At 48.4% G+C, this 1132953-nt stretch overlaps 21 protein-coding genes, 7 long non-coding RNA genes and 8 other non-coding genes across 68 annotated transcripts; 22 read left to right on the top strand and 14 right to left on the bottom strand.

Moving 5' to 3' along the window:
• Nucleotides 1-4956: 4956 nt before the first annotated feature.
• Nucleotides 4957-19288, bottom strand: BRINP2 (BMP/retinoic acid inducible neural specific 2). Its single transcript, XM_071564891.1, has 8 exons — nt 19086-19288; nt 11241-11608; nt 9162-9352; nt 8814-9004; nt 8348-8453; nt 7723-7959; nt 7345-7567; nt 4957-7024 (listed from the first exon to the last, which is right to left on the bottom strand). The coding sequence occupies exons 2-8, from the start codon at nt 11540-11542 to the stop codon at nt 5908-5910; spliced, it is 2367 nt and encodes a 788-aa protein (XP_071420992.1). The 5' UTR covers nt 11543-11608; nt 19086-19288; the 3' UTR covers nt 4957-5907.
• A 2875-nt stretch (nt 19289-22163) lies between these two features.
• ASTN1 (astrotactin 1) lies at nt 22164-79153 on the top strand. The gene is made up of 23 exons (XM_071564890.1): nt 22164-22501; nt 44027-44214; nt 47556-47949; nt 49088-49234; nt 49688-49795; nt 50837-50986; nt 51866-52033; nt 52241-52325; nt 59998-60072; nt 60552-60689; nt 61010-61160; nt 61802-61968; nt 62144-62338; nt 62501-62628; nt 64806-64910; nt 65086-65274; nt 68166-68434; nt 68682-68815; nt 69194-69345; nt 69672-69807; nt 69939-70039; nt 70510-70693; nt 75434-79153. The coding sequence occupies exons 1-23, from the start codon at nt 22219-22221 to the stop codon at nt 75666-75668; spliced, it is 3882 nt and encodes a 1293-aa protein (XP_071420991.1). The 5' UTR covers nt 22164-22218; the 3' UTR covers nt 75669-79153.
• Nucleotides 79154-81495: 2342 nt separating this feature from the next.
• PAPPA2 (pappalysin 2) lies at nt 81496-175981 on the bottom strand. 2 transcript variants are annotated; one of them, XM_071565580.1, is made up of 22 exons: nt 175298-175981; nt 168920-169982; nt 146608-146753; nt 139288-139581; nt 138404-138596; nt 136750-136874; nt 134503-134995; nt 133819-133947; nt 132756-132847; nt 132292-132485; nt 131020-131157; nt 127144-127279; nt 126707-126926; nt 116446-116617; nt 114105-114282; nt 111544-111757; nt 104627-104795; nt 103771-103903; nt 102533-102642; nt 99990-100061; nt 86749-86847; nt 81496-84164 (listed from the first exon to the last, which is right to left on the bottom strand). In XM_071565580.1, the coding sequence occupies exons 1-22, from the start codon at nt 175743-175745 to the stop codon at nt 84090-84092; spliced, it is 4893 nt and encodes a 1630-aa protein (XP_071421681.1). In that variant the 5' UTR covers nt 175746-175981; the 3' UTR covers nt 81496-84089. The 2 variants fall into 2 exon arrangements, with proteins under 2 accessions (XP_071421681.1, XP_071421682.1); XM_071565581.1 differs by having other exon boundaries at nt 114105-114279.
• A 29576-nt stretch (nt 175982-205557) lies between these two features.
• Nucleotides 205558-347401, top strand: COP1 (COP1 E3 ubiquitin ligase). Of its 3 annotated transcripts, none has more exons than XM_071564761.1 (20): nt 205558-206113; nt 213581-213640; nt 215296-215393; nt 216727-216791; nt 219773-219892; nt 221829-221897; nt 232293-232352; nt 234121-234197; nt 239094-239151; nt 243263-243377; nt 247692-247827; nt 266104-266247; nt 276056-276164; nt 278829-278910; nt 286567-286683; nt 307038-307155; nt 311891-312015; nt 313071-313231; nt 343944-343988; nt 346287-347401. In XM_071564761.1, exons 1-20 carry the CDS (start codon nt 205788-205790, stop codon nt 346302-346304), a joined length of 2103 nt encoding a protein of 700 aa, XP_071420862.1. In that variant the 5' UTR covers nt 205558-205787; the 3' UTR covers nt 346305-347401. The 3 variants fall into 3 exon arrangements, with proteins under 3 accessions (XP_071420862.1, XP_071420861.1, XP_071420863.1); XM_071564760.1 differs by having other exon boundaries at nt 216727-216803; XM_071564762.1 differs by lacking the exon at nt 266104-266247 and having other exon boundaries at nt 216727-216803.
• On the top strand, nt 327967-328103 carry LOC139676704 (small Cajal body-specific RNA 3). Its single transcript, XR_011698712.1, has one exon. It is a non-coding gene; the product is annotated as a small Cajal body-specific RNA 3 (non-coding RNA).
• A 13684-nt stretch (nt 347402-361085) lies between the features above and the next one.
• On the top strand, nt 361086-438853 carry TNR (tenascin R). 2 transcript variants are annotated; one of them, XM_071565825.1, is made up of 22 exons: nt 361086-361388; nt 404931-405477; nt 408482-408958; nt 409395-409658; nt 410499-410614; nt 413025-413175; nt 415767-416036; nt 417745-417930; nt 421169-421258; nt 421371-421634; nt 422288-422554; nt 422663-422782; nt 423360-423503; nt 424118-424237; nt 424529-424672; nt 425253-425383; nt 426362-426494; nt 429834-429985; nt 430909-431005; nt 431791-431952; nt 433463-433626; nt 434063-438853. In XM_071565825.1, the coding sequence occupies exons 2-22, from the start codon at nt 404991-404993 to the stop codon at nt 434180-434182; spliced, it is 4059 nt and encodes a 1352-aa protein (XP_071421926.1). In that variant the 5' UTR covers nt 361086-361388; nt 404931-404990; the 3' UTR covers nt 434183-438853. The 2 variants fall into 2 exon arrangements, with proteins under 2 accessions (XP_071421926.1, XP_071421928.1); XM_071565827.1 differs by lacking the exon at nt 361086-361388 and adding an exon at nt 362086-362115.
• Nucleotides 377978-419296, bottom strand: LOC139676646 (uncharacterized). The gene is made up of 7 exons (XR_011698690.1): nt 419189-419296; nt 414640-414857; nt 401199-401315; nt 392633-392773; nt 391252-391352; nt 388269-388457; nt 377978-378713 (listed from the first exon to the last, which is right to left on the bottom strand). It is a non-coding gene; the product is annotated as an uncharacterized lncRNA (long non-coding RNA).
• LOC139676645 (uncharacterized) lies at nt 424899-448329 on the bottom strand. 2 transcript variants are annotated; one of them, XR_011698689.1, is made up of 9 exons: nt 448307-448329; nt 446355-446480; nt 445796-445855; nt 445021-445161; nt 438413-438477; nt 437813-437928; nt 431650-431834; nt 428319-428461; nt 424899-425324 (listed from the first exon to the last, which is right to left on the bottom strand). It is a non-coding gene; the product is annotated as an uncharacterized lncRNA (long non-coding RNA). The 2 variants fall into 2 exon arrangements; XR_011698688.1 differs by lacking the exon at nt 448307-448329 and having other exon boundaries at nt 446355-446627.
• On the top strand, nt 447103-456566 carry KIAA0040 (KIAA0040 ortholog). The gene is made up of 2 exons (XM_071565828.1): nt 447103-447629; nt 453331-456566. Exon 2 carries the CDS (start codon nt 453430-453432, stop codon nt 453763-453765), a length of 336 nt encoding a protein of 111 aa, XP_071421929.1. The 5' UTR covers nt 447103-447629; nt 453331-453429; the 3' UTR covers nt 453766-456566.
• Nucleotides 456567-459349: 2783 nt separating this feature from the next.
• On the bottom strand, nt 459350-483087 carry TNN (tenascin N). The gene is made up of 16 exons (XM_071565057.1): nt 482673-483087; nt 480552-480929; nt 477758-478021; nt 476748-476933; nt 476144-476233; nt 474515-474778; nt 471729-471992; nt 470540-470803; nt 469147-469410; nt 466064-466194; nt 465409-465541; nt 464152-464303; nt 463282-463378; nt 462438-462605; nt 461298-461461; nt 459350-460733 (listed from the first exon to the last, which is right to left on the bottom strand). The coding sequence occupies exons 1-16, from the start codon at nt 483085-483087 to the stop codon at nt 460587-460589; spliced, it is 3381 nt and encodes a 1126-aa protein (XP_071421158.1). The 3' UTR covers nt 459350-460586.
• Nucleotides 483088-491841: 8754 nt separating this feature from the next.
• MRPS14 (mitochondrial ribosomal protein S14) lies at nt 491842-494976 on the top strand. The gene is made up of 3 exons (XM_071565371.1): nt 491842-491951; nt 492626-492784; nt 494506-494976. The coding sequence occupies exons 1-3, from the start codon at nt 491907-491909 to the stop codon at nt 494686-494688; spliced, it is 387 nt and encodes a 128-aa protein (XP_071421472.1). The 5' UTR covers nt 491842-491906; the 3' UTR covers nt 494689-494976.
• Nucleotides 494975-502010, bottom strand: CACYBP (calcyclin binding protein). Its single transcript, XM_071565370.1, has 6 exons — nt 501945-502010; nt 501143-501335; nt 500387-500483; nt 499787-499886; nt 498365-498459; nt 494975-496489 (listed from the first exon to the last, which is right to left on the bottom strand). The coding sequence occupies exons 1-6, from the start codon at nt 501963-501965 to the stop codon at nt 496330-496332; spliced, it is 666 nt and encodes a 221-aa protein (XP_071421471.1). The 5' UTR covers nt 501966-502010; the 3' UTR covers nt 494975-496329.
• A 1032-nt stretch (nt 502011-503042) lies between these two features.
• Nucleotides 503043-518772, top strand: LOC139676276 (uncharacterized). Its single transcript, XR_011698632.1, has 5 exons — nt 503043-503306; nt 506880-506972; nt 508900-509016; nt 516320-516480; nt 518646-518772. It is a non-coding gene; the product is annotated as an uncharacterized lncRNA (long non-coding RNA).
• Nucleotides 510057-743176, bottom strand: RABGAP1L (RAB GTPase activating protein 1 like). Of its 9 annotated transcripts, XM_071565064.1 has the most exons (27): nt 737501-737588; nt 736885-736984; nt 717492-717659; nt 716035-716218; nt 714517-714727; nt 712386-712560; nt 711500-711660; nt 710335-710445; nt 706474-706540; nt 705144-705246; nt 704025-704191; nt 700084-700228; nt 686001-686094; nt 681589-681739; nt 610220-610333; nt 600534-600608; nt 597149-597274; nt 595493-595636; nt 582198-582239; nt 564003-564131; nt 524794-524886; nt 517530-517640; nt 514687-514791; nt 513815-513898; nt 513268-513339; nt 511998-512195; nt 510057-511655 (listed from the first exon to the last, which is right to left on the bottom strand). In XM_071565064.1, the coding sequence occupies exons 3-27, from the start codon at nt 717624-717626 to the stop codon at nt 511500-511502; spliced, it is 3153 nt and encodes a 1050-aa protein (XP_071421165.1). In that variant the 5' UTR covers nt 717627-717659; nt 736885-736984; nt 737501-737588; the 3' UTR covers nt 510057-511499. The 9 variants fall into 9 exon arrangements, with proteins under 9 accessions (XP_071421165.1, XP_071421167.1, XP_071421166.1 ...); XM_071565066.1 differs by lacking the exons at nt 736885-736984; nt 737501-737588 and adding an exon at nt 743035-743176; XM_071565065.1 differs by lacking the exon at nt 736885-736984 and having other exon boundaries at nt 737501-737591.
• On the top strand, nt 532673-543872 carry LOC139676277 (uncharacterized). The gene is made up of 3 exons (XR_011698633.1): nt 532673-532719; nt 540068-540262; nt 543840-543872. It is a non-coding gene; the product is annotated as an uncharacterized lncRNA (long non-coding RNA).
• GPR52 (G protein-coupled receptor 52) lies at nt 658133-661338 on the bottom strand. Its single transcript, XM_071564989.1, has one exon. It carries the CDS (start codon nt 660842-660844, stop codon nt 659759-659761), a length of 1086 nt encoding a protein of 361 aa, XP_071421090.1. The 5' UTR covers nt 660845-661338; the 3' UTR covers nt 658133-659758.
• A 5715-nt stretch (nt 743177-748891) lies between the features above and the next one.
• Nucleotides 748892-827701, top strand: RC3H1 (ring finger and CCCH-type domains 1). Of its 4 annotated transcripts, XM_071565832.1 has the most exons (24): nt 772631-772998; nt 783089-783209; nt 784635-784874; nt 786034-786209; nt 787314-787514; nt 788347-788479; nt 790563-790681; nt 792113-792225; nt 795322-795603; nt 796352-796569; nt 798346-798716; nt 799814-799945; nt 800529-800699; nt 803486-803696; nt 804333-804423; nt 804545-804680; nt 806559-806702; nt 807260-807375; nt 823113-823491; nt 825290-825505; nt 825999-826136; nt 826221-826614; nt 826925-826989; nt 827182-827701. In XM_071565832.1, the coding sequence occupies exons 1-24, from the start codon at nt 772768-772770 to the stop codon at nt 827353-827355; spliced, it is 4572 nt and encodes a 1523-aa protein (XP_071421933.1). In that variant the 5' UTR covers nt 772631-772767; the 3' UTR covers nt 827356-827701. The 4 variants fall into 4 exon arrangements, with proteins under 4 accessions (XP_071421931.1, XP_071421930.1, XP_071421933.1 ...); XM_071565830.1 differs by lacking the exons at nt 823113-823491; nt 825290-825505; nt 825999-826136; ... (1 more) ...; nt 826925-826989; nt 827182-827701 and adding exons at nt 748892-749077; nt 808935-810273 and having other exon boundaries at nt 800547-800699; XM_071565829.1 differs by lacking the exons at nt 823113-823491; nt 825290-825505; nt 825999-826136; ... (1 more) ...; nt 826925-826989; nt 827182-827701 and adding exons at nt 748892-749077; nt 808932-810273 and having other exon boundaries at nt 800547-800699.
• Nucleotides 827702-829269: 1568 nt separating this feature from the next.
• On the bottom strand, nt 829270-850739 carry ZBTB37 (zinc finger and BTB domain containing 37). 2 transcript variants are annotated; one of them, XM_071565834.1, is made up of 5 exons: nt 850682-850739; nt 847616-847726; nt 844861-845810; nt 843131-843230; nt 829270-840978 (listed from the first exon to the last, which is right to left on the bottom strand). In XM_071565834.1, the coding sequence occupies exons 3-5, from the start codon at nt 845778-845780 to the stop codon at nt 840490-840492; spliced, it is 1509 nt and encodes a 502-aa protein (XP_071421935.1). In that variant the 5' UTR covers nt 845781-845810; nt 847616-847726; nt 850682-850739; the 3' UTR covers nt 829270-840489. The 2 variants fall into 2 exon arrangements, with proteins under 2 accessions (XP_071421935.1, XP_071421936.1); XM_071565835.1 differs by having other exon boundaries at nt 844861-845807.
• Nucleotides 850740-850884: 145 nt separating this feature from the next.
• On the top strand, nt 850885-857893 carry LOC139676325 (uncharacterized). The gene is made up of 12 exons (XR_011698641.1): nt 850885-850932; nt 851956-851996; nt 852464-852503; nt 852769-852814; nt 853840-853871; nt 854655-854747; nt 855314-855340; nt 855775-855822; nt 856465-856519; nt 857326-857356; nt 857552-857594; nt 857767-857893. It is a non-coding gene; the product is annotated as an uncharacterized lncRNA (long non-coding RNA).
• Nucleotides 851582-851660, top strand: LOC139676701 (small nucleolar RNA SNORD74). The gene has a single exon (XR_011698709.1). It is a non-coding gene; the product is annotated as a small nucleolar RNA SNORD74 (small nucleolar RNA).
• LOC139676706 (small nucleolar RNA SNORD75) lies at nt 852327-852387 on the top strand. Its single transcript, XR_011698714.1, has one exon. It is a non-coding gene; the product is annotated as a small nucleolar RNA SNORD75 (small nucleolar RNA).
• Nucleotides 852618-852699, top strand: LOC139676693 (small nucleolar RNA SNORD24). The gene has a single exon (XR_011698701.1). It is a non-coding gene; the product is annotated as a small nucleolar RNA SNORD24 (small nucleolar RNA).
• LOC139676702 (small nucleolar RNA snR60/Z15/Z230/Z193/J17) lies at nt 853690-853770 on the top strand. Its single transcript, XR_011698710.1, has one exon. It is a non-coding gene; the product is annotated as a small nucleolar RNA snR60/Z15/Z230/Z193/J17 (small nucleolar RNA).
• Nucleotides 853919-854000, top strand: LOC139676703 (small nucleolar RNA snR60/Z15/Z230/Z193/J17). The gene has a single exon (XR_011698711.1). It is a non-coding gene; the product is annotated as a small nucleolar RNA snR60/Z15/Z230/Z193/J17 (small nucleolar RNA).
• Nucleotides 856320-856395, top strand: LOC139676694 (small nucleolar RNA SNORD79). Its single transcript, XR_011698702.1, has one exon. It is a non-coding gene; the product is annotated as a small nucleolar RNA SNORD79 (small nucleolar RNA).
• HEBP2 (heme binding protein 2) lies at nt 856827-863425 on the bottom strand. The gene is made up of 5 exons (XM_071565163.1): nt 863279-863425; nt 861172-861256; nt 860222-860357; nt 859956-860121; nt 856827-858971 (listed from the first exon to the last, which is right to left on the bottom strand). Exons 2-5 carry the CDS (start codon nt 861244-861246, stop codon nt 858797-858799), a joined length of 552 nt encoding a protein of 183 aa, XP_071421264.1. The 5' UTR covers nt 861247-861256; nt 863279-863425; the 3' UTR covers nt 856827-858796.
• Nucleotides 857407-857481, top strand: LOC139676700 (small nucleolar RNA SNORD47). The gene has a single exon (XR_011698708.1). It is a non-coding gene; the product is annotated as a small nucleolar RNA SNORD47 (small nucleolar RNA).
• Nucleotides 863426-866671: 3246 nt separating the features above from the next.
• On the top strand, nt 866672-910631 carry DHX9 (DExH-box helicase 9). Of its 7 annotated transcripts, XM_071564845.1 has the most exons (36): nt 871043-871306; nt 871825-871893; nt 873643-873716; nt 874073-874160; nt 875254-875311; nt 875399-875474; nt 876646-876738; nt 877055-877203; nt 877394-877440; nt 879312-879351; nt 883106-883246; nt 884272-884386; nt 884610-884722; nt 885075-885220; nt 888566-888612; nt 889579-889712; nt 890384-890473; nt 890569-890730; nt 892035-892112; nt 892435-892626; nt 893573-893714; nt 894687-894769; nt 895862-896018; nt 896194-896294; nt 896894-897107; nt 897301-897395; nt 897541-897614; nt 898225-898377; nt 900248-900408; nt 902878-902989; nt 903532-903693; nt 903795-903922; nt 905731-905960; nt 907755-907870; nt 909106-909306; nt 910197-910631. In XM_071564845.1, exons 1-36 carry the CDS (start codon nt 871077-871079, stop codon nt 910438-910440), a joined length of 4515 nt encoding a protein of 1504 aa, XP_071420946.1. In that variant the 5' UTR covers nt 871043-871076; the 3' UTR covers nt 910441-910631. The 7 variants fall into 7 exon arrangements, with proteins under 7 accessions (XP_071420943.1, XP_071420945.1, XP_071420942.1 ...); XM_071564838.1 differs by lacking the exons at nt 871043-871306; nt 871825-871893; nt 873643-873716; ... (5 more) ...; nt 877394-877440; nt 879312-879351 and adding an exon at nt 881929-882138; XM_071564842.1 differs by lacking the exons at nt 871043-871306; nt 883106-883246; nt 884272-884386; ... (22 more) ...; nt 909106-909306; nt 910197-910631 and adding exons at nt 866672-867333; nt 870493-870713; nt 878162-878246; nt 879782-880534.
• A 19101-nt stretch (nt 910632-929732) lies between these two features.
• LAMC1 (laminin subunit gamma 1) lies at nt 929733-999982 on the top strand. Its single transcript, XM_071565908.1, has 28 exons — nt 929733-930294; nt 972716-973020; nt 975928-976058; nt 977434-977600; nt 979346-979534; nt 981585-981702; nt 981801-981899; nt 982005-982141; nt 982996-983118; nt 983206-983395; nt 983650-983762; nt 985067-985288; nt 985382-985570; nt 986902-987147; nt 987454-987607; nt 988053-988195; nt 989032-989210; nt 989361-989517; nt 991786-991991; nt 992364-992443; nt 992789-992926; nt 993088-993232; nt 993581-993730; nt 994129-994243; nt 994566-994765; nt 995972-996130; nt 996617-996716; nt 997095-999982. Exons 1-28 carry the CDS (start codon nt 929901-929903, stop codon nt 997349-997351), a joined length of 4806 nt encoding a protein of 1601 aa, XP_071422009.1. The 5' UTR covers nt 929733-929900; the 3' UTR covers nt 997352-999982.
• Nucleotides 999983-1004702: 4720 nt separating this feature from the next.
• Nucleotides 1004703-1023800, top strand: LAMC2 (laminin subunit gamma 2). Of its 2 annotated transcripts, none has more exons than XM_071565915.1 (23): nt 1004703-1004901; nt 1008947-1009135; nt 1011189-1011318; nt 1012184-1012282; nt 1012768-1012904; nt 1013339-1013461; nt 1013590-1013779; nt 1014077-1014189; nt 1014468-1014686; nt 1015428-1015607; nt 1016070-1016303; nt 1016525-1016661; nt 1016939-1017092; nt 1017214-1017419; nt 1017695-1017774; nt 1018230-1018367; nt 1019148-1019292; nt 1019484-1019633; nt 1020096-1020207; nt 1020295-1020494; nt 1021086-1021244; nt 1021333-1021432; nt 1021616-1023800. In XM_071565915.1, exons 1-23 carry the CDS (start codon nt 1004790-1004792, stop codon nt 1021864-1021866), a joined length of 3558 nt encoding a protein of 1185 aa, XP_071422016.1. In that variant the 5' UTR covers nt 1004703-1004789; the 3' UTR covers nt 1021867-1023800. The 2 variants fall into 2 exon arrangements, with proteins under 2 accessions (XP_071422016.1, XP_071422014.1); XM_071565913.1 differs by having other exon boundaries at nt 1020093-1020207.
• On the bottom strand, nt 1023572-1060661 carry NMNAT2 (nicotinamide nucleotide adenylyltransferase 2). 4 transcript variants are annotated; one of them, XM_071565916.1, is made up of 15 exons: nt 1060455-1060661; nt 1059369-1059653; nt 1056893-1057024; nt 1049259-1049329; nt 1048484-1048613; nt 1033005-1033093; nt 1031853-1031920; nt 1031077-1031155; nt 1029919-1030048; nt 1029214-1029294; nt 1029070-1029114; nt 1028181-1028257; nt 1027035-1027136; nt 1026746-1026813; nt 1023572-1026628 (listed from the first exon to the last, which is right to left on the bottom strand). In XM_071565916.1, the coding sequence occupies exons 5-15, from the start codon at nt 1048566-1048568 to the stop codon at nt 1026526-1026528; spliced, it is 927 nt and encodes a 308-aa protein (XP_071422017.1). In that variant the 5' UTR covers nt 1048569-1048613; nt 1049259-1049329; nt 1056893-1057024; nt 1059369-1059653; nt 1060455-1060661; the 3' UTR covers nt 1023572-1026525. The 4 variants fall into 4 exon arrangements, with proteins under 4 accessions (XP_071422017.1, XP_071422018.1, XP_071422019.1 ...); XM_071565917.1 differs by having other exon boundaries at nt 1059516-1059653; XM_071565918.1 differs by having other exon boundaries at nt 1059369-1059472.
• On the top strand, nt 1058362-1107839 carry SMG7 (SMG7 nonsense mediated mRNA decay factor). 4 transcript variants are annotated; one of them, XM_071565911.1, is made up of 24 exons: nt 1058363-1058662; nt 1073667-1073698; nt 1074893-1075010; nt 1076258-1076390; nt 1079668-1079839; nt 1081918-1081989; nt 1083003-1083153; nt 1083474-1083609; nt 1085587-1085749; nt 1086755-1086911; nt 1089086-1089156; nt 1089796-1089856; nt 1090516-1090635; nt 1090869-1091304; nt 1094801-1094945; nt 1096793-1096933; nt 1097051-1097187; nt 1098157-1098522; nt 1100249-1100398; nt 1102742-1102822; nt 1103368-1103527; nt 1104760-1104930; nt 1105043-1105194; nt 1105698-1107839. In XM_071565911.1, exons 1-24 carry the CDS (start codon nt 1058634-1058636, stop codon nt 1105809-1105811), a joined length of 3468 nt encoding a protein of 1155 aa, XP_071422012.1. In that variant the 5' UTR covers nt 1058363-1058633; the 3' UTR covers nt 1105812-1107839. The 4 variants fall into 4 exon arrangements, with proteins under 4 accessions (XP_071422011.1, XP_071422010.1, XP_071422012.1 ...); XM_071565910.1 differs by having other exon boundaries at nt 1058362-1058662; nt 1086755-1086908; nt 1096793-1097187; XM_071565909.1 differs by having other exon boundaries at nt 1058362-1058662; nt 1096793-1097187.
• LOC139676681 (uncharacterized) lies at nt 1107069-1109406 on the bottom strand. The gene is made up of 2 exons (XR_011698694.1): nt 1109358-1109406; nt 1107069-1108725 (listed from the first exon to the last, which is right to left on the bottom strand). It is a non-coding gene; the product is annotated as an uncharacterized lncRNA (long non-coding RNA).
• Nucleotides 1109407-1110254: 848 nt separating this feature from the next.
• On the bottom strand, nt 1110255-1119536 carry NCF2 (neutrophil cytosolic factor 2). 3 transcript variants are annotated; one of them, XM_071565600.1, is made up of 15 exons: nt 1119248-1119536; nt 1118720-1118802; nt 1118306-1118414; nt 1117981-1118115; nt 1117545-1117652; nt 1116556-1116615; nt 1115670-1115713; nt 1115310-1115451; nt 1114954-1115016; nt 1114524-1114602; nt 1112960-1113003; nt 1112348-1112499; nt 1112158-1112269; nt 1111768-1111930; nt 1110255-1110485 (listed from the first exon to the last, which is right to left on the bottom strand). In XM_071565600.1, the coding sequence occupies exons 1-15, from the start codon at nt 1119419-1119421 to the stop codon at nt 1110388-1110390; spliced, it is 1566 nt and encodes a 521-aa protein (XP_071421701.1). In that variant the 5' UTR covers nt 1119422-1119536; the 3' UTR covers nt 1110255-1110387. The 3 variants fall into 3 exon arrangements, with proteins under 3 accessions (XP_071421701.1, XP_071421703.1, XP_071421702.1); XM_071565602.1 differs by having other exon boundaries at nt 1119472-1119521; XM_071565601.1 differs by lacking the exons at nt 1110255-1110485; nt 1111768-1111930 and adding an exon at nt 1110511-1111743.
• Nucleotides 1116571-1119548, top strand: LOC139676532 (uncharacterized). The gene is made up of 3 exons (XR_011698668.1): nt 1116571-1116791; nt 1117903-1118178; nt 1118519-1119548. It is a non-coding gene; the product is annotated as an uncharacterized lncRNA (long non-coding RNA).
• A 2760-nt stretch (nt 1119549-1122308) lies between these two features.
• Nucleotides 1122309-1127720, bottom strand: ARPC5 (actin related protein 2/3 complex subunit 5). The gene is made up of 4 exons (XM_071565475.1): nt 1127545-1127720; nt 1126333-1126405; nt 1124339-1124515; nt 1122309-1123555 (listed from the first exon to the last, which is right to left on the bottom strand). Exons 1-4 carry the CDS (start codon nt 1127685-1127687, stop codon nt 1123493-1123495), a joined length of 456 nt encoding a protein of 151 aa, XP_071421576.1. The 5' UTR covers nt 1127688-1127720; the 3' UTR covers nt 1122309-1123492.
• Between the last annotated feature and the right edge of the window lie 5233 nt (nt 1127721-1132953).

The raw sequence follows: 1132953 nt of genomic DNA, 5'->3' as shown, positions 1-1132953 counted from the left end.
AGATGGGCTGCGAGGGTTTGTGTATCCCAGGAGGGTTTGTGTACAGAGAACAGGAAGCCTGTAGGCTGGGAGAGCACTTTTAAAAATAATTTGTCTGATTTCTCTCCTTCTTTCTTTCCATCCAGTCAGTCTCTGCTCTTGGTATGTATAGTAGGAGCAAAAGGTCTGTCTTGCAGATTTGTCTGGGATATTATTCAGCAGAGCTTTGCCCTCCAGCAAGATCCCTCCAAAATTCATCCTGTCATCCCACCAAAATTCAACCGTCTCAATCCTTGATCCAGGAGCACAGCCCGGAGGTCCCCTGGGAACACTGTCCAGAGGGCAGGTGGGGGGTTCAGGGCCCTGGCAGGGGGGTCAGGGTCCAGCCTGATGAGGTAAGTCCTCCAGCCAGGCTTCTGGCTGTGAATCAGCCATGCCCTGGCTCCGCCGGGGCTGAATTATGCCAGCTGTGGTGCCACCCTGGGGCAGGGCACCCGTATTTAATGGATGGTGGTACCACTGCTGGCAGCAGCAGCTCCCAGCCCCGAGCTGGGGGAGGAAACAGCAATTTGCCATTGTCATTCCCAGTCCCCTGCAAATTTCTCTGCTTGCAGAATGGGATGCTGTGAAAAGACTTTATTTGATGGTGTCTAAAGAGTTCTCCTGGTTGTCTTTGGGAGCAGCTGAGGGCACTCAAGGAGGCCAAGGGCTGGTGCAGACGTGGGCTTGGGTGGGTGAGGTTATGCTTTTCCATTTTTGCATAGGGAGGAATCAGTGGGGAGGGAAGAAGGGAGATCAGGAACTGGGACTTGGGATTCCTGCCAGCTTGAGTCATCCCAGGTCCTCACTGGACTCCTAGTGGGGACACAGGAGGGTGGCTGGGACATCTGCATACCTAGTTTATAGAAAACTCCCTCTTGCCTGCGCTGTGCTGCCTCTCCTACCTCCTTCAGAGACTGTGGCGGGAGGAGGAAGATGAGGTTATCATCATTTAAAGAGCCTGTTAATTGTCCCCTCATGCTCCCTAAGAAGTGGCCATTTACCATAGACCCTGCAAATCCTCTTTGCAGAGAAAACACCAGGGAGTGTGGCATGGGGGGGATGAGATTCAAAACGGCTTTGAAAGAGACGGCAGAGAGGAAAAACCCAGCCCACCGTCGGTGAAGGGAGAAAATAGACCCAAAGAGAGAGAAACTAGAAATGTGCTGAAGCAGCTGATGACAGCCCAAACAGCAGGAGAAGACTCCTGCCTGCCAATTAACGCTGCTCTGGTGTTAATTTGCCACCTTCTAAGGTTGTCAGAAGGGGGAGGAATAAAAGGATGAGGCTAAAGGAGAGATGGTAAGGTTCTGGCTCATCCCTTGGCTATGCAGATGTTGCTGGGCTTTGCAGGGGCAGAGGGAAGCAAGGGGGACTGGTGGCAAACCCCACCACCCACGAGCCTGGAGTGTGAAGGGAACAATGATTAGTTTGTGGGTTTGTGTTGGCAGAGCAGCTCCAGGGCAGGGCACTGCCAGACCAGGGGATGCTGGTTTCCCAGGGATCACATCCCACCATCTGCTGGGTTGGTCGGGAGAGCAAGTGGCAAACCCACGCGTGCCCAGGAGCATCTCTGGTACCTGTGGTGAAACCATGTTGTAAGGAAGAAGCCAGCACAGCCCCACGCTGGGATGGAGAGGTCTGCAGACAGCCTCCCTCCCCCAGAAATGCTGTCAAACAGCAGAGCAGATCTGTTGGCAGCTGCCTGGTGGTTCTGTGCAGCTCAGGGAGCCAGAGGAGCCCTGGGCAAAATGCTCAGCATGACGCCTCCTGCCAAGCCAAACGTGTGATTGCCACTTCTTGCCCATCCTGCAGCCCAAACCAAGAGACCGTGGGATTTCAAGCAAGATCTGCACCACTGTGCTGTTTGCGTGCAAAGAAAGAGAGTACCTGCCAGTGAAGCCCGTTACCCTTCCCAGCCCTCCCTCCTTCCCCAGAATGTTTTATTCCCTGTGCATCACAAGTTCTCCCAGGCTGGCACATGTTTGTCCAGTCAGCAATAGGACAAGGGGGCACGATGGGCTCAAGCTCTGCCAGGGGAAATTTAAGTTGGAAATCAGAAAAATCTTCTTTGCAGAGAGAGTGCTCAGGGATTGGAATGGGCTGCCCAGAGAGGGGGTGGATTCCCCATCCCTGGAGGTTTTTAAGGTGAGATTGGCCGTGGCACTGAGTGCCATGATCTGGTAAAGGGACTGGAGTTGGACCAAGGGTTGGACTTGATGATCTCGAAGGTCTTTTCTAACCCAATTGATTCTGTGATTCCATGAGAGGGTAAACAGAGGCAGGTTGGAGCAATGATGCAGACTTAGCCCCAAAGCCTCTCTCCACCCTGGCTCATCATGGAAAAACTGTACTGGCTGTTTCAGCATAGCCTGATGTAGAGATGCCCTTGGCCAGGAGGGTAAAGCCACCACCTCATGGCACACAGGGCTGGAGGGTCAGCCAACACTGAGGAAAAAGGGTGAAAACTGCAGGGGGAAAGGGTGTAGGTTTGACAGGTGGAGCTGTTTGGTTCAGGTGTAGCCCATCACTGGCTGTGTCAGGGGCAGGAGATGGAGGTGGGGCAGCCCCCACCTGAGAGCCCTGAGCTCCCTTTCTGGGGAGAGCTCTGCAGATAAGCCCATCCTGCTGCTGGGGATGACACATCTCAGCCTCTCTCGGCCTCCTTTTCCCTGGCAGAGCTGCTAAATAAATGTGTCCAGAGGGAACCAAAGTGTCTGCAGAGGAGCAAGTGAGGAGCTCAGCTTGTTATTTAAAGGTGGTTTTCTGGTTTTCATGTTGCAGAGAATTTCATATGAAGACAGAGCCCAGGTAAGGATAAACCCAAACACACCAATTTTTAAAACCCAATGGGTCTGATGCTGAATTTCTGGTCCAGGATGGCACACTGGCTATTTATATCCCAAGGCCAGAACCTGCTGGTGCTGTGCAGCAGGGACTCCCCAGACAGCTCCTCTGCCATTGGTGTTCTTCTTTACACGGGAAAACACTGCAAGGTAATCAAATGCTGACCTCCAGTTATTAACCTCATCCTCTTAATCACCTCCATTGAGTGCCTTAATTGCTGAACAGGGAGGGGAGGACCTGTTTGCTTCCACCCGAGATTCCCATGCAGCCTGGCAGTCCCCTCCTGGGGCATCTACACTGCTCCTGCTGCTGCTGCTCTTCCTTTAACTCACATTCAGCCCCCACCAAAAAAGGTGGAAGTGGTTTTCTCCCAAAATACAGCATTTTAGCAGCAAAATTCAAGGAACCACCCCGTCTTTTCCTCCACTGAGTTAAAGAGGGGGTGCAGCCCCACAGTGTTGGGGGACCATTGTCTACTAGTTCCTATACTGCCCAGTGGGGTGCTTTGCTGGAAAGGTGCTGTGCCAGCTGCCAGGCTTGGAATGCCATGCACAGCCTCATTCTTGATGGGAATTGGCAATTTTGACCAAACTTGATGCTTTTGGGCAATAGTCGATTAATCTTGGTGGGGGTGGGTCTGTGGAGAGAGTGCAGTCTCAAGGGCAACTGCTGAGGGTGCAGAGTTGATGGCACATCCCTCCAGCTGTCTGCCTCTCCCTTTCCCTCTTTTTTAATTTTTGCATTAAATTAAACAGCCTTAATCCACTTCTGTCCTTGCACACCTGCCTGTCTCTGGATCCAGCACCAAAACAGCGAAGCCCAGGGTTTATCCTTCAATGTGTGGAAGCTGCCCCACAAATGCTTTTTTTACAGAGGCTCCTTGAGATGCTGCCAGTTGTCCCAACAGCTCTTGCATTCATGTGCAGGTGGGTTTAAAAGGTCAGACTGGTTCAGGGTACTGAAAAACATGGTAGGAAATGCTCTGTCTGGAGAAGACAGAGGGTGGAGCTGAGAAATCCTAGCCTGTCACATGGCCCATGTGATGATGGGGAGAAGAATCATAGATTGGTTTGGGTTGGAAGAGACCTCAAAGCTCATCTGGTTCCAAAACCCCTTGCCAGGGGCAGGGACACCTTCCACTATCCCAGGTTGCTCCAAGCCCTGTCCAGCCTGGCCTTGGACACTTCCAGGGATGGGGCAGCCACAGCTTCTCTGGGCAACTAAGAAGTGATGTGATGGCCCAGGAAGATGTATAGCAGAAGCCAAAATAGCCTTACTAGCTGGGAAGGCTCCTGGCAGCCCTGCCTGCTCCGGAGTATTGCCAGCCTTCCTATACCCTCCTCATCCCTGGGCTGTCATCTCCTGGCTTCCCCTGGGGAGCTGAGATGATGGCTTTGACTTCCCATTTCCTCCTGGAGTGTTTAATTGCCTGATTTTTTTTTCCTTTAGGACTGGGAGGCAAGGGAGGAAAGGTGGGCAAAGGAAGACAGATGTGTGGAGAAGAGACATCCAGGTGACAGATTGAGGGATGCAATAACCACAATACCCAGGCTGATGGATTGATAGATTAGACAGGGAATATAAATAGCATGTGTGGTTTATCTATCCGTGTTTTATTTTCCTCTCACCTATCTCTTTATCTCTCCTGGTATTATTTTACTCATGTTTATCTCTTTATCTGCCCAGCCTGAGGATGGAGGAGAGGCGAGTGACAGAAGCAGGATGGATGAGTTTGGGTTACCACCATTTTTGCAGCATCCAAGCAGGCAAGTTTTGCCAGCTGGGGAGGATTAGGAAGCAGGCTCATATCTGCACACTGCTACACTTTTCCCCACTCGTCTCCTTTTCCCTGCACCATCTCCTCTGTCCATACCCCCTGCTCTGGGGATGCTGTGGGTCAGAGCATTGGCTCCTTCCTCTCCCTAGCTCATCCTCAGCCAAGGAATGAGGGCATCCAGTGAAGCAGAGCTCTGCTTGTCTGGGTACCCAGCGTTCCCATCTGACAGCCGGGCAGCTCCACTGCTTGATATTCCACTCAGGCACTGAGCACGGCAGCGGCAGCAGCACCGGGAAGGAGGGAGGGAGGGAAGGAGGGAGGGGAGCCTCACAGCATGGGAAAAGCCAGGGCCAGGGATGACAGGAACTGTTCTGTTCTTTTCTTTCTTTTCTTTTTTTTTTTTTATCTCAGTGGGTTTTGGTTGCTCTGTTGCTCAAAAAAGGCATTTTTAAAAAAAATATATTAAACAGATACATTTTACTAAGATGTCTCTTGGCTGGAGCCACTGACAAGAAATGACACTCCCCAAATAAATAGGCTTAAAAAAACCCCTCCCAAACAAACCAAATAAATAAATAAAACTTTTTTTTTTCTTTTCTCTTTCTTTTGCTTTAGGGTTGTTTCTGTGGGTTTTTTTGTTGGGAATTGTGGCCCAGAGGTCTCCGCTGGTGTCCATGATGGCAATGTCCACGGTGCAAGTGCCAGGTCCTTCCTACACAAGGAAAGATGATGCCTTGGTATCTCAGCAGAGGCTTGTGGAGAGGCCTGAGGGGAGATCTGCTGGATCTCAAGGCCCTGTGCTGTGGACCCCCACCAGCACCTGTCTGGCTGCAGGATGGATCATGGGGGATGTGGAAGAGAAGGCGCCAGTAGAAACCTCTTAAAAAGACTACAAAAGTTGGGATGGTGAGGAGGGCACCACCGACAGATGCTCACGGTGGGTTGGGCACCTGCTCCGGCAGGACCAGTGGCTGCCCCTGGGCCATCAGCACATCTCCCCAGCCATGGTGGCTGTGCTGGCATCATCCCCACACTCAGAGCCAGACTGCACTGCAGGAGCCATCCCTCCTCCATGGTCCCCTGGCATCCTCCATCCGCTGGAGCCCTGTGTCTCTTTGGCCAGTCGCTGGGTGTACCCTGGAAGCACACGGTTGGCACTAAGGTAAGGCCTTGATTTGAATTTTTTAGGGTGGTTATTTCCCCCCCTTCCCCAGGAAGTCCTTTCTCCCAGCCTCCTGGCTCTGAGGTCTGAGTGCTCCCAGCTGTTAGCTGCACAGCTTGCCTGTCTCCTGCTCCAGCGTGTTGGGCAGCTTGGCATTGAAGGCTCTCAGGGAGGACTGGATCCTTGCCACCTCATTGTTGGCCAACTTGAGCCGGTGGCGGAGCAAGCAAGTGAAGAGGTCAAGGCGGGTTTTGCCAGGGGGTGACAGCCTGTTCACCCGGTCCCTGATCTCCAGCAGCTGGAGCATGGCCGAGTCCTGGGAGCCCTGCGTGTAGGGGTAGTCCAGCTGGAGGATCAGGTCACGGATAGCATCTGCCTCAAAGGGCAGGCTGTAGCCAAAGACTTGCAAGCTGTTGATTTTCATGTACCCCAGGTTCTTGGAGGGATCCGACATCTCCAAGGGTTCATAGTAGATTGTCTCGTTGGAGCTGTCATCCAGAGACTTGATGCGGCTCCGCAAGTAGACGTGCACCGTTTCAAAGAAGGTCTTCCACTTGTTGCCCAGGGTGAGCGTCCAGTTTTGGCACTGGGCAGAGGCATCTACGTTAGTCCTTTCCCAGTCTGGGAAGCTGCCCTCATTGACAGGCATGAACCAACTCTCTGAGTGGCTCCCCCCAAAGGGGTTGACATAGATGGCCATGACAGGCTCCAGAGTGCTGTTCTTGGTGAGGCAGATCTGCAGGGAGAGGGCCAACATGATGTGAACCAGCCCAGGCTTGTACTTGTTGCTCTTCAGGGTCAAGAGCATGCGCTTCCTCCAGGAGGGGTCAAACCAGCTCCCCAGGCGCATGTCGTTGCTGATGAAGATGGAGTGCACCTCGATGCGGCTGTCCCGTTTCTGCAAGAGGTACTTGAGCTCCAAGTCCTGTAGGTCTGTCTCCAGCCCCAGGTAGTGCTCCAGTGAGTCGGCCACCTCAGGGCGGCAGAAACCCTGGGCGAGCACATAGCCATGGTTGCAGGTCCCACAGCGGGTGCTGTTGTCCTCGGCACAGCTGGCACAGGCTGGCCCCTCGCCCAAGGCACATGGAATGGACCCCTGGCAGGAGGGCTGGTCTGAGGGACAGGTGCAGCTGTGGCTTTCTTCCAGGAAGGTCCCAGGCACGGTGGTCTCGCTGCAGTACAGGAGTGACTGTGCGCGGCTCCACCAGTAAGGGAGGGACCTGATGGAGAGCAGACACAGGAGGAGAGATGCTTCCATGGGACACACCTGACTTTCCCTAGGGATGGAAGAGCTGCCCGCCTTGTGTTCATTTCTGCTCTGCTGGTGGACCCCCATGTACTGAGCCCCATTTTGCACCTCCAGGTTTGACCCCCCTCTTGGAGCCACATCCCAAGGTGTCCCTCCAGCAGGGCAGGAACCCCTCCAGTCCCAGCCACAGGGAGGCAGGCCAAGGGTCTGAGCCCCCCTCAGGGCACTGCACAGCACTGCCAGCTTGGGATGGGGACGCTGGGACACCCCACCTCTGCTGGGACACCCTACCTCTCCTTTGGCAGCTTGAAGCGAGGTTGCCGGTGGCAGCGTTTGCTGAGGTTGAAGAGGCGCCGGATGAGGCGATAGGTTTTCCTGGAGAGCAGCTTCAGGCTGGTGCCCAGCTGTTGGTAGCGATGCTGGACGTCCAGATCCATGGCCCAAAAATGGGAGATGGCCGTCCTGTTCAGGAAACGGTCTGTGGGGAGCCTTTTCACCAGCGCCTGAAATTCCTCTATATGGAGAAGGAGAGGGCATCAGGAGAGCCAGCAGTGAAGGTGGAGCTGAAATCCACCTCCCTCCACCCGAGCTCTGAAGCCTCCACAATGGGATGACTACCCTGGAGCCCCAGAGGGAAGGAGACGCTCGGTGGGGTCTCCCCATCCTCACCTGACTCCTCGAACTGGCCGTGGTGGCTCTCCCAGGCTCGCCAGAGCTGGGCCAGGCTGCTCTCCAGCGCCTGGATGTCGGCCTCGGGGCAGTTGCAGCGGGGGAAGGAGGGCTGGCACTGGCAGCGACAGTCGCTCCGGCGGCACACCAGCTCCCCGGCAGAGCTGCAGGCGATGTAGCTGAGCGCGGCCGCCACGAACCTCTCCCGCAGGTAGGAGGGGAGCACCGTCTGCAGCCCTGCGAGTGAGGCAGCCCCGAGAGCGTCAGGGCACACGCAGAGCCCCTCAAACACCTCCCGGGCGAGGAGGGCAGGAGCCTTCCCGCTCCCCGGGCTCCCACCCTCGCACGATTATCATATCAATTTGCTGTGGAGCCACTTGTCTGGGCTCTGCATCGATCCTGGCTCCTCTTGGCAGACAAGCAACAACCTCATCCTGCCCAGCTTTCATTACTTTCATCCCCCTCTCCTCCTCAGACCTCAAATTAAAAGCAGCATCTTGTACCAGCATCCTCCCCTGCAACCCCCTGTGCACCCACAAGCATCCCGTGGTGGCCCTTGTCCGTCCCCATGTCCCCACCAGCATACCGTGGTGGCCCTTGTCCGTCCCCACCAGCCCGGTCCTACCTTGGAGCTGCACTTTGTTCTCAGGGCTCTGCACCAGGACGGAGCTCACCGAGTCCAGGTTGTCGTAGTTGCTGCAGCCGAGTGGCCCTGTCCGTGTTTCGGTCACCTAAAAGGGGGATGTGCAGGTGGTCAGGGACACAGGAGGGGGCCCAGGGCACGTGCTACCCCACTGAGAGTGCTGCAGACAGCCCCTGGCCAGGCTGGCCATGCCCAGGCAAGGCAATGTTTCGATAGGAGAACTAATTACTTGCTAATTGGCTCTTTGACAGGCGGCAACCCTGCTTGCAGCCCGCTGAAAAATGTGCCTTTATTAGCGTGCCCAATTTCCCATAAATAATGGCAATGTGTTAACTTTGCCTGCTCTCCCCTATGCGGTGATGCTGTTTGAGGGTCTCAGCCAGCTCTGAGGGGCCCAGGGCTGCCGTCTCCCCGCTCTGCCCCCTCCCTCCCCCGCTCGCCCGCCCACCTTGATGGCAGCCGTGGCGATCTGGATGTGGTGGAGCCGGCGGAGTGTGCTCTCTCTGTCGATGAAGTAGGAGGCTGCCAGCTGGTGCAGGGTCTCCAGCGAGACCCCCGAGCTGTTCCCAGCCCCCCCGGCAGGCTCTGCCCTCCGGCTCAGCTTGCGCTTGTCCACAAAAATGGTCAGGGACTCCTCTCCTGGGGGGACAAGCAATGCTTTTGGGAGGCTGCTGGGGTCTCCCCGTTCACATTCTTGGCCATATTTCTCCTGCAGTGTTTATCGTCCCACTCTCCCTCCTTGGCACGCTCCTTGTGCCAGGGAAGCGAGTTGGCTGGAGGACCCCCTAGCACTCACCTCCCAGCGTGGCAGCCAGCAGGAAATGCGTCCCATACTTCTTGATGAGGCTGTCGGTGATTTGCTGGAGGCTGGGCCGGCGTCCCAGCAGTCGGATGTTGCGGATGAATTCGGGGGCCAGGGGAAGAGGTAGGCTGAAGAAGTCTTTCCTCTCCAAGGCCAAATTATTCACCTTCCAACGAGCAAACTCCCTGCAGGAGGAGAGCAGCAGTGCGGAGAAGGTTTGAAGCGGCTCTGGCCATGCCATGTGCATGTTCTCCCTTCTTATGTCCCCAGTTTCCACCTCAGGACAGGTGATCAGTAGTGGGAAAACTCCTGTCAGGAACATTCTGACCTCCCCGTGGGAGGTGAAGGATCTGCTTCCTGCTCGCCAGCTATGGATCCAGCCAGGACAAAAGTGCTGTCCCTCCCTAAGCCATTGATGGTGATAACGAGCTACAAGCAGCGGAGATGCCCGATATTGATCAATGCAGCACCTCCGGCAGACATTAATCACCGCCCAGGGCAGGGCTGGACTCTCTTCCAGCCGGCTGGGCTGGATGGGTCTCATCCATCCTCCAGCCCCATGCCTATGGATCCAGATGAAAATCACACATCTGGGGCTATCACGGTGTGAAGTGTAGGCAGTGTTTTGTAGGAAGCTGGAGGTGTGGGGATGCGGTGGGGTGGGGATGGGTCCCCTGGTAGCCTCAGACGCTGTGCATGTGTCCCCTGCCTCGCCTGGCCCCAGGGAGGAGCCGCCAGCCTGTCACTGCCTCCGACAACTGATAGCCCTGTAAACAACTGGAGGCAAATTTCAGCCTAATCTTCGGCATTTTGCTCTAATTAAAACCAGGCGGTGGCTTTCAGACAGTTTAATTAGGGCTGGTTGGGAAAGGAAGGAGAGGGAGGGGTGGATGAGTGCAAAGCAGCCGGTGGGCTTGGTGGATGACAGGCTGCCTCCCATCATGGCTTTGGGCCCAGAAAAGTGGGATGCTGCCTCTCCCCTTCTTGCAGGCACATTCCCTGAGGACTGGGGTACCAGTTTCCCCCATCCCATCCCACCGGCAAAGCAAGCCCCGAAGGCTGATAGCAGCCACTCAGAGGAGGTGTGAGCCAGCTGCTGTCCCTCCAGGTCCTCCTTCGCAGCACCACCGTCACCAGCAGCATCCCCGGAGGATATGGGTCCCTCGGCATGGCAGTGTCAGCACACAGGAATGGGGAGAGAAGCTCTCTGGGGTGCCAGGCTGCATAACAAGGCTCCCATCCTGGCGCCCACGTCAGCATTCCTGGGAGACAACGGCCAGGCTTTGCTCCACTGCTGCAAACCCCCGGGGCTCAGCACCAGCGAGGAGAGGAAAGGAAAAGGGCTCATGAGGAGACAACAGCCCCAATAAGGTCCTGGAGGTGGTGAATGGGTTTCTCATGGTGCCTGTCATGGAGTGACCCTTTACTGCAGTCAGTGGAGCCCACTGGTGCCAAGTGTGGTTCTCTGCTTGCAAGAAACCCCCTCCAGTCTTGGCCCACACATACTGCACCCCATTGCAGCAGTCCAGGGGGTGATGGCACTGGGGACATGCCAGAGGGTCAGTCAGGGTGGCTTTTCATGATCCCCAGCTGCATCCCAGTCCCCAATGACTGCCAGTCCAGGCAGGCTCAGTAATTTGGCACAGAGATGTCTTTGTGCATGGCAAAAGGACAAAGGGGCTGGAGTGCACGCTGCCTCCTCTGCTCTCCCCAGTTTCCACCTCAGGGCAGATCAGTAGGTGGAGGATGTCCAAAGGGGCTGGTGTGTGCATGAGACCCACTCAGCTCAGTGGGCTCGGTGCCTCCTGCCATAGGGGCTGATTACATCTCAACCTGTGCACCAAATCCTTCCTGGCTTAGGGCAAATCCTGCCTGGAGCCCAGCCTGGAGGGCTGCCGTTAAATTCCCTGGGAAAGCAGCATCTCATATCCACCCACCCACTGCCAACGGGCAGCCTCCTTCCGCACACTGGGGCCTGCTCATGTGGATTAGGGAGGGTCCCCCTCTGCTCCGCCGTGCCCCCTGCAGCCCCACGCCCCACATCTCCCTCTCAAAGTGCCCATGGCCTCTCACCTGTAGATCCTGTACCTGGTGGTGAAACCCTGCCGGTAGCGCTCCATGAAGTCCACGTACTCCTGGGCTCGGTAGAAGGGTCCCCGGTCGGTGAGGAGCCAGTCGAGGGGTGGCCGGCCGGAAGGAGAGGAGGATGAGGAGGAAGAGGAAGGGGTGGAGGGGGCAGCATGCTGCTGGGGCACTGCACTGCCCGCCCCGCCGGCCACCCCCCAGCGCCAGCACGCGCTCAGGGCCAGCAGGGCCAGTGGCCACGGCAGCATCGGCGGGGGCCCGTCAGCGCGTGGCAGGTCCTGCCGCCCCATCCTGCTGCTGCCCGGCCGGATTCTTCATTCTCTCACCCCGCAGTGACCCTCCGGGACAGCTCTGCCCTGCAACATGGAACAGGGAAGCTCATGAGGACAGCGGCATGGGCATAAAGCAGGAGCAACCACAAGCATTGGAACAAGGCTGGTGAAGGGACTGGAGCACAAGTGCTGTGGGGAGAGGCTGAGGGAGCTGGGGGTGTTTAGCCTGGAGAAGAGGAGGCTCAGAGGTGACCTCAGCACTGTCTGGAACTGCCTGAAGGGAAGTTCTGGCCAGGTGGGGGTTGGTCTCTTCTCCCAGGCACTCAGCAATAGGACAAGGGGGCACGATGGGCTCAAGCTCTGCCAGGGGAAATTGAAGTTGGAGAGCAGAAAAAACTTCTTTGCAGAGAGAGTGCTCAGGCATTGGAATGGGCTGCCCAGAGAGGGGGTGGATTCCCCATCCTTGGAGGTTTTTCAACTGAGCTTGGCCGTGGCACTGAGTGCCATGATCTGGTAAAGGGACTGGAGCTGGACCAAGGGTTGGACTTGATGATCTCGGAGGTATTTTCCAACCCAATCCATTCTATGATTCTAGGAATGCCTGCTGGAGTCCTGCTGTGCTCCAGGGAGAGCCGCGTGTCACACATGGAATGGTCAAGTCGCAGGAGGTAAGAGCTTATGGGGTGTTGGCTGCTGCTGAAGTTAAATTAAGTCCTCCCTAATGCTTGTTTGAGGAATTTCTGGCTTTTTCTTTATGTTTTTTCTGGCACACATCAGCCCATCAAGCCACGTTTGCTGCTTTGGGGTGCCTGTGGGGCAGGGACAGCGGACTGGCTGTACTCTGGTTTTTGGGGTGCCTGTTATGAGCAGTGCAGCTCCTTTCAGGGGGCCTAAAAATGAATAAGTGTGGGAACTGGGAAAATCAGCTTCTCCAGGTATGGATTGAACCATGTGTGGTTGATGTTAGACTTTTTTTTGTGTCCTGAGATGGATGGACGGATGCATGGACGGACAGATGTCCACCACAAGGTTGGCAATGGTGTTTTGAGTGCAAATGATGTTTATCTCAAACCAAGGGCTTTCCTCTTTCATAGCCCAACATGGCAGTATCTGCAGGACTAAAGATGGAGTTTTTCTAGAGGCAGCAGCCACAGGGCCAGAGCCTGAATTTGCAAATGAGGGTGGGAGATGGGGATCTGAAAGGTCTTGCCAAACCAGTGTGAGGCAAGGTGTGCTGTCAGGCAGCAAGAACTGTTTGCCTAAAAACAGGGACCCCATCCCTGCAGTGCTTCTTATTCCAGGAAGGTGGCCAGTGGGGGCCTGGAGCCCAAGCACTTGCTCCTGCTGAGTGCACACCAACCCCATGTTCTCCCAAACAGGGCTTTGCTGGATGAATCATCACGCTTAAACATGTAATAATACGTTTTTAAATTTTTTTTTTCCTCCCTCTCTTCTATTTTTAAACCCTTAAGGGTGCCCTTTGATTACACTTTCTCAGCTTCTCGCTCAGCCCTCAAGGCTGGGGCCCTGTGAATTTTAAACAAAAGCTGAGATTTTCGCATCACCAGGTTGGGGTGCTGGGGCAGTGAGGCAGGCAGGAATGGGCAGAGCAGCAGGCAGGGCTTCTTCTGTCCCCCCACACTATCTTCACATGTCACCAGGCAGTCACATAACACCCTGGCTGTTGCCTCCTGCTCCTGGCATGTGGAGTCCCCCATGGCCATGACATGGCCAAATCCTGGCCCAAGAAAACAGGACCCCATGCTGGGGTGGGACACAGGCAATGCCAAGTTGGTTTTCTCACTCTGTGCCACAAGTGTTGCAGGGGGCATCTGTCACCCCCAAAACGTGGAAGGATGTGGCAGCTCACAGAGCTGCTCGTGTGCTGTCACGTGTGGGTGATGGCTGAGCAGCTGAGGCACTTTGGCTGCTCTGTAATCCTTTCTGCCTGCTTCCCTGCCTGCAACCAGAGCTGGCCCAGGGGGAAAGCAGGCAGCTGGGATGCAGTGTCTGTCTGAAGCAGACATGCACCTCGCTCCCCTCTCCTCAGAATATCTGCTGGTGGTGTTAAAATTGATGTGGCCTGGAGACCAACGGGGCACTCAAGGTTCAGGATTAAAACCCCCTGTCTTTCTGCTGCCATGGGTCCTGCTGCTCCACTGATCTGGGAGGAGCTGCTATGCCCAGGAAGGAATGGGGGGAGCCATAGTCTGGAAGCAAACCCTGTGGATGTGTTAGATGCTGACCATGGGCTAAACCCTCTGCGATTTCATCCCTTTCCCACATTGCAGGGAGGAAAGCAGCACTCTGGCTCTTAGCTGAGAAGCCAAGGCAAAAGCATCCTTGAACAGCATCTTTCTAAACCCTGCCAAAGGAAACACACTGCTTGTAGCATTAAATATGGCTGTGACAGCAAAACACCTTGTTTAAATATCTGGTGCACTGGGAGCCTGCCTGTTGCCCCACAAACAGGCTTAGCACAGCTGATCTCCTCATCCCTTGCCACCATCCATGCATTTTAGATGGCTCCTGACACCTCCAGCTGAGGTGGGGCTGGGCAGGGGCTGCTCCCTGGCTGGGTTACTCTCCCCTCTTCCTCCACCTGGGTCTGTACAGCCAAGGGAATGCTTTTCCACAGGTCCATGGGATATTGGCCTCATGCATCATCACTTCACACCACTACAGACTGGTATGGATGGTCTTGCACCAGTCACTCTGCTGCCCTCCCAGAGGCTTTCCTGGTATAAATCAGGACATGGCACTATCCTTCCTTTGAGTCAAAGCACAGAGGGGATTGGGGGGCCACACCAGGTGGAACACTGCCTTTTCCAGCAAACCAGCCTGGGTGTTAACAGCTTCCCACCAGCCCCTTGCCACCACCACCATCCTGGGTGCCTTCCCCAGATGGGGCTCCCCACTCTGTCCTTCCCCTCCAAACCCCTCTTCCACCAAGTGCTTGCAAAGGCAGGAAACATCTGGGTGAACATTGTGGGGATGGATATTATGGATAGAGACACTTTGGGCCGCCTCTTCCCTTAGGCTGTGGTCCCTAGACCACATTTCAGCCTGTTCCAATGCCTTTCCCGGGGAACTTGTTCTGCAATTCAAGGCTGAGTAGGTTGTGTTTCCTTGTGGAAGCTTCACGTTGTACTACAGAACAATAAAAATAGTCAGGACTGGGTATTTTCAGCACTTGACTAGGACAAACTGGTGCAAAACCAGTGAAGGTGCCCTCTTGGTATGGAAGCAAAGTTTCCAGCTGTGATAAGGAAGCTTTTATTTACACCTCCCTCTTATTTACACTGTGTTTGCCTGCCCCTCCAAGGAGGGTTCCTGCTTGGGGTCAGGCTCTGACGCACGCCAGCATCCTTGCCAATAGGAACTTGAAGCCCCAAGTCAGGCAGAAATGGTCAAGGAGAGCCTGCACAGGGGCTGTGCTGAGCTACCCAGCAGCAGCTTTACCCCAAGGAGCAGCTTTTCTGCAACCCTGTTAGCTGGGCTACTTTATTTCCTATCAATCAGGGGTTATAGAAAATGAGTGTGTGCAGATATTGCCATAGCTCTGCATAGTCCTTAGTCCATACAGCTGGGGCAGGGCTGGCTCTGGTTTTGCTGAGGGGCTCCACCCCTGTGGGGTTGGGGCAGTGCTTTTCGGGGTGCACCTCCACATGCTCACACAGAGTCCTCCTGGGATGCTGGGGAGAGTAAAGCTCTTTAAAAACAAGTAACCCTCTTGACCTTACTACAAGAGCTGGAAATAACTTTCTAATCACTTTTCCTTGATCCAAAAGAATGAAGATTTGATGAGAAGCATCTGACTACTCTTTTTTTTCCCCTTTGATTTAGGGTTTTGCATCACAAAAGTTGGAAAACTTCCAGCTTGTTAATTTTTTTTTCTCTTCTTCCCCCTTCTATAAAAACTCCAAAGCGACGGAAGGAGAGTGCAAATGCAAATATTCTTGGCAAATTTTCCCAGGACCACAACCTCCTTTCTGGCCAAGTCCTCCTGAGCTTTTTGCAGCCCTTGGTGTCCCTGTTGCCTGCAGCAGAACACCCTGGTGTCCCTCCAGTGGGGGCTGATGCATGGCCCAGACTGTCACTCACAAGCTGCATCTTAAAAATAACTCGTGGCAAAAATAACTGGAGCCCCCCAAACGCTGGAGATGGCAATGGGGTCACTTCTGTGGTGGGTGTTTTCATCCAAAATGGCTCAAGAGACCAAAGCAATGGTGTGAGGTGTGGATGGGGATGGCCAGGTGAGCTGCAAAAGCCTCTCTGATGCCCTTGGAGCTGACGTGACAGCAGCAACATTCTCAGCATAACAGTGGAGTTATGCTGAGGTCCTGCTTGCTTCCATGCCCACGGCATCTCCAGAGCCACGTGCTCCACCACTAATCAGGCTGAGCTCGATAATTAAGACGTTAGCTAATTGTTAGGGACATTAGCATTGATTTCTGCCCTTTCATGCTGCAGGAGCAGATCTAGAGATAGAGAAACTGGGAATCATGCAGTGGGGATAGGCAGCAGTGGTATTTGCCAGGTGCCATGGGGAAGGAAGCACAGGAAGATTCCAGATGGACTGTGGAACTACCCCCTTACATGCTGAGCTGAATCCCCGGGCAAAAGCAAACCCCAGCATCTGTGCCAGGCACATGACACCTTTTGGTGGCAGAGCTGTGGGATGTGCCCAGTTACAGGGGCACAGTGGGAGCAAAGGTGCATCTGTGTGGGAGTGACAGGGAGCGGTCTCGAGCTCCCTGGGGATGCCTTTTAGTGGGAATGAACGTCAAACCTGGTGACTGAGTCACCTTCTCATTAAACGTAGGAAAGCTTAATCAAATTAGGGCCACTTAAGAGAGTCTGGGCAAAGGTTAAGTGCAGTTTAGTTTCTGAAGTGGATTGACTCGGCTGAGCCTTGTCTATGAATTTGCACAGGCACCCAGGGCACCTTTTGCTCTGCTGCTTTCACTCTCTGGGACACACAGTCCCAAAGGGCTCAGTTTGCCCGGATTCTCCCATTGCTCCAGAGTCACCAGCCTAGCTTGGGGCTTCTTGGGACCCAGCCCCTGCCTCTCCGTGCCTGTGCCGCTGTCTCCTCTGTGTGGTTTGCAAGGAGCTGCATCGCCGGGCTCGCATCCGCACGCTCGCAAGGAAGCGCCAGGGCCTCACTGATCTGCCGGGCTAATTAAGAGAGAGAGCCAGGCACCGCCGGAGCGACAGCAGCACGGTAATCACTGGCAAAGTGGGCACGGCGGGGTGCTGTCAGCAGCCTGGCACCCGGCCCCGGGGACACGGCTCCAGGCGGCGAGCGGGGACAGCCACCTCGGAGCCTCCATCCTGCCGGAGCAGCAGTTAGAACAGGACAAGGGGGCACGGGCTCAAGCTCTGCCAGGGGAAATTGAAGTTGGAGAGCAGAAAAAAATTCTTTCCAGTGAGAGTAATCAGGCACTGGAATGGGCTGCCCAGAGAGGGGGTGGATTCCCCATCCCTGGAGGTTTTTCAGCTGAAATTGGCTGTGGCACTGAGTGCCATGATCTGGTAAAGGGACTGGAGTTGGACCAAGGGTTGGACTTGATGATCTCTGAGGTCTTTTCCAACCCAATCGATTCTATGATGTTGAGGATCAGAGGATCACGGTGGTGGCTGTGAACTCATTCTCCCTGGTCTCTCGCAAACCCCCCTTCACAGTCCGTTTAGTCACTATAGCCAAGGGACTTTAAGTCACTGCGTCCCTCCCAGCTCAGTGAGACTGGTTAGAAAACCTTCAAGACTCGATGACTTGGGTTCCTTTTATTAGCTTTTCTTCACATCCTCAAGAGCAAGACACTTGAAGATGAGAGTAAAGGAAAATAGCAGAAAATCGGGGAGCCAAGGATTTGCATAAGACATCAAATGAGATGAAGCCTGGGCTGCCACCAGGGGAGGCGGCAGCTGCGTGCAGTGTGTCGCACCAGTGCCATGTGTTCTGCCCTCTGGCTTTGCACACCCGAGACTTTCACACCCACGGGCAAAAAGCCTCTTATATAAAGCAATGTCCAAAATACAACTCTCCCCAGCACGGTGACGGCAGCAGCACCAGCTCCGGCTTCCCCCACCTTGTGCTGAGCTCTCAGCCCAAAGCATCCCTGCAGATGGATCGCTGGGGCTGGGGAAGAGCACCCCCACACATGAGGGGCTTTGGGAAAAAGAGCATCCCTGCAGCTTCCTCCCCAGCTCCTTCCCCTCAAGGGACCCTGCAAGAGCAGTACCAGCCTCCGGCAGGAGCTGGAGGCAGGGAAAGGTAAGGACCGTCCCTCCCATCCCTCCCTTGCCTTTGCACCGGTGACAAGTGTCACGGGTGGGCAGTGATGCACAGCAGTAGCTCAGCGTTAACAGCACAGGATAAATAAGGTGCTGGGTGGCTGGTGCTGGGCAGAGAAAGGGAGGGGATCATGGGTGTCAGAGTGGGGCCCCTCCCCTTCCCAGCACCCTGCTGCTCCTCAGGTCTCCAAACTGTCATTGAGCGGCCACCAAAGACGGCTCCGCTTCGGGAAAAGTGCAGGGGCCTCCTTGCAACATCTCGGGAGCTGGCAGGGACCCTCCTGGCTGCTGACAGAGAGGGGACACTGACATCTGCCGGCAAGTCCCACCCGGCCCCGCAGCTCCCAGGCTCGCCCTGCCTGGCCCCGGGACCACAGCGGGGGCACTCTGGGACCCTCCAGAGCAGCGACACGCGGGTCCCCTGGGAAGGGATCGGGTAGGGTGGGCACTACTGCGCCGAGAGATGATGCTCTCCAGTGCTTTAAGGATCCAGAGTTTTGCTGACTACTGAAAAAATGTATGTTTAGGCAAGGGAAGGGAGCCTCGTAGCGGGAACCTCCTGATCCCTGATGCCTGTGCTGTGCTGGTAGGCGAGCGAACACCTCCCGACGGGTCACACGGTGCTCCGGAGAAGGGGGGCCCAGCGGGGATGATAATGGTGGGGAGAACCCCCCCACCGGCTATTGATTTACCGGTGCCCACCGGAGAAATGCGTGTTTAAAAAATTTCAGGGGGCATCTCCTCCGGTCCCTGCGGCAGCGGAGTATCTCACACGGGCATCTCCCACCGAGCAGCGCACGCTGCACTCAGCAGCAGGTCCCAGCACCCCGGGCATCCCGTTATCCCGGCAGTCCACCAGCACCCGCTCCCATCATCCCGGGCATCCCGTTATCCCGGCAGTCCGCCAGCACCCGCTCCCATCATCCCGGGCATCCCGTTATTCCGGCAGTCCGCCAGCACTCAGTCCCACAGGACTGGTCGCAGCTCCCTGCACCTGCCGGGCCCCGCACCGGGGTGCCTCCGCCTGGGAAAGCCTCGGTGCCTTCCCCGACACCCGACAACATCGAGGAGACCGCGTAGCGATGCTGGAGCGGGGACACAACTTGACCAAGGTCACCGAACGATCCGGCGGCGGGACTCGGGACTCGGCTGTGCGTGGCCGCGGCTCTCCCGCACCGCTCCGTCCCCACCCCACCACCGGTGGGGTCCCCACGCCGGCTCACTGCGTCCCCCAACTCCTCCCCGCGACCCGCAGACTCACCCCAGGCTCCGGCTCAGCGCCGGCGGGGCACCGGCCGCCTCTCCGTCCCGTCCCGCTCCGCCTCAGCGGCCCCGGGCGCTGCCCCGCCGCCGCCGCCTCCCGGCCGCCCCATCGCCGGGCGGATAGGCGGCCCCGGGCAGCGCCGCCGCCACCATCCCGCGATCGCGACAGTCGCGACAGTGGCGCTGCCGGTGCCGCGGTCCCGCCGCGCTCCGCGGGCGCCGCCGCCGCACCGCCCGTAATATATGCAGCGGCCGCAGCCAATCAGGAGCGCCGTCGGCCTCCTCGCGCCTTCCCATTGGCCGGGCGGGGCGGCACGAGGCGGGGCGGGGCGGGGCGGCGCGAGACGGGGCGGGGCGGGCGGGCCATGAGGGGCAGCCCCGACCGTGAGGGGGTTTAGTGGGTCATGGAGTGGCCTGGGTGGGAAGGCACCTTAAAGGTCACCCAGTGCCACCCCCTGCCATGGACAGGGACACCTTCCACCAGCCCAGGGTGCTCCAAGCCCTGTCCTACCTGGCCTCGAACACTTGCAGGGTAAAGTTTCTCTGGGCAACCTCATGCGTTGGTCGTTCCTGGTGGTCGGCAGGAAGGCCATTGGTGGCACCAGGTTTACTATTTTTGGCTGGGTTTTTTTTTCATATATGTTTTATTTATCTATCTGTATTCCTCAAACCTCCCACTAAACCCCTTCTCTTCATGCAGTGTTAGACATTCCAGTGGCACCGCTCCTGGAGATGCACCCCATTTCCAAAAGTGGGGACTGAAGAGACCTCCTTGAAGACACCTTCTGAATAATGCAATTACACCTTTTTTAAAAATAAAATAACTCCTTTAATGAGTTTGTGTTCCCTGGTGAAAAGGGGAGAGCAGCAAAAGGGCCTGGCAAAGGACACCCAAAGGGTGCTCCCCAAAATAGGACTCTGTGCTTCCCCCCAAAAAGGACCATGTCCTGCAAAACACCGTTGCTCATTTTCTTGTATTTTTTCCTGATTTTTTCCCCCATTTTTCCTGGTTTTGCCTGATTTTCCCCATTTTTTCTTTTTTTTTTTTTTCCCCGATTTTTCCTTGTTTTTCCTGATTTTTCCTTGTTTTTCCTGATTTTTCCTTGTTTTTCCTGGCAGCTGCAGGCGGTTGGTGCTGAAGTGGGACAGTGCTGCTGAAACACACCTCAGTACATCTCACTGCCTTAGCTCTGATTGTCCAACACAGGTAATTTCTGGTGAGAACAGTTTTGCCTTTCCAAAATATCATTCAAGTTATAAATATGGGGGTGTCATAAATCAGTCTGGGGAAAAGCACCTGCTGTGGCTCCTGTGCTTGGGGGTGTGGGAGCTGTCCCTGTGGACTGACCCTGGGACATGTTAAGCTTCACAGCTGGTAGGGGGCACGGGCTCAAGCTCTGCCAGGGGAAATTGAAGCTGGAGAGCAGAAAAAACTTCTTTGCAGAGAGAGTGCTCAGGCATTGGAATGGGCTGCCCAGAGAGGGGGTGGATTCCCCATCCCTGGAGGTTTTTCAACTGAGCTTGGCCGTGGCCCTGAGTGCCATGATCTGGTAAAGGGACTGGAGTTGGACCAAGGGTTGGACTTGATGATCTCGGAGGTCTTTTCCAACCCAATCCATTTTATGATTCTATGGTATGGATGAGGGAGGAGCAATTTGGGGAAACTCCTGCAAGGTGAGGAGGAAAAGCTCTGCAGAATAAAAATACAACAAACTGCAAGAGTTTTTAAAGTCCCTCGTATCTGCTGTGTGGGGTTCCACACAAGGAGACAGTGAGGAGCTGTGGGGTGGGAGCTGTGGCTCCAGGTAAATGCCTCCATAGGGAGTTCTGGAGGTATCTCCCACCAGGAGACTCCTGGGGGGCAGGAACCACACCGGCATGGCCATATATTCCTACTGGGATGGAGACTGGGCCTTTCTCCCACACTGGAAGAGGAGAACATTTCCCATCAGAACATTGGTTGGATATCAGGAAGAAGTTCTTTACAGAGAGAGTAATCAGGCACTGGAATGGGCTGCCTAGAGAGGGGGTGGATTCTCCAACCCTGGATGTTTTTAAGGTGAGACTGGATGTGGCACTGAGTGCCATGATCTGGTAATCAAACTGGGGTTGGATTAAGGGTTGGACTTGATGATCTCGGAGGTGTCTTCCAACCCAACTGATTCTATGATTCTATGATTCTGTGATTTTGGCTGCAGAGGGGATGTGACAGGTGTTTGCAGGAAGGTGTGGCTGTTGGTCAAACAGCTGCTTTGTGCTCACTTAAAAACAGTGAAAATGAAAAGTATCCAGTGCAAAAAGATCCGGATCCAGTGGGTTTGTGTTTGGCTCTGACACTTTCCACATATATATGTATATATCTGGAGATGTGTGATTTCTTCTGGGCTTTGGAGTCCCTTGGATTCTCCCAGGACTCTTTAGGTCTGTGACTTCTTCTGGGGCTTTGGGTTCCTTGACTTCTAGGATTTTGGAGGTGTCTGACTTCTGGGAGTTTGGAGGTTTGGGATTTTGGAGGTCTGGGAATTCTCCTAGGATATTGGAGGTCTGAGATCTTGGAGATCTGGGATTTCTCCTAGGATTTTGAAGGTTTGTGATTTTGGAGGTCTGTGACTTCTGGGATTTTGGAGATGAGTGACTTCTTCTGGGGCTTTGGGTTCCATGACTTCTTCTAGGATTTTGGAGGTCTCTGGCTTCTGGGATCTCCGAGGTTTGGGATCTCCGAGGTCTGGGATCTCTGAGGTCTTTGATTTTGGAGGTCTGTGATTTTGGAGGTTTGGGATTTCTCCTAGGATTTTGAAGGTCTGTGATTTTGGAGATCTGTAATTTGTCCTGGGTGCAGGGGGTGGTACCTACACTCTCTTCAGCGCAGGAGGCAGAGGTAGCCGGCCCGGGCAGTCCCGCATCCCTCCTGACACCGCATCGCTCCGCAGCTCTCCCGCTTTTCCAGCGATAAGGGGGGTGGATAATGCGTGAAGCGGAGGCGGGAGGAGGCAGGGGCCGGGGGAGCCGTGCCGAGCCGAGCCGTGCCGAGCCGCGCCGCACGGGGAGGAGGTGCCGGGCCGCGGTGCCCGCCCCTCGCCGCCGCCGCCTCCGTCCCTCCCGGCGCCGGGAGCGCGGCGCGGGGCTCCAAGATGGCTTTGGCCGGGCTGTGCTCGCTGCTGGCCGGGTGCTGCCTGGCCGCTGGCAGCGGCCCCGCCGAGGCGGCGGCGGAGGCGGCGGCCAAGGAGCTGGAGTGCAAACTGAAGAGCATCACCGTGTCGGCGCTGCCCTTCCTGCGGGAGAACGATCTCAGCATCATGCACGGCCCCTCGGCCGCCGAGCCCAAGCTGCTCTTCTCGGTCCGAAACGATTTCCCCGGCGAGATGGTGGTGGTGGATGACCTGGAGAACACGGAGCTGCCCTACTTCGTGCTGGGTGAGCCTGCGGGAGCGCGGCGGGGCCCCGAGCATCCCCGGCGGCGGGGCTCCTCCCTGCCGCACCGGCGGGCGCCCTGCGGCTGCTTGGCCCCGGGGCCGGTACACCCCGCTGCAGCACCTCGGCCCCGGGGCCGGGTCACCCCGCTGCAGCATCTCTGCTCGGCCCCGGGGCCGGGTCACCCCGCTGCAGCATCTCTGCTCGGCCCCGGGGCAGGGACACCCCGCTGCAGCATCTCTGCTCGGCCCCGGGGCAGGGACACCCCGCTGCAGCATCTCTGCTCGGCCCCGGGGCAGGGACACCCCGCTGCGGCATCTCTGCTCGGCCCCGGGGCCGGGTCACCCCGCTGCAGCATCTAAGGTCCCGGTGTCCTTTCATCCCACTACAGCATCGCATGTCCCGGTGTCCTTTCACCCCACTGCAGCATCTCGGCCCCGGTGCCAGTTCACCCACTGCAGCATCGCGGCTGGAGATGCCGCAGGCCCAGGGCGCCTGATGCATTCCCAGGTTGTCATCCACTAGACTCGTTCCCAGCTCGATCCATGGCCACCGGCGGCTTGCGCTGGCAGGAGGCCCACTGTCTGCTCCCAGCCTGCCCAGCTGGAGGTGAGGGTTTCTGCTTTGACTGCCCCTGAGCAGAGTCACCTTTCCTGCAGCCTGATGGAAAAATACTCCCGTGCCCAGCATATCCCATTCTGCCTGTGTGTGTGCTGCCCCCAGCACTCCTGCCCCCAGGTGTGGGGCTTTGGCCTGCTCATATGGCCTGGGTGGTTCCCACCTGCTCTTCACCAACTGCGTGAGGCTCATCTGCCCTTATCTCATGGACTCCTTCAGTTTTCTTCCACTATAAAAAGCCAACAATTTATTCCTTTGTTTATGCTGGGATCAGAGAGAGGCCTCCACCCCTTGTGCTCAGGGACCTGCTTCCCTCCTCACACCTGGAACAAGTCACTGAGATGTGTAATTTTTGGTGACTTTGCTGCAGAATACCAGTTCCCATCCCACACATAACCTCCTGCCCTGGGCAAATGCCACCAGGGCTTTCATAGCAGCCCCACCGTGGCTGTGCCACCTCCTGCAGCCTTGTCCATCTGTTGCTTTTCCAGCAGCACCTTGGGTGTCCCATGAAGTTTCTGAAATGCCGCCCTTGTTTGGATGTTGGCCCGAAAATGAGGCACTGTGTGTTGCTTGATGTGACATTGCTCCTCGTACCACCCCTGTGTGCAGTGGTGACCCCAGATGGGGTTTTCTCCCTAGAAATTCATCACCTCCATAGCCTCTGGACCCCTCCATGAGCTAAAAAACCCCAGTCCTGGATGCTGGGTGGGCTTGGGGCAGCTCTGGCTGCTGTGTGGGCATCCCCCTTCTCCCGAGATATAGCCAGAGGCAGGCGTGTCACTAATGATGCCAAGGTGGGGGGTCTGTGGGAACACCCCGGGATGTTTTGCTGGAGCCTGGGGGCCGTGTGGGGAGGGGGCAGCGGGCCGTGGTGCCCCCCGTTCCCTGGTCCAGCCCTGTGCCGCGGGATGCTGCAGCCGAGGCCGGAGAGCGTTGCTGTGGCAACAAGGCAGCAGCGCTGCGGATGCAGCGGACGCAGGCATGGCCGCCAGCCCCGCGCCACCTCCGTGCCCCAAAGGCCACCTGGGCACTTGTCCCCTGGCCCCCTCAGATCCGGTCCCAAGGAGCTGGACCCCAGTGGGCCCTGGGGTGCTGCCAGTGGGGACCATCTGGGTGGAAATTGGGGGGGGGGGGATCCCTGGGCATGTGGTGATTTCCCGAGGGATTTTTCCAATTCACGAGCATTCACTGGGCTGTGGAGGGAAGGACCCACCTGCCCTGACAGCCCCCCACTGCGCCCATGGCTTGCACTGATGATGACTGATGGCAGGGTTTTGCTTTTCCCTCCTTCTGTTTTCTTCTGCCAGACAAATACAAGGATGGCTGGCCTCATGCCAGTGCACCCTGATACCCTGGTGGTGGGCAGGCTCTCTGGGGCTTTGCCACCTGAGACTTTGGTCCCCCAAGAACCTGGGGATGCATGGTGCTGTGCCAGTCCCCAGCATGCAGGGATTTGGGCTGTGGAGACACAGAGGGGATCCCTGCCTGGACTTGTGGGTCTGGGGGCTGAGCTGGCAGGGTACACTGCACTTTGCAGCCCCCCTCTTTGCCAGGGCTTGGTGCCTTCTGGGAAATGTCATGTTACATCTCCTTCTCCCCTGGAGAGAAGGGCTTGCTTTGAAGATGGTATGGCCCCTTTGCCATGTGTGGGTCTTGTTGTTGTGCTGCTTTACCATGTTGTTTTTATTATTATTAGAGTTATTATTATCATTATTAGTACCACTGTTAGCCTGGACACTGCTTTTGCACAGCAGAAACTCTAACATGCTCAGGGATCTTGCAAGACCCAGACTTGGTGACTCAGAGGCTGTAAGTTCTGGAGCTGGAGAGCCCCCAGCCCCAAAAACCCCAGAACAACACTCCTGTCTCTGTGCACTCAGTGGGAACATGGCCACGTCAGATCAGTGCATGGAACTGGTGTGGGTGGCTGTTTGTGTTTCCATGAGTCCTCGTGCACAGGCTGGAGGGTGTTTGAGCATCCTTCCAGGAATGTGGCTTCACACAGTGCTGCTTGCACCATTCCTGGCAAACATCAGACCTATTTGTGCCCAGCTTGTTGAGTTTGAATGTGTCAAAGGGGTGGATAATCCCCACACTCACTCTGAGCCTGGTCTGGTTCAGTGTCTGACCTGGGGGAAGCTGGGAAGCTGCTTCTTCTCCTCTGGTGGTTTTCAGATCCAGGGCTTGTGCACAGGGAAGGGATTCCCAAAGGAAACTAAGCTGCCTCCCAGTTGGCAGAGCCTTGGACCAGACCCAGTTGCTGCCCCTGGGTCAAGGAGGGTCTGGGTTTGGGCTGGGAGCACCAGGAAGTGCTGCACAGAGGCTCATGGCAGTGGCACCTTGGTTCTGCCACAGGGGCTCTTGGTCAACTCTCTTGAGGGTCTCTCCATGCCTCATTGTCCTCACAAGGAGGGTGGGAACATGTGGGGAGGTGGCTGTGGCAGGCTGGGACTGTGGCAGTGGAAGGGGCAAGGGGAGCAGCTGGAAAAGGGTCCGGACTGGGGACCCCAAAGATGGTGGGGTATCATCCCCTTCTGGTGTTGGCTGTTCCCCTCAAATGCTCCCTAAATAATTCAAGGACTCTCAAGCTTGGCCCGTGTTCATGGACACAGCTGTGTGTGGTTCCCCTGCCTTGGTGGCCAAGCCAGACATCCCACTGATGGGCACGTGGATCAAGGCTTCTCCCCCAGCTGGAGATGTACTGGAACCTTTGGAGAATGGGGTCTTTGGAGAGCCACCAATGGTGCTTGTTAAAGTGCTGGGGGAGTGTGTGTTGAACTGGGCATCCCAAAAATGCCTGTTACTCCTGCCCCTGATGAGATGCTCTGGTACCATAAATTAATGATATGCTCCAACTTTATAATTATATTAACACAAGAGGGTGAGGCCTTGCTTGCTGCCTGCTTTCTATGCACATATTTTAGATCTCATTCTCCCTGTTGTGTCCATCCTGGTGCCAGAGGCAGGTGTGTTGAGTCTGTTGGTGCTGAGCCCTCCCAAACACAGAGACCCTGCATTTGCTCTTGTGTTCTTCCAAAAGCAGAGGGACCATCTGTGGGATTATTACCTCTGGTTTAGGAGGAGAGGAGACACTTGGGCAAAGCTTTCAGCTGCTTTGTAACTCTCTTTGCTAATGAACAGAATGAGTTTTAATTGTGCTGGCTGCCTTCTTGTGCACATGCTGCCTCACTCAGGAGCAGCTCTGTGCTCCCACCCATAAACCCCACATTGCTTTATATGCCGGTCCTCAGTGGGACTCTGACATCTTTTCCCTGTTTTGCTGTGGGTCTTTTTCCCACCTCCTGAATTTTCAGGAAGCACCAATTTTCAGGTGGGAGCCGGGATGGGGCTCACTGGGCTGCCTGCATTTAGAATCACCTGGTTTCATCCTGCTCTAAATCAAGGAAACCTTCATTTGGAATGGTTGCCTTTCATCTCATTTTGTGTTTGTTGCATTAGTTGTATTTTTTCCTGAAGGGAGGAAGCATTTTGCTGATCGGTGCCCATTAAGAAATGCTAATTTGCGGCTCAATATTCCCTGTCCGCTCACCTTCACACCCCCTTCTTCCTCACTGCTTGGCTCGGCAGCATCCAGCCACATTTGATATGTCATTAACTGGATTCACACTCCTGCAGGCTGCTAATTTTTTGGGGCCCCATCCTTCTCAGCTTATAAAGCAGTGAGAGGGCTATTTACGAGCACCCTGGCTCCCCTCGGGCTCGGTGGAGATTTGCGATGCAATTAAAATCCGCGCCAAAGACGGTGCCTCTGACTCCTTCGCCTTCTCTGTAGTGCAATGACTGTTTGAAAAGTGAAGTCTTGAAATACCTTTTCGAGTGTAAAATCGACTTGAGGAATGAGAAAGCAGAGCTGATGTGTTGAACTCGTGCTTTCTGGGCACCGGATATTTCAAGATCTTGAAATATGGGGGTTTTTACATCCTGCTTTTTTTTTTTTGCTTGAGTGTGGAGTAGCTGAAGGAGCTTTTTCTGCCTCTCCAGTTTCCATCCCAGCTGCTGTGCCCTGAAATAGGGCAGTGCAGCCCCTCAACTTCCCCCTCCCCATCGCCCTCCCGGGAGCCTCAGCAGCAGAGGATGGGAGACAGTTCTTAACTTCAATGACTTTAATAGATTATCATAAACTCCAGCTTTAATACAACCTGTCATGATTTCAAATTATCTTACTTTTAAATTAAATAGATTCCTTTTTAAATACAAAATCAATTCTAATTTTTTAGAGGGGTGAGATTTTTCAAAGGCACCGATGAGCTGGGCATATTTAACTGCTCTCGAATATCTCCCCGAAATATCTAATCAATTTTTTTTTTTTGCTAAATCCCAGCTTAGCTCTTGGCTGTGCTGGTGGGTGCTCTGGCTGTGACTTCCCTGGGTTAATAACAGGATAGCACGGGGGGTTGTGGGGATGTGAGACAGATCACAGTGGGGATGTTGGCTGCTGCTAATCGGGATGATGGGCCACCGGAGCGCCTGCCGGTCCCGGCTCTCCTTCCAGGCTGCAGGATGTGACACCCGTCGGCTCTCATCCTCATCCCACACATCTTCCCCCTGCTGCAGACTGCAGGACATGGTGTCCTCCCCAGTCTGTCCTCCACCCCCAGCTCCTAAAAGGCCCTGGAAGAGGGAAACAGGAGCCAAGGGGCAGCAGGGTTGCATTAGCCCATTTTTTCCCTCCAGTTCCCTGTCAAGTGAGAAGAGCATCCCACTGAGTTTAGTTCCTCTCACCTGGATCTGGATGCTGGTTGTGATCCCAAAGCTTTTGGCACACAGGGCGGCCCTTTGGTCCCAGCTCTCTGCATTAGGAAAGCAGTTCTTGGGGTGTTGCATTGCCAGTCCCTGGCTTGACTTAATCCCTAGGGGAGGCAGTGGCACCCTGGCATCACCACCAGAATGCCCCTTCCCATCGCAGGGACCAGGATACGACAGAGGGCTCCAGCAGGGCTGATCCCATCATGGGACCCACAGCATCGCTCCGGTGCGAACCTTGCACCTGGAAATAGGTGTAATGGTGAAATAATGAAGCAAATATTAAGAAATTTTTAAGTACCTAGTGAATAACCAAGTTAAATTGTACCAGGGGAGCTCAATTGCCTTGCTTAGATTGATTGAATTACTAAATGAGCCTGACTAATGGAATGGAGTGGATATATCGGACTTTTACTCAAGATCCTGAAATAATTTCTCTAATAAGATTGTGAGCCATTAATTGAACTTGGCTTTGATCCTGGACGCTGTCGCATGCTCTGAAACCTGCTGGTATGATGGATGCTCCGGCGTGCCCAGCCGAGGGGGCGGCTGCTGCCATCTCCCTGCCCAGTGGCTTGGAGGGAAGCCAGGGAATGTGCCTTCAGCAGTCCCAACCACCCCACTGGGAGCTGCAGTGGGGAAGGGACTCCAAAATGACCTGTCTCAGCAGCCCTCCTGCCCCTTGGCAAAACCTGTGCTGGCAGTGGGAGGCACTGAATTACCTCCTGCTGCCAGCCTGGCTCCCATGAATTTCAGATGGATGCTTGGGGGTTTTATCTACTGAAAATCCAGGGGTGCCACGTTCTTCCTACATCATCCTGGAGTGGTTGCTGCGGGTGGTGGGACATTGTTGTAGCATCCAGAGTGCTGCTGGATGTCCACTCTGCTGTGGGAGATGTTGGTCACCAAGGCTTGGGGGCTTGCAGAGCTTCCAGCAAAATAGAGAGGGATCTGCCAAGGGAGTTGCATCGTGCCTTGGACCTGCCCTGGAGCACACAGTGGGACAGGACAGGCTCATCTAATAGCTTATCTAATCATAGAATCATAGAATGGATTGGGTTGGAAAAGACCTCCGAGATCATCAATTCCAACCCTTGGTCCAGCTCCAGTCCCTTTACCAGATCATGGCACTCAGTGCCACGGCCAATCTCAGTTGTAAAACCTCCAGGGATGGGGAATCCACCCCCTCTCTGGGCAGCCCATTCCAATGTCTGATTACTCTCTCTGGAAAGAATTTTTTTCTTATCTCCAACTTAATTTCCCCTGGCAGAGCTTAAGCTCATGCCCCCTTGTGCCATTGCTGACTGCCTGGGTGTAAATTGCTGGTGGGACCCCATTCCAGCCCTTCCTCTTGGTCATGCAATGTAAACCTGACCTCTCCACATCCCTTTTTCAGCTGAAGGATGGGGCCAAAGGGGTGTGACCTGCTCAGAGTACTGAAGCACTGAGGACACCCCCATGCCTGGTCCCACACCCTCCTCCAAGGGATGGATCCCAGCACCCACCTCAGGGGAGCAGAGGCAGCCCTTAAGACCACATGGTGGGGTGGAAAATGCTGCAGAGAAGCTGGCAGCATCCCAGGGAGGAGCAGGGAGTCCCCCATGGCCAGCCTGGGGTGACCAAGGCTCAGGAGGGAGGCACAGGGTGCATGTCCCCATCCTTACGGACACCTTATGCCCATGCTGTGCCCATCACTCTCTTGCTGGGCACAGAGCTTTCAGTGGCACAGTGGATGTACAGGGCCTCTTGTATATTTTTTTTCCTTAGCCAAGGGAAAAAAAAGTAAGAAATAAGGATTTCGTCTCTAGGAACCCGTTGCCACAGCAACCGCGCATCCAGCTGGCTCCAGCGTTGGGAGGGGATCTCACTGACCCAGAAAGCGGCAGGGGGAGTGGGATGTGGGGCTGCTTGGCCTTTCCTTGGGGTATCAGGGTCTGGCAGGGTGGGCAGGACACCAGTGCCCAGCCAAGGGGGCAGCAGGGGGCCTGGTTCCTTCTTTAGGCTCCCTTTAATCAGTCCGAGCCTGAGTTTCTCAGCCTGTCTCCAGCCGGGGATGCTCAGGCTTCATCTTGTTCCTGAGACCTGTCCCAGTTTTGGGGGCTGAGCTACGCCTGTGGGTGCTCCTCAAAGACCCCCAAAGCCTTGTGGCAGGTTTTACGCCCCTGGAATTGGCTGTGGTTCCAGTGCTGGAGGGGACCCTCAGGCAGACAAACACTTCCCTGATGCCACTGTCTCACCCCTGCTCTTCTCTCCATACACTGGTGGCATTTGCTCCTGGGCTGCATTCCTTTTCCTACCATTTTATTTTATTTTATTTTATTTTATTTTATTTTATTTTATTTTATTTTATTTTATTTTATTTTATTTTATTTTATTTTATTTTATTTTATTTTTTATTCTATTTTATTCTCTGTTACTCTGTTCTGGTTTATTCTCTGTTGCTCTATTCAGGTTTATTTTATATTCCATTCTATTCTGTTTTATTTTTTTCATGGTTGCTTAGCCAGCTACACAGAGGCTCTGAAATCATCTCTCTTGGATCCTTGCTGCAGAGCAGTCCTTCAAATGAAGGAATTTTTGCCTGGTGGGATTAAGGCAGCGCCTGGATGATGACGGCTCTGTCATTTAAGACTGGTTGTCCTTTTCTTTCCAAATTGCCAGGCTCTGGATTCTCTGCAGCTGTGGCCCATGGCTCACCCCAAGCAGCAGCTGAGGGATTTGTCTAGATCAGGGAAGGCTTTTGATTGCCAGGTGCTGGCTGTCCCACTATGGCTTTAATGCTGAGAAATCCCTTGGAGGGGAGCATGCCCCGCTCCCATGGGCTGTGTTGTATTTCTGATCCCCTTTTCCTGCCCTGCAGCTGGGGGGTGCTCGGGATGGATGCTCACTCAGAGCTGGGCTCTTTGGAGTCTGCTTTAGAATGTTGTTAAGCTGACCTCACACTTGCTTTGCTGTGAGGTCTTGTTTACTGGTGAGACAGTCCAAGTCTGTCCCCTCTGTGATGTCCTGCCTGCAGATCCACTGGGGAATGGGCAATTTTTCACCATTCATAGTGAAAGGATCCTTGAGGGACCCTCTAGCTGGTGGTGACACATGGGGCACAGAATTTTGGGGTCTGCAGCCCTGATGCAAGAGGTGACATGGTCCCTTTTCTGGCCAGCTCTGAGGCATTTCAGTAATTAGGATGACTAACAAGTGCAGCAGAGCAAGCAGCTATGGGGGATGAAGAGGGCTGACTTTACTCCCACAGGGATCTGATCTAGCTGAAAACCAGCCTGGTAAAAGAAAGAAACTGGAGAATCATAGAACTCTAGAATGGTTTGGGTTGGAAGGGACCCTAAAGCTCATCTCATTCCACCCCCTGCCATGGGCAGGGACACCTTCCATTATCCCAGTTTGCTCCAAGCCCTGTCCAATCTGGCCTTGGACACTCCCAGGGATGGGGCAGCCACAACTTCTCTGGACAATCTGTGCCAAGGCCTGCCCACCTCACAGGGTTGGAAGAAGAGTAGGAGAAGGTGGTAGGAGATGACAAGGAGACTGTGCCTGTGATCTTGCTTGGACATGTCATTTCTGCTTGGCCTGACAAGGGCTGTATTGCCTTGGGAGTGCTTCCCAAATCAGGTCAGTGGCCCAAGTGAAACAATATCCTGGCTGCCAGAGCCCTTTGAGATGGAGAGGAGGTTAAACCAGGTACAGGGAGGACCTTGACCTTGTTTTTTTGGGAGCTCCTTTTCCTCTCTCCTGCACTCCTGCCCTCCTCCTCTGCCACAAACCCCCAGCTGCGATGTCACCGTCACAACACAGTGGCTGCCTGGGAAGGCAGATATTAGCAACCCCGAAATATCCCCGGGACAGGCTCTTGTGTGATGGGAGACAGTTACCATGGAAACCTCCTTCAAATAAAAAAAAATAAAAAGAAAAAAACCACAAAATTTAAAGCAGCCCTTGTAGCTTAGAGGAACTGTAGACCTTATTATGGGTTTTGGCAACCCCCCTTTTTCTTTTATTTGTTCCAGCTTAAAGCTCCGGGAGACAAGGCAATTAATTTGGCATCCCAAGGGGAGTGAGAGAGGGAGGGCACAGTGCTGGGAACCAGTTCCCCAGGCTGGTGGGCTCCTGGTGCTTCCCAGTGCTGCTGCCCTGCAGCCACCAAATGCCCTCTTGTAATGGGGTTGCTCCAACACAGAGGAAGAAGCAGGGTGGTTTTTTAGAAGAGATGGCTTAAGGCTTAAAAAAGCCCTTCTAGCTCTGTAGGTGGAGGGCTTGGGGAGGGTTTGGTGTGAGTAAAGGGTTCGGGGCACTGCAGGAGGGGTGAGGATGTGGGAAAACACCACAGATTGGAGCTCCAGCATGGGGATGGTGGCTCAGCGTGGGTCAGGGGGATGTCCTTATGTGGTTGGCAGCAGAAGGCAGTGCCCTTTCTCCTGCAGGGGAGCTCCTGCCTGAATGAGTCAAACTGGCCAGCTTTGGTGGGGAAGGGAATGTGCTTGGGAAAGGAGACAGCCCACTCCCAAATTTTTTTTACCAGAGTCTACTTCGCAGCAGTGGCTGCAGAGTCTTTAAATTGCTGCAGTGCTCTCAGCCTGTTTGCTCCCCTAATGATGTCCCCAGTGTCCACTGCCTCTGGGAAATCTCCTGGAAACGTCAGGTTTGGACTGGAGAGCCTTTTATGCCTCCCACTGCCCTGGGCTGGCTCCGAGCTCCCCTGGGTGCTGCTTTCCCAGTGGTGGTTGTGCTGGTGCAGAGCTGTTTTCCCATCCCAGGGCTGCATCTCCCAACCTCTCCTGTATTGCTCAGCCAGAAATAGTTGGGCTCTGCCTTTTGCCACTTTGGGAGAGCTCTGGAGAGGAGCAATGAGGGGACTTGAGAGCTGTCACACTGCTGTGGAGCTGCTGGCTTTCCTGCAGGCCAAGGGGACAAGCCAGGGAGTTTGTCTCTGCAGACAAGACGTGTCTGACCTGGGAATGTGGGGGGAATTATAAATGTCTGTGCTGATCTGTGAGCTGGATCTCGTCCCATCTTATGCCAAGGTGCAGCTTTAGTGGACTGGGATGTGTGTCCAAGCATCCACAAGCAAGACAGTGCCTGAAACATCCTTCCAAGGAAAAATGAAACCAGTTTTATTATTTTTTTCTGCAGAATCTGCTCTTGTCCTGGGTGTGCCATTCTCCTGGTGTGCTCCGACTTGGTGGGCAGGAGAAGTAGCTCAGCCCCTGGATGGTGGGAATGCCTGCGAGCCAGGGAGGGGAGTCTGCCTTGGTCATGGGCTGGCTCCCATAGTTTTTATGATCATGTTTCCACTTTTTCTTGCTTGTAGAGTAAGGCACATCTCTGGTTAACAGCTGAAGGACTCATTAGTAGCCCTATCACCCTCCCACAGTCCGTTCATGCCTGGCACACACTGGGTGAAGGGATATCCTGTGGGCACTGGGGTGGGGCTGAGCAAGGGATGTGGAGTTTCCTGGGATGGACCTGGTGCACTTCTCGCCATGGGATGGTGGTGGTGTGGTCAGCCTGTGTTGCATACAACCTCCTTGTACTTAAAGCTCACTGGTGGGAAGAAGGGATTTCACATGCTGGGGGATGAAAGGCAGCATGGATGTAAAACACCGATGTGCCAGGAGCAGGGAAGTACTGGGGTCACGGAGGGAGGGCAGGAAGGATGGACCATGTGGAGGGAGGAGAGAGAGGCCCAATGGCAGGAGGCAGTAAATAACTGCAGAAACCACTCAAAAGCCAAGGGGCATTAGAAGCAGTGATGGCAGAGGCACTTGCCGTTGGTGTGAGCCACAGCATCCTTGTTGGCTTCTTTAGGCTGTTGTACACAGATCCCAGTAAAGTGCCTTTTGGAGCTAATCACAGCAGGAATTAATGGCTGTTTTCACACCAGGTGGCAGCATCGATGTCCTGGGAATAGCACTGCAAGGGCTGTGTGTTCAGTGGCTTTCTGGGCAAGAAAGGGAGGAGGTGGCAGGATACTGGTTGATCTCTGGACTCAGCAACAGCCAGAACTCACAGGGTTAAGGCAAAGATGTGGCCATAAATGCAGGAGTTTGCAGTTACTGTTGCTCAGAGTCCAGCAGGACTCTTTGCTCTTGAGATACTGATAACACAGCTCACTCCTCACCTTGATTTGATTTTCTTTGCTTACAGGGATGCTGCTTGTTTGCTAAAATGGGCTGCTGCTTCTCCAGTGCAAGATAAGCAAGAGGCAGCAGCTCCTTGCTCAGAAACTCCCCTGGTCATGGTCACGGGGGTGCTGTCCTGGTCAGGGTGACTCTTGATGAGGTTTGAGCATCCTGACTCCATCCACTTTTTTCTGGCCATCTCAGAGTTTAGCACTGGACTAAGAAGATCAGTAGATTTTCCTTCTTTTTTGTTTTCCATGCAAATGTGAGGGAACTTTCTGCCTGTTTATGACACTGGGATTTCCTCTTCCCTACCAAGTGTGCAAGCCCTGCCTGAAAAGACAGGCAGGTAAATACAGGCAGGGCCATGCTGCTCTGTCATGGCACTGGAGCTGATGGGTGCTGAAACCCAAGAGCAGTGTTATATAATTTGGACTGCAATGCAGAAACTCGTCCTTAATTTTTAATTATCCAATTGCCGCACGTACGTTGTGCTCAGCTTGGGATGTGAAGTTTGGCCCGTGGGCACGTGCAAGGGGACTTGGCTGGTAAAGATGACAGGAAGCCCTTCCCTTGTGTTCCTGTCCCTCGTGGCATGGTGGGAAGAAATGTATCCCCATGGCACTGAGCAGGGCTGGTCTGTGGTGGCTGCAGAGGATGCTCTGCACCCACCCAAGGGGTGTCCCATGGAGCAGTGGGAGGAGGAATGCAGGTCTGCTAAGGTTTCTCTGGTTCACAGTGTTAGAGAAATGGAAGACATTTGCATCCAGATATCCTCTAGCTGCTGGTAAAAGAGCCCCAAGTGCCTGTCAGGGTGGGTTTGTTGGGAGAAACAGTGAAGGAGCTGTTGCAGACCTCAGCTGTGAAGCACCATTTCTTCTCTTCCCTGTTTCTCTCCCTCTTTCAAATCTCCACTCTGCACTTTCTGTCCTTCCTACAAAGGCAGCTGCCTCAGAGCAGCTTAGGCTTCAAAGTTCCCAAAATAACAATGGTTAAAATAAATTAAAAAAAAGGGTTGCTACAAGATCAAGTCAGTGCCCCAGTTGCACCCGGGCTCAGAGCTTCAAGGCAGCTGCAAAGAGCCCCCCACAGTGTCCATGGTTGGGCATCTCAATGCTTGTGGTCCCATCTTCATCCTCCTGCAGTCACAGGAGATTTTGTAGGAGCCAGGAAGAGGCTGCAGGTAATTGAAAGAGCTGGGGGGTCCAGCTGCTTTTGTTGCCTGTGGGGGCAATTGGAGAAGGTCTCTATTGTAGAGGAGAAGGTTTTGGTGGTGGTTGCAGCCCCAGCCTTGTCCCCTGGCCAGGTGGCCGTGCACACAGGTCCTCTGTGCTCACCACGGTGCTTTGTGCCTCTGCTGGCTCCCCTGATTTATATAGATCATCAATATGACAATTATATACACCTGCAGGTTTAATTACCTCCATTTTCATCAGGCAGCGGCAGATTTATGCCTCTATTCAGTTCCTGTAAATCTGAAACAAGCTTGACTAGACCCAAAAGTCCTCCCATTGATCACCATGCACTGACTGGTCTCTGGCCCTCTTGACAAGCTCTTCTTTCAAGAGTGATAAATTCAAGATGCACAGTTAACTTTTCCCCCTTCTACATCTTTTTTCCTCATTCTTCTTTTTGTTTTTTGGTTTGTTTTTTTTTTTCCGTTCTCCTTTTCCATCTTTCAAAGACTCTCCACAAAGTTGAAAATGGAGCCTAAAATCAGTTAAGGCACCAAAAGGTTTATGATGTTGGGGTGCAGCTGGCAATATCCCATGCCTGCCTTGTCCATGCCAGTATGGGGCCACAGGTGAGGGTTCTGAGAGCAGCCTCAGTCCCACCAGGGATGGTGGGAGGAAGAGGAGGATCACTTCTTGGAAAAGCTCTTGGCCCTGCTGTGGATAAGTGAGCAGACAGGGTTATTTTGGTCCAGTTTCACTCTCTGGGAGGGCCACCTCGTCCGTCCTATGTCCCAGAAGACTGACAGGTCCTGGCTCTCCCCCCAGGAGATGAGGAATGAGCGGCCATGCTCATTTCCTGTGCTGAGCACGGGAATGCCAAAGTGACGTCTAATTTGCCTGACCTCTTGGCCTCAGCACAACGAGCACTTAAACAAATTAGTGTGCTGGAGTGAGCTGAAGTTCACCCTTGAACTGAAGTCCATGTCATCGCTGTCACCTCCCCTGCCAGTCCCACCACCTCCACAACCTGACCTCTCCTGCACGATGTGCTCTGGTGTCCTCCTGAGTGCCTGGCAGGTGGGCTGGAGTGGCTGCCCATTGCCTTCCCTGCCAGCCCACGGTGGATATAAATAGGCCTTTGCCTCCTTGTGAAAATTGCTGGCTGGCTTGGAAAGCTGGAGGGAATCTTGGCAAGCATCTTGGGTCTGTAGGGTCAGATGGCACAAAGGGCTAGAATTTGGAAAAGGGAGTTGCTGGCTGGGTGTTGAAAAGCCCTTTGACTGGGAGGGAACTGCCCTGGGGTCTCCTTCCCCCAGCCTGGGGGAGCATAGATAGCATCTCAGCCACTCCTGAAGGGACATTTGGATGTGGGATGCATCCTGGAAGCATAGCCTGGGTAGCACCGAGCTGGCTCTGCACTCACCCTTCAACTCTGAGAGACTTGGCAGTGTGGGCACAATGGGTTGTGGTCCCTTGGCATCTTCAGCCACAGCTGATAGTTGGTGAAAATTTGTTAAAACCACAGCATATCTATATTCAGTCCTTTCCCTGCTGCCAAGATCTGTGCTGCAGGGATTTCCCAAGCTGGGGTGAGCCTCTGAGCTCTCTGGCTCAATAGCTGCTGGTGGCTCTGTCTTCCCTGAATTTGGTTCCTTTCTCAGTGCTTCCGTACTTTATGCTGGATGAAAACAAACCTATTGTTAGTTTTTACATCCCTAATTCTTGCAAAGTGAGAAAAAATGATTAACCTTTGCCTTTCCCATTGCTTCACAGGCCTGCTGATTTTACAGGCTTTTGTCGTGTCCCTGCTCAGTTGTTTGCTTTCTTTACTGAGGAGTCCTACCACAGTTGGTTTCTCCTCATCACAAAGCTGTTTGCGACATCTCATCTTCTTTGTACCCTCCTCCGAACCTTCTGAGCTTTGCCTCCTCCGTCTCGAGATGGTTGACCTGAATACCACTTGCAGGATTCAAGATTGGCTTCCTTCACCAATGTTGAATTTCACCTGCCCACTTCCTTGCCCCCTTTCCCCCAGCAATTCACAGCTTTAACTCTGAGAACACTAAATTTAGCCTTGGTGACCAACTTTGTCATTCGCCTCCTCTTCCAGGGTGTTTCTGAGCAGCCGAGGTCCTGACAAAGATCCCCATGGGGCTTCTTGGTAACCTCCTTTCATTGTGAAAACTAATCTCTTACTCCTCCCCCACCTGGTGGGCTTCAAGAGAGCCTTCCCTCTTATTCCATCCCCACTTTGGCACTTTGGAAAACTTTGAGGGAGGATTTTTGACAAGAACTCTTTGAAATGAGTCCATCAAACTCGATCACCCTTTCCAGCATTGGGCGACCCGTATTTACCCACCTACCTGTTCCTCAAACAAAGCATCCAGGGCAGAGGCAGGATTTACTGGTCTTTAATTTCCATGATGCATGAGAGCTTTTTAAGAGATTGGGGTCTCCTCTGCCAGGTTTTGCTTCTCCAGTTGCTCACCCTGCTGGAGCAATGGTGATTGTGTTGGAGGAGTTCAGCAGCTGGGAGGTGAGCACCATGTGAGCCGAGGGGTTCGTGCCCTCCATGTCACTGATTTGCTGGGAGATGATTTAGCCAGGGCAGTAATTTTCCATGCTGAGTGGGAGCTTCTCCATCAATTGGGCTCATTCTATGGAGACCTGAGTTTCCCTCTGGAAGAGGTCGTGTGATAGCATTGCAGGGTGGAATATCAACTATAATTGTGGTCCTTTCTGGAGTTTACCATCAACCTCACATCTGTAGGTTGTTATCACGCATTTTCTTTATTTTACTTTTGCTCACTGTCGTGGTGTTGGGCTTTGGGGTTTTTGTTTTACATGAGTGTTGTTCCAGGAGGTGGATTTGTCTCTCTTCCTACATCTCCTCTGTAGTTCACAGTTGTGGCAGATGGGACCAAACTAACAAGACAGGAGTGAAAATCCAACACCAGTCTGCTTGTTGTTTTTCTCAGCCTTTGGTCAAAACTGAGAAATAGGACAGAAAAATAACCTTGGTGGGGATGTTGCACAGGTGTGGCTGGACACATCCTGGGGTCCGTGGGGAAGAGCAGGGCAATGGGGCAGGTTGTGTTGTAAGGTCAGCAGCTGCAGAGCAAACCCAGTCAGCTCAGAGCCATTAATGATGAATCAGTGCCCTTCTCTCTGGAAACAGTCGTGCAGCACAGGGTGACGGAGGGATTTGTTAAAGAAAGGGATGGATTAGGGCTGTGGCATATCTGGGACAAAAATCCCAGTTCAGGACTAAAGGATGGCTACAGCTTTGAAATGTAGCTCCTTGATGACCTTCCCAAAGGCAAAGGCACCCTATATTCCAAGGAGAAACCTGGTTAGCTGTCAGCCTTGCTGTGGCAGCTCATGGCTTCACGTGGACCAGCCTCACGTGCAGACATCGTGGTGGGGCATCTCTCTGACAGAGACAGAGTGGCTCCAGGGAGATCACCAGTGCCTTTTCATTGAGCCTTTATGTTCTCTCATATCTATGAGTCTTTTGGAAATTTTGCCCCTGGGCCCCTCTCCCATGAAGCAGGTTCCTAATATGTAAAGTGAGGTTTATGTTTGCTGGTATGGAAGAAATGGATTGTCTTGGAAAGGTGGAATGAGCTACAGAATGAGCTGATTTTCCTATCTGAGACTGAAGGCAGGAGAAAAAATGCAAATAAAATATGGATAGTCAGTGATGAGTGTGATTTTTTTAAACAGGCCCATAAAAACATGAATATTATACTATGAATGATGTGTCAGTAAAACCTTGGAAGTATAAAGGAGTTAAATATCAGGATAAGCATTTTGACATCTGAATTGATAGTAATCAAGGCCTGAGGTCTCAACACAGTGAGTGACTCATGGTGGGAAGGTCTCCTGAGTCACTGCAGACACTGGAGACCCTTAGAGGAATGCAAGACTTGCTTTAGCTGAGTGCGAGCCCTTTAAAGGATTTGTGAGGTTTAGACATGGAGCAAAAGCCTTTGCTAATGGGGAACTTTAATAAAAACACAGTCAGGTTCTGGATGGAAAATAAGCCAGGTTTAAATGTTAACGAGGAAATACAAGTCCCAGTGAAAATCTGCACTGTGCTGTATGAAATGAGTCTGTGGAGACTGGCATTATGGCAGAGTTCATTTGACTTATTGGAGGCATCTATTAGTGCAAAACGCTTCCAAATGGAGAGGAAAATTGGTTTGCTGGGTGTTTTTTCCCTCAAAATGCTGATGTGAGTTTTTAAGGAGAGTTGTCCTTTTTGTGTGCCCTGATGCCAGGTCTTGGCAGGGAGATGAGGGCATGGGAATGGGTTCATGTCAGCACTGGGCTCGTGGGCCATGGTTTTGGTGTTGTACCAGCTCAGGTGCAGAACTGGACTGTGGCAGAGATGTTGCCCCCTAAAAATGGGAGATGCAGAGGCACTGTCTCCAGAAGGACTGGGTTTACTTTGGGTGGGATGGCTGTCATAGAATCATAGAATTGATTGGGTTGGAAAAGACCTCCAAGATCATCAAGTCCAACCCTTGGTCCAACTCCAGTCTCTTTACCAGATCATGGCACTCAGGGCCACGGCCAAGCTCACCTTAAAAACCTCCAGGGATGGGGAATCCACTCCCTCTCTGGGCAGCCCATTCCAATGCCTGAGCACTCTCTCTGCAAAGAAGTTTTTTCTGCTCTCCAACTTCAATTTCCCCTGGCAGAGCTTGAGCCCATCGTGCCCCCTTGTCCTATTGCTGAGTGCCTGGGAGAAGAGACCAACCCCCACCTGGCCAGAACTTCCCTTCAGGCAGTTCCAGACAGTGCTGAGGTCACCTCTGAGCCTCCTCTTCTCCAGGCTAAACACCCCCAGCTCCCTCAGCCTCTCCCCACAGCACTTGTGCTCCAGTCCCTTCTCCAGCCTCGTTGCTCTTCTCTGGCCCCGCTCCAGCCCCTCAATCTCTTTCCTGAACTGAGGGGCCCAGAACTGAACACACCACTCAAGGTGTGACCTCACCAATGCAGAGTCCAGGGGAAGGGTCATTGCCCTGGGTCTGCTGGCCACGCTAGTTTTGTCCCTTAGGAGGTGAGGTTGTTTGGGATAATCAATAATGAAGCAGGTATAAATCCAAGCACCTACAGCACCTTCAGTTTGGTCTCTTGTCCTCTCCTCAAATCACTCCCCTAGAACCTCCCCTTTCCTGCTCCCTCCCCTTGCAGATGGTGTGGGAAGGGAGCAGCCACAGCCCTTATGTTGGAAGCATCAAGCAGGACCTTTGGGGGCTGCTGCTCCTGTAGATATGAAGGACCTGGGTCACTTTTGATACCAGGTGAACGCAGCACAGCCTAATTAGTGGTCTCCTACTGTTATTAACCTCTGACTCAGGCAGGCTATTTTTTAACACAGGTGCAAGAAGTTAATACTAGTGCTAATGGCTTCCTATCCAAGGCCTTAATGAAAGCCATGCAGGGACCAGGCTTTTCATCAATATCTTTCAAACTTTGAACTTGAAATTATCCTCTCCCCTCTGCTTTTTTATTGTTGGCTTTCTGCCTACTTTTCTGCCTTCTTTCAGACATTCTGGCCCCATGGTGCAATCTGGTCAGGAGGGCTGGCAACTGCCTGACCCATGGCAGGGCTGACACCCCATGGCATGCAGATAAATGGACCCATTTGGCTACATGGGTCACCATAGCATCTCCCACCAGGTGATGAGATGTAAGCTTGGAGAGCAGGATAAAAGTGGAATGCATTGGACTGGGAGAACAGATAACAGGGAGATACTGTGTTAGGGAGGAACCTTGGTCTTGGTCTTACTTGAACCAAACTCCATGAGAATTACACAGGTGTGGCAAAGCATTTATATGTACTGTGTTCAGTTCTGGGCCCCTCAGTTGAGGAAAGAGATTGAGGGGCTGGAGCAGGGCCAGAGAAGAGCAACGAGGCTGGAGAAGGGACTGGAGCACAAGTGCTGTGGGGAGAGGCTGAGGGAGGTGGGGGTGTTTAGCCTGGAGAAGAGGAGGCTCAGAGGTGACCTCAGCACTGTCTGGAACTGCCTGAAGGGAAGTTCTGGCCAGATGGGGGTTGGTCTCTTCTCCCAGGCACTCAGCAATAGGACAAGGGGGCACGATGGGCTCAAGCTCTGCCAGGGGAAATTGAAGTTGGAGAGCAGAAAAACTTCTTTGCAGAGAGAGTGCTCAGGCATTGGAATGGGCTGCCCAGAGAGGGGGTGGATTCCCCATCCCTGGAGGTTTTTAAGGTGAGCTTGGCCGTGGCCCTGAGTGCCATGATCTGGTAAAGGGACTGGAGTTGGACCAGGGGTTGGACTTGTTGATCTCAGAGGTCTTTTCCAACCCAATCAATTCTATGATTCTATGTGCCATTTTTGCAAGTACAGATGGAGTAGGATTTGGGCAGCTGATGTGTTGCTAAGATGCTTGAGGAGAGGAGGAGAAGGTCCAAGGATGACACTCATTCATCCAGGTGCTGCCTCAAGAGCCTTTGCCCAAGGCAGGAGCAGAGATGGTGGAGCAGCCTTGTCCTGCGGTGTGATGAAGGGATCACAGCCTGCCAGTTTGGGGTGATGGCCGTCGATTTCTGGGGTGTTTTCTTCTGTCTGTAGCACTCCTGACTTTTGTGCAATGCAGCTGCAGGATCCTGTTGTGATGTCTGGTGACAGAGGATAATGAACTCAGGCTCTGTGCCTGGATTGTGCTCTTTTAAACCAAGAATTCATTTTTTATTGGAATACATTTTTCTTTTAAAAAATAAGCCTGTTTAAATAAATTTGAAATTATGACAACCTATTTTAACGCTTAAATTTACTATAATCTATTAATCATTTAAATAACTCCCATCAAGGATTCCTCCTCAAATATTAATGAGCTGAAGGGTGCTGCTTTTACAGTGATATGTCAGATCAGGAGGAAAACATCTCTAACTCTAGCTTTCTAAATGTCACAATGTCACATTCTTAGTATCTATTATTTTCACTCTTTACAATGGAGCAAATGCTGGTATTTACATTTTTTCCAAATGTCAGTGTGTTGAGTTCCTGTTGTGCATAAAAGCTTTTGCCTTAATTACTCCTAATTTCACGTTAGCAGGCAGGTGCAGGGAGAGTGTTTTCTTCCATTTCAGCTGGTTCATTCCAAGTTGAGAAGCCATGGGGAGCTGGGAAAGCGGGCGAGCTTGTTTTCCCCTTCCAGCCCATGAATAAAGACCAGGTGGGAGAGGAGGAGATCTGCTGTTTCAAACCCTCCCAGCTCCCAGGACCGGCTTTTCAAAGGGGATCCATGTCCCTAAACACACAGCTCAGCAGTTAGAGGGAATTCCAGAAGTGCTTCTGGCATCCTGGTGGCTTCAACTCCTCTTGCTGTTGCTTCCCTTTGGCATCATGGAGCTCTCAGTGTCCCTCTGCTCAGGACACTCCAAGTGCACCAATTGCTGCCAGAAATACGGCCCGTGCTGAGCACAAACACTCTGCCAATCCACTGCTGTGGCTAATGTTGCCTTTGATTAATCAAATCAGTTTGGGAGGATGAACCTGGTTCCTGATGCAGATTTTGCCCCCCCGCCTCCCCTGCAGCCAACTCACTTAAGGCGGCCTAATGAAATTAATTAACAGCAAATTTAAAATGTTGCTTTTCGGCACTGTAATTGAATTCCAGTTTTTATTTGAAGGCAGCGTGAAACAAGCAAAATAAAGATGTTAATTTGCAGAGTGAGCCGGGCTCTTTCCCACTGCCATCAGAACACATGGCTACAAATGGGATGGAGCGGGTGGGCCTGGCTGGACTGTTCCCACAGGGCAGAGGCAGGAGAGAAAGCTGTGCCTCATTGGAAAGCTCATCATGGTTTTTATGGTCATTCCAACAAAATCTGCTATTTTCAAGAAAATTATCTAATAGCCAAATGGCAGGCTGGAGCTGATGGCTGAGATCAAGGTGGTGTGAGATGGTCATCAAGGTGATCTGGCAATGATTAAACCAGTGCCCATCTCTCCTAGGGATGGGTTGGTGTGACCCTCTCTTTGGCTGAGACTCAGCCACAAGATATTCCTGAAATTTTGGAGTGAAACAGGTGAATTTGGTTTCATTTGGCATTTAGGGTCCTGGACCATGTGTAGTGTCCCTGTCCTCAGCTGCTCCTCCTCCTGGGGTATCTTCAGCCCAGCTCTGTTGATCTGTCCCATTGCCCCTGAACACTGAAGTTAAAAGCACTTAGGGAAAGTCAGGGTGCTTGGGCAGAAGCTGCAGGTACCTCTGCAGGTCTTTGGGCTGAGTCCCACGTGGAGAGCTGTAAAAATGTATTGGAGACTGAGAAGCTGAAATCACCTCAATCAAAGTCAGAGCTGCAGGTGCAATCACAGCCATGTGCATGTTTCACTGTTCACAAAGGATGGGAGATACTTTGTCTGCAATAGTTCCTGACGTGGTCCCAGTGATCCCATCAGTGCTGCTGAGAAGTTGTCCTGTATCCTCTGCTCCCGATGTCTGCAGCTGCGTTTAACATGAAGTGTGGGTGACACCTGTACAAATTAGAGCTGGAAGGATGTTGCTGGGTTCTCCAGTTCTGGCCCTGAGATGCTGTCAGTAAGTCCTGTCTCCCTGCACCACCTCTGGATTTCTGGGGAGGCCCACATCTGGGTTATAACTAGAAATATCATTTTGCTCTCCTTTAACCCTTCAGGTTGTGGTTTGTATAGGGGCAGCCATGGTGCTGGCAGGAGGTGACTGGAGGGAGCCTATTTTATGCATCTCTTGGTCCCTCCACCCATTTTTTCGGGAAGAGGTGAATCTCCCCATCAGCCCTCTCCTCCACATTTCCCCCTTGACCAGCTTTGCTTTTGCAGAGATCTCAGGCAACACGGATGACATCCCACTGGTGCGCTGGCGGCAGCAGTGGCTGGAGAACGGCACGTTGCTCTTCCACATCCACCACCAAGACGGGGCCCCCAACCTGCCCGGCTTTGACCCCACAGAGGAACCCCAGACTGAGTCGGCAGAGGAAGAGCTGAGGATCCTCCACATCTCAGTCATGGTATGTGATGGGAAGGCATCCCCTGTTTAGCTGTCCAGAAGCCTCCAGAAAATACAGTGGTTTTAAAAAAGGCATTTATTTCCCCATCTGCTCCAGCTGCCCTAGGATGGGGAACTGAGCCTGCCTTCGGGGTGGTCAAGTTGCCCTGGGCACCTCTCTTCAAGATGCTTTAAAGCTGAGCTTCTTTAAACCTCTTCCTTAGTTTGCATCACTTGGAAAATATATTCACAGGGTGTCTTTATCCCTGGGGATTCTGTGCTTTGAAGGTCTCAACCACCCTAACCCAGGGTTAATCCCCATTGACTTTGTCAGGAGCCCTTTCCCCAGTGGATGGTGCCTGCTGTCCCCTGCTCTGACACGTGGCGGGTGTCACGGTGCCACCAGGCACTGTCACCACCACTTCTATCAGCGTGGCAGCCCCGTGGCTGTGGTTTCACAGCCAGAGCATCCCATGTGTCGAGCTTGGACAGCTCTCCTCCTCCCCCCAGATACGCTGAGACAATGTTTTGATTGCAGAGAAAGGAGAGGTCTGTGTGTTGGAGGTGGATCTGTGGTGTGTTGGTTGTTTTTTGTTATGCTGGAAAAAATTTGAAGAATTCTAAAATTTTTTTGTGCCACTGGAAGATAATTAGCCAGAGACAATGTGCTGCCGAGGCTGCAAACAGGCTGTTTAATGGTGCCTACCCTAATGAGAGCTTCAATTGCTCTTCCAGATTGCAGCCCCAGGCCAGGTTTCTCCTCCATCATTTGTGCTTGATTAGTCTCGAGGAAAAAAATCACTTGCAAAGCCACTCCCAAAAACATCTTACACCATTATCTCTATTTTATTGTACATTCCCAGCTGCTCCTGAGAGGGTGCATCACCTCCAGAGAGGCTGGCCCTGCTTTGCTGACTGGTGGTCTTGGTCTTCCTGGGTCCTGCTGGATCCCAAGATCAAGGCAGGAGTGCCTGGAACAAGGCTTGTTATTAAGATGATGAAAAGAATGTCTGCAACTCATTGCTCTCCTACCAAAATTTGCAAATACAGATTGAGTCCTCCCTCTGCCCCTTTTTCTCCATCTCAGCTCCACTCCAGCATCATCCTTTCATCCTGACAAACAGATTTTGTGCCAGGAGTCAGGATCACGTGAAGTGTTCAAGGCTGATTTTCTTTCTTTCTTTCCTGTGTGGTTGCCAAGAGAAGAAGTGTGAGCAAGGGGCTGTATCCATCGTGACCAGGGTCCACACATGAGCTGTGGGAGGAGCACTCCCACACTCATCCCGGTACAGGGCTCCTCACAGCCCAAGTGTGAGTGCTGCATTAGGGGGATGAAGGCAGAACGGGATTTCTGTGCTCCCAGGGAGGGGAACCAGAGGCCTGAGGTACTGCCCTGACCCCCTCACATGTGCAGTGGGTGCAGGAGACTTCAGCACTTCCTTTCATCTTCCTCTCAGAGCCTCTTGAAATCTCAAAAGGCCACAGGCAGCTTTTCCTCAGGGAAAGTTTGAGCTCTTGGACTATCAGGGCAGAAGTCGATTTCAGTAAAATAACAAGTCTTTTTTGAGGCTCCACAGCGGCAGTTTGAAAAAATGAGCGTCCACCAGACTCGAGCCCCAGCTTGGTCTTCCCTGTTTGTCAGCACAGGTGTGTGGCAGAACTCTCTGGTGTGTGAGGGATTTAATGTGCATACAGAAGGTGAAGGAAAGCCAGGAATGCCCCAGTATTCCTCCCACCTGCTCGTCTCCCCATCTGCAGGTGGGCCTTTTCCCAGGGTGTTGGAGAGCCATGACATGGGAGGCCATCTCCAGTAGGGCTGGGGATAGCCCCCACTTATTTGGGCATCAGAGGAGCTCCTAGGGATTGAACATGATAAGGAATTAGGATCTGACTTTACCACTAAAAAAATCTACATGAACACAGCCAGGCACTTTTTACAAGGGTGTATAGTGATGGATTTAAACTGAAAAGAGCAGGTTTAGATTGGATATTATTGGAAATCCTTCCCTGTGAGGGTGGGCAGGCCCTGGCACAGGTTGCTCAGAGCAGCTGTGGCTGCCCCATCCCTGAAAGTGTCCAAGGACAGGTTGGACAGGGCTTGGAACAACCTGGGATAGTGGAAAGTGTCCCTGCCCATGGCAGGGGGATGGAACAAGGTGACTTTTAAGGTCTCTTCCAATCCAAAGGATTCAAGGATTGTAGGATTCAGTGCCAGTTTTAAGCCTCAGCAAGAGATTTCCTGACTTCCTGGCTGCAGACTGCTGGCCAGAGAGTGTGCCAGCCAGCTCCCCCCACCTCTGTGGGACTGCTGGTGTCCTTAATCACTGGAGTTTGTTTGTTCTTTCTTTTTTTTTTTTTTTTGCTGTTCTAAGTAAAGCTTGGAAGGAGGCTCGGAGTGTGCATCACAGCTCCATTATCCTGGAAATGAAAGAGAGTTAAACTGTAATGGCCATTAAACTTCCTTTTTCAGCTGCCTCTCCTGCTTCTCATTCAATAATTTCCTTAATGTTTTATCCTAATGGAGCAGATTATTACTATTATTATATTTTACCAAGATCACCTGTTGCATAGAAAAGAGGAGGGAGACCAGAGTCGTGGATGGACACAGAGCTCCTAGTTGGCTCTGCATGGTTTTATTGTTATTATTGTTATTATTGTTATTATTATTATTGTTATTATTATTGTTATTGTTATTATTATTATTGGCAGATTGTGCGTACGGGGCCAGTTTTGGGCTTTCATCTCACTGCCTCTGTCTGTGTGCAGTGATGGTGTCTCACAGGAGGGTGGCCTGGGGGACTGTGGTGAGATGACAGGGCTAGGTGCAGTTTTGGGGTCCATCCCTGTATGGCAGCAGCTTTTCAGCCTCTTTCCCCCAAGACATTCCCCAAACAACACTTCAATCATCTGTCTCTCTTGAGCTGTGATCTCCTTTAATCTGTGCTGCAATTTCTGCAGGATGCCCTGGGAAAAGCTCCCAAGATTGAGAGTGACAGCACTGAAACCAGTTGGAAATGGGTCAGAAAAAGTTGCCCTTAGGAGCATTTGCCTGGAATAAATCTGATCTCTGTTTTCAAAGGCGTGTTGCAGGAGAGCAAAACAAAACACGCTTTGCTTTAAATGGTCCTTTTTCATGCCTCGGTGGTGTCTTCAAAGCTGGTCCAGCCCGAGGTGGGATCCAGCTGGGAGCGCTTGGCCAGCACTGGGTGCTGCTGGTGCCAGCATTCTCTTATCAGCATGACCAGCCTCCTCTTGCCAATGCCTTTGCTTTGGTCCCCCCTGGAGCGTCCCCAGGGTGTTTGTGTCCCCAGGGGTGGCTGGCGCTGGTCCCCAGCCGAGCCCTGCTCGTGTTTGTGCCCGCAGGGAGGCATGATCGCCCTGCTGCTGTCCATCCTCTGCCTGGTGATGATCCTCTACACCCGCCGGCGGTGGTGCAAGCGGCGCCGGGTGCCGCAGCCCCAGAAGAGCGCCAGCGCCGAGGCGGCCAACGAGATCCACTACATCCCATCGGTGCTGATCGGGGGCCACGGGCGGGAGAGCCTGCGCAACGCCCGCGTGCAGGGCCACAACTCCAGCGGGACGCTCAGCATCCGTGAGACCCCCATCCTGGATGGCTACGAGTACGACATCACCGACCTGCGGCACCACCTGCAGCGCGAGTGCATGAACGGCGGCGAGGACTTTGCCAGCCAGGTCACTCGCACCCTGGACTCGCTGCAGGGCTGCAATGAGAAGGCCAGCATGGACCTCACACCAGGTGGGCATGGGCTGGGCTGGGTCCTTTCCAGCTCATCTTATCTCCATTGTTCCATGCACATGTGTTCCACTGAGCATTTTCCCTGTTTCTCTGGGTCTTCGTTGGTGGACTTCTGAAGGCACTTCCATTGCTGGGAGGCCTTGCAGCCAGTTGAGAGCAGCTACTGCTGATTAGCTGGGACAATGCAGGGTGGAGCTTTTATGGTGATTCATAGAATCATAGAATCAGTTGGGTTGGAAGAGACCTCCAAGATCATCAAGTCCAACCCTTAATCCAACCCCACTTTGATTACTAAGTGCCATGTCCAGTCTCACCTTAAAAACCTCCAGGATTGGAGAATCCACTCCCTTCCTGGGCAGGCCATTCCAATGCCTGACCACTCTCTCTGTAAAGGACTTCTTCCTGATATCCAACCTAAACCTCCCCTGGCAGAGCTTAAAAGCCCATGCCCTCTTGTCCTACTGTTGGTTGCCTGAGAGAAGAGACCAATCCCCACCTGGCTACAACATCCTTTCAGGTAGTTGTGGGAAGTGATAAGGTCTCCCTTGAGCCTCCTCTTCTCCTCCTCTTCTTCTGTGGCCTGATGAAGAACCAGAATAGTGCCCCCTCTGAGCTACTCCATAGTGACCCCCAAAATTCCCTTCTGTATCCCTGGATTTCTGGTGTCTTCTTCAGATGAGGTTTTTAGTAGCAAAATTATACTTGCCATGGATATGATTCAGAGTTAATGCTGCTTTCTGATCACCCGCAGGGAACCTTTGAGGTTTGTAACAGACTTTTTCTTTGGCCATATTACTAACTGGGCCATCCACCTGGAGCCTTCTCAACTGAGACATGGTTTGGGAAGACCAGAGTGTTGTGCCTAAAGGAGTTTTCTTCACAGATGTGGGTATAAAGAAGTGCCCTGAGAGGCTGAATGTTAAATCTTAGATTTTGGCTAATTAGGTGGAGGTGCCAACTGTCTTAAGGATTTGAGTTTCTCCTGAGGGTGCATTGGAGGCAGATTAGCTCATTGGCTGTGGCACCCTGATCACCTCAGGATGATCTGGAGTTGGACCCAAGGAAATCTTTCTCTTACCTCCTTCCCTTTTTAAAATCTATTCCTGAAAGATTTTTGCCTTCAATTCTTCCTGCTCAGGGAGCGACAATGCCAAGCTGTCCCTGATGAACAAGTACAAGGACAACATCATTGCCACCAGCCCCGTGGACTCGAACCACCAGCAGGCCACGCTGCTGTCCCACACCTCCAGCAGCCAGCGCAAGCGCATCAACAACAAAGCGCGAGGTAGGGCGGTCCCTGGGGTGGGTGAGGTGCTTTGGGCTTCCACCCACCCTTATTCCAGCAACTCATTCTCTCCTGGGATGAAGAAATAGGGCCAGCATTGGGCAAGAGCATGGAAAAGAGGATTTGGGTGGGGAAATGCAGAAAATGTGGTACCTGCAGGGATGCAAATGATGTTGGGCTGCTGGTTGCAAAGATGCAGAGGGTGTTTGCCGTGGTAAATATTTCAGGGTACTGGCATAGCCATGGGGAAAAGTTTCAAGGTAGTGGGGCATGTGGCAGGGTGGGTGTGGATGTGTGAGGTGGGAAAGGGAGAAGATGCTGTCCCTGCTGCACCTGGCAGATGGGGCTTCTCATCTTCAATGCAAGGCTTTTCTTGAAGGGTGATGTAGGATGCCAAGGCTTGGGGTGGCACGGTGCCAACCCCTCCATGACTACACTCAGTGTCCCCTGCAGCTGGCTCAGCATTTCTCAACCCCGAGGGGGACTCAGGGACAGAGGCAGACACTGATCCCCAGCTGACCTTCTACACGGACCCCTCACGGAGCCGGAGGCGCAGCCGAGGTGGGTGGTGAGCCATGACCCTTCTTGCCTTACTTGCTGTTGCTTCTCTGTGTTTGGAGACTTTCCACTGGCAAAAGATGGAAAGCCAGGTGCAATCCCAGCTGCCTCAGGCAGCCGCCGGTCCCTGCTCCGCAGTGGGCTGCTGCTCCTCTCTGGTGGAGCTTCTCAGCAGAGGATGAAATGTATTCTGATGTTTTGCTGGAGGCTTCTGCCAGGCACTGGTGTATATTAATGAGTGACACGCTTCAAAGGCCGGCCCGAGCGTTCCCATGCTGCTGCTCAGCACGGAGCTGCCGCGGGTTCGCTCCAGCACCGTGCACAGACGGGCTGTATGTGCAGCAGAGCATGGGGACAGCCTCGGTCCCTAGGCAGGAGTCCTGCCCCACTGCCCTGCTCCATCCCTTCGGGAGGTTTTCTCCTCCCAAGAGGAGAGTTAGTGTCTGTTTTCTCTCATGGAGCCTCGTTTGCTGGATGATGCCTTGTCTTTCTGGGAGTGGCAGGACTAGGAGCCATCTCCTTCTGCTGGTGCTGAGAGGCTGTTTCAAGCTTTGTTTGCATTCAGGTTTTTTTTTCCACTCAACTTCTTCAACTGAGAGATTAAAAGTCAAAGACCTGCATGCCCTGAGCAGTCAGGGGTCTCCAGTGCTTTTACAACAGCATCCAGGAGCCTGTTGTCATGACAAAATTAACCTGAGTGAAGCTGAGAAGGAGAGGGGAAACCAGGATAGTGCATTTACCTTTCTTCTCCTCAATATCTCAGCTCTGCTTTAAAGCTCTGCTGCTGCAAAGTTCTCAGCATGCTGTGGTGCAGGATGTGGGAGAGCCTGGGCTCCAGGGGGTCAGGAAGTCCCTGCTGCAGTGAGTGAGAGGGAGGGTCCCATTGCAAAGACTGCTTCATGCTCTTCAACATCCAATTGAATTGATTGATTCCGGATTTCCAGGGGCTGGGCAGGGTCTCTGCTCCCCAAGGTCCCCGCTGCACCACACGGTCTTCCTGGGTCCTGCAGGTGTCAGGTTTGACTGTGCTTCCATGTTTTACAGTGGGGTCACCCCGGAGCCCTGTGAACAAGACCACGCTGACCCTCATCAGTGTGACAAGCTGTGTCATCAGCCTGGTGTGCTCTTCCCACATGAACTGCCCCCTTGTCGTCAAGATCACCCTCCATGTCCCTGAGCACCTCATTGCTGATGGTGAGCATCCCACAGTCTTACCCAGCCCTTCCTGCCTCATTGTGTGAGGTGTGATGGAGGAAAGGAGGGCATGACAGAGGACAAGTGCAGGATGGGGAGGATGAGCATGCATGGAGAGCACCAGTGTGGGACAGAGGGGATGGGCACAGGGCAGAGAGGATGGGTGGAGGACAGAGGTGACTGTTATGGGATAGAGGAGATGGGTCTTTGACAGAGGGGACAGGTGTAAGATGGAGGATACCAGTGTGAGAAAAAGGGATGGAGGAGTACAGGATGGAGGGGATAGGCATGGAACAGAAGAGACAGACACAGTACAGAGATGGTTGTTGTGGGACACAGGGCATGGTGCAGAATGGACAGGATGGGCATAGGACCAAGGAGACTGTTCTGAGATGGAGAGGATAGGCATGGGGTGGAGGGAAGGGAGTGAAATGGAATGGAATGGAAAAGAATGCAATGGAAAGGAATGGATTATCATGGAATGATGGACAGTGTGGGACAGAGGGATGAGACATGAGACCAAGGGGATGGGTGTGGATGGGTGTGGGGTAGAGTTGGCTGTTGTGAGACAGAGGGGAGAGACACAGGGTGAAGTGAACTGTCATAGGATAGAGGAGAGAGGTATGGGATGGAGGGGACTATCATAGGACAGAGAGGGTGAGCACAGGACAGAGGATTCATTGTGGAACAAAAGGTTCTGTTGTGGGACAGAGGGCACTGTCTCAGGATGGAGTGAATGAGCAGCGGATGGAGGGATCCATCACAGGATGGGGGGAAATATCATGGTGTGGAGGGGTCCTTTATGGATGCAGGAGATGATCATGGGATGGAGGGGCAGCAGCAGGTTGCCCCTGCTGACTGCCCTGGTCTCGGTGCCAGGGAGCCGGTTCATCCTGCTGGAGGGGAGCCAGCTGGACGCCAGTGACTGGCTGAACCCGGCACAGGTTGTCCTCTTCTCCCAGCAAAATTCCAGCGGGCCCTGGGCCCTCGACCTCTGTGCCCGGCGCCTCCTTGACCCCTGTGAACACCAGTGTGACCCTGAAACTGGTAGGTGGTCCAGGGACTGGGGAGGATTTTGGGGCTCGCCTCTGCTGCCTCAACCTGGCTATGATGGGAAGATGCTTCCCCACCCTGTTCCGTGGGCAGTAACAGAGCTGCCAGGTGCCCTGGTGTGGCTGCAGGCTGTGTTTGGCAGGGAAGCACATGGAAAGCCTTGTCCTCCCATGTCCCTCATGTCCCTCCCTTTCTCTGTAGGCGAGTGTCTCTGCTATGAAGGTTACATGAAGGACCCTGTACATAAGCATCTCTGCATCCGGAACGAGTGGGGAACGAACCAGGGGTGAGTGTGTCTTCCACAGCATGCCCAGGCTTGGACTGTCCTCACATGAGCTGCTGGGCTTCAACAGCAGCATAGTAGGGCTGTGGTAAACTTCTTGGATGAAAGATCTGGAGGCATCTTGCTGAGTTGTAAGGTCAGTGCATGGCTGGGCTCTGCATCAGGTCTGCCGGAGGCGAGGATTTCTATTCTTTGAAATAATCAGAAATGATGTAGAAGAGGCCGTTGTCACATTTTAGAGTAAACACCCCCTGGAGAAGATGGAGATTGTTTCTCCTCCCCATGTGAAGACTCCCTTTGGCATCCTGCGCTTTGTGGGGCTTTTGGTCTGGGTGTGTGAGGCATCAGAGGAGGGCTGAGGTCATGCTGGGTCCCCAGTAAAAACTGGGCAAATTAGATGCTTTGATGCCTTGGCTGAGGGAACAGAGCAGTTGCTCTCTGCTCCACAGCTTTACATCCCTGCAAGTGCTAAGAAAATTTTTCTGATGTTTCAGCAGCAATTTGGTGGTGGACTCCAAGCATTCCCATCTATCTGTGACCCTCAGGGGATGCTCCATCTGGTCATTAACACTCATGAGTCTCTGACATGCAGTTGAAGCCTCCCAGGCATGGCTGGAGGGAGTGTGCAGAAACCCAAAGCTCCCCAAATCCAGAGGTCCCGCATGCACCAGCACCTCCATGCCCTTGTTTTTTCCCCTTGTCTGACTGTGCTGCAGCTGGATCAGCAGTGGCCCTGCACGTTCAGGATGCCCTCTCTGAAGTTATTAGTCTTCACAGTGGGAAGGGAACAATCATCAAAGGCTGGGCTTGGTGGCACCCCTGCGGTGCGGCTGCGCTGGAGGATGGCAGCGGCGGGGGGCTGTCTGTGCTGGCTGGCCCCGGCTGTGTCCCTTTGAACTGGGGCCTGGGGAGAGCACCCCTGCTCTGTCTCCACCCTCCTCTCTGGTTTTTATCATTTTAAAGGCAATTTAGCAATTAAACCCAGTATGGAGCACCCGCTGTGTGAGACAAGGGTGGTTGTTGCTGTGAGTGTCCTGAGCCAGAGCGATGCCTCTGACACAGGTGGCTCTGTGATGGGGATGTGCTGCGTGGTGTGGTGAAGGTCACCAAACTCCTTCAAGGTACCACTGCTGGGGTGGGAAAATACAGGCAGAAACACAGCTCCCTGTCCTATTTGTCCTCAGGGGACATGTGTCTAACAGGGATGTTCCCAGATCCTCTGTGACCACCTTGTAAGAGGCACTGAGCAATGGAGTCTGGGGCGTTGAAGGGGGTACTCCCTTGCCAGGGATTTGCCTGTTTTGGGATGTGTTGTGTTTAGGAGTGTCTCACAGTGGGCTGAAAAGACCCCCCTGGCCACCCAGCCACACATGTGCAGGACCTTGCAAAGAGCAAAGTGGCAAGTGACTTTGTCCATTGAGGCAGGTAATAAAAATGGATAAGCACTGTGGAGAAACATTTGCTTCTTCCCCTCTACTTTTCCTTTGCTCCTGGGTGTGGATCTGCAGCTTCACACTTTTCCTCCTATGCACGTTTCTCTTCTCTGCCTTTTTCCTGATTTAGCTGCTTCATCATCTTAAGGGAGAGTGGAGAAAAAGCTGCTCTCAGGTGAATTGGTAGAAAATATAGGTGGTAACAAACAGGAGAGAGCCAAGGGCAAGGCCGGACAGAACCATTCCTGAAGCCCTCTGGATCCATACACAGCTCCAGAGCCAGCTTTGGTCTGAGCAATGCCAACTCAAAAAGTGCTCAGGACCCACCTTGTTCCTCTGGGTGATTCGGGGCTGCTTCTCAGACCCAGTTCCAATGCAGATACCCCCCCAGGAGCCTTCTCCATTGTGGTTGAGCCTCTCTCTGCCTTTCCTCCTGCAACAGTTTTCATACCTGGCCAGTCCAGAGCTTGTTTTGTGTCTCTTCTTGCATACCAAAGTTTGCTATGACGAATTATGCGCACTTTTCTGTTTGGGGTAGAGAAACCTGGCAAATCTCTTTTTTCCCCAAGGTGCAACATGGTCCCAGACCAGGGAGCTGCCAAAGTCCTCCTGCCCTCCTCTGGGTTCTCAAGAAGGCTCTGATGCTGCAGTACCAGGGCTTTTTCAACACCACCCTTAGAGAGCTCCTCTCTCAAGCTGCTTGAAACCAGGGTTGTTTTGTGTTTCTTTCTTGAACTTGTCAGGTTTTTGTTTCAGGAAATGGTAGCAGCTGAAACCACACTTCACCATCCCTGCCTGCAGCTTCCACAATTTTTAGGGGTTCTGGAAAGCGTGTCCACACTAAGCATCGTGATGCTTGGCTCAGCTTGGTGTTTAATGAGGATTTTTTCCTTCTCTGCAGTCTGTTCTGATGTCCAGGTGCTGTTTGGTGCAGTCCTGCCTGCAAGGGCTTGTGATGCTAGAGGTCCCTTCTACCTGTCCATGGTGTCCTCTGTGAACTCTTGGTCTCCATAGGGTCATGACTGTGATGAACTCTCTTTAGTCCGGCAGAACCACCTTGTCAGAGCCTGTTTAACTGAATAACTTGTAACTTTAAGCTGGTATTTATGTTTTCTGGGGTGGAGGTTGAGCTGCCATGCTGGTTTTTGTCACACTCACTCATCAGCTTGCTCCCAACTCTAATCCAACACGGTCACCTGCAGGCTCACCTGAAAGAGATGTCTGCGTGTCTTCTGCTCTCTCCCCCTATTCCAAGGTGAGATAACTGTGCCTGAATCATTTCTGACCACTGTCTAATATGCTCCTAAACCCTCCAGTATTGGAGAGATGTGCTGCCACCATGGGTCAGGCCCTGGAGAAGCCACGTTGACTCTTGGCCAACAAAGCAGGACCAAAGCTTTGCCAAATTGTCGGTGCACTTGGGAGCGACATGTCCTGGTTATGCCCTCTTCTGTTTTCCCAGGGTGGCTTTTTGATCTGAAAACTCATTTCAACCCTTTGGTTTAGATAGTTTTGCCGTTGGTTTGTTTTTATTTACAGTGATGACAAGTCGGTGTCTGTTCACTCAGCAGCGTCTAATTTTGCTCACAAAGGCGAGCTCGTCTTTGCGCTTTATTGGCGATGGCAGCGAGAGGCTTTGTGTGTTGTGTGTATTTTGGGTACCAGACTGAGATCCACGCCTCCGCAGTGCATCTTTTACCCAAGGCATCCAGACCCTAAATCTTCATCAGTTTTTCAGAAAATCTGATCTTTTTGATCATGGGTAGCAGATACATTTGATCAGCTGCTTTTTTTTTTCCCCCTGTGCTGCTCTTCAGCTGTTTTAAACAAATCTGTCTGGTGCTGTTTGTGTGTTCACAGTCTGTCTCCCTACTTTGAAATGCATTGTTAATTAGCTGCTTTTCGGCTCTTACTCTAATTTTCCTGGGTGAGATGCAGTTTCCAGCAATCCAACCAGCATTTCCTCATCTTTGCTCATCAAACCCAGTTTCTGTGGTTCTTTTTGTGGTATGACTTGGCCAAAAATCAAATCAGCTCATTCTGCCTTTAGTTAATAAACTGTTACCTGCCCGCATTTGTACTTACTTATCTCAGCCCTTGGATCCATCATGAATGGTTCCCCCTCCCCACATGCTGTTCTTGTCTGGGTGCCCTTTTCAGACTCCCTCGAGGAGATTTAATGTGCTCTGCATTTAAAGGGTCTTTATCAGTGTGCTCTTTCAACTTGTAATGGGCTTCACCCTGGCACAGGGAGGTTTTAAGCCAGTTAAATGTGATATGGCAAATGCATCTGGCTGGGCACTCTCATCCTCTTGTAACACTTGGCAAACTGGGCCATCCCAGCCCTGCTCCCATGCAGGCCAAGTGACCTCTTTCTCCCCCCTTGCAGATGTTTTTTCCAGTGCAGGACCTGCACTAATGCAGTAGCCCATGCCCTGCTCACCCACCTCCCCTCCCCTGCTCTGCCTTCCCCATGAGGCCTCTTCTCTTCTGCACACACCCCTTCCTGGCTATGCACCTGCTCCTCTTGTCCCAGCCCCACACATTATCCACTCTCCAGAGGAGCCAGGGACACACTGAAGTGACAAGGACAGCACTTTGCCTGCTTAAAGTCTTTCTCTTTTTCTCCTTTTTTTCACCACTCCTTTTTCTCTCTCTTTTTTAATTTTTTTTTTTTTGCCTCTCTCCATCTCCTGCTGTGTGCCTCGGCTCTGCAAGTTTGAAGGACAGCCAGATAAAAAGCTCCTCTTTCTTTCAGATCCTTTCACCAAACCACCCATCCGCCTCCTCCTCCCGCCTCTTTCTCCTCGCAGATTTACGGGCAGCCCAGGGAGAAAGTGCCGGCATTAGCATTTTTAATAAAGAGCTGCTTGCAAGGGATGGCAGGGGGCGGGGAGCTGGGAAGGGGAGAAGCAGCTGAAGCCCGAGCAAAGCTGTTGCAAAGCAAAGTGAAGTTGGGGAGGAGCCACAACAAGCATGACCAATGGGAGAAATCGGCAGCTCGGTGCTCGTGTCACATCTGCTCTCTGCTCTTCCCGTCAGGGTGTTGTTGGGCCGTCATGTGTCCCCACCTTGGTGTCCTGGGGTGCAGCTGCTGTGGGGATGCTCTGGTTTGTTCTCCCTGGGCTTAAACTCCTGAAGTGTCAGTGAAGGGATGTGGGGACCGCTTTTGTCTGTGCCATTTGCTGCCAGCACACACTTGTAACTGTGCTTTGGTGCCATCCTTGTGCTGCACCCTGGATGGAGACCCCCAGGAGCACCTTCTCCTCCAGTGGCATTGCAGCCACGCTCACATGCACCGACTGCTCGTGGCTTCTGCAAAGATTCTCTCCTGCAGTCCATCCTGACAGCTCCCCTCAAACCATCTGCTCCGGGTTAGCTCATTGTGGTTACATCCTGCCAGCATTGGGGTTTGATTCCTTATCCCACCCGTCTTCTCTGGAGGAACTTTGCAGAGTACAGCTCTTGACACTGGAAGTCAGTCTGGCCTCATCCCCTCGGGGCTGCAATTTCAGTGTGGCTGGGGGCCTCTTGAGGTGGTTTGAAGCATCACCAGCAGCACCATGTTCAGAGAGCTTAGTCAGTGTTTCTTGCACTTCCACTCAAGCCCAGATGTGGAGCAAAGCATAGCTGAGGGTCCATCTGGAAAAAGCCAAGAGGCCTGAAAATTGTCCTGGGGATGCACTGACAGCGCTTTGTCCATGGGAACTTGCTGAGTGAGTGTGGGGAGTTTGCTGGTTCTCAGCTGCCCTGTTGTTTCAGATGCCTGCCTGAATGCCAATGCTTGTAGGGAGCCAAGGGCTGTTATTTCTGGCCCATTTAATCCAACCTGATCAACTGCAGGGCTGCTGATCAGCCCCACTTTTCTCTGTGAGCTCTGAAGGCCACACAACCAAATACCCACCAAGAACAACAAGAACCAAGCAAGTGATCACAGAAAGCAGAAAGGGAGACAGGCACATGGGGAAGCATTCATTGTGCATGGGCGAGGAAGGAGGAGGTGAAACAGTGGCAGAGGCACAGGGGCCAAAAGGCAGCAGTGGAGGGGGTGAGGTGTGTCTGGGAGAGCAGATGTCGCCCCATCCTCTGCAACAGAAGGTGCAAGTCAACAAGAGTGTGTGGGTGGAAATGTCAGTGCTGAGCTCCTGGAGAGCTTCCTCAGAGATGAGGATGGATAAGTGTCTCTCCTTGAGCTGGAGTTCTTGTGTGGAGGATCTCTCAGGGCTTACCCTCAGTGGATATCATGTCCTCCCAGGCCCAATGGTGCCTGGAAACACTGGCTCTCCCCTGCCATGTAGACTGAATGTTACTGTTAGTGGGGCTTTTTTGACCCTAAATAAAGGCAAGGTGGGACAGGCTATGGAAATGCCACACAGTCCCTTCCTGGAGCACAGAAACCTCTTCCCTGTCTCAAAGCCATCGTTGCATTTTACAAGGATAGGTATGGATAGGACAAGGGGGAACAGGTTCAAACTGACAAAGGGCAGGTTTGATTAGATATGAGGAAAAAATTCTTCCCTCTGAAGGTGGTGAGGTCCTGGCACAGGCTGCTCAGAGAAGCCACAGATGCCCCATCCTTGGAAGTGTTCAAGGCCAGGTTGGCTGAGGTTTCGAGGAACCTGATGTAGTGGAAGTTGTCTCTGCCCATGGCAGCAAGTTTGAAATGAGATGATCTTTAAGGTCCATTCCAACCCAAACATTCTACGATTCCGTGGTTCTGTGATCACAAGAATTTTAGCCACAGCTGGAAATTGCAACCTGGGTGCACACAACATGGCCCAGGTGCTGATTTCAGTCTCCCAGGTGGGTCCACACACACTGGCTGCGTGTCCTGGATGCATTGACATCCATGGGCTGCCAGATGTGCTGCCTGGCAGAGGTCTGGCAGCCACCGTGTCCCTGCAGCCCCTGCCCCAGCACTGAGCTCTGCTGCAAGCCCAGAGCAGCTCTTCCCATCCCCTTTTCCACGGGAGTTGGTGCAGAACAATACCTCGCCTTGGCTTTTGTTCCCAGCCCAATGTGCTCCTCAGAAACAAGAATAAAACCCATCTGCAGGAGCGCTGGAAGGCGGAGGCGTGAGGCATTCAAGGTGTTGGTGAGACACAAGGAGCACATCTCTTTCTGGACGAGGCTGACCTCATTCAGGGCAATCGGATCTGCAGGCTGAATGTAATCCCTCGCTCCCAGCCGACCGACCGGGAAACCGGCATTGTATCCCAGCGAGGAAACGAGACGGCGCGCTGTAATCCTGCAATCAGGATTTTTTGTTATTATTAGTTTTGTCCTTGCTGAAGTAACTTCAGATTAGAAATTAAAGTGCTTGTGCAAGAGAGCTGTAATTGCCTCTGGAGAAAATCCCCAGGTTTGTCGGCGGCACCTGATACTCTCACCCTGAATTTTAACAGCAGTGATGGGATGGAAAGTCTCTCTCTCTCCCCAGCCCTGAGCTCTTGCAAAAGCTATTTGGAGTTTTAGGGTTTGGGAATAGGGTTCATGTTGCCTGATTCAAAGCCCATCACACTTGGGTCTCTTGTCAGCCTTGCTCTGCAAGTGGTGCTCTGGAAGTGGGTCTGTGATGCTGGGGGTGCATGTTCCAGAGGTGTCATGGCCATGGGTGTCCCACTGAAGGGCACCAGCCACCAAATCTTGGTAGCTCATCACTCATCACCCCCTGCTATCTGCGTCAACAGGGATGGAGGAGATGGGGCCAACAGCTCTCCAGCCTCCTGCTTGACTCCAAGTTTCCAGCTTGTCTTCCATCCCTCTTTTCTAGGCTTCCTTAGCTCCCCTCCCGGAACATTGAAACTCAGGGGGAATAAGGCAGGTGGTGAAACTATGATCCTGAATCTGACATGCTCCCTTTGCAAAAGCCTCACAGAATGAGAGTTCAACTGCAGTTGGGTTTCTTTTTACCATTCAATAGCTGTGATGCAAACCCCTAAAACAAGACCAGGCAGGCAGTACCCAAGCACACAGGGATGTGAGGATGTCTGGAATGCACTGCACTCCAAAGTAATGGATGCAATACACTGCTGGCCCATTGGCAGGTTGGGGCTGGGGTGAGGATCTGATGTGGTAGGGATCCCAAGATTATAATCTTGAATCTGGGGCTATTTTATCCCATTGTCCTGCCTTGGTTTTCGTTATCTTATCCCTCTGCATGTGTTGGGGAAGTGTTTTGAGCTGTGAGCAGCAGTGGGGACATGATGGCAGTGTGATGCTCCTGGGTTTTTCTTTCCTAGGCCTTGGCCATACACCATTTTCCAGCGTGGCTTTGACTTGGTGCTGGGTGAGCAGCCATCTGACAAGATTTTTCGGTAAGCAGCAAGTGCAACCTGGTCAGCACATTTTGGGGCTTAAAATATGCCTCAGGGTGTGCAGGCGTGCAGGTAGCCCAGCTGGCAGGGCTGAGCACAGCTGTCCTGTGCCACCTCCTGGGGACATGTGAGCATGGCTGGGGAGGTCCTCCTACAGCTGTCATGTGGGATGCTGCATGCCCAGCAGTCAGTTCCTCCTCTCTTCTCACTGTGAGAGCAAGATTTAGGCTCTGAAGGAGGATTTCTATGGAAAATGAAAGTCCCTTCTTTTTTATTTATTGCCTAAGTTACAAGTGATTTTTGGGTGCCATTTGGGTCCATTTAGAGGAGCCACATCATTTTACCCTGCTCATCCACCTTTGTTCAGGCTGGCATCCCTGCAAGGCAGGGGGGAGGTTCAAGGGCTTGGTTTTGGGCAGAGACAGCCCTCCAGGCTCAGCATTTCCCTTCTTTCCAGCCTTTGCTGCTCTCCCTGGCAGGTTCACCTACACCCTGGGGGAAGGCATGTGGCTGCCCCTGAGCAAGAGCTTTGTCATCCCACCAGCCGAGCTGGCCATCAACCCCTCAGCCAAATGTAAGACTGACATGACAGTGATGGAGGATGCAGTGGAGGTCAGGTAGGTGCAATGGCAGGGTGAGAGTTTAGGAGGCTTTTCAGCAAATGGAGCTGAGATCCTCATTTATCCCATGTTTTGCAGGTGATGTGTATACCCATTAACCTGGCCCTCTTTGGTACCTGCAAAGCTGAGCCTTTGGAGGTATCTCCCATTGACTCAGTAGCTCCTGCATCCCTCTAAAAGCTTGGCTGCCATCCAGTTCACTGTCAGCGCGAGGGAAACCTGAGCTCTGGAAAAACCCACGCAGCAGCCACGGTTGTGCATGCATTCACAGCATCTCACTGGAGCAGTGACACATCTCCTCCTTCTCCTCCTGACAGGGAAGAGCTGATGACCTCCTCCTCCTTCGACAGCCTGGAGGTCCTCCTTGACTCCTTTGGCCCTGTCCGTGACTGCTCCCGGGACAACGGGGGCTGCAGCAAGAACTTCCGCTGCATCTCGGACCGCAAGCTGGACTCGACGGGCTGTGTGGTGCGTGGGCCCCCAGGGACCTGTGAATCTCCTTTGGTGTGAGCAAGGAGGGGAAGGGCAGAAAGGGAATCCTACCTCCCTTACCGTTGCTTTGGGTGGATATTTTGGGGTTGATTTCGTAACAAGAAGATGGTTTTGGGCCGGCATCTCCTTTGTCACTGCATGCATGGACAAGGGAGTGAGAGTCTATCTCCTTGTTGGCTCTCTGGGAGGTCCCTGTCACCATCAAAGCTGCTCTGCCCCATTAACAGAGAGCTCTGTAGGGCTGAGATGCCCATCTGTGATGCCATCAGAGCTGGGCATTGGGGTGGAGAGGCTGTGAGTGTGGGGCAGCCAGTGGGTTTGGACAGGGCAGCATTGCCTTGGTGATCACTGTAGCTGGGTGCTGGTGAGTGGGGTTGATGCCAGCACATACGTGGGTGGGGGGTGGCTTAGGGGACTCCCACTCCCCAGGGCTGCAAGGTGAAGGAGGAGTATCTGCAGCTGTGGATGGTGTTGCTGCTGCCTGTCTCACAAGCTCTGGGCACTGCTCGTGCTGCAATTTCCATTGGAGAGCAACTGGAGTTCTCCCCTGCATCTCAGCCCCAGGGCCAGATTTCTTCTCTGGGGGTTTCACCTCTTGCTTCCCCCACCCCTGCCAGTGCCCAACGGGACTGAGCCCCATGAAGGATGGCACAGGCTGCTATGACCGTCACGTTGGCGTGGACTGCTCTGATGGCTTCAACGGGGGCTGTGAGCAGCTGTGCCTGCAGCAGATGGTGCCCCTGCCCGAAGACCCCCTGCTCTACAACATCCTCATGTTCTGTGGGTGAGTGACCCAGCACCCCCAAGGTGCCTTGCAGCATTGCTGCTGCCACCCTGAACTCCTAGGGTTGGGATGGAGGGGGTCTCCTCTGTTCCCAAGGTCTCTTCTGGGGTGCCCTCATGGCCACCCCCACTACTGGGGGCTGCAGCTGATGGTGGGACCTGTGCCGGCTTCCCAGGTGCATTGAGGACTACAAGCTGGGCACAGACGGGCGGTCGTGCCAGCTCATCTCGGAGTCGTGCCCTGAGGGGGGGGACTGTGGGGAGCCCCGCGAGCTGCCCATGAACCAGACGCTCTTCGGGGAGATCTTCTATGGCTACAACAACCACTCCAAGGAGGTGGCACCAGGGCAGGTGCTCAAAGGGACATTCAGGTAAGTTGGTTTTCGTCAAGAGTAGTCATCTTTGTGATCTGTTCTCAAAGGAAAGGCTTGGTGCCAGGTGATTTTCTGGGTTGGATCACCAGCTAGCAGGGATGATCCCAGGCATTTCTCCTGTCCTCCAACCCTGCCCTCCTCTCTGCAATTAACTTCCAGGCAGAACAACTTTGCCCGAGGCCTGGAGCAGCAGCTGCCAGATGGGCTGGTGGTGGCCACAGTGCCCTTGGAGAACCAGTGCCAAGAGGAGCTCTCTGACCCCACACCTGACCCTGAGTTCCTCACTGGTGAGTGAGTCCAGCCAGACCCACACCTCTCCCATCTGCCAGCATGCCCAGCTTCAGCACCTAAACCTCCCAGGAGGGGTTATATCTCATCTAGCTTTAGCATCCTCCACTTAACTGCAGCAGCAGCAGTGGTAAAAGGAAGGCATTAAAAATAAAGGAGAGGCAAAGCCTGTAAATTAGTGGCATGGTGTAAAAGCTCAACCATCCATTGAATATTTGGGGCATTTGCCAGAGGAAATTTTTCTTTTTTTCTCCAAGGCAAAAAAAGTTTTCCAGCTACCTTTAATTTGATTTCTTTGCCAACATAACAAAGCATTCAAAATCTGCCCCCACTAAACCAAAGGGTTTTGGTTTGCTCTGCCAGAGCATGGTGGGCCATGAGCAAAAGAGTTATCACACATTCCTAGACTGCTTTCAAGGATTTAACTGTCTTCCACCAAGTGACCAGAAATCCTAAATAGCCTTTTTCTTGGTGTTTGTTTTTGTTGGCTGAAGTGGCCCAGGACATCAAGTAACTACTAAACAAGAGATGTGGCTAATGACGTGTTCTGGCTCATATGAGACCTTGTTTGTTTGGCAGAGCTTCCAGGAAGATTTTGGAGAGCACCCATGGACTTCACCCAGTGTGTGATAGATGCTGGTTGTGCTGACAGAGTGCCTGGCAGTGTAGGTGTGTGTGCAGGCAGATTCAGGCAGGGAGGAAGGTGCCAGTGGGTTTTGGGGGCTGAGCTACCCCAAGAGAGCTGTGTTGGTGGATCACTCCTGCTTCCATGGAGATGCTCAGTTCTGCTTGGAGGTGCTGGAGGACACCTGCATTCCAGTGGGGTTCTCCTGCCTGTGACATGGTAACATGGATGTAAGGAAGACACTGCCACCACTGTGCCAGCATCACAGCTGTGTCGGTGGACCAGGACTTCGTGGCAATTATGCTGGGAAGGCAGAAGCCAGTAAATTATCCTATTCATTTCCCACTGCTCTGCTGGCTCTGTGGCTGATTAAGGCAAAAAAAAAAAAGAAAAAAAGGGAAAAGAAGTAAAATATTCTCTGCTTGTCAGAAGCAGATCTGGATATCGCTGTGAATACACAAGAGGCAGAGCTGCTGAGTAAGGAAGGGCTGTTTTCTCATAAACACTTTGCAGGGAAGAGCAAGGCTTTGAAGCTGTCGGGAGCAGCCAGCACCGAGGAGAGAGAGGCGCTGGAAGGCAAAGGATCTTATCCTGCTTATTCTCCGCCTTCAGTTCTTGTTAGAGGGGGGGATGCCCACCGTTATCCTCCTGAACTCCTGCTGGGTGCCTGTTTAGCAGCAGAGTTTGCTGCTTTGCTGCCAAGCGGAGGCGTGACGTGTTGGCTGTGCGGCAGCAGAGCTGCGAGAGAGGCGGTGGCTGTGTCCCAGCATCCTGGTGTGCCACAGCAAGGTCACCAGAATCACAGCCATGAGCACCCTTCACTTCCTTTTCTGGGCCTTTGTCCAAGGCTTGGTGGCCTCTCTGCCCCTCTGCTCATGGAAGCTGAGCTGCCATGTGTCTTGGGCAGGAGTAAGTGACCACCCAGCTCTGGTCTCCATGAATTTCTGACTTCTGTAACTCACAGTTAAACAGCTGAAGAATAAGATGTCTTTGCCTGGAGAAGGACAAACCCTGGGTCCTGCTTAGCCCCAGAACTGCTGTAATGTCCTGAGGGAACATCAGCATCAACTTGCTGTGTCCACTCATCTCAGTCCCAGTCAAAGGGGACTCAGGGCCTCTTGGCTGGTTGCACTTGGGCACATGTGGCGTGACGGTGACCGTTCCTAGGCCTGCAAACAGCTCATTAAAAAGCGCAGCTCTCATTAGTGAAATCATTAGCACACCTGGGCATGTCTTGGGAGCGGGCACTGGGAAGGAAGCAGAAGGGGATGCAGGAGGAGGCTCGTTATCTGCCCAGGCAGAGCCCCAGGACGGCAGCATGAAACGAGCCTACGTGTTTTCCTTCAAAGCCATCATTTTAATTGCTGGGGCACAGCTGACCCTCAGCTCTGAATACCTCCCTGGGGGGACATGGTGTGTGCACAACCCCTTTTCCCTGGCTTCTTCCCACCTTCCTGGCTGCATTGCCCCAGGCAGGAAGGGCTGCAGCCATCCCTGTGGGGAGGCATCCCTGGGCTGTGGCACTGAGCCCTCGTGTCCTTTCTCCGGCAGGGATGGTGAACTTCAGCGAGGTGTCTGGGTACCCCCTCCTGCAGCACTGGAAGGTGCAGTCTGTCATGTACCACGTCCGGCTCAACCAGATGACCATCTCCCAGTGTAAGCATTTGGGGATGGGGGAATAGGGGAAAAGGGGCAAGAGAATATATAGCCTTTTGTTGGCAGGTGATGGGCTCAGATGTTGGTTGCCCATTGCAAGTGTGTAGGGAGTTGGCAAGGACAGCTGAGCAGACTCCGGGTTCTGAGCATCTCCTCCATCTCTTCTCCTTCCCAGCCTTCAGCAATGCCCTCCACTCTCTGGATGGGGCCACTTCCCGTGGAGATTTCGTGGCACTGCTGGACCAGTTTGGCAACCACTACATCCAGGAGGCAGTGTATGGCTTTGAGGAGTCCTGCTCCATCTGGTATCCCAACAAGCAGGTCCAGCGGCAGCTCTGGCTGGAGTATGAGGACATCAGCAAAGGTAGGAGCCCTACTTGTCCGCAGGAAGGATCTCCACAACCAGCCCATGGGAGTGGGAAGCTGGGTTTGCTTTTGGCATAGCAAGGAAAACACCCATCCCATCTCATCCTGTTGTTTACACCCTGCTCTCACACCCTTGGAAGGCAGGCAAAGGACTCCTGTGGACTGCAGCAGGCATTGGTCTGGGCCAGAAAGAGAGATCAATACCTCCATCCCCAGGGAGATGAAAGACAAGTGCACTAATCCTACCAAGCCATCCTGCCTGATTCTGGACTTAACTGTTATTTGTCTTTAATCCTGTTTCTTCCTTCCTTTTGTCTCTGCCATATTTTCTCTCTTCCACTTGTATCCCACGGCCAGGCTTTTCTCCCTTTCATGTGTTTCCTTCTCTGAGGCTGTCAGTGCTGTGCTTTTAATGCCTGGAAACCAACTAGAAACTGGGATGTTCCTCGTGGTGCAGGGGGGATCTGGCACTGCTGCATCCCCCCCTGTGCCCTCACTGCAGTGAGCTGTGGTGGATCCCCAATGGAAGGGGTGATGGCTGGTTTGGATGCCAGCCTTACAAAACCTTAGGCAGCCTAATGCCTGCCTGCTGCCATCTGTCCCCAGGCCATGGCAACCTGGTCTAGTGGAAGGTCTCCCTGCGCATGGCAGGGAGGTTGGAACGAGATAATCCAACTCAAACCATTCTAGGATTCTGTGATCTCTTGCACTGGCCTTAGCAAAGCTGCCTGCAGGTGTTTTGCTGCCTGTGCTGGGGACATTGTGTTGCAACATCCAAGCCTGGGCAGCAAACAAGAGCCAGCTCCCAAACCTGGACACAGGGAATACTGAGCAGAGCTGCTGCTTTTTAGGTGACCTTGGTTTGCTGCCCCTGCACAGGAGCTCTGGGGTGTGGGCAGTGGAAGCTTGGAATTCACAGGCACCGTGACCAAAACATCATTTCCATCACGAAGCTTCCTGGTTCTCAGTACTGGCACCAGCCTACGGTGCTGCCCTTGCTGTGCCCCAGCCGTGGAGACATTTGTTTCCTGCCCAGGGCTCTTGTGTAGGAAGGGATTCTTTCAAAACCTGAGCCTTTATCCTGTGGGCTCAGACCTCCTGGAGCCTGGATGTCTTTCCAAGCCCACCTGAAAGAGTACAGACCCATTGCTGTTTTGCTGTGGGCTGTCTCCAGATGTAGCATCTTTTGATTGCAAGTACTTCTTTTTCCTTTTTTACTCCTGCAATTTCCTCCTCTTTGATTTTCGTGCTTGGAGGCTTTTCAGGTCTGGCAGTCTTTTTCCACCCACAATATCACATTTCGGTTTCACTCTGGCACCTGCCACTTTCCCCCCTTTGCTTTTTGTTTGCAAACGTCAGGAGCTGGATATCGATTGAGAAATTGCAAGAGACAAATCATTCCCTGGCTCCTCTGCTTTCCCTCAGCGCCTGCTAAGCTGCAATTCACAGCCAGCCCAAAGTGATCCATCTCCAGCTTGCTGGGGGAGCAGAGCAACACTTTTGTATCCCAGTTTTGTTTAAAAGCCTTGTTTTCTTTGCAGAAGTCTAAACGATGGGCTAGCATTGGCCCATTTCTCTGCAAATCCTTGCAGGAAGATTTTCCTGCTGAGCCATGGATGTGCTCCATGATGACTTCCCACAACAGCCAGCCTGTACCAAGCCATCACCAGCAACAGCCTGAGCCTGCTTCAAGGGAAGCTTTGTCTGAGCACCCTTCGGCTTCCTCCAACCCCGCTGACCATCCTCACTGGTCCCTCTAGGCCCCTCTTCTATGTAAAGCCAAGGAAATCCTTTAGCAGGAAATTTGGGTGAGAAGTGCTGTTTCCAAGTGCAGCAAGGCTTGCTGTGGCAGGACAATGCTACCTGGGGCACAGCAGTGATGGACAGATCCTGCCTTCTTGACTTCTGTGCCAAGAATTTTCCCCTTGTGCCAAAATATTTCCTGCCATGGGAATGCTGGAGAAAAGCCCACATGAATGCAGGGTCTGGCTTGCTGCCCTGTGTGTTGGGAACACAGTGGCATCCAGTGTCAGGCATCTTTGTGTGGAGCTGGGAAAAGCATAAACCATGGCAATGCTTTCCTGCTGCAATTTTTTTTTCTGAGCCTGTTGCATTGCAGGGTAACCTCAGGGTTGGCAGGGTGGGACCTGCTTCCCTTCTCCATTTGCCTGTGTGGGGACCAAGTGTAGGAGGTGTGGAGGGGCTGCAGAGGCGCTTGGTAGGTTTGTATCCATCTCGGGAACTTTCTGGGCATCGTGAGGCATTGGCAAGTCTTCCCTGCTCACTCTGAGCTCTTCAGTGCTGCTGCCTGCAGACCTGAATCAGGTCAGCATCGTTGCTGTGCACCCTGATCTGACACTCATCCTTGCTGGTCTCCAACATGCCCCATCACATCAGCTTTTGTGGGGATCCTTGGGGCCCGAGGGAGATGAGTGAAGAAATCGGCTATTGGGCCAGGAGGGTTTTTGTGGGGGAGTGGTTTGGCAGGGGCTTTGTCAGGGAGTCAGCGTGGGGTGAAGGTGCCCAGGCAGCTCCTTTACAAGTCTCCAGCTGCATGAAGGAGGCTCCCTCTCGTGGGGACCTGCTGCAAGGGTGGTCTGTCACAACACCTTCCCAGTGCAGGCTGAAGGGATGAGGCTGGAAGAGCTGAGGCACGGGGAGACCAAAAGACCTTCAATGGCAGAGACCAGGGTGGACTTTTCAGTCCTAATTCCTCCTCTGAAGACCAGTGAGCATTTCATCCCTACAGAGAAAACAGCTTTTAAGGATACAGGGATTTATGGGCAGTGCTGCCTCTCTCCTGGCCGGAAGGCAGAGCTCTACCCCCTCACATTCCTTTATCAGTGGCTTGGAGCCCACCCTGGTGCCCCTGTTTTCCTCCTTCCACAGGGAACTCCCCGTCAGACGAGTCAGAGGAGCACGAGCGGGACCCCAAGGTGCTCACCTTCCCCGAGTACATCGCCAGCCTGTCCGAGTCGGGCACCAAGCGCATGGCAGCCGGCGTGCGGATGGAGTGCCAGAGCCGCGGGCGCTGCCCCTCCTCCTGCCCACTCTGCCACGTCGCCTCCAGCCCCGACGTGCCAGCCGAGCCTGTCCTGCTGGAGGTCACCAAAGCAGCCCCTCTCTACGAGCTGGTCACCAACAACCAGACCCAGCGGGTGAGGAGTCACATGCTGGGCGTGGTGGGGTGGGCATGGTGGGTGTCGGGACAGAATTGTGGTGGTCTTTGAAGGCAGTTTGCCCTGAGAGCATCATGTCAAGCCATGGCAGCCCTTGCCCGTTGGCCAGTCCTGCTCTCCAGGGTGGATGTACTGTGCTGAACCCACCAGGGGATGGATGAAGACTTGTTCAAGTGGTGATAGGAGGTCACTTGCCCAGTGCTCAACCCTTTCTCCTCTCTCCCAGCTCTTGCAGGAGGCCACCATGAGCATGCTGTGGTGCTCAGGCAGTGGGGACGTCATCGAGGACTGGTGCCGCTGTGACTCGAGTGCCTTCGGGGCTGACGGGCTGCCCACCTGTGCACCTCTCCCGCACCCCATGTAGGTCTCCACACGTGCCCAGCCTGGCTTCTTGGTATGATGGGTCTGTGAGGAGGTGGTGATGGCCAACAACGTGGTGGGGCTGGGTGGCTTTATGGGACAGGTTTGCAACTGGTGGTTGATCTGGAAATGAGGCAGAGAGTACAGAGCTGCAGTGCCTTTTCAAAATTCAGCTGAGGACTGGGGAGCTGGTTGTGGGTCCATACTTGTAGAGCAACCCTAGGGAAGGAGTGCTTTGGACAGGCATTCCCAGAGCCAGGAGGTGTAGGGCAGGAGGAGTCACTTCTGTCCTGAGGTTGCTGTCTCCCACAGGTTAATAGCTTTGAATCCCTTCTGTTGTGAGAGAGTAACGCAAAGATGACAATCTTTGTCCCCCAGCCTGCATCTCTCCACCATTCATGAGCCCAGCAGCACACTGGTGGTTCTGGAGTGGGGGCACTCGGAGCCTCCCATCGGGGTGCAGATTGTTGACTACCTCCTCCGTCAAGAGAAAGTCACTGACAGAATGGACCACTCCAAGGTGGAGACAGGTGAGTGGAGACTTCACTGACTCTCCCTGGGGAGAGTGGGATGGACATGTTCAAGGAGAGCCTCTTTGCAAGGGGATGCTACAACATATCCAGCATCCTGTGAAGTCTGCCTTGTTCTGCCCACCCAGCTGCTTAAGTGGCATCTCCATGCCATGGTGATGAGCCCTGCTGGAAAAGCAATGGGTCCATCTCTGCACCCACCAAGGCATGAGCCTTGGAGCCCTTCAGCACCATGCAAGCACAGTGGGCACAGACCATGGTGGCTCTCCATAGGCCCAGGAACACCCCTGTCATTGCCTGTGGCACATCCTCCCCTCTCTCCCTAGAGACGGTGCTGAGCTTTGTGGATGACATCATCTCTGGAGCCAAGTCCCCCTGTGCCATGCCAGCCCAAGTGCCTGACAAACTCTCCTCCACCATCTCCCTCATCATTCGCTGCCTGGAACCTGACACCACCTACATGTGAGTCTTCTCCCCCACTCCATGCCCATGGCAGTGCCATCACCCTGACCATGGTGATCCTGCCTCATGCTGCTTGTATTTCCATGAGATCTTGGGAGTCCAGAGCTTAATTTTTTTCCCTTCTCATACAGGTTCACACTCTGGGGAGTTGACAACACAGGAAGGCGTTCCAGGTCCAGTGATGTGACAGTCAAGACCCCTTGCCCTGTGGTAGATGATGTGAAAGCTCAAGGTGAGATGGAGGGAGCTGCTGGACTGTGATGACTGGGACCAGCAGCAGGGACTTCCCCCTTCCAGTACATTCCTGCAGTCATTTTATGTCCTGGCTGTAACATCTCCTTCACCCATGGTGGCCCAGGAGCTGCCACGCAGTGTGGAGGGCCGGGGTGGAGAGTTGCAGGAAGGACACATCCTCTCTGAAAACAGACATGAATAAATTTCACTAACAGTACCTAATGGCACCACCCATTTCTTTCCCTAATTAGACTAAATGACAGGAAGCTAACCTGGACTGAGTCCAGGGAATGCCACCTATTCTGTTACTCCTCCTCTGGGAGGAGGAGTCTTGATATGATGTGAATCATGACTCAGGGGACAAATCTTGATTCTGTCTTGGTTTCCCTAGAGCTGAACTTTAGCCTGGTGGGCTTTATTCATTCCTTTCCTGACACCCCACTGAGTAACCCCTGTCCTTTTGCTTAGAAATAGCAGACAAGATCTACAACCTCTTCAATGGCTACACGAGCGGCAAGGAGCAGCAGACAGCCTACAACACTCTGCTGGACCTGGGCTCCCCCAGCCTCCACCGGGTCCTTTACCACTACAACCAGCACTACGAGAGCTTTGGGGAGTTCACCTGGCGCTGTGAAGATGAGCTGGGGCCCAGGTAGGCTCAGGAGCTGGGTTGACTAGGCAGGGTGGCCTGCCCTCTGACAGCCTTGTCCCTTATAGTTGTTGGTCACCAGGACTAGCTCTTTAAAAATCTCATGAATTAATGATAGATGATAGAGCTTAGAGTCTCACAGTGGGGCTTTCTGTTTTGCTGCGTGCTGTGCATGTCTTTGGAGTTCAGTACTCTCCCCTGAAGGACCATTAACATAGGACAAGGTGAAAAGTGGTTGACCATTGTCAACCCAACATCCTTGTCCATCCTATCAGCCCTCTGCTGCCTCTGAAGTTTTTCCTGGTACATTCATGCTATGCAGAGTGGGAAGGAGATGGAATTCTCTTTTCTCCTTGGTAGGTGATGCCACAAGCAAAAAGGAAGAAGGTCTTGGAAAAATAATGCACCTTTGAGGGATGGAGACTCTGCTTTCCTCCTTTTTCTGGGCTTTGGCTTGATTTGAATGCCTCTCTCTGTGCTGAACTCACTGTCACTTGTGGCCCAAAGCAGGCAGTGGACTGACCTGAGGTCTGACCTGCACATGTTCCCTGCCTTTTGGTCCGTGTCTGTGGTGGTGTGGGGTTGACACAAGTGTTTCTGGTGCCCAGGCAGTGCTGAGCTGTCATGGCAGGTTTTGGAGGAGGTTATCTCCTTTTGTGCCTGAATGAGCACCATGTCTTCTCCTATGGCTCCTCCAGGTCACTAGTGCCCCTCCAGCTGCCTGAGGATGGGACATCTCATGCCCCAGGCTTGTGGAGACAGCCAGATGTTCCCATCTCCCCACATCCTTCAACATCTGCTGTAGTCTGCATGGTTTCCCAGTAACGTAGATGTTTCCAGTCAGTTTAGCAAGCTGGACTGGGAGATTGCGTGTGCTGCAGTGCTGTCTCACACCATCTGGCCTCCAAAGAGCCAGAGCTGTGAGCTCATCTGCAAACGTCAGCAACAGCTCCGGTGTATGAAATCCATGGCCTCCACCTCACCCTCTGCCCCAGACCTTCTCTTGCTGGTCTCACCACTAGATGTCTTCTAGCTTTGCTTTTCCAGGTGATCACTTCAGAATTCCTAGCAGAGGCTTGGAGATCCTCCATGTACCTCTCTGTCCTCCAAACCTTTGCTAACCAAGTCAAAAAGACTCAGCAAATAGCAGATGGCTGTCTTGGATATGTCTCCTGGTTCAGCTTTGGTGGGAGACTCCTAAAAGATTCTCCATGCCCTGGAGCAAAGCTGAGGGCTCTCTCTTTCCCCTTTTCCCATTTTTTTCCTAAGAAATGTGAGCTCAGCCTCACAGCTCAGTAGCGAAATCCCAGCACATGGAGTTTTGTTAAGGCAGAGGCTCCCACCAGCTCCTCTGCCCAGGGTTGCCTCATTCCCATGACACCAAGTAGGATCAGCAGGCTTGGCCTGAAGTCTCACCTTTGTCTCGAGCCCAGCTGCGGTGATGCCGCTCTGTCTCCATTTCCAGATGTGAAATCCAGCCCTGGTTTGCACAGACCATCTGACATCTGTTGTGATGATTTGCACGAGGAGTACATAAAATTCCTTACGTGACAGACTGGAGTTGTCACACAGCCACTGCCATCTCTGCTCCCTGCCCCGGCGAGGCTGAGGACCAGCCAGAACATGGGGTGGAAGCTGCCTCGTCGAGCCCCACGAGGCAGGGTGCATTGGCACGGAGCAACCAGGAATGCCACTGAATTACCCAAATTTGCTGCATGAATCTACGAGCCAGAGGGTTAATTCCACCCTCTGGAAATGCTGGAGCGCTTAGGATGGGATGACGCAAGTTGCTGATGAAGTGTTTGCAGCTCGCACTACTTGGAAAGAGACATTCAGGCAGCTGCAGCGGGTTCTGGTGATGACAAATCTTGGAAAGCAGACCTCCTGTTTGATCGTCTGCGAAGGCAAAGCACCCAGACTGGTGGTGACAGGACAAATCACTTGCAGATGACATTATTTAGCCAGCAGACAGTGTTTGTTTGACTGTTACTGATGCTCCTTTGAAGTCCTGGATGTGGACCCACGCGACTGACTCTGCCGTGTCCCATGTGGAGCAGGAGCTCCACGCGCCCATGCCATCTCCTGTTTTGCTCATTTAGGGTGCACTAACCTCCCTTCCTGGCAGTGCTGGCTGCTGGGCCGAAGGGAGAGAACTTGTCTGTGCGCAGATAACTTGTCTGGGGCTATGAAAGCGAGTCGCTCCCTTGCGGTCCAAGAAGGGCTGCAGAGAGCCCTGGACTTTACACAGGGAGAGGAAATGGAGAGAAAACCAAGTAAAGAGTGGATTTGATGCAAAGCCTGGTGAAGTCTGGTGTCTATGGGCTTTGAGCCAAAATCTGTGGGACCAAATTCAGCATTCCTGTGAGGGTACCTGTAATGCTGGAGGAAGAGAGGTAGTCATGGCACCTTGCCTAGGTGTCCAGGTGCAGGGACCAAGATGAGTGAGACCTCAGCTACCTTCTCCTGGGTGGAAGACCTGACCAGCTTGAGTGGTTGTCTCCAGAGTCAGCATCATGATAAGCACCTCCACCTCTCTGCCATGCACCAGTTGTGAGCCCTGGGGTGGCAACTGTAGGGTGGCTGCAGAGCTGGAGGACCTCCTGGTGGCTCCAGACTGGCCCCTTGGAGCTGCAGCCACATCCACAATGCACCTCTTGAGGGTGTTCTCTCCAGAAAAGCCAAGGTTGGCTCTGGCTGGACTTGAGGTAAATTAATTGCTCTCCAAGCTGGTCTCCCATGTTGTGAGCAGCCTGGAGCTGTGTGGGGGAGCTGTGGCTGTTCCTCTCTGGTTGGTACATGTATCTTGAGCTGTCAAACCATCCACAACACAGCACCCCTGCTTATCCAAGTAAGAATGTCACAAGGAGGGATTTTTTCCCCCAGCATCGTGATTTGTGCCTCCACTGCCTGTTCTGTGCTGAGCAGGTGCTGAATTAAAGCTACCAAGGGACTGTATCTTCTCTTCTCTGATTATACCAACTGACCTTGAAGCTGTGTAGGAAACTTATCCCAGCTCTTCAGACATTTTAACTTTTGTCTGTGTTTCCAGGCACAAGATACTCACCTTCAAGACACTTCATTTGAATCCATTACCTCCACATTTGCCAGAATCCCTGGAGATCACCCAAAGTGTGAGACAAGTTTAAAATGAACATAATGTGTTTTATCTGTACAAACTGATTTTCTTGATAAAAGCATTAAAAGCACAATTTTAAGAGGAAAAATTTGAAAAGACAAGAACACAGTTTAGGTCATACTTGGCCAGGATCCTCTGTGCTCTTCCCATATCTCATCTAACATGAGAGGTTTGTAATTTAGCACTTTCTCACCACCAGAACAAGCATGCACTGAGGCTGTGTGGCCCTGGGGGTGCTGTATGTCTGCTGCAGAAGATGGATTCATCCTGGACCTACTCTGCCTCTGTCCCCTGACCTTCTCTCTTGGCTTCCTTGGCTGGGTTGTGGCTCTTTACAAACTGCTGCTACTGTGACTTGTCTTTCCTTGATTTGCTTTCTGCAATTGGAAGATGCAAAACACATATGCAGAGAACCAGGGAGCTCTGCCACATCCCCTGCTCTCTCAGAGCTTTTTGGATCAAACCTGTTTTTGATGTATACCTCAGTATATCCCTTCTAGTTTGCACACTGTCCTGTGGGACATGTTTCCTAAACTGTTACTAAACATTACAAGTCATGTACCAGGAGTGTCATTCACTGTGATCTTGCATCTTATGAGGATCATAGTTTTTATCTCACCTTCAGCTTCCATACAGATCCCCACAAGCCAGGCATGGCATTCTGATTTGTGTTTGTTTTTCTTTTCTTAAATCTCCTTCGTTCTCAGTAGTCCAGTACTGCTCATTTCTGACACTGGAGAATTTGTGAGTGCCCCATTCCTGGAAATGTTTAAGGCCAGGTTGGACTGGGCTTGGAGTAACCTGATCTAGTGGAAGATGTCCCTGTCCCCACGGCAGAGAAGTGGAATGAGATAATATTTAAGGTCCCTTCCAACCCAAACCTTTCTGTGATTCTGTGTGCTGCACCAAGCCATGAGTGATCAGCATAGTTCTCAAACATGGAACACCTGCCCTTTGTGGAGAGGACACATGTGGTGACACTGGTCCGGGCTGGTCACAGTGTCATGCCTGACACTTCTTAGCCTTTGTCCCCACTGTCTGCAGTGCTACTGGCTCCCTGTTTCCTATCCTGTTATGTTTAGGGTCCAGTAGCTGCAGCAGTGACAGGTGGTGCTGTTTGAGTCATTGGTGGTGTCCACCCCAAAGGGTGCTGGAGGTTTCACAACTACACCTGTGACTGTCTCCTCACTAAACCCTCATCAAACTCAGCCTTGTAGTGCAGGTGAAAGAAGAGGGGACAGGACAGGGAAGCGTAAGGGAAGCCCCAAGACAGTGCAGCAGTTCCAGCCCCACAGTGGTGACATGGACATCTCTGCCCTGGGCAGGGGCTGTTCTCAACACATGTAGTTTGCAGTGCTGCCTTGGGGATGGTGTGTGCCTCCAGCCCCGCCATGCCTCCTCACCCTGGCAGCATCAGCCACCCCTCAGCTGCTCTGGAGTTACCTCTCCTCTCTCAAGGAGCTCCTGTGGTGTCCTTACCTGTCTTTACTTTTCTCTCCTCATGCACTACCCTTCCTGCCATCCCCCCGTGGTGTCTCCATCCCTCCTGCCACCCCCTCGCTGTCCATCGTCCCCCTGGCATCTCCCCTTGCCCATCCCCACTGCAGGAAGGCCGGTCTCATCCTCTCACAGCTGGGGGACCTCAGCAGCTGGTGCAATGGCCTCCTGCAGGAGCCCAAGATCAGCCTCCAGCGCTCGTCCCTCAAGTACCTCTCCTGCCGCTACAGCGAGATCAAGCCCTATGGGCTCGACTGGTCGGAGCTCAGCAGGGACCTCAAGAAGACGTGCGAGGAGCAGACGCTGAGTGTCCTGTACAATGACTATGGTGACAAGGACTACTGAGGGTTGCGGGCACCCGCTCTCACGCCGGCCTTCCCATGGGCGCTTGTGAGGGTTTTATACATGGACCCATGGAGGGGCAGGGTGTCACTGCTGTTTCTGCAGGCAAAAATGTGGACTGGGGAGCAAAACCGGCTGCTCCGTGCAGGACTGACTCAGTATTAGTTTCTTCTTCAACTTGGGCAAAAGCCTTTCTAGTTAGAAGTCTTGTGGGACCCAGTTTTCTTGGTTTTGTTTTATTCATTTTGCCAAGAGGTTCCTCAGCATCGGTGGAGAGGGCAGGTTGGGAGGGCACAGCCTTCTCCTCCTGCCCCACCCCTGCTCTGTCGGTGGGGACTGTCCCCAAGGGTGGGGGACACAGGTCATGGGAGAAACACAGTGACACAACCAGGATGGGAGAGCAGGTGATGCAGGGTTGGGAACATGGAGGCAGGGCGTGCAGGTCAGGTTGAGATGCTTATGGTTATGGCTGAGCTAAAAAGCCACTGGGTGGCCAGCGGAGTTGGGATGGGTTCTCTGGATGAGACATGGCCAAGCAATGGTGCCATTGATGGGCAGGGCTGGCGCAGTGTCACCATCTGGGGCGAGGAGAGAGAGGCATTGCTGAGCCCATCTCCTCAGGTTCTTGTGCTATGGTCAAGGCCCATGTGTGCTCCAAGATGCAGAGTCCTCTGGAACAAAGGCAGCTTGGCCTCAGGGCCGGTGGTCAGCTGGACATTGCAAGCTTTCTTCTTGTGGGACCACATTCCTAGGAAGTCAACTTTAAAATCCCTTCCATTTTTTTTTTTTACCCACCAAAATAAAGACTTTGAAACATTGTCAAACTGCCGCTGAGGAGAGCCCCATCAGGAGAGCAGCAAGCCAGATGGTATGGACAGGGTGGGCATCTGCACCAGCCACCTGTAGCTGGGGTGTAGCCCAGGCTCTGTATGGTGAAGGGAAAGGGGTGCAGGGTGCCCCAACACAGTGATGCAGGACAGTCCAGCAGGTCCTGGCCCAGAGAGGGCATGGAGGGCAGGCTTCTGGGGTGCTGCTTGCCCATGTTCAGGCTCACATCCACAGCTCTTGGCTTTTTTTTCAAACCAGAGAACTAGGGTTGTACTGGGACACTGGGCTTGGTTCGGAGCAAACTCTTCTCCAAAACCCTGTCACTGCTGATGGTGTTGGAGGCAGAAAACAGCTTCCTTTTTAGCCTCAGCTTCCAGCCTGGTTTGCAGAGGAGGCGTCTGGCCTTGCCAGCTGCGCACCTTTGATCTGGACAAGCCCGGAGCCCTACAGTGGGATTTTTACAATGCCTCTTCAGAGAGAAATTTCCTTTCATTTTTTTTTCAGTCTTGGCAGGAGCAATCTTCAGCCTGTCTCATACAATTTTCTGCCTCATTCCTCCTCCTACCTGCCAAGGACATGGTTTGAATATTTGCATGGTGCTGAGAGGGAGGTGGCTGTGCATCACAGCATTTTCTCATCAGCAGTTCAGAATCTCCCTGCAGGATCACACTGTGCTTTTCTTTTCCCTTCTCATGAGTAGACCTCTCCAGGGGCAGCTGGCCTGGACTGAGGTGCTGCTGGGAGCCGCCACCAGCAGTCAGTATTACCTGGGCATCCCTGTGTTGTTGCTGTAATGAATGTGTCTAGCCTGCTCTGTGAAAGAAAGAAGTCTGCTGGATCCTTTTGGCTTTTTCTCATGTTTGTCCTTATATTTTGATGTGCCTGATGCTGCCAAGGGCTTGGGGCTCAGAGCAAGACCAGCACCACCTCCATGCACAGGTACATATGGGCAAGTGATCTGTACTGAGCCATCGCTCCTTTTCCTTTCAGCCACCGAGACTCTTGGCCAAGACACTTCAGTTTATCCTTTTGCTTATCCCAGCAGATGCTGAGACAACTTTTCACTTCCAGCCAGGCAGCTGTCCAGGGATGGGCAAAGGGCACCTCCACCCAACGCCTCGGTGGGATGCTTGAACAAAGCTGCTCTGGCCCAGATGTCGGTTGGTTTCTCGCCAAGTAATACTGTGTACATGGCCTTATATGAAATGCAGACTGTTTTCCTTTGGGTAGCAGACTCCTCTCTTTTATTGCTCACTAGGTGCAGCAGCAGGGACAGGAGCAATGCTGTGTGCCAGCCACTCGCTGTGACGCTGCCAGGAAAAACCTGGACATCCCACACATTCACACCTGCCTAGGTTACTTTTTCATCTGGCCCCAAGATTTGTGCCCAGGCTCTGCAGATATTTCTGTTCTGCTGCTGTGCTAACACTTGAAAGCCCTTGCATGGGCGACTCAAACACTGCAGCAGCAGCAGCAGCAGCAGCAGCTGGCTGGGCCAGACTCTGCTCCCTCATCCCCAGCTTCCCCAGGGGCTGGGGTATGGAGGGCGAGGGGAAAGCCACCCTTCCAAGGTCCTTTAGCAGCACCCCTTGCACAGCTGGAGGGGGCTCAGCATCCCCATCCCATCATGGAAGGCACAGCCTGCTGGTAGGGCTGTGCTCTGCCCGGCCGCCGTGGTGTTCCTGCAGCCGCTGTGCCACGGTGGGTCCTGCCAGTGTGGCACAGCTGGGGGGCCATTTTCACCACCACCCTGGCTTTGGGAAGGCTTCTTTCTTGGTCTCCTCATTCTGGCCGTGCCAGTCAGAGTTTTGCCCAAACTTGGATTTTCTTGCCAAAATCTCTCAACTGACACACGAATCCATCTCAGACAAATGCCAACATGTGCCAAGGGGGCCCAGACCAGAGTGGGGGGATTGCCCCATGGCTGTAGACCTGGTGAGATGAGTTGTATGGGGCTTGCTCACCCAAAACAGGTGTGCCCTGGTCTAGTGGAAGGTGTCCCTGCCCATGGCAGTGGGGTTGGAATAGATGATTCTTATATGGCCCCTTCCAAACCAAACCATTCTTTGATTCTATGACTCCTTTCAGAGCTGGCACCATCCACATCTGCCACAGGGTCCTACGGTTGGGTCTGCACAGTATTTTCTCTCTTGGACTCCTGATTCTTCCCATGCTGCCAATAACATGAAAACTGGATAAGGCACTGTTTTCCATCCATTTCTGCAACCTCCTTTGCCCCCCTGCCCTCTCTTTTTGTTTTATTTCTGATCATTCACCTGAGATGAACCTCTGGGTCGTTACCTTTTCTTTGCTGCGTCTGTACCCCTGTAATAGCATTACTACCTTTTACTTGTCGTGGAGTTATTTAACATATAAAGATGGTTTGGTCCTTTTCTTTACGAAGATGGCTACAGTTCATGTTCCTTGATGTTCTATTAAAACTCTGATGTGACGTTTTACTACTGTAGATTGAAAGTAGGGTGCTTTAGGGTGAGATAGCCATGTGGCAAGAAACACAGAACCCGTCCGGATTACTTAAAAAAAAAGAAGAAAAAAAAAGAAAAAAAGGTTTTAAACGACAGCAACAAAAAAAATTACTGTAACACTATGTAAAACCCCAGATGATAACTTAACTGACTATTAAATGGAGCTGTTAGTAATCCCTGGCTCTGGCAAACTGGAGTGTTTGTTTATAGTTTTGGTCCAGTTGATGTCATCTTTTGGTCACAGATGAAACACTCCCAGCCTTTGAACTCGTGTGAGTCTTCACACAAGTTTAGCATTAGCCTGTCTGCCCACTGGATTAGCCAAGTCCCAAACCACTCAGCACACACAGATGGAGCCGTGTCCTGCTCCTTGCCTTGCCCACCTGCTCTGACAGGCATGGGAAGGTGTGGATGTCTGCAGGCACCTTCAGGTTTTGGAGGAAAATGCATTTACACATCCTTGGCAAGGGTTTCTCAGCCCTTGCTTTGAAAACCTCGAAAGGGGCTGGGAATTTGGAAGTGGAGTCCAAAAACACGTCTTTGAGCTGTTTTTTAGTGCATAAGGTGGATGGGATGGTGCTGTCTGGTGGTCAGCCACCCCCTGAGAATGTTCTGGTCCATCTGGAAGACTTGATAAAGGACTAGGAGCATCACGGATATCGACATTGTGAAAACCAGTGCCTGAACAGAGGTGAGAGCTGCAAAGGATGCCTTAAAAGCCACTCACTGTGTGGTGGTGTGTCTAATATCAGGACATCAGGACTTAAAAGGGCTGGTCCCTTGGCCAGTGTGTATTCCCACCTGCTCTGCCAGATGAGTGGGAGACTTGGGGAGAGTCAGGGATTGATTACTGCAGGCAGGCAGACATGATGCCTGGGAGGACACAGGAGAGTGGGAATTTAGGGACTATAGCACCAAATCCATAGGAAACCAGACTTCATTAAGTCTCATGGAACAATTTGATTTTTTTTTCTCTTGCCTCTGCTAAATTTCAGGAAAATAGGCTAAAAATACACCCAATACTTTCCCTCTGCTATTTTCCATGCAGTCAAGGGCTGTGGCTGCCACTGTCTCGTCGCACCATGACCTGTGGCTGTGGAATGAGACAGGAGGAGGAGGAGGAGAAGAAAGAAGAAGAGGAGGAGGAGGAGGAAGTGACTGCAAGCCTGAGATGCTGTGTAAGAAGATCTCAGGATGGTTGGCTCGTCCCAGAATCTCCCCAGGGTCACATGGCTTGCAGTTAATGGAGGTTTGGAGGAAGGCACCCTAAAAAGGGTGAAATGACTGTAAGGGATGCCCCACCAGCACACCAGCAGCTTTTTAGGAAGGATTTGGTAATGTGTGTATTGGCCCATAGTCCCCATTCATGCCCAGAAGGCAGGTAGCAGCAGGATCACTGCTTTGCAACACACCCATGCACAGCGTGGCACTGCTGGAGCCCACACCAGGCACTGTCCCCACAGTCCTGCTGGCTGCTCCCTTTCCTGGTGACTGACTGTGTGGTCTCCTCCATGGGATGGCTGACAAAGCTTTCCAAACTCAGTTGGTGATGCTCAAAGAGCCACTGCCCTGCTCAGCCACATGTCTCCATTGTCTTGGGGTCACAGGGGTTGGCATCTGTTGTCTTGAGGCTGTGTTTGGCAGAAGGGAGGGACAGGATGGGAAAGCAGCTCTCCTTTTGGCTATTGCCATAGACAGCTGCTCTTTCTGTTTTATATGCAAGAAATACAACTGGGATCCTGGTTGCCTGGGGCTGTGGAGCCCCTTAATGCACTGTCCTCCATGGGAGTGGGAGTGGGAGCTCCTCAAAATGCATGATTTGGGGAGCTTTGCCCTAGAGAGGAGATTCACTGTCACCAGGACATGCTGTTCCTCTGGGAGTGATGAGAGTCCATGCAAAGATCAGACATGAAGGAGAGGCCAGTGTGGAGCAAAGGGATGCATGTGGCCATCACAGATGGATGGAAGGGCAAGGGTAGAACACAGGACAAGGGCTTTCTGGTGTTTCCCAGTCCATATCTACAAAGTTCCTTAAAAACAAGAACAAAAAAAGAATCCCCAAATCCTTAAGCAACGTTTTGGATTGTCTTTGGTTTTAACTCTCTTGCCAGGATGTCACATGGCATGGCACTCTGGCTTCAGTGTGAGCCACCCTCTGCTCCCCATCCCCAGGGAGGTGGTGTGTGAAAACACACACACACTTTTCCCTACATTTAAAGTGGATTAATTACAAAAATTCATCAGCCTTGAACCAGTTTGCAGCATAACCAGCAGAAGACCAGCAAAAGTGTTCTCAGCTGGTGGCACAACAAAGACTGCCTTGAACTGAGGAGGCATTGGAGGTGAGTATCCCCCTTCAACCCAAAACCTAAAGGAGATCTTCCACTGGGCTGGGACAGCTCTGGGAGAGTCCTTGGTTTGAGGCAGAGGAAAAGCTTGTGGCAATAAAGGTGATGGGAGCAGCCAAACCACCTCCCTGGCCCCCTTTTAGGTAAATCAAGGAGACAAAAGAGATGGAGGATGAGAAGATTATTTATTTTTCATAGATTTTTATAAAAAATAATTATCAAATACAAAAAAATAAAAATAGCAGCAGCCTCCGTTGTGAATAAAACCCTAAAGGGGACAAAAACCACTCAGTGTCGCTATAGAAGAACAATATTTCGGTACGTAGAAGCTGTCTGGTCATGAGAAGCACAAATGTCTATCGGCCAAGCCAGTGCCCCTGGTCCCACCTCCTCGGCTCCCCTGTCCATCAGGCACAGTCCCTTCCCTGCACACACAGGTGAGCAGGAACAAGACCAGAATTTTCACGCCAAAAGGGTAGAAATTTGGCATCTAAACACGTAAGACTCCAGGTAATGCTGCCACCAGGCAGGGAGGGGTCTGGCATGGCAAGATACTGGGACTTGAAATCCTCTCTCTGTGTGTCACCCTCATACCATGTCCCAACCTGTGGGGGACTGCTGGGACCCCCCACTCCACCTCTGTCAGGACCCCTGGGTCTCCCCTTCCCTGCACTGGTGGAGCTGTGCAGGCTGCCCAAGCTGCACCTCCTGGGGATGTTGAGCCAACTTTTATTTAAATTTTCTTGGCTTATCTTGTATGTTTTATTGAAAAGGGGTTATTTGACAAAAAATTGCCACTATCTGCCCAACTGACATATATTTTGGGTGAAAACCCTGAGGTCACTTGTGTATGATGGGAACAGAAATGTCAGTGTGTCCTGCTACAAAAGGACATGGCACCCACTGGCCCCCACCTCTCCTCAAGTTTCTGCCTAAACCAGGGCAGAGAGGGGCACTTGAGGTCAGCAAAGGGCTTGGAGGACACCTCTGCCTGGGTGCTGGTGGGATGTCCAGGCGCCTCTGCCCCCTGCTTCTGTCCTCCAGTAAAGCACAACTGTGGGAAATGCCTGACAAAAAACGATGGGGGAGATCCTGCGGAATCCAAACGATGCCTTGAAAATCCCCGGTCTCTCCACACCGTGTCACCCTCTCTCCACCACTCCTTCACCAGACAAACTCTGGCTTGGAGCCTGTCTCCAACTGCACAGGCCATGCAGGGGATGCAGCCGGGCAGCCTGGGGTCCCAGCCTGCAGCTGCTCCTACTCTGTGGTCCTTTCTCCGCTCTCTTCTCCTCTTTCTGTCCCTTTTCTCTGCCTCTACAGCACAAAACCATCCGTGGAAATGCCAGCTGGAGCCAGGCACCTTCCCTATTGCTGCCTCTCTGGGGCTGAGTCCCAGCTGCCAAGCTGAACTTCTGGGAATCAGTTCTGGGGTGGCAAAGCTTCTTGTTGGGCTTCTCTGGGGCTTCAGGTGAATATGAATATTTTCACTGGGTGCCCACAAGAGCAAGAAACTTGTGGAAGTCAGCACCTGTGATGGGCTTGGACAGAGATAATAATGATATTACTGAGGAAAGTATCAGTGGGAAAAGATGATACTCAAAGTCTCCTGACAGGCTTTTTGGGTTCTGTCTCTCCTTACATGACAGGGTCTGGTCTCCTCAGAGAACTGCTGACAACACTGTTGAAACTCAGATGGGGGAAAGAGAAGAAGGATCACCTCATCATCCTTCATGTGAGCATCACACAGCTACTCTGGGCTGCCCACTATATCCCTTGATAGTCGAGTGTGCAGTGGCCAGGGGAGCAGAGAGGGCCTGTGGTGAGTCTTTGCTCCTGCTGACCATGCAGTGATCCTCATGGACACGTAACCCTTCCCAGAGGGCTCTGAAATAATGTGTGATGGATGCCTGTGGTGCCCTTTGAGTCCTTTGTGCTCACTGGGATGATTCCATGGCACAGCAGTGTTTTTCTCCACCCCAGAATCCTGATCCAGGGCTCTAAGCAGTGCAAGGCAAAGCACTGGCAAATCCCAAGGGCAAAACTTGGCGCCTGCAAGATGACCAAATCACCTTGAGGTGGGAGCCTCCATGCTTGGGGAGCTCTCTCCTGGCATGGCCTGGGTGTTTGGCTTCTCTCTCTGTATTCCTTCCAGCTCCCTCTCAGCAAGGAAGGGGAAATTCCCTGCTCCTCCCGCCCCGACCTGCTCTTTTCCCAACGGTTTGTACTTCACAGCAGCATGGGTGTGTGACATCTCAGCTTCACCAAGAGCAAAGAAAATATAATATATATTTATATATATATTATATATATGTATATAGATATAATTAAGTTTAAATATTTGCAGAGAGATCACAACTACCTCGACCTTGCTAAAAGAAGCCTGTACAGCAGAGCGGGGTGAATAGTGACAAAATCCAGAGCAAAGACAGCCACCCAGGTGCTGCACCAGGACAGACATCCATGGCAGCACCTGGGCTCTCGGCGTGGACCCCAGCCCAGCGTGTGGCTGGGGCGGCACCAGGCCCCTGGCTGAGCCCCTCGAGGGGGTCCGGGAGGGAGCAGCGTTGAGGAGGGGACCGCCCTGCCCTGCTGGGCTCCTCGGTGGCCTCGGCCCTTCCCCTCCGTGCCAGCCGCCACCCCCTGCCCGGTTCCGCGGTGCACATCCTGCCCCTCGCATCCCGCCGTGTTCCCACGGCCCCGGTGCTGCCCCTTCGCTCCTCCGGCGCTCGCCTGACCGAGAGAGGCCCCTCCTGGTGCCGCTACTGGTTCTCCTCGGCCGCGGGGTCACGGCACGTGCACTCGTCCTGGTCGCAGTCAGCAGCAAACGGGATCACCTGGAGGGACCAAAGCGAGAGCTGAGCCTCTGCCTTGAGACACCCATCCCCTGTGCCCCTGTGCACCCTCTCCACCCCCGTATGGACAGACAGACACTGTGGGCTGTGCCTTGTTGTTGGCATTGCAGAGACTGGCAGGGTCTGTGTTCACTGAGAAATGGGCTCTGACACAACCTGTCCTCGGCTGAGTTTCATTTTCCTTTTGCTTAGCTTGTGTTTCATAGAATCATAGAATATGCTGGGTTGGAAGAGACCCATCAGAATTATCAAGCCCAAATCCTGACCCTGCACAGGACAGCCCCAACAATCATAGAATCACAGAATGGATTGGGTTGGAAAGGACCTCTGAGATCATCAAGTCCAACCCTTGGTCCAACTCCAGTCCCTTTACCAGATCATGGCACTCAGTGCCACGGCCAAGCTCAGTTGAAAAACCTCCAGGGATGGGGAATCCACCCCCTCTCTGGGCAGCCCATTCCAATGCCTGAGCACTCTCTCTGCAAAGAAGTTTTTTCTGCTCTCCAGCTTCAATTTCCCCTGGCAGAGCTTGAGCCCATCGTGCCCCCTTGTCCTATTGCTGAGTGCCTGGGAGAAGAGACCAACCCCCACCTGGCCAGAACTTCCCTTAGGGAGTTCCAGACAGTGCTGAGGTCACCTCTGAGCCTCCTCTTCTCCAGGCTGAACAACTCCAGCTCCTTCCAATCCCACCATGTGCCTGAGAGCTTTGTCCAAACACTTTTTGAACTCTGCCAGTCTTGGTGCTGTGACCACTTCCCTGAGGAGCCTGTTCCAGTGCCCAACCACCCTTTGGGCGAAAAACCTGATACTTACCCTAAACCTCCCCTGACTCAGCTTCATGCTGTTTCCTCTAGTCCTGTCACTGGTCACTGGTGTTTAAAATTTTGCAGCCAAGGGTCAGCTTGAATCTTGCACCCCAAATGTCAAACCCTGGGAAGAAATCTCCCCAGGTGGGTGTAAGAAATTTGGACAAGGGCTGGCAGTGGTAAAGCACCTCTAGATTTATGTTTTACTTTTGGCCCTGCAGAAAGCCCCCTCTGTCCACATCTAAACCCCATGGACCTGATTTTCAAGCTACTCCTGGCTCAGCAAAGCATGAAAGTAACATTCTGCAGCTCTTGGAGGAACTCAACCAGTCTCCCTTCTGCAAAGCTGAGCTCCACACTACCCGATATCAAAGCCAGGGTAGGTGCATACAGTGCTTGTGCATTGTGGCTTAAGGAAAGCCAGGCAGGATGGAGGCTCTGTGAGCAGGAACAGCCTTCAGTGGGGCAGGCAGTGTGTTTATGCAGGGCCACCCACCAGCTGTGCTGCTCTGAGACATCCCATGCAGACAGAGAGGCTCATTTCACGTTGCTTTCTCTGCAACAACTGTATGTGGCCAAGCATGACTATGTCACCTTAGCTGGTGGCAGCAGAGAGAGCAAGGAGGGCATCTACTGAGCATCTGGCAGTTGCCTGTTCATGGGTTATGGGAGCTGAGAAAACAGTTTCCTCCAGAGGTTTTATGCACACCAGGCTCAGAGCCAGGAGTTATTCTTACTGTGGAAACATATTTGATTTTTCACAGCCTGGGTCAGTGGTGGGCTGGAGTGTGGTTTTTTTGATGATTAAACTCTATTCCTGCATCTGCCTTAACAGAGATGTGCTGGAGGCTTGTTGAGTGGAAGACCTGAGACCTTTGGGGGTTGCAAGCTGGGTCTGGGTCTCCTGAGAGCCATAGGACCAAATCCTCCCACCTTCCACTGCAAACGCATCCTTTGTTTTGGCCATGCCTTGCTCTGAGTTGTCATGATATTGTTGTGGGGATTTCACTCATCACTTGGGTGTAAATGGTTTTCTTTCCTATCTCGAGTGGATCTTCCCAGGATTTTATTTTTCCTTTTCTCTGTGTATGTACGCATGATGAAAGGAAAAATGATTCAAGCTCCACAACAAAGATGAGAAGATCCAAATTCACATATTTTTGCAGTGAGAAATTATTTCATGCCCTGTGATTTGTTTTGCTGTTGGATATGATTAGAAGGATGGGCTGTGAGCGCTGGATAGCAAGTTAGGTGGGAGAGAAGGTTGTGATGGGAGACAAAAAAGGGTCTGTACAATCCCAACGCCAAAGTTGCTCCTTCTACACTATTCCTCCCTCTTTCCTCCCCAGAAGAGAGAAGGGAACAGCCCATAGTAGACACCAGTGGACCATACCTAAAATCCCCTGAGAGAGCTCAGTTACATGACAAGGTGATTTGGACTCACCATGTCTAGCACTGCATCCTATGGAAGTCATTTCTTTGGGACTCCTTTCCCAAAACCAGAGGGAATCCTGTGAATCTCAGCAGGAGCTGGGCTGAGGTTTCAATCACTCTGGCCCGAGTCCAAACCCCACTCTTAATCAGTGGGATGATGTCTATGAGCTTCAGCTGGCTTTGGTTTATAATCATGGGCTTGTTCTCCTTTCATGGGAGAATTGCACTGCAGGCTCAGTTCCACAGCCAGCAAAGCCAAGGAACAGAACTAGCAGTCACCCCTCAGTCCCAAATCCTGGCCAACACCACAGAAGGTGCTCTCTTACCTTCCTGGAGGACAGTGTGGAGGCACAGCAGTCGCCCCCATCGTACTGGCAGTACGCCCGGTTGTTGATGGTGTCGCACCAGCCGTCTGCTTGGAAGGGCTAGGCAGGGAAATGAGGATTTGTGAAAGGGTTAGTCAAAAGCACAAGGCTGCCCACAAAAGCAGAGATCCCAGGTCCTCACCAAGGCTCCTTCTGCAATACACAACCCTCTCTTCAAAGCCAAAGGCCACCAGTTATCCTGGCTGGTGTGGATGGAGCCGGGGCTGTACCAAGGGCAGCAGCTTAGAGAATCAGGGAATTGTGTCAGAAATGTTAAATGGCACAAGCAGCCATTCACAAACCCATTTTATTTTTGTTTAGTTACATGAGTCATCTGATGAGAGAACAGAAACAAGCATCTGGGGCAGAGAAGCAGCCAATGATGGCCGAGAAACTGCGCTGTGTGATGGGTGCAACCAACGGAGTGCATGGGAATGAACTGTTCGCTCAGGAACGGTCCACAGCTGGGCTTTATTTGTCACAGATATTCACCAGCACTGCCAAGCAACAGCTGAGCTAGGTAGCTGAATGGAGAAGCCATTCATTAACTGAGTGATTAGTAATGAAATGCTGCTTCTTCTGCTTCAGGCTCTGTTATGGTAGCTACTGGCCCAGCAACCATGGCCAACCTCCAGGACTGCTGTCATTAGAATGAGGGAATCACAGAATGGTTTGGGTCAGAAGGGTCCTTAAAGACTGTCTAGTTCCAACCACCCTGCCATGGCAGAGACACCTCCCTCTATCCTAGGTTGCTCCAAGCCCTGTCCAACGTGGCCTTGGACACTCACAGGGATGGGACAGCCGCAGCTTCTCTGGGCACCTGTGCCAGGGCCTGCCCACCCTCACAGGGAAGGATTTCTTCCTAATACTAGACTAAACCTGCCCTCTATCAGTTTAAAGCCATTTTTCCTTGTCCTATCACTCCATGCCCTTGTCAAAAGTCCCTCTCCCACTCTCTTGGAGCCCTTTTAGGTACTGGAAGGTCTCCCCAGAGTCTTCACTTCTCCAGAGTGAACAGGACTCAGTGGAAACCTGGGCACCCCATTGCTCATGGAAGCAACTGACACATTTGATTGGATCAAACGACAACAAGCTTCAGAAAATACCCAGACCCAGGCTTTGATGATGGACACTCACCTGTGGCACCCCTAAACTCAATGATAGCCAGCTGAAAAAAGTCACTGCACCATGATTGCCCCCCATCCACTGTGCCAAAGCCAATATGTGGAACTAGTGATTATAACAATAATTCACACAAAAAAGCCACGCCAAAAACAGGGAGCCAATGTGACCTTTTGTCCTTGTGACTCACAAGGAACAGAAATGGGCTCAATGCAGGCTAGGCTCAACTTTAGGAAGTAGCAGCAGGAATTATGGCAAACCACCAAGTCTGGTCTCTGCTGTCAGTGCCACAGACCCCAGGCCAAACCCAGGTATCCACAGAGAGATTGCGTTCACCTGGAAGATCTTGGAAGAGCAGAAGGAAGAGCACACCTTCCTGCAGCTGGGAAATGCAGGCATAGCCAGGTCAGGCAGCTCACTCAGAAACAAGAAGGTATCTGACTCCCATCATTGCTGTCACAAACCATGTCCAGAGGAGGCCAGGGTGCAATTTCACCAAGGCAGCAGGGTTAACACTCCCATGGAAAAGCATCAGGTGGGTTTTACATGATGGTGATCAGAGAAGGTCTCTGATGCTCGAGGCAGCTTTGAGCACCGTGAGGGCCAGGGCAGGGATGTCAGGGCTGGAGGGTGCTGGGATGCAGGCAGGGGACCAGCCAAGGCCGCTGGCAGGGCAAAGTCCTTCTGGGTGTGATTTGCTTTTGCAGCCTTCCACACGGTGGAGTTTTTCCTTGAGCTTTGCTCCATATGTCATGACTCACTGGCAAAACAACACCCGGCACTTCGGTAGTTTCCATACAATTATGGGGAGGTTTGCCCATCCCGGCTGCACAGGTCTGAAATGATTTCCAGATCTTGTGTGCAAGGTGGGGGGAGGACAGAGACGGGGACAGGATGGGGAAGAGTGGCTCTTGGTCTCTCTCTACACCTATTAGGACTAACTGCCCCCTCCTCTCAACCCACAGGAGCCTGTACCCCACCCTAAACAAATACAGGCTCCTATGGCAACACTTGTTGGGGAAACTTAACAACTCGTGCTCCAAATTACACTGGAAAAACATATGAGGGGAAAATAGAAAATGACTAATTGGACTTGAGGCTTAAGAGAGCCAGGCACAGGGTCTGGGGACTGCTGTCGCTGCTCCTTGCCTGGTGTTTGGAGAACACAGTGACTCCTGTGCCTTTGCCTTGTTGAGGATCTCAAGTGGTTTCATCTTTGCAAGCAGAAAGAGCAAAGTAAAAGTGCTGATGGGTCGTCCTCAAGGGCACAGGAGACATAACATCATTTTGGCCTTGCAGAAGTCCCAGCAAGGGAGGACATGGGCAATGCCATGTACTAAGAGCAGGTGATCTTAGAGAGGAAAATCCATAGAGGCTCTGTTCACCCTGTGCTTGAGATGTATGGCTCCACAGAGATCAGTGGCAGGGGTGGGAGAAAGGGAGGCCTGCCCAGGTCGGTGACTCACAGAAACACCTGATGATGTTTTAAGATGCTGGCAGGACAAAGGAAAACACCAATGCCCAACTGCACCAGCCTGGATGTGATCCAGGGAAATGGCCAAATGCATCTCAGCTGCCAGAATGTGTATCATCCAGCACAGGGAGGGGGAAGGGCTGGTTGAAATATCTCTTATAGATGGGGAAAAAATGAATAAGGTAATTGCTGCAACCGCTCTGCGTTAAGTGACGGCACTGCTGGGCCAGGCTGAGCGGCACCGAGGCAGCCGGGCTGCGTCAGCCCATCTCCCACCAGCCCTCTCCTTGTTTGCTCAGACAGCACCCTCAGCAGGGCAAGTGGCAGCACGTGGAGGTGCAGAACCTGGCACTGCCGGCACCAAAATAGTCACCACCAATCAAGGGCTTGGCAATTTAAACAGCCTAAAAAACCACGGGCTCTCAAAGGCGGCAGCAGGCACGAATGAAAGGAGAAACAATTAAAAGGAAATAAAAGAGGGAAAAGTAATGCAGGCAAAGGAGGGATGTGAGAAAGGACTGGTTACACCCTGATGCATCTCAGGCAGAACTCTCGGAGGGCTCAGTGGTGCTCTTTCTCTCAAGGCTGCTACGCAGAGAGCAGTGTCTGTGCACAGTATTTTTCCACAGTGCTTGCAGAGTCCCTGGGCTCGCTCCTTCCCCAGGGCTGCTGTTCTGAGAGGGGAGTCCTCAGTGCCATCAGGGAGGCAGGCAGGGTCCAGGCACTCTTCTTCCAACCCACCTTATGTGTACGTTGATTCAGTGTGAAGGGTAAAGGGTGCGACGGGTGAGTGAAAGATGGATCATGCAGAATAAATCACAGATGCCATCAGTGTCATACATATTTTGGTGCTCTATCACAGATGTTTGATAAACATTATTTCCCAGGAATGCAGGTTTTGCTCAGGTTGAGCAGACCTGAAGGCTCAGCACCTTGATTTTGGCCACTGCCCATTCCAGGTGCTTCAGAGGCAGGTGGAAAAAAGAAAAAAAAAATTCAGCGTTCACCTGGCCAGATGTGTAACCAAAGAGCTGAAAGACTCCTCTGCTCTGCCACTGAGATGGGAAGTGTTTGTCATTTCTTTCTGTCCACAGCCACTGAAGGCCCAGCTCCCAGTTTCAGGGAATCAAGTCCAGCCTTAAGAAGCAAAATGTTTTCTCCCAGCCTGGTCCTGGGCTTTGTGACTGTGCTGAGGGTGCATAGTTTGCTTTCATGTAGCTTCTAAGTCAGCATGGATTTTGCTGTCCTTTCATTCCTCCTTTTGGGAATTGGCATTCTGGGCATCAGGCTCAGACCCTTTGCATGCTGACAGAACCACGTGTGTCCCTGCAGCTGAGGAGGTGCAGGTGTCTTCATCCTCCTCAGCTGTCCCTTTCAAGGCAGCCCCAGAGGAAGAGGGGAACCACCATTCCACAGGGGAGACAGGCAGGGACCAGCCCTGGAAAAGCTGCCACTGCCCTCAGACCCACACCTTGTGCATCAGCTTCACTGCTGTTAATTCTGCCTTGTGATGGATGAGTCATTAGTGGTGGGAAGATCAGCTGGAACCCCCAACCCTTTGGTGGCAGGGGCAAGTCAGCCCAAACCAGGTTCACAGAAACACAGGACACAAAACTGAGGTTGTGCCAAGGCTGGAGAGGGCTCCATGGGCCTGAGATGTGCAAGAGAAGCCACCTCCCAGGTGCAGGGGGCTGCCTGTGGCAGGGAGGAGCAGGCAGGGATGTGGGGAAAGGAAAGCATGGAGAGGCTGCAGCAGCCTTTGGCTGGGAAGAGGCAGAGGGCAGCTTCTCCCCGCTGGATGCCTTCCCTTCCTCCCCTCCTCAACCACTAGCCAAGACCTTTCCAAAAGCTCTGGAAGGTCCCTGGGAGGACTTGAAGATTGCCCAAAACCTTGTCAAACGTCTGGTTCCCTTAAAGCACCAATACATCCACCACCCCAACTTGGGTCTCTGCAAATTTCCCCTCCCATCCCTGGCCCAACATCCCTCCAAAGCACTGCTCCCCTACAGAAAACTGGGGCTGGTGTCAGTCCCCAAGGCCACAGCTGTGACAGGAGCTGGTTAAAGTGATGCCATTAGCACCGTGTCCCCAGGACCCATCCCTCTCCTTGCACACACTCACGCTGGTGAGGCAGAGAGCCCGGCCATTCTTGGCTCCCCCTGCTTGCCCAAGGAAGTTGACTGGGAATGCAGACTGTGGGAGGAAATGACAATGTTCATTGTTTGGATTAAATATTTTTCTTGGCCCTCTCTCTGTTGCAGTGTGTCTTTTATTTTTTTCTCCCCCCGCCTTGACACCCCAAGCACATTCACTTTCCCTCTTTCCTTCCTGAGGCTCTCCAGCACGCAAGGAGGAAATCAGCTCTGAAAAACACAGGGAGGGACAGAGAGGGAACAGGGCCGGCTTCTGCTCAGAAGGTTTTTTGGGATGCCTCCCTGCCCTGAGCTACCCTGAGCAGTGAGCAAGCTCTACCTGGCCCATTGCAGAGATGGAGGCAGAGTGAGAATCACTCATAGGAAGAGAACTCTAGACATTTGGGAAGAGGCCCCTGAGACCAAGTGGTCTGGAAAAAAGACAAACAAAATCCTACAGACCTAGGTCTTCATTTCCCACTTCTGTGTCTTCCAGTTTCTGTCCTCTGACCTGTCCCTCCACATCTTTTGAACCATGGCAGATGTCCCTTGGAGGCACATGCCTGTAGGATGGCTGGTTGGACATCATGGACCTGCCCTACCACCTCAGACACAGCCAGAAAGCGAAATAGAGAAATTTCAGTCGCTTCTGTGCTTGCTGGGATCCCTGAACCACTCATCAGCTTAGCATGCAAATGGCTTTCATCACACCTCAGGTCTCCAGGAACATCTGCTCCAGCCCTGACATCCTTCTCCCCCAGGCTGACTGAAGAAAGAGGCTTGTTGCTTGAGGACATACTCCACATACCTGAAGGAACACTTCAAGGGAGGGCTGATGGGCTGCAAGGCAGCATCCTGCTATTTGGTTTCAGCCCCTGTGCCATCTCTGGTGCTGCCATGCCCAGCTCCCAGCAGTCCTGGTGTGGAGCTCCAGGTGCTCTTCAGGACAAGGATCCCTTGTACTCAGGTTTCCTGCAAACAGCCGGGCCCTGTTTGAATCAGTGTGGGTTGATGTTGGACAGGATTGGTGTCTGAAGGGCGACATGGAGCAGAGTTCAGGCTGCTCGTGGTCTCCAGCCTGAAGGCAGCTGTAGATGGCCATACTGGGGGAGCAGGTTTTGCCTTCATGGTGTCTGAAAGTGTTTCTGTGTCCCAGGCGAGCATTTGGCTCGGGCACGTTTCTGCTGCAGAAGTGAGCATGGGCCACTTTGGCTACTGAATGGGATGCATTTCTTTATCTGTCTTGCTCTACACTGTGCTTCTCAGGGACCTCCTGTGTCAGCTGACAGCCATGGGGAAAGGGCTGTACACAGTCCATGGAAAAGAGGGAAGGAGGAGATGGAAAGCTGGAGTAGATAAAAATCACAGCAGAGCAGGTCTTTGCTTCCATTAAAAACATCCATGTCCAGGATGCATTCACAGCGAGGTCCTCAGCCTTGTCTTTTTTATACCCTGATCTCAGTGCTAACAGGAGAAGAAAAACAGAAGCAGGGAAGAACAGGCAGAGGGGAGCAGAGGAAGATGCTGTGTGCGAATAGTGCTCCTGGCAGGCATGGTGGCTCCCAGATATAATCCCCAGAGCTCACCATTCCCAAGGACACTGCTGCACACACCAGAGGCCACCAGCACCAGCCTGCCATCCTGCCCCCAGCACCTCACTTCTACATGGATCAGATCTCCTGCCAAGCCATTTGTGCAAAATATGTTGCAGGATAGAATGGGTTATGGAAAACAAGCCCTGAAAACCACAAGGGCCTCCTGACCCACTTGTATCTGGTTTCTGCCAAGTTCTTGTTACAGATCTTAAACAGAAAGAAAAACAATGTACGAGGGCTGAAGGACTGAAGGGGAATGAATATTCGTGTTGGAAGAGCAGTTGGCTGGGCTATGCTTGGGGATGTTTGTTTATTATCAGAAACGACTCATTGATTTTTATTTCAGCGGGTGCTTTCAGTGGTTTTCCACTCTCTCTGCATCACCGTCTGCATGACTGTGACTGCCAGGAGAGGGGAAAGTGGGACAGAGAAGGGAATGGAGGGATGGCACCTGAGCTGGGGAGGGCAGAGAAGCAGCTGTAGGTCAGGGTCAGGGCATTCCAAGTGCAGGGCTGCTGGCACAACGTGGCTTAGGGAAGCTGAGGCTGCTCCCACCTCTCTGGAGCTCCATGTGACTGGATGCTGTAGTCGTACCCATACCAGACCCCCATCTTTTGGGGTCCTGTGAGCCTGTCCATGCAGGTAGGGGAGGGACACCCCAGTCCTTGCACTGTGCTGGTGTACAGTCATTTTATTTCCCTCTGCTTTGTCTCTTAAGAAAATGAGGCTTCTGCAATCACACTCTCTAAGTGTGCAGGGGATAGAGATCTTCTCACTCTTTAGGAAAAGCGTGCCTGATCTGAGATTTTTGGAAGAGAAACAGATTTCTTTGGGCTCCTCCTGGAAGGCTATATCCCACTACAGAGCTGACATCCCACACTAAGCACCCTGACTGCCTATGCCAAAAGCATAGTGATGATGTACCCAACAGGTACACAGAGAACTCCCCACCTTGCCTTCCACCTCCACAGCACGAAGGGCTTTGTATTCACCAGTCAGGGGCCACATCTGACCCACAAGTGGTCACTACCTGCAGTCCATGCTCCTGTGCTCCCCCACCATGTGCATTAAGGCTGGTGGAAGGAACAGCACTGCCTGGTCCAAGAGGTGAGATAGTGATGATGTGAGAATCATGAGAGGGTGAGTAAATTCTACCCAGTTGCTCTACAGTGTCTCCTTGAAGAAGCTGGGGTGCCTGTAGTCCTTATTGCCTTAAGCCCCAGAAGTAAAAGATAATCTTTCCCAGAGCAGAGCATTCCACCAGCATCGTGTTTTGACCAGTTTCTTGTTCTGAGCTTTGCCATGACCCTCAAGCCTGGGATGAGGGACAACCAAGAGTCCCCAGGCCCACTGAGGGTCAGAGGCAGCTGGACTGGCTGCAGTGAGTTGCACCCTGTCTCCTGTCACACCAAAGCACAGCAGTGAGATTTTAGGTGAGACTTCCCACCATCCCTGTCTCATATGCCTTCAAAGAGGTTAATTCTGACTGACAAATGCTGGACACAAGCCACGGATGTGCCCAGCAAGGGTTTTGTGCTTGCTGGTGGGAAGAGCCAAGGGTCCATCTGGGTCTTTCACTACCTGTTGGATTGAGAAACTTAGGAACAACTTGCAACCACAAGCACACTTCAATCCCTATTTCATCATTTCCATTGTAATACCTCAGGAAAACCACAAAACAGGGAACAGATTAGTGTTTTATGACCGTGATAATATGACCAGCAGCACGAACAAGGGCAGTGAGACCTTGTCCTGATGCAGGGAGGACCTCAGAAATTCCCAGCAGCTGATGCTCCCAAACAGCATTCTGCTATGGCCCATTTTCACCCAGGGTGTGAGGCAGAGACCTCAAGTCAATGTGCCTTCCAATTAACCATTTGCTACCTGCATGTAATGATGACATGAAGCTCAAGGTGGGAATGAGGTCAGCATGTTGTACAAGGCAGTGGCTGCCCAAAAAAGCTGCCTGCATTCTCTCTGATCACTGAAAGAGCAGCCTCCCTTCCTCTGAGTGCATTAGAGCAGGACAGGAGTGGTTACCCCATCCTGTGCATAACACTGGGTAAACACAATGAGATAAAATGAGTGAACTTTTGCACCTAAGCCACAACCACAACGTGAACCACAGGAGCCTCTGTGGTGGGGGACAGAAGGGTGCAGGTGTAGGATGTTGCACAGGTTAGGGGTTGCTCTATAGCAGCCATGCTGGGGCACAGACTATTTTGGACCATGGCAGGAATAGTCCAAGGGAGCAACCTGGATGACTGTACATGCTGTCTCCTCTGAAGTCAACAGCCTCAATTGCTCTAGGGTACAGGAAGAGGACATACCAGAGGTGGTCACCTTGGGATGGCTTAGGAGAATGTGTCCCAGATACTGCAGACACCTCCCTCACAGCAGCCAAACACACCATTAGGACCAAAACCACTTTCTCCCAACCCATGGCGGGGAGGAGGGTTCCTCTCCTCCTCCACTCCCCTCTCCCCACAGCCCCAAGCCCCCTCCCTTGGTGCTGCCATCTGTTTTTCTACTGATGGCAGGGGACGAGATGTTCCGCTGGCCCTCGAGAGGCGAAGCGCGCTCGGCACTAACTCGTATTCCTGATGGGCTCCTGGAAGGGTTTGCATCCCTCCCTCCCTCCCTGAAATATGTGCCTCACTGCTCTGGCACTGGGGAACTTGGCAAGGCACAGCAAGAGAGCAGGAGGCAGATGGACGACCAGATTAATGGAAAGAGAAGGGAGGTGGGGAGAGGAGTGAGAGGGATGAGCAGACAGGCTGATCCACCGCCAGTGTAGGACAAAGATGAGCGAGAGTCCCTCTAATGCCATTGCACAGTGACCTGGACTTTCCAATGTGAGGCAGAGCTCCAGCTGGGGCTGGGAAGGTTGAGTCTTGGCTACTGCTCCCATGCCCCGGCCTGAAGTGACTCCACCAGGGAGAGACAGCGTAGGCTGCCAGGTGGCCTGGATTTCTCTTATGTAGGGTTGTTCCCCTCACTAAGGCATCCAGAAGAGAAAGCTTCCTGATCCAACACACACTTGGCAGTCAATGGAGAGACAATGGAATCTGCAAGGGGTGACTCAGAACTGAGGTGACATGGACAGTCCACTGGAACAGCATTTCACTGCCCAGAGGATGGCAGAGCCTGAGCTCTTAAGGGAGGAGTCTCCATTGCGGGATTCCTTTGAAATGAGGAGGAACCTGGGACTAACATGTCCCATGGGCATGGCCAGTGAAGCTGAACCATGAGTGGTGGGGGTCACCATGTGGTAAGGATGGATTACAGACTGGTGACCTGTCACTAGTGGGGTTTCTTGGGCCCTGTGCTCTTCTACATTTTCATAAATGACTTGGATGCAGGACTGGAGGGGATACTGAGCAAGTTGGCAGATGACAGGAAACTTGAAGGCGCTGTTGACTCTACTGAAGGCAGGGAGGCCCTACAGAGAGACCTTGACAAAGGAGAGGGCTGGACAATCACCAGCCATAGGAACTTCAGCAAGGGGAAGTGCCAGATCCTGCCCCTGGGATGGGTCAGCTTGGGATATACGGACAGACTGGGGAATATGATGTTGGAAAGCAGTGCTGGGAAAGGGCCCTGGGAGTCCTGGTCAGTGGCCAGTTGGCCACAAGTCAGCAGTGCCCTGGATCCAGGAGGGTCATCTCTGTCCTGGGGGGCATCAGGCCCAGCATGGCCAGGAGAGGGAGGGGATTATCCTGCTCTGCTCTGCACTGTGGTGGCCTCACCTGCAATATTGGGGCAGTTTGGGGGGGACAAAATGTAAGGAAGATATTGAGCCATCAGAGATCATCCAAAGGAGGGCACCAAAGATGGGGAATGGCCTTGAGGGGCAGTGTGTGAGGAGCAGCTGAGGGCACTTGGTGTGTTCAGCTGGAGAAGAGGAGACTGAGGGGAGACCTTATTGCAGATACAACTTCCTTGGGAGGGGCAGGCACTGATCTCTGCTCTGTGGGGACCAGGGGCAGGATGTGAGGGAATGGCCTGGAGCTGTGTCAGGGCAGGGTTAGGTTGGATATTAGAAAAAGGTTCTTCACTCAGAGGGTGGTCGGGCACTGACCAGGCTCCCCAGGGCAGTGGGCACAGCACCAAAGCTAACAAAGCTCAAGAAGCTTTTGGACAAACACTCAGGCACAGGGTGTGACTCCTGGGGATGGCCCTGTGCAGGGCTGAGGGTTGGGCTCGATGATCCTTGTGGGTCCCTTCCAACTCAGCATATCCTGTGATTCTGTGCTATTCCATCTCTACCCCACTCCCCCTGTCTGATGCCTCCATATCCCCCAACAGATTGGGTTCCAAGTGCAGTGGCCCCTGAGAACTGCAGTGCTTTTGGTCACAATGATGGGGGCAAGAGAGGAATAGGAATGAGGATGAAAGGCAGCACAGATGAGGTGGAAACAACATTCAGGGTGTTTTCTCTGGTCGAATGGGGAGACTGGTAACTGCTCCCGTCTTCCCAGAGCCAAGCAGTAGCTCCCAGAGCAGTAATTTGAACAAGACACTTTTGGTAAAGGTTATTCTTTATGACAAGACAATGACTACTATAAAACACAAGTCAAAAAAAATGGTTATCTAGGAGGATTTGGATTATTGGTCCAACCTTAACAACTTCCAGCACTGTAGGAGGAAACACAATGAAAAAAATAATCAAAGACATGTAGAGGAGAGATGAGGAGGAGGAGAACAGGGATGAGAGAAGGCTGTGAGCTGTATCAAAAGGAGAGCATCAGGGTGAAAGAAACTATCTGAGGATGAATCTTCATTGGTGTTACAGAGAGTGACTGTGACCTTAAAAATAGGCCTGCACTGATGAAACTGCTAACAAGGAAGAAGGCACTTTGTTCCACAGAGGGGGATCAGGATATCTAACAAATAGTTAGATGACCTGAAGGACTAGAGAGAGAGAAGCAAGATGACATTGACTTGTATAAAACTGAAGGGCAACCTCTTGTACTGATAGCAAAACATCTGCTGTTAGCTTGGCACTCATCATTTGGAAACAAAGGAGGCAGAGAAAGATCTGGGTGTACTTGCTGACCTCAGGATATCTGAGCTGCCAGACTGATGCAACTACAGAAACAACAGATAAAGTCCTGTGTCCCATCAAAAGAGACATTTGCAGCACAAGGGAGCTTTGTGCAGGGCTTTGGTGAGACCTCAGATGGAAGAGTATGTACTGACTGCTTGGTCATTCCTGATGAAACACTAATTGAAAGCAGAAAAAGCATTAAAAATCCACAGGGGTGATGGAGAACATGGACTCTCCATCTTCTGGTAGGACACTACAAGATTTTGCCTTGCTTAACCTCCTGTATGCCAAGAGTGCTGCCTAGAATTGCTTCCTAGGAGCAAACAGGAACAGAAAGAGGTCATGCTGGCCATGAGCACGTTTGGGTGGCTGATGAGAAGACAGTGATTGTTACAGTGAGATGCTGGGACTTCAGGCAGTCAGTCCCCTCTCTCTCTCACACACACACACAAATAAGCTGGCATTTTTCATCATTCCCTACAGGATCACTCACTGAAGACACAGACCCAAGGTGAGGTGCAGGAACCACAGAGGAGGAAACACTGAGGTCAGTCTGGTGTACCTGAGCCTAAGCAAGCATCAGCTTTCTGTCCCCTGAGCCACATAGGAAGGAAAGAAGGAGCACCTCACACCCCATCTGCTTCTTTTTTGGAAGAAACTCCAAGAGAGCACAAGGAGAAGTTCTCCCTTGCTAGCAGAACCACCACAGGGATGATCACCACAGCCATCTGGACTGCTCTTCCACATAAGCCATGCCACTTCAAATACATTACCCCCAGATCTCAGCTAAAAGATGTGGTTTAGAAGACTTGGAGCTCCCAAAATGCCGAAGGATCCATCACTAACCTCTGGTACTCATTCACCAAACACCTCTCTAGTGCACAGCACCTCATTCCCCTACTCTTTCTGCATGTGTCCTGCCATAGACATGCACAACACAGCCATGAGTTTGGAAAATAACTGCTGCACCTTCTGCAGACCATAAGGTTTCCTTCCTGGGGACGTGCCCCCAGCAACATCACCCTTTCTCCTACACTTCAGTCGACAAAGAGCTGAGCTAGGCAGAACCAGGGAGCAAAGCAATCACTCGCATTAAAATGAGCACATAAAAAATACAATCAGCAAAACCCAAAGCTATTTTTGGTGTGCAAACTCCATTTACATTTTCCTTTTTGGTAAAAATCCCAAATTTTCAGCATACAACATTCCAAAATTCCCCCACTTTTTCCTTTTATCCTCAATCATAATAACAACTAGTGCTTGACAAAGACTGCCTATTTTTAATTTCCTTTGCGAACTGACTCCAGGCTGCCTATGATTTTCTCCTGCCTGGTCATTATTCAAAGCAAAATGAGTGGCTAACCAATTTCTGCAAGGAATTCTTTGTCTGCAGATTCTTCAGGAGCAGTTTGTTTTGCATGTACAAGGCTGGAAATCCTGGTTGTTTGGGTTGGACGCGTGAGTCACACAGGGCTTTTCTGGACCCATGTTACTCTAGAACTGCGGTTCTGGTTAAGGAAATATTCCAGCTTGGAGTCAGCTTGGGCTTTTGGGGGATACCCCTTGCCAGTGAAATCCTTTTGCTAGAATATTCTTCCAGGGCTGGCCAAGAAGCAGCAGGCAAGCAAGGAAATGGGTTATTGTGCAGCTCTTGCTTCCCAGCATCGCTCTGGCTGTGGGGGGCTGTACCCAAGGATGCTTCCTCTGTTATCTCCACTCATACAGCAAGCCCTGGCCCAGCTCAGAGCAAACATGAGGGCAAAGTCTCCATTGCCAGGAGTTCTCCTGCAAGGAGCAGGCAGCTTGTGCAGGGGGCAGGGAGGGCTTACCTCGCATGACTGGATGCAGTGAATGACGGAGGGGTCCGGGTACCACCGCAGCCTGCCCGTGCACACAATGTTCTGGGGGCAAGGAGAAGAGAGCTGTTAGGTGAGGGGGCAGAGGGAAGGGAACAGCCACCAGTGCTTTATGGAGCTAGAGGGTCTCCTGCAACACTGAGTTGCTCACTGTGGGGCAGAACAGCAGTGGCAGCCCCAGGACCCTTTGAGACCCAACAAACCCAGGGCACCAGCACCTGGATGACCCCTAAACAAGGGCATGTTGTCTGAGGCAGAGGCCAGACACAGACACATCTGTGTCTCTGTGTGTGTGTAGATCTAGATGCATATTGGATGGACTTGGTGATCTTGGAGGTCTTTTCCAACTTTAAATATTCTGTGTTTCTATATCCATACAAAAGGACAAAGGGAGATGGCAGGGACAACCAGAGAAATGGGTTTAGCTGGCAGTGCCACTATACAGTATCTGACTAGGTGAGGAGCTGCTCAGCCAGTCATCACTCAGTGCCTGCTTCAATTAACCCATTGATGCCTGCTCAGGCTCCAAAAACTGCGTCCTGGAAGGACTCATCTCCCCAGACCTGACCTGGAGCAAACACACCAGGCTCACGGTCACTCTGAGGTTATCTCTGGTATTTACAAGGCACGAACTCAGCTGTTGCAGCCAGATGGACACAGGAGTGAGATGTGAAGGGCTCGGTTTCCCGGCCCTGGAACGCGCCGTCCCTCTCATTCAGCTGGGGTTTGTGGGGAACACTCATGATTACACAGGGGGAAGAAAAGCCCCACCGCACATGCAATTTCCTCCTTGTAAAGCTCAGGCAAGCTTTGAAATCTGAGGCCCCATAAAACAGTGTCTGGCCTGTGAAAGTGTCCTAGGATGCCCTTCGCAGCATGGGAGTCACACAGAGGGGTAGGTATGTTTTCTCCCAGCCTCCTGTTTGACACATGCAGTGGCACACAGGCCAGCTCCAGCATTCCCAGGTGGCACATCAGCTCAGGATGGGGCAGCTCTGCCCACACAGATCTGCCGCAGGTCCTTCTGCTGCATCTTTGGTCTAGACTGCGATGGGGTTGGAGCAGGATGAGGACCTGGCCATGCTCAGATAGTGCAGGAAGGACAGACCCAGAGGGAGCTGGCTCAGTGGGGCAGAGAATACTGGCTGAGCTCACCAATTCCCACCCAGCTCAGAGGATCTGCACATCCCAACCTCACTGGGGAGTTTTGTTGTGGTTGTTGTGCAACTTCAATGCCATTTTCGCATACTTATATTAGTATACTCATATTCCAGGATGGGGAATAAGGGCAGAGGGACAAACCTGCTTGGATGTGGGCTGCAATGAATCAGATCTGAAAGCAAAACAGGACTGTGCCCTCCCTGAGTGGCCTCTGCACCTCCCTGTGTTGTTCTCCCCATCCCCTCCATCCCTCAGGAGCATGGCAGCTCTCAGGACAGCAAACTGCTGGATCCTTGGGGGACAAAGTGGGGAGCAGAGACAGAAGCCAGGGCAGGGAGGGAAACAAGATGGTCCAGGGAGAGAGCTCCTGGCAAGGGGCAGCGCTGATTCTTAAAATAACATCTCCTCTCCCTCCCCCTCCTCTGTGCAAAATGCCTCCCTTGCACGAAAGCCCACAGTGGTGGTGAAAGGGAAGCCGAACACCACTGCCTCGATGGGCCAAGCCATCCGATCCCTCAAAGGCAAGGACTCCTTCCAAGGCTCGTGCTTAACCAGCCCACACAGCCCAGGCATCCTCGCCCCCCTGGCAGCCATGGGGCTGATTCAAGGCGACGTACAGTAGTATCCACAGGCACGATGCTGGGCCTCCTGCGGCTTCCCAGGAGCAGGGGAAAGCATTTGGATGGGAGCACTGGCTCCTGGGAAGATTGTTTGCTTTTCTTTGTTCCACCTCCTTCCTTATGCATCTCGTTTTTATTTTAAGAAATATTACCCCGGCAGAGCTGCTTTTTGGGAAAGTCGTGCCATGAGGATCCAAACTATTTGAGCTATTTGAGCTGCTTTGCCTACAAAATGAGTAAGAGATGGGGAGGGAAAGGCTCTCCTGTTCCAGCAGCAGAGGCAACCGGCTGGCCAGCGGGTCCTGGCAGCTGGAGATACCTTTCAGCTGACAGTGCCCTGCCTCCCCCTTGGCAGGGACATGCCTGCCTGGGGTTGCATCTCTGCTGCCAGGTAATTGGGGACCCAGGCTCACGCTGTGCCAGGGGTGGCTTTTGCTATCCCAGCACACTGGCTGACAATAAACAGCAGCTTAGCAGGTTTAGGCACACAGCACGTCCTGAAAAATCAGTGGGATTCTTGCATTAAACTTCACTTATTGTGGTATCCTACAAGTCCTTGAAAGCTGTCTTGGCAGCTGGTAACTTATGCTGAACTTTGGTACGGGAGAGCAGGAGGCTGTGCAGTAGCATGCACTACTTGTCTTTCTAAGTCTTACCCTTCTTCACCCAAGGCAAAGAGACTTTGGTTTAAAACACAAGCCAGAGCCAGCTAGAGGAACCCATCTCCCCCCTTACCTGGACTCTGGTGGGCTGCAGCCGGTGATCCATTGTCTCAGCAGTGACATTTTTGGGCAGTATGACAGGGTCGCTGGGAGGGATGACACAGGAAGGTGTGCACACAGCACCTGAGGGAGGAGAGAGCCTTGAGGACCTCACCAGGAACCAGGAACTGATGGTTCACAGGAGGGCACCAAACACAGATTTGTAGGGTCCTCACTGAGGGTACTGACAGACAGAGCAGAACATTTTCCTCCCAACCTGGAAGAGCAATTTCTTCTCCAAATCTTGAACTATCCAAGAGCCTACAGGACTCGTGCCCAATTCCCTTCTCCCAGATGAGAGGAAAACTGAACACAGCCTAAGAGACAGATTCACACCTTGATGACAGGACGTGGGACCCAGCATGAAAAGAAGTCTGGCCTGGATGCTATAGGAGGTTTGTTGACATATTAGGAAGCACCTTTCATTGTTTTACTACCACACTGAATTCCCACTGCCTTCCCATGACTCAGGAAGAAAAAAAGTTGCAAAAATCACCTTGGAAAACCAGGTGTATCCCAGCACTAACCCCAGCCTCACATCAGGTTTGTTCAAAGGTTGACCTTAGCAGTCCCTACCATTAGACAGACTCAGCTCAGCCTGGTTGGATCAGATTGGGATGACTGGTGTGTTTGGTTTGGAGTGACACAGGCTTTGCTTGAGCATCCTGTCCAAGGGGATGCTGGGCAGGATGCAACAACTGTGGCTGAGTGTTGCAGCTTTTCCTGAAAGCACAAAACAACCAAGTCCTGCAGAAAGAAATGGATGATGTGGTCCCTCATCTGGTGAAAGTGCCCTGTTACACACGATTGTCACTGCAGCTTTTGTGGCTTTTATCTAGGACCTGTCACATGAACCCTGCAAACATCAGTAGTAGTAGCAAGTGGAGAGACTTCAGGGGGAATGGAGGGCTCAAGATCAGGAGAATTAATGCAAAGGACTGGGTTTGCCCTAGAGACAAGTCCCTGCTGCTTCTGAAAACAGAGAGCCTATGCTGGAGCCAGCTTTAACTTTGTGTCTTGCCCACGAGTACAATCAGGGCATGAACAAGGCTAAAGCAGTCCCTGTCTATAAAGAGGATTGAAGAAAAAACAGGCTATTTGTCACAGATTTAATGGGGATTGGTAAAAGAAGAGTCACTGTGACCTGCAGCTCTCTGGGAGCACCGAGTCAACAGGAAGTTTGGTTTCTGTTTGGCTTTCATTTGCCCTCACCTATGCCATGTCCCTGCTCGCACTTGTACTCCACGAGGTTCAGCTCTGGGGGAGGTGGGCAGGTACCCCGCAAGCTCTCACACAGTTTGAACTCCTCTGTCCACAAGCCCTCCTTGGTGCAGACGATGGGAACCTGGAAGGAGAGGGAGAGCAGGTTACTGCTGGCTGGGCTCAGCCTGCCTAGGCACTGCCCAGCTCTGGGGGGAGCACAATGCAAGGACACCCCTCCCAGAAGGGCAGTTCAGAGGGAAGTTCCCCAGGACAGCTGGATTGCAGCCATCTGGTCCAGCCTGTGTGCACTGACCAGAAAGTCAATTGTTTTCCAAGTGCTGCTCAATCCCACCAGAAGTATTTGACCACACTTCTTTTGACAAAGCCTTTTCTGTGCATCACAGGAGATACCTGGGTGGAAGAACTGGCAGGCAGCAGCCTCCATCCTCAGGGAAGCCCCTTGGGGAGCACACCTGTTGCAGCAAGGTTGCCCATCATCCCAGGTGACTGCACTCACAGCAGTTCCTGATACCTGCTAGACAGCCTCCACTTAAGCTTTCTGAGTCTTTTCATCCAAGACAAGCCAAGTTTCTTAGGACCACTGCTTTCCAGATAGGTCCCCAAGGAGCAGAGCAGCATCCCCAGGCAGTGGTGCACCCTGTGCCATGGTCTGTGCCAAGGTCAGGAAGAAAAGTTTTGGGCTTACAGGGCACATACTTTTTGGTGGTACAAAGGCATTTGACCTTGGGGTTGGTCAAGCAGCCGTGGGGCCCCTCTGCACAGCGGGGCACGGGGAGCCCTGCGTTCCCCAGGTGCTCTGTAACACAGGGGATGGCTGATCTCTGCCTCCCCCCCAGAAACCCACCTGCTGTCCCTGTGGCTCACAGTTGAGGACACACTGGCTGTCCAGCTCGAAGCCCTGGGTGCAGTTGTACATGCCCTCGAAGACGGGAGGTGGGGGCTCACACACCACGGGAACACAGCGACCCTCTTCCCACTGCCCACTCTCCAGGCACTGGACCTTCAGGAACTTCCTGGGGAAACACAGACACCAGACTGAGCTGCAGCACCACAGACACCCCATCTGGGCTGTACCAGGCATCTACACGTCAGGAGCAGCCCAAAGACTTTGCTCCTGGAGCACAATCAAACCTGCCATGAGTGGGGCTTTCCTTCACCAAACCACACCTCACCACAAACAAGTCCTTCCAAGATGACAGTCCATGCTTAACAAGGAGCTGTTCTTCTCCTCATTGAGAGGATTGCACTGATCTCACCACTCCTTTGCTCCCTGCTTCTCATGGTGCCCCTAAACCCTTCCTCTCTGCCCAGCAGTCCCTGCAGATCCTGGGCTGCTTTGTCCCACAGCCAGTAGCTACATACTTTGCTGGATGGAGCTTGCCTGCAGCAGTAAACCCTCTGGCCTGTGCCCAGCTGCTCCTGAGGCTCCTCTTTGTACTCCAGCCAGACCCAGACCCGTCAATCCTGCTCTGGCCGAGGGGCTGCCATTCCACAGCAGACCAACACCATCCCGTGCTGCTAAAACAGCTCAGGCACAAACCACTTGCCAAGAAAAGACAGAAAGAGAGTCCAGGAGTGGAGCCCACCCACTTTTCAGTACCCTGTCCTTGGCAGCAACAGAGACACCACATCTTTCACACAGAGGCATCAAAACTGGTGAGGCATCAGGCTGGCCAAGCACTGCTCTCACAGCAAAGGACATGTCAGTGCCCTGATGGGATTTACCTGAGCCAGAACCAATTGCTCCATTCTTAATGAGACTTTTCCTCCACTCCTGTCCTTCTTTACTGGGCAGCCTGCTCCAGCTGCCTGCCCCTGCCCTCTCCCACCAGAGGTGCCAGCAGGCTGGGCTCCAGGAGCCGTGTTATGGAGTTTATAGCGTGTCACAGGTATGTGCAGGGGGGTAACTGGGTTAGAGAAATCCCTGGGGGAAAGAATTAAATTGCTTCTTGTTCTGAGAGCAGCAGATGGTGTGTGTGGCCATCCCAACACACAGGGTAGGGTCATGACACTGTGGAGCCACCCAACACACAGTGCAGGGACACACAGCCTGGAGCATCAAGGGGACCCCTGTGCACCTCATTGCCACACCCAGGCCAGGAACTGGTGGCCATCCCCATCACATTTCTGCTGGAAATTCCTGGATATGAAACTTCTGAGAATTTTGAAACTTTCTAACATTTTAAAATATTTGCAGCTCTTGGAGATTCCCCTTCTCCCTTCAGAAATTAGGGATCTGTTTTTCCTAAAGAGTGTATAAAGGAATGGTGGGTTCCTGCCGAGGTGAATTCAGGTTCCAGCAGGAGCTGCAGGGTAGGGAGTGGGACACAGCAAGTCCATTAGCACAGAGCTCTGCACAAATCTCCCCACCAGCCCCTGCCAGGAGTGAGGATGGCCCTGTGTGAGCACCTGAGCAGTGAGGGGTGCTGAAATAATCACCCTGACAGCAGTAGCCTTGGATCGACTAAGGGAACTGCAACCATGTAGTATTTTATAAGGCTGACAAGAAGGAGCAACTCTGGATCCCTCTGTGGGCATTTGTGGTTTCATTACATGCCTAATTTAACTTTATTCTTTGCTTGCCCTTTCCGTGGGGATCACAGTCACTGACTTTCAAGGATGTCCCCATCAGACCTTGGCTGTCTGGCTGCTTTGCTCTGGTCCAGCTTGAAACACGAGCAAAGGCACATCCCAAAAGATACTAATCCATGTGGGATGTCCAGGCCTTCAAGGCATTTTCCCCTTCTTGAACTTCCAGGGACACAGGGTGTCATCCAGCTGTATGACCTGCCAGGGGTAAATCACTGGGGGGTTAAGGACATAGGAGTAAATGGATGGTGTGAAGTCTCACTGCAACAACTAATGCCTCAGACACTGAGCAAACTCCTTTGCAAACCAGGAGCATCCCAGCCACACCCAATTTCTCACTTCCCCCCTGACCACTGGGGTATAACTGATGCAGCCACTGCACCTCCTTGTTGCTCTCCAGGTTGTGGCAGAGGCCCTCTGCCTGGGAAGACCTGAGCAGAAGGGCTGAGCATGAGAGGACATGCCCCAGAGCTGCAGTTTGCACAGGTGCGGGCTGTGGTTTGCAGTCCCATCTTCCTCATCAGGGCTCCTCATTTTGATGTGGTGCTGGAGTGACCCAGTGTTGTGCATGGCCTCTCACACCTTCCCAGGACCTGCATCCCCCCCGGACCACCTTGCTCTGGAGGCTCATCCCACCCCCGGAATCCATGAAGAGACTTCAAACACGGTTGGCCCAGGCTGACCCTGGGGTAGATGGTGCCATGGGGGCCTCTGCTGCAGGTATGAAGTGAGCAGTTCATATTGAGGCACGGGGAAGGGAAGGGAGAGGCTTTTAAAAAAGTAGATACATAAATACACACAACTTCATAGGAGCTTGAAATTTCCAGGGCCCCCCACAACTTCTTCTGATCTGGGTTAGTGGCATTTCTTGAGGATTAACAAGGAAGCCAGGAAAATTGGAGTCAATGCTTCACCCTCCAACCAGACATCCACTGGGTGGAGGAGGCAGTGGAGATGTCTGAGGCCAGGGAGGGCTGTACCTGAGGTGAAGGCAGAGCACTCACCCAGCTCCAGGAGCCTGTCAGGGATCCAGCCAGCTTAGAGGACTGGGTTTACTGTACAGGAATGGGGATAGATGAGCCTAAAGCCTCCTCTCCCATGGCAGGAGATTGATGGCTTCCAAAAGAATAGTGGGGAAGGAGGGAGATGTGTCAGGAAACTGAAAGAAAGCTCCACCAGCTTGTAGGACCCTCCACTGCTGTGCTCCAAACAGCCTGGGCAACCTGGGCTGTAAATCTTCACCAGAGCCCTTAAAGGTAGAAGGGACAGAGGAGCCCATTTGGCAGCCTGTGTTTTCTTTACCTGCTGTGCAGGTGTTTGCTTCTTATCTGGAAGGGGCCAGAAGTGGGCAGAGACAGTGAACTCTCCATGCCTTTGTCCTCACTACAGATGTGCCTGGTGCCCTGCTGAACTGGGATGCTCCCAAGTTAGGCTGTCCTGCTTGGCCTGCTGTGAACTCTGTTTTGTTTCCAGCCCCCAGTCTGCTAAGTCCTTCCAGTCCAATTTCCTCCTCCTCTTCCTCTTTCATGGTCTCTGTAGTCTTTGAACAGGGAGGGGAGGCAGAGGAGCAGGAGGTCATGCTGTGCTCCACTGATCTCTGGTCAAAATGCCTGCTGAGACTTTAAAAGATGCCTCAAAAGACCTGGGTGCCAGATTCTTCTTTGCTCCATTCCCTCAAGCGAGAAGAACAGGCTCAACCCCTCACAAAGGCAGCTTTGAGATGCCCAAATCTCTTATCTCCAGGGAATCATCCCACAATGGGCAAGTGAAATAAGCCCTCTGCAGGGTCTGACCTTTTTTGTCCCCAAACTGAGAGAATCTTCTCAGCATTAAAGTGCTCCTCTAAAGGATCTCCTAGATGTTATCACAGAACCATGGACTTCTTGTGGGTTGGAAGGGACCTTAAAGATCCTCTTATTCCAAACCCCCTGCTACGGACATGGACACCTTCCAACCTCCAGGTTGCTCTAAACTCCATCTAACTTGGTTTTGCCTACTCCTGTCAGAGACCTGCTTCAGATGGCACTTCATGGTGGAAGTAAAAGGAAGGAGCACTGTGGGAATGATGCCCATTTCCCTCAAAGTACCCGACCCCTGATTCTCAGGCCAACTTTTCAATGCTTTTCAATGCTGCAGCTGTAGGAGATGCCAAACATAGAATCATAGAATGGATTGGGGTAGAAAAGACCTCCAAGATCATCAAGTCCAACCCTTGGTCCAACTCCAGTCCCTTTACCAGATCATGGCACTCAGTGCCACAGCCAAGCTCAGCTGAAAAACCTCCAGGGATGGGGAATCCACCCTCTCTCTGGGCAGGCCATTCCAATGCCTGGGCACTCTCTCTGCAAAGAAGTTTTTTCTCATCTCCAACTTCAATTTCCCCTGGCAGAGCTTGAGCCTGTGTCCCCTTGTCCTATTGCTGAGTGCCTGGGAGAAAAGACCAACCCCCACCTGGCCAGAACTTCCCTTCAGGCAGTTCCAGACAGTGCTGAGGTCACCTCTGAGCCTCCTCTTCTCCAGGCTAAACACCCCCAGCTCCCTCAGCCTCTCCCCACAGCACTTGTGCTCCAGTCCCTTCACCAGCCTCATTGCTCTTCTCTGGACATTTCTCCTTGACAGTTCATATCTTTGTGTGATCCAGGTGGTGGGTTGGGGCTGCCTTTGAACAGACACTGCCTAAATCCAGAGAGCTCTCATGGCAAAGCACAAATGCATATGTTAAGTTCCCCTTGTTATCCTTACTTTGGGATTAGAAGTGAAACAGCTTGGCAGCTGCAAACTAGGCTGTTATGTGGCTTCTCCAGGCTGAAAGCAGATTTCCTTTAACAAGAGTCAGAGAAGCTTTACCCTTCATGTCAGCATTGTCAGTCAGCCCATGCTGCCAGCAGAAAGGCAGCAAATCTCTGGCAGGATCTTGATTACACAATCAGTATTTCCTCGAGGATCTCTTGCTGACAAGCAGTGATTTCCCGGGGGCCTTTCCTCACCCAGGTTGACAGATAAAAGTATCTTTCTGAGTCAACGGATTTCTTCATCCCCTTTCTATTCCACTTATGCTGTGGGAAGTGAATTTCAACTATGATCTCAGCACCTTCTAAGCATCCCTACTCAATCTGCAGTAAAATTCAACTAACAAAAGTGAGGGAATTGCATGAACATCCGAGTCCAAGATCATCCTGTCTTGGACAGAGACAGCTGGATCCCAGTGATGATTCCAGCCTGCATAACATGGGCACTGTAGTGCTACCACTTGAGGAGCAAAGCTAGAGCTAGAAGAATAACTCAGAGGCACTCTGACTACATTTCCAAGGCTGAGCTAATTAGTGGGCATGAGGAGTCTTCAGTATTGGTCATGGATCACGCATGACTTTTGCCCAGTTTATAGTACACAGAGTTTGGCTTCCTTGTGCCCATCAACACCTGTATGGGCACTAAATCCTTTTGCAAGGCTCTTCCTTGCTGGGTTCATGGACTACAGGGAGAAAATAGATCAATAACTCAGTTTTCTGAAACCAGAAAGACAGCAGAAGACCCTAAAACCTTATGTCCAAATCATCAGCTCAGCCCCCTGCTTGCACACCAAGAGCCTGCACCCCACAAGAGCTTTCCATCACCTCACTTTCTGCAAAACCAGTCTCATCAAAATAAAGAAGCTTCTCACTCTGGCAGTTCCCACCCTCTCCCTACCAGGGCTGAGACACCAGAAGGATTTCCAGCAATCCAGCAGCTGACTGGCCCACTTACTGGCTGGTAGCAACTACACCATGCCAAGGGATTTGTACTCCTGCTGAGCGTACACACAGAGCTCCAGATGAGACTGTGCAGTGACATTTACACTTCCAAGAAAAGGTTTTTGCCTGGGATCAGGCCACTCACATAGGAGTTAATCTGCACGATAAGAAAGCAATGCATTTTCTGTTTATGTGGCTTTTGTATTCCACCATCACATATGTCAGATGAAATAGTAGCAATGGTGGTAATAACAGCAAATGTGAAAATGCGATGTCAACAAGCACTGCTATGAAAATGGAAACCACTTCACATGATTTTCCTTGACTTGTCTCACAGGCTGTTCAGCCCCATAGGGAACTTACTCACACATCAGAGGAGCCTCAGGATCTCCCAGAGGACATCCCTTTTACCAGCAGTCGCTGCAGCAGGACAGAGGTGGCCTAACTTTGCAAGCTCAGTCGATCTGTTTGCACGGCCAGTGCCTGAAGTGCCACAGGCACGCAAGCTGCTCTGCAGTTTGCAAAGCAGTCCATGTGATCACAGCCATAATCATCATTTGCTCAGCTCCCCTTGGCCCAAGAAATGCTCCTAACACTGTGAAAAGCTGTTTACAGAAACCACTTCCTTCATTACAAGGCAAGAAATTTGGCAACTGTTTCCCACTGCACAACAACCCTACCCCAGAGCGAAGCAGAGATGAAGTCTGCATCCAATTAAAATTGGAAGGGGGCATTAAACAATTAGCACATAATTACCTGATCTGGGCTAGAGTCAAGACTCTGGGGAGGACCCTGGCCAGTGCCAGGGAATCTTTAGTGACCAAGCCCAGTGGGGACTTCGGCTGGAGGCGTTGTAGAGAAAATGCTGCTTTACCCCCAGAGTCACGACACTGGCTGAGAGCAGGACTAGTGAACCACCAGGAATTTTTCCCCAAAGCATCGGGAAAAATCTTCTGCCATTGAAATGCCAATGTTAGAGATTAAATTTAGCCAAGAGGCGCAGGGGGTAAAATGTTAACCCTGACAAAAGGCAGCCATTCATTCCTACAGCACTTTGTTCTGTATTTTTTCATTTTTAGGAAAGACAGAAGCTCCAGGAATCTTCCAGCATCTCATTACATCTGCTTACCTGGGAGTCTGCAAACACTTAATGTGGTGCTTGATTGTCACCAATACACTGAAGTGCACGGGAAAATTTGCATGTTTTGGGTGAAGGCACAGAACACACATAGCAGATGACACCTTGTTCCCACCCAGTTCACCTTAACCAGGGAATGCCCCTTGCATTTCAAGAAATCTCTCTGATCAGAGCAAGATGCTCTGCCTTCTACCTATCAATTCATCTCTTCAAGACTGCCAGTGCACCATCACCTGTGCTCCTTGCTCACACTAGGAGAAGAGAAGGAAGGAAACACTGATAACAGACCTGCCACAGACTTACCTCTTAGGCTTGTCTGCTGCATTCTCAGCCACGTGGTACCCAGGCTTGCACCTGTAGCGACAGACTGAGCCCACATCATGGTTGCCCTGCAGGCACCGGGGCACCAGGAGCTTGGCATTGGCCACAGCAGGAGGGGCATCACACTCCAGCTTGCAGTAGGCTTCAGGGAGTGACCAGAGACCATCCTCCAGGCAGGTCAGCCACTGGTTTGTTCCTGACCCCAAACGAGAAGAAGGTGTTGAGTTACAGCTGAGCAGGGGTGGATTCCTGAGGAGGGGAGCTCAGAGTAACCAGCAAAATCCTCTTATTAGAGTGGATACTGATACCAAAGGAGGCAATAAACTGAAGGCCACACTCCACTAGGTCAGGCTGTGGCAGAAAATACTTGAAGGCAGACAGAAATAGGGAAGGGCCAACTTCTTGGGCATGGAGAAAGGATCTTGGTTCTGCAAATCTCTCCTCAAAACTTTCCCTCAAACTTCCCCTCTCTGTGATGCCTCAAGAAAACCTTCAGTGGGCCAGGGGCTTCTGTGTAGGACACCCATCTGGCATATTTAGATCAGCCCATCTTCATTCTCCCCAGGGGCTTTCTGCAGCTTGTCCTTACCTGCCCTTATCAAGCTGTCATACCCTACTACATGTGCAGTGTAAGACCATGGAACAGTTTGGGTTGGTAAAGGAGCTTTAAAGGCCATCTAGGTTCAATGCCCCCTGCCATGGGCAGAGACACCTTCTGCTAGATCAGGTAGCTCAGAGCCCCTTCCAACCTGACTTTGAACACTTCCAGGGATGCGGCAGCCACCACCTCTCTCAGCAACCCTAGAGTCAAGAAGATGGAAAGTGCCAGGAGGACAGACATGGGAGGCTTCACTGGTGTGACTGGGAATTCAAATCACTCAATATTAAAGGTTTGGGTTGAGTATTACAAACCAAGTCTTTGTTGTCACTGGTAGACCCAGCTAAATGGGTGGCCAAAACTGCACAGATGCCTGCAGGAAGTGTCCAGGACTGCAGCACCCACGTGGTGTGGATGATGGATGGTTCACTGGGAACTGCTGAGCAAGAAAAAAGCTGGACTGCAGTGAATGGGATTCTTCCTGCTGAGAGGTTTGGATCAGCAAGTTCCTGGCAGCCAGGCTGCTCCATGGTCCCTTCAAACATCACTTTCTTTTTACAGGATCATTGCTTCTGGACCAGAGGCAAGACTGTATCTTCACTCAGCACTTGTGTTCCTGACAGGTCACAGGACAGGGCTGCCAAGGGTCGTCCCCCACCTCCAAGTGCCACACAGCAGTGTCATCCTTTCCTTGCCTATTCTTAGCACTTATTAGCCTTGAGAGCCTGCCCACATGGACATGAGTCTTTGGGGAGAACAAGCACCAAGCGTGTCCCTGCCTGGGCAGCTCAGCCAGATCAGTTGGACCTCTCAGAGTTCACCCACATGGCTTAGCAGCCTTGGCCAAGCACCCCCAGCCATCCTGCTGGAAGTCACCCAGGGTGAGACCAAGGGAGCCCATGGCAACTCTCCCAGTGACTTCAGTGGGAGCAAGAGGTGGCTGGGAGGGAAAGATCAGATTAAAGTCTGCCCTCAGCTGACCCACCCAAGGCAACAGGCACCCACTCACGCAGAATTTGGGCTGTTGAGATGTTGATGCTACCCTTTGATCAGCTCACACTGGGGATCTGACACCATCCTCCCTGTCATGAAATGAGACCTTAATTCTCTGCAGTTTTTGCTCCTTAGATTTAACTTTTTTTTTAAAAAAAAGAAAAAAGTAAATGATTCTCATACGTTTCAGCTATAAATGTCTCCATAAAATAGGGCACCCATTAAAATGATTTGTTGTATGCGATTGTTCAGAGCAAAGGCGTTGGTGGAAACTCACAAAGTCCCAATGCTTGAAGCTGTCAAGGCAATTACCCCCGAAATCCCATCCAGCTCAGCCCTTGCATAGACAGGAACAGTAGCTCTCTTTCTCCAGCTTGGCTTAAAAACATTCCTGTGGCTATTGATGGAGTCGGCAGAATGAAAGCCAGGCCCTGGTGTGTCTGGGGGACTGCTGTGTGTCTGGGTGGTGAACATCTCCCAGACTGCTCTGCAGCTGTGGGCATCAGTCTCTATGGCTTTATAGAGCCCCAGGCCCCTTGAACCACAGGCTTTCCCACAGCCACCAGGCACTGAGCCACTTCTGGCTCTCTGAAGTCCTCTCTGTCTGTCCACGCTGGCTGCCTGCATGTTTCTTGTCTCCCTCATCCTCATCCCAATAATACTTGAGGCGGCTGGGCCTCACCAGCTATCAGGAGAAGACATCACTACACCCCGAGGTGGATGGACAAGGGCTGCCAGCCAGGAGATGGAGTCAGTGGGAATTATCCCCACACTATGGTGTCTCTGCTCAAGGAGGATGGATACCCACCATTTTGGGAAGTGTCTCAAGAGCCCATCTGGCTGGCAGAAGCCAGGATAAATAGGAGATTCCAATTGTTTGAACAGCTTGGGACAGGCATGGCAAGGTGACATCAAAAAGGGTAGTTAAGTGTCTCAGCACTCCAGACTGTACCTTGAAGTTTGGCTGGGTGGATGCAGGAGAAGGAGCATCTCTGCAGGTAGGTGGTCCCCATGGGGCAGGAGAACTCAGCATAGTACACGTGGGACTGGTCAGGGACACCGCAGTTGACAGGGTCACAAGTCACAGATCTGTCCCACCGTCCCAAACTGCACATCAGCGTCACCTCCTGCTGCAGAAGAAGCAGAGCTCCATCAGACTCCTGCAAGGGAGCTTTAGTCTACTGGTGTGCCATCACAGCAGGAAGGTCTGACCCAGGTTTCAGGACAAGGAGAGCTCTCCAATGTTTTTCCTCCTCCAATGTGCCCTTTCTCCCCACTCTGGATATGGAGTCATGAAGTCCTTACTTGCTCATGTGGTGACATGTGGGGTGTGAAAACAGCAAATAGCCCTTGGGGAAACACCTGAGCTAAGTTATTCCCAGCTCTGCACTGCAATTTTCCCTCCATTTCAGCTGTTGTCAGACAGCTGTTCTGTTGATTGTTTTTCCCAAAATGTACCAACTCCCTCATGGCTCAGCCCACAGAACTCCCCTGAAATCAGACGTTCATATAACCTCATTTACTAATGCTAATTACATGGCCCCTCTTACACAGCTGGGGGACTCCATGAGAACACAAACCCCTGTGGTCCCACCACTAAACATGGCCAAAATGTGCTATCAACTTCATCAAAACTGAGTGGTGGATGAGGGTGTGCCACGAACAACTTGGTCTAGTGGAAGGTGTGCCCAGCCATGAGAAGAGGGTCAGACTAGGTGATCTTTTAAAGGTCCCTTTCAACCCTATCTATTGTTTTCCACTCAAAGACTGCTCACCACTACCCAGCAGCCCTCAGCCAGGGGCTAAGGACCAAAGAGGTGTCTTTCAACAATTCCTATCTCCCTTCACTGGCTGGGCACAACCATTCTGCTTGTACAGCCAAACCTATGACTGTGACCTGTCCTTGCAGTCAGCATGTTTTTATTGAACCTGGGTGTGGTGGCACTGAAGGACATCACTAAACTTGGGTCTGGTACTCTCTGGCGTTCAGCAGGAGGAGGCAATGAGGGTGCTTAGAAGAGATGAGTGCGTTTTCCCAAAATGCCTCGAGATCAGTAGGGTCACAGCCAGAACAGTAACATCACTGGAGGGCTCAGGGCAAGGCATTTGCCAGCTGCCATCTGCTGTGACAGCCACATGGTGAAGCTCTGTTCAGAAGTTTCCCATCTCGTTGCCAAACACAGGAAAACTGTCACCCGAGGCAGATTTATTTTGCACGGTTTCATTTCAGAGAATGGGAACATTTTGTTTTCCCTGGGCATGCCTTGGCCCCCAGAGCTGTGTGGCCATGTAATTAATAACCTCCCAGTGACGAGGGGCCAGGCAGGGCACCCCCAGCTGCCCTTTCCAGGGCCCACCTCTCCTCTGGCCAACGCCGTGGCGGTAGCACAGGAAACCTGCCTGCCAGGTGTCACAAGCCCTTGCAGATCTTCAAGGAGAGGAAAGGTCCACCCTACTAACATGGCCCAACTCACCTCCATCTGTCCACATCCCCACACAAGTTCACGCTCTCGCTCAGTCTGGCGTGGGAACCACCTCAGCCCTGGAGATTCCTGTTCCCCTCCTGGAACACCCTATGGACAGGACATGCTGTGCCTACAGCCCTGCCAAGGTGACTGCCTGGATCCAAGGCAGCTCAGCTCCCAAGGACACATCAGTCCCAGGTCTCCTCTGTCAACAGCGAAGAGCTGTGCTGGCATGTGGCTTTTACAAGGCAACCCCCAGCCCTCTGGAAAGTGGGACGAACTCTTTCACTTCTGGTGACTTCTGTGCTGCCCCGCTGGCGTGGGCATCGTTATTGCAACGCAACACAAAGGAAGAAAAGCTCTCTGTGCTCTCAGCTGCAGCTAAATATAGTTGCTCTGCAATGACTTCATTTTTTCCTGAGCCACTAACTTCAGCTTTAAGAGAGAAAACATCCCAGGGATGTTTAACCCTCCCAGTAGTGCCCATGTGGAGAACAAAATGCCTACCTCTCCTTCTGAAGGAGTGCAACACCTTGGCTTGGGACATGCCCTGCCCTCAGTGCCTTTCAGCCTGGCAGAGCTGTGGCTGGGCTGAGAGAACTAGGACTGCAGCAAGGAAAGGGGATGGGTCTCCAGAGCAGGACCACCAGCCACGAGCACAGAGGTCCAGCACCACAGCAACACTGGGCTGGGATTTATTGGAAAGGAAGCAAGAAGGTTGGACCTGGAGGAACAGAGCGTTCTCGGGTCACTCCAAGGTTAAATCTTTCTTAACTAGGTTTTGGTCCTACAGGCCATGATGTCACCCTCACCCTGAGGTGCACTCACCTGCTTGGAGCCCAGGCTCTTCCCGTTGCTGGAGCGGAGGACAAAGCCCGGCTGGCAGCTGACGGCACACACCATGTGCCCGGGGCCATCCGAGGTACAGTTCAGGGTGGCAGCGTGAGCAAGCAGCGGCTCTGCGCAGCTTCCTGATCCCACACAGGCACCGTGGGCACAGCTGTGGAGGAGAAGAGAGAAGGGATAAACCCCTGGGTCCCAGGACTTCTTCAGCAAGGAAGGAGTCTCTCCAGGTTGCCCCTGAATGGAACGCTCAGCAGGTCACAGACACCTGGAGATGCACACCTATCCCTCAGTCTCACCTTCTTGCAGGCTTGAAGTCACTGGATGATGACACCAGGAGGGTACTTTTTCCTAACTCTGTCTTGGCTGGACCTTATCCCAGTCCCAGCTCACACCTTCCCACCAATCATTGTACCCTTTCAAGCTGATGAAAAGTTAGAGCCCAACAATGCTCCTCCAAAATCCATCCTGCCGGTGAGGCTACACCAGCTCCTGTGCCCCAGGGTGTGCAGGCTGCATGGCACAGAGCCTGCACACAGCCTGGCACAAAATGGGCTCACAGCAGGTAGACCAAGAGAATAAGAATAGGGAGGTGAAAAGGAGAGGAGAGGCAGGAAGGTATATTTTTGTGTAACTTTGGAATCCACACCTCCATTTCTGTCAGCCTTGCACAGGAGAAGACAAAACTTGCAGAAACAGATAGTCAGGAAGAAAAGATGAAGAGGCCTTTTTAAAGCCTTTGCTAATAAGAGGGTGTCAGTTAAGCCAAACTCTGTATTAGAAATACAAAAATACACAGAGGATTCTCCAACTGCAAGGAAAGAAACTCCTGCAGATACTGGGGAACCATCCATAAGATATTCTTAAAATAATAAAGTGCAGTTCCCCTTCATGTCCACACAGCTACACCACAGCCTGTGGTGGAAAGGAGAAACTGGACATGAAATTGGCTTCTCCACCTCACTCTTTTCTCCTTCCCACTCTGCTGTGATGGTTTTCTGCACTGCTGTTCTTTCCACAGGCCCACACAGCATTTCAAGCCTGTGCAGCTGATGCCAGACTCTTTGGGATCAGGACCATCCCAGCATGTACCTGTGCAGCTCTACAGACTCACCTGTGGCCACTAAGGTGAGATGTAGCTAAAAGGAGGAATAATCCTGCCCTGGGCACCACCATGAGGAAAGTTTGCAATGCATCACCCACCCCTTGGAAATAAACAGCTCCTCCTCCTCACTGCAGCAGCTTCCCAGTGAGCACCAGCCATCAGGCACTGATTATTTAAGCAGCACAAATAATCCCATACTGAAGAGCAGTGTTGGCCAAGGGGTTATGATCTCCATCAGTGAAATGCAGACAGCAGGTTAATCACCTGGGATGGAATGGGGACAAGACAGGGGGTAGACAGAACATGCTCTGGTTATCCATCAGTCTGGCTTTACCTGTTACCAAGTGGTGGAGGTGCAAAAACTGACCTCAGCCCCCCTCAGTCAGGGGCAGAGGTGCTGCAGCTTCAACCAACGAGTGGGGAGAGAAGGGAAGGAATTGCACCCGAACACCTCTCTCCCCGCTCTGCTCAAGGCTCCTTGGCTGTTTCCACGGGCTGCCTTCCTCCCAGCGAGGCAGAGGCAGCCGCTGCCTCTTGCCTTCACTCACCCTCTCCAGCCAAGGATGCACAGCTAGAAATACCACAAATGACACCAAAAAAAAAATAAATAAAACAAATCAGTGCCGACACAGACGTTAAGGGAACACAATGTGCTGTTGACTCTGGACAAGTCCACCAGCCAAAGACACGGTGGAAACCTGCAGGCCACAGCCCTGAAAGAGCCGGTGGGCACAGGAGGGGACCACAAAGGAGAACAAGAAGAAAGGGGCTGTTTTTTCAATGCAGACCTGTTTATGAAGTGAGAAATGGTTTCAGGGCAGCTGCTGCAAATTCTTTCACTAGCTTATATTTCCATTTGCTTCCTTTTTAAAGAATTTGTTTTATGAGCACAGCGTTTGTCAGGTCATTAGCTTCTGAGGGCATCTGGTACCAATTGCAGCCCTCTCCCCTCCCTCCCCTCCCGCACTCACCTTCTCCGGGTGGTTGCTTTGCTCCCTGCCTGTGCCCCCGACACACACATCCTCCCATCCCCACTCCACCTCCCTGTGATGGAGCTGCTGTCCTAAACTTCCTCCTGCGCATGTCTCAGCAGGAGGAGAGGAACTTCTCTTTTCAGCCTTGCTTTTGCATCTCATCCCCTTCCACACCCATCACGGGTACACTTAAAGATGCACCTTCCACTAGCCCAGGTTGCTCCAAGATCATCCAACCTGGCCTTGGACACTTCCAGGGATGGGGCAGCCACAGCTTCTCTGGGCACCTGTGCCAGGGCCTGCCCACCCTCACAGGAAATGTTGAGATGGTCGTGATGATGAGTCAGGAGCTCATCACAACATTGGATTAAGGATGGGTAGTGGCACCCCCCCAGACACATCCAGGCCAAGGGCTTGGTTGGAGCAGCTCTGCTGGTGCTGGTGGAGGGACAGCAAATCATCTGGGGCAGCCTCAGCAGCTGGAACAATGCTGTTACTGAATAAAAACTACCTGAAGGGAAGTTCTGGCCACGTGGGGGTTGGTCTCTTCTCCCAGGCACTCAGCAATAGGACAAGGGGGCACGATGGGCTCAAGCTCTGCCAGGGGAAATTGAACTTGGAGAGCAGAAAGAAATTCTTTGCAGAGAGAGTGCTCAGGCATTGGAATGGGCTGCCCAGAGAGGGGGTGGATTCCCCATCCCTGGAAGTTTTTCAGCTGAGCTTGGCCATGGCACTGAGTGCCATGATCTGGTAAAGGGACTGGAGTTGGACCAAGGGTTGGACTTGATGATCTCAGAGGTCTTTTCCAACCCAATCCATTCTATGATTCTATGAACTACCAAAGCTCTGATCCTTTACACCACTACTGGGCACATCTTGGTTTTCCACCAGTTCAGAAATGTAACTGGCAACGGGGTATAAAGTAGATTGAGAGATCAGCAAATTTATTATGTGTTATAAATCCAAAATGTTATACCGAGCAGTAATACATAAGAGATTGATAATTACAGGTCATACTATCAAAACACTACTTTTTATATACATCACACATATATACTCAGGCACACACTCTGTACATACATGTATATATATTTTAGAAATCACAGAACCATAGAGAGTTTAGGGTTGAAATAACTACCTTTATATATTTTAGAAATCACAGAACCATAGAGAGTTTTGGGTTGAAATAACTACCTTTGTCTTTGTTCCAAAAGACTACTAACTTAGCATTTTTTCTCTGTGATTAACAACGACCCTAATCCCAGCAATACCCACTTGATTTTATTTTGGAATGATCTGAGACCGATCAGCTCAAGTTCTGAGAAGCTGTTCTCATCCTACACACAGCTTTGAAGTCTGGTGTTGCTATTCCAGACCTGAACAGGGGCTCACGTCACTGAGAGCTGTCTGATTTTCTCAAATATATCCCTAAGCTTAAAAAAATACATATCAATTCTACCTACAAACTTTGTCTTGATTACTCCCTTTGTCATTATCAGCCTCACCACTGCTGCCACTGCTTTACTCCAGGCCAGGACACTCTTAAGTTTGGTGGTGTACAAGTGCAGGTCAAAGGAGCAAAAAGCCCTGTGACCTGGCCCCAGCAGGAACCACATGCTTTACCAGGGCTCGGGTAAAGTGATGGAATTGCTCCCAGCCCCTGGAACACCCTAGCAAAGGCTGGACAAGGAAATGGTGCAGTTAGCCCAGTTCTGATCTCAGCATGAAGGAGCTCTTTCTGCTTTTGATGATAAATGAAATTCCTGTATCGCAGCTGCAAACTCCTGCCTTCTGCCCATTTCTGATTCAGGCCATATAAGATGTGGGATGAGCCAATATTTTTATATTTTTTTTTCTGCCTGAAACATCCAAAAAAATTTCCACTTCTATCCCAGCATCTTTTGAAGCTCAAACTAATGATTTGTCAACAACATTTTTACAAAATACCAAGGTTTTTCTTCTAACTTATTCCATGTCAGCACAAGCCTGCACAATTTTCTGGGCTCACGAAGTCCCATAACTTATACATCAAAGGAGGTTTCAGAATGGGAAATCTGTGAAATTCTGCCTAGCAATGGTCTGAACTGCTCCAGAATGGTAAGAGCTTTGTTCTGAAATGGGAACAATTCTAAAAACTAGAGCAAAACTTTTCCTTCAGGATCCTTCATCCTGCTAGAATAAAATCCAGTGCCAGCAATAGAATGTGTTGAGCCAGTGGTGGCAAGGCTGGTAGGGAGATGTTGCTTTGTTGTGACAAACCCCAAATTCTGAAAAGCTGAAATTTCATGTTTTACAGCAGTTATTTCATGAAACACAGAAAATACTGATGGATTTACCCACACCAAGCTAAGCCAAGTCAAAAGCAGTGCAGCTGCCTGAAGTATAATAAATCATCTGTACATTGCTGTAGTATCTACCCAAGCTTTCAACCCAGAGATTGCTGCTAAAACATCCCTTATCATCAAGCTCCAACTCTTAACAGGGGAAACATGTAAGTTCTTCTCATGGTGTGAATTTCTGGGGAGAGGGGGTTATAAGAGATGTTGACAGAAAGGTAAAGGCTTCAGCCAAACCTCCTGAAGTTAAAAGTCATCACTGCACGTACACTGGATTGTAGCACTCAGCATCAGTGAGATAAAAGATGTTTACCCCAATGTGGTCTAGCAAAAGAGAATAGCTAGGAAATGAGGAAAGGTGTTTTGGAAATACTTGGGAATGTCTCCCTTCAGGCGTGTTTCCCGTGAAGGTGAAAGGTCTCCCTTTTCCAGTAAATCTGATGGCACCCACCCTTGTGGGAGCAGGATACGTGTACAGACCCAACGGTGCTGGTGCCTCTTGATTACGATCTGCATCGAGGTTGCCATCTCAAGAAAAGGTGTTTGCTTCTCTACGCGACTCCCAAAGAAACTTGGCAAAAAAACCCCCACCCCTGTGAGTCATCCACTGTCATGTAGCTCAGAGACAGAGAAAAGGCACCAGTAAGGCCTCAAATGGCCTGTTGGCCCCTCCATAGCCACAGTGGCAAAGGAGAAAAAAAAACCCCAAGACTAAATCAATTTAATGTATTTCCAGACAGTTCCTTTCCATGTTGTTTTTTGTTTGCTACACCAAAACAGATGTACAGAAGCACAGAAAGGGAGGCTGAATGGGAAGCCAGGTTTGGTCCAGTCAGCTTCCCAACCTGAGCCAGGACAGACTGTACCTAAAGAACACCTTTATCCATATCCAATCCCCACAGAACACCCTGTAACTCATTTCCTCAGCTTGTCCAGAGAATTCAGTCCTGATCCACATCTACCACCATGAAAGACATAGAAATAGCAAAAAGATTACAAAAGGGGAGCTGCAAGCAGAAGCCATGGCTGGGCTGCAAGACTTATGCTTTAAGATTTAAGGAGGAAAAAATTATTTATCATGACAGAGAGGAGATAGTGAGAGGATCTGATGGCTCTGTACAGACACATACACACACACACACAGAAAAGTCATTGTGATGGGAGGTATTGAGACCTTTCTGACAAGGATGGAGCAAAAGTAACAACTTTCATCTTGAAATCAGAGGCACCTTCTCAGCAGAGAGGGTTACTGGATATGAGAATAGCTCAGCAGGGGAAATGGAGGACTCATCACCTCCTGCAGCTTGTGACAGAAGAAAAGAAAACCTTCAGAAGGATGAGTTTAACCCAGTTCCTGTGAAAAAACATGAGCCTGTACATGCCACTAGGGAAGGCAGAGTAGAATGGGGCAGTCTGCCTGCAGTGGTACACTGAGGGCTCTGCAGGCAAACCTCTGCATCTTCCAGGGCTTGTTCCTTCTCCACTGGACACAGGAAGGACAGAAGGCTTTGCATGATTCACATAAAATCCATATTAGTAAAAGAATAAGGAATCAAGATAAAGCTCCAGGATATCACCAGAAGCTGTGCCATGGCCAGAAAGGAAAAGCTGCCCTGCACCTCACACAACTGCTCTGTGTTGTGATTCACCTTCCCTCCATTTGTCAGGGGTTGGGCCTGCTTGGAACAAGTTTATGGGACTGGGTGGTCCTTTCCATGAGGTGACACCAAGCACACTATTTTGCAGCTGTCCAGTTGCTGTGTTTGACTCAAAACCAAACTGGTGAAAAACTTCTTTTGGGACATATTATTTTCTTGGGCAAAACTGGTTGGTATCAGGGAAAGGTATCTTAAGCATCCTGAAAAAAGCCCATATGCAAAGCATTAAACTCAGGAAGCAGAGAGCAAATGGAAGGGGGTGGTCCATGAAAATGGTCCCTGTCCCTCCAAGGGTTACCCTTGGCACCTTCCAGCTCAACAGTGAAGCCACCAGTTGAAGTGAATGATCAAGTCCTACAGTAGGGCCTTGGCCACCACTGCCATCAGCCAGGAAGGGACACACGAGAAGTGCCAGAGATCAACAGGCTTTGATGCTGGAGGAGAAGCACCTTTACAGGTCTCAAAGGCTGAGGAGAGCCTGCAACTCAGGAAAGGTGATCATCAGGGTCTCAGAATCATTTAGGTTGGGGAAGCCCTCTAAGGTCATGTCCAACCCTTAATCCAGCACTGCCAAGGCCACCACAAAACGCTGTCCCCAAGAGCCACATTTACACGTCTTTTAAATCCCTCCAGGGATGGTAACTCCACCCATGGGGCACCCTAGGCCAGAAGGAAAGACCATGATCTTTAAGGTCCCTTTCAACCCAAACTACAGTTCTATGATGTAAGACACCAGCACCTCTCCCCAGGGTCCCCATAAATCTTCACAACAGCACAGACACAGTTCATAAATTGACCCTGCATAAATTTGGTGCCTGGAAGAAAGAAAACAAACCAAATAAAAGCTATGTGAGGAAACAGCCCTTTCTGCTGAATGAAGTTTACAAATTGACAGTAAGTAACCAACCCCCTCCTTTATCCAATTTTATCTCCACCACATCCACCTTCCATACAGAAGGAATCCAAACCAGACTCCCACTGGCACCTTAAATCCACTTCTGGGGGAGCAGAGGAGGGCACTTCACAGGAGACACAGAATCACAGACAATTCTGCATCGGAAGGGACCCACAAGGATCATCGAGTCCAACTCTTCAGTCAATGGCCCACACAGGGGACTGAACCCATGACCTTGGCATTATTACAGCCAAGTTCTAACCAACTGAGCTAATTCCAGAGACACAAACACAATGCAGATTGCCTTTTGTAGCACCTTTCCCGTGAACTCACCCAGGCATTTCCCAGCATACGCTAACATGAAATAAAACACACTAAAAATAAAACCAAGCTAAAAATAAACATAATGGAGGAAATGAAAAATGTTTCCCTGGTTCAGCGTATAGCCTGTACCAAGGAAAACAGGAGGGTCTGTGGCTCCCTTTGAAAAGGTTTTTAGTTTGAGTCTTCTGGGAGGAAAGTTCTTAGAAGCCAGACTTTTGCTTGACTTTATAAGGTTGTGATTGGGTACAGAAAGCAAAGAGACAGCAGAGAGGGGTTCCTGGTGATGGTAGGAGTGTGTGAGGGATGGACACCACACTGCTCTGGTCTGCCAGTGCTCTGTCAACCTTCAGCACCTCAAGTGGCCCCAAAAGCAGAAGGCAACTCTTGCTGCAGAACAGGGATGCACTTTTCTAGTACCAAAAGCCTCAGCATCCTGATCTGAAGAAGGCTGCCTTTCCTCTGCATCCTGATCTGAAGAAGGCTGCCTTTCCTCTGCATCCTGATCTGAAGAAGGCTGCCTTTCCTCTGCATCCTGATCTGAAGAAGGCTGCCTTTCCTCTGCATCCTGATCTGAAGAAGGCTGCCTTTCCTCTGCATCCTGATCTGAAGAAGGCTGCCTTTCCTCTGCATCCTGATCTGAAGAAGGCTGCCTTTCCTCAGCATAAACCTGATCTCTATGTTTGCCCCAGCCCTTCAAGATGAGAGATGCTACAGGAATACCAAGCTGTCATATATTTATTATTTTGGCAATGAGCATTTCTAGGCTGAAGTCAGGAAACCTCATTTCTTTGTTGCTTTTGTTACTGTCCCTTTCTGGGGTTATTTTAGGAAGGCACTCATGTGCACGTACTGTGTGTGTGAGGCTGGGTGCGTGCAAATGGTCAGTGCAGCTCCATACAGGGAGAACACGGATCCTCTGCGCTCCTTTACAGCTGAATGTCTCTCAACCTCTGAAGATTTTCTATTCCTGGATTATTATAGAGGATTGTTTTCTCTCTCAGAGTTCTCCTGCCTTATATGAAATGAATTGTTAGCCCTTAAAAATAAAAAATACTGCTGGACATTAATTTGGGAGATGTAACAGATTTTAAAAATATAATTGGGGCAGGATACTTGGATGTTTCCTGACTTAACAGAGGAAGTTCTTTTATTATTAGTGCAGCTACTGGAGGCTGCAAGCCTAAATCCCCTTCTAAATATTCAAGTCCAGAAAATCAATACTATAAATAGCATTTCCTACTCTGAAAACTCTAGGAATCTGATTTACTCTGAGTATTTGCTAAGGGGATGTGTGTCCTGCAATTCAGCATATTGCTGCTAAGCCAAGGCCATGGGGAGCCCGCGGGATGGCAGGGAGGGGAAGAGGAGACACGAGGATCCTGCTGTGCCCATGCAAAGGGGACAGCACACCACTCAGTGTGCCTTGCTGATATGGGAGCTGGCTTGTGCTTCAGATGTAATGAGACTTTTAACAGAAAAACATCTATTTTCCTCTTTATTTGACCCTATATGGGCATCTCCCAATCCCTAGTCAAGGCTCAGCTGGGTCCAGTCAGTCTGTTCCTCCTTGCAGTCACTTCTGAGGGGGAGGGGGAAGCTCTTAAGCAACGAGAATGCAGAATTATTTTAAGGGATGAGAAAATGTAATTGAAAAACCACATCAGTTGGCCAGGGTCTTAGAGGCATGTGGGTACATAGCTGTAACAGCTACCAGGAGGAAACGTACTGCATTTCAGGTGGACACTGATCCTTTAATGTAAGGCTGAGAATAATATTTACATGCTGACTCACTAAGATTTATGTTTCTGTATAAATCACACATGCACTTAAAACAAAGAAAAAAAAGAAAGTAAAAAAAAGGGAAAGTAAAAAGCAACTTCAGGATATTCATGGCTTCCAGAACTCTACATAAATCAATTGTACCACAGTCCCACAGGCTTTTAGACAAACACACACACACTGGTTTGTTATCAGGGATGTTCATCCATCCAGGGCCATCAACAGGAGAAACACAACATTAGCAGTGATGTGACAACCCTGGCCAAAGCCCTTCCATGCTTAACACCCCCAGAGCTCCAGTAAAGCTTGACTCAAAAATCAGTATTCCCAGTGGTGTGGGTTGAGTAACTGGCTGAACTGGAGCCCTGGATCAGCACACCCATGGAAGTTCAGGGAGCCTGGGATTCGAAAGCAAAGCCAGACTTGGCAGGTCTGGCTGCTGTCAGCCCTGCCACCCCCTCCAGGACACAGGCTGAGCACCAGCCTCTCTCTCCTCCTTGGGTCTGTGCCTCTGCTCGGCATGATCCCACAGCCTTGATTATTTAGTCTCTTTTGGACACCAGTCCTTCCCCATCCTTTGGCCAGCATGACCCACTCGGAGAGCAGTGCCCCTTCTGCAGACACCGCCTCCCACTTGCTGCTGTATGAAGGCAGACATAGAATAAATCAATAAATTACAGTGCTGAGTGTCACCATTAGTGTTATCACTGTGTTATGATGGGGACAGCGTGAGACTTGGCCAGGATCCTGGGATAGGCTGGGAGAGAGCACAGAGAGGAGGAGGAGGAGAGCTTCATCCCCACCTTCCACAGTGGGGAAGACTAGAATGGATGGAGATGGAGCTTGTAAAGCATGTGCTGAAGGAGTCAACTTCAGCTTTAGCAACAACTCTCAATGATAACTGAGGGAGCTTGCTTTTCCCACCAGGAAACAGTCCTTTAATGCAGCTTTGTGCAGATGCACAGGCCGTGCACAAAAACTGATTTCCTGCCTTGCCTCACACAGCAAAATAACCAAATCAAGACTCATTACATCCAATTTTTCAACAAAACCTCAAAAGCCACCTGAGAATAGTCACAAAATTCTCAATTAGAAGATAAAACCTCCAGCACAAACCCCCAGGGGAGAAAGGCAACGCTGGGTGCCCACTGGGACACGCCCTGAGGAGAGCATACCTGTAGCACTGATGGCCACAGCCCTCCTCGTGCTGCAGGAGGCAGGTGGTGGGGTCAGAGGAGCCAGGCTGAGCTGAGGTCCGCAGGGCCACGGCTGCAACTCCCACAAGAGGGGAGGAGAAGTTGAGAAGCACCGAAGCAACTGGGCGGGATGGGTCCTCCTGGCCATGGGTCACGTTAATGATGAGAGGGTTGTGCTGGCATGACAGCTCATACATCCCTGCAAGAGGGGCAGAGAAAGAAGCTACTAGCTCAGCTCCAGGGCTTTGCTTGTGATTTACCTCATCTTCTCCCACCCACACCCCAACAGACCAGCTTGGGAGGCAGAAGATGCCACAAGAGGGCAAAGGGGACAGCAGCACCCAATCCAGTGAAAGGTCACAGCTGGGAGGGGCCCCAGGTGGCCCTCTTGGTGTCACAGCCCACAGGTTGCTCACCCAGAGAGCGGTTCCATCCGTCTGTGTCAGTCAGCTGGACAGTGACCATTGGCTTGCGCTTCTGGCTTGGGACAGTGCCGGAGGAGGCCAGGAAGACCAGGAGGGAGATGGGCACTGCAGGTCTCTCAAAGCACACCTGGGAAGGAGAGCAGGAGAGATTCTGAGAGCAGGCATACCAAACACAGCTTTTCTGATCCCATATGTGCAGGAGATGAAGAACTCCCAGGTGGGGGTTGGTCTCTTCTCCCAGGCACTCAGCAATAGGACACAGGGGCACAATGGGCTCAAGCTCTGCTAGAGGAAACTGAAGTTGGAGAGCAGAAAAGAATTCTTTGCAGAGAGAGTGCTCAGACATTGGAATGGGCTGCCCAGAGAGGGGGTGGATTCTCCACCTCTGGAGGTTTTTCAGCTGAAATTGGACATGGCACTGAGTGCCATGATCTGGTAAAGGGACTGGAGTTGGACCAAGGGTTGGACTTGATGATCTCGGAGGTCTTTTCCAACCCAATTGATTCTATGATTCTATGAAAGAGGGAGCACAGTGAGAGGGCAGGAACAAGGGATCAGAGACTACAGAGGTGCCAGGCTGCAAATGGGTGGGAAGAGAGAGAGGGGGAGGAAGGAAGGGAGCAGGAACATGGTCCTCCTAACTTCCCCTCACTAGCCTTCTCCACATGTACAGTCCCACCTTGCCATAAATTTATGGCATCTTCACAGCATCCACTTATGCTGCTCTCAAAATTGAGCAAGCTCTGGGTAAACCCTTTTCTGCCCTTCTTCACCAGATTTCAACTCCCACACTACTCAGTGCTGGCCAGGCAAGTAAGGCACCCAGAGAACACAGCTACCAGCCTTGTCTCCAAAACATTACCAATAAGAGACCCCAAAACATGCCCAAAGAATGTCCCCAGTACCCACAGTGACTGCAAACTGTCTGTCAGGCAACACACGGGAAGATTTGTGGGAAGAAACCCTGCCTGTGGGGAGAACCAACAACTCGCCACTTGTCTACAGCCCTGAAGGCTACAGGAGGCAGCCGGGAGACTCATGGCATCAATCATGGCAGGGCAGGTGTTCTTTGGAAGTAAGAGGACAGAAATGTTTTTCTCCCCCACCCTGGTACCCCCACACCCACTGCCGAGGTGTGTTTTGATCAGGACCCACCCGCCCGACAGAGTGTTTGTGTTGAACGCTGGTGTGGAGGAAGCTCAGAAATCCAAGGCAAAGGTGTTTTTGGGAGGAGGACAAGTCCTGGCTGGCCAGGCACAGCCCAAGGAGCCGGCTGTGGGAGCGGAGGGGACAACCACGCGGTTTGTGGTGGCAGCCCAGCCTCGGGGGGTTTGTGCCACGTCAGGCATTGTTCACGCATGGGAACAGGAGCAAACCTTGGGCTCAAGCCCAGGGGTCCCACCCTGCAGGGAGGTGCTCAGCAACTCACAAGTGAGTCCCCACTGCTGTCTATTTGCTGTCTGAGCCAGGGCTTGCTCTCCTGCAGGCCTGGCCTGGCTGCCAGGAGTGGACCAGAGGGCTCAAACTTTTTTTTTTTTTGTACATCCCCACTGTCTCCCTTGGTGAGATAAGCAGGGGAAACAAGGAAAAGAAACAGGAAAGCAAGAAAGGAGGAAAAGAAAGCAGGAAGAGCCAGCAGTGCTCAAAGCCAGCTCCAAGGAGCCACCCAGGATAGAGGTACAGCTAGAAAGTCCCAAGGAACCCTCCAGTTTTAACCCAACCTCCTACTCCTTCAAGTGTGGTTCTTCAGGGGAGGAGAGATGGTTGGAGAAACCAGCTGAGGCTTTCCCTGGCTTGCACAGCTTGAGGTGGAGAGTTTAGTCCTTCCCTTCCTACAGTGCATCTACACAAGGGTGAAGGATGCCAGCCCCAGGTTAGACCAACAGCAGCTGACTTGATTAATATCCCACTCCTTTTTAATACCTATTATGTGCTTGGCCACAGCAGGCTATCTTCCTAATTTTTATCCCTCCCTCTCCCCCTTTCTGTTTAATTTCCTGCATGGTACACATCCTGCCTTGCTTACAAGTGATTTTGATGTCTCTCCTCATCAGATGCATTAAAAGCTGAGAACAAAGCATGGCTGGAGATCCACAAATCATAACGATTCCCATCTGCAGACAGACCCACGGGGCCTGGCAGATGCTTTGTTAGGTGGTACAGACACACACATCTCTTGCTCCCAGCCTACTTACACCATGGTAAAGCACTAGCAAAGGTTGCCCAAAGCAGCTGGGGATCCCTGGAAGCATAAAAGGTCAGGCTGGATGGGGTTCTGAGCAGCCTTGTCTGGTGGAAGGTGTTCCTGCCTGCAGCAGAATCTTTAAGTTCTCCTTCAACCCCAACCATTCCATGATCCTTTGACCCAGCCTTTCCCTTGCTCATTGGTGCCACCTCTTGAGAATCACCAATTCCTACCATCCAGTGAGTTCTGTGGTGTAGCTCTAACCTGTATGACACAGGTGCAACAGCTTCAAAATGGCCATGGGAGTTGGTGGCCACAAAACACCACGTGCACATGGGTACACATGTGCAGCAACAGCACCATTCCTGCCCGGGCAGGCAGCTGTGCTAGGCAAATTGTCAACAAAAAGCTGTCTTTCCTAACCCAATATGTTACCAATCAGGCCAACTCTATTAAAAAGAAAAAGGGCATATTTATTACTTGTCCATAAATAATTTTATGGGCGGAAAATAATAGCACTCCTAGAGAGAGCACGGAGAACCAGTAATGAAAGTCTTTAATATAAACATCCATAGAGGAAGAGAACTGACCACAAGCTCCAATAAAACTGGAACACGCTTTAACCCCTGGTGAGAAGTGGAAAGCAAGCTTTCATCTAGGTAGGGCAGAGGGGGAGGATTGCTGCTTTGTCACTAGCAAAGGAAAAAAGGAAAAAAGGAGGCACATTTGTCATGGCCAGAGAGTGAAGCCAGAAAGTGGGTTGTGAACACACAGACAAGGAAGTGAGGAAAAAGTAAAGAAAGGTGAAAAGAAGTTTGTTGGAGAGGCAGAGGACCTCAGAGCAATACCCATGTTTATGGACTCAGGTTTGACAATTCACTGAGTCATCTGAGCATCTTGGGAAGAGTCTTCTCTAGAGAACCTCGAACAAAGCAGGGCAAGATGCCCCTCAGACTGCAGAGGGAGCAGCATGCCAGAGCCCGGCTTTCCAGAAACACCAGGCAGCAGCCACAAAACCTCTAAACTGTGCCTGTGGTCAGAAACTCAATGCTGTAAAAGTATTGTTGGCCTAACCCCCAGCTCTCCTCTGTCCTGCTCCTTTGCTTGTTGGGGCAGAGAGGTTTGATCCTCCCAAAGGCAGCTCCCCAGGAGCTCCTGAGCCCCTGTTGGGCTGCAGGATCAGCATCTTGGGGCACAGAAGTGTCACCTCTGGTCTGGAGTCATAAGAAGGACCTGCATGGCACAGCTGACTCCTGTGCTCAGGACCCCTCAGGATGACAGGGGCCATCCAGGTACCCTCTGTTGCTCTTCACAGCCATGAGGAACAAAGGCAACTAGGACTTCAAATACAGCCTGTGCCCACCCTTTGCAGGTGTTAAAGTTCTGCTTGAATGCAGGGAAGAGTCAGGAACAAGTTGTTTCTCAGCCTCAAGGCATTTCTGTGGGATTTTGGTTTCATGCCCTGTCCTTCTCCTGGCAATCTGCCCCAGGATGTGTCTGTTATTCACAGTGGGAACGGGGCAACTACATAAGACCCAGGTACTTAGTTTTTGCAAAGAGCCCTGTCAGTAATTTCTAAGGTTGCTGCAGCTCCTGCAGGACAGAAAAGGATGGCTTTTGTCACCAAAGTGCTGGACAAAGACAAATAAATCCTCTGTGCCTGACCATACATCCACACTTACCTTGAGCCAAACTCCCTCATCGCCCAAGGGCATCTTCTCCTCATCTCGATCCTGAGCATTCTCTTGTCTGGGAGCACAGGGGAACCAAGCAGCCTTCAAAAGGTCCTTTGGCACATCATGAAGGTGGGATTTACATACCTGAAATGAGAGGTTTATTTCAGCTCAGAAAGTTACAAGGAAAGCATGAGAAAAACAACAACTACAAAAGACCAAGGAAGACTCAACAAGCATTGAGAAGGATCCCAAGGTGGTTTCCAGCATGAACACAGTTAGGATGAGGTTTCCTAAGGGATACCTCACTGCCCACACATGTGCACAGGAGGCCTTTGCCATTATGGAGTGCTGTAAATATGCTGTTTAAGCACCTCATAGTGTCTGTAGGACTGAGTAAGAAAGAATGAGCCAAGCTGTGAACTGGTAGGTAAGACCACAGCATCCTGAATTTGGCTGGACTCACAAGACACAATGGTGTGGTTCATTTGCCTGAATACCAGTCTTCTTTTCCATTTGATACCCTGTGGTATTCCAGACATCCCCATAGGCCTGGCAGACAAAACCTGGGAGATATGTGTGCCATTGCAGAGGAGCAGACACCTGATCCCAAGGCACCTCATTAGACATGTACATCTGGGCAAGTTCATCATGCTGCAGGTTCTCAAGACTGTTCCTTATATCAAGTCAGTAGAAACACATGTATAAGAGCTAAATACAATCACTTTACATATTTCTTGCCCTCCTTCAGCTTGCTAGGAAAGAACATACACACCACGTTAACACCGATCAGGCGAAATCCCCTCCAGGCTCTGCTCCAAAGCCCATATGAAAGATGGGAACTCTCCCATTGATTTTTCCTTGGCTTCAGATCAGAGGGCTTGAGAGCGGCACAGATGCTGATGTGTGCGTGATTTCATCCTTTCAGGCCCTGACCTTATAAGGTATTACACTGACAGGATTTTTTTTTAAGCCACCAGTGGGACAAGTCACATGCTCCAAGTTTTGCATTTGGCTGGTGAGACAGGGTGGGTCACAGGGGAGGTGCTCCCTGCCTTGATGAAACACCCAGCATGAGCTGCAGTTCCTGGGCTTAGGGACTGATCAAAGAGGGGGTGAGAAATGCCCAGGTCTTCCACTGCCTCCCTAGAGGGAATATTATAATTAATTAAAGATTAATTCCAGAGCTGTCCTGAAAGTTCTGTTTGTGCTCTTGCAGCAGTGACTTCCCCACCACGGCCTTTACTAGAAAACACTTTTATTGACCATGCCTTCACTCACCTTCACCACAGGCTCTCCAGTGACCAAGGAAGCAGGGCAGGACTTCCCATCCTGATGGGAGGCATAGGCTCTCACTGCCCAGAGATCCACGTATCCATCAGGAGTGTAGGGACCGCAGTCCAGGACACTGCTTGTCCTCTCGAAAGGCTCACACACACCGTCCCCATCATGCACGTAGCACAGGCTTGGTTCTCCTGCAGGGGGAGCAGGGATGGGCTCTTTACAAGTCAGGCTCCAGGCACACACACCTCCTCCTGTCCCAGGAGGTTTGCTGGCTGTTTAGCCTGGAGTTTTCCCACCACAAGGGCCTGACAAGACCTGTGAACTACAAACCCAGGCCTCGTTGCTATGAGATGCATCACCCCCTCTGCTCTAAGCAGTAGTGTGAATAATGTACAGGCTTGGCTCCTGCCTCAGAATGAGTCAATACATTTAGATCCCCATGTCAATCCACTTGGACTCACCAACACAGTTGAAGCCTTTTTCCTTTTTACACTTCCTTGAACAGCCATCTCCATCCAGCAAGTTCCCATCATCACATTCCTCCTCCAGGCTCCTGGGAGGACAACAGCCAGATGTATTAATGCCACCTCTGACTCAACACTCTAGTGCTTCTGCCCAGTCATGAGTGAGGACCTCATACCTTGGTTCCATTTTCCACAGAAGCAGGGAGAAAAGGAAGAATCACAAGTGGAATAAGATACAAAAGAGAAAAAACCTTTCCAGTGGATAAAGATAGGTTGAGTCACAGCATATGGGAGAAGATATGACTATACTGTGACTTTCCTATAAGACCTGAGGCAAGAACTATGGAAGAACGGAGGAAATAGAGAACCAAGCATCAGGAAAACTTGTTGCTGGTGCAAACAAAGTGTGAGAGAGGGCAGGAGGTTCTGAGATGTGGGAGCTGGAGAAGGAAAGGCAGGAGAAAGGAGACAGAAGGTTCCTTTCCCTTTTCCCACACTGCTAAGAAAACTATTTTCAAAGGAAAATGATTATGAGTAACCTGGAAGTTAAAGTCTGAAAAAGCTAAAATAAGGAAATTTGGCACAATTATCCTCTAGGCAGAGGATTGGAGTCTCTCAATGTAGAAATGGTGCATCCCCCATCATTTGGGGTCTCTGAGCAGAGAGAAGACAGCTCTCCAAACACACCACACCATGTGGGACTGCACTTGCTGCAGAACCTGCTTCTGCAGGGCCATCACCCTGTGCAAAAAGTTGTACTACCCAGTTTCAAAGTCAGATCCCCTGTGGCAGTTCACTGCCATGGGCCAGAACTCAAGCACTGCAGTCAAGCATGGAGGATGTTGAGGCTGGACCCCTCACCCAGACCCCGCCTCTCAAAAAGACCATCCCCTGTGCACACAGCATGTTACAAAACACAAGCGGCACAGCCCAGTCTGCTGGAGGGGTTCAGTGCAGCACCTTCAGCCAAGTACCCACGGGTGGAGGACCAACCTTCTGCTTCCCTTTGGGGCAGGATGACCTGACAGCTTCAAGAATTTCAGCTCAGAGTTTGACTTACGTGGTCACCTTCCCGTCCCCACAGTAGGGTGCTCCGTGGACATGGATGAGTGGTGGGGAGGCTTCTCCTGAGGTTGTCCCAGAGACCACCTGCACCTGGTAGTGGTACACCTGCCCAGGTGTGACTTCCCTGCAGGAACAGAGAGAGCTTGAGGGAACAGCAGCATCTGCAATAGATTTGTTCACCACAACTAAAGATATCATGTGTGTGCCTGTGCAGTGTGACAGTCTGACATGTGTCTTCGTATTCTGTCAAAGGCAGAGACTGTGGAGAGAGGGTCTCTCCTACATCATGCAGAGGGGTCTGCTGCTTATTTCCCACAGGTCTGAGCTGTGGAGAAGTGGCATTATCTCCAGAAATCATTTTATTAGTTGTATTGTTGAGGAAAAGGTAGTTTTACTGGTTGTATTGATGGGGGAAATGTAATTTTATTGATTGTACTGTTGGGGAAAATGTCTCTGGGTTTAATAAGCTCCTTCTAGTTAGCCTGGGCTCATGGGCAAGGGCTGTGGTGGGTCTGCAACACACTTCCACAATAGCACTGGAGGTAATTCCTGAAGGAGGGGGGAAAAAAAACCAAAACACAAGCAAAACCATTCAGGGTTTTAAAGAGGTGGGACCCGAGGCCACCGAATCTGTCCCAGCCACCCCCTGAGCCCAAACCAGAGCAGCCTTGTCACTCACCTGTCGATGAACTGCCGATGCACCTGCACGGGAGCGGTGGGGGACCCGTTGGCAAAGGGGGGATCCCGGAGGACTCGGTACTGGACCAGCTTGCAGGAGGAGCAGAGGGAGCTGTGGGGCATGGAGGTCAGCAGGGCCGTGTCTATCTCCATTCTCTCATCAAAGGTGTAGATTTTGACTCCAGACATCTTCTTAGGGATGTTGAGCTTCACGGTAAAGGGGACATCGCAGAAGGTGTCCAGGGGGCCCAGGTGGATGGACTCCCCCTGCTCTGTCAGGATTTCAATATCAGACAGGGCCTTGGGAGAGCCTGTGGAGAGGTATGTGGTCCAGAGGGTGAGGGAGTCAGGGTAGACAGGGTGCAGGAAGCACAGCTCCAGGATGCAGCCATCGGGCTGGGGACACGGCACGGTCATGTTCATGTCGTACAGGTGGAGCTCTGGACTCCAGGCCTGCAGGCTGGGCCCACAGGGCTGATCCACGTCTGGGGGTCCTGGGCAGAAGGAACAAGGAGGAGGCCAGTGAGAACTAGGGGCCAGCTGACCTCACAGGACACCAAGAGGGATGACCCTCCCTGCAGGTGCTTACACATCCCTGCACACCTACATGGTTTTGCATCCACTACAGGCATGTCCCAGAGCTGGTGGCATCTGCCTTAACACCCTGGAAAGCAATAAGCACCACTGATCTCCCAGCTCCTGGGTACATGCTTACAGGCACAAGGCTTGGTGGAACTGGTGTCCCACAGCCCTCTCAAACAGGGCCAACAGTATCCACACTGCAGCTGGATGCAGTGCCAAACTCTAGTGCAGTGCCTGAACACAGTTGGGGGTCATGAAGTTTGCTCTGTAGTCTCATAGGTGCAGAAAGCTTGCCAAGGGGACCTGAATGCTCCAGGCAGAGCGGAGACTGAAGCTTTCCACAGGCACATACAGGAACAAGACACAGACAGGGACAGACCAGGTACAAAGCAGGGAAGCAGCTCTGGAAGGCTGTTCTTCCACCAGAACCTCCAGAAGAAATCCCAGACTATTCTGAGTTGGAAGGGACCCACAAGGATCATCAAGTCCAACACTTAAGTCAATGGCCCACACAGGGGATTGAACTCATGACCTTGGCATTATTACAACCAAGTTTTAACCAACTGAGCCCAGGCTGACCTCAGAAGCCTGACTCCTCTGATGGTGGATTAGCACTCAGCAAAAGAAACGTAGTGTTGGGTTTGCAGACTCAGAAAGCATCACTGGAATTTATCCTCCTGTAGTAGAAATACCCTGATCTTCGTTAACCACAGGAAGCATTTCTTAGGGCCCAGCACAATTCAAAGCCTGCATCCATTTAATACAACTCTAAAAGTTCCTAAAAAACCATAAAATCTCTCTTTTTCACCAGAAAGAACACACACTTACTGCAGATGCACAGAACGACCAGAACCACATGGGTCTAGAGGATCAACAGCAGCACATGCACCTCACACAGCCCATGGGATCATTTCACCTGGTCTCCTGCCTCTCTGCCTTGCTCTTGGAGAAGGTTCAGACAGCATGAAAAGCCCAATAGCTCCTGTGGCAACCCTGAGACCCTGAAAGTCATCACCACACCTACAAGGGGGTCTCTAAACCAACATCTGGGTCTCGGCACCAGTTGCAACACCCTGCTGCTGTTCACCTTGCCAAGGAGGAATAACATCCAACCCAGGCTGCCCAGAGCTCCTCAGAGACTCAGTGGGATCAGCACTGAGCTTCTCTTGCTCCCTTTGGACAAGGCTGCATCAAAGCCTGTGAATGCCCCTGAGGTTTTCAATGAGTTCCCAAGATCAATGCTTTAAGACCCTGAGATCAGCTCAGCTGGTTAAAACCTGGTTGTAATAATGCCAAGGTCATGGGTTCAATCCCCTGTGTGGGCCATTGACTTAAGAGTTGGACTCAATGATCCTTGTGGGTCCCTTCCAACTCAAAATAGTCTGTGATTATTTCAGTGAAGTGCCCCTCCCTTTGGCCAGTATTTCTCATGAACACCTGTTTGAACAATGATTTGAGTTAATATTGGGGTGTCAGTTGGTTTGCCCAAAGCCAGCTGGCCATTACCAGGTATCCCCTGAGCACCGAGAAGTTCTTCCTGCACTACAGACCCCCCACAAAAGGAAGACAACTGATTCTCTAAACCAGAAAGAGACTTTTTCTTGTCCCAACAAGACCTCACCTCTGTCTGAGGATTCACAGAGAGGAAAAGAGAGGAGAGATTTACCTTCTGCTTCTTCTGGGGTCCAGTAGCCGGAGGAGTCGCAGACGCGAGGGGAAGAGGCCTCGTGCACGTACTGACGGAAGGTGCCATCCTCTGCACAGCTGTCACAGAGGGTGTCCTGCTCCCTGCTGACAGGAGACACACACAAGCACCTCCAGTCATGACCAGTTCGTTTTGCATCCCTGCTTGTCCAGGTGGGATGACATGGGAACTTGGAAAAGCAAAGCCAAGCTCTCAGAAAACCCCTAGGCAAATTATCCTGCTTGGAATAAGCTTCTTCAGAGATAGGGAAATAAGAGTGGCCATGGGAGGCTGGATTCAACTCCTCCTCTTCTCCATGCTCTCTGGCTATTCTTGGATGAATAACCTGCCCCATACCCACCAGTCAGAGCTAACAGACCCCACACTTCCCTAGGCAATGCCTCTGGAGTTGGGTGTGTGCACCTGGGGCTGTCTCTGCTAAACCCAGAGTCAGGTTTTGGCTTTCGGCACTACCATAATACAAACCAGTCACAATAATGTCAATCCAAAGACGTCCCCCTGTGCTCTCCAGGAAAGAAAAAGGCATTTTTCTGTTATAAGAATCAGCCTCAGTATCTTTCCTTGACCAGTTCATCTCAGGGGGAGCAGAATCCTCACCATGGATCCACTGCTGAGCCAGTTATGAATGAGAACTTGAGATGGTTCCAAATAGCCAGTGCCTCCCTTCTAGAGCCATGTTTTCTTGCTTCCAAACAACTTAATTCCCCACCAAAGCAGTCTGTTTGGATGACTCAAGGCCACCCAGCACTCAGAACCTCTCATGCCTGGGGTGACATGCATGTGCTCTTGTTATCCCTGAGCAAAAGGTCCATTGTGGAGAGCATCAACTTTTTGAAAAGGCAGCAAACACTGACCCGGGAGTGTCCCGGCTGCCATCAAACAGGACTTCCCTTTTAATTACAAGAGACAGCTTTGTGAAGCAGCTTCAAAACAAATTCAAGAACTCTTTACTATGTCCTAATGGTAGCATAAGAAAAAAAATTTTACTGTCCCACCACCTAAAGCCTGGTGGAAACCAAAATGTTTTTGTAAGAGGGGCTGCTGAACAGAGGCACTGATGGAGTCTCCATGTCTTGATGGCTCCCAGATATTGGGGAGAAGACAGACTGCCACCCAGCTCTCATAGCCACTCACTCCTCTCCAGCCAAACAACTCTGGTTCCTTGGCATGGTTTCTCTGGTTTGAAAAGTTTCCTGACTTACCCCCAGTTCACTGCTCCGAGTCCGTGACAGCACTGGGAACGAGACCCAGCTCCTGCGGTTCGAGCTCCCTGCCTTAACCACAGGCTGCATTTCCTCCTGGTAAATAGCTCCTTTATACAATAAGTGCTAAATGAAGCTCATTTTTCATTCCCTGATTGCACTCTGGGGTTTAAGAGCTGGCTTTCCCTCCTGATGCTCTTTGGCTTCCCCTCCCGGCACCCCGACAGCAGAAAGCCTGCAGAGAGCCCATCTGCCAGTGGGGCCATCACAGCAGCCTGGCTCCTGTGTCTGGGAGCTCTGCTGGAGACCACCAAGGGGAAAAGGGATGGGGGGTCCACACCACAGAGGATCCCTTGTCCCTTCCAGCAGGCTCCTGTGAAAGCCCAACACTGTGGCGGCAGCAGATCCCTCACCTCTCATGGATGACGCCGCTGATGGGAGGCAGCCAGTAGATGCTGAGGGAGTCCTGTGTCTGCCCCGTGACCATGGGAGGGATTGGGATGGGGGCTGGCTTCTTGCTGTGCCCCCAGCGCTGGTACACCAGGTCCAGGTAGCAGTGCATCCGTGCCACTTGGTTGGGGGTGAAGGAGTTGGTGCAGTCATCATCTGCGGGAAAAGAGAGGCCAGGCTGAGGGTTGTGGAGATCAGCCACATGCACCTTCTTCATGGCCAAACTGTTTGGGGGACTGCTAGGGAGAGCTGGGAGGCACCAGCGTGTGCTGTCTCTCCTGCCGGGACTCTCTGGTGTCGTGTGTCCCCAAAGCCACAAGATGGCACTGCCTCAGCAGCTCCACATCCCTGCACCTGCTCAGCACCAGCTCGGCGAGCTCTGGCACCTGGGAAGGGCCAGCGTTCCCCTGGGGCTGGCTGTGGGTCAAGCAAGGGGCAATGGAATTGCTCGTCAGACTTCGGCCCTCCTGGGATGCCAGGACGAACATCAGCCCTCTGGAGCATGTCCTTGGGAACCAAACCAAAAGGGTTCAGAAGGTTGTTAATACTACTATTAATAACAATTATAGCAGCTTCAGGACCAGAGAATAAAGGTTACAACACCATGCAGACAAGAATGGCCTTGACACATGTCCAGTGACCCACTGGCATGGAAGGAGGGATGGAAACAGCCCAAAGCAAGAAAGGGGTTAATAAGTTACTGCAAGCACTGCCTGCCACATCCCAATGCACCAGGAAGGACCACACAGGTTAGGGAATAAGGCAAGGGACTACTGATGGAAGTGGAAGGGAGGGAAACCCAAGTTTTAAGGACCACTCACAACTCGTAACAATGATTACTTGTTACCTGTGTAACTCATGTAGTTGTTGAAGGGTGTCCCTGTGAAATGTGTCTGGCCACAGGTGTCGTTGGCAGGGTCTGGATCCCGACAGAGTTTGCTCTTTGGGGTGGGGGCAGTGTCGGCACAGAGGTCTCCCGTCTCCATGGATGGAGTTGTCTCCCTGCAGGGATCATCACAAGATTCCCGCTCGCTCACTCCCTTAAAGACGTGGTACAGCCCCAGGACATGTCCCACTTCATGGATCATGGTGTTGGTGTGGCCGTGCATCCCGTAGTAGGCAGGGTTGAGGACAACTCCCCCTGGAATTGCAAGTACAGAGAACATCATCCCACGAAAGACATAGCAGGCAGCTGCCACTACTCACCAGTGAGAGGCAAAACTCTTCTCACTGTGCTTCCAGGTGCCAGATGGACACAATTCACCCTCTTGGAGGATAGGGAGATGCTCCTTTGCCCTCTTGGATTGGAACAGGGTAGGTGGTTTTAGTTCCCCTTCTGACCACATTATTCCCCCTCAGCATCTTCAGTAATTTCAGCCAACATTTCCCCTTGTGTCTTTTTGTATATTTATAATTAAATGTCTTCTTTGGATCACACTCACAACTCCAAATGAGGTTTGCAGCCAGGGCACCAAACCAAGTCATGATGACACTTTATAGGGATCATCTTTTGAACCAGAGGCCAGAAGTCCTTCCCCAGCCTAGACAGGTGGCTTTGGGATGTCAGTTCCCTTGGCAAGTGAGAACAAGGTGCTGAAGTCCCAACACACTTGGCTATGCCAACCAGAAGCCACCTTCAGTACAAGTCCATATGGAGATTTAAATGCACTGCCTCTGTCCCCTGCTGAGAAATCATCCAGGATCTATTGGTTCAACCTCCAAACCAGACCCTGAGGAGTAAACTAAATCTCTCATGAGGTTCTGTTGCAATCCACTAAGCTCCTACCACCAGCCTGACACAAATTTAGGGTATTGTAGAGTGGGATTTCCCAAAACACAACTTCTGAAGTTCCCATCATCATCTTCAAAGGGATTTGTGTGTGGCAAGGTACAGCAAATTAACCAGGGAGGATCCCCCTACCCATCACAAACCTCTTCACTGGGGCACCCCAATCCCTGACCCCAGGGGACACAAAGGGGCAGCTCATCTCCAAGCCAGCCTGATGCAGGTTTAGCTGTCAAAGATATTGGAGCATGGGCACATCTGAAGTCCCTCAGAAAATACACAGCACTCCCTCCTCATACAGCTCAGAGCTGGGCAGGACCCATGATGAACCTGCCCTGAACCTCCCCATGGCTGCAGGACAAGTTGCTTCTACTCTCCTGCAGGCCTGCCTGTGATGGGAAGAGCAAGGATCAGGGATGCTGAGGAGAGCCACCAGGAGCAGAGCCTTCCCTTAGCTTGCTGCAACCCTCTCCAGCTCCTGACCTGGCATGCAGACCCTACACTGACAGCTCTGTACCACATCTCTACGGAAACTGTCCACAGAAGATGCTCCAGAACAAAAAAATATTACTTCTCTGTACTATTTGCCTTCTTTCTTTTGTCCAGATTCAAATGTCTTTGAAATCTCTGCATTTTTCTCCTTGCTTTGAAGCTTTTTGCTGGCCATTTCCTCCCTTTTTCTCCTCTCATTTTCATGCTCCATCCACTTTTCCAAGCTGCCTTACAGTGGAGGAGCAGGGGCTGGGGAGTATCAGCAAGACAAGTGAACTGAAAGCAGACCCCAGCATGTCCCCAGGCTGACTCCAGGCAACACCTTCGTGGCTTGGGAGGCTGTTTTTACACAACCACTTTTAACCCAGACAGCTTGGATGGCAGCGTGGCAAATAGTTGGCGCTGGCACAGCTTGCTTCCTCCTTTGCAGGGCCCTGGAGGATTTATTGTGCCAGCTACCTCACAGCAGAGCCTCTGCCACTGCATCTCTGCTGATGATCACTGCCCCTGCCAGCAAAGCTAGAGCTGGCAGAGGGCCACAGTGTGATCTTGTCTCCAGCCACACAGACTGCCTGAAATCAGCTCCGTGTGCTGCAGGAACACCTCACGTCCTCGAGTACAGGGCATTCCTTCCCAGAGAGGGTTTTCTTCAGAGCACAGTGTCCCTGGCAGGACACCAGCAGAGCTGTGACTCCTCCAGGGGAGCCATGCTGGGTGAACACTGCTTTTGGGGCTGGAAAAGGACCTTCAGAGACTCCCTCAGCAATTCTCTCAAGCCCTTGCAACAGGCTTGCAAGAGGGTGAAGAAATAAGGGTGGCATCTTCTGTGGAGCGTGTGTGGCCCATGGCAGGGCTGAGAGACACCACTGACCTGTCAAGTGGCACTACTTCTTAGCTCAAAATTCATGTTTATTGCCCTTCCTTCCCACAGCATGGGTCTTCTGCCCAGGGCTTGAGGCAAAGGATGGGTCCCAAAGTAGCTGCATTCTCTTTCTCCCCAGTTGTAAAACACAGAGCAAAGAACTCTGCATCCCATCAGTCAGCTCTTCACCCTTCAGTTGCCTAGAGATGGGCCACAAGAAGGTAGAGAGGTTGAAAAATCCTTTTGGGACCTTCATGTTGTGTTCCATCAACTGCTAGGTTTTTGGAAGCCACACCCCTTCTCAATTACCAACCTGGTAAATGCTATAGATAGCAAAGGGCATCCCATTGATGGAGAACCCAGTCGGCACATAAAAAAAAAAAAGCGGCTTCTCATTTGAATCAAACCAGGGCATGAGAGAAGACAGAATAGAAAGAAAAGGCATCTCTGCAGCCAAACCCAAGTCTGAGCAAGGCAGGGGGCTGCCTGCCCAAAGGTCTGAAAAGAGGAATGTGCACACAGAAAGAAAATAGTGTTCATAAACAAGCAAATGGGATGTGAAAGCCCTGCACACATCCTGCAGCTCTAACCACAGGGAAAGGGGCTGAGCACCAGGGCACGGGGGGCCCTGTGACCAAGCAGCCTCCTCCCAGCAGAAACCCAACACTCTTCCCAGGCGGTGGAATAAATGGGATTCCGGTACAGGGAGGGAGAAAACTGTCACAGGGGAGGGATGCCAAGGCTGGGATACCCTGTCCCTCCCCTCCTCTCTGCTGGCTTCCCCTATCCCATTCCTCCCCCACACTCCACAAGGACGATCATATTTTTAGTACTTTTTTTAACAGCTAATTAAATGGCAGGATTAGAAACAGCATGAGAACACTGCCTTCCTTCCAGAACATCCCTATCCCTTCATTCCATGTCCCCACAGCTCCCTGATGAGCTGGGAGAGCTCCCAGCTTTGGACCAGGAAGTTCTACTTCCCCTCTGTAGGATCCTGGCTGTGAAGGCAAGATGTGGAAAAGTTCATAACATCCCAACAGAACCTGCCTCCCCTCTCTCTCCTCTTCAGATCTGGCATTCCTTCTCACCTCTGCCTGCTCCTGCACCAGGAAATGGGCTAAATTGGGCTCTAAGTGCCTGAGAACCAGCCCAAGGAGGTTCCCGAGGTCAGCAGTTACACAACAAAGCTAAAAGCTTCCATGTTCCCATAATATCAAGGAGGTCCAGCACTCCAAGGCAGGTGAATCAGAGCTTTCTTTGGGCTTGCACGCCCAACCAAGTCCAGGCAGAGGGAAACCTCCAGGTCTGACCTCACAATGCCTTGTCCCTCCAGACCAGACCTACCAGCTGGCCAAGCCTCCACTCTGATCAAAGAGCAAAAGATGCCCAGTCCACCAGCCCAGTGAATGATTAGCACTGGTGTAGACCCCACAACTCCTCACACATCCCTGGAAGCTCACACTCCCAGGACACACTCTGCTTCTAGCCATGATCAGTGGCAATGCTGGAACTCTGGTCCATTCCCGCCCTAAAGAATCACAGAATGGATTGGGTTGGAAAAGACCTCCAAGATCATCAAGTCCAGCCCTTGGTCCAACTCCAGTCCCTTTACCAGAACATGGCACTCAGGGTCACGGCCAAGCTCAGTTGAAAAACCTCCAGGGATGGTCAATCCACCCCCTCTCTGGGCAGCCCATTCCAATGCCTGAGCACTCTCTCTGCAAAGAAGTTTTTTCTGATCTCCAACTTGAATTTCCCCTGGCAGAGCTTAAACCTGTTCCCAACCTGTCCCTGTGTCAGGGCTGTCCCAGAGGCCATTCTAAGCAACAATGGGACCTTTAAACAGCAAACCACAAAGCTGAACCTGCGTGGCAGGGCCAGTGTTCCCCAAACACTGAGTCACAGCAGCTCCTGGAACAAGCGCATGACAATTAGTCAGACAGGAAGATGGCCATTGCCTAAGGTACCTTTGATGGAAGGGCTGGCCCTCCTTCAGCATCCACCGGCCTCTGCCAGATATATGAGCTGGCCTCAGCTTATATAACTGCAGAAAGTATTTATAACATCAAATGTTCACAGTTCCCCTGCCCTCCGGCCATGTTTATGCAGTTCACATGCAGCCACACATGTGCATTATTACATTGCTGGGGCTTTTGAACAAGGCTTTCCACCACAGAAAGCTCAGGGCTTTTTTAAAAAGGAAGTTCTTTGACTTCTCCTCTTTTATAGTTAAAAAGATTTACTTCTGAGTTCTCAGAAAACTCATTTCAGGGTCCAAGAACTCTGAATTTCAGAGGAACTCACAGTGATTATGGTGGAAAGACTGAGACAGACAGTATGGTCACAGGGAGTGGTGCAAATAGACCTGAGACTTTCTACCTCTGCTGCTGGCTGGCTGCAAGTTGTCTCTGTCTAGGAGCTCCACAGCAGCAGAAACACTGTCTATAGAAATTTCATAGACCATTTCACCCTCTCCAAGTCAGTAATTATCTTTCATGCTTCAATGAAAGTAGTTGCTGTTGGCTGTGCTATTGGTAAACCACTCCTAAGCCTTCAGAAAGTCTGCCTGAAAATCAAATTTACTCAGGGAAAAAGTCTGGAAAAGAGCAATAGAACTGCAAGTTGTCAGCATAGGAATAGTCACATAATTTCTGGTAGCCCCAAAGGAGCATCATGAAGAGAAGGGGATGAAAAACAATGTTCATTGAAGACCTTCAAGAAGATGAAACTGCCAACAGGAAGGTGAGGAGAACCCTCTTGAAAAACACACTCAAAGGTCATGAAAGAATGTTTTCTAAGAAGCGCAAAGTCCAGATAGCAGATCAAACAACTTCTTGAGAAGAACTGATGGAGAACAGTTTGGAAACAGTAAGTTTAGTGATCTTTGCCCTGAGGCAAAGTGTTAAAATAGAAGAAGGGAAGGCAGTTAGAGAGGAAAAAGTCTTGTGGTGCATCTCTTGAAAACATCTAAGAAAGTCCAGAGAAAGTTCAGGGAAACAAACAGAACAAAATCTGAGCAAAGCTCTCTGGAGCCAATAAGCAGTTGGTGTTCTGAGAGAAGTCAAGTCAAACTCAAGGAATCAATTCAATTCATGCAGGGAAACAAGGCATGAGAGGGTCTGTTTGTACATGGGGGAAAAGCAGCGTGGCATTTCTTCTGCCTGGAAGCAGACACTGGCAAGGAGGGAGCAGGGCTTGTGTGCTGCCCATAGTGTTTTAAGGTCAGGAGAGACAGGAGATTAGCAAGACTCAGTGGAAGGGAAGCAGTGTGTCCTTTTGGAGACAGACTCCCCTCTTGTGTACAGACCTGCCTCCACCCCTGGCCACTGCTAGATCCTTAAAGCCCAGGAATATTTTTTCAAACTGCCATTCACTCCCACCAATGTTATCTTTGCTCTTTCCTCTCTGCTGTACTTTCACATCTACTCAGATTATCCAGTAGCCTTTTGTGAGAGGTTTTGTCAAAAGCCACATATTCATGGCCTCCTCAGTGCTAAGGTTCTTCTGTGCTGGACAGTAATTTACATTGTGCATGGCACAAAACACAGGATGATGTGGTGGAGCTCACTGTTTATGGAGAGCAGAGGCTGCCGCCCGCCCTCCCGAGCTCATTAAACCTAAACCCAAGGACAGTCTTCAACCAAAGTCTTCAGTCCATGCCAGAGCCTTGAAGAAGTTCAGATCCAGCTTCATACTTCACAGCTCTGGCACCAGGGCCAAGACAACACCTCTTTTCCCCTGAACCTCCATGCTAAAACCCTGATCCAACATTTCCAGATGGTACCACCTCCCGTGTCCCTGACTGGACACAAGCTCAGACTGGAGAGAAGTGCAGCCTTTTGATGAGACCAGTCACCCCAATTACCCCTCTGTACAACCCCTTGTGGGCCACTGCAATGGGTCTGAAGAGAATGTGAGCAGCTGAAGCACTTGCTGTAGTCAGATGATTGTCAAGCTGAGCCTTGGAAGTGGTTTCTGGAAGCTGAAAGAATAAATTTCATGGAGATTTGCCTCCCTCAACAAGCGACTGTAGCAATACACTATTGAAAAAACAGCCCTGAAACTCATTGAGGGAGGGAAACTGGCAAAGAGGAACTTTAAAACAGGTCTTTAACAGCAGTGTAAAACTTTTAAGAGTTGAACATCACGCACTTGTAGAAGTGGAAGGTCTAGGTCTGCTGTGCAGGTGTCAGGAGTAATTATTTCCAGTTACTTTTTGAGAAACACTTGAGACATTTTGACTGCAAAGCATAAAGGGCTTTGCCAGAAAGCTCCAAAATTAAAGAGGTGAAGGGAGAGGCAGGAAAAAGAGAAACAGCAGAAATAGCAGAAAACACACAATGCAGCCACATTCTAGGGAATCAGTTGTCGTTTTGGCTGCTTTGTAGCCTACGAGGACTGATGCCCTTAAGGGTCTGCCTTGAATCCACTAAGGCCAAGGAGAACCTTGCCTCCAGCAGGTAGTAAGCCAAGTTATAAAAACGTGGTAAAATTTGATAGTTATCCTCACACTCACAGCTGGATTCGGAAGTGGCCAGTGCTGGCTGCCTGGTCAGCCCTGGAGCTGCTCAGATCTGGAGTCTCTGCTCTCAAAACATGGACACTCCTGGTTTATCTGCTTGTTATTAGGTGCTGCAAAGCCAAGTTCACTGCTTCCAGAATCCTGGAAGATAGACCTGGAAGGCCCCAGAGAAGCCAAATAGAAGTGCAAAACTCTGTCCAGAGCCTGCACTGAGGGTGAACCCACAGTTCTACCCAAGCTCTCTGTCCCACTGCCTTCATGTTAAGTTTCTCATGACCTGAAGTACCTTGTCAGTGTGTAACCATCTTATCCACATGAACACAAAACAAGCAGCTCCTTTTCTCACAGCAGCAGCTTCTGGCACACTCAAACCCTGCTACTGCAACCTTCTTATTAAACATCCTCAGTGCTGAGCCACACCCCATATGCCTCTTTGCCAAGACAATGAAGAAAGAGGGAAAGCAACAATCCTGAGCCCCCAGGAGTGGGATAACTTACTTACCCAGGTGACTAAGGGCCTCTTTATCCCACGGCCAAGTGGCAGCACCAGCCAGCTCTTCCCTCACTGAACTTGCAAAGTAAACGTTGAGGAAGTGGGTGCTGTTGAGCTGCAGTGCCTCCTTCAGCTCCTTCACACTCATGTACGCCCTGCAAGGACAAGGGAAGGGAGAGTCAGCACAGACTCCAGCAGAGCAAACAGGAAAGCTGGAGCCACCCACAGATACCCTGCAAAGGATGCAGAGGACCTGCAGACCCATCCTCATCTCTCTGAAACCACCAGTGTTTTGTAAAGTGTGGAAAAATTCAGCATTTCAACATGGAACCACTTACCCTGCTCTGTAAGGTGGAAGTTCTGCCAGCAAGGGGGCTTGGGTGGGAGGCAGTCATGCAAGTCTGAAGGAGTTTTGTTAATTACAGTAGATTTGTTGATTAATTCTACTCTTAAAGAAGGCTTTCTAACAACAGTGAGAGAAGAGACAACCAAGAACAGGACAAAAGGAGACAGAATGGGAGAATCATAGAATGGATCAGACTGGAAAAGACCTCAGAGATCATCAAGTCCAACCCTTGGTCCAACTCCAGTCCCTTTACCAGATCATGGCACTCAGTGCCACGGCCAAGCTCAGTTGAAAAACCTCCAGGAATGGGGAATCCACCCCCTCTCTGGGCAGGCCATTCCAATGAAGAAATTATAGTAGAAGAAAGGAAATTCAGAAATTGGTCCTGCTAAGCAAGAGAGAAGGGGTTCGGCAGCAGCAAAGTGGAATTTGATAATGGAGAAAAGCAAGTTTTCCTCAAAGTGCAAGGAGACAGAAACTGTTCACAACATGACATATCTCTGCACTTGGAGAAAAGCAGTCAGGAAATTTAGGTTTCACTCTTCCCTTTGTCTGGCTGTTTCTGCATAAGTCAAAATTCTGTATCACATTCACCAGTGCACCAAAAGTCCAGCAATGGTCTTGAGGGAGTTCATGTCCTCAGCCGTGAAAAACAATTAGAAATTGAATCTATTAAGAGCAATAATAATTCAAATAATAATAGCAGTGAAATTACAGGGCCTTGGGCTGTGCTGCAAACACCAGGTACTCTTTTAAATAGACTTCAATGATCCTGGTGGGTCCTTTCCATCCCAGGAGAGTCTGTGATTCTATAAATGAAGTACCACCATTTCCACTGTCAGTGCCATTTACCTCACAGGCTGGACAGGGGTAGGACAGGTAGCAGACATTGTCTATATATTTCTACAACTTCTTTCTAAAAACAAACCTGAAGACCCTGCCCCAAAGTTGTGAAGTGAACAATTCAAGAGATTCTGAACAGGGGAAAAAAAGAGAAAACAACTCATGGAAAGGCTTCAAATACATCACTGTGAAATGATGATGGAAACGCACCACTGTGGAAATATGTCATAAGAATGACTAAACCTGCAGCAAAAAGCCAAGAGCAACATTAAGGTGTTGGAAAGCATTTCACTTATTCCCATGCTTCCAGGAGCAATTGGCATCTTTGAGCTGCATGAGGAGATTGTGGAGGGAGTTACGGTCATTTCCTCACACTGGACTCGCCATGAAGGCACAGCAGCTCCATTTGAACAAGCAGCTTCTGTTAATGTGGTGTCCTTTAGTGCAAACAAGGAAGGAAGGACAAAAAGCTGAGCATGGGCTAAGGGGGAAAAGGCACATTCTCATCAGGGATGTGAACTGAGAAAGAAAACCAGTGGCATGTGCAAATACGCTGTTTGAAATGGCAAGATCCCTGGTCAAGTTATTACACCACCAGGCTCATTTAGAAAGAGAGAGGTTGCTACAGCAAATTGAAGAGAAAAAGGAAAAAGTGAAAAAATAGAGAATTCCAGAAATAAACTAGAGCAGGATGGCATGTGGAACAGAGCTGGACAAACCCAAGGGCCACTTCCCTGGACCTGAAATAGCAGAGACTTTCAGAAGCCATTGCTGACTTGGGAGGTGTCAGACAATCAGGATCTGCTCACTGCCTCTTCCCTACCAGTCAGCCCCAAAAGACCATCCCGGGCTGGAGGCATCTCACCCACCTTCCCATCAGCTCTGAAACTTCAGCTGCTTCAGAAAAATCTTGGCTGGACTACATGGTGAGATGAGATGACCAGCTTGTCTTCACCAGGCCCTGAGATCTCCCACCACAAAGCAGCATTCCCAGAACACTTTCCCCAGCCACATCAGCCTGCAGAGAGAAAACTCTCCCAACCGGAAAGGACAAATTAGGAGAACATGATCTGTTGCCTGTGATGTCTGCCTGAGCATCCCAGACATGCGCCACGCTGACGCCATCCCTCCAACCCAACCAAGACGGGAGCAGGCCGGGAGCAACAGATAGGGAGACGAATAAACAAACCTGAAGGACATATTTGTGGCATGACTCGGAAGGAAAAGAAGCAAAAATTTCATAGAAATAGAGCATAAGGAGCGGGGAGGGGGAGAGAAAGGCTCCTTCACTCATCAGAGCTGCTCAGGGGACACAGACTTAAAAATAACATCAATTCCTGACCTATGATATCTCGGAAAAATAGCCCCAAACCCTTCCAGGCTGCCTAAATTCCAAGAGCCGACGTCAGCCCTATTCAGAGGGATATTCCTGCTGCCCCTCTTCTGGAGACATGATGTTTTTCTGGCTGTCGCCTGCCAGTCCCTTGACATTAGCAACATTTTTTGTCAAGATTTAATTATAAATAACTGTAATTTCCTCCATTGAGAGATTTGGATGGTTCAGGGATGTGTCAGGGTTAGGGGGAGCAGTTCCAGCCCTGAGATGCTCAGATGATTTGGATGGACAAGGAGAGGAAAGGACCCCAACTTCACCCACTATGGCATGGAAAGCACAACAACCTGATGTCCTCAAAGATACGAGCTAGACCAAAACAACTCTAGAATGGGCAACTCCCATTCCCCTCAATCCACATTTCCCACTGGCATCCTTAGGTTAGACAAGGAGCATGCAACTGGCGTCTGAGCCTTGTGCTTACTGCCAAAGGTCATGCTCTCCCTCTTCTCCAGCGCTTCTGTGATTTTCCCTGGGGAGAAGGCAGAGCAGCCTTTGGTCTCCACAAACAGCCAAAGTGACAGCCCTCTCCTCTGCTCCCCAAATAGCTTTCCAACGCCTACAAGACCAAAGCATTCCAAACTAGATGGTATTTACAGCAGGGTGGGCACTGTAAGCCAATGTGGAAACACACGGAAGGACAGAAGGATTGCATGAAGGTTCAGGCATCAGCTGAGGAGTAAAATCCAAACAAACCCCAAAGAATAGGGCAGAGGATAGAAGAGAGAAGGAACAGGGACATCAGGTTTGCCAGATTCAAAGGAAATGCTTTTCCAAAAGCATCCAAAAATCATTGGTGATACCATCTTGACCTGGGGAGAACTTGCACCCATGGGAGAGTGAAGCTTGCAAGGAATAGAATCATAGAATCAGTTGGGTTGGAACAGACCTCTGAGATCATCAAGTCCAGCCCTTAATCCAACCCCACTCTGATTACCAGATCATGGCACTCAGTGCCACATCCAATCTCACCTTAAAAGCCTCTAGGGTTGGAGAATCCACCACCTCCCTGGGCAGGCCATTCCAGTGCCTGACCACTCTCTCTGGAAAGAATTTCTTTCTGATATCCAACCTAAACCTCCCCTGGCAGAGCTTAAGCCCGTGCCCTCTTGTCCTACTGTTGGTTGCCTGAGAGAAGAGACCAACCCCCACCTGGCCAGAACTTCCCTTCAGGCAGTTCCAGACAGTGCTGAGGTCACCTCTGAGCCTCCTCTTCTCCAGGCTAAACACCCCCAGCTCCCTCAGCCTCTCCCCACAGCACTTGTGCTCCAGTCCCTTCTCCAGCCTCCTTGCTCTTCTCTGGACCCGCTCCAGCCCCTCAAACTCTTTCCTGAGCTGAGGGGCCCAGAACTGAACATAATACTCAAGGAGAGTAATTGGAACAGCAGAGAGAGATTTGGGATGGGAGGGCTATCAGTGGAAGGAACTAGTGCAGAATGATGGATGTGACATGTGATATCACTGGCTTAAAGTTCTGCTGAATGACACCCGCTGATGTCCTGGCTCCAGGGCAGGCACACCACACTGCATCCTGCTCCACTCAGATGGGACAGCTGCCATCGTGTGACACTTCTTGCTATCAAAAAAAAAAGCCAGGAAGATGAAGTCCAGCAGCTTCGCTGATTGATTCCACAACTTGACAGTGACACCAACTCAGCTACAGATGGAAAGGATTTCCACAAATCATTCTGAACCCCTTGTTCAAAACAGGTCTAATTAGATCAGGTTGTTCAAGGTCACGGAATCACAGACTATTCTGAGTTGGGAGGGACCCACAAGGATCATCGAGTCCAACTCTTAAGCCAATGGCCCACACAGGGGATTGAACCCATGACCTTGGCATTATTACATCAAAGTTTTAACCAACTGAGCTAATCTCAGATTCATGCCCAGCCATAAGGACAGAGGTTTCCCAACCTTTCTGGGCAACCTATTCTGGTATTTAACCACCCTCAAGTTAAAAAAAACATTCCTAGTGCCTAATCCAAATTTCTCACATTCCCAACTGTGTCCATTGCTTTCTGTCTTCTTGGAGTCCTGCTCCATCTTCTCCATGTCACCCCATCATATCAAAGGAGAAAGTCATCAAATTATTCTACCTTTGCATGATAAACTCTTTTTGGACTGGACTACCTTATCAAAGTCCAAAGACCCAAAGCTTCCTTTCTGAGCAGTAAAACATCACTCTCACCCATGATGCCACAGCCCCCTGGAGAACCTTCACATCCTTTTCTCACGCTTTTCCTTGGGCAATTTTATCCTAACCCATGGGGGAGACAGCACTTTCCCAATCATGGTTTTAAGTCAGGATCTGGGCTGGCTTGGTCAAAGGAGAAGACTTGACAAACCCTGAGGAGGCAGAGCTGTTGTTGCTTTTCCAGCAGAAATTTCTGGCAGCAACAACAGGACCAGTGGTGGTGCACAGATGGGAGAGAGGAGAGGACCTGCTGATCTGTGGGGCAGCAGAACACACAATCAAGCTGTAGCAAAAGCCTGATGTGGTTTATGGTGAGAGAAGAGGAGCAAGAGTGGCACTTTTTAGTGACAGCCATATCATAAGAGGCAGCCTTGGGGCCACAAAGTGGCCATGACCACTGAAAGGCAAAAGATGGCACCTCCAAATGAAAAGCAAGGCCAGCGTGTATCCTGTGCAGTACCATAAATCAAACTGAATTCTCTGGGTACTGCAAAGGATGCAGTGTGTAATACCACAGGAATTCCACTGCAATTCAAAAATAGGAGTCTTTTTCCCTGTAGACGTTTCGGAGGGGATGTGGGAGTGGGGCTGGGTGGAAACTGTCCAAGTGCCCTCCGTGGACAACTGGAACATACTTGAGGCTCAGCCAGCTCCAGCTAACCATACAGTCTAATGAAGTCACAGGGGATTCCTGGCTCTGCTTTCATGTCCCTCAACCACCGCAAGGAAATTCCTCTTCCTACTCCCCGCAAGCAGAGAGGCTCCCCTTTCCCCCAAACCTCTGCTTGACAAATGAGGAATCCCTCAGACTTCCCAGAAATGAGCACCAGTCAGCCAATAACATTTTTAGTGTGCGGATAACACATTTCTCCGAGGCTGCAAAGGGTTAATGCAACACACACAGCAACCTCATCTCTGAGGCAGCAGCCACAAGCCCAAGACAGCCCATAGCTGAAGACAGGTGCTGATTCAAGTGGCATGAACATTTTTGGAGAGCAGACTCGAAATTCTCCATATCCTCCATGAAGGGAGACACTTTTGCAGATGGTGAGCCAAAGTGACTGTCTTCCAATTTGCCCCACCAGAGCTCTCATCTCTATGGTGGCTCTTTAGCAGGGGAGTCTGAAGAGATAACCCTCCAGTCCTGGGCTCTCTGCTTGCATAAATGAATCTTTCCTGCTAGAATTTGTGAACCCTCATCCCTGTTCCCATCACCTCTCAGCCTTGCCTCCCATCTCCCCTGGCACAGACAAAGCCCACCACCACAATGTGAACATGGTACTGCCTTGGCCCAGCACACAAGCCCAGATGAGTTACTTGGGCTGCCTCCAGACCAGGCTGATGGTGGTTCTTCGTAACTGACTCTGCCTCACACTCCAGGTTTACCTGCCCTGCAATTTCTGACATAAATCCAGCTGGGGGGATGCTGTGTTTTTAAGTCCTTCTGCACTTACTAAGGCTTCTTGCATCCCCATGACCACGGTCTAGGAGCTCTGACTCCAGTCCAGCACTATGCTGGTATGCCACAAACATCGCTGCCAGCACCATGACAACTTGACAAGGCAGCAGCATCCAAATGGCTCTCCTCTGGACAGGCTTTGGTAACACAGCCAGACACAAAACACATGCAAAATGTGAAGGGAAGGCTGAGAAACAGCCAGACATTCCCCTGGGATCACAGGAAGCACAACACTGCTGGAATAACACCCTCTGTAGTGCTCAGGAGTCTTTCATCAGCTTCACTGGGTGTTGGACTTCAGCCAAAGAGCATGCGAGTCCACAGGGGATGAGGACATCACCCAGCTCTTGGACATGCCTGGAAAAACTCACCTCTGAGACACTGACAGCACGAGTGGAACAGCAGCCTAGGAAGCAGCCATCACTGGCAGCACAGCTCAAACTTGGCATGAGTGGCTGAGTATCAAGGTGTCAAAGATGGTGATAGGGCAGAACAGGATCCCTCAGGATCAGGAGCTTTCCTTATGCATGAGCAGTTCCTGTTGGACTCAGAGTTAACCCCCAAACTCCATGTGCGAGCAGGATTTGACTTTGGGACTGAAGCAGTAGCAGATGCTGCAGGGTCAGAGAGCTGGAGTGGCGAAGCTGCAGATGGGATCAAAAAGACACATTGTGGTTCAAGGCCATGACCCTTCCATATGGATTTACTGGGGAAGGCTGTGGATCACTCAGCAGGCAAGCTCCCAGTTACAGCAGAGGGTACAACGCAACTTCTTGAGGTCAGATTTGGGAAAGAAAGACAATAACATTAGTGTTAGACCAGAAAGCCTGCAGGGCATTTCGCCCTAAGACAGGCTGAAGAATAAGTGCTGCTAACAATGGCATGGCCCAGATATTCCTGGAAGTGTTGGCTAAACGTTATTCACTAAATCATCACTGAATCAGCCAAGGGCAGTGCTATTTTAGACCTGGTTTTGGTAAGCGTTGTAGAAATTATGGAAGAGCAGATGAGAGAAAGAAAACTTGGCCTGAACTAATAATAAGTTGATTCAGATCAACTTAAACTGAGAGATGAACACAGGTCTTCAACTGAGAACCAGGACTGACCAGCAGACACTGCTGAGTCTGACATGACAGGGAGAACAGTGTGAAATGGGAATGCCCTGCAATCAAGCTCCAGTGCAAACAAAAAGACCTAATTAGAAATAAAAAGGGCAAAAGAAGGAAGAATCAAATCTGCTGAGCAGGGAAATTGAAGCTCAGCATAATTAAGATGCGTACCTGGACAAAATTACAGTATGGTCTCCACCCTTACCTGAGATTAAGCATATAGTAGGGGAGAGAGGTCAAGATAAAGAAAGGAAAATAAAAAGGTGGCAGCAGCTGGACTGGGGGCTGAAGTGCCATCTGGACTGGGTGGGGGGGAAGATGAACCTCTGGGGAGGTGGCAAGTCCAACTCTGAGGTGTGGGATGCAGGGATACAGAACAGAGGACAAAAAGCAAGAGGGAAGAGTGCAGAAATAGAAACATTTAGAGATAAACAAAACACTGTGGATGTAACACATTGGCAGGGGAAATGCCACCCCAGATCCAGAAGGACTAACCACAGGACATGATTGGAGAGCAGCTGATATGGTACATGCACGGATGTCTGAAGGGTTGAACAAAGATCACAAGACAGGCTGATCCGGTTGCCCTCTCTCTGACAGGCCTTAAATCCACACCAAAATTCCCACAGACTTTCAGGTATACAGGTCTCTGTGTTAGTACTTTCACCTTCCTGCCTCATCTTCAAAAAAAAATGGAAATGCTTAAACACAGGGACTGATGCAGATGTGATCACCTGAAGGTCAGTGAAGCACATTCAATGCCCCCTCTGGGCAAACTCTGAATAATACAGTCAAGGATGCCAAGTTTTTAACCAACTCCCTGCACTGAGAGATCCCAAATCCTTCCAGTGGGAATACAGGCAAAGGTGCGCTGCACTTCTGGCCTTTCTCCTGGAAATCATGAAATCAGAGTACCAGGTTGGAAGAGACCTCAAGGATCATCCGGTCCAGCCTTTTTTGGCAAAAGCAGCCTAGACAAGACAGCCCAGCAGCCTGTCCAGCTGAACCTTAGAAGTGTTCAATGTCAGGGAATCCACCACTTCCTTGGGGAGATTATTCCGATGGCTGATTGTTACTGTGAAAAATTTTCCCCTTTCTTCTAGTTTTTTATGTCTGTGGCCAGTTGCAATTCAAGCTGAGCTTTTGCTTTTCTAAGTGCATCACTGCACACCTTGGCAATACCCTTGTGGTTCTCAACAGGTATTTGTCCACTTTTCCATCTCTGGCATGCTTCTCTTTTGGATTTGAGCAGACTCAGAAGCTCACATTAAGTTAAGGGTATCTCTTTCTACACCTGGTTCCCCTGCCTTTAAGTGGAATGAACTGGTTTTGACCTTCCAGGAAAGCATTCTTGAAAAATTCCCAGCACCCGCTAGCTCCTTTATCCTAATGGAAGTGAATCCCTCACAACTGAGCTCTGAGCAAGCTGAAATTCACTCTCCTAAAATCCAAAACATTTGTCTTAGAACTAACCACCAGCATCTCAGCAAGATCCCAAACCAAGGCTACCACTAGCCAAGATATTATAAGCCAGGTTTGCCTGGTTTGTGAGCAGCAAGTCCTGCAGTGCCTCATTCCTGGTTGGCACATCCAACACCTGGATGAGGAAGCAGTCCCCTACACATTCCAGAACTTTAGGGATGACCTGTGAGCTGCTATATAATTCTTCCAACAAACATCTAGGTAGTTGAAGTCACCCATAAGAACCAGGTTCTGCTGACTCAGAGTTTAAATGACTCAAATATTGCTTCTCTGGCCTTATCACCTTGGTTTGGAGGTCAACAGCAGATCCCTAGTGTAAGATCTCCACTGGAGACTACTCATAACCCAGAGGCATTCAACAGGGCTTCCACAATCACCACAGGTGGCTTCTATACAGGCAAGGGGCTCCTTCACAGAGCAAAACCACAGTTGGGCATCAAGGACTTGTCTTTGCCTCAGACAGGGCACCTGACTTCAGGAAAGTCACATTAATTCCTCCCCCCAGCCTGCTCTGAGGCTGTTTGCTGTTCTGCCACATGCTGCTTTCCTCTCTGGATCCTGTTAGAGCTCTGCTGACAGCTAACGTGCAGGGCAAGGGGGCAGGGGCCAGTTTTAAGGCTGGCTGCATGTGGGACATTGGTACTCATGGTTTGGGGGTTGAACTGAGGATGGTCCCCCACTTGTGTTGAATCCATGAGAACAAGTCTCAGGAGAGGTTTGCCCCCAGCTGAGCTCTCACAGCTTGGTGGGCACCCTCAGGACACCCCTGCCAATGGGGTGCACATGTGCATCAGCTGCTTGGGTCATGGGAAAACACTGGTCTTGGGATGCTTGCACCCTGAGGACCCGGCTGGCTGACTGTCTCACTCAGCTGCTGGCTACCACGTGCGTGATGGGCACCACAGTCCATCCAAGGGCCTCCTGGGATGGCTCTGCTGGAAATCCCAGCACATCTCCATGTGTTGTGGAGGCCTCCTGGCTATAACTGAGGTACCACCAGCCCTAGGACACCTTGGGAGGAGGTAAGGGTTTTGAAAAACACTCACTTGGACCCAGGCACTGCATTTTGTCCAAGCTGCATTTCAGTTTCCAAAAAAAAATTTCTGATGGTTATGGTTATTTGATAGACCTATATTCTCTCCTGAGCTCCTGAAGGAGCCAATCCTGCACTGCAGAAAGCACCAAGACCAGCCACCAGCAATCCCAAATGGTCAATTGGTTCTGATGCCTGACACAAAGCCCAATACATTGCCATCCCAAGATAAAGTCCCACAACATTAGTTCTAAGGGTAATTATCTACTCTCTCCCCAGGAACAAGAATCCACTTGTTCCTCTCCACCTGCCTCAAATTAAACTCCCTTAAAGAGGAGGGGACCATTTCACCACAAACACAGAATCCCAGACTGTTCTGAGTTGGAAGGGACCCACAAGGATCATCGAATTCAACTCTTCAGTCAATGGCCCACACAGGGGATTGAACCCATGACCTTGGCATTATTACAACCAAGTTTTAATCAACACTATCCAACATCACCACATTGCTGAAGGAGAAGGAGCATCTTTTCACAGTGGCCTCATGAAGGAGGCCCTGAGACACAGCCCCATATCTCAGACATCACCCAACAGCAAGGAAGGGCTTGGAGAGGTGATGGCAGCAGGAGAAGTGCAAATACACACAGCAGAGAAGTGCAGGGCTGTGGGAGGGAGCAGAGGGCTGTGGTGAGGCTGATTGAAGGAGGCACAAAGAGAGACAAACAAGGGAAGCGTGGCCTCTGGCTCGGCAGGGACCACCTGACCTCCCCTCCACCGGGGCACGGCAGCTTTGGGCTGACGCCGGCAGCCTGCCCGCGCCCCGAGAGCTGCTGCTGTCTGCCAGAGATGGAACAGCCAGGCCCTAATCAGAGGGGACAGCTGGACTGCAAAGCTCCCTGTGTGCTTCCCTGCCAAGCCAAGACATGGGAGCAGGGCTGGGACACCTTCCTTCTATGCTGCTCTTGCCCCATCCTTGGTGCACATCCTGAAAACTGGAGTCTACTCTCAGGGGGCACAACAGCCACACCGGTGGGTCCCAGCCCCTCAGGTCATCTCCTGGAGCTGCAATCCTCCAATCCCAGTGCTCAGCAGGGACACGCAGGCTCTCCCTGCTCCAGTCTTAGGATGGGCACAGCTCTCCTCCCATGCATGGAAAGAAGTGTGACCAGCAGGACAAGGGAGTGGATTCTTCCCCTCTGCCCTGCTCTTGTGAGACCCCCCTCCTGCAGTGGTCCAAAGCTGAGGGTCCCAGAGCTGCAGCATTCAGCTCTTGGGCCACCAGAATGTGGAAAATACAGACCTGTTGGAGAGAGTCCAGAGGAGGGCACAGAGGTGATCAGAGTGCTGGAGCATCTCTGCTATGGAGACCTACACAACATAGGAAACCTTGTGCCACCAAGAACCAACACACAAATTCAGCATTTCTTGCAGCCTTTCAGCCCTAAAGCTTCATTTGGTTCTGCCAAACAACCAAAACCTATACACAAGGGAAATTTAATACAAAATAAGCCAAATGTTTCCCAAAAAGCTCCTGTAGGAGCCTGGCTTTGAGCTTGTGATAAGCAATGGTGATTCAGCCCATGAGCCTTCCTTGGCACCCCCTCAGGGAGGACAAATCCATGCAAGTCCCATAAACTTCCTGCCTTATGTGACAATCCTTATGCTGCTTAAGCATAATGGGCCATCAACTTCCCCCTGGGATAAATTTGTCCTGGCAAACTGTCTTTTAGTGCTCTACATCTTGGGGGAGTTGATAGCATTTGGGGTTTATTTTAATGGGAGTCAGTAGCCATGATCAATTGTAAAAGCTCTATTTCCACGGAAATGGGGATTTAATAGATTTTTGAAAACGGTGGTTATTGACCCAATGGGCCTTAATGGCTTAAAACCCATCTGATTGTAGTGTGTATGAGTAAATGCATATGATTTTCAAATGAATACTGGAATAGGTAGTAAAAACCCATTTAAATTGCCGGGACCTGGTCAATAGGGAGTTTCCATTTGCTTGTTTGGCGTTTCTATTTCTATCTGAGTGAATCATGGCCATCTCTTCCTCGGAGAGGCTCACCATTTCCTCACGGCTGAGATCATCTTGACACACACAGCCCATCTGAGCCCCATCAGGGCGCAGGGATGTCTTTCATTAGACATCAGGGCAGTGATGCAGACTGGGCTTTCAGAGCAGCCGGGCTCCCAGATGCTCCCACCGTGGGAGCACAGGACACAGGGACCATCCCTCATGGATGATGCACCCCTGGTGCTCACAGGGAGCTGAAAAGACACATGTGCCTCAGACTCCTGGCTTTAAACTCAGCCTACAGGCTCGCAGCTGATGATCCTACACGGAAAGTTCTCAGACAAAAATCTCAGTTTGTCTGGGGTTAACACATACCAAGAACATCAATAGGAGTGAACTCCAAAGGAATGTACTAATTACTAAGAAGTAATTCTGGAAGCAATGGACAGACTGAGCCCTGATATTTATTCCATGGGGTCTGTGAGCACTGACTGAAGGCCCCCTGCCCCAGTTAGGGCAGGTATTTAGGGTTATCACCCCTACCAGCTCTCCAAGGTCTACCAAGGCTCAGCACAGGGCTGAGCTATGCCCCACTTTTCCCACCACAGGGGCAGCTCTCCTCTCCTGGCTGCCTTTTTCAGGAACCTGCAGGAACACAGATGCCCAAGATTTTTATCTGTTTGAAACCAAACTGTGGGTTCAGCCACTGCAAAGAGGAGAGCCAAAGCCATGTGTGTGCAGGACAGCAAGGCTGGGGGATTGTCATGGCCACAGAATAAGGAAAAAGAAAAAAAAAAGAAAAACCAAAGGAAAAGACCTGAAAACTCCCAAATTTCAAAGGGGCATCTATCCTCCTGCTCTCTTACCTTCCCCTTCAAAACCCCAAAATAGCAGGAATTAGTTCTAAGTGACAGTCTGTTGCTTCTCATCATCAGTGCAATAAGCAAAGGAGACAAATATTGCAGGTCAGCATCTGCTTCCACCCCAATAATGTGTCTCCCACTCTCACACCCAGCTATCATGGACTGGTGTGGGTTGGAAGAGACCTTAAAGATCACCTTGTTCCAAACCCCCTGCCCTGGGCAGGGACACTTTCCACTGTCCCAGGTTGCTCCAAGCCCTGTCCAACCTGGCCTTGGACACTTCCAGGGATGGAGCAGCCACAGCTTCTCTGAGACATCAACCTGAAAACAAGGAAGGAGCAGTAGTTGTGGGGAATTAATCAAAATAATTCAAAAGAAATAGTTAAAGATCCAGTGTGGAACCATTTAGGAGATGGAAAAGAATCCTGCCAGGGAGAAAGGCAGTGAAGCAGAAGCTCAGGGAAGGAGGGGAGCCCAGGGTTGCCCTCTGAAGCCCAGCACAGGCAGCATCCCAGCTCCAGCACCCACAACAGAGTTGGGAAAGGCTCACTATCCACAGCACGGGGTAAGCACTGGCCTTTTTTTGACAGTGTTGATGCTGGCTGGTGTTACACAGAACATGTGTGAGAGAGGGCGAGTGAGAAGCGCCAGGGGAAATGGAGAAATATGTTTGCAGTCCCTTGCGGTTTTGGGAGGCAGAACTCAACAGTGGCAAGTTATTCTAGAGCAGGTTCCAAGCTAAACAAAGCCAGGTATGGTTCCCTTTCTGCCTGGATTGTTTGTTTCACAGCAAAATAAAGAAAACATCCCAGGCCAGGACCAAGTTTTACAGCAGTTTTTGCCTCTCTTAGGCTGCACAGATCAGCCCTGTCCCACCCAACCTACAAGACTAGATCTGTAAATCAGTCTTCTCTTCCTTTTTGCCTGCAACAAAAATATGAAGCAACATTCCAGGTTTAGAGAGGTATTAAGGTCTCTGAACACAAGTCAGGGCTCCCCAGGAGCCCAAATTTCACTGCCAGATTTACAGTGCAGTTCACAGCCTGCTGAGGGAAGGCAGAGGGGATAACACCAGAGGGTGCAATGCTCCTGGTCTCCTCCAGCACTGCATGGGCTTCACATGGCTGAGCAGAGTCTGGGGGCCAGGAACCTCAGCAAAGCACTCCAGACAAAGGGGAAACTGCACAGTTTTTTTGCTATGCATTTAGCCAGGACAGAGCAGCTCCATCCATCCCCCTTCATTAAATGCCTCTCACCTCCACCCAGGGACAGGAGGCCAGACAGCAGCACCTCACTGCTGCACAGCAGGGAGGGGAGGAGATGTCCAAGACTTCTGTGCCTCAGTTTCCCTCACCCACAGCACAAGCAGGAGTGTGCAAACACCTTAGAACAGGTGACCTCTGCTGTGCACGGTTTTCCAAGGAGCTCAGAAAATTTAAGCTCCCACATCTCACTGCTGTTCAATGGAAAGCAGGTGTCCAGTTATTCACCAGGTGCTTCCTCCTCTCCCACCCACCTCCCACAGCACTGGAAGAAGACCCTTTAACAGGGCTGACAACAGTGGATGAACTTGCTGAGCAGGGATGGTGTTCCCAGGAGCCAGAAGCTCTGCCCTGTGGTCAATAACCCCCTCCTGGGGCACTCTTCACCACGATAGCAACGTCCAGTCTTCCCAAAAGATCCAAAACTTTGCTACATTCACTGAAGGGCAAAAACTTGCAGCCTTTATATTGGCCAGTAAAGGGAGTGAGAGAAAAATAAGAAAATAAACCTATTAAAGCCAAGTATCTCTTCCTTGGTTTTTATATATTTATTTTTTTAAGGGTAAAACCAAGTCCCAAGCATCCAACTTATTTTTAGACCCAGGCAATTGGGTGTCCCAGCTGGAGCACACAAGCCAGCATTCTAAAAATGCCTTCCTCACAGATATAAAAAGGACACAAGATAGTTTATTGGGGAAATTCTGTAATGTAATGATCATACATTAACTACAAACAAAACAAAAAAACCCAAACATCCAAGGCTGCCTCTGATCCCCAGCACAGCCCTTGGGAGGCGACAGTCAAAAAGATTCAGCATCCTCATCCTTCACAAAGCCTCCAAAACAAGTCCTCTGCCTTGCACTGTCCTGGTGGTTTGGGTGATGCTGGACTACATTCCCTCTTGCCCCATCACCCTCTGGAAAGGGGCAATTTGATTTCCTAAATAACAGTAGTGGCTGGGCCAAGGAAAACTAAAAGCAGTATGTTCACTTAAGGACTCCAGTGGCCGCAGCTCAGCCTGCCAACCCAGAGAGGATTAAATCATCCCAGAGACCCCATCAGCGCCCAGCCAGCGCTGTCCCACCACACATCCCAGCCAGGAGGGCTGCTGAGCTCCTGCCATTTCGGTTCCTGGGGTCCTGCCAGCCTGGCCAGGGTCTCAGCCAGCGTCCTCCACCCACAGGAGGGTACAGTGGGATGAGCAGGAGTCCTGGGGAGGGCTGACAAAGAGCGACCCCTCCCAGCCATTGGACACACGCTGTTCCTTCACAATTGCCATCCCGATACAATCGGCCCCCCTCAAGTGAGCCCCCGAGTCAGTGGTGTTCGCTAGAACAATAGCTCACATCTGGGACAGCTGTTTTCCCCGAAAGCACCCAGGCTGCCTACAGCCACTGGGCAGGGGTCCTGCGCCCTCGCTCACACGCGGATCGTGTTCTCCCCCTCCCGTGGAGATGTGGTCACCCCTGGGGAGACCTGGCAGGTTCCTCACAGGAAGGATCGTGGGACTGAGCAAGACTCATCCCACAGCAGAGGCTTGTTGGAAATTAACCCCTGAGCCTTCTACCTTGGCAAGGAAAGGAGTGTGTTACTGTGACATTATTTCCTACTTTTAGCACCCAAAAAAAAGCAGGGAAGAACATTTGGGCACAAGAACAAGCTGCTTTGCCTAGAGCTGAGGCCAGGGACTGGGAATCATCCCTTGCAGCTGGACCTCTCTGCATGCTCATTCTCCTCTTGCAGCCCCACTCCCTGCTCCCAGGGCTAACAGAGCCCTATCCCCAACAGAAGCCAGTATGATATGGAGCCTTGTGCCTCTGGACATTGTTCCCAAGACTGCACAGTTCCTTGGACAGTGCTTAGTTCTTTACCCCTGGAAAGAAGTCACTCCCCCAGTCCTGCTGGCCTGATGTCACCATGGAGGGGCTGACTCAGACCCTGTTGTCCCACACGTATCTTTAGATTGAATTTCCATGCTGGAGCCCCCATCACCACCTCCTCTGCCACAGCAATCTCACCATCCCAAGTCTTCCTCCTCAGGAGCAAAAAACCACTGTTGGGCTCACATCACTAAGAACATGCCAAATACTCTCCAATGAGAGAATATCCCTCCCCATAATCTCTAATCATTTGAGAAGGTCAAAAGCAAATTTGGGGTCCTCACCCCCAAACAAGGGGTCTAAGTGGACTGAGCCACTCAGGGACACAGTCACAGGGGTGAAGCCTCCAAGTCCCATCATGAGCAAGCAGCTTGATGGACATCCTGCCCACCTGATATAATGGGCTGTACCAAGGACAGTCCCTCCTGTCTTTGAAAAGTTTTGAAATCATTAATCCGTGGGAAAGCTCAGAGAGTGGGGGCTTTCCTACAAGGAAAGAGTAAGCTTTCCAGTCAGCTCAAATTCAACCACTGTCATGAACTTTAAAGCATCCACCAACAAACCATCAGGCCCCAGCAAAACGTCCTGTTTACTACTGCACCCCTCTAGTCCCAGCACTAGAACAGAGTCTGCTAGAACGGAGAAGCAGCAATCTCAGAAGTCACTGCCACCTTTGGTGTTCCCAAAGCACCCACCTCTTCACCATTTGCAAGAGCCCTGAGTCCAGAAATGAGGCTTTGTTCTTCAGGAACACCAGGATAACATTTGGGTACAAGCCAGTAGGACTCCAAGAGGTGCCAGGGAGAGCTCAAAGGCAGTCAGAGTTCAGGTCCTGAGCAGGAGACCTCCTAACTAGACTTTCTTCATGGGCCTATCATAGCCTCTTCTACTCCTCACTTCTCAGGCATGAAAATCCCTGAGAATACTCTCTCCATCCACCCTCCAAGTGACCAACCACCACAAGCAGCAGACACCTACCACCACCAGCTGAATCCATGCTCTGAAAAGTGTTGGTGACCTCAGGCTGTACCCAATTTTAGAATAACGTTACAGATACCTGATCTCTTCCACAGCAAGAAAGGTTTCTTGTAGCAAAGGAAGAGGAAAGGGAAGTGGGTAACTCATTTGAATGTTGTTTGACCAAGTGGTCAAAATTAAGGTCTGGGCAGGTCAGCTGTGGCCCTAAAAAATGCCATCACTGCCCCACCTGCTGTTAATTTGACACCCTTTATGCCATCAGTTCCAACGACTTTCAGCTGCACATCCCCTGACAACAGGCTGCTCAAGTGCCAGAGAATAGCTCGGAGTGACTCTTTCATCTTTGGGGTTGTCCACCAAAGACATTTAGTGAGGTTAATCTGGATCAGCTTTTGAAGACAAGGCTGAAACAGCAGGAGGTTTCCAAGCAGCCTTAACCCAATTAAGCACCCTTCCCTTAGGACAGGAGGCCAGCTAAGCTTGCATTAAAACCCATCAAGTGTCTTGTTAATCAGGTACACTTTAACATCCCAGCCATGGTCACCCCAGCGGAGGCCACCAAGGCTGGAGACACCTCGTCATTTTTCACCTGCTTTTGTCACTTTGGTTATTTCTGCCATTACTTTGGGCAGCAAGATGAAAGGCCCAGCAGCTCAGTCCTTACCCACGTTGCTCTGCAGACTCCCCTCCGGTTTTTCTTTTCACATTAACTGTGTCACACACCAGACTCTCATTGACTAACTGCCCGAGGGGGACCCTCGCTGAGTGTTAATTGCAGTTAATGAGCTGTTGCTGCTTTCCTTCCAAGAGCACCAATTACAGCAGCACTCAGGCTCTGCAAGAAGATGCGAGTCTGCAGAAAATCCAGGCAAATTTTACTCCAGCCCCCCACAGTGCACTGCTAGAAGCCCCATGAAAATGCTTTAACTCAGGATAAGGATGGGTGAAGAATGACAGTTTTCCTGATGTTGCCCATCCTCTTGTTCCTCATGGGTGAATGACAAGTGCCTGACTTGCTTCCCATGGGTCCTGCTGGGGTCCCTTGCAGGGATGTCTACACAAAGTGAAGACCTGAGTTGTTGTTCAAGCCTCCCTCCAGCCAAGAGTGCAGAGTCCCACTGGCAGGTTTTGCACGTGGGTGGTGGCTCAGCTGGCCCAGAACACAGCAGGACTTGTCTTGTCCCATGTGCTACCAGAGTGGTACAGGAAGGACTTGACAAGATGCCTCCATGACCACTGCCATCATTTCAGCATTATCCCCTACCCCAGAGCTCGGGGCAGCTCCTGCCTCGGCCACAGTTGGCTCCATCCCCAGAGATTTTATAGAATCTTAGAACAGTTTGGGTTGGAAGGGACCTTAAAGTTCATCTTGTTCCACTCCCCTGCCATTGGTAGGGACACCTTCCACTACTCAAAGCCCCATCCAACCTGGCCTTGAACACCTTCAGGGATGGGGCAGTCAGAGATTCTCTTGGTAACCTGTGCCAGTGCCTCAACACCCTCACAGGGAAGAATTTCTTCCTGATACCTCATCTAAACCTGTTCTCCTTCAGTTTAAAGCCCTTTGTCCTGTCACTACACATCCTTGTAATAATAATAATCCTTTCCAAAACTCATTTCTCTCCCCTGCTAAGCATGGGTGAGGGCATATGCCAGCCCCAGGTGTGGCACCTAGGAGTGTCCTGAGATGTCCACCAGCTGAGAAGCACTGGAACCACCACTGTTCCTCAGGCTTTTCCCTCCGATTTGTCTCTCTCGAAGCTGCGGCCCAGGGGAGGGGGATTTTAAATGAGGGATGTGTTAAGATGGTAAAAGCTTTTTCATGGATGCTTAAGGTCATTCAAGTCAAGTTGAGACCCTTCACAGAAATGGACTAAATCTGTCTACAGTGCTGGTAAGAAATTGCTCAGTGTCTCACTCTGACTTTCTCATTTTGATTATTTTTGGCCATACTAAGAAACACTCAAATCCAAACCACTCTCTGTGAAAGCCTTGAATTGAAATAAAGCAGAGATGATTTAGTTCATGAAAAAAGATCCTATGCTTTTTGTCTTGCCATCTTACTCTGAAAGGAGATACAGAGAGCACCTCCTGCGGAGGGGGTTCCCTCTCCCCCAGCTCTCCCAAAGCTCCCTCCTGGACTCTGCCACAGGTATGAAAAAGCAGAGATGTCTCAGGGAGCAGCAGCCAGCTCGTTCACTTGCTCTCTCCTCCAGTTACAGACCCAAAGCTGTTGTTCCCATCAAAGCACCTGGCTCCCATTGTGCTGCCTTTCTGCAGTTTGTTAAATTTTATTTCACGTTATTTCTCCCGTTTTGGCTTCCACCCTAAAAATCCTTCTGCAGCTTCGCCAGCTGCCCCACTCCTCATAAATGTTCATTTAAGTATAATACCTTACAGCAAATGCAGCAGCACTTGCTCAGCAGGAGCTCTGCCTCAACAAAACCCCTCGGGCTGAGGTCTCCTGCTCCTGGATCTTGGGGTTCATCCACCAGGGAACACCAACAAGCCTGGCCATGCTCTTGGGCAAGCTCAAAGTCACCTTGATTTTTCCCAAACCCAGTTTCCCAGTGGATTTCCCACAAATATATACATTCTTCCCCAGAAAGAATAACAAGAGTACCCTCAGCAGAGATGAGCCCCAGGAGGGTGGATGTCCACCAGCATCACCAGTTTGGATGATGCTTTGAGCACCCTGTCTAGCAGGAGGTGTCTCTGCCCATGGTGAGAGGGGTGGAAAGAGATGGTCTTTAAGGTCCCTTCCTGGCCACACTGTTCTACAGCTCCTTTATTCTGTGATCTCTGAAGAAGCCGGCCCAAGGCAGCTCAGAAGAGTTCAGTGGCAGCAAGATTCAACTCATGCCCCCACATTTCCCAAATGCCAGGCACATCAGATTTCGTTTTTAGCCTACAAACAATCAATCTTGTCCTCTGCACAGACCAATGAGGTCTGTGGAGAGAAAATTGCAAAAGATTTGTTATTTCCCTAGTGTTCCCATTTTCCCATTCCTTTCCCACAGAAGCAAGGTTTTTGTTTTCTTTTCTTTTCTTTTCTTTCCCAACTTTCAGGGGAAAATCCTGACAAATGGAAGCCCTGATTCATACCAGCAAAAATTTGGCCTTTTTTAATTTAAGGTGGAGCCCTTCTTGTCTGAGGATGAAAACATTTCTCTAACTGTACACGGTGGGAAAGGCCTGAGCCTTGGCCCTGCCAGAGCCAAGGCCAAGTGGTGTTGGGTGCTGGTGGCCACCCTGAGTGGAGAGTTGTTGTGCAGGCAGGAGGGCTGTTCATCTCCATGCTCAGGAAAGCACTGCTGTGCTGGCTCACAGGATGGGAAACAAGGGCACAGGCAGGCACAAGGTGGCAATGCCACCAAACAGACTTACAGAGGGGGAAAAACATCTTCAGGGGGTGTTGCTAAGGCAGGGACACGGTGTGATATCTCTCTCTGTGGCTGGAATGGATTACAATAAAGGATACCCATCCTCTTACGTTTTCTCAGGCAACTGAGGGATGGGTGAAAAAGGCTCAGGAAGGGAGGAGAGGAAGCTCTGCCCCTTTCCATCATCACTACCCAAGCAAAGACACCTGCTTCCTTCCTTCTGCTATGTCGTGCCAAGAAGGAAGCAGAGAGAAGAAGTAGGTTTGGGAAAAAAAAGGCCACAGCCCACCTGCTTTCAGCAAACTGAAAGAAAAGTGAAGGAGAAAGAAGATCAAAGGAGCAACATGTCCCTAAACCCCTCCCTTGCAGCTTTTCTCCATAGATGGTGCCATCTCCCCTGCACTGCTCCCGCTCCGGTCGGCACCTCCACCCGGCACCAGGAGCCGGCAGCAGGGAATGAGCAATTTTCTCTGACACAGAGACAGAAACAACTTAAAAAAAAAAAGCAAAACAAAACCAAAAACACAAAAAAGGAAAAGCCATGACTTTTTTTTCCCTTCCCCATCTCCGGCCAGAAAGTACATTTGGCAGAGCCCCGAGTGCTGGAAGCCATCAGTGGGGCTGTCGGCACTTCAGAGGCTCCGGCGAGGAGGGCAGGTGTGCACCAGCCACCGACCGCGCTGAGGACACTGCCCACAACACCCCGGGGTCCCCCATCACGTGCGGGGGTTCCCCTCTCTGCCCCACCCCAGCTGCTGCCTCTGAAGGGCCCTGAGGAGAGCAAGGGTCCCCTAATGCCACCTGTTGATGCTCCACGGGTTTTGTTCCATGGGCATTTTGCAAAGTACTTTGCACCTGCAACACACAGTAAAGTCACAGTCCTGTTCTGACCACAGGAATCTCCCTGTGGGCATCACTTCCCAGGACAAGATTTGCAGAGGCTCATATACACTGACCCACAACTTTCCAAATCCTGCACCTCACATCATAGAACCACAGAATCATAGAATCAGTTGGGTTGGAAGAGACCTCCGAGACCATCAGGTTCAACCCTTGGTCCAACTCCAGTCCCTTTACCAGATCATGGCACTCAGGGCCACGGCCAATCTCAGTTGAAAAACCTCCAGGAATGGAGAATCCATCCCCTCTCTGGGCAGCCCATTCCAATGCCTGAGCACTCTCTCTGCAAAGAAGTTTTTTCTGCTCTCCAACTTCAATTTCCCCTGGCAGAGCTTGAGCCCATCGTGCCCCCTTGTCCTATTGCTGAGTGCCTGGGAGAAGAGACCAACCCCCACCTGGCCAGAACTTCCCTTCAGGCACTTCCAGACAGTGCTGAGGTCACCTCTGAGCCTCCTCTTCTCCAGGCTAAACACCCCCAGCTCCCTCAGCCTCTCCCCACAGCACTTGTGCTCCAGTCCCTTCTCCAGCCTCGTTGCTCTTCTCTGGCCCCGCTCCAGCCCCTCAATCTCTTTCCTGAGCTGAGGGGCCCAGAACTGAACACAACACTCAAGGTGTGGCCTCGCGGAAAGGAAAGGATCACTGCCCTGGGCCTGCTGGCCACATCTAGCACCATGACCTCCTTCTCCCCTCTCCAGCATTCAGGGAAGGCATTTTGAATACAAACTAATAAATCAGACTTTAGACCCCATCCAGGGAAGCTGGGGAAGGGGCAGAAATCACCCCACTATACCCCGTGCAGGGGATCAGGGTAAGCAGTATCCTTTGCATGGGACTGCTCTGCCCACCCTAGGGATGCCCACAGTCCCACTGGCATGTCTCCAGAGGCTGGCAGCTCTGCTCTGGGAATCCTGCTGCAGTGGGTTTCCCCATGACCCCTGACTCATTTTAGGGGAGGGAAGGAAACAATGACAAGGCTTCACAGAGAGGGCGCCATGTCACGTCGTAGGATTTACTTCCTTTGATGACAAGCACACCCATCCCACAAGAAAAAAAAACTTCTGCCTTCCCACACCGGAAAGCCACTGGTCAGAAGCAGAGCAGGTGCTGGGGACAGGATGCATCCCATCCCTTGACATATCACCCCACCCCCATAAGCCCCATAAACTCCACACCTACCGATGGGGCGAATCAGGGTCGAAGCAGGTCCTGGCCACATCGGTGGCCCACGGGTCACAGCAGTCTCCGTCATCGAAGTCGTCCAACACGTTGTTGCACTCCATGTGGCAGACGCCGTCGCGGCGCTTCCAGGAGAAGCAGCGGCCGGGCCGTCGGCAGTCCCCGCCGTCGTAGCCGGTGAGGGGGTGCTCGCACTCGGGGTCGCAGCGCTCGTTGCCCACCTTGCTGGGCTCGCAGCCCAGGAGGACGGCGCGGCGGCGCAGGGAGGAGTTGCGCACCTCCAGCAAGCTGAGCTGCCAGGAGATGTTGTAGGGTCGGAAAGCTTCGCTCAGTGCGCGGTGTTGCCGCCAAATCTGCTCCCAGCTGACCGTCGGCCGCCCGCCGTCATCCTCCGCCAGGTTCACCACCCGGTACCGCACCACCTTCCAGCTCCGCAGCGGCCAGTGCTGGTTGTAGTGGGAGACCAGCTCCACGTTATCGCAGGCAGTCTGCCCGCACGCAGGGGGGCCCAGCGGCCGCAGCACCGGGGATGGCGGGGACAGCAGCACCCACTGCTGGGGGAACGCTCCCTCCCGAAAGGGCACCCAGTGTTCCTCCGGGGTGGCAAAGCCAGCGGACAGAGCCAGTCCCGTCGCCCCCTCTGCCGCCTCCTCCAGGAAGGGGCGCTGAAGGTGGGATTGGGGCAGGGCACCACGCCACAGGGCCAGCCCGGCCAAGTGTCCCCGGAAGGTGTGCGCGGTCCCCCAGGCGTCCCCCCCCAGCAGCAGCGTGCGGCAGGAGGACATGAAGGCGCTGTGCAGGGGGCCCTCCTGCCCTGGGGCACGGCCGACCCGCACTCCGTCCACATAGAGGGCCATCCATCGCCCATCGTAGCTGGCAGCCAGGTGTGTCCATGCCTCGGGTCGGTAGCGGTGGTAGGAGGTCACCTCCGTGGCAGTGGCTGCCCGGTCCGTGCGGAGGGAGAAGAAGAAGCGGGCATCCTTCTTTCCACCAAGCTGCAGGGCACGGATGCCCAGTGCCCAGCCCTTATCGCTGGCAGTGTGCGAGCAGTTGTCAAAGACGCCTGCAGTGGGTCAGGGAAGGGAGTGGAGAGAGAGAGGAGAGCTGGTGAGGACTGGAGAGCATTGTCACTCCTCCCTGGAGCATGAGCTGGTGATGGGTCCTTGGTGATGGTCCTTGGTGATGGGTAAAAATGAAGGTGACCAGAGGCTGGGCAGTGGGTGCTGCATCAGTGGGACACCGCAGCCCTCAGTCAGAATCATTTGGATGAGTAGATGGAGTACCCAGGAGAGATGGCAGAGCCAGAGAGTTGGGATGGAGAGGGGAGGAAGAGCATGAATGGGAGGAGAGGCTGAAGAGCAAGGTGTTTCTGAGCTACTCTCCATGGGAGTGCTCTGGTGGGATGGGATTAGAGGCTAAGCTTTTTATCTGTGGGCCAAAGCTTTTAAGAATTAGAGCCCAGCAACCCAAAGCAAAACAGCCTCCTCCAGGGACTGCTTCCCCAGCAGCTTCCAGGCAGATTTACAGCTCTCCTTTACGCTCCAGTTTCCCTCCCAGTCATGCATTCAGCACAGGCAGGAGAGGGTCAGAGGGGGATGCGCTGCCTTCAACCTGGCGGGTACACTCCTCAGCCCCTAAGGTCACCTGAACATAAATTTTTCCCAAGAATAGCTTCAGGCTCAGTCTCTCCCTGTGCACCCAAGCATGTTGCAAACCTGTTTCAGGCTGGGCAAGACCTGTAGCTGTGCTGACTTTCCCCAAGACTCAGGATGCTGAGTGTCAACAGCCAAAAACCAGAGACTTGCAGGCACCAAGTGCCCTTGGGAATTGGTGGCCATAAGACACTTAAACACTGGCAAGAGCAAATGGACCACTCATTGCTTGAAATAAATGCCTCTGGTCTCCTAAACCACCACCACTATCAGTTCATGCAGGTGAATGAGCCTGAAGTCACTCTTTGAGCCCCAACAGTGGCATCTTCTGAGAGCCCCTTGCTCTCCCATTCATCACCCCAACAGTGTCCCAATGCTGTTGAAAACTGTTGCCATGCCCAGAGACCCTTTTTATATTCCTGCTGTGGTATTTCTTATTCTCCATCCTACTTTTCCTTGCTGTGTGGGTTCTCCTGCTCCTCACTGTACCATTCCCATTGCATGCACTGCCTGCCCTCTTCCCTGGCACCAGGGAACGGTGGGCCAAAACAAACCACTCCTGTCCTGCCCCGCTGTCTCATCTGTCCTTGAGGATGCTTAACATGACACCGTGGGGAAACTGTACCTGCTGCCAGGATTACAAAGAGGCCAGCAGACAGAAGAAGAGGTGCAGAGGAGTAGGAGCTCCAGGAGGGGGAGGATCTCCTGGCTTTCATCCAGGGGATGTGACTGAAGCCAGGTTACCATGACCCCACATCTCCCCCGCCAGCCCTCATAAACGTGGCTGGCAAAGGTCACGTCAAGCCCCGCTGCACCCCAGGAAGCTGCACCCCTCCCTCCATCCATCACTTTCACTGAGGGCGAGATGGGTGGTGGCCTCCAAACCATCCCACGGTCATAACCACCCCGGGCACAGATCCCTGCCACTGCTCACTACAAAGGCAGCCACGCACAAAGCCTCCGTGGGCGGATGAGCTTTGGCCAACTCTTGTTTTCCCGTGGATTGTGAAAGGGAAGCAGAAAGACCAGGGGAAATTGAGACGAGGAGAAGCCAAAAAGCAGGAAGAAAGTAAAGGAGCCTTGTAGGAGTGAGAAGGCAAAGCTGGAGAAAGTAAAGGAGCCTTGTAGGAGTGAGAAGGCAAAGCTGGAGAGTATTTTTGGACTGGATGCTGGCTGAAAGGTGCTGAGACCTGCATCTTCCAAAGCCATCTTTTGGTCTTTACTGAGGCTGAGGAAATAGGGCTTGGTACATCCTCTCTTAGGAAAACTCATGCATTTCACTTTGAAATGATTCAGAGTGCCCCAAATTTGATTAACACTAAGATAAAAATGGGACAACCAGTGTCAGGAGTGGAACAGCCTCTGGGTTAAGTGTGAGCTATCATTCTCACAAACCAGAACTGGAGCCAAGCCACACCTGGCAGTGCCTGGTGATTTCAACACTGGCCAAAAGAAACTTAAGTGAGCCTAAAACAAAGCATGAGGACTTCATCAACATCCTCAAAGAGACTTCATCAAAGTAATGTAAGGCTAAAGTCAGTTCTACATAAGGGTCTGTAAAGCCAGTAGAGCAGCCACTGGTGCTTACTAGACATGGCCAGGGGTGGTACCTCCAGTGCAGCAGAGGCAAAGGAGCATCCACAGCTGGAAGCCACTGCAGAATATCACCCTGTCCTGACATCTCCCCAGGGCCTCCATGAGAAATGACCGGGGGAGCAGTTTCAAGACCCCAAAATTTGCCAAGGAGCTTGGTATTTTGTGCTGGGGCAAACCACCAGGAAGAGAAAGAACCATTTCTCGAGGAGGTGCAAGGTATTTCCTCAGCACCTGTAAATGGAACTCTGTCTCCAAACCCTCAGGTGGGAAAGGTGAACTCTAATCTGGTTTGTGCAAAGGTGAGCTCTAACCAGTGCCTTAGGTTGATGACTTTGGGGTTTGAAACAAAAGTTGTTGGCAACAGCACAAAAAAAGTTGAAGAGAAAGGTATCTGTCAGAAAAAGTATCCCATGGAGAAAAGGCCTCCAAAGAGATCAAATGTGCCACTTTGTAAGGCCCACACTCCAAGCAGCCTCTCCCACTGGGGGCAGCAGTTTTGCAGCACAAGGAATAGCTTTCAGCTATGCTTTGAAACTCAGATATGGGAGGAAATCGACTGCTCAAGTTCTGGAGGGTGTGACACAGATCAGAAGCCCCTGATAGCGGTCACCCTTCAGGGCATGCAGTGGGAACCAGCTCAGGGACCCAAGGAGGGTTTAAACACAGCAGAAGTTTAGGACTGCCTCTGGTGATGGATTTTCTCACCCAACAAAACTATCCATGAGATGAGTGAAAACAAACCTCAGCCCAGCACAAAGGGAAATCCTTTGGTGTTCACCAGAAGCAAGCAGGTGTGCATGGAGGGGAGATAAAAAAGGTGGGAAAAGAAATGGCATCACACAAAAGGCATTTCATCTGCTGCCCAAAATTCAAAGGACAAGGAAGAGGGACCACTCTCCTTCCCTGGCAGTGTCTGTGGCAGGGTGCTGGGGTTATACCCCAGCAGAAATCCCCACCATGCAGGAGGTGCTAAGAGGGATGAATAAGAGAGCTGAGGATGTCTCTGAGGCAAAATGTGGCACCTACAGTAAAAAAACCTGCCAACCCTGAACCTTAAATCCAGGTACCAGCCACACCAGCTGACAGGACAGCTCGCTTACCATAGTCAGAGCTGCTCAGCCTGGCCTTACTTCCCAGCCACTGATGCTGAGAGATGCTCAGTTCTGCTCTGCTTTCTTCCCCCCTTCCCTCACACATGGTCACCTGGGGCATCTCCAGCTCCTCCACAGCTTTGGGCCATCTCACACTCAGTCCCCTCTCTCCCAACAGAGCAGGAACAGCAGATCAGAAACAGACTCAGCACCTGTCACAGGGCTGGCAGCTGCTTGCATCACCTGCTCACATAAAATGCCAGCAGCACTGGCCTGTCCCCCTTGGCCACCGCACCTGGTCCCAGCTGCAGGGAGACGGTGGGAAGCGGACAGTGACTCAGACAGCCGGAGGTGCCTGGGGCTGACTCAAGCCCTGGAGCAAGGAAGCTGGGGGATATTACCCAAGTGAATGCCAGGGCTCACGGGTGGTGCTGTCAGTGCTAACAAATGTCCCGCCCTCCACAAGGAACTTAATAAAAAATAATGCTAAAAAAATTGAAACATAAAACCCAACACCTGCAGGACAGATCCCCAGATGCAAACATCTGTGCTGCTGATGTGATGGCTGGGAAGTGCACTCTGCATCCCAAGCTGCTGCCTGCTGGCAGGGAGGCAGCAGGGACCCAGGTGGGAAGGCAGACAAAAATGTGGACAACTAAGTAGTTTGGTAGTTTCCTTGTACACAGCTGATTTCCCCTCTTCCTCCAGCCTTGAGCCCATCCCTCCCACTCTTCCACAGCACAGGTGCCATTATCACCCTATAACCGAGGAGATGTATCAATGAAAGGGGTCAGGCAAAGCAGAGGGAGAGTCAGTGGAGTGATCACAAGTGAAAAGAGAGTTAGGATAGAGGGATTCCCCAGCCAATCAGTCTGGCAGCCCCCACTGTGGGGACCCCAGACATACCACGGGACCATCTTGGCGGTGCCATCTGTTCTCAGCCCTTCCCAGCATCCCTGCACTGCCCTGCCGTGCCTGTGCCCAGCACAAACACCCATCCTGGCACAACGGCACGAAGCACCACTGCAGGAGGCACTTCGTGTCTGTGTGCCAATCTGTCTCCTCAGGCTCTCCATAGGATCGTTTAGGTTGGAAATGGCCTTTAAGATCAAGTCCAACAGTTAACCCGGCACTGCCGAGCCTGCAACTAAACCACATCCCTAAGCACCACATCTTTACATTTTCTGAACACTTCCAAGGATGCCAATTCCAGCACTTCCCTGGACAGCCTGTTTCAGTGCCTTACAAGCCTTTCAGTGAAGAAATTTTTCCCAATATCGAATCTAAACGTCCCCTGGCACAACTTGAGGTAATTTCCTCTTGTCCTGTCGCTTGTTACTTGGGAGAAGAGACAGACAACAGCTACAACCTCCTTTCAGGTAGTTGTAGAGAGTGAGAAGGTTCCCCCTGAGCCTCGTTCTCTCCTGGCTGAGCCCCCCCAGCTCCCTCAGCCGCTCCTCATAAGACTCGCTCGTCACTTGCCTGTTTCTTAGCTTGTGGGGACGAAGGGGCAATCCCCGGTAGATCGAGCCCCCGGGGCCGCCCCCCTCCCACACACACGGTAGCTGTACGGAGCCCTCGGGGCCACAGCCCGGGGCACCGGGCCGGGCCGTGCGTGCGGCGCGGCTGCCACCGTGCGGCCACAGCCCCGGGGACCCGCCGGGAGCCCCGGACAGCCCCGGCGTGCCCGCAGCCCCGGGAGGGGAGGCTGAGGGTCTGCAGGGGCTCCAGGGGGAGCGTGTCACCCAAAGGGACCTTCCAACTCCCGGCCAGGGGAGAGGGAGAAACTAGATGGGAGCCGGGGCGGGGATGGGGAGGGCGGGCTGGGAGGACGGGGCGGGTGGGAACAGAGGGGAGGGGATGGTTTAGGGTTTGGTCTCAAGGGAAGGAGGAATATTCCACGCCCGCGGTGCTGAGGACACGGGTGTGGGCGCGGGGTGTCACTTGCCAGAGCGGGGAAGGCAGGGAGCCCCCCGTGGGGAGACTGGAGCGGGGGTCGCGGCGTTGTCGGGTCCCCATCCCTCCCTGCCGGGGTTTACCTGCGATGATGGCCGGGTTGCTCTGTCCGCCCTCCGCCTTCACCCACAGCTCCAGGGTGAACTCGTCCCGCGGGACGGCGGGCAGCGCCTCCGCCCGCGCCGCCAGCTGCTCCCGGCCGCCCGAGAAGTACAGGGCGGGCAGCGGCCGCTCCCGCGGGGAGCCCGGCACCTGCGGCTCCCGACCCCGCCGCCTCTCCCCCCGGGCCCTGGCCCCCGGCTCCTCTCCGCCTGCCCCGGCTCCCCGCGGTCTCCGGCCCCGCGGGGGTGCAGCGCCGAGCGTCCCGTGCGCGGCGGGACCCTGCGGGTACAGCCCGTAGGGGTGATGCGGGGGCGCGGAGCGGCGGCTCGGAGCCTCCATCCCGCAGCCCGGCACCGGCGGGGAGTCCCCGCGGGCCAGGCTGAGCGCCGCCAGCAGCAGCGCGGCCAGGGGGGGCCCGCCGCGCAGCATCCTCCTTGGGGACGAAGTTTGGGGGCCGGGAGGTGGGGGGCGAGTGGCTCCGGTGAAATGGGGGCGCTCAGGGGGGCGGCGGGCGGCAGCACCGGGGCATAATCCCCCGGCCCCCGCCGCAGCCGCTGCCCCCAACTTTTCCCCGGCACCGCTCTCCTCCCCTCTGCTCCTGCGGGAGGAGGAGGAGGAAGAGGAGGAGGAGGAGGAGAAGGAGGGCGAGAGCACCGCGGTGGGGACCCCCCTTCTGCCTGCAGCCGGGGTTCCCGGGGCACGGAGGACCCTGCGCGGCTCTCGGCGCTGACCGGCTCTGCCTGCGGGAGCGAGGGATGCGTTAGTCGCCCTTATCTAGAAAGCCCCGAGGCGCTCCGCTCCCCCCCCAACCTAAGGAGGGGTGTGGAGGGGGGGGCTGCCCTTATTTAAAGATGATTATGTCCAATCTAATAAACCCCGAGCGAAGCATCGCCCTCCCTTCCCTCCGCCCTCCCGGGCGCTGCCCAGGATGCTGGCGGGGAGGGGATGCCGAGGGGACTCAATGCCCGGAGGGCGTTGGGTCCCCTCCGCATTCCCTCCTCGACCCTGGGGTTTTGGGACAGCACCTGCGCTGTCCCTGCCTGTGTCTTCTCCTGTTGTAGCTCCCACCTCGCCTCCATCCTCCATCTCCATCACCTAGAGGGGAAGAAAGGAACCTGAAAGAAGGGGATACCCTCCCCTCAGCCCTCCCCCGGGCAAAGAGAGAGGTGGTCTTGGGCTCAGGTTCCCTCCTCAGGCGGAGATTTTTCTGCTTTTTCTCTCTTTTGTTATTTTTTTCCATTCTCAAACAATGATCCCATCTGTTTGACACGTGCAGAAAGGTGGGCTGGAGGTGCCTTATCCGAGCAAACCACATACAAAAGCCAAAAACCCCCTTGTGAATGCAGCAAAGGAGTAGGCAGTGGTGTGAGAAGCATCTTACCCACCACCCCACCAGATGGTACAGTGCTGACACTGATGAGGAGAGCTTCTCAAAGCATATGGGTGGGAAAACAAGCCCCCAAAGTTTCCTCTTGGTTCCCAGGACTCCCTTGCACTGGCACACAGCACTGGAGACTAAGAAAACTTCAGCAAGGAGATTCGGCGAGAAGAGAACTTTTTTTATCCCTTCTTTAAATTATTATTGTTTTATATATTACTTTTTTTTCACTCCTAAACACTATCTGTGGCGGTCAGTCTGAAGCAGGGTTGCCAGCGAGAGCTGGGAGGCCCCTTCCAGGGTACAGGCTTTCAAACCAGCAAGGCAGGAGGGAAGGGATTTAAGAACAAACAGCAGGGGCTGGCTGTGTGGGGTTGGGGTCAGGGGTTTTTTTGTCTTCTCAAGGTGGAAGGGTGGTGGGAGGAGGTTGGGGGGCCGATGCTTTCAGTGGGGGGAGATAGAAAAATAGAGTCCTGGAAAAAGTTGAGCGTTAGAAGGGGTGAGCACTCCAGCCCCCCAGGAAGAAGTGAGGTGGGTGTGAGTGCTCAGAAAGGTGAGGACATGGCAAGGCTGGGCTGGCGGTGTGTGGAGAGGAAGGTAAGACATGCAGGGAGTGAAACAAGGCCAGGCAGAGCAGGGATGGCTCATGTGAAGTTGTTCAAGCAGCTCCCAAGGACATTTGGGGCGTGAACCACATCCAAGCACAACACCAACACCCATTGCTCATGGGGAGGTGGTGAGAAGAGGTCTGCAGCTCTCCTGCCTTCTCTGGCTGCACTGGTGCCCACCAGGGCCAGTGGGGGTATGGAGACAGCCCAGCTCACTGGCAGTTGTCCTGGGGCCAACACCAGCAAGTTCTGCTTACACTGTGAATTCATTCAGGAATGAAACAAGCTCCTGATAGCCCTGTCTACCAGAGCCTGATAAGAGAGGATCCCATGGGATGGCTAATTTTGAATGGCAGTGACCTTATTAAGTGGTTATTAATCATCTTGCCAGATAACACGCTGCCCCAGGTACTCCAAAGAAGCAAGACCACAAGACCCTCAGCAGCATGTGCTGCCATCCCAGAGGTTCAGCAGCACTGCGTCCTCAGGGACAGCACGGCTGGGCTGGATCCAACATCAGAGCAATAAACCCTCAAAAAATGCATGCAGGCAAGGGCTCTATATATAGGCTCTGGCCTGGGCTAAGCCACACTCTTGACAAAATGACATCGGCAAACAAGGAGCTCTGATGTCTGCAGGGTTGGGATGCAGCAGGAGCTGAGAAGCACACAAAGGAGCCCACTTTTGGAGTGAACATGGGCGAGAGCAGAGGAACCTCCCTGGCACACCAAGCCCTGGCTTCCCCTGCCCTGCCTGCCCAAGCCTGAGTCTGGATTTAGGAACCACCAGAGCAGGCAGTTGAGATCATGAATCATTACCCTGCGCTGGCTCCATCCACACCCGAGCAGGTTCTCCTGGCAGCCTCTGCCAAGGAGGCACTTGGAGGAAGCTGGTGAGGATGAGGTGGGCAGGACCACAGGGGCATCTCACTGGGCTAGCTCAGCATCTAGGGAGCAGAGACTCTGGGATGCTGTTCCCATCCCAGTACCACTGCGGGCTACAGAGTAAATCCCTGTCATTTGGGTAGGGTTTTTTGTGAAAAAGAAAAAGAAAAAGAAAAAAAGAAAAAGAAAAAGAGACAAAGGGCAATTATCTTGACCAATGTGTTGATTTCACTGCCTGTGAAGCAAAGACCAGTCCTGTGAATAAGGCAAGGGATTCCAGCTTAGAAGAGCAGTGGCAATGCACTCTCAGCATGTTTTCTGTCTCTCAAGAAAGAAGGGAGATCCCAGGTCAGAACCAGGCTGTCTTGTTGAGGAATGCAGCAGCCCAGCATCTTCCTGGGATCCCTACATGCAGCATCTGGGTGGAGATGCTCCTCCCAGGCAGGGTCCAGCTGCAGTTCAAATCTACTGCTGATGCTCAGGAGCAAGAGAAAGGATGCTGGGTGCAAGGAAGGAGGAGGGCAGAGTCATGTCAGAGGGTAAGTTTGGCTGGATATTCCTCATCCACTCATCACGTTGTCCTTCCTGGCACATCCCTGATCTTTGGGCCCTCTGGGCTGTCAGTCTCTGCAGACAGGGTTATTTGGGATGGGGATTGAATGAGACAGGTTGCTGGTGCTGAGCAGGAGCAGGGGAGCAGAAGCCTCTGGAAGGAGGCAGAGTGAAGGGGGAGCACCATCAAAGTGAAATGCTGAGCAGGGGCTCTCGGTGACCCCAACACAGGAGTGGCGTTCCCAGTGCCAGCTCAGCCCACACTGGGGGAAGGTGAAAAGCAGCTCTGGGGTGCACTACAGGGGGTTGGACAAGATGACCTTCAAAGGTCCCTTCCAATCCAAACTCTTCTATGATTCTAGGATTTTAGCTGGAGCAGAGTTTTCCCCACGCCTGTCAAAAGCCATCAACAAAAGCCTTCCTCTCCCTCCACTCCTCCTCGGGAAACCACCAGCAATCTTGACATGGGAATAAAGGCTCTGGGAGAATCCAGCTTTTTTGTTCATGGCCAGGCAGCCAAATCCCGCAAGCCTGAGACAGCAAGCCTCAGCAATCAAAGCCACGAGCGACAGCCGACCCCGCTCAGGGCATAGCCCCAACCCTCCCTCCTCTCCCTCCCCAGTTCTCCTGCTTTTCCCAAGCAGATTAGGAGTCTGTTCAAACGCTCAGGACCCCCGGAGGTCAGAGTCGCTGGCCTCCTGCACCAGAGGTTTGCTTGGGAACTCGCTGAGTTTCCTGCTTCTGGTAGGTCTGGAGATAAGCCCTGGTGTGCGGCCGCTGTCGGTGCCAGCGCCAGCAGGAGTCCACAGTTGCACACCGAAAATCCAGCAGCAAAAGCTCCCGAGCCCATGGAATCACAGAACCACAGAATGATTTGTGTTGGAAGGGTCCTTAAAGATCATTTAGTTCCACCCAGTGCCCTGGGCAGGGACACCTCCCACCAGCCCAGGTTGCTCCAAGCCCCATCCAACCTGGCCTTGGGCACTTCCAGGGATGGGGCAGCCACAGCTTCTCTGGGCAACTGTGCCAGGGCCTGCCCACCCTCACAGGGAAGAATTTCTTCCTAACACCTAATCTAAACCTATTCTTTTGCAGTTTAAAGCCATCCCCACCTTGCCCTCTCACTACACACCCTTGTCAAAAGCCCTGTCCTTTGTGTGTTTGTGCCTTGCAGTTGAACACATCTTGTAAGGGATGAGAGATAATCAGCCAGCCCTCCCATAGGTGCTCCCTCAGATTCTCCAGCCTGATGGGAAGGCTGGGCTGCCCCACCCTGCAACACCCAGCAGGTTTTCCCTGTGCTGTTCAGTCTCACAAGTTTGGTGACAACAATTTCTCTGCTGAATTCAGGTGTACCAGCCTCAAGAAATCAATGAGCCACATACACAACCTCAACTCCCTTGGCAATGGAGCCAAGGAATGAATTTTAAGTAACAGGAATGAACATCCTGCCAAGGATATGTCTATCCCATCATCCTCACACCTCACAGCTGCCTCCTCACCTGTGCTCTGAGACACACAGCCTGCAGACAGTGGGTAGCACCCCCAGAGCAGCAGGGATGCAGGGAGCCCATGGAGGAAGCCAAGTAGCCAGGCACTGACCAGGACATCAACTAAGATGCTTTGAAGCCAGTTTGGTGCATCACCATCAGCTGCAGCAATTTCAGAGCAACCTTGAATGTCACACTAGAGCCCAGAGCTGCAGCACAGCTGTGCTTTGAATGGTTCTTCCAAGCCTCCAATAAAAACCATTGACTTCCAGTTGGGAGGTGAGGATGATGCAGATGCTCAAAACCTCACTCCCTTCTCTGCATAGGGAAGATGTTCCCTACACAACAGCCTCCAAGGCTCTTCCTACATCCCAAAGTTTTACACTTCACCAAGAACTTGCAGGTGCTAAATTAAGACCATCTAGAGAACAGGGCATGACCTTTACCAGATGGGGTGTCTCAGATATTGAAAATTATTCCAACTGCTGACAAAAGGCAGGGACTTATCTACCTTTATGTAATGTAGCCCTTCCAGCAGCCACAGAGCAAAAGCACACATGAAAAAGCAGGAGGGGAAATGGAATCAGCTTCCCACTTGCATTCTGCCACTGTCGTTGGGGAGTTTCAGCCCCATTAAGTCAGGATTGTTCAAGTGCAGCTCTGTACCCCAGCTGGGTGGGAAGCGTTTGCCAAGGGAGAGACACGATGCCACACAGCTCCTGTGTCAGCAGCAGAGGCAGGATGTGAGCTCTGCAGGCACCCACAGGAGGAGTATATTGGTGCAAACATATAGCAGGAATCAGTGCAGGCTTCCAAAATCCCATCCCAGCAGAGCCAATCTGCTGGCAGGAGCTCCAGGAGAGCACCACACTCATGGCAGCTCTGGTGGTAAATCCAGGTGGGATAGTTATATGACCTTGCTGCATTTTCATTCTCCCTGTGCCCACACCAACATCTATTTGTTAGTTCTGGTTGGATGTGCCAGTCACACAATGGCACCTCTCCCCTAGTCAAGCACAACTTCCCTTGCAGGAGTGTCAGAGCAATTACTTGTCCAACACCCCTCACCATCTCCCGGTAGCCTTCACTCTGATCCTGCATTTTTAGGCACTTACCATGTGTTGCCCAGGCAGAAAAGTCATTTACTAAAGTCAGTCAATAAGACATGGAGCAAACATTTTATCTGGCACAGGTATCTGAAGGACAAGGGGAGGAGGAAAGGGCTTGTGCCATGCCAGTGCCCAGCTTTGCATATTGCAGCTCCTCAAAATTCCCATTTTAAGATCTATCCATCTAACCTCAGCCAGGGAACAGCTGGACCCTGAGATTAGCTTAGCTGGTTAAAACTTGGTTGTAATAATGCCAAGGTCATGGGTTCAATCCCCTGTGTGGGCCATTGACCTAAGGGTTGGACTCAATGATCTTTGTGGGTCCCTTCAACTCAGAATAGTCTGGGATTCTGTAAAGTGGAGCAGGAGCAAACAAGCATGGTGGGGTGGAGGCAAAGGGGTTGTATTTAGCTTTGCTATCCCTGTCCTCAAGGTAAAGCAGGATTTGTGGCACTGTGAATTACAGATGCCTCCTGATTGCTGGTCCAAAACTCACTGTCATTGGGACATCCTCTATCCTGGGGAGAACCTGCTTCGTCATTTGGCAGTGAGCAATAAAAAGAAGCATGAAAGGGTCAGACTCAGCTCTTAAAAACTGGCTGGCAGTGTTTTAAGTATTTGGGGTTTGGACAAGTTCATCACAACAATTAAACACCTCTGCACTCCTCATTAATTTTTAGAAGAGAAAATAAAAATAGACTTACCAGGAGAGCCACAGACAAGGGAGAAAGGGGGAAGGAGCCACATGCCAGCTGCCAAGGAAGCTCACAGCCTCCAGCTCACAAGTGTGCTGTGGACCTGCCATTCGTGTCCCACCTCGGGGCAGGTCAGAGCCCTGGTGAAAAGATGGAAGAAAGGATGAGCACACACACACACACAAACACATGTTCTTCTCAAGCAAGGAAAAGAAGTGGTTATTCCAGGCTGGGGAAAAGACACCTCCTGGTTTTCATTGGACCATGAAGAAGACCAAGAGATGAACTCTGGCACCACCTGTTATTCAGCAAGTTTCCAGTTGCTTCTTAGTTTGGTTGTTGGACATTGCCCACCTGACTCTGTAACCAGAGTGGTTTTGCACCAGCATTGTAGGAGGTGGCAGCAGACCCAGGTGTGCAGCCCCAGGCCAGGAGCATCCTGGTACCTGTGAGTCTACACAAGTAACAAGAGCTGGAGGCACCAAGAGCATTGGCTCCCTCCAGCCTTTGCAACCAGAGTGGGTACCTCCATTTCCCATGGGAGTGGCACTGGGATGTGTCCTGCCACAGCTTTCTGTTCTTGTTCACTAAAGCCCTTGAATCTTCGGTTTCATGCCCCTGACTCCTTAGCTTTCAGTGTCTCTGTCAACAGTGTCATGATAATGGTCCACCCCTGTGGCCCACCTCAAAGCACAGACACATCTGAGAATGTTTGGCACCTCAAATCCATCTCAATGCAGGGCACTCACCACAGCTGTTGGGCAGAAGAGGGCAAGCATGGGTATGAAAGCCTTGATCAGGAAAAGTCCTTGCTGGCAAGGACCACCCCTTCCAAGTCACTGCTTTCATGGGAGCTAAACCCATTGCATCTTTGTACCCTGCTCTTGCAGTGCTTATCTTTGATCAGTCAGACCTAACTAGCTGTTTTAAGCTTTAGCCCTTGGCTGGGTTTTCCCCTGAACTGTTTCTGTGGCTTCTTTTGGAGCTGCAGAGGCACAAGTGATCTCTGGTTGAGGAGGGTTACCCAGAGCCATCTCTGAGTTCCCTCCTGTGTTGCCAGCAGAGCTGGCTGGCAGCATTTCTATCTTCTCTTCTGACAGCCTCACTGTGCTGGCAGAGAGAACATGAGAAGATCAGGAGCCCTGGGCTGGGAAGAGCCAGCAAAATCAGTAATCTATCACTTTGGATTCAGACCCACCAGGCAAAGCTTTTCCAGTTAAGAATGGAGATGAGAGGGTGTTTGTGGCATATCCTCCCCATGCAAGACTCTAGCTGCTGAGTCTGCTGCTGGAGAGTCCCCTGCAGCTCAGTGTGCCCACACAGAAATCCCTTCTTATCTCCTTCTAGCAGGCCACTCTACTGCACCCAACACCACAGCTTCACCAGCATCACCCAGAGTGGTCCTCTCCCTCCTTGCCTTCACCAGGGCCCTTGAAAATCTGAAAACATGCCATGTCCAACACTGCTTCCCGCCTAGCACTGGGGACACTGGGCCAAGCTGGAGGAGCTCCAAGGAACTAAGAGTCCCTTGAGCACCACCAAGGAACTAGGAGTCCCTTGAGCATCACCCATTGCCCAGTAGGATCTGTTACTGGGTGCTCTCCATCATCACCAGAGACTGTGGAGGAATGTACTGCTCCACAGACTGAAGGCAGCTGGGATGGAGAAAGATAAAGCTAAAACTTCATTTTGCTGGGATATCAGCATGCTGGCACTCATGTAACCCCTCTTAGTTCAAGCTGGTTAGCTGTGCAGAAAACCTCAGCCAAACTCATCCAGCAAAATCCCTGAGTGGAGAAGGAGTTGTCCCCATAAGGGGCTATTTGGCAGCATCCCTGTCCCACGTCAGTTTGAGGGATTAAAACAAAAAGATCCTTTTTCTGGTACAGAAGGTCCCCCTGCATTGTGTCTTTTTCCTGGGATTAAACCATGCTGGTAAAAACGCGCTTTTCCACCTGCTGCTGCCCCTGGCGTTTAGAGGGGATCCTGCCTAGATGGGTTTTTTGGGTAACCCCTACCCTTGCAGCACCGATTTCCCCTGCCGGGCAGCCGAAACACCACCAGCAATCTGAGGCTGAGCCGTGTCCCCACTGCAGCACGAGGCCACCGTGCGCCCCGTGGGAGCTGGTGAAACGCGGCACCGAGGGAAGCCGGGGTGCCAGGCGGGCAGCGGTCCAGGCACATGGCCCGCACCCACCCCCGCCAGCGCGGCGCGGACTTGGCACCCACCGCGCCCGGCGAAGGCGCTGCGGTTCTTGGTCTCCCCCCAGTGACCAGACCACATATAACAAAGCAGCAGGTCTGGCTCATGCTCGGGAGGTTTCCAGCCCCACGAGCAGAGCTCCTGGCTCTCAGAGCGGGGTGTGTATGATGACCAGGTAATTATACTAATAATTATTTCCCCGAATTCTCCCCACGACTGAAGCCCTCTCGCTGGCGTGCCGGCTTGCGTTGCAGTTTTTGGAAGCAAGACCCTATTTCTTCCATATGCCAGCATTTGAAATGTATATATTCAGTCATTAAGGAGCACCGACACCGCTGTGGCAAATGACCTGTCAACAGATTTACAGCAGGAAGTAAGTCACTGCCTCCGAGCCTGCGCTCTTAATGTAATTAAAGTCCTCTGTTTGGAATTCGTTGTTAATTAATATTCATGCTCTGTTCCCCATCTGCCATTCCCACGTTGCTGGTTTCTTCTGAGATTGATCAGAGGGTTATTAAGGCAACAAGCAGAGAGAAGGAGGGGGGTGGTTGTTGGGAAGGGGTTGGATCAGCTTTTGGTGAGGGAGCAGGATTGCATCCAGGACCCCAACTGCTCTAGAAGGGAATGGATGAAGCATCATCCTGGCTTTCCACATTGCTGGGAGGAAATTAAGGGGATGGTGAGAATGATGGATCAAGAGATATACACCACTGGTTGGCTCCTGGAGTCTCTCAGGGTTTGCTTCAGCACTGAAAGGAAGATGAGAAGCATCTCTGGAGCTGGGTGCCAAGGATAAGCTGGTGGTATGAACGAAGCCTAATTAAAATTAGGCCTAATTGCTGGCCCTTGTGGTTTGACCTGGGGGAGCAGCCACAACAGACCAGCACCATGAACCAGACCTACTAGCACAGTTGTTTGGGAATGGAGGCTCAGAGGGAGTTTCCAATAAGTTGGGCATATGTAAGGAGGGCACAGATGTATGGAGTGTTAATTGACACCAACAACTGTCCTCAGCCTAGTACAGAGCACCAGAGGACAGCTATGGAGACACCATGGCCAACTTCTTTGAGTGGGCACAGCCCTTGCCATGACAACACACCAGGAGCTCCTATTAAAGCAGGTCATGGGCTGCCCCTGGCCCTGGGTGGGCACTAAGCAGTTGCCCCACACCTGCACAGGTTTGAGGTCTCCTTCTCTCTGATCCGCAGTCACTGTGGTATTTCCACAAGTGTTCAGCATGGATCCCAACAGGATCAGACACCCGTGGGAACTCCTGTACCAAGGCACACACAGTCCACTACTCTGGGTGCAAAAGCTGTTCCCATATCACAGGCTGAAAGCTTGGTGGGTGCCATCCTGCTGAGCACATGTAAATGCAGTGCTCTGCAGCAGGAGGAGAGCAGACTAGACATGTGTCCCCAGTGGTGGCCCTGTATCACCCCACCATCCCATCTCCAGATGCTGGAGATGTGTCCCTCATACTGACCCTCTATCACCCCACCACACCATTCCCAGGTGCTGGAGGTGCCAGAGCTGAACATCTGTTGAAATTAATGGCAGGGCATAGAATCATAGAATGGATTGGTTTGGAAAAGACCTCTGAGATCAAATCCAACCCTTGGTCCAACTCCAGTCCCTTTACCAGATCATGGCACTCAGTGCCACGGCCAAGCTCAGTTGAAAAACCTCCAGGGATGGGGAATCCACCCCCTCTCTGGGCAGCCCATTCCAATGCCTGAGCACTCTCTCTGCTCTACTCTCTTTACATGCACTTCAAAGCCTCTTGAAGACCCTTCCTGTTCCCAGGATGTAGCCCAGGATAACTGGGGTTCTATGGTAGCTGGAAGGCAGGTCTTGCAGTCAACCTCTCTCAGCAGGAGAGGGCTGTCCCTCTCTCTTTCCTGGGCAACTCTTCTTCACCAGGAAAGGTGTCACAGGAACTTGGTATCTCAGGATGGAGGTTCCCAAGGGACCACAGGGACTGGGGCTCTTGGCTAGGCCCCAAGAAAGCCCAGCTCTGTCACAGGAGCACTATGAGTGGGGTTTCCTCAATCAACAAAGCCCATTTCAAATGGCTTTTAGATCCTTAAACACAATCGTAGGGTTTAAATTGGATACACCCTCTCTGAGAGCCGAGTCCCACTGGCACCTCCTGTTTATACACGAACAATCAAAGTGATTTATTCATCTACCTAAAGCACGGTTGCTCTTTGACCGTCCATCCATTATCCTTATCTATCTGTCCTGGTTAGGAGCTGAGCAATCCATCTTGCCCAACCTAATGTATGCCAAACGGCTCCGCACACCGCCGCGCTCCGAGCGGGCTGTGCCGGCACAGACAACGCGGATCTGGCTTTCAGCAGCATTAATGCAATTCCATTGACGTCAACTGGAGCCACCCATCGTCACCCTTCTGGAAAATTAAAGCCTAGGATGGGTAGCCCCGAGGTGGGCACTGAAGGGATCTGTGGTTGTAATCAGAACTGGATCTGCCACCTAGATCACTGTGGAACATACAGACTCTGCGTCTTCGGCACGCGAAGAGCCCGGTCAACAAGAAGAACGTCTTGATTCTCCTGATTAAATTGCAAAGGGGGCCAGTGGTGTGGTCCCAGGGTATCATCTCACCTATGATGAAAAGACCATGTTACTCCTGTGCCACATGGGTAACCAGCAGTGGCAGCTGCAACCCAAGTCCCTGCTGTCCCTGCCTGGGACGTCGCAGAGGGCTCAGGGGGTGTCATGGGTGATACGGTGCTGTTATCCTGCCTCCTGGGGAAGAGAGTTCCACATCTTGCAGCAAAGGAGTAAGTGACACACTACATGGCTGCCCCATCCCTGGTAGTGCTCAAGGCCAGGTTGGATGGGACTTTTAGCAACCTGATCTAGTGGAACATGTTCCTGCCCAAGGCAGGGTGCCCAAGGCAGGGTGGTTGCAATTAGATTATCTTTAAGGTCCCTTCCAACCCAAAGCATTCTGTGATTCTATAATCTCTGACCATTAGAAATGAGCTCAGAAAATGTGTTGCCACCTTTCTTCTCATCTTTCATCAGGAAAAGCAGCTGTGACAAACTGAAGCCCCTTGTGTGCAGCAGGCAGATGCCCAGCAAGGAGAAGCAGGAGTTGTGCTCTCTGTTCCACAGTCTGTCCCCATCCTGGGCTCTGTAGGGACTGTTCAATCCCACAGCCATGGATGAGAGAGCAATGAGGCTCAGTCATGCAGGAGACAAGGAGTGTCTCCATCCTGCAGAAGTCATGGCTTAGGGAGGATGGCACTGGAGCTGCCTACCATGCAGTAGACACTCCTTGTCAGCAGGTTGAGTGACCACAGCTGAAACTGTAACAAAGGAAAACAATCCTACAAGCTTAAATAAGTTAAAAGGGGCACCATGTCCCTCTAAAGAAACAGGGACAGTTTTGCAGCTCCCCATCAAGAAGGTTCTCTCTTGCCAAATGTCATCTCCCAGGTGAAGAACATGCTGTGACAACTTTCCCAAGGAGGTTCAGGGAGGGCATGTGGCCACAGGCAAACCAAATGGCTTTCCCACAGTTTTCTCTTTGGAAAAAACTGACACAGTTTGACTGAAATTTTCTAGAGAAATTCAGGTTGAGGAAAATGCCTGGGAGACAATTTCTGCCTAAGTGTCTGTGTTTTGGCATTGTTCTAAGCAATGGGAAACACAGCCTTGTAAGGGGAAATATTGGGCAATCTCAGTACCAAGCAGTGTTATCTGCTCTGTCTACAATAAAACTATTATCATTAATTTACTTTCTTTGCCTTTGAAGAGAATTTTCTAGACCAGGGTGGGAGAAAAGTACAAAAAAAAAAAAAAAGAGGAGAAGAAAGTAGTGGAATTAGCCAACCACTCCAGGCTTGAATCGCTCCAGATCTGTGTGATGGCACCTGGCAGAGCCAGGAGATGTGTGAAGAGCTGTGGTTTGGAGACCTCTGAGCTCATCTAATAAAGAGGAAAAAGGTTCCTGCCATCTCTGTTTGGATAATCTCCGAGGAATCTCCTGGGCCACTGAGGAAAAGCAGGGAGTAGTAAGAACAGGTATCAGCACTTCCAAAAAAAGTCCTGGAGAGAGGAAAGTAGGTGTTTTCATGGTGTTTGAGTCCATTTCCATCATACAGAGTTGGCAAGCAATGCTCTTGCATGGGGATTCTCCATAGCATTGGGGAGTGTGGTTTGCAGCTTGTCTGAAAGCAGAACACACCAAATCTTTGTGACAGTGTTTATTCTGGAAAGTTTTCCAGCTTGAGAAATTCATGGTTTGGATTACCCAGAGAAGCTCCAGGCAAGCATCTAAAATTTGGGGAATCAAATCAGACCCAGACCTTCAAGGCCAGTGCCCACAGCTGGCTACCAGGATGAATTGGTTGATCCCCCAGTTCTGCAGCCAGTGTGAGGCAAGATGCCCCCCCAGGCACACACCTTCTCCCCCACAGCCTGGGGTGGATGGAGACACAGGCACTGAGCCTCGGTACTGCAGCACCCCTACAGGCTGACCCAGCAAGCCACCAAGGTGTTTTAAGCCATGACTGGTTGTCTTCTGGAAATTCTTGGGTAGACTGTGCCAAAAGATCAGCCAGGTTTGACAAATTTAGCTTGCTGTAGTGTGACTCTGTCCACAAGCCAGGTTGATTTCATAGCTGGTGTGAGAGCAGGGACAATAACCAAGTGCTTGGATAGAAACCCACAGGCCAAAGAGGTGTTTTTGTGCAGTGAAACTATTTTCACCGAGCTTAAGTCAAGCAATGAAATATTCATAGGACACTAAAGCAGTGGGCTCCCTGGCTGCCTTCTTATGGGAATCCAATAATACTGGAGACAGCCTTAATTCAATATTCAAAAAGCCGCTTTCTTTTTCCCTCTCTCCCCATCTCCCTGATGTCTCTTCAGGTTCAAAGACCTTTTGGGAAACCTCACTTTTATGTGCTGGATGCATTAGTGAAGAGAGAAGGGCAGAGATGAGTAACGAGGGCAGGAGGAATGGGAATGGCAAGGATGGGGACCCCATAAGGGACAGATGAGGATTTCTGATCCCCAAGCTGCCTGGTGATGCTTGGCTGGATGATCTGAGGCAGCTCTTCCCAAAGACCTGCCTGCATGGCTTTTTTGGGGCCAGACCCATGTTTGTGCTCAGACGTGGCTGGTCTGGTCCTAGAGCTGTGTAACCATGGCTGTGTGGTCCTGCCTTCCCCCTGACAGACTCACAGAGAAACAGGCTGCCTGGCTCACTGCAGTGGATGCCAGCAGGGCTGAAGCCACTTTTGGCTCAGCATCTATCCTGCAAAAAGAGAACAGTGGAGATGGAGCCTCTGTCCACCAGCATGGACTGAAAATTGGGACCCTTGGGCTCAGATGCTCATGAGGAGTAAATCCCTGTAACTTCAATGACATGGGTGCTGTTCTAGTGGAAAATCATCCCCACCCCAGGGTGAGGACATGGATGCTGGCAGGGCCCAAATGAGGCATTTGGTGCTCCTGCCTTGCCCTGCTGATGCTACAACTCTCACTCCCTGACCTGAAATAGCAATGCTGAGCTTCTCATTTCAGGAAGAGCAAGGCCAAGCTGTGAATCCCTTTCCAGAGGTGACGTTTAATGAGGAATTGCACTGAGCTGACCCCCAGAAGCCAATACTGACACACAGCTACCAGGAGATGAGCACTGCTTCATGCTGCCAGCTGGAGCTCTGCTGGCAGGACCTGACTGCCCACTGTGGGGAAGGACAATACTCAGGGATGTGAACACAGCCCTTCCTGCCATTGAGAATCCAGGGGATTGTTTGCTGCCCCTACAAATACAAAATTCAGGGGCACCAAAGGATATGAGCAGCAGGACATCATGAATGTTGAAGCTTCACTGAAAAACTCAGGGAAGAAAGTTCCCACTTGTCATCTGTAGCTTTGGATGATGGTGCTCTATATGTGTTGCAGCAAAGTGGAGACTCAGAAGAGCAACAGTTTTCCAAGCACTTATCAGGGTATTTTTCCCTGCCTCATAGGATTCTTTCCTGGAGAGTATTTAAAATCCAATTATTTACTCCACAATACACTGGTTATTTGGTTTCTTCTGGCATCTCCCAGTCACAAACACCCTGAAGCAGATCAATTTCAACCTTCAGAAAACCTCTCTATTAACATTTGATCTTGTCAGGCTCTCTTTATAGCCACTCTCAAAGCTAAGTGGAAGTCACTCAATGGCTATCTGCCACACTGAGGCACAGGGGCAGATGCCAGATAGCAGGGACAGGCACAGTCCCCGTGCAGGAGACTCCAGAGCACTAATAATGCACAAACAATGCACAAAAATTGGGTCCATGCTTGCATGCTGGGGTGAGGATGGAGAGCTCTGTGCTGCTCTGAGCTGCTTCCCATCTCCAAGGCAAGGTGAGAGCTCTTTGGGGAAAAACAAAATGCTCCATCCTGTCAGTGCCATCACCCTGGACTGGGGGCTGAAGTAGTACATCCTGCACAAAGAGAGGGTGAGCAGGAAGCCTGCAAGTCCTTTCACACCTTCTGCAAGAGCCTGGCCAAACTCCAGCAGGAACCTGACATGCTGCCTTCCTTTCGGGTCCTTTCATAGAATCATAGAATGGATTGGGTTGGAAAAGACCTGCAAGATCATCAAGTCCAACCCTTGTTCCAACTCCAGTCCCTTTACCAGATCATGGCACTCAGGGCCACGGCCAAGCTCAGTTGAAAAACCTCCAGGGTGTTGACTGTTCCACCATGACTCCTGGTGAACACCAGAATATAGTTCATGAATCTCACAGACTGTGCAGGGAGCTGAAAGCAGAGATCCACACTGATGTTTCAGGTGGGAAAGCAGGTTGTAAAGCACATCTAAATGAGGTTACATGGGAAACATTTGGCAGGACAAGATATTTGGTCTATAGCAATAACCTGCACACTTCACACTGTTCCCTTTTCTCAAGGAAAACTGAAAAAATCCAATTTTTTGAAGGTCCCTCTTTGCCATGGCTCTCGGGCTGCTGGTGGGTGAAGGAGCAGCTCTGCAGTACCTACACAGTCAGTGATGGTGCTGAGGTATCCCCACACTCCCAGCTGCTCCCAGCTTCTCCCCTGGGGAGCCCCCCCTCAGGTGGAGCCACCCACAGACTGATAAGCCTTCCAAGAAGGCCTCTGCGAGGAATAACACCACTGATGGATGTTGCCTGTCTGCCTGAATCGGCTGCCAGTAGGTCACGAATTACTCAGATGTGTCTGTTATCCCGAATTATTCCCTGACTCACGCGGCAGCTTACGCAGGAGCTCCTTGATTAGATTCCTCAATATCAAACGCCCTGGCTTGTCGGCCTGACCTTCTTGCCCACGTAAGCCTGCAGGCCATAAACTGTTCTTATCCAAAATCTTGACCTCATGTTTAATTTTATCACCATTGACGTTAAGGGAGGTTAGTTAGGCTTGAGCACGCACTGGAAGTTAAGTGTTCCTGTACCAGGGCCTCTCCTTGCATTTCCCAGTGCTGACTGATGACCTGAATTCAAGGATGCCTTTTCCCTGGCTTCAACAGGCTTCAGCTTGGCACACACATAATTCCTGGAATCAGTTCTCCACCACTGATGATGATGAATCAATCATTTGCTTTCTGAACGTGTTCCACAGAATTCCCTCAGCCTTCAACATGCTGGCAGGCTTTCCCACCACAAAATTAGTTGGCTCAACAGCTCTTGGGATAGTGAGCACCCCGTGTATGGTTCCTGCCTGGAAACAAATGGATTTAAACATTTGAAGTGAACTTTTGTGGGAAGACCTCAGCAGGGCCCCAGACGTGGTGAGCACCAGACCCAACAAAAAAGTGTTGGTGGGCAGAGGGTGGTTGAGGAGAAGAAAGGGTGCACGAGGGTTGGTGTATTGACATTGGTCAGCCTGGTGCAGTCCAGAGAGGGCTTTTACAGGTTCAGCAGAGCCCTGGATACCTGACATCACCTGGGTGGTTCAGTGGAAAATCCCTGTGATGCTCAGGTTGACTCCACATCACATCAGATACCTGTATGATTTTGCTTGGTTGTGTAAAGGCAGAAAATCATCCAGGCTTCCCCTCTGGTGAGTGAAAGGACAAGTTAGAGTTCAGTCCAGAGATAGATTTATCCCAGGGATTTGGGACAAGATGGTATGAATGACTTTCAGACAGTAGTTCATTCAGTCCTTCAGTCATTGAGGGACACTGGATGACAGCTTTTGCTACTCTAACTAGCTTTTGGATAGCTGAAGATAAAGGGAACCCCACCCCTTGGTTGGTGCCCACCTGCACCCCTGTAGGTCTCTGACACCGTCTGAACATCACAGTCTCCAGAGTTCACTTCCACACACTATGCCCCACAGTTGCTGCATGAGGAAGGACCTTCAGCCAGCAGAGCACCCCAGTACACAGGGCAAACTTCATTTAGCAACTCCCTCAGAGGCTGCATCCTGCTGTCAGGAACAGGGACTTCCCACAACATCTCCTAATGCTTCACTAATTTTTCCCTGAAAAACCCTGCTCCCTCAGTTCTTCATAACTCCTCTGCTGCAGTTTAAATCAATCAGTCTTTCCTTCTTCTCAAGGCAGAGTTTTTGTTGTATTTGGAGCCTGTTTCAATAGCCTATCCTCAACCTTCTCTGCTCTTGGTGAAACTGCCCCAGCTCCCTGGTCTCCCAATGCTGGTTAGCTGTTCCACACTCACACAGGAAGTTCCCAGTATTTGTGAGGCCACTGAAAACAAAGTTTTGTCAATCTCCACGAGCTGATTGTCAGCATCCAACAGAGGATCCCAGACTCAGGTTGGGGGCAGCCTTGTTAGAAGGACTTGGGGATGCCAGAGGGGGATGTGCACTCACAGCCCAGAAAGCCACTTGTGTTCTGGGTTCATTATGGGCAGTGTGGCCAACAGGGCCTGAGAGGTGATGCTTCCTTTTGCTCTTGTGAGACCCAGCCTGGAGCAACAACTCTGGGGTTCCCAATACAAGACAGACTGTAGACCTGTTAGATGGTCTCCAAAGCGACCCAAGGGCTGCAGCACCTCCCCTCTGAGGAAAGGCTGAGAGAGTCAGGGTTGTTCAGCCTGGAAAAGAAGGTCCAGAGAGACTATTGCAGCCTTTCAATATCTAAAGGGGGCTCATAAGAAAAATGGAGACTTTTTACCAGGGCATGAAGTAATAGGACAAGGGGGAATGGCTTTCCACTGACAGAAGGCAAGTTTGAGTAGATATTACAAGAAATGCTTCCCTGTGAGGGTGGGCAGGCCCTGGCACAGGTTGCCCAGAGAAGCTGTGGCTGCCCCATCCTTGGAAGTGTCCAAGGCCAGGTTGGACAGGGCTTGGAGTGACCTGGGATAGTGGAAGGTGTCCCTGCCCATGGCAGGGGGTGGAACCAGATGATCTTTAAGGTCCCTTCCAACACAAACCATTGTGATTCGCAGACCATGATTTAGACTTTAGGTAGGTGCCCCTGCTCTCCTAAAGACACGACTCCAAAGCTGGGTAGGGAAGCTCAGCAGGGCAGGGGATCCCCAGCACCTCTGGCACTCACTCCACACCCACTTGAGTGCCAAAATGGGGCTGGGGAAAGCTGGAGTCCAAACTGAGCCAGGTGTGGGTGTTTATGTTTTGGCATAATGGAAAGGACATTTGCAAAGAGGAATTAATCATTTTTGCCAATCAGTTTAATTGTTGAACACTGCCTCTCTGCAAACTATTCATGAACAGACAACAACTTTCTCTAATTTAGTCATTAGTCCTAATTATTCACTCCATCTCTCCTATTAATAACATGCAGGCAGCAGATTGACAGTCAACAGCTCCATGCAATTATTTTGCTCAGTGAAGTTTGAAACACAAGCAGTGCCAGGTATTTCTGATGGGGCACAGATTGCTTGGTGCATCCCTGCCTACCCACCACGTGGCTATGAAATCCTAGAACCACATTTCTGGTGTGAATGCCCCTGTTTGCAAAATGAACACGTGCCAAAAAGCTGCTCGTTCCCAGACTCAAAGGCATTTGTTTGAATATCATTAAACAGTGAATACAAAGAAGGACCAAAGCAAATATATAAGTGTATTTCACACAGCTCAATAAATCACTAATCTCAACTTTACAGAAAACAGCCTTCTCTTAGGTCCATAGTGTATCTGTATATTGACAGTGAGAAAATGTGCCACCTCAAACTAAGAGTGATTTATTGCAAGGGTACATGAGGCATATCCAATATTAAATTACCATGATGTCAATTAGCAACATCCCATTGCTTTCCTCCACCCACACCACGCATCTAAGCACAGTCAGACACCTGGGCAGTATCTGTAACTCTATGCCTTTCCTTCCCAGTTACCTGGGCAAGGATACTGGACAACAACAAACCATTAGTAAGTTACTTAGGGCTTAATTATTTTCAGGGCACTTGAGGCTGTAGCCTTAGATTTCACCTTTAGCAAGGAATAGAAATAGGAATCTCCTTTATGCACATAGAGACTAAATTTAAAGATTCAGAACAGGCAAAAATTGACTGCCCCCAAGTATGCCCTCATCCCCTGGAAGAGGCAGCTGCAGCATTAACTCCAGACAAAACCCCCTGCTAGAGGAAACATATCGACTTCTGATGGGGAGAGCTCCTGTCTTGGTTTTAAATTCACTCAAGATGCAGAGTTTATTCAATTATCAGCCATCTAGAGACTGAAACATGGCTTCACTCCAAACATCAACCAGGCAGGGGAGACGATGACAAACAGGTTAACTCTTCATCTACCCTTCAGCTAGACAGGGGGTGGGCAGCAGGACGGCACTGAGAAATCCAACATACATGCACCATGAACCTCCAAGGTTAAAGCTATTGGCTCAGTCCCTCACACGCAGAAAGGGCTTTGACACTGGCTGTGCCTAGGAGGGCAGGTGGAAAAAAAATTCCATGTGGTGTGGTACCCAATGGGAGGATGCTCTGTTCACAAGCCCCCTTTTGTAAGGGGACCCCATGCAGTACAAAGGGCTCTCTGTCCTCAGGGGAGACCCACGACTCTAAAAACAAAGAGAGACACCGGGAAAGCGTCTGGTTCATTATTCCCCTCTGAAAAGCTCTCCAGCACAAGGCCTTTTAAAGGAAGACTCTGGCTATGAGGGGAGGAGTGTGGATTAAGACTGAGATTCATTGGAAGAGGCAAAGGGGGGAGCTGGCAAGATGTAAATCCTCACCAAATGCCTTGGGAAGCATGGAGGGTCTGGTGCTGACAGCCAGGCCCACATGCCAGCATATGGGGCTCCTGGGAGAGGGCAGAGCTGCAGCAGCATAAAACACTGTGCTCCTCTAGGATGCATAGGAAGCTCTTGAGGGGCAGCACTACCCTTAATGTCACTAGTTTTGCTGGGGCTGTTCAGCCACTCTCACTGGTAGCTGTAGAGAGCAGCAAGATGCTGGATAGAAAGCATCAACCAGCATAACTTTTCCACATGCCATTCAAAATCTGTTTTCAGCCATAAATACAATTTCTGCTGGAGGGGGAAGACTATGTAGGATGTGGGATGTTAAAGGCAAAACCTGCTGCTTTCTGGGAATCTCTTCTGTATTCCACTGCTCTGATCTGGAGCTCAGAGTACCATCCTTGCCAGGGTGTTCCTGCAAAGAGAGACTTGCTCTCGAGGGAACCGGGGAGCAGAGCCCTTCCCGGCAGCAGGCAGAGATGGGAAGCTGGATCTGTCCCCTGCGACAGGGATGGTAAATGGCCTCTTGCCTTTGTCATTACCTGGCAGAGATGAGTCTGGGAAGCAGCAGCTGCACTAACCGGGTCTGGAGCATCTTCGACTGGGCTGAGCTTGCCCTCTGATGGCAAGTGCCGGTAGTGAGAAGCAGCTCTCGCCAAAAACCATCCTCTCCCCTGAGGGATTTCCCTGCTCCAGCTAATCGCCCAGGTGTTAAACCAGCTGCTGCCTGAGCTCCTGGGCTGCAGATTGTCCAAGTGAAAGCAGCTTCTCCTTGGCTGTGACAGCCCAAGTCGTGCCCTGCCTCACACAGGGCTGGGGACACAGGGGCTAGCAGAGGACAAGTGGGCAGTGCAGGATTGCTGCAGCAGCTCAGAGAGGGTGACAACATCACAGATTTTTTTTTAAGTACTAACTTAAAAAAAGGAACCAGGAAACATGAAAATAACCCCCAAACTGCTACGAGCACAGGCTGACAGAGTTGAGGTTTTTCAACCTGGAGAAGAGAAGGCTCATTAGAGCCCATTCCAGTGCCTAAAAGGGCTCCAAAAGAGCTGGAGAGATACTCTGAACAAGGGAATGGAGTGACACAATAAGGGGGAACAGCTTTAAACTAAAAACAGAGCAATTTAGATTAGATATAAGGAAAAAATTCTTCCCTGTGAGGGTGGTGAGACACTGGTACAGGTTGTCCAGAGAATTTGTGGCTGCCCCATCTCTGGAACTGTTCAAGGCCAGGCTGAACAGGGCTTGGAGGAATCCAGTCTGGTGGCAAATGTTCCTGCCCATGGTAGGGAGATTGGAACTAGATGACTTCAAGTCCCCTTTAACCCAAACAGTTCTAGGATTTTATGAACTTCTGCCAGCCATCTATAGCTTAACCAAAACAAGCAGATTCTTTTAGAAAAAAACCACATCAGACAAGGGAAACAGCCAAGGAGCTGTCCCATACAGGACAACAAGCCAGGAGCCAAGAGTGACCCCAGCACAGCAGGACACTCACCAAGGAGGATCCAGTCTCAGCAGAACAGGCAGGGTTGGCTGCTGGCAGCAGGGTCCATCAACACACCCAGACACAGCAGCAGAGTCAGGCCCAAGGTCCACCTGAGAGCAACAGATGAGGCAAAGTTGGAGGTCAGCTACCTGCAACAGAAGCACCAGGTCACACCCACAGAGAGGGATAAGCACCCTAACCCACATCCTAGAAAAACAGGAGAGTCCAAGGATGACCTTAAATACAGCACCTGGGCCAATTACCAGAGGGTGTGTGGGTGGAGGTCCCAGATAAAGCTGCTCAAGGTAATCAGTGCTTTTGGGTGTCCTCAAAGTCCTGACCCCTGGCATGATGCTGCCTCTTATTGCTGAAGGTCAGACCCCAGGACTTACTTTCTTTTTTTAAACCTCATTGGTCTGCACTGGGAGAACTGGCCATCATTAATGAAAGTGGACTGCAAAATACTCAGGTTAGTCAACCCTTAAATGCTTGTTCAACAGGCTTGAAAATACAATTATGTAAAAGAGATTTCTTGAGAGATGTTTCACTTCCTGATTTTTTGAAATCTTACAAGTAATTTTTTTTAGTCTGGCCCTACAACCACAGAGTACAGGCAAATACTTCCCTAAAAATGCTGTAGAGCAACGTGGCTCAGGCAAACACTGGATCTAGGCAAGCTGGGGCTGCAAGAAAACATCGGCTCTTGCAAGCCACCCAGTAAATCCTAATATGTGGCAACACCAAAGACAGATGTGAGAACCTCATGAAGTTCAAGAAGGTCAAATGCAAGGCAGTCATCTGGGTCAGGGCAATTTCAAGTACAAATAGAAGCTGTGCAGAGAAGGGATTGAGAGCAGTCCTGAGGAGAAGGGCTTGCTGGATGAGCAGTCCAACAGGACCTTGCCACATGCCCTGGCAGCCCAGAAACCAGCATAGAGAGCAGGTGAGGGAGGGCATTCTCTATCTCTAATCCACTCTTGTGAGTCACCATTTGCTACTGCATTTGCTCTGGAGCCCTCAACATCAGAAGGATGTAGAGCTGCTGGAACAAGTCCAGAGGAGGCCACAGAGATGCTCAGAGGGCTGAAGCACCCGTGCTATGGAGAGAGGCTGGAATAGTTGTGAGTGTTCAGCCTGGAGAAGAGAAGGCTCCAGGGAGAGCTTAAAGCCCCTTCCAGTGCCTAAAGGGACTTGAAAAGAGCTGGAGAGGAACTTTGGACAAGAACTTGAAGTGACAGGATGTGGGGAAATGGCTTCAAACTGAAAGAGGGCAGAGTTAGATTGGATATCAGGAAGAAGTTCTTCCCTGTGAGGGTGGTGATGCCCTGGCCTAAGGAAGCTGTGGCTGCCCCATCCCTGGGAGTGGTTGGATGGGGCTTAGAGCAACCTGTTCTAGTGGAAGGTGTCCCTGCTTATGACAGAGGGGGTAGAACAGGGTGGTCTTTAAGGTCACTTCCAGCCCAACCTATTCTGTGACTTTTGCTGTCTGTAACATAAAGGAGAGAGTTCTCAGGGTATAGTAGCACATGCTAAAGCTAAAAAAATGCAATCCACTAAATAAACCTGTTTGACATCATAATGGTACATAAACTACATCAATGTCATCATATTTTGTGGGTGAGAAATCAGCCTAGACACAGGTACCAAATTAATCTGAATTCCAATGATTAGTACATTTAGATAAGGAGTTAATTGGATCGTGGTTGTATTTAGAGATGGTGTATTAGGTGAGAGTGGGAGCAACAGCAGGGGCAGCGTTTGGCCAGATTTGGGAGTGTCAAGGGGAGCAGGTAAGGAGCAGCTGAGCCTCACCACTGCACAGTGTGAGAACCAGAGGGCTCAGCAGAGATTCAGCATCCCAGGACAGACCTGGGGTTGCACAAATTAAAGGTGGGCCAAGCCTGTGTGAGAAACCATCTCTAGCCCTGCTTACACTGAGCAGAGGGCTTAGTTAATATTTGCCCAGAAAGCCCACTCTTAATACAAGGTCAAAGACTCTCAGAGCAAAAGGACGAGCCACAAGAGAACCTTCACTCTACCCCTGGGCACATAAATTAGTGTGATGTTTAATAACATGATGGTATCTTTTTTCTTATCCCTGTATAGGGAATTTCATAATTTTGAGCAGTGAATCAGGTTTTTCCCTGGCTGTAAGTCAGAAATTTAGTCAGGCTCCTCCATAGCTTTGCTTCAATGAAATGCATTGAAACAGCAATTGCATGGACATTTCTCTTCAGGTCTCTATAGGGCTGGAAATGTTGGAGACAGTATTTCAGTGTTACAGAAGACTCACCAAATTATTTTAACCTAATTTTAGTTTAATCAAGTCAAATTTCTCTTCAGAAGACCTGAATGATGTAGCTGTTGCAGTGTAAAGATGACACTTCTCCCAGACAACTTTCTTTTTTGTTTTGGTTGCTTTGAAAGATCAGACCTTTTTAAACACAGCAGTAAATGTTAATATTTTAGTTTGCTGATTCTTCATTTCTCAAAGCTGTTAAGCCATTTTTGCTTAAAATCTCTAGGCCAGCTTGGAGTTAACCTGAGGCTGAGGAATAAAATTCTGTATGTGAGTGGCAAAGGTGTTATGAAGCATTGAAAAAATATTTTCTTTTTTAATAACTCTGTATAATCTTAACCATATTAGATGTCACTAAGCATCCTCCCTCTTACACTACTTGCTTCTACACTATAAAACTAGAAAAGAAATTAAAAAACCAATCAACTCAGTCCTCCACAGTTCCTGCTGTGCTCATATCCCAAGCAACCTGAGTTAACCTAAATATTTTAATGACCAAACATGCTTTCACAGTGAAGTTTCATGTGTTGACCAAACATGTACCTGAGTTTCTACATGAGCAATTAGTTCCTACCCCTCTGTCAAAATATCCTCCATCCCCTCCAGATTGTCAGGTCTCTGTGTTTGACTGCAGGGACTGAAATTCAGAGAGGTGTGTCCTGGTTTCTACAGTATCCTGGGAAGGGAGGGTACCTGATGGGTAGGAACTGGGGCTCCTGGATAGCTTTGCTGCAGGAGAAGTTGCTGACAACCTAATTTTTGGATTTATGGAGCATTAAGAACTCCCATTGACTCTGTAACCAGATGATAGATCTGTCTACGCTTCATTTTTCTCAGCTATAAAATGGGAGAACTGGCATTTCTGTCACTGGCTAGCTGGGAGGTTAATGCAAGGAGTATTAATAAAGTTCTCTAATGACCTCTGGAGCAGCAATTCCCAAGCCAGAGTGGCAGTTCCTAGCAGGGGTTGGCCTAACGGACCCAGTGGAAATTAGGTGGCGACAGTGGCTCAGAAACGGAAGCAGAAGTAATTTTGCTAATGAGTCATCAGCAGTCAGGAATGGAGCCTGGGAAGTGACTGTCACTTCCCCCAAACACGTGGCCCTGGCGTTGCTCTGTGTGGAAGAAGTCTCAGTCTCCCTACGTGGTGATCCATGCAGAGCATCCTTAATGATTCCCGTGGCTGTGCTGCCACTGAGCCCCACGGCTCAGCTGCCTGTTGCACAGGTAAATGGAGCTGCAGCCAGAAATGTCATCAGCTCAGAGCTTATAATAAGTAGGATTTATGTACCCAAAACAGCAGAATCTTACACTGATATTAAGGTTCATTCATCTATAGACAGTACTTGTCTGCTCCTTCCTTTAATGCCATGGGTAGTGTGTCCTCCCTCTTTGCACAGGATCAGAACTGCTGCTTTGCTGTTTGGGACATGGTGAGTCAGTGACTGGCTTTAGAGGCTGGAAAACAGAAAAATAAGAGCAGATTCCTAGTCAGTCTTACAAAATGTATGTCTGTCAGAAATACCAGTTTCTCTGAGTAAAATAATCACTAAGGAGTGTACCTGGGTGCAGCCTATCCCAGAGGAACTGGTTTGTTTGTAGCTTAAGTGTCAGCTCACTCAGGAATGGGTGATGTTTGCTGGCTGGGCAGGAGGTGCTTTCCTTGCTGTGCTCCACACACCTTTGAAGGCAGACAGACATACCTCCTTTAAGAGGACAGCAAAGGTCATACCCAGATTAAATGAGGAAACACAAGCAATCCTCTGGGAACAGAACCCTAGGTAGGGTGTGCTAAATGAGGGTGCAGGTGTCCCCACACCAGGACTCTCCCCTCTCTACTGAATCTACAAAAAGCTGTGCTTCAATGCAGAATTCCAGCCTGGAGGCAGTGCAAGGGCACAGTGCTGGCTGGAGGAAACTGAGAGAAGCCTCTTACAGCTGATCTATCCTGTTTCACACTTGCAGCCCTCTCATTGAGATTAATAACAGTGTTGTCAATACTTAGACTACATGAAATTAATTCTTAGAGCTCATTTTGTGCTAACAAGGACTAGAAGACAACTGACACACTGCTGCTCCAGCTGCAATGAACTTTAAAGCTGGGAGACTTTTCCATGTTCTTTTTCCTGCTGTAACACACAGGTATGTCTGGGAAGCAGCATCTAACCTTCCCCTAGGCTGCAAGCAGTGATCATGGAACTGGGAATACAAGGCAATCCCAGGAAAGAAACATCTCCAGGAGCCAGAGGCTGCTCAGTATGTACATGGGCAGTGAAAAGGGCTTCACTTAGAGAGTCTCCAGGAGCTCATCCTGAAATCCTGAACATCAGGAATTAAGGAGTTGTTCCTTAGGTGCTGAAGGTGCTGTGTGACACACTCACTGCCAGGGCTGTGAGTATGGGGGATTATATGTAGGCATAAGTGGGCATATATTTAATCTTTAACTGTTTTACCTGTGTCATTTTCCCCTCCCTGGAGCACAGTCAGTAATGGTATGAGCAAGAATTTACAAAAATCAAGCAGTATTTCAGTTTGTGTAAAGCATGTAGAGCATGTATTTGTGCTACTGCCAATACTACTGCTTATTACTATTTCGTTCTTCCCTTGGAAACCAGAAAGTCCATTGCAGACACTCATCCATAAAGCTTTTGATTCCTCTGGAAGACAAGGAAATGAGGCTTTGCTTTCTCTCAGCAATAGGAAACACAATGCACACAGACACCAACAGTCAGGCTCAAAGAAAGGTCTAAATAACAGTAATTTTCTATTGCAGCTGCTGAAAACAGGGGAAGTCACTACATTTCAATGACTTCATGGAGTTAGTCCTGAGACCTGCTGGTCAGAAAGGTGTTTATAGAGAGCAGGGGAACCCAATGGATAAAATAAAAATCCAAGACCCAACCAAAACACCAAAAAGAACCCCCAAAACTATGTAAAAAAAAAGGCCTTTTAATAACAGCAACAAAGAGTTAAATCATGGAAGTGGATCTAATGGCAGATGTCAGCCTGTAAAGGTAAGACTGCAGACCTGGATCTCACAGGGAAGCTGCCTCTGAATTTCCTGGCTTGAGCAGAATTCCTCAGAGAGACACTTTGAGGTTTGCTGCCTGTCTTGGGGTGTTTTCCCCAACATGAGGGGCAAAAATAAAGAGGCAAATACCCCAAGGTACTTGAACACCACTGAGAGGGGAGGTCAGGAGGAGCACTCCACAGCTCTCCCCCTTCAGCAGCATCTCCAGAGTAAATCCAGAGCTGTGTTTTGCTGTGCTCCCTTTGGGACATTTGCCATCCAGTGTCCCTGCCACCCTGCTGCATGCCTGGGAGCTCTCCTGACCAACACTGCCTACCTGGAGCCACTTTTTTTTTTCTCTCAGACCAGTTTTACCAGCTCTCATACTGGTTTTACAGCCCACTCAGGGCTCACTCTGCTGTCCCTACTGGGAGGATTGCTGCAGAGCTGATGTCTTTGGGCGTTTTCCCATACCTGGGTTTAGGATTACCCTCCTCAGGGAATGCCCTGGTGTTTCACCAGCTGCCTCTTTAACCCTAGACAGGTAAAGCTGACTGCAGACAATACAGTTATTCAATGCAAAGCAGGCAATACATTTCCACGGGTTGTTGGAAGAGAAATGAAAGGAAACAGCAGGTCATCCCTCTGCAGTACTTTAAGCCAAGTTGACAAGTGCTTTGCTTCAAGAACTTTTCAGTTTGCTTTGCAAAAGGTTTGGTCTGGGGGAAACATTTCCGTCAATACCCAAAACATCTTTGGGTATTCATCAATATTTTATCCATTAACTCATGCAGAAAGTGGTCTGTCCTTGCTTCTGTAAAACCCTGGACTGCTGTCAGGAAACAGCAACACCCTGTGGGCCTTGCTATTGGGATTCCCACCTGCCCAGGCAGCAGAGAGCTGGCTCAAGCCCTGTGAAATCTGTTCACTCATTACCAGACAACTTTCACAGAATCATTATGGTTGGAAAAGACCTCCAAGATCATTGAGCCCAACCTTTGACCAACCACCAACCACCATGGTGTCAACTAGATCAGAGCACTGAGTGCCATGTCCAGTAGTTCCTTGAACACGTCCAGGGTCGGGGACTCCGCCACCTCCCTGGGCAGCCCATTTTGATGCCTGACAACCCATTCAATGAATAAATTCCTTCTGATACCCAATCTGAACCTCCCCTGGCACAGCTTGAGGCTGTGTCCTCTTGTCCTGTCTCGTTCTCTGGAGCAGAGCCTGACCCACCCTGGCTCCCCCCTCCTGTCAGCGAGTTGCAGAGAGCAAGAAGGTCCCCCCTGAGTCTCCTTTTCCCCAGACTGAGCCCCCCAGCTCCCTCAGCTGCTCCTCATCAGACTGGTGCTCCAGCCCCTTCCTCAGCTTCGCTGTCTTTCTCTGGACTCACTCCAGTACCTCAGTGTCTTCCTTACAGTGAGGGGCCGAGAACTGGACACAGAACTCAGGGTGCAGCCGCTATTGACCAGCACTCCCAGGTCCTTTCCCACTGGACAGCTTTCCAGCCACTCTTCTCCCATCCTGTAGCACTACAGGGGTGTTGTTGTGACTCAAGTGCAGGACCAGCCTTGTTGAGCCTCACACAACTGGCCTCGAGCCATGGATTCCTTTTTTCTGTGGAGCTGAATGATGCTTGACACTCTGGGGGCAGGAGCAGAGCTGCCTTTTGGGGTACACATTGAGGGTGTAACTGCAAGTCAAAACCCCTGTATGGCACAGATCAGTCCTGGCCCTTCACGGGGCCCTTCTGCGGTGCTGGGGGCTTGGGGAGGGCAGGGAGGGTTTCTGAGGAGCCTCTGAGGGACAGCCTGGCCTGGCCACTTCCCCCTCGGCACTCTGAGGGAGATCACAGAATCCCAGGATCAGTTAAGCTGGAAAAGACCTCTGAGACCATCAAGTCCAACCTGTGGCCCATCACCCTGAGATCAGCTCAGTTGGTTAAAACTTTGTTGTAGTAATGCCAAGGTCATGGGTTCAATCCCCTGTATGGGCCATTGACTTAAGAGCTGGACTCGATGATCCCTGTGGGTCCTTCCAACTCAGAATAGTCTGGGATTCTGTGTTACCACCTTGTCACCAGCCCAGAGCACTGACTGCCAAGTCCAGCCTTCCCTCAAACAGCTCCAGGGACAGTGACTCCCCAACCTCCCTGGGCAGCCCATTCCAGTGTCTAATCTCCCTTTCTGTGAAGAAATTATTCCTAATGTCCAACCAAAACTTCCCCTGGTGCAAGTTAAGACCATGATGTCTTCTTGTCACTTGTTGCCTGCAAGAAGAGCCTGATCTGCCCCAGCTCCCCATTCCTGTCAGGGAGTTGCAGAGAGCAAGAAGGTCTCCCCTGAGCCTCCTTTTCCCCAGGCTGAGGCCCCCCAGCTCCCTCAGCTGCTCCTCACGGCACTTGCGCTCCAGGATTTGCACACCACCAGCCTAGCCGAGCCAAGCCGGGCCGGGCTGTGCCGGGCTGTGGGGACAGTGGCTGGAGAGCAGCCAGGCAGAAAGGGACCTGGGGGGACTGAGGGACAGGAAGCTCAACAGGAGCCAACAGTGTGACCAGGTGGCCAAGAAGGCCAATGGGATCCTGGCCTGGATCCAAACTAGCGTGGCCAGCAGGCCCAGGGCAGTGACCCTTCCCCTGGACTCTGCCTTGGGGAGGCCACACCTTGAGTGTTGTGTTCAGTTCTGGGCCCCTCAGCTCAGGAAAGAGATTGAGGGGCTGGAGCGGGGCCAGAGAAGAGCAACGAGGCTGGAGAAGGGACTGGAGCACAAGTGCTGTGGGGAGAGGCTGAGGGAGCTGGGGGTGTTTAGCCTGGAGAAGAGGAGGCTCAGAGGTGACCTCAGCACTGTCTAGAACTCCCTGAAGGGAAGTTCTGGCCAGGTGGGGCTTGGTCTCTTCTCCCAGGCACTCAGCAATAGGACAAGGGGGCACGATGGACTCAAGCTCTGCCAGGGGAAATTGGAGATCCGAAAAAACTTTGCAGAGAGAGTGCTCAGGCATTGGAATGGGCTGCCCAGAGAGGGGGTGGATTCCCCATCCCTGGAGGTTTCTAACCTGAGCTTGGCCGTGGCCCTGAGTGCCATGATCTGGTAAAGGGACTGGAGTTGGACCAAGGGTTGGACTTGATGACCTCGGAGGTCTTTTCCAACCCAATCGATTCTATGATTCCATGATCCGTGCCGATCCGAGCCGATCCTGTCCGATTCGTGCCGGTCCGTGTCGGGACCCCCCCGCGTACCGGGCCCCTGAGGGAGCGCGCGCCGCCCCCCCCCCGCCCCGCCCCTCGGGCGCGGCCCCGCCCCGCGCACGCGCGGCAGCCCCGTCCGCCTGTCAATAAAGCTTGAACCAGCGCCGCGCCGGGTCCGCGCTTTTTTGCCTGTTTTTTTTTTTTCCCCTTCTCTTCTTTTTATTTTTTTTAATTCGCGCTTTTTTTGTTTTCCTTTCCTTCTTTTTTTGTTCTTTTTTTTTTTTTTTGGAGGAGGAGCTCCATTGTCCCCGCGCGCGCGGGGATGCGCTGAGGCCGTTCCGCCCGGCCCGGCCCGGCCTCGGCATGTCGGGCAGCCGCCCGCCGCACCCCGCCGCGCCGCCCGCCGCCACACCGGCCTCCTCCTCCTCCTCGTCCTCCTCCTCCTCCTCGGCGGCCATGGCGCCCGGCTCGTCCTCGGCGGGCGGCGCGGCGGCGCGGCCCGTGCTGGTGGCGGCCGCCGTGTCGGGGTCGGGCGCGGGGCTGGCCCGGCTGGCGGCGGGGGCGGCGCGGCCCGGCGGCTCCTCGGCCGCGCCGGGGGGCGGCGGCGGCGGCAGGAAGAGGCCGCTGCTCACGCCGCTCTGCAACGGGCTCATCAACTCCTACGAGGACAAGAGCAACGACTTCGTGTGGTGAGCGCGATATGTCGCGATACGCCGCCGGCGCGGGGAGGCCGGGGCGCCGCCATGCCGGGGGGATAGCCGCGGTAGCAACCGGCGGGCCCCGAGGGGCAGGAGGCGCTGGGACGAGCGCTGCCCCCGGCGGTTCTGGCTCTGGGGGTTTCCCTCTTTTGTGCCTCTCTGTATCAGGAACAGCGTGGCCAACAGGACCGGGGAGGTGAATGTTCCTCTGTACCAGGCACTGGGGAGGCCGCATTTCCAGTCCTGTGTCCAGCTCTGAGCCCCTCCGTTCAGGAAGCACAGAGAGGTGTTGGAGCGAGTCCAGAGAAGGGCAGCGGAGCTGGGGAAGGGGCTGGAGCACCAGTCTGATGAGGAGCAGCTGGGGGGGCTCAGTCTGGAGAAAAGGAGGTTTAGAGAGGACCTTCTCACTCTCTACAACTGCCTGAAAGGATGTTGTAGCTGGGCGGAGATCGGGCTCTGCTCCCAGGGAACAAGCAACAGGATGAGAGGGCACAGCCCCAAGCTGTGCCAGGGGAGGTTTAGAGTGGACAGTAGGAAGAATTTCTTCACAGAACGGCTTGCCAGGGATTGGAATGGGCTGCCCAGGGAGGTGGTGGAGTCACTGTCCCTGGAGGTCTTTAAGGAAAGACTGAACAAGGCACTCAGTGCTCTGGTCTAGTTGGCAAGGTGGTGATCGGTTGTAGGTTGGGCTCCATTGTCTCAGAGGTCTTTTCCAACCTGATGGATTCTGTGGTTCTGTCTGGTTTGGGCCCTGTGTAGCAGCAGTGCTTCCACCCTCTCTGTTTTAAGCAACTTCAGGTTATTCCAGGAAGGTTCCTCCTTGAGTGTGCCCAGGTTATTGGAAAGGACCTGCACCACGAGCTACTTCCTCTCAGTGTGTTGACATCACAGAACCTGCCATGTTTTCCTGGCTTATGTGGTCTCAGAGAGGTCTGGAGCCCTCTGACCTCTGGAAGAGGAGCCAGCAGAGGATTTAGTGCCCCTTTGGATGGGGATCCAAGGAGCCTTGTGGCTTGGTTTGCCTGTGTTGCTGGAACAGGCTGGCCGGTTTGAAACAGCAATAAGGTTTGTGTCAGGCAGGCACCAAAAACCAGATGTGTAGGGAATTTCTGCTGTGATGGGATAAAGTGTTTGTAGATGAGCTTCTTGTAACATCCAGCCAAAGGTGCAGCTTTTAGCTGGAAATCACCTTTCAGCATAATTTTTAAACTAAGGCCCACTGCAATGTGTGGTTTGAGAACTGTTGGTAATTTGCAGTTTTAAAGACAGCCTCCTGCTGATGGGTTTTGAACCTTCTGACATAAGGAGTTTGATTTTTATAGCTAGTTGGATGTATTAAATTGTGAGAACAGAAAGCAGGCTTGAATGTTCACATCTGAGAGAGGCAAACAGGGAAGAGTTACTGGAAAAAAAAGTTTGAGTTGCAGGAAAGTCACGTCTTGGAAAGAAACGATAAAAAAGGAAGAGAAAGGGCCGCAGCTTCCAAGATGACTCTGACAGCTCTGACTTACGGGTAAGGGTTGGATGTGACATCTCCACAGGACAGGTATTATCTCAAATTTAAGTAACAGACAAAAATTACTGCTTATTACTGTAGTTAGTGGTTTGCTCAGTTGCAGAATTGGGATGAGAGCACAGCTGTAATCAGCTGATGTCCTGCTCTGCCTCCAGGCCACCTTAGGTGGATTTAAGGGCAATTGGTGTGAGCTTTGTTGCTCACAGGTTTTCTGGTCATGAAGGATAAACACAGTTACAAATGCCCATTCCCCTTTACTCCCTCCACACTGGCATGAGTGCTCTGCCACCTTGGCTCCCAGTCCTTTCTAGTCAGCTCTTATTTCCTGTTTTGTTGTCTGTTATAGAAATGAGGGTGTTGGAAAGTTGCACCCAAAAGCAGTTTGTAGACCGGCTGAAGTATTTTAAGATGGTTCAAAAAGCTGAGTTTCTTGGTTCTTTTCTTTTTCTGCAGGTGAGTGCTGGGCATTCTTCAAGGAGAACCTGTAATTAGCTATTTTCTCCTCATTGAGGATTGCTGTTGGCTGAACAAGTGAGAGGACAGATAACAACTCAGTATAACCAGGCCAAAATGTCTTGTGCTGTTTGCAAGACCCACATTGGGCATATTGAAATGGAGGTCAGAAGCTTTGAGAGCAGACAATGATTATGGTTAACTTGGGTTTTTCCCTGCTCTGTATTTCTGTGGGCTGAATGGCTTGTTCTTGCTTATTATTGTTCTGGCTAAAAATTATAGTTTTATTCTTTAAATTAAAAAATACAGTTATGCGAAATAAACTGAACTGGGCAGCCTGGAGTTTTGAGCAATGTCCAAGAAGGCAGGTGTGTGTGTGTGTGTAGGTTTAAATAATTGATTTAAACAAGCCTTAGATATCTCAGTGTGAGAAGCAGGTTTCCATATGCTCTCTTTCCCCCTGTAAGGATGTGTTCAAGATGCTGCCAGCTGCAAGGAACTCTTGATAGTTTTTCTGTACTTGAGCTGTGAGTTGCTAGAAGCTACAGCTCTAAACTCAGTTGTAGATTCTGCCTGTACCAGGTGGAAGATGGGAAAGAGCAAAGAAGTTTGGGTGAGTTTTGAGCATCAAGGTGCAAGTGGAAATTCCCTATAAGTAGTGTGTGAGACCTCCCTGCCTGTCTCCTGAAAGTGCTGTTTGGCAACAGGAGCCCAGGGCTTTAAGGTAAATGTTGGCATGTGTTGCCACTCTGGGTTGAGAAACGTTGACAAGTGTATTCTCAGGAGTTTGCAAGTGTATCCTCTTCGTGGTGTGTATCAGGGGCTGCCTGGAAATGTGGAACTCCGGTCAAGAGAGCAAATAGGTCTGACTTACTGCCCTACTTTAGTATAAAAGGTGAAACTTTGTTTCTCTTAGTGCAGGATGTAGAGTTTAAACCTATTTCAAGCTGTTCCTGTAAACAGATGTTTTCCCATTTGCCTGGAGAGTACCTGAAAGGGAATCCTCTAATCAGAGGGTTTTCTCCTGTCCAGCAATGCAATTACTTGCTTTTTCCAGGCCTTATATTAGCCCTTCCAGTTAGTGGTTGACTAAACCTCTTTAAAACCAGCTGCTTTCTGCTTTGCTCCCTACATGGAGTGGATCTGACCTGTCTCTTCAGTGGCTGCGTCATAACTGTGCTTGTTTCTGAGCTCTGGCACAAATAAGAACATATAAGGAGGCCCAGGGCAGTGACCCTTCCCCTGGACTCTGCCTTGGGGAGGCCACACCTTGAGTGTTGTGTTCAGTTCTGGGCCCCTCAGCTCAGGAAAGAGATTGAGGGGCTGGAGCGGGGCCAGAGAAGGGACTGGAGCACAAGTGCTGTGGGGAGAGGCTGAGGGAGCTGGGGGTGTTCAGCCTGGAGAAGAGGAGGCTCAGAGGTGACCTCAGCACTGTCTGGAACTGCCTGAAGGGAAGTTCTGGCCAGGTGGGGGTTGGTCTCTTCTCCCAGGCACTCAGCAATAGGACAAGGGGGCACGATGGGCTCAAGCTCTGCCAGGGGAAATTGGAGATGAGAAAAAACTTCTTTGCAGAGAGAGTGCTCAGGCATTGGAATGGGCTGCCCAGAGAGGGGGTGGATTCCCCATGCCTGGAGGTTTCTAACCTGAGCTTGGCCGTGGCACTGAGTGCCATGATCTGGTAAAGGAACTGGAGTTGGGCCAAGGGTTGGACTGATGATCTCGGAGGTCTTTTCCAACCCAATCCATACTGTGATTCTATGACATGGAAGAGTGGGTGTTTTGTTCTGACCTGAAGAGATGCACCCAACATGCTCAGCAGTGGGAAGGACTCTGTGCCAGCTGGGCTTTGCAGGTTCATGGGTTTTTAAAACCAGTTCATTCCTCAGGTGGTTACCTGTTAATCCAGGCATGGGCTGTGTGTGGTTGTTCCTGTGTTTGTGATCTGACAAACCCTCTTAGTAACCCTCTTAACTGACGCTGAAGGTCACAAACTAAAAACACAGCGAGCTGTTTGCATGCCATGTGCAAGGATGGTCTTGCTATCAGTTGTTATATGGGAGCTGCATAACAGCAGTGATCTTTCACTGGACACCTTCTGTGGGAAGGACAGAGCCTGCAGCAAGTCCTGGTTAGAGCAGAGAGCAGCTGAATAGGAGCATGACACTCTAATGGGTCTTATTTGCTATTGAAAGGTGTTAAAATTATGCAGTGATACTTCAGACAGGTGTTTGGGGAGCAGCAGGTGACAGGAGCACTGTTGATAGGTGCCTGGAAAACAGCTGGCAAAACTAAGAGCCGTGAACTTGGCTGAAATTATTTTTAAGATGTTTAGAGGTCTACCTTGCAGAGAAAGAATAGTCAGCCTTTGCAGTGCTGGATAAAAACCTGTTTATCAGATTCCAATGCATTATTTCCTCGAGGTCAGAGACATTTTTGAATCACAGAATCATAGAATGGATTGGGTTGGAAGAGACCTCCGAGATCAAGTCCAACCCTTGGTCCAACTCCAGTCCCTTTACCAGATCATGGCACTCAGTGCCATGGCCAATCTCAGTTGAAAAACCTCCAGGGATGGGGAATCCACCCCCTCTCTGGGCAGACCATTCCAATGCCTGAGCACTCTCTCTGCAAAGAATTGTTTTCTCATCTCCAACTTCAATTTCCCCTGGCAGAGCTTGAGTCCATCGTGCCCCCTTGTCCTATTGCTGAGTGCCTGGGAGAAGAGACCAACCCCCACCTGGCCAGAACTTCCCTTCAGGCAGTTCCAGACAGTGCTGAGGTCACCTCTGAGCCTCCTCTTCTCCAGGCTAAACACCCCCAGCTCCCTCAGCCTCTCCCCACAGCACTTGTGCTCCAGTCCCTTCTCCAGCCTCGTTGCTCTTCTCTGGCCCCACTCCAGCCCCTCAATCTCTTTCCTCAGCTGAGGGGCCCAGAACTGAAGCCACCTGCATCCTTTTAACCTGGCTCTGCTGCTTAAGACACGTAGAGAATACGAGCTGTCTCATGCAGAGAAGCCTTGATTTCACCACACCTCTGCTTCCCTGTCTGTGTGCGCCACAAACTCTGGTGTGTCTCAAGTCCCCATCACTTCGCTGCTTTCTTAACCTTCCCTCTGTGTTAGATTAACTTCAAACAACTGGTGCATAGCAGCTTTCATGTGTTGCAGCCAGCTTGGCTTCAGTAAGTATTAAAAGACATCAATCTTGTTTTTACTTGTAAATCAGTGAGCATTTCGGGGGAAACAGTTCTTAATGGAAACTTCAGGCTCCGTTAACGATGACCCTGGTACTGAATAGCTACATTTGCTGGCTCTGATTGCTTTCCCTCAGCTATTTTGGCTCTGTCACTTCTCCAGTCAAACTGGTATGATGAAGAATAAATTTGGGAACAGTAATGTTGGATGACTGTCGGGTTAGGAGGTAATCTTCCTCTTTTAGCTCTAATTTGTGATGTTGTACTGGGGACAAAGGAGCACTGCAGCCTTGTGAATTACTGCAGGGCAGTGGGAGTGTGCTGGAAGGAACACACCTGGCCCTGTGGGGAGTAGCAGTTTCTAACGTGATACACGCAGTGTATACAGAAGTTACACAGCATGGCTTGGAGAAAGTGAAGTTAAACTGTTCATCACCGGTGGGGAGAAACCACTCTCAGTCTCTCATAAACATAAGTCTCACCTTCTCTTTTAAAGGCCAGCTAATAGAATACGAAGATGCCTAATTCTCCTCCTATTAATTCACCCTGGTTGGCTGAGTTTAGTCATAATTTGTTCTGACTAAACAGTGCCTTGAAACTAAATAACTTCTCACTTGAAAACAGTGACTTGAACTCCTGAAGTTGGTGCTACTCCAGACAAGTGATGTGCAGAAAAAGTTCTGTCAAGGTGGAAAAGAGACAGGTGTGTGTTAATTACTTTTGAGGCTTCTTTTGAGATGGCTCAGTTGGCACAGAGGTTAGTATTCTGGTTTGGTTCATTCGCCTGTACGTGTTTACAGGTGATTTGGTGGAATATTTAAGACAACCTGGTTCGTGTGTTAGGCTGGATAAACCTTTCAGGGCACCCATGTTTTCCAGCTTGGTGTTTCAGATGGGAGTTACATTGGTGGGGGTCACAGCTTCATGGGCTTAATGAGTGTTTAGAGGTGTTTCCTCTCCTATTTTTGTAACATTTTTTCCTAATAGGGTAACAAGTGTTATTATCCTCTAAAATGCATTCAGAAAGGGGGAACAACTTCTGAGCAGCGCCAGAATCTGAGGTGTTTGAGAAACAAGCACTGCTTATTTCAGTTTGATCTGTGTTTTTTATTTTGGATGCAAAACGATTTGTGCTTTGCAGAAGTTGTTAACAGTTTATTAACAGCTCATTCGGTGGGAACTGCCTTGTCGGCAGAACGTGGGAGGAGAAAATGCTGCTCTCTGAACTGAGACTGGTGTGGACCTGTGGGAGTGAGGGAAGACTGGATCTCTGTATGGGCTTGAAAGCAAAGGGAAGATTGTGACACACTGGTCCATGTGTTCTGTGCAGAGCTGTGACATTGCTGTCCAGCTCTGTGGGTGCCATCCTGGAGATGAGGATGTCTGTGCCAGCATAAAGCCCTCAGGGACAGCAGCCATGGAAGTCACTGGAATAGGATGATGCAGTGCTCCTCTGATTTCATTTGTGTTTCATTTTCCTTTCAAACACATCACAGCCACTTAATGAACCAGATTTCTTTCATTACCCATCTTCTGAATTCCTGTCTCTCTCATCATGCCCAGGTTCATGTGGAGCACTGTTGGTTGCACATCCTTCTCTTCAGCTCCCTACTTGGTTCTTGGTGATCCCTCCAGAGAGCTGTGCTTTGGTCACTAACGAGTCCTTCTGCCTTCCCCATCTCCTTTGACCCCGCGTCAGCTGTTTCCCTGTTGGTTTCCTCCTGCTTTCCTGCAGTCTCAGCCCTGGCAGTGCCTGCAGGGGCAGCTCCTCACTGGCACCTTCTCCACCCATTTATTAGTCCTTGTTCTCATGACATCATTACTATTTCTGATCTGCTCTGCCTCCTTGTGTCACTTTGATAAATTATAGACAGCTATTGGCTGAAAAAAGGAAGGAGAAACTAATTTCCGTGTAATTTATAAAGACGTTGTGTGTTCACGTGAGGTCAGGGGTTTTTACAGTACAGATGGTTGGAAGGTTCTTCTGCTACTTTGCTTGCTTAAAGTACTCTGGCTTTGTTTGGGTAGTTTGCAACTGTTGGAAATGTTTGCAACTCCTCAAAACTTGAGGAGTGAACACTTACCTGGTTTCTAATTGTAGCAAACTGAAGTATCATTCGGGTTCAAAGAACTGCTGATTGCCCTTTGATCATTGTATCGCCTGTTTGCTGGTGCACTTGGTGTCGTTTCATTTTACACATAGAGAATATTACCTAAGCACAGTTAGGGCTCTGCTTTGAATTAATACTACTTTCTTTCCTTTTTTAACATAGACACCTTTGTGACTTTTGTTTCAGCCCCATCTGTTTCGATATGATTGAAGAAGCCTACATGACAAAATGTGGACACAGCTTCTGGTAAGGTTTGGCTTCTGTGTGTTGCCCACAAAGTCCGTCTCTTGCTGCATGTGCAGATGGATGTTGCTGTGAATCCCTTTCCTCCTGTCTTTTGTCCCTGCACTGAAGAAAGAGGTTGAAATGAACTTTTAAAAGATGGGTACCTGTTAGATTAAAAAAAAAGTGTTTAAACCAAAAACTGTGCCACCATGTTTGCTCTGTGAAGAAATGAAACGGTCATAATCTGCTGATAATATCCAATCCCCAGAGTCATAACAGTCTGTCAAATTACCTCTCTTGGTGTCACCTCTGTAGAGCTGTTGGGAGTGATGTTGTTGGGTCCTCCTTGCCTTTGTACAAGACCATACAGAGTTTGAGATTGGCTCAGTTGGTTAAAACTTGGTTGTAATAATGCCAAGGTCATGGGTTCAATCCCCTGTGTGGGCCATTGAGTGAAGAGTTGGACTCGATGATCCTTGTGGGTCCTTTCCAACTCAGAATAGTCTGGGATTCTGGGATTCTGTGAAGTGGCTTGTGCATTCAGTTATGTATTAGGCTTCCTGTTGTATTGAACTGGCCCAGCTCCACTTGTTTTTCAGTGTGCTGGCTCTGGCTGCCATGAGGAGCAAATGTTTCATGCAGAAGTGCAAGAACCCTCCAGGGGCGGGTGTGGAAGTACCCACTGCTCCTCCTCTCCACTAGGGATTGGTATAAATGATAACCATGATACTTTAATGGCCCAGCTATGTCATACTCTTATGGTGTCTGCCAACAAGAAATAAACCTTGTAAGAAGTAACATTATAGTATCATAAAGCACTTCCTCAAGCAGCAGACTCAGTTAACTTTCAGAAAAGTTTTAACCTGCAGCAGGTAAGATAACAGCTGACAGTGTGATCTTTATGGTAGTGCTTTACCCCTGTGTTCACCATCACCATCCCTGGAGGTTTTTCAACTGAGCTTGGCCGTGGCACTGAGTGCCATGATCTGGTAAAGGGACTGGAGTTGGACCAAGGGCTGGACTTGATGATCTCGGAGGTCTTTTCCAACCCAATCCATTCTATGATTCTGTGATCTGTAACTTTCTAGGGGTCCAAGATGAGAAACATGTCTTTATTTAGGAGTGGAGCAATGTTGTCACCGGATGGCTTTTACCAGCAGTTGACATCAAGCAGGTTCTTAAACTTGATGGTAAAGTGCAACATGTAATTTTTCTGTCCCTCAAATTGCTCAACAGAGAAAACCTCTGAAGTCACTGCTAGTGAGAAGAGCAGCCAGTTGGTGAATATGTTTCATCTGCTCAGTTAACTAAAATGCTTTCAGTGTTGGTTTCTCAGTAATTGGCTAATCCGGAAGAGTTGTTCCTTACTAATGAGTCTGTTTGTTAGTGCTGCTTGTGGAAGAGGGGCATGAATTGGAGATGAAATTGTGGCTGAAGTACCAGCCACAATCCTCAGGGAGATAAAGTACTTCACTACCTTTTGTAATCCTTGCAAGAAACTTTGCTGTCTTTCTGCTGTAGCACCCTGAGTTAATACTGGAGCATTTTGACTCTGTAGGTTCTTGGCAGCACACACAGTGCACATTATCTGAGGTTGATGTTATTTACCTTGTGCTTATGTTTTGTTCCTTCGTGTTTGCTCACTGTTGTTTCTTGGTTTTTGTGTTTTTAAACAGCTATAAATGTATTCACCAGAGCTTGGAGGACAATAACAGATGTCCCAAATGCAACTATGTGGTGGACAACATAGATCACCTTTATCCCAACTTCTTAGGTGAGCTTGCATGAGAAACATCTTAGCTATTAAGGAAGGCAGGCACTTGTAAAATTGTCCTGTAAATTACTGGCTTCTGGATGTTGAAAACAAAATCTGAACATCAGCCCTTTGTTAATTGTCTTTTTTTCTGAAAAAAAAAGGCAAAACTATTACTATTATAAATTGTTAATACTGTACTGCCTGCAGCAGTTCTGGGTGCTGAGTTTCAGTAGTGGGACTGACTGGCTGCTGTTTTCATCCGAAGAAAAGCAAAGCAAAGGTGTTTTTCTGATGGCTAAAGGTGTGAATCTCCCTTTCCTTCTGTTTTCTTGCATTCTTGTCTGCCCAATAATCAGAGACATGCCCTGTTAACTAAGCAGGGACACTGGAAGGGTGGGGGCTGAATTAGACATTGTGCTGTGAGGGCCATGTGACTGATGGATGTGTAAATTAGATACAGAGAAAATATTCATGCACATACCTATCTGCAATCCTAATTACTTCCTACAGGGGGAGGAAATGTTTCTGACTGGAAATAGAGTTTAAAACTTAGTTTTGCGGGGAAAAGATCAAAGGAAACACATTGCAGTGTGAAATACCACATTAAACAAATCTTGATTTCATGTGCTGAGACACCCATTTCAATGGGTATTTACTATTAATAGTAAAGGGATGAAAAGCCCCAGTAGCCAAGGAATGTTTCAGGAATGGGCAACCTGATTTAGGCCCACTGGAGATGATGCTGAGGCAGGTCTTGGGGTATTTGTTGGGCCAAAGAGTGTTTCCATACCCTGTGCTCAGAGGTTTGAGGTCTGTGGTGGAGGGGGAAGAGCTCGTGTGTGCAGAAGGCTGAAATTACCTTTCTCTTTGCACAATTGACTAGACTGATGTAAAATAAAACTGTAGGCAAAAAAAATCTTTAAAAATTCACACAGCAATTCAAGGAAAAAGTTGTTGTATTCAGCTGTGCTTTGTTTTGGTCTGTAATAAATGAGTTAATATTTTGTCTCTCTTCTACTCTCCTGTGATGTGTTTCTGCCTTGGAGTTGAAATACTTTCTCAAAGAGCCATGGGTGGGTGTTTAGAAAAAGGAACTGAAACAATTTGGGGAATGTGTAGGATTTGTACTTGTTGATTTTTTTATTTATTTCTTTTTTAGAATCTTCTTATACATTACAAAAAACCATCAGGGAAGAAATTAGTGAGAAAAAATTGGAGATATCTACTGTTTTAATTACTGATAACAACTGAGTGTGGAGTTACTTTAGTAAAAATATTGAGGTAGAATCTTTCATATTTGTTTTCTGAACTTTTAAATCAACCTTTTTGGCATCTTATTTGTGTTTTGTAGTCAATGAACTTATTCTTAAACAGAAGCAAAGATCTGAGGAGAAAAGACTCAAACTGGACCATTCAGTGAGTAGCACCGTATGTTCCAACTTTTTTACTTTATATTTATTTAATGGTTTTGTGCAGCAATTGTTATGTAGCTTAATTTAAAAGAGATTGCACTGTTGATGCTCTGAATTGCTTTAGAAGGGAATAATATCAGCATAAGTGGCAGTAGATCCCCTCAACCTTGTTCCCTCCTGTTCCTCCCGCCAGCAATGTGTGTGGAGGGGAGCTGTGTTAGCATAGCCAGGAGTCCTGTGATGTATTGATATAACCTGGGAAACCACCCCTGGCAGCTCCCTTGTTTAAAGGCAATAATTTCCATTCAGTGTGGGGAATTACAGCTACAATGAGAGTCATGAATAATTAGAAGTACCACGGGCTTGTCTGATCACACGTGAGAGGCTGTTCTACAGCGAGGCTGGAGGAAGGCCAGGACCAGCCACAAGAGGGAGAAAGATGCATTTGGAGTGTGGTGCTGTGGCTCAGATCCCAAATAAAACTGCCTGGATGTCTTAGAATCATAGAATGGATTGGGCTGGAAAAGACCTCCAAGATCATCAAGTCCAACCCTTGGTCCAACTCCAGTCCCTTTACCAGATCATGGCACTCAGGGCCACGGCCAATCTCAGTTGAAAACCCTCCAGGGATGAGGAATCCACCCCCTCTCTGGGCAGCCCATTCCAATGCCTGAGCACTCTCTCTGGAAAGGATTTTTTTCTGCTCTCCAACTTCAATTTCCCCTGGCAGAGCTTGAGCCCATCGTGCCCCCTTGTCCTATTGCTGAGTGCCTGGGAGAAGAGACCAACCCCCATCTGGCCACAACTTCCCTTCAGGCAGTTCCAGACAGTGCTGAGGTCACCTCTGAGCCTCCTCTTCTCCAGGCTAAACACCCCCAGCTCCCTCAGCCTCTCCCCACAGCACTTGTGCTCCAGTCCCTTCTCCAGCCTCCTTGCTCTTCTCTGGCCCCGCTCCAGCCCCTCAATCTCTTTCCTGAACTGAGGGGCCCAGAACTGAACACAACACTCAAGGTGTGGCCTCCCCAGTGCAGACTAGAGACTTGCTTCATGTCACGGGATCAGAGCATGGTCTGTGTTCAGTTCATGAGCACCCCTGGACCTGGACCCCACTGGGTGCTCTTGTATGTTAATATCAAAAAGAGTATGTGGCATTAGCCAAGCTACTTGTGTATTTGTCTTGTTGTGTCTGGTGTCCATGTCTTCTGTAATTCATAAATAAGATTGCAAAGTAATATTAGAAATCATGGAGCCCCTGCTGTTAAAAGCCTCTGTTGAAGTGGTGTTAATTGAGGGGCTGGGTTGTAGGAACCACTGCTGTCAGTGGCTGTGTGCCTGAGGAAAGAGCATGCTTTGAGGAGTCATGGGTTTACTCACAGTAAGTTTTAATATTCATTATAAAATATGCATATACCTTATTTAATATAAAATATGCATATACCTTGTTTAATATAAAATATGCATATACCTTGTTTAATATAAAATATGCATAAACCAGACATGGTTTGAAGTGCACCCAGCTGACCTGAAGGCATGTACTGTAGCTTCTTGGAAATTGCTTTTACTCTTTTTCACAGTGTTGCTTTCAAAGCTAGGCCTGTAGATGCATCTATTTTAGATAACTACCAGCAAGTGGACCTGTACCATGACTTCATAACCAAAGCAGTGTGTGGTTTAGCTTCTACCTCTTGGCCACAGATAAAAAATACAGACGTCTGTAAAAAGAGGAACTTTGCTGTTGTGCCAGCTCCTTGTGTTACTTCTGGTAGTAGGAGAAGTCATCCAAGATGTATTTTAGCAAATGCACCATTTCTTGGTCATGGTCTCATTGGGAAATCATTTTAAGGCAGTAGTTTAGCAGTAGTACAATTAACTAGTCCATTGGTACATTAAAATTTATCTCAAATCTTGTTCACTTGCTTAATAATTATGGGGGTTTTGCCAGTTGTTCCTGATTAAAATTGAAGGTTTTGCCTGAGTGGTTTCCACAGGTTCTGTAGAGAGTTATGTAATGTCATTATAAAACACACAACTTTTTACATATTTTATTTTAATTTGTTTAGCCATCACAAATAGACTACAGCCCCTAAGAAAATAGTTGATTAAGACTGGGTGACATTTCTAGTTTTTGTAAAATTAAATATCTTGATTTAGTGTCACAGCTTTTATAGGACAGGATTTTTTAATCCACCTTTGTTCTTAAGGCCTAAAGACCTTTCAGCTGCTCCTGTTGGTTCCCTGGGCTTTCTGATGTAAGGCTGTGTTATTACTAACCCATTATTCAGGTTTTTCTCTGCTGCAGGAAAACCTTTTTACTTTTTTATTGGCAAGGAGAAGAGAGAACAGCCTGTAGGGAAGAATGGACTGCATGGTGGTGTTCTGGCTCTCTGAGGAGTTGTCCTCAGCTCTAACAGTTCAAATGAGATGATCACCCTGATGAGTTCCATCTTCTTCCCAGCTTTCACCCTTCCCATGAAAGTACCCTCTTAAGAGTAGTTGTGTGGGAGGTGAGAGTAAAGAAAGTAAGCTGATACCACCCTCTTTGATTTGAGTTTAGCATGAGGATTTTACCCATTACTTAGGTAAAAAAAATTAAAAGGTTTTGCCACTTAGAGTATTTCAGATGTAATCCAGCTAAGCTTGGATAAACATGGAGTTTTTTCTTTCTCCCTGTAGAAACCTGTTCTCAGAAACTGGGGCACAAATCAGATAAAGCTGTGTCCTTGAAACAATCTTTTCCCAGCAGCAGCAGCAGTGATGCTTTCATAAAGCACCAATATATTCCAAATAAGATAAGCAGCTCCACAGCAGGACAGGGGAGCTGTATCCTGTCCACGTGGGGGAACTGGGGGTTCAGTGCCTGAAAACTGCTCTGCAGTTTTACAAAGGGATGCAATATTGCAGTGTGGCTTTTAATATCTGATGGTGGATGGAGCCCTGCATGGCTTGGACTCCTCATCTCTCCAACATCTCCTGTTCTCTTTGTAGAATGGCCACAGGTGGCAGATAATTCAAGATTTGTTGGGAACGGATCAAGACAATCTTGACTTGGCCAATGTCAACCTGATGCTGGAGCTGCTGGTGCAAAAGAAGAAGCAGTTGGAAGCAGTAAGAAGTTTTTTATTTAAATGAACAGTATTTAGAAGGCTTTTCATACCTTTCTCTTGAAGATTCTATTGCTGAATTAATTGCTCAGCATTTTCTCTTGTGCTTTGGTGTTTAAGAGCTGGCCAGTTTGCTGACCTTTGTAGTGATCCAACATTTGAGCTGTGAGGCCCAAAACCTGCTTATGATGTTGCTGGCAGGGTTATGTAAACAAGCAGGGAAAAAAATGGGAAAAAAGGATAAGAGAAAGTGGCTCATAGAAAAGAGAAATGCACATGAAGAGATTTACCAATTGAATGTTGCACGAGTAAATGTCAGATCTTTCTTAGCAATAAGCATGAAGAAGTGCAGAATATAGATTAAGGAATAAACAAAGTGAGCATTTGAAAAGATCACACCTTTCAGTTCCTGCTGGAACTGATAGAATCTGAATGAGTGCCTTTCCTGAAGGCATTCTGAGCATTTGTTGCTTGAAAGAAAAGTTTAGGTGTTTTGTTCTTTAGGCTGGTTGGAAGGTTTATACAATATGAAGCAAGTTTTTCTTAGGATTTAACTGAAATGTAGCTGGTTTGGACAGTTCTCATATATTTGGTCATTCCATGCTTTTGGTTTCAAGTGACCATTTTCCAATTATGAGAGCCAGACCTTCTAAGTTAAATGGGATTATTAGAGAGTTTGGCCCAGTGAACTTTGAGTGGAGATTTTGATGGTGCTTTAAAACAGGTAAGGAAAAGGTATATTGGGAATAACTTAATTTATTCACTCTTTCAGAATCAATAATCACACAACTTGTGGTTCTGATGGAAGGGAAGTAACCCAAAGTATATTCACTGTCTAGCAGCAGAACTGTTATGCTGCCTTATTGCATGGGGGCTTGTACATAAGTTTTTTGTTGTGGTTCACTCAGGTTATGGTGGGGGAAAAGAGAGTAAAACTTCTTTTTTGCCTTTTTTCTTCTCATCAAGCCTTTTTGTCATTTGTGACAAATCTGAAGGCACAGGACTGAGTGTATGGGTGCTTCTGAGCACAAATATCTTTTAAGAGTACTAAACCTAAAAAAAACCCCTCAAAACTGATTTAAAGAACAATTTAAAAATACTTTTCGTGACTGGTTTTATTTACTTCACTTTTGACACAGGGATGGGGAGGAAGAAAATAATCCCAGAATAGCAGGAGTCTGACAGCCTAATCTCTTTACTTGTCCTGTCCCCTCTGCCTTTAATGGATTGTGTGTGCTCATATGCCTTGATCCTTTCTGGGTGTTGTTTCCACAGTCCTTTAATTAATAAATATTTTGGCAGGTTGTGAAAATAAGTCTCAGAATGCTGGGATAGGATTAGGGCTATATTAATGCTGGAATATAGTTTGGGGTTTTTTCCTTCTGTGGTTCTCTTATCTTCCAGTGTTCAAGTTTTGGTCCATTTGGATGAAAATATTAATCTGATGTTTGAGGTAAATGGCCTGTTATGGAAGGATTGGAAAGGGATGTTTTATCTTTATCAGTGATTTCATTGTTGTCTTCCCCCCTGGAGAAACCTTCAGTAGTGATATCTACATAAACACAAATGTTAATTTTAAAGCAGGTGGTTTTTTATGTAAATACTTCATGCCTCAGTCTATTAATCATGAAGTGGATGCTGATGATCTTCCAGGGTAGGTGATGTCTGTGAGGAAACTATTCCAAAATCCAAGTTAGGAAGTCGTTAGTGATGCACAAACAAGAACTGTTACAACTTCTGCTTTCAGGGAAAAGATTGTAGTGAGCCAAGCAAAACCTTAAAACTTGTAAAGCAAAGTAAAACAACCATTTTTTAAAACTGCCTTGAGCTATTTTTCTCTTTTTAACCTCTAAGTGGGAGCTGTTTCAGTGCTAAGTGTGGATTTCTGTGTATAAAGTGAGTGTTTGTTTCTCTTAACATACACTTTTCCTGTGTTCCAGGAATCCCACGCTGCCCAATTGCAGATCCTTATGGAATTTCTCAAAGTTGCCAGGAGAAACAAGCGAGAGGTAACTTGTTTTGTGAAGTTATGTGTTAGCCTGGCATTATCTCTGCAAAGAAAAACTCCAGGCATGTTTGGGGAATTCTCAGGCAGAGGACACAGTGGTTGGAAGGAAAATTAATCTCTTTATGTGTGACAGCTTCAATTTTTAATCACTTGCCTTTTTGTCTCACACTGGTGAAGCACAAGGGAAGATAGTGATTCCTTGGTGTAAATTTAGATTTATTTTTTCTGGGAAAATGGAAAGATAGGGAAGGAGTGAAATTGTTGTCAAGTTTTTTCCTTTAGTTTATCAAATGCCATGACTGATGTGGTGACATAAAAGAATGAATATTCTGTGCTTTTTCCTCACTTGTCCTAAAACGAGCGTCTCCAGGAATTCGGGAGGGTTCTATAATCTCATAGACAGTCTTTCATGGTTTGGGACAGATCTTTTAGAATGTCATGCAATGTGTAAACTGTAATACCAGAAATATCCCAGAAACCTAGAAAAGTGCTCATGGAAACAGCAGAAGGACAACTCCCTTGGAGGCCATGGATTTTAAAAAAGATGTGAAGAGCATAAGGCCCAAAGTGTGACTGTTTTAAGGTCAAACTTGAAACCAGGTAAAGGTGATGGGTGTAAGAAACCTTGTCCAGAGTGGATACTGAGGGGCTGGAGTGGGGCCAGAGAAGAGCAACGAGGCTGGAGAAGGGACTGGAGCACAAGTGCTGTGAGGAGAGGCTGAGGGAGCTGGGGGTGTTTTGCCTGGAGAAGAGGAGGCTCAGAGGTGACCTCAGCACTGTCTGGAACTGCCTGAAGGGAAGTTGTGGCCAGGTGGGGGTTGGTCTCTTCTCCCAGGCACTCAGCAATAGGACAAGGGGGCACGATGGGCTCAAGCTCTGCCAGGGGAAATTGAAGTTGGAGAGCAGAAAAAACTTCTTTGCAGAGAGAGTGCTCAGGCATTGGAATGGGCTGCCCAGAGAGGGGGTGGATTCCCCATCCCTGGAGGTTTTTCAACTGAGCTTGGCCGTGGCCCTGAGTGCCATGATCTGGTAAAGGGACTGGAGTTGGACCAAGGGTTGGACTTGATGATCTTGGAGGTCTTTTCCATCCCAATTGATTCTGTGATTCTGTAATTCTATGATTGAATTTCTCATTGTGGAGTGATTCCAAAGCAAGTTGTGCAGGGTCTGCCCACCAACAGATTTCATGGTCAAAATCAACAATGGTGGTGGTGGAAAGTCCAAAGAAGGACAGTAGAGCTGGGGAAGGGTCTGGAGCACAAGGCTGATGAGGAGCAGATGAGTAAGCTGGAGTTCTTCATTCAGAAGAGGAGCTTCAGGGGGACCTCATTGCTTTCTACACCTGCATGACAGGAAGATATATCCAGGTGGGGATTGGTCTCTTCTGCCATGTCACAAGTGGAAGGCTGAGAGGTGATGGTCTTAAGTTGTGCCAGGGAAGGTTCAGATTAGATATTAGAAAAAATTTTCTTCCCTGAGAGAGTGGTCAGGCATTGGAATGAGTTGTCCGGAAGGGTGGTGGAATCAGAGTCTCTGGAAGTGTTCAGGAGGCATCTGGATGTGGCACTTGGTGATATGGTTTAGGGGTGATTATGATGGTGCTGGATTGGTGGTTGGACTGGATGATCTTGAATTTCCACCTTGATTCTGTGACTTTCAGCACCTGGGAAACCTTTCCCATCTTATCTGCATCTGCCCTTGGCTTTAGTAATAATGTACAAGGGTAACATCTCCTTTTGAGGCTAAAGAAACTTAAATTTGGCTGCAGATCCTCTGAATAGAGCCTTGGGAACATCCTGAAACCAATTGGGATATAGAGCTCATTTCAAATCCTTTGTCCCTGCTTGTGTTCCCTCTGTTGCCAAGACTTTCTCTGATGTTATTTCTTCCCCCCCTTTATATTCCAGCATGACATGCAGACTGTCACATCTCAAAAGACCTCTGTGCAGGCCTGTCAGTTCTGTCCTTGCCACAGTGCTCAGTGCCTGGCCTTGCCATTTATTTTGAGGGAAATGAGGACTTGTCACACTTGCTGCTGGCAGTCTGTCTTTTCATTTGATAAGGGTAAGAAAGATAAAAACCAGTGGGAAGATGCATAGAAAACACAGACCAGTCAGTAGGATGGTTTTACATGCCCAAATCTGTCTTGGGCAGTCATTTTAGCCATAGAGTAAATTAAGCCAGTTGATGTTTCCTTTTTGGTAAGTCCCAAGGTCCTCCTTGTAGCTGGTGGAGTCTGTGGGAAGTGCTCCTTTCTGGAGGGAGTTCTGTGGGGATAATATAGGAGTTACTTTTTGGGTTATTCCAGTAGTGATGTGTCCAGAGTACAGAAAGCCTGAGATGGGAGTTTGGAAGGTGAGAAATGGGGGGTAAGTGACCCTTCCCCTGTACTCAGTGCTGGTGAGGCCACACCTTGAGTGTTGTGTTCAGTTCTGGGCCCCTCAGTTGAGGAAAGACATTGAGGGGCTGGAGCAGGGCCAGAGAAGAGCAACGAGGCTGGAGAAGGGACTGGAGCACAAGTGCTTTGGGGAGAGGCTGAGGGAGCTGGGGGTGTTTAGCCTGGAGAAGAGGAGGCTCAGAGGTGACCTCAGCACTGTCTGGAAGTGCCTGAAGGGAAGTTCTGGCCAGGTGGGGGTTGGTCTCTTCTCCCAGGCACTCAGCAATAGGACAAGGGGGCACGATGGGCTCAAGCTCTGCCAGGGGAAATTGAAGTTGGAGAGCAGAAAAAACTTGTTTGCAGAGAGAGTGCTCAGGCATTGGAATGGGCTGCCCAGAGAGGGGGTGGATTCCCCATCCCTGGAGGTTTTTAAGGTGAGCTTGGCCGTGGCCCTGAGTGCCATGATCTGGTAAAGGGCCTGGAGTTGGACCAAGGGTTGGACTTGATGATCTCGGAGGTCTTTTCCAACCCAATCAATTCTGTGATTCTCTGATTATTAATGCAGTAAAGCAGAGAGAGGTTATCAAAGCCTCTTAAGGTCACTGTAGTTTATTTTGATGCTCTAAGAGATGACTTTAAGAAATAAGGATGGAACTCAAGGAGCATGTGGGGACCCTGGAACACTTCAATGTGTGAGTCATATGAGCAGGCTTTATTATGCTTTTTTTATAAGGAACATGACCTTTTTTCCCTTCCTAATTCAAGCCTGGTTTCAGTAAAGGTGGCTGCAGTGTGGTTGCAGTTTCACTCAGTAAGCCATAGCTGTAATAAATTCTTCATAAATAAAAGGAGTCTTTTAAGTATGACAGAGTGCTTGTTTCTAATTTTTGGCTGAAATGTTCAAAGGAACTTCAGTAACTTGGCTTCCTAATATGTCCCTTGGAATATTATTTCTTGCAAAATTTTATTAACAGGTTTTATTTACTACATACTGCAAGTTCTTACAAAGGGACTTTGTAAGTTAATACAGATATTGCCTTAGAGTTGGTGTACCTGTCTAATATTTCACAGAATATTCAGAGCAGATGGTAAACTGCCTGTAACCCTTCTTGCTTTCTTCACTCATAAGTTATATATTTTTTATTCCTGCATTCATGAAATGTTAAGTTCTGTGCATGTTGGAGGGAGTTTATATCTAGAAGAAGAGAATCTTTATAGACTTGTACTTCAGAAATCAGAATATTGGTGTAGTCAAGTATTTTGACAAATGCCTCTTTGTCACACCTTCATATTTTCTCTAGGAGATAAATGTGAGGTTCTGCACCTGCAGGAGTTTCTATTAGAAACCCTGTTTTGATCTGTTCATAACTTTCCAAAACATTGATCTTTCAAGCTGAAATTTACTGCATGGTTTTTTTTGTACAAAGGTCTTTGCAAATCCTTTTTCTTTTTAAGTTTATATATTTTGTTTTCATTTTCACCCAGGGCAATGTGGCAAAACCCCAAATCCTTGGCAATAGCAAAAAAAAAAGTCTTACTTTGACAAAGATTGAAAACAAATGACTAAAGCTTGAAAATACTTTTTCAAGAAAATAACAGATAGTTTGGAGGGGAGAAATGTATTGATCATCCATAACAGTTGGTTGTCTCTGAGGCAAACTTAGCATGGCTGGGTGCCTTTCCATGTGTGTACACAGTTAATTGAATGCACACCCTCTGTTTTTTTGGACCCAGAAGTCTCTTCTATTTAAATCAAGGATCCAAAAAGTCTGGAAGGTCAAGTTTAATAATGAAATATTGACTTTGGGGGGTTTTTTAATTCCTATTTTCCAGAGAAACCAAATTAAACCCCCTGTGACTTTTTAAAGTTAATATTTTCGTGGCAGAGTTTTAACTGTGTTGCATCAATGCTTTTGCAGATTTAACTTTGTAAATTTTAAATGTTAGCGTGTTCTTTCATCTTGAACATTTTGTGGGAGCTCTGATTATATTAGTTAATTATCCCCAGGTTTATATTCAGCACTTTACAGAGAGCCCTCACTAATTGTCTTGTCAGGATTTGAATGGTACCAAATGGAGTTGGACAGCACCATATATATCATATAGATAATTTCTCCTAAACCACTGTTAGCTCAGCTACCTGATGGCATTTCTGTCAAGCAGCACCATTGCTTACTGAAGGACAATACTGAGTTTGCTGATTAGGATCACAAATCAAGTTCTCCCACATACAGGTGCCACTCCCTGGGTGCATTCATGTTTCTCCTGGCAGCTGTCACTTCATTTTTATGTTCTGTGGGCTTTTTCTTTCTAATAATGTGACATTAAGTCTCTCATGGCAAACAGACAAGACCTCTTTCATGTTTGTTGATGCACAGGGACTGTTTTTTGAGCTGGTAAACATCTTGGGACAGAGAAATAATCCTGGTATGTCTCGGGTTGGTGGCACTGAGTGCCTGCTCAGCATTTCAGAATCATCGTTGTACCTCTGAGCCTCAAATGCATGTGTGTCTCCAGCTGTCTACACTTACTCCATATTGTGAGCATGTTAAATACTAAAAATAAGAGGAGTTATTAGTTATTGTGGGATAATTGCAGGGAATTATAAGCACGAATTCTCCAGGGATGTCATTACCTTGTGTTAATCACTTCACCTGTCAGGTCTTGTGTTCTGCACAGGCACACACGGATGAACTAATGAGTAAGCAAGAGCAGGTGACAGAAGCAGAAATCAGTCATGCTCTTATGTTGTCATATAGTCTTGATTACATTCCAAGACTGCTGAGGAGAATTTATAGCTGTAGTAATCTCTTTCCTATCCACTGCACTTAAATAACTGGTATTTTACATCTATTTGCATTTTCTAAGCTGCTGAATGAGACATGAGCTCTGACTGCAGTGATGATAAGCCCAGGGATACAGCGAGTGTATGAGCAGCAAGCTCAAGATTATCATATTGATATCAGCATATAATAATAGTTGATTCTCCTTGCTGCAGTGGAGGGGTCTTGCAAAGAAGGGATAGCCTGGAACTAGGAGCTAAGTAGCAGCTACAGTGATGTATTAGACTCTAAGACAATTAATCTAATTGTTTAGGCAACTTTGTCCTTGCCCCAGATGTCTTTGTCTCATAGAATCATAGAATGGATTGGGTTGGAAAAGACCTCTGAGATCATCAAGTCCAACCCTTGGTCCAACTCCAGTCCCTTTACCAGATCATGGCACTCAGTGCCACGGCCAAGCTCAGTTGAAAAACCTCCAGGGATGGGGAATCCACCCCCTCTCTGGGCAGCCCATTCCAAAGCCTGAGCACTCTCTCTGCAAAGAATTTTTGTTCTGAATGATGTTGTTCTCAAGGCTTTCTGTTAGCTCTTCCCCAGTGATGAGGAAACATTTACCATTTGAGGCAGAGAGAAACAATGTTCTCAGCAGATAAATGTGCTGTAGATGGACTGAACACGTGTCCACGAGGCTTGGATGACACATTTCACTAATGAAAGTAACTTGTGGAGCCTCAGGTGTTCTTGTCTTCATACCATGAGAAACCTTGCACCTTTTGATTTGTGCAAAGACTGTAACAGTGAGGTGTTATGTCAAAATAAATGAGATTTGCAATGAAATTTAAAAGCTAAAATTCCTCTAAAATCTGAAACTGACCTCTGTGCCATGTCTAACAGGTTCTGTGTCCAAGGCAATAATGCAGAGAAAACACAGAGACAGACAAGACTTAGAGAGAGAGAAACTGATCTTACTATGCAGTTGTCACTGAGACATTGAATTCTACGGGCAGAAATCAGTTCCATGGGGTACCTTTAGAAGTTCAGCTGTTGATGCTGAACTTTACACTCAGGTTTGTTAGAGCAGTAGTTGGTGAAAGAGGAATGATTAGCCAGTGTCCAGTGTTGGATGGATGAAGCTACAGGAGAGAGTGGAAGGATTCTCTGAAAAGACTGATTTATACTCATCTGATGGACTGATGATACTTTTTGCCCTGTTCTGGCTGGTGCAAGGGCTTGGTATGTCTGGGGAAATGATGCTCCCTCTGGTAATGGTCTCACCTGCTTGGATCTGTGGTGCATGTTGTGGTGACTGCATGGGGAGTCCAGACTGGAGCCTTCAGGGTGTGTGATGAACAAAACGTGACCTGTGAGCTCCCAAAAGTGGGAATGCAGGTGCTCTGTTCAGCATCTTGTTAGAACAGCATCGCTGGATTCACGTTATTTCTACAGAAAATACCTTTTGCTGTTCTTTGCCTTTTCTAGAGTTGGAAAGACAGTTGGTCAAGAGTTTGCGGGTCCTGCCTTGCATGTTTTTCTAGTCTGTCTCTGTGGCACTGGGAGGCTCTGATGGGCTTTTTGTTTCTGCAAACACTTAGAACTGGCAGCAGGAGACCCAGTGAAGGCTGCTGGTTGTCTGTGCTGTGCAAACACAAAGGAGGAAGTTGCTGCCTCCCAAGAGGCCTTTGCTGCAGGAAAAACAGGAAGCTCAAGGATGAAACCTCAGCTGTGTGCCCAGCTATGCTTGGTAGTAGATAGCCAGCCAAAAACTAACCCACCATGACCTGGTGTTTGACATTGTGTAAGTTCTTGGTAGCTTCTTGACTTATACATCTGAAATCCCTTCTCCAGAGATTGTAAGAAATGGAGGCTATTTTGAGGTCGTAGCTTTTCTTTTGTATGAATGTGCTTGTGTGTAATGTAGGACCAGAGTGTTACACACCTGCTTATTTTAGTTCATTAAGTGGAGTCGAAATTACGAGGTTTAGCCACTGAATTGAAGCCTTCTCCTTGTCCACACTGTCATTTTCAGTTCTGGGAAAGCATCTGTGTCTGAGAAGAGAGTTTATAGTATGTGCTTCTCTTTTAGCATTCATTTCAGTGTTCATTCTAAGTGCTTTTGCTGACTTAATCCAAAGTTTGACAGGCGTGAATCTGCCCATCACTGGGACAGGACTTGGCTTGCTTTCTGTGCCCAACATTGTGAAAATCAAATTAGGGGCCCTTAAATCTGGATATCCTGCAAGGGCTGTAATTCATTTAGCTTTCCTTAAGTGTCCCTCAAAGGCTGGCAATTATAAATCAGTAGTCTCATTTTTCAAAGCTTAATTGGAATGAATGTGGACTGATTTAAGGTCCTTGATAGATTAAAATGCTTGAGCCAGCACACCAAAAAAAGGAAGGTCCCAGTGTGGGCATTAACTCATTTGATGCTGAAGGCATAAAACACATTTGCCTGCTTTTTAGACTTGCTACTGTCAGACAAGTTTACAACAGGTTGTAACTAGAAGGAAGAATTGGTAAATAAAGTCCCAGATCTCATACCCTTGGCTGTGTGCAATAGTTAATAAAAACTGGCCAATAAATGGTCTCTGCTCTTGTTCCTATGAAAAGTCTCCTGGTTACATTTTGGCAACAAGCATAAATTACTTTTCAGATGTCCAGTTTGGCTGTGAGCCAGTACATTGTAGAATAGCTGATTTCCTTACTGTAATTTTGGAACTTGTGGGTTTGTAACTTCTTTTAAAATGGGATTTATGGAAGTGGGAACTAATGGTATTTACTGGAGCTGAGTTCAGGCAGGCCCCGTGCTGTGCAAGTGTCACTTTAACTTCACCACTGATCTCAGAGCTATGGCACCACCTGCTATTCCTGCTGTAGATTTCACAAGTGAAAATGGAATTATCTGTTATGGTGTAGTGGTTTGTAAATTATCTGTGGCAGTGTAGTTCTAAACCATTAAACTTCTGCTGTCTGTGCCTCAAATTAAATATACACTGAACCTTCAGAGTAGAGAGATTAGGGTACATTTATAGTGTAATCTCATCCCAAGGAAGTAGAAACCTTGAGAGAAAGAGTTGTGGTCCCAGCAGTCCTTCCTGTGCTGTCCTCAGGGACAGAGGCTTTGGTTGGTGTTTAAAAGGAGTATCAGCATGGGGGATTGTCTAATGCAGAGCATTAGGATTCTTTGGAATGCTGTACAATCAGAGGGGTTCAAGTTGGGGGTTTTGTTTAAGCAAAACCTTCCCACACTTAAAGGATTAAGGTTAACACTTGAGTGAATACATCTTTGGGAGCAGCTTTGCCAGATGTTCTGGGGAATGTGTCATACTAAGAATAATATATCTTGCTATAGTAGTAACTGCATTTGGGCAATTTGGTATTCCCTAGTGAAGTCAAAATGACAAAAATTTGTTTTGCCTTTGGAGAACACATTGTGCTTAAGCTTTCAATGGACTTCCCAACTCAGCAACAGCTTCTACTCACACATTGCCAGGTGCTAAATCTCTACTGGGGGCTGAGTCAGGTGGACTTTCAGTTCTCCATGTATTTGTCAGACTTGTGTATCTGAGTTTACCAGACTTGCACTGGAGCTCAGTTTTGTCTGTTTATGTCCAGACTTGGAGCTCTCCCTGAGACAACTGTGTGTGTGTTTGGGCATTGCAAGCCTGTCCATGGGCTCTGTGGGTGTTTGGGTGGGACTGTCTCCTAAATGAGGGTGGGAATTGGAGCTAGAAAGTGGATCATAGAATCGATTGGGTTAGAAAAGACCTGTGAGATCATCAAGTCCAACCCTTGGTCCAACTCCAGTCCCTTTATCAGATCATGGCACTCAGTGCCACGGCCAATCTCAGTTGAAAAACCTCCAGGGATGGGGAATCCACCCCCTCTCTGGGCAGCCCATTCCAATGCCTGAGCACTCTCTCTGCAAAGAAGTTTTTTCTGCTCTCCAACTTCAATTTCCCCTGGCAGAGCTTGAGCCCATCGTGCCCCCTTGTCCTATTGCTGAGTGCCTGGGAGAAGAGACCAACCCCCACCTGGCCAGAACTTCCCTTCAGGCAGTTCCAGACAGTGCTGAGGTCACCTCTGAGCCTCCTCTTCTCCAGGCTAAACACCCCCAGCTCCCTCAGCCTCTCCCCACAGCACTTGTGCTCCAGTCCCTTCTCCAGCCCTGTTATGGATGATGTCCTTGCTTAGGTGTTACCATTGTCAAGGCTGTGGCTTCACACTTGTTAGAGGTGAGTGAAGCCAGGTTGCTGACTGACTGAAAAGTAACTGAAAAACCTGGAAAATATTATATGGGACAGAGAGAAGGGAAAAGGGGTATTGGCTGTTGAAAGGGGGAGTCTCCTTCTGACCCTTTCAGAGCCCTCAGGCTGCCTGGGGTTTATGGTGTAGTCCAAGGTAAGTATCACACCTTTGAAAGAAATGCCACATGGCCCTTGCTTGTTGCCAGGAGCAAATCTTGCTCTGGTCATATTAGCTTTTTTTTCCAATCCAAAAATTCTTTCTTTAATTTTAAATTGGCAAATGACAGGTTAACTGCTAGCATGAAAAATACTCTTAAAACCTTTTAGCAAAACGTTTTATATTTTGTTTAAGGGTGAAGTAGTAACTGTCTTTCATTTGTTTCCTAATTGTGACAGGACAAGGGGAGAAGGATTTTAAACAGAATGAGGGTGGGTTTAGGTAAGATATTAAGAAGAAATCCTTCCCTGTGAGGGTGGGCAGGCCCTGGCACAGGTGCCCAGAGAAGCTGTGGCTGCCCCATCCCTGGGAGTGTCCAAGGCCAGGTTGGACAGGGCTTGGAGCACCCTGGGCTGGTGGGAGGTGTCCCTGCCCATAGCAGGGGGTTGGAACCTGATATAGTTTAAGATCTCTTCCAACTCAGACTATTCTAAGATTCTTTACTTGGTATTTGTGAGCCATTTTTATAACTTGCATGAAAGATGTTAGAGGAGCATAATAGTATTACTGTGAATAATGCAAGTCTTTGTGATTGATATCAAAGCACCTCATGCTCTTGTTTTGCATTGTGTTAAAAATTAACAGCTTTGTCCTGAAGGTGGTTTGTGTGCACACTTATCTTAATCTGGGCATTTGAGCCTCCTGCCTGGTGACTTCTGAACTGTGTCCCACGCCAGTTAAGATAGTTCAGGTTCCTCTCTGGAAAGATGGCAATTTATCTTGTTGGTGGTGCAGTGCAGATTGATTCAGACTTCTCCCATTCTCTTATCCACAGCAACTGGAGCAGATCCAGAAGGAGCTGAGTGTTCTGGAAGAAGATATTAAACGAGTAGAGGTGAGGTGCCCAGACATTGTTCTGACTCAGGCAATTTTTCATTTTCATCAAGCTGTCTGCCTTGCTGTGGGGCTGCTGGGTGAAATTTATGGCACTGGAGTCAGTAATGGGAAAATGAACAGATGATGCTCTTTCCTTAATTCGTTCATTTAGTTGATGTGTGCAGGCTGCAGGTTGGTGGCTCTTACAGAATCATTTCTTTCAATTTCTTTGTGTTGGTAGTAAGTATTTTGAGTAGTTGCTGGAAATCAGCAGGCAGTGCATTGATCAGAACCTGTGAGTTTTGCACATTGCAGTGTCCTGGCTGTTTGCACAGGGTGTTTCAATCTCAGCATGTTACCCTCCAAATGGAGAAGGGACTTGAGGGGTGCACAAGAGTCTGGGTAGGAGCAGAACCAGTTCCTGCTGCACACCAGAACAGATCCCTGCTACCTCCTGATTTAATTCACTTAATTCCTCAGTGATAGGGATCTCTTGAGATTTTTGCTCAGAATTATTCTCCAAGTATTTGTAAACCCATCAGCTCTGTCCTTATGAGCCCTTAGCTTCCTCTTTGGGCCTTTCCTCTAATCATTCTGGTGTTTAATCTTGGAGTAGGAGGTTGTTTCAGGAATACATCAGACTGCCACCTCTCAAAATAGCATTCCCTTAGAGCTTCTTGGCAATCAGTTTGCAGGTCTGCTTCTCTCTTCTTGCTCTTGAGCAGCCAGCATGAGCTCCCAACCACTGCCCAAAAGCCTTTCAGGTTTATTCACACAATTTATATGTGAGCTGGTGAATTAACAAGATATAAATACAACTGTAGGAACTTCCCTTTATCTAATAACTGGAATTTTTTCAAACCTGCTTACCTAAATGTTTCTTAGCTTTGGGGAATTAAATACACCTTAGTGTGTTTTCTTGAGACATCTTCATATCTAGGAGAAGCTATTCCCAGAAGCTGTGGGATCCCTCAAAGAATATCCAGCTACCTGTTCCTGTGCTCTTTAATCAGGCATTTCAGTGGCTGCAGCTGGGGTGTGTTCCTGGTGGGTGGTGGTGACCTTGGCTCTGACCCCCAAAGCCTGGGATCTCTTGTCACAAATACCCTACTTTCTGCCTAACAACTAATGGGCCCCTAGTGGGAATTTGAAAGCACAACTAATATTGTCCTGGGCACTCTTTGCTCCCCAGACTAATGAGCTGCTGCATCCTGCACAGCGTCCATTTCCCAAACAGATGAAACACAGTCCCATACTGGGTACACAGCAGTGACTTGGTCTGGCAGGGACAAGGCCAGGTTTATGGGCAAAGTTTATCCCTTGTGCACTTGTCACACAGAAGACTGATAGATCCTCTTTTAAGTCTGGGGCACCACCTTTGCCCTGTGCCTGTTCTTGCCATGACCCATATCCAGCTTTACCTCCCAGCTGGGATGTTAAATAAGTTTGCAAATAGTCTCAAAAATGTACCTAGAGCTTGCTTGCTCTGCCGTGTTTAAGGGAGATGCTGGGTTGGAAGCAGTTGGATGATAACCAAATCTATTGTATTTTTGGAGTGTAAACTCCAGAGCTGCCCCTCTTGGGGCAGTAGGATTTTTGAAACCCAGTTGGAATGATAGAAGAAAATTAATATTTTGTTGGGTACAGTAAAGATTTTTGGATAAGAGCTGGATAAATGTAGACACAGTTAGTTACCTGCTTGGAAAATCAAAAATACAATGTGAGCCCCGTGTATTAGGCACACTCTGAGTTTTGCAGCTTTGGTGTAATGTGATTTTCTGTTTCAGGAGATGAGTGGCTTGTACTCCCCAGTGAGTGAGGACAGCACAGTGCCTCAGTTTGAGGCTCCCTCCCCTTCACACAGGTATGGAGCTTGCAACTCTGCTTGCATTTCAGGCTGTACATTCTGCACTGTGCTGGCTGGTCCTCCCCATGCCAGGCCCAAAACACAACCAAAACTATTTGTGAGTGTCCTACAGTGTTGCTCTGTTCTGTTTCTGGTTGGTATAACTTTTATGTGAACAAAGAAGTGAAGAAAAGGCCATCAGAGTCTGCAGTTGGCCGAGGAAGCTGCTCCAAACCAGATGCTGTGGAAAGCTGATGGCTTTAAATGTCGTGTGGGTTCGTAAACTTGAGTCATAAGCCTTTGCTATGGTTTGGAATATCACTGTTATTCACATGCTGCCTTTCCTGAACACTCTGCAGTTCTGCCTGGCATATGAAAGATCTTAATTTTTTTATGATATTGGTGTCCTCTGCCTTCCCCACTTGGTGTGAACAGATAAAAGCATGGGCTGGGGATAAAAATTTAAAATATACAGCCTATTGATTCTGTTTATCTGCTGCCTGTTTTGATTTAATGAAATGCCTATAATAACGTAGTTTCAATGTGGATTTTTGTCTGCAATAGTGCATAGGCTGGTTTATTGATGATAAAATTGCAGATGTTTCTTTTGTCCAAGTTGCATGTGCCAGGGTTTGAAGTGCTCTACTTTATAGATGTGTCTTTTGGTAGTAAGAAAACTCTGCTTTTATGGGGCCAAGTTATGTTATGAAGTGATCATCTCTCCTATCTCTTAAAAGTAGAGTTCTCTAAACTGTCAGCTTCTGTTGTAAAACTGTGCTGGTAGAATTTTTGCTGTTAGCAATAGCCCAGAAGTAAGTAAGGAAAAATGATCAGATTTCCTCACCTAACGAGACTTAGGTAAGGTGCTGTGATGAGGAACCAGCACTATTGGCTGGGATTTCCTTTCAAGATGCTATTTCTGGACACAGAGACCAGAATCTCTCATATTTCTATGAAGCTCTGGCTGGCCCTGGGGGAAGGGACAGGAATATGGCCAAGTTGGATGGGAATAGCATTTCTAATTCAGCTCTTCACTGCTGCTTAAATTCTTTTTGGGTGCTGGTGTTTTTCTTGACACGGGTTATTGCTGTTTTGCCAAGAAGCATTTTTCTGAAGCTCATGAAATTCTTGTCAGGTTCTACTAGTTTTCTGGTTATTGGCTATTAAATAGATTGTTTTTCTCCATGGTACTGATCCTTGAGGAAAACCTGAGCTCTTACTGGGCTCAGTTCGTTACACATTGAATGCCTTTGGGCTTAGAAACCTTCCTTTTTTATTTCCAACAGGAGATTGTACTTAGGAGCAGAAATGTATCTCTATTACTTGAGCCAAGCTAAGTAACGGGCTCCCAAAGAACTCTTTCATCTGTTGAAAGCTGGAATAACATTTTGAGCCCAAGAGATTTAGTGAGCTTGGCCGTGGCACTGAGTGCCATGATCTGGTAAAGGGAGTGGAGTTGGACCAAGGGTTGGACTTGATGATCTCGGAGGTCTTTTCCAACCCAATCCATTCTATGATTCTGTGATCCAAAATATTTTGGTGATTTTGGCTCAATGTGCCTCCCCTGGGCTCTGCTGGGAGGTGGCAGTGGGTTAGACCATGGTGGGAGTAGAGACCACAGCCTCTTTCTTGGCCAACCTTTTCATACCTTTCTGGCTCCATCTTGGCTGTGTCTTGAACACACACAGGTCCAACACACCAGGAGTGATATATAATAGGATATTTAGGGTTTTTTAGTGCAAATGGGGTTGCCTTTTCCTCTCAGCTTGAGAAGACCCACAATCTCTTTCTCAGTGATGTCCTTGCAGTGGTGTGTGAGGGGAGTGTCTAAAATGCACCAGTTATTGCCAGACTCCTGTAACTTCTGTCCCTGCTCTGTCTTCAGCATTTTGTCTAATTCAAGTAATAAAACTGGTGTCAATTACCATAACCCAGATTCCAGAAAGGTCTACCACTTGAAATTAATTTTCCTTTCAACATTTAATATATGTTTTGAATAATATCTCTGACTTTGCTCCTTGGAAAGAATGCTGCAGAACAGCTGAGAGGAGCTTTAAACTATGCTAATTTTTCAGCTCTGTTAACTGAAATATTTAATCTCAAAAGTGCATTTTTAGAGATGCCTTGAACCACTAAGAATGAAATACAAATATAGTTTGAGATGGATTCACTTCCATGTTAAGAAGATATTAAACTTGCAGAGACTTTTTAACTTATCAGTGAATTAAAATGGTGTATTTAAAGTGAAGTATAGCTTGTTAACATGCTTAACCCCCTGCTAATGAAATATAATTGTATAACACCACTAATGTGTCATAAATAGTACAAGGTTATCACAGACTGGTGCTGAGATGAAGCAAATTTCTTTAGCCTTTGAATTTAAAGTTCAAGAAAATGGAGTTCTTTGGAATTCAGTTTTATCTGGTCTCTAGTGACTTGCCCTTATTCATCTACTTCCTCTAAATCACAGGCTTGCTTCATTAATTTTCTGTTTCTTTTCATTGTTTGTAGCTTTTTTCCTCCCTGTTATTAACATCTTCAAAATGTGAAGTCACTGTGCCTGCCCCCAGCTTCCTTCAGAGGTTCTTTAGCAGCAACCCAGGCCCAGCTCTGATTGTTCAGCACACCCTGGGCTGTGAGCAACACGTGTTTTCTCTTGTGCCTACACAGGGTATGATGAAATATTAAATTGGGTAATAGCACAGCGCTTGTTTACAGCGTTGCAGATTGCTGGGTTTGTGTACTAATAGAGAACAAGAGGGGAAGAATGAGGGAAGAGAACAAATAGTTCTGTGTAGGGTTTTTCTGAACAGCCACTCGTGCTATTTTTGCTCCCAGTAAATGGTGCAAACAGGAGATGGGAATAAGCAATTTCTCTGTGACTGCTATTCAGGAGTAATAGCAATAACAAACTATCACTAATAGAAGTTTCTGGGGGAGGATTCTGATCTAGAAATGAGTTGCTTGGTAACTCTGATTCACTTATTGAAATCCTGATCCTCCTTCCCTTCCATTCGTTCTAATTACCCCCCTCCCACCCCTGCAATGGGGTTTGGAGTCTGCAGGTTGCCACGTTTTTGTTGCTGTTGTTCCAGGTTTATAAATGTCGTGTTGGTGTAGCTGAATTTCTTAACTGAACCTAATGTTGCAGCTTTTAAAACAGAACTGAGAAGGCACTTCTGTGTTTTTCTCATTACTTGCTTCCTGTTTCTTGAAAGGAAAGACGTTGAAGCATCTCCCAGTTAGCTCAGCTACAGGCCCTGCACAGAAACGACTTTGGATTTGTATTCTGGTTAGGGAGATGACGTCTGCACTCCTGAAGGCTTTACATCACCAGACAACCTGCAGCAAAACGAGGCCAGACACTCTAAGTCTGTGTGTTTTGCTGTTAATTGCCACTGTACCTGTCTGGGAGTGAAGCACTTTTTCATCGCCTTCCAGACGAGTGTGTTGTTCCTGCTGTTCCTGGCAGGATCTGCTGTACATGTTTCATTATTTCTTGTGGTCACATTCTAATTTAAAGCTCATTGTCCCCAGCCATGCCTGAAACAGCTCTGCTGTTTTCTCCCTTGCAGCAAATAATGATTTCTATCCCTTAGATGTTCTTGTTTTGCAGCTTTTGTCTTGCCTGGAACAGAATTCCAATCAATCTCATCTTCCAAGTTAATTTTTAAGTCTCATTAGTGGTTATCTCTCATCTTCTCTTTGTATTTCCCTCCACTTTCAGGGGAGCTTGAAAACATTCTGAGAAATATGTAAGCATTAGTACCACTGTTTCATCCTTCTGGACTTAACATGCCCCCACTGACATTTCAACAAACCCACTTGATTAATGACCAAAAATCTCAGGTCTGTGGATCAGTTCTGGCAGCTGTTACATAATCATCCATGGGTACAGTCATCTTGGACAAAACCAGGCCTTACAGCAGTGCTGTAGCAGCTTTTAAAGGAACCTTTGGCTTTCCCAGGCAATACTAAAATATAAGGAAATACTCAGAATAATCAACCAAGATGTTTGACTTGAACAGAAAAGAAAACAGACGTGGCAGAAATGAGTTACAGAGACTTTCTAGAAACAAATTATGGTGATGTTCATAATGTATCCTTCATAATCAATAAAATGGTGTTCTGGGGTACTAACCAGTCCTGAAAGTGTTTGAAATTTGAGGGATAAAGGTGCTCTACGCTGGCTCTGGTGTCTTACTGTGGGAGCTGAGTGTTTTCCCTGTGTGTGAAAGAACTGTCTTTTCCTTGAATCAGTAGATCCTTTTGCAGTTCTGAAAGTTAAATTTCACTGTGTTTGCAGTGCTGTCTGTGTTTGAAAACAGTAATTTAAGGTATGTTGTGTCATTATAGGTACTATTAAGCTATATACAGTGTAGCATTTTCTAATAATAGTAATCCCAGCTATCTGGTTTTTTAGTTTATTTCAGTTTTTCATTACTTTTCTCTGTTTTGTGTGTCTTTAAAGTTGTCTGGAGTGCTGGTCTCTGTCTTATGCTGGTTTCTCTAGCTTTTCTTCCCTTCACAGCACTGTTCAAATGCCATGGCATTAAACTTCTCATATTTTTTTAAGGTACTGAAAACCAATGGTGACATGTTATTTTCAGAATGTCTTATCCTGCATATTTCATAGAAAAGATACATTTTTGCATTCTAATTAGAAATTACTCGATTGCACTGCATGTAATTGTGTGTGACAGCACCTGCTCTAGGAGAACTCTGTATTAAAAATATATGGATAAATCTCTCCCAAACCCCCAAACAAAACAGAACCTTGTGTTCCCTGTCTGTAAAATGGATTTCAAAGGCAAGTATGCTGCAGAGTGTCAAGGGGGGAATGGCAAACAAGTTAAAAATGATAAAGGATGGCTGTGCAGTGATTTAAGCAGAGTCTTTCTTTTATTTTTGCAGTAGTATTATTGACTCCACGGAGTATACCCAGCCCCCAGGCTTCAGTGGCAGTTCCCAGGTAAGATAATCCAGGTGTGTGTGCATGGCAGGGACAGGAGAGTGAATGTGGAGGTTGGGCAGTTGAGGGGCACCTTTATCCACCTCCAGGGTGCTGGTCAACCTGAGTCTTGGAAATGCTTCAACTGGTTGTATGGGCAGCTGCAGCTGTGGGAGAGATTGTGGGGGTAATGACATCCAAAGCTGACACTTCCATGGAAAAGGGGGTGTTGTTTGCTCTTCACCTCCCAAATGGGCAGCATTTGGGAAGGAAGGTAAATCCCTGCCCCTTTGCATTGAGATGAAACAAGCTGTGGATCAAGCTTGACTTTCACAGGATCACAGAATCAGTTGGGTTGGAAAAGATCTCCAAGATCATCAAGTCCAACCCTTGGTCCAACTCCAGTCCCTTTACCAGATCATGGCACTCAGTGCCACGGCCAAGCTCAGCTGGAAAACCTCCAGGGATGGGGAATCCACCCCCTCTCTGGGCAGCCCATTCCAATGCCTGAGCACTCTCTCTGCAAAGAAGTTTTTTCGGATCTCCAATTTCCCCTGGCAGAGCTTGAGCCCATCGTGCCCCCTTGTCCTATTGCTGAGTGCCTGGGAGAAGAGACCAACCCCCACCTGGCCAGAACTTCCCTTCAGGCAGTTCCAGACAGTGCTGAGGTCACCTCTGAGCCTCCTCTTCTCCAGGCTAAACACCCCCAGCTCCCTCAGCCTCTCCCCACAGCACTTGTGCTCCAGTCCCTTCTCCAGCCTCATTGCTCTTCTCTGGCCCCGCTCCAGCCCCTCAATCTCTTTCCTGAGCTGAGGGGCACAGAACTGAACACAACACTTTCAAAACAAGAAACACTCCAAACACGCAGCTGTTTTGTAGTTTGTCCTCATGAGGGCCTTACAAACTGCATTATACATTCATATAAAGGGTAAGAAGTTGCCTATACAGAGGAGCTGTTTGGCAGGCAGCCTCCAAGCTGTCTGGTCTGCAGGGCCTCCCGAATTCCAAGCAGCAGTGCTGTGGTCCTGCAGCTCAGAGGGATTCAGCTGGGCTGGAAAGGTGACACTGATACCCAGCTCACAGTTCAAAAAAGGTGAAACAGTTTGTATTTGGACAGATGGAGTGTTGGTCACACTCCAGCTGTTCCTTGGGTGCTCTCTGGTGCTGGTGGATCCCTGGGACACACTGGCATCAGACTGGTAAATTGGCAAGTAGAGGTGCTGTTGGGTCTTACTTGATGTAAAGAGAAAACACTTGAATTTTGGGCTGGTGAGCATATCCACGTGCATGCAGGTTTTTGTTTGCAGCTCTGTAACTAATTGGTAATTAGAAAATCCCATCCATCAGTCTGGGGGAAAATGGTTGTTGTGGTCTTGGGAGGATTTTGCTTGAACAAGTTGTTGTAGTTCTACCTCACTTGAGAGGGCAGGTGAAATGTGGATTTTATGTTCAGGACTCTGATGTGCTACAGTGTGTTTGTTCTCCACTGACACTACTTGTCTCAGTACTGCCTGTTTCAAAGACAAAATTAATAGCACAGCTCTCCTGCTGGAGAGCTCCCAAAACAAACAACCCAGACTTCCTAGTCATTCTGTATGACAGCCTTATTTGTGTGAGAATAATCATTTCTGTCCTTTAATGCAATTTCTTGTCCTCAAGAGTGCAAAATCTGTACTCCCTACTACAAATTTTCAAATTAAACTTTAATATATGTTTGGATGGGGAGTTGAAAGAGACCTCTTGAAGTTAAACACTTCCTTCAAATGTAGTCTAATTTCAGCAAGACTTTACTGTAAAAACTAGTTTTAAGAATATAAATTAAATTGTGCTTTTTTTCCCCTAATTGTCAGTCATGGTAAAAATCATAGACTGGGCACTGCTGGCAGTAAGAACTATCTAGAATGGACAGCACAGCTTGCTGTCTCAGTGTGATTACTTGGTGCATTGCTCACAAACATGTTGTTAAGGAAGAATTTACACACTACAAAGCTCCAGGACAGTTTTCTTTCAGTAGCTGAGCTCCAGGAGTGGGTAGTGGGCAAGTCACATAGGCCCTGGGGAATTCTGCAGTAGTATTTAATGGCAGTACCTTTTTTCTGCTAGAAATAAGGAGCTCATGTGTAGCTGTGAAGCTTTTTCACAGTTTGAGGACTCTTTAGAGCACCTAGTGGAGTTCAGACAGTAAAATCACTCCTGATAACAGAGCAATCCAAACCATAGTCCTCAACTAGGACAACTGTAGTAGTTTTAGCCACTGAATAAAAGTTGCCTGAGTATCTTTTCTATCTTTCCCTATTTTCCCTCCTGTTGCCCACTATTGCTTAGCAAGTAGCCAGGGAGCAGACTTGATAGAATCCGAATATTTGGTAAAATCTGAACATTTGGTAAAATGTGAGCAAATAGAACTGCTTAGCTGGGGATGGTCTGATGACAAGGGGTTAATGCAGATGGATTGGTTGGTTCCCAGCACAGCTGGGTCACCAAGTGCCAACCTGAGACCTGCTCCAAGAGGATCTTTGGAGACCCAGCAGGTAATGGCACAGCAGACACTTACCATGACTGATTACATCTCATTGTGAACTGGGCTTATCACAGAATCCCAGACTGTTCTGAGTTGGAAGGGACCCACAAGGATCATCGAGTTCAACTCTTAAGTCAATGGCCCACACAGGGGATTGAACCCATGACCTTGGCATTATTACAGCCAAGTTTTAACCAACTGAGCTGATCTCAGGGTCATCTGGCAGATCAGGCTTGGGCTTGGGTTGTGTCTCTCATCATGGCACAGGCAGCTTGTCTTCACTTGAGACTGAAGTGATTGTTCTTTGCTTCAAGTTGTCTTGAGCCCAGATCATTCCTGTTGTGCTGAGAGAGGCTGCAGCCACTCCAGGCTGGAGCACAAAAATTATAGGAAGAGGCTAAAAAACTTTTCTGTTAAGCATTTCTTTGAGCTGTGAAATTTTAGAAAATTGTTCTTAAAAGGTATTGATGTAGGAGCACTTGCTGTGTGCTGAGACTGGGGTTGCTTTTGAGGTGACACAAACTGTGCAGGCCATCGGTGCTGTCACACTGAGTCACAGTGACAGTGTGTGGTATCGGGAGGTTTCACTGCTTGGGGTTTGCTTTTCCCTCAAAGTGTTGGATTGCTGTTCATACAGGTACAAAATAAAACGTGAGTGGGCTGTGCCCTTAATCTGCTGAGTGGCTCTAATGAGGACAGCCCCTTCTCCTGCATGGACTGAGGGGGAGTTGTACATGGAGTGGGTTTTACTGCCATGGAATGGCGTTATGGGCCTTGTATGTGCTCAGGGACGTTGTTCATTAGGGAGCTTAGTGGTTCTTAAATCTCGTGAAGTTCAGCTTTGAGGATGTGATAGGCCAGACTGCTTAAACAGAAACTAAACCAAGGGGCTCTTTGTGCTTCTCATGTAGTAGAGGAATTCATTCTTTTTCCTTACTTGTGATTAAAATGGTGAGCTCTGCATTTTCAGGTTTTGCTCCAGGAGGAAAGTTTCCTTATGTAGTTTAAATCCTTTGCTTCTGCCTCTCGCTGTTTCTGCTTGGGTAGGTTGGGAAATGGCTTAATGATGAGTTTCATGGGCTTCTTTTCAATTAACCTTTGAACTTCATGCTGTCTTCTCCTTCTCTCTTTATTTGCTTAGCTTTACAGCGAGTTACTGAGTTGCTTCAAAAGAAATAATTCAGTAACTAACTCATTAAAATAAACACCTCCTTCTCTCTTAATGAGCTGACTGCCAGGGATCTGGGGAGTATTTGTGGTGCAGTCTGTTTGACTTGTGAAGCTGGAAGATGGCCTCTGCTGTCTATCTGCAGAAATGCAAGACAGGACTCCTCAGGGCCTGGGGCTGCCTGTCCTGTGTGTGAGGCTCAATTTTGCAAAGGTTCAGGAAACAAAAGCTGTCTAAAAAGCAGCTTTTTTGGTTAATTTATTTGGTGCATCACAGGACTCTTGGAATAACTGCTGACAGCGGCAAGGTTCTTAATTTATTTTTATTTTAAACTTCTAACCCGTTGCATAGAGTGTATAATTGTTTAGAATTGGGTAAAATCTGTTGAAATGGAACCCAGGCCTGGCTCCCCCTTTCTGAAGTGTTCTCCCCTCTCCACTCAGACCAAGAAGCAGCCGTGGTACAACAGCACTCTCGCCTCGCGACGCAAGCGCCTCACGGCTCACTTCGAGGACCTGGAGCAGTGCTATTTCTCCACCAGGATGACTCGTGTCTCAGGTGAGTTCCTCTGGCATGGTGTCCCCCCTCTGCCATCAGTTATCTCAGAAAAGCCTTGCTTTGGAGAGAACAGCTGTCCTGTCCTGGCATGGGAGTGTGGCTGCACATATTTGTGTGTTGCTCAGATCACCCCATTTTGCTATTGATGCCGTGAGAGACCCCAGCAAAGCAGGACTCTGAGCCAAGTTAATGTGGGATAAGATAAAAAGTGAAATTCCTTTAATATCAGGCCTAGGGCCTTTAGGAATACAGGATGGCATCCACCTCAAACACTGGTTTCTGTGGTTTTTATAATAATGTCCACCCAATCTCCAGTTCACACATCTCTCGGTCCGGCCCCGTCCTGCCCCTGGTCCCACCCTTGTTCCACCCCCTTAGGATATGAGTCTGGGGTCGGTGAGACCCTGTCCTCATAATTCCTCTTCCTCAGCACACAAGGGGCTCTTGGAGCTTTTCCAGTGTTCTTAGACTCAAGGTTGTTGGCTCATGTTTATATGTCTCTTCTGCAGGCCTTCTGATATGCTCCAGCTCTTTACCTTGAAGAGAGTCTAAACAGCTAAAAGAATTTGAGCTACTGATCTGTGCTAGGGGTTAGATACATAAACATTGAACTTAAGCTGCTAGAAATATTAGCACACTAAATCCACATTTTACTACAGTTACAAGTACTTCTAAAATATATAAAAATGAAGAAATCAAAACCCCCATAGGCATCACTATTCTTGACCAACCTTTGAAGTTGCTAAATTTGGCAAACTTAATCCTGTCACTTTGGAGGGGCACATGTATTTGCTTTGCAATCCTGTACTGTGAAGGGCAAACCCCACAATAAATAATTCTCTGGTGCTCATTCTAAAGATGCAAATGCCTGAAAGCAGCGATTGGGTTGGGTTGTCTTTGCAGAGATGTGGTATAAACCCAGTAGTTAAAAACATTGTTATTGAAATGCTGCAGTGGTGTAAACATGAAGTGATGAATTCTCCTGTATTTAGCATGCAATAGGACACTTGGAGGTTATCCTTTATGTTGTCTAGATTGAGCCTTGGCTAACAAATGGCTTGAAGTATGGAATCTGAGTGTGCAGCAGTGCTGTGGTCCCGTGGGGCACACCTTGGATTTAAGGCTTGTTTTGTAGAATTAGCAGCTGTTTTCAAAATTGCCTGGATTGCCTCATTCATAATTGAGTAGCAGTGTGACAGCAGCAGGAGTAATTGTTACCCACTGGATGGATGGTTCTTAATTACATGACAAGATTCTGAAGATTTTAAGAAACGAGAGGGTCAAATGAGTATGTCTTGAGGGCGAGGAGGGTTGTTCTGCAGCCCCTCTGGGGAAGAAACCAGCTTGGGGAAGAAAGTTTCAGGCAATGGACTGTGGCAGGCAGGAGATTTGCAGCACCAGGCTGTGAGCTGCAGCCCATATCGAGTGTGACAGACTGCAGGGAGAGCAGCCAGCCCTCAGGGGGTGGGAGAAACCTCCTGGGGACAAGAGGGACCCAGGCAGAGGTTGCTGCAGCAAGAGATCTTTGTGTGTGACCTTGGAAGCCAAGGACCAACCTCCCAGGACACAGATCAGCAGGAGAGCTGGGGCAGAAACCCCTGCCTTTTAGTTCTCCATGAAGTTAGTTGAAGCTTTACCCTGGTAAAGTAAATAAATAAAAAATAATTTTAAAAAATTAATTCACAAATGGCTTTATGTTTGTAGACTGAAGTGTGTCTTAGGGGAGCTCACTCTTAGAAATGTCTACATCTTCTACCTGCTTCAGGGCAGTGACTGACTCAGCTCTCATCATGCACAGCACAATGATTTTAACAGGGAATGAGGCACATTGAGGGGTTGCCTCAGTAGCTGGAATATTGGAAGAGCCCACTGTGTGTGTCCAGGCAGTTCCCTGGGAAGTGCCAGCAGGTGCTTTGCAGGATGCAGCTCTCCACAGATCACACTGAGATGTTTTCATGCAGTGCTATCTTGGTGATGCATAAATGTGTTTGTGTAAAAATAATGCTTATTAACCAAGGATGACAAATGGGGCTCTTCCCAGCATTCCCTTGTAGAGGACATCTTTCTTCATAATTGGAACTATAAATATGAATGCAGTGAAGCTGCTTTTTTGTATTCATCTGTGTCAGCTGCACCAAGAGCAGGGGATTTGCAAGTGCAGGTTTTCTCCTAAATAAGGGATAACCTATGATACTTGATTAAGTTTTCCTCTCTTAAATCATTCCTGCGTTTTGACACATTTTAAATAGGATTTAATGTGGATTTGAAGCTTTTTGCCAGCAGTGCCTCTGACTGTTGCAGTAGGAGTGGAGACATAATATAACTGTAATTATCAAATGGCCTTGCACTTTGACAGGGAAAATGTCTTGAGAAATAACAGTCGGTTTTGCAGGCACAGATAAAGGATAAATTATAGGAGGGCTGTGTGCTTGATCTCTGAATGAGGGAAATGGAAGGGTAGCAGCTATTTGTCCCTATCAGAGTGTCAAATGAGACAACAGTCTTTGAAAAACTCTGACTGATGTTTATGTGCTGCTTCTCAAGCTGTTTCCTGTAGTGGTCAGGTGCTGATGATTTTAATTTGGAGCATTTTGTTGATGTTGCCCTTTTTGATCCATCTGACATGGGTAATGTATATGCTAGTACCCTTAAACATGCTAATTGCTAACCTTCAATGTTCCTTTATATCATCAAACAGCATAAAAGGGACACTTTAAAATGCCTTGCAAGCCTAGAGATAATAATTTCTGATGGCAAGAAATTACCAGGGTGCAGAAACTGATTATTCTCTCTGTGTTTTCCCACAAGAAATCACAGCTGGGTTTTGCTTTTATAGATCAACCTCTTCCTTTTTTCACCCCAGTATTTCCAAACCTTTTTAATAAGTGGATGTTGTCATTTCCTTATGCTGAGATAAGGACAGCTTAGCTGGTAGGGGGAATTTGATTTGAGTTGTGTGTGTGGTTTCTGTGCTGCTGCTGGAGACAAGGAGTGCAGTACCTGCAAACCAGCAGTGCAGTTCCCCTCAAAAGCACTGGTGCAAAAAGATAAAGTGAAGGTGGGAGCATTAGAGGAGGTGGAAGAGAATTGCAGCAGATTTGGGAGGGTTACTACAAGGCCTGAAGGCTCTGCCTGATGTTTGGCTGCAAATCCATGATTGCATTGGGAACCCAGACTTGCTTGTGCAAGTCACTGTAAATTAGGAATTTTTCCTTATTCACAAAATACTAAAATTCAAAATAGTTTAAATAAAATTATGGTCCTACCAGGAAAAGTTGGGACTTCTGAGAATTCAGGGAATGACTTTCAACTATCTACACTGCAATTTACTTTTAACTTTTGTAGTAAACTGTTCCATTTCCCACAGAATATTTATCATCATTATTCAAGCTGGCTCAATTTCACCTTGTATACTGAAGGTCATAATTTTCACAAAACTTCTAGTACAGGAGCCTTCTGTTTCATGCTTGTCTTCTTTCTCCAGCCCTGAAACAATCCCCCCTTAGCTCTATTGTTTTTGGAATAACAAGACAAGTATTTTTTTACTAAAAGTATTTTGAATGTAACTGACACCAAATGCAGACATATTGTAACAGAACAGGGAGGGGAATGTGCTTTCACCTCCACAGAGAGTTAGATGTGTCCTTTCCAGTGCTTTTTGTTATGCTTAAAGGTTTTCTGTTAATAATCTATGGCCTATGGGCTCTGAATGTGAATAAAATAAATGAGCTTACCAGGAAAAAGGTGTGTTTGATTTTTAGGCAGATTCTCAGCACGGTAGGTTCACCCAGCATTGAATCTGTGCTCTGAAAAATCATCCTGCCTTTAGGGAATGCTGGAGGTGAGAGAGAGCCTGGTTTTGACCATGAATCCTCCCCAAATAACAAGCAGAGGCAGTACCATCACATAAATCATAGAATGGTTTGGGTTGGAAAAGACCTCCGAGATCATCAAGTCCAACTCTTGGTCCAACTCCAGTCCCTTTACCAGATCATGGCACTCAGTGCCACGGCCAAGCTCAGTTGAAAAACCTCCAGGGATGGGGAATCCACCCCCTCTCTGGGCAGCCCATTCCAATGCCTGAGCACTCTCTCTGCAAAGAAGTTTTTGCTGCTCTCCAACTTCAATTTCCCCTGGCAGAGCTTGAGCCCATCGTGCCCCCTTGTCCTATTGCTGAGTGCCTGGGAGAAGAGACCAACCCCCACCTGGCCAGAACTTCCCTTCAGGTATATCTTGATGGGGTTTTTTGTTTAATTACTGTTGAGTTGATCTTCCTCTGTTTCTGCCCTCCCCTGTGCTGCTGCCCCTCCCTAGATGACAGCAGGACCACCAGCCAGCTGGATGAGTTTCAGGAGTGTCTGTCCAAGTTCACACGCTACAATTCTGTGCGGCCCCTGGCAACGCTGTCCTACGCCAGTGACCTCTACAATGGCTCCAGCATAGTGTCCAGGTAAGGCTCGCTGTGCTGCTGGGGACACACCTCCTGTGGGTACAGCCTGGGAGGCTGCAAGGGAATAACCCACATTATATCACAGAATCACAGACTACTCTGAGTTGGAAGGGACCCACAAGGGTCATTGAGTCCAACTCTCAAGTCAGTGGCCCACACAGGGGATTGAACCCATGACCTTGGCATTATTACAACCAAGTTTTAACCAACTGAGCTGATCTCAGGGTTAAACCACTTGTGATGTACACTTATGCCACACTTGACCTCTGCTTCCCAAAAATAGCTTTGTGAATGTGTGATCCTGTGTGGAATAATTCTGTGGTAATCACTGATCTGGGAAGGCACTCAGGTACCTCAGTGGTACCTTTTTGTCCTGTTTGTGTTGGTCAAGACCAAATCCAGAACCTTTGAGGTAGCAGTGAGTATCAGCAGCTGTTGTGCAAAGCCTCTTGTAGGCTCAGTCCTCTTTGTGTTACAAGAGTTTTAGCATTTTAAAAACCATCAGTCTTGCTTGATAAATTTAAGAATCTGTGGTGTGTTTGCATTTTATTGGTAGATCCAGTCATAATGGGAAATAATAAAAAGCTGAGTTGTTTTTTACTGCAATTGCTTGAAATTTTGGGCATTGGCAGCTCTGTTTACAGTGTTAAACCCTGGTGAGGGGGTGGTTGTGGTAAAGCCAATGCAACAGCTCCTTTCCTGCCAACAACAGCTCCCTGTCCCCTCTGTGTGGAGTGTTTGTGTTGTGTGTGCTGCTGCTGAAGCTCCTCTGAGCCTCCTGTGGGCTGGTTTGGACACTAAACTGAGCAAATGCTATTGACTGTCTTTCAACAGAATTAGTTTCTTCTAGTTCAGCTCATGAACCAGCTCCCTTAGGGATCAGGCTTAAGAGAGCACATGGAGAGGCTGTGACTTGCCAACAGCCCTCAATTTAAACTGCTTTCCCCCCTCCCATGGGGGATTTGCTTAGTTTGGAGGAGCTTGTTTTGGAGCTCCTTGTGGTGGAAAGAACGATGGAATGTGTTAACTGGGAAGCCTCTTTTGCATTGGCATATGTGCAGGACACATCAGCTTCTTAAAGGCATCTTTCACTAATTTGTGCCTGTTCTCAGTAATGTTTTGAGGCAGAGAAGTAGTACCCTTGTTTTGTACATGGGGACGTCCAAAGAGACCACACCTGAGGTCTTGAACAAAGAATTACATTGACAAGATAAATTAAAGTTGGCTTTTCTGAGCCTTGATCTAGTGTCTTATGAAGGGGCCACTTGGGTATCATAGAATGGATTGGGTTGGAAAAGACCTCCAAAATCATCAAGTCCAACCCTTGGTCCAACTCCAGTCCCTTTACCAGATCATGGCACTCAGTGCCACGGCCAAGCTCAGTTGAAAAACCTCCAGGGATGGGGAATCCACCCCCTCTCTGGGCAGCCCATTCCAATGCCTGAGCACTCTCTCTGCAAAGAAGTTTTTTCTGCTCTCCAACTTCAATTTCCCCTGGCAGAGCTTGAGCCCATCGTGCCCCCTTGTCCTATTGCTGAGTGCCTGGGAGAAGAGACCAACCCCCACCTGGCCAGAACTTCCCTTCAGGCAGTTCCAGACAGTGCTGAGGTCACCTCTGAGCCTCCTCTTCTCCAGGCTAAACACCCCCAGCTCCCTCAGCCTCTCCCCACAGCACTTGTGCTCCAGTCCCTTCTCCAGCCTCGTTGCTCTTCTCTGGCCCCGCTCCAGCCCCTCAATCTCTTGCCTCAACTGAGGGGCCCAGAACTGAACACAACACTCAGAGTGTGACAGAAGAGCTTGAATATTTGTTGGAAGACCCCGTGAAATGTGCGCTATATGAAGAATTAGAGGCATGTGTAGCACAGAATACACGTTTTGTTTAAAGCAGCATCGATTCCTCACCTCCTGCAATATGTAGCAGGAATGTCTAATGTCCGACTGCACCAGAGAGGTCAGAGCACAATAATCAGGGATCTGACGTGTATTTAACCTGCACTGATTGGGTTCACATTTGCTGCAATGAAATGCAGATGGGAATCTCACTGCAACACAAACTTCCTCGGCTCCCAACTCCAGCACTCATTGGATTCTGCTCCGTTGCCCTTTCTTCTCCTTGACATTCTGCAAGAGAAGCATTTTTGTGGTATTTGGTTAGAAAATGCTGGAAGGGCACTAAATCATGCTCCTGTTTTGAAGGCATTCTAATTCCTGGGTGAAATATATGTTTGAAAAGTATGTGTTCCTCTCAAAATGAAGATACTGTGAGCCCTATCTCCAAGCCAGCCTTGGAATCTGTAGTTAGGTGCATTTCACTGAAAAATAACTTAGTTTTCAACTCAGTGTTCTCCCTTGATGGTGCTTTTTGTTTATCAAAGCATTTGAGAAATTTTTAGGGGTTTTAGCATGTGGGCTGAGTAACTGTTCACATCTGAGCGTGGCCTCGAGTGCTTTGCTAAAGCAGCACTGCTGGATGTGCTGCTGCTCTTACTCTGTTTGGCTTCTGGCTATTCAAACACCTCCTGTAAAGTCATCATTTGGCAGTCAAGAGTTTACACTTAGTCTGTGTTGACCAACACACTCCTGTGTTCATCATTGTTCTTCATCCAAATTAATAGCCCCAAGTTCAGAGAGTCTGTGACACTAAATGAGGTGTGTGTGTCTTGGCAAGGGCAGCTTAAGATAATAAGAGCAGCTTTTAGGTACTCACAAACGAGCCAAACTAATTAAGGCATTTAAAAAGTGAAATATGCATATAAAGTGCTCTGAGAAGTTTCATTTATTCTGCTGTACTGCCTTTTAAAGGTGTTCTGGGAGTGCAGTAGGAAACACTGATGAAAGTACAGGAGGGAAGGCTTTTGCTGCTTGCAGCTGTTGCTGTTCAGACAAATGGATTTAAATACAGAATTTTCAGACAAATGGATTAAATGCAGAATAAATGCAAGTCCACTATGTAAGTAATCTTAGCCATTTTTAGGAAGTATTTTAAAGGGATATTTTGAGTATACTCAAGAATAGAAGTAGAATTGACTGGAAGATAAACTTCCTTGCACTTTTTTTTTAAATAAGCTACTGTTACAAATGGACAGAACAGAAGAGTGTTTTGTTTGATTGCTTTAACCCTACCTGAAGTTCACACTCTGGACTCCAAAAGATCTGCTGGCTTAAAGAGCTTTTGAAGATGTACTAGCTTTAAATTCATGAAGGAGGAAGGTGGAAATGTTCCTTACCTGCAAAACCTTGAAGTTTAGAAGGCAAATAAAACTGGGGTTATGGTAACAGGGTGAAAAGTAGAATTAAAGACAGGCTGAAAAAGCCCTGAGACAGCACTTGCCTGAGCTCCCTGCACATGAGTGTCTGGACTATGCAATACTATAAAAAATCTGGGGAAAGCTCCTTGCCTTTTGGGACAAGGGGAGGATGTTCAGGGAAAGCACATTCAAGGCTTTGTGACTGCAGGTGGCTCAGTCCTCCTGTACCATCAAGGGCCCTTCCAGCATGTTTGCAATATGAACATGTACCTCAGTGTGCTAAATGACTTTTTAATACACTCACTTCTATTAAGGACAAAGTATTTACATGGTTTTCACAAGTATATTAAGTTTTGTTAGAATAGAGCCAAGAAATAAATTTTCCATTTATTATGCCCCCAGACAGAGCAGTTGTCAGAGCTCAACTTCCCTTCTCTCTGCTGGCAGTGGCAGTAAATGTAAAGGCTTTCTTCTAAAGATGAGTCTGTAAACTGCTGTGTTAGCATTACAATGATTTATGGAGAAAATTGCTTTACCACTGTCAGAGCCCTTCAGAGAATAATGTGACAGTCTTTCATATTTGAGAAAAAAAAGGACAGAAAAATGAGAGAAATGCACTACAGCAAGATGTCTCTTGGAAACCTGGGGATGAGGGAGCTGGTTGTCCCTGCCCTGGGGTTCCCAGCTCTGGTGGGAACATGAGTGTGTCTTTATTTTAAATTCTTCTGGATTAGCTTACCGTTTCTCTGAAAGATCCTAAAATGACATCCAAAGGGGTTGGATAGACAACCATAAATGTATTTATCTAAAAGCACAGTGAGTTACAGAGAGGAAAATAACTCGTGTTTTTGGCTGCTAAAATCATATTCAACTCATCTGTTGAATCCTGACCCAGTGTTCAAAAACTGGATTTTACCTGTGGTGTGCCTTATTTCATCACTTGCTGATGATTCCATTGCTTCTAAGTAATGAACAAGATGTAAAGAGGTTTCTCTGCTCATCCAAACAGTGCAATTAAGTCTGTTCCAAGATTGCATTTTTGTTTGTGTTGACCCTTTCAGTAACATGACCTGAAATCCTTTCTTCAAAGAGGGGCTTAAAAGAAAAAATCCATTAGGAGAGAGTTTTTCATGTATTCATGGAACCACTCTCTTTTTCTGTTCCCCTTTTTACTTTGGACTACCATTACTTGTCCATATAAATTCTCAGATCCAGACTTTAACAAGATACCTCTTAGTTCTGTGTCCACCATAAAACACCCCCTTTTTCCTTTTTTTGAATTTTTGTCACTGCTTGGGCTGGCTAGGATTAGATGAGCCATTTTATTAAGTTTGTGACCAGCAATGCTGCTGTCCTGGTGGTAAAGATAAATGAATGCAATAGAAGTGGGTTTATCCTTCACAGGATTATGTTTCTGAGAGCAGGAGATGCTGCTCCATGTGAAATGAGGAGGGCTGGATTTTTCTTATAGCCTGTTAAATAAATCATTTTTTAAATGGACTCTTATTTACAAGTGGCAGCTCAAAACTGTGGAGGGATCTGTAGTATTTGAACTGTTCACACAAGGAGAAGGAAGAGAGAAATGCTTGGATAGACTTAAACTGCAGAATGGCCAAGGAAATTTCAAGAATAATTCCCTGAACCTACTTAAAGTTTGTGCTTCTCCTGAGTTTCTCTTACCTTACTTCATCTGAGGGTTTGGCCTGTAGACCAGAGACTGAGGCTGAAATGGGATTTTTCTTTAATTATAGTTGAGTGAAATGCAGAGCCTTTCCCTTACTTGCCCATCTTTTCCTCTGGAGTGCAGAACTGGTGCATTTCCCAGTGCTGCATAATTGTGGTCTGTGTCCCTTGAGCAGAAGCTGAATCACAGAATGGATTGGGTTGGAAAAGTCCTCCAAGATCATCAAGTCCAACCCTTGGTCCAACTCCAGTCCCTTTACCAGATCATGGCACTCAGTGCCACGGGCAAGCTCAGCTGAAAAACCTCCAGGGATGGGGAATCCACCCCCTCTCTGGGCAGCCCATTCCAATGCCTGAGCACTCTCTCTGTAAAGAAGTTTTTTCTGCTCTCCAACTTCAATTTCCCCTGGCAGAGCTTGAGCCCATCGTGCCCCCTTGTCCTATTGCTGAGTGCCTGGGAGAAGAGACCAACCCCCACCTGGCCAGAACTTCCCTTCAGGCAGTTCCAGACAGTGCTGAGGTCACCTCTGAGCCTCCTCTTCTCCAGGCTAAACACCCCCAGCTCCCTCAGCCTCTCCCCACAGCACTTGTGCTCCAGTCCCTTCTCCAGCCTCGTTGCTCTTCTCTGGGCCCGCTCCAGCCCCTCAATCTCTTTCCTCAACTGAGGGGCCCAGAACTGAACACAACACTCAAGGTGTGGCCTCCCCAGTGCAGAGTACAGAGGAAGGGTCACTGCCCTGGGCCTGCTGGCCATGCTAGTTTTCATGTACCCAGCAGAGGGGTTATGCAGGTGTCAGTTCTGATCTCCAAACTCAGAGTTCAGGGACACTCTGTCCTGTAACCTGGCCCTCCAAGTCCCCAGGACAGGCTGCTGGTACTAGAGGGGCCTGTGACACCAGAAAAGAGCCATATTTGCTCTTGACCCAAAAAATAAACCTTCTGCTGACCATGGTGATGCTGCACAGACAAGTTTATTCTTCCATCAACCTAAGGGCTAAAACTTAAATAACTTGAAATTGGGAAGTTAATGAATGGGAGTTGCATGGCCACCAGAGGGACCTCATTTTTTTTTCCTACTAATTTCAGACTATTTGATAGCAGGAAGATCTTTTTCTCATTAAACTCTATTAGTACTTCAAGCCTGTCTCCATCTGCAGATAATTAGATGAGAGTTTTTAGCTGGATTTCAACTTTATGAATTTTTATAAATGGTCTACTGAAAGTATTGAGCAGTCTTTGGAGGAATTGGGGAATTGGCTTTTAAACAATGTTTTAAATAGTGATTGCACTTCAGGATTTTAATTTTTTATCTATCTTGAAGACAGACACTTTGTGCAGTTTACCTAAACAGTTTCCATTTCTTGGCCAGTGTCTTGTGGCAGTGCCTGGGGCAGTCCAGCTTTGGAGTGGGATTCCCAAAGAGTGGAAGCTCCATCCTCAGAGTTACTCATGAACAGGCTGGGGAAAGCCCTGAACAACCTGCTCTGACCAAAGAGCTGCCCCTGTTCTGAGCAACATGCTGGACTAGAGGCCTCAGAGTCTTGTGGGCTCTTCTTGTGATAAAGGTACATGATCAGATACTTTGAAATTTAACATTTTGTCATCATTTTGTACTGAACATCTTCCTCTGTCCTTAGTTTTTAAGGAGGAGGAATTTGAGGAGAAACTCCTTACATGGCTTTGACAGTGCAAAGGGTATTTTACTTCTTAAAAAATTTGGGATCCCTCCTTACAATTTCTACAGGATTGTGTTTATGAGGTTTGAGGCTGGTCTTTTATCACAGAATCAACTGGGTTGGAAAAGACCTCCAAGATCATCAAGTCCAACCCTTGGTCCAACTCCAGTCCCTTTACCACATCATGGCACTCAGGGCCACGGCCAAGCTCAGTTGAAAAACCTCCAGGGATGGGGAATCCACCCCCTCTCTGGGCAGCCCATTCCAATGCCTGAGCACTCTCTCTGCAAAGAAGTTTTTCTGCTCTCCAACTTCAATTTCCCCTGGCAGAGCTTGAGCCCATCGTGCCCCCTTGTCCTATTGCTGAGTGCCTGGGAGAAGAGACCAACCCCCACCTGGCCAGAACTTCCCTTCAGGCAGTTCCAGACAGTGCTGAGGTCACCTCTGAGCCTCCTCTTCTCCAGGCTGAACACCCCCAGCTCCCTCAGCCTCTCCCCACAGCACTTGTGCTCCAGTCCCTTCTCCAGCCTCGTTGCTCTTCTGCAGAGTCTTGGCCCCAGGAAATGCCAGCCCTGCAAACTGTGCTCTCCCAGCACCTTCTGCACAGAATTCCCGCCAACAGGGTCTGTACAGGCAAAGATGGATTTCTCTTAATCCCCCCCAGTTTTATAGCTTTCATTTGACATTGAGTGTTGATACAGTGAATTCTTGTTTATGCTTGAAGACACAAGCCTGTTATTAAAAGAAAATGGATTTCTGTAGGTTATTACAGTATTCTTTTAATTTTCTAGCTATATTTGTTGGAAAAGCCTGAATTTGCTGGCAGCTAATGATCTGGAAAGCATTAGCATGCCTTTGGATTTTTTTCTTTGTTCCTTCCATGCTAACTAGGGAAGTTAGTCTGTTAAATGGTAGCTAGTAAAAAAAAACATAATAAGGTAGTGTGTTAAAACATGCAAAGATGTATGGTGTGGGCTTAAATGCTTGTGAGAATAAACCTTCCAAGCAGCTCAGCCTGGAGAAGAGGCTTGAGCTCATGATTATTAATATAATATCATTTATATTAATAAATACAGTCTCTAAGTCATGTTTGGGATTTATGTGCTGCACAGTTTTTTTGTTGAATAAGGCAATAAATAACATAGAATAAGTTATGAAGTGGTGCTTGTGTTTCCACAGGATTATATACAAGTGTGTGCATACATTTGTGCAAGTGAAGATGGAAGGCAGACTTTCTCTGTAGAAGCCTGAAATTAAGGTTATACATAAACTATTCTTTAGAAAAAATAAAGGTGCTTATGGATAACATTCTAAATACTGATGAAATAAGATTCAAAATGCCAACAAAACAATCCTGAAACAGATTTGTCAGTTGGATGAAAAATGCTTCAAATGATGTTTTAACCTCATTTCTGTCATTACCAGGCAAGCAGGACCATCCCAGTAAAGTTCCATTCTTTGGCTCCTTGGAAAGGCTCATCTGTGGCATATGAGCTCAATATTTAGAAAAGCTGAGTTGTGGTGCCTGTTGGATTCAGATGAGGGACCTAAAGAGGTTACTGTCTCCAACTGTCCCTCCTGGTGCTCTGGAGGGTGTCTGGCACAAGAGCTGATGGCAGTGGCAGGTGAATTTGGAGGCTTGGCGTGCTGGTTTGTCCTGTGAAATGGGACCTCTGGCAGTGTGGGCAGCTGGAGACAAATGTCTTCAGTTGCTGTTGTGGAGTCATGGAGGAATCATGATTTGGAGCTTATGGACAGAGTGCTTTTGTTTACAGATCTAGTACTGGTGGAGGTCCCAATCTCAGATCTGTTCATTCCGCTGCTTCTTCAGCTCTATTGGTGGTTGCCATGCCCAATCTTTCAGAAACAAAAACATTGTTGGTGTAGCAATAAATGTGGTGGTTTGCAAACAAGCTTTCAAACTTTGAATGCCCTTAAATTTAGAAGGTGCTTCAGTATTTGTCACAACTCATCAAGTTCCTTCCTACTTAGTGGTGTAATCCTGATAGAATCATAGAATGGATTGGGTTGGAAAAGATCTCCGAGATCATCAAGTCCAACCCTGGGTCCAACTCCAGTCCCTTTACCAGATCATGGCACTCAGTGCCACGGCCAATCTCAGTTGAAAAACCTCCAGGGATGGGGAATCCACCCCCTCTCTGGGCAGCCCATTCCAATGCCTGAGCACTCTCTCAGCAAAAAAGTTTTTTCTGCTCTCCAACTTCAATTTCCCCTGGCAGAGCTTGAGCCCATCGTGCCCCCTTGTCCTATTGCTGAGTGCCTGGGAGAAGAGACCAACCCCCACCTGGCCAGAACTTCCCTTCAGGCAGTTCCAGACAGTGCTGAGGTCACCTCTGAGCCTCCTCTTCTCCAGGCTGAACACCCCCAGCTCCCTCAGCCTCTCCCCACAGCCCTTGTGCTCCAGTCCCTTCTCCAGCCTCGTTGCTCTTCTCTGGCCCCGCTCCAGCCCCTCAATCTCTTTCCTGAACTGAGGGGCCCAGAACTGAACACAACACTCAAGGTGTGGCCTCCCCAAGGCAGAGTCCAGGGGAAGGGTCACTGCCCTGGGCCTGCTGGCCATGCTACTTTGGATCCAGGCCAGGATCCCATTGGCCTTCTTGGCCACCTGGGCACACTGTTGGCTTCTGTTGAGCTTCCTGTCCCTCAGTCCCCCCAGGTCCCTCTGCCTGGCTGCTCTCCAGCCACTCTGATGAGGTGCTGCTGCTGTTCAGACAACCTTACAGGTTGCTGTGGAGCAGGGTTTCCTCCTTCAGACCAAGAGGCTTCTCTCTTCTGCTCCACCTGAACATGAGGAAGAAGAACTTTCCTGTGCAGTAACTGAGCACTGGAATAGGTTTCCTGGAGGGGCTGTGGATTCTCCCTCACTGGAGATATTCCAGAACAGTCTGGATGCAACCCTGTGCCATGTGCTGTGGGATGGCCCTGCTTGAGCAGGGAGGTTGGACCAGATGACCCAGTGCTGTCCCTTCCAACCTTAACCATTCAATGATTCTATTCTGGAAATGTTTTCCAAGCTTGAAGGCAGCTGAGTGTGTTTGGATACTCGTGGTCTCCTCCACCTTTTTGTTTGGCAGTGTTGGGGCTGTGGTCCAGCTGCTGTCAGAGCTGTTCAGAAGCCACTGTCATCAGCCCAGCTGGGGGAATTGGCACATCCTGGATTTCAAATATAGGCATAGGTTATCCAAAATACTGCAGTGGGCAAACTGATCCTTTGGCTTGAATTTTAAATAGTGTCATAAGAAACATTCTGCATTTAACCATTGGCATTTTTAGTTAACGTTTCCCTATTCCAGCTTATTTAAAACAGTGTTTGTGGAAAAACTGAATCTAATCCTCATTAACTTGCATGGTAGTTGTTTGTAGAGGCTTTGGCTCATTGTGCTGCTGTGGATCTGGCACAGAAAGCCTGGGGTTGTCGTCATCTTCTCCTCAGCATGCAGAAGACCATCGCCTCGCAGGAAAGGGCCTTTTTATCAATACACTTGGTTTGCTGGCTTGCAGAATTCAGCAGTTCCCTATAGGTTTTCTCATCATTAGTGCTAATTAAACCAAGTTCCCCTGAATGTATGTATGGAAAAAAACTTGTGCAGTAGAAGAACATGTCTCTAAGTATAGTCTTACAGCCAAGGCTGGGAGTCTGCTATGGCTTCCTGGGAGATTTTGGGTTGTATTTAGAGGAGATTAGGTTCATGGTAACTTCCCTGCAAAGTAGAGAGGACCATGGTGCTGAAAATGGAGCTATTGCAAGGAGCCCAATTAATCTCATAGCATAGTATGTGCTTTCATTGGGTTTATAAAAAGAATGACTCCGTTTTATCTGGTGATGACAAAGCATGAAAGTAGCTCTGTTGGTTTTGATTTCCAAGCTGTGAGACGGATCTGAGCCCACCAAACCTCCTCAATTCAGGTTTAATATTCTCCTTTAAACAAGCTCTTTGTGGAAGTGGGCTCTGTTAGAACTGATGGCATTTCATTACACTTTAAAGGGTTTTTGTAAGCATGAAGTGGGCCTGGAAGTCGGTCTAATGACATTACTTTGTTAATGCAATACCTTTTTATGCCTTCCTTCAAACAGAGCAGAACAGACCTCCAGGCTACTGTGGCTGTAAGAAAGATCCTGAAAGTGTGACTGCAGCGTGGCTGGTGCAATAATGTCTTCCCAAGAGAGCCTGGAGCTGTGGGCTGCCTTTCCCTTGCACTGCAGGCTTTGATGGGCTGCTAGAACACCCTTCCCTGTCTGTTTTCCAGATGTGGGAGAGAAAAAGATCACCAACATGCAGAGCTGACTTTTTGGTGTCTTACTTTTATGCTTCTAATAGAGGTTTGCTTAGAATAACATAATCACAGAATCAGTTGGGTTGGAAAAGACCTCCAAGATCATCAAGTCCAACCCTTGGTCCAACTCCAGTCCCTTTACCAGATCATGGCACTCAGTGCCACGGCCAAGCTCAGTTGAAAAACCTCCAGGGATGGGGAATCCACCCCCTCTCTGGGCAGCCCATTCCAATGCCTGAGCACTCTGGAAAGAATTTTTTTCTGCTCTCCAATTTCCCCTGGCAGAGCTTGAGCCCATCGTGCCCCCTTGTCCTATTGCTGAGTGCCTGGGAGAAGAGACCAACCCCCACCTGGCCAGAACTTCCCTTCGGGTAGTTATTCACTCCCTTAGGGGGAGTGAATTCTTATCAGGTTTTGGAGCCTGGAGAAGGCACAGCAGCAGAGTGGGGTGCCCAGGGTGCATTCAACAGCAGTTGGTGCTGCTGGAGCTGGAATATCCCAGGCAACTCCAAGGAATGCAATCAGGCTGAAATAGCTTGGAATCCTCTATCCTGCAGTTTTCCTTAGACATCCATTAGGCTTGAATCTGATCTACTGAGAGTAGCCAAGGCAGCTCTGCCTTGATGAGAAGACAAATCTGGAGACTTTCTGGTAACTTGGGGTCACATATGAGCCAAATTAATGTGATTTTGAAGCATGAAGGTGTTTGCTCTCTGATAGAGTGACTTTGAGGCTTAATCTCATTTATACATTTAATTTATCTATCCATATAGCAGTCTAGAGAATTGATGTTTTCTTTAAGTGGTCCTTTCTGACTAGAGATTGCAATAACCTCTCTGGGATCATGATCACAGACTGTTCTGAGTTGGAAAGGACCCACAAGGATCATCGAGTCCAACTCTTAAGTCAATGGCCCATACAGGGGATTGAACCCATGACCTTGGCATTATTACAACCAAGTTTTAACCAACTGAGCTGATCTCAGGAAAACATTTGGCAGCATGGGGGTGTGAGTCAGGGAATATATTCGACAGTAGTGGTCTGTCCTTTTCCCTGTGGCACAGGTTAAGGACTTTGAAATAGCAGCAGTGACATTTGGATGGTGCTCCAGAGTAAAGAATAACTAATGCAACTGATGCTTTATTAAAACAAAAGAAAACCCCACCACATTTTATTTCAGTCACTCACAGCTTCATATGGTTCACAAACTTCATATGGTTTGTCTCAGTAACTTTTGTTTTTATGTGTGACAAAATTAAGCCTTTGAGCTGATGGAACACAAAATTTGAGCATTTTAACAGCAGCTTCCCAGGCCTGAATATAGCTTTGTTTTTAAAAACCACAAATTAGTATGCTCATGCATGCTTAGTGACACTAATTACTTTGCTTTAAAATATCAGTCTGCTGTAAAAATGGTCTCTCAGGTGTGTGATAATAATACCAGTATCTGTATTGGTCTCAGATGCTGAGCAGTCCACACTGGGGCCCATGGTGTTGGACTGTAACCTAAACTTCTAACCTTTGGTTTCAATGCCTCAAAATAAGCACTGAAAAGAGGTAGCTGGGCTATAAAATAGGGAATTTGGGATTGTTAGAAGTGACAGGATATCTGCTGGAGGCCAGAGAGTGGAAGAGCAGCATGAAAAAGACTGTAAGGAAATGTAAGTGAAGAGCTAAAGCTGCTCTTGGGTGTCTCTCCTTCCTCTCAACAATCAAGTCTCCAAAACTGAGGGCAATATATCTGTTGCAATTGAATGTGTGACCATGGCAAGGTGTAAGTTGAGGTTAGAGACACAGAAATAGAAACAGCACCATGTTGGGTAGAAGCAGAATTGAAAGGCTTTGATATATTCAGGGAGGAAAATATATGTCCGTGTGTGTGTATATATAGATATATATATATATATAGATATATATATATATATATATAGTTCCATGAGAGGACTGAGTCATCTGATTTGAGGAAATGGCAACTCCTACAGTCATAGATCTTGTTGCCAAATCAGGACTGAGGCATTTGAGATTATAGTAGCAATTGTAGAGTGTATGTATGGAAAAGGGAGAGGAGCAGTTGGCTGCAGACCTTTAGTTGTAACTGGAAATGCAGTTAAAGGTGTGAGAAAAAATCTCGGCTCGAAGAATTTCTAGAGAGACGAGTTGAAGGAGCAAAGCAAAATAGGGTTTATTGGCCAAACTGGGCGCACAGGGTGCCTCGCCACAGCGAAGTCACCGGGGAGCACACGGAGGAGGGGGGGGGAGGTCACCCCAATTTATTTCCTTCACGCCACGCCCCCTTCCCTCCCCTCTGGGAGTCCAGCCCTCCATAGTCCATGTTTGGCACCCTGCACGCTGATCGAGGTTACTCCATCACCTCACTTCTTCACTGCCTTCTCTGGGCAATTTCTTGCTGCGCCATCAGCGCGGATTGGCTCGTCCAGCCACCCTATCAGGCCCTCACACCAGCCACAGACCCTGACAACAGCCCCCCTGCTGGGACTGCCCCTCACAGGCTGCCCTGACAACAGCCCCCCTGCTGGGACTGCCCCTCACAGGCTGCCCTGACAACAGCCCCCCAACCCTGCTGGGACTGCCCCTCACAGGCTGCCCTGACAACGGCCCCCCTGCTGGGACTGCCCCTCACAGGCTGCCCTGACAACAGCCCCCCAACCCTGCTGGGACTGCCCCTCACAGGCTGCCCTGACAACAGCCCCCTTGCTGTGACTGCCCCTCACAGGCTGCCCTGACAACAGCCCCCCTGCTGGGACTGCCCCTCACAGACTGCCCTGACAACGGCCCCCCAACCCTGCTGGGACTGCCCCTCACAGGCTGCCCTGACAACGGCCCCCCAACCCTGCTGGGACTGCCCCTCACAGGCTGCCCTGACAACGGCCCCCCTGCTGGGACTGCCCCTCACAGACTGCCCTGACAACAGCCCCCCAACCCTGCTGAGACTGCCCCTCACAGGCTGCCCTGACAACAGCCCCCCTGCTGGGACTGCCCCTCACAGCCTGCCCTGACAACAGCCCCCCTGCTGGGACTGCCCCTCACAGGCTGCCCTGACAACAGCCCCCCAACCCTGCTGGGACTGCCCCTCACAGACTGCCCTGACAACAGCCCCCCTGCTGGGACTGCCCCTCACAGGCTGCCCTGACAACAGCCCCCCAACCCTGCTGGGACTGCCCCTCACAGGCTGCCCTGACAACAGCCCCCCTGCTGGGACTGCCCCTCACAGGCTGCCCTGACAACAGCCCCCCTGCTGGGACTGCCCCTCGCAGGCTGCCCTGACAACGGCCCCCCTGCTGGGACTGCCCCTCACAGGCTGCCCTGACAACAGCCCCCCAACCCTGCTGGGACTGCCCCTCACAGGCTGCCCTGACAACAGCCCCCCTGCTGGGACTGCCCCTCACAGCCTGCCCTGACAACGGCCCCCCTGCTGGGACTGCCCCTCACAGCCTGCCCTGACAACGCCCCCCTGCTGGGACTGCCCCTCACAGACTGCCCTGACAACGGCCGCCCTGCTGGGACTGCCCCTCACAGCCTGCCCTGACAACGGCCCCCCTGCTGGGACTGCCCCTCACAGACTTCCCGCCAAATTCGCCTGTCTGACCTGCATGTGGGGCAATCCCCCCTTAAAAGGTCAGTTCCGCTTTTCCTAAAAAGCAATTAACACAGAACTTTTTAATTCAACTGTTATGATTAACCAAAACCCCTTCATTCCACACCTCCCACAACGAACCCTCTCTCTTTATTTCTCACGAAAGGTAAATGCAGTAGATGCAGTGCTCTCTTTCTCTTTATTTGAAGTAGATAGAGCCCATACCTCTAAATAATTGGCATGGACGAGTTGTGCATGGATTGCTGTTGTCAGGTTCTCTCTACCAACATCCTGTCCTGCAGAGTAACTACCTGGAATGTGTGTGTGGTTTTCGAAGTGTAACTGGGAGGGAGGAAACCCTCATCTGTTCCAGATCAATCCTCTGGTGAGTGCCTTCTGGTTCTGTGTGACTTGTTGAACACTGGTCTTGCTGTTGCCTTGTTCATAACCCTTATAGTGAGGCAGCTGCTCCATTCCTTTAATCAGTTTAGTTGCCCATCTGTGCATTCCCTAATTCCAGCCCATCCTCCTGGGGTGCAGAGAACTGCACACACCACCAGGATGTGAACGTGGCAAGGCTTTGCACAATGGCAAACTGCTAAATACTCATTCTTTGCTCTTCCCCTGCTGCTCTGCCCTCAGCACCAAGCCAAGCTGCCAAGCATGTTTCAGAACCAATTTATTTTGTAATTCCATTTGTTAGCTAGGAGTGCTCCCCAAGGTCACAGGTTTTAGCATTAAAACAAGGCAATTTATTAGTGATCTCACAGATTGGGAATAAAGATAATCAGCAGAGAAACCAGAATGCTTGAGGATGTGTTTACTTTCTAGCAACTCTTAATGGTATTTCCATGGGATATTGGTCATCAAATTCTTAGAAAAAAGCACACAGTGATTTGGGAAAGGGAGATGTCTCTCTTTGATTTTCCCTGGAACAAAACAATCAGATCCTTTCACTTTGATTTCTATAACTAATTTGGCTGCACATTTATAAAGTTCTTTTAAATATCCAGGAGTTCTTGTGTCCCCAAAAGAGTCTTTATATAAATTGAGTTAGTCTTTGTTGGTCAGAAATATGGAATTTGAAGGTAAGTTAAAAAAAATAATAAAAAGGAACGTGTCATTCTGAGCTGGCCCTGTTGTGTCTTTTGGCAAAACAAAACTAAGTTCTCTGGTGAATTTTTGTACAGATAAACTTGTGTATAAACAAGGGCTTACACTGACACAAAAGCTTCAAGCAGCAAGTGACAGAAATACCACTGAGCCAGTTAAATGCAAATAGGCCTTGCTTAATACTAAGTGTATTTAAAAGACTTGCAGGAAAAAGCATAAAAATAACTGCTGGTGTGCAATGGGCTGCTTGTCCTAATGCTGATTAGTCCAGGCAGAAGCAGAGCTTTGCAAATATTAGGAATTGCTCCATCTGGTAAATAAAGCACTAGATTAGATACTTGGATTGCTCCTATTTTTCTTTGTAAATCACTAGCAGAAGGTAAGAACACTTGTACCAGGACTGTGCACAGGTCATGGAGGCCAAAGGTGCGGGTGTGTGTTGGGTCTGCCTTCCTCTCTGCATCCTTTTTCTCCCTGCAGTGTCTTTGGTGCTGTTTGAAGGTCACAGATCTGACAATCAATTCCATTGCTTAATGCTTTTTTATTATTTCTTTAATGATGTGTTAACTTTTATGGACATATTGAAATACTCATTTGTTATGTCTACAGCATGTCTTTATTTAAAAAAAAAATATTGAATTAATGCTAGAGAAGCAAACCCACCCCAGGTGAGAAAGGTTCTATTCTGTTCTAATAACTTGGCTTTTTACCAGACATTGTAATACTTTTTTTTTCTTCAGCAGAAAACTGAGGGTATAAATTGAATCCAGGTAGATGAATCACTGCCATCAGTTTAGTTGTGCTTTACCTGAATCCACAGGGCAGGGAGCAGGGGCAGAGGCAGCAGTTCAATTAAGATTGTGCTGCAAGTAAATCCGTTGTATTGTTACAGAAGCTTTCGATTATAAAATTCTTCCACAGGACGGGGTGAGCTGACAAGACAAGACAGGCCTGAATGGTGTTTTCATCCTGTTTGTATAAAAAGTGATTTAGACTGGTGCAGATCTGGGGAGAGAGGAGAGCAGCCTGGCAGCTTAGATGACTCCTGTCCCTCTCCATTTTATTTAAATAGCTGCCTTCATGCTTGCTAAATTCCCCAGCCATAATCATGTCCCTTCGTGTGTTTTGGAGGTTCATGATTTTGCAGGCTGTACTGACAAGCCTCTCTAGCAAACAATCATGAGTGGGACCATCTCCTGCCACTGCCTGGGAGCAGTTTAGGTGCCTGAGTTAAAAGGCCAAGTTTCAAGCTGCTTTGTTGAATTATTTTATACCATCAGGCTGCATATCAACAATCTTTCCTCTCCATAGTTTAAAAATAACCTGATGATATCTCCTTTGCAAGGACTTGAAAATTCTGTTGGCATTTAAATTTATCTTGCCTTGGAAACATTGCAGTGCCTTCTATTTCTCAGCTGTGTTGAGGAGTAGGAAACTCTTGCTTTTACAGCTATGGGGGCAGCCTGAAGATCCCTCTCTCCTTGTGATTTGTTTAATGTGTTCTAATTGTAGAAAGGTACCTTAAATACCCCTGCTCTCAGGATTTTAAATGTGAAATCAGTGTAAACTCAGTTTTCCTGCTGCCATTAGGAACTTCCTGCCTGGTTCATAAACACTCTGGATTCTTGGGGAAAAAAGTGATACGAGTAGCAGAGATTGAAATGAATTACTGAGTGTAAGAACCCCAAAAGAGACCTCTCAAAGCAGCAGATTGATTGCTTAGTCAGGAGACCTGAGGAGAGCTGGTTACTGGTTTAGAAAGCTGGAGACAGGGAAATGCTCCCCCAAACCCTTCCTGGGAGGTGTCCAGCACATCCACCCGGCTCTGCCTGCAGTGCCAGGAGCTCCCAGGGAGCAGGATTGCTTCCCTGACTGCTGTGTGCCTCATAGATTGCTCTCAAGCCCTTCTGAGCCATGAAGGTATCACCTACATGAGCTGTTTATAACCTGCTGCCTGCCTTTCTCTCAGATGTATTTCATGGACAACCTCAGGCTTTTCTTGTTTGCAGCTTAACTTTGTTATGAGGTGACTGCTTTTACTTCCAACTTCATTGATACCTATTACAAACTTCCCCTGCAGGTCAAGAGAGAAGGTGCCTCTGTTTCCACGAGCAACCCTAAGTGGAAGGCAATGTGCACAGTTTTTACAGGACTGATGATCTATGTTTCAACCCCCTGTTGTTACTCAGGGAATTTAGAAAGGTTTTTTCACAAATGTTGGTTAGCTCTGCATTAACACTTAGAAGTTCACCAAGCTGCTGTACATGAGAGAAATCAATGGGCAGTCATGCTGTGGCATGTTGATGGTTTTCAGGGTGAGCTGTCGGCTTTGACATTTGAGCCCTGTGCAGTGTAGATGGTGTAGCTGAACTAGAAAACCTCCAGAGCACTTGAACAAAGATCCTGGCTGCAGGAAGGTGATTGAGCTTCCAAAATGTTGGAGATGGGTGTATTGGCAGAGGGTGGATTAAAAACCTCAGAGCGAGAACTCCAAACTGTTGGTGTTTGTACCAAACCTGACCAGGGTGTTTTAAATGGGGTATTTGCAAACTGCAAATTGTTGTTCTCAACTCTGCCATACTGAGGTGTTTAGGTGGTAAAATACCCTGCTAGTAAGTCCATGAGGTGTTTGACACAGTTCTCAACCTATGCTTTTGTTCCTCAGTATTGAGTTCGACCGAGACTGTGACTACTTTGCCATCGCTGGGGTGACAAAGAAGATTAAAGTCTATGAGTATGGTACAGTCATTCAGGATGCGGTGGATATTCACTACCCTGAGAATGAAATGACCTGTAATTCCAAAATCAGGTAGGCATTGATTTGCATTTGAACTCAGAGGGCCTTTTCTGTTTGCTTGTTGATGTGCAGTAACTGTTTTGCTTTCTTTATCCATTGTGGGAGTGGAATGAGAAAGAAGGGAGCAGGAGCCAGTGGAGATTGGGTGGCACAAGCCAAGTTACTTGTGTATGTTGGGCTCATCCAATATAATAACAGGCTCACACATCTGAAGGAGAAAGGGATACAGGGTAGTGAACTGCTAGTGTGTTCCTTGCCAATGCCATTGGATACCTGCTCAAAGTAGTGGATACAATCTGGGTAAAGCCTTAGCTTATCATAGAATCACAGAATCATAGAATGGATTGGGTTGGAAAAGACCTCGGAGATCATCAAGTCCAACCCTTGGTCCAACTCCAGTCCCTTTACCAGATCATGGCACTCAGGGCCACGGCCAATCTGAGTTGAAAAACCTCCAGGGATGGGGAATCCACCCCCTCTCTGGGCAGCCCATTCCAATGCCTGAGCACTCTCTCTGCAAAGAAGTTTTTTCTGATCTCCAACTTCAATTTCAATCCCTGGCAGAGCTTGAGCCCATCGTGCCCCTTTGTCCTATTGCTGAGTGCCTGGGAGAAGAGACCAACCCCCACCTGGCCAGAACTTCCCTTTAGGGAGTTCCAGACAGTGCTGAGGTCACCTCTGAGCCTCCTCTTCTCCAGGCTAAACACCTCCAGCTCCCTCAGCCTCTCCCCACAGCACTTGTGCTCCAGTCCCTTCACTTGTCTCAAGGTGACCTCTGTACCCAGGTCTCCTTAACAGCCACTGATGCCTTCATGCTTTCTTACTGTGAGGGTGCTGAGGTGCAGGAATGGGTTGTGGGTGCTCCAGTCCTGGCTGTTGGGTTCAAAGCCAGGTTGGATAAGGACTAGACCAGCCTGGTCTAGCAGGAGGTGCCCTTGCCTGTGACTGGGGGTTGGGACTGGATGGTCTTTAAGATCCATCCCAACCCCTTAACATTTTATGATTATGTGCTCTCTTCATCAATCAGATCCTTTCCATTCTGCTGAGAGGCTGCTAGTTCTCAGGAATTGTGCCTCATTGGCACCTTCTGCCTGGGAGCTTTTGTCTGCCTGAAGTACTGTTCTGCTGGGCCTCATATTATCCATCTCTTGGGAAAAGTCCTTCATTTTTTGATTCTGTACTGCTGTCATTACTATCAACCTGTTGATTTATCCTTTTAGATATCTTAAACCAATGAAATGCAGACCACTGTAGCAGAACTTCAAGTGAAACAATCCAGCTAAATAACCTTAAAACCCTAATTGAAAAATTCTGTTAAAGCTCAAAAGTAAATAATGCAGGCAATCAAACCCATTCAGTACCATAATACAAGTCTCCAGCATCTCTCTTGAACTCATTTGTTTTTATTTGGTACTCTACATTTTAAAAGCAGTAAAGTACCCACAATAGTGTAAGTAATAAATTCATACAACAGTCCAGCTTCTGTGAGAACAGTGTTGTGCAACAAGATTAATACTGTTTGCGAGCCGACTTTGGAGCATGAAAGTCACGCTTGGTTTTGTAGCTGACACATTTCTAAAGATAGATCAGTCATTCCTGTGTCGCTCGTGCTCATTATTCCCAGGAATTGCATAACTCTGTTTTATGAAGGGAAAGATGTAAATGCAGCTGGCCCTGGGACAGGCTTTCAAGATGGGTAAAAACAGCCTGACAGGGATTTGTATTGATAAGCTGGACTGAGTACGGAGCTTGTGTTTTGGTGGGCTGGTGAAACGTTCAGCGTTTTTGCCTGAGCCATAGAAGAGTTCACACTGTTCATAGAATGATAGAATCACAGAATGGATTGGGTTGGAAAAGACCTCCAAGACCATCAAGTCCAACCCTTGGTCCAACTCGAGTCTCTTTACCAGATCATGGCACTCAGGGCCACGGCCAAGCTCAGTTGAAAAACCTCCAGGGATGGGGAATCCACCCCCTCTCTGGGCAGCCCATTCCAATGCCTGAGCACTCTGCAAAGAATTTCTTTCTGATCTCCAACTTCAATTTCCCCTGGCAGAGCTTGAGCCCATCGTGCCCCCTTGTCCTATTGCTGAGTGCCTGGGAGAAGAGACCAACCCCCCCTGGCCAGAACTTCCCTTCAGGCAGTTCCAGACAGTGCTGAGGTCACCTCTGAGCCTCCTCTTCTCCAGGCTAAACACCCCCAGCTCCCTCAGCCTCTCCCCACAGCACGTGTGCTCCAGTCCCTTCTCCAGCCTCGTTGCTCTTCTCTGGCCCCGCTCCAGCCCCTTAATGTTCAGCTTCACTTTTTGGGAGAGGAGAGTAGGATAATAGGAGAACCTCCCAGCAGTCAATCAATACCTTTTGCCTGGATTAAAAGGGGAAAACAGTGCGTGTTTGGTGTTTCTCAGTCCATCTGAAACAGCTTCCACACTTGCTGCTTCAAATTTGACAGGGATCTGTGGTACTGTGCAGTAAGGTCATGGCGGCCAAAAGGAAGGGGGCACAGTTTGCAGGTGTCACACACGAGATATTTTATTAAGTCACTCAATGAAGAAAAAGGCAAACAAGAAAGAAAAAGAAAAGAGAGTAAAAAGATACACTCTAACTCCAAATTGCACAATATATATTGTCAAATCCCACTCATAGCCAAGTTCTATAGGTTGTATCACAGTGTCTTTAAACCTTATTACAGCTTCTAATTGGATGTCACTTTCTGCACAGATGTTCTCTCTGCCGTGAGGAATTTATCTCTTCAACATTCTTTTCTCGTGGGTAGCTTCTCCCAAAACCTTCTTATCTCACTTTGGTTTTGCTAGCTTGCTGGGTTTTCTCACAGTTTTAATTAAGTACCAACTAGTAAGCCTCAGAATCAGTTTGCAGCTCCAAAACCTTTCCTGACTCAAAAAGCTTTTCTTATCCTCACAGGGATCTACCCCAACAATCCTGTACAGGATCCAGGCCTCAGGAAGTTGTTAGTTCTCCCTTTTCCCACAGCTGCTGGAGAGAGCCACATTAGTGCTTTGTGGTGTTACTGATGTCAACTTTGTGCTCCAGACAAGATGCTGCTTGCATTCAGGACTTATTCTCATTCTTAAAATTCTTGCATATATACATTTTATGTATATATGACAGTGCTAAATGCCTTGTCCTCTGACTCTCTGCCTCAGCAGGGGACAGGCTCCTCTTCTTTCATTTCCTTGCTCTAGTTCTCTCATTCCTTTGAAGAACTACCTTTATTTTTTTTTCCCATCAGCCTCCTCCACATTATCTCAGGCTTCCTTTGGCATGTAGGTGCTTTTGGCTTTGACAAATAAAGTTGGTGTGTCAGTCAAACGCATCCTTGCTCTCTCCATTAGCTGTGCTGCCAGTCACCGGAGCCGCGCTCGCCGCCGCATAATAACTCGCTCCTCTGAAGTGGCGTCGCTTGAGGGAGAAGTTATATATGAAGGCTGTAATTTCATTATGGAATATTGCAGTGTGCTGAAAATGTGCCTGTATTATAATAGAAAAATCTAAACAAGTGCAGCCTGCTCTGTGTAAAAAGCCTCAGCTTAAAGCTGTTGATCTTAATTTTGGTGGGGGTGCAGCTTCTTCAAGAGGCTTTACCTGCCAGGGCCCTTTCTGGTATTGAAGACAAACATATTTCTGCCCTGGCACCCAGGTGGTATTTCTCTTCCCAGCAGAATCATAGAATGGATCAGGTTGGAAAAGACCTCCCAGATCATCAAGCCCAACCCTTGGTCCAACTCCAGTCCCTTTACCAGATCATGGCACTCAGTGCCACGGCCAATCTCAGCTGAAAAACCTCCAGGGATGGGGAATCCACCCCCTCTCTGGACAGCCCATTCCAATGCCTGAGCACTCTCTCTGCAAAGAAGTTTTTTCTGCTCTCCAACTTCAATTTCCCCTGGCAGAGCTTGAGCCCATCGTGCCCCCTTGTCCTATTGCTGAGTGCCTGGGAGAAGAGAGTTTCAGGGGTCTGCCTGCAGATGCCATTTGGTGACATGTCTGTCCTGGTTGAATTGATCCTGGTTAACCTTGTTCAGAGCGAGGATGCTGTGACATAAATCATTAGTGGCGATGTTGGTGACTCAGCTTTGGGAGGAGCAGCAGCTCTGGTGGGCCCTTATGAAAGCAGACAGGTGACAGCATTGGTGAGGACTCGTGTCTGGCCAAGAGGGAGCCTGGCCCGGAGCAGCTGCGGGAAGGGAAGCCCGTGGCTGTGCTGGGGCTGGCGCCAGCCCAGCCCTGCCCTGCCGTGTGCCAGCTGAAAGGGCGCCTGCTGAAAGGCTGAGCTTGTGCCAGCAGTAATTGATTGTTGGCTTTCCTGGAGCACAGCCCCAGCACCAGCTGTAGCTGAGTCTCTTCCTTTTTTCCAACCCCCTTTTTTACACCCACCTGCTTCTTAAATGCATTCTTTTTTCATCATCTGCTAAGCCTTCTCATCCCTATTTTTAAGAGCGGGGAGGAAGTCGGTGTGTCGGATTTCTGGTAAATGTGCATCGCATCCCCCGGGAGCAACAGTGGCAGAAGCTTCCAGGAAAAACACAAGATGACACATAAATCCTCATAAAAATCCCATTTACAGATTCATAGCTTCAGTACAAGAAACAAATCCTGGCATTGTGTAGTAGCTATAAACAGCACCCTGTGAGCTAATTATGACTTGCTGTGTCCCTTGCTATGGCAGGCACTAATCTGTGGCTCCCTCCGTGTGGAAGCCAGAAAGTATGAGGAGGGCTGGCCAGCAGCGAGCCACAGCTCTGCTCTGATATATTCAAGAGGCAGATTTGTTGTTTTGCCATAGGTCACAGAGGGGAGAAAAATAAGGAGATGTAGCATTCAGGTAAAAAATTGGCTTTAGGCCTCGTTAATCTACAGTAGGTGATGTGCGAGTGTGGTTGGGTAAACATGCTTTTGAAATCCATGTTTAGTATTCTGCATGCTCACCACTGTGTGTTTGCAGCATCTGTACTTCAGTGATAGATGTTAACACAAACCTCCAAATCAGCTGCATCTGTTTAGTCAACTGCAGTGAAAGCAAAGCTTCAGTAGCCTTTCTTTTTTAGGAGGCTGCTAATATTTTACTGGTTCCATTTTTCGGTGTCAGTAAATCAAATGTGTGATTGCTCTCTCCTAATGGCAGTTCATGGGCGTGTTGCTTTGAAAATGGCAGCCAGTTCTCACTATGAAGTTTAAATTAAGCAAAAACTTGTCAGATGGTGGTTTTCATCGTAAAGTCTCTGCTGTTTGGAGAGGTATGAGCTGAAAATCCTGGTTGTGTTGGATGCCTGATTTTGCAGTGCAGAGAGTGTTTGACATTAAACAGTTTATAAGGACACATACCCTCCACTTGCATTAATTCCAGTTTTTAGAATAACTGCTTCACTTTGCAGGAAGATGAAGCTTTTCTTTAAAAGCAGTTGTCTTTTAACCTGTAGGAGGGTTTTCTTTGAATTTGAATTTCTTTGAAAGAGGGTGTTGTTTGTTGGGGTTTTTTTTAAACATTCATAATAGTAATGTAATTCCACCTGAGTCTGAAGTATTTGCTTAGCACTGTTATTCACATGGCTGTTTTTGCAGTAACAGATCATGCCCTTAAAAACATTTCAGTCTTAAAAGTACCGGTCACAGGTTGACTCATGGTAATAGGCTGGATCTGAAGCACTTGGTGCTTGGAAGCAGTTTGTGCCCTATTAAAGGCTTTAACTTGGTTTAACTCTCACTGCCAGGGGGGTGGTTGACACTGGGTGGCTTGATCCTGGATTTGAGACATTGCAACCATCCAAATACTGGCTCATGAAATAAACATCAGCATGACTGACAAGTTAACCGAGCTGGCCCCACTTGTGTCCCTGAATAAAATGAGGGATGCGCATAAATCTTTATGGGGTCAGGATTTCTGTGTGGCTGGATCAGATGCTGAGGGTAGGAGAGAGTTTCAGAGGTTGGTGATTAGCTTTCAACTAGAGTTTCTGCATCTTAATCCCCCAGGAAGGAAAGCTATCACAGCTTCTGATAAGATAAACCTCCAGGGTGTAACTATCACCCTGTTTATGGATTAAAGAACAAAGCAAAAACTGGAAAAAACAAAGCTGCTGTATTTAAAATAAAAGATGGCATCACACAACTCCTTTTAATCCAGCACTGAATTATACATTCTCTCAGCCCTAGGTAGTTATTTTTATATCACATCTCAGAGCCTCCACACTTCAGTTTCTCCCTGGGTGTGTCTGCAGGCCATCTAAAGATTGTCTACAAAAGGTTATTTTTATGAACTACTGAGGGTTTGATGGTTAACCTGTTTGAGGCCTGTATAAGCTGCATTTTTGGTTCATCTCACCTTTGCCCTTTCCTTTCCCCGTGTCCAGCTTGCTCCCTCATGCCTTTCTTTGAGTCTGTTATTGTTACCCATGATAACATCTATGGGGAACCTGAAAAAAATAGATGTCTTTGAAGTTTCAACAAAATTGCCTGTACTGGGCATGGAAGAAAAATCAGTGCTTCCCTCGAGGGGAACATGGCAGCAGGTTCCAACCCTTTGCAGGTCCCTGGGAAGCCACCTGGAAGAGCAACATCTGGCACTAGGACAGCCTTCTTCCAGGTGTGTGTTGTCACAGATGCCAGAGATTTCAGCTGAAGGACTTCTTACAGAGTGACTTTTTAGAGGTGCAGACAGTGACAGGACAAGGGGGGACAGTTTTAAGTGAAAAGAGGAGAGATTTAGATTAGAAGTTAGGACGTTCTTTACTCAGAGGGTGGGCAGGCCCTGGCACAGGTTGCCCAGAGAAGCTGTGACTGCCCCAGCCCTGGGAGTGTCCAAGGACAGGTTGGACAGGGCTGGGACAGCACCCTGGGCAGGACAGCACCCTGGGCTGGTGGGAGGTGTCCCTGCATATGGCAGGGGGGTTGGAATGAGATAAGGTTTAGGGTTCCTTCCAACCCAAAGCACTCTGATTTCTATGAAACAACAGTCAGCCTTTGGTAAAAAGCATCCATTACCTGGAGGTGGAGTTTTCCTCCCCCTTATCCGACCCTAAATTGTGCTCTACAAAGGTTACTTTGGAGAATTGAAATTGGAAGTTCAGGTATTGCAATGTTAGGGAGAAATCTCTAGTTTCAGACTTTGTGAAGAGAGTCGAGTGGTGATGAGGGGGGAATTAGGGGAGAGAGCTGGAACAGAGTTGATTTTGTCTTGCTATGATCCCTTAATCATATTACTTAAAAATGAAAGATTTATGGTGTGTGTGACTTAGAAGGTGTTAATTGAACCACTTAGTGGCTGCAAATCCCTAAACGTTTTTCACCTGTCAGTTCCTGTTTCCCCCTCTCAGTCTACCTACAAATTCTTTCCAAATAAGTGTTAACCCCTTGTTAACACCATCGGGCTGCAGAGGGATCTTTGCTGTGCCAGGCCAAATGGACATGCTTTTGGACACAGAAACCCTTCATTTTTCTCCATCCATATTGACTGGGCCAGTAAAGTATTACCTGTCCCTACAAACCTGACACTTATTAAATCTATCACATCTCGAACAGAACTGTTAAACTCTGTCCTTTATATCTTTCTACCTACTCAGTAATTCCTATTTTTCATCATCTGGGGTGATTGCTTTTTTGACAGCTGTGGTTATGTGATTATCCTCATCATACTTCAGCTTGCAATACCCACCTCTCCTCTGCCAATCAGATGTGGATCTTGTGCTCCACCAGCACAGACCATCCATCCTCTGACCAGCCAAGGGGTGACCAGCACATCAGCCTTTCTCTGGGACCCTCTCCACTGGCTGATGCTTGCTGTACTGTCAAAGCCATCCAGAATGCCTCCTAAGATCTGGCTGTGGGCTGCATTCTCCCTGCCTTTGTGCAAGGGCTACACTTACAGATCATTTCCTTTTTTTCCTGAAGCTCCTTGAAGCTCTGCCTCGAGAGGAGCTAAGCTGGTAGGGAGCAGGTTTGAACTGATAAAGGTCTAGTGCAGTGTCTACCCCCTGCCATCAGCTGGAGTCTGTTCCCAGCCCAGAGCTCACTGCTGGGGCTCTGAGCTGGTTTTGCTTCCATCAGGCACTGCTGCATCTGGGAACAGAGCTCCAGCTGTCAGATGTGGTTATCTCTGGCTGCTGCACCTTCACCTCCCAGCTCCGGTGGGCAGTGCCTGGAGCCTCCTTTGGTCCTCAGGGAGCCACTTAAGCCTCTTGGAATGAGGCTTCCAGTAAATCACAGGCTGTCAAGACCTGCTTTTCTGTGTGGGTACCTAATGGTAGTAGAGCTGGAGTAATGACAGCCCCTTGATGATACATTCGTGGGCAGCCCTTGTGCTTACCAGGGCTGGGCACACTCACATTGTCTTATTAATGACATGTCCTGGAAGAGATGAAGCCACTGCCCGTGGTGTGTGACCTCATCCATCCTCTCAGCAGCGGATGGTTAAAGATGATGAATTATATTGGGTAAATAAAATTTTAAGTTTCTGAATGTAAAGTTTTAAAACCAAAGGATGCTGTTCAGTGAGATCTGGTCAGGAGCAGAATACCAATGCTGCTTGCTTGTTATTTAAATAGTTGGATAATAAATGTTTATATTTAAGTACCTTAAGAAAGAAAAAGTATTTTTCCCCTTCTGTGTGTAAATTACTAAGGAAAACATGGTGCAAGTGTATAGTGGAACCAAGAATTTGTCAAGGTATAATACTCCTAAATCAGTATCCATGTACCTACATCATGTTTCAATGTGTAGCTGCACTGATCAAAGCAGTGCTAAGTTAGAGAATCACAGACTTCTAGTTTATATTGTTGGTTAAAACTTGGCCCCAAGGCTACTTTAATCTAGTTATCTGTGTCAGAGCTGTTTGAGGACAGGCACGAATTAGATCTGTCAGTTCAGCCTCTACCACGTGCCCCACAGCTGATGGCAACTGGCTCACTTCTTTGCCAGATGGTCCAAAAATTGGTGAACAAGTATTACAAATGTTCTTAGCTCTGTCACATTTTTGGGGAGTCGGAATGGAGGCACAGTGCCAGAGTGCCATGAGTGTTACTTGGCAGTGTCACTGCTCTTGTTTTCCCTGCTGATGGTTAGAGTTTGTCAGTGGAATCATTATTTAATTTCGCACAGCCACTTAATTCAGTTTAAATCTGAGTGACATATTTTGCAGTTCTTGATCAGAAATATTTCCTAAAATACAGCAAACAAACTGCTCTTTGCTTCTGGTTAGGAAGGGGCTTTTTCAGCATTTACAGAAGGCTGGAAGTAATTTCTCAGAAGTCAAACATTCACTTGCAATAGATGTATATATAGAACATTAGATGTGTGCCAGGGGAGAGGTTGATTTACCATCCCTGCTATATGTTTTACATATATAGCTGCTGTTAGGTAAATAGTTATCTTTTTGGCAATAATAGTAGTTCATGGTAATAATAATAGTGGTAACTATTGGTAATAGGTTAGGGAGTCAAACCTTGAGCTCTGAGAATTTGTGTGGAATTCAAGTAGCAAAACAATCACAGTGTTAGAGATAAATGCACTTTTAAAAAGTCCTAAACCTTAGCACTTCATATTGAGGGGATGCTGTCTCTTCCCCCAATAAAGCTGCTGATTTAGTTTGTGGAGTAGGGTTTGTTTTATGTCTGGTGAGGTTTTTTTTCCTATCCTCTGTGGTTTTTTGTTTTATGTCTGGTGAGTTTCGTTTTTTCCTATCCTGTGTGTTTCAGTGGGATGCTTTGACCAAACACCATGTGCTTTGCAAAGATACTTATTGTCTGATGTATTGCAGGAGTGATTTTTGGGCTCTAAGTTGTTCACAGGGCTCTTTCTTTTGCAGCTGTATCAGCTGGAGTAGTTACCACAAGAACCTGCTTGCCAGCAGTGACTATGAAGGCACTGTCATCCTTTGGGATGGATTCACAGGACAAAGATCCAAGGTCTACCAGGTAACAAACAGTCACTGAGCAACATTTCCCACACTGTTCACTGCCTGTGCTGGGGGAGCAGCATTCAGAGGCTCCAGCAATAGGCTTTTCCATTCCACAGGGTGAAATGATGCTATTCCTCTTGTGTAAATGCCTCATCCACACAGCTTTGTTGAGCTGCAGTCTTCCATAGGAGGCAGCTCTGCCTTCCTGTCACAGGCAAGAGGCAGCTGACGTTTTTCTGCTGCTGCTTCCAGGCAGGGAGTCTGCCTGAAGAGAAATGAGCTCCTGGAGGCTGTCTGTCCTTTCTTTAGAAACCTCTGTCTCTTCATACCTGTTCCACTTCAGTCTTTTGTAAAGCCCTGCAGTGGTTGCTGATGCAGGTGCTCCTACAGCAGAAGTGCAGAGGGCAGGGAGAAGGGAGTGTGGGCAGGACCCTTCCCTTTCCACACAGTCATAGAATCATAGAATGGATTGGGTTGGAAAAGACCTCTGAGATCATCAAGTCCTACCCTTGGTCCAACTCCAGTCCCTTTACCAGATCATGGCACTCAGTGCCACAGCCAGTCTCAGCTGAAAAATCTCCAGGGATGGGGAATCCACCCCCTCTCTGGGCAGCCCATTCCAATGCCTGAGCACTCTCTCTGCAAAGAAGTTTTTTCTCATCTCCAATTTCCCCTGGCAGAGCTTGAGCCCATCGTGCCCCCTTGTCCTATTGCTGAGTGCCTGGGAGAAGAGACCAACCCCCACCTGGCCAGAACTTCCCTTCAGGCAGTTCCAGACAGTGCTGAGGTCACCTCTGAGCCTCCTCTTCTCCAGGCTAAACACCCCCAGCTCCCTCAGCCTCTCCCCACAGCACTTGTGCTCCAGTCCCTTCTCCAGCCTCGTTGCTCTTCTCTGGCCCCGCTCCAGCCCCTCAATCTCTTGCCTCAACTGAGGGGCCCAGAACTGAACACAACACTCAAGGTGTGGCCTCCCCAAGGCAGAGTCCAGGGGAAGGGTCACTGCCCTGGGCCTGCTGGCCACGCTAGTTTGGATCCAGGCCAGGATCCCATTGGCCTTCTTGGCCCCCTGGGCACAGTGTTGGCTCCTGTTGAGCTTCCTGTCGCTCAGTCCCCCCAGGTCCCTCTGCCTGGCTGCTCTCCAGCCACTCTGTGCCCAGCCTGGAGCGCTGCAGGGAGTTGGGGTGGCCTCAACACACAGGCGGGTTGAGCTCCACAGAGACCTGCCCTGCCCCAGGACAATGTGCTGGCACTTGTCTCTTCATGGAACTGGAACGCTGAGATTCAGTGTAATGCCTCCTGAGAGTTGTGAGCAGAACAAGGAAGGTGGGAGAGGATTGTTGCATTTGGGGAGAGGCTGGACGTGCTGTAGCCTGTTGTGCAGGTGGCATAGTCCACCAAAACTGGTCAGGGATAGTGACCAATGCTAGGACAAGAGGGCACGATGGACTCAAGCTCTGCCAGGGGAAATTGAAGTTGCACATCAGAAAAAACTTCTTTGCAGAGAGAGTGCTCAGGCATTGGAATGGGCTGCCCAGAGAGGGGGTAGATTCCCCATCCCTGGAGGTTTTTCAGCTGAGGTTGGCCATGGCCCTGAGTGCCATGATCTGGTAAAGGGCCTGGAGTTGGACCAAGGGTTGGACTTGATGATCTCAGAGGTCTCTTCCAACCCAACTGATTCTATGATTGTGAATGAACTGCAAACTGGCCTTGAGTTCCCCCTCCTTGACAGTTCAGCCTAAGTTTTAGTTCCTAATTAAAACTCTGTTTACTTTTTCATTGTGTTTTAGCGATTTTATAATGCTTGTTTTCACTGGTCCTTTGCATATCTCAACAAAATAGAAATTATACTGGACAAAATAAATCTTGTCTGTTTTCCTCTCAGATACATTTTGCATTTCTTTGTGAGGCTGAATAATGAACCTAGAGAGGACCAGCTGTTGCTTACATTAAAACAAACTCATTTTGCTTCCTATGAGATTACTTGAATTTTTTATTTGGATTTGCATAGAGGTTGCAAACTGACATGTGCTTTGCACGTATTGAGACCCTTTAGTGACTGATCCTGGCAAGCTTTTCGCCTTGCAAGCCTGTGTGAAATCTTTAATAGAGAGTTTGACTGAATTTCAGGTTTTTATTCCATGCAGTGTTCACCTTCTATGTGGGATGTGCCAGCATGGTACTTACAGCACTTCTGTGCTTTGGGGAGAGTGTACAGTCTTTTAGGAATATTTGAGTGGAAAAACAGAGCATTACACATGAGAAAATTTGTTTAACAGCTTAACAGGAAGGTGAGGATTTCCTGGACTTTCGGAGAGGAGGTGTTTGAAATGGGCATCTTATCAGTATTGGGAGATACCTGTTAATATCAAATTATGATGCAAAAACAGATTTTCAATTTATGTCTCCTGGAATATTTTTTTCTTTCAAGTACAAATTAAATCAGTTTTAGTTTTAGAAAAAGCCATTCTACTATTTTCTGCTTTCCTGGCATGTCTAGGATACTGAAAGGTTCATTCTGATTGGGAGAAAAGATATTTTTTGAGAAATTACTAAACACAATAAGCTTCTCTGTCCAGGATTCCACTGGCAATTTATACCAAACAACATGTGTGTTTTTCTTTCCTGTTTTATCATATTACAACTCACTATCTTGCAATATTTTTCTTGTTTCTCTGAACAGGAGCATGAGAAAAGGTGCTGGAGTGTTGACTTTAACTTGATGGACCCAAAGCTATTGGCTTCAGGCTCTGATGATGCCAAAGGTATTATTCTTTTTCAGTCTCTGTGCAGAAGGCTTTTGTAGTCTGTGTGTTCCCTTGGAGGAACAAAAATGGGATATTTCAAGGAGCTGATTCCTCAGCTGCCTTCAATACTGTAGTTGTCGTGGTGATGTGTCAAGTTATTACAGAACTGCTTGGATCGTAGAGAAGGAGAAGCTTTGTTTGGATTGAGATTTCTTGCTTCCCATTTTTTTGTGCAATATTGTCTCAGCTAGCATTTTCCAGGAGTCTAAACAAAGCAGAATGTATTTTAACATTAGTTAAACTTGTTGAGTTAAAGCCTTGGGGCCCTTCAAGAGAACAGCATGTCTTTTTATATCAAAAATGAGGCTGTCAGTAAAAAAGCAGCAGTTAAAAGTGCCTGCTGCTGGTTTACCTGTAGCTCTGAATGTTAAAGACTGCACAAGAAGCTTCCCAGGTTACTGATGTGCCCTGTGTTCTCGAAGCTTAAAGGAGTGAGTGGAAGTGCTGGGAGCAGCTCAGCTTCCCACACTCTGGGTCCATTTCACTTTTGGAGAACCCTTAAGACAAGCCCTTTACCACATGGTGGTAGAAAAATGTTCCTCTTCTAAAAAGAAATAGGAAGCTCTTAAAGCAGGGGATAGCACTGAGCAGGATGTAGCATTCCTCATCCCTAAGGAAAGAGAGTTTATCTGTTTACAATATCAAATCAGAGCTGTCAAACAGCAAGAGCTTAAGAGCTCCTCCCCTAGTCCGTGGGGATCAGCTCTCACAGGTGGGTTGCTGGAACTCTGGACAGAGCTTTCCATGATTTGCTTTGAAATGATAAATTGATTTTTCATAAGCATTAAACCTTGTAAGCTGTTCCCCCTTCTAAAACGCTTGTAAATGCTGTTTCAAAAGAAATTAGTGTTCCTCGATTGCATCTGGCATTCACAGAATAATAGAATGGTTTGGATTGAAGAGACCTTAAAGCCCATCTTGTTCCAACCCCCAGCCATGGGCAGGGACACCTCCCACCAGCCCAGGGTGCTCCAAGCCCTGTCCAGCCTTGGACACTCCCAGGGATGGGGCAGCCACAGCTTCTCTGGGCACCTGTGCCGGGGCCTGCCCACCCTCACAGCCAGCAATTCCTTCCCAATATCCCACCTATTCCTGCCCTCTGTCAGTGTGAAGCCATTTCCCCTTGTCCTGTCACTACTGTTCTCATAGCTGGTAATTCCATTTACAAAATGCAGCTTTAATGATTATTTTCTATTTAAGGTAGGGTTTAAATGGTTTTTGGTGGAAGTCAGGAGTGTTTACTGTTTCCTTAAATGCAGCAGGAGTGAACATTGACCTTGTAAGTTATCAGGCTCTTCATCAGTGCTCCCCACTCCTGCCAGGCATGTGAAAGAGCTGACCTGCCAGGTAGAAGTGCATTTATTAACATGCTAATGAGGTGTCCAGTTCTGCAAAGCCCAGCTGCAAGCAGAGTTCCAGTCCTCAGTTTAACATTCCCCTTCTTCAGTAATTGTCTCTGAAAGTGTACTATTTACTTAGAAATAATTGTAATAGAGCCTGCAGATCTACATAACCTGCATTTCAATTCACAAAGGTCACTTGAAGGTGCGTTGGGGTTTTGGTGGATAAAACTGGGCTGGAACATTTTATCCTTTAGTTTTACCATGACTTGCCTGTGATTTGCATATATAAAAAGCCAATTAGAGACAAATGGAGTCTCAGCACAGATTTTGGAAGCCTTTAAGGTACAGAGCAATAGTAGCAAATGTCTGAATTAATGTTGTAGTGTCCACCTTCAGTGATCACATTTGAATCACAGAATCATAGAATGGATTGGGTTGGAAAAGCCCTCTGAGATCATCAAGTCCAACCCTTGGTCCAACTCCAGTCCCTTTACCAGATCATGGCACTCAGTGCCACGGCCAAGCTCAGCTGAAAACCCTCCAGGGATGGGGAATCCACCCCCTCTCTGGGCAGCCCATTCCAATGCCTGAGCACTCTCTGGAAAGAATTTTTTTCTGATCTTCAATTTCCCCTGGCAGAGCTTGAGTCTGTGCCCCCTTGTCCTATTGCTGACTGAAAGGGTTAAATATAAGGAAAAGTTCACACAAATGACAACTTCTTAGTTCAAACCTGCCTAACTTAAAATGTTGTTCTTCTGCTTACATTCATGACTGTTTGTTTGAGTTCTGGCCAGCTGTGAGTACACAGAAATACATGTTTGGCCAGGTACAGCATCTGTCAGGAAAGATCATCTTTCTGTTCTTCCTTTCCTTTTGGATTCCTCTGTTTCTGTGAGGCCAGGCTGGGCTTTCTGAGAAGAAATCTCCATGCTGATGGATGTTGGTGTGGCCAGAGCAATCAGAGCTTGCCTGGCTGTGCTTCCCCACAAAGCACAGGCATCACGTTCTCCTGTCAAGTGAGCAGGACAAGCCAGCACAAAAACGTGACAGCTTTGCCGGTTCTTCCCCCTTGCCTGTGTCTGTGCCTGTCTCTCCTCACTCTTTTCAAGCTGGAAGCTGATTTTGAAATCACTTGGTAGGCATGTGTTGGAGAAGGAGCTTATAAACTGATAACCCCTGTGCTTCAGAGCCCTCTGCCAGGGCTCAGGCACAGCAAAGGGGATTCTAACAGAGCTATTAGGGAGAAAATGATTCTGACATAATTAGAAGCAGCATCCTTGGGCCCTGGGTCCTGCATTGTCCATGTCCTTACATAAAGATAATCCAGGATGCTTATTTGGGGAAGATCTTTTTACAGTAATAGCAGATAATGAGAGCATAAAAGCATGATTGTGTTTGAGGTAACTACTGTGTGTGCAAACCCCACTTTTATCTCTTGTTGTTATGCCCTTCCCTTTTCAAGGGGCAAAGGTAATTGTGTGTGTCTGTAGGGACCCAAAGGTGTACTCCAACCACACAGCAATGAGCAAAATTAGTGCCTACTTCTACTACAAGTAGCTTGGGGAGAAGGTACAGTCTTAATTTCAGTTCTTTTATGCACATAATAATAGCAGGAGCTGTGATTCTTATGTAAGTGAATGTCTGCTCTTGGAGGAGAAAAGATTATTTAATTTTGTGAAGGCAAAATGATACCATCAAAGTATCAGGGTAGGGCTGGGGCTAATGAACTTAGCTAATGATTTGGGGCTGTCTGTCCTGGATTAGTGGTGTAGTTGAATGGTTGTGGTACAGTTAGCAGATGAGGGAGAGGGAAATGTTTTGTGATGCTCTGTGGGTGGTATTTAAGTCTCTGCTGGGGTACAGGCGTGTTTTGGGGGGTCAAGTATTTCTGCTCTGGGGTTGTCTCTGAAGTTCTCTGAAGCTCCAGGAGACAGAAGCAGCACTGAGAAAGTCCTGGTTTTGCATCTGTAGTCCATTCCTGGCTTGAACTGGAGAGCTGGAGTAGAACAGGAGCACCTGAGAGCTCTGAGCTGTGGCATGAGGTTACTTTCCATTGACTCATGGCAAGGAGGAACACAAGGATCTGTCTCATTTAAGGAAAGCAATTTTCATGCTGCCTTGGTGAGACCCTGGTACCAGTTCTTACAGCTGTTAGTGCCTCTGAATTCAGAGAGGCAGCACAGGTGTGCAGAATTGACTTCATTAAATTAAAAAAAAAAACACAAAGCACAGCCTTTTAGAGAGAATCATAGAATGGATTGGGTTGGAAAAGACCTCTGAGATCATCAAGTCCAACCCTTGGTCCAACGCCAGTCCCTTTACCAGATCATGGCACTCAGGGCCACGGCCAAGCTCAGCTGAAAAACCTCCAGGGATGGGGAATCCACCCCCTCTCTGGGCAGCCCATTCCAATGCCTGAGCACTCTCTCTGCAAAGAAGTTTTTTCTGCTCTCCAACTTCAATTTCCCCTGGCAGAGCTTGAGCCCATCGTGCCCCCTTGTCCTATTGCTGAGTGCCTGGGAGAAGAGACCAAAATAGTCTGAGAACTGCAGATCACATTTTGCTCCTCCAGCTTCCAGAGGATTGTCTGGGGCTTCATTTTCAGTGATACTTTGCTCCTTCAGCTCCTGCTGACTTCAGCTTGAGGTGTAGGTGTTTATTGCTCTAAATATCAGGTTGAACCTTCCGTTTGGTCATTTGTCTGGCCCAAAAGTTCAATAATTTCCTGGAGATTTGTGGGGTTGTTGGATTCATTTGGGAGTACCTTGAAAAGGTCAGGATGATGTTGATAGTTACAATACTGACCAGGAAGTCAGTGTCTTATGCAAGGAGTCCCCTGCAGTCACTGCCTCCCAACAGTCATCAGTTTGTGTCATCCTCACAGAAGGCAGTGGATCCAAAGTTTTGCCTAGCAGGGCAATTCAGCAGTTTTCTCCTTTCCTAGGGATTCTGCTAATCTCTGCAAATGAGTTTTCTGGTAGCAAGATCCTATTCCTGGCTCACAGCTTTTTTGGAGCAGCAGCAGGCTCTCCATCACATGAGCAGATAAGAATTGCAGGAGTGACAGGCTGGCTGAAACATCCTTCCTCTGTGTACCAACTGTGCATCAACACCTTCAGCTATTGTAGAACAGGCTGCTGCCTCTTTTAGTCAGTGTTTAGACACAGAACTGATGCATGGATAATTAATTTACAAACTTACACATTTGGTGGAAAGCTCCAACTGAAAAAAACATCTTGAGAATACCTAAACATTTTGAACTGAAAAAGCAGTTCTGGAGGGAGCTTCTTACTGCTTTGGTGATGGGTGGGCATTTGGCCACACAGAGATGTCTCTGTCAGCAGCTGCAAAATGAGGAAAAATATGCTTTGAGAACATGTGTTTCAGAAATAGTCAATCTCAGATGGTCGTTTGTCTCATCAGCACAGTTCTAGATGTTACCAAGACATCTGTGTGTTGTGTAATTACTGCCTCGACCTCAGCAAAATTGTTGAAAGCTATAGCAAATAAACCCTACCCTTATGAATTATGCTTTATTAACCTGTCAGTGTTTTAAAAAATAATGGGCAGTTCTGGGTAAAACTTGACATGTTTCATTATGTGTTGTTATATGTCCCATCTATCCTTTTTATGGTACTGACTAAGATATAATTGGAGCCCAGAGTATCTCACAGCATTTAGATCACAGAAATTGCAGGCTCTAATCTGTGTCTGTCAGTTGTAACGAATATTGTGATGACTTGGAACACACGGGTTGTCTCTTCACCACATTAAATGGCTCAGCTTATGACCTGCAAACTTGAACAAAAAAGGAAGCCAAGGTGAAATTGAGCCCTCAATTAGCTTTTGCTGCAAAGCTGGGGCCAGATGGCCATTTGTTTGTTAGAGGTTGTGTCAAGGAAAGACTTGGCTGCCTTGGATGCAGCTTTAAATATTGATACCAGGTTGGAAGGCTTCGAGACAAGCCTGTGTTGTTTTAGTAGTAGATCTGGGCAGAACATCACTCTGAACTTGTGAGATCATGTACCCACCCCACACTCCTCAAGCTGAACTGGTGGTGTCTGCCAACACTGTAATCATGTTTTATTTGCTTTCTATACCATCTCATCTGTAAACTTGGTGTCCTTTACTGCCACTGGAACTTAGACTACACATCCTCTGGTGCCTGTTCATTTAAGCAAAATGTAATATTCTTCTCTGCCCCCAAGTGCAGAACACAGTGGAGAAGGTTTATCATCCAGTCCTGCCTGGGAGAAGAGAACTTCTTAAGCCAAGCTTGCCCAGCTGTTGTTTCATTTAGAAATGTAGCCAGGTGTTTAGTATAAATATTATGGCTCTGATCAATGAGAATGGATTCATTTATGAAAACCAACCACAGGCTGGGTGTTGTTTTCATTGAATTTTGCATAATGCTTCTGTGCAAATAGAGTGTGCATTGGTGTTTGTGTTTCTGGTGATGTGTGTGCTGCTTTCTAAAGGTTCCAGGCAGCTGCCAGATACCCACACAGTGCTGTGTTTGAGGTGATTCCTTGGTGTGCCCTGAGCAGTGCTGTATTTCCTCTGTTCCTGGAGTAGCTCTACTTGCTATGGTCAGAAATGGCCCAATCTTGTTGCTTTTCATTCCTGCCATACTACTAAAAAGTAGGTGCACTAGAACCAACCTGCCTTTGCCTTTTCTTTCTTTTCCTTCACTGACTAAACCATCCTTGGGTAATCCACATGGAAGCCTTGCTTCTCCTTCAAAGCCCCTGGGAAAGGTTGACCAAGAGGAGACACAGAGAACACCTCAGAGGGTCAGGGGGTACATAAGAATCATAGAATCATAAAATGGATTGGGTTGGAAAAGCCCTCCGAGATCAAATCCAACCCTTGGTCCAACTCCAGTCCCTTTACCAGATCATGGCACTCAGTGCCACAGCCAAGCTCAGTTGAAAAACCTCCAGGGATGGGGAATCCACCCCCTCTCTGGGCAGCCCATTCCAATGCCTGAGCACTCTCTCTGCAAAGAAGTTTTTTCTCATCTCCAACTTCAATTTCCCCTGGCAGAGCTTGAGCCCATCATGCCCCCTTGTCCTGTTGCTGAGTGCCTGGGAGAACAGACCAACCCCCACCTGGCCAGAACTTCCCTTCAGGCCTTTGAACTCATGTATTTTCTTCAGTGGCTTACAAAATTCCTGAGTTTTGGCCATTTTTGCTCATTTCCCCTCCAGTGTGAGCTTTCTGTAAAGGGACTGTGGAGAACCCATTGGCCACAGACCTGAGGAAGCCCAGGCAGCTCATGGGGAGCTTTTGAGGGGATTAACCCCTTGTGTAACTCCTGCTTGTTCAGCCATTGGTCCCAGCTTGCTCTGCTTCATGCCTCAGTGTGCTTCTCGTGATACTCAAGTGCTGCTCAACTCACTCATCAAGGAAAAGGGAGAACATTTAAGTCTTATTTTCTGCCTTGTGGGCATCAATAGGCTTGATGCCAATCTGCTGCCCCTCCATCTGGACCAAAGGCACATGTGTTGCTTCTTTACCTTTTAACAATATTGACTATCTGGGGAGCACCTGGCGCTCTTCATCTTAAGGTTAATTGGTACTTGAAGTGTTTCTGGTGAGTGGGGAGGGCTGTATTTTGAAAAGCTCTGGTGTTTTCTGTTGGTCATTCTGTGAAGCACTCGAGTGCTTGAGGGGCAGAGATCATTCTGTAGCACAGAGTTTAATCAGTGTTCATGTGATAGCCTTGTAGAACAGTAAAGTTCTTGCACCAAGGGGATATTGCATCATAGGAAGCCAGCATACTGATTTCTTTCCTGTCTGTGCTGGTTTCTTGGGACTAAAACAAGTTGTTCTCACTTGCTGTGCATACAATTAAGTCTATTTATCCTGTGCAAGGCAATTCTGCCACAGAGCATGGAGTTCTCACATCCCAGTACAGGGAGGAACAAAAAAGAATATTCCTCCTGTTCTGGGTTGTGTGAATCTGCACTGCAGGAACCTGAAACACCGAGACTATAACATGTGGTTGGTCACCTGCTCATGGTCTCAGCCATGTGGGGTGGGGTCTTACAGCATCTCCTGTGTGTGGGGGGTGGGCAGGATATTTGCAGTGTGGACTTGAGAGCGTGTTCAAACTTACCAACCACCAGAGACAGCTGATCCTTCATCATCACTAATACTGAGGCTTTCCAGAATCTTATCATGAAATAACTGGATTTTAGGCCTTTCAGATGAGGTTGACGTTTTTGTTGCATTTTGTTTACTCATGTCTCTTTTTCCCTTTCTCTAGTGAAACTCTGGTCTACCAACTTGGATAACTCAGTAGCAAGCATCGAAGCCAAGGCTAATGTGTGTTGTGTCAAATTCAGCCCCTCCTCCAGGTATCACCTAGCTTTTGGCTGTGCAGGTAGGTACAAGGCTTTGGGGGCACAGGGATGCTGTTTCTTCCTTCCTTTATTCCTTATTCCCCCCAGAGATACGAGGTTGGCTGCTTTGCCCAAAACTGAGGTGTCTTTGCAGTTAAAATGCTCTGAGGAAGATTTTAAGTCACACAATGCCCAAGTGTCAACTTCATCCCCTGACCTGGTTTTTTACTTTGGGTGCCTCTGTCAGAGATAAAAGCCAGGAAAACAAGTCCTTAGCACATTTATTGGGATCTCTAAGGCAACCAGGCAAAACTCGGCTGTGAAAGTCTCAAAGTTAATGTGTTAACAGGGTGATGGTTGTTCTTTCTGAGTTATAGTGTTGCTCTATAAATGCTCCAAAGCCACACTGGGAGCTTTAACTGGTTTTACCTAAAACATGGTGTAAAACAGCAGCTGGGCGTGTTCCTGGAGCTCCAGCTCCCATCCCCAGGGTGGGCTCCTGTTTTCCTAGGCTGGGCAAAGATGGCTGGGAATGTTCTTAGTTTTTTGAAGCAGTCAGTGGGGAAGGCATGATGAGCCTTTTATTCACTTAGATTAAATGGTTTTGGTGATAATACAAAGATTTGAGAGCAGAGCAGGTGTCGCTTTGGGAGGAAACTGTACCGTGCTGTGCATACAGTAACTGAGGTGCCTATAAATGTTTAACCAACTCTGCTTTTCCTTTCCCCTCGGGGAGTTTTAATGCACTTGTAACTAGATGTTCTGACAACATTTGCTCTCTCTGGACTCGAGTAGTGATGTTGATCGTTCTTGCAGCCGCTGGTTTGCCATTTCATTCAGGTGTTCCCATTTCTGGTTCTACTTCGGTTGTAACTCTTAGGAGGAAAAAAATAAATTTGCATTTTGATACACTGCAAAAAATGTATTCACGTTGGAGTGTAAAATATTGACTTGCTTGGCAGGCATCTCTCTGAAGTTTAGTGAGTTACATGCAAAAATAGAATTGAATGACAATACCTACTGGAAGCTTTTGAATGAGAGGGGCTATCTGGGAATGGCTCTGGGGAAAGGCTGGATCCAAATGGATCAGCCACTGATTAGCATGTACATGTCAAGCATCATGAAGCAGAATTCTGCCTGATAAATCAGTAACTGGGATTCCTTGCACCTGAAAGGCACAGATAAATCCACAAGGCTTTTGGAGCTGTGGGATACACAGAATGGGAGCAGGTAGGACTGTTTCTATCCCCACACCCAGGTCTAACAAACCATGGTGGGCTTGTCTTCAACAAGTGTGTTGTGAAGGATTATCAAACCCTACAAGTTCCATGGAGGTTTTAAAGGATGACATGCACGTTTTTCTGATTTAGAGGATGCTGAGGGGTAAAATGGTATTTGTACCAGGGAAGAAGTGTTTACATCTGCTTAATGCTTGGCAACTGAGTCTCTAAATAAAAATTAAAATGGGTATTTAACTACAATTGCTGAAACAATTACATGGAGTAATTGAACTGATGGGAATGACTTCCCACAAAGGAATTCTAATTGATCTTTCAGTCATAAATACATGTGGAAAAAGTGGCATATTAAATTAAAAGAAATACTGGAGTCTTGAAAGATGTTGTTTCTGAACTCCAAAAAAACAGAGCAAAAAATGAGTCAGTGTCTACTTTCATACTCCATATAGCAAAACAGTCATGTTTAATGTGTTATGATGGAGGCAAAGGGTTTTCTCCTCCATCAGTTTCAACTATTTTTGCTTAATTTCATTTAGGCCCTGGAAAAAGCAATATAACTTTTAGTGTGGGTTGTCACATGGGCCATAAAATTAATAAGGAGGAGTCAAAGATGGTTTCCTTGAGTAGTATTTTTTCAAAAAAAAAGTAGTGGACTGAACACACTGACTTGGGCATTCCTCTTTGCCCCCAGTAGGAATAAAGATGAACAGGGCAAAATGCTGAACACTAATTCAGTGACCAGAGTTGTGGGCAATTTTAGAAAGCTGTCCCAGCTCTGCCTTGGCTTGCTCTCATCCTAAGAGGATTTTCAGGTTTTGAAAGTTGTTTCAATTATTTATTCAGTGATTTATTCGAGGATAAAAGAGCCAAGACTTCCTAGCATTACATGCCCTGCACAGTCTTGTACAGTATTTAAAAAGAAGTGCTGTTCCAGTATGTGCTCTCATCTTATTTGTTGATTAGATGGAGCTTAATGCTATATATGTGTCTGTATTTATGTGTATATGTATTTATAGTTTAAGGCTTGATGAGATAAGCAGTCAATGAAGTGGTTGGGGGAAAGTATCAGTACTTAATATTTGAGATATAAAAGGAAGAAGTAAATTGATTTACTATACTATTATTAAATTACACACACGTTTCAGTTCCTCCCCTTTCTCTGTATGCAGAATGCAGCTCAAAGCCAGCATAATTTACCTCAGCAATGTGATTTTGACTGTAAGTCTTAAGTTTTTTCAGTGACAGCATTTTGAAATTATCTCTTTTTTTTTCAATTTTCATTTCCTGTTTTTATTTTCTCTGGAGGGTCTTTCTTAACATCCATAAAGCTGGAGCATCCTTTCCTAAGGTCCTGTTTTTCACACCTGCCTTAAGTAAGGCTTTTCCTCTGCCCTTGACAAATGCATCTTGCCCACTGTATTCAGAATGTCTCCTTGAAGTGGGGCTTCCATTTCCAAATAATACAAGGGCTCTGAGGGACTGGGGATGGATTTTGGAGCAAGGTCAGGCTGTGACCCCTGTGGCACAGTGGGCAGAGTGGGTGTTTCTGTCACAGGAGCTGCTGTGATGCTTTGATTTGGATGTCGCCATGGTCACAAGTGTTGTTAGACTGTAATCTCCATGAGGAACACTCTCCTTTAGCAGAGAGCACTGAGCTGGCTCCCAATGCCTTAGAAAACCACGCTTTAGTTGCCACTGTAGAAGTAAATCCCAAGATTAGCATCTTATATGGATGATATATATTTCTTTTCTAGACTCTTCACTCTGAAAGCTTTTAGATGACTCAAAAAAATCGCTTTGGTAGCCTAAAACAGAACAAATGAGCAATAAACTGGAAATAAAGCATATAGAGGAGAGAAATGGGTATTTGGTTTGGGGAATAATTCTCTTAAAATCAGACAGGCACTTCAGGTGAGAGGGAAGCTGGTGTGTCTGGAGCCTGATAAAATCTGTTGCAGTGGAGGGGGCACATAAAGAAGAGAAGAACTCTTTTGTCTGTTACTTTAATAAAATAAGCTATTTGCATGCTTACTGAGTTGAAACATTGGCCAGTATAAACTGTAATCACTACCGAATACAAAATCAGGTCATTTTGTGGTCTTTTCCTCTTTTTAAAAATAGATGGGACTTCATCCCGAAATTAGCTGCATAAATCATGGCTGGAGCTGTTATTGTTCTGCCTCAGCAATAGCCCTCACGTCCTCAGCCCATATATTTTCCAGCAGCACCAATTCCCTGCATTAAAAAGCAAACTGAGGGCTGGAATGCACGAGGCACTTTGCAGCTGGGATGTCCAGGCTGGGCTGGGCAGCCTGGTGAGATCAGGCTGTCTGTGAACTCCAGGGAGCTCAGTGGAGCTACTGAGAGTGGCAGTGCATTATTCCCAGCATGCTGTAATACTGTCAGCAGCCACCACTGACCTTTCCTTTCCCATATATTATGTGGAGATTGTGTAAGAACTCAACAGTCTGAAGTTTCAGTGACATTAGATGCATCATCTTCTCACATGCTGTATTTTTTCCCTGTAGGACCCACAAATCATAGAATCATAGAATGGATTGGGTTGGAAAAGACCTCCGAGATCATCAAGTCCAACCCTTGGTCCAACTCCAGTCCCTTTACCAGATCATGGCACTCAGGGCCACGGCCAAGCTCAGTTGAAAAACCTCCAGGGATGGGGAATCCACCCCCTCTCTGGGCAGCCCATTCCAATGCCTGAGCACTCTCTCTGCAAAGAAGTTTTTTCTGCTCTCCAACTTCAATTTCCCCCTCGTGCCCCCTTGTCCTATTGCTGAGTGCCCCTACCTGGCCAGAAATTCTCTTCAGGCAGTTCCAGACAGTGCTGAGGTCACCTCTGTGTAGCGGGTTGGGCTGGGGACAGACAGGGGTTTCTGGGGCCTGCAGAGGTGCAGGACACTCTTCTCCAGGAGCGTCACAAAATAAGTGGAAGCAGCAGAGAAGTACAGATGGACAGGGGAGAGCAACAGAACAGCTGCAACACGGTCAGAACTGAAGATTTTACTGGGTTAGTTTTAGTTTTGATCAGTCTCTAAAGAGCTTTGCTGTTTTGTTACAGACTCTTGACAGTGTGGGTTTAAAGTGACCAGGGCAGGAAAAACATGGGGCAGCACTAGGTGGGCCATTGACTTTAAGAGTTGGACTTGATGATCCTTGTGAGTCCCTTCCAGCTCTCTTAGTCTGTGATAACTGTGGTGTTGATTTTGCTACTTACAGCCACAGAGTTTGAGGCCACCTGCACTGAGGATGCCACACTCCCTCTAAACACCCCAGGTTTTGCTTTTGCATCTCTTCCTTCACACTGCCAATTGTGTGGTTAAAACTGAATTGTGTGTTTTCTGGATTAGCTTATGCCCTGACCACAGAGCACCAGTGCCAGCCTCAGACAGGCTTTGGCAGCCTGAATTGAGGCCAGTATCAACTAAGAAGGGGCAAATCCTCAGTGAACATGAGGCCTCCTTTTAGTACTGAGCTTTCTTCTATTTCTTGCCTGCTCTCTCTGTCTCAAGGCACTCAGCAATAGGACAAGGGGGCACGATGGGCTCAAGCTCTGCCAGGGGAAATTGAAGTTGGAGAGCAGAAAAAACTTGTTTGCAGAGAGAGTGCTCAGGCATTGGAATGGGCTGCCAAGAGAGGGGGTGGATTCCCCATCCCTGGAGGTTTTTCAGCTGAGCTTGGCCGTGACACTGAGTGCCATGATCTGGTAAAGGGACTGGAGTTGGACCAAGGGTTGGACTTGATGATCTCGGAGGTCTTTTCCAACCCAATCCATTCTGTGATTCTATTCCCTTCCTCACTTCATGCTTTTCCTTCACAGATGGTTTTGCCCTTCCCCAGCACGTTTTCCACGCTATTTAAAGGTGTTTCCTGGGCACCATTGCAGCGTTGCAGAGTAATGTTGTGTTCTGTCTTTGAATGTTGCCACCTTTCTTTCATCATTGAATGGCCACAAAACTAGTAAGATACTGTGTGTCAGTAACAGCATGACAGGCTCATGTTGCTTTGTCAACAGGTTTGTTTTCATTTGCAGCTATTTACTCATCCCTTAAAGTCTCCACATGGCCCTGATGCACTTACAGTTCAGGGTTACTTGTGGCTGTATCAGCATCATTCCCTTTTGCTGATACACCTTCTGTCCACGTGGGACCACTTGGGAGCCCGTCCTAGCCAATGAAATATTGATTTTTCTGCTGCAGTAACTGGAGCAGTGATTTCTCTTTTCCAAACATCCCCCTGTGGAGTTCTCCTTTCATGCTGCCTCACATCTGGGTGACTTGCCTGGCTTGTCACTCAGCCCAGGAGAATGATGGGATATTAATGACCAAGAAGTCAGTGTGCCTTCTTGGAAGAGAATTAATGTTTTCCAGCTGAAAGCAAGGTCTTACCTTAATGGGTTCTCATGGGTAAGTCCTCTGCTCTATTGAAGGCCTGCAGTGACTCAGAGAGAATCTATTTGTGCCAATATATGGCATGTTTAGGGTGGAGTTAAGCAGCTTCTTTGGGTTTGAGCTACAAGATTACCTTCAGTGTAGGAATTGAGCTGTGTTCAAAGGCACAGGCAAAGGTTAAGCATTTCTTTCAAGCCTGTGGAAAAACTTCACAGCACTGCTCAGAATTCACCTTTTGTGAAAGAGAAGTGCCATGCAGCAGTCCAGGACCTGCCCATTACTTATACAGGACTTCAGGGTGTCTTTCTCTTTTGTGGATATTCAATAATATTCCTCTGATCTGTGATCTCTGAGGTTGTTGGCAGGGGAAAGAGGGGACAAGGTCTGTGGTTTGGAAGTGCACACTCATCACCTTCAATTCAAACTCATTCCAGAATCCATTGCAAAGGTTTCATTTGTTGTAACCTTTGAAAACACTGACAGCACTTCAAGGGTTGTTTGGAGGGATCTGTGTTTTTGGCCAGTTTGGCTGTGATCATATTTCTCTCCCCACAGTGCCTGTAGTAACAGAAAACCTGAGCTTAGTGGGATTTTGTAGGTGAGAGCACATCCTTGAAGGGTTCACTTCAGTGTTATCCCTCTTCCTGGGTGCTGGGATTTAAATGAAAATGAGGTATCTAAGCAAGCCTTGCTGTCCTGGTGAAGACAATCCTTCTGGCTCTGGTGGGCAGGTCACATTCTGCTTGTGCTCAGGACTGACAAAGGGGAGAGCTGCAGCTCTGCTGTGTTATTTAAACTTAAGATCTTTGCAGTTAGGGTGATGTTTCTGCATCTGCACATCAGAGATGCTGCCAGATCTGCCAGGCAATGCACAGCCTTCCTGCAGCTGCTTCCCAGGCAATCACAAAGGGATGTGAAGCTTCTCATCAGTGTGCAGGACATGGTGCATGTGCAATTCTCACATAAGCCTCAAGGTTTAAAAACTGATACAACTTTTTTACTTGCACAGAAAAAGTAGTATCTGTCTTGTCTAGGATAAAGCATTTGCAGTGAATAGTGAGGAGCAATACAGACCTACTGGGAGTTTCCTGACTTCATCCCAGAGGTCATCACACTTCAGTAACAAGTGAATGAATACAATGAACTTGAAAAGCTCCATTTGATTCTCTGGAGAAAAGGATAAATCTGTCATTAGCAGAAACGAGCGTGCTAATTGTTTGCTTAAATATTCTTTTCCTGAACATTTTGTCTTACAACTGGCACAGAAGTCATTTAGTCAATGTTACAAAATTCAAATTTAAATTTAAATGAGCCTTGAAATTCAGGAACAGATAGGCAACTCCAACATTCATCTTTTCCTCAGAATGCCAAATTGCTCTTGCTACTGGCTCTTGCTGTATCCCTTTAGAGTTTAATCCTTTCCAACTTCGGCAGTTTCCAAAGCTGCAGTTTTTCTGGTAGCTCATTTAAAGGAATTGCTCACTGGGATGACATCCTCTGTAATGGCTTCCTGTGTTATCTCCTGTTCTGACTGATGTGTAGATTAATTATTCCAGCCTTTTATTTGGGCACTGTGCACATTCAGACTTTTATAACATACAAACTGGCAAAACTTGTCACGTTGCAGCGGAAAATCTGTAACCTTTGAGTGAAGTGTGGGCTCTCACCTCAGAGGTGTCTCATTACAGGAGTTTTTAAGAGCAGAGTTTTGAGTGCTTGGGTGAGGTTCCTCTGAGCCACCTGAATCTCAAGGAGCTGATAAAAAGTGAGAGTACAGGTGTGTGTACAAATCCAGTTGCTCTCCACGTGACTCATGTCATTGCCAAGTTAGAGGGTACGTTGCTTTTCCTCATGGGATACCTCTGTGTCATCACACACTTTCCCTGTCTGCATAACCCACCATACATTTGGTTAAAGCATTCCCATCTGAAGCCTGAATATCAGCAGTTGTGACACTGTTCAGTTCTGTGACACGGTGTTCAGTTCTGGGCCCCTCAGTTCAGAAAAGAGATTGAGGGGCTGGAGCGGGGCCAGAGAAGAGCAACAAGGCTGGAGAAGGGACTGGAGCACAAGTGCTGTGGGGAGAGGCTGAGGGAGCTGGGGGTGTTTAGCCTGGAGAAGAGGAGGCTCAGAGGTGAGCTCAGCACTGTCTAGAACTGCCTGAAGGGAAGTTCTGGCCAGGTGGGGGTTGGTCTCTTCTCCCAGGCACTCAGCAATAGGACAAGGGGGCACGATGGGCTCAAGCTCTGCCAGGGGAAATTGAAGTTGGAGAGCAGAAAAAACTTGTTTGCAGAGAGAGTGCTCAGGCATTGGAATGGGCTGCCCAGAGAGGGGGTGGATTCCCCATCCCTGGAGGTTTTTCAACTGAGCTTGGCCGTGGCACTGAGTGCCATGATCTGGTAAAGGGACTGGAGTTGGACCAAGGGTTGGACTTGATGATCTCGGAGGTCTTTTCCACCCCAATCCATTCTATGATTCTATCACACTGTATTTAAGATCCTTCCTCCCTTCCAGTGGAGTCTGCTGTGAGGGCAGTTTAGGTAATGAGTTAGATCATCATCTCAAGAACCTAGTTAAGAAGGCTAATATCTCCTCAGGCTAGTGAAGCAAAATGTAGTTTGGGACTAAAATTGGGTTTGACTGACAATTTGGCACACTCAGGCCCTCAGCTGTGTGTTGTGCTGCATTTGACAGCAGCCTGCACTTTTCCTAGAGCCACCCTGACTGCTCTGAAGCTCTTTGTATGATGTTTGCTGATACCACAAACCTCAAAGCTGTTGCTTCATTAATGCACTCTTAAAATCTTAGGGAGGATGTTCCTGTTCATATCCACTGTTCTCAATGTCTCAAGCCTTATCTGCCTGATCTTGACCTCTTGGAGTGTGTGTTTCCAGGGAGTCTGATTGTGCTGCCCTTTCCCTCCATCCCAGTTCCATGACGAGTCACTCCAGAACCAGCACTGACATGGCTTTGCAGGAAGAACAAATACTGTGTGCAATGAGTATCTTGAATTGAGAGAAATCTGCTCAACACCTGCTGTAGGGGTCTTTTTTGGCTTTGATAGATGGCCCCAGCACTCATTGTACAAATCAGGCTCCTGGTGCTCATGTGAGAAGTTTCACATCTCCCTTGAAGCACCTTTTACCATAAAATGACTGTTCTTCACGTGTTCAAGATGTCATAAAAGTTTGGGCATCAGCCTACAGGCACTTGAGAATCATGGAATCAGATGGGTTGGAAGAGACCTCCGAGATCATCAAGTCCAACCCTTGGTCCAACTCCAGTCCCTTTACCAGATCATGGCACTCAGTGCCATGGCCAAGCTCAGCTGAAAAACCTCCAGGGATGGGGAATCCACCCCCTCTCTGGGCAGCCCATTCCAACGCCTGACCACTCTCTCTGCAAAGAATTTCTTCCTGATATCCAACCTAAACCTCCCCTGGCAGAGCTTAAGCTTGTGCCCTCTTGTCCTACTGTTGGTTGCCTGAGAGAAGAGACCAACCCCCACCTGGCTACAACATCCTTTCAGGGAGTTGTAGAGAGTGATAGAGAGTATGTAGAGTTAGACATGTTAAACAGTCAATGAGAAAAGTTGGATTAGGAGTCGGAACAGTACAGCATTATTTTTTATCTTTCAGACATAAAGAATGAGTTCTTCTAAAGGCTGCAGGTTGTTACTGCTGTTGTCTTCATTAGTTTTGTAGCATAAGTAAATCTTCCTTGTGTGTACTGAATATTTTCCTCCAACAGTCTGATAGATGGCACTCCTTGAACTGCACAAAAACCATCTATCCCTTATTCCTGTGAGAAATCGCTGTAGCTCTTTAAAACCATAAAGGTCAAAGTTTCAAAGGAGTTCTGGAGAAATCTGTTTTATTCCCCCCTCCCATCAGAGCCCTTTTCTCAGCTGATTAAGATCTCTAATGTTTTATGTCTCCTCCTTCTCTCCTTAATGCGAACAAGTTATTTAGGGTGGAGGTTTTATGGCTGCTGTGTCAAAAGCTTTAGACAAGTCAGTAAAAAAATGTCCCCAGTGTGTAAAGACCATTATCCATAAGCCTGCAAATGTCATCTGTAACTTCGAGCCATAGGGAATCCATGGAATACAAAGGTTAAAAACCCAGTTGGCAGTGCCCATCAAGGCTGCTGTTCCCTTTGTCTGTTCAGCAGAGGGAGATATAGATCTTTAGTGGAATGCTAGTGTTGAGATATATATAAAAAACCAACAGAAAGTGCAGTTGGTGTGAGCAAGAGATGAAAATCAGTGGCTGGAGCAGGATATCATCTTCCCTGCAGAGCTCTGTCAAAATATTTCAAGTGCTGACCTGAAACCCTCTGCTGTCACATCCCTGAGCTTTTCCTTCATAGAAGGAGAAGAAGGTGCTTATTGTGCTGTTGGTTTTGCCAGAGATTAAACTGAGGCTACCACACATATTCAATGTAATCTCAGCTCTTTAACTCAGTTTTCATGGAGTGGACCTTTCTCATAGTTCTCCTTTTATCATCCAGTCTGCTCAACAGAACACTGTGGGGCATTTTCTCCTCAACATTGTGCTCTCTGTTCATGTAAAGGAAAACCCGGGCTGGATTTGTGTTGAATTCCCTAAATATGGGTTTGTTGAGGCTGGATTTCTGTTGGATTCCCTAAATCTGATTTTTGGAGGCTGTTGTCCATCATCTCTATTGCAGTGTAGGAAGATAAGATTAAGTTGTCATCCCCAAATACCCAGGTGCCTTCCTCTGCTTTGGAAACTTCCTTTCATCTCCTCACTAACATCACAGGCTCTGTGGCTTCTTCACTTTAAAGGTATTTTTAAGATTTTGCCACCAGCAAAATGAATCATACAGCCCTTGCTTAGCTTTGTACAGTCTTCAGAGCACACAGGGGAGGCTCTGACCTACAGGGAAAATATCTGTTGAATGCTTTGCTGAAGTTCAGTCCCTTTTTGGGTGGCCCTTCAGTGCTGGACACCTCTGAAGGTGGGGTGTGCAGGAGCTCCCCAGGAATCTGGGACCGCTGTGTGGGAGACCACTTGTCCAGGCAGAGCTCTGATAGCAAATATAAATGAAGTGCAGCTTCCCAAATCATCCTGGGCACACACATGAAGTACACAATAAGGGCATTTTTCCACTTTGCTGCTGTGGACTGGAGTGTTGCTTCTAGAAGAGATTGCTGAGATTTCCCCAGGGCAGCAGAAAATGGTTATTCAGAGAAAAACTGTTCCTTCACTGCAAAGGAAATTCCAGGTAAAAAGAGGAGGACAAAGCAAATGGATCAAATGAGTAATTTTGTCTCAGTTATGGAAACAAAGTACTTGTAGTTTCTGCTGGAACGAAAAATTGTGAATACAAAAACATCCCCAGCAGATGTTTTAACATGCCTGTGCTAATGGCTGTTGGGACAAATTTTTCTTGTTTTCTTGGAGCTTTTTTTTGAAGGGAAAGTAGAGACAGGGAAAATAAAGAACACCAGTTAGCTTTACCTGCTCTGCAGTGTTCCACAGGGAGACATTGGGGTGAAATGGATTTATTTCTGCTGTCTCCTCCTCATGTGATTTGTCATGCTGCAAGAGGCACACAGCACACTGCATTCTTCAGCAAGATGCTCCACTTAGTTTTGTCTGCAAAGGTTCTTTGCTTCAGGCTGTATCAAACCCATTTTTAATCTCCTTCCTTTACAGTAAGGGAAATGGTTTGTATGGAGGCCACTGATGTCAACTCACTGTTGTTGATATTATCTAATTTCTTCTTCAGATTTTTTTTTTGCTAATTTCTAGTGCAGGGCTTTGTTCCCTTGAATTCAAGTCCACTTTTTCCTGTCCCTAATGTGTTGTCATCTCTTTTCTTTTCCTGGAGCATCTATTTCCTTTATGTAATAGAAAATATCACACTGTCTTCTTTCCCAGAAATGGCTTGTGATAGGCCAAAGCCTGCACTGATCATATCCCATCCCAGTATTACTCTGTCAAGTGAAATAAATCTCTTTATAGTGTTTTGTTGGCTGCAAGGCTTCCTCACCATTCTTTGTCAAGTGCCACCCAGCATTTCTCTTGCTGTAATAAAGACCCTTTTTTCCTTCCCATGTATTTTCTGCCCTGGAAGAGACACAAGATTAAAAATAGTCTTTCTTGTGGTCTCTGCATGAAGGTTCATCTGCCTTGTTGAGTTGGATTATTCCCAAAGATGGAATGTTCAGCCCAGGCTTCTCTCCAGAGCAAGACCTGCATGTGGATGTTCAAGCTGCCTCTCTGCCATAGGGAAGATTAAATCTCCACCCTCAACTTTTTGAGCAAAGCCACCTCAGTCAGGTGAAGATCTGCAAATGCTGTTGTTTGGCAGCAGTTAAAGTTCAGCAGTTCTCAGGAAAGTGAATTACAGGAGAACTGAGGTTGTGCAGCAGTGCTTTGTGCCACCCCCATCGTGTGGGAGGAGACAGACAAAACCTGAAGGATCTGAGAAGCCAGAAGCTTGTGCAGCAAAGCACAGCCTAAACATCAATGCTGTAGGGCTGAGGTGGGCCAGGGCCTTTCCTTTCTTATGTCAACAGCAGAGAGCTTAAGCAAATTTGCATTAAAACCAAGTTCTCCCTAATCCTTTGACATAAGAGCACTTTTCAAGGCAGCTAAGGGAAGAGTTTGTAGAATTGTCTTTGGAAATGCTCAGAGCTTGACTAAGTAGGATTCTTGAATGTACTTGTTTAACTTGGAAGTTGAATCCACCTTTGCAGTTCTCCCTTCCTGGAGTGGGCAGTTGGACTGTCTGGGTTCCAGAGGTCCCATCTAACCCACAGTATTCCATGACTTCCAGGGCCCTCCTGCAAAATGGGTTTCTAACAGAAATTGCATTCTATGCCAGATTGAGTTTCAGTTTCAGCTTCCCCACAAGTAAATCCTGAGTTGTCTTTTAACCAGCCTTTAGCATTGCTGCCTTGGCAAGGAGGCTCCGTTTCCTGGTGCTCAGGGATGTCGAAGATCCACTGGAGAGGTTATACTTCCTTACTAATAAACAGCCTTTTAGTTTAGTCTCTAAGTAACTGCAGCTTGGTAGGTGGCTTGTGTAGGTCTCATCTCCAATTAAAGGGAATGTTTGCAAGCAGAAATGCTCTGGAATGTTTTCCAGAGAAGAGCAACGAGGCTGGAGAAGGGACTGGAGCACAAGTGCTGTGGGGAGAGGCTGAGGGAGCTGGGGGTGTTTAGCCTGGAGAAGAGGAGGCTCAGAGGTGACCTCAGCACTGTCTGGAACTGCCTGAAGGGAAGTTCTGGCCAGGTGGGGGTTGGTCTCTTCTCCCAGGCACTCAGCAATAGGACAAGGGGGCACGATGGGCTCAAGCTCTGCCAGGGGAAATTGAAGTTGGAGAGCAGAAAAAACTTCTTTGCAGAGAGAGTGCTCAGGCATTGGAATGGGGTGCCCAGAGAGGGGGTGGATTCCCCATCCCTGGAGGTTTTTAAGGTGAGATTGGCCGTGGCACTGAGTGCCATGATCTGGTAAAGGGACTGGAGTTGGACCAAGGGTTGGACTTGATGATCTCGGAGCTCTTTTCCAACCCAGCTGATTCTATGATTCTGTGATTTAATTTTTAAATTCTGGGTTCCAATAGCAGCTCTCTGTCCTTTCTCATGTATTTGAGAAAGCAGCACTTATTTACCTGGCCCTTGTTCAGGTTTCTCTAAGGACCAAACCATCTAATGTGCCAAGTCATCTCCCGTGTACTCCATTGCAGTGCAGTGACTTCAGTTTATTTTTAAATCAGGATGTTTTTCCTTTTTATCTTCTTCCTCTTTCTCCTCACTAACAGAAGAAGAAAAGTTTTTCCTGGTGGAAACTGAGGGTTCATGTGAGCCTCCTGGTTCTGTTTCCATTTTTAGTCCAGCCAAAGACTTTACCTTAGAGGATACAAGCTTCCTTTTTTATAGCAAGGAATCACACTGAGCCTGACTGAAAAAGAGACTTTTGGTTAACCCATCTTGATGTTAAAGTTCTTTTGTTCTATTGCTTATTTATCTGTGTTCAACAAACATTCATGGTGGCTTGTCCCCTCTTTCATGACATACCACTTAGGGAAATAACAACAGGTACTCTGCCCAGAGACACTCAGAACAAGCTTTGATTTGAACCACTGGACTCTGGACACTTGAAAGCAAAAGGATGTGATTGTATTTTCCTGCTAAACAAGTTGCCTGGATACAGTTCTAGGTAGCTCTGAAAGCTTCTTTCTGTCCCCTCTGTGCACTGAGTGATCTTGTGAACAGAGGAGAAATGAGTGAAAGATCAATTTTTTACAGGTAGGTGTTTAAATATAAATAATTGGATTTCACTAACCCCTTCAATGTTTATTGAGTGATTGAGGCTTCCTTCAGGATCTCTGAAATAATTATTTTTAACCAATGGAAGTGAAAATGAAACGCTACAAATTGATGTCTCTCCTCTTTCATTCTGATGAAAGGCATTTTGTGGGCTTGTTTAATACCCTTTTATTTTGTTGTCATTTTGGTTTCTCCAGGCCAATCTAATTGTTGGTGAGCAGAGGTACCTTGCACCAAATTTGCTCTGACTCAGTTTGTCTTGTTAAACAAGTCACTTAAATACACCCCTCAGACTGTAAACATCTCACTGCTGGTGGACAGAGTTGCACTGTGAGGACAAGGCAGCTCGATCCAGGCTTGAGGTTCCTGCAGAGGGAAGCAAATAGATGAAGGTGAGGGAACCATGAGCTGAGGACATGAATTACCAGATGCAACAAATCAGATCATCCTGGTCAGAGGAGCACAGGAGAAACATTAAAGATTGCCCTCCAGTAAAACATCTGTGGCACGAGGCGTGCAGGACTGCAGGCTGGAGCCAGAGCACTAATGTATGAAATTATTGTGACCTTTAAGTTTGCTTTTAAAGAGCTGCTTTATTAAAAAAAAAAAAAGTCCAAAATGTGCTTTGATCACAGAATACTTCCAGCAGACCACTTAATTAACATCTGTCTGCCTCTCCCAACAGCTTTGGGTCTGAACACAGGCATCTTGTCTGTGATACTCATCTGCTGTGTAACAGTGAGCACCACTTACATTTTTCAAGTCTATAAGCACTGAAAAATCCAAGTAATGTAAATTACATATTTTTTAATGGATCAATAATCTAAATATTGAACAGTTGAGAAATGTGCATTTTTAAATTATTGAAATAAGCAAAATGGGCATTGATTCTCCAGCAATTTAGTTTTCCAGAGGAGAGCCACAGAACCTTTGTATGCAGCTCTTGGGGCTTTCTGCTTGTTACATCCTTTGAATATAAAACTGTTGCATTGCAGGTAAATTTTTGTTTTGCTGTCCTTGGCTTGATGTCCCTTCGAGTAAGTGGTTCTTGGTTAAAAAAAAAGCCTTGAGGGTGTCTTGTGAATTAGCCTGTGCTGGTTCGTGTTGTGGTGAGGGTGGGTGAGGGCCATGACCTGAAAGATGAGTGTTACCTGGAGAGCTGGATTGCTCTGCTCTCTGCTCTGTGTGTGCTGGGGAAGGTAAAACTGATGCTCTGTCCCAGCCCGTGCTGCTCTTTGTGGAGCTGCTGCTCATCCAGGCACAGGAACAGCCCTACAGCAGGAGCTGCTGAACCTAAAGCCTGCCTGTAACAGCTGTTTTGTGACATTTATTAACAAATCTAAGTGTCAGAAAAATCACTTTCGGAAAAAACAGTTTGTCTGTTTTGTTTAAGCAACCAAAAATCCAAGATCAGTTGTTTTGTTTCTAAACAACTCTGAGATTACCCAAAGTGCTGCTGGCTCCATTAGCAATTCCCAGCTCTCTTTTTTTCTTTAGAAATTCTTAAACCTGATTTCCTGTGACTGTGTAATCACATCCTCAGCTCCTTTGCTGCATCCCCACCCCTGCAACCAAGCTGAGTCTGAGAACTGAGGCTGAGGAGGTGCTGATCCCTTCACCTTGTTCATCACAACCCCATCTTCTCTCCCCGTGTTCCTGCTGGCTGGAGCCCTGTGGATTTATGAGCTGCTGAGCACTGAGGGATGCCATCCTTTGCTGACACGGGTTCTATTTACTGAGGAGGTGGCCAGAGCTCTGGGAAGTTTGGAGAAGTCTGAATTCTTGATGAGTTGTCACTAGATGGCTCAAAGGTGAAGGCAGCAGAGTCTTAAGGGAAGTAAACTGAGCGTTCTGGAAAAGCTCTATTTAAAAACTCAGGCTTGTGTTCAGAGACCTCTCAGCAGCAGTGGCAGAGCCCAGCTGCCCTTTTTGCCTTCTGAGATAACTTTAAAATATATATATATATAAAAGAAAACATGACCTGGCAGCAAACATTTGAATTCAGAAGGTGCAGCAGCAGAGTTCTGTTGTGCTCAGCTTCTGCTGTGACGTTGAACAAGATGGAATTGCTCTGGAGTGTTTAATTTGTAAGGATATAATACACATATTTTTTCCCATTATTTCATAAGTATTTAAATTAATCCTGAATGCAGAACAAAAGGGATCTGTTGCTGCCCAAGGGTTGGGCATGAGGATTGTAACTGTGCAAATGTCAATTCGAAGATGAAATTGTTCTAAGTGAGTTTTCTGGTCGGGGTGGAAACTGTAGAGCTAAAAACAATTGCAGAATTATGATTTTAATGCTAATTTTGAGGAGCAAACAAGAAGCAAATCCCCCTGTGTTGCTGGTTAGCAGTGGAGCCCACTCCATGGTCTGCCAGGAGTGCCAAGGACAGGAGCCAGGGGTGGGATGCTGGATGAGCCTACAGGCTCTTGTGGAGCTCAGGAAATGTTTGATTCCCCTCGTTGCCCACTCCATTTTCCTGACCTTCAGCTGGGAATAATTCTCTGAGCTTCCCAGAGTATCCTGTTGTCTCACCTCAGACCTGCTGGGGATGCTGCCCATGCCAGGCAATTTCAGCTCATCCAACCCCACCAGGCAAGGCTTCTGCTGGGCTACCTGGGAGTTGTATTTTTCTCATTTAACTTCACTTTTGGGCTCTCAGCTTCCTCAGCAGATGGCAGTTTTATCATGTTTTTGCAAAGTCCATATGGCCTCCAAGAGAGAGTATCTCTTTAATTGTAAAACATGACCACCTGTTCTGATTTTAAATGAATGCAGCAAACATTCGTCTTCATATATCTACTTAAAAATAGCTGCTTCAATTGAATTAAAAAAAACCCCACACAACAAAACTCAATTGGGCACCAACACTTCGTCTGCTGAAATAATCAATTAATAATTAAGTGGCTAATTTTAGCACCCAGTGGCCTTGCCCATTCGCTCGGCCAGGCTGTGATGAGAGCAGACAGTGATTGATCGCACTGCGATGCCGGGGGGCTCACACGGGGCTGGGGCAGATGCCAGAGCTGTTTATTGGGATGTTTAGAAGGTGACTGCAACTCCCTGGCTCTGCACTGCTGTGCTGGTTTAAAGGCAAACCTGCAGGAGAAACGAACCCAGCACAAAAGAGATTATAAGGCAGAGTTACAATTTAATAACAATATTACAATAAATGCAATGGCACAAAGAGAAATAGGGTTTAACCCCCAACCCCAGCAGTGTAACCCACCCCCTGGGGCTCAAACACAGTGGGGTTTGATGGCCCCTGTGCTGAGCCCCACGTGGTTCCCCTGAGTCCAAAGCAAAAGGAGGGGACAAACCTGTTGGTGCAGATGATGGCACAGTCTGGTGGAGAGTGGTGGTCTCCTCCTGTCCAGGTTCTGCTCCTCCTCTGGATCCCACAAGTGGTTCCCCAAGTCCCCAAACCCCCAGTATTCTCTCCCCTCAGGTGCAGGTGGGAGCCCCCAGTGCCTCCCCCAGGGCAGGGAGTTCCACACTGGGGGATCTGACTCTGGCAGTCAGGGGGGATTTTGGAATCGTTGCTGGCCCATGAGCAGAACTGAGCCCTCAGGAGGGTGTGGAGGTGCCAAGGACTCCCTGCAGGGCAGTTCTCCCAGCTCCTCTGCCAGGCTTCTTTCCCAGCCAGCTCCCAGCCTGAGGGCTCAGGTGTGCCCTGGGCAGCTGCTGCCAGTGGTCCATGGGGAACAGTTTAGAATCCACAGCTTTGGTCACACTGACACAGGGATAAACTAGTCCCACCTGCTGAACTAGGACAGCTGCAAATGGTCTTGTCTTCCCTGCCATGGCTCTCTCTTCTCTGCACTGCTCACCCCATCCACAGATACACCTTCCCCTACCACCTTCTGAAGGATAAAATCTGGTGCTCACAAAGGTGCCTTAATGATGGGCCAGCTGGAGAGGACTTTGAAACTGTAAGCAAAAAACAGACTTGAAAGCCTTATACACTAACTGGCTCTTGATAGAAAGCCCTGCTAGAATCATTCTGCTCATTAAAATAACAATTGCCAGTTAACTGTTTCACAGCTCCCACAGGTCTGCTGGATAGATGAGAAACTGTGGAGTTTTTTGGCTCAAGCTTTCAAAGAAGGGACCAAGATGCCCAAATCTTGTTAGAAGAGTATTAATGCTCAATTCAAAATCCCTTTGAAAATCAACCCCTTATTCAGTAAGGTCTTTATGACATCATCTGCTCTCCCAGGCACTCAGCAATAGGACAAGGGGGCACGATGGGCTCAAGCTCTGCCAGGGGAAATTGAAGTTGGAGAGCAGAAAAAACCTCTTTGCAGAGAGAGTGCTCAGGCATTGGAATGGGCTGCCCAGAGAGGGTGTGGATTCCCCATCCCTGGAGGTCTTTCAACTGAGATTGGCCGTGGCACTGAGTGCCCTGATCTGGTAAAGGGACTGGAGTTGGACCAAGGGTTGGACTTGATGATCTTGGAGGTCTTTTCCAACCCAATCGATTCTATGATTCTGTGATTAAAGCTAATTATAATACCCAAATGGTAGGAGCACACTGGGATTTCGGTTGACTAATGTGTTCAGAGGTGAAAGACACAGGAGCTGTTTGAAAGAGTGCCCTGGTTAAGGCTGCTGGATTTCCACACAGAGGGGTAATCTGGCAGTGTAAGTGGTGGAGAAAACTTGACTTGGTTTGGCTGCTTGGAGCATCTGCTTGTGGAGGGAGAGAGCCAGAAATCCTTCCCAGAGAAGTGTCTGAGCCTGTTGCATGCAAGAGAGTAAAGTGCTAAAGCAGTGAGAGGGGAAGGAGACTTGCCTGCTCACCTTGTTTTACTGAAGGTGTTTGCCACAGCCCCCCTGTCCTGCCGCAGCCACCAATTAGCCCCTCATTACAGGGGAGAAGCTCCTCTTGCCTTTCTGGTGGTGGTTGCTGTAGCCTGATCGATGTAAATCCAGTTATCTCTCAAACCATATGGGATTTGGAGACAGCAGGTCTCTCAGCTGTACAAACACCCGGCTTTGAAATGCTCTGCAAATACAAAACCAACAGTAGCTACTGGCATTTAAATTCATTTCTGTGTAATCTTTGTGATGAACTTCCACTGGTGGGGTGTGACTTCAGCGGGAGGAGGGTCAGAGCAGTTTTCAGCTGATGTCTGGGTAGCACAAGTTACTTGGTGAGGTGAGGAAGGTGCCCAGCTCAGTTTCCTTGTGCTTGTTTGGCCTTCCCACCCTGCGCTTTCTGAACAGCAAAGGGTAATTAAATGAAGTTCAACATTAAAGGCTGAAAGTTGGGAAGGAAGAAGCTTATTAACCTTATTGAGCTGGACTGAGCACTGGAAGGGTGTTTAGGCCTTGGGTCCCAGGGGGGTTTCTCTTCTTATTTTTCTGTTTTCTTGGGAATTGACACTTAGTTGTGCAAACAGAAAATGTACCACTAATTCTGCTGTGATCCCTTTTATGTGGTTATGGTACTGTAGAATATCTGTGAATTAAATTTTAAGAAGAACTGGAATTCAGTGTGCTCCCTCAGTAGCAGAAATGCTAATTCTTTCTTGATTGGTAATAAAGTCAAAGGAGAGAAGCAAAAAAACCAAAAGTATGAAGGTTATCCATCTAGAGCAGGCATGACAAATTTAATCCCTTTTTTCCACGATCCAATTAAAGTAGCAGACTGAGTTTTTAGCCTCGAGTTCTCCAACGGTTCTCCAAGAGGGGACAGCTTGAGGAAGGAGAAGGGGATGCTGGGAATTAGAACTGGCAATTGGAGTGGCTGGGCAGGGAGCCGAGAAGGCAGGAGGGAGAAGTGAGAGCCCTTTTAGCTGCTGCCTTGAACGTGAGTTCCGTGGGGTTTGCAGGAGGACACGTGTGCAGGCACACACATGAGTGCACCTTTTCCCCTCACTGACACTGTGCAAGGCTGGCTGGACTGTTCTGGACTGAATTTTGGGGCTGTATCAAGAAGCCTTTCATAAACACTCCTTTGCTGTAGTGCAGCCTGTTTGTCTTAGATGAGGCTTGGAGTGAGAGGTGACCTCAGCACTGTCTAGAACTGCCTGAAGGGAAGTTCTGGCCAGGTGGGGGTTGGTCTCTTCTCCCAGGCACTCAGCAATAGGACAAGGGGGCACGATGGGCTCAAGCTCTGCCAGGGGAAATTGAAGTTGGAGATCACAAAAAACTTCTTTGCAGAGAGAGTGCTCAGGCCTTGGAATGGGCTGCCCAGAGAGGGGGTGGATTCCCCATCCCTGGAGGTTTTTCAACTGAGCTTGGCCGTGGCCCTGAGTGCCATGATCTGGTAAAGGGACTGGAGTTGGACCAAGGGTTGGACTTGATGATCTTGTAGCTCTTTTCCAACCCAATCCATTCTATGTGGGAGCTGCAGGCAGGATTTTACTGTGATTATTAGAGGTCCTGTGCATCCTTCCCAACTGATGAAACTGTGCCCCTTCTCTTCCCCATCTGCAGATCACTGTGTTCACTACTACGACCTTCGCAACACTAAGCAGCCCATCATGGTGTTCAAAGGGCACCGCAAGGCAGTGTCCTACGCTAAATTCGTGAGCGGGGAGGAAATCGTCTCTGCGTAAGTACTGCCTGTGCTGGGGGCTCAGGGCTCGGCAGCCCTTGCTGTGCAGCGCTCTTTGGGGCTGCTGAGGAGGTCACCTGTGTGGGTGGGTGCTCTCCCTCGCTGCTGTGCTTTTGGCAAGCAGAGCGTTGCTGTTCTCAAAGACAAAAATAGAAATTCATTCCTTGTGTCACTTGGCTCTGCTCTGTCTTGTGGAGCTAAAATGCTTAAGAGAATCACAGAATCACAGACTATTCTGAGTTGGGAGGGACCCACACGGATCATCGAATCCAACTCTTAAGTCAATGGCCCACACAGGGGATTGAACCCATGACCTTGGCATTATTACAACCAAGTTTAAACCAACCGAGCTGATCTCAGGGTCAGAGGAATATGAAGATGATGGTGTGGCTCCTGTCTGTGAGCCCCAGCTTTGGGAAGCTGCAGGTGGGCTCTGCTCTGGCTGTGTGGGCTGAGAATGGTCCTGGCAGAGCCCTGGGGACAATAATCTGCAGTAAAACACAGCTGATGAGTGACAGAAGCCATCAAATGCTACTGCTATGTCTGAAGAGGAAGTTTGGCCCCAGCCTGAAAGCAACTCAAATAGGACTGTTTGATCTGTTCTCTGGTAATTCATCTGCTCTGTGAATGCCCTGTTTAGGGTTGCATTTGGGTTAGAAAGTAGACAAGGAGGAGCTGTGTTTTGTGGTCCTAATGGCATGTAGCTTTTCAGCCACCAGGTCTGCTGTGGAAGCCCTGAGGAACAATATTTCCCAGCTTCTGTTTGCTTTCATGGCCGCATGTGTGTGTCCCCAGGCCAGATGTGGCTGCTTCAGTCCTAGGCAGGTTTTCAGTCCCATGGCTGTGAGTGTGTCTGACAGATCCTACAGTGCAAGGCTGGAATGACTGGCTACAAGTCCTTCAGTAAAATGGAGTGACCCCTCTTAGAATCATAGAATTGATTGGGTTGGAAAAGAGCTCCGGGATCATCAAGTCCAACCCTTGGTCCAACTCCAGTCCCTTTACCACATCATGGCACTCAGTGCCACGGCCAAGCTCAGTTGAAAAACCTCCAGGGATGGGGAATCCACCCCCTCTCTGGGCAGCCCATTCCAATGCCTGAGCACTCTCTCTGCAAAGAAGTTTTTTGTGATCTCCAACTTCAATTTCCCGTGGCAGAGCTTGAGCCCATCGTGCCCCCTTGTCCTATTGCTGAGTGCCTGGGAGAAGAGACCAACCGCCACCTGGCCAGAACTTCCCTTCAGGGAGTTCCAGACAGTGCTGAGGTCACCTCTGAGCCTCCTCTTCTCCAGGCTAAACACCCCCAGCTCCCTCAGCCTCTCCCCACAGCACTTGTGCTCCAGTCCCTTCTCCAGCCTTGCACAGTGGGGAAGATGCAGCGACCCTGGGGGGCTGCAGGGGAACCTTCGATCTCAACACACTCGTGTGCAACCCCCAAGGGCAGCAGGGGTGGGTCACAGGGGTGGATCCAGTCCCAGGGGAATCCCTGCTGCCTTGTGCTGATCCACTGATTATCCACCCTGACTCTGTCCCGTGTTTTCACAGTTTGCTCTAGAAGCCTGGAGCTGAAACAGAACATTTTAAGGTGTATTCAGGGAGTTACTCTGAGCTGAGCTGTGTGATGACAGATTCCCCAGTGACGTCTGGTGCTGTTTATATTTAATCAGCTCCTCTTTTCTGACTCCCATTAACGTTATAACTCACTAAGGCTGCAAATTCATATGTAGAACACAGAGAAAATTAAATTTAATGTTTTGAACCAAATCTGCATAAGAGAAAATGTTTAATAGAAGCACGAGGAGGCTGGGAAAGTTTTACAGCCCTAATCAAGTGCAGCATCATGGGAAATTTCAGGACAGAATGGCCCTGTCTTGCCTGGGCCAACCTTCTGCAAAAGCTTATCCCAAAGTTCTGAGAGGAATATCGATAGAGCTGTCAGACTTGGACAGGCAACAACAGGATGAGGGGACTAACTGAAGGGTTCACCTACCTTTTGCTCTGTGAACAGGGAGAAATGTCAGAGCAGATTATTTTTCCTGTCTTTCTTTTGCAAATTGAGGACTGTAGACAGTAGTAGAGATTCTCAGAAATCAAGCACTGATTTCTTTTAAGAAAAAATTATATGTTTATTCAGATTCTCTAGATTTCTGGCTAAAGCTGTTTTATGGATTGCATTGATTTACTTTGCCTTGTAGAGTTGGGTTTTGACCTCAAGGGTATTCAGAACTGCCTGGTATTTAGCACAGCACATTGATTGCAGTGCTGATTTACAGAGAGACAGAGTTAACAGAGCAGCACATCCATGATATTTTTTTGGAGAGGGTATGAAACCAGAACAGCAGAGCAACACCAGCAGGATCAATGGCCTTTTCCTCCTATCCTTGCTGTCCAAGAGTGGATAACTTTCTTCTTTCATGGCATGCTCATCCTAAGCAATGCAAATATAGCTAGAGCTTGATGGGAATATGTTAACAGTAAAAACATTCCATTAGTAATAGCCTTGAAGTGTTTTTATTTTAATGAAGAGGCCTAGAATGTATGACACTAAAATAAAGAGGTTAAGTGCCTGTATATCTGAGGTCTTGTTGATGGGTTAGCTAACAGGAGCAGCAGTCACAGGAATCTGACAGCTTGTAGCCCAAGGATTAGTCTTTTGCTGCTTTACCCTACTTGCAGAAAAGTTTGGTTTCCAGGCAACTCCGAAGCCTTTAAAAGCAGCATTTTGAAAATGCAACTCTCCTAATAGCATAGAAGGTACCTCCCTGTACTTGTGGGCCAAAAAAGCAGTGACATGCACCTTTTTGCCCTCTCCATGAGCTGTGCTGCTCCTGTGATGGGAAGGACAAGGGAAGGGAGAGGACAGATCAGGAACAAGCATCAGGCAGAAAAGCTGAGTGCTCTTTTTTAGGCCTCCCCACTTGAGATCTGGGGTGAGGAATGCACTCCTGCTTAAGTCACAGTATTACAGATAAAATTCATGCCTCCATTCTGATCTGACCTCATACCATTATTACAAATGACTAACAAATCTTGCTGCAGCTCCCTTATCGCTCCTTTGTCATTCCAGCTGTCATTGAGGACTGAGATAAGGTTCTTGCAGGATAGCACAAGGTGCATCTCTCCTCTTTTGTGCTATATTTTTAGGTAAATGGGACACTGGTGCAGGGCTAATGTCTGACATCACTGGTAATACTTGATGGATATTGGGTGGTTTGTTTTCTTTCCTTTCAGCTCTAAATATTCAGAAAGCAGCAAGGTTGTGTGATGTGACCTGCATGAGGGGAGCATTGCCTGCTTCTCCTCCCTCCCACCCAGGAGGCTGACAGGTCCTGCTCCCAATCTCTTTCAAAGTTAAGATCAGAACACCACTAACCCTCTCCTCAAAAAGGCTTCATGGGGCTCCACTTCCTCCATATCACCATTTGTTCCCCAGCTGTGGATTGTATCATAAGTCAGTGAGTGCCAGAATATCAGAGCCATATATCAAAATATAATCAGTGATTGCTGGAGAAAAATGCCTGTGAAGTAGGAGATGTTCATGTCCCCTCAGCTTTGAGGGAACGAATTAATCCTGAAATGTGGGATCCTCCTATTTAAGCTGAGCTCTGCCAGGCAGAGGAGATCACCTCCACCTCCCTTTTACCAAAGGCAAAATGTTTGCTCACAGTAAACAAAAACATTTTCTAGGCAGGTATGTTTACATGTGGGGAAACCACGGAAAACAACAATTTTTATTTAATCCAAACAGATCTTGGGTATTTTGTATAGTAATACTTAGCTTTGCTGCCAAGGTGATAAAAGTAGAAGCTTGAGTCCTGTATCCCTGCAGTCTCGATTACATGTGAGAAAACCAGATCAATTCAATGCTGAAAGCATCTCTGAGCCCCCTTAGGTTTTTCTGTGCTGCTGCTTGGTACTGGGCAGGAGGAGGAAAAAAAGTCCAGGGCAGGTGGAGAGGGAGGAGACTGCTTCGTGTCCAAGGTCTGGAAAGACATGAATGAGAGTTGCAGCCAGCATGGAGTAGGGAACAGATTTTATTCATTCTGTAAAGGTTCAAAAAATAAATACAGTCAGTGTGTCCTGGATCTGGAGGAGGCAGTGATGACCTCATCACTGTTTAGAACTACCTGAAGGGAAGTTCTGGCCAGGTGGGGGTTGGTCTCTTCTCCCAGGCACTCAGCAATAGGACAAGGGGGCACGATGGGCTCAAGCTCTGCCAGGGGAAATTGAAGTTGGAGAGCAGAAAAAACTTCTTTGCAGAGAGAGTGCTCAGGCATTGGAATGGGCTGCCCAGAGAGGGGGTGGATTCCCCATCCCTGGAGGTTTTTCAGCTGAGCTTGGCCGTGGCACTGAGTGCCATGATCTGGTAAAGGACTGGAGTTGGACCAAGGGTTGGCCTTGATGATCTCAGAGGTCTTTTCCAACCCAATTGATTCTATGATTCAAAGGCCATACATTTCAGTGGAGGGCTCTGCAGTTTATAGGGGAAAGAGAGAGTAATACTTCAGGGAAGTTTTTATTCAAACATGTAATGTGTTTTGACATGCTTTTAAAATAACGTGATACCTTTGTGAGCTCAAGCTGAGCTGCATATGATTGAAAGAGGGATAAATCTCCTGGAGTGCGTGAAGGCTTCCTGTGTCTCCATTGCCAGTGGGTTATTAAGGAGCAGGGTAGCAAGGGAGGAGTTCCTGCCTTCTGGCAGCAGGGTAACTTCAGGAATTGTTTGCAGGTCCACAGACAGCCAGCTGAAGCTGTGGAACGTAGGGAAGCCTCACTGCTTGCGCTCCTTCAAGGGTCACATCAACGAGAAGAACTTTGTAGGGCTTGCATCCAACGGAGACTACATTGCCTGTGGTGAGTACAGAGCCATCCCAACATGCTGATGGCATTCCTTGGAGCTGGGGCCCCTCCAGTTCCAAAGCACTTGTGCTATGTAGCTGCATGGGCATTTCAAAAGAGAATAATTCTGAACTTCCACCCTCCTTCCCATCCCAGGGAATGGCATGAGCAGCCCTGCCCTAAGGGGCCCTATAGCTGGTTTTCTTCTGTTTCAGATGAGTTGTTTGTTTATGATGATTCAGACCTGCTGTCACCAAAATCAACCACTAATGTAATTGCTGCTCCTGTGACTTACGTCTTTCAAGTTTAACAATTGGCACATCCTCCTGCACCACCAGTAGCCTGGGCCACCAGAGGGTCCTGTGCTTCTCACTTAGTGCAACATCGTGCGTGCAGAAGCAACAGCAAACAGCTCCTTAGAAAACTGAATCATCAGTTACCCCTTTGGCTGTTCCTGTCCTTTCACTGCTTAAGTTGGTCTGTTGGAGCTCTGTAAACCCACAGGTCTCAGCAGTGACAGACTGATAGCTGTGGGATGAGTGGGACAGCTGGGCCAGCACTGAAGGGAGGCCCTTACTTAGCTGGTGTGTTCTCTGATCTCTGTACAGCTTGCAAGGCAGAAATCAGGATGGATTTCTAAATAAAGCCTGCACAGTCTAGTCTCTCTTGCTTAAGCCTCCACAGACCAAGCTGTCATACTTGATTATGGCAAGCAGAAGTTTGACAGTGCTACCTGCCTTTGAGCTGTGACACCGAGCAGGGTGGGTGTAGCGGTGTTTCATGTGGTAGTGTAGATATTCTGCTCAGAATGCCCTGAGGAAGTTATGGAGGGTTGTCAGGATGCTGTAAGTTTTGCAAGTGTGCTGCATCCTGCAGATGCCTTATAATGAAACCTGGTCCTGTTACTAAGCATGGGGGAAGTTTGCTGGGGAGCACTCCCAGTGCTCAGGGCACCACGAGCACGATGATAACTACAAGGAGGAAATCTGTGGGCTTGTCCTAACCAATGAAAGAGCTACGAACCCTTATTTGTGTTCCTAATCTTGTGTGTTTGGTATTTTTATTTCTAGGAAGTGAAAATAATTCCCTTTACTTATACTATAAGGGCCTCTCAAAGACACTGCTGACGTTCAAGTTTGATACAGTCAAAAGTGTCCTGGACAAGGACCGGAAAGAAGATGACACCAATGAGTTTGTGAGCGCCGTGTGCTGGAGGGCACTGCCAGATGGGGTAAGCTTTCTGCCAGGGTGCAGCAGCGATGCCTCCTGCTTCCTCACAAAATACCACTGCTGAGGGTTTGGCTGCACTTGGTATTTGCCCATTTATGGGAAAGTTATGGGTCTTTTAGATCAGTGTGAGAACAGGAGTATCTGCAGCGTAACTGAAGTGCTGCGGGAGGAGGGATTGCTGTGCTCTTAACTCTTCAGTATGGGTGTTTGAATTTCTCTACGTGGCATCTGAGATCCCCAAAGCAGCTTTGGGTCTCTGGCACACGGTGTTTTTTTGCAGGTGCCTTAGTGGGGTTTTTGTTTCTTCAGTGATGGCACCTGCAGATTCTCACTGTGGAGCCTTGTCTCTTGTTCCTGTGTCTGTCTGGGGTTGCCCATGGGAACACAACCCCTGTGTTTAGATTAGTAGATATGTAAAGGAGGTGAGTCCAGGCTGCAGGCACCTGAGTGACTGTTCCAGTGACACTTAATTCACATCCATAGCATGTGTCCTAATGCTGCAGGCAGACCTGACACAGCTTTTGTGAGTGGCCTTTCAGGATGGGGCTGCTCTGTAGGACAAAATGCAGCCTTTGAATTCAGAGTGCTCTTGAAAAGCTGGCATTAAAAAAAAGATTGAGCAAGTAACTCTTGTATGTACAAGGGTTTGCAGATCAGATATTTAATGGGCTTGTTGGGAGGGGGAGGAAAGGAGCTCATCTTAAATGCAGGCTACCAAGTAGCTGAAGTGGAATGTTGCCTAATTGATGTCCTGAGATGTTGCCTGCCCAAAGAGGGGTAAGGTCTACCAATCTGTTTCTGTGTGAAGGAACTGCCCCCATAACTGATTCAGTTGTCGCTGACATAAACTTACTTCAAATGGATGCTTCTGGAGCAAAACAAAAATAAACCCACGTGTCTGGAACAGCCCTTTGTGTTTAGAAGTACAAAGTGGGCTGTTGTGGTTTGAATGGTGGGCCTGAGACTGGTGGTGCAGGGTCACCAGCTTCCTTCTGGCTGGGGGCTTAGGAGGGTACACAGATGTTGTGTCTCAGAAGAAGAGTGGCTGTAAGTTGCGTCATTCATCTTTCCTCTGGATGAAAACGTGGAGTGGGAACCTGTGTGTCCAGAAACACTCTTTGCTGAACTGCCTTCACTGCAGTGTTTGGGTTGTCCTGCCCCCTGCCCTGCTGGGCAGCTCTTCTACAGGGAATAACTGGGATGTCCCAGGCTGGGGTTACTTCTGTTGCCATCTGCTCCTGAGCAATCTTTTCTCTGATAAATGTGCTCTACTCTGATAGACCTTCTGCTTAAGTCACTGAGAACCTTCTGAGCAGTCACCAAGGGCTGTCAAGCAATTCTTCATAACCAGCATGAAAAATAGTGTACAAAAATGCAACAGTTAAATCAGGTCCATCAAGATTGCACCAAATAATGTTCAGGCTTCACTCCATTAAGCAGCATTCAGAAGCCACTGCTATTCTGAGCTTTCTTGCTGTCATTCCTCTGCTTTTCCCTGGGCTGCTTCTAAATGAGCCTGTTGCTCTCATGGCAGCCCCAGTACCTGGCTCTGTTTTGCAGAGAGAGCAGCAAAAAGAGCTGCCTGTGGTCAGAGAGCCCCTGGCTGAGTGGTTTGTACCTCTGCCTGTGGTGTGTGCCATGCTGCTCTACATACCAAGCAAGCAGCCTCACTTCCCTCTGCCAAGAGGCCTTAATACTTCCCTCACTATATCTTCAGACAAGGACTTCTCACTGATCCAGCTGCACATTCCTCTTCCCTCTTGTACCAGCACAGTGTTCCTCTCTGCCCTAATTGAGCCTTTGCTCGTGTTCTTAGGAAATTAAATTACTGCACAGCCAAAGGTCAGTTATGTCCACAAAGTCTTGCTCGAATGATGAAACTCTTCTATTCTCCATTTCGATAATGTTTCTTCAATTTGGCATGATTTTTTTCAAATGAGCTTCATATATAAAGCTTCCCTAAAGCTGACATATTTTTTTCTGATGCTTGGATGAAGCAGAGGAGGCCTGTGCCTTGCAGTGCTGTCAGCATCATAGAATCATAGAATTGATTCGGTTGGAAAAGACCTCCGAGATCATCAAGTCCAACCCTTGGTCCAACTCCAGTCCCTTTACCAGATAATGGCACTCAGTGCCATGGCCAATCTCAGTTGAAAAACCTCCAGGGATGGGGAATCCACCCCCTCTCTGGGCAGCCCATTCCAATGCCTGAGCACTCTCTCTGCAAAGAATTTCTTTCTGCTCTCCAACTTCAATTTCCCCTGGCAGAGCTTGAGCCCATCGTGCCCCCTTGTCCTATTGCTGAGTGCCTGGGAGAAGAGACCAACCCCCACCTGGCCAGAACTTCCCTTCAGGCAGTTCCAGACAGTGCTGAGGTCACCTCTGAGCCTCCTCTTCTCCAGGCTAAACACCCCCAGCTCCCTCAGCCTCTCCCCACAGCACTTGTGCTCCAGTCCCTTCTCCAGCCTCGTTGCTCTTCTCTGGCCCCGCTCCAGCCCCTCAATCTCTTGCCTCAACTGAGGGGCCCAGAACTGAACACAACACTCAAGGTGTGACCTCCCCAAGGCAGAGTCCAGGGGAAGGGTCACTGCCCTGGGCCTGCTGGCCATGCTAGTTTGGATCCCGGCCAGGATCCCATTGGCCTTCTTGGCCACCTGGGCACACTGGTGGCTCCTGTTGAGCTTCCTGTCCCTCAGTCCCCCCAGGTCCCTTTCTGCCTGGCTGCTCTCCAGCCACTCTGTGCCCAGCCTGGAGCGCTGCCTTAGTTTCCCAATTATCAGAATATCCACAGCTCCCTCTCACCACTGGAGGTGATCCTGCCTGCTCTGCTGCACATGAACAGCCCAGCCCGGGCTGGGAACCTGCCCCACATCCCCAGGGAGCACAGGGAGTCAGCTCTGTGCTGCTGTGGGCACACTGCCCCACGCCTGGCTGGGCTGGCTCAGAGCATCTCTCTGGTCTCTGTGCAATGGTCACCAGGTAACAGCTTCACTTTGCTCCTGGGGGTTCCTGAGGGGCGAGGTTACAGGCACAGCCTTTCCCCAGGGCTCCACGGGGGAGCAGACTCTGTTTCCTTACAGTGTTGCTCTCAAGGATTGTTCTTTAATTAACCTTTGGAGATGAGATGAGTAAGTTTCAGATCTGTCAGTTATCTGGGGAAGCATGAGTACATGTACTCCTTCACTTGATGCACTTAAGTGCAAAATCTCAGATCCTAATTAAAACTTAACTAAAACTTTCAGATGAAATGTCATTGATTCTTTCTTAAATCTATTTTTATGTGATTCAAGCTTTTACTTCCTCCTGAGCCAAAGTCAAGCTGTGCCAGGAGCCCTTGCCAGAACCCATATATTTATTTTTTTTTCCTTTCTGCATTGCTTTTCCCTTGCTTACAAAGATGCAGACAGCTTTTTGCTGGAGCTGTCACCTTTCCAGCCACAGAGGTCCAGCCAGCACCTTCTTTCTACCTCTATCAAAGCCATTATGAGGGAGAGAAATTCTTCCTAAGTGCTTATTATCAGTTTGCACCAGGATTACTCACTTTTCGACTCTTAAAAATGTTTAGAAATAAGCACTGGCTTGTAGACTAATAATTTTGTTAGACACTTTGGAAAAAACAGGCAAACAAAGAGCCTGTCAGCAGGCCCATTATGAAGCAAACCTCTGCTGCTTGCAGGGCTGTGTGCTGGACAAAGGTAAATAGGCTGTTTGATATTTTTTAAATAGCACTTAGATATTGTTTGTGGGGAAAACCATTTCCCCTTTCTCATTTTATGCTAAAAATTGGTCAATATTTAAAAGTAGAGAAAGCTTCAGGGTACTTTTGGCATAAATGACCTGACAAACATGAGTTAGACACAGAGATGCTTTTCAGAACCTTCCCTGAACAAAATCCTTTTTATTTCCCAAATCAAGGATTTTATAATCTATTCATGCCATCCTTTTTAGCCAGCTTGATTTCAAACATGAGTCTGGTCTTGAGATTGGCAAACAACAGTCTTCTATTTCAGTAGCACATAAACAGGGGATGCTCTTGAATACAGGGATGCTCTTGCATAGGGAAAGGAAATTACAGTAGTGGGAGTAGCTCAGTGCACTTCAGTGGGTAGAGATGTTTTATCTGCCTTGGAAAGATAACTCCAGTTATGTCTGGGTATGTGGATCATAGCTGAAGGAGATTGGTTTGTACTTTGTTTTCCCTCATGTGTCCCATGGGATGTTTCCCCTTCCCTGAAGGGAACACCTTTCATTTGGACGTGCCCTGCCCCACTGCAGAGTTCCAGATGTGCCTCCCACAGCTGTGTTAAATGACAACATCTCAACATCCCTTTTCCCAGGCAGAGTTAGTTTTTCTCAGAAAGAAGCTGTCAAAAGAAAAACCACGGCTGAACCTGCTCCCAGGACAGCAAAAAGGTATTACAGCTGAACACAGAAGCAATTTGATTATGTAGATTAAGCATGGCTCAATCTATCATAATCACTGTAAAGAAGCCATTTAATTTTGTACCTGTTTGCAGAGTATTCATTACTGCCGATAAGGAGGTTACCAGGGAAGGGCTTCACAAGCAGAAATGTTGAGGCTTTGATACCACTGAGGAGATGCAGATAAGAACAGGAGAAAGCCATGCAAATTAGCTTAGGTAAAGCTCTGTGTACACTTGGTTTTTTTCTTTTAGAGAGTAAAGAAAGGAAATCCATTGAGAGAAAACTGCAGCCTTTAACCAAAGCACGTGTAGGTGGTGGGAGGTGCTGGATGGGGCTTGGAGGGGTGCTGGGAAAGCATCTCCTCTGCCTCAGCAGAAATCCATGTGTGGGTTTTCTCACCTCACTGTCACTCCTCAAAAGTCATTTTAATTGATGGGGGTCTCAGAACAATCATCTATCCATGGGTGAGAGAAGCAGGCTCGGAGGCTCCAGGTTCTCTTTGGGCACTATCATGTGATGGAATTCTCTTTGTAATTGGCCCTGTACCTCTGAACTTCTCTGCTAATCTAAGAGAATGAAATGCTCCCTTCAAATAGGGCTTTGGTGCATCTTTTCAGAAAACAAGCTTTTCTGTTGTTTATTTTTCCTTTCCTCTGAACATTCAGCTTGGTTTCTTTATGGTGTCTGGTTGGAATTCTTTAAATAGAAAGCTGTAATTGTACCCACTGTAAGCTGGTCACTTAATAGGGCTCTAATCTTGTTCACAGATGAAAAGTAGCCATCCTTTGTTTCCCAGTAGCCTAATAAATGGTACACAGGAGCTACTCAGAGGCTCTGATAATTTACAATCAGCAAATTGGCTCCCTTCACAGGAATTAATTTAGCCAATACAAATTATTTCAGGAAGTGATTCATTGCCATTTTAAAGTGCTAATTAATTTGGGTGACTTATGAACATTAAAAATGAAACCTCCTTTGTCATTCCCAAGTAACCGAATGCTAATTCAGTGTCACTCTTAAGTAACTTGTATCAACTGTAACTACATCTCTTGTAGCTTGAAATGCAAAATCCAATGGGATTTTGGGGGGAAAACAAGTGTAATACTTGGGACTTACCATTCTGCTTTGCTGCTGAAGTTTTCAAGTCTTAAAATTGGTGAGAATTTTGACTTCCAGCTCAGTGTTGATTTACTTTTCCAGCATCCTCAGCTTGCGGTTGAGATGTCAGGTAGGATGTACCTGGTACTAACCTAAAGCTTAGGAGATAAATGCCTGTCTGGAGTGAGACCCAGCTGCCCCTTGCCTGCCTCTGGCACCAGCTGTGGCACAGCAGCTGGATGGGAGGGCACCTGCTGTTTTCTGACTCATCCCTTCCTTCCTAGAGCAGGACTGGCCCGTAGCATTTATCTGCAGCCTCTCCCAAACCAGTCTCCTTGCAGGTTATTCTCCAGTGCAGTGCTGCTGCTTCATGCTGCAAACACAGAGATCTTCCTCACTCTCATCATTGAAATGCACAGCAGTTTAGGGGAGCCTGAGAATGAGCAGCTTTTAAAAAAAAGCAAGATGTAACTTTGATCGGGTTTATTCTGCCGGGTTTTCTCCCCCACGTGAAAATCTTCAAAGGTTTTCCTGCCTCCCATGGAAGCTGTCCAAGCCCCGTGGCCTGTGTGCTGTGAGGCTTCCCACTCCTCCTGACATGCCCTCTGCTCCCTGGCCTTTGGCAATGCTTTAAACACCAAGTTTTCTTTGACTTTTTTTTTATTTTGCTGCTTTGCACTTTCCTTAGGTAGTAAATGTATTTGATTTCTCTTCCATCCTACCCTTTTCATGTCTATTCTCCTTTACTCGTTTGAAAATCTTAAATCTTTGTTAAAAAACAAGCAGAACCCAGAAGATACCTCATACATGCTTGATTTTTTTCCCCCTGGATTTCAGCATATTACTTGTGTGTATCAATACAGACTGTACCTATTGTTTTATGTGCTGCTTGAAAACTGTTCTCTTGCACAGAATAATTTCTATCTTGCTGATAAAAGATGTCACATGTTGAATATGTACATGTTCCTTTGTGCTGAACATGCTCAGGTACTTTCATACCCATATCTCTTCAAATGCTCATTTTGGGCTCTATTTTTAGTGTGGCTGAGCAGAATTAATTAAAAAATGCTCAGGTGGCAAACAATATTTTACTACCTGTCACAAATCTTGGAGTCCAACTGCAGAGAACTTTGTAGGGGAAAATCATACTCTGTTATTAACAGTTCATGGGTTATATTGAAATCTCAATGTGTTGACACCTTGATCCATGTGAAAGACCATCTTGATAATGTGATTATGCAAATAACAGGCTTTAGGAGAAAGTGTTTCATTTTGAGTCTTGTGTAGAAGAAGAAAAATACTGGTAAATGTTCTTTCCTTGCTGCTTTCTCCCTGGCTGCAGGACACCCTCTGAGCTCCCTCCTGGTGAGGGCAGGACCACACTGGGCATGGCAGGGATGGAGGGAGCCAGGCAATCCCCTGATAATCCCCATCTCTGCGCACTCTGCTCCTCCTGCCTAGTTTTGGGGCAAACAAAGTGCATTGCACTGTTTGTTTTGCTGTCTCAGGGCTGAAGGTGGCTGGCACATCAGTACCTGTGTTAACTCTTCCTTTCCTAGACCCAGAGCCATCCACTGGGAAGAGAGAGGCTGAGTCTCACTTTTGTTCAGCCCTGGAAGTTGAGATCCCCTGTGGCACTGCAGCACTCTGATATCATTCTAACTTCTATTTTAAGAACAGCTCCTTCAAGAAATGTAGGTGGCTCGGGTTTTAATTCTTTGTTGGTTTTAACTTTATATTTGCAGACTCAGTTTCTCTCCTTCTGCAAGGTGAGATGGTTTTTTCCCCCTTGCATAATTGCAGAAAATTGCCAAGGGGTTGATTTTTATTTTTTTGAAGTGGAGGCAGATGAAAGTCGCGCATGTGCCTTGAATGAAGACAGTGTTTACTCTTTCAGAGTTTCACAGAGGATATTTGCTTACCAATGTGTCTCTTGTAATGCCAGGAGAAGTAGTCAGTGTGCTGTAGGTAGGACTGAGGTCCTTGTTATTGGAGTCATCTTTCCTAGACCGAGTGAGTGACACAGTGGCCGACAGAACTCTGAGTGCTGTTGACATTCCAGTTCCAGCAGCTGATCCCAGTAGTGCAGCTGTAGAGATAATGGGTTTGAGATCATTGCTGACACAGGCAGAGGTCTGAGCAGGGTCTTGCTGTTTCCAAGGCTTTGAGAAATCAGAGCATCCCAATGTAGTCACAAATTGTATTGCAGTGATACACACTGTGAGCTGGGACACAAAGAAGTCTCTAAGCAGCTGTGGTTGAACTTGTAAATGGATGGGTTTTTCTCCTATTGGGACTCAGCTGTTTTAGTAGCCATCAATTTTTTTATTCAAGTATGAGTTTTATAACAGATGAACCCAAGTCAAGAATTCACCTGGAACCTGCACTTCGTGCCCGACTCCATCCCCAGCTCTCTGCTGAACCATAACATTGCAGTGTGTATTGTGTGGCCCAAATGGCACAGCTTCAAAGAAAACTGTTGGCTACTTATACTGGGGTGGAGAGAAAAAAAAGCAGATTCACAGTAATTTACTTTTAGAATGAAATAATTGGATGACTGTTTTCCCTTCCCACCCAATCTCTGCAGTGCTGCTGTTGGCCACCCTGGTCTGAATCTGATCCATATCCTGCTGGGTTCGAGGGCTGCTGATGCAATCACTGACTGGGTTGTTATAAGGCTTGGGGGCATTTTCAGATGGAGCCTGGAAAGATACTTATACTGAAATGGAAACTCCTCTCTTCCCAAGCCTGATCTTAGCATTGTGCCTCTGTCTCATGGGCATTTCACCTGCTGTGGGGGTTACAGGTGGCAGGCATGCTCCCTGCTGCCCCACAACTCACCTTTGGGGCAGGAAGGCTCATTCCTGCTATTTTTTTTTTGAGAGGGAGAGTTATAATTACAGAATAATAAAGTAGTTTGCATGGGAAGAGACCTTTCCAGATCATTTAATCCCACCCCCTGCAATGAACAGGAGCACCTTCCACTGGAACAGGTTGCTCAGAGTCCTGCCCAACCCAGCCCTGAATGTTTCCAAGGATGGGAGGGACATCTGCCACCTCTCTGGGCAACCTGTGCCAGTGCCTCACCACCCTCATTGTAAAAGAACTTTGTTCTATCTAATCTGAATCTACCCTCTTTCAATTTAAGACCATTCCCCTTGTCTTATTGCAACAAGCCCTACTAAAAAGTTTGTCCTCGTCTTTTGTATAGGCCACCTTTGAGTACTAGAATGCTGCCACAAGGTCTTCCTGGAGCCTTTACTTCTCCAGGCTGAACAGCCCCACCTGTGCTCACAGGAGAGCTGTTCCACCCCTCTGATCAGCCTGGTGGCCTCTCCAGACCCTCTGTATGTTGTGTTATGTGTAGTGTCCTGAGCAGAGCCCTCTGAAAGCAGCAATGACAGCGGGAACCCGGCAAGTTTTGTGGGTACTGAGCCAACATCTATTGCTTGATCTCCAGCTCCACATAAAGCTGGTCTCCTCTGAGTCAGAGCATCTCCTGCGTGAGCAGCCTTTGCTTTGCTCTGCACTGCTGGGCTCGTGCTGGCTCTTTTCTGTGTGAAGTGCCATCTGCTGAAGTCTCTGGCTGGCACAGAGTGCCGGGAGATGAGCTCTGAGTGCTGGAGCTGATCTCAGCCGGGCAGTATTGAGTGTGCTGCAAAGCAGATGAAGGGGTCAGTGAAGACAGGAGCTGCAGGGGCAGAGCTGTGTTTCCCAACACTTGCTGCTAAAGGAGGGCTTTGGTTTCTGAGCAGAAAGAGCGAGTGAGGCAGGTTTTGAACAGCCACTGGTGCTGGGCTCAGCACCACCGTCAGTGCAGCCCCAGAGTTCCCGCAGGAGGCTGGTGCTCTGCTGTCACTGCTGCTCGGAGGTGGGTTCAGAACAAGTGACACTACAATTACAGCAAAAACAACATCACAATGTTGTCTTTTTATTTTTTTCCCCCCATTCTTCAGTGCTAATTCCGATGGCAAGTCCTGCCAGGCCACCCCCATTCAGCAGTCACAGCTCAAGAGCTGCATCAACCTTTTGCTCTAGCACTCCTAATTAAGCAATTTTAATGACAGGATTTAATGTTTTACAGAGCCTAAATGAAGTGGAAAAAATATGAAAGGATTTTTTTTCTTTCCAGCACAAGATTTTGATCAGACAATTTAACCTCTGGGTGAAATGGAAGTAGATGCATTTATGCATAGGTGGTTTTCTCTGCAAAAGCTTTACTTTATGTAGATCTCTGCATTAATAGACTTACTACTTGGCTTTGGGCAATTGTTCTGAAGGTTTTTGTGTGTTCTCTGCCCTTCTGTTACCGGTAACAAAACCCCAGAGCCATTTGAAGCTCACTAACTTGTGACCAGCTTAATGCCAGTGGCATCACATGTTGGTAAAGCAACAATTAAGGCTTGTGAAAACAACTGCTCAGACTGGTTTCCAACAGGAACACATATTTGTATCCTTTTGACCTATTGAAATAAGAGTTATTTTTCTTTGGGTGGTGTTCTGCTCTAATTCCAGGGATGTGCACAGAGTGGAAACGGTCGCTCCTTTGAAAGCAATCTCGTGTCTGCATTGGAACTACTTGAATGTGTAATTAAGAGACATAATTATTTTATACAGGATACACACAGAATTATAATAATCAGTCCTTTCTAAGGGAGAGAAAGCCAGTGTGACAGGAAAGTGATGTTTAGTAATGTAATGGGTACCTTTTTGACAGAAATGGCACTGCTACATTTGGGGTTGTGCAGCTCAGTGGAATTCACCCTTGCACAAGGTGTTTTAAATTCTGCCAGGGAAGAGCTGCTTCAAATAATTATGTCTCTGATGGTATTGTATATCATAATCACTTCCAAAACTCTTATCTAGATGCAAAAGCTGGAGGAGGTGAGCTGGTTGTTGCAGGACTGAGGTTTTTTTAGTTTTACTTCAGTGTGTCTGAAGTGAATATTAAGTTAAGCAGAGAGGCAGAGCTGGGGCAGCCTGGGGAGCTGCAGGTGAGGCAGAGCATTGTCTCCCCTGTATTCATAATAATGAGAGATACTGGAGGGAAGATAAGCAATATTACATATATTGGAAAGAAAGATTAGTTCAGATCCATTATATAAATAAATAAAACAGATCAGCTCAGTTGGTTAAAACTTGGCTGTAATAATGCCAAGGTCATGGGTTCAGTCCCCTGTGTGGGCCATTGACTTAAGAGTTGGACTCGATGATCCTTGTGGGTCCCTTCCAACTCAGAATAGTCTGGGATTCTGTGAGTCTGTAAAAGTTCCTTTTACCTGGAATAGCACATAAATTACCTGCAGTGGGAGGAGGAGGAGCTGTGTCCCTCCTCACTGCCCTCCCTGGCAGAGGCTCAGCATTGCCAGCCAAGGATCCCTGTGTTAATCAGGCATAATCAGGATTCTTTCCTCCCAGATTCTGGGTTGATCAGTTGAGATCTCGTTGTCTTTTTTCTTCCAAGAAAAACCTGCTATAAACCAGACTGCTCTGGCCAAGTTTCTTCTGACCACCAAATAACAGCAAGCTGCTCTAGTGTGGGGAGTGTCAGCTTGGGAGATGTCCTGGCTCATTTAGAGTGAAATATCCTTCATTAAAATAGGTTAATGGTGCTTCTGTGAGTGTCTTGCTTCCAGTGTTTGAAAAGATGAGTTTGAGCCAGCAGGAGTAACAAGAAAGCCACAAAAAAACAGAGAGAAAATGAGCTGAAAGTGAAATACAAATGTCCTTATTTAGTACAAAAGGATTCAGCTTGGTCTTGGCTTTCACTTTTCGGCAGGTTCACGCTTGGCTTGACAATGCAACAAAAGAAATTTAAATTGTTGGGAAGTGTGTGAAAATCTGAAATAAAACAGGAATTAGCAGCTTGTGAAACTTTTCTTCCAGGCACCAACTTGTGCTGGGAGCTTGGGAGTTTTCTTTGTTTCAGAACTTAGGAAAAGTGAGCAGAGAGCCGCAGTGAAAGATCCTCTGAGGCTCAGATGTTTGTATAAGAAAAATACTGCCTTGGAGATTCCTTTTGGATAAACGTTTGCCAGTTGTACTGTACAAGGTGAGGGGATGCAGTTTGCCCACTGCCTTCCCAGAATATCACAGACTGTTCTGAGTTGGAAGGGACCCACAAGGATCATCAAGCCCAACTCTTAAGTCAATGGCCCACACAGGGGATTGAACCCATGACCTTGGCATTATTACAGCCAAGTCTTAACCATCTGAGCTGATCTCAGGGTTTTCATCCTTGAATGTGAGCTCAGACCTGCTCCAGGCCTCCTGGCCTTCCTCTGCAGCCATCCCTCCTCTTCCCATTATAAGGCTCCCTGGTTTCCCCATGGGCATGGAAAGGGGGGACAGGAACCATCTCCTTACAAGCTCATACCGTCATAGAATGGATTGGGTTGGAAAAGACCTCTGAGATCATCAAGTCCAACCCTTGGTCCAACTCCAGTCCCTTTACCAGATCATGGCACTCAGGGCCACGGCCAAGCTCAGCTGAAAAACCTCCAGGGATGGGGAATCCACCCCCTCTCTGGGCAGCCCATTCCAAGGCCTGAGCACTCTCTCTGCAAAGAAGTTTTTTCTCATCTCCAACTTCAATTTCCCCTGGCAGAGCTTGAGCCCATTGTGCTCCTTGTCCTATTGCTGAGTGCCTGGGAGAAGAGACCAACCCCCACCAGGCCAGAACTTCCCTTCAGGCACTTCCAGACAGTGCTGAGGTCACCTCTGAGCCTCCTCATCACCAAGTCTTTGGGGTTTGCTATCCATTGTGAACCCATGAATTGCCCATTCTGGAGTGGGATGGGGAGCTAGAAAAACTCACTTTGTGCAGACTTTTGAAATTTCTGTTGTTTTCCCTTGAGAACAGATTTGAGGTACCTTTAAGATGTATTTTCAGCCAGGCTGGGGCTCCTGTATTAGTTTTGGATAAGACATGAATGAGGAGCCCATTACAAATGGGAGTTAATGAGGTAATGAATGTGACACATGTCAAGCCCTGTTGTCTCTGTCTGTCCTTATCCCAACAAACACACACTGTGTGTGCCCTGTGTGTGGCTTTTTTATTTTAGAGGCCATTTCCTTACTCAGTCATTTATCTTTTCTTGGATGCTGTACCTAGGGCAGGACATGCTCATGAACTCTTTGTGAGATCTTTTTCTGTAGCAGTACACACGAGTTTGCTGTGACAAGAAATAAGTCATACAGTCCTGACAGAGGACAGTTATTTTTATTTTCTTATATCCCCTGTATTTTGTCCTGTATTTTTCACTGTCTCTGCTCTGACACATTTTAAGTGTTGTCAGGCCGAGGGAGAAGCAGGGGGGACCTTCCATGTGCTTTGGCTCTGTGTCTGCTGAGCAGTGAGTCAACAGCAGCGTGTCTTCAGAAAGAATATCTAAAATCAAGGGAGGATGAAGCAGATTAGCTTGGAAAAAAAAAAATCAAATGCCAGAAGTGTTTGTTTGTCTTCCCTCAGCCTTTGTCAGCAGAGCTGAGGTTTGTATTCTAATATTTATGTAGCTGAAGGGTATTAGAAAACAGAGGTACTGCAGCGCAGCACAAGGGGGTTTGATCACTCCTATGATCCCAGTAGGTAATTTTTTTTTCTTTATATACTTGAGTCTTTTTAAACTTCCTTTTTTCTATTAGTGTCATTGGTAGCTTAATGGATTTCTTGATTGTTGAGCTCTTCTTTTTGATGCAGTATTGTTAGTGTTAGCATGTATTCAGAATGACAGGGAGCATTAAAAACAGTCATTTCAATTTGAGATATCTAGAGATAATATTTTTATACCCACTGTGTGAAAATAACTCGAACAGAAGCAGAATCATCCATTGTAAGAGAGATGATTTTGCTTGTGAATCATGTTTAAAGATAAAATCTGCCTACTTCCCGAGTCATGGATTTCCTATTCATGGCTCTGTTAAGATTAATCGGGAGCAAGACTTAATCCAGAACAAAGATGATTGAATTGTCCTTAAACAGTGATGCAGAACATTACCCAGATCTCACTTTGGTCTCGCAGTGCTGAGAAACCACAAGCGTGGCAGAGCTGCTTCTGAGTGCATTATATGAAGAGAAATGCTTTTTACTAATTTGCTGGCTCATTAGAAAGGAAAATGCCTTCTGGTTTTTTTGGATTGTCGTTGTGAGGAGGTGCAGTGTGGAAAGGGTTAAATCTGGGGAGTGTATTAGCTGGAAATTACTTTGGCATGCAGTGAAAAGGGCTCACTCCACCTGTGAAAGCCTCTGATGGCTGTAAGTTTTGCCATTAACTGAGCTGCTGCTGTGGTTGTGGAGCAGCCAGGATGGAAAATGAAGGCCTTTTGTGCAGCTTTGATTCCTCTTTGGGAACCCAGAGGAGGACAAGCTCCAGCTCCTCGAGCCTGTTGGTCAGTGTGCCCAGGAGCAGGATCCACTGCTCCCCTTTGTTAGCCCATACAGTGGTGCTAACAACAATCCCATGCTTCCAGGAATTAATGTCTTTTTAAAAATCTCTTCTTTTCCATCAGAAACTGTGTAAAGCTGTAAGGTTGTCCTAAATCTCCAATTACAGCCCAGAGTGGAGTTACGATGTCATCTGGTTTCTGCCCTTTCAGATGGCCAAGGAGAGAGCGTGGGGGGCAGCATCTAATTCAAGGCTTTCCAGGCTGTGACATGGGAGCTGGACAGCCCCTCAGTTCATTACAGGCCTCCCACCTGAGACAGGACTGTGACCAGTAACGTTTGGAAGCTGGAATTGCTTATTTCAGACTCGTGTACCACACTGAAAATAATTTAAAAAATAAAAAGGGTGGGGAGAGCATCTTGCTGTGTAATGGCCTTTGGGATGCTGGCAGGCAACACAGCATTGGCAGGCAGTCCCCTGGAGTTCAGGAGTGTATTCAAGGCCAGGGATTTCGGGACTTCCTAAGGCACTGCAACTCCAGGCCCTGCTGTTTGCTGGCAGTCACTGAGTGGGTAAGGAAAGCACCATTGGTGCCATGATTAAGGCTGTCAGGCCTGTGAGTGCAGCATCTCTTTCTTCTGGCCAGAATGATTTTGACCTTCTGAGTTAAACTTTTCCACTTAATGATATTTTTCTATTATTTGAATCCTCTTTTCTTCAGCTTATTTGCATGCGTTACATCATGTTCCATTTAGGATTTGATGCAGTCAGGAGCCTGGGATAAAAGACAGTGCAACAAAAGGCTGGTTTAATCATGAAATTTTCTAGGACTGGAAGCTGCTGGGACCAGTTGTGGGCAAAACAAGTGGGTTTTTTGTCCACTGTTGCAGTCTTCCTAGAGCAAAGTGGAGGTCTCTGTCTGCTTTAGGGCAGCCAACTAAACCGGATCGTTCCCCTCCATACACACAGAATCACAGAATGGATTGGGTTGGAAAAGATCTCCAAGATCATCAAGTCCAACCCTTGGTCCAACTCCAGTCCCTTTACCAGATCATGGCACTCAGTGCCACGGCCAAGCTCAGTTGGAAAACCTCCAGGGATGGGGAATCCACCCCCTGTCTGGGCAGCCCATTCCAATGCCTGAGCACTCTCTCTGCAAAGAAGTTTTTCTGCTCTCCAACTTCAATTTCCCCTGGCAGAGCTTGAGCCCATCGTGCCCCCTTGTCCTATTGCTGAGTGCCTGGGAGAAGAGACCAACCCCCACCTGGCCAGAACTTCCCTTCAGGCAGTTCCAGACAGTGCTGAGGTCACCTCTGAGCCTCCTCTTCTCCAGGCTGAACACCCCCAGCTCCCTCAGCCTCTCCCCACAGCACTTGTGCTATCCCATAATGTGCTGAGGTGGCCCCTGGACCAGCCATGGCATCCCACCCCAGAGGGACAGCCCTGGGGCAGGAGTTTGTCTGCAGCATCCAGGGCTAAGTGTAATGCCAGGTATTAATCCAGCTCGGTTGTTTAAAGCAAGACTGTAATCATAGTTATTGGGTTTTGGATTAAAATGCTGTTTTTTAAAGTTCTTGTTAGGCTTAGCAAAGTGGCTGTGGAGGTGATTGTGTTCTGCTTGGAGAGATGTGCGTAAGTGGAGCAGAGCTGCATGTCCTGAGGTTCCCCTCCCCTCTCCTTTCTTGCTGCTTCAAGAAACAGTCATTTGCTGTAAAGTCAGGTTTGCAGCTTTGATTGAAAATGACTGTGCAAAACCCCATCAAAGCTGTGCATGCCACAGAGTCATTTAAAAAAATAATAAATAAATCTAAAAGGCACCTTGGAGTGCGTGAGCTCCCTGGGATGGCAGGGGCCATCACCTGTGGTTTGCTGGTGTCCCCAGGCAGGACCTGGAAAATCTTTGTCTGCCCAAAGAGCTCAGAAAAAGGGAAGAAAGAGAGAAAGGATGGAATTGCTCTCTGTCTCTGAGGTTTGGGATGATTATTAAATGCTGGCCCACTGCCTGATGGCTGTCACGGGTTTGCAGAAGTGAGACAGATCGGGGAGAGGCAGCTGCAGTTGTGTAGCTGCAAAGTTGGGCTTTTAATTACTAATTAAAGTTACCAATTGCATTTGGGGTTTTCCTTTTTAAAGGACGACATCCTATTCCAGAAGAAACCACTGGCATTGTGTATTTATAGCACAGCCAAACTGGCAACTTCTCTTGCTGCTCTGCTGGTACATCTGTATTTCACCTATTGCTTTCTTTTGCTTTCCCATCTGTATTTTTTATGACTTCTGTCCTGACAGCCCTTGTTCTCCTAGTCCTTGACTCCCTTCCCGTGCAGACACACGATCCCATAATGTTTTCCTTTTTGTCTTTATAAACAATAGGCGAGCAGTCTGATAGTGTAAGCCCAAAGTCAAGGGAGCTTTGCAGATTCAGCCTGACAGCTCCTCTCTGAATTATTTAAAAGCCATAAACAAAAGAAAGCCCCTCTACAGCTTCAGGTGACATCTCCTCCAGTACTGTGGAGCTGCCTGGTAGGCAAATCCCACTAATTCTGCCCATTTAAATCTATGGCATCTGTTAGAATAGCAAAAGCAATTAGAATTCAGGGACTGCCTCATGGTATTCCTTAGGGGAGGGTAAGTTGTAGGGAGGTGAATGAGCAAGAGGAGGAGAAGGGAAGTTGGAAGGTGAATGAAAGAATAGAGAATTTCTTTCTAATATGAATTGTGCGTCGAGTTTGTATTTTTTTTTCCTGTCTCACAATCAAGGAACTTGTCTAAAGACGTCCTGCATTTTGCTTCTGACTTTCATCTCAGTCCTTGGTGGGTTTCGTTGTTTGTTCTTTTTACATCCTTTGTTTTCAAATCTAAAATGCTTTTCTACAGCTGAATGACCCAGTGATTTCTGACTTCTCACAGGTGCATTTTAGTTGCTGGTTTCACTTGTCCTGGATTCAGGAGTGTTGTAGATGGCTGGGATTAGGGAAGCAGGGAGCAGGCACAATTGAGTCCTCCAGATGATGTGAAGTTCATTATTACCTTTTGAATAGTTCATTCTGCAGAAGGAAGGAGGGAAGGTGTCAAGCTTTGCATTTATTGTGCCAAAGCTATAAAGCTGTACTCTCATCATTCCTAATACCTGAGGCATAACTGTCTTCTCTTCCACTCCCTTCTCCCCCCAGATAAATACAATGCAGAAAGCATCAGCAGTGGAATATTAGAAGCACAATATGTATCATCTGTACTCTGTATGGTTTTGTTTAATGAAGTTCTTCACCTTTTATGTACAGTCAGACCTTATTAAAATGCAATTTACTGTACTGTCTTTCAATACCAGCCCTACAATTTTGTCATCAAAGTTGATATTTTGCAGCATGGCCTTCCTTTGAAAACTGCCCTGCAAAAATAGCTTTGACATATCTTCTTTCAGAGACTCCAGCATCTTTCAATGTACAAACCAAGGATCCCTCTCTTCCAGACAGCCTTGCAGACATGACCCAGCCACAGTTCAGTTCAGCTCCCTTTTCCTGTACAGTGATGATAGACTTACAGAGCCTCACAGACCACGAGCCAAGCCAGCTCTAAACCCTTTCTTGGCCACAGGTGTGGAGGAGATGGTTCTGAGATCAGCTTAGTTGGTTAAAACTTGGTTGTAATAATGCCTAGGTCGGGGGTTCAATCCCCTGTGTGGGCCACTGACTTAAGAGTTGGACTCGATGATCCTTGTGGGTCCCTCAGAATAGTCTGGGATTCTGTTGGCTGGAGAGGATGCTCAGCTCTGCTGCCCCATCCTTACCTGTGCTTATCCTGGACCACAGAATCATCAGGCAGCAAACGTTTCTAACACAACCCTATGACTTGAATTCATGCAGGGAGAAGATTCAGGTATAACTGGAATTTTACCTATTTACTGCTCAAGATAAAACTTGTGCTTGTGACATGAGAAGCAGTTTTGGATGGCAGCAGAACCTGCAGGGGTTGGCTCTGGCCGTTTTCCTTTGCCAGTCCCAAGTTTGTCAACATCTCTTCTCGTTCATCATTTTCCTGTGTGCCCTGGCTAGAGAAAATATGTGCCCACTGCACTCAGGCATTTTTGGAAGAGCATTTTGAGGAGACAAAGCTCCCTCTTTCCCCAGCCTGGAGAAGGCCACGTGCTCTGGTACAGCCTGCCCAGCCTTGTCTGCATTGCGGGAGGTTTCAGGTAGTGCTGCACTTGATCCTGTTACAGCATTAGCTGAATTGGATGGTGCAGGAGAGCAGCAGGTGGTGAATTCCTTCAAGATTAATGGAAACTTTTGTTTTACCTTAATTAAACTTCCATTCCTTAAATCCAAGTCCTCTTTCCCAAATAGGTGTACGTTATAAATAGCATTACTATAGGTGTAACTTCATGAAGCTCCTACTTGTCTAATGGTAATGTTTGTGCCTTGAGTTTTCTCTGCGAGAAACAATTTATCACTTCTTTTATCTCACCAAGTCCTGATGATTTCACTTCTGTGGCACGTGTTGCATAGAAAATACAAGGAAAAAATACATAAGTATATTTTTTTATATAAATAAGGGCTTATGAAGCTACAAGCTGGGCCACCCTTCCCTTTTCTGTTCTTATACCAAGCCCTTTGGGTGGAAGGAGCCTCCAGGATGAGATATATTTTCTTTTCTGCTGTGTTCTGCTTCCCCTCCCCTTGGTGTATTCCTCTTTGTCCCACAGATGTGTAATCCCCCACCCTCCCTGCCTGCAGCCTCAGCATTGTTTGTGCTGTCCCCCCCTCAGACAGCACCCTCAGTGCTGACACTTGGACCTGTGACTCCATTCCTGTTGCTATTAAATCTCCTGTTCTTGGCCTGGAGAGTGATGAAGGCTTTGATTTCCATGGCTGCCAGACTTCTGGCCCATCCAGTAACACAATTAGGTTTGCAGATGCAATGAAACCATCATCCTTCTTTTCCAGCTGGCATAAGCAAAACATTTGGAAGAGTTAATGTGTTTATTGAGCACTCAAGTCCCCCTGCAACATTATTCTGAGACCCACTAATGCAATGGTCAGGATTTTAACATATGTCCAGAACTTTCAAAGTTGGTTTGTTTGGGCTACTGGAGTATCAAGGTTTGGCTTTGGTTTGGTGGTGGGATCCCACTCAAAAATGGTCAGAGGAATGTTATTACAGGTAAAGCATGGGAATTAAATGTCAGAATTCAGGCTGAACCTGAATTCAGTGTCAGGCCAGTCCTGGTAGTACTTCAGGAATAAAGTCTTCAAAAAAAGGGGAAAATGAGCCTGAGGGGCTCATGCTGGAGCAGTTCATGAATCATACAATCATAGAATGGATTGGGCTGGAAAAGACCTCCAAGATCATCAAGTCCAACCCTTGGTCCAACTCCAACTCCAGGTGTTGCCCAGACAGCTTTCTGCCCCAAATTGTTGACCATATAAAATGAAGAGTAGCAGAATATGAATCCATTATCAGTTTTAAATAGATTGATTTCTTCACTCCATCAGCCATTCCATGAATTTCCATCACAGCATTTCCCTCTCACTGACCAGCCAGCCCAGCTTGACTTGGCTCCCTTTGTCATTCCTAACACCTCCTATGATTAATCCATTCTCCTGCATTGATCACCACCATCTTTGGTTGTATTGCATTAATTGTTCTTCCACTTTTGCTTTGAGGGGACAGTGTTACATGAGGGGTTTAGGGATGTTTTTTCCCAAGCACTGGGCAGTAGGTGTTCCACCAGTTACATGGCTGCAAGACCTCTTTCTCCTGAGGTTAGTTTGGATCATTTAGGAATTTCTCCTCCTGGTGTGAAATTCCCCAAGGGAATTTGGATGGTTGTTGGAGCACCTGGGAGAGTTAAAGACAAACCTCAGGAGTCTTTCTCTCTGCTTTTTCTGTTCAACACCTCATTGTGAACATCTGGATTAACCTTTGGCAAATCCGAGTGTGTTTCCTCGGTTTCCCCACATGTCAAAGTAGGATAATACTTTGCATTTGTTACACTTAATTAATGTTGTAATGTGTCTTTGGTTCCTCTGATAAAATGTGCGGCGTGAATGCAAAGTTGTTTTTACTGATTGCATTGTTAATTAAATGTGCACATATAAATGATTTATTGGCAGTAGAGAACTAAGACTTTATAATTTAAAATATTAACATCAAGGTGGTTGGGTCAATTTTAAGCCTGTATCATTCATCCATTTAGAGACTGAAACTAATGGCACTGGGAGAGGAAGGGAAGCAGGAGCTGGGCCAGCTCATGGCTTATTTCATGGTATTCTGTGTGGGGGCTGATTTAATTATGGCATTTGAATTCTGGTGCCTGGCCCTGGGGAGTCACTGGCAGCATCAAGAGTGTGCTGAGCTTCCTGGAGCACAGGAGACGTGTCACTCAGCAGTGATCCCACTTGGACACCATTTGTCAGCCTTCAGAGGAGCCTGCTCCAGTTCAGCACAGCAGCTGAGGTGCAGTGTCAGCTCTTGTGGATCAGGGAAAAACATGGAAGCCAGGCTGTTTGGGGCATGTGGGCCTCTGCCAGCAGCTGACAGGGATCACCTTCTCCTGCCGGGTGCTTCTGGCCCACAGGCAGTTTGTCCCCAAAAAACATGGGTCTGCAGGCTCTAACCATGAGGCTTCTGCCTCCTTGTGTCCTTCTGTCCTCTAGGGTTTATCCAAGCAGATGTTTCTTAAGTAGATGTGGGAGTGTTCAGTTCTGGGCCCCTCAGTTGAGGCAAGAGATTGAGGGGCTGGAGCGGGGCCAGAGAAGAGCAACGAGGCTGGAGAAGGGACTGGAGCACAAGTGCTGTGGGGAGAGGCTGAGGGAGCTGGGGGTGTTTAGCCTGGAGAAGAGGAGGCTCAGAGGTGACCTCAGCACTGTCTAGAACTTCCCTCAAGCTCTGCCAGGGGAAATTGAAGTTGGAGATCAGAAAAAAATTCTCTGCAGAGACAGTAATCAGGCATTGGAATGGGCTGCCCAGAGAGGGGGTGGATTTCCCATCCCTGGAGGTTTTTCAACTGAGCTTGGCCGTGGCACTGAGTGCCATGATCTGGTAAAGGGACTGGAGCTGGACCAAGGGTTGGACTTGATGATCTCGGAGGTCTTTTCCAACCCAATCCATTCTATGATTCTATGAATGAGCTGTAGCTGACAGCCCAGGCAGGGCCCAGAGGAGCAGATGTGTCATCCTGGCACAGTAATGACTTCTGGGGTCCAAAGGGAAGGCAGCCTGTGGGAGCAGATAACACTTGGCTGATTGGATACTGGGACCAGAAAGGAAAGTTAACCATCATCCCTTCCCTTTCTGACCCCAAGGAGGATGTGCACTTTGGTGTTGGTGCCAGCACTGGAAAGGAAACTCTTTTGGAAGCAGGATTTTCAAAGGTGGATTCACAAGGGGAGGAGCAGAAGATGGGAAGATGTACATAGTGCTGTGGAAGAGACAGCTGAAACCAAGAACAAAGTGCTGAAATAGGGTTTGGGGAGAAGTGCCATGCAAGAGACAATGATCTCACAAATACAAAAACGCTGAAGGATGTGGGACAGATGGTCTGGGAAAGATGAAAGTGTTCTTGCACAAACTAGGGAATTGCTGATTCAAGTGTGAAGAAGATTTGAAAAAGGGAACTGGGGAGTATTTGGTGCAGTTGAGTTGAAAGAGAAATCACTGACTTGGCAAAAGGAGAAGGAAGAAGAATGGAGAAGGTAAGAGGAATGGGAAAAACACACCATGAGTGTGAAAGAGGCACATGAGAACCATCTGAGCATGAAGCAGGGCCCAGACAGGAGTGTGCCCTTCACAGTGGAGCAGGAATGTGCTGTAAATCAAAGAGGCCCACAGAGCTGGGATGGAATCACAGAATATCTTGAGTTGGAAGGGACCCACAAGGATTGAGTCCCACCCCTGGCCCTGCACAGACACCCCAACAATCCCACCCTGTGCCTCAGAGGATCATCCAAACCCTCCTGGAGCTCTGGCAGCCTTGGGGCTGTGCCCACTGCCCTGGGGAGCCTGGGCAGTGCCCACCACCCTCTGGGGGTCCCTTTCCCTGAGATTCAACCCAACCCCCCGGCACAGTCTGAGATCCCAGAACATGCTGAGTTGGAAGAACCCAGAAAGGTCATCCAGTCCATCTCCTGACCCTGCCCAGGCCCATCCCCAGGAGTCACACCCTGTACCCAGAGCATCATCCAAACCCTCCTGGAGCTCTGGCAGCCTTGGGGCCATGCCCACTGCCCTGGGGAGCCTGGGCAGTGCCCACCACCCTCTGGGGGAAGAGCCTTTTCTCTCAGAAGTTTCTCACCACCATCCTTTCCTCCCCACTTCAGCAGCTGGGAATGCTGGTCCTGGGCTGTGTATCTCTCCTGGAAGGCTGTGCTTGTAGGCTGGATTGCTTGTCTATCTAACTCAGGGTAGCTTGGACTGAAAAGGCTTTTCACTTTCTCCTGATTTCTGTTTGCAGCTCTGATCCCTGATGGTTTGCCACTGGGCTGCACAAAACCAAAATCCAGGAGTACCAGATTTAGATCATGTTTCTGAATAATCTCCTGCAGATTGGTGGGTGTTTCTCCAGATCACTTTGTTTCTGATGCAGGTTTGGAAGGAGCACCCTGGGGCTTGGTTTTGCCACATACTGCACTGATGGGCAGGGCAGCCTGACCTTGGCCAGGGAGAGATTAAATCCATCACCTCCAGCATGATGTAATGACTGACTGCAACAAACAATAGAAGAGAAAGCAGGGAAACACATTGGCAGGAGGAATGCAGGTCTTGAGCTGTGCAGTGTAGAGTGACCTGCACATTGCATTGTGTAGAATTGCCAAATGAGCATTTGGAAGTTTTAAGAGAAAAGATCTTAAAAGGTGTTTTCACTAAACTGATGCTTAGCCATTTCCTGTGGGTTTGCAATATTGATGTAAATGTGTTGCATGTTTATGTATGTTTTTGAAAGCTTATTGCAAGCTATATTTATATCCTGCTGCCACTTCCTTCAAGGCCTTGAGCATGTTGTTTATGGGGAGTGTCTGAAATCCCAGGATTTACAACCATAGGAACAAGTAACTTTAGAGACCCTGTCACAGATTAATGGGCTGTGGAACTGAATATTCCCACACAGAGAGGAGGAGACTTGCCCTTTGGGGCTGGGGGGTTAATACCATCATGATTTGGTTTTAACATGTGTCTCCCTGCCTTTCCTGGTGGGGAGTGTGCACCAGCTGCTGGAGCTTGTACTTTGCTTGTCCCACGAGATTTCCTCATCTTGAATTCTAAATAAATTAGACGCTCATCAAAACCAGTTTTGTTCCAGAATGACTAAATTACTGAGGCAGTTGCCTGTAATGTGTCAGCAGTTCCTGGGATGGGCTTTGCTGGCTCTCCTGCCTTCACAGAGCTTTCTCTGCCCTCTTCCCATCAGGCTCATTGGCCTCTGTTTCCACCTTGAATTCAGTGTGGAAACAGGGAAGTTGATGCCTGTGTGCAGCACTGTCCACGTGTGTACTTCTATTTCCTTCCAGCCCTGCCTTCAGTGGCCTTGTTGATCCTGTTTTCTTGAGAGCTACATGCTGAAATGAAAGGTCAGGCTAAGAGAAAGGGATTTCTCACTTGGCTGAGAGATAGATTACTCCTCATTTGAGCGTGTCATCAGAGCAAGACTTGGGCTGCTCTCCTCTCCAGAAATGAGAAGATTGTCTCAGGAAGCAGAGAAAAGGGATATATTCATGTCTTCAACAGAAAACAACAGATGTGGAAGTGTCAAGACTTGATAAAAGAATGCCAGGTACAGAGGTTAAAGTCTGGAATTGCTGAAAAACGAGGGGAGGGATTCCAGGAGATGTTGAATTTCTACCTGTGCACATTCCTAGTGAGACACACTTTATCTTGTGCAGAAGCTGCAAGCCCTGCATGATGAAGGATGATGAAAACACTGATTTGTTTGAAAGCTTTTTTCCCCCTTTACAGTGTGCCCATGAATTCTGACATGAGAAGAAACTAAACACGTGTGCATGTGATTGCAGGCAAGTCTTTCTGCAGAAAGTGAGCCAAAGGAGTGCCATCTTCTGTAAATCTGTGGGTTAACGTGTTAAGAAAACATCTTTTTTGTGTTGGGTGGGGATAATTGTGTGGCATTTATGAACTTAAAACCCCAAAAGATTGTGTGTTTGCAGGTGGATCTAGAAGGAAGCACAGACAAGACCTTTTTCAGATACATTGAGTTGTTGCTTTTTTCTGGGGCTCAGCTAAGCCTGAGGAGGCTTTATCTCTGTGTGTACAAAGGAATTACCTTCAGAATGAGATAAAAATACAGTTTCTAAGGATTAAAAGACACAGTTTAGGCGTGTGTGTTCTGTTCCAGGTGTAAAACCCAAAGAGTTGGGTGTTGCTGCTCCTGAAATGTTTTGGTACAATACCTCTTGGGTATAAGACCTTATTCTGTAAAGAGGTGCTTGGTTTAAAGTAATTAATTTCTTCTTGGGCCTGATGTTCACAATATAGATAATAAATATTCCTTTAAATTTGTTCAGAAGGGATTAATATTGGGTAGTGTGATGGCATATAAAGCAGATTCTGGCTCACAGGGAGGTAGAGGGTTGTGCACCACTCCAACCATCCCACTGTGCCCCCTTCATTGATAACAGTTGTATCACAAGAGTGGAAAAAAAGAAAACAAAATTGGCCATGCAGCACATTGTCCTGCTGGGAAGGGATCTAATCTAGGAGTTCAGCTTTTCAAAACCTCTTCATTTTTGTATTCTGGAGGTTCATTGTGTTTCCTGGGTTAGAATCCATAATTTTCTTCCACAAACAAAAGCTGACTGGAGTCATACAACAAGAAAATAGCCAGGGCTCAGGGGAAGTTGAGTGAAAAGCCATTAGAATCTGCTAATTGCAAGATGAAGAGCAGTCAGGCAGTGGTGGTCTGTTGGGGAACAGCTTTCACATATTTAGATGTATGAAAAGACTGTGTGTGACAGTCTGTGTGGGGAAAGTTTTGGTGAAATATGTTTGCAGCTCACACCTAAATGCCACCACCTGAGCAACAGTTGCCACCTTCAGTACAAATGAGTAAATTTCCTTTAAAAAAGGGCTTTCTGTACAAACAGGACTAGATTTAGTTCAACCATATGCTTTTATTCTACCTATAAATAGCAGAAGACAATGGCCACTTGAGCACAAGCTTTCTCACCCAGGTTATTTTCCCATTGTATCAACAACTTCTGCTTAATTAGGCTGCAGCTCCTTGGAGTAAGTGCTCAGGTTGTGCTGGCAGAGAGTCTGTCTGCTTGAAAGAGAAGTGCTGACAAACCAGCCATTTGTTAGCCAAAACATCTGCTGGGGAGGGAAGGTGAGAAGTTGTTAATTTAAAATAAGATCTCTAAGAATCCTAACTGTGAATCTGTAGAGCAAACCTAGCTGAAAATCCAGAAAACTCACACTTACCTCAGTGTTGGCTGTGCTGGAAATTTGAGGTGAATCTCCTTTATTTGTGCAGAAAAGGGAGGATAACAAAGAAGTACCAACTTTATGGCTTGTAATCATTTATAATGTGCTGAAAGTCCCAAATAAGGTTTTCAGTCCATTGCATGAAAATGTGCACATATAACTTGGAGACACATCTTCCTTCAGCACTGGCATCTTTATAATCCTAAAGAACAATCTCTTCAGCTTTTCCTTCCGTGTGGACTTCTGAATTCCACCTTAAGGATTGATATGCATGGGATAACAGAGGAGAAATGGTGTCATAAAGGATTATATTAAAGGGGAAAAAATTATGAGTGATTTGTGCTCATCTTGCCTGTTTTGAGCCCCTTTGGGACAGGCTGTTTGGTGTCAGGAAAGGAAGACTAAAATGCTCAGCTGTGATTTTGCCCAAGCCCACTGCTGAGATGGATGTTTAACTCCTGGAGCACTGATATTTCCTGGGGCAGAGGGATGGCTGGAGATGAGCCTCGCAGGTGCTGGGAGGATGGGGCACAGCTCAGCTAAAGAACTTGTGCAGGGCTTTCCCTTGCTCTGCAGAGTTGAGTCCAGGTGGGTATCTCCAAGACGTGTAAGTGGTTTTAAGAGCTGTCTGTCTGGGGTGACATTCATTTAGTCTGCCCTCCCCAAAATGTTTTCTCACACAAAGGTGTAAAGAAGGAGTGGAAGAGCTACAACCTCAGCTGTGTTTTACTCCCTGATGCACTGAAGCAGCTTCTCAGTTGTTCAGCGGAGTTTCCTCAAGCCTCACTAAACATCCAGAGCATTTCTGATTGTCTTCATGTTGACTGCTCTTGCATGAACACCAGCAGTCAGCCAGACTCTCCTTCTCCTCCCTTCCCTTCCAAATTGCTTCCCCAGGGCCATCCAAATACAGGGCTCGTCTAGGAGGGAAGGAATTCAGTGTGCTTCAAAACCCAGCTGTCACCAGGTGAATAGTTTCCCCAAATGATGAATGTAGCAGGTATCTCATCTACTCAGGAGGTTCCTAAACTTGATTTTGTCTTTCTTTGCCATCCTGAATGTGCTGCAAAAATTACTTTTGGTGCAATCAGTGAAAGGCCCTTCAAATCCCAAGGGCGAATGCTCCAAAGTTCCTGTGGGTGGCCCAGTCACGTTCATCCAGGAGAAACAGGGATGTGTCAGGTTCAGGACAGAGGTACTTCTGTCTGGTCTGTCTTTGCACTTAGGACCAGTTCACAACTTCTCTTTACACAATGCTTACCTCTGTGGGTATGTGTCCAGTCTGTGCAAAACAGAGATTTGTGGTGCAGTTGAGTCCTCCCCATGTCAAGGAACGGCCCTTCAGACTTCCCATAATACTGTCTCTGCAGTCAAGAAAAACATTGGCAGATGTATAAAGTTTTTCGTAGGTCTTAGCACAGAACTGGAAGGCAGGAGGGCTCTGCAGAGGGATCTGGAGAGACTGGAGAGATGGGCTGATTCCAATGGGATGAAGTTCAACAAGGCCAAGTGCAGGTCCTGCCCTTTGGCCACACCAACCCCCTGTAGCGCTCCAGGCTGGGCACAGAGTGGCTGGAGAGCAGCCAGGCAGAGGGACCTGGGGGGACTGAGGGACAGGAAGCTCAACAGGAGCCAACAGTGTGCCCAGGGGGCCAAGAAGGCCAATGGGATCCTGGCCTGGATCCAAAGTAGCGTGGCCAGCAGGCCCAGGGCAGTGACCCTTCCCCTGGACTCTGCCTTGGGGAGGCCACACCTTGAGTGTTGTGTTCACTTCTGGGCCCCTCAGTTCAGGAAAGAGACTGAGGGGCTGGAGCGGGGCCAGAGAAGAGCAACGAGGCTGGAGAAGGGACTGGAGCACAAGTGCTGTGGGGAGAGGCTGAGGGAGCTGGGGGTGTTTAGCCTGGAGAAGAGGAGGCTCAGAGGTGACCTCAGCACTGTCTGGAACTGCCTGAAGGGAAGTTCTGGCCAGGTGGGGGTTGGTCTCTTCTCCCAGGCACTCAGCAATAGGACAAGGGGGCATGATGGGCTCAAGCTCTGCCAGGGGAAATTGAAGTTGGAGAGCAGAAAAACTTCCTTGCAGAGAGAGTGCTCAGGCATTGGAGTGGGCTGCCCAGAGAGGGGGTGGATTCCCCATCCCTGGAGGTTTTTCAGCTGAGCTTGGCCGTGGCACTGAGTGCCATGATCTGGTAAAGGGACTGGAGTTGGGCCAAGGGTTGGACTTGATGATCTCAGAGGTCTTTTCCAACCCAATCCATTCCATGACCTTCAGCCCTGGAGCATGTTAGAGCAGTTCTGGACCTGCACTCTTTATTCATCTTAACATGATTTCTGAGATGCACCTGCATTTGCCAGTTAAGTTCCCATGTAATGCACACTTCTGACATCCCCAGAGCTTTTTTCTATTGACTCAGCAGGACCAAAACTCTTAAACTGTCTGCTGTCAGCTTTATGGCTCTCACTGGCTCGTTGAGATGCCACATTATCTCCTTGCAGGGGACTCCCCCAATCGCTCCTTATCAGCCACGATGTGCAGAGCAGAGGTTGCCACATTTCATCAGGTGACACAGTCAGTGGCTTTTCACTGGGGTGCAGCAATGCCTGAGATTAGCCAGCCACACAGAACAAAATGCTGTTGCTTGCCAGGCAATAAACCAAACCCTCATCTCTCGATTTTTGTTGTGTTTGTTCATTTTTCTCCTGCAGTCTTGGCAAAGGCAGCTGGCTCCTTCTGCCTCTCCTGTTAAGAAGGGCTATAGATGCAAACCACTCGTAGGAGGAGATTCATGTGCAGAAGAGTCATTTTAATAACTGATTTCTTCAGAGAAGGACTACTCAGTTGGGCTGGATCATCAGCATCCCTTCCGCCTCTGCGCTGGGAGCTGCTGGCTCTGCAGGCAGCAGGTTTGGGAGGGATGAGCAAGGCCAGTCTCTCAACCTACTTGCCCTGCATAGAAGCCCCAGGTGATTCTGGTAGAGCAGAACATGCTGCCCCAGTGGCTGGTGAGGCTGGTTTTTCATGCCTCAGAGCTACAGATGCTCACAGTAGTGTGGTTTGGCAATAGGCATTCTTGCAGTTGGTTTTCCTTTGAGGCCATGGTGACTCCATCCACACATGTCCTGGCAAAAAGATTGCTTTAACCTGCACACAGCTGTCAGGAGTCACAGACCTACAGATCCAAACAACTTCACAACTTCTTTGGGTGTTTAATGTGTTGGGAATATTGACTGTTTCACAGGTGACAAAAAAGGAAGCGAATTGCTTCTTTGGAGGATTAAAAACAAGTTACTTAGCTGTGTTCCTGGAGAAGCCTGAACAAGCAAGTCACTGTTTGCTCGATGACAGATTTGGTGCTAATTTTGCTGCTGTCTGCTCCTGTTTGCATCTCCTGGTTGTGGATGAAAGCAGCAGAGTCGTGATTAGCTCAGACCCTGCTGAAAAAACCAACACCCAGTGGCTTCTGAAGAACAAGGGACTGAGACTATATTACCCTCTGGCATTTTTATTTTATTTAGCAGGTAAAACTGTTCATTGAACCAGAGTTCATTTACAGTGGCACCCCAGCAGACTGCAGCAGTAGGATGAATTACCAATCACTCACAGTGCAAACAGGAATCATTCAAACCCTGCATCATTTGTACTCAGGAGCTCAGGTCTCCTGCACTGCACACTGGATAGCTGCCTGTCCCTCTCCCTTGCCTCCAAAATCCTTTTGGGCATCTGTTTTCAGTAGGAAGTAGAAAATTGTTGTTAATCTAACTTGTGTGTGTTATATTGTAGTTCGCTTTTAATTTTCTCTTTTCTGTATAAATATATATGTAATTAGTTTGGGTTTAAACCTGTTCTGAGTTTCTGGGTTTTTTTCTTTCTCCTTTCTCTCAGCCAGGGGAGGAAGGCTTTGACTCTGTATTGGGCAGTTGGCATTTTGCCAGCTCAACCCAAGACAGCATCCCAGTCCCTGTTTTAGTCCCCAAGTAACATTTATGTCTGATTTCCCCTCAGTGGGTTTTGATTTTAATGCTGTTAACCAGAAGCTGAGCAGTTCACTGCATTACACTCTTTTAGCCACCAAATTAATGAAAATTGGAGGATATGCTTCCTTTGAGGATATCCTTGTTCTTTCAGACACTCTCACTTGGAGGATCATTGGTGAGATAATACCAGGAGTCTTAACTAATCCTCTAATGATTGTACCAGGGTGAACAAATCTATCTGTATCAATTAGCCCAGTGGTCCACCACGAGGCTACTTTTACCTGATAAGTGGGTTTTTCCATTGCAGAGGATTTTTCTCCCCTTGTCTGGAAGCTGGAGGCAAAGTCCTGAGCCAGCGTGGGGCTGTGTCGAGCTGCCTGTCCCCTCCCTCCAGAGCAGGGCGTATTCCAGTCACTGGTTTTATTAAAAATGCATGTGTTAAGTGATGGGATAATCACAGCAAGTTTGTCTGGGGATGGAGAGCAGCAGCAAGAGAAATTTAAAATGTGTCTGAGAAAAGATATCGGCTGTCTTGAGAGAAAAGAGTTCCTGGTGGGCACTTTGGCAGCACATGCTGCATTTACAAGTGCAAGGACAGCTGCAGGACCCCATCTGGGAGTGGTGGTTCTCCCTCAGCATCTTCAGGGCCGTTCAGCACCCCAGTGCTCCTGTGCTTTGGGTTTATTGCCATCCCTTTGGATTTCCCCCATCCGTAGGGCGTGTCTGTGACATGAGGAGTGGGGTCTGCAGAGCAATCCTGCCTCTCCCCCCGTGTTTGCCTCGGGGGTGCCTGGCTGAGGCAGCACACCATTAATTTGCAGTCAACCAGGATATCTCCAAATGCAACTCCATCAACTGGCAGGAGGTAAATAGATGCTGCCTCTCTGCTTAAAGCAGACCTTCCCTTCCAGACTGGGTGCATCTGCTATTTCTCTCTAATCTCTCCTCTTTGTTTCATTTGTCTGAAACCTCTTGGCTGAGGGAGAGTTTGTGTGGCCTCCGAGCCAGAGAGGTTTTGTCATGGTGATTAGTTGGTTTAGTTGGGGCGCTGGAGACCTTTGTCCATGTGCTGCCAAAAAATGAAAATAACTATTATTATTATTAGCCCACTTCACAGGGAGGCTGCAAGGATTAATTCATGTTTGTAAATTGCTTTGGAGATTTAAAGCTCTGTACAAGCACTAAGGATTATAGCTTTCTAATTCTTCAAGGTAGTATAACTTTTATAAAGACTTTTAGCCTCAAAAGCATCTTGGAAATAGGAAGAGTTAAATCCCTTTGAAATTAGATATACTTCTAATGTTTAAGATAAAAATAACTGCTGCTTCATCCAAAAAAACAAGAAGATTTAAAAAAAGGCAATGGCAGGTTATGATAGTGTCTCTTCTTTTTTTTTTCCAGGAGTCCAACGTGCTGATTGCTGCTAACAGTCAGGGTACAATTAAGGTAAGTTATTTTATGCATCTTCCCTTTAAACACCTGACTATTGACAGTAAAGAGCAAGGTCAGAGAAACCAGGCAGCCAGGAGAAACCATTAGAGGAGGTGATCCCAGCTGTGGAGGTTTGCAATTTAAATGATGTATTTGCCTCTGGCACACAGTGGAGTGAGCAAAGAGTGCACAAGCAATGAAACCAGCTCCAGTGAGGTGTGGAGGAGCTGCTGGTGCCCACTCAGCACCCTCTGCTGCTCCCTGGGGTCCTGGCAGCTCAGAGGGCCTGGCACCAGCACCTGCCCGGGCTCCTGCTGCTCCCTGTGGCAGCACAGGCTGAGTGCTCACCCCCCAGTGCTACCCAGAGCCCATCCTCTGGCTGCTGCAGGGGCAGCAGGGCTGAAAGCCTTGGCTCCAGGAGCAGGGCTGAAGTGAGCAGGGATGCTCCCTGTCTTTGCTTGCTCCAGTGCCCAGACAGGCAGTGACAGAGCAGCTGCCAGCGTGGGGTTTTGTGAAAGTAACAGCCTTCCCCTTGCACTGAGACCCCAGCGCTGTGCCAGGTCTGCAGCACCTGAACTACGTCTTCCAGAGGGTCTGTTCAGTGTATTTCTGTCCATGAAATGCCAAGTGATATGGAAAAGACTGTCCTTTTTCATGTGTCTCACTGCCAAGCAAAACCAGTACCCAAAACCAGAGCCTTGTCCCAGGTTCTGCATAGCAGCACTGACCTCCACCATGCTTTGGAGGCTTGATGGTTGGTGCCATAAGTTTATAGCCCAGAGCCTTGGGCTGCAATTCTGGAGCTGCTGATAAAGGGATTTGGTGCTGTTTGCAAAGTTACACACTGCTTTGTCACTCATATGCACTCACATGTCACTGACCTGCACTGCACACTGGATAGCTGCCTGTCCCTCTCCTTTGCCTCCAAAATCCTTTTGGGCATCCCAGTCCCTGTTTTAGTCCCCAGGTAACATTTATATCTAATTTCCCCTCAGTGGGCTTTGATTTTAATGCTGTTAACCAGAAGCTGAGCAGTTCACTGCATTACACTCTTTTAGCCACCAAATTAATGAAAATTGGAGGATATGCTTCCTTTGAGGATATCCTTGTTCTTTCAGGCACTCTCACTTGGAGGATCATTGGTGAGATAATATCAGGAGTCTTAACTAATCCTCTAATGATTGTACCAGGGTGAACAAATCTATCTGTATCAATTAGCCCAGTGGTCCACCACGAGGCTACTTTTACCTGATAAGTGGGTTTTTCCATTGCAGAGGATTTTTCTCCCTTTATCTGGAAGCTGAGGTCCTCATCCTGATTATCCCTTGCATCCCTGTAGCACCAGCAGCTCTCTGGAGCCACACCAGAGTTGCCTGTCTGAACCACCCTGAAAAAATCACCAAAGAAACAGGAATGGGGAGAGACCCAAGTGGTCTGTGTTTGATTTTTTTTTACCCCTTTTTAGGCCATGAGTGTCTGGGTGACTCCTGGTGTGCAGCATGGGTTGCTGTAGCCTCTCATTCATAGGGGATTTATCTATCAAGTTTGGGAATTGATTGGTGGTTACTTTGGTCACCTCCTCCTTAGTAAAAAGGGCAAAATCCACATAGGCTTTTGATATTTTGAAGTGAATCCAGCAGCAAGATCAGTGATTACAGAGGAGAGGTTTTGCTCATGCACTTTGCTTGTTAATGAGAGAAGGGAGACAGAGAAATGCACAGCCAGCCAGGGCTGTCAGAACTCTGCTATCTCCATTTGCCTTGGGCAGCAGGCAGTGGGAAGGCAGGATGGTCTGGGGAGGTCTGCACAAACCCACCCCAGTCTGGGGGCAGATGCCACCTCGGGCATTACCCATGAGCTGGAGCTCTGGAGCTTTCCCCAGTAAACCCAAAGCAGGCTAACACAGACAGTGGCAGCCCCACAGTCCCTTTTCTGCTGCCTCCAGACAGTGCCTTCGGAGGCTGCTGCTCCATCCCAGCCTGGATGAGGGAAACATGGGCACAGAGGGCTGGGAGGACAAGAGCTCTGATCTCTGTTACGTGATTTCCAAGAGCCATTTGATTGGGCTGAGGGGAAATGAGGCAACTCTGGATGGTTTTGCTCCATGCCTAATTTATCATCACACAAGCAGACATCAAAATTGGGATGCTTGCCAAGTGCTTATCCCATTTGTGGGATATTATTGCATGCTGGTGAATAAAGGGTAAGGGGTGGAGACAGAAGGGTCAGTCCTGTCCTAGTGATCTATATGCTGATGTAGGAAATAATGTCATAAATTCCATTTCTAAATGTCTCGTCTTCCCTACTAATCAGGTACTGGAGCTGGTATGAAGGGTTTTCTTTCAAGGCATGAGGTACTTGGTCCTGCTGATACACTGCAGTATTCATCTGGGTTCCTCAGCGGGACAAGAAACCAAAACCACCTTGATGTTCCTCCCCAAAACCATCATGTTTGGGTTTTTTTCCATTTATGGACTTTCCAGGACATTTTGAGACACTGGAAACACCAGTGAACTGTCTGCCATCGACATTAACTCCACAGACTTTGCTGCTGCTGGTGATGGTGGTGATATGGTTGTCTAATTTTTATGATAGGAAAACAAATTCTTTTAAATAAAAACAAAAGGAATAATAAAATTTATTGAGCCACAAGCTGAAGCTGGAAGATTCTCTCTTGTTGCATATGGGAACAGATTTACATGGGAAGGGAGCTTACAGGAGCACACAGGGCTGTCCTCAGTTGCACATCTTCAGTTACTTCCATCTGGACTGTTCTTCATCCCCATTGGAAAAACAAAGTCTCAAAGCCTTACCTGGACATACAAGCAATTCACTTTGAGATCCATCAAGATCTGGGTTTTGTTGTTCCTTTGATTTATTAATTATTTTTTTAGATGCATTAAATGTTGAAAAATGTCACCCAGGTTGACACCCCTGGAGACTGAAGTCCTCTGGTCATCAAGAAGAGCAGGACACCTTCCTCTGCCTCCTCTCTTTATGCCCCTGCCTCGACCCAAAGGAGCAGCTCCAGAGGAGAGGACTGAGTTGTCCTCCTGTCTGTGTGAGCCACCTGCCACCAGCACAGTGCTGAGATGAGGGGACCTGCAGTCCTGGGACTTGGACTGACCTCACCAAGACGCCGTGGGACAACGATCTCCCTCCCGCTGACTTGGACTGTCTCAGCTAGAGGAGGAAGCTTCTAGATCCAGTTACCAAAGCCCTGCCCCACTCAGCCAGCCACGGGGTCTGGTTGTGTTTGCCCCTCTCTGCACACCATGGAAGCCAAGTGTTCTGAGTGTTGTAATGAGAGAGGGGATGGAGTTGGTTTGTAATGTGTTTCAGAGCCATGATATAAGTAGCCTTATTTTTAATGGTCATGCATACACTTAATTGTACATATGGAGGGGGAATAAACCATGATGCTGAGAGTGGTTGTTGCTTTGCTGGCAGGACAGTGGGCTGGATGAGGAGGTACAGATGGTCCTCAGGAGCAGCAGCCAGGGTGAGCTGTCAGGATTGCTGCCAACCCACTACACTAGGAAGTGGAATGGGTGGGTGTAGTGTCTTCTCTGAGCCGAGGGTGGCAAAGGTGCAATGCAGACAGTGGTACCTGTGGGAAGTGTTTCTGTTTGCAAACAGAATCCCTCTCCCTTCGTTCATGGCAGACCACATCCCCCTCATGCCTTGGAGTCTGGGATTGGCAGTGGGACTTTGCTCTCCCTGTTGGCAAAGCATGGCTATGCTGCAGTCTTGGGCTAACCATCGAGGAGGCATAACAGGTCTTATGTCCTCCAGGTGTTAATATCATTATCCTAATCTTCCCAGGAGCATAGTGTGGTCTTCCCACACCCTCTGGTCACAGAGCAGGGAAGAAAAGCAAAGATGTTCATGGGGATCACAGAATCATAGAATGGATTGGGTTGGAAAAGACCTCTGAGATCATCAAGTCCAACCCTTGGGCCAACTCCAGTCCCTTTACCAGATCATGGCACTCAGTGCCATGGCCAATCTCAGTTGAAAAACCTCCAGGGATGGGGAATCCACCCCCTCTCTGGGCAGCCCATTCCAATGCCTGAGCACTCTCTCTGCAAAGAAGATTTTTCTGATATCCAACCTAAACCTCCCCTGGCAGAGCTTGAACCCGTGCCCCCTTGTCCTATTGCTGAGTGCCTGGGAGGAGAGACCAACCCCCACCTGGCCAGAACTTCCCTTCAGAACAAAGCAGCAGGGAGTAAGCCTTACAGCAGAACTGGGGACAGATCCTGTCCTGGTTCAATGCTGGTGCCTGTTTCTATGCACTCCTTCAAAGCTAGAAGGATGTGGGACACACCAAAAGTGCTGGTGGCTTCTGGACAGTCTTGTTCGGGGGGGAGAAGTGTGCTCAGCTCAGCTCCAAGGGAGGGATGGATGGCCCACAGATGCTTTGTGCTGGCTCCCTTCCATTATTTCTGCTGTGTCAGGGAAGCAAGAGTGAGGAGAGGAGGAAAGGAGAGAGAAGAGAGCACACTGGCTTGTGTCCTGCTCAGAAGTGCTACCTGCAGGTCTCTGCTGTCTGAGTCACCCGAGTCACTGTGGCAGAAGAAAACGAAATTGGTTCCTTCTGGCTGATGGCAGCTGCCTGACGTGTCCCACTGAGCACTGGCTTCATCTCCATTTTGCTGCATTTTAAGAGGATTTGGTGTGGAGTGACAGTGCTGGGCTGTGCACAGCATCCTTCCCATCCCGCCCCTTCCGAAGGGTGATCCCTTGCCCCGCTCTTCCTGCCTCCCCTGCTTTCAGGTGTGGGTGTCCTCCAGCCTGTACCCTGTTTATCAGTGCCTGCTAATTTATTCCATGAGCTGCTCTGGTACCCAGCTCTGTGCCACACAGCTGCTGTTGGCAGGTGACCTCATTCCTTCTCTCCCCCATTTGACAATCCTCTGTATTTTAAATTGAAATCACTCTGACGAAGCTGAGATCTTAAAAACAGAGGAAAAAAAGCAGCTGTTTTGAATGCTGGAAGGTTACTCCCTGAATTAAACAGGGAAAGCTGTTTAACATCAGCTGCCTTTATTTTTTCAGTTTTCATTCTGTTTCAATCAAGATAAAATGCAAATTTGGTGTCTGGCCCTAATTAGAAACACAGCAGCTCATAAACTCAAGTTCATGCCATTTTTTGTCTTCCTTCCTTTGTCACAAGAAGAAACGCTCCTTTTAATCCCTTTAATTTTCTTTCCTTCAGGTAACTCTTGGCAGTTGACATATTAAGTCACATATAATTACTACTGTAGTTTTGTTGGGGTTTTTTTAAACAGCGTGTGGTCAATATTTTTTTAATTATTTTCCTCTTCAACAAATGGTCCCTGTCAGGTTTTCAGCTTTGTAGAGTTGGGGAGTGATTGAGTTTGGGAGGGATCTCCAGAGGCCTTTGGTCCAAACCCCTGCCTAGGGCAGGGCTTACTGAGAGTTGGAGGAGATTCCTCCAGGCCTTGGAGATGTTCACAGCTCAGCTGAGCAAGGACTGGAGATTCCCAAGTCCCTCTGGAAAACCTTTTCCAGTGCTTACCTGCTCCTCTTGTGAAAATTAATTGTGGATGGTGGGCACTTCAAACCTGTATTCTCGCTTTCTTCTTTTCAAAGAACAGGGTTCCAAAGCCCTTGGCTGGAAGCTGCCCAGGAACAGTTTTGCCTCCAGTGTTCAGGTCCCTGTGAAAGGCATTGGGTGAGTCAGATTTTCGTTTGAGAAAGGGAATTTAAAACCCTGCCTGGCTAACCAGGCTCTTTAATTAATTTTAAAGCATCTGATAGAAGAGTAGGAGGAATATGCCTCAGTGCTAAAAAGGAGCCTGGTGCTGGAGGGAATTGAAAATGATGGTCATTGGGAAATATAAATTAATATCAATATGTCAGGGCTTTTCAGCAGTGAGTGTGGCTGGCTGCTAATGCCAGCATTCAACCCCAGTGCTGGAGCCTTGTTTGTTTAGAGTAATTTTGTTTAACTATGGAAGGTCATAATGACATCTGCGGATAATTGGGAAGGCAAATCCAACTCCTTCCTTGTTCCAAAGTCCTCTATCCTTTCTCACTGGTTTTCTGGAGGCCAGAAATACACAGCAAGGACCTGGAGTGGTCCAGGAGTGAAGCAGAACATTGCCTGTGGTGTTTGCCTGGAAGAAATCATCTTGTGTGCCAGCAGTGGTGTTAACTTCAGCACCCTGGTGGGCATCCAGATGAGGGGGTTGCATCCTAGAATCATAAAATCAATTGGGTTGGAAAAGACCTCTGAGATCATCAAGTCCAACCCTTGGTCCAACTCCAGTCCCTTTACCACATCATGGCACTCAGTGCCACGGCCAAGCTCAGTTGAAAAACCTCCAGGGATGGGGAATCCACCCCCTCTCTGGGCAGCCCATTCCAATGCCTGAGCACTCTCTCTGCAAAGAAGTTTTTTCTCATCTCCAACTTCAATTTCCCCTGGCAGAGCTTGAGCCCATCGTGCCCCCTTGTCCTATTGCTGAGTGCCTGGGAGAAGAGACCAACCCCCACCTGGCCAGAACTTCCCTTCAGGCAGTTCCAGACAGTGCTGAGGTCACCTCTGAGCCTCCTCTTCTCCAGGCTAAACACCCCCAGCTCCCTCAGCCTCTCCCCACAGCACTTGTGCTCCAGTCCCTTCTCCAGCCTCGTTGCTCTTCTCTGGCCCCGCTCCAGCCCCTCAATCTCTTGCCTGAGCTGAGGGGCCCAGAACTGAACACAACACTCAAGGTGTGGCCTCCCCAAAGCAGAGTACAGGGGAAGGGTCACTGCCTCCTGCCAGCCCTCACCACCACCAGCAAAGATTCTTCCCTGAGGCCAAGCTCATGGGACATTCCTCGCCTCATCTCCGAGAGGGATTTTGCTTCCCCTCAGCAGTGTGGAGACCTCAGGCTGCACGTGGTCATGGGTGGAATGTTCTTACAGACAATCCATAGGAGACTGGGGACTGTCACCTGTTTTAGATGTTGAGGAGATGAGGGGTTTGGCTGGTGGGAAGATGTGCTTGAGACCATAGGGATCCATGAATTACAGCAGAATGTTTGGCATAAGGACCAGAGCCCACACCTATCTCATGGACAGGCACTTGCAGCCCTGCAGTAGGTCCTCACAGCCCTCTGGTTTTATTTTGCTTCCAGAGCAAGCTGCAAATGGGTTCTTCAAGTGAGGTTCATCTCATTCTTCTCTCTGCTTAGCTACAAGGCAGCATCAGGGTATTCTAAGTCTTCAAAGTCTTTATAAATTAATTAAAAGATGGTTGGTTGGGTTAAAGCAAGACAACTTCTCAGCTCCCTGTGTTAACCAGCCATTTGAGGTGAGTAGGTCTTGCCAAAAAATTGTTTCAAACCTCTCCATCTTAGATCTGCCGCTGGCTGGTGGCTGGCCATCATTACTCAGCAGAGCCAGGACAGAAACACTGAGCAGCAGGGGAAATTCCTTGTGAGGGGAAAAAAGTGAGGGTTTTGACATCTCTTAGAAATAAATGAGAAAGAAGACTAAGTATGAACTTTCCTTGACCAGTCTGCAGTGCAGGGGGAGGGAGTTGCAGCTCTCCCAGGGCCGCAGCATCTTGTAGGGCCCTTTGCTTCAAGAACCCTCAGGTGAAGGAGGGCTCCACACTCCCATCCCAGCCTCTGTAATCTGCCTGGACCTGCAAGTGTGCTGTGCCTGCTGCCATCACTGGGCTGTGGTGGAAAATAGCTCACCAGGGACTGAGGGGGAAAACCAATCTCATCTGTCACAGCTGCTTGCCCAAAACCTCTGATCCATGCAGAGAGAGACAGGTTAGTTTTATTCCTCTCCCAGTTTTGCCTTCCCTTGGTGGTATTGTCTCTGCAGTCTGTTTGGGGAGTTGCTCTTGTGTGACTCCCAAAACTTGGGGGTGGGGACTTGCAAGAGAAGCAGAGGGGGGTAGGGTCCCTGAGCCTCCCTAACACCCTCATCCACCCTGAAATGCCTCCAGTGCCTGACCCCTCTGAGGGCTGGGGACAACACTGTTGCTGAGCCTTACCAGATCCTTTCAGGCAGCCAAGGAAAACAATTTGGAGCTTTTCAGTAAAAACCCCAAAGATAAAGGCACCTGAGTAATGGCATGTGACAGGTGAAACAGCACAGGTGCAACACAAGTCCCAAACCCGCCAGCACTGACGTGCCCTTGCAGCCCCAGGAGCTTTTAATTCATAAAGTAGAAGTGTTCATTTCAAAGTTGCCTCATCAGAACCCCCTCAACATCAGGAGCTTCCCAAATGAGGCTGGCAAACCTCATGGGGTTCAGGAAGCCACAGGCACAGTGCTGGGCTCTGATGGACCAAGCTGTGGAGCTGGGAAGGGACTGAGCCATCCCATGTGTCCCCTTCTCTGGGCCCTGCTGTGAGGACACTGGAGGATGAGCAACTTGTGCTGCAGGTGTGATCCCATCCCACCACCTGCCTATCCACTGTGACATGTGCAGGGTTGGGAAGGGAAAACACTCAGCAGCTCTGATTTTGTCCTCAGGGGCCTTATTGAAACAACAAGTTTGTCTTGATTACGGTGCTTAATCTGACTTGTCAAAATCCCCATAAAACCATTTAGGTGTTTAGGAGGGAAAACACACTCCTCTCATCCTCCCACATCTGAGCAGGAGCTGGTCTGAGCCACCAGCCCAGCTGCTCCTGGGGCCCCTCACAGCGTCCTGGCCAGAGCCACATGCTGGGTGTGCTGCCTGGAGGGACAAACCCTCCATCCCCAGCCCAGTGCCAGGCTCAGCTACCCATAAAATAAAGGGAGTCATTTTATAGTCATTTTCTTGGTTTAATTGTTATGAAAACAATTATTAAGAGCCAGCGGCTCTTCCCCAGTCTGTGGTGACTCAAAAACATCTTGAGGCTGGCATTGATCTGTGGAGAGCAGAGCAGCCCTGTGGGTTATTGGGGCAGGGGGTGCTGAGGGAGAGCAGAGCAGCCCTGAGGGTTATTGGGGCAGGGGGTGCTGAGGGAGAGCAGAGCAGCCCTGGGGGTTATTGGGGTAGGGAGTGTTGAGGGAGAGCGGAGCAGCCCTATGGGTTATTGGGGCAGGGGGTGTTGAGGGAGAGCGGAGCAGCCCTGTGGGTTATTGGGGCAGGGGGTGTCAAAGGAGAGCAGAGCAGCCCTGTGGGTTATTGGGGCAGGGGGTGTTGAGGGAGAGCGGAGCAGGGCTGACCCTCACGGGCAGCAGAGCATCACGCTTGAGCTGGCACAGACAGTTCCAGGCTGAGTGAAATGGGCCAAAGCCCAGCAGACCGCGATGGCTGAGCCCCAGGAAGGCAGGGCTGGGGCTCTGAGTGCTGGGGGGGACACAGGACAGCCCTCCCAAGGCTGGGGAAGGGGCTCTGAGTGCTGGGGGAGGACACAGACAGCCCTCCCAGGGCTGGAGAAGGGGCTCTGAGTGCTGGGGGGACACAGGACAGCTCTCCCAGGGCTGGAGAAGGGGTGCAGCCACTGCTCCCCAGCTCAGCATGGAGCAGGAGGAGGAGGAGAGCTGATTGCCAAGCTCTTTAGATAGGCTGAGAAGTGATGGCTGGGAAGAGTTTGGAGCACCTCATTTCTACTTAGTGAGCTCTTAAGGAGCAGCTTTTGTCTGGTGTTAGTGGAGAAGACACCCCTACATGTCCCAGTTCACCCAGAGCAAGGAGGAGGGTAGGGCAGCATCGATTACAACCTGTGGCCCCCGCTCTTCTCCTGCTCAGTTTTTCCCCCGTAGAAGATTAATGGGGACTCTTTGTCTTCTAACATGACTGTACCTTATGAATTCTCTGTCTCACCCTCATCCTTTAAATTATCCACATAATAAAATATGTATTCAGTGATTTCAGGTCATAATTTGATCTGCTTAGGGAAGAAAAGGAATGATAGAGAAGGGTTGCTGGCATGCTCAGCTCTCCTCCATTTATCTTTATTTATCATCTTTTTTTTCCTAACAACCTGTATGCAGCCAAGCAATGGAAATTCCAGTACCTGTGTGCTGGTTCCTTGCAGGGCAAGTGCCCCTCGAGGTACCCCGGCTTGGCAGGACCTGCTGAGCTATCCCTGTAATTCCTGCCTTGCCCTTCTTACTTCTGGATCGAGTGTAATTCAGCTGTAAAATGGGCACAAATTTGCCCCCATGCAAACCCCACACATGTGGCTCCTGCAGGAAAGTGGCTCTGCAGGGAAAAGGCTGGGGTGGCACATGAGGCACCAGGGAAATGCCCAACCTGCTGGCAAAGGCAGATGGCATGGCCTTATCCAAAGGCAGAGACATGGGGTTAAGGTTCCTGCCTTCCTGGGGCTGCTGTACAGCACTGAGGCTGCCAGAGTTTCATTTTAATACCAGATTTGAGGTCTGAACATGGGGTTTAATTATTTCACTACACTCCTGTGACATCTACAAAGCCTCGTGCATGGCAATTGCAGCACTAAAGGGCATTTTGCACTTAAGAAAAACCCAGGAACCTGTAATGTCCTCATGTCAGTGAGGGATACAGCAATTCCCACTGGAGCTGGGAAGCTGCTTTTGCCCTATGGGGGTGGGAGGAAGAGGAGGAAGGAGAGGGAGCCCAGCTCTATGAGGACATCCCCAGGGCAGTGTGTTCCAGGCATGGGGCACCACCAAGGCTCTCAGGGGAAGGAATAGGAGACAGTTTGGCTGGAGGGAGAGGTGGGTTTGGCCTGTTCTACACAGGGGGAAGGAGTCCCTCCCTGCTTGGCTGCACTGAATACTCATTCATTTTGCCAAGAGCAAAAAAAGTCAGGATTTCAAATCCTTGCATTTAGTTTGGTCCTTAGACTGACCTTGCCTGGGTGCCCCTTTTCCCTGTGGCTGTTTTCATGACTGTTTGTCTGTGAGCCTGCAGAGCCTCTCCTGACAGGACACAAAGCCACAGGTTTCTGTGGAATGGGCTGGGGGAGTCAGCACTGCTGGGAAGCAGGGATTTGGGGAAAGCCTCCAAAAGGAGGTTTTAGGGAGCTCCAGCACCACACATGCTTCGAGCCCCCAGAGACTGTTTGTGTCTTGCTTGTGCTTTTAAGGGCTATTTATTCCAGCAGTGGAGATGGTCTGCATGGCTGGCACTGCTGATGGATGGGAAGGGAAGGGCTCCTCACACTGATGATGCTTTAATGATGATGAAGTGTTACCATCGGCATTGCTTACCCCAGACAGGTGGAGAGAGGGAGAAAAGCCAAATTGGTGTCACCTGCCCAGAGAAGGGACCCAGCTCTGGGCATTCCCAAGCAGCAAAGGGTGGCCTTGCTGCTGCACCTTCTGCTGTGAGCAGTGGTACAAAGTGGGAGGAAAAAAAGTGGAGGCAACATCCCAAAGCACCCTGTGTGATTTACAAAGCTGGGAACTGCTGTGCTTTGCCAGAGTGAGAGAGGCTGGGCTTAGATAAACCCTCTGTTTAGACTGGCCTTGGGAGCAGGGAGAGATTTCCAGGCTGCTTTGCAAGGAAGAGCCTCAAAGAGCAGAAAGGAAGAGCAGACCAAAGGGGCAGTTGTGTTTTGCCAGGGGAGGAGATGCTCTATCCAAACCCAGCTCTCAGTCCCTGCCTGCCCAAAGTCCCTGCTCCTGCCTGAGCTGCCCACCCTGTCCCTGTGCTGCAGCTGCCACCAGCTGCTTTCCAAGTTTTCAGCATGTTTTGAGGGTGCAGGACAACAAGCACCCTGGCACATGTGATACCCCACAGCCCTGCCAGGCTGGCTCCACTGCAAGGCCTCGCACTGGGCTCTGAGCTCCAAGAGGGACCCTTGGAGGAACCCCTGCAGGGTGGCACCTCTCCCCACTCTCTCCCTGTGGCCCCTGGTCTGGCCACCAGCCATCTCAGATGGGATGGAGAGGCATTTGGGGATGGGCCTGAGCACAGGTCCGCAGCAAAGCAACTCATTCACCTGTAAATCTGTGTGAAAAAAGACTCTGGATTTTTCCATAGGAGCAACACCTTCATCTGAGGTGCTTTATTGGCTCTAGGGGCTGTTAATGCAGAGAGATGCAGATGGGAAGGAGCAGAGAAATTGCTGCCAGCAGCACCCTGAAACCCCAGGATGGGGCATGGCTTGGCACCCACTTCCCCCAGCAGTAGTGACCCACTCAGTGCTGCCCCATAGCTGACTGTCTTCTCCTGGGGCTCTCCCAGGGATGCTTAAGGAGAGGCTGGGGATGGACCAACCCTTCATGCCAGGAGCTGCCACATCCTGTGTGCCTCTCACAAGGAGTGATGTTGTCTCCCTGCTCTCAGCAGCAAAACTGTGTCCATCCTTAAAATGTGAAATTAAAGAATCCATTTGGTCCCTCCTGTGCTCCTGGTAATCCCTAAGCACAGGTTTATCAGATGTTTTCCAAAAGGTCTCCTGTCCTAATGAGTGTGGTGTATACAGGCATGTTGGCTTAACCCACTCACTGCAGTAGTTGGACTTCACATTGAGGCTGTACTATAATATTGATATTTATTATTCACATATAAAAATTAGACACTGTTTGATCAGTAAAAGACAGACTTCCCCTGGCTTCACTGCAGGGCTGTTTGCTTCTCCCCAGCAAGGTCAAAGATGGAGACACCCTCATGGGCAGCACAGGTTGGAGCTGCATCTCCCACCTGAGCTCACCCACGTTTCCCACTGCTGGAGCACCCCAAGGTCTTTCTCCAAACCCTACACTAACGGAGTTCTTTGCAGGGGGCTGGGAACAGGCTTTCCCTGCCCATCAGCAGCAGAATTGAAGCCTTGGTGCCACAGACTGATAAAGCACCTGGGCTGCTTTGCCATAGAGCTCATGTCGATTTTGTGGGGCTGTTTTTTGGCTCCACTGATGTTCCCACACTCCTGCCAGCACTCACCTTCAGTCAGCCATTGCATGATGGCAGATAACTTGAGGGGGTTGTTTGGAGGGTTTATTGATTATATATTTCTTTATTATAGTCAAACATTTTTAATATCAATTCTGGTTTACAGTGTGCTGTTCCCTCTTGTTATCCACAGACACAGAGCTCTGTGTGTGCTGCAAGTCCCTGCTCTCAGCCCCCCATGGCCCTGCCATCCCTCTGAGGTTCTGAGCATTCCCCAGGGCCTGGAGCAGCCCATCCCTGGCTCTGGGTATCTCCCCAGGGCCCTGAGGAGCTACATCATGTCCCCAGACATCCACCCTAAACCTCAGGGATCCACCCAAGGCTTTAACAATTCTGCCTCCATGGCCCTGAGCACCCACCCCAGGGCCCCACACACAGTACTGAGTGTCCAGAGAAGAGCAACGAGGCTGGAGAAGGGACTGGAGCACAAGTGCTGTGGGGAGAGGCTGAGGGAGCTGGGGGTGTTTAGCCTGGAGAAGAGGAGGCTCAGAGGTGACCTCAGCACTGTCTGGAACTGCCTGAAGGGAAGTTCTGGCCAGGTGGGGGTTGGTCTCTTCTCCCAGGCACTCAGCAATAGGACAAGGGGGCACGATGGGCTCAAGCTCTGCCAGGGGAAATTGAAGTTGGAGAGCAGAAAAAACTTCTTTGCAGAGAGAGTGCTCAGGCATTGGAATGGGCTGCCCAGAGAGAGGGTGGATTCCCCATCCCTGGAGGTTTTTCAACTGAGCTTGGCTGAGTGCCATGATCTGGTAAAGGGACTGGAGTTGGACCAAGGGTTGGACTTGATGGTCTCAGAGGTCTTTTCCAACCCAGTCAATTCTATGATTCTATGATTCTGATTCTACCCAGATATCCCCCCCCAGCCTCAGGCATCCTTCCACAGGCTCGAGCATCCCCCCTGCCCGGGGCTGCAGTGTCTGGGGTGCTCCCCTGCTCAGGATGATGACCCTGCAGGGCTGCTCAGCCTTCCTGGGGTCTCTGCGTGGGGAAGGCAGTGCCTGCCCTCAGCTATAATTGAGATAGATGGAATCAGGGCGGATCAACGTGTAATTCCTCGCCTGGGTGAATGGAGACATGTGTTTAATTTTCTGGTGATTCAGGCTGGGAGCCCTGGCTCCTTCCGTGGTGCTCCCGCTGGGATCGGCGCTGCCGGAGCTGCTGCGCTCCACACACGGAGCTCTGCAATGGAGCCTCTCCCTGGGCTGCCATCCCCAGTGACAGGGAGAGGCACAAGAATAGGAGCCATTTCCCAAACGTTTCCTGCAGAATTCCCATTGCCACACAGCACCAGGGAAATAGCAAGTATGCTCAAAGCCCAGGGATGCAGGTGGGCTCCAGTTGTGTTTCCATCTGGATTTTTTGATGGCTGTGCTGGGAGAGGAGTGGCAGGAGGGGAGGGTTGGAAACAGCAGCTCATGGCTGGGCATCCCCCCAGGTGGGACTAACAGGGAAGGGATCCTGGGGGTTTCAGGCTAGTCCAGGACGTCTCACTCATTGCAGAGTGCTTTTCCCTGATATTGCAGGGATGGAAACCCCTGTGGTGTCCCTGAGCCTCAATTCCCACTGACATCAGCCAGGCAGGCTTGGGAAGCATGAGGGTGCCTGTGCTACGTGGGTGGCTGTGGCCCAGAGCCCCAAGAGCTGGAAACAGCACAAACAAAACAGAGGGAGAAAAGGGATTTGAAATTATCTCTCCAAAGACTTTTTCTAAATTAAGGTCTCTGGTTCTTCCCAGCACGGCCCGCAGGGACCTCTTCAGACCATCCATGCTTCATGGAAGCTGCATACTCTTCCCTCCAGAGGCATCCCTTGGAAAACTTCTTGTGTTGGTTACAAAACAAGCGAGTTTCCTGTTTTGGGGATGTTATTTTGCGCTGAAGTACATTTAAGAGGAAGGGATTTTGTGTGTCACTCCTCAGCATCGCTATGGGTTTCATTAAGGACTCTCTTAGGCAGGATTTGGGCTCTGCTTAAACCTGCTTTTCCCCTGCACCATCACTATATGGGAATTAAAACATACAGATTTTACAACCAGCCACCCTCCTGCTCCCAAAAGAGACCTGGGTGAGAAACCTCTCCTTAGTGCATAGCCACAGTCAAAACAGCCTGAATTTCAGGGGTGTTGCCCTTGTGACTTGTAAGCCTGTTGTCATAGCTGAAATATGGAGAAGGGCAATGACCTCTTCTCCAGCTGGAGAAAGCCAGGAGGGCCTGATCAGCTATTTCAATCTGTTTCTTGCAGATGGTTTCCTGGGTTTTTATCAGCAGAGTCCCAGGAATGGGATTTTTGTCACGCTGGTACATCTGCAAAACCAAAGCTGAAATATTTCATTTCCAACTCAGGCTATTGCACAATAGTCAGGAAAGCTGCCTGCAGCTTCACTGGTGGCACCTGTTGGGTGTAGGCCAACCGGGTTTAGTCCTCCCTGATGTCTGAGGCCATCCAAAAATCACCACCTGCTGCCTGGGAGCTGTGGGTTTCACTCCATGGAGGTGTCCGTGTGTGGAGGTGGAGGTGCAGGACTCCCTATACATCTAAGCGGGCACTTTGCCACAGAGCTGAACATCCCATCAGTATTAATGGCCTTTACATCTCTCAGTGAGCTTCCATTTCGTGCAGGTAGGAGGTAGATTAGGCAATTTACCCAAAACGATGTGGGGGAATTGGCCAATGAAATCATATCTCCAGAGTCATGGATACGTTCAGGGCCACCTTGTTCCTGTGACTAAGGAAGGTCTGTTTTAACATACCAGGATGGGAGTCTCGCAGCTGAGGGAGCAGCTTGCCAGGAAAATGCTGGAGCCACCTGTCTGAAGCTGCTTGCAGAAATAGGCAGAATTTTCTTCTAAACTTCGGTTCACCAGCTCAGCTGGGAAAAAAAATACCTTCTACTGTCAACAACGCTACTTGCTGTTAAGAAAAGACCTTTTGGAGCCTCATTACTTTGAATATTCAGGTAGGTTCTGACGTTAAAAGGAATTAGAGTGCTCCAAATATGCTAAAGTACATTACAGGTTCACCAGAGTTATTTTGGCCAAGTGACGGTAATACAGTAGATTTGTCACAAATTCAGAAATGGCTTCAGTGGCTCTCAACCTGCAAGGAGAGAATTCCATTGAAAATCCCTCCGAGCTGTGCTTGAGGCAGTGCCCCCTGGAGACAGAGGCTCGTTTCACACGTTCTGGGTGAGGCTGGTCTCTGGCTGTAGAGGAGCAGTGGAGAGTGCTTATTTCGGATCTTTTTAACCAAATTCAGTAAGGATGGGCATAAAAATACCTGCTGCCAGCTTGCCATTTATCTTTCCACTTCCCCACAGTCTGGCAGCTGTTTACAGGCAACATATAATGTCAACGTGGTTCTTCCTCCCTCCTGCTTGGAAGGGGAGCTGCATGTGCCCCTCAGCAGGAGAGTCCTCAGCCTTCCCACTGGGGCTGCAGCTGCTCTGCCCTCTCCTCCCCAGGCAGCTCCATCCCCCTGCCCACAAATTACATAGGATTGATTCCCCAGCCTCCCAGCTGAGTAAGAAATCCCCCCAGACCACTGACTGCTAATTAACCTTTGCGTGAGGAGTGTGGTCAGAAGCCAAACTTGTGGGTTGTGCCCACATTTCTTGTGTGGAGTTATAGAATCCAAGAATGGTTTGGGTTGGAAGGGACCTTCAAATACCACCCAATCCAACCCCCTGCCTCTGGCAGGAACACCTTCCACCATCCCAAGCTGTTCCAAGTCCCATCTAACCTGGCCTTGGACACTTCCAGGGATGGGGCAGCCACAGCTTCTCTGGGCAACCTGTGCCAGGGCCTGCCCCCTCTCACAACCAAGAATTTCTTCCCAATATCCCATCTAACCCTGCCCTCTGGCAGTGGGAAACCATCCCCCCTTGTCCCGTCCCTCCATGCCCTTGTGCAAAGTCCCTCTCCAGCTCTCTCACAGTCTCTTTAGGCACTGGAAGGTGCTCTGACCTCTCCCTGGATCCTTCCCTTCTCCAGACTGGCCACCCCCAGCTCTCCGACCCTTCCCTCATAGCAAAGGGATTCCATCACTCTGACCATTGCTGTGCCCACATATTTTGCACCCAGAGCCCAGGAAGGCTGAGGCCAAACTCAGCTGGCTCTCACTTTTTTGGGCATCCCATTTCCCCGTCCTTCCCCGCTCCCCTTTCCCCCTTCTCTTCCCGGCCGTGCCCGGGCGGTGCGGGGGGGCCCGCGGGGCAGCCGGGGGCGGTGGGAGGCGATGCGGCGGTGCCGCCCGGGTTTGCGGGTGGGATTCTCCTCCCGCCTCTGCCCACTAGGCGGCTGCGTGCGGGAGCGCCCGGAGCGGGGCGCGGAGCACGGGGGAGACAGGGAAAAAAACAGGGAGCGAAAAAAAAAAAGGAAGCTGCTGAAATTTAAGGAGAGGAGGGAGCGGCAGCGAGGCAGTGCCGGGGTCGCTGCTCTCGGCCGCAGCAGCCAGCGGGGCTGCCGGCGCCAGGCAGGGGCCAGGCCGAGCCCGGGCACCCGCGCAGCGGGGCCGCCCCACGCGCTTCCCGGAGGCGGCAGGAGGAGCCGGCCCGCCCCGGCCCGGCCCGGTGAGTGTCCTCAGCACCGCGGACAGCTCCGAGCTCCGCGTTCCGGCTCCGTGCTTCGGGTCTGCTCTCCGAGCTGCGCGCTCTGCGCTCCGGACTCTGCGCTGCGAGCGCTGCGCTCCGCGCTCTGTGATTCGGAGCTCCGCGCTCCGTCTCTTGAGCTCTAAGCTCTGCGATGTTGAGCTCCGCGCTCCATCTCTGAGCTCTAAGATCTGCGATGTTGAGCTCCGCGCTCCGTCTCTGAGCTCCACACTCCACCTCTGAGCTCCGCGCTCCGTCTCTGAGCTCTGAGATCTGCGATGCTGAGCTCCGCGCTCCATCTCTGAGCTCTAAGATCTGCGATGCTGAGCTCCGCGCTCCGTCTCTGCGCTCCGCGCTCCGTCTCTGAGCTCCGCGCTCCGTCTCTGAGCTCCGCACTCCGTCTCTGAGCTCCGCGTTCCATCTCTGAGCTCTAAGCTCTGCGATGTTGAGCTCCGCGCTCTGTGATTCTGAGCTCCGCGCCCCGTCTCTGAGCCCCGCGCTTCGCTCTCCGCACATCCCAGCCCCGGCCCCGGCCGCCTGTGCTCTTCGCTCTGTGTGTCCCCCCTCCCCAGTGCCGCGGCCGGGCAGGAGGCGCGGAGTTGGGCGCGGAGGGAAGCGGCGGTGGGAAGGGACCTGCGGATCCCCTGCCGCGGTACGGCGTCTCCCCGGCCCGGCTGCGGGCGGCTGTGGCTGTGCGAGGGAAGAGGGGGTGAGTTGGCTGTTTTTTGGGGGGTGGTAAAGGCTGCCTGCACTTTCTGCAAGTTCCTTTGTGGCTGGAATGAGGTTAAGGAAATTTAGCTCTTGTCACCTGCGTCACAGGGAGACAGTTCGTGGAGGGAGGAGGCTCCTTGGTGCATCCTCGCAGGCAGCGCTGGGGGGGCTCATTCACACCCTCTCCCCGTCAAACCCAGGCTCCCTCTCTCCTTCTCACCCTGCTCCCTCCCTTCTCCTGCCCATGACTCCCACTCCCCGCAGGGAATAGCAGCATCCCCAACTCCGGGCGCGGGGAACAAGGCTGAGCAGCCTTTCTCTCCCTCCCGCACCGGCTGCCGCCTGTCCGTGGATGCTGTGACGGACGCGAAGCCCACCCAGGCTCTGCTAAGCTTTACCCCCGGCTTTCTGCTTCAATTCACCAAAGTTTGAACGCGGTTTTCGCCTCTTTTCGAGCAGCGATGGTGCCTTTCTGTAGGAGAGCTGACCCCTGGAAGGGGCCACCGGAGAGCTTTGGGGTGAAAGATGCTCCCTGAGCCTGCGCTGAGCTGCGACTTTTCAAGCCGGGGAGCGGAGCGCTCGCTTGGCGAGGTCACCGCTGACGGAGGGGTGGCCGAGCATCTGGAGGAAGGGACAGCGAGGGTGTGTCTGAGGAACACATTAATTTAATTAGGCGTGCTTCATTAGCAGTTACCTGTTATGGCTTCTGGCAGAATCCATCTATCCAGAGAGGCGGAGAAGGCTGAGTCCGACGCGGGGGAGAGGCAAGGGGCTTGCCGAGGGGCTGCGGAGCCCGGGGAAGAGAAGCATCCCTGTACCCTGCACTCCCGGCTGGAAGTGGGGAGCGCCTCGCCGCTGTGAGCTCCTGTGCAACGGAGACCAGCCATCCCCTCCTGCGGTGGCACCGGGGGCTCAAGGAAGGGGCAGATTTGGGGATTACTTTCTGCTGGATGCACCCCTGTGGCTGCCCCCCTCATCTCACGCCCGTGGGACGCGTCTGTGGCGCGGGGAACGCGCAGGAGGAGGAGGCTGGGCAGGCAGGCAGAGGGGCAGAGGAGTTCTTCCCGCACCCTTGGTGGAGCGCGAGCCCGGCTGTTTATTTGACTCGCAGGTCTGTGCTCACAGTGATAGGGCACCAACCCCCGGACGGGATGCTGGACAGGCAGGCTCGGTGGGAGAGAGGGGCACAGAGCACACCCAGCTCACCCTGCCAGGAGGAGCAGGTCCTCCCCCGGGTACCTGAGCAGCAAGAGGTGGTGACTCCTTGCGAGCTGGGGCGTTTAGTGAGGTCACAGGCTAGAGCTGAGCCGAGCCCTGGAGTGGTATGGATCCATAGGTTGATCCATACTTCCAGGACTGGAAAAAACAGGTTGCTGGGGCTCATCATGCTGGTGCTGGGAAGAGATTTGACTGTAAATCCTGGTGAACCAAGGATGTTTCTGGGCTGAGGTTGGGGCTTCATCTGGGCTCAGCTCCTGGCGAGTGAGGTGGCTTTGCAGGCAGGGGCTCCCCATGTTCATGAGGCTGCTTGGGGGATACCGGGATCTCAAGCCAGTCCCCTGGAGAACTCCCTGCCCTGCCCCCCAAACGTGCTCAGAGGGACTCATCAGGTGGCTTTGAGCATCAGCAAGGTGGGGCTGCAGGGATGGTCCATCACCGTGGGGCAGCCCCTATGGGGGGATACCTGGATCTCTTAATGTTCCCCAGGTCGTGATGCTCCAGGCTCCCCAGTCTCACTAAAACAGCTCAGGAACCCTGTTCAGAAGCAGAAACAAATCCTGGGGGATCCTTCCCTGACACAGCTGCAGCTCTGACTGCCAGCAGCTTCATCCGTGGCTCCTGGAGGGTAACAGGCACCCAAACCTGCTGGGCTGCAGCAGGCTGGGGTGGTGCAGGGTGTCTGTGGGGCTCCCAGCCCCCTCCCTGCTCCCATTCATCTTGTCAGAGCCCGTAGCAAATGCAATAAATGCTGAGAAAAATGCTAATTAGCAAGTACAAGCATGCAGGGTGTAAAGTAGATGTTTAACCATATTATATAAACAAACATAAAGGAGCTATAAATTAGGCGGGGGAAGAAGTCGATTCATCGACGGAACTGCCCAGGCAGAAGAGATAAAGGCAGCGTGAGGCAGCTGAGAGACGGGGACACGATGTGGCTGGCGCCTGTAATCCTCCCTCCTTTTAATTGTGCCTGTAATGAGAAACAAAATGTCAATGTCGTTAGATGCTTTTTCCATCCATAAGGTGGTCCCAGGCAGGGGAGCAGCATCCTACAGTCTGGGATAAAATCCCAGTGTGAGTAGTCTGGGAGTGCTTGGATCTTCTCAGCTCTTGGGTACTGACCTATAAGCCCAGTTTGCTGGCTGGAGTTACTGGGAGGTGGCTGCTAAATCTAATGATGGCATTAAATGCTTAAAGCTCGAGGTCTCCACAGGACCTGTTCGACAGCACAATTACTTCTGGTCTTCCACAACCCGTCCTGGCTATGTGAGAAGTAAAGAAATCAGAAAGATGGGGTAGGAAATTATAAAATGAAATAGAAAATATAGGGCAGGTTTGGCAGGTGCCATTTGTCTGTCCCTCCCTCTGGAAGGGATTTTCCCCTCAGTGCACTCTCACATCCCACAAGGCAGGTCCAGCCTCCTTTACTGATGTGCCTGACATTAATGCTGGGATGCCCAGCACCATTTCAGCTGAGCTTTAGTTAAAGATTGTGCCCATGGGCTGCCTCTGCTCCTGCAGCCCCAAGGGCAGCTGAGTTCCATGGGGATTGAAAGGCCCTCTCCCCTCCATCTCTCCCCACCATCTCCCAGCCAAGGGAGAGGGGCAGAGTGTGGGTGAGTGAGGTACTTCCTTCCCACTGGGGGAGCAGCATCCCTGTGCTGATTAACTGATGATGGTATTCCCTGAAATAGCCCCGAATTTTGCAGTAGATGGACAGATCCAGCCCAGGGATGGGCAGCTGGAGCTGGCAGCTGGCTCAGCACTGCCTGTTGAGACATCTCATTCCCACTTGCCACTCAGCATCCAGATCTGCTTGAGGAGTTTTCCAACTGAATTAACGTCCAAAGGAACATCCTTCCTTGCCAAAATCCCAGCACCAAACCTCCCATCCACAGGCTGCTGCAGGGTGCTTGGAGCCCCTCTCCTCCTGCACCTTCCCATTTCCCCCAGCTTGTCCTCTTCATCTCAAGCTTGATTTTATTTTCCCATTATAATTACCCATCACAATTTCTCCCTGCAGCTCCTTGATGAGCCTGAGGTAATTGTTTGTTTTGCTTTGGTTTTCTTTTCCCCTCTATTTTCCTTGATGCTTTGCAATGTCAAAGCCTGGTGTTTCCATCATTTCCTCCAGTAAAGCAGGAGCCCTGGCAAGGAACAGGCAGCAAAGTCAGCAGCTGCCTTGCCTGTTGTCTCTGGGCTTCCACCTTCAGCTTTTAATGGGCCACCGTGGCTTTGTGCACCCTGCTGGCATGTAAGCAGCCAACTTGGCAGTTTTGGAAAAGGTGGGGCAGGTGGAGGTGTCATGGCTGTGGGATCTCACACGTCCCCTCTCCTCCTCCCCATGGGTGTGGGGTTTGGTACCCATGGCTGGTTGCTGCCAGATTTGCTGGTGGGGTGGAAATCCCAGGGACACAAAACTCTCTCCCCACGCTCCCTGAGGTGTCTAGGGGTAGCAAGAGGCCTGGGTCCCCCCAGGACCCTCAGCAGGACAGCAGAAGTGGCCTGGGCTTGTTGAGGTCCCTGTCTAAGAGTTCTGGTGAGTAGAGGTTTTCAACATGTTTCTTAGGAGCTGTTTTTGGGAGCAGCTTGACCCAGGGCATTCTAGAACTCACCCCAGCTACCACCTCCCACCCCTCCCTGCTCCTTTCTAGGACTTTTTTCCTAAAGAAAGGCATTTTTGGGAGACATTTCTGCTCCCCATCTCTTTCCCCAGTGTGGGCACAGCTCCAACACTTGTCCTCCCCAGCAAGTCATAATGGGAGGATGAGGTTTTGAGCCCCTTGCTAGCATGTGGTGGAAATGAGGTGCTTGCAGCCACTACAAGTGTAGGAATGTCCTTTGGTAATGGCTCTTCTCCAGGAAAGAGGTCTGGTGGAGATGAGGTGTTATCTCCTTTCCCTCCACTCATGAGAGGCATCACAGGAAGGAGAAATTATTTCATCTCTCTGCCTTTCATCCCCAGGGCAGCTCCCCCCTCTTCTTCTGACTCATTTGGGAAGAAGATCCCACTTGAGGTCATGCAGGGCTGGGGATGGAGCTGGAGAGGTGCCTGGGGAGCAGAGATGCTCCAGTGGGTTCTGGCTCTCCCTCCAGAGTCCCAATATCCTTCCCAGAGGAAGGAACAGAGCCTTGCCCTGCCTGCCCAGCATCATGGGACATGTGGCACTGTCCCAGGGGAAGCTGTTCCGTGTGGATTAGCAGGAGCACATGGCTGGCTGCTGTAATGGCTCCTCCTTGGCCCGGCTGCCTGGGATTTGCACATTGATTGCCCAGTCGATACCGATGCCTTTGGGCCACGCTGGGCTGCCGGGGGCGGGGGGCTGGCACTGGGGCACGCTGCCCCCACCAACACCACCAGGAAGGCTGGGCTTTGGCTTCCCCAGCTCATGGCAACCAGAGAAAGTGACCCCTGAGTTCTGCCTGCACCAAGCCCTGCCCACACCGCGCTGGAGCCGGGCGGGGGGTGCAGGATGGATGAGGTGCAGGAGGGGCAAAGCCCCTGGTGGTCCCCACCATTGGAGCTCAACACCCACCACTGTGTTCCTAGAGCATAATCTCCAACAGGGAAATGTTTCCTGCTGATGCTCTTGAGCTGTTTCTCTGATAGCTTCCTTCATTTTGGCTGAAATCATGTTAGTCAGCAGAAATCACTGAAAACGTGGATTCCTAAAGTGCATTGTTTGTTTTTCCTTATTTTTTGGGTGGATGAGTCCTCTAATCCCCGCGGGGTTTTGCAGCCTTGCCTGGCTGAGCACTAGAGATGGGAACAGGTCCTGCTGATGGAGCACATCCATGTCCCTGCTGAGGGACATGGGCACAAGCAGGAGCTGCACCAGAGGCGATTTCAGCTGCTCCCACTGCAGGCGGCTCAGCCTCCCCATGGAGAGAGTGCAGCTGGTAATTAAAACGCAGATTGATTTGCTTCGATCTGGTCGTTATCCCTTGGGGAAGTGAGGGGGACACTGGCACTATGGGGACACGATGTTTGTTGTGGGGGATCAGTGCCCTGCCTGGTCCTGCCCGGCTCTGCCTGTCCCTGCCCATGGCCATGGCCCCTCATGTCATTCGTGTGCTGCTTCTACTTGCACAGAGACTTAAAAGAAAATCCTTGTGCAAAGCATCAGCATTAAAGTTGTCTTTAATTACACAGTTAATTTATTACGTAGCACGAGTAACAATGTAAACCAGCAAACGGCAGTGAGATAGCACACCGAGAATTGCCTCATTTGGTAAATTATTTCAACTTAAGTAATTATTTTCTGCAAGGGGGATGATGCGGGAACACCCTGGGGACTCTTCTGGCCGCAGGAGGGATGAACCGGTCGTGGAATTCGTCATTAATTACTCTGTGCTGTCGTTACTGTTCCCATCTGCCTGACGTTCGCCCCGGGATAATCAATGGGCTCCCAGTGGGTGCTGTTTGGGGCTGCCCATGGGTGCCACTGGCTCCAGCCTGGCAGCAATCCTGGGCAGAGGTTGGTTGGTTTTCCTTCCGGCTGTTTTAGTTGTTTTTTTTTTTATTTCCCCGATTTTAACCCATCTGCTTGTCATGTTACTAAGGCAGCTGCCCAGTTTTCAGTAGGAAACATGGTTTAGACGGAGCTGCTTCATTTCAGTTTCCCCTGCTTGTCCTCCTCTCCAGCTCATCCTGCTTCCCCTCCTCCCCTGGCTGCGTCCCCGTCTCCCCCATCCCTCTCCGGCTTCGCCCACTCGCTCTTCCCCGCTCCGACCTTTTGTTTCCCCCCGGGGCTTCATTTAAAGGCGCTATTGATGCCCTGAGGCGCTCATATGAAGAGTCTCTCTCCGGCTGCCCGCCGCAGATGGGCACTCCGGCTCAATCCACGTCCTGTTCTCCGCCGGGGAATAACAATGAACTCGGGCGCCACGGAGAGACGGAGAAAGAGCCGCTCTGTGCTCTGGGAGACAGCTCTGTCCCCAGGGCCAAAATAACTCCACTTGTTTTATTTATCAACTCCGGGGGGACGGGGAGTGAGTGGCATACAGATGTTGCCACAGCTGGGTCTGCCAGCCCGACGTGCCTGGGACCGGTCCCGCAGCGGGGTCTGTGTGCAGTGGGGGATGCTCTGCAGTTTCAGGGTCTCAGCAGCCCATTCAGAGCTGGAAGAACCCCGGGGGTGTTTTGTAACAAACACAAGATTTGGGCTATGGACATCCCTTCAGCCCAGCCCCAGGGAGCCTCCACTGCCACCATCCCACCTGCCAGGAATTTCAGCCCTCACCTGGGCTGGTACCCCCAAAGCTCACACAGAGGCGGGAGAGCTCTGCATTTACCCGGCAGCTGCAGAGCTTACAAGAGGGAAGGACAGTCCTTCTTCACCGTTTGAGCACACACACAAAACGAAATGAAGGGTGGTATCAGCTGAGTTGATTTTTCCCCATCCCCTGCTCCCTCCCCTGCTTCCTCCAGCATGCACTCCAGCTCCCTCCCTCCTGCTCCTCACTCCCTGCGCTCCCACGAGTGAATTGGATTAGTCACCTTAATTAACTGTGCCGGTGTGAGCTCTATTAGGTATTAAATGTTTGTCACAATCCAATTTAAAAAATCCATCCCAGCAGGGCAGGGTTTGGGAGGCATTGGGGGTGTTGCAGCTCTTGCAGGGAGGGCTTGGAGGTGCCAAACCAAGCAGAACTGAGGGGGTTAGTGGGTTGTAACACCACCACACCACCATCCCCTCAGTTCCTGGATACTCCAGAGGCTTGTTTTGCCTTTGGGAAAGGTCATCCTTGCTCTTTCAGCAAGGGAGGGGTAAGAACAAAGCTGACACCCCAAGGACAGGCGAGGTTGTCCCCATGTCAGCCCCAAGCACTCCCTGAGCCAGTGTGGGTTGCAAATCAGGGTGGAGCTGGGTGAAACCCCAGGACTGAGCTGTGGTGTGAGGGCTCTGCCCCACAGCAGAGTGCCTGGAAGCATCAGGAAGGCTGAGCTGGGCACACCCAGCCTTTGGGGGGTGAAGGGCTGTGCTGTGGGTGTGCAGGCTGGATGCTGTCGGGAGGGAGGTGCCATCAGCATCCTCAGCAGCGAAGGCAGCGTTCGTTCTGAATGAATGCCCTCACTGGGAATGAATGAGGTTCAGCTTCTGCTTTAAAACCAGCCCAGCTGCTGAGGATGGGCTCGGAGCATCCTGCTGCAGCCCTGCCGTGGGCCAGCCCCCTCTCAAGGCCATGTGCCCCACGGGAGATACCCCAGGCTCCCCACACCACCGGGTGCCTTCACCGCCCCTCGGCTCTTTTATCTTTTCCTCTGTCTTCTGGACCATTTCTGATTCATAACAAACTTTCACCTCTCATCTTACTTCCCTTAATAGCCTCTGCAGAAGGAGTTTATTAAAGCCTGGTGGAAACTGTGAATTCATTAAGACTCCTTATGCTTGGTCACACAGTGCTTTGCTGGCTCCCTCGGGTCAGGGCTCTGGTAGTTTATAAGGGCCCTATGGAGCACTTGGGATTGTTTCTTCCTAGCCTAGATTATTATTTATCATTTTTATGTCTTCGTTAATTATGTATCATTAATTATTTATTACTATAATTGAATTTGTTTTCTCCCCACACCACACGGCGAGGCTCACTGGGCTCCCTTTGCCCTGTGTGTGTTTTTCTGTAAAGGAGGTGAACCACTGGCTGGACAGGTGGGCAGAGCATCACTTTGCACAGTAAATTCTGTCATTCAGCAGTTTTAGTCTAAAAAAAAGGCTCTTGAGTGAACCCTGCAGGTACCCTGGGGGTCTTGGTGTGAATCCCTGGCCACACACCTCACCCACCCTGATGCATTGCAGGAGGGAGACACAGTGGGGAGTGTCATATTGTGGCAGTGGCAAAAAGCTTAATCCTTTAAATTTCTCTGTATCGACTGTGGCTCTACAGCTGCATCACTCACTGCAGCAGCACAGGAGCTTCCCCCCCATGGCTGCACCAGTGGCCTGTGGCACTCCAGCTGTCACACAGCAGCACCTCACCTGCTGTCCCACCCAAGCAGCCTGAATTTCCAGCCTGGAATGGGAATTGTTGGGCAGGCCCAGGCAGAGAAGTGGGATGCAATGGATCCCAACTGCAGGTGCCAATGCACTGGGGCACTTGCCTGGGGAAGCAGCTGGAGGGGGTTTGTCACCTGTGGGTGCAGGTGGATTTACAGGTGCCTTGTATCATATATCTGCTGTCACATCTCATATCCAGTCCTGAGAGTGTCCCCAAAACATATCCTGCTCACCAGGATGGAAGGCTTTGGTAGGGGTTAAGAGGGATTTTGGAAGTGCTATCGATTCCCAGAGCAAAGAATCCACTGCTCTGGAGGATACTTTCTTTCCAGCAATCAATGGAAATGTGTTTATCGGAAACGGTGTTTGACCTGGACAACTGTTGTACTGATGTAAACAAAGCTGGGGAGAGGGACAGGGGTGGGGAGAGGAGATAAGGAGGGCTGGGAGAGGAGAGACAGACATGGAAAGAACCAGGAGCAGATGAAAGGGGTTTAAGATAAGCAGGGATCCTGCCCTTCCCTGTTGAAGAAAGCAGGAATAAGGTACACGCCCACCCACCCTGAGCTTTGCACAGCCCCCTGTTAGTGGTGCACAGGGTCTGCCAGGCACTGGTGGGCAGGGGGACAGCACTGTCTGTGCTGCTGGGATAGCTCCAGGTGGGCAGGGGGACAGCACTGTCTGTGCTGCTGGGATAGCTCCAGGTGGGCAGGGGGACAGCACTGTCTGTGCTGCTGGGATAGCTCCAGGTGGACAGGGGGACAGCACTGTCTGTGCTGCTGGGATAGCTCCAGGTGGACAGGGGGACATCGCTGCCTGCCCCAGGGACATGTCTCCAGCCCGCCCAGGGAACTCCTCAGGGAGCAGAAAGTTGGTTTCCTTAAATTAGCAGGAGTGCAGGCAGGGGAAGGAGCGAGGAGGGCAGGTTTCCATGGAAATGGGAGCTGGCAGGAGAGGTGGCGAAGGCAGAACAGGCAGCATGAGCCCTGGCAGGGGTGATGCTCGACCCTGCCCCTCATTCCTGAGGGAGGGCTGCTCCCTGCAGTTTTAGTGGATTAATTGAAGCAGAAATTAATCTGTTCGTGATGGAGATGTGTTTATCCCTGATGCTTTGATAACAGATCTTTTCTTCTTCCTCCATAGCATTGTTTATGCTGTAAGATCCTCAGGAATGACAAGAAGCAAATGCCCAGCCTCAAAATGTTGGGTTGGGAATGAGAGTAGGCAGCAGGTTTGGCAAAAAAGAGCAGCTTCAAATGTCAGAGGAATTCGTGTGATGAGGATGTGGTTAGCAGAGGGCAGCCAGGCCAGCAGGTTAATGTGCCTACCCTTTGCAGAATGAACTGGGGGACATTTAATGACTCTAAATAGCGAGGGCTTGGGTTTTACATCTGGTCTTAAAAATGCCTGTTAAATCCCAGGTGATCTCTTACTCATCTGTATCTTGGCCTCAGTCCGTGGTTCAGCTCCCAGGTAGAGGTAGTGCTGTCTTTTCAGTCCTGCCCTGGCACATGCCCTTTGTATCCCATTGTATCCAGAGGAGAAATCCTCATATGGGATCCCACAAGGGCAGAGCAAGATCCAGTTGGGAAAAAGAGATTTCTAACATCACCCAGGTGTTGTGCACGTGAGTCCTGTGCAAGCAGCAGGATGAGCATCCCGAGAAGCATCCCTTGGGAGCTGGGAGAGAACCTCCTCTCCTCTGCCCCAGGCTGGGTAGAGCAGAGCAGAGATGGAGCTGGTCGTGCCACAGAGAAGAATGAGGCCTTGTGCTGGGGTTCCCTACAGCTGGAGGAGGGGACGTGTGTGCCAGCGCTGCATCCCGCACGTCTGCTGGTGCCCAGGGCACTGCCACCCCGGGCTGTGCTGCCTGCCTGGGTGCAGGGCGGGCTCAGGAGCCCCTTCAGCAGCCTGTGGATGAGAATCCTTGTACTTGCAGACCCTGGCCCAGCACCAGGGCCGTGCTCTTCCCCCAGATTCAGTGGGATGAGGCAGGGTGGTGATACCACCCCCATGGGCAGTCAGGGGCCACCCTGCAGAGCAGAGGAGGACCTGCCCTCCTCCCCCAGCACTGGTGCTCACCCCACAGTGCTCATTTGTAGCCACCCAGCCCTGTGTGAACATCCACGTGCCACCATCCTGGGGAAGGATCCCACCCACTCCAAACCATGTGCAGATGGTGCTGGCACACACCTCTCTCCTGGGCTGTGGCAAACAGCCCATGTCAGCCTGGCCCTGATGGCTTTTTAATAAGCCACTGCCTGACATGAGGACACCGAGCACAGCGGGCTGGCACCGGTGGCTTTTATTTCCAAGCCTCCAGGAGCTTGGATTCCACCGCACCCAGTGCAGACAGACGTCCCATTGAATTTGGGCACATGGTCTGCCCCAACCAGCCGGTGGGACAGTCCTCCATTGGCTGGGACAAGCAGGGAGGGACCCCAGACTGGCTCCTGGAGGCAGAGGGAGCTGGGGCAGGCAGAACATCACTCTGCTCCTGTCTGGGCTGCTCCTGCTCCTGTCTGGGCTGCTCCTGCTCCTGCCCCTGCTCCTGCCCCTGCCCTTGCCCCTGCCCCTGCTCCTGCCCCTGTCCCTGCTCCTGCTCCTGTCCCTGCTCCTGCTCCTGTCCCTGCTCCTGCTCCTGTCTGGGCTGCTCCTGCTCCTGTCCCTGCCCCTGCTCCTGCCCCTGCTCCTGTCCCTGCCCCTGCTCCTGCCCCTGCTCCTGCCCCTGCCCCTGCCCTTGCCCCTGCCCCTGCTCCTGTCCCTGCCCCTGCCCTTGCCCCTGCCCCTGCTCCTGCTCCTGTCTGGGCTGCTCCTGCTCCTGCTCCTGCTCCCGTCCCTGTTCAGTACCAGTCCTGAGATCATATTAAACAGGACACCGAGGGAATTAGGACAGATGTAAATCTCCAGGGTACAAATGGACCCATTAGCCGTTGCCAAGCTGGGTATGCTTCCTTCAAACTTATTTTTGCTTTCAAGTACTTTTTGCACGTAAAGCTCCACACCTCTCTACTCAGACTGGGGGGAAATCTGTTTTGTTTCTGGGGAAAGGCACTGACTGTGCCCACCCCAGTCTGTCTGGGCTGGGCTCCCGAAGCATCCCGCCCACAGCCATCAACCACCTTCCCGCAGGGAATCTGCCTTCCTGACCCCAGGCAATTAGTATTTGCCTCTCACCCCGATGCGCTGCGGTCTTTTATCCCCTCTAAGCTTTTATCCTCTCTTGTTATCCCCTTTGGTGTCTAATCCTCCCTCAAATCCCACTAAGCCGCTGACGTGGCCGTGCCCAGTCTCTGTCAGCCATCCAGGGATAAGTCCTGCATCCGAGGGTGGCAGGTTTGGGTTGCTGTGGACCATGACCACAGCAGGCTCAGGAGGGAGCAAAAGCCATCCTTAGTGAGCTAAAAATTAAATTGGGGTGAAAAATCAGCTTTTTTGAGGTATTTCCTCCCAAGCCTTGCAGACACTTACAGCAATACATTCCCCATCGCTTGACCTTGACAAAAGCACTCACTCCAATGAGACCAGAGGTGCCAGTGCAGCTCATTGCTGGCTTGGGCTCCAATCCGAGTTGGGGGGCTCCCTAGGGCTCGGTGGGTGATGGGACAAGGGACATCCCAAGGGATCTTCTGGCCTTGCTGCATCTCCTCCAGGGCTTTGCAGAGGGCAAAGCTCTCGGCTCTTTCCTCTCCCCGGGAGCTGCGACTGCCCCAGCCCGGGGCTCAGCCTGGCACAGGCACTGCAAACTCATGACACGTGTGGGTACCACCAGCTCCCTCCTCCTCCTTTCCTTTCTTCCTCCTGGTCACTTGAAAATAAATGTTTTAATGCAAAGAAGTAGGAAAACAACGCCAAATCTTCCATTTATGATGTACTGATGGTCTATTTGATACTAAAAATGCCCCATGGTGTCCCACACCCACGGCTGCAAGTGCCACCCCGCTGCACCAGGGCCAGCAGTGCTCATCATCCCTCGTTGCTCAGCAATTACCCACTAATTACTGTATTCTCATTCCCCAGCCTTCCTCCCTGCATCCCGCAGCCTCAGCCCTGTTAGGGGCAACTCGAGATTGTCCCTAACGACGGTGATGCAGCTGAATGCCAAAATCCCCATTTCCCTGTAATTTGCACCGCGGCAGAGCAGCCGGAGCCAAAGCCTCCCTGACTTGGTGACTGTGCGGCTCGTTACTCGCTGATTATCCTCTGGACTCACGGGATGACAGGAGAGAGGGGAGATGTCCTCCGGGGTGGCCACGGGGCACACAGAGCTGTGCTGGCCCCGGGCGGCTCCGTGGGGTTTCCCATCCCGGGTGGAGTGTGCAGGCAGGGGACAGGCAGCGTGTGCAGGCAGGGGACAGGGACAGGCAGGGGACAGGCAGCGTGTGCAGGCAGGGGACAGGGACAGGCAGGGGACAGGGACAGGCAGGGGACAGGCAACGTGTGCAGGCAGGGGACAGGCAGCACAGGCAGGAGCAGGCTGGGGTGGTCGAGACCTCCCGAACTCATTCCACCTCCTGAGGGCACCCTGACTGTGTGGGTGTGTTGTGGTGCCCCACATGGGTGCACCCCGGAGCACCCCCAGCCAGGAGGGCGAAATCCCAAAGTCAGTAATTTATAGTTTATTGTTTCTCATCCTGCTCAGGGAAACTGAAGCCCAGGCACTGAGCCATGGGCTCTGACTGCAGGGATGTGCCAGTGCCCCCATCGCAGGGCAAGGCAGGAAGGGGATGCATCCTGCTTCCCCTGCCCACAGGCTGATCCCTTGTGCCCATCCTCTGAGGAACCAGGTGCCCAGCACTCATTCCTCCAAGATACAGGATTTTGAGAAACATCCCTCAGGTGCCGTCAGGGACCTTGCCTGAGCTGAGCCAGGGTGTGACTCCCGAGCTGTTTACAAGGGCATCTCCTTGCCGAGTGGGTATTTCTTGGCATTGCTTGGATTGCTTGGAATTCCCAGGCACTGGATGGTCCTGTTATACCCTGCTGGTGAGAAGCAGCATTACTCCTAGGCAAGGGGTTGGCAGGGATGCTGAAATTCGTGGGGTGTGGGAGAGAGGTGGCTTGTGTGGGAGGATGCTTCCTGAGCCTTTTCAGGAGAAAAAAAATAAAAGACAGCTCCCAAAATAGAAAATAAATGGAAAAGCCCATTGCAAATGCCTGTCGTGGCATGAGATGCTGGTTCTGCTGGGCAAGAGACCCTCCATAGGAGATGGGTCTATCCGGGGGATGGATGGATGGATGGATGGATGGATGGATGGATGGATGGATGGATGGATGGATGGATGGAGGTGGGAACAAACAGAGGGAAGAGGTAAATCCCCAGAGGTGCACACCCAATCCAGCTGTTGAACACCCTAAAAAGATGCCTGGGGGGGAATCTGGATGCTCTCCTTTCCCAAAATCCTTCCAGGGCTGCCAACGGCTCCAGCCCCCCAGGGATGCAGGTGATGCCCATGAGCCCTCCGTGTTTTCATGCCACTTTAATGGCTCAGATGGAAGAGCCAGAGGATTTTTATACTAAAAAAAGCCTTCTTTGGGGCTGAAGATGTGCCATTCCCAGCATGGGAACTCAGTTGGGAGCACAGGGTTGGATTAGGGCAGCAGGGAGAAAATGACCCCCTGCAATTTCCCTTGCTTGACCCCAGCAGTGGGAGAGGTTTGGGTTTGCTCAGCACAGGTGCAGGATTTTGGCTGAGTTGGCAGCACGTGGCTGGCACAGGGCCAGTCCTGGAGGCAGCAGCTTGGGGTTTGAGCCTTTCCCTGGGGCGAGAGCAGCAGCGTCAGTGCTAAAAAAAAATGTGAGGCGACGGAGAGGCGTGAATCAGCAAGAGGAAAATTCCCACCATTTGGGGAGGGAGAGGAGGCAGAAAAATCACAGGCTGGACTCTGTGAGGCAACTTCATGGGATGCAGTGATGGGGTGGGACAGGGAGGGCAAGGAAAGGCCTGGAGCTGTGGTGCTGGAACAGCCAGCAGGGCGGAACAATGGGCTGATGTTTTGAGGATGGGCAGCTGATGATCCTCCAGGCTTGTATTTGAGATGCCAGAACTTTGGGAAAGCAGCCCTGGGTACCAACCTCAGATCATCACTGAAATGGGAGCTTTGTCCCCAGACCCACTGTCCTTTTTCAGGGTGCTCAGGTCTTGAGCATCCCCAGGTGAAAGGATGCAGGAAATTGGGTACCCTACGTGTGTTTTTCCTGTAGGTTTCTTGATGGTCATTTACAGGGCAAAGCCTAACCCCAGAAATGGGGCAAAAATGTGTCAGGGAGGGGCTGCATCCTCGGGGTGGGATACTAAGCTCCTGCATTTCATTATCCCCTGCCAAAGGTCTCATCCACCACGTCTTGGGGTGTGGAGGAGCCAGAGCTGAGGATGGCTTAGGAGAGAGGGCACAGAGGTGGGGAAGCATTAGCTCACAGGTATTGCATGATGGGGACCATAAACAAGATTGATGTGTAGATTAAAGAGACAGAGGAAAGAGAGGCAAAGGTTAAGCATATAAATAGGTAAGGCTCTAGCCAGGAGCAAAAGGCAGAGGCTGGGCAGGGGAGACAGTGAATAAAGCAAGGACTGAGTGGCCAGAGGGATGAATCAATGTGCAGGGGATGGGGGAATCAAAAGCCAGGTGGATAAATAAGCAGCAGAATGAGAGCAGTCGCAGGGAACTGAGGGTCAGAGAGAGCTGGGGGTGTGGGGTGGAGGGATGGCAATGTGGTACCTGCTGTGCCAGGGCACTCGGCATCTCCGGAGGGGAAAGAAATACAATCAAACCCTGGCATCTCCCAAATGCAACTCATCTCAATTCCCCTGCCAAGCACCAAGTTGCTTTATATGGCTTCCTATTTTCCCAGCTATCTGCTCAGACATTAATTTTATGGCCCGAGTCGAAAGAGCTGTTTGAAACAAAGCGAGTGTCACCTCGGTGCTAATTCCTGGCTCAGCCAGGCACCAACCCAGCCCTACCTGCCTTCCCTGGCCCTTAATGAGCCCCGGCAGGGCTGAACTGCTAATTGTATGGCCCTGCACCCCAAAAGGGTGCTCCAGAATACATATGCATCCATGCACAGCAGGCACACTGCCCTGTTAACACTGACAGGGGGGGTTTGAGGGTGCCAGCACTGTGGGGGAGATGCAGGGATGTCCTGGCACTGGAAAGCTGGAGAAGGGAGACCAAAAAGCAGAAAATCTCCCTTACCCATAGAAGCATTTCTGACATGTCATGGAGGAGCAAGCCCTCACCATGCCCAGCTTTGCTCTTGGCTCACTCCCCTCTGTCTCACTGGCAAGGGGATTAAATGCTCTCTTTACAGCATGGCTGGGGTGGAGAAAAAGCCCATCCTGGTCATGCTTTGCTCTCCCCAACAGCCACTGGGTTCCCACACATCCCATGGGGTCAGATACTGATGGGGCCCAATCACCTTGCCCCAGGGAGGGGACCCTGCAGGGACACTCTTGTCCCAGGCCCCCTGGCAGCAGCTGTGCTCCTCTCATTGCTGGAGACAAGTTTTATGACTGCTTGGACAGAGAGTAGTTTTTACAGCAGTTTTTACAACTTCTAGAACCACTGAGTTGCAGTTCTGATGTCTCAAAATAGGCTGTCATTAAAGTGTCAGGATGGCAGGTCCCTTTGGTTATCAATTATTCTTCTTTACTATATCAAAGACACTCAGTGAAGGCCAAAAAATAAAGTCATGTGGATGATATATTCCTCTTAGGAATTAAGAGTTGGTAATTAGACTGTCCTTTGTAACATGGTGGGTTTGTGTCCAAGTGCTGGCAATGTGGATGTTGCCAGGAGCCCTGTCCCCAGCCATGACACTCTGGCTCTTTTGGGGGACCGTGAGGACATTCCAGCACTGTCACCTGCACAATGTCAGTGGAGGATACACCTCCTCTCCCTCAAAATTTGGGATCTTTCTCCTTCATTGCTTCATCTTAGGATGACTCTTGTTCAACCCCAAGACAGGGATGACCTTGGAGGACCAGCTGGGTGTGATGGAACCCAACAATTGCTACACAGCTTTTGAGAAAATTATTGAGAAATGGGAATGACTGAAAAATAAGTAGAAGAAGGAATATTTGAGGCTTCTTTGTAACTTGAAGACTTTCCCTGGGAGCTTGCTGTGGCTTTCCCTGAGAGTGCTGTGGCAGGGTTTGCCCACTGTATCCCTGGCCCCAGTGCTCACCAGTGATGCTGCTGGGAATGTTTTCTCTGGAAACACACTGGGATGGGATTTTGCTCCTCAAAAGAGCATCCTCTGTTGGCTTTCAGTGCTGAAGCATGTTCCTGTTGGGATGGATTTATGTGGCTGACACTTAAGATTTGTGACTTTGCACTTTCCTTTGGATATATTGACACCAAGGGTCTGCTGGGATATCTAAAAATAAAACAAAAATAAGAGAGATGTTAAAAAGTCACTTTAGTTGAGTCCAATCCTCTTTTAAAAAAAGGGATCTGTTCAAGAGGCAAAGGACTGGGTGGCTCACTAGGGTTGTTTTAATTAATCATTATCAGCATCCCCTTTATCCCTCATGTCCCTTACACCTGGTCCTGCCACCTCTCCATGGAGTGACCATGGCCAGGCACCCCATTCCTCCCCACCCCATCCAATTCCATCCCAGGTCCCATCACCTGCTCCATCCTCAGGCTAGGTGGGATGTTTAGGGTTTACTGCTATTTTTATTTTGCCCCTGAATTGGAAAGGAGAAGGGATGTTTTGGGAATTGTTTTCCATTCGGTTTAATTCATTTTTAATCGGCTGACGGTAATGATTTGATACAGACAATCTTCCCAGCTGAGGTTAATCAGGACAGAGCGAGCCTCTCACTTGGCGTTATTTAGAGAGGCATTTTATAGAAATACTGTTAGAGAGGTTATTTAACCATATATTTGTTTTCATTGTGTACACAGCTTTTTCATGGCCTTCCCAGCATTTAATGCTGAGAGATTTTATTTATTTTTGTCATTTGGAGGAAATTCAGGCCTGCCAAAGTGCTCGGGATGGATGGCCCAGGAGGCTGCAGTAATCTGTTCAGACCATCTGGGCTCCAGCTCCCAGAGCAGGCCTGGGGGGGATGGAAAGCTTTAGGAAGCCCCAGCCACATGAGCCTGGAAAGCTGGGATGTTTGTGAGGTGTGGTGGTGGAGAGAGACCCTGATGGGGATGTGCTGACTCCTGTTTGTCCTTGCAGTGCAATGCTGCTCCCAGTTCATTGTCTTCCAGAGGTCAGCAAGGTTTAGTCCCTGGGGCAGGTGCTGAGGTTTGCTGTGGTGGTTTACGGGCAAAATTAGACCAGGAGGTGGTGCCAGCCCCACAAAACTTGAAATTTAAACCATAAAACAACAGAATGGTCCAGCAGCCAAGGTGCAGAGCAAAGCTTTTCAGCTGGTGAGGACCAGCGAGCATCCATCCCACCTCAATAAACATCCTCCCTGCGGCAGTGGGGAGCAAACCCAACCCCCCCAGAACAGCTGAGCAAATATTAATTTACTCCTCGAGGTAGGGCTTTACATGGGTAATCCCAGGCCAGGCACACGTGGAAAACCACTTGTCAGCAAAGCCCCTGGGGCTGATGCTTTGCAAGGAAAGAGCAGCAGCTCTTGACCCTTCAGAGATGCTTGGGGACCGCAGAGTCCCCGGAGCGGCGGCGCCTGCGTGGGGCTGTGCTGGCGTTTGGTTTTGTCTCTTTGCAAGGAGTAAAGCATCTGTCTGGAGACGGTAAATTATCCCCTCGGCTGGTGTATCACTAATGTAATTGATCTGCAGTTAAAGACTCCCCAAGGCACTCCCTTCTCAGCCCGGCAGTTCGCAGCGTGCTCGCTCCGAACGCCAGCCCGGCACATCCCGCTCGGAGAACCAGCACCTCCAGCTCCTGCTCGCGACTGGTTTGCAATGAGGGGGTGACAAAAGCCGTTCTGCCGGGGCCAGGCACCAGCCAGGATTAATTGCAGTTCGCGGTTGTGTGTGCAGGGTGGAAACCACCCGCTGTTGGGGGGGTGTAGGTGCCAAGCAGCAGCCCCTCACAAGGGACTGGAAAACAGCGCTACCCAACTTCAACCCCAGAGTTATTTACTGGCCTCACCAAAAATTTCCATCTCCTTGCAGCTTGTAAGAACCTCCGTGCTCCACTGCCTCTCGTAACTCTGTGTTTTACAGCGAGGAAACCTGTGTTTTCTTTTAATTTATTAAACCTCCCAGATGTGCAGTGAGCAGCCCAAACACACCAGCCAGGCCTTACTGAGAGGGTTATTTCAATCCCAAAGGTGTTTTCCACCACGGTGCCTGCTTCCTGCCAGCTCCTTGCCTTTATTTACTGTAAAACCCATAGTACAGGTGGCAGGTCGGGGTAGAGAAGCATCTCTCTGTCTGCTCTCAGGCAATCAGAGTTTTTTCTTTTTAAGAGGAAACTTGAAGCTACAGATTAAACCCAAAAGGCAGGAGAACCAGTCTCTGTTCTGGTGCTGCTTCTCAATTCTTCAGTCAGATCCTTCCCCTTGACCCCAAAAGAGCCTAAAGTTCTGCCACCTGTGTTATATTCAGCCTTCCCCAGGCCCTCTGGGAGGTGTGGAGAGGCATCAGTGAGTGTTCAATGCTCTCCCCAACCCCCTGTGGGAGCGGCAGAGCAAGAGTGCCAGCTACCTCGGTGCCCCTCGGGGAGGGCACTGCCTCGCGGTTTGCAGCAGCCTCAGCTCCCTCAGGTGCCCTTGGCAAGCAGCAAAGCAAAGAAATCATGGGAGAGAGAGATGCAAAGTGCTTCATCTCCCTTTCTTTGGTCGCGTTTAACCAAGCCAGAATTAGGAAAAACTCCCCCGGATTCTGCAGGGGGGTCGCGGTGTGGTGCTGGGAGCTGTTTTCTGCCCCTGCGTGGCAGCTCACCCCCCTTCATTAGCTTTTAACCAGCTTTCCCCTCCCGGTGCTCCCCACTGGCATCTGTGGGGGCTGCGCAGCTCCCTGGCTGTGCCAGGGCCACCCCACACACCCCCGCGCTCATTTATAGCTTCTGTTTTTCCCTCTGAGCCGTGTTCCCTCCCAGCGTTGCTAAGCCAAACGAGTACAAAATCTGATAAGCGCAAGGTAGCGGGTTTTCCCCTGAGGGATGCATTATTTACGAAGCTTATCGATTGTGGGAAATAACCCAGGGGCGTTCCAACATGAGCTACATCCCCTCTTACACCAGAGCTGTTAATTACCTGCAAGCTGCCACCAGCTCCTCGGCCCACAGACTGATAAGGTTTAGAGATGTGAGGAATATCACACCCCCTCGCAGTCTCCTGGAGATGGGCATCGCTCTCACTTAAACCCCACATGCTGCATCAGTCATCCAAACGTGCCTGCCCGAGCCCGCAGCCGTCGCTCCCGCGCTGCCTTTCCAGGCTCTTTAGTGCCTTCTGTAGTATTTCCCTGCCTTGACAGTTCTTATAGGAACCCATGAAGTCACCTCTCAATCTTTGTGATAAACTAAGCAGACCAAGCTCTCCAGAGCTGCCAGTTCTCTGCCAGTTCTCCCATCCCTGGGGAGTTTTGTGACTCTCTGTAACCACTCCGATCTCTCACTGTCCTCTCGGGGACCGTGGGCACCGGACCCGCTGGCAGGGCACCTGTTCCCGGCTGTGTCAGTGCCATACAGGGGATGGCACAGTACCCTGCTCCTCCATGGCACCCTAAAGGGTCCAGCCAAAAAAGCCTTTTCCCTCCTCTTACTGCCGACGAAAAAGCTTCCCACGGGCTGCTCCTGAGTTCCCAGGGTGGCTTCTGGAAGATGGTGGTGGAGGCAGCACAGGCAGGTCTGGCAGAGCCCGGGATAGGCAACCCCAGCGGGATCACAGAGTGGTTCGGGCTAGAAGGGAGCACTGGGGGTCAGCTCATCCAACCTCCCAGCTCAAGCACATCACTCAGAATGTGACCAGATGCCTTTTGAATATCTCCAGGGAAGGAGACTCCACAGCTTCTCGGAGATGCACCGCTTGGGGCTGTGCCGTGAATCTTTGCAACAAAAGCACTTCTACTAATACCATACACATACTATTTTCATTTAAAATAATAAAAGGTCCCTAAGCCGTTGCTCAGCTCTAGGTATGGAAAATCAAAGGCTCAGGGAAGCTACTCAGCCCAGGAAGGGGGAGGAGGTGATCATGTCCATCAGGGAAGCTGCAACAGAGATGAGATGAAGGATAACGGAAAGATAACATCAGTAATTAGGGCTGCAGTGAAGATTGAGTGCTGGAATTGCAAAGGAGGACAGGGATGGTGTGTAAGTACCTTCTCAGGGCTGGTGCAAATCAGTATAACATCACTGACCCGAGACTCAGCTCCCACCCCTGTACCCATTCCAACCATGATACTTCAGGGAGAGGAGAATGGCTGATAAAGGAAGCAATAACAGCAAAAGACTATAAAGCCATAATGAAAAATAATTAGAATGGAACCATTGGTATGGGGATAGTTACGAATGCAGGGAAGGTGGATGAAGGCAATGAGGAACACCGAGAAACAGAGGCTGTGATGGGGCTGATGGAGACACCGACTTGTCTGGATGGAGATGCAGATCTCAAAATTGCAATGGGAATAATTATGACTGTAATGGGGTGGTAATAAAGATAATGGAATCGTAATTGAGGAGGGGATGGCTGTAAAGGAGGAGGTGCAAATAACAGCCTTGTAAAGGAGATGATAAGAAAGATAATGGATAGTAATGGGGTTGTTGCTAAAGGTAATGGAGTTATAATGAGGCGACGACTGCAGCAGGTAGAAGGGGATGGTCGGTTTAACGAGGACTGTGATGCAGAGAGGATTCTGTTTCTGATTCATCATGACAGGCAGTGCTGGAGGTGACCATGAGGCTAATAATAACTGAAGGGTCAGTCCTTAAGACAAATGCAGCCATGCCATGAGCGCGGCAGGACCGCAGTCCCTGGAGATGGGAGGTGGAGGAGCATCCTGGGGAGGGAGGAGGTTGTGCTGCAGCACGAGGTGCAAGGCAGAGGAGACAATAAAAAGCCCCGTGACAAATTACCTGGCCGAGTCCTGTGAGGTGTGCTTTATAGAGCAGGGCTGCCCTCCAGAGTCCTGAACCCAAGAGCCAGGGATGGTGTGGGGGAGAGCAGCAGCCAGTGGTGGCCACGTGTCCCCAGCGAGGGCAGCCCACCACAGGGCTGAGGCTGAGGAGCCACTGCAGCAGAGATGCTGGTGATGAGGACAAGCTGATGACCAGGAGGAGGAACTATAAAGGGCAGAGTTGGTCCTTCTGGAGCGGGGACACACACACGAGCGAGCACATCAATGTGCTCTGACATTGACATTGCCATACGGGGGCAATTCTGAAAGCAGCTGATGGCATCATGCACTGAGGCTGTTGTTGTAACTCCTGTGTGATGCATCAGCTCCTCACCTCCCCCTGAAGCTCAGCCCAATGTCCCCAGCCCTTTCTGCAGAGCAGGTTACCCTCCCAAGCTGCTTGTCACACTCCACCAGCCAGGCCCTCTCCCATCCATCACTGCTTCTGTATCCACACACCCAGCTATCCTGTCAGAGGAAAAAATTACACTGATTTCACTTGACAAACCCATGTCAGTTGCCACTTTCTAACCTCATTATCCTCCAGGTTCTTACAGATTGATTGCTTAATAACATCTTCTTGCATTGCTCCCTTTTAAAGCCTCTAACTCTTGGGGCTGCCCTGCTGCAGATCCCAGTCTGCCCTGGGTTCCTGCAGTGTTGGAAAAACCCTGAACACTTCCAAGGTTGAGTTAGCTCTGGAAGTATGCCCAGGGGGGTTTCAGCAGGCCCTGCCAACACTAGCACACCCAACTGCTCTAGATACCCTGGAAGGTCTTCTCTCCCCTGTCCAAGTTGAGCTCCTGCCCAGTTTAATCATCTAGTCCTAATTAGCTGAGTGCAAGGAGAGGCTGAAGCAAAGTCCATGATGAATCCTTTAAATCTCCTCCTTCATTGAAGCAACATGCTGGGGCTTTCCTCAGCCCTGCTCCCTCTTGCCCATTCTTAAAGTGGACCACGTGCTGGAGCTTGTTCCACACCTTTCCATCTCCAACTTGTAGCTGTGCAGCCACTGCTCCACTGTCCCTGTGTCCAGGCCTCTGGCATCAGGTCCCCTTTTCTGCAGCTCTTCTTTGTGTCTGAGGTCCAACAGGTCTTTGTACCATCTGCCTCTTTTTCTCCTGCACCTGGATGGGTTGTTGTGGTGCCCCTAATGCAGTCACTTTAAGTAATTGCCAACTTCCCTGCAATCCTTAAGCCCTTGGATTACTTTCCCTAGAGGTGCTACCTACTGATTCCCTAAGATTTTTGAAGCCCATTATTCTTACTCTGCTGTTCTCACTGCCTTTCTCATGCCATTCTGGGCTCCACTATTTCATGACTTCTTCCTGAAATTACCTTCCACTCCTTTCAGCCAGTTCTGCTCTATTAGCCCAAATCAAGCCCAAAATAGCAGCTTTTCCAGCAGCTCTTGTCACCATCAGAGAGATGTTGCACTAACACACCCAGGGACTGAACAGCTCTGTCCTGCTGTAGCACTCCATGATGGAGTTTAAGATGCCATTTACCACCAAACTGGAGGTACTCTGGGGTTTAAGAGTCACTCACCTCCTCCTCCAAACTCACATGAGGTCTGTCCCAGCAGTTTCACCCCTCCTAAGTTGCCCACAGTGAAGTTGCCTGTTCCCAGCCCCTTGCTTACCTACAAGTGTGCCACATCCTTGATAAGCTCCTTTCCTTCATTCCTCATTTGCTCCTCCCCAACAAGTCCTGTTCATCCCACGAAATCCCTGCAATGCTGTTTAAGCCCTGTCTGAGAACAGTACTAAGGTGTCTACACCAGCCTTTGTATTTGCCAGTGCTCATCCATGTGTTTACAGACACATCCACCCTGTTGTTCACTTTCTCATTTCTTTTCTGACCTCACCACCTCAATTTTTCCTGCCATTTGTTGGCATTTCTTCTGTTCACCTGTGCATGTGTGGCCCCTCCTTACTTTTGGCATGACCAGGTGCCTTTCCTTATTAAAGGGATCCAAACCTGCCCCCAGTGAGGACACCCCATAAATATCAGGTGTCTCTGGTTCTGCTGGTCCCCAACCCAATCTATCTGCACACCAGCCACCTCTCCAATCATTTCACTCAGAGCTTCCCAAAACCTTTGGATTCTGCCCCTGTTTCCAGCACATGGGGTTTAATGCACATGTCCAAGCAGAAAGGGAGAAGAAACATCCTTCAAATGCAAAGGACCTGGGAAATAAATAGAAGTAGTAAAAAAAATATTAAAGGTGGAAAAAAAGGGAAAAGGAAGAGTGCAGGAGATTGCAGCAGCTTCAGAGATAACCCAGGGACATTTTTATCACAGAAAGTCCATTTTCAGTCACAGATGGGACTTTTTCCTCTTAATCGCTTTCCCCACAGCAAACCATGAAGTCACAATAACCCAGCTCACCAAAGAGCAAAGCAATTGCACGTCCTTTCTCTCCTGGAGAGTTGCCAAATCAAACCTGCTAGATACAGGGGGAGTAAAATCAAATACACTACAACAGGTCTCTCAAGGGGAAAACAGAACGAGGGTGAAGGATAGGAAGGGAAATTGGGAGGGAAGCTCTGCTCGACTTCAGGATGAACTTGTGCACAGAGCTCTTCCTGACTAACCAGCCACGGCTGTCTGGGGAGGTTTGCAGAAAAACCTCCCACTTTGGTCATCACCAGAGGCTCCAGCCCCGATAAATTACCCCTTGGAAGCTTTGTGAGCACTGCCATGAGACAGAAATGAAGGAAGGCAACGGAGCCCTGAAGAGAAACCACAATAGTCAGATTTCACTTGCTGTTTGGGAGGTTTGTACAGGGAACATGTCCCTTATCTCCAGTACAGGGAATGCCAGGGAACTCAGGAGGAGATTTCACAAGGATTTCAAGGGATCAGGATATTTGCAGGTTATTTTGAACCAGAGCTGCTTACACTGCCCGATACAGGAGAAAAACCTGGAAGAAGCCAGAGTAGAGGAATAAAGTATGCAAAATCTATGGTAGTTCATGGGAAGGCACCAGGCCACGGAGCTAGAAAGGATCAATGTCTTGCCCACCAGCCCTCGGATAAAGCATTTAAGCTGTTTGGAGCCTGCCTTCCCACAGAGCTCCCGAGTGCTGCAGCACAATTACCCCCAGTGAGAAACGCCCAGGCCTGAGGGCTCCCCCAGTCTGTGGATGAGTGGCTGCGACTGCCCTTGAGGGATGGCAAGATAAGAACAAAGAACAAAAACAAAGGCTGCGGGGAAAAATGGGGCTGGCCTGATGCTGTGCCCAGAGGAGACTGGAGCAGGACTTTCCTTTCTAGCTAAGGGAAAGCCCACAGAGTAAGGGCTGAACTCTCTGTTCCTCCCTGCCACCTACTTTTCCCTAAGTTCCCAGTCTTGTGTATTCAGAGCCTCCAGGCATCAGCCAAGGCCCCTCCATGCCCAGGGCAACCCAGAAGGGCAAGTCTGGGTGTTGGGTGCAAGGGCTGTGGGGTGAGGTGCTGTGCCAGGACCCAGAGGCACTGGGGTGTCTGCAGCAATGGGACAGCTCCTGCTGCTCACGGCATCATCCACATCCTCACACCTCACCACAGGAACCCCTCCTGCTGCCAGCAAGGGATTAGACAGCCCTGAAGTGTGGCAGGAGAGTAGAAAACCCAGGCATGTGAGGGCCTCAGCACCAGGGCATAACCTCAGGACATTTCTGCAATAGCTGGAGAGGGAAGAAAATAAAACAGGAGATAAAATCCCCATTATGCAGAGGAAGAAATTATGTTATTTTGGATTTTGCCGATGCCTGAGTGTTGGTATGCACAGTTAAAGCTCCCTGAGGAACTGTATCCTGTGGGAAAATCCCACAGGATGCAATAGCAATGCAGCTAATGGAGTTACCCTGAAACCTGCAGGATTTAATAGCTCAGGATGCTCTTCCTAATAGTGGTTTTGACCAGGCTTTCTTATGGCAGGGAGAATTATTCTTGCCCTTTCATGGAGACTGATCCACAAAAACCTGCAAGAAAGCCATTTTCCATTAAGCTCTATTGCTTTCAAGGGGGTAAAAAAGGCCAGGAAACATAACTCAAGATACATTTCCCAGAGTTGTGGTTTCTTCTTAATTCTTAATTTAAAGAAGGATTTGAGAGTTGGACTCTCTCCTCTTGGCATCCATGGTTGTCTAGTTTGGAATAAAAGTCAGGTATGTCACAGCCAAGGAGCAAGAGCTCAGGTCTCACTGGGACCCAGCTTTGGGCAGAACCCAAGTGCAATTTCCAGTCCAAGGTTTGCCAGACAAACTAACAGAAAGGTTTTCATGGCCATTGCTGGGGTGTCCAAGTAGTGAGAGATACAACCAGTGAGAACTGGGCAAAAATTAACTGGTATCCTTGACAGAAATGGGAGTCAAACCAGCTCCTCGGATTAAAGGCTTGGAGGAGGAAGGGCAAGAGGGTTCTGTGATCCAGAGAGGAGTCCTGCAGAGAATGGACTGCCTTGTCCAGGTCCTGCAGCATCACTGGTCCCCTCATGGGGGACAGTGTGATGGCACATGTGGTGGGGGACACTTGGCTGTTGGGTTTGACATCTCTGGTGTGGAGCTGCTCAGTGAGATTGAAGCTGAGCAGCCACCCCAGTCACCCCCCAAGGGATGCTCCTTGGCAGCCTCCTCACTTAGCAACATAGAAGAGATGCTGCAGTGAGGTCCTGACGCCCTCCCACCATCACCAGGACCCCAAGCAGTGCTGCCAGGGGTGCAGGTGCTGGGTCTGAGCCAAGTGGAAACACCACAAAAGCTGCTTTTGGTGCAGTCCAGGCATCCTTTCTGCCCTTGGCCACCCCTGCCCTTGAGGGAATGTGATTCTCCCCACCTAGTGCAGAACCAGGGATACATAGGGATTCAGAGCCCCTGGCACCACCTGGAGGTACCTGTGCACAGCTGGGGAAGAGGGTGTGCTCTCCAAACGCTGCTGCTGAGCCAGGACAGTGACATCATCTCCCATGGCAGACAAATCCCAGGAGAGGCTTCACGAGCTGTTCCACCTGGGCATCAGCCCAGTCTGACTCAGCCTCCGGGCAAGCAGCAGCAGCTCTGACGCTGCACTCTCAGGGCTGGGTCTAAAAATAAAATTAGAAAGGAAAAAGGTATTCTTAGCCTCACCTCTGTCCCAGAGCCCCCCAGGGGACACTGGCATTGAGGAGAGGGCAAAGCCCACGAGGTGGAAGCACAGCCCTAGACTGACCATGCTGGGTGTGCAGCAGCAGCAGCTCCCTCCCACAGCAGAGAGGAGCTCCCAGTGGTGCCATCCGCCTCCCTCATTTTCAGAGAGGGAAAAACACTAAGCACAGGAAGCATGCAAAAGGCCATGCCAAGCCCCAGGTAGCCAGTGCATCAGGCTGTGACCACCATGCTGTGAATCCTCACCCCATCCCTCAGCTTTTGTGCTGGCGCTGCCTCCTTGCAGGCTTAGTGCCACTCTCCAGAGCAGTATAGTTGGTAATTTATTCTCCCCTGGCAAGCTCAGCTCACAGGCAGCATCTGGCTCTCTGCAAAGGTCACTCTGCTTTCTTAGCATCAGCCCTCCAGCCAGGTTGGGCAGCAGGGTGCCAAGACCCACCAAATTTTGGCTTTGCAGTAATTTCTCCTCCCTCCCCTTAGTGTAGACCAAGGAAACCAAGTTATACCAAAATTTCTTTAAAATAAATATTCAGGCTTCAAGGCCATTATTCAACTAAAGCCATACAAAGTTTAACTATACACAAGTTTGTGAGCCATTTTGCTATGCCTCAATTTGCCTTCACCAACCAACACATGACTCCAGCAGGCAGAGCTGGAGCAAAGCCAGGGGCTGGAATGGTGCCCACAGGATGCTCCACTGCACTGGCAGCACCTGGCAGGGCTCACAGACCTGCTGCTCAGAGCAGGTTTGCTCCCTCAATGCCTTACCCTGTCCCAGGTCCCATTTTTCTGTGCATTTGGCAATGTGTGCCAGTCCCTTCCTGCAGCCATGGTACTGCCTCCCAGCCCCAGGAAACAGGGACTTCCACAACTAATACACTTTCATGGCTATTTAAGATTTGATTTAAGCTCCTGCTGTCACAGCAAATGAAAAAAAAATTAACACACCAAGGAAGGTTGACATGAAATGCAGGCAAGTTTCCATCACCTATCCCCCCAAAAAACATAACAGAGTGGATATAAGGAAGACTGTTTTTACAAAAAGGGTGGGCAGGCCCTGGCACAGGTTGCCCAGAGAAGCTGTGGCTGCCCCAGCCCTGGGAGTGTCCAAGGCCAGGCTGGACAGGGCTTGGAGCCACCTGGGATAGCGGAAGGTGTCCCTGCCCATTGAAAGGGAGTTGGATTAGAGGAGCTTTAATGTGCCTTCCAAGCCAAACCATTCCATGATTCTTTGCAAATCCCATGCTAACAAGAACAGAACTTACAGACCTGAAGCAGCGAGCTGGAGCTGTGTGACCACAGCAGAGCCACAAGAGCTGGATGGATGGATCTCATTGGCTTCAACACTTTTTACTTCAAGATTGTGGGCTCCTTAAAATACCAAACCCCCTTATTTTTAAACTTAGCTCAACATGAATTAACATTTTTCTATGGTAGAAAGTGTCTGGTGAGACCTTGAGCACATCTGGTACAGGATGGGTGGGCCCACCATGGACCAATGCTGAAGCCCTTCCAGATAACAAGCAACCATCTCTCCTGTGTCTCCAAAGCCTTCTTGCATCTCACAGAGCCATAAATCAATTTCCAGGCTTTTTCAGTGTTGGATTCATACCCCCAAAGCCTCAGGCCACACACACTCAAGTGCTCCATGGGAATTCAAAGGTTGCTGGGGCACTTTTTGAAAAATATTACTTAGGCTTCTTGGAAAGAGAGGTGCTTCAGGGGGGGCCCTGTCAGCTTTAGAATCATGTACAGAAGCATTATCCTGTGGCTTAAGGATAGTGACAATGCAAAACATGATATCCAGCAAGGAAAACCAGAGTTTTGTTGAGCTGCTGACTGGGTTTTAAATCAGGAAGGGAGCATGGCAGCTCAAGGGAAGCATTTGCCTGTTTCAGTGTCCAGGAGTTTCTCCCCATCCAGATGCTTCCAGCTGGAACAAGATCCCCCTGCCATCTTTAACAGCCACACTCATCATTTCCCAGGGCACAATACCCAGAAGAAGCCCCAAGGCCTGGGGACTGTGTTTGCCTCATTTGCTCAGGGCAGAAGTTTCCCCTGTCTCCAGTAACCCCAGGTGGGGACAGCCCTGTTGCCTCTTGAGAGTTGTGCCTCCTGAGTCAGGCAAACAAAAAGCACCTCAGTGCACTCATCTGTTCCTCTGTGTTTTGTTTAGGCCATGGCAAACTGAGTGCTCCAAAGGCCCCCTGTTTGGGGAGTAGGAAGGTCTCAGGCCACCCAGGAGGGGCAGAAAAGCTGGTGCCAGGCACTGGCATGCTCAGAGCTGCAGGAACAGCTCAGAGGAGATACAGAGGACAGAGCACCAGCTGGGCACACCACACAGTCCTGGCATGAACAAAGCCCCCCTCAAAACCACTGATAGGGAAACATGGAGTGGGGAGACAAATGAAGGGATGGAGACCTTCCCACCATGCCTGATGGGCAGCTGTGAGGAGCTTAGGACTGGATGTTGGATTTTAAATGTCATTCTTCTCAGGGTCTGAAGATTTAAAGACAATACTTGAATCTTCTCCAAACATGTGGCTTTCCTGATGATTAATTGCTATGTCCTTCTACCATCCCAGCTTTACACGGGCCAGGGGTCCACCACACACAAAAAATGGAACATATATATATGCTGATATTTTATATAAATGTGAGATACAGAAGAGGGCACAGGGCACAGCATGGTAGAAAATGAGACACAGCAGAAAATCAACACAAGCAGCACACCTGAACTCCAGAGCACAGGACCCAGGTCATGGAAGATTGATGCATTTCCTCCTCCAAGGCTCCCAGGCAGGCAGCAGGCCAGCAGCATGTGAATGCACACCCTGCAAAAACACAGAGCACTACTGAGCTTTGCTTCTGCTCAGTATCAAAGAAAACTTCCCATGGGCACCACACAAAACTTGGGATGCTCCTCTCAAAAACATCCAACTCCCTTTCTTCTCCTCCTTACCCACATCTGCCTGCCCAGAGCATCACACAGGGATCAGTGTTGGGCCCAGCTTTGTTTAACCTCTTTATTGATGATTTAGATGAGGAGATTGAGTCCATCATCAGCAAATTTGCTGATGACACCAAGTTGGGAGGGAGTGTCGACCTGCTGGAAGGCAGGAGGGCTCTGCAGAGGGATCTGGAGAGACTGGAGAGATGGGCTGATTGCAATGGGATGGAGTTCAACAAGGCCAAGTGCAGGTCCTGCCCTTTGGCCACCCCAACCCCCTGCAGCGCTCCAGGCTGGGCACAGAGTGGCTGGAGAGCAGCCAGGCAGAGGGACCTGGGGGGACTGAGGGACAGGAAGCTCAACAGGAGCCACCAGTGTGCCCAGGTGGCCAAGAAGGCCAAGGGGATCCTGGCCTGGATCCAAACTAGCGTGGCCAGCAGGTCCAGGGCAGTGACCCTTCCCCTGGACTCTGCCTTGGGGAGGCCACACCTTGAGTGTTGTGTTCAGTTCTGGGCCCCTCAGTTGAGGCAAGAGATTGAGGGGCTGGAGCGGGGCCAGAGAAGAGCAACGAGGCTGGAGAAGGGACTGGAGCACAAGTGCTGTGGGGAGAGGCTGAGGGAGCTGGGGGTGTTTAGCCTGGAGAAGAGGAGGCTCAGAGGTGACCTCAGCACTGTCTGGAACTGCCTGAAGGGAAGTTCTGGCCAGGTGGGGGTTGGTCTCTTCTCCCAGGCACTCAGCAATAGGACAAGGGGGCACGATGGGCTCAAGCTCTGCCAGGGATTGAAATTGAAGTTGGAGATCAGAAAAAACTTCTTTGCAGAGAGAGTGTTCAGGCATTGGAATGGGCTGCCCAGAGAGGGGGTGGATTCCCCATCCCTGGAGGTTTTTCAGCTGAGCTTGGCCGTGGCCCTGAGTGCCATGATCTGGTAAAGGGACTGGAGTTGGACCAAGGGTTGGACTTGATGATCTCGGAGGTCTCTTCCAACCCAACTGATTCTATGAAAACCCCCAGTCCCTGCCTTTACCACGGATTTTCTGTTCCTGCCCTGCTCTCAGCTGACACAAAGGATCACAGAAATCAGCAGAGCCTCATGGGCCTAAAGGAGTTGATCCACCAGCCTCATTAGTTGTGGCTGGTGCCACCCCCCCAATCACCCATCTCACCTGCACAGCTGCAGCAGCTTCAGGAAGGAGAAGCACAGGGTGGAGAAGGTGCAATTTCAAAGTAACTGTTAGCAATTCTTGGTGTTTTTTGGGTTTCTCCAGAGCAGTCAAAGCAGGTGTGTGTGTGTCAGACTCGCTCCCCTGCCAGGAAACATGATGGTGTATTTTATAATGATTATAATGACTTGCAATCAGAAAATCTGTTGGAGCATCTTGCAGCACTGTACGAGCAGTAACGAGTGAAAGCCGCTCTCTGAGGCACACCAGGATGCCCAGGCTGAACACCAACTGGCTTTAGGATGCCACCTATTTGGGCAGGAGAAGGCCTGAGAGGAGTACAGACAGTCCTGGCTCACTGCCTGCCCCTGGCCATGTGGTTTCAGCCCCAGTGGCTCAGGCTGGGGCAGTAATTTGTGATAAAAGCCCACAATGTGGCAGCAGAGCTCATCATGTCCATGTGCTGCATGAAAAGCAAGAGTTCCACCCCCTTTCCTAAATCCTACAAATTTGAATACTGGACAAAAGTACATGTGAAGCTGCTATTGATCTTCCAGCCAAGGCTTCTATTGAAAGAACATTTTTTCCCACTTACTGCACTTATAAAAGAAGATGAGATATCAGAGACATCACAACTCAGTTGTATGTCCTACACACCAGCCTAACACCACATTAGACATGGGCAAGACCAGCCAAGATAGGAAGAGAACCCACCCAAATTTCAGACCAGACTGTAAAATTCATTTCTTTCCACAGTCTGGGCAGTGGAGTTGTCCCTGTCCCCCACCTTGCCAAGGGGTCTCTTACTGGGCCTCTGTTTTCCTTTCTCATGAGCATTTTAGTGGAGTATTTTGGACTTTAGGGCAGAAAAGTACTACACAAATATACAGATACAGTACCACACTGAAGTAAGAGCACTTTGGATTCTTAAATACCTGGCTAGAGTGGAAAATTAAACTGGCACCACAGCAAAAATTCAGCATTTCATAGGAAATTGCTCTTACAGTTTGAAGCTATTCCCCCTTGTCCTGTCACTCTGTCACTTGTCCAAAGCCCCTCTCCAGCTCTCTCGAGCCCCTTGAGGCACTGAGAGGTGCTCCAAGGTCTCCCCAGAGCCTTCTCTTCTCCAGGCTGAGCAGCCCCATCTCTCTCAGCCTGTCTCCACAGCAGAGATGCTCCAAGCCCTTGGAGCTTCTTCAAGGCCTCCTCTGGATCTGCTCCAACAGGGTCACATCTGTCTTGTGCTGCGGCCCCCAGGGCAGGACACAGCCCTCCAGAGGTGGGGTCTCATGGGAGCAGAGGTGGGCATTGCCTCCCTGAGCTGCTGTCCACACGGCTGGTGATGCACCCAGGGCAGGAGTGGCTTTCTGGGCTGTGAACACATTGCCAGCTCCTGTCCAGCCTGTCATCCACCAGCACCTCCAAGAACAACTTCTCAGGGCTGCTCTCTATCCCTTCTTCCTCCAGCTTGTGTTGATACCAGGGGTTGCCTGTGCAGGACCTTGCTCCTGACCTTGTTGAACCTCATGAGGTTCCCATGGGCCCACTCCTTGAGCTTGTCCAGGTCTGGATGAAAACACTCTGAACACTTTCTTATTTGTTCTGTTTCAGCTGTGTGAGAAAGAGTCCAATCCACCTCAATTAGCAGGTTGAATTTGTCCAATTTGACAGGGCTGTCCTGCTGCCAGTATGCATCAAGGGGCATTTGCTCCTCACTTTCTGTAGGAATAAGATGCAGCCAGTGATTCCTCAACTTCAAAACTCTGACAATATTTATGGCTGTTTCCTCTCTTCCCTCAGGGTGCAATTGGTGCCCAGGTGATCGTGTTTCTCAGCTCAGCAAGCCCTACTCAGGTGGCCACAGCATATTATTTATCATTATTTATCTATCACTTTGATCAGGAGAGCAGCAAAGGCAGGCAAGGAAGTGTGTTTCAACTGAGTCTGGTTAATTCTGGCTTAGGAATTATGTCACTCAGAAATACAAGGTGCTGAGCCAGCCTTCTGGGACACTGGGGACCACAGGAGGCAAACCAGAGTCAATTCAAAGTCAGCCCAAAGAGTCAATTCAAAGATGAATTTTGATCCATTCATTAAAGGGATCACTGTCTGTCACAGGACTGAAGGGGTCTCCTTCATCCTGAGCCTCACATCTCCATGCAGTTCTTCAGCATACAAACAGCTTTAAAATTGATTTTAAGTGCTCACTTGTGAACTAACCCCAACACTTACAATACTAGTGGGAGAACTAAAGTGAGCAAAACAGAGCTCTCACTTAAGAAACATGGCAAAGCAGCAGGCTGGCTGCCAAGCTCCCGTGCCCCACACAGGCTCCAGGCTCAATGAAATTATGTTACATGTTTATATCCACTCCTTAATGAGGTACTTGCCCATTACAGGGCAATAAAACCCCAACCTGACTCTGGTCTTCAGCTGGTGCAAGCCCACATTGACTAGAGCTATTTTCCCTTCCCAAGGATCTTGTTTATCTCTGCAGTAAAAGCACTGAGGCTGTTTCCAGTTCTTCCAGAGGGATGTAAAATAGGGAGAGAGATGGGTTTCCCCACTCACCTTCATTAACATGGTAGCCCAGGTTTCCCAGCAAAGTCCAACAGAAGCGAATCTATTTTTACCAAATCGCTCCAGCTGAAGCCTTCAAGACCAGCTATAGAAATGACTAAGGAGTATTATCTGTGGCATGTCTTGATTAAAGCCATTTAATATTCCTCCCATGGCACTGGTGGGTCCGTGCGGGTGCCCAGGCAGCACCTCAGCCCCAGCCATGCCCATAGAGGCTCTCCCAGCTGGCAGGAAAGCATCACATGAGGAAATCTGGCATTTGGACTGCACACCCCCAGCATGGCTCACTGAACAGGACCCTCACCATAAAAGCACAGACCAGCTCTGTCCTATAGCTCTGAGGCCCCCTCACTACCTGGGCTCATGCAGGTTAGGAGGTCCCTGAGTCGCCAGGGTCTCCAAGGCTCAGGGGTGGTCAGTCCTGCTCTCTCCTCCCCTACCCCCCCTTGCCTTTCTTCAAGAACCCCAAAATGAGAGAGGCAGGAGGATACTTCTCCCTCATGTTTTTACTTCCTAAAGAGGCTCACTTTCAGCCCCCATTTTCCCATCTCTGTGTCTTGAGAGGTCAGAAGAGGTTGGGTTGCCCCATGGTGATGGCTGTGAGGGTCAAAAGCATGGAAAACTGGGGATGGAAAGCCATGTGAACTCTTCAGGCTGTTGTAACAGCAGCATAGGATTGCAAAGGACAATCCTTGCTCCAGCACCTGCAGGGATAACCAGGGCTCATTTAGATGGTCCCCTCCAAGGTCCCATCTTTCCCGTGGGAGCCCAGCTGTGGGTGATGCCATGTGTTCTTTGGGAAGCAAGCCTGAAGCCAAAAAACCAGATTTCTGGGGAGGGATGAGGGACTTGGTCCCAGGATGGGGAAGCCACATCTCCAGCATCGGGCTGGACGGGATGTGGTGGGCAGGTCAGGGAGCAGCATCCTGGTGTGAGGAATGCTGGTGCCCAAGTGCAGACCCAGGGCTCTGTGTCTCCCCTCATCCCTGTGTCCATGGCATGTGTTTACCCCAGGAGATTCCCTAACCCTGCACTCCCAGCACACCTCTCTCCTGCTGCCGTGCCTGGGAGCGCCGCCTCCTCTCCACACACACACACAGGTGGCTCAGCAGCAGTGAGAGGAGCCCCAGATTAACCTCTCTGACACAACAGAGCCTGTCTCACTGCCTGGGAGGAGGAATACAGCCAGGATGTGTCAAACCCAGCCCGGCTGCCTGGGTTGGGAAAAAGCAGTTATTACTGCAAACTCTATATACATTATTTATCAAATGAAGTCTCTGCAGCAGGACTACGATTCATTTCTCTGCTCATGCTCTTTTTGGCTGTCTTTTCAATGGGAGATGATAGAAAATCTTTGTAAGCTCCTTGTGGTCGCTGACCGAGGTTGTTCCCCTCTTAAGGAGCTCCTGCAGGTCCTCAAAAATGACCCAGGACAAGCTTTGCTGAAGGAAAATCACCCTCCAGCAATAGCCAGTTTTGCTCCAGCCTCATATCTGTTCCACAAGTATCTGCTGCTGCTCTGAATATTCCAGGGAAATTACAATGGGAAGGCAAGCAGAAAATATCAATTATTGGAGGGTTCAAACAGCGCAAACATTGCCACTACCTGCCAGGTTGCATATGCCTGTAAATCAGCCGTAACGTGCTGTTTACTTTGAGCAATATATTAAAAAGGAAGGCAAATCTGATTTTTTTTCAGTTTGAGGGGTTATAAAGCAGGTGGGGGAAAATCACAGCATGCACAACCCTGATGACATCAGCTCTGCTTCATCTCTGTGGTGTAAAATTGCACATCTGGGGGAAAAATTAATTAGAAAACTCACCAGATGAGCGTTTCTTTTCCATCCCCCTAACTTTGTGTCAGGGTATAAATGACTCGGCAAACCAAAAAGCAAGTTAAAAAAGCTGTGCTCATCTGGCTTCAGCAGGTGGTTTTGCTTTTACAGAAAGCAAACTGAGTTCCTGTATGCTTCTGCTCAGGGTTCCCGGGGAAAAATGCTGCAATATATTAATTATGGTTGAAAAAAGCCAGGATAACAGGAGAGATTTTCCTCTGCTGGTCCACAACACTGTTATCCATTTAAATGTGGTCAGGGGGATTACAGGGGGTGGCAGAGGTTAAGGCACATCCAGTTTCTTCCATGTGACTTCCACACACTCCCTCATCTCCATCGGGCCATACCTGGGTGTGTGCTGGGGGCGGTGGGGGGCAGCGATCCCACGATGGAATATCCCAAACTGGGTTTTCTGTGTCCTCTTGGGCGAAGCCCCGGGGAGGTCTGGGTTGACTCGCAGACTGTAATGCAACATGACAGCCAAGCAGCAGCCAGACGAGCCAGACGACTTGCTGTCGGCACCCGGGCTGAGTGCTGGGAGCAAACGGGGAGAGAGCCTCGTGCTTGTGGCTGAGAGTGATCCCGATCCCACCAGCTCACTATGGGCTCTGGGTTCACAGCACAACTGAAGGGGGGGAATGAACCATGGAGGCTCTCACACCAGGTTTTCCCCATGCAGGAGGATGAGTGGGTATGACCCTGAGATCAGCTCAGTTGGTTAAAACTTGGCTGTAATAATGCCAAGGTCATGGGTTCAATCCCCTGTGTGGGCCATTGACTTAAGAGTTGGACTCAATGATCTTGTGGGTCCCTTCCAACTCAGAATAGTCTGTGAAAACAGAACCATGGAGGCTCTCACACCAGGTTTTCCCCATGCAGGAGGATGGGTGGGTACGACACTGACTGGTCCTGCCTTATCCTGACATCCACAAGTGTCTGCCTGTGATTGGACAGACCAACAGAGGGATGACCCAGATGGGGGAATGGGAAGTGGTGACAAAGTCCTGGCTGCTGGAGAGGGAGAAGAAGGGAGGTCTGTCTGTCCTGGCAGCAGCACTGCTGCAATCCTGCGTTAGCAGAGTCTACACCATACAGGTCCTACATTACCCTCCAAAATTAATTACCAGTGCCCCTGCTGAAGATAAAACTGAAATCGTATTTATTTTTGTGCTTACGTTCTAGTTGCCATGTAATTAAGTGCTACCACGTAATTAAAGAGGATTTAGAGGGTATTCATGTCCTGCAATGCTCTGTAATTACAGTTAATTTCTCCTTTACAGCTCCTGAGCATCTCAGGTGGAGCTCCGGGAGCCACCAGGGCAGGGAGCGTGGCCATCACAGGGCTTGGAAACACAGGGCAGAGCTTTAGCACTGAAGGGCAGCACCTTGGGAAGGCCTGGCCCCACCCCAAAATCCTTCCTGAGCAATCTAATCCCTCCCCAGGCACAGGGGAGGGGCGATGTCCCCAGAACAGAGCTGTGGGCAAACAGGGTGCCCGTGAGAGCACTAGCAGGAACTTTCCCAGCCCCTGCCCCCAGCTCTGCCTGGAAAAACTGCTCTAACTCCAAGAAACTCTGTGTAAGGATGAAATAAACCCCTCTGCAACATATAAGCCTGCTGAGGGGGGATTTATTTCATAGCTGAGTGTGAATAACTATATGTTGTGAAGTGCAGAACGTGATGACTTGTCACAGGCAGGGAGACCCAAAGGATGGGGCTGTGCTGGCAGCAGGGCAGCCAAGGCCATCTCCAACAGACATCAAATCTCAGTGCTCAAGGGGCCAGGCTACCAAATAGTCAACTGCCACAACTCAAATAACATAAGGTAGTACAGAAGAGCTTGGTTTTAGCAGCCAGCAAGTCCCATTAGGAGCTGGGAGTTCAAGCACTGCCAGACCAGGGTGTCACATGTGGACCCAGAAGGGAGTGAGCCACCCTTCTCCAGGACACTGGACTCTCTGAGCCTTTACTCTGGCATTAGAGGATGGAGGAAAGTGTCTGCAGACGAGCTGTGATGTGCTGCACCATGGGCTTGCAGCCTGTGCTGCACCCCAGCACTGCCCACAGAGCACTGGGACAGGTCACAGCAAAGAGGTACAGGCAGCACTGCCCAAGCTCACTGCTCATGGCTTCCATTATGAAATCAGGTATCCACCTTGGCTTTGAGTGCAAAGTTAGGTGCCCACCTTTGCAAGCCAATCATGTGGGTGGATTTTGCACTAAAAAAGTGGGGTTTTGTGACGCGTGGTTGAGTGCAGTTGCTTTGAGGGGGAGCTGGTAATGTACCTGTAAATATATATATATATATAAATGCAGACAGTCAGCACCACAGTTTGCTCAGTAAAGTGCTGGGATGGGCTCAGATGAGAGGTGGCACCCTTGCTAGTGTGAGACTTAACCCAGTGATTCCCAGACTTCGCAGGGTAGCAGGTGGGAGGCAGCAGCTGAATGAGGTTACATGAGCCAGACACACCAGATCCAGGCTTTACCTGTTAATGGAAAAATTGAAGGAGATTCCCCCAAAACTTTGGTGCTAAGCTACTGCCTGCTTTCCTGTGGGAGTCTATAGAGGCTATTGATATATTCTGTGGCATTGCAATAAAAGAATATGTAATGAAAGCAAGACAGAACGTAGGCTGCAACGACAGAGGCAGCACTTGCAGTCAGCTGGGGGAAATAGAGATTTCTTCCTCCACATATAGTGAGGGAACACTGGTAAAAGCATCAGAGTATTTCATCCTTAAAAATGTAATTAGTCAGCAGGCTGAAAATCATTCCCCCTCTGAGGACTGCCTGGTGACAGCATGGAATGACTCAGTTGTGTTTCTCCAGCTCGGTGCAGGTATCCCTGTTGGTCAGCTCTGCCCCAGTGTTATCTGGGATGTTTTGCTCCTTTAACCCCCCAAAATCCTGCAGCAGGCTGTGTTTAAAGCAGTGATGAGGACTGCAATTAAGCATGGCCTTGCAGAAGGAGTTGGTCAGGGAGAGGGCTCCATTTACTTGCACACAGCAAGGAACTTCACTCTGCCATGAAGGCCAGGGAACTAATGCAATGACAACCTTTTTAAACAGATAAATTACACACCAGTAGACTAGCAGTAACTGGGAGGCAGTGCTGTTTCTCCTCAGAAAGATGCAGGAGGGTCTGCAGGACATTCTGCATCTCTGCATCTGCTGAGGAGGGTCCTCCTGGTGCAGACCAGTCTCGTGACACCCAATTTGCAGCAGTTTCAAGCTGCTGAGGAGCTGACCCAATTATTTCTGCTATTTCTCCGTTAGCAGCTGATGCAACGCAAATTCTTTCCAGTGAGATGGGAAAAGCACAAGAGTTCCTCACTGAATCACAAAGCAGAGCAAAAGCAAGGAATGCACCATAGAATCCTAGAATCATTCAGGTTGGAAAGGATCTCGAAGATCGAGGTCTAACCATTCCCCCAGCACTGCCAAGTTCACACTAAACCACGTCCCCAGGTGCCACTTCTACATGTGTTTTGAAATCCTGCCAGAGCTTGACAACATGTGCTTCCCCCCAAACTCATCCTCACCTGCTGTGGCTGGAGGACTGTGGCACCCAGGAGCCATTTCAACATGGATCCAATAAGGATCAGGGACAGTAGCCATGAGTTGCCCTAAACCAGCGAGGACTGCAGATCCTAAAATACTCCAAAGTTGGGCTTCAGAGCTTGCAATGCAACGCACTTCAGCTTCCCAGCTGTGTGATCACTTTGGAATGGAAACAGTGTGTCTGGAAAGCCAACCAGGGACACCATAGAGATAAATTTCCTTCCCTCTGAGCCCAGGAGGAAATGGGCTGCACCTCTCTGTAACATGGAGCAGACCCCATTTGCACTGAGCACTTGGTATCTCCAGGGTGGTTTTGGAAGCAGTGAAAACCCACCATCAGGGTTTTCTTTTTGTGGGTTTTTTGGCTTATGGGAAAACTCCAACACACTTTTCAAGATAGAAGTACAAATAATACACTTGGAGGGTTCCCACACCACCATCCCTTGGGCTCACTCCCACCAGGAGCAGCAGTGGGAGCAAATCCATCACAGAGGTCTGGCTCTGCCAGCTGAGCTGCAGCAGGGAACACATCCCAGCTCCAACCAGCCAGCCCAGGCATGGCTCGGGGACTGCAGGGTGTTGGCACATACCTGCCTGCTCCTGCTGGGCTGAGGAATCAGGCAGCAGCCTCCATCTCCTGAGGGTTTGTTGGTCAGCATCAAGGAGGAGAGCCAGGCTGAACTCCAAAGGGTTGTCCAGTTTGTCATCTGCACCAAAAAGCAGGGCTTGGGGTTAGTCTGGTGTTCAGGAAAAGGAAATGCAATGAATGCATATAAATAGGTACATATATACATACATCTCTAGGTGCTCTGGGTAGTTAAAAGGCTCTCACCCAAACCAAAATGTTCACATCATTTCCACATCTTTAGTGACTTCAAAAAGATTTTAATACACAATATCTGGCTGAAGAAATAAATGGGGTGCTTTTTTTCATTTTCCAAGCACCTTCCCAGGCAGAAAGGGTTTTTTTTCTTTTTTCTTTTTATTTAACCAAAGCAATTGACCAAAACTGCCATAAAAATAGAAATATTGTTGGACCACACCAACATTAAATTATTCCCACAAAACACCAGAGATAACACCAGTGGCATCATCCCATTGTGCAGATCTGATGTCTCTGCACCCATCTCACAGCAGTCCCTGCAGCACAGTTTGCATTTGCTGTGCTCATATTTGCTTAGTGATAAAAAAGGGGCTGCAGCTGCTGCTGGGGGACACAGTGCTGCATTTTGGGGGGATTCTGCCCCTCCAATCACTGCCACACCATTAATGACTTTCCCAGCACAGCTGCTCCAAGCATCACCACACACAGGTCCCCTCTTGCATTCCCAGCACTGAGCTGCTCACACGAATAGAACCCATCAGCAAAATGTAAAAATAGCTGAAAATATATAATTAGGGTGGATGCACTGTGGACATAATAGGGTTTTTCTATTTCTTCCCTTGCTGGCCCATTAGAGACAAATCCTGGATGGAGAGAGGCCACTGGGGAGGGAAAGGGAGTGCTCTGCTGTGGTGTGTGTTTGGCAAAACCCTCAATATTTTCCTCAGTTTTATATTGTCTGTATTTTTTATTGAGCACCACACAGAAATCGCAGCAGATTGATTCTTTCACAGCTCCCTAAAGTTGAAATGCTTTGGAGCCGAGAGCTCAATGCCTGCCAAACTTCATAATTAACTGTAATAACTCTTTAATTTGAACTTTAACTCAAACACTCATGTTTCTGGGGACTGCCGGGGAAAAAAAAAGATGAAGCAAAGCAAACCAAGGGTAACCAGTTCTGGTAAAACAAAGAAGCAACCAGAAGTTTCTGCTGTGCCAGAGGCAACTGGAGGTCAACCATCCTATCCTGGGTATGGAGAGGCCATCCTGGGATGGAGTCATTGCCCCAGCCTGGTGGAAGGTGAAGGAGAAGGACATTGACATGGGACACCAGGAAGGCAACGGCTCAAAGCTGCCTTTGGTGCCCTGGATGGGAGGTTTTCCAAGGCTGTCTCCAAGGATGGAGGGACCAAAGCCACCAGGAACAGCACCAGCTTGGAGTTTTATCTGAATTTAAGGATAATGAAGCTGTAATTAAAAAAAATACTTTAAGCATCCCAGATAAATTCACCCTAAGGCAACTAATTTTACACATGAAATGACCACAGAAATTGGGTTCTTTTCCTTGTTCGAGGAGGGAGAAAAAATACATAGTCCTGGATCTATTCACTCAGTCAAGGGTTTCTAATGGTTCTGTCAGTGCAGCGTGAGCTGGACTGGGAAGCACCAGGAGCACATGAAAATGGGGAACCCAGAAGAGGGCTGCTCATGCAACTTCTCCTCCCAGGTAGACAAACCTCAAGCTGTCAGCCCATGTACACAGCTCTGGAGCTCTGCCAGCCCAATTCCTGCAAGAACCCACCTTGGCTGAGCTCTCAGCATGGTGGGCCCTTTAGGGAAAAGCAGATCATTGCCAGGAGGAGCAGGAGACAGAGTGGGACTAGAGAGGGAATGATGATGACAGACCCTGGTTTGCATCCACAGGTTTGGCAGAGCTTCAGAGCTGTCTGCCTGAGTGTCCAGGAAGAAGTTGAGGATTAATAGGGATGTATGGCTCAAATGCTTTGCTCTGGGTTGGAGGACACCAAGGAGCATCCACCTGCCCTGCAGGACCTGTGGATTCAGCCTGGTTTGAGCTGGGGTCAGCCTGAACAGTGGTAACTTCTCACCATTTCACAACAAAGAGTCTGACCAGTGGCACCAAGCCTGATCCAGCTCCTGATCAATGCAGGATTACTTTTTCATTCTTTTTCTCTTAACTTCCCTGATCCTGCTTCCAATAGCAATAAAAAAGAGAAAGGTCCCTAGCACCAGGCCACCTTTCCCACAGAGGCTGGAGGGGGATGGCGGGACTTACCTCTCAGAGCTGCGAGCTGGGCAGCTGTGATGGATGTGCCCATAAGGAGATTCAGATCAATGAGCCTGGCAGCTCCTACCAGCAAATGAATGGCTTTCGGTGTGTGGGTTACAGCGCCGTTAACTACCCGACCCGCTCGCTGTCATTAACGAGCAATCTCCGCCGTGTATCTGCTCGCTCTGCTCTATTTACCGACCCAGCTCCCACTGCCTCCCTCCCGCATCCACAGACCCCTTCTCCCCCCGTTCCAGCTGTGGTCACAAACAGGCTCTGGCGTCTCTGCTGAGCCAGGCTGGATCCGAAGAGCGGGAAGAGGCAGGATTTCATTTCCCCATGCCCAAACTGTGCCCGTAATCCCGCAAGGAGGGAGGCGTGCTTTGAAGCTCCGGCCCGGCTCGGCGCAGCTGGCTTATGGCCACAATTACTGCCACCCCGAGCACACACAAAAAGCCGAGTGAGAGGCCAAGGGGTGGGTAGTCAGCTTCGAATGCCAGCGAGTCAATCAAAGGCAGCCGGCGCTAATTAGTTCTTGTGCTGTTCCCTGTCACAGCCGCCCCATTAGGCAGGGACAAGAAGTCTCTCTGTGGGTCACCAGGGCCACCCAGGAGCTAGCAGAGCACCCAGAAGGTAGAGGAGGATTTGTGGGAGTCAGAGTACCAATGCAGCCCCAAATTGCCACAGAGCATTGATCCCACCCCTCTCACTCCTTCCCATTGTCATCCTCTTGCTGTCCTCTACCAGAGCCACTCTGCTGCAGAGTTATTTCCATTTTCCTTGCTCTTCCTAAAACTAGGGAAAAAACAAAAGCCTATCAAAGGAGTCCCAAGTGCCTGATCACAAGAAGCAAGTATTAAGCAGGAGCCAAGAAGAAAAGTGCAGCAGAAACATTGCAGTAATATGGGATGATAACCCTGCAAATGCTGAGAGGTGGCTGAATAGTGATATTTTCTGGCATAGAAGGTATTTTAGGAGAGAAACCAGCAAACAAATATTTTCATTCAGCAGCAGGGGAGGGGAGAAGACAGGGCTGTTCCCTAGGGAGTCAGAGAGGAACTACAGAGCAGAAGAACCATTAGAACTAAGGGATGGCAATTGCTCAAGATTATGGCACTGGAAGATACTGGCAAAGTCAGACATAGTGAGCAGTCCCAAGCTGAGTATTTGATGCTTTGTTAGTACCAGATTAACTCTATAGCAACAAGGATCTCTCTTTGTCACTGTTCAAGGGCTATGACAGGGTCTCCCCACCAGCCATGGGTTCCATTCAGGGTTGTTTTAGGCTCCACCAAAGCCATCAGGACTGCACTGGGGTCAAGCAGCCCCACATCTGTCTGGACGACTGCCCAGAAGGACTGGCCAATCTGTGCTGAGCACAGTTTCATGGCTAACATTAATCATGCTCTTTTTCTTCTGTGTCCCCAGGTCCTCCCCAATCTTGGCTGACGCAGGCTGGCTTAGAAGGCTCTTCCCTCTCCCGGGAAAATGGGGACTGACAGTGAAAACCCAGTCCTGAGGAATGTACTCATCAGCTTCAATCTGCTTCTGCTGGGTGCTGTCCTCAAACCTTTTGAGTGCCGGCTGGAGGCGACAACAGAGAGGACAGCAGTGGATGAGGTGGGAGGCCTTGCCAACTGCAGCCCCCCCATCAAAGAGCAGCCCATGGTCTTCCACCACATCTACAACATCAACATCCCACTGGACAGCTGCTGCTCATCCATGTTCAAGTCTTCGGCCGAGGAGGCGAGTTCAGAAGATGAGAGGCTGGCAGAGTACACGGAGCAGACCTCGGACAGCGAGAGCCAGGTCACCTTCACCCACAGAATAAACATGCCCAAGCAGGCCTGCAAGTGCTCCACCTCCCTCCCGTCCCTGCAGGAGCTGCTGAGCAGGATTGAGATGCTGGAGAGGGAGGTCTCCATCCTCCGGGACCAATGCACCTCCAACTGCTGCCAAGAAAATGCAGCCACAGGTAGTAATGCCATCCTGTTTGCTCTTGCTGGGGAGTGAGGGCTCGAGCAAAAGGCAGGAGAGATAAATACCAACCTTGGTGGTGCCACTCAGAGTGGTGATAGAGGAAAATCTGTGTTCACCCTATGGTGGGCCTCTGCTTTAGTGGAAAAGCTTGGCTTAGCAACACCAGGGCAGGAAAACCCCTGGGAGGGATTTGGTCACTTGAGTTTGGGTGCCCTGCTCGCTGCCATAATAGCCAAAGCTAAAGTCCCATGATGGATAAAACTACAGCTGGTGAGGAGAGAGAAGGAGGATTCCCCAACACTGCAGTCCTTCCAACACTGTTAGACATCAGCCACTGCTCATGGGACAGGGAGCAGAGACACAGCTGCTGCTCTCCCAAGTGGTCCCTGGGTTGAAGGCAGCACCACGGGAGCTGGCAATAAACCCCTTCATCTTCTCTGTAGGAGGAGTGATTGCATCTGAAAAGCTGAGTTTAAAAAAAAAAGGGAATAAAAACCACAGGGAATAGCTTCTGTTGCCATGAAAGATGCAAACAAAACCTATAAAAAAGGCACAAACCCATCAACAGGATATTTCATCTGAACAAAAATATGTGCCTTTGTAAACTCTCCAAGAGCCCCCATAAGGACCAAAAGCAGCCCCTTGTTTCACCTAAGGTGTCCCTCAGAGCCATGGAAGCAGCATGCAGCTCCAATGAGATGGGTTGGGAAAGGTTTGGGCTAGAATTGTATTTCCATGGCACAGAAACCAGCATCCTGATGGTTTTCTTATGTCTTGAGTAAGAGGGTCTTTCCCAAGGGCCTCCATCCCAAAAGCAGCACAGCCCTGCTCATGGCTCTGACACACCAGGTCTCCTTGCAGGGAGGAAAACACCAAACAAGGAGAACCACATGGAGGAAAACTGCTTTTCACACCAAGAACAACAGGGAGGAAGAGAAATTTAAAGTAACCCTTTTCCCCCAATGCCCACTCCTTTTTTTAAGTTTTGGAGCTATCAGTGTGACTTTTCTGGTGGTACCCAAATTCCTGTACATGTAGAACACCTTAAGATAAAATGGTGTTCTACATGTTGACAGAGCTGGACCAAGGGGGTGTAGGTCAGGGAGGGAAAACCAGGATGGGCACACAGCAGGGTGGCTGGGGCTGGAATCTCCAGTGCAGCCAGTGGAAGTCAATGCATTCCCAGCTGTGGGTTCAGCCCACATCCCCCCTCAACGTGAAAGTCATCAGCTGCGTTAACAATTAAGACAAAACAGAAAACACTGGTGTGTGCAAAGCAAGGGTTAAAACACCTAGGAAATGCTATGGGAAAAACCTGGTTTAAAGGAATTCATTTGAAACTCTGATGGGCCTATTTGGGTTACTTGCAACACATGCAGAGTCCCATTAAACATTCATCGCTTGGTGGAGTCTCCACTCCCACCGCAGATGCGCCGAGCTAAAACTGGAGTAATTTCATTTATTTTTACCAGAGCTGCTTTCAATTCACTGCACTGCAAAGGAGATCAGGATTCCTACCCCACTGCCTCAGGCATTTCCCTGAGGAAAGCCTCTTTCCTCCAGCACACTTACTTACAAGCATCCTCTCTCCTCTTTTGATAACTTAACTAGAGGCTGAAATCTGAACAGATCCTGATTGACATTCCCAGTATTTGCTCTTTGGATGGGAATTGTCCAGCAAAGTAACACAAAGGGGTCTGTCTGGCACAACATGTAACTGAGCTCCTTATAAATGTGCATCTGCTCACCCCCTCTATGGAGAGCTGCCCAGATAGGTCAGCTGGGATGGAAAATTTACCTGGGGGACAAAGAGTCCTGGGGCTTGGGGGTCTTCATGGTGCAGAGGTTTCTCAAGGTTGGAGGAAGCACAGAAGGGTTTCTGTTCTCCCTCAGTTCACATGGGGAAGAAAAGCAGTAAAAATCAACAGGATAAAATTAGCCTGCCTGTGATAAACCCTAAGCTGGAGCAATGGGTCCATGTTTTGAGGCAAAACAGGGGAGCATTGGCAATGTCAGTGACTGGTGCCTTCGTCCCCGTAAGGATCCTGTACAAGGCTGCCAGGCAAAGGGGGATCATTAAAGGTGGTGGCCACAGTGTCCATGTGCTTTCCCTGCTTTCCCACAAACTCAGCATGCCCAAACCCCTGAGACTTTGTGCCAAGCCAACAGTTCTGTCTTAATGATGCACACCAAGACAGGGATGAAGATGATGTCTCTGGGTACATACCTGCTTCTCATAGGAGAGAGAGTGAGGAGACCAGGATCTCTGACCTGTAAAAAGGTGGAGATGAGACCAGAGGAGCCACAGCTGGTGCAGAGAGTTTGGCCAGGGAAGGCTTTTTTCCAGTAAGAGGTCTAGAGTTGTTCCTGTCAACTGAGTGCTGAGTTCAAGAGAAACCAAGGGGAGCATTTGCACCCCAACAACTCCCAGGCACTCAGCATTAGGACAAGGGGGCACAGGCTCAAGCTCTGCCAGGGGAAATTGAAGTTGGGGATCAGAAAGAAATTCTTTCCAGAGAGAGTGCTCAGGCATTGGAACGGCCTGCCCAGAGAGGGGGTGGATTCCCCATCCCTGGAGGTTTTTCAACTGAGCTTGGCCGTGGCACTGAGTGCCATGATCTGGTAAAGGGACTGGAGTTGGACCAAGGGTTAGACTTGATGGTCTTGGAGGTCTTTTCCAACCCAATCAATTCTGTGATTCTATGATTCTAAGGCTGATGGCACCCATAGTTATGGAAGCCACAGCTCTCTAGGGAAAGATGAAGTCCTGGAGATCCACCCAAACTCCACCATGCCCCATATCACCAATTCTTCCCCTTTCAGCCCTACAGCCACTAGCTCTCAGTAGGCCTTTCTCAGACATCAGGACTTGCTTTTTCTGCTTGTTCCACGCCTCCTCTCCCTTCCCCAGCCCATCAGAGGGCTGACCTGTGACCGACACTGACCGTTTTGCACCTCCCCCTCGGTGGGCTCTGACCCTCGGTCCTGCATCCTTGCAGGGCAGCTGGATTACATCCCGCAGTGCAGCGGCCACGGGAACTTCAGCCTGGAGTCGTGCAGCTGCGTGTGCATGGAGGGCTGGGCGGGCAGCAACTGCTCGGAGCCGCTCTGCCCGCGGGGCTGCTCCAGCCGCGGCGTGTGCCTGGAGGGCCAGTGCATCTGCGACAACGACTACGGCGGCGAGGACTGCTCGCAGCTCCGCTGCCCCGCCGGCTGCGGCTCCCGCGGGCTCTGCGTGGACGGAGAGTGTGTCTGCGAGGAGGGTTTCACCGGCGAGGACTGCTCGCAGCTGCGGTGCCCCCGCGACTGCTCGGGGAGGGGCTACTGCGTGAACGGCACGTGTGTGTGCCAGGAGGGCTTCGCCGGCGAGGACTGCGGGTGGCTGCACTGCCCCAGCGCCTGCAGCGGCCGCGGGCTCTGCAGGGACGGGCTCTGCGTCTGCGAGGAAGGCTACGAGGGGCAGGACTGCTCAGCAGGTAGCGGGGGCATGCGTGGGCAGAGTGTATAAGCAAGGGTTTGGAGGTGCCCAGAGTCCCATAGGAGCACCATGAAGCCTGAGAGAAAGCCACAGCCAGCAGAGCACATCACTTAGGACACACTCAGGCCCCACAGTTTGCTGCCTCCCTGCTGTCCCTGACCCCAGAGACACCACGGGCAAAAGTTTGGGAGGCGAGCAAAAAGTCCGCGAGGTTCATCCCGACATGGGGGGTTAAACCCCTGGTGCAACAGGAGCTGCACTCAGGTTCCCCGAGCCTTTACCTTGCTAATTACCTAGCTGCTAATACACCCCCAGACAGCACGTAACCCCCAGCCCAACACCCGTGTCCCTCCAGCAGGCCCACACACATAGCCATGTGGAAGGATAAGCCACACACCCCCTGACGCTCTGCTTGCCTCTGCCCTTCCCACCAGTGGCTCCTCCTGAAAACCTGCGAGTGACAGGCATCAGTGACAGCTCCATCGAGCTGGCGTGGGACAGTCCCGGGGCAGCCACCGAGTACGTGGTGTCGTACCAGCCGGCGGTGCCAGGGGGCACCCAGCTCCAGCAGCGGGTGCCCGGGGACTGGAGCAGCATCACCATCGCAGATCTGGAGCCAGGGGTTGCCTACAACGTCAGCATCTACGCAGTCATCAGCGATGTCTTGAGCATCCCTGTTACCTCCAAGGTGATGACCAGTAAGTATCCTCCTGCACTTGTCGCTTGGTACCCGTGTATCCAGAGGGGATGCTCAAGCTGGCTCACATATTCCATAGAAATTTCTAGCAGCAGAAACTTGAGTCTTTAAAAAAAAAAAAAAAAGGATGCAAAAAAGCCCCCCAAAACTGGGGATAATTTTATCCCCATTTATAGCTGTCTGGGGTTACAGGAAAGGGGGAAATGTGCCCGCCCCCTTCAGAAAGCGTCTGGATGAAAACCTGAATATCGAAAGAGAAAAAAAAATTCAGTGCTTGATTGAAGCCCCCACAATATGGCCCAAAACATTACACTTTTTTCCTCATAGAAAATACTGTGATATAACACAGAAGTCACAGATTCTCCTCCTGCTCCTGGATGGGTTCCCCATGACCAATTCCCATGCCATGGGTGATAGTGCAGCAAGAGGGGGTGCTGCTGTGCACAGGGAGATACACAGTCCTGACCAGGACCACAAGGCACAGAGGAAATCAGGAGTATCAAGCTGTAATGGCAACCTCCAGAAGGGATCCTTGGAAACTAAGGATACAGAGGGCGGGGGAAAAACAGGAACTGTCCAGGCAGCCCTTTGCAACCCCATCATCTGGTCTGCTCACACCATAATGCAATGGGATGCTTCCATGTTCAGCAGCCCAGGCATTTTCCTCTTCTCCCTCCAACCCACAGGAAGGTGGGACAAAGGAACTTCGCTAACAGCTACCAAAAGGTTCCCCATTTTCATTGCCCTGATAACAAAATAGCCACAGGGAGCAGGGTGGAGACGGGCAGCACCCCCATACCCATCCCACTGTGCTCACCACCCCTACCCTGCTCCCTTCCAGACCTCGCCACGCCGCAAGGGCTGAAGTTCAAGACCATCACAGAGACCACAGCGGAGGTGCAGTGGGAGCCCTTCTCCTTCCCCTTCGATGGCTGGGAGATCAGCTTCATTCCCAAGGTACAGCTGCCACACTCACAGCATCACGGGGTACGCCCAGTCGCCCACCCTAAAAGCACCAAGCGAGCGGATCCTAAATGCCAACTCCCAGAATACCCAGCCTGTGTTTGCCATCTGTGTGCTGCACAGCACACACCCCAAACGCTGCCACCTGCGTTCCCCCGGTAGTTTTGACACACATACCCTCAAAGAAATTCCCCCCCCCCCCCAAAATCCAGAGACAAGCTTTAAAGAAATAAACCTTCCAGCCTCGCTGCCTCTTGCTGGCACCCTCTCTTTTTCCCTTCTACCTCCTTTGCCATGACCCTTCCTCCTCCTCCTCTTCCTCTCCCCTGGATCAAATCGAGCAGCTCTCAGACAACAACCTTCAGCATCCCCGAGTCACACGCACAGCTAATTCCTGCCATGGAATTTTAATCGCAGTGATGAACAGGTAGAAATGGTGCCAGAAAAGATGAGAGGATAAAAACGTTGCCCTAAATATCACATATTTTCTGTGCGCGGCAACAAAAATTGTACATCAAGTATTTCATCTATATTCATAATTTCTACACCATTTAGCCATAAGTATAGCTTCAATTGTATGTGGAGCCTCTTTTCAAGAGCATTCAAGCCCCAGCAGTAGAAGAAATGCTGATTAAGGGCTCAATTATGACGTTTTCACTTGTACAAAACCCTCACTGGAATCAAAGGCAGCTCTGGGCAGTGGAGAACTGCAGAACTTGGCCCCAAAGTTTTAAATGCTCTTAACTATAAAGTATTATTACACAGCACAAAGCAAGGGCCCAATTGCTTTAAATAACTCCATTCCCTCATTTCCAGGGAGGCTGGAAGGTTCTTGGTGCAGCGTTGGCTACATCCACATGCAAATTGTGTTGGAAGTTGAAGTTGAGGTAGTGCAGGTATAAACTCCAGGATAATTTTCATTCACGCTCAGGATAAAAGCTGAAAAATACAGCAACATCAGGGAAGAGCTTTTGGTGGGAAAAAGTAGCTCAAACATCTCACTGATAGTCAGGAATTAGGCTCAACAGCATCCCCCTGAAGCAGATAAATGAGGGTGAGGAATCACCAGGGATAGAATCAAACCTCTCTCCAGTTACCAACAATAGATTTTTCCTCAAGCTCACCCAAAAATGCAAATCATTGGTCCTCCTTTCCATTTATAAGTTTAAAACTTAAAAAAACATGGAAGCCTTCTGGGATTTAAAGGCAGATGAGGTGAAAAGGTCTGGCTGTTCCCAGATGCAGGGATTTGGGTAGGGAAGGGACGTAGCTCACTGGATTTTGAAGTTCTGACATCCATAAGCCAAGCTCAAGGTCCTGCACCATGAAGTCACAGTCATGCTCTTGCCCATGGGCTGCCAAGACTGTACTCTCCATCACCAGCTTTTCCCCTAAAAATAAGGCAGAGGGTGCTGTGACCTTCACTGCCTGCAGGCAATGCTTGCTTGGGCACATGATGAACCGTTGCCACACCCAAAATAAACCCAAAACCCAGTCCCAGAGGATAAAAACAATGGAGTTATAACAGCAGTGTCACAAATAGCCTCTGGGAGAAAAACTGAGCTCCGTCTTCCCAAAGACTGGGTAAGAGGATGCTAATCTGGTCCTCAGCATCCCCACAAGGATGCAACTTGCACTATCCTGCAGAGCAGTTCTCCTTCTGTGGTGTCCACAGTGCTCTCACCCCTTCAAAATCCGGGTCAGGGGGGATTGCACATCTGCTGCCTGCACTGGAGATGGAGTGGGGAAAAAAATGAAGTGAAGACAGATTTAACAAAGAAAATTAGGAAAGATGGCAATTGATGGCTGAAATGGAAGATTTCCTGTTTAATGAGAAAAGAGATGAATATGAATGGAGAGCTATGTGCAAAGATTTGTTTAGTGTGTTATTAGTGAAGACAGCAGTAAGAAAAGATCCTTTGTCCAAACACTGGCAGGAAAGGTGACATTTGCAGTTGTTTAAAGCCTTACAGTTTTTCAGGGCAAAACTGCAAAGTATAATGAGTGTAATAAAGATTGTTTAAAAGCAGGGGATGGCAAAATAAAGACCTCACAGTTTCATACCTCTACATCAACTACAGAAGGCTCCTGGCACCCGAAGAGCAGGGAAAAGAAGTCTAGACAAGGCTTTGTTTTTATCATCTTTTCCCTTCAGGTCAATAGCAGAGACACAGATGGCAAAATGCAGAAGCTGGGGGGGACAAGGGATGGGGAAGGATTTTGCAGCCCAACAACGTGGGTGCTCCACACTTGGTGGGTGACTTCACCCTGGGTTTCTGCACCTCTGTGGTGGGATGTGCCAGGGTGAGGATGTGACATGGGGGGACTCCTCCTCTCCATGCATTGGTCCCCTCAGAACACCATTTTTGGGGTTTTTTTAATGCTTCTTTCCACTCTCTGGCAGAATAATGAGGGTGGTGTGATCGCTCAGCTCCCCAGCACTGTCACCACCTTCAACCAGACGGGGCTGAAGCCGGGGGAAGAGTACACTGTCACCGTGGTGGCCCTGAAGGAACAAGCCAGGAGCCCTCCCACCTCCGACAGCGTCTCAACCCGTGAGTGAGCCTGACCTCAGCACGACAGTGCCCAGGGCTTGGTCCCAAAAATAAGATCCTATCAGCACGAGCAGCCTGGCACTGCACGAGCAGGGATAAAAGCAGCAGCACCCAGGTGCCCAAGCATTGCAGCAACAGCTTCCTCCTGCGGCATTTTGTCTCTCCCCCTCCCAAATTGCCACAAGCACAGAAACCGTGGTGAGGTTAATGGGGTTGGGAGTGAAGACTCAGGTCTGCTTGTATTATATAGCTGGATAAATTATTCTCTGCTAATCTCACATTTCACAGGCTGCAAGCCCTCAAGAAATATCTCTATAAATGTATTAGTTACTCATATATAACAGATTAAAACTCCCACCTGTTTTTGTTCCACTAAATGCCCTCTACTCCCTCTTATTCAGACAAATCAGGCAGCAGGGCAGGGAGCCAGGAGCAACAGCATGTTCCTTCCTAACCAATTTATTTGCCCAGTCACTGGTCCATCCTGTAGCCCAGAGAAAATTCAACTGTGTCTCCTCACCAAAGGAGAGGAGACGCAGCAATGGGCAGAGCTCACGGGGGAGAAGAGGCTGTCTATGCCAGACCTGCTGCAGTCTGCCTTGGCAGCCAGGCAGAAGTCTGCTTCCTCCATCCAAGCTGTTCCAAACGGAAACAGCACTGGAAACAGCACTTAAAGAGCTGCCGGAGGGTTGTAACAAGGTGATGCTCTTCAGGCTGCTAATTTGAGGCAATGGTGAGAGCGAAGGGAGGGTCCCTCCACCAGCAGCAGTTTGCTGCAGGTCTGAGCTTCCTCGGCTCAGTCCTCTCCTCCCGCTTTGCCTCCGCGCTCAGCTCGACATGGCTTAACAGAGACATCTCCTGGTCAAGCCCAAATCCTCCTTTCTCTGGGAAGTCAGCAAAAAATAAAGAGGCTGGTACTTCAGACTCCGGGGCTGACCTTTGCAGGGAGGGCAGGGGAGCAGTGGCTCCCAGCTCTCTGCTGCCTGATGGAATCCCTGTGCTGGCACGTCTGCCTTTCTCCGCAGCACCCTCACAGCTTTATCCCCATCAGCCTTGTCCTGCATCAACACCTTGTGCTGGGATCAAACAGCAGAGACGGTTTCATGCCACACAGCTAAGTAGATGTGGATCACCTGGGTGACTGGACAACATGAAGTAGTTGGACATTCAGGGTTTGGATAAGCATGACCTGGTCCTGGCCAAGCTGCACACCCAGCTTCTACCTAAACACTGTGCTTCCCAGCTGTCCTCCCTCCTCTGTTTTACCTCCAGACCTCACCCCACTGCTCCAAATTCCCCCACGTGTCTTTTTCTAGCCCTCCCTGGGTTCTCCCGCAGAACTTCCAACCTTGCCATGCAGCATTCAGCACACCCTTACTGTACACTGTCATTTTTTAATATAGACCCTATATCAGATGTATGTACATGCAGAATTACTGAACCAGAGTGGGCTTTTTCACCCACCTTGTGAGCATGTAAGTGATAAAACAGGCTGCCCAGCAGGTTCCTTGCAGCAGCTCTGCCATGGCACAGGAGCAATGGCCAGGCTTGGCCCCATCCGTCCGTCCGTCCGTCCATCCATCCATCCATGTAGCATTTAAGTCCTCCAAGCACCCATCAGTCAGGGTTGAGACCATGATGTCCAAAGGTGGAGTGCTGGGGAACATCAGGGAGGGAATTCTCTGCAAAAGAAAGCAGAAATGTCCAAAAGGGTCTCCCAAGTAGATCCCTGGTTGAATTTAGCTAAAAACCTTTTATCTGAGAGGGTTTTTTGGACACCCACCACAGCCCACACCCAGCTAGCTATGAAGACTTTCCAGAGCAGTTGCATTTTCTCCTCTCTCCCCACTGCCAAGACATCAACAGCTCTACAAGCTGATCCCTCAGCTTAAGGACAAACCAGGAGCTGGCACCGAAGCAGGAACATTTCTAGAGACATTCCTGGGTTCTAAATGCTTGGATCTGTCCTTGGCCCCACGTTATTTAACACATTGTCAACACCTTTCAAAAGACATAATATCATTGCTGATGAATTTTACCAATGATGGAAAGGCCCAGAAAAGAGTAAATTGAGTGGAAGATCCTTGATAAAAGTACTTTGGATGCTTTGAAGAGCTGTGCACAAAGGAAAGTTACATGTTTTTCAATGCAAAAGTACAAGCAGTTACCTAGGAGCAAAAAAAGTGAACCACAGTTAGATAGAGGAGGTTTTTTCCTGGGATATACCACCTAGAAAAGCCAGGGAGGGATTGTTGCCAATAACCAGCTCGAGAGAAGGGCATGAGTTGCATTATAGATGCAATGGTACCAATGAGAGAGCTGCTGGGTCCTGCTCTGGTGCCCACAGAGAGTGGAGCGGGCTCAGGAAAGAGCCAGGAGATTGAAACAAGGGAAACCTACGAGGACCAAACCCTCTACCTTGGGGCTGGGATCTTGCTCATGTCACCTCTCTCCCTCTCCCCAAATGCTAATTCCAACTGCTCTGGAGGCCAGGCTGAAGCACCCATGAGGCTCGGTGTCCCCAAAGCTTCCACCTTTCCCTATCCAACTCTCCCAAAATAACAGGTGCCCATTCCCCCCCTCCTCCACAGTCATCGACGGCCCGACGCAGATCCTGGTGCGGGACGTCTCGGACACGGTGGCCTTCGTGGAGTGGACGCCGCCGCGCGCCAAGGTGGACGCCATCCTGCTGAAGTACGGGCTGGCGGACGGGGAGGGCGGGAGGACCACGTTCCGCCTGCAGCCCCCGCTCAGCCAGTACTCCCTGCAGGCCCTGCGCCCCGGCGCCCGCTACCACCTCGCCGTCAGCGCCCTCCGGGGTGCCAACGAGAGCCGGCCTGCCCTCGCCCAGTTCACCACAGGTAGCTAGCTGGCTTTGCTTGGAGAACTGGTGTGAGTTCTTAGGCCTGCAGCAGGCATGGGCAGATGGCTTGCTGCAATCTGCAGGTGGGCTGTCCTGCAACAAGGACGTATCCGGAGATGAATTGAGGGGGTTTTGCCTCTGGGATTTAGTGGTATTTGGTTTTCCTCTGGCACAAGCGAGCTGGGGTTTAATGTGGTGTGCTGGGAGGAAGAGTGGAATGAAAGCACAATGGTTAAGATGCAGATGTGAATGGAGATGCCTGAATGCAGGTGCCTTGCATCCCTCATACAGCAAGGCAGAGCAAATGATTCAGCTCACCCTAAAATAGTCAACTTAAAACCACCCTCTGATTCCCTTACTAGTGCCTACCTTTCTGTTTAGTCCCTAAACCTTCACTGCAACAGGTCTTCATGCCCTGTGCCCCACAGAGATGCACGCATGGTCCCCAGGGCAGGTGATCCCAGATGCCAATGACCATGCATGGCTGACTCAAAACCCCACATTTAGATGACAAACCCTGAGCCAACCCCACACTGGCCAAGTCCTGCTGCAGCATTAAGCCTGAACCTGCCTGGGACACACACACACATGCCCACTAGTTTCAGTGCCTGTTTGACACACAGCTTAGCTAAAACTCTAAAATCCAGCATCATTAAGAGCACCCAGAGCTCAATGCCCAGTTCTCAAAACAACCCAAACACTCAGCACTGGTCTCAGTTCAAGGTGATACTCACTCCCATTCAGCATCGAGACCAAGGCACGTGCCTTGCCTGAGGAATCAGCAGTCAAGCAGCTGAAAGCAGCCCAGCCAGAAACATGGTTATCTTATTTTATATCTTCTCTAAACACCCTAACTGGTCAGTAAAACTTTAATTAATGTTAAGCCTGCAGATAGCTAACGGGTTTAATTTACCATGCCGTAAAGGAGGAGGCAGAGTGTGTATTTCCGTGCTGGTTTATGGTATATAAATTACTTGTCATGTACATTACTGGTGGTTACAAGGCTCCTACTGTAATAACTGTGGTGTGTGAATTGTGTGTATATATCTCTATAGATAAATATTTTGGAAGAGATGTTTGCCCTGACTGATTTGCTGCGTTGGCCTTTCTCACTTTGTTTCTAAAAGGCAACATAACCCCCCACCCCAGACTCCGATCCACCACCATTACCCACTGTCTGCTGGTGCCCAGCCCCAGCCTGGTGCTCACCAGAGGGTTTATTGTGCAGTCCAGAGCAGATTTGGTGCACAGCCTCAGCAGCACTAATAAACACTTTGGGCAACGTCTGAGTGTGAGTGAGCCTGTAAAGGTGCTCAAGGTTCTTCTCAGAGCAGGTCAGGCCAATGCATGGCTGCTACAGAGCTCTTTTTCTCTTATGCTGCCCCAGTTTCCATTCCTCTGCTATGGGAGGAAACAGTTTTCCAAATAACATGGAATTAGCTCCCAAAGCAGCTTCCTAAGGATGCTGTGAGTGCCCCACCACTCGCACCGCTCTCCTGGGCAGCAGCTCTCACTCTCTGCTGAGCAGCAGGTGGGGACAGACATCCCAGCCCTGCCCTTCCCGTGGGGACACACCCTGGGGAGGAGGGACCGCCCTTGGGAGCTCCCGAGCATCACAGGCGGTCCGCCTGCCCGCTCCGGCCGTGCCCAGGCGCCGGGTGCGTTCCGGGTGGTGAGACGGTGCCTTTCTCCCTTGTGTCGCGCAGAGATCGATGCCCCCAAGAACCTGCGGGTGGGCTCGCGGACGCCCGCCAGCCTCGAGCTCGCCTGGGACAACAGCGAGGCCGAGGCCAACAGCTACAGGGTGGTCTACAGCACCCTGGCCGGGGAGCACTACCACGAGGTCCTGGTGCCGCGCGACACCGGCCCCACCACGCGGGCCACGCTCGCAGGTATGTGTGCACCCACGTGCCCTTCCTCCCCCTCCTCCTCCTCTCAGTGGAGAGCTCAAATCAGCACTGATACTCAGTTGCCCTTATAAAATCATAGAACATAGAATCGATTGGGTTGGAAGAGACCTCCAAGATCATCAAGTCCAACCCTTGGTCCGACTCCAGTCCCTTTACCAGATCATGGCACTCAGTGCCACGGCCAAGCTCAGCTGAAAAACCTCCAGGGATGGGGAATCCACCCCCCTCTCTGGGCAGCCCATTCCAATGCCTGAGCACTCTCTCTGCAAAGAAGTTTTTTCTGATCTCCAACTTCAATTTCCCCTGGCAGAGCTTGAGCCCATCGTGCCCCCTTGTCCTATTGCTGAGTGCCTGGGAGAAGAGACCAACCCCCACCTGGCCAGAACTTCCCTTCAGGGAGTTCTAGACAGTGCTGAGGTCACCTCTGAGCCTCCTCTTCTCCAGGCTAAACACCCCCAGCTCCCTCAGCCTCTCCCCACAGCACTTGTGCTCCAGTTCCTTCTCCAGCCTCGTTGCTCTTCTCTGGCCCCGCTCCAGCCCCTCAATCTCTTTCCTGAACTGGAGAGCCCAGAACTGAACACAACACTCAAGGTGTGGCCTCCCCAGTGCTGAGCGCAGGGGAAGGATCATGCTGGCATGTGTTTGAGGTTGTTTCAGACTTTACTAGTTACCAGAAAGGTTTTCCTTAGGATGTAGCTCATTTCACCCTGTGTGGGTCTGGATTTGGGTGCTGCTTATCCAAAAGTTGAGTGGTGCACTTCCAAGTAATGCACCTCAAGCAAGGATCTTTCCAGGTGCCAAACAGAGCTGGCAAGGAGCAAAGTGAGAAATGGAGAGAAGAAGCCTTTTTAGGCTGATCTAGAGGGAAATACTATTTCACCCTCTCTTTTTAGCTTGTTGGCAAAGAGACCCAGGTGCTGATGCCCCGTGGGCAGTGATGGGGAGCCAGCCTGCCTGAGTTTGTTGCCTTTTCCCAAATCAGACACAAAGCAGACCCAAATGTAGGGATGCTATTTTTGGGCAAGTCCTGTACATGGTACACTACTGAGGCCAGCACAGGGGGTGCACCAGGGGCTGCAAACACCACCCACCTCCCACTGCCAGGAAAGCCCCACACACCTCGGGCAGCAACACAGCAAAGCACCATGTGAGAGCTGGTTTCCTTTTTTTTCCTGCTAGAACTGGTCGCCTGATGGATTTGCCACTCTGGTGGCATTTCTTGAGCAAAGGAAAGACTTACATGAAAAAGGTTCACTCGTTCAGCTTGAAGCCGTTCAGTATGGCAGGACATCAGGTTCCTCCATGTTGACTCTGCCCTCCTGGGACCTTCAAGGGCTCAGGAATCTGCCACATGGAGCTATAGGAGTAAGTCCAGAGGGAAAGTTGAATGTTAAGTTACAGGCACAGCAGCAGAGTCACAAGGAAGGCTGGAGGGCAAGAAGGCAATTAGAGCAGATGGCTTGAAAAACGTGGTATGCGGAAAGAAGGAAAATGTTTAGGGATAGTTTCTGCTGCATTCCTGATGAGGACACGCATGGAGAAGTGGGATGAGATCGGAGACTCAGTGCTGGACTCCTGATAGGTTTCCTCTAGGACATTTGTTGGCTTTCCAGGTGAGAAGCAGCATTAAAAACGGGCCACATTGCCCTCCTTGGGGCAAAGGTACAACACTCCCCCAGTGATACAAACTGCAACAGCACCCATGGCAAAGCTCGAGCTTACCTTGGAGGACGTGGCAGCCTGAAGGCTCATGTTTCTCTCCATAAAATTAAAAAAGGTGCCAAGTCTCTGCCAGACTCGGGCAGGGCTGCAAGAAACGTTGCCAGAGCAAGCTGCAGAGACGCAGAGGCTTAAGTCAATAGCAGAGAGTGCCTCCATCATCACCTAAGTGCATTGCTTCCAGTTCCCAGGGTAATAAACAAACCAATTAAACAAATCCAATCATAGCATAAAATAACCTAAAAAACATTTTGCTGGCAAAAGAAAAAGCCAGGATAGCCATAGTGTGAATGGCACTGAGCAGTCCTGTCCCTCAGCCTTGTAAAACACGTTGGGGTGTGTTTCCAGCCACCCAGGACCTGATGGGATCCATGACAGGAAAACAACCAGTAATTCCTTCAGCCGCCTTCATCTGCCTGCAGGAAAAGCAGTGAGGAATGGCACTGAATTTATCAAAGATTTAAGCTGAAAATACAACAAGCCTTGCCCTGCCCCATAATCTCTCTTAAAAATCAGCATTTGCACAGAATTATCAATAATTTTGCACTACCCAGAAGAGCTGGGAGAGAAAAAGGATGGTTGTATACGCTCCTGCTTATTTCTTCTTTCCTGTCCCACTTTCTCCCAGGCTCTTGTCCTTTCCAGGATATTTCTGACACTTACTGGGCAGGGCCAATAAGTGGTGGGGTTCCATCTTCTCCCCATCACCAAGACTGCACTGTAGCAAGAAATGAGCAGGGGATGAGGGTTTCCCTCTCTCCTGACCTCTTGGGGAAGGTTATGGTGTCTCCAGGGGATGCTGCTCCAGGGCAAGGCAGGGTGAGGCTGGGCTGAAGGGTTTATGCCTTTTCTATCTGTGAGAAAAATCAGGAAGCACAGGGAGGAGGGGAATAAAGCCACCAGCAGCCAAGCAGAAGTGACAGGCAGAGGCAGAAGATGTCCCACATGGTTACCACAGTGATCAGGAAAGGAGCTGGATGAACTCAATTCCCATGTCCCTCAAGAGAGGCACTGCAGGATACATCCACCCCAAGGAGCAGGGCTTGATTCAGCTCCCAGAAAGACTGCACCTTTCCTAATTAATGTGCATTTCATTTACTCTGCGTAATTTATTTCTCTCCAAGACACCAGCCCTGTGACAATATTCAATGTTGCATCACTTTGGCAATAAATATAGCTACTTTGTCATTCCCATCTCAGCTCACACACACAGAGCTTCTGTCTCACTGCCAGCAATTACAGCAGACCTCAGCAACAACTTGTAAAAATGGCTTGTTTCTGAGCTAAAATAATCCCAATTCCCTGTCCAGAGGCATCCACGGGGGTTTTTAAAAAGGCTCAGCTCTTCTGCAGTGCACGGAGGAACTGCTGACCTGTGGGAGGGCTGCTCACCCCAGCGATGCTCTGGATGTCCCCAGCTGTGGGAGCTGGGGGTGGCACCCTGAGGTCACCCTGCCAGGTGCTGTTCTCACACCCCTATGTCTTGTGCACTCCCTGGCAGATCTGGTGCCAGGAACAGAGTACGGCATCGGGATCTCGGCCGTGATGGACAGCCAGCAGAGCGTGCCAGCGACCATGAACGCCAGGACTGGTGAGTTTGGCCCCACTGCCTGCTCCAGGCACAGCTGCCTCCTGTGGCTCAGATGTCCCCATGGGACAGTCTGTGCATGGGGACAAAGCTCTGCACTGACCCTCTCCCACAGAGCTTGATAGTCCACGGGACCTCCTGGTGACAGCCTCCACAGAGACATCCATCTCTCTGGCCTGGACCAAAGCCACAGGTCCCATCGACCACTACCGTGTCACCTTCACCCCTGCCTCAGGGATGGCCTCGGAAGTGACAGTGTCCCGGGATGAGTCACAGCTCACCCTCTCAGAGCTGGAGCCTGGGACGGAGTACACCATCTCCATCATTGCTGAGAGGGGACGGCAGCAGAGCCTGGAGGCCACCGTGGATGCCTTCACAGGTAGAGAAAGACATGCCGGGATGGGGCCAAGGCCACAGACCACTCACTACTCCATGCTGGCACCTCTGCCAGCCCATCATGTCCCCAGCACCAAAACCCTTGAGGTGGGGATAAGAGCTGGGGTTAGTGTGTCCACATGGAAGCAGGTCTGTTGACCTCGGAAGGAGGATGGTCCTCCCAGTGTGGTGGCACAGTCTCCTCAGCCAGCAGCACGGACCACACTTGTTTGGCTGCAGGGTCCCAAAAGGACAAGGCAGGATTGGGGGAACAGACAGCCCCTACTCTCCTCTGTTGTCAGGGTGGTCTGTGTGTCCATAAGATGGAGAAATGAAGCCTTGAGGCACCTCACAGAGATCTCTGACTGAAAAGTCTGCAGTGAGGAAGTGCAGACAATACATACCACCTGCAGTGGGACAGCTCTATCACCCACCATATGGGTCTGGGATGGATAGTGGTTGCAGGTGGAGCTGAGAAAAGCACCGTTTTCCCCCTCCTGGTTCTGCCTATTGATTGCAGCAGTTTCAGACCAATGGAGACCCCACAGCTCCAGCTTTGCCACCTCTCCTGGGTATTTCCCATGCAAGCACTGGCAACAGCTCGGAGGCCAAGATCTGCAGACAGCTGGGGTTGCATCTCTCCTCTCCATCTTTCAGGTGTTCGGCCCATCACAGAGCTCCACTTCTCCCAGCTGACATCCTCCAGTGTGAATGTCACATGGAGTGACCCATCCCCGCCTGCAGACCGCCTCATCCTCACCTACAGCCCTCGGGACGAGGAGGAGGCCCAGCGGGTCACCCTGGATGGCACCCGCCGGCACGCCAGCCTGACGGGCCTGCAGCCATCCACCGAGTACCTGGTGTCACTGGTGGCCGTGCACGGCGCCGTCAGTGCCGAGCCCGTCGTGGGCTCCATCACCACAGGTACTACGGGACACCACCCCCAGGCACGGGGCCTCACCGGGAGGGCAGGCAGGGGGACAGGGAGTGCACCTGCCTCCCACAGCTTCACTCTGTGCTCCATCTCACCAGGGATCGACGCGCCAAAGGACCTCAGGGTGGGCAATGTCACCCAGGAGTCCATGATTGTCTACTGGAGCCCTCCCACTGCTGCCTTCGACCACTACAGAATATCCTACCGTGCTGCAGAAGGTAATGGATCAGAACACTCTTGCTCATGGCCTGAGCTCACAACCCTCCCTCCATCTGCTACCATGGGCAGACCACCAGACATCCTCGTTCCAGACAGCATCCCACTGCCCTGGGAAAAGCTACCAATAATTGGGATGGAACAAGAGGCTACAGGGACTGGGGTGTCAGGGATGAGGATGGGAAGGGACCACTGCAGCCAAGGGCCAGCTGGGCACAGAGGGGCACAGGCAGTGACTCCCTGAAAGTGTGCTGTTCACAGGGATGGCTAATCCAGGGCTCAGTCCTGAAATCCCACCTCCCTCACCTGCTTCCACTACCTCATCTTCCTTGGCCCCAGTTTTGCCTATGATGCTGAAAAGGTCGAGCCAGCAGAGTGATGAGCACCTGCAGGCATGAAACCCAGTTCCCTGCAGCATCTTGTGGCACTGCACTCCCTCCCAACACCTCCTGTACCCGAGGGATGGGGCCAAACCCAGTTCCCTGCAGCATCTTGTGACACTGCACTCCCTCCCGACACCCCCTGTACCTGAGGGATGGGCCAGCCAGGATGCCAAAACTCTTGGCTCGATCCCTGCAGGGAGGACAGACAGCACCGCCCTTGCCAAGGATGTCACCGAGCACACCCTGCACCACCTGGAGCCTGCCACCAAGTACGAGATCGGGGTGAAGAGCGTGCGGGGCCGGGAGGAGAGCGAGCTGGCCTCCATCACCGCCTACACAGGTGGGAAGTTGCTCCTGGTGGGCAGGGAGCAACCAACCAGTGACAGGTCCAGCCCTGGGCAGGGCTGGCAATCCCTGCTTGCTTTAGTAATCAGGCAGCTGAGCAAGCTGGATCTCATGCCAGCCTGATGCAAGCTTGAGATGATAAGCAAGACTCACGAGAGCCCAGAGTGAGCTTTTGAAATATGTCTCAGCAAAGCTTTTCCAGCATATTCATGGGTAGTCATGGAGGAAAGTGATAAACCTGTGTACCAGGCACAGGGAAGCCAGAAACATGATGTTGGGCAACCGTGACAACCTTTCCTAAAGAGAGTACAGATTTCCAGAAATAATCCCTGGGGAAGCCCTGTCACAAACAGCATCTGCTGCGAGAATAAAACCCTCTGCTATCCACAGACTCCTCAAAACCTAAAGAAAACCCCTAACATCCCAGGATGTGCATCAGGAAAACAGAGGAAGGCAGCCCAGGTAGCAGACTAGCACAAGCTATATCTCTGCACACACATATGCCTGGGCAGCAGGGCAGGACCACAAGCCATGGGCCACAAGAAGCCCTTCCAGCTCATAGCCCAGTCTCTTAATGCCTCTGACTCTCTGAATCTCTCCCCCATACAGCCATGGATGTCCCCTTGGGGGTCACAGCCACCAACATCACCCCCACCGAGGCGCTGCTGCAGTGGAACCCGCCGCTGTCAGAGGTGGAGAGCTACGTCCTTGTCCTCACCCGCCGCTCAGGTACGCTCTCTGCTTCAGCTCACCTCTACCTCTCCCCCATCCCAAAGCCCGGGGCTCAGCAGGTGTCCTCCATGGAGGGAATAGGGAGGAGCCCTTGCTTTGGGTTATATAGTGACTGTGGGAAAAATTAAGACTGTACTGACTGAACACCACTACTACAGCTCAGCTGCTGCACTGCAGCTTGTGGTGTTTCAGCAACAAAAGTACTTTTGTTCAGGAGGTCATACCCAGAGACACGTTTTTGAGAATGACATGGAACATTTACCATAACTCATCCCTTTTGGCTCACAGTTGCAGGAGAAACAATTCTCGTGGATGGAGACAGCCAAGAGTACCAGCTGACCAACCTGCTGCCCAGTACCACGTACATGGTCTCTATGTACGCCACCCACGGGCCTCTCACCAGCCAGACCATCAGCACCAACTTCACAACTCGTACGTACAACCACCTCCCCACTTCCCACCCTGAGCCAGGCACCCACCCCAGGAAAAGCAGCCAGCAAGGATGAGCCAAAGCTCTTCTCACATACAGTGGGCACAGAAGTAGCCACATGCCAAAAGGACACCCAATAGCAGTGCTGGGCACAACACAAGAACAGAATTTTAATCAATGAGCATCTGCCACCACTTTCACACTTGCAACATCCATCAACCCCTTTTTTTTTTGGTCTATTTCTGACATTACCCTTCACCAGATTTTTAGTAGCCTAAGGCCATAGTCCAGAACACTACAACCCATTTTACTCACAAGCAGCTTGACAGGTCCCATAACACACGAACTTCAGAGCTGTTACCCTTAAGGTGGCACACAGGTAGAGGAGGACTTCTGGAGGGTTTGCAGAGCTCTGTTCAAGGCTGGGGATGGGTGATGAGGTCTTGAAACTGAGGGCAAGGATGGACTATTGGCTATAGCTCAGTTTGCAAGGTTGAATCCCAGTGTACTGAGTTGGGAAGTGGGACGGGGTGGTTGTGTGTGAGAACTTTCCCTTCCCTGGGTACATCTCCACTCTTGCAGTTTTGGATCCTCCAACGAATCTGACAGCCAGTGAAGTGACCCGACGGAGCGCCCTGCTCTCCTGGGCTCCTCCTGTGGGAGAGATCGAGAACTACATCATGACCTACAGATCCACCGACGGCAGCCGAAAGGTGAGTGAGTCCTCACAAAGAAAGAGGTTCATTAAATCAGGAATAACAAGACCATGGAGAAACAAGCAGGAGAAACCCAACAAAGCAAAACAACAATGCTCACCGGCTCAGGGAGACCAGAAGGGCAGGCACTACTTTCTGCATAAGCAGATATTTTGGATAAATAATTGGAAAAAGCAAGAAGAGATTGCCTAAGGCAAAATGCTTATGCACACCTGCAGGGCTGAGCATAGAGGGCATACCTGGAAAGTTTGGAGGAACAGGGGAAATTCACAGCTTGTGAAACACAACCAAGCTGAGGCAGGAGAAAATTATCCTGCAGAGATGCTAAAAATGCCATTTGCCCTTCCCGTGAAAAGGAAGACAGGCACAGACAGCTAATTAATCTCGCAATACAATATTTTTGATTATTTAATGAGTGTGTCCACATCTGCGTGTCTGGAGAGCTGCTCCAAACGCTGTCAGAAATACGTCACAGCAAAGTCTCATTCCCTTTGCTGGCGTGACTGGCCCACAGCAGCCAGAGGACAATGGCTCTGCAGAAGGGGTTCAATAACGCTGTGTGGCACTGCCCAACAACCAGAAAAACTAATGTGACAGGAACCGACAGAGTCAAAACTGGCTGGTAGCTGGGTTTGTGTGCAGCTCTGCTCCTTATGATGCTTGGGGCATCAGTCATGCCCAGCACTGAGGGCATGCAGATCCCAGAGCTGGTAAACAGAGCACACAGACTGCAAACATTTAAATTGCCTGTGTCCAAACCATCTTGCTTTGTCCCACACAAACCATCCCAAAATGTGACTATATTCACTGGACTCAGTCCAGGGCTGTAGGCAGCCATGCCCTGTTCCTTGGCCAGGCACCAAGGGCTGCGGTAGTTTGTGGCTTCCCTTCCCTCCTCGCTTGCTCTTTAGGCTCCCCATCGCTTTTCTCATCTGTTGCTCTTGGTGTCTGCCTCCTTCTGGGACCCATGTACAGGAGCTGATTGTGGATGCTGAGGACACGTGGATCCGCCTGGAGGGGCTGTCTGAGACCACAGAGTACACCGTGCGCCTGCAAGCTGCACAGAACGCCGTGCGGAGCGGCGTCATCTCCACCACCTTCACCACAGGTGAGGACTCCAGCCACATCCGCCAGGGAAGGTGGAGATCAGCCCACACACTCTGCTGGTAGGCATGCACTGCTTTTATGGGCTTTCCCTTCTCAGGCAGCACCCCATCACAGACCACAGAGAGGTACACAGAGTCATAGAATTGACTGGGTTGGAAAAGACCTCCGAGACCATCAAGTCCAACCGTTGGTCCAACTCCAGTCCCTTTACCAGATCATGGCACTCAGTGCCATGACCAATCTCAGTTTAAAAACCTCCAGGGATGGGGAATCCACCCCCTCTCTGGGCAGCCCATTCCAATGCCTGAGCACTCTCTCTGCAAAGAAGTTTTTTGTGATCTCCAATTTCAATCCCTGGCAGAGCTTGAGCCCATCGTGCCCCCTTGTCCTATTGCTGAGTGCCTGGGAAAAGAGACCAACCCCCACCTGGCCAGAACTTCCCTTCAGGCAGTTCTAGACAGTGCTGAGGTCACCTCTGAGCCTCCTCTTCTGCAGGCTAAACACCCCCAGCTCCCTCAGCCTCTCCCCAACGGACTTGTGCTCCAATGCCACAACTCACAGTGCTGCTTTACTACAAAAAGTTAGTGGCTGAAGGATCTATAATACAAACACAAGACCCAGCTCAGGGTCTTGAGCTTCAAGGAACCATTTACCAGGCCCTTTGCCTTGTCCTTGCCCCTCCTAGTCAACATCACAGATCCACAGGTATGCTCTTGGACAGAATAGACCAGCTGGGTCTCTCCACACTGTAAACGTGATCCAATCACTCACAAATATCAAAGAATCATAGAATAGTCTGGGTTGGAAGGGATCTTTAGAGGTCACCTTGTCCAACCCCCCTGCAATAAGCAGGGGCGTATTCAACCTGATCAGGTGCTCAGAGTCCTGTCCAACTTGACCTTTGTAAGTTTCCTGGGATGGGACATTCCTGAAAATACCAAACAGATACATCTCCATCACCACCAGTGGGGTTACGGACCACAAAGCCAGCACTTTATCTAATCCACTGACTTTATCTAATTGCATTATTCCTCCCCAGTGTAATTCTACAGAATTCAGAATCCACTAATGCAATGGGAATGGTTTCCTTTCCAAATCAAAGGCATCCAGAGTCACCCCAACCCTCACACACAGAATACTCAGGCTGGCAAGAATGAAGCTTACACAAGAATGTCACCATTACTCCCACTCTCTGCTACTGTTCACTTTAGTAACAGTGCAAAGTCATCCCTCACCCTCTTTGGAAAGCCTGGCTGGGCCAGGGCACTTAAAAAGTGCATCTTGTTTGGGGCTGAATTCAATCTTGTTTCTCCTGGGCTCAAAGGCACTAAGAAGTTTGAACATGACCTCCACCAAAATTCCTCTGATCTGCACTGCCAGTTCAGTAAAGAGAGTTTTCTTTGAGTCTGCTGTGGATACATTTGCTCATCTCAGTTATGTCCAAAGGTGCCTTCACCTTCTTTTAGGAGATAATAGAAACTATTTACATCAATAAAAGAAGAAAAGACTCTTCTCTGCTGCAGCTATGGAACAGGCTTTCCTGTTCTTCTCACCTCTTACAAGGCAGGTGATGGACAAATGCATGGAGTCTTTGAGGCTGTTTAGGAGTCAGGGATGAAGCTGCACAGAGATGACTTCTCATCTGGGATACAGAAGAAGAAACCCACTCAGAGCAGGCAAGGAGAGCACCTTTTCCATCAAACACAAATGTCAGACCTCAGTAGTGTTAGTCTCCATTGCAAGCTGATGCAGCATCCAGCACAGGTTTAATTTGCTTTTAAGATGAAGATAAGCATCAGGAAGAAACCAGTTTCTCCCCACTTACCCCAATATCGATGAGACAGAAGCACCCAGGAACTATCACCAAGACAGTGCATTCCATGGACACATCGCTGAGTGAACCATCAGGATCTGGGATTCAGTTTACTCTGGCAACACATCAGTACACTGCAGAGAACAAGGACTTGTCTTCCAGAAGTCACCAAAAATAAAAAGGAAAAAAAAAAGAAAAACACCCAGGCTTAATTTAAACTGTTGTGCTTCCTTCTGCCTACAGTACACATCTCAGGGTTCTTCTATTCCCTCTGACATATTAATAACTCAGCCTCTTTTGTTTCATGTTTGCATAAGGTTCTTGGGGAATTGTATACAGATGAGACAAAAGGAAGAAACACATACAGTATTTATAATTTAGAGTGGTTTGAAATATCTTTCAAGGTCTCCTTGGCTCTTAAAGATATGAATATAAATTAAGAAACAAGCAATCTCCACAGAGCTCAGGGGAGCCCAAACTCGTTGTCTTTGAAGAAGTTTTCATTGTTGGATACTATGAAATGTAAACAGTGTCTCACCAGACATTGCACTACAGACCATGGAGACAGGAAAAAAATAGGAGATCTTCAACATTTGGACAAAGCAATGACCTCTAAGTCTTCAGGTCACAAGGTGGGGGGAATCCACCCAGTGGGAAGAACAGACAAGGGTTGTACCTTGGTCCTGTGGGGCACCACACAATTGTGACAAACATACACATTATAGAAGATTTGGAGGTCCTTCACACCTCACTGTGTGACTGAGAAATCCTTGAAAGCCACATCCACACTGCCAGCTCTGCACTCATTCCATCATCCATGCGCAAGAATGAGCAAAGCAAAACATGTGGTTCCCTCTTTTGCATTAAATAAGAAAACTTGTTTCCAGAGTTGATATTCCAGTATTGCTGGGGTCTCATAATTAAGACTATCCTAAACTCTGGCCCACAGATGAGATGATTCCTCACTAAAGGGCACCTGTAGCACAGGCACACTGCCCATGCTGCCTGTCTTTAGCATCTCACACAGCCTAATTCCTGCTCAGCTTGCAACTGACAGTTGGCTCAGTGTTAAGTCCACCCACCATTTCCAAGGGCAGGGAGAATCAGGAGAATGCCCCTGGAATGAGTGAAGTCATAAAACCTGATTGGAGCTGGCAATCCTGAGAGGAGAACAGGTTTTGGTATTTTCACAGCTGTCTAAATATGCTGGTGACAGCTTAAACCCCAGGGTTTCAGACACAGTGCAGAAAGATGGTCCAAGAAGTGACATCCCTCATCATTCATAGTAATGTTACCATCCACCTTTCCAATATAGGGCATATGGGAGATAATTAATTTATGCACATATTTTTTTCCAATAAGTCCTCTGATGTTGATGGCAGATGCAAAGACTCACTGCCTCACTGAATTACCTGGGACACAGAAGCCAAGTTAGACTTTACTTGGATCTTAACCAGTGGGAACTGAGGCATGGGGGAAAGGCTGTCTCTTTGCTTAAATTTTGCCTTCCTTTCTCTAATTTTGCAGGAGGACGCGTGTTTGCCAACCCCCAGGACTGTGCCCAGCACCTGATGAACGGAGACACGCTGAGTGGTGTGTACACCATCTCCATCAACGGGGACCTCAGCCAGAGGGTGCCGGTGTTCTGCGACATGACCACCGACGGCGGCGGCTGGATCGTGAGTACCGGTGGGGCTGTCCCTGGTGTTGTCCCCGTCACAAAGGAGCCAGGCCCCATCCCAAGCAGCAGAGCCAAGCACCACGCTGCGCAGCAGGCTTAATATCACACGCTTCGTTTCCCACGCCACGGGGAATGGCCCGCGCTCCGGTAATAATAGTTACACTTGGAGAAATGCCCTTTGATTTATTTGACATATTTGCAGTGCTTCTGGAGAGCAAAATCTGTGAGTGAAGCTGATTTATTGTTCTAGAAATGAAATTAATGGCCGGTAGCTTTCACGGGGAATGATTCACGCTGCCTGCAGTAGGAGGGTGTCAGGCATCACCCCAACTGAGCCTGCACAGCAGCACTTTAGAAACAAATGCCTGTTTGGCTTTTGAATTGCACAAACACTGCTTGTCTTGACGTAGATGGACTGACAGCATAAGTAAATAATGCCACGGTCCTTTGATCTTATTCATGTCAAACACTTACACACATTACACAAAACCCTGCTAGGTGTATAGTCAAAACCAAAAAAAAAAAGGGCTTCCTCTAATGCTGATTTCTAGCCAGTACATTTCCCTCCATCTCACTCCACTTCAGAGCATCCTCTTGGATATCACAGAAATAGCCAGAATCGTGCTAGAAAACCAGAGGCACCATGTGTTGGGTAGAGCAGAATGCTCAAAGGCCAATTCCTTCCTATTCTAACATTGATTTGCCTTGGACATTATCTCACACCTCTTTTGTTTCTCCATCTGCACATGAATTAATTGCATGGCTGCAATTAACACTAACTGCATGGGCATTGCAATTTTCTCCCCTGAAAGGCACAATGGAAAGACAAAGTATTATCTTAATTTTGTGTGTCCAAAGCCCAACAAAGACATTCCTCATCTCCATCACACTGATTTTCCCCTTGGTCTTCCTCCCCCTCAGGTCTTCCAGCGGCGACAGAATGGGCTGACTGATTTCTTCCGGAAATGGGCAGATTACCGGGTTGGCTTTGGAAACTTGGAGGACGAGTTTTGGCTGGGTATGACCTTCACTGGTTGTCTTTCATCGGTGTGTCAAACCCAAGCTCCCTGTGCACTCTGCTGCTCACCCATGCCAGCTGTTGGCTCCTTGCCTTTCACCACATTCCTCTACACTCTCCCTCAGGCACTTCTCCTTCTGTTCATTCCCTGCCCTTCACATTAGAAGACACCCACGGACAGACCACATAAAAGCACATTGTGAAGGTCAGCAGCTCTCTAAGTTGCTCCTCCTACAAGAGAAGAGGGGTACATTGGAGCTTTTCATGGACCAAACCCCATCATCATCCTCCTTTGGATGATGGCAGGTTGCACTGGTGACATCTACAGCTCATGGACCTCACCTGGCCTTGGCCAGCAAGCCAGTTGTCCAAGGAAAGTAGGAAAGGGGTGAGTGGGAAACCCAGTGCAGTTCTGAGCACGAGTCAAGGCCAGCCCTGCAGCGTAAACACACTCTGGCTTGTACAGGAGTTTAACAGCAAAATGGGAAGCACCAGGGCTCTGCAGCTGGACATCCCCAGCCTCAGCAACATGGAGAAAGCTGAACTTGGGCCTTGAACTCGCATCTCATAGGCACAGAGAGGTGAAACTTCAGGAAGGACAGAGAGCTCAGGCCCCAGCAGCGCCAGGAGAGACACAGACTCACCAGAAGTGCTGCTGCTCTTTGGTTCCTCTCCTCGCTCTCATTTCCCACAGCTGTCTTATTTGCCCAGAACTTTCCTTGTTTGCTCACAGAGCGGATCCAGGCACTGGGTCTCACGAGGTGTTTTACTGTTTGTCTCAACAGGCTTGGACAACATCCACAAGATCACATCCCAGGGGCGCTACGAGCTGCGGATAGACATGAGGGACGGTCAGGAGGCGGCCTATGCCTACTACGACAAGTTCTCCATCGGCGACTCCCGCAGCCTGTACAAGCTGCGAATTGGGGACTACAATGGCACTTCAGGTACAGCCTCACTGCCAGCAGGGATCTTGGGAAATCCTGGGACCGGCGGGTCTGAGACTGTAAAGGCAATCCCAACAGCGAAGCTGACTTGTCTAGGGCAGCAAGGCACAAACCCATAGTCCTTTCTGCCTTACTGCTGTCCATCATGTAAACCAGGCTGCTAATTCCCACTTAGGACACAGAGAATTTTCCATTGGAGTTAGATATTTAATATCAGAGACATTGCTGTTCAGACAACCAGGTCAATCATCAGAGGTGTCATCTCACTTGGCAATAATGGCAGCTGGCTATTGAAGCAATGCTGGAGGGTGCATTTATCGCCTTTCCATAGCTATGGAAAATCTGAAATCTCCTGCGTCATTTCCTCATGTAGGTGCCAAACACTGGCCAGCTCTGCAAGGACATGGGCACACCTGCTTGCCTCAATGATGCAGGAGAGTTAGGCTTTGCCCATCAGAAAACTGGGGGTGATAGAGGAAGGGCATTGGGGGTCTCTTTCCCAAGAAGCCCCTTTTAGCTGGGACAGACTTGCCCAGTGCAAGACTCCTTGACAAAACTTCACCACCATGTACTTAGTAAGGAACCCCACACCACATGCAAGACGCAGGAATTTTCCTATTCAATACCTGGTAGTAGCTACTGGAAGAGAAGCAACAGGAATCTTGGTTGTGTGCAACCCAGCACTTGCTCTGACTTTAAGCCCCAGGGCACAGGGCACTCAACTTATTGCCAAAATTGCCAGTAACAGTGCCATGCAGACATGATTCCCTTCCCTTTGCCACGCAAGCTCTTCTAACCATCCAACCAAGGAGCTTCTGCTCCACCTTCAGCAAAGGGAGCCAGGACTCAAAAAATGGTTCATTGACAAGAGGTTTTCTAGCAAGTCTCTCCATGGATGGACTGCACACAACCAGCATGGGTCCTTAGGGACCACCAAGGAGTGTATTAACAGTGTCACCCAATTGTAGTAATGACTATATTTTACTCTGGCTTTTCTTCCTAGTTCCTTAGCAAGGAGGTGAGATGAGGTTTGGTGGAATAAGACATCACACACCATCCAAAATCTTCTCCCCCTTATCCAGAGGGAGAAAATGTGGCCAAGCATTTTGGTTCAAGAGATGAATGCTGGCTCTCCTTTGGGAGGAAAGCTCCCTTTGGCTAACAGAAGGGAAGGAGGCTGAAAGCCTATAGCAGAGCCAAGCCTCAGGAAATGAGGGATGCCAAAATCTGGGATTGAATTGATTTCCGGAACACTGAAATTCAGATCCAAACCCATATAGCACTTTATCTGACAAAGGCAAGCAGCCTCTAAGATTTGCTATGGTCTGCACTGATCCTAAACAGACAGCAGAGGACCTCAGATGAACCAAGTGTGAGTGATTCCAGTTAATGTTATTCCCAGACTGTCAGCTGCTCCAGCTGTTGATTGGCAGGCTACCACGTAACCAAAACACCCTAATTTCCTTATGAAAAGACCAGATAAGTCAGAATCCAATACCTCTTTCCACAGGGGACTCCCTCACCTATCACCAGGGCCGCCCCTTCTCCACTAAGGACAGGGACAATGACGTTGCTGTGACCAACTGTGCCATGTCCTACAAAGGGGCCTGGTGGTACAAGAACTGCCACCGCACCAACCTCAATGGCAAGTACGGAGAGTCCCGGCACAGTCAGGTAAGGGCAGGGCTGGTGTGAAACCCCTGGCATTTCTAGGGGTGCATGACAGCAAGCCTAGGCCAGGGCTGGGCCACATGGTCACTGCAGCAGGGTCAGGAGCACTGATGGGGTGATCCTACACCAGCTGGAGCAAAAGGAACTGCCTTCAAGCTGTCTAGGCTGATGGTTTCAGAGTGGCTGCCCTGGTCATTTGCTGTGGCACCTTGTTGTGTTACCTTAAAAAAATATGACTGCATGAAATTTGATCAGGACTCTTGAGCAGTGGGAAAAAAAAACCAATCAAGCCATAGCAGCAGGAGATTTTCTTGCTCCCGCTGTAGCAAGTTCTTCCTACTGTCTTCTCTACAGCAGACAACCTTACTTCCTTCCTTTCCCATTCTAGTTCCTTCTTAGGGTTTTTCTTCACCCTCTGCCTTTCTCTTCCTCCTGCCAGGGGATTAACTGGTACCATTGGAAAGGCCACGAGTTCTCCATTCCCTTTGTGGAAATGAAGATGCGACCTTACAACCACCGTAACGTCTCTGGGAGGAAGCGACGGTCCCTACAGCTCTGAGCCAGCAGAGCCCCCTCCTGCCTCCCACCACCTGACCTTTTCTGTCATTTGTTTGTATTTTATAATATGAAAAGGGAAAACAATTACTACTCGTCTGAGATAGCAACCTGCCCCTCTCAAATGCTGGAGGGAACCATGGCACAAGGAAAGGCCATGGGAAAGGAAAGACCTCACTGCTTTGCATCTGTCCCAGAGAAATACCAAATTTCCAGTCTCCCTTACCCAATGCTCTGACCCTTAACATGAGAAGAAAGAGAAAGAGACAGATTTTTTGATATTTTTTTAACAGATGTAGAAATCCCCAGCAAACCCTGTTAGAATGTTTGTCACGGGGCTTGTGGCAGAAACGTTCCCTACAGGGACCTTGGTGCAGCCACTTCCACCCCAGTCATGGCCAGGAATGCCTGTCCTCTCTCTGCCTCATGTCTCCTCCTGGCAGGGAGGTCCCAGGCTTCATTCCATCCTGTAGACACAACTCCTCAGCAGGCAGAGGCCCATCTCTCCACTATGGGCAGTCTCTGGGCACATGGAGATAAAACGAGGATGAGCAAACACAAGGCTCATCCCATCCCCAGTTTTCACAGAGCCCACCTGGAGGGCTGGTGAGTATCTGCATATGTAAGCAAACTCCAGAGTCCACAGCTCACGTGTTGGTCCCACCACAGCCAAGTCATCCTCGTGGGCAGCGGGTGTAAGGGAACAAGAGCGGCTCCCACCAGCCCCAGCATGCATTATCCACTCCTCTGAGCTGAACTGCTCCCACTCACAGTGCACAACATCTGCCTGGGTTATGCTGAGCTCGATGGAGAAGAAAGGACTTAAATTAGAAGACTTGGGAGAAAAATCATTACTTATGGCCCTGAAGTCTAGGGGCCATTCCCTCTATTTCTACATTTCCACCATGCTCTCTCTCAACGAGGCCATTGGTCCCCAACCAAACAGTCTCAGAGAAGGAGCAGTAACCAAAAAATATCACACAACCGCAGCTCAGCCTGATGCCAACAGGTGTTACAGCCCAGGTGCTCCTGTTCATGGACCTCCATGTACATAGGGAATGATGACAACACAGCCAAGGGGAGACAAGTGCAAGCTGAGGAATTCCCATTCCCTCCCTTCTCCTACACCTTCCCTCTTCAATGCCATCAGAAGAGGGACACAAATCTCAGTGCCTTGGTATCACCATCTCTCTAACAGGAAATCAACTGTTTTGCCTCCTGGAAGAAAGGCTTAGTCCAGTCAGATTTTGGAGCACTTTAAGGCCCTTAAAAGAATTAGAGAGTTCACTCTTCCCATCCTTAACTTCTCTTATCTCAAGGAAGATGGACCCTTTGGATAGCTTTGGGTGCACTCTGTTGTCATCAACACCACCTCCACATAGCCCAAATGACCATCATGCCTGAGTCTCCTCTGCCAAGGGCTGTGATCAATGCTGGGCATTGTCACTGGCCTGGTCTTGGAGAAGGGACTTGTCCCCACGTCCAAGGACAATGCAGCTCATCCCCGGGTTTGCAGCCAAGGGAGCATTACAAATGCTGAACACTGCATTTTGATTTTATCACACTGAAGCTGCTTTGTCTCAAAACCATCTTCCAGATGGCAACATAAAGGCATCTTTGCAGCAGCTTATAATTCAGGGCAGTGTCTCTTTCATGGCCACACTCCTGAATGTTCTGACATTACTCACCACGGCTGCAGAGCTGAAGAGGAGCACTAAGTGGGGATTGCAGCCTCCTTGTCCGTGCCACTCACTGGCTCTCGAAAGCACAGCTAACCCCAAGGTCAAGACTAGATACAGGGCCCAGCCCTTCACATCAGCAGCTTACAGGCTGCAGTCTGACCTGGAGAAGGGATGCTGTAGCTCAGCAACATCTCATATGTAAATGAGGCATCTCTTCTTACTTCCCATCTGCATCAAATCAGGGAACAAGTCAACCAGTTGATGAACAGGTCAGGCTGCAGATGATGGGATCTTTTGCAGGACACAGCCAGTGGCACAGATGGCAGCATGTCACACATGCTGAGCACCCAGCCCTGTTTTAAGTCCCAAAAGCCAACAAAAAGCAGCATATGGAACTGATTAAAACCTAAGAAGGCTCTTAGTAGACCAGCAGAGTACCTTTTTCCCAACCCCACAAAGAATTTATAGGCAAGAAGTGTTGTAACAAAAGCTGTACAGTGCAGTGGTTGTAACTGGCAGCAGAGATTGGCAGTGGATGGCACTCATCACCTGTTTTGGGTGGTGCTCTTTGCTTACCTACCCAGGTGAAAGGAAGAGACACCAGTGGAAACATGGGAGCTCAGCATTCACAACCAAGTGGAAGGCAAGAAGTCTCTCTTCTCAAAGGTATGACTCAAACAGAAAATCAAAGCAAGGCAAGCTTTTCCAGGAGGTTCAAAAGGAGATCCTCAGTAAGGCTGATTATTCTCTGAACAGGTTTACTGACATATATCTCTCCATCCTTCCTCGTGTCTGTTATCCCTTTTATAAGTCCTGTAACCAGGATGAAGGACACTCTTGGAGACAATATAGACCTTCCTATGTCATTATATACCAGTGCTGGTCCCTGAGCTCACACTGATTCCAGAGTCCTGTGCATTACCTTGGTGAAACACAATTGCTAAAATCTGTTAAAGGAAAGACTTCTACACCTCATGGCTTTCTGCTGGTGATAAACCCCACCCAAGCCCAGGCACTCAAGCAAGAAGGACAACCTGGTCATTTGGGCCATTTTCCCTTGTTTGCATTGCCCATGAGCAAGATAAGAGTTTTCCAGAAATTTATTTTTCTTCACTGCCTGATTTTTTTTTTTACAAAGCTTCTGACAGCAGTTTCAAGCAAAGTTTTACTTAAAGTTGATGCTACAGAATGGCCAGGTGATTATGTGCAGTTTCTCCTCACCCTCCATCACTGGTTGGGCAAGGTTTTTTTCTGAATTCATCCTCCACGCAGACTAAGTTTGGCCCTGAAATCCCCATAAATCCATCCTGGATCCTTCACAATGCTCATCTTGAGAGACCTTGGGTCCAGCAAGTGAGCTCTGCTGCCATCCTGGGCTTGGATGGCCCAGGCTTGTCCCAGAGCCCAGAAAGGAACCTGAAGCTGTCAGCCAAACCACACTGTCCACTGCAAGATGCCATCTCACATAACAGGATGCAGGAAGAAGCACATCAGGTCCTTCACACAGCAGAACACCACATGTACCCAGCACCCTCTCAGCTCTTATTTCTACCCCCAAAATCCTGGAAGGAAGCACCAAGGGACTTTTCCATCTCTTGCCCAATTTTCATTTCCCTCTGTTTCCCTTCTCCAAGCCCACTTTCCCATCACACACTGCACTAAAACATAACCAAAGAAAAAACAATCCTGAAAAGAAAAGCTGCTTTTAGTAAAGTGATCCTTAAGACAGCAATTTATAAGTTAATAATTTTGAGGAGAGGGCAGGCTTTCCCCAAGGGTAGCTGGGTTTTGGCAGGAGGACACTGGAAGAATATCCACACAAAGGTTGAGGAGAAGCCTTGGCTTCTACTCCTTATCTTTGCATTACTTTACCACAGGCATCTCAAGGCATAGTACCACCCTAAATGCACCCTTGCTCCAACCTCCTCCCTCCTTCCCAAAGTGATGCTCACCCAGGTGAAATGCCAGGGTGTGGAAAGCACAGCTCATGCCACCTTCGTCTCCAGTGGTGTGCCAGGTGAGGGCTCAGCCAGTGGTGTCCCTGTGCCCACAACAGCCTCAGACTGACCTGCCAAAATACAACAGGAGCCAAAATACCTGCCTGGTGCATCATCTTCACACCAGCACATGCCCCTCATCCCAACCCAGAGCTGCCCTCCTGGTGTGTCCCCACCATCACACCTTGGGGTAACCACACAGCCCCTGCCCTGTGCCCCCCAAAAACACCCACAAGTTTTGACTTTACCAGACACTGCCAGCAAACAGCTCTTACCCCAGAAAAAACCCTTTAACTCAAGCTTACACCCAGTAACAAAGGACTCTGTTCCAGGGCCAAGCAAGAAGCCCATCCCTGTTTCTGCAAACCAAGCACTGTGGGATGGCCATAAAATGCAACAGACCCCCCTGGGGACCACCAGCACCCTCCAGGGTCACCTTCCCCCTTCCTTAAACCCTGATAGTGGTGGCAGCTCCTTGCCCCTTCCACAGGGGAGGATTGGGGTGAGGGGAAGGGAAAGACCCTTCCCTGGGGAGATCCTGATGCCCAGACCCACCTCAATACCCAGCCTGCAGCTCTCCAGGTGTCAGTCGTTTCTCAGAAGGAGGATGACACAAAGACCTAAACAAACAAACAAGCAGCCCCCTCTGTTACCCTGGAAATGTGTTTAATATGTTAAAGAAAACCCTTAAAACCATAAATAAGGAGGAAGAACAGAGGCAACAAAATGCCTTTGACAGGTTCTGATGAACACAAACACAAACCAGTGCAACCAAATGAGGGGGAAGAGGAAAGCAAATAAATGCATAAACAAATAAATAATATAAATAAATAATATATTAAACAACCCTCCCCACCCTGTAATGAAAACGTAGCTCAGAGAATGGGATCGACGCTTGTTAACCATTGTTAACTAGTATTTTTAGTCCTGACCGCTCTTAGGCTATGTATAGTTCCTTTTTTTAATGCATTTTCTATACATTAATAAAAGATACTGAAGGACTGAGCTGTGTGCCTGTCTGGGATTGGGGTGGGACTGAGGTCCTGGGGCATCCAAGCCCAGCAGTATCACAGCCCCGACCTCGTGGCAAGAGAGGACCTGCATCTCCTGTCCCTAATCCGTGGTTATTCCATGGTAGAAGGAACATGGGGGGCTTGTTAGCACAGATTCACCTTCAAACCTGGAGGGACAGAGCAGATGAGAGACCAAGCACATGCAGTGGGATTAAAAAACAAAGGAAGTTTTGGGGCAGCCCAACTTCGGCTGGTGGTGCCAACTCCATCCTTAGAGGTGCTCAGGACCATGCTGGGGAAAGCCTTGAGCAGCCTCATCCAAGCCCAGAAGGCAAGACCAGAGGCCCCCAGGCCCCCCAGCCCCAGCTATGCTGTTAAAATAAATAGCATTAAAGTGACCACAAAGTCGGGTCAGTGTGGCCGGTCTGTTAACCCCAAGAAGGAAGGAGCTGCACTTTGGCCTCGGCCCAGCACGAGATGTTTTGTTTACAATTGTAGCTGCTCCCATGAACTAGAGAGACTCTTGGCTCTGCAGTTTGCAGCCAGAGAAAGCAAAGCCATGGTATGAATGCTTGGGAGCAGAGTGAAACAACCTTGAAGTCTTCACTCAAAGCCATTCCCCCAGTTTAAACAGCAATCTATTCCAACATGACAGAAACTCCACCAAAAAAACAGATTGGAAGGCTAGTTCCAGAAGAACATGATCCCAGTGGAAAACAAAAAAAGGAAAAGCAAACAAACTCCCAAAGTTGATTAGCAAAACTTGCTGGAACAAGGATGAATTTCAGAAGATTTTGAAACTCTCCTCTTGTTTCACACACAGACTTTATTTAAACCTCCTCGTCTTAGGTTTTCATGTTTGACACGTAGCCAGACAGGATGAGAAAGCCTGAAAGAAGCTCTTTCGCCAGACCAGTTCAGTATTTTCTAAATTTAATTTCAGAGAGACAAAACAGGGGACTTTTCTTTGCAGAAGCTTCTCAACTTCTCTTTCTTGGTCCAATTTGTGAGACAAAAAAAAAAAAAAGGGAAGTTGTGAGCATGGGGATCCCCCACCTTGGTCACGACCCTCAGTACACCAAAAGCCAAGCTGAAGGCTGAAGGACTCAAATGTCTGGGCTAAATGAAGTTTTCCTGTGTCTGAAGGGAGTCAATGACACTGAAGACCCTTCAGATAAGTCCAGGGACTCTCCCCTCTGGGTGGAGGAGCTGAGGGATGGGTATGGGTTTGGGATGGGGAGGAAGGGTTACCTGCACCAGTACTTGGCATCCCAGTCTCACTGAGCTTGGCCAAGCAGTTGACCTAACTCAGTGGGTTTCATTTATGGTCCCTCAGAGAAGGGCAGTACCCTCCACTGTACCCCCCCATGCAGCACATCTGGGGCCAAGTGAGGCCCCCAGGACCTCCATTTCCTGCAGAGTACCCCAAAGAAAAGCTCATGTGGAGGGCACACAGTCTTCCCAGTGCAATAACCAGTCCAAAGAGGTGGGCACATATCACTCAGAGGTTGGTACCCAGAGAAGGCAGATGCATGGGGAGCCATAGCATCCCTCTGGACCATAACCCACCTCCCAAAATCAGCCACAGCCCAACTCCATGTTTCAGATGGGATGAGAAGGGGGTGAGGGCTGGCACAAGCCCTTTCCTAAGTGCTCCAAGTTTTACGTAAGCCAGGGAGGTGTTTTGCCCCACCACAGAGACCCCTGGGGAGCTCCTGCCCCACCACAGGCACCCTCATCGCTCTGGCCTGCTCTGCCCTTGCCCAGCTCAAAGCCATTGCTATAATCCAGACAGTCCTGCAGTACCACACGTGGTGGCACCTCACATCCCCAGCCTCTCCAAGGAGCATGTCCTGCCAGGCACACCACGCTCCCCTGGGCACTTCCAGCCCCACAGAGCAGCGCAGCCCCCCCAGCTGCACTTTATACAGAGAGATTTCATCACAGCCCTCTGACAAAGTCCCCTTCTTGCATGAGCGATGCTTGGAAACTTTGTTCCACCAGCAAACATCAGGAGGGTGTACAAAGGTCTTCAGCAAGGACCTTGGGCATCCATCCCAAGCCCAGAGCTCGAGCAACACATTCCCAACAACACCCCCTGCAACCTCAGCCCGAGGGAGGAGGGGCAATGCCTGCAGGAGCACGGCTGGAGCAGGTCGGTGAAGGGGCAGCCTTGTGCCACGAATTCAGAGTTGCTTTATGCCTTGTGGGATGTGATTTTTATAGCACCAGCTTTAACATTCTCAGATTTTAATTCCCCCTCATAAGACTGGATATGTTTATCATCCCTTTAAAAATCGTCATTCCGATTTTTATATTTTTAACTCCTGGGGCTACAAGCTCTAAAGCTTAGTTATGTAGAGTGTAAAAAAATTATAAATTATCTTTTTTAATCAAATCTAAATGTGAGACTTTTAAGTTTCATTGATTTGTCCTCTCACCCTGGGATGATGAGTGCTGTGAGTAGCAGCCCACAGGCTTATCCCCCTTCCCTGCAATTTTTCTGCTTCCAATTTGTTCCAACAGGCACAGAATCAATCCTAGAATAGGCTGGATTGGGAAGAACCTTCAAAGATCATCTAGTTCCAATCTCCTGTCAGTGGCAGGGACACCTTCCACTAGACCAGGCTGCTCAGAGCTCCATCCAGCCTGGCCTTGGACACTCCCAGGGATGGGGCAGCCACAGCTTCTCTGAGCACCCTGTGCCAGGGCCTGCCCAACCTCACAGGGAAGAACTTCCCAATATCCCATCTAATCCTGCCCTCTATCAGTGTGAAGCCATTCCCCCTGTTCTGTCATTCCAGGCTCTTGACCAAAGTCCCTCTCCACCACTGGAAAGCTGCTAAAAATCCTTATCATATACATGAGACAAGACCCTGGCTGTGACTGGGGACATCCTTGTAGCAGCACTTCTCTCCATCCTAGTATTTTGGATTGCTTTCTGCTGTCAGGAGGGATGTCAAGGTGTGCAGCCCTCCTATGGCAGGCTTATTCCCAGCAGCATGGCTAATCCTCCTGCTGCCAGCCAGGTTATCCCCTGGCACTGCTCCTGAGCAGGGCCCATGGCCCAGCAGGGCTGCTGGCCAGCAGGGCAGAGCACACCAGGATGTGCTGGGAACACACAAGCTGCCTCTGTTCATCACAACATGCCCTTGTCCTCGCACTGTCCCCTCCATTTGGTGACATCACAACAAAAGCAGGGACTGAAGGGAGTAAGTCTGCAAATGGTTATGAAAAAAATCCTCCCTACAACTGAGAGAAGGAGGGGGATGAAGTGGGAAATCCTCCCTCTAAGAATTTCAGGAGAAGGTATTGGAAGCAGGTAGCTGGGAGAGGAGCAGCAGAGGGGACAGGGCTGGAGGAGCACCACTGGCAGCACTGTCCCCCTGCTCCTGGGGACAGGCTCTGTCTGTCCTCCTAGTGCCCTTTGCTGCACTCGAGTCATGCCAAAAACAACTGGCATCTACCTGTTCCCCCCTTGTATCGGTTCCTCAGCCTCACCCCAAGGCTGCCTCTCCCCGCTTCCTGAGGGGGACTTGGCCCCTCCAAATACAGGAACCTACTCTCCCTCACAGAGGGGCAGAAAGAGGTAAAACACCCCCAGGAGAAAGGTCTTGAGTGTTTTTTCCCCTCTTTCACCCAACACAATTTGCATTTTGGTCTCAGTTCCCTCCCGGGGGGTGGGAGAGTGCCCACCAAGCCCTGACACCCAGCTGCATCCTCCCCACAGAGCCCCTGCTAGTAAACAAGATGAAGAGCGGGAAGACTTTGAACTGTGAAGAGCAAAGGTCAAACAGTCCCATTCCCAGGCAAGAACTAAGCCCCAAGGGTAGCACAGAACATCCCAGCTGGTCCAGTGCCACCAACCAAAATCCTCATGTGGTCCTGAGCCAAGGGACATCAGCTCACCAAACATCTCTGGGAACAGCTTCCTCCATCGAAGTGGTTTATGGAGGGGAATGGATAATAAAAATAATCAAAATACTACTAATAATTTGGCAGCTGCTTATCATTTAAGAGCATGATTGGCTCTCCCTGCCCAGCTCAGCAGTGCTCTGTGGGAAGCCAGCACTGTGGGATGGCCACCAAATGCTCCTCAGCATCCTGGGGTTGAGCCTGAGGAAGGACTGTGCCAGAGGGGACAGCTGGCATAACTGGTCTGTCAGCTAAAGATCAACCTTGGCAGATCAGATTTGACACCCATCTGGCATGGGACAGCCCTGGTAGCAGCTGCTCCAGGAGGAGGCCTGAGCCACTGCTTCCCATGACTGGGTGCAAATCCTGGTCCCTGGGGGCACCGGGTTATGCCTGAGCATCACTCGCTCCTCTGCCTTTGGTTCACAGCTGCCACAAATCCAGGCCTTGGATACTGCTGGTGACCCCATCCCATGCTGGGGGAGGGAGCAACCCCTTCACCAATGGGATTTTCCTCCCCGGCCTTCATGGAACTGATCCTTGAGCAGTTCCTAAACGGGAAGGCACCACGTCACACTGCCGGGACTCGCCCAGCTCCGGCACTTTCCCCACCTCCCGGTGTGTCTCCTCTCCCCCTCGCCTGCCACCAGTGCTGCCTGTAGGATTTCCTCAGGAAGGAGTTCCTGAAGGCTCACACACACAAAACAATCAGCTCTAAACCAACACAAAGCCCCACCACTCTCCTCCCAAACACTAAAACATGCCCTGGGCAGACATATACCCTCCTCCTCCTCACCCACATACAGCTTTCTGTACCCCATGTTTCTCAACACAAGCATCAAGCAGGATTTGAGGAGGCACCTGAGGACCCCACCTTGCTCCCCCACCCCAGCATTCCTCTCCCCTAAACAGCAGGGATGGATGATTCTGCAGATCCAGATCCACTTCAGGAAGCCCAGCTGAAAAGCCTCTCAGGTGATGGGTGGGGAAGAGACACCCCAAAAACTCACCAGCTTTGGGGCATTTCCCCTAAGAGCAGCATTTCTCCACATCACTGCCTACACAGGACTAAGCCCCACTTAAGGGCAGCCCCAAACCAGACCAAGATGGGACCCAGGGGGGACTGGGACACCTGAGCCCAACCCACTCCCAGAGCTCCCCCCTTCTCAGAGGGCACAGAGCCCAGCAGGCTCCAACTGAGGGAGAGGAGGGGATGAAGCAGCTGTCCCCAAAACACCAGTTTTGTGTTTGTCCTCAACCCCCCTCCAAACGTCTCCATTCCATCCCATCCCATCCCATCCCATCCCATCCCTACTCCCCATTCTCCTTCAAAGCCAGAAAACTCATTGCTGCTGCTAAAGTAAATACCAAGAGCTGCTATTTTTATCCAGCCCACGACCAGGGGTGTGTTATTTTTGGTGTTTAAACTGCAGACTTTTTTCGTGGGAGGGGGAGAGGGAGGGGAAAAGGCAGAAGCATAGGGGAAAAATGAGAGGAATGTTTCTCTGGGAGCAGAGTTTTCCATTGCTTACTTTAAGCCAGACTAGTGTCTGCAAACAGAAATCACGAGCAGAGGAAGCAGCTGGGAAGAAAGGTGTGATCATGTCTGCAGTCACTTTGCTTCTCCTCCCGTCCCACCATGCTGAGAAAACCCCAAATAAACTGGCCCTGGCTACCAGCTGGGTGCTATCAAGGCAGGAGTAAAACTCCCAGCTGTGTAATGGGGCAAACTGGTGAATACACCAGCTGAATCCAATGAAACAAGCGGGAACCAAGAGAGTGTTTCTATTTTCAGAGCAAAATGAGTAGTGTTTTCCAAATCAAATTAGGGGTTGAGGGAACTTGGGAGGAAATGGAAATTATCAGGGGGGCTTTTCAGCATGGAAAAGGCTTTGATCTCTCATGGAAATAAGGAACTGGAGAAGGATGGATGGAAAACAGGCTGGAGGTGGGATTTGGTTTTCAGTTGGTCCGAGGCCTGGGATCAGACCGATATCCTGTGATGTGACAGGAGCTTGCCTAGCATGGGCTCACCGAGTTCCTGTGCTTGAGGGGCACCAGCAAGCAGGGAGACGCATAATCAGGAGCTGCAGTGATTCATCAGCAGCTGAGTCACGGCTTCCTCCCGCCCAGTAAAGTTTCTGAGAAACACAGCACTATTCCTTGGAGCCCAGATATGCTCTATGCCAAAAAAAACAGGAGATGGCAGGTTCAAAAATCCCCACAAAAATGTACCTTTTATCAGCTCTGCATGCGACGGTGCCGTGGGACTCCTCACTGCAGGAGACACTCACAGGGTGAAGCATCAAATTCATGCAAAGCATCTCCTAAGGACTATGGAATCATAGTGGGTTGGAAGGCACCTTTAAAGGTCAGCTGTGGGCAAAAGGATGCTGGGTTAGACAATGCTGTGGCTGATTATATATTCTTGCATTAATTCTAAATTTCTGAAAGTCTTCCCAATTCAGTTTAGTGGTATCACTACCCTCTATGGTGTCAAGACTCTCCTTTGCTGGCAGCAGCATCCCAAGACATCAGCACTGTCAGTGCCCACCACCTCTGCCAGGTCATCACAATGCTCCTGCCTGAAGCCAAGAGGTTGCTGAAGCACTGTGCTCAGAGGGGCCCCCAAAAATCCGGGGAGGGTGCCCAGATTGGCAGCTCCTCCCTTGTGAGGCCCCTGCCAAATTGAATTAGTGACCAGAAAGCCGGAACTCCAGCAAGGCTGTTTGCCCAGGGAACAAAGGAAACCTGGGGCTGCAGAGCGGCCAGGTGCCCCTTAGGTGACTGTCAGCACCCAGGTGGCTTCTGTGTGCCCTGGGAAAGGGGTTTTCAGAGGGGGATTTGGTGCCTGCAAATGAGAAAATGGCTGCAGTTCAGTGAGGCGAGAGTGGGGTGAGATGAGTCAGGGAGAGAGAGGATGGGGTAAGGTGGGAAGGGGTGAGCCAGGATAGGGTGAGGGGACAGAGAGGGACAGGATGGGGTTAGCTGGGACATGGGGATACCATACGGGATAGGGTGAGCCGGGATGCAGTGAGCCACAAAGATGCAAAGCCCGGGAATCTTCATTCTGCAACACAAAACCAAGGGAAAAGTTCAAGGCATTAACAAGCAGCGAATCTCTCGGGGCGGGGGAAAAAGGGTTTGGTGCTTCCCACAGGACATAAAATACCTCCCCAGAGGCTACAAGGAGGTGCTGAGCACAAGCTGTAGCCTACAATGAGTGTTTCTAAGGATTTCTCACCCCTCCAGCCTGAGCACGAGAGTGAACACAGCAGGAGGAAGGGCAGTGGAGGCTGGCAGGCAACTTGCCTCTATCCCTCCACTCTCCTCTCTGTCCCTCTTCCCTCCTGTTCCCACCACAGCATTGGCCCTGGTGCTGCCAAGGCACAGCACTGGGAACATGGGGCTGTTTTCCAGCAGCCTCAAAGGGTCAGGCAGCCCTGCCTACCCCAGCCTGGCCAGCACCAGGGCTGAAGGGGAAAAGCAAAGCTGCTGGCTCTGAAGCTTGAAGGAGGGCAAGGAGGACAAGGGTGGGGGTTTTGCAATCCAAAAGGATTTGAGCCAACCAGAAAAATTCCAGTAGAACATTCTTCTAGTCACAGCTTGCCCAGCTGTCAGCATCACAACGCTGCATGGAGGCTGCTCAGCCCCCGACTGGAAAGCAGATGGGATCCCATGATTCCTGGATATTCCTGATGTGGAGATAAAGAAGTCAGATGGGGAGAAAGCAGCAAGTGAAGGGTGGGGATGGCAATCCAAATGGAACCAGAATCACAGTTAAAAAATATTGATCATTTAGGCTGGAAAAGCCTTCTGAAATCATTGAGTCCAACCCTTAACCCAGCACTACCAAGGCCACCCACTAAACCCTGCACAGCTGGGAGTGCCTTCCTGGGCTGAAACATCCTTCATTATCCATGAGTGTATAGCACCCATAGTGCTGCTGGGGGCAGGGGCAGTCCCTGGGGCATCCCCTCCTGGGGGGATGCTCCATCACCTCCTCCTTGTCTGCAGTGTCCCCTTTTCAGGGACAGAGGGTGGCTATCAGGGCGGTGTGGGGATGACAACATATGGGGTGGCGGTGACCAGGCTCAGGGTGGCAGTACCGGGATGTAGGCGGTTACAGGGTATAAGGCAGCAGTGATGAGGTGCAGGGTGGCAGTGGTGATGGGATGCAGGGCAGTGGTGGCAGGGTGCAGGGTGGCAGTGGCGATGGGATGCAGGGTGGTGGTGGTGGTGGCAGGGTGCAGGGTGGCAGTGAGAAGGTGCAGGGTGGTGGTGGTGGCAGGGTGCAAGGTGGCAGTGGTGACAGGGTGGAGGGTAGCCGTTGTGACAGGATGCAGGGTGGCAGTGGTGACAGGGTGCAGGGTGACAGTGATGATGGAATACAGGGTGGTGGTGGCAGGATGCAGGATAGCAGTGATGGAGTGCAGGGTGGCAGTGGTGACAGGGTGCAGAGTGGCACTTCTGTCACTGCTCTGGAGGAGATGTAGCTCTACGCTGTCCTCCCCACTACAGAGGCAGCATCACCACCCTGCAAACCCTTCCTGCTACCCTCCAAAAAGCGTTTTTGGGAAAACCTGCGCGGCACTGAAGCCCGAGAGGGAAAGGCTTGGTTCCCTCCACCTCCCCAGCAGCTCCGGGGCCGGTTTATGCCCCTCCCCGGCTCTGTGCCAGCCTGGCGGTGCCCGGTGTGTGCCCCCGCCGCAGCGCTGGGGCTCGGCGCTGGGAGGGAGCCCCAGGCGGGGCCGGGCCGGGGGCGGGTGCGGGCGGGACACGCGGGACGGGGCAGCCCATTTCCTCCGAGCGGAGCAGAGCCGGGACGGGGCCGCGGCAAGGAGGTAGGTCTAGGGGTACCTGGGAGGGGGTCCTGGTGGTGGGCTTCCCTGGGCGTTATCCTCGGCTTCGTGTTGCCCAAATCTAGGACTTTTCTCTCTGTCTCTCTCTCTTTTTTTTTTTAATAATTTTTTTGCGGACAAATCAGCTGCTTCCCAGGCTGAAGCGGGGTGGGCAGCGGGGCCGCGGCGGTGGGGACAGTGGCACTGGGGACAGTGGCACTGGGGACAGTGGCACTGGGGAAATGCGATGAGGAGTGACCAGTTCTCAGGGAACTCAGTTCTCAGGCCTGCCCATCACCGGCGGTTCAGGGCACCGGTGCCACAGGTGAGGCTGCAGCCACACATTTTGAACAGCATGGAATCCTAGACCGGTTTGGGTTGGAAGAGACATTAAGATCACCCAGTTCCAACCCCCCTGCCATGGGCAGGGACACTTTCTGCCATACCAGGTTGCTGCAACCTGCTGTGTAGCCTGGCCCGGAACAGTTCCGGAGATGAGGCACTCACAGGTTCTCTGACAGCCCTCTGAGCCTCTTGTAACCAAAACCACCCGCGATGCACCCCAGGGAGGGCACGGGCGGGGGCTGCTGCCCACCTGCCCTGCCTGTGCCCTAGTGCGGGGGAGCGCAGGGTGGCTCAGAGGAGCTCCCGGTGCTGTCAGGGATGACAGTGGCGCTCACCTGAACTCAGAGCTGGTTTTTGGGCCAGTCCTGCGGTCCCAGGGCCCACGGAGCCGCGCGTGTGCAGGCAGCGATGGCGAGTGGGCTCCAGGCAGCAAGCTTGCAAAATAGTTTCACTTTAACCCTGTTATCCAACATTCATATCAGTAGTTTTCCAAATCGCTCCCTTTAGGGGGTGAAAGAATCTACATGTGGTTTCTGGCAGGAAGGTTTCATGGTGGTGGGAATGAGGCGAAGCTCTAGCTGGTTGTGTTTGCTGGGTGGTGGCTTTTCGTGTTTGCTTTTTACGTTTGAGGAAGGTCTCCGTAGCCTGCTGCGAGTTCTGGGAGACCGACGGCAAAACTCTTCTTAGTCACCGTTTCCGAAACAGCAACGTGCAATCAATCCCTGCTAAGGAAACTGCTCACCCCCGGTGTCAGGTTTCATCCGGTTTTCCTTTAAGTCTGCAGGTGCAAGTGGGGAAAATAGATGCCACTCGTGTGACAGGGTAGCTGTGTCTCTGCTGGGTGTATCAGGGAGTTCACAGGCTGTGACAGGGAAATTAGCCTCTCCCACACTGACCCAGAGCTGTCAGTGCCATGGAAAGTCTGTATAAAGCTGACATAAAGCCAGTAGGAGAAGGAAATGCTGTGCTTACTGTGATTCCTGCTCTGCACTACTTAGCAAGTTGTCAGTTGTCCCCTGGAGCTGCCCCTGCTCTCACTGTGGATGAGGGAGCACCTCAGAGCAGCCCCATTCCTGCCTGAGCCAGGCAGCACCTCAGCTGAGAGGAGCAGGTTGAGCTTTGTTAGGCTAGGCGGGAGGGAACTTCATACAGACACAGGAGCCTGTTGAGGGTTGAGCCTAAAGAACTTAACTAGCAAAATCAGGTCCTAAAACATCTCTAGCTCTCCTTTCTGCCGTGGTGACCCAGTGTAGCAGCTTCCAGCAAACTGCAGCTCTTCTGCGAACTCTACCTTCATCCCCAGTTGGTTGTGGTCGCTCTGCAGTGCACAGGATGTGGACGAGCCAGCATTGCCAAGGCAACCCCTCTGTTTTGGTTTCCCCACACTCGGGCTAGCAGCGTTTACCCCTCCCGCTCAGCCAGTACCCGACGGTTTGTGGTGCCGCCGCAAACCAGCCCTCAAAGGCGCTTGTCTTCCACCCACGGCCGCCCGTAACTCCGGAGGAGTGGCGGATGCTCCCCACCCTTGCAAACCGGCTCTCTCGAATCCAACATGGATTAAAACTTACACAAGTGGCACAGAGCCCCACCAGGCAGAGCTGCTGTCAGTCAGAGCCATCCATCCCTGGCCGCAGGAGTTCCCAAGCGAGTTTCCATGTCAGCTTTCCCCTGGCTCTGCCAGCACTGGCTGCCCAAAAAACAAAGAGCTCATTTAGCAGGGTGCTTCACAGCCCTCCCCAAGACACAGCCCTGTCTCCCAGTGCGTCCCTGGCCCTGTTTTTTTGGCCCATATCTTGACCCAAAACCCAGCTGACCTCCCGGTGGTGGCAGCTCCATGTGCTTTGGGCAGGCGGTCCACACCCATCCTGGACCACAGTGTGGAGGCAGCTGTTCCCCTTCATCCCTCCTCTAAGGGGAGATGTTGCTGTTGCACTAAACGGAGCAGCAGCACGGATTTTTTGTAAATACAGCTCCTCACTGTGCACTCAGGCTTTCAGCTGGCGATGGGTGGCCTGGGGTAACCCCTCTGCCCTTGGAGCTGCCAGCTCCAAAGACACCAGTTTTTCTACTTTCCCCTCCCCACCTTTTTTTTTTTATATGAAGAACCCCTTTATTTAGCACACAGACATCCCTTCATCTACGACACAAAAAGCAATGCACACACCAAAAAGAAGCAGCATTTGCAAACCAACTGCATGGCCATGCAGGAAGGTGGCCCTGGGGTTTGGGTGCTGTTTGCTCAGGGGGTGGCAGGTACCTCCACCTTCCCCTTCCCAAGGGATGCTCAGCCACATCCAGGCTTGCCCAGGGTGGCCACATGTCCCCAGCTGGGCACTTCCCAGGAACAAACAGCCAGGGCCTCTGCAGCACATTCAGCTCTAGTTTAAAGTGGAAACATTTCAAAGGGCTTTGCTTTTTTTTTTCTCCTTTCTTTTTTCCTCTGCAAACAATTAATTACAAGTTTAAAAGGAAGTTCCAGCCCTCCTTCGCTCCCCAGAAGTTTAGAGGCAATAAATATAAAGCAGCTCCATGCAGGAATAAAATTCTACATCCTGTTTTGTCTGAAATTAAGGCAGTTGTTGTTTTGGGGTTGTTTGGAATTTTTTACTTCTTTTTTGGAGTCAAGCGTCTCATAGGCGTCCAGAATTCCTGCCTGGGTAATGAGATGTCAGGATATTTATGGATAAATGGCAAACCTGCATCACATGGATGATTCAGGCTGAGGAAAAGCTGCTCTGTTTATTTGTGTTGCAGTGTAACCTCTACTACAGCTGTCCAAAAAAAAGGCCTCAGAGAGGACAGAGGTCAGGACAGGGAGCAGCTTTAAGAAGTGGCTCTTGCTTATCTCTCCTATGACCAAAAGGCATCTGGGATGCTCCCCGCTGGCTCCAGGCAGGGGGTAGGAAGAGGATGGATGGAATTTGAGTCTCTGAGTGGTAGCCCATGATTTGTCAGGTGGGGATGGTGATGATATTGCTGAGCTCTGTTGAGTGGAATGAGGGAGTGTGGGGGGCAGCTGCTTTCCCAAGGCTGGGAAGCAGCTCAGCAACAGAGGCTGGGTGGAAAAGGCTCTTCTGCCTCTCACAAGAGCATCCCTCCCTCCTGAGTGCAAGTCATTCTGCTTGTCTGCCTCCAAAAAACCCCACTCTATATATGTGTTTATATATATATAAATTCCTTTTCTAGCAAACGGAGACTGGAAGATGGAGCAGACTGGACAAAAATCCAGCAATAATAATAATAAACTTCTTTCAGCCAAAGCCCAAACTACCTCCCAGAGCTTTGCATTTCATTTGGTAAATCTCAAATGAGATTTTTTTTTAAAAAGGCACCCACAGAAATTCATGTTCAAAAAAAGAAACCACCAGCTAACTGGGGCCAGCTCAGCTGTGCTCTTGTGCAGAACAAAACAATAAATCCACAGTGGACACTCTGTTTTTGTGAGGGGCACGGAGGATAAACGCCTTACTTTGAACAGGATTTGAACACTTCTGGAATCCCAAATTGAGAGCTCAGTGTCTACGCTGAGGGATTCAGCTCTTGGGCCCTGGCAGTCAGGTCCAAAAGCCAGTAGCTGGGGGAGACTGGTGAAACAAGACCCCACACAGCTTTGTAGGTCCCAGGACAGTGTTTCCAAAGGCAGGTTTTCCATGGGGAACCACCTTTCTGGGGGCTGCCCAGCAGCTCCTGCCTCAGCAGCAGCACCAGGGCTGTGGTTTAGGGCTGGGTGGGACTGGTGGTTCCTTTTTTGGGCGCGGCTGGTGGCTTGGTGGTTCGTTAGGAGCGTGGTATAATTGCAAAGCAAAGGGGAAGGATGCACAGTGCATGTGCTGGCTGGGTGAAACTGGGGGATCCCAAAATGCTCCATACAAGAGAGCATCCCTTAGCAAGTGCCACAGCAGGAATAAATGCGATACAAAGCAAGGGAGGGCAGTGCTATAGACCAGGAGGATTTAGCTGGAACCAGCCTGAGTCCCTCTGTCCCTCCCCCAAGGTCCCCAAGCTCTGTGAGAGCTGCCAGAAGGAATACCAAGGTGCTGGTGTCACGGGGGACACCTTTGGAATTCAGGCTATACCTTTCAAGTTTTTGTTACATGGAAGTGTTGGTTTTCCTTTGACTGTGCCTCAGTTTCTCCTCTTGGGCACATGGGGATTTCAGGATTCCCTCTGGAGGCTGTGGGGCTTGAATCTCAAGGGCTGGCAAACACACCGATGCAAAATGCTGAGTGAGGCTGAAACAGGGTGTTAGAGCCTGATACTGCCCCTGCCAGCTCTTCATCTGTACAACCTCTAATTCAGTGACCCCTGTGTTGAACCAGAACTGCAAACTCACAGCACAAAACCCCCTACCCCACTCAGACCCCCTGGGAGTGTTGCCTGGCCCCAGGGGAGGAGAGCCAGAAGCCGAGGCAGCAGCTCCCTGTCCCTGCAGGAGGGCTTCCCTGGGAGCCCTGCCACTCAGCAGCACCTCTCCCTCCCTGAGGGAAGAGGAAAACCTTACGTCAGGCCACAGAAATGTTCCTCAGCCCTACCCAAACCCTTGGAGCAATTCCCAGGTGAGGCAGGCACGGCAGCTCCTCTATCCCCAGCCAGCCTTACCCTCCCCTGCCGCCGCCTTTGTGGCCAGCCCTGGGTGCACGGAGGCAGCCGTGGGTGCAGGGCTGCTCGTCGGGGCCCACCCACCTGACCATAGTCCTCATCAAAAAGCCAGGTAGTTTAACCACAGCCCCCACCCCAAACCTGCTGGCAGTGTCCCAGGTGCCGGGATGGCAGGACCAGACCTCTGCATGGTGCCCAGGATGGGCACACCTGGCCTCTGTGCTGCCCATCCCATGAGAAACAGTCTGTCTGAGGATACCCCATCCCAGGATGGATCGGGAATAAGGGGAGACCTGTGACATGTACAGTCCTGGCTCCAGTGACAGCACTGCTCTCTACAGTAGTCCCTTGCCTGGATCAGGCAAGTCCCTGCCTAGACAGGAGAGCCCCACAATATTTCTTATGCTGAGAAACAAGCCTTCCAAAGGGCTAATAAGAGCTTCATGCTCTTGATGCTCAGCAAGGGCTGAGGTATAAGTCCAGAGGAACAGGATTTGTGCTCAGCCAGATGCCATGGCAAGACGCCCTCCTTGTCCATCCCCACCACCAAAAATGAATCCCAGGATACAGAAGGCTGTGTTTCTCAGCTGCAGAAACCTAAAGGGACATGGCAGGCAGCATAGTCCATTCCCCATGACCCCAGACCCTTCTAAGGCAGGAGACATCTTACCTTGCTGAGGCTTAGGCTGTGCTGACAGCTCCATGGAGAAAACTGCTGAGAGAGCAGGCACCTGATCCATGAAGTTTCTTGTCTCTGCAGGCACCATCCCAAGACACTTGTGGAGCCCATTAGCCGCTTACAGAAGCTGAACGTATCCCAGGGGACCTTTGCAGAGAAGCAGCCTGCTCAGGAGCCGACATGCAGCAGAAGATCAGCTCTTTCTTTAATTCCATCTTGGAGCTCGTCCGTACCAAGCACGAGGAAGGCGTCTTCAACACCGTCTGCCTGGCCGTGCTGTTGGGTCTGCCCGTCGTCGTCCTCCTGGCGTTCATTTTCATCTGCTGCCACTGCTGCTTCTGCAGGCAGAGGAGAGACAGCTCGAGGAAAGGTGGCCCCAGCAGCAACGGGCAGCTGCATGCTGAGAGGAACAAGAAGAAAAAGAAGAAGAAGAAGAAGCAGGATGAAGAGGACCTGTGGATCTCGGCTCAGCCCAAGCTGCTCTTGCTGGACAAGAGACCCTCCCTGCCCATCTAGCAGACAGGAGGGCATTCAGGCCTTCTCCTCTGAGATGCCACCAGTCCTTACAGATGTGCACCAGGAGGGATGAGGAGATACCAAAGCTGCTGCCACTTTATGGTGACTTTTGGCAGAGGCTGAGCCCAGTGTGTAGAAGGGCCAGCAGAGAGCAAGGCAGTCGGACATAGGTTATACAAGCCCCTTCCTCTCCCACCATGAGAGAGTGCCCAGGGGCAGAAACCCCTGCAGAGGACAGGTGAGCATGCAAGGGTGACCTGCCACTGGGCCATACGTGCCTCCTGCCATGAGCACCACGCACACACCCCCGACTCACCAAACCGGGGGTGAGGCTCTCCCTCTGCACTCATGTGCCAGCACAGGCACTGTGGCACAGACAAGGGTGCACAACGACCAAGCCACCTGCACGCTCCCCCTGCACCAACATGGATAGCCATGAGTGAAGCAGGTACAGACACACCTCATTTGCTTGCCCTGCTGTGGAGATGGCTCAACTTGACTGTCTAGGCTCCGTCCAAACCCGGCTCGCTTTGGAGATGCAAAGAAGGCCAAGTGCCAAGTTACCCCACAGCTCAAAGGTGTGCCATCTTTCTGGCTACCAAAGCAAAGGCACTTGAGAGGATCTGAAGCCAGATGCCCTCAGCCCAACCTTAGAGACCTCACGACACCATCTTCAGTAGCACAGAAGGAGGATGCCTGGCCACCCAGGCTAGAGGCAGGGAGGAGAGAGGAGGCTGCCAGACCATCCCTTTTGCACCAGCACTTAATATAACCCCTTCCTTGAAAGACTGTTTTATACAAACTTGCTATTAAAGAGCCCACCACGTTACTGCAAGAGCGAAAACACAAGCTGAGACTGTGTAAAAGCTTAGCTATGGGCATTAGAGTTATTTATTGAATGACTACTAAAGAAAAGCAGGACCAAAGGCCCCTCTGGAGCAGGGCCAGGCACACCAAAGAGGTATTGAAGCAGCTGACGCGCTTTCCTGGTACACTTGGCTGTCCCCTCTCCCTGCAGCCCTTGTGCCATGAAGTGAGACACCCACAGGCTGACAAGCCAATGCCACATGGGCAGCTCTGTGTGCCACACTGAGGGCTTGTGTGCGGCTGTCAGGCTGCACAGCTCTGGGATTTGGAATGTGCTGTAGGAGCAAAGTAAACTCCACGTCCACAGTCATCCCTTACTCAGGGATGCATCACACAGCTGGACCCTGCACCCCTCTCTGTCCTCATGTCCTTGGAACAGGCACAGCAGCTAACACAGCCACACACACCCTGCTCTGGTTCTGACACTGCTCCCCGGGACTTGAGTGCGCATCCGTGAGCCGGGAGTCTCCTCTGCCCCCCACTCTCCCCTCCACCAGTCTCTGTCACCCCCAGCTTGTTGTGCCAGCGAGAGATGCATGTTTGTGATGAGAAGCCTCACCACATCTGGTTTTTGCCCTGTCTGTACACTGGATGCCTTCCTTGTGTTTTCTTTCAGTTCTCAGGCTGCTGGAGCAGACCAGGGCTGCCAGGCAGAGCCAGACATCTGGGGCACAAGCAGCCAAACCCACATGGGCCAGCCTGCATGGAGCTGCTGGACACAACCACTTCCAGCCCCAGCAAGGGCGATGCCACCTTCCCCTGGCTCAGGGGACAAAGCCACTGGCTGGAAGTGGCTGCCTGTGCCACCCAGTCCCAGCACAGCCTGTTTCATCCAACACAGGCAGGGCTGTGATGGTCACATCACGTCATGGGGTTTGGCTGTGTGTGGCTGTGCTGGGAACAGCCTCCTCCTCACACAGCCCTTTAAATTGACCCCATATGTGACTTATTTTCCAGCCTGCTTTGGTACCATTGAAATTAGCGACTCCCTTCTTCTCCAAAACAGGAAGCAACATAAAATGGTCTGAAAAATTAGGATTTGCCACATGTAATCCTAGGATTACATGCTGGAATGGCTCTGGTCTCTGTCCCAAACCTCCAGTCCAGCCAGGATCCTGGAGAATTAGCACTGCACTTGCATTATTCCCTTTTCCTTCTCTCCTTTCCCCCAGCCAGGTACTTTTCCCAGCCCTCCTGCCTCTGTGCTCACCGGGTGGCCAAAGCAGCCTCCTCCCGTGGGCAGAACGCTGCCCATGCAGGTGCTCCTGCTGCGATCCAGAGGCACGAGCAGCCCTGGAGGCAGGGCAGGACTGCCTGAGGAATCAAAAAAAGCAGAGTAAAGGGTAACACCATGGGAGGCCAGAAGCTTCCCGAACAAGCAGGGGCATGGAGGCAGCCAGCACCGACACAGTACAGCCTACCTGGTGTGGAGGGGCTGGGCTTTGCAGGGAAGGGAGTACAAGTAACATTTCAGGCGAGGGCAACCAATTCCTACAAGAACCAGAGAACTGCCAAAACATGTTGCATCACACACACGTCCACATCCAGGTTTTGGGGAACTCAGAGCCAGGTCTGAATCTCAAAATCATCATCCAGACCTCCCCACCCCAAAAAGCACTGGGGCTGGCTTGTTTGAGCCAAACCATGCTCTGACCCTGCTGCTTCTGGAGGAGTAAGCCCAAAAAGCAACAACTGCCTGAGGTGCACCAGAGCGTGTCACCCACCAGTGAGGCAGCAACAACCCTGCAGCACCCATGTTTCAGAGGGGCATGGCAGAGAAACCCCACGGCCCCTGCTCTGCAGACACCTCTGCCCTGCCTCCCACAACTGCATTTCAATGTCAGCCTTCAAGTTGCCTAAACAAGCCCATGCAACAGGGGGGAAACAACGAGTTTTGTGCAATTTTTTAAACCAAAAATAAATTGCTCTTAAACTGCAAACAAACGCTGTATCTCTATCTCTCAGTCATGTTTATTTTCCTGGGGAGATCTTTCCTGTATCTGTGTCCTGGCCCTAGATAAGAGAGGAGAGAGCTCAGCAGGCAGAGGCCGTGCAGTCTCTGCCTGCAGCCAGCTGTGCAGCTCAGAGACGTTTCCTTAAAGAAACAGCTTAACTTAATCGAGTTTAATGGCCTTGCCTTGTTAATGAGCACAGCCGAGCTCCTCCACCCAAAGGCAAAAAGTAGTGGGAAGAAGAAGAGCTGGGTTTGTGGTGCAGGAGGTGGGCTGCAGAGGGGTTGTTTTTCCCTGCAGAGGATCAGCAGCACAGGCTGGTTAACCCCAGTTGGTTTTGATCAAACAAGTATTTCAGAGTGTCTGCAGCTTGCTGTCTGCATTGAGCAAGTCACAGAACTAGGCACACAGCTCTCTGCTGGGCAGAGCCTTTCCAAATCCTGCACCACTGAGCTCTGCCTCCACAAGGGTGAAAATTAACCTGTTTCTCACCTGGATGAGGCACAAGGCTGCACCTTGGCTGCAGAGCTGAGGCTCTAGTAGAGGCTGATGTCAGAGTGCTGCAGGACCACAGTGATGAGCAGCTGGAAAGGCAGAGGCAGAGGAAGGAGGGGGAAGGAAGGAGCAGTGTACATTTGCTTCTCTCCAGATGTCAGACACTGCATTCAGGGCCAGGTGTTCTTGGGTAGCCTGGGCTGCAGAGGGAAAGGACAGATCCCTGGCTCCTAGGTTAGAAACATTCAAGGGTTGAGACAAAGTTCAGCATCCTGGAACAATCCAGAGATTGAGGGGAAGCAGAAGTCGCCCCGACAGGCCCGTTAAATCCCTCTATGAGGGAAGATTGGATCTGCACTGGCTGTTCCACTATTTATTCAGCCAACAAAGCACACAGCAGTGACCAAAAATAACACCACTGCTTTCCAAGTAAGTGCCCAGTGCAGTAAGACACTTCAGTCTTCTCTCCAAATCACACCATACAGCAGGGCAGTATCTCTGGGGAGAGGCATCCTCTCCCTCCTCCTCCTGGGTAGATGCAGCAGCATTTCTCTGGGGTCCCAGATCCATCACAACAGACGGGTCCGGGCTGGTGGGATGCAGCAACAAGGCAATCCTCATCAACACAGTGTTGCCAAAGCAGAGAGGATCCTTCTGGGACTCAAATTCTGCCCCTGGGAATGTTGCAAACCAGTATATGAAATTTAAGTGATCTCAGAGCAAGGCAGAGGTTTCAGAACAGTTTGGCCCTCCAGCATCACTGTCACAGGGTTGGGTGTTGCAGCAAAACAAGGGTAGTAAGAGTACGTGACATTTTTATGGGACTGTCCCAACCAGCCTGAGCCTCGAAACCAGAACAGCCAGTTCCTTAAGGCAAACAAGCTGCATTATCTGAGCAGTCCCAGCCACTCAGGCTGTAGCACAGTCTCGTTAACCCCAAAAACGTTTTTCCGAAGATGCCAGCTGGATACGGGGAAGTTTTTCCTGCACTCGCATGAAGAGATGATGCCATCCTGTGGCTGTTCGGGAACACTGGCTTCCTGCAAAGTGCCAGCTGCTGGGAAGCCATTGACTGCCCTTCCTGGTGAAAGAAGGAGCACCAAGTAAACACTTCCCCAAAACTACAAATAAGGTGGCTCATTTGCCTTTAGCTCTGAAATACAAAGCTCATACCACTTAAGAAAATACTCCCTCCTTCCAGGTGGGATTCAGCTCTAGGAGAGGATTATGTTTTGTCCCTGCACAGGAACGAGCTGCTGGGAACAATCACACCTGTGGTTTTTTAGAGCATAGGCTTATTTTTAGAGGGGCTGTTTGTGAGACTAGTCCTCCTTTCCCTCTCAGTCTCCTTCCTGATGACTTCATTGTGCCCTTTACTGAGCAGACTGAAATTTGTCCTTGCCTGCAGACAAGTGGGCAACGGGGAGAAAGCACTTCACAGTAGAGAGCCCTCATTGCCTTCCTGTGTCCCTCTCTCATGCTGTTAGCACAGAGCCTGCAAAACATTTCAAGTGCAATTTTCCTTTCCTCCTCCTCCTTCTCCCCCGCACAGGGCTGGGATATCCTAACACACCTCAGGTGAGTGTCTGCCTGCCCAGAGAGAAGCAATGAGGCTGGAGAAGGGACTGGAGCACAAGTGCTGTGGGGAGAGGCTGAGGGAGCTGGGGGTGTTTAGCCTGGAGAAGAGGAGGCTCAGAGGTGACCTCAGCACTGTCTGGAACTGCCTGAAGGGAAGTTCTGGCCAGGTGGGGGTTGGTCTCTTCTCCCAGGCACTCAGCAATAGGACAAGGGGGCACGATGGGCTCAAGCTCTGCCAGGGGAAATTGAAGTTGGAGATCAGAAAAACTTCTTTGCAGAGAGAGTGCTCAGGCATTGGAATGGGCTGCCCAGAGAGGGGGTGGATTCCCCATCCCTGGAGGTTTTTAACCTGAGCTTGGCTGTGGCACTGAGTGCCATGATCTGGTAAAGGGACTGGAGTTGGACCAAGGGTTGGACTTGATGATCTCGGAGGTCTTTTCCAACCCAATCGATTCTATGAGGCACAGCCCTGAAAGTGCTGTGAAGAATTTAGCCCTCACATTTGAGAGACAACACTCTAGCTCACTCTCCTCAGCAGGTCCGAGCTAGCACAGATCAGTTCAGGGCTTCACAGAGTTAAGTCACAAAGAGATCACATAGTGCCCACCCCTTAGGTTAAATAGGAACTGAAATAATTCTGCCACCCAAAGTGAAGAAGACAGAAATATTTTAAGACCTCCTTTATTTGCAATTTTACTATTTCCTCCAAAGTCTGGGAAGGATTCTGCAAAATTAATTACTCAGCTTAGCTCTGGGATAAGAAAAGGTCATTAAGATACAGGACAAGCCTGCTGCAATGTGTTCAGACAAGGAAGCCTTTAAGCAAGCAGCATTTGGTGAGCTCATTCTTCTTCCCTGGCTGGAGCTGGTGGTCCAGAATTTTAATACTTGCTCAGGGAAAGAAAGTAAACCTCACTTTTATGATTGAGTTAAAATAAAAAAGCAGCCATATGTGAAAGCATGCACCAGGGCACGAGGGAAAGCACAGAGGAGTGGTTTAACTCCAACAGATTCTCATTTTAGAGGTGGATGGCAAGCGTTATTTCAGCATCACTACCTGCCACACTGCTAATGAAAAAGCTGAAGGCAGCAGATGGAACTGTCACATAGAGAATTCTGAAGCAGCCTCTTAGGCAAGTGGAATGGTGAGGCAGGTTGAGGGTGAGCAGAGCTTGGGGGACAGCAGCCCTTCCATGCACCCTGTTCTGGGCCTCACCCCAGAGTGTGAACATCAGTTTACTGAACATCTCCTTGGCTCTTCTTTGGGCTGTGAGACAAGAAGATACAAGCAAAATAGCAAGATTTTAACCTGGAGAGATGCAATACTGGAGGTTGAGGAACCCAGTCCACAGAGCTCACCTGGGTTAAAGAGCCTTGCCAGCAGCCTGGCAACATTTCCCAAAACCCAGCTCTGCAGGAAGAGAAGGGGATGTCCCCAGATAAGACGGGGAACCACAGACCAAGACAGAGAGAGGGAACAGTCTCAGGAAAGTTCTCTCCTATGTAAGTTAGAGGGCTATTATTTGTTAGTGGGCTCAAATTTTTGAAGTCTGAAGGCGATGGCACCAGAGAAGGACAGAATAAAGAGGAGTCTGCAGTTCAGGTTTCAGAAGGAACATCATGTGTTAAAGCTTGTTTTATGTAAAGTTCATCAAAGCTGCATATATTGGATCAAGCAGGTCCTTGTCATGTTCAGCCAAACAGGGTATCTACAAGCAGGATGCTGCCCACGAGCCCCCTCCCAGTCTCTGGGAGATCAGCCCTCAGGAGCTCCAAAGGCTGGCAGCAGGGTGTGCTGCAGGCCCAATGTCCCTGGGTGCACGCTGCTCAGCAATTGCCCCCGGTGTAGTGGAGAAAGCTGTCTGAAATGAACTTTGTTCAGGAACACTGAATCATTATCTTTGGGTACTGTCCTGCACAGGGTTCAATTTAAGCCCTGATCTTCTTCCTCTTCCCTGATAGAGACCTCTTCTTCCTCGCCAGGATTGCCTCATTACTGGAAGACTGAGGACGGATCTTCATCTCCGTAAAAGGAATGGAGAATTCGTGGCCTTTCCATGGCTCCCAGTTCACACCCTGGGAAAAGACCAAGGAATTTCTTTTACTGAAGTGCCCAGACCAGGTGCTAGGAGTCTACCACTACCCCCTCTAGTACCATTTAACCCTCCAATACACAGAGACTCTAATGATAATCAGTCTGTCATTTTTAATATAAATCAAACCACTGTCCAGTTTGGAACACAACAGGACTTGGAGCCATCTTGAAGTCCAAAATAAGTTTGTACAGCAAGATGCACCCCAAGGCATGCACTGAAAGCCAAAGTACACAAGAGAAAGTGAGCCAGCATCCTAGAGAGGCTCCTAGTGAGTGTCCGTTTAGGTGTTCCCCTCAGAGAGCCAGACAGCTCCACCTCAAGTACCTCTGCCTACAAGAATCAGGGAGGCGTGAACTCAAGTCCTCTGGATTCAGGGAAGATGGAATAAGAGCTGTAAGTTTTCCTGCTGATCTTTTTCCTTTCAAATGACATGAGTCAGAATATCCTGGAAAATCCCTCCTGTTCCAAGGAAAGACACCCCCTGTGTGTGTTTTCTCCAGGCCAGGGAGCAGAGCCCCCCAGCACACAGAGCTGTGCCGCTCACCTCGCTGTGCTTGCTCTCCCCATACTTCCCGTTGAGGTTGGCCAGGTGGCAGTTCTTGTACCACCACGCGCCGTGGTGTGTCAGGGCACAGTTGCTGAGAGCCACATCGTTGTCTCTGTCCCACGTTGTGAACTTCCAGCCATTGTGGTAGGTCATGGCATCCCCTAAGGGAAGAGAAAAAGACATGGATAGGAGTAAGGTGTGACAGCTGCTCAGCCTGAGGGCTTATCCAGCCTTCAGGCAGGACACAGCAGGCCTGCCAGGGGAAAAAACACAGCACAGGAGAGCTCTGCACAGTCATTTCTAAAGCACTGCTATTAGAGGGCATGTCCAAGGGCTGGATCCTCCCAGCTGAAGACCTGAACCTTATGGCAAGAGGATATTAAAGGTGACCTCCTGACTGTCTAGAACTACCTGAAGGGAAGTTCTAGCCAGGTGGGGGTTGGTCTCTTCTCCCAGGCACTCAGCAATAGGACAAGGGGGCACGATGGGCTCAAGCTCTGCCAGGGGAAATTGAAGAGTGCTCAGGCATTGGAATGGGCTGCCCAGAGAGGGGGTGGATTCCCCATCCCTGGAGGTTTTTAACCTGAGATTGGCCGTGGCACTGAGTGCCATGATCTGGTAAAGGGCCTGGAGTTGGACCAAGGGTTGGACTTGATGATCTCAGAGGTCTTTTCCAACCCAATCAATTCTATGGTTCTATAAGCTGTGGACACAATGGCAGTGATAAGGATTTACCAGTGGCAAAGTCAGCACTGCTGTTGAGCAAACTCCCATCCTGATTAAAAGCCACTTATTTTTCCACTCTTAGCTGGGGAGCCCCAGAAGTTGTTGCCCCATCAGCAAAGGTTACCTCGTAGAAGTGCTTCCCAGTTTGCCTTTTCAGCTGGCATTTCCCTGGGTTACAGAGCATTCCATTCCCCAGGAAAAAGCAACTCTCTCTCCTGTCTTCAACATGAGACAGGCCTACGGGCACACTCTCCTCAATCTCCCTAGGAAGCACACACTTTTCTCCTCAGAATGAACCACATCTGATCTAACCTGACCTAAGGAGCTGCCATGCTACCTGCAAAATAAACACACAGGTCGCAGCATTTGCTTCCCTGTGCTGAGACAGGAGGAGTACAAGGCTCTCCTCACCAGCATTGCCTCTGTAGTTGCCCACAGAGAGCCTGTATCTCTCCCTGCTCGAGGCGACCTGGAAGAAGTCATAGACAGCATAGGCAGATTCGCTGGCTGTCCGCAAATCCACACGGAGCTCGTAGCGGACGGGGCTGCTGCTCGTGAGGTTGTGCAGCTTATCGAGACCTAGAAATAAAGAACAATTACTCTTAAAACAGTTCACCTTTGCAGTCCTAGGCACTCACCCCGTAGCCATTTTGGTTAAATCAGCTATTTCTTGCCTCCCTCCTTCCCCGCTTGATGCTGTCATGACATCTTGCCAAGTCTGTGCTGTCTTATCTCGGTTTCTGGCAAGAGACAGCGGTATCAGAAAAACAAACAGCCCTAACCAGCACAAGACTGGCTGTACTGTGACATTATTTTTCCCAGAATGTTTAAAGACTCTTGCTCCAAAAACCTTGTCCTATTTAATGCTGAATTCTCTGATTCCCACATTGTCCACTAACAGAACATGACAGACAAAAAACTACCAAGTACACCAAGTTGTGTGTAGTCTCTTATTAGTTTGCATTTTCACAAATGATTTTTTTTTCCTTCCCCTCTCATAAGGAACACACAAGCCTGAAATAAACCTTTACAGAGTTTGGCTTCCTCTGAGACTGCTCCAAAGCCCAAAAATGTCAGTGGAAATACTACATGGGCCATTAAAGATCCCTCAATGCTTAATTTTCATTGCTAGGGAAGACACAAAAGCTGACAGTTCAAGACTGCAGGATCAAGGGATTGGATATGCCATCACTGAAGTGCTTCTGCAAAGCCAACATTCAGCTCTTCACTGGTCACACCCATCCAGGTACTGTACCAAGCCAAAACTCCCCAGTGGGATCTCCAAAGCCTTCCACATAATTTTTCCAGCGTTGGTAGAAATCCACCTTGCCAGTGCTCCTCCTCTGAAACACCTGCAAAGCAAGGATTGTGGAGTGAGAGCTCATGAGGGGACGAGATAAAACAAGAAGGATGGGGGTGAGAAATGCTCATCCTGACTCAAACACAGACAAAAACAAGCATGCAAGATTAGAAAACACTAGTGGATCATAGGATCATTAAAGTTGGAAAAGACCTCCAAGATCATTGAGCCCAACCTTATGATGGCACACTACACTTGAGCACACACAGGAATCGACTTCCATTTTCTGGCTGCCCATAAGCACTGGGGCGAATACTTAGTTGTGCAAATTTTACAGTTTACTTTCCACAAATCTGAGCACGATCTAAACACTTTGACAAAAGATGCTTTGAGGTGAGGAGTGTTTATGAACATGGAGGAGTGAATCTGAGGTTCTCTGACAGCAATCTCCCTAAAAAAAAATTAAGAGAAAAACACCTTTGTTACCTTTTTTCACCTTTCATTTCCAGGAGTAAGTGACTTTCTCTACTGAAATAAATTGTTGTGTTTTACTGCCCAAGCCCGTCTGACTTTGGTGAAGTTTAGAAACCTGGATCTTGTCTCTAAGCCTGTTTTGTCAAAGTGTTTAGATCATGCTCAGATTTGTGGAAAGTAAACTAAAATTTGCACAACTTTCCCTAAAACATGCCACTCCATCTCAGCAGGAGCCTAAACACGTGAGCGCAGCAGAGCCAAAGGAGCCTCAGGTAACACCAGTAACACCAGTGTCAGGTGCACTCGATTACACTCATCAAGAAGCAGAAAGAGGAGCAGAGCATCACTCACTGTCCAGCCTCCTCCATCAGTGGTCATGTCACAGAACACCTGCAGTGGCCTCCTGCTGTCCCCGCTCAGGTAAACGATGTACACGCCGCTGGAGGCGTTTCCATTGCGCTGGGCCTGGCTGCAGTCCGCAGGATACGGGTACCGGAGCCTCTCTGGGAGAACAGAGGGGGCAAAACGCATCAGCAGAGCAGGCCATGGAGCTGGAGGGGCATTTCACCCCCTTAGGAAGCTCCTGTGGACAACGGTACTGGAAGAGAAGCGCAGAAATCAGCAGCTGGTGCTGTGCGCTCACACAGTGCCCAGCTGCACCAGCAGGTTGCTGCTGGCAGCCTCCCCACTGCCTGGGAGCTGGCACAGGCATGGGGGGCCTCAGAGGCTGCAAGAGAGAGCTACAGCACCCTAGAATGGCTGGGGTTGGAAGGGATCCTACAGGTCATCCAGCTCCAAACCCCCTGCCATGGCTCACCAGCCCAGGCTGCTCCAAGCCCTGTCCAACCTGGCCTTGGATACTTCCAGGGATGGGGCAGCCACAGCTGCTCTGGGCACCCTGTGCCAGGGCCTGCCCACCCTCACAGATACGAATTTCTTCCTAACATCTAATCTAAACCTTCTCTCTTGGCAGTTTAAAACCATTGCCCCTTGTTCTGTCACTATCTGTCCATATAAAAAGACCCAGCCTTGGCTCACAGTGAGAGTGGGAAGAGGAGCCCTTGTTTGTAAAGGCAGGAATGTCAGAAAATAGGAACTTTAATTTTTCTGCATTTCAAAATGAATACACAACTGGCAGCCCCTGTGGGCACTGGCATATTAAGAGAGGCTCCCAGGGCACGCTGGCATGAGATATTGCTTGATTTGCTGCCACTCTTGTATTTCCTGATCTCTGGACAACCTGGGCAGTTACCCAATGACCTGAGAGTACTTACACCAGTGTGCCCTGCCATTACTAGGATGTGCAGAAAGATCTCCTGCAAATCATCCTCTCTCCTGCCCACTGGCAGCTCACCAGTGGGCTTTGTCTCTCCCTTTGCTTGCCAGCAGCACTGACCAGTGTGGGCTCTGTGTTTCCAAGCCTCCAGATGGCATGGCTTAGAACAGACACCCAGCCAGGAGACACACCATTGATTTGCTATATGGTTTGCTTATGACCACATCCTTTCCCAGTGCATCTGTAGGGCATGAACTCCATCTCTGGCCCTGCCTTAAAGCACAGCAGCTGCAGAGCACAGGGAAAATGTAACATGCAAGGCCAATTCCTACCTGTTGAGAAGGTACTGACTGTCTTTCTGCTCTGGTGATCTCCCTTGTAGGCCATCACAAAGACAGTGTACCTCACTCCTTGTTCCAGGCCTTCCAGCACAAACCGCTGTTCGCTGGGACCCAGCTGTACTTCCTGCCAAACAGCACAGATCAAAGGTCAACACAACTCTGAACAGCATTCAGCTTTCCTGGACCACAGTGCCTCACACCCTCTATGCACTTACAGGTTTTTCTGGTAGGGTTCAAACAGGCAAATTCATTGAGTATCCTTGAAACATGGAATCCATCTATTCAGAAGGAAGATTTGGGGCAAAGTCTCAAGAAACACTCCTAGGAAACTGAGGACATCCTGTCCTTAATGAGTGCTGTCCTTCCAGGTAATAAAGTTAGAGAAATGGAGAGGTAACCATGTTTTCTGCACTTGGCTATGTTGGGAAGAAGCATTTCACTGTCACAAAGTCCTTCCACAGCTTCTACTCAGCACATCTCCTTCCTTAAGGTCTCCCTCCCTGGGTCATGGACATTATAGATTCCTCCTCATATTTTTTTCTTCTGTGCTCCACATACCCACAAGACCCAGCTGGCAGAGCCCATAATCACAGGGGTGATTTCAGTGAGGACTTCAGGACTGAAGAATTCAAGGAATTCACTGTACCTTCATTGTGCCATCTGGCCCCTGATAGGTCAGGGAGTAGCCATCAATCTGTGCTGCAGGAGGAGTCCAGGTAAGCACACCAACAGAATGAGTCACCTCTGATACACGGAGGTTCTTGGGAGGATCAATCTCTATTGAAAAAGAAAAGTCAAGTCCCATTGCAGAAATGACAGACAGCAACTGCAGTGCAGGGCCTGGGCTGAGCTTTCAATACCTGAAAGTCACCTTGTGGCCTCCATATCCAGCAAGCAGCAGAAGCCTAGACCAAATACAGCAAGGCCTACCTCAGATCTGGTTTGGGAAGTTCTGTGAGCCCTGCACTTGGCTCAGTGTACAGTGTGCAGGAGCTCCTGGCATGTCTGTCTGCACAGTCTCCATCAGGCTCATCTCTGAGGAGCACTCACAGGTAGGACAGGTTTAGGCTGTCTGCCCCCATGCTGGAGCTCAGCCCTAGCATGGCCTGCTGAGTGTCCTTGCTCCTCTACTGCAGATAAAGAATGACTTGACCCTGTTGTTGTGCTTCAGCCTTCTTTAGTGAATGCAGGAATATGAAGAAACCCAGAGTATTACAGTTCAGTCTGTGCTGGATATGGGACACCAGCTCCTTCTCTGGCAACAAAGGCTTAGCCAGACCTTTGCTGAGCAGTCAGACTGCCCAAGGTGAGCATGAGGAGAACACACTTATTGTAATGCAACAACAGTTCACAGCAGTTGTCAAAAAGCATCTTACAAGACATCCACAACAGGGCTGCAGTGCTTCCCTCAGGATAAATGCAATTTTTAAATCTCCGTTGAAAGTAACAACAATGGAAGCAACCTCTCCCTAATCTTCATCCTGTGCTTGCTATATTCTATGTATTTTGGGAACATCTTAAGGAAAGCAATTTGAGGAGTAAGGTTTGTCAAGCTTTACAAGTTTTAGAGAGAAGGTCCCTGGTGGGCGTCCCTCCAGGGATGAGTGCTCCAATCCTGAAGTACACCTGAGTTTATTTTAAACTATAACTGCATAATTCAGTTTCCTGCTCTTCCACAAACCTCCCTGGAGAACTACAGGCATGTTGTTGTCTGTTGATTCACTTCTTCTCTGTATAAACCAGGCAATAAAACCTCCCAGGCCTTGAAGAGCACTACAAGCATAGACATAGTGACAATTATAATGCATCAGTGAAGTAATACAGTTGTGAAAAGGTCACAGAGAAAGCCAAGGCCAAGTTATGTCTGTCTTAGTTAAATGAGACAAGTGGAGCAAGGTGGCTCCTCCAGGAAATGCTGCACTCCTCACATGTAAGGTACTGCTAAAGCAGATAGAAAGGCAGAGAGGAAGAAATCAAAACACCAGGTATAAGAACAGGCACAGTAACATTGTATTTCACACACCATAGTGTTTAAAACGCTGGCTGGTCATCACAACCGAAGGGCACCTTTCACTGGGCTCCTGAGTTCAGCATTAGTCCGTTACCTGATGCACTCGTGCTTCATTTGGGAGAGCACTGAACAATTGCTTTAAGTGAAACGCAGAAACCTCCTCAGAGCAGCTCACTCCGTGTGTGCCTCCCGCTGGACAGGAGAGGGAGCTAACAGGCTCCAAATGCATCCCGAGAAGCCAGGGATGGGAAGGGCAGCCTCAGAGGCTGCAGATTCAGAGCACTGCCCTTAAAGGCCAGCTGGCAGTTCCCAAGGGAGAAGGTCACCGCCGAGCAGCTCCCTGACACAGACCGGTTTAGTGCTGGGGAATAATCAGCCAGCACCTTGAGTAAGAAAATATATTCTTTTCTATTATTTTAGCAGCGGTGTCATTTTTTGTGCAGATATTTAAAAAATATCCCTACTAATGCTAAATGCATTCCCTCTCCCAACAGTTTCACTTCATGTGAAATTTCCAGGTGCCTCCATTTCCATGTCAGTTAAAAAAACCCCAACATTTGAATTTGCTGAAACTCTCCTTGCATTTCTAATTCCACACAGGTTCAGCTGTTTGACCTCAAGAGATCTCTATTTGTCCCCATCAGCTACCCTCGACCTCTGTAAGCACTGGGGAACTCCTTGGCATCTTGCCCTAAATCCAGGCTTCAACTGTTCCATCTCACACCAGCTGCATTCACAAACTGAAAAAAAAGTACATTAGCAAGGTCAATAGATAAGGAGTGACCCTGAATATTCCCAGTACATCACAATCCTTATGGCTGAACAAACAGGACAGATTTAGGCCTGCTTGGCAGTCTCCTAGGAGCAGCCTAAAGTCATGAGTCAAAGGGCAGGCCATTATTTTTAACTGACTCATGTTCTAAAATGGTTTAATTTTGGTTGTAAAACCTCTGTTATTGTTGGGCTTTATAGCAGCACTTGGAGCACTGCATGCTTTTGATGAAGGAGTGGTGAAATAGGGACCATCAGCTGTCATCACTCTTGCATTGTGACATCTGCCTCTTCTAGAATCACCTAAAGCATCAGTCTCTGTTATGGCAGCCTATAGGTACGTATTTAAATTATTAAATAATTTAAGTGGGGTTACCACTGTGCATACCTGGCAATGCAAAGAGAGCTCATGAAACCAAACAACAAGAGAGTAGAGTCCTTCTGTTGGGAGGAAAGGGTTAAAAGCAGAAGAATGGGGAGGAGGATGTGATTCGATGAAGTGACCTTGCAGCTAAGAATGCCAAGACCTGGAGAGTAACAGTGAGAGAAACAGTGTGGGAAATACATAATGCCTGCTGCTGTTCATGCTCTGTTTTGAGAAGCAGAATTGCTGTGTAGAGATAACACGGATGTTTGGAGAGATCTGGAGGCACTTTCATGGACATGCATGAGCTCCCTGTTTTGGGAGAGGGCAGATCAAAGCTCAGAGATCGTGAAAAAGCTCACAGGAGATCACAGCATGGTGGTAAACTACCTGTGCAGGATGGACTAAGCCTAACGGTGTGCATGTCTGTGCCTGGGTGTTGCTTCAGGATCCTCTGGTTAGCAAGGTAATGAACTAAATCTATTCTTTGCATTTCAGCCCTGGTTTTGTGGTTGTTCCAGCTGCCTGCCTGCCCTCTCACACACTTTCCACCCCATTTCCTTTCCCTCCTGCCCACAGTTACCTGTCAGTGTGTCAGTGCTTGCTCTCTTGCTCTGCTTGCCTCCCAGCTCTGCCCAGAGATGGATGGTGAACTCCATGCCTGGCTTCAGTCCCAGCAGGGTGGCCATGCTCCTGTCCTTGCTCACTTCTATCTCCTTGGTGTGCCCATCAGCAGAAGTGTAGCTCACCATGTAACTGTCTATGGGAGCTTGGACTCTGTCCCAGGAGATGGTGGCTGAGTTCTCTGTCACTTGGTTGGTTACCAAATTCTTTGGGCTGTCCATTTCTATGAAACAAAGTGCAGAGTAACTAAAAGAGGCACACACATTCACTTTAAAATGTCTGTCTTCCAAAACCCCATAACCCTACCCTCAGAAAACACAATGACAAGGACTAACCCATCTGTGGCTCTGCTGGGTCTCAGTGGCTCATTACCCCACTTGCCATTGACATGGCAGGAGTGGAGTAAGACAAGGTAAGGCCCTGAGGCACAGCCATTTTCAGAAGAGCCCTCAGGAGTAAAACATCAAGCAGAGATATGGGAAAGAATGACTGTGCAGAAGAATTTCCAGCTAAAATTTGAGGCTATGGCAAACCTAAGTTCTTATGAACCTTAAGAGAAATCCACTAGGCTGGTTATTTGGGAGCAAGCACAGCTTTGGGGTCCTGGCTGATGTAGATGCAGTGAGGCAAAGAAAAAGAGTGACTGAGGTGGCACCAGCATCCTGCTCCCCTTTATCAGCCTCTCCCACAAAGATCTCTTTTTGAACAGTGAGGTGCCAGCAAAGCATAACCCTTCTCTGCATTATGACTGAGAAAGGAAGTCCTTGGTGAAAGTGGCCAAGGAAGAACAAAATCATCGCTAATTTACCATGTGAAATAACATCCCATCTTCCACAGCTGCAAAACCACACTCCAACATGCCACAGGTCACTCATGACAGTGTTTTTGCCTGCCCTCCCACTGTGCTTGCTTCCTTTCCCTGCCCAGACACAGATGATGCACAACATGTCTGGCTTCAAACTACTCAGGATAGCAAGACCTGTGTCCTGCCCCACCTCTCCCTCATTCCCAGGAAACACCAGCAGTGTCCTCTGCCAATCAGGTGGGCTTCAGCCTAGCTAAGCAGGCAACTTCTGTGAGCAAAAAACCTTGACAGTACAAAGGGAATAATTACTGGTAGTTCAGAGACTTTATCTAGGCTCAAACCATTTCCTACCCTTTCAAGATTTGGGAAAATATTATTAAAATAGAAGTGTTTCCTCCAAAGTCCTGATTAATTGATAAATACTATTCTTATCACTGCTAGTAGTTGAACTGGTGTCTGGTCTATGCTCTGCAGGAGAAAACAGGCCAGAACCTGTTCACCTCCTCAACATAGTGTCACATAGAAGCACAAAGATTGTTTGGAATACCTGTGACTGCCTCAGTACTGATCCTCTTGCTCTGCTGGGTTCCTTTCTCTGCCCAGAGGAAGATGACATATTCAGTGCCAGGTTTCAGTCCTGTCAGAGTCATGGTAGTCTTGTTCTTTCCCACTTGCAGCTCCTCTGTGTCACCACCAGCAGAGGTGTAGCTCACCACGTACCTGTCTATGAGAGCCTGGCCCCTGTCCCAGGAGATGGTGGCTGTGTCCTCTGTCACTCGGTCAGTCACCAGGTGAGTTGGGCTGTCCATTTCTGCAGACAGGTAAAAGTGAACAATACAGGCTGTGCTGTGACCCTGTGACCCTGCTTCCCCTCAAGGGCCTTGCTGGCTTCTTCCTTTTTCAAGTCCTATTTCAGATCACACATTGATCAGACCCACAAAGCTGGAAGGTGGCACGGTCTGAGGTGGTTTGATGGGCCTGTCTTTAATCTTTAAAGATGCTTTCCTAGGGAGCAGCACAGCCAGAGAGCCTTTGCAAAGGAAGACAGTGTTAACTCTCTTGTTTTCTGGTGGTCACAAACCTCCAAAGCTCATAGACAGAAGGTGAGAAAACACCAAAGCTCTTTTGTTAAGAGCCCAGGGTGACCCATGTACTCATTTTTAACTCTTTCTCCAGCAAATCCCTGACTTAGAGATGAGTCTTGTCAATGTCTGGAACCAATTCCAATGGACACAGTGTTGTTATAAATTGGCAACACACTGGGAAGACCACTACACATCCTTAACCAGAGCTGGCAACACAAGAACAACTGAGGAACTAGGATTACTCATCCTGCTGCAAGAAAAGGTACCCTGCATGCTGTTAATCTTTCTGCACTTCAATTTCTTCATCTGCATAAAGGAACTGGGTATTTCCCTATTCCATGATTAAGGATAAACAAATTAACCAATTAAACTAAGACTATACAAATACATAAGAGACACTGCTGCAAAGGCTTTGTTTTCCCTAATCCTTGTTAGTATTCACAACACAGCCTATTTGTAGTACCTCCAGGTAATTAGAACCTCTCTGTGGTGATGCTGAATAGGTTTCACAGCAAGATGCACCAACCTGAAGACTTGATCTGTTAAGCCTGAATCCCCCTCTGCTATTAAACTGCCTTGGGGTTGACATACTCAGTGTCAAGGCAAAGTTGGGCTTAAAGTTACACTTAACAAAATGAACTGTCCATGTACCTGTCACAGCCTCAGTGCTGACCCTCTTGCTCTGCTGTTCTCCCTTCTCTGCCCAGATGTAAATGACATACTCCATGCCTGGCTTCAGCCCTGCCAAGGTAGTGACATTCTTGTCTTTCTCCACCTCCCTCTCCTCTGAGTCCCCGTTAGATGAGATGTAGCTCACTCTGTATCTGTCTATTGAAGCCTGGACTTTGTTCCAGGAAACTGTAATTGCATCCTCTGTCACTTGGTCAGTCACCAGCTCAGTCGGGCTGTCAATTTCTGTAAGCAAAAGTCATAATAATTAGAAGTTTTAGTATAGTTCTGTAGTAATCACAATGGTCTAAAGACACAGACAACACAAGTTTTATAGGCATAGCTTGTGTGTTTTCTTAGACTGTCAAATACATTTGGAAGAACAGATGAGTTTTGAGAAGCGATTCTATGTTTAAAGACCTAAAACGGGCCTGTGTATCCAAAAGATTGCTTGGCTTTTTTCTCCATCCCAAACTCATAAATCTAAAGTTTTATCTTTAGCTATAAACTGTATTTTGATCATGCAGTGTAAGTAATCCATACTTAAGCAAGTCACCATGGGATATCACCATTCATGGAGCCAAATAATTTTGTTCTGCTGGATACAGTGCAAGGGAGATAAACCAAGGGATGCTGACTGCTTCTGTGTCCTGCCTTTCCTGGCACACTGGTAACCACACCTGCATGTCAGTGCCAAGGTGGCTGAGCCTCGGTGGGGTCAGTCATCCCTCTGCCCTGCCCTGCACGAGTGGGGCTGTTGGTTTCTGTGGAACAGCTGGGAGTGAAGAACACCAGTGTCCCAGTGAGGCTACTGCTACTTCCTCCTCTCAAGGGGCCTGCTATTTCTTCCACCTCTCTCATCCTTTATTTCTTGCCAAGCTGGGAGGTGCCCAGTTCTGAGGTATTTCAGCTGGGCTCTAGGTCTCCTCCTCACAGCTACAAGAGCAGAGCTCTTTGTTAGGGAGCACCAGAAGCACAGCCAGCCCTGTCCAGGCAGAGAGGGAGCCCAGGCAGAACACGGTGTTACTGTCTTTTGCTTTCTGAAGACCACCACCTCTTGCCTGGGTTGTTCTGGGAATTAACCTAAAAAAACTCAAGTCACCTGCTCAGAGTCTCTGAAATGCAACTCTCCTGGAACAAGAATATTTCACTTTCAATCTCCTCCCACTATTACAATCATTCCCCTTCCCTGCTCACAGATGGAGACACAACACTGGATTTCAGGAGTCTTAAGTTCTTATCTCTACACAGTCTGCAGCAATGTGGCCTTTGGAGGGCAGTCCTACAGCCCATGACCTTTACACAGAACATGCTTTTGTTTGGCTTTTTTTGCCTTTGCTGAACTGCTAAATACATCCTGGCAGCCTGAGCAATGAAGGACTTGCAGATGCCTCTCAAATTATGGGAGCAGCATTTCTTATTCTGCAGGAGGCTCTAAACTCTAGGGCACAAATGCACAACCATCTGACAGCCACACTAATTTACCACACATCAGCTTAGCTGCACTGTGATTTACCACACATTAGCTACGGTGAAAGTTGTGATTTTCCACCTGTGTTTACTAATCTCACCTCTTTTGGGAGACAAAAACACATTACTTTTCATTTTAAGGAAAGATGCTGAGGCTTGTTTGTGCCACCCTAGAGTGGCACAGGCTGGGAACTGGGAATCTGAATAATCACAGCTCAGCTCGTTAGCAGTGTGAGATGCTCACCTGTGACAAGAAAAAAATCAAGCCAACGATTTTCTGGTGTGATATGAAAATCAAGTTTGTTCTTTAGTTCTAATTGCACTGCAGCTGGGTATGGGCTGTGCTGCTCTTTGTAGGCAGTGCTTTTAACTCCTTAACTCCCTGGGTGGCCCAGGATCTTCCCAGCCAGTCACCTGTACCAGTGAGAACATGGGCTGACTAGAGACAATGGGCCAACTTGGAAGTAGGGGATTGAGTGATTCCCTCATGTGGGAACTTCACAGTCCTACAAATTCCCTGGGGCAGCTCCTGTTGTTTCTTGTCAAATTTGTATGTTTAAATGTCTTGGTTAACATCCTGAGTGGGGCATTCCAGGCACTTCCCTAGGTAATTTTGGTGTGGAAGTGTAGATTGCACATAGCTAACACATTTGTAAGCAGTCAGTGGAACCTGCTCTGGTACACACAGCCACACATGGCTGGCTGGAGTGTAAAAATTACCAAGACAGAGGTACAGGGAGTTTCCCAGTCCAGCTGCAGATGCTGCTGCAAGCATCCTTCCAGTGGAGACCCTCTGTCATAAAGGACAGCAACCAAATGTCCTGTGTGGGAAACTTGACTCCCCACATGATTATAAATTTATGTCGTGATCCAAATAAACCCATTTTTCCTTTTTAACAAACATTCTGATTATATGTGCAAAAATGTGTATTGGCCCCCTATTCTGTTGGGAAAGGCCACAACAGTCACCCAAAAAAAAGCTTGGAGATGATTCATGGCATTTTAAAGGCAAGGTATGAACTACACATTCCAATTGGCCATGAGGTTTTAGTTTTGCCTGTATTTCACTGATCTCTGTAGTCACAAGAACTTGTCCCTTGCCACAGGATCTGCCCACAGCAGGACTCAGAGCACTAATCTGAGCTGGAGACCTGTTCAGCCACACTAGTAAGAATTACATTAATTTTTTGCTTCACTAAAAACATGTGCAAAGCAGGAGAAACTTTCCTAAAACAAGCAAAAATAATGAAAGAGTTTGAATTTCAAACTCAGCTCCCTCCAGTGCTGACACAACTCACCTGTCACAGCTCTGGTGCTTGCCTTCTTGCTCCTCTGGGGCCCCTTCTCTGCCCAGATGGAGGTGACATATTCCATGCCTGGCTTCAGATCCAGTAAGGTGATCATGTTGTTGTCACTCCCCACCTCTATTTGCTTGGTGTCCCCATCAGCTGAGGTGTATCTCACCATGTACCTGTCTATGGGAGCCTCCACTTTATTCCATGAGACAGTGGCAGTATCCTCTGTCACTCGGTCAGTTGTCACATTGGTTGGGCTATCAACCCCTGAGAGAGAATTTCAGAGAGCAAGATTAGAAACCTCCAGCTGAATTAAACTACTACAATGTCTGTCATGGCATGTTATGGAGGAAATTCTTTACTCAGAGTGTGGTGAGGTCCTGGCACAGGTTGTCCAGAGGATTTGTGGATGTCCCACCCCTGGAAGTGTTTGAGGCCAGGCTGGATGAGGCTTGGAGCAACCTGGTCTAGTGGAAAATATTCCTGCCCATGGCAGATGGGTGGAACGTGGTGATCTTTAAGGTCCCTTCCAACTCAAACCATTCCTTCACTTCTGTCTCACTGCTTTGGCCAGCTAGAACAGTCACCTGCTGGGTTTCCTGCTACAGCCCCTCAAGAAAGGCATCCATGAGAACCCAGAGTGGGGAGAAACCATTCTGTCATTTAGATGAAACTTTCCACTTTTACTGCAAGAAGAGCTTGCAGGCTACCTGTTCCACCTCCCATGGGAACCAGCCTGAGGATTATCTTCTGGCTTGGCCTCCTCCAGCTCCAAGTAAGAGCCCACCCTGTCCCTGTCTCCACTGCCATCTGTCTGCTGCTCCTCCCTCTCTGCCCAACCTGCACACCTGTCTCTCAGACTCCCCCAGGGCTTTGCTATTTTAGGTGATGAATCACAGTTCAGGGGTAGCTCTTGAAATATTTGGTGACTGGTATTTGTCTTAGTTGCAGTTCCTAAATTCCAGGGGTTACATGAGAACATGAGCAGGATTACTCATTGTGGATTTTTTTTCCCTTTTTAAAGAAATTTTGCAACCCCCATGTCTGTCAAGAGCAGCTTGAAAACACAAGTCAAGAGTGTTCCAAATAATCAGAACCTACACAGGGCAGAGGAGCAGCCTTACAATGGCAGTGTGGAGGCTGTAGGTTCTGTTATTTAATGGAACAATCTACAAGACAACCTTAGGAAAATGTCAAGCCTTGTTTCAGTCTTTGGAAGCAGCACACCTACCCTTTTGTAAGAGCTGAATTTCAGAGATTCCAGAAACTTATAGGCAGAATGAGAGTTCAAAATTCTTCAAGCTCTCTTTTGCAGCAGAATAACACAAAAATATTCTGCCTTTTTTTTTAAGAGTCAATGAGGCAACATTGTTGTTATTACATACAGAGGTCAACTTATTACCCTTATCCTGTGTATGGATGGAGCTGTTAGTCAAATTAAGGGTGAAGTTACAGTAGGTTTAAGAGCTGGACCTAGTTCTGGTGTCCAGTATACAGTGCAGGCAAGTTCAAAGAAGGTATAAGCTGACCTGGCTGCAAGTGATGCACAAGCAGCCAACTGTGCACCTCTCTGTGCTGGAATTTTGATAGATCTGTGCCCAGCCCCTGTAGCAGCATCAGCTTTCCACGTACCAGTCCTACCAGTCACCGAGGATGGTTTCCCCTCTGTGTTGTCTGTCACAGGTATGACAGTGACCTTGTACTCTGTGCCAGGCTTCAGGCCTACAAAGAGCAAAAGGGAACATTACCAACCATTAGGGAAGACAGTATCTTTTCTTGAAGAAAGTTACTTTGTTTAGTCTGGCCAGCTCTAGGTTTGCAGCAGAGAGGTACTTGGATTTCTATCCAACTTCCTTTTGTCTTTTGAGTGCCCTGATAGCACCTTTGGTCGAGGCTTGCCCTTAGGGCTTATTGGATACAGCTGGTGGGGACTTCCATAACAGGTGTTAGCAACTCTGAAATAGAAGAATGCACTTCATTCCTAACAAGGACAGAATTAAATGAGTGAATATGCCTTGAAACTTGCTATCCACAGAGCACAGCTTCCTGCCTGTGGAGACATTCATACTTCTGGGATAGGGGATCCCCAGTAGGTCCCTGCCTGATACAAGGTGAAGGAAAACTGGCCATTCACACGTGAGAGAAGAACTGTCTCAGGACTATGGTCTGACTGTCAGTCACTCCTGCCACTTTTCCCTGCCCCTGCTCAGTTTGGAATATACCCACAAGTACTCACCAGTCAGGATGGATCTGCTCTTAGGGCCATGGCTTTTGGGCGCCATGACCTGCTTCTCGTCCATGCCCACCAGGGATCTGAACTTTAGCTTGTAATAATCCACATCAGTTGGTGGGTTCTCCCACTCCACTTCCAGGGAACGCTCCATCTCCTCTGTCACCCAGATGGCACTGAGCGCAGACAGGACTGCAAAGAAAGCAGAAAGCCGAGAGGAAGCAGCATCAGGTAAACAGTAAAAAGCTAAATATAAGACAGGAAGCCCTCCTGCCTGCCCAGTCTCCTTTCTGAGACATTTTCCTCAGCCAAACTGAAGAGTTAAGCAAGTACCGCACAATCATTATTTCAGCAGGCTTAGTTTTATCCATGGGAACACTCCAGCTTTAGAGTTTTCTGGCTCTCAGCTCCCACTTGTGCTAGAAGCAAGAAAAATGTCAAAATCACCAAACTTCTCACTGTTTTTGCCAAGTGCAAGTAGACAGAACAATATAGTAAGAGCTACTAACCAAATGGCATTTCAGTTGTCAAGAAACTGCTTCAAATACAGTCTTTGCACACAGCCTCCTAACCTCAGCAGGATCAGGCTCATTCAGCCCTGGGAAGAGTCTGTGAGAACTTGCTGCTGCAGACATGTTTGGAGAATCAGTACCTCAGAAGAGCATCCTGCCTACCTTACAGTGTCTCCTACATCCAGCTGAACAGTGCATTATTCTTCATAATATGCTGCCTATACCTTGCATGCCTCCATTCCTGCTTCTTGCAGCAGGCAACATTACAGATTATGGAGTGTAAATGCAAGCAGGATTCAGACAAGACAAAGGGAGAAAATGTGCAATACATTCAGCCCTAACAATACATATCTGGGAAGAGATTTTCTAGAAAACAACAATGACAGAAAACTGTAGGCTGGGAAGATAAAGTGCTCTCCAGCACTCAGTTTGCTCCAGTTGCTGAAATTTAACTTTAAAGATCTACAGCATCTGACTCTGAAGAAAAATACTGCCTGCTCATACCTGTACTTGCTTCCAGATATTTGGGCTCACTGGCAATCCCCTTCTTCATGTGGTGAAGTGAGACATTGTACGTGGTGCCAGGGCGGAGTCCCACGATCTCAGAGCTGAGCTGCTCTTTGGGCACGTGGATTTGTTTCACCAACATCTCATACCCAACTGGATAATAGGTAAGGAGGTAACTATCCACATCAGTCACTGGATCCCAGCTGAGAGCCAGAGAGCTCTCTGTGGAGTTCAGCAGCTGCAGGTTCTGGGGAGCAAGCACTAGAAGAGAAACAAAGAAAAACATCACAGTGAGGATGATGTCTTGTCACATGGCCAAGCATGAATTTTTTTCAAACCTATTCTGAATAAGAAAATGCAGAACTGGAGCTCCTAGTCTTTAGTCATCTTGGATTTTTCCATATCTTCCTGCTTATCATTAAATACAAATGAATACTGCAGTCACTAACAAATACAATGATTTCATGGGTGACTCTTTCCAGCTTCTAAACCCACACTGGCATGGGGAAGACTCTCTCATAAAGCTGTCCCTTCCAATGCATCTAGGAAGAGAAAGACAAGCCAAAACCCTCTTTTCCTATCACTGTCACAGTCATTTCAAAATTTCAGCTGGTCCCCAAAACTGGGGAATGCTTCTCCATGGCAGAGGCAGAAAACCAAACTATTCTGACTGAGTACTGATGGAAGCTTGTACTTGGTGCCTGGAGGGCACCTGGGCAAATCTGCTACATATATTTCAAAACACCAACAGTGCCTTATCTGCTTTGTCACAAGACAAACAGCTCATCAGTGTCTTGAAGCAGCCCTTGAAAGCAGTCAATGTAGAACATCTGTTTATCATCAAGTTTACCTGATTTTAATTACAAGTGAGCACACTGTAAGATGATCAACGATCTACAGCTGTATTTCATTAGCAAGACACTAACTGATAGTGAAAAATAGATAGTAAGTGCCTGTAAAAAATCATGTGTCAGCAATATTTGGGCAGATAACATCAGGAAATTCTTCTCACTTGAAAGGCAGTGTTCATTCCCACATGTAATTCACAGCTTTCCCCAAACCCACCCTCACTATGTCCATGCCATTGCTTTTATTGAAAAGTTTGTACAAAATATGAGACTGTTCATCCTGTTTCTTCTTGTGATACAGAAGCTGGATTTGGAGAATTCAGCTTTGCAGTAAAATAATAGAGAACCTAAATACACGTGGTATGGTTTATTCCTTGTCTAAGCATAGATGGCAAAGAGGATTGTATCTGCCTCTGCTGCTCAGGATGTCCTTGCCCTCTATTTCTCCTTCAGAAGGAATTGCAAGGCATTAATTATACTGCTGCATGCTTGATAGCAACTTCTAAATGCTCAGACATTCCCGTTACCATGGTAATACATAACAAAACATGTCATTTCATGATCCAAGACACATAAAAATAGAATATAATAATAATGATAAATAAATAAAAACAGTGCTCAGTGTAAATCTCCCAGGATGCAGAAATCTAACCCAGACTGGAACAAAAAAGGCCGTTTGACACCCCTGGGTGAGGAGAACTTGGCTACAGCTGCTGAGGTGGGAACCATTTGCCTTAGGACTTGCCAGTTTTTCAGCAGGACTGGAGGTGTAGTGCCCAGAAACAGTAACAAAGTGGACTGTGCTATATGCATCAACTCTGTAGTCCTGCACACTCAGAGAACAAGAGGACACTTCCACAGCCTGTAAAACAGTTGCAGGTGTTGTGTAAGGAAGAGGACCCAAGGCTGGACCCAGGTAGCCCTTTGAGAGAGGGTGACTGGGCAACAGTTCTCTGGGAGAATTCTTTCTCCTCTGGGAGAAACTTTGCTTGCCACCTCTGTAAAGGTGCTGCCTCCTGAGCAGCAAATCTCAGTCTACTGACAGGGGAAAAGAATGCTGGGGCCACAGAGCAACACTTCTGGATAGTGTGGAAGGGGCAGGAGGAGTGAAGTTTTGATACAGAGCCCCGTTTTGGATAAAGAATTTGAACTAATAATAATTTAAATAAAAGGTGAGTCTCTAAGCAGACAGATCAAGGCTGAGAGGTGATCCAGAGCAGAAGAAACCTGTGACTCAGGTCACTGGAAACGTTTACTGAGCAACACCTGCTGCTCAGTGTGTGGCTGTTACCTGCTTCTCATTCACAAGGAACTGTGACAGATTGGATCAAGCAGTGATGTGCTGAGGAAAGGCACTTCCAGGGTGAAAGGCTGTCTGCTGAAGCCTGGAGTACCAATCTGTGGCTGTAGGGAGGCTGTAAGTTTTCAGAAAGAGACAAACTGCTGGACACACACCTCCAGTTCAGCTCAGTCAGGCCTTCTCAGGCAAATCCTTGCGCCTCGTAACAAAGCAGGGTAAGGGAGAATTTCCCAAAGACCTCATTTCAAAGGGAGGTTATTTAAAGGATTTACACCTCCTTTGTCTCACAGGTTTTATTAAATCAACTACCTCATTGGCAAGCAGTGCATGCTGCAGCAAGCATGATTTTACATTGTCTCATTTGTATGTCAAGAAACAGACTGTGTCCCTCTTCAATTCCAGACTCCAGGCCCATTTTGCTCTCTCCTTCAGCTGCTGCACACAGGTTGGTGCTAGTGCTGCCTTTAGTTGCATTTCCATCTTTCCCCAAAGCAGCATTGTTTTCCAGGCAGTTCTTGAAGACAAGGAGCAGAAACTGCAAGAACATGGTGACCCAGGGCTGGCTTACCTACAGGATGTATGGGAGGTGGAGAGGGAAACTCAGAGTGCAAGAAGGGAGAAATAACTCACAGTCCTTTCTCACCCTGGGAGCAGTCGAGGCCCAAGAAGCCATCGTGGCAGTAGCACTCCCCGGTGTCACAGAACCCATTGCCGCTGCAGTCCCCGGGACACCGTTTCTCACTGCAGTCCTCTCCCATGAACTCCTCGTGGCACTGGCAGAGCCCCCTGGCCATGTCACACACCCCGTGGCCGCTGCAGTTCTCTGGGCAGAGCTGAAGGCTGCAATCCTCACCGAGGAAAGGTTCATCACACACACACCTCCCGCCGTCACAGCGCCCGTGGCCGCTGCAGTGGCCGGGGCAGGCGGGGCGGGAGCAGTCCCGGCCCTCCCAGCCCTCGGCACACTCACAGCTGCAAGTGTCGTGGAGGAAAGTGCCATGGCCGCTGCAGTGAGGGACACCTGGCCAGAGCAGTGCCAGGGTGCACAACAGCAAGTGTGACACGCAGATTGAGAGGAAATTAAAAGAAAAAAAAAGAAAAAATTAGGAACATGGCAACAGACTGGTTGTGCAAAGGTGTGTTCAATGTCATTAACAGGGAGACATAAATATCACTGGAACACAGGGACTAAAAGAGATCTGATGACATCACCTTGTCCAACTGTCCAAGGAGGGACCAGCTCCACCCTCGCCTTTCCCAACAGATTTTTCTGTGGCCAGCAGGAATTCAGGTTCCATGACCACCTGTCCTAGTTCAGCAGGTGGGACCAGTTCATCACTGTGTGGGGGTGACCAAAGCTGTGCATTCTAAACCCTCCATTCATTGCCCAGGAACTGTTCCCAATGGCCCATTGGCAGCAGCTGCCCAGGGCACACCTGAGCCCTCAGGCTGGGAGCTGGCTGGGAAAGAAGCCTGGCAGAGGAGCTGGGAGAACTGCCCTGCAGGGAGTCCTTGGCACCTGAGGGCTCAGCTCTGCTCATGGGCCAGCAACAATTCCAAAATCCCCCCTGACTGCCAGAGTCAGATCCCCCAGTGTGGAACTCCCTGCCCTGGGGGAGGCACTGGGGTCTCCCACGTGGACCTGAGGGGAGAGAATCTTGGGTTTTGAAGACCTCAGGGAACTACTCGTCGGATCCAGAGGAGGAGCAGAACCTCGACAGAAGCAGACCACCACTTTTAACCAGACTGCAACCACCACTCTTCACCAGACTACAACCATCAGCTGCACCACCAGGCTTTTCCCTTCCTGTTCCTTTGGACTCGAGGGAACCACGTGGGGCTCAGCACAGGGGTCACCAAACCCCCCTGTGTTTGTGCCCCAGGGGGCTGGGTTACACTGCTGGGTTTGAGGGTTAAACCCAATTTCTCTTTGTGCCATTGCATTGATTGTAATATTGTTATTAAATTATAACTCTGACTTATAATCTCTTTTGTGCTGGGTTCATTTCTCCTGCTGGTTTGCCTTTAAACCAGCACAGCACCCCAGAGGGTCAATTACAAAGCTCTACATGGCCTCTAACCTGAATCTTCCTGTTGTAATTTAAGCTCACCATTTCTCACCACAGGAACTGTTAAGATGGAGAGCACATTATTCTCATCTGCCATACACACCTTTACTTTTCATGTGAGCAAAGACTTAGCACTTCCCTCATCTCCATTCCCCAAACAACACCAGTTTGTAAAGTCTTTTCTTAGAGGCCGTGTGGTATAAGACTGTGATCCCAGGCAGAGCCAGCAGCCACCACAAAGCATCACCATAAACTCTGCTCTTCTTTTAGTCACTTACCAAAGAGGAAAAAAAAGACAAATTCTCAACAATGGCTAAATCCTGGAGGCAAAATTAAGAAAAAGGCAGCAACAACAAGTGCCTCCCTCATCTTTTACCCTCCTCTCCACCAAAAAATCCTCTATTGAATTCTCCAGCCTATATGAAACTCAGGAATTTGTTTCCTTCCATTTCTGAAGGATGTCTGGGAAGATTTCCCATGTGCTGGTTGTAGAAATGGTGTGTATTTTGGTATGTACCTTTTGGGATCCTTTCACATCACAGACACCAGGTTACCACCCCACGTGAAGGACTCACTCATTTTGCTCACGGAGAACCCCCCCAATATTAACAAATTATTCCAGTCCCCAGATCTCTGCAGTACCCGGGCTGTGCCTGGGAAGTAAGAACAGATACCACAACACAATTGTTACTCACCTTGGCTTCCCCCACAGCACTTCTGAGGGCTGCAAACCTCCCTCAGCTCTGCCACTTCCTTCTCAAGCCTCTCCATCCTTTCAAACAGATCCTTGATGTGGGTCAAAGTTTCACAGCTCCCTTTGGGTGTGTGCACATGGATGTTGTGCCTAAAAATGACATTCTGCTCTTCATTTTCCTCAGCTTCTCCAGGGTCCAGCTGCACCCCACTGCTGTCCTCATCACGCTGTAAGGGATCTGCTTCCACCTGAACCTGGGAGGACGTGGGTAGGTCAATCCTATAGGAGTGGCTGAAGGATATTCTCTGAGCATTGCTGGTGCAGTTGTGAGATGCAGGATGCTGAACAGAGGATGTCTGGAGAGCACAGCACAGCAATAACCCCACTGGGAAGGCAAGCCAGCTCTGGAAATCCATCTGGCAGCTTTTCAGAGGATGTGCTGACCCTTCAAACAGCACAGCTGCTTTCAGGATTAAAAAATAAGCAAGTATAAGAAATGTGATCATAAAGCTGTTTTTCATGATTTTCTAAACAACAAATTATTTGTTTTGCTGTGATTTAGGACTAGGTTGGCAAGTACCTGGAAAAGAGTCATGCTGGATGAGTTAAAGAGCTTCCAGACTCTCCAACCAGGAGCTCTCAGTTTGCAACCTTCAGTCTCCAGCCCCCTGCATGGTGTTCACCTCAAAGCCTGATACCTGTGCTCATGAAAAACTCAGAGAGCTGGCACTGACCTCTCAGTACAGGAGATTTGGGAGGCAGTTTTGCCCACTTTGCATTGCTCTTCTACTATACCACATGGCCCACAATGGTATTTGGATTTGGGAGAATTAAAAAATTCCCTCCATTTGACACCAATGCATTGGCATTTTGTGTGCCTGAACACTGGATTCAGTTGAGGGATTTCAAGTTTGTTTTGCTTTGACTCATTTATCTGATTTATCATCTTACCATTGGGCAAGGTTCATTTGGAAGCTCCTAGAGCACATCTGGTAACACATGGAGTAAGAGGATGTGTTGTAAACCTATTTCTTTTCCTGTACTTTATTTCAGAAATAACAGTTTTTTCCTACCCTGAATAAATACACAGGCAGAGCTTGTTTTCAGCTAAGTCTCAAAACTAAGACTTAAAAATACATAAAATATCACTGCTAAACTTCATTGCCATTTAGAGGTCAAAACTGAAGTTCAGATGTTTCAAATCTTCAAGTCTAGTCCTTGACAAAACTGCTGTAAAAGTTTTGTGCTGTTAACCAACTAAAGAAACACCTCATAGACAAGAATAACAGGAAGGGAGAAGCTGAGCAAGCAGGGGTGGAAGGATAAAAAATAAATTTAGAAACCTAAATTTACCAGTTGGCTTATTCAATGTTACACACTAAATGTTGGCATTAATGGTAGATGTCAATCTGTACAGGAGGTGATACACACTTGGTTAAAAACTTAGAATTTCATACCACAGGATGCACATTCCAAATGTCACCATATGGGACTTACTATGCAGTCATATTGTTCATTGCACAAGTGGAAGAAAAGGTATTATTTAAGTCCTAAATTAGGCAATGTGATAACTAGAAATCACTTGGCCAATATGCATTCACAGTAGCAGCACATTGAACTCAGATAACAGTGCTGCCCTGATAATACATATATAATAATAATTGATATTGTCACTTCTCAGTCATGCAATCCTGAGTTATGATGAAAAGGAACTGTTTCTGTGAAACATCCTTATCAAAACCTAGGAAATATCCCTATTATTAGACTCCTACCTCCCACTGGCAGCACAGCCATAGGAAGGTGTCCTTCCTGCTCAGAAACACGAGGCTTTGGTTGCTGCAAACCAAACAAAGCCCCACCACCACTGGAAATACAGGTTATACCTGTTTTGCAGACCACCCTAGTGCAAAATCATCACTGACACCAACAAAAACAGGGTATGGAGCTGAAGATTCAGTCTACAATTCCTTAACTTATATCCTTACATGATACTGGGAAAAATGTCTTTACTGAGAAGGTGGAACTGCCATCCCTGAATGGATATAAAAGACATGTAGATGTGGCACTTGGACATGGTTTAGTGATGGGCTTGGCTGCACTGGGTTAGTGGTTGGACTTGATCTTAGGGGGCTTTTCCAACCTTAAAAATTCCATGATTCTATTAATAAAATAAGGCAATTATCTCTGCTGCTCATTCCCAAGTAGTAATTTGTTTGCTTGGGTTTTCCCTCCTCCATTCAGCACATGTCTACACCTAATTTACAGTAACTGAAATGAAGGGGGCACAGGGACAAATGCAGGGCTCCTTCCCTACCTCTGCTCCCTGAGGTTTGGCAGATGACTGTTCCTGATCAGATACAGCTTTCCCATCCTGACCAGCTTCCCAAGACTCCTCTCCCTCAAAGGGCCACAGAAACAAGCAATACATTTCTTTTTCTCCTGAGCAAGTCAAGTTGTAAGAGATTGCTTCAAAGCTCTGAACAAATTGAAGTCTAAATTCTACAGATTCTCACCACAGTCCATTGCAGGAAACTCCAAAAACTGTTTTGTGGGATTTACTTCCAAACCCCTGGAGATGAGGTCCCCAAACAGACAGACACACGCACAAAATCCCTTTGCTCAGCACCAAGTGATTAATGACATTCTAGGTTGTACCATGATGTCATGAATAATTGGGGCTTCATGGAAACCACAGACTGATCTCAGATTTTCCTGGGCTTACAGATCACTCAAGAGGAAAAAACCCTAAACATAAGCATTTCTGTTGAGCTTAATGAAAGAGAGCAGCTTTTTTGGCTTTCTCATCATATAATAAAGAGATTTTTCCATGCTGTTAAAAAGAGTTTGTTTAACTGACTCTTCGTGGAGAATATCATGTCATGCTGGCAATAATAGCAGATTAGGGAAAGGAATATTTTAGGAAAGAATGCCTAACAGTCAGATCTACCAGGAACAGAGCATCCTCCCAAGGGAAGGGATGGAAGAAGCCTTGCTCGTATCTTTTCAGCCCATGCAGCAGAAAGCACAGGATGATCAAAGCTGGAGTATTTGTGTTAAAGACTCCAGTAATCCATCTCTGCAAGTCTTTTTCCATCCTACAGCTCAGTGCTTGAAGGTTTGGGGGATAGGCCTTCTGTGTACAGGTGACATGGAGATGGGATTGAGGACAGATTGTAGTCACAGGGCAAAGGAAATGCATGTCTAGGACAGCTCCAGGTTTGCAGAAAAGGAAGAGGGAGAGAATTATAAGGTCAAAGATTGAGAAATGGGGCATGTATCCAAGCCACAGAGTTAGACAACACAAGACTAGAAGCAGCACACATTAAAGTTGAAGAAAAATAGGCAGAATAAAATGAGATGCAGTGAGAGAAGCCCTGGGCTGAGACCTGAGCTTTCCAAGTATCAAAGGGGAATACACTGCATGGCTTTTGTCAGCACAGCCTTTTGCACACCAAGGCTAGAATGGAAACTGCCAAATTGTACCACAGTAGTAGAGACAGGAGAGAGGGCAGATTCCTCACTCCCAAGTTAGGAAGCACGTTAGTTCAAGCATCCAAAAGACAGGGGAGGTTTCTTGAGGTAAACAAGAGGAATGGCAAATATGAGAAGAGATGTCAGAAAGTCTTCAGCAAATTCACAGAAGGGCTGGTGATCTCCCAACAGCCATCACTGACTTCAGTGACTCGCTGCAAGGGCAGCAACTGACCTGTCTGACCAGCACCTTCAGAGTCAGGAGACACAGACACTACCAGTTACTGATGCTCATCATGTGCTGCCTCAAACGGATCCTGCCTAGAATCCCGTGCTGTTTAAAGCATGGACACGACAGTGTGGGAACAGGGAAGTGTGGAGCAGCAGCCTGTGGAGACACAAAGGCACCTGCAGAGCACATGGCAAAGCTCTGAGCTCAGATACAGCGGCAGATGGAGCAGCACAGAAGTTGATAAACAGCTCATCCCTGGGTAAGCTGTAGCACAGCCTCACTCCTTACACCTTCCAGCACAAGGAGTACAGCAAAGAGCAGAACTTTGCCATTAGGGGCTACTATTTGTTGTGGGCAGTCAGGCATTGGAATGGGCTGCCCAGAGAGGGGGTGGATTCCCCATCCCTGGAGGTTTTTAAACTGAGATTGGTCATGGCACTGAGTGCCATGATCTGGTAAAGGGACTGGAGTTGGACCAAGGGTTGGACTTGATGATCTCGGAGGTCTTTTCCAACCCAATCCATTCTATAATTCTAAGGGAGGGTCCAAATGTGCACAAAATGATGACATTGCTACTCAGGGGATAAGAAGTCCAGCCCGTTTTTCTTCAGTTTTATGTACTTTTCTCAGTGAAACATTCAGCTGAGACAAAGTACTAATTTTACATAATTGCCACAAGTATAATTTAGTTTAACCAATTGGATTATTTGTTGCTATTTTCTGTGGTGAAACTACTCTGCTGTTCCAAACCTCAGCTGCTTTAGAAAGCTCTGCATCAGATTTCCATTTCTCTGGGACTGGCCACAGAGGCCATTCCATAAAGCTGCTGTAATAAGCCAGCCAGCATTCTGTTTCAATATACAATCTCACACAATTAATGGCTGCAACTAATGGAACCAATGACTGACAAGAAAAAACACAACCATTAATTTAGCAGGGTTGTTTCTTTTGCAGGTATATACCTATTTTACTTCCAGACTGAATGAACCTTACCTGCCACTACAGAAGACTGGGATGATTTGAAACAACTAAGAGTAAAACAGAATTACAACCAGCCAGGAAGGTACTGTGGTTCTACATTCATCCTTATATTTACCTTTTCTTTCATGCTAATTCTTCTTTAACCTCTGATAAGCCAGATGTGTTAACTGTCCATATGTGAATGAGAGATTGCTTCTAAAATCCTACACACCCATGTGCAGAGAGGTTTAACAGCATATTTCCTTATTAGTATAAATATTTTTACAAATGACCCAGCTCCCTCCTGTTAAATCAGTAGCTTGCAGTTTAAATCAATCTTTGCTAAAGCAAATCTTCGTTCTGCTGCTTGCACAGCTCAAAAAATTTGTAACTCTTTTACTGGATCGATTTTACTTATCCAGTGACAGATGTTTTTATTATAAATAGTATAATCCATAAGGTACTTCTCTTGTGAAAATAGTGATAAATTTCATTTTATGTGGTAAAGAACTTAGACTCATAGAATCCTAGAATGGTTTGGGTTGGAAGGGACTTTAAAGATCATCTTTTTCCACCCCTGCCATGGACAGGGACACCTCCCACCAGCCCAGGTTGCTCCAAGCCCTGTCCAGCCTGGCCTTGGACACTCCCAGGGATGGGGCAGCCACAGCTTCTCTGGGCACCTGTGCCAGGGCCTGCCCACCTCACAGGGAAGGATTTATCCCTAATATATAATCTAAACCTGTCCTTTCAGCTCAAAGCCATCACTGTTTGTCTTAACTTTGGCTTTCAGCACTGAGCCTGTGAAAAGGTGCACAGGAGGAGCTTTTGGATAAGAACATCCTGAGCAATACCCAAAGAGTGCCTGTTGCAATTATAAGAGGAAATTGTGGCCAAATTCCAGCACAATCTCAAGACAAAAGGAAGGGCTTTTAAACCAAGTACTGCCACACAGAAATCAGAGCCCAAAATGGAAATTAGTAGGCACAAGCATTCTAAAAGAATTCCCTCCTAGGTTAAACCCTGTCTCCATTAGATCCAAAGTCAAAACTCCATTTACATTAGCAGATATGTGGTTTCATGTGGCCGGAGGAGACAACCTGGGAAAGCTGAAGCTCTTCAAAATGGAGTGAGATTAAGTACTACTGTATGTTTTGTAATAAAAACACATGCCCATAATACAGGATTATTGATGTTTGTGTAAGGCTTTCACAGCCTTGGAAGGCATCTGCTATAGGAACTCAGAGAGAAACTGGGCAGGTTTTTCACTCAGAACAAACAACAGGAATCTCAAAGGAAATAAAAACACTTTTCTCTTACCTTTCAAGTACTTTCAGTTGGCTGGTTCAGAGCTCTTCTGATGCAGCCACCACTCGAAAGGTAAACTGAGCAAGGAAAAGTCACCAAATCCTCTTCTCTTCCAGCTCCAGCTGCAAACCAGCAGCAGCCTCTCCATGAATTTAAGTTCCCAGGGACCAGATGAAAGGAACCAATAGAGGCCTTGGGGTGTTTCCCTCCTACAAACCACCTAAGGAGCACATTGGGTTTGGGAGCAATTCCCTTACTTAAGTGTACTCTTGCAAACCAGCAGGAAGAAGCTTTTCCTATTTGTTTTATGCTCTGCTATTAGTCAAAAGCCAGAAAACTTCTCTAGCCCCATAAATCAGGTTGCAAACAGCCCAGGATTGTTACTGAGACTCCCATATTGACCAGTGTATTTGTAGTATGATGAGAAATTCAGGTGGAGTAAATCAGAAAGTAAAAATAAAACACTTTTAAAACTCAGCAGTGTTAAACACAACACTTTACTTATCCAAAAGTACTTTAAAAAACTCCCCTGAGAATTCAAAAGAAAGCAAATTACATGTTGTAGGCATCATTACCCACAGGATTATTTTAACCACATGCATTACTGAGCCCAGTTTTTAGCTAACAAACTCTCAGATTCTGACCAGTTCCTCTGCTTTACTACAACCAGAAGCTGTGCTGAGGGAGCTGAAGGCAGCCAAAGGGATGTCAATGTGCATCACTAGCCCTTGACAATCTCAGCTGGAGAACTGCCAGTCACACAGGTAAGGGAGGGATTCAGCACTGGCTGAAGAAATAGTTCCTCTTGCACCCACCAGTTCCTCCCACATGTGGACCACCTAACCAAAACATCTAACCCAAGAATGCATGCTGTAACACCCAGATACCCTGGGATCACACTCCATTCTCTATTTGCTCTGATGATACTCTACTGATCACTTTTACCAGGTGGAGATCTGAAAAAATAGCAAGCCATAGATGCCATTACATCAGGGACTAAAGCTTGACATTCTCTCCCTGCACAAACACCAGCAGTCTAGTTCCAAGCCAGCCGTGCATTAACACATCCCATAACCAGGGCCACAAACAGCCCAAAGTCTGAAGAGGATGCTCACAGAGGGGTTGCAGCCCTCAGGCTGTGCAGGCTGAGCCCTTCCTGCTGCTGGAGTTTCCTCACACAAGTTTCGGAGCAGCCTCTTGGCTTCTCAGGGTATGAAGGCAGCAGTGAGAGATGGGAACCAAGGCCAATATCTCACCTCCCTGTGCCTCATGAGACACACGTAAAACAATGAGAATTAAAAGCAGCAATCCCTTTCCCAGTTTAATGCTGTGTGAACAAGTATTAGTGGCTTCAGCTGGGAACCTCTGCAGGACAAAGACCTTCAGGGCAGTTGACAGCTGGGCTGACAGAAACTGAACAGGCTGTGGAGAATCACCCACTTTATCAGCGCCAAAAATGGCCTCTTTCCACTGATCACCCTCAGCCCAGCTGGGTAAGCTCCTGGGAAAGCTGCTGACTGTAGCAGGGATGATAAAATTTGAATTAGCCTGTCTACCTGGCCACTTCCTACAGATTGTTACATACTTCTGAATCAGTTTGATATAACAGGGATCTAAGTAAAACACCTGGCACACAGACAACAAACAGCTTCACAAAGAGAATCTAGCTTCTTGGATGACTTTTTGGATACAGCTAACAAGCTGATACAAATAGAAAATTTAATCAAAACTATTAATTTGACATCACCTTAATGCATGTTCTCCCTGAAATCAAGATATAGTCTTATTTTAGATGCTGCCTAAGCCCCGGTGGTGGAACAGGACACTTTCCTTCACTGAACAACATATACAGAATTTCTTATGTTTTTCACTATTCAGGGTTATGATTATTCAGTGTTGTCTGTAAAATGCTGTAAATTACACAAAGGTTTGGATGTTAGGAAAAGGTTCTTCACCCAGAGGATGGCTCGGCACTGGAACAGCCTCGCCTGGCAAGTGGCATCAACTCTGAGAGTCTATGAAGTGTTTGGACAAGGCTTTCAGGGACATGGTGGGATCATCGGAGTGTCTTGTCCAGGCCCAGGGCTTGGTCTGGATGATCCCTGTGGGTCCTTTCCAACTTGGGATGTTCTGTGGTTCTGTGATTCAGAATTCATGAGTTGAAAAAAACAAACCCCCCTTTCCCACCCCTCCCATACACACAAAAAAAACCCCAAAACCAAAAACCAACAAAAACAACCACACCAAAAAAACTACAACGCACAGGTATAAATTTAGGAATTCCTCGGAACATTCTGAGGTGATAAGCAAGCAAAAAGTCTCAAGAAACCAACCTAAGGCAGCCTTTTTTCATGAAGGTGCCGGCAGATCACCTGTTCCACACAGGGACCCCACAACCGCGGGGCGGTGACTCTGAGTCACATTTTCCTGCTGGGACAACTCTCCCTGTCACCTCTACAGCCTCTCTTTACAACCTGGCAACCTTTTGCCCCACACAGGGCCTGATGTTTCCGTGGCAGATCCGGCGCCTCTGGCGGTGCCAGCGGGCCCTGCCTTACAGGGGCTCTGGGGGGCACAGTGCAGCCCTCAGAGGCGCTTTGGGCTCCCATTGCCTTTTCCTGCAGGCAAAGCTTTGGCAAAAGAGCGAGAATGGGGCGAGAATGGAGCGGGAGCGAAACGTGACGGACGAGGGAACAGGGCGGGAATGGGGAGCGAACGGAGAGTGAGGGAGGAGGGAACAGGGCGGCAGTGGAGAGGGAGAGAGGCGGGAGCAGGGCAGGAATGAGGCGGGAGCGGAGCGTGAAGGAGGAGGGAACAGGGCAGGAATGGAGGGGGACCGGAGCGTGAGGTAGGAGAGAGCAGGGCGGGAATGGAGGGGGACCGGAGCGTGAGGCAGGAGAGAGCAAGGCGGGAATGGAGAGGGACCGGGGCGTGAGGGAGGAGAGAGCAGGGCGGGAATGGAGGGGGACCGGAGCGTGAGGGAGGAGAGAGCAGGGCGGGAATGGAGGGCGACCGGAGCGTGAGGGAGGAGGGAGCAGGGCGGGAATGAGGCGGGAGCGGAGCGTGAGGGAGGAGAGAGCAGGGCGGGAATGGAGGGGGACCGGGGCGTGAGGGAGGAGAGAGCAGGGCGGGAATGGAGGGGGACCGGAGCGTGAGGGAGGAGGGAGCAGGGTGGGAATGAGGCGGGAGCGGAGCGTGAGGGAGGCGCAGCGCGCTGAGGGGCGGCCTGAGGACAGGCACGCGCATGCGCGACGGGCAGACAAGATGGCGGCTGCCGCGCTGTGCTGGGCGCTGAGGGCGGCGCGGCAGGTCAGTCCGACCGCGGCCATCGCTCCCCCCCTCCTTCCTTCCATCCTTTCCTTCTTCCATCCCTTCTCCCCTGCGCCCGCCGGGCCGAGGCGCCGGCAGCACGCAGCGGAGAGTTCTAGACCGCTGCGGGCTCGGTTCGGCCCCGCGGCGGCCCGAGCTGCGCCTGAGCCCGGGGAGGGCACGACGGGAACTGCGTAGTGCGGTGTAACCTGCGGCTTGGTTTGCCTCCGGTACCGTAAACTTGCTGGCTTGCACAGCTAAGATGGGTCACACGGTACACCTTCTACATCTCATCGCAGCCTGCAGCCTCCTCGGAAGCGGCAGCTCTAATCGCTGCTCCCTGTGACAGGACCCAGGGAACGGCTGGGGCTGTGCCAGGGCAGGGTTAGGTGAGATATCAGGGAAAGGTTCTTCCCCCAGAGGGCGGCGGGCACTGACCAGGCTCCCCAGGGCAGGGGGCACGGCCCCAAGGCTGCCAGAGCTCCAGGAGGGTTTGGATGATCCTCTGAGGGATAGGGTGGGATTGTTGGGGTGTCTGTGCAGGGCCAGGGATTGGACTGGTGTGCCCCTTCCACCTCAGGGTATCCCATGATTTAGGGAAATAACAATTCTTACGTGACAGGAGCAAACCACACGCACCAGGCAGGTATCACCAACCTCATTTCTTGTGTTAGGCCCTCCCCTCGCCCTGCCCCGGGCAGGTGCGGAGCTACTACGTGGACTGGAGGATGCTGCGGGACGTGAAGCGCAGGAGGCTGGCATACGAGTACGCGGACCTGCGGCTGCGGATCAACGCCATCCGCAAGAACACCATCCTTCCCAAGGAGCTGCAGGTACCGGCAGCCGCCCCACGGCCATGCCAGGCTGGGCCACCAGCCCACACACTGCCCTGGCTGCTGTGACATCTCCTGGGTCACAGCAGTCACTTCACTGATCCAGAGGGCTGTGCCAGGTCACAAATGCTTGTGCTTGCCCAGCTCACAAGCACAGAATCATAGAATCGATTGGGTTGGAAAAGACCTCTGAGATCATCAAGTCCAACCCTTGGTCCAACTCCAGTCCCTTTACCAGATCACGACACTCAGGGCCATGGCCAATCTCAGCTGAAAAACCTCCAGGGATGGGGAATCCACCCCCTCTCTGGGCAGCCCATTCCAATGCCTGAGCACTCTCTCTGCAAAGAAGTTTTTTCTGCTCTCCAACTTCAATTTCCCCTGGCAGAGCTTGAGCCCATCGTGCCCCCTTGTCCTATTGCTGAGTGCCTGGGAGAAGAGACCAACCCCCACCTGGCCAGAACTTCCCTTCAGGGAACTGCCACACTGCAGTTAACCTCATCCTTTTGGGGGTGTTTACAGCAGTGTATTTACCCAGCTGAAGGTTGTGTCTTGGGTTGTGCTTCTCATCTAAGCAGCACATATATAAATACAGTGAAGTCATATTTTTCCCTCCCTCACACTGTCATGAACATACAGTCACAAATCTATTTTCCTTATTTCTGATAGTATATCATGTTACATGGTTACTTTTACAGCTTCCTAAATAAACATTAGGGTTTTTTCCCCCATATTTAAAGACCTGGAAGCTTGATCCAGCCCAACCCACCACCCTTGTTTGGTTAGTAATACTTAATTTTATTTCTTGCCTGAGCTACAAGCATGGGAAAACTGCCATCAGATCTGTTCTTAAAAATGCACATATTCACTGCCTTGCTCTTAGCCTGCCTTATAAGCAGTAAAAACATTTGCAAGTATTAGATTTTTCCTGTATATATTTGATCTGGCCATGCCCAGTTATGGCAAGATCCTTTCACACTTAAAACATCCAGGAAAGAAAGTGTACGAATCTACTTACCATCCTCTTGGCAAGTCTGGCTGCTGTTGGATGTTCTTACAGGACAAACCCAAGAAACACAGAAAAAAAAAGCAAGCCCCATGACACCTTCCAAGTACGCTATACTGGATTCCTTTAACATCAAAACATGTTACCTGGGCAGGCAGTTAATAAAGAACATGTATTTACACTCATCTTAAAGGACTATTACCCCCTTGCAACAAGGAGAAAGCCAAGTCGCATCTTGACTAACTGTAGTTCCTGGCTTGAGGTTGTTTAGTCTGTAATAAGGTTAAATTGTGGGTCTGTTAAAGGGCTAGCCCACCCTGCCACAGACACAGAGAAGCTGATTGGCCTATAATTAGTGGTTTGAGACTGTTCTGTCTGTATGATAAGGTTTAATTTTGGGTTCTCCTTGTGGATCAGTTTAACATCCCTCTTGGGATACCCAGAAAGAAAGGGTTGAGTGAAGAAGACAGGGGCACTGAGATCAGCTCAGCTGGTTAAAACTTGGCTGTAATAATGCCAAGGTCATGGGTTCAATCCCCTGTGTGGGCCATTGACTGAAGAGTTGGACTCGATGATCCTTGTGGGTCCCTTCCAACTCAGAATAGTCTGGGATTCTGTGAGAGCTCCCTATCAAACAGCCAAGTTTCTCATGAGATGGTAGAGAAGCTTGTGGTGTCCCTACACAGGCAGACTGTGTTGTGGTGTCGTGTTTCAGGAAGTGGCTGACAAGGAGATCGCGGCCCTGCCCCGGGACAGCTGCCCCTCGAGGATCCACAACAGGTGTGTGCTGACATCGCGCCCGCGGGGGCTGAGGCGGCGCTGGAGGCTCAGCAGGATCGTGTTCCGCCACTTTGCTGACCACGCTCAGATGTCCGGGGTACAGAGGGCCATGTGGTGATCGCCACGGGGCAGGAATCACAGACCAGACTCATTGTGTGTGTGAGTAATTAAAGCGAGACTGCCCTGCCTGAGAGTCCAGAATCAATGTCAAACTAACATGGGAAGGACACGAAGTTGTGCTGATTCATTAACCTCACTGGACTGCTGTTGGTATCAGCAGAACTGCACTAAATCCATCTGTGTGAGGGGCAATTTGATTCTGAGGAAATTCACTACCTGATGGTTGCAGAACTAAGCTGAGGTTTGTGGGATAGACAATGGTAGAAATAAAGACATACAGCACAGATGTTTAAGCAGGTTTTTTTGCCACCATACAGTAAGTTCACGGTAATTTGGGTAAAAGCATAAATGAAACTGCACAACAGGGAGAGTGGTGTTCTGCCACAAACAAGGGTGAGCACAGACTGGGAATAAAACAGGGCCTCAAGTTTAGATACTCTTACTATGCAATATATAGTTATTTAACAACCAGACAAAGTGGCTAAAGGACCTGTTAGAAACTACAGCGTGCTAGTATTTCTCTCCTGTCAGTAGTGCAGTGCTTGGTCCAATGCTTCAAGAACAAGGTAGCAAGTAAGTCCTAGTCCAGACCCTAACAAGAGAGTAATGGCTTCCTGTATTCCTAAGGTAACAACAAATCTGTCCTTGGGAGACACGTGAGAAGGAAGCAGGAAGGACACGGTAACAAGCCTGCTGCTAAGCTCATGTTTCCCTCTACTCTTCTTCAAAGCAGTGCAATAAAGGGGCAGTGGCTGCTCTGTCCCCCTCCCCAGCCGTGGGGCCCAGAGGTGGCACTGAAGAGGTCAAATACCAGTATCAGCAAAGTGACAGCAACCCATGACCCCCAGCTGAGTCATATTTTGGAGTATAACCTGTCTCAATACAGTTTTCACTCTGTTACCTTAAAACCTGGAGAGGTGATAGGCAAAGTGGAACTTATCCCTCTTTACTTCACACACTCCTAGAGCCAGCACAAGCTCCCTGTCCAACATCAACAGCTCACTGCTCTCCTGTCACTGATGCCCTCAAAGACACCCCAAGGAACTGAGAGTTAACACTAAAGAGCTGCTTTCATTTCCAAAATTAGCAAGAGGTTAAACAGCCGGTAATCAATGTGAGAGTAATCATTAGATTTTAATACCATAGGATTAACACCATATTGTTTCTGCCTAACTACCAAGTGCTCAGGACAGTGGTTCTGCTTTCTTCAGCAGTTCTCCTTTTGTGACATGCTTTACAGTTCAGCACTTTCCCACATCCAGTCAAAAAGCCACACCCTGTGTAGTGAGCATGGCATTAGCCCCAGTGACCAGATGGGTACAGCTGCCACTGGCCTTGATACATCCTAGTTTAGGATTCCCTGATGTTTACATCCTGTTCTCGGTCTCTCAGCACTCCCCACTCATCTGAGATGCTTTTTCAAGGAGGGCTAAAGATACACCTATGCTCCACTCCTCAGGAAACGGTGAACCACTTGACTGAAGGAAATGCTTTGTAAGCTATTTTATTTAAATATTTTCTCCAACCTGAAATGGAAAATGACTGTCTTTGCTTGAAAGAAGGTTGTGTAAACGATGATCTTTGCAGCACAGCATGTCTCACATGGAAGATCAGTGTTAAGGCGGCCCTCAGAGTGCTTTCAGATATCCATTGGTATGTCCCCTTTGTACTGCTTTTCTCTGCTTTCGACCCAGGCCTTGTTGATGGTTCGCTTCATCTCATCGTCCCCTTCCGCATACATCTTTTTTAGAATGTTCATAAGCCCTTCACTGGGATCTGTGGTGTCATAGGCAGCCTTCCTGCAAGACACATACACATGGGGAGGTCAGGGATATCCAGCAACTCTGTGCAAAACATTCAGTGCTAATATTTGTTTGAAACATCCTGGTAAAAGCAAGGATTTTGCTCTGGCAGAGTCTTTGGATCATGGCAGTGTCAGTCTGGTTCCAAGTAGGGATAATCCTCAGGAGCACCTTAAGCCAAGTCCAAGTTGAGCATACCTAGACATCTCCCATAGGGTGGGAGAGCATTTTGGTGGGAGGCATTTTGCAGTTAACATGACCTGGAAGCACCACCCAACATTAATTTTAGAAAGCAGAAGTGAAATGTAAGACACGGTGCCAGTATCTGTCCATGATATGTGACAAGTGAATAAAAATAGAGAAACAGCCACAACGAGCTCTTTGAAGGGACTACTTTCACAACCCAAAATACTTGTTTTTTCTGCTTCCCATTTTTCAGCTCATCTCTAGAGATTAACTGACTGGTTTTTAACACCTTGCATTTCAAAGCAATTTTCTCAGCTGACAAACTGTGCCACTTGAACAGTCACCACCTGGGCAGGATACAGCCCGTATTACCCAACTATACATAATGCCCCCTCTGGAAAAATTGCCTCTCTATCCTGCTTCCAAAATCCTCTAGCTGGAAAACGTGGCAGATCAGAACAGAGCAGCAGAGGGAGCAGCTTCCCTGCACTCTGGGCTAAGCACCAGCCATGCAGACCCTGGTACTCAGAAGCTGGATGGTGTGTCTCTGGAACCACTGATCTGCCAAAATAAATCCTCAGCAATTCTCTGCACAAGGTACAGGTTCAACAAAGAAACTGCAGCCCTCCAGCCACCTGCATTAGGAGTCAATCACCTCCTCCTAATCTCCTGTGATGCCACTGGAGAGGGAAAGGTCATTTTGCTTGAAATTCAGATTCAGTTAGTTAGGAATAATCAGTGTCAGCAAATTATCCTACAGACAAATAGTTCTTGGCACAAATAACTTTCTCAAAAGTGTTTCCATATCCCAAAGTGGGTACACATGTAAAGTAATACAGAATCACATAATACTACATTTATAATATATATATATATATATATACACACACACATATATATATATATATACACACACACATATATATATATATATACACACACACACATATATATATATATACACACACACACATATATATATATATACACACACACACATATATATATATATATATATATAGATATAAAGTCTCCTGTCCCCAGGTGTTTCCTGCTGTCACTTACCACCCTCACATTCCTACAGATGCCTAAGCTGCCTGCTGCTCCAGAGCACTTGGAAGTGATACAGGTTGGCTTGAGACTTGGGATAATCATTCAAGCAAACAAAGACCTGTTTTCCCAACAGCAGGCTGGCATTTTTGTGCAGGCACTTCACACACAGGCAACAAAATAATAATTATTTTTGACCAGCAGAGATGCAGGGAATATATCTATGTACTTCTATAAAATATACACTTCACCTAAAAAGTCACCTCACCAGAGCAGCTTCTGCAATGAATGCAGCCATCAAAATGCAAACGAGTCTTTAATTGGTTGAGTCCCCTTAGCAATCTCACTGCAGGTCTTTATCTCTTGTATTTCATATGATGCAGCCTCCATCATTAGCAATAAAACAGTAGGAGAGTGGCAAACAGCTACTCAAAGTGTATCACATCTACTGCCTGTCCTGCAAGTACCAAAGAAATCCCAGTGTAATGAACCTCAGCCATGTTAGGGGCTGTCCCCAGAGCAGTGACTCTACCAGCCTGGCTGCAGTCAAAGCAGGATGGATCTCCCCCAGCAGTCCTAAGGGAATGTGGAGAACAGGAAATGCAGAACAAGATGGAGGGTTGAAAAGACACTTACTCCTTCTCTTTGCTTTCTTTTTCCACTTGAGTGAGACAATCCCAGTTTTCCTCCCGCTTCTTCTTACACATCACGAGGACCGTGTCTGTCTTTATCTGTGTGGTGAACAGCAAGGAATGCTTCAAGAAAGGGTGCTGGTCACAACAAGTAAGATTAGCTTGTAACATAAACCTCTTCCACACTCACAAATTCCTGAAACATTTCTCTCAGCTGTGCATTGTTATGTAACATACAAAAATCAGCACATACTCAGCTTCAGGACACAAAGTATTAACCTCACTGGACAAATTAAATGGTGTGATTAATAGAATTCTAGTATAGAGCTACATACCAATACAGAAGAACATCAAATGCTGCATAAACACTGTTCAGTGATTCTTGGGATTCTCAGGTACCCCAGACTGTCTGCTAAAGGGTCTAGACTCCCTACTAGACTTCTCCAAACATACCAAGTTCAGGAAGAGCTCTTCCCATCTCTCTATCTCTCCCCAAGGATAAAAAACTAGTTTTAGGATATTGCTTAACCTTGAAACATGTTTGCAAGTTACAAACAAAGGCCATTTAAGTGCAACCCTGACCTAAATTTCGCAAAGAACTTCCACATGCCACAGTAGACAAGAGTCTGGTGCAGCTTCAGCTTTGCAAGTACGTGACCACTGCTCACTCTCACACCATGTTAAAGCGTCACCAGAGCATCACCCTCATTTATTCCAGCTGTTTTAATTTCACTCTGTCCTAGTTTTAGGGCAATTTCAAATTGAACCATCATTTCTTCACACTTGATGTCACTGAGTGCAGCACAGAACACACATGAGATGTGTGACACCTCCCTGAGCCTGGGAAGGTGCTACAAGTCACAGAGTATGGATATCACCAGTTGCAGTCAACAGCAGTAACATGTTACTGATGTCCTCAGCTGGAATTGAGTTCATTTTTCAATTAGAAAATTAAACCAGACACCAGTGTTGAGTTCTGGAGCAACACACCCATACCAAGGCAGAGCAGGTCTCAGACTTTGCTTTGGGAATTAAGCCTCTTTAAGCTTCCCAAGATTTCGGTCTGCTGACAAATCTCTTAGACCTTAAAATTGCAGGGAATTTCTCAGAGGTATTTAAAAGCACAAATATGCAAATGGATGCCTGGTGGAATTTTCTGCTTAATTATTTCTGGAATCCTGTTGGAGAGCTATTAAAAAAAAAAGCATAGAATATCTAGACATGATCTTTCAAAATAGGATTCCAAAGACTAATTCCACAGTTATGACAATCACGGATTAGTAAGAATCACATTCAAAGTGCAGAGACTTTACAGCAGGAGGGACTGAATGTTAGGACCAAGACTCCTAAATTAGTCAGGCAATGAACATCCTACTTTGTTGAGGGACCCAAATGATCTCTAACAGACAAACTGCCTTGAACAGACCTTTTTAGAGCTGCCTTCCACAGAGATGGGCTTCAGCAGGTTGTTGAAGGTCATGGTGTAGTTCTTTCCATTCAGATTCTTCACCAGCAGATCAAATGACCTGGAAGTGGAGGGAGGAAAGGCACAAACATTCCAGTTGTTGTAAAATCATCTTCCACTCTGAAAACACTTTAGCAGGCCTATTTCTTAGGAAAGCAGGTCGACAGGCTTGAATTACTTTATTCCCAAGGCTCTCAAGTGTTCAGTTGAACTTTAATGCTAAGGAATTAAAAGGACCAATCCTGACTTCAGAACAAATTAAGATCTTCAGGGTTCTTTCTGCCTCACTGATCTCTGACAAACTTGGACGCACAGATTTCCTTAATGTACATTTAAGTTCTATCAGCATCAAAAACCCAGGGCTAACACAGGATGTTCTGTCAAGCATGGTGAGGTGCAACAAGCACTGGCAGAATGGAACTATCCTGGTACTCTCTAAGGAGAGCTGTACTTAAGGGTATGTCCTGAGTGCTACTAAAAGGTAATGAAGTGGGGAATAAGGGTTGATTCAACACTCTTGCATTTCAGTGTTCATGTTGTGGTACAACCAGATGAACTCACCTCTCTGTGAAATTCACCTGCACATTCTCAGCTGGAAGCTTCTGGACTCCATTTAAAGAGATGTAAATCTTAACAAACTTATCTGACTGATCCCAAGCTGCAAGTGAAAAAACAGAGATTAAGTTGTACCACTCCTCCATAAGCTTCATGCACTCCATTCCAACTCCCTCCACAAACTCCCCTAGAATGACTAGAATCTTTGCCTTACTGAAACAATCTTCAGAGGGTAAAGGAAAAACATGAATTATTCAGGAATAACTTGAGAGCAAAAGGAGATCTTTGCACGTAGCCCTGTTCCCTAATTCCTCCAAATTCTGAGAAAAACCACATGTCAGCTGAGGTGAAAGGAGAGCAACCCCTCTGGGCAGGGGCACTCAGAGGCAGCTGTCTGCTCCTGCTGCAGTTTCCTTGACCTGCTTTTTCCCCTACTCCCTATATCTTGAGCAATTCCCTCTCCTCTCACCTACATGGCAAGCAGAGAAGCCAAAGCTCCCTCCTTTACTCCTGTTAAGCACTAGGAAATGGAAAAATACCAGCTGGAACACCAGGGATCGTTAATGCATCCCACCAGCACTGTCACACAAACAGGATAAATACACACTGGGGTTGGGATGGCAAAGTAAATGTGGGAGCTTTTAAAGTGAGGCCTCCACTATGAAATAAACACTTAAGACAGTTTTGTTACAATGGCAACTCTAACTCACAGCAACACCACCCTGCTTTCTCTTCAGAAAGGCGTCACAAAACCAATCCTACCATAGTTGTTTATTTTCACCGTGTACCCTCCCAGCGATGACTTTTCTTCCTCTGCTGCATCTTTTGGCTTCGGCGGAGGCTGATTCTTGATTTCCATCTCCAGCCTGTGTTTCTCTGCCTCCAGGACATCCCGCACCCGCTTCCTCGTGGCTTTTGTGAGCAGTTCTTTAACCTCCTCCAAATCTTTCTGCAACTGGATCAAACCCAAAAGATTACACACATATTAGGTGCGGTTCTTTGTGCTCAAGGCTCACAGCTGAGCTCTCCATGACAGTTTCTCATTTCCCCGACGTGTCAGGTTTATCAGGTCATTAGTTTCGTACCCCGTTGAACACAGAGCCATTCTTCCCTCACCCCTTGGCCACTCCTGTGGATATACAGAACCACAAACCCTTAATCCACAGAATGACAGAATGGGCCGGGTTGTGAGGGACCAACGGGCCCCTGCTCAGGCGGGAGCATCCCAGAGCACAAGTTCTATTAAGGCCCCAAGATCATGGACTCCAACAAGCTTTAAGCCTTCAATGTCTAAACCCTCATCATTTAAAAAACAGCCGGAACCAACAGAAGGCGGGCGGATGGCACAGCTCTTCCCACGCGCCCCGCCGCAGGTGAGAGCCCCGCAGCCCCCAGCAAAAGCGGGGGCCGCCAGCTCCCGGCCCCGGCTCCCAGCCAGACCGCCACCGCACCCGCACCCGCACCCGCACCCGCACCCGCACCCGCACCCGCACCCGCACCCGCACCCGCACCCGCACCCGCACCCGCACCGCCCAGGGCAGCGGGGCCGAGACCGCCGCCTCACCTCCTCCCGCACCGCGGCCATGGCGGGTCCCGCTGCAACCTCTGGAACCTTCCGGCCGCGGGAAGTGACGCGCCCGCCCGCTCCGCCCCTCAGGAGGCGGGACACGGGACCTGCCCGTCACCGGGCCGTGAGGGACGCACCGGGAGCTGTGAGGGACACACCGGGAGCCGATCCCGCCCCGGGCCGTGAGGGACACACCGGGAGCCGATCCCGCCCCGGAATGTGAGGGACACACCGGGAGCCGATCCCCCCCCAGGTGTGAGGGACACACCGGGAGTCGATCCCGCCCCGGGCTGTGAGGGACACACAGGGAGCCGATCCCGCCCCGGGTGTGAGGGACACACCGGGAGCTGTGAGGGACACACAGGGAGCCGATCCCGCCCCAGGCTGTGAGGGACACACCGGGAGTCGATCCCGCCCCGGGGCTGTGAGGGACACAAGGGGAGCCGATCCCGCCCCGGGGCTGTGAGGGACACACCGGGAGCTGATCCCCCCCCGGGGCTGTGAGGGACAAACCGGGAGCTGTGAGGGACACACCGGGAGCCGATCCCGCCCCGGAATGTGAGGGACACAAGGGGAGCCGATCCCGCCCCGGGGCTGTGAGGGACAAACCGGGAGCTGTGAGGGACACACCGGGAGCTGATCCCGCCCCGGAATGTGAGGGACACACCGGGAGCTGTGAGGGACACACCGGGAGTCGATCCCGCCCCGGGCTGTGAGGGACACACCAGGAGCCGATCCCTCCCCGGGGCTGTGAGGGACAAACCAGGAGCTGTGAGGGACACACCGGGAGCTGATCCCGCCCCGGAATGTGAGGGACACACCGGGAGCTGTGAGGGACATACAGGGAGCCGATCCCGCCCCAGGCTGTGAGGGACACACAGGGAGCCGATCCCACCCCGGGGCTGTGAGGCACACACAGGGAGCCGATCCCACCCTAGGCTGTGAGGGACACAGCGGGAGCCGTGAGGGACACACGGGGAGCCGATCCCGCCCCGGGCCGGGAGGGACAGGCAGTGTCGGGAGCTGATCCATCTCCGGGCCGGGCGGTGCCGCCCTGAGGGGTCGCGGTGTGAGGAGCGGTGGCTGAGGCTGAAGCGGGCGCTCCAAAATTCTGCCCCTGATTTTACGGTAGATGCCACAGAGGTCACGGCTATAAAGACCTCGAATAGTTTTGCGTTTTGTTTTCGTTCTTGTGGCAGAAAATATCAGCTTGATGTGGTGGAGTTAATACGGATGAAAAGGGAAGAAATGTGTGTTCCGGGCCTTTAAAGAGAGCAATGCTTACAAGCCGAGTGCCCTGTTCTGTGTTTGCTCCTCATTTTCCTGGAAAAATAATTAAGGTTGGAAGAGAACTCCAAGGTAATTCCAACAGGGTGTAAACTTTCAAGTTCTAAGCTTTCATCAGTTAAAAAACCAACCAAAACCAGTAGAAGTTGGGCAAATGGCACAGCTCTCCCAACACCCACTGCCTTAGGGAAAGAGCCCCACAACTGATGCACAATGAGCTTTCCAGAACTAAAATAGAGTGTAGTTACTGCTGGGAAGTTGTTCCTAACCTGTAACATCACAATGTGTACCCAGGCAGTGATCTGGGGGTAAGAAAAGATTTAGTTATCAAACCATCTACAAGGAAACGTGGCTTTTGTACACAGAACATTGGCTGTATGTGTGTGAAAATACACCTGTGTGATGTTACCAAAATCCTCTTTGAGCATTTTCCTCCCTGAAAGAAAAAGGTGGTTCTCACCACTGTTACTAAATCAGCGTTGTGAGCCCCAACAAAAAAAGTTTTTATATCCCCAAGTCCCTGCTGGGCATTAAAACTTCCCAGAAAAACAAAGATAAATAAGGCAACGTCAGTCTTTCAGTAGGAATGTGGATGGGGCAGCATTTGCCTCCAGATGTCCTTTATAAACAGTGTAAGCCAAGATAGGACACAGCCCTTCAGCATTTAAAAAGTCAATTTCTTTACAAAGAGTGCCAGTTGTAACACCTGTTTTACCAAGCTGGGAAATGCCACCTCATTTGCTGATTTTGTGCTTAGTCTTGCTTTTTTTCTCTTCCAAAGTGAACAACATCCAGGAATTAATTAATCTCTATAGAGATTTACTTTGTAGAGGTATGGAGGGAAGAAGAAATTTGATGAATTCACAGAAACTCTGAAGACAAGGACTGATGTTCAAGTCTGCATTTCCCACAGCAGTTTGAACAGATGTTGTACTGAGGTGGTTATTACAACCCTCTGCTGCAGTTGGGGGAAGATTTGCAAAATTAACTGTGGTTATGTTTCATTTTGTGTTTCATAAGCACAAGCTTAAGCCCAGCCATCTTCAGGAACAGCATTTGGAGACAGGATAGCTGATTCTAATCCAGAAAATACAAGGTCAACTGGAATTTACTTCTGTCGCATGTTTTTTCAATTGGTTAAGGGCAGTTGCTTATTCAGGAATTGCTTCGTTATGACCTTTCTGTTGTGCAGACACTGAGACAAGAAAAAAACTTTGGTTTTTTTTTTCTTTATATACTAATCTTTGAGTTTCTTCACTCTCAGTTGTGCTCATACATTAGAAAGCGCTTTTATTTGCAATTTAAATTCGTATTGCTTTGTAATTTCTAGAGGAAAAAATGCTTTCATTGCTACATAAATGAATTTTTAAGTGAACCCGTAATTTGCCTTTTTTTCCTTAAGATTTTTTTAACCAGTGTTTAAAGATTTTTTTTTCAACCAGTGTTTATTTAAATGTGCTTAAATCAGGAGCATTTCAGCACCCATGGCACTTCTGTGTGAGTGGCAGCTTCCATGTGGAAGAGTTGTCACTCTTGTCACGTAAGAACAAGCTCCACACAGCTCTCCTTTGCACAAAGCTGCAGCAGCATCTGGGTGCTGCATCCCCTCCTGACAAACACTTTGGAGAGTGATGTGGAGGTAAATCGGTACAAAATGTTATGCCTGGTAAATTTAATCTCCAGTTTTCTCTCTTATCTTCCCCAGCAGTGCTGGGTGCTTTTCCAGATGTCTGGGAACAAGGGCTGTTTATCACAGGTAACAGAAAGAAATCCCAGAGCAGTCGCTCATGTAGAAAAATGGTTTTATAAAGTGTCTGGATACTTGGACTGTGGTAAATGCTCTCTGCCCTGTTGTTGCTCAGCTGTGCCTCTCTCTTTGGAGTCTGTTTCCCGTGTCTCGCTGTTTCCTTCTGCTCCCTGTGTCTCCTCCTGCAGGCAGGCTGCCTCATGGCTCACTTAGAATCACACAATGGATTGGGTTGGAAAAGACCTCCGAGATCATCAAGTCCAACCCTTGGTCCAACTCCAGTCCCTTTACCAGATCATGGCACTCAGTGCCACGGCCAAGCTCAGCTGAAAAACCTCCAGGGATGGGGAATCCACCCCCTCTCTGGGCAGCCCATTCCAATGCCTGAGCACTCTCTCTGCAAAGAAGTTTTTTCTGCTCTCCAACTTCAATTTCCCCTGGCAGAGCTTGAGCCCATCGTGCCCCCTTGTCCTATTGCTGAGTGCCTGGGAGAAGAGACCAACCCCCACCTGGCCAGAACTTCCCTTCAGGCAGTTCCAGACAGTGCTGAGGTCACCTCTGAGCCTCTTCTTCTCCAGGCTAAACAACTTGTGTACTCCAGGGAAGCATCAAGTCCTTACCACCACCAACTGCTGTCCCACTGCTATGTATCACCAGTCTTGAGGAAAAGCATTCTCTGTCCTGAAAACCTCAGACTGGCTTTAGGAGCAGAGGACCAGGGTGAGCTGCTATCTCTCTGGCACAGCTCCTTGTGAACAGCTTCCCGAAGGAATGGGTTGGAACCAGCTGAGTGGCACACACACATTCTGGACAGCTCATGTGCTGAGTCACTGGTGCAACAGAGCTGCTGGAACAGAACCAGCTGGTGAGACTTGTGTCACAAAACCTGACACAGCAGTTCCTTGTTCCTGCCAACACATTTAAGCTGTTTCTTCAAGTGAATGGCCTAGGAAAATAAGCACCTTATTCCCATATTGTTATCCATTTCCATTTATTTTACAAGGCATCATTCACACAATGATAACAAGGTACTGATCCAAACAATTTTGTAACAATTAAAAAAGTAAACATCTGTTGAGACCATGTACATTGAATTGCACTTTTAATAACAAGCATTACACTCATATTTCCATGTCGTACTTTATACAATACATGGATGATTTACCCAAGACTGGCAGTACTGAATTGTTGTCAGTTAGAAATCTGACCTCTGTGTGATGCTATTTTTCCCAAACTCTTTAGGATTTATGAACTTTGGACACACTCAGGTCACAAAGGCAATTCCAAACCTGGAAAACTTCATTGTAATGGAGTCAGAGTTTTGAAGCTGCTCTGTTTTCAGTTGGCTGAAGTGAATCCACCTAAAAGGCAGGCACAGAGGGAGCTGGATAATGCTTGATTAGACCCTTTTCTGTACTCACATAACGTATTTTCCCAGTTCAGAGATGCCAGGCAATTTTCTTCCCTGGGAAAACAACAGTTCCCAAAGCTCCAGAGAGCTCCTGGCACAGGTTTTCAGGGTGGTGTCAGCAGCAATGCAAACCCAGGGATTACTGGAAAGTTGAGATATGGAGAAAGATCTGGGAGCACCTGCTCTTGTTTGCATTGGTAGTACCATCCATGTGTTATATAAAATACAAAAATAAGAGAAACTGTAAGGAAATTAGTACAGCCCAGGATTCTGGTGGTATCAAAGCACAAATGAAATTTATGATACCAAATCCTTTTGATGTATTTATCCCCTCATCATTCAGTTTCTTATATATTATTCTATATATAAGATATACTTCTCCAAAGATACATAGATATTCCTTTACAGGTTAAATAAAAGCAAGTCCCACTGAATAAGAAAATAAGAGGGAGTAATGGCCTAATTCTCTACCCATATCTTTTTTCAGGTAAAAATAGCATGAAATACATTCAGTAGCAAAGCAGTTGGAATCCAGGAGAAACGGAGAGCCCTGTGTTCCTGGAGAATTAACCTGTTTGTGGTAAGTCACAATCCTGAAATAAATTGCGTAGACTTGACTTGGGAAAGACAGGATCTTGATCAGTGCTGACCATTAAATTCCTTGCATTTCCCCAAAGCCATCTGTGGATTAGCCCAGTTCTAAAGGCTGCTGGGATGTGTACCTACCCTAAAACTCCAGAGGTCTGAGCTGGAGCGCTTCACTGTCTCCCCTTAGTGCTAATGGGACTGCTCCCAGTAGGGTATATTAGCACAACAGACAGCAAAACAGTTTAGTTTTACCTTTGTGTTTGCATGTTTAGAGCAGCCAGCTGTGTGCACAGCAGCCCCTTCAGCAGGGTCTGGCTGGGATGGGGGTCCCTGTCAGCCTCAGCAGCCCCTCCCTCAGCCTGGAGGGAACATCTCTGCCCTCTCCACAGTGACACCCACTTCGGTTTTCTCTCTGGCAGCTGGAAGAACACCAGCACTGCAAGGTGAGAATGCTTCTGGTTTCAAGCCAAGGGTGTTTAGGCTTAGGAGATGATGCAGAAGTTGCCAATTATCCCTGAGTCTAACAATAAATCAAAATCAGAGGTACAGTTCTCCCACATGTACAAGTAGTGTCATGGATTTCACTGCAGCTACTTAATAGAAGGAACAGCCCTACCTTGGTCCTGTGAGAAAGCATGGCATGTAGCTTCCAGTGCAGCTTTTGATACTTCAGTGCCAGTAAATGCAGATATTTATTTACTCCTTAACTGCCACATTCAGCCAGTGAGTGGCACCATGACCCTGAAGTCAAGGGCACACTTCATGCTTTGTCAAGGGGCTGAGTTCTTGTTCTTGGTCTCCTTCTCCCCTTGCAAATGTTTGTTTTTATTTCAAGTTGTTTTTAACACAATAATCATTTATCTTAAAAGAAATTTCAAGGGCCAACCAAGAGAAGTCCTTTAAAATGTCTAACAATGAACAAGAATATTGCCTACCTCTGTAAGCACTTTGAGATGGCCGTGGCAATGTAACTCAGCTGTAGCAAATCAAATCCTAATTAATGGGCAGGACAAGGGTGGGTTTGTCAGCTGGCACTTCTGATTACACAGCTGACTACCTTCCCTGAGACTGGTTTTACTAATCATTAATGCAGATGGACCTCAGGGATTTTGCAGTTTCTTGGCTTAACACCACATATAATATTTTATTTTTTTTCTTTCTAATTTTCTCCAGGTATTTTTACAAACGTAAAACTAAGTGAAGTAAGTCCTACTATCTTAGAATCTGAAGTTTGGTTCACAAAGATAATACAAGACTAGTTCACAGATGTACTACATAACTAAATCAGCCTTGCTTCATTTAGCCTGTAAAGTATTACAATCAAAGGAAAACCAACTTTTTAAATTGAAAAAAAAGTATTTTTTCTTTTTTTTGCCCCCTATATTGGGCGTCTCAGGAACAGATTAGAACCAACAAGATAAACCAATTGTAGTAAAAATATTCTTTGGAGGTTAACTAATCAAAGTTAAAGGCTTTATTTCAGAATGGGGCATTCTCAATAAAATTAAAAAATAGGATTTAGTTCCACATATATATTTATAAAATTCAAATTATTTTTAATTAAGGGTTGATGTGGACACATAGTTTAATACCGACTTAGGAAAAAAAAGTTAATCACTCCAGACTTACAAACTCTGTTAGCTGTCCAGTGCCACACAGAAGGAAGAGTTTCAGCGAGGCTCTGATGATGTTTCCTGCTGGAAAGCTGAGCAAAGAGCCAGCTCTCCCTGACAGATGTGTGTGCAGGCAGCTCTGTCACACACTGATCTGTTCTCTTGCAGGAAGCTGAATTTCCCTGTAGCATTCTCCAGTCAGCAGGTGGAATCTTATGCCTGGTCTAATCCTGCAGTCCTGCTTCTTTCCTTGTTTCTAAATATTCATCAAGATAATGCCATAAGGCTATTTTTTTACTCTTTTAGTAGTTTTGAGAAGACAGTTTCCAAATGTCACTGCTACAAATGCTACCTTGGATCTACAGCTGGAAGGTGGAAATCATTTACTGCCTTTATGTCATTGCCTTCTGAAACTTCCTTTTGGTAAGTCAGCTTCTCTCCTACAAGGACTTGAAATCATCACAGCTTGCAGGATGCAAATGTGGGTTTGTTCCAGAAAGTCAAACTCCAAAGCCAGAGAGCTGCTACACTGAGAAAAGGGATGTTGTGTCAAAGCTCATTCCAAGAAACATGGTGAGCTTATTTACCAGTTCCTTTTTGATGAACTGGGCAAGTCCCACTCCTATGATGTGCCTGCACTTGTTGGACTCTTTGAGATAATTTAACTCATTCAGGTGGCAAAAGACAAACTGGGGGGGAAAATCCACCCAGATATTTTTATGGTGTTGTTTTTTAATCATCTCCAGTAAGTGCCATAACAAGGACACGGGGACAGGACTGTACAACGGTGGTTGCAGGGGTGAGATCTCTGAGCAGCAGGGAGCTGTTACCTCATCTGCCCAGGGAATCACAGTATTACACAGTTTTTTGTTATTACTGCTGCATTTTTCCAATCAAGGTTTTAAATCCACTTCTAGGTACGATTTAAGATACATGAAATGAGAAATTCAGACACTTGTCAAACCACCAGTGTCACTTGTGGGCAGAGAACTCTGAAATGTTAACAACCAGATGTTCACCAGGTAATCCTTAAATGTCACTTCAGGTTTATTACAAATTCAGATTCCCATTCTGAGTATGAAGCAGAGCTGGTAAGTGAATGACTAACGCTGGGTTTAGTCAGTCAGGAGAATGGAAACATTTATGCAAATATGAGCAAGAAAGTGACGAGGGAAAAAGACCTTTGCGAACATTTGCAAAAGAAATTCCTTCTGTTTCCCCTTGATATTTTTCCTCACTGCATTAATATTTACAGATAATCACTGTTCTTGCATTTTAGAATGGTAAATTTTTAACCCTGTATTTTTGGAAGAGAGAATGATGTCAGGATGGTGATGGTAATTTGATCCCTACTTCAAACAGCTGACTGCCCTTCAGAATCTTTACTTTGGCACTGGAAACATTAAATTTGTACTACCCTGTTGAAAAGAATTCACAATTATGCTTGACAACAAAGCACAGGATGGGTATCATTAAACTTTATTGTACAAAACTGACAAGGTATGGCATTCCTTAGAATTAAAAAAAAGAACAAAACAGAACTAACGTCCCTGGAACAATTTTGCAAATGGAACAATTAATACACAACCTTTAGTCCAGCAATGACATTTATCTGCAAGACCATCTTTAGACATGACAGGTATAATTAAAAAAATATTCCATCAATCCAAGCAATAGTTTAATTTTCCATGAAATAAGTATTTCTATAAACACTTTATGTTCAGTCAGAACAAATGCTTTTGAACTTTCTTACCTTAAGAGATATAAAACAACCAGACAGGTTTGGGAATCACCAGAGAAGTCTACCCCCACAGGAAAGTCTAGGGTTTGTACTCCACTTGAAAATGCTTGTTTTTATAAAAATAAGTAATACCAACATAGCATTTCCTAACCAAATACTTCTAACAAACAGATCTTGCTTCTGTGATGTTTTATTCATCAGTGCAGCAAAAGCCTTTTGGGTACTTTATTTGATACCTCATTTCTGTGTCAAATTTGGAATTTGAATGTAGACCCAGGGAAAGGTTTTAATTACTGTTATATTTAAAACCTACCTTTTATTGCACAGGATTTACAAAAGGTCAAAACTATGCAAGGTCTTCAATCTACGTTTCAAATAAATGAGGGGTGAACAGTTTTCCCTTTTTCCCGGCAGAAGGGATTATTCCTCAGAATTCTTAGTATAAACACAAAATAAAAAAGGGAACTAGGTAAACTTTTTGTTAGATTGCAGCTGAGCTGTACACAGCCATCAAACAACAGTGCTACACAGACTGCACTACTTGCAATTCTGAAGAGAAAACCCAAACTAAGAGTTTGTCAGGGAAGCTCTTGACGCTGTGCCAGCAGAGCACAAGCCCCTCTCTGCACGGCCTAAGCTCTACAAAGGTGCTTCTCTGCAGGACGCAGTCACTGTGATAATGAGATGGTCCCGGGGCCAGGAGACCCCAGACCCTGCACACACACGAGTACTTATCACACTGTGCTTTCTAGGGAGAGATTATGCTGCAGAACTTCACAGTTCCCATTCCCTCTCTTCCTCCAGAAGAAAAAACCTTCTATGCAAGATAAAAATAATTTCAAATTAGTCATGTATTAAAGACCTAGTTTTGAAGTATTTATTTAACATCTAGTCATATAAAATAAAGTGTAAAAGTATGAAGGTATCAGAACGTGGCTTTCAGCAAGGCAGGTTGGGAAGTAAGAATTCAACATAAACCAGGAATTATTTCCCACCCCCCTTCAAAAAGGGTCACATCAGAAAATGAATGAAAAACACAGAAGAATTTCACTTCAAGCCTGCCCTCCTGCCTTGTGTCCTTTCCCCAGGAGGAGGGACCACTGGAAGACTCCTCCAGGGTGTCAGCTGTGTTGTTCTTTGTGCTCTTGAGCCGCTGTGGCCGGAACTATGTGCTGCCCTCCCTGGGGGGCAGGGGCGGCTGGGGCTGCGCCGGGGCCTGTGTGCCTGTGGCCGTTTTGATAGAGTTCAGCGTTTTGCTAAACCAAGAGTTTTTGGCAGCTTGGATTTCATTCATAAGGGCTCCTCTCTGGTGCTCCAGCTCCTAAGAAAGCACAATAGTCAGAATTGATCAAAAAACCAATTAATTAACAAAAAAAAAGCATCTTGGCCCTCAGTCCCTGCAGTCCAGCACTTGCAACCTCCCAGGCACTGGGGAGAGAAGACAGAGTGAAACTGCAGAAACAGCACAAGATATTTAGATACACAAACAAAAACCTCTGCTCTTTTAAAGACAGGTTTTTTCTGGACATTCAGAGATACACAGCCATGCAGCTATGTTCTCCTTTTTGGAACAATTTGCATGATTCAGACTAATTCTGAATTGAGCACAACGAGGTTAAGGTCACTTAAGGTCACTGCCCTGCTGTACTTGGGCTCCACCTACCTGAATTTTGCACTTGGCTTCCACGAGCTGCAGTTTGGTCTGTGCAAGTTCCAGCTCCATCTCTCTCAGCTGCTTCTTCAGTGCATCCTTCTCATCATCTATTTCAATGCCTTTGTTGTCCGTGCTTACAGCGGGCAGCTTCAGAGCCCCCTCCTTGCTGAAAATCTCACTGCAGTGTTTGCAGGCCATCACTTTACCCTGAAATACACAGGAAGCCCATTTTTCATCTGTATTACAGGGGTTGTGCTTCTTGGAAGAGCCTCTTTTATGTCAGACTGCCTCAGTCTCAAACCATCTAGTCCTGCAGTTTTCGTATTTGGCATGAAAAGAACTTGAGAAGTTCATGAACAACTTCCAGGGTATGTTAACCAGTATAAAAATTCCTAAAATCCACTCTGTCTCAGCACAGAGACTGTGCTCCTACATCAGAATTACTCGAGCCCTCTTGCTACCAAAGCTGTGAAACATTTTGCAGTATTTTGTCAGTACAATTCAGAATGAATAAATTAAACTCTGAGCAGATTAAAAAGCTGGTCTGGCACGCACAAACTACAACAGAATACTGAGCTATTTCAGCAGATTACAGGAACATCAATCCTAGAATTTATGTTATTATCAATAACATAAAGAAGTCACTAAAAAGCAACAAATGCAGTTCTGCTTGAGTACTAAAGAATCACCTAGAGCCTACAGCAGAGGGAAAACAACTGTGCCAACTCAGTAGTGACAGAGCAGTGGGGTGGAATTGGTTCCTGATCAGCAAACATTTACCTCTTATGCAGATGTTCCTGGTAAGGGGTTTAGAGAAGGGAGAGGAACTCTATAGTGATTCAGGGGATGGCCCAAGCTGCACCATTTTGTTTAACTACTTAAACTAATTCTGCTTAAATTACAGAAACCCAAATATAAACCTTGACCAATCTGGCCAATTCCAACCCCTCCACTGTGCACACTGGAGATGCAAAATGGTTTCTTTTCTACAGTCTTTTTTCCCCCAGCTTATGACAACATCCAAGTATATACTGGGTTTTTTTTTTCTTTTTACCAAACACATACATTTCAACAGGAAAAAGAAAAGCCAAGTATTACAGGCACCTCAGTCAGAGTTCCACCCTGTCTGACATAAAGAACTGTGAAAGGAAATAAACCCTTTCCTTTTTACATCTGCTGAGAAATGCATATGGGGCTACTGATGTTACTTAAAACTTCAGTTCAGGTTTTGTTCTGTGAATATCCCAGAATATTCCATATGCAGAGGCATCATTCTCACCTTCACAACTTCCAGTTCATCTTTACTGGCTGCCTGCTGTTTTTCCAGCCTGGTACTCAGCTGGGAACAAATCTGGAGGAGAGAAAGCAGTCTCTTATTTCAAGTTTACTAAAATAAAATATGTGCTTTTTAACAATGATTTTTGTCAGAACAGACATTTCTTACACTCTGCCTCACCCATGTATGTGCATTGCCCCCCTAACAAGTCTGCTACTGATAATGACAAAAAACCAGCAGCATTCAATACAGACCCTGACATTCTGTGGATGAATTGGTTTATGATGTGTTTATAATGCATTATGTCACAGAGTACAGAAGCATTCACTCAATAGTACTAAAATCATCTGAAAGACAGGTTATTCCTGATTGCCTAATTAGGAGACTATTAGGAAAACCACAAAAAGACTTATGACAAATTACAGTGTTGCACTCTGAAAGCCTGAAAGGTAGTGGAACTTATTGAAAGGATGAGATCTGCAGTGCTGAACATGCAGCTCTTGGAATGGGCTGAAAGAAGAAATGCAAGGAAGTGTCTCTGGAATGGTACCTGTTTATACTCTGCTATAATGGCTGTGGTTTTCTTGATCTCAGATTCTGCCTTCTCCAGCTGCTTCCTGAAGACTTCCTTCAGCTAGGAATTGAAGGAAAGAAAGTACACAGTACACCAAAAAAGCTCTCAAAATGCATCAGATTGTTCTCTCCATGTCCCACTGTGTGCTTCTTACCAAATTCCAGTGTCTGATTTACTCAGTATAAAAATACTCATTGTATCAGTGATAACCAAAATGTCTATAGTGTGACCCTTTATCCCCGCTTAGAGAACCTTCTCCTGTAGCTTAATTCCCTTTCTCTCAGTTAAATGGTGGCACATCATGGCCCACAGAAGACAAAATGGCAAAAATAAAAATCAGGGTATCACTTTTGAAACCTACACCTTAGATATACAGGATTACAAATAAGACTGAATATTTCACAAATGAGTATGAGGCCAGGTCTAGTCAGCAAAATTCTCCCCTCATCCCATTTCTGCTGTAGGTTCCAGCTTCTGGCAGGAATATTCATCACTTTATTTCAGTGATCCAGTAGCTGAATCCAGAATAGACTCTTACAAGCCAACAATTCCTCCAGCTTCTCATTTAAATAATTACAAATGGTCCGATCTTCTTAACTGTGATTGCTCACTAGCAGTGACAATGACTGTTAAATACTGGGAAGAGGATAAGCTATGGAAAACTAAACATTCAGAGCTCAAGTAAAGGAAAACACTGGGAAAGAAATTATCCTGGCACCACAAACTTTTAATTGCAACCTCATTTTGAAGACAAAATCCCTTCTGCAACTGCCACACATCCACACTTCCCTGCACATCCTTTTGCTTGCATTTCCTAGCTCAATGGGGAAAGCTGGAGAATGCCTTACCTGAGCAGTTTCCTCTTCCTGCTTCCGTTTCTCCTCCTCAGTCTCCACCAGTTTCTGTTTGGTCACGAGAAGTTCCTTGTTCAAAACATCTGCTTTGTCCTCAGCCTACAATCAGAGACACTGGTGTAAATCAGATGGTACCTGTGGCAATACAAACACACTGGGATGTGCAGCGTGGAAATACTGGAGATTTAGGCTCCAGCACTGCCTCTTCCTGCTCTCTCATGGCTCACACAACCTGTTTCTAATATGAAATTCCCTTATCAAGTAGGCATTTACTAAATTATTTCACTGTGTTTCAACAGCTGTGCAAAAAGTCTTTGGCCAGGTGTTTACCTTTGCCCATGTAAAGCACAGACACTCTGTCCTAATACAGTGATGTACACAGTTATTTTTGTTGGGACCAATATTAATCTAAGTGAGGAAGCAACTCCTTCTGGTTTTTAATCTGTAAAAACATGTAACTGTGAAAACTTAAGTGTCTGCACTGTACCCTACAAAGTGTTCAGGCAAAAAGAAAAGTGTGAGACAAAGGGCACCACCAGATAAAATGGCTCATTGGTGCAAATAGGTATTACATGGAGAAATTGATACTGTGTGTGCTCTGGGGAATAGGAATTTTCTCTTTTCTTGGAAGGGCCAAACTTATGGTGACACATACTGGGAATGCTTTGTTTTTGCAAGCACTGTCCTCACCAATCACCAGGAGAGAAATGTGTTTCTCAATGTCTGGATATGCCCTGTTGCCCTCCTCAGCTGGGAGATACACATGGCATCTCCCCACTCCTCCTGTTCAGAAACAAGGTGCAGGACAGACAATAATTGTGGCCAAATAACACTGAGTTTGCTGAAAATACAAGAGGGAAAGGGCATTGGAAACAACAACTAACTGTACAGAACTTGTCTACAAGCTGCAGTTTGGTTTTCTACCACTGCTGGTGGTATCAGCTTATCTTTCTGCTGTTGGAAGAAATTCGAACTTAGAAGTTTTTGTGCACAGCCCAGGCCATGGAGAGGGAAAAGGGGCCTCTGTATCCTTGAGCCCGCTTCAAGAAGAGCAGTAAACAACAGATAGAATGCGGCAGCCGTTGGGAGAAGCAGGTAAACACACTGATACAGAAAGGCATAGTCTTGAGAGAAGCACCAATCCAGCTGGTAGCACGCCCTAGCCATTGACCAATGATATTCCTGTACTATTCGTAGACTCCGAGAATATGCGATATGTGTGTGTGGAATGTAAACAATAAATTAGAACACTGATCATACTCCTATGGAGGTTACATCGTGATTCTCGTGCCGGAACCTGGGGAGCTCAAAAAACCAACATTTCTTACTTTATTCTGCCACACTGTAAATTATTTAGATTAGTTAGAGCATGTGAGTGGTGACTGTGGGCAGCAGAAGCAGCTCCACCAGGGCCACGACTGAAGGGATGGATTTGGGATTCCTGCATTGCTTAGTGTGGCTGTATGGGAGAAAGGAAAACAAGCACAATAATGGAGAATCGATTCGACTGACATCTCAGAACAAAGGAACTCAGGGATTACAAGGATATTTTAGATGAAAGACTTGTTTCAGATATGCTTTGAAGTAACTACAAGTAATCTTTCCTCCTTTTATGTGTTCATTCCAGCTTCTCCAAGGACCTGCAGTGGTGTTTGGTATCCCATCCTCGCAGATGAGGAGTGCAGTAGCACAAAGCTTTCCTTGCAGTGCCTGGGTGTGGGAAAACTTCATGGAGCCACTCTTGCCTACAGGAAGACTGGGAAAGTGCAAGGAATGGGACTGGCACAGGTACGTGCTTGGCAGCCTTGCCTTGACACTTGAGAAAAAACAAGCATGGGCAGCAGCATAAAGCTGCTCCATGAACAGCTGGAATTCCATGGGAAGACAGAGCCCCTTGGCACACTGGTTTTGGCCTCTACTTGAGCCTGCCTGCTCCTCCATGCAGAACACATCTCTGTGCTCTCCCACACTGCTCACCATTTTAGAGTCCCACAGACCCAAATCAGCAGGGCCTCGCTGTCCAGCATCTGCTTAAGAGAAGTACAGCTTGCACAGCCCTGGTCAGTCATGTTTACAGTTCTGAGGTTAGATAAAGCAACCCACATACCTATGGGAAATCCAAGTGAATGGCCCCTGCAGGCAAAGATCATACATTATAAAGGGCACTACAGCCCTCAGTGAGCAAGGGACTAATCATGAGGTGTGAGGGGTTGGGCTTTCCTGTATTTAGTATCTTAACTGCTGTCACAGCATTTAGCAATATCATACAGAACACTTCACAAAGAGAAGGCAGAATGTGTAGCTCTCTGAAAATCATCTCTGAGGCAAAGGCCTCTGAATGCTGCTGCCCTCCACATTCCAGTCTTCACAGGAAGCAAGAGCAGTTATCAACAAGCACACAGGAGCCCTTCTACTTTCTGGTGCCATGCCACTTCATTATCTCTGAGTTTTGCTGGCTGTACTAAAACTGCTGTGAGAAACAGATCCCCATAGACGTTTTGCATGGCAACGTCCCTTGAAACTAGTCTTTCAAGGTATGTGGTACCTTTTCCAAGGAAATATTCATTGTGTGGTATCTGCCTAAAGCCTACGGCTTACATTTTTTAAACAATCCCCAACAGAGGAGGTGCAGTCAGTGTTGGCCAGACCCCACTGAATGCCTTCAGTGGCATGTGGAAATCCAGCTGACTGCAACTAGGAGTGAGGCTGTCAGGAAAATAAAGGCCCAAATAATTACACTTTTAATGCTGTGCTCATACTCTCACTTGAGCACAGAGCTGGGCTCCTAAAATTGGTGTTACCAAGCCTGAGCTGGGGCCCATCTCTGTCGGCATTACCTGGTCCAGGTCATTCCGTAAGGCAATTTTGCTTGTTACAAGCTCATGGGCAAGGTCATCGTTTTCCTGCTCCAGCCTCATGCTTGCTTCTTGGAGCCTGCGGTTTTCCCTCTGTGGAAGAAAGAGCAACCAGAAAGGAAGTTAATCCTTATCAATATTGAAGAGCAGTGAGTGTAGTGTGTGTGTAAAGCACCGAGAAGGCGAGAGTGCACATTAAGACAGGACTGCTGCTCTGGGAAACAACAGTGAATTAAGCCAGCAGTGCAAATGCAGCTACTCCACCTACACCCCAATGGTTTGTGTCACTGACACACTGATTGTAGCATTTCCCTGTGAAAAGCCAACACAGACCTCTCCATAAAAGCACTTGGTTTCTGCTTGCTCATCATCTGAAGAAACTAGGCAGATAAAATCCCACCCAGCAGCAGTGAACAGGGACCAATTAAGAATTACTCATAATAATGCTTCCAATGGGAAGCAGAAAGCTGTCCTGCTCCACTTTACAAAATTCTGTCTGCAGGGATCCATAAAAATAGTCCATTTGGTAGATGATACAGTGCCAACTACCCATCTCCTGCGGAACCATCGAGGCACAGCATTTAGCAGGGAAGTCCCTACAGCTCGTATATCCTGTACTGCCATCTGTGCACTGCTCTGTAACTCACACACAGTGTGTGTTTTACAGGAAACCTGCTGAGAAGAAGTGCCAGGTGGGAGAGGGGAGCTCACCCCTGAGCACAGACTCAGGACCTCCAGTGGGCAATGAAGGGAGAACTCAGGGGCTGCAGGCCCTTCTGCACTGCCCTCCTTACCCACTCCACACAGGCAGGAATGACTGTGGAGCACTAACCACAATGCAAGTGCACAGGAGAATGAACAGTAATGTCTTTTAAAAATCAGTTGCAGTGACTGTTCTTCTGGGGCTGAGAAAAAGAACCATATTCAAATGATGCTTGTGGGTGAATGGACTCCCAGGGGTCCAAAATCAAATAACACATCCTCATCTTCAGAAGAACACAGCCAAGTGAGACAAATAGAGGTGTCCTCCTCAAATGGATTTTAGGAGAGAAAAAACTGTGCTGGCCTTCATTGTGTGTATCCTTCATACCCAAACAGGCTGCAAAGGGAAACTGTGTGCTATGGAAATTCGAGGAAAAACACCATCTTCATATGGAAACTCTTAGGTGAAGGAACAACCACCTACATGCTGAGCTTTCAAAAAGGACCTGTTCTCACTAGAAAGGTAAGTTATGTTTCCCAAGGCAGAACAGTAGAAGTCAATATATATCAGCATTTAAGGCAGCAAAAAAATTTCCAAGTTACTCAGAGAACGCATTGCTCCAAAATGTGAGTTCTTGCATACACATTTATTCACCTGTTTGCACTTCCTCCTGCTTACCAGCTATGCTCACATACTTTTTTCTTTCCAAACTCACCACCTTAAAACTGCAATTTTCGTTCCTGTTGCAAGCAGATTTTGCATGCTTGCCTTAAACAAAAAGAGGACAATAGAGCTGTAAGAGGATGCTCAAAAAGGTCTTTTCTGTGTGGGAACTTCCTCTGTGGCAGGAAGCAGAACCTCCACAAATTCTCTCTACTTATGTGACCCCATTGTGCAACTAGACCGGGCACTGCCCTGTACAGGAAAGCAAGTTTGTTTCCTTTCCAAAAGATTGTACTTTGAATAACTTGTTTTGTAGAGAAACTGCAAGTAAAATACTTCTGTCTTAGCACAGTTAAGATAACCACTGCCAAAAGAAGCACAATTTTGAGGATCTTTTTTATTTTAATTGCACCATAGCCTGTATGGAACAGGGAATTTTTAAAATTAAAATTCTTCTCTAGGGATAATATAAACTTTAAAGTGTAAAACCAGATTACAGTCAATCATCAGCATAATCTCTAACATGTCTTCATTTCTGTATTTTGTTCAGACTGTCTTAGAAATGTTGATTTTTACAGACAGGGCTCTGCCAGCAGAGACCTGACTTCACCTAAACCCGGGAGCAGATCAGATGATATTGCTGCCAGGTGCTGCAGCACTGGTACCTTCCCCTAGAGATGACACTTAGAGAGAGAAAGCAGCAAATCCTTAAGACTTTCACATTTGGGTTTAACATTTCTGCTGTGCCTCTGCCAAAAGCAAAGCAAGCCGCAGTGTGGAGCTGAGAGTCGCCGCTTTGCATGGGCAGACAGGTGGGTGAGCAAGCTCGGGGCGGGAAATGCGCTATCCTCCTCTTACACGGGAACGCACACGGGCTGGGGCAAACGGCGCTTACCTTGGGCATCCGGGCAATAATCAGCTAAGAGATGTGTTCACTCCTTCACCATACTCCTAATGTCCAGCTGACAGCCTCTCACAGGGCCACCTTGCCTCTCCTCCACCCAGGGCAGAATGCCCGATTAGATGGTTTGTCTTTTCCAGCTCCTCCCCCCAGACTGAGCAGTAAAAAACTGCCTCCTTCCTCAGGAGGAAACTGAGTCTGCTTAACTCTAAATAAAACCTAACGTGACACAGTAAACACAGAAATAGCAAACAGCACTTTTCATGTGTAGTAAACTATTTCCACTGGCTCTGAAATATTTACAGGATTTTATGAAATGAGCTCACAATGACATAAAGTTCAACAGATGGAGCAGGTTCCTTACAGCAGGACTCACATCACAGGCAGCATTTTGTAACCTGGCATCAGCCAACTAGTCAGACCTGCTGTTGTCCCTGGTGTAAACAGACAGCTTCCTGCCTCTTCTCTGACTATGACAACCATTTCCTTCTCCTCAGCATTGCTCGGTTTCTACAACCAGTAAAATCAGAGATCCCGCTTTCCCAAATTCCTCCTTCTGGTTACCAAAGGCGGCTGGTGAACTCTGGTTAGCTGTTAAAAGGAGGATACTGCATTTCCCAAAAGGACAAACACCACTGATACACACAAACACAAATAAACTTACCTCCTGTAAAGTCACAGACCAAATACTGCTTTCAACCATTGGTGTAAGGACAGTGAAAACAGAATATAAAGTAATTTTTAATACCAACAAAAAAAAAAGAAAAGCTGATTCTTCAGTGGGTTTTTGGTTCTCAGTTTTGGAGAGGATATACTCCAGCTTCCATCACACACTGGATGGAGAGGGCAGACTTGAAAGCAGTAGGCAAGGCTCAACTCAGGAAGACTGAAAGGCTGAACTCTACCCTCTGCTCCCTTCCAGCCTGCACCCAGGAGCAATTCCTGAGTTTAGTGGCGATGATGCATCCTCTCTGAGCTGCACTCAAGTGGGGTGTAACGAGTCACCAACCTCCTTATGCAATTCTGTTTCTGACGAGCAACACCCTGTGCTGGGTTTGGCTGGGGTAGAGTTAGTTAATTTTCTTCGCAGTGGCTGGCGTGGGGCTGTGGTTTGGATTTACGCTGGAAACAGTGTGGACAAAATAGAGATGGTTTTGTTATTGCTGAGCAGGGCGTGCACAGAGTCGAGGCCTTCTCTGCTTTTCAGACCCCCCCACCAGTGAGGGGGCTGGGGGTGCACAGGAAGCCTGGACAGCTGATCCCAACTGACCCAGGGGATGTTCCAGACCTTATGACCGCATGCTCAGCATGTAAAACCAGGGGATGACAAAGGAAAGGGGGACCCTTGGAGCGATGGCATTTGTCCTCCCAAGCTGTCACTGTGCTCTGATGCAGCCCTGCTCCCCTGGAGGTGGCTGAACACCTGCCTGCCCATAGGGAGGGTGGATGGAGTCCTTGTTTCGCCTTGCTTGAGTCCATGGTCTTTTTCTACTGAATTGTCTTCATCTCAACTCACGAGTTTTATCACTTTTATGCTTTGGATTTTACTCTTGCTGGCTGGGGTTAAACCACAACACACCCAAACCCCAGATCTTTGGGCATGAACAGATCCTCAACAGTGGGATGAAAATACCGATTAAAATTCACTTTTGATGTGGGCAAACTGAGGTCTTCATAGTGGAGGAGCTCCGAAGGACAACCCTGTGAACCTCAATCTAGTAACTCAAAAGGCTTTTACAGCAAACTGTCCAGGAAAACCTCTCATGGGAAGCAACACAGAGGCTCCTGGAGTTTTCCATTTGGTGACTCAGGAGAAGCATTCCCCAAACTGCCCCAGCACACTTGGTTTTTTTAAAAACCACAATGTCTCACACATCAAGAGTCATCATGTGTTTCCCCATAATGTGAACATTCAGTTACCATGACTGAGTAAAAATGACCAGTGTATTAATTTTTGCTTCCACTTCAAACACACAAAAGGCTATTATGTCCAAATTACATTTAAATTACATTTATTCAGACACACAACTTCTCTGTTGCATAGAGCAAAAGGCGGAACAGAACAGCAGGGTCTGCTTGCAAAACTCCAGCCCTTCTTCTTCTCTTTATTTTAAATCAAGTCCCAGGCTTAGTTCTGAAAATTTCTTATCAAATCAACCCAAACACTTACATGAGGTGTTCTCAAACACAGAAAGAAAACCCCATAACATTTAGAAAAATATCAATCTAAACTATATTACTATTTTTTTGCACATACAACTCACTCTTCTTCCTGGCCTCTGTATGCAACTTGTAATTTATTTGAACCAAAAGTAATGAAACAGCAATTTAGAACATATTTCCCTTTTGCACCTTTTAAAAATCTGACAAAAATGTGATAATTTGTTATAAGCAATAGAAAATAAAGTGAAAAAATGTCTATAAAAACACACACTTTTCCTAAATAATACTTGTTGATACAGCAGGAAACAAACACCAAAAATAACACACTCTTTAATACTGCTCTCTGGGTAAGTCAATCACAATCAACATGTAAAACCCGGGCTGGGTGGGAACTCTTTATGTGCAGAACAGCTCACAGGAGCACATGAATAGAACATGCCAAGCAAACCTGACTGGTCACTGGTGGGCCAGATGCTGCCAAACCAGCCCATCTCCCCCTCCCTCCACACTCCATCCAGCAAGGCATTCTCCTCCTTTGAGGGCTGGGCCACAGCGAGGTGGGTCACTCACACATCACTGAGCCTGTGTCTCTGTGGTGCTGACAAACCTCTGCTGGCAATAAAAACTGTAACACTCAGCAAACAACAAAACCTGTAAAAACTGTAGCTGAAAACTATCAACAGACTGAAAGGTCGTTTCCTTCTTGAGGTATACAAGGAATATTCTGCAGAGATCGCCACTCCAGCGACCCCATCCATGAAACATCCCCATACTGGGCAGCAAACCAATACCTTGTTTTGTTCTGGGAAGAGACACTGTAAAATGTCCAAGGCTGCCGCACTGTGGGGCACAGCCCACACAGTGGGAGCTGACAAGCCTTTTCCCCTCCCAAACCACATCCAGCTGGGCAAAGCCCTGCACTGGTGCTGCCCCAATGAAATGCACTCTGACCACGTGGGCTGCAGAGCACTCACTGAAAGCACAAGCAGAAAGCAAGGCTGGCTCTCTACTTTGCTGCCTGTGAGGTGTTTCATGCTGCCCGTTGGAAACACTCCTGAAATGCCAATTCCTACCAACCTCAGCTTGACACATGACTAAAATCTTAGCAAGCAAGACAAGAAACAAAGAACACTTATAAGCATTTTTCTGTGACACCCATCAGCTGAAGAATGTCTGAACTCTGAACCTAACAAACCAGTTAAGGGGACTCTCTAATCACAGCATTGCTAAGAGGATCAGAACCAATCCAGCTTAATAAAAAAATCCACAGTGAGTTTCGGAAGCGCGAGCCAAAACTTCAGGCTGTGATCCTGACTGTGACAGTGACTCAGACCAACAGTGGCCCAAGAGTCACTTTCTAGATCCTCATTTTCAGCTTGGGATAATGTTCTTCACCACCCATGATTAACTCGTTAATGTGCTTCCACTGAGCTTTAAAGAACCCTTATGTTTCCTAAGCATTATTTTAATTCCACAGTACCATAAGTGAGCCACTGGAAAAATACTTAAAAGTTAATCAGCAGCAAGTTGTGTTTTTTTTCTAAATAGGTCATACTTGCTATTGGCTCTTGGCTGCTACAACAGTCTGAAGTCTCACAAATAAAATCTATACACTTTGACAGCAAAAAAACTACACTTAAGATATAATTTTTCACAGATAAATGCTTTTTAAAAAAGGAGTCAGTTTGACTTTCTCTGTACCTGTAAGTCTACCTTGCCACATTTATGGATTAAGGCATGGTCTCTCACTAAAGATTTCCATACTTTGGTTTTCTGAACACGGTGCACCTGCCTTACATTCACAGACCACTGCTGCACCCTGCGTGGTTATTCAGCACTCCACGCTCCTGGCAGACTGTACCAACTGCAGTTCACGTAACATATTAAGGCACAATGAGGAAGAACAGGAAAACAGTACAGGGATATGTAAGCAATGTCAGTTCCCAGGTATCCTGGGCAGTAAAGTGCTTCCTCTCTGGCAGCTTCACCTGGAGAAAACTGAATGGTTCAAAACAGGGTGAGCAAGAACTGGATCTTAAACACCCAGTGAGGTCTGTGCTCAGAGGCAGAGCCTCCAGCACACAAAATCTATGGCAAAAAAACACAGCTGTGACAATGAAAGCAAATACATAAGCAAAGCTAATCCAAAACTGAAGGACTATTCTTTTCTGGAGAACTACTGAGCTATCATTATTACCATCTGAACCTTTATTTCTCTGCTACTCAGGAGCAGGATATCCACCACTACTAATCCTCCTGCAGCAGTACCCAGGGACCCCAGGGGAGCTCCAGGTCCCCCTGTACCAGCCATTATCTTAACAAGAAATTACTAATGCTTGGCATGAACAGGAATGAATGACAGGGATCGCATCAGCCAAGGAAGAGTTCATCTTCCAAAGTCTCTGTGGATGCCACTGCACACAGCTTGTGCTAGAACAATGTGTATTTTCTCCTTTCTGTGTCTGTAGCTGAGATCACCCTTTGTTTCTGCGGCTCATGAAGATCTCTCGTAAAAGTGCAACAGCAGGAGAGTTACCTACAAACATATAAACTGAAAGAAGAAAAATATTATATGTGGCTACTTGCAGATGTCCTGAGAGTTACAAATTGTGACTGAAATATTCCTGGAAAAAAACCACTAAGTCCACATGTTCAAGGAAAGGGGTGAGTTTCACCTGGCACTGCCCTTCCCTGAGGTCTGCACTGGCACATGCCAGGGAGGGGAGTGTGGTACACACACCTGTGCCTAACTGCTGGAACCAGGTCACTGCCATGGGATCCACCAGTGGAATACATTCCCAAACAGCATCTCCTACCTTGTATCTGTCCATAGGATCTTCCTGCTGCAGCTGACTCTCTCGCATGGTTTGGTACTCTCTCTCATATTTCTTCAGCTTTTTCGTTGGCACCTGTGGAATAGATTTGGGAAACATGCATGTAAAGATCAGAGGAACACTGGAAAGGCTGTCTGAAAGCTCTCCTTGCAAACAGGAAACTGAGGAGTGCTGGAAAGCTGCTGAATAAAGTCTCTCCCCGCTGCCCCCCCTTCCCTACTCAGCAAACCGTGTCAAACACTCACCAATACAGCTCACATCGACAGAACTCTTTCTGCGCCCACTGCTGCTAATTATTCAAACATTTAAAAGGAAACAGGAGTGAAGTAGCGACATTTTAATAAGAGTAACAAGAAAAGAAAGCGTGAACAACAGCAGTGAGAGAACAGGGAAGAACACACTTTGATATGTCTGATTCACCCAAACAATGCCTTAGCAAGACAAGTGTTAAAAGTGAGAGGAGAAGAAAAGAGTGCTCATACAAGAGGACTGAACAATTCCCTGGGGGAGATCTGGGTAATGGTTTTATTGCTGAGAGAGTATTAATGTCTAAATTACAGCCTGTGACCAATGCCCTTATGAAGTCTGGCACCAGAGCCCTCCTAGGCACAGGTGGAGACACTGCAGTGCAGGGAAACAGGGAGGTGGCTCAGAGAAATCACAAACAAATTCAGAAAAAGCCATACAGAAAGGTCAAATTCCAGGCTGCTTGGTCCTGGGAAAGCACCACTTCCACTTCCAAACATTGCACAGAAAGAACCTGTGTTCTTTTGAACAGAGCATGGGGATCCTCTGCTTTCCCACCATGTTTCAGTTGGGCACACAGTGCTCTGTGAGTGATCCCATGTGTCCCTGGAAGCCTCTGACAGCATTACTGGGATCACCTGCTGGCAGCTGGAGAGATCCCTAACTCCATGTACCACCAGGACTGTGAGCACAGGCTTTCCCTGCATCCACTATGCAGATATCTGTTCCTCTTGCCTGAATTGATCATGTTTAGCTGCCTCCTGGTGCGAGGACATGTCATTGTCACCTTCCCTTAAGGCAAAGAACTCTGCTAATGAGCAGAGATACATGTTTCCCTGTAGCTTTGGTGTTGCTTTTCCCTTTCCTGGTGTTCAGGAAATACCTCCTTGCTCTGCAGTACAGGGAGGGACCAAGCAGGGGCTCAGTGTTGCTGCAGAGAGAGGGACAGGTAGCAAATAGGAAACCTGTCATCTGCAAAGCACAGTGCACAGCAAGCACTGATAAAGCAGCACTAATTCCCACAATTACTGATGGATTCTGAAAGCCAGAGAGAAAAGGGTAAAGATAACAAGACGAAGCACTCTGGACAAACATACAAGAAAATTCCACTTTGATGACACTTAATAGTGCAAAACACCGTGAAATGAAAATTACCAAATCAGAGATGCTTTTATACATTTCAGCTGAACAACACTCACAACTCAAACCCAGCCAGCTTTGTCTTAGCTGCAACCTGAAACTGTTAAGGCTAATTTAATAGTCAGGAATAAGAAACGATTTCACAGTAGTGTTCTAAATGAGGCGAATCCATCACACATCTGAAGGCTGATCCATCTCCTTCTTCCTCCAGGCTCACTTGGCTCTCATTCAGAGAACCAGATCAAGGCTCCCAGACTGGGGTGTTCTGAGGACACCCTCCAAACCCAGTTCTCCAGTGCTTCTGTGCAGTTTCTGTTCCAATATGCAACCAGCAGGAGACCAACATAAATACAAGGGTGACACTGTGGAGCAGCATAGCAAAAAGGCACAGCGCAGGTGTAACTTAGAAGATGAACTGTTCAATCAAAGGTTTTCCTGATTCTTGATGCTTTTCACTGACACTTTTAAAGTGCTTGCAGCAAGAACTAAGTCTCACTACATAGGGAGAGAGACAAGCCTCCCATCCACACGGCCTCTGAATGTTTCAGTAAATCCCATCATCTTTAGGGACAGGATATGTGACACAGATTTGTGTGTGTGTGTGTGCAAATAGGAGAAAGAATGAAAAGCAAAGGTAAAAATTGCACAGTGACAACCCTTTACCCCCCCGCCTCAGCAAGCAGTGCTGCTCACCTCAGCCTGGCCTTGAGTGGTGGGGGCTGCCTCCAGGGACCCAACCACCTCACCTTGGCAGCTGCCTGGAGAAGCAGCCCCTTTTCACTTCAAACACCAGACCTACTTAAATTGCTTGTGAACAAAAATCCTGCTTCTCTCTAGAATCCAGAAAATACAGACAAAACAGAGCCTGAAGGTCATGATGTGAGAAAGTCGCTGTTACCGAGAGAGCAAACAGGGCATAAAGCACCACTGTGCCCCAGATGCCACACCCAGCACTGTGCCACAGCTGTCTCCTTCCAGCTGAGCCTGTGCACCACCAGCTCACTGCTGCTTCTCACTGACACTGCCACTCACACTCACCAGCCAGGGACCTGCAGCTCTCCTAGCACCTTTTTAAATGTTATTTCTTACAGTGCCTTTTTTATCTGATTTCATCTTGTATTCTCTCTCAAAATAAGGCAGAATTTACCTCACACAGAGTCTACCTGGCACTTAATAATCCGCCTCAACAACACCATAAATTGATATGAACATGTCACATCACAAACCCTGTGATCAGCAGGGGAGAACAAGAGTCAGCTGCTTCAGTCAACTCTGCTCTCCATTGTCTTCACCTGTTTCACTAACAGCTCACAACGATTTCTTAATGCCTGGTCATTCATCGCACTAACCATCCTTATCTGTACGGTTTGCTTTACTTTCTTTTATTTTAATTCCCAGCAGTGAGCAGGACCATGAAAACGGTCCCCTGGGGCTGTGTGGGGGATCAGCTCCCTCCTTCATCACCACAGGAGTCACCCATGGCCATGCTCTGGGCTGAAGGGAGGTCCATTGTCTGAACAGCCTTCAAGCAAACAGCACAGCAACACTTTCTTATGCATACTGACAGTAAATAATACCTGAAACAATGATTAGATCATGAGAAGTGTGAGCATCAGGTGTGACAGCAAACAGCTTCCATGCTGCTTGGAGGAATATGATCAGGCTGATGCATGTGAGCAACTATTTATGCTACAACCTCATCTTAACTGGGAAGTAGTACCTAAATACAGGGAAAGTCTGTCTTGAGAGGCTTGGGGGAGGAACTTCTATTAGAAATCAGCCCCTACTCATCCACTTATCCCATAAAACAGAAACTGGAACAGGTATGCTTAAGAACTTTGGCAGGGACTGGGCTTCACTGTTATTATCTATTCAGCCACATTACTCGGAGGAATTTGATAATTTATTACAGCACTTTCTTCTTCTGAGTCCATACTAATAAATGGAAAAAAATATTTAAAAGCCCATTTCCATATTTCTCAATTTAATTCCCTGAAACAGTTTGTGAATTCAACGAGGGACTTCTCAGTAAACCATTTCCTAAGTAAGTGCATAGTGCTACTATGCTTCAGTCTTCATGGACTGAGCGCTCATAAATTCTCTGTAAAAGCTTCTGCAATATTGATTTTTTCTTTCTTTAGCACCATGGGGTATATTGGCTCAAACTGATCGTTATCAAATTTAGGAGACTCTTACAGTTTACAAACATTGCTCATCTGTTTATCTCAATATCTCATTGACTTGTTTTATTTTTATTGTCTTCAAGCATAAAATCATGTTACAACGACTTATATGTGGAGAAAAAAGCCATGCAGAGCATCTTAAAAGAACATCCACACAGAAGAACTGAACAAGCAGAACCTCCTTCTGAAAAAACCCAATGGCACTGAACGCTCAAAGGACCCACTGCAGTGAGGTGAGAAACAAAAATACCTTGTCTTTAGCTGTCCCTGTCCAGACAGGGCTGGAAAGATTTGCTTCACCTCCCTGGGCACCCCTGGGCATGGGCAGCGTGCTAAGCATGGCATCTGCTCTGCTCCAGGAGACCTTTCCTCACTCTGGGACTTCTGTGGCTGTTTACAGGCAGTTCAGCCCGACCTCGCTGGACTCATAAATCACACACCTCTGACTCCTTCCTCCCGAGTGCTTTATTGCTCCACTGCAGCCCAAGTGCTTGGAGGAGGCAGTTATCATTATGTTCATTTGACAGCCAAGGAAATGGAAGCAGAGATGTAAAGTGATTTCCTGAACATATTGCAGACAGCCAGAGGCTGATCCAGACACTGAAATCCTATTACATCTGATTCCTGATTTCCAGCACCGCCACAACGCCAGACTGAGCAGGGTCTCTCTCTCCCAACTTCCCACTTTTTTTCTCTATCTGGCACAGCATAAACACTTCAAACACACATTGTCTTATCACACTAACAACGTAGCCAGTATTCTGTGATCTCGCCCCTCCTGACATTTTCTCCTCTCTAGTTCTTGCCGCAGTGTGGAAGAAAAAAATAAGAAAGAAAAAAGCAATTAAGAAAGTGTGCAATGCTTTCCTTCCCCATTCTTTGAGGCAGGTGATGCAATTTTCTGTTTCACTGGTGATGGATTTGCTTGGTATTTCAAGCTGAGGGGAGGGCTTGTGCCCGCCCCAAAGTGAGACTCCCCAGCTTGTTTTGGGCAAGTGCTGACAGTGCCCACAGACACTGCCTGCAGCCCAGCCCCTCTCTCATCCACCCACCACACACAGCCATGCTGTGATCCCCAGGGCAGGCCCAGGCTCGGCCCACCCCTGCAAAGCAGGACCATTCCCAAGCAGAGGTGATGCCTGGGAGCCCAGCTCAGCCCCTGCTCACAGCCAGGAGTACCGGCTGCAGGAGGCTCTCACACCACCACACTGCATGTGCCCCTCCTGAGGGCATCAGAATTAGTATTGTGTGTACTTAATTCTCTTCAACAGTATTAAAAGCAAGATAATTTCAAAATGACACTTGGTTCTGTGTCAGATGAAGTCTGTGAACTTTAAACAGAACCTTCACTACATCAGTGACAAAAATTTCCCATCACTTTTCTCGTCTTAGTTCAACACTCAAAGTTGTACCAATTTGTTCTAGGTAATACTTCATCTTTAAAATACAACTACATCAGGTTCAAGGAATGAACCAACTCTATTGTAAGGAACACAATTTTATTTAAACACTTGATTAGGCCAAATGAAGGCTTTTTAATGTAACAATGGTAGATGAAGAAACTGAGTCAGTGCTCTACTGGTCTGTGCAGTCACTGCTATGGATAATATTGTCCTTTCCTTAAAATGTGGCTGTCAAAAGTATCCTGCCACATCTGTCACTGGCAGTGAGGCTCAGAAGTAGGTAAGCCACTCAATTTTCTTTTGGGAGGATGCAACAATCACAAAGAAAGAACAAAGCCCACCGAGCTGTTGACACAACAGACCTGTTTCTTGGCTTACACTTTGAAATGGGATGTGGTATTTAACCATTACACAATACTATGTGAACAACTCTATCTCCAAAGAGATCTTAGCCACAAACACGAAATCTGAAAGAGAAGAAAATCATAATTTCTCATAGAACTGTTTGTGCTGAGTAGTCCATATAGAAGAAAACCTGCAGTATTCATTTGTAAAAATTAAGGTAGGGAGTACAGTCAGCTGCTGGCTGAAGCAAATTCACAGGCTGGAGCACAGCTTGACACTGTGCATGGAGGGGCTCACTGACAACAGGCTGGCTCACCACGGGTTTGAAATGCAGTGCAAGAGCCCCCATCAGTGTTTCCCTGAGTTACATCCCACATTCAGCACCCAGACACCCCCACACCACAAAGCTCATTGAACAGCCCCTCACCCCTGGGTTTGGGGCTCAGTAAAAGCCACGGCTGTCAGATGATGTTTTACCATCTAAGCCTTAAGGAAGGTTCCCTGAAACCCTCGGGAAGCACATGCTGTGTTGGAGGATCTCCTGCTGAACCTGTGGCTGCCTGAGTGCTGCTGCAGAACGGCATCGCTCCACCTCGTGTTTGGAAACAGAACTGACAGAAATGCTCGTTACATCAATGAAGCAATTCCACCCCAGCACACCTGAGTATCCTTTCCTTTCAGGGGCAGCTTCCTTCCTTCTGCAAGTCAGCTCCTTGCCAGCTCTGTAGGTTTAAGAATTCCTGAAGAGACTCTTCAGGGTAACACAGATCCAACCTGAAAGCTGGCTGGAGACAAAGGAAACCAGCTTTGCCATCAGTCCATTATGAAAATATCTCAGTTGCACTGACACCCCCACAGAAACATACAAAAACAAGGGAAAGGCAGGTTGCAGAATTTACAGAGCACCTGCACCATTTCCTGTGATTCAAAACAGCACTGGCAGAGTCAGTGACGCTGGATCACTTCCAACACCAGATCCTCTTGTCAGATTTTAATCTCTACCATTCATCTAAACATGCTGAACCTGGTGTAACACATAATTCTTCCCTAGCCCTGCTGTTTAAAGGTCTGCTTAGTTAGGCTCAGTTAGCTAAACAGTTAAAAGAGTAAGCCGAGACCAGGAGATACTCAGTAAGCCCCAACGCAGAGCGATCCTGCAGCAACACTGGAAAGGAGAATAGGGTTTGGATTCCCTGAACTCTAAACACTGATGTGCACTTTGACCACAGTGCTTGTGTTTGAGAGGCTGCGGGGGCACCTGCATCTATAAAAAAGGATCAAGGAGAAGATGTTCTGCCTGTGGCAGAGATGCCTCAAAACGTTCCTTTTCAGATCCCCAAACTGTCTTTCTGCATTTGAAAACTCAATTTCACTTTGAGATATGGAGGGTTTATTATCCACTTCAACTCTATGTGTTTTAGCAAACAAGAGACACCCTGAGTGGCTGAAAAGCAGTGCTTGGAAATGGCTGATTATTTTCTGTACTTGCAGCTGGTGTCTCGCAGCTCCCCCAGACACAGGAGCTTCCTCTCACGTACAGATAAGGGCTGCAGCACTGAGACAAGGGAAAGAACAGCCAGATCCACTGTCAGCCAGCACACACTCTGCATTTCAATGCCTCTGGTCAACAGGAGCACTGTGGTGAGGGATCCAACATCAGAAACACTCTGCATGGAAAATACCTGTGTACAAGGTTATTTTTATTATCCGACATAACAAACAACACCTGAACAACGGTATCTGCCACCAAAGACTATCTAGACCAAATGAAACCACCTGTATATCCCACAGCCACAGTGAGGATCAGATAAACGGGGCAATGACACTGCCCAGCCAGCTGGGACACGGCCCTGCTCTGGGTATCAGCTCCTGTGAGCAGCAGCAGTTTCTCCAGCACAGGATTTATTCACTGGTTTGCTCCTCACAACATAACAGCTCCAAGTGATCCTGTGTGTCTAACACACACAGGCATTCTGACATACAGCATGTGGTGCTGAAGGTTTTCCATGTCTCCTTGGTGACTATGCAAAATTCAAGGTACATCATTCACTCTGATTTAGATCTAATCCATACCCACAATTTCAGAGCTTTGCTTGCATTTCTCAGCACATCACAAGCAAGAGAAAGGTGAGCAGGTAGACAAGTCATCACCACCATCCCAGTGACAACAGAATCTGACATCCAGGAGAAAATCCCCAGGGTTTTTCTTATATCACTTAGCAGAGAAACAGCCTCTCCCAGCTACACAGTGTGGGGGGTTTGCTTCCAATCTTGTTTAACCTGGAACTACCACAGCCCTATCTCACAATTGCCAACACAGGGCCAGCAACTGACCAGTAACCAGGTTCAAACTATTGGTTTACCAAGGCTGTAAAACCTGTCTCACATTCATCATCTTCAGTCCACAGGTTTCAGCTAATAAACCCCCAGCTTGGTATGTCATCTGAAACCTGCCAGGAGGCCAGTGAACCAGCTCTCTGCCAGACTGGATCCCAACTATTCTGAGTGACCAAGCCATGCCTTGTCTCCTGTCACACTCTGTGCCCAGCATCAAAAATAATCTACCTCCTGAGATGGAAGATGAGTGCCAGGTAAGCAAAGAAACTTGCATTCTTTGAGCACACATCCTGTGTGTTAATATTATTTTACATCAACTCTGTGTCACAGTATCAAGACAACTGTAATGCTGTCAGACTTCATATCTGCATCTCTAAAATCAGCATCAGGTTTCTCTGTCGGGGAGGAGGTCCTTGATGCTCAAACACCTTTCATTACTTTTATCAATATTCCAAACCTACAAGTTATTAAGAGCAATTACTTTTTAGTGCATTACTCCACTAGCAGAGATTAGATACCTTTTCTGTATTAAAGCTTAACCATTATGGACCTGTTGGAGCGGGTCCAGAGGAGGCCACAAATTGCTCTGAGGTTGAAGCCACTCTGCTCTGGAGACAGGCTGGGAGAGCTGGGGGTGTTCAGCCTGGAGAAGAGAAGGATCCAGGGAGAGCTCAGAGCCCCTCCAGTGCCTCGAGGGACTCCAAGAGAGCTGGAGAGGGACTGGAGATGAATAGGACACGGGGGAATGGCTTCCCACTGATAGAGGGCAGGGATAGATGGGATATTGGGAAGAAATCCTTCCCTGTGAGGGTGGGCAAGCCCTGGCACAGGTGCCCAGAGAAGCTGTGGCTGCCCCATCCCGGGAGGTGTCCAAGACCAGGCTGGACAGGGCTTGGAGCAATCTGGGCTGGTGGGAGGTGTCCCTGCCCATGGCAGGGGGATGGAATGAACTATCTTTGTGGTCCCTTCCAACCCAAACCATTCTTTGATTCTATACTTACACTGAGGGCTCCACAATCCCCTCTGTTATATCTATACTCTTATCTGTACTTCAGCAACTAACACAACTTCCTCTCAACACATCCTCTCAAAAGCCTTGGCTTTTTCTGCTTGCCCAGCTCTAGAAACGAAACTGCTAAAACCCTAACAAGCATTCTTTAAAGCTGCACGTTAAGTGATAAGCATTTTGAAAATACCAGTGGGACAGTGTCCAAGTCCAAGGTATCAGCAAGGCTCACCGAAGCGTGGCACAGCATTTCAGTGCAGCAACTAATCTGTGCCCTGCACCCTTATCTCTAATCCTTCATCTGCTGAGAAGGTTCCCTCTACGCCTGGAATTAAATGAGTTTTGCCTTGTTTGCACACTCATCCCCAGCTGATGGACAGATCCCTGAGGACAAGGCACAGCCCAGCCCATCAGCCCCCAGAGATACAAAGGAGCCTCACCCATTCCCAAACCCGTACAAGGCTGCTCTGGGGTGCTGCTGCCACCGAAGGGAGCTCTGCAAGAGAGCAAGCTTCCAGAGGGAGGGCAGCCACTTCCTCTGGAAAGCAAAGCCAGGTGATATTACCAGCACCACCTGGCTCCCATCATTTTTCACCCTCCACTAACAGCAGAGAAGCAGCAAGCTATCCTTTTCTCCCCTGAGCTCTCTTGTTCCAGCTCTGTCTATTCCACTGCCCATTCCTCTAGTCATGGAAAGAACCAGACCCTCGGTTCTGGGGTAACTGGATTCCCATTATCCTGTTTGAGTGTTGCTTCTTGGAAGTTTTACCAGAGCATGGACAATCTGTGTGCTCATTTCTGCCCCCACACTTGGCTTCTGTGGTCTCCAAGGTAATGGACAAATAAACACAGTATCTTACTTGTACCTTGATATCAGAACTGGGGGTCACTTTGGCAGCTCTGCCCTGGTGCAAAAGCACAACGCCCTGAGTATTGTCTTGGCACAGCTCAACAGGCTGCTCTGAAACAAACCACATGGATATAAATCTGCAGCTCTGCAAGATGAACAGTCAGTGTCACCAGCACTCCAGCCAGCACAGGGGGCTGGTTGCTGGGGAGCTCATGTTGGCACAGGTAGGAGGAAGCAATAAAGAAAAACAATGTGTGCATTAAACAGTGCATAAAAGCACAAACTCAACAAGGTAGAAACCACTGAAATACATTTTCCAACTTCAACACTAAATTATTCTGAGAATGAAGTTCAAAAAGTATTAAAATATTTGTATAAAATAAAGATAGAATGTAACCAACACATCCACCTGCATCTTCTAGTAATTAAGAAATTGGACTTCTATAAAGAGATAAACTGCCTTGTCATTTAGTTTCAGTACTCCTTTCCAAGTCCATGAATGTGCTACTGGCCATATATGACCAATAATGTCTAGAAACTTTTCACAAGTTTGCCCTCCCAAATGGGTTTGTACTGGTGACAGAAGCAGAAGCTGAGTTTCCTGAGTGCCCAGAAAAACTTGTATTGATTTTCCTGAATTTCCTTTTAAGAAGAAAGGGAGGAAGCTCCCAAATCCTGGTATGTCCTTCTTTTGAATGTTTTGAAATTCTATTCTTATTTATAAAATGCCTATTTGAGACACTGATTAAATAATTCTTTCTTGATCCAGTGACAATAAAAAGGCAGCATGAAGAAAGGCTTTCAGATATAATAAAAAAATAAAATAACCAGGAAGTAATATAGATTATTAATTAAGGACAAATAAAGCAGTAAGTAGAACTAAAAGAGAAAAAAGTTCAAATTATTTCCTGAGTTCCATTAGGATGGACAGGGTTCTAGAGCATATGGAAAACAAGAGGATTTCTAAGTGTTGCTCATCTGCATTAATAATTAGAGCTCAAACATAGTTACGATTCAGATGAGTCATTATTGTCCAGAGAACAGCTCAGCTCTGATGGAAATCAGGCTGCAGGTTTTTGTGCAGAGCAGAAGTATTGACAGAAACAGCAGAAGAGATCTCTGGTCCACTCATGTTTGTTTTTACTAAATCCTTAAAACAGCAGATTCCCTCAGAGCAGAAGAAAACCCTACATTTTAAACCCCAACATTTAAGCACCACCAATCAGCCCACCCAGATGACTGTGGTGAGCTGAGGACCAGGAACCCACCCAGCTCTGCAGGGCTGACAAGGATCCAGCTGACAAACTGCTTCCACACCAACTCCATTTTATGAACTGTACGTCCCATTTTATTCCTCATCTACAGGTCTGATTGATAAAAGTAGCTTTACAGTTATAAAAGCCTTCTCTAGCTCTGCCTTCACTACCACATGAGAGATTTATTTTCTCAAAACCCAACTGCCCCCAAGGAGTATCTGATAGCCATAAAGCATGAATTAAAAAGCTCAGGAAATGGGTCAAATAGCCATTGTCAAAGGGAATCATTATTCAATGACATCTTTCACTTCTGGTTAATGACATTCTGGGTGTCTTCTGGGACTCATCAAAGATGCAGTTCTATCAAACACTACATCAGGGGCCTGGAAGTGAGAGAGACAGTCCTACTAACAGGATTTGTGGATACACACAGATAGAAAGAGCACTGAAGAACAGGAACTGCACACAAATGTATCAGAATTCCTGTAAACAGCTTCTTAAACTGAAACATCACGGTGCCAACGCCTGACCAAATGTCCACTGGCCTTCATTACAGCATGGAGCAGCAGGAGGTGGAATCCCATGAAGAGATGGGATCAGTCCCAAGAATTTGGGACTTCTCCAAGAAGTGTGGAAACTGCTCTCCTCTCTGGGAAGCACGGGGGATGGGGCAATGGGAGGCACATGCAGGGAAAGCAGCTTGCCCTTGGCTGGGCAAGGCCTAGCTGTTTCTCCACAGCCCTCTCCTCCTCACCTCACTGCTTGACAAAAACCTGGCAGCTCCTGCCCCACACAGGAAGGAGGGACAGAGATGAGATGGCTCACTGAGACAGCCTGAGAGCAGGATCCCTCCTTCTGTTGGGCAGGGAAGGGCTCAGATAAGGATTATACCTGCTGACAAAAGCCAGTTTTCATAGGGACCAGCCAAACTCCCTTCTCCCTCCTCTGGCAGCAGCACCAGCAGAAATGCCATCCAGGGAAAAATGGGCTTCAAAAGATCAAGTGCTGCCAACTCCTCCACATAGGCAGAATTAGAGACTCAAGGAAAAACAGACTGGAAGGGCCCTCCAGTGGACACACAGACCAACCTCCTGCTCAGGCAGGGACAGCTTCAGAGTCCTTGTGCTGCTCCTGAAGGCCTCCAAGGATGGAGACACCAAGGTCTCCCTGGGCAGGACTGACTCCATTGCAAATCATGACCATTCCTTGTCTTGTCACTGCATGACCCTAGAAGTTTGGCTCCCTCCTCTCTAGGACCTTCCTTTCAGTGACAGACTACAATTAAATCCCTCCTGAGCTTTCTTCAGGCTAAGCCACCTAATACCCTCCCATCCTTCCCCATTGGGCTCAGTCTCTGCTCTGGGCTGTGCATACCCCTGCTCCCCATGGGGGCTCAGAACTGGATGCAGGAGGGAGGTGCAGCCCCACCGCTGCAGGGTGGAAGGGGATGACCATGTCTGTGCACAGCCAGCCTGGGGCACTGCAGGCACAGTGCTCATTCCTGTGGTCACCCACCCACCAGGACTCTCAGCTTGCACTGATCCTGCCCAGACATTTGGTCCCCATCCTGCACAGATGATGGAGTTTCTCCTACCCAGAGTTTCGCGTTTGCCTTTGCTGAACCTCAGCAAGTTGTCTCAGCTCACCACTTACCCTCCAGTTTCTGCCATTCTAAAAACAGGGTAGTGCCTAGGCCCAAAGGTGCTAAACTCTCTCAGCCCCACTATCATCCCCCAGAAATGTTCAGCTACTGCCAGTCAGACCCACAGGCCACTATGCCCCGTGTTCCTCCAAGGCCACCCAAGTTTTTCACTCGCTGTGCAGTTCACCCACTCGCTCTGAACCTCCTCAGTTTGGCTTCAGTGGGAAGCTGAGAGCCTAAAGATCCTTATGGCATGTAACCACCAATTACTTCTGTGAAATGGCCAATAATTCCCCCAAAGACAGAGCTAAACACAGCCAGGCAGGCAGACAAATGGAAATACAATGAAGCTTTCCAGAATAACGTCCTTCAGCTCTGGATTAAGAGGATTATACCACTTAGAATAGCATTTTTATAACCCCTTGGAGTCCCAAGTTTTCTGCAGATAAGCTGAGAATTGAAATTCCCCAGAGTAAAGCTGCTCAATTCTTGCACAAGCTGCACAACAGTCCACTTCTATGTGCTGCTTTGCATGTCCATGCAGGGTAGCTTCAGAACAACTGAAATCCTGAAAGTGAGACCACACAGCAAACAACTGTGTGTCATGGTCACACTGCACTATGAGTAATTTTACTAAAATGTATGTTGGGGGATTGCTGTCACACAGTGCTGCTTTGGAGCAAATTTAACAAAACCTTATCTCAGATCACCCACATCCTGTTTATGGGCATCAAAGCAACACTACAAAAACACTGCTGTGCTTTCCAGTGAAAAATTCACGTTTTCCATTGAAAAATACAGCTAGAAGAGATACAACCTGGACACAGCAGGCAATTCTGATTGTGCTCAAGGAGTTCATACCCGTGTGGCACTGGATGTGTCAGAGGGTCACACAGGGCCGACCTAAAGCACAAGGAACCCACAGAGCTGTCACCTGGTTGTGGTGTTAACCTTTGTCACCTCACTTTGTGACATGTGGCTGGCTGAGCAAGAGGGACTCCTGTGCACCCCGGCCCACCACACAGCCCATGGGAACCACAAGGGTTACCAGCAGTGCCAGAGACCTCGCACCAAGGCCATCCTGGCACCCAAACTGCCACACAGGAAGCAATTTTTAAACTATTCTCTGCAACCTGAGCAGCTTATTAGAAGTGCCTTTAAAAGTAAACAAAACTGGATTTTGCAAAGCAAGAGATGAATCCCAGATTGCAAAATACCTGTTGCTATTAATATAAACTCTCAGAACAAACAAAACCTCCGCAGAATGTCCCTCTGTGTGTGGTACATACCTTAGTGCAAGCTGGTGAAATGACCACAAAAGAGTCAATGGGAATTGCCCCAACTTAGCCCAACTGTCAGCTTGTCCCGTGATTAAACACGGCAGCAACAGAGAGAAACTGAGTCATCAGGTCCTGTCCCTCTGCAGTGCAGACTCCCACGCACAGTCTAATCCTATCATAATCCTGAGGAGCTTTCTCTTAAACCTCCTCAGGTTGTTTGCACAATTATTTGCTTAGTTAATATTCTTCACAACCAGTTAAAAGAGCAGTTAAGTATTTCCTATATAAACCCAGCAAAAACCTATTTCTAATTATTTACTAGCACATAATGCATAGAAACATGGAATCCCAGAATGGTTTGGGCTGGAAGGAGGGTCTTTAAAGACCATCTAATGGCAACCCCCTGCCATGGGCAGGGACACCTTCCACTAGACCAGGTTACTTGAAGCCCAGTGCTACTACTCTGATTCAGGAAAAAAAAATAGCTAATCAGAACACATCCTTAGGCTAAAGTCAATCATTCAGATCTCCTAAATAATGATACTTTTCCTCCCACAGTTGTTCTCTGTTTACTAGGAGATAAATAGTTACTCCACAGTGAAGCACTTTTTAAAAAGATGTGAGTTCATCTTCCTTTCAGAGTGGCAGTGCAGCTGGAGCTGTGATGTGGTGCTTCTAATCCCAGGCCCTCTGCCCCCTGGTCCCTTCCAGCTGACCCAGTGACTCTGTCACTCATGCTCTGCACAGCCCATCCTGGCAGCACTTCCCAAAGGTTTAAACCACAGGGCAAGTCACCCATGAAGTGAGTTCCTCCCACAGGGATTTTCATGTCAGACTGCAAATGCTGGCTGTAGAACACGCAGCAGTTCAGGGCAGGAGGCTCCCAGGAAGCCCCACCTTGCTCAGAGACTCATCCCAGCAGCCCCTCTCAGAGCCGCCCGTACCTGGCTCGGGTTAATCCCATTGCAACACCAGACCTGTGGGAAGGGAAGGCCCTGCTCTGGCCTTCCAGGCAAACCAAGACAGCTGGGAGAGCAAGAGGAAAGGCTGTGGCTGGACACTGAATCCAGGGATACCCCATACTGAAAAACATCCAGCATGGGACAAGCGTGTGACTCCTGATATGCTGGTGAACCTCCAACCAGGTCATATCTGTCTGTTCTCAGTTTCCCTGGAAATTCTGGTGTAGAGGAGGTCAGAGACAGGAAAAAGCACCATAATAAAAGGGCTTGGGAAAAACACAAGTTTAGATCCAGAGATCCTATGGGAGATGGAGGAGATGAGATCATGGACCTGAGATCTCCTGAGCATGGAGAGGCAGAAAAACACGAGCAGGAAATACACAGAGGAGTTTTGCACAAGGCACAGTAAAGCAAATTTTCCTTTTCTGGGAACACCTCCCTTTGTCCCAGCTGAGGAACCACCTGGATACAAACACATACATGGCCCCAAATCTGCACACACAAGTGCTTCCCTGGGCTGCTAAATAATGAACTGATCTGTACTTAGTCTGAAATGTCTGGTTGCACATTAAGCTCAACACCTGTATGTGCATTTTTATTTTCAAGCACTCCCTCTCACCGCTTCTAGGCAGCCTGGCTCCCACGTGGGCTCAGCTGCAGAATCTGACACCAAACTGCAGAGCCTGCAGCTCCCTCCAAGCACTGGGATGTCCAGGAGGAAGGAGGATGGCCACACTCCACATGGCATTGACACAAAGATTTGCTGCTTATGAAGAAAGGAAGTGATCATTCATCTAAAAGGTTTGCACATATGCTGGTTGCAGAATACAGAGGTGGAACATCATCATTCCCAAGGAAAGGGTAGAATCTCTTAGATTTAGTCATAAGGTGATTTAGTGACCTGCACCCCCAGAACCAGCATCTACCCATACCTTTTAATTGACATTCTAAGACACAGAAAGTCTTTGTACCACTTGGTGTCTACAACTAGAGAAGTTCAGTCATTTGCTGGCTTAATTATTTCAATTATTTAAAAAATACTATTTTAACTACAGCCCTACCGAGCAAATCACCTTCTTGTAAAACTTAGCAGCCCCAAAAGACATTTTAAATAATTTTATCTCTTCTGAAATAAATCAGATTCATTTTCTTGATGTATGAAAAAGTAATAGAAAAGGGAAACTGGGGAAACTGGGGAGTAAGGAGGGAAACTGGGGAGTAAGGAGGGAAACTGGGGAGTAAGGAGGGAAACTGGGGAGTAAGGAGGGAAACTGGGGAGTAAGGAGGGAAACTGGGGAGTAAGGAGGGAAACTGGGGAGTAAGGAGGGAAACTGGGGAGTAAGGAGTGTTCAGCAGAAGGATCTAACTCCCAGATAGAGTAAAACCTTAAGCATTATTGGCAAGGAGCAAGAGCAACACCTACCACAGCTTTGGGTTTGCTGTCTGCCACCAGACTGGCCAGCAAGTCCTCCTCACAGAGCTGGCTGAACACATGGGCATTGTAGGCCACCACTATGGAGACCTCTTCCATCATGGTGCCCAGCTGCCCACAGCCGGGCAGGGGCAGGGAGGGCTGAGCCTGGCAGTGGCACACCCACCTGAGTGAGGTGCTAATGGGGAAGGAGTGCCAGGAGAGAGAACATGACCCAGCAATCAGCTCCCGTGAGGTTCCCTCGCCAGGTGGCTGTGGGGGCACGGGATGGACACAGGGCACACCTGCTCACACTCCCCACACCCTGCTGGCCACAAGCCTGGTGGCAGGGGAAAGCCAGGGAACCTGCTCTAGGCTCCAGGGAACCTGCTCCGGCTCCAGGATATCAGGCTGAAGATGAAAAAGCCAGAGGCAAACTAGATGAGTAAGCAACAAAAGATCCGTCAGTGCTCCACAGGACTGAAATCACTGCTGTTCTTCTCCAACTTGGTAGCAATTGTTCATTCTTTATATCTGCTTTTCTCCCATGAAAGCTGATATTCTTGTGAGCAGTCTCCCCCTTCCAGTGAATTGTTGCTTCTGCCTTGTAAGTTCACAGAGATCAATGTAATGCTGATTTCTTTAAGGCATTCCTTGAAATTTTCCACAGGTTTCTAAATATCTCCCCTGAAGTCTTTAAAAACACTCACGTTTGTTTTTCCAAAAATCTGAACTCCATTTTGTGCCCTGTAGACACTTTGATTTTAGCAGGAAGGTGACAGCATCGAATCTCAACCCTCTAAAGAGTGTCCTTCAGTTTCCATGTGTAACAGAGGGTAAAACAGCCCTGAAAAAATGGAATGAACCTGTAAAGCTCTTCTGTGAGATAAAAACAATTTTACTCAAGTAAAACTTCCCCCAGTTGAAGGTTTTTAACCTGAATCTGGTGCTGGTCTTCTTACAGTCAAGAAGTGATATGGTATCTCTTGGCTGTGAATCCTGAACAGCAGAGGTGCCTTCCAAATGGCCCCTGCCTTTCCAGTGCATTTATCCCAACATATATCTGACACAGAGCAAAAACAGCACAAGAAAAATATGGAAAAATAATCGCAAATCGATATTCTCAGAAGTATAAAATAAAATCTAGAAAACAATAAAAGATTCGAAGAAATACAATATCCCCAAAAAAACTCCTTCCAGGACACTCAGGCAAGGCAAAACTCGTCACCAACTTGGCGCTTCTGCTTAGAAACATCCACTACTTTTCATCTTCTCTGGAAGCCTTTTCCTTCCCGGTGCAAAGCCATACCTGCTCAAGAAACAGGAATCATTCCAGCTGTCCCTTTGTCTCCAAAAAGAGTCTGTGCTGGGTGCAGCAATTCTGGCAGTTTCCAGTTCAGGCTGCTGGTGGCATATGGTTACACTCTCGCTTTCCAGAACAAACGGGGTCAGACACACCTTGCTTTTCTTCTTCCTCTGCTCCTGGAGTATCTTTATCGAAGATTGCAGTTATCTAGGTAGCACCAGGTGCTATTTGCATTTGAATAGGAAACTTGAGCAACAGCTGTAGCGGGCAGGATTAAAACCCCAACACTTAAATAGGGGGGAAATTACATGTTATTGCTAAGAAACAGAGAGAGTTCTAATAGGCTTATGGCAAACAAAAAATGCAGCACTTGAGGTTAAACCCTTGAGACTAAAGCAGATTCTGATCGTGCTTAACCCTTGCAGGAGGAAGAAAGGTACTTTTCTTTTGAAATGCACCTATAGTGCCTTCTTTTTCCTTGTTTTTCTTCAAAGGCTTGCAAATTTTTTCCAATTAGTTCCCACAGTAGAAAGACTTCAGGTTCCAGTGCAGCTCACGAGACAGCTCTCTGTGTCACCTCCACAGAACTCCTACCTGCTGCTCTGCCAAACCCCACTCAGGTTTTCCAAAGCCTTCCAACGCTGCTTCCTCCTCGGCTCCCTTGCCTTGTCAGGGGTTGGTTCCTTCTGGGGGGTTGATTGCTTCTTGCAGCAGAAGTTCAAAGCGCAGGGCTGGGAGCGGCCCCTCCTGGGCTCCTCCCAGGTGTGCTGACAAAGGCACCTGCTGCCAGAGGGACCGGCCCTGCCCCAGTCCCCTCCCACCCGCTGGCACCTGCTCCAGGGGCTCCCAGCGGGGACTGGCATCACCTTGGAACAGTCAAGCAGGCACAGGGGAGGGCACAGGCAGTGCAGCAACAAGCACCCCCTTGTTAATGAGAGACCTTTTTAATTCTGCAGTAAGGGCAGGAGGTGGAGAAGGCACATCATCAGACACAGCTACTTAAACCCCTCCCCTGATTTAGCCAACAGGCATTTCTATTTATAAGGAATTATGGACCAGAACCTGTCTTACCTTTTGCTTTTCCTCTTAAACAGGAAGATTACCATGATTTAACAGCACTAAATCTACATGTTACTACTACATTATTGGATGAATAATTCTCATATCTATTCATAACAGAAGGCTTGTAACTGTGGCATGTTCTAACTAGCAATTGCAGGAACTAACAACTGATCTGTGACGTTGGCTGATGCATCTCTTTAAATAGGATGTTTTTCAGTTGTTGTTTCCAGCTAATGGAGCTGAGCTGTCTGCAAATCCTGCATTTTACATCCCTGTCAACAGCCTGTGCTGCTGTACCCCAAATCACCACACAGAATTATAACTATCAAGCCAGACTCTGAATTAAACTGCCTGAAGGAAATATGTCCACCCAGACACAGCATGCTCATGCCAGAGGAAATGGAAGGAAAAGGGCAAGCTGAGATGCCCTTCAGCACCTCCTCAGGCCTCACCACACACTCCTCCCAGCACTCCACACACAGCCTTCCCCTGTGCCAGGATTTTTGGCTGCTCAAGTGATGAATAACCTACCAAAACACAATAAAAACCACACAGCAGCTGCACATTTCCTTGAACCAAAAAAGCCCTTCTCTGCACAGCACCACGACTACCTCGCAGCCCCCTCCACGCCAGAGCTGGGAAAGCATACCTCCAAAGCAGGGATTTGGGGAGCAGCCAGGCAGTCAGGAGACACGGGAGAGCCAGCAGAAGGACAGGTGGGCTGTAGAAAGCTGTTAACCACTTAAGGTAAGTAGCCCTAATTGCAGTTGTTGGGATTTATATGCCGGTGGATAACAGAGGTGAATGGAAAATTCCTGAATTGAGCAAAGCAGCTCGCTTAGCAAAGCAAAATCCTGCTCCCTCCCAAGATAAATTCCCTCTCACTCCACCCCCAGGAATGTCTTGCTGCTCTCTGACGGGGATGGGATCTTCTGACAGACGGGAAGGGAGGTATGTGCAGCTCCTCGCTCAGCCTCCCTTCCTGCCACCAGCTCCAGAACACACAGGCCTTTTCTGTGATTTGCCTTTCAAGTATTAATGAATCCGGGAAGATCACAGCCATCTTCAGAGCAGGAAACATAAACCTCCTTTCACAGCACTTGGAATGGCAGTTGGCAGGCTTCATGATATGTTTATGGGTCTTTTCCCCCAAAGGAATAAATAACAGCAGCATCAGCTCTTCTTGTAATTCCTGTGCCCACTAATGACCTGGAAGGACTTTTTGAGGCACAACCAGCAAGTGAAACCCACCTGATTATGAGACAAATGCTGTGACTCCCAGACAGTTCTGTTCTCCCCTCACCCACAACAGGCTTGTCAATCCTCAGAGAGCAGCAGAAACGGGAACTGTGTTCCAGCTTTAGGCATCAGAAGGTGATTGCTTAGACCTGCCCCTGGTTCCATGTGGGACCAAACACAGAGCTGCTGCTCACAGGAACGCCCCACACCACTCCACAAACACAGTTGCCAGGCTTGCTGATCAGCAATTGCTTCTCCAAGATTTATTTTTATTATCTAAAATGTCAAATTAGCATGGCCTATTTTTTCCCTGAAAAAGGGGGCGTATGCACCTGTGTTTCTCCTAAAATAATCCTCCAAATGTGTGGAAAAATCTGGGCTTGATGTGCTTTAGCACATGTACTTAGAGGGGTGAATCCTCCCCATTTCCTTGCTCCTGGTTGGAAAGCAGGCATGACTGTGAACTCCCTGTCCCTGATGAAAGCCAGCAAGGCCATCCTGCTGCAGAGAGGGAATGTGCCCTGCCAGCAGTGCCAGAGGTCAGCGTGGCTGTGATTGCTGAGGCATTCCTGACAAACCAGTGATGCTGGAACATGCCAGCCCTCCCAGGGCAGCACCGAGGCCTTCTGAGTCCTCATTTTATGGTGCCAAATATCCCAATTGTCCTCTCTCAGCTCCCTCATATCCACTGTGTGCCACACAAAAAGCTACTCCTGCATAAGGATTTTCTTCCACAAATACACAGATGATCTTTACCAAAAATAAGTAAGACTATTTATTAGCCTGGCCCTAAAACTCCAGAGGGAGAAGAGCAACCCAGCCCATCACTCCCCAACCGGCCAGAGGTCCCTTCCTGGATTTTTATAAATTCTTCACTAATTCCGTTGTGTGTGTGTGCTCTGTTCCTCAATGAGTGTTTATTAACACTTGCAGTTTTAAGGGTTTGGGTCAAGTTTGCTCTTCATTTCAGGTTTTACATTCACTTGGAGCTCCAGCTAAACAAGGCATGAAGCTGCCCAAAACAAACATGTCCATTGTGATCTCTAAAACCAGCTGAAAAGATCAAACAGCAGCATGGCTGGGACAGCATCCTACAGGTACATGCTCATTATTCAACTCAGTCCACTCCAGATTATTTTGAAGCCTTTTAAATGAACTCGTGAACTTCTTTTGACTTTTAAATATTGACATTCACATTTTTACTTTGCATTTTCATATGTCTTGCCTTTCCTGGCACTATCACTTTCTAAGGGCGCTCTAAGTTATTTCCTCTCTCCAGCTAAGTTTCCTTCAGAATATTTTGCCAGGAATATTTTGCTTCAAGAGCTTCCCTCCTTTCTGCTGAGAATCTGGGTTAGAGCTGGGATGCCCTTTTGCTTGTTGGTGTTTTCTGAGTGGTGGAGGCAGTGCAGGGCTCTGACCAGCCCAAACACCAGTGCAGTTTATTGCTTGTGGTGTGAGGGAACAAGGAAAGAGCCAGACATCCCTGATAGCACTGCTACCAGGTTAAAGGAATACTGAATCTTAGTGTGAGACCTTGAAAATCCCAACCTTTAGCTGTTGAAAGCCCAATTGTACTGCATATTTAGGACATACATTGTATATACCAAATATAATCAGTTGACTTGAGCATATTTCCTCCTTCCCCATCCTTTTGCTTTGGAAAAATAGAGGAGTCTGGGTTTTTTTCCTGTGTGGAAAAGCAAGGAGTGGTACCACTGAGCTCCACAACAGGCAAACATTCCTCCTAATGCCCTCTGAGTGGGGCAGGCTAATCTGGGCCTGAGAAACCATGCAGAAGGAAGAGGCAGAAATTCCTAATTTGCCCTGGAGCATAACTTCCTGAAAAACTGCAGGATTCTGTCACTCATCTCCTGTCACACCTCTTGTCTTTGGGACCCCTTTTCATCTCCTCCCAGCTCTGTGACAGCAGATACCTGTAACCAACTCACCTCCACAGCTGAGGATGTGGTGGCAGCTCCAAAGCAGGGCCAGGTCCAGGGACCTTCCCACACCTGCCCCAGGGCCATGGCCAGTGGCTCCTGAATCCCTGCCCTCCCAGCCAAACCCACCAACAGGTGCCTCCAGCTGCTGAAGGCACAGCCATTAACAGCCCATTTGAAACTGTAAATGTCTCTGATATATATTCCCTGGGGCCACTAATCCAACAACTGAACAATGCTTGGATGGCAGTTAGATCATGCAAATGCCAGTAGAGCCAAGTTCCATAATAAACCCAGCACTACCTGGGAGATGTATTTTAAACCTGTTGTATTTATCACCTAAATGGAATTAGAAAGAAGAAAAATGGGTCAAGCATATTATCTAAGAGAATTAGCACAGCAGTTGTACAGGAATGCTTTGCACTTAGGATGATTTGTATGGATTCCTGGCCTGGGCTCAGTACAGCTCGACTGAGGGACTGCACCCAAACAGCCTGGTGTCTTTTCACTTAGAGCAGATGATCAGCAAACAAAAGATACTAATTAACATCAAGCAGCACATTAAATACTGACATCTGTCCCATGAAGAGACTCACACAGGGCACAGAATTCTGGCCTTCTCATTCTAAGCCCACATCTGATTTTCTTGAAGTAGATACATCTCTCCATACTTTTCATTCCCTCCCCAAAGAGAGGTTAACAGCCCTTACCTATCCCCTAGAGTAAGATTAATAAAGGTAAAATTAATGGAAAACGCAAAACTGTAGGTGATGCCATTATTGTTATGATGATGATGTTGTCTGTCAGGTTTCCCCAGCGCTGAGCCAGCCCTGCTGCAGAGGGGAGCAGTGACACGCTCACCTGGGTGCCCTGGAGTGCCCTGTATCATGTCAGATTTCAGCATCTCACTGACAGTCACTTTGCACCTGACCTTTAGCCTGGGACAAGAATAAAAGGAGAAAGTAGGACAGGCTGCAGAGCCGTGCACTGTGAGAGTTCCTGAAGTTCAGTAACAGGAGGAAAAAGGCAGGACCACAGCACATCCTCTGCCCACCAACCAGGAGCTGCCCAGGCACAAACCCACCACAACACACACCCTCGGATGAGCTGGTGCCCCTGGAGCCACATCTTCCACATGGGACATCCCGAGAGGAGCCTCATGGAAAAGGTGAGACACTTCTGTGTGTTAACAGCACTATAGCAATGGCATATTCCCAAAATGAAAAACAAATCCACAGCAGGATTGCTTGGAAGATGAGATAAAGAGTAATTAAGACAGAACTGGTGTGGGGGAGCAGGAAAAGGCACACGGTGTCAGCCAAACTGGGCTGAACCAGACAGACCAGTCCCAGCACCTTCCTTGAGTTTCACTGTGAGACAGCCTGGTCTGAGGCATGCCCAGCAACTCTGAAATGGGATTATTTCTGCATTGGACATTCAAAATACAAACTGCTGATACGTTCCAGGACAGCTGCATGGCCCACAGGGCTGGAGTTGAGAGTGTTAACTTGGAGGTCACAGCCAAAAAAGCTTAGCAAACAGCACTGCTGGTAGATACTGATACAGAGGGGATGAACAACTGAGCTTGGCTGTGGCACTGAGTGCCATGATCTGGTAAAGGGACTGGAGTTGGACCAAGGGTTGGACTCAATGATCTCTGAGGTCTTTTCCAACCCAATCCATTCTATGGTTCTATGAACAGCCAGCTGATACAGAAAGCATCTGACCTGAGACCCATTGCTGGGCAAGACAGGAGGCAGTTCAGCCCCAGAACTCCCCTGGAGAAACTGCCCTGGAATTTGCACAGGTCAGCCCCAGAGCAGGAAGGCAGCTCAGGCCCCTGCAGGCTGAGCAGCTGTGTAAAACCACCAGCAGCACCCACTAATCTGAGCTCCACATAATCCTCTGCCACCAAATCCCTACTCACCAGCATCCAGTGCAGTGAAAGGGAAATTCTCTTTTCAGAAGATGATTTGGGAGACAAACCACCCCAGTGCTTAGCCCTGCTGATCTAGTCTCCCACTGGGAAAATCTGCATCTACGTTTAGTGCTTCAATATGCCACAATGAGAAAAGCTTCTCTACTTACATATGATTTAAAGATTACCCTGCCTTGATTTGACTGTTAATAAGCTTATTTTAAGAGCTCAAATGCTATGGATGGAGGGGCAGAGAAGGCAGGTGCTGCCATTAGTTATCAAGGAGCTCTCTCTGTGACAGTCATGTATTTCTTCAGAGACCAGAGGTATTGCCATGTACTTTTCTATACCCTTCCCATTTGTCTTATTCCAAGCTTGTCTTTAATTTAAAATCTAGACTATAGGTCTTGTATTACTACTACTATGACACCTGTGCAACTAACAGAAATGAGACACTCCCTAAAAAAAATTAATAAATTACAACGTCAGGAATCAGTCCAGTCCAGCACAGATGTCCACAGAGCAGGGGAACATTTTTTCCTGGTACCCACATGCTCAGGCTGAGGGCAGTGCCAGGGCTGAGCATCCTGGAAGCTCCTCACTCCCAGGGCTCCTGTGGACTCCTCTCCACATCCAACTGAAGGGCTACATTTAGAGAGAAAACTGAGCTGTAACTTCTAATCTGTTCCCCATTTTTTAACATATCTTTCATGCAGGGGAACTGTTTATGCAGAATTCCTTCTGCAAGGAATGCAAGGGAAGTGCCTGGAATGAATGAGAGCTGGTTTTTGCTTCATTTGAAAAAAAAACAAACCCACAACAACAAAGAGAAAAACAGAGGATAAAACAAAATTTAGGATGATTGTGATTTAAAAAAAAGTTTCCACCACCATAAAATTCATTAAAAAATTCATACAATTTTCCTCCACATCACCATCATTGTTTTCACTGTTTGAAAAGCGGATCCATTAAGCAAAAAAAGGAAAAAACTGCTAAAAAGTGGGAAAATCGAGTTTGTAACCATGAAACAGTAAGGGATATCACTCTCCCCCTGTGAGTTCTGATGTTGGGCATGAATGAGAGAGCAGCAGCTCAGCCCACCATCCCCTGGTGTGGGCAAACAATACCATTCATCACATTCCACTCTGTGTTTACAGTTCAAATTAATAGGGGGGAAATCAGTGCCTGCATTTGTTCACTCATTTGGAGGCTGCAAGAATAAACTCCCAGGGTTCATTCTTCTGCCTGCAACAGTTAGTGCACTGCACCATTTAAGAGGGATGTGTAAACAAGATGCTGATCTGAAAATGAAGAACAAACCAACTCACAAAGCAGTAACTAACATGAAAAAGAAAAGCTGTGTTGCTGTCTACAGTGAATATTATATGTAATGAAAACCCAGGTACCTACATAATAGTTTGAAAGGTTAGAGATGTCTTTCTGTGCTGCATTTGTGACAGAATAACTCAGTTTCCCATTACTCTTTATCACGGCATCACAGAAGGGTTTAGGTTGGAAGGGACCTTTAAAGGTCATCCTGTCCAACCCTGCTGCAATGAGCAGGGATGTCTTCTTTGAATCTAATTACTCTTTACAAGTGGTGAAGGATTTGGTCACCTTTCTCAGCCACAGAACCATAGATATATGACAGGAAAGATATGATGGATGTTTCCTGGAATGCCACAGAGTATTTTGCTTCTACACACACATGTCACTGCAGGACTGTGACCCACAGAATCACACATGGACTCAGCAACACTGCTGGGACTGGCAACTGATTTATCAGGACATTACCTGCACAGCCCCAGTATTAGGGAGAGTGACATGAGTCCCACTGGTGACACCTGTGACACAACCTGTCCCTGACACTGCAGGGCATAGACATGACTGCAAAGGTACCTCTGCTGAACTGTTGGGAAGAATCCAACCAAGAGCATGGCTTCCTTGACACTGGTTAGAACTGTGAAATTGAGAAAGACCAGAGACAGGTCTGGGTCAGGCTTTTTATCTCTCCTAATGAAGTGTAACAGCAGCAGAACAAGCTCACTGTGAGCTGGAGATGGAGCGCCCTGGCTCGGTGTTTCTGGCCATCTGTTATCAGCTGTGCACTGCAAAGCACCCAGGCCATTTTGTTGGGCAATACCATGTTGTTACTCTGAGATTTTTTTATTTTTCCATGAGGAATGTAGGGCCTGTGCTCCATTTGTATCAGCACTGTTTGCATTCTTGGATGTTTCAGAGTTACAGAGCTGGCAGGGCCCAACAGCACCAGAGGGAGGAGAGGCAGCAGCACAGCTCAGTGACCCACTGCCACGGGGCAGCTGTGCCTCCTGCAATGCTGCCAGCTCAGGGGCACTTCACCCGTTCTCAGCACTCACATCTTGCCAGAGCTCTGAAAGTTCAAGGCCAACAGCCCAGCAGATCAGGTGGGAAGAGCCAGAACCCAAAACAGAGATCCCCATCCACCTGCTTTGGTATGTGTAATTCAGTGTTACTCATCATCTTTGGTCCTTAAACACCTGAATCTCCCCCTAGGAAAGATCCTTTTCTTCCTATATTCAACGAATAAAGGTGTGTTGACTCATCTTTTTAAATGTACCTGAAACAACTTCTCAGGGCAGTGAGGCATTCGAAGGTGGTTCCAAGTCTCCTGTGCTCTGTTCACAAAGAGGATACCTGAGGTAACTCCCACACCTGCCTGAGCACCAGGTGAAAACCAGCACCAAAATGTACACCAAGCACAGCAGAGCCTGGCTTGTGGATCTCAGCCATATTCAAAAAATACAGGGAGCTGCAGGTCAGCAAAGGTTCTACAATCAGCACCTCCCTGGGGTACATAAGTGGACACCCCAGTGACAGACGTGTCCTAAATGACAAACAGACCAAGGGTCCATTTTGAAAAAAACCAAAATATATCATGAGCATGCCAAGCCACTCTCAGATATTTCAGTTTTCCAAATGGGTAATTGAATGCTTAAAGTAAATAAGTGGAAAATTCAATCTGCACTTCAAACACACCTTCCTCATCTCACTTTGATGGACAAAAAAATTACATCTGGCACTGTGCACAACCCCTGTTCTGCAGGACTGCATGCACAAAACCAAGGGGCCATGTCCTTCTCTCTGCTCTTCTCCAGAGAGGGTCATGTAATGGCTGGATCATCAAAGCAGAAAAATGATTTTTTTTAGCAAAAAAGAATTCCACAATGAAAGCTACAGCAAGTAGACAAAGGAGGTGTCAGTCAGTGTAGCCAAAGACTGTAAGGAGAGGCCCAAAAGGCAACAGCTGTGCAAGAGTGTAGCCCAGAGACTCAGCTCATGACTGTTGTCTCTGCTTGCTGAACCAAAAAGGAGAAACATGTAACAGGAAAAAGGGGAAAATCAGTTTGGTACTTGTTTGTTCCAAATAAATCTCTACAGGACTCAATCCCCTCTTTTTCAAGCTACAGGACTGTGCTGGTTCAAAATACTGTGGCTTGTGAGAGGCTGTGCAGCCTTTACTGAAGAGTGTGGCAGTTCTTTCATCACAGACAGACTGACAAACACAGCCAGGTCCTGTACAGTATTCACACTTAATGCTTTCCTGGCTGTGAGAAGTGATTGAAATCAGTGCTTCTGATTTTCTGCTTGGCAAGGAGGTTCTCTGGGTGACACAGGACACCAACCACTTCCACCTTCCCTGGATTTTGGGAGCAGTGTCTGGAGCCAAAGGCACAGCAGCAGCTCCACTACAGCTGCCCTCTCCTCCTCTACCCACGTGCAGCCGCTACAAATGCTCTGCCAGTCCATCTGCACACCAAACACTGCAGCAGCACCCTGCTCCTGTCCTGGATACAATTCCAAGCAAACCTGTGCCCTGGCCGGGATCCCAACCCCACCCTACAAAAATGCAGTCGGTCCTGCAGAGCTGCCTCCACAGCCAGGCTCTTCTCAGCACTGCTGGGCAGGGAGGGATAACCATCTCAGCACTCTCTGCAGATCTGGTTTGGCTACCAGAGGCCTGGAATGCGGACACAGCTGAAATTAAAGCCACCAGAAATAAAGTAAGCAAAAAAATGGCTTAAAGCCATCTTTGTTCCAGCCCTTTTTTCTTCATCAAGGACTTGGGTCGAAGCAGGGGGTACAGCAGTTCAAGGCCAGCTATGCCTTGGAAACACACTCCCAGCACACTCCTGGATGCTGCTCCAGTTCCACGAGCATCCTGTGAGGAGTTTGCTCAGCTGATGAACAGGAGCACCAGCAAAACCAGGGCAGAGGATGGTGCTGCAGGGAAGACAAGCAGCTGTGCAAGCCAGGGTGCCCTGCTGCGACCGGGAGGCCTTGGCTCTGCTTCCCGGGTACCAAACAACCTGTTTAGCCATGTAAATCAGATGCATAAATAAATAACTAAGAACAGGGGTGGGCCGAGGAAAAGCAGCCAGCCCCTGGCCCGCTCGGAGCTGCTGAGGTCGCTTAGCAACAGGCTTGGCTGCTGCAGGGGGAAGGGAGCAGGAAATCAGCACAAGACAAATGGAATGGCAATGTGGGGAGGTGGCCTTTGCCTGGCAGTGGGGAGGGAAGCAGGAACTGGTGAATCCCATCCCATGGGCATCCTTTTGGAGCAGTTCCTGAGTGCAGGGCTTGTTAATTTAGTGTGGCCAGGGGGCTTCCTCCCGCCTGCAAACTGGTAAATTCCAAAGCATGCCTGGGAAACCAGTAACTCAATTTTGATTAAAATTATGTCTGCTACAGTCACCTCATGGGTCAATTACTTCCTTAAACGGCTCAAACCCAATCCCATCAGACACTCCTGGCTATACTCGTGTCAGCAGACCATAGGGCATTTTCAGTGGCAGTTATCTAATATATTGCCCTATCATGGCAGGTCCAGGTTATCTCCGTGCTATCTCCGCATTCACTAAAGGGATCTGGACCCTGTGAATCTTTAAGAAACTGAATCTCAACCCCACAGATCCACTTCTTCTGGTCAGGTAATTCCTCTTAACCCTATTGCTTCTCCAGCCTTCTGGAACAACCCCAGGAAGGAAGGATCATTATACAGACAGCAGTTATTAGAGAGAACTGAGCTATGAGAGCAGCAAGAACAACATGAGAACACATTTCATGGAGGACTTAAATGGGAGTTCTGAATCAAAGATTTTTCTGGGTCACACAACCTGGGGCTGGATTGCACCAGCTAATTCTTTTCCACTGCTAAGTGCAGCTGGGTTCTGGCAGCAAGGCACAACCAGGGACCCATGATGGATCAAAGATTGAAAATACCCGAGTCAGGGGGTTAATAGTTGCCTTGTTTAAACAGGCAGCCTGTAAACACTCTGTGGCAAAGTCCTCCTGCCAGACTGGACTGTTCCTGACATTCTGTGGATGTCACAATAAAAAGGATGCAAGGAAGACAGGGAGGGGCTCAGCTGTTCCCAGGGCACCAGGGACCCCAGTACGTCCCTGTGCTGATCTATGAATGTGCTGCTCCTTTCCATTAGGGCCTCAGCCACTTCCAGAGCAGACACTGCCTGATGGAGGGAGATGGAAGGGAGCAGAGATGGACTCTGGCATAGCCACAACCAGCCGTGCTCCCACCTTCCCCAGCAATGAGCCCTTTTGTTTCAGGCTGGGAGTTCCTCTGCCATTGGAGAGCAGCAGGGTGAGTTTCAGCAGGCCAGGCAGCAGCACCTCCTTCCCCTTCACACCCCCAGCCCTGGCCAGAAGCACTTTTATCAAGTCTTGAAGCACTCAGGTTTGTCCCATCAGCTGGTGAAGTGGCTCTGGTGCATCCCAGGGCAAAGCAAAAAACCACATGGCTAGAACACACTCCCCCTGGGCCAGAGGGTCACTGCCTTTGCAGAATCCCTTATCAAAATCCTGGGAAACACACACTGCCCAAGCAAGATGCTGCTTTCCTACTGCATGTCCCTCCTCCAAAAGGAGCAGGCCCTGCTTCACATTGTGCTTAGGAAAGGGAAACACAAAGCAAGTTCTTGTGGAGAGCATTCATTACAGCACAAACCTACAATTAACTCTGTGTTACAAGAAAAATAAGGTCAAATTTGCCTCTGAGCTTCCTGCTGCTACTAAAAGCAACAGGATCTGCGTCCATGTGAGGCCCTTGTGATTAAGATGATCCAGATGAGTGGCTGGAATGAAGAAAACTGTAGGCACCAAAATACAGCTCCTTTCAGTGAGAGAAACCCTCTTCCTTTCTACCACACGAGGGGCTGTTTTCAGGACTATTTAACATATGAAAGTAATGCAGCAGTAACAACCTGATGGAATTTTTTTTCTCGTTTCTGACAGGTCTGGTACACTGCAAAGTCATCAAAAGGAGCCACCTGACAACAGATTCACTGTGTGTCACTGCTGGTGGGAAAAGGTGCCTGGGGAGCATAGCATCCTTCTCAGGCAGCCAGAACCAAAGCCCTGAGCCCTTTGCAGTCCCACCCACTGCTCCTGCCTGGCTGGAACACAATCAATATTCCCTGCTGTGTAAAGAGGGAGCGCCCCGGGTGGCACAACCACACTGCCATGGAACTGTTCCCGTGAGGATGCACGGTAAGGTCACTGATCTTGTGCTCTGAGCTATGGGTTAACCTAAGGATTTCTCAGATTATAAAGGAGCTGCTCAGACAGTCACTTGACTCTGTGAAGAACTTCAGCTATGCTTTAATTTTTCTTCCAGAGGTCAAGGCCTCAAGCTCTGGGCCTCTCCAAGCTGTGTCAGCCACAGAGTAGGTGTGTTAATGAATGTACACCTGTGTTTGTCACTCAGGGGAGGAGTGAGGAGGACCCTCCAGGCTGGTGCCATATGCAGACACAGCTGGGCTGGGGCACTGCTGGAGATGAAGGTTTTGCAGCTCTGTTGTCACAGTAACTGAGTGACTCAGCCTGACACAGTCTTTGGCCCAGCCATGTGTGCACACTGAATTCATGCCTGTACTTACAGATTTGAGGTATTATTTATTATCACAGAATGGTTTGGGTTGGAAGGACCTCAAAGCCCATCCAATGCCATCCCTGCCATGGGCAGGGACACCTCCCACCAGCCCAGGTTGCTCCAAGCCCTGTCCAGCCTGGCCTTGGACACTCCCAGGGATGGGGCAGCCACAGCTTCTCTGGGCACCTGTGCCAGGGCCTGCCCACCCTCACAGGGAAGGATTTATCCCTAATATCTGATCTAACCCCTGTCACTTAGAAACCACTCCCCTCTGTCCCATCACTTCATGTTCTTGTAAACAGTCCCTCTCCAGATCTCTGCATCTACACTGATTATTATGCTGATTAATTACCTGCAGATGAAATTTTCTGGTTTTTTTCATGGATTTGGACTAATTTGCAGAATCATATTTTGGTTAAGAATTATTGCTCAGGAAATTGCATTAATTAATTAAGTAAAGGAAGTTGCAAGAATAACAAACAGACAGGGCAACACAGTGAGGGCTCGATGTTCATCTGCTGCTGGAACAACTCAATAGAACAATGAGGTCCATGGTCAGGGCTTCCCAGCAAATAGTAACAACCTGTAATAATCCTTCTGAACTTCTTCCTGTCCCTTGGGTTTTTGTTGTGGAGGTGAGGAAGGTGGGAAATGGAGAGCAGAGAAACCCATCATGTGCCTCACAGCTTCCACAGCACAGCAGGGTGTGGGTGCCCCTGGCTGACACCTTCCTGCCCAGGGACCCACATGGACAACCAGCAATTACAGAGGAACCACTTCCAGCAACAGCAAACAGCCAAACACCACACCACTACCCAGATATCTGTGGAAGAATAAACTGGGACACTGTTGTCCTTAACCAGAATGAAGCAGCTCTACAAATGGAGATAAACTGGGATGTTTGTGTGTAACACTTTACCCGGATTCTCCAAAGCCTCTGGCACGCAGCTCTTCACCTCCATTTACCAACCTGATGGAACCCACTGATGCCCAAACACAACCAAGTCTAACATCAACCATCTAACCCTGAGTTTACCACACTACTCACTCTCCACAAGACAAACAAAGCTATAATAAGGTAAAAATATAAGCAATTAACCTCAGGAAACCAGAGAATCCAGAAGCAAAGAGATCAGGAGATCCTGGAAATGTGAATATTGTGCCTCCTGCTCCAGTAGCTACACACTGCTCAGGGAACAGCCAATTTAACTCGCCAAATTTAACTTCAAACAGCCTTAACAAAGGCAAAAACAATGCCTGGGGTTTGTAATGGGAAGTTATTAATGGGGCCTTCAGCTCTAAAAGCTGCTGTCCCTGCAGAGCTCTGCATTTCTGAACTGCAGACACTGCCTTTCTATACTTAGTTTTGTTTGTTCGCTCATTTTCAAAGCAGAGAAATTCAAGTGCAGGTGCCCGAGAAATCAAACACCAGCAAAAATTCATGGAGACACCGTCCCCAGTGCCTCTGCTTTGTTTATGTGCAAAAGCCCTGGGGGGAAAAGGGAACATTGTTAGGCTTTGCCTTTTCCTTCTCCTCCCAATTATTTTTTAAAGTTTACCTTCAGGTCTCAGAATAGCAAAAGTGCTTCAGAATTTGTCGCCTCATTTAATTAGTCACAAAACAAATGAAATGAAACAAACGTCCCATCCCAACTGTCCTCTGTGCTACACTGAGAGTGAATCACTGCTTTTCTCCCCAAGCCACTCCGTGCATTGGCCATTAGCTCTGAATTACTGGAGCTTTCTCAAAGACAGAACCATAAAACAGAATCACAGAACGGTTTGGGTTGGAAGGGACTCTAAAGCTCATCCAGTGCCACCCCTGCCATGGGCAGGGACACCTCCCACTATCCCAGGTTGCTCCAAGCCCTGTCCAACCTGGCCTTGGACACTTCCAGAGATGGGGCAGCCACAGCTGCTCTGGGCAATCAAACCAAACCAAAGTCCTGACCTGTTTCCAATAACTTAATTTTTCATTCCGTAACATCTGCAGAAATTAAATAACCACAGCATTTCTGAGAAGGACACAAATGAAAAAGCTGATCAAATAAGACAAAAGACAGCTTGAATTTCTTTTGCCCAAATGCAATCACTTCCCAACACACATTTTCTAATATTCCTAAACTTAGAAACAATTCTCCTTGGGGGCCCTGAACTGCCTTTAGACAACAGAGCTCCCTCCCCCCCTGCTCAGAGGGACAATACAGAGTTTCTTCCATCATAGGAATCGAGTTCTAAACAAATCAGGACAATATTCTTCGGGGTGACAGACAACACAGGCTCTGGCTGGTGAGGGTCCCACCTTGGCCCCAGGGCCTTTTGTAAGTGAAGAAACCGATTTCCTTTGCATTACTCTGGTGGTCACTGCTGAGCTGCTCCTGCTGCCTCAGGCCTGGCCCAAGCACTGGGGCATTTTCACCTCCAGGGAGGCGTCTCTGCCTCTGGCCTCAGCAGTTTGGGTGGTGCTGAAGGCAGTACCAAGGAACAGTTCTTGGCCAGCATAAATAAGGGGCACAGGGCTCATCTCTAGGCACTTCTGCATCTGCACTCTGATCTACGTGTCTTCTCCACAGAATGTGAGAGCCTGTGGGTTTGGTCCTTTTAATTATGATCATGAGTGCTGATCTTGGGATCCTCCTGATCCTCCTCTGGCTTCTTCAGCATCACCAAGGTGTCTTCAAAAAGAACACTGTCTTACTGTGAGAACACAAGGTACTGCAAACCTGCCAGGCACCATCATCACAGGCTTTCCCCACCTTAGGCATCCCTTGGGAAAAGCAGTTCCTGGGTCTGCTTCCTCAAAAGGAAGAGCTGAGACTTTCTCTTCTAAAGAGCAACTAAGACTGTCACTGTGCTGTCAGCAGGAACTCCAGACTGCTACAAACACACACACCATGGAGGTAGGAAACATTTGTAAGACATTTGAACATGTCCCCTCACAGGAGTGAGCTGATGCTCCAGCCACCTGCAGCTGGGATTGAAGTGGGTCCAGTTCAGCTGGGAAGAACGTTCAGTTCCTCTCAGCCCCAGAGCTATTTCAGACACACTCTGGCAGAGAAGCCACAGTGGCAGAGCTGCCAAACAGTGCGACTCCCTGTCCCCTTCATCTCTTGCACTCTGCACTATTTTCAGAGTCAAGGGTGGAAAGGAGCTGCAGTTCATCCAGGGAAAAGCTTAAGATGAAGACCTTCTGAGGATGCTTTCCTGCCTCTTGTCACCCTGGCTCCTGATGGCACCAAGACAGACTGAGGTGGCCCACTGGCCCCACAGAGCTCTTTCAGATGTTCCCCTCACCTTGCTGAATGAAACCACTAATGATTTGGGCAAACCCTTCACTGCTGGGGATACAGACAATAAATGTTCCAGTCCAGTATTCCACCTCAAACTTGGATTTTAAAGATCCTTCACACTGCTCTTGTTGATGCCATTACTCACAAGTACATGTGCCAACAAGTGACTACAAGGACACCAAAGTATTTGTACTCAGCTTGAAAAGCTGCTTTAGATGGTTAAAATGGGATTATATTTAGCTATTAATACCAAAATTCCATTCTTTTCCTGTTGATAAAGAATTAACAACACACCTGATGTCACAACACCAACTCAGCACGAATGAAAACAAAACCAAACCAACCAAGCAAAATGAAACAACTGAACAGTTTTACTAATGCTTAAACACCACAAAAATATAACCTCACTACTGGGCAACACGTCTGCTCACTGGAATAATAACTATTATAAGTCTAAATAAATAAGCATTTCAAGCTGAAACTGTTGTTTTTATTAACAACATCCCTTTCTACCCTATTAACACTTATTGCCAAGCTCCCAGTAATTAATGTCCAGCTGCACTGCAGGCACTCCCCTCATTTCCAGGTGCTGCCCCACACCCCAAATCCCAGCAGAAAGGAGGGGGCTGGGGCCGCAAACAGAACAGACATTAAAATACATGACCCCCCTCACATGGACAACTGGACCTGCACCTCGGAGAGAACGACACGGAGGAGGAAAGGGGCCTCCTTGGCCTTGTGTAAGGAACTGCAACAGGCTTGGCAGGGCTTTCTGCACACCCAACCCAGCCCTGCTCAATTTGGTTGGGCCTTTCCTTGAGAAGTTGATAAAAGAGCAATTTCCCCCCGGGCTTTATGCTGGAAGATTAATGAGATACAGCACAGGAAGAGCCAAAGGAATAACAGGCTGGTGCAGTTCCAGGGCCCCTGTGCTTCTCTGCTGCATTTGAGTTGTCTTACCACGACAGCAAACCCCCACTGTCTGGGTAACTACACACACATACAGATAAGCACAAAGAGACAGAATGCTCTACAGAGAAAGCAAGCCAGCTATCATTATTCCTATCCACTGAAACTCACATAAATCAGTACGTAATTCCCTGATAAACCACGCCAGCAAAAAAATCACTGCCAGATAAACTAGCGTTAGAGGTGTGAATGAGGTCAGTCACACACACCAACCAGGTGTGAGCTTCAAATCACCACTTTGAATTACAAACATTTAAACTGCAACATTACAAGGTAAATCTGCTTTAAATGTACTCAAAGAACAATTCAGGAGTGACAAAACGCTTAGCACAGCTCCTGCTGCTGTAACCAACAGTTCCTGACCCTGCTGTTCCCCATGGTCCTGGTGCCAGCACTCAGGTGGGATCACAGTGACAGGTGACAAAATGTGTTTGGTTGCACTGGAAAAGGCACCGTGTTTGCTCAGGGCCCTTGGCTCCTCTCACTGATGGTGCTGAGAGCAGTGACCCCCTGATGCTGCTGGGGAGCCCAACTCCCCCACAGAGGGGACACCTACAGGGTTAGGGAGAAGCTTCTCTGAGAAGGGAAGTTCTGGCCAGGTGGGGGTTGGTCTCTTCTCCCAGGCACTCAGCAATAGGACAAGGGGGCACGATGGGCTCAAGCTCTGCCAGGGGAAATTGAAGTTGGAGAGCAGCAAAAACTTCTTTGCAGAGAGAGTGCTCAGGCATTGGAATGGGCTGCCCAGAGAGGGGGTGGATTCCCCATCCCTGGAGGTTTTTCAACTGAGCTTGGCCGTGGCCCTGAGTGCCATGATCTGGTAAAGGGACAGGAGTTGGACCAAGGGCTGGACTTGATGATCTTGGAGGTCTTTTACAACCCAATCAATTCTGTGACTCTATGATTCCAGGTCTTTCCTGCCACTGCTGATGGTGACAGATGGGCCCAGGAGTCCCTGAGCCAGGTGACAGCAGTGCCATTGCAGACACTGTCCTGTAACAGAACGCCCTTCCCTGGAGGTTCTGTGTATCCCACCCGTGTGTTCCCTCACAGGCACAGGGGTCCCCTCCCAGGATCTCACACCCACCTGTCTCCACACCCACCCTCAGGCCATCCCTAGGCTGGGATGTGACAGGTTCTGACTGTCAGCTCTGCCCAATCCCACATGTCATGGGACACTCACACAGAAACTGGCACCACCCCCTGATGGCACCGAGACCTGCCAACCCAGGGAACCCTCCCAGGGGAACATCCCCCAGGGACCTGCTCCGTTCTGCACCTCACCTGCCCAGGCCAGGGCAGGAACAGAGCACACAGAACTCCTCCAGTCAAACCCAAGGCCATTATGACCTCTTTGGGACACACACTGATCTCTACAAGAGCATTCCCAGACACCAAAGCCACCTGAGGCAGATTTTGTGTGTGTGCAGAATCTGTCAGTGGTTTCCATAAAATAGCACCATAAAGATTAATCTTCATTAATCATTCATTCATGCAAGTGGGCTTCCAGACACAGAAAAACGTTCAAAATCCCTCTTAAAGACAGAAAAATTAATAAGGGGGAAAAAAATCCCTCCCCAAAGCATGAGTATAGAAAGCACTGGTAATCACTCTATGATTACAAATCCAAGTTTCTTAGGCCATATTATTTCATACTATGAATTAGTTCAAAATGCTCCTTAACAATGCACTACTACCCAACAAGCTCCTGCAGGAAAACCCTGCTGTTATTTCCAATTCCACTGAGTTTGCTCTCAGTGATTTCCTTACTGGTAAATCATCAAAATTCAGACCTGGTTAGTAACACCAGAGTTAATCCTTAACTAAGACATTATAGCACATTCTATACAGAAATTTCCATTAATAGGAGCTTTTTATTTTGTATTTGCTGTTCTTGAGGGAGAGATCGATGCTAATCCTTTAGGTTTTAAAAATAGGATGATAAAACTATTTCCTGTGCAGCACCTTCAAAATCCAGGGGTTATGTCCTGAACTCAACTGAGAAGTCGTGAAATTAAGGAGGAAGTTGTAAATTTGCCTCCTCCAGACCTACAATCAGCTCAGCCAGAGCTCAAGGTAAAAAATGCAAGCAAGGAGAGATGGATTTTTAGTACATGTCAAACTGCTGTTTTGTTTTGCAATAACGTGGAAACAAAATATAAAGAAACACAGGAAAAGACACATCAAGGCTATGAAACATGGCCTAACCATAGTTCTGTTTTCATGTTTTTATACCTCTGTAATTAGGTCAAAAACCTAAAGAAAATCCTCCCTGGCACTTACTGTGTGGTATTTCCTCTGAAAACACCTGGTGTTTAGTCTATAAATAATAATATAGCCCAGAAACAGTGGACAGACTCCCAGTGCAGCACAAGAAAAGCACGTTAAAGGGTGTGGTTTGAGGGTTTTTTGAACAGTCAAGTTCTGCTGCCTTCAACAAGACAGACAACTGCCCTTCACCCAATCTTTGTTCTCTGGGAATCTCAAGACTGTAATTTCCTGCTTGAGCAAATCAGCTCCTGCAATTATTAGCACCTGTTGGTAAATAAATACCATGATTCCCAATCTCTCACAGGCTGGCTGAGGTTGGAAGTGACCTCTGGAGAACACCTTGCCCAAACCACCCCTGAAGGAGGTGACCCACAGCTGCTGGCTCGGGGCTCTCTGTGTTTTCAGCACCTCCACAGATGGAGGTTCCACAGCTGCCCTGGACAACGTGTTCCTGTCCCCCTGAGAGTACAAAAAACGTGGCCAAAAGCCAGTTCACTGTCCTCAATTAAAAGGAACCCCAGACACAGGGCTCTGTAGCCACTGTCCCTCCCCCTGTCCCACCCCAGTGACACTGCACAGTTGGGGACCACGTGCCATGGGATGAGGGCACCTGGAACAGCAGGAATGCAAGGGAGTGAGTATGGGATGATCTAAAATAAATATCACCCCCCTCCAGCAGAGTCTTACACTGAATTTCCTCACATTCAGTTCCTGAAGCTTTTCATGTTTTCTTCTAAATACATCACCTATGTTCAGGGTCTTAAAAATATCTTTCCTGACTATGCCATTAATCTGGACAACAACTTGGGCTTCAGAACATCCCCCTCCATGGGCTCAGCTGCTCTGAACCATCACAAGGTGCTCAGGACACAGTGCAATCCCCTCCTGTCTCACAGCAAATGGGGGATGAGTTGTGTGCTCAGTGAGAGAACAGAGCCCAACTCCCTAATTATACCAGAGCAGGGTGTTACTGACACAGAAGGTGACTTCAATCTCCAGCTTCTTCCCATCCCTGATAACCCCAGGAATTCTCCCTGCTTTCCAGTAATTCCTACTAATCCTTGTGTAACTCTCTAACACACAAGGGAGTGCCTTGACTCCACAAAGATCAGTGACAAGTAACAGCACGTGGCACAAAAGGTACTGCACGAGAAAGGAGAAAGGCTGGCACGAGCAAGCTGACAAACAGACCTTCCAAAGAGTACCAGGAGGACTTCTGTTTTAACCACCATCAGTAAACAACAGGGAGACAATCCTCCTGTGCTGGTAAGTCCTTAAATTACTCATTTTCAATAGCCCAGCAGAGGTCTCAACACTAAACATCAAACTGCAGCCCTGTACTCCCAAACATTTCTTTCAGCAGCAGAGTTGGAATCCAAGTCCAATTTTACTACAACCCTCTTTTTCCTGGCTGGAATCAAGACCCATTCTTTCCTAAGAACAGTGTTTTAACCAGAAAGGAAAAATCCCCTGATTAATCAATGATGAAATTAGGCAGCACAAAGGAAATTATTAAATACATTGAAAGACAAAAAGAGGCAGGGTCAGAAGAACATTCCTCCTGGTGGGATGTTCTCAGGGCATTACTGGGCCACACCAAACACACATTTCCCATCAGTGCTCACACTCCAAAAAACAACAAAACCACTTTTCTCCAAGATCAAGCACTGGGCCCATCCACAGCTATACATATTCCAACAAAAAAAAAATCCCAGACCTTTCAAATGATGGCTTTATGAATCTCTACAGCCATTGTGAACACATTTCCACGCTCAGAGCTTACAGTCAGGCTCCTGTAATCGGGTTCATGACAAGTCCAATACTTGTGGTCCACCAGTTCAGAGGAGCCTGACTTTGACAGACAGGCTTGGGTTGGGGAGCAAAGAAACACCTTCTGAGCAAAACAAGTAACACCTGAGCTTGGGCTGCATGATTATCCTACAGTGATTAATGGGTGTAGTGTAATCACTGTTTATAAATTAATTAGTGAATTCTGATAATTATTTGTTGATAATGCATCATTTTTCTGTTTTAATCATCAACTCGTACTCAAGCAAACAAAGAAGGAAAAGGTCAGGGATTCACTTTCTTCCAAGATAAGAGGTGTGCACACAAACACATATAAAAAGGAGTGAATTCATGATTTAATTCCTTCACTTTGCTGCCCAAACCCCGGGGGGATGAGGAGCACTGGGGCCCACCCCTACCTTGATGTTGCAGGCTTGCTCCATGAGCCTCCGGGCGTTCTCCTCGGCTCGGTACCTCTTGGGCAGCTGAACCCTGAAGAACTTCAAAGCTCCTTCAAAATCAGCTTGTAGAAGGTCCTCTTTGGAGGTCTGCAATGGAACACAGGAACCACAGTAAGCCCTGGGAACAGCAGCCACTCTTCTACTGCATCTGTCACTTACTGGGTGCGTTCCAAGCCACCAACATTCCCATTAGCTCACAACCATCCTCCCTGAAATCAGCCCTCCAACCCTGCCTCATGAAACAGAGAGAGGCTCAAGCCCACCTGAGGAGCCCCGGGCAGGGCAGCACAGAGCACTGCAGCGTGGGAATGGATTTTATCCTTCCACACCTGCCAGGTGGGAAAGGGATTCTGGCTCAGCCTGTCAAGACATCAGTGAAGCAAAAAACAAAACCCAAGCAAACAACAAAAACCTGGGAAAAATCATCATATTTTCTGGAAAGCGTGTGCATTAGACCATTGCTGGTTCTCACGGTGCTGCCTTAGAAAGACAATGTGCATACATATCTATTTAATATATATATATAGTCACAGACACGAGGAGCAGAACCCACATGACTCATAGGAGGCATCAGCAAGTCAGTGTGCCAGAGCCTGGGACACAGTTTCTCACAGAACACCGAGCCAGAAAATGTTTCACAGGCTTCTTTCTACACCTGCCACATCCTGCACCTCTCAGTGTGGGACCGAGCCCAGCAGGTCAGGGAATGTTACGGGGCATGAATCCAGTTCTGCTGCTCACAGAGCACCTCACAGCGACAAATGTGCTCATCATCCCTGGGGCTACTCACACCTGCACCAGCAGATCCAGCAGGAACCAAATCCCAAGTTCCTTTAAATGGTTCACAGAAGCTGAATGTCCAGACAAGACATTAGGGCACCATCTCAAAAATGTGAATTTCAAGGTTTTTAAGCCAGTAAGAGTAAACAAACCTGTGTCAACACAAGGTGGAGACCAATGCTGGGTGAGGCTCTCGCTGCGAGTCCCTCAGGAGCAGCACAGGCCCCTCTAGTTAAGGTTAATTGCTGAATTAACCACTCCAGCACCAGCAACACCACCTGTTCCTTGTGGGCATCCTCATCTTTCTCATGAGTGACACCTGTGTCAGTGTTTGCCTCATGACAAGCAGTAAGTACACTGTATACACAGTTTCAAAGTGTTACTCTTAACTCTGTTGTTATCTACTCAAAATAACAGATTCACAGAATGGTTTGGGTTGGAAGGAACTTTAAAACTCATCCCACTCCACCCCTGCCATGGGCAGGGACACCTCCCACCAGCCCACGTTGCTCCAAGCCCTGTCCAGCCTGGCCTTGGACACTTCCTGGGATGGGGCAGCCACAGCTTCTCTGCCCAACCTGTGCCAGGGCCTGCCCACCCTCACAGGGAAGGATTTCATTCTAATATCCAGCCTAATTCTAACCTCTGTCAGTCTGAAGCCATTCCCCTTGTCCTGTCCCTCCAGGCCCCTCTCTCGAGCTCTGTTCTTTTCCCTCCTCTGAGTTCTCCCAAGATCTGTTTGATCCTCCCTTCACTCACTGCCAAGGAAGCTGCTGGGTCATCCCTGCAGAGACACAGGAGAAGCTACCTTTGGGATGCTGCTGGGAGATGTTCAGCTTTGCAGACCATCACACCTGGCTGGGGCTCAGCCAGCCCAGCCCAACGTGGTGCCGACAGGGCACCGGGGCAGTTGGTATCCAATGAACCCCATCCTCACTTCTCCTGGACCGCTTTTCCTGAGGCTGTGGATGCTTCTTGGCTGGTCTGGGGATTCTCTGCAGTGTCAGGGTGTGGTGGGAGCAGCCCCATCACTGCTGCCCAATCCCATGGGAGACCAGGTGCTTTGGGGAGGAATCCAACGGATAACAGTGATGGAAAAGCAGTAAAAGTCTCATAACCACAGAATCACCAAGGCTGGAAAAGCCTCAAAGACCACGGAGCCCACCCATAATCCCCGCAGTGCCAAGTCCTCTGCCAAGCCACATTCCCAAGTGCCCCCAGGGCTGGTGAACCCCCCCCTGCCCAGGGCAGCTGTGCCATCCTGACACCCTGCAGGGTCACACTCCCACTGACACCCACCCTGGGAATGCCAGGGAAAACTGCCACGGAAATGCCCCTCTCTCCTTTGCTCTCAGGAGTTAAACGTTTGACTGGTTTTTATCTGACAGTAACAAAATGCATTTACAGGTTTGGAGTTTCACTTTAGAAAGCAGAGGAGGAAAAAAAACTTTAACAAAGGTAATACTCAATAATGAAATGATCCTGTTAAATTTCAGAACTGCAGATGCACCTCCCCTTTATGTTCACAGCACTGAATTTAAACACAGAATCACAGACTATTCTGAGTTGGAAGGGACCCACAAGGACCATCAAGTCCAACTCTTCAGTCAATGGCCCACACAGGGGATTGAACCCATGACCTTGGCATTATTACAGCCAAGTTTTAACCAACTGAGCTGATCTCAGGGTCATAAAAAGGAAAAAAGACAGAGAGAAAAGCAATTATAGGAAAAAATTATTCATTTTGTTATTATTTAGCTTTTATTATTATAGAAAATTATATTCCCATATAATTGTCAGAAAACAGCAATTATATGTAAGACATTTAAAGTCATTTATTTCTCAGAGGTCTCTGCTTGAATCTCTATTAAAATACTTTTTTAACAATCCCCAATAAATTACTCTTAATAGTAAATATTGGTAATTTTGACTTCTCAAGCCTGAAAAATCTGCAGAAATCCCATCAGATCAGAGAAGGAATAACTTGTAGACAGAGTTTGCTGACCTGAGACTGTAGTTATGAAAACCAACCCACCCCATTGTGTGGGGTGGTGAAATGGGAGAGCCCAGACTCGTCAGCTCCTTCTACATTTTCATTTCCTTAGAATAATCTGATCAAAAAATTAGTTTCACTCTTAAAATCACAAGAAAAAAATAAAAATGGACATTTTGGCATCCCAAGATTCTCACTTCTTGACATTTTGTGATTTTAATCAATAACTCATAAAGACATCCCCGGGACCTTTTGGCAGCTGTTTGAGAGGCAGAGATTTGTAAATCCCCTGGTCCATGTCACTCAGCTCCTGGAACTCATCAACAGCTGATTTCACCAAACCATCTGTAAGTTTAATGAGCCAATAATTAAAGTCTGGCAGGTGCATGTCATTTTTGTGCACTTGGTGACTTCATGACAATTTTTCTTATTCTAGATCAAATTTCTAAATCAACATATTTTTGGTTAAAATTTATTTTTAACCCCAGGCAAACAAGGAAACTCGGTGAGAACTATGATCAAAAGGCTCAGTTTGCCTTCAAGGGTTTGACTAAATATGTCCTCAAATGTCCCTCCCACACCACTGAAGTATTTCAATATATATTCCTAAAATCATCTCTGGATGAGCTGAAACCAAGGGAAAGCCCTTTCCCACAAGTTCTAGCAAAGCTGTCAAATATAAAGGTAATGTTTGGAAAAACTGTAAATGTTCAAGAAACAGGAACAGAATTTGAGAGACTTAAAAGATGTTAATTTTTATTTTTGGATTTTTTAGTAAATAATGACACTATGACTTTCCCCAAATTATTTAAACAACTGTGATTAAGGCAAAGGACAAAGCCTTGGCTTTTCTCTTTAATTTAATTTCTCTTTCTTCAATTATTAATTCTGCTGCCTCATTTATTACTGACTAAATCAACTAAAACTCCTATTCCCACCTGGGAACTGACACAGCAGAAGAAATTTTGGATCAGCCACACTACACTCCCTTAATTTAATACTTCCTCCTTCATACAGATAAGAATCCCTAATTGCCATAGAATTTTACATATATATTTAGATTTTCTCTAGCATGTCAATGAGCACAAACTGCCTGTTTCATACTGTAATGAACATGTGTCAGGAACAAGGCCACGTTAAAGGCTGTGCTCTAGTTAATTTGCTTCTAGGAAGTCCAAAATTTAAAAGTACCCTCCAATTTTTCAGAACATAATACACATATATATAATTTGAAAGTATCCATTTCTACCTGTTTAGGGGCTGTCACCGAGGGGTGTGTGTTTAACTTCCTAACAAAACACAGCGGTGTCAGACCCCCACGGGCTGAGCGTGTCTAACCCACCCTGCAAGGCTGTGCCCTGTGCCCTGTGCTGTGTGCCCTGCATCCTGTGCCCTGTGCTCTGTGTTCTGTGTGCTGTGCCCTGTGCTGTGTGCCCTGCATCCTGTGCCCTGTGCTCTGTGTGCTGTGCCCTGTGCTGTGTGCCCTGCATCCTGTGCTCTGTGTGCTGTGCCCTGTGCCTTGTGCTGTGTGCCCTGTGCTGTGTGCCCTGCGTCCTGTGCCCTGTGCTGTGTGCCCTGCGTCCTGTGCTCTGTGTCCTGTGCCCTGTGCTGTGTGCCCTGTGCTGTGTGCCCTGCATCCTGTGCCCTGTGCTCTGTGTGCTGTGCCCTGTGCTGTGTGCCCTGCATCCTGTGCTCTGTGTGCTGTGCCCTGTGCCTTGTGCTGTGTGCCCTGTGCTGTGTGCCCTGCGTCCTGTGCTCTGTGTGCTGTGCCCTGTGCTGTGTGCCCTGCGTCCTGTGCTCTGTGTGCTGTGCCCTGTGCTGTGTGCCCTGCGTCCTGTGCTCTGTGTGCTGTGCCCTGTGCTGTGTGCCCTGCGTCCTGTGCTCTGTGTGCTGTGCCCTGTGCCTTGTGCTGTGTGCCCTGTGCTGTGTGCCCTGCGTCCTGTGCTCTGTGTGCTGTGCCCTGTGCTGTGTGCCCTGCGTCCTGTGCTCTGTGTGCTGTGCCCTGTGCCTTGTGCTGTGTGCCCTGTGCTGTGTGCCCTGCATCCTGTGCCCTGTGCTGTGTGCCCTGCGTCCTGTGCTCTGTGTCCTGTGCCCTGTGCTGTGTGCCCTGTGCCCTGTGCTCTGTGTGCTGTGCTGTGTGCCCTGCGTCCTGTGCGCTGTGCCCTGTGCTCTTGTGCTGTGTGCCCTGTGCTCTGTGCTGTGCCCTGTGCTCTGTGCTCTGTGACCTGTGCCCTGTGCTGTGTGCCCTGTGCTCTGTGCGCCCTGTGCTGCCCCTCAACACCAGCCACAGGCTCAGGGACCCCCCAGAGCGCGACCCAGCCTTCTATGCTGGGTAAACAGGGGTTCCAGGCCTGGACAGGTCTGGGGGATAAAGCTGTGCTGTGACATCAGCACACACATCTGGGCAGTGCATCAAATGACTCCTTTACTGGCATTTCTTTTGGCCAGAGATATTATCAAACATTATATTTTTATTTCCCTAAATAAAATTCACGCTCTGTGACACACTGTTTGGTACAAAAATGTGCCAGAAAAACCAGCTCAGGGTTTGTACAGGATGAATTGGGCTCCACCAACACGGCACCCCAGAACACCCCCCTGCTCAGCACCTCCCTCCGGGCTGTTGGAGCTCCAGGCTCAAGGCAGCGTTTCATTCTGCCACACCAAACACTGGTGAACGTGGGTATGGAACTCTCCTGGCATCACCCACCCCCGGTCATGCCAAAGGGAACAACCCCCACGCCCAGAACCAGCGCTGTTCCACCTGTCCATCCACACAGAAAGCTGATGCAGTCAGGAGGGGATCAGAATTTTCCCAAGACTGGCAGATTATAAATGATATTTCTCACTTAACACTGCAATGGCACAGGCTCTGCCCATCCCAGGCATTTATTCCACAACCACAGCAGAGAGAGAAGCTTATGCACATCAAAAAAAAATAAATCTAGAGCTTAATTTTATGAAACACTGAGGTTTTGAAGTATCTTCAGCTATGATTGAAGTACAAATTCTTGGTCCTCAGAGATTTCTCATTTAAAAAATACTGTGAGAAACACCCTCTCTGAATGTGTCAATCAAAAGGGATGTGCATCAGGAGAGGTGTATTTGGGTAAGAAAACCTGACAGGGAATCACAGACTCCACAAGTCATGTCTCTCTAACAATACAAGGACTATCTGTACTGTTTTGCCTGTTTCACCTTCTTTCTCTCTGTTTTAATAGATAATATCATGTCATCAGCAAAGCCAAGCTGCCTGGGCAATGAGGGATGTGAAATTTCCTGGTCTTCTCCATCTGCAGGGCCAGATACAAAGGCTGAGTAAGGCAAGTGAAAAAGAGCTTGGTGGTTTTGCCTCTGCTTTCCTTGGCGCTCATCAGAGCACAGTTCAGAGTGATTTGGCAAAGAGGCCAGCAGAGGATGGGAGACGGGCTGGGTGAGTGTTATGGGTATGCTGGGAGGTGGTTGGGATGATGGGAACACACCGACAGCTCCCACCGTGCACTCCCAGCCCCTGCACTCAGCACTACAAGTGCCTGTAGGTCCCCAAATCCAGCTGCACTCCAGCAGCAATCACAGAATTGGGAATTTCTGGTTTTTACTTGACACCCCCCAGAGCAGGGATGTGCTGGTCCCACCACCCATGCTGGATGTGCCACCCAGCGGGCTGGCAGGTGCAGAGCACGTGGGAGTGCCGCAGGGCACGGGACAGCACAGCGAGAGTGCTGGGTACAACCATGGCATGGGCTGGGAGTGAGGGAATGGCACCCTGGGACATGGGGCACAGGGAGAGCTGCCCTCCCACAGGCCTGCCCAAACCGCCACTCCGGTGTGCCAGGCCATGGACTCAGCGACCCCCCTAGCTGCGGCCAGGTGTGTGACAACACCCCCGAGCTGCGGCCAGGTGTGTGGCAACACCAACACCCCTGAGTGCGGCCAGGTGTGTGACAACATCCCCTAGCTGCGGCCAGGTGTGTGATAACACCCACGAGTACACCTGGATGTGTGACGACACCCCCAACCTGCAGTCAGGTGTGTGACAACACCCCCCAGCTGCGGCCAGGTGTGTGACAACACCCACGAGTACACCTGGATGTGTGACAACACCCCCAACCTGCAGCCAGGTGTGTGACAACACCCCCCAGCTGCGGCCAGGTGTGGTGACAACACCCAGCCGCCCCAGGTGTGGTGACAACACCCCCGAGCAGACCCAGCCGGCGCCAGGTGCTGACTCCTGGATGTGCCACTGTTTGGTGGCTTTGAGGCGCCTTGTGCAGCAGCAGGAGGGACGATGACAGCGTGTTTTCGGTGCCACACCAGCGGAGGCCACTCCACACGCACAGAGCATTCGCTATGATGGATGGAAACACCCCAACAATGTTTCCCAGACCATTCTACACAGGTATTCTCAACTTTTTATCACACACTCAAACTGTTTTCAAAACGAAGCACAGAAATGTCGAAAGCCTAAAGACATCAACACAGCTTGGTTTGTGATGGATGTTGACCTTTGGTGTCACAAGTACAAAATGCGAAATGCTGAGCATTCATCTACTTTGCAGCAGTACCGAGAAGTCACTGGGCACGCTGCTTATCTAGAATGATTTCAGGCCTGAGAACAAAAGCATTCCTGGCTTTAGAAAAGGCTGTTGTAACGCAGCCCTGGATCCTTCAGGCTGGCTAAGGAGTGGCACTGGTCCCCATCAGCAGGACCAGCGTCCAGCCCGCCCAGCTCACAGCAAAGGAAGGACTCCGTGCTCAGGGAGATGGATTGTGAGAAGCCCAGAGGCAAAACCAAGAGCTCTCTCATCCCTGCGGGGGGCAGAGGCAGCGCTGGGAGAGAGCACGGCAAATTCCCAGTGAATTAATTAAAAGAAAAGGTGATCTCACCGCAAGCAGCCGAGGCACAAAGAGGCGATGCCCCATGCCCAGAAGTTCCAGCACCCGACACGCATATTCATTCACCAGCTTGCTCCTCTCGTCCTGCAGGTCCTGGGACTTCTTGGCAGGAGGGGTGAGCTTGGCAGCCGGGGTTTTGCAAGGCACCCCTTCTTCCATGAGCAGGAAGTAATAAGTATCCAGAACGAGAAGAACAGGCTTTGTGAACGGCAATTCCCAAAGTGCAGGATTAGGAAAGCCACCCCCGGTGCCTGGAATGGGCTCGGATGGCGCTCCAGCAACGCCCCTCGGCCTCTCAGGAGGAAGGGAAAAGCATCTTTGCTAAGAATCAAGGAAAAATATGATCCACCGTGTTGGCTCGGCCAGAGTCCGAAGGAGATTTGCAAAGCAAAGCAGAGACAACATGGATCTACAGATGCAGGTGAAGGGCAGGCCGATGGCAGGGCAGAGCTGCGGGCGGCTCAGTGCCCGGCGCCGGGAGCGGCGGCTCAGCGCGGAGAAAGGATGAGCTCATTGCAATCCCTGCGCCGGGCACGGCGCTGCGAGCAGGGGAGGAGGGGGCGGCGGGAGGAGGAGGAGGGGGCGCCGGGCACCGGGAGCCTCTCGGGGGAAGATGCCGTAATAGGAAGCCAATGGAGAGCGGGGCCAGCCCCGCGCCCCCGCCCCAGCACCGCACGGCTGCTGCGCGGGGTGGGCTGGGCTGGGCTGCTCCGGGCCGCTCCCGCACACCAGCGCATCCCGCGGCACGGCCATGGCACGGCGGCATTCCCAGCGATGGGATAAACGCCGGGCCCGGGGCAGCAGCGCAGGAGCCCCCACCCTCCCGGGGCACAGCCGGCGCATCCCGGCGGCCGTGACATGGCTGCATTCCGAGCGATGGGATAACGCAGGGCCCGGCCGCCCACCAGAGCACAGACAGCGGGATGGAGGGGCAGCGGGATGGAGGGGCAGCGGGATGGAGGGGCAGCGGGATGGAGGGGCAGCGGGAGGAAGGGGCAGCGGGAGGAAGGGGCAGCGGGATGGAGGGGCAGCGGGAGGAAGGGGCAGCGGGAGGAAGGGGCAGCGGGAGGAAGGGGCAGCGGGACGGAGGGGCAGCGGGACGGAGGGGCAGCGGGACGGAGGGGCAGCGGGAGGCAGCGTGTCTCCGCACAGCCTGTGCAGGATGCGATTCAATAACTGACACAGCGCTCGTTCCCAGCGCGGTGCTGGCGATGGGCAGAGGCGGCACACGCGCTTGAAGGGGTTCTAGAAACCTGCTGCACGTCTGAAAGGAACATGCAATGATGTCACACCTGTGAGGGACAGCCCAGGTGCCGCTGCCATCTGCCACGGCGCCCTGTCACAGGCGTGCACTGCAGAAAGCACGTCCTTCTGCTCCTTCCCTTTGGAGCTGCCTCGTTACAAAATGGGATATGTAACAGAACACCCATTTCCCACGGGAGCTGGATGCAAGATTCCTTACATTTCCAACAAATAGGAAGATGGTGATTTAAAATATCGTGAGGAGCTCTACAGATCTAAAACATATTAATGGCAAACAAATGTATCTTTAGCTCTAAAAATAATTTGTCTAAGATATTAAGAAAAAACACATTTATATGAAAAAATCCAAAGTAAAAATCTGTTGCATGGGATTGCTGAATTGAAATAATAACCATGTTTGTGAGTAGTTCAAATATGAAAATCATTTAAAATTATGATGAACAAACATAGGTAAGTACTGCAAAAAGCAGAGAAAATTATAAAAACAAATGAATGGCATTCAGTCTGATAAAGCACCCGTGGTGGGCTCCCTTCAAATACCAGTCAATTTTCTTGGATGATTTTTTTTCTAAACAGGGCATTGTTACCAAAGTAACTCCATCCCTGCAGGTTCCCTTGGCCCACAGGGACAGGTGGGAGAAGGGTTAAAGCAGAAGTCACCGGTCAGAAGTGACCGATGATCCTCAGAAATGATGATTTCATTGAAGTCACCAAAGCACCTGCAAATGTGCAGCAGTGAAAAGGCTGTTTAACACAGGAGGTGCTCTGAAAGCTGATTGAAATATCCCAGGTTACAAAGGACAGTTTTGTAGATGAAAATCTGCAAAGGCTACAGCAGCAATTTGGGTATTTACTGAGGTCCCTGTCAGCAGACACCAAAACTCTCTCCAGAAAAAACAAGCCCAACCAGCACAGGTTTCATTCCAGTGTGAGACTGTGGTGAAGACCGTGATGGAAACTGTTCCCAGACTCCCTTCACACGCAGTTCTGGACACTGTGGATGGTTTTCCCATCTGTTATTCCGCACAGAGGCAGCCCCACAATGCCCAGCATTTCCCCACCACAGTCACATCACCAGCTCACCAGGCTGCACCTTCACACGGGGAGAGGAAAGGAAGCAGCTCTGCCTCTTTTTTCTGAATTCTAATTTAAACACCTGCCGGTATATTCTAGAAACACCCAGTTCTACCTTCTACGTGCGAATGGAAACATTAAAAACTAGGAAATAACAGTGTACCCACTTGGGAAGCAAGTTACAGAACTGACCAGGAGCAGAGCCAAGAGTGACCTGGGGGCAAAACAGGCAAGAGGGTGGGTAATTCTGAGCCCTGGCCACGTAAAAAGCCTTAAATTCTTTATTGCCTAAGCCAGACTTCAGTCAGCTAATAGCCCTGATCCTTACAGAAATTCAGGTTTGGTTCCTTTTCACTAAGGTTGGGCTTATGAAAAATGGAATTAACTGATTATTAAATAAAGTCTAATTCTAGAAAGTTATAATAGGATCCAATAGTGAGAGGCTAAACCCAGATGAATTCAGGTTGTAAATCTGGTGCAAATTTTTAGGAATGAGGAAAATCAACTACAGGATTAGCTTCCCAAGAGATGTGGCCTACTACCATCATTAGCATTTTTACATCAGGCCTGGGTTTCTGTTTCAAAAGAGGTCTCTCAAATCCAAACACTTCCAAGGCTTGACAAACCCCCCTTAAATACCAGCTGAAATCCTCTGCACTGTGTTTTTCAGAACTCCTTTCACACAGTGTAACTGTGAATACTCATTCACGTTTTTACACTCCCTGCCATTCTGACTTCCACATTCTCTGTTACTTTTGCCCATGTCAGACCAGGAACTGCTTTTTCCTTCATGTAACTTCCCAACTCTTACCCTGCATTGGATTAGTGTCCCACATTCTTCAGAAGGGCCTGACTGAAGTGAACTTAAAACTAAAAATGGCCCGAGGGGCAGCACCTGAATGGGATGTGAGGACAAAGGTGTTGCTCGTGGTTTGATTTCTGTGTCCAGGACTATCTGATCTCCAAGTGCAGTTAAACTGTCCTGCCCTTCCCTTCCATGAAATGCCTCTTTACGTGGTGCTGATGCAGTTCAGAGCTGCTCACACTTTACACAGCTGAGGCCACTGAACTCAGAAGTGGCTAATGCCAAAATGGTCTGAAAGCAAATAAAACCATACAGAGTATGACCTGAAATTATCTGTATTTGCTGAATTCTGCAGCAACATACCAAGGATCTTGATGGGTGGTCCTTTGCAAATATCTGTATTGTAAAATACTAAACCTCTGTATTGCAGTGGCAGAAATGACTGACTTGAAAAGCTAAAACTGGAAGAACAAAAAGAGAGTTCTCCCTCAAGTTTATTCTTATAAAAGGGTAAGACACTTCACCAGAACAGCTCTGAAAATCCATACCAATGTCATCATGGCCACAATAAGAACTGCACCTCTTACCTTCTCAGCCATTACTTGCCCTTTCTGTTCTTCAGGACTAATTACAGCTGTGTAAGCTGCATTTAGCAAAGCTAATATCTTGACCATTATAAAGAGGGAACATGAAAAACCAGCTAATTTCCACAGCAGATTCCAGCAGAGATCCCTGCTGGGGTCTGTGAGAGGTGAAGAAGGAGGTGACAATGTCTGCAAATGCTCCTAAATTATTCAGGGGTTAAAGACAGAGGTCACAGTACAGAACTGCAGCACGACACTGAAGGGAAGTCGATGGAGCCAAATGTAAATTGATGCACATGGAGAAGGGCATCAATTTTCCATGGAAATGATGGACTGTGAGCTGCCAATTGCTGCTCAGGAGCAGATCCTGCAAGTCACTGCCCAGAGTTCTGTGAAAACACTGGCTCAGGGCACAGCAGAGGGAACAAAATGCACCAAGGGGTGGGAATTAACAGGAAAGGAAGAGAGATTTAGACCAGATTTCCATTATTTTGCAGTGTAACTTCAGGCTGTGTTTGCACCTCTGATATTACACATTACTCTGGTCCTTCCATCTCAAAAAGGAGGTAATAGGGGCAGCAAAGTGTTTAGGGAAGGGCTCAGGCTCATCAGAGGCTTCCAAAGGAGGAGACAAAAATAGACCATGATTATTAAGCCTGGAAAACAGAAGCTGACGAGGGATATGCAGAGTTATAAAATCCTGGGTGGTGTGAAGAAAGTGAAGAGATACCAAGTGTCCAAAATGCCTCCTGACACAGGAACCTCACAGGAGATCTCAGGGGACATTCACAGCAAACACCACCGTGGTCCCTGAGCTGGGAAATCTCTGGAGCTCCTTGACTGTGGCTGTTCCAAGAGCCAGCACAAACCCCATGGAACAGCAATCCATGCAGAGCCATTAAACAGGAGACCCCAGTTCTTTCTAACAGACCCTTCAAGACACAAATTGCCAAAGGCAGAAGAAAAGAGTTTTATTGCCCTGCTCTCCCAAGTCTCTGCCCTGACTCCCCTGTTGGCACTGAGGTTCTGGGGTAGATCAGCTGCAAGTCTGGTCTGGAATGACTATTTGTATGGTTTTATTTGCTTCAATCACATACTCCTGAAATACCCACAGAATGACAGGATTTGCTAGGTACATGGAATATACACTGTGTTTAAATAATATTAAAACCAATAATTAACAATAAAAATAATAGTGCCACTCAGAACTGTATGTAACCCTGAACACACCCTTCACTTTCCAACCTCTGGAAATTACCAACAGACAGTGTAACATTGATATCCAGATCAGTGCTCAGTGCTGCCAAAGAAATGCAGGCCAGCAAATTTCATGTTTTCTCTGCTATCTCTTTAAAGAGAGAACACATCTCCACCCTCAAAACTCAACATTTATGGTGAACATTGACCTAACACAAGTTGAACTGATTTTAGGTGTGAGGAGGAGATCAAATGGGCTAAGAAAGTAACTGGTCAGAACAGGATGGATTTTCAGCATGCAGATAAATGTGGACTTTTAAACATAGAAAATTGGTTATATTAAGGTGGGAAAATCAGTAGTGTGGAAGTTCAATGAGTCTGGACATTTTCAGGCACAGATTTCTCTTTCCAACAACTCACCCAGTACTGGGTTTTGGGGTAGGGGAGGAATTCTTCAGCCCAGCAAAACCTACAGCTTAAGGACATCTTCAATTTAGGAACTAGAAATACAAAAACTGTGATCTGAGAGACACTTAAAAACTGAATTTCTTGCCCTCTGCCTCATGCAGAATTTAAGTTGGAGATCAGAAGGAAATTCTTTGCAGAGAGAGTGCTCAGGCATTGGAATGGGCTGCCCAGAGAGGGGGTGGATTCCCCATCCCTGGAGGTTTTTCAACTGAGCTTGGCCGTGGCACTGAGTGCCATGATCTGGTAAAGGGACTGGAGTTGGACCAAGGGTTGGACTTGATGATCTCGGAGGTCTTTTCCAACCCAATCCATTCTATGATTCTAAGAAATGCTGCCCACATTCAGCTGAGGTCAAGGAATGATGTGTACATGCACTGGGCCTAAGATATTATATGCACTGAAGTGCATCTCTGTGCCTGGGAAACACAAGCAGCAACAAACACAGCATCATTTCTCCCTATTTTTCCCAATTTCATTTGAGCATTATACACCTTCCTGATCAGAACTATGCCTTTCCTCTGGCATTAAGCAACATGTTTTTAACAGTCACACAGATCAAACCTCCACAAGCCAATTGTTGAGCTTAAATGTCATGAATCACACACTGCATGAGTAGGTGAACCCTCAAAAAGAACAGTTTGGATACGGACCTATTTTAAAAGCCTCTGGTTCACTCCTGCATTCCCAGGGACTGTGTGCTCTTCCCTGCCTTTCCAGGAGTTTCCAGCCACAACAGCAGCTAAACCAGAGCCTGAATTCTCCACACTCACATATTTTAACACTTGCCTCACTTTGGTTAATTCCAAAAGAAAACATGCCTTTAGCTGGTTTTGCTGGGTGGCAAGATCAGAAACAAAACACTTAGGAATTAATCAGTGAAATCTCTGTGTGAGCAGGGACAGCACCCAGGGAATGGCTGGAGCTGTGCCAGGGCAGGGACAGCACCCAGGGAATGGCTGGAGCTGTGCCAGGGCAGGGACAGCACCCAGGGAATGGCTGGAGCTGTGCCAGGACAGGGACAGCACCCAGGGAATGGCTGGAGCTGTGCCAGGGCAGGGACAGCACCCAGGGAATGGCTGGAGCTGTGCCAGGACAGGGACAGCACCCAGGGAATGGCTGGAGCTGTGCCAGGGCAGGGTCAGGTGGTATCTCAGGACAAGGCTCTTCCCCCAGAGGGTGGTGGGCACTGACCAGACTCCCCAGGGCAGTGGGCACAGCCCCAAGGCTGCCAGAGCTCCAGGAGTGTTTGGATGATGCTCTGAGGCACAGAGTGGGATTGTTGGGGTGTCTGTGCAGGGCCAGGGCTTGAACTGGGTGGTCCTTGTGGGTGCCTTCCAGCTCAGGATATTCTGTGACTCTGGGAAATATTTAGTAATTGATTTCTTTTATTAGCACATGTGAAGATTTTAATGTTTTTAATTTCAGTGTCAACAAACTCGCTGGTGACCCCAGGGATTGGGAATTATGCTGGCATTGGAACGGTACATTTTCCTCTGTCACTCTCAATTAATGGTCTTAACTGGGACTTTTAAAATGATCATATCCATGTTTGTTGAGTTTTTCTACCCCACAGGTTTCTACACTGCCTTGTTCCACACTGGGGTTTTCCCCACACTCCAGCACTTCCCTGCACTTTCCTCTGCTCAGAACATGAGGTGAGGGATTTGATTTTCTACCAGCTCAGCCCCCAGAGCAGTGACTCAGGTGCAGTCTCTCCATGATGTGAGGCAGCACTAATGTCACAGTGTAGGACAGTGCCACCACAGTGCCACCAGCTGGGGAGCCGGAGCAGCCCGGAGAGCAGAGAGGCTCAGAAAGCACACTGGGATGCTACAGAAAAACCCAGTGCTTTGCCTTCAGAAAGAAATCTGATTAATGCCCTTTTACAGCTCAGCCTCAGCAGCTGAAGAGCTTTAATGCTCCAACTGCTCATTGCTACAGTCACACTCAGAGTGTGGGAGAGGGAAAGGAGTCCCCACGTGTCTGGGGTGTTTATTCTCACCAAGAGTTGGTCACAGAAGTAGCACTGTCATTCCCAAACCAGCACCAGCAGCTGGAACAGGGAGCCACAGCACCCAGTTCCAGAGAAAAGCTTCTCTTCTCTTGCTATTTAATGAGGGATTGGGATGGACTCACTTCCCTGGGAGGGAGGAAAATGGCATTTACATAGTGAAGACTCCCTTATTCTGCTGATGAAGGATTCCCTCAGCCAAATTTAAAATAATCCAAGAGATTGTGGATGGGAGAATAACAAAGGACAAATCCTTACGAGTTGTTTTCATTCACTTCAGACTTAGAGAGAAACAAGAGCTTTGAAACACAGTTGCTAAGGCATTTTTCTGCAGCACATTCAGGTTCTGTAACTCAGGAAAAGCAGTACAATAAACCACTTTGTTCCTGATGATGAGGAGAGTTAAGGAACACATTTGAACAGGAAAAAAATTACTTCAGGTCTCACAGTACGAAACGATTTCCTCCCCTAACAGAGAGCAATTCCTGCTGAAAGCAGATCCCAATGCTGATGCAGCTGTATATAAGCACCAGCTCCACCTCCATCCACTACAGAGCTCTGCTCTCAGGTGAGTGGTTCTGACTTAGAATCTTCTCTTTCTTACCTGGCTTTTATTTGTCCTTGTTTTTGGCTGCACTACAGAAATACCTTCTCAGGGTAACACCTCCCCTACCATTCATTTAGAGCCTGTTCCTGCTGGGACAGGCAGACACAGCACAGTCAGACACACACATATTACATATGAACTGCTGTAAGCAAAAGGAAAACCAACTCTTAAAGCTCACAGTTGTAGTAAGAGGGACAAAATACTTCAGTGAATTTACCTTCTCTGGCACAGCTGAAGGGAAATGTTCAAATGGATAAGCAGCATGTTGTAGGATAGACAGATAGATAGGTAGATAGATAGATAGATAGACAGACAGACAGACAGATGATAGATAGATAGATAGATAGATAGATAGATAGATAGATAGAATGAGCAATGAGCACTTTCGGTTATAGGAAATTCAGCTAATTATTCAACATGAAAAGAACTCCTTATTTTCTGTATGACACCCATGAGTTAATGATTTTAGTCCTTTCCAGTTATCCCATCTCCCAGACAGATGCTCTGCTGCTCCCCCAGTTCAGCCCTTCCCTCCCACAGCAGGAGAACACATCAGGAAATCAGGTGGTCCTAAAGCCCATCCTTTGCAACTGAACCAAACTGAGCTCTCCTTCCCTGCAAACCCTGCAGCCATCTTCAGCTCCATGCAAGTATTCCTCCTTTTATTTCTTCTTTGGTTTAAGATCCATGAGCTGCTACCTCTGCCTCTTCCCAGACCCTGTTCCCCACAGAATCACACCTGTTGGGTGCTGGCTGGTGCTTCCCGTCCCTTCCTCCCCACCATAACCCACCAGACTCTGCCCTTTGTCTGTACTTGGGAACCAGAATATCAACAACAGTTACAAATAAAACATCAAACAGGAAGAAAAGAGCACACACCTCCCTCCCTCCTTTTTACAAATTCTCATTCCTGCAGGAGCACTTCCCTGGACACCGACATTGAACCAATTCCCTGTTCACAGGAGACTTCATTAAATCCATGCTGGGTTAGTGTCACACACACGTTATTTGGGACATTTCCCCACCATAATGGTATGTAGCATCTCCTGCCTACACTGCAATACCTACCAGAGCCACCCTCCCTCAAGTGGTCCCTTCCAGCCCAGGAGATCCTGGGATTCTCTGGCAGGTGCAAACAGGTGCGTTTGGGAATTTCCAGCTGCTGTGGCCACAGAGCATGTGGACACACCCTCCTGGTGGGAGCACTGCTGCCCTGGCACCTGGTGCTGCAGAGACTCCACCTCTGTTGCTCTTCCCTAACTCCCCATAGCTGTTTGTCCTTCCCAGGACAATGACTTGGAGGCAGTTCTGGGCCCCCCAGTTCAGGAAAGAGATTGAGGGGCTGGAGCGGGGCCAGAGAAGAGCAACAAGGCTGGAGAAGGGACTGGAGCACAAGTGCTGTGGGGAGAGGCTGAGGGAGCTGGGGGTGTTTAGCCTGGAGAAGAGGAGGCTCAGAGGTGACCTCAGCACTGTCTGGAACTGCCTGAAGGGAAGTTCTGGCCAGGTGGGGGTTGGTCTCTTCTCCCAGGCACTCAGCAATAGGACAAGGGGGCACGATGGGCTCAAGCTCTGCCAGGGGAAATTGAAGTTGGAGAGCAGGAAAAACTTCTTTGCAGAGAGAGTGCTCAGGCATTGGAATGGGCTGCCCAGAGAGGGGGTGGATTCCCCATCCCTGGAGGTTTTTCAACTGAGCTTGGCCGTGGCCCTGAGTGCCATGATCTGGTAACGGGACTGGAGTTGGACCAAGGGTTGGACTGGATGATCTCAGAGGGCTTTTCCAGCCCAATCCATTCTCTGATTCTATCCCCTGGAAGGCTGTACCAGCCCCAGGTTCTGCTCTGTGCCCACGTGGTGGGTGATGTGTCAGGACTGACAGGCTATTCTGCCCTGAGCTGTTTCATGCGAGCTCATCTGAACTGGCATTTCCAGTCCCACCCTCATGCCTGTTCCTGGGCTGGATCCGAACCAGGGGTGAGTTGTGGAGCTCAGGGTGAGTTCACTGGAGCTCAGCACTGACACCAAAGGGCCAGGACTTTACCTGATGCTTTAGGGGAATTCTGTGCCCAGGACAAAGACAGAAACACCCCACAGAACAAAAGACTTCCATTTCTCTCTTGACAGACACATTTAACCCCAAATAATATTCAGTCACTTTTTTACAAACAACCCCAGAAATAAAACAGATATGCTGTGAAATGAATCAGAGTTGTTTTCTTAGTAGTAACCACATGAGACATTCAGATCCTTCGACTGTACTCCTTGTTCCACAAACTTTATGGCATGATTAAGTTCCATTAAAACAGATCTATCATAAGTACAATTTTAAAGACATCTCTACTCAAATGGATGATATTTCTCCTCCATTCCCTACTCCAGAAGTCCCACTGTTATTGTTCCTCTAGACATGATACATGAAGCTAAAAACTATTTCAGACAGTTTAATAAAACCAAATAAATTTTTAAAAAATCCCTTACCTTTAAGAGAGCCAAGGCTACGTGGAAGATGATGTTCATACCCTGAAAAGAAGAAGAAAAATACCTCAGTCAGTCCCAGCACACCAATCTCTCCTCCCTAATGCCTATCATTATGTAGCACCACAGCCACATGGTGTAAGTGCCCAGGGAATGCCTCCCCCTGCCCTGCTCCACTTCAGAGTTCTCCTCTGAAGCCCCTGGCAGTTCTCAAACTCCATCTGGGGAGGATGAGGCTCCCTGGAGCTCTGGGAACCCTGCCTGAGGCAGGTGCTGGGCTGTGGCAGGGATCCCTCCAGCCCTGCAGTGCCTGTCAGGAACAGGGCAGGTGCTGGAATGGGCAGAGCACCCAGAGAATGTAATAAATACTCTGAGGACAGGATATTTGTCAAGGAACTGAGCTTAGCTGGGATTTATCATGCACAGTCCTTAATGCCCAAACTGTAAAAACCCTCAAAATAAAACAAAGATGACCCTACAAGGACACAACACACCTTTTCTTACTGCTGTTGGTCAAAATTCAAAACTATTTCAAAGCTAAACAAGCTGCTGTCTGTATCAAATAGAAGCTGCTGGTGTGCAAAAGTTGGAAATACAAACGTACAGAAATGCATTCAGTGAGAAATACAAAGACAATATGCATTCATTTCAATATTAAAGAAAGTCTGCAGCCTACACATCTTGATTATTTAGGATGATAAACAGCTTTGTCTTCATCCAAACAGGAAAAATACCAGATGTAGTTTTTGTGTAACGTGCACTTTGTGTTCAGACTGTTTTCCTCAGTTGTATTTCCCAAATCTTCCTGCCAGCTTCTTTAAGGGCAGGATGAATCTTTGCCTAGAATGGCTCTCAGAGCTGAGATCTGGAAACATCCCATGAGATCTGCACACAGGCACTACTGGCACTGCAACACATCCTGCTGTGGGAGAACAGCAGGGCTTTGGGTAAGAGAACCTTCTTCATGGAACTTCTGTTTCAAGCCTCTTCCTCAAAGCCTGAGACCACATGTCTATAAAAACCAGCTTTTATAAAAACCTGCTGAGAAGTTACAGAAACATTCTTGGGAATAAATGGTATCTTTTTACATAGCATGGTGCCTTGATGGGATTGTACCATCCCCGAGTCCTGGAAACGCTGTGCCATGAGAGATAACCAATATTGCAACACTGACTTACTCTGCACAATCACTGGGATAACAAGCTGGTTTCCCACTAGAGGTCACAATTGCAGCAGGACTGAATCCTGGCTCATCACTTGAAAACCCTTCTTCCAAATGGGATAACAATTATTTCAAGTTATTTTGCTTTTAGTACTTCTTTTTAATAGAAAAATGTCTGGTTGTGCCGTTCAGTCCCACTGCTGAGCTCCAGCACAGGACTCTCAGCTTTATTCCAAACAGCAGTTTGAAGTCAAGAGTTCATTCCACAGACACAACAGTCACTTCTACTTCCTGGCAGAAGGTTTGACATGAGCAGCATCTGTAAATCAGAGGAGTATGTACAAGCCATCACAAACCCCGGGTTTTCCTCTTAACAAGGTGACTGATCAGACTTTGTTATTTTATGAGCACAAATATTATGTCTAATTGTTGGATTACTGAGGAATTTCTGTCCTGTGAGTATTCTGGCACAACCACACAGAAAAGCAAACTAGTTCTCATTTATTTTCCAAGTATTTTTTTCCTGCTCTGCCTGAAACTCACACTATTCCTGAATTCAAGCCAATCCCACTCTCTCCTGGTGCTCCTCTGATATGCCCACTGTTCACATGGACAGTGAATGCAGCAGGAACAGGTTTGCACCTGCCTGGAGAACCCCCAGCTCTTTTTCACAGAATCACAGAATCAGTTGGGCTGGAAAAGACCTCCGAGATCATCAAGTCCAACCCTTGGTCCAACTCCAGTCCCTTTACCAGATCATGGCACTCAGTGCCACGGCCAAGCTCAGCTGAAAAACCTCCAGGGATGGGGAATCCACCCCCTCTCTGGGCAGCCCATTCCAATGCCTGAGCACTCTCTCTGCAAAGAAGTTTTTTCTGCTCTCCAACTTCAATTTCCCCTGGCAGAGCTTGAGCCCATCGTGCCCCCTTGTCCTATTGCTGAGTGCCTGGGAGAAGAGACCAACCCCCACCTGGCCAGAACTTCCCTTCAGGTTTCTAACCTGAGCTTGGCCGTGGCACTGAGTGCCATGATCTGGTAAAGGGACTGGAGTTGGACCAAGGGATGGACTTGATGATCTTGGAGGTCTCTTCCAACCCAGCTGACTCTGTGATTCTACGAACTGCATCCCAGGGTTATTTTTCCTAATTCATGGAAGATTGTTCTACCACAACCACATTTAACAATTACGATTATGAAAAAGAAGGCTCAGCTCATTCTTCCAATGTCTCTTATTTAAAATCCTGCTTCATTTACCACACAGTGATTTATAAGCCACAGATGAAACTTCTCCAGCTATTTTAGAAGGAGGACTGAAAATACCAATGTGCACCAGACATATAAATCATGGGTAGCAATATCCCTCCAGCAATTTTATAATGGAAACATGAAAGTACATACAAATCATCCGAAAGAGGAAAGAGAAGGGAGCCCACATGAAATGAGCTTTGGATAATTACTTTTTAAAACCAAAGGTCATATGTTTAACTAGGCATTTTGAAATAAATGCTATATCATCATGCAGATCTCATCTTGGTATTTAAAAGATGTGCACGTGTGGAAGTTGTTCGTAATTCCTCTAACACTTCTTTTAATATACAACACTCAAAAGTAAAAATGCAGACTTACAAACAAGAACAGTTTCCGGGGCAGCCTCAATTACCTGCCTAGTCAAGTACCTGCACAGCATCTTTTTTTTTCCAGCTGGTGTTAAAGGACCCTCTAAGCTCGTGTGGAGGTCTAGAGCCTCTTAAGAGATCTCAGAAGCTCAGGAGTTTTGGAGAAGGAAGAGGCCAAACACAAAGCAACCAGTACAGTAAGATAAGGGTCAGGAATGGCAAAATGTTGCAGCTTGTGCCATTTACAGCCTCCTCACAGTCCCTGCTGACTCATTTGCTGACTGGGCTCTGCTTTCCATAGGACAGCACTGACTACAGGAGAAAGAGCACCCTTTGCAGAAGAACTTTTCATACCCACTGGTGTTGGGATGAACTCTCAGCATGCAGAAAGTCCCCTTTGAATTCATGAAGATTGTGCCTCACAGAAGCATCTGCTGATGGCCAAGGGACCATCATTTCCAGCCACGACTGGAGGGAACATTTTCACAGGCAAACCAGTGAAATTCCCTCTCACAGGACTGTAAAAATGAAATTAAACCTGTGTCCTGAAATTAGGACTGGATTAAAATGAGTGCAATCTCATTGTGTTGCCTCTGGCGCAATGACAGCTCTTCCCAGCTCCTCAGCCCCCCCCTGCAGACAGAAGGCTCTTTGAGTGCTCCTCTCTTTGGGTCCCTCTGCACTCTGGAACAAGAGGAGTTTGAGAAGGGCCTGAAAGGGGGCTGGGAACAAAGAACAGAGAGTGGCAAAGATGCAATTCTGCAGGGCCCAGTTGGTATTCAGAGAGCCCTCTGTGGCAGAAAGGCTGCCTGTGGCTCCCTGGGAAGGGAGGGGGCACATCCATTCGTCCCGGCTGGCAGATCTGCCCTGGCACCGGAAAGAGGGAAGGGAAGGGGCAGCACAGCCAGCCCTTCCCAGGGCACAGCCAGCCCTGCCCCGGCACAGCCAGCCCTGCCCCAGCCCTGCCCAGCACAGCCAGCCCTGCCCAGCCCTGTCCCCACACAGCCAGCCCTGCCCCAGCCCTGCCCAGCACAGCCAGCCCTGCCCCAGCCCTGCCCAGCACAGCCAGCCCTGCCCCAGCACAGCCAGCCCTGCCCAGCCCTGTCCCCACACAGCCAGCCCTGCCCCAGCCCTGCCCCGGCACAGCCAGCCCTGTCCCCACACAGCCAGCCCTGCCCCAGCCCTGTCCCCACACAGCCAGCCCTGCCCCAGCCCTGCCCCGGCACAGCCAGCCCTGCCCCAGCCCTGCCCAGCACATCCAGCCCTGCCCCAGCCCTGCCCCGGCACAGCCAGCCCTGCCCCAGCCCTGCCCAGCACATCCAGCCCTGCCCCAGCCCTGCCCCGGCACAGCCAGCCCTGCCCCAGCCCTGCCCAGCACAGCCAGCCCTGCCCCAGCCCTGCCCCGGCACAGCCATTCCTGCCCCAGCCCTGCCCCGGCACAGCCATTCCTGCCCCAGCACAGCCAGCCCTGCCCCAGCCCTGCCCAGCACAGCCAGCCCTTCCCAGGGCACAGCCAGCCCTGCCCCACCCCTGCCCAGCACAGCCATTCCTGCCCCAGCACAGCCAGCCCTGCCCCAGCACAGCCAGCCCTGCCCCAACCCTGTCCCCACACAGCCAGCCCTGCCCCAGCCCTGCCCAGCACAGCCAGCCCTGCCCCAGCACAGCCAGCCCTGCCCCAACCCTGTCCCCACACAGCCAGCCCTGCCCCAGCCCTGCCCCAGCACAACAGTGGCACAGGGGGCAACTTTGGAATTCCTGTCCAATTTTAGAGCTTCTGTTCGATGGCAGAGCCTCGGGAGAAGGCAGGGAATATTCAACAGCAGCACCTCTGCCTCTCCCACCAGAGCCCCTGGCACACCTCCCTCTGCTTACACTACAACACCCTTTGCTTACACTGCAACACCTTCTGCACCACCTTCAACAACAAAAGGAAATAAATCTCTTAAAAATACACAGAAATTTAATTTATGGTTGTCCTTGTGTGTGGGGTTTTTCCCTATATATGCATGGCATGTAGAAGGAAGCAGTGAAGACACTGACACAATAATCTCTAAAGTTCAGCACCAGGTAAAAAGACAGATGAGAGTCAACTGAGCACCTGCTTAAGGGCTGAGGAGTCACAAGCTCCGTATGACATGAACCTCTTCCAGCTTTCTAATAACTGAATGTTCCTTTTTTTAAAGAGCAACCAGCTATTCAACTGAAGTTAATTTGACATTGTTTCGTAATTCAAAAGTGTTTCATAATTATGTGTTCAGTTGCACAGTCTTTCAGAGGAGCTACAGAGGGTAATTGGGGTTACAGACTCCAAAGGAGAATTGGAATTCTATTTATGTTTTGGATGGCTTCCAGCAAAACATTTATTTGGCAACTCTAATGTGTTGAGCACACACAATAAACTTTAGGAATGTCACAAATGTCTTTGTTTTGCTGACAAGATGAATGCATGGTCTGAAGCTCCAATTTCCCCTTGGAGCACAGTCTGCAGGGACGTGTGTTTAATTAACATCTTCCACGCAGGGTTTGTGGGGCTTGTGCATTTATTCTGGTTCAATGACAAGATGAGGAAAGGAATGGAAGGTTAAAATGCTTGTTCAAATAAGGCACAACATGAATTAGCAAGCTTTGTGTAAACAACAGATACAGCTTTCTTACTGAACAGTCATATTAGAGGGGGGGAAGGGAAAAAAAGGAATGCAAAGAGATCTCCTGCCTGAGGTGCAGTCCAGGGCTCAGACTGGGCTTCCCCAGTGCCCACATACAGTTATACCAGAACATGCTGCAACCCCAGAAAGAAGAAAACAGAGACATTTCCCTCCTGATCCTGTGATATGTGACAAAAACACAAACCCCATTAAATCCAGCTGATTGAACTACTGGAGGAGCAGGTACCAGGGAGATGGTAAAACAGCACCAGGGGATTCAGGCAGACCGTGTCACTTCTGTCCTTTGCAGGGTAGAAACGCACACAGTAAAAACTACCAGGCAACCAAGCACCTGTATTAGCAGGATTTTGCATGAAATTTCCTTTGGTTGGTTCCTTTTAACAGAAATTAATGGGATTTAGGGGTGATTATTCACATGTTTGGGGCATTTCCATGTCATTTGCTGCGGAGATGTTGCTGTGGCTGAAGGAAGGTAGGGGCTGCTGTGAGAGTAACACTTTTCTCCTTCCACATTCTGTGCCTGTTTGCAAATAATAGAAATTACAGCCACAGGATTTCAAGTCTTGTCCACATCTCAGACTGCTCCTTGCCATGGGGTATTCCTGCAGTGGCACAATCCTGATTCCCCAGCAGCTGGTCATGAGCTGGCAGCATTTGGGAAGCAAGCCCTACACTAACGTTACTTGTCTGCTTTGCAGAAGTCTGAATTACTGGGGGTTTAGACATTCCTGTTCCTCTTTCCAAACCTCAGTAATACAGGGAAAGAGGCCTGAATCCACACTGGGCACCAAGGGCCTTACCCCATACAAGGAGAGAGAGAGAGAGAGAGAGGTCTCCTGTCTCTGTAGGTAACCCAGGAGCTCCAGCTCTGCCATGGAAACAGGGAAGGGCTGTTGGACATGCCCAGAGGTGCAGGAATCTTCCAGATCCCAGTGCTCCTGAGAGGAGGAATCTTTCAGATCCCAGTGCTCCTGAGAGGAGGCAGGTGAGGGGCTCAGAGCATCCCGACAGAGAGCTGTGCCTCCTTCCCCCCCACGTGTGGGCACACACCCAGGAGAACACATGTCCATGGTAATCAGTGCCTGCTTCCCAGCACTGCGGCTGATCTCCCTCCCAGGGCTCCTGCCTCTCCCTCTCCTTCCCAGGGCTCCTGCCTCAGCCTCTCCCTCTCTTTCCCAGGGCTTCTCTCAGCCTCTCCCTCTCCCTGCCACAGCACAGCCCTGCCCTCTCCTCTCTGCACCCTGACACTTTCCCTTCCCAGCAATGACTCCAATGCAAAGCCCACATTTTGCTTTGCTTATTTAGAGAACTCCCAGCAGGCTGAGATTCCGACAGCAGGGGGTGTTTGGCACGGGCAGACAGCACTGCCCTCCTCTGAAACAGCCCCCAGTCAGCTCAGCTTCCTGCGCTTGTTCACAGATTATCACTCTCCTGTTTGTGATGCTTCCCTTCAGTCACTCCTGAAGTGTTTCTGAGGCCTGCCAAGACTGTTTAGGATATGCTGCTATTCCAGTACAGCAGATGGCACTGGTGTTAAGTAAGCATTATGGAAATTTACTGTATTCCTAGAAAAACCAGCCAAATGAACAGCAACTAGTAGGTGGCTAAAATATTTCAGGAGCAATGGGGAAAGTAATTCAGAGACACAGCATGACATGGCATTAGATGTGCCATCCCTCTAAGGCACAACCTCAGTCATTCAAACAGGTCCCTCATCTTTGGTCCCTTTGTTACCTCAATCTTAGAACATTTTCTGAAATAGAAGCAGCCTCAACATTTTAGGACCACAAAATTTATCAACATCACCCAAAAGGTACTTTCTGTCCCCATAAGTTATCCTGAATTGCAGATTGTTGTGAGGCTGTTTTTGCTTTGCTCTTGCTGAGCATTCATCACCAGCCTTGTTATTTTGGGGACAAACAAGCTGCAGCCATGGATGGGAGATACATAAATTATGGATGCTCACAGGAACAGCCTGACTGCATCCTGGAAAGGGTTATGCTAAACCCTGGGGCTCTCCTAGAACCTCTCAGATGTTCTCCATTAAAATACTCCACTAAAATACTCTTCTCCTTGGTCCAGGCCTGAATTACCATAAATCCTGTGCAGCCTTAGAGCAGTTTGTGCCCCCTGTCCCAATACAGACCATGGTATTATGGTATTACAACCTCCAGTGTTTCTGCTGTTGGTTGTTTTACATCCAAACACCTTGTAGCCCTTATAACCCTCACTTTGAAAAGAATTTCAGCCTGTTTGCAATTATAACCTGAATGTTTTAAACACACATATCCAAAAGCTTTAAACAGTTCCCCATGCAGCAAACACATAAATTAAGTAATTCTGTCGCTCTTCATTTGAATTTCTGTTCTAGCCCTGAGAAGCCCCCACGGTGGATAGAGCTGCAGTCATCAGATGAATTAGGCTAAAATTACTTTCAGCATGGATTTAAATAACTCATCTCACTCCATAAAAGCCAAACACCTGGGGCTAGAAAGCCTGAGGTATCCCCACTGCAGACCCCCCGTTTCTGCACCAGATTACAAGGGCTGAGGTGCCAACAGATGCCTGAAGGCAGCAGGCCCTCAGCACACTCATGGCAAATTCCAGTCGCCCATCTGGAGCCTGAGAGAACCTATTCTCCTTCTTAAATTAACTACAAGCTAATTATAGCAGCCTGGGGAAGGACTCCTTCCCAGTGTCCTCCTAAGAACCAGCAGTGGCTGATGAGGACTCCAGCAAGGAGGCTGAGCTCTGCAGCAGGGCTGGTGCAGAGGGCACAGCAGCAGGACACACACACACACCAAATGCCAAAGGTTATTAGCCTGAACTGCTGAGGAGGAAAACAAACTCAACCCCCCAACCTTTTCCTACTCACTTGTATGACATTGGCTTTACCTCTGGAAATGGCACTGAAGTTTTATAGCCAAGATATAAAGGCAGGCAACTCCAGGGCAGATGTACCTACTTCAATTTTAAGCCCAGCTCTTAATATGCTGTTACTAAAAGAGATTTTACTTCTAGCAAGCCCAGACTGCTGTTTTGTAAGATTTCTTAAAACATTCGTAACTGGGAGGGTTAACAAATGCAGACAACATGTCAACAGCAAGTAATTCCAAATAGTTCAATTCTCTACAGATCTACAGGAGATAAACAACTGAGCACAACCTTTTATTTAATTCACGTTTCATCTGAGCACAGATTCACAGAGGAAGTGGGCTTGTTCCTGACTCAATTCCTGAGGAAGTTTAATAAATTGAAATGTTAATCTGTTCTTTCTCAACTCTGTTGAAGGCATCAGAGCAGGCTCTGACAGAGACAGATAAAAAATAGCAGGTTATTACGGTCTCTCCTCCTCAGTGGGCGCTCCCGCGGCGCCGGCCCCGGCACCAGACGGCGTTTCCTGGCACACCATCCCAGCCACACACACAGCAGGCACCACCACAGCCCCAGCACGGGCAACTCTGCTGGGATTTCAGTATTTCATTAGGAAGGAGTGCTCCCAGGAGCTCCTCTGCACAAGGTGCAGCCACTTCCACCACCAGCAGCTGCTCATTTACCTGCACCAACTCATCCACATCTACAAGACTTAAAAACACCCACCAACCTTCAGAGTCACAGATAGTTTCTCAAAACCGTGACGAAAGTTCTTTTACACAACATGCTGAAGCAAACACTGATAAATAAAGGCCAAGGAGTGATGGTGTCTACCTTTCAATTCCCACCTGTGCCACTGGTCCTGTGAAAGGCAATTTCCCTTCTTTGGTATCAGCTGTATTAGCAAACATTATTTCATACTCAAAGCTGACAGATAAGCAGTTGCACCTCTCTGTAGTCAGTCTTGAACACAGAATGGCAGCTTAGTAGTCCAGCTGCTAATTTAGTGGTCAGACTACCCAGCCAGACTGTGCATTCTGACATTAAAACACAGCCAGCTGTGCCAGCCCACACAGGGCAGGGGCAGGAGGGGACTTTACATACTCCCTAAAAAGAGAGAAGCACCACCCTTGGGTATTTCATATCCCAAAACTGCACACAAAAATAGCCAGACTGACTTAAAAAGGAGGATACCCAGAGCACCTCACGATTTTAAGTTGATAATGGAATGGCAGCTTGAGCCCTGCAACTCCTTTGGTTCTGGCAGCACTGCATGTATCACAAATGGTTATTTTCATTTTAAAGCAGAAAAAAAAACATGAAAATTTTTTAAAAATGCTTATGAATTGCCTGCCCACTGGTTTGGGTTGTTTTTCTCTTCTCAATGCCTACTGAAGGTCATTTGTTTAGTGCTTTTAAAAGGCGTATTTTCATTTCAAATGGACATTTTACAACGCCACACGAAGGGGAGTGTCAGCTGTTTGCTATTCTGCAGCATTCCCCAGGAGCAGCTGTTGCACTGGGCACAGCTCTGAGTGACAAGAGCTTTACCCCTGAGCTGCTATTTCTGAGCATGACTTTAAATAAATAATTTAGACTGGAACAAAAAGAGACAGCAGAGCAGAGGGGGCTCGCAGTGCGCTCGGTAACACCGTGTCATACTGATAGATAAGGCTGACAAGTCCAAAGACAACTCTTGGGTTTCATCAGCAAAGATGTTCTTCAGTGGACACAGAAACAGCAGAGGGGAAGAGCCAAGAGCAGCAGCTGAACAGGCAGCCCAGACAACGCTGTGAGAGGATCCCCAGGCTCAGACCCACACGGGTTGGGCTGTCACAACTTTCAGCCACATCAGCAGGCCTGGGGTTTATCACAGGCAGTCAGGGCTTGTGATCTGCTCCACAGCACTGGGGAGCTCCTGCCTGCAAGCCCAGATTCCCTCCCAGCTTCTCTCACAGGGAAGAAAAAAATTGTGTTCAGTTCTGGGCCCCTCAGTTGAGGAAAGACATTGAGGGGCTGGAGCGGGCCCAGAGAAGAGCAACGAGGCTGGAGAAGGGACTGGAGCACAAGTGCTGTGGGGAGAGGCTGAGGGAGCTGGGGGTGTTTAGCCTGGAGAAGAGGAGGCTCAGAGGTGACCTCAGCACTGTCTGGAACTGCCTGAAGGGAAGTTCTGGCCAGGTGGGGGTTGGTCTCTTCTCCCAGGCACTCAGCAATAGGACAAGGGGGCACGATGGGCTCAAGCTCTGCCAGGGGAAATTGGAAGTTGGAGAGCAGGAAAAACTTCTTTGCAGAGAGAGTGCTCAGGCATTGGAATGGGCTGCCCAGAGAGGGGGTGGATTCCCCATCCCTGGAGGTTTTTCAACTGAGCTTGGCTGTGGCACTGAGTGCCATGATCTGGTAAAGGGACTGGAGTTGGACCAAGGGCTGGACTTGATGATCTCAGAGGTCTTTTCCAACCCAATCCATTCTGTGATTAATTCCAGAATGTTCCATTTCTACATGAGGACGGGTGACAGACTCTGTCCCAGAGTTATTGAGCCCATATTCTGAGGCCACTGGAAATTCAGGTAATTTGGGGGTTCAATCACATCCTCAACAGCCTGAGGACAACCTTAAAAATAAAAATGCCCTAAGAAGACAATAATGCAGAATCACCCTGTCACACAGGGGCCATGGCAACCCCCAGGTTTGTGTGAATTTACACAGAACTGCTCTCAAGTGATACTTCATGTGAGAATGATGAGAACACTTGGCCTATAATGGCACTCACTTGGATGGGATTTCAAAAATTTCTCCATAAAACTGAATTCCCATCATAAATGTAGCTCCTTTTTCACCATTTGTGCCTCTGCCCAGGAGGTCCATGCCCAGCCTGTGCCACTGCTCCCCGTGCCAGGGAAGGGAAGGTGCCTCCTCCCTGCCCAGCTGTGCAACTACAGGACTTCAACAGGTATTTTCCTCTCTGCATTGAGAGATTAAGATATTAAGGAGTATCTTTAACAACCAATTTCTCCCTCCCAGCCACAATAAGGAACTCTAACCCCATACAAAAACTCTTGGTTGACATGGAATCAACACATGGCTGGGGCTGGAAGGGACCCTGGAGATCTCCTAGTCCAAGACAAATTGTTCATCCATAATTCAGGTATTTTCAGGGGGACCAGAGAAGCTCTCCTGGAATGATCAGTTGGCAGCATGTCTTCAGCAACAGTTTTAACTGGTTTTACTTCCCTTAACTTTGTCTTTCATCAAAGAGTTGTGTAGGATGTAAACATTTTGTAACGACAGACAGGCCAGAGATGTGGAGAAAGCACAGTCAGGAAGGAAGTTGAAGGGTATTTAAAATTCATCTGTTATCTATGACAAATAAAGGAGAAGGCTGGAAGCTTGTTTTTAAAAACTTGAGACCGTTCACTTCAAAGGCCTCTTGCTTTTTGAGGATGTTTTCTGCAGAAGAATATGTTCCTCTGTTAGCAGCTGCCACTGTTTTTAGTCCTTTCAGTTGCCAGAATTATCAGCACGCTGGTTCTTCAGAGATAAAGTAAAGAACAATATAATGCAGGAAAAAATTACTGTTTGATTTCCCCTTTGCTTCCAGAGGCTGACTGGACACAGAGCTGCAGTCCTCTGCCCAGGAACAGCTTCTTGTTCTGCCTCTGGCCATGCACCTCCAGATCTAGCTTTCCTTCTATGCTGAGGGCCAGCCAGAGTTGTGTTTTAGTGTGATTTTAATCTCCACTCCTGCCCCAATGCTCAGCAGTGCCTGTTCTGGAGCCTGGCAGCTCCTGGGTGTCAGGAGCAGGGTGCTGGCAGTCCCTGGTGCTCAGGACATGTCTCCTTGCTGCCCTGCTGCTCCTCAGGGTGTCTGTGTGCACCTTCTCACTGCAAATCCATGTTCCTGCCACTCCTGGTTTATTTTTAGCTGCAGCAAGGGATGCTCCCTTAGCTGGGTGTGATCCCCCCCACAACACCAACAAGAGTCCCCTTCCTTGCAGGCTCCAGCGCTGGGCTCTCACCTTCTCCCTGGATTCTCTCACCTTCTCTCCCAGCCCAGTTCCTTCAGGCAGACTGAGACAAGCACTGCCAGCATCACCCCACCCCCTTTGGTACCTGAGCACCAACATGCAGAACAGGAGACACTCTGAAGGAAACAAATACTGAGTTATGAGTGGTGGGCAATATTTGCTCAGTACTGAATCCTATCAAGGCACGTGCCCGAGCCTGACCACCCTCAAAGCAAATGCCTCACAGTAAATCCAACAGAAGGAACCAGAGCCAGCAGTGTTTCAAACTCAGAAGCCTTTAGAATTACAAAGTATTTTTTGTGTCTATTTACCTTCATGTTTGTGACCCATTTAAATCACAGAGGAAACCAGAGACAGGTTCACAGCCAGGTGGATGCCCTGAATTCCCACTCAGTGACCAAAGGAGATGTTACCAGAATAATCATTCCAGACTATCAATCTATTCCCCTGGTTTTGGCAAGGCAGTGCAGGTGTATCTATGGTACAGACACACACCAGTTTGCATCAGGGGTAGTGTGTTCCTGGGTGCAAGAGCAGGTTCAAAAGCAAAAGAAAGGAGCTCCACTCAGCTGTGCTTGGCACTGTCACTGTTTAGTGCCAGGCCACCACCCCTGCTTGCCTGGGGGCACTCTGAACCAGGCCACTCTCCCATGAGGTGCCTTCAAGAAATTACCATTTCTAACTCTGAAAAATCATTAAACAAATCAAATGAAGAACAGATGTGTGCATCAGATATTCTTCATCAGATCCCTCAGCAAAGAATGAGGCAATCCACAGCTCTAATTTTAAAACCAAACCAGCGTTTCCCTGAACACCTCTTCAATATAACCACAGTTTCTACAGAATTCAGTTACACACATTTGGAAATGAAACAGCAAATGTCTCCAACAAAATGAAATCAAACAAGGAGAAACATTTGTGGAGTGGAGGAAGGGCTTTCTGAGTACTTTTTTACCTCACAGAGTAGTAAGTCGATGATGTGGAAGACCATGCAGAGCGGGAACTTGGCGGTGAAGAGCGTGAGGAACCACTGGGACGCGTACATGTGAGCCTCCAGGCTGAGCTGGCAGAAGTGGCTGTGCAGCTCTGGCAGCTGCTCCTGCACAGGGCACAGAAGGAAGGCTGCAGTTACTGCTCATTAATCCCAGCTCTTCATCTACACCACCACTAAGTACCACACTGTCAAACACCAAAACACACAACCCAGTGAACTCCTGGCTGCCTCTGAGCAGGGGAAAGGTGTTTCCTGAGAAATTTCAGTTACAACTTTTAGTGAGAGACCCACAGTGGACTCTGTCACAGAATCAAATACTGAGGTTATCCTGAGGAATTACAGAATCTCCAGCAGTCAAAAAGCAGAGTGGGCTGTGAAATCTGTCACGGTGTGTGTTCAAGTTATTCCTTTGCTGTGTTTTGCTACAAATGCTTCTGCCAAAACAAATAACAGATACCATAGCCAGAGCACCTTGCTGAGCTTGAAAGCAACAGAGCACAATTCCTCTAACCAGGAGCATATACAAACACCACAAAACAAGCACTGAAAATCCTACTGTACAGTGAGGATGTATGAAGTTCACAAAGTATCTTTTTTAACAGTATATCTGTTTGGAGATCAAAAAAACTTCTTTACAGAGAGAGTGCTCAGGGATTGGAATGGGCTGCCCAGAGAGGGGGTGGATTCCCCATCCCTGCAGGTTTTTCAGCTGAGCTTGGCCGTGGCACTGAGTGCCATGATCTGGTAAAGGGACTGGAGTTGGACCAAGGGTTGGACTTGATGATCTCGAAGGTCTTTTCCAACCCAATCCATTTGGTCATTCTATGGATATGGCACTGAGTGAGAATCCACCATGTCTTGATCCAACCCTACTGTGATCACGGAGTGCCCTGGGCTGGTGGTCACAGTGGGGTTGGATCAAGGGTTGGACTTGATCTCTGAGGTCTTTTCCAACCCAATGGTTTGGTTTGAGTCTATCCCACAGAGTATCTGTGGTCACCTGTGAGAAGTGGCTCCACCAGCCTTCACTGGGACAACAAAAGGGCGGGGTTTAACCACCTGTTAGTAATTCCTTGTTAGTCAGAACAATGACGTGTAAACCTTGAGCACTTTTGTTATGTTAAACTGCTCGATGAAATAACCCCAGCTGAGGGAAGAGCAGTGTGTGGAGGGACAGTAAAACCTGCCAAGTGACCTCATTTGATTTGTGTTTCATAAGCATCAGGATGTCCTGATTTGCCTGACCTTTTAACCCCCAACACAACTCATGGCCAGCAGGACACTGATGGTGGCAGCCCAAAGGACACACCTGGGCCTCAACAGCACACACACATCATCTCTATGCAACATGGGGGAACAGGGAAGAGAGGGAGGAAGGAAGCAGAGAGAGGGAAAGAACACAGACACCTGCCCTGCGTGGTACAAAGATTAGCCCCGAGATTGGCTCTTGAAAGACAAAAGAAACCAGAAATAAATCTGCCTCATGATGTTTGAATGCAGCCAGTGAACTCCCGCTTCAAAATGACAGGGGGGTTATTGTCCTGCAGCTTTGGGAAGCAAAGCATTAATCTCTTCTTCATGTTATAAGAGCAGGAGAATTTGTTACTCTGGCCCCACCTGCATCAACTTCTCAAGCTGGAAAAATTTGCAATGGAGATCTTCAAAGTTATTTCTGTAGAGGTCCCTCAAGCCATAGTCGTACATGATCTTCACAAACACACAGAATGCCTGCTCCTCTGGCATCTGGTGGGGAAAACACACAGAAATAGGGTTAAACACAGAGCTGAGGCTGCAAGGGCCTTACACAGATACACACAAATACCTTGTGCACGACAAATTCAGAACCAGGGATATATTCAAATGTTCAGCAAAGCTCTGAGTGCAGAATGAAGAAACTACAATCTCAAGGGCACCATTCTCAATGAGCACCTGGATTTGGCTCTTTAAGGCCTTCTCTGAAGAAAATGTGGGACCATCTCATGGTTCCTGCAGGTGCAGGTCCCACAGCAGCCCAGCTGTCAGCAGCACTCCCTCTGCCAAACAGGTATGAGAACAACCAGCACACAACTCCCAGGTACAGCACAATTTAAAAACAAAAACAGAGAGAACAAAAATAAACTAAAGAGGCAACAACTCATGACAGTGATTTCTACTGAGAGAGATTTGGTTAAAAGGGGAAAAATCAGGAGAACTAAGGTACAACCAACTCTTAGTGAGAATAATGCTCATCTACTTTCATCCAAGCTCCAGGACACCAAACTCTGAAATCAGGTTTCCCACAATCCCATCTATTAACACCCTGGCTTCTTCAGGAGCCTTATTTCTATCATCTCTATTCCATTCTAGCCAAAATCTCTCACCCAGCAGAGTTTGGGAAGGTGGTACTAACACAAGCTGTATGGGCCACTCTAAACTTGTATTTTTTGGCTTGAGCCCTCTGAATGGTGAATTTGAGGGAAGGCTTGTGCCATAAACCCTCCCCATCATCCCCTCCCTCCTCCATGCCTTCAGGGAACACAATAACAGCACAGGCACAAGCAGAGACACTGCAGACCCCAAATCCAGCTTTAAACCACACTAAAAACATCCTTTCTTTTGGAGGCAAACAATTATTGAGAATCAAGAATGACAACTCTTGACCTTTTAGTGTATTCACTCATTGGGCCTCTTGCCAACACCTTATCAAATAGCAGGTGGAGATAAAAGCTGGGTATTTGCTTCAAAGGGAATTTTAGTCTCTTGATGTTTCCCCCCAGGGTTTCATGGCTGTGCTCAGCCCATGCTCAGGGCCTGTCTCCAGGGCAGACACTTGCATTTTCATTTTCAGGCATGATAAAGGAAAGGAACTGGTTAGCATGAGGCACTGGCAGCTCAGCTGCTGGCTCCCAGGATTGACCCTGCACGAGTTCTGAGCAACCCCAAAGCCCAATCACAGTTTTATCAGGATGGAATGAACCCCACTGACAGTGCATAAAAAAAAAGGGAGCCGATGATTTTAACCTGACCAAAAGGCTTCAATCTGCCCTGTGAGACCATGAATGCAAATTCCAGGGTTGTGGCAAAGCCCCAGCTGTTCCTGAGGAACCCACAGGTGCTCCTGGCCAAGCACATGTGCCCTCATGCTCAGTCAGTCAGTCACACACTCGTGCAGGGACAGGGAGAGGGAACTGAGGCCAAAGGTGCTCCAGTCCTGCTCTCAGTGCACAGAGGGGCTCCAACATCACCAACCCCAAGAATTCCAAATCATACATCTAGCTTTCATTTCTGATTTCATTTAAGCAGAACACAAACTTTGGGCATTGCCAGTCTGATTTTTAGCATTAAGATGACAAAGGGCAAATATTCTTTGAAACTTCAGGGTTTTTTCACAGAGCAACGGCTCTGAAAAGTAGGCAAAAAAATGTCAAATACTGTGAGACTTACAGGAAAATTATTAGAGTTGGTAACACTGTCCCCCTGTGATTAGGAGTTACCTGATCACCCTTGATGGGAGTTTATCACAAAAATCGAGGAGGGATGTTCAGGCTACCCAGCCATGCTGAAAGGTCTCTACACTGGAGAGAAAGGATACCCTGACCCAGGAAGAAAAGGGAAAGGAAGGGCTCTCGAAATCCACACAAAGATAGGAGAGTGAGAGAGGGTCTTATAGGCAACACAGCACACAGAGTGGTTGGAGAATTTGAGAAAAACAGGAGTTTGAGGACATCCTGAGAAGCTGCCAACTTACATGAACTCACTGGGACTGCTCCCCTTACCCCCTTTCTCTGAGAATTTCACTTTAATATCCTATTATGAAAGCAAATGTTATAAAGGGCGTATTAAAATGAGTGCAATTCCCATTTAGTATTCCCTGTGTCCAAGGCAATTCCAGCTCCAGGGACACTGCAAACAGAAGTGATTCTCTGTGGCAACAGCAGCCCAGAACTCAGGGAGAGGAGTGAGGGATCAGTCAAATGGTAAGAATGTGCCACCCACACATTTGCAAACAGCTCTGCTGTTGCAAAGGGCTTATTCCTCCTGTGGAACTTTGGCATCCTGCTTTGAGTAAAAGCTGATTGCAAACTAACTGAGAGGAGCTGACTGGCAATGTGTGTGGGACTGCAATAATGGGACTGATGCAGGTTCATCCTTACAGGATCCAAACCTTCCCTGCAACAGTCACTGTGCATCCTGCTCCTGGAGCCTCCAGCAGTCACTGCTCTCCAAGGAATTACAGCTCACATGAACCAGAATCTGAGTTCTCAGTGCCTTAGGAAGGGTGTGTGTAACAGCTCACCCAAACCCACAGTCCACCATGTATTTTGACCATGATTAATAATTTACTAATTAAAACCTGACAGAAAAAAACAGACAAGAGCCTGAGTAAGAGTTGTGGTTGGGGTCTGGGGTGGTTTATTCTCATATACTTTATCTGAATAAACACTTGAATAAATACACTGCTTGAATCTGCAGCTTTTCCACTGAGACATCAAAGGTAAAGCACCTTGAAGCTGTAAAATTGTGTATTTATTTATCTATCTCTAGACATACATGCAGCACGTGTTTATTCAGGAAGCAACAGATCAAATTTTGTGCAGTTTTTGGTTACAGGCTAAAATATCGAGGTTGAAATTCAGCTCTCACTCACAAGGTGTTATAAAATGTCCCTGGGAGAAAGAGTCTCACTAAAAATTAATGAGGCTGCTTGCTCTGCTGAGCTCCTCCCAGAGTTAAATCCCCTCTAAACACAAAGGGAGCTCACCTAGGTGACAACTAAATTAAAAGAAAATATTAATATGTAACAAATCAGTTGAAGGTTTTGACACAGAAGTACTTGACAATTTAATGGATTTCTCCCAGATAAAGGAAATCCACATTCATAAAGACAGAAGCCATTAGTCACTATTGCCAAAAAGCAACAAGAGGAAAATGAATCCAGGCAAATAAACAACACTAAATGTCTGTCAGACAGCAGCACTGATTTTCCAGCTGCTTTGTTTGCTTTCATTTTGCAGGAACTCACATGAAGCAGCAGCACAGCTGCGAGGAAGGACTGGCCCTGGCAGTAGCCGATGTCCTCATCGTACACCGAGTAGGCCTGGGGAAAGAAACAGAAAATTAAATGGATTTAAAATGCACACAGGCACTACCAAGGTGTCCCCTCACCAGTGAGCTGTTCAGGGTGTTTCAGGATGGATCCTCCCAGTGTCTGAGGGGCCCACATGGAAGCTGGGGGACAGGACAGGGGGATGGGCTCAGATGGGCAGAGAGCAGGGTTAGATTGGATACTGGGAGGTTGGGAAGGAAATCTTGGCCCAGGCCCTGGCACAGGTTGCCCAGAGAAGCTGTGGCTGCCCCATCCCTGGGAGTGCCCAAGGCCAGGTTGGACAGGGCTTGGAGCAACCTGGGCTGGTGGGAGGTGTCCCTGCCCATGGCAGGGGGTGGCACTGGGTGGGCTTTAAAGTCAGACTCACAGAATCACAGACTATTCTGAGTTGGAAGGGCCCCACAAGGATCATCGAGTCCAACTCTTAAGTCAATGGCCCACACAGGGGTTTGAACCCATGACCTTGGCATTATTACAACCAAGTTTTAACCAACTGAGCTAAAGGTCCCTCCAATCCAGACCATCCCATGACTCTCCATGTAGTGTTACTCAGGCTGAAATAATAAATGGGGTGAAACCATAACCCCTCTTGCACACACTTCCAGGGCTCTTCAGGAACATCCACAGGCCACTCTCAACCCTCCAGAGATGCTGCATTTGTAAATTTTTATTTTTCAAACAGCATGGAAAGCACTGGATCAACTGCCCTCCATGGAAATGAAGGGTAACTCTGCTCAGGTGAGTAATGACAGAACTTCACCCATATAACAAATAAGACATAAAAAACAGGGTAGGCTGTGCTGTGGGGAGAGTGGTCAGTCGTTTTGCAAAAACAAGTTCTGGCATCATGAAAGTGCAGGACCTGAGGTCAGAAAATGCCAAGAACTACAGCAGCCTGAACATCTCATCACAAACAGTCTTTCTGTGCCCTTGTTATGCTGAAGAACAAACAAGACTCATTTTCCCATCATCACAATGACATGCTTTTTCTTACTCTTAAAAAACCCAAATAACTAACCTTTCCTTCCCTGTTAGTTTTCCAAGCCAAGAAGACAAATCCTGTTTTTAAAGACATGTCAGAGGATGTCAAGGATTCTGGGAAACTTGAGAAAGTTTTAAGCAGCAGCAGGACTGACACTGGAGGGAGAGACAGTCCTGAGAGGGTAAGGGAGGTCCTGAGGCCGCAGCCAGGGAAAACAAGCCAAGGGCAGAGCCACAGGGAGGAACAAAACCCAGCAACCAGAGGATCCACTTTGCCTACACCACCATGTTTATCTTCCTTTTCTAAGTCCTGAATGAAAGCAAGATTGCAAACAGTAGCAGCTCAGAGCCACTGGGACCGATCAGTGGGCAGTGCTGGGGAGCCAAACCCACCAGGGTATCCAAAATATTCCAAAGGGTGGTAACTGGGACTCAGAAAGAGATGTGGCTGCTCTCTCCCAGGGCAGTGACCCTTCCCCTGGACTCTGCCTTGGGGAGGCCACACCTTGAGTGTTGTGTTCAGTTCTGGGCCCCTCAGTTCAGGAAAGAGATTGAGGGGCTGGAGCGGGGCCAGAGAAGAGCAAGGAGGCTGGAGAAGGGACTGGAGCACAAGTGCTGTGGGGAGAGGCTGAGGGAGCTGGGGGTGTTTAGCCTGGAGAAGAGGAGGCTCAGAGGTGACCTCAGCACTGTCTGGAACTGCCTGAAGGGAAGTTCTGGCCAGGTGGGGGTTGGTCTCTTCTCCCAGGCACTCAGCAATAGGACAAGGGGGCACGATGGGCTCAAGCTCTGCCAGGGGAGATTGAAGTTGGAGAGCAGAAAGAAATTCTTTGCAGAGAGAGTGCTCAGGCATTGGAATGGGCTGCCCAGAGAGGGGGTGGATTCCCCATCCCTGGAGGTTTTTCAGCTGAGATTGGCCGTGGCACTGAGTGCCATGATCTGGTAAAGGGACTGGAGTTGGACCAAGGGTTGGACTTGATGATCTCGGAGATCTTTTCCAACCCAGCTGATTCTGTGATTCAGCTCCACTGGCCCTGCAGAGTCCAGACACCAGTCACAGAAATAACTGAGCAAAGTTTAATTAGCCTTTGCAATCTGCTCGTTAGATTGAACCAGCTCTGGCCACTGAAGTCAGACAAAGTCACTCCAGAACTGCACAACACCAGATTTGAATTGGGGGGAAAAGGATGTTAATTGAAAATTACTCTGTAGCTACAAAGCACTAAATTAAGAGAAATTCCTTTAAATGCTTAATGTGGCATATGACTAATTAGAAGCTTCCACTGATTAATCACCATTATGAGCCTTTATGTATTTGTTCCCCAAATCTCTCAGTTTATTTTATCTCTGTAGCACTCCTGAGAGATGCATTGTTCCTGCTTTTGAAAGGCCAGCTCCACCTAAAACAGATGTGCAGAATCACAAATGAGAAATCTGATTTATGATTTCTTCATACCATCTAACAATATTTTTAATTTGCTTTGAAAAAATCCAGGCTGCAAAATTAACAGCAAACCATCAGTGCCTGGGGGTTCTCTGTTGTGAGAAGCATCAGAGAGAATAATTTGCTGAAAATAGCAATAAATTAATCCAAACAAGTTATTTTTAAGTAAGTATTGAGAAACCAACACACTGGAACTGCTTCCAAAGCTGACAGAGACTGAAAAGGACAGGAATTTATCAGAAATACACACATATCTCTTTTGGGATTGTGACTGAAGCCACAGCAAGAGAATTATGGCAAAAGGGGGAAATGAGGAGGGTGAAGGAAATCCTCACTCTGCACATTAAATACAAAAATATGAAGGAACACCAGCAAATATTCTAATAATCAACTTCCTGAACACATCTGAACTCATAATAAATCCATTTCAAGCACATCCAGGGCAGGAAGGCAAAGTCTGTGCTTGGAAAATAAATGTTCAAGGTAAGAAAGTTGTATTTAAACTGCAGGAACTTTGTGTTATTCCAGAAGAATCCCAGGGGGTGTCATCCTGCTGGAACCATTTCTAGCAGGGGATGTGTTGAAGGATCTGTGTCCAACTCAGTATCAGAAGAGACGATAAATTAAGGGGAATAAAACCACTGAAAATTTATTAAGAACAGATGGTATTCACCAAAAATTCTGGGGGGAGAAGGGGAGATAAACTGTCTTTAATGGCCTGGAAAAATCAGAATAATAGATGAAAAAACTGAGATTTTCTAGAAAGGTTGATCCACAGAACTACAAATCAGCAAGTAGTGGATATTTTGAGTTAAATAAAAATAATTAGATGAACCTGAGAAAGACTCTGCAGCACCATAATCCTGGCAATTAAAGATTTGTTTGTTAATGAAGTCTCGAAGATCTCCATGATTTCATTGCATCCACCCAATGCAAAGAGATCTCTGAAGCTTTATGCATATTACACTTCCAATTATGCTCTTTTATTTTTAAGCAACCTCTGGGACTTGACATTGCTGAGCTGTGATGTAATTAACCGAAATAGCCTCGGAAATAGGGATGCTGCCCACAGATACCACCGTAATACCGTGTTAGTAACAAAGAGCTGAGATTTATTTTGAAAGATTTATGCTTTTAAGGAACTGAGGAGCATTAACTTTCCCTCTCTGAAACAAAGGAAAATCCCCAATCCCCCACTGGCACTGCAGCCATTGTGACTCTGTCACTTCCACAGAATGGGATTCTTCCCCTGACAACCTGGGACAATGTCACAGTGTTTTAACTGATTATCTCCTTAAGCTCTTGGGGAACTTCCATCCCAACTCCCCAGTTAACTGAGATTTTAAATATTCTCTGTCTCATAAATGGGACTTAATGAAGGTTCTGACTTGAAGCCTATTTTGCTTCATTTTAACTAAATCAGGATCTCCCCCAGAGAATGAAAACATCTCTTTAGGAGGTATCTGTCTTCTGAGGAGAGGAACTGCCACACAGGTATTAGCACAGCATCCTCAGGAGTGAATTCCTTGGAGGCACCAGGGGCTCCTAAAATAAAGTCCATGACAGGGAAAGTGAATGAAGAGCCCAGAGATGGACAGAAACGATTCTCTAAAATAATGAAGGGAGGGAAATCTCCCAAGGTCAGACTTCTCCAGACACAAAGCTGCCAAGAAGCAGCATGTCAAGATGAATGGAAAGGAGGCTGATATGAACCCAGACCCTCAGATTTGGGGTTTCTGTGGCTGCTGTCTGGGAGTCCCAGCAGATTTAAAGAAGGCAGAGGAAGGAGTACATCTCAAATTGCACGGTGAAATGGTTTTCACCTTTTTGCATGCTCCTAAGGAATGGTTACACCTGCTGAAGGTTCCCTAACTAGCACAGACCAGCCCTTACCACAGGGACTCAGTAACAGTTAGAGCAGAAAGCCAAGAGAGTTCAGGAAAACATTCCTGTGGTGTCTGTCCCACACAAAGCACTCACATTCCAGAGCTTTCAGTTCCCCCTCAGGATTCACAGGGATGGAAAAGGCCTGTGGAGGCTCTTCAGTGTCTGGCACAGACAGAGCTCTGTGCTAAGCCTGGTTCAGGGGAGTTAAAACACTTACATGGTGCTGCCAGGGAAACATCCACCTTGTGCAGACAAGGTATTTTCTGAGTCATTTTAGTGCAATTTCAAACCCCATACCTGAATTTGGTATAAGGGCCAACAGTCTGAAAGGAATTATTTCCTATGACTGCAGCACTGAGATGTATCACCCTGTACAAGGAATCCCTGTGCTCACTGAGAACTGTATTTTCAGCTGTTAGTTACTCATTTATTAGCAGGAGAGGCACGTGGATGTTACACAACGTGCCTCCCCAGGGCTGGGAGGGCTCAAGGAGGGAAGAAATCCTCAATATTATCCAGGCAGGCCCCTGACCAGGCTCTTCCCAGGATGCCAGTGCTGACCTTCCACCAGCGCAGGCTCAGCACAGCCCCCAGTGCAGGCTCTGCCTCCTTGCTGAGCACAGATGCAGCAGAAGGAGCCTTATTAATATGGAAATGGGAGAAAGTCAAGATAACATTAAAAATCCCTCACATGAAACAAGGCAACAATATTTACCTGAATTGCTCTTCAACCCAGGAGCAAAGAAAATAAACAACTAAAAATAGATGAAGCACAATTCCTAACTGATTGTGTTTATGCTGCTGGGTTTATCCTAAAATTGGCAAATAAGCTCCTCTGTGACAAATAATAACACCAAAGTGGACAAACACTGCAACATCCCATTTGTCAGTGTGAGGAGATGCCGAGGACTGAGCAATGTGGAAGAGCAAGTGCATGGTGAGAAGAGGTGACCATCTGAAAAGAGCTGCTGCAATGAAATGGAGATGAAAATGTAAAAAAAGGGTGAAAATTAGACTTTCAGCTTCCAGGCCAGCCCTGAGCAGCAGCTCTGCCACAGAGCAATCCATCACTCACAGCTTATCACGGGCACAGGAGCCACTGCCCACAGAGAGCAACTCAAAGACATTTGCACATTGCAATAAACAGCAAAGAAAGCCAAAAAACCCACCCCACACAAGAGTCCACTGAAACACAGAATCATAGAATGGATTGGGTTGGAAGAGACCTCCAAAATCATCAAGTCCAACCCTTGGTCCAACTCCCGCCCCTTTACCAGATCATGGCACTCAGTGCCACGGCCAAGCTCAGCTGAAAAACCTCCAGGGATGGGGAATCCACCCCCTCTCTGGGCAGCCCATTCCAATCCCTGAGCACTCTCTCTGCAAAGAAGTTTTTTCTGCTCTCCAACTTCAATTTCCCCTGGCAGAGCTTGAGCCCATCGTGCCCCCTTGTCCTATTGCTGAGTGCCCTTCCCTGTGCTGTGCTCCCTTTTCCTATGAAACTCACACAGTTGTTTGTGGAATGGGAGTTCCTGTGATCAGAAAATCAGGGGGAACACGTCCCGTTAACTCTGCACCACAAACAGCCAAGAGATTCCCAGTGCCAGGAGCTGCATTCCCAGCCAGGGAGCTGGGAGTGCATGTGCAGTGATACAGATTTATAGATTTTAGAGGTACTTGTAACTGTAGTAAAATGCAGATTTAGGGTGCTGATATTTCTAGCAGCTTAAGTTCAATGTTTATACATGCCAACCTATGCCACAGATCAGGAGATCAAATTTCTTTTAGTTGCTTAGACTCTTTTCAAGGCAGAATACTGAAGACTATCTAAAGGCCTGCAGAATGAGACACAAACATGAGCCAACAACTTTGGGTCTGAGAACACTGGAAAAGCTCCAAGAGCCCTGTGTGTGCTGAGGAAGACAAAAATGAAGAACAGAGGGTCCCACTGACCCCAGCCTCAAATCCTGAGGGGTGAAACAAGGGTGGGACCAGGGGCAGGACGGGGCTGGACTGAGAGATGTGTAAAGTAATGATTGGTTAGACCATACTATAAAAACCAGAGAAACCAGTGTTTGGAGCATGAGCATGTCATCCTGTATGCCTGTAGGCCCCAGGCCTGATATTAAAGGGCTTCCACTTCTTATCTTATCCCACACTAACTTGGCTCAGAGTCCTGCTTTGCTGGGGTCTCTCACAGCACTGCAACCACACTGAGCTCTCCAAGCACACCTGGAACTCACAGAGGGCTCAACAAAGTGTGCAGGAACAGCCATTTCCCCAAAGCCTCCCCAGAACTCGCCCTGTGCAGAGTCCTCAAGTGAAATCTCCAGTCTGGAGTCTGCAACTCTTTTCATTCCTTATCACCACTGTCAGCCCTAAACTTTATTTTTAGGTACTTTGTCACATAAATGTTCTGCAACAGAAAAAGTTTCCATCTTTCCTGATTTCCTACTGTTCTGAAGATGAGATTAAGAGATGGAATGAAAACTGACAGACCTGTTAAAATGAGGCAGGGAGCTTTTAATGGTTTTCCTTTTTATCTGACAGCTCAGATCATCTCTCATTTCAGTGGGGAATGAAGAAAATGCTCTTCAGCTTCTTACCCTCCCACTTGAGGACAGACCTTTTCCAGCCTTATTCAACAATCCCATTCTTCAAACCTCTTGTTTTCATTTTAGAAGAAGGGCATGACTGCCCAGCACTCTGGTAAAAGTTATTCTAGTAACACAAAGCTGCCACAACATCAGTTTCAGCACAGATTATTACTTTTTATCCTCAATGGAATGACAAGCCTATAAACAAATTAATTAGCTTTACACAGTGTTTCTCTAAAATTTGCCAGATCAATCATAAACCCAAGGTCCAGTCAGACCCAACATGTCACAGCCAGAGTCATTTAAGGAAACTACATGAGGATGGAGGAGAAGGTACTGCCTGGAAACCTCCACAGCAGTTGTGTCTGATCTTAATACTGGCAAGGAGGCAGAAACCATCAAGTCTAAAACCATCAAACTCATGAATAATTCCACACTCCCGACTGGTTATCACTGTTCTAGCAGGAAGCAATGATTCCCAAATCCTTCTCTGAGCCAATGAGCACATAAAAGACTGAGGCAGTAGGTGAGTCTACCAGGGCTGTGCAAAGCCTTCAACAACATCCCTTCCAGAGGCTTTTTAGGGGAGAAAGCTGCTACACAGGGTCCTCTTCCAAACTGAAATGGTTGATCAGAGGATAGAAAGCAAAAGGTAGGAATTAGCAGCCAGTTGTCACCCCAAGAGTGGAGGTGAGGTCACACAGAGCCCTGCAGAAAGGGCTAATAATGCTGCAGACCTTCACAAACCCTGAGGAGCACAAGGTAACAGCCCAGTGCCAAAGGCTGCTGATGGGACAGAGCTGCTGGGAGGGGGGATTGAACCTGCTGCAAAGCTGCTGTACAGAACATGCTCCACCAGGAGCAGGGGCCAAGGGGCAGGGGTGGTTCACGTGTAGGGAAACACAAAATGCTCCACAGGAGAAGCTGCACTCGACTTGATGGACACACTGACAGGGCTCTGACCCAGATCAGATTCCCACAATGGCTGGGGTTGGAAGGGACCTTAAAGATCACCCAGTTCCATCTGCCTTCACCATCCTCATGGAACTTCTTTTTTCCAGTGCAGAAATAGTTATCTTTAATCCTGGACACAGAAACCCAAAGCAGCTGCAGCAGCTGCAAAACACTGAATTTCTCAAGTCTCTCTATTTTTACACAGGGTTCATCTGCCTGTACATCCTTTACACCTCATTATTTACCACTCCCTTCTTCCCTGTGTCATTGAGGTACCTTCATGAGAAATGACTTTCTGGTTTCTTCCAGGGGACTAATCAGAGTCTCTGGAATGAAAAGGGATCTCCTCCATGATGCCTGGGCTGAAATCCATCTGTTCAGTGCTGATGTTTAGGAACCTGAGAGCCAGTTTTAAATTCTTTAATGTGTATCTTGTCCATGCTCTAATTTTTGAGCATCTATTTGTTCCTTCCACATCAGGTACATGATCTACAGAATTTCAGCAGAAACTCCTCCATCAATGAAACATGTACTTCCATTTTCTGTGTTAGCTTGTCAAGATCTATTTTCAGTAAACTCACAGCCCTTCATTATAACATACTTCTCACATTTAATTCTTGAGAAGATGAATATTATTCCATCATTTTTCACTTAACTCATATCGAAGTGACAAACCCACAATTACCTGCATTGTCCTGGTTATTCTTTTCACAGCTTGGCACAGGAACTGTTTTCCTGCAGCCCTCTAGAGCCTTCCAAGATTATTGAGAAATCAATACCATTGGTTCAAAGTTCTCTCTGTTCCTTTATTTTGTACTTTTTTTCCAATGTCAATTACTCACAGCAATGAACTTCAATGCCTAAGCAGCTACATTTAACAATCATCCAAATTACTGTGTGAATAGGAGTCTGTATCCCCACAGAATTTATCTGGAGAACAGGAGTGTGTGTAATTACCCACCAAAGGCAGGACATTCTTTTCTGCTTGTTATGACAATATCATCATTTCCATTAATCAGCAGGTGGAAACAGTAACAAGGAAGAGGAAGGGAAGGGGAAGTGGCTTTCTCCAAGGCAATCCATTATTTCACATGAATAGAATGAATTCTGCATTATAGAATATTCTGCAGAATATTCTACATGAATCTCATGAATTTTAGAAAGAAATGTACAACAAAAACTGACTGCCAAACCCACAACTAAACCCAGAAGTGCCAGGCAGAGAACTCCCCACCAAGCTGCAACATTCCACCTTCTGCATCTCTCCTGAGCAACACAAGTCTGGAAGAATCTGTTCATTTAGTACCTCCACTTCCCCATGTGCAAATGGGAAAATAATATCAAAGGGTTTCCCATCAGCAGTGAGTGAAAAGCTCAGTGAACTCAATCCCTGGGCAATGACCTCCAGGCATTTCTGTTTAACCTCCCAGCTGAGCCTGCTCGGGGGGTTTCTGTTCCTCTGCAAACCCCTCAGCCTCAGAGAAGCAGGGTCTGCTCCCCCACACCCACTGGGGAGTGTCCCTGACCCCAAGGTGAGCCTCTCTCTGCTCACCTGCAGCTCAGAAGGGACCAAACACAAGGGCACGGAAGGCACTGCAGGAACACCACACTCTCCACATGCAAGCTAAATAAAGCTTGCAAGTCTTACTGATTAAAGGCCTGGACCAGAACAGGGTCAGCAGAGCAAAATACAGTCACAGCAAAACATGGAGCAGCTTCACAATGCCCAGCACTGACTGTACCTTGCAGATTTTGTACAGAGACTCCTGCCCGTCTCCTTCGGTGTCTTTGAAATAATCGTGGGCGGGGTATGTGCGGTGGATATCTCGTTTGATGACACTCTCCTGAGCAGAATCCTGCAAAAAAGAGACAAAAATCTGCCTGTATTAACCCAGTAACAGTGTCACTGAACATAACAATGGAAGATTCCATGTGTGATCAACAGGGACACACCAGGTAACTGCTTTGCTGACTCAGCCCCCAGAAAGGCTCTGAGAAGAAGCTGAAAATCCTTTACAGTCTCACAGGCAGCAATAACTTGAGTTTAGCAAGAGCACTGTGATGTGATTTCTGGCCTTCAGGTTCATCCTTAAAACTCCAAGGAAATCACAGTTATTCAGCTGTTGGGGCATTTTTACCATAGACCACATGCTCTGGCAGTGAAACAAAGAGATTTAGACTGTCCCTCTCTTGCGGGCTCAAAGGTGATGATTTGAAATGTGCATCCATCTGCCATAAGAATGTTAAATAAAATTCCTATAGAATTTCTCCAAAAGGGTGGGCATCACTGCAAACAGACCTGAGAAACACCACTGTGTGCATGAGGGACTGGTACCAAAACATCAGAGCTGGAACTGCAACAGTTAATCAATTATCTTCAGGTTCCTGTTCCCCTCAGTGGGAAACGTAGTTTAGGATGGTAAATATCAAATGGTGCTTTTCTCCATTACCTCTGTAATCCTTAAGGAAAACCCAACAAAATCCTCACTTGCAACTTGGAAAGTAAATCCTTTATATACACTTTTACCTTGAGAACAAAATATCTGTTACACAAAAGCTGCTAAACCCTCAGACTGTAAGCAGTAATCCAGGCTTTCCACAGAAAAAGTCCTTTTTACCCCTGCTGGAGTCAGTAACCAGGTAATCTGCTGAGCTGAGGTGGGGCCAGGCCTCTGAAACACCAGGCATATTGTCCTGTGCTGTGGAAGGGAAAGCTTGCAAAGAAAGGTGATGTTTTTATTATGCCAGCTGGTGCTGCTGGAGAAAATAAACCACAATTTTGTGCTTTCACCGTGTTATTGTGACGATTCTCAGGACATCAAAGCACCCTGCAACTATGAACAACCAAAACTAACCCCACAGTGGGAGTACCAAGCAGCAAAGCACAGACTAATAAACAAAATTTAATAACCAAGAGTCCTCTAATCAGACTTCTTTAATGAGTGTTTCCATTTACGTGGATTCCAAACACCAGAGAGGCTGGAAAGCTGCAGTTGGATCCCAGACCCACCTGGGAGGAAATGCCTCACACAGCATTTGAGACCTGCCAGCACTGCCACAGAAGCTGTTGTGTGAATTCTCCAGCACACACGGGTAGGATCAGAGTTACAGGAAGGGCACCACGTCCCTTTCTGTCAAGCTGGGACATTGTGCTTGACTTCCCTGTGCTTCTCTCTCTTCACTGAGGAGCCCAATGTGCACCTGAGCACACAGAGCTTGACAAGGACATGGCCATGGCAGGGCCAGCTGCACACTCACTGTTACTGAGCAAAAGGAGCCTGAGGCAGCCTGCAGTTTATTAACAAAAGGTGCTGCTGCAAAACTAGAGAAAAATAATTCAATGGACCCTCAAAAATTCACTACAAGAGACTGGAGAATTAACTCCTTCTCAAAAGACAATATCCCTTCAAAGTACATGTCCCAGTTAAGCAGGTGGGACCAGTTTATCACTGTGTGGGAGTGACAAAAGCTGGGCATTCTAAACCCTCTGAGCCATTTCCCAGGAACTGTTCCCAGTGGCCCATTGGCAGCAGCTGCCCAGGGCACACCTGAGCCCTCAGGCTGGGAGCTGGCTGGGAAAGAAGCCTGGCAGAGGAGCTGGGAGAACTCCCCTGCAGGGAATCCTTGGCACCTTCACACCCACCTCAGGGCTCAGCTCTGCTCATGGGCCAGCAACAATTCCAAAATCCCCCCTGACTCCCAGAGTCAGATCCCCCAGTGTGGAACTCCCTGCCCTGGGGGAGGCACTGGGGGCTCCCACCTGCACCTGAGGGGAGACAATCTGGGGGTTTGAAGACCTTGGGGAACCACTCATTGGATCCAGAGGAGGAGCAGCCCCTGGACAGGAGGAGCCCCCCACTCTCCACCAGACTGTGCCATCATCTGCACCAACAGGTTTGTCCCTTCCTTTTCCTTTGGACTCAAAGGAACCACGTGGGGCTCAGCACAGGGGCCACCAAACCCCACTGTGTTTGTGCCCCAGGGGGTGGGTTACACTGCTGGGGTTGGGGGTTAAACCCAATTTCTCTTTGTGCCATTGCATTTATTGTAATATTGTTATTAAATTGTAACTCTGATTTATAATCGCTTTTGTGTTGGGTTTGTTTCTCCTGCCAGTTTACATTTAAATCAGCACAGTACAATAAACCCATAACTGGAGACAAGCAAGAAATGAGTCTAGAGTAAAGATTAGTGTAGAACTAGTTCTTACAATATATCAAAAATACTTTGGTTAAGTTTCTGCCTTTTCCCAGGCAGAGTCTGTTGATAGCACTGCTCTCAGGAGAGCCACAGTTTACAGTTACCTTAATTTAGGTTTTCTGAGAATTTTTATTCTTCTGAAAGCCATGATTACTTAAGTTATTATGAAAAAAAGCTAAGGTGAGGTGGCTGTCAAAGCATTCAGAGTTCTAATGATCCTTCTCACTTCTGATAATCATTCTGGTGCTGCCAACTCAGAGAAACAATACTCTGCTGAGGAGGAATTCTCTTCACACGGCAAGGCTGAGCAAGTCATCCCCTTCTGAAACAGCTCAGCTTGTGCAATGGAGCAACTGCCCTGTACACTGACCCCTGACTGTTGCCACTCCAGCCCTCAGGATGTCTCTCAATGTGGGCACTGGATGCCACAAGGCAGATCAGCATGAAAATAATGAAAACTGTTTATATTAAATAAATGTTATAATGGAATTAAGGGGATGTGGGCTCTCAAGAATTACAGGGCAATCTTTGTGCATCTACGTCAGGAGTTGTTTATTCATTCAGAAGACCTCACACACACTCCAATTCATTTGTTGTCACATTCTGGTGGTGAATTACAGTCAGGGAGCAGAACAGACTCCCAGAGGCAGAGCCCTCCTTCCTTTGTTCCAAGTAAGTGTTGGATCCACCAGAAGAACTTATTAAGAAAGAAAAATCTCTTGGAGCATAATATGGGGGTACTGATTGACAGGAAGCTCAACAGGAGCCAAGAGTGTGCCCAGGTGGCCAAGAAGGCCAATGGGATCCTGGCCTGGATCCAAACTAGCGTGGCCAGCAGGCCCAGGGCAGTGACCCTTCCCCTGGACTCTGCCTTGGGGAGGCCACACCTTGAGTGTTGTGTTCAGTTCTGGGCCCCTCAGTTGAGGCAAGAGATTGAGGGGCTGGAGCGGGGCCAGAGAAGAGCAACAAGGCTGGAGAAGGGACTGGGGCACAAGTGCTGTGGGGAGAGGCTGAGGGAGCTGGGGGTGTTCAGCCTGGAGAAGAGGAGGCTCAGAGGTGACCTCAGCACTGTCTATAACTACCTGAAGGGAAGTTCTGGCCAGGTGGGGGTTGGTCTCTTCTCCCAGGCACTCAGCAATAGGACAAGGGGGCACGATGGGCTCAAGCTCTGCCAGGGGAGATTGAAGTTGGAGATCAGAAAAACTTCTTTGCAGAGAGAGTGCTCAGGCATTGGAATGGGGTGCCCAGAGAGGGGGTGGATTCCCCATCCCTGGAGGTTTTTCAGCTGAGCTTGGCCGTGGCACTGAGTGCCATGATCTGGTAAAGGGACTGGAGTTGGACCAAGGGTTGGACTTGATGATCTCTGAGGTCTTTTCTAACCCAATCCATTCTATGATTCTATGTCAATGCTGTGTTGAGACTCAGATTCCTTGGCCACTTCTGCCCAAAATCCCTTCAGTGAAACCAGACTCCTTATGCACAAGAATTCCAGGAGGGTCACCTGAGTTTTCCTGACATCTTCTGCATCACAGCTGCTGACTCAGGATGGAGAGATGCAGAATTAAAGGAAAATTTAAGGGTTTAATATGATATTAAAGAAATAAGCAGGTCACAGGTGCCTCAAACCTGGCATTCAAACTGAGCAGCACTTCTGACCTCAATCTCCTTGTGCTCCATTTCCCTGGTTAATAATAATTCCCCATCTCAGTAGGGTGTTATGAAAATCAATTACCATCTGAGGCACTGCAATACTGTGGTGATGAGTCCTGCAGAAATGCTGAAGAGGCAAATAATAACTGCAGCCTCCAAACCTGATCCGAATGATGCCTAGTAAGGCACAGGGTTACACAGGCAAAAACAGTGAGGGGGAAGAGAAAAACATCAAAGCAGCTCATCAGAGAAGCACTTTGTGCACAATGGGAGGAAAACAACCCCAAACCACGGCCCTGGCTGGCATCAGGAATGTCACTACGTACAGGAGCAGGCAATTCTCAAACTGTACTTAACTTCCAAAGGCTTCTCTCTAATCCCAAACTCCTTCAATTTGGGTTTACCACCTATGCTTACCTATGAAAACAGGATCTGCATCTTCCAGTGGAGGTGTCACTGCCCGTGGCAGGGTTGGAATGGTCCCTCTCTCCCCAAACCATTCTGGATTCTCAGTGCAAGTTCACCTTTGTGGCCCATCTGAAAGGTCTGAATCTCTGGTGAGGCTCTACCAGCAGATTGTGTATCACCTGAACTTTATCAGCTAAAACCAGCCAAAACCCAGAAAAGAAAAGGGAAAAAAAAATCAGAATGGGCTTTAAGCAACTAAAATTGCCATGCCCTGGAAATCTGGTGTGATGTTCCTTCAGGATTAGATACTGAAACTTTGCTGCATGTTGCATGGAAAGCAAAAGCCCCCAGGCTGCCACAAGGATTCATCTCTTTTGTTCAGCCAAATCCACACCTCCTGCTGGGATCAGGAGTTGGAGGAACCTTCAATAAACCTGTCTCAGTGCTGAAAAGCTGTCAGTTTAAACACTGACTACGACATGCACATTCCTGACACTATGACATTGTTTCAGTACCCAAGTGCTTGCTGAAGGAACAGAACTTTTGCAGATTGCTTATTTTCTTCCTTCAAGTCCTCTGTGGTTCCACACAGGCACACATGGGAATATGAATAATGACTTTAAACCCTCTAAAACATAATCACAAGCAGGCAGAAAATACAAAATACACAGAAGAGATGAGGTGAGTCAGTCAGGGTTTGAAATTACCGTGCCCTCAATATTACTGATGTCCCACCTGACAGCACGTTGTGCCAGCACCTACACAGGCATCATCAATCCCTTCCCTCTCCTCCTTTCCACACACATTATAACCCCCCAAGCAGAATGTGTGATCCCACAAAACCTCAGGTTCCCTACTAATCAGTATTTGGGAAAAAAACCAAAATCAATAGGTCTTCCTTTTAAAAACATTGAATAAAAGATGTTTGGCTTCTGCTCAGTTCTTCTGTAGCATTTTTGTAATACATACCTTGTAGTTCAGCTCTTGCCTATAAATGGATTTTCTCTCAATCATCATCAGCTTTTATTCAGCTGAGAGCATCTAACACTCAGTACTAATTAACAGAGAAAAAAGCACGGGATTATTCTGTAGACTTTTTCTTTAGCAGTTACATATCAATATACTGAAAGGGAACACAATATTTAGGTTAATTCAGTAAACCCCCTGGTCAGCTGGATTTGCAGATTCTGGCTGACTCTCAGCTGCATTTCTGGCTGCTGGGGCCAAAGCCCTTTGCAGAGCAGGAGGAGCAGCAGCTCCCCTGGCAGGGCCAGACCAACAGTTCATCTCTGAGCAGCCCTGAGCTTCTGGCAGGTCACAGCTGCAGCTGAATTTAGTGCCAAGGTCTCTCCTCCCTCATCATTTTGGGTTACTAATATAACTCTGCCCAAAGGAAGGAAACATCTCCCTTTATCAAATTATCTCCTATTGCTCTCTGTGTCTTACAGGGTACTGGGCAAAATGAGAGAATTCTCATGACAGGAGCCTCAGAAATGATCTACAGGAAGCCACTTTTTAGACTGGGAATGCAAAATTACCAATCACTGCTAAAGAGCCAGTGCTCTAATTGTTAAAGAGCTTGTGGGATGAGACTGCCACTTCTAGATGCTTTACCCCTGGGACTGCACTGGCCAGGAGCTCGTTAGGAGCTGTCTGTTATTTCTGTCATCCCCCCTATGAGTGCCGAGGAAATGGGGATGATGCTCGTTTTGGAAGGCTGTCCATGTGCTTCACAGAATCTTTAAGACAGATCACCAACAACCCAGCACTGCCACACTCACCACTAAACAACCTCCTCAAGAGCCACATCCACACAGTTTGTGAGCTCCTCCAGGGATGGTGACTCCTCCACTGCCCCGGGCAGCCCAGTTTAATGCCTCATCACCCTTTCCTAATATCTCATCTAAACCGGCCCTGGCCAAACTGGAGGCCAAGGAACCACTGGAGCGAGTACAGAGAAGGTCAGAAACTCAGTAAGGGGACTGGAGCAGCTCCCACTGGAGACAGGCTGGGAGAGCTGGGGCTGCTCAGCCTGGAGAGGAGAAGGGTGTGTGGAGACCTCCAGCACCTTCCAGGGTCTGAAGGCACAGCCAGAGACGGAATCTGCACCAGGAATTGCGGTGACAGGACAAGGGAATGGGTTCAAACTCAAAGAGGGGAGATTTAGGTTAGATGTATGGAAGAAATCCTTCCCTGTGAGGGTGGGCAGGCCCTGGCACAGGTTGGGCAGAGAAGCTGTGGCTGCCCCATCCCTGGGAGTGTCCAAGGTTGGACAGGGCTTGGAGCAACCTGGGCAGGTAGGAGGTGTCCCTGCCCATGGCAGGGGTTGGAATGGGATCAGCTTTGGGGTCCCTCCCAACCCAAACCATTCCATGACTCTACACTGTGGCAGCCACAGAGGTAAGGCAGGAACAGCTCAGTCCTTAACAGGGCTGAGCCATCAATCAGATACAGATGAGATGACACTTTTCTGTAAAAAAACCACAGCAAAACTAAATCAGACACAAACCAATCAATTCTGCATAAACTCTCTTGTTCTGAAAAACAAACAATACTCATGACCTTTACCATGTTTGTGGTTTGTTTTCCTTCTCCCCCTCCCATTCTGTACATGCTCCCTCTCCCCCAGGCTGCTGATACATAATTTATTCCCCTTACTCTGCCATATCCAATCTGAGAGCTGTTGTCAGAAGGAAAACACTGTCTGTGCTACTGGGCAAGAGTTCAACTTGTGGAAGTTACCAGGCTGGTTTTTTAGTGGCCTGGGACACTGTGAATTCAGAGCTACCCTGGGCACACCCACCTTGGGCACTCCCTGAGCTCCCACCCAGGTGAGATGCTCTGCACACCTGAGGGGGGTTGGATGGGACTTTTCCCACAGGATTTACAGTTGGCAGGAAGGGCCGTGCACATCTGATTGTAGATCCCACAGTATTTCAATTTGTTTTATTATGTTTGGGGCTTTATTTGGGCCGTGCCATCTTTAGCAGATTCAATATCCAGCATTCCTCTGTCAGAGGCTGCAGGAACTGTTCAGGCAGGGGATTTTGTGGGAGTGTGGATCTGGTTTTTAATGGCCATCACTCAGGTTGTCTCTCTGGAGGACATGGAGGGAGATCAGCCCAAGTCAAAGCCAAATTACCCAGTTTCCTCATCACCATTTCACCTTTTCCTCCAAGACGTGCACAGGCACTGCCTCACAGTCAGACAAGTGAAAAAGGCAACCCCCAGACCTATCCCTGCAGCAAGTAATACTGTCCAAGTTCCCTCTGCTTTGCTAATTTTCAGATTAGCTCCTAATTGTGTCTGCTCTGTTAGAGACACAACTGCATTTGTAAAGATTGGGAAAAGTGTTCTTGCAATTGATCTGCAATTTGAAATTCAAGTATTTCTGACTCCACCACAAGTCATGGGATCATTTCCAGAAGGAAGAGGAGAGCTTAAGGGTTGTTTCTAACAAACTCCACTGCCCCAGTATCATGTGGTTGCCAAAAAATCATGGGAAACTGTTACAGGAAAAGGAAAAAGGGGTGTATTTGAATCCTCAACTCATATTTATCTACTTCAATTGATAGTGCTACAAAACTTCAATTTTAAACAAGTGCCTAGAAATCTTCACTATAAGAAGTATAAAAAAGAAAAATGTGGTTACTCTTTAAAAAACCCAAATCTTTAAAAAGCAAAGCCAAGGCCTTAGAAGATGAGTTTCCTGCAGCATCACTGCCCAAGCAGGTCTGTCTAGTCAGTGTTTCTTGCAACACATTTTTACAAATCCTGAAATTAAACCCACTTCTGGCCATCAAAGACAACATGATCAGTGTAGCTGGTCCATTTAAGATTTTAAAGGAAAGTTTGCTGCCCAGAGTTGCCTGACTTCTCCTTTACAAGCCAAGTGACTCCAGGTCTAAGGAAGAACCCCAAGAAAATGTGTAGCTACACAGGGCCCCCTGCCCCTGGGCACCTGTGCTGCTGCTGCTGCTGCTGGCAGAACATTAACAAAACCAGAAGATGCTGCAATACCAAGAAGTTCATCCAGCTCAGTGACACTGATTCTAACAGGGAGGAGGTGCCTTGCAGCACTGTGCAGGTAAAGGCTGGCCAGTACATTGATGTTAAAAAGCTTCCCAAGTCTGCAGTTGTTGAAGTGCCCGGACTTTCCTCAAAAAGGAAATGTCTGTCCCTCATTTCCTAAACAATGGGGTTCTTCCAATAATCCAGGCAGACACTTCAGCAACACCCAGGGCCAGTGGGATGTTTGCACAGCACTCAGTTCTCCTTCCCAGCCCCACTCTCTGACACCAGCTCTGTAATTCAGCAATCATTGGATATCCTGGACACTCATTTTAACACTTGCTCTGACAACACCACCTTTACATTTTCTTTACTATGAAAGGACCCTGTTATTTGGAAGTATGTCCTTTTTTGAACCACTCATCTTCCAGGACTGTAAGACCAAGAATTCCATTATAAATTACTCTCTTTCTCTAAGAAATCCAAAATCTGGTGAGTTTGCTGATCTGGGAGCCCTTTGCATCACTGAGCATTGACATGAGACCATCAGAGCAGCGACTCTGGCTCTTTGGGAGAAAAAAACATCAAAATCACTTTCCAGCAAGATCCAGGAGCCTTTCCTGGAGCCTGAGAAAACAGTGCCTGGCACAAGATGAAGGCCAGCCTGGCACTCAGGGAAAAGGAGAGAATACAAGCACATGGTTTTCATGCCTGCCTCTGTCAGAATGTGAAGGTAATGATGGAGATCCCTAACACAGCACTGAAAGCACAAGGGGGACAAGGTCGGTGTATCAGTGCCCAGAACACTCTATTCTACTTTATTGCTGGTTTTTACACCAATTTACTTTAAGGAGTCCTATTAATCTCCAGTTCCTTGCAGACCCCTGCAGAGTCAGCTGCTGAACTTGTGATGCAGGAAGGATTTTTGATTGTCACATTTTATAGATTTTAGGAACACAGGAGATGTAGCAAAGTAGATCCAGTGTGTTAACATTTCCAGCAGCTCGAGTTTAATGTCTTTCTATCGCTACCCCTGTCCCAGGACAGGGAGCTCAAACTCCTTAAGCTGTTATTTGTTCAAGGTAGAAGGTTGAAGAATATCAAAAGGAGACATAAAGAGGAGGACTGATGAAGAGGAGGTCTCACCCACCCCAGACTCAGTTCCTGAGGGGTGGAACAGGGGTGGGACCGGGGTGGGAAAAGGTTGACCTGGAGATGTACAAAGTGATGATTGGATGGATCATATCATAAAAGCCATGGAAATCAGAGCTTGCCCACACACGTGTCAATGTATTCCTGGGTGAGCCTGGGTGCTCATTAAAGTCACTACCCTCTTATCTCCTACCAAAAATTTGGCTTGGAGCCCTTTTTACAGACTTGTCAGGCATCACCTGCAGGTCACCCGGTGTGTGCTGAGGGTGATGTGCACTGAGAGCAGCTCTGGGGGGCCTCAGAGGGATCCTGGCACAGGCAGGGTGGAGATGCTGACACAAGGAGACTACAGACCTCCCTTAACCCTTTCCTCAGGTCTCCTCCCAGCTGCAAGGAGAGGGAATGCAGCACACAGACAGCTCAAAGGTTTAAGCAGATGCTGCCGAGGCTCACAACAAGCTCATTGCTACAAGTCTTTAACACAATTTTAGGTGAACTAACGAAGAAAAATACTGGAAGCACAAGAATCACGAATGGTTGGGGTGGGAAGGGACCTGTGGAGGTCATCTGGCCCAACCTGCCTGCTGAAGCAGGGCTGGCTGCCCAGGGCCACATGCAAGCAGGATTTGAATGTCTCTAACAGTGACAACTCCACAACCCCCATGACAATCCCCATAAACTGAGCTTGGCCGTGGCACTGAGTGCCATGATCTGGTAAAGGGACTGGGGTTGGACCAAGGGTTGGACTTGATGACCTCAGAGGTCTTTTCCAACCCAATCCATTCTATGATTCTATGACAAGCTGTCCCTGCTCACCCTCACAGCAAAGGAGCTCCTGCACATGTTCTGACAGAGCATCCTGTGTGCCACTGCTCTGCCCCTCTCACTGGGCACCACTAAGCACTGCCTGGTCTGCCTTCCTTACAATCTCCCTCCAGGTACTCACACACATCAGTAACATCCCCTTGAGCCTTTTCTGCTCCAGGCCAGCAATCCCACCTTTCCTGGCAGGAGGGATGTTCCAGTGCCTTCACCTTCCCACTGGCCCTTGCCTTGAGTTTCCAAGGGTGCTGCCAACTGCTGTGCCCCCAGTGCCCTCTGTGCCTCTCACTGAGGCAGAGCCAGCACGTTCAGGATGCAGAGATTGCTGAGTGCAGCTTTGCTGTGCCCTGTCCCAGCAGGGACAGCACCACGTGTGACACAGGAGGGACACACTGCAGAGCTCTGGGAACCATCACACAACAGCCATTTCTGCCTTGTCCACTGACCTGGTTCATCCCTGTGGCAGGAAAGCTGAAACTCCCCTTCGCTTCGGTGCCTCCTCAGGTGCAGATCAGTCCAGCCCTGGCATCAGACAGGGTTTGTCTGGGCACACAGGGGCACAGCCACAGGGACAGAGAGGGCAGAGGCAGCACAGCCCACAGAAATGAGCCTCACTGAGTTTCAGGGGTTACCAGTCCCCCACATGCTGCTTTTTATCTCAAGCCCTTTATACAGGTACTGTATGGAAAAAGCAGATTTTGGGGCTATGTCAGCTGTTCCCTCTCCTTGCCAGACACCACGGGAGCCCACACCCACCTCATCTAATGATTAAGTTTAGCTGTTCAGTCATTCTGACTGCAATGGGGAGGTTACCTGGGCCTGCAGATAATCCTGTTATTTCCCAGTGATCTCTGGCTGAATCCCTTCATTTTCAGAATAACACAGGGACAAATTTCTGTGTGTGTCTGAGCAAACACTCTCCATGACAAAACAGAAGAGAATCTGTTTAAATATGCTAATTCTCAGTGAACCAACACTGCCTTCTCAGCACCTCTGACATTTCTGCCAGTGAGCAAGACAAGAAGGAAAACTGATGATTTCCCATCCCACAAGAACCAAGGAACAACCATGAGACATATAAACCCAGCTACTTTCATCATCATAAGATGCAATTAACTCATTTCAGTATAGACCCTCAGGCATGGAAGAATAAAGCAAAATTATAATGATAGAATGAAAACAAACCACAAAGAGACACTAATCCCTTCATATTTCTGAAAAAATACAGTGAGACAGCACTTGTTTTTAATGCTACAGAAGCACCTTCCATGCATTTGCAGTCATAACATGGCTCTGTTATGTAACTCAGGGTGTTGAAGTCCACATCAAAGCCAGAAACCATGGACCTTTTAAGCAAAACTAAATATACTTTACTTTTCTTATTAAATTTACCCCCCAAGAAAAGCCCCACAGCTGGATTGATGTGTATTTTCCTACAATACTTTTCAAGGGTCACCATCAATTAACCACAATTTGACAATCTGGAAAGTTTGTTTACAGAATCCCAGACTGTTCTGAGTTGGGAGGGACCCACAAGGATCATCGAGTCCAGCTCTTGAGTCAATGGCCCACACAGGGGATTGAACCCATGACCTTGGCATTATTACAGCCAAGTTTTAACCAACTGAGCTGATTCCAGGGTCTTATTACCAGTTTCTAGATGATTAGACTCAAAAGAAAGAAAAGTCCTTCCCCATTTGTTAAATGAGGGTGTATCCACAGAAGGTTAATTCTCAAGCACCAGAATGGGGAAAGTTCTACTGGACTCTCACTGTGCAGAAGAGCCAGTGGGCAACAAGGAACAAGCAGGGACTGAAATACAGGACAGAGAAAAATCTACCCCAGGAGGAGGGGCAGAGAATTAAACAGAAGTGACAGAAGTGAAGACAAGCAGAGGTGGTGAAATGCAGGGCACCAAGAAGAAATAAAACAAGATAAAGGATGGGAGATGAGAGAAGTACCAGACAGATTACATTTAGTTCTCATTGACTCACAAAGGGAATCTAGAAATTAAACAGCTTATCTTAATTTAAACCCATGAAAATCAGTTTGAAGGGAAATTTGAAATAGTTTTATCCTATGCAAACTACAAACCTAATAAAATGTGGTCACAGCTATTAGAGAGGCAAAAAGGGGTTTTTTTTCCTTTTTGAGTATAACAAACACATACAAGATTCTTGAAACAATCCTACTGGTCCAAGAATCCTTCAATTCCTACAATTTCCAGCTGATGGAAATGAAAATTTAAACTTCTGTGTGGCCCTTACAGGGCTGTCACAGCCCACTGCCCATTCTTCTCACCATGGACAACTCTCAACTGGCAAATCCAAGGAAATATTAACCAAAAAGAGCCACTTAAATATGTATAAATGTGTATCAGAGAACACTGAAAGACAGCTTCTTATTGCCTCTGAGTCCCCATTTCTGTAACATTATACATCCATTTCCATGTATTTATATGTAACATCAGCAATGTTTATGACTTGCACAGAGCTTGTATTTTTTCTATTTTCAATAATAAACATGGCACATGTAGCCTTTAGGTACCTGTACATTTACAGTCTAACAGCCTGTATCACTTTGGGTCACTTGGCTTATCCAAATGAGACCCACCCACAGTTTAGAATGTTCACGATGGAAAGTTCAATCCAGAGCATAACAAGCAATTTATTATGTTCTATTTTTTTCTATAAACAGGTATTTAGTACTGTTTTAAAACTAGATACCTTCTAGGTTTGTAAGAACATGCATATCATCACTTTCAAGGAGCACACAGCATGGACAGAGTCCCAAAGAACATCAAATGATACCCAAATACATTCTTTTCCCAATGGCAAAGTAAGGGCTGAACAGTTAAGACAAAACTACTTCACCAAAGTTGTTCTTTTGGATGACATCTGCAAACAAGTTCATGCTGATAAAAGAAGTACCAGCAAGGAGAGCTGACACCCTTTCCTTAAATTGTGATGAGCACCTGAATGGAGACCCAAACAACCCTGTGCACCAAACTGGTGACACTGGGGCTCCCCTGCCCTGGCTCAGGGCAGAGTGGCCAGAGCTCCCGCTGGGAATGCCCTCATTTCCAGCCAGGACAAGCCTGCTGCCAGCTCAGTGCAGTGTGGGGAGACACCTCTGCTCACCCAAGGGGACTGCTGTGTAATACTGGCCCACTGAAGGTGTGTGTGCTGCTGAAACCTCAGCTCATGTACAAGAAACAGTGGAAAAAAATTCAAAATAGACCCATCAGAAAAAACAACAACAACCCAAAAAGCTAAAACTACAAAAAGTAGTGTGTGACTGTACAGACTGCAGCACAGCTACCCCATACACTGTTTGACAAACCCTGAGCTTTGGAGCAGGAGGATAAAGCTGCACACCCCACTGTGCCTGGATTCTCATTCTGCTGCCTTACACATTGGTGCTTTTGATGGTAAAACCAGCATTTGGACAATGACCCTCACAATATGCCCTAACTTTTGGTCAGCCCTGGAACATTTAGGTGGACAGAATGATTGTTGTGGGTCCCTTCATAGAATCACAGAATCATAGAATGGATTGGGTTGGAAAAGACCTCTGAGATCATCAAGTCCAACCCTTGGTCCAACTCCAGTCCCTTTACCAGATCATGGCACTCAGGGCCACGGCCAAGCTCAGCTGAAAAACCTCCAGGGATGGGGAATCCACCCCCTCTCTGGGCAGCCCATTCCAATGCCTGAGCACTCTCTCTGCAAACAAGTTTTTCCGATCTCCAACTTCAATCTCCCCTGGCAGAGCTTGAGCCCATCGTGCCCCCTTGTCCTATTGCTGAGTGCCTGGGAGAAGAGACCAACCCCCACCTGGCCACAACTTCCCTTCAGGCAGTTCCAGTCAGTGCTGAGGTCACCTCTGAGCTTCCTCTTCTCCAGGCTGAACACCCCCAGCTCCCTCAGCCTCTCCCCACAGCACTTGTGCTCCAGTCCCTTCTCCAGTCTCGTTGCTCTTCTCTGGCCCCGCTCCAGCCCCTCAATCTCTTGCCTCAACTGAGGGGCCCAGAACTGAACACAACACTCAAGGTGTGGCCTCCCCAAGGCAGAGTCCAGGGGAAGGGTCACTGCCCTGGGCCTGCTGGCCACGCTACTTTGGATCCAGGCCAGGATCCCCTTGGCCTTCTTGGCCACCTGGTCACACTGTTGGCTCCTGTTGAGCTTCCTGTCCCTCAGTCCCCCCAGGTCCCTCTGCCTGGCTGCTCTCCAGCCACTCTGTGCCCAGCCTGGAGCGCTGCAGGGGGTTGGGGTGGCCAAAGGGCAGGACCTGCACTTGGCCTTGTTGAACTTCCAACAGCACTATGTTATTCCATTTTATTCTAGAACTTCAGAGCCCCAGCCCTGCCCCTGCTGGCCCTGCAGCTCCTGCCTGATGCCTTTGGTGGAGCTTCCCGAGCACAAACCAGCCCTGAGGGCCCACAGTCCATCTGAACTCAGAGCACAGGGACTGCTCTGCCAGGTGAGTGCAACACAAACACAGCCCTGCTGTGGGACCATTCAATAAAACACACACATTTCCTCTGGGATATGCTCCAGCACCACAGTGTGCATTGTCCCTCAGTGTGCATTTGGGCACTGTAACCTCCCCAAGCCCTTTACAGCCATGGCCCAAAAGGCAGGTGGAGCTGGTCTGCAATCCATCTAAATGGCTTTGCTCCTGCACAAACCAGGCCCATTATCTCCAGACAGAAGAAACTCTGACCAGGGCACTGGCAACATCGAGCCTCACCAGCACCTTCACCTTCTCAAGAGCAAGCCAGAAAACTGAATTTACTGTTACAGAAAGTAGGTTACAGCCTCTCATGGAGATTAAGCAGAGGGGAAAGATTAATGTCCCATTATGTGTCTATCAAGATAGAATGTAAAAGATGGAAAACATCAGAAATAGATAAAACCAGATCTGAGTCTAAACAGAATACAGCACAAAGTTTTCCACGAAGTACCTGCAGCTTTTTCCTGCAAGGAATCACTAAGTGTAAATACAGATTTCTATTTATAGGCAAAGCAAAAAATGTGTGTCAAGGAAACACCTGGAGTGTCTCACCCTCCAGCTCTGCTCTCCTACATGACAGCTGCCATTTCCCCAAGGTTTGCTTTAATCAGAAAGTATTTTATCTCCAAAGTATTTTACTCAATGTGCAACTTCTTCCAAAGCTATCAGAAAACCACGGTGTGCTACTCATAGTGAGAATCTAAATAAACAAATTACAGTTTGTATCTCAGAGCAAGGTAGGGAGCTATTCATTTAACAGATCATTCTGGTTTTACCCAATTTTTTTTAACCCCATTAAATCCCCCTGCACATTGTTGGCCCCAAAACCCAATGCAGTGTGGCAGTGGCTCAATCAGCAGTTAACAGAGTTCACAGCCCATTGTTTTTAGTTCATGGGAAAACCAACAAAATACTGAAGTTCAGCCTCAAGACAGGTTTTCAAATTATCTCCATGGTTCTCCTGCAGCTGGATTTGCTGTCTCAAAGCAAGGGGTACAAAAATGCCCTGAAAGCTCTGCCCAACCTGAGCAGTTACACATCAAAAAAAGGGAAAACGAAGAGGTATGAAAGTTTGGAAGAAAAGGTGTGGGGTAGGCCAGATTCCAGGTTTGAAACTCCAGGGATCTACCACATCTCATATATGATGATTGCAATTTTCAGTCACCTTTTGTTACCTCACCCACTGTAGAGTTTAAAGAGCTTCTATGCCTTTTAACACACAAACCCTGATATATAAAATTCTAACTGAAGGATTTCTTTTTCCATTTGCAAATAACATAACTCCTATAATTCTTAGTCATCCTAAATATGCCAAATATTGTAACTTCATAGAAAAATATACACCTAATGCATAAAACTTCAAACAAAATAGCTTTTGCTTGGGATTGTTTTTCCCAGTGCACCATTCCAAGAAACCAACATAACACACTGCTCAAGGGCAATACATGAAATTTGCAGAGGGGTCTTGTATTTGTCTTTCAAATTATTCATTACAAACAAATGCTCCAAGAGCAGCCCTCATCAATAATGGACAGGATGAAAGGAGGAACCTCACAAGACAGAAATAAACAGCACTGGGAAACCTCTGAACCAAAATAGGGAAGGAAAACATGGAATAAACACTCACAAAACACAGTAGTGTGAGTTAAGATAACCCACATCCACACTGGCAGTGTGACCACCACGGGGTGAAGCAGCAAACAGGTGTTTGGGGTTGGCAGAGGCCTCTCTGAAATAAATCAACACTGATAACTGACACAAAAACATGACATTTAAAGTACCCGGAGCTCACTTTAAATACAGACCAAAGCACATTATTCTCACTGCAGGTGCAAAGCACAATCCATTTTTCAAAGGTATTTCTCACACCTATTTTCCTGCAGATAACCCAGAAACGGGCAGTGATGTGGCAGAGTTGTTTGCTGAGAGAACAAACATGTATTTGTGGATGTTCACACACCAAAAAACCCAAACCCACAACCCAAACCCCGAAGTATTTAACTGTTAATTTGTAGGCCAGTAACTCTTCATGCCTCGTTAGGTTTACTGCTCATTTCCCAGCTGGCTCCCAGAGAGGGGAGAGGAGCAGCTCCTATCAGGGCTGGCAGCAATTCCAGGAGGCTGCTCTGCAGTTCTACCCATCACTTCAAAGAGAAAGGGAGAAGGCCAAGACAGGGATTTATCCCAGCTACGCAAAATAAAGTTGCATCAAGGAGTTGCCTAAACCCCACATTTTAGGGAGCTTTTAACAGCAGAGAAAGCCCCAAGGCAGGAGTGAAGTCACTAAAGACACTGCTTGGGTTCTGTCGTTAACTTTTTGTCAGCAAAACTCCTGGAATTTTTCAAGAAATCTTTTAATTTCGGATGATAAAACTGCCATTATGGAAAAGTGTGCAGTGCCAACCTGCATGGCCCCTCTCAAAACTCAGATCAATAACTTGGAATCATAGAATGGACTGGGTTGGAAAAGACCTCCAAGATCATAAAGTCCAACCCTTGATCCAACCCCACTGTGATCACCAGCCTAGGGCACGGAGTGCCCTGGGCTGGTGATCACAGTGGGGTTGGATCAAGACATGGTGGATTCTCACTCAGTGCCACATGCATAGAATCACAGAATGGATTGGGCTGGAAAAGATCTCTGAGATCATCAAGTCCAACCCTTGGGCCAACTCCAGTCCCTTTACCAGATCATGGCACTCAGTGCCATGGCCAATCTCAGCTGAAAAACCTCCAGGGATGGGGAATCCACCCCCTCTCTGGGCAGCCCATTCCAATGCCTGAGCACTCTCTCTGCAAAGAATTTCCTTCTGATCTCCAACTTCAATTTCCCCTGGCAGAGCTTGAGCCCATCGTGCCCCCTTGTCCTATTGCTGAGTGTCTGGGAGAAGAGACCAACCCCCACCTGGCCACAACTTCCCTTCAGGTGGTTCTAGACAGTGCTGGGGTGTGTCCAGCCAGGGCTGGCAGCTCCTGGTGCTGCAATAAATACCTTTGCTGTTGAAAGATAAATTGTCTATAAGCAGTTCCTTATTCTGAGGTTTCTCAGCTTCACTGTAGCTCATTAACATCTCTTGGAGACTGAAGTGCATCCTGCCTTCCCCCAGTGCTCCCCATAACAGCAGTTCAAGTTGTCTGCATCTCTAGCAACCAACACTTCTATTTTCCTCCTTTAACCAGTTTTTAATGTATTTCAGTACTCTCCTGGCCAACAATAGTTCCAATGTATTTCTATATGTAGCAATAACATACTGCAGTATTTCTTCATTTTCAAATTGCATTGAAACCAACACACTTGAAGCTGTAAAAAATAAAATCTACATGGTAACCAGTCAGGCACAGAGGTTCAGAACTTGGCCCCAAGCCTCCCCTGCCAGGTAACTGAAGCCAAAAATAAAACGCTCAGCTACAAAGAAATGGAACCCAGCCAAGTTAATTTTGTACAAACCCACACCAAGAAAGAGGGCAATGCACCAGGAGAGAATTGGATTTGCAATCTCTCATCTTTTCTGTGCAAGACGCACGACACTGACAGCACAGATGGCACCGACTGTCCTAATCAAAACTAATGAAGTTGAACTTGACACACAACCCTTTAATGAGCAGAATGTATTTTTGTTTTCCCATCCACTTGAAAGCTATCCCACGGCAATCAAATCATTTAGACAGCACAATAAATGCACAATGTAGTATTTTGTGAACACCTGAGAAAGTCTGTAGCAAATGATGAAATACAGAGATATAATTGAGCTGTGGGTGACTTTCCTGTTGCAATATAAAGATCAATTGGTATCATATAACAGTCATTTTTAAAGGAAGGAATCTTGTTCAGTTTTGTTATTTTTAAAACAAATTTTACAAGGCAGCACACTTGAAAAACATCCCCTCATTAGCACTTAAATTCATATATTGAAGGTACATGGGGAAAATGATGGTAATGACTTAGATGACATTTCACTTTGCTGGCAGCTACAGCACTAAAATTTTCCTGCTTGAGGGTCAGAGAAAAACAAGGAAAACATGTGGAATAACTAAATAGAGTTACCCCATCTGTATCACTAGTCAGTGTTGCATCCAACTCAAAACAAAAACGCCTGTATTTTTATTGGGCTGTCTGTAATTCTTTTTAAAACAGAAATCTAAAATACTTTATAACAAACAACATCAACTACTCACAGGAAGACAGAATTAGTGCATGGCTTACAGACAAAAATGGTCATTAATACCCAAACCATCCAACAGCTTTAATTGTCAATAAGATGAAGCAAGACAATTCACCTGCAGCACAGATGAGGCAGAGGGCATTACACCTCCAGTGCAGGTTCCTGACAGCCCTGTGCTGTCCCATGGAACAGGCTGTGCTGCTCCAGGACACCTGCACAGCACCCACAGCCCTGTGCTGTCCCATGGAACAGGCTGTGCTGCTCCAGGACACCTGCACAGCACCCACAGCCCTGTGCTGTCCCATGGAACAGGCTGTGCTGCTCCAGGGGCTCTGCACAGCACCCACAGCCCTGTGTGTCCCATGGAACAGGCTGTGCTGCTCCAGGACACCTGCACAGCACCCACAGCCCTGTGTGTCCCATGGAACAGGCTGTGCTGCTCCAGGGGCTCTGCACAGCACCCACAGCCCTGTGCTGTCCCATGGAACAGGCTGTGCTGCTCCAGGACACCTGCACAGCACCCACAGCCCTGTGCTGTCCCATGGAACAGGCTGTGCTGCTCCAGGACACCTGCACAGCACCCACAGCCCTGTGCTGTCCCATGGAACAGGCTGTGCTGCTCCAGGACACCTGCACCGCACCCACAGCCCAGTGCTGTCCCAGGGAACAGGTTGTGCTGCTCCAGGGGCTCTGCACAGCACCCACAGCCCTGTGCTGTCCCATGGAACAGGCTGTGCTGCTCCAGGGGCTCTGCACAGCACCCACAGCCCTGTGCTGTCCCATGGAACAGGTTGTGCTGCTCCAGGGGCTCTGCACAGCACCCACAGCCCTGTGCTGTCCCATGGAACAGGCTGTGCTGCTCCAGGGGCTCTGCACAGCACCCACAGCCCTGTGCTGTCCCATGGAACAGGCTGTGCTGCTCCAGGGGCTCTGCACAGCACCCACAGCCCTGTGCTGTCCCATGGAACAGGCTGTGCTGCTCCAGGGGCTCTGCACAGCACCCACAGCCCTGTGCTGTCCCATGGAACAGGCTGTGCTGCTCCAGGACACCTGCACAGCACCCACAGCCCTGTGCTGTCCCATGGAACAGGCTGTGCTGCTCCAGGGGCTCTGCACAGCACCCACAGCCCTGTGCTGTCCCATGGAACAGGCTGTGCTGCTCCAGGACACCTGCACAGCACCCACAGCCCTGTGCTGTCCCATGTTTCATCTGATCAAAATAAAAAATAAAACAAACACCCCCCAAACTTCATGATGTATTGTCAAAATTGTAAATTTAATTTTAAAACTCTCTGTGCCTCGCTGAATTCCTGTTGTGCAAACAAACAAGAGTGAGGAGCACAGCACAAAGGATACAGCTGATGTAACAGAAACACCCTGTTAGCATTTTCATTAATTATTTTCATAAACATATATTGTGCCTTGCAATTAAAATTCCGTGTGCTTCAGTTGCCATGGCAGCACAACTTCCACAGCACAATAAATTCCTCCAGCTCAGCCAGGGCCAGGGCTACAAAGCTGGAGGCAGGAGAGGTTTGGGGGTGACTGGCACGACTGGCAGGGAGCAAGAGGCAAAAAGCAGCTTCCACTGGACAGAAAACTATCGACAGTGGATAGAGAAATCAACAGACAAATGGATCTAAGCGAGCCTTTGGCATTTCCAGGTTGGCTTCTGAGGGATGTAAATTCTGATTTCTTTCTTTCCCCCCATCTGAGATTGCATTCCCGGTGCCACAATAGGTGCAACCAGCGCTGGCAGCGCTCTGGGCAGAGCTCTGGGCAGCGCTCACCCCAGGCAGCTCGGCTGGCACTATAAATAGTGCTGCTCCATCTGCCGTGCCAGCCTGTGCCAGCCTGCAGCACCACACTGCAGCACAGGCACTGGGCAGCACAGAACGGGCCCTGCTGGCATTAACTGCTGCACAGGGAGCCTCTGCACAGAGAGGGCCGAGGGGACTGCACAAGGAGTAATTACCGGCAGCGTGTGCCGTCTGTGCCCTCAGACACCGCTCCGCACACGGCACCGCTCGCGCTTTCAGTTTCACAGAAATCAGTAATAGGCAAAAATACATCTCAGATACCAACTGCAGCAGCCAAAAATAATCCAGCTGGGGAGCCTAATCCAATGTTGTGGATGAGTCAGCACCAAGAATTCCGAGCGAGGGAAGAGACTGGGGCTTGCCCTCTGTCTCCAGCCCTCCGCTCTGTCCTCCACCCCCGTGCAGCTCAGACACCAGGGCACACCCTGACACTGCTGTTGTTCCAAGGCACAGTGACAAGGACGCATCTTTTCCCTTCCAGAGTCACCCAGAGAGCTCGGAATTTGGTGAGCAGACCCCTGTGCTGTTGGTATGTCCAACTGAACACCCTCCATGGCATGCCCACCCCGTGGAGCAGAGTGACCCCCATGAGCACACACCATCTCTGCAGAACAGACTGAGCTAACTACAAAATTGTTGTCTGGCACTGACAAACTGTATTGCTATTTTGGGAAAAAGATGATACTAGAAGTGTCCAAGGCCAGGCTAGACAGGGCCCTGAGCAAGCCAGTCTAGTGGAAGGTGTCCCTGCCCAGGGCAGGGGGTGGAACAAGACGAGCTTCAAGGGCCCTTCCAGCCCAAACCATTCTGTGGTTCCATGATATCTGAATGTGACTTAGCCACATGGCCACACTGCCCTCAAACGAAACCAACCTCTACATAAAAGAGCTTGACATTCTTATTCAGAAGTCAGTAAAATTCAGTAATAGATTACTTGTATTTATAAATCTACCCACGTAGAATCACAGAATCGACTGGGTTGGAAAAGACCTCCGAGATCATCAACTCCAACCCTTGGTCCAACTCCAGTCCCTTTACCAGATCATGGCACTCAGGGCCACAGCCAAGCTCAGCTGAAAAACCTCCAGGGATGGGGAATCCACCCCCTCTCTGGGCAGCCCATTCCAATCCCTGAGCACTCTCTCTGCAAAGAAGTTTTTCTGATCTCCAACTTCAATTTCCCCTGGCAGAGCTTGAGCCCATCGTGCCCCCTTGTCCTATTGCTGAGTGCCTGGGAGAAGAGACCAACCCCCACCTGGCCACAACTTCCCTTCAGGCAGTTCCAGACAGTGCTGAGCTCACCTCTGAGCCTCCTCTTCTCCAGGCTAAACACCCCCAGCTCCCTCAGCCTCTCCCCACAGCACTTGTGCTCCAGTCCCTTCTCCAGCCTCGTTGCTCTTCTCTGGCCCCGCTCCAGCCCCTCAATCTCTTGCCTCAACTGAAGGGCCCAGAACTGAACACAACACTCAAGGTGTGGCCTCCCCAAGGCAGAGTCCAGGGGAAGGGTCACTGCCCTGGCCCTGCTGGCCACGCTAGTTTGGATCCAGGCCAGGATCCCCTTGGCCTTCCTGGCCACCTGGGCACACTGTTGGCTCCTGTTGAGCTTCCTGTCCCTCAGGCCCCCCAGGTCCCTCTGCCTGGCTGCTCTCCAGCCACTCTGAAGCAGCTCAGACACACCAGGGTGGCTGCAGGCTGAGACCTCTGACATGGGGAAAGGCCAGGGCTGCTGCTCTGACTGGGAAAGAGAAGGCCAAAGTGCAACCCAATTGTACTCAGTCCAGAGGAAGATGTTTTTCTATGATTCTCTACGTTCCATACTCACAAAACCCCAAGCTGTTTATGTCAAGCACTTTTCTTCTGCAATCAGGACATGGGCTGTTTGGATTGGTACAGTGGTATTTTCTTTAATACAGGAGATTTTAATTTTCTATCATTTTGATATAAAAACTGCTTTGACATAAACCATAACTGCCCAAAGCCTTTTCAGTTAGAAAAAATAACAAAGTAATAACCTTTTGTTTACCATATCAAGATCTTTGCAGAGTTCAGTAATTTCACAGCCACAACAGAAATGTCTCCAGCATTGCTCCAATCTACTTTTTTAAGTAGTTTGTCTGGTCTCTGCATGTATTTAGGAACTTTGTTGTAAGGATTAGGGCTCTCCAAGAAGACTTGGAGAAGGGAAGAAGAAACTGATAAATGAAGATCCTACTTGGGAATCGTGCTACTAAATCTGGCTGAAAGTCACTTGCTGGGGTGAGAACATGTCCCAGCTCAGCTCTCTGACCCACAGAACCACAGACTGGATGGTGCAGGAAGGGGACCAGGAAGGTTATGCCACACCTCCCACCAGCCCAGGTTGCTCTAAATTTATCCAATCCAGCCTTGGACACTCCCAAGGCACCAGTATTTTTTCCCTGACAGCAGCCAAGAACTTCCAGAGCTTTCCCACTGTGAGAGCTTACCCCAAGCCTGCCTCCACACAGAGATTAGTTTGGGAGCAGAGTGAGTAGCAGCCACTGCAGTATCTACAGAGCAAGTCAGTAGGAGGAGACAGCAAATACTCACATTTACTTTTCACAAGGTAATCTCTCTGACGAGGTAATCTCTGATGTGCTCTAACCCACATACTGTTGACTTGCACACTCTTGACACTTTAAATACCCACTTTTGCTTCACATGGGAATTCGCCCCAGCAGCAGAGCCAGCGGAACAGGAACATTAATTCCCTCTTCCAGGCAGCTACAGAATTGTAGTTTCTCATACGTGACTCCATCAATGATTTTGTTTCAATTATATGTTCAGACTGCCAAATTGGATAAAACACATCCTTTGTGAAACTCGCAGCTCATCCCTGAAAAGATAAATTCACCTGCCTCAATCCACAAAAAAAGCACAGACGAGGTTTCTTCCAAGCACTGGGAAATGATAATTCATGGAAAACCTGACGTACAATCAACACAGCTTAGAAACCCCTCTTAACAGTACAGAAATAAACAGTGGAATTCATTTGCAATTTGAAGTTCTGGGACTGAGGCAGAGCCACAGAGCTGCTGAGGCTGGGAGGGAGGTCAGCTCAGCACCACACCCGGGCGGGGCTGGAGCACCTCCATGCACGGAGATTCAGCTGTACGTCCCAGTGCTCAGGGTAACAAGTTTTTTCTGATCATTAAACAGAATATCCTTTATTTCCTGTCACTGGGTGAAAACACTGCTACACAAACAGACACCACCATTCTCTGCATTTGTGCACCTCAGCCTTGTTAGGAGTTTATCTCTGTTGTAAATCACACATATCATCGTTCGCCGGCACATCGAGGGGTCACATTTGTTGGGGCCACCCTTTGCAGGGTTAATGACGGCCAGAGGAGCTCAGGCACAGCAGCATCAGAGGGCTCCATCAGAAGGCTTACAACCAAGAGTTTATTTTTAGTTGCAGCTTCACTTTTTATATACTCTTATATCCAACATGTCATCACACTCTTGGTTAGTCAGTTCACCCAACACACATGGAAGCATCCTACTGGTTACAAGGTATTCCACATTCTACAGGCAGCTCTCTGCTCCTTAAGGGTGCATTCATTAATTACCCCAAACATTAGGAGATACACACACACACTCTCATCCCTCCACACCCAGATGCCTCAGAAAAGTCTTTTCCTCTCTGAATTCAGGCAACACTGGCAGCAACTGGGACTACACTGGGAGTGGCTGGGAGTAGATTAGAGCAATTGGGATCCTGCTAGAAGCTGTTGGGAACTACCGGGAGTGAGTGGGACAATAGTGGGGGTAACTGGGACGGACCAGGAGTGACTGGGATCATACTGGAACTGACTGGGACCTGTGGAACACACAGAAGTTTCTGCAGTGGCTGTTTGAACTGAGCTCTGGAAACCTGTCCTGCCTGTGCAGGGCAGCAAACCCTGATGTTCTCCAGGAGGCCAGCTCTGCTCTCTGGCTCATGGTTTGCCTCGTGCTGGGCAGTTTGACCCCAGGGCTCTCCACACCAGCCCTGGGTAAGTCAAGCTGAGCCCAGCCTAGCCCTCCCTTGCCTTCTCCAGGCTGACTGACTCCAGCTCTCAGCCTCTCCTTGGGCAATGGATGCTCCAAGCCCTTCATCCCCTCCATGGCCTGTGCTGGGCTCAGCCAAAGGGCCCCTGATGTGCATTTGCCACTAATTTAAAACTACAAGAGCACTCCTGCACTAACTGTGCCAACACGTGGCTCACTCTGGGCACTGAGTCTGCCCAACATGCAGCAATGGGTAAGACACACAAGCCAATACCTTTCCCATCGGTGTATTTCTTTAATAACATCTGTATTTAGAGGAGACTAACATCAGTTTTTCCATTTCTGCAGCAGATGAGAAGTTCCCATCACAGTGAGGTTTCCAGGCCAGAAAACAGTGGTTTTGGTTGTAAAATACTAAGCCTGAAGCACTACAGGAGAGCAGCAGAACAAAAGGGTTTTATCATTACTCTTCATGCTTTAATTACCTTTATCAAACCTGAGACAAGCTATTTTTAAACCCTTCTACTCATTCTGATTTTATTCTCCCCTAAACAAAACTTAATATATTTGTGCAGAAAGTACCACAGGATATTTACACACCAATCAGTCTGAAAACAGCAACTCCCAGAATCAAGGTTAAAGTTGGCAGATAAACACACACAAATTACAGAAGGGAACCAGAGGATACACTGAAATAATTCAGCAGGACAAAGCACTTCAGTGGCAGGGAGGAGTGGTCATTAAAAGATCTGCCATTATGTGGTGGAAATATAATTTGTGATAATGTAAATACAAATTGACATGGTGTCATTTATTATTACTCATGTGGTATCATTTTTATGCATCCCTTGGGAAAACAAACAACCAAAACGCCCTTTTCTTTTTTATTTATCATCACTTTCTGTCCTTTGCATTGCAGAGTTAATGTCTGTCACTCAAATGGTAATTACTGCCAAAAAGAAATGGGAGGTGATTAAATACTTTCTTTAGATATAATGATTAATATCAAAAACTTTTACTTATGATCAGATCCTTAAGCAGGTTCTTTACCTCAGATAAATCTAAATTCTGAGGCCTTTCTAGAAACACTGAAACCACCCTCAGCACTGAACTGCTGCAAGAAATTTAGAAGAAAAAAGCCACAAACCCACAAAAAAGTCCTATGAGGAGCAGCTGGGGGGGCTCAGCTGGAGCAAAGGAGGCTCAGGGGGGACACACACCAGAAGAATTTTGACACACAAGAGTCAAAAGCTCTTTTCCCAACTTCCTTTTCCAGGAGAGGTCCTGACAAGGATTGGGAGGCACGTCTGGATGGGCTTTCCTGGCCAAACAACCCGTGGATGTTTTCAGTGCCTGATGGCAGAGAATGCCAAGCCAGGCAGAGCACACCCACCTCACACCTGCTGTGTGCCTCAAAGCTGGGACCTTGAGACAGGAGAAACATCCACTTAAATCCTTCCCACAGCAAGGACAGAAGTGAATCCAATTTGCCCACATCCTCCCCAGCGAGCGCTCAAAGGCCCCTCTCTGAGCTCCCTCTCAAACATTCAAAGCAGAGTGTCATCACAGGGGGGCAAATGATGGACAAAGGAGGGAGGGGAAAGAAAAAATCAATCTACTACCATGAAAAACTATTTGTAATAAATCCAAATCTTGGTAGAGAGTCTGTTAACACGAGTCTAAAAGGTGAAGAGCAGAAAGAAGGAGCCAAGATCCCAAAACATAAAAAGTTCATGCTGTTTGATTTGAAAGGCTTCTCTCTGTTACACACTTTGAGCTGGATCAAGAAGTGCTTTTCAGGAATATTCTTAGCATTGTGTAACTTGCACATATGTGCTAACTCAGGATACAATGCAACCCTCCATTGTTCTGGAGAGCTAAAGGAATGCCAAGTATAGCTCAAACCCTGACAATATTTTTTAAAAATACATAATTTGTTCATTCTATGTTCTTCTCCTTTGATAATTATTTCTTTTCAGCTCTCCCTGACTCACACACTGAGGAGACCAAAGGAGAATGAACAAATAGAGGTGGGAGGAGAGTTGAGAAGTGGCACGGACTTGAAAAGCTTTGAATGCCTTCAATCATCTGGAAAATCACAAGTACCAACCTTTTAACTTGTGTAATTAAAGACTTGTGACATGCAGCCCTGCACAGCTTTGGAGAGTTCACTACCTGGTACAGTTACATTTTAAAGCCTTTCCCTCCTTTTGATGCTGCTTTTAGTTGCTAACACAAGATTTAGACATCTGTGCTTTGAATTCCATACTGGAAAACAACTGAAGGGCACGAAAAAACTGGTGGGGAGGCACAGAGAGGGGCCAGAGCTCTGCCATTCCAACACATTCCAGCCCAGCTCCAGAGGGAAGGGCACACCTGCATCTGATGGCAGAGGGACATGGCAGGAACCACGTTGGAAGGTTCATTCAGCACATCCCTGGGACACTCCATGAGATGGAGACTCCACCACCTCCCTGGGCAGCTGCAATTTCTGGGTTTGTGTTCTAAGAATTAAATCTGAAAAAGAAAAGCCTAAAACCTCTGAGTGGGCACAGCCTTTTAAAACACTGGATATGAAATAGTAGCCAAGAGCAGACAGAACCTTAACAATGTGGGAAGGGAACAGGCACAATGGTGTCCACCAGGCTTTAGTTGATACCCATGGACAAATCTGTGCTGAGATTTCAAGTCCTTGCTTCAAGTATCTCCATCCTCTCAATTTTCTCCCTAATTTTGGCAGCTATTGTCAGCTGGTACTTCACAAGTACAATACATATTCCTGAAAAAGGAGATTGCATGTCACCACTTGCTGTGCCACATCCCTGCAAACCCACACCCACAAAGAATTCTATTAGATAATTGGTCACATTTGAAGAATAAGAACCTGATTTTGTAAGAACTAAAAATTGCTCAGCACTCCCTACAATTAAAAGACAATGGTATGTACAATATGCTGCATTTCAACCCTAAATTTAGATAAATCAGCATCTCCAAATCCAAGGCAGAAAGTTTTAAAGAAATTCTATGCATCAAACACACAAGTAATATTTTATATTTAAGAGAAAGAAGTGAAATACAAATAGAAAAAAAATGCATTTTAAATCAAGTTGAAGTGCATGAAAATAACATTGTGGGGACAAAACATGAGGCTGCAAAATAAGGAGCTTTTCCTCAAGGAGAAAGAACTCAGTGCTCAGGCCCAGGAGATGGGAATCAGCACAAAGGGAACGAGTGTGACAGGAATCCATGTCAGACCTGCCAACACCACAACATACATCTCTCTGACATTAACAGAGACCAACAGACACAAATGAAGTGCAGACAGGAGATAACCTGTTTATATTTCTACTCTGCTTTGTAGTTAAGGATGACTTTGTAAAATGAAAGGGTTTACTGAAAGCCACAGACAAAGTTCTGCGACTTTTCAGTAATTATTTAAGAATTGTTGCCATCAGAGACAGCAATCTCTGCTGAAGAACAGCACCCCTCTGGCTGTGCACTGCCCTCCATCACTGAATGTTCCATCCTGTTGAACAGGATCAAATAACTATTCATTTTTTACTTCCAAACACAAATTTCACCAAGGCCTAAATAAATGCTCAGACCTTGTGGATTCCAATTCCTACAGTTTTTAATAATATGATCAGATCCAGAATCAGTTTGGTGTGTAGATGTTGAAAAATTATCAGCTTTGTACCTAATGAAATGGTATGTGAATACATTGATGGGGTATTTCCCTCCAGTATCACAGAATGTATTTTTCAGCAGGGAGAATGCACCCAGGGCTGGAAAATAAAAAAAGAAAACAAAACCAAAACACCAAATGCTTTTAAGTATCTAAGAGCAGAACCAGCAAACAGCACCATCCACAGGGCTGTGGACATGAAATTAGCACTGGTAAATCCCACCAGGACAGATTTCCCCACTCCCACACCAGAGGTGGGGCTGGCAAAGGGGTTGAATTAATTCTTCACAAACATGAAGAGAAGAAAAAAGGTATTTTTAGAATAGCAAAGAGGCAAAACCAAAGTCAGGGATTTTTACTTAACTCTCACCTGAGACCTTCCCCTTCTGGAATTTCCACCAATAACTCCAATACACACCTACTGAATCCAAACCCCAAATGAAGGAACAGGAATAAGGCAAGAGCTGGGCTGGTAAGGAAATTGCACAAAGTAAATTAATTACATTGATTAGTACTTGTATAGTCTGGGAACCACAACATACACCCACCCAGGAAAGCCCAAGTATGCCCTGACTTGTACTGATGTAACTCCATTTATTCTTCACAAAACACGGGAAAAAGGATGAACAGAATCAGCCAAGTTTGAACAGCAAATGGCCTGTGCTGGGTAATGAACTGAGTAGAGCAGTGACCAACAAAACATGGGCCTTGCTCAGGAAGCTGAAAAACTACCTGGACTTTCTCAGAGCAGAAAATACTCCTCAACTCAACCACATTCACCACAGTTCAAAGGTTTGGTTTTGGCATACACTTCCACAGAGATTCCACATACCCCTTACTCCAAACAGCAGCCAAAGGAGCAGCTCCTGTCCCACTTTCCACATCCTGCAATGCCATCCTTGGTTCCTGTGCAACCACCAAATAACATTCCATGGGAGGGGTTTGTGACCCAACCCCAACTGCTCACCTGGGAAAGCTGTTCCTTGTCCACGGGCAGCCTCACTGGCACCTGCTGTGAGTCCCCTGCCTGTGAGTCCTCGAGGGCAGTAAGGAAAGAATTCCAACCTCCTGCAGAGGGGTTCCTGCCTCACTGTGCTCCCTGCGAGCAGCTCAGCCCAAACCCTGCTCTGACTTAAGCTCTGCCAGGGGAAATTGAAGTTGGAGAGCAGAAAAAACTTCTTTGCAGAGAGAGTGCTCAGGCATTGGAATGGGCTGCCCAGAGAGGGGGTGGATTCCCCATCCCTGGAGGTTTTTCAGCTGAGCTTGGCCGTGGCACTGAGTGCCATGATCTGGTAAAGGGACTGGAGTTGGACCAAGGGTTGGACTTGATGATCTCGGAGGTCTCTTCCTACCCAATCCATTCCATGATTCTGTGACTGACATGTTGCTGTCCATGTTCTCCTCAGTCAGGCTCAGCAGTGCTCCCAATCAGCACTACTCTTGGGTTTCAGTTTTTAGCACAAAACACAGTCACTTTGCTAAGATAAAATCCTGGGTTTCTGTGCATCCATCGGAAAATACTTCCCCAGCTTCGTGGCACAATGGGGAATCAGAAGCATAAAAACATCCACACATTACAGAACAAGATCAGCAGGAAACTGAATGTACCGAGAGAAGTTCTTACCATAAAGGGAAAATGTAACTGTAAGGATTTGTGCAAGAGTTGTAGCACTGCCTCGGGTTGAGCTGGCAAAACACCAACTGCCCCATACAAAGTCTCCGTTTCTCTGTCTGAGAAAAGGGAGAAAGGAAAAAAAAACTAGAAACCTGTTAAACTACCTATATGTATTTATACAGAAAAGAGAAAATTAAAAGAAAGCTACAATATAATACACTTACATAAGTTAGAAATAACAAATTTCACTATTCTAACTATAAATTACTTTGGAGAACTCAATTTTCTAGACAGACTTAAGCAGAGAGAAAGACTAAGAACAAATATTTTACTTTTCTAAGACACCAAGGTGGTGAGCTGGTGCTGGGCCTGGGCATCTTGTTTTTCTTGGGACAGCATGGTGGGTTTTGTGGGACTACAGCTATGTAGGAACTGACTAAGCTATTTTTATACTGGCTTTTATCCCTTGAGATGATGCTGGAATATGGTATGGAATACTATTGGCTACTGTTGGAATAGTAGTTAGCTAACAAGCACTTGATTTAAATTGTGTACTATATATAATGTGTCAGATACTAAAGGAAACTGAACAGCATAAAAATTAAAAAGCAAATTGTATTAACATTTGACTAGCAAGGAGAAAATGACTGACTGTAATTAAGACAAATGACTACACCACACACCCATTTAGCACACAGAACATTATACTGTCACAGGATTTGGAACATTTTATGCTAAAACCTTTCGTAGGGCAGACAGGTGTCATTTCCACTTACCCATGGCTGGATCTCTTGGCAGGGAGTACGGGCATTGAATCTGACCCATGCTCACGGGGAGGAGGGTTGGGGTTTTGGCAACAGCATTCACAAGTGACTGTCCCTAATGGCTCCTGCACTGCTGGGGTGGCAGAGGTGCTGCTGCCACCAGAGCACCAGGAGTGAGGACAGGGAACACTGAGAGCCTGCTGACACTCACAGTGTGAACTGCAAACCAGTTTCTGAGGAAAACACGACTGCCTTTAAATAGTTACTCATGTAGAGTCATAAAATTAAGTAAGGTAAATTGAAGTTGATACCTTTCATTTTCCTGCCCCTTCTTATGAAAATCAGCTCTATACTGAAAGGAAGCTCCTTGAGATGAGCTCAGATGGTTAGAACTTGGTTGTAATAATGCCAAGGTCATGGGTTCAATCCCCTGTGTGGGCCATTGACTTGAGAGCTAGACTCCATGCTCCTTGTGGGTCCCTTCCAGCTCAGAACAGTCTGTGATTCACATCCTCTAGTCTGTGATTCCTTGGTTTCACCAGGCACAGGGCCCTGTTCCCCTGAGAGCAGCCCCAGTGACCTGCTCTGCATCTTTCTCCTTCCACTCTCTTGGCCAAACCAAACCACCATCTCAGATAAATGACAACCACCTGCAGCCACCACCATCATCCTCCTCCCCAGCACAGCCTGGAGGCTCTGCCAGCTCCCCTTTGGGAACATGGACAAGGACATGACAAGGGACAAACTCTGAATCAGTGAAGAACAGAATTTAAACTTCTATAAACTGCTGCATCCAAGGCCCAGACAGCAGCGTCCAGAGGGCAAGGACTTCCCACACAGTGGCAGTGCCTCAGACAAAGGCACCTCCAGGGTATTTATTATCCCTTCTCTATATTCCCTCAAGTGTTTTGTTGTTGGATTGGCTGAGCAGGCTTTACCAAACCTTCCCTACCCCTGAAACGTGTTCTGTGTCGGTAACAGCAGTTGGCACAGACACCACTCACACACCATCTCCTTGTCCTCAGAAGTGGTCATGGCCATTGTTTCTGTTTCAAACCTGTTTGTAAAAGCTTCACCACCGCTCTGCCACCTCTTCTTCATCCTGTCAGTTCTCTGGTATTTGTTGCAGCAAATCCCAAGGCTGCTCTCAGTGCCCAATTACACAACAGCGTTATCCTCTAACTACACAAGACAGCTTTTCATTAAACTTGCTCTCACCAATACATCACTATTAGCGATGCATTAAAATGTATTTTTAGCCTCATTTCTTATGGAAATGAATCCTTCCCACCTCCTCCCTCGGTTCCACAGCTCTCCCTCGGTTTGTATCTCCATTCAACACCCAGGCCCAGGGGCATCAGCACAGGATTTGCTTTGGCACAGAAGGAAAAGCACTTGGCACTTTTAATTGCTGCCCCCTTTATTATGGTTAAACAAATTGTTTACGACCAGTAGGTCAGAAATAGAAAATAAATTACTTCAAAACTGGTGTTTTCACTAAATCATGTTCTTCCTTGCCTCTACCAATCTGCCCTGCCCAGCACTGACTGCAAAGGAAGTCCTTGTGTCTGGGAGTAAGTAGTTCCTTACCAAACCCCACCTTGGTACCCCTGCAAGGCTGGGACACCACACTTGGGTTGGGTTTTTTGGTTTTTGCAGGGGTGTGGAGAGGGTGGGGTGGTCCTGGGGGTTCAGTACAGGCAGCATGGGAGGATAAAATCCTTGATAAAATCGCTCATGTTTTAAAGTTTGGCCAAAACCACCCTCTGCACTGTTATACAGGTATTTCTCTTTACACTTGGGTAACTGAACAAGTTGCTCTCATATCAATTTCTTCATAGTTCACTTCTGTTGTTTTTCTAAGATGCAAATTACTCACACAGCACTAAATCACAATGTCTTTCACAGAGGACCACAATTACTCCCCTGTCCTTAGGTTGGGGTTTTTTTCACTTTTGGGGTCAACTGTGTTTTAACCATTTTTAAAGCAAATCCATTCTGCTTTTTCCTTGATAATTTGAAGGATTTAGCTGTTCTTTTAGGGAGGGCAGGAGGACTGAGACCTTTGCTTCTACACAAAGATCTATGCAAAGTAAAGGGGATGTGACACTGAACAGCAATCAGCACAATGTGCAGCACGAGGAGCCTGGGAATGTCCCTCCAGCTCTCACAGATACCCGTGCACAGCAAGAACAGCCTCTCTCAGCTCCCTGTTTCGAATAAAGCATCATGACTTACACTACAAACACTGCTCCAAAGCAGTCCCTTTAGTTACACTTAATAATTCACCCCAGCCCGTTCTCCATAAACACTCTACCAGCACAATTTACTGCTCGTATAACCCTCCCTTAAGCAATGCTACAACAATCCTATAAACCAGTGATTTAAAAGGCTCCACAGGCACATCCATGAGAGCACTGGAATCATCCTGCTGTTTTATTCAGGCTTTAGAAAGCCAAGTGTAGTGGAGAACCAGTACTGGCTGCACTAACAATGAGACCCTTCTGGAATGTTCCTGCCCTGTCCATGCAGTTTGGGTGCTGCTCACACCACCTTATCCACCTGGAAATGCCATAAACTTAAACTGTACTTGGAAGCACAGGAAGTGTGGCAAGGGTGGCACTAAGAACTTGATAATATGTTTTCTGTACAGTGGTCAGAGAATGGAACTCAGTGCAAACAGAGTGTCCAGTCACCTGTGCCAAAGGATTCTAAAATCTGGCAGATTTTAGAATACTGGCTGTAACAAAAGGAATTGCTGAACACTCTCCTCCTTTACACAAAAATTAGAGGCCCATTCTGAGGCATTCTGGCTCTCCACAACAGTTTTCTAAAATACTACACCACCCTCCTGATTCTTCACGTTATTTGTATGGGGACAAACTCACCACTAAAGCCAGTGTTAAGATTTTTCTAACTGTTTTTTTGTTGCAAGGCATGTTTGGGGTTGATCTCCAGAAAATGCAGTCTCATCAGAAGCAGAGGTTCAATCTGAACGTGCCCTGGTGCAGTTTGGGGCTGTGTCCTCTCGCCCTGCTCTGTATGGACTGGGAAAACAGCAACACCAACTCCAGCAAAGCCCTTCTTGCTTCACCCAGAGAAGCTTCCAAGAAAATTCTTATTTCTAACAAATCTGTTAAATTGGAAAAAAACACAGTGGAAGAATGGATGTTGTTTGCTTCTTGGCATTAAGAAGAAGTTAAAAAAATTCTCCACTGGATGATCCAAAGAAAGAGAGGGGAAAAAAAATCTGTTCCATGAGAGCAGAAATGTGATTTATTCTTGCCCACCTCCTATTTTATTTCTGATCTATGAGGTGAAGAGCAGTGCAAGTCACCCACACTGTCACTGTCCATCCTGGACACAGCACAAAGTGGCACTGCTGAGTTTAAGAGCACAGTCCACTCCAAAAATTAATGTAAGGGACACACAGCCCAGCAAGACCAAGTTCCCCAGGAAGGTGCAGTGGGGCCACTGGGGAAGGGACTGGAGCACAAGTGCTGTGGGGAGAGGCTGAGGGAGCTGGGGGTGTTTAGCCTGGAGAAGAGGAGGCTCAGAGGTGACCTCAGCACTGTCTGGAACTGCCTGAAGGGAAGTTCTGGCCAGGTGGGGGTTGGTCTCTTCTCCCAGGCACTCAGCAATAGGACAAGGGGGCACGATGGGCTCAAGCTCTGCCAGGGGAAATTGAAGTTGGAGAGCAGAAAAAACTTCTTTGCAGAGAGAGTGCTCAGGCATTGGAATGGGGTGCCCAGAGAGGGGGTGGATTCCCCATCCCTGAAGGTTTTTCAGCTGAGCTTGGCTGTGGCACTGAGTGCCATGATCTGGTAAAGGGACTGGAGTTGGACCAAGGGTTGGACTTGATGATCTCAGAGGTCTTTTCCAGCCCAGTCGATTTTATGATTCTAGGATTCACTGAACAGAAATGCTGAACCATTTGTTCCATTTATCCCCACATCGTTCAACCTTTCACCCCAAATTTCTACCCAGTTAAATCTCCCTTTTGGATTAGAAAGCTGAATCTTGGAAATAGGTTTCGATAAACAAAAACATACTTGGTTTGCAACTGCTTTCTGTTTTTTATTGACTTGTGGTTCTGAACTTAAACCAAAAAGCAGTAGCAGAAAACGTGCTATTTGACACCTCATTACGTGGAGGAACCACTTAAAAAACAGCTTTGAAAGAATTCAGACTTGCAGTTCGTTTCAGCCCCCTGTGCCAGCAGGGCCAGCAGCTCTTGCCCTGGTGCTCCACCCTCGGAGCCCTCGGGATAAGGTGGGTTGGGAACGCCTGGCAGGACTGCCTGACACCACAGGGAAAGGAGACTGGGAGGGAGAGGCAGGGCAAAACAGACAGAATAAAAACCGTATAAATGAATGAAAAATAGGAGGAAGGAAAACCATCCATTATGTTGATGGATCCATTAAATGTAATTGATAATAGTATGTCTGCAACCATCAGCTCCAGACAGAAACAAAGCAGATTTAGGCTAAATAATCACAAACACTAACTTGGCTAAAAAAAATTTTAAAAAATCATCAAATAATACGAGTTTGAAGAAAATTATGTAAGTCTACAGACTATTTGTGGAGATTATTTGCTTGTTTTAGTAAGAAATCCACAGTTGTTGCATTACCTGAATGAGATTCTGGGTTTCTCAGCAATCCTGAAAAATCAGGTCTATTTAGTAGCCTCAAATGAGTATTTGAGAACTGACCTTTAAATCCCCTGGTTGCCAAGGGCTGTTCTCTCTCTGCTGCACCTCAAAAAAGACCACAATATCCACAGCTCTGAAGTCCATGATGTGTAGGTTTTGTCTCCAGAAGTCCCAGCTATTCTTGGTTATTTATTGCCCCTCTCAGAGGCACTCAAAATGACCTTTACATTGAAAGACCTGACCCTCATAATGCTGAGCTTTGGAAGGGGAGCTGGAAAAGGCACCTCAGAGACACAAACAGGGACCATCAGGAGTGCAAATGACTGAGAAGCTCTTGGCCATCCCTTAGGAATCTGGGGGTTGGTTTTGCTTTAAACAGATATAGAGAATTTATACCTGATATATGAAAAAATATACCTGAAGTTTAAGTAATATGAACAGAACATAAACTTAGAGATTGAGAAGGCCCTAAACCTGCTGAAATCTGGATCATCAGGTACTTTTTTAAAGAAAAAAAAAATAATGATGTGTAACCAAAAGTGGCAGGCTAAAACCATTTTAAAAAAAGGAATTTAAAAAAAAGTTGGGCTTCTTTCTAAGTAATTTTTAGTAATGAAAATGTAGTAATTACTAAAAATTTAGTAATTAAAGAAGTTGAAAGCTTTTCTAAGTAATCCTCCTCTTCACAGGTCTAAGTAAATGATTTTCATAGCAAAAAAAAGAGAAAATTATAGAAATCCAGCTAGTAAAGGTGAGGATAACTAAGGTGCTTCTCTTCCCTTCCACGCTCTGCCCTACTGAGAGAAGTAACTTAACAAATCAGAAGTGCAAAAACCCCTGGCTCCAGAAGCCAATACTTGACAACAACTCAAGAAGAAACACCCTCACAAATAAGGTGGAAGGTTTCAGGTAAAACACTCTTGAGAATTAAAATTACTATAAATGAGTATGTATTTTTATTAGGGTTCAGAGCCAAGACTTTGCTACCAATTTTCTGAACCAGGCCTAAGAGGCTGGAATAGTTACCAAGCCAGGATGCAAATCCATGGCACGAAATACTGAATTGCCAGTTTAAATCTAACTCCAAGAAGAATGAAATCTAAATATAACACAATGTATGCTAATATTGCCCTAATTTTGAAAGAAAACTATTAATAAGAAAGCAGGTCAGCTCCAGCACTGCCAGAGATGCTGCTGCAAAGAACCAGAGAGAAGTGGAGAGACTGAACTGAGATAAATCATTTGGGCCAGTTCTAACAGCACAAGCCACAACCTGGACCTGATTTATAAGCATGAGGTTATTTTGTTGTGGACAATAAAGGCTTCAGAATAATAAACTGAAGTGTGACCAACGACCTTCTGTCATGCAGAAAGTTCTCAGCCAGTGAAAAAGGCTTCTTGTAGCAGCAGTCAGCAAAACAGCTCACAAAGTGCTGGACAACAGCAAACAGTTACTGAACAATTGGGGTTTTAAGATAATACAGACTCACATAGATAGAAAAGCACGTTTTTCATAAAAAAACCCACATGCTGCCTTACAGCATTTGAGATTCCAACCCTGATCTTCAAACAGCCCATCAGACAAACTGCAACAGATGACAGCAACAGAAGGTTGAATCAAGGGTAAATCTCAGTCTTTAATCTGGACATGGAACATTTATGTTCATATGCTCATACTTCAAGTAAAAATGGCCAATATGCTGTTAAATTAAAAAAAACCAAAGGAAATTAATTAGGGGGAAGGGAAGGCTCAGCAAAGAAACTCTAATAAAATTTAGCCCAAGTCTTTAGGGCTGAGATACAGAAGCTTCTAAAAAGCATAACTTAAGGACATCATTTGAGCTGCCCTGTGTTTACCACCACAATCTGTATTTAAATAGCACAATAATTCCAGAACTAGCACTTTTACATGCCTGGAAAACCATCCAGCTTTTAAATCCTGCCTGTCCCTTTGCCTGCTCAGAAAACAGACTGCACATGTGAAGTGCAGCAGAGCAGAGCTGAGTGTTGTCTCTGTTCCCTTTCGTGGTCTGTGATTTTTCAGCAGTGCTTTTCAGCAGAGATGGGGAGTTTTTTGGAACAGATGTTACCATATTGTGTCCAGCTGGGCACACAAACACTTGTTTCGTTAGCAGAGCTCCTGCTGCCCTCGGGGCTATGGCAGGGACATCATGGGTGCACTTGCTGAAAAATCGGGAATTCAGGACTTCCATAGGAATCTGAGTCAAGGTTCCTGACAGTTCCCAGATTCCCCTGAAGGCAGAGGGAATTTTCCTGCAGCAGGAATGAAGGGTGGGACTAAAATGTACATAATTACTAATACTAACGAGCCATCCTATTTTAAAGCTGCAAAAATGCTTTAGGATTAAAAATATTGCCAAGTTTTGATGATTTGTAGTCTGCAAACATTGTTAGAAGACATGTTATAAATGTCAGTGCCCACACACCTTCCTTTTTCAGTATTTTAAATTAAATAGCATTTCCAGTAAGGTAACAGAAGGAAAAAACCCCCAAACCCACGATATAAGCCACGTATCACCTGAAATGTCATGATTTTCTGTACAGCACATTGTTTTTCAAATTATAAGGAAGGAAAATACTCATGGTCTTGTTGCTGGACTCTGCAAGTTCACTTAAATTCTACTCTAAGAAAATGAGCAAGACAAACTCAGTCATCAAAGTAACTTCAACACTGAGACTCAAAGCTGCAATTCTGCCTGACATTTTCCCATCTTTTCCACAATGTGAAAATGGTTCTGGGGCAAACGGGTGTTAACTGATCTAATCTCCAAAGGAAAGGAGCAGGATGGAGCAGCTCTCTGGAGAAACTAATGAGGATATACAGTTTTGGAGATTTGCTGACAGGCAGAGCTGTTTCCAGCTCTGTAAATATATCAGCTCCCTAGAGATCTGGTTTGGATTCTGGTTTTATTTCTCTAAACATTATTTCAGGCAACATGCTGTGACTGGGAGTGGAACAAGGCTGGTCGGACCAGATCTTCACCATGGCTCATTAAGGTACCTGCCTTTGCTGTTGTTTTACTATTAATTTTGGGGGACTGCAGAAATACTTCAGAAAATACCAATGAGTTGTTGGGAACCACTAACCCTGAATCATCAGCCACAACAGGCTGTCAGCACAAGGAGATTTTATCAAGGATTTGGTTGTTCCTCTTTGGATGTATCATGGCAGTCCCTGCCCTTTCTTTTATCCTCTTACTTTGACACCACAAGTTTTGCAGAGGCAGATGAGGGAGAGGACCTGTTGGAGCTCTGCTGAACCAGCTGCAGCTTGGTGGGGTACCTGATTTACTGGAGGCATCCTTGACTTTGCAGCATCCCACTTTAAAAGTCCTGTTATTTAGACAGGGTTAAGAAGCTCTTTTTGCTGACACTGTCTATGAACAGCTTGGCTCTTCACAGATACAACTACTTTTTTACAAAGTTAAAATTTATGCCCAAATACTTTACATCAGAGCCAGCAATACAGCCCCTTTCACAGCTGCTTTGTTGGTGATTTTCCAGAAGGTGTTTTGCTTCCATGGTGAGAAAGGATGGAGCCAGTACATCACACTGACCCCTCTCTCACTGCCACCTTGCACACACAGAGCCACAGATGGTCATTTCTCACTCACTGTTTTATTCAGAAAAAGCAGCTGAAGTAACCTGGGCATTCTTTTCCTGACAGACCAAATATGCAAAGAGATATGCAGTTAGTACAGGGGAATCACAGAATGGATTGGGTTGGAAAAGACCTCTGAGATCATCAAGTCCAACCCTTGGGCCAACTCCAGTCCCTTTACCAGATCATGGCACTCAGTGCCACAGCCAAGCTCACTTTAAAAACCTCCAGGGATGGGGAATCCACCCCCTCTCTGGGCAGCCCATTCCAATGCCTGAGCACTCTCTCTGCAAAGAAGTTTTTTCTGCTCTCCAACTTCAATTTCCCCTGGCAGAGCTTGAGCCCATCGTGCCCCCTTGTCCTATTGCTGAGTGCCTGGGAGAAGAGACCAACCCCCACCTGGCCACAACTTCCCTTCAGGCAGTTCCAGACAGTGCTGAGGTCACCTCTGAGCCTCCTCTTCTCCAGGCTAAACACCCCCAGCTCCCTCAGCCTCTCCCCACAGCACTTGTGCTCCAGTCCCTTCTCCAGCCTCGTTGCTCTTCTCTGGCCCCGCTCCAGCCCCTCAATCTCTTGCCTCAACTGAGGGGCCCAGAACTGAACACAACACTCAAGGTGTGGCCTCCCCAAGGCAGAGTCCAGGGGAAGGGTCACTGCCCTGGGCCTGCTGGCCACGCTAGTTTGGATCCAGACCAGGATCCCCTTGGCCTTCTTGGCCACCTGGGCACACTGGTGGCTCCTGTTGAGCTTCCTGTCCCTCAGTCCCCTCAGGTCCCTTTCTGCCTGGCTGCTCTCCAGCTCACTGATCGTGGAGAGCACTTAAGCAATACCCCTCTTATTCTGCCATCAGAACCAGAGCAATAGGACAGACAGATATAGTATCTCCATAAACCCCATCCAAAATACTGATTTACTCCCAAACCAGAATAATATAAGTGGGAAATAGTAAATAAAATCAGTGGCAAATAATATTTCAGCCCAACAGAAGAGGGTGGAGAACTTGTCATCTGAGGCTCTTGCCAAGACTCCTGAAATCTGGTAAAAAAGGTACAGCAGCAGTTGCTTCAGATGCAGTGAAAAGCAGCCTGAACAGATGTGAGAGTGGATGTGGCTCCCATCGAGGACATGATCTCTCCAGGTTTTCACCTTTGTGAGGCAAGTGAAGGACAAAGCTACACAACAGCAAACCTGGACTGCAAATCCAAATTTAACACTCAACTTCAAAAAACCCAGCAGCCAGACACCAAGTCAAGCACAGCCAGCAAAGAAAATAATGAATTGGTTGTGAGTTCCAGAGATAAGAGATCAGAGAAAACATGGTCTCCAAAAGGCCTGAGTGGGAAAATCAAAAAGCTTCAATTTAATTACGGTAGCAAATGTAAGCAGAAGTACATGCTAATTTCTGGCTTTTCTGGGTAAGCCACGGTGAGATACTGCCTGGGCAATATCCAGTCTGACAGGGACAGCAGCTGTGGAGGGAGGGCTTGCATTTCCAGCCTGTGTCTGCTGTCCTGTCTCTGGCAGCCTCAGCACACACTCAGCACTTCTCCAACTCAGCCACAAAGTGGTCCCCAAAGCCCCTGAACTGCACAGAAGCTGCCATTGAAGCCTTGCCATTATGTGGCTGTTTACAACCCTCCTGTACAGGCAGTTGCACTAAAACTCCTTATAGAAACTGCAGTGTCCAAAATCCACCCGATTATAATGGAATTCTTACCAAGATCCCTTGGCCTGCTGAGGGCACAGATGAAAACCAGACTAATCTGTTCCTGACCCAGTAACAATTCATTACTTGTACCTTATACTCGTGGCACTGAGTGCCATGATCTGGTAATCAAAGTGGGGTTGGATTAAGGGTTGGACCTGATGATCTTGGAGGTCTCTTCCAACCCAACTGATTCTATATACAACTCTCTTTTTTAATTACAATGAGTTTCCTTGCCATTAAAAGCCCTAATCAACACAGCTCTAAAACCCTTGCTGAGGCAGTTTAAGGCATTGCTGCCCTCAGCTGTGTCTCACCCTCCTGCAGAGGATTAACCCCATGAGGAGGAGTTCAGCAGAGCATATCCCTCATCCTGCTACCCAAAATTGGTTTATGCTGAGCTGCAGTGACCCCAAACAGTCAAGCTAGGAGGAGGCTCTGCCAGTGCCTTTCCTGGGGCAGAACAAATTTGCCTGGTCACGGATTTGTCTGTTTACAATTCTAAATTTAAATGTCACACAATTCAATAATACCTGCAGCAGAAGCATAAATAACACTGGAGAGGTCACACAAGGACTGGAAACCCTCACCTGTCCAGGTGTTTGAGGACTTTCCTGCCCACAGTGTATGAAATTCAAAGTGCATGTTTCACTTCGTTCTCTCCCTCTGTTAAACTTGCCCAAACCACTGCCCTGTCCTTCATTTAAGTATCTCATAGTCATAGGATCATAGAATGGCCTGAGTTGGAAGGAACTTCTTCTGTGATGAGAAATATTCGTGTTTTTTCAAATAACTTATTGGAGAAGGCAAAAAAAAAGATATCTATTTTCACTTAAAGAAAACAAAGCAACAAAGAGCAGTTCTGTCAATATGCAGGAGTGCCCTCACATGATTGACACTGGCATCTCTGAGCTTCCCCTTCTCAAACCCCTGGAGTCTGTCCCTTCTTCTAACGCTGCCAGCTGCAGACCTGAGGCTGTGTCTTTGAGGAGGGATAAACATCACTCAGGAAAAGCACAACACTTTCCGCTGGTAATCACAGCACTTACAGAAGTGTCATCTTTGCTCTTTGTGCAGAGTCCCAGAGTGGTTAAAGCAAAGCCCTTCAGCACTGCTGCCACATCCTGCTGCAGAGGGTTAAACCTGCCAGCAGTCAGCACACGGCTGGGATAAAATCCCAAAGCTTTTACTGCCTGAAATCACTTGTCTTACCCACTTGTCAGTGCAGCTGAAAGCACTAAGGTTTCCTGGTATTCATCCTGCCTTTCATAGGAGGTGGACAAAGGAAGAGCCCACAGAAATTATGGAGATAAAAGTGAAGGGTTATCCCGTGTTTCCTGGGGCTGTGCTGGGACATGGAGCCAGTAACAGCTTCGTGTCCATTCACATCCCTCTCCTTTAGGACTTACAGCTCAGGGAGCCCAGAGGATCGTCCCAGTGTTATGACCAGGAAAGGAGTCATTTAGTTTCAGAATGAGCAGAAAAATCACAGGATATGCTGAGCTGGAAGGACCCAAAAGGATCATGGAGTCCAACACTCAGCCCTGCACAGGCCCATCCCCAGGAGTCACACCCTGTGCCCCAGAGCATCATCCAAACACTCCTGGAGCTCTGGCAGCCTTGGGGCTGTGCCCACTGCCCTGGGGAACCTGGTCAGTGCCCACCACCCTCTGGGGGAAGAGCCTTGTCCTGAGATCCCACCTGACCCTGCCCTGGCACAGCTCCAGCCATTCCCTGGGTGCTGTCCCTGTCCTGGCACAGCTCCAGCCATTCCCTGGGCGCTGACCCTGCCCTGGCACAGCTCCAGCCATTCCCTGGGTGCTGTCCCTGCCCTGGCACAGCTCCAGCCCTTCCCTGGGTGCTGACCCTGCCCTGGCACAGCTCCAGCCCTTCCCTGGGTGCTGACCCTGCCCTGGCACAGCTCCAGCCCTTCCCTGGGTGCTGACCCTGCCCTGGCACAGCTCCAGCCCTTCCCTGGGTGCTGTCCCTGGTCCCACACAGCAGAGCTCAGTATCTGTGTGTAGGAGGCTCCTCTTAAATACCATTCTACATCACTGTTACCCCATCAACTATAATGGTAAAGACTTCTGTTAACAATGAAAAATGACTGCAGAGACCCATGTATAAATTCAGTACACACTTTAAAAAATTGAAACATGTCTGTGTAAAAGAGGCGGGGGAAAAATAATCAGGTATTACTTGAACTCCGTTTGGTTTAGCAGAAATATCATAATCTTTGGAAAATGCCACCTTTGAGCAACGTTGCAGGCAGGAAAACTGAGGACAGGAAGTCCTCAGTGGTGCTGCCACTTCTGGAAAGGCCTAAAAATTAATCAGCATCCAGTTAACAAATTCATGTCTGGTTTGGACATTTGAATGACATACATGAAATATTTCCACAAACCCCCCAAGAAAATCAGTCTCATTCAGTTCTTCAGGAGAGCAATGCACCACTCCATCCACAAAACAAACAAAAAAGTCAGAGGGAACAGGGGGCAGGGATGAAGTCAAAGGCTTGAACTTCTCCTTTGGGTGACAGTGACAGTGAAACTGAAAGATCTGCAAATCAGATGCTCCTGTGGCTGGCTGGTGAGGCCACTGTCCCCTCCAGTGACATCCTCCCCTGGGCAGCACGGGCTGCTGAGCCCCTGGCACTGCCCCTGGCACACTCAGCTCCAGCACCAGCCTGTTCCAGTTGAGCTGGAGAGCTGGCAGAGGGATAATAGAATCATAGAATGGATTGGGTTGGAAAAGACCTCCAAGATCATCAAGTCCAACCCCTGGTCCAACTCCAGTCCCTTTACCAGATCATGGCACTCAGTGCCACGGCCAAGCTCACTTTAAAAACCTCCAGGGATGGGGAATCCACCCCCTCTCTAGGCACCCCATTCCAATGCCTGAGCACTCTCTCTGCAAAGAATTGTTTTCTGCTCTCCAACTTCAATTTCCCCTGGCAGAGCTTGAGCCCATCGTGCCCCCTTGTCCTATTGCTGAGTGCCTGGGAGAAGAGACCAACCCTCACCTGGCCAGAACTTCCCTTCAGGCAGTTCCAGACAGTGCTGAGGTCACCTCTGAGCCTCCTCTTCTCCAGGCTGAACACCCCCAGCTCCCTCAGCCTCTCCCCACAGCACTTGTGCTCCAGTCCCTTCTCCAGCCTCGTTGCTCTTCTCTGGCCCTGCTCCAGCCCCTCAATCTCTTGCCTCAACTGAGGGGCCCAGAACTGAACACAACACTCAAGGTGTGGCCTCCCCAAGGCAGAGTCCAGGGGAAGGGTCACTGCCCTGGGCCTGCTGGCCACGCTACTTTGGATCCAGACCAGGATCCCCTTGGCCTTCTTGGCCACCTGGGCACACTGGTGGCTCCTGTTGAGCTTCCTGTCCCTCAGTCCCCCCAGGTCCCTCTGCCTGGCTGCTCTCCAGCCACTCTGTGCCCAGCCCGGAGCGCTGTCCAGCCCGAACAGCAGCACTGGGGCTCAGACAAACAGACCCCCAGCAGTGCAACACCAGCGTTAAAAACCAAAAATCAGTACATTTATGAATTTAGCTACAGCTGTCACGTGGGATCAGAAGGTATTTCCACGCAGAGATGAAATCAATAATGGCATAACTCATCATTATGTGTCACTCCAATACTGACCACTGAGCTAATTTCCCCAAAAAAGGGCATTTTATTGCTCTTGTTGAGTGTAAAAACTAAGCGTGCTTATGGATATTCCACTGTCAAACACTAATGAATTAAAATTAATCATAAAACCAATGCAGGTACTACTTTTAGAAGGTAAAACTGTACCTGTGAAAGGAGGCTCAATAAGGCAACTTTTCCCAACTTTTCAGCAGAGGAAGCACAAAAATAACTCTCACACGACACCTCGTGCTTTACCAAGCACAGCTACAAAATGGATCCTGAAGCAAAAACAGGGCGAAAAACACCTCACTGCAGGACAGTAAATAAACTTGTAAAAGACATCCATGTGCTTTCCATCACTGCAATTCCCCTTCCTTCTAAAGAACAGTATTTTAAGAAGAACTTCCCTTAGCCATTCCAGACAATAAGGAAGCACAATGAATTAGGTGAAGGAAAGATTACTTGTCTCGTAGTGCTTTTGCTGCCATCACACCAATTTTTAGGACTTTTCCTTAGGCTGAAGACATGAGGTTCCAAAAATGGTGAGCCAATCGACCTTGACATTGCCTCTGGTGCACTGCAAACAGCAGAGAAATGTGAGAGCACAAAATAAACTACCTGCAAAAGGCATTTTTCATATATATATGTTTGACTTATCTACCAGGCCTCTCTCTTCATTTTTTCATTGAAGGGCTTACATATGTTTTTTCTCATGGCTACTTTTTATCACTTCTTTGGTCACCTATTTACCAGGTATTTCAAAAGTCAGAAAGATCTTCAGGCACATAGAGTGGGATTTGTACTCCAGATGCCAGCATTAAAGTCTCATTCTTTAATCAGATTTTCACACAAGAACATGAGAATTTATATAATGACAGAATGAAAATCAAAAGTGACAGATTGGGGGACTGGAATTTCTGTGACTTTTTTACTCCACTAAAATGCTCAGCCTTATAATTTTGGAAGAGAATTTAGCACCAGCTGGAATCCTCAGACAGCATTAGTAAAACAATAACAAACCTCCCTCAAATAAAAATTTTAAATCATGAGTTTAGAAAACACTTCCAAAAAATGAAACACACTTACTAAATTTAAAGATTCATGTGACTGAGCACCAGGTCAAACCCTGTCACCTGGGAAACAGCAAGAAGAAAAGCAATATTTAACTCTGCTGAGGATGTCTCATTTGACAGATGCCTGGAGATTTACAGAGAATCGGCTGAAATGTGACTTTGCTGCAGCTGAAATTCAGAGTCCAGGTAAGAGAATAAGTGTTCTTGCAGCAAGAATATGAAACGGAAAAAAATGAAAAAAGGGGAGATGAAGAACCTTGGAATCTACAAGTTGTTTGCAGAGCACTGGATTTCTGGTATATTCTCTTCCTCTGAGAACAGCCTGAGGACAACGCCCCAAGCTGCACAGGATGGTGGAGAGGAAGGTGTTGCTAACTCTGCCCTCCAGGGTGAGCAAACCTTGTGCTGAGGCTCAATAAACCCTCTCTGAGACCTCCCATTCCCAGGCAATAAAGCATCAGGTTGTTGTGCATCCCCTGCATGGCTGAGGGCACACACACAGACAGGGCTCAGCTAAGGCACGACCACACAGAGTCACCTGGGTGTTCCTGCACACCTGCAGGGACAGGGACAGCCCCTCGCTCACTGCACACCTGCAGGGACAGGGACAGCACCTCACTCAATGCACACCTGCAGGGACAGAGACAGCACCTCACTCAATGCACACCTGCAGGGATAGGGACAGGGACAGGGACAGCCCCTCGCTCACAGCACACCTGCAGGGACAAGGACAGGGACAGCCCCTCGCTCACTGCACACCTGCAGGGACAGGGACAGAGACAGCTCCTCGCTCACAGCACACCTGCAGGGACAGGGACAGAGACAGCCCCTCGCTCACTGCACACCTACAGGGACAGAGACAGCTCCTCGCTCACAGCACACCTGCAGGGACAGGGACAGAGACAGCCCCTCGCTCACAGCACACCTGCAGGGACAAGGACAGGGACAGCCCCTCGCTCACTGCACACCTGCAGGGACAAGGACAGGGACAGCCCCTCGCTCACTGCACACCTGCAGGGACAAGGACAGGGACAGCCCTTCGCTCACTGCACACCTGCAGGGACAGGGACAGCCCCTCGCTCACTGCACACCTGCAGGGACAGGGACAGCCCCTCGCTCACAGCACACCTGCAGGGACAGGGACAGCCCCTCGCTCACAGCACACCTGCAGGGACAAGGACAGGGACAGCCCCTCGCTCACAGCACACCTGCAGGGACAAGGACAGGGACAGCCCCTCGCTCACAGCACACCTGCAGGGACAAGGACAGGGACAGCCCCTCGCTCACTGCACACCTGCAGGGACAAGGACAGGGACAGCCCCTCGCTCACTGCACACCTGCAGGGACAAGGACAGGGACAGCCCTTCGCTCACTGCACACCTGCAGGGACAAGGACGGGGACAGCCCCTCGCTCACAGCACACCTGCAGGGACAGGGACAGCCCCTCACTCACAGCACACCTGCTACCTGCAGGCTGCCTCCAACAATGTGAACTCAAGTACAGGCACTTCCAAGAACTTCTCCTGAATTTCAGGAGGTCCCACAGTAACTCACCACCAGAAATGCCAAGGGAAAGCAGAAGCATTAAGTGGCCAGCTCTGGAGCACAGGTATAAAATGACTTAACTGGTATGAAACCACCCCTAGGAGTGTCAGAAATGAGGTATTTCATTGCTCTTCACCTAAGCCTTGCACACCGAGGGCCTCCTGAGCAGGAAATGACAAAATAATGACAAAGCGAAGGGAACCCAAGCTGTGTCTGTAAGAAGAGCTGGGGTTACACAACCTTAGACAGCAGCAGTCAGCCAAAAAGAGCCCTCTGAAATCAACAGCAGCTTGTCAAAGGAAGGCAGCAGACACACTCCTGTGGACATGAAGCACTATGAGATCCATGCAAAGCACATGACTGATTTTTCCCCAGGATCTACCAGAGCTGGTTGACAGCAACAGCTCAGCTCAGCTCGAGGAAAGTCTGAAGTCACGTCTGAACCTGCTCTGAAGACTCTGCACTCCCAGAAACCAGTACCTGAAAGCTTTAGACAGCAAGTGAGCAGCTCTGACGTCTGGATTTGAAATCCTTCACCCCAGTCCTAACCCAAAAGGATTTTCACAGAGAACAGAGTGTAAAACAGCAGGGAACTAAAGCCAAGGGTGGGTTTGATAGACATAATACTACTTTATTCCATTGTTTCAACTTTCTTACAGGTTTAAAAAAAACGTACAGGGGTTCAGAACCACCTCAACAGAACAAAGAGTACAGAATTAAGGGAGCTCTAGAGGCAAACCACAAGTGTGCACACGCGTGGTCAGCTTCCATTACAAAAAGTCATAGGCACAATCTTCACATATGCATTTTGGTGAAAGGAGGAATAATAGTGCAGTATTAAAAGGCACCAATAAATCAATAATTGGGCCCTTTTTAGAAGCCAATAACCATCTAAGAAAAAGACATTTGGCTCAAACTTATAATTGAAATATTGTATTGACTGGCATGCATCTGAACCCCTGGCAATTTGTTACACAAACCTAATGTGCACCCTTGCAAAATCAAGAAGATTTCATCAGTGGACCTGGAAGTCAGTTCAGTACAAAAGGAAATGCCAAAGCTCCTGGCCTGTGATTAACACTAAACTGCCTTGTTCACCTCCTCTGTCTAACAAACAGCTACTCAACAACGGCACAGAAGTGTTTCTCTTAAAGCAAGTGTAATTTTTTTAATCCTGTAGCATTGCCCTATTCCATGTGCTATGAAAACATTAGGCACGGACCACAATTTACACTTTCTCTTAAAAAAAAATACAGTATGTGCAAGCAAGGTTCACACAACAGCTTGACAGCTATGACAGTAAAGCAATTCAGACTTCCCCAAGACAGGGGTTGGTGAGTTTGGATTTTCTGAGCAGTGCTGCTCACTGCTCTGTGCCAGTTTCATCTCTGCATTAGGAGCATCTGTGGAGCCAGGAAGGAAAAGCTTCAGTACACTCTAAAGGGCACTGCCCCGACACCATGTGCTGCTTTAAGGGGCTCGAGAGAGCGACTGAGGAGTCACTGAGCACCGGCAGCTGCAGCGCTCACCAGGCAGGAAGGGCTGTGCTTTCTGCAGGAACAATGCCTGAAGCTCAGTTTACCTGCCCTCAGACCAGCCCTCCCGGATGGATGGAATCTAGGGATGCAAGCGTGGAGAAAGAGGGGGAATGACAGGGAGAGTTCCTGGGAAGGCTGCACCAAAACGTGCCAGGTTATCCCACAGCGTTGTGCCCAGGGCAGGGTTTATGCGTGGAGGGTTGTTTGTACAACTGAGTATTGTACAAGATGTGAGCAGAGACAGAGCTGATTATTAACCTGCAATATCTACTACAGTCCTCAGGTATATAATTTATGGATAGCTTACTGTGGTGTTGATTGCTTCCTCTTAAGTATATTGAGATTCAGAAGGCTACAGTATATTCTGACACAAAGAGAGTAGGACAGCTTGTCTACAAGGGGGGAAATATAAGGTAGTAACTAAGTTATTTATTTTATGAGGAACCTCCTCTGATAGTTACTTATGCCCTTTGGAAGATTTTTAGTTCTGACTTTCTTCATCCTCTCTGTGGAACTGCTCTCCTCACAATTCCTCCAGAGTTCAGTGACCCCTCCTTACAGCAGCATTTTCCTTTTCCACAATCCCTTTTAAACCCACTCTAACACCACGGCAAGCTGTTCAAGTAAACACTTCTCTCTGGCAAGTTTCCAGATACAGCAAATCGTACCAAAACCCGGTGTTTGATTACATGCACCAGTGTTCTTTAAATGGAGCAGGAATTGGCGCGTTTCCTCGGCTTAGGGTCCCGCACATCCCTGTCTTTTAAACACGTGCAGGATGAGCATATTGTCTCTGACAGTCTCCGCAGTCCCAGCCTGAACACGCTGTTGGACAGGCTGTAGATCACACAGTTGCAGAAACTATTGCTTATAGCAAGCCACGTCGTGAGGAAGGAGAGCGCTGGGTTTTCCAGCACCCTGGAGCTCTCCAGCAGGAAGTACATGATATAGGGGAGCCAGAGCACGTAGAAGACGCTGGTTATCCGGAACAGAACCATGGCATAGCGGCGGTCAGGGCTGTGCCCCGTCTCCCCAGCAGCATCCACCTCGTGGCTCGGGAAGCGAGCTCTGCGATCGTTTATCTCTTTGGTGTGCTGCCGGCAGATCTTAAAGATGTGGAAATAGGTGAAACAAATGACAAAGGCAGCGGGAGCGTAGAGTAAGCACACGATAAAGCCAGTGAAATAGGCATTAGTTAGCCAGGAGGTAGCACACCATTCAAAAATATCTCCATGGTAACCAGGTTTTCCCCAACCAAAGAAGGAAGGCAAGAAGATCAGACAAGAGTATATCCAGATGAGACTGATGCAGATTCTCAAGCGACAAGGTGTGACCAGTTGGTTATAGGAGAGAGGCTTGGTTATAGCGAGATAGCGATCCACACTGATGCAAGCAAGACAGGCCATAGAGACGCTTTTGAGCACAGAGATGATATATCCGAAAACTTGACAAGTCAAGGACTCGTGGACACCTGTCGGGTAGTGGAGCAGTGACAAAGTAGGAACCAAGCAGCTGACTCCAACAAAAAGATCAGCATAGGCCATGGTCTGAATAAAATAGCTGGTGGTGTAATGATGCAGGAGTGGAGCACAGTGGAAAACAAATATCACAGTTAAGTTACCCGCAATAATTAAAAACGTTAGCAAGACGATAACGACTGTCTCAAGGATACAGACGTCAACTGCATTGTAGTGACCAAATCCAAGAGGGCAGGAGAGGTGCTCAGATATGTTCATAAGACTACTGCTCATATTCAGAGTCCTCCATTCAATCCATCGGGACTGGTTCATGCTTTGTGCTCAGGGAACACTGCAATCTGAGCCTCAGCGAGCAGGTGACCTGCTGAACAGCAGCGAAACTCTGCTCCAGCTTCTCCCCATCTCTCTTTGCAGACACTGCCAGTGCTTACACGGGAGGGCATTACAGTCCCAGAGCTGTTGATGCCTCCTCAGCATCAGTGCATCACCTCTGGCACACCTTGGCTTTAAGGAAAGAAAGAAAGAAAAGAAAAACAAAAGCCAGAAAGAGAAAGGCCACTGATCAGCTCCTCCAGTGCTCTTGACCCATCTTTAGCAAACACAAGGCACTTCTAAAACAAACAGATACCAGAAATACAGGAATAAAAACCTCACAAAAGAGAGACATTCATTCAGGGAAGAAGGGGAGGGAAATATCTGACTGCTTATTTTCCTGAGAAAGTCCTTTACTTTGGAATATACTGGAGGGAGGGGGAGGAAGGGAAGGAGGAACCTCGGTACAGCTCAGGTTTCCTGGACCAGCAGTTACTGGAGATAATCTGTATAATGTCTCAGTTTAAATCACAGACTGACAGGAGACTAAAGGAAAAAGTTCATCCTCTAATGATGTCCTTTTTGGTTCCAGTCAGGAGATGGTACTCTGTCTCATCCATGCTATTCATTAGAAAGGTAAGGAAAACATTTTTGTCAAGGTTAATTCCAATAGACTCACCACTGTTTGGGTATGAATAATGAATTTTATTTGGAGGGAGACCGGCAGGGGTTGAGGCAGACTTGTCCTCTGACTCCCAAGAAAGAAAACATACATCTCACATACAATGAGGAAGATCATGTCTATTCATTTGAAAATTAAAATAATTTAAGGATAGAATTTGGAGATTTATGTCAATATTCACAGTTCCTTCAAACAGTTATAGTCCATTATTAATGCCAGAACCATAATTCAATGTCCCCACAGACAAAACAAATCCTCTTGAATTTAATTTCGGCAACAGCAATTTAAAATTATCATCTTTGGAAACGCTGCCATATCTGCTACAGTGGGTCAGTACCCAGGAGTTCATAGGTATAGCCATGATATTGCTCACCTCTGTAGCAAAACCTGAATCACTTCACAACCCCCCCCACAACGAGCTCAGAAACTTCCATCTGCATTCTGCTGGGAAGCTAATGAAATGCTGATTTGACTAGAAAAGCTGCCATTGTTTACTACTCCATTATTCTGTCATTCAGCTTCATCTTCTCAGGGGTTTAGGGTTTCTGTGTTTATTAGATGATCAACATAATAAATAGCTGCTCTAAAAGAAATGGTCTTCTAATTGCAGGACATTACCTTGTTCATTTTAGTCACAGTTACGGAGAGAGCAAATGTTAAAAGGAAGGATCTTCTGTGCTCAGTTCTAAGTAAATGCTTGATTAGTTCAGGAATCATTAGGCAGGTAATTAAACGTATACAATCTTGTTTTTTGAAAGGCCCCTAAAACGTTAAAACCATCTTTAATCCTAGAGTGCCTGAGACTAGAACACTGGCAGTGAAAATTAATGAATCCACACGAAATGATCTCCAAGGTCATTCAGATATTACGCTGGCATTTGCTTTAAGTCTCTTTAAAAGTACCGGCATCTCTTGTATATTTCTGATAGTCCTTGCCGTGTCTTCAGGAGGAATTTCAGACACCAGAAAAGCCCAGTGTTCAATCCTGTCGCAGCACTTTGAGAGAGAGCATTCTTTTCGGAGTTCATTTCCTGTCTGGCATCGCCACGCTGTAAAGTCCTTTTAGGTTTTACACCATCCCAGAATATTTCCGGCTATCCGCTCCCTTTGTCTATAAAATCAATGCTTGCTCCAGCTCCCTGCTATCGCGACAGAGCAGCGTTCTCACCTGGGCGCATCCCGTGCGGGGCACAGCTGTGTGTGTCGGTGTCGGTGTCAGCGCGGCGGGCGCTGCTGCCCGTGCGCTCCATCCGTCCATCCATCCGCGCCTGCACCTGGGCGCGCTGAGCTCCTCCTCCTGATGGTCCTCCTGCTCCTCCCGCCGCCGCAGCGGGGCTGCCGCTGCCCTCCTCCTGCTCGTCCTCCTCCTGCTCTTGCTCCCGCTCCTCCCGCACATCCAATGGCGCCTCCGCTGCCACCGGCGAGGAGGGACAGACAGACCCGACCGGCTCCGCTCCGTCTCCGGACAGCCCATCCCGGACAGCCACACCGACACACCGAATCATCCACATACAACCACTGACACCCCCGACTGAAACTGTTCACTCAAAGTTATTCCCTCGTTACCCAATTCTGTGCGCACCTTTTAAGCATCACCCACTTTCCAAAATACCTGCTGAGGCTCGACGGTAATTTTCTAGTCTTGCTTAAAAGACAAAATTACAGCCCCCCCTAATTACTTACTTCCCCTAATTAATTACTTCCATCCCTAACATAGATTATAAAACTCCTCTGCTCCTGGTATCAGCACTGTACCAGTCTCTAATTGCTTCACCATCAGTTTAAATACAACTACTTGTGAGTAACACATTATTTTCCAAACTTAACCCAATTAACTGAGCTCTCCACTCCTGCTAACAGATGCTGCTATTCCCTGATTAAAGACTCAGAACTTCTGTTTACTTCGTGCTTCCTAAAAATAAACCCAGTCACAGAAGTACAACCATCAAAGTTCTCTTACACAGACACGCTGTGCATCCTTAGACACTGAAACAGCAAATTTAGATACCAAAATACCAACCACAGAACAGCACTCTGGGCTATCGATCAGCAAAAGACGTGTCAGGCATGGGATTGGAGCCTTTAACCAACTAAGTCATTAGAAACCACAGTGATTTAAATTCTTTTAGTTCCAAGGCAAACCACAGGCAAAATTTTAATAAGCTGCTGCTGGGTTAACATCTTGTATTTCGAGTACTGCCTGGAGCGAATATTCAAGGCTGAATGACAAGTCTGTAGCACTGTGAGGCAGCACAAACTGCAGCAGTGTAAGAGTCGTTTGCAGTAAGGGCATGTGATCATTCCAAAGTCTCCTGTCAGAGGATTTAATAAAAATTAAACTTACTCCGATACCTCAAAATGGCAAATGGCTGAAACAACAGGCTTAATGACTAAATTTAGCCCCTGAGCACAGCTTTAAGCCCGAGCTATCCATACCAGGGGCAGAACAATAGGGAGCAATTTTTATTCCTCCTCTTCCCACTGCTGCTGTGGGGGAGGACAGAACAAACAATGGTGAGCACAGGCACGGCAGGAGCCAGCACTGCTCCCCCACCCTCCCTGGGCCGGCACCAGGGGCATGAAGCACCACAACACCTTCAAAGGGGCATCAGGAAGCCCCAAGGGCACGCCAGCCAAGCAAAGGTAAAGCCTGACACAAAGTGGACCACAGAACTACGTGCTCAGTGCATCCTGCTCCATCCATGCAGTTTGAGGGTTGGTAACTATAAAGCTCCCAATGTCACAGCGCCCACTGAGCCACCCTGTCCCCAGGTCAGCCCAGCTGGTGCCTGCTGTGTGTGCCCAGTGCCCAGCTCTGAGAACAAGCACCTGTGGCAGCCAAATACTTCAGGTCTGGCACAAGAAACCCAGGCTCTACAGAGCAGGTACAGGAAAACCAATGGCAACCTCTGCTGGCTGGTTCTAGACACAGGTAAAACACTTCCTTTGCAGAAATTACCACTGAAGGGCCCCAGTGACTCAAAGTGGGGAGGCTGGATCTCTCTGTGGGAACACAGGCAGGCGTCCTTCACCACCAAAAAGCCAGGCATGCTGCAAGCTGCCAGCGGCTTCATCACCTCAGCTACTCACTGCAAACTGCTCCAGGCTGACGGCACCAACTTGCACTGGCTTACGTAGACTGGGAGGCAAGTGAGAATTAAAGCACAAGTCAGCCAGTCCTGACGGAACTCTGCAATTACAGATGGAATTTTACAAGATGTGGCAATACCAGAATGTTGTATCGGAGGCGGCACGTTAAGAGCTCCATGGGAAAAGTTTAGATTTGTGTTTAGAGACACATTTGAGGCTCTGGAACAGTTTTAAACAAATGTGTTTCAGGATTTTTTTCATTTGCTTGTAAAGAGAAGGAAGTGAGAAAGCAAAAAGCTCTACTGAAGAATTTAATGGCTGTTGTGCATGGTGCACAAGTTCCATAGCTGGTTACGGCCAGCAGAAGGACTGAGCACTCCTCAAGCTGAGGAGAAGGAGCAATTCCACACCTTCTCTATAGATTACAACAGCTAGAAACAACACGAGTTGCCATCCAAAACAGAAGACTCACACCATCTGAGCCTGCTGAAAACAGAGGGGAAGTGGTAGGAGCATGAGCTTTGTGCATGTGAAGCGAGGCTGTGAAGGCAGCGGTGATGTGTGACCCTCAAAGGAAAGAGATAAAGCTCCTCTGACAGAAGAAGTCCATAGAGAGGGAGATTTAGAAGCTTCAAGCAAGAAAACAATCTATTAGTCATTCTATTTGGAAAGGAATAGCAATATTTGTTTCCTAAATCTTTTTTTGTAAGGCAACAGGACTGACGGAAGCACTCCCTGCAGAGCACAAAGCAGCATCTCAGTCACACCACTCATTCCTGGTCTGAAGCCTTTCTTTGTTACATTATTGCATGGTCACCTGGATTAAATGGACAACAACCATTTCTGTAAAACCTTTTTAAAAGCACTGATTATAGCAGGGAGGTGCAGCTGAGAGTGTGGGAGGAGAACACAGCAGTTATTTACTTAGATGCTGACCTGAATGACACGTTGATAAACATACCAGCTCCTCAGCTTCCTTTCTTCTGCCCAACTCTTTGTTTTCTTTCTTTAAGTATTACTTTCTTTTATCCACTTTCTTCTAAGCCTGTATAACAAAGGTGTTTCTTCAGTTTGCTTTATTTTTAATCTTAACTACCTCTGGCATTCACTTGTTCACGTATCTTATGGACAGCCTGGTTTTGCTCCTAATGCCTCCAGAATAATTCTGTCCTACAAAGCTTGCAGGTGTAGTGCAGCTGAAAGCAGGAGAGGAGGAAGAAAAATCAGCTGTTGCCTTAAAAATTGTGAGTGTGTACATGGCTGGGTTCTCTACACCAGATTAGTGTTTGAAGTTGCTCTATGAAGTCATACTGGTGCTGTATTTAAGAGAGAAATCGGTTCTATTTGTTCTCTGGAATATAAAGTCTCTTCCCCAAATCCACCCACTAGAGCTGTCAGTGTAACACCTGCCATGGAGAGCTCTGGCTTACACAGGGACTTTGACCTGAGTACAGGCAGATGATGAGATATATGAGAGGTGTATCTGTGTGTGTATATATATATATTTTTATATATATTTATATATACATACACACACACACATATACCCTTTATTTTTTTTCAGAACAATCTTAGCCTTCTCAAACCCTTTCTGTTGGAAGGCACCTCTGGGTATCACCTGGTCTAATGCCCTGCTCAAAGCAGGGCCACGTTCCAAGTCAGTCAATGCCAAATCCAGGCCCTGCTGCACTGGGTCCTGCCTCCAGCTGAGCTGTGGACAGCTCCAAGGATGGAGTTTGCCCAGCCTGCCTGAGCCCCTGTTCCCACAGCTGACCCCTCTCCCTGTGACTCCCACCATCAGCTCAGCATTTTCTTGGCTGTGCTTTGCCTTCATCCTCACCAACACCAAACACTTTTAGGCCAGTAATGAAAACCCACAAGTGTCAGTTCTGAAGGATACTACAGTCCGTTGTAGAAGTTTTCAAGCCATTAAGTATTTCTCCACCTGACAGTCTCATTGATCAGTTTAACTGATCAGTTTAACGATGGCAGATCAGCTCCCTTCCTTCTCCCTCCCACCCCATGACCCCGAGGAATGCCATGAACATTTGACAGTGCTCTGGCCCACGTACTCCTGAGCTGCAACCAAGATCAGGAGCTACCAGTGACTCTGCTGCATTTCTGAATTGCAGATGCTCTTGAGGAGCACTTGCCTCATGGATACAGGAAAGAATTCCCCCAAAGCTTGCACAGGTCTTTCCTGCATTAGGGCAAAACTGCATTTGGTGGCAGGAACAGAGCAGGTTGTGTAAGGTGGGGCTGAAGAAAGGGCTGGTGTAACTTGGAGTGGAGAGTGGGGGCAGCTCAGGAAAGAGACTGGAAGGGGACAGGAGCTTTCTAAAAGGGCAAGGGATGTGGAAGGGAGCTAATGAGCTCCTCTCCTTTTACCACTGCTCCAGCAGACTCAGGTTCAGCCTGTCCCTCCACTGGACTCCCCCCTCAGTCCTTTTCCCACACTGCCAAGATCAGTCAGTATCACAGAACTCTCAGGCAATTAGGATGCTGTGATGCAGAACAAGAAGAAATGGGCAAATAATATTTTTTTCATGTGGATCAGTAGAGAGATGGGCATTCACATCTGCAAATTTATTGTGCAGTCTTGTGTTGTTAAGCAACAATTACATTGAATACTTCTAAAGCTTGAAGCTTTTAAATTAGCTCCTAACATTATTCATGTATTTAATAAATATTAATCAAGGTTTTAGAGTAAATTGCTACTGTAATCCCCCTTTAAACATCACAGCCTGTGATCTCATGGACTGGATTTCACAGGATCACAGAATGGTTTGGGTTGGAAGGGACCTTAAAGACCATCCTGTTCCATCTCCCTGCCATAGGCAGGGATGCCACCCACAGATAAAGGCAAAGCAAAAAAAGCATGTTCTTTTCAGGAGGAGCTTCTCCCAAGATGATATTGATGCCCCTGTGACAAATGGCATCCACTTTATAAGCTCAATTCAGAGTGACAAATACCACCAAACTCCTGGGCCTCGAATCAATAGAAATAAAATTCGGTGCAATAAACTGTCAAGAAGTGAATTTACTTCAGGGAAATGCTGTGCAGCCTAATGAATGGTGATAATTACAATTTTTCAGGAACCAAACAGCATTTGCTTTAATCAAACAGCACTTAAGCCACAGAAGGACACTGTTCACTGCCTGCACAGGGTAAGAAATGCATCAGGAGCACAAGAGGAATGTCTGTGGATGGCATGAAAAGCAGAAAATTAAACATGTGCCCTCAGGCAGCCTCATGCATGTGCTACTGAAACCAAACCATCTGCTCTTACACTAGGAACAGGTTAAAAAGGAAAAGTGTACTGATAAAAGAACACAGACTTTACTACCCACCACTGCTCCCACCTCACAGGGGACAATTAGAATATTCACCTGTTAAATCACAGGACAAAAGACAGCAATTAAGAGAATGGTAAATGAAGAAACAGAGACAACAGTCCTCACAGGTCAGGTGGTATTATCCTTTTCTGAAGGAATCATTTCTCTATTTAAAAACTTAAAAGATTTTAGTACTGTTTTCATTACACTTTTTAGAGATATGTTTTGACATAGTGGTGCTTTTACTAATACTTTTGTCTATGTGAAGCCAGGAATTACATTTCATAGGTACTGGTATTCTACAAGTGTATCAAGTGGGCACCAAGGCAGTGCATGTTGCACAGGACTCCAGCTGGCTTGGCAGGAGCATAAGCTCAGTCTGTCTTAGCAGTAATTCCATTTCAGCAGGGCCAGAATAAGAAATTTTAAGGCCATTCAAAAAAAAGAACAACAATCCCAAACACTGTGATCACCTGCCTTGATTTTTCACACACTGAGAGCCAAAGAGTTCTCTGAAACTACAGCATGACCTTTTAAAAGGCAACCAATTTTGATTTAATGAGTTCAACTGATGAATAATTTATTGTAGCCTTAATTAGGAAGCCAACTGTAAGGGCTGTGCAAAAGCAACGACTCAGATACGAACACGAGGATCAAACCCACATACTCCTGTCTGTCTTCTGGGATCACAAGTTTGGATGCACCAAAGAATAAAGTTCCACTTCAAGCCAATTCTCCTTTCTAACTATTGTGACCCGGCAGCTGTTGTGTGCCACACTCAGGGACACAGGTCAGGACACGTCTGTAACTGTCTAGAACTCCCTGAAGGGAAGTTCTGGCCAGGTGGGGGTTGTTCTCTTCTCCCAGGCACTCAGCAATAGGACAAGGGGGCACGATGGGCTCAAGCTCTGCCAGGGGAAATTGAAGTTGGAGAGCAGAAAAAACTTCTTTATAGAGAGAGTGCTCAGGCATTGGAATGGGCTGCCCAGAGAGGGGGTGGATTCCCCATCCCTGGAGGTTTTTCAACTGGGCTTGGCCGTGGCACTGAGTGCCATGATCTGGTAAAGGGACTGGAGTTGGACCAAGGGTTGGACTCGATGATCTCAGAGGTCTTTTCCAACCCAATCCATTCTGTGATTCTGTGACAGACTGCAGAGCACTTCCCATGGCTGAGGCCCGTGTGAAACACTCACAGCACTCCCTGCACAGCTCCCAGCCCTGCCTGGATGGGCTGGCTGCAAACACGTGCCCAGTCACACCGACAGTTACTCTTTATTTGCGTACAGAACTGACACATTCCACCCTAAACTCTTCCTGGAATAGATGTTTAAAAATAGTGCTGCTTCCTCAGGGAGCCGGGAGGGGGCTCAGAAAGGCACTGAGCAGCCAGGGCCGGGCAGGAGATGCAGGCACAGCTCTCACTGCCGGGGGCAGATCCCTGCAGAGCTGAACTGTCAGCATTGTCTCCCTGCAGGACCCACTGGGGAGCAGGTGGGACCCACCCCAGTCGCAGCAAATCCAATTCCACTGTTCCTTGAGAACAATAAAGCTGAAAACAGCTGGCATTGATAGTGAACTTCAAAGACTATCTTTAAACCAAGTGTTACTCCGGATTACTATTCTACCACTTCGTGAAGAAATGGAGAAGAGGAACACAGAAGGGATATGGCAGGAAAACTATTTATAACCTGAAGGGTGGCACAATTTCTTTTTATGGATTTTAAGCTCAGCTTCATTTAGACCCAATCTTCCTCCCAGCTGGAAGTGCTGAAGAGGTACCACTTGTGTTCTCCTCCAGCATGGATCTGTGTCAGCACACACTCGCATCAATATCCATATACAAGGAAAGACAAGACAGGGAATGGCTCCCAATCAAGAGTGGTACAGAGGGAAATAACAGTGGAATGAGACTCCTGGCTAATTCACAGGCATGGAACCCACAGTGGGACATGTTTGGAAAAGGCCACTGAAAGCAAGAATTGCTGATTTTTCTTTCCCCCATCCCCACGTTAAAAACGGGCTAATTAAAATGTATAAAATCATCTCACATCTGATAACTGTGCTTCAATAACATTTAAATACATTCAACTTCCAATAACTAGCAAACTCTGTCTTAAATTACTTTGATTGTATTAGATAATGAGGACATTTATATTTATAGCTAGAAATTGGCACATGTAAAATGTTATGTGAGCCGAGAAATTATTTATTCTAGAAGAAATACCAAACCTGGCATTATTTGCCATCTCTTAGTAAAAAAGCTGAAATTAAACATCTACTTTATCAACACTAAAAATAGGTTCAATATAAAGACAGCATTTCTGAGATCTGCAAGTACTTTTGGAAAGGGCACCACTGGGGAATGGAGAAGTCAAGTCTACAGATGAAGTTCAAGTCCAACTTCTTTCACCAATATTAATGAACCTTTCCCCTCTAATCAAGTTTATGGCTTGTCAGCTAAATGTCAATCTCTCAATTCATGTATTTTAAAGACTATCACATAAAACTGCCCATAGCTCAGAGTATCAAGAGGCTGAACTCAACACTGCCTCTGACTCAGGGACCATACACTTTATTTATAGCCATTCCATATAATGAAATAAACACACTGGAAATTACCCTCTAACACTTAAGGGCTTTTAATACACCAACTACAACACATAAAAACAAAATCCCAACAGCAATTTCCTACAAAGGAAAGGCTTTACACAGTGATTTGCATTATTTTTCTGCCTAAGTTAAGAAAATAGTCAGTAGTCAAAAAAATGGCATAGAAATGGAATAAGGCTAGATTAAAAAAACCTTGTTTTTCAGCCCATGTTCTAACCCAAGTGCTCACAGGGAATGCACTTTGCTCTATTTCCTTCCCCCCCCCAAAGAAGGTTCTTCATAAAACAAAGCAAAAAAAAGTAGGGGAAAAATGGTTACATTCAAAAAGCTATATTTTATTGTTATGGCAACTGATGTGCTAAAAATATAGAAATAAAGTTGTTATGGCAACCAGAATTTTAAAGGCAGTCAGAAGTAGAATAATCAAACATTCTGCTGGCTTAAAATGTAATGTCTATGACTCAATTTTCAGAAAGAGCTTCAGAGACAAGTACAGGTTGGGGTTTTTTTGGATTCTGCTTGAGAGATCACAAATAGTACAATCCCAGAGAACTCTACAGAGCACTGGGGAGCAGAGCAAGGTGAGCAGAAAATCAGCCATTCCAAGGTCTCACGGCCAATAGGGAAGAAACATACACCTTATCCTACTTATCTGATCTCCTGGTGGCCTTACCCACATCCAGAAATGTATCAGCTCATTATTGAAACCACCAGCAAGAGGACACCATTTATGTCAGTCCCACAATGATCAAAAGACACCCTGGCACAGGTGCCCAGAGCAGCTGTGGCTGTCCCAGCCCTGGGAGTGCCCAAGGACAGGCTGGACAGGGCTTGGAGCACCCTGGGCTGGTGGGAGGTGTCCCTGCCCATGGCAGGGGTGGAATGGATGGCCTTTGAGGTCCCTCCCAACCCAAATCATTCTGTGATACTATAACTAAAATTAGGTACTGAAAAGCTAGGGAATACCAAGGTTCAGCTGCCTGAAGCAGCAGAGTTCTGCCCCTTGGTATGTATGGAATGACAAAGGTGACTGTATCTACAAGCTGATGGTATTTAAATCTCTGATACATTCCTGATGCTCATGACAAGGCTCCTGACTATGCAAGCACTTCCACGGCAGTCCCAGAGAACCTGCTGTCTCCCAGCACTTCTCAGATTGTCAAAATTGCCACTTCTATTAAAAATTACCACAAGTGTGTACACTGTGAAATGTTCCAAAGCCCATACTGAGACAAGCCTTAATTATTAGTAAGCAAAGTATTTAACAGATTCATCAGAGTTATGACTAGAAACAGTAGCTCAGCCTGGCAATATTTGCACTGGAACCTCCTCGGGAGCATGTGCTGGAATCCCTGTCAGGCTGAGATTTTAACACAGCACGTGCCTTGTGTTTTGGCTTCACTGCAGTGGAAATCGAGGCTCCCACCAGCATTGCTCACAGTCCTTCTCTGACCCACATGGGAAGTCTCCCAGCCCCCCAGAGCTTTCAGCATGCAGGGCTGGCATGGCCAAGATCACAGCTCAGAGTCAGGCTCTCAATCTACACTACAGGGCAAAGCAGCAGAGAAATTCCTCACTGACAAAAGTCAAAAGATGCACATGGGAAATTCAAACAACACACAAGGATGTGCAGCAAGCACAACACTGACAAGTTCAAGGACATTTCTGTAGTTTTGCTTCCCCAGCCTCAGTATTAATCCTTGAGGTGGATACACAGGTAACCCTTAACCACCATGTGAAGCCACAGGTACCTCTAGAAATGCAAATAATGTAGGTAAATAAGTTACCTTATGAATCTGTGGCCAGGTCAACAGCTTCTGCAAAGGGAACTCCATGCACAATACTCACTAGATTTGCATCAGTTGGATGAAACCTGGATATGGGAACATCAATACTTTCAATCAAAGTTTCAGAGGTATTTATATACACCTGAAGGGAAGTTGTGGCCAGGTGGGGGTTGGTCTCTTCTCCCAGGCACTCAGCAATAGGACAAGGGGGCACGATGGGCTCAAGCTCTGCCAGGGGAAATTGAAGCTGGAGAGCAGAAAAAACTTCTTTGCAGAGAGAGTGCTCAGGCATTGGAATGGGCTGCCCAGAGAGGGGGTGGATTCCCCATCCCTGGAGGTTTTTCAACTGAGATTGACCGTGGCACTGAGTGCCATGATCTGGTAAAGGGACTGGAGTTGGACCAAGGGTTGGACTTGATGATCTCAGAGGTCTTTTCCAACCCAATCCATTCTAGGATTCTATTTATTCTGCCCATGCCTGGGCTGAAGGAGCCACACTGAGTGTTTCCAAGGTTCACTGCTGACTCCACCAGGCACTGCAGACAGTCCAGAAGAGACACCCAGCCACTGCTGCTCTGAGCCTTCTATAAAATTAGTTTCCTCGTTGTGTAATACCCTTAAGTTAATCCAGTGCACGGCTGCCTGAAGTGAGTTCAAAACCAATGAGCAGCCACCCCAGTGTCCCTCCTGTGTGCAGCCACTGCTGGCCTTCACAGTAGCACTCCTGTCACATCAGGGCAGCCACTCTGCCCGAGCACACACACATATACAAAAGCATCCCAAAAGAATATTCATTCTAAAATTTGCAGGCACATTTTATCCCTAACAGGTGTTAATGTATCCTCAGCATTCCATTAAAGCAGGATTTGAGAGTCTTCACAGGAAGGCAAAGGAAATCCTGGACCAAAAAAGCCTTTCTGAAACTACCTTTACACATCCCAGAAGGAAAGGTGGCCTGGCTCCAAGAGGTTCCTCCCACTCCTTTGCCATGCAGGTGCCAAGGAGCACAAGCAGACTGCAGTGTTACACTGACCCCAGGCTGCCTCAGAACTGCCCTCACCTGCCCAGGCCCTGCTCCCACCTCACCCTCACAGGGAATATCTCCAAGAGGGAAATGGGGGGAAGGAAGTTCTCTAAACAAACCCCCACAAATTACTGTGATTGGCCCCAAAATTGCTAGGCAGGAGTATACAAAAGAGCTGCAACAGGCAGGAAAAGAATCCCCTTTAGGCAAGCCCACAGTCTGAAACCACAACTCCTGTTAAGGACAAGTGAGTTTTGCATTCAGGCTGTGTATTGTCCCTAAAAAAAAGGTTGTATTTTCAAACAGGATTGCTTTGCAGCCAAACCAGCCATAGGGAGACAGCTTTGTCATATTCAGGATATGATTAAAATACGGGAAGCTCCATATCATCAGTGTTCAGTTGTCAGCTTAAAAAACAACTGATGAAAACCCTCAACAAGTAAGAAATCTCAGCTGCCAAAATATTTGTGTGTGACCACAAAAACCAACATAAGTGATTATTAGAAAGAGTATAGATGCAGTAGCAGACTGCAATCCAGCTCTTTCTGGCTGGTTTACCTCAGCAGCTGCAAATTTGCTGGCAGATAAGAAGGAAAATTACTCTTAAATTGTATGAGCAGACTCATCGCTGCAAAGGGGAAAAAATCCTTAATGGATACAGGCTGTAAAGAAGCACTACAGGTGTCTCATCTCTTCTGAAGTGATTCCTCTAAAATCTACTTTAATCCTGGCTCAGCCCTTTGAAAGAATATCCTGAAGAGCACGTGGATAACCCTGTCATTTGGGGGGTTATCATAAAAGTCATGCAGAAAGGAAGGCAGCAAAAGGTACAAGAAATCACCTCTCTGTCAAACTGCAGTTTGGATTTAAGTGATGCACTCAGCACTTGTGTGTGATTGGGTTGTTCTTCCCAGGCAGCCCAAGCCCTGCTGGGTTTTGTTACTATTTCAGTTGTTCTGAACTGCTGCCCATTGCTGTGGTAAAAAGCACTTTAACCAAATGTAATCACCAGCACTGCATTTTAAGAGGCTTTGAACACCCATTCAAACTGGAACTCTCTGCAGAAATACAAGAAGCTGGATGTAAGGTATACTTTGGGATTCTTCATGTTTTAAGAAAAATGGAAACATTTTCAAGATGCCCCAGGACAGAGAACTGGGTTGTGAGCAGCTTTCATCTGGTGCAGCCTTCACTTCCTGCCCTGTGGGATAGAAGTGACAGCAGAAGTGACAAAGACTCAAATTCTGCAGAACAATTTAGTTCTTTCTGGAAAAAAATCTGGTTGTTCCCTGAAGTGGGACTGAGAGCTGGGTGTGACATGGGGTAAAGAAAGTTTCTGTGAATGTCTGTCACTTAATTAATATTAATACCACTGTAGCTTTTTATCTCTGCTTTACATAAAAGGACCCCGGGGCTCTCTGTCTAGTTCTCAGAGCATCAAACACTAACATAACCAACAATCAGAAAAAGGTGGTTTGCTCTCTCCAACACACATGTGAGAGCTCCAAACTCCAGCTCCAGCCCTGGAGTGCTGCAGCCTCCTGAGTAACAGTCCTGCAACCTGTGTCTGGGGGCAGAGCATGGTAAGGAAGAAGCAGGTTGGGAGGGAAGAGCAACACCAAGAGCAAGATGATTGTTTAAAATAGAATTATCCCTCAGGAGTCACAGCTAGGGCAGTGAGCACAGACAGAACCATTTGCTGCCAGGGACAGATCACACACACAGAATTCCATGAAGGCAACACACCCTGCAGAGAACTTCCAAAATGATCCTGTTTAACTCGGGGGTGTAGATACCATCATTTAAACCATTCTTACCAAGGCTGCTCTTCCAGCATCAGCACCATTATTGCTGCAGGGAAACTGAGCTCCTGTTAACACACCAACCTTCCAGTTACACTGGGATGCCTGTCCATGCCTTAGAATCACAGAATGGATTGGGCTGGAAAAGACCTCCAAGATCATGAAGTCCAACGCTTGATCCAACCCCACTGTGATCACCAGACCCTGGCACGGAGTGCCAGGGTCTGGTGATCACAGTGGGGTTGGATCAAGACATGGTGGATTCTCACTCAGTGCCACATCCATAGAATCAATTGGGTTGGAAAAGACCTCCGAGATCATCAAGTCCAACCCTTGGTCCAACTCCAGTCCATTTACCAGATCACAGCACCCAGTCCTCAGTTTAAAAACCACCAGGGATGGGGAATCCACCCCCTCTCTGGGCAGCCCATTCCAATGCCTGAGCACTCTCTCTGCAAAGAATTTGTTTCTGCTCTCCAACTTCAATTTCCCCTGGCAGAGCTTGAGCCCATCGTGCCCCCTTGTCCTATTGCTGAGTGCCTGGGAGAAGAGACCAACCCCCACCTGGCCAGAACTTCCCTCAAGGAATGTATCGTGGAATTTCAGAGGAGCTCTGAGTGCCACGAGCCAGCAGCTATTGCCACACTCCGAAGGAACAGCGAGGCACTGACACATCCCCACTGCTTCCCACTTAGCAAAACTCTTGTTATCTGCACCCATATTCTCACACCCCGAGTGTGGGAGACTGTTCTAACATCCTTCCTCCCAGTAACCACCATTTAAATCTACTCAGGCCATAGCACAGATCAGAGTTTGAAAGGATGGGCAGCTCTGCCCCCCTGTCTGCAGGGAACAGACCATAAATTCTCACAGACTCCAGAAGGGCACATGCAAACCTCACCTGCACTCCACCCTGCAGAATAAATATGTCAGTTTATGTGCCTTTCAGAGCAGGGAAGTCACACAGCACCCCAAGAGCCAGGAACTGTACTGAGAGTGTCATTTTGGTGTTATCCTAAGAGGTTATGGATGGAAAAGATACTGGAGGAAAACCCTTAACGCAGCAGAACTGTTTATAATTTTATGCAGGCCCTGAAAAACCAGTATAATTGGCATTATTTTCCACCTCAAATACCACACATAACATTAAAACTAAGGTAACATAAAAATAAAAATTACTAATGGATGTTCCTTTCCTTCCTTATGGAGCTGTCATTACATTGAAGAATTCCTTTGAAGATGAAGAGTGAGCATGAGATTTTCCCTAGAACTGAAACATTTTCTCCAGATGAGCTCTAAATGAATCAAAACTTGGCAAATTAAATTCACCTGAGGGACGTTTTATTCCTGAGTTTGTAAGAGTAATATTAACATTTAGTATGAAAGTAGGTACACCCTGGTACATTCATCATAAACTAAACCTTTTATCTGAAGTCTGAATTTAAATTAACCTATTTAAAGAATTAAAATTCTGTCAAATTCTGCTCTTCAGAGACAATAATTTTTCAGTGATTTCTAGAAAGTGTTCTCAGTTCACATACACTTCATTGTCCCACAGCATTGCAGCACCACTAAAATAATTCAAACAAGTAGGTGACTGGAACTGGCAGCACTAACAGCTCAGCTTATACCAAAAATGAGCCTCCCTACCATTCCAACCAACACAGGAACTGATTTTTCCCTGCAAACCACATTAAATTATAAAAATATCAATAATCCACTTGCCAGGAGTTGAATGAGCTCAGTTTAAGAGAAAGGTTAAGGAACAGTCATCCTATTCTTACCCTTTCAGAAAAGGTGGGGAGAAGTAAAACCTAAAAACTGCCTGTAGATACTGAATTTAAAAGAAACAGGTAACTGGGAAAGCTGCACATACATGTCTAAGTGATGATCTCCAGAATTATTATGCTTAATATCCAAGCATCTTATTCAAAAAGCAATAGAAGTTCTCTTTTCAGTCCACTGGAAAAAAAAATCCCATTTTTATTCCCATGATGATTGCTCCTTATGTAATAGGATCTTGCTAAGCAAACAGCTATGCCATCCTTGATATCCACTCTCTCTAAAAGGCAGGGGAGACCATTCCTAATCAGTAAAGAGAATAAATAAATTCTGCAAAGAAAGAAACCTCTCAGAAGGCTGAACTCGCCCATTTCCAGTGAGGACAAACAGATGCAACATTCTGAACACAAATATTTGCTACAAAAACACTCTAATGTTTCAGTCCATTAACCAGCCTGCTGTGGCAGCTGGTGAACAGTCATCTTTTTAATTAGACACCCTTACTGATTAATTAGTCTCAGAACAGTGAGCAGTGGAACCCTGCACGATGCCACTGGGACCAAAAATATTCCCCTTCCTTGTGCAAACTTATCATCCTTTAGTATTGCTGCAAGTAACAGGCTTGATCCATTTTCTGCTCAAATGAAAACAGCCCTCCTATGTAAGGAATTCTCTCAATCCACAGTTAGAATGTTTCAACCCAAATGCTTCACACAAACAAAATACACTGAACAAACAAAGCCACACAAAGGAGGCATCAAGGCACCAGTTTCAAAGTCAACTGCATTTTTGTATAGAAACAGTGGCTCCTTTGTAGGCTCCTCCACTTTCATTTACTAACCACGCAAGCAAACTGGCAACAGAAAATAAAAGCCAAGTAAATATTAAGTATGAAACAACAAAGCAAATACCTTTTCTCGTTTTAACAGCTTGGATAACGCCACAGTTTAAAAAGTGAATACATTTCTGCATTACTTTACATGAAAGCTGAGCTTCACTTCAGACCTTTGAGCTCAGGTTGCACAGGGATGTATCAAGAAACAGATAAAGGAGTTAATTCAGTGCATGGGAGATTGTGCCTCAGCACATGACACTCCAACAGCAGTACTTGCTATTTTCAGCTGTCCCATCTCTAACGTGTCATTCTGGACAAGAGAATTCCAGAAACCCAAAAGCTCAACCTCTGGGGTTTCTTTTTGCTTTGCAACAAGCATGTTTGCCTTGTAGGAATCAGAAACAATAACTCTGGTCCAAACTGAACAGATGAACCCCATCTATGAGCTCTAAACTGGTTTCATTTCATCCAGCTCAAACCCCAATCCATTTGCTCCCTCTCCTGCAGCATTGGAACATCATCCCTTCCTGTGACAGGTCCCTGCTGGGTGGGGATCCAACCCCTGGAGTGGTGATACCCCTGACTGGTGCCATCCTCAAACTGCTGCATCTCTGAGATCAATTATTTCCATGATAGGGCAATATTCAATTCCCAAATCAATGTCTCATATTTGCTTCAGACCTTTGAAGAATTCTCAGGATTTTCACTCCTCTGTGGAGTGGCTTGAAACAATATTGGCCCAGACACAAAATCCCATTATACACTCAGCAGACAAAGCTATTTTTTGGCCAGCTCTTCTGAAGCCTGACCCTTTAATTAGTTATTATCTCTGACTGTTCTGGGCACATGCTCATATTGCCAAAGGAAATTATGACTACAAACAAATAATCTTACTTTTGGTTCTCTTACAAGCAATTTGGAAGGACAGACATTGAGTCTTTCTGCAGACCTTCAACTCAGTGTCACCACCCAGCTCAAACATGAGCATTCACATTGCTGTGCAAACCTCCATTGCTTTGAGCAACCCAATACCACCAGCACCTAATTATCTGCCAGCAGGATTCTTTTTCTGGTGTTACTTTAGAAAGTAAGAATAAATTTAAAGCAAGTTTTGTTTTCTCAAACCAGAGCAGCAGTTCCAGCACTTAAAATTAGTCTATATATGCTGTTAGATGCCCTTTATACATAGAGCTCATAATTTGATTTCATAGAAATTTCTGAACTGAAGCATTTAGAAGAATCCCAGAATCCCAGACTGTTCTGAGTTGGAAGGGACCCACAGGGATCATCGAGTCCAACTCTCAAGTCAATGGCCCACACAGGGGATTGAACCCATGACCTTGGCATTATCACAGCCAAGTTTTAACCAACTGGAAGTAAATCACTTTTCTCCTGAAATCACCACATTTCTTCTGTAGTCTGACTGTCTGAACTGCTGGTGATCCCATCCTTTGGCAGGAAGGGATTCATGGAAAGAAAGGGACAGGAGAGAGCCTTCTATGAAGAGATGATGTTTCAGAACCCAACCCATATTAGCCCTTTGTTATCATAAGCTGATTTTCCTCACTCTGATTTTCTTTCCCTCTAAATGAATAAATAAACCCACACATTTCTCTGCACTGCAGTGCATTTATTTCCCTTCCCCACTCTGTGCCACGTGCAGCAGGGCGAGCAGCCCGTGGCACACACGGGCAAGGCAGCTCGGGCGCATTTCAGCTGTCACACAGAACAGATTTACAGACATGTCAGAAAAGCAGCTGCCAAAGCACAACTCCTACTCTCCAAAATGGTATGCAAGGCCTACTCTGATGCTCCAGTCAGAATTCCTGAGTGGCTCACAGCAATCACCACCGAGCTGGACTCAGGAGCAGACTGAGACAGTGCTTGTCAATACCAAGTGTTTGTGAGAGTCCAAGGATTTCCTTCTGCCTTCCCTCCTGGAACTCCAAACTCACCTAGAGATGGGAAATGTATCAGATGTGCCTGGGAATGCTCTGATGTGGGAAGGAAACACAGTCCACTGGATCATTCCTGGCTGAGCACTGACCTCCAGTGCACAGGACTAGAGGGCACGGAGGCTTTTTGGAGACTGGAAGTGCAGCACTGATTTTTCTAAATAAGCCATTTTATTTTGTTTTCTGTGCTGAACAGGCCCCAATTCACCCTCTGCTACAGCACACACTGAGCAAAGCAGTGCTGCAGCTGAAAGCCAGTGCAGCAGGCTCCAGAGCCCTGCACACGGATGGATGTGAATGGTATAAACACACCGGCAGATGGGTCAGGTGGTGGGAGCTGCAGCTCCCCAGCCCAACCCAGCACTGCACGTTGTTATTCACACACAAAAGGTAACACTACAACAAAGTCTTTAATAGTATATATACACTACTAAAATATATGTACCACTACTCTCTGCTTAATTAACGTTATCAACACAACAACATGGAACTGAACAGTTCTATTCACAGGCAGAGATCAGATAATAATTCACTGAAAAAGCCCAGCTGACCATTTTTTTCTGGAGCACCCCATATTAACTCTTCCCAAAGATGGGCCCAAGCTTTGGTTTGGCATAGGCTCTCTCCTGTCTCCTTCTTTCCACGAATCCCTTCCTGCCAAAGGATGGGATCACCAGCAGTTTAGACAGACTATAGAAGAAATGTGGTGATTTCAGGAGAAAAGTGATTCACTTTAGAAAAGAATTTGCATAAATGCTTCAGTTCAGAACAGGATTTGAATTTCCAATCTGGAACAGTATTTCATATTAAATACTATACAAAATACTTTCCCAAATACCTGTGACTGCAATATTTCTGTAGTGAAAAGGCCAACTGTAACAAGATATTTTTAAGGCATGAGGCCCCAGCACCGAGATAAACTTTGCATTTTAGAAGTTTTCCACTCCCTCCTCCTCTGCAAAACAAACATCTTCCCCACTTTTGGAAAGAAGGAGCAAAATAATGGAGGTGGCTTTGATGCAACATGCAGCTGACAGATGTCCTGTGAGTGGTTTCTACGGAAAATATAACCCAGCTACAACGTCAAAAAGAAACATTTACACTATCAAAACACCCTCCCTTGTTGGTAAAAGAAAAAGAAGCCACCAGGACAACCCTCACTCTGGGGATGCTTCTAAATTTCCCAAACACAGTGGATGGGTCAAATTAAGAGGACAAGCAGCAAAAAGACACACCATTATGAAAGGAAAGTTTTACTAACAACAACAACTCCAGAGTGTCTGTGTGGACAGATGATTCATAACCTGGAGAACAAACCCAACACTTGCTCTGAGCAACATCTAAACTGATCCCCATCCTGCTACTTAAACATGTTTTTAACATTCTTGTTTAAAATAAACAACAAAACAAGCAACATCTAACTTTGTGAGGTTTTGTTTGGGCTTGTTTGGGGCGAGAGGTATTTAAAACCCATAAAATGTAAGCACAGAGAGAACAAACTGTTGAAAAAACAAAGTGATGGATGTGAGCTTATAAAAAAAGCCACAAGCAACCACATGAACAACAGGCTGATGTTCTTATTACTATCACAGCAAGAGAAGAGAACGCTAAATGTCAAGCATTACTACAGATATAGGTCAGCAATTTCTGCTGTTAATGCCATTCAGCAGGTCCCCATGGCAGGGGCAAAGTCACCTCCTCACAACTGCGGTTGCTTCAAACAAGGCAGACATTTCCCTCTGCTGCAGCTGCACTGAGCAGAGCTGCTGCCCAGCAGAACCCACCTGCACCGAAGGAGAGCAGGAAGAACAGGAGGCAAACACAACCAGTAACTCCCTTACCATCGTGATGAGCAGCCTGTACCTCTCCAGCATGGCCTGGTTGTCGTGGCACCCCGCCAGCAGCTGCCAGATCTCTGCCCTCAGCGCCTCCGGAACGCCGCTCCTCACCAGGCTGGACAGCCCATTGGGCCTCACCACCAGGTTATTGTGCCTGAAACACAGATGGCCCCTTTGCCTCTTACACTGAACTACAGCAGTCAAAACAAAGATTAAAAACTTTAAATAAACTTCCCAAGGTTACTCTGAAAAGCAGAGTAAGCAACCGGCAACACAAATGTTCTTCCCAGTGGTTACAGTAATTAGCATGTGTCAGATGGAAGGCAAACATTCTGCAAGGATTTACAGTAAGAACCAGTGGCAAAATGTAGTGATATCCAAATTGGAATCACAGAATCAACTGGGTTGGAAAAGACATCCAAGATCATCAAGTCCAACCCTCGGTCCAACTCCAGTTCTCTAACTGAAGAGAAATTCACAAAAATTATCAACAGACTATTGCAGAAATTGAACTCAACTGGTTAATGAAGAACAATTTGAATTGAAAGAGAAAACTCTGCCATCTGTGCAGACAATTTGATTTAAATATTTGTTCAACATATATGTTTTAGCTTAGGTTAAGAAAACAAAATTAAAATTAACAAGACATATAGAGAAATAAAATTTTGGAAAACAAATAGAAGCCAATTTTAACAGTACTACCACGGAGACTGAAGCTGCAGTTCCACACTCCATGCAAAGGGTGTGTCCCAAGCCCCACCAGGCAGGAACCCTTAGAAAAACTCTACTGTTCCAAATCAGTTGGCCTGTTGGTCTGAGCTGGTCCTTCACCATCTGGCTGTACATACACCAGGAAAAGCAGGAACACAGAACTCACTGCACGTGCACAGTGTTGCAGAGCTCAGTCACAGATGTTGGAAACCCATTTTTGAGGTAACAGCGTTTGCTGGTCAAGATTACAACTCCTTGGGCTCAGGATGGCAATTTCCAGAGCAAGGCAGCAGGAAAACTGCCCAAATTGATTCCTTGTTCTTTCTGCTGCAGGAAGGGCTTTGCTCTCTTACTGTTTTGACCACTGCTGTGTTTTCCAGCTGTCCTGGTAGAACAGTGACAGTAGAGGTTTAGCCAAATGCCAGCAAGCTGTGATTAATTAAATAACCTGCAATTTGACCCTGGATTTTCACTAAATGTTTGGAGTACTCATCCTGTGAAGCAGCTCATTGGGACCTGAACAGTTTACCACTGCTGTTTAAATTTGAAAGATGTTCTAAGCGATTTCTTTCTCCTACACTTCATGATATCCCCATTTTTCCAAATGATATGAAAATTAAAGTGTGATTATATAATGCCCTTATTCTTTTAAACACAATTATTATTTTTAAATGCATAGTGCAATACAAGTAATTTCAAAGTTCATCACAGCCAAATTAAAACCAGGTAGTGTCTTTTCTCTTTCTCAGTCCATTTTGCAGCCAGTCACATGAACCCAATGGTCTTGTGATAACAAAAAGGTAGAAAGAAAAAACAGTATTCACAGGAACATTAAAAGGAGTAAAGACTTGACACTTGAAGGACTTGAATGGGTCTAGAGAAGGTCAAGGAAATGCTCTGAGTGCTGGAGCCTTTGATCTGCAGGCAGGCTGGGAGAGCTGGGGGTGCTCAGCCTGGGGAGGAGGCTCTGGGGAGACCTCAGAGCAGCCCCTCAGAACCTTAAAGGGGCTATAAAGGAGGGAGAGGAACTTGCTGTGGGCAGACAGTCACAGCACAAGAGGGAATGGTTTTAAACTGCCAGAGGGCAGGTTTGAATGAGATATTAAGAAGAAATCCTTCCCTGTGAGGGTGGGCAGGCCCTGGCACAGGTGCCCAGAGAAGCTGTAACTGCCCCATCCCTGGGAGTGTCCAAGGCCAGGCTGGACAGGGCTTGGAACAACCTGGGACAGTGGAAGGTGTCCCTGCCCATGGCAGGGGTGGCACTGGGTGGGCTTTGAGGTCCCTTCCAACCATTCTGTGATTCTATGACTGGACACTCTAAGCAGTTACAGAACTATGAAATGTACACTCAGGAATAAACAAAGGATAAATACATCAGAAAGTTAAAGCTCACGTTGTGGGTTAGTTTGTTTATTCCACGGATCTGGTTGCATGTTATGTGAGAAACACAGAAGGGCTGCTCTGAGGAGTGGGCAAGGTGACAAAATAAAATGAACAGCTAAAAAGGGACATCCCCATAGAAACAAAAACAGGGACATTTTCAGCAACACCAAGGAAACAATACAAGTCTCTTATGGCATCAACTACCAGAGATGCTGGAACACCACCCTGAACATCCTCCCAAGTGGGAATTCAGCAACCAGCCCTCACTGGCTCTGTGCTGCATTGAGGCAGCTCTAGGGCAGAAGGAACACTTCAGCAGAACTGGCTTTCACAGCCCCTTCCTGGATTCTGAATCTGGAAACAGCTCCAGCATCCCCAGTCCCTGCTCAGAACAATGGAAAGGAGCATAAAAGCTTGTCTGATTCTGGCCTTATCCTTTAGCACGTGGGGAAAGATGGGTCACCCAGGGATGGAGCATATTTAGTTTGCCAGGAAGTGCTGCCATTCTCCTGCACAGAACTCAAAGATGCAATAAAATAAATAGATATAGCATTACATTCCAACTGTTTAACTTCTTGGTAAATTGTCTTACTCTTAATTCCACTTTATGTATTTGAAAGAGACTCTTGGAGCAATGTTTCTTCTGAGTCCAATATGTTACAGTGACATTTAAATAAAATGATAAAAGCAATTAAAATGCAAGAAATTTTTAACCTAAGAGAAAAATACATCAGTTCCCTAAGTGCAAATGTTATTTTTTGTTTATTTACTTCTTTAACAAGTGCACAGATCTTCCACTAACATATGCTGCAGTTTTCAACACACTAGAAGGTTTGATTTCAATCTATTTTTAGTTTTCAAACAGTTACCATTTCTCATCTGTTACTCTAAGTTTTGTTCTTAAAATGTAACATCGGGCTATTCAAGAATTCAGGTATTTTAAAGACTTAATTTCTCTCAAGAGATAACATTGCTTGAACACTACAAGAGAAATGGTTGCTCCTGCTGGGCCTCAAACTGGCTTGGATCTCCCATTTCTCACTCCATTTTTAAGTCATTTTAAGTAAGGTGTTTCAACTACTAAATGTGTAAGTTATGTTAGGAATTCAAAACAGTTTATTTCAACACTTAAATCTCTTGTCTCACTCATTGGAGTGCTTGAGAAACCAGAAGAAATTGTTGGTTGCATGGAAGGTCAGAGGATGAGCTGTGGGTGTTTCTTTATTTCAGCACGTTCATCCACAGGAGCCCAGGCAGGTCTCAAGGGCAAAGGTTCAAACTAAAAGAATCAACTGCCAAATGAATTTAAAAAAGAAATAAAACTAAAGGTAGCACCTTCCAATGCAAATGCAACGGGGATGTCCCTTAGAACAGACCTTGGACAGTTCTAAGAGCCCCGGACTGTCACAGATGATGCCTCATCCAGAACCCCCTGCACGAGATCTCCATCACAGATGAAGCCAGCAGCAAGATGTGCTCCTCCAAAGCTACAAAGTGGCCAAGTAAAGGGAGAAACTCCCCAAATAAATCCTTAAAGCGTTTTTCAGCTCCCTTTTTGGAGTCAGGAAAAGGAACCTGCCAATCCCAGATTAAGGGCCCCTGATTATTTTTGTCTCCAGCAGCAGGAGCTGTTCCTGACAAAGGCAAAACCAAGTAAGTGGTTCTGGCACTTGCTCATAGTCCACGGTCTCTCACAGGCAGCAAACACACAGACTTTGCCTCTCTTGGCACAGGATCTGCTGCTACTGAAGTACTTAATTAGACACAGAAATAACACTGTTGAGAACATACTCTGGGCTTACAAACAGTATTCACTTTACTCACCAACAGAAACAGTTTCAGTGAGGATTCACAGCCTTCCTAGAATTCCTCCTCAACTGCTTACATACAGCATATTAAAAATATTTAAAAAGAAATTGCTTCTAAACAACCTGAATGTACAGCAGCTGGCACAGATGGCTTAGACAGGGTACACTGAAATTCTCAGTCCTGGCACCGAGTTCCAGGGAGGTTCCAGCCCCAGGGAACAGAGGGCTGTGCCTGTGGAGTGTCACCCCTGTGGGAGCACACAGGGACACACCCAAACACTGAACACAACCAGACTGGGCAGGCGCTGGGGGAGAGGTTTGTCAAATAACTGCACGTTATTTATACCAGTCCCCTTTAAACCAGATTTTAAAACATACCTCAGTATGTTTCATATTTTAGTTTTTGAACTGTGTAAGCTGAAGAATTTCAAAGCCCCTGCTCAGAGCATACAGTCTCATGGAACAAAGAAATGGTTAATATCTAAAATCTAAATGTAAGGAATTAAGCATTACCATCTCCCCAGCAGCTCTCCCCAGGAATCCAAAATCTTCTCAGGACAATCCTTTGATACATCACCAGTGCCACTGGAAAGCTCATTATCGCTCTCTGCAAAAATAAAAAAAGAGAAAACAAGAACATTAAAGCATGCACAGGTTTGCAAAAAGCACAGACATGAAAAATGTAAACACACAGGTCTCAAACAACTCTTTTTCTCATGCATCACTTTCAAAACCACAAAAAGATATCAAAAATTAAGTGGAATCATAAAGAATGTTGGGCAAATTTTAACAAAGCAAGAGTATTAATAAAGTTATCATACAATTTAGAAGAACATGAGTAGGGAATAATTCATAGCACATTACAGGAGAAAGAGCTGGGACCTGAAAAAGTATTATGTAAGGAAAGACTCAAGGCTGTCACCTCTCATTTAATGAAATGTCACAGTGTAGTATTATCTAAAAGTCACATCCACTCCAGACCTCCCCCAAAGAAAAGCCTCTCTAAAGCACAGCAGATAATGCTGCTCATGGCACTGCAGCCCTTTGGTTCCCCTCTGCCTCCCTGAGCTCAGGAAGCCTCCTCAGAGCCCCAGAACCATCCTTTGTACTGAACTCAGTTCCTGGATGAGCAGCAAAAACAACAGCGTGACATCAAAGGCTGCAGTGCATGGAGCAGAAGAGAAAGCTTAAAGTGACACCTGGTAATTTTTGGGAATGGAACACTCAGGGAGGGGTATGTGTCATTATGTGCCTAAACCCAGAAGGGATAACATGAGCCTGGGACAGTGTGCTCAAATCCAATCCAATCCACATCCCCATCTAATTCCCAGTGTTCTGTGGGCCTGTGCAGCTCCCACAGCTGGCTGGACAGTCCAACCTGCAGGGCAGCTCCTCTCATGAACATGGTCTTGCCATTATTTGGACTTTTTCCAGTTTTATCTGAATAAAATAGTGCTAGAAATTACATTAATAGTGTCAACATCACCAAACACTGACAGGGCTCCAACTCTCAGTGTCTTTAGTAGGGAAAACAATCCAAAAGAGACACAGCAGCAGCCCCACAGAATTCCAGACTGGTTTGGGTTGGAAGGGACTCTAAAGCCCATCCAGAGCCACCCCTGCCATGGGCAGGGACACCTCCCACCAGCCCAGGGTGCTCCAAGCCCTGTCCAACCTGGCCTTGGGCACTCCCAGGGCTGGGGCAGCCACACTGACCCTCAGGCTGCTACAGCCATGGACAGTTCAGGTGTCAGAGGGCTCCAAGGCTGCTCTTGCCTTAAACTGAACTGTCTCCAGAAGCTAAAATGAAAAGACAGAAGAAAAGTCAAAGCTCTATCTGCTCACCAGATCCCTCAGACCCTCTGCTCAACTCAGCTCAGTCACACCTGAGTGCTGCCGTAGCCCTGCACTCCTCTGGTACATCAAACACTGCACCTCCAGCTTTATGGAGGCAACAGGAGCAGCTCAGGGAGAGGAGGTATCCTGTTAACCCTTCATCCTTATCATTCTCACTTCAATTACGTGTTTCTAATTTATGTTCTTGGCAATTATCAAATACAAGTCACTGATAAAATCATCAGTGCTTGACTCTGACAGCGAACTGTGAGGACGAGGCATGTCACAGACTCACAGACTATTCTGAGTTGAAGGAACCCACAAGGATCATTGAGTCCAACTCTTCAGTCAATGGCCCACACAGGGGATTGAACCCATGACCTTGGCATTGTTACAGCCAAGTTTTGTATTTCAAGGACAATTAACAGCAAAAACACTGCCCTAGGAGAGAAGCATATCAGAAATCTCTGTATTTTAAAATGAACATTACATTAGTGAAAGCCTTTAGCCTGGAACCTGCTCTTACAGCTTTACAGGCCCCCAGGTACAAGACCAACCTCCACTTAACTACTTCTCCATTAGAAATAAAAATAACCCAAACAAAATAACCACCCACATCACAAATCTGGAGGAAACTTGATTTGAAGGTTTTGCAAACTTTTGCATTCATTCACTAGACCTAAAGATGGAAATACAAAAATCTAAATTCTTTGATATCACTATAAAAGCAGCCAAAGGAATCAATTGTGTTCCAGGGGAAGAAACATATTTAAAGACTCACCTTTCCTTTCATTTTAAAATTACCAAACAATAGTGTAAAGGCCAATCTCTTCACTTACCACCCAGGCCTAGTAATAACTAAAAACACCCTTAAGTTAAAGCAACTACATGCATTACTTTTTTTTAATTCTCTCCTCTCCTGATCTGCCTTTGGATCAAAGAGATAAATGATACATGCAGCCCTTCTACTTCACATGGAAACAAGGAAAAAAATTGAAAAAATCTCTGGATTGAGAATATTTGCCACTCAGAGACACGAGGAAAATGTTATTGACACTGGTACATATTAAGAATCTGAAGAAACCTGGCTCACACCAGGAATATCATAAGTCATAACTTCAGAAACGTTCCACAGCAAAGAAAAACAATTTGGCACAAAATTCTGAGAGACTAAAATTTCCTTGGAGAGACTGAAGAACTGCAGCAGAGCTTTATGGGAGTTACTGGTGGAAATTACACAAACCAACCATCAGTCTGGGATAAAGTCTGATAGAGACAACTGAAGTCCCCCAGCAAACCAAAAGGTTTCAAATGGAGCAAGTGCTGGTGAACGGAGCTGGTGAACAGAGCTCATCCAGCTGGGGCCGGTCACCAGTGGTGTCCCCAGGGGTCTGTGTTGGGTCCAGTCCTGTTTAACATCTTTAGTGATGATTTAGATGAGGGGATTGAGGCCATCACCAGCAAATTTGCTGATGACACCAAGTTGGGAGGGAGTGTTGACCTGCTGGAAGGCAGGAGGGCTCTGCAGAGGGATCTGGAGAGACTGGAGAGATGGGCTGATTGCAATGGGATGGAGTTCAACAAGGCCAAGTGCAGGTCCTGCCCTTTGGCCACACCAACCCCCTGCAGCGCTCCAGGCTGGGCACAGAGTGGCTGGAGAGCAGCCAGGCAGAGGGACCTGGGGGGACTGAGGGACAGGAAGCTCAACAGGAGCCACCAGTGTGCCCAGGTGGCCAAGAAGGCCAAGGGGATCCTGGCCTGGATCCAAAGTAGCGTGGCCAGCAGGCCCAGGGCAGTGACCCTTCCCCTGGACTCTGCCTTGGGGAGGCCACACCTTGAGTGTTGTGTTCAGTTCTGGGCCCCTCAGTTGAGGCAAGAGATTGAGGGGCTGGAGCGGGGCCAGAGAAGAGCAACGAGGCTGGAGAAGGGACTGGAGCACAAGTGCTGTGGGGAGAGGCTGAGGGAGCTGGGGGTGTTTAGCCTGGAGAAGAGGAGGCTCAGAGGTGACCTCAGCACTGTCTGGAACTGTCTGAAGGGAAGTTCTGGCCAGGTGGGGGTTGGTCTCTTCTCCCAGGCACTCAGCAATAGGACAAGGGGGCACGATGGGCTCAAGCTCTGCCAGGGGAAATTGAAGTTGGAGATGAGAAAAAAACTTCTTTGCAGAGAGAGTGCTCAGGCATTGGAATGGGCTGCCCAGAGAGGGGGTGGATTCCCCATCCCTGGAGGTTTTTCAGCTGAGATTGGCCGTGGCACTGAGTGCCATGATCTGGTAAAGGGACTGGACTTGGACCAAGGGTTGGACTTGATGATCTCGAAGGTCTTTTCCAGCCCAATCCATTCTATGACAAGCTCCACTGCCTCCTCTGAGGAACTGCCTGCAAAGCTGAGCCTGCCAAGGAGCACTGACATCGGAGCAGAGAACAAAGCCCTGGTCTCTCACTGTGCTGGTGTTGGTGCACAGTTCTTCGAAGTCCTTAAGGAGATCAGTGTTACACAGCACACACACTCCAGTGCTTCAGCCAACAAATCCTTTCATCTGGAAGCTCAGCAGAGTTTGGGATGCATTATTCAGTTACATGTCAGAAAATCACAGGCCTTAATTAGAAATGCCATATGCTCCCTTTCAAAAGACACTAACGTCAAACTTCAGAATAGCACAGGGCAAAGGGGAAGGGAACAAACAGCTTTAAAAATCTCTGCTTTGTTTCCACTCTAGGGACTATTTACATATTCTAACCTGAAAGCACTTAGGTATGAAATAAGGGGGGAAAAAAAAGATGCCAGGGAGGGATGATTAACTAGATGCTCATCTCTGAGTACTTTGATACATTTTTTCCCACATTCCAGAGCATCTGGACGTGGCACTCAGTGCCATGATCTAGTAATCAAAGTGGGGTTGGACTAAGGGTTGGACTTGATCTCAGAGGTCTCTTCCAACCCAACTGATTCTATGATTCTATGATCTATAAGCCAGAGCATTAGCCAGAGCATGACTTAATCCACCTTTATATTGCTGGGAAGGCTACAATTCCTTCCTCTAAGTGTCCTTTGTACTTCTCCCCTCCTCCTGTATCCACCCTGAGCTCCCAGAGCCATCAGCTGGGCAATAAAATTTGGGCTTTATCAGAGCAAGAGGAGGATGGGAGATGTCCTAAGGGAGCAAACATCAGGGTTTTAAGTGTGTGTACACACAAACTGCCTCGAAGAAGACTCACTCACAGGGAACAGTAAGCCTGGAAGCTTTTTGGTTTGCTTTACACTGCAACGTGAGTCACAAACCCCACAAAAAGGTCACGCCTCAGGAACCAATTCCCTGAGTTCAGAGGCTTTTTGAAGCAAGCCTGGAGGATCACAGTCCCACAGCAAACATGGAATAACACCCTGGGCTGCAAGAGACCTCTGGAGACCAGGCAGTCGGATCTCCAGCTCCAAGCCCTGCCTGGACTGGATCACTGGGCACAGAGCGGGAGGTGTCCTGGCTTGGGCTGGAGTTTGTTTCCCTCAGTGGCTGCCCTGGGGCTGTGTTTGGGTTTGAGCTGAGAACAGTGTGGGTAACAGTGGGATGTTTCAGCTGCTCACACAGTCAGGGCCTCTGCTGCTCCTCATCCCACCCTGCCAGGGACAGGGCTGAGGGGGCACAGAGGGTTGGAGGGCACACAGCCCGGACAGCCGATCCCAACTAACCCAAGGGATCTTCCAGACTGTATGGCTGTTCTGAGACTGATAGAGCACCCAGAATTGCCTTGTTGAGTTCACAAGCCTTGCCCCAGACCCCCCTCAGCAGGAGCCCTGCCCACAAACCTGCTGAGAGCACAGTGGGCCCTGCCCGTGGGTGAGAGAGACATCTAACAGCTCTCTCAGGGACAGCACTGCTTGCAGTGCCACCCACACCACTGACTGATCCTTCATCCCAGCAGTCCAGCCAACCTTCCAGACACATTCCCTGCCCCTTGTCCAGTCCCCACCTCACTGATTTAAGGATAAGGACACTATGGGACAGTGCTGGATGGAGCCCTTGCTCAGACCAAAAGCACCCACTGCCTGCCCCTTGCCCACAGCACTGGCCACCTTGGCACAACATTTGTCCTCCATACATCTATGCTGGCTGTTCCCAATGGCATTGCTGGACATTCCCACATTGAGAAACTACTGTCAGGAGTATTTGTTCCATAACCAGAGCCACAGACTGAGGTCACACTGACCTAGAACGTCCTTCTGGTCCTTGCCATTTGCATGAGGTGGATATGGAAGCTGCACAGATATCCCCTGGGGTGGGAGAGGGCCCCTGGGTGACAGATTTGGCATGCAGTCTGTTTTGTTAGCATACCTAGCAACAAACAGACCTGTAAAAAGTGGTGTCTCTCAAAAACATGCAGAGATATTCAAAAACAGGCTAGGAAAGAGTGAATCCCACTGAAAAGAAGCCTGGAGGTCTATGGATATACCAGTTCATTCCAGGGACTTCATTACCCTTCCTCTATGGACTGAATTTCTCAGCTCAAGTCTAATTCTTCCTAACCTGCAATTTATGACAATCACTTTTTTCCTCCAAAACAATTTTAGCACATCTCACTTTCAAAAAAATTATCTTGCCTTTACTGCTGCTTTTCTAGAGTACTCTGCTTGTCTCCTCAAAGGACACATTCTCCAGACTCATTTCCCATTTTCTCCTCTAACTGCTCTGTATTTTTTCTTGGTGAGAGGTTTTCAAACAAAATAGTGAGGCATGCAGTGTTCAAACCAGAAGAATTACACACACAGTAACTGGTATAAGCAAACAGCCCACAGAAGAAAACCCATCATACACAGAGAAACACAAAATCAAGGCCTGTTCTTCCACATCTCCTGTTTGCAGTGCAGAGTATCAAACAGGGTAACACCAGAACTCAGAGCAGCACCCACAAGTTGGGCAAAGACTGTAACAAAAACACTGTGAGAAACCAACCCAGAGCCCAGTCAGGCAGCACAGGAGTTCCTCTCTCCGATCAGGATTAACAGACAAAAGTAATCAATTTGTTTATTGCATTTCCCATTCTGGCTGGAGGAAATGGATTCCAGTGAGGAACTCACCCATGCCAACAAAACCTGAGGAATTAAATATGAATGCTTTTTATCTTCCTGTTTTTACAGTGAAAGAGGAGTTCTTTTGTTTACGGGTAGTCTTTTCTTAATGGGCCATTTTTTTTGCATCCTATTTTAAAAATTCACCTTCAGACAATATTCCACTCATCCATATTCTACATCAATTATACAGCTGCTATAGAGCAGCTTTTCCAATGGATTCAGCTCTCCAGGAAATCTTCTAGACCACTTGAAGTACGGCAATATTGGAAGTCAAACTCATTTGTCAGTCCACAAAAAGGCAAATAAGGTGGAAAACCAGTCACGGAGTTATTTCAGAGAGCTGGAGCATAAAGGTAAGTAAGTGAAGGACCTCCTAAAATGAGAAGCATGAACACAACAGCTCAAAAGGAACAGGTGGGATCTGAGCACTGATGTGGAGGTGAAGAAAGGATTTATCATGAGTTTTAATTGAGAAGCTGCTACACGTGAAATAAAGAGTAGGTGGGACTCAAAAATAATAGAGTTGGAGCAGCCTGAAGGAGAGGAAATCAGGTCAGGAAGATAGGTGGGAATAGAATGGGAATGCTTCAAATATGGACAGCCTGATTTTTATGTAGGAGAAGAACAAAATGAAGGGGGAGCTGAAGTTGGCAGCATATTATCAGGGCACAAGAGAGAGTGTTACTGACATGCAATCTTTCATACATACAGGAGAAAAGAGGATCGTGAAAAGGCCACAAAAAAAAGCAAGTTTCCATTTATAAGCTAACAGGAAATTACAGAGCATGAACTATCACTTTGCCAGGAAGAACAAGAGCGAAACAAGTTTAAGTCACAAGAGTCATCTGAGTGTTAAATGAGGCAGATTTTCAGAGAGGTCCAACTTCTGAGGGCATTACAAAATATTTTGATGAACACAAATGGATTTCTAAATGCCTTCCAAATAACAGATTTATGAAATGACAGTCCTCAGTATATTTGCTAATTCAGAGGAAAGAGGAATGATCAGGAGCAGAAAAATACAGATCTGTGAATCTGAACAAAGACAACTTGCACTGAATTCTGCTTATAAGAACTCTCTGCCTATATGTTAGTTACATATTTAACTTGAAGAGAAACTAATTTGGCAGCTACTGAAGTACAAGTAAAGAGAACAAAAAGCAAAGGTACAGAAATTCTTCACTAAAAGCAAACCAATATTTTGATTCTTACTCCTTTTTATGAATTATAAACCACACAATTTTCACTGAGAATAATTCAAGCAAAAGCTGACAAATCTCAATATTTTGATTACCTTGTAAACAGGGTGCAAATTTAATTGCTTCCCCATATAACCAGGGACCTGGGTCTCAAACCCAGTTTGATAAACACTGAAAGAAGGTTGCATGATCTCTGCCTTTTCCCCGCTGCAGACAATAATGCTTTTCACATGGTAAAGTCTGTGCAAAAGTCTTCCAAAGGCCCCACACCTGTCCTGCTGGTTGGGTGCAGTGTTCACCCTTTTTAATACAAAAAATTCTGCATTTATAACCTTGTCTTACCTCCTTATGTATCATTAAAACCATACCTTTGTTCATAGAATCACAGAACGGATTGGGTTGGAAAAGACCTCCGAGATCATTGAGGGACCACCCTTGGTCCAACCCCACTGTGATCACCAGCCCAGGGCACGGAGTGCCATGAGCTGGTGATCACAGTGGGGTTGGATCAAGACATGGTGGATTCTCACTCAGTGCCACATCCATAGAACCACAGAATGGATTGGGTTGCTAAAGACCTCCGAGATCATCAAGTCCAAACCTTGGTCCAACTCCAGTCCCTTTACCAGATCATGACACTCAGTGCCACGGCCAAGCTCAATTGAAATGTCCCAAAAATAACCCTGAATGGGCACCCCAGCCTGAGAGCAGCACCACATGGGGCTGGCCCTCCCCTTGGGGGGTGACACACAGGTCCTCCCTCCCTCTGATGTACCAATGTCTAAAGCTGAGTAAAACAGAGAGGAATGGTGGCTTCAGTTCTGCTCCCACACAGATGCCAAAGCCCCCGAAATGCTGCTCAGAGGAGGGATTTCTGTAAACACAAACATCTTCCACACACACAGCACTGTCTGAGCTGCCATCCTGGAGAACAGGCAAGAAAATCAAACTCGAGGGGGTGCCACAATCCTAAGGCAATGGATTAGTAATTTATGAGGGTTTTACTTTAGTATCTACTCCTAGCTTTGATACAGTCAAATAAAAAAACCCCAAATCAACATTACACACACATGAAAATTACCCATTGCCTGCCATTTACTTAAAGTGCCAAGGCAGAATGTAACACACTTGGATTATAAAGCACTTAGATTTACAAAAGACTGAAAAGGTGATGACCAAAACTGAGAAGAGAAGAATCTCACTTGGAGGTCAGCAATTATTAATAAAAAGTAAGGGGGAACTCTTAGTTGAGAGAAGTCTTCTTAATCACCTTTATATAAAAGTGGTTAAATATTTTTTAATTTATATGAAATTCTATGAATTTAATTTTATATCAATTTAATTTTTATGCCCAGAGAGGGGGTGGATTCCCCATCCCTGGAGGTTTTTAAACTGAGATTGGTCGTGGCACTGAGTGCCATGATCTGGTAAAGGAACTGGAGTTGGACCAAGGGTTGGACTTGATGATCTCGGAGGTCTTTCCAACCCAATTGATCCTGTGATTCTGTGAAATGTGGCACTGAGTGAGAATCCACCATGTCTTGATCCAACCCCACTGTGATCACCAGCCCATGGCACAGAGTGCCATGGGCTGGTGATCACAGTGGGGTTGGATCAAGGGTTGGACTTGATGATCTTGGAGGTCTTTTCCAACCCAATCCATTCTGTGATTCTATGAAATGTGGCAGCTTGAGGCCAAGCCATGGAACCCGCCACTGAAACCTGAGCAGACTCTCCAGCAATAGGAAGTTCAAACCCCTAACAAGCCAGCAGGATTGCAAATCCTTTTCCAAATCACGTTCATGCTGTTTACAGGTAGACAAGGAAAAGACAACTCCTGATGAATAAAGCAGCCAAACCACTCAAAACAGCCTGCAATTGCTCCCAGACAGGATGCAAACACCAATTTATGCTCATTTGGTGTTTGTTTCATGAAGTGATTTAAGTTATAAAAAATGAAAAAACTTGAAATCCAAGCAACAGATTTCACCTGTGTACCCAAGGAACTGAGAACTACCTTTATTTGAAAAGAGTTTGTTCAGTCATTCAGCAAAAATAAAGCAAAGGCATCCACAGATTTCCCTGGAGTGTTCATGGAACGCAGGCCAGAAATCAGGAATTGTTTTGCCCTGGACCTCACACAGTCAGCAGCAGGAACAAAGTTTATCAAGGCAGGAATCCCTGCCCACAAGTGCATTCCCATCACACCTGGCAGGAGTGTCAGGGCACACTGGGGAGGAAGAGGGGCACAAACCAGCTCAGGGTCAGTCACACTCACTTCTGGACTGTGTTCCACTTCCTGGAATGGAAACACTGCTAAAATCCCCCAAAAAATCCATTACATTTACAGCCCTGCAATTTCATTAAATACTTCTACAAGCCACAGAGGTGCTTCAGACTGAAAACATTTCAAATACTTGCCTTTAACACAAAGGCCACACTTGCAGGAGTAAATTTAAAAACAACTGTAACTAACAACTGCCACCAGGTTAGAACAATCAAGTCCTGTGCACTCAGCATTTTTTATATACTTAGGGAAGGATCATGCTCTTCCTGCCAAGAGCAGCTGCAAAGTCAATTCAGTGCATTTATTTTATGATTTTTAATAACAGAAGTGAACTTATAACGTGTGAAAATAACCCAGCACAAGAGAATGGACAGCAGAGTCCATGAAATGACAACAAGCTCACCAGAATTTTCATTTGGATGCCATTCTTTGGAGTGCCTGTATTTTATATCTCCTATGGAGCTGCACCAAAGGGTTCCTGTCTGGAGATGGCCCCTGGCAGAACAGTCTCAGGAATTCAGGATTTCTGAGGGTTTAGTTCATGTTTATGGAGATAGCAAAAAGACTCCAGGACAGAGTTAACTGATCTTGTTTCAGACCCACGAACTCTATTCTGTGTTGGATTAATATCATGAACAGTTCCTATGAAGCACATCAAGCTATTTTTAATTGGGATAAAAATGCAGAGTTGACTATTTTGACACTACTAATGTCATTCTTCTCACTCATCCTCATTTGTTCGTATCATAACCCCTGTTTCATCACTAAATACTCTCAATTGACTCCTCAAACATCACCTCCTCTCCTCCTCTGCCTTCCTGACTCCCAGAACAGCCTCCTCCACCCACAGCACCTGACAGGGCACCCACATTCAGCCTGGCTGATCCTCTCTGATCACTCAGCATTGCCCACTCCTTCCCTTTCTCTGTGGCCAACACGTCGCACTCACAGGTTTTTTCAGACTTCCCTGTCTGTGTTCAATGCCAAATCCCACCATCTCCACACTGAATTCCCACACCTCTTCAGTGCCTTTTGCTATTGTCTGCTATTTCTTTTGCCCTTAGGGAACATAAGTGTTACCTTCTCAAGTTTGTTATTTCTTCTCTGGGTAAACAAGCCACAAGCAGAACCAGCACTGCATTCCTGGAGGTCACCCGAGAGTGTTCCAGAGGCACCTACAGCTCATGGCAGGAGCTTCTCTTTGGTAGGCAAGTTACCTTTACATGAATTACCTTTCACATTAATTACCTGTTTCAGGGTCAGAGTTAGGGCTTACCCTGCAGGCAACAGAGATGGGAACAAGAGCTCGTAACCAGACACTTGGGACCATGGAAAACTTGAGAAAAAGTATCTTCAAATCAGTTACAATCAGCTTCAAGAATATAATCTGGTTTGAAACAGCACTGCTCCTGCTTGAAGTGATCCTTAAAACCTTCTAATATTATCCAGACTCCAGAAGAGACTCAAATGGAATTATGCAGTGTTCTCCTGAAATGTTCTAGTTTAAAAAATAATAATTCAAGTATTAGAGCCAGAGGAAGGTCATCATTTCATGTATGGTCTGAGCAAGCCCTGCTGCTAAAAGTAGCCAACCTGTTCTGCCCTGTTCTCTCCCTTTGTTATCTGCTCCCAGAACTACATCCCAGCAGTGAACTGCTTATTAATAAAAGTTGATACTTAACATCCACTTTGTTTGAAACCTTCCCAGAAAGTGTAAGGATTTCCTCATCATGTAGTTTAATCTTTTTAAAATTATATTTGGAATAGAAAACTTATTAAGGAGTGTACTTTACATACTAGGTTTTGACAAGATATCATTAATATTAATTATATTTTAAAAATTATTACCTCCAAAGCAAGGAACCTTAAATGAGTAGTTGCCAGAAATATCTATTACAATATTAATAATTAAAAAAACAAAAGTGAGGTTGACCCAAAATATCTCTAAGTAGCAATTGCACAATCTTTGCAGAGGTCTTAGTTTTTCTCTGTATCTGTTCACATGGAAAATCAAGCTAAAATGAGAAAAAAAATTAAAAGCTAGGAACGATATTTAGGGAGCACATGATCTCAATTTTCTACAGACGGTTGGTGTACACTGGAAAGGGAATAGGCCTTACACCAAGGTAGTGATTATTTTAAATCATTATTGGCAGGAATCATGGTTGGCCTATTATTAAAACAAACAAAGAAAACGAATATTGAAAAAATGGCTCTTTTTATGACCATCTTTATTGATATTCTCATGGCACAGGACGTCCCAGCGGGCTGTGGGCAGGCAGAGTACAGGGGAGTGGGCACTGCACACTCTCATACAAGGAAAATGCAACTGTGGTGCTTCTGGGATCAATTAAGGAATATTCTGTGGGCATGGAGGAGATATAGGTAAGGATAAAGCAAAAAAGAAATAAAAAAAGAGCCAAGTGAACCCCCCCTGTATGGCCAGGTAGCTACCACGCTTAGCATTAACAAAAAAGCCTTCTTCTAAGGCTAACACAACACACTGTAAACTCAAGGGGCTTTTTCCATCATCATAATTAGTACCCTGGAAAGAAAAAGAATGAAGAGATTTATTTAGCACAACTGCAAATGACTCACTGAACCTGCACATCCTCCAGGATAGAGAACTTGCCGGCACAGAACTCGGAATGCGTTTCCATGAGAACAGAGGCACACCATGGTATTTTAATGCCCTCTCTGAGGAAGGAATCTACATTTGAAATATGGAAACCAGCACTGGGGAGCTAAACCAAAGTTACACTTGGGTTCACACCCCAATGGAACACTTGTTCTCTGCAACAAAATAAAGTCAGTCTGTAGGAGCACCAAGAGGACAATACCCATGTTATTCCTAATCATGCTGCATCCATCACATACTGGAACAGAGGTTTTATTCCTCCCATTAAGATAAATATTAAAAAAAAGTATTCAAATAATTACTTAAACTCTACCCTATCAAACAAGCCCCAGAAGCCATCGTGGCTCAACAACTCACACATCCAGCAAGGAAAAGCACACCCACAGCTGAATGACACCACACTGATCCACTGATCCCAAAGGGCAGATCGGAACTAATTCTTGCTATGAACAGCAGGGCAATCCCAAATACCAATGAAATGCAGGAGTTCCTTTGGAGAAAATAATGTTTTTACTGTTCAGAAGTGGTACCTGATACAAAGCAGGGAATAACACTGCTAGTCCATGCCCACCCCACTCCTCCCCAGGAATGTGAGGAGGGTTCAGTGCCCCTGACTGTGTGTTTGGCAAGCCTGGTGTCACCTGGGACTGGGGACAACCACCCCTGTCTGCTCCTGCCTGGGCCAGGGATCTGATCCACTGCACAACCTCACAGCCAACACTTACCTTGAACTAAGAACCAAGGAAGAACTTCTCCAGAGCAGTAAGTGAGACTTTTCATAGTATTGACAGAACAGTGCCAGAAATCTGAAGAATAACTTGGTAAAACTAACTTTGTAGAATTTCTGGTAGGTGAGACATCCACACCAAAACAGGCACATAGAGAACCTATTCTGAGTGCTGTGGACTAATCATCAGTACAGAGAGACAAGAGTAAGCCAAGGGCCTTCAAAAAACCAAAACAAAACCAAAAATTCCTCCCTTCCCTCCCCAAACTCCCCCCCCAAAAAAAACCCCACCAGTGAGAAAGACATTGAGGTGCAAAGGGGCAGGCAGATACACTGGGTCCATCAACTGAACCAGGTGGTGTTTCCATAAACCCCAGATATTAGTGAGGAAAACCAAATCCCTGCTCAGCAGGCAGTTTGGGGATGGGGGAGTTCCCCACGTGAGTCTGTCTGGGATATCTTTTGTTTTCCTTTACAAACAGGCATTCAAAGCCTGCCCTTCCAAGGCCCAATTCCACAGTGTCCTCCAGGAGCACATGCAAGGCAATGGCTTCTGATCAGAAGAGAACACATCTAGGAAAGGTTTTCTGCCTTGCTGGCAGAGCACAAGTGCCTCAGCACCACCTTCTGAAGCACAGAAAGATGGACACACTGTCTGCTCCTGCCACTGGAAGATCTCCAAAGAGTGGCTTGGTAAAATGCCATTACTAAAGAAGTGTTGCTTGTATAAAATTACTGGTGCTCTTGTTGTCCAAAACAGTTTTATTAAGAATTAAGTGAGGAAATTAACAGCAGAAATATGATAGCACTATCTATGGAAACTGCCAGTGCTTGTTTCTCCTTACCTTCCTCTGCCTCATCCTCCTGGGATGACACAGGCCCTCCTCCACTTGTTGGGGTGAGTAATTCTTCCTCTCTGGCAGATTCCCTTTGCAGACTGACAACTTCATAAATTGCATCTCCAGCACTTGTGTGGCTTTTTCCTTCAGACTAAAACAAAACATGGGTATGTATCAGGTCCCCACAGTGGAAAATAAGGCTATCAAAGGCTACACAATAGTTTGGGCAGGACTCCCTCAGATTTCTCTGTCTTGGCACAAGGAGATGGCAACATCTGACAGTTCTGTTTCTCTCAGATTTACAGGTAGAAAATATAAATAAAACCACATTAAGCTGCCTCTTAACAACCATTTTCAGTGTTGTTCAGAATGATGATATAAAAAGCTTTCCAATTTAAGTAGCTATAATGAGATGAGGTCAAAGAAAAGAGGGGAGAACAAACAGGAAATATTGCAGTAAATGAAACAGGAGCTGAATGCCTGAGGGGGAAAAAGTTAATCAAGAAGAAACAAAATCTCATGCTTTGGAATAGCAGTAAATTGTGAAAAGCTCCTTTTGGTGCTTTATTCACTAAAAACCAGACAAATTCACCTTTCTTCCATGGATCATGACTTGAAATACCCTCCTTCCTATGGGGAAATGTAATGGATCCCCATGGCAGAGGGACTGGAACTGGATGGTGGTGAAGGGCCCTTCCAACCCAAACCATTCTTTGATTCTATGACTCCCTTATGGAAAATAGGTTAGTTAAATATACTTAAAGCAGTTGCAAGCTTTAAAATAAAAGGAGTATTAGTTTCTCCTCTGAGTTACAGTTCTGAACACAGTTATTTTTCAGTGACATGCAGTGATTAATACACTTGGAGAGAATTGTATAAAACTGCAAACTAATGATGGTATTAAATGAACCAGCCCAAAATGTGTTGTTTTGTTCCTTGTGCATCTTGCCTAATCAGTTAAAATAAGGTAATTTTTAGAACATATTAAAACCATCAAATTACCCATGAAAAAGAACACAATTTCCGTAAGAGAACATTCCATTTGTTTAGAAACAAAGTTCTGACACAGTTGGAAGACTCCATGACACCTGCAGTGAGATACACATGAACTGCTGACCAGCACTGGCAGGTTCAACAAGCTGGTGAAATTATGCAGATAAGCAGCTTAAACAGGGACTGCCTGGACTGACAAATATAAATTACTTTATACTGAGAAAGCTTTCCTACTGTATTTAATCACTCAGATCTGCTTCCTTTGAAGCAGAGGCCCCAGTTATCAGCCAGCCCTGCTGACTGAACTTCTCATGAAGTCAGGTTAATGAGCTTTGGGGTGTAGGCACAAACACCCTCCATTTTGTAACATTTAGCAGGAGGATCTTAGAGCCATTATCCTGTTTTAATCTCACAGAACACCATTATCAAGTAATTACAAAGAAGTTAGTTAAATCAATCAAGAATTGATGCCACTAATGTTATTAACGCTTGCTATCTATAGCTTTTATTTTTGAGAGGAAGGCTTGAGGTACTGGGGGTTTTGCTCTGTGTTACAAGGATTGCAAGGTTCCAGCTCCTCACACTCTGGGGAACAGCAAGACCCACCTGTATAAAATGTAAATAAATTGGTTTTCTCTGAAGCACTAATTGGTAATCTACAGGAACCCACCGTTACAAGGATCATGTCCTAACAATGAAAATGTGCATGAGCAACACAGGGGGACAGACAGAAAGAAGCACAGCCCTAAATTACACATCAACCTGCATTTCTGTCAGTCTTATCTGCCTGCACCTCACCAGGCTGGGTTCAGACTATTAAATGTGTCTGAATCCTTCCTCAGAACAGTCCTGATTTTTGTGCAATCCACTGCACTGCCATTCCCAAAGGCTTCCAAATGGCTGATCCCAGTGCCAAGCACAAAGCTCTTTCCCCAGAAGCAGGAGTGTCCTGGGGCACAGAACCCTGCAGGGGAACAGGCAGGAACAGCTCCCGCCATGCAAACTGTCCAACTGACAACTGGTGACATGAAGACTTCCTGCAAGCCCCCCAGAGAGATCCTGCCACCCACAGTCAGGACATTATCTTGGAGAAAGAATCCTAGGACTAAAAATACTCCTTTCCCCATGATCTCCAGAACAGCCTCTCTGGATTTTGCAGCAGGAAGAAAGACAAGAAGTGTTTCTTCAGGGAAGGGAGGCACGTGTGTGTTTGTCACATTATAAAGGGTGAGAAAAAGAAAGCATCCATATTACCCAATTAAACCCAGTACAGTTGCAAGTGATTTAAAAGGCAAGCTGAACTGATTAGAGATAAATATCAAACAGCTGAGAATGGAATACTTTCAAATGTATTTAATTTCAAAATACAGATATTCACATTTGCATGTAGCAGTTGGATTTCTCAGATTTTCTTAAATTCTAAGTTGCTATGCTAATCTCTTGAAGAAATACAGAAACAGCATCACAGGAGATTTATTTACTCAGTGTTAAACACAGCAGCACTTTTCCCATGCAATATCAACACAGCTTGTTCTCCAGACCCATTGCTGTGTCCCAAAAGAGATGGCAACTCAAACACTCTCATTAGGCTCAGTAAAATTAATTTGGTTTCATTAGTCAACGATGACAGACCACTATTCCAGTGCACACAGCACTGCTGGCCCCTGCTCTTCACTTCTGGAGCCAACACCACAGTGTAAGTCTTTGGAGACAGAAGGGAGAGGCTGCAGGAGGGGACACATCACCCTGCAGTGATGCTGGGCAGACACCCCCGTATGCACCTGAGCCAGTGCCAGAAACAGGACAGCCCTCAGCTGCAACCCCAACAGCCTCACTCTTTTAAACTCTGCATTGGGTTACACTCTTACAGCCACGTGCCTTCACACCGTGAATGTCAGCAGTAGCTCTTTGATCTTACAATGCACAATTAAAGAGTCATTTCCCAATTTTACCAGTCAAAGGGACTTGCTTTAGATGTCAGCACACAGGTCAGAGTGCATAAAATTACAGAGAATTCAACAGGGTAGGCTCTAAATAGTTTAAGGCCACAAAGCCAATAACTCACAACTCGTTATAATTGAGTTTACAAAGTGTGCTGGGTGTGTCTGGGGTGGGATTAGTTCTCCCCACAGTGGCTGTTCTGGGTCGGGTTTGTGCTGCAAACAGTGCTGGGAACACCAGGATGTTTCAGTTCCAGCTGGGCAGGATTCACACAGCCCAGAGCCTTTGGCCCAAAACCCCAGGGGGCTGGGGGAGCACCAGGGGCTGGGAGGGGACACAGCTGGGACAGCTGGTCCCACTGACCCAAGAGATCACAGACTATTCTGAGGTGGAAGGAACCCACAAGGATCATCCAGTCAGTGGCCCAAACAGGGGATTGGACCCATGAGCTTGGCATTATTACAGCCAAGTTCTAACCAACAGTTCCAGAGCACATGGCAGCATGCTTAGCATGCAAAGCATGGGAACAGGGAGGAAGGGAGGCCCTTCAGAGTGACACTGTGTCTTCCCAGGTCACTGTTACACACAGCAGAGCCCTGTGTTTCCAGGAGGTGGTTGAACACCTGCCTGCCCTGGGAAGCAGTGAATGAATTCCTTGTTTTGCCTTGCTTGAGCACACGGCTTTTGCTTTCCCTACTGAACTGTCTTCATCTCAGCCCACGAGTTTGCCACTTTTGCTCTGCTGATTCTCTCCCCCATCCCACTGCGGGGGAGTGAGCAAGTGGCTGTGTGGGCCTCACTTGCCAGCTGGGGTTAAACCCTGACACAAAGGGACTGAACCTTCACACATGCTACTTAATCACTATGCATTGGAGCACCCCTGAAATAAACAGCTCAAGGGAACAAACTGCTGAGAGGAAGGTGTCATGCTAACTTTTATGAAGGCCAAATTAAGACAGGCAAGACAAATGCTCCCACCATCAACTTTTCTTTAGAATCCCAACGTGCAGTACCTGTTTCAGCTTCATGTAAAAGGTTTCTGTGAAGGTTTTCCTGCTGAAGTACCAGAAGCGTTCATTGGCTGGATACACACGTACAACAGTCTCCAGCAGAAACCTGACTGGCTCTACCACCTCAGTAACCACCATATCCACGGCCACAGTCATGAACACACGCTTATCTGAAACACAGGGTGAGTCACAGACAGAAAAACCAGTCAAAGGGCAAATCTGTGAAGTGCTGCTCACATTGAAATCCCTGTCTGTGTAGTTTTAGATTCCAGTGCACCTGTTTTATTTAGCTGAGTTCTACCCCCTAATGCCTGTTGTTGCAAAGAATGAGAGTGTGCATTAACCAGTGTGCCAAGAACTCTGACAACTTTATAAACCAAAGACAGCATGGCCTGGTTTTAAAGATGGGGCAAGAAAACACCATTAAGACACATGATCCCCATCAGACAAAAGGATCATGCACAGGATAAGATCACATTTTGAAGTGTACACTACTAAAGAGTGTTGTTACATGCTACTAGAAATAACATGGTTTGAAAATCCATCATCAGGAACAGTGACACTGACTGTATATGCTTGGACGTGACTTCAAGCAATCCATGTGAGCTCTGCCCTGGGACAGGAAACAAACTCCAGATCTGCATTCAAAGCTTTTACATCCCATCTGAGAACACAAATTCCAACATTAAGAAGCTGTGCTGCATAAGCCAACACCTGACTGCATCCCTGCCCAGCTGCCCCAGGGTGCAGGGGATGAAATGCTTTTTGTAATCCTCTCACCTCACAACTAGAAGCAGCAGCAGCAATGCCTGCTGTTCATCCTGCTCTGCTGGGTACAGCAGCTGGGGAACAACCTGCATGTGCTTAGGGCAAAAGGTCCTGGTAGGCAGGGGCAGGCACATCAGCCCCAAGCACTCACCTGTGTCTCCCCATCAGCAACATGCTGTTCTATGCACATTGTTCACAGCTCTGTGTTGAACATGTTTGTACAGAAACATTTCCAGCCATGGACTGTTGGAACAGAACGGTGCATCTGCTCAGACATGCACCCTGACTGCCAAGAGAAGGTATACACACCAAACCCATGACAGCCAAAACAATGTCCTGGTTAGAGACCATTACCTTTAGGAGTTTCTTCATTAAGTACCAGAAACATGGGGGCATTAGGATTCCATATTCCAGTAATGACATAGGCCTTCCCATCAGAACTCTTTCCCATGGATTCCTGAAAATAAAATCATACAGGATTCTGTTAGAGTCATGGTTTGAGATGAAAGAGACTGAGCATGGGGAGGGGAAATAGTTTTAGGCACCTGAGAGTAAGACTGTGCTCACCCCAGAGAACACAATCTACGTAAACAATCTGAAACAACGGGTGAGCTGTTACTAGGAGGAGCTAAGAACATGCTGCCCTCAAGTTCCTACAGATCCAACAGGCCTGTTTGGGAGCCTCTTTATGGATGGAATGAGACTGATGTTCCCTCTCTGCCACTGAGCTTGTGGTGGAGAAACAGAAGTGATTGTGCTCTCCAGATTTCAATATGGAGAAGGGAGGTTGAAAAGAAAACACAAATATCTGTGTGCTATAGGCAAGAAATGAACTAACCAGTCATTGAATCCAGCAGTTAAACGTACACAGTGTAAATGTAAATAGAATTCAGGTGGAGTAAAGTCAGGAACTCAAACATCAAATACAGTTAAAAGGTGTTCCAAAGGTTTATAGAAACCACAACACTCCACAACTGATTGTAATTTGTTCAGCTTTATAATCACAAAATAAAAAGGGAAAATCTGAACTAACTTCAGCAAATAAAACCAGCAAAAAAGTCAGGTCGTAGATGGAAACAAGCAAATAAACAAGTGTGACAAGAGAAGTAAATACTGATCACTAGAATGAGCAACATGAGCACAGACATGGACAAGGCACAACTGGGACAACTGCAGAGCTACAAAAGGTCTGATGGGCTTAACAAGCACATCATAACCTGAAAATGGCTGTATTCTTACCCACAGAGAGAAACTGAATTGGAATTAACACAAAGTATCGTATAATTTTGTAGTTGTCTCAAAAGCAACTCTAAGAACTTAAATATTGTAGAAGAAAAGTGAGCATGTCACACTCTGAGCAAGAATTTCAAGTCAAATGAAGGAAATAAAGGCAAAGTTTTCAGCCCCCAGAAAAGTAAGAACATGTCCCTGGGACCCAAACATAAAAGCAATTAGTTGCCCTCAATTTTTAGGGAACATGCTTAACCCAATCCAGAAAGCTCAGTTATTTTAACACCCTAACCAAGGACAGATGCCACAAGTTTCAACATTAACTGAAATGTTCTGTCCATCAGATATTTAACCAAAAAAACCCAAGCAAAATAAAGCAGATGAGAGGTTTGTTTTGCTGAGTTTTCTCTGTGTTTTTTCAAACCACCTCTGCCTTATCAGAGCCAAGTATTACCATGTCTAGTAGATGCATGTCACTGTTCTTCACATTTCGGCCAGGGCTCAGCAGCATCCCAAAGCACCTGGGAAGGGTGTTCAGAACAAAAGGAAAAAGGGAAAAAAGCAAAAGGACATATATTAGCTTTTCAAAATACAAAAGTATTTGCTTGAACATAATGGACAGCCACCTACTGCTTCTAATTTAAAGAAAACCTTTTGCAGCAGTTTTTTTGTTGGTGTTATGGCAACGCTCAGGAAATGTCACATCACGTGTTCTAGAAGAGACAATGGAATTATTTTCCAGAATGGAGATGGCAGAAATTAGCACCCAACCTGGGAAAACACAATTATTCCTGAAGATAGCCAAGAATATGGAGTTTAAAGATACCACCAATTCCATCAGTGGTGGAGACTGGCAGGAAGAAATTCACTCTCTCCCTTATCCATTTTAAATTTTTTTCTCATGCAATCACAGTACAAGTTACAAACTCATCTGTTCCATCATCCATAATGACACTGGTGTAAAATACCATGTGGCATCATCCACCCTTACAAAAAAGCAAACCCAAAAACCCCAATTTGTTCAATTTTTAGACTTTGTTCTTAATTTTTTTCATCTGAATTTGTGTATTATACAGGGCCTTGAATTCCTGAATTCAAGTCCAATCATTTTACAAAAAAATTTCTTATTATTTTTCCAGAGCAAAAGATTTATAATTCTCCAGACATTCAGATTTTCAAACTTCCTGACTATTGAAGGAACCAATACAGGTATGAGGTTTCCAAAAATCATCCCTATCTCCCTCTCCTTTGAACATACACCATTATGAATAAAAAAACACCAAACAGAATTATCTATTTGTAACAAACTGCAAGATGTTTTGCACAGACTTTTAAAACATTAGCTCTCAGATGAGAAAATAAAAACAAAAAACACACATACACAAAAAAACCCTTCCACGAAACTCCAAAGCTATTGCACCCTGAAATATTATGGAAAATTGGTGCTGTACTTCAGAGGGTTTAGCTGCAAGAATTTTTATTTCTGCTCAGCTCAGTTCTCTGATGATCAGACAGACCAGTTTTTATCACTGACCCCCAGAACAATGCAGTGTGCTAAACAGTATTGCTTAGACACAAGAACACCAGCAATTATCATTTTAATAACACTATTAACTGTAAAAGTCTGAAGATTTGGAATTGCTACACTCCCTGCCAAGTTTTCCCCTATTACACTTGGGTATATGACTTTCATTTTCCAACTCATTATGCTTACCAGTAACTCACATCCACAATTGTGTTTTCCCTCCTCCAGACTCTTCCCTACTAGAATCCCAAAAATCCAAGCAGTAAATAAAAGAACACAACAATTTCTGATTCACCTATACCCACAATGCAGTGCCATGTAAAGCACCCAGAGCAGCTCAGCTGCAGCACTTGGGTTTAGGCACACAGGGTGGGTTCTCAGAGACTCACCTGAGCAGGCAGAACCTGCCAGCAGACTTAATACTGACTTACTGCCTCTTGTTCCTGGGGCAGAAATAGCTCTGAGAGGGCTGTAACTGATAATGGTAGGGGGGAACCAGCTTCTGCAGAGGCCAAGATCCAGAGGCAAAATATCTGTGCCTTTCAAGGGCAACAGCTCCCAGCTCCTTCTCTTGCTCTGCATCACTCAGATGGACACCAGTCCTCATGTGCGCAGCCAAAATTTTTGGAAGTGTGTTCCCACAAGAGTGGGAGTCAGAACAATAACCCCTGCCACTCAGAGGAGCACAGACTGCAGATGCCTGGCAGCATCCTGCTGCAAGAGGGGTCAGGGTTTGCCTTCCCTCTTCTTTCCAAGAGCAAGATGAGTTCAGGGCCCTCACTGGCACAGGGGCTGCAGTTCACACCAAGAGCTGCCAACGCATTCAGCCTCCAGCGTGAGGAGGTTCAACCACACACTGTGGGCCTCAGTCTCACTCTGGGTTTCTGCACCTACAGCTGCCACAGAGCTGCTCTGGGCACCTGCACAGCCTGCACTGGTTTCCAGACCAGCAAAAACAAGAACTGAAATTGTTCACTAACATTTATTTCCATTTATAAAATAGAGATGCTACCCACAGATAAGGCTGATGGTGTGAGGTTAACTTGTGTCAGGACAAAGGGGAATGGCTTCACACTGACAGAGGGCAGGGTAGGATTAGATGTTAGGAAGGAATTCCTGAGAGGGTGGGCAGGCCCTGGCACAGGTTGGGCAGAGAAGCTGTGGCTGCCCCATCCCTGGGAGTGTCCAAGGCCAGGCTGGAAAGGGCTTGGAGCAACCTGGGCTGGTGGGAGGTGTCCCTGCACATGGCAGGGGGTGGAATGAGGTGAGTTTTAAGGTCCCTTCCAACCCAAACCATTCTGTGATTCTGTGCTCTATAAGACTTTCCAGTACTACTGATCAGCCATGCAATACTCTGTAATTCAGGTCTAAAGACACCAGCCTGGACTGTAACCTGAGCTATACATACATAACTCGGGGTTAACTCTCCTGTATGACTCGTACCACACTGCATTTAAACACCACTGTATGGAGAAGGCAGCCAATCCCCCCACCACCTGCCAGAATGAAAGGCTACTTCACTCTTCAGAACGACCTTCTTAAATCCCCTGAGAGTGCTCAGGCATTGGAATGGGCTGCCCAGAGAGGGGGTGGATTCCCCATCCCTGGAGGTTTTTCAACTGAGCTTGGCCATGGCACTGAGTGCCATGATCTGGTAAAGGGACTGGAGTTGGACCAAGGGTTGGACTTGACTTGATCTGGGAGGTCTTTTCCAACCCAATTGATTCTGTGATTAACCAGAATCTTCCTCCTGAATCCCACAAACAACTGAGGCTGACACCCCACACTGTCGGATGGACTCTGCCATGCCACATGTGACTCAGAACAAACATCACTTCCTTCCCTGCTTTGATCTAGACACAAACCCAGCAGACCCCAGGCCAGTCAGGGCCAGAGGAACCCACCTGAGCAGCCCCCTGTGTGGCCCCAGCCCAGCCCCAGCCCTGCCTGAACACCAGCACAGGACGAGTTCCTCTGAGCAGTAACAGCTCTGAGCTCAGGCCATGACAAAAGCATCTTGGAATCTCTAGGCCAGAGACCAAACTTCTTTAGCAGTACCTTCTTGTACTGTAATTTCCACTCAGAAATACTTCTCAAGACACATGAAATTGCCTAGAACCTCACTGTTTGATACAACCTGCATTCACCCTTTATACTGGTTTTGAATTTTCAGGGTTACAACAACATAAAATTACTTACAGGCCTGTATATGTCATGCCAATTAAAGAACTTTTTCACAGGCTTCCAGTGATAAAAATAGCATCTTAATTGATTATGCTAAACAACACCAAAATAAAAGCTAATTTCTAAGGAAGGCAGCTTTACTTTGTGGGGAAAAACAATCAAATGCTATTCAGAAATGCTTCACTAACTGAATGCTGAAGTCAAAATTACCTTAATTCAAAATACATTGAAAATATTTTTTTGAGGCAAATGAGTAGCAACAACACAATTTTAAAACACAAAAGAACCTTGATAAATTCTATTGTACATTCCTTGTCTAAAATCTTTCTTTCTTTTTTGAATTAAGAGTTTGAAAGCAAGTCAAGAGACCAGTTGTACATTTTGGGACAGTTGGGGGCAGGTTTTCTTGAGTCTCCTGTTATCCTGAATTTCCTTTTCACAAGGATGGCAGTCTCCTGTTGCTACTCTCTTGCTAAGATTGCCATCTGGTGGCATTAATTCTATTGTGCAATTACACTTTGTGTTATTGGTCTATTTTTTTCTGTCACATAACTCGCAAAGTCACAGAAAAGTACCTTAAATACCATTCTGGAATAAGGCTCTCACCTTTCAATGGCCAGTTCTTTGTTCGAGAGCTGCTGAACTGTAATCACCACTTTCTTCTCAACTCCTTGTTTCAGCTTGAAATACAATTTATCTCTATCCTTTGGAACAGGGCTAAAAAAATAGAAACATTCTTCAGCACATGTATGGAACAAGACCTTTTAAATACAGAAAAGAGTTTATATTTTCTAAATTTCTAATGAAGTTCAAATTTATTAGATTATTTTAAGAAAATAAATCTAAAAAGAGACCACTAGACTGCATTTACTCAAGAAAATTGCTTTGACTCAAGTTCTTAACATACTTCCTTGCCACCTTTTCCATTTTCACAGGCAAACTTTGAGCATCCCTGCCTGAAATCATGCACTGAACACAAACTAACTTGAAATATGGTATCCTGAATTTTAATTCTTTTTACAGAAAAAATATAGAGAAGAAAACTGGAAAAGTAAAACAACAGTTTCCTTTTAATAACAAGCCTGCTTATGAAAACAGGCCCAGGGCAGTGACCCTTCCCCTGGACTCTGCCTTGGGGAGGCCACACCTTGAGTGTTGTGTTCAGTTCTGGGCCCCTCAGTTGAGGCAAGAGATTGAGGGGCTGGAGCGGGGCCAGAGAAGAGCAACGAGGCTGGAGAAGGGACTGGAGCACAAGTGCTGTGGGGAGAGGCTGAGGGAGCTGGGGGTGTTCAGCCTGGAGAAGAGGAGGCTCAGAGGTGACCTCAGCACTGTCTGGAACTGCCTGAAGGGAAGTTCTGACCAGGTGGGGGTTGGTCTCTTCTCCCAGGCACTCAGCAATAGGACAAGGGGGCACGATGGGCTCAAGCTCTGCCAGGGGAAATTGAAGTTGGAGAGCAGAAAAAACTTCTTTGCAGAGAGTGCTCAGGCATTGGAATGGGCTGCCCAGAGAGGGGGTGGATTCCCCATCCCTGGAGGTTTTTCAGCTGAGCTTGGCCGTGGCACTGAGTGCCATGATCTGGTAAAGGGACTGAAGTTGGACCAAGGGTTGGACTTGTTGATCTCAGAGGTCTTTTCCAACCCAATCCATTCTATTCTATTCTATGAAAACAGGTCCAAGCCATTTTGCTGCAACCCAGTGGCTGTGCATTCTGAAAGCAGCCATGTGCTTTCTCCAGAGAGATTTCTGCTTTTCCTTTTCCTTTCTCATTACCTAAAATTTCCTTTTCCATCATCTTCCTTGACTTCCAAGGAGACACTGAAAGTGTACACATCCCCATCAGGAGTGGGCAGTACAAAGTCCTTCCCGTGGTCAGATGCCTGTTTGGAGGAACGCTTGAATGCCGTGGAGAAACTGTACAAAATCCGACTGACCTGCAGGAAAGAGAAGGAATTAACAGCTCCATCCAAAGGAAGAGCATTTCAGATGGGGTACTGTGATGCAGTTCTGAAGGTCACAGAAATACTGTTACTTCTCTTATGCCAAACACAAAGCTTGCCTTATGAACACAACACACTCAGCACTGGGTGTTCAATAACCAGGCCAGTGCAGCAACATGTCCCATTTCCATTCCTGTCACATTCCCTGCTCATGTCATGCTCTGTGAGTTAACACAAATTACAAGATTAGGAATGCAGCTCATTAGAGGACCTGGATAATGCACTTTTCAGGTTGTGTAACAACACAACATACGGCTTGCTCTGGCAGAGGTCACAAAACAAGACATCTATTTTCTCACCCTAACAAGTCCTTTCCTCCCCAACTATCATAGTTCTTCCTAAAGTATCAAGGAGATAGTACTGGAAAATCATTCTTTGTCATTCAAATGTTCTGTGTTGCAACTTTACTTTGAAATATACCCAAATGAGGTTTGAAAAGCAGAGTATTTGTCTTAAGCTTAAGCTTTTTCTAGATCTTCCCACTAACACTGCACTTCGGGGTTGTGCTGAAACACTAAAAGAAAAAACTTATATTAATATTCAAGTATGATTGTTAACATATTTTTCAAGGCACTCTATGCCACTTCCACATCTGTACAACCTCTTAAATGCTGCGTGGTGACTGGTAAGAAGGGTAGGAGCAGTATTTGCATACTCACAGCCTCTTTAACCTCACAGGAGAACACATGGATCTGGAACTCCTCTGTGCCACAGCTGCTCTCAGTGAAGGCAAAGCAGTCGCTCTCGGCAGTCCCGTTCTGGCCACGCACACAGAACAACACCTTGTAGATGGGGAAGGAGCCAATCTCCACATTGCTGGCCTGATCTATTATCCTGGCAAGAACAGCAGCAGGGGACATCAAAGGAACAGGTCAGAACAGGAATACACAGCTTAATAAATGCCTCTTGGCACGTTCAGGTGAGTGTTAATCACAGGTCCAACAGCTCACACAAAATTTTACATTCCTCTCCAACGCAGGGCGCAAAGGACATTACAGAAACTTTGATGATGGCATTAGTGTGGTGTCTCAGAGGGAACTGCTAGAGTTTAAAAGAGCAGTAGCTGGAGCCACAGTGCTCTCCCCTGTGTTTTCACTACCTGTCCATAGGCATAGTCACATCAAGGGTCAATAAACAGTAGGCACCTGGAATAGAGCCCCAAGTCTGTGACAATAACAATGTAGGACAAATCTAAAGGCAAGCAGAGCCTGAAGAGGATCAAGCACAGTGTAATACTGGTGGGACACAGCAAGTGGAACCCCACAGGACAAAAATTCAGATACCAGCAAGGGAAAAACTGCTCCAAGACAACACTGGTGTCACCTGAGCTTTGATGGAGTCTGTTGTATCACACATGTGCTCACCTTTCCAGTTCTGCGCAGGTTCTGTGCATCCCACTGATGTCCTCTGAAATTAAATTTCAAAGGGACCTGCAGTTTCACTTGCAAAACAACCCTCCTGAATGGGACAGTGGGTACACAAATAGGTACAGCACACCTAACAACTGGTGTCTGGGTGACAACTGCCATAGTGAAAGCCAGCAGTTTAATTCTCTCATTCAAATGAAATAGTGTACCATCGAAGGAAATATTAAATTGCATTCAAAGAAAGTAATACAGGAGCTTGAAGGTCCTCCTGTCTTCCTCCACAAAGATAACAGTCTTGCACAGCTCAGGCAAGGAAGGAAATTACCCATATCTCTCAGGTGCCTTCCTATCAAAGCTTAAAAATAAAACCTTAGATATTGAGATGCTCCCTACTTCTGGATGCAAGACTGCTACAGGGGCATTTGTAGTGCACCCTGATTAAGAACCCTTGACTGTCTCATCACTAATTAAAAGATGTTTCTCATGTGGGGAAAGTAAATGTTTTCTAGCACCCAGAGACAGCACCTGCATTGGGAGGCACACGCAGGTCTCAGCTGGCTTTGGCACAGCACTGGCTGCAAACAGAGATCAGCAGCTCAACTCCAACACATTTGTGGGAGAGTCTAAAACTGACACTTGTGGAGCAAACCCAAGGCCAGCAGGACTCCTGCTCTCTCAACATGTGCACCTTGGAAGGGATTACAGGCTCAGGAGGTTGGGAGAGCCCAGGTGTTATCAGCTCTGCCTTTCCAGTTACTCCCTTATCATCAGGTTGAGGGAGCTGGGGGTGTTTAGCCTGGAGAAGAGGAGGCTCAGAGGTGACCTCAGCACTGTCTGGAACTGCCTGAAGGGAAGTTCTGGCCAGCTGGGGGTTGGTCTCTTCTCCCAGGCACTCAGCAATAGGACAAGGGGGCACGATGGGCTCAAGCTCTGCCAGGGGAAATTGAAGTTGGAGAGCAGAAAAAACTTCTTTGCAGAGAGAGTGCTCAGGCATTGGAATGGGCTGCCCAGAGAGGGGGTGGATTCCCCATCCCTGGAGGTTTTTCAGCTGAGCTTGGCCGTGGCACTGAGTGCCATGATCTGGTAAAGGGACTGGAGTTGGACCAAGGGTTGGACCTGATGATCTCGGAGGTCTTTTCCAACCCAATCCATTCTATGATTCTATGATCATGTTTGAACAGAGATGCTGCAGGAAGAGCTGCTTTGCTCACACCCTATGGCACTTGTTACCACCAGTCATGCACTGCAGGATAAATTTGAGCACACCTTCATTGCTCCAAACAAATTTCTCAAAATTAACTGTTTTCAGCACGAACTGCAGGCACAAATCCAGCAATTCTACTTCCCTGTGTGAATAACCAAGTCAGAAATCCCCTCTTAGGTGTCTCTTAAGTGATGAACAGATGGCGCAGTTGTGTGTTACCTGACAGAGCCCTCTGGTACGTTGGGGACATAGAGAGTGACAGGCAGAGGGGCGTGGCTCGAGGCCCTCATGTTGGCCATGGCTCGCAGGGCCTCGGGCTCACTGCGAGGGGCCGACACCGTGGTGCAGCCCAGGTAGGTGAGTTTGTGGAACAACACGCTGTCCTCCTCCGGGGGCTTGCTGGGGGAGCTGGGCCTCGGGGCTGAGACTTCTGCAAACAAACAGACCATTGCTTTAACAGTTTGCTTTCATTTCTGCACAGGTTTGTTCTGAGTGAGTTCCATAGCGAAGTGTCCTGCATTTTCCAGGGATGGACATGAGAGCCAACAGTCCAGCTCCAACAGTAAGAAACCCAACTGGCAGATTAATATTCATGCAGAGTCTGCTCTAATCTACTGCATGTTGCCCAGTGTGATGGGGACAAGGTGCCTCTTGATTCCCTTCAGCACCACTGGAACACAGCACAGACATTGCAAATCTTCCTAAGTAATCTGCCCTGTTATTTCTATTTCTTATAGAAATCTTATAGCTGATATTGCCATAATACTTAAATCATAAAGCTTGAAAAACTGAGTTATTCCTGTTAGGGCTGGAGTGGGGCAGGGGGAACATATCTACAATTATTTCTTTGTTCTTGCTAAAGGTTGTGTTCTGTTTGAAGCATCTCAAGCAGGGAGCCAGAAAGGCAAGTTTCTCAAAAACACACCACACATGTAATTAAGAGATGGGTGTTTCCACTACACATAAACTGTCTATCTTATTCTACCACAAAACCATCTTTCTTTCATTTACCAAGAGGTGCTATGGGAATTACCTGACAGAACAACACAGAACTGCTCTACATGGTATTGAGGGAGAAAGAATTCTAATTTAAGGCACACAGAGATGGCCAGAGCCTTGCATTCCTAATGTATAGAATGGAATACATATATTTTCATATTGTAGATATATATATATATATTTTAAAATAGTTGAACATATTTTACATAAAATATATACAATATAGTTTACATAAAAAGCTTTCAGTCCTCCCCTTTTCACCAAACACTCAAACATCAGAAAAGTGCCACAGTAACTCCTGTATCAAATGCAAATCTGGCCTTACTGCTATGAGGCTCCAGGCCCAGAGCTGAGCAGTTTGTCAGCTTGCTCAGGGTGTGTTTCCCCTGCAGGCAGCATTGCCCCTCAGCACTGCCCTGAAGCTTCTGGCACTCCAGCAGCAGCTCCAGCTCAGCTGTCACCATCATCCATCCAGCAAATTACATGAACCTCAGTCCCAACTTACCCAGGGTTGGAGACAAAATGAACATTATCAAACAGAGCAGCATGGAGTATCCATCTCATGATAATCTATTCCCATCCATAATCCTCAACTAGTAAGAAGAGGAGCCTGAGGGTACTCTCCAGCACAGTTTTGGAATGAAGCTACAGGGAGTTTATATTCGTTTTAAGCTTAACTTGAAGCACATAAAGAAAAACTCTGCCATGTGTGTTAAGGGTGAAGCACTCAGGCAATACCTGTGGTGGAAGGGTCCAAAACAAGGTGCAGAGATGGTGGGTTTGCCTGCCCTGCTGGGCCATCTGCAGCTGCCTGGCCACTGCCATCACCTTCCTGGAGAGCAGGGACCTTCTGGTTCTTCTCAGAATCCCTCAGGATCTCTTCCATTGCCTTCTCCAGCTGATCATCTCCATTTGAAAATACCTGTAAGCACAAGGAAATGACATTTTTTAAAGGTACTTGTAGTTTTACTTTCACTATTATTTTTCAAACATACAGTCTCTCTCATTGCAAAAGTTAAGAAACTTTGCTGGACGAGGCAACACCCTAAGAATCAACAAAATTAAATCAAGTATAATCCAGTGTCACATCCCATTACATATTATGCACATGGTCTCACTGCTAACCCAACAACCATCCACAGGACAGCTACAGACCTCTCTTAGAGTAACAGGTTTGTGTATTTGGATCCTCCACTCAGAACAAAGACCAGCAGACTTTGCTATAGATCAGCCTTAAAGAAAATATTACTTTCTTAGTCACATCCAGTCCATTTCAGTTGTTTCACCAGTTTCAGCTGTTTCACAGTTGTTTCACATAGGAGGGGGGCAAGTGTAAGGAAATGGCAGAACAATGGAGAGACATCCCCCATTAAAAAAAAAAAACAGCCTTTCACAAGTACCAGCTTTTCAGACACAAGAGAACCATGGCCAAAGCTGCACCATGGATCTGCCTCCAGAATCCCTGGTGATGGATCCAGATTCCTGCCCCCTTCCAGACTAAAGAAGCAGCTGTTGTTCAGTACAGACAGAAATCATGGCTGTAAATAACCACCAAACAGTTCTGCAGGGACACACCAAGTACTTACTGTCATCTCGAGGAGAACAAATTCCTGTTGTCCCAAATAGAACAAAACCAGTAAATCAGCTACTCCAACTCAAGTGAGGAAATGTGTAATTAACCAATCAGCTGCCACCCAAGTGCTAAAACATTCTGCTATTTAGGGGTACAAACCTTTTAGAAAAGATCTTAGTCATGCCTAAAGCAGCACTAAGCAGGAAAACTAAATTAAAAACTAAAATCCAAGACCCTCTATGGTCTAGTCCTATGCAGTCTTATTATATGCTTTTAAAATAACATCAGAGTCTCTGATCTTAAAGAAAAGAGTATTTCTCAAACTTCAAACCCAAGCTCATTCTTTGAAAAGAACTTCTTAGTCCTTTACTAATGTATAAATGCACAAAATACTAACAAAGCTGACCCCCAGAGAAGTTATTAGAAGAAAAAGTGAACTGCCACTTTAGGACAGATTTGCTTAATCCAAGCAGTTCATTTCACTGGGAATGGGCAAGGACAAATTACAGTCTAAGAGTCTCCTCAAATACACCCAAGTATCTTTAATTAAACATTCAAAAGAAATTGCAATCTGTTGATCAACACAAATTGTGCTGCATATTTAAAGAAGGTCATAGCAAACCTTTAGCTGAGGTTTTTCATCTTTTCCAGAGGTGTTCTCAGTTTGCTGATGAACCAAGACAAAGTCTTCATTAATCAACGGTGATACAGTTTCAGGAATCCTACTGGCTTTGCTAAAGGATGTTTTGACTTCCATCTCAGGTCAGTATTCCCCTCCTGCCACCAGAAACTAACAGAGAAGGAAAAATACTAAATAAAGAGTTTTGAAGCTGCACACAGTAGGTTAATAAGCATAATATGAAGTTATTGTGGAATAATATAATACTTAAAAATACACTGTATTTCTCAAACTCTAATTTCATTGGTGTAAGGAATGTTATGATATTTATGGTGGTGCTCAAAATTCCAATGGTTTAACAGCAATGGCTGTTATCTCTGTGTAGAGATAACAAATGAGGAAGTTACCTCAGAGCTTTCACTTCCCTCTTTTAACCTTCTGGAAGCTGCTTCCTCCACCTGCCCAGCTCCTGCCCCTGTTCTCCCTCACACAGGTGTGCTCCTCACCCAGAGTGGCACACAGGGCATGTGCAGACACACATTACCTGGACAGTTTTTCCCAAAACCATCACACCAAAGTGTATGCTCTCCACATAAAAACACAGTCAGCAACTAGTTCTGTTCAGGGCTTTTAATGTTTATGAAGTCAAAAGTGATACCACACCACAATCACATCCTTCTCAGCAGACTTCCCTGAAACCACGTGCAACAGTTAAAACTAAGCACACCAGTTAAAAACAGAATAAACACAACAAAACTCTTAAGTATTATGGAAACCAAGAACAAGTTTTCCCTTGTCTGCACAACAAAAAATAAATCCAGGAACAAAGAAAAAAATAATTGTCACCCTCTAAATTACATGTTCATATAGAAATACAGAACTGAAGCATAAGGACAGCTACAGTAGGTATCAACTAAATAAAGACAGTTTCACCTACAGGAACCCAGACCTGCAGGAACCCAGACAGCCTCCCCTGATTCCTCACAGAATGAGGAGCTAGAATGGAGAACATTGGCTATTAGACTTTTTATATTTTCTGTGCCAAACAGCAGAAAATATATTTTCAGATAGACTTCATAAAGAGCACGCACTTCCAGATTTGGTCTAATTCCACTGCAGTTTGCTGAAAAATCCTGCTCTGGCTGAGTGCTGGGGTTGATTGTGCTTGAGACTCGGGGTTCAGGAGAGTCACACACAGCAGAGGGAGAACCAGCCTGCTCCTGTCACCCCTGCAGGGCTGGAGGTGCCCAAGGGGGGCAGCTCAGCCCTGTCTGTGGGCACCAGGCCCAAGGGCGGGTTCAGCCTCGTCCTGCCCTTCCCAGCAGCACCACGGAGCAGAACAACTGTGCCATACTTCCTTCTCCTACAGCTCCAAACCACCAGGGAGCGAGGAGAGAAGGGTGATTCAGGCCCAGCTGCAGGAACCACAAAGACAGCATTAGAGAAAAAAAGACATGCATGCTCTCCACCATTCTCAGCAGGTGTCATTATGTCAGCCACAAGAGGAAGTTTAGCAATTTCAAACCACAAAACAGGTATGGGAACTACACAACTTTCAATGCTGTAATATTTTCTATCATTTTTGACTCTACAATCAACTTGCTTTTGCTCTTTCCAAGACTTGGCTTGCATAACCATTCCTACATCCAACTCCACAGAAAGCTTTCCCTGCTCCCTCACTGAGCCACAGTTTTATCCACCAACCCAGTGAGGGAATTACATGTGGAAATCCCAGAGTAACTGAAGAACTCGAGTTCTTGTATGGCAGAAAAGCTCATTACAAGAGCCACTAAGCAACAGCTGTAATATTCAGAGAGTGGTTATGAATTTGGATCAGCGGTTTAGCACAGTCTGAGGTCTTTCATCTCTCCAGACTAAGCATGAACTCACAGGCAGGAATATTTTCCTGGCAGATGATATAATCTGAGCTCCACCCGAGCCTGGGGAATGGATTCACCACTGCAGTGGTTTGTTCATCTTTTTAAAGCATCTTTGCTTTAAAGATCTTCCTGGCACAAGCAAGACAAAGTTGTAATTCACAAGATTCTAAGTATGTTACAGTTTATTAATTCAATGGTGTTTTTTAACAAATGTTGTAAGATCATTGCTGAAGAGCCAGTTTGTAATAAACAGCAGGTCAGCTCAAAAGAGTCATTTCAAAGTAAATCCTCTATATGAAAGGGATGGCCCACTGTTACAGAACTCTTTAAGGCAGTGAAAGCCACAGATGATGCTCCCCAGGTACAGGATAGCCCGAGGAATCCTTACTGAGGATGACAAAGACAAAGCCTCCCCACTACTTGTTTCCAGCACATCTCCAGAAAGGAGGGATCACAACATCTCCTATTTGGTTTTGGGGTTACTTATGGGAGAATAACATGGCAATGTCAGTGTAAGGTGGTTCTGTTCTATTAATTATCAAAGCCAAATGCAGGCTGCCAACCTTAGTGTGTCACCAGTTCTTTGTGCAGCCAAGTCAGAACCAACAGGCACACTGTGAACTATGAAATGTTTTCTGCAGCAACAGTTCAATAACAAAACCAGGCAAAATGTACCATTTGCAAAGCCAAAGTTATGATAATGCAGCTAGAGAAACACACTGAGAGACTCAATATTTGTTCTTGCCCTGTGTGGGAAAGGCAGTTTAAGATAACCCTTATTTCCCAAATTGTAATCTGAAAGACAAAGGAAATACTATCAAATAACCCTTAGCTGGCTACACGCTCCTCACTCAGACCAGACACTTCAAAGCACACCAAACACATCCTTGCAATTACTTCTGAGTTACGAGGCCTTTGATGTTTTGAAGTGTCCTCCAAGCTTGTCTTTACAACCAGCTTAAACCACCACGGCCAGCGCAGACACACCTTGTTCCATACACAGCTCCATTAGCTGGATCAATTAGCACCTCAGAACCCCTAATTTCACCTTCATTACAGACTACTCCAACCTGCCAGCCAGTGTTACTGTCCATCCCACTGCAGCACAAACAAAGACACCAGAGTTTCAGTTCAGCAGAACACAAACAGGTCAGGCATTCAGGAAAAGGCTTTACACACCACATTTCATGATCAGTGTTTGACCAAAAAGAGGTTTTAATGCCAGAGACAAATTAAGTACCAAAAATCATGAACAAGCCATTTTTTCCAATTAAAAACCTTTAACTCTGACATGAACTTCACTCAAGAGTGTAACTGTGTTTCATTTATACCACCTTAAGTACTAAACTACTGAAAGAGAAACATTTTCAATTTTTTCATTATAAGGCCATAATCTAATAGTTCAGCTGAACACTTGTGAGGACAAGCAGTAAGAAAAATGAAAATCTCTCTGAAACAATCATGCATTAAGGTTATTTGAGGAAGAGAAAGAACAGAACATGTGAAAGGGGTTTTTTCTTCTTTACTAACAAGAAGAGAAACACCCCCATTCTGGACTTCCCAGTCACCTGCAGTCAGTGGGTGGTTACTGCCACTCCCCTTTGTCACCAGCTCTAGAGGACTCACTCCTTTTTTACTAATTCCTCAGTTATGCATTTTCTCCTATGGAGAAGATAATTTTCCTCCATACTTTGGTGAACAACATCACACAGAGAGAGAAAAAAAATCAGAAATCCAGCAACAAATACACAGGAGGAAATTCTTCTAAATTCAGTTAAGTAAAGCCTACTATGATAAAACAATTCAAATTTTTTAAAGTAACAGTTTCAGGAGAGGTTTTCTGACTCAATTTCAAACAAGAGGATTTTTGAGATAAAAAGAAATTCATCAGATGTAGTTTTAAAATGGGGGGGGTGGATTTGTGTATGAATATTGCTCAAAAAATGTCTTAAGCTGTAGGAATAACAGTGACTAAAAAAAAAAAGCTGTTGCTTTCCTCTGTGAGCTTTATTAGACAGCTTTGGTCAAGTCAATCTCTCTGATGTACATCAGTTCCAGGTGTTTTGCTTGCATAAAGCCCTGGATAAAAGGTAATTAAGCCACACTACTTGGTGTTTTGGGACCAGGGACCAGAACCTCCTAGACATCTGTACAGCACTCAGCTTTGGAAGCTTCCCCACCTCACTCCAGAAGGGCACCCCAGGGTCACTGCAGAACCCTTTACAGCACAGTCTATGTACTGAATCACAGAACCACACAATGGATTGGGTTGGAAAAGACCTCTGAGATCATCAAGTCCAACCCTTGGTCCAACTCCAGTCCCTTTACCAGATCATGGCACTCAGTGCCACGGCCAAGCTCAGCTGAAAAACCTCCAGGGATGGGGAATCCACCCCCTCTCTGGGCAGCCCATTCCAATGCCTGAGCACTCTCTCTGCAAAGAAGTTTTTTCTGCTCTCCAACTTCAATTTCCCCTGGCAGAGCTTGAGCCCATCGTGCCCCCTTGTCCTATTCCTGAGTGCCTGGGAGAAGAGACCAACCCCCACCTGGCCACAACTTCCCTTCAGGCACTTCCAGACAGTGCTGAGGTCACCTCTGAGCCTCCTCTTCTCCAGGCTAAACACCCCCAGCTCCCTCAGCCTCTCCCCACAGCACTTGTGCTCCAGTCCCTTCCCCAGCCTTGTTGCTCTTCTCTGGCCCCGCTCCAGCCCCTCAATCTCTTGCCTCAACTGAGGGGCCCAGAACTGAACACAACACTCAAGGTGTGGCTTCCCCAAGGCAGAGTCCAGGGGAAGGGTCACTGCCCTGGGCCTGCTGGCTATGCTAGTTTGGATCCAGGACAGAAGGGCAAGTCAAGGTACAGAGAGTGATCGTAGAAGATCCAGGTGGATCCAGCACTGCACAAGACAGAAATGCTGCCGATTCCTTCTCCCCATAACTCTTCCATGTACTTCATATTAAATCCAGACCTGCAGAAACACACCCTGCACAGAACACAATACCCGGGTAGGGATGGACACCCCCGGGCCTGCAGGGCAGAGCAGCTCAGGACGGGGCACTGCTGCCAACACACACCTACCATTCCAGGAGAGGGAATCCAGGGCAAAGCCAGTGGCTTTATAGAGGAAAATGACTTTCAGACCTATCAGATTCAAAAACTTCCTCCTCATACTGGTATCCAAAAGTAAATACCAATTTTTAGATGAATCAGTCTTCTGAAGCAGTTACAGACATTTTTGTGTTTACTCACAGTTTCTGTTCAACAAATATTCCAAAGTTACTGCTCAAGTTCACTGTTGGTTTGGAGGAAAAAAAACATAGCTTTTGTTTCAGCATTATACTCACCCCAAAAGAATTATAAAATGTAGAGCTATGAAAAGACAACAAACTAGGAAAATAAATGTTTCTCTGTTTTCTGTAAGCAACCAGAGACATTTTTAAAAGGAAGCTTCTTGCCTGCTTGAAAGAAGGCAATCAAGAGCAGGCTAATTCATACTTTCTTTTATCAAACAAAATCAGGTCCTGTGCTAGACAGGCTTTCAAAGTAGTATAGTTTGACTGACAATCTCAAACTGCAGAAAATACTGGGAAGTAAGTTCTACCTATTTTCAGAACTCAGGTTCCTCAAGAGAATCTGTGGGACCTTTCTGAAGAGGAAGGTCCAGTACAGCTGTGCAGAAATTCATCTTCTGGTAAGAGAAGTCTGAAGGAGAAATAGCCCCCAAAAGGCACCATTTATTCCCATTTTTGAGCCACAGGATGCAGTGCATGACAGGCCAGTGAGCACTGCCCTAACCAAACCTGCAGTCACAGGCGCTCTGTGACTCGGGCTTTGGGATCACTGAGGGGATGTGGTGACTTGTATGGCCAGACTTCAGGAACCAAGATTTGGGAAGGGCTCTCCCCATGTGGGTGTGCCCTTCCAGCCTGGGCAGTGGATGTTTTAGGTGAGGCTCATCGTGCCCAGAACTGGCCCCACCATTTAAGTCCCAAGGTCCATCTGCCACGGCCGAGCGAGCTTGGACAGTGACAGGGAAGTCCTCGGGACTGTCACAGCCCCCGGTACTGACCGGGCTGACCCTGCTGAGCACCCAAGATCTGACAGGATTGGATGGCAGGGAGGCATTTAATGCCAGGGGACAGTCCCATTGAGACTTTGACACAGGTCCTTGGGATTCAGAGTCCAGAGTGCTCTCCTTTACAGGGCACAGGACACTGGCTGGACAGTGGGAGTCCCAGCCCAGCCCCCCAGCCCCTTCCCTTAGAGCTGTGCCAGAGCTGTGCATGGCCCTGGCTCCCACCCCAGCTCCCAGGGACACCATCCCCACAGAGCCAGACATGCTGGGAACACACAGAACCTCACCCCTTCCATGCCTGCTCATGGACAGATCACACCACCTGATCCAATTCCATGTCACACTGAGGCAGCACAGCTCCCACCTGCCCCAAAGGCCTCTTCTCTAGTCACTGAGTGCACGCAGATGCACAGGAAAACCAGAGGTGTCAGAAAATCAGTTTGTTTCAATCCCACTGACAACAGCACTATGATTTTATCTTTAATCTCAACTTTTCTTTGTGTAATCTTTATATAGGAACTGCCTCTGTGATCACACTACTGGTTTATTACCCACGAATTGTTTCCCAGTGTCTTATCTCTGGCAGTGAAAGTCCATGTAAAGAACATAAGGGAAAAAACAAACAACCACTTGTTTGGCTTGCTGATAGTATTTTCCAGGATCAAAATTAACTTAATACAGAGATTATCACTGTATTTTAAAATACACATAAATGTATATAAAAATCCTTATTCCCAGGAAAGCACTGTTAAGAACAACTCTTCCCAAAATTAGAAAAACACACACACACACAAATAAAGCAAAAAAACACAGCTAGAAAGTAACCACTAACATATTTTGGCAACACTGTCTTCTCTGAAAAGGCAAATCTCCACTATGTAGGCAACAGCAAATAATGAGTCTGCTCATGAACGGCAAACTGTTTGGAATTGTTGTACTGGGTGCCTGGATACAGAGGTTTTTCCAGACTCTTTTTGCAAGTCCATCTCATAGCCAAAGAACAACAATATAAGGAAAGCAGAATCAAAAGACAACTACACAAACAAGAAAATGCCTGTTTCTCCTTCAAAGACATATTGTGTCTGCATCTCCTCAAATAAATGATAAGCAGAAGTCATCAAACACATCTCAGTGTGAACAGTGAGGCATTTACTGCAAGGAGAGAACCAGCTTTCCTGACTTGAATCTCTGGGTTACACAGAAACCACTGTACCACTTACACAGCCATAGTCTGGAGCTGCTTGAGGAAAAAAACACTGTGTTTGTTTATCTTAAATTTCAGACACTCAAGGTGGAGAACCCTTCCTTCCAGAGGAGTGGTGGGGGTGAGGGTGTTACTGAACTGGAGCACAACAATACTTGATCCTTTCAGAAGAGAACAACTTGGACTGATGTGTAAACAAGGCTTCTGCTACTCCAGAGATGTTACCAGTCTTCATGTGTATTAAAATAAGAAGCAAAAAAGACACTTTATGCAACCAAGTCTAGCAAACAAGTGTATTCATTTAAGCAGGTGCTCTCTCTGTCTCAAGGCACTCAGCAATAGGACCAGGGGGCACGATGGGCTCAAGCTCTGCCAGGGGAAATTGAAGTTGGAGATAAGAAAAAAATTCTTTGCAGAGAGAGTGCTCAGGGATTGGAATGGGCTGCCCAGAGAGGGGGTGGATTCCCCATCCCTGGAGGTTTTTCAAATGAGCTTGGCCGTGGCCCTGAGTGCCATGATCTGGTAAAGGGACTGGAGTTGGACCAAGGGTTGGACTTGATGATCTCGGAGGTCTTTTCCAACCCAATCCATTCTATGATTCTATAAGGAAAAAGCAGATAATGCAAATCAAGTAACTCTGGTAAACCCTCACAGGTTCCCTGACATCAACTAAACACAAACACTTCAGCTCCTTGAGCCTGTAATTAATTTTTGTCTTTGGAAAACATAAAGTAGCAACTTAAAGTACCAATTTTTCATACCTGGAGCTTGACAAACTTGAGCTGCTTATTTTTTTCCACTGCTACGTGATGCTTGCAGGCAGCATTCAAATTGAACCTCATCACCAGCCAAGTTACTGAACTGCACAGCCACTCACTCAAAAACATAATGACCTATTTCCAGGGGAAAAGCAGAACCATAATACAATCCTTGCTTTAAGAAGATTATTTAATGGTGTATTTCCTAACTGTAAAAATAAGTGTTGGTCTAATGCAGTCAGTGGAACGACCTTTCTCCATTAAATATGTTGTCTATTTCAACAAGGTATTTTGTGCACAAGTGCTCATTTCCAGAGCTAATGCCCTGCTGCCAGGCCGAGGGGACCATATGGCACAGCAGTGCCAGGCCTGTCCTGGCTGCCTCACATGGCACAGCAGTGACACAGAGCGGCAGTGCCAGGCCTGTCCTGCACAGGGGCCTCACAGGGAGCCCCTCTGCCACCAGGGAAGGACACCGGGGGGACCGGTGCTTACTAATTGATAATGTTATTAACTGATATACCTACTATAGAATTTGCTTAGTAGTTATTACAAAAATCACTGTATAGCATATGGCAAAAATCACAAGGTACAGACCTGTCCTTGAAGATGCCATACCAAGAGGCCCCAGAGCCTCCTGTACTAATTAAAACAGCCAGGGTACCCTATGAAACGAAGATAAATCAGAAGGTATGTCAAAAGAACAGGTTAAGTGGAGAAATTCGCCAATTAGACCAGTTACAGTTGCCAACAGATCCAGTTTGAAGCAGTTTTGAGCAAAAGGTAAGAAGCTCACGGGAAGAAGAGTGCTGACTTCATCCCCAAAGACCACCAGAGACCCCTGCCCCGAATTCCCAGGAAGGAAAGCGCAGGAAGGAGTGGCACGGGGCAGAGAAAATGGAAACCAGTTCTTGAAACTCATTATAATAACCCCTTGTCCTATTGCTGAGTGCCTGGGAGAAGAGACCAACCCCCACCTGGCCAGAACTTCCCTTCAGGCACTTCCAGACAGTGCTGAGGTCACTTCTGAGCCTCCTCTTCTCCAGGCTAAACACCCCCAGCTCCCTCAGCCTCTCCCCACAGCACTTGTGCTCCAGTCCCTTCTCCAGCCTCGTTGCTCTTCTCTGGCCCCGCTCCAGCCCCTCAATCTCTTGCCTCAACTGAGGGGCCCAGAACTGAACACAACACTCAAGGTGTGGCCTCCCCAAGGCAGAGTCCAGGGGAAGGGTCACTGCCCTGGGCCTGCTGGCCACGCTAGTTTGGATCCAGGCCAGGATCCCATTGGCCTTCTTGGCCACCTGGGCACACTGGTGGCTCCTGTTGAGCTTCCTGTCCCTCAGTCCCCCCAGGTCCCTCTGCCTGGCTGCTCTCCAGCCACTCTGTGCCCAGCCTGGAGCGCTGCAGGGGGTTGGGCTGGCCAAAGGGCAGGACCTGCACTTGGCCTTGTTGAACTTCATCCCATTACAATCAGCCCATCTCTCCAGCCTATCCAGAAAGTCTATCCATGGTCTTTTGTAATCTCATTTTCTTCAGATATTTTTCTTACTCTTAAAACTTTAATCCTAATAGTTGTCAAAGGCAATCACGAGTTGGAAATGAGTGACAACATCAGACTCTGGGGTTTTATACTTCAGTTAGAGTTTCCAAAACTGCAAGGACTATGAGGTTTGATTTGACAGCCATCTAGACTTCTACTGCTGTTGTATCAAAACTGTAATTTCATCAATGTCCACAATGCTTGATAAGTAAGGAAAACATTTCTTTTATAGTATGAAACAAAGCCAAGCCTCTTTGTAAAAAGAAAATACTCCCACATATAATAAAAAAATACTTCCACATACATTTAAAATACATATTTAAAACCCTTCAGGATCAAAGCTAAGATTTTACATTGTCACATGAATATTTAAATATTTAGATATAAAATTAAAAGATTGAGAAATCACAGTTAAAGATCAAGTGAAACCTTCTGAAAGTTACCTGATTGAAATTGAGAAGTCCAGAGAGATGTGCATGGCAAGTAAAAGCCAACCCAAATGCCCCTTTCCAACACTGTCTCTCCCAGCCCCAACCACGATGGAGGGCACTGGTTCAACCACTGCTCTTCTCACTTTCATTTAAGCAGTGAATTCTCAACACTCTCTGCCTGCCAGAACTAACCTGCTGCCTTCCCACACTGCTGGGGCAACCTTTTATACACACATTCTGTGATCAGCTTTGTTGCTAAGGCTAAAGGCCTTGACAGGTTTTAGAAAATGGAGAAGGGAAATTTATAAAAGACATAGAAAGATGATCTTCCATTGGTAAGCAGAGGTCAGTGTGTAACCAGACACATCTATCTGGTACTAACACACCACTGTCCTCCCCAGTCACACTAAAATAAAAAATTAAAGGCTTTCCTTCACTTTCTGCCTTTTCCATTTGAAGTCTGAAGAAGGAAAACAATTTGCATTGATCAGAGAAAAACTTGGGTGTAATAATGCCAAGGTCCTGGGTTCAGTCCCCTGTGTGGGCCACTGACTTGAGAGTTGGACTCGATGATCCCTGTGGGTCCCTTCCAGCTCAGCACAGTCTGGGATTCTGTGAAAAACGAGGGTTTGCTTCAACATTCAGATCCCTGTTCAAGTCTTCCAAATTACCTAAAATCTTCTAGGAACTGGTGTGAGCTCTTGACATGAAAGCTTCTGGAAGAAACACACCAAGGAATGAGGCGGACCTTCCTTAACTGAAAGAGATTTATTCTTTTCTAAAGTTGTGAGACAATTTCTCTGTGTGATCAGCATCACTAACCAAATTATTCCAAATTCATTCTGCAATTCAAGGAAGAACTACAGCTTGGAAAGGTGCTATGAAAGAAATCAACTGACCCCTCTAGAAAAACCTGCTCATTCAGTTATTAAACAGTTAAGTATATTTTATAACTCTAACCTAAGAGAAATACTTGACCTTAAGGAAGTAACCTTCAAAGCTGTATGAGCAAGTATCTGGAACAGTTGAAGAAATAAAGATGTTTCTATTGCATTGCCTGCAGTTACCATCAAATTCAGACCCAAGTTACCTTCCAAAAATATTTCACATCAGACCCTGAAAAGCTCAAGTACCTCCTAAGCTCACTATTTCCTCCACAGAGTGACTGAACAGGTGAACAGGAAAGAGAACACAGGTGTCCTTTTTCCAAGACACAACTTCTCTTCTTTTCATCCTAGCTCAATTTTTAATATATTTTTTAACAAATGAACTCTTGGCCAGGTTACCATTCTGTACCTTCTGCACCTCATTTATTAAAGGGGACGAGTCTCATGGATTATTGTTGGCCTAAGCCTCAAGTTAATCTAGAGCAGTCTATAAAACACAGTAAGCTGCTGTTGCAGAAATACATCTGAAATAATATGACACAGTTGCTTATATAATAACAGCAAAAATCTTGCAAGAAACACTATAGAACTCCCATTAATTTTCTTGATGGAATTTTCTTATCTGACATTAGCCAGAAATCATGACCAAGCCCAGTATCAGTCAGTTGAGACAGGCTATCTGTATCTAGAGCAGCTTGAATTTTAAGTGTTATCTTTCTACTTTGATAAATTCACCTGACTGCATTTTATGCCCAAGAAGCCAATATCTGTGATTCCTATGTCTTTTTTCTTTTTTTTTTTTTAATCACAGTGTGTCTCAAAATTTCAGAGAGCTTCCCAAATACAACCACACTGTACTATCAGTTTCAACATAAATGATGTGTGGTTTTCACTAAATGCAGATGCAAGAACTTACTGTCAGTGTTTACATTCTGAACACTTCCTTAAAGCATTTTTACTTCTGGAAACAAAGAGAGGAAGTTACAGGCAGCTAATCTAAGACACAAAATCACAGAAATGTGAAGCAGTAGGAAAGGTCACACTCTGAGGGTTATAGAAGCCTTTCCTCTCCACAACCATGTTGTTATCAGTGTTATGAAGCCCTTAAACACAGTGCAAGGTACCACATGTCAGAGTGGAGAGATTGATCAACTCTTTCCATGCTCCCCTCACAGTTTTATACATCCCTACATCAATAAACAGGAATAACCAACACTCAAAACAATGTAAAACTCCGAAACTGACTTTCACTCCTTACTCCTGTTTCCTCAAAATCATGTAACTTATCTCCAAGAATAATTCTACATACTAGTTCCTTATTTCTTCTAAGTTTATACTGCCAATGCTAATTATTAGTAATGAGGATCAAGTATTACAGGGATAAAAAATATCTTTTTATGATATAAGTGTGCCTCTGTGAGCAGACACAAGCTCTGCCTGTATGAACAGAAGGGACCAGCAATCCATTTTCTGCCACATGCATTTCAGATGCCTCAGTGTAAATCATATAATCTTGGTTTTTCACTAACATCCAATAAAATGAAAAAACAAGCTGCTATGGAAAAAATACCACTCTGCAGCATATACATTCTTATTCAAGGGAAACACACCAATATCTACTTTAAATACAAAGAAAAAAATCCCAAAATTATTCTCAAGTTTCAGCCAGCTATTGAATTTCTCCACCTACTTCTAAATTAAAATTCTACACCTTGTATTCTGTATCTAAACACACAGACTGCATTAGATTAAGAATACTTGCATTTTATTTCCACACTGATTTGACTGCAAAGGCCTGAATAGGCACAGCACAGCCTTAACCATAAGTTAAAATTCAGGGGGAAGAATAAACAGAAAACAATGAGAAAAATAACACATACAATATTTATACACAAATATATGTATTGGAACAGATCTGTGGATCTCAGCAAAATCATTTTGTCTAATTTCAGAAAAAGACCACAACATTTTGCATAAACAGAAGCACAAATGCAAAGTATCTTAATTATTAAGCTGAAATAGGAGATAATAAGACTCCAGATCTCTGCAAAGTGCAGTAATGAAGTGAGAATACCTAAGCTGAGCTACTTTAAACTGTTTTCCACCGGAGGAACTACAGAAAGTGCAGATCGCTACAGAATTCAAACCCCAAACATCCCAACCAGCTGGAGCCACCCCTACCCCTTCGTGAGGCTGTAACAGAAGGGCAGGGTGTTCAGGGTAACTCCTTTTTAAATACAGCCCTGTGGTGAGCAGGGAAGGAGATGCATTTCTGGTTGAGAGAGATCCTTTTCTTGCAAACTGGTTGCTATTTCCCTAAACAGTAGTAGAGATTATGAAAATTAACTAACAATTAGTTCACACTGCAAGTCCATCCTTTGAATTAAGATTGTCGGACAAAGCCTCAACTTTCGCTCTTTTCCTTCCAAAAGGCAAAATAAAGTCATTTTCAAGGGCAACTGCAACAGAGCAGAGAAAGCACAGAAAGCATCTGCAATTTGCTTTCTACCAAAAAGATCTGGTTGTGTGTCTTAAGGTACAGCCAACAGACACGATGTGATCAGAAAGGTCAGATGCTTAACGTGGCTCAGCACTCGCCAGTTCCAGAGGTTTAGGAATCACTGATCTCTGACAAGAAGTGCCACTTCACGAGTATTCCACATGAACTACCAGGGAATTGTCCTCTGGAAACTTACACCGTAATACAAAACTTGCCATAAAGAGGTTTGGGTGATGAAAGAAAAAAATATATACACACACACAATGTAAAACATTCTATTTGTCTGCAAGAGAAGACCAGGAATTGGTCAGGAATGGTTACTCAAAACTGATTATTCTCATTAAAGGAATTACTACTCCCCAGGTTTGACAGGAAGTGCTGTTGTCAGTCACGTTCACGCTGATCTCACTCCTCACCTGTCACTGACCTGCTCTGTGATGTCGACCAAGTTATTTCCCCTCGAAGCCCCAGAGTAACCTGGAAACCACCTCAGCCATTCAGCGAAGGGTCTGTAAGATTCACTTTGAGATTCCGTAACTGACTGAAATCCTGCTCTGACAATTTACTGCTTCTAAAGAACGCCTTTCACTTTTCTTTTTTCTGCCCTTTGACCTTTTCTTTCCTAGTTAGAAATGATGTGGGAGATACCACGAAGTTGAGCAATTAAGCCAGGAAGTTGTCCACCATCATTAATAGTTTGCCAGCAGCCTCATGTGAAATGAAAGATCCCATGTGGAAGGCAAATGTGAAGACTGAAGTTTTACCACTAATTACCGCAGTTATTGAGCGCCGCTTTGCATGAAAACATAACTCCTCTTGAACACCTTTCTACTGTATTAGAAACCAACTCAGAACTCCCAGCCATGCTAAAAAGCTTGTGTCTATTCCAGACTGAGAGCAAAGCCCCGTTTGGACAGAACAGCCACACCTGAGCCTGACACAGCAGTGACTGCAACCAACGCTTCAGTTTGGCACCACTGGCTCCGGAACAGCAGCACAAATCACAACACTTAGGCCAGTCCAGAACCTCCAGGCAGCATCCAGCACGCACCGAGGGGTCACACCCGCCAAGAACTCCGTTTACACAGCCTGTAACTCAAGAATTCAGTCTCTTATTGAATAAAAAATACTTCAGTTTCCAGAATTTTTGCTTATTCCAACGATTGCTAAAACGGAATTATGCACAGTCCAAAAAACAATGGAATTAATCCCAACTGAAAGCACTTACCCACAGACAGCTGTAAGTTAAGTATTTATCCACTCAAGTTGCTGCTAAATACCAACACCTCCTTTTCAACTACAATGCACAAAAAGAGAAGGGCATACACTAAAGCTGTACATTTCTACTAGGAGTTAAATACTTTAATGATTGGGGTGGGGAGAAAGAAAAAGAAGAGGTGTGGTTGATTTTTCTCACTGTTTTGTCTCCTTGGCACCAGAGTACTCGCTCTTCACAGCTCAGGCAGGACTTACCCCTTATCACAAGAGCCAGATCGTGCTCGTTGTGTGCTTAGAGGAAGTGACATCCTTGATTCAAACACCTCCTGCTACGGTTACAGTCATTTATTAACCACAACTTTTCGAAGTTTTACACATTACAAATGTGCAAGTTTTGGTCTCTGATCAGAATCACCCAGCAGGCAGGTACGGGGGAGGCAGCCCAAGAGGGGCCCAGGGACACGGGTAAGGAAGGCACCAGGAAAAATAACATCCAGCTGGAGCCAAAACTGACGAGGGATGGAGAGCAACGGGGAGTGACTCGTGTACTGGCAGCAGACAGAAGGCTGAGGGAGCAGCTCTCTCTGCGCAGGGGGACCTGGTGACAAAGCACATGGAAAAGGCTGACACACTCCGACCTTTTCAGCCCCAGCTTTCACTGAGCCCAGCAGCAGGGTCTGCTGGAGGAAAGAATTACCTCCACGGGAGGAAGGTGAAGTTTGGAAGCGCTTCAGGAAACTGGAAACACAAAATGTACAGAACCAGATGGGATGTATCTAAGAGTCCTGGGAGCTGGCCAATGGCACTGAAATACCACAGTACCACAACATTAAAGGCCATGAGACTGGGAGAGGTTTCTTCTGACTAGAAAAAAGGCAAACATCACACCCAACTTCAAGAAAAGCAAGGAGGAGGATCCAAGCAACCACACATCAGCCAGCCTAACCTAAATCCATGAGAGGATTATGGAGCAAATCCTCCTGGAAGGTATCCCTATGTCCAAGAGGGACGAGAAGGTGATGGATTTAACGAGGGCAAACGACGTCTGATGAACACAAGAATCCCAGACTATTCTGAGTTGGAAGGGACCCACAGGGATCATCGAGTCCAACTCTTAAATCAATGGCCCACACAGGGGATTGAACCCATGGCCTTGGCATTATTACAGCCAAGTTTTAACTAACTGAGCTGATCTCAGGGTCAAGAGCTTACTGCAAGGAGACAACTGGCTTAGCAGATGATGGAAGAGCACTGAACACAGAAGGCCACTAACAGCAGTATCCCCCAGTATCCCCACAGCCAAACTGGTGAGGCAGGCACTGCATAAGTGAGCAATAAGGCGTCTGGGGATTTGACTTGCCTGCTGGGCTGAGGGAACAGCCATCAGTACCAAGCCCAGCACAAGGAGTTACAGTTACACCCACTGGGGATCACACAAACCACCAGGACCAGCCGATAGATCTGCTGATCAGCCGAATGACGGGACAGGGTGCACGCTCAGCAAGGCTCAGTGACACCAAACCAGGGGAGTGATCAGGGCTCCAATGCAGAAGGGCCTGGACAGGCTGGGGAAAGGCACTGGCAAGGCCTCATGAACTCAACAAGGCAATGCTGGGTGCTGTATCAGCCACAAAACCCCCTGAGACAACACAGCCTGGACACAAACCAGAAAAAAAATGCCTTTTGCACAGAAAAACGTGGAGATCCCAGCAGGCAAAGATGACAGACCAAGGCAGCAGCAAAGGAGTGCAGGCAGCAGATGCAGGCAGGGACCCATCCCTGTGCCCAGCCCCGTGAGAAACAGAATTCGGGTTTTGCTGAAGCTAAAGGAACTGTAAGAGAACAGTTAAGGGGTAATTAGTTTCCAAGGGTTTTTCGCACCTTTGGACGGGGTGGGGGGTCTTGGCCAGGCAGGCGAACCGGGCCAGACTGTAAGGCCCCAGTTCCCAGCCAATGGGAAGGGGGGGCAGGGACCTTTTGGCCAGGAAAGGGTATAAAAAGTTCTGTTTCTTTTAGTTCTGGGTCTGTCTCTCAGGCCAGATTCGGCCGACTCTGTTAAATAAAAGTTTAGTTTTGCTTTGACAACTTTGTCCCCTCTAGATTTTATTGTTAAGTGTGAGCATTTCTCACAAGTGCCCAGTCTGGGGGGTCCCTGGCACAGCAGTGACACCCTGGGGCAGGGCCATGGCCCAGCTGGGCAGGCAGGAGGAGCTCATGGCGAGCAGTGAGGGGCGGGCAGAACTGAGTTTGCACACTCTGGCCAAGAAAAGAGCTTTAAGAATCCTTTTTGCTGTCAGGTCCGGGCGAAGAAGAGAGCTCAGGACTCGTGGGATGGTGCACAGGGATGCGAGAAGAGACACAAGATGGAAGTAAATTCGAAATCGCTTAAAGGGAGAGGGAAAATCACTACGAGTGCTGTCAGTTGTAAAACGGATTGCCTAGAAAGGTGTTAAAGGCCGGACCAAACTTATCTAAATTACCCTTGCTTTAATTGAAGTAGGGATCTGCATAAGATGACCTCTAGAAGCCCCTTTCAACCTGAACAATTCCATTTCAAGGATGTATTATTTCATCTGCCTATGATTCTATTTCACAAATTCATTCTCATCATTTTTGCATCAAGTTTATTACCTTCAATAATGTATTTTAAACCTTCAGTTCTCCTGTACATCCAGTGTGGTGCACAGAAATGTAAATATCTCTTATCTACTTGCCCTCAGAATTTCTTCCTTTGTACTGCTGTCCTTCCCCCACAACCAGGGGGAATGTTTTCAGCATTCAGAACAATTTGGCACTTCTAAGCTTACTAGATCTAAAAACCCCACACCTTGTTCAATATCCTGACTCCTGACACAGGGATGGTTAGAGTAGAAAAGCAGAGGGCTGTGACCCATCTCACTTTGTGGCAAAAACTGTTTTCCTTTGTCCACTTAAAAATATTACAAAGACTTTTGTCCCTGCCACTCTTTCTAAAGAGTAAGAAAAATTTCACCAAAGACACAACATAAGGAGACATTTTCCACAAGGCCCTTACTCATCTTTCAGAGTAATCTATTTAACTAAGCAGGTTTTGGAACCTAATTTATTTATATCTCCTGCTTACGGTCACACCCAACCAACTACTTTGTCAGCTCCATGAAGCCCCCTATGGGAACACTTCTGACACCAAAATTAAATAAACACCTCAACAGCCACGGAGGTGTTTTTAATAACCTACACATTGGTTTTGGATTTTTTTTAAAGTCAGGAACACACAAGAAGGTGAGATAAGCAATTGTCGAACTCTTTTCAAACATGTCAGGATTTTTGAAGCAGGACTCTGACAAAGAAGGAGCCAATCCTTCACAATCCGGGTTACAATAATGGCTGTACCAGCACAACAAACGAGGACTGAGGCTGGAACAAACTGCCAAAGGGATGAAATTCAGAAAACCTATCTTATCAAAACATGCTTGAAAACAACTTAACCTCCAGGAAAAGGACACCTCCAGGAAGCTCCGTGTTAATACCTGAAAGGTGCATTTTAATCGTCACTTAATAGGTCAAAATTAAAATTCATGGGGAGAGGCTGAGAGCTATTACAGGAATGATTAGAGCAGCTGGTGGGCCAAAGAGAAAACAATCCTTCAGTGATGCATTTCTACAGATTTGTGCATCACTCTGGTTAAAAGTGCTGCCTTTTTTTTTAAATACCAAGATCAAAACTGCCACTAAACCGTAACAGTCCATTGGGGGCACAAAGTGGGTATAATCCAATGACAAATTCATCTAGACTGGAAATCAGAATGTGTGTAATTACTAAGGTCAGTCAAGTCTGAAATAGCCTTCCAATTATAGCAGAGGTAATAGCAATATACATGCCATTAGTTTTAAATTAGAGCTAAATAAATTCACAAAAACCCCTCACAATGCCCAAATCACTCCTTAAAATTAATGACTCACCAAAACATTCACAGACAAGAAAGGATAAGCAAAGGAGAGAGAAGAAAAAACACGGCAACTTCTGCAGACACATGGAAGAGAAACAGAGACACAGTGGTGGCTCTTGAGTCCATTCAGTTTTGAAGAAAGTAAATAAAAAATGACACTAAGGCTTCATAATCAATCTAAGTCAGTACTGGTAGAGAAAAAGAACTAACACACCTATTGCTACCTTCACGACAAGTAGCTTAAGTGAATCAAACCCCCAAGGCAGCAGAGCACCTCCAATAATTCTCTAATTTAGCTTCAATTTGGAACACTGAGTCAATTTGTGCTTACTGTAGTGGTATTTACAGTCTTTTCAAGTTTAAACTGCAAACTAAGCTTTTAATCATATCATTAATACCATCTAACCCACATAAACACAGTTGGCTACAATCCTACTTAAAACCCAGGCACAAGTATAACTTGCAGAACTAACCTCATGTGGAGATGATTCATCTCAGGATTTTGGTCTGTATCACAGAGATTTGGTTAAATAAAGCCACGGTACCTTTGCTGAATTGAAAGGGATAAGCAAATGTTGCCTCTAACGTCACCAAGGTCTCTCTCTGGAAACGGAAAGCACAGCTGCCCTTCCCAAAGTTTTAGCTGAAAACCAACACGGGTTGTGAGACTCGAGCTCGACACCGACAGAGAAAAGCAACGCTTACCTAAGCAAGCTATTTCATACTTGTTGCTGGATTTTTCTCAGTCTTAAAGAAGAGCTGACACTTGAAATTTCTTTTTCCCACTCTTATGCGAAAGGATGGAGGCACACATGCACGCAGCTGTGAAGTGTGGTAGGGCATTATTTATTTACAACACTATCAAAACCAGGCAGCTTCAACAACACAGCTTGGAGAGTGACAGCAGGAACAAAGTACACACGACAGTGCAGGAACTTACACAGGAACTCGCACACCATTTCACTGAGTGTCATACCTGCTTCAGGTGGTTTCAGCAGGTTTTCAAGTACTTTTATCTAAAGACAAAGGGTTTTGCACCAGCTCGCAGTTAGGGAGAGACGAACGGTGGAACAGGGCTTGTAAGAAAAAACATATAGGAAAAAATGAAACCAAGAAACAAAAAAACAACCAAACCAAACCGTGGACGAATCTGAGCCATGCAGACGGCACAGATTTAGGACAGCAGAGCGGTAGTTGTGGCCCTTGGGAAGTGACTTCACTTTTCCCGAGGAGGAGGCGGCAGGCAGATGAGCACTTCCACCGCGCTCTGCCTGCCCTCACCACGAAAACAACTTTGCATTTCACACGCCGCACTCGGCTCGGCGTGGCGCGGCGCTCCCCCAGGGACCTGCACACAGACAGCCTCACACACAGACACACACTCACGGACACTCCTCGTGCCCCTGCCCGCACTGGGGACCGGCAGCACCGCTGTCAGCGCCGCACGGGGCGGGCCGGTGCTCGCTGTGCCCCGCGCCGCCCGCCCGCCCCGGCCGCTCCCGCTGCCGCCCCGGCCCGCCCGGCTTCCCTTCCTCCCTCCGTCCCTCCCGCAGCGGGGCAGGCCCGCGGCGGCGCCCCCGTGCCCCACTCACCGCGCTCCGAGGGCGCTCCCCGCGCTCTGTCCCTGTCCCTGCCGCCCCCAGCCCGCCGGGGCCGCGCAGCCGCCTCAGCGCCGGCCGCGCGCCCGACACATTCCGCCGGCGGGGCAGCGGCGCGTGCGCGCGCACGGCAGCGCGGAGGGAGGGCGGGAGCGAGGCGGGGGCGGGGCCGCGGGCACGGGGGGAGCGGGGGCACCGCGGGCACGGGGAGATCAGAGCACCGAGGGCACGGCGGGCACGGGGGGATCAGAGCACCGGGGGCACCGCGGGCACGGGGAGATCAGAGCACCGAGGGCACCGCGGGCACGGGGGGATCAGAGCACCGGGGGATCAGAGCACCGGGGGCACCGCGGGCACGGCGGGATCAGAGCACCGGGGGATCAGAGCACCGGGGGCACCGCGGGCACGGGGAGATCAGAGCACCGGGGGATCAGAGCACCGGGAGATCAGAGCACCGGGGGTACCGCGGGCACGGGGAGATCAGAGCACCGGGGGCACCGCGGGCACGGGGAGATCAGAGCACCGGGGGATCAGAGCACCGGGGGCACCGCGGGCACGGGGTATCAGAGCACCGAGGGCACTGCGGGCACGGCGGGATCAGAGCACCGGGGGCACCGAGGGCACTGCGGGCACGGGGGGATCAGAGCACCGAGGGCACTGCGGGCACGGAGGGATCAGGGCACCGAGGGCACTGCGGGGACGGGGGGATCAGAGCACCGAGGGCACTGCGGGCACGGGGAGATCAGAGCGCCGGGGGCACCGCGGGCACGGGAGGAGCGGGACACCGAGGGCATCGCAGCCCCGCCGGGCCGGCCCCTTCGTCCTGTAGGAGTGCCCCTCGGGGACACCGAACCGTGGAATCCCAGACTGGTTTGGGTTGGAAGGGACATAAAAAACCATCACATTCCAACGCCTGTCATGGGCAGGGACACCTCCCACTATCCCAGGTGGCTCCAAGCCCTGTCCAACCTGACCTTGGACACTCCCAGGGATGGGGCAGGACCTGCCCACCCTCACAGGGAAGGATTTCTTGCCAATATCTAATCCTACCCTACCCTCTGTCAGTGTGAAGCCATTCCCCTTGTCCTGTCACTCCAGGCTCTGGTAAATAGTCTTGCCCCACACCTTTCCTCTAAGTTCCCTTCACACACTGCAAGGCCACAGTTGGGTCACCCCAAAGCTTCTCTTCTCCAGGCTGGACAATCCTAGCTCTCCCAGCCTTTCCTCCCAGCAGAGCTGCTCCAGCCTCTGACCATCCTGGGGCCTCCTCTGCTTTCTCCAGCAGCTCCATGTCCCTCCTGTGCTGGCCCCAGAGCCGGAGGCAGCTCTGCAGGTGGGGTCTCACCTGAGGGGCAGAGGGGCAGAATCCCCCCTGTCCTTGCTGCCCACACTGCTTTTGGTAACACCTCTCTCCCGCCCTTCTGAACACATCCAGCAAGCACCCAAATGTGTCCAAACCCTCACCTGCCACTGAAGGACAATGAAAGCAACCCATAAATCACTGTGCTCATAAAAAAATGACTTTTTTATGTTTGCCTTCAGATTTCGTACCCTGGTCTTGCCAAGTAGTAGACTGTGTTTGTTTATCAATGGTGGTTTGGTTTGGTTAAACAAATGTTTAAATAGTGGGTATATGTCTCTGTTTAATTAAATATCAGCATTGTTTATGTTTAATAAAATATGTTTAACTAAGGAAAGCTTGTCTTGTTGGGGTTTTTCCCTCTTTTCTTTTTTTTGGCCTTGTGTGTGAAACAAATTACATTTAAATTAACCACAACATTTGCACAGCTTGTCTGTGTTCTCCCCATTTCACATGTGGATCAGCAAAACCTCAGGGCATGCCAGGCCACAGCCTTCAATGAAGCAGCTTTAGGGTGAAGGCAGCGGGCCGAGCCCTGTCCTCCTGTGTGGGCACCATTCTTGGGCTGCTTTCTTGGCACTGGGGTCCTGAGGTTTATTTGTTACATGGTCTTTTTTTGCCCTGTACTACTGTTACAAACTCATCTTGAAGGTGGCAAGGCAAGCAGACAAAGAACATTTTCCAGAGGAAAAAAAAAAACAGGACTGTTTGACCAGCCCCTCCTCCTTGTTGTAGTTACTATTTGTCTGCAGCTGGAGTAAATTAAATTATTTTCAGATTATTTTTATCACACCACAGGGTTCAGATAAATCACAAAAGCATAGGGAAAGAAGAAGAATTCAGGAGGAGGAGGAAATTATTTTAGTGAATATTACAATCATAAGAAAGAAGTGTCCCTGGCACTGTACTTGGGTGCTGAACCCTGGTGTGTGAATGTGGGTAATAAACAGGAGGAACTGAAAGTCATATTCGTAACCAGAACTATGAATAAATTGTCATAACTTCTTGTTGTTATGGAAATAGAGTTTGTTCAGGAAGCCTAGGCAGGAAAAGAGGAATGTCAGGTGCAGAGTGAGTGACAATATTTGGACAATGGCAAAAAGGAAGAGAACAGTGTCACAGCAAAGACCCATTTAGCAACCCACGGATGAAAAAGATGAAGTGAATGGTGCTTTAATTTGAATAAAATCACCCAAATTGGTGAAAATGAGACTTGAAACAGCACAGCACCTGCTCTGAAAGGAATCTGGGAGGCTACACAGGTGCCAGTGATCATTAAGTTAATGACTCTTCAAAAGGGATGGAAGGAAAATCAAACCAATGGACTTGAAGAAAATAAGTTCCAGTAAAGTTACCATTTGGATGCCAGTCCCCACTGACAGTTAAGGAAACACACATATCTGGAAAGTTTTCCATTTCCCAGAGAATTAACACCAAGGCTGCAACCAGGCCATTGCAGTGAGGAAGCAAGAGAGGAAGAGAACAGTCTATCTAAATTAAAATATTTCAATGTCTTGCACCTTTTGAGAAAGCAAAATCTACATTAAATCATCAAAATCAGTGACAAGGCAGTTGTTGTAATATGCAGGGAAAATCCACAAAGATTAACATACAACATGAGCTAAAACTATCAAGGAGCCATCCAGAAAGCTTATGTGAAAGACTTTTGGGGAAGGACTTGCTCTCAGATGGGAAAGGAAACTGTTCCTAAGTCATTTTAGGAAAAGCAAAGCCTCATGATTTCTGCTTTGCTCTTCTCCAAAATGTCAGCTGTAACCAGGTGGTTAACAAGGGAACAGGACAGTCCCAGTCCAAACCACAGCCTCACACACAGCTAAGACAGTTAGCACTGCCCCAGACAAACCCAGCACATGTTAACAACTTAGGAACAAATGATCAAGCCAAAAACTGAGGAAAGAAACAATCTATTCAGCTTAGATGGGGACAAAACTTATCTTCAATTTTAGACAATGCATCTATAAAAACACTTAAGTAACCTCAAAGCTGTCAGCATTTCCCTTCAAGAACTCAGAAAACATAGCTGAGGTTCTGTGAGACCAGCACAAAGGAAACAGGGCCTATCTAAAGTAGAAAAGGGTGAGAATCAGAGGCCAGTCAGCTTTCTTTTGTATCAGGCAAAATACTGGAAGAAATTATTAAGCAAATTATTTTTAAGTCCAAGGATGATAAGATGAATAATAATCAAGAATAACATCTCAAAAGCAGATTATGGAATATTGACTGGAGCAAGACTTCCAAGGATGTACCATCTAATGCTCTCCTAAGCAGGACTGAGGAGCACTGGCTACACAAAACTTGGGTGAAATGGTTAGAAAATGGCACTCAGGAGTAGTGTCAAGCAAGTTTGCAGCGAGTCCTCCAGATGCTTTACATCCCAAGTCCTGAACTGCTTCTGTGAGGCAATAGGAGAGGGAATATTTTTTCACATTTGCAGAGGGTATCCTGTTCAGGTGAGAGCTATAAGCACTTTGGAAGATATAATTAGAATTGAACAAATCATGGCGAGTTGGAACCACGTTCTGAACTAAAGAGGATGTCATTCAGTAAGGTGAGAAACTATCACATATAGCTGTGAATAACTGGCTGCAAAAATGTAAGCTGGAGACAAAGTGGCAGAGCAGTTACTTTACAGAAAAGCTTGGTTCATAGCAGTTCACAAATAAAAAATGAGTCAGTGGGGCTGCACAAAATGTGACTACGCTACTGAAATGTAGGAAAAGGCTGTAAAACACAAGATTGAAATAATTCTGCTCCACTGAGCTCAAAAAGGCTTTCATGAAGAACAGAACTCAGTTTTGGGCATCTCCTTTCAATTACAGAGATCTCTGGGGAGAATGCAAAGAATCACCAGGACCCTGGACAACTTGACCTTGAGCTGTACTGAAGTGTGACTGAAAGAAATTCAGTTGGACATATGAAAAGCCCAAGACATACCCAAGCCTAGAAAAATAAGAGAATTTGTATAGAAAAAGCAGTATGTGTATATAAGTGAATATGCATACCAGCAGATCTGTTTGAAACCTGAAATAACTTCTTTCTGCATAATGGACTCTCAAGCTAAAACACTTAATGAGTTGCTTTTCTTAGCATATTTAATTCCTCATCTGATTAATATCCTGAGGTGTGATAAAAATCCTGAAGATGCTATGGGGTCCATGAGGGCTGTATGGGCTCTGAGGCTTTGAGGGTTTTAAGGGCTGTGATGGCTTTGAGAGCTCTGGAGGGTCATGGGGCTGTCAGGTCTGTGAGAACAGTGGGGCCTTTATAGGTTCCCTGAGGGCTCTGGGGTCTCTGCAGACTGTGGCAGCCATAGGGGCTGTGGGGGCTCTGAGGCTTATGGGGCTGTGAGTGCCATTGGGGCTGTGAGCCCTGGGAGGTTTGTTATGGCTATGGGGTGTGTCAGGGCTGTGAGGCTTATGGGGTCCACAAGTCCCATGTGGCCTATTTGACCTATGAGGCCTATGGACCTATGGGGCTCGTGAGACCTATGGGGCCTATGGACCTACAGGGCTCATGGACCTATGGGGCCTATGGACCTATGGGGCTCATGGGCCTATGGGCCTATGGGGCCTATAAGCCCTAAGGGGCCCCATGGGCCTGCCAAACTTATGGGGCCCCTGGGTCATGTGAAGATCACTGGGCCTATGAAGCCCATGGAGCGCGCACGAGGCCTGTGGGGCCTGTAGGGCCTATGGCACTTATGGGGCCTATCTGGGGCATATGAGGTCAGTGTGGTGTTTCATATGTTGGGTGGGGAGTGGAAGGCTTTTAGACAGAGTGCTGGAGAAGTCCTGCTGTGGAGCCACGTGGTGCAAAAAGGATGCCCCTTCTCAGAGAGGAGCTGGGGTGTGGCTGGATCCCACCTCAGCCTCCCAGTCTGTCAGTGGTTTGCACTGTGCATGGAATGTGGTAACCAATATTAAATGCAGCATCAGACAGAATTAATTGTTGGGTTTGGTAAGAAACACTGTTTCAATTTAGGTATTTGTGGAATGGTTAGTATCCTCATGTGTTGGGTTAAGTACACTCATATATATGTATATATTATGAACATCAACAAAATAAGCATTATACTGACAGGCATAAATTGTTCCTACCTACTTAGCATATTACTCATTATTACTCCTTATTACTCCTTATTACTCACAGTCCTTTGCTCTGAGGAGGTAGGAAGAGGTTCACAAACCAGATTCCATAATCATCTAAATTCAGGTAGGAAACTTCTCCATCCACCGTGGCAACCAGAGAGAAGGCACAAACATTCCAAAGCAATGCTTATGGAAAACTCATGTACACACTGCAAAACTAGTGAGGCAAAACACATACAAATATTAATCAAAGCCATTGAAATCTTATGCAAATTATTATCTAGCACCTTAATACTGATCAAGGCTCTTAACATTATGTAAACAAACTTGAGTTAGAGTTCCTAATCCATCTTCTTGAAAGCTCTTTAGAAAAAATTGTTTCTGTCAGATTTATGGCACTCAGCAATAGGACAAGGGGGCACGATGGGCTCAAGCTCTGCCAGGGGAAATTGAAGTTGGAGAGCAGAAAAAACTTCTTTGCAGAGAGAGTGCTCAGGGATTGGAATGGGCTGCCCAGAGAGGGGGTGGATTCCCCATCCCTGGAGGTTTTTCAACTGAGCTTGGCTGTGGCCCTGAGTGCCATGATCTGGTAAAGGGACTGGAGTTGGACCAAGGGTTGGACTTGATGATCTCGGAGGTCTTTTCCAACCCAATTGATTCTGTGATTCTGTGATTCTATGATTCTATGAGCATCCATGGGAGTGATCAGAGATATTTAAGCTCCTGTATCAACTAGAAAATGGAAAGGTTGTTTTCTTTCAATTTGCAAGCTTGAGAAGTGCAAGATAAAGCCATTTTGTTTCAGCCTCTGCCTCCTGACCCGTGTGAGTTGAAGCTGTGAGGGATCAGTGAATGTGTTTGCCTTCCACTGGTTTTCAATGTTTGACTCATCTATGCAGGGCACAAACAGTTTTATTTTGTCTATTTAATATGCAAATAAGTGCATACATACATATGTGCTTTCTATGCAAGAAAATCCAAGGAGATCAGCTCAGTTGGTTAAAACTTGGCTGTAATAATGCCAAGGCCATGGGTTCAATCCCCTGTGTGGGCCATTGACTTAAGAGTTGGACTCGATCCTTGTGGGGCCCTTCCAACTCAGAATAGCCTGGGATTCTGTGATAGTCTATGAAGGTGGGAGTTTTTTATGAAAATAGAAACACCTCTTTTTCATTTTTGGTTTTTTTTTTTCAGAGCACTGTGTGTTAATGGAAACAATGATAAGAAAAACTGCTGTCTGGGAGAGATAAACTGGCACATAAACAACCTTCTGATATCAAATTGCTGACCTGAAGTCCCACTACAGCCAAGTGGTAAAGACTGAGGACTTCATGAGGAAGGTGAATAACTTACTTTCTGGCTCCTATTTTCATGCAGGTAGCAGAGCCACCAGAACACCAATGCCCCCAAAACGCTGGGGACAGTAAGACTGCGGATGCTGTGGCCTCTTGTAGAAGAACAAAAAGTGCACTTCTCAAAATGGTTTGTTAACAGACTACAACTTCTGCCCATCCCACAGCCTTCCATGTGCCCCAATGAGCATGTAAAAATATCAATTCAGCTCTGAGAAACTGATGACATTCTTTCCAAAATTAAATTAATATCTTAAAAATGTATACACAGTGTGAGCTCCATCTGTGCTCACAGCATGTTCTGATCCTTTCACTGCTGTTTCTTTAGCAATTATACCAGTGGCTTACGCAGAAAAATAACATCAAAAATGGTTAATAGCCAATCCACAAACACTAGCACTTTGTCTGGAAGTGAGAGCTAATTCCACTATTAGTTACTATTTCTCATTCAACTTACTGATTCTCTTTAGTAATCTTCCTTTTTCTTCTTCTGTAAATGCTGCCTTACCAGCTTGAATCAAAGAAGCATCATGTGACATGTCAGACTACTGAAGCCTTCAAGTAACCTTGAAAGAATCTTTCATTGACAATAAAATATATCAATGATGTGATTCATGGTGAAAACTTACCAAAACCAGAGGAACATACACAACAGGAACAATTTTTACTGTACATTTACAATTTTGCATCTCAACCCATGTATTACCTTCCTAAGCTCAATAAAAGGCTGCTGTAAAATGTGATGCAGCAAAGTTATGAAGGAGAGTTATAGAATGGATTGGGTTGGAAAAGACCTCCGAGATCACCATGTCCAACCCTTGATCCAACCCCACTGTGATCACCAGCCCATGGCACGGAGTGCCATGGGCTGGTGATCACAGTGGGGTTGGATCAAGACATGGTGGATTTTCTCACTCAGTGCCACATCCATAGAATGACAGAATGGATTGGGTTGGAAAAGCCCTCCGAGATCATCAAGTCCAACCCTTGTCCAACTCCAGTCCCTTTACCAGATCATGGCACTCAGTGCCATGGCCAATCTCAGTTGAAAAACCTCCAGGGATGGGGAATCCACCCCCTCCTGGGCAGCCCATTCCAATGCCTGAGCACTCTCTCTGTGAGAGAAAAGATCAAGTTTCAACTCAAGTACCACTGGAAGAAGGAAAAGAACTAAAGGGTTGTAGTTGTGCTTTTCTGTTACGACCTGCAGCACATGGCACTTGGGGGGGATTCACAGGCCAAGCAGATGGGGATTTCAGCAGAGGGCACCACAACAACAGGGATGTGGATGTGATGTGGTGCTGCCTGTGACCTGCTCTGCCTGTGGGCCTACAGACCTGTCACCCTGCAGATTCTTGTACTTTATGTTGCTTCAGAGTTTTTGTCACACAGAATGCACTGAAGGGCAGTGGGAGCTCTGGGACTGAAGCAAAGCAGGCAATGACATGTGAGCAGAAAGGCAGTGAGGAGCACCACGAGAATGTGGGGCACAAACATCCCTAAATGCCAGAGGGAGGGGGAGGAGGAGGAGACAGGACAATCAAGTTAGTGAAACTTCTAATGAGAAACCATCAAGGTTTCTTACTACCTTCCTTACAACTCCTTTTTTTCACAGCAGCTGCAGCCAGAGGGGATATTTACATAGATCTCTGGCATTCCAAGTAGCCTGAAAGCACAAACATTAATGACTGCACTGATATTCTGCAAATTTATTATGTACAGCACCAAAGAACTGCAAAAAGTTTTATAAAAAATCTGATAATTGGTGAGTTATATGGTATTATTTGTTTGTGCAAATTGAATGTTTGAGAGAGAAGCAGTCATGGAGGGACACTGATTTTACACATATGCACTTTACATTCCTTTAGATCCTTCAGGCTTCTCTTGCACAAGGGAAATCTAAACCTTGCCTGTTATGGTGGAGATACTGAGTGTGTCCCCCCACAGGGGAAGGCCCTATTTTGCTATTATCCTCCTATTTTAAAGTAAGCATAAATAACTAGCTCTTAAATGATAGCACACTCTTTAATAAATATTGGAATTTTTGGAAATTATTATGATGGACAGATGTGGTCTTGTGCTTTCGTCAGTGGGATTTTATAAAAGTGCAGGAATTTAGGGTTTGTTCACATGACGCACATACAAGTGCTACAGATTTTGTTATTTGTGGCTTATATGCAAGAGTCTTGGCTGTGTGAAATAAGAAAAACATTTTTTATATGCTTGTAGCCACCTGGAGAAATAATTCATTCTTGTCTTTCATTCTGATATCACAGGTTTCAAAATGAGAATTTTTCCATCATTATCAGCTTCACTGCTCACGCTGATAACTAAAATAGCAAACTGAGACACTGCCAACACATTTTAAAAACATGTATTTCTTTTTATAGACAGCTATTCTGGTACCACAGTCCTGTACAAGTTTTATATGAAAGAGTAAGTATAAAAATTGCATGGTGAGATGACAGCATTTGACAGTTACACTGGTGGTTTACCTATTTCTCTCAGACAGGCTAAAACAGGGAGTTATTTTTAAGGCATAACCTGAAGAACATCCAAGGGAGGCCACAAATGTCAAGTCTAGAGCCTACACATGATTCCCTCTTGGATGCGAAAAATAAAAGAAAAAAGGAATTGAGAATTGAGACTGTATGTGGTAGAATCAAAAGTAACTCCTGTGGGTTTTTAAGAATGTAAAAGGAAGAACAATGTAAGTGGAGATAAATTATAAGAGATTTAATTATAAGCTGAAATGAGATTGGAAAACAGCAATCCTAAAGACAAACACTGATTTGTGCTTCATATGCTGAAGCAGAGTGTCATGCAGGAAGAAATGCTGAGTAGCTGGGGAAAGCAGACAATAAAAATAATGTGGATACCTCATGGGATCAGTTCCCAAGGAGAGAACAAGCTCACCTATAAATTTTTTGACTTTTAGAAAAGAGAATAAAGAAAATAAAGAAAATAAAGAAAAAGGGCAATTTCCCGGACCCGCACGTGGCACCCACCGTCGAGCTTTGTGCCCAGGGAAAAGGTGGCAGCCTTGGGCTCTCAGCTGCCAATGATGGGGCCACATTAGCCCTAGAAAAGGAACAATGGCTTTCTGTCCTGGCACCTTTTCCCTGGCAGGAATCTTCGTCCGTCTGGAATTCTGGGCTGAAAAATGGCACTTTCCCGGACTCGCATGTGTCAAGAATGATTGAGTTTTGCCTCAAGATAAATGGTGGCAGGCAGCTAAACACAAAGGAGTCTATTTTATTTACAGAAATGTGATGTAAAATCTTAAGTAATTTAGCCACATTTATTTTCAAATTAAAGACCAAAAATAACATTTCGGTGACCTCATGTTATTGCCCAGCCATTGTTGTGGCTGTGTGGGATCAGTCCTGGGGTGAGCCCATTCCACAGGATGCTGTGTGTGGAATCATAGAATGGATTGGGTTGGAAAAGACCTCTGAGATCATCAAGTCCAACCCTTGGTCCAACTCCAGTCCCTTTACCAGATCATGGCACTCAGTGCCATGGCCAAGCTCAGTTGAAAAACCTCCAGGGATGGGGAATCCACCCCCTCTCTGGGCAGCCCATTCCAATGCCTGAGCACTCTCTCTGCAAAGAAGTTTTTTCTCATCTTCAGCTTCAATTTCCCCTGGCAGAGCATCAACCCGATGCTATCTTGAAATATCCTGATGGTAAATAATTAGCTCTTGTACATTTTAAAACTATCAGTCGGCACGTGCTAAGTCAATGCTTTCTAAGTCATTATGAATGCCTGTGAGGTATTTTATAACTTGATTTTATAATTCCTTCAGCATTTCAACTAGTTCTGATGCTGTGATACAGGAAGGCTTGGTGGGTCTCTAAACATCTTACCTGAGGTGTTGGTTAAAGCCGAGGATGATTTAAGTGTGTGCTGCAGTAAATAAAGCTACGGGGCCTCTCTCCAGCAGCGACCCCAGCTCTGCGCGTTCCCCCGGGGCTGGCGGGCACACACAGCGGGCTTCCCACACACAGCCACCTAGGAAGGAACAGCTTAATTCGTGTTATTTCCCCTGTAAATCACAAATTAACCATGCCCAGGAGGAGCGATGGCGTGAGGCAGCGGGGAGGGAAGGAGAGGTGACCCGCGGGCGGCTCCTGAGGGACAGAAAATGGCGGGCGGGGCCCTGGGGAGGCTCAGGCCGCGCTCGGAGCCGCCACCGCCACCCTGAGGGCCCTGTGAGCCCGGGAGGGCGACGGGAGATGAGGTGACAGAGCGAAAAACTGCGCTAAGCGGCGAGAAAGGGCGACGGGCAGAGAAAACCGGCCTGGGGGAGCGCACAGCGCCCCTGGGGGAGAGGACACCGGCCCTGAGGGTGAGCACACCGGCCCTCACGGAGCGCGGCACGCCCGCCCCGCGGTGGGTGACACTTCCCCCGCCCAGCCCAGCCCGGCTCGCCCCTCCCAGCCCGGCTCGCCCCTCCCGGCACTCCAGCCCGTGCCTCGCTGTCTCTCCCAGCCCCGGGAGGCGGCGCAGGAAGGGGCGGGCCGCGGGCCGCGGGGCGGGAGGGAAGGAGGGAAGGAGCGGGCGCGGAGGAGCGCCCTGCGCACAAGATGGCCGCGGCGGGAGCGGCGCTGGGGCGGCGGCGGGCGATGGCGGCGCGGCCGCGGGGCCCGTGGGCACTGCTAGAGGAGCCGCAGCTGGGCGCTGCCTCGGCCCCCGTGTGCCGCAGCTGAGGGCGCCGCTGGGCGCTGCGGGAGCCCGGCCCGCGTGGTGAGTGCGCCGCGGGGAACAATGGGGCGGCTGGGTCTGGTCGCCGTGCTGGGGAAGCGGGCGGAGGGGCGGGCGCTCGGGCGAGGTGGTCTCCGAGAGGCGCCTTCCAGCGCTGGGAATTCTGCCGGGCTGTGCCTCAGGGTGCTGCCGGGCTGGGTTTGCGGGGAGGCCCGCGGTGCCCGGGCTGGGGCGGGAGCGGCGGTGGCGCCTCAGGCTGCGCGGCCGAGGGGCAGCGGCTTTGTGCAGGCCCTGGCTCCGCTCGTGTGGTACCGGCGGCCCTGCGTACCCGGAACGACACGGGAACTCACCCCGTGTGGTGTTGGAGCGCAACGCTGGGGGGGCTAACCCAGGGCCCCGCTCCGGGACCCCCGGCCCGGCTGGGGCTCTTTGTCTGTGGCGCCGCAGGGAGGGAGGGAGGGAGGGCAGAGCGGAGCGCGGCTCCCTCAGCGCGGAACGGCCCGGCCCGGCCTGGCCCGCGGTGCGCCCGCAAAGGGACCCCCGGACCTCACTGCTGTCCCACCTTGGCCTTGTTTGGGGTGAGGATGGGTAAGGTTTCCTTCGTGCCGGCATGGTGTGTTGGTATCAGCTGCGTTTTAATGTGCTTTGGGGGTTGGGAATGGCCTGGTGTCAGGTTTTGTCCTCAAAAGCCATTGTGAGGCCTGTGCTGTTTTAGAACAGGGAACTAGTGCGGGTATTTTTCCCCCCTAGGAACCGGGCGTGTTTAATTTGCCCCCAAGTTTAATTTCCCCTCCATGCCTTTTTCCTCAAAGTGGATTTCTTTTTTTGATTAATTTCAGTCAAGTGTGAATGGCAAATCGTCCGTCCCCCCAGTCGTAGCTGCTGTTTTCTGGGTGTTTTTGCCATGTTGAAAATGGCTGAAGTAGGGCAAAAAAAAAAAAAAGAAAAATTTGCAAAAATTATTTAAAAGTTCAAAGTAGTCTGGGCTGTGGCTGAGCTGCTTTAATCATTGTAACTGGTTTAGCAGTGTTGTTGTCTAATGACTCTGCTGGAAGAGAGATGCAGTTGTTAACTTCACCATTCACATTTTATTCCTATCATATGGCCACAGAGGGGTTAGATAACACAGCAGTACTGTGAAGCAGAAATTAATGTGTTCCTAAATATATACCTTTTCTTACCCCTTTCAGGCTTATAAGGACGGGGAGGGCATTAATTTGATCAGCTGTAAATGTCTGTGTTGCTGCGTTTGAAGTCAGTGAAGCTCGTAAGAGACTTCCTGGCTGTATAAATAACCCCTGTTCAGGAGCAGTGTGTGCCTTATTGACAGTTTGAAGCTTCACCGTGGCTTTCTGCAGTGCATTCATACACAAGGCTGGTATGAAATGATGGTTTCCACTCACAAAAATAGAAGCAGACGTTATCAGGCACCTTTTCTTTTCCCAGTGATAGCTTGTGGCTTTGCCTTCCTGGCCCAGAAAAGGGTCTGTCAAAGCAGACAGCTTGACGGGCTGCTTGGAGGGAGGTTTAGAAACGCAGGTACCATCAGTACAGTCTGTTTTGACAGCCAGAGACGTGAGTGGTGAGCCTGTCAATCACTCGTGAGCAGCAGGAGCCTTAATGGGGATGAGTGGGAAGTTACTCGTGTGGTTTCTGGCCGTTTGTTTGTTTTTGTGGGTTTTCTTGTCAGCTCTGTATCCAAAATAGCTTAGTTCAAAGGAAAATATTTTAGAAATTTACGGTGAGGTGGTTGTATGCTGATAGGTTGAAAAACTAATGTTGCAGTGAACAGATGAATGTATGTTTCTGGAAATTGCAGACATTAATGGAGCACGGTTTAATTTGGGGCATCTTGAGACGTGTGATAGAGAAGTGTTCATTCTAAAGCAGATGAACAGAATGGAACAGGATTGCTTTGGAAACTTGTGCTGTGATGCCAGTGATTCACCAGCAATCTGGGTGGAAGCCATTATCAATCTTGTTCAATTAAGCATTATAGAAGGGGAGATTCAGTCGGTGTGTGTGTTTAAAATAGTGCCTTTTTACATGTAGTTTATAGGTCTTGAGTGATGCTGGTAGTGATTACCTGTGATAATGATGGCAAAGACTAACATCCCCTTTAATTAGGGTCTATATCTGATAACTACCAATGCTATAAAAGGGTGTTTCATCATACTTAGGGAATTGACTTTTTCCCAGTCTGGAATATGTAATGATAGGAAGGATAATGCCTTTTTTTCTTCCTTTGTTTTTTTTTCCCCTCACCAAGAATTACAGTTTACATGCTGGATACCTGGGAAAAAATGTTTCAACAATTTGAAAGAACTTGTGTAATCGTAGCTTTCAAACAGTATGAAGTGTAAAGCTGAATTAGAAGGAGAGAACTCGCCTGCATTTTGGCTCCCAAACATCCCAAGAGTCTCAAAATAGCAATACAGCAGCCACTATAAGGTATCTTTGGAGGAGATGACCTTCATAAAACTTGTTGATTTTTTGCAGGGCCTGCTCGTTGTTTGAAATTCTCTTCCACACGTGGATTCTCTGAATCATTTTGCAGATGAAAGTGTGTGTGGTTTTGTGGTGGCGGTTCCCACACTCAGTAAATCAGGTGGTTGTGTTGGAGTATCCCAAGCATTATGGGCTGTTAGGCCAGGAAAGCAGATGTGTCTCAAAGTACATGAGAGATAAGCCACAGGGGAGTTTGTAATTTGAAGTTAATGCCTTGGACTGTGCTTGGTAATGAATGTGAAACCATTATCATAGAGGAATAAAGATATAATAAGTTCCTGCTGTGCAAGATGGTTATGTAAACACGCTGCACCAGCTGAAGTCTGTGTGACCTTCAAGGTTCCATGTGGGCTCTGTTACAGTAACGCAGCCTGAAGTCGGGGCCCGTGATAGCTGAGAAAGAAACCCACAGATGTTTACCTCAGTTGTGTTACTTTCCTTTTTGTGCAGAGATTCCGTGGTGCACGCTGAGGGAGGTGCAGTTCCCAGCACTGAGAGGGACCACTTGTTTTTCTCAAGAAGCACCTCTTGATGGGTATCGTTTGCATCTGTTTCAGTTTCTTGGTTCACAGCAGGGTAGAAGTTGAACTGCCATTAGACTTCCAGGGACTGACTGATTTCTAGTGAGGTTCTTTATTTGCGGAAATGCGTTAACAGGCAAGGAGGTGTGAAAGTCCTGTCAGGTTATTGTAAATAGATTTTTCTGATTACAAAAATGATTTCTGCACAGAGTGCCTGAGGAAAGAGCTTATCTGTTACTGCCTGGTAGCAACACGTTTTGTGCTGTCAGCTGGGGAAGGATGTGACTTCTGTGATAGCAATACCAAGATTTTTACATCATTTGCTGTGTGGTCAGAGGCAGTACAGGTTATCAGAGAATCATAGAATGGATTGGGTTGGAAAAGACCCCCGAGGTCATCAAGTCCAACCCTTGGTCCAACTCCAGTCCCTTTACCAGATCATGGCACTCAGTGCCACAGCCAAGCTCAGTTGAAAAACCTCCAGGGATGGGGAATCCGCCCCCTCTCTGGGCAGCCCATTTCAATGCCTGAGCACTCTCTGGAAAGAATTTTTTTCTGCTCTCCAACTTCAATTTCCCCTGCACTACTCTGTGTTGGAGTGTGTAGAGGAGTGTGTTTCATGGAAGCTTTATGGGCATCACCTGCCTGCCACTGAGATTTGTTTTTAATGCAGTGAGAGGGAAGTGTGTGGTCTGAGGGAAATTTCAGCAGGTAGAGGTGGCTTATTATATGTATTTATATATATACATACACATATAAGGACCTGGACATCCTGTGCAGACTCACAGAATCCCAGACTATTCTGAGTTGGAAGGGACCCACAAGGATCATCGAGTCCAACTCTCAAGCCAATGGCCCACACAGGGGATTGAACCCATGGCCTTGGCATTATTACAACCAAGTTTTACCCAACGGAGCTTATCTCAGACTTCTACATGAAAACCTCTGCCCTGTGTGCTAGGTTGTCTCCCCAGCACTGAAAATAAAGTATCTCAGGAAGCCACATGTAGAATAAAATCTCTTTATCACTTGCTTGTGCAGAATAGTTGAAGGCACACAATGTTGGCTACATTGTTAAAATGAAGAGTTGCTAGGAACATGAAGAAAAATCTGCATATGAGAAACAGTGATGAGGAGACAAGGCACAGAAGGATTCAATTTATTCCTCCTGTAGTACGTAGGAAATGGAGGATATTCAGTTAAACGGAAAAGTAGGCAGGAACAGACCTTTAATTTGCTTCACGTAGTTTGTGACAGAGTTGCCATGTAATTTGATACAAAGAACACAGAAAAGAGTATTTGTGTCGGGCAATACTGTGGTGACTCTGGAGTTCAGGGAAGATGGAGGGTTTATTAACAGTTTTGCCTTCTAGCCATACAGTCACAAAAAGCAATGCAAGGATGTGTTCTTGCTCTATAGATCCCTCTCACTGCTGATTTCCTGCTGATTTTTTAGGGCATTATTTCTCAATTGCACAAATATTTGGTGCTTGTGGGGTACATGTTACATTAATCTGAGACAGGGCTGTGCTGCAGCTACAGGACAACTGAATCCCAGACTACTCTGAGTTGGAAGGGACCCACAAGGATCATCGAGTCCAGCTCTTCAGTCAGTGGCCCACACAGGGGATTGAACCCATGACCTTGGCATTTGAAGAAACAAAGCCCGTGGTGTAGCTGAGTGACTGCAGTCTGCTAGTCTGGGAAAATCCACATCTTGCAGGTGGGTCTTGATTTAATTTAGGGTTTTGTTTTAACAAGGAACGTCAGGCTGCTCTCACCCCTCTGCTGTCCCAGTTTAATAGCTGTTTTTAAAATTATCTAATTAACTGCTCTTTAAAAGCAGTCTGTTAAATTAAAATCTGGGCATTGCAAATGTCATTATTTTTCAGGATGTTTCAGTGTTGATCAAACCTTGTGAGGATAAGCTTTGAAGGCTGAGGTATGTTTGTTTTTAAACCTGTAGTTGATACTAAAATGGTGGTTGATCAGCTGATGGAGCCAAGAGTGTTCATAGCCTGATTCTAAAGGTTTTCTCAGCACTTTCTCCTGAACTTGTTTGGTGCAGTCACTCCAGGTCAAACAGTGAGAAAAATTACAACTTTTATCTTCCCTACTGTTGTCAAAGATAGAGTAGAAGGAATCTTGTCTCTCTGTTGTGCACTGGAGGTCTTCAGGGATAATTATTTTTGATAAACTGTGGCAGGCAGTGTTGGTCCCCATCTCAACTGTCTTTGGGCAAAAGGAGTGAAGTTCAGGGAAGGTGTTGCCAAGTGAATCAATTGAAACTCATGCCAGGTGGGATGGTTTAATTACCTGCTCACTAACAAACCAGCTTCTGTGGAACACCCCCGGTGTTCATTAGCATGTCACTGTCTGTGCTTTGTTTTTAGAGTAAACATTATTCATACTGACTTAGCACTCTTCACTTCTTGTAGCAATTGTACTTTAATCAGTAACTCCTCCGTGTCTTACTGCAATGACTGGGTAATATAAATGCCCTTCAAAAGTCAATGAAATAAAGCCCTTATTGTTGACCTACTTTTCCTGTAAGTCACATTCTTTTAACTTGTTCTCTCCTTGCCTCCATTCCTGTTGTTACCACTTTAGAATGGAGGTCCTTCAGGTTCTATTTGAGGTTAGAACTGTACAAACAAGGTTAAAACTTGGCTGTAATAATGCCAAGGTCATGGGTTCAATCCCCTGTGTGGGCCATTGACTTAAGAGTTGGACTCGATCCCTGTGGGTCCCTCCCAACTCAGAATAGTCTGTCAAAGTGTTTAGGAAGTTGTTTCTATCTGATGAATCTGGTACAGTATGGCAAGACTGAAGTGTTTTGTCCTTTGGGGTTCAGTTTTGTGGCTTTTTTCTGTGCCAATATGCAAGAACTGAAGGAGAGACCTTGAACTTAATGGAAACTAAATCTGAAAGCAAGAGTAGAAAGTGAGTTTGATTTGCTTATGTGGTGTCCTAAATTGTGACATGCTGCATGAACATTATAACCATTAATAACTGTGGCAGTCATGCAGGCCCACTGATAATTAAATCTCACCTTTCTGCTCTCTGTGAGGTTCAGGAGAAAATGTTCTCTTGCTTTTACAAGTGAACGTTGCTAATGGATCTTGACAAATCTTGTGTTTGTGAGTGTAGTGGACCAATCACTTCTGTGTGTGATGTTTCACAGTTTAAAATTCCTGTTTCACTCTGCAAAATTCAAGCCTGGATTTTGGGCCACAGTGAAGTGCTTGGTGTGGTTTGAGCAAAGTGCTCTCCTGCTTTCATAGAGAAAGAAATGTAGGAATTGTCAAGTAAGTCTCAGCCTGCACCCCCTGTAAATGAAACATCTTCCGTTATGTGTGATGTGTTTTCCAGAGCAATAAGTCTATTTTACAAGGCTTTTGGGAGTGTCTGAGGGGCTGCATACAGAATCGACCAAGTACCCTAATGTAAACAACAGAACTAATTAACTAAATTGGAAAGATCTTGATGAATAGTTGTTTACTATCATACTGAAATTGTCATTGGTCACCTGCATTGTTATTAGTTATTGTGTAGGTAGACATTAAAATCCAGGAATTTTTGGGAGCTGGAAAATGACTAGCTCTTATTTAGCAACTCTGAAGGACAGTAATTCTTGGTCTTACTTGCTTTGTAAAGGGAATGTGGATTTTAGGTCAAAAATAGATCAGAACAGGGCTCAGTGTCCCACAAATTAATAAAGCAAGTACAAAGAAAATACCACTCTCACATAATGTTTCCAGACTTGAAATGACTTTTCTTGCTAAAATGCTGTGATTTTTTGTAGAATGTTTTTTCCTTGATCCATGGGTGTCTTTACATCTCCTGTTCTCTTTAATGATCATTCTCTTGTATTCCCTATTTTTCTTGTAATTGTTTTTTAATTTACCTTTGTTCTCCTCTGAGCCACTATTCAGCTAATGCAGGTAACAGAGCTGGCTTATTGCCCCTTAATGCCATTGCTTTGTAATTCAGACTTGCAGGATGAGTTGTTTGGGTAATGGAGCAACCGTGGGACTCTTTGTTCTTGGACTTTACTGGGGGCTATCAAAATGTCCCCGCTTCCCCTGGAAGTGCTGAGGTGTCAGGGAGCATTGTTTGTGCCACCCTCCCCTGTGACCACTTTGCCTGGTGCTGGAAATTTAAAAGGAGAAAGATAAAAATAAGCTCAACTGGCCTCCTGAAATGGACTGGGTTAGTTAAACCAGAGGCTGCAGCTCAGGCTGGCCTTCCTGTTTATGAGTCATTCTCCCATTTAATTGCGTGAAAAGGCCTTCTGTAGAATTAATTAAAAGAGAGGTCTTAGTAGTGCTGCAAAAAAGCTTCAGTTAAAATGGTGAGATAATTTTAGTCTTCCTGGTTTTAACCAGGTCTTAAGGATGGAGGCCTGGGCACTGTCACTTCTTTGTGAGTGATTCTTAAATGCGCAATAAACCCCAGTTATTCAGAAAAAGTGAGAGTTAAACTCTGTTTGGAGTAGACCAGGCTATTTAAAAAGCAACTGTGTTGTTGGTAACTGCTGTGGGATCCTACAGAAGAGATGAGAGCCCTCAGCGTTGTCTTTGGGTTTGCTAATCCGGGTGTGCATTGTTAGTCTCTTGTACTTGTGCTCTGTGTTAAATCATGCTGTGATTGCCATCCAAAGATACTTCTGTGGTACGTTTTAATGCTGTTTATCCACCGTGTTGTACTTTGTAAAGAGCCTCTTCGTGTCTTGAAGACATCTTTGCTTCATGGTTGCCTCTGGTTTTCTCTTCTGAACCATCTGTTCCTGAAGGGAAGTTCTGGCCAGGTGGGGGTTGGTCTTTTCTCCCAGGCACTCAGCAATAGGACAAGGGGGCACGATGGGCTCAAGCTCTGCCAGGGGAAATTGAAGTTGGAGAGCAGAAAAAACTTGTTTGCAGAGAGAGTGCTCAGGCATTGGAATGGGCTGCCCAGAGAGGGGGTGGATTCCCCATCCCTGGAGGTTTTTCAAGTGAGCTTGGCCGTGGCCCTGAGTGCCATGATCTGGTAAAGGGCCTGGAGTTGGACCAAGGGTTGGACTTGATGATCTCGGAGGTCTTTTCCAACCCAATCCATTCTATGATTCTATTTCTAAGACACTTATTCCTGTACCAGCTGTATTGGAAGTGAAGCAGTTAAGGTGTTCTGCCTTCGGTGTCCCAGTCTCTGCACTGCAGTTCATAGGAATGAAATACTTCCCTCCTGGTTTGCTGTGATTTACGTGCCTCCAGCAAGCAGAGAGAGATCTGTACTCAGCCTTTCTAGTCCCTCCTTTCTCAGTGTCACTTCTCAGCCAAGTGTTTCTGGGTGGGGTTGTCTCTGGACGTGTTTCATGTGGGTTTTCAGCTTCACTAGGCCAGTTTAGAATAGAACAACGTGAGCTCTGTCAGGCTGCAGCTTTGGCACGATGTGGGTGATTTCGGGGCATAGCAGGAAGAAAGAAAAGCTTCCCCAGAAATCCTTGTTCCCGGCACTGGAGGGTGTGATGGCTCGGCTGTCCCTCCGAGAGCGGGTGTGGAGTCGGGATTACTCACTAGGGATTCAGTCACACGCATATTTTAGGTAAAATCTAAAGGGAAAAAACCCCAACCAACACTCCACTGCGTCTTCCTGTGAGTAATACGTGTATTCACCTGATAAATAAAAATGTCAGTGGTTCTTCCCCCTTCCCTGGGAGGGGGTGTGGAAAAAAGCCGGTAGTTCATGTGCCACCTCAGGTGACAGTACTGGGGACCCTGCAGGAGGGAAGTGAGGGACAGCGATCCTGCCCTTCAGGCACACCTGAGAATTCAGCAGGGTAATTCCTGCTCTTGGTGCAGCTCTTGGGAAGTGGGAATAGTCAGTCATGTTGGTGTGACAAACTGCTGTGGGAGTTGTCATTACTGAATGAAAACTGACAGCAAGCCCATGGAAAACCAGGGACTGCCATGTGCTAATAAATGCATTTAAATACTTTGTTCTTACTGGGTTTTGCATGTTAAAGAAAATAATTCCCTGTGCCATCATGAGGGCTGCAGTAGTGCTATTACAGCTGTCTTTGGCTTACAGATTTTGAGAATTTTCTTTTTTTTGAATTGTTTGTCATTCAGTTGTAGCTTGCTGACATTGCTTTCATTAAAAAACTGAATGGCTAAATACAGGAATGTGTAAAGGAGTATTGGCTGCATGGATGGTAAGATGGTTTCAATGCTAATTTTACCTTCTTATCCCTGAGATCAGCTCAGTTGGTTAAAACTTGGTTGTAATAATGCCAAGGTCATGGGTTCAATCCCCTGTGTGGGCCAGTGACTGAAGAGTTGGACTCAATGATCCTTATGGGTCCCTTCCAACTCAGAATAGTCTGTGATCTCTGATCATATTTTTGGATACCTGCTGTTTGTATAGAGCTCTGGCAATACTCTGTGAGCTTGTGTCATATATATTTTTATTTTCCATCTTCCAGCTGCTAATACTGCTGTAATACAGTTGTAATCATGTTTTTAGAGATCAATATATCTTTGAAGACTGGAAATGAGAAAATTATTCTTCATGGACTGCTCCATTTAGAGCAAGTTTCATGCAAAATAAGCAGTAAATAAGACAACTTTGTTTTAAAAGACAAAATTACCTGTCCCAAGTAGAACCTTTTTTACAACTCCTGAGCAGCAGAATTCATCAAGTTGGCACTGAATTTTAATAGTTAACTCCCAGGACTATTGTTTTTTGCCCTCTTGTTTGGATGATTTTCAAGTTATGTAACTTTAAACTTTTATAACTAGGCTTATAATTCAAACCCTCTTTTTAAGAGGATGTAGGATACTCTTATTCCCAGTTGAATTCAGGCTCCTGCCAAAAATAAATACACTTCATCCATCACTGATAGGAGGATGTTGGAGGCTTGGATTTTTTTCTCCAATACTTGAGTATCTTGCATTGTTTGCTATACTGAAAAAAATGGCAACAGCTTTCATTTTTGTGGTTAAGCTCGAGGTGTTTGTTATTCCTTCAGTAGGTGTTTAATGGAAACCCTGAGACTGGAGCCTTTTGTTTCCACTCACTGAAACCACGAGTAGTGTTTTTAATGACCTTGTAAAGTTGTAAAAAAAAGATGCTATTTTTATAAATCTGGAGGGTGAGACTGACACCAAAGCTGCAAAATATTTGAGGGTGGGATTTTTTTTTCCTTATAATTGAAGGTTGGATGAAAAGTCTCATTGAGAAGGAGTCCCTTGCCCCGGGCTATTTCTGGCCGCTGGAACTGCTCTTTTTAGCAGTGCTACAAATTGAATCACCGTCCGCCAGTCGCGTTTAAGGCAAATGAGGCTCAATTACACTCTGAGTCAGAAGTACCTGAATTAACCTGCTTTTCAGCAACAGTTGGGTGACCTCTCCTGCTGATACTTAAAGACTTTAAGCCCTGTGTGAATGGTAACTTAACACCACTCAACAGCAATGAGCAGGTTTGTCAGTGCTGAGCAGTGTTTGGATTTTTACAACAAAACCATTAGAGGCGCGGAGAAAATCTTGAATAGGATGTTGACTGGCTAATTTTTTATTTATGCAACTGTTAACGAGGGAACCGAAACTCTGCAGGCTCGGTGCCATTTCTGCAACAAGCTGCCTCTTGACCTTGGGTGACTCCAGAGCTGTAGAGTAGACGAGGGTGTGTTATTAAAACGCAATTGCAGCCCGTGTCATGGAAACGAGCAGGATAATAATCTGTGAAACTTATGTTCTTTATCTTAATATTTCTGCTATTACTGCCAGTGAAGCTACTACAGGACTCAGCAGAGGAGGAGATCTGGCTTTGCTGAGTCCTGTAAGCTATTTTTGTACCGACTATTGTAGCATTTGCTTGATTGCTTCCTTATTTGCAGCTCGGTTCGAGGAGCAGTGAGGAAATGGGTGAGTTATGGGCTGCCACAGCATTGTTGCATCTCCTCTGGACAGCACTTGCTCAGTGCTGGAACCCCAGTGAGCTGAAAGGATGGTTCTGACTGTGTTTGCATGGCTTGCATTGGTTAAATCTAGCTGTGAAACGTGTTTTTTGAAACGTGCATAGTTTTGGGGTGGATTTAGTGTAAAGCAGCAATTCCACAGGTTGTTGCTCCTTGTGTTCCTTATTCCATTTCACTTACTCTCCTCGTTCCAAACTGTTAGTCTAGTCATCCTTAAGATAGGATTGCTTAATAGCATTTAAATGTTGAGTTAAAATTCGACCAGTACTTTAGTTAATAAAGAAATACTTAAAAATCTGTATTGCCCTAGTTGTACCCAAATAAGCTGCTTATGAAACTACACCTAAAAATTTGACAGGTCTGTGGTGGTGCTTAAAGAGACTGTCTGGAGGTTTCCTCCTTATTTGCTTCCCCTACTTTCTCCCTTATGTTTCCAGAACTGCTTGACCATTCAACAGATCTGGAACATCTTTTGGAGCCTGTTAGAAGTCAGTGTGGGAAGGAAAGTAGTTTAGTTTGGACAGCTTAGTTCCTGGCCTGGGTAATGCATGTCAGATGGAAGCTGTCACGAGAGTACTTTCTGAGCAGCACTGTGGAGTTGCCCCACTGTAAGCCCTGCTTGAAACTGTGCTGAAAATGCCACATAGGTCAAGTTTCAGTCTCTCTGCATTGGTGCAAATGTGAGTCTGGATGCCTGGGGTCCTTACAGGGCTAAAATGGCTAACTCAAATTATTAGCTGGTGTAATGTAATCTGCTGTGTTAATGGAGCTCATAATCTTGGCTGCAGTGCTACATCTTGTCTGGAGTGTCACACTTGTAGGTAGTGGCTGTGATTTGCTCCTGAGTTACAGTTTGGGTGTTTTCACAAAACCCCAGAATGGGTCAGGCTGGAAGGGCCCACAGTGGTCCATCTGGTCCAACCCCCCTGCTCCAGCAGGGTCATCCCAGAGCACATGGCACAGGATTGGTTGTGTCCAGGCAGTTCTGGAATATCTCCAGTGAGGGAGACTCCACACCCTCTCTCGTCTCTGTTCCAGTGCTGGGTCACTGGACACAAAGAAGTTCTGCCTCATGTCCAGGTGGGACATCTGGGCATCAGTTCCTGCCTGTTCCTCTCGTCCCATTGCTGGGCCCCCGAGCACAGCCTGGTCCGTGCTCTGACACCCTCCCTTCGGATACCAATGCACATGAATGAGATCCCCTCTCAGTATCTCCTCTGGAGACTAAACAGCCCCAGCACCCTCAGCCTTTCCTCGAAAGAGCTGCTCCAGTCCCTCCAGCATCCCCACAGCCTCTGCTGGACCCACTGCAGGAGCTCCGTGTCCCTCCTGTCCTGAGGTGCCCCAAGCTGGACACAGCCCTGCAGACGTGCCTGCCAGGGCCGAGCAGAGGGGCAGGGTCCCCTGCCAGGGCCGGGCAGGGGGGCAGGATCCCCTCCCTGACCCAGCAGTGCTCTTGCTGATGCCCCCAGGATCTAATTGGCCTTTTTGTCCACAAGGGCATTATTTGTTTGACTAATCTTTTAACAACTTTCTTGGCTCTAGACAGGATGAGTGCAGCTGGACTTCAGCTGTGATCTGGGAAGAAATGAAGCAAACCCAGATTATCTTCTGGTAGCAGCTCCTCAGGCCGCACTTTGGGCAGTGGTTGGCAGACTGCAGGGTGAGCACAGCAGAATTTTCTTGTTCACACTGTTTGCAAATGTGTGTCTTTTCTCTGAACCTGATGGGGCCATCCTGTTTGTTTGTAGTGCAGAAATGATACCACATGGATGACTGAACAGGTGTCTGAAGTAGAGGAGCTGAATTCTTGAAGCTGATACAGTTTAATAATTCTGTCTCAAGGTCTTTGAGAGAATGGTGTAACAGATAGAATAATTACCATTGGGTCACAATAAGGCTCAGGGGGTGAAAAATTCTTTGTCATTGTGGACTCCTGGTCTGCTAAAACGTGTGTGCCACCAAATTGGGTGCTCCCCCACCTTGTGTAACAACACTGCAGTAGTCTAGAGATTGTTTTGTGCATAACACAGAACAAAATAACATTGCTTGTGATTATAATATATTTTAAATGAGCTCATGAATTAAACAGGCAGACAAGCAACTACATCGGTGGTTTTGTTTAAAAATTCATTAGTTTTCACTGCTCTTGGATTACTTTCTGCTTTTATTAAAAGGTCTTTTGATGTTTAAGTGCACTCTTCCAAAATAAATTGCTTTGAAGGTAAATAGAAGAACTGAAGCTTTATTGGAGCCTGCTTATGTAAACACTTAGAACCATGAAGCTCTGACATCTGTTTTTAAAATGAGTGACAAGAAAACCACCTCCAAATCAGAAATTAAAAGGGAGGGGGGAAAAGCCCCATTATAAAGAAGTTCTGAGACCAAGTTTTCAAATGGGCATCAAAAATACCTGTTTTATGAGTACTTGTGGAGTTTTCTGTGGAATTGAATTTACCTTTTACACTTCCAGTAACTCTTTGAAATAGAAGCTGCTTCTTGCCTGTGCTGGCCAGTAGCATTTATATTCATTTAACACTGCTCTTATACAGTATATTCCAGCATTTCCTAAATACTGCACCTGGAAATTTCAACAGAGGAGGTTTAGGATTTTTAAATCTGCCAGGTGGTTTGAAAACAAATTAAAGCATGTTTGGGAGAATGACAAGTGTAATGGTAACTCTTGAACATGAGGGGAAGGAGGCAGGGAGGAAATTCAGAGTTTTACTCAATTCTTGCCTTGTAAGTTTATCAAATAAATATTTTCAGTAATATTTTCACAGTACACAAAAAAAAGCCCAGTTACTGGAATTTTTTTTTTACTTTTTTTCCCCCAGAGTATTTCTTTACAGAAGTTTGCTGGGAAGCAGGACAGGAGGGAATAAGTATTAAAGGTTGTGCTGTAGATGGAGAGCTTTCTCAGACATTTTTGGCTGTGTCTGCAGCTGGGCTGTAACTGTGCCCTCCTCTGTCCCACTATATCACATTGCAGTGGTGGTGTTATTGTAGCTGAATATCACAGAATCATAGAATGGATTGGGTTGGAAAAGGCCTCCGAGATCATCAAGTCCAAGCCTTGGTCCAACTCCAGTCCCTTTACCAGATCGTGGCCCTCAGTGCCACGTCCAGTGTCACCTTAAACACCTCCAGGGATGGGGAATCCACCTTCAGAGAATCACAGAATGGATTGGGTTGGAAAAGACTTCCAAGATCATCAAGTCCAACCCTTGATCCAACCCCACTGTGATCACCAGCCCAGGGCATGGAGTGCTGGTGCCCTGGGCTGGTGATCACAGTGGAGTTGGATCAAGACATGGTGGATTCTCACTCAGTGCGACATCCATAGAATCACAGAATGGATTGGGTTGGAAAAGACCTCCGAGATCATCAAGTCCAACCCTTGGTCCAACTCCAGTCCCTTTACCAGATCATGGCACTCAGTGCCATGGCCAAGCTCAGTTGAAAAACCTCCAGGGATGGGGAATCCACCCCCTCTCTGGGCAGCCCATTCCAATGCCTGAGCACTCTCTCTGCAAAGAAGTTTTTTCTCATCTCCAGCTTAAATTTCCCCTGGCAGAGCTTGAGCCCATCGTGCCCCCTTGTCCTATTGCTGAGTGCCTGGGAGAAGAGACCAACTCCCACCTGGCCACAACTTCCCTTCAGGCAGTTCCAGACAGTGCTGAGGTCACCTCTGAGCCTCCTCTTCTCCAGGCTAAACACCCCCAGCTCCCTCAGCCTCTCCCCACAGCACTTGTGCTCCAGTCCCTTCTCCAGCCTCGTTGCTCTCTGGATATCACTGACACCAGGGCAGGATTGGAGCTACTGAGTCAGGTGGGGAGGGAGTTGTTACTGCAGAGTGCATGGCAGCTGCACTTTGTACTTTCTATTAGGTTTTTTCTTTAATGCTTTCTCTTTCATTGAATTGTGCTTGGTCTGAAATAAATGATTCGTGTTAAAAAAATCATGCAGGCATTGCATGGCAACAAGATCTTCCCCCTCCATTCCTTGGCTTACTTTTTATCTACCAAATGCCTATAGTAGTAGTTGTCAGGTAACTGTAGATTATCCCTGCATGGAAAAGAATGATACTGGACTTGGTGATTTTCATCTTTTGTTTGGTTTCTCACTAGCAGATGCCAATCTTACTATGGCTGTGAGGCATCAGGTCACTAAAGGGCATGTGGAAAACACATTTTGCTTCAGCAGATTAGGCCTCAGGTATGTGTTTTGTCACCTGAGTCTCTGCAGCTGGAATGTGTGCGGTCTCCAGAACACTCCCCAACTCCCAGTGCCTTCTCTCCCTGAATCTACTGCTTGGAGTTTTATTTCAGATGAGCTGTTTGTGTGGCTCATTTGTTGTCCTGTTAAAAAATGAGGTGTTGGTTGTGTAATTGCTGTCCACCCACATTTCTGCCTACCTGTGTTTATTAATAAAGATCTATGTTGGGAGCTTCAGCGGGGATAACTCTGCAACCAGTTCAGCTGGAATGTCTTAGAAAGGAATGAGTAAGGAAGAGTGGTGACTGCTCTGGCTGGCAGCAATACCTAATGTGTGCCTGTACCTTGAACAGGAAGGCTTCTACAAGCTTGTCCTCTTTATCTTTGCCATGGCTTCTTTCAAACATGTATCTGCTCTGGGAAAAGCAAATTACTTGGTTGCTTCCTTGACAGCAGAATTTAGAGCTCTTGAGGATCTCACTACATGAACCCAAGTCTGTTCTGAAAACAACAAAAGTCTGTTCTGGATATTTGAAGTGCCTTCTGCCTTTCTTCTGTTAATCTGTTGAGTTCTTCCTTGTGTTGTTTGTTGTTTTTTTTTATCCTGGTTTAATCATTGTGTTCATGTCATAGTCATTTGCATTGACAAATTCAAGAACTTGAAGTGTTGTAGAGATGCTTGTCTGCCATTAACTCCATAGACTTAATAACCTACAGGCTTGGGAATCATGATTGGTAAAAAAAAAATCTAGGTGATAGATGATGAAACCTTTCCCTGTTAGACATTATTCTCTTCCCCTTTGTTTTAAATAAGCTGTAAGGGATGTTTGATATCAACCAGAAATTAAGAACTAGGTCATCCATCTTCCCTGAAAATTTACTGTTTGATCCACATACAGGTTGTATATTTTTGAGATTATGAGCAGCAAGTTTAACCTTTCTCTGCACATATATCTGTAGAGGAATGTATGTGTGTATTTTAATTTATGTATATATTATAATGTTCATGACCCTAATGGTGCAAGACTAGTAACTGAATATTGGGTGAGAATAAGAGGTCAAGAAAATGATATATTAGGTTTCAAAAATGATATGTAAGGTTTAATGCCATGGTTTTTTCTGTCAAACATGGGTAAATAACTTTATTCAACAGTTTTCTGTTCTACAGAAAGACATGAGCTCTTGCCTCACAGGGTGATGTGAAGCTTAAGTCATAGTGAATTGCTTTTAGGGCCTCTGTTGGGAAGTACCATGGCAGAGTTGTGATGTTGGTAGTTTGGGGATTTTATTTTCCTTGTGTTGTTACAAGGCAGGAAGTTTCAAATAAGGAATAGCATCTTGTCCTTAACTGGCCCCATTTCCCTAACATGCTTCCCAGACTACCAAGTAAGACTTTTGCATGAAATTACATAAACTTCCTTTGTTTTTGCAGTCAAAATAAAAATTACTGAGGAGAAAAGCCAAAATAAAAATTACTGGGGAGAAAAGCCAGTAGATCTTGAATCTGATTTAATTGAGCTTCAGTGAGTTTGGAACAGCGTTTTGATGGTGTTCGTGATTTTATCTTTGCCTTTCTCTAGAAAAGAAAAGAAAAATGTTTATTATTCAGGGAGTGAAGCCCGATGGTGTTTCTGTAGCTCTGAGCAGAGGTTTGGTGCTGGGAGGGAGCACCTGATCATGGAATCATAGAATGGATTGGGTTGGACAAGACCTCTGAGATCATCAAGTCCAACCCTTGGTCCAACTCCAGTCCCTTTACCAGATCATGGCACTCAGTGCCATGTCCAGTGTCACCTTAAACACCTCCAGGGATGAGGAATCCACCATCAGAGAATCACAGAATGGATTGGGTTGGAAAAGACCTCCAAGATCATCAAGTCCAACCCTTGATCCAACCCCACTGTGATCACCAGCCCAGGGCACGGAGTGCCCTGGGCTGGTGATCACAGTGGGGTTGGATCAATACATGGTGGATTCTCCCTCAGTGCCACATCCATAGAATCACAGAATGGATTGGGTTGGAAAAGACCTCCGAGATCATCAAGTCCAACAATCAGTCCAAGTCCAGTCCCTTTACCAGATCATGGCACTCAGTGCCACGGCCAAGCTCAGCTGAAAAACCTCCAGAGATGGGGAATGCACCCCCTCTCTGGGCAGCCCATTCCAATGCCTGAGCACTCTCTCTGCAAAGAATTTTTTTCTGCTCTCCAACTTCAATTTCCCCTGGCAGAGCTTAAGCCCATCGTGCCCCCTTGTCCTATTGCTGAGTGCCTGGGAGAAGAGACCAACCCCCACCTGGCCACAACTTCCCTTCAGGGCGTTGCTGTCAGGGCGGCGCTCTGGGCTGTGCTGGGTGTGCAGAGCGAGCAGCGCAGGCGTGCGGGCAGGAATGAGGAAGGGAGGCCGTGCTGCCACTCCGGGCTGGCTGTTCACAGCAGCTTCACAGCAAACACAGGGGAAGCCCCTCCATCTATCAGCAACGCTCTGGGCTTATTGCTTGTGTTGTTCATGGACCTGCCCGGGCAGAGGTGAGAAGCTTTTTTGTCTTCTGCCTACTCCTCTCTGGTCAGGCATGGACTTCCCTTTTCTCCTTAGCTTTATCTTTCTGTGGGACTGGATATGGGAAACACAACTAGCATGATTTATCCTTTCCTGTGAGGTGTGTAGTTGGCAGTACAGTTTATTCGTGTAACACGCTTTTACTTTTGGCTGGTGAGGGTTTCCCAAAGTTTATCAGGTCAATTTTTCCCTCAGATGAAATTTAGGACTTTTAAAAGTATTAGCTTGGGGAAAAGACAAAAGATACCTTGAGATCAGCTCAGTTGGTTAGAACTTGGCTGTAATAATGCCAAGGTCATGGGTTCAATCCCCTGTATGGGCCATTGACTTGAGAGTTGGACTCGATGATCCCTGTGGGTCCCTTCCAACTCAGAATAGTCTGAGATACTTAAGTCTCCTAAAAAACCCTGATTACAGTGAGCGCACTGGAGTAGAAAACAGGTTAGTTGAAACACTGCTAGAATCTGTTTGGCTCTAGGCAAATGTGGAGGGGTTCAGCTCTTGGCCAGAGCTACTGTGAGTCTGTGCTGATCCTTGTGAGTTATGAATTGTTTTACTGTTGTCTGTCAAGTTCATGTAGGCTGTTGATTTATTTTTAATCTCAAAGTGTCAGAGGGGTTTTGAAATAGTTAATGTATCACAGAACGAGTCTCACATGAGAGAGAACTGTTTCTGGTTACTTCTCAGAAATGTGTAAGTCATTATCAAGGAGTAGGAGTCTTAAAAAGAATTAATGAAATTGTGTTTTCGTTATTAAATAATAGATTAGCCAAGAGCTGTATTTGCGTGAGCAGATCAGGTGGCAAGCCTGAGTTTGTTTTGGCAGTGAGGAGCTGCTGGAGTGTTAAGCTGAGCACTAAATAGGCTTTGCTTGTGTTCATTGGTAACTGCAACAGGAAGCTCTGCTCAGTTTAGTTCCGAGTAAGACTCAGCAAAAATTAAGCAGCTTCAGGGCTAAATGCAGACAATAAAAAATATTATTCAGAGTTTTGTTCAAGAAGGCGATGACACTGTTTGGGTAAGAAAAGCTGAAGGAAATGCCGTGGGGAATCAGTCAAAGACAGGAGCAGGTAGTGCTGTTGTGTGCAGTGAAACAGCAGGACCCGAGCCGAGGGTGCCCGCGGTGTGCTGAGTCATCTGCCCAAACTGTGCCGTGACTGTCCGGCTGCTGGGAGAGCCCGCACAGCCCATTGGCGCGGGGGCAGCACGTGATGAGCCGGGGCCGGGGCATTTGGGGCCCAAACACCGTGTTTGAGAGAGAGCTCGGGGGGCTCCCCCGGCCCGCAGGCTGAGCTTAAAGGGAGGGGGTTCAACCGGAAGCACAAGTTTTCCTGTGTGTGTCATCGTGTGCGAAACTTGATGCCGGTGGATGTTGGTACAAAGTGTTCTGCATTTTACAAACAACTTTTTGTCAAGAGCTGAATCTGCTGAGCTCCTCCGCGGCGTGTGGAAGGCTCTGGTTGCCACAGACATAACAGCGTGGACAGGAGGCTGCACTGACCCTCTGCATTGTAGTGTGGAGGAGTGTTGAGAAGTTGTCCTGGTGGTTTGTGGAATGATCCTGCCTTTCTCTGAAGCACTGGCAGGGTCCCAGAGGAGACGGGTCACTGATCTGATTACAGCGTGACATTTCCCGTCTTGGTCGAAGGATGGAATTTCAAGGATTTTTTGGGGGCTGGGAGGCCCAGAAGAGAGGAGACATTTTTCCAGGTGTTTCTAGCTGTGGATAAAACAGCTTATGCAGGGCTAAGCTGGAGGACAAGGCTTGGATGCAGGTATTTCATATTTTCCAACTCAGAAACAACAAAATCAATCTGTCTCTGGTCTAGTGAGTATTCTGTGTCTGGGAGTGTCTTCATTCTTAATTACAGCTTTTTGTCTTCCAGCGTACTTACTGTGATGTGTCTTAGTTTTCTGTTTCCTTGGGTTTGGCATATCTTTGTTTTCTTCAATCACACAGAAAGAAGTGTGTGTAGGTACATGTTTAAAGCATTAGGTGTGTAGGGGGTGGGTTAAAAGTGTCATAATATTATGGGAAGGGGGCAGTTATTTAAATGGCTACATCTTTTATAAATATTTGTATTCTTTGCATTTTGCTCACCTCTGGAATAATGGTGCTGGAGAGAAATATCTTGAAAAAACCAACAAACTGTGCTGTGAAAGTGAATGTACTTCTCTTACCTTATCTGTACAGGAAGGTGCTCTCTTTCTGTGATGGTTCTAACGGCTGACTGTGGTAATGTAACTGTCTTTATTTCCACCATTTTACTGCCTTCTGTAATGTCTCCTGTTTAAAGGAGCTCCTTGACATTAGAGACTATATTTCCCCAGTTATTTCCAAGGTCATAGCAAGTCACAAACCGTGTGACAAGCACACACTTTTGCCAGCTTTGCTTCTGAAGGGGTCTGCCCCATCTGGGTGCTTTGTGCCTGGCAGAATTTTATGTTGTGTCTCAGCTCTTGGCTCTGCTTCCTTGTGTGGAGATTGAAGACCCGGCAGGAAGAGGGGACCACCCTATTTGTGTAAAGCAGTGGCAGCAGTGGTTGGTTTGGTGCCAGCCTGTATTACCAGTGGCTCATGAATCCTCAGTCACAGAATCACAGAATCGATTGGGCTGGAAAAGACCTCCGAGATCATCAAGTCCAACTCCAGTCCCTTTACCAGATCATGGCACTCAGTGCCACGGCCAATCTCAGCTGAAAAACCTGAAGGGATGGGGAATCCACCCCCTCTCTGGGCAGCCCATTCCAATGCCTGAGCACTCTCTCTGCAAAGAAGTTTTTTCTGCTCTCCAACTTCAATTTCCCCTGGCAGAGCTTGAGCCCATCGTGCCCCCTTGTCCTATTGCTGAGTGCCTGGGAGAAGAGACCAACCTCCACCTGGCCAGAACTTCCCTTCAGGCAGTTCCAGACAGTGCTGAGGTCACCTCTGAGCCTCCTCTTCTCCAGGCTAAAGACCCCCAGCTCCCTCAGCCTCTCCCCACAGCACTTGTGCTCCAGTCCCTTCTCCAGCCTCGTTGCTCTTCTCTGGACCTGCTCCAGCCCCTGTGATGCCATTCCTGTCTTAGTGGGACTGCAGAAATTTCACAGTTCTGTGCTGTCCTTCTGGGGAGATTCATTATCAGTGCAGGGTTTGTTGCTCCAGCAGCTCTCCCTTTCTCCTTGGGGGAAAGGTTGGCAGTGTCATGCCAGTTAGCCATCTGTTCCAGCAGCTTCCCGAGGCTTCTCCCAGCTCTGTGTCCTGCTGTCAGTGCTGTCTGTGGCCTTGCTCTGCTCTGCAGGCACCAGCACACACCCCCAGGCCCTGTGGAGGCTCCCAGAGCTCTGCCTGTGTGTGAGCTTTGCTTCCCTTGTCCCCCCAGCCTTCTGAGGCCTGCCTTGACATGGGATTATGGATGCCTCTAATTACTCCCTGCCCAGACTCCCCAAACTTCTCTTTCAACTTGATTTTGTAAATAAATATGACCTATTTCATTATGCCAGAGCTGCAGGTAGGAACAACATGTCTCTGTTTACTGGGGTTTTTAAATTAATGAAGTTGTGTTGTGTTTAACTCCTTTGTTCCAGCTCAGAGCCTGTGATGGTGGAGTCTCCATGTCCACATCTGCCTCATATTCCTGATGATACAGCTTCCTATTAGCTGCTCATTTTAAATCTCCTCAGCAAGAAGCTGTTCTTTTCCTTAATGCTTGGTTAATAATTGTGTTTCAAATAGACTGTTCAGTTTGTTCCTGACTTGCAGAGAAGTCTGGGAAATTGTTGGTACATACTTTAATAGCAGTGTGGCTGAAAGGAAACAATCCAGCTCTCAAATTTTGTCCCTCTGGTATTTCATAGCCCAGCCATACACACACTGATTTATCCAGCTGTGTACTGCTCTTTGCAGGAGGACTTTGGAGGAGTTTCCAGGTAATTTCTCTTGCAGATTTGATCTACAAAGAGTAATTCTAGCTGGAATACTTGACACCAAAGTTTACTTATATATAAGGAAGCCAGGGAAAACTTGGAAATAAAATTCCTGGATTTTTTAGTAAGTTAGTTCAGTGAAGTAACTTACAAGTATGGAAGATTTCACTTAGGTTGTGGCGATACAAGTGATGGAACTGATTTGCCTGTCTGCTGACAAGAGGAAAACACTGAGAGATTTTCTCTTAGAGGTAACTTGGAGGGGGAACCCTGACCAGCCTTGACATCTCTAGTTGTGCCATGGTGGTGGGAGGGTTAACCTCACTCGGTGCCGCCTCCTTGTGCCACTCTCCCTGGGCAGTATTGATCTCTTATTGATCCCTTGTTGGCAGGAGCCAGGGCCTGTGTGGCACCGTGTGCTGCCTTTTGAAGAGAGAAGGAATTTGTTTCATAGGATCATAGAGTTATCCTGAGCTGGAAGGGACCCACATGGATCATCCCAGTCCAGCTCCTTTTCATCAGCTTTAATGTTTGATGAAATGTGGCTAAAAGCTCAACTAGTAACTCATCATTGTTTGCCTTGGCAAAAGGATGTCAACAGTGAACAACACTGCACTAAATTCTCAAAAAAATGCCTGAGGCTTTTTAGTCTCTGTTCTAGTATTATTTTTGATGCTGTTTTGAAATGCTTTGATTCTGAATTGCACAAGTCCTAGTTTGGAGTTTCTCATTGCCGTTAGGATTGAGATTTTAATTGTGAGGTTGTTTATTAAGCTGAGATTTGATGAAAGGTTGCTGTTTTGCTTGTGTAAGAACTTGCTATCAGAACAGATACCAGCAAGCAAGTGTTCACTCACTGGTTTGAAACTGAAGCCAGTGGGGTGTGGGAAAGACAAACTAACACATTTGGGTGGTTGGGGTCTGGGTTTTGTTCATGTTTTGCTGCTTGATTTAGAAAAATTGGTTCTAAGTCAGACCTGCACTTTTTTTTACCAACTCCACAGGTGATAAAAGTAAACCAGACATCAGAAATTATTTTTTATCAATTTTCTTTTTTGATAGTGATTCTTTTTATATCCCTTCATCCATCTATTCTTTTGTATTTCTCCTCACATGAATTCTGCCTCTTTTTTGTCCCAAAGGGATGTCTTGTCTTCCTTTGCCTCATAATTAGTAGCAATTGATCCCCTTACTATTTTGATTTGAAAGTGCCAAGTAATAACGACCTCCCAGGTTCCCCTCTATTGTAATTCCAGTGTGATTTCTCAGTACATTAAAGGTGTTGCTTTCTCTGTCAGTATAATCTCTAGGCAGGCAGGGAATTACGTAAATTGGGGTCAGAAAAGGGTCCTTGAGACATTCTGAAAATGTTCTTCGTGCTTTTGAAGGATAGAGCAGCTTGATGGGTGGACTCAGGGCAAGTTATCAGTGCTGAATTCCCAGAGTCACCGTGTGCCAATCCAGGGCCCACTGGATTCCAAGCAAAGCTTGCTTGTGATAAAAGCTTTGGATGAAACCTTGTCTAACAAGCTCACAATGAACACCATAAAAAATGGGTTTAGTGGAATAAGCACACCAGCCCTTCAAAAATGGTCTTTTTAATTCAAATCTTGTTCATGTTAATTGGCTCATTTATAAAGAAAAAAGAGAACATAAACAAAAAAAAGCTAATTAGTCTCATAACTTCAGTGATATCATTATCTGAATTATTTTTTTCAAGCTGTGTAACAGCAGAAATGGTTTAAAGTGGCTTTTCCAGTGCTAGACTAGCTGGAATTACATCAAGTCGTGACTCTGTGCTGTGTTTGGTGCCAGGACTGCCCACCTGGCTGAGCTGTGCCTCAGGAGTGCTGCTCACTGGGCACAGAGGGTCTCACCTGCCTGTTGGTACCCAATCCTAACTATGTGTTTCTGCTTTGTTCCAGGTTATGTTTCACACTATGTGCTGACTGTCTGTACTTACAGAAGATATTTAAAAACAAACAGACTTTTTCCCCCAAGATTTTGATTCCAGTGGAATCTGTGCTTTAGATTTTTGTCCTGTCGGTTAACTCCTGAAGCAATGCCTGTACAAGCTCCACAATGGACGGATTTTCTCTCCTGCCCGATTTGCACACAGACTTTCGACGAAACGATCCGGAAGCCCATCAGCTTGGGGTGCGGCCACACTGTCTGCAAGATGTGCCTCAACAAGCTCCACCGGAAGGCGTGTCCCTTTGACCAGACCACTATCAACACAGACATTGAGCTCCTGCCTGTCAACTCGGCCTTGCTGCAGCTCGTGGGCGCTCAGGTACAGTGCTTTTTATTTAGTTATTGATTTATATCTGTCTTTATATTGTTTTCTTTCTTTCAGGAGGACAAGTCATGACTAATAAAGAATATGGCACTGTGTTGATGGTGTGTAGAGTACTTGTCATGTGAAAGGGAGGAGAGACAAATGCAAAGACTTCTGGTCCCACTTGTATTAATATAAAGTTAATAGCTATAAGTGCCCTCGGGATAATCAAAGCTTTATGAACCCAGCACTGCTGTCAAACTAGGACAGAACACAGGCTGGAAAGGTTTTTGACTCCCCTATGAGGACCTCACTTAAGCCAAGGAAACTTCTTAGCAATAAGCACCTCCAGACAATTAGAGCCTTATGTTTCCCAACACTGCCTAACAACACGGCTAGCACAGATTGGAAGAATTTCTAACCTCTGCTCTGAGACCACACTTAATAGCTAGAAAAGAACTGTCCCCACAACAGCTCCCGAAGTAACATTGATTAATACAAGTATGTGACAGTTATTGTGGGTTTTGCATTGCCAGTGAGAACGTTCAGCTGCAAGATTGTATTTAATTGATAACAAAAGACCCCAAAAGAAACCAGCACAAAGCACATTTTATAGAGACAAACACACCAAACTCAAGTTTACAGAAACTAGCAACAAAAACTACTAACTAGAAACACAGCCACCTAAAACACTTCTCTAGACACTCTCAATAACATAGGGCAATAAAATATCTTGCACACCACTCTGTGTGTAACACAAAACAAAAGGAAAGAACAGAGACAGAGCTGCTTCTTATCAACACACATGTTGAGAAAGAAGCTGCACACTGAAAGCAAAGTGTAAAGCAAGTTACTGTTATTACTATTATAGTCTCAAACACAGTTAGTAAAGAAGATGCTTATAGAGTAAGAATCAAAGTAGCTGTCAGCATAAGATGTAAGATAAGATGTATAAAGGAACAAGCTTTGTAAGAAAGTTAAGAAAGTATAGAGTATAGAAAGCACATGGTTTCCTTACTCCTACATTGTTCCAGGAAGTAAAAGGAGGCAGGACAAGCTGCCAGCAGTTACACCTGCAGAGACATGGCATTTTCTCTCCCTTCGGTTGCAATTAAAACTGCACTTCTTTTTATACCTTTTTTCTTCCTTCAGGTGGTTTCGTGTGGGTAAAGTCAATGTTGAGGGGGTGCTACAGTTGCCTGAGGGGGTGGCCCCTTGAGTAGTCATAGAAGATATGGCAAAGGAGGGCTGTGTCATTCTTTAACAACACTCTACCCTTTGTTAAGCTTATCGGTTTGAAAGCTTTTGTCCTCGGCTGGCAGCATCCCTCCAGGGGGCTGAGGCGTTTCTCTCAACTCATCAAGGGCCATCACCCCACAGCACTCATCTGCCTTTTTGTAAATGCCTACGGAAAGTAGCAGAGGTGCCTGGAATAACAACCTTGATTCTGCCGGTTGCTGACTGTGATTTTTGTTACATCTAATTCAGTGTTACCTTGGGCTGTCACCAGAATGGGTTTGTTCTGCTCCCTGTGTTCTGTCCTAACTGCTGCCTAGTCATGGTCTGCTGAAAGGATGCGCTGGCTCACTGAGCTTGTTTTGTGGGAAGCCATTCTTCTGTTGTAGGTCACGTGCCTCACTGTACTCACCCTACCAGACCTGTGGCCAGTTGTCCCAAGAGCAGGAGGGGAGTTGTAAGGGAAGAGGGGCAGACCCCTTTGGTAGCAGGCCTTACACAGCCATATAGAATCATAGAATGGATTGGGTTGGAAAAGACCTCCGAGATCATCAAGTCCAACCCTTGGTCCAACTCCAGGCCCTTTACCAGATCATGTTCATTATGTTTAATTTGAAACTGTGCACTGGAACTGCAGCTTCCTGAGCTGATATGTTATGCTAAATCCGTGTAGGTGGATGGGGGAAGCCTGCCCCAGACTCCTCTTTTTGCTGGAGTAGGCACTGGTGAGATCAGCTGAAGGGGTGACTGATGGGCATGAGTGGCCCCGGTGCTGACGACCCCAGGAAAGGGGCAGGGGTGTTGTAATAGGGTGAGTTCTGCAGTTCCTGGAAAAATGAGGCTGAGCACCATAGAGAGTTCAGGAAAAAAACCCAGTATTTTTATTACAAGAGTGACCAAATAGCAGGAACCCAAAGAGAAGGGAGAGAGAAGGGAAACTAAAGCAAGAACCAAGAGCACGAGCCCTCTCACCTTTTTTTGAGCCTGCTAGAGACGTCTGCATGGGGGGAAGAGGCCTCCACCCCCCTGGGAAGAAGTCACAGACCCTGCTGCTCACTCTTGTTCACTCTTTCTTTCTCTTCTCTCTTTCCCCTTGCTCTTCCACCAACAGCTCTCCAACCAACAGGAGAGACTCAAGTAACTTTAGTTTATGCAAAGTCTGTTTTCAAGGATGAAACTTTCACTTTATCAGCTTTTGTTCCCTAGAACTTGGCAGGAAAAGGATAAATCTTTTCACAGGTGGCAATGGCAAAAACAGGGACCAGAATGTCAACAGTTTTAATTCCTGATAGAGGTGTCTGGAAAGCAGGATCACCCTGTTAACTTGCAGCACAGACCTGAATTGGCATAAGCTTATCATGGTGGCTTCCTGTGACCCACACACCTCCCAAGGCTGGACAGCCTTGTGCACTGGGGAGGGGAGGGGTGAGCAGTGAAAGGTAAATGGGTGCAGTTAACCTTGAGGGGTTATTGTTTTGGTTTGTTCTGCCTGTGTGTCTGGGCTCGGCGGAGATAAGGCTGCAGAAAATTCAGTGAGATCCATCCTTCATGGAAGAGGAGAAAATCGTGCAGGAGCGTGTAAGGTGTGGAGGAAAGAACAGTGTTCTCATGTTGCTTTTTGTTGGGTACTGGGACCTAGAGATCCAGATACGCTTTTGCCACTTTGTAGTTCATCAGGTACTGTGGATGCTTTGGTGGTGGGTTTTTGTGCTGTATGGCATAGAAGGTATTTCAGAAGCTTAAAATGCATTGGTGTTTCTGCCTGTGCTGAGTGACTCATCCTGCTCTGCAGGAGAAAGCAGTGAGGCTGTGCACTCCCATTTCTGTGATGTGCCACCATCTTTGAAGAGCTTCCAGGCAGTATGAGATCTGTGGGTGATGCCTTAAATAAATATTGTAATTCTCTTTTTCAATTATGTCTTCCTTCTTCTCTGGAGTCTCTAGATTAGTTTCAGGCACTCAGCAGTAGGACAAGGGGGCACGATGGGCTCAAGCTCTGCCAGGGGAAATTAAAGTTGGAGAGCAGAAAAAAATTCTTTGCAGAGAGAGTGCTCAGGCATTGGAATGGGCTGCCCAGAGAGGGGGTGGATTCCCCATCCCTGGAGGTTTTTCAGCTGAGCTTGGCCGTGGCACTGAGTGCCATGATCTGGTAAAGGGACTGGAGTTGGACCAAGGGTTGGACTTGATGATCTCAGAGGTCTTTCCAACCCAATCGATTCTATACCCAGATGTCCACACTTGAGATAAATGTATTTTTTCCTCCTTGCATTTTTTTGGTTGGTTTGTGTGTGTTTGTTAAGCTGTATGAGAAACTGTGTGATGAACTTGATCTTTGCCTGAATTAAAATTTTCATAAAAACAGGATCTTCTGGGACAAAATGGAAATCCACCCTTCCTCTGTATGGGTAACTGAGGATTTAATTCTGGTTTTGCTTGTTAGCCAGCCAGTTTTCTCATCCATATGTGTGAGGAATGAATAAGGAAGAGAGGCTTTATAGCATTGTTTGTCTTGAGAGCACTCTGAGCATTAAGTCTGACTCCAAACTAATGACAGCACTTCGTGCTCCTTTTTACATCTTGTCTGTGATCAGGATTCACAGGACTTGCTCCCTGATGACCCTCAAGGTGCAAATGCCACCAAAAGAGACAGTATTCCCACGCCCCTTATTTGCCACTCACTGCTCCCAGCATTCTGGTGCCTGAACAATAATCGTGGATCTCAGCTGGGTGTTTATTACTGACAAACTTTCCCCTTAAGAGAAGTTTGCACCACCTTCCCAGCCAGCTCCTGATTCCTAATGGGAATGAAATCAGCTTCAGCTCAACTCACCTTCTTTTCTCTTCCTGTCCCTTCCTGGCAGCTCTTGGAGTGTTCCCCACACTATGGAGTGTTACCAAATACAGTGTTTCCCTGTGGAGGACAGGGAAACAGTTGCTGTTTCCAATTAGTCTATGGCCGTTTTAAAAATATTTTTCTATAAAAGGGCTTGGTTAAGGAAAAATTCTAAAAAATAAAAAGATATCTTAGACCAGCTAGTGTTTTTGGCCTGTCCTGTTAAGAAGGTGGGCTCTCTTTGGTACATATCAGCAAAAATGGTCTGTGAGCAGCAATCTGGCTTTCAAAGCATGAGTGGTATCAACTTCCACTGAAACCAAGCCCATCTTCTTGTTCCACTTCATGGTTTAGTTTCAGGAGGGTCTGTGTGTCATTAGTGTCCCTTAATCTCCTACAAACACCTGTAAACCTTAACCTGAGTCTGTGGACATGTGTAATGCCTTATTTTTAAAGTATAAACTCAAACCCCCCAGGTTTCATTTTAGAAGGAAATGCAGTGCAGCACAATTAAAGCTTTTATCTGCGAGGGGGGAGAACAGTTTGTTCTTTTCCCTTTGGGGAGACTTCTGAGAAGTTCATACTTTTATCCCTGCCATCCGATCCTGTCAGATCTCGGAAGCTCAGCAGGGTCAGCCCCGGATTAGTGCTTGGATGGGAGACCTCCTGGGAAATGCCGGGTGCTGTAGGTTCTAGTCCTGAGGACTTCACTGGCACTGTCCAAGCTCGCTCGGCCGTGGCAGATGAACCTCAGGACTGAAACGGTGGGGCCAGTTCTGTGCACGCTGAGCCTCACCTAAAATCCACTGCGCAGGCTGGAAGGGCACGTGGGGACAGCCCTGCCCAAATCTGCGTTCGTGAAGCCGAGCCACACACACACACACCATGTGCGAAGTGCTTTGTTGCTGGAGGCAGCGAAGGAGACCAGGCAGTTTAAAGAAACAAATCTGTGCTGCTGTGCCTGGCAACAATGACCGTATTCCAGGTCAGGTCCCTTTGGCTTTTGCACAGGCACAGGGGGTGAGATAAGCAGGACTGTACTTTGGGGAAAACGGACTAAATTTGTCACACAGTCACCTGGGAAAGCAGTAACCTATTTCTCTGACTGCAGCATTCTCTGTCACTTTAGTGGTGAGAAGAGTTGTTTTCTTGCTTGAATTACAGACTCTTTCTCAGTTTTCCCTCTCCCCACCCCTTTCCAAAAATGGAACCTGTTGCCCAGATTATGTGAAAATTTACTGTTGCAGGGACTCAGGTTCCTGCCCGTTCCCCTGTGGCATGTTACATGTCAGCAGTGGTTGCAGGGGCTGTTTTGGGAGGCAGTGGCCATGGAATCATGGAATGGTTTGGGTTGGAAGGGACCGTAAAGTTCATATCATTCCACCCCTGCCATGGGCACCATCCACTATCCCAGATTGCTCCAAGTCCCATCCAACCTGGCCTTGGACACTGGGGAGATGGGGAGTTCCACACCTCTCTGATTGGGTTTTTCAGCCCACACAGAGCTCAGTTCAGCCATGTAAGATGAGTGGGCAGGAGGGATTGTAAGGGGAAGATGAGAATTATTCTGGGAGAGCTGGAAATAGCTGAGGGCCTGAGCAGAGCGTGTTGTGAGGGAAGGGAGGCACCATGGCTGGGGCACAGATCAGCAGGGCACCCCTGGATACTTTGCTTCTTGGAGTTCTTGGGCAAAGAAACCCCTTAGGCCTGTTCCTATGGCAATGATGTTTAGAATTTTGGCTTTTCAGGCACCACACATTACTCACTATGTGCAACTATTTTCAGCATTCACCTGGCTGGTGTTTTGAAGGTACATAACCATGATTCTGTCATCTGACATCTTCCCTCATGTGTTTTAACCTGTGAAGCAGCAGCATGCACGTTCCAGACAGGTGACAAGAGTGACAGAAATGCCTGTTGGGCTTTAATTTCTGTCACAGTCTCGTGCTGGACACGATAGATGCAACCCTAGACATTAGGCAATGGAATGGTGTACATGATGAGAGAGTGGGTGGAGTGATGTTAACTCACAGCCCTTTCAAAAGGGGAAGGTTGCAATTGCAGAGCTATTAGAGGCATGTTTGGTAATTTTTTATTGTAACTTTTGGTGAAATGAAAGTGCCACAAAAGAGGAATTGTCTGTGAAGAAGTTGTCCTTAATGTAAACCTTTGAGAAACTGAAGGCAGTGCACTTTGGCTTTTTGGTTTGGCTTTTTGGTTTGCTTTTTTTTTTGGGCAGGAAGAAGGGAGGGGAAATAGTTGGAGAAACAGTTTTCAAAGCAGACAAAAAGGGGTTTGGTCTGTTTAACATGTTCTCATTCCGTGCAATTAGATGTCTAATGGTAATTGCTGACAACTCAAGCTGACATCCTTCATCAAATTACACTTAAATCACCAATTCAGAATCACTGCCTGGTATGAGATGATGCTTTAGCATTCCTTTCCAGTCCCCTTCCTCATGACATCATGAGCTGCCTCTTCCCACACCCCAAGCCATGCGGATGGGCAGCATTCCAGTGCCAGGAAACTCCAGGCATTGCCACGGCAGGCACACAAACCCAGCACAAACCTACAGCAGTTCAACAGCTGAGATAATTCTTCTTGTCTTGCTCTGGTTCCCCTTGGGAGGTGTTGATTACATAATGTCAATATATTTGCAGTGGAAACTGGGATCAGGGTGTGGTGTCTGAGAGAGTGGAATATGGAATGAGGATGAAAATAATGAACTCACTCTGCAGGCCATCTATTCTGGGGCTCGTGAGAGAGGCTGTAAACAGCACTGACCAAGGGGTCATGCATGCTATTAAAAGGATACTTTGCAAAGAGGAAGTGAAAATACTTTGGAGTTGAATTATTTCTCAGTTGTTCCTCAGCAATTTCACAATGGAGCCAAAATGAAAATTCATGTTTCCTGTGACTTTTATGAAACATTTCTTTACAATTTTTCTCTCTGGGTATAGAATCACAAAATCGATTGGGTTGGAAAAGACCTCCGAGATCATCAAGTCCAATCCTTGGTCCAACTCCAGTCCCTTTACCAGATCATGGCACTCAGTGCCACAGCCAAGCTCAGTTGAAAAACCTCCAGGGATGGGGAATCCACCCCCTCTCTGGGCAGCCCATTCCAATGCCTGAGCACTCTCTCTGCAAAGAGTTTTTTTCTGATGTGAAGCTTCCGTTTCCCCTGGCAGAGTTTGAGCCCGTGCCCCCTTGTCCTATATGCTGTTCTTACAGTTATTCTAACCCTAAAATATTAAAATAAGTCTTAGAATTGCATAGAACAGTACCAATAAAAGAAAAATTACTGGTAAATTTTATTGTGAGGTGCATTGCATGAGTGAAGGTGAAGTGTCTGTGTGTAGAAATAAATGCAGGTAGTGTGAAGCAGCTGATTAACTCCTGGAGGTTGTTCTGTGCCAGGTTTTCCCGGGGCAGAGGGGAGCTCTGTGTTAGCTCTGAGACAGCCCTTGTGTCTTGCTGGTGGCTTTGTGCTGTGTCTGGCATTCCAAAGGGCTGCTCTCAGTGTGTGCTAAACCCACTGCCATTCAGGGCCAAATCCAGGGCTGAGCATGGCTTCCTGTGCCATGGCTGTCCCCAGCCCCTTTGTCTGCTGGGGCTGTGTTTGGGTTGTCACTGGTGTGGCTGGGATGGCTGCAGGGATAAGGGGGAATGTGCATGAATTCTGTGCCAGCAAAAAATACGGCAGGGATGGTGCAGTCTCTGTGTGTGATGTGTAGTTTGATCAGTGAGCCGGTCCTGGTGGGTAACATCTCCCTGCTAAAGTGGCAGTGGCTTAGAAAGGGAGGTATGGAATATTCTGTTTGCACTCAAGTAAAGAAAGGAAGTCTCAGGAAAGATACTGAGGGGCTGGAGCGGGGCCAGAGAAGAGCAACGAGGCTGGAGAAGGGACTGGAGCACAAGTGCTGTGGGGAGAGGCTGAGGGAGCTGGGGGTGTTTAGCCTGGAGAAGAGGAGGCTCAGAGGTGACCTCAGCACTGTCTGGAACTGCCTGAAGGGAAGTTGTGGCCAGGTGGGGGTTGGTCTCTTCTCCCAGGCACTCAGCAATAGGACAAGGGGGCACGATGGGCTCAAGCTCTGCCAGGGGAAATTGAAGTTGGAGAGCAGAAAAAAATTCTTTGCAGAGAGAGTGCTCAGGCATTGGAACGGCCTGCCCAGAGAGGGGGTGGATTCCCCATCCCTGGAGGGTTTTCAGCTGAGCTTGGCCGTGGCACTGAGTGCCATGATCTGGTAAAGGGACTGGAGTTGGACCAAGGTTTGGACTTGATGATCTCGGAGGTCTTTTCCAACCCAATCCATTCTGTGATTCTAAATATTGAAGATGTAATAGTTGTTTCCCAAATTCCAAGAAATTAGTCAAGCCAAGACTGTTGTGGCAGTGTGGTCTGACCTCTGTAAGATACAGTTGTGAAATCTCCTTTTGCTGAAAGCTTTCTTGCTTACAGACACACAAACCCAAAAACCAAGACACCCCAAACAAACAGTCCCAAAATTAAAACCAAAAAGCCCAGAACATCACAAGATAACTGCAGTCAGTGAAAAGGCCACCCTTACTGTCTCAGTGTGATAGATCTTGGCTTTGGTTTTCCCTTTGATAGGAGTGAAAGAGGCTGTGCCTGGTTCAGGTTATCTTGATTATGTCAGTTTTGGGATGGTATCAACTATCTTAATTGCAGCTGACACCTTGCACTCTCAGGCTGTTTTTTGTTCCCTGCTGTACAGGCAACAGTTAATGGTAGATAGTAACTTTATTTTGCCCTGTGTGTCAGATGAGCAGCTTAGCAGAGACTTGTGTAAGGAGAGGTGTGATTATATCATTGAAACATTGCTGTCTATTAAAATTGATAAGAAACCTCCTGGCCACGTGGGTGATGAGAACTGAATGTCTGTATATACTCACATTTTCTGTGTATTTCCTGCTTTTATTTGGTGCTGCCATCACAGGGCTGCTGTTCCCAGGCTGGGTTGCACGTGAAGGTGGGCAGGTTTGTGGCTGTGTTTAACTGAAGCATTAAAGGCTTGTGCTTTCAGATTGAGGGCCTGGGTTGGTCCCTGTAAGCAGCTCTGTGGGATTAGTGTGCTGTTATTGCCACTGGGAGAGGGATTGACTTGGAAATAGAACTCGAAGTCTGTTTGCACTTCCACAGCATATGCAAAACATGCTTGTGTTTAGTCTTTGGAGAAATTCTGATTCTCTGTGCTGTCATATTGGGTTGAGTGCTGAATAGTGATGTTGAGAAATGTTAGTACAGAGCTCTACTGCAGCCTCAAATTTGCTTAAAGCTGTAAGAATTTACCTGGAGGAAAGCAAAAACAGAATCATAACTTGGGGAGGGGGTGGTCCAAATCCCTTTGAAAAATCCTGGTTTCTGCTGAGTGTCTGCATGAAGAAATAAATGTCACCTGGGAAAAAAACAAACCCAAACAAACCAAACAGATGTTAGGGGTGTGTTCATATGTAGTGCACAGCATTACTTGGTCTTGCTGCTTGATAATTTGGTCTAGTCAGAATATGTTCCAAGGGTATCATAGTGTATTTGCTGCTAAATCTGTTCCTCCCACTAATCTAAGTAGCTGTAATCATTTATCCCTGGATGATTTTAGAGCTGTGAGGCCCTAGATACAAATAGGTACTTATCTGCAGACCAGGGTACTTCTGATTATATTTTTCCCCTGATTTTTTTTCTTTGGCCAGCCAGCTTTTAGGGATGTCTCAATGTGTGTTATTTTAGCCAAAGTTTTGTAGTTACAGGAAGTGCCACGTTAAGCCTTCTGCCTCTAATTCCTGTCAGTCACTAAATAAAGGAAGTCTACTAATTACAAATGCTCTGTCTTTTTGTTTTCATTTTCACTGGGCTTTTCTGTGCTATTTGTTCAGTTAACAAGCTGCAAAATGCTTACTACTACAGAAAAAAACACAGAAGGGGAATAAAACAGGAAATGCTTCATAGTAACAAGTGTTTGTAAGCATGACTGCTGCTTATTTATGCATATTCATGCACGTGTCATCTCTCCTCAGGTTCCTGAGCAGCAGCCAATTACTTTATGCAGTGGAGCTGAAGATACCAAGCATTATGAGGAGGGCAAGAAATGCGTGGAAGAACTGGCATTGTACCTCAAACCACTCAGCAGCGCCAGAGGTAGTGCCTGCTTTGCTCCTTTGGACTGTCAGATGCAAAATAAACTACCCAAATGATCAGTTAGTCTGTTTGGAAAATGGACATAAACCTAGTTTAGAAACAAACTGAAACAGATTTCCTAAACAATAAGGTCATGTTTTCTTGGTGGGGAAGGGGGTGTGGAATGGAAGGTGTCAAAAGTAATTCTGAGAAAAGCCTGAGTTATTTGGCTGGGACAAACTCTAAATTGATTTGACCTCTGCAGACTAAGTAAAAACAGACTTTTTTCAGTTCTGCTTTGTGATAACTGTAGTAATTCAGCTTGTCTGTAGAGGAGGAATAAATTGAAATGAGAAAGCTACTGCATGCAGGGATATATGAGAGAAATTATAATACTCTGTTTATACAAGAGCTGTATCAGTCTTGAGTAATTCTGATGTAGCAAATCTGCACTGTGTTCAATAGTATGGATTTTATCTGTACCACATATTCAGGATTTGGACAGTCTGTCAGCACAACGAGTGGAGCTGAGCATCCTGGGCATCAGGTTTTCAGAAATTAATTGAATGAAGTTGTCTCAGTCTCTCTGCCCAGTGCTGTGTGATAGCAGTGTCACTCTGGGTAGCAGTGGCCCAGTATGGCCAGTGAGTCACTCAGTCCTTTATCTGGGTTCAGTGGCTCCCAGCACGTTTGTGAATCAGAGCTTTTGCACCCCTGGCAGTTCAGGACTCATGTGTAAGCTCAGCTTGGCTGAGCCAAGGCAGTGAGTAGAGAGACCAGATGTGGGCAGGAAACTCAATGTCTTGTGAAAACAAACAAGGTGCAGGTGTTCCCTGATGTCCATGAATAAGGAATCATAGAATTAAAGAATCACAGAATGGATTGGGTTGGAAAAGACCTCCAAGATCATCAAGTCCAACCCTTGATCCAACCCCACTGTGATCACCAGCCCAGGGCACTCTGTGGATCAAGACGTGGTGGATTCTCACTCAGTGCCACATCCATAGAATCACAGAATGGATTGGGTTGGAAAAGTCCTCTGAAATCATCAAGTCCAACCCTTGGTCCAACTCCAGTCCCTTTACCAGATCATGGCACTCAGTGCCACAGCCAATCTTGGTTTAAAAACTGATGAATTGGGAATCCGTACAGGAGGGTGTGGGACAAACAACCAGTGTGGGGACGGGATTCATTAGAGGTTCCATCTCAAGTCACAAGACTTCAACCTGTGGGGAAGCTGACTGCCAGGAGACTGCTTTTAATGCTGTATAAAACAAGCTGGCAAAAAGGAGCTTCTGCTCTGCCTTGTCTGGTGCTCTGTTTGACAGAGTGGGCATCAGGAGAACTGGGTTTGCCCTGTACAGGAGTCACTGAAGGCTGGCACAAGGGGAGGAAATATGATTCTGTTTCATTATTATTATTATTCTGTTCCATTTTGTTTTGAAGGTGTGGGTCTCAACAGTACTACCCAGAGCGTGCTGAGCCGTCCCATGCAGAGGAAACTTGTGACACTGGTGCACTGCCAGCTGGTGGAGGAGGAAGGGCGCATCAGGGCCATGCGGGCAGCACGGTCCCTGGGCGAGAGGACAGTCACAGAGCTCATCCTGCAGCACCAGAACCCTCAGCAGCTCTCCTCCAACCTCTGGGCTGCAGTGAGAGCCAGAGGGTGCCAGTTCCTGGGGCCAGGTGGGTGACATGGCAGTGCCACTGCTGTGCTGGGAGCAGTTAGAGCTGATAAATGGCTGTCAGGTTGCCTGGGTGGCTTTATGAGGCAGCAGCTTAATTTTGTAATAGTAGGTTTTCAGAATTAATGGTATGTCTTTGGGCTGCTGTCATGGACTTCCTTGCATTTTTAGTGCTTTTACAAGTCTTCTGTAATATTCAGAATTATGTGCGTCCTTTTGTTCTTCTCATAAGATAAATGGGAAATAGTTTCTTGCAATTCCTTGAAGAATCCCAGAATCACAGACTATTCTGAGTTGGAAGGGACCCACAAAGATCACCAAGTCCAACTCTTAAGTCAGTGGCCCACACAGGGGATTGAACCCATGACCTTGGCATTATTACAACCAAGTTTTAACCAACTGAACTGATCTCAGGGTCAAGTAAGACCCTTGTAATAAAAACAAGTTTACTAGAAGTGACTGGCCTTGGCTTCTTTGCCTTCTCTAGGGCCGTAAACATACAAAGCAGTTGTGGGGATGGTTTTGTTACAGTTAATGTGTATGTATTTTTAAAAAAGTTACATATTTAGAAATTAAATTCCTTTGGTTAGAATACTGGGAAAAGTAAATTTTGCTTAAAATAAAGTCTCATTATGGGAAACACAGGCTTCACTTGCTGAGTCTTGAAATATGCAGCCTGTTTCTTAAAGTAGTGATGCTTTTCCCCACTGGATCAGATTGAGAAGGGCTGACTTTGGTACCACTCCAGGGAAGAGAGAGCCTTGTTACCAAGCTGAATAGCAGTGCTGCAGCACCTGGCTCGTTTGTGTGGGCACTCACTGCTCTTCTGCTGCATGGCAGTGAACCTTGCCCTTCCTCAGCCTGTCAGCTTTTTCTGCTGGGACCACTGTGGGATGTAGATAACACACTTGGAAAGCTCTTACATTAACAGTGAAGAGGTGTATGGACAGGAACAAAGGAGTCTTTCTATCAGATGGTACCCAAAATAGATATAATAATAACAATAAAAAATACAGGTTAAAAGTCATGTTTTCCCCAGCCACAGTCTGGGAATCTGGAGGTTTTCCTTCCCTCTTTGCCCTCCCTTTCTTGCTGGATAGGTTGTGCAGAAATCTTGCTTGGGCTTCTCTCATACTGTTCTTCTCTTCCCCCACCCTCAGCAATGCAAGAGGAGGCTTTAAAGCTGGTCCTGCTGGCTCTGGAAGATGGATCTGCTCTGTCACGGAAGGTCTTGGTTCTCTTTGTGGTGCAGAGGCTGGAGCCACGATTCCCTCAGGCTTCCAAAACCAGCATTGGGCACGTTGTCCAGCTCCTTTACAGGGCCTCATGCTTCAAGGTAAGAAGGTTCTGCTTGGAGACTTCTTAATGCTATGAAAACTGTTGGTTTGCACTTTCAGGGTTCATTGTCCCATAACATTAAATGTGCTTAGAAATATGAGTAGTTGTAGAAAGTGTTGCTTGTTAAGTGCCATGTGTGTTTGGAGAGTTCTTTGTACAGCTGTGATGGCTGAAACCTCAGCTTGGAGCTGTGAAGCCAGGGCTTGACTCTGTCCAGTTTAGTAGATGCACAGCTACAAAACCTGGATGTAAGCCAGCATTCTTATCTCCTCACAAGTGGCTCAAAGCTGGAGAATCCCTGCTTCTGTTAATTCACTGGTGATGTGGTTAGAAACAAAGAAATATGAGCCTCTTAGACATGAGGGTTGTATGAAGGGACCTTAAGATGCTTAGTGTACTTTACAGTATTATTAAATCATTAGATCCCTTACTAGGTGCTCAACCTTAGTGTTACTGACTTTTGCTAAATGAGTAGAAAAATGCTTTGGTTTCGCTAGTTGTACCCTCAAAATTCTGAAATGCAGATCTTGATCTTGATCAGAGAAGTAAGATGTGGGTGCTGTAAAGTCATTTAGGAAGTGTGACACTTCCACCATGTCAGACAAAATGATGTTTTGTATACATTTTATAGCAGTTCATCTCCTCATAGAGTGTATTATTTTAGTAGAATCTGATGTTCACAGCATATCATCACAGAATCACAGAGTGGATTGGGTTGGAAGAGACCTCTGAGATCATCAAGTCCAACCCTTGGTCCAACTCCAGTCCCTTTACCAGATCATGGCACTCAGTGCCATGGCCAAGCTCAGTTGAAAAACCTCCACCCCCTCTCTGGGCAGCCCATTCCAATGCCTGAGCACTCTCTCTGCAAAGAAGTTTTTTCTGCTCTCCAACTTCAGTTTCCTCTGGCAGAACTTGAGCCCATCGTGCCCCCTTGTCCTATTGCTGAGTGCCTGGGAGAAGAGACCAACACCCACCTGGCCAGAACTTCCCTCATACTTGAGTTTAGTTTGGGAGCACTTAGCTGCTGACTGAAGATGTCACTTCACATGTGCTCTGGCTTATCCTGCTTAATTGCATTGTGCTCATTTGTGCCGACCAGGTGACCAAGCGAGACGAGGACTCGTCCCTGATGCAGCTGAAGGAGGAGTTCCGGACCTACGAGGCCCTGAGGAGGGAGCACGACTCGCAGATCGTGCAGATCGCGATGGAGGCGGGGCTGCGCATCGCCCCTGACCAGTGGTCCTCGCTGCTCTACGGGGACCAGTCGCACAAGTCCCACATGCAGAGTATCATCGACAAGGTAAAGCACCTCGGGGCAGCCCAGCCCATCCTGTTTGCAACCAGCTGTGGTGGGTTTCAGTGCTTGTAACGCTGAACTTGCAATCTATGCCCACGGGTACTCACCCACTAATCATTTATCCTTTTGTTCCAAAGACCATTAACCCTAAATGATTAGAATATGTATTTGTGACCTAGTGAGTCTTGCTCCCTCTGCCATCCCACTGTTTTACTTCTTTGTGCAGATGGGAAGCCACAAAGCTCAGCTACACAATTGGGATGTGACCTTTGTCACCAGCTGATAACTGACAATGTAGGGACAGAGGTTAATGGTCTGTGTTTCCGGGCAGGAAGTCAGTGCGTAAATTGGAAACAAAATCACTGCCCAGTCTATAGCTATGTAGAATTCAAGGGGTTTAAACAGTGGATTTGTATGATGATAGTAAATGGAACATTGCTATTTTTAACTTCTCTTGCTCTTCGTTGTCTCCTGCACTCAATTTAAAACAGGTTGCAAACCTGTTGAGGGTGTTGAAGGTATTAGACTTTTCAGAAATCTAAATTGAATCATTTCTAATATTGTCCATTTTTTTCCTGGGTGCCAGCACAACACAAAAGAAATGGGTTTTACTGCTAGAAATAATACTGGCATTTATGTTGTCTGTTTAGAGCTATATTTTAACCTGCAGTGTCAGAGTTGTGCACACTGGATAGAAAGGGCTCACTGAAATGGGCTTGTGTGAAAAATGTTCTCCTCAGACTTGGGAGACAGCTCTTGTGAGCTGTGGACCAGCCTTCAGAAACAGTGAGGACTCCTTTGCCTGTGGAAAGTTAATTATGGTAATTTTTTTAAGTTGCAGACCCCAGCCTCGTTTGCACAGAGTGTTCAGGAACTGACTATTGCTCTTCAGAGAACTGGAGATCCAGCAAACCTGAATCGTCTTCGGCCTCACCTAGAGCTCCTGGCAAATATTGACCCCAGTCCAGGTAAGTCTGGAAAACCTGTAACTGAAGAGTTTAGCCAGGAGGAGCCTAACACTGAAGAAGCATTGAAAGCTGATCATCAAGTATAAGGAAGCATCCTCTGACTCATCAACTTAAGATTCTTGAGTGGTATTCAAAGCCAGGCTGTAACAGCAGTAATCTCTGTGAGGAACTGAACTATTGAGACCCAAATAGCTTCAGAAGTACAGCAGGAATAATCTCTGAGAAAGAGCTCCCTTGTGTGACAGCACTGTGTGAGCTCTCATGAGTGAGGGTGTTTTGCACACAATCCTGTGAGGCTGCATGGGGTGTATTGGGCAGTGCTCACGGGGGGAGTGGCAGCACTCAGAGCTTCCCTCTTTGCCCTTTTTTAGTCCATGTACTGGCATTTAAAACAGCAGGAAGGTTGACAGAACCACTGTGCTTAAAGCAGAGCCTTTTAGCTGTTGCTGAGATGCCTTTTCTCTCCAGTTCCCTATTGCAGCAAATAATGTGTTAGCCAGCTTGGGGAAGTCTTCTTTAAAACACTCACCAGATTAAGGACTTCCATTAAGTTGTCTAAAAATTACATGTCTTTTTCTTTGTTCCACAAGTTCAGGTTTTGATCTGCAGACACTGCACTCAGGATTCTCTTAGAGCCAGCTTAAAATCATAAGGCATCTTCTGTGTAAAGAATTTTGGATTCCAGAGTAATTGATAAATTGAATATATAGAAGCTGGGGGAAAATCAGTCTAGACAAGAAAGATTTGTTACTTCCGGGAATTCTGCAGAGGTGGGAAAGACAGTCTGGGAAGGGGAAGAGAGCTTAAAAGAATATAACTGGGAAAAATAAGCTGTTGGCAGAGGAAAGATGGAATTTGTTGAGCAAGTCAGCAGTGCTGTGAGGATGGACCACCTGAGGGAGAAGGGAAGGGACAGAACAGAGTGCTGTGGCTGAAGTTTTGTTTCATACCTGTTAAAATGTGTAAAATCAGCTTTAGGTATCAGAATAGTGTGAAGGCCTAAACTATGACTTCAGGAGATGAGAAGTTGTAGTTCTTAGTTTCTGTATGTTTAAACAAATAAACTTCCCTTTCAAACGAGGACCAGTTGTACTTCACAGCTGAAGGAGATGTAGTGCTTTCTTCCCAAGTCTTTCATACTGAAACGAGTCAGGGACAAAGCTGTGTGTGTTCTGCAGATTTGTTGGCCCAAACTGCCAAGGAAAGTGGCATCACTGATGGCCTCACAGTTTCAGCAGGGGAGTCTGGTCTTGATGGTTCTTTGCTGTGCTGTTGAGTTGCTGCCCTGCTGTTCTGTAGGCACATTGAAGCACCAGTGGAAGACTTTAGGCCTTGTGAGTGGAATCCAATGTCATTAATTGTGCTAAAGATCTTGAAAGGCACTTTGAGGGCCTGTGCTTTGCAGCAGAGTGTGCAGGCACGGGGTGAGAGTGTCAGCTGCTGGCAGAGATTCAAAAAAAAGTAAATTGGCTAAAAACCCAACTGTTCCTGTTGAATTGAGACTGTCCAGTTCATTCACAGTGCTGTGTGTTAGATGGTGCTCTGAGACAGATTTGCCTGGTGTTGTTTTTTCTGAGTGAGAGGCACCAGTTCAGTGGCAGCTCTGTGACTGTGCCTGTGCTCAGGCCAGTGGGTAAGGAATTTGTGTGGAATGGTTTCACCTGCAGGGCTCTGAATGCAGAGTGGGATTTTCAGCCTGGTGTTTTTCATTGTGTGAAGAGTTTGTACAGTGCATTTCTCTGGAGTCCCTGTGAGGTGAAAGTTCTTACTAAAGGAAATAATTTGGCTTACTGGCTCATTTGGTGGTTTGTGCAGTTCAGTCTTGAGTCTGTAGGTCCCTTTATCCTAGAAGAGGTAAATATCCCAGAATTAAGGTGCTGAATAGTTTTTATCTGCTGATAAAACATTTTTGATAAAACATTTTTGCCTGTCTAGTGAGTGTTGTGATTCTGATTTTTTGGGGGTTTTTTGTTTGGCTTTTTTTTTTTGGTGTGTGTTTGTTTGTTTTTGGTTTTTTAACCTGATTCTGGAAAATCTGTCTGACTTTTCTTTTTCTCTTCTCTGTTTGCTGTCCACACAACAGATGCTCCACCTCCAACATGGGAACAACTGGAAAATGGACTGGTTGCTGTGAGGACTGTGGTTCATGGCTTAGTTGATTATATTCAGAATCACAGCAAAAAAGGAACAGATCAACAACAGGTAAAAGCTAAATCACTTTGAAATGCTTATCCCTGAATTTGATGGGCTGTATCCAACAGTAGAGGTTTTCTGTTTCATCTGGAGAGGTTTGGTTTGATGAGGAGCTGATTGAAAATATCACAGTTTGGTCATATTTATCAAAAAAGAAACAAGTCAAAAACTCAAACCCCCAGCCAAAACCAGTTGAATTAATTTGCACAGCTCACTAGAATGAAAGGAAAACAGTCTGATGCATTTGCAGGCTGAGGGAAATGAGTAACAGCCCTCCTGACTAGAGGGTGGGGAAGGGATGCCAGGGTACAGCTATTATCTGTAGGATTTGTTTTAATGAGACATATTTCAGCCAGCTGGCTCTGAGTTAATGAAGTTATTCTTGCACCTGTGCCTAATGGTCTGTCAAGTTTGAGGATTTAAGAATACTCTGTGTAAAGGTGCAGTCCAAGTTCCTGAAACAAATGTTCTTGTTTCAGAAATGAAGTTATGTTGCCAAAGCATCTCTCATAGCTGTCTAATCCCACATTCCTTTGGCCTCATTTTGTTGTGTTGCTCGGTGGATGTCAGTGCTTGTTGCAGGTGATTTCTTACAGATCTACACCTTTTGGCTGAGCTCAGAAAGCAAGAGTTGACTTTTACAGACCTTTCCCTTGGTGGGACCTCTCAAATCGGGTGTTTCTGCCTCTGATTTAATTCTGCTAAAGAAACTGTAGGATTTTAAAGGACTTTGAGACCACCTCTGGCCTTCTTTATTTAGAGAGACAGGCAAATGGGTGGCCATGCAAACAGCAAGATTGAATTAAGTTGTTTCTTGAGTAACTTAATTAAGAAAAATACAGAAGACAACCCATCCCCTGCTGCTCTGTGTAGGAATAAGGTTGCACCCTGAACTATTGATGGACAGAACTGTAGATAGTGAAGATATTTTTAGTGCAAAAAGGGGGTAAAAGGGAATGTGGTGGAATTTAACTGTCATAGTGATCAAAGGGATACTCAAGTGCCATTTTGAGCTAACAGAAAGCCAGGGAAAAGGAGCTAAATTGTATTTATTTTCAGTCTACCACACAACTTGATAAACATTTGGCAGTTTCTGGTCACCATGGTAATTTTTTCATCCTGGATCAGTTTTGTCTACTTACCTGTGTTGTGAAATGTACAGCTGTGTTCCAGTCAGACTCTCCAGTAAGGAATATAAACAAAAATGCTGTAGAAACCTGATAGTGACTTAGTTGTCAAAATATCTACTCTTGAGTGTGTCGGTTCTGTTGAAGAACCAAACACAAACATCTTCCAGTCATTTCACATGAGGTACTCCAGAAACATTTACATGGAAGGAGTTACCAGCAGTCAGACATCAGGCCTTTCCTAAGGGGATGCTCAGCTCTGGGTTAAGGGCACTTGGATGTCCGGTGTCTCACCTGGTTTCCTTGCTCGCAGCCCCCTCAGCACAGCAAGTACAAGACATACATGTGCCGAGACATGAAGCAGAGAGGAGGATGTCCCCGGGGGGCCAGCTGCACCTTCGCACACTCCCAGGAGGAGCTGGAAAAGTAAGTGTACCTCTGGTGGCAGAAACCAGTCCAGTCTTTGCTTCATCTTACCTAGGAGACTGAGTTACTGTATCTAGGCATGAGGAGAGGAGGCATAACCTGCCTGTGACAGTGGGAGAAATAATGTGAAAAACTTGTAACAGTCTCTCTCAGGTTTTGGAGCTGCTTGTTCTTCCAGGTATTTGGCTTTGTTCAGTGCTAATGCAACTGCAAAGGTTTGATTTTACACTGGTGTTATCTGAGGTTTGTAGAGATGGGCTGTTTTCTCTTTAAGTGTGGCTAACCCTGCTGTGTGGCTGCACCCACAGGGGTCATTAATTTGGGGGTACTTCTCATCTTCCTTCATGTTCAGGTGGGTTGCTGACAGTTTGCCAGCTCTAGGGAATGTGTTAGGAGCTCTGCACAGAGCTAAAAACTACTTTTCCAAGATTTTTTCCTGCAACAGTTATTCTTTGTGCAGTCTGAGAAAGTTTCGTGCTATAACTTTGTGGCTTAAATCTGTTGCTGTAGAGTTAAAAAATAATGGTGGTATGAAATCTGCAGCAAATAATCTACTTCCACGACAGATTTAAAGGGGCCCCCAGTTACCCAAGGGCAAGATGCTGTTGTTCTGCAGGTTGTTTTAATTTTTTAAGTAATTAATATGCAGTGTTGAAGCATTAATATGGCAGTCCCCTGGCTCTGTAGCCAGCACATGGTGCATATGCAAAACATGGAGCAAAAAAAGAGAGCATGTGCTGTTAGAATGACAAAGGCAATTATTCAAGGGAACAAAGAATAGGACTTTGATGGTTGGGTGCTGCAGAAACAGTTGGGGTTTTTGCCTTTTGTCATCATGATTTTAAAATGGAGATTGGTGGTGCTGGCTGGGGTGGTTTTGTTAACCCGTGGTGGGTCAGTGCCACTCCTCTGAGCTGGTTGTGTGTATCAAAGACTGTTTGCCAGCTTTGCAGGTGGGAGAGGCCTGGTGTAGCCACAGACTGATTTACATGACCAAAGTATTAATGTTGTCATGGGCTGAAGGGAATGTTTGCTCTGTTTCAGGTTCCAGCAGTTTCTGTAGGTGCTTGGGCAACTTGGAGTTCCATCTCTTCCTTGTATTTTTAATTTTGATTAAATCCTTTAAGTAGCTGTTGTGTTAGTGTTCCTGCTTTTAGAAATGCACACTGTGACTAATATGCCTTGCTGTTGCTGTGTGGTTCCTGTACCTCTGTATGTAGCTCTAAGTTTGGAGGAAGGTTATGGGGAAGTGTGTGGTAATGCCTTGCACAGCAAATTATAATTCAGACTTGCTTAAACAGCAGCTTATTACCCTCCTGACAAGGGACAAAGACCCAGTGTGCATAACAACCACAGACCTTTTTTAGATCAGTGTCCTGCGCAGGTGGAGCTGCAAGAAACACTGATAAAATTGTTCAGTGGGCAGCACTGTACATTTTTTCCAGCAATTTTCATGGAGGGTGCTGTGTAACTCTCCCTGTCACCCTGGACTTAAGGGTGTCTGTCCACATGCACTGCCTGTTTTCAGCTGTTGTGTTCTAGAAGGGTGGCCTGTCCTCATCTTCCTCAGCCTCCAGTGAGTCAGGAGCCCTCAGACACTGCCCCTCTGAGAGAGGCAGTGGCCCAGAACTAACTGGCAGGGAGAACATGGCAGTGGTTTCCCAGTGTCCTGCTGCAGCTTTGCTGTGAGTAGCTGGTTTGGGTATTGAGCTGGATGAAAAAGCAGAGCCCCAAGTTCAGCCTGAGGACCTCACCATGTGTCCAGCTGGCCTGCCTGGCTGACCTGAGGTGCCAGAATGGCTGTGGAGCAGCATGGTTAGAAAGCTGTAGTCTGTCCCTGCTCAGGTGAGAGCGTGGTCTCTTTACTCCCTTTAATGCCTTCAGAATGGTGCCCACTGTCAACACCATGCAGCTCCCATTCATAGTTTGATTATGTGGGTAAAGATTCATCTTCAGTTAAGCCAGGAAATTGGGAGAGTTAGGAAGGTGACTAGAAGATGATCAGTGAACTCTTACAGATGAACAGCTCAAATCTATCTAGTAAGATTGCGCTTTGTCTGGCTCTATATTCAGTCACACCTAAAAAGCCAAAACAAGCCCAACAATAACCCCCCTTTTTGCCTCTGTTGCTCTTAATGCTGTGCATATGGGCAAATACAAAGATTATCTGCAGATTGAGTACTAAGTGCCTCCTTTTTCTACAGTAACGTGTGTACTTTTTTAGTCTGGGTTCCCATCTTGCTCTGACTCTTAGGTATGATAGGAAAGTGTTGGTTTCAGCCCTGCTGAAGAAATGGTGTCTTGTCCAGTGAGAACACCCAGGTCTGCAAATACACCCTGGCACCCTGGGATCTGAGCTGATGGCAGGAGGTTTGCTGGAGGACCTTCACCTCTGGAGTTTGCACTAGCACTGTCAGCCTGCTGGTTTGGGTAGAGTGTTAGTTAAAATGCCTGTGTTGGTTCAGGCTTTACTCAGGAGCAGTTAGATTTTTGGAATTGCAGTGTTCATAGAGTTTTTATCTTTAGTCACTTTGTCAAGTGATATACACGCACAAATGATGGAAGCTGTGTGTTGATGTAGTAAAATAAATCTTTAAAAACTGTGCTTTAAAAGATACCACATAGTAATAAACACTTGGCTTAATACTGGACACAGAGTGGAATAGGTATCTTCATCTTGTCTCTTTAATTTTCTGCAGTTTTAGTTTCTTCTCTGAATAAAAGAGACTTGCATTTTCTGTGATTCTTACTCTGAAGCTTGTTACTGTGTTTCATGTGATGCTTGGTTTTTTTTCTTCTGTACAGTTGAGATGCATATGTTGACAGAAAGTAAGATTTTAAACTTGCTGTGTGAGGTTTAGCTGTGAATGCTTGATGTACTTGTCATTCAAAATGCATCCTTGTTCTGATTGAAGGTCTATTAACAGTTCAACTATCAGGCAAGTTGTATTCCAACAGGTATTCTCCCAGGCCCCTTGGAAACTTGAAGTAAAACTTGAAGCTTTCAGTAGAATCTGTGTTTGATACATCCTGAAAGTGCAACTCCTTTTACTTTCCTCTGTTTGGATTTCTGATGTGCAATTTCTCTTTCTGAAGATTCCGTAAAATGAACAAGCGTCTGGTTCCCCGAAGGCCTCTGAGTGCGTCCCTGGGCCAGCTGAACGAGGTGGGCCTGCCTTCAGGAGCCATCCTCGCAGAGGAAGGGGCAGTGGACTTGCCCAGCAGGAAAACGTCTGCTCTGCCAAATGGAATTGTGTCAACAGGCAGCACGGTGACACAGCTCATCTCTCGAGGGACTGACTCTGGTTATGAGGCTGCTCTGAAGCCGGGCAAGATGGACCACCTGAGCAGCAGTGCCCCTGGATCCCCCCCGGACCTGTACGGGTCTTCTGCCTGTTGTTCAGTGTTGTGTGTGTGCAGATGGAGTAGAAAAAAACACATTCTCTAGAAAAGAAATTAAATGGGAGTTGGAGTTGGTTTTGTGGTCTGGGTTTGGGGTCTTTTGTTGATTTTTTGTTTGTTTGTTTAATTTTTTGGGTTTGGTTTTGTTTTGGGGTTGGGTTTTTTTCAGTGATTAAAGAGTAGAGTAGGGCAGTCCCGCGGTGTAAAGGGGAGCACTCTGGACTCTGAATCCCAAGGACCTGAGTGTGAGTCTCAGTGGGACCATCCCCTGGCATTAAATGCCTCCCTGCCATCCCATACCGTCAGATCTTGGATGCTCAGCGGGGTCCGCCCGGTCAGTACCGGTGGCTGTGACAGTCCCGAGGACTTCCCTGTCACTGTCCAAGCTCGCTCGGCCGTGGCAGATTGACCTTGGGACTGAAACGGTGGGGCCAGTTCTGAGCACACTGAGCCTCACCTGAACAATCCACTGCACAGGCTGGAAGGGCACGTGGGGAGAGCCCTGTCCAAAGCTTTGTTGGTGAAGTCTGGCCATACAAGTGCATATAAAGGGTAGAGTAGAAAACTACAGCTAAAACTTTAGCCTACTTTATTTCTGTTTGCTCATATTTTGATTGGTGAAGGTGATACAAGCCATGAGAATGTGGAGTGTAGGCAAAGAACAGCATGTTGGAGCTCAGTGTGCTGTACCAGGCCTTAATAAGCACTGCCATCTCTTTTCTAGGCTGGAGTCTGTCCCCAAGAGCTCCATCTCTGCCTTACCAGTGGCCCCTCACGCTGTGCCCGCCCGGGCCCCGGCAGACCTGCCCTCGGTGTCTGTCCCCAAGCAGCTGCAGATGGTGCCTCGGGGGTCTCAGCTGTACAGTGCTCAGCAAGCAGATCTGTTTTACCAGGACCCCAGAGGAGCTGCCCCACCGTTTGAGCCAGCACCCTACCAACAAGGTAACACTGACACCAACCTCTTGCATCCTCAGGCTGGTTTTGATCTTTCTTCCCACTCTGTTTTTTAAGCCCCTACATTGAAGTTTTCTTGTGTATGACATGAACTAAAGACACTAATGTGGTGATGGCATTATAAAAGGGAAATTGGGAGGGGTTTATGTCTTGACTGAGGATTTCAGTGCAAATTGAAACAGGTATTTTTATCCATTCAGTGTTGAAAATCCTTCTGTATTCAGTTCTTTCCAACTGGGCTATATCAGGGATTCAGGAGGGTAAACCTTAGTTCAGTCTGACTCAATGAAAAGGGAAATTAAGTGCATGTGATGGAGAGAGACAAATTAAATTAGGGAAGGGTGTTCACAATAAAGAGAACATCACGAAAAAGGAACTAAGAGGAAAAACTCAAGTATAGAGACCAAGTGGAGAAAGGTAATATTGAAGGGGACTAAACAGAAAAGTTACAGCTATATATGAAGGGAATGATTTTTATACAGTGTAAGATTGCAGAGAGAAATGAGCAGAAGTGAAGGTTATATAAAAGGAAAGTAAGGATTGGAATACCAAAAGAAGCTGAAAAAAGAAAAGGCCCTAGAAGGGAAATGGGAGAATGAAACCATTTCTGAGAAAGTTGCAGAGCATTTTGAAAAAAAACAGACAATAATTGGTCATTATGTGCCAATGAATGCCTGAATTGCCTACAAAATTTGATGTTATACACATATTTAGGCTTATTTTTAAATTATCCAGATTTCCCAGATAGAATCATAAAATGTTCAGATAACCAGGAAGTGTGATCCTAGAAGTCGTTGGTGATTCACAGCTCTGAAATTTCTTTCAACTCTTCAAGAGGCAGAACAAATATTTATGTAACTTCAAATTCTAATAATCTAAGTTCCTTTGCACAAGCAGTGACTGATATATTGGGACAAATTGAATTGTAGCTGCCTGGGTGAAGATGTACAGGCTAATCTTCAGTTGACTTTTTAGGTTTTATCTAGGTGAAAGCATTCATAGCAATCTGGTGATGTGCTGGCAGGACTTGTGGCACCTGTGCTGGGCTCAGTCTCACCACCCCTTCTCCAGCCACTGTAACACTGACACCTTGCTGGGATCTTATTTAGACAATTTAAACGTGTCACTTGAACTTTGGATCAGCGTTTGCCGCTTCAGGGTTTTCTGTAGTTAATTCTTGAGTAGGAATGCAAGTCAGACCAATTTTTGCTCTTCTCCTTGAGTCTTGTAGGCTGGAGTATTGGAAGCAATTCCTGGTACATATGTATGGCTAGGCTTTGCAAATGGAGATTTGGGACCTGCTTATCTTCCAAGATCTGACAGGATTGGGTGTCAGGGAGGGTCAGCCCCCGGTTAGTACTTGGATGGGAGACCTCCTGGGAATACCATACCAGGAGCTGTAGTTCCTGAGGACTTCACTCCAAGCTTGCTCAACTGTGGGAGATGAGCCTTAGGAGTTAAACAGTGGGGTCAGTTCTGTGCATGCTGAGCCTCACCTAAAAAATCCACTGCGCAGGTTGGAAGGGCTCACCCACGTGGGGAGAGCCCATCCCAGATCTTCGTTCGTGAAGTCAAGCCATACATACCATGTCTCTGAATTACTTTCCCCATTGCTCCTGAAATATTTTAGCCACCTACTAGTTGATGTTCATTTGGCTGATTTTTCCAGGAATACAGTAGGTTTCCATAATGCTTACTTGATACAAAGCAATTCATGTGCAGTGATGATAATGGCTTTGTGTTCTGTTTGTGCTCCCCCCTCAGGAGTGTACTACCCCACTCAGTCCATGTCGCGCTTCGTGCGGCCGTCGGCGCCCGAGGCGGGCGCGGCGTACCTGGAGCCGTACGCGCCGTACCTGCCGGAGCGCGTGGTGAGCCCGCAGTACGCGCAGCCGCAGCAGTACCCGCCGCTGGCGCCGCCGCTGTACCCCGCGCACTACGACAGCCGCCGCGTGTACCCCGCCGTGCCGCCATACCAGCGCGACGACGTGGTGCGCGGCAGCCCCGTGCCCATCGACATCCCGCCCGCCGCCGTGCCCCCCTACGTGCCCGACGCCAGGGACAGGTACCAGCAGCCGGAGCCGTACTGCCCCGTGGCTCCGCACCTCGGCCAGATCAGACCCTCCTGCCACAGGGTACGTACGGGCCTTGTGCTGGCTGCCTCTGCTGGGAGGAACAACGGACTGCCTCGGTGTAGGGGTGAGGGGGTGAGGTAATGGTGGTCAGCAGAGGTTCGGGAACAACAGCATCAGAAGGCTTGAACAGAGAGCTTTATTTTTGGTTACAGCTTCACCTTCTATATATCCCTGTGTACACCATGTCATCACACTATTGGCTAGTCAGATCACTAAGCATACATGGAAACATTCAGAGAAGAGCAACAAGGCTGGAGAAGGGACTGGAGCACAAGTGCTGTGGGGAGAGGCTGAGGGAGCTGGGGGTGTTTAGCCTGGAGAAGAGGAGGCTCAGAGGTGACCTCAGCACTGTCTGGAACTGCCTGAAGGGAAGTTCTGGCCAGGTGGGGGTTGGTCTCTTCTCCCAGGCACTCAGCAATAGGACAAGGGGGAACAGGCGCAAGCTCTGCCAGGAGAAATTGAAGTTGGAGATGAGAAAAAACTTCTTTGCAGAGAGAGTGCTCAGGCATTGGAATGGGCTGCCCAGAGAGAGGATGGACTCCCCATCCCTGAAGGATTTTAAACTGAGCTTGGCCGTGGCACTGAGTGCCATGATCTGGTAATGGGCCTGGAGTTGAACCAAGGGTTGGACTTGATGATCTCGGAGGTCTTTTCCAACCAATGTGGCTTGTAGACTTACCAGTTTTGAGTTTGACATACTTGTGGGATGTTTAATTGTAATGCAAAATAATAAATGCAACAAGGTTATAATCTTAGAGTTCTCCCACTTGCCCCCACATGACTGAAATGAGGACATGGCATGCTGGAACATGTTCCAGTGGAAGCTTTGCCAAGTTGGGACACATTCCTGGTCTTTGAGGCATCTGGAACTAACAGTCTGACCAGCCTAGGAACATGTTTTGTCCTATATCAAAGATGTTAGCAGTCAGACTTCAACAAAGTGAAAATTATTTTAATGATTCTGTCTGTCCTCTGCATTTCCCTTTCTTGCAGGATATGGCTGCCATGTTTTGTTTGATAAACAACATATAGGAAATTACTAGTTCTGTGCATTAATGCTTCAGAAGCTCTGTAAGGTATTTCTGTCTTCATTTCAGCCTCATCCCAGCCTGGATGAACTTCACCGACGAAGGAAAGAGATCATGGCCCAGCTAGAGGAGAGGAAGGTGATTTCTCCACCTCCTTTTGCGCCGTCGCCTACCTTGTCTCATCCTTTTCACTCAGAGGAGGTAAGCATATTTTGGCAAAAACCTGACATACTGCCATGTTTAGAAAATACTTTGGAGGCTTTGTGTGCTGGCAGGTGAAGACAACAAGAAAATTAGAACAGTACAGCACTTGAACGTGTTGAGGGATTGTGGATTTAGTGCTCCACGTGGAAAGCCCTTGTAGTGCAGTCTCCAGTACCTCAACTGGCTGTTGATTCTCTGATCTACCACTGATCCTAAGCTGTCTGCTTTTGGTGCAACCAAGAAAATAAATGTTGAGCTATTATTAATTGAAATAGTCAGTCTTCACAGTTACTGGACTTTGCTTCATTTGCTCCTGACAGAGTTAAGTAATAGCTTGATAGAGACTTATTTTTTTAACCAACGTCAAAATAGCACTTTCACACTGGCCAAGTGAACAGTCAGCACTGGGAGAGTGGCCAGGTGATCAGAATTTCATGCACTTCATGCCTGCCATGGCTCAATTCCAAATAGTGATGTATCTGATAAAAAAATAACCCTGATGGTGTTTCTCAAGTTCTCTGCTGTTAAAGTCAGTAGGGGTGTCTGTGAAACTGCCTGTTCCTTTCACTTACAGAACCAGGTGTTTGTTTTTGTACAGTACTTGGATGAAGACCTGAAGGTAGCTGGAAAATACAAAGGAAATGACTACAGCCAGTACTCGCCCTGGTCCTGTGACACCATCGGCTCCTACATTGGAACCAAAGACGCGAAACCCAAAGATGTCGTGGCAGCACGGAGTGTGGAGATGGCAGTGAGTGGGGACTGGGGGAAACAGAGGCAAAGTGAACACTTCTGTGGGTTGGGAAGGACTTCCATTTTCCAGCATGATGACAGGGCTTGTATTTAAGCTCAGAAATGCATTGCAGACAGAGAAAAGCATCTGCAGGTGTGCAGAGTGCTTTGTTTGCAAAGTTCTGAGCGGTGCTACCCTGGTGTAGATACTGCCAAGTTTTGCATCTAGATGCAGGATAACCACTGTGCTCTGGAGGCATGGATAGGAAGGATATTTTGCCATGGTTCTTTACACTTCATTGAAATCCCCAAATTACTCTGTCCTAGCAGCTTGTTAATTAAGCGTGTCCTTCTCTTGCTTCCTGTACTTTGTGTCAGAGGGAGATGCTGTAATTTACCTTTGTGCTATTAGTTACTTTTAAAGTGATTGTTACTGCTGTTAGCATTGTTATTAATTTTGACTTGAGGGACTCTGATTTATGGCCATGGGAGTACCCAGAACTTGCATGAAGCTGTTAAGAGAAGCACAATCATAACATAGTACTATTTGTCCTTGAGGGCAATTTCCAGCTCTGTGTTGTGCTTATTCAGCCCTTCAGTGAACTGTGGGTGTCAGGCTGTGATGTTGTTTTGTGCTGCTCTGTTTTTGCTGGGTCAGTGTTGCAAAAGGAAGGGGCTGCTGGGGTGTCATGCTGGGAGTCATGAGTGCAGAAGAAAAGAAATAGGAGTCTGAAATACCACCACTCTTGGGTTCCTTCCTAACATTCAAGCACCACTTGACACCATAAATAGGCTGGTAGCCCATGCACTTATGAAGACATTCAAGTCTTGAAGAGAAAGAACCATTTAGCCTGTGGGGACTGTTTACAGAGGTGCATCTGTTCTCCATCACCTCTCACTTGCAAAAGTGATTTGTCACTTCTTATTTATATATTGTCCCTGTCATGGAGACTCTTCTTTGGCCTGTAAGGGAGGGGGGAAAGATTTCTATCCAGAATTTATTCTTTTGTGGACAGGTGCTCACCTGTTACAAACACTTAACCAACTCCTAGAATTTTTTGTTTGAGCTTCTCAAACAGGCTCCCCTTTTCCCTCTGCCCTATTGGAATTAAATGTGTGTCATTTCTGTCTATTGAATTGGTTTCCTATAAGACCTTGAAAGCACTGTCTGGAATGGGAGCAAAAAGGAGGCTTTCTCACAGAAAAAAACACAGCAAAAAACGGCACTTCATGTGCAGCTTTGGCCTTTTTACCTGCCCTCTTGCTCCCAGTCCCACATGCTGTGGTTGCCTGGAGGTACAACAGTGTCACGTTTGACCTGGGGAATCCTGGGATTACTCGGAATCGGCTTACAGTGTCCAAGGGGCAGCCCTCAGGAACCAACAGACAGCTCTTGGCTTCCATCCCTGCTGCTGGAAAACTGTGCAAACAAACTGCAGCTCAGTCAAGAGCCGTGATAGGGTTCTGGAGAAGCAGCCTCCTTTTTCATGGCTAATCGAAGCCTTCTGGCCCAGAGCTAATTCTCAGATAAGCAAATAGCATCTCCACTGCTCTTCAGGTTTTGTCTCCTCACAGGAAAAAATTCTCAGGAAACCTTTACTGAATTAATTCTTCAGTGAATGAATTCCATCTCTTTTATTGTTCATACGAGTCCTTTTTTCAAGGATAGGAATAGTATCATCTGGGAGTGCATAATGCTGAATATCACACATATGGCATTGCAACTTGGTAAATAGAAGTAAATTAAAATTGGTACTAGCATCCTACAGCATCAAAATTAAAATGTGGGGTTTTTGCAGAATTCCAAAGTAGGTGCTGCCTAATGCCTCTTCCAGTTTCCAAGTGTTACATCTCTTGACTTTAGCTTCCAACTCAGTTGTTACTGCTGTTTTCACCCCTTTATTTCTGCCTCAGATGTGTAACCTTGTCTGTTTCTAGCAGTCCTTGTCCTCACTGAGAGGTTGCACAGTTTTATTTTGATTTTGGACCATACTGAAGTTTTTAGCCTTTAGCCAGTTCTCTTTGTGTAGTAGCCCCACTTACCTTGTTCTTATTGTGCCCCGGTTTTACTCCTTTAGCAAAGTCTTAACTAGATTTGGGCAATTTTTATCATGTTACATTTTCTGGTAGCCAGCAGGTAGCTTTCCCATTGAACTAACCTCTTTGAGGTGAGAGAGAGAGAACACTTTATCTCTTCCTGTGCTGACCCCTTATGGTGTTTGAGTGTGAAGCTCAGTTAGAAGCCAGGATGTTCAAAGCAGTGTTGCTCCTTAATGAAGAGAGCACCTAAAAAGATGTACTAGACATGTCCAAGTAAGTGCTGTACTCAAAAATTCCCATTCTGAGTCATTTGCAGGTGTTAGGTGATACAGTTCTTACCACTGGACTTCAGAGAAAAGTCTTTTGGCCTCTGGAAGGAACATGTATTCCTCAGAGAGGCCCATTGATGTCATCTTTGACTTTATTTAAGGAGAAGGTTTCCCCCGCATCTGTTCCCATTAGACTTTTTCTGTCTTAATTTCCATTTACCACTGCTCTCTTCTCCTGGATTTATTCACAATTTGTTATGCAATGGATTTCAGTGGTGCAGTGAGTTTCACAGTGGTGTAGTAATGGTCATCTTAAGTCAGACTGTTGGAGACGTCCTTCTAACAGAGGAGTTAAGTTAGAAAGTGAAGGATAGAGAGACTCGCTGAAAGATGAGGTGATTGGGGAGTGCAGGAGAGCTGCTGTGCTGTTGGCAGCTCGTTGGGAAGGGCATGTGGTTGTGTTGATTCCTGAGCGCATTTCCTGTGTCTGGTGCAGAACGTGGACAGCAAAGCCATGCGGGAGCAGCGGCTGGACCTGCAGCGCCGGGCGGCTGAGGCCGGCGACGATGACCTCATCCCCTTCGGAGACCGCCCAACCGTGTCGCGGTTCGGGGCCATCTCCCGCACTTCCAAAGCCATGTACCAGAGCTCCGGGCCCATGCAGGCCATGGCGGTGCAGGGACCTGCCACCAAGTCCATCATTCCAGGTACGACTGTGCTCTTGGGCAGTTTCAGTGCTACGGTGGAGTACAGGTTGAAGACAAGCCCTGTAAACTTGTCTCTTGTCTTAGAAATATAGCTGAGGTGTGTGTTGTGCCACTAAAAATAACTCCAGGTGGGGTTACACTGAGAAGCCTGAAGAAAGAGGCTGCCATTACTTTCTGAGTCACTTGGTTGTTCAGCCTGGCGAAGAAGGGGCTGAAGGGAGACCTCATTGCCCTCTACAGCTTAATCCCAAGGGGAAGCCTAAGGGCAGGCACTGATCTCTGCTCTGTGGTGAGCAGTGACAGGACCTGAGGGAATGGCACAGACAAGGCAGGGTTAGGTGGGATCTCAGCAAAAGGCTCTTCCCCCAGAGGGTGGTGGGCACTGACCAGGCTCCCCAGGGCAGTGGGCACAGCCCCAAGGCTGCCAGAGCTCCAGGAGTTGTCTGGATGATCCTCTCAGGGACAGGGTGGGATTGTTGGACTGTCTGTGCAGGGACAGGGATTGGATCCTTATGGGTCCCTTCCAGCTCATGATACTCTGATTCTGGCCTTTCTTGTCCAGTTCTGTGTTGGCTGAACTACTGGAAGGATAGTTTTGTAGTAATGGAACCATGTTTTCTTCCTGTTCACTGACAGACTACAGTCCTTATGGAACTCACGGCGGCTGGGGAGGCTCTCCATATTCTCCTCATCAAAATATACCTTCTCAGGGACGTTTCAATGACAGGTAGGAGTGCTCTATTTTTTCTTTGCCACCTTCTAGATTTTCTTTATTTTTGTTCTGTGCCAACTGAGTAAAGCTTTTCTCTTTTTGAAATCTCCTGATCTTTGCCTTTCTGATCCGGAAGGGAGAGGCTGTCCATGTCGGATGTGGCTGGTCACGGGAAGCCGTTGCCGTCGGCGGAGCGGGAGCAGCAGCTGCGCATGGAGCTGCAGCAGGTGGACCACCAGATCAGCCAGCAGACCCAGCTGAGGGGGCTGGAGGTTGGTACTGGCGCTGGGGCAGCGGGCAGGGGGCTGTGAGAGAGGGGGAGCTGCTTTCCATGGGCTCATCTTTCTCTGACTGCCACGATATTCAGTGGAAACACTTAATTCCATGCTGCCAGGCATCAGGACTGTGGTACAAGTGTCAGCCTCTGCCTGGCAGCAGAAACTTCACATGCAAATCAACACTGGGCTTGAATCTGCACTCTGGTCAGTCATACTTGCTGTCATTCTTTCTACTCCCTCTCTGTTCATCCCTCTACTCAGGAGCAAAATCATGGTGTAGATGCCTGTTCCTCTTGGCTTTACTGCTACTGGAATTGTCTGATTTTACACACAGAAAGCCATGACCTTCATCTGTTTCATGTTTGGCTTTGTGTTTGTACCTGTTTCTTCCTAAATAGCACAAGCCACAACAGTTAAAGTAAATATGAAATATATTTAGCTTGAGAAATTAAAGCTTGATAGTCTATGTCTCCTCACTTTTATTTGTAACAGAATTAATGAAGTGAAATCTTTATATATATTTTAGACAACAGAAGAAGTGTCAGGGCATAATGAAAGGATTGTTTTAGCAAACTGTAAGTTACTGTTTTCCTCTGAGGAAAAATCAGTAAATATTTACCAGAGAACTGCTCTGGGTACTTGAGCAACTCTTCATGTTAATGTTTTCACAGAAGGAATTGCTGTAATTAGTGGAGAGCAGCTTCTGCTGAAGCTACCTAAGAACACCTGTTAGAGGAGGGTTATTGCAGATTAGATGTCAGAGCCCCCAATTAAGTCCCAGCAGCAGTTGCAGTAATGTGCAATACTTACTCACTTGAAACATAACTTGTGTTCTTATGCTCTTGTTTGGGAACGAGAGGAGAAAATGTTTTAAATCCTGCATGTCTGCCTTTTCCATAATAGAAAAGTAATGGAAAGTTGCAAAACCTGTGAGTGGCCTTCCTCTCCTTCTCATGATTGCTGGGTTTGTGTCAGTGTTAAATCCTAGAGTTGAGTGTTGAGCCTTGATTTTACCATAATTTGAAGTTGGCAGAATTAGTCAATTATTTAAAGTAACAACAGCTTTCAGTTTATCTCTTGTGTTCAAAGCTGCAAGTAGATATTACAAATCCAGGAGGCTTCATTGGTTCACCTCTTACAAGATTGCAGCAATCACTTAATCCACTCAGAGCATGAAGAAGTAGATCATTCTGCTTTCTTCCCAAATGAATGAACACTTCTTGAAACCAGCCAGATACTGGGCTGTGTGCACTACCAGGTGTTGTGTTTAAATGCAGAGCACACAATTACAGAGCAGAGTCCCAAGTTAATTAACAGATCTTTTGACTGGCTGACATGGCAACTGCTTTTAGTAACTTGCAACCTGTGATTGACTGCAGCCACTTGACTCTCTCTGTTTCCTAATGTGGGACAGTAGAGAGCTGCTTATTGACATATGCAGCTCTCAAGATCTTTTATGTGATGTGGTAATAATTCTGGCTCTTTCATAGAATTTCATAAATTATACTGTAAAATAAAGCAACACATTGTCTTATCTGCTGCAATATTTTGTTAAACAAATAGCTCACAAAAGAGTAGTGGTTTTGTTCAGGGACTTAGTTATTAGAAGGGAGTGGTGTGTGAGGAAAACACATGCAAATTTATGACAGTGAAATGTATTTAACACTGCCTGTTTAAAAGTGAAGAGACATGTCTGTGTGTAAATAGACATGTTGAAACTTGCACTGGGGCCTTATGGAGCGTGAAGGGAAGGCTGGTTTTGCAAAGGAGCAATGCTGTGGCCGTGGAGCTGCCCCGTGCTCGTGTCTGTGCTCAGTGTGTGTGTGCTTGGCTTTATGCATTTAGGCTGTTAGTAACAGGCTGCTGTTGCAGAGGGAGGTGACTACCCTGGCAGGCCAGCCACAGCCCCCAGCCCCGCCTCCCAAGTGGCCTGGGATGATCTCAAGTGAGCAGCTGAGCTTGGAGCTACACCAGGTGGAAAGGGAAATTGGGAAGAGAACCCGTGAGCTGAGCATGGTGAGTGCTGGGGGGTGGGAGGCAGAGAGGTGAGGAGCTCTGTAACCCTGGCGGAAAGGCTGGCTGCCCACAGCTCAGTCATCCTTCTCCCTCCTCACCTCCTCATTGTTCAAAACCTCAGGAGAAGGTTTTCTGGAGTCTTCTTCATGAAGAACTTCACTTCTAGCCACTTAAAATGCTGTTATTTTGTTGCCATTGAAATAAGCATGGCACTGAAATTTTCTGGAAACTAGATGGTCTCCAAGGTCACTGTGCCATGAGTTCCATAAACTGCCTTAACATAGGAAGCATCATCTGCAGGTACAGCTGGTGTTCAGAAGTCTGTGTGCTGTTACAGTCTGTGGCCTTTGCTTGTTGTTACAAGGATCATCCCTTCCTTTTGGGAGATACTGTCCCAAGAGGATGAGCCAATCTTAGAGTCTGTTTTTGTCTCATGGCTTTTGTGGGTTACTCTGTGTGACTCCAGTTGACAGGCCTTCCTCATCAGCCCCAAGGGATGAAATCTCCACATCTTTTAACACATGGTTAAGGAATTTTTATCTGTCCTTTTTTTAAAGGAGAGCCAGTCTTCACTGGATATGAAAAACAAACTGGGCACCACTAAACAGGCAGAAAATGGACAATTAGAGCCACAAAGCAAGGTTCCAGCTGAGGACCTCGCACTGACATTCAGGTAACATGGGCCTTCAGTGTAACAGGAGAGTGATTTCATCAGGGTCACTCTGGTGTGAAAAGTTCCCCTTGCCTCACATCAGCTCTGATGGGGAAGCATCTACTAGGAAGAGAGGATACCAGTCAAGTTTTTTATATAGTCCAAGCATGAATTAAGGACTGCCTTAGTTGATGAGTAGGTGAGTGGAGTGAGTCTTAGATAAATTAATACAACAGAAGAGTTGCAGTGTCTGTCACACCAGGAGTCCATCTCATCAGTATTGGATGATTAGTGGGGAGGAGCAAGAGATGAACAACACCATGAAAGAAATGTTTGTCTGCTGTATTAGTTTCAAAGAAAATGTCCCAAATGTGAGAGGAAAGTTATTCCACCCTACCAAGGTTTGCCACGTGGATTTGCCTAGGAAGGTATGTGACTTTGAAACTAAGTTCAGTTTAGTTTGTAGGCAGTCGTCTTTATCTGTGGAGATGATGAGTTTCATTTCAGTTCACATTTAAGAGACAGTTGGAATAAGATGTTGGTTGGGAATGCTGGAAAACTCCACAGCAAGCATCTGTGTGTGTTCAGACTAGCACTGAACAGAGAAGCTCAGATGGCATTACATTTACATAACTTGATATGAGCAGTTGAGAATCTGGATATTTATTCAGAAAATGTGTCCCTCAGTTGCTCATGAGGTTTGCACTTTCTTCTTATAACAAACTCTTGAGTTCTGTGCTGCACCAGGAGATTGAAGCCCCTAGAGGAGGAACTAGTTTTTCCATATGGAGCTCTGAAATGTATTGAAATCCTGTCCTTTATCAAGAATAGTGTGGTCAGCAGGCCCAGGGCAGTGATCCTTCCCCTGGACTCTGCCTTGGGGAGGCCACACCTTGAGTGTTGTGTTCAGTTCTGGGCCCCTCAGTTCAGGCAGGAGATTGAAGGGCTGGAGTGGGGCCAGAGAAGAGCAACGAGGCTGGAGAAGGGACTGGAGCACAAGTGCTGTGGGGAGAGGCTGAGGAAGCTGGGGGTGTTCAGCCTGGAGAAGAGGAGGCTCAGAAGTGACCTCAGCACTGTCTGGAACTGCCTGAAGGGAAGTTCTGTCCAGGTGGGGGTTGGTCTCTTCTCCCAGGCACTCAGCAATAGGACAAGGGGGGCACGATGGGCTCAAGCTCTGCCAGGGGAAGTTGGAGAGCAGAAGAAACTTCTTTACAGAGAGAGTGCTCAGGCATTGGAATGGGCTGCCCAGAGAGGGGGTGGATTCCCCATCCCTGGAGGTTTTTCAACTGAGCTTGGCCGTGGCCCTGAGTGCCATGATCTGGTAAAGGGACTGGAGTTGGCCCAAGGGTTGGACTTGATGCTCTCGGAGGTCTCTTCCAACCCAATCAATTCTGTGATAACAACTATTTATATTTTTTACATAAAAATAAAAAACAAAACACATGAGGTAACCAATCCAGGTAAGTTAAATATTCTGGAGTGTGTGCACTGAAGTAATTTTCCTTGAAATAAATGAAAAAAGTCTCAATAATGACTTCTTTTCCCTCACTTCCCTTCTCTCCTCCTCCTCCCTCCAGCAGTGACGTTCCGAACGGATCCGCTCTGACCCAGGAGAACATTGGCCTCCTGTCCAACAAGGCGGCGTCGCTGAGCCTGGCAGAGGACCCCGAGGGCGGAGGAGAGGGGCAGGACTCGCAGCGGGCGGGAGTGACGCCCACGCCTGCCCCGTGAGCCGCCGGGCACAGCCCGCCCTCCCGCCGGGAGCAGCAGCAGGAGCAGCACCAGGTCCAGAGGCAATGTGCACAAACACAACTACTAGAAACAAATCCTGCACATAGTTCACATTAACGCATTTTTTAATTAAAAAAAATGAAAATTAGCAGTATCTGCAAGCAATTCAAATTAAATTTGTTTTTGTTCTGTGAATGAACTTTATTTTAATAACTTTGGACGCCTTGAATCCCAGGGCTTAAAAAAAAAAGATATTATATATATACTCTGTTTGATTAATTGTATGATCTTAATGAAGTAGGTTTTTTTCTTTTATTTTGGTATTATTACATACCCAGTGCATAATTCCTTATCACCTTAATGTCTCAATGACTAAAACAACATGGCCACTTCCTTGTATGGTTTAAAGGTAAAGGAGGAATAAGGGCTGGAGAGTAGCTGTGAATTGCAGTGTCAAAAGATGTGCAGCAAAATTCATTCTTAACAGAGTTCTTCCCCTTGTGGCCAGGAGCTGAACCCCAGCTAATTGTTTAAAGCATTGAAGTTAAACTATAGGTGACAGAATCCTTGCCTTTCAACAGACCTTGTGGTGATTTTTAAAGCTGGCATTGCTTAAGGTCTGTTTATGTTGGAAATTGGCACCTGAGAATCAACCTGTAGCTTGTCTGGATTGTCCTGGATTCTCCTTTCTTAGGAAAAATTTGCCTCAAAGTGATTACTGAAGATGCAGCACAGATCCTGCCAGAAGGACTAAGGAAATTGGTTTGATAGATTTAATGCTTCTCCAAATAGATGCCTTGTAAGCATAAGGTAGAGAAGCCATAAACCTTTGTTGATGTTTTCTTTAAAAAATTAAAGAAATGGGAGATTTTATTCTTGCTGCAAGTTTTTTGACTCCTTTGACACACACTGGGGTGAGACCCTGGATACGAAGAACTCGAGAATGATTTTCAAGTGCTGCTCCCTCTGCACCTCCTTGGCCTGTTCTAGTTTTTCTTTCTGGGTTCGACTACTAAATGGAAAAGCACTGGTTATGTAATAAATTACTGCATTGCTTTGGTTGGGTAAAGCAAGAGTTAATAAATTTTCTTGGGTTTTTAGTTTTTTTCCTTAACCTTAACTCCTGCTGAGGTCATAGCAACCTTGGGCTAAGCTTTGCATTCATCATACTGTTAAATAAAACAAAAGGGGGGGTGGGAGGGGATACAGTCCCACTATTGCCTACCAGTAGGAGAGTCCAAACAGAAGACTCTTTTGAGTAGCAATTATTTAATTTGCCCAGTCAAGGCACCGCGTTTATATACTATTTCACATTGAATTTGATTATGCCCTACAGACCTGGCTGGTCAAGGATTTGATACACATATTGGCTTGGGATTCGAGCTTTCTTTTTTATTTAAATAAAAATTTATATATAAGTATATATATACATATATACATAGTTATATCTGTATATATATTGGGTATGTTTTAAGAATTTTTTCGCATGAGCGCAGCTGTTGTGATCAAACGTCTGGGAGGCAGAAGCACTGAATGGAAATAAAGGCATTTTTCAGCGCACACACCCACGCTCTCCGTATGTCTTCACACGGGTTTACTTTGCTTCTAGTTGAACTTTGGCCTCTTCACTGCTCAGGGTAGCCTGAAGCTTGCTTTCTTCTAGCCCCTCCTAACTTTGGGCACAGAGCCCTCTTTGCAGCAGAGCAGCTGCCCCCCTGCCTTGCCCCATCCCTCCGTAGGTGCAGAGTGTTCCAGCCACTCCCCTGGAGCTGGGCAGGGCTGGGTGATCCCCTCTGAGTGCTCCCCTCCCTGCTCTGGGCATGGCCATGGCAAAGGGGTTCCCTGCCCACCTGCTCCCAAGTCACCTGGCACAGCCACCTGCCTTCTCCTCCCATCTCATCCTTCAGCCAGAGCACCGCCCTTGGGTCAGCCTTCCCCCTGGTTTTAATTAGTTTATTCCTTCCTGCTGTGTCTTCATTAACACAGGGAGCTCACCTTAGTTGAGATAATTAGTGTAATATTCTAATCTAGTAGGACAAGCCCAGAATGTTCCTTTTTTTGACCGCAGTAATTGTGGATGTAAAATTAATTTTCAAAGACGGTTACAATAGGTTTGACTCTGCAGATTCATTTGCAACACTAGGAAGACAATAGGGAGGGCAAAACCCTTTTAAACTTTTATTTAACTTGTTCCCTTATGTCTTGGGTTGAGCTAAACCTTGCCAGTTTAGGGATTATTCTTTTCTCCACTTTTCCTCCTGGGAGGAATTCTGTAGTAAGAGCTATTCAGTTTGCTGGCCTGCTTGCAGTGAGTAATGCTTCCAAAACCTGTGGATTAGAAAGGAGACCTTATTTGGTTTTTTTCTCCTTCATCCAGCTTTCTGTGCTGTACTTTGTGCATAGTGTCCTTGTTGTGATCAGTGTGTCCAGGTGAATGCCCTGTTTGCCCAGAATTATAGTTTGGCTTGTTAAACAACACGTTTAATATCTACTAACAATATTGATTTTTAGCTTTGTTTCTTCCCCTCCTCCTCTTAGCCTCTTTCTGCCTTTTTATTTTTTTGCAGAGTTGATTAAACAAGATGGACAGCAAAGTGTAGTGCACACTTTTAAGTCTGTTCTGGAAACTACACCTAAAACGTTCCCTTTCTGTGGAAAAACTGGGCAGACTTGGAGGAGAAATGGCTCTGTGTGCAGTGGCATCATTGGTGGCTACAGCAGTTAAGCAGAGAGTGAGCATGTCTGGAGGGGCTCTCTGTCCTGGTACACTCACTGCTGTACCCCATCCCTGTCCCAGTTGTACAGGAATGCTGCCTGCCTCTGAAATTGGTCACAGATTGGTTCAGTTCCCTCTCCTTGGGCAAGAAGAGGCAGGATTGCCATGGTGTCAGGGCACTGCTGCATCCTTTGGTAGGTAGGTGCAATTTCTCCTGCACCAGCCAGCTGTGAGCCCTCACTGATCCCTGTGGTCCACCCCCAGCACACACAAACCCCCAGAACAGAAGGCTTCAAGGGGAAGGTTGAGCTTCAGTATGTCAGTGATTCAGTCAGTGTAGAAATGTCTCTGTACTCTGTAATGTTACTTTCCTCCTCCTGTCAAGATTTCTTCTTTCTTTCCTGTGACCTGGTTTGTTAGTGGGAGAAATTTAAACTGTTTCTTCTGCCCCTCTTAGGTGCTGACATTTCAGAGTAGGGCTGGTTTCCTGTAGACCAGAGCTCTTTCCAAGCTTGCAGCACAGTTACCCCCTTCCTTCTCCAGCTCTTCTCTGCCTCGTCTCTCCTGGGCCTTCTCTCCCTTTGTGCTCTCCCTTTGCTCCCGTGGCCTGCCCGCCCACCCTCCCTGGTTGTGTAACAGTGACAGCTTGCTGCCTCACAACAGAGCATTCAAATGAATTCGCTTAGCCAATAACTTCTGTGAAGTTGCCTTTTCTAATGGTGTTATTACTCAGTGATGCACAAATGTGATATTGCCCCTACTGGTAGGCAAACGGGGGAGCTGTATAAACATGGTAAACTGCTGTTTTCTTTAAAGGAGAGCCAAAGACTTGTGCTTTACACTTTTGTTTTCCCTGGTGTAGCCATTTGGATTGTCAAACGTTTGTGGGGTATTGTGAGTTGACTGTATTATCCTAATAACAATTTCCAGAAGTTAATGATTGTCAAGCCTTGCCCATGCATTGAATTGTGGAAAATCATTCCATTTAGTCATACAATTTGCAATGTACTGAGATGTATCTGGAGTGTTGTGGTGTGTTTTCAGTCTCTCATGAACTCTCTCCGCTGATGGAATGGCTCATCTAGAGAGGGAGAAGGAACACAGAAATGTTACAATCCAGCAAGCCTTGTCTTTAAGTGTTTCAATCTGAATTGAATACTGATGGCAAATCTCTTCAGGTACATTAAAAGATAAATCTGTTTTACAGATATGACTGACTTTTAAGCCCATTGGAACCGAAAAGACTTGTCAAACTCTAGCATTGCATTAAATTAGATGTGGAAGAACCAAACTTGTATGGTCATATTGTCTCTTGACAGCACAAACTGAGTAAGGTGGGGCAGATTTTGTATTAGAAAGGGCCAGGAGTGAGGCTTTTATGGATAATACAAGAAGGCCACTTGCATTTCCGTTCCTTGGTCTCCTCAAACTCTTGCAGACTTGGTACTAATGTTTTTAGGTTCAGAGAGAAACTTTTAAGTCCCAGTAGCACAAACCCTCCTTTCCATTGCTGTTTATAGATCTGGACTATAACAAATCACACTTACAGGACTGAAGAACCCCAGTATAAAGTCTCTTTGCTGGACTGGCTGTTTCAGACCTGCTTTTGTGGTCTGAGAAATTCAGACCAGTGTTCAGGAGGCCCAAGGGCAGGAGTGCCAGTCACATTCTCTGCTCTGAAACAGGAAAACACCCAGACATACAAGCAGTGTGCAAGTTTTGTGCTTGTCTCTGTGTGTCTGAGAAGTATTTGTGGTTCTGGGATAGACAGAGGGAACACAGAGCAGTGCTGGGCCCTGATGGCACCTTCACACTCAGATTGTGTCATAATTCACTTCCCAAAACACAGCCCTCCATTTTGCCTCCTGATGTTGCTGATTTAAAGACAACCACAAAAGTCAGTGTGTCAGTGACTTAATTTCTTGTATCACAGTAAATCAAGTCCCCTGGATGAAAAAAACCCAAACAAACAGGAAGCAAAAGTTGTCTACACAATCACATAGACATGAAGTGGGAAAACATCTGCTTTGCTTAAGTGTAAACTGAGTTTTTGGGGGAGGTGAAGCAGATCTGAGCCCCCTTTGGGTACAGCCTTGGTACCAAGAGATGGGTGGTGGTCACTGTAAATCAACAAACAGGTTGTTCTGCAGCACAGACTGATTTTCTCTCACACCAAGCAGTCACTGAAATGTCCCAAACATCATTGGGGATTCTCTTCCCCATAGTCAGCTGTTCCCAACTGCATTATTTTCTGTTGGAATACCAGCAGATGGAGGAGGCTGGAGGGAGTTAGTTCAAGTTACACAACGTAAGTAGGGAATTTTGGGGAATGTTATTCCAGCACAGTGTCCTTACACAGTTAACATGTTCTCTTTGTTCTTCTGCAGGAAGAAGAATGTAATTGCTTAGTGTTGTCACAGTCTCTGAGGCACTTGTGATGCAGGTAGAGCTTAGTTATCAGGGAAAGGAGAACAGACTTAATGCTTATTTTGTTTTTAATTTTATTTCCTAATGGCAAGCATAATATCATGTTGTGGAAGGTCTTTGGTAAGCAAGGAGGCTGCAGCTTTTCTTGACATTTCCCAATAAAACAAGTACATGGCAATGTGGATTTGTCCACATCAGGAACATCCCAGTCATTTGAAGCTTAAAATACGTGGCCATAATATTCAAAATTGGATACCTGCAGCTTAGTAATGTGGATAATTAACTGATCTTTGCAATTCCAGTGAGTTTGTGTATGATTTTAGTGCAAATGTTCAGCATTTGAGAAGGTTTAGGTGGCTGGGTACACCCAGCAAGGCAGCTTTCCTTGGATATACCACTTGGATGTTTTCTTATGCCAGGAAACAACTGGTTCTAAGATCTGAAAGCTTTAGGGAAAACACAGTTACCAACTTAAATTTGAAAAATGCAGTCTTGGGAGAGATGGAGGCAACAGGTTGGTGTGGGGTCTCTGGAAATGAAAAGCATCAGACATGGTGGAATGACATGTGAGATGTATATGGGGAAAATATATCTGTAAGCAAAAAAAAATTTGTGGAATGTTTGATGTTTAAAAAATTGTTTGCTTCTTTGTAATGTTAAAAAGATTTTATTAATAGTTGTGTGTCAGACAGTACTCACAAGTCTTTGGCATCCAAACCAGATTGTGTATTGGATGGATCCCACAACTGGATGTGTGCACTGACCTCTTCATTTGTAGCTTTTTAGAAGGAAACACGGCACAGCCTTTGATAAATGTGGGAAGACACCTGAGAGGGAGGAGGAGAAGCCCCACTCACCCCAGAGCTGCTGCACAGCTCACAATTGGCACTGTTCATCCGCAGCCTCGGCAGTGAAGCTGCTCAACATGGGCAAATCAAATGATTTCTGGAGTTTTTCCTAATTTTAAGGAGTTCCCATCCCCCTTTGGCCTCTGCTTGCTGTGTGAGCAGCCTCCATGCTCAGAGGAGCTTTCCTTGTTGTCAGCTTGGCAGCTGTGCTGTGGCTTGGCTGTTTTCCCTGTTTTCTGTAGCTGGTGGTGTGGTGTCAGCTCTCTCCCCACTGTATTTGCTGCTGTGGGGGGAAAGAGGTGAGAAAAGGCACGTGTGAGAGGAGGGAGGAAGAACTATGGGATCAGACAACAACTCCCACCCCCTCTTTGAAACCATCCACTTCCAGTTGTGGGATTTCTCTATAGATGACTTTGTTTTCCTGGTTTTTGTAAGCCTGATTTTGTTTGATCTTGTTAGTTCCGTACAAGTCTCCCCGAGACATTCTGCAGTCATTATCACCTTTTTGGGTGGAGTTTATTTTTTATTTTGGTTTGTTTGGTTTTTTAAGTAACTTTTTAACATTGGTGCGTATATGCTTGGGATAGAGCTCATGTAATTTTCCAATCGTATTGATTGTATGTGATTGTGCCCTGCAGAGGTATATTTAACAGAAAATAAAATAAAGGATAGTCTAGGTAATAAAGGACACCACGAGGCTTGTTGAGTCAGGTCATGAACTATTTCTTGAATTCATTTAGGATCCTTGGTAAGTGAAATTCCCTGTGTGTTGTTCTCATGAATCAGTGCTAAACAAAACATCATTTGATCTCTCTTTCTGTTTGAACTCTTGTTTTTCTTTCTTTTCTCCTTCTCCTACTCTTTTCTGCTTCTCTTTTCCATCAACAAAAATTCTCACTCCTTCCTGGGAATGGCTGACTCTGGGTTGATATTGTGGATATTTATTGTTTGTAACTATGAAAACAGTAGGAGTAGAGATGAAGTAGAATGTATGAGAAGAATTCCATACACTGAATTCTTTGCAGGTTCAGGGGGATTTTGGAGTCTTGCACATACAGGCCTGGCCATGGGGAGATGTTCAGGGGCACACAGGGAGTTGGTGCCTCTTGTCCAGGAGAGGTTGGATGCTTTGCTACCTTTGGGAAAAACTGATGACAAAGGGAGTAGAAGAGAGTTCTCTGTATCCAACTCCGTGTCTTCACTCCTGCAATTACTTTTTAAACTTGAAAGAAAAGCCTCTTAGATACTGTGCTGAGTTGGGGCAGAGTGGATTGAAGGAGGCAAAAGGATCCAGAGATCTGAAAGTCAGTATGTCTCCTTTATTTTACCTTCAAGACTTAGAGCCAACACTGTGTGAAAGCACAAGGGAGTGGAGGCCTATTGTGTGTCCATGGTGGTTATACTGAAAAAGCCAATGATGAGACCCCGATATCAGCTCAGTTGGTTAGAACTTGGTTGTGATAATGCCAAGGTCATGGGTTCAATCCCCTGTGTGGGCCATTGACTAAAGAGTTGGACTTGATGGTCCTTGTGGGTCCTTCCAACTCAGAACAGTCTGTGATTCTGTGAAATGTCATTTCTGGAGTCTCCACCTCGCTTTTCTCCCTCTTAAAGCTGCCTCAACCTCACCTTGCTCTCACATGGTGTCTAAGGGTCCTTTGAGTTGCAGGTTGAACAAAAAAGAGTGGAAAGGTGGTGATTCACCATTTGGTTTGTAAATAGATGGAAGTGTCTAGAAGGTCTTACCTGCTTTTCTGTCAGCATTTATATTAAATGATAAATTACTGGAGAACACTTTGAAATATCTCTCGTTTTCTGTCTGGGATGAATGTGCATTCTTCTAAACTTTGTGTGAGGTGTAGGACTGGTCACACTGTCTGTCTGCAGGGCAAGGTGTGTTTGTTCTCTGCTGGGCTGGGGTGTAAGAGATGCCAAATAGAAGCCACATGTCTCTCCTTGGTCTGGTCTGTTCTCCTCTGACTCCACCTGCAAACAGAGTGGCTCCTCCTGTGTTCCCCAGAGGAGAAAGGAGACTCAGAACAGTGTTTTGTGAATCTCTGTGTACCCCAACCCAAACCAAACCCTTCAGAGCAAGGAGCGAGCAGTGCTGGTCTGATGTTGAGCCTGCTTTGGAACTTGCCTTAAAGTGATGAAGGTTTGCCCCACAGTCTTCTCTGTAGGTTTTCATCTTCTGTCACTCCTTTTAGAAGGCTTTAACAAGTCATCATCTGGCCATAAATCTGAAACTGGCCAAACCAAAGCTGCTGCTTTGCTGAAAAACTTCCTTCTCCTATCCCAGGGCAGGCACAGCCTTCTGCCCTTGGAGTTTGTACATGGTGTTGGTTTCTATTGCCTTCAGTTCTGAGCCCAGGCACCTCTGATCCAGCCTGGAAGGGGGCTGGGCTGGGCTGAAGCTCATCACTGCTCCTTGCTAGGCCTGCTCACACTTCCACCTTCCTTGCTGGATGTCCACAGCATTCAGTTCCTACAAAAGGAATTGTATTCATTGGGAAATCCAGCAGAAAATGGGCTGTCGCTGTTGGCAATGGTTTCCTTTCCCTTTGCCTTGCTAGTCTGAGGATCCAGGATGTTCATGTAGTCACTCAATTAGGAAGAAAAAAACAACCCATTGTATTCCTACAGTGGTTGGGTTTCAAAAGTCCCTGAAGTGCTGTGGAGAGTCAGGTCCCCCTGGACAGAGCAGTGGGTGCTCTGCATCTAAAGAGATCTGGGGAAACTGGGATTTTTTGTTTTATTGGAAAAGAGGGAGGACTGAGTTCAAGTGGATGGTACCTACTGGGAAATCTTACTGCCTCTAGGTGTGGGTGCTGGGATAGAAGGGAGCTGGAGAAGGCTGGAGCTTGGGATTCTGTGAGTGCAGGAGTTGTCTGCCCTGTGCATCACTGTAAAATTCAACAGTGAGCACCCAAAGCACAAACCAGATTAAGGAAATTTGTGTTCCTCACCACTCAGGTGTATTTAAGAGCTGTTTCTTTCCAACTAGAGGATCTTCAGTTGTTTCTGTAACCTCCTTCCTCGTAACTCTGAACTCAAGCTCCCTGTGTTCTGGACTGCAGGTATGGGAGAGACTAAATCCAAGGCCTGATGGTTTATATCTCTTGCCCCAGGCTGCCAGGCTTTGGTGCTCAATGGGCTCGAGCCCCTGGTCTCTGCTTTGGGCCTGGGAGCAGCAGCTTTTGGAGAAAAACAGCCCCTCCACTGGAGCAGAAAGGGCAGTGAATGGTTTGTATGAACACACTGGCCATCTTGGATGTTTCCTCAGGGACTCTGCTCAGGTGTGAGTGCTGGGCTGTTGCTGGGAGCTGAACCAGCGATAAATCACCATTTACATGCTGTACTCAAAAAGCAGATTTACCCTGGGAAGGGATGGCTTGGGCAGCTCTGTGGCATGTGCAAAACAACAGGTGTTTGCTCTTGGCTTAACTGCTTTAAACTGCCTTGAGAATTGGTGACTGTAAACCTGTGCTTGGATGTCTGCCTGGGTGTGGAGCATCCCTAACCCACCCCAGAGACCCTGGGGCCTGCCAGCATGGGAGTTACCTTGGGAAATTAATCCAGCAGCCAGCTGGAGCAGTGAGGGGTACAGAGCACAGGCCCTTCCTTTCCCATGGGGAATGTTTGACAGTATCTTTCAATTTATTTCCACAATATTTGTCCCTCTTAGTTATATCCCCTACTGGTGTAGTAAAGTCTTTTACTCCCCCCAAGCCACTTTGCAGCTGCATTTCCCATGCAGGGCTGGGCTCCTTCTGGAGGCCAGAACAGGGCAGGTGTGGCACTTGCTGACCTGATGCTCAGGGGACAGTACTGTGGAGTTTGTAGAGCAGCTTCATCACAGGTCAGAAATGGTTGTTGCTCAGTCACTGCCATGTGGATCTCAGCTGGACACAGGGGAGCTGCTGTTAATCCTCAGCCTTCCAGCTGTGCAAGTGAAAGGTCCTACAATCTCTGAATGTCTCAGCTGGAAGGGACCCACAAGGATTGTCAAGTCCAACTCCTGGCCCTGCACAAGGCACCTCCACAATCCCACCCTGTCCCTGAGAGCATGGCCAAGTGCTCCTTGAGCTCTGGCAAGTTTGGGGTAGTGACCAATTCCCAAGGAGCCTGATCCAGGTGAGTGTGTTTAAGATGGTACTTGAAACTTCAGATGGTGCAGTGGAGCAGCTTCCCCCAACCTGTGCCTACTGGAAATGGGGGACAGGTGGCAGGGCTTGGGACAGGGTGGGGAAACTTTGCTAAAACTACGAGGTACCCAAGTGAGAATTACACATACCTTGGACCATCACATTTTTATTTGAACTCCTGAAAGCTTTGGGGTTTCTCTCATGGGATAAGCAGTTAATTTGCTGTTGGCAGGAGCTGAAAGCATCTGGCACTTGTGTGGGGAAGGTGGTCGAACTTTCCCTTGTCAGATTGAACTTTAAAACCTCTTTCAAACTAAACATTGCTTTTTTGCCTCCTCTTTGCTTAACCTTCAGCAGCTGGTCATCAGCCTTTGGCCTCAGCATCCTACTCCCCTCCCACTGTCCCCTGCTGTTGTCTCAGCTCTGCTTGAGCACAGAAATCCAGTGGGGAAACAGCTTTGGGCTCAAGCAAGACTGTTCTTTTAACAATTTGCATTTACATCCTAAAAGTAGAAGGCTGGAGGTACAGGGGCAGGTAAGAGAAACAGATTCTACTAATCTTTCATTGTGAATTAATTCCTTGTAGCAGGTTCTTTTCCCTTTATAGGAGCCTATGAATTGTAGCTGCTGCCACAGTTGGATCTTTGCTCTTTTTTAGAGGATCCTCCCTCCCATCCCAGGTCCCACGAGGGCTGATTTCTGTACAGCTCCCTACAGATCCTGCTTGGCTTTCCTCCCCAACCTGCAGCAATGCTTTGTGCTGTGGAGAGCAGTTCCTAAGGCCAGGATGTCCTGAGAAGTCTGGACTGTAACAGAGCACTGCTGGTTTGCTTTGCACTCTGAGTTTGAATGTGAGGTGGTGGGGAAGGTTTCTCTGCAGCCGAAGTTCATCTCACAGTGGTTTGAGCTGCTTCCCTTTAGCTGGGCTCTGTAGCACAGAGGGATGGTCTCAGGCCCACCAGTACCCCAGGAGGTGCAGTAGGTGCTGGGTGTCTCTGCTGCCCTGCAGCCATGGGGAGCAGTGGGATGGACACAGCCTGTGCTGGCCAGAGCCCAGCTGTGTCACAGCAGCCACGGGATGGGGGAGCTTCTCGATGCTTCCCCACACTTCTCACTTTCAGCTGAATCAGCAACTTGGTTCTTGGCTTTCTGCTCCTCTTTTTGTTGCTTCACCCCTGTAGGAGCCTTTACTAGTTTCTGCATTCTCCCCTGCCAGTAACCCCTTTCATGCAGTGCTGTTGTGGGAATACTTTGGGATCCATCCAGGATGAAAGCTGTTGACACACGGAGTGGGTAGCAGTGCTGCAGAGGAAAAGGGAGTGTGGAGGAGCTGTGGGGGGAGGAGGAGTGGGTTTGGCCAAGTGCTGGCCTAAGAAATAGCAAAGACTCTTGCCTGTAAGAGAGAAGATGGGACATGTCAGGGGCCAGGCCAGCCTTAGTGGATGGTAAAGTTGATATAAGGGTTTACCATGAAGTCCTGTGACTCCTCTAAACTGACAGCCCAGTGTTTCCCATTTGCTCAGGACAGGGTGAGGATGAGGTGCTCTCTCCTGTGCTTTGGTGTTAAATGTACAATGGGATTAGCAGCAATGTGGCAGACTCCACGAGCTGCCCCTGGCGTGGCAGGAGCAGGGATTTGTCCCTGTACAGGCATGTCAGGACGTACCTTTCCCTGGAGGAGAGGGGAGTGACAGGGCAGGGACTGTGGTGGGGTTGTGCTTTCTGTTGTGGCCAGCAGGACTCAGTGTGGTGAGGGAGGGCTCTGCTCCTGGCCTAGAGCTCTGCAGTGTGCTTGGCTTGTTGCTGGCTGATTCTTCCTGTGAGAGGGAAAGGCTCGGAAGAGAGATGCTTCCTGGAGTGCTTTCAATTGTCTGAATAGTTTTCCTTTCTCTTGCCCTCCTGCCCTGGGTGTTGGGTTTTGTTTCTGCATTGGTTGACTTTCCCTCCCCTGTTGGATTTTTTTGTGCTTTGTGGTGTCACATCTCTCCTGAACCTTTCAGGAGGTAACTGTTTTTCATTACCAGCGAGAGCTGTGGCTGTGGCCTGAGTGAGGCTGCCTTGTTTTGCATGTTTTCTCACAGTCCTTGTTGCTGTGCTGTCAGTGGATAGAGAGGGGCCCTTGGGGCTCTGCACAGTCGTGGTGCCAGATGAGGTAATTTCTGCTTCTGCAGAGGAACTGGAGCAGAGATGAAATCATTGCCCAATAGCCCAGGGAGGGGGTTGTGGAAGAACCCAGAGGTCTCCCTCATCCCATATCAGCCCTTCTGATCCTGCTGTTTTCCTCCCACAGGTGCTGGCCCACCAGCACTGCAAAACCACAGACACAGAGGCCACCAGTGATATTTAAGTTAGTTTCTCAGGAGGCAATGCTTGGTAGCCATGCAGTGAGTATGTGGGGGCAGGCAGAGACCTACCCAAGTTAGACACATGTTGGAAAAAGCCTCCTGTGGCAGACAAGTCCTGGGCAGGCTGCCAGCCCTTCCCAGCAGTTGTTTCCCAAGCTGTTGTGGCTGTGGTGCGTGAGCTTCCTCCCCCAGGGATGTGGACAGACAGGGGGTCATGGACAGGGCACCTCAGAACCCCAGGGCACAGGATGTGCTGTGTGGGCACTGGGACAGTGGGGGAGGCCTTGCTGCCAGAGTTGGGGAGGTGGGAGTCAGGAGGAATCCTTCCCTGGGAGGGTGGGCAGGCCCTGGCACAGGTGCCCAGAGAAGCTGTGGCTGCCCCATCCCTGGGAGTGTCCAAGGCCAGGCTGGACAGGGCTTGGAGCAACCTGGGCAGGTGGGAGGTGTCCCTGCCCATGGCAGGGGGTGGAGTGAGATGGGCTTTAAGGTTGTGTCCAACACAAAGCACTCCATGATTCCGTGTGCTTTAGCAAAGATGGAAAATATAAATTATCTCTGCCTTGCTGGGAGATTTTCAGAGACCTGCTTTTGCTGGAACATGGTGGTGACCATTATCCTGCCCTCCCCAGGAGGTGGTGTGAACTTTGCATAGGAATGGCTGGGATGCACCAGCTATACCAGACATGCTTATACAATACATTTTTGTGGGAATTAAAGATGCTCAGTGCATGGAGGGACCAACTCCCCTGGAGACCTCTTCCTTACCACCTCTTTCCTCCACCATAGCCATTCCTGCATCAGTAACTGAAACAGTGTAAAGCTGAGGTGAGCCTGGGGAAACACCACAAGGGCAGGCTCCCTCCACTGTAGCAGCCTCACTGACTGGTAGGGAGGACTCAGAAGTTCAAGTCATCTATTCTTGTTCAAACTTGAGCCTGGTGCTAAAAGGGGGCACCCAGGGCACTGGGAAAGCCCTGTTTTCAGTGTATTGCTTCTAAAAGCAGTGTGTGCTTCAAGGTATATTTGTTGTGCTGGTGTCTGTCTGTCCTCCTGGTTTATCTGTCCTGCAGCTCAGGGACAAAGGGCCAATTGGAGGGGCCGTGGAGCTCCTGTCACTCTGGTGTTGGCTGGAACAGGTGATGTTGGCTGGGGTTGTTTAGCCTGGAGAAGAGGAGGCTCAGAGGTGACCTCAGCACTGTCTGGAACTGCCTGAAGGGAAGTTCTGGCCAGGTGGGGGTTGGTCTCTTCTCCCAGGCACTCAGCAATAGGACAAGGGGGCACGATGGGCTCAAGCTCTGCCAGGGGAAATTGAAGTTGGAGAGCAGAAAGAAATTCTTTGGTGCTCAGGCTTTGGAATGGGCTGCCCAGAGAGGGGGTGGATTCCCCATCCCTGGAGGTTTTTCAGCTGAGCTTGGCCGTGGCACTGAGTGCCATGATCTGGTAAAGGGACTGGAGTTGGCCCAAGGGTTGGACTTGATGATCTCGGAGGTCTTTTGCAACCCAATCCATTCTAGGATTCTATGTCTGAGTACTCTTCCCACTCCAGGGCCATGGCTGTGTGGGTGCTGTGTCTCCTGGCGCTGTGTGGGGTGGCTGCCCCTGAGCCCCACACCGTGGGGGACGTCTGTGCCGCCAAGCCCCGCGACATCCCCGTCAGCCCCATCTGCATCTACCGCAACCCCGACAAGCGGCTGCAGGAGGGCGAGGGGCAGGAGCCAGCCAAGGAGAAGCTCCCGGAGTTCACCAACCCCCGTGTCTGGGAGCTGTCAAAGGCCAACTCCCGCTTTGCCATCGTCTTCTACAAGTACCTGGCTGACTCCAAGGACGGCGGGGAGAACATCTTCATGTCGCCCCTCAGCATCTCCACGGCCTTTGCCATGACCAAGCTGGGAGCCTGTGGCAGCACCCTGCAGCAGCTCATGGAGGTTGGTGGGCATTCCTCAGCCTGTCCCTGCAGCAGGGATGAACAGGAAAGGTGCTGTGGCTGATGGCTGCAATCTGGGCCAGGGCAGCTCCCTCCCTGCCTTGGGGATGCATTTACAGAACCACAGAATGGTTTGGGTTGGAAGGGACCTTGAAGCTCAGTTCGTTCCACCCCCTTGCCGTGGACAGTAACACCTTCCACTAGACCAGGCTGCTCCAAATCCCACCCAACCAGGCCTTGAGACCTTTAAACAAAGCCCTGGGAAGGAGCAGACAAGTGTCTTGTCTCTGGATTTATTTAGATACCAGCTCTTTCCCCTGACTCCCTATTTAGATCCAGCATTCAGGATGGGTTTACTGGGTTTTAATCTGGAGGAAAGGAAGCCTATTTGGGAGATGAGGGAAGGGAATGGGAACAGTTTGTTTCTTACAGATTGGGCAAGCATGTGGCTAAGCCTTTCTTTATGCAAAAAGCAGGAAAAACTGTGACATCAAGTCCCTTTGGGAGAGGCTCTCTTTCACATTCCCTCTCTCTGCCCTGGGACAAAAATCAGACACATGGGAGACCCTGCAGTTCACCTGACTGCCAGGGCATGGGAGCCTGTACACAAGGAGCCTCTCCCTCCAGCTGTGGCTCCTCTAAACTCGGGGATTAGTTCTGGGCCTGGACTGAGAGGTAATCCTGAGTTCTGGCTCTACCATGGGACTAATTCACTCCCTGCCTGTCCCACCACCCCTCTCACTGTCAGACCTGCCCAGCTGGCAGCTGTGAGTGCACTCATGTCCCATGTGGGGTTTGGTGCTGCCTGTGCTTTCCTCTGTAGTGTGAGCCCTCAGCCCAGAGGGGTCTCTCTCCTGTCAGTAAGGTGTGGATCAAACTGCTCTGCTTGTCCCCACTGCTGTCCTTACAGAACCTGCCTCTGGAACCTGTGATTGGGCTCTCCTGCCATTATCTACACAACCTGAGCAGAGCAGTGACCCACATCTCCAAAATACTCATGCCTTCCCCTCTGGGAGCTTCTTCCCACTTGAAAGGGACCCTTCATCCACCTGCACTCTTAATCTCCCTTTTCCCTGTGAAAGGACCAGCACCACCACCTTTGCCTCACAGGAAGCAGCACCAGCCACCCTGCCTGTTCACCAAGGGCAGTGTGCTGTGGGACTTTCTGTGCCTTAAAAGCCTGAGGCTGGATAGCAGTGGACAAATCATAACTTTCCTTCCAGCTGGCAGCTGGGAGCAGATAAAAAAATTCCTTGTGCTGCAAAAATCTACCCTCAAAACGATTGCTACATGTTCCCATTCCCTGTAAAAATAGATAAGATGTACCAGAGTTACTCAACAGGCCATGAGAATTCCTCCTGGGAAGGAGCAGCCTTTGGCATTGTCATGGGAGGGTTTAGCACAAACCTTGTGAGTCCTCCCGTGACCTGGTGTGACCTGAGAGCTGCTTCCAGGCCCTGCTGGTGCAGTGCTCATCCCTGGGCTGTGGTAGCACTGGGGGAAGCTGGAACTGGGCAAAGGCAGAGTATTGGGAGCAAGGCAGCCAGAGTTAGAAGGAGGAGCAGCGCCTCCATGTCTCAGCAGGGTTTAAGCCTCCACTTGGACATCCAAAGGAGATCTTGGGCTGGTGGGTTGTTGATTTTGTGCAGCTGTGGATTCCCAATTGCACAGGGAGGGGAAGCTCTGAGTGCCTGCACATTTCCTGGCTGCTGAGGCAGGGGCTGCACCACCACTTGCTGTGGGGCCTGGGAGCACAGGAGCCTGCTCATGGATTCCTTCTCACTGTTTGGCTCCTGCAGGTCTTCCGGTTTGACACCATTTCGGAAAAGACGTCAGACCAGATCCACTTCTTCTTCGCCAAGCTGAACTGCCGCCTGTACAAGAAAGCCAACAAGTCCTCGGAGCTGGTGTCGGCCAACCGCCTCTTCGGGGAGAAGTCCTTGGTCTTCAACGAGACCTACCAGAACATCAGTGAAATTGTTTATGGAGCCAAACTCTGGCCTTTGAACTTCAAAGTGGGTTTGAACTACTGGAGATTTTGCTTTTGTGTTTGGTCTGCCCCCTCGCCATCCTTCTGCTTGTGCTGCATCCCTCTCTTCTCCCCAGAGGAAGTGCCCTGCTCTGAGTGTGTGGGGTACAAGTGAAGGCAGGAGGAAGTCTGGGATATGCAGCTCCTGTTCTCCCAGCTCACTATTAACCACAGCCACATCCCCACTCCTCATTAATAATGGAGATGCTCTGTGATTCACTTGGTTAAAACTTGGCTGTAATAATGCCAAGGTCATGGGTTCAATCCCCTGTGTGGGCCATTGACTGAAGAGTTGGGCTTGATGATCCTTGTGGGTCCCTTCCAGCTCAGAGCAGTCTGTCTGTCTGTGATGGCTGAACCCCACAGCACTACACTGGGAGCAGAGTTCTCCCCCTGCACAGTGAACCTGTCTCCTGCAGAAGGGTACAAAGAGGTGTTTAAAACCCTTGGCTTAACCATTTTTTGGTCTTTTCCTTCAGGAGAAGCCTGAACTTTCCAGGGAGATCATTAATGAGTGGGTGGCTAATAAGACAGAGAGACGAATTACAGAAGTGATCCCAGAAAGAGGTATTGATGATCTCACTGTCTTGGTCCTGGTCAACACCATTTACTTCAAGGTACGGCTGACAAAACTGGGGGAGCAGCTCCCTTCCCAGGGGGCGACATGGTGCTCATGTCTGCCCTCCCCCTCTCCCTTTTAGGGCCACTGGAAATCACAGTTCCCAGCTCCAAACACAAAACTGGATGTATTTACTAAAGCCAATGGTGAGACCTGCAAAGTCCCAACGATGTACCAGGAGTCCAAATTCCACTACGCCTTCATCCCCCAGGACAAAGTGCAGGTGCTGGAGCTGCCGTACAAGGGGGATGACATCACGATGGTGCTGGTCCTGCCCAGCACCGGGACGCCGCTGGAGGAGGTGGAGCGAGCCCTGACGTTGGAGAGGCTGCAGAGCTGGATAGATGCCACCAAGGAGGTGTCTCTCTTTGTTTACCTCCCTCGCTTCCGTGTCGAGGACAGCTTCAGCCTCAAGGAGAAGCTGAGGAAGATGGGGCTGGAAGATCTCTTCAGTCCGGAAAACGCCAGACTCCCAGGTGAGGTGGGGAGGGGGCAGGCATTCCTCCAGGGCATCAGGTGCAGCTGCACATGAGGAACAAGAACATGAAAGCATTTAGATGTTGCTGCAGTCAGTGATGGGCCCTGCTCAAGCCCCACCATGGATACACAGCCCTGCTCTGCACTGAGCACAGGGCAGTTTGGCAGTCAGTTGTACGTGGGGGAGGATATTTTTGTTTCAGGCCAGCCATGCCTCCTGCCCGGCCCCAGGCCATGAAGGAGGGGGAGCGTGTTCTCTCCTGAGCTGTGTCTAAACTTGGGTTTACCTTTCTCCACCTTGCACTGCAGGAATCATCGCAGAGGGCCGCACAGACCTGTACGTGTCCGAGGCTTTCCACAAAGCCTTCCTCGAGGTGAGCCTTCTTTGTCCCACGGTGTCTTCCCCTTGGTTTTTAAAATCATGTAGCATTAAAAGCAAAAATAGCTCTGAACCCATGGTCTGGGTTCCTCAGCAGTCTGGGGTTTTGGAAGGAGGGGAGGAGGACAGGCCCTCTCCATGCTGCATAATGCCTGTGTGTCACTCCATCCTCTCCCTTGGCTGGCAGGTGAACGAAGAAGGCAGCGAGGCATCAGCTGCTACAGCCGTCACCGTCTCCGGCCGTTCCTTCCCCATGAACAGAAGGATCTTCAACGCCAACAGGCCCTTCCTGCTTTTCATCCGGGAAGCCGCCCTCAACACCATCATCTTCATGGGCAGGATAGCTGATCCTTGCTCCTAAAGGGGCTGGGAGGGCCTTGCCTCTCCCTCCTGTGCCTTGGGAAAAGGGCAGGGGGGTATTGCCACAGAGCCCAGGCTGCTCCTGGGGTGGTTGGTCTTGCTGTTTGGTGCCAGCTGCAGGGAGGGACTGCATCGGGCTGGGCTGTCCCTGCTCCTCCCTGCTGTGCTGGGTGAGGGGCTCTCAGGGCACCTCACCTGCTCCATCCTCCGTGCAAAGGGAAGCTGAGTTTCTGGCAGCACCCAAACCCGAGTCCAGCACCGCTGTCCTTCCCTCGTCCAACCCTCCTCCCTTTCAGGCCTCAAGCTGTAACTCTGATCCCTGGTTCATTAAAACCTGTAGATCTGTATGTGACAGACTGATCTCTGAATGCACAGTTTGCACTAAGCCACCTCCTGGACTTACTTTAACTTTCCCTTTCCAACAAATGGGCCCTTCCCTGCACTTCCCAGTCCTGGCAGAATGACCCCACACTGGAGAGGTCAGTGGAACAGCAGCAACCCCAGGGCTTATGCTGGCTGGGCCAGGCACGTCCTTGCACAGCACTGTGTGGAAGAGCTGCCAAAGAGCTGTGCCCTGCCTGCCAGCAGCTCTGGTGTGTCCAGCGTGCTCAGAGTCACCAGGGACAGTCTTGCACAGCCAACGCTTTGAATCTCTTTTGTAATATTAAACCTTGAACTAGCTAACGGTTTCTGTGGCAGGTGAGGTAACCAGTATCTATAGCTTTGTTAGAAATCTTATTTCACATGCCAGTTTACTGCAGGAGATGAGGTGTCCTGGTGTGCTGCTGGGCCACACGTGTGGCCTCTGGTCCTCTCAAGGTGGCTGCACTGCTCTGTGACCTGTGACGAGGCTGTCCTCAAGATGGAGAAGAATGTGGTGAGCTTTCCTCTAGGATTTCTGCATTTCAGACAGCTGGTTCAAACCAAAAGGGCAGTTGACAGCACAGCCCTGTCCTCAGCAGGTGACAGAAGTGGTTTGTGCACACAGCTGCAAAAACACCAGTGGGTGTCCCTCCCCTGTGGGCTCTTTTCTCTGGGTTTGGTAGGAGCAGTGAAACACCCACCCTTGTAAAGGCTTCTCTCAGCAGCAATGGCCACAGCAGCCCAGCAATGCTGCAGGTAACTTAGGGCTGGTGTGACAGATGTTTGGTCACTGGGTCTCTCGTTTTGGAGGCCATCAGGGCTATGCAGGACTCTCTCCTACTCTCAGCAGGAAAGTGTGAGCGTGTTGTTGGTTTGGACAGGGAAAGCCCCCTCCTGTGGTGCACCACAGGCTCCAGCAGTCCCTACAGCCCTGCTGTCCCTCTGGGGTTGCCTGGAGAGCACCTCGGGGAGAAGCTGAGCATGTCAGGCATGTCTGCGCCCCAGGAGAAAAGGAGGAGCATTTTGGAAATATCTAAGAGCTCAGAAAGCAGCTCTTTGTCTCCCTGCCTTCCTTGGGCAGTCACCACTGTGGCTGTTCTTGCTGGATGATCCCACCTTCTGCCTGATGACCTCAGAGAGAGACACAACCTCCTGTGCGCTTCGCCTTCCCCAGCTGTGCTCCAGGCTGTGGAGGTGGAGGCTGGTGCAGGAGGAGGGCTGGGGCATTGCCTGGGGGGCTCGTGCAGGGCACTGACCCAAAATGCCACGGGCAGCTGAGAAACATCCAGAGCTTGGGCTGCAGCAAGAGCAGAGTGCTTGTTCCCCCTGGTGAGGCTGCAAAGGGCTGAGCCCGCTGAGTGGTGGGACAGAGCTCATCCCCAAAGGGACAGAAGTCAGCTCAAGGGCCAGGAACAGCAGCTGGCCCTGCTCAGCCTGTCCCAGGGTGCTCAGCTCAGGGCAGAGCTGCCCCCGGCAGGGACCAGCATCTCCCACCACAGCAGGGACAATCCCCCTGCAATCAGAGCAGTCGGCCACACCACACACACAGGGAGCTGAGTATTAAACCATTTAATTCTCAAACCACTCACATGCATAATGTTGTTTTACACAGTGTTAAAAGAAAGAAGAAAATGCAAATTTTTTTAATACAAACAGAATTTCAAGTATACATTTATAGAATTTTCCAAGATTCCTACCCAAGTTGCTAAGTTTTCATTCACATTGTTCTTAAAGCTGTCCGACGAGAGCGCTTTTGCTGAACTGCTTTCAATGCAATTGTACAGTCCCTCTGCCTTGGTTTTATTTCCCCCTTCCCCAGCTCTGCTTCCCCTGCCACCCCTGCCCACCCCTCTCCAGCAGCTCTGGCTGTCCCCATGGGCCACTGGCCATGGAGCTTCTGTCTGCCAGCACCCACTGGAGAGGAAAAGGGAAGGGGTGCTGGAGGACCAGCTTGGGAACAGCTTGGAAAATCACGGAAGAACAGTCTGCTATCCACAAGTTGCACACAGCAGGCTCACTCTTCAACCTACTGCAGACTATCTGAACACTGACTTTTTCTTCTTGAAATTAGGATTGCAACCAAAAATAAAATTAAAACAAAACAAAAAAAACAAACCAAAAAACAAACAAAAGAGAATAGTTAGTACAGCAGGAAATTTCTGAACTGTGAAAGTAATTCTTGAGTGTTAGGACACCTGTCCTAAGGAGTTTGATGTATAGGTCAACAGTTGAAGGTGACAGCACAATTTCTGTTACAAATGGTTACTCTGCAAACCAGCTCAGAGCAGAATCAATGTGGAACACACGAACTTGGATTTAAAAAAAATAAAAATAAAATACTGAACTGACGAGGGCTCCATATCCAGGCTATGGAAAAACCCCACAACCCCAGTAAAAACTTTCTCCTGGCTTTGCTGTCCAGCTGAGCTCAGCTGGGTTTCACTGGGTGCAACTTCTGACCTGTTAAAAGGGAGGTTTCAATCCTGTGTCCAGGCCAGGGTGGGTTTCTCCTGACGATGCCCAGGTCTCGGAAGGGGCCCCAGCCACAGCTGTACTCGTCTGACCAGTTAAAGTGCATTGCTGCAGTAAAGGGTTTTCTTTTTTTTTTTTTTTTAAGTTTTTAAGGTTTTTTTTAAAGAGGAACCTATTTAAAGTGCTGTTCTAGTTTGGAAAGGGACTCTGTTTAGAAAAAAATGGCACCTTTTCACACGAGAGATCTGCTCTCTGTATGTGTATGTATATATATATAAATTTGCAGAGTCAGATCTGCTGACTAATGAACGACATATAAAAGTGTTGTATTTTATCTTATTGCTTTTTTTTACTGCTGCCTGCTCCCCTGGAGGCAGGAGGGAGGTGGATCCTCCCCTTACCTTTCCCACCACTAACTAATTTCCCAGCAGGACGCTGAGCCCACGGGACAGTTCACTGTTACGCAGCACCCGGGAGGTGACAAAGCCCCCCTGAACTGTCACAGTCCCAGAGCCAACTGCAAAGGCCACTGCAAGGACCTGGAGGCCGAGAGGGACTCTGGACTCTGAGGGGCTCCTGTTGTTCCTGCCAGATGCCATTTTCATAGAGTCACTTTACAGAGCAGACCTGCATTTCTGAAACACAGAGGTAAGGAAAACAAAACTCTTTGAAGTGAAAGCTTTGCTGCTCGAGTGTGTAGTGTGGTAACCTCAGCACTCTGAGAGAGAGAGGTAGTTATTGTCCTGTGAATCTGCTGCTTCCATTGCTGGAGTGATTGCTAAAAAAAAAAAAAAAAAGAAAAGGAAAATAATCCTGTGCTTTTTATTAAGTTATCCCAGTTAAATCTTTCTGGTGAAGATACACTTGGCTATTCCCCCTAAGAGGCTTTTATATTTTAGGAATTGATTGTCAGTTTAGTTGGTTACGAAATCAAATTTGATTAGCACATTGTTATAAAAGCCACTTCCCTTGTTAACTCCTACAGTCCTCCCCCACTGCTCCCCTGGGAAGGGCTCAGCCATCCACGCCCTGTTTGGGGCTGTGCTCCTGCAGTGGGACAGCACTCCCTGCTCTGAGCAGTGTTAATGGAAACGTCAGACACAGCTACTGGTGTCACATTCACAGTGTTGTACAGGAAAGGGGGTGACACCAGGGAAAGGAGGGGGCCCTGGGGACAATGGGGGCACAGCCTGCAGGAGCTCCAGGTGGTTTAACACACCAGGGGCCTGGGAAAGCTGCGTTCATTCCCTTCCCTTTTCAGACTAAAGCAGGACTCTGAACACCTTGCTCCATTTCCATGGGCTAATGACTGATCTGATGTTCCCATCCTTCCCTCCCCGTCCCTGCAGGCGAGGGGCACCAGGGGAGGAACATGTTCCTGCATGGACACACAGCTGTGTGTTACTCTGCTCCAAACTCAGCAGGAGCCTCTCTGGAGATGTCCCTGTTCTGCTCCAGGGATTGCTCTCGCAGCCCTGGGCCTGTCCCAGCTGTCAGCAATGTTACAAACACAAACCAAAGCGTTACTGCTCCCTCCCTTCCCAGTGCTCCTCACAGCCCTGGGCCTGGGACAGCACAGCCCCCAGGCCTTGGGGGAGCCCAAGGAATCAGTCTTGGAGCAAAGGGCATGACAAACTCTGCTCTCCATGCCAAGTTCACCCACCTACACCCTGGCTCCTTCCCCCAACAGCACAGCTCTGGCTTAGAGACCTTCTCACACATGAGAGAAGTACCTGCAGGCCACCTACACATCATTCCCTGCTCTCCAGCAGGAGAGGGTCCAGGCTGCCCTGTGAACAGCCCCCACAAACCACCCTCCCCTTCACCCTGGCAGGAGTGCAGCCAGCTGAGAGCCCCCTGGGCTGGGCACAGCCACAGTGGGGCCTGGCATTCCCCCCTTGCTGGAATCCAGCCTGCAGCAGGACAATTGCACGTGTCCCCTCTCATTAGTGCCACCTGCCCCTCCCTCCTGCAGCCAGGGCTTGTGTTCCATCACCAATGCACGTGCAAGGAGTAAAGAAAAGCTTCACAGTAATCCAGAGAGTTTCCTTAGACATGTGAACTCTCAGAGTGTAATACCAGGGAGCACAAAGCCCCGTGTCAAACCAATGCCCAAGACACGCAGATGAACGAGTGGGCCCCGAGGAACCTCCTCGTCTCAAGAAACAGCTTTTAAACTTGACCAGAGGGGGAGCCAGTGAAGTGACATTTCAGGTTAAAGTTTGTTGCTCAGACACAGTTTTTGTGCTTCCTGCCCCACTCCAGACTCAGTAATTTCTACTGGAATTCTAGTGGATGGTGTCCCTGCCCATGGCAGGGGGGTTGGAAGGAGGTGAGCTTTAAGGGCTCTTCCTACCCAAACCATTCTGTGATTCCATGACTTGAGTAACCAATTTCACTTGTATTTTACCCTTTTATACTGCTACTTTCTGTATTTTATGACCAGCAGTAAAACTAACCAGTCCAGCTTCATTTCTCATTAGTTTCACAGTTTCATAGCCAATGTATTGGGTCTGACTGCAAAGGTATGGGGAAGGTTTAAATAAATAAGCCTTGCTGGAATATAAAAATAATGCAGGCATTTCACCATAGATCTGAGGGGGAAGGGGTTAAATACATGACTCAAAAGCTGGAGGCTTAACATAGCTGACAGTCTGCAAAAAAATTAATGCACTGGTTTTTAAGTACTGCCTTCGGTAACTGCAGTAAAATAATAAATCAGAATATGTCAGATTAAACACGGAACTTACACAGCAGTATTTAAAAGATACCTGAATATGTTTCAAAAGCTTAACTGATATGAACTAGGAAGCCCATTAAAGCTGCCCATTTGTACACTGTAATACTAAAAGAAAAAAAAAGTAACAAACCCACAGCTTGGGGTAGTCTAATGGAACAGGAACCTGGAGGCTGCACTATCCCAGGATGGGCATTTCCCAGCCTCCCTAATCCCATGCTGTTTGGCTGTTCTCATGATGAAAAATACCTTGTAATACCTAACCTGATTCTCCCTTGTATAAAGTCCCACCTACTGCTGCTCCTCCTTCCACTGGGTGCCCCCAAGAAGGGTTTGGCTCCGTCTTCTCCACACCCTCCCCTTGACTGTGGAGTTTGAGCAGGAGAAAGGACACAGGTGAAGGGGAGAGCACTGACACGACAGCAAACTTCAGTCTGCAACACGTGCTAGAGAACCCAACACTCAGAAAATGGCACTTTGACATGTCTGGCACTGCCCTTCCCAGCCTTCACCTCCCACCCTTCAGTTCCTGCCCAGGGAGTTTCTGAAATGCTCACAGCAGATCTGCCCCCACTGGGACTCCTCTCCCTTGGTCACCATCACAGCTCTGGGATGGCACACGCTGGTGCTGCTGGTGCTGCTCAGCTCCAGCACAGGGATCTTGGCACAGGGTGTCCTGCCCACAGGCAGGTTCCACACCTGGCACTGCCCTCCCCACACCCACAGCACAGCAGACACTGTGCTCCCCCTCCCAGCCAGGCTGCGGGGCTGGCCCCCCTACTCTGCCCAGCCCAGCTGGGCTCTGCTGCCACCAGCCCCAAAACAGGTGAGCCCTCTCATTTCAGCTGTCTCCCTCCTCCCTAGAGGAAGCAAGAGCTGCTGCCAAGCCTGCAGGAGATCACTAGAGCTGAAGTTGTTCTCAGTGCTTGCTGATTCCTTGCGAAGGCAATTACTCCCTGGCACAGAAAAATCAGCAGGATTTTACCTTTGAGTCCATTATTTCTTCCCATTGGTGAGAGCAGAACATGCACCTCCACAGAAGTTACTAAAAACACCCCAACCACCTCCTGATATCAGAAAATAGCAACAGCTCATGCTCTAAAACTTTCCATTAGACACTAAATACATCAGTGGCTGGTTCTGTGGCTTCCTCTCTCCAGCTCCCAGGTGTGCCAGACCACTCTGATTTGCTGTCTTCTCCCTTTTTATTTCTAGCCTTGCCAGAACATTCTTGTTTTCCTACAAAACCATTAAGGGCCATGAAAAACACCTTCAGAAGGCCCCACCATCCAACTTTACCCAGCAAGTCTCGAACCCTCCCAGGGCTGCAAAGCCCTGAGATTCAGCAGCACAAGTTCTTAAGTCTTACTCATATCCATGTTTTTGTCAGCAAAGACCTTTCAGAGCTCCCACCTCCTCAGGCTCCTCCTATTTCCAAGACACATCATTTCACAAGCTGCAATACTTTGGTTTACAACTGGATTAAAATATAAATTAAATAAGAATAATGCTAAATGAGTTTATACTGAAACACTTTATATATGTATACATATATGTATATACAGTATGTGTGTGTGCACTCCCTAATGACAGCTAGAGGAAGCAAAACTCATTCTCCAGAGGCTTCTACTCTTCCACCTAGCGTGGTCAGCTTATCCATTGCAACAATTCCCTGTGCATAAAAGCTCATGAAGCACTGGAAGGTGGTGCTGGTGACCAGCTGGATCACACAGACGTTCAGGAACAGAAAGACAATAAATTATAAGAAGCAGTAGTAACTTGTTCACAGTTGGGATGAGGATAATGTCACGGGAAACCTGAATTTTCTACAGTCCCAGGAATAAAAAGCCAAAGGTCACTGAAGGTTACAGATATATTGCAGTTAATCCTAAAAGCAAGGATAGGATCTGACACGAAGAAACCACCTGAAGTTTCTCCCAGCAGACTAAACTCTGGTACCATCAGATTCAGTGGGAAGATTCCCATCAAAACCAGAACTCATCCTGAGGATCTCTGATCACTGCCCCCATCTCAGTGATGGATGCTTTCCCAAGGAGGAAGATTCCTAGAAACCAACTCAATGCTACATTCAAAAGAAAATGCTCCCAACTTCTTTCTTGATTCTACTTCCATCAGCCCAAGCATCACCTTTGGTCTCTCCCAGTCCCAGCCTCTGAGTTTTCCTGTGTTTGCCAAGCCAAAGCCTTTCAGCAGATGGAAATATTTTAGAGATGGTAGGACTCTTCAGATAATTTTATAACCCACCTGAGTGGGTTCCAGGTTAGCAATAACCTAAATTTCTAGTAAGATTAACTGCAGCAGAACTTTGGTCTGCTGCACGTTATTTAAAAAAAAGAAGCAAACCACAGCAAGTGTCCTCTAAGTCTACCCCAAATCTACTCTATTCCAAAATGTCCCAGTAGACTTTAGTTTCAAGCAGCAGCCAGTAGTGTTTGCATAGTTCTAGCTTTTATTTGGTTACAAATATATAGAGAGATGTACATGTGTATGTACTTTATATTAAAATATCCTTTGATTGACAATGATTATGACAAGGATGCTGAGCCCCTCTGTGGGCCCTCCCACTGCAGATGGCAGAGCTCTGGGCATGGCTCTCACCTCGTGGCAGCAGGAATTGCTCACTGCATTCCTTCCAACTGCCGTCCTGGCCACGGGCTCAGCTCCCAGGGAAAACTCAGAGCCCCAAAAGTCTCCTGAATTACAGCTCCTTGACTTACACAATGGTTTGGGTGGGAAGGGACCTCCAGAGGTCATCTCGTCCCAACCCCCTGCCATGAGCAGGGACTTCTCCCATTCCCCAAAATATTTCCAGCAGAGCAAGAACAGCACTTGCTGTCACTAATCTGCAGAAACACTTGGCTGCTGGCACAGCTGAATTGGCAGGCATATCACAGATCAAAGAGGAGAGTTTGATAAAGTTTAAATAATTTTAAGTGCTACTTTTGTTGGGTTTCAACCCTGCCTACCTCCCCAGCCACCTTCCACCCCAATCAGTGGCACCTTTGCAGTTGCCTTCCTGTTTATACCTTGGGTTCTGCAGCAGAGGGGAAGTCAGAAGCAAATAAAAGCTGCACCTCTGCTCTTGCCCAGGCCTGGTTAGGGCTGAATCCCCCTGAGGCACAGAGGGCCCAGCTCTGAGACCAGAGTGCTGGGAACCAGTGACTGAGGGGAGCCCCTCGCTGTTCAGTGACATGGGATGGAAACGCAGCCCCAAGAGTGGGGCAGGCAGGGAGAGCTGTCCTGCCCACTCATTTCACCCCTGATCTCACAGAGGGCTCAACCCCTGGCTCTGTGCCCTCCCAGCCCCAGCTGCAGCTTGTTCCCAGTGCTGTCCCAGCTCTGGTCAGCTGTCAGATGGGAATGGGGCAGTCGCTACCGACCTCGCTAGCTTAAAACAGCAGAGACACAAAACACTTTCTGTTCTTCCTGCCCTTCAGGCACCCAAAAAGTTAAACTATACAGATCACAGCTTCAGAGTATTATAAAGAAGGTGCAGGTAAGTCCAAGGACTGACCTGATGGTGGGCAGTGCTGGGAGGGCAAGCGAGGGATTGCCCATCTGCATCGGCTGCTCTGGCTCTCACCAGCCCCACAGCCCTGCATCTTACCAAGTGGCTCTAAGCATGTCCTCAGCCTCCTGTTACAAATTCACATTCCATAAAGCCTCTCATTCATCCCTCTCTAGCTGCTGGAAATACAAAGCACATCTTGTTTTCACACACTCCCATTGCAAGAGAGCAAAAAGACCTTCTCCTTTCTCCCTTTCCCAGCTTCCCATTGGTCATCCTCCTGAGAGGAAGAGGTTCAGCTTCTCTCCAGAGCAGCAGCACAGTGTTAACACAATTCTTGTTATTTTCACAGCTATTCACAGGGAACCTGGCAGCAGCAGGAACAGCCACGGCAACCGGCACGTCACTTGGCTGTGACTTGGCACCAGGGCTTGCTGCAGGCTTAAGGAGATAACCACAACTCTTCACATTTGGGAGGTGAGTTCTTTGGCACCAAAGAACTAAGAAATGTGTTTCCCCTCTGAGAAAACAAACTGCAAAAACAGAGTGTGTTCTCCCTGTTGCCTGAGGCAAGCAAACAAACAGGTTAGTGAGCCCTAACTCTGAAGCGGACAGAAATGTTATGTACAGAGGTATTAAAACATGACAGAGTTCTCTTCACATCCTCCTTAAATCACAGTTGAAATCACAGTTTTGGCAGAGAAAGCTGCAGCTAGACGTGGGAATGCAAAGCTGTGCCTCAACCCATCACAGAAGCTTTCACACTTGGGAAGTTGGCACCGGATCCTCCACAGCTTTGGTGCGACCGCGAAGAGCCGCGCTGGGGAGAGGCAACAGAGCACAGGACCGTTCTGTCTGGGAAAGCACCTCTTGAGCAGCTACACCACTGCCAGGAAATTCACATGAGGTTTTTCCACACCCTACAGGACCTCCAGTCCCTTGTTTCTCAAACCTTGGCCCTGTCTGCACTGAGGAGGTCAAGCACTGGAAGAAACGTTTGGTAACGATTCCTTCAGAACTGGCACAGACGGGCCCGAACTGCTTTCAGCAATGCTCAAGACTTATTAGAGACACCATGATTCCCACACATACATACATCACATTAAATGTACAGAAATAATATTAAAATGATTCCCACTACCATACCTTATACTGACTCTAGCTACAGGCTATAACTTCACCTCAGCGAGGACCGGGCAAGAATATTGGCTCTTTTGCATGCAATCAGAAATGATCATTTATACAGTGGCAACCTCTGCACCAAAAAAACAAAACAAAACAAGCAAACATAAAGGAGGAAAAAAGTAAAAACCTTTCACAAGCTTTGTTTTCAGCCTAGTACGATATGAAGGACCAGTTCCATGGTTTCCACCAGGCCCAGTGAAGTAGTGAATCAGCAAACAGGGTGCACTGCTGGCACCCTGCCCTGCTCGATGCTCCTCCATTCACAGTATTGATACAGTAAAACACAAACCTGCTCAGAAACTCACAGCTGTGCCATGGGAATAAAGGCATTCACCATTTTATGTCAGCCCTTCTTCACTACGGTTGCCATCTGTCTCAGAAAAATGTTGCTTGTGTAGCAGTTACTGCACCTTCACCCTTCTCTTCACAGCAAGCTTAGCAGGGAAACTTTCCCACTATATTTATATATAATATATGTATATAAATAATTTTATGTTTTTATAGTTTGGTAGTATTCTTTTAAAATTTCTATTTTAAAACACTTAAAAATCTTTTAAGCAACTAAAAGTAACTTTTGATGCTCTCTAGTGTGAACAGGATATGATTTCAAAGATTTTAACTTTTTTTTTTTCATTTTTGGTAACTTCAAAAGCTATGACTAAAGCAGCACATCTCCACTCCTTCCCACACCTTGATTGCAACGAAACCTACCTTAGCCACCCTCTCACCTCATCTTCTGCCTCTGCAACCTCCCTGTGTGGGCACCATCCTGTGTGACCTTCGCAGGAAACCCGACGGGGCTGCTCCCTCAGGTGGCCAAGTCACTCCCCCTGTGACATGCACTTGACAGCAGAGGAGGAAGAAGGGACAGAAGGAAAATGGAGGTGAAACATCAGTTTTCCTGTTTGAAATGGTCAGTGAAATGGTACTTTGCAGGTTCCTGGCTCAGGACACCTGCAAGAGTTCTTCTCTTAGGAGCACTTCCCTGTTACACGATCCTGGCACCGAGCCCTTCCCACACACAGAAACACTCAGAGCCACATCTCTTTCTGAGAGAGAGATGGGAGGAACAGTGAGACGCCTCGCTTTAAAATCTGTAAAGCGAGGCAAGAATACAACACCCTTCCCCAGATTCTTCCCTCTAAAGAGGCAGGAAAATGATCCTGAGTCCCAATTTGCAGGTGGGGAAAGCAAGGGCTGGAGAAGTTTCCATGTGCCCAAAACTGTGCAGTCTGACTGCAGGTCAAGCTTTGCTGTCTCCTGCTCACCAAGGCCCTGCTCCAACTGGCATTCTTGCCAAAGCAAAATGAAGTGTATTTCTTTTCCAATGTCTCTTTGTTCCTCCCATCACCTGAAGGATCAGAACTTCACCCTTCCTTATCACACATCCTCAAGAGAACTCCTTCACCAGACCCGATCTGCACAACCTGTCGTTCATTTCCCCCCTCCGTCATGAACAACTTGGCATCAGAACCAGAGAAAACTCTTAAAATATTGCATATTTTTTAAAAAGACTTCTTCAAAAGATGTCAGAATATTTGCACTTATCTACCTGTCCCATGCTTTCTGGTTATGAACCACATAAGCCCGTGCAAACACCTACAATACACACGCAGGCACGTCTCTCCAGGTTTGCTAAACTTGCTCTAAACATCAGAGCTGCTCAGAATACAAAAATCTTGAAGTCCATGCAAAAGGACAGAGTTGTGATTGCTCTAGGAATTTTTAAGTCTCCTGAACCGTTACAAGGAAATAAAGTAGGGTTTTCTTTTCTTTTTGCATTTCATTGATAAAAAAAGTTATCAAAGTAGTTTGTAGAAACAGGTTTAAAAGCAACCACCCATGATTGCTTGGCTGGGACGACAGCATTGCAGTATTTCTGTATCACATATTGCTGTTATAAAAGGTAAGTGCGTGTCGAGGGGGGAGCAGGGGTGAGGGAGGCCTTTGGAGTTCAACCAGTCCAGGAAACCTCTGCCTAACCCTCTGCAAGCCCCGGGGCACGGCAGTGCTCTGGTCAGGGCATCAGAGTGCTCTGAGCTCCCCAGGCCAGCACCAGCACAGCTCAACCTCCTCTGAGACCCCTCCAGCCCTTCTCCCAACACATCGGTCTCACACAGACCTCACAGCTGCTAAATCCCACTTTCAGTAGCCAAGGGGCTTCCTTCAGACTCTGCTGACCTCTGGATACCACTCTGTAGCCGTGCCTGCTGTGACAAGGGGCACCGAGGCCGCGCACCTGGGACGGGCAAGCCTCCAGTAACAGCTTAAATAAAAACGTAGAGACACACCAAAAGTAAGATGGGGTAAATGCACTCAGGCAAGGCAGGTTCCCCAGGACAGTCTTTTTGTTTTCTTTACTGTGGGAGCTCCCTGGGGAAGGGAGGAAGGCAATGGCCTCGCCCTGCTCTCCCCTCGCTATGGCTCTGCAGGCCGCGGGGCTGTCGCCGGCACCGCCGGCGGGCCCGGAGCTGGGCCACAGGGCTGTCCAGAAATACCAATGACTGCTCGTCCCAGGTCACTACGGAACAGTAAAAAAATTTAAAATCCTGTCGATCCCTGAATAGAAAGTTGATTGACACAGTTGTTCTGTTTTTCTCCAAGAGGAGGAGGAATAAGGGAGAAAAACATTTAACACTCTACGTGCGTGTGTGTGGGTGTGTGAGAGGAAGAGAGAGAGAGAGAGAGAGAGAGAAGATATTTTTCTATTTTGGCAACATCTCGGGAGCTTCTTTCTGTCCAGTGGTGGCATTGCACTAATTACAGTACCAGCCCGCCAGGTTGGTGCTGACTCTTCAGAGCCAAGAAGGGGAAGACGGTCCTTCCTCGCCGGACTCCGCAGCCGTGTTTCAATCCGGGCCAGTGGTGGACACGGAGCCCTGTGCTGTCTCCCCCACAGCCACGGCCTCCTCCTGCGGGGGGGACTCCTCCTCCGCCTGCCCCCGCGACGTGACGGTGGTCTCGGGGGAGATGCTGTGGGGCCCCTCCAGGGGCAAACAGCCCGGGTGGTTCTTGCGAAAGTGCTGGTTGAGGATGGCCTGGAAAGGGAAGCTTTTGCCGCAGACGTGGCAGTGGAAGGGCTTGTTGCCCGTGTGCTTGCGGATGTGATACTCCAGCTGATCCTTGCGCGTGTACTTCTTCCCGCACATGCGGCACACGAAGGGCGTGATGCCCATGTGCAGCCGCATGTGCCGGTCCAGGCTGCCCTTCTGGTTGAAGGATTTGGCGCAGTAAATGCACGTGAGCCGCGGGTTGTACCGGAACCAGCGCTCCGAAACCTCCTGCTCCCGCAGGTACTCCACGTAACCGCTCACTCCAAGCATGGCTGACTCCTCCCCCTGCCACGGAAACAGCACAGATTTAAATAACAAGCAGCCTAAAATAAACTGCAGGAGGAAGATCAGGCCCTAGCCCAGCCAGTAAAGCCTGTGCCAAACCTCAAAATCAGCAGCACTAATGTCTGCAACCTCAAGCACACATTTAAGCGCTTAACTGGGGCCTTGGGGCTGAAGACAAATGAGCAATCAATTATAAACCACTGCACCAGAGGCCCTCTCTGCCAAGTCATCCCTGGGTCTGGGGAAGAAAAGACAGTCCTTGTCACAAGGGTGCCGGGCCACCGATGGAGTTGTGAACCACATGTGTCAATACTTGTTACTTTTTTAAAAATCTGGGCCAGCTTTGTTACAACACTGTGTGCCACTTCTGTTTTACTTACTGAAGCTTGAAAAAAAGAAGCCAATTGATAAGCTTGCAGTAAAACAAAGGTGGAAATGAAGCACAAATAGTGTCTTAAACTCTTCAGGTGTCATTTCCCACAGGTATCTATTCAGGTGTCACTCAGGGTTCATTTCATAATGAGGCACATGTGCCTGCCTGGCTGTGTGACCCAGCCCAGCTCAGCCCCTGTCCTGGCTCACGCAGCAAGGACTTGTTGGCTCCTCTGAGTTTGCTGAAGCCGCACAGGGAAACAGCCAAGGGCAACCCTGAACCCTGAGCTCGGGCTCAGGACAAACACTGCTGGCCATCGTATTCCAATGGAGCATGAACAGACCGACTCTGGAATGCTCCGTGCTGGGAGTTACTCTCCCAACAGCCGCTTCCCAGCTGTGCCAAAGGTGGAGAAGAAACGGTGTAACAGCAGGAGGGCTCCTCTGGCAGCCAGGGCTGTGCAGGCTGAGCAGCAGGGTACCTGTGCCAGGGGCTGCTGAATCTGCTGTGCCGGCACAGGGAAGCTGCTCAGGACTAAAGAGATGCACAAAGCTCTGGGACTCCCTTCTCACTCTACCACTGGGCAGGGATCCCAGGCAGGCTCTGTTGGTATGGATATGGCAGTGCCAGGAGAGTGGAAAGTGATGAGACCTCCCCATGTGTGTGACACCCAAGGCTGTATGTCTGAGGCCATCTCACAATGCAGAAATAAGAGCAGCTTTTCTGTAGAAAGAGCTAAAATTGCTTTGTATGTCACATTTCCCCTGGAGGGCGAGTCTGACCTGAAATTTTCTCAATGTCTTCTAAGGACACAAAACAGAGCTTTGGAGGAACTGGAACAAAAAGGTATCTGTTGCTTTACAGAGGTGTATTACAAAGCCAGCAGACAGCAATCATGATTTTCTCCCCCTTGTTTCACCTGGTCTTACTGAAGGGCAAAGCAGCCTGGTAACTTCATCCTGCCTCCAGCCACACACTGACACATTCCCTATTTGCCAGGCTCAGAGCACTGTGTTGGCTGACCCAGTTGCACTACTGCAGCACTGTGACACTCCCTGTATGCAACAAAATTAGACCAAAATGATTAGGAACGGGCGTTACTGCTGTCCCACCTTGCTGCACTCCACAGCCCACTGCCCTCCCGTTTCTGCATTTCTCTCCATTTCTCTCCCTCTCACCCCAAAACTAAGCCCAAGAAAGCAGAGAATTCAGAGCTCCTTTATGTTGCAAATTCTGCTGTGCAACACGATCCCTTGGGGATGAGATAGAAACCTCTGCACAAATCCACAGCCCTTTGACACTCCACCCCAAAGGTTCATTGGTGTATGCCTGGACAGCTTTTTGGAATGGTTTTGGTACTAGCATGGAGAGGTTCAGCTGTTGTCACTCCTCAATCTTACAGAGCAGCCAAGCCAACACCTCCTCCCTGAGCTCAGGCATTTGCTGCCTGCCAGTGTTTCAGGGCAGATCCAGCTCTGCAGGCAAATGGGCTTTCTCCTCAGGAGTTGGTGGCCTGCCCAGAACGAGGGTGGGTATTTATGCCCTCAGACCACACGAGAATCTCCTCGTGTTTTCCAGGTATCTGGCCAAAATCCCAAGCGACAGCCAGAACCGGTTCTAAACCGTAGGCGGCTGGCACAGGTTCCCAGTGTGAGCAACGAAAAGGTCCTTGTTTCACACAGGGCACTGCTTGCACATATAAAACATGACACACTTCATCACAACAGTCCCCTTCACCTCCAAGCCAACATTTCCTTGGAAACTTCTCGATCTGCCTACCTGGGAACTGGGCTGCTTGGGCTCATCCATCCGCCCGGGAGACTCGCTCTTTGATCTGTACCGCTCGGTCACAGCAACCATGCTGCCAGAAGGGCTAAATCTGTGGGGTGGGGAAGAGTGTAAGCCGGGTTCTCAATGGGCATCAGGTCACTGTGGTGTTCAGAACAGCAGGTGAGCAGTGGAGGCACCTGTATAGCCTCTCTTCACCCTCACCAGCTAACACACAGCACAAGTACAAAGGAAAAACCAAGTTCAGTCTTAACATCTGAAAATAAAACTGAGTCATTTGGCTTCCAGCTCAGTGACAGAGAGCTTTCTGGTTGCTATCAGGAGTAAACTGATAGGTGACTCAGGATCTGCACAGCAGGAGCAGAAACCATTTCTCTGAGGGCAATCTCCTGCCCCACCCACAGCCTCCTGCCCCTTCCCAGTGGGAAACACAAGGATGTTGTACCCAGATGGGGGTTGGTCTCTTCTCCCAGGCACTCAGCAATAGGACAAGGGGGCACGATGGGCTCAAGCTCTGCCAGGGGAAATTGAAGTTGGAGAGCAGAAAAAACTTCTTTGCAGAGAGAGTGCTCAGGCATTGGAATGGGCTGCCCAGAGAGGGGGTGGATTCCCCATCCCTGGAGGTTTTTCAACTGAGATTGGCCGTGGCACTGAGTGCCATGATCTGGTAAAGGGACTGGAGTTGGACCAAGGGCTGGACTTGATGATCTTGGAGGTCTCTTCCAACCCAACTGTTTCTATGATTCCATGGATGTGGTGGAGTCTAGGTGGGAAACAGTGGATACTGAGTGCAGTGCAGAAAGAGATGCTTGAGACTAACTGATCCCTGGAAAAGAGCAAAGGAAGTAGGAAAGCAGCTCCAGCTCAAGATTGTTCCCACTGATTGATTTAAGCAACAAGTGACAGAATATCCACTGCTTCCAGGTTGCTGTTCCTCTATGGGACCAGAGGGATTGAGGTAGAAGAGGGGCAGATGTGAAGGGGAACCTGGCAAACACGGGCCCCTCAAATCCAACAGACCTGCCCTTTATCAGATCTGCTCTCTGGCCTGTGATTAGGGCAAGAAAACAAATACTGGAGCCAAGGGGAAGCAGAGGGATGGAGAATCCAAACACGGCAGATTTCACCACCCATTTTCACATAAAGGCTTTCTGCTCCCTCATATAAATCAAAACAACAGTGGAAGTTGCTGGGCTCCCCACTTCAACTGCTCCAGAAGATGTAAACCCAGGGCCTACTGCTGTCCTGTAGCATCAGGAACTGAATTTCCTCTTGAATTACATTTGGTGCCTGGCTTGTTTCTCAGCCAGAACCATCCCCAGATTTTCAGGCCAGAAGGCATCAGACACTTTGCACAGCACATATTGTATGTGACCTTGTTAATCGTGGTGTGTGCTGAGGCTGCACAGAACATCTTTAAACAAAAATCCCACCTCACCTGAAACCCTGAGGTACAGATCCCAACCTATGCACCTCTAAGAGCTACCCTGTACCTGGAGACCCTGGTCTGATCACAACCCAGCCAAAATACCAAAATACTTTAACCCAAACTGGACACACTTCCTTACACCACAAAAACCCTCCTTCAGCAGTGATACTTCAGATGGCCAGAGGAAACAGAAGGAGGAAACGTGTCGCAGTGACCAACCCAACCAAGTGAAAATCCTGCACAACCTCCTCTGACAGCCAAGGTCAGCGACTGAGTTAGAGAAGGCACATACCTGTCGATCTCGGTGCTGGTTGGCCTGACCACTTTGGCCCCGGAGGAGCCCAAGGCATAAGGCTCCTGGCCCAGCGCTCCGTGGCCCGTGGTGTCGATCACCATGGCCGTGACCTCCTCGGCGCTGCTGCCGTCCTCCCCCGAGGGCTGGTGCTCTGCCCCGAGCCACTCCTCCAGGTTCTCCGTCTTGATGCGCACTCCGCTCAGCACGCGCACGTCGTCATCGCGGCCCCCGCGCTCCCCCATTCCCGTCTCCACGTACCACTGTCCCGCCCTGTTAATCCGCAGGATGGGCTCCCTGCCCTCCACATCCGAGCTCTGCTCGATGATCTGGGGGCTGGTGGACTCCTCGGGCGGGCTGAGCTCCCGGATGTCCAGCACGGTGCTGACCTGGCCCAGGCGGCTCCCCTTGGGCGTGTTGTGGTGCGGGCTCAGGGAGCGGCTCAGGGTTGGCGTCACCCGGTGAGACTCGGGCGGTCTCTCCTGGTGCTTCGTCCTGGTCTGGCTCAGCTCCGCCTCCACCTCCGCCACGTTGATCTTGAAGTGGATGCCCTCGAGGATCTGCGTGCACTTGTCGATGATGTGCTGCATCTGCAGGAAGCTGGCGGCCGTCAGGTAGCTGATGATGTCCGCCAGCTGCAGGCATATCCTGCCCGTGTAGCAGAAGGACAGGAGCTGCTCGAAGACAGAAGGGTTCTTGATGACGGAGATGGACACGGTGCTCATCTCGTTGAGGGACATGTGGTCGCGGAAGTAGGGCGAGCTGGCGGCCAGCACCACCTTGTGCGCGCGGAACGCCTGGCCCTGCACCGTCACCACGATGTCGCACAGCCGGCCCTGCATGCGCAGCTGGTTCAGGTGGCTCAGCACAGAGTTACTGAAGTCAGGGATCTCCAGCTGGATGTTTCCACTCTTCTCCATGGCTGGCCCAGTTGCAGGTGCTCGACTCTACTGGAAAAGATACTATCATTAGCAGAGCTAGTCCATCTTTTGCATTTAGAACCTTTTTCACCTGCTTCCAAATGGTTTAAGTATTGGGGTCTTTAGAGACCTCTCTCACCACTGAGCTGCCACACACCTGGCAGCAGCTCTGTGATCTCTGTGCTGTGCAACACCCTGCACGACAGTTCTGCTAAACCAGTCCTTGACAGACCCCCAGTCCCTGCAGCTTCAGCACTTGAAACACTTCGCTCTGTCAGCCTCAATTAAAGCACATCTGCATTGTAAAAAGAACATTAAAAATGGTTCAGGTACTAAAAATAGGCAGCTGATTGCATAATGGATTAAAGTACTCAGCACTTGTACCTTTCTAAGCACTTTGAAAAGGGAAAGTAACATTGTTATCCCTCCTTTGTGCAACAGGAATCAGGAAGGAGACACCGGGACCTAAATCCCCCTGAGACCTGTGAAAAGCTGGCCAGCACACATCTGACCTCAAGGCATCCCAAGTGCCTCTTAAACCCGAGATACCCATCATACGTGGTACTCTGACACATGCCAGGAAATACAGAACAGGAGGGTGAAAGAAAAAGCTGCAGCCCAGGAGAGCTCAAAGGGCTTCACTCAGGTGGGTGTTTGTAGGGCACAAGGTCATTGACTCTGGTCAGCACTGAGTTCCATCCTGGCCACATCCCAGGTCAGTAACTCCTGGCTCGTACCCACAGCACAGGAGCACAGGGACTGTTCCACCCAGGTACCAGTCACAGCCTTGCTGTTCTGTTCAGGCTGTGATCCAGGGAAGTGGTTCACCAAGGCTACAAAGGATAATCCTCGGCCTCACACCTTGGCTGGGATGGTCCTGGTTGTTCCCACCTCCACCTCCCCAGAGCTCCTGCTGGGATCAGGCAGCACCTCAGGGCCCAGCCAGGGGACACTTCACTGCTCTTCTGGGTCCCTCAAGGCTCATCAGGAGCTCCTGAGATCACAGAGCAGGGGCAGGATGGGAGGATGCAGCACCACATCAGCACATTTCACTCTGGCAAAGGTTGAAAAGGAGCCATGACCATATATGGTAAACACTTGGAATGATCCAAAATTAGATGTAAACCTACCTCCAAAAATAAGAAAGTAAATAAGCCTGTTAAAGCCCACCCATGGCATGAGCAGCTTCCAAACTGGATGGCACCTGAAGTGTGGGTTAAGCAGAGGGCTTCAGGTATCAAAGCCATTTCAGACAGGCTGGGAATACTGAGGCTGAGAGTGCCTGCTCCAAGGAATCCCAGAATCCGAGGGACCAGCACACAGGAAAGCATGGAAAGTCCCTGTCCAACCTGGCCTTGGGCACTCCCAGGGATGGGGCAGGCACAGCTGCTCTGGGCACCTGTGCCAGGGCCTGCCCATCCTCACAGGGAACAATTCCTTCCCAATATCCCATCTATCCCTGCCCTCTGTCAGTGTGAAGCCATTCCCCTTATTCTGTCACTCCAGGCCCTTTTAAACAGTCGTACCCCCCACCTGTCCTGTAAGTTCCCTTCACACACTGCAAGGCCACAGTTGGGTCACCCCAAAGCTTCTCCTCTCCAGGCTGGACAATCCCAGCTCTCCCAGCCTTTCCTCCCAGCAGAGCTGCTCCAGACTCTGACCATCCTGGGGCCTCCTCTGGATTTGCTCCAACAGGTTGATGTTCTTCCCTCTCTTTAGGAGATAAACCCCTCCAAAAGCCAAGGAGCTACAGTGCACATTTCCAGTCAGCACAACGCTGGGAGCAGAACTTCAAACACACAGAGCCAGGGGAAACAGAATTCCCAGTGTCTTACCTGGAGCCTTGTGAGTTACATGCAAGGGGGAGGAAATGGGGTGCTGCCTTCTTGTGCTCCTGTTTCCTTCTGATGTAGTAAGAAGGTCTGAAAGCTTGTTGCCCCCTTCCCCTTTAGGAGGAAAACAAAAGGAAAAAATGAAGCACAGTGGAACTGTGTTCTCCCTTGTGTTACAATCTGCTTAAATGTTGCAGAAAGAACTTCAGATTCAAATATTCCCCTGAGCAAAAGTAAAACTCACACAAGTTATCTGTTGATACCAAAACCTGATTTTATCAATCACTAAGAGATGCAAGGAAAAGAAATAAGAAAAGGCTGGAAAATACTAAGACTACATCAGAGAAAAGATACCACTAGAACTATCCTTCTGCTGAGCTGGTGTGTGTGTGTGTGAGTGGAGAAGGAGTTTCTGCCTTTTTCTGTCTGTCTCTACTGCTTTTTGATGTTCTCTCTTTCCTCTCCCTGATTTTCCAAAGTTTCTCTCAACTTTTACAGTGTTTACAGGGGTTGTTTGGTTTCTTTCCATGTAGCCCTATTCAGATAGTCAGAGATATGGTAACCATAAACAATAGCAGGATCTTTTGGCAGGGAAACTGCAGCAGGAAGCTCTGGTGAAAACGTTTGGCAGAAAGCTGACAGAGAATTTTTGGTAGGAAGTTTTGACAGGCAGAAACAACGGTGAAACACTGTGTTACAGACATCAAGCTTTGTCATTCTTGGGTTTGCTGGAGGATCCAGCAGCAGGATTAGCTCATCATCTTCCCCAAACACCTGCTCCTAAAGCAATAAACCCCAGAGCATTCCCTTCAGGCAGGGAAGCAAAGGCAGGGGTGAAACAACCCTGCTGAGGCTGAGAACACCCAGGGAAACGGGGCAGTGGCACAGGCTGAGCTCGGGATGCACAGAAGGAGAAAGGGAAAAGCAACAATCCAACTCAAGTGCTGAGCGTGGCTGGGCATGGCCCTGCCCTGAAGGCAGCTGCTCCCTGGGGAGCCCAAAAAGGGATCTGTGAGCTCCTGCTCCAAAGGCAGGGAAATCCATCTGCCCTTTATGGCAGCAGGAAAGGATCCATGGAGCTGTGCCCACCTCAGAACTGAGGAACCTGCACTTTGGGGAACGTCCTCAGAGGCTGGCAAGGGGGAATCCCTGGGTTGGGTTCAAACACCTGCCAGGGCCGTGTCTGTGTCCCCAGGCAAGGGGTCTCTCAGCAGCTTCTGCACCTCAGCCCCCGGGCAGTGACATCCCAATTTCTGCCCTCCCTAGGAAGGCCATCACCTCCAGGCACCCTTCCCTGAGGGCTGAGCCTCAGCCCAGGGCACACACTGAGCCACTCAGCTGTTTGTAACGCAGTTGGAAGTGTCACCAGCTCAGGCTTGGACTTCCCTTATCTCAGCAAATGCCTTTCCCCGTGCGAGGCAGTTACGGAGAGCAGGAGGGATTCTCGATCCATCAGGTGAAAGCAGGGACAGATCACCCACAGCAGGTGATGCCCACAGTGAATGTCCTTTGTCACACACTGTCACCCTGCAGGCTGCACACAGGCACTGAAAACTCTCAGCTTTTGGGCTGAGATTTACCACGGGGGAACTTCACAGAATATCCTGAGCTGGAAGGGATCCCCAAGGACCATCCAGTCCAACCCCTGGCCCTGCACAGACGCCCCAGCAATCCCACCCTGTGCCCCAGAGGATCATCCAAACACTCCTGGAGCTCTGGCAGCCTTGGGGCTGTGCCCACTGCCCTGGGGAGCCTGGTCAGTGCCCACCACCCTCTGGGGGAAGAGCCTTTTGCTGCGATCCAACCTGACCCTGCCCTGGCACAGCTCCAGCCATTCCCTGGGTGCTGTCCCTGCCCTGGCACAGCCCCAGCCATTCCCTGGGTGCTGTCCCTGCCCTGGCACAGCTCCAGCCCTTCCCTGGGTGCTGTCCCTGTCCTGGCACAGCTCCAGCCCTTCCCTGGGTGCTGTCCCTGCCCTGGCACAACTCCAGCCATTCCCTGCTCACCAGAAAGAACTACTTAAAATCACAGAATTGGTCGGGTTAGAAGGGACCTCAAAGCCCACCCAGTGCCACCCCCTGCCATGGGCAGGGACACCTCCCACGAGCCCAGGGTGCTCCAAGCCCTGTCCAACCTGTGCCAGGGCCTGCCCACCCTCCCAGCCAGGAATTCCTTCCCAATATCCCGGCTAACCCGACGTGGCCCCTCGCAGTTTGGGCGGCACTTCAGCCCGTCCCGCCCGAGGCTGGGGCTGCCGGCGGTGCCTCCGCGCCCATCGCCGAAGAACCTGCCCGTGAGACAGCGGCACAGCCCGGCCCGTGTCCGCCCGGCCCGGCACAGCCTGGCCTGCCCGGCCCGGCCCCAAGGCGGCCCGGCTCACACCGCCCTGTCAGCCCCTCAGCGGCACAGCCCGGCCCGGCCCCACAGCTCACACCGCCCTCTCAGCCCCTCAGCGGCACAGCCCGGCCCGGCCCCACAGCTCACACCGCCCTGTCAGCCCCACAGCGGCACAGCCCGGCCCGGCCCCACAGCTCACACCGCCCTCTCAGCCCCACAGCGGCACCAGCCCCACAGCGGCACAGCCCGGCCCGGCCCCACAGCTCACACCGCCCTCTCAGCCCCACGGGGCACAGCCCGTGACAGCGGCACAGCCCGGCCCGGCACAGCCCGGCCCGGCACAGCCCGGCCCGCGCTCCCCGCCCGTCCCGCCCGCGGCGCTGAGGGGCGGCGGCCGCGCCCCCCGGGGCTGTCCCGGCCTCTCCTGGCGCTGTCCCGGTACTATCCCGGGGCTCTGCCAGCACCATCTCGGGGCTGTGCTAGCACTATCCCGGGCTGTCCCGGCGCTGTCCGGGGCTCTCCCGACACTATCCCAGCACTGTCCCGGCACTATCCCGCGGCTCTGCCGAGCTGTCCCGGCACTCTCTGGGCGCTGTCCCGACACTATCCCGGGCTGTCCCGGCGCTATCCGGGACTCTCCCGGCACTATCCCGGGGCTGTCCCGGGACTCTCCCGGGGCTGTCCCGGCCTCTCCCGGCTCTCCCCGCCCGCCCCTCCCCGGCCCGGCCTCACCTGGCGGGGGTGGGAAGGGCCCGCAGCGCCGGCCCGGAACCGAAACGCGCCAGCGCGGGCCGCGCCCCGGAAGGAAACGTCGCGCGGACCGTGAGCCCTCACCCCGGCCCCGCCCGCGGGACGCGCCCCGATGGGCGTGGCCACGCCGCGTCACGTGACCGCACGGCCTATATAAGCGCGGCGCAGAGCCTGGGCCGCCCTTTCCGCCTCTGAGGCCCGCCGGGGTCGCGCCTGCGGTTGTGGCTCCGCCGGTGAGTGCGGGGCCGGCCGGCGGCCCGGGGAGGGGGCGGCACCGCCCCGCGGGGTGCCGTGCGGGCCATCGGGGTGCCGTGGGGTCCGCCAGGGGCGCTGCAGGTGCGCGATGGAGGCGGATTCCCAGCCGGGCCCCGCTGCGGCCTAGGCCGCGGGTCTGCGCCTCATGGCGGCATGAGGGGCGGCGTGAGGGGCGGGTGGGACCGAGCGCCCCCGGAGCCCCGGGCGGGTTGGGGAAACGGCCTGGGGGTACATGGGGCCATGAGTTGTGGGATCCGAACCGAGGAGCCCCTTTTTCCCCAGGAAACGCGCCAGCTGTGTGGCATGTGCCCGCTGCAAGCACAAGTCTTACATGCCTCTGTTATTTGTGGTTTGTTATTTAACTCTGCACTGGGCGTTTAGGAGGTTGCTTTGGCAGATAGTGGAAGGCGTTGCACAGAACGCGGCTGTAGCGTTGTGGGGAATGAGGGATTCCGGTGCGGCGGGATCGGGGCCTGCCCTCTCGGCCTCGGCCCGGCCGGAGCTCCAGGGGGATTGTTGGGGTGTCTGCAGCGCCACAGTCGCACGGGGTGGGCCTGGGGGCTCCTCCAGCTCGGGGTACGCCGTCATTCTGCACCTGCAAACAATGAGGGCTCACCTGCAGCTCCTTGTGCCCGCGCATGATGAGAGCTGCGTTGGTAGGGACATCTGAGAGGGTGATGAATGCCAACGTATCTGAGCGGGCACGGCAGACGTGTGTGTCTGTGGGGGGAATGGGGCAACACGTGGGCCTTTCTGGGCAGCCAGAGGGCACGGGGCTGACCCGGGGTTAAATTGAAGCAGCTGGGTGGTTCTGTCCTGCCTATAGATACAGTCTAGCAACTGTTTCTTGTGTTTGTTCACAGAGCAGAAATTTAGGTTGTGTTGGGGGGGGTCTTAAAGGCTCAGAGTGTTTTGTAGTTTAGTTGCATGTCAAAGGTGTATCTGAAAATAGCATTCATGGAATTAAAAAGACTAATATGCTCTCTTGTTTTCATTTTAAGGTGCATCAGCTATGCTCCTCCCTCTTGTGGCTTCGAAACAGGTGAGTTTTGCCTCTGAAATGCAGAGCCTAAATTTAAAAATGATACGTGGATTCATGTACAGCAACTCTTGTGTCAGGGGGTTACAGGCTCAGCTCTGGTGATGGTATCTCCTTGTTTACTCGGAAAGGTCACCTGTTCCTTTGTCCTGGAAAGCGTTTGTGAGGCCCGTGTTGTTTCTGTAACCAGACTACAAGGATACCCCAGGCCCCTTTTTTCCTGCATTGCTGCTGTTTCACCATTCAGAACAGGGAATAACCCGTTTTGGGTGAAGTGCCTGGAGCCTGTTGCAGTAAAGGTGTAACTAAGGGTGTTGCTGTTAAATGAATCACAGCCTGTGATGGTTTCAGAGTAGTGGACAGAAGTGATTTCTGAAATCCATGTGCTGAGGCTTTTTCCTGTGCTTGATGTGGCTGCCAGAGGTGCTTTCTGGTTCTACAAACACCTGAAACTGTTCTGTCTCTTCCAGATCTGCTGCCAGATGTACAGCCTGGATGCTGCTCCACAAGGTAATAAATAATTACTGAAAACTGGGCAGGAAATTATGCACAGGGTTTGTCTAGACAGTATTTTCTGCTTTGATCACCAGTCAGACAATTCCCTGAGCCACGTTTTCCCTCTGGTGCCACAATGATGACCCTTATTTGCTACTCTTGACCAAGAGAGTGATGAGCACTTTTACCACCAAAACAGTTCTCTGAGGCACAACAACTTAGAATTGCCTGTAATGGTTTGACTCCTGAATATCCTGTTCACCAGCTGTTTTTCTTCCAGGATTTGAATCCTGCACTCAGGAGAGATGCAGAAGGAACATGACCTGGTGAGAAATGTGTACTTCATGTAGGGGGTTCTTGATGGAGCTGTTCAAACACTGCAGTGTGGGAAGGATGGGGATATGTTCCAAGATGAGTTACCACTGAGACCAGAAACTTTATATTTGCTAGTATTCAAATTGGTGAATAGTTCTTTGTTTCATTGGGAAAACTTATTTTTAGTCACAGAATGGATTGGGTTGGAAAAGACCTCAGAGATCATCAAGTCCAACCCTTGGTCCAACTCCAGTCCCTTTACCACATCATGGCACTCAGTGCCACGGCCAAGCTCACCTTAAAAACCTCCAGGGATGGGGAATCCACCCCCTCTCTGGGCAGCCCATTCCAATGCCTGAGCACTCTCTCTGCAAAGAAGTTTTTCTGCTCTCCAACTTCAATTTCCCCTGGCAGAGCTTGAGCCCATCGTGCCCCCTTGTCCTATTGCTGAGTGCCTGGGAGAAGAGACCAACCCCCACCTGGCCAGAACTTCCCTTCAGGCAGTTCCAGACAGTGCTGAGGTCACCTCTGAGCCTCCTCTTCTCCAGGCTGAACACCCCCAGCTCCCTCAGCCTCTCCCCACAGCACTTGTGCTCCAGTCCCTTCTCCGGCCTCGTTGCTCTTCTGTGGCCCCGCTCCAGCCCCTCAATCTCTTGCCTCAACTGAGGGGCCCAGAACTGAACACAACACTCAAGGTGTGGCCTCCCCAAGGCAGAGTCCAGGGGAAGGGTCACTGCCCTGGGCCTGCTGGCCACGCTACTTTGGATCCAGGCCAGGATCCCATTGGCCTTCTTGGCCACCTGGGCACACTGTTTTTGTTTTATTGGGAGAACTTACTTTTAAATGCTGTCCCAGGAGGTGAGTGCTTGGTGTGATGGTTCCACAGCAGATACAGTGATGATGGCATAGTTCAGCAGAGTGCCCGGTGATGAACACTCCTGTCTTTCGCTCCTATCTGATGTATCTGCCTCTTGACATCTCATTAGCAACTCTGGCCTTGGATGAGGAACCTCATTTTTTTTTCCTTTTATTGCAGGCCCTGTGAGATGAAGCTGTGGCCTGTGCAAGGTAAGTGCTGCCCTGCCTGTGCCTGTGGGAGCTCACTGTCCCCAGAGAGGCTGCCTGTGATGACAGCATAGTTCAGCAGATGGGCCGTGGTGATCACTCACTGTCTTTCGCTCCTGTCTGACGCAGCCTCCTGGAGCTGGGGCTGTTCCACACAGACCATGAGAGTGAAACACTTCCTTGGGATCAGTGACTGTTCTCAAAATTTACTCTTAAGATCAGTAAATAGAATAAATAAAAGTTTAGTGGGATGAATAGGATAGAGAGTAGGCTGTGAAATTAAACAGAGGTACAGCAACGAGGCTGGAGAAGGGACTGGAGCACAAGTGCTGTGGGGAGAGGCTGAGGGAGCTGGGGCTGTTTAGCCTGGAGAAGAGGAGGCTCAGAGGTGACCTCAGCACTGTCTGGAACTGCCTGAAGGGAAGTTCTGGCCAGGTGGGGGTTGGTCTCTTCTCCCAGGCACTCAGCAATAGGACAAGGGGACACAATGGGCTCAAGCTCTGCCAGGGGAAATTGAAGTTGGAGAGCAGAAAAAACTTGTTTGCAGAGAGAGTGCTCAGACATTGGAATGGGCTGCCCAGAGAGGGGGTGGATTCCCCATCCCTGGAGGTTTTTCAACTGAGATTGGCTGTGGCACTGAGTGCCATGATCTGGTAAAGGGACTGGAGTTGGACCAAGGGTTGGACTTGATGATCTCAGAGGTCTTTTCCAACTCAATTGATTCTGTGAATAAGGCTAATCTGGTGTTAGTGCTTCAAGTTCTAAAAGTGATTTTTTGCTTTACAGATCCCCCTGGACAGAGGAGACCTGTGCTTCTTGTGTGAGAAGCTCTTTCACCTGCTACTGATGTTGGTGGGGACAAGGCCTTCCTAATTGAAGGTAATTAATAAACCCTTTCTTTTTAGTGATAAATACTGCTTTGGTCTGCTGCATTTGAACTTGGGAGTTCACTTCTGGAGATGTCTGCAAATTCATTTTGTTTCTGGAGAATGTGAAAAAAAGTGCTTTCAGCTTCCTATAAAGCACAAAGTAATTGTGGTGTTAAGGATTTCTAGCATGTACCTGTTAAAACTAAGTGGTGAACACCACAGTACTCTGAATTTCCTGCCAGGTGTGCTTGTCCTAGTATAGCACAGCTGGGGTATTTGCACAAAGTTCATGTCACTGGACTCTTGCAGTTCAGAAGTTTGCACCTTCCTGCCCCTTCAGTGGTGTCTGGAGTTGAGGAATAAACCTGTGGGGTGTTGGGGTGTGCTGGGAGCTGGCTTTGCTCCCTGCCTGTGAGGGGAGGGCAGTGTGGCAGCCACTGTACATGATGTTGAATCAGGTCTCTGATCCCCATGAGGATAAAACTTGACCAAATGCTGATACAGTATTTTATTAGAATTGTTCCTACACTAAAACTTCCTGCTGGACCTTGTCTAATAGAAAACTTTTCTCTGCAGGCTTCCAGAAATGTTTCTCCTTGCAAGGTGAGTATGTGTTTTAACTCTGCAAGTAAGAATATTTCAAATTATGCCCAGAAGTGAAGTATTTAGCTGGTTGTCATCTCTGGGGGGAGGGATATGGGGCTGGTGGTGTGTTTGCTTTTCATCTCAGCCAGAACAGGGGGGTGTTCAAGGGGAGAACTGCTGGGTGAGGCCCAGCCTTGGCAGGGTGCTGTGAGCTCAGCTCTTCAGTGTGTGCTCACGGAGTGGCTCTGGTGGCACTGTGGGTTTATTTGCCCTCCTGCCCCGAGCAGAGCCCTGCAGGGACTGACAGTGTGAGCTGCCTGTGTGATGAGCTGTGACTGCCCTGACTCCAGTGCTGGAGGTCTGCAATTAGCTCTATCTGACTGCAGCACCTGCCTGCCATTTCCTCCTCCTGGGCTTGTTTTGTGCTCTCCTGATTGTTTGCACTATTTCAGGGGCAGTGGAGCTGGGAAGAGCTGCAGGTGGGAGTGCTGCCATCCAGGGTAAGTGCCAACACATGGATGTGACTGCTTAGAACTGGTATATGGGGAAGGGAAAGTTATTGGATCCTATAATTGCAGTGCAGAAGGTTTCTTAAGGATTTTATTACCTTTACTGGGTAAAAACCCCACAGAATTAGCCAGCAGCCTACAGGGTTCACTCACCCAAGGGGTTGCATATCCCATATTTGAAAACTTAAAAACTTAGTGGGGACCCTTTGAAATGTGCAGCTGCTGTGGACTGCTTGAGTTCCTAGTTAGTGTGGGTGTGGTAACCTGGTAGCACGGAGCTTGTGCTGACCAAAGCCACTAGTTAATTGCTATTTTTTCAGGGAGTAGCATTAATCTTCATGACTTACTGTGGTGACTTTCTTAATTGCTAGATCAGAGCTTGTACCTGATGTGAATGGTGATGTGGTTGGGGATAAAGTCCGAAATGCTGAGGTCAGACCCTCCTCTAAGGAGAAACAAGTGGCACAGCATCAATCTCTCTAAGCATGTACTGTTTGTGATGAATTCTAAGCAATGGGAATCTCTCTGAAAGAGGCTGAGGAGAGCTCTTGTGCTGAAACAGTACCCACATTCAGACTAACTGCTGAGGCACTGCCAAGGAGAGTGTGTTAGTTAAACTTCATTTCTTTACAGGGTGAAGTGAAGCTTGTGGAGAGTTTCTGTGAGAAACAAGATGGATGTGCCTGAGGTAAGTGTAGAGTACGTGGGGTTTGGTAATTCCTGCAGTATTGTCTTTGTGCTGAGTGGTGCCTAAAGAGTCCTGTAAGAGATATGATTTGTCTTCCCTTTATTGTATTCTGATTTTCTTACTCCAAGCTACTATAGGAATAAACTTATGTGCCTGAAGGAAGAACGTGTAGTTCTGAATCTGAAGGAAGAATGTGTAGTCCTGAATCTGCTATGAAAAGGAAGGGCTGTCTCTGAGCAGATACCCAAGTGTAGTCAGTGGCAAATTTGGTGTGGAGTCCTGATTGAACAGATGTGGCCTCAGTGACTCAGATTTATGAGTTTATTGCAACATTGCACTGTGGAATTACAGGAAAAACTGTGGTTGTCACTTCTCAGTGATTTTTGCCAATCTTTACACTGGCTCTACACAAATTAAGACTCAAGTTCTCGATAATTGCTCTATGAATTTGTTTCCCAACAGACTGGTTCTCATTTTTAAAGACAGATTTTCAAGATGATTTCTATGAGACTTGTAATTTTTAGGTATCTAAACTTAGTAAATTCTGCTGGGGAGAGACAGCATCACAAAGCAAGTCGTAGCTTTGTACTTAGCCTGGTTCTCTCAGTGTTAGTAAATATCTATTTCCAAATTCCTTAACTGTATTTCCAATTCAGTTTGTGAGCTTTGTCTTCTTTTTGGGTGTTGCAAGTTGAACTTGTGAGTTGCTGGGTGAGATTAGTTTGGTGAGTAGGAATTCAGGGAGAAATAAACTTCCACATACCGTGCTGCTGCCTGTCATTCTGAAGTGCTTCTCTCTCCCTCAGGAAAGGCCTGTGCTGGTTGCAGCCTGACTGGGTAAGTCCACACAGCAGCCAAACTGTGTTCTGTGCTCTTGGGATTTTTGTAGCCACTGATGAAATTGATTCTGCCAAATGAATTGCTGTGATTTTACCCTTTCCGTTCCACTTTGTGCTGAGGTTACAGAGCTGCTCTGGAGCCTGTGCCAGCTGTGCTGCTGCAGGTGTTAATTGTGTTTTCTTCTGGCTTTAGGTGAGGAGACAACTCTGAGATTACTGTACAGAAAGCTGAGAAGGTGAGTGTAACTGCAGTAACAATGCCATTTTTTTTGCTGGAACAAGTGATGATTAACCTTAGCTTGAACTCTCTCACTGAACAGAGATGAAACACTAAGGTCTGATATGTTCCCAGCAAGTGTCTTGTGTTGGTTTGGTGCCCTAAAATGGTTCTTATTTCTGTCTTAATAGGTGGAAGATTCAGTGTAATGGGTTACACTTGCATGAACAGCATTAAAAAAAGCCACAAAGGGTTTTTTACCCCATGGGTAACGTTTTCCTGTCACTGATTGGAGCCAATAAAAACCTGCAAACTCTGCCCGTTGTTGTGACCTCCTTTCTGGCTGGAACAGCTGTGAATCAGCTCTAGGCTGCTGTATAAGCACTTCAAAAGCTGGGTTTAGAGCAGGGACTAAATGAGGTTAAATGCTAGTCTTGCAAGTGTCCCCCCTGGGCTGGCCAACACTGTCAGGCTGCAGCTGAGCTGGCTCATACCCATATTGAGACAATGGCAAGTAATAATTGATGGAGTCAATAGTGTGTTACAGGTGAGAGCTAAACTTACCACCTGTGTATTTGTTACTGAAATGCCACCAGTAATCCTGGTGGTGTGTGTTCAGCTGTGCACTCAGCTTGAACTTGCTAACCCTTTTCCACTGGAATTGAGCAGGACCTCCATGAGGGAAAAGAAGTGGAGAGGTGGGGGATAATACTAATTAAAAAAACAAGTTATTGCTTAGGAGGCATTAAGGCCTTCTAAGCTGTTTGTCTCTCAAAACTCATTAATGGTACATTTCTTTAAAAAATGCATTCAAATTCCTCTGTCCTAAGGGTGATGCCAATATGAGGAAGGTCAGCTCTATGAAGAACTCCATTCTCCATAACACTTGAGCTGTTGCTGTAGCACTTCTAATGAGAAGTAGAACTAGACATCCAAACTTTTGGCAGGATTATTTTCAGTTAGTGTTCCCTAGAACCTTCAATAAGAGTAAGCTTGTCATACCTCCCTCCTACTCTACCTCTGCAATCTACTTGAACTTGTTACATTTTGTAGACAAGAGCTGAAATCTCTTTAGTCAGGATAGTGTTTCATCCTAGAAAAAATTAGACATTCTGTGTCCATCTGCAAATTAAATCTCTTCTGCACTAAAGCAAAAGCCATTAATAAGGTCTGTTTTCATTCAGAGATGATTAGTAGCCTCTTAATATCCCTCCCACCAAGTTACTTTCTAAAGTACCACACTTCATTGTGCCTGTTAAAGAGCTTGAAGGGACTGTCATATCCTGCAGTATAGAAGAAGTCTTCATGGAATGGTTGGCCTCTGTTTCTCAAGGTTCTGGCCAAGGCTTCAGCTTCCTCAGCATATTTCTCTGGTGAGGCAAATCCACCAAAGGACCTAATGGAAGAGAAAAGGATTTTTTTTAAGAGTTCAGGCACCTAGTTTTGATTTGCACAGAAATTTCAGGGAGGCAAAGCATGCAGTGTTTGAGCACTTACGGTGCAGTTAGATACTAGATTGAACTATGCAGAACAAGATGTTTGAGAATATATGGCTATTTATGCTGGTTTAAAAAGCAGGATTTGAAACAGCTGAGCACCCAAGCAGGTTTTGATTGTTAGTGGGCACAGGCCAGCTGTTGCTTTGGGTACTGTTCCTGTAATAAAGAACTGCCACTCAGGTTTTGTGGGAGTTTGGGAGACACCTAAAGAGTGCTGGAGGAGTGATTCAGGTGTTTGTTAGCACAAGAGAAGGTTCTGGAGGCTGTACCTCTGTAAAGCTGCTGCAACAGTCAAGAGTTGGCTCAAAAATTATTGTTAGGAACTTGGTCATTTTCCTGTGGGGAGAGGCTGAGGGAGCTGGGGGTGTTCAGCCTGGAGAAGAGGAGGCTCAGAGGTGACCTCAGCACTGTAACTGCCTGAAGGGAAGTTCTGGCCAGGTGGGGATTGGTCTCTTCTCCCAGGCACTCAGCAATAGGACAAGGGGGCACGATGGGCTCAAGCTCTGCCAGGGGAAATTGAAGTTGGGAGAGCAGAAAAAACTTCTTTGAGAGAGAGTGCTCAGGCATTGGAATGGGCTGCCCAGAGAGGGGGTGGATTCCCCATCCCTGGAGGTTTTCAACTGAGCTTGGCCGTGGCACTGAGTGCCATGATCTGGTAAAGGGACTGGAGTTGGACCAAGGGTTGGACTTGATGATCTCGGAGGTCTTTTCCAACCCAATCAATTCTGTGACTCTTAGTAAGACATCTGCATGTTTTAGCAGTTAAAGCTGAAGAGTAGGATATATCCACAGTTACCAATCCTCTGAGAAGGAGCAGCCACCCTGCAGTGAGGGCAGCTGCTGAGCTGGGTTGTGCTGCCAGCTGTGCTGGCTCTGCTCACCTCACAAAGATCGCGGCCGCCTTCCGCTCCTCCACGAACACATCGGAGTCCGTGGGCTGGGGGGGCGAGTCCTGGTGCTCAAAGGGCACAAAGAAGGAGACCTTGAAGTCTGTGCAGCCCGACTTCACCAGGCAGGTCACGGGCACAGTCATGTCAATCTTCGTTTCTAGAAGAGAGGGGAACAGTTGGCGGGGCTGCATGCCCGGCTCCTCCGCTGCTCTGTGCCACTGCTTTGTCAGCTGGCCCCCAGAGCCCGCAGCTCCTACCTCTGTCGTTCTTGCCCTGGATGTAGTGGAAGAGCTTCCAGAAGCCCTGGCGCATCGCCTCCTTCTGCGGCTCCCCCCTCACCACCGTGCTCACCCACTTGGCCGGCTCGTACTGCCGCAGCTCGTACTCCTTGGCCTGCGAGGGAGCCAAACTCACCGTCAGCAGCACATGGGTGTTAAAGACAACCAAAATCAGTGGCTGCCTCTGCCAAATCAGCGTTGTCACCCCACCTGAGCTCCACAGACACAGTTCTCAACTGAGCCTCTTGGGGGCTTTTCAGGGGCTTCAACCCCTATTGTTAAATAAATCACTTGAATGCATCTAATTTTATGAGGTTTTACTCTTTTTGGCAGTTTCAGTCCTCTTCATCCTGGGTTACAGTAGTTGTGAAGAGAAGGGAAGAGGAGCAGAAGAAGGGGCAACTTTAAATCAGCTCAGTTGGTTAAAACTTGGCTGTAATAATGCCAAGGCCATGGGTTCAATCCCCTGTGTGGGCCATTGACTGAAGAGTTGGACTCGCTGATCCTTGTGGGTTCTTTCCAACTCAGTCTGTGATTTACAATATTTAAACTATTCTGTCTTAGGAGTATACAAGTTACAGGAGGGACTATTCAGAGCTACTTTTTCACACAGTTACAATCTATAAACATACACACTGTGCAAACTATGTAACATCACACAGCTAAAGCAAATTATTAAGTAATACATATTTCCTAAAATTTGCTAGATCTAAAAATTACTGCAATTTGCTTTATAAAAGCTCTTTTGATGTTACTCCATGGTGTTTCTGCAGAGACTTCGCTTCCAGCTCTTGTGTGAGCCCAAGGTCTCCAAAGAGATTCCATTCTTATCTCAGGAGCTCCACCTGCAAATTCCTCCTTGGTTGTCTGGCTTGAAAAGGCAGATACTCCCTAACATCCCTAACAGCTGAAAGCACTGCTGCAGTTACCATTGTCTCTGTTGAGCTCCACCGAGGGGACTGCAGGTCCAGGGACAGGAATGTCTGCTTGAAGGATTTGATCATCTTGCCAGAGCTGAAAGGCAGACATAGTTTGTTGGCATCTCTTAAATCAGTAGGGTAATAATGTTCAGAAAAAAAGCAGTAGGGCTTTCTGCTTAATGGTTCAGTTGTCCCTGAAGTGGTGAAAGGCCTGGATTCCACTGCTCATCCCAGTGATTCAGAAAAAAAGGGCTGAGATCCTTCAAGCCCAGCAGGAGCAGAACCAGGACCAAGCAACTGCCTCCAGGCTGCTGCGGGAGTGTTTATCTTTCAGGGTGTGCTGCCTTTGCTTCTCTGTGATGAAAAAGCATTTTCTGACAGCAAAACAGAAGATGGGAATTCTGCAAACAGGAGTTCTGGGGAAATCTGCAAGTAAAATTACTTGAGTTCAGTCTGTTTGCTCCTGGATCAAAAGCACTGGTGTTGGTAAGTCCTCTGATACTGACTTACTGGGCCTCTCATAATGACTTTGCCTTAGCTTTAATTGGCTTTGACTTTACAAGGCCTTTTAAAATAGCTGATACCTTTCCTAAAGGCCTTTAGCCTCAGAGTCCTGTGGATAAATGGGATTTTCTCCATTTATGAATGAATAGGTAACTTTCCTTCACATGGGAGAAAAAAGCTGAAAACTTCAAAACACTGTCCCAAAACAAAGAAAGTGAAAATACTCAGAATCACTATTGAAATAATCACATCTGGTTAAAAGTCTTGAGATTTTAAGAGCCTTCATTTATGACTTATCATTACCAGCAGCTTGTAGTGTGTAACCTACATCCTGACAGTGCCAGCTTTGTGGTGTTACTGCCCTTTGCACTTCATGTAGCAAAGACAGCATGTGTTAATTCAGCAATTGTCTTGATTCTTAAGCCATGGTACCTTGTCTACTCAGACTATAGCTCAGTTAAATGCTTTGTTGGGTAACAACGTGACTTTTCTACAACCAACAACTGCCTTGTGCAAATTGACTGCTTTCTTGTTTCCACCTTCCTGTGCCATATGGACTTCGGTTGAATGCATTCCCTGCTTTAGAGTTGGCTACGAGGAGTTCTGGGGAGCTGAGGCTGAAAAGTGTGTTAAAAAAAACCCAAAACACACAACAAACCAAACAAACACCAGCCCCTGCTTGCACTGATTTGCCTTAAAATCCTTTAAGTCGTGTAGTGCCACTCACATGTTGAGCATCTTCCAGCAGCTCCTTCAGTTGTCACCACAGAGCAAGAGGAGGTTCTGGAATGCCACAGCAAGGCAGTGGTGCCACCAGCTAAAGGCAGGTGCTGTCCCTGTCTCCCACCCTGTCCCCCTCCCTGTCCCACCTGAAGGTGCAACATCCTCAGCCCTGACCACAGTGATGGTCACCAGGCACCGCTGGGCAGTTGTGCTCCAACAGACTCCTTGTCAGTGGGATTTAGAAAGCAGGATAAGGCAGGAATCCATTTAATTAGAAGCAAATGTGAGCAGCTATGCTGAAACCCTACAGTAATTTATGTATTGCCACTCCAAGGCAAAGATGCTGCTTTGCTCTCACTTTGCTTTCTCTTGCCACGGTGTGGTAGGAGATGCATTGCTGCTCCTCAGGTGCTCCCGGGAGGTGTGAGAAAGCAGGGGAGGAAATGGTTTTCTGTTCAGCACTTGTAGTTGCTACTGGATGAGCTGCCTTCTCTCCACGTGCCAATTCCAACCCCTTCCCAACACTCCTGAACTGCTGGGTAAGTCTCACAGCTCTGGCTTTAATAACTTTCTGGCCAGTACTGTCAAGAGCATGTTAGAAATACTTTTTAATTAAATAAAGCAATGCTTTGGAGTGGGAGAGACAAACAGAGAAGACTGCTCCAGATGTTTACACTTCATTTCAGATCTACAGGAAAGCTGAGGTTTGAAATGTCATCTGGCCATATAAATATGACTGTAGGGTGTTCAGGTGTTCCTGCAGCTGTTAAGAGGTGGGCCAAAGGGGCAGTCAGCAGGTTACATCACTGCCACAAGCAAGCACAGCCAGAACATGCCATTCCACAAGCACTAACGCTGTTAGGGATGTGGGGAAGCCAGACATACTCACATTTTCAGCTGTCCTTATCCTCCTGGCTGTTGCAGGCTGTGCTGCTGAGGCTGCACATCCCCGTAAGATGCTGCATGTCAGTGTTTATTTGAGTTCGGGCAGGCTCCTCCCATGCCCCAGCCCTACTGGAGGGGGCTGCTGTTACGAAAGCCAGAGGGCTGGAGGCTCGTCCTGCTCTGGGTGTCATTGCAGAGCCCCCACGCAGATGCCCAAACCCCACCCACCGCCCCGAGGCAACACTGGGCCAGTGTGTGATCGGGCTCCGTAAACAGCTCCGCGCCCTTGTGTAACTCCCCCTGGCTTCCATGGCTGTGTGCCCTGCACACTTGTGTCAGGGGCAGCAGCAGGTTTAGTGCTTTGGCAGAAAGGATTTTGCATAAATAAGGTTCCCCCCAACTGGGATTACGGGAGAATGGGGGTACAGAGCCAACTTTTCCTCTTTCACCCCTGGGGTAAAGGGTAGGTAGGAATCTGGCTGCACCCTCGGCTGAGACCATCCTCACGAGATTTTTGCTGGCATGTTATGAAAGACAGACAGTGTTCTGTGCTGGCTGGCTGTCCTGAGTGGTATTCGAGGCTAATCAGCCCCCTTAGCCCTTGGATATCTGCACAAAGGGGTTATACAAAGCAATTGTGAAACCCTGCCCTGTTTGTAATACACACAGCAGGGTGGACTCTTCATTTAACCAGCTGCAGCTCCAGACATGGTTTGGTACCAGCACAATAGGGCAGATTAAACTGCACAGTTTGTGTTCCCAGAACACCTCCCAGTCTGTCATGGTTTGTGCAAATTCCTTGCAGCCAAATTCAGATAAGCTCTCTGGACATTTGACACCAATAGTGGGGATGACTTTTAGCAGGAAACACACTTTGCTTGCAGAGAACTTCACTGGGATGCTGTGTGCTACACTCTATTCTGAAAGGGAGAATAAAACCCCACCCATGCCAAATAGCAATTGCAAACCTATCTCTAAAACCACAAAGCTCTCCAGAGCCACAGAAGAGGGGGGTGTACGGAGAGATTTACTTACTGCTGGAGTTTCTGTTGGAACGTGCTGAGGCCAGAAATGCAGAACTCTGCAGTTTTTGTACTTCATGGAGTCAAATGTTTCTCAGTTCTGTGCTCTGCCTGGGTCAAACAGGAACATCAGCAGGGCACGTGGAGGAGCAGAAGCTGCTGCTTCGTGGTCTTTGCTCAGGAGCTGCAGGGCTGTGTAAGGTGAGATGACTCCTCACTCTGTCACCCCAACACCCCTGTCAAGTGTGTCCTGGCAATTATTTTCATAGAAGGTGGAATCCTAGGAGGGCTTGGGTTGGAAGGACCTTAAAAGATCCTCTTTGCCATGGGCAGGGACGCCTTCCACTATTCCAGGTTGCTCCAAGCCCTGTCCAACCTGGCCTTGGACACTCCCAGAGCAGAGAAAAACAGTACCCAGCCACAACAGTTGGTGAATCTCCACAAATTGACCCCAGTGGTGGGCACTGAGAAGTGCTACCTTGAAAGGGAGGCAATAACTCTGTAGATAAACACAAGCCCACAGTGGATTCTCCTTTCTGAGGCAGAGAGGCCCAGAACAAACCCCCAGTCAGTGTGTGTGTGTCCAGCTGATGTCCCTGACAAAGGGCTGACTGTTCTGGTGCAGCAGCCCCAGCCTGCAGAACAATCCTCAGTGTTTCCCGAGGTTGTTTTCCAACACTGTTTGTTACATATACATTGAGAGAACATGTCAACAGCTGGATGGGACAGTGGGGCAGGCATGAGGACATGTATTCTGTACATAGAATCATAGAATCACAGAATGGATTGGGTTGGAAAAGACCTCCGAGATCAAGTCCAACCCTTGGTCCAACTCCAGTCCCTTTACCAGATCATGGCACTCAGGGCCACGGCCAAGCTCAGCTGAAAAACCTTCAGGGATGGGGAATCCACCCCCTCTCTGGGCAGCCCATTCCAATGCCTGAGCACTCTCTCTGCAAAGAAGTTTTTTCTGCTCTCCAACTTCAATTTCCCCTGGCAGAGCTTGAGCCCATCGTGCCCCCTTGTACTTCCCTTCAGGTAGCTGTAGCTGTGTGCATTCCAAAACTAATCAGGGGATGGGGTGTGACTATGGGGGAAGCTGACACACAGTCTCACTACTACCTCCAAACAGGGAAAACTGGAGTGTGCAGCAGGCATTGAGTCTCAAAGGCTGAGACACCTCTGTGTAATGCCATAAATAAAAGTCTGGGACTTGGCTGGTATTTTCTAGAACAGCTGACAAAGCAATGCTTTTCTGTACTGTTGCCTTAAGGAGTAGAGATGAGAACAGAAGCACAGAAAAACACATAGTTTGTCCCTTAATTTTGCTCTTTTCATCAGACACTTCTGTGCAGGAGCACCGTAATTAACTGGTACTTAAGCAACAGCTTCGATGGGAGAAGGACAAGCCTGTGATATGGTCACTTGTGATTTCCACTGCTCCTCTCAGTAACAAGCCCCGACAGGACCTTCACATTCTGCAGAGCAGAACTGCTTCCATCTGCTCTGTGGCAGCATTGCAGTGGCTGCTGTCACATCCATGCAGTTGTGTGACAAGCTGCCTCTGTCCCTACAGGCAAGCACAGACCAGCTGCATGAAAAACAGGGATCTTTTCCACTGACCTAGTTCTGTCAGGCTTGGAGAAACCCAGGGGGAAAAATGTGTTGTTACAGTGTAGTTAATGATAACTTTGAGTCTTGCAGCTGACAAACCAGTAGTGGAATATGAAGAGCTGGGGTGTGAGGGACAGAAAGTTGTGTCCTGCCTGGCCACTCATGTTCTGCCAGGTGGTCTCATCCCAGGTTGTTACCATTGCATTTGCTCTCAGCTCAAACCCATTTGCTTTCTGGATTTTGTCCATGTTTCCCATTATTCCAGCTAATTTGTTACAAATGACATACTAAACTCCTGCATCTCCCTGCTAGTTTGAGCAGCTGACTAATGACTGTTAGCTGACTCCTGAGTGATTCCTTGCTCACTTCAGCAGGGATGGCATGGAACTGGCTGCTCTTGACCAAAAAATACCTTCCTACACCCAACACCAGAGCACTCCTGACTGGGTATTTTCCAAGATTTCTTTGCTGAAGATTGTATTTTGGAGTCATTCATGTTTAGGGAATTAATCCTAAATGAATCCTTCCATCCAGCTACCAGGCAGAACTCCCAAACCTCCCTGTCTTCTGTGCATGGAACCCAGAGAGGAGCTGTCTCAGCTTTGTACACTGCTTTATTCACTGGCTTCCATCCAAAACATGGAATATTTTTAATATGGGTCTGTTTAGGGATCTACCAGCTGAACCCCACATGCAATTATCTCAGTAAACTTTGTCCAGCTTTAATACTTACCTAAATCCACAGAAACCTCCAGTCCTCTCTGACTGCTGGAAGAGGAGGAATTGATCTTCCCCTACAGATTCATCCACATTCTGCTATTGGCAGAGTCTTGGAAACAAGAACATGAAACAAGGTGAATTTGTATCTTAAGACAGGAACATCTCATTGAAGGAAAGAGATAACAGTGATTGCTGAAAAAAAGCCTAGACACAAATTTATGGCTTTTTTGAAATGGTATTTAACAGTGACTTAAGCCTGAGGGGAAAGAGAACATGCCTGCTTTGCCATGACAAAGGAGTCCAGCCCAAGGACCTGAGAACATGTCCAGAGGTGACAGAAACAGGCCTGGAGGGAGGGTAAGGATTAGTACCTTAAAGAAAATACCACCCTAAAATAATATTTTCCACTTCTCCCCAAAAGACATGAAGAGAATGTGAAGCTGAGGGTTTGTCTCCTGAGCTGCTGCCTGATCGTGGTTACTTGAATATGGATCCTGTCAGAACTTCTCCCATCTTCTGACAGTGGGGATGTTGGTGGTGGGTTTTGGGGGGCACTTTGGTCATTTAGATGATATGAGTGAGGCCTCCAGAGATGGATTCTGGTGTGAAGTCTGGACCAGGGCCTGGTGTCTCTTCCTCTCCTTTCCCAGGATGAGCCAGTGCCGGGTTCTGCAGCAGGTGGCACTGTTGGTTGCGTTCAGAGGTGAGTTTTACTTCAGTATTCATGTCCCTCAACTCTCCTGGTTGCCAGCGGTGACTTCAGCTCATGATGGATCCCGTGCACCCTGATAATTTGTTCTGTTTCCAGAGTCATAGACTTGATTATATTCTGTTGACTGTTAATGGGAAGGTTAAACATTTAAGCACCTTAAGATGTAAAAAATTAATATCTCGGTGTGTTAAACATCTTTTGTGCAGCAACCACACTTGCCTGAAACAGAGAATCACAGAATAGTTTGGGTTGGGAGGGACTTTAAAGAGCTTCTATTCCAACCCCCTGCCATGGGCAGGGAGTGTCTCTGTAAGACAGTTAAGAAAATGCTAAGTTAGAAAAAAAAAAAACCAAACTGGCAACTTTCCAGGCAGAATCAATAGCCAACAGTTTGAAACTCAGGCATGTGATAGTTTGGTATTTCTTTTGATTTTTGCACCTTTTGATTTAGAGCAGAGAAAATGAGGTGGGTGTTCCCTTGGACATCACACCAGCTTCCCAGATAAGGTACTTCTGAATACCAGCCAGACAAGATGGTATTTCACAGAATTTTGTCACTTTTACAGGTATTGTCTTTTTGAATTTTCATTTCCACTTGTGTACTTCTTATTTATTTTGAAAACAGAGCTGGGTCTATCTTTGGAAGAAAATTGTACCTGGATACATTTATTTATTGCATAGAGAAAGAAGCAAAACTATAATTTAATTATGCTGAACCAGAAGTGCACTTGTGGCAGCTTGAGAAATGGCAAATAACAGTTGTCAAAACTCTGTACAGGCAGAGAGAAGTGTGACTTGGAGAAATAAAGTTGTGTTCAGTGTAGACATTTTTGGAAACATTAATTCAGCAGGAACAAAAAAGTCTGAAGGGAACTTGGAGAGCCTTTGGCTTCAATAATTAAGCTCCCTCAGCAAACCAGTTGTTTCATAATGAGAGTGTGAATCCACCTTGTTGGCTGGCACATGGCAACAGGAAAGTGTTTGTAACTTCCCTGTTTGAAATTACATTATGGAGTTATTTAGGTAAGCTTTTCACAGTCATTTCTTTTCCTTATAGAAAAATCACTTAAATCTATAAACTATGTTTTTATTCCTGTGCTTGTTGCTTACACAGGTGTCCTTTTTATCCCCTGAGCTTTGGCACCACTGACACTGCAGTGCTTATTTCCTGGGCAGTGGGAAGGCACTTTTCTGGGCACTGCAGCTGCAGACACCCCAAACTCTCCTTCTGCCTTGCCCAGAATTTACAATGCAAATTTTGGCCCCTCTATCAGTTAATTTATTCAGATTTCCCAGACTATAAATTCCCACAGCCACTGAGGCTGCCATTCCTTTTGAATCACAGAATCATAGAATCGATTGGGTTGGAAAAGACCTCTGAGATCATCGAGTCCAAACCTTTGGTTAAATCACAGTTCTTTTTGCTTCTGGTTATCAGTGTAAATATCAGAGAGTCTTAGAATCTTCACCACCACTTTATTAATTGCATTCCTTCCATAGGTCAGCAAAGACAGCCCTAAAACAGGAAACCCTCAGCCAGGGGACTGGGGGAGAGGGACAGAGACAGTGATCAGATGTGGGCACACAATGCCAACCTGGAACTGGGGCAACCCCAGCATTTCTGAGAATGTCTCTGAACTACTGTAAGATTTTAAGCCCCTCCAAGCAGCTCTAAACCACTGTATATCTTTTCTAAATTGCAATTCTGACTTGCTGCGATCGTCTGGGCCTCTCCAACTCCTCCAAGGAGCTCTATACCTCCAGAAATACACTTGTTTTGGCAGAGGTGGTGAGAGCTGGGACTGTTCAGGAATGGTGGAGCTAAGAGGGGATTTCTGGAAAACAAGATGAGCCTCAAAGAAAAGCATGTGCTTTTTGAGGACCTGCTAATAAAAGTAAACCCCAGAGAAAGTGGTCTGTGCGTGTGACCAGCCCACAGGGAGCATATTTTGGGGTGGGGGAGGAATCCCACAGCCCCAAACTCCTGGGGTTGCTATGTGAGCACATGAAAAATGTGCTCCCAGAGCACACAACAACAGGGGATTGTTCTCTCTGCAGGCACTGGGTGCTCTCAGAACACACACTGAGGGCAGTGCTGAGAGTGGGCACTGCAGGCAGTTGTTTTGAAGGTTTATTGCCATGAATCTGTGCAGGGCAGCACCTTGTCTCAGGGGGTGCTGGTGGTCAGATCACAGAATGACCATTCTTGAGTTGGAAGGGCCCCACAAGGATCATCGAGTCCAACTCTTAAGTCAATGGCCCACACAGGGGATTGAACCCATGACCTTGGCATTATTACAACGAAGTTTTAACCAACTGAGCTCATCTCAGGGTCTTAGTGCAGATGAAGTAGCTGTAGGATGAACCCCAGGGCTGAACCCAGGCTCAGCTGCAGCCCTGGTGGGATGGAGGGTTGTGTTGGGCAGGGCTCCCATGGGGCCACACTTGGCATGGAACGTGGGGCACCTCTGGTAAAACCATGCTGGGCTGCATGCAAGGAGCAGTTTAGCTCCCCATGAGCCCCATTGCTTTCTGCTCTCTTGTGATGGCCTGGCCCCCGTTTGTCCTTCACACAAACACAGATCCGTGTGTCCCCGAGGCAGGACACTGCACTGTCACTTCAGTGCCGCCAGCGCCTCGGTGGGGCTCACAGGGCAGCCATACATGACACAGTAGGAAGGAATTCTTCCCTATGATGATGTCCAGGCCCTGGCACAGGTGCCCAGAGAAGCTGTGGCTGCCCCATCCCTGGGAGTGTCCAAGGCCAGACTGGACAGGGCTTGGAGCAACCTGGGCTGGTGGGAGGTGTCCCTGCCCATGGCAGGGGTGGAATGAGATGGGCTTTAAGGTCCCTTCCAACCCAAACCATTCTGTGATTATCTCCACCCTCTTATTTATTAATTTTTTAAAGATCATTTATTTTTATGTTGAAGTTTGCAGATGACGACGATGAATAACCCAAACCAGCCTTATCTTTGGCACAGAGTGGGGGCTGTGGGAGCCCGTGGTGGTCACAGCTGTGCTGGGGGGCAGGAGGGCAGGGCAGGGGCTGAGGAAGGGCTGGACAAGGGAGCAGGGGCCGAGCAGGGCCTGAGGGAAGAAGGAGGACCTGAGGGGGAAAGGGCAGAAACTCATCTCCAAAATTGTCAGTCTGCTTCCCAGAGCTGAACATGGGCGAGGATTCCTCCCGGACTAAAGGTGCCAGGACAGAAAGGTCTTGCTGCCTTTGGAGTGCCCTGGGAGGCCCATCATCAGCATCTTGGACCGTGTGGCTCAGGGCTTGCTTTCCTGGGGGAAAGGGCTGTTGTTCATTTGCAGAGGCTCGTCTCCAGCGATGCCAGTCTGGCTCCCAAAACTGAACATGCCCTCAGGTCAGTCCCTCTCCCCTCAGGTCCTCCCTTGCCCCTCAGGTCAATCTGTCTCCCATCACATTCACCCCCTCCTCTCAAGTCAGTCCTCCCTCTCCCCTCAGTCTGTCCCTCTCCCCTCAGGCCAGTCCTCCACCTCCACTCAGGTGGGTCCATCTCCCCTCAGGTGAGTCCCCCCTCCCCTCAGCTCAGTCCTCCATCTCCACTCAGGTGAGTCCCTCTCCCCTCAGGTCCCTCCTTGCCCCTGTTGTGCAACAACAGAAGGGTCTTGCTGCTCGCAGAGTAAGTCGGAGGGTCCATTACGTCGACCTGAGAGCGGAAGGCTCAGGGCTTTTTCCTGGGGAAAGGGCTGTGGGGACTGACCCGATGGGAGGGGGTTGCCCTGAGGAGAGAGGGAGGGATGCCCCGGGCACGGAGGGAGGGCTGACCACAGAGGGAGGGCTGCCCTGGGGACAGAAGGAGGGCCGCCCCGAGGCGGGGCCGAGCCCAGGCAGCGCTGTGCCCGCCTCCGGCCCCTCGGCCATTGCCACCCCCGGCACCGGGCGGAGCGGCCCTGCGAGCGCCCAGGGGCTGCCCGAGGGGAGGGGCAACCTGAGGTGAGGGGCGGTCGGGGGGGCTCTGCCCGAGGGGAGGGGCAGCAGCAGGGGAGTCTCGGCCAGAAGGGGGGGCATCCGGTGGTCTCTGCCCGAGGTGAGGGGCGGCCGGGGGGGTCTCTGCCCGAGGTGAGGGGCATCCGGTGGTCTCTGCCCGAGGTGAGGGGCGGCCGGGGGGGTCTCTGCCCGAGGTGAGGGGCATCCGGTGGTCTCTGCCCGAGGTGAGGGGCGGCCGGGGGGGTCTCTGCCCGAGGTGAGGGGCATCCGGTGGTCTCTGCCCGAGGTGAGGGGCATCCGGTGGTCTCTGCCCGAGGTGAGGGGCGGCCGGGGGGGTCTCTGCCCGAGGTGAGGGGCATCCGGTGGTCTCTGCCCGAGGGGAGGGGCAGCCGGGGGGGTCTCTGCAGAGCCCCCTCCCCTCCCAGCCGGCGCTGGGCTCAGCCCTGCGCGTTTTGCCTGTGACAGAAATCGAGCAACACTTTAATAACGATGGTAATGGGCTTTATCCTTTCTCTTTCAAACAGCTCAATGACATCCAGGAAGAAATTACAGGGTCTTGTAGCTGCTACAATGACTCCAATGACTCCGGATGGGTGAGTTTTTCAAAGCTGTACTGATTCCTTTTATTTTTTTTTTCGAATCGGATCTCTGGTGGGATGTGGGAACTGCTGGGTTTGTTCCCATTAGGACCAGAGTGAGATTGCCCTTCCTCTGCCTCCTCCTGTTGCCCAGCTAGTGCTGTAGGTCTGGACTGGGGGTTTGGGTCAGTCTCACACCTCTTTCTGCTGCCTTGTACGTGCAAATTAAATCATAGCAAGGTTGTACAGGGCAGAGTGTTGCAGTATTTCGTTTGTTAAAGAAAACCACAGTCCAAGTTAATCAGTTGTTTCAGTAATGAGAGTGTGAATCCACCTTGTTGGCTGGCACACGGCAACAGGAAAGTGTTTGTAACTTCCCTGTTTGAAATTACATTATGGAGTTATTTAGGTAAGCTTTTGACATTCATGTTCATTTCTTTTCCTTATAGAAAAATCGCTTAAATCTATAAACCATGTTTTTATTCCTGTGCTTGTTTTGGAAAAACAGCAACCGATTTTTGTTGTTGCTTTCAGGGGTGTCCTTTTTATCCCCTGAGTCCAAGTTAAAAAGAGCTCTCGAGAGCAAGAAAATAATTGTGAGGGTCTGACGGCCCTTTAGACTCTGCTTTACCCCCGCTAAGTCATGTGTGCATTCACGTGTGTGCATGGGATTAGTCCGAGCCTGAAGGAAATACTGCAAGGACAGCACACTCCTGAAAATAACATCAGATCGAAACTCGAAATTCAGCTTTCCTTGGTGGCAAACAGAAGCCTCCCAACTGCATTTTGATGTTGCAAGACAGTTGTTTGGAGTCAGCAGAGAACCCTGAGCTCTGGTGGGGGATGTGGCAGGACCTGTTCGTGTTTTTGAGGGAGACAGTGGAGATTTGCTAGTACAGACTTCCTTTTTAAAAGTTGTGTAAAGCTTGGCACTGTCCCAGTCAGGGAACTAAATAGTTGTAGGCACTGTTTTGATTCTTGCTTTTAAGGAAACTTATTTCTGATTTCATGTTTTTATCATAACTCAGATTTATTGAAACCATGATATTTAGAGTGTTACCTGACCCTCTGCCTGGAATGCATGGTCTGATGTGTTCTGGGAAGACAAATGCAGAGTTTTGGGTGATGTGTGAAACCAGTGAAGGCACCAGAATTGACTCCCAGACTATGGGTTTCTCTGTATGTTTAACAAATAAAAACAACAGCCAAATATTATACACTGGTAAACAACACCTGGAGAGAAGATGAACATAGAATTCTATTTCCCCTGTTTGTTGGGAGGGTCTGTTGCTTTCCTCATCCTTTAATGAGACAGAGAGGTCAAAGTCACATCCAGCAGATGCCATTTCAGTGTCTGTGTCCAGAAGCAGTTTAACTATTTGCCAGCACTTGCACAAATATCTTTGTGCTCTCAGGAGGATTCCTGTTTCCCTCAACAGCCAGAAAGGTTTGAGTGCCTCCTTTACCTCCTGTCTCCCAAAAAAAGTCCTCTGCTGTGCTGAGCCTGCAGAAATTCCCAGCTGGGATGAAAGGTGTGAATGGCAAACTACTTGTCTGGAGGAGGAGAAACTAGAAGAGAGAATTCAGAGCTGAGCTGTTCCCTCAGGTGTTAAATAGATCCCGAGGGTATCGTACCTTGGGGTAATCTCTGTGTGTAGAAATGCAAAGCTTCAAAATACATGGGGTTTTTTTTGTTTCTTAATCACCAAGTTAAAGATAAGTGTGGGTGGAGACTTATGGTTGCTGTGATTGCTTTCACTGCAGACAAATTAACCTTCCGGTGATCCCTCAGTACGTGGATTATCTGGTGAACGAGCAGAATGTGAAGAATGTTTTTGGTAAGTGTTTTTTTGATTGGAACTGTGATACAGCCTTTTTGTCTGGATGGAAATGCTGTGATATCTTGCCTGATAAGAGTTGTAGTGGGAGGGACTGTGGGATCATCCTGGCCACTTACATTCACCAGCAGAGAGAGAGCAAGAGGCACTTAAGACATCTGCTTTTGCCCACATCACATTTCTGTGAGGGATAAAATAAGTGTTGCCCCCACACAGCGACACACCCAGAGGTGAATGGATAATGTGTTGGCAGAGAAAACTCACAGAATGATTCTCATAAGGTGTCAGTTCTTATCTCCAGAGAAGCCAGTGTGTGTGTGAGGCCTCAGCCAGCCTGTTGTGTTGTGTTCAAACAGTGAACGGCACGACAGGAGAAGGCCTGTCCCTCAGCATCCAGGAGAGGAAGCAGCTGGCAGAAGAGTGGATGTGCCAAGGGAAAGACAAGTGAGTAGCTGAGAGGGAACAGGGCACTCCAAATCCTGCTATGATATTGGCATGCCTATAGCAAAGCCAAATTTGCTCATGCCTTTGTACTTCAGGACTTTGCTGTTGGGCTTTGTTGCCCAGCTCATTCCTCACAGAATTGTGTTTTTGTCACTGCCAGTTGGATGGAGTCTGTTTCTGCTGCTTAGAGAGCTTGTAGGAGTCCTTCTCTTTGGTGCACTGAGGGCTGGGGGGACAAGAAAGGGCTTAGGGGGGAGAAAAAGGGCTGTGTCCTTTGTTTATTCTTGCAAATTGAAAATCAAGAGCATTTCTGAACCTTTTAATATAGTAATTATTTGGAGGAGGAAACCCGGGGTGTCAAGTGTTTACTGCTTCCCTAAAGGTGCAAAATCAGTGAGGAAGGGAAGAATTCAACCTGGATCTGCAGCTGTGTGTCCAATCACAGCTCCTTTCTCCATCTCTTGTACCTGCCACAGCCTTGGATCCCTCTCTGCTGCCTTCCTCTTCGTTGCTCTGTCAGAGGATGTGCAGGGAAGGAGGTGTTTTGGGGGAGAAGGGTGGTGAGCAGGAATAAACTGGGGGGAAGGCTCACAGCCTGCACATCCACAGCCTTTATATCCGTGTCTCCTGTGGACATAAACAGGAAACACAGCAATGGGCTATGGCCTCACACAGGGGAGATTCCCTTGGCAGAAGCAGACAAGCACTCAGAGCTGCTGCTGTGAGGTGGGTTTGCAGAGAAATAGGTTTAGGATGCAAAGGTACACTTTGATATCCTTCACTCTTTCCAGCTTCCCCTTAAACCCTTCATGTCTTAATTTCAGCTTCCTAATAAAACGCTGAGATTTGTCCCTCCTGACAGCCTTGCAAGTACAACAGCAAGGAGTCACACATGATTCATGTCTGCAAATATGACTGCTTGTCAGGGTTGGTATTTTCCCTGTGTCTGCTTGTCAGGTCAACACAAGCTCAGATCCTTTTCAGGTTCTTGTTCTGTGGCTCCCTGGGCTCACTTTGGCAGCCTGGTATTTTCCACCATCACTGAAACCTCTCCAAACCTTTTGAATTTGTCATTTTGTTTTGTTTTGTACAGGTTGGATCATGTGATCATTCATGTGGGAGCACTGAGTCTGCTGGAGTCCCAGGAGCTGGTGTGTGTATGATGTGATTCCTTTTCACTCTGTGGGATAAATAGAAGCAGATGCACCTTCAGGGACTTCCCATTCTGTCTCTTACAGGCAAGACATGCAGCAGCCATAGGAGCTGGTGGCATTGCTGTCATAGCCCCCTTCTTCTTCAAACCCACAAACAAAGGTGAGTACCTGTCATTGCTGAGGCCTTTTTATTGCCCTCCACATCTTTATCATAGATAAAGGATTAATACCTGGGGGTAATGTCTGCACACTTGGCATGGAAAACAAAACCTGGGAGACAGGAGAATTCTGCAAAGAAGTGGGAAAGATGTTCTTTGGGATGTGTTTCATTAGCCTTTTGTAAAAAGCAGAGTTGCTTATGCAAAGAGTAGCCACCAGTCTGTTGTGAATCACTAGTTTGGGGTTGAAGCTTGATCTGGGCTGCACTAGGAGGCAGTTGGTTCCATGCTGACCCTTGCTGGGCACTGACCAGGTTGATGAACTGCTGATATGTGGGTGTGCCCCTTGTTACTGAGGTGACCAGGCTTGGTTCTGACCCCTTAAGATTTCCTCAGAACTTGGAAATGGAGTGATTTTCATTACACTAAGGACAAACAACATAAACCAACCACATGACGTGGAGGCTGTAACAGAAATGTTAAAAGTTGTGTGAATGAATTATGGGACTGAAACCAGAGGGGGTTGCCAGACTGGCTGGTAGTGACAGCCAGGACACAATCAGAGACAGTCAGACTGGTACTCAAAGAACAGCACAGAGATCAGCAGAAGACCTCACTGAGAGTACAATGGCAGTGAGGGTTCAGCACTGTGTTTTTTGCCATTCCTCTCCCTGCTATGCCACTGGGAAAATTGCCTAAGATCTACAAAAGATGCCGTGAACAAGATTCTTGGGAAGAATGTCAACCATAATAACCCTTTGATTCTTAAAATGGTTTAAGAAAAAAAATCCAAAAACCTTTACATGCTCACTGCTGAGCAATACCCTGGGGAGATGAACGTGGACTTGATGCCTTGTCCTGTGTTCCATGCAAGTGATCCTGGTGAAACCACTTGGCACACAGGTCTGGCATGTGTAAGAGCAGCCTGAGTTACACCTGCAAGAGAATGAGTGAGGTACTGAAACAGCTTTGGTTTAAAACAAAGATTGTCTTTGCCTTCCTTAAGGTCTTCCCCTGATTCTGGTCACATTTAATGTTTTTATGACATGTGAGGGGTTTATATATATGTGGTGCACAAGCTGAGGTCTCTCCACAGCCCTGGCTGTGTATCTGAGCTGTCTCTCCCTGTGGACAGTCTCCTTCTCTCACAGGGATCTGATGTTTTCCTTCCAGATGAGCTGGTCACTTTCTTACAGAAGGTTGCATCGGAGGCCCCTGATGTTCCATTCTATTACTATCATATTCCTCCTCTGACAGGTGTGAAGAGTAAGTACAGAGAACAGGTCTGTGGTTATTTGCTCTGGACAGCAGGTTATGTGGTGTTTCTGGCTCTTTGTATTTATATTTAGTGTTTAATATATTGCCAGTTCAGACCTAAGCTTGCCCTTATCCAGGGTTTTTGTGTTGAATCTGGTCAGTCTTACTTTTTGTTGTGTTACTCTTTGGTTTAGAGGGGTACAGTTACTTGGCTTAGGCCAGAAGTGAACAGGCTGTAAAATATGAAGTGTCCCACGTGGGGACATGGCAGGGACCCTCCCAGAGCAGGGCTGTGTTCCCTCAATGGCATTGCTGTCCCACACAGTTCGTGTGGAGGAGCTGCTGGATGGAATCAGGGAACGGATCCCCACCTTCCAGGGGGTCAAGTTCAGCGACACGGATCTCCTGGACCTGGCACAGTGTATTCACAACAATGAAACAGAGCAGCTTGAATTTCTCTACGGGGTGGATGAGGTAAGAGGCTCCTCCTAAAAATAATTTCTTCTAAGGCATTCTCTTGCTTCAGCCTTGGGGGAAAATAGCCCTGGACTCTCAGTGCCAGGCAGTTTTGCTGTTCCCTCCAGCCACCCCTTTTTATTCTTTATTTTGTTACACAAAGTAAATATTTTTTTTTACTTTTTTTCCTTCCCCCACCCCAAACTAGCAACTGTTGGGTGCACTGGCCGTGGGGGCAAATGGAGCAGTTGGCAGGTCAGTATGGCTTGGGCTGTTTTCCCTCCACACACACACTGTGGGGTTGCATCTTCCACTGTCTGCACAGTATTTCCCTGTCTGTCTTCTGTCACCACAACGGAGGAGGTTGCAGGGTGGGGATGTACAGAAGCAGACACATAATGTATCCCAAATCCTTGTGATGGGACAGCCATATAACCTGGGCTCTCACCCCGTGCTCCTCTGGGTGGTTATTGCTGCAGTCCCTAAGCTGGCCCAAAGGTTTCAACGTACTTTTTATCCTCACAGCAACTTGAGAAGTGATTCCCTACTTCAATCTTCACTACATGTGTAAGAAACCAAAACCCAGAGAGGTTCAAATCATTAGCTGTCACGAGAAGTCTGTGAGGAAGAGGGCTCTGCTGGGTTTGCTTCTGATTTATCTTCTGCCCCTCTTACCAGGCTGCTTAGATGAATTACTGTGATATCTGTGTTCCCATCTAGATGATCCATTAAATGAACAAGCAACTGGAAAATCACAAGACTGACGGATCTTCTCTCTAAACTCTTCTGTAGGGCTTGGCATACTTCAGATGCTTGACCACACATAGATTGCACACATCTCTCTCTTAATAATGACTCTAACCCTGTCAACAGCAAAAGCCTGTGGTTACTTGCTTTGTTTCAGTGGTTTTATGTTCCTCCTTGGCACTGACCAATTCTATTTTTGGTTTGTTTTGGGGGTTTTATTTTTTGGCAGCACATACAACTATTTGGGCCGCCAGATGAATCTGATGTTGCAAGCCTTTGCAAAGCCAGACCTTGCCCTGGCACGGAAATACCAGGTACAGCATCTTCCCTGGCCCCACTGGGAGAAACCTCCTTTCCCCTCCAGCTTTCCTTGGGCTGTTCCCACATGGGTTTGTCATCCATATGCTTTATTAAAGGAAAATTCTTCCAGCTCCATCCCACCCTATTGTTCATCCCTCCTCAGCTTTTTGACCAGTCCTTACTAACCTTTAACTAAGATCTGCCTCACTTACCCTTCAACTTTCTCATCTCATCTATGCAAGTGAGTCGTCTTCCTTGACCAGACCTGTGGGGACCAAGCCCCTTGACTAGGAATGTTCTGGGGATGGCCCACATGATGTAGGGCAGAAAGCTGTCCCAAAACAGCTCTGCCTTCACCCTCTTGGTCTTGGGCAGCTGGAATCATAGAATGGATTGGGTTGGAAAAGCCCTCTGAGATCATCCAGTCCAACCGTTGGTCCAACTCCAGTCCCTTTACCAGATCATGGCACTCAGTGCCACGGCCGAGCTCAGCTGAAAAACCTCCAGGGATGGGGAATCCACCCCCTCTCTGAGCAGCCCATTCCAATGCCTGAGCACTCTCTCTGCAAACAAGTTTTTTCTGCTCTCCAACTTCAATTTCCCCTGGCAGAGCTTGAGTCCATCGTGCCCCCTTGTCCTATTGCTGAGTGCCTGGGAGAAGAGACCAACCCCCACCTGGCCAGAACTTCCCTTCAGGCAGTTCCAGACAGTGCTGAGGTCACCTCTGAGCCTCCTCTTCTCCAGGCTGAACACCCCCAGCTCCCTCAGCCTCTCCCCACAGCACTTGTGCTCCAGTCCCTTCTCCAGCCTCGTTGCTCTTCTCTGGCCCCGCTCCAGCCCCTCAGTTTGTGAAGGAAGGTTTGTGAGGACTTCTGAGCCATCAGCAGACAATGTGTACCCAGTTTTTTAATGGAACATTTGAGGCATCCCTCCCCTATTCCAAAGAAATTCAGTTAGTGTTTCCTGGTGGCCAAGGGCTTTTCTTAAAGTTGTATAAGATACAAATACCAGAATAGCTCTAAATTCTGTCACACCTTCAAATTTAAAGGTGTTAATAAACTACTTTTGGTCTTTTCTAGTTTCTCACTGGGGAATTTCTCAACTTTGTCATCAAACTGGGTAAGTAAAGTGAATAAACACTGCCTGTTTCCTTTGTTTTGTCTAAAAATGTGGACTTGGTGCTCCTTAAACTCTCATGTTGCTGTACTCTTGGAACTTCCTTCCTGAAAGATTTGCAGTGAAAAACTGTTGCATCTGCTGTTTCCCAACTTAGTAGCAGCTGGAAGTTGACAAAGGGAGCTGACCAAGAATCCCCAACAGACTCCACTCTCCCTTCCTTCTTTCTGCTGCAAAATCTCACAGATCTTTCCTGTCTGCAAGCACAGTTACCTCTCCTTAGTTAGACACTGTTCTCACTTCCAAGAAATACTTGCAGCCTGGTTGAGGGTGAATTTCACAGGAAATCTGTGCTGCTGGTTTTTGACACCTTTAGAAGCTGCTTTAAGCAAGATGGTCTGCAGATGTCCTGATTTTGCTTCTGTCTGCCCAGGTTTTGGTGTTGCACAGACTAAAGCTGTAATGACTTTTGTTTCTGGCATTCCCATGGGACCTCCACGGCTTCCACTTCTTGCTGCCTCTGAGGAGTTCATTGCCAAGGCCAAAGCCAAGCTGGACAGCATTGTGTGGCCTGATGGTGACTGACCACAGTCCTGGAGTCACTGTGGTTGGAAAAGACCTCTGAGTCCAGATATTAACCTGACACTCCTGGATCCACCACTGAGCCCTGTCCCCAGGTGCCACGCCTGCAATGTTGTTCACTTCCATGTTGATCTGGAGGTTACTTTTCTGGGATTCTCTGCCATATGGCACATTCCCCACATGCTGGGCTGGGATTTCTTTCAGGGAGTCAGCCCCTTCCTGTTAGGGCTGACTTTGCTGGGGCACACGTGGCCCAGCACTACACACTGCTCCTCTGGAGCTCTGCACATTCCAGGACTAACTGGTGTCTTTTCATTAAGAAAGAGCGGATTTTCCTCAGTTAAAGGGGCTGACTCCTTTTGCCCAGAAAGGAGGAAGATCTGCTTCCTCTCTCCCTTTGGCTGGGTGATGTTTTGTCCTCTCCCCCTTTGGCTGGGTGATGTTTTGTCCTCTCCTTGAGCACTACACTGTTTAAACAACAGTATGACACACTCCGGTTGCTCAGACTGGTATCTGTTTGTCAGAGTAAGATCCTGCTTCTGTCTGATCTCTTTGTGTTTATATGCCCCAATGCAAAATTAAAAAATCCCTTTTGTAACAGCAAGCTTTGGCTTTTTAATAAGTAGGTATTTCTCCATTTTTTTCCCCTTAGGGCAGAAACAAAGCCATGACTGAGCTGTGCATCTCTCTATCACAGGGCAGAGCTGTCTTGCAGGTTAGGAAGTGACAGAATCACAAAACCACTGAATGGTTTGGGTTGGAAGGGACCTTAAAGCCCATCTCATTGCACCCTGTGCCACCCCTGAAGCCACGGGCAGGGACACCTCCCACCAGCCCAGGGTGCTCCAAGCCCTGTCCAACCTGGCCTGGGACACTTCCAGGTTTGGGGCAGCCACAGCTTCTCTGGGTACCCTGTGCCAGGGCCTGCCCACTCTCTTAGGGAAGGATTTCTTCCCAATATCCCATTTAACCCTGCCCTCTGGCAGTGAGAAGCCATTCCCCTTGTTCTGGCACTCCGTCCCTTGTCCCCGGTCCCTCTCTAGCTCTCCTGGAGCCCCTTTAGGCCCTGACAGGGGTTCTCATGTCTCCTAGAGCCTTCCCTTCTCCAGAACATTCCCAGCTCTCCCAGTCTGGCTCCAGAACAGAGGGGCTCCAGCCTTTGGAGGATGTCCATACAATGACACAGAATCCCAGAATTGTTAGGGTTGGAAGGGCCCTCTGGAGCTCATCCAGTCCAACCGCCCTGCCAAGGTAGGGCAACCTGGAGCAGGGCACACAGGAACACGTCCAGGTGGGTTTGGAGTAATGTTTCCAGAGGGAGACTCCAAGCCCTCTCTGGGCAGCTGTTCCAGGGCTCTGCACCCTCAACATAAAGAGATTCTTCCAGGGGTTGAGGTGGAGTTTCTTGTGTTTCAGCTTACGGCTACTGCTCCTTGTCAGCACCAACACAGCGCCTGGCACCCTCCTCTCGGCACTCCCCTTTGCGCTATTTCTCTGCATTAACGGGGTCCCCTCTCGGCTGTCCCTTCCCGAGGCTGGGCCCGCCCAGGTCCCGCTGCCTCCAATCATAGCAGGGCCGTTCGGGCCCCAGCCCATGGCGGTGGGCAGCGCTGCGGCCGCCCCGTGTGCCGCTGCCCGTCCCTCTGCTTGTGCCGCCCCGTGTGCCGCTGCCCGTTCCTCTGCTTGTGCCGCCGCCCGTCCCTCTGCTTGTGCCGCCCCGTGTGCCTCTGCCCGTCCCTCTGCTTGTGCCGCCCCGTGTGCCTCTGCCCGTCCCTCTGCTTGTGCCTCTGCCCGTCCCTCTGCTTGTGCCTCTGCCCGTCCCTCTGCTTGTGCCGCCCCGTGTGCCTCTGCCCGTCCCTCTGATTGTGCCGCCCCGTGTGCCTCTGCCCGTCCCTCTGCTTGTGCCGCCCCGTGTGCCGCTGCCCGCGCCCCTCCCATGCTGGGCTGGGCGGTGCTGTGGGAGGAGCCCCGCCCCGCCCCGTCCCGCCCTGCCCCGCCCCACCCTGCTGGGCCCGCGCAGGCGCGGCCGGGCCTGGAGCCGTGAGCCGCCGGGGACGCTATCGGTGCCATTGCCGGTGCCGCCGGGCCCGCGCGGCCATGGGGGACGTGAAGAACTACCTGTACGCCTGGTGCGGCAAGAGGAGGGTCATGCCGGCCTACGAGATCCGCGCCGCCGGCGGCCGCGGCCGCCAGACCTTCATGTGCGAGGTGCGGCCTGCTGGGGGCCCTGAGGGGCCGGGCCTGTGCAGTGGGATGGGGGCCCTGAGGGGCCGGGCCGGGACTGTGCAGTGGGATGGGGGCCCTGAGGGGCCGGGCCGGGACTGTGCAGTGGGATGGGGGCCCGGCCGGGCCGGGGCTGTGCAGGGGGGCCCTGAGGGGCCGGGCTGGGGCTGTACTGGGGATGGGGGCCCTGAGGGGCCGGGCCGGGGCTGTGCAGTGGGATGGGGGTCCTGAGGGGCCGGGCCGGGACTGTGCAGTGGGATGGGGGCCCGGCCGGGCCGGGCCGGGCTGTACAGGGGGCCCTGAGGGGCCGGGCCGGGGCTGTGCAGAGGATGGGGGCCCTGAGGGGCCGCACCGGGGCTGCTGGGGGGCCCTGAGGGGCCTGGCTGGGGCTGTGCTGAGGGGCCGGGCTGTGCCGGGGATGGGGCCCCTGAGGGGCTGCACCGGGGCTGCTGGGGGGCTCTGAGGGGCCTGGCTGAGGCCAGGCCGGGGCTGTGCTCCCGCTGGGGCCTGACCGGAGATGTGGGGGCTCCCAGGGACTCAGGGGTCCGTGTCGGTGTTCTGGGGGTGTTGAGGGAGTTTGGAGGCTGTGACGGGGCTCTGGGCTGTGCCAGAGGGAAACTGCGGCCCGTGCGGGGTCTGGGATGACAGCCGGGAGGGACCTGGAGCTCTGCCGGGGGCATGGGGTGGTCGGCGGGGGGCGGGTGACGGGGGGCCGTGTCGGGGGGCTGGGGGCTCTGCCAGAGGAAACCTGGGGGCCGTGCTGGGGGTCTGGGGGCAGTGCCGGCGATCAGGGAGCCATGCCAGGCTGGTCTGGGGGCTGTGCCAGGTGATACATAACAATACCTAGCAATATTGCTTCTCCTGTGTTTATGAGCAGGCAGAGTGTGGTGTTTCAGTGGGTGCTGGTGGTTTGCAGCCCCTCTCACGCTCAGCTGTGCTGTCACACACACAGGTGCGAGTGGAAGGCTTCAACTACGTGGGCATGGGCAACTCCACCAACAAGAAGGACGCACAGAGCAACGCTGCCCGCGACTTCATCAACTACCTGGTGCGGGTCAATGAGATGAAGAAGGAAGAAATCCCTGCTTTTGGGGTGAGCTGCTCTTCCTCCTTACCCAGGCCTCACCTTTCACTGCAGTGCAGTGCTCCCAGTTGTGTTATACCCTGGAGTGCAGGTGGTGCCCCTGTGCAGTGGATTGAATGTGAGGGACTGCTGGGATACATACACAGTGTCATGGAATCATGGAGTCAGTCAGGTTGGAAAAGATGCTTAACATCGTGGAGTCCAACTGAATATTGTAGGATGATCTGGTCAAAGCAAGTTGAGCTGCAAAGCTGGTGAGGCTGGAAAGGATTCAGAGCCCCTCTGAGGTGCAGCCTGACTTTAGAAGTGCTGAGTACTCACACCTGACACTGGGAGTTGTTTTAGATACATATACTTTTTTTGTTATATATATATATATATATATATATATATATATATATATATAAAAATGTATGTGTGCATACGATACTTTAGATATGTGTGTATACTATGTATATATACACACACTATATAAATGTGTGTGTATATATGTATATATATGTGTGTATATGATGTGTGTGTTGAAAATTTGGCATTTTTTTAAACCATAACTGCTTGCTGCCATAGCTCCTCAGGTGTGTGACAGGATTATTGCTTTTTATGCTGTATGAACCATCAGCAGTGACTATCACGTGGAAGCTGGGGATGAGGGTAACTCTGTCATTACAGCAATTTTAAAGAAAAAATAAAGTAAACATGTAATTACATGTTATCTGTTGGGAAGGGTCTTTTTCTAGTGCTTCATCAGGTTTCTCAGGGGAATCTTCTTGCCTCGTTAGCCTGGGTGAAACCCAGTGGGAACAGGACTGATATTTAGGTTTTGATGTACCAGTTCATTCATGGTAATTCAGGGTTCAAATCCCTACTTGTGTTCCTTTCAGATTGCTCCTGGGCAGTAACTATTGCATAGTTACTGGGGATAACTATTGTATAATGTTACCTGAGCCCTTTAAATTGCCTGAACAGATTCTAGCTAAATAGTAAAACCTATTCTGTACCAGTGTGCTGAGGTTTTCCATCATTCCCTTCCCCAGCCAGCCCCAGGTGATACCCCTGATGGAGCACAGGAAGCACCTAAAGATGTCACTGGTTCCAGTTCAGCTCTGGGGGGACCCCTTCCTCCACACTTGCTTTTAAAAAGTGAAGCAGGTAAGGCTGCAAACTCTAATTTATGTATATTTGGGTGTCTTTGAGAGGTGATTTTTCTCCCAAATACTCTGCAGACAGGAGACAGAAGACACAGTTGTGGGGCAGAATGAATGACTGTGTGAGATCTGAGGGACTGTTGAGGTTGCCAGAAGTGTCTCTCCATAGCTGAGAACATGTTCTGGGGGAGTTACTTTATTTGTGTTTGTTTTTGTCCTTGTGATAGATGATGGCCCAGAGGCAGCACCTGGAAACTGTGGCAGTCACGGAGCCCAGTGGGACAGGGGTGCCAATCTGCAAGATTATTATTCAAGGAAAGAGGAGCAAGAAGGTCAGGTGGTAAGTCAGGCTGTGGAACTCTCCTCTAGTTCTTAAATAGGTGTCTGTTTCACCCCCTTTGTTTTGCAGTCAGGCTTGGAGTTTTCATTTGAAACTTTGCTGTTGGTTTTAACATAAGCTGCAGAATTACTCATTGGCTTTTAACAGCCAGAAACAAAATAAATCACTCTGGGTACTGTGACCATCCAAGTGTTTGTACAGACATTTTGTTGTGAAAACAAGGAATTACTGAGGACTCCTTTGCATTTTCTGTAATGTCTCCATTATTTTATAGAATCTGGGCAAGTTATTTGAAAGACTGGTTGTAAGAGTGTTTAAAACTAGTAAATGATACTCTTCTCTTCTGTATTAGACCTCAGAGTCAGAAGTGGACTTAAGTGCTGACCTTCACGGGGGCTGGACCTTGGAAAATGCCAAGGCTCGTCTGAACCAGTTTTTCCAAAAGGAGAAGATCCAGGAAGACTATAAATACACTGAAATGGGGCCTGATCACAACAGGTTTGGTGGTTTTGGTTGCTGTCTGTGCACGAAGGGTTTGGTGGCAGTGGCTGTTACATCCATTTGCAGTGCTCCAGAATGTTCTTTGCCAGGACCAGCAACATCCCTAAATGTTGACATGGGGGTGAGGAGCCTCAGTGCCCAGATCTGAGTGACTGAAGACACTTTTCATGGATATGCAGCTTTTAAACTGATTTCTGTGCTGCAGCCAAGCCAGCTACTGGGGTGTCACTTTGGATGAAAACAGAGATCAGTTGCCTTTGCTAATTAATTGTTCTATGACTGTTGTTGCCTTTGAGCATTTTGGATAAGTCTTAAATATTTACATTTGCTTATGTAGAAATGTGCTTTAAGGGCATTTCATTTCTATTTTAGTTATAATTGACTCTTTTGGCAGTGGAATCTTCTGCTGGAAAGATCAGTTTGGCAGAATCTTCCCAAAGGAGTTTTGAGGGTTTCAGTTGAGACCAGCTGGATGTTACTGATTTTTGACTTTCAGCCCATTCCATCAGAGAATTTTCATGCACTTCCCCAAATGAAAATAACTCATAGCAGATGGTGCATAAAGAATTGATGGGGTTTATTACTTTGCTCCTGTAAACAGTCTTTACAAACCAATCATCAAAACTTCAGGGCATTCTATTATTTCTGGTGAAACATGGTGACATTTTGTGGCCAGAAACAATGGCATGTTGTTGCTGCTGGATTCTCCTGGTTGGGTTTGGGGCTGAGTTTTTGCATTGTATAAACTTGTGTTCTATGAGAGTTAATGTTTTTAGAAAGACAAGAGAATTTTCTTATTACAACCTGTCACGAGAGTTTCATGACTGGTATTCTTTTATTGAGTCTTCCAAGTGTTTGGAACATCTGAAATATTCGTATTGAGGCAGAAAGTTGTAAATTCTCATTTAAAACCTGTCTCACATCACTTCATCTCCATTTATGTCTGTCAGGCAAGGCCATTTCTTTCCCTTATATGTGAGTGACATAAAAAGTTAGTTTGTACAGAACTAGGAATTTAAAATGTGCTTGTTGCAGGCTTAGTTTTCGAGCATTTCTTTTATCCTGTAGCTTAGGGGATGTTTGTGCAGCTCCTTTTGTTACACCCTGTGCAGGTAGAAGCTTTAACCCCACAGTTTTTCAGTTCATGTAGTCCTGAGCAGAGGGAGATGGTGACAGATGACAGTATGTTTCTCAGCCTGGCTGTTGTTCTTCCAGAGGGCGTTTCAGAGATTCCTGTTTATCCTGGGAAGGTGGTGTGAGTTTCCCTGGATGGAATGGCAGAAGGGGGAATTCACCACCTGCTGTAACATCTAATAGACATGAAACAATCCTGATGTGTTCTAGGGCTTGTTAAGAGGGAGCAAATTGTTGGATTTAATCCCTTTGGTCTGTGTTACAGGAGAGGGATAATTTCAGGTGGTTTTGGAGTTTTGAGAACAGTAATATAGTTTAGATAGGGGTTCTTTTTAAGAAATACCAGTTGCCATGCATCTTGCCAGTCTGGTTTTGGGCTTTTGAAGTAATAATCAGAGATATTAATTATAACAGAATTATACCAGACATGTCAGCCTTGCTGTCAGACATTTGTGGTCAGTTAATCATATTCATGGTCTAAGAACTCAGTAATAGCTGGGAAATTTGGATTCAGAGACTTTAATTATGACAGGAGGGTATAAGTTGTAAGCACAAACTTGGCTTTCCTAAAGCACAAAGCATGAACTCAGTATGAAGGGATGGGATGCAGCTGCTCCGTGCTGGGATTCCATGGAAGTGTGGGATGCCTTTGCCTCCTGTTGCTGCTGCAGTGACACCCCAGATGTGTGTGGGCTCCCAGGGGCGGCTGAGCTGGGCTAGGGCATCACTGGGATCCTGCTGCAAACTGATTTCTGGTGTTGCTGTTCTCCCCTCAGGTGGAGGAGAATGAGATTGAATGCTGACTGTAGGCCTGGCTGAGAAACATACTGTCATCGGTGTCTTAGGTGGCCGTTGTGTCCCTGAGAGCCAGTGGCCTTCCAGCCCCGAAGCCACTGTGCCTGAAGGTCAGTTTGCTGCTAGCACAGGAAGGAGCTCTAACCTGAGGTTTAAATCACTCCCTTAACCTTCTCTATTGTTTGTTTGCAGCAAGAAATGAAGGACACAGCTGCAAGTGCCAGGGCCTAGTTTCCAAAGAGCATCCTAGTCCAATAAAGCCCAGTTATATGTCTTGAGTCACAATTGCCAGTTTAAATCTTGTCTTAGAAGAATTTGGCTTTAATTTTTCATTTGGCACATACAGGCTTAGGCCTGTGATTCTTCAAAACACGGGTCAGGTTTCCATCCTCCTCTGTTGAGGATTATTTTTTCCTTTTAACCTAAATTTGTTACTCGGAGGGTGGGCAGGCCCTGGCACAAGTTGGGCAGAGAATCTGTGACTGCCCCATCCCTGGGAGTGTCCCAGGCCAGGTTGGACAGGGCTTGGAGCACCCTGGGATGGTGGGAGGTGTCCCTGCCCATGGTAGGGGGAGGAACAAGATAGTCTTTAAGGTCCCTTCCAACCCAAACCATTCCCTGATCCTATGATTCTCTGATTATTATTAACCTTTAAATGAACTAGTTCATGCCTGCTCAGCAAACTATTATGTTTGCTATGTAGAGTTACCTTGAGTAACTGTTGCTCAAGTAGCAAGTAACTCAGTAAGTTAAAGGTCTGCTGTTCCCAGGGTATGTAATCAGGGAAATTCCTCCAAATTCAGGTATCCTGTCTCCTCCTGTGCAGGGAAGTTTAACTACATGGCCTGGTTTGGTTTTGGCTGTGCTCTGAGCTGGCCAAATGTGTGGCAAAAAGCAGGGCAGCTGTATTAAATGTTGCATCTGGGTTGTTAACCACAGGCTGCTGTGGGTCACTAGTGTTATAGTAGTATCTAGTCACTGGTGTGATTAGTGATTAGATCTAATCTAACAGTCTTGTGATTAGATTATCTAATCACTAATGTGGAATACACTTAATGGTACAGTGGGAAGCACATTAATGTTACACTGACAGCCTTCCTGCTTTATAATTGTTGCCTTAAGCTTGGACAGTTCAGAGCATATTTCCTAATAATGTGCCTTTAATTTTCAATGCTGAACAGTGGCATTTGCAGGACTTCTTGTCAAATCTGCTGGTTCTGTTGATGGCAGGTGTGTTACCAACCAGCTGGGGGTCAAAGGGACTAAAAGCAGTAATATTTTACCTTGGTCATTGATGAGTTGACAGTTTCTGACTGAGGACAGAGATGTCTTTGCCTAGAAATACAGCCAAGAGTGAATATTTTTGCAGTGTCAGCTATTGGTAATTGTACCTTTGTGTTCTTTCTCTTGCAGGAGCTTTTATGCAGAAATGAGCATTTATGTGAAGCAGCTGTGCAGAAGTACGTGTTCCTATTTAGTTTATAACTTAGCAAGAGATGGGTGTTGGTGTAGAGGAATATTTGTGGGTACAGACTGTCATAGTTATGTGTTGGAGCCACTTCCAGAGGTGAGTGTCCTGGGCTGAGCTGGCAAAATGCCAACTGCCCAACACAGATGTCAGAGCTTCCCTCCCCCCTCTGAGAAAAGGGAGGAAAGGGAAAAAACCCTTCAAACTAGGTTTGTGCTTAAACTAACTATATATATTTATACAGAAAAGAGAAAATGAAAAGAGTAACTGCAATATAACAGACACTTAGACAAGTTAGAAATAACAAGTAATAACTTCCCAGTTCCCAGTAAACACAAATCTCACCATTTTAACTACAAATCACTCCAGAGAACTTAATCCCCAGAGAGACTTATTTAAGCAGAAAGACTAAGAACAAACATTTTACTTCCCTAAGATAACATGGTGGTGAGCTGGTGCTGGGCCTGGGCCTCCCCATCCCTCCTGGGACGGCTCGGTGTGTCCTACTGTGACCACAGCTGGGAAGGAACTGACCAACCCACTCCCACACTGGCTCTTACCCCTTTGAGATGATATCAGAAATATGGTATGGAATACAGTGCTACTGGCTAGAAGTCAGCTGTCAGCTCAGCCCAGTTCAAGTCAGCTGACAGGCCCAGGCCTACCCTGAAATTTAAACTTAGGCCTACCTGGCTAAACCCATAACAGGTGAGGGATCCTTTGTGTGATGCTGCTGGGTGGTATTGGATAACCACACACACCAAATGCAGAAAAACTTCTCAGGAGTGTCAGTAAGTAACACCCCTCAGCCAGTGTGACTGGTGATTTTGTGTTGGAGCTCTGGATTTATCAAGCTTGGAAACTCACCTGTGTGTACAGAGAGCTCATTTCAGAGTAGTGTGTTCTGTGGCAGCTGCCTGAGTGCTCAGGTGCTCAGCCCTGCCCTCTGTGTGCGCAGGGATCTGCAGCCGCGAGCACGGATCCAACAAAAAGCTGGCAGCGCAGTCCTGTGCCCTGTCCCTGGTCAGGCAGCTCTACCACCTGGGGGTCATCGAGCCTTACTCTGGGCAGACAAAGAAGAAAGGGGAGTCGGTGAGTGTGGCAGGAGGGGCAGGAGTTACTGCTGTCATTTTGTAACACTCATAAACATGAGTGAGTTAGTTTGCTCTCCATTTGCAACATCTTACAAGTTAATAACTTCGATTCTTTAGTTTACCAACTGTTTCTGTTCTGGCCAGTGATTTGGATCAGAAATGTAACTTCATGTATATGTGCATGGAGCAGTAAGTTATTTTACATCCTATTAGATGAAATAGTATTTGTAATAAATGCTGTTTCCAGTAGAATTTTCCTACAAGCTTAAATATTTCTGTTTATGCTCAGCTGTTTGGATTCAGTGAGCACGTGAGCATTTTCTGAGTATTCAAATATCCATGAATACACCCCCTCCAAATAATATGTATTTGTATTATTTAGGTATTTGGTAACATGTATTTAGGTATTTTGTAATATGTATTTTTTAGGTATTTGGTAACAACTTTGAGAATGTGTTCCCCCTGAAATGAAACTCAAATATTTAAAAATAATCTACAGATTTTAATTGGATGAAAAGCACCGAAACATTTCAAGGATGTGAATTTTGAACTGATGACACACTTTGGCCTCGTTTCACAAGGAACTGTTGGATGGTTCAGCCCACAGTTGTGGCTTCCAATGGCTGTCTGGTTGTGTATTTTGACATGTAGTTTTTAAATATTTCCTAGTTGGAACCCTATGAGGTGTCACTGTCTCCTGACTTAGAGAATCAGCTGCAGAGGACTGTGCGGGAGCTGTGCCTGGAGACTGTGCCTCCGGTGAGTGTGTGGCTGGGATACCCCCGTGTGTAACCTCACACCTGCCCCTTCAATACATTCTGCTGTCTTTGTCCACTCTGCTTTTGGATCTGTAGCCTGAAGATCCCAGTAATCCAGTTCTGATCACTGTTGGAAAGCTGGCCCATTTCGAGCCGTCGCAGAGGCAAAATCCTGCGGGAGTTGTTCCCTGGTCACCACCCCATTCCAACTGGAACCCCTGGACTGGCTGCAACATTGATGAGGGGCCTCTGGCAAACGTAAGATAGCTTAAAAATGATTTATTGATTGTTTTCCCCATGCTTCCAGAACTTCTAAATGCTTTTTCTGCCCAGGATTCAAAGTATGATCTACTCCAACAGAGAAAACAGTCCACTGATAAAATTTCTTCCCTTATTGACCAGGAGGCAGGGAATTCTTTGTGTTTACTTTATGCCTTGCTATGTCTTGAGCAGCAGTGTCAGAAGTGTCCCAATTCACTGCTTTCCTTCACTTTTTACTTCCTATTGTGCAACCCATACAATGTTTATAATTGAAATTACCAGGTAAGCTCATTTATAATTCCCAAGCTTCTTTTCCCTGTATTTCCATGCTAGGACTTTTTTTCTGGGAGGAGAAACTGCTCCAAGCCAAGTGTCACTACACAATCAGCCAACTTGCTTATTTTTTGTCAGTTCTAGTCCCATTCAGCAGAACAAATGAAAAGCAAGAATGTGGCATGATGGAATGAGGGAGAAGGGACAAATTACTGGGTTGCCAAATTCAGAGGGTCATTTGGTCTGAGTGGTGTAGCCTGGTCAGAAACAACTCTCAGAACAGGAAATTGAGTTTCCTACAACAGAGAACCAGAGTGCTTATGGCCAAAACAATAATTTATTACTTTATTCTATGGGAGCTTTTTCCCCATAAGTTACATTAATTTAACATTGATCATTACATATTGACTTCCAAAAAATATGAGACTGATGCAGATTTGAGTGGTGTTTTTTAAACACATAATCAGTGTGTGTGTGGACGTTGCAAACTGAGCTGGGTTCAAGTCTCATCAGGATTTCTCTGTGCTAGTCGTGGTGCACTAATCTACTTGCAGCAAAAGCAATTTGCCCTTTGGTAACAAATTGGAATTTCTTTGCAACTCTTTCATAGTTGAAATACAGAAGTTGCTTGATGAACCTCCCTCTCTGCTCACTTTTCAGCTGCTGTTCTGTGGAAGGTTTTGTGCTTATGTTAGTTTATTCCTTACATTAAAAACTCCTGCCTGATCATCTCACTGGTTTCCTGCTGAATGGAGTATGTGTTTGAAGCAGTTAAACTGTTTAAATTTAAACAATTGTTCTTTTTTAGTGTTTTGGATCTTTTTGAGAAACTTCTTTGAGGATGAACGTTTAATTTTAACATGCTGGAATGAGTGACATTAAATAGCTCATGGGTGTAACTGATTTCAGGGAGTTACACAGAAAATGATGATATTTGGGATCATTATGTTGGAGTGGCTGCTTTGATATTGAAGTTATGACGTAGGCAAGGAGTCAGAAAGCCTCCAAACAATGTGTTGTTCTTGCAGCTCTCTCCAGAGCAAATAAGCACGGATCTGAAAAGTGATTTCATGTACCGCCTGGAGCAGGATCAGGAGTTGCAGAGGGTGAGTCTGCTTCCTGTCACATGGTGTGCCTGCACTAGTCTCTTTTTTTGTTCAGAAAGAGTTGAATATAATGTATACAAGGTGTGTAAGGCTGGCCTTGTGCAGAAATACACACCGTGTTTTCAGAAGGGCTGGATGTTCTGGGGGGATGATGTGGGGATGTGTTGTGCTGTGCCAGGAAAAATTAAAAACTATGATCTGTTCTTCTACACTTTTTCCTTTGGGTAAGGGAAAAGTGTAGAAAAGTGAGACACAGTTTGGGTGTGGAGCAGAACAGGTTGATTTTTGGAGATTTTGGACATGTACTGTTTTTTTTTTCCAGATCCAAGAAGAGAGAGAGGCCTTACCTTTGAAGAATTTTGAGAGTGAAATTCTGAATGCAATCCATCACAACTCTGTTGTTGTCATCCGTGGGGCCACTGGCTGTGGCAAAACCACCCAAGTGCCCCAGTACATCCTGGATGAATTCATCAGAACCAACCGCGCTGCCGAGTGCAACATTGTGGTGACACAGGTGGGGCTGTGTGAGCAGTGCAGTCCTGTGGGGGATATCAGAGTGTTAATTGGGCTAAAATCACACAATCCTGAGTGGTTTGGTTGGAAGGGATCTTAGAGCTCATCTCATTCCACCCCCTGCCATAAGCAGGGACACCTTCCACTATCCCAGGTTGCTCCAAGCTCCATCCAACCTGGCCTTAAATGGTTGAAGGATGTGTTGAGGAATCTGATTATTATTGCAGGACATTGTTCATAAAGGTTTCTCTCCTGTAATACAAGTAGGAGAAACCTCAGCACTGTGCAAGTTTTCATTTCAAATGTTACTCTTTCATAGATCTTCAGTTTGGATAATCTGGTTTGTACCTTGCCCAGATGAAAACTTCCCAGCAGACAGGGGAAAAAGTTGGTGAATGCCAGCTGATAGTTCCCATCTATCCTCATATATACCTGAAGGGAAGTTCTGGCCAGGTGGGGGTTGGTCTCTTCTCCCAGGCACTCAGCAATAGGACAAGGGGGCACGATGGGCTCAAGCTCTGCCAGGGGAAATTGGAAAGCAGAAAAAACTTCTTTGCAGAGAGAGTGCTCAGGGATTGGAATGGGCTGCCCAGAGAGGGGGTGGATTCCCCATCCCTGGAGGTTTTTCAGCTGAGATTGGCCGTGGCACTGAGTGCCATGATCTGGTAAAGGGTCTGGAGTTGGACCAAGGGTTGGACTTGACAATCTCAGAGGTCTTTTCCAACCCAACTGATTCTATGATTCTATGACTCTATATTCCCCCACTGTGTGTAATTAACCATTTCAGAAGAACGTGTGCTGTTAGAGACGCTGATGTTTAATGATTACTCCATGAGGAAATCTTAGGACAGGACATACAGATGTCCATGCTGCAGGTGTGTGGCTCTCAGTGTGATGTGATGAACGTGTCTAAGCTCCTCTCTAAGCTGTGGAACGTTTCCCCCCAGCCACGCCGGATCAGCGCCGTGTCCGTGGCCGAGCGCGTGTCCTACGAGCGGGGCGAGCAGCTGGGGCAGAGCTGTGGCTACAGCGTGCGCTTCGAGTCCGTGCTGCCGCGGCCACACGCCAGCATCCTCTTCTGCACCGTGGGTCTGTGCTGCTCCAGCACCTCTGCACCTCCTTACTGTGGGGCTGGGGTGGGGAAATGGCTCTAGGGCGTGGCGGCCAAAGAGGAGGGGACACAGCTCGCAGGTGTCACACACGAGATAGTTTATTAAATCACTTCATGAAGGAAGAAAAAGAGAAAAAAGACAAGCAGGCAAAAAGAATAAAAAGATACACTCTATCTACAAGTTACACAATATATATTGTAAAATCCTACCCATAGCCAAGTTCTATAGGTTGTATCACAGTGTCTAAACTTTATTACAGCTTCTAATTGGATGTTTCTTTCTGCCCAGATATTCTTTTTTGTGTGAAAAATTTATCTCCTCCACATTCTTTTTCTCATGCCTGCTTCTCTCGAAACCTTCTTATCTCATATTGGTTTTGCCAGCCTGCTGGTTTTTCTCACAAGGCTAATTAAGTTTCAGTGTTCTCATCTCTACTAAAAGGTGCTAGCTACAAGGCCTAGCCTGCAACCTCAAAACCTTCCTAACTCAGAAACCTTTTTTATCCTCACAGTCTGGGCTCTGAGTTAACAGCAAAAGCAGGGACATGGTTGGGTTATAATTTCTAAGAAGCCGTTTCAAAGGCTGAAAGGGTTTTTTTGGATAGAAGTTTGCAGTTGTGCTGCTGTGCAAAGTAAGATTAATACTGTTGTTCACAAGTCTGGTAATACAGGCCTGATGGCACACAGAAGTAATCCCATGAAGAGATAAAATTGCCATTTGATTGTCATTAAAAGAGAAGGGGAAGCAGCATTGGGTGGGAAAGGTGGAGTCTCTCAGGTGGTAAAGCTTCATGCCCTTGCTGTCCTTTGTGCAGATGAAAGCATGGCTGTTACAGATGGGCTTGGAGAAGGGCCTGGGCAGCCTGCACACTTCCTGATTTTCAGACTAGGGACTGAGAGGGAGAAGATTGATCTGTTACAGGAACATTGACTTGCTGTGACTTTTTTAGGTGTTCTTCTGAGGAAGGTGGAGACTGGGATCCGTGGCATTAGTCATGTTATCGTTGATGAGATCCATGAGAGAGACATTAATGTGAGTGAGCTGCTGATGGCAGTCCTGATCTGTCTGTGCTTCTCTTCAGCTTCTGTACATGTTTGTGTGTAGTAGCCAACATGTGAGAGGAAACCGTGTCTTTCTAAGGGACACACATGTCAGTTATTCATGTCCAGTAAGGTTATTAGAAACTCTTAATTAACTCCTTACCCGATTAGCAGAGCAAGGACTTGTTGTTCCTTGCTGCCCTCTGGCTTTTTTCCTGGTAGCATCTCCTGTGTCCTGGTGCTCTCTGGAGAACAGAACACCACAGTACAAACACATCCTGTCCAAGTGGGGGAGCACCCTGAATGTCACTGTCACTTTGGAGTGCTCCTCCTACTGACAGTGTTGTTTTACTGCTGATACTTTACAGAACGTGCAACAGAATTAGGACTAGAATTGAATGTCATTTAAGAAACATTTTCTGTGCCCTTGATTGTTCTGTATAGTTCTCAGCTTTGCCACACCAAGAGTGAGAGAAAACACAAAGTTCTAACAGCATATTTAGGCTTGTTTGGGCAGAATTTGGGGTTTCATTTGGATGGAATCGCAACACTCATTTTCCTCTTCATCAATTATTTTTATGTTAATGATGTAAAATACAGGTTTTGAAGTTTTGACTGAGATAGGAGTTATACCCGTGGCATTAAGGGCCTGCCTAACTGCATGGAAAAACAAAATAAATATCATGTTAAAGCAGAACTATAAACTTCACATGCACCTGCACTGAGTAATTTTTATTTATTTTATGGACTATGCTTCCTTTACAAGTAAACCAAGTTTGTAAAGACCTGAGGTCATAATGTGTTGTTAGGAATGAAGCAGACTGTTTTCAGAGAAAAGAGTAATCCTTCTTTACACTGGAAATCCTAACATTCACTTACCCCAGGAATTGCAGTAGTTTTAAAATAAAGCACTGACAACTGTTTCTGGTTATAGAAAGTTTTTATGCTATTTGTTGCTTCTCTTGTCCAGTAAAACTCCTGTTCAGTAAATGTGTTTGTCTGTGTAGTTCCTTCTGGTCTCTTGGGAAGATACTGTTTTTTATGGGTAGGAAGTCAATGATCCTTTTATTCTCCTCCTGTGCAGACTGACTTCCTTCTGGTGGTGCTGAGGGACGTCATTCAGGCCTACCCTGAAATCAGGGTTGTCCTCATGTCTGCCACCATCGACACCAGCATGTTCTGTGAATATTTCTTCAACTGCCCCATCATCGAGGTCTACGGCAGAACCTTTCCTGTCCAAGGTAAATCATTGCTGGCACTTCCAGGAACTGCTTTGCTCTGTATTTTATCAGTCTTGGCTTCATGCTCTGAAACACCTCAATTATATCAGGAGACTCTGGAGAGATGATGAGAAGAATTATGTTCCCTTACGCAGGTTTCTGGCAGTCAGTCCTGATCACCTGTCTGTCCTTGCAGATTATTTTCTGGAAGATTGTATTCAAATGACTCAGTTTGTTCCTCCACCAAGGGAGAAGAAGAAGAAAGAGAAGGATGAAGAAAGTGCTGAAGATGATGATGTATGTTTGACCTTTTCATTATGACAAATGGAACAAGTGCCAGTTAGGACTCTAACTCAAGTGTAATTCATTTGGCATTGCTGAACTAAACCACTTGTAGCAGCTTTCCTGGTTTTAGTACCTGAGATTGCTGTTAACTTCAGCTGTACAACTGAATTTTCCCATTGCCCTTCTAAACTGAAGAGTTTCTTTTTCATTGAAGCTCAAGCTCTCATATTTTGTCAATCTACTTCTCTTTAAAGCTAGAACTGAAGTGCTTTTGCAAATGAAAAGATATTGGTGACCTTGGAAGAAGGAACAGTGAAACATGAGCTTGGTGATACCTTTTCAGGGTGAAAATTTAGACTCTCTCCCTTCTTTGCTTGCAGTTGATATTGTCAATACCCACTGACAATACATTGTCAAGAACTGTCACTTTGACAGCTTTTAATTTGTAGGTTTGAAACTTCTGTTCAGTCCAGTTACTTGAAATCTTTAAAAAATGGCCAGTTTTTCTTGAGAGGCAACTACCCACGTGTCTCTTTTTCCTGTTTGCCTGGCCAGCCAGACTCTGCAGTTTGAGTAAATTAATTTATGTGATTTCTTTTCTTTTTTTGTAGGCGAATTGCAACCTTATTTGCAGTGATGAATATGGCCCAGAAACAAAGCACTCCATGGCTCAGCTGAGCGAAAGAGAAACCTCTTTTGAGCTCATTGAGGCCCTGCTGATTTATATCAAGACTCTGAATGTCCCAGGAGCTGTCCTTGTTTTCTTACCTGGCTGGAATTTGATCTATACAATGCAGAAACATCTAGAAATGAACCCACGCTTTGGTACAAGCAGCTGTTTTATTATATTTCATGTTTTCCAGAGGAAACTACTGGCTGTGTGAAGATGGGAGTTGCATGGGAGGCTTAGGGAGCCAATTTGTTGTGAAAGGGAATGGGCAGAAATTTTTGTGTTGTGCAAAGAAGAAATGAGATTCCCATAGCAGTAGCTGCCAACCTCCTTGTATTGCTGTTGCAGGAGTCCAGCAGTACAGGATTTTACCTCTGCATTCCCAAATCCCTCTGGAAGAACAGCGTCGAGTGTTTGATCCTGTGCCTCCAGGAGTGACCAAAGTAAGGGCCCCTTCTCTGCCTGCAGTTCTGCTGGGCTTGGAATGCATTGCTGACTTTTTCAATACAAGTTGTGTCATTTATCTTGCTGTCCATCCTCAGCTATTTCAGACCCAATGATGTCACTTTGCAATTCCTGTTTTTATAGGTTATTTTATCCACCAGCATTGCCGAGACCAGCATTACCATCAACGACGTGGTCTTTGTTATTGACTCCTGCAAGTGAGTTCATGAAGCAGCTTTTTGTTTTGGAAATCCTGCTTTGGGAATGCAGAAAGGGTTTTGGGAGCACACAGAAGTGCCTTGTGTTCCTGTGCTCCCAGGGCTGAGCTTGAGGCCTCCAACTCAGGACAAATTAGCATTGTCTTCAGCTGGTCAGTGCAGTGACACACCACGCTGGCATCTCCGTGGGCTGGGCTGGTCTGCTGGCACTATTCATGGGAGGTGGCAGTGGGTCTCCACACTGATTTGGGGGGTGCCATCTGCCAAATGAGTATTACAAACCCTCAGTGTCTGGCTGATGGAAAAGAGGAAGATTTTTATGGTCTCTTACAGATCCTGCCTTGCTGTGTGTGTTCTCTGAGCAAAGTGCACACAGGGAGCTCATGGATTCATGAGAGTTTTAAGCTCTGGGGACAGTTGTGAGGCCATCATTCTGTGTGGCTTGGGGCAGTGCTTTATAAAGAGTGATGCTGTAGCCTCCACATCCATGCCCAACTAGCCAAAGCTCAGCTGCTCAGACGAGGTGGCAGGCTTCTTAAAAGCAGTGTCATTGCAAGCAATAAAATAACTGATAGGTGAAGTTCTGAAGTGGTTTTTTTTCCTGAAACAGGCAAAAAGTGAAGCTGTTCACCGCTCACAACAACATGACAAACTATGCCACGGTCTGGGCATCCAAAACCAACCTGGAGCAGCGCAAAGGCCGAGCGGGGCGCGTGCGTGCTGGGTTCTGCTTCCACCTGTGCAGCAGAGCTCGCTTTGACAGGTGAGGCTGTGCTTCACAGGGGCAAACACCCCCAGAGGCTTCTCCCACAACTGTTGGGTGCTGCCTCTGGTCACACTGGGGGAATGGCTGCAGAAAGCACAGAGAGGAGATCATAGAATAGTGTCGTAGAATGGATTGGGTTGGAAAAGACCTCTGAGATCATCAAGTCCAACCCTTGGTCCAACTCCAGTCCCTTTACCAGATCATGGCACTCAGTGCCACGGCCAATCTCAGTTTAAAAACCTCCAGGGATGGGGAATCCACCCCCTCTCTGGGCAGCCCATTCCAATGCCTGAGCACTCTCTCTGCAAAGAAGTTTTTTCTGCTCTCCAATTTCCCCTGGCAGAGCTTGAGCCCATCGTGCCCCCTTGTCCTATGATGTGTGATGTCAGTTCTCACTGAAATATCGCAGCGCTTTGTCTTGAAACAAATGTACAGATGTTGATACTTTTACCCATAGTATGAGGTGGATAAAGAGTTGATGATTTTGGTAATTAAGAGCTTCCCTGCAACCTGCAGAACCTCTCAGGGGTAAAGTAATACTGCTTGGGAGTTGAGGCAAGTCAGGAAAGAAGTTTGTAATCAGGATGAGGCTCTAGTGTGCCTGCTGTCATGGGGGGGACCTGCATCTCCACATAACAGGCAACTCTGTCATGGAAGTGGCAAAAAGCAGGGACAGCAGCTGTTGCTTTTCATCCCTATTCCATGGCCAGGAAGCCCCTTCATGCTGCTCAAGCACCTTCCCTGCAGCTGAAACTTTTGACCTCTCCTCTCTGCCAAGAGCCATGGAAGTCTCTTTGCTGGTTGGAAAAGTCTACACAGCTGTTACACTCCCTGTTTGATCTCTCTCATGAAAGTTCCAGTGCCCCTTTCTCTGGCTGTTAGAGCATAACTCTGTTTTGATGTTCAACTTTATGTAACTTCTGAAAGCATCAATTGATCAAAAGCTTTCCTTGAATTGCTCAAACTCATTTAGATCTCCTGTTGAGTACAGTGCAGTGATTTTTATCAACTATTTTTGACAGTGAGCTGATTTTAAGCTACTTCATGATTTTAAAGTTAACTTTCCTTGAAAGAATATGGTACTAGTTCCATGGTGCCTAGGAAAGAGTGTGTGTGGACTTGTGAAGATAATCTTTTGAGAGATACCACCTAAATCTGGTGCCAGCTGAACCTGGATATCTGTTCAAGGTGTTTTGAAACCTTTTCTAGCTGCCTGTTGCTGAGTGCAGTCATTCCTTGGACTCCATATTTCAACCAGCAAGCTGAAGGATCACAAAGGATCACTGTGCTAAAGACTTAAGAGCTCTATGTGTTTCCATCAGGTCTTTTTCCTGCCAGAAAACACCTTTGGAAGACACGGAGCAGAAATACTCTTTAGTGATCAAAGGGGAGTATGCAAGGGGAGTGGGCAGTTTGGAGTTGGTAGGACAGGTAGAGAAGTGCTCATACAAAAGATGGGCTGCAAGCAGGTTGTCTCTCAGGAGTGGAAGAGCTTCCTTAGCAGGGAAGGAGACGATGGTAAGGGATGAGTGTGGGGTGGGCACAGCCATGCTGGGAGTTGGGCTCCAGCCATGCAGGCTCCGTGTGGTCAGCTCAGGGCAGAAGCCACAGCAGGCAGTGCTGATGTGAGGGTTACACCCTGTGTGCACTCACAGTGCAGAGTTAGCCCAGAGGAGCATGGAGAGGCACAGAATTTCCTGGTAGAAGAGCCCCAGCTCCCGGAGCACCAAGAGAGCCACGGGTTGGCTTGGGGACAGTGTTTGCTTTGGAGGTCTGCAGTTTGTGCTGGTGGAGTGACTGACCCCTTGTGGTGATCAAAGCCTGTGCTCAGGGACATGTGCCCTTCCCTGTTCTCCTCTCATTGCAGGCTCCAGACTCACATGACCCCCGAGATGTTCCGCACGCAGCTCCACGAGATCGCTCTGAGCATCAAACTGCTGCGCCTGGGGGGCATCGGGCAGTTCCTGGCCAAGGCCATCGAGCCGCCCCCGCTGGACGCCGTGATCGAAGCGGAGCGCACGCTGAGAGGTACCTGCTGAGCCCCAGGGCTGGCACTGAGCTGTGCTGGTGCTGTGCCCATGGTGTGCAGCTCACTGACCAGGGCTGCACCGCCCCTACTGGGCCATGTCTGCTGCCAGACACAGCAGGGTGTCCCTGCTGGTGTGCCTGTGGTTTGCCCTGTACCTGCTCACTGACCAGGGCTGCACTGCCCCAGCTGGGCTGTGTGTGCTGCCAGGCACAGCAAGGTGTCCCTGCTGGTGTGCCTGTGGTTTGCCCTGTACCTGCTCACTGACCAGGGCTGCACTGCCCCAGCTGGGCTGTGTCTGCTGCCAGACACAGCAAGGTGTCCCTGGGGCATCAGGCTGGCCACAGAGTGGCTGGAGAGCAGCCAGGCAGAAGGGGACCTGATTGACAGGAAGCTCAACAGGAGTCAAGAATGTGCCCAGGTGGCCAAGAAGGCCAATGGGATCCTGGCCTGGGTCAACAATAGCATGGCCAGCAGGCCCAGGGCAGTGACCCTTCCCCTGGACTCTGCCTTGGGGAGGCCACACCTTGAGTGTTGTGTTCAGTTCTGGGCCCCTCAGTTGAGGCAAGAGATTGAGGGGCTGGAGCGGGGCCAGAGAAGAGCAAGGAGGCTGGAGAAGGGACTGGAGCACAAGTGCTGTGGGGAGAGGCTGAGGGAGCTGGGGGTGTTTAGCCTGGAGAAGAGGAGGCTCAGAGGTGAGCTCAGCACTGTCTGGAACTGCCTGAAGGGAAGTTGTGGCCAGGTGGGTGTTGGTCTCTTCTCCCAGGCACTCAGCAATAGGACAAGGGGGCACGATGGGCTCAAGCTCTGCCAGGGGAAATTGAAGTTGGAGAGCAGAAAGAAATTCTTTGCAGAGAGAGTGCTCAGGCATTGGAATGGGCTGCCCAGAGAGGGGGTGGATTCCCCATCCCTGGAGGTTTTTCAACTGAGCTTGGCCGTGGCACTGAGTGCCATGATCTGGTAAAGGGACTGGAGTTGGACCAAGGGTTGGACTTGATGATCTGGGAGGTCTTTTCCAACCCAATCCATTCTATGACTCTGTGATCGTGTGGGTGGCAGTGTCTTGTGCAGCTGGAGAAATACTTGAATTCCCAGGTGGAGGGTCATTCCTTTAAGAAACTTGAGGCTTGTTTTCGTGTTTTACCAGTAACTTGTGTTAGCTTCCAGCTTCCTGTTTTCCAGCTGTGGCACTGCTGTGTACAACACAGACTCAGCCCAGTGCCTGAGGCATTCACAAAGCTGCTGTGAAAGCACTGAAAAACAGAGGTTGCTAGTTCATTGTATAATTACTGCTTCTACAGTTCACTGACCCAAGGTCTGATTTACTGGATATTTAATTACTTCAGTTTATAAATCTGTATAAAAAACAGGGGAAACTGAGGTGGGAGTCGAGCTATCTCCCCACTTTTTTCAAGGAGCTACCTGGAATATTAATCAAATGGGGCAGGGATGAACCTTAAATTTATGCTTTAGATGTAAAGCAGTGATGTCAAACCTCAGCAAACCTTGCAAATGCCACTAAACAAGCACTGCTTATGATTTTTATCAACTGAAATACCTGTTTGACTACTGATTTTATGGAAAAGTTGTGTGACCAGCCTACATTGCCTGTAATACAGGAGGGAGACCAGAATGAAAACCACAGCTGGGGATATGTATTTAATGACTTTCTGTTCTAAAAATTGTTAGTGCTTCTCTTACTGTGGAGATGAGAAGTGCAGAGCCAGGGGGAAAAGGCAAATGTTTTCAGGTCTAACACCACACAGCTGTTCCTGCAGTGCCTCCCTTCCTTGGGTGGCTCTGATACTTCAGTGCAGGTGCACTGCTAGTACATTTTCAGGAAGGTGAGATGTTATTCCTCAAAGTGTTCTTTAGGCTTTTGACTTCAGTAGATGCCAAGAAAAATGGATTTGATGGTGGCAAAGGAGTCCTTTATGTGTTTCCTTTCCAGTTTAATTGCTGAGGCTACAAAGCTTTTTTTTAAATATAAACAAACTTCTGATAGTTTTGAGGATGACTAGTTGATAATTTTTAGGTAGTGGAAGGAGGGAAAGGCAGGTAAATCCTCATGGAGGTGAGAGTTTGTGGTGGTCTTCTTTTGAGGAAGAGGGTTCTGTGGTTTGGCAGTGAAGACTCCACAGTTGGCTGTGATTGGATCAAAGACAGGGACTTGAAGAAGTTTAGCAGTGTAATGGTGGTTTGTGCAGAAGCAAACTAAAAAGGAATGGAAAAATAGGTATGTGAATTAAATAGTGATTATTTTAGCTGTGGAGGAGGTAGTGAAACATCTGTAAAGCCAAAGTAAAATTTATCTGACCTCAGACCAGTTTTGAAAGTCAGGTTGGCAATATTGTAAACAACATTAAACGTAAGTACAGGTGGAGTTCCATTGAAATACACTTATTAAAACTCTGAATTTCTTACCTAAGGGATTAGCTAACCCTCTTTGATAACAAGGGATCTTGTTTCAGAGCTTGATGCCCTGGATTCCAACGATGAGTTGACACCTCTTGGAAGAATCCTGGCCAAGCTTCCCATCGAGCCTCGTCTGGGCAAGATGATGATCATGGGCTGTATTTTTTAGTAAGTTCAGTAATGTCAGTGGTCTTGTTCTTGTTTCTCTGAGTTCCTGAGCCTCTTGGCATGCTCTGTGTGTGAGAAAAAAGAGCATATCTAGATGAGCAGTGAGTGCTGCAGCTGGGGAGAGGAGAAATAACTTCCAGTGTAGGGAGAGAAGGAGTCATGGAACTGAGTTAACTGCAAGAGACCAGCGGAGCGTGAATATTTATGAATTCAGTATAACAGTGAGCTAGAGGTGGGGAGATATGGAGTTTCACACTGAGATAAGGAGAAAAATGAATCCCCAGGTTTTGCTTTAGCAGAAACCTGTTCTTTGCCATTGTGATGGCACCAGAAGCAGATGGTGTATGGATGTGGAGGAGGGGAGGGAAGATAGACCTGATTTCACATCCACTTCCAGAGAAGTGTTTCAGTGAAGAACTCTGTCAGATAAGGGCCAGATTAGTCAGGTCTCCAGCAGAGAAGCTGCACTGCCATCAGCAGCCTGCAGCAGGTGCTGGCAGCAAGAACTGGGTGATCCTGATGCCTTTGGTGGTTCCTTTCAGCGTGGGAGATGCTGTGTGCACCATCTCTGCAGCCACCTGTTTCCCCGAGCCCTTCATCAGCGAGGGCAAACGCCTGGGGTACGTGCACAGGAACTTTGCTGGCACCAGGTACTCCGATCACGTCGCTTTGCTCTCTGTCTTCCAGGCCTGGGATGATGCCAGGTGGGTTGTCTGGCTCAGCAGCTGGTGGGATGTTATGGGGAACACAGTGGGAGCTTTCCCTTCCTTGACCAGACTTGTAATTCCCTCTGTTTGTTTTTCAGGATGGGTGGTGAAGAGGCAGAGAAAAGGTTCTGTGAGCACAAAAGACTCAGCATGGCCACCCTTAGAATGACTTGGGAAGCAAAAGTGCAGCTGAAAGACATACTTACTAGTTGTGGCTTCCCTGAAGGTGATTCTGTTTGCACATAGCAATTTAATAACTGCATTTCCCTTTCTGAGGTGATAAATAACCAGGGCAGTCTGTGCTGAGCACACAAGCACAGAGGGGTTTGTCCATTTGCCATAAAGCTTTTACAGCTGCATTCAGGTGGAATTTCAGTGCTGTCTCCTAAAACAGAGGGGCTGTGCTGGCTCTGGTGCAGCACAGGGAGATTTTGGAGGTTAGGGCTGCAGGACTGAAAATCAATTAAGCAGTTGGCCTTAGTGTTCCCTCCCTGATTTTCTTTCTCCTTCACTTGTTGCATCTCCAGAATGTGCTGTGCTGTCCTCCCCCTGTCCACTGGCCTTAGCAGGGAGTCTGTGTGAGCTGAGCAGTGTTATGGGCCCTGTGACTCCTGCTGCAGGAGGGATGTGCTGCAGGGTGCCAAATTACTCCATTTCCTAGGAAAAAATACAATAAAATTCTTAAACTTGATCAGGTTCTGAATTTGCCTGATGTTGCTGAGGAGCTCAGTGACATGCTTTGTCTGGCTGGATTTAGCAGATGTTTATCTCCCCTTCTTTTTCTTTTCTTTTTTTTTCTTTAAATTCCTTTAATTTTTTTCTCATACTGCTAGGATCACTGCTGCATTTATCCTTAACTTTCTTTCTGGGCAAGATGACCTGAAAACAAGCCACCAGAGACTCTGGGGAGGTTTGTAACAAATAAACTAATAAAAGTATCCATTCTGACCTCCCTCCAAAGCTCTGTCTCCAAAACAAATGACAGTAAACACTCTGGGGTACGGCACATTCTGGGCAAACCCCTCTCTCCTTGTTTATGAAGAGTTTGGGAGAGAAAAATACCTCCTTCTAGTATTTTTCAGCTTTTTGCTGTCTGTTAAGAAATTAAAAATTGAATGTAGAACTGAAATGCTCTGAGTGCAGAGGTCACTGGGGAGCAGATGCACATCTACCAGTGGATTGAATCAGGAAATGCATTGATCCAGGATCCTAAAGAGCTCTACAATGATCCAGGATCCTGAGCAGCTCTGCACTGATCGAGGGTCCTGAGCAGCTCTGCATTGAGCCAGGGTCCTGAGCAGCTCTGCATTGAGCCAGGGTCCTGAGCAGCTCTGCATTGAGCCAGGGTCCTGAGCAGCTCTGCATTGAGCCAGGGTCCTGAGCAGCTCTGCATTGAGCCAGGGTCCTGAGCAGCTCTGCATTGAGCCAGGGTCCTGAGCAGCTCTGCATTGAGCCAGGGTCCTAAACAGCTCTGCACTGAGCCAGGGTCCTGAGCAGCTCTGCATTGAGCCAGGATCCTAAACAGCTCTGCACTGAGCCAGGATCCTGAGCAGCTCTGCACTGAGCCAGGGTCCTAAACAGCTCTGCATTGAGCCAGGGTCCTGAGCAGCTCTGCATTGAGCCAGGGTCCTGAGCAGCTCTGCATTGAGCCAGGGTCCTGAGCAGCTCTGCACTGAGCCAGGGTCCTGAGCAGCTCTGCACTGAGCCAGGGTCCTGAGCAGCTCTGCATTGAGCCAGGGTCCTGAGCAGCTCTGCATTGAGCCAGGGTCCTAAACAGCTCTGCACTGAGCCAGGGTCCTGAGCAGCTCTGCACTGAGCCAGGGTCCTGAGCAGCTCTGCACTGAGCCAGGGTCCTGAGCAGCTCTGCACTGAGCCAGGGTCCTGAGCAGCTCTGCACTGAGCCAGGGTCCTGAGCAGCTCTGCACTGAGCCAGGGTCCTGAGCAGCTCTGCACTGAGCCAGGGTCCTGAGCAGCTCTGCTGTGCTCTCCTAGGTGAGCTGTGGATTTGAGCCACTCTCTGTTCTCTGCCAACAGAATGTTTGATGATTCAGCCGTTCAACAACACTGGCCCAGATAACAACCTGGATGTCGTAATCTCCCTGCTGGCATTTGGGGTCTACCCCAATGTCTGCTACCACAAGGAGAAGAGGAAGATTCTCACCACTGAGGGGCACAACGCTCTCATCCACAAATCATCTGTCAACTGCCCTTTCAGCAGCCAGGACATCAAATACCCATCACCCTTCTTCGTTTTTGGAGAAAAGGTAAAGGTTTGGGTTTGTTCTTGATCACATGCTGCCAGATTGTTCATGAGGCTCTTTTTGTTAGAGAAGCCATAAGAAAAAAGCTGGCTGTGCAATATTTAGTGTGTTTTTTGGGGAGGGTTTGCTTGCTGGTTGATTTTCTTCTCTGAAAGTGAACTTTATGTGGTCCTGGTGTCACTCAGCCTCTCACTGACTTCCAGTCAATCACATTCAATAGAAGGTACCTGTGAGTTTTGTGACAACAGCCAGATCATAGAGAGATCTCTAAATCATCTTCTTCTTTCAGAGTTTGTTTTAGGAGCTCTTCCATGCTAATTGGCACTGGGGAATTTTTGCCCTTGTCATTTCTGCTACTTAGGAATGCAGGGATTAAACAGGATCATGGAATGTGGCAGTGGGGTGTTCCTGTTCTGGCCTGTAGGTAGTTTGCCATCTCCTGAGGGCAGTTCCATTTCCCAGGCATCTCTTACAAACCCAGGATGGTTTCTCCAAGGTGTCCATGACGTGTTCCTCCCTCCCATGGATCTGGTGTCCTCAGCACGTACCGTGCATGGCCACTGAAACCCCTGAGCCCTCCCATGCTCCAGTGGTGGCTTCCATGAACGCAGCTGCTCCTGCTCACCCCTCTTTCAAGGAGCAAACAAAAGCAATGCTTTTGTGTTTGGTAATAAATGGAATTTTAAACCCTTTGGGCACTGGCTGGGGTCTTGTTTTGATAATCTGGATTCCCACATCCATAGCTTAGAGCTGTGATGGGGCTTTGCCTCTCTTCACTCTTCATCTCAGGATCCCATGAGGTCAGACCTTCAGTCCACCTTGACCATCTCTCGAAATGAGCTTCCCTGAAAACACCAAAAGACTTTGGAGCTCCAGAAGCTCTGCTTTGTTAAACCAAAACACACATGGCAGTGAAGGGTGACTAAGATGGGGGCTGAACAGCGGCCAAGATTGCAGCTGGGTGAGGCTGGTGGGCAGGGAGGGTTTGTGTGCAGCTCTCTCCCTGCCCAGCAGGTGCCTGCTGAAAGGTGTGGTTGTCCCTTTGCTGCTGCATTTGGCATCCTCTGTCTCACCTGCAACTTCACTGCTCTGCACTGGCTATTTCTTTGCCACAAGCTTTATTCTGGAAGTTTCTCTCTTTTGAGTATGTGTGGTAACTTCAGGTAGGAGCAGATCACCCTGAGGACAAACAAATACAACAGGTTCTGCTGTGTGAAAGGAGTGAGAGAGGAGCTGTCAGGGTGGGAGCCTGAAATCTGAAGTGCTGCCCTTCTGTTCCTCTTCAAAATGAGGGGCAGGAGCCGAGGAGCCAGGGCTATTATCTCTGGCTCGGGTCAGAAATCCAAGTGCTCACTTCAAGTTCAAGCTTAAGCTCTTGTTTCCATAAGATGGGAAGCCAGGCTGACACGAGTGGGACTCCACTGAAGCAGCTTTTCTTCACAGCAATGCTAAAGGTTGGAAGATAATTCAGCTGGCCCTTGGTCATTTTTAGGCTGGCAAAGCATGAGATGGCTCTTGTAAAACCACAGCTGCATAACTGCAGACATGGAAAATGAGTATTTTTAAATAGCTGTTGGGTTTTGGTGTTTTTTTTCACACGAGCCAGTTCAGAAACCTGTAAATATCAGCCTGACATTAAATTTGTTACGTGCACATGCTCTAGTAATCTCCTGGCATTATAGATATTCTGGTGTGCTGTTTTGGTTTGGGTTTTTTACAACACTGCAGTTTCAGTGTCCACAGGAAGGTAAGGATCTGTTTTCCATCTCAAGAGTTGTGTTCCTCCTTCTCCTGCAGATTCGCACACGAGCCATCTCTGCCAAAACCATGACCTTGGTGAGCCCCCTGCAGCTGCTCCTCTTTGCCTCCAAGAAGGTCACGTCGGATGGGGAGCTCATTCTGGTGGATGACTGGTATGGACCACCTTGGTGCTTGGAATCACGAGTCATGGAATGGTTTGGGTTGGAAGGGACCATAAAGCTCAGCTAGTTCCAGACACAGACACGACTGTCCATGGGACAGGGGCCCTGGAGCAGGCCCTGCACCACGGGTGTGTTGGGAAGGCATCACCTTTGCTTCCCATGAGGAAGGGAAGGGCTCATTGGAGTCCTGTTCCATGCAGATTATCAGCTTAAACTGAAAACAGGACACCTGGCAGTTCCCATAAAAACTGCTGTTTTCCTCTTTAGCTGGAAGGTAAACAAAAGGTACTATGTGTTTGGGACCTCCTCTTCAGACAGAGGCTGAGGAAACCTTGTTTTCAAGTCTTAGAAACAGCTTGAGAAGAAGAACAGTGATTGCCTCTGGCAGTGTAAATTTTATGGCCAGGACCAAATGCCATCTGGGTGTCTTTTTGTTCTTTTTCCCCTTGGTCAGTGAAATGGAGGCAAAGAAATGCTTAATTCACTCACATTTTTGGGGTGGTCTGGAGCTTTCAAAATCTTGGGCTCTCATGTTTTTGTTCACTTTATATTTTTGTATCTTTCTGTTTTGATACAGGAGGTTACATATTTGAATAGAATAGAATGATAGAATTACAGAATGGTTTGGGTTGGAAGGGACTTTAAAGCTCATCTCAAGTGGACACCTTCCACTATCCTTATTGCTCCAAGCCCCATCCAGCCTGGCCTTGGACACTCCCAGGGATGGGGCAGGCACAGCTTTGCTGGGCACCCTGTGCCAGAGCCTGGACGTCATCACAGGGAATGATTTCTTCCCAATATCCCATCTAACCCTGCCCCCTGGCAGACTGATACTGTTCCACCTTGTCCTATAACTATCTGCCCACATAAAAAGACCCTCTCCCTGCTTTTTCTAAGTCCCTTTAGGCACTGGAAGGGGCTCTCAGCTCTCCCTGGAGCCTTTTCTTCTCCAGCCTGAGCAGCTGTCCCAGCCTGTCTCCAGAGCAGGGGGGCTCCACCCTCAGAGCATCTCCGTGGCCCTTTGCTTATTTCAAGGGCAAATTTGGGCAGAAGAACAGTTATATTTTAGCAATGTCAAATGTTAGGGATCCTTCCAGTCTTCCTGCTGAATTCCATGCCCCTTCCTTGACAAATCAGAACATCACAGATGAGCAATTAGAACATCAGAGTAGGTCTGTGGGTTGGTGAAAGGTCGGGGTGTCTGTGACACGCGCTCTGTGCCGCAGGATCAAGCTGAGGATGCCGCACACGGCGGCCGCCTGTGTCACAGCCCTGCGCGCCGCCATGGAGGCGCTGGTGGTGGCCGTGACCAAGGACCCCGGCGTGGTGCGGCAGCTGGACCCGGCACAGGAGCGCATGCTGAGCGTCATCCGGCAGCTGTCCCGGCCCGCAGCCGCCGGCATGGCGCTCGTGGCTGCCAGCACCAGGTGAGTGCCGCAGCTCGGGGTTCAGAGTGTGCAAAGCTCAGAATCACAGACTATTCTGAGCTGGAAGGGACCCACAGGGGTCATCGAGTCCAGCTCTCAAGTCAATGGCCCACACAGGGGATTGGACCCATGACCTTGGCAAATGCTCCCCTGCAGAGCCTGATGCAGGTAGGTCGCTGCCGCTTCCCACAGGAAGGACACAGGAGTAAAAGTTGTCATCACCCCTTGCCAAACACAATGGCTTTTAAAGGAAAACTAATCCAGATCTACTTTGGACAAACCTATTTCTGGAAATATAGGGCAGTTCCGTGGTGTAAAGGGGAGCACTCTGGACTCTGAATCCCAAGGACCTGAGTTCGAGTCTCAGTGGGACCATCCCCTGGCATTAAATGCCTCCCTGCCATCCCATCCCGTCAGATCTCGGATGGTCAGCGAGGTCAGCCCGGTCAGTACCGGGGGCTGTGACAGTCCCGAGGACTTCACTGTCACTGTCCAAGCTCGCTCGGCCGTGGCAGATGGACCTTGGGACTTAAGCAGTGGGGCCAGTTCTGTGCACGCTGAGCCTCACCTGAACAATCCACTGCACAGGCTGGAAGGGCACGTGGGGAGAGCCCTGCCCAAATCTGCATTCGCAAAGTCTGGCCATACAATTCCTAGAAACAAACATTTGGCTGGGCTTGCACCCCTCCATTGCCCCTTGTTGTCATGCCTTGCTTCTGAAGCAAAGGAAAATGTCTGAAGTGGAAAAGGTTCAAACATGCAGCTGTGGTTCAGTGTGTTATGTTACAGAAAACAGAGGTGGCTTCACTGAGGATCTCAGCAGTTCCTGTCACCTTTAGGAAGTGGAATTGGTCAGGTTGCACCAAGTCTGCGCTGTTTGTCGTTGCCAGGTTTGGGGACGGCCCTCGGCCCCCCAAGATGACTCGCTATGACAACGGCGGTGGCAGCAGGGGCTGGGGAGGGCCCCCCCGAGGCAGAGGGTACGGCGGCTACGGCTACTCCAGCTGGCGCTCCGGAGGACGAGGATACCCCGGCGGAGCCTACAGGGGCGGCTACCGAGGAGGAGGAGGAGGAGGGTACCGGGGAGCGGGCGGGGGCTACCGGGGCAGCTACGGGGACCCGGGCAGGTGGTAGAGAGGGAAGTGCAGGGAAGTCTTTCCACATCAACAAAAGGGCGTTCCAAATTCCTTTCTTCCTCTTCCCAGTCTGTTTGCCCTTTTGGTTCCTTAGTACCAGTATAACTCTGTAATATATTAGGCCCTTAGGGAATTTCCTGCAAGTTGTATGATTTCATTCTTAATAAAGAGTTTGTTTTTAAAGACTTATACGCCATATGTTTGATTTTGTGTTTGGGTTTGGATTCTGAAGCCTTCTGTTGTTAATTGTGGTTGTTGGACATATGAAGCATTTTGAGGAAACCTTTTCAGTGTCTAAAACTGTTCCCTGCCAAACAGATTCCAAATTACAGCTTGGGCTCAGTGGGGATTTCTCTTTGCTGTCTAATAAGCTGTGCAAATAGGCCTTGCTGCAGTGTTTTTCCAACCATGCCAGGCAGCACTTCATTCCTTTGCAGGCAGCCCTGGCCTCCTGGATGCTGTTACCCTTCATGGTGAGCTCTTTGGCTGATCCAGAGCGTGTGGGAGCATGAAATGCCTTCTCCAAGACTGATGTAATGCTGCTGGTCTCTGCTTCTTCCCTTCCTCCAAGGCAGTGTTCACTGCCATTGCTTCTCCCAAACACATCCATGTGGAGGAGAGCAGTTCTTTTACGGGAACGCACTGCCACTGCAGCCTGTGGATTGCAGACAGTGGGAGCTCAGCTGGCTGCCTGCTGCTCACAGGAGTGTGTGACACAGGGGGGATAAAAACCCTTCCAGCCCTGTTAGATACTGAGTCTGACCAGATCAGTGTTCCCATCTCCCCAGTAATCCCACTGCAGAACCAATAATTAATTGCACTTACTGGGTGTGGGAGATGGTGGTGGGTGAAGTTTAAAGCAGGTCCAACATATGCTGTATTTCTAACCAAGAGTTCTCAAAAGCCAGGTGAGCCTGAAGCGCTGCTGCTTCCTTCAGAACTGCTAAAAGCCAAAGGCCACGGGGGCTTAGATGTCCAGCTCTGAATTAGTGTCACTATTCATCTCCAAACTCAAATCTGGGATTACTGTGGAGCATGTATCCTCTTCTGCATGCTCTGAGGCACAAGACCCCACACTCCTCTGCTGATGCACTTTCCTGTAGGTGGAAGAATGAATGAATGAAGAATGAACGTTCCATTCCACTGTTCCCAAACCCCTAATTATTCTTATTTTCCAGTTTGAGCCCAGGAACAACCTGTGAGGGGTTCAACTGGGATGACATTGGAAGATGTGCTGAAGTGTTGGCCACTCTCCCCTCCACATCTGTGTTTGTTCATCCAGACTAAACTTGGCTTGCCCCTCAGACATCGTGTCCTGGGGCGTGTTAGCACCAAACTGGGACCATGGAGCAGATGCCCAGTGGGTTAAAAGACAACTATACTTAATTTTAGTGTCAAGCCTACAAGTCTGAAGTATGTGCTGATATCTGTTAAAGCTTTCTAACTTCCTGTGGCTGTTGCTGGTGAGCAGGAGGCAAGAGATGGGTGCACAGTGAGGCAGGTGAAACAGGATACCAGGTACATGGAGAATATTTTATATCACGAGCAAAAATTGGTTTTAATGGGGTTAAATTTCAGTGTTAAATCCTAGTTAAGAAATTCCCTTTTTAGAGTAAATTTAATGTTTGTCAGGTCTATTTACAAAAATTATTCTAATCTCTTAACTGTAAAGCTTTTATTAATTATTACTGGGAAAAAGCTGAAAAGCTGTTACCATTAATGCCCCCTGGTTGTGCTGGGAGGCTTCACTGGCTCTGGGACTGTTGGAGTGATGAATTTTGTAGCTTCTGTGCCTCGGGTACAGCTCAACAGCACAGCCCCATTCATTAACATTGAACCTAATTTGTGTGGTTCTTTTATGGGAATGCATTGACAGGACTTGGACTCGATGATCCCTCTGAGTCCCTTCTAACTCAGGACATTCTAATTTCATGTTGCTTGTAGGAATTGTATAAAAAGTTAATGGGTACTTAAGGGAACAGGCAGGTGTAATAACAGATGGAAGTGTGTTGGTCCCAGGCTGTGGAGGGGGAAGATGCTGTGGACTTTTAGCATGTACAAATGACAGCTTATGGTTTTATCTGTGTGCTTAGAGTTTTACGTATTAAGGAGTGTCGAGCATGAAAGAACTGCTTAACAACATTCAGTCTGGTTTTGAAGATCTAATCCCCCAGGCCCAGTTAAGTGGGGAAGCGATAATCCTTGCCTACACTTGATGAATAGCACAGTCTAAACAAGGATTGACATGCTAATGAGGAGCTTAAGCAGCCGGGTACAGAAACCCGAAAATTAACCTGAAATGACACGTAGGTTTTCTCAGTCAAAACGGAGGTTGCAGTGAGTTTACTGTGTCCGTGCACGGATCATGCTCTGCTTCAAACAGCCAAATGGTCACAGCACTCCCAGCTCTTGGGCAGCACATCTGGTTGATGACATTCCAGAGGGAGGAACCCCCCGAGCCGCGGTGCCATTGGCTGTGCTCCGCTGCACCACCGGAGCTGTGCCGGGTTTGTGCATCACACCTGTCATGCGTTTGTGGCTTTTGCGATCACAGGGTTCTCATAAGGGGACTTGGAGACAACCGTAATTTCTTCTGGTTTTTCATAGAACATAGAATGGATTGAGCTGGAAAAGACCTCTGAGATCGTCAAGTCCAACCCTTGGTCCAACTCCAGTCCCTTTACCAGATCATGGCACTCAGTGCCACAGCCAAGCTCACCTTAAAAACCTCCAGGGATGGGGAATTTACCCCCTCTCTGGGCAGCCCATTCCAATCCCTGAGCACTCTCTCTGCAAAGAGGTTTTTTCTGCTCTCCAATTTCAATTTCCCCTGGCAGAGCTTGAGCCCATCGTGCCCCCTTGTCCTATTGCTGAGTGCCTGGGAGAAGAGACCAACCCCCACCTGGCCAGAACTTCCCTTCAGGCAGTTCCAGACAGTGCTGAGGTCACCTCTGAGCCTCCTCTTCTCCAGGCTGAACACCCCCAGCTCCCTCAGCCTCTCCCCACAGCACTTGTGCTCCAGTCCCTTCTCCAGCCTCGTTGCTCTTCTCTGGCCCAGCTCCAGCCCCTCAATAAGTTCCAGGTGGAAAAGGAAAATTATAGTGTCAGAATCACAGTATGAAGGATAACACTTGAGAGTTACTTGAATTTTTATCCTGCAAATTAGCACTGGGATTGGCTAACTGATCTCTCTCTGCCTGCAAGTGCAAAAAGGGGTGAGGACTGCCAGCCAGAGGAAAGCTCACATCACACTGAGGTGAGTGGCTTGGCATGGAAGATGGTGAGGCCTTATTTGTGCCTGAAAGATGAATGATTGAGAGGATGCTTTCTAATGTGGAACTGGTCTGCTCACCCAGAGCTTTGATGGGAAAAGATCTGGAAGTGGCTGCCTGGAAGCAACTTCATCAGTTCAAACACTGTCTATCATAAACATGTTACATGAAACTGGTTTGTCACTGACTTCCTGCTCTACTCTGCTCCAGTGGCACAGTGGGGTTTTTTCCTAGATAGCAGCTAATAAATTCTTCTCTGCTGTTTATTTTCTCACTGAAAGTTTTTAATGCAGTTAAAAGCCCTGGGGAACTCACTGTTCCCTGTCATTTACTGGGGACAATTAATAGGGGCTGCTTTGGGCTACAGTTCATAAAGGTGAATTAGAAGAGAACACAATAGTAAGGCCCAGTAATAACGTGTCTAATGAACAGCTTAAAGTTTACAGTGTCATGTTCTGGGAAAACAACCTCATGGTGTTCACTGTACCAACTTACCCAAGCCACATACAAATTACCAAGTTGCTGAACTGGAGGGTCTGTAGCAAAACCTTTCAGGCCACAGGAAGAGTGAGCACTGCCTGCTGCATGTGAGCAGCCAAAAAAGGGGAGAAAAGTTTCCAATTTATGAGCAATCTATAAATCTGTTTCCTGCAGTCGCTTCCTTTTGCAGAGGGGTTTTAGATACCAGGACTGTGTTATGAACTCCAATTTTCCTCCCATGCTGCCATCTGCAAAGAGAAGTTCAAAAAAACTCTGCTGGAAAATACATGAAGAACTGGGTTTTTTTTTCCATAACTACCAGTTTTGTGCAGAACTCGACTGCTGACCTGTAGTCAGTGCCTGGCATGCAATTCCTCACTGTTCCTCTTACCTTCTCTTAAAGGAATTAGTAGCCAAGTGGGGTTTATGTGGGGGGAAAGGGCAGTAAGATCTGACTCAAGGATTCCAAAGAGGAAGAAAAGATACCTCAAGTGTTGGGGGTTTTTTTGATGATGTTGCATGTTGTAAAGCATCTTAAAAGCTCATTCCTCTCACAACTGGTAGCCCAATGGATAATTGCAGTGCAACAACCACTTCATTTTGTGCTCAGCTGCTCAGTTGTTTGGCAAAAAGGCAAGGCCAGAATTCTTTGCTGGAGTTTGAGTATCGTGTAACCCACATCACCACGTCATGGTGGTTTGTTGCAGGTCAGCTCTGCTTCCTCACACAGGAACTCTGCCTTGTTCCATGCACTGATAAGGAGGGACATTCCTGAAGATGTTTTCTGCTTGCCCTTCCCTTTCCACCCCTTTGCTCTGCAGGCCTGAGCAGTTCTGGGATTTGGTGGCAAGGAAGAATCTGAAGAGTTGGGATGATCTGGGCTCAGCATGGTGGGAACTGTGCAGGCCTGGGCTGCTGGAGGTCCCAGAGCAGGAAATGCTGTGAGAAGCTCCCAGTGAGGTCATATTTTCCAAGGCACCATTATAAACTTTAATTCTTTAAATCTTGGAGTGACTCAGAACTCTGGCATTGTCCAAAGTACGAGCTTGGCTGGTGTGGGATGAGCATCTGCAGTGGGAGGAGGACACTCTTTGACATTAGGAGTCCTCCTAATCCAGCTGAAGATGAATTTAAGGCACCAAGGTGGAAGAAAGAATCCACAAATGGCAGGTGCTGGATCAGAGCTCAAGAGTTTTCAGACAACTAAAAATGCCATCGATATAAAAGTTAAGATTAAAATGTGATGTTTGGACATATCATGGTAAAAGCAAAAAAATCTCCATTATACTATGCCAGACACTAAACAGAATATTTTCCCCAATGTATTTCTGGCCCACAACCCCTCTTAAAATGCAAAATATTTCTGATACATACTCACTAAATCATAATTAAGGAATTTATATACTCATTTGCATGAGAAGAGATTTTTCCCCCTGACACTGCCAGATTTCCCAAGAGATTTTAATCCAATTCCAATGAATTGTACATCCTTCACTCAGGCACCTCCTTGTCATCCCATGGATATACAGAAAAGGGAAACTGCAGTTTCAGAGCACTTGCAAAGTGATAGATAACCCAGAAAACAGGCCCAGACTATTCAACCAAACCCATCTTTTCCCCATGGAACAATTGCTACCTTAATAATAATAATAACATATGAAATCTAAGCACAGCAATGGAAACTGCTTGGGTTTGTTCTTAGGAGAAGCCAGATGAGAAGATTTCTAGTACATCCCTAACTGTGAAACAACTGTAGGCTTTTAGATATTTATAATCTGGAATGCCCCCATGGTTGTAAACAGGCAAAGCAAGCCCAAAACCCCTGGGCCTTGCATGGATTTATGCAGGAAACACAGAATGTGCACTTTAAGACAAAGGTTTTCAAGAGTTACAGGTCTTGAGACCCATCTCAATGAGAATAACCAGTGTCAGACTACACAGAACAAACCCAAACTAATCAACTCAGTTTTCCTAATTCTCTGGTTTGTCACCTGAACCTTGCAGAGCCAGGAGGGAGCTGTGAACAGCTTTGCTCCCATCCCAGGTGCCTGGATCCCTGGGACAGCAGAGCAGCAGCAGGGCTGGTGATCACTGCCTGACCTTTCACAGCTGCCATGGAATGGTTCATCCCTCCCTCAGGGCCAGTGCAGACATTTGGGTTGGCCACTGGAGCTGGCAGGAGGCTCAGGAATGACTCAGGAATAGAACTTGGCTTTGCTCATCCTTTGGCCGGGGCAGCAGAGAGGAGACAGAGAGAAGAGGGGTTAGAAAACACCACACCTGTGTCTGTGGAGGCAGATGTGGTGCAGGCAGGCAGGAGAGATGCTCTTTGTGAGCCCAACAGAAGTCCAGCCCTGCTGTGCTAAGGATGGGCAAGGGCAAGGAGGCAGCAGGTGGGCTGAGCCATGCTGGCCAAGAGAACACACCAAAACCAGAGAGCAGGGGGTCAGTGTCCTCACCCTGCACCAATCCTGCCCTCACCGGAGAGAAAGTGCCTGAAGCAGGAACTGCCAGCTTTGCCAGCCCAGGAGAGGCACATCCACAGCCCCAGGACCATCCAGTGCATCAGTCAGAGAAGAGAACTTTCATCATATATATATATATATACACATGAAGATAACCTTTGTTCCAGAGAGCTTTCCTTGTTTTCCATAGGAGTGCCTGTGTTTGTGCAGTTACAGGGGTGACTCTTCACGCAGCATCTCCAGGAGGATGTGGGTGTCAGGTGGAAGTTGGAGGTGCAGCACACACTGCCCTTGGTTTGATGTAAATCAGGATAAATGATACACAAAGATGTTCCCTGCATATGGCAATGACTGCTGTGGATCACCATCCTCGCTGGACAGTGGGAGAATCAGAGCCAGGCTCTACCTTTAAGACCACTTTGTTCCCAAATTTCACAGCAAACAGCAGCAACTGTGTATTAAACAGAGGAACAGAGGATGCCCACAGGGCCCTCCCCTGCTCTGCTGACAGGTTTTGCAATTTTTGAAGCTGCCTGTAACATCCAGTGTGAGGAAACCAAAGCCAAACCCTGAGGAGAAAAGTCACCTTATGAATTGCAGCTGCCACTTGATAATCTTTATTCTAGGGGTGCAGCACCAATAACAAAGTAAAACAGATCAACAGCTAAATGTGAAAGCATTTTCATATTTGCAGAGTCCAGAACTTCAGATTAAGATTTCTTTTTCTTCCTTCACTCAGGACAAAGTCCAAGACTGTTTTTCAAAACTAAGAAATTTTATCTTTGAGTGTTTCAAATTGCATTTCCTCAACAAAGTTTTAAAACAATTTAGTCTTAATTTTTTTCCAAAAAAATATCTGGGATTCAGACTGATTGTGTCACTTTAAAAATGACTTTAAAGTGTCACTTTAAATTTATCACTGGGAACAAAGACAATGTTACAACAACCTTTATCTCCCTGAATTGTTCTCAATCACAAGAGTCATCAGGATCCAGCCAATGTTGCCTACTTGACATTTTTGACCAAAAAGGTGTTTTGAAATGTCCTGTCAGCTCTCCAGATAAATTGCTATAGCCTTAAAAACTGTGTGCACTGAGGATGGTAAAGCAGCATGGAGCAATGCCTCGGAATAAGGAGAATGAGGTGGGAGAGGACACAGCTGGAGTGAGGAGACTCAGCACAGAGATTTCTGCAGAGCCAAGGGTGGGACAACTGGAAGCTGGTGAGACATTTCTACATGAGGTCAGCTGAGCCACAGGAGCTTCCAAGGAACGTGACACTGGCATCACCATGCACATGAAAACCAGAGACATGGGTGCACCTGTTTATCTTGTGATTCAGCTCACAAAGCCACATAAATAAATGGTCTATAATTTAAACTAAAAATCAGCATTTGTGAGAACAGCATCTTATCCTTCTGCAACTCCTTCCAGGCAGAATAATTTTCCAGACTCAAAAATATAAAAAATATCCATTAAAAAGAATGGCTACATCAGGCAGCCTCAGTAACCAACATCTGCAAGTGAGCAGCAAAGGAGTGTGAAGCAAAGGAGTGTGTCCCAAATGCTGCTTTCTGAATTTCCATTTTAAAGGCTGGTTCCTTCCCTCATTGCCTGTGACTCATGTACACAAAGTTGTCTAAACAATGCAAGGAGCTGACTTGACTTTCCCACACTATGTAACTTACTTTGAGTTGCTTCCAGCTTCCATGGAGGCCTCTCTTTCCAGGTTCAGCCTTGGGGAAGGTGACCTTCAGACTGAGTGGAGACCTCCAGAAGAGACCCATGGAGGAGGAGTTACAGTCAACTTAATTATGGACTCGGGTCTGGCTTGTTTTGTCCCAGGTAGATGATCTTTGCCAGGAAAGCACGTTTAGTAAAACCAGATCTGCAGAAAGCATTCTCTAAAGAGGACTTAAAAATCACTGTAAATAAGGGAAGAAAAAGAGGTGAACACATCGTGGCTGCAAAGATGTGTGTACAAAAGCATTTATATTAGTTCTGCACAGCCTAATGGAAAGGTTACTTGTAGAATGTACCCAATTCTCACATCCAGCATTTTTACACTGTTAAAAATTTGGAGCGACTTCAAAGTGATCACAAAGTGTCCAAAGGCCAAAAATAGGTCTAACAAAAAGACTTCAGCTTTGGTAACTTATCCAAGAGAAGGCTGGGAACTGACTCTTGAACTCAAAGTGTTTACATAACAGAAGTCTTAAAAGAGATCATTGTCTTTCTAAGATAAAAGAATTTCTAATCACCACACTGTGCTTAGAAATGCTTATTCTATCCCAGGGAATGATAACTTCCTTCACTGAGAGAGACCCTGGGTGAAATCCTGTCCTATTAATGGTGTGGGGAAATTCTAACATGCTTGGAAGGGTCTTGATGGCACTACAGCCTCATGGTTTGGAAAAGCATTATGGTTTAGGCTGGGACAACAATAAGAGAGACAACTGGTTATTGTCTTGTTGAGAGGACTGGAAACCATCCTGTCCAGTTCCAGACAGCAAAGGGGTGAGGTGGCTTTGACACAACCAATCTCTCATGTCATGTCTTGTCATGTCATGTCATGTCATGTCATGTCATGTCATGTCATGTCATCTCATCTCATCTCATCTCATCTCATCTCATCTCATCGTTCCTTTTCTAAGCTGCTCCATTCTACAACACACACCACATTTTCATTGCTCAAGATACTCAGCTGAATAATATCAGCTGTTCTCAGTACAGTTCATCAAAGGTGTTCTGTCTGTTCAAACTGCCCTAGAATGTCTCAGAACAAACCTGTATATGTCTTATCTACCAAAGGACTTTGAATGTATCTGTTGCTGTTGATGCCACAAATCAGTTTATAGAGATGTAGCACTGACAAGACTGTAAGTGCCCCAAACAGGCAGCAAAGAAAATTAATGGCATGTTAATGACCTAATGATGAGTATGAAATATTGTTTTTCCAGCCATGCAGGGCAGCAGGAGGAATCTCCCAAGAGCACCTCTTGCTTTGTGCCCCCAGGTCTGCTCAGGCCCTTTCACATTTCAGCTCCCCAGAGCAGGAGGCCAAGAGAAGCTGTAGAATTACCTCAAGGAGTGGGAGAACAATCACTCCATTGAGCTGACTCCTCTTTGTACTCAGCAACCTGAATACATTGGCACTCCCCACCACAGGATACCAGGAGAGCAACACACTGGGAGAACATCTGCCATCCCCCCTGTGACCTGGAAGGGAATGTGAGCCTGAGCACTTGGGTTCAGCATCAGAAAAATGCTCACTGTGTGTTGTACTTCATAAGGGACTAACACAGTCCTGTGTCATCTGCTTGTGCTGCATTATTCCTTCTGTTTTCTCTGCTTGGAAAACCAGATGTTGCTCAACTGGGGCCTGGCCATGTGGCTTCCAGGGAGGGAATATCTATTACTGCCTCTTGTCCTGTGAGATGGGATTTGTTAAAACCAGGAGCACCTGTGCTTGTCCACAGGTGAGCTGGAGATGAGGTGAACATGAGTCAAAGCTTTCAAGTCTGACTTCCACAGGATGACAAACCAGGAGAGTCTCTTGCTGCTTGTTTCCTTTGGGACTTGCAGCTTCACTTCCAGGAAGGACAAGGAATGGCTGGAAGACATAAACACAAGGTGGGGGGAAAAAAAAGGAAAAGAACTTTAAATATTTTCATAAAATCCCAGAATGGTTTGTGTTGGAAAGGACCTTAAAGCTCATCTTGTTCCACCCCTGCCACAGGCAGAGACTCCTTCCACTAGCCCGGGTTGCTCCAAAATCCCATCCAACCTGGTCTTGGACACTTCCCAAGTGAAGGTGAGCTGAAAAGAACTCTTGGTGATTATCTGGAAGCTTATGATGCTTTCAGGAACTGTGTGAGGAATTAGGTTTATATTTGTGAAAATGAGTTGGCAAGGAGTGCCCCTGAGGGACACCCACCTGGTAAAACTCATTAAATCCAACTTACCCATTGAGCAACACAGAAGGAACACAGGGGGTTCAGTAGGATGGGAGAGAAGCTGAGTGTGTCTGTGGGTTTGTAAAGGCCTCAAACAAGGCAACAAAATTAATAAAACTGGTGTCTGGTGGTGTCTGCTGAATCAGTAACATCCTGACTGATGAGCCTTCCCTGCTAATGGACACATCCAGGGATATTCCTTATTTTTAACTATAGGAAAGTGCAGGAGGGAACAAACACATATAAAGCTCCCAATACAATTTTAGAGCTTTGGGAGCTGCACCAAAGCCTTGATGACAGTGGCATGCCAGGTATGCATCACTACATAAAGATGTTTATGTTCTGCAGCCTTTGTGTTTTCTTAACCTTTGAAGTCAAACAGTTGGGGTGGCAAAAACTCGGTTGCCACAAGCCGATGGCTGATGGGGAGGTGTGAAATGTGTTGTGAGATGACTCAAGCCCAGAAGGAGAGCAACAAAAGCTGCATTCGAGGTTAAAAAAACACTGGGCAGTCACAGCGAGGGGCTATTTTAAAGGGCATTATGTGATTTAAAGTGGTATCTAAATGTTTAATGTTGATTAAATGCTAATTAAAATACCTTTCACTGACAGGAATCTGAATCTTTGTGAGGAAACAGGAGCAGGAGGGACTGACATTACCATCCTGTGAAGATGTAGCCTGTCCTCTGTACCCTCCCCTGGTGTTTATTGTGAGGTAACTCCATCACAAACAATTACAATTAATTGTTTAATAAATCAATATGCTACATCTTGATTTTAACTTTTTCCTATGACTTTAAAATAATAGTTGGAGGTAAATTAATGCTTTAAAAATGGACAGTCAGATGATTGTTGCAGTTGACTTATTCTGATAAATGCTTTTCATAGAATTAATTCTCTGATGTAACAATTTTCCTGAGCTCCAAAATGGAAGAAATGAACACCAGTTGCAGAAGCTGCAGATTTGCTATTCTTTAAAGACCTGAGGAGTCAAAGAACAGGGTGCAGGGTTTAGAATTTCCCATCTCTTTGCAATCACTCCAGTTTGCTGAACACTTGATTTTGTCTCTCTGGTATTTCCATGACCTGAGTGCCATGAAAATGGGGGTGGTATCTTGAGGATCCCAGAAAGCAAAATGTGGCTCACAGCTCTGAAAACTACAGCTTTTCTTGCCTGTGGAGTTGGTACTTTAATACGTTTTCAAATCTCCTCCTTAGGTGGCTTGCTAATGGAACTTCAAAAAGAAAAAATACAAGACTTAGTAGGAAACAGTCTATTTATAGAGCATTTTATACACTTTCCCATTGTTTATGGTATCCAGTGATGAGTTTAAAAATATCATTTCCTTCCCTAACAATCTTGATTTTCCTCTTTCATTTGATAATCCATAAGTAGCTGTGTGAGTGTTTACACAGTGTGCTTCAAACTAGGATGAATTCTCTTATTATTCCAAAAAACATGGACACAGAAGGGAACAGGAATTCAGTTCCTCCCAATGAATGAAGTTCCAATGCTCTGCCTTGTGGATGAGAATTAATGGCAAATTAGGTGCTTTCTTTTTAATTTGCAAGTGCAATTTATCTCAAAGCCCGACATGTATTTCATGGTGATTCTGTTCTTTCTGAACAGCAGATCAAGGGATTGATGTTTGACAGGGGAATGTTCTTGGTGTCAAAAATGAGCTTTTAGGGTTCTTGCAAGCATCTTCCTAAGGAATGGCAGAGTTACAGAACTCTTGAAACCTTTAGCTCCTGTGTGCTTTGTGGCTCTGCAGAGCCTCTGTAGAGCTCACAGCTTTATTTTCAGAAGATTCTGTTCATTCCAAGTATTTTTTTTACTTTCCTTCTTGGCTACAGAGACTGAATTGATTTTCCCTGAATGGCTTCTTTTGTCTATTTAGTCTTTGGGGGCAGGGGGGCTTTTGGTACAGAGAATGTCTCTCTGTCCTCTCAACTGCTCATTGTGTGGCCATCAGCAGACACAGTGGGTGCAGGGGAGGTGCAGTGAGCTGGGGGTGCCAGGACTAGAGATGGGGCACAGACAGACAGACAGACAGACAAGGACACAGCCAGTATAGAATCATAGAATGGATTGGGTTGGAAAAGACCTCCAAGATCATCAAGTCCAACCCTTGGGCCAACTCCAGTCCCTTTACCAGATCATGGCACTCAGTGCCACGGCCAAGCTCAGTTGAAAAACCTCCAGGGATGGGGAATCCACCCCCTCTCTGGGCAGCCCATTCCAATGCCTGAGCACTTTCTCTGCAAAGAAGTTTTTTCTGCTCTCCAACTTCAATTTCCCCTGGCAGAGCTTGAGCCCATCGTGCCCCCTTGTCCTATTGCTGAGTGCCTGGGAGAAGAGACCAACCCTCACCTGGCCACAACTTCCCTTCAGGGAGTTCCAGACAGTGCTGAGGTCACCTCTGAGCCTCCTCTTCTCCAGGCTGAACACCCCCAGCTCCCTCAAAGCAGCTCTGTATCAGGTTCCTGGAAGCTGCTCACCCTTCACTGAACCCTCTCAGAAGCATCTCTGCCCTAACTCCAGTCCATGTGGGAGCAGAGAGGAGTTGCTGAGCAGCTTTAGAGGGAGGAACAAGCAGCTGGGGGGGATCAGTGATCTCTGTATCCCAAAATTACACACCAGTGCTTCCAGCCTCCAGCTGGACATCCAGGTTGAACTCTTCTGGCCTAACAACAACCCAAACTGCAGCTTGCTCATCAGGATAAACTATTTAGAGGGAGAAACATGAGCTCTGCCCATGCAAAATCTGTGATCTGAAAGACTGGCCTTCTCCTGCACAGGATGGTTTGAGTTGGAAGAGAACTTTAAGGCTCACCCAGTCCCCTGCAGGGAGTAGGGACACCTTCCACTAGGTCAGGTCGCTCAGAGCCCCATCCAACTCTGAATGTTTCCTTGAAAGTCTCCTCCATTAGATGGTTGATCCAACCTTGGATGAGTCCAATGGCTAAGGAGGACCTTAGGCTAAGAACATACAGCATACAAAGTGTTACAGGTTTGTACAGGAAAAAAAAGATGCACTTTCTTAGGGAGACTTTTTTCTTTTGTTTTTGAAAAGCAAAGGGAAGTTCATGAAAATTAGGCTTGAAGAACATCAGACTTTCAAAGGTGAGCTCTTATGATGAGGGAGACATTTGAATCAAAGCTGTTCTGAGTAGCCACTTCATATGTAGAAACAAAGGGGGTTACAAATGAACAGAGATTTTTTACAAAACATGTAAGCTGTTTGACAAATAGAGCAGCTAAAATAAAATAATAATAATAAATAAAATTATTATCATGGCAAGACTGATTGGCAGACAGTGCTATGTAAAGAGAGGCTGTGACCATAAATTATGAAGAACTAACTGGGAAGAGAATTTCAGCCCTGTTGTCACTGGGCAATGGAAATTATCTGGATTTCTGCTGCAAACAATCTTGGAAATTCTTCTGTAAGGTCAGGAAGGATATTTGTTAAACAACTTCTCTGTGGTCACACAGGTCAGCACCCGACATGGTGAGACACCCATGACCACCCCCCTCTGGGCAGGCATTTTATCAGGCCTGGAAGACAGTTCCACTGGGAATATTTTATTGTAAACAGCCTCAGCTCCTGCATGGGAAGGTTTACATAGCTATGCAAGTCACTGGGGAACAGGATCCAGGCGTTGGCCAAGTGGGTCTGGGTAAATGAATCCTGCTCCTCACAGAGACAACTTCCCTGGCATGTTGGAAACCCAATTATTGCTGATTGGTTTCGGTGGCAGAGCATCCATCAGTGGGCCTGTGATGCTGAGATGGAGGTGGCTGAACTCCCTGAGAATTTAGCATCTCTCTACTGTAAATTGAATACCACAGAGAAAGAAATCTAATCCATTCCTCTGGAGCACTTTCACCCATGCAGAGCTGGTGTAGTGACTGAGAATGGGAGGGAGAAGGGAGGGGAAGTGCCAAGAAATCTCCCAACTGGATGTTTCCAGGCTGAATGTTCCCATCCATGCATGGTCCTTTCACAACAGGAAAGGTCTGGGACAGGCAAGGGGAGGGCTTGGAGAGGGGAAAGAAGTACAATTTTGTCTGGCTGGGGTCCCTCTGGTGTTACTGCCACAGTCTGCAAGATGTGGTTTATTAAATTCAGCACTGGGCTATACAGCACTATAAGAAGAGTAAAGATAAAATAAACAAATCTTATCTGCTAGGAATGAAATATTACAAATTCAGTTGATATACATGAAAAAAGTGAAAAGGATGGGCTGTGTTTGAAACCACTAAAAGAAGATGAAAAGCTGCACAGGCCTTTCATGTTTTATTTTTGTTTTAGCATATTCTTTCCCAACATTACAGGATTAATGAGAGAAAATGAGGCAACTTCCCAGACACACTTCAGAAAAGAGATAAAATAATCTGCTAATGTCTTGCATTTCTCCTGGGTTTGCAGAAACTTTTAAGATGCACATTACCTCACATGAACAGATTCAGAGGTAGATTTTTATTCACTTTTACAGCAACTCCCCATAGTTGCTGTACAAGATTATTTAGGATAATTTCCAAAAGAGTGACTAAGAAAATCAAAGTTAAATAAACCATTTTATGTAACACCTTCTGATTTCATGGCTAATAGCTCTCTTTTGCAGTTCTATTATAAGATTACAGGACCTCCTCTGCTTCCATAAAGTCACACTAGATAAGAATATTTAGTAACTAGTAAGATTCTGTCACTCATTCTGTACTTGTACTGATGGTTCACCAAGTGATTTCACTTACTCTGCACACCTGTCCTGGACAGGGGAGGAACTTCTCTGGACAAGATGGCTTTAAACTCTGTTTTAATGCAGAACTGCCTCTCTTATGCACTGTGACATCAACCCTGTGCTGTGTTTGTCCCCAGGGCACCACTGGAGGCTGCAGGGGAGTTTCCTTCAGCATCCACCTGTAAAGCATCTGAGTTTTGCCACCAGGCCTTTCTGAATTTTGACTTTTCTGCACTGACTCTGGCGGATCTGTTGGCTCATTTGCTTTCTTGTCAGGCTTTTTGGCTATCTGGTGGCTGGGGAGGGGATGTCTGCTGTGATTACTGTTGTTTGGATTGTGGCTGCTGAGGGGGCAGCAGGAAGGCCCTGCATGACAAAGAGCAGGGGAGGAACCAGCTGGAAACTTCTTTTTAGGACACCCAAACCAGCCAGACTGTGACAAGTGACATTTCCTGAGCTTGCTTGGAGGGCTTCTCTGGTGGCTGATGGTGAGCACGGGGCTGGTCTGTCTTTCATCTTTTAGCATATTTAGGGGGTGGATTCCCCATCCCTGGAGGGTTTTCAACTGAGATTGGCCGTGACACTGAGTGCCATGATCTGGTAAAGGGACTGGAGTTGGACCAAGGGTTGGACTTGATGATCTTGGAGGTCTTTTCCAACCCAATCAATTCCATGATTCTGTGAGTCTATAAACTGACATTTACATTTTGGTTATGAACTCCTGGGGTGTAGAGCAGTTTTCATCTGGGGATCCTAAAACTATATTTTCAGGTTGTGTTTCTCCATGGGGGTTACTTCTATCACCCTATTTTAATTAAATTGCCACACCTGGAGCCACCTATATCTGCTATTACAGGCTGAAACTTCTGAGCAGTTTTTCTTGGTATTTTCCTTTCCTGTACACACAAATGTTGTCTGTGAACAAATGCTGATGCTAAATAAGATGAGAAGTCTGAAATTTAACATGAGTGGTGCCCTGTAACTCTTACTAAAAACATTCTGGACCTGCTAAACCCCAAATGGGTCAAATATCCTGGTGCATTGGTGTGCTAGTGCTTGGTTTGAGCTGCTGTAGAAGGGCAGAGACCAAAGATGCCCTTCATTTGTTACTTCAACTTGCCTTGTGGGCACACACCACATTGTTGCTTTTTTTTTTAATCAAAAGGAAAGAAAACACTGTTATTCTTTTTTTTTCTAAAAGGGGTCTGTTCTAAGAGTGAGACTGCCAGCCTTGGGAGTTGTGGCCTTTTGAGAGCTGACAGAATTTCCTGTTAAGAGTTGCTGTTATAAAAGCTGTTTCCTCTTGGGATTTTATGTTGTGTTTCCTTCTTTTTGCAATTCTTTGTTCTTACTCTCTCCCCACTTGTTTTCATTCATTTAACCTGATCTGTGCACTTATGAAAGAACAGAAAGTAATAACATACTGATTTCTACAGTTAACTTACAGTAACTATTAATTTACAGCTAATATTTGTGGATGAGGTTCATGACTGTGCTGTCTGAGCCCAGATGGGAACCATATCCACAGATATTCTTATCTGACAGCTGGTTAACTGTAGGTGCCCATCCTACCAACCAGTCCTTCCTTCCTTCCTCTCAGGCCACTCCTGCCATGCAGGATGACTCAATCTGCTTCAGGGAGTTTCCAGCTGTAACAATTGATATTGATCAAGGTATTTTTATAATTATTCACCCCATAAGCACTGCAAAGTCACAGAAGTCCTCCAGGTTCTGTGCTTTAAAGGCACAGTTATTTTACCTGAGGATGGTTTTCCCTGTGTTGGGAAGGAAATGGGTGTGTGGGGAATATGCTGTGATAGATTATTTCAGTAGGTAAGGTATTAAAATGAAAGCAAAAGTCATGTCTTTATAGGGATATGAGAGTTAGTTTTAGTTAAATGAGTGTAGGTTTACAGAATGAAATATAACTGTGCTTTAAGTATCTGTGTCAAGGTGAAATTGCATTAAGAGTATGGAGTGGATTTTAATGGCAGGTTTTAAATAGCAGCAGATACATTTTTCTCAGAATTTAATAGAATCAATACCCTGGAAATGTCAGGGAGGACTTCAAGGGTTGGCTTTGGTAGGATATGTGTTTACTTTAAAACAACAAAGTGCATTTTTCCCCAAATACAGACCGTATTTTCTCAGTTCCTTTGGCTGCAGGCTCCATTCAGGCTTTCTCAGGATACAACCAACTTTCCAAAGCCTTTCCTTGACTCTCCTATCAATTTCTATCTTGAGGAGTAGTTTCCTGTTTCCTGACTGGGCTTCTGGAGGCACTTTCTCCTGTAAAAGGAATTTTATAGAATCACAGAATGGTTTGGGTTGGAAGGGGCTTTTTAAAGGCCACCAAGTCCAACACCTTGCCATGGGCAGAGATATTTTGGCTTTACAGGATTCCTGGATTTTACCCAATCTTTACACAATTCCTCAAGCTGAAAAGTCACAGGGAGCTCTTAGGACAGCTAAAAGCCACACTGCAGTCTTTGGCCAGGGCTGACTGTGCCAATGCCTCTCAGCAGAGTGGAGATGGGGGTTTAGGTATGGCAAGAACCAAAAGTTCATTAAAAATTACAGCAGCTGAGGTGGGTCCCCTCACACCCTCTTCAGTTCATGCCCTTGAATGGCACAAACCATCTGGGTTTGGCAGAATCTGGCTGGCAAAGCACAACCACTTTTCCAGCGTTTCTGGAAAAACATGATCTTTTTCTCCACAAGAAACTTTTAAATGAAGGGACAGTGTGCCCAGGTGGCCAAGAAGGCCAATGGATCTAAAGTAGAGTGGCCAGCAGGCCCAGGGCAGTGACCCTTCCCCTGGACTCTGCCTTGGGGAGGCCACACCTTGAGTGTTGTGTTCAGTTCTGGGCCCCTCAGTTGAGGCAAGAGATTGAGGGGCTGGAGCAGGTCCAGAGAAGAGCAAGGAGGCTGGAGAAGGGACTGGAGCACAAGTGCTGTGGGGAGAGGCTGAGGGAGCTGGGGGTGTTCAGCCTGGAGAAGAGGAGGCTCAGAGGTGAGCTCAGCACTGTCTGGAACTCCCTGAAGGGAAGTTCTGGCCAGGTGGGGGTTGGTCTCTTCTCCCAGGCACTCAGCAATAGGACAAGGGGGCACGATGGGCTCAAGCTCTGCCAGGGGAAATTGAAGTTGGAGAGCAGAAAAAACTTGTTTGCAGAGAGAGTGCTCAGGCATTGGAATGGGCTGCCCAGAGAGGGGGTGGATTCCCCATCCCTGGAGGTTTTTCAGCTGAGCTTGGCCGTGGCACTGAGTGCCATGATCTGGTAAAGAGACTGGAGTTGGCCCAAGGATTGGACTTGATGATCTCGGAGGTCTTTTCCAACCCAATCAATTCTAGATTCTATGGTTCCTCCACTGTGCTGGGCACTGGCGAGGGCACACCTGGACTGTCCAATTCTGGGCCCCTCAGTTCAGAAAGGACAGTGATGGGCTGGAGAGTGTGCAGGGCAGGGCAGGGAGCTGGGAAGGGGCTGGAGCAGCAGGAGCGGCTGAGGGAGCTGAGGAGGCTCAGCCTGGCAAAAAGGAGGCTCAGGGGGCACCTTTTGGCTCTGCAATCCCTGCCAGGAGAGGGGAGGCGGGGGGGGGGGTCGGGCTGTGCCCCAGGGCACAGGGACAGGAGGAGAGGGCACGGCCTCAGGCTGGGCCAGGGCAGGGGCAGCGGGCACAGCAGGAGGGATTTATTCACACTGATCAGACACTGAAGGGGCTGCCCAGGGAGGGGGTGCAGTCACCGTGCTAAGATGTTAAGGAGAGACTGGGCATGACACTCAGTGCTCTGCTCTAGTCAGCAAGGTGTTGGTGGGTCACAGTTTGGACACTGTGATCTCGGTGTTTTCGTCGCTGACCTCGATGATCCAGGTATTTTAGAACCAAAACGACTCCGCGACTCGTGACGGGGCATCTTTGCGGGCTGTGCCGGGGCGGAGGCGAAGTCAGTGTGGAGGCGATGGCGATGACGGGGCTGAGGCGATGCCGGGGCGGGGGCGATAGCGGGGCGGTGCAGCAGCCACAGGAGGTGCCCTCAGGGCGGCCCCTCCCTCAGGGCGGCCCCTCCCTCAGGGCGGCCCCTCCCTCAGGGCGGCCCCTCCCTCAGGGCGGCCCCTCCCTCAGGGCGGCCCCTCCCTCAGGGCGGCCCCTCCCTCAGGGCGGCCCCTCCCTCAGGGCGGCCCCTCCCTCAGGGCGGCCCCTCCCTCAGGGCGGCCCCTCCCTCAGGGCGGCCCCTCCCTCAGGGCGGCCCCTCCCTCAGGGCGGCCCCTCCCTCAGGGCGGCCCCTCCCTCAGGGCGGCCCCTCCGTCGGCGCGGCCGCCGCGGAGCGCGGGCAGGGGGTGGCTCCACCGCCGCCATGGCCGCTTGAAGGCGGCGCTCCGCGTTGCGGGGGCGGCCCCGCGGCGGGCTCCGCTCCCGGCCTGCCCCGCGCCCGCCCCGCCCTGCCCGCCGGGCCTCGCCCGTCCCTGCCGGAGCGGAGCGAGCGCAGCGGCGGCACCGCCGAGCCACGGAGCGCGCCGGCTCGGGCAGCCCCGCCATGGGGCGCGGCGGGGGAGAGCGCCGGGCGCTGTGGCTGTGGGTGCTGTGGCTGTGGGTGCCCGCGCGCTGCGGCGGCGCCATGGACGAGTGCGCGGAGGAGCGGAGCGGGCGCGCGCAGCGCTGCATGCCCGAGTTCGTGAACGCGGCGTTCAACGCCACGGTGCTGGCCACGCACACGTGCGGGTCGCCCGCCGAGGAGTACTGCGTGCAGACCGGGGTGACCGGCGTCACCCAGTCCTGCCACCTGTGCGACGCCGCCCAGCCGCACCTGAGCCACGGAGCCGCCTTTCTCACCGACTACAACAGCCCTGCCGACGCGACGTGGTGGCAGAGCCGCACCATGCTGGCCGGCGTGCAGCACCCCACCGCCGTGAACCTCACCCTGCACCTGGGTAAGGACGGGAGGCAGCGACCCGGGCAGCGGGGCGGGCTGGGGCTGAGCCCGGCTCTGGGGGGGGACGTGGGCCTGGGCCCGGCTCTGGGGCCTGGGCCCACTGGAGAGCAGCGCTGCGGGGAGGGAGATGGGGGTATCAGCAAGAGAGAGCACTGCCAGCAGGTCAGGGAGGGGACCCTGCCCCTCTGCTCGGCCCTGGCAGGGGACCCTGCCCCTCTGCTCGGCCCTGGGAGGGGACCCTGCCCCTCTGCTCGGCCCTGGCAGGCACATCTGCAGGGTTGTGTCCAGCTCGGGGCTTCTCGGGACAGGAGGGACACGGAGCTCCTGCAGCGGGTCCAGCAGAGGCTGTGGGGATGCTGGAGGGACTGGAGCAGCTCTTTCGAGGAAAGGCTGAGGGTGCTGGGGCTGTTCAGTCTCCAGAGGAGATACTGAGAGGGGATCTCATTCATGTGCATTGGTATCCGAAGGGAGGGTGTCAGAGCACGGACCAGGCTCTGCTCGGGGGCCCAGCAATGGGACGAGAGGAACAGGCAGGAACTGATGCCCAGATGTCCCACCTGGACATAAGGCAGAACTTCTTTGTGTGCAGTGACCCAGCACTGGAACAGAGACGAGAGAGGGTGTGGAGTCTCCCTCACTGGAGATATTCCAGAACTGTCTGGACACAACCAATCCTGTGCCATGTGCTCTGGGATGACCCTGCTGGAGCAGGGGGGTTGGACCAGATGGACCACTGTGGACCCTTCCAGCCTGACCCACACTCTGTGATTCTGCGCTGCCCACTCGTGGGCACTGCCAGGACCTTGCTGGTGAGGGTCAGTGACTGTGCCATGCAGTGGTCGGGGTTGGTGGATGTAGGTGGACCCCACTCTGCAGGTGTTTACCTGCTCTAAGTCAATGCTTCCTTCATCCCCAAGCTGTGTCAGGAGTGCCCTCAGCTGAGGGTGTGACCCTGCACTGGCTCTTCACCCCTTGGCTGATGGTGTACTCCCAATTGCCCAGCAGTGCCAGGTAAAGTTTATTTTCAGCATTCTCCAGTGAATATTGCAGAGAATGCTCCATTGCAGTCTGGGTTGGGTGTGCTCTTGGTTTGTGAGAGGAGGAGCCTGTGCTGGCAGAGGCAGGTGGGAGTGCTGTGCCTACAGTGACCATGTGCTGTCCCACGCACCAGGAATCACCAAGTTCTTTAGGCAGGAATACATGCAGAAGAAACTCTTCCCTATGAGGATGGTGAGGTCCTGGTGTAGATTGCCCAGAGAAGCTGTGGCTGCCCCATCCCTGGAAGTGTCCAAGGCCAGGTTGGATGGGGCTTGGAGCAATGGGATCTACTGGAAGGGATCGCTGCCCATGGCAGGGAGTTGCAACTGGATGAGCCTTAAGGTCCCTTCCAACCCAGACCATTCCAGGATTCCATGAAAAAAACTTTAAGATCATCAAGTTCAACGTGTAATGCAGCACTTCTAAGGCCAAGGTTGGATCCTGGAGTTTTCCAGACGACAGGCAGTTCTGGTCCAGGTGGGGGATCCTGGTTTGCAAAGCGGTGTAGGCACTGTGGAAATCGCGTGTGTGCAAGGGCACAGCTGCTCTGTAGCCTCTTCTCCCCGGGGCAGTGTTTTCCTTTAATTGCTGGGTGGGTTCGGTGTATCAGCAGCCAGCATTGCTGCAGAACTCAGCGAGTCAAAAAAGGAAGGTGAATTTTCTGATTAATTCACCTTCCCAGAGATTCCATTGGGATAAAGTACTGTAGCCTTTGCCTTGGTTTGTGGACAAGCTTTTCTTCTCTTCATTCAGTTATTTCGCTGTCGTGACATGGAGGAAGGGTAATTGTTTAGAACTAGAAGATAAGCTAGATAATTGAAAGTTGAAACCAGAGCTTATATATCCTCATGTTAAATCAAGTAAAAATTAAAGAAAGCCTCACTGCAACCATTCACAGCTTCTAATCAAGAGCAGCTGTTGAGCCTTAAGTTTAGCATGGGTAACAGAACAATTCAGAGGAAAAAGAGTTAAGTTAGGGCTTGGAGAGCTTGATCTTGGGTTTCACAACCTGAGGACAGGTGGTGTGAAAGCTGGGGATAATGACACTGAGTCCTGTGCCTGGGGTCACCTGGTGACCACACTGATGTGCCCCAGTAGCCTGGAGTGCCTCACTGCCCTAAAGTGTTTCTTTAGAATAAATATCCCATAAGTATGTCTTTTTGATCAGATGAAGGGAGGTAGTTATTAAAGCCTTTTTATCTTCTCTTCTTTGAACATTGGGAATTTTTTATTCAGGACTCCTAGAAAAAGTGGTAAGCTAAGATTTGATCTCAACTTATTTTTTAATAGAAATCATAATTCTCGTTATCAAGGCAAAACTTTATAGATGTATCTGTATTGCTGCTGTCTCTGTGCACCTGTATGTGTATGGGTGTTCTTTGCAAAACAGGATTTTTCCAATGTACTGGAGCACACAGTGTGCTGTGTCCTGGGCTTTGAAGAAATATGCATGTTTGAAGGAAACAGCTGCATCTTTGAAATATTGCAGCACTGCAAAACCTTTTGTTGGGTTCTGGGTTTGTCTGCAGGCTCTTGTAGTTTTGTGAATTTTCTCTGCCGTGTTTTTCATCTAGAGTACAACTTTTAAGCAAAAGCTGCCTGGCTGACTTTGAGGGGGATTTTAAAAATTATTTTTATCTGGTTTTTCTTCCAGTTAGGTTTTGGGTTGGGGAGTTTGTAGTGTTAGGAATCAGCAGCTTGTTGTGGGCACGGTGGTGGTGGCAGGAGTTGGTCTTTGGAGGACACACAGCGGAGCATTGAGCGCTCTGTGCCCCTGCTGTGCGACAGGAAACATTCCTGTACAGCTCTGCGTGTGTTGCTGAGCTCCTGGCAAGCTGGGGAGTACTGAGAGTGCAGTTTTAGCCTGGAGTGCCCCAAACCTTTTGCAGTGTTGCTCTGCTGTAATTCTGTGAGGTCAAATCATGTTTCTTTGCATGAGCTGTCGGTGCCACGTTTGGTCTGTGTGCCCGCGGGACACTTAATTATTGACAGCACTAAGAGAAGGAGGCAAAGAGCTTGGCAAGTTATTTAAGTACTCAGTAGGACGTAAACACATTGTGGGACACAAAGCCCCTTTGTGCAGTTAGTTCTGCCAGGATTAAGCGCTGTGCTCAGCCCCACATCCCTGTTTGATGCTGCAGTTACCCTGGTTTCTCAAAGCACTGGTGCCCGAGCGGTGAGTGATGCTCTTCCCCGCTCAGGACCAGCAGTGTCCGCTCCAGGCTGGCAGCATCCACATGCTGAGTGTTTTGGCACTTTGAGATGCCTTGATTAACATCCAGCCATGTTCAGTCCGTGTAGAACAGTTTAACATTTCAGAGGAGCCTGCAAAAGGTCAATGAGAACTTGCAGGTCTGTTGCCAACATGTGAATGTGAGTTTCTTTAACCTTGTTTTAACTGGGAGTTGTAAGGAGATTAAAAAACTTTTAGTTTTGGGACTGGATGCCAGCAAATAGCCCAATATTGAAAAATAGAACACAGATCACTACTGCTGAGTTAAAGGCTCAGATCCTGGGAGTTGTTTGGACAGGAGGTCTGTGCCCAGAATTCACCGTGTTCCCTGCAGAGAGAGGGGAATTGGGGTAATTACTACTCCCTACACCGGGAACATCTGCAGTTATAAAACCTGTTTCTCTTTGTACTAGAGGGTTTAAGACCCCCTAAGTAAGAGTCCTCCCCTGAGAGGCCTAGACATGGGTTTGCTGCTGTAAATCAGGAGAAGCTGAACCTGTTCACAGGGTGATATCTACATAACTAGGTTAGTGGGTGAGAGAAGGGGGTAGCACTGCTCTGTCCTTGCTTCCACTTTTCTTAAAAGTATCCCTTGGCTTACCCCATTTTCCAGTTCCTCAGCCTGAATCATTTCTGATTTAGACTTGACCCAGCCAGTCATTTTTTCTGCCAGCACTGCCTTCCTGCCATGTTCCCATATATTCCCAAAATAAGGGACTTCAGGGCAGCAGTGCCAGCTTTTAAATAGAAGATGGAAGGCCAGGCATTAGGGTATGTAGTTAGTTGTCTGCCTTTTTGTAGGTTTTTTTTTTGAAACCAGGATGTCACGTTATTTTTACAGTCTGTGCTGTTGGCCTGTCCTGGGAGCATTGGGATGGTTCTGGCATCTCCCCAGTGCTTTCTGTGCACACATTTGAGCACAGCTTTGCTGCTTAGTCCCCTAATGCACCAAGCAAAGCTTTGTGTTAAAGATGCTCCTTTAAACACTGGAAGAAGGGGCAAAGAAACAGCATGGAGGTACATGGAGCATTTTTGGTGGACAAAGGTTTGCATTTTTTTCACATGCTGTATCATTTTCCAGAGCAGTTTCTCACTTATTTCTTTCTTCAGCTCTAATTTGTGTACTTTGTTTCTACTGTTTGTACACCTTTTTTATCCACTTCTGTGCATGCATTCCCTTCCCAACTGGCCCTGCTGGAGCCCCCTCTCATTTTTCCCCACCGCTTTTCCCCTCTGGCTGGATCTGCTCGATTTCAGCTTTGGTGATCCCAGGGTTTTGTCCCTCAGACAAAGAGGCAGCATCCTCAGCACGCTGGGGCTGTTCAGTGCTGGGTGACCCCATCTCCATGAGAGCAGCTGTGCCAGGAGCAGTCCAGCATTCCCCGGGGTGGGTGGGTGGGTGACTGCCTGTCCCATGTCAGCAGGGACTGCCCAGGAGATGGGCCTGACTCATGATGACAGTGGTCTCAGCTGGGAATTCAGGACTATCTGGTAGGATGAAAGACCAATTCCAAGCTCTTCTCTCATTGCCTGGGAAGGGGAGCTGGTGTTCAGTCCTGGAAGCAGCCCTCTGCCAGCCTGCCTTTCTAGGAGAGAGCTGAAATTGCTGGTTGGCTGTGTTAAAAGCATGTTGGCTCCTGACATCCCTAATGTGGACCAGCCTAGAAAACCCCACACCACCAAGCTGGATGGTGTCTTGTGTGTATAAAATAAAGAAAAACCATGAGAGTGATATGAAAGACCCCAACAAAGCAGAACTCTGAGCCAAGTTAGTGTGGGATAAGATAAGAAGTGAAAGCCCTTTAATATCAGGCCTGGGGCCTACAGGCATACAGGATGACATGCTCATGCTCCAAACACTGGTTTCTCTGGTTTTTATAGTATGGTCTAACCAATCATTACTTTACACATCTCTCAGTCCAGCTCCGTCCTGCCCCTGGTTCCACCCTTGTTCCACCCCTCAGGATTTGAGGCTGGGGTCAGTGGGACCCTCTGTCCTTCATTTTTGTCTTCCTCAGCACACACAGGGCTCTTGGGGCTTTTCCAGTGTTCTCAGACCCAGAGTTGTTGGCTCATGTTTGTGTCTCATTCTGCAGGCCTTTTGATAGTCTTCAGTATTCTGCCTTGAAAAGAGTCTAAACAACTAAAAGAAATTTGAGCTCCTGATCTGTGGCATAGGTTGGCATGTATAAACATTGAACTTAAGCTGCTAGAAATATTAGCACCCTAAATTTGCATTTTACTACAGTTACAAGTACCTCTAAAATCTATAAAAATGAAAAATCAAAAAATCAAAAACCCCTTTAGGCATCAAAAGCTATTGGTTGTTGGAGAAATGGACTGCCCATCTCCTTCACCTCCCCCTTTTCTACCCACTCACTCCTTTATTTGGCTTTGAGGAGAGCAGTGCTGCCTGGTTATGTATACTCTGTTGGTGAAGTGGTTTGGGGCCTGACTGCCATTTGAAGGCATTTACAAGGAGACCCAGGCGAGGTGCCAGTTCTGTGCTCAGCACTGCCTGTTGTTTGTAGCAGATGAGACACTTTTTTAAAGTTAGTACAGAAAACCAGCTTGGGTTTTTTTTTTCCCCAGAAAGGAGGGCTGTAAAACGTGCCTTAAATCGAGCAGGTAGTTTATACCAGGGAGTGATGCCCTTGGCTTGCTGGGTATCCCATTAAAACTTTACGAGGCTGCGGTTCGCTGCCTTCCTCAGGGAACACCGCAGTGCGAGCGGGATGGACGCACGTGGAGGGAGCTCTGCCCGGTGCAGCTGCAATTTAGAAACCCGGAGAAATGGTAATTAAGGCAGCGAGGAGCTTTCCCGGCACTGACGCTGCTGCTCGGGGTGTGTCGGGAACCCTGTGGTTGGGAAGGGCCAGCCCTGTGCCCGTGGTATTTGTGGAGCCCGGGGGGGGGAGACTCTATTTTAGTTCGCCTCAAAAAGGCTTGATTTACATTTTGCAGGTTTCAACACGAGAAGTGAAGAGCTCAGGGCTTTAATGGCCAGCAGTTGTTCAGTGAAGTTATATAAAGAGGCTCCAAAGCTCTGTTGCTTCCTGCCTACCCTTTAAATTCAGGTTTTCTGCTGCTGTGCCTTGGGATGCTGATGCCTCTGTGTGATGCCCTTGGGGATGCTATACATGGCAGAGCACTTGTTTTGGGGGTGGAGAGACTTGGAACCATGTGGTATTTTGCTGCAAAACCAGCTGCTCTTTGTGGTGTTTGCCTTGAGTTGGTAGAAGGATTAATCGCTGGTTTTCACACACGCAGTTCCTTTTGTAGGTTTAAACCTTGGGAATTGTTGTTTGCTGCTCAGAATTGTTAGCGTGCTGGAAAACTTCTGGCTTATTAGGTAGCATTTCTCTTGTAGCCTGAGGCTTCATGAGGCTCTCCTGGCCTCTCTGAGTCTACAAGTGAAAGTCCCAGGCTGCTGCTTCCCACGGAAATGAAAAACATGATTGCTCTGCAAACAACATGTAGAGAAAAGAATTTCCAGCGCAGATGGATGGGAGACTTGGATCTTGAGTTCACCATCATTCTTCAAAACAGAGACATCGACATCGTTCTTAACTGTGCAGCCTTTGTCAGGCTGAGACCTCCTGCCTGTGTCCTGGGGCCTTAAGTCATCATTTACCACCACGTGCTGAGGGATTTCCCTGTCGGCCTCTGTCTTGTCCCTGTGGGATATGAGATCTGGTGTGTCGAACTGAGCAAGTTGCATCTCTGTGTCTGGTCCATAATAACCTTTGGAAGCTCAGCCAGGGTCTGCTGCGCTCCATGTGAGCTCCTGTCTGGGAAGAACCACATCAGCCTGATTTTACACATCTCTTAACTGTGAGATCTTGCTTACTGATTAGAAGCACCATGAGTTTCATGGTCTCCCAATGAGTCGCAGAAATCTTGCTGGGTGTGTTGTCCCATCATCCAAAAAGGACAAGAAAGCCAGGAAGGGACCTGGGGGGACTGAGGGACAGGAAGCTCAACAGGAGCCACCAGTGTGCCCAGGTGGCCAAGAAGGCCAAGGGGATCCTGGCCTGGATCCAAACTAGCGTGGCCAGCAGGCCCAGGGCAGTGACCCTTCCCCTGGACTCTGCCTTGGGGAGGCCACACCTTGAGTGTTGTGTTCAGTTCTGGGCCCCTCAGTTGAGGCAAGAGATTGAGGGGCTGGAGCAGGTCCAGAGAAGAGCAACGAGGCTGGAGAAGGGACTGGAGCACAAGTGCTGTGGGGAGAGGCTGAGGGAGCTGGGGGTGTTTAGCCTGGAGAAGAGGAGGCTCAGAGGTGAGCTCAGCACTGTCTGGAACTGCCTGAAGGGAAGTTGTGGCCAGGTGGGGGTTGGTCTCTTCTCCCAGGCACTCAGCAATAGGACAAGGGGGCACGATGGGCTCAAACTCTGCCAGGGGAAATTGAAGTTGGAGATGAGAAAAAACTTGTTTGCAGAGAGAGTGCTCAGGCATTGGAATGGGCTGCCCAGAGAGGGGGTGGATTCCCCATCCCTGGAGGTTTTTAAAGTGAGTTTGGCCGTGGCACTGAGTGCCATGATCTGGTAAAGGGACTGGAGTTGGCCCAAGGGTTGGACTTGATGATCTGGGAGGTCTTTTCCAACCCAATCCATTCTATGATTCTGTGATTCTATATTGTTTTGTCCCCCCAGGTACAGAGTAGCCCTGTGTGTGTCAAATCAAGCTTTATGGGCTTTAAATGAGGGGTGAGTGTGGCTGCTTGTTCTGAGGATGTGACATCCCCAGCTGTGTTTGAAACTCTGTAATATGAGGATTAGCCATTTCCAGAGGACTTACTTGGGATTGCTTTTGTTGTCCATAGTATTCCTTGAGTACTGTCAGGTTTAGCAGTGTGCTGAATAATGTAATCAGTGATGTTTGCTGTCACCAGCACTGATGGGAGCTCAGGACAGCTGCTAATGAAGCAACTGTGCTGTGAGATCAGAGACATGTGCAGTTGTCAGACAGCACCAGGAATATTGAGGAGAAGCTGCCTTTTGTCTCCTGCCAATTGGAGGTGCCAGCTGCTGTTAGCCTTGGTGGGGATTGAGGGACTTTTGAGGTAAAACTTAATGATTTCTAGGAATTTTTCTCATGTAGAAGCTTGGAAAACTCATCAACTGTAAAAGGATATGAAATGGCAAGGTAATTTTATTCAAATTTAAAAAAACCCCTCAGTCTTTAATCTTTTTTTTCTGCCAGTTCAGCTCTATTTGAGAGAATTTTTTACAAAAAAAACCCCACACCAACAAACCCCAACCAACCCCATTAATATAATATAATAATATATTATTATTCAGCACTTTGTTTTGAAACTGGGTGGCAAAGCACTTTTTGTTTCCATGCTTCTACTTGTTTTAGATATTCCTGTGTGATAGTCATCAAAGAGCTGTTTCCAGTGGTAATCATGCCTGCAGTTCTGGCACAACACAGCTGTGTTCAGCAGTGGAGAATTTCAGAATTTCCTCTTTTAGAAATAGTATCCAAAACCGATTATTGGATTTTTTTCCCCTTCGGTAGGTAAGCCAGTACCATCTTGTACATGAGAGGTGCAATTTCAGAGAGCTTGAGGGCTTATTTGTACAGTTGTTTTGGGGGTTTGGTGTTTTTGTAGGGGAAGGGAAAGACTTTTAAGGTGTTTGTAGTGATGATATATTGAGATCTTGTGAAGGCCCAGGGTTTGTGGGTTCTTAGCTGAGCTTTCTGACATGTTCTTGTTTCTGCTCTACACTTTGGTGTTCTTGGAGAGCTGCTTGTCTAACTGGGCATTCTGGTGGGTCCTGTGTTTTACAGGAGGACAAGGCAGATCTGTAATTCATCCTTGGAGTCTTGGGATGCTCCTGTGGGAAGATCAGGGTGCAGAATCGTTAAATGGCTTCAGGAGTGGCACCTGGCCCCTACTGATGGCCCGAAATGAAAGGGAAGAAGATGGTCCTTGCATTGCTCTTGAAATGGAAAGATCACCTCTTAAAAAACACCCCAAACTCCCTAAAACCTGCTCAGCCTCCAAACCTGGTTGCTAACAGGGGTTCTGCAGCCTGTGTGTGTGAGTGGGCAGTGACTGGCTGCACGTGGTAGCCCTTGGCTTGTGCCAGTGGGTTGCCCAAAATGCTCCTTCTCTCAGGTGCTCCAAGGCTGAGGGAGTGCTGTGGAGTTTGCAGTTGGCACCAGTCCAGTTTTAAGCACTCTGCTTTTATCTTGCAAGTTTTCTTTTTCTCGAGATCTGCTTTACAGCTCAGCCTACTCAGCATCAGAAAAACCTTGTTCCCAACTCAGTGAGCAGCTGCTTGTGCAGTGTGTTGCACTTGGGCTGGTTTGAGTTTATTTTGGTAGGGGGGAAATGCCTGGGATGATGAACAGGTTGTTTTTTGCTTTTTCATAAATACATTCTTTCCTTTGCCTGTATATTTTGTTTCAGGAAGGTGAATCTTTCTAATCTTTGAATTAGAAGATAGTGTGTCTTGGATCCTTTAAGCAAATTGTTGCACTGAACCTCTTGAAGAGTCATAAATGGGCTGCTTTCTTGGTGCTCTTATGCCGTGCTTAGAAGGTTGCGGAGTGTAAGCCACATACTTTGGAAGGCTCAGATTGCATTGGGAGTATCTCTTAGGGGGATTAGTGCAATGAAAAATCAGTCCCTTCTGGAAAAATTACCATCAGATGCTTCTTGGTATCACAGTGTTAAGTGGGACTGCTTGACTGAGTGCAAAGAAAATGTTCTCTTCCTGGGACGTCTGTGGTTGACTCTGATTATGATGATTATTTATAGTCCTTTCATCTGCAGCCCTTTGCATGCTCCCATCCGGTGGGATTTTGCAGTGGGGTTTACTTCCCGGCAGCTTGTGGGGATGGTCTCTGGGGAGCAGCCCTGGACAGGCTGCCCTGCCTGCTCCCCTGGCCTCCCAGCTTCAGGAAAACACGATTTATTCATGAGGATCAGCGTATCTGCCCCTGCCCCACTCCTGGCTGGGCTGTGCATGGCAGGGCTTGGCCCAGCAAACGTACTTGCTGTGTTAGAGCAGCTGATGCTTCCCCTCCAGCTGCTGCTTCCTCTGCTTTCCCTGGCTGCCTTCCTGGGCCTTGTGGGTCCCGCTATCCTGGCTGCAGTAACATACCATCAGGGATTTCTCAACTCCAGAGCAGCTTCATTAACTAGTTCAGAAGCCTGTTGCTTAAGTCTGTGGTCGTTCCAAGCTTGCAGACCTGCTGTTTGATTTGCCTGTGTTTGATGGCCCTTCTCTCCCTTTCTTCTCCTTCCTGAAGCCTGTTGCAGCCTGCCTGGGCTTCACCTCCCTCTGCTCCAGTTTCCCTTGTACTGAGATGTTCCTGGGCTCTGCAGTTTGGGAAGGTTCCCCTCTCCCCAGAATGAGGTTATTCAGCTGCACTTCTGGTCCCAGCAGACACATCAGTGTGCCCAGGTGGCCAAGAAGGCCAATAGGATCCTGGCCTGAATCCAAAGTAGCGTGGCCAGCAGGCCCAGGGCAGTGACCCTTCCCCTGGACTCTGCCTTGGGGAGGCCACACCTTGAGTGTTGTGTTCAGTTCTGGGCCCCTCAGTTGAGGCAAGAGATTGAGGGGCTGGAGCGGGGCCAGAGAAGAGCAAGGAGGCTGGAGAAGGGACTGGAGCACAAGTGCTGTGGGGAGAGGCTGAGGGAGCTGGGGGTGTTTAGCCTGGAGAAGAGGAGGCTCAGAGGTGAGCTCAGCACTGTCTGGAACTGCCTGAAGGGAAGTTGTGGCCAGGTGGGGGTTGGTCTCTTCTCCCAGGCACTCAGCAATAGGACAAGGGGGCACGATGGGCTCAAGGTCTGCCAGGGGAAATTGAAGTTGGAGAGCAGAAAAAACTTCTTTGCAGAGAGAGTGCTCAGGCATTGGAATGGGCTGCCCAGAGAGGGGGTGGATTCCCCATCCCTGGAGGTTTTTAAAGTGAGTTTGGCCGTGGCACTGAGTGCCATGATCTGGTAAAGGGACTGGAGTTGGCCCAAGGGTTGGACTTGATGATCTCAGAGGTCTTTTCCAACCCAATCCATTCTGTGATCAGCCTGCCTTGGGTAGCGTTGCCACTGCCCTTGAACATTTGCTTTATACATGTCTATAGACAAGGTGGTGATGATTCCATTTTGGTCAGACTAAGGAGAACAATGCAAGTTCAGAATCATTAAACGCTCAGTGTTATTCTGTAATTTCTCCTCTTGCACGCGTTAGGGGTTGAGGTGGAGGGGAAACTCCTAATTGAAGGGCAGTTACGAGTTTTCCTGAGTTGAAGCCGTTCTTTTGTCATAAAACCAAATACTTGTCACTGCTCATTCCCAGCAGGGTTGTGAAGAGCTTGGAGTAAAGAGATGTGGGGCAGCTGCTGTGGGGCCAGTGCTGCTTCCAGCGGGAACTGGGAACTAAACAAAGCGAGATCCCGCTGTCGTCGTGCGGTGCCTTTGAGATAAATCTGGTTTTCTCCCTGCTTTCCCTTGCTGTCCCACTCTGCTGGGATTGCTGGCAGAGCTGTGAGGGTTGCTCAGCACTGGGGTGGCTCCTCACTCCCCTCCATCCACGCTCTGCAGGCATGAGTTGGCTGATTAAATTACCGGCATTACACGAGTCACCGCTCCTGTGCTTTCTAAGCAGAGTGACTCTGCACACATCCGTGTGCTGCCCCTTTCCACACCCTCCCTCCCCACAGCCAGCCCTGACTGTCCTGCACTGCCATTCCTTTTGAGGTACAGGAGCTCTGTCAGGGGGAACCTGTAACTTCCTTGGAAAGGCTGTAAATTCTGAACTTGGGGCACCTCTTGTGCCCCAGGTTGGTTCTCTTCGTTCCCTGGCAGGCTGCCATCAGCCTTTATTTGAGGACAAAGCACACAATTTCATAAGAAATAATCCAAGAGGCCCTCTTGAAAGATCTTTTATTTGGAATCCAGAGATTCCTAGAGGTCTCTAGGAAAATGCATTTGTCTGTGGCTCTGCAAGTACATGGGTAGCCCTGGGGGAGAACACAGAAGATTCCCAAAGTCAGCTTTGTTGCCTTTGTGTGCTTTGATTCTCTGCAAGTTCAAGCAGAAACATGGCAGTAACATGGTTTTTTGATGACAAGTCATGTTTTACTCATAATTCATAGCAGTGTGGTGTCCAGGATCACTTGGAGCAGCTGTGGTGCAGCTGTGGCACTGGCTGCTCAGAGCACTGTGGTCACCAGCAGAGACTGAGAGCTTTGGGCACGGCCCATGCAAAACTCTTGTGTCAGGGAAGGCACTGGGCTGGCTTTCTGGTGCACTTGAAGGAGTTGGCTGTGGTCTCATTGTACTTTTTGACCAAATAAATGGTTATTTACGATTTGGAGTTCCAGCAGTGCTGACACTGACAGTGTCACCAGTTACTACATGGAGAAGTCAAAAATCTTCACAGCAATCTCAATTCTTTCTCTTGAGACACCTCGTGCTGAATGTGACTCCTCGTTAATTGGTCTGTGAATTTATCACCTTTTCCATGTCAGCCATTCGGTCTGTTTTGCAGCCCCAGGGCTGTGGCGTGTTCCTTTGTGAGCTGCTTGGTAGAACATTAACATGCTGCTCTGGTGGGTGGGAGGGACCCTGTCTCCCAGCCTTTCTGCCCCACAAATCCTGATTTTTCTTTATTGCTCTCACCCATAAAAAGTCGCCATTAACTTGAAAACAGTGGGAGGGAATGAGCCGTGTTTTGAAAGGGTGATCCCACCGAGGGGAGTGGTATTGAGTGCTTACACAGGGCACAGAGAGGGGTTGTGGGAAGAGAGGTGGTTCAGCCAAAGGGATAAGAGTTTGGAATTGTTAATCTGCGTCATTAGTGCTGTGTACCAGAAAGTTTGAACTGTTCCTGGCTAAATCGTATGAGGCTTTGAAATTCACAGCAGTGCTGGCAGCCCCGCTGGCTTTTGTCCTTCCTGCAAACACACACAGCTGCTTGGGCCGGGCATCCCCGGGGGGCTCGGCATCAGCAATAGGACAAGGGGGCACGATGGGCTCAAGCTCTGCCAGGGGAAATTGAAGTTGGAGATGAGAAAAAACTTGTTTGCAGAGAGAGTGCTCAGGGATTGGAATGGGCTGCCCAGAGAGGGGGTGGATTCCCCATCCCTGGAGGTTTTTCAGCTGAGCTTGGCCGTGGCACTGAGTGCCATGATCTGGTAAAGGGACTGGAGTAGGCCCAAGGGTTGGACTTGATGATCTTGGAGGGTTTTTCCAACCCAATTCATTCTGTGATTCTATGGATGTGGCACTGAGTGAGAATCCACTATGTCTTGATCCAACCCCACTGTGATCACCAGCCCCTGGCACCGCGTGCCAGGGGCTGGTGATCACAGTGGGGTTGGATCAAGGGTTGGACTTGATGATCTCGGAGGTCTTTTCCAACCCAATCCATTCTATGATTCTGTGATTCTATCCATGCCCCGGGGGGGCTCAGCAGCATCAGCATCCCATCTGCGGGGGGCTCCCTCTGCTCTAACTGGGCAGAAACCTCAGGAAAGTCACTTGGTGTTGCCATTGGACTCGTGGAGGATGTGGAAGTGTGGAGAGTTCAGCTCCTGTCTCCGCTCTCTGTGCATGGTGAGCGAAACAGGGGAAAGTGTTCTCTGTCACCCTCCTGAGGAGTGACACGTGTCCAGACTTGCTTCAGAAATTTGCTGGTTCCAAAATGCGATTGGAGAGCTGGAGTGTGTGTTCCCCTGGCAGTCTGTGCTCTTGCTCTGTTCAGGTCCCTGTGCTGGCTGCTCCAGGGAAGCTTATCTTAAAACATACCGTTGAAATCTCTCAGCTTTTGCTTTTCTCCTGCTGATGTGCAAAGCTGCCTTTTAGCAGAGGTAACTGCAGAAAAAGTAATGGATTGTAGAAGGTTTTGGCTGGAAAGTGGGCATGGAGCCTCTGAGAGGGGTTTTATGTATAACAGTTCATCAGGTTAAGGGAAAGAAGTGGCAGTTGCTTCAGTGGTACTTACAGGGTGTCTTGTCAGGTGTAAAATAAGGACAGACACAAAAAGAAATACAAAAAAAAATCCATGCTGGCTTTCTGCCTGCCCTGCTGCCTGAGGTAGATGGTGAAACCACTTCTTTATTCTTGCATCTGCCTGTGGGGAATAAGGAGTCTCCAGGACAAGTGATGATGGGGTTGGGAGTGGAACATCGTACTCCTTCTGTCATAAAGTTAATGATTAATTAATTACATTCTAGTAGCAGAGGCCTGCTTTGAAGTGTAAACAGGCATTTGTAGTTAGGAGCTTGTAACTCCTTGGTCTGGGTGCTTTTTTCTTTGCATCCTTGAGAAAGGAATGTTTAAAAATTTTGAAGGGGAAGATTCTTACCCTATTGGAAAAGATTACTGGTCCTTCTGAATTGGTAATTAAAAAGGGATTAATAACGAATTGGTAAGGCATTCTTGGAGCATCTTCTATCTACAGTGCCCAAAGGACCCACACCAGTGTTTCTTTGAAGTGTTGCCAAGTTAAAACAATCAAATCATCGTTAAACTTCATTTTGATACTTAAAGGGTTGGAAAAGGTGACAGACTTTGTAGCAGAGCCTGTGGTGATAGTATAAGAGGTGATGGTTTTAAAGTAAGGGAGGCTAGATCGAAACTAAATACAGGGAGGAAATGTTTTTTACAATGAGGGTGGGCAGGCCCTGGCACAGGTGCCCAGAGAAGCTGTGGCTGCCCCATCTCTGGGGGTGTCCAAGGCCAGGTTGGATGGGGCTTGGAGCAACCTGGGACAGTGGAAGGTGTCCCTGCAGGGGGTTGGAGTCGTGACCTTTAAAGGTCCCTTCCACCCTGAACCATCCTGTAATGCTCCAGAGCACAGTATGAGCTGTAAGGATAAGCTGTGGGAAGCTTGGGCTTTCTGTCAGGCTCTGCTCCAGTGCTTGCCATGTATCTCTGTACTGTATCTCCATAGTTTTTATCCTGCACATCTGCTGCTTCCCCTGTTTCCTCTTCCACCACCCCAAGGCTTTCATGCTGACAGTCAACCTTTGTGTTCAGTTGCTGTGACAACAGAGTGCAAAGCAGAAGCATTTTGTGTGCCTGAATTGTGCCTGTCCTTGCAGAATAGCTGTCCTGGGGCTCAGGGGGGTGCCGAAAATCTGGGAGGCAAGGAATGAAGGTGTGGCTTCACGGTCTCTCAAGGTACAGTGGCATCTCCTGGGGGCAAGGAATCACTTGGATCAGCTTGTTTGATTAAGTCCCAGCAGTTAATTTGATGGAAAGATAACCTTTTGGTGGCCTTGGTGATACCAGGGAGTGCCTGGGGCCACAGAAGTTTGGGTTGGTGGGGAGAAGGCAGCAGGGCTGCTCAGCTCAGGGGTAGGGGACAGACGTGCACCCATCATAGCCAATTTTGAAAACACCCTAAAACTTTTTTTAGAAGGACCCTTTTGATGATTTAGGAAGAAATTCTTCTCTGTGAGAGTGGTGAGGTCCTGGCACAGGTTGGGCAGAGCAGCTGTGGCTGCCCCATCCCTGGGAGTGTCCCTGCCCATGGCAGGTGGTGGGACTGGATGAGCTTTAAGGTCCCTTCCAGCCAGACCATTCTGTGATTCCGTGATTCTAAGATGAGCTCAAAAGTGGGGACTTGGGATCATGGGAAGCCGCTGTGAGCTTTGAAAGCTCAACTTCTGTAAAAGGAAGGAAACAAGCAATTTGAAATTTCCACTCTTGTGCCTTGCAGCTCATTAGTTGAAGGAAAAAAAACCCAGAGAAAAAGGTTGGGAGAGAGATCAGAGAGCATTTCTGGGGGAGGGTTTTATTAGAGAAGACCTTCATGTCTGTGTTTAAGTTATAAAATGGAATTCTTGTGGAGTTTTGCTTCATGAAAAACCTCTTTATTGGAGATTCAGCTGTCCTGGCTTGTTTTAGCTGACTTTGCATAAGTAGTAATAATGAATTTTAAAAAAAATTAATAACCCATTAAAATAAGTGGGCAAAGTGATATTTATGCAGCTGCTTGACTACCCTGGAGACAGATTCAAGGGCAATAGATTGATCTAGAGTGGGAAGATAACAGTCCATTTGTTTGCCTTTTTAAAGCCTTTAATGACAAAAAATTATTAAAAAAATAATGTGGAACTAAGTATTTTTCATAACTGGTGCTGAAGATGGAGATGGTGCATCCCAATGCAATTTAATCTTAGAATTAATAACACCATCATTACTTGATTTTGTGTTTATGAGCTTGGGGTTCCCGTGGTGATGGATGAGATAGTCCATTCTTGTGCTGCTGATACTCATTGCATATCTAAGAGTTAATATTAGGAGAGAAGGAGGCTGGAGTGATTTGGGTTAATTACTAGAACAGCTCTTGCTGTTACGTCAGCATCGCTTTTCATCTCTTAGGAAGCTTTTTAACATAAGTTGGCAAACGTGTCTTCTTGGGAGGAGGGTTTCCTGCAAGTCATCTGCCACCTGTACAGAGCTGTGGGGCTGCTCTTCCAGCAGTCAGAGCCAGCCCATGAATGGTGATAAATCTTTGCAGGTTATAGTATAAAAATGGTTATGCCTTCCGTTTCTGGGGACAACAAAAGTGCTCTTTGATCCTGCAAATTCATTAGTTCCAAGGAAAAGAGTTTGGTTTTTTTAATGCAACTTTCACCCACTTGCTTAATGCGGGGTGCCTGGAGGAATGGAAAACGAGTTTAGCATAGCTGAGGGCTTTTCTTACTGAGGTTTCCCCTCAGTGTGTCCTGCCCACACAGAGATAAAGATGAGCAAGAAACCCCTAGAGCGATGCATTTTTGCGTGAGTATGCAGCAGTTCCTGCCCAGACGACTCTCGTGCTGGGAGGATCCAGCCCATCTATCTGCCCCTCGTGCTGGGAGGATCCAGCCCATCTATCTGCCCCTCGTGCTGGGAGGATCCAGCCCATCTATCTGCCCCTCGTGCTGGGAGGATCCAGCCCATCTATCTGCCCCTCGTGCTGGGAGGATCCAGCCCATCTATCTGCCCCTCGTGCTGGGAGGATCCAGCCCATCTATCTGCCCCTCGTGCTGGGAGGATCCAGCCCATCTATCTGCCCCTCGTGCTGGGAGGATCCAGCCCATCTATCTGCCCCTCGTGCTGGGAGGATCCAGCCCATCCGCCAGCCTGGAGCTGCCTCTGATGTGCTGGGAAGAGGTTCTGGGGTCACTGGTGGAGTGTTCAGCATGTGGAGGTGCTTGCATTGAGTGTGCACTGAGGTGATTTCTGGTTTATTCCTGCTTGGAAGCAGAGCATGGGGACAGACACTCTTCTGTCAGATGAAGGGAAGCTCCTTTGCAAGGGCAGGCACAGAGTTGTAGTGCACCTCCATCCTTCCCACCAGCTGGGGGAAAGGTGGTGGACAGGCAGCTCCCTCCACCCCAGATAATGCTTGAAAACTGTCCAGAGTGGGCTTAGTTCCAAAAGCAGTGTGGAGTCACTGGGGCAGGTGAGCTGCAGAGTCCCACTGGGGCTTTTGGAGTGCTCAGCATTTCCTTTCTGCTAGGAGAGACTGAAGCCCCTCTGGGTCACTTTATTTTTGATGCTGAAGGCATAGTTTCCTTCCAACTCAAGGAGTTTGTGACTGTTTCAGAGCAGTGTCTGCAGCACAGCACAGGCTGAGTCCTGCCAGCAAGGCAAGCAAGGGCTTGTTGGCTAAAGATAGTGTGTGTGCACTCTTGTGCCTGGGCCAGGGCGGGTTTAGGGCTCTTTGAGCACTCGGATTTGCAGTGTGATCCTTGGCATCCTAAGGAAAATTAAAGGGATCATATGCAGCCAATAAATAGCAAGCTATTTAAGGTCAGCTTTATCCTTTGTGGCACCTCTTCTCCATGGCAGCCAAAGGACTAGACACTTGCTCCCAAACATAGAATCACAGAATCAGTTGGGTTGGAAGAGACCTCTGAGATCATCAAGTCCAACCCTTGGTCCAACTCCAGTCCCTTTACCAGATCATGACACTCAGTGCCACGGCCAAGCTCAGTTGAAAAACCTCCAGGGATGGGGAATCCACCCCCTCTCTGGGCAGCCCATTCCAATGCCTGAGCACTCTCTCTGCAAAGAATTTTTTTCTGCTCTCCAACTTCAATTTCCCCTGGCAGAGCTTGAGCCCATCGTGCTCCCTTGTCCTATTGCTGAGTGCCTGGGAGAAGAGACCAACCCCCACCTGGCCACAACTTCCCTTCAGGCAGTTCCAGACAGTGCTGAGGTCACCTCTGAGCCTCCTCTTCTCCAGGCTAAACACCCCCAGCTCCCTCAGCCTCTCCCCACAGCACTTGTGCTCCAGTCCCTTCACAAGAGTGTTTTGTGCATGGACTTTTGCATCCAATTCAATTCCACTGTGTGCTCACCCGGGACACTTCTGCCATCTCTGAGGCCACTACATGTTTGCAATTCGGTAATCCCTGCAGTGCGTTTGGGCTGCCTGTGGGTGTGGCTTGTGCTCGTGTTAATCAGTCTGGCCCTGAAAGAAGTTCTATTCAGCTCTCTTTTGGTTATGCTTCCTTTAGATTTGTTAAATAGTTGTGCCTTGCATGGATGGAAAATGTTAAAAATAGAGCGCTCGGGGCAGGGCTATTGTGTTGACAGGTTTGCTGGAAGCTGCAGCATGTCTTGTATTTTGAGAAGCACCAGGTTTTGGAGGGAGTTGTGCTCACTGATGTCCTCTCGACTCCACACTGAGGAGCTGCTTTTCCCAGCTGAGAGGGGACTGTCTTTTTGATAAACTGGGTTTTTAGTGTATTACCATTCACTAGGTCTTGTGATTATTGTAAGTAATAGAATGAGTCTGGGATTTCTGAACAGTTGGGGTTTTGCCTTATCACATTGCTGTGAGCAGCATCTATATCATATATATTAATGTAATAAACACAATATATTAATAATTATATATAATTGGGAATAAAGCACAAATGAGGATACAGAGGAAACAGTGACAATGTACTAATCTATATCATGCAGAAAATACATAAGTTTCTGCAATTTCCCTCTCTCCAGTAGCTGTAACCACTGTAAAACCCCAATCATTTGTTTCCAGGAGTCCTAACTTTGCTGAGCTTGCCCCAAACCAAAGCCAGGCCTTTCAGATGAGGAGGTAAAGGCAGGCAAGGCCTTTATTTGGTGAGATTCTTCAACTATGCAGCTACATCCCCAAACATAAACCTAAACCTTGAGCATCTCTGGCCATGGTGGTTGCAGAGCCCAGATTCCAGATGTAAATAGTGCATGGAATGATGGAGAGCAGTTTGCTGGGCCTCCTGTCCCAGGCTGGTTTCTTTATAGCCGCAGTCAGCTGTTGGTGTCTGCACTGTGTCAGTGTGGAAATGTAGCGGTGACCACACAGCTTTTATTGCACTGTCTGATGGTGTGAGCAGACACACGGGCTGATCTCCAGCCTGCCAGGTATTACCCTGGATCCATCTGTCTCCTGTGCAGCTGGGAAAGTCATCCATAGCATGTATGGAATGGCAGTTCTGTGGGAAACTGGGACATAGGACAAATGTAAGCGAAAGGTAACAAGCTGTGGGGTTGCATTTTTATTTTTTTGTTGTTTTGGCTTTCCTAAAGTGGTAAGAGTAAAGGGAGTTTTTCAGAAGGTCAGGTTTTAATAACAGTGATTTTCATCTCCTTCCATCTGCTGTACTGTACAGATTTCTTTTTTGCCTCCTCCCGTGGTGAGGATTCCCCCTGTTTTAGTGGGATCATCTTATCTTCCAAGTCCCAGCTCGGCAGGGGAATGTGTATTTTGATAAGGAGCAATTACTGGTGCTTCCCCACCCAGACTGGAACGATCCCAAAGCCAGCCCTGCCTCATCCAGAGGGTGTCCCTTTCCACGCGGCTTGGGCAGCAGATGCTCGTAAGAACATAAAGAGATCTTAAAAATTGCATATTAAAAAACTTCCTTAAAAGAACTGGGTAACTTCGTCCTTACTGGCTGTGCCTTTGTTCCAAATGTGCAAGAGTTTATTCCCTTGTTGGGTGTGGGTTGGTGCGTGGCAGTGCTGGAGCTGGTGGGCAGCGCTGCCCCCTGACCTCACATGGAGCACAGATAAATCTGTTCACAATCTGTACTTTCCACCTTCAGGAATTACTTATAAGATGATTTTAATGTATCCAGAGGTTTTTAGTTGAAGGACAGTACTACTTCTAAACTTCCTTTCAAAAAACTGGACCCTATAGATTTATTTTTTTTTAAATGAGAAAATGCTGTTATGTTCTAAGGCTTCTTTGGAGTGCAGATAAGTGGCATGCTTCTGTAAGCCTTTTTTTAAAGCTTCTATTTATCCTTGTGCTTGTGAGCTATGAAATATTCGCTGTCATAGGTCACAGTATTTCTGTGCTAAATTTGGGAATATAGCTGGCTGCTTGCTTTTTCCCTGGGAACTTTCTTGTCAGGTTGGTACAGAAAGCTTCAGCTCCTTAGTTGGTGGGAGAAAGAGGTTCTTGGTTTCATTCTTCTTTTCTTTTTAATTTTTTTGCATCCTTTTTGCTTCCACTGCATTTGTGTTCCTTGACTTTCCCACTGTCATGGAAGAAACTGAGACTTGGCGTGGTTGAGCTGTCACAGCCTCATGGTTTTCAGGGTTATGTTTGTCTTGCCCCTCGTGTGTGAGGCTCCCCTTCCTCTTTGTGGTTTCTCACTGTGTTTTGCCAAAGCTCAGTATTCCAGAGCTGCTTCCTGCCTGTGGCTTTGTACCAGCTTGGGAATCTCCACATAATTGTGCTTTACTTTTGGTGTGTGATAGAGGCACAACTGTGTGGGGTGTGGAAGTGTAGAAAGTGCTGAAAATCTGTGAAAGAGGTCCAGGGGCTTTCCATGTTTCTTTCCAGCGTTTTGCATGTAATAATTTGGCATTTAAAACCCAACAAATGCATTGCTTTTCATTTTTTCCCTATGCTGCTGACTAGGGGGAATATTGAACACAGTGAAGTGTGAGTATCGCTGGGGCTGTAGATTACCTGCCCTTCAGGCAGAGGCACTGCAGGACACCCCATGACTGGCTTCCAGCTGGGACATGAAATTCAACAAGGCCAAGTGCAGGTCCTGCCCTTTGGCCACCCCAACCCCCTGCAGCGCTCCAGGCTGGGCACAGAGTGGCTGGAGAGCAGCCAGGCAGAGGGACCTGGGGGGACTGAGGGACAGGAAGCTCAACAGGAGCCACCAGTGTGCCCAGGTGGCCAAGAAGGCCAAGGGGATCCTGGCCTGGATCCAAAGTAGCGTGGCCAGCAGGCCCAGGGCAGTGACCCTTCCCCTGGACTCTGCCTTGGGGAGGCCACACCTTGAGTGTTGTGTTCAGTTCTGGGCCCCTCAGTTGAGGCAAGAGATTGAGGGGCTGGAGCGGGGCCAGAGAAGAGCAAGGAGGCTGGAGAAGGGACTGGAGCACAAGTGCTGTGGGGAGAGGCTGAGGGAGCTGGGGGTGTTTAGCCTGGAGAAGAGGAGGCTCAGAGGTGAGCTCAGCACTGTCTGGAACTGCCTGAAGGGAAGTTGTGGCCAGGTGGGGGTTGGTCTCTTCTCCCAGGCACTCAGCAATAGGACAAGGGGGCACGATGGGCTCAAGCTCTGCCAGGGGAAATTGAAGTTGGAGATGAGAAAAAACTTCTTTGCAGAGAGAGTGCTCAGGCATTGGAATGGGCTGCCCAGAGAGGGGGTGGATTCCCCATCCCTGGAGGTTTTTCAACTGAGCTTGGCCGTGGCACTGAGTGCCATGGTCTGGTAAAGGGACTGGAGTTGGACCAAGGGTTGGACTTGATGATCCTGGAGGTCTTTTCCAACCCAATCCATTCTGTGATTCTGTGTCAGAGGTGAAACATGGTCTGTCCAAAAGTGACCTGGGATGCTCAAGCATGAGATCTTTTCAATGGTACTTGGGTGAAAAGAGTACAAATGGTACTGGATTATCATGAAACCTCAAGGCATGTCCATGGTCCAGGTGAGTGGTGAGTGGAAAACCACCACCAGTGGTGCCCAAATGGCACCATGTTAGAAGAAGTCCCTGATGCACTTTACCTATTACTTGGCTTTCCCAAGGTGTCAGCTTTTTGCTGCTGCTGGCACTGGGATGTGCACCTGAACAAAAGGCACCCAAACGCCCAGCTAGGTTCACTATCCATGGTGACATCATAAGTGCTGGCCCTGAGAGCTGGAATAGCCCTCCCCAGGCCCATCACAACCCTCAGAAGCTCACAGGGTTGTTCCAAGGGTCTGCTCCCCAGCCCAGCTGCCCTGTGATACTCCAGCACACTGCTGGAAGCTGATAATACCCTTTTCCAGAGGATTTCTTAAGCACATAGGCTTTAAAATTCTCACCAGAAGCACAGGGAAACAATTAGGGGTAAAACCCAGAAAAGGCACCTGGCTGATCCTATTGTTTCTGGGGTCTGCAGCTTTCCTGTTTACTCAGCCTGGCTTTCAAATATTTGCCCTGCTCCTTAGAATTAAAGTGCAACTAAAGCCAGTATTTAGTTCCTCCTCCTATTTTTCTAACTGTTTTTCTAAGTGTGACACAGTCTCTTGAAGTGAGGGTTTGCAGAGGTGGAAGTTGCCAGCTCCTGGTTGTTGCTGTGCTTTTCTGATAGAGACTTGCTGGATTTGAAGTGAATAAAAGGTTTCAGAATTTACAGAATTGTCAAGTTATAAAGTCTTCCATATGTATATATTGGGAATTGACCTACAGTGGCATTGCCTGTCGCTGCTTTGAAGAAGTTTAATGTCTGATGGAGAAGCAGATGATGAAAGGGATGGATGTGTTGGGTGTGGAGGAGGAATCCAACCCACCTTGTCACCTGGATTTATCTGCCCTCCAAAGAAACAAGACTTGTGTGTCAGAAGCACAGCCAGAAGACCCTGTGTGGGGTCTGTGCTGCTGTCCTGCTGAGTGCAGTGGTGTTTCCCGTGATCAGAGGAGCCAGGAATCCTGCTGGGCTTTGGGGGAAGCTGAGGTGGCGACTCCTGGCTGGTCCTTTCTGCACAGCATCCCAGTCTCCTTAGCACTCTTCTCCTTTTTGCCTTCCAGGGGTCTGCCTGAAACCTGGAAACATCCCTCTGTGTGTGTGTAACCTTTGCAGGTGGGAGTTTTTCCAGGTTGCTCTGTGTGTGAGTTTTAGCAGGAGAGGGGGCATGGGATGCCTTTAACTCAGCATCAGAATGGTCTTTACCCCTCTGACCCGTGGGCAGGGAGCAGGTGGTGATGTCTGGAGAGCTGGGAGTGGCAGGCAGCTCTGCTTTGGGAAAGGAAAGCCCAAATCCACATGTTGGGAACTCCACTCTGGAGCTACCACAGAGCAGTGCACTTGTGTGTGCTGTTCCATGTGGGCTTGTGGCAGGAGGAGCTGCCTTGGGAGCCTTTGGGTGCTGCTGCCTGTGGTGACAGGGCCTTTGGGGGAGGATTTCTTGGTTCCTCTGAACTCGGTGTGTGCAGCTTCCTTTGCTCTCAAGTGGGTTGTTTTTCACCTGGGGGGTCTCAGCTTGGTGCTTCCTTCCTAACCTCTTGAGCAGAGGACTCTCAGCTAAGTGAAGTTTTGCCAAAATAAGCATTCTTGCTTAGGGCAGTTTAACACCAGGAATGCTTCTGGCTCTGAAGCTTTAGGAAGAGAAGTTGGTCTGGACACTGTAGCTTGATAACATTTTCATGTATTTACATTTAACTTTTTCATATATTTACATTTTTAAAGCACAAGACTGAATTGCAGAAATAGGGTTTCAAGTTCTTCATCTAAAGTGAACTAATAGGGAAGATGCAAAATTATTTTTCTGGAGTGAGGAATGTTTTGTACCTCTACCCAGCCTACTCATGGGATGATGCCCCTGGAAAAGGAGCAAGGTGCTGATTTCCAACTTTCATAACTCTTCACAGTTTTGTTCCTGAAAAATGTCAGGGACATTTTGTTTCTCTCCCAAAAAAAGAACAGAAACAAACTTCAAAACCTTGGAGGTTGCTATGAAACAGAAGTGTCTTCCCTTGGCTCTATTAATAAAGCCTTTAAATACACTCTGTGCTGAGTTCCTGTGCCATTGCTGGTGGGATATGGTGTCCTGTATGGTTGTAGGTACTTCTCTTGTCACCAAACATGTTGTTGGCTGTGAATTAATTGAGGCAGAATTAGGGCATTGTGTCCTGTGATGCTGGTGCAGAGCAGGGTGCTTTTCTGCTCCTGCTTTGTGCAGGTGGAAGAAAATTATTTCAATATTTTTTTATTCAAAATTTTTTTGAAAATACTGTGGAAAACACAACTCCCCTGCACACAACACTTTTGGTTATTCTTTTCCCCTCTGGCTTTCAGTTTCCTTAAAAAGCGTTCTGATCTCTTAGTGACTTTCCTAAAGAAACCCCTCCCAGTGATGGATGTCCATATGGAATATGGGTGTTGCTTTTGGTCAGTTTAAGAAACTAGAAATGTTCCTCTGCTTGGGTGCTCCCCAAAGCTCAGTGGCATTAACTGGAGCAGTAAGTTCTTTATTGATGATTTAGATGAGGGGATTGAGTCCATCAGCAGCAACTTTACTGATGACACCAAGTTGGGAGGGAGTGTCGACCTGCTGGAAGGCAGGAGGGCTCTGCAGAGGGATCTGGAGAGACTGGAGAGATGGGCTGATTGCAATGGGATGGAGTTCAACAAGGCCAAGTGCAGGTCCTGCCCTTTGGCCACCCCAACCCCCTGCAGTGCTCCAGACTGGGCACAGAGTGGCTGGAGAGCAGCCAGGCAGAGGGACCTGGGGGGACTGAGGGACAGGAAGCTCAACAGGAGCCACCAGTGTGCCCAGGTGGCCAAGAAGGCCAATGGGATCCTGGCCTGGATCCAAACTAGCGTGGCCAGCAGGCCCAGGGCAGTGACCCTTCCCCTGGACTCTGCCTTGGGGAGGCCACACCTTGAGTGTTGTGTTCAGTTCTGGGCCCCTGAGTTGAGGCAAGAGATTGAGGGGCTGGAGCGGGGCCAGAGAAGAGCAAGGAGGCTGGAGAAGGGACTGGAGCACAAGTGCTGTGGGGAGAGGCTGAGGGAGCTGGGGGTGTTTAGCCTGGAGAAGAGGAGGCTCAGAGGTGACCTCAGCACTGTCTGGAACTGCCTGAAGGGAAGTTGTGGCCAGGTGGGGGTTGGTCTCTTCTCCCAGGCACTCAGCAATAGGACAAGGGGGCACGATGGGCTCAAGCTCTGCCAGGGGAAGTTGAAGTTGGAGAGCAGAAAGAAATTCTTTGCAGAGAGAGTGCTCAGGCATTGGAATGGGGTGCCCAGAGAGGGGGTGGTTTCCCCATCCCTGGAGGTTTTTCAGCTGAGCTTGGCTGTGGCACTGAGTGCCATGATCTGGTAAAGGGCCTGGAGTTGGCCCAAGGGTTGGACTTGATGATCTCAGAGGTCTTTTCCATCCCAATCCATTCTATGATCTGTCAGTGTGGCACTTGGCAGTTGCCCTGTGAGATGTGGTCCAGCTGTCAGGATGGGTCCTGGACCCCTGGGTGGGAAGCTTTGGACCTTGTGCTCGGAGGGGCGAGGTGAGGGGTGAGCTGTGGGTTTGGAGCTGCTCTGTGTGGGTGTGTGACACGTGGGAGTGGAGGAGCTGCATTTGCTCTACGTGCTGTTCCACAGCTCGTGGCCCGGTGGGGCTTCTGTGCTGGGGATGAGAGGCTTCCCATGCAGCTGGAAGTTTGAGGGATAAACAGGAGGAAAAACAAAAGTATTAGTACAGTTTGTGCTGGGTTGGGCTATGCAGACTGTGGGTGATCAAAGGGGAGCAGATGCAGTGTCTGGGTGGACTTGGCAGCCCTCAGTGTGGAGCACAGCCCTTCCCTGGGCCTGCACGCTCAGCTGGGTGCAGGACATGGTGCTGTGGCCTTTAAACCACACTGCAAACCTCAACCCTGTGCATTTCTTCTTAATGCCTTAATGCTTTCCCTTTGAGGGAATGGTGACTGGCTCAGGAGTGGTGGTGGTTTGTCTGAGCACACCAAAGATTAAACCCACTCTTTGCCTACAAGTTTCTTACTAAGCTTTCCCTGTTTTATAATTTCCTTTTACATACGTTTGAAGGTGGTTTTTTTTCCCCTTGAATGATGTTTTGTTTGAGCACACTTTGAAGCTCCATGGTTAGTGGTGGGTATTAGGCTTGGGAGATTATCCGGGAGCTGCTGGAGCACTTCATTGTTCGACTCGGAAGTGGGAACTGGGTGAATTAGTTGCTTTTAAAGGGATTTAAGAGCAGTGTGGGAAAAGGGAGAGCTGCGGGTTTTCTGTGTGCTGGCACTCAGCATCCACCCAGGCCTGGAACACAAGCTCAAAGATCTCATCATCAGGACTTACTGTTACTTTATTTTGTTTTAGTTTAATGCTCATTTAAGCACTGTGTGGGGACTATCCCATACAAATAGACTTGGCACAACTTCATGCTGGTTTACTATAGAGATACAAATATTTAGGGAAACTTTGCTTAGCAAATGCGTGACTTAAATCCACCTTTTTGAGCTGTAAAAACGTCTGTGTCAGGGACCTTGAAAGCTCAGTATGTGGAGGGGAGGAGTTGAAGGGAAGTTCTGGCCAGGTGGGGGTTGGTCTCTTCTCCCAGGCACTCAGCAGTAGGACAAGGGGGCACGATGGGCTCAAGCTCTGCCAGGGGAAATTGAAGATGGAGATGAGAAAAAACTTGTTTGCAGAGAGAGTGCTCAGGCATTGGAATGGGCTGCCCAGAGAGGGGGTGGATTCCCCATCCCTGGAGGTTTTTCAGCTGAGATTGGTCATGGCACTGAGTGCCATGATCTGGTAAAGGGACTGGAGTTGGACCAAGGATTGGACTCGATGATCTTGGAGGTCTTTTCCAACCCAATCGATTCTGTGATTCTTTGAATCTTGAGAAGAATTGATTAAAACCCAGATTATATTCTGATTTGCAGTGCTTAAACTAGACATCACAGTGATTTTCCTCTGCATCTCCATGCTCACAGATTTACCCACCGAAGTCCATTTTATTTCCAAAGGTTATTGTATTGTCCATGAAAAGGCTGGGAACAGCCTGGCTTTGTTTTCCCAGGGGCTGTGGGAGCCTGAGCTGGGGTAAGGAGCACAGATTACTCTTCAACCAGTGAGTCTGGGGGAGGATATACTCACATCAGGCAATGTGGTTTCAATTTGCAGGCTGTTACTATCTGGTCACTTGGTTAATGAAGCGGTGAACAGTTTGTGTACTTAATGTTCCTGGGAGATTGAAATGCCCTTAAAAAGCCAATTTGTCAAACTGCCCTGGCTTTCTACAGCAAAAATAAAACGAGTAACCAGACCTGGTGAGGTGACCAGCTCAGTAATATCTGAGGAAATGAAGCACTATTTGATCAGCATAGTGACTGTTTCTCTATCAGTGACCTTTACATGGGCAAAAAGTACTTTGTGTACAAATTTTTAGCTGCATTCTCTCCTTTCTTATTTTGTGAAATTTTCTTTTTTTTAAAATTTGTGTTTTTCTCTCACATTAATCTACCATCAGTTCTTAGGGGTTGGTTAAAAGCTGACTGGGAGGAGGAAGGAAATTACTCTTTGCAGCTGAAGTGAGAGGTAGAGGGCTAAGCATGGATCCATCCTAGAACTCCCTGAGATGGATCTCTTCCCAGATCTCATCCAAAACAAACTCTGTTTACTCCAGCAGTATTTTACCAGTGGAGCCTTGTGAGGGATAGAGAAAGCTGCTTCCTCATCCTCAGGAAAGTCAGCTATTCCAGTAAAATCCTCCCCCCTAAGTTGTCAGCACTACCAACTTCTTGTCCAGGGTTGTACCTCATCTCCACCATCATCTCTGTCCTTCAGAAATCTGGATTTCCTTATACACTTCTTAAAAGAAATACAAATTGCTGGGCTTTAATGGACTGAAAATTAGCTTTTCCCTCCTATCCTTAGCTTGGCAAAAAGTAATTAAGATAAAAGTTCAGATAAGTTCTTCCAGAAGTATCCCAGCGTGATCTGGAAGTGATTACATTACTGCTGGTACTGATTTAAGGCTTCTTGTCATCTCTGTGAAATCTGGTGTAGCTAATCATGGGCCCAGAGTTTTTTGAGGCTTTTTTTAATAGCAGGACTTTTCACTGGCTTGTGTAGGCTTGAAGTTGGACTATCATGTGTATACTTGAACTTTTTTTTTTGTTTGTGTGTTAAGAAAATTCAGCAGCTTGTCTGAGATAACACGCTGATAGTGGAAATGTTGAATGAGCTTAATAATTATTTTTCCTGACTTTTAAAAGGAAATAGAATATATTTTTAAAAAAGTGTGGCATTTTTTCCAGGTAAAGTAAGATTTCTCTAGTAATGCAAATAATCTGCAGCAAAATCCAGGGTCATCAGACTTTGGTGAAGGGAGAGCTGAATGCATGTGCAACTTGTCCATGTGTTTGAAGCAATTCAAAGGTGTTCTTCTTTGGGAGTAGAAGCATTGACTTCATCTGCTCTCCAAGTCTTTGGAGGAGTGAGACATCCAAAAAGGTTATCCCTGTCCATTTACTCATCCACAGGGAGGTTGTTACATCTGATATTGCTGCATAACTTTGTTAAACTTTTTTCCTGACAGTGCCCTGGGAGGCTAATGGAATGTTGTGCAGTGACTCAGGAAGGGAAGGCTGTTCATTGACTCTGCAAACAAGAGGCAGTTTTGTGTCTCCTGCTGGAATGTGTTGCCCTATGGAACTTACACACCCCTAAGGATTTGGTCTGTGCCCTGTCATGTCCTGCATAGTTTCTGAACCCTCTGCTCTTCTGCTTGGATGGGTAGAAGGAAGAAGCTCTCCACAATAATGGCAGTTCTTTTTTAGTGGTATGGAAAATGTCAGCCCCAGAGGGAACTGGGATTAAAACATGCAACTTCATCTCGCACTTTTGGCCTCTGCAGTCAGATGTGACTCCCTGTTGTGGAGTTGGGAAGATGCAAGGCTTCCCTTCTAAGGCCCAACCAAGAGCCTGGCACATAGGAAGCCATATGTCTGTTATTAATTCCTCTGCTCCCAGGGCTCCTCCTGATCCATCCCTCAGTTTTAGCATTACCAGGAATTGTGTGTCATTGTGGGTGAAGTGGCTGCAAGTGCCTCGTTTTACTCACATGGATCTTGGCACCCTTTAGTTGTCCTTCTGCTTGTGTCCCTCTGCTGCCTTGTGTTTAACACCAGCAGTGAAGTCCTTTGTAAGCTTTTAATTGCCAGCAACTCTTATTTTCCATCTAAAACCACTGTGGAGCAAGGTTTGGGGTTTCTCTTTTACCTGAGTGTGAAGTTCTGTACGGAAGAGTTTGAGGGCAGAAGGCAGTGTTGGTGCTGAACAAAAGTCCTTCCCCCACTGCTCCAGTGCACTTTCAGCATTTCCTTAATATGGACAGGTCCTGGTTTTGACTCATTTTCTCCTTTCAGAGGCTTGTGTGACTGCTGGATCTCCTTTGGTAAAACATTTGTCTCTAAATTTTATGTCATTGAAGCAGAGCCCCAGCATGATGTGCCTTGTGCCAGAGGACAGCTCTGCTGTGGCTGATGTGCTCCTGCTGAGGGTTTAAAATGAGGTTTTTTCCTTTGTGCTGATTTAAATGTAAACCAGCGGGAGAAATAAAACTCAGCACAAAAGAGATTATAAGGCAGAGTTACAATTTAATAACAATATTACAATAAATGCAATGGCACAAAGAGAAATTGGGTTTAACCCCCAACCCCAGCAGTGTAACCCACCCCCTGGGGCACAAACACAGGGGGGTTTGGTGGCCCCTGTGCTGAGTCCCACGTGGTTCCCCCGAGGCCAAGGGAAAATGAAGGGACAAACCTGTTGGTGCAGATGATGGCACAGTCTGGTGGAGAGTGGGGGGCTCCTCCTGTCCAGGTTCTGCTCCTCTTCTGGATTCAATGAGTGGTCCCAGAAGTCCCCAAACCCCCAGATTCTGTCCCCTCAGGTGCAGGTGGGAGCCCCCAGTGCCTCCCCCAGGGCAGGGAGTTCCACACTGGGGGATCTGACTCTGGCAGTCAGGGGGGATTTTGGAATGGTTGCTGGCCCATGAGCAGAGCTGAGCCCTCAGGTGGGTGTGGAGGTGCCAAGGACTCCCTGGCGGGGAGTTCTCCCAGCTCCTCTGCCAGGCTTCTTTCCCAGCCAGCCCCAGCCTGAGGGGTCAGGTGTGCCCTGGGCAGCTGCTGCCATTGGGAACAGTTCCTGGGCAATGAATGGAGGGTGTAGAATCCACAGCTTTTGTCACCCCCAGACACTGATAAACTGGTCCCACCTGCTGAACTGGGACATCCTTGCTTACGACTGGCCCCTATTAATTGCTTTTAGGATAAGGACTAATATTTATTTGGTATCAGAAGTTTGCTGGGAAGTGGTAAATTTTTAAAAATAATTATCAGACCAGGCCATCAGGGAAGCAAACTTTTAGAATTTGTACCCTTTGGTATCTCCTGGATTTGCTCCACTTCTGTTGTGCTGTTGTACAAATCTTTTTTTGAAGTGATACTGTGAATATTAACATTTGAGGTTGTGTGGTGGCAGCTTCTGTGGCCTCTGAACAAGGTACTTGTCCAGAAACATGGGGATACTCTGGGGTCTTGATAGTCTGAGCTTTTGGAGAAGCCAAAATACAAGGATTTAGTGAAAACAAAGTCTTGAGAATGTTGTGTTGTTTGAGACTTCAAAAGGCAGTGGCTTTACAGATGGGTTTAAGTGGCTGTTTCTTCCCCTTTCCCCCAAAAAATACTATCAAAAGTGACAGGATGCAAACTAAGGAAGCACAGAAAAGAATAGTTATCTCAGCCCTGTTTTGGGCTGCCACTGATGGGCAACAAATTACCTGAAGGTTTAATGTGTGGTAGTTCACATTACTGATAGAGTGAGGAGAGTTATTGTCTAACTTGAAGCAAAAAGGTGGGGTTTTTTCATCAATTAAGGATTCAGCATTTTTAAAAGAATGTTACTGCCTTAGCAATACTAATCAGAAAATAAATATTCAAGTTTTTCTCCTGAGGAAAGTACCTTCTTTCTTGTACAATTAATTTTGGGTTCACAGCAGCCTGAAGAAAATCTCATCATTTGGCGTTCAGTGCAGATGATTAAACTCACTTTTTTTGTGCAGTCACCCTCTTTTTAGGCAATGCTGTTACTCAAGAAATCCTGAGCTGTCCTTACGCTGCTGAAGAACCTGTGTGGCTGGGGAGGGTGTTCATGATGGACCTGGGGCTGGGGAGGGTGTTCATGATGGACCTGTGTGGCTGGGGAGGGTGTTCATGATGGACCTGGGGCTGGGGAGGGTGTTCATGATGGACCTGGGGCTGGGGAGGGTGTTCATGATGGACCTGGGGCTGGGGAGGGTGTTCATGATGGACCTGTGTGGCTGGGGAGGGTGTTCATGAGGGACCTGTGTGGCTGGGGAGGGTGTTCATGAGGGACCTGTGTGGCTGGGGAGGGTGTTCATGAGGGACCTGTGTGGCTGGGGAGGGTGTTCATGAGGGACCTGTGTGGCTGGGGAGGGTGTTCATGAGGGACCTGTGTGGCTGGGGAGGGTGTTCTTGGGAGGATGTTCCTTCCTGGGTGGAAGGAGTTTTGATCTGTGGATACCTTTCCAAATGTAGGTTTGGTGTGGATACACTGAGCTGTTTCAGAGCCTGATGTGCAGCAGTTTTGGCTCTGTTCTTATCTGCCAGTTAGACCAAGAGCTTCACATTTTGCAGCTGGAAGTATTGATAAGCCTGGAATTAGTATTACCTTTGAAGGGTCAGTGGGGAGCATCCAGTTTCATTTTCTTTGGTCATGGTGTTCCAAAATAATCTTCTGTTGCTTCATGCCAACCCACGCTACCTTCTCAAGTAATGTGGGTTTCTGCTGAACTCTTTTCTTACAAATAGTCACTGCATTTATTAGTGCTTTGTCCTTCATGTGTCTCCAGACAGGACGTGTAGATGGACATGTTAAATGCACTTGTGTGACTTCCACAAGTGTTGGTAGTTTGTGGATGGTTCTCCAGAGGCAGAGTGGAAGGCACATGCTAGCTGTTACTTGTGAGTTGGGAATGGAGTGCAATTCCTTCCCTGCTTCAGTGAAAATTTGGAAGAGCTTTGCTTCTGACTTTCCAAAACATATTTGAAACATAACTCAGTGGCAAGCTTTGTTTTGGAAATGGCCTCGCTCCAGCAATGGTTTTGTTGAGTGCTGTTTATCCCAATTCCTTCCCCGGCTTAATAGACTGAGAAAGTAAAACTGTTGTGTGGGTGGGTGGTTGAAAATGGGCTGTGTGGATATTGCTGCAATTTGTGTTTCATAAACAGTGGTAGCTTGTGCCTAAGCCTGTAATTGACTGAAAATGCATTAAAAGATAGCGCGAGAACTTGTCAACTGCTGCTTAAAATCCATCACTGGAGCCTCTTGGGAGAAGGGGAGAATGGGAGACAGGAGATGGGCAAACCCTGCAGAGTTAAAGTGTGATTTAACTTTGGTCGAAGTTCATTTTCTTAAATGTTTATTGAAGAAGGCAAAACTTAAATACTCGAGAAAAGAAAGCCATGGAGTCTGCCATGGGCAGGCAACAGTTATTCCCAAATAGCAGCGGTGTTAATTATGGCCTGTGTCTGAAAGAATTCTGGGACTGGTGAGTGGGAGGTGGAAGGGCTGGAAGGAGATTAAACCATCAAAATTCCAGAGCGTTCAGTGTTTTGTTCAAGGAACATTTCTGGCCCCTCCGTGGCTGTACAGCCAGCACTGCTGGAGCTGCTCTGGAAGGTCCTCTTGCTCCCGGAGCTGCTGAACTTGCTGCTGCTCAGGGCTCTCGTTGTACATAGATGTATTAATTTGCTCTTAATTAGGCTCAACAAGCAAGCTGTGTGTTTCTGGTATCTAATTCAGATGGGAGCACAGCCAGGTGTTACAGCTGTCACAGGCACATGTGAGGGGGTGGGTGGGCAAAGTGCTGCCTTTCAACAGGGGAAAAGGCTTCAAAATGTTCTTTAATAGAAATTAGTGGCTGGCCATGAGGAGGCTCAGAGGTGACCTCAGCACTGTCTGGAACTGCCTGAAGGGAAGTTCTGGCCAGGTGGGGGTTGGTCTCTTCTCCCAGGCACTCAGCAATAGGACAAGGGGGCACGATGGGCTCAAGCTCTGCCAGGGGAAATTGAAGTTGGAGATGAGAAAAATCTTCTTTGCAGAGAGAGTGCTCAGGCATTGGAATGGGCTGCCCAGAGAGGGGGTGGATTCCCCATCCCTGGAGGTTTTTCAGCTGAGCTTGGCCGTGGCACTGAGTGCCATGATCTGGTAAAGGGACTGGAGTTGGACCAAGGGTTGGACTTGATGATCTCGGAGGTCTTTTCCCACCCAGTCCATTCTGTGATTCACTGGACTGGTTGCCAGCATTGCAGTGGGAGCTGGTGTATCCCCCTCCGGAGCGAGGACCGTCTGACCCTCACACATGGAATAATTTCCATGCTGCCTTTGGCCAGGACGTGTTTGACTCTGGTCATTTGGGTTTGCTGAACTTCTTAACCTGAGGTTTTGCACGTGCTTTGACTTTGGGTGTGCTGGGTAGGAGTGTGTGCCAAGAGCAAGGGGTGGGCATCGAGTGGCTGGAAGGTGAAGCTTCTGGGAGGGCACCCAGAAGACAAACAGACCTCAGGAAAACCTGTTAACGTTCCTGTGCTAGCAACATTCACAAAATGCTTTCTGTGTGATTCCCAACCCCCCTCAAGTCAGTAAAATCCTAGTTTAAAGAAAGGATTTTGCAGATTACCAGATTATCTGATATTAAATTTGCTTGCAAGATACTGCACTACAGTCCAATAAACTTATTTTCTTCTTCCAAGAAGTGTGTTTGCCAATTGGACAGGTACAGTTTAAAGCAGGTGCAACTTGTTTTTTGTTTAGCTATTTACTTTTGGAGTTAAAAGTAATTTTGGGCTCTTTTTGCCCCAGTCATTCCTCCATCCCCACATCTCCACCTCTGAAAAGGTGCAGTTGGAGGTGAACATCAGAATAGTCCCTTCTATACCTCCTCCTGTCAGATTAAAATTTCTGAGGGGAAATGACCCAAATGGGATTCACTCTCTAGGTTGAATACCATGAGACTGACTGGAAGGTGGGTGAGCTTTGCTGCTTTCTTCTGATCCCTGGGAACATGGGGTTGCTTGCTTCAGTTTTCACTGGATGATGGTTCTATCTCCAACATGAGGAAGACTCTTGGGGAAAACGTGATCTTGCTTGGACAACTGAAGTCTCTGTTGATGGACTGTGGTGATGAAAGGATGATTTCTTGGTAATTCCTGTGCATTGTTCTGAAGATAAAGGGCAAAAGACAACTTTTTGTCTTTTCTGCATAAGTAAACTATTTTGATACTTTTTTTCTTTTTTTTCCTCTTGGGTAAAAGCCCTATTTTGACAGAGTAAACCCCACCTTCCATGCTCCTTCAGTTGGAGGAGTGACCTGGTTTCCCCCTCCCTGTGGTGTGTGGGTGATGCAGCAGCCTCAGGTCCTTGGATAGAAGCAGACGAGTCTTCCAAGGATCCCCACCCAGCTCGTCTTGGTGCCGACACTGGTGGCAGGAGGTGGCTTTGAGGTCCAAAAATGCGAATGTCATGGAGCCCTCCCCAGAATGGCCCGTGGTGTCCTTGATCATCTGTGATCTGGCAGCGCTTGCCAAGTGTAAAGTGCCTTTTTAAAACGAGCTTTTATCGTTTGTGCTGAAAAAGGACTTTGAGGCTTCCTGTTCCGATAGGACTGTTGTGCTGGACGGGGGATCTTTGCAGTCCCCGGTGAATAAACACAGCTGGCTGTTTTTGGAAACCGACTTCACGTCTTTGCATCAAAGCTGTACAAATAAGGCAGCAAATTGTACTGAATTACTGGGTAAGGTTTTCTGACTTTTACACTGTCTTAAAAGTGATCAAATGAAAAAAAAGGCAATTTTTTTACATGCCTGCCTTCAGCCCATGCAGGGGGAAATAAGCTTCTCCTCCTGCCTCCCCCTTTGGAAACATGACTAAAAGGAGCAGCCTCGATGACTTATCAATGTTGGATTATCGTGCAGGAGTTCACTGGGCAGCCTTTGGCCGTCCAGGCCGCCCACGCACAGGAGTCAATGGTGCCTTTGTTTGGGAGCTGCAAGAATGCATGACCTAATGGGGTGGTGGGAGTTCACCTTCATTCCAGCACAGCACTCCAGGCTCTGCTCATTCCCCCAGTGTCCCAAACGCGTTTCCTTCCTCTGTCCCTGTCCTAGGACAGACTCCCAGAAAAAGCCATCCGTGTTTGTATCTCTGACAGGCTCTTTTAAAACCCAGGCACCCGTCTGTGGTGGAGCTCCACAAGCCAGAATCTTTGTTTTGGTGCAGCGTGGTTTAAGAGGAGTCTGGTAAAATCCTTCAGGCCTTTCTTGTTTGTATCCCATAAATCTTCAGGCTCTTCATGTGAGAAGAAAATAAACCTAAGGTTTATTATTGCTAGTTTGTGTTCCTCTAAGGGCTACAACTCAGCACTTGAGAGCTGTCATCTGTGCTCCCACGTGGAGTTATTTTCCCAGGGGAGTTCATCACAAAGTTGAAATCCTTCTTTTTCTTTCTTTCTTCAGATGCTGGATATTCGATTTGCTTGTGCAATACCAGTGCTCTCATCTTCCTCCTCCTCCTCCACAAATTTTCCCAGAAAAGCTGGGCTGTAGTTGGAAAGGACATTTGCTCTAGAACTACAGAAATGTCTTGCTTTCAGTCAGAAGTTTGGCTTTTTCATGCACTTGTGATGCAAGCAACATAACTTTGTGCTTATGTGTCTTGCAGGTGCTGGGCTGTTGTTGTCTAATTAAACTATTTTATTGCAAAACAGCAAGTTTCTCAAGGTGTTTCTCACTCTCCTTTACTCCTTATAAAGTCTCCTGCTCTTGTTGTCCATTTGCATGCTGGAAGATCCTCTCCCATTCCATGGAATGGGGTAACTCAGTTCTCTGATCTGCAGCCCCTGTGATTCAGGAGGGAAAGCTCCAGGAGTGTTTCTAGCATGGGAAGCTGAACAAAACGCTGTGGAAGCTGAGAACTGGAGTGATTTGTTGGCTCCAGAAGGGATTGGTCTTGACTGAGATCCTCTGAACTTGCTGGCCTCTGTCTGCTGAGCTCCAGGTGTCTGTCCCTTGCAAGGAACATGCTACTCTTGTGAAGGTTCTGGGATCTGTGCTCCTCTCAGCACATGGTGGTGGGAGGTGCTGCCTCCTGCTATGACCAGTGGCTCTTTACTTGTCAGAGAAGAACAGCTGAGTGTCTCAAAGCATCAGAGTCAGTCTGTTTGCTTATAGCTGGTCCGGCATTGCTCTGTGTGGTGGGAGAGTTGGTGGGTTGGGTTGAGGCAGGAGTAAAGATGAAGGGCATGGACATGTTTCAGTCTGGGAGGGCTGGCAAGTCCTTTAGGGAGTCTGACCAGAGCGAAATGAGATTCCAGTGGTGTTTGCTGCCTGCCCTGTCACTGCACAGTGGAAATGAAATCCAGTCAAAAAGCACTAAGTAGGCTATAGTTTTTACTGGTTTCTTTTCAATTCTTTTAACCTTTACTAACACTTAGGTGGTACCTGCATGAAAATCTGCCCTGAAACAGGAGCCGACCAGAAGAGAAACATCACAGTTTAACCATTTCGTTACTGATTTTGCTATAAACAAACCTGAAATGCTGAAAACAAGGCTTAGTTTGTTGCCCAGTGCAACCTTCTCAGGTGGGTTATTTTTTCTCTGGGCTGCAGAACCCAGGGTCTGTATTTCCAAGCTCACTGCTGCCAGGATGCACGGAGGGACTGCAGGGAATGCAAAGAGACAGCGTGGGTTCTTCCCACATGCAGGGGATGTGAGTGGACCGACAGAGAAGGAGTGTAGTCTGGACTTATCTCACCCAGGCATCTGTTCACAATTCAACACTTGTAGTCGTTGTGCCAGCTGGCAGGACAGTTTTCCTGATGTAAATTATCCATCCGTTCTGAGGGGCCTGAATACAAGGAGATCTTTTGTGTGTAGGGACAAATTCCTGACTTGGGGGGAAAGGGAGGAGTTTGTAAAGATCTAAATGGCATTTGATTACATTTTTCCAGTCTGTCTGTACGGTTTTCAGCGTGGCACGTTTCCTGGTGGACCTTGGGGTACAGAATTGGATGATAACCCTGCTGAGGAAGGGCTGTACTTGCTGCCCAAGCCTGACACTGTGAACAGGTTGTTGGGGGAAGCATCCCCTGAATCAAACAATGCTGAATGTTTCCAAAGCCACTGCTGCTGCCTCTCCAGGCACCCAGGACTTGCTGTGTTGAATCCCCATAATTGCAATACTGTCTTGAAGGCTTATAGATATGCTTGCTTATTGTAGAGGAAGACATTAAAGGTTTTCCACATCAGCCTGAATTGTCAAAAGAGGCCGGTTATCCTGTCACAGTGCCACTTGCAGGTGAGCAGCTTCATGCCTGGGAAAAGATGCAGGTTTAAAACGCACAGCTCATGAGCTAAAGACATGTGGGGTTGTGCTTGTGGAGTGCTGAGCTCGTGGGCACTGATTGCAGCATCTGGAGTTCTTCCTACAAAACAGATCTGCCACTTCTCAGTACACGGAGGGAAATATTCTCTGACAGTTCAGGCTATCAGACACTTCTAAGCCAAACCGAGATCAAAACAATTACCAGCTTCTAAGAGCAGGAGAACAATGGCTTTTTGTCTTCTAAACGAAGTGTTTCAAACTGCCTTTCACCTGGTTATTGCTGTCACCATTTCTCACCGTAATAGCTGTATATGTTTATTCAGCTCTGCAAGACTTGAAAGCAACCCTGGGCTGCTTGTCTTTGCTAGAAAAAGGTTCTGGAATCTCGAGGAGCTGCCAGGCTGCTGAGCACAGGTTTTATGTTCGGTGTGAACAGTGAGGAGGAAACACATTCATTTCCACAGAGTGTCAGCTGGTGTTGGGTACACCCCGCTGTCCCAGCAGTATTTACCCAGGGCAGGCTGCTCCAGCCGCTGTCTGTGCATGGACTGCATTCCTCCTTCATGCCATTAACTGCACTTCTCAAGGAGCTGCACTGCCAGAAATGTGCTGTTCACCTGGGCTGCTCCATCAGAAGGGCTTTGAGCCTGTTTTCCTTGGCCTGCCATGTAACCCTGGAAGTGAAAAAGGGAGAGTCCTCACCGTTTGGCACAAGGGGTTTCTGTGGAAAGTGTTCTCATGCTGCCCAGAGTGCAGTTGGTGTATGTTGTGCCTTTAGCTGAGCTGGTGTGTTTTGCAGGGAGCTGTGGGAGACCTTGCCAGGGAGCAGGGATTGCAGTCTGGTTATGGTGGAGTGGGAAAGCAGCAGTTCTGTTCCGGGCCACGCGGGCTGTGCCCTGGCCTTTGAGCTGCAGCACAAAGCTGTGTGTGAGCGAGTGAGAGCACACCCGGCCCCCTCTTCATTCCCAGGATTCTTTTGAAGAGTTTCCTCCCCAAAACCAGCTTGAGGAAGCCTAAACACTGGGGCTTTGCCTCACACCAGAGGAATGCAGTACTGGTAGAGGAGAACTAACCACTCCAAATCAAAGGAGCAGGATATTCCTGACAATTCATCTGGCACAGTTTAATCGAGTGACCTTCATTCTCTTGGCTCTGGGTAACTTTTTTCCCTCTCTTGACTCATGGAATGGCTGTTCTTGCCTGATGCCTTCACTATTTTCACTTGTTATGAAAGTTGCCCAAAGAAATCCCACCAGGACAGACTTTTAGCCTTACGTTTTGCTTTATTTTAGCATGTGAGCTCAAAGAAAACTTTCTCATTAAGCAGATGACAGTTTTACTAGTGATAAACCCATGACAGTAGGTCTGGATTTTAGTTGCTGTCCATACAAGGTGTTGGTGAAGTTCTGGGATAGGCTGGCAAAGTTGCAGATCAACACGTTCCCCTGGGGTTTACCTGCAGAAGAATGAGGAGGTTTTTACTTCTGGGGGCTCCTTGCCTTGACCTGGAAGAGATGGGGAGTAAATTCTGGATTTGTTTCCCATGGACCTGAAAAAAAAGATATTTGTGCATGTCCAGCCTATTGGTTTGTGTCTGTCTTGAGTTTGTGTCTGCATGTTCTTTGTGTCTGAAGCATATTTTGCCTTCAGTGAGGAGCTCTCTTTTGAGGAGAGACCATGTAGCAGGAGCAGTGGGAGACCTGGGAGGAAACACACAGTGCCTGCTTCTTGCCTTGCACTGGGATTCATAAGAAAAATCCTCCCAAATGCATGGAATGGGATTAATCTCTTGCACTGGGCAGCAAAGGGAGGATATTTCCTAAGCTGGGTTAGTGGTGAGTGTTGATCCACTGGAATTTCGAGCCCTGGAAGGTCCCACCTTGCCATTAAGGCTCTGATTGCTTCTTGCTTGCCTTCTCTGTGTAAGATGATCTCATTAAATAATAACCCCAGAACAACAGGAAACAAATACTGAGCAGGGGCCACAGATTGTGGATGGTGTGGCTTCCAGTCTTGGGCTCAGGTCATGTGTAACTATGCACGTGATATAAATAGGAAAGGGTATTTTGTGGGAAGTGCTGGGGGGTTTGTATCTGTCCAACACCCCAGCTGTCCTGCATGTCACACACTGACAGTGCTCTCGGTGGGTGGCTCTAAACACAAGATTGGCCCTTTTCTATCCTTGGGACATGTAGTGTAAGTTTTTCAGGTGCTGCATGTCTTGATTTCTGCTTTATTTTTTTCTGGCGCGTTGATTTGTGGATGCTCTGCTGTGCTTCTCCTGTTGCTCTGGCTGCTCATGCCAGTTGGGCTCTGGGTGTGCCATGCCCAGTGCAGGCTGGTCTCAGTCTAACCAGTGAGGCAGCACCTGGTTCGTGACTTGGTTCATTGCTGGTAGGTTTTGTGTGTGTGCTTTGAATCATAGAATCGCAGAATTGATTGGGTCGGAAAAGACCTCTGAGATCATCAAGTCCAACCCTTGGTCCAACTCCAGTCCCTTTACCAGATCATGGCACTCAGTGCCATGGCCAAGCTCAGCTGAAAAACCTCCAGGGATGGGGAATCCACCCCCTCTCTGGGCAGCCCATTCCAATGCCTGAGCACTCTCTCTGCAAAGAAGTTTTTTCTGCTCTCCAACTTCAATTTCCCCTGGCAGAGCTTGAGCCCATCGTGCCCCCTTGTCCTATTGCTGAGTGCCTGGGAGAAGAGACCAACCCCCACCTGGCCAGAACTTCCCTTCAGGCAGTTCCAGACAGTGCTGAGGTCACCTCTGAGCCTCCTCTTCTCCAGCTAAACACCCCCAGCTCCCTCAGCCTCTCCCCACAGCACTTGTGCTCCAGTCCCTTCTCCAGCCTCATTGCTCTTCTCTGGCCCCGCTCCAGCCCCTCAATCTCTTGCCTCAACTCAGGGGCCCAGAACTGAACACAACACTCAAGGTGTGGCCTCCCCAAGGCAGAGTCCAGGGGAAGGGTCACTGCCCTGGGCCTGCTGGCCACGCTAGTTTGGATCCAGGCCAGGATCCCATTGGCCTTCTTGGCCATCTGGGCACACTGGTGGCTCCTGTTGAGCTTCTTCAACATGAGGGGCACACTGTTCTTGTTCCCTGGTACCATCAGGTCTTCTTTCATGAACACTTCAGCACGTGCAAAGCCTCGCTCGTGTTAAAATTTAACACAGTGGTGTTCATTTATTTTATAACTTGAGGTTAAATCCATGTGACTTCTACAAGCTGAAAAAAACTATTTCTCAATCAGCTGAAACTCTTCTAGTAGTTTTTTTTTTTTTGATCTGCGAAGGAACCAGCGATGGCTGCAAGTTCTGCTTAGAGCAGTGTTTTTCTTGGAAGTGGTGGGAGCATAAAAGAGCGTGGCTGGGACTAAGCATCTGAGGTTTTATTCCAAACAAACCTCACGTTGTTTTAGCAAGCTCCCTACGTGCTCCAGGGTGTCCTGATCGTACACAGTCTGTTTGCTGAGGTGGAGCAAGAACAGCTGGCACACAGCTGTGTGCTTTCTCCTTGGAACGTGCCCCTTGTCCAGTGGGAATGCTGGGGGAAGGTGGCTGAGTGTGCTGTGGTTCTTGGCTCCTTATGGGTTTTCTCAGGGCTGTGAGCCCCCTGGGCTGTTGGTTTGTGTGCAAGGGGGTAAATGCTCAGCTCACTGGAGATGTCCTGACTTCCACAAACCTGTTAGCAGGTGAATACAGGCCAGGGAGGTGGGTTTTCATTTATCCTCCTGTGAGACTGAGAACATGGCTAGCTTGTAAATCATGGCACTCTGATCCAAAATTATTTTGTAATACTATGTAAGAAAAACTGTGGACTTCCTCTTCTAAAGCTGCAATAGCATCCGAGGTTTGATTTTTGTTTTCAATGACAACCAAGATTTTAACAATTGCTTTCTCTAATTCACTTTCTCCTAGAGATGGAATCACAGCCCTGACTATGCTCTGGAAAAGTGTGGGATGATCTATAAAGGGATTATTGGTTCTTTTTACCCTTTTTGGATAGATTCTTTCCCATTCCTCCTGTTCATCAATTGGAGGATTGTTAAGTTGGGTCACAGCTCCCAAGGCACAGACCTGATCTTTATTGAAGGGTAAAACTTTCCAGGCTTCATTTTCACAGGTGATGACTTGAATCACACAGTCTGGGAAGCTTAAACTTTGTTTTGGCTTTCCAATGAAGAGAAGAGGTGTATACTCAGTAATTCAGTGCTAGAAAAAAACGCTTTTTAAGTTATAGAAACAGTTTGAGATATTGTCTAGTTAGGGAGAAAGCAGAGGTACAGGCCAGACTGTAGTGTGACTTCTGCCTCTCTGGTTAGCACTGTTTCTCCTATACATGTATTTGGAAGAAATACCATCAAATGTCATGATTAGCTTGGGCCTGGCCTTAGATACCCACAAATAGTTTGTGGGTTTGATGTAGTCTGTCATCTGTTGGGGTGAGGAGGGAGGGAGACTTGTTGGGGTGAGGACGCTGTCAGGGATGTCTGCAGGAGAGAACTGCAGCTTGTGACATGTATGTTTAGTTGCACAGGAGTCTGTAGGGCTGTTTATTTCTCTGTTCAGTGTGCCCTCAACTTCTGCCTTCTCTTCCTTCACCTCCTCTTTGCTGGGAGATTCAGTGCTGCACTGGAAGAGATACTTGTGGTGTTCCTGGACACGCTCATTGTGGATAGTGCCAGGAGGTGTTTCTCCAAAGGAAGGATTGCAGTGCAGCTCTTTGCATCCCTTCCAAGTGCGAGCCTTTCTCACGCCTGTGTTCTGTCCCGCGCAGGAAAGGCCTTTGACATCACGTACGTGCGCCTGAAGTTCCACACGAGCCGGCCCGAGAGCTTTGCCATCTACAAGCGCACGCGGGAGGACGGCCCGTGGGTGCCCTACCAGTACTACAGCGGCTCCTGCGAGAGCACCTACCACAAGGTCAACCGCGGCTTCATCCGCACCGGCGAGGACGAGCAGCAGGCACTCTGCACCGACGAGTTCAGCGACATCTCCCCGCTCACCGGCGGCAACGTGGCGTTCTCCACGCTGGAGGGGCGTCCCAGTGCCTACAACTTCGACAACAGCCCCGTGCTACAGGTGTGTGGTCAGGGCTGAGGCGGGCAGGGGGACTGAGCTCAGTCTTTTTATGTAGTCCTGTGCTGGTTTAAAGGTAAACCGGCAGGAGAAATGAACCAACAGAAAAGAGATTATAAGTCAGAGTTATAATTTAATAACAATATTGCAATAAATGCAGTGGCACAAAGAGAAATTGGGTTTAACCCCCAACCCCAGCAGTGTAACCCAGCCCCCTGGGGCACAAACACAGTGGGGTTTGTTGGCCCCTGTGCTGAGCCCCACGTGGTTCTCTGAGTCCAAAGGAAAAGGAAGGGAAAAGCCTGGTGGTGCAGCTGATGGTTGCAGTCTGTTCGAGAGTGGTGGTCTCCTCCTGTTGAGGTTCTGGTCCTCTGGTCCCCCCAAGTCCCAAACCCCCCAAGATTCTCTCCCCTCAGGTGCAGGTGGGAGCCCCCACTGCCTCCCCCAGGGCAGGGAGCTCCACACTGGGGGATCTGACTCTGGGAGTCAGGTCAGGGGGGATTTTGGAATCGTTGCTGGCCCCTGAGCAGAGCTGAGCCCTCAGGTGGGTGTGGAGGTGCCAAGGACTCCCTGGCGGGGAGTTCTCCCAGCTCCTCTGCCAGGCTTCTTTCCCAGCCAGCTCCCAGCCTGAGGGCTCAGGTGTGCCCTGGGCAGCTGCTGCCAATGGGCCATTGGGAACAGTTGCTGGGCAATGAATGGAGGGTGTAGAATCCACAGCTTTGGTCACCCCCAGACATTGATAAACTGGTCCCACCTGCTGAACTAGGACAAGTCCTTGTGGATAGTGGCTTTGTGCTAGCTGAGCTGCACTGATTTATAGTTGGGTTTTTTCTTTTCACAAATTCAAATTAGAAGCATGTTCATATGAATCATTAAATCTGATACTCTTGCAGTTCAATCTAATTTGGTTGGAATAATTTCAGTCTTCTAAGGTACAGATACCAGTAAGTCATATGAGTTCCAAATACATGTCATTAAATCCACGGTATGGGGTAAATAACTTCAGATGAGTGACTCATTAAGATTAAGATGTAGCTACATAAATTGTGATTTGGTAAGAGCCTATCCAACCCATCAGCAGTTACACTTACACTGAAAAATATGTTGGGATGGACATTCCTAAGGGACTCTTGAACCAAGAGCTGAACTCTCGACTCTGTTGTTACTAATTTTATGGTACAAAAAGCAAAACCAGTGGCACTGATGTTGACTTGTCATTAAGCATCATGGAAGTTTTCAGAGGGCAGATGCAAATCTCTGCCTGCTTAGAAAGTACCTTTGGACGTTTTTTGTTCCAGATACAAGGGGTATTTGTTGTTTCAGGTACAAGGACAGAGGAATGTAAAGCCCCTGTCCAGTTTTCTTATTTGGGACATCTCTTCTGTGTACATTTGGGGTAGAAGAAATTGAAAAATATGAGATTCTTCTAAACAAAGCATTACAGGACTCCCTAATCTCTTGTCTTACATGTGTGTTAGAGCAGAGGAACTTGATTTTATCCACGTATTTTTCTCTTACAAATGGCTTGGCCTGTGTGGTTTGGTTGGGTTTTTTTGTTGTTCACAGTGGTGGTTGGGCAGTGGTCAGGAGCATTCTGGAGCAGCAGATTATCTGATTTACTTGCCACTTTCTGTATTCTGCTTGGTGACTTCTCCAGCTTGAATAGAAACAAGGAGCCAAAGATGTGAGGTTTGCACCTCTGGGGTTCCTTGTCTTCCTTTCAGAGCTGTGACTGCCACCATTTTCCTTTCCTCTGAGTGGCAGGAGCAGACTGAGGCATGAGCACCTGGCAGGCTTGGGGCTCACCTGTCTGATCCCCAGGCAGGAGAACAGAATCTGGTGGGTCTCGCTTCTGCAAACAGAAATAAAGATTAATGGGGAAAGGAAGAACTCTGGAAATGGAAAAGAACCAGTTTGGTCACCTTGTTGGTGCAGCCAATCCTTGTATAAAACCGTTTCTTATCACCATGGTGAATGTGGAGATTTCCAGTTAGTGATGTGTATAATTTTCTGATAAACTTCTCTATTTTAGGAACAGAGACCTGACTGCCAGTTTCCTAAAATATGTTCAAACCTCTGCTGTTGCTTTTCAGAAGTGAAATAAATGTGTATTTTGTGCTTGGCACTTCCATGTGTTTATACCAGTGTTTGTAACTCACTAAATCTCACTGTACTGGCTGAGCAGTGACGCAGCTCCAGCGTAGTTGTACATACAGTTTGGTTTTTCTTGTGTTCTTTTCTTAGGGTGTTTGAAGGCAAGTGGCATTGCAAAGCTGTAATAAAAGCCAGGAGGTGCCAGTGATAGTATTTGGCTGAAGCTGATGTGAAATTTGGGGACAGTCTGCATGTGCTGGCTGTTGCTGGAGGAGGGCAGGGCAGTGTGTTGAAGACACTGTGTAAATATTATGAAAAGCTCTTGTGTGGCGAGTCAGATCTGCCTGTCTGTTTGTCTTCCTCAGCCTCCCCCGGCCTCATTCATCTGTCTGTCAGTGACTTTAGTCTGGTGCAATATGTCTGCAGTCCAGTGTACCTAAAGCTGTTCCCACTGGTGCTGCCTGTGTAGCTTGGCAGGAGCACTGCAGGCAGGCACAGAGGTACAATCAGCCAGCTGGTGTCATTGCCTGCACTGCGCTTTTTGCTGGAGAGGTTGCCCACTGCTTCCCAGCTGAGAGCAGTCAGGATGTGCAGAGGCATTGGGAAGGGTATCCAGGGAGGAGTGAGGTCCGGGAAACTCACTTGAGCCAAGAGCATGTGTGAGCTAAGGACGTGTGAGCTTCCGAGGTGCAGAAGGGAAAGGATGGGGAAGGAACGTGCTGATGGATGAATGCCTTTGTTAACAGAGCTGCCAATGACACAGCACTGGTGTGGGATGTTTGATGTTTCATCTGATGGCATTTCTGTCTGATCTAGGAATGGGTGACGGCTACAGATATTAGAGTGACCCTCAATCGTCTGAACACGTTTGGAGATGAAGTTTTCAATGACCCAAAAGTTCTCAAGTCTTACTACTATGCAATTTCTGATTTTGCTGTGGGTGGTAGGTGAGTAGACAATAAAACTCTATACTTATTTAAAGCTTTTGGTCATTACTAGACTGCTTTAAAGATTTTGGTTATACTCACAAGATACCATTAGGCTCTGGTCTTTATTGACTGTCCTGAACAAAAAATGCAGTTTTACATAGCTTGCAAATACTGTATATAAGCTTTTATGGCTGTAATTTCAGGGCTGACAGAGTTTTAATGGTTTTTTCCTTGATTAGATGAAATATTAAGTGATTAGGGGGGTGCAGGTTGAGGAGAGTAACAAAAATACACAAATTTTTTCTTGCCCTGTCCTTTATTTGGTTTTTAATGTGGTTTTAATTGTTCTCTGCCTATATTTGTAGGCTAGAATAACAATAAGTAGAAAAATCTCAATGTCTCTGCTTCACATATGCTCTGGGAGCCAACTCTTGTGAGCATCTGGAGCACTGCATGACACAGTTGTGGTTGTCCATTCCTTTGCCAAAGCCTACTGCAGAATGTTTAAACCTTAAGTAGCTGATGATAAAATGTTTTAATAAACAGAGCTGAGACCAGTGCAGTGTTTGGACTGTTTGCAAAGACCAGTCCTGAGCCTGGGGTTTGGCCACATGGGGATTTGTACTGGCTGCACCATCAGTCTGGAGGTCCCTGGGCTTCTGTATTAGTCACCTCTGTGATATTTAATTTCTTACTGATACCACAACAGCCCACACCCAGTGAGCACACTGTGTTCTGGACTCTAATGAGGGAGAAGCTGTGCAAAATTTATTAACCGAAAACCAACAAAATCTTTGCTTCTCCTCAGCTTACTCTGCAGACTGTGAAGGAATTGGTTAACTTTCTCCCATTTCTAAATGCCTACCTGGAGCACCTGCACTTCTTGGCTTTATAGAATGGTTTGGTTTGGAAGGGACCTGCAGAGACCATCCAGCCCCCATCCTGGGCAGGGACACCTTCCACAAGAACAGGACAAGGTTGCTTAAAGCCCCATCCAGCCTGGCCTTGAACATTTCCAGGGATGGGCAGCCACAGCTTCTCTGGAAACCTCTGTCAGGGCCTCACCACCCTCATTGTAGAACATTCCTGCCTTATGTTCAATCTCAACCCACCCTCTTTCAGTGTAAAATTATTGCCCCATGTCCCATTACTACAGGACCTGGTAAAAAGTCTCTCTCCATCTTGTAAACCCCCTTTAGATATTGGAAGGCCTCCATAAGATCTCCTTGGAGCCTCCTCGTCTGGAGGCTGAGCAACAGTAGTTGGATTCTCAGTTTTATTGTGACCATCTGCCTTTGAATTTGTCTCATCTCAGATCTGTTTTGGGGGCTTGCTCTGTGAGTGACCTGGATCCTTAGAGCTCAAATCCCTGTCCTTGTCTCTGGTTATCCAGGTGCAAATGCAATGGGCACGCGAGCGAGTGCGTGAAGAACGAGCTGGGGAAGCTGGTCTGCAACTGCAAGCACAACACCTTTGGGGTGGACTGTGAGAAGTGCCTGCCTTTCTTCAACGACCGTCCATGGAGGAGAGCGACAGCAGAGAGTGCCAACGAGTGCCTGCGTACGTGTGGCCACCCCTCAGGGCCTGGGTCCCCTGTCCCCTGCCCCTGCTGGCACCCAGAGGCTGGCCCTGCATGGTCTGAGTTATCTCAGTGTTAAGCACAGTTAATGGGACTGTTAGTCATTCCACTCTTATCCTATATAGGAGCATTCTGGTAGATCCCTAGGAAGGAGCAATTACTTTCTGGAGAAGGATGGGAGCAGCCTTTGGCCAGCAGGCCCAGGGCAGTGACCCTTCCCCTGGACTCTGCCTTGGGGAGGCCACACCTTGAGTGTTGTGTTCAGTTCTGGGCCCCTCAGTTGAGGCAAGAGATTGAGGGGCTGGAGCGGGGCCAGAGAAGAGCAACGAGGCTGGAGAAGGGACTGGAGCACAAGTGCTGTGGGGAGAGGCTGAGGGAGCTGGGGGTGTTCAGCCTGGAGAAGAGGAGGCTCAGAGGTGACCTCAGCACTGTCTGGAACTGCCTGAAGGGAAGTTCTGGCCAGGTGGGAGTTTGTCTCTTCTCCCAGGCACTCAGCAATAGGACAAGGGGGCACGATGGGCTCAAGGTCTGCCAGGGGAAATTGAAGTTGGAGAGCAGAAAAAACTTCTTTGCAGAGAGAGTGCTCAGGCATTGGAATGGGCTGCCCAGAGAGGGGGTGGATTCCCCATCCCTGGAGATGTTTAAGATGAGACTGGATGTGGCACTGAGTGCCATGATCTGGTCATCACAGTGGGGTCGGACCAAGGGTTGGACTTGATGATCTCGGAGGTCTCTTCCAACCCAGTTCATTGTATGATTTTAGGAAAGAGGTGTGCCACAGAAATGTAGAGGCTTGTACTCTATGGGGCCCACAGTAAAAAGAAGTGTATTTAGTATGCTGGAGTATAACTGACCTTTTAAAAGCTCCTTATTTAGTGTCTGCTGACTTGCTCTTGCACTTACTGTTTTTTACAGTTAATTGTTAACTGTTAGTCTCAGCTGTTTCACCCCACTTTGAGGTTACTGCAGCAGTTCTGAACTGAAAATGCTGCTCTCTGTCAAGGAACAGCAGTGTGCTTGGTTTGGGCCCCAGACCACAGCTCCTGGTAGTTTACTTTAATGGGGAAGCTTTTTCAGACAGAAAAGCTCTCTTCCTGTCTGACCTCTGTGTGTCTTGATCGGTCCCAGCTGTCCGGTCAAGACCTGTGGCTTCTCTCGACAGGCTGGTGAAACTGGGTTGTCCTGCTGTCTAGACAGATGGGATTTGGAATCCAAGGGAGAAACTCTCCTTGCAGCATGGACTAGCCTCACTGTTATCTTCTCATGCTTGTTTGGATGATGGGGATTGCTGTTGCTGTGTGGGAGGGCAGCATTTTGGCTGCAAATGGCAGCCTGATGAGGTAGGAAGTGCTGATTTTCTTCCAAGTGTAGATGAAAGTGGTCTCAAGGTTGTTTCAGCATTACAGCCTCCTTCAACCACCTCAAAAATGTGCTCTTCCCCTTTTGTCCTCATTGATCCACAAACACCTTGGGCTCAGGGTGGCTAAAAGCTTCCCTACAACTTAATTCACAGACTGTTCTGAGTTGGAAGGGACCCACAAGGATCATCGAGTCCAACTCTTGAGTCAATGGCCCACACAGGGGATTGAACCCATGACCTTGGCATTATTACAGCCAAGTTTTAACCGACTGAGCTGGTCTCAGGGTCTAATACTGAGCTTTGCAGAGTGGGTTTTGTGCTGTTGGGGTTGGCTGGTCACCGATGGTCTCTTGTCTTCCTTTGCAGCTTGTGACTGCAACGGGCGGTCCCAGGAGTGCTACTTCGACCCCGAGCTGTACCGCGCCACGGGCCACGGCGGCCACTGCAGGGGCTGTGCAGGCAACACGGACGGGCCCCACTGCGAGAGGTGCCGGGACAGCTTCTACCGCCTGGACAGCCACGAGGGCTGTCTGCCCTGCAGCTGCAACCCCGTGGGTAAGCACTGCCTGAGGAACCTGCCTGCCGCAGGCTTTGTGCATGAACCCCACTCCTGGGTTGTGCAGCTCATTGCAAACTACAGGCTGAAAAAAGGGGGGCTTTGTTTGTTTTTCTTTTGGTTATGCAGCTAATAGCAAATGACTGGCTGGAAAAGGGGGAGTTGTTTGTTTTTCTTTCATTTTTTTACCCCCTTCATGTATGAAATGTATGTGGTGGGGTATGTGTGTGTGTGTGCTGTGTGTGTGGGGGTGTGGTGGTGGGGGTGTGTCTCTGGTGTGTGTGGTGTGTGCTGTGTCTCTGGTGTGTGTTGGTTTAAGTTATCCTTGGATCTAATTGGGGTTAAATGCTTCACTCCCGCAGTACTTGCTCCTTCAAATGTATTCTGAAGTAATTTCTTTTTTTTTTCTTCACTGTATATGTGTTGCTGTGGATATTCTCAGTACTAAAGAACTAATTTAAATTCTTAATAACCAAGATGATGTGAGTGGATATTTCTGGAAGTTGTTCATACTGAGGAATTGTAGTGAACTTTAGCTGCTGCATCAGTTTCTCCTACTGAGTATCCAGGCACTATAAATACAAACCAGTGAAACATTAAACACAAAAGGGGTTGGGGGTGAGATAAAAAAAAGTAAACTTAAAATATGTAGTTAAACTCCTGTGGAAAAAAAAGAGGAAGGGGGTGGAATTGTGGCAGGAGAACAAATCCTTTGTTGTCAAGGGAACCACTTGACCTGGAGGGAGTGATCCCATAACTACAGCAGCCCACAGCAAGTAAGGGGGAAGGAGAGAACAGGGTAACACATAGTAAGAGATGATGTGAGGTTTCAAAATAGAGGAGCTGGAATAAGTAATTGCTTGCAGCATGCCCTAAAAGCAGCCAGGGAGAGTCTGCCAGGGTGCATCTTCTATCTAATTTGGTCAGAGAGTTGTACAGTTGTGAAATTTTTGACCAATAAAGGCCCTTTCGTCTCCTGTTTGCTCTCCTAGGTCATGTCAGACCTTATTTTGGGAGGGATGAGGGTTGGTGTCAGCTGAGATGGTTGAGAAGATGCAGGGAGGTGACCTCTCAGGTCTTTAAGGACAGCTTTCAAAGCCATCAGCTTGTATCCCATGGCACGTTGGCACCCAGGGTGTATTTGAATCCCCTGGATATGTTTAGATTGCTATTTTTTGTCTGAGTGCTGGTTTTTCCTAAATAATCCTAAGTGGGACTGCAAAGGGGATTTGAACTTTGGCTGTATATGGTAAACGTTTTGTGAGTTCTTCTGTCCTGTCCAGCCTAATCATCTTATAACTCTTCACTTTGCTATAATCTTCTGGTGTGGATTGAAGTGGAAACAAGCAACTATTTCTGTATATTAAAATATTTTTCTCCTGGTAGTTAACTCTTGGAGTGCTGATAGCTCCAAGGTTGCTACAGGGATGCTTGGGAGAAAGCATTTTGTCCACTGTGGATTAAAGAAACCTGTTACTGCTTTTTGTGCAAGTCCACTTGAACAGAGCAATACTGAGGAAGATTTCCTTCCAAAAATGGGAGTTTTGCTCCAAGGTCTGTTAGGGTTCACAGTGGCACATGCAGCCTCGCCCTGAGGAAGTGGTTTAGTCTTTAAATCCAGCTTGGCAATCAAGGGAGGAAATTGGAACATGAAAGGGAGAGGTCAGGATATTCCCTGGCAAAGGGGAGATGGTGATTAGGGAGAACACAAGGAATTTGGGGAATAAAATATCGGAAATGGTGTGTTGCAGGATAAAACAGGCATGGAACTAGAGGCATGCAAAGGTAACAGTGAGGATGAAGCGGGAATAAGGACAAGAATGCAATTTGAAGTTAGAATTATAGTTACATATTAAAGGTTGGTTGGTAGGAGTAAAATTTATCTGTCTAGAAATGCCAAGGCCTTAGTAAGCTGTCACTCGTCAGCTTCAAGCTGTGCTTCCCGCTTTCTTCTCCCATATTCCTTGCCAGTTTTGTGCAGTTTCTTAACTTGCAGGCAGATAGAGCTGGGTGTGTGTGCTGAGGTGTCTGTCCCTGCTGTCCCCACAGGCTCCCTGAGCACACAGTGTGACAGCTACGGCCAGTGCAGCTGCAAGCCTGGCGTGATGGGGGACAAGTGTGACCGGTGCCAGCCGGGCTTCCACTCCCTCTCTGAAGCTGGGTGCAGGTAAGGGGGACTGCAGCTCCCTAAAACAAACCTGGACTCTTTTGAGAGCTTTCTCTGTGTGGCTCTTAGTGAGTTATCCTCTCTCCTTGCTCTGGCAGGCCCTGCTCTTGCAATGAGGCTGGCAGCACAGGGGAGTGCAACGTGGAGACAGGGCGGTGTGCGTGCAAGGACAACGTGGAAGGGTTCCACTGTGAGAGGTGGGTTGCTCTTCCTGTGGCTGTGTGTCAAGAATTGGAAACATTCGAGCCATGACCTGCGGTTAAGCGTCAGGGAAATGAATTCTCTTTCCTTCGTGTCTTCAGATGCAAACCTGGATTTTTCCATCTGGATTCCTCCAATCCAAGGGGCTGTACCCCCTGCTTCTGTTTTGGGCACTCTTCAGTCTGCACCAGCGCTGTTGGCTACAGTGTCTACAGCATCACCTCCGACTTCCAGTTTGGTAAAATTGAGCCTTCCTTTATATCTCAGGTTGGGCTGTAGACTCAAGTCAGAAGGTATTAATAAACCAAACTCCTTCCTTCCTCTCTGTACAAGACCTCAGATCTTGGGCAGGCAGGTCCAGGATCCCTCCTTTGGAAGTGCTGCAGTTACCTGGAGCTTCCACATCTGCAGCTTGTTTGTTCAGCTAGTATGAATTCACAGCTCTGGCTTTGGGCACCCAGCTATTGTACACTGGGCAGGTGCAAGTGGGAATTGCAAATGCAAACCTTTTGTAGCTTCAAAGGTGTGCTGGCAAGGGAGCATTTCCTCAGTTTTAGAACCAAATCAGGAATTTCTGATTGAAAGGATTAAAATCACTTTTTATTTGGAGTTTAAGTGACTCTGAATAAAACCCAGTTGTGTTTCCAATGGGTCTGTAAGCTCAGGAAAAGTCTTTTTTTATGCAGTCAGTTTCCTGTGTATGCATGTTTTCATGCTGCATAGTCTGAAAGGAACATCTTTTTAATTAAAATTCCACTGGAGAACAGTTCATACAAAGGCTGCAAGTCTCAACAAGTCATAGGGAACTGTAGGTTTTTCCATCCCTGTTCAATCTCTTTGGAAAGGAAGGTTTTGAACAAATAGTCACCATAGGGTTCAAAGTTCAGAGGGTTCAAGACAGCACGGGAGTTAGGGGCTTAAATTGTAAAGATGGTGTTTGTTATCCGAGTTCTTCTGCACAGCTACTTTCTGCAGCCTGTCAGTGCCTGTGCCCAGACTGTAGAGTGAGTAATATACAAACGGTGTGACACAAGAAGTGTGTGCAAAGCTGCATCTTCAGGCATGTTAATTGTTGCACTTCTGATTTTCCAGGGGAGGACGAGTGGCGTGCTGAGCAGCGCGATGGCTCGGAGGTCGTGCTCCAGTGGAGTGCGGAGACCCGGGATGTCTCCGTTATCTCGGACACCTACTTCCCCATGTACTTTGTGGCTCCACGTAGGTCATTGCAAAAGTGTGGCTTTCTGTGCTGCTTGTGCCTTTTCTGTTCTGTCTCCTAACTGTGAGGATTTCTTACCCTTTCAGGCAAGTTCTTGGGCAACCAGGTTTTGAGTTACGGGCAAAACCTGACCTTCTCCTTCCGCGTGGACAGACGGGACACGCGGCTCTCCGCAGAGGACCTGGTCCTGGAAGGGGCTGGGCTGAGAGTGTCGGTGCCTCTCATTGCCCAGGGCAACTCCTACCCCAGTGAGAATGCACAGACCTACACCTTCAGGTACAGTGGGAGCAACTGGGAGAGATCCCAGTGTGCCTCTGGCCTCTGAACTTTTGAGGAAACCAAGATCATTAATTTCAGCTGGGAAGAGTGTTCTTACCAGGTTAATTTTCACTCGCCGTCTGGCAGTGTTGCGTAAGCGAATGTCAGTGATGTTGCAACAGCATTCTGCCCTTGGGAAGGGGCCTTTGAAAGGCTGCAGCTGTTCACATCTGAAAGCTGTGCTGCTGCTGATGCATGGCTCTTCTCCCCAGGCTCCACGAGGCTACAGATTACCCCTGGAGACCTACTCTGACAGCATTTGAGTTCCAGAAGCTTCTCCAGAACTTGACTTCCATCAAGATCCGCGGGACGTACAGTGAGAGAAGTAAGTCACTGAGCAGAACGTTGCAGAAGAGGGGGCAGACTCCTGGTGTAGTGCTTGGATTACTTCACTGTAGGGCTGTAAATAGCTGTGGTAGTTTATTTGGCAAAGCTTGTGCCAATGGATTTTCACCTGGTCTTCCTATGTAACAGCTTCTCCCAAGCCTCATGAAGAGGATATGGGGAAAAAAAGTGCTGTCTTTGAGGGGCTGGAAGCTCAACACTCATCACCTGCTGATTCTTTGCTTCTAAACATGGGGATTTTGCTCTGTTGCATAGCCACTGTCTTCTAGATTGGTAAAAATACATAGTACAGAGTCCTGAAGGATGTTGGGGGAGAGATTTGGAAGCTTACAACACTTACCCACAGTTTTTGCTACACTGGGAGTGGTTACATCCCCTCTGTTTCTAGGTCTTGCCTTGACATGGCAGATGGGAAGGATGAGGTCTTGAAAGTGCTGCCAGTGCAGAACTTGAGTGAAAACTCCTCATTATGAGGGTTTATAAGAAGTCAGGCATGAATTAGGAGCACAAATGTGTCCTTGAGTGTTGTATGATGAAGAATTTTTCAGAAAGAAGCAAGGGATGAATTTACATTTGGGGAAGGTTGGAAAGCTGCAGATGTTTCCAGTAGAGGCTTCTAAAGAGGAGTGTGAGGTCGTAAAATGGAGGGGAGGAAAGGTGTGGAGTAAACCATGCCCTGAGTGCTGTAGCCACTGCTAATATGAGGTTGCTGAGGCTCTGCTCAGTGCACTGGAGCTGCGGCAGTGGTACAAACACAGTGGTATAAGTTAAAAGCCAGCTATGTTGCGTCTGGGCTCTGTTTTGCTTCAGGGAAGGGGTTGGGAGAAGAGAGGGGAAGCACTGAAATGCCAGAGGAAAGAATGGCTAGAGAGGAATAGCTGAAGAGTTTGCCCCAAGGCATGGTTTGCAGACGGTGTATTAAAATTGCTGGAGAGGTGGTCTGTCCTGTCTTGAAAGACTGGAATTGGTTTTGGTATTTGATGTGGAAATGGAAACTAAACACATGTAAAATACAACTTAATTTTAACTGACTGTACTTGCTCACCTGCTGTTCTCAACATCCTCCGCTGTTATTCTCATATTTCCTGCTCTGTGCGTGCCCTTTATGAGCTCTGTTGAATCTTTCCTTATATGTCTGAACCTTCCTGGAGGATTTTACTTCTTGATTCACCTCACCAACTGCAAGCACCCACCTGTCTGTCCCTTGTACCCTTCAGCTGTGTGTTTTGGGAGGTGCTGGTGAGAGCCTTTGTGGTTACAGAGTTTCCCTTTGTTGCTTTCTAGGTGCCGGTCACCTGGATGATGTCACCATCACAAGTGCTCGTCCTGGACCTGGCGTGCCCGTGGCCTGGGTGGAGAGCTGCTCCTGTCCAGTGGGGTATGAGGGGCAGTTCTGTGAGCGCTGCACCTCCGGGTACCGGCGAGAGACCCCGAGCCTGGGGCCCTACAGCCCCTGTGTGCCCTGCACGTGCAACGGGCACAGCGAGACCTGCGATCCTGAGACGGGTGAGAGGCGCTGACAGAACGGGAGGCAGCAAGAGTGGTTCTTCCCTTCTGGATTGGATGATGAAACAAACCCCATGTCCCTCTCTGTTCCAGGCGCGTGCAATTGCAGGGATAACACGGCAGGGTCTCACTGTGAGAAGTGCAGGGATGGGTATTACGGCGACGCAACGGCCGGCACAGCCTCAGACTGCCGGCCCTGCCCCTGCCCGGGCGGCTCCAGCTGTGCCATCGTGCCCCGCACCAAGGAGGTGGTGTGCACCAGCTGCCAGGCTGGCACTACAGGTGTGTTCCTACACAAAAAGTCTTTTTCCACATCCCCATGCCTGTGGAAATACGTCTCTTGTTGGTTCTGGGACTCTGATCCACAATGTGCAGCACTGAAAGCTTCTGTGTCTTCTGGGTCCAATCCTTCTCCCTTCCTCAGCCCTGTTTTCTGTTCTGTGTGAGGCTCAGGGCTTTCCATGTTCTTCATGCCTGTCTCTTGAGAAGAAAAGAGCAACAATGGCTTGATCTGTGCAGTCTGACCATTTTTATGCTATGTAGGTGAGCCGTGCTGGCTTCTCATAGAGCTCTGTAGTTGCACAGTGTTGGGCAGAAAGTAGATTTAAAAGAGCCAGGAAGGTGGGTCAGAGTGAAATAAATTTAGAAGATGCAGTTTGCCAGCCAGAGAGGCACTGCAGGATGCTTCCTAGGAAAAGTGAGAAGGCTGCAGTGACTCACAAATACGGCCCAAAAAAATTGAAGATCAAGCTAGTGCTCAGCAGTTTTTTAAAGAGAAATATATGAATGGATAAAGATCTTTTTTCTTAGCAGTAAGCTGTGTAATCCAGGCATACAGCTGAATTGTTAAGCAGTTGTTTTCTCTGCCTACAAGCATTAAGGAAGCCTTAGGATGGCTGGCAGCCTCCTTGCTTCTCTGCTGATTTGTTTTTTATGCCTGGCATGGCAGAGTCCAAAGTACAGAATACCTGTGAATGCTTGGAATGCTTAGAAGAGCCCCTGACCAGGGGGGATTCCCATGGGTGCCACTGCATCAGGAACCAAAGCAGAGTCCAGGGGCCCAGGTTCTTGCAGCTAAGGTGTCTCTAGAAGCTCATATTTACTTGTCATTGTGTGATTGTACAAGATTTTCACCTGTTTCATGCCATCTTTTTAGGATATGAGGGAAAAGAGGACTTGTGTGCAAGAACTGCCTAACAAACAGAATTTATAGCTGGCTAGGGAGGTCAGGTCTGCAGTAAGTGTAGAGATCTGCTGAGTTGGACGCTTCAGTGGCTGCCCATGGAGGTTTGGCACATCTCATTGGCAGTGGAGCTTCCCGGAGTGGTGATGCCACACAGAGCTCTACCTGTTTAAAACGCTCAAATTAACAACAAATTACAGCAAATAAGTTTGGCTTATAGGGATTGGAGGGAAAGGAGGAGTGGGAATAACTCATAATGCAAAATTCCAGTGAAACAGCAGCTTGAATTTGGAGATGGGGAGGGATTTATGTCTGACCCCAACAGGAGGATGAAAGAGCAGGAAACTGGAAAGGGACTGCCAAGGAGACCTGTATGGGATGGCAGCAATGGGCTTTGTGCTGCAGCACCTGTGTCTGTGTTGTGTCCCAGGCAAGAGGTGCGAGCTGTGTGACGATGCCTATTTTGGGGACCCTCTGGGTGAGAACGGTGCAGTGAGGCCCTGCCGGCTCTGCCAGTGCAACGACAACATTGATCCCAATGCCGTGGGCAACTGCGACCGCCAGACCGGGGAGTGCCTCAAGTGCATCTACAACACCGCCGGCTTCTACTGTGACCGCTGCAAGGACGGCTTCTTTGGCAACCCCCTGGCCCCCGATCCTGCTGACAAGTGCAGAGGTCAGAGCTGGGTCCTCCTGAGTTTGACAGTGGTTTGTCCCCGAGAGCTGCTCTTGGGACACAAGGTCAGGCTGTCGCTTGTGCCTGTCTCAGCGATGTGTGGCTTTACCCTGGTTCGGTGGTTTGAGCTTGTTAAAATCCTTGTGTTTGTGGGTGCTTACTGCTGTTGAAGCAGAAGCATTGTGTGATGCAGGGTCTGGGCTGCCACGTGGTTTGGATCCAGGCACATTTAGGGACCGGTGAGTACCAACACGACAAGGGACTTCTAACTTTGTGCATGTTTGTCCATCCGTTCTATTTTTGCAGCTTGTCACTGCAATCCCTATGGCACCGTGAATCAGCAGACAAGCTGCAATCAAGTGACTGGGCAGTGCGAGTGCCTGTCCCATGTCACCGGGAGGGACTGCAGTGCCTGTGAGCCAGGATTCTTCAACCTCCAGAGTGGACGTGGCTGTGAGAGGTGATGTTTGCCTTGGCTTGGGGCAAAGAGCCTGGTTTTGGAGGGTCTGTGCTTCCTTTGTGCAGCAATGTGGTGTTTGTCACAAGTAACTGGTGTGCCTCGATGCTGCTGTGGATGGGGAAGAGCAGCGGTCAGGGAGTGGCTATTAAGGCTGTGCAAAAGGCCTGACTTATAAATAGCTTTATAAAGAGCTCTAAATCAGGGTTTTAAATAGAAAACTGCCACATGACTCTGTGATTGTAGCAGCAGGTCATGGGTTCCCTTTTTAGTGCAGGCAGTAAGTGACCTTGCACGGTTCGAAGGCTCAGAGCCTCGCCTGCCACAGCTGTGCGGCGAGAAAAGCGACTTTGGGCAAATACACACACTGAGCTGTGCCCCCTTCAGAGAGGCACTTCACCCGTGTGTCCCTTCTGTGCCATGCCTGATGTGTGTCTGCCTCCCCCAGGTGCAACTGCCACGCGCTGGGCTCCACCAACGGGCAGTGTGACATCCGGAGCGGGCAGTGCGAGTGCCAGCCGGGTGTTGCCGGCCAGCACTGCGACCGGTGCGAGGGCAACCACTTTGGCTTCGGCTCCGAAGGCTGCAAACGTGAGTCTGAGAGGCCACAGCGAGGCAGGTGGGAAGGATCTTGCACACCCAGCCTTGCTATTGCTTTCCTCCTGTCTCTGGGAAGGTACTTTCTTACCACGCTCTTCATCACAAAAGTTGGCACTTTTGCGTCCACGTCCTGCATGGTGAAATTTATCTTCGTGCTACAGTTTATCCCTTTTTGTTATCTTTTTCTTATCTAACTTATTGGATAGGCAACTTATTGGATAGGCAACTTATTGGATAGGCAACTTATTGGATAGGCAACTTATTGGATAGGCAACTTATTGGATAGGCAACTTATTGGATAGGCAACTTATTGGATAGGCAACTTATTGGATAGGCAACTTATTGGATAGGCAACTTATTGGATAGGCAACTTATTGGATAGTCACCTCTGTTTGGTGTAAATACATTCTCTGAATCTTGGCCTGCAACAGTTCTGTTCCTCATTGTTAAATCTGCACAGCTACTCTGCATATGGCCGCAATATACAGATTCTGTCTTGAGGAGCAACAAATTGAAAAACAGGATGATCCAAACTTTCCTCATCGATATCCCTGCCTGTAAACAGCAGGAAGATGAACTGCAGTTGGTTACAGTGAAATGGGGTAGAGCAGTGCTTTGTGGGAGAGGCAGCAGCAACACTGAACACACACCATGAGTGTCGAGTCCCACTTGTGTGTAGGAGCACCGCAGTCAGGAGTGGGGTCCAACTGTGGGTTGGTGCCCTGTAGCTCTTGCAGATGTTTCAGGGTATTGAGGGTATGCTGTCACCCTGGGGGTTTAGGGTGTTTCTGCCTCTCCTCCAGTGTGACAGGTTTAAATTCCCACAGCCTGTGACTGTGACCCCGAGGGCTCGCGCTCCCTGCAGTGCCGGGAGAACGGCCGCTGTGAGTGCAAGGAGGGCTTCGTGGGCAGCCGCTGCGACCAGTGTGAGGAGAACTACTTCTACAACCGCTCGTGGCCGGGCTGCCAGGAGTGTCCAGCCTGTTACAGATTAGTGAAAGACAAGGTAAGGCCAGGAGCTGCTGTTGGTAGCACTGGAGACGGCAGCACGTGCCTGCTCGTGCAGCATTTACTCCCTGGCTGTTGAGGCTGCTGAAAGCAGAGGCGCTCGGGGTGCTCCGCTGTGTCCCAGCTGTGCTCTGTCCCTCCTGTGCAGGTGGCGGAACAACGCGAGAGGCTGCGGGAGCTGGAAAATCTCATAGCAAATCTGGGTACAGGAGAAGAAGCTGTTACTGATCAAGCCTTCGAAGAGAGGTTGAAGCAGGCAGAAAGAGAAGTTACGGAGTTGCTGCACGAAGCACAAAAAAGCAAAGGTGAGTTGACCTGATCAGGCAAGGACCAACTAAAGGAGTTCTTTGCCTGATGTTCTTGTTCCCGTTGGACACAGCGTGTTTTATTTCAAGCCTGTGCTGTGCTCCAGGACTGACAGCAATTTCTGATAGCACTGAGTCTCAGTGTGTGTTGTTATCAGAACAACAGTGCCTGTGCTTTTATCCTTGCTGCTCTCCCAGCAGTCTCTGTTGTACATGCAAAGTAAAGATCTGCCCCTAGCTCCATACAGATACAAGTGTTCTACATGTTAGCCTGTTCTCCATGTGCATACAAGGGCTTTATTTGTTAAATGAACAGAAGACCTTCCAGCATACTTGTTATGCTTATAAATTTGCTCAGACACCTTGGGATCAAATAGTTCTTGTTAGGATATCATCAGTGATCAGAATGAAGCCTTCAAGATCCTACTGGCAAGCTTAATAATCTCGCCACAAAGTGTAGAAAGTTCTGAAGATTGCTGTTGTGGTGGCCTTTAGCTGTTTTTCCTGTTAAACTGTGCTTCAAATTGATTCTTTTATTGTCACCTCTACCACAGGATGTCTGTGAGCAGGATGTTCGTCACATCTGTGACAGTAATTTGTATAAGATGATGTGTGTTTTAGAGAAGGGAAACCTGAAGAAGACTATTGACTTTGCAGTAAAAGATATTCCCCTGGGAGTTAAATCGGTGATTTCAGACCCCTTTGGGAAAATCTATCCCCTTTGTGTGAAGCTGGAAAAAAGCTGATACACATCTGTTGCTGAGTTTGCTTGGGAAGATTCCTGCCAATGGAAATGATGGCTGAGCTGAAGCTCTTATTGGCTTTAGCTGAGGTAGATTTACACTGCCTGCTTGGCATCCATGCCTAGACAATAGTCCCACATAAGGGGGTAGAAGTTTAAGTATTGAAGAAAGGTGAGAGAAAGGATTGGGGTTTTGTGTTGTTATTTTAGATCTTTCTTTCCATGTCTTAGAATCATAGAATCATTTAAGCTGGAAAGACCTCTGAGATCAAGGCAAGCTGCTAATCCAGCACTGCCAAGTCTGCCACTAAACTCTGTCCCCAGGTCCACATCTACATGTCTTTTAAATCCCTCTAGGGATGGTGATTTCACACTTCCCTGGGCAGCTGTGCCAGGACTCAACAACCCTTTCAGTGAAGAAATTTTTCCCACTATCCAATCTAAACCTCCCCTGGCACAGCCTGAGGTGGTTCCCTCTCCTCCTGTCCCTTGTTCTCTGTGAGCCCAACCCCTCCCCGGCTCCCCCCTCCTGGCAGGGATTGCAGAGCCAGAAGGTCCCCCCTGAGCCTCCTTTTCTCCAGGCTGAGCCCCTCCAGCTCCCTCAGCTGTTCCTGCTGCTCCAGCCCCTTCCCAGCTCCATTGCTCTTCCATGAGAGGGCAGGTTAAATGCAACAAAAGCTACTCTTGGAAAAATCTATAGGAGTTATTCGTGGTTTTCTATGTAGGATGTTTTTGAAATGTGTTAAATGTTCATGTTCAATACTTAAGATGTGCTGCAAGGTCAAGGTATTTGGGGAAAACCTTAATTTTGGAGGCCTGCAGGCTTCTGATTGTACTTCATCCCTTGATAATGTTCTCAGCTTTTCAAAAGTGACTGCCCCTGCTAATGGGGCACGTGCTCCATTACTAAGGTGCTATTCTGGGGAGTTGCCTGGTGGTCCAAAAGTCTGGGGAAGTTTGAGGGGCTCCTAAGTCCTACATATGAGAGAACCAAGGCTCTGTCCAGCCAGCTTTTGTCACCCCATGGGTTTAGGGGTGAGTTTGGAGGGGGTTACTTTTCCACACATCTCCCTGTGGAGACTGTCTGGCTTGGGAACAGCCACTGCTGCCCAAAGCGGAGAATAATGTGCAACCCCACTATTCCTCCATCTCTGCAAACTTTCTAGGGAGTTAGTAGAATTCTCAAAGCACACATTTCATACCTCTTGAGGAGCACCTCTGTTGTCATTTTAAGTCAATGACGGAGGTGAAAAGTGATTCTGAACACAAAATCCCTCATTGGAGTCGGTTCCAACACCCAGCAGGATAGTCTTATTAGCAGTTAATGGCTTTTCATTTCTCATATTTGATGCACATTCTGATGGTGACTTTGATCTCCAGCTGAGTGACTTGTGAAACAGCTTTGCTGGTCCCCTTTCATAGGGGATTAACCTGCCAGTACGGTGCCTGCAGCGTGAGCTGCTGCTCCAGCTTCCCCTCCTGCTGTAATTAATTTTGCTTCCTCTCTCTCATATTTTGTGTTTCAGACGTGGATCAGGGCCTCATGGACCGTCTCAAGGACATCAACAGCACACTGGCAAATCAGCTGAACAGGCTGAGGAACATCCAGGGCACGGTGCGGGAGACGGAGAACCTGGCGGAGCAAGCGCGGGTGCGGGTGGAGGACACCGAGGACCTCATCAGCTTGGCCTCTGATATGCTGGAGAAGGCAAAGGTGGCAGCTGACAACGTGGTGAGTGTGCTGCTGACATCCCACAACGCTGGGAGAGGAGAGGGCCTTTCCCTCTGTGCCCTCTGGTGTGTTTCTCTGCTTGGTGTCTTTCTCATATAGCAAATCTGCACCTAGATCATGGAAATAAAAAAGGGAAGGTCACCAGTGTCTGTCAGAGATTGTCTTAGTCCCTGCTCAAAGAATCCAACATAAGATCTCCTAAATAAACATCAGCACCTTTGTGTTAAAGGATAACCCCTAGTTAAGAAAGACCTCTAGAGAAGTCAGAAGTAGGTTAGACACATGTCTAAGCATTTAGATCATGACAATAAATATTTAAAGCAAAGATGAAAAAAGAGCTTTAAGAATTTTTTTTGCCCTTTCTTTTTCCAGTCCATTACACCTCCAGAGCAAAGTGGGGACCCCAACAACATGACTCTGCTGGCAGAAGAGGCCCGTAAACTGGCAGAAAGGTAGGCTGGGCAGGGCACACTCCTCGTGGGCTGCATCAGGGCTCTGCTCTGCCCTGCCAGGGAGTGCACAATTTAATGTGCTGGGTAGGAAAAATCCACCCTGTGCTGAGTAAAAGTCTGTCCCTGTGGGGTCATGCCTGTGTGGCATTGAGGGCAAACACCAGAGACGTGAACAAGGGATGTGACAATTGTTTTCCATTGCAAGTGTTTCAGCATCATTCATTGCAATTGTTTCAGTGTCTCCCATATTTAAATCTGGGAAAAGTAAGAAAGAATAAAATCTGAGGATAGAAACTATTGCCTGGCAAATTTAATGGCATTATTTTTCCCCATAATCTTGTCCAGGCACAAAAAAGAAGCTGATGAGATTGTTCGTATAGCCAAGGCTGCAAATGATACTTCTACAGAAGCATATCAACTGCTGCTGAAGACCCTGGCTGGAGAAAACCAAACTGCAATGGACATTGATGAGCTCAACCAGAAGTGAGTCAGTAACAGAAAATTGGGTTTATTTCATGGCTTTAGAGCAGTGCTAGAAACTAAGGGGTTTATGAGAGTTGGTTTTCAATTTCTTAGCCTCTCTACTCTCTTGTTCAGTTCTACAAAAACTGTTGTAGCACAACTGGATCCTTGTGGTTTTCTAGGTATAACCAAGCAAGGAATATTTCTCGAGACCTAGAGAAACAGGCCAACAAGGTGCTTGCTGAGGCAGAGGAAGCTGGAAACAGAGCCCTGCAGATCTATGCTAATCTCACCAGCCTGCCTACAGTGGATTCCACGGGGCTGGAGGTACGTGTGTGTGGGCAGCATCACGTGTAGTGTTCCCTCAAGATTCCAGGTTGCTGACATACCTTGCATGTGTTCTGCTAATGCTCTCTGCATGAGAACAGTCTGTGGAATTTTTGTCCATCTAGGCATGATCCAGGCTGTGCTTTCCAACTTGTACACAGTAGATTTAAAGGCAGAAAACCACCTACATAAACCTCCACTTCCCCTAGTCTCTGAAGGACAGAAATCTGAGTGAAATGTTGTTTGCCAAACCTCTTGGCTTGAATGGAGAAGTGCAAAAATCTGCCACCTGTTCAGAAATTCTTTAACACTCAGGAGTCTGCATTTGTTTCTGATTTCCACCTGCAGAATGAAGCAAATAAGATCAAGAAGGAAGCAGAGGAATTAGATCAGCTAATTGCCAGGAAGCTGAAAGATTATGAGGACTTGAGAGAAGACATGAAAGGAAAGGAGCTGGAAGTAAAGAACCTCTTGGAGAAAGGGAAGACAGAGCAGCAGGTCAGTTCTGCTTTGTGCAGGCTTTTGTTTCCTGAAAAAAGCCAAAGGAAAACAGGTAACTGTCCCAGATGTGGAAGATTTGGTCTTATTCAGTCTAGTCGTATTGCTGCTTGTTAATTTTGAGAATGCTGAAGAGTGGTCCCAGAAAGGAGATGCAGAAGGCTGTTGAAAGCAACAGCATTGAGGCTGTATGGGGAAATAGGGGATATTTGCCACGTGTGGTGTCAGCCTTGTATTCAGAGCAGTCTTCCAGAAGTAGCTACATTCACCTGGCCTCAGAGGGAGCACTGCTGTTCTGGATGGTGTTGGTGTTCCAGGCTGAGCAGTGCTTTTTGTCACACCCCAGTTGTTGTCCCTCACAAGGTGAGAATATGCTGAGATGTGTCATATCTCCCCAGACTGCAGACCAGCTCTTGGCTCGAGCAGATGCAGCGAAAGCCCTGGCTGAAGAGGCTGCTCGGAAGGGCAATGGCACACTGCAGGAGGCCAACACCATCCTCAGCAACCTGAAAGGTAAAGAGGAACCACTTGCAGTGAATCATTCAACTCTGGTGTGACAAGTCACGTGGCAGGAGGGTATCCTGCTTAAACAGGCCATGCTATTGCCTGTACCTGAGTGCTGGGTGGGTTCTTTGGGCTTGTTGTTCTTCAAAGCAAAAAATGTGTTTTCAGTGACTGGAAATCTCCCTTTGAGTTCCTTATGTAGCATCAGAAGTTGGGAGAGCTGATGCCAGTTTGCTCTTGGTCTCTCCAGTGTCACGTTGGCAAACCCTGGGTAGTTTGGTCAAACACGCACCCTGAGGCTCTTGGTAAGGATCTGTTTTGCCCTCCTCAGACTTTGACAAGCGTGTGAACGATAACAAGACGGCGGCGGAGGAGGCGCTGAAGAAGATCCCTGCCATCACCCAGACCATCGCCGAGGCCAACAACAAGACGCGCCAGGCGGAGCTGGCGCTGGGCAATGCTGCGGCCGATGCCCGTGAGGCCAAGGCCAGGGCAGATGATGCTGAGAAAATCGCCACTTCTGTTCAGAAGGTGAGTCCTCAGCAGTTCTGAAGCTACACCTCCTCAGGATGTTGGTGTGTAACTGTGTAAACTCTGTTCCAGTATCTCCTGGTGAGCCACATGTGCTTTCTGCTGTATCCCCCTGTAAAGTAAACAATAAATACACAGAGGGGTAAGGACACAGACCAATGTGATCAAGTGAATGCCATTTATTACAAACTGCACACGGTTTATATAGAGTGAAGGCCATGTTCAGTTGGCTAAATTGAACCTCACACCATCTAACTTCAGATTCTAATTGGTTATAATCCATATCTCAAAAGTTCATTGTTCTAGTGAAATCATCCTGACTGTTTTCAGTAACATCTCCGGTGTCCTGTGGGAAACCTGAGGAGTTCTCATGAAAAACTTCTGGGGGGTTGCTAAGAACTCCTAGGGAGTGATTTCTCTTTTACCAGTCTGCAGCAGCTGTGGCCTTGCTGCTTCTCAGCTGATATCTGCCTTCAGTCTCACAGGGCCTATATAGGTCTGAATTGCTCACCTTTGATTTTTCTGTACCAACACCCCTGTGGTGGTTTTAGCTTTAGTTTTAGCTAGGCCTCAGTTTAGCAGTCTCAGAGAATCTATGTAGATTAGGAGAGACAGGTATCACCTGACTGAAGTAACCAAAGAAATATTTCATACCAGATGACGCAAACCTGAGATACGAATACAGTAGAGTAGGAAGGAGTGTTTTCTCAGTTCCATCATGGTTGCAGTAGAGGCAGGACACTCTGCTGCTGTCCCGCTGTGCTGGGCCTTGGCTGCTGCCCACTGCTACTTCACATTTTGTTTTAGTTCAGGGAAGTAGAAACATTTTATTGTTATTCTCTTTCTTTTGCTTCGCTGGATGTCTTTTGAAGTGCTTTATGAATCTAGAGTAATGAAATCTGTTTTCAGTGGGAGGTAGAAAATTGTTGTTATATCTAACTTGTGTGTGTTATATTGTAGTTTTAATTTTCTCTTTTCTGTATAAATATATATAATTAGTTCAAGTTTAACCCTGTTTTGGGGTTTTTTCCTTTCCTCCCTTTTCTCAGCAGGGGGGAGGGAGGCTTTGACTCTGTATTGGGCAATTGGCATTTTGCCAGCCCCACATGTGGGCACGATAGGAAATCGGTGCATTTGGATGGAAGGGATTGAAGAGGTTGTGCACCTTCATCCCCTTTTCCCATCCTCTCCCCCTTGCTGGCTTAGAGTGCTGCTGCTACCAGGGCTGAAGCCGACAAGACTTTCGCTGACGTGACGGGGCTGGCCAGGGAGGTGGATGACATGATGAAGCAGCTGCAGGATGCAGAGAAGGAGCTGAAGAGGAAGCAGGAAGATGCTGAGCAGGATATGATGATGGCAGGCATGGTAAGTAGTGCTGGCAGGTGACAGCAGTGGCCAGGAGCTGCCTTCTCTCCACTGTCCTGGCCATGCAAGCTTTCCTCCTGCTCTCCCTCTGCTAGGTCCAGCCAGTATTCAAACTCTTCCAAGTTTTAAGAGGGATTGAAAACATGAGGCAAGCTCTGGTGCATCAGCATAGGCTCCCTGCTGCAATTTGAGAGCCAGTTTTCTTAATGTCACATTTTCCTTTGATTTCAACTGAAACCTGACTGTAGATCTGTTGACTCTGCTCTGACTTTCCTTGCAAAATCCTGCTTAGTTCTCAGGGATATCCTGGAAGAACCAGGAAACAGATTATTTGAAGATAGTCTCTCCAGCATTGTGATGAAGATCTCAGTGTATGAGTGTTATCCTGCAGTGAGGAGCCAGCGCTGTGGGTGACTGCTTGGGCAGAGGCAACAGTTTTGTGATCCCTACACCTTTTCTTGTGCTCTCATTTTTCACACCCTGCAGGCCTCACAGGCTGCCCAGGAGGCAGAAGATAATGCCAGGAAAGCGAAGAACTCTGTGAACAGCTTACTCACTGTCATTAATGAAATGCTGGATCAATTAGGTAGGACTGTCCTTAATGTGGCCTATGCCTTTGAGTGTTTTCCTGATGCTGTGTGCTGGCTTCCCTGCCAGTGCTGTGCAGGGAATCAAATGGGTCTGTTGACCTTATGAAATGGGGTTTGTGTGGTTTTGGCAAGGACTTGGGGTTTTCCCTTTGCTGGGGTAGCCTCAGATCTCGCTGTGCAATGTTCAGTGGTGGTTTTCTGCAAGCTGAGGATACTGAAGGTGTCACCCACGTGGTGGGTTCTGTTTTAAGTGATGTCTCTAATGCAGAGAATGGCCTGATGGAGGTCTGGCTGGGGCTCAGCTGTGTGAGCACCCAAACCCAGGGCAGAAAAGGGATTTTAATGCATTTCACTATTATCTTACGGCTTTTCAGGGCAACTGGAGACGCTGGACTTGAACAAACTGAATGAAATTGAGGGTACCCTGAACAGTGCCAAAGACCAGATGAAAGAAAACAACTTGGACCAGAAAGTGTCTTTCCTTGAGCGAGAAGCCAAGAAGCAAGACGATGCAATACAGGCCTACAACAGGGACATTGAAGAGATCCTGAAGGACATTAGCAACCTGGAAGACATCAGGAAGACCTTGCCATCTGGCTGTTTCAACACCCCGTCCATTGAAAAACCCTAAGGGTGTGCTGGGGGTGGAGGGTGTTCCCCCTGAGCGGTGGTTTGGCTATGGAGTGCCTTAACACACAATACCTTCTCCAAATCCCCAACTCTTCGCTGCTCGCAGCCACTGTTTTCTTTTCAAATCAGGATAAGTTGAAAGATATTTTTTTTTAATTTTTTTTTTGAGAAGCAAATTAAATATCCGTCTTTGGGCATCAAAGGGGTTTTTTTATATAGATTGTTTTCCTGAGCACTCCGCCTTTGTCCTTCCTCAGACACAGTTTCCCTTTGATTAGTGCAAGGATGAGAGATGCTCTGGACTCTTTATACTGTGGTTCAGAAATAACCATGTGAGCTGTATACAGCAAGGCAAAACTAACCCAACTTTCTCTCCTCTCTTCTCCCTTTGAAGTCCTCAGTCCTGGAGCTCTCTGTTCCTATAAAGGAAAGGGATGGCTACCAAAGTATTACTGTAATGGCCAGTATAGCTGCACTCTCAGATCTCTTGTTCCCAACTTCTAACCCTGTGAATTTATTTTTTCATCCTTACCTAGTGGCCAATCCGATGGCATTGGTAGCCTTTGACAAAATAGCTGAAGCCTCTTTCTGAAATGTTTTCTGTGATGATGCATCACTCTGAGGAAAAGGCAGCCTCTGATTGGAGCTCTTTGGGAAGATGGGATACTGGTGGAGTGGTCGGTCTTTACTGGTGGAGTGGTGGGTCTTGCCAGCCCCACTCGTGGTCTGTGGAAAAGTTTTGGATCTGGTCTGCAAGCTGCTGCCTGCTGGTAGTCCAGACTGCCAGAGCATGGAAGCCATGAGCTGCATTCCCATCTGTGTTGCTACTGAATTGCCAGAGGATCTGTTGTTATGCTCAGAATGTCTGACTGACAGAGGAGTTTGTTCAAGCAGGGCAAGTCTTGCTGAAGAGGAGAGCTGCCATCCAGAGAGCTCCGACAGCTGCACTGGCCTTCACGCTGAATGTCTGTGGGTGGGGAAGGAAGGGGGCACGTCAGTGGAAATGGAAACGTCTGTCTTTCTCCCCATCTTTTTCCTGAAGGAGGACAGTGGCATTTTTATTATCTCCTGGCATTGCTCTGGCCTTTTGCCTGTTTGGAAGCTGGCAGGAAGAGCTGGAATTTTCCAGTGCCCTCCTTTCTTTTTGCCTCCTGGTCACCATAAGGCCACCGCAGCACAGGGACTTCAGGCCAGGCTCAGGTGGCAGCTCTGCATTTCCCAGCTCCCTGGCAGGCTCCCTGCCCAGGCAGTGCCTCCCAGTGCCTCCCAGCTGCTCACTGGTGCTGGGTGGGAGTGCCAGGGAGCCCCTCGCTGCGAGATGAGAGCATCCTCTGTGGCTCCCTCCTTGCCCCCAGCCTGGCATCCCTCCCCTCTCCCTGAGATCCAGTATATATCTATCCTTAAACACTATGCAACTTTGTATGTTTGCGTAGCGGGGAAGAAATTATTATCTGACACACACTGGTGCTATTAATTATTTCAAATTTATATTTTTTTGTGTGAATGTGATTTTTTTTTCCGTTTTTTTTTTTTTTAAATCATGATTATAGTGTGAGGAAGTCTCTCGTGTGTGCGTATGTGTGTGTAAATATACTCAGCCATATTTCCAGAGTGGCACAGCCTGGCCTCCTCTGTGTGCTTTCCCCTGTAGCCAGCGGGGTGCACGCACCATGTATCGCTTCTCTCCATATCACTTGGGATTTCTCCTAGCTGGGCTCCTGCCTTCTTCCTTCTCCTGTATCCTCAGCACCCATCAATAACCACTTTGCCTGTCAGGTGGATGCTTTCCAGCCCTCCCTGCAAAGCCAGTGCTGCCCCACGGTGCTCACAGCACCCCGTTTGTGTGCCTTGTCCCCTGAGATGTGCCAGCACAGGGACAGGAGCTGTGGCTTTGCAGCGGGGCTGTGAGGAGCTGTAGCACAGCTGGGAGACCAGACCCAGTGCTGAGGTGGTGGGAGAGCTGGATTTGGGGACATGCTGATACCACTGTGCGAGGCAGGAGGGTCAGTGCCCCCCTGGGGACCGACAGCGCTGCTGGGTGGGGGGTGTCTCACCAAACCCCACATCGCTCTGCACACCTTCCCTTAGAGATTCTGGCATTTCCCAGCTTGGGGTTTCCCTCCTGCCTGCAAATATCCCTGGAGGAGAGCTGGCTGGCTCACTGGCTGCTCTGGTCAGATGGCTGTAACCGCGTCACCTCTGCCAAGGCTGTGAGAAGAGCAGATGAAGATGCGCGCATGCCCTGGCTGACCTCAGGCCTAAGGTTTCCTGCTTTCTTGTTTTTTTTTTTCTTAAGCTGTTTTTAACAGAATTTTATTTTTAAATAAAAAAAGTCTTTATAAGCAATTTCTTAATCACTACTGCATTACAGCCATTATTCATTGTATAAGTCCAGTTATTTCTTTACGTAATGTGATGACGTGACAGCTGCTGGTGGAGTGCTGGGTGTCAGTCCCTTCACCACCTTGTTCCTGACTGTGGCCCCCTCAGTATGTGCCTTCACTCCAGCTTTTTTTGCCTTAATCTGTGGTCTTGCTGTCTGGGGCGGTGAACAAAATGCAACACTTGCAGTTTTTATGTATAAAACAGTATTTCTTATTTATAATAAAGTCTGAATATTTGTAACCCCTTATACCTTGGCATTCTTTTGAGTGTTGCTTTATTGTGGGGGCAGGTGCGGTGGGTATTGATGGGGATGTCTCAGTTGCAAGATGCATCTCTTGCTTCATTAGGTGACCTGTTTAAGGATGAGAAAAAGGGGAGAAGAAACTTGGAAATGGATGTGGTGGGTGCAGGTGGCCATAGGGATGATGGTTTCTCCCTGTGCCCACTGCTCCACTGCCATGGCTGTGATGGTTTTTAAGCTGCTGGTTTTTCAGGACTTAGTAAGATTATGTTGTTAGTGCTGCTGCTGTTGGAGCTGCACTGCCCTTCTGCAAAGCCCTGGAAAATTGGGGTGCATTTTTACCTTCTAAGTTTAAAATCCTTTTAGCTGAACATGTGGAAAAGGATGGGGCTCCTGGGGAGAAAAATGAAAATCCTGAATAAAGATAATGAAATTTCTGACTGGGAACTGCCATAAGTCTGGACACTCTGTGTTGTTCCTGGGTCCTGTCTGCCAGAGCCTGAGATAAATTTTATTCCTGAATTAAGTAAGTTTGTAAGGACAGATTACAGTGATAACAGACAAGGCTGTTCTGCAATCACACATGTCTTACAGCTCCAGCTGGATTTCTGTTACTTCCCTCAGCAGAGGAAAATTAACTTGCATCAGAGCTAATCCCTTCTCAACTGGTAAGTTCCTCTCGTTAATTTTTGTATTTCAGTTTGTCTGCTTTGAACTCTTCACTCTGTAGTTGCCACTAATGAATTTGTTTTCTAAAATAACTTTTTTTTAGCAGTATTGCTGTTGGGCAAATTCCAGCTTGCAAAATCTGTCTGAAACCTGAACAGTAGGGAGCAGTCAAGGAGCAGGGAACTGGGTGATGGGATGGTTCTGGTCTTGCATGAGTTGTAGGTTGACATGGGGGCTAAAATACTCAGTTTAGGAAGCAAGTCTGTGGCCTTCTTTGTGTTGTCAGGATTTTATGTTAATTTTTTCATGGGTATAGTGCCAGTCCATCTCAGAGGTGATCTTGAAGGAGGATGAGCTGTGCATTCCTGTGGTTTTCAGAGGTGATCCTCAAGGATACTGGAGGATGACAAGGTAAGAGTAACCTGAGTCAATACGCAGAGATGTGTCACAGGGAGGAGCAGACCCAGACCCAAGGGACCATGACAACGTTTTCCAGGTCACCAAAGTGTTTTACTGATGTTTTGAAGCCCAGTAGAGACACCCTCCCCAGATACTCTGCATGGACTGTGCCCAACTTCAGAGTGTGTGAGGAGGAGCCTTGCCAAGCCAATGGCCAAGCCTGCCTTCTGTGGCTTCTTCTGTAACTCCCTGTGGTTTTTCTCAGTACACAAGTTCAAGCTCCATAGTCTCTTGTTCTCTGGGAAGAAGGAGGTTGGCAGGGGGCAAGGAGGGCCTGGTGAGCAGATGGCAATGAGGAAGGGCCTGGACAAACCTGAGCCAGGTACTTTTTCCCATCTGGGGAGGACAGGGTATTGTTAGAAGTTAAAAAATGCTGGGAACAACTGGCTGGAGGAGGCAGTTCTAGTGCCCATTTGGATCTGAGGAAGGAGAGGACATAGAGCTGTCACAGGGAGCTGCCACTGTCCTGTGCTGCCCTTCTACAGATGTGACATGTTGGTCTGCATTCTGGTTAGTCTTCCTGGCTGGCTGCTGGCCTGACACCTTCAGTGTGTGCCCCCATCCCAGAAACATCAGGAATGCCATGTAAAAGATATCCCACAGAGGCTGGGCATGGGGGCAGAGAGGGGAATGCAGTGGGATGGAAATGCCTTCCCCCATTCCTGTGTCACCCTCGCTGGTTAAGGCAGGGCACTGGCGAGGCAAGGCCAGGGGTGATGGCAATTCCTTGCTGTGCCACTGCTGCTGCTGCCCTGCCCTGCCTGCTCCCTGCCTGCTCCCTGCCTGCCTCTGCCCATCCCGGTGAAGCCTCTGCCTGAACCATCTCTGCTGCTTTAGGTGGCTCTGGCTGATGTGAGGACTTTTTCCCAGGCCCCCCAACTGGCTGAGGAGAGACTGAGCTCCAGGCTCTGTTGCTGCACCAGTGTTTGGTGATATTACCACATCATGATCCCTGACTTTCCATGCTGGGGGAATCCCAGAGGATTTCCTCCTGGAGGATGCTCAGCTCAGACGGTCTCTTGCAAGAGAGGGAGGCTTGGGGACACCAGGGCTGCAAGGACATGTGCAGCATCATGGTGTCCTGAGCCACCAAATTGGTTTTTTTCCCTTAGTTACATCAATAAAAGGATTGCTTCAGGGTTTTCACACACTTGGCACTGCGACTAACAGGAAAATTCAGATAGTCACGGAGATTTAGACTGTCTTTGTAGTGGTTAATTCTACCACGGCCACCTCCTTGAGGACTGATGGAACTGGTGAGCACTTGCTGTGGTGTCCCTGCAGTGGCAGCTTTCTTGGCTCCATTGTGAGTGAACGTAGAACATCTTCAGAAGGACTTTTCTTGTGTTGCAGATTGAAAGACAAGGGCTCTCCAGTGAAGAAGAACTGTTGCACTGCAGTGTGTGATGAGCACCCCTACTCTTCATGCCTCCCTTTGCTTACACTTGGGCTCACTCCAAAGGTAGTATTTCTGTTAACCATGTTTGTATGAGACCTTTTCTGAAGGCAACCATGGGTTTTGATGGGCAGTGTTTGTTCTGTGGAGGGTGCTGGGCAGCTGGTTGTTGCAGTTTGGGTGTGCTTGGAAAATCAGGGCCCCAGAAGATTTATTTTCTGGTGGTCTCATGGCATGTGTAAGTGTGGTTTTCAGAGGGGATCTTGAAGGAGGATGAGGCACACATTCCTGTGGTATCCAGAGATGATCCTGAAGGATGGTGGAGGATGACGAGGTAAGAGTAACTTGAGTAAATATGCAGAAATGACTGGGGAGTGAGCTGTGCCAGGGCCTTGTTTACACAGTGGGGTGAGAGGTGGGGTGGTAACAGTGAGATGGAAGGGATAACATGGAGGAGACAGATAAGGAAAAAGCTTCCTGATGGTGAGAGTTGGTTTTCTACGAGAGAAGTCAGCCAGGGATTGGGGGAGATCCAAGGGAATCACTGCACACTCCATGCTGGTGGAGGAGTTGAGCTTCCCAAGCAGAGGGGGTGTCTGGTAGGAAGGACATAGCAGAGGTGTTGTAGGTAAGTGAGGGACTAGAGCAAAAGGGATTGTGTGATAAGGGATAAGTGGATCCTAAGAACTGCTAAATAGGTGGAAACAGCATAAATGGTTTTATCTCACTTAAAATAACAAACAAAAGTAATAAAAACCAGATAAAACAACCTTGGTGCCAAAACCCACTGTGCCATGATCACGTTCAGGGAGCTGGTTTTCTAGTTGTGAGCTATATTAAGATCCAGGCAGTGAAATGGAAAGGAAACCGCCTGTTCATAGAAGCGAGTTGACTCAATCAGCAGAGGCAGGTACGGTTGGCAAAGGGAGGTGCAGAGATGTGGTGAGTTCAGGCTGGCTGCGCCCATGAGATCACCAGGAGGCACAGAGGAAAGCCCTCTGAGTCAGCTCCAGGTGTCTGGAGTGTCTGGAGGCTGCAGGGCACTGTAATGCTCAGACGAGGACCTCAGTGTTAATCACCCTTGGTCTGTCAGCTCTGAAACGAGCTTGGGTTGAGTTTGAAGCCCTAATGCAGAAGGGGACCTGAAAGGCAGCTTGTGTCTTTGGGGACAAATTTGTTAGGTGTCTTCATTCCATCTAAAGGTGCTCATGGGCCACTTGCAGTCACTTGTGACAGAGGGTGTCCCATAGCAGAAGGGGAAGGTGAGGGCCCATCTTCCTGTGATGCTCTGCTTTCACAGCTCAGGTGGATGTGCTGCTGTCTCACTTATCCTGACGTGTGCAGGGTGAGGAAGACCTCTGAATTCAGATTTCTCTCTTCCCTTATTAGGAGTCATCACGTCCCTCCTGCCAGGCAAAGGGGAGGAGAAAGGTGGAATTGGCTTTCATGCCTTGTTTGGCTCATTGGCTACCCTTGAGAACAAAGTGCTAGTGCACCTGGGGCTGTGGAGCCTGGCATCCTCCTGGCTCCATCAGCAGCCTCAGGCAAGCCTTCTGCCCTCTGTCCCCACTCCTCATCCTCCTAGCATACAAGTGGATGTCCTAGGTGAGGCCAAGGACCCATCCAACCTCATTTTCCCTCTTGGGAGAGAAAGCAGACAAACGTGTGTGACGATTCCTGCCTCCACCCCATGTCTAGGTCTGGGGATTTCCTGAACTTGAGGCTTATCTGGTAAATCCCTATTGATCAGCTTATCTAAGCTGTCCTTGGGGTCTCTTCGCATCGCCAGCCCCACTACTCACCTGAAACGAGCCCTGCTTTTGCAGGTTGGTTGACTGGGCCTGTCCTGCGAGCAGACAGCCCCCATCCAGCCTGCCCAGGCTTCCTGTGAGCTCATCGTGTTTCATTTCGCTGCCTGCTCGCTGCGTGCCCGGGCAGCCCTGCCCTCCCCTCCCGCCCAGCAGCGGTGCCCTGCCCGCGCAGGGATGCAGGTGGGCGACTGCCACGGGCAGGAGGGGTGTCTGCAGGGGCTGCAGGTATATTTTATTCCCTTCCCATGAGCCATGAGCCCTAGGAAGGTGCAGGCAGGAGCAGCTCGGGGTGCTGTGCCCCGCCGATGGCTCCGTGTCGGTGGGGCGGGCGCTGCCTGGGCTGTCCCGTCCCGCTCGCGGTGAGTCAGCCCACGGCACACGTGCTCTTCCTGTTGGGAGTGCCTCAGGTGGAGCAGCCGATAAAAAACACACGGGAAAACAAGGCAGCAGCAGCGGGAGCAGCAGGCAGGCGGTCGCGATGCCCACCGGGTGCCTCCCGGCACAAGCCATGGCTGGACGCTGGCTCCTGCCCCTCGCCTGCCTGGCCGCATCGCTCCTGCCCGCAGCCCGGGGCACACACAGAGGAGAAGGTGAGGCATCGGGAGGGTCGGCTGGACCTCTGGATGTGCTCGCAGCTCTTTCCCAGTGCCGGTAACTGGGAGCTGTGTGGGTGCGCTCTGCCCTCCCGTCTCTGGGATCAGCACTGGATCTGGAGGTGCTGCTTAGTTCTCCTCCAGGGTGAAATATCCCATTAGCACTTAAACTTTGTTTTTTCACTAGCACCTCCTTTCAATAAGCTATTTATGCAGTTACCTTATTGTTCTCTGTACAAAGCCTTGCTGCTGGGGTGGCATTGGGTGTGAGCAGGAGCATTGCCCAGGCAGCGGGTGGCTGATCCGCCCGTGGCTGTTGGAATCAAAACCTTCCTGCTGGCAGCATCCAGGATCCAGTCTGATGTAGCAGCATGGTGGAGTTTGGATTTTGTGCAAGTCTGTGTGGCTCACAAGGTGCCCATGGCCCTGCTGTACTCTGTGGGAGATGGTGAGTCTCCCGTGGTCCATGGACTGATGATGAGCGTTAAAAATCCAGCGGATCCACTTGCACGTGCAATTGTAGCAGAGTGTAGTGGAGGGAGGTTTAAGCATGTTCAGCCTGGTGGTAATTCAGTATCAGGGTTGGCCTATAGCATGTTTGGCAAAAATCAGTTTTCCACGTGGTGTTTTATAAATACTGAGTGATTTCAGTTTTGTTGTCTGCTTTACTGGTGTTCTGAACACTACTGGGCTTGAAGTTGGGTTTTATGTTTTTTAAGTGTAGTGCAGTGGGGGTGTAATAAGTGCTGAATAAGTTTTGTTTTGGTTTTTTTCCTAAAAAACCCCCAATCTGTTTTGCTTTACCTGCTACTTGGGTTAATCATTACATCAGCCTTAATTACAGGCAAATTTTAAAATACTGATTGTAGATTCCCTTCCTCCTGCTTCCTGGCAGCATGTGGGAAACTGCTTCTTTTCCAGGGACTCTTGAACCTATTTCTGTGCATGTGTACAAGTGTTGGTCAATACTGGCTGTGTTTTTATGCTACAGCAGGCTTTCTGAGGAGGCTTGGCCATGGAAACTTAGTCTCCAGTGGTCTCTCTGGTCCCAGCCCTAGATGTGGGCTTGTCGTTAGCCCACGTAATCCCATTTTGCCTGCAAAGTGGTTGAGTCATATTGGGTTCAGGTGTGATCTAGTGGAGCAGCAGGGTCAGGACACTTGTGCTCTGATATGTGCAGAGCCTTGTGCTGGCCTTGGTGGTGAAGGGATCTCCAGGGCTTAGGGAAGAGCTGGAATGTGGAGAGCGGAGCTCCATCACACCAACAAGGTGTTTAATTCGGGGTGTTGGAAAGCAGAAGACACCAGACAGCAGTTTTTGTCTCCTGGTGTGTGGTCTGTTCCTGCTGATGCTGATGGAGCCCCAGGCAGGTCTTCCTGCAGCAAGAAAGAAAAGGAGTCAGGCAATGGGGATACCCAGACTTGGGCAGCAGGTGGGACAGCCTTGTGGGCTGCTGTCCCAAGGGTATGGAGCAGGGAATGGCTTGTGTTGATGTGGAGGCCTCATCACATGCAGAGCTCTGGGGATGTGGAAGGAGAGATCTTTGCAGGCTGGCTCATGTGTTGGATCTGGTCCACACAGACCCCAGACCACCCTAATTTTCTGGGTTTATGAATTTAGGAAGACAATTTAAGAGGCCTGAAGCTGCCTGCCTCCTTCTCCCAGCCTTTCTGATGTGGGAATTCACCTCATCGCAGCAATCCAGCATTTTTTGTGCTTTATTCTGCTGTGTGGGAGCTGGGGGAATGATGTCCTGCTGGATGTGTGCCATGTACCTCCTGTATCCTGACATAGCACTGGAGAAATCCAGCTGCAAAGCTTCCCTTCTGTGGAGCCTGCTCTTTTCCATGGATAATCTCAGAATAGAGCCTCAGGCACCTGGATACAGAAATGATCCTGTCCTTAGTTGGTCTTCATCTTCCAGCAGCTCTTGCATGCTCCACCTCTTGCTCTTGACAAGGATTAGCCTGCCTGAGCTCTCAGGTTTCCAGGAGAAGACCAGGAGCAGCCACACCAGTGAGGTGATGGCACTAACCTGCCACAGCATCGTAAATGGCTTTGGATTAGTGAGGCCTGAATCTGTGCCAGGAGAACTGGTTCCTAACATGCTGCAACCATAGAAGCAACACCTGGAAAAAGGTTTTCATTCCCTGGGGGAATGGTGCTCATGCCTGTAATTTAGCAACCCAGTAAATCCTCTGGATTGCGTAGATGTAGGGTGATGCATGGGTGGAGTTCAACTCAAAGATCCTTATGGATCCCTTCCAGCTTGACATCTTGTTGCAGTGTGGAGGGAGGGGATGGGTTCAACCCCAAGTGGGATCTTCCCATGGTGAAGGTGAGCACAAAGACCTTGAGAAAGTCCCATGGTGCTGCTCTTGGTGGGTAATCTCTATTGTTCATGTCCTTGGGTCACTGGTGATGCCCTCTGAGGCTGGAGGTGCTTTCCCATACCCTGGGGGCAGGAATTCTGAGCCCAAAGGTCCCCTCCCAGCAGGCTGGGGTGGCAAAAGGCCTCCTGCAGCTGGGTCTTGGTCTCCTGGCAGGCAGACTGCAAGGAAAGAGCCGTGTTTGCCAGAGCTGGAAAAATCTCTCTCCCTGTTTGCTGGCGCATGAGGTCACCTCTGCTCTTGGCAGGGGCTGGGCTGAGTGCCTCTGTCTGGAATGTGGATGGGTGTGTGGGAGGGAGGGCGGCACCCAGGTGTGAGCACAGGGTGTAGGAGGCTTCTCCTGGTCCCGGGAATCAGAGGTGCAGGGACAGGGACCTTGTATCCTGGGGCTGAGCAGTTCTAAGAGAGCGCTGGGAAGGAGGAGCCTCTGTGTGTATTGAACGCAGCACACTGTCTGCATCCATGCAGGTCTCTGCTTGCTTTTGGATTTCCTCCACCTCTCCATGCTCTCAGAGGGGACCTGAGCAGGAGGTGGCCAGCTGGGGACCATCTTTCCTGTCCCCAGCAGAGAGCAGAGTTCCTGAGAGGGAGGTTGAGGCTCCCACGGCAGTAGCAGGGTGGTTTGGAGCAGCTCCTCAGCAGGTTCTGCACCACTGAGGACCTGACTTTTTCCCTTGGGGTGTTTCATTCTTCTACCTGTCTTTGCCAACCATTCTCTCAGCTGTTCCTGCTTTCCTTCATGGCACTGAGAAACGTGTCTGGGATAAAGGTCTTTGGGTTTAAACACTTGAGCACTGGCTGCTGGGGTCTTAGATGAGATGTGGCTTCAAGGAAATACCTGGGCAAGGCAATGGAGTGCTGGAGCAGGCATGTGTGGGGAGATACCTGCCAGTCTGCTCTCCAGAGGGATCATCTATCCTGGCTGTAGTGGGATGCAGAATCTCATGCCTGTTCTTCCTGGCATCCATCATGCACCAGTGTGGGCAGCTGCAGCTTTTCTTTGCTGGGAGGGTGAGGTGAGGTGACCTCTGTAGTCCCACCAAAACCTTTACTGCTGATCTCCCTCTCGGCTGGCACGTTCCTGCAGAGCTCCTTGGATCACAGGCCACTCCCTGCACTGAAGAGGTGGCTGGGGGGACCTCGTTGAAGCTGGTGGGTTTTCCTTCTGAATTCACTCCTAGTCAGAGGCTGGGTGAAACAAAACATAACCTCAGGCATCCTTCCCTTTGACCTGAAGTCTCCAGTAAGGTTCCCTGTGGTTTCCTCAGGACAAGCTTTGGGGGGCTGTTTAACCACCTTTGCTGACTCAAAGCCCTCATTGGAAGGCCTGTGAAAGGATGGAGAACTTCCCTGGCCATGCCACACTGTGGAACGGGGCTGCTTGGCTTTAGGGGTTTGTCCATCCTGTGCCATTCTGGCAGTAAGATGGGGCATGGCTCAATGGCATGGGGATGTGGACCACTGTGTGGGCACTGGTGGCACAGGAGTGGTTGACAGACACAGAAATGTGGGGACAGGGCTTGTTATTAGCAGAGCGAGAAGGGGACGTTTGCACCGGCTGGGCTTACTCCTTGTCCTTCAGGATGGGTTTACAAGTGGTACCCTCATCTCTAAGCACCGTTTGAGGTATCTCTCTGCTCTTTTCTCCCCAGTGTGTGACTGCAACGGGATGTCCAGGCAGTGTGTCTTCGACTGGCAGCTGCTGAGGGAGACGGGGAGCGGGTACCGCTGCCTGGGCTGCCTGGGCAACACGGAGGGCGCCCGCTGCGAGCGCTGCAGGGAGGGCTTCTTCCGCCAGCGCCAGGAGGAGTGCTGCCTGCCCTGCCACTGCCACCCCTGGGGTATGTGGGCAGCAGCCCGGGGGTTGGGGTCTGGTCAGGGCTGTGGAGGGGCTTAAAGCACCTGCTGAGCTCCTGGGCAGGTCAGGCTCTGGGTCCCTGCACGCCAGACCAGAGGCTGCAAGACCCACCTGCCCTCTGAAATAATCAGACTCACAAAAGAGTTTGGGTTGGAAGGCACCTTAAAGATCATCTCCTTCCATCCTCTGCCATGGGTAGGGACACTTTCCACCAACCCAGGTTGCTCCAAGCCCTGAAAAACCTGGCCTTGGACACTTCCAGGGATGGGGCAGACACAACTTCTCTGGGCAAGCCGTGCCAGTGTCTAACCACTTTCATTATAAAACATTTATTCCTCATGTCCAATCTAAACTTCCTCTCTTTCAGTTTAAAACCTTTACTCCCTGTCACTACAGGCCCTGGTAGAAAGAACTCAGTCTCTCTTCCCCCCCCTGAGACAGAACACTGCCAGCTTAGGAATTATCCTTCCTTTTACAATGCAATTAAAAGCCTGTATGAAGTCTGTTGAACAGCTTCACTAAGGTCTCACCAGTGCCTCCTCTTCTCCAGGCTGAACACCCCTAGCACTCAGCCTGCCTCCATAGCAGAGATGCTCCAGGCCTTGGAGAATTTTCATGGCCCTCTCTGGGCCTGCTCTAACAGGCTGTGCTGGGAACCCAGGGCTGGAAGCACCACTGAAGGTGGGGTTTCCCCAGAGCAGACTAGAGAGGGAGAATCCCATCCCTTGTCCTGCTGCTCACACTGCTGGGGATGCAGCCCAGGATGCAGTTGGCCTTTTGGGCTGCCACTCCCAATTGCTTCTCCACAGAGCTACTCTCCATCCATCTCACCATCCCTCAGCCTTTACTGGGGATTGCCCTGACCCAAATGCAGGACCTTGTGCTTGACCTTATTAAACTCCACGAGGTTTATATGGACCTGCTCCCCCAGCCTGTCAAGGTCCCTCTGGATGGCATCCCTTCCCTCCAGCATCCCCATCCACAACCCCTGCCTTGCCAGGAGGGATGCTGCTCCCCGAGTTTGAGGGGTGGCCATGGACCTGCTGCCCACCAGGAGCTGCCGTGTGGGGAGCTGGGCCCTCCCAGCTGCCATCCTTATCTCAAGGAAAGTGGCCAAACTCCAGTGCAGGGAGTGGTGACTTCCACTGGCATTTTGAGTCAGGCTGGTGCTTGCTGGGTGTTGCAATGTTTGGTGGGCTCCACAAAGGCTTTTAATTGCATTGTAAAAGCAGAACAACTCCTGCATTCATGTGCTGCATCTCAGGGGGGCAGGTGTACAAAGTGCTGCTGCACTTGGGGACAGACAGGAGGAGTTTCAGCCTCTCCAGCTCCTTCAGCAGATTTTTGAAGGCTGCATGGCTATCAGGTGGGATTTCTAGCTCTGGGATGTCCTGTGGTGGTTACACAGTAGATGTGATGGTTTCTTCATCTTCCTTGGGTTTTGGCTTGCTCTGCAAGCAGGCAGCTTGTACACTTTGCACTGAGGTGCTGTAGATCTTGAAATGCCTGTTGGTCTCTGTTGATGCAGGAGGACCACCAGAAGCACTAAGAACAGGTGGCAAGAGGACAGAGCAATGGGCTTTAAGGTGGTGGGAGGGCACGTATCCCCTTGGCTGCCCTACTGCCTGGCAGCAGGACAGCTGCCTCTAGGTTGGAAACCAAAGATCCTGCCATGGCCCTCAGCCCCACAGGTTCCTTGTAGAGGCACCAAAAGCAAGTTCCACTAGCAGAGAGTCTGGCAAAGAAGAAAAAATTCCCTGGACTCGATCTTTTTCTTGACAGTGACATTTAGAGTAGGGAAGAGGATCCTTATCCTGGGCATCTGCTGGGATTTACCTCCTCCATGTCTCCCACATCAGCCAGCAGGGCTGGAGCAACTCTTAACATCCAGCCCTGGTGTTCCAGCCCTGTGTGGGGATCTCAGCTGGGGACCTGTCCCTGGGGCTGGGTTGCTGCTGCAGGGATGGTGTGATGCTTTGCCCAGCTGTCCTGTTGGGAGGTGCTCATCCCAACCTGTCCTTCTGCTCTCTCCACAGGCTCCCTCAGCCCTCAGTGTGACAGCTACGGCCGGTGTCACTGCAAGCCTGGTGTGATGGGGGACAAGTGTGACCGGTGCCAGCCGGGCTTTGAGTCCCTGTCCGAAAGCGGGTGCCGGAGGAGTGGGCAGTGAGTGCTGACCTCCATCAGTGGCATGGGCACAGCGGGAGGGCTGCCCCCCAGAGCACTGTCCCAGGCCCCAAACTGGCTGAAAACACCTTGTGAGAGGGCAGTTTGTTTTGTGGCAGCACACTGACAGCCTTGAGCCAACCTTGCTGGGGGAGAGTGGGCTCGAGCGGGGCTGGACCTCCTTGCCAGCCTGCAGAGCTCACTGTCCTGAAACAGCATCAAAATCTGAGCTTAACCACTCACTGAGGCGATTGTCTTATTGCCCAGATAGTGCCAAATGGGTCACAGCTGGGCTTGGCCATGTAAAACAGAACCTGTCTGGTGTCAGTGCCACTCACAAGATGTGCATCCAAAAATCAACCCCTTCCTTTGCACGATGCCCTGTTGAATTACCTTTAGAAATGTTTCTGCTCTGAGTTCCTCAGCGCTGTGTCCTCTTCTTCCTTACCTCACGCTGCTGTTGCTCCTGTGGGGCCACTGGCAGGTAAAGGGTGTGGGTGATGGGAGGGACTACCTGCAGCCCGTGGGTGCCTGGCCTTCTGCACCCTTCCTGGGGTGCTGCTGCCTGTTGGAGCTCAGCATCTATTAAACTCAGCCAGGGTTTATTAAGCTCAGCAAAGCTTCACTCTGCTCTTGTGGATGAGTCGGTCAGGTGCTCTTGGGTGTGCTGGGGTGGTGGTGCTGGGCAGTCTCAGCCTGGCACCCACAGCGCTGTGGATTCTCTTTGCAGAGGTGGCTCTGCTGGTTATTTTTAACCCTCCTAGCACAGGAATAGTATCTGGGGGGGTTCTATAATAGAAGGGGGCACTGAGCTCCCAGGCCGAGCTGGAGATCCAGGTAGAGGTTGCTGCTGTCCCTGTTGCAGGAGCCTGCAGTGTGAGTGTGACCCGGCTGGCAGCACTGGGGACTGTGGCTCCGGCCGCTGTGTCTGCAAGGCGAGCGCTGCCGGCGAGCGCTGCGACAGGTGGGTGTTGGGAGGACGGGCAGCACCACTGCATGGCATGGCCTCCATCTCCCTGGCAGGTGTGTCCCTGCTAGTGAATAGAATCATAGAATACTGGAATGGTTTGAGTTGGGAGGGACCTTAAAACTATCCAATTCCAAGCCCCTTGCCATGGGAAGGGTCACCTTCCACTAGCCCAGGTTGCTCCAAGCCCTGTCCAATGTGACCTCGGACAATTCCAGGGATGGGGCAGCCACAGCTTCTCTGGACAACTGTGTTAGGGCCTGAACGTCCTCACAGGGAAGGATTTCTTCCCAGTGCCCCAGCTGCCCCTGCCCTCTGGCAATGGGAAGCCATTGCACGTGCCTGTCTTGCCATCCCAGCCTGTGATGACCTTGAACCCTGACAATGGCTGTGTTGCACAGTTGTCATTGAAAGGATGGTAATGTTGGCCAGTAAAAATAGAAAATTAGCTTTATTTTTGTCACCTTCTTGCATTTTCCCAGGTGCAAGCGACACTTCTATAACCTGGATGCCGAAAACCCCATGGGATGCTCCCCCTGCTTCTGCTATGGGCACTCGGCTACATGTGTCAGTGCCGACAACTACAGTGTCCACAACATCACCTCCACCTTCCAGCAAGGTGAAGCCCAAGCAGGATGTCCCCATGACTCCTGGGGATGTTTGCCAACCCTTCTCTTTGATGTGCTGGAGGAGCTCCCTGGTTCACAGCCTTGAAGGGAGTCAGCCTCAGCCTACACTTGCTCCTTGGGTCCTCATCCAACCTGCTCATGGCTGAAGCACCCCTGCTTTGATGGGTGGTACGAATTGGTTGTAGGGTGTAAGGTCTGGGGGAGTGTAGGCTTCATTCATCATGTCTTTCCTGCCACTTGGAGGAAACCTCTGTGCCCATGCTGGCTGTTTTACAGGTGTATGGGCACAGGGATACCTGTGCTGCTCCCTTGGAAGCTGGGGGTAGGAAGGTGGAGGGTGTGGTAGGATACAGCTCAAGAAAGTTGCTGGAGTCCAGGAAACACTTTTCCTGTCCCTACTGATGGCTCCTTGTTGATGTTCCAGGTGCTGAGGGCTGGCAAGGTGTCCATGAAGGCGGCTCCCCAGCCCAGCTCCAGTGGTCCCCACGCCATCAGGATGCCTTCATAGCAGCCAGGAGGTCGGAGCCAATTTACTTTGTGGCACCTGGTAGGTGTGGGATTTGTGAGGGGCAGAGGTGACAGGGCACCCTTTGCTTGGTCTGATCCCATGAACTGAGCTTTTAGGAGGAAGGCAAGATTGTAAGGTCTTTAGTTTTTCTTTCCTTTCCTTTGCAGCGAAATTCCTTGGGAACCAGCACCTGAGCTATGGCCAGACACTCTCCTTCAGTTACCGCCTGGACCGAGGGGGCCGCCAGCCATCTCCTCATGATGTGATCCTGGAAGGAGATGGCCTGAGAGTCACTGCCCCCTTCCTGCCCCAGGGGAAGGTCCTGCCCTGTGGTGTCAGCCACACATACACGTTCAGGTAAAGGGGGAGGATGGGGCGTGTGGGGTACGGAGGGGCAAGAACGGCAGCCTGGTTTGGGCTAGATCCACATCAGGGACTTCTCTTCTGGATAAGGAGGTTATTTTATAAGAGGGGCAGTGGAAAATCTGGTTTGAGATGTGCTGGGTACTTGCTTGCAGTCAGTTGCATGGGTGGTGGTGGCTGTTCCTCAAAGCCTTAAGCTCAAGAGGGAGATGGGCAAGGGCAGCTGCATTTTCTTCAGGAGGCATCTTGTTTTCCTGAAACTGGTTCCACTTCTCCACTCTCCCATGGCAGGTTGGATGAACACGCAAGCAGCAAGTGGAGCCCGAGGCTGAATCACTTGGAATTTCGTAGGCTGCTGGGAAATCTGACAGCCCTCTGGATCCGAGCCACCTTTGGGGAGTACAGTAAGTGTGGGGAGAGGTTGTGAGCACCAGGCTGGCATCTCTGCATTGCTGGAGATGCCAAGTCTCCAGCTGGAGACACCTTTACTAGAAGGTATTAAAAGATAAAGTTAATAATAAGTATCCTAAGGAAGAGATTGAGCAAGGTGGCAACAGATTTGGCTGTTCCATTTGCCCATGGGCATTGCAATAGAAGGTGTAACCTGTGCAGGCCCTCGGTGTGAGGGTCTTGCAGGTGGAGCTGCTGTCCCCCACGGGTGACTGGCTGTACCTCCCTGCAGGCACTGGCTACCTGGACAATGTCACCCTGGTGTCGGCACAGCCCAGCCCGGGAGTCCCTGCCCCCTGGGTGGAGCACTGCGAGTGCCCGGCAGCGTACGGGGGGCAGTTCTGTGAGAGATGTGCCCCTGGCTACCGCAGAGACGCCCCTGGCCAAGGGCCTTTCAGCATCTGCGTGCCCTGCAACTGCCAGGGTGGAGGAATTTGTGATCCTGACACCGGTAAGAGAAGCTGCTGCTGCCACTACGCTGTGCTTGTAGGGTGTATGGGAGTGCAGGGCAGCTGCTTGTGTCCCAGGAACTGAGCTGGGGCAGGGTGGAGATCACTGACTTCACAGAAATTCCTTCACAGAAGGGCTAATTAGACACTGGAATGAGTGCCCAGGGAGGTGGTGGAGTCACCGTGCCTGGAGGTGTTCAAGGAAAGACTGGACGTGTCATTCAGTGCTCCAGTCTAGTTGATATGGTGGTGTTGGGTCATAGGTTGGACTCTCTCAGAGGTCTTTTCCAACCTAGTTGATTCTGTGATTTGGTGACTTGGTGGGCTGGAATGTGGGGGACCATCCCAGACAAAACTCCCGAGAGCCTGGAAGCACTGCAACCAGATGCCTTTGGATCAAATTGGGTTCAGATGATGCCTACTGGAGAGACAAAAAAGCATTTCCTGCTGCACTGATAGCAATAAACTCCTCTTTTTGTTTTAAAGTTAAATGTGGCAACACCTCAGGTTGGACAGGGCTCTGAGCAATGTGGTTTAGTTGAAACTGTCCCTGCTTGTTGCACTGGGTGACCTTTAAAGGTCCCTTCCAACCCAAACCATTCCATGATTTTATGTGGTGCATGGTATGGGCAGGTGTGGTAAACAAGGGATGTTGTGGAGGAAGCTGCAGTGGGTGGAGTGGTGGAAGGTGTCCCACCAGGGATGTGAGCACACTGCCCTAAGCCCTTTCCTTCCCCCTCCAGGTGAATGCTACTCGGGAGATGAAAACGTGGGCAGCATTGTCAGCTGTCCCTTCGGCTCCTACCGAGACCCCCGGCCCCCACACAGCTGCAGGACCTGCCCCTGCGGCCATGGCCAGGGTTGCTCCGTGGTGCCGGGCAGTGAGGAGGTCAGCTGTGACCAGTGCCCTCCTGGAGCTGCCGGTAACCCCCTTCTCCTTGCTCCTGCTCTGCCTTTTCCCAGAGCTTCTACCCTTTGTGCACGGGTGCTTGGAGCTGGGCAGAGCCATCCCACCCTCTCAGCCCAGCTTGCCTGAGGCACTGCCATTCCTGCCTGTGACAGGGTGTTTCAGCCCCGAGGGCTGTGTGAACACACACTGACCTGCCCCAGGAAAGGTTCTCACCTAAACACAACATGGATGGAAAAAGGGTGGGTGAGAGAGGGAGGGGAATAAAAAAAAGGAAAAAAACCAAATAGGAAACAACTTACGCAAGGTCAGCTTTGGAGAGCCTGACTGATGTATTGGCTGTGAGGGTGATGAGGGCAGAGATGCTGTTGTGCCAACCCTGATGGGGCTGAACACCCCCATTTCTGTGAGGCAGAAGCAGCTAGGCAGCCTCTGCCCTCCAGGCATGAGTATGAGCTTCTCATCCCTCCTTCCCCAGGGGCCAACTGTGAGTACTGTGCTGATGGTTATTTTGGGGACCCAACGGCTTCCCAGCCCTGCCAGCTGTGCCAGTGCAATGGCAACGTGGAGCCCAATGCCGTGGGCAACTGCGACCGCCGGACCGGGCAGTGCCTCAAGTGCCTCTACAACACCACCGGCTTCTCCTGTGACCGCTGCAAGGACGGCTTCTTTGGCAACCCCCTGGCCCCTGATCCTGCTGACAAGTGCAGAGGTGAGACCCAGGCACTGCTTGGGTAAGAAAATCCACGTCTGAGTGTGGGGTGGCGTGTTGGGAAGGGGATGCCACAAAAGTCAAGGCTGTAAAGAGGGAGTGGAGATAAGGAAGCAAAGCACAATGGTGGGAGGAAAGCAGGGAGAGAGGGTGACAAAAGGATGTGCTGAGGCGTGTGGGGGGGACAGACTCCTTTGAACCTGTGTTGCTCCAACCTGCAGCCTGTGCCTGCAAGTCAGTTGGGGCCGAGCCCCTGAAGTGCAGGAGCGATGGGAGCTGCATCTGCAAACCCGGCTTTGAGGGTCCCAACTGCGAAGAGAGTGAGTGCCCAGCTTGCTACAGCCAGGTGAAAGCCCAGGTGAGTGTCGGTGCCAGCTCCTGAGCAGCAAGGGGTGCAGTGATTCACTCACCTTCAGTGTATCCTTGTGTCCTCCTCAAGCATCTGCTGGTGCAAGTGAGGAGTGATTCTGAACTTTGGTTTTGTACCCCATTTAACTGATCCGTTGTGCCCCATCCAAAAATGGGCCCTCCCTTTGCTCTTCATTCTCTGGCTGGACTGTGGACCTGGTTCCCACCTTGGTCTTTCCCCATGGGTTTAGTGTCCCACTGGCTGATGGCCTGGTCTGTGGTTGCAGGTGGATCTGTACCTGCAGCAGCTGGCAGAGCTGGAGCTGCTCTTCTCAGAGGTGCAAGCTGGTGGTGGGTCCACGAGTCAGGAGCTGGAGGGGAGAATGCAGGTGGCCGAGGAGATGCTGCGGACCATCCTCAGGGAAGCCCTGAGCCTGCAAGGTACCACCCACCCACTGCCCTGAAATGGGGCCAGCTGGGCTGTATCGGGGAGGGTTTTGCTGCCTGTGCCCTTTTGCTCAGCAAGGAGTTTCTCTTCAGCCTTCTCTTCCCGTCTCACCAGCTTCTGACAGGTCTCTGGAAGGCCGTGTGACCAGGATGAAGGGGCAGGGTCCCAGCTCCCAGAGCCGCCTGGAGGAGATCAAGGCAGTGGTGGCGAGGCTGAGGTCTCTGGGGAGCCAGTATGAGGGGCAGGTACAGGAGACCCGGCAGCTGCTGCAGAGGGCGAGGCTGGACCTGGACCGCAGTGGAGCCGCTCTGCGTCGGGTGGTAAGAGCATCCTTGTGTGACACTCCTAGTCTAGCCCAGGGCTGGGAAAGAAATGGATGGAGAAAACAAGGATTTAGGGAATTCCAGATATTATGTCTGTTTTGTAAGTGTAGATATTCTGGTGGCCCTTTCTGTGCAGCCAGGACTTGGAGAGGTGCTGGCAGGGGTCTTTGGGGTGGTGGAGGTTTAACATGCTGCAGTTGCCTCTTTCACTGCAGAATTGGACGGAGAGCAGAGAAAAGCACTCACACCTCTTTTCCTTCCTCTTTCCTCAGACCATTCCTGTTTCAGGCCTTCCTGGGGGTTCAAACCAGTTCTTGATGCTGGCCCAGGAGGCTCTGAGACTGGCCAACAGGTGAGTTCTTCCCTCCATTGGCTGAGATAGAGGGGAGGGGGACTGAGATCCTGTTGGGTGCCTAGAAGGGAATTTTTGGGGGGGCTGCAGCTGCCAGAGCCTCTGTGCCAGCCCTGGAACAGGGCATGATGCAGCTGCTGGGCTGGCTCCACTGCCTGATAGAGTTGTCCTTAGTTGGCTTTGAGGGTGGAGTTGGGTGTGATTTAGAACCATCTGTGGAATAAGAGTTTGGCCTGTGGGTGTCCAGTTGGATCAGGCAACATCTGCCTCCCCTTTGGTGCTCCTCTACCCTTGAGAGAGGCAGGAGGGACAAGCAAAATGCAGATCTCCTGTGCAAACGCGCTGCGTTTCCTGAGAGGGTGCAATCCAGCATCCCTGAATACAGCAGTAAGGGAAGTTGTTGGATAAACCTCAGGTGAGAAACCTCTCTCAGGAGCCCACTCTGTGCTTTGCAGCCACACACAGGCAGCCAACACCATTGACCAGGCGGCGAGGGCGGCGCGGGAGGACGCGCGGCAGGCGCTGCAGTTGGTGCGCGCGGCCGCGGGCGGAGACGCGGCTGCCTCCGGCTCCGTGCCAGGGCTGCTCAGGAAGTGAGTGGGGGCTGCGCTGGCCTGAGTGTCACGGGGGGACATGGGAGGGAGGAGGGGGGTAGCCAAAGATCCGTGTCCCCTTTGCTGCCTCCCCATCTGAGCTGCAGGAATGTGTGTGTTTGGAGACACAGACTTGCTGGGACTTCAGTTGCTGGCATGTCTGAGTGGTGGAGGTGGGGATTTGGCAGCTCTCTGGAGCATCTGCTTCCCCCTGCACAGACCAGGATGCTCCCAAGGAACTGCCAGCAGCTGAGGGAAGAGGTTGAACACCATGTCTGTGAACAGGCTCCTGGTGGCAGGAGGCTGTTCCACACGTGGTTGCAAATCTGGACTGGGTTTAGCCCAAGGGTGGATTTAGCCCCATGATGCCTGCATGGTGAGCTGGTGCCTCTCCAGAGCCCACCATGGTGGTGCTGGGGTTTTGGACATCATTAATGGAGTGCGAGCAACAGCCCTGAGAGAAATTACGAAGCTGAACAGGTTGTGTAGGAGGAAGCATCCGTGGTAGGGCAGGGTTTAGCAGAGCCATGTGAAGCCTGTGAGGGCTCAGCTGTGTGAAACACCTTTGGTTCCTGGAGTGGGTATAAGGAGCCAGCAGATGCCCTGCTTGGCTGAGGGACTGGCATGCAGGGGGTATTTGTACTTGGGTTTTTCTGCATGATAAATCTGCATGGGGCCTTGGAGAGCATGAACAAGTCCATGCAGAAGGCAGCATTAATGCTGGGGTGGGAGACTGGCAGCTTGGCTGGTACCAGGCTCTCCAACCTGGCATCCATGCAGGTACGAGGAGCTGAAGTTGCTGGCTGGAGGCCTGAAGGCTGATGCTGATGGAATGGCCTCCAAGGCAGACAAGACTTATCAGGGCAGCCTGGTGCTCCTCAGCTCCCTGTCCCGCCTGAAGGAGACTGACATCAGGTCCTTTGAGGTGAGGGCTTTGTGCCTGTGGGAACTTTTGCTCTCCTCAGTACCCTCCCTGCTACCCTGCCAGCAGCTCAGCAATTCCCAGGGCTCTGTCCCTGTTGGAGAGCCATTGGATATGCATCTCCCCACCCTTTTGCCCGTGGTTCCTGGGGAGCACTGAGGAGGTGCTGGGAGCCCATCGTGTCTGTGTTCCAGGGGGAGGCATCCCGGCTGAAGCAGGACGCCAGTGCCCTGCTGAGCCTGGTGGACACCTACATGGCCCAGTACAAGCAGCTGCAGAGCCGCACGGGGCGCTGGGAGGAACAAACCAAGGAGCTGCTGCGAGGCCAAGAGGGAGAGAGAGCGGTAAGGGATTGGCTGGGGGTTGCATTGTCCTCCAGGAGCTGGAGCTTTGGTGGGATGCCCTTGGCACCACCGCTGTCCTAGCCTGGTTGTCAAAGGTAGCTCTGCCTGCCTGGTGCAGGATTGTTCCTGTCCTTGGAAACGCAGCCTTAGGGTTGGTCTTCTGAAGCCGGTCGGAGACCTCACTATGTGCCTGAAGCTGCTGGTGCAGGGTCTCACTGCACATCTCCATGTGAGGCAGGTTGAAGACCTGCTAATGGAAGGATCAGAGCTGAGATGACTCAGGATGGCTGGGGCTGGCTGAGGAGCACCAGCACAAGCCAGCGGGCTGTGGTAGCCTTGATTCAGGTGCAAGAGGAGGTGTTTGGGAACAGCCCAGTTCCTCCCAGACTGCTCTGGCATGTCCCATCCTCCTGTACTGTGTCCTTCATCCACCTGTTATGTCCCTTTGACCTGTCCCAGAAGCTGACACAGCTGCTGTCCCGAGCCAACCTGGCCAAGAGCACAGCCCTGCAAGCCGTGAGTGCTGGCAATGCCACCTTCTACGAGGTGGAACAAATCCTGAAGAGCCTCAAGGGTAACGTCCTAGAAACCCTTCCTTTCCCTTTCCATGTGGGATCTCACAAAGATAGTGCAGTTTCATTTCCATATGTGTTTCTTCCAGAGTTCAACCTGCAAGCAGATGCCAAGAGGAGGGAAGCTGAAGATGCCATGAGGAGGCTGCCCATTATCAGCAATATGGTCACCAGTGCCAGGGATAAGACAGCCCGAGCTGAAGCAATCCTGGGCAGTGCTGCTTCCGAGTCCAAGGCAGCCAGCAGTGCTGCAGGGGAAGCCAAGCAGATCTCCGTGGGGATCCAAGAGGTGAGGACAGGCTGCAGTGCTGTGCTGGCAGAAAAGGGTTTGGAAAGGAAAACTGTGGAAGGAAGAGGATGTGGTTGGCAACTTCATGGTGGAGGTGGTGGGTTGACTTTTGCACCTAATGCACTGATTTTTTGGGCCTGAAGTTTCTCTACAATGGGTCCTGTAGATACCAAAGTTTGGCTGTGGATCAGTGAGTGTATGTGGATCTTTGCAGGTGTGTTTCTTCCATGAGGATCTCTGGAAGTGCCATCTCACTGTAGCTGCCTTTCAGTGACCAAGAGTGTTTTCCCACTCCCACAGCCAGAGCTACTGAGCTTGTGGGGTCCCAAAATTGGTGCTTGTGGGTTCAGCTCCCAGGTGTGTGCTGTAATTCCCCAAGGATTTGCTGATGTGTGCAGGAGGGGTTTGAGCCGTGGTCATAGAAACAACTCTCTGGAGTAAATGGTGGGAGAACAAGAAGGATGCAGGCCAGTCTGTGGTAATATTGGGTCCCTGTAGGAGGAACCAGTTTCCACCAGCTCTGCATTCCAGTGCACCTAGACTGATTTTGGCCACAGTCTGCCCCTCTGAAAGTGCCTTTGCCTTCCCTAGGAGATTGCACAGCTGAAGGTGGAAGCCAACCAGACAGCTGATGGTGTCCTTGCCTTGGAGAAGGCAGTGGCCACCCTGCGGCGCGAGGCCAAGGAAGTGGGTGATGAATTTCAGAGGAAGCTCTCGGAGGTTGAGGCAGATGCTGCTGGGATACAGGAGGTGGGTCCCCATCTTCCTTGCCTTGTCCCCATCCCTGTTGACTTTTGGACTTGGCTGCACCTTACAGCTGCTGCCTTTCCTCCTTCAGACAGCTCTGGAAGCTCAGAGGGTCCATGACAAGGCTGGCCAGGCAGGGGTGGCTGTGCAGGAGACACTGAGTGCCCTGGAAGAGCTGCTGCACATGATGAGTAGGTTTGGTGACACCACTGTGGGAGGTAGATGGAGACAGGTCCACACTGGGGTCTAGGGAGTTTAGTGGGAAGCTGCCTCAGGTGAGGCCTGGGGACAGGCTGGGCATTAGGGTGGAGATGAAGCATCTAGAAAGCCTCCATCCCTGCTTTCCTATCCCTTGTTTTCCTCCTGTTCAACAGGCCAGCCTGGTGCTGTGGATGAGGATGGCCTGAGGCAGCTTGAGATGAATTTTAGCAAAGCCAAAACCAGGAGGAACCAGCTGAAGGCAGAGATGTCCGAGCTGGAACAGACAGCTGCTCTGCACAAGGCCCGGGTGCGGACACTGGAGACCAGCATTGATGAGATCCTGGCTGAGATTAAGAACCTGGAGGATATCCAGATGAGTCTTCCTCCAGGCTGCTACAACACAAAAGCCATTGAATTGCCATGACCAAGCTCTGGAAAGGCTGCAGCACCTGCCAGGCTGAAGGCAGGAGAGCCTCCCCAAATCTGGCAGGACTGGCTGCATTTGATTGTGTTGAACTGATCCTTACCCCCAATTTCAGCGTGGCAGATGAAGTTCAGTGTCACACTGACCCTGGAGAGTCCCTGATGTTTCAAAGTGCTCCGTCCCTCACTCGTGGGAGGAAGGAGATGCCTGATTTGTGAAGGTGCTACTGACTGAAGAACAGCCCTGTTCCTATAAAATTTCTCTGAGGTACAAGTGGGCATTCCATGGTGTCAGCCTTGGGAGTTTGCACAGTTCAGAGCCTGAAGGTCATGACTGAGAGGTTCTCCTCTCTCCAGCCGTTGTGGATCCTCTCTCCTGGTCGGGCACACACAGAACTAGAGCCTCTGTCCTTCCTTTTGACACTGCCATCACCTTCTCCTCCTCATGTTCTCGGTGAGGTCTTCCTCACCATCAGTACCTCGGTGAGCAGCGTGCAGAGACAGATGGGAGAGATGAGTTTTGAGCTCTGGCACTGCTGGTGCTTCATGTGGTGTTCTCCTCCCAGCCTGCCCCTTCCTCACCTTCCTGGGAGTGGTGCTGACGTGGTTTTGCTGTGGCTCAGAGCTCTGGCACCGACCCTTTTCACACAGCTGCAGGTCTTCCACTGTGCTTCTCAGTGGGGTGGTTACTGTTTACTAAAGAGGAGGGGAAAAGAGCTACCTTTGGGCTCACAGTGGTGTGCTGGATGGAGGGAGAGGGGATCTCAGGCTAGCAGAGAGAACTGCTGGGGCTCCTGAGCTGGAAAGTCTTTCCTGCATTACCTGCCCCCTTCAATCAAGAGGAGTACCCCTATTCTTTTTCCCACACTTCTCAGGTCCCAAAGCCCCTGAGGGGTGGCTTTCCTGTCAAAGGCTTCTCCTGGGCAAGCACAGGTCTCCTTACCACCTTCTTCCATGCTCAGGCACAACCTTTCCTTCCAGGACTAGTCGCTTTGTTACCAGGCAGCTTTCTGAGTGTCCCAGAGGCCAGGAGAAGCAGGTGGTGTCCCCAGGACCCTGCAGCACTTGTCACAGGAATGGGGGCTTTCTCCAGGGGTCTGCAGCCTTGAGCTCTCGTGTCTGAGAGCCCTGTCCCATCCTGCTGCAGTGTCTGCACCCCAGTTTGGTCAGCTGAAAAACATTGAAGATGCCTTGAATGTGTTTCTGCCTCTGGTTTGGTGCTGCCCATCCCTTCTCCCCTCCTGTGATGTTTCTCAGAGGCTCAGGTGGTTCTCCACAGGAGTTTCCCATTGCACATCTGAGCAGAGCTTGGAGGAGCCAGAGACCACAGTGCTCCCTTCACCCACCTGTGGCTTTCCTGTGGGTCCAGCTCCATTTTGACACCACTCCCACCTTTCTTTAGATGTTCCTGCAAGGGGGGAAAAGATTCAGGGGAAAAAAAAGGTATTACCACATGCTGGAAGTCAGCTCTGTGGGGTGGTGAAAGAGAAGGGCCTGGTTAGAGGAGGACACTTTGGGGACTCACCCCTCCTTGTTTCTGATTCTCTGATAAAGCAGCATCTGTGCTTTTGCTTAATGATATACCAAGTATTATGTCTGCCTTACATTTCTCTTTAAGTGAGATGTATTCTAGCCCCTGGCCTGTCTTCCTTCTCTTGTTGTATGGCATAGGGACAGGTATTATGGACCTGGTAGTTTTCTGTGAGTGGGTTTTTTGATAGAGAGAAGGTCAATAAATGATGAATACTTTTGGCTGGATCTTTCCTTTTATTTTCTCAGGCTCTCTGATTTGGGTGGGTTTGGCCATGGGTTATGCCAGCAGTGCAGCCATTCACTAACTGTGTGCTGACTGTCTTGGGGCTCTTTTAAAATGACACCAGGAACATCTTTGTTTTGTTTTGTTTATTACATAATTTAAACATTTTGCTGATAAACTTCTTTTGTCAATGACTGTTTTTCTTCATATAGCAACAGGAAAAAAAAAAGGCTCCAAAACGTTTGACAAAGGTGAAATTGGTGGCATGACAACTTCAACCCCTTTCCCTCCCCCCTTATTTACTTTTTCCCCCCAAAGGCGTTTGAAGTTCATTTCTCTTTCAGCAAATTGCACTGTTTAAAAGTGGAGGTTCAAAGACCAAAACCCACGAGCTTCTTCCCACCCCTCCCCTGCCCCCTGGAAACCCCAATCCTCACCTCCCTGGCAGTCACATGGATCATCACAGATGATTTTTTTTGCCCATACCCACCCAAAGACACTTTTCTAAATCAGCCCCGGAGCTGAAGGATCTATTACAAACCTCCCATCCCACCCCTGTACTGTGAGTTTTGCTGAGCTGATACACGAAGGCGCAGGTAAGACGAGTCAGACGGAATATACTCATCATCTGTACCACAACACTATGTCTCTAAGCCCTGCCATCCTAACCATGACCGGGTGGGACGCACTGGCATCCCCCACATCCCATCTCACATACCTGAGGGAGGGAGGCAGGGTCAGAGGTGGCTCTCGGACATGTCACCTTCCTTCCTTCTCCATCTCCTTTGTGTTACTTCCCTGTGTATTTCCTCAGTGAGAACCCACTGTCTTTTCTCCCCCTTCTAAGAGGTGCTGCTGCCCCAGGAAGTCCAGCCCTCTCTGTGTGTTTTGGAGGCTGGTTGGCACCACTGCTGCTTCTCCAGCTCAGAGCTAAGACACACAGGGAGGTCTGGCAAGGAGGGAATAACTTCCATGCTGTCTGGAATGACTTCCATATTGGGGTGGAGAGGGAGGGAAGACTGACTGGATGTGTGACAAGGGGTGGAGAGCTGTCCAGTGACTGGTTACGTGTGTTGGGCATCTCCTGGCTGAGGTGTCCCAGCAGGGGCACCTGCCCAGCATGGCAGCTAAGGGAGCTCAGGGGGTGGAGGTCACCAGCTCAAACTGGCTGCAAACCTCCCTGGAGGTGCCCCACACCCTCGCCACCCTCTTTGCTTTGGCATCCCCAAATCTCCTCATTCCATGGCATATGTACAGAACCATCCGGAGATACCAGAGCTGGTCCTGAGGGACTCAGTTGCCGAATTTAGGACAGTTCCCAAACAAACCTCACCATGCAGAGGGAAATCCCTGGCAAGGAAAGACCTCTTCTGCCTTTTGGGTGAGTGACATCACTTCTGTTGCTCATGATTTCCCTTCTGGGAAGGGCTGTGCCCTCCTGAGCAGTTGTCAGCTACTCCTAAAACACTGCCTGCTGCAAGGACCCTGTGGCTGTGGCCTGCCTTGTTTTGTCCAAAGCTGTTTGCTGTTCCAGGGATGCCCAGCAGGTCAACCTTAGTGCAGTCTCAGCTTTGGAGCTTCCATCAGAGTACTTTGTGGGCTTTTAAGGGACAAAATAGAGGAAATTTCACATCTTTCCTTGAAACGCCCTGGAGGACTCTAAGCTACAGGCAGCAGGGCTCTACCTGAAGCAATACAAGGTTAGATGGAGCAAAGGGAGAGGAGAAGGTGAGAGGTAATCCTTCCTCCTTGTGGCTGTGACCTTCCCCAAGAGCTGTGTAGGGTCTTACACCCCAGGGATGCTCAGCAGCACATGGGCCTGCTCCAACAACCCTCCTCTCCACAAGGCTTCAGTAACTGCTCCATGTTACCTGCCCTGCTTTTACTGTCAGCATCTCCTCCAGGGTCCATCTCCAGACACCTCACAGGCAGGAGAGGAGGGCCTGGCATGTCCCAAGGGATGTGCAGAGTAGCCACAGCTGGTTTGGGAGGGGGAAAGTATCATGCATTTAATGAGCTCTTCAAGGAGAGGAAGAGAGTGGTGAGAGAAGGGGGAAGTTTACAGACAGAAATGGAGATCTGGAGGCCAGAGGATGGGGATGGACCCAACCAGCTTTGGGGAAAATTGTCACCAGAGGCTTTGGGTCACCACCTGCCTCTTTCTGCCTTGTTTGTTGGCTCTATAAATGGCAGATCCCTTTCTAGGTGCTGTGGGTTGGAGTAGAGCATCACCCCAACTCAAGTCACCTAGGGAGTGGTTTGAATTCTTGCAGCCAAGGGAAGGTGACACGTGACATCCTCTCTGCAATGCTTTGGCAGCAATGATTGCCAAAGCCTCTGCTCCCCTTTAGAAATGCCCTCTCCATGATTTTGCAGGACAAGGAGGAGGATTTTGTTGTGTGTTGTCCTGCTGCCAGCCTGGGAGGCTCACCTGCCATGAGGCACTGAGCCAGTGCCAACCAGGATTTGGTTGGTCACCGTGTCGAGAGGCTCAAAGGGCTTGCACTAGAACTATTTAATAAAAATCCACCTGGATTTATTGAGCTTCAGTTCTGTAGGATGTTGCAGAAGAGGCAGCCCCTCTCTGAGCATGCTGGGAGGATGGACCAAGGGGCCATTTCCCAGGGTCATGCTGGGAGGGGCTGCCACACATCGCTCTCTTACCGGTCCCTCCTCCCTCCTCACGTATGCAGGGCAGGGCAGGGCAGTGCCCCAGAGACCAGACTGTTCCCTGGACATTGCTGCACGATGGAGTGTTGGTGCTGGGGTGAGAGGCAGACACGGGCAGGAGGCCATGGAATGGGGAGAGAGATGGAGACACGGACTGAGAGAGAGAAAAAAGAGTGATGGAGAGCTGCAGGCAGGCGGGACACGAGGGCTGTCTCGCTGCAAGGCCTCTGGCTCTTAACCAGAGGCATTGATGTAGAGCTGGCTCTTGAGGATGTAGTCGATGACAGGCTGGCAGAGGTAATCCACAACGTGTCCATCCCCGTGCTGCAGGGCCAGTCTGGGGGCATGGGGGGAGAGAAAATGGTCAGAGATGCATCAGGTGCCCACGAGAGGACAAATGGAGGGGCTGGCTGGGGGCACCCTGCTGTCCCCACAGTCCCCCTGCACCACCCACCTGCTTTTGGTGGAGCTGACCACTGACATGGGGTGGTTTGAGTCATCCTTCACCACCAGGATGTTGTTCTGCAGGGGAAGGAGGGAAAGAGGAGTGAAGGGATGGCTTGAAAGCAGGTGTCTGTCCCACCAGCATTCCCACCCTGCTGGCTCATCCACCCATCACTCATCCCACCCAACAGAGATTTTGGCTCTGTGACATTTTGTGCCCTGGGCAGACGTGCTCTCATAGGTAAAGAGAGGCTGCAGGTCCTCTCACAGCCTTCCCAGCCATGTGTGCATCCACTCACTTTGTACTTGCGGAGGATGGAGGAGTGGTTCATGATCCGGTCGGGATCTGCTCCATCCCGGGGCACCACCACAATCCCGAACTCCCCGACGATCACTTCCATCTAGGAGCAACCCAAAGTGTGGAGAGCTTTATAATCACCCCCCACAAAACCTGCCACTGTCTGGCAACCCCTGTCACTCTGTGAGAGCTGGGCTGTGGTCTGGGTGGAGATGGAAGGTGAGTTGGAGGCTCTGCCAACAGCCTTTGGCAGGAACATGGAATTATCAAGGCAAGTGATCTGCTCTGGATGAAATAAAAGGCATGGGGTTAAATCCTATTACTGGGTGTTGAATTCAGGCTTTAAGGAGAAGTTGTGGTAGAAGGAGGTGGCAGCAGAAGAGGTTGCCTGAGGACAGTTTTGCATCCTTTGTGCTGGGCTTCAGGACTTGCCTCATGCCAGCTTTTCCAGCCTTTCAGAGGAGATATCTGCCAGCTAATTGCTTTAAAAAACTTTGGCCTGAAGATGTGTTGACTGAGTTTAGAAATGGTTGAGAGGTTTAAGGAGAGATGTTTGTGCTGACTGCTGGATTTCAGTGAAGAGCTGGGGGAGTCCCATAGTCAGCACTGCTCTGACTGCCAGGAGTAGCATGGGGGTCATTAACCCATCCTCTCTCCAGGGATGGTGTTCTCCCAGGAAAATGGGGCTTCTTCAGGCAAGGACCAACAGTAAAAGCTGTTGATTTGGCTCTAAAAATATTTAATTTCTAATGTCTGGGCAACTTTTGTAAAGATCTTATTTCCTACCTGCACACCTCACTCTGCTGCAATTGGCATCACTTGATCCTGGCCCCTTGTGAGGGACAAGGAAGGGAAGCACAGCCTTTGGAAAACCCTTGGGATGGGCTCACCCTGCATCCCAAATTCCATCCTCTAAGTGAGCAGTGAGTGGGAGCAGGGCTTGGGACTGTGCAAGCCCTGGGGAAGTGCATGGGGAGGTGAGAGGAGGTTGGGAAGGAGGAGGCAGCAGGCGTGGTGGGCACAGCTCATCATCCCCAGAGACCCGAGTGGCTCCCAAGAGCACTGGGTGTGGGAAGAAGAGGAGGAGGAGGAGGAAGGGACTCTGGGGAGGAGGAGCATGGAGGGGTTCTCAGCAGTGGTGACTCACATCTGCCTCGTTCCAGAGACCAGGGATGCAGAAGGACTCCAGCAGGTCGCTGCCACACAGCAGTAAGATGCGAAGCTCTGAAGGAAAGGAGAGAAGTTCACAGGAGGGAGCACATGGGGCTGAGCAGGCACCAGTTCCACAACTTGAGGGTTGGCTTTGCAGCTCGGCAAGAAAGGTGTGCTGTGGGAAGGAGCTTTCTGCTCTGATGGGCCCATAAAGATTAAATTATTTGCACAGCTACCAGAGAAAAGCCATAAACCCACTCAGAGGGGTGGGAAGAGATGAGAAGGTGCCTCCCTGTTTGCCATTTCCAGGTGGCCAAAGCCTTTGGGCTCTGCATGGTGTCAGTGCTAGGACGGCTGTAGTGCCAGGCTGTGTGTGAACTTGCCCATGAAATGGGTCTCAAAGACACCAGCAATCTCCCCACACAGAGCTCGGGGTGGTGCATGGTGGGGCCATGTGTGTGGCAGCCTGGTGGGTCTAAAACCTTAAAGGGATTTAGAGGAAGGGGCAGCTGAAATCCCTCCTGCTGCCATTCAAGGCTTTGCAGGCAATGCAAGGACGGGGTGACGCCACCATGGGAGGGCAAGTCTGATGGCACTTGGGGTGACTGTCAGGGCATGATGCCATGGCACATCTATGCCTGTGCTGGGAGCCACGTCCCCACTGCTCACTCCCTTATTTTGGCTGCTGTTTGCCAACAGGGCCAGGCTCAGCCCAGTTTAGCACCACTCCTGTTCCACCCCTGAGCCCGAGGATCTGGCACCAAGGTGAGATGATCCTGTACCCTTCAGTTGCCACAGGATCTGCTGTACAGCAGCTCCTGAGCCACACAGTGCTGGCCCAGAGGAGCTGGAGCTCCTTGTGTGGAGGGGGGTTGTGCACTCACCAATCTCCTCGTATCTCATCACTGTTCCCAGGTTGGCATTTTCATCTGAGAAGGGGAAGAAAAAGAGAAGTGCTGGTGCCTGGCCTGGCACAGGGCGCTGGGAGGAAGGCTGAGGGCTTGGGGTGACACTGGACCTTCACATACCCACAAAGGTGAAGCGCTCCATGGGTGGGCGAACGCAGCAGATCCGGCTCAGGCTTTCTCCCACCTTCCCCAGGATCTTTGCTGAAGGTGAAGAAGGAAAATTTATGGGAGAGAGGTGGTGTAATTAACCTGTACAAGCTCTTCAGCCACCCTGGTTCTGCAAGATGCTCCCGTGCAGGAATTGCTTCCAGCATCTCCCTGCCATCTCCTTTCATGGTCTTAACTCCTCAGTGTTACCCTGTGCCTTGAAGGGACCAGCTGGACAGCCAAAATCACTAAGAAAATCACAAGATGTCCATTTTAATAGGATTGAAGTAATGCTCCCTCTTCTCCCCAGCTAATACCTTCATGTCCCATATCCCACTGGTTTGTAGGAGATCCAGCTGCATCATCTCTCCTGCCAGTTCCTTCCCTGTGTGCACCCTCTAGGTACCAGATACCTTTTCCTTTAGCTGCTCTCACTACCTGGACACCATCCAGCTGAAGTCCAGTGAGATTTCACAGCCAATTTAAGCTGTCCTTGGCTCCCCTTGCTGTGCTGGATGGTAACTTCTCCATTGCACCCCTACCCCACCCTGGGCTTGGTGCACAGAGCCACCTGTCCAAAGATAAGGTGATGGAGCACTGTTCCTAATGCATGGCAGTCCCAGCTGGGAGGTGAGTGGTCAGTAGTCATCCCCTCTTCCCTACCCTGATGCCACCTACCCGCAGTGGGCTTGTTGGAGACGTTGTTGTTGTTCTGGTAGATGTTCTGCGAGGTCTCGTTCTGGGGCTGGCCTATCACAGGGGTGACGGAGGGTGTGTTGACGTTGGAGAGGATGCATCCAGTCACTCTCTGCAAGGAGGGAGAGATGTAGCTGGAACAGTGTCTTCACCCCAGCAACCTCCCAAAGCCTTTTTGTCCCCATGTCGAGCCTCCCCACCCTTGGCTCAAGGTCACCTTTAGTGATAGGTCTCTCCCAGCTCACTTTAGGATCCACAGTCCCATGGGCTTGGGATAAGCGGGACCCTGTGGATAAGGACTTGTGATTAAGGTAGTATTAAAGTTTTGTGTGGAGCCACGAGGCTGGCAAGGAGCAAATGAGTCCTCTTCTCCTTCACAGTCCCTCCAGGAGCAGGAAAGCCTGGCCAGTGACTCCCTGGCTTCAGCATCATGGCCCTTGGATGCACTGGATGTTCTGCTGGGCTGGTTAATGCTACATTTGTGCCTCCTGTCTGGGCTGTCCATAAGTTTGCATGATGCTCTTTCACTCATTTCCCATCTTTGGTTTTCTTGCTACATCCAGTGTGGCAGCAGCCCTGCCTCCCCCATTCCTGCAGTCACCTGAGGGCAGTCGCCTTCTTCTGTGGCTCTCAGGCCTGCCTGGCTTTTGGAGGGACTTTTTCTCCTGGGGTTTGTGCTCCCAGGGACTTCCCAGATGATGAATTTTCCCTCTGAGTCTCTTGGTCAGGGTCATACAGCAGTTTTGGCTCAGCTGGTGAGTGGGGAAGCCCATCCATCTCTCCTTCCCCTCAGGGAGGAGCAAGCAAGCAGCATTAATGATTTGGCTTGTGCCCATCCCTGCCCTCACTCTGCCTTCACCTCTGCCCTCCTCCTGGTGTTCCTGGGTCCAGGATGAGTGCTGTCTCCAGCTGGAAGGCTCAATTTCCTTCCAGCATCAGGGCAAGGAGCTCAAGGTAGCTGTGACAATGTATGTTGCACCTCTGCCCAGTCAGGATCTCACAGATGTTCCTGTAAGTTTTCTCTCAGCCTCTCTCAGACATATTTTGGTTGTCCATGTGCTGGTGGAAGAGCAACCCCACTCCTGCACTCTCCCCTTGCCCTCACCCCTGGGTACACCCACGGCCTGGGTGCTGCCTCACCTTCATCAGGTCACGGTGGTGCTCCAGCACACTGCAGGTGGTCTGCCAGGTGTCCTGGTAGCACTCCCAGGGGTCCACCCTGCAGGGAGCACAGCAAGGCAACAGCGTTGGCTGATGGCCACCAGACCTCCTGGCTGCACAACCTCCTCCCCGCCAGGCTGGCCAGCAGTGCCAGGAGCACCCACCAGGTGTGCCATGGTCCGTGTCCTTCCTCCAGCCCTTCCATCCAGCTCTCCCTGATGGCTCTGGGGCATGAACATGTGCCAGGGCTCCTTTCACGCGTGGTACCCAACTAACCAGCATTCATTTGGCTTGGAAGTGACTACACATGTCACAACCCTATTTCTGAGGGCAACCCCGGGTGTTTATGGTCCCACCTCAGCCACCAGATGCCACGTGGTGATACTGGGTAGGTGAAAGTCTGTGGGCTGGTGCTGCATGTATGGAAGGTGAAGATGCCACAGCACAAGGCTGGGGTGGCTTGGGTGACTTTGGGCCTCACGAAGGCACCACAGGCTGAGCAGGGGGCTTGTAAGACCTCCTGAATCCCAAGAGCTCCCTTAAAGCATGGTCTGACCCTCTGCATTGGTTCTCTGCTGGATTGGGAGAGGAAGGTCTCTAATCCTGAATCAAGCTTGGGCTGGGAGAGGAGGAGCCCATCCTGGAGCTCTGCCAGCTGGTGGCATCTCTACTCTGCCTGGAGTCCTTTGCCACTGCTGTGTGGGGAAGGGGCAGGGGCTGCTGGTGCCACAGCAGGTATGGGCTCTGCCACTCACCTGATCCAGTCAGAGGACTGGACAGCCAGTTGGCACATGGTCAGGCGGTGCCGGCTCGAGACCAGACCCTGCAAGAGAGGTGATGGAGGAACAGTTATGGGAGGCAAACATCATGCCCTGGCCAGCCTGGGCTTGCAGACCATCCTGGGGCAGAATATCAGGCTCACTCAGGTGAGACAGGCCAGAAGGATTCGCTCCTGCCCACAAAAATTTATTTAAGCTCCTGTTTGCTGGAAGGGAGGAGTTCCTGCTGGGCCTCAGCCCTGGCTGTGCAGGGGGTGGTGAGGTTTGCTCAGCACCACCACTCCCAGCCCTCTGCTGCAGCAGGGCCAGAGCTGGGGCATGGTTTCTTGGTTAACTTTCTTCAGCTTTCAGGAGAGGAGGAAACTCTCCACTCCTAATTTGGGAAGTGCTTTTAAAGGCCACTGTTTGCATAATTTCCATCCCCACAAACAAAGTAAAATTAGCTTCAAAATAATTCAAACAGACAAACAAACAAAACTACCCAGCAAGATGGCCACCATTGTTTTGGGTGAGAATGTTTCTCTTTGCTGTCTAGTACTTTGGTTGGTTGTAGGGTCTTGCTGTGATTTTTATCTAAAAAGTGAGTGGTTTCATCCTCTCCCTCCACTCCAGGATTTTTCCATGGCCAGGAGCTGCCCCAGGCAGAAGATCATAGAATAGAATCATAGAATGGATTGGGTTGGAAAAGACCTCCGAGATCATCAAGTCCAACCCTTGGACCAACTCCAGTCCCTTTACCAGATCATGGCACTCAGTGCCACGGCCAAGCTCAGCTGAAAAACCTCCAGGGATGGGGAATCCACCCCCTCTCTGGGCAGCCCATTCCAATGCCTGAGCACTCTCTCTGCAAACAAGTTTTTTCTGCTCTCCAACTTCAATTTCCCCTGGCAGAGCTTGAGCCCATCGTGCCCCCTTGTCCTATTGCTGAGTGCCTGGGAGAAGAGACCAACCCCCACCTGGCCAGAACTTCCCTTCAGGGAGCTCCAGACAGTGCTGAGGTCACCTCTGAGCCTCCTCCTACGATGGACATGAAGGGGCCGTGGGTCAGACAGTGCTGCCCAGGGCCCACCCTGCTTTCAGAGACACCATTGCACTGAGGGGGCAGAGAGGGGAACGAGGACAACCCACCGTCTTCCCATAGGAGTCGTGCACGGGCGAGACGATGCCACCGATGACGATGAAGCGTCCGGTCTTGTGCAGGTAATCCCGGGCTCTCTCTGCGGAGGGAGGACAAGGGAAAAGGTGCAGGGGGTTTAGCTGGATCCCCTGAGCTCTGCAATGCCATGGCACCCACCAGCTGTGCCTCAGCCAGTCCCTCAGCAGCCTCATGGCTCTTACACCGCTCCCTGCCTGTGCCAGCACCTCCTGCTGCCCTGGTCCAACAGACTTGCCAGAGTCCCTCCAGCCTTGTGCCCATTCTCAGGCTGGCATTTCCAAAAGATGGTATTTGAGGATAAAAAAGCTGGCAAAGAGTTGCTGAATTCACATGATCTCCTATGTGCCCACCCCAGCTATTGAGACAGCAGCAAGAAAAAAGAAGATAGGAAAGGTAAAAGCCAAAGGGAGATAAGATTGATGAGTCATTAGAAAGAGCTTTTTTTTTTCCAAGCAAAGGCTCTGTAAAATATTTTGCATTTGCAAAGAAGAAGAACATTTCTGAAGCTAAGGTGGTTTTGGGATCTGACAGCCATCCCAAGATGTCACTGTGCATCACATCCTTCAGCCACCCTGCTTGGGGGCTGGCACTTCTCCAGGGAATGCAGAGAAGTCCTGCCTGAAGGGCTGGTGCTATCTGGTGCAGCAGGGTTGGGGGGCAGTTCAGGGAGCCTTCCTCCCCCTCTCCACCTGCACCCAGCCCCAGTGGTGCCTCTCTTCCTCTCCAGTGCCCTCACCTCTGCTCTGCTCCAGGGCAAAAATTCAGCTCTAAAATGATTTGAGAGCTCCCTTGCAATGGCTTGCAATGAATGAGAAGCACTCAGGCACTGAGGGAGGTGAGAGGGGCTGAACAGGGCTGGGAGGTTGGGATGTCTTGGGGACAGACTTTTTATTAGGGCCTGCAACAATAGGCAAGGAGTGATGGTTTAAAATCTAAAGATGGTTGGACAGGGCTTGGAGCAACCTGGCCTAGTGTGCGTGGCAGGGGGTGGAACAAGATGAGCTTTAAGGTCCCTTCCAACTCAAACCATTCCAGGATTCTCTGTCACTTGGGCAAAATTATTACTTTTCTTCTGAATTTTGAAATTTCTGCTGGGGAATATTGTTCAGCTATTGTGTCAGCTAAAAGTCAATTAAGGAAATATAATTGCCATGGACCTTCTTTCCCCCCTGGAGGGCATTGAGCAGCCTCAGGTCTCTGTGGTAGCCTGTGGGAGATTTGCCATCCTCAGTAAAACCTCAGACTCACCCAAAATCCTCCCCCTGGCTGCCTTCCCAGCTCTTGTGCCCTGGGTGCACCAGCCTCCAGAGAGGGAAAAGCAAGCTTAGATCATTCTGTAGGTACAAGGAGTAAAATTCAATTCCCTGAATTAGATGTACCGAAATTATCCCTCCCTGCCCTCAGAATCCAAGGGGAGAACATGCAGAAAAACACAGTATTCTTGGGTGGTTTCTCTTTCATGGGGAAGGAAGACCCAAGATTGATGGATTGTTTACCTTTCTATCATAATGCAACTTAAAATGTGAATTAAAATAAAAAGGAAATTCCCATAGAAGGATGCCATTGAGTTTTAAATGAACACAAACACATCCTTTCATTATTCCCTGCTTTGCTCTGACTTGGTTCTCCTTGCCAAAAGAAGATGAAAAACACTGATCTGTTCATGTGTGGCACATTTAAAAAGCTGTCTCTTAAGACAAGCCAAACAACTTAGACATAACCTGTGCTTCAGGGATGGCTGATGGTATTAATTTGCCTTGAGTTTTTGGTGACAGATAAATATAAAAGTTGGGATCTGCATTTCCAAGAGCTTGTTGTCTGTCTCAAATAAGTAAGTATGGAAAAAAATACACATTTTACCAGTAAATCCCTGCAAGGGAAATATTTGGGCAAACATGGGCAGTGTGGTGTAGGAAATGGAGGGCTGAGCAGGAAAGGGAAGACCTGCTCTCTGGTCCTGCTTTGCCTTTGCAGAGCACTTTTTCACATCCCAGCCTGGTCCATTCTCCCTTTTTGGGGGCAGAGCAGTCCATTTGCTTGCAGGGCTGTGTCCTCTGGCTTGTTTGTGTAACTGTCAGCTAAGCCAGACCTTCACAGCCATCCACTTCAAAGCAAAAGCCTTTAAAAAGATTACATTTTCTTAAACGACACATCAAACCCCGTTTGGAGAGGAGCTGTGCCACTGGTGGGGCTGGCAGGGTGACGGGAGCAGCCACCCTCACTGCTGGGATGGTGGCAGAGGATCTGGGGAAGGTGGCACTGTGGCTTCAGGGTGGCACAGATAACACACTGAGCTGCTGTAGCATGTCCAGAGAAGGGAATGGAGCTGGGGAAGGGTCTGGAGCACCAGTGTGATGAGGAGCAGCTGGAGGGGCTCAGCCTGGAGAAAAGGAGGCTCAAGGGGCACCTTCTCACTCTCTTCAATCCCTGCCAGGAGGGGGGAGCTGAGGGGAGGTTGGGCTCTGCCCCAGGGCACAGGGACAGGAGGAGAGGAAGTGGGTTTAGATTGAATATTAGGAAAAATTTCTTCACAGAAAGGGTTGTCAAGAGCTGGTACAGCTTTCCAGGACAGTGTTGGAGTTCCCATCCCTGGAGGGATTTAAAAGCTGTGCAGATGTGGCATTTGGGGACAGGGGTCCATGGTGGCCATGGACTGAAATGGTGGGTGATGAGAGACAGGGTCCATGTGAGGAGCAACTTGGAACTGGGCAGCAAGGGCAGGGAGACAGGATGGAGGTCACAGCTGGCACAGAAAGGGCAAAGTGGGGGAGTTTCCTGCTGTCCTTTGGTGTCTCAGACTGAAAGGGGGGCTGTACATGGCGTGAGGTCGAGCTGAGGAGCTTCACACCCAAGCACAGCACTGGTCATTCTTCTGGGTTTCTGCAAACAGGACTCTGGGTTTGGTGGTCATTGCTTTGAACCGCTGTGCCTGCTTTGATCTTGCAGCGCTTTCTCCAAGCCCACAGGCCCATGTTATAAGAAAAGACCTTTTTTTTTCTCAAAATTTGCTGTGTCTCTTACACAAAATATTCTGCTTGTGGAGAGCAGGTTCCTGGTCTCCTGCAGGCACTGAAGACACTGCAGTAACTTTGTATTCTAGCCCATTCATTGTCCTTGAGCTCAGCCTTCTGTCACAGCTTCCCAGCTCATTCTTGCCTGTTGAATGATGTCCAGAGACTGCACCAGACCCAGAAATCCCCCTCTGGTATTTTCATTTTCTATGGGCACTTTATATCCTTCCCCACCAACGCAAGGATGTCGGCTCAGAAGAGAGAAACTCATTCCTTTTCCGGTGTAAATTGCCTGTAATGCTCCAGGCAGCCTCGATGGCTTTTAGATGTTGTTGACATAAATGAAGTAGCAGTGATGGACCCTGCCAAGACATGCATTAGCCCACGGGCAGTGCCTGAGTGATGGGAAGCTCTCAGCTGTGGCTCCCCAGCCCCACGCCTGGCGGCCGGTGCGTGACCTTAGCCTGGCTGTGTCAGGGAAGGAAGGGACAGGGGTGACACCTTCCTGCCACCCCAGCCCAGCTTTGCTCGGCTGTCCTGCAAAGGCACTTCAAATATTTTTGGCTCTGATGCTCTCTGGTGAGATGACAGTCGGGAAAGACCAACCGGAGGACACACTCCAGGGCTACAAAAATGAGAAATGGTGATGTTGTCCAGATTGAACCCCGTCCTGCTTCCCCAATAGGAAATCAGTCCTTATTTAGGAGATGTTTCTTTTGGAGGTTCTCACGGAGTGTGTTTCAGTTCCTCTGGCACTGCTCCATCACCTAAATTGACGTTAATGAAACCAAATATTCTTTGTGTTCAATTTTTCAAGGTGTAATTTCAAATTTTATGTGCTTTGCCTTTGTACCGGGTTCATCCACACCCCTAAGACTTCCTTTTCCTTTTATTTTTTTTAATAGAGCAAAGCCACCAGCCAGCTCTGATTTATGCCCTTTTCCCCAGGAGGATTAAGGCTGCAGCTCATACGCACTCTGTGCCATGTTTCCAAAAACACACACGAGGTAGTGAGGAGGCAAGTTTTGCACAGCTTTCATCCCTCTTCCGCAAGAGCTGGGGTGGAGAAGGTGCACAGACACAGCTGATGAAGAAGGTAAAACCATTCCCCAAGTGTCTCATTTTTATTTCAAGGACTTTGGCCTCCAACACCCCTGGAGGGGAGGTGGGATGTGGCCAGGAGGGGGTGAGGGCAAGGCAGGCGCTTTCCCGCTCTCCTGCAGGGGAGAGTGACCCAGATACGCCAGCACACTTTGTTTTATTCTCAATCCAGCAGCACTTGCAGGACCTAAATAGTCCTTCCAGAGCCCAGCTTGGGCACAGAGCCAGCAGTTACTCTCAGCCTAATTGGATGATGTCTGTGTGTGTGTGTATGTATATATATAACCCCTCTGAATGCCAGATCAGGGATGTATTGATCAGAGGTGCCCTCCTCTCAAAGCCCAGCTCTCCTGCCTGTCCCAGGGCCCTGTTCTCTTCCCCAGTCAGTGTCTTCACACACCCATCACCCACAGACACACCTTGGTTAGAGCTGGGAAAACCATGGGCACCTCCCTTCCCTGAGCTTCCCAAAGGGACATTTCTATTAGAGCAAGCCCTGACTGCTCCTCGAGGGAGGTTTCTCCTTTAGGAAGAAGCAGAACAGTGGTTCTTCACCATGGGGTTGCCCCTTTCCAAGGCAAGCCTGGGGAGATCCCGGAGTGTCCCACTGACCCACATAGCCCGTCCTGCCTTGAGCTCTGTGTCTCTTAGACAATCTCAGCCAGATTCCCAGGAGACTTTTGGTTGGTGGAAAAATCCCATTAAGCCCCCTAATGCTTAATGATTTTCATCTCTGAGCTAATTGCTGTGTTACACACTTTCCCCCACACCTTTAGTCCATGGCTGCACCCAGGCACTGTAGGAATAACAAATTTGGGAAGGATTTCCATGCTCAGCATCTTCAGCTGTTGCTGCAGAGTGTTTTACTGGCTTTTCATAAGCACAAAAAAGCACTGGACACCAAATACCTCAAGACTTGTAGTGAAGTGGAGGCTGAGAAAGGCCCCAGGAAAGGATGATGCAGCAGCTGACCCTCCCTTCTCCCAGCCCACCCAGGTCCCCACCAGTGTCCAACTCAGAGCCACCTGAGTGATGACTAATGAGGCTCATGCTATCACCATCTGTTGACCACTCACGGCTTCATGGCAGAAAAGTGAAATTAGATGTTTAAACAAACTAAAAATAATAGAAGTAGGAGACTTGAGTCACGGTGAGCTGACCTAGAAACAGCAGAGGATTTGCTGGAGACCCAACTAGATGGGCCTGGGCACGGGTTCTGGCTCATCCCAGGTCATCTGAGTTTCTTGATGGAGCCATAGAGGAATTGCCCATTTGATATCACTGAAATTGAAACTGAAGGCATCCTACTTTTCCCCTCCTTTTTCAGAACAGGAATATTGTGAGGGTCAGTGCGTGTGAGAAGTTGCACAGGAGCTCAGTAAGAAATCCTGCAGATCCCAGAGCCTGGGAAGAAGCATCTGAGGAAGAGTCTGGTGAAACAATCTAGGCCAAAACACTTTTCCCCCCTGGAGCAGCCAACCCTGCTGTAGTGGAGCAGGTGGGAGCAGGCAATGCCCATCAGGTGAGCAACATGAGAACTACAGGGAGCTGCTTCTTGAGATGAAGCTGCTCCCACCAACTCCTCCAGGTGGGGACTGGACCTCCTTTTCTCTCAGGCAGGTGATCAGCACAGTGCTCACTCACACCACTTCTAGAGAAGCAACATAACTTATTGCTCAGAGATCTCCACTCTGGTATCACTGGGAGAGGAGGAATGTTCTCACCACCTTGCTGGATCTCACCTGAAGGATGGGCAGCTCAGGCCTGACAAGGCAGCCTTGTTAAATACCTGACATGGTACTTAATAGCCTGAGCTACTGTCTGGGCATCTGAGAGGTTTTGGGGATAAAAACATGAGGGGAATCATCTAACAAGGTAAAAGCAACTCTTAGCAGATAAAAGACCAGGCTGGACAAGGCTGGGAGCAACCTGGTGTAGGGGAAAGTGTCCCTGCCCACAGTAGTGGGGTTTTAACAAGATGAGTTTTAAGATCTATTCCAAACCATTCTGTGATTCTAAAGATGGATGACAAAGATCATACAATCACAGAATCAGTTGGGTTGGAAGAGACCTCTGAGATCATCAAGTCCAACTCTTAATCCAACCCCACTTTGATTACCAGATCATGGCACTCAGTGCCATGTCCAGTCTCACCTTAAAAACCTCCAGGCTCAGAGAATCCACCCCCTCTCTGCACAGCCCATTCCAATGCCTGACCACTCTCTCTGGAAAGATTTTCTTCCTGATATCCAACCTAAACCTCCCCTGGCAGAGCTCAAACCCGTGCCCTCTTGTCCTACTGTTGGTTGCCTGAGAGAAGAGACCAATCCCCACCTGGCTACAACATCCCTTCAGGTAGTTCTAGACAGTGCTGAGGTCACTCCTGAGCCTCCTCTTCTCCAGGCTAAACACACCCAGGTCCCTCAGCCTTTCATGATGACTTCACCTAAAGTAGTAGGGGGTTTTGTGGCCCCGAACACCTTGCTTAGAAGGCCTCAGAGAAGGATTAAGCATCTTTGGACAAGATGAGAGTATGTGTGGTATTGAACAGAAAAGTGAAAGTTCATGCACCTTTCCCTGTCTGATGCATTTGCTGCCACCCAACCAGTCAGCAAGGGCTGGGCATGCTGTGTAGGGGTGCAGGGTGGAAAGAGTTTCCCTCCTCCAGTGTAGTATTTTCCTTGTTTTTCAGAGAGAAAAATGTGGATTTGCCACTTCTTGGGGTTAAATGCCCCTCGGAGCGCCGGCATCTACTTAAGTACAAACCAGGGGAATGAACCTTACTGTGGCTGAGCTGGGAGAAAGTGGCCAGAGTGATTTTGGTTGAAGTCTGTCTTCTGTGGGGTTTTTGAGGTTAACAGCTCCCAGCTGGTGTAGAGACATAACATGCCACCCACAGTAAAGAAACATCAATTTGTGGCACAAATCTGGCCCAGAGCTGGTATTTTGTGGTTGTATCTCAGCTTCAATAACAGCCTAAATATCAGGAGCAAAAATAAACTGTTTGGCAAGTGAAGGGGAGGGTATTCCAGAAAGTCCTGATTGCTCCATTTTGAACTGATTTTTATCTCCTTGGGCCTGTGGATGGAGTCACACATGACAAGGGTAGAAACAAAAGGCAATATTTTCATTATGCTGCCATGGTTTTGTATTTTGCTTTCATCAGGGTATGGGTGGAACATCCAAAATAGGACAGGCACCTCAGTGTACATCCCTGGAGAGGTCGTGGTCCACATCTCAGCCAGGGAAACTGGTATTACTCAGTGCCTTTAAAAAAAAAATAAGAAGGGGAAATCAAACCCCAACAGATTTCCAGGCTTGTTTTCCACTGCCCTAATTTCCCTGTGGAAGTGCTCCATTTGTTTTGATTTCCGAGCCGTTGTAGCACATCAAAGGCAGTGCTTTGTACGCCCTGGTGTGTGTCGTGCTGCTCCTCGGGCTGAGGCGCGGTGGGATCACAGCCCTGCCAGGAGCAGAGAGGATTCACGGTGCTCAGCTCCCCCGTGGAGCAGAGACAGGAGCGTTTGTCTGGCAGCTCTTTGCTGGTCTTGGGCTGCCTCCACAGGGGCTGAGCCCCAAGTGTGAGCCTGACCCTTGTTTTGCCTCTGCTGGCAAAGCATCTGGAGATGCTGACCTTGGTTGGGATCTGTGCTGGCTGAACCAGGACTGTGCAGGCAGGAAACATCCCATCTACAGAGATGCAGAAAGGCCAGGGGGATGGTGGGGATGGCATGGGGTGGCAGAGGCAGCCACAGTAGGACTTCAGGACTGTTGGTGACACCAGAGTGATGCCACATTCCCATTACCACAGCTGTGTATCAGCGAAACCCTCTCCCTGTAGGTCTGTGCCCAAGACCCCACAAGAAGCATCAGCAATATATTTGCACAAAGCACAGGTTTCAGAAGCAAAGCTACACATTTCAGCATCCCAACCCAGCTTGTGCTGGGAAAACTGGATTTTCTGCTTTCCCTTGCCAATAAACCCTAGTGAAATGTTATCTCCTCAGGGAAGGCTTAAGCTCAATTAGAGGCTGTTGGATTCTTGATGAAAATAGAAACCTTTGTGGAGCAGAGGCTGAGCAAGTCCTTCCTTGCCTGGCTCAGAGATGGGCTCTCCACCCATCCCATGGGAAGCTCCTCTGCCTTTGCTTCCTATTCCAGATCCAAAACAGACTTATCTCACTTCATCATCTTCTCCTGGGGCAAGCCTTACAGCGGCTCTTGAAAATAGATATTTCTAAAGACTCTGGGTTTTTCTGTTCCCAAATATTAATTTAGCAGTTTTCTGCTGGTATGACCAAACTGCATCCAGCAGCTCAGACTTACTGAAGGAAAGTAGTTGATGCTGGAAAGGGAGAGGCAGAAATGAACTCCTGACCTGAGTTGTCTTCTCTCAATGTGACATCAACACGTGCAAGCAATGCTGCTTTGAGGGGATGAGACCTGTGTCCTGTCCCTGCTTAGTTTTCAGGGCTGTGATGGAGAGTGTAGACTTTGTCTGGCATAATTCTGAACACTGGTGGAGCCGTGGGACTGCTTAGATTGAGGGTTTATAAATGCCAGAGAGGTTGTGCTCATCTCAAAATCCAGAGGTGCCCCAACTTTATTTCTGTCTTGGGCTGATTTTTCTATCCTAGAGGTTGTTGAGTCTTTCTGTAGCTGTTTTGGATTCCCCAGTCCCAGGTGGAGGTTGAGGTCAGGGTTAAGGTTAGGTTTTAGGTTAGGATTAAGATTGGGGTTGCCTGTGCTGCACACTCAGCCTTTCTGAACTATCTTCTGCTTGGCCTTCAACCACAAGCCGTGGGATGTGTTCTTGACCCCAGCTCTGATGCACCTCTGGGTCTCCTTCCTTGACTCAGGGGATCCCTTGCAGGCCCCCAGCCTTGCTGCCAGAAGGGATTTTGGAAGCCCAGAGCATGCAGAGATGAGGATGCCTATTTTGGGCCAGCTCAGGACCCACTCCTCCCCTGACCCACAGCAGCCTGGCAGGGAGAGCAGGGATGTGACTCCCCCCAAGTGCACCAGTCAGGAGAGGTTTAGTGAGTTGCCCAAGGTCACACAGGAGATGTGGGCTGACACTGGTGGGGTTTAACATGCAGCTAATCAATACAGCATTGTATGGGCTGCTATTAAAAAGCATCAGGGAAGATGGTGAGGGAGGTGAGAGCATTATAGTGAGTGCAAATGGTTTTTAAATAGAAGCAGAGTCCCTGTCTCTCTCTTGAATGAGGTTGTAGCACTGGATTTCTCACTGCCAAGTTTGTTTATAGTCAGTGGAATTAAAAGATGGGACGTGGCACATTTTGGGAGGTGGCATTGTCATAGAAACAATGTGATGTCTTACAGACCGTAATAAATACTCCTGAATATTTAAGAGCTTATAAATGTTTTAAAAGAATCCCTGTGTAGTTATTGATGGAGTTTAATCTTGTGCTTGGGAAAACTCCTTCTCACTTTGGGTAGTAAAGAGGAGAGGAAATGCTTGAGATGCAGGAATATAAAGGGTGATAAAGGCTGTGAAGAAAGGAGTCTGTATGGGGTGCAGTGATGGGAATGTGGCATTACCTGATCTATAATGGCACATAAAAGAGCTGTGGGTGCTGCAGTCCTGCCTGTGCTGCTCTGCCCTCCCGGCACAGCACCCAAGAATCTGCAGTTTCAGCATGTTTTGGGCAAGTGCTGGGTGTGGAGTCATGTTGGTGACTCACCCACCGGTGCACAAGGCTGGGCCGAGGGGTTCCCTCCCTGCCATCATGTGGAGCCAGGAGCACTTGGGGGTGGGCACAACCTGCCCTCCCAGGCCCCTTACACTGATGAAGGATTTCAGCTGTTTGCTGTGCTTTCAGCTGCCTGGATGGCAGCAGGAACTTCTCTGCTGTGTTGCAGTGTGAGCACAGATGCTGCAGCTCCCCTTGTCCAATAAATCAGCCTGGGTGTTGTAAGATCTGTCCTGGCTCTGCCCTGGCTGGGTCCTTGCTGGTGCTGCTGAGCCCCACCAATGCCATGTGGAGCCAAGCCAGGGCTCAGTCAGGCTCTCCCTGTCCATCACATCCTCCCAGAACTCCACTCCACCTCCCGCTCCATCGATCACTCCAGCTAATTACATGTCCAGATTCCAGCCCGGAGAGGAAATGGAACCAGGAGGCAGCCTTGCAGGGGCCCAGACTTCTTACTCATGTTGCAGGCAGCAGAGCAAAGCCTCTCTCAAGCTCCTGATGAGCTTTTGTTGGATGGAGGAGGGGTGGAATTTTGCTTCTGGACATTTGCAGATGTATTTCCATTCAAGCAAAAGGGGAAAGGGTGAGCTGTCATTCTGCTTGGGCATTTCTCCTGGCTCCATCCCAGGCAGCAACACTCTCATTAAACTGCTCTGCAGTTCAGTCATCTCAATCAAACAGAAAAAGTGATTCTTGAAATTCAGGGTCTTACAACAACCCATCAGAAACAAAAGCCTCAGCTCCTGCCTCTTCATCCCTGTGTACTTACAGAACTCTGTCCCTTCATCTCAAACCAGTCTTTATGGGATGCAGCAGCTCTCAGTGCTGCTCCTCTACAAGGACTGCAATGGGTAATCAAAGAGCAGCCTACTGAGATTTTTAATTGCTCAAATTCTCTTAAGAAGCCAAAGGGAGAGTTTTACTTCTGGTTGCAGAGTCTCCTTTCTTTGTTTTCTGTCTGAAATCGTTTTTACCCAGCTGTTTGTTGGGATATAAACCCTCCTCAATAATGGATGTACGTAGGATCTAGGGAAAAATTAATTCTAAGTAGACAAAAAGGGAAGAATAGCAGAGATTTGCTGACTTTCAGGATTCAACTTATCTACAAGCAATGTTTTTCTGTGCAAGTCCAAGTCCTGGCACTGTTTGAAATTAACTAAGTGAGAAACTCTGTGGCTGTACAGGTTTGAAACATCTGAGGTATCAAGACTCCCTACAAGAAGGCCACAACTGAACATCTCACAAAGCCCTTCCTCCCACAGGAGCACACCTGGAGCAACCCATCATCCCATGAACCGACACAGAGGAGATGAGAGTCAGGATACAGGCAGATGCTACAGATACAATTGCATCACATATTTGCTATTGAATGTTTGATAGTGCCCAAAAAAATAAAAACTCCAGCAGTTAATTGGCTCACTCTCCAATACTGGAGCACACAAACCCCAGAGCCTCTGACCTTGCCTGGTGGTGCCTTTAATCCCAGTATTTTACCCCAAGTCCCCCTTCAAACTGAACCATGGGGTTTTTTGACTAAAAAAATATTCTTTCTACCTTGCTCTGCTGCCCTTCGGGTTTCAAGCTCTTGAGCACAGTTGTGTTGGGCCTCCCTGAGCTGGGACAAGGTGGGGAAATGATTTAGTTGTCAAAGCAAGCACAAAGCTCGTTGCCTGGCAGAGTTCCAGCACCGGCTCCAGCGCATTAGCAGAGCTGCATGGATTAGATTCTGCTTTTGACATTGGTTCCTTGGCTTTTGTCCTTTGGGTGGCATCGCTTGCACGGAAAGGAAGCAGGAGGAGAACTGTGAGGAGGCCAAGATGGAGGGACGTGTCCTTTAGGCAGCAAATCCCGCTCTGGGATGCTGAAGCCAACACAGGGATGTCTCAAAGAAGGTTCCCCTCCTGAGCTTCAGCCCATGCTCAGAGTTTCTCTGAGTGTCAGCAGGAAATCAGGGGGAGTGGGACGGAGCCGGGTGTGTGCTGGCCCAGGTGAGCATCTGGGCTCCCTGCACTGAACACTGGTGGGGCTTTCACGGGGCTTTAACGTGGGGCTTTGGTCTGAATCTTACTTTTCTCCAATTACTAAGACTTTTCACATGGACTCTGCTTTTCCTTCCCTGTATCTCTTCAGGATATAAATGGAGTTCCACTTCTGGTTAAAGGCCACCAATGTTCGTGCCAAGCTTTAGAAAGAAGCTCTACCCCATCTCTCCTCCTACCTTACCTTCCCACCACAGTAGCACCCCAAATTCTTTCCCATAGACACAAAAAGCTAGAAAATACAACAAATTTGTGGCTCAGAACACACATACATCCCAAAGCACAGCAGATACCACAAATAACTCCAAGTGTTTTCAGGACTATGTGAGTCTTTGTGTAAGGTAAGGTAAAGAAACAGCAAAGTATCTGACCTCCTTTTTTGTTATATATCTTATGCCAAGTATTAATTTATATGTATGATACTCATTTTACATACACTGACATGAATCAACTTCATTTGTGGGGCCCCAGTGACCCAGAAATGTGGCTGGCAGAGGATGGAGGGAGCCCTGTTGAGGTAAATTCAGCTCCACACAGATATAAAGGTCAGTGGTGTGTTGCACTTGCAGATTTGGGCTTGTAAGAAGAATCCCAGCTTTCTGGAAACCCAAAGATAATGATGAGTTTTAAATTCACATGGCTGGTGGAAAAGAATAACCCAGTGGGAACCTTTCCCCCACTAGAAGAGTCTTCCACATAATTAACCCATCTCCTATTCAGGCAAAAATCCTATGGGAAAAGGTTGGCTTTTGGCCTGAATAAAACATGGTAAAATCCATACTGAGAAAAAGTGATGGTTGACATATAGTGGTATGTCTGCAGTGACATACTCATGCAAATCCTGTACTTCTTTTTGGCATAATTAATGCCATGTATCAAAGAGATAAATTGTCTCTGTGTTAAGCAAAAAGTCCTTCTATCAGGCTCTCAAACTCCAAGTATTTGTCTGAATGATAAAGACTGTTTTTTCACAAACTCAGCAGTTTGAAATGCAACACTTACAGGATGGAGCACTGTTTTGGTTGAGCTCTACAGCACAGAGCTAGAAGAATAACACAGATTTTGGCTGAGATTGCCATGGCTTCATGTAATTATTCTTTTAAACTTGGGAGGAAGTGTTTCTCAACTAAAAATAATCAGTAATTTAGAGGTTATATCCTGTGTCTTTTCCTTGTGGAAGTCTCATTTGTTCCTATCAGGTATCTCAAGACTTAAATTCCAGGATTTCTACAAGATACATGCATAGAAAAATTCTACATCAAGCCATCCTCTTTGAGCTAAAACATGTCTTCCTGAAAGATGTCTGAGTGCTCATTTACAGCCTTCAGGTGGTGGAGAATCCAACCCCTACCCAGGTACTTTCTCCTACTACTTGATTACCCTCACTCAAACCCATGCACTGCATTTGTAGTTTGGAGTTGTGCAGGATCAGAACCTGCTCCTGGCATGTCCCCAGTGCTATTTCTGCTGAATAAAGGAGCCCCCTTTCACCATGTGTCACATATCCCTCCCCCAGGCAGATCAAATTGCCCCTTAACATCTTAAAGAATGGATCTAGTGAGCCTCTCTAGTCTCTTGCCACAAAGCCTGGCTCCTGGAGCTGATGTAATTCTTGTCACTGTTCCTCCGAGAAGGGTTTTGCTAATGCTGTACATGAAAATAATACAACCTTTCTTTCTTTGCTCAATATTCCCCTGCCTCTATCTGCAAGGATCACATTTGCTGCTGTATTTACAGCACCACACAGAATCTGCATTCAGTGGGCTGTGTACAATCCCTCCTCAGTCCTTGACACCGCCGCTGTTTGGCAGAAGACATTTGCCTGTTGTTTATATTTGATGTGCCTCCCTCCTCGCTGGACATATGACTTTGCATTTGACTTCACTGTTTGAACAAGCCCTTTTTATCAACCACCCGAGTCAGGCAGCACAACTGTCTCATTACCATACCATGAAATGCTATTCTGACCTCTCTGGGGTCATCAGCACTTTTTACCAGTAGGGATTATATATTTTCTTTCATGTCTTTGATAAAGATACTGAACAGTACTGAGAAAAAAACCCCAAGCCTCATTGGGAGTCTTTAAGAACACTCATTGCATACTAATATCTCACCAATCCTTATTTTCTAAAATATGTCATCTTAGTGGTTTTTAGTCCACTGAATAAGGGCTGCATTGATATTTTTGGTATTGTTTAATCAAAATGGGACTAAAAGTGCATTACAGAAATCTCTTTCATCAGTGGTTGCTTCTATCCACCAAGTCCCTGTAATTTCATTGAATTATTATTTTTATTTTTAAATAGTTCCTCTTAATCATTGTTGGCAATATTTTTTAGCTTAAGGAATAGGATTTTTTGAAATTTCAGATATATTTTTGCCCAGGACCACATTTTTCTGGCACTTATGAAATGGAATAACAATGTTGCATCTAGAAAGCCATCATTTTCTAGCCTGCTGCCCAACTCGTTATGGTCTACAAAAACAAGGTCTAACACAGAAACATCCCAAGCTGATTTCAGTTATTTTTGCACTTAAGAACTTATGTACAGCATTTAGAAACCCAGGGATGCTCCTTCAGTGGTAGCACAAGACCTTTGCTATCTGCTCCCAAGGCTCAAATTTCCTATCAGATATAAAGGATGGATCTTGTCTCTGCACACCAAGAAGCGATATTAGAGGAGCTGGTCTTTCTATTCTCATTTTTTTCAGTGGTCTGCAGTGGACTCTTCACCCTGGCAGGACTGCTCCCCACCCCAGGCGAGTCGCTGCTTGCACAGGGATCTCCAGGCATTTTGAGCTTTACCCGAACCGTCAGTATTTATGGCATGTCAGACTGCCTTTGATGGAGACTGCCCTTCCTCCCTCCCTTCTTCTCTCCCTCCCTCCTTCCCTCTTGTCTTGCCTGAGCAGGCTGTAGCGGTGATTTCAGCATCCCCATCATCTGTATCATCGCACAGATGCTCACTAATATCCATCATCTCACACAAACATTTCCCATTCCTTAAACTCGTATCAATCTAAACGTCGGGTACTCCAATATCTCCATTAAGTGCCTATATTTTTGTTGACTGCTGTACCTCGCTGTGGCCGCCTGGTTCTACCTCCTCCCTGGCCAGAGATGGAAGTGCTGCAGCGGCCGCAGGCTCGCAGACCCAAGGGCTGAGCGGATAAACACGGCCAGGACCGAACCCGGGGGGCGCGGGGGCGGGAGCGTGACAAGGTCACTGAAGAGGGGCGACCCCCACTATGTGAGGGGGACAGCTCTCAGGGGTGGGAGACAGCCTCTAGGGATGGGGGCCAGGGCGTAGAGGCCCAAGCGGTCCCGCCCGCGGCTCGTTCAGCACCACCGGCCGCGGACAGCGCCCGGCCCGGCGCGGTACCCGCAGCGGGGCTGCACCCCGAGCGCACCCCGAGCGCAACCCGAGCGAACCCAGATCACACCCAGATCACACCCTGAGCACACTCCGATCACACCCCGAGCTCACCACGAGCACACCCCGAGCCCTCCCAACCCGCCCCCATCCCCACCGCGCGGTGCAGTCCCCCGCCTGTCCCCCGCGCCTCCGCCGCGGGCACTGACCGAACATCTGGATGTGGCCCTTGGTGATGGGGTTGAAGCTGCCGCAGGCCAACAGGATAACGTGGGTCTTGGTGGTCTCGGTCATGGTGCGGCCCTGCCCGGCCCCGCCGCGGTCTGTGGCTCGGTGCGGCTGCGGGAGGGAGGAGGGAGGAGGATGGAGCGGGGCCGGGCGGCAGCGGGGGCGGGGCCGCGGCTGCGGGAGCGGAGACGGGGCCGCCCCTCGGCACGCACAGCCCGAGGGAGCACCCGGAGGGGTCCTACACACGTGTGTGAGTGTAAACACACGTATGTGTGTGCACACGTATGCACACCCCCCACGGGCACACATCCATATCCAAGGGTGCAGTGAGAGGCATCCGCCCTGGCAGAGATGCGCCGATGCACACATACATGGACACGCATGTACACATGGACACACATCCACGCATGGACACACATCCACAGATGGACACACATCCACATATGGACACGCATACACATATGAACACACATCCACACATGGACACACATCCACAGATGGACACACATCCACACATGGACATGCATCCACACATGGACACACATCCACAGATGGACACACATCCACACATGGACATGCATACACATATGAACACGCATCCGCAGATGGACACACATTCACATCCCTGCTAGATGCACATGCATGTACACGTGTGCACACACACTTGCACAGAGAGGCAGCAGTAACACACTGGCATCCCCCAGACTGAGATGTAACAGGACGTTTAACCTGGAGAAAAGGAGGCTCAGGACTGACCTTATTGCTCTCTACAACTCCCTGAAAGAAAGCTGTAGCCAGGTGTGGTTCAGGCTCTGCTCCCAGGCAACCTGCAATAGGACAAGAGGACATAATTTTAAGCTGCACCAGGGAAGGTTTAGGTTGGACATCAGGAAAAATTTCTTCACATAAAAGTTGTTTAGACATTGCAATAGGCTGCCCAGTGAGGTGGTGGAGTCACTGTCCCTGCAGGTGTTTCAGGAAAGACTGGACGTGGCACTCAGTGCTCTTGTCTAGTTGGCATGGTGCTGATTGCTCATAGGTTGGACTTAATGATATCAGAGGTCTTTTCTAGCCTAAGTGATTCTGTGATATGCAGGGCTCAGTGTTCATGGCCAAATTCTGCCACTGCCTGGTGACCCCAACCACAACCCTCCAGGCCTGCCAGCTCCTGCCATGCAGCCGGATCCCTCTGCCTGCTCTGTTTTGTGCTGGAGTTTGACCTTAAACACCAGTGAAAGGTCAAGGTCGCCTTTTCAGGTGTGGGATCTGCACTGCCTGGCCATGGTGAGGATAAAGTCTGGCCAGCACTGTCTGTCCCTCTTCCTCGGCTCCCCTGCTGGCTGCCGGATGGGTAAGTGATGTAGTAAATCAGCTGTCACTTAGCAACCACCGTCTGGGGAGCGCGGTGGGTTTGGTGCGGGAGTGACGCCTGCAAGGCTGTGCAGTGAAGGTTATTTTACTTTTTTCCTCTCAACGTTTCCCAACCTGGCCTTTATTTTCTTTTCTTTGCTGCTTTCCTTGGTATGTAGGTGCATATTTCCTGTGGCTGAAGACAATCCCCCCAGCTGCAGGATCCAGGTGTTCCCTGCCAGCCCTCCTGGTGATTGCCGTGTAGTGCTGGAGCACCCCGAGAGCCCCAGCCCATCTGGGCTCCAAATCCAGCCCATGGTGGCAAACAGCCATCTGCCATCTGCAGAGATGGTACAGCGGGACAGAGAGAGGGCAGAGGAATGATTAGCTTGGGTTTGCTCTCTCAGGAAGGAAAATGGAGAAACACAGTGACTTGCCTACTCCGGCACTGGGAGCTCATATCAGCACTGCAAAATTGTTGCCTGTAGGACTTGAGAAGAGAGGCTACACCTGTTAAGCACACCTGAAACATCCCCTGTGATTTGTATGTATGGCCAGACTTTGTGAATGAAGATTTGAGAAGGGCTCTCATAGAATCACAGAATCAATTGGGTTGGAAAAGACCTCCGAGATCATCAAGTCCAACCCTTGGTCCAACTCCAGTTCCTTTACCAGATCATGGCACTCAGGGCCATGGCCAATCTCAGTTGAAAAACCTCCAGGGATGGGGAATCCACCCCCTCTCTGGGCAGCCCATTCCAATGCCTGAGCACTCTCTCTGCAAAGAATTTGTTTCTGCTCTCCAACTTCAATTTCCCCTGGCAGAGCTTGAGCCCATCGTGCCCCCTTGTCCTATTGCTGAGTGCCTGGGAGAAGAGACCAACCCCCACCTGGCCAGAACTTCCCTTCAGGGAGCTCCAGACAGTGCTGAGGTCACCTCTGAGCCTCCTCTTCTCCAGGCTAAACACCCCCAGCTCCCTCAGCCTCTCCCCACAGCACTTGTGCTCCAGTCCCTTCTCCAGCCTCGTTGCTCTTCTCTGGCCCTGCTCCAGCCCCTCAATATCTTTCCCACATGGGAATATCTCCCCAGCCTGTGCAGTGGATTGTTTAGGCAAGGCACAGTGTGCTCAGAACTGGCCCCACTGCTTAAGTCCCAAGGTCCATCTGCCACGGCCGAGCGAGGTTGGACACTGACAGTGAAGTCCTCGGGACTGTCACAGCCCCCGGTTACTGACCAGGCTGACCCTGCTGAGCATCCCAGATCTGATGGGATGGGATGGCAGGGAGGCATTTAATGCCAGGGGATGGTCCCCACTGAGACTCGAACTCAGGTCCTTGGGATTGCCTGTAGGACTTTAGAAGGGAGGCTACACCTGAAACACCCCCTGTGATTTACACCAATGGTAGTTCTGCACATGGATCTGTCTAGTTCTTGCCCACAAGCAGCAGGGCTGTGCAGCAGAAGGCAGGAAGATCGTGGCTGTGTTTGCTGGGGTGAGGGATGGGGACTCCTCACCTTGTCCCTGCCCTTAGGCTTGGGAGGAGGAAGAAAAACCTTCCAGCTTGGTGCTTTTTAAACTGACAGTCTGCAAACTCTTTAAAAGAACCCAAATATGTTGGAGAAAAGTGCAATTAAAGGGGCTTAAACAATTTGTGAACCCACCCCAGCTCATTTCAGAGCCATTTCTGTCCAGGGCTAAGAAGTGGGTTCAGTTCTGCTCCCCACATGCCAGCCACGTACCTCTAGGAAATGTTTTCAATGCAACAATGCACCTAAAAAGACAAAGCCAAAGGCCTTTCCTTGAGAATTAAGGAACAAAAGATCTTGCACTGAGAAATTGGTCACTTGGAGGCCCACTTGAAATAAAACACCTGGTTCCCACAAAAGCAGGTTTTTAATTTACACCCATTTTTGAGATATGACCAAATGTATCTAACCAGAACTCAGGGCTGCAAACCCAGCCCCTGGGAGGGAAGGGATTTGCAAATATAAGGAAGTCAGACTGAGGTGGCAGATTGGGCCAGGCTAAACTGGCCCAGCTGAACCAGTTTGCTTGTGGAGGAATTGCACAGGACAGTAACTGGAAGCACTAGGGATAGAGGCTGGTTGAGCTGGAGGGAACTGGCAACTCACAGTGACCAGGTCAGAGGCCACATGGGATGGGACAGCCTGGCCCAAAGGGGGACATCTTCCCTTTTGGATGACCAGAGGTAAGAGCAAACATTCAAACAAGGAAGAAGTAAGCAAAGCTGAGGAGCAGCTCAAAGAGATGGTCTATAACCAGGGTCTGAAAACTCCTGAGTAGCCTGGGGAGCTTCTCTCAGAGCTTCATCATATCCTGGAAGCAGAAGCCAAAGGGAGCCATGGAATAAATCTGGAGGTGTGTGGAGGTGGCAGATCCTACACCCTGTTGTTGTGGCCTCTGCAAACTGATCCCAAGGGCTGTGCAGTGTTTCTGGGACACTGGACTGACGTTTCAAGGTATTTCCTGGGGAAGGTCAGCTTGGGAACAGATTTCTCTCTCCCCATATTCAGCAGTGGAGCCCTGGCCACAGACACAATGAGCTCTGCAGGCCTTTCAGTGTCTGTGGTTCTGAGGTGACAGCTCAGGAGGGATTGACCTGCACATTTGGGATCTGAGCTGGGTGTGCAGGATGGGGCTGTGAGGCAGAGCCCCTTGGCCTGGATCCCCAGGAACAGCTGCTTGCTCTCTCCCTCCCAAAAGGGATTTAGAGTATTTAGGGTGAAATGGTACTTATTTCCAGAATCTGCAGTGCTTATTCTCACAGAATTGGAAGGAAATCTATTAGATACTTTATGAATTAGAAAGATTAAAAGGGATTTTCTATAGAAGTGAGGCCTATTTTATTATTTTTCTTTGTTCTAAATGATGTTTGCAAGGGAATAATGAAACCTCTACACAGCTGAAATTCTGGAAGTTTTGTGCACAGGCAGTATTTGGTAAAATGAGGTTGTAATTAGGGTAAGATGAGGGTTTTGTCACTAACAATTAAAAATCTAAGTAGTATAATCTGGGATGACAACAAATACACTTTAATCATGATAATGTAATTACTGATTAGGATGAACAGAGGACAAAATTAAGATTGTTTAGGTATCTTCATACTTTGTTTCTTCCTTCACCTTCTTCAATTACTTTTGAGTGCTAATTTCCCACATTCACAACATTTTGACTGAAATAATCACCAAACCTGCAGAGCATCTCGTGTTTCATCATTCAGCTATTGAGCTGTACTGTCATCTTTTCTTTAACTCAGGTTTTCACCCTCAGCAGCAGGAAAATGTGATGTCTCAAAGACATAAAATCCAGGGTTTGGCACAGAGACAGAAGGATGTCCAGTAGCCACATCTGCACATGAAAACAAGGGGGGAGTTGGTGCACACAAAAGGGAGACCTTGGACACTGTGAGCCTCACAGGATATTCCTGGACAATTAAACATATCAGTGTTAATGAAGAAGGACGGGAGCAGGCTCTGATGTGGTCCATTCTTGTCTTAAATGACCTCGAGGAAATCTCTTCTGTTCCTCTGATTACCTGTTAAGAGGGGGTGGTCCTTGCTTTCCTCTTAGGGCAGGCTGAACAGGTGCTTTGAGGATAAACACGGCCAAGGGCTGTGAAATGCTGAGCTTGTATCGTGACAGAGATCATCAAATGATGTAAAATGGATTTGGGATTATGAGACTTTCCCTCTGGAGACCAGAGCAGCTTCACCCCCGGGAATTTTGGCTGAGTTGCTGGCTGGGGTTTTCCACTGGGTTCACAGTGTCTCTGGTCTACCCACCTCCTTTGGCATCAAACCCTTCCTGATGATGTGCAATTAACAAAATGGTAGCTTGCAGTCAATAACCCACTAATGACAAAAATGACAGTAGGAGTTCACCTCTATGAGAACTCTTCTTTGAAGAGAAGACTTTTACCACAAATCTCATGCAACAAAATTAAGGGGAGGTTGACTTGGGGCTCCCCTTAAATTGAAGTTACACTCCTTGCTGTGTGTAACAAAAGTTTGGAGTAGAATTCCATAAGACACAGAGCAGAGTAATCAGCAGCAATAACATTAAGCCCTCAAAAATGTTGTGTAGGGGAAACTGGGGACAAAACTGAAGGTGCAAAGCCATGGAAGAACTCTCCAAGAGGTAGGAAGAGAAACTTATGGGCACATTCTCCTAATGGACAGATTTATTCTAACAGTGCAGAAACTCAGAAGGGAGCAAAAGACACCACAATTCAGAGGAAAAGGCCCCCCAAAACAAGGAAAAGGTTATAAAGGCCCTGGCATCCTTTGCTTCTCTATCTGGAAGATGTGCAAGAGTGAGAAAAAGCAAAGGGAGGATTTGTGGCTGGACATGTTGCCATGATGGGCCACAGTTTTCCTCATAGATCTGTCCCAAGTTATGGCTCTGCTTGCGTAAATAACACTGGCAACAACAGCCAACATTCTCCTGAAAATACCCAAGGCTACCTGTTCCCTGCTGCCCGAGACTCAGAAGTCACTTCTGCCCCATGAGAACCTCTCAGGTCTTTTGGAATGGCTCTGGAAGTGGATTGGATTCAGACAAGACCAAACAAGGCAGTTGCTGAGTGTGCTCTGCTGCTCCTCCTTTCTGTCTGACGCAGCATCAGCGTGAGGCCTCCAGGGAGGACTTTGTGGCTTCCTGAGTGAGACCTGTGCTCATCAGGAAAGGGAATACAGGCATTGGGATTGTTCAGGAAAAGAAAAGCTTTGGAGTGACCCAATTGTGGCCTTCCAGTGCCTGAAGGAAAGGTACTACCAGAAAAATAGAAAGGGGCTTTGGACAAGGGCCTGGAGTGACAAGAAGAGGGAAAAGGGCTTCACACTGAGAGAGGGCAGGGCTAGATGGGATATTGGGAAGAAATCCTTCCCTGGGAGGCTGGCAAGGCCCTGGCACAGGTGCCCAGAGCAGCTGTGGCTGCCCCATCCCTGGGAGTGTCCAAAGCTGGATGGGGCTTGGAGCACCCTGGGCTGGTGGGAGGTGTCCCTGCCCATGGCAGGGGTGGAACAAGACGAATTTTAAGGTCCCTTCCCACCCAAACCACTCTGTGATTCTGTGATGGTTCTGTGATTTTTCAGCCACAGAGAACCTGCAGAAAGCCGGAACATGCCACTTCCTCCTTCTGCCTTCAAATTTCCCCAGCCCTGTCCACAGCAAACACAGAGGCCACAGGGAGGCAGCCTTGGAAACTCCTCTTTGCACAGATCCAGCCTGTTGAGCTCACAATTGCAGAAAAGAGCCCAGTGACTTTCTCTAAGGTCCACCACTATGCTAAAGTGGACTGAAAAATAAAGAATCCCTTTTTATTTTAAGCAATAACAGTGCAGGTGAACATCTATTTTATTTATTTTATTTCAAACTCATTCCTGCCAGAGTGCTCTTTGCAGTTTGGTGGCTGCTTTGTGGTCAGGTTGTACATTATCTTTCTGTCTGGGAGGAATCCTCTGGAGGTGATCCTCTCCAGGGGAAAAAAGGTGGAAAAGCAACAATTTGTTTGGCCAAGGCCAAAAGGAGGGAGGATGAGGCCTTGGGACAATCCCTGGGAAAAGAGTGAGGGAGAAAACTGATGGGAAAATTCCAAGGAGGCTCTGTGGGAGGCAGGGAAGCATTCCTGACAAGGTTTGGCTTTTAAGCTAGGCTGTTCCTCTGGCTGCTGTGGGACACTGTGGAGAATGGCCTGGCTGCAGACAGGGGTGGAGAAGGGGAAGTGGCACTGGCTGAAGGTGCTTCTGCTTTCATAACTTTGGTTATTCCAGTTTTATGTAAGGAAGGAATGGATGGAAAACCATGGTAAGAACAGAGATGAGCTTGAGGTGTATGTGCAGTTTTGTGCTGCTTGGGGGGTCTCCTCAGAGATCACTGAATCATCATGGAATCCTGGAATGGTTTGGGTTGGAAAGGGCTTTAAAGCTCAGCTTGTTTCACTCTTCTGCCAGGGGCACCTTCCCCTATTCCAGGTTGCTCCAAGCAGCATCCAGCCTGGCCTTGGACACTTCCAGGGATGGGACAGCCACAGTTTCTCTGCCCAACCTGTGCCAGGGAAGGATTCTCCTTAATATCCACTCTAGCCCTGCCCTCTGGGAGTGAGAAGCCATTCCCCTTTATCCTGTAACTCCAATCCCTTGTAAATAGTCTCTGTCCACCTTTCTTGTCGGCCTCTTCAGGCTCTGGGAGGTCACAGTTCAGTGTGGGATGCCCTAGCCTGGCTCAGGAGCAGAAGGATGATGGTCCCATGGACAACCTGAAGGGCCTGAGGAGAGTCCTGCATGACGTGCCCTGAGAGAAAGGAAGTTCTGGCCAGCTGGGGGTTGCTCTCTTCTCCCAGGCACTCAGCAATAGGACAAGGGGGCACGATGGGCTCAAGCTCTGCCAGGGGAAATTGAAGTTGGAGAGCAGAAAAAACTTCTTTGCAGAGAGAGTGCTCAGGCATTGGAATGGGCTGCCCAGAGAGGAGGTGGATTCCCCATCCCTGGAGGTTTTTCAACTGAGCTTGGCCGTGGCACTGAGTGCCATGATCTGGTAAAGGGACTGGAGTTGGACCAAGGGTTGGACTTGATGGTCTTAGAGGTCTTTTCCAACCCAATCCATTCTATGATTCTATGTAGCTTCTGAGAGCTGCATTTGTGCATTGAGCCAGAAGATACAAACTCAGCCTGTTTTAGCCCAGGGCAGGTTCCAGGCAGGCAGGAGCAGCCCCAGTTTGCCCAGTTCTGAACCAGTTTGCCCCTGCTCTGCAGCTGAGAGCCTGGAGGGATGGAGCTGAGCCCTGGGCCCTGCCCGAGGCGCTGCACAGGATCCCTCTGGAGCTTTGGCCGTGGCTCCCTGCCCAGCCCTGACTGCTCTGAAACCAGGAAATCCACCCTGCAGCCTCCAGAGGCCTCTGTTTGAACACGTGGGGCCCTGAAAAGCGTTTCCTTGAACAGGTTCTCGTTTCAATCTGAAAAAATGCAGGGGATTTATTTATGAAACATGATCTTTCATTTTGTCCTCAGGGTCACTTACAGACTGAAATGACACAACTTGCATCAGCCAGACTCCTCAGTGCTCCTCTGATCCCAGATTGTCCTCTGCCTCACTTCTTCAGGCTGCCCCACGTGGGTGAATGGACACTGAATTCACCAGGACTTTTCCTGCCTGAAAAAGAGGAGTTGGAGCACAAAACAAGTCACCAACTCGGCAGCAGAGGCAGCACCACAGGATGCAAATAGTGGGAAAATTGAAAATATTGAGCAGGGATAGAATGCTGTGTTCAGGTGCTGTGCTCAGTACCTGAAAGAGCAACAAGACAGATGGAGAGCAACTATTTATGATGGCCTGGAGTGACAGGACAAGGGGGAATGGCTGCACAGAGCCAGAGAGCAGGTCCTTGTATTTATTCCTTACTGACATAATTTTGCCCACACTCTTTCCAGTGTTAATTTCAGCTTGTATATTATGGAGAATAAAAGTCAGTGTGTGATAAGGGCCCTACAAAAGGCGAGTTTCCTTTCTTTCCTTTTTCCCTGTTGACAGCAGGACTTGATGACCTTTAAAGGTGTCTTCTAACATGGATTATTCTATGAGTCTCTGTGGGAAGTCCAGGCCTATGAGCTGTTCCTGCTAAAACCTTTTGGCTCAGAAGACTGTGAGGCCATTGCTGCCCTTGTCCTGAGGGGCTGAGCCAGCAGCGTGTCCTGGGGCCAGGCAGGCCACCAGAACCTGGGGGGCATCAGGAAAGCACTGCCAGGTCAGGGAGGGGATCCTGCCCCTCTGCCCGGCCCTGGGAGGGGATCCTGCCCCTCTGCCCAGCCCTGGGAGGGGATCCTGCCCCTCTGTTCAGTCCTGGGAGGGGGTCCTGCCCCTCTGCCCGGCCCTGGGAGGGGATCCTGACCCTCTGCTCGGCCCTGTCAGGGGGTCCTGCCCCTCTGCTTGGCCCTGGGAGGGGATCCTGACCCTCTGCTCGGCCCTGGCAGGGGGTCCTGCCCCTCTGCCCGGCCCTGCTCACATCTGGAGTGCTGCACCCAGCTTTGGGCTCCTCAGGACAGGAGGGAGTGGAGATATTCCCGACCCACCTGGCCACAGTGCTGTGCCGCGTGCTCTGGGCTGGCCCTGCTGGAGCAGGAGGTGGGATCAGATGCCGCACTGTGGGCCCTTCCAGGCCGCCCCACTCTGTGGTTCTGTGGCTGGGGCGCCCTGGGCAGCGGACTCTCGGCAAGGCGCCCCTGCGCGGGCCGTGCGGGGGGTGTGACGGCGCGGGGTGTCGCGACAGCGCGGGGTGTTGCAGCGCGGGCCCCGGGCAGGCCAGGCCGCGGGATGCGCCGCGGTTGCCATGGCGACGCCCCGCCGCCCCCTCGGTTGCCATGGCAGCGGGCGGGGGACGAGTTTGCCCGTGGCGCCGCCGGAAGTGCCGGCGGGGGCGGGGTCCGGCCCGGAAGCGCGGCCGGCGCGGCGGGAGGGCCGGGGCGCCTCAGCGGGGCGGGAGAGCGGCGGGGCCGGGGCTGGGGCCGGGCCGGGGCGGCGGGATCGGGGCGGCAGGGCCGGGGCCCTCAGCCTGCACCGCTGAGGGGCCGCAGCGGCGGGGCCGGCGGCGCACGGGCGGTCGTGCCGGGCCGGAGCGCAGCGCGGGGACACCCCGCCCCTTCCTGCCCGCGGGCCCTGCACGGGAAGATGGCGGCGGCGGGAGGCGGCGGCGGCGGCGGCGCGGGGGCGGCGGGCCGGCCCGGGCTGTGAGAGCCGCGGCGGGACGGGCGGCGAGCGGCGGAGGATGAGCCTGCTGTGCGCGCAGTACCTCCGGTGAGTGTGCCCGGGGCGAGGCCGCGGCGGGGCCGCCCCGGGGCGGGCGGACGGGGAGCCCTCGGGCCCCGCAGGCGGCGCGGGGCTCGGGGCCGGGAGCGGGACGGGCCCGGGGCGGGGTGGGTGACGCGGCCGCCGCTTTCCCCGGCCCAAGGGGCCGGCGGGCGGGCTCGCCTGCCGCATGGCCCGCGGCTGCCCAGCAAGGTCACGCCGGTGCTCGGAGCGGCGGCGAGGGCAGGGCAGCCCCTCGGCCTCCCTGCCGGGATTCCCCAGCCCTCCCCACCGACCGGCCCGCGGGACTCGGCGCTGCGGGGACACCGCCAGGTCTGACCCCGGCGGCAGAGCGGGACCGGCGCTCCCAGCCCCGGGAGGAGCTCCGGGAGCAGCGGGAGTCGCGTCTCGGCCCTCGCCATCGGCCCGGAGCCTTCGGGCACGGCTGGCACAGCCGGTGGGTGCCCGGGACCGTCAGCTGAGGGTCTGGGAGAGCAGTGAGCCTGGCAGGGCTGTGCTTTGGAACAGAACCGTTCCCGAGTTCCCGCAGAGACGGCACTGGGCGCCTCACGTTGGTATGAGCAGCACTTTGATAGGCTTTAGGAGGAACTTGGCTTTGGGGGAACTCGTACCCAAATGCTCTGTCTCTAGTGGTGTTGGAAAGCAGCGTCATGAGCTACAAATGGCTTTTCAGCAGCTGCAAAATACCAAATACCTGAATTGTTCGTGATGTGTCACCCCGGACCCTGCTGGAACACCTCATGGAAAAGGAGTAGGGATGCCAAAAGGGTGTGCACATTCCTTCTGAGGAGTTCAGGGCTTGGGAAGAATTGAGAAGGAGTGAATTCAAGCAGGTTTTTACATTTTGAAAGCACTTTCTGTCCAGAGTTCCGAAACACTTCAGATGTCTGTCCTTGCTGGTTCTCCAAACCCTTCCCTTCCTCCTTGTCTTGTCTTGTATCTCTGCCTCCTGCTAGTCCAGATCCTGCCTCAGGTTTATCTTTTCAAAAAAGAAAAAAAAAAGTAATATATTTCTTAAATAGCAGGTTTATGACCTTTTTTCTTTTCTGGGTAAATACACCTATGCTGTCTTAGAAACTTCTTCATTCTCTTTCCTTACTTTGTGGAAAAAACTCTTAAATGGCTTATTATTAGTGATCCTCTGCCAGTAAAGACTTGCTTCTATTCTGTAGTATGTGTTAGTAATATTGTAACATCTGCCTCCCCCAGACTGTTTGGCTGCTTTGAGTCCTGGTGAGGCTGCACAGCTGAACTCACACATGGCCCTGCCCCGTCACCTTCACAGAATCATAGAATGGATTGGGCTGGAAAAGACCTCCGAGATCATCAAGTCCAGCCCTTGGTCCAACTCCAGGCCCTTTACCAGATCATGGCACTCAGGGCCACGGCCAATCTCAAGTGAAAAACCTCCAGGGATGGGGAATCCACCTCCTCTCTGGGCAGCCCATTCCAATCCCTGAGCACTCTCTCTGCAAAGAAGTTATTTCTGATCTCCAATTTCCCCTGGCAGAGCTTGAGCCCATCGTGCCCCCTTGTCCTATTGCTGAGTGCCTGGGAGAAGAGACCAACCCCCACCTGGCCAGAACTTCCCTTCAGGCAGTTCCAGACAGTGCTGAGGTCACCTCTGAGCCTCCTCTTCTCCAGGCTGAACACCCCCAGCTCCCTCAGCCTCTCCCCACAGCACTTGTGCTCCAGTCCCTTCTCCAGCCTCGTTGCTCTTCTCTGCACCACCAGTCCCTTCCTTTGTGTTCTGCTGCACCAAGCTGAAGATCCTCCCTACCTGCAAACATGTGGGAATAATCCCCTGGTTCTCCTTGTTTTGTTCTTCCGACGCTTCAGCTCCTCATGGGCCTTTCTTGCTTTTTCCTTTGTGTTCTGCCAAGTCAACAGGACTGAAGTGTGGCCACTGATGTGGCCTATAAAGGCCGTTTAGGTTTGTTGCTCTGTGGAAGGAAAACATGAAAAAGGTTTCCTTATAAGCTGTGAAATGGCTTTTACAGCCACAGAGTGTGGATTTAAATAGTTTGATTTGCATAGGGCAGAAATGGAGCTGCAGCCCAAGCTCATAAAGGGAACTGAGAGCAGAGTCTCAGAGCCAGTTCTGTTAGTCCTTTGCATCCTCCTTGTCAGTCTGACATGACAGGCTGAATCTGAGTGTAATGAGGAGGGATTAAACAGACAAGAGTATAAGGACAGGACAGGGCAGCCCAAGAAAACATTGTGCCAAATAAAGATTTGGAACAATTGGCCTCAGCTGTCTTTGTTGTCTTAAAACTGAGGAGGGACAGAAAAGTTTTTGTGAGAAATCTTTCTCTGTGTATTTGAAGTTTAGGCAGAAGAGAGCTGGAATTCTTAAGGTGAACATGTAATGGTTGAATAACTAGTGAAATAATGACTCTGCAAGAATTGAGCTGCTGAGAAAAATGAGTGGGGAAGAAGGGACTTTTAGCTGGATGGCCTTAACTCCTCTACTGTCTTGCTTTCTGTATAACTTTGTGGGAATCACCTGTTTTAAAATGCTGTCCTTAAAGGATTTTGTCCCTTCAATCTCAGTTCTTCAATGTAGTACTGAGAAACACCTGAGAACTCCCACAAGTCTTCCAGGAAGAACAAAGTTCAGGCTTCATGTCCTGAGTCCTTGCAGAGTTGCAGGGGAGTCTGTTTTTAAGTCATCTTCCTGTGTTGTAACCAAGTGTTGGGGATTTTTGCTTTCCCAGTTTTATTATCCTTGTCAAGGTCACCTGTCAAGACTACTGGAGTTTATTCTCCCCCATCCAGTTTCCTGGGCACTTCTCTCATTGTTTGAGTCACTTCTCAAAGATTTGCATTGCAGCTGGTCAGGTGAGTTGGCCTTTCAGAAGGTTCTTTAAAGAGATTTTAGGAAAAGGAGGCACAGTTCAAGTATTGTTGTTCAGGTGAACGTTCATCACATATGGCTAAAAACTTGTATCCGTGTCTTTTGTGCTGCTCTGGGAATCTGCAGCTACTCCCTGTAAATCAAACTAATCTTCTGGGGCACTTGTGTGGCAGTAAATGTGTCAAGTATCCTGCTAGAAAACAAGTCACTTTTAGGCAATATATCACTGATAGGATTTCTGACACAGAAACTTCCAGTACTGAACTTCAGTCCACGTTGGTTCCCTTCAGGGAAATGATCCTCATTGCCAATTTTATATGTTAATGTTCAGAGTGTGGTGAACTGGGATTCAGAAGTTTAGCAGATCTGACTGTCTCAGTTGCATTTCACAAAGATGTGAGCTCAGTTACCAGTTAAATGTGGCATTACCTGGTAAATTGCGGCTTTCAGCACTCTGCAAACAGAATAAAATGTGCTTGAATTACAGGGCTTGAGCACCGCTTGGAAATTCTAGCGCTGACAAACCAGTAGGTGGTTTCCTGTAGCCTTATGGTGAGGCTATAACCAACTTCATTAAAGGTTTGACTGCTTTAATAATTCAAATTATGGCTCTCTGTTCAAAGACTCGTCAGTAGCTCCATTAACTTTGCATCTGCCGTGTCACTTCATGGTTGCTGCTTTGCTGTTGCTGCCCTGTGAGGCACCTCCTGCAGAGTTTCCTCACTGTCAGTGGTGGAGGCAGAGCAGAGGTGATTTGGTGTTGCAGGCTGTGTGTGAGAGCTTGTTCTTGTAGTGATTCCTGCTCAGGATGTGGAGGTCATACTTGTCTGTGCTGGAAAGGCACAAACCTTTTTGAAACGCAGAATGAGGCTCAGGAAGACTGAGTCAGTTACTTAATTATCTTGAGAGTATAGGAAGGAAAAAGTTAGCAAATGTAGCCTCCTACCAGAACCTGGTGTGCCTGCAGTGTGTTTGCTGGAGTTCACAGGGTCAGAAGGTGACTTGGGCTGCCCTCAGGTCCCTGTCCAACCTCCTGCTCAAAGGGCAGCTCTGGGGACAGACCAGGCTTGGTCCACTTGGGTCTTGAAAGCCTCCAGGGGTGGAGGCAGCTCAGCCTTTTGGGGCAGCCTGTGCTGCTCTGGCTGTCCCTGTGGGGGAATAGATGTTCTGTACATGCAGTTTGAACCTCTCATATTTTAATGCTCGTAATTATGCCCATTGTCTCTGTTCTTCCTGCCACATGGAAGAGAAGAGAAGAGGAGGCTCAGAGGTGACCTCAGCACTGACTGGAACTCCCTGAAGGGAAGTTCTGGCCAGGTGGGGGTTGGTCTCTTCTCCCAGGCACTCAGCAATAGGACAAGGGGGCACGATGGGCTCAAGGTCTGCCAGGGGAAATTGAAGTTGGAGAGCAGAAAAAACTTCTTTGCAGAGAGAGTGCTCAGGCATTGGAATGGGCTGCCCAGAGAGGGGGTGGATTCCCCATCCCTGGAGGTTTTTCAGCTGAGCTTGGCCATGGCACTGAGTGCCATGATCTGGTAAAGGGACTGGAGTTGGCCCAAGGGTTGGACTTGATGATCTCGGGGGTCTTTTCCAGCCTAATTGATTCTGTGATTCTATGGAGAGCCTGGATTTGTCCTCTACATCCCCTCCCTGTGGCAGCTGTGGGTGCCCTGGAGCCTTCCCTGCCCCAGCTGACCAGGCCTGGCTCCCACGGCCTCTCTTCCAGTCCCAAATCCGAGTGCTCCATCCCAGCTGCCCCGAGGCCTCTGCTGGCCTTGCTGCAGTTGATCCACAGCTTTCTTGATTTGTCTTGATATCTGAACAAGACCAGTCAGTCTTGGAAAGTGTTCCCTCCAGCTTTTCTTTGTTCTGAAATGATTAATGCTACTTTCGTACAGTCTTTACTCTTGAATTTTAAACAAGGGAGACGTAGTGGGGAAATCACACATGCCCCTTCCAGGAGGCACCTCATAGCAGAGTGTTTTCTTTGAGGGAATGTAAAGGGAAAGTCTCCCTCCTGATTTTGTCTCGTTTTTTTTCTCTATACAAGTTGTTTTTAGCACTTGTTAACTAGAATTTCTGCCAGTACTCAGTATAAGCAACATTTCTTAGTCTTTGAGAGTGAGGGTAATGACCTAAAAAGGCAAATAAGATTGATGATGGCTACTGCTTACTACTGATCAACAAGCTTTTTGTGGAGACCTGTGAAGTAAAAAGAATTAAAATAGTGTTAAGCAATTCCCTTCTGAGCTTTCTGCTGAAGGAAATACGTCTTACTGAGAGCCCCAAGACACACACCACACTCCTGAGGTCTCTGGGCAGCTTTTTACTTGCTCCCTTCTTCTGTCATGTGGATTTGAATTATTAAGCATCCTGCTGCCACCGTGGACAACTTATGCTGAAGTCTGGGTGTGCTATCAGAGCTCTGATACTTATTCAGACCTAAGGAAACAAGACTTGTACAAATGTGCTGCTTACCAATTTTTTCTCCCCCCCCCGCGTCCTCTCCCCCCCCCCCCCCCACGTCCTCTCCCCCCCACCCCCGCCCCGTCCTCTCCCCCCCACCCCCGCCCCGTCCTCTCCCCCCCCCCCCCCCCCCGCGTCCTCTTCCCCGTCCCCCCCGCGTCCTCTCCCCCCCCCCCCCCGAGTTCGTTGTTGCCTTTATAACTTTATAAAAGTTACCTGGTTAGGTGATCACATTTGGGTGATCCAAGTGGATGTGCCTGTGGGGAGCAGCAGAGCCCAGCTGGGGTAACTCAGCCCTTCAGAGCTCACTTAGCTGTGGGGTGGGGTTTGAGTCTTCTCTGTATGGAGTTCACAGCAAGGACTGGAGTGTCTGTGCAGGTGCTGGGCACGTTGTGCTGCTGGAGGGACTGGCAGGATGGTGGCTCTGAGTGTGTGCTGGAGGGGACAGGGCTGCACTAACCAGAGAACTTAGCCCTGCTTGCACTTGGCAAAAGCTTGGCCATACAGACAAAAAGTGTTTCAAAATTGAACAGCTCCTGGCAGAAGTTTCTCGGTCTCCCTTTTGCCCTCAGCCCTGATTCGATGGCGTAAGTTTATGGCCAGGTATAAAGTGAGCTGGGCTGAGTTAAAACTGCTTTCGTTTTGTTTTGTTTTGTTTTTTACCCACGGAGCTTAGTCTGGGTTGGTTTCCTGATGCCATTCATCAGGTTACCACAGATGTGCTGACAGCAAGGGTGAGGTTGAGCAACAGGAACGGGGCAGTGATGGCGAGGGCAGGGTGGGGATGCTGCCTGGAGTGATAGTGCTCGTTATCACTGACGTGCTCAGTCACCCATAACACTAATAAATAGTGCCCCGTTTCCTAGAATATGCCTGTAGCTATAAATAGGATTATATATATAATAATATAATGTAGCTGGTCTCACTATCACAAACCATACCCCTCTTTTCAGTCTGGGCTGAGAGTCTCCCCTTTGCTGCAGAACACAGTTTATTGTGGATGCTGTTACTGTGTGCTCTGCTAAGAGGTTACTTGCACAGCAGTGTTCCAGTGACCTAGAAGTGCAGGTTAGTGTAAGTAAAGTTACAGCTGTATTTATTTAGCTATTTAGTTATTTATTTTGAATGGCGGGGGTGATTCCTGTAGCAATTAATTCTTGTTCTAACCTGCGTCTTCCTACGTAGTTTGATCTTTATTGGAAAGGAGAAAGTCAGTAAAGCCAGGTGATGTTTATCTGAAGTTCTGTGAGGGACTGAAGCTGCACCAAAGCATTTTGAGAAGGCTGCCCCCATCCCTGAATAGAGGGGGTTGGAGGGCGTTTTTCTGAGGCTTTTCATTTCAGTGCAAGGTAAGAAGATATATTTGCTTGGTGAATTTCCTTGGCAGTTTGATTTATGTACTCACTATAAAGTATAGTGTGATATTCAGGCTCCTTGTAAAATCTGTGTCTTTTCTCCTAAGAAGTCATAACAAGCAACCCCAGCCTGCTCCAGTGAGATAATTTTGCCTTTAAGGGAGCTGATCTGACATTGAATTGTGGCACAGACTTTCCCAACTTAAAGCTCTGTTTGAATCAATGTGTGTGGAGCCTGAAGCTGCTCTGCTTTTCAGTTTGCCTCAGTGGCTGTTGGGTGCATTTTGAGATGTCTTGGTGCTTCCCACTGGAGAGGAAAAGGCTGGGTTGGTGGGAGAGGACAGTGATTTGATGGACAGATTCCTTGGCATCTCCCCTGCCCTGCTCAGCCAGCAGGAATGAGTGTGGAAGAGAAGTAATTGCAGCTCAAGTGTGTGGGGACTGGCGAGGGAGGAGAGGATGGTTTGGTGTGGGGTCTGAGTTTGTTGGATGAGGAGCTGCTGGGGGTTGTAGAGTTTTAAGGTCCTTTGTCACTGCTACTGGATCCAGAGCAGCAGGAGGAACAGACTGGTGGAAAAGCATTTAAGAAATGCAGCCATAATTTGTAAGGAGCATATGTGGAAGGACATTTGTTAGTGCTTTCCTTACTTTGAGCCTTGACCTCTCCTCACTGGGAAACTGCCCACCTGCTGCCAGCCAGGAGGGGAATAAACCCACAGATCTTTTTCCTTGAAATCATTAGCAGAATTACATGCATTTATCCTGGACTTTTTAGTGTCTTACGAGGATTGTCATGGATTTCAGTGGTGTTTGGTAGAACACACGGGTTTTCCTGTGCTCGGGGAGGGGTGTGGCATCTTAACTCCTTCTTGCTACAGTGAATCACAGAATGGATTGGGTTGGAAAAGACCTCTGAGATCATCAAGTCCAACCCTTAGTCCAACTCCAGTCCCTTTACCAGATCATGGCACTCAGTGCCACGGCCAAGCTCAGCTGAAAAACCTCCAGGGATGGGGAATCCACCCCCTCTCTGGGCAGCCCATTCCAATGCCTGAGCACTCTCTCTGCAAAGAATTTGTTTCTGATCTCCAACTTTGGTATTACAAGGGTATAATTTTGGTGGGTTTTAAAACTTTTTTTGTTTTTTGTTGGTTTGTTTGGGTTTTTTCGTTTAGAAGGTAATTCTGTTGCATCTCCCTGCTCCATCTAAACCCTTGTGGGAATTGCCTTGATAAGTGAGGTAGTTTAGATGCAAACCTCTTACATCCCTCTTAGCACCACAGTCATGAGAACTAATAACCCTTGTGAGTGCTTCCCAAATCTCCCATATTGTGGGTAGTGAGGGAGGAGAGCTTTATGGATTTGGTCCCTTTTTTAAGGGAGAGGGCTGTTCATGGCTGAGTGGGTTGGAAGGGAGTCTTGAAGTTTTTGTGCCCTTTTTGTGTACCTTTAAGATTGCTTTAGTTTTGAAAAATGAGCTTGTCCAGTGGATGGGGTAAAGATTAGGGAGATACACACATGGGTTATGTATTCCCTTTGAAATGTTTTGCCTTTCTCTTATTTTCAGGTCAGCTGCAAAGCTGACATGGTGTCAGCCAGTGCAGTGAATGTGTTACTGTGTGGATGCTGGTAACCAAAGTATTCCATAAAAATACTATTTATTGACTGTTTGCTATTGGAAACTTAATGTTTGAAGGTATCCCTTAGCATATGAAAAGATATCCCTGTCTTGAAGCACCTCACACATTAAATACCCAGATTTTTATTTAATGAGTGTCCTTATAGTTATTAAATCGTTGTTACTGTTATTAAATCTAAATTTTTCTATACTGAAAACACTGTCAGGGATACCCTGCACTGTCAGCTCCTGGAAGGTAATCAAGGTAAAGGTAACAGGAGTTTTTGTGCTTTTCATTCTTGGGCAACATCCATTTAGAGGTTATTTTTCTCCCTGTTGACTTCACTAAAATTCCAGGTAACTGGTGGTCAAATGAAGGGTTAAAGAACAGCATAATTGGTATTTTAGAAATATCTGTGCACCCCAGACTGTGGAAAATGCAGCTGAGCTTTCCTGAGCTAGTCCTAACACTGCATTTATTACCAGCTGTTCTTGTACAGGTTGTTGGGTGCTTAGTTTGCTGTCCTGGCTTACAGTTCTGTGGGACAGACACAGGAATGTTGGTGATCCTGAGGGGCTGGATCCCATTCCTGCAGCGTTTGGCTCCCGTTTGCAGCGCCGCTCCCAGCAGGGCTCTGAAGGGAGAGCTGAGACTGGGGTGGAGGCCTGGAATGCTCCAAGCCTGAGCAGGGAGCTGACCTGTATCCCCTTTGTGTACATTACACTGGAGATGGAGCTCATCTAAACTGCCCTCAGGGGGCTTTTACCTTTTGGGTGCATCATTTAAAAATCCTGAGACAAAAGAACTGACTTACATGAGGCTGAAGGAAAAAATGAGTTAGAATGAAGCTGACTGTGAGGGTTCTTTACCCTTATCCAGGGAGGAGGATTGTCAGTTCTGATCAAACTTGGATGGAGTTGCTCTTGGTGATTGCATTTGGAGGATGATTATTATGACTTGCTTCTAATAGAGCCTGGACTAGGAGAAGGGAGAAGATGGGATTAAGAAAAATCCTCTCTGTGTCCCCATTTCTCAACATCCTTCTCAGCTAAGGTGAGAACACAAAAGGAACTGAGTGGGATTCCCTGTGGAGAGGGTTTGTGTTCAGGTGGTGGTTGCCTGGCTTTAGCATCTGCTTGCAGAAGTGCTGCTTTTTTTTTACTGATGGTGAAATAATTGTTTCTGTGGCTTTGATCTTCAGCTATAATCTGATTAGGCTGCAGGTCAGAGAAATTAGCTGTACCCTGCCTGTAACAGGAATAAGCTTTAAACTGGTTAGCATGTAAAACTGACAGTAAGGAGGTTCTGTTGGAGCTGGTTTTCATTGCCATGTCTGTGAGTGGGGAGGAGTGGAGTGTCCTGTCTGTGTAAAAGGCATGGGGAGCATTTCAGTCTGTAACCCACAGCCTGAGGATCTGTTGCTGCTGCAGTGAGAACTGGCCTCACCCACACTGCCTGCCCCCAGAGCAAGGGATTCCAGCACCTCATCAAAACTGTGGGCACTAAAATTAGGTGGCAACCAACCCTTGCAAGCTTGGAACATCAAGAGCTGGTTCTGTAAAGGTAAAGCTGTTAAAAAACCTTGTTAAACAGTGAGATGAGCTCAGTTGGTTAAAACTTGGCTGTAATAATGCCAAGGTCATGGGTTCAATCCCCTGTGTGGGCCATTGACTTAAGAGTTGGACTCCATGATCCTTGTGGGTCCCTTCCAACTCAGAATAGTCTGGGATTCTGTGAAATCAAATCATATCTGATGCATAAGTAAGTAGAGTCTGTACACAAATAAGTAAAATCTATACTGGACACCCTATACCATGGCAAAATCCTGATTTCATCCAGTTACCCTTTCAGGAAAAGGTGTGTCAGGCTGTTCACTGGAGCTGCTGTCTGAAGTCTTGTATTCAGGTGATGTTGAATTAGTAGGGGAAGGAAATATCAGAGATGAAGTTTATTCACAAGTTTCCTGCTACTGTCACTTAGACATAACCATCTAGGTTTGTTCACAATCCTAAGACTGATATAAAAGTATTTACCTACACAATCCTAACATTGCTATAAAAATATATACCTTTGCTGGGTCCCAGTTAGATTCACAGTTGCTGTCTACAAAACAGTTCAGAGTTCTTTCTCATTCAGAACCCCAATCTTTAGCAAAGTGTACCCACTATAAAGGATTAGTGCCCAGTGAGTGTAAAAACTGCAAATAAAGCTTTATATTTTAGCAACTGTTAGTGGGAACTCTTAGGAATTGAAAGAAAAATGCTTATTTCCCATAAAACTGTCAACCACTTGTGTCAGATAGCGGGTTTTCCTCAGTGCTGAACTCAAGATGTGAGTGTGTGTTGGGTACAGTGTTTGGGGCCTCCTGAGCAACCAATTTCCCCTAAATGTGCTAGAATGGTGTGTAGGAAAATGTGTGGAATATTTCAGTACCTGTGCTGCTGGTGTTTCCTGCTGCTTTCCCCTGCCCTGAATCACCATGGGGGTCCTTAAATACAGACAAATAAACAAAAACTCACTGGGGTTTTAAGCCATTATAAGGTTTTTATTAAATTAACTGTTATCTTGAGGAAAACCTGCCACAGTAGTTAATCACAGACTATCCCAGACTATTCTGAGCTGGAGGGACCCACAAGGATCATCGAGTCCAACTCTTCAGTCAATGGCCCACACAGGGGATTGAACCCATGACCTTGGCATTATTACAGCCAAGTTCTAACCAACTGAGTAGTTACTGGGTGTTGTTTTGGAGTTCCCTCTGGATGTGAGCCTTACCAAATACTGAAATAGACTATTAAGTGCACTTGACTTCTGGTATGCTAGGATGGAAAATGTACCTTCCCTACCCAAAATGAAAAAATTCCTACAACATTTATTCTATATATTTTCTGTATCTTAGTTTTCCTTCTTCTGAAGGGCAGAACATTCTGGCAGGACCCTCAATGAGCCCTGGGATCACCCCCCTCCTGCTAAGGCTGCAGGTGCTTTTTACTGTGGTACAGTTTCTGCACACACCTCCTGGGAAGAGAAGGGCAGGGATATAAATTCCTGCTTGGAGTGGAACTCCTGGTGTTTAGTTTGTGGACTCACAGAACAAGTGGTTGGATTCTGACTGACTGCTTTTCTAAGCCCAGCTGCCTGGGTTCTTTGCCCATTTTAGTCCTGTCAATCCTCAATTCCTTATCAGGGGAGTCACTGAGGTTTGCAGAGGGAAGTGATGCAGCTGCTGGTTCTTGGGGCTGCCAGGGGAAAACCGGGTGGGGTTCCCCTGCGGGCACGGGGGAAAGCAGAGAGTTTGTTCAGAGCTGGTTTTATGAGCTCTGGGGTTTTCCACGGTTTTTGTAGAACTTGTGCTGTAGTAAATCATGCCTGGCTTGTGCTCCCTGTGAGAATGAGGGAGGTGTGGGGTAAGTGAGCCTTTGCTTTGTCCTGCTGGGCTTTCAGAAACAGGGCCTGTTAGCCCAGTAGCACAAAACTGCACCTTTGAGAACTTGGGCTTAATATGAATTGCTTATCTGTGCTTGATTATGAAGCTTGTCAGCAACCCCCTGTGTCTGTAGAATGGGTATTGCCCGTTTTTCATAGAATCACAGAATCACAGAATGGATTGGGTTGGAAAAGACCTCCCAGACCATCAAGTCCAACCCTTGGTCAGCTCCAGTCCCTTTACCAGATCATGGCACTCAGTGCCACGGCGAATCTCAGTTGAAAAACCTCCAGGGATGGGGAATCCACCCCCTCTCTGGGCAGCCCATTCCAATGCCTGAGCACTCTCTCTGCAAAGAAGTTTTTTCTGCTCTCCAACTTCAATTTCCCCTGGCAGAGCTTGAGTCCATCGTGCCCCCTTGTCCTATTGCTGAGTGCCTGGGAGATGATGAAGTGTGTAAGAGCTGTACCACCCCTCCTGCAGGCAGCGTTTTTTGACCCAGAATGAGCCATTCTAATGCAAATTCAGTATGAGGCGGTGCAAGAAAATACATGGACCAAAAAAAAGCTTTTAACAGTGGTTGACAATAGAAGGAGCCACTGTCAGAAACTCTGATCAGTTGTTATCAGTGAACTCCAGTCTGTGCTCACCAGGAGTCTCAGCAGCAGCAAAGGCTCTTTGGTGAGTCTGTGGGAGGGACAGGTGACAAACACACCTTTTCTCTCCCTGTGCTCCTGGTGCAGGACAAGAGTGGTACCCAGGCTGCCCCCTTTTATCATGGCTCAGGATGTGGCTGTTTTACATAAATGTTGGCTTTAGGCAGACATGAGAAACAGCATGCTAATGTTAGACCCACTTTACTAATTCCTGTGGCCTCTAGGAAGTATTGAGGTAATATCCATGCATTTTATTAAAAATTACAGTGATAATCCTCCAGTGTAGCTTGTTACAAGCTTAGAAAAGGCTGTTTGCATTATGGCTGCTGAAGAGATTGGTGCTAAAGGCTCTTGTTCTGTAAGCCTGCGAGTGTTCCTCTCCAAAAAAGGAGTTATTAGAATAAGTCTTTTTGGTAGAAGTTCAGGTCCAGCATATTATTAGGGCTGTGCATTCACAGAGCCTCTGTCAGCAGTTGGTCTGATGAATGGGTTGAGGCTCTCGTCATCTGAATTTTCCAGGCAACAGTGAGGCAAAACTGTATTAAAAAAAGCCTTTATAGTAGTGCTGTTTGTATTTCTGCCTCTAAAGATCAGCACTTAAAGAAGGGGAAGGTAGTTCTGCACAAGTAATTTTCAGAGGAGCAGTTCTTGGCTTCTGAAGGGCAGAGCCCTTTTACCTGGAGGTGAATTCTGGGCTCGTGTTTGCTGGAGCAGGACCATGTGTCCTGTTTGGGCTGAGCCTCAGTAGGATCCTTGGCTTTGGCAACACACATCGTGCTCCCAGCTCAAAGCAGACGTTTGCACAACTGGCAGATGGATGTTTAAAGTGTGGCCAGGCTGTGTGAACTTGGCTGGCTGCTCAAAAGAGAGATTCCAGCACCTGAGCAAGTCAGCTGTTCCTTCTGAGCAGTGGCTGCCAAGGCCCAAGTGTCGCAGGACTGGCCCAGCTCTGTGCCTGACTGGGCTTGCAGGGCAGTGTCCCCGAGCACCCAGGGGTGGCTGCTGTCCTTCCTCAGCTCTTCCGGGCTCTGGGGGGGCCAGTCTGCTCCTCTGGGCTGCAGAGATGGGGAGGCATCACTTGGGCAGCTTCTGTGACCTCCATGTGGATGAGGAAGAAATGTTTCTTGGGCTTTCAGCTTCCTTGTGACACAACAGCTAAACTTTTGCTTGCTTGTCTCAGTAATAATCAGTTCTCTCTTCTTGCAGTGCTCCCTGCTGTTAGGAGTTAAAAAATATTAGTACCTTATTGAAATAAATAAACTAAGAGAAGTTGTCTTAAAAATACTAAACTTGTGGAGCTGGTGGGGAAGGTACAGATTTACTTCTGGCACCACTTAACATATTCTTGACTTAATTAAAGCTCTGGGAACATCCCACTGCTTCTTGGATGGTGTGCTGGGGCTGTGGGGAGTTGCTATAGATATTTCTCTTGCATGTAGTAAACAGAATTTTGTGAGAGGACTTTTTCCTGGTGATGTATATCCTACTCTGATAGCTTTTTAATCCTCATGTGGATCTCAAAACCTTCCCTGTAATTCATGGCCAGAACAACCTGAAAAACTGTTTTTACAATCACCACATTGCATTGGAAAGAGAAAGTGTTTCTCTTTCTGGTTTCTGAAGCGTCTTTAGGGATTAGGTGGTGCTTTCTCCTGGCTCCCTGTTCTTTCCCAAGCTGGCACCTGACTTTGATGTTGCTCACAGTGCTGCTTTCATCTCATTTTTTTGCTGAGGCAGGTGAGGTGGTAGGAGGATTCCACATCTGGTGTGGAAAGATGGGACTCTGCAAATCTGTGTCACCGTTTGAGTGCAGCAAAAGCACAGGGACCTGTTTCAGCCAAGCCAACCAACCTGGTGTCCTCTCTGCCAGCCCTGGGTTAATTCTGTGTGTCTCAGACAGACCAGCAGTGCTGCTCCTTGAAGTTTCATGTATTGCTGACACAGTGATTAATTGTAGCATCTCCATTTGCCTGTTTTATCCAGACATTGGCCATTCCTAAATATTTATTGAGGTTTGTATCCCAGTATTCTTTTACTTGACAAACCATTTGTCAGCCTCCACCAGTGGCGGGGATTTGCAGAGGACGTTCAGTGCAGCAGTTCTAGATAGTCACCTGTAGTTGCCATTTTTTCTGTATGTTTTTTCATGAAAACCTGATCAAAGCATGACTTTAGGGAAGCACTTCAAGGAAGAGGTAATTGAGGAAGCCACAGTCTTTATCACTTCTTGCTAAGGAAAATGCACAGGGCAGGAGGGCTCTACCAGTGTGTGACAGCCACTGGTGGGAGTTGGCATTGCTGTGGCTCTCTTGGCTACTGCATTTCACATGTGGCAACTTAATACCAAACTCCCAGGTACAGGTAAGTGGTATCACTGAAGTTGGCAGGCCACTGCTGCCACAAAGCTTAAAATACAACTGGTTTTTAGGTTGCAGTGTTTTGGAAAGAGACTTAAGCAGTCACACTGTTGAACAGCAGCAGCTCAAATCCATGGGCTAAACTGGAGCAGTGTGGGGTTTAAGCAGACTCACCATTGCCTGAATGTGCTTTAGTGTAATTCAATTATTTTGATCAGCCTGTTTATAATTTATTGTTTTATTGCTTTCTTACAGGCAGGCAGAAGTCCTGAAGGCTGACATGACAGGTAATTTGCCTTTATTGTACAGTTGATCTAGGCTAATATTTGATTCCTAGTTTCGTTTTCCTTTGGTGTTCCTTATGCTTATTGTTCCTAAGAATTCCATGGAAAGTGTGTGACTAACATAAAGGCTTGTCTTCTCTATATAAATAAATAGCATTTTAAAATTATGTTCCTCTTGCCTGTGTCTAAAATGTGATTTTAGAGTTGGAGCTGGAAGTCACACCTCTGCTCCTCTCTGAGATTCCTGCTTGGACTAGAAACTGCTGTAGTTGGGATTAGGCAGGATCTGGGTAGTTCTGGGGAATCTTGGAGAGGGAAATGCTGAGCTTTTCCCCATGTGTGGTGAAAGTGCAGCCCGAGACAGCCTGAAATGCTGCGAGCTCTGATTGAAGCTGTACATGTTAATGGGAGATGGAAATGGTTTACAGTGAAAGTACAAGCAGTTTCCTTAATGAGCCTCTGCTCAGGTGTGTGTGGCCATGAGTAGGGAATGTAGCAGTTTGCTGGAGTCCCCATAGGAATAATCAAACACCTGGATCCCCTAACCCAGCAGGAGTGGCTCCAGCATCAGCAGGAGGGTTTCCCTGGGGTGGGGCCCATCCCTGTGACGCAGCCCCAGTGCAGCTGATTCTACAAGGCCTGGGAATTTGGAACTCCAGAGAGCAGGAAGCAGTGTCTGCACTCACCCTTCCTGATGGAAAGCAGGTGGCTACCAGAGAGTTTGAAAAGGGCAAGCATGCAGGAATACTTGCCCACAATGTTCTCCTAAATACCAGCAGTGTGTCCAGGGACTGTCCTAGTTATCATTCCTCCATGGATTTATTTTCCAGGCTACACTGGAAATTTTATAAACTCATCCAGTGGCAAGAAGTTCTGCAGCTTGATGACTTGTGGAGAGTCACCTCCTCCTGTTTTGTTTTTTAACTTGCCAGCTGCTGACTTTGCTCACGTCTAGTTCTGATGCTGTAGGAGACTGAGTTCATCAGTGATCACTCAACCCCCAACCCATCTGTAGTTCTTGTATTTCACTATTCTGATGAATCTCTGGTAAAAGCAGGTGTTTGAGGTTGTGTATCTTACACTGAGCTCTGTTCTTTCATTTGGTAGGTAAGTGAAAAATCAGTTTGAGTAACTCCATAAATCTGAGTGTTACAAAAACTGTTGTGTCTTTGTTTTTTCTCTTTTTTTGTTGCTCAGATTCGAAGCTGGGTCCAGCAGAAGTCTGGACATCCAGACAGGCTCTACAGGACTTATATCAAAAAATGCTGGTGACCGATTTGGAATATGCTTTAGATAAAAAGGTGGAGCAGGACCTGTAAGTACCTCAGTACATTTTTGTGTATATATATATGTAATCTGGGCTGATGAGCAGGAGACCCTAAGACTTCCAGAAAAATGAAATGGTTGTCTTATTTCCTTTAAAATGAGAGCAGTGCTGTGGGTGAAACATGAGAATGCACCACAGAGCCCATGGAGAGCATTCAGTAGGTTAGTACTTTACCTCTGGCAGTTTAGTAGCAGCCATGTCATGCAGGAGTGGGGTTTGGAGAGCCAGATGGAGGGGAGGGATCTGAGGAACATCAGTGTGTGGTGCTGTCAGGGAAGGGCTGAAGGCTGCAGGTTCCAGAAAGAAGAAAGTTTGCCTGGTGCAATCACCTGGAGCTTTGAGTAAGGTCCAGCAGGACTTGGGTACCTGCTGAATGCCTCATTTTCAGCCCTCTCAGGTATTTCTGGGCAGAGAGAGGAATATTAGGAAAAAACTTAAGGGGGTGCTTGTGGCACCTTAAGAATCAGGAGAAGATCCTGCTGGCTTTTCTCCATGCCCTGAGTCCATTCCCTGTTATTTAAGATGCAGACATGAGTTGTAACAAGTTTAGGTAAATGAAGCATGTGGTTTTTCCAGCACTGACAGAAGTGAGATCATTGGGCTGGCTGAGTTGTCCTATCCATGCTCCAGTTACTGAAAGATTTTTAACCCTCATCTCTACACCCCACATCTTGTTTTAGAGAGGAGGTTCCATGCTCTGCCTAAAGCAGAACAATGACAAGCAAATATTAGTGCCGTTACAGTGTTAGGTATAGACATGTATATACACACATGCATATATATATTAGGTGTGTTTTTTATCTCCATCCCTCCCGTCTCCCTCCCGTCTCCCTCCCGTCTCCCTCCCGTCTCCCTCCCGTCTCCCTCCCGTCTCCCTCCCGTCTCCCTCCCGTCTCCCTCCCGTCTCCCTCCCTCCCGTCTCCCTCCCTCCCGTCTCCCTCCCTCCCGTCTCCCTCCCTCCCGTCTCCCTCCCTCCCGTCTCCCTCTCTCCCGTCTCCCTCCCTCCCGTCTCCCTCCCTCCCGTCTCCCTCCCATCTCTCTCCCAATCTCAGGATATAGATAGGTGTGGAAAGGTGGCTATTCCATATTTAACATTGTATCTTATCTGAATGTTGCCTGAATTTGAATATTCGTCATGCCTGATGCTATATAATTAAACTGTTCTTTCCTGTTGCTTATGTCATGTACATAAGACCCTTCCAGAGTAAAAAGGAAGACCTTTCTTTTGTTTTCAGTTGGAATCATGCCTTTAAAAACCAGATCACAACGCTGCAGGGTCAGGCGAAAAACAGAGCGAATCCAAATCGGAGCGAAGTTCAGGCGAACCTCTCTCTGTTCTTAGAGGCAGCTAGTGGCTTCTACACACAGGTGAGTGGCAGGAGGTAAAGGAAGGGTGGGTGGATCAGTTTGAGGGGGAAAAATCTGTTTTTTTTCCCTTAGCTGTATGGGATTGAGCAGTGCACCTTGCTGATGGTGGTGCTCTCATTGAGGTGACCTCAGCACTGTCTAGAACTACCTGAAGGGAAGTTCTGGCCAGGTGGGGGTTGGTCTCTTCTCCCAGGCACTCAGCAATAGGACAAGGGGGCACGATGGGCTCAAGCTCTGCCAGGGGAAATTGAAGTTGGAGAGCAGAAAAAACTTCTTTGCAGAGAGAGTGCTCAGGCACTGGAATGGGCTGCCCAGAGAGGGGGTGGATTCCCCATCCCTGGAGGTTTTTCAACTGAGCTTGGCCGTGGCACTGAGTGCCATGATCTGGTAAAGGGACTGGAGTTGGACCAAGGGTTGGACTTGATGATCTCGGAGGTCTTTTCCAGCCCAATCCATTCTATGATTCTGTGTCTGCAAAGCTGGTGCTGTGCTTTTTTTTGATCAGCTGCAGTCTTGATCTGAAACTTCTGTGTATCTGCTGGTTGTTTTGGTGCAATTTAAGTTCCCTTCTAAGAGAATCTGCTTTAGAGCCTAAACCCCACTGTTCTGAGTAAGGTCAGAGGTGTGTTTCTTACTGCACTCTGCTGTGCTGCTCAGAGTGAGAACAAGGCAGCAGGAGAGGGTAGAATGATTCTTCCCTGCTCTAGTCTCTGATTTTCTGGCTGTGCATCTGTTGCCTTCTTGAGCTTCTTTTTATGTGGATTCTCCAGCTGCTGGAGGTCTGACCTTCCTTGGCTCTGCAGCCCTTCTCCAACCCCTTTACTCTGGTCTCTGCAGTGACCTGTGGTGAGGAATTGTGTCTTCTCACTTTAATGTCTAGGGGTAATGATGACACAAAAAAAAAGCCCAAGACCAGCAAACATGTTAAGTGATGGTTTCATTGGTACTCTTAGTTCTTTTTTTCTGCCATTTCTTTAAAAATTCCCATTCAGCTTCTCTTTACTGTGTGTATTTGTGGGCCATTGCCTTCAGTCCTTTTCATTCCCTATGTAGGAAAGGATAAGCAAAGACAATGTGTTTGTTCTTGGATTGAGTTACTCCAGAACAGAAATAAGTGCAGAAAATGCAGATGCAGAGGATGTGTGTGGTGGCCTAATGTTTTCTGTGTTCCTTCCTTGTAACTCCTAATGCTGATGGTGAGCAGTTTTTTAAGACCATGTCCATACTACATACATATTTTAATTCAGCTTTATTTTCTGAATAATACCTGATTAGTGCCCTCCACAGTTGCACACTGAAGGAGGGTGGTTGTCCCTAAGAGTGTCATGTAGCATTTGCAACACATCATGTCTTGCTGTTTCTTTGATCAAGGCTCCCAGACTTACAAGTCTTCAGTCTTAATTCTGTATTTTGGTTAACATTTATTTAGAATTTCAGACTTTGAACTTTTCTTCTGCTTAAACAGATCTATTGTTGAGTGCTTTTGGGATAAGTTTATTTTGTGAGAATTTCAGTTAATTGCAAATGGGATGCAATTCCTATTTCTTACTGGTGTTTTTTTGCTCTTTTCAATGTTAAATTTCTGCTTGTAGATTATGGATAATAAGAGTCAGTGTGAGATAAGGGCCTTAATAAGGATAACTTGCTTTTCTTTCCCTTTTCCCCTTCATTTGCTGTGTGCTTCAGCAGCATTGTGGTTGCTGAATCCTCTCTCTCAAGTCTGACTAAGCTTTCTGTCCTGCCTAGTTTGCCCTGTCTTCAGGTTACAGCACTCACAGTAAGTCATTCTTACTGTATCAATTCCCACTTTGCTTCCAGACATCTGCAAGGCAGCCCCAGGTGTTTCCACAGAATCCTTGTGGTTGCCCTTTTTTCCCTTCAGTATTGTTTTTTTGGAAAGCTGCTTATTTGACAGCCTGTGGAATGCCTGCCAAGGGTTTCCTGCCATCTCCGCCGTTTGTCTTGCAACATCCTTGTTCCTCCTGGCAGTGGATCAGGGAATTTTGCTCTTTTTGAGTGTGACACGGTGGACTGGGTTGTTTTTCTCTGTGTGCTGTGATGTTAATCGACCCATTTTTAGTCTAAAGACTTGGCTCAGCCAAGATACCTGCTCTCCAACTGAGAGGCCTGCCTAAATGACATCTTTGAGAGAGAGCATGAGTTCTCCGAATTCAGCATGTTGGAAGATGTCAAGTTTCTCTCTTTTATCCAACTTTCATCTGTGATATCCCTCTTCTTTGGAGATTTTTGTCTACAGTAGGAAAGGCAGAGCAAAAGAGGGAGGGAGGTGTAACCCAAACCTCGTTCTGCAGCAGGCAAAAGCATCGTGTTGTGTGTTTAGCTGTTGACAGAGCGTGCATCTCTGTCAGCCCTTGGCTTTCTCTGTGCCTTTATCTGGAAGTGGAACCCTGCTGAAGGGCTGTTTTATTTGGAGGCTGAGCATGTTCCCAGCTGGGAGAAAGTCTGTCACTTCTTACCTGCATTTTTAACCCTGTAACTCAGTACAACAAACACTTCTCATCGCTCCATCATTACTGTTTTTTTCCAGAGTATTTTCTGGAGTCCATTAAAATATATTTCAGAAGCACTAATTGTTAAGGCAGAGTTCAGGTTTTCCTTCAGTCAGCTTGGGAGATATTTGATCAAGTAGCTGACGCCTTATTCCTTGAAAGAGTCTCACTTGGCTCAGCACAAATATTTACTGACAGATCAGCCACTGAACGGTTCCCATTGCCTCTTGTTAGAAACTTGTTTACAAACTTGGTGTTGTTCCAGTTCCTCTCTAAAGTTTAAGTTGGCATAGTGCTGTTTCTTGTGTTGGAACGAGCTGCTTTGGGGGATGAGGGACATGCCTTTCTATTGAGTGACACTTCATCAAGGTATAAAACCCACTGTTTTCCTCTTGAGTATCCATTTGAAAACAAACTAAACAAACTAAAAAGAGATAGAACCACAAACCTCAATAAGATTTGTAGACCTCCCGCAGTCAAATCTCCATCCTTGGTGATTTAAATATCAAGAGGATTGAGTTGCTTACTAGTTTGGAGTAGACAGCTCTCTCTTCCTTCTCTTCACAGTTCTGGGCAGACTAATGTACCTTGGAGCTCAATGATTTCCATAAAGAAAATGTAATTTAAAGCCTCACTTTCAGTAACCTGGGCTGGTTCCCTTGTTTTCACTGTTTAGTGCCTCCAAGTGACTCTCTGTTTTGTCACTTGTTTTGATGCTTTTCTCATGACTGTGTCCAGCTGCCACTAACCTGGGCCTGTTTTTCCAGTTATTACAGGAATTGTGCACAGTTTTTAACGTGGACTTGCCGTGTCGTGTGAAGTCTTCCCAGCTGGGAATCATTAGCAATAAACAGACGCACACCAGCGCCATAGTGAAGCCACAATCCAGCTCCTGCTCTTACATCTGCCAGCACTGCCTTGTCCACCTTGGAGATATTGGTGAGTTGGTGACGGGGAAAGGGGTGGGATGTTGAGTTCTACCTCTGTTCAGCAATCTCGAGAGGGTCACCAGTGGTGTTCCCCAGGGGTCCAGTCCTGTTTAACATCTTTATTGATGATTTAGATGAGGGGATTGAGCAAATTTGCTGATGATACCAAGTTGGGAGGGAGTGTCGACCTGCTGGAAGGCAGGAGGGCTCTGCAGAGGGATCTGGAGAGACTGGAGAGATGGGCTGATTGCAATGGGATGGAGTTCAACAAGGCCAAGTGCAGGTCCTGCCCTTTGGCCACCCCAACCCCCTGCAGCGCTCCAGGCTGGGCACAGAGTGGCTGGAGAGCAGCCAGGCAGAGGGACCTGGGGGGACTGAGGGACAGGAAGCTCAACAGGAGCCACCAGTGTGCCCAGGTGGCCAAGAAGGCCAATGGGATCCTGGCCTGGATCCAAAGTAGCGTGGCCAGCAGGCCCAGGGCAGTGACCCTTCCCCTGGACTCTGCCTTGGGGAGGCCACACCTTGAGTGTTGTGTTCAGTTCTGGGCCCCTGAGTTGAGGCAAGAGATTGAGGGGCTGGAGCGGGGCCAGAGAAGAGCAACGAGGCTGGAGAAGGGACTGGAGCACAAGTGCTGTGGGGAGAGGCTGAGGGAGCTGGGGGTGTTCAGCCTGGAGAAGAGGAGGCTCAGAGGTGACCTCAGCACTGTCTAGAACTCCCTGAAGGGAAGTTCTGGCCAGGTGGGGGTTGGTCTCTTCTCCCAGGCACTCAGCAATAGGACAAGGGGGCACGATGGGCTCAAGCTCTGCCAGGGGAAATTGAAGTTGGAGATGAGAAAAAACTTCTTTGCAGAGAGAGTGCTCAGGCATTGGAATGGGCTGCCCAGAGAGGGGCAGTGAGATTGGCTGAGATTGGCTGTGGCCCTGAGTGCCATGATCTGGTAAAGGGACTGGAGTTGGACCAAGGGTTGGACTTGATGATCTCAGAGGTCATTTCCAACCCAATCCATTCTTTGCTTCTGTGATTCTGTCTGTACAGACCAGGCCAGCTGCTGGAGCAAACGTGCTCCAAATGAGTAGCCAGGTCCTGATCGTGCCTTTGGTGGTTGCTGCAGGGGGAAAGAGCTGGAAATAAATGCTGGTAGAGTTTTCTAATGTGTGTTACACATTAACATATGGCCACAGTTAACCACTGGCTCTCTAGTGATCTGCTAGAATCTGTCTTGCAGTGTTCTAATCATGTTGTAGCTGGCAGGCACAGGGAAGTGTTGAAAGCAGTAATATTACAAAAGCTTGTTGCAGCAGGCTGGGACACTTCCCCACTCCAGAACATTAACATCTCAGATGCAGAGGCAACAGTTAGAAATCCAGCCTTTCATAAACCAGGTTTCTTTTTTTTTTACAGTGAGTTTATAACAGGTTTATTTCTTTCCTGATTTGAGTAGAACAGGCACTCAGCAATAGGACAAGGGGGCACGATGGGCTCAAGCTCTGCCAGGGGAAATTGAAGTTGGAGAGCAGAAAAAAATTCTTTGCAGAGAGAGTGCTCAGGCATTGGAATGGGCTGCCCAGAGAGAGGGTGGATTCCCCATCCCTGGAGGTTTTTCAACTGAGCTTGGTTGTGGCACTGAGTGCCATGATCTGGTAAAGGGACTGGAGTTGGACCAAGGGTTGGACTTGATGATCTTGGAGGTCTTTTCCAACCCAATCCATTCTATGAGTCTGTGTGTTGTAGAAAGTTCTCTTTTCACAGGAATCTGCAGTTGCTTTTTGAACAGCCTAAAAGTAGATGTAGTTGGTGATTGTGCAATTAGGGATGAAAACCACTTGTAGCTCTCTGGATGTGGTGCTGCTGGCACAGCACCTTTGTGTGTAAGAACTGCTGAGCTCTGGCATTGGGTCTGAGACAAAGCAACCACCTTAAAGTTCAACATGTCAAATCCTGGTGCTATTTATTGTCGTTGTATGTTCCTTTGACAGTTATTCCTAAAATAAGAGCAAAATGCTCTTCAGGTAAACTGGGTTATATCAAAGTAAGTGCAGGAGACTCTGATTTTATGCCTCAACTTGGGTTTTTTTGCTGTTTTCTCAGCCCGCTATAGGAATCAGACCAGCCAGGCAGAGTCTTACTATAGACATGCAGCTCAGCTTGTCCCTTCTAATGGTGAGTCTGGGATACCTTTTCACTTCATAATTCCAAGGAAGGATCTGGGGTATAGCTTTTCTTATGTGGCAGTTGGAAACCTGTACTTTTATATAAATCTCCTTCCCCAAAAAACCATGCAACAAAGCCTGACCTGTCAGTAAATCATGTGGTGATTGTTATTTGCATCATCTGTGTCACTTGTCTCCTTTTTGTGAAGTTTTAGAAATAAAGAAGGTAATACAAAGCTTTTCACTACTGCTGTTCTGTGTTACATTCATATATTATAAAGTAGAATTAATGAAAACTTGCTTACCACCAGCATTGTGTTTTTCTTTTGATGTTTATTCCCGTGCCTATTATGAAGTGTAGTAGCTAAAATAGCATCTTTCAAGTTGCTCCTGCAAGTTAATGGATTCTTTAGTTCAGGGATCTGGCTTTTTAGCTGTTGGCTTTGTGACCCAAAATGTAGGGATGGTGAGAGAAGGATAAATAATTTTTGAGCCAGGCTGATGAAACCAGTAATTCAATTTTTTATCCAGTTGTGTTGTAAGTGGAAAATTCTCTGTATTCTAACTATAGAAATCTATTCTCTAGGCAACAAAACGTGAACTGTTGACAGTTAATTTGCCCCATGAGGTAAAACTGGGCAGGATTTTGTCCAAATAGATGGAGATAAATAAGTGATGAAAGGTTGATTTCACAGTATTTTCTTATTTAGACAAAAAATCCCCAAACAAAGAGAAACTCAAACCACAGCAACAAACAAAGAAAACCAAACAGAAACCCCCCCAACTGCTCCTTCCCTCTCAAAAAACCCCAACAAAACGAGATCTGGAAAACCAAACAAATTGAGAAACATTTTCAGGTACAGATACAAGGCTGCAGTGAAATGGTCAGCAGATGGATCTGAGCCTTGGCTGTTGAAGAACTGAGGACTTTGTGCTCCCTTTCCAAGGGATGACACTGCTCTGACATTGATCACACTTCACTCCATGGCAACTTGTTGGACAGCTTGTGTCTTTCTCCCTCAGGTCAGCCTTATAACCAGTTGGCTATCCTCGCTTCCTCCAAAGGAGACCACTTGACCACAATTTTCTACTACTGCAGAAGCATTGCTGTGAAGTTTCCTTTCCCAGCTGCCTCCACTAACCTACAAAAAGCACTTTCTAAAGCACTGGAAAGGTGAGGCTAAAGATGAATTATTTCTACTCAGATAAGGTGGAAGAGACTTTTTCCAGCTGTCCCTCCCTTGCCAGAAGTTGTTCATATTTGGTAGTAGAAACAGAAGTTCTCCATCCCCATCCAGTCAGAGCATCCTCACACAAGTGAGGAACAAATAATAGTTTGTGATTCTCCTGACTGTGATTAGTGAATGCAGGAAATCAGCATTTTGTGCCAGCACAACAAAGTAGTGGACTTTTGTCCTTCATTTTGAAATAATTCAGCAATGTTATGTGTGCAATTCCAGAGATTGAAGTTGGGTATTTCTTTTCTAAATGTAGTCGTGATGAGGTGAAGACTCGATGGAGTGTGTCTGACTTCATCAAGGCATTTATTAAATTCCATGGCCATGTGTACCTGAGTAAGAGCTTGGAGAAGCTGAGCCCTCTTCGAGAAAAGCTGGAAGAACAGTTCAAGGTTAGTTCTAGCAACATATTAATTAGTGTATTGAGGAGAATATTTTTAGCAGCTGAGTTCTGAAATTACAGTCCAATAATAACTCTTTCACGTTCTCAAATACAGGAAGCTCAAGTAGCCAGTTGGGGAAGGTTTGTACTGCAGCCACCACTGGATAGTTCTGGTACCTTAGGCTGCCAAGAGTAAGGATTTTTCCCATTTGGCATGGTGGGAGAAATCAGTGACCACTGTTGATTCTCTGCTCTTTAACCTGGGTGTGATCCTTGGATACCTGTGATAGAAACCTGATTTATTTGGGAAGTCTTGGTTCAGTGGCCTGGGGATTCTTGAGAGCTTCATTTTTGGGTTGTGTTCATTCACTCCCACTGGTTATTAGGGCTGCTTTTAATCTGCCTCAGACAACTTGTCTCTCCTGTCAGCAGTTTGCCTTTAGAAAGTGTCTCAGCAAGACTTTAATTTGTGTGTAGATGTGAACTGTTCAGAACACGATTCCTCTGGAAAATCCACGAGTCCCAGCTCATTAGGTTGGACAATATAGCAAAGATTGCAGAATTTTGTAAGGTATTTATACAAGGTAGTACATTTTCAAAGAGGACATTGTAGTGTTAGGTGCCTTTTGGAAACTGCTCTCCTTCAGCATCTTAATTGGTGGACAAGAAGCAGGGAGTATGGATTTGCTCAACAGAGCACTGGCTGCTTTTCCCAGTTTTCAAAATTAAGGTGGTCTTAGCAATATAAAAACTTACAAATGTTCTTTACAGTGTCTTTTTACATTTTTTGCCTTGAATTGGGCTGCTACAGCTAGGTCCAAACTGTCTTTAAAATAAATTTAAAAACCCCACAGAACCATATGTGAATTTCATTAGCTTTGAATGTGGACTGTGACTGTTATTTCAAAATTAAATAATTGTGCATCTCTGTGTGTGATACTGGCTGTGGAGCAAGTACTGCTTTTTGTAGTGCTCAGAATCAATAAATAGGAGCATTGCTCAGGCATGTGGAACAGTCTCAGTTTTCTGGACTGAGCCAGAGTGTTAAAATAGAGCTAATTGAGCCCTGCTTTGTGCTTAGATTACTTTTTTGTTTATATAATGCAATATAAGGCTTAATTTACTAGAGAGCAACTCTTGTGGCTTCAATGGGCTGAATGTGGATGTAAAGTTGGCTGTGTGGTGGTGAATCAGTTTAACTTTGTGGCTGATTTTAGCTCTGAGAGGAGCAGTTGCAGTTTGGGAATGTGCAGTCAGGCTCCAGTGCTGCTCTGGCAGCTCTGCCAGTCTAAGCTGTTGGCTCTGCAGTGCTTCGTGCCCCACACTGCACAGTCGAGGCTGAACATGAAGTGCTTCTGATGCTTACACCAGTTAATCCACTTGCCTCCCTCATTGTTGTGTCTGAAGAGAAGTTGTTTGGGGTTTGGGTATCTCCCTTTTTCCCAAAAAAGCATTAATGTTTCTTTCCCTGTCCTGGGAAAGGTGACTTTTCCAGCATAGTTACTGAAAGGCATTTGTAAATAGCTCGTGCTATTTTAGTCCACCAAGACATTCCATGACCCATGAAGTCAGATGTGGAATTAGTTTTTAATACATAACCACACAGTAGTTAAATTTTCCTGGGATGCTTTTTTTAAATGTCACCTTCTCTGTGCTTTCTTTGCAAGGCTGACCAAGGCAGTGAATCTGCTGCAGTGCTGTCACTGCACATTCAAGTTGCACTTGCTCTGACAGAGAACCATAACCAAGGGGATGTTGGTTTGTTGAGCATCTGAGCTGGTGTACAAGCAAAATCCTTGGGCACCCTCCCAAGTCCTCCTGGGAATCCTGGTGCTGTGCTGGTAGGGATGACCTGAAAATAAAATCCAGAATGAATGTTGCCTTAAGGCAGAAGCATTAGTCAAGGAGTGAAGTAGCAACTACTAATCCTTTCAAGTGTGTTTGCTTTGCCATCTGAAAATACCCCCCCCACGTGTCTTTGTTGCAGAGGTTGTTGTTCCAGAAGGCCTTCAATTCTCAGCAGTTAGTCCATATTACTGTTATCAACCTGTTCCAACTGCATCACCTGAGAGACTTCAGCAACGAGACGGAGCAGCACAGCTACAGCCAGGACGAGCAGCTCTGCTGGACACAGCTCCTGGCTCTCTTCAGTGAGTGTGCAGCCTAATTGATTTTTGGAGTTCTCTTTGGGTTTTACACAGAATCCATTAGTAATTTCCTGTCAGTGTCCAGCTTAATGGTTGTGTGAGGTAAGTGCTGAGAACAGACATTAGGGAGAAGGTTTAGAGAGCAGATCATTTTGTCAGCAGTGCTGACTAACACTGGGTTTCTGAGTCCTGGACTTGCTGTGTTTGAAGTTTTACAGAACTCTGCATCATTTTCCTGGTCCTCAAAGAACATTTTAACTTGAGTGGAAGGCTGGATCCAACTTGGCAGTGGGTAGTACCACTCTTTGGGGAGGTGCTCTGCAGTTGGAGTTGGAATGGAGCTGGTCCTGATTCCACAGGGCTGGAGGAGAAGCTGAGTCAACTAAGACCTCAACTGCCTCTGTGCCCTTGACAATATGGACTAGGAGATAAATGAGAGTGCTGAGCCACATAATGCTGATTTTCTTAATCTGATCCAGTCCATGATTAGCTTGGCCTTGTTTGTCAACACCAAAATTTCTGAAGAGCTGGATTTCTCCAGATTCCAACCTGAGTTGATTCTGAAAGCACCACGGTCACACTGGTGTGGTTGCTGTTTCTCAGCTCTTGTGCCCTGAGGGGCCTGGGCTGGGTGCCTGCTCCAGTGCATTGGTGTGCCTGCTGACCTGGGAAAGCAGATCAAATGCAGGCAGATAGTAGAGCTGATAATTCATAATAAATATAGGAGTGAATGTTTTTGCACTGAGCTTGTCTCACACATTTTTTTTAACATACCAAAATGATTTGCCTTGACACTTAAAGGGGAAAAAACACACAAAGGTCTGTTTCATGGTAGAAAAGTATTTAAAAAAATCTTCTTATCCATTGGTGAGTTGTTTAAGATGAAGTAACTGGGCTGTTTTGTTCTAAAGAACTAGCTCTTAAAAATAGGTGTTTATGGGGGGATGTGTTTTATGTTCAGCTTTGGTGTCATTCCCACATTGTGGAATCTGTTTACTCTGTTCCTAGTGTCCTTTCTTGGAGTTCTGTGCAAGTGTCCTTTACAAAACGACTACCAGGAGGACTCTGGGGCTGCATATCCCCTTCCAGCTGTGAAGGTTTCCATGGACTGGCTGAAGCTTCGGCCCAGTGTTTTCCAGGAGGCTGTGGTTGATGAAAGACGGTAGTGAGTGTTAATCTTTCTTTTGATACATCTGATTGCATGAAGCCATAATTGCTGGTGATCCACAAATTAGTCACGGGAAAAGTCATCATTTAATTCATTATTACGGACATTAAAATGATAGAAAGTGGATGTGCTAAAAGTTCATAATGCAAAACATGAGACTTGCAGGTTAAATGAGCAAATTCACTGTTTTAATTTGCTTTAAGTTTGCAAATAATGTTTTGGGTTTTTTTAAATCAGTGGGATCTAGTTTATAATACCTACCTTGAACATAACTACTGAGTGTTCCCTTAGTCTAATCTATTGTAATGATTTCTCAGATTATTGAGATTAGTAGAATATTTGCCTTAATTTCATGTACTAAGCCATCTCTTGGGCAGTGCTGGAATCCAGTTTTTCTGGCTCATCACCCAGAAATTAAACTGAATTTAGTAGAGTGGGTCTTTAAGTGTCAGCACAGGCATTTCTCTTCTGGACTGTTGCTCTGATTTTTCATTTCTGCCACCAATCTCATAAATATAGGCTTAAATAGTTCAAAACTCACCATTTTTTTAATAGTCTGCCAACTTTTCATGAATTATAGCAATTCAATGAAGTCTTTGACCTGTAAGGTTGGAGGACTGTTACTGACAGGGCTGGATGAGTATTTTTTGTAGGATGGGCACTCTAAGGAAAGCAGTGTGTGATGTATGGGCAGTAGGGGTCCCTAAAACTTTGGTTTGCTAAATCAGACTCACACAAACTTGTGCAAAACCTGCAGCCTTGGAGCTCCAGGAATTTAAACTCCAGAATTCCTGAAGGCAAGATTAAGGAAAAGAGTTCACAAATTGGTTTGAGATGGTGGTAATTATCACTGTGTGCACATTAATAGGGAAGATAAGTACTTGATAAGAAGTAGTCCGCGCACAGAGGAGATGTGGGCTGTTATTCATGGAGTAAATTGCTTTGAACTGTAAGAGGGTAGTTTTAGATTGGATATTAGGAAGAAATCCTTCCCTGTGAGGGTGGGCAGGCCCTGGCACAGGTTGGGCAGAGAAGCTGTGGCTGCCCCATCCCTGGGAGTGTCCAAGGCCAGGCTGGACAGAGCTTGGAGCAACCTGGGCTGGTGAAAGGTGTCCCTGCCCATGGCAGGAGGTGGCACTGGGTGAGCTTTAGAGTCCCTTCCAACCCAAACCATTCTGGGATTCTGCAAAGGAACCTGTTTGCTGGGCAACATATAATTGACTGTACTTGCCCCATGTAAGACCTCAGGGTTTTTTTCAGTTTCTTCTATTCCTTGTCAGTCATGGGAAGGGGCTGTTGCTTAGTATAGTGTAGGGAATAAGCATAAAGATGATGATTTCAGTCTTTTGGTGGTGCAGGATGGTGGCTCACCTTGGGCTATTGCATTCTCCAGTGCAGGTGCTGAATGATGGCTGAGGGAGGAAGATTCATTTCACCCACACAGAGCACAGTGACCATCCTAAAATAGTTTTGTTGCCTCTGTGCTAAAACAGAAGGATGCTTGGGCTTTTGGGTGGGAGCTTTTAAAAAACTGGAGCAAGCAGCCTGTTGGTGACAGTTAAAAGTTAAGCATCTATGTGGTGATCAGTGTGATTGGAAAATTATTGCTCCAGGGCCTTTGGGAACAGCAACTGGTGTTGCTGGGCAGATCAGGGGACTGTTCACCTTTAGCTTAATGGTCTTACTCAGTGCAACCCTCCCCTGGAGCTGCTTACCATTGCAGTAACTGCTCCAGTGCTACAGTATCTCAGAGCAGAAGTACTTTGTCTTGATAAACTGTTTTGCTTCCCAGCTGATTCCTTGACTGTGCCTTGAGAGCCATCAGCTTTGGACAGGAAAACAAGGTTTGCAGACAAGTGCTGTCAGCATTTGCCTGCACTGTAGGTTTGCCTTGTTAAATTCACAGAGGGCTTTTTGACCTGCAGGGCAATGAACACTGTGCTGGGAGAGCCTGGCTTCCTTGGGAGCTTAGATTGGCTTTTAAAAACTTTAATTTTTTCAGTAAGGTGATCTTTTCCCTGATACTTTGAGAGAAACTTTGCCTTTTCTTGGGAGTCACAGGATTAATGGAAACTGTGAGTGTGTAGTAGAGTTCAGTGTTTTCTTGGTGAAGAGAACACATCCCATGTTTTGTCATTTCACTTATGGTTTGTCTGTTTTCTAATTTATAGCATATGGCCCTGGCTGATCTCTCTTCTGAACAGCTTCCAGCCTCATGAAGAAGATCTGTCCAGTAATAATGGTAAGGACACTTCTAGTCTGTGCTGTAAAGAACTGGGAATGAAACAGGTTTTTCCTGATGGTGGGGGAAATTGCAGTTGGAGAGCAAATAAGGAAGAAAATGGTCTTCTAGTACAAGGAAAGTTCCAGCCAGGTGGGGGTTGGTCTCTTCTCCCAGGCACTCAGCAATAGGACAAGGCGGCACGATGGGCTCAAGCTCTGCCAGGGGAAATTGAAGTTGGAGATGAGAAAAAACTTCTTTGCAGAGAGAGTGCTCAGGCATTGGAATGGGGTGCCCAGAGAGGGGGTGGATTCCCCATCCCTGGAGGTTTTTCAGCTGAGCTTGGCCGTGGCACTGAGTGCCATGATCTGGTAAAGGGACTGGAGTTGGACCAAGGGTTGGACTTGATGATCTTGGAGGTCTTTTCCAACCCAATCAATTCTATGATTCTATTAGTGCATGTGAACACTTTACAAATGCTGCTTGCTTGTGCTGAGCAGACTTTGCTCTGCTTTGTCATTCCTGAGTTCCTCAGGTCACAGGGTGGATCGGTTCATACAGGACTTTAGGACATGTGGTGCCCATGCTGAGGGATCTGCTGCTCATACTGTGCTCAGTGCTTTCATGCTTTCCTTACATTATTTACTGTCTGTTTGCCAGCAACCCCCCTTCCAGAGGAATTTGAGTTGCAGGGATTCCTGGCTCTGAGGCCCTCATTCAGGTGGGTAACAGCTGGAGGATCCTGTGCTCTTGTTCATGTCATGACTCAACAGACATCGATTTACCTGTTCCCTGCAATATCTTAATTATGGATATTTACTGCTGCATGGATTGATGTAGGTCTCTTCAAAACAACTGTAATGGACAAGGAAGCAACACTCTGAAAATTTTGAGCTTATAATAATGCTCATGACTTTATTTTTTTGGTTTTACTCTGTAGTCTTCAGACTTGTAGATGGAAAGGGGAAGATTTAAGAAGTGAGGAAAGGAATGCTTTTGCATGAAACCTGCTTGATATGGTTTTTCTTTGGTGGTTTTCACTCTGTTTTTAACTGTATCCCTGTACCTAACATCATCCACAAGCACTGACTAAATATTAGATACATTCATTCAACTATTACATTTCTGATGAACACAGATGAACTTCAGGCCTTTTGTTTTTTAAAAAAAAACCCAAAATGCCTCAATGGAGCTGCATCTCACCAGAAGAAAATTACATCTGTAAATCAGGTGTCTCTTAACAGTCATGTTTTGAATAATAGCTTATTAAAGTCCACGGATTTTAATAGAGTAATGCTGGCATGTTGTATTTGTAAGGAATATGATGTTGCAGAGGGTAGTGGTGTAATTAGTATTCCCTCTCGACTGTGTCAATCCTAGGAACTTGGATTTCTCCAAAGGCCACCAGGCAATCACAGGAGATAAAGAGGGGCAGCAACGTCGGATACGGGAGCAGCGCCTGATCTTCACAGGCAAATGGATTGCTGATAATCAGCCCAGGTAACTGCAAGAACCTTCTGTATTTCCCACCCTGCCATGAGCTGAGGTGACACCAGTGCCAGAGCTCAGTGTTGTTTTTCTCTCTGTTCAACATAACAATTAGCTGTACTGTGAGTACAAGATGTGACAGCACTAACAGCGTGCTCTGTGGGTCAACACGCCATTGCTTCACAGACTGAACGTGGTAAGGAGCGTAGTTAATGTATTCACTTTTCAATTCCTTTCTTTTTCAGGTTGATTCAGTGTGAAAACGAGGTAGGAAAGCTGTTGTTTGTGACAGAAATCCCAGAGCTGTTACTGGAGGACCCCAATGAAGCCAAAGAGAGCCTGGCCTTGCAGGAGACATCCATGGCAGAGCCACTGTGTGCCGACGGGAGCCCTGGACTCAAATCAGTGCTGTCCTCTGGCAGAAGCCTCAGCAACAACTGTGATGCAGGAGAAAAGCCAATGGTCACATTCAAAGAGAACATCAAGCCCCGGGAGCTGAACAGAGAGCAAGGGCGCATCTATCCCCCGAAAGACGTAGCGAGGGAAAGGCGGGACTTTAGTAAAGGGATTGTAGCCACTAAGAATGATGGGAAGAAGGATAACAATAAAAGAAAGAATGAGACCAAGAAGTGCGGCTTGGACAAGATGCAGGAAGCGGGAAAGCAGAACGTGGCAGTTCAGGTAAGCCTTCAGCTCAGAGGGATGCTGTGTCTGAGGAGGTACCACAGCTGTGTCAGGGCAGTCACTGCTTGTGTAGAGTGTGGTAGAGCTGAGGGCTCACTGGGGGCACTGAGGGACAGCTAATGCACAAAGATAGAAAACCCTTCTACCTCAAAGACCAGGTGTTGGTGATCTTTGTTTCTCTGCCCTTTCCCTTGATGCTGTCTCAGTTTGTTGGGAAGAAAAGGGAAGGGATTTTGCTGTGTTAACTGTCTTAAAAAAGAGACTTCTACCCATTCCACAAATTATTCAGGCCACCAAGGCTGTTCATGTGGCCAGGTCACAGTCATGGCTCACCCATTCTGTGGTCTGTTGAGAAGGAGATGGATACTCTGCATTTTCAGTTCACTGTCAACAAACTGAACACATCACAAAAGCACCAAACATGAGGACTAAGATCCCCTGGGCTGTGGGTGCAGTCAGGTGTCTCTGTGGAAGTAAGGGAGGCTATGCTGCTTTTAAATCTGTGCTCAGGCACTTGCTCAGAATTGTTAGTTTTCACATCAGCCACTCTTTTATCAGCTCTATTTTTTTAGGGCCATGCTTTTTGCTCTGTTTCTGTGAGCATTACATACAAAAGCTGTCGAGTTCACAATTAATTTATTGGTCTGACTTTCCACTGAGTTTTAGTAAATAAGAGTTGAGAGTTTCCAGGCCGATCTGATCGTACCTGGACAATTTGGCTGCATCTCAGTCATTCCCTGAGGATGACTGGAATTGAATGATAGTGATGGAGACTCTAATATTTCCCTAGAGAAACCATATCAGTTCTTCACTGTTCTTGCAAGTGGAAATTATTTCCTAATGCACTTTATCTCCCTTGCCTCTGTGTAAGCCCATTGCTACTGCCCAGGACAGGTCTGCAGAGTTACTCTTCTCTTTGCACCTGCTCTGAAGTCCTGTGTAACTGAGGTCTTGTTTTCCCTGGGCTAGACAAACCATCTCTTTCAGTCTTTCTTGGGTCATTCTTGTTCTCCTCCTGATTATTTGCTGCTGAACATCAATATGAAATGCAAGGTCTGAACTGGCAGCATTATTATGGTTTTGCAGAGGGTCCTATCAAGGTGGGCAAAGGGTTTCTGCAAAGGCTACAGAAACCATGTGGGAATTGCGACTTGCTGAACGTGATTCTGGTATCTGAAAGCCAATATAGGTGAGTTAGAATAGCAAGTTTCTTATCTATTTGTCAGACATATCTGGCATGTGGTTGCAGGCCTGAGCATAACTCCCAGTTTTGGTTTTTGTGCTCCTGTCTTGCAAAAAAAGGACCTGAGGCTGTTAAAAACTCACTAGGTCTGAGAAATTTGTAGCTTTTTGGATAGGGAAGATAACTTATTTATCAGAAATTTGCTTGTCTTAGTCTTAAGAGATAACAAACCCAGGAAGAACTTATTTCAAACCTGGTGGTAGCAGAATCTGCTGTGGTGTGATTGGTCATTCTCTTCTTCTTGAATTGAAATTAATTTTGACTTTTCAGTTCCATCAGCTGTACTTATGGCAGCTAATCCAAATAACTGCCTTTTGTTTTATATACCTTATGGACTTATTTATCCACTCCTTCCCTCCACCCTGAGAAAGGAGTGTAGGTTTTTGTACCAGCTGGTGGACTGTTAGTGCTCTGCTTTGGCCTTGCTGGAAATACCAGGCTTTATCTCCTCCATACTTCATTGCCTTCAAAAGCTTAATTGCTGAAAATGCTGCAGCTCCTGCCCAGCAAAAATGTGAAGAATGTTATACAGAACTAACCAGTCCTGCTCTGCAGATAAGTGGACTCAGGCAGGTTGTGATAGAGGTTGAATCTTTGCTCTTCAGGGAAAATAACGTTAGAGGCCAAGGGAGGTTTAATGCAGAGTTATTCAAGGTGTAAATACTCCTAGGAGGTCACTGTGATGAAATTGTACCTCTCAAGCCCTTTGTAGGAACACTTGGGACCATTGTGGGACTAAATATTTAGTAGCATTGACACTTTTGAGGTGAGATCAAGTAGAAGCAAGGAAGCAACTGAAATTTGTCTGTCTTGATTAATCAATTTTAGTTATTTAGATTTATAAAGTTAACTGTAAATCATGCAGAGGACCTTTTGGAAGCCATCCTTTGGAAATTTGTTGTAGCACCTTTGTGTTTCATGTGGGCTGGAGCTCCTGTTTTAAAATTCCATGGCAGGAATTGTCTTTGAATTCTGCAACATTTCCATAAAAGAATATATAGCTCTTGGTGTGGATTATTACAGTGTTGGGCTTATTGTGGAGAAAAAAGGGACAGCACAAGAGAAGCTGAATGTACAGAATGTGATGGAGGATGAAGGTGTCAGTGAGCATGAGCAAGGGTTGCATAGTTTGTGGTGTTTGACATCAGCCAGAACCTTGAGGTGGAGTTCCCTTTGGACTTCTTCTAGTGGGAGATCAAAGATTCACCCAAACCCTCCCAGTTTTACAAGTGCAGAAAGAACCCAACACTCCCATAATTTCTAAATGGGGAGATTCATGTTGAAAAAGATTTAAGAAAACATTTGGATGCATCTACCCCTGTAGTATTGTATTTTGGCAGAAAAAAAATGCCCTGTAACTTCTTTCCACTCAGCAGCACTAAATGTCAAAATAAACCCCACAGTTTTGGTTTGTTTGGTTTGGATTTTTTAATCTGGTCCCTGATACAGCCCTTTTTTTTCACTCAGCTTTGAGGCTTGGTGTCAGGTCTGCTCCTGGGCCCTTTCTGTACTGCCCGGGTTCCTTGCTTGCTGTCTTTCTCCTGCCTGCTCCATCTTGCATTCCAGGCAGTTCTGCTGAGCTGAACAGAAAGGGAAAGTAGTCTTCCCCTCTGTCTTCCTCTCCAGGAAGACCCAGACTGCAGCAGACTCAGAATCAGGTAAACATTACATTACATTCTTCTCTCTGCCTTTAACTGGTGCAGCTCTTTCAACAGAATACCCAGCAGTTACACAGTAAACCCAAGGAGGTTAAGCACTTCTGCTGTTTGTCTCATATGCTCTGGGTCAAAATAATTCCATTAGGCTGAGAGAATTCCCTGGGAAGAGCGTGGCAGTGTTTGCTTTTTAAGGTGCTGCAGGTAAGTAGCATCAGTTAGGCTGCAGCAAATCCCCAGGAAAAGGGTAACAGCATCTGCACTTTTGTTTTTAAACGCTGCAGGTGAGCAGCATGGTAAGTTCTTTGGACGGTTTGAGGATTATTATGTCTGCTTCCCATTCTCTTGCTAGAGAAAGAGCCTGTTGCATCTTCTGAGTAGATGCCCTAGAGTGCTTTTGTGAGGCAAGGAGTGCCTGAGGACACACAGGGTAACGTGCCTGAGGTCAGTGAGGAGCGTTCCTGTGTTCCAAACCTCTCCCAGTTACTTAGGGAAAAGCTAATCTCTCAGACAATCTGAGAGTTTATCTTTTGGCTTGACATGATGTGGGTAATTACAGGAAAAATAATCTGATTTCTTCATACTTTTGCATCAGGTGAAATCCCAGACGGAGATGAGGAAGACTCCGGTGTCTGAAGCCAGGAAGACGCCTGTAACTCAGACTCCAAGCCAGGCCAGCAGTTCCCAGTTCATCCCCATTCATCACCCAGGAGCCTTCCCTCCCCTTCCCAGCCGACCAGGTAATTTGCATCCTTCTTTTGAGGTGTGATTTATTATTGACTGCAAAGAAAACCCTGCAGTGGTGGTTGTTAGAGCCTCTGAAGGAAAGGGCTCTGATAATGAACATGGATTTTCATTTTGAGTCTTAACAAGTAGTAAAGAAGGGACATATCTGAACTGAAACAAGATAAATAAGATTCTTCATGCTTTGGAACCAAGGTCTGTCATGAAATCTGCAATGTTCCTTCTTGGTTAGTGGGTGTGAGATCAAGGGAGTTCACAGGAGGCTCTTCTTGTTGTTTATTCTAAACATGACAAGGCCTTCTGCTCAGGAGGAGGCGTTCCCAGTGCTCGGGGGGGGGGGGGGGGGGGAAGCATTCCCAGTGCTCGGGGGGGGGGAAGCATTCCCAGTGCTCGGGGGGGGGGGGGAAAGCATTCCCAGTGCTCGGGAGGAAGCGTTCCCAGTGCTCAGGGGGAAGCGTTCTCAGTGCTCGGGGGGGAAGCGTTCCCAGTGCTCGGGGGGGAAGCGTTCCCAGTGCTCGGGGGGGGAAGCGTTCCCAGTGCTCGGGGGGGAAGCGTTCCCAGTGCTCGGGGGGGGGGGGGAAGCGTTCCCAGTGCTCGGGGGGGGGGGGGGGAAGCGTTCCCAGTGCTCGGGGGGTGGGGGGGAAGCGTTCCCAGTGCTCGGGGTGGGGGGAAGCGTTCCCAGTGCTCGGGGCGGGGGGAAGCGTTCCCAGTGCTCGGGGTGGGGGGAAGCGTTCCCAGCGCTCGGGGTGGGGGGAAGCGTTCCCAGCGCTCGGGGTGGGGGGAAGCGTTCCCAGCGCTCGGGGTGGGGGGAAGCGTTCCCAGTGCTCGGGGTGGGGGGAAGCGTTCCCAGTGCTCGGGGTGGGGGGAAGCGTTCCCAGTGCTGGGGGGGGGAAGCGTTCCCAGTGCTCTGGAGGAGGCGTTCCCAGTGCTCAGGGCTCCATTACAAGAGATCAATCACACCACTTTCTTTAAGGCTCAGTTTCTTTTGCAGTGATGCTCATGTTTCAAGCTGTAGTTTGTGTGGTCTCACTTGCTGCTGTGCCGTGTGTTCCCTTTTGTGTGTTTGTGTGTCCCTTTTGTGGTTTGTGTGTTCCCCTTTGCTCTGGAGTGTTCCTGTCATACCTTGCTGCCCATGTTTGCTCATGGAATAGCTGGGAGCTGTATCTTCCCTGCAGCTGTTACGTGGAGTTCCTCAATATAAGACAGAGGGGCATCTTCCCTGTCCCAAAGTCAGCTCAAAGTCTGGCCTGTGAGACACAGAATTACAGCTTGCCTTCCAAACCTGGCCTTTCAGTGTGAGCTACAGGGAAGGAATTGATCGTGCGGATATGAGGATTTGTTTGCTTACCATCTGTCTCTATCTAAATTAATCCAGAGACTGGTGATCCTCTGGGAGGAGGTAGCAGACTTATTTTATTGATTGCTTCTATTTATTCCTGTAGAAATTTAGTCCCTGAAAATGTGTTGGAAGGGGAGGACACTTTGGGGATAATGCATCAAAAAACCCCAGACTGGTGAAGAAAAAGGTAGTGGGGGAATAAAAAAGAAGCAGAGAGATGGAGGTGTGGGAGGAGGGGAAACATGATTCTCTGAGGCACTTCCTGGCTGACTGTTATCAGTGCCTGGAATACTGCAAGAAAAAAATCCAGAACAAACTCTGAATCCCTGTGTGATCACATGCAAAGGTGAGGAAGGACATTGCAGTGCATGTCTGCAGACTGGTGCTTCCTTTCCTCATAATCTAAATAAACAGCATAGGAAGAAAAGCACCACTAAATGTTTGCTGGAGGGGGCCATCTGCTATGCCAAATTGCAATTAAAGGTGCATTTTCATCTCTTCCAGGATTTCCACCTCCAACCTATGTTGTTCCCCCTCCTGTGGCTTTCTCCATGAGCACGGGGTACACCTTCCCAGGTGGTGTTTCTGTCCCAGGAACCTTCCTCCAGCCCACAGCTCACTCGCCTGCAGGAAACCAGGTGCAAGGTGGGAAACAGTCCCACATTCCTTACAGCCAGCAACGGCCCTCTGGACCAGGGCCAATGACCCAGGGACCTCAGCAAACTCCACCTCCTTCCCAGCAACCCCTCTCATCTTTACCAGCTCAGGCAACAGCACAGTCCGCAAGCCAGTTACAGGTCCAAGCTCTGGCCCAGCAGCAGCAGCAGCAACAACAGTCCCCCACCAAAGCTGTGCAGGGCCTGGGGAAGAGCCCACCACACCACTCCGGCTTCCAGCAGGTAAACTTGACCTATGCTACGTGCTAAGCTTCGTTTAAAAACAAATTGGCAGCATTCCAGACTTGTGTTCCTGGATTACCTTTCAAAATCGTAGTTAAAGAGGTTTTTGATGGTGAACTTCTGGGCAAATTTGAGAAGGAGCAGAAGTTTGGTGGGTATGATTGTATGATGCTGTAGCTGAGAAGGTACGTACTGGAATGGGAATGTGTTTTCTGTCATCTTTTTTCTGTGTGTTTATAGGCAAGGTGTGAAGGTGATATTTCTGATCAGGTATTTCTGTCCCAGACCTTTGTGGTTTTCTTGTGTGAGTGTGAACCTTCACCCATACTCTTGCCTTTTTTGTCAATTCCCTCACAACTCTTAGATTTATACACACTGTGCTGGAGAAAAATCTCCCCTCTGGCATGTCTGGACTTGATGGTGAGACCCTCCTGGTGTTCTGGGCAGCTCAAAACTTAATAAAGGTTTAATTTACAGGTTTTAGTTTATAAGGTATAGGATTAGAGTAGGGGTTATGCTTGACTGTTGGTTTAAAGCTGGACTAGGAAGCATTAGGTGCCTGTCAAGCCTGAGCATTTTGGTGAATAACAGACAGTGCACAAACATTCTGATCTGCTGTCATATATCAGCATGGGCTTAAGCTCTGCCAGGGGAGGTTTAGGTTGGAGATCAGAAAGAAATTCTTTACACAGAGAGTGATCAGGCATTGGAATGGCCTGCCCAGGGAGGGGGTGGATTCTCCATCCTTGGAGATTTTTAAGATGAGACTGGATGTGGCACTGAGTGCCATGATCTGGTAATCAAAGTGGGGTTGGGTCCAGGGTTGGACTTGATGATCTCGGAGGTCTCTTCCAACCCAGCTGATTCCGTGATTCTGTGTGAGCCAGGCTGACAGTGTGGATGGAGACAGGCGTTCAGGTAACATTACTTGTTCCTCCCTGCTGGTGAAATCCTGTGTCTCTGCCTCAGTATCCACAGACAGACTCCTCGAAGCAGCTCTGGAACCCCCCCCAAGTCCAAGGCTCCCTGGGGAAGATCATGCCTGTAAAGCAGTCCTATTACCTGCAGGCCCAGGACCCTCTCAAATTATTTGAACAGTCATTACAGCCTCCTGTGATGCAACAGCAACCTCTGGAGAAAAAAATGAAGCCTTTCCCAATGGAGCCATATAACCAGAACCCCTCAGAAGTCAAGGTGCCAGAATATTACTGGGACTCTTCCTATGGCATGGCTGACAACAGGGTGATGGCCCAGCAGTCGAACCTGGACCGCAGGGGAAAGCGGCCCGGAGTCTTCCGCTCAGAGCAGGATGCTGTCTCCAGGATGACCTTTGAGGTAAGATCCATGCTGCCAGTGGTGGAAACCAATGAGCCTCTGGTGTTCCTGATGACTTGGGGGCTTCCCTGTTTCAGGAATGCCCTCATGTGGGTCAATGTGAGATTATGTAGAAGGAGCTGGGTATCATGGGGTATGTGGGGTTCCAGACAATAGTGGGGAATTCTCCGTTTTAGTTGGCAGTGTGTGGGGTCAGTCTCGTGAACATTTGGTTCCAAGTAGGTGTAAGTCTTGTTCAGTGTGGATGTGGCACTGATCTCTGCACTGTGTCAGGCTGAGGAACATGGCAGCTGATAGTTTCGGGGAAAATTCTGGCAACTGATGAAAACCATAAAAGCCATCCAAGTAATTGCAGTTGAATTATTATGCTTTAGAGGAACTCTTAACACCCCTCTAGTGAATTGAATGGCTGAGGCTGCAATAGTCAGATTGAGGCTGGAAATCGAGGCTGGTAGCAGCAGTCTTGTGCTGGATATTTTGTTTGTTTGTTTGATTTTCCTGAAAATCCCACCACTGAGAGTTGAATTACTTATGTAGCTGCTGGTTGCACTAATGGAATACTTTGCTTCTGTTCACGCAGTTGTGCTTATGTTGCTGTTTCTAAAACCAGTAGTCTCTTTTACTTATTAGCAACCCTGGAGTTGTCTGTGAGTGCTCTTGGTGATGTTTATAAAGAAACTCGAACGGAGGCCTCTTCAAACCTTTGGTTGTGGTGTGCCTCTGTAAATGCACTCAGGACCTGGAGAAAGTCAGCTGGAATCACTTGGCTCATCCTTCTGAGAGAAGGCACTCAGCAATAGGACAAGGGGGCACGATGGGCTCAAGCTCTGCCAGGGGAAATTGAAGTTGGAGATCAGAAAAACTTCTTTGCAGAGAGAGTGCTCAGGGATTGGAATGGGCTGCCCAGAGAGGGGGTGGATTCCCCATCCCTGGAGGTTTTTCAGCTGAGCTTGGCCGTGGCACTGAGTGCCATGATCTGGTAAAGGGACTGGAGTTGGACCAAGGGTTGGACTTGATGATCTCAGAGGTCTTTTTCAAACCAGTCGATTCTGTGATTCTATGAAAAGCCAGACAATATACAGGACCTGCCTCTACCCTGGTATGAGGTTATGGTTTTTAGGTGGAAACAAGGTCAAAGCCTTATCCTTGCTTCTAAAAGGGACACCTTGCCAGCACAGTGTGGTATGGAGAGGAGCTGTGCCCATGAAGTTTGACCAGCACTTGGCAGGTGTTTAGCCCAGTGGTCTGGTCAGCTGCATGCTGGTGTAGCAGCTGTCACCAGTGGAAATAAGTCTTATGGGATTTAAACTTTGCTAATAGAGGAAAGAAGGTGGAAACATAATTTTACTTGAAACCTAAATCACTCACAGGTCAGCTGTAGGAGAATAACTGTAAGATTTCTTGTTCCTTGTCCTTGGATGTGGAAACAGGTTCAGTGTGTGGCATGGGTGCCATGGGAAGCACACGCTGCACTAATTCAGACTCACAGCCTGTCACTTTGGTGGTGTGACACTGCTCCTTGTGCACATTAGGCCACGTGCCTGGGGGTGTTTCTGTGTGCCTCAGCACACTTCTGCAGCACCCCTTTCTCACCCCATGCTCTGCATGCTGCCTCCTGCCTTCCTCTCGCTGGTCTCTGTCTCCTGCTCTGGTTTGGCCTCCCCTTGCTGTCTCTGGCTGTTCTTTCTGCCTTCTGTTGTCTCACTGTGCTCATTTCTGTCACTAGGACCCCAAGAGCTCCCCTCTGCTTCCTCCGGACCTGTTAAAGAGTCTGGCTGCCTTGGAGGAGGAGGAAGAGCTGATTTTCTCTAATCCTCCTGATCTTTACCCAGCTCTGCTGGGGCCTCTCGCCTCTCTTCCTGGACGAAGCCTCTTTGTATGTATTTGATGTAATACTGCTGCTTCTCACTCTTAACTGGCATCTCTTTCTTCTGTGAAATTAAGAAATATGGAATTCCTTTCTCTCCCCCATCCCTCCTGTCTAATTCCCTGTCTCACCCTTGAGCTGGTTTTCAAGGAGGCCCATGATGCGGCTCCTGGGCCCAATCCAGGCCTGCTAATTTTTTCAAAAATCAGAATAGCTGTTTTTTTATAAGTACAATCCACAGGAGAGGTGTTGGTGGCTCATTTAATGCACATGCTCTTTTGCAGTTCTGTGGGCTTAGTAATAAAGGGTAAGGGGGGCACAGATTGAGCTGTGGGGAGTCACCAGAACAAGGGTGTAATGATGGGACAAGGGGGAATGGTTTCAAATCAGTTTGAGGGCAGGTTTAAATGAGATATTAAGGAGGAATCCTTCCCTGGGAGGGTGGGCAGGCCCTGGCACAGGTGCCCAGAGAAGCTGTGGCTGCCCCATCCCTGGGAGTGTCCAAGGTTGGACAGGGCTTGGAGCACCCTGGGCTGGTGGGAGGTGTCCCTGCCCATGGCAGGGGTGGCACTGGGTGGGCTTTAAGGTCCCTTCCATGCCAGGCCATTCTATGATTATAATCTGCATATAATAATTCCATAGAGGCAGGGGATGCTGCCCCACTAAACACAGAAGAGATTTCTTCCAAAACAAGATGGCTTTGGAAGAAAATTGCTAGGAACTGGTTAAATAATCACTAACTCTTGTATAAATACGGTCATTTTTGACAGAGAGGCTTTTTTATTTTTTCTACATTTTTGTATTAAAATATTCCCAGTTCGCTGGCTGGAGGGTCTTAGAGCTGCTGTACTTATAAATTGCCTCTGAAAATGCAGTGTGCCTTTCTAGTATGGCTATGAGCATGTTCATTAAATCCTACTAACTCAGATTAGTAGCAGTAACAAAGAATTATTTGTGACCCAAAATCTCTCATTAAGTCTGTTCCTCAGTTATTTTACCTGCCATCCCAAAGAGCCAGTAGCAAAATAGACACTCATTTCTGTCTCATTAGATTACTTTGCTAGGAACCCAATAGCTGCTTCAGCAGCAGCTTCCTTTGAAGCTCCTACTGTTGTGTCTGCTGACAAATGGAAGGGAATTCTTGGCTGTGCAAGCCATGTGGATAAGCAGAGTGGGAATTTTGTCTGCCTTTTAAAACCTGCTTTCAAAGTAATGAGTTGTCATGTTGAAAAGTGAGCTGCTTGCCAAGAAAATGAGGGTGTTTGTCTTAAGCTTACAGGATAAAAGCAAAGATATTCCAGATACTGTGGCTGTGTTAAGCACACGGGGACACTAGTTCAGGTTTCTGTGGTTTGAATCATAAATTTGAAAACATCTGACATGCTGAGCTGGAGTGAGTGCAAGAGGGCTTTTATTTGGAACAGGATTACAGCTCAGATTTTGGTTCACACGCAGTTTTACTTATGGCTTTACTAATTCTGTGGCTTGGTGGTCCAGACCCTAAATTTGGTGATATTCATTGTCCACCAGCCAAACTTGATGATTTTTCTTTTGTTTCTGTGTCAAGGATAACTGATTCCATTTCTTCCCTAAAGAGACTTGTTTCAGAGACATTGTTTTTAACTTCTTGGTCCATAGTTAAAATCAAACAGAAGGCTGAGAATATTATGCTGCAAAAATAACAGCTGTGTGAAAGAGGGTGGCACAGGTGATTGAAAAGGTCATGGTCCATAATATCTTTCCATGGAACCCCAGGGGAGTTTTGGACCTCTCTTTTAAACACTTGGGTTACTTTTTTTTTAATTTCCTCTCTAATTTATAATGGAAATGAGGGAGTGCTAAATGACACTTGGACTCTTAAAGCTAATTAAAAAATCAAAGCTGGGCAGCTCTTGCTGTCTAAGAATGTCTCTGCAGCAGGGCTGCTCTCAGAACTGGGAAATGCTCTGTCAGTGGCCATATACAAGAGTCTCATCACATCTGAAGGATGTGGAAGGTTTTCACTGGGAAGGTTTCATACAACCATAAGGGGTTTTTGGCAGGTATCTCCCCTCTGGGTGTATCAGGCAGAGTATTAGACTTTAAATTTCAAAAGCTGTTCTGGCCATGGGGTTTGCCTGAGACTCTCACCTGTTTTGGTTGTTGATGTTCAGATATTAATTACAGTTAGTAGAAAAACTACTGATTTTCTGCACTTGTTACTTTCCCCTGTCCTCCGAGGTGCTGGAGCCAAAGTGCAAGGAAGGTTTTAAACATGACCAAACCCACTTTGGCACTTTCTGAGAACACACTTTGCCCCTGTTCAGTACACTGATCACTAACTGCTCTCTTCCCCTTTCTTGGTTTCTGAAGAAGTCCCTGCTGGAAAAACCATCAGAATTGATGTCTCAGTCATCGTCTTTCCTGTCCCTCAGTGGCTTTTCTCTGAATCAGGTAAGTGAGAATCAAAGTCTGCTCCCTTTGCTGTTTGACCTTGCTGTCAAACCAGTGGAAAACCTGAGAGAAATCCTTATGGAGGCCTGATTTCAGTCTCTGTCAGCCTTACTCTTTGCCTTTATCTGCTGTCTTCCCAAATTCATCAGCTGTAGCTCTGCAGATGTTCTGATGGATCTTGCTGAGTTCATGAGCTTTTAGTAGAGTCTTGGAAAAGGCTGAAAAGGTGCATCTCAGAGTGTTTTTATTTCCTGAGCAGTGAATTACCTGTTTTCTTCCAGAGAATGGAGCAGGGTCTTAATAGAACTTTTCTGAGTACTGGGAATTTAAAGATTTTGTGAAGGCTTTGCAGTCCAGCCAGGAAAAATCTGTCCTGATTCAGGAATGATGGAATTCATGGTAAATAAAATAGTTGGGGAAGATGGGGCTGTGGAGCGAAAAAGGAGTTAGGAAATATTTTGATCTAGAATTCTTTCCTTTATACAGTCCCAGTCTTTGAAATAAATCCAACACCTAAACTCTTACACTGTTTGTTTTTTTTTCAGGAAAGATATCCAAACAACAGCATGTTTAATGAGGTGTATGGGAAAAACATGAATACCAGCACAAAAACAGAAGTCACCCCCTCAGTTGCTCACCAGGAGACTTCACTCTATTCTCTCTTTGAAGGGACTCCGTGGTCTCCATCCCTTCCAGCCAGCTCAGGTAATACTGGTGTGGTATTCCTTGTCCAGTGATTTAAGAGGATTTGACTTAATTCTAAATGGACTGCAAGTTATATGTAACTGGAAATGAAAAAAAAACAACACAACCCAAACCTGCTTGACAAGGTCTCTCGAGGTCTCTGTTTTTCTATATATATCCTCAGAATGTGAGGGGATTCTCTAATTAATATCCTGTAAGAACCTGGATTTTAATTCAAGTAGTTGAGCAGGATAAATGTTGTAGGAGGTGTTAAATCCTGAAATCTCTTTAACTCAGTTTCCTGACAGCCACTTGGGATGTAGGGATTTAACTCAGACATCCATATACTTCCAGTGTTGCTTTTTCTGGAAAAAGCAGGAAGAGCTGGATTTCAAAATTTAGAGATATGAAAGGGAAAAAATTATATGACTGAAGAGTATGGAGGAAAATAAAGATGGTTGTGGGGTTTGTTAGGTTTTTTTACTGTCAAGCAGCCTACACAGCACACCAGCTTCTTCATTAATAATTATCTTAAAGGCATAAACCATAACTATTATATCATGATTTTATTCTCACTAAAAATCCATAAGAGCGTGAGAGGAGGAATTAGTTGAATCTAAGAAATGAGTAGAATTTAAAATAACATCTGCACTGGATGAGATGTTTGGTTGCACTGAAACTTTTGCAACCAACCAGGAAAAGCCATTGTGGGTGAAATGGAGGGAGCTGCAAAGTGCTTTTTTTTCTAACAGATTTTTGACTCACGTGGCTTCAGCTTTCTCTCCCTTCACCTCTCCAGTCATTCTGCCCAGCCTGCACACAGGCTTCGTGCTCACTCTCCTCTCAGTTTTGGATTCTGGTCTTTTTAAGACTCAAAGAAGCATAAAATATTCCCAGACATGGGAGTTCAAGTGGTAAACTTGCAAACTTCTCAAGATCTAATCTGTTTTGTTTTTTTTTAATTGGTTTGTCAGGCTTGGAGAGAGATATTTTTTCAGTTTGGGAGAAGTTCTCGAAGAGACACAGGCTAAACTGGTTTTGTCGTGAGGTTTCCTGGGGTTTGTGTTCTTGTGAATTTTTCACTCAGAACTTAAGAACTTGCATTACACTCATGTAATGGAGGGAATAAAAGCTGACCTTCAGCACTGGAGCAAACTGGGTGATGGCAACATTTGCAGCAGCTCTAAGAAATTCAAAATTGGAGGCTGCTGCTGTATCTGCTGACCACTTTCCTTTTGCCTTGTAATCACTAGATCATTCAACACCAGCCAGCCAGTCTCCTCACTCCTCCAACCCCAGCAGCTTGCCAAGCTCCCCTCCGACCCATAACCACAATTCTGTTCCCTTCTCCAACTTTGGACCCATTGGGACTCCAGACAACAGAGACCGGAGAGTCGCAGACCGCTGGAAAACGGATAAGCCAGGCAAGTGCTGGGTTCCAGGCTCCTGCAGAGCCATCCAACACCATCACCTGATGGCATTTGCTTTGCAGTGGTTTTGCCATGTCCCTTTGAACTTGTATTTCTCCCATTTTAGCAATGGGAGGGTTCGGTCTGGACTATCTCCCAGCAACATCATCCTCTTCAGAGAGCAGCTGGCACCAGTCCAGTGCTCCCAGTGGCACCTGGGCAGCCCAAGGCCCTCCCGCCATGGAGGACTCCTCAGCTGTGCTTATGGAGAGCCTGAAGGTAGGTTTGGCTGAAACTGTGCTCAGGAACAGGTCTGTGGGGCCTGATGATCTAAGGGCGAGCATTAGCCTGTTGCAAGTGTCAGAGTTCAGTGTCAGAAGACGAAGGTATTTCCTGCAGATTGACTTATGCAGCCAATGTGGGAGGTGTCACCAGCGCTGGAAGACCTTACAGTTTTCCAGTTCTTCATGGTTTTGAGTGTTCTGTGGAACAAGCCCAAGCTGGCAGAACTGGAAGGAATTAGAACATTTGCTTTGACTACTCTAAAATTAGTAATAGTTAACATGGGATGAATTTTTATGGTAATGAGGATCCTGAAAGAGTTTAAGGTTCTTCCAGGGAGCCTCTTTTTGGAAGGCCTTCTTTGAAGCCTGGATAACTTGCCTGATAATCCAGGTATGAGTGATAAAGAAGGAGAATACAGAACACTGTCTCTGCTTTCCCATCTGTCAGAGGGGGGCTGTCTAATGCAGGAGGTGCTAGTGTTGGCTCTTTGTTTTTAGTCCATCTGGTCCAGTTCCATGATGCACCCTGGCCCCTCAGCCCTGGAGCAGCTGCTGATGCAGCAGAAGCAGAAGCAGCAACGTGGACAAGGCGCCATGAACCCGCCGCACTGAGACAGAGGAGGCAACCCTTGCAAACGACGGCTCCATAAACCATGGCATGTTGGGTCTGCGGGACTGGCCCACACAGTCCTGTGCAGGTGGCAGCCCTCTCTTCTGTTCCTTGCTGTCAGGAGGGCGTAAGTGCTCCACCGACCCACTGAGTGTGCACAAAACGTCTGCAGTGCAAGCAAACAACATCAGGAACTCTCCCATCCCCGGGCCCTTTGGAGGGAGAGAGGAACTGCTGTTTGGCTCACTCAGTAACCCGATATCACCGCCTCTCACCTTCTCCATCGTGCATGTCCCCAGCCACATGGGAAGTAAAAGCTGAGAACGAAGGGCAGACAGGAGAAGCCAATGAGAACTTCTCAATCCTTATCCCCTCTTTGGGGAGGTACAATAGGAATCCATTAATGATTGCTTCGCTGACTGAGAATGTAGTTGAAATTACTCCTAAACATCTTTATTACTGTCTCAGTAGTAAGATCACACTGAATTCTTCCGTACACAGACGTGCTTCATAGTCAGTGTGTAGCAATGAAAGCCCCAGTTGCTGCTCCAGTCACGGGTGGTTGGTGGCGAGGTGGGGCTCTGTCTCCTGCGTTAGCGAAGGAGTTTCATGAAGGAGAGTCTGGCACTTGGCACCACTTTGCCCAGAGGCTTTGGCCAGCCCGTGGGTGGGTTAGAGACTCCAGCATGAAATGCCCTCCTCTCAGTAGGTGTTTGAGCTAAAATGGGTGATGTGGGGCATCGCAGCACTCTGCTGAACAAGCAAGTTAACTGCTATGGGGTTTTAAATTAATGTGTGATTCCTGTACATTTTACTGTAGCATAGTGGCTAGCCCCACAAAGGGCAGGCTAGTCTGTGCATTCACAGCCTGACTCATTTTAATAGGTAGCTAGAAAGCTTTCAATGTTTTTTTGGGGAATTTTTTTGTTAGTTTTGTTTTGGGGTTTGTTTTTTTTTCCTCTCCATCCTCCCATCTTCGCTGAACGCTCGTAGTTTCATTACCATGCACAACATCTCACAGAAAATAAATCAGGGGTCCAGCAGGGCTGGGTAAATCCGACAGTCAGCCTGGACAGTGTGGAGCGTCCGCACCCCCAGCAAGGCACAGGTCAGCTCTGCAGAAACCCGTCCCCCCCAGCCCCAGCTGCAGCTCCAAGCTTTCAGTTCCAGAGAGAAATCCAAGGCACCCATGGACACACGTGCGTGAGCCACACACGGAAACAGCGTAGTGCTGTTCATAGATGAAAAGGTGCAGAAGGGAAAAGGAAAAACATTTTATTTGCTATTTATTAGGGGGAAGGAAGACTGGAAGCGTCGTTAAAGGACAGCGTTTTTGTTAGGTTTCCCAGGGAAGTTACGGAAACTATCTCAATGTCCATTTGCTGTGTTTAGCAGTAGGGGTTTGTGTGATGATTCAGGATCTCTGGGCTGGGATTCAGCTGCAGAGCAAAGCACATGCAGGAGCTGAAGTGACACTGGAGTCTGGGCAGCCCCAGAGAAAGCAAAAAGGGAAGGCGGAGGAGACGCGACACCCCTCGGGGGTACGAGCAGCTCCCCCACGAGCTCCACCTTAGCAACATCTCTGTTCTGTGTTGCATTTTGAAGCTGTATTTCCTTTAACGAGTCCAAAAAGCGAAGTTCCCACCTGGTGGTAACACAGCCCACCCCTGTGTGCTTCCCTCCAGCCCTCCCGGTCTGTGTCCGAGCTGTGCACCCCCAGCAGCTGCGACATTCCAGCGTTTGATCCGTCACTGACTCTTGCACCCCAGACGAGCTAACCAGGTTCTCCATCTCACTCCCGGCAGTGCCAGGTCCCTCCCAGCCGCACCGTTCCACTTGTGCATGAGCGTCCGGCCTCGGGAATGCGTCCGACTGCCCTCCTGCCCCCCAGCACCTGGGGGAGCGCGGGAAGGGGCCCCAACAGAAACTGGTTTGTGTCGTAAGCTTTTTTTTTGTGTTTTTTGTCTGTCTGTGCAAGAACTGCAGCTGCTGAAATCAGCTTTGCCTTTAATTAAACCATGTTCTCTCCATCCAGGTCTGTGTGTAGCATTTATTTCCCGTGTGACTTGGCTGCAGGCCTTTAAAAACATGTTATTTTTCTAGAGAAGCCAGAAGGAGGTTTGAAGTTGATTTTTTTTCCTCTCCTGTTTGAAAGAAACCTAAATAAATCACAGTGATCCTGGCTTGGGCTTGGTGCAGATAATTGGATTGTGGTTTTGTGCTGCCTGTGTAGTGTGTTTTACAGACCACACCAAAAATCTGGGATGGGAGTAGCAAGCAAAGCTCCTCTTCAGGTGCAGGCTGAACCTGGTAGGCATGTGCAGTGGGTGTTGGAGGGCACGGATCCTTCTGCTATTGACCTTCCTGCAGATCAGGATGTTGGCTGTTTTCTTACCAGATGTGTCCCAGAAAACTGCAGAGATGTTCTAGGTTTGAAATGACAGGTGTTTTGTTGTATCCAGGCAGCTCTTTAGAACGGATTCCTTTAGAAATAAATACGATATTTAGGTTATTGGGTCAGTGGGATTGTCCAGGACCTGTGTGATAGAATCCAAAATGGGGAAACTGCGCCCATTGCTTTGGAGCAAAGTTCTGGAATTCCAGGCAGTGTGTTTCTGTCTCTTCTGAGTGATCAGAAAAAGCTTTGAGACACAGCTCCAGCAGTAAAAAAAGTGTCCACTTTTACTGGTGGGGGGTTGTAAAATCCCTGTGAATCTGAATTGCGTTTGAGCAGGGTGAGGCTCTGGTGCCTCCTAAGCTCTTGGGGTTGGCAGTAATGTTTTAAGGAAGCAAATGCAGTTCAGCCTTTTCTGATTCGTAGCTTCCTGAGTGTTACTTCCCTTTCTGGATCCGCCGCCAGGGCTGTAACTGCGGGTGGCACCGCCCTCTCGTCGGTTTCCCCAGCTCCTGGCACGTCTGTGTGAAAGCTTTGTTAAGGATCGGGCTGGTGCGACAGGGCAAGTCTCTTGGCAAGCACTATCCGCGTCTCCGACCCCTCTTCGTCTGCGCTCCCCATCCCGTCGTCTCCGCACGCTCCTCGCTCGTGTCCGCCGCTCGGTGTCCGTACCTTCTCCCATCCTGTCCGTCACCCCCTGGTCTCTGCCCTCCTCCCCTCGTCTCCGTCCCCTCGCTCCTCGTCTCCACCCCGACCAGTCTTTGCTTCCCGTCCCCCCCACCCTCGTCTCTCCTTCTCCGTCCCCTCCCCTGTCCCCCCCGTGTCGCACTCCCTCCCCTCCCCTGTCACCCCCCGTGTCGCACTCCCTCCCCTCCCCTGTCACCCCCCGTGTCGCACTCCCTCCCCTCCCCTGTCACCCCCCGTGTCGCACTCCCTCCCCTCCCCTGTCACCCCCCGTGTCGCACTCCCTCCCCTCCCCTGTCCCCCCCGTGTCGCACTCCCTCCCCTCCCCTGTCCCCCCCGTGTCGCACTCCCCGTCCCCTCCCCTGTCCCCCCCGTGTCGCACTCCCTCCCCTCCCCTGTCCCCCCCGTGTCGCACTCCCCGTCCCCTCCCCTGTCCCCCCCGTGTCGCACTCCCTCCCCTGTCACCCACGTGTTCCCCTCCCCTCGTCTCCGCCGCCCCTTCCTGGAGCCGCCGCGGTCCCTCCGAGCTCACACACCACACCCCGGCAGCCGCTGTCCAATCAGCGCTCAGGCGCCTCAGCTGCTCCACCAATGGCGAGCCGGGCGGCGCTACATAAGGGGCGGTGCGAGGCGACCACGCCCTTAGTGCGTGTGGGGCGACTGAGGGTACGGAGCGGAGCCGGGCCGGGCCGCCTTTCGGGGGTAGGATAGGCGCGTGTTTTCCTTTGTGTTTCTCGAGTGCAGGAGTTGGGGGGTGTTCGATGCGTGTTGTGCTGACCTGCAGGGGCCGGGCGGGCCCCTTACCTGGTGGGCGAGCGCAGGGGAAGCCGTGCCCGGTCTGAGGGGCTCTCGCTCTTCGAGTGTCTGTGGGTTTGCCTTAGAATCATTCCAAAGCCTTTCCCTGTGCAGGGTCATGAGGCAAAGACTGCTGTATCTTGCGTCTTTTGGTGCAGAATTTATGCTGGTTGCTCTTTCTGTGTTGTGTCCACAGCTGTTGCTTTTGCTGGTGGAGTCTGGAGGGTTGTGCTTCCCGCTGGGAGGAGAATTCCCTCAGGAAGCTGCTCCAGCTCCCCGGGTGCTCCCAAAGCGCACACGGAGGCGTCTGCACTGCAGCTGATACAGCAGCAGCACATGAGTACTCATTTGCATTCCCTGCATTCCTCTTAGGTATTCAGGACATTTTCTAACACTTATTACCAGACACACAAGTCCTCATAAGGACCTTCATAATCCCTTATGTACCTGGGACGGCAGCGCTGTCCAATCAGCGCTCGAGCCCCTCAGCGCCTCCACCAATGGCGAGCCGCCGTCTCCGCCCCGCTCCCTTAACAAGTACCTGTTTTAGAGAAAAACACTAAAGGTAAAAGAAAATATAAAGCTTTTAATACAAGTAGCAATAAGTTCATAATAAAGTTCACTTTCAGATGCAAGGATTAACATAGTTATGGCAACAGTTGAATTCTTCATTTTTTCTCCCATGACTTCAAGCTCTTCTGAAGTCACTTCTCTGGGTCTTCAGTGTTAGGCTGTTGAACAAAGGCAGATGGGAAGATGCCGATCTTCCCTTTGCACTGCCCTTCTAACCAGTCTTCATTCACTGGAAGAGAAAATTCACACAGTTTTTGTCACCCTAGGGATACAGAGGAACATAATCACCTCCATGTGCTACAGACAGGCCTGACATCACCATTTTAAGGTGTTTCTGCTGACAAGCCTCTGAACCTTGCTAGAACCTGGTAGAGAGAGGAAGGAGGAGGAAAGGGGATGACAGAGAATGAGGAAGGGAGCAAAGATGTAAGGTAAGAAGGAATGCCAAATGGAGGTAGGAAATTAGATCAAAATATAGACCAAGGGGCTTGGAAAATGCCTTGAGTGGAAACAAGGTGAGTGGGGAGAGTGAGTTAATGATCTGAGACCTTGGGCTGCCCTCTTCAAAATACAAATAAACAACTGTTTTCCAAGTTCACATAAAACCCCCAAAACAACCCCCCCAAAGCCTCTACTACCCTGGGCTGAGTAAAGCCAGGGAGCTCTGAAAGTCTTGCTATGGGGGAGCCAAATGAGGTGAGAACTAACTTTCCAATGGGAAATATTTAGCTCAGAAGTGAAGGGGACAGTAGGATTTTGGGGTGGGTGGAGTCATTAGTGTTGTATGGTGCAAAAACTAACCTGTAAAATGGTAGAGGGGGAACTCTGATTACTTGTGTACTGCTGCCAAAGCCACCACAATTACTGACAGAGCTATGGCTAGCAAGGTATCACAATTTTTTTGCCTCTAAAACTTATTTCTGATGTCTTAATTTCACTCAGAGGCTCATTCAAGGAGGGAAACATGCCCTGTGTATGTGATTCTTCACCTGACAGCAGTTTTTGCTGGAGCACAGTGGCTTTGTCCCCTCTCCTGTGTTCTGCACAGGCTTGAGAGGATCCAACTCAAACATATGTACCAGATCTTGCTGAGATTGTCTCTGTTTAAGCCTCAGTTCCCACAGAAGCACTGAAGACTAATATTGAATATTGATGCCAATGGAAGATTGTACCCTCAGAAAGAAAAGCAGGCAGAGAAAGGTGCCAGATGAGAGGAATGGGAGGAAGAGCCTTCTCCCATTGTGAGGGCTGCAGCCAAAGTGAGGCATTTCCTTGGAAAAACCTGCTGTGAATGGTAAGCTTAAGGACAGCTCAGGTGGAACTCCTGTCTTAAATGTTTGGGAAAGTGGTGGTAGAAACAGGAGTGTGATAACAGTATGCTGGAAGTGTGTGTAACACGGATGTGTGGGTGGGAAGCTCACAGGAGAGCTCGAGGAGCTCTGCTGCCACCCTTCCTCTCACCACAGCTGGCAGGTCCCTCCCCTCCCCTGTCACAGGAGGAGCACCATTACCTTTAGATAAGACAAGGATCACGTCTCCTGCCTGAAACTCCAGGTCTTCAGGTTGGGTGGCTTCATAATTGTACTGTGCTACAACTTGGGTTGGTCCTGTCTGCTCCAGTGTTGCCTCCTGTGGCGATTCCTCTGGTTTGCTGTCTAGTAAAAACCCCTCTCCCTAGGGCAGGGAACAACCTGGTAAGGACACACACCTTTTGGCTGCTCCTTGTTCTTTGTATCAGGGTAAGAGAGACAAGCTCTGCTTCTCTCCTTCACCCACTCTTTGTTCCTCTGCCTTTCAGGAAGGGCTGGCTTGCGCTGAAAGCCACAGGCCTGTGCTCATGGCAGGGAAAGCAAAGGCAGGAGGGGAAGAAAAGGTGGCTGCCACCTGTAGCTGCCACTGACCTCTGTGAGGTTGCACCAGACTGTCAGGCAGTTGTCCTTGCTCTGGCTCCAAGCTGCATCCAGGTTCTTTGCACTCAGAGTCACCAGCTGTTGGCTCTCTGTGAGCTTGTACCTGGTGTGCAGGAGATGCAGGTGAGGGTGGGAGCCCTGGGAACACGCCCCTGGCTCCCTGTGACAGGCAGGGCCTCACCTCAGCTCTGTGTGCTCGGGCTGCAGCTCCAGCTTCTTGCAAACCAGGTCCAGGAGCTCTGTGTAGGAGAAATCTGGCTTGACTGCCATGGCAACCGTGTATGTGTAATGCACCTTGAGAATGTGGGGGCTGGAGACGGCTGGTTCGACCTCCTGCGGGCAATAAATGGGATGTCACCTTGTGTGGCTTGGCAAGGGAAGGGAGAGGGACTGGGATGGGGAAACTGTGGTTGGTCAGATTGTGCCACCCAAGCTCTGGTTCGATGTTGGCTGGTTGGCAGCCCCGGGAGAGAGCCCAGGAATAGATTAGGCACTTGGCACCAAATTGTGGCTTTGGGGTGACCAAATTCAAGCTGTGTCCACCCTCCAAACCCCCTCTTGTCTTTTTTTTTGAGTTGGGATTGTTGTGTTTTCCCATTTCCCTCCCCAGCATGACCTTCTGATGTGCTGACTCTGCCCAGGAGTGTGTGCATTCCAGCCAAACTTTCCTATTTCTCCCTTCTCAAGTGCCTCAGGTCAACTAAGATGAGTCCCAAAAAGGAGCTCTAGTTGCCTTGTAAATGCAGGTTTGTGACACCAGCAAGACCTGGGGTCTGCATTAACAGGATGTTACCTTTGCTGTGTCTCTTGGTTGTGTCACAGTAGCAGGAATGTGGTCTGTGGAGGAGGAAAGAGGTGGCTCAGCAGGTGCAGTGGGGTAAGTGTTGCTGCTCTGTGCCCAAATCCATGGTCAGATCTCCTGCAGCAACACCAACCAACCCTGGGGCCACTGGTGGTCCCTGAATGGATCTGCATCTTCCACCATGGGCTTCATCCATAAGATACAACTACTGAGCAGAGGTTTGGCTCTGTGCCTTCCCTCTTGCAGGGATGGGAGTCTTAGGGGTGGCATGTCTTTCTGGAGTGGATTTTAAAAAGAAATGTGAGCTGCTGGTTTTATTGTCTTTGCTTTGAAGATCTCCCTGGATCCACTGTGAGAACTGAAGGCAATTCCTGTCCTTTAGGCTGTAAAGCTAAATTTGGACCTCCAGGCAGGGTGACTTCATGCTGGTTTGTTGAAGCCTCTTGCCAAGTATCTGATCTACATTTTGGCAGTGCTATGGCATGACTGTGCTCCTTACAGGAAGAGACAGAGCTGTTGAATGTGCTCCCACTAATTGATCTGAGATGGCTTTTGAAGGCCTAAAGGTGGTCTTTGGGGTTCTTGGGTCTATGAGCTGTTTGTTCTTAACTCTGTGAGCCACAGCCATCTTCTGTGTCAGCTTTAACCCTGGCCTGCCTATATCAGGCTGTTCTGCTTGGGACACAAGCCCTGTCCTGTTCTTAGTCATCCTTTAATCCACCTTTTCCCATCACCCACCTCAGAGCAGGGGGCTGGCGATTGGTTTGTCACATATTCCCATGTTTTTGGCAGGTTGGCCAGAATGAATTGCACCAGGTAACACCCAGGTGGTACAGTCTCTGCACAGTGGTAGTTTCTCCCCCAAAGGGAGTTTTCCTGCAGCAGTGTGGGGCTCACAGCTCAGCCCCAGACCTGTGACACTGGGTGGTGTTTGTCAGGAGAGGACCATTTGCAGTGCGTCCTCCTGGCTCTACTCAGCCCTTTCAGACTCTGCAGCAATGCAGATGCCAGTGGCAGAGCCCTGTTCTCAACTTCCCAGCACCCTGACCAACTGTGCTTGGGGCAATGTGGTGACACTGGTGCCACCATCTCTGCCCCAGGCCTGGGATGTGGGACACAGGGGCACACTGGCCAGGAATCCCCTTTCCAGAGCAACCACAGCTCCTTCAAGCCCAGCTCAGCTCAGAGCAGCACTAAAACCATCATGGGTGCTCTGCTTGAAGGAGAAGCCTATAACAAACCTTCTATTCCAGCTGGTTTCTTGCCCCCTCCTATCTCCAGACCCTTTTTCTCATTAGTCACTGTGCTAATTAGGAGCTTTTCTGAAATAATTCACAGGCACTGTTTTTCTCCATCCTCAGCACTACAGTTGCTGTCTCTGCCTTCTGTTTCAATGTCTCCCAATCCCTGACTGCAGATGGGGGTGGGAGCAAGATGGAGATGAACCTTAGCTCTGGTCTCAGGGTCAGGACATGGCAGAGAGGAAACCACCTCAAAGATGCTGCTGGGGGTTTCACCCCTCCAGACCCCCCTCCCTTCAGCTCCCCCCTCTGACCTGGCGCCGGTCGCCGCGGCTTCTCTGGCACCCTGGAGGTGGGTGACTCGGGCATCTCGTCTTCCAGAGGGGTTTCTTCCTGTGCCAATGGGAAGAAGGTAGTGCTGTCAATCCCACTCCTCCTCAGGGGGTAAGGGGGCTGCCTTGTACAGCCCCACCTCCAACCGGCTGTTTTCCCATGTCCGTTTGGGGTCTTGAACTGTGGAGGGGTGACTTCACTACCCCTTAACTCCCCAGCTTTGCCAACCACTACCCGGGGTGCCACCAACACAGATTTTGCAGATCTCTGAGCTCCTGTTAAGGTGACCATGAGCCAGAAGAACCAACCCCTGCATTGTGAGGGGGAGTGAATCGCAGATATGGGTCGTAGTGGGTGAATGGGTGGGGATCTGCCCTCCCCAGAACACCATCTCCTCCTGGGCCTCCTCACCTGGATATGCAGCTTGTTGTGGAGCTCCACAGGCTCAAGGAAGTTGCAGGGGACGATCCCTTTCTGCAGAGGAAGGAGAGATGAGTGGTGACTACTGGGCAAGGAGGCAACTGACTGCTGAAGGACACAACCAATTGTGTCCTCTCCCTCCCCTGCATCCAGGAGAGTTCCTGGGGCTTGAATTTTAGTTTCTGAAGGCTGGGTGGGTTTCACTGAGCCCTGTGGCCCAAGCCAGGGAGGGCATAAGGGACCCAAGTCAGAAACTCATTTAGTTGCTCTTGGCAAGGCTTTGCCTCTACAGAACCTCACCACACCCACCCCACTGTGTGCCCTCCTGCCCAGCACACTCCTGGTACCTTTCCATTGAACATCACTGTAGCCCAGTTGTCCTTCTCTTTCTTCAGGACAAAGACAATGTTTCCTGGCAGGACCTGCAGCTCCTCGGCAGTCTCGGGGATGAACTCGAACATGACCCGGTGGGGCTGCCCTGTAAGGGCCCTGGGTGTGGGAGCATTGGACAGGTCAGGAAAACTGGCAATGCTGTTATTTCCCTTTGTAGGGAGAATCCAGACTTCTGCCTCCTTGTTTCTACCATCTGTTCCCCATCCCCACCCTGAGTGTTGGGTGCCAGCAGGACGCTCAGCCCCAATGGTGCAGGATGGGGTTGTGCCTGGCTGTGTGGATTAGCAACATCATCCATCCTTCATCCAACTTACCTGAGGATTTCTGGGGTCTTGGGCCTGGGTGGAGGACCAGAGGTCTGCCAACAGGGAGACAAAAAGGAAAATTATTAGTAATCTGGAGAATTTTGGTTGCTTTGCAGAAATGCCCTGTAGCCTTCTCCATGCCTGCCACCTCCCTGTGCTGGTGCCTCAAGTGCCATGAGGAACATCACTGGCTTTGCTCCTTCTAAGGAGCACTTTTCAAATTCTTCCACCTGCAGTTGGTTTTCAGAGGCACAGTCCTCTTTTCACTCGTGATTTCAGTTTCAGCTCACAGAGGGTTGAGGTGTCAACACCTGAGTGCATTGAGAAGGGTGTGATTGATGTTGCACAACGGTGCAGCAGTGGCTGCACTTCCCCAAATTCTCTCAAAAAGCTCCTGTAAAAATCCCCAGACACCTTTAGAGATGGAAAGATGCTACTACACCATCTGGAAAATGGCACAGGAAAGGCAAAGGGCTTTGGGAACAGGGGGGAGAACGGAAAGGGAGAGTAGAACTGCCCTTGTTTCTCCACTCAAGCTTAGGCAGAGAATTCCTAATGAATCCTTTGTGGAGGGTCAGAGGCAGCTCCCTGGTGAACACACCACCCCACAGTGATGGTGGGGGCACGGGATGTGCCACCGGGCCACTACTTCCCCATGCAGGGAGCCAGCTTAACCTCAGCCAGGGAGCTGGAGGAGTTTCCTGATGATGGAGGAGCAGCTGATCCGTGGGGGCAGCGCCTGCCTCTTCCCACGGCAGTGTCAGAAAGTTCATGGTGGTGCTGGTGCTGTTTGCTCCTCACTGCAGGCCAGAGCCCTCAGAAGGTGCAGGGTGACATCCACCTCACATTCTCCTGGGCTGTCACTGAGAATGCTTTCACTGATTCACAGCCTTACCTGTGGCTGCAGGGGAGCAAATCCTGAGAAACTGTCCTTGTCCACCACAGATGCCACCACCTAGAGCCAAAGACAAACTTGGTGTTTGTAGACCTCTGATGTCCACCCTCTCCTTGGCTGTTGGTCAAGCCAAGCTCCTCAGGATGCTTCAGGCTCAGGAGGGACTGTGATTTTAGGCTAAGCATCTTGGACTACAGGCTGAGTCCTTTTGGCACTAAAGCTTTCCTCTCAATGTGGTAAGTTCTCCACTCTTAGCCTTGCTGACACTCTGGTTTGAGTCATTAAAACTTAAAAGTTTCCCTTTTTCTGTTTTAATCACAAACATGGGAGCCAAAGTGTCCAACTCAAGCCCTTATCTCTTATAGGTGACCTTAAAAAATTAATAGATGTTTTTGTGTATGTTTCTGGGGTTCCCTGACACCTGAGGAGCTGTTTGGCTCTTGGCTGCAGTGAATGGTTCCCTTTCCAGGTGACCACTCTTTCCCAGGACCTGAGCTCAAGGGTGATATCCCCGTGACTGGGTTTTGCACTCACAGGAGAAAAACTTGGTTGCTTATCTGAGATGAAAAGCCCCTTTCAAACAGAGCAGGGGAAGAACTGGAGGTTGTTTCTGGGTGTCAGATGCTAAATTGCTTCTTTCCCCCACCCCTGAAAATATCTTGGTTCGAGTCAAAGCTCCAGTGGGATCTTTCCAGCTCATTGCTGCCTGTCCCTCATGTCTCACATAAGGAGACAAACTGGAAATAGGCTGTGCTCTGCAGGAACATGCTTTTAGCTCCTTTATTCTTGAGAATCCCTGTTCCCCATGAGAACCCCATGTGCCATCCCTCTCTCCTTGCCTGGGGGAATGCTGGAGGCACAGACCAGCTCCATATTTCTGGCTGCCCACCAGGCAGCAGATGGCAGCTCAGAGGGGTGGTGAGAGGGCAGGCAGCAGCTCTCCTCAGCCCACAGGCTTGGTCCAGATAGATATGGTACTTCTTTCTTACCAGTGCCTTTCCCAGGTAGTCCTTCTTCTCCAGCTGTGCCACTTGCTTTTCATTTGGCCTGAACAGTTTCCCCACAGGAACGGCCACCAGCTCACAAAGCTTCTGCTTCTGGAGCACAGAGAAGTCATGGAGTTTTTGGTGGTGAGAGCAGGAACTGCTGAATGTCCCCTTCTGCCCCTGGGGTTTGGGGCTTGCTCCATAAAGTCAAACCACCTCTATGACAACCTGACCCCAGCCTTGACATGGCCCACAGAACGCAGTCATCCCATCCCTGCCTTCCCAGTGACCCAAAGCCCTTCCCACAGACTGGTGTCTCCCTATGATACTCATTCCCACTGTGCTTTTCTCCTGCTAAAAGGTGACTGGGATTTCCCTCCCTCCTCCCTGTGTGGCTGCTGGGAGAGAACTCGTGGTTGCAAGACCTGCTCCTGCCTACCAGGATGGCTTCCATTGCCCTGTCAATCTTGTTGTGCTGGGGCTCGCTCTTCATGCTCATGGCCAGAGTCAGGTGCTCCTCAGCCTTCTCCCAGCTCTCCATCGTGGCGTGCACCAGCGCGATGTTGTAGAGGATCTGTTGGAGGGATGGCAGCAGGAAACAAGCTGTTGGAGCAGCCAGACCAGGAGGACAGCAGAGGTCAGTGGGGTGCTGGCATTGCACCAACTTGCTTGTGTTTTGCAAGGCACAAAGAGAGGCTGGTGTCCTCTTCTTGTGCTGGAGAACAGACCTTTGGGATCAGAACTGGCAGCCCACTGTGTCTCACCTCACAAGCAAACAGCCTGTACCGCAGCCCCAGGATCTTGTAGTCGATGAGCTGGTTGCCTCGTAGCTGGGCCAGCGCCTCTTTGAAATCCTCCATGGCCTTTCCATGGCTGTGTAGGAGAGGACAAGGGTGTCACCAGGTCATGGTGGCAACCTGCCTGCCTCTAAGCCTATACCCAAACTTGTGGGGGTTCAGTTGGGTCTCTCCTTGCAGTGTTTCAGACACCCCAGGGAAGGAGAGGTGATCCAAGGCTGGTGTTAACCCCAGAACTGCAGTGCTGGAGAACAGGACCCTGCTTGACCTCAAGGGGTTCCAGTCTGGCCCCTGGGGTACCGACCTGCCTGGAACCATCCTCATCTCAAGGCTAGTGTATCCACAAGCAGTAAAAGTCAAACTTTAAGACCTTCCACTCACTTCTGCCTCCGGTAAGCCACGTTCCCCCGCTGGAAATAAGCCACTGCCAGGTGCTTGTCACAGCCAATGCTCCGAGTGAATGCCTGCACAGAGGTAGGAGTGGGGCAAGAAGGGGGTAAAAAGGGACACCTTTTAAAACCTGGGGGTATAAAGCAGTTGTACCTGTCCTGCTTTAGCTGAGTGGCCTGAGCTGGGCTCTGTGGGTTGTCTCCCTGCTGTGCTGGGCATTGGGGGGGGGAGCCTGTGTCAGGCTCCTGGTTTATATTTAGCAGAATCCACCTGCCACGGTGGTCACTTCTCAGAAGGTTGAGCAGCGAGCCATGGGCTGCTGCTGCCTCCCCTCTGATTCACTGGGAAAACAGGTTTAGCAGGAATAGCCCAGGGCTGTCTCCCCTCCTCACTGATTTAAAAGGCCCCAAATCCTTCCCTTAGGCATTGACCCTTAATTGCTCCCTTCCCCACGGCCTCCGTCTGTCTGGCAGGTGCAACAAGGGAGCAGGATTAGCAGCCCTCTGGGCTGTGCTTTACCTCCTCCGCCTCCGCCAGCTTCCCCAGGACAAGGTGTATGCAGCCGATGTTAAAGCAGATTTTGGCAGGGGGGTTCTGGACGGCAGTGAAGGCACCCAGGGCAGCACTCCACTCCTTCCTGTCGGCTGCACACACCCCTTCTTGCCACAGCCGGATCGTCTCCACCAGGGACATGGCGTGGTGAGAGCAGGGTGTGGAATGCCCGGCCGTGTCGTGGTTCTCACCCCTCTCGTCCTTCCTCGTCGCACTGCTCAGCCTCTCTGGCTTCCTTCTGCCTGTGCTTCTGCCTTCCCCCTGCCCGTGTCGCAAACCTGGCAGGAAGTGGCTTCACTGCATCACAGCCCCGGGATGGGGAAGTGGGACAGAAGCTGCCCCTGGTGCAGTGGGGCTTCCGTGGGCTGCAGCCCTGCTCCTCTCCCCGGCTTTTGTTTCTCCCGCTTTTCCATGAAAAGCCATAGGCTTTGTCAGCCCGGTGGTTCAGCCGGTCAGATTTTGCGTTGCAGAGCGGCGGGGCAGGTCCCACCTGAGCGCCTGGTGCCCTCTGAACCACCTGGAGGTCGCTGCTAAATGTCCCCCCGGGCACTCCTGCAGAAGGGCTGGGCTGGGGCTGCCCTGCCTGCCCAGGTGGAGAGGGGAACCACAGCCCAAGGCACCGCCTGGGAAAACTTTGGTCCTTCCCATCCCCTCCGTGTTGCCCCAGTGTGGAATTCTGCTGCTGGGGGGACATGGAGCCGCCCAGGGATGGGGTTTCTTGGGGCAGTGGCCATGCTGTGTCCCCACAGCAGAGGTAACTCCTGCTCAGCCCGATAGCCCTTCTGTCCAGGTATTTTATGGCCAATGGAGCATGATGGAGCTCTGGAGTGTTGCTGGGAGCACAGGGACATGCTGAGTATGTGTCCAGTGGTGATGGCAGGAGTCTGACCTGCTGCTGACTCAGAGGTTTGGAGCTGAGTGCTCCACACGTGGCTTTTCAGTATTTTGCATGTATTTTGCCTCGTGGCTTTTAAGTATTTTTGGAAGTACTTTGCCTCTGCCACATCAACTGATGACAATACGTGATGTGTATTTTGCAAGAGCTTAAAATAATGTCAGCAAGATTCTGCCCTTGTGCCTTTACCCAAACTTCCTCAGCAAATTACAGAACTCCAGCAGTGGGAGGGAGGCTGAGGAGGAGACTTCTGAGTCCTGCTGTGGGAGAAACCCGAGACCCTGAGCAAGGAGTTGGGTTTTAATCCAAAGTAGGACTGAACACACCCCTGAGCTTGGGGCTCTGTCGTTCTCCAGCTCTGTGTGCCCTCAGCATCCCACTGCACCCAGCTGGCTCCCCTGAGCATGGAGGAGACTCTGTGACCTCTAGAAAAGCAGAGGGAATGCAGCCACTTCATGATGCAGTAGGGGGTGGGAATAGCAACATGGTGAGTGTGAAAACATCCCTCTGAGGCACCTTTTCTCATTCCTATGAGGAAGACTCCATAGAGCAGGAAAGAGTTCACTTTATTGCAGGAATAATTTTCTGCTCATTTAATTGTCTGCATTGGTGACTGCTGTGTCTGGTTTATGCCAGAAACGATACAGGGGAGCCTGGAGGAGGATGTGAGATCACCCCTGTGACAAGTGCTGGCTTTTTTTTTTCCTTGTGTTTCATAGAAAGCTGGGATGTGAAAGATGGTAGCACATGGAATGCTCACCCTTCTGCCTGGGTATTTGTAGGGAATATTCGAGTGATTTCAGAGCTGTGACATGCACAGCCCTTTTAGCAAGTCTCCTGTTCCCTTCTCTGACCAAGCTGATTTAGCAGGCAAACTGGTTTCTTCCATAATATCCAAAAGGAAGTGAGTGACAGATTCCTGGAATCCAGCAGATGAAGATCAAGAATAAGGTCAGAAATACACAGAAATGCCCAAAGTCCAGTGCTTGTATTTGAGTTTGTACAGCAACAACATGTATGAGTTATTAATTGTCTCTGGAGAGGAGATTAAAAAATAGACTGATGTGGGCACTGAAAAAACGTTTTATATGAGAGGAGACCTTTTTGTGAGGAGTTTATAGAGCAGGAGGAGTGCAGGAGGCAGAGCATGTCCAGCTCCTTCCCAGGAAGGCAGGTTGGAGCTCTCTGCGCAGGACCCGACGTTTTTCGGCTCTTTTCCCAAATGGTGGCAGCAATCCACATGGGATTCCATGGGAACTGTGGCCAAGAGTGATGACCCAGAGCCCAGGGCGAGGTGGGGGCTGCAGCTCCAGTACTGGGAGGAAGCACAGCAGTGTCTCCTGGCTGCTGGGAAGGCAGGATGTGACTGGGAAGTGCCATTGCCACACGCTCCAGGAAGGCAGCAGAGCTCTGCAAACCTTGTCCCCCTTTCACCAAGTCTGACCTGCATCAAGGTTTGCATTGAAGGCTTCCTTCTAATAGGAATCTTGCCCCCTGTTGTGTTTGTATGATCCACCAATATACAGTGTAGGTTTGTTTTTCCCTTCCTGCCACTCTACCAGCAGAGCTGCCTCCCTGCAAGTGCTGCGCTGTCCCTGCATCAGCACACGTGTTTTAGCACATCCCTGAACACAAATACAGATGCACACATTTTGGAAATATTCCTAAATCCATCACAGTCTGAGGGGATCTGGAGAACCTTAAGATCACTCTTTTTGTCCCTTATTTTGCCATCTAGAGGCAGCTGACCTGCTTTGGGAAATATTTTTAACCTGAGATTGCAGATTTTTATTTATTCATTTTTTAAATGAGGACTGATTGGTGTTGTAACCAAGTCTGGGCACGTGGAACCAGAGGAGCAGCCCCTGGGAGGGCTGCACAGATGGAGCCATGGCTGCATGGCCCCAGGGGAGGCTTCTGTACATGTACAGGAGTGAAACTTGGATTTCCTGTGGCCTCTGCAGCAAGGCTGGGTTTTCCACTTAGTGTGCTCAGTGTTCCTGTGGTTGTGCCTGGGTTCTTCTGGAGGATTTCAGCCAGGAAAAGCATCCTAGGAAGACAATGAGACAATTCCCGTTGACAAATCCTGGAAGAGGAGCCTGTGGAACCTTGGAAAGCATGTCAGACATGGAGTAAATATTCAGTGATGGTTTATTGTCTGGTCTTCATTATTATTACAAAAAAAAAAAGCAGATATCAAAAAACAGCAAGGATTTCACAAGGTCCCCAACAGTTTTACACAACCAAACTGCAGTAAAATAGTGACAGTAAAATATGTATTTTTCAGTCCTGGCCCTAAACCTTCTATGGTGATGTGTGGTCTGGGATGCCCTGGGCTTTCCTAATTCTCCTTAAAATACTTCCCCCCTTTATCTGGGGGCCTGATCGGCCCACTAGCTAACATAATATGAGGCACAGTGCAACAGGAATGAGAGCTGTCTGGAATCCTTACGGACTCTGCACCTCCAGAAACAGAGTATGGGAGCTCTGCAAGGATGGTGTGGATACCAGGATGTGTCTCTGACTACCCCAAGCAGCCACTTGGTTGTGCTTGACGAAATCAAATCACTTTCCAGATGCTGAAAGGTGATTTGTTGTGTAAAAGCTGCTTTTTCTTCTTCTCATCAGGATCTCTTTGCTCCCTAAAATAAGAAAGAGTTCACTGGGCTGGGCTCCAGTGTAAATGGACCACCAACCTTTTAAATTCCATCACCCGAACTGCACAATGGACAATTTCATCCCACTGTGATGTTCCTGCTGCAGACCCAGTGCTGGACAAGGAACAGCATAAAGAAAATGCTCAGCACTCTGGAATGATATTTGGGGTTGGAAAGGAGCTGTTGCTTTCTGTCCTCTTCATGGGTGTAGGTTCAGAGGTTGATCAAAGGCAATGTGGTCCAGTTACCTGTGTTAATAAATAGCTGCCCCACTTCTCAAATACCCATTTTAGCTCAAACACTGCTTGGCTAGAGAAAAGAATTAAGACATTGCCCTACGTCCCTCAGCATTTGCTCAGAGAGTCAGGTCCAAATCTGCCACAATTACACACAAATGCAAACCACCCTAAACACCAAGTTGTCTACATCACTGTACGAGTCACTGAAACGTCGGCCAGTAGCAAATATTCCTGTTAGAAGTAAAATTGCACCTTCATAATTTTCCAGAATTTAACCACGAACGAGAGCACGATACGCATTATCTGTCAGGTATGAAAGAAGCAGAGAGAAGGCAAGCTGAGAGACAGGGGCTGCCCCCGGGGCAGCCGTGGCAGTGGCTTGGGCGGGGTTTGCACCAGCAGTGCCCACTCCCTGCTGGATCTAAACCGTCTTCCTGGCAGTCAGAACGCGGACGATGGACCCAACTCCTCCAGCAGCCAAGGCCTGGGAGGGGAAACACAACAGTTACCACCAGGCTGGGGGAGCTACAGGCCACCTGTACCTGAAGGAGCCAACAAGAAAGATGGAGAGGGACTTTCTACAAGAGCACAAAGTGACAGTTCAAGGGGCAGGTTTAGATATTAAGAAGAAATCCTTCCCTGTGAGGGTGGGCAGGCCCTGGCACAGGTTGGGCAGAGAAGCTGTGGCTGCCCCATCCCTGGGAGTGTCCAAGGCCAGACTGGACAGGGCTTGGAGCAACCTGGGCAGGTGGAAGATGTCCCTGCCCATGGCAGGGGGTGGAACAGGATGGGCTTTAAGGTCCCTTCAACCCAGACCAGTCTGGGACTCTGTGAAATGACTTGGATCTCAACTCTATTTCAAACGAGCATCTCCCTGCCCTCCACAGACCACCAGCACCCAGGGCACGATAGTCACACTCACTTTCAACACACCTATTTAACTTAAATTAAGCTTTGATGTCTCTGCAAAACCAAGCTGCAAATTTTGCTTCCCTCTAAGGAGGAAATTCTGCTTCCACCTGAATCACTGTATTGAACCATTTTCTTTGCCTCAGTCTAACGGAAAAAACAACTTTTAACAGTAGAATCTTTGCCCAAGGAACCAGCAGGAGGCAGGGGATGTCACTCAGCTGTGAGCCTGTGGGACACACCCTCCTCACAGCCTGAAATGCAGCATTTGAGTTTCACCAGACAGGAAGGGGGTTCTTACCAGGCTCAGGGAGCTGCCACCAGGGATACCCCAGCAGCGCTCTCCCCACCCACGCACCTTCTCGTGCCACTGCAGCAGCACAGCACTGCTGTTGTCAGAGGGGCTCTCAAAGCCCTTGTAGATGTACTTCATCAGCAGGTCCACCCCGTTCTTGTCCAGGGACTGCACCGCCTTCTCGATGTCGTTGGCTTTGAAAGAGATGAGGACCTTCAGCACGATGCTTTCGGCACGATCCTGTCAACAGGCAGGCACAGACACAGCCATGCTCAGGTCAGATGCATCCAAATACTGCTCCTCTCTCAAACAAAGGAGAATATTTTTCCCTTTAACAGTTCTGAACAGGACAGTGTGTGATAATGGCACGTGACAGACAGGGATACACAGTGTGAGAGTTCGCCTTGCTCCAGTTTTTCAGCCTCACTGCTCATTTTTGCAATTCTCCTCTTAAATGAAGTTATGGCTGTAGCAATAAATAATACAGTTATTCTAAGCAGTTATAACTAAAGATTTAAATTAATAATAAATGTTCCTATCAAAGCTCAAGGTCTAGCAAGCTCCAAAAGAATTATAACTTGTCTGGCCTCCCTTCCCACTGGAGCCTTTTCCAGGCCTCTGTACTCCAACATGATACAACTGCTACATTCCATGGAAATGCCATTGGCCAGCCTGGAAGAGGTGACTGCTGGAAGCCACGTGTTTCCCAAGCATTCAGCTGCTGTCCCAGGCACACTGGATGCGGACTGGCAGCATTAATATTGTGCATTAATAAGCATTTGCAAGTTGATCTGGATGTCACTTCCTGGAGGCCCAGGAATACATGTCCCACACTCACAGTGGCATTTAGCCCTGTAATCAGCAAAGAACAGCTCTTCTTCTCTTCCTGTTCATCCATCACTAACTAAGGATGAAAAAAAGGTCTTGGGTTTGTTGGAATTTAGAATAATTTCATTACACAAACTCTTCAAACAGCTTCCCCCTACATAAACTGTGGATTTCAGCGTTCTTGCCCAATTTAAGACCCCATAACCACTTGGCTTAGTAACACTTCTCACAGGAAGAACAATATAAACAATGTAAGTAAAAAATGAAAGTTCTAAAGATAAACTAAAAATGAAGGCAGATATTAATACTCAGTCACTTCGCCCTCTTCAATTCCACTACCAAGTGTGTTCTTAAATCCATCAATGCAGGGCTAATGGAAACAGCTCATTAATGTGAGGAGCTCAGTTGGTTAAAACTTGGCTGTAATAATGCCAAGGTCATGGGTTCAATCCCCTGTGTGGGCCATTGACTGAAGAGCTGGACTCCATGATCCTTGTGGGTCCCTCAGAATAGTCTGGGATTTGTAACAGCTGGTTCTGAGAGCCCTGTGAAATCCCTCAGGAATGGGCTGGGGCGAGAGGGAAAGCTCTGCCAGGTGAGCAGCTCAGAGCGGTGCCTCTGGGCAGGAGAACTGACTCAGCAGGCACTCACTACCTGGGCAGTGCCAGGTCTTATCAGCCTGTTCCTCCCACCACGCAATCAGGAGCCATTCACGGGTTATTCTGGGGAGATTGAGAAGCGCACACACCCACACTGTCACAGGGGGAGGGCTCCTGCTTTCTGAGGTTTTAACAGCTTCATCTGATTGGATGTGATGAACACCAATTCTTCCTTTTTTGTACGCTCCCTGCTAGTGGTTCCCTTTGTCAGAGGTGACATCGCCGCTGTGGGTTCCCTGATCACTCAGCACCAACATCCCTGTGCTGCCACATCTGGGTCACACAGGGGCACCTGCTGACATCTGGGCACACACAACTCAACCAACACAGGAAGGAGAACACACCACACCTCATCCAGCACCAAGTTAAAGGTACATGGACAGATGACACCTGAGCTACAGTATTTTGAACCAGATTCAAACACCAGTGGTCAGGGATATTTTGGTATCAGGGAATACCCTAAAACCTGATTCCTTGGCTTCCTCAAAGTACACCTGGTGGGACAGGGGTGACAGCGACAGGAAAGGATTTTTAGGGAGTAACCCATGAGTGAGTTTGTTACCATCTCACCTTCACTGCCTGGTTCTTTGTGTTGATGGGAGGGTTCTTCAGAGCCGCCTGCAGCGCAGCCATCATGTTCCCTGTGCCAGATGGTTAAGGACGACACACCAGATACACAGAATGCAAGCACCAAGTACTGGGACAGCCGTGCTTGGAGCTGCCTTGTGCCTGAGAACACTCCAGGTTCAGTGCACGCAACGCTCCCTCCCCAGCCAGCACAGATTACAGCCCAAGGCAGCAATTTTTAGGCCGCTTAAGGCAGGAGAAGCAACAACAAGCAGCTGTGCAGCTCCAGGACTGGAGAACACTTCCTGAATGAGGCTCCAAGGAAAAGAAACCATTCTTCGTGGTTTCTGCAGTTTGCAGCCCTGGAGAACAAGCCTCAGCTGGGCACGACCGCCCTGGCAGCACCGAGCCCCAGGGGCGGGCACAGGGAGTGGGCACAGGGAGGGGGGCACAGGGAGGGGGGCACAGGGAGCGGGGCACAGGGAGCGGGGCACAGGGAGCGGGGCACAGGGAGGGGGGCACAGGGAGGGGGGCACAGGGAGTGGGGCACAGGGAGTGGGGCACAGGGAGGGGGGCACAGGGAGGGGGGCACAGGGAGGGGGGCACAGGGAGGGGGGCACAGGGAGGGGGCACAGGGAGGGGGGCACAGGGAGGGGGGCACAGGGAGGGGGGCACAGGGAGGGGGGCACAGGGAGCGGGGCACAGGGAGCGGGGCACAGGGAGCGGGGCACAGGGAGCGGGGCACAGGGAGCGGGGCACAGGGAGCGGGGCACAGGGAGCGGGGCACAGGGAGCGGGGCACAGGGAGCTCCTTTCCCCGCGGGAATCCCCCGAGACACGGCCCTGGCAGCGCAGCCCCGAGCCGGCAGGGAGCGAGGAGGGGGCTGCCTTCCTCCTGCCTGCCCCAGCCTCACCCCCTCCTCCATCCTCCACTAGCCCCGGGCCCTTCTTTCCCCGCTCAGCCCCTTCTCCTTCCCCCTCAGCCCCTTCTCCTTCCCCCTCATTCCCTTCTCCTTCCCGCGTCAGCTTCTTCCTCTTCCGCTGCCGCCCCTTACCCTGCCAATCTCTCCCTTTCAGCCCCTTCCCCTGCCCACTCCAAGCCCCTTTCCCTTCAGCCCCTCTCCCTCCAGCCCTTTCCCCGCTCAGCCTCTCCCCGCCCGGCCGGTGCCTCCGCCGCTGTTCCCATACAAGGCCGCCCCCGCTCCCGCCAGGATATTGCCGCAGGCACGAGTCCACCTCGCCCTCGTCGGGCCCCGCTTGCCCGTCGCCGCCATCCTCCTCATCCACGAACTTGTTCTCGTCGTACTCGTCCACATCGACCCGGCGGAACCGCGCCGAGGACACGGTGTGCTTCGCCATGGCCGAGCCCCGCCCCACCTAGCCCCGCCCCGCCTGGCGCCGCGCATGCGCTCCGGGACCGCGGGGACAGGGCTGGGCAGCGCTGGGACAGGGCCGGGACAGCGGGGACAGGGCTGGGCAGCGCCGGGACAGGGCCGGGACAGCGGGGAGAGAGTCGGGACAGCGCCGGACCGGACTCCGTGTCGCAGAATCACAGACTGGTTTGTGTTGGAAGGGACCTTAAAGCCCATCCAGTGCCTCCCCTGCCGCGGGCAGGGACACCTCCCACCAGCCCAGGGTGCTCCAAGCCCTGTCCAACCTGGCACAGGTGCCCGGAGAAGCTGTGGCTGCCCCATCCCTGAAGTGTCCAAGGCAGGTTGGACAGGGCTTGGAGCCACCTGGGATAGTGGGAGGTGTCCCGTGGCAGGGGGTGGGACTGAATGGGCTTTAAACTTCCCTTCCAACCCAAATTACTCCATGATTCCACAAAGGAACCCCTGTTTTATGGGCAACAACGTTCCATACTTCCCTTGCTCCATTCTCTAAGACCTTTAGTATCTTAATAAAGGTGTTGAATCACAAAGTCAAAACATTGCTCTAAAGTATAGAATTATTTAAGTTACACTTGGACTGTGCAGGTAATTATTACCCTATTACTAATTAGGAAACTGCACAGCTTTGTGAGGGTCCCCTTAATGGAAGGCAGCAGCCCCAGGAATACACACACACACACACACACACACACACACACACACACACACACACACACACACACATATATGCATATATAACCCTCCCTCTTATTAAGGGAACAGCTTGTGGGAATATTTATTCCTGTATCAGCTCCACCTGCAGGACCACCCTGTTGACAGAGGAGGAATTTAGGATGTGTCCTGTGTTCCACCAAAGCTGCCTCAGCTGGGAAGCTGCAATCCAGCTGTAACTGAGGTTGTAGCCTGGGGACTGCTGACATTTTTCTGGTAGAATTTGGCTTAAAGGCAATGAATTAATTGCAGGAAGTAATTAAAATGTCCCAGAATCAGAGTGGTTTGTGTTGGAAGGACCTTAAAGGTCATCTAGTTCCAACCCCCCAGCCATGGGCAGGGAATACTGAGGTTTGGGGTTTACTGCTCTGGATTTATGTTTGAAAGGGAGACGATTAAAACAAAAGTATGTTCATAATCAGTTATTTGAGAGCCACAGTTGACCCGTGGCCTTCTTGAGCTGCTGTTGTGTAGGTGCTCTCCTGGTTCTCATGGCACCTTTCTTTGCAGTGGAAACACAATAAACTGGGAAAATTCCCTTCTGGTCCTCCCTAACCACTGTGTAAGGTACCATTTTCCCCACTCTGTGCCATACTGTTGCTGGCCTGAATACCTGAAAGGAGGCTGTAAAGCAGCTCCTCAAATAATGGAGCAGGAAAAGGCAAACCAGTGACCTGGGTAAGATGCATTTCCACCAGCACAATAAGCACAGTAAAGGCCTGAGGAAAGACTCAGTAGTACCCTGGTGTCCCACCCCTCTGGAGATTAATTAAATTTAGCTGTGGATTCTCTTTTTTTAGAATATCTTTTTGATTGTAGGAGACCAACAAAGATTAAGGAGGATGGATTAGCAGAGGTAGCAGATTTGTTGCCATAGGACTGTTTTGGGAGAGGGTTGACACTGTTCTGATCCTGAAACTTGTCCTAACATGAGCATGAGACACACATTTACTGTGTCTTTTGATTAAACATGCAGGAACAGGTTTGTTATGTGCCCTGTATGTTACACTCCTTTAATGTAGTTTTATCTTAATCAACATGTAATCAGTTGAATACACCCCATGGAATATTTGTTTCCATTATTCGTGTTGGAGGAACTGCTTTCCTCATGCCTTGACTGCAGAGTGAACCAGAGGACTTTGTCATTTGGCCACTGAGTAGGCTGAAAGCTGGCAACAAAGTTGCAGGGAAGGAAATCCATAGGGTGATTCAGGAAAAGGAGGTGGGGAGAGAAGGAAAGGGATCCTGTCATGAGGATGGAAGTGGTGTGAGTGTTGTGATGGCACAACCTCGGAAAAGGACAGATCTTCAAATCGTAGTAATTGCCCTGGAGGTTCAACACTACCCTCTCCCTCTCCCTCTCCCTCTCCCTCTCCCTCTCCCTCTCCCCTCCCCTCCCCTCCCCTCCCCTCCCCTCCCCTCCCCTCCCCTCCCCTCCCCTCCCCTCCCCTCCCCTCCCCTCCCCTCCCCTCCCCTCCCCTCCCCTCCCCTCCCCTCCCCTCCTCTCCTCTCCTCTCCTCTCCTCTCCTCTCCTCTCCTCTCCTCTCCTCTCCTCTCCTCTCCTCTCCTCTCCTCTCCTCTCCTCTCCTCTCCTCTCCTCTCCTCTCCTCTCCTCTCCTCTCCTCTCCTCTCCTCTCCTCTCCTCTCCTCTCCTCTCCTCTCCTCTCCTCTCCTCTCCTCTCCTCTCCTCTCCTCTCCTCTCCTCTCCTCTCCTCTCCTCTCCTCTCCTCTCCTCTCCTCTCCTCTCCTCTCCTCTCCTCCTTCCCCCCCACTAAACCTTTAGTAGCCAGGCTCTTGTAAAGGGTTGGTTAGTTAGGTAGGTAGGTAGGTAGGTAGTTTAGTTAGTTAGTATTATCTAGATGTGATTAGTGATGACAGGCAAAAGGTCACCTTTCCTTAAAAGGAAGAAAGGAGCAAAGCTGAAAAAAGGGGGGAAATGCAAGGCTGGAGTGTTATTCAGTATCACTGTCATAAAAACCAAATATATGTCCTTGTCTGAACCCAATTATCAGCCTTGCCTGACTTCCCTGGAGATGTAACTCTTGGGTCTCTTCCAGGACTCAGCTATGACCTCAGATGCTTTGCTTTTTGGTATTTAAATAAACAGTAAGGAAGTTAGCAAGTAATTGATGGATTTTCAAATTAAAGCCCAAGGAGCAGTCTGAGCATAGCAGGACTTCATGGCTGCAATCCCTGGATTGAACATGGGCTTTCCTTGCATTTGTAAATAGACATTGTGTTCCTCAGGAAAAATGTGATGTCCATCAAAATAATGTTGAAGCCAGTGACAGTTGCATTGTTAGGGCTGCAGGTGGAGAGGGAATTACAGTGAATCTCTTGGTGTTCAGATTAAACTGGACCTTATGTGTCTGGATGGCAGCTGTTAGGACTGCAGACTATCCACCCCCTCTGGCAGCTTTGCCTCCCCTAACAAGGATGACATAACTACAGGGCTTAAAAATATAAAATACATAAATAACCATATAAATAAAAACTTGATAATGTTTGCAGTGCTGCTTGACATGGAGCTTTTCCACAGCTTTGGTGGCATTTGGATCAGGTTGTTAATGAGTCCTGTGTTGTTGTGAGAGAGAAGGAAATAACATCTTACCAAAGTCATCGTGCATTTCTTTGCCAGTGATTCTCTCTTGGTTTCTGCCCTTCTGTCCTTCTTTTTGTAAGGATTTGTTCCTAGTCTGCCAGGCCTGAGTGGAGAACAGGAAGTCACTCCAGCTGTTTACCTTGTGTTGGCACTCAGTGCTGAACAGGAATTGCTGAGAAAAGAACATCATTTCCCCCAGAGATGTTTGCTTGGGTAGCACAAAGACAGTCTGGATTTTTCCTTTTTTTTTTTTTTTAATTAGAAGTTCCTGCCAAATACTGTCATTAAGGGTTGGGGGAGGAAGGAAGGGTGGAGGAAGGGAGGGAGGGAAAGAAATACATGAAGTCTGGAATCCACTTGGAAGAGGAAAAAACCTGCCTGGGAAAGCAAGAGCAGTGTTTTTCTCTACAGAACTCCTGCTTTCTAATATATAACAGCTCATCTAGAAAAGAGGACTGGGATGTTTTTCTTTCCCTCTTCCTTGAATCTTGGTTCTGACTGTTGCTCCTCCAACAAAATTGGAGGGATTGTGCAACTTTGCACTTGGTTTTGGATTAGCCTCCCAAAATTGAATATGGCCAAAGGTTCCTCCCAGACAGAAGGTGCCAGCACAGAAAGATGTTGCTGCCCTTGGAGGGCCCTGGGGCTATGTGGTTTCCTTCACATGGGAAAGAACTACCACAGAATCCCAGACTATTTTGAGTTGGGAGGGACCCACAGGGATCATGGAGTCCAACTCTTCAGTCAATGGCCCACACAGGGGATTGAACCCATGACCTTGGCATTATTACAGCCAAGTTTTAACCAACTGAGCTCATCTCAGGGTCTGTCTTTCTATTCCAGGAGACCATCAACAAAATTTCAATTCCACCTCCAAAATTGATTATGTCAAGGGATTGCTCCCAGGCCAAAAGTGCCAGGACAGAAAGATCTTTTGGTTTATACCTGGCTTAGGGAGCCTCTCATCTCTCCTGAAATATTGGGGATATGTGCTTTCCTTCCTATGGGAAAAAACTGTCATTCTCCTCTGGGAAATCACTACAAGAATTGCTTCCACAGAAGAGATGCCAGTGTTCCAGGGGCAGATTTATAGGTGGCCCAGAGGAGGCAATAACCAGCAAGACCTTCCAGTCCTGGCACCTTTTCTCTGGGAGCAATCCTTGGACATACTCAGATTTGGAGGTGGAACTGAAATGGTGGTGGTGGTCTCCTGAAAGAGAATGGCAGTTCTTTCCCACAGGAAGAAAAGCACAGTAACAGTGTTCCAGCATCAATCCTTGAGTATTTTCTTTTTTGTTGTTGGGCTCACATTTCTTTTGAGATGTGGATATATCCAATTCTGGAAACCAATTCTGGACCCACATTTTGGGTGGTCGTGTTGTACTTAATTGCTTTCCCTGCTATCCAGTGCTGTGGGTTAGAGCCTTTGAACCACTATACTGGGAACATAAAACAGAAGCTGTTGAGCTTTTCATTCTGGTCCTTTTAGTGTCTGAGCATTTAGTGGTGGGTTTTGGTTTTGGGCCCTGACTCTGTGAGACTGAAAGATTGTGATGGAATGCAGAGCTGTGAAGGAAAGTGCAGGTACCAGGCTGTGTGGTGCTCTGAGTGGGTGCACTTGAAGGTGCAGCCAGCAACAAGTTTGCTCACCTGACACTTTTGTGAGCTGTTTCTGTTGGATGTTTGCAATTCTGCAGCTGGACTCTGTGAGAAGCAAAAAATTTGTTAGTACATATAATTAGGAAGGAGTTCGTGTTGCCATTTGAGAGTGGTGCAAATAAGAGTTTGCACATGAAGAGGGAAGGTCAGCGAAACCTTCCTGTCCTGACACACGTCCTTTGAGACTGGTGACTAAACGTTTTCACCTTCGGAGCTGCACTGTGGGCTGCTGTTTTCTGTGTACACGCTGCCATCCAGTGGA

This window comes from Pithys albifrons, chromosome 10 (assembly GCF_047495875.1).
Source record: "Pithys albifrons albifrons isolate INPA30051 chromosome 10, PitAlb_v1, whole genome shotgun sequence".
NCBI classification, from domain to species: Eukaryota; Metazoa; Chordata; class Aves; order Passeriformes; family Thamnophilidae; genus Pithys; species Pithys albifrons.
This window is presented reverse-complemented; position numbering and strand designations above follow the sequence as displayed.

Bases quoted from the DNA above. Each gene is read 5' to 3' on its own strand.
- GPR52 (XM_071564989.1), bottom strand. From the start codon at position 660,844: ATGAACCAGTCCCGATGGATTGAATGGAGGACTCTGAATATGAGCAGT.
- KIAA0040 (XM_071565828.1), top strand. From the start codon at position 453,430: ATGCAGCAGAAGATCAGCTCTTTCTTTAATTCCATCTTGGAGCTCGTC.
- COP1 (XM_071564760.1), top strand. From the start codon at position 205,788: ATGTCGGGCAGCCGCCCGCCGCACCCCGCCGCGCCGCCCGCCGCCACA. The intron at 213,641-215,295 runs GTAAGGTTTGGC...GTTTTTAAACAG, and splicing joins AAATGTGGACACAGCTTCTG to CTATAAATGTATTCACCAGA. The intron at 216,804-219,772 runs GTATGTTCCAAC...TTCTCTTTGTAG, and splicing joins ACCATTCAGTGAGTAGCACC to AATGGCCACAGGTGGCAGAT.
- RC3H1 (XM_071565832.1), top strand. From the start codon at position 772,768: ATGCCTGTACAAGCTCCACAATGGACGGATTTTCTCTCCTGCCCGATT. The intron at 795,604-796,351 runs GTACGGGTCTTC...TCTCTTTTCTAG, and splicing joins CCTGGATCCCCCCCGGACCT to GCTGGAGTCTGTCCCCAAGA. The intron at 799,946-800,528 runs GTAAGCATATTT...TTACAGAACCAG, and splicing joins ATCCTTTTCACTCAGAGGAG to GTGTTTGTTTTTGTACAGTA.
- HEBP2 (XM_071565163.1), bottom strand. From the start codon at position 861,246: ATGATCAAATCCTTCAAGCAGACATTCCTGTCCCTGGACCTGCAGTCC. The intron at 860,358-861,171 runs GTAACTGCAGCA...GCTCCCTCGCAG, and splicing joins GGAGCTCAACAGAGACAATG to GCCAAGGAGTACGAGCTGCG. The intron at 858,972-859,955 runs GTGAGCAGAGCC...CTCTTCCATTAG, and splicing joins GCGGCCGCGATCTTTGTGAG to GTCCTTTGGTGGATTTGCCT.
- ARPC5 (XM_071565475.1), bottom strand. From the start codon at position 1,127,687: ATGGCGAAGCACACCGTGTCCTCGGCGCGGTTCCGCCGGGTCGATGTG. The intron at 1,126,406-1,127,544 runs ATATCCTGGCGG...ACCATCTGGCAC, and splicing joins GTGGACTCGTGCCTGCGGCA to AGGGAACATGATGGCTGCGC. The intron at 1,124,516-1,126,332 runs GTGAGATGGTAA...GCCTGTTGACAG, and splicing joins CAAAGAACCAGGCAGTGAAG to GATCGTGCCGAAAGCATCGT.
- LAMC2 (XM_071565913.1), top strand. From the start codon at position 1,004,790: ATGCCCACCGGGTGCCTCCCGGCACAAGCCATGGCTGGACGCTGGCTC. The intron at 1,017,420-1,017,694 runs GTAAGAGCATCC...CTCTTTCCTCAG, and splicing joins GAGCCGCTCTGCGTCGGGTG to ACCATTCCTGTTTCAGGCCT. The intron at 1,017,775-1,018,229 runs GTGAGTTCTTCC...TGTGCTTTGCAG, and splicing joins GCTCTGAGACTGGCCAACAG to CCACACACAGGCAGCCAACA.
- NMNAT2 (XM_071565916.1), bottom strand. From the start codon at position 1,048,568: ATGACCGAGACCACCAAGACCCACGTTATCCTGTTGGCCTGCGGCAGC. The intron at 1,028,258-1,029,069 runs GTGAGTGCACAA...CCTTTCCTTCAG, and splicing joins GATGAGATACGAGGAGATTG to AGCTTCGCATCTTACTGCTG. The intron at 1,026,629-1,026,745 runs GTGGGTGGTGCA...CCATGCCCCCAG, and splicing joins GTCAGCTCCACCAAAAGCAG to ACTGGCCCTGCAGCACGGGG.
- ZBTB37 (XM_071565834.1), bottom strand. From the start codon at position 845,780: ATGGAGAAGAGTGGAAACATCCAGCTGGAGATCCCTGACTTCAGTAAC. The intron at 843,231-844,860 runs GTATGTGCCTTC...CCCACCCCACAG, and splicing joins ACCAGCACCGAGATCGACAG to ATTTAGCCCTTCTGGCAGCA. The intron at 840,979-843,130 runs GTAGGCAGATCG...TTTCCGTGGCAG, and splicing joins CCAAGCAGCCCAGTTCCCAG to GGGGAGGAGTCAGCCATGCT.
- NCF2 (XM_071565600.1), bottom strand. From the start codon at position 1,119,421: ATGTCCCTGGTGGAGACGATCCGGCTGTGGCAAGAAGGGGTGTGTGCA. The intron at 1,115,714-1,116,555 runs GTAAGGCTGTGA...CCCTGTTGGCAG, and splicing joins TTGCTCCCCTGCAGCCACAG to ACCTCTGGTCCTCCACCCAG. The intron at 1,111,931-1,112,157 runs GTCAGTGGCAGC...TCCCTGCCCTAG, and splicing joins TCTGGTGCAACCTCACAGAG to GGAGAGGGGTTTTTACTAGA.
- ASTN1 (XM_071564890.1), top strand. From the start codon at position 22,219: ATGGCTTTGGCCGGGCTGTGCTCGCTGCTGGCCGGGTGCTGCCTGGCC. The intron at 60,690-61,009 runs GTAGGTGCAATG...TCCTCCTGACAG, and splicing joins GAGGATGCAGTGGAGGTCAG to GGAAGAGCTGATGACCTCCT. The intron at 68,816-69,193 runs GTAGGTCTCCAC...TTTGTCCCCCAG, and splicing joins GCACCTCTCCCGCACCCCAT to CCTGCATCTCTCCACCATTC.
- BRINP2 (XM_071564891.1), bottom strand. From the start codon at position 11,542: ATGGGGCGGCAGGACCTGCCACGCGCTGACGGGCCCCCGCCGATGCTG. The intron at 9,353-11,240 runs GTGAGAGGCCAT...CTCCTCCTGCAG, and splicing joins ACCAGGTACAGGATCTACAG to GGAGTTTGCTCGTTGGAAGG. The intron at 8,454-8,813 runs GTGGGCGGGCGA...TCCCCCTTTTAG, and splicing joins TCGCCACGGCTGCCATCAAG to GTGACCGAAACACGGACAGG.
- DHX9 (XM_071564845.1), top strand. From the start codon at position 871,077: ATGGGAGGGGGTTGCCCTGAGGAGAGAGGGAGGGATGCCCCGGGCACG. The intron at 903,694-903,794 runs GTGGGTTGTCTG...TTTGTTTTTCAG, and splicing joins CAGGCCTGGGATGATGCCAG to GATGGGTGGTGAAGAGGCAG. The intron at 905,961-907,754 runs GTAAAGGTTTGG...CTTCTCCTGCAG, and splicing joins TCTTCGTTTTTGGAGAAAAG to ATTCGCACACGAGCCATCTC.
- RABGAP1L (XM_071565066.1), bottom strand. From the start codon at position 717,626: ATGGAAGTCAAAACATCCTTTAGCAAAGCCAGTAGGATTCCTGAAACT. The intron at 704,192-705,143 runs GTAATGGTCTCT...CCTGTGTTTCAG, and splicing joins TAATGAAGAAACTCCTAAAG to ATAAGCGTGTGTTCATGACT. The intron at 597,275-600,533 runs GTGAGTTCCTGC...TTTCCCCACCAG, and splicing joins CAGCTGTGCTGCTGCTTCAT to ATGCCAGAGGAGCAGGCATT.
- CACYBP (XM_071565370.1), bottom strand. From the start codon at position 501,965: ATGGCCGCGGTGCGGGAGGAG. The intron at 500,484-501,142 runs GTAGGATTGGTT...TTTCACTTGCAG, and splicing joins GGTGAAAATAAACAACTATG to CTTGGGATCAGTCAGATAAG. The intron at 499,887-500,386 runs GTGAGTTCATCT...CTCCACTTCCAG, and splicing joins CAGGTGAATTTCACAGAGAG to GTCATTTGATCTGCTGGTGA.
- PAPPA2 (XM_071565580.1), bottom strand. From the start codon at position 175,745: ATGCTGCGCGGCGGGCCCCCCCTGGCCGCGCTGCTGCTGGCGGCGCTC. The intron at 116,618-126,706 runs GTATGCTCTCCT...TCTCCTCCACAG, and splicing joins TGTGGCCATCAGTGCTACAG to CTGTGCCCACGGTGCCTGTG. The intron at 102,643-103,770 runs GTGAGGGCAAAT...CTCCTCCCTCAG, and splicing joins CGAGCAGGGACATGGCATAG to GTGCTGTGTGCACACCTTCC.
- TNN (XM_071565057.1), bottom strand. From the start codon at position 483,087: ATGGATTTCCAGAGCTGGCTTGCCTTCCCAGTGGGGTTATTGCTGTGC. The intron at 471,993-474,514 runs GTGAGTTGTGTC...TTTTGCTTACAG, and splicing joins AAGCACCAGAGCTGTGACAG to AAATTGACAGCCCGACTGAG. The intron at 460,734-461,297 runs GTGAGCGGCACA...GTCTTTTCCCAG, and splicing joins GGGAGAGCAAGCACAGCGAG to GGTGTGAACTGGGAGCCATG.
- TNR (XM_071565825.1), top strand. From the start codon at position 404,991: ATGGGGACTGACAGTGAAAACCCAGTCCTGAGGAATGTACTCATCAGC. The intron at 410,615-413,024 runs GTACAGCTGCCA...ACTCTCTGGCAG, and splicing joins AGATCAGCTTCATTCCCAAG to AATAATGAGGGTGGTGTGAT. The intron at 421,635-422,287 runs GTAGAGAAAGAC...TCCATCTTTCAG, and splicing joins CACCGTGGATGCCTTCACAG to GTGTTCGGCCCATCACAGAG.
- LAMC1 (XM_071565908.1), top strand. From the start codon at position 929,901: ATGGGGCGCGGCGGGGGAGAGCGCCGGGCGCTGTGGCTGTGGGTGCTG. The intron at 983,763-985,066 runs GTAAGTCACTGA...GTTGCTTTCTAG, and splicing joins CGGGACGTACAGTGAGAGAA to GTGCCGGTCACCTGGATGAT. The intron at 989,518-991,785 runs GTGAGTTGACCT...TTTGTGTTTCAG, and splicing joins CGAAGCACAAAAAAGCAAAG to ACGTGGATCAGGGCCTCATG.
- SMG7 (XM_071565909.1), top strand. From the start codon at position 1,058,634: ATGAGCCTGCTGTGCGCGCAGTACCTCCG. The intron at 1,058,663-1,073,666 runs GTGAGTGTGCCC...GCTTTCTTACAG, and splicing joins CTGTGCGCGCAGTACCTCCG to GCAGGCAGAAGTCCTGAAGG. The intron at 1,102,823-1,103,367 runs GTAAGTGAGAAT...TTTTTTTTTCAG, and splicing joins GTGGCTTTTCTCTGAATCAG to GAAAGATATCCAAACAACAG.
- MRPS14 (XM_071565371.1), top strand. From the start codon at position 491,907: ATGGCGGCTGCCGCGCTGTGCTGGGCGCTGAGGGCGGCGCGGCAG. The intron at 491,952-492,625 runs GTCAGTCCGACC...TTCTTGTGTTAG, and splicing joins CGCTGAGGGCGGCGCGGCAG to GCCCTCCCCTCGCCCTGCCC. The intron at 492,785-494,505 runs GTACCGGCAGCC...GTCGTGTTTCAG, and splicing joins TCCTTCCCAAGGAGCTGCAG to GAAGTGGCTGACAAGGAGAT.